The sequence below is a fragment of the Ceratotherium simum genome, chromosome 7, assembly GCF_057802395.1.
Source record: "Ceratotherium simum simum isolate JZ-2026a chromosome 7, ASM5780239v1, whole genome shotgun sequence".
NCBI classification, from domain to species: domain Eukaryota; kingdom Metazoa; phylum Chordata; class Mammalia; order Perissodactyla; family Rhinocerotidae; genus Ceratotherium; species Ceratotherium simum.
In genome coordinates, this window is record NC_141906.1 from 52,221,818 (window position 1) to 53,324,509 (window position 1,102,692).

The 1,102,692-nt window shown below is 36.2% G+C and overlaps 1 protein-coding gene across 5 annotated transcripts; it reads left to right on the forward strand.

The window, feature by feature from the left end:
- The first annotated feature begins 1,189 nt into the window (after nt 1–1,189).
- On the forward strand, nt 1,190–826,179 carry CNTN5 (contactin 5). Of its 5 annotated transcripts, none has more exons than XM_087433624.1 (24): nt 1,190–1,259; nt 132,302–132,426; nt 348,241–348,462; nt 374,078–374,201; nt 374,331–374,506; nt 442,896–442,991; nt 485,750–485,953; nt 520,040–520,142; nt 572,681–572,862; nt 583,482–583,618; nt 585,436–585,565; nt 587,995–588,145; nt 696,709–696,836; nt 699,091–699,266; nt 730,925–731,045; nt 758,289–758,447; nt 765,667–765,816; nt 778,219–778,289; nt 780,430–780,664; nt 789,298–789,407; nt 810,545–810,731; nt 811,176–811,288; nt 819,420–819,588; nt 823,836–826,179. In XM_087433624.1, the coding sequence occupies exons 2-24, from the start codon at nt 132,372–132,374 to the stop codon at nt 823,937–823,939; spliced, it is 3,303 nt and encodes a 1,100-aa protein (XP_087289750.1). In that variant the 5' UTR covers nt 1,190–1,259; nt 132,302–132,371; the 3' UTR covers nt 823,940–826,179. The 5 variants fall into 5 exon arrangements, with proteins under 5 accessions (XP_087289750.1, XP_087289753.1, XP_087289752.1 ...); XM_087433627.1 differs by lacking the exon at nt 1,190–1,259 and adding an exon at nt 48,734–48,893; XM_087433626.1 differs by lacking the exon at nt 1,190–1,259 and adding an exon at nt 54,086–54,699.
- Nucleotides 826,180–1,102,692: the final 276,513 nt, after the last annotated feature.

The window sequence follows — 1,102,692 nt, forward strand, 5'->3', positions numbered from 1 at the left end:
TTCCAGTATTGTATTCTTCATTTCTGATTGGTTCTTTTTTATATCTTCCATTTCTTTGTTGACATTCTCACTGAGTTCATCTATTCTTCTCCCCAGATCAGTGAACATCCTTAACACTCTTAGTTTGAACTCTCTGTCGGGTAGGTTGCTCATTTCTGTTTCACTTAGTTCCTTTTCTGGGGTTTTGCCCTGTTCCCTTACTTGGAATGTATTCTTTTACCTCCTCATTTTGCCTCTTTCCCTGTGCTTGTGTCTATGTATTAGGTAGGTCAGCTACGTCTCCTGCTCTTGGATAGGTGACCTTATGTAAGTGATGCCTTAGGAGGCTTCCAGTGTGCTTCCCTCAGTTCTCAATGTTCCAGGGGTGACCCCTATGTGGGCTACATGTGTCCTTCTGTTGTGGCCTGTTTGCTCTCCCTATAGGCACCCAGGGAGGCCAAGTTATGCTCCAGGCCAGCTGTTGTAATGTTCAGCTGCTTGTATTTGTTGTGGGCCCTTCAGTCTCTTTATCAGGTGTGGGGATCCCCAGTACAGTTGGCTGCAAGTTCTAACTCCACATTTGTGTTGCAGTATTTCTTTTAAGTGAGTAGGCCCCCAGCGTGGCAGGTTGTTAGGCTCAGGGCCTTACAATTGCTGTAAGCCTCTAGCCTATTAGGTGTCTTGTCAGCTCTCTGAGGATTGCAGCTGGGTGGGGCTGGCTTCAGGCACGGGAGCACCCAATTGTTTCAGGCTTTGGAAGGTGGGGCAAACCTCCTATGTGGGTCTTTGAGAAGCACAAGTCTTCTGCAGCTGACAAGCCCTGTTGCCCACAGGTGCACACACACAGTCAACACAGTCCTGACCCGTGTGAGCACCCCGACCTCCCCAAGTGGACCCAGTCTCTCCATGGTGGGAGCCCCACACACTCCGCCACTGCCCCACACTCTCCACCCGCTCCTTGTGCACACCCTGCCCCACTCAAGTCGGCTCAGTTGTCAGGCTGCAGAGAATCCAGTCACCAATCTATGCAGGCCCACACGTTGCCTGAGGGCTTGTTGTTGGGTGGGGCCAGTCTCTAGGGTGGGCTGCCTGCCCTGGCTGAGCTGGATTAAATCGGTGCTCTAGTGGGTGGGGCAGACCCTGGGCTAGCAGGCCTCAGCGAGAACTCCAATGGCGTCTGTGACAGCACGCTCACACCAGGCCACAACAATGGCCGCCGCCACTGTCCCAGTCCCTGGAGAGGTCTCACCCCTCACTGAGATGCACTCAGGGCCTATCAGGTGAGTCTCTTTTCACCACAGCACTGTGCACCTTTCCTTCTGGTGATTTTAGTTTGCTTTCTGAAATGGCTGAGTTTGCTCGCACGCCCTTTAAGAGCCGGTTTTAGTTTCTTTGTGAACTGGGTTTTCTGGGGGTGCTCCCCAATGTTTTAGTAGCAGACAAAGTCAGATATTATGCTGCTGGTCTCGATTGTGCTGGCTCCACAAAATGCCCACAGCGGGGGCGCTCCCGGCTCCGGGCCCTGCGCCTCCCGTGAGGCTGCGTACCTGTGAGCTGCTCCCGGCGGCCATGAAGCTGGCGGCTTGTGAAGGCGGCGTTTTTCTTCTCCAGAATGGAGTCTCTGCCTCTTCTACCTCAGTTAGGATTGTCCGTTGTTGCAGGAGTTCCTCTTATCCAGTTTTCAGTTCTGTCTCAGGGGTAATTTTTCCACGAGTAGTTGTAAATTGGCTGTGTCCACGGGAGGAGGTGAGTTCCGAGTCTGCTTACGCTGCCTTCTGGACTCGAGATCTCCCTCAAGTTTTCTAAGGTAAATGTTCTTAAAAAAAGAGGGAAATCTCTTCCCTTATTTTCAATGGGGGGAATTAAGCCTCATTTTTAATTGGTTATTTGTCCTTACACAAGTAATGCCTACATCTGTGCTTTTCAAACTTTAATGTGAATAAGAATTGCATAGAAAATCATCTTTTCTACATGAAGATTCTCTTTTATGGAATATACTGTGGGGCCTGAGTATCAGCATTCATAACCAGCTCCCTGGTGATGGCAATGCTGCTAATCAGAGGAACACACTTCGAGTGGTAAGGTTAGATGTGGAGCTAAGAGAGGCAGCAAGGACCAGCGACTAGAACCTGAATGTTGGGTGGACGGGTAGAATTGGGTCATTCAGGGTCTTGTAGACCATTTAAGGGACTTTTAGTTTGAGTGAGATTGAAGTCTTGGAGTATTAGAGCAGAAGAAAGACATGTTCTGGTATAGATTTTTAAAGAATCAATCTGGCGGCAACATGGAAAATAGACTGTAGGGGGATAAAGGCATGATGTAAGACTATTGCAATAATTCAAGCGAGAGTGGATTGTGGTTGGAGCAAGGTGATAGTGGAGGAAGTGAAATGTAGTATGAGTCCAGATATATGATGCAGGATATGAGAGAAAAAAGGAAGTCGAGGATGCTCGCAAGGATTTTGGTCTGAGAAGCTAAAAACTGCATGTGCTGTTTATTTCCCCCATAGGAAAAACATGAGTGGAGAGAGCAAATTCGGAGGAGAAAATGAACAGATACACAATAAGAAGGTGGATGTAGGATTTTACCTATATTTTATCTCTAGATACTGTCAGTTGCTCAGATACAGAAAAGAGTAACAAGGGAGGGGATTTAACCAGAGCTGAGGCTCTGTCAGATGGGAGAAATAAGGAATATATTGAGAATGTATGCAAGGGAGTGTTTATACAAAGAGCCATAATATCTAAGTTGGGTGAAGAAAGAATGAGAACAGGAGAAGGAGAGGGAGAGGGAGAGTGGAAAGCTGCTAGGGTCAATAGGTTAGAGAGGGTTTGCTGGAATCAGGGTACTAGAATGAGTGAGCCAGAAAATAGAAGGTAGAGGTTGGAGAGTGGGGTGTGTAAAATTACTATGATGAAGTGAATGAGGTTCTAGGTAATGACATGATGTAATATATAACACAGAGTAGTTGCCTGAAGTATGGTAAATAGCTAGATTATTAGAGTAAAGGAGGTTATGGAACTGAAAGGCAAGGGTATTGGAATGACTGCTCTCTTGATACTGATATCACCAAGGATGTCCAGATTCCTGTGGGAGGGAGGAGACAGTATCTAGATGTCAAATCTTCAAAGAATGAGGGTAGTGACTCCAGAGGTATAGATGACTATCAGAAGGAAGTTTAGTGGCAGTGTAGATTGACCTTCATTCAAAGCTAGGGCTTTGTAGAGAGAATGGAAGGCTCAAGTTCCAGAAGCAGCAATGACGTGCAAAAAGGACGTTTACCTCACCTCCCAGCCCAGAGCTCTGAAGAGTATTGTAGAGAAAAGATGACCACTTGAGAGTGCAACACAGAAAGCAAGGTTCTGTGAGGAAAACCAGGTTTTATTTAGAACAAAAATGTGATGGGGAGGTTAAGAAAAGATGTTGAAAATATCAGTAATATTGCTAATGACTGGTTTAAAAGGTAGAAAGGAAAGTCAATAATTGTAATTTTCCTTTTAGTTTATTTGGTAAAATAGAAAATGTGTGTGTGTGTGCACATTATGTTTTGAGTTTCAGATTCCATTATCATTATAATCATATTGTTTAAGGTAAATGAGGTTGTGTTTGCATCTATAAAGATATGCTTAGTATTAAATATATTTATGTTTTCTTTTGATTTAATACATGAAGGGCATCCTCATGTATATCTCTGATCTTGCCTGATAGGTATTGCTGAAGTCATCAAGTCTAATATTTGACTTCAATGAGTACTATTATTAAATAGAATGATATAATAGTACTCAAGATGCTGAGAGGAGACTTTTCTAACTTGTATAATTCTGAAGATAAAAAATATCTTAAGTGAATTCAGTCTATACAGGGGAGTTGATGGATGCTAACAAATGTGATTTATGGTATAGGTGGTTTCTTGAAGTAATTTTTAAAAGGAGGGAGTTAGAATTTAACATTGATTATAAATTCCCCTATGCTTGATGGTACAGGGATGCTGTTGCTTTGTGACTTACCTAAAACAGATTGTGTTTTACTAAGTGTGTTTTATGGGCTAAGAGAACTGAAAGTCTTTTTCAAAAATCAGGGAAGCAGATCAAATAGGACTTGTCAGAAGATACTGGTGTCATTATTACTATTGTTTATTATATATTCAGTGCTACAATGCGCTCAATGCCATACCTATCATAAAAATTACAGTTCCAGACCCAGACATACACAATCTTAGGTGAAGAGACAAATGATTTAATTTGTTTTATCCTTTAATTAGCTCATTAAAGAAGGTAATGAATGAAGCAGGATTAGGAGTATATGGTGCATTTGGCTTCACAGCCTTGATTTCCTCTCTAAGAGAAAATTTGAAAAATGCATTTTGATGCGACGTCAGTGTTTTGTTTGTCATCCGTCATATTTCTGATTAAACAATAGATAGCATTCATTCTTTTGGAAATATTTTGCCATTTCTAAAATGATGTACGAAAACTGGCTATATTCCATGCTTAATTTAGCATAGTAAATCTACCTTAGTGAGTTGAGGTTTGGAGGTTTTTGTTTTATGAAATGGTGTATCACATTATATTGTATATTGCAGGTAAAGAAGCTAAATCATTTAAATCATTTCCTCTAGTTCTATGAAACAGAAAGTAAGATGCATAGCTTTTAATTTTCCTTGCTATACTGAGAAGTTTTTATTATAATTCAAGTTTTCTGACACCTTTTGAAGACTGTGTTAAGAAATAACATATGGCAAGTTTATTGCAGCGTAAGTCATGACTGGTCTAATCATAATCATTTTTAATACCTTCTTTTTACCAATAGGAATTTTAAAATCTACTGATAGTAACTGGAGAGATAAAATGACTTATCTTTAACAGCTGTGTTTGTTTTTATTATTCATTTTCAGAAGCATGTTCCCATATAACAGGTGCCCCCAAATTGCTGTGGAAATGGTGTACATATTTAGAAAGCCCCCATTTATACTAGGAGTGTTGTTTTGATAATTTAAGAAATATTTCTTAATTCAAATGAACACTATCCTTAATTTCTCAGCAGAGACAGTAATCGAGAGTATTTGGTATGTATTATTTAAAATTTAATCTCATGTTCAATTTCAGGACTATAATTGATATATCTCTTAACAAAGAATATAATCCCAACCAAGTAGACAAAATGCTTGAAAGTGATGTGGCTTAAATCTAAAAAATTTATTGATGTAATCGATTCTAGATTATCTTTTAGCATCAATGTCATCTTTTAAAGTTAGAAATGATGCTTATAAAGAGAATATTGCAATGTGATATTGGAAAGACAAATATATTCTTCCTTTCATTATATGAAAGGCAGTTTGACAATTCCCCTATGACGTGAGCCACAAAGACTTAACTTCTTTCTTAATAACAATATTCATAATTACCATTTTTTGCACATACTCATTTTGCTAGGCTATTCATGAACATTGTCTCTATACTTACAGCAACCCCACAGAACTGTCATCTTTTTATAGATGAGAAGTACATTTGTCAATACCATATTAATAAATAATCTCCAAATCATTGATTTAAGAGTAATAAAAGTTTATTTCTTGCTCAAGAAAATTCTGCTGTGGTCTAGGTGACTCCTCAAGTGTTGCCCATGAGGTAATTTAGGGATTAAGTCTTCTGGAACTTTTGTGGTTTTACTATCTCAACAGGGGGCCTCTACAATAGCAAGGATAGGGAAGAGAACACACAGAGAGCTCACACTGAAACTCACACCCACTCTCTCTATGCTTTAGCTTAGAAATGACGTGTCTCTTCAGTTCACAACACTTTGCCCAAGCTCGTCACATGGATCTGCTTAACCTGAAATGTAAGAGAAAATATTAAATATTTGGTGAGCATCATCTACTCTGACAAATGGGGAGAACACTAAGTCTCAGATCGGTCAAATAAGTTGACTACAGTGTACAACCAATAAAATGCAGTACTTGAAGTTTGGGCCAGTTCTGTCTGTTCCCAAACCTACACTGTTTCTTGTGTATTGGTGTACACCATCCTTTATTTGGAAATAGTGTACTTGGAGAGGCTTGAATGGTTCATTTATTCTCGTGTTATGTCATGTACATATGGGCAATGCAATTTATATGAGGACATATATGGGGAATACACAAATCGAAAATTTCTCTGACAGACATAGAAATATTCAGAATTACAGTACAAGATTTTATAGTTGTTAAGGAAAAATAGACTTCAACTAAAATAATTCATAATTTCATCAAATTTTCACGGATATTTCAGGGTTGAACATGTTCTCTAAGGTCTTGCGATCCAACTAATACATGAACTCCTTCTATAGCAATGTTACCAAAGGTCTTACTATCTAAAGGAGTAAGAACAGGTCAGTTAGAATCAGAGACACCTGATTTGAATCCCTATTGACTGTAGTGGTGGCAGTGATCTCGGTTACTACATATTGAGCGCTGTGCTGGGGATTGTGATGAGCGCTTTGAGACCATTACTTTAATTACTCCCACAGAGAACACTATGAGGTAGGTACTACAGATGGAGACCCAGAGAGATTACATTACTTGTGTTGAGGTTCACAGCGAGACCGATTGGACATTGTGGTCTTGGCTGTAACTACCTTGATAATCCTGACCACTAACTAGTTTTCTGACATCTTGCACAGCTTACTTTACTTTTGAATCTTAGTCACTTCACAATATTTGTTCAGGATGTTATGCTAAGGTACAATTCTCCCATCTTGTATCTATTCTTTTATAGTGATTGGGTGTTCTTCTCCTAATTGTATTTATCATTGACAAATATCACCTTGTTAGATTTAGTTCACCTGATCCATTAACCAAAAAAAACTGGACTATCAGCTCCAGATCACTTCTGGCAACATGTGTCTACCTTATTTAATGAAGGAAATAGTAATTTTTTGTCTATCACATTCTATTTACAAAGTATTGTCAAATTGAACATTTTATTATCTCCTCACAATAATTCTCATGACAGTACCCTTGACTCCCATGTTCTTTTTCTTTCCACCTCACTAGTCCCTCCTCTTTCTTCTTTGTAAGTTCTCCTTCATGTACTCAACTTCAGTTGTCTGAAAACTTCATCCTGGGCCCGCATCCTCTCTACTTACAACCTCTCCCTCAAAGGTTTTCTCTGTCTTCAGGGTGTTAATTCCATTGATATGCTGGAGACTTCCAAATTTGCTTCTTTGGCACCGATCTGCCCATTGAGCTTCATCTTCTACATCCAGCTTCTTTCTCAACTTCATCATTTGGATGCCTAACAGGTATTTCACATTTACAATGTCCAAAAGCGAAGCCTGAGTTTCCCCTCTACAAGTTTCACCAATTCTTTAAGTAAATAATTGAAAATAAAAATCTTAAAAGGTTATTCAGGCCCAGGGATCTAGTACTTTACATAGCAAAAAGTATTCACTCAGACCATGCCAGATAAACGTTGATGATCTTCAATGATAAAAATATGTGATTTTCTTAAAGTCACAGTTAGCAAGGGCTAGTATGGGAATTACAGGTGGGTTTGTTGCTGTGTGTTTCTAGGATGGTTTTTCCTTTACATAATCATCTAAAATTTGATTTCATACGTTACTCTATTTTGTTTAATAAATACATGTTTTATGATAAAGTTAATTGTGGAAACTAATCAAAAACAATTAGATTAAATTATATACAATTGATTGTAACAGTAATAATATAAAATGCTTAAACATTATTTCTCATTTTATATATCTTTCTCATTTTTTAGCTGACCATAAACTATAACCAAAGTAATGAATTTGAAAGATTAGAGGGTCTACAGAAAATTATAAAACCTCCCAAATTTCCACCACTGTGAGGCAATCACTATTACAATACTGATGTACTTCCTATTTAATTTTTTCTATTTTTTTATAGATGAGATAATGTTCAATATATAGTAAGACATCTTGTTTTTGTTGCTTAGCGTATGAGTGTTTATATATCAAATGCATATAAACCATTATTTTAGTGCCACATTTAATTAATTAACAAGTAAAGATTTAGTCATGTTAGAAGATTAATAATCAAATAAAAATGATTTCTCCTAGGGGCCGGCCCAGTGGCATAGCAGTTAAGTTTGTGTACTCCGCATCAGCGGCCCGGGGTTCACAGGTTCAGATCCCAGGCGCAGACCTACTCACCACTTATCAAGCCATGATGTTGTGGCGTCCCATATAAAGTGGAGGAAGATGGGCACAGATGTTAGCCCAGGGCCAATCTTCCTCAACAAAAAGAGGAGGATTGGAAACAGATGTTAGCTCAGGGCTAATCTTCCTCACAAAAAAAAAAAAAAAGAAAGAAGAAAATATTTATTCTGGGTCCCCTTGAGATGCATCTCAACTTCACAAATTCTAATTGATTCAAAAAACATTTAATGGGACATAATGATAATACTAAATAATAATTTATTTCCTATTTCAGGAATTGTTTTATAGAATGAAGATTTTTGAATAATAAATGAGAACATTTATTGATATTTATTACAGGTTTAAGTCTAACATGAGGAAGTATTAATATTATCTCCATTTTACCAATAAAGATAATAAAAGTAAAAAGAGAATCTGTCACATACTTAATGTCTCACAGTCAATAATTGTTGGGCAGGAATTGGGACCTGGCAGTCTGATTTCAGAACCTGAGCTCCTAACCACGTTATTCTATGTCCCCTAAAGGCTTCTCAGGTATCTTCTCACCAATCTTTTATTTTCTTGTTTTCTTCTATTCCTCTTCTTCTCCCTCTCTCTCTCGTCTCTCTCTCTCTCTCTCTCTCACACACAAATGTATAACTTTTAAAATATTCATTTTCTTTATTTAATTTCTGAATACCTTATATGTTAGCATACTTTACAAAACATCAAAATATCTAAAAAATATACGCTGATATGTTTTCCTCCAAAGCCCTGATTCCTTATTCATTGAGGTCTCCCACTGAATGTCACAGTTAACTACTCATTAATTTTTGTGTATCAATCCAGAAATTTTTTATGTATATAAATAAACATATCCATATGCCTCTGGCATTTGTTTTATAGCAAATCAACATTACACATTAACTGTCATGTTTCAGGGATATGTTAACTCTTATGCAGAACATCAAAATATAGTCTGCGAGGGCTTTGATTTTATTGGAACTTCACAGAAACTGGTGGTAGGTAGTGAGTAAAATAAACAATAGACAAATACATGTCATAAGATAAATTATTTATGATTGTAATGAGCACTATGGAATAAAAATATAAGCAGAAAATGGAGTAAACAGTGATATGCGAAAAATCTATATTTTAGATAGAGTGACCTAAATGATGAGAAGGATTAAGCATATAAAAATTTGCATAAACAATGTCCAAGGGAGAGAAATAAGCTTGTGTTAAAAGTGCAAAGGCCAAAACAAGTTTTATGCACTCAAGGAACTAAAAGAAGACCAATGTGGCTATAGCACAGATACTTACAGGCGATGAGATGAGTCAGGTTAGAGCTAGTCCATATAGATGTATAGGCTACCAAATATAGTGAGGATATAGGGATTGAATATGCACCTTAAATTTAAAGAAATGTTAAGATAAAATTTAGAGTCTCAGTTTTTAAATATACGTACTTAAATGTGCCAAGTATTTAACATGTAGTAACACTGTGTATTTGTATCTAAATGTAGATATGTATTTATATGTATTTAAGTATTGATAAGATACATGCATCTTGCCCCTGTCCAACAATTAAGATTCTTAAATCAGTGTATACAGGGAATTACATTTGCATTTGGAATGGAATTTAAAATATACACAAAACAGCTAGATCAATGCAGATATGGGTGCAATGAAAAATAAAATATATAAAACAATATAGATAATTCAAATAAATTAGAAAAACAGCAAATGTTAAAACATTAAAATGATTGTATACAGCAATGATTGAATTTGTGTGTGTGTGTGTGTGTGTGTATGTGTTGTTATGCTGAGGATTTAATTCACTCCAACGTATTTCCTTCAGTTAAAAAAATGTTTCCTTCATATTTTTTCCATAACTTGCAATAAATGAGGATAATTACATCTAGAAGTGATTCATCTTGATAAGTGCTCTTATAAATTGCAGCAGCTAATTTTTAGTGAATTAGGTTTATTGGGACACTGCTGAGTTAAAAGGGGTATGTTTTTCTGTTGAAATTTCCTTATTAAGTTAATGACTTCTTCTGCAACTAAAATGACAACTGAAATTATTACTAACATTTAAAATCTAAACGGTTTGTTTGAACATAAAACACAATGTCTTCTTTTCTTGGTTTGAGCCCCTGTAATTGAGAAATTTCTTTCTTTATTTAAAAATGTTATTAAGAGGATATTTATATACCATTATACCTAACATGAGTAGGCAACTTAGTTTTTCTAATCTACTGTACTTTCTGCATAGATGTTCAGAATTGTTTGTTGAAGAGCTATTTGGACAGATAACTCACCAGTTAGGCTGAGTTGTTCAAACCTGCAAATAAAACATTCTTATTCTTATTCTTCATGCTTTGTTTTTGGTAAGGTGAAGTGAGAATCTTGGAAAGATCAGCAAAAGGGGAAAGAGCATGCAGGAGCAAGGTTGAGAGTAGAACGAGATGTCTAGGCCTGGAAGTCACATTCCGTGGGCTAGAATTCAATCACATGATCACCATACCTAACTGCAAAAGAAGCTGGGAAATGCAGTTAGCAGTATGCCCCGTAAGAAGAGAAAAACACAGATTGTGATGAATCACTTGCAGCCTCTTCTACTATCTAGATATTATGGCAGAGCAAATAAGACAACATTTTGCATTTGACAACTTATTTTAAGTTGTACATCGCTGGTGCTTTATGTTTAGCAATCAATTTATGAACTGTGCTTCTCACTGGCTCTCCCAAAAGGGCATCAAGATATTGAGAGTAATTTCTGGTTAGGACAACTCAGTCTAGTTATCTCTTCTTAACCTGTTTTTTTTTTTTTTTTGTGAGGAAGATTAGCCCTGAGGTAACATCCGTTACCAATCCTCCTCTTTTTGCTGAGGAAGATTGGCCCTGGGCTAACATCTGTGCCCATCTTCCTCTATTTTATATGGGACACCATCACAGCATGGCTTGACTAGCGGTGTGTCTGTGTGCGCCTGGGATCGGAACCTGCAAACCCTGGGCCGCCAAAGCAGACGGCACACACTTAACCGCTGTGCTTGGGGGGCTGGCCCCTCCTCTGCGTTTTTTAAACCGGAACTTTATACAAACAACAAAATGATCTCTAGCATCAAGAAAAGTCTATTTTGCCCTAATTTCTGTGTAGGTCTTCCCTAGAACTTTCTGACATATGTTAACTATGAAACTCTCCCACACTAATATGTAGCATCTAACATTGTCTTTTGCTCCTTGCAGTGAACATGTGAATAACATTCTGGCATAGCCTATAATTGCTCCAATGTGAAACTGCCAAATTATTAGCTCCTACTTAAAGGGCTTCCTTAAACTAACATCTCCTTCTTCCCTTTGCCGCTGATGATTGGATTCAGGTGAGCCAAAGTAACTAATCAGAACTTGGCACAAAATACGAGTTGAGCCATTCAGATTGTATTCCTAAGAAATTAAATTGTATAATTGGAGTGAATCAAACCTTTGGGTATCAGTGGAAGGAATTTTGACCACATTAGTAACTCTAAAACACTGATAATTTTACACCTTGGCTTAGAACTCTCTGATTTTTTTTTTAATAAACATTGCCAAAAAAGATTAAGATCTTTAAAGTCATATTTAATTTCTTGTGACATCTGACCCCACATACTTTTCCATCAATGCCCAGCCCGAAGGGACTATCAAATTGACTCTTGGACTAGCCTGCCTCCCTACTTTGCCTTCTGGTTTGAGTGGGGAGTTGATTTCAGAAAAAGACTCTGTGCAGTCTCTCCATCAAATCCTGAGTCAGCTACTATCTCCTCTAGGGTTATTTCATGATCATCCTAAGTAGAATTGCTCTCCTACTTCTTTGATGGAATTTTTACATTTTTTCTTATATAACAGTTATTTGTCTACATACCTTGCTAGCATTTTTTTTCAAGGCAAGTGTTGGACTCATTTAGGCTATCCAGTGCTGTGGGGGTTATTGTTTAAGTATACCCATGTCAATCAAAGAGTCAGAATTTTGGTGGATATTGGGGGACAGAGCTCAATGGACTTTTCTGTCATTCTCTTTTATTTTAATCTCTATTATTTGATGTGACTCTAGGTCAATATCTGCTTGCGTGTGTATGTGTACATAACTGTGACACCTAAAATAGAGGTTAGACCAAAGACGTTCAAAATTGTTTTTTGAGTTTGTAAAATCTAAGCTTTGGTTTCTTTCCCCTCACCTGTCCTCACCTCTGAAAAAGAGGAAAAAAGCAAAACCCCTGCATTTCAAGCCTCTGTGGTAAAGGTAAAAGGAAGCAGAGGGAAGAAAATATAACCAGTAGTGATGAGAAATCTGTGGGCCTGGGACCAAGTCTCTGAACAAAGTGGTACAAGTTATGACTCCTTGAGAATAGTCAGAGGTTGAGGTGGTGGGAAGGGTAACATTCCTGGTAAATGGTTGATCCATGTGATGGCATTATGATTGACCAGTCTTACACATGTCTTATTGCTCATGTAAGAAGTTAAGACTTCCCTACATTTTTAGTTATGATATCTCAGATTGTGCCAATAATGTAGCAAGTGTTCAAACATAGTTGAATAAACTGATAAAATAATTCACAAAAGAATTGAGTGAGTGTGCAAGCGCTTTGAAAATGAAAAAAATAGACAAAGGTCATAAATGGAAGAAAGAAGGGCAAGCATTGAAGTCCCTAGTGGCTTGCTGGATAAAAGAACGTCTGCATCTACTCATCAAATTGCTCAAACAAATGAAAACATGGAAATATTTGATCCTAACACGGGTGATCTGAGTTACAAGTTATTGAAGAACGATTAGCTCCTGCCCTTTATCCTTTTTATCTGGGTATTTAATTGTGGTGAATTATTCAGAAAAACACTGCGTAATCTCAAACAAATTTTTATTATTGATGGTATATTATGTAAATATATAATCTTTGATGTTTTTAATAGTGCGTAGCCTGTGTACATTTTGACAGCATTTTGACAAAAAGTTTGCCGTGTCACAAGTCAGTTTTTGCTGACAGTCAAAACCAGATCTCCAAGAAAAATGCAAATAGATGTCACTTCTCATTTGTAAGAGGCTTGAAAATTATGAATTTATAAATGTTTAATAGCAATGGGTCAAATGGAAATTGGCTCTTCCAATTATAGCGTGTGTCTGTTTATGCATGTAAGTATGTAGAGAGAGGCTTCCTTGAGTCAGTGCTACATCGATTAAAAAATTAGAAACAAAGTAATCTTAGGTGGTTTTCTAGGAAGTGAGTCATTGTCTGGTGACCTAAATATTGTACTTAGAGTACTTGTGTATGGATCATTAATTTTTCTCAGTCTGAAACAGATAAGACTGACAGTGATATTCAAGTTTTTCCAATTTGGAACATGAAAGAGAGTGACTATTTACAACCTTTTCTACTTAGATTCAAATAACTTTATTGAAAACACTTTGTTTATTCACTATGGAAAATTTCTTGTGAAGTTATATCAAGTCAGAAGTTACTTTTTGTCAGAAAACAGTAGTGAAAATGAAGAAAAGAATAAAGAAACAAAATACACAGGCTTAAGTGATATTGTGATGCTTAATTAGCAAGCACTTTTCGTAATTATAAAGGATGGCACTTGTATGGGAAAAACTGAAGAGCTGAAATGCCTGATCTTACTGTGTTTATACTTTCTGTGCACTTGTTAGTGAGAAAAAAAGGATGTGAAAAAAACCTAACATACATTTCTTCAATGATTATCTATCCTACATTTCTTTTACAGCAGGTATGAAATTTACTGTTTACTTGTCTCCACATTATGTCAGAGGGAGAGAAAATGTAAGTGTGCTGTCTAAATGCAGCACCTTTACCTTATTTTCCCTGAGTCAACACTTCAAAAGGCTGAGTGTAGATATAGCTATAGATACACACATCCATCCAAACCCTATTTGGTTTGTGTATATATGTATGCATCTATATACACATATATATTGTTTTGTTTAATATTTACACTTGAAAAATTTGGCTCATTTAAAAATCCTTACCTATTTTGATCCTTTGATTCTATTTTCTATTTTATTGAATATTTAACCTAAAAGATGGAATGTCACTGAGGATGAACTTATGTCCAAGATTTAAAAAGTACAGAAAAAAGAATGTGGGAAGTTTGGGTCATTTGAATAATTTTGATAAATTGCCTAGAAATTCAGAGTATCTTGAAATAAAGGGGGAGAAACTTCAGTTTTATCCATTTCTGAGGAGTATGTGTGTGCATATGTGTGTATATGTGTGTGTTTTTAAAGTTTAGGTATATCTTTAGGATCTGTAATATGATCTTTTAAGATTATTTTGCTTTACACTTGGTCAAATTTAGTCTCTCTTTTTTTTCTTTAAATATTCGTAAAGCAAAAATATCGCCATGTTGACACTGGATAGTTAATACAGTTTTTTTCTTCATTTTCTATATGTGTCTGAATATTGATATGATCAAGAACTTAATCAGAAATAATTGGTTAAGTTGCATTACAATTCATGGCTTAGTTTTCCACCCTACAGGGTGATAATAGTATATATATATATTTTTTCTTTATTTTACTATTGAGTTCCTGTAGCTAATGAGGTAAGTGTTAGTCATAACATTAATGGCAATAAATTTATAATAAATACTACTTTATATTTCCCTCACAACTTTTCAAAGTGGTCCTTGTGCGTAGAAGATAGTACTTGCTCAATAAATAGTCTCCTTCATTTCTTAATGAACAAATTCTGTCTGCTCAAAAGATAACTCAAGTTTCTTCACTTTATGTCATATCTTTAGTAGCAAACATTTATTAAGCACTTGCTTAGCCCTGGGCATGTAGGTACATCTTTATATATTAATCTGTATTTCCCAAATGTAAAAGATAATTTTTCTTTGATTCTTTATGTTACATCTGTTGTCCTCATTTTTTCCTTTCAAAGAATCAGGATATTGCTGTGTGAAGAATGAGAGCTGTTAACTAAGGAAATAGACAGTGTCCTCCATTCTTCATTCATTCAATCCTTTATTTCCATTTTCAGAGAAAGTAATATTGTTTAGTTAATATGAAGCTTGAGGAATTTTCCTCTACCTTTAAAATACTTCCTTGGATTTGTAAAATCTTCATGTGTCTGATTCTTAAGACGGTACCCTATCGAGGCTTTCCTCCCTGCCTCTCAGATTCCTCTTATTCGGTTTTCTTTGTTGACTTCTCTTCTTCCCACATTTTAGCTGTGGACATTTCTGAAGGTTTGTTGCTTATTATTCTCCTTCTGTGTCATTTTTTCTTAAGACCGCAACTTTGGAGAATGTGCTGTTGATCACATCATTAAGGTTCTGTCTGCTTTCCTGGATCTAGTCAAATGTCCCTAACTACCTTTTTTATATTTTTTCATTTGGTTATCTCAATATCACCTCAATTTCAATAAATTTATCATTGATTTCATTATCACTTTAACCCACAAATTATTTTCTCCTTCCAATTTCTCTATCTCAGTCAGTGAAACTAACAGCTTGTATGCAATAAAGATCTAAAATTAATCTTGAAATAATCTGGTTTTTATTATTCTCTTGCACTTTTATATTCAGTCAGCCAATCTGGTCTATATACAATATAAATGTACATTTGAAAAGAGCTTTATTGAAGTAAGGTTTTATGAGGATGAATATAATTTATTATGTCTGTATCTTTCCTTACATTTCTATTTCTGTCGCCAAAGATTTCTGTCTTGCTGATTAATTCGCTAGGCTACAGTCTCTTAGCTGACTTCCTTGCTTAAAGATAGTCAATATAATATAGGCTAGTCTACTCTTAAAAAATCTAATTGAGGAGCTGGCCCCGTGGCCTTGTGGCTAAGTTCGGCACACTCCGCTTCAGCAGCCCAGGTTCAGTTCCCAGGCATGGACCTACACCACTCGTCGGCAGCCACGCTGTGGTGATGACCCACAGACAAAATAGGGGAAGATTGGCAGAGATGTTAGCTCAGGATGAATCTTCCTCAGGAAAAAAAAATCTAATTGACCCTCATTCACCCCTTCAAAAATTTCCAGTACCCGTCTCTACTCTTCAGCCTGACTTCCAAAGGCTACTTTATCCAGGGAGTCTCTCCCTGCTTTTCTGCAGTGTCCTTCTTTCTCTTTTGAATCTATTACAAACTTCCCCACATTTTAAGCCCAAGTGAAAGTCCCAGCCCCTCTTTCCCCAGGCCCAATTATTGTTAATGTGACTCTCTTCCATGTGCTGTAACAAAGGGAGAACACACTCTGAGCCACACAGACACGAGGCTTAGACGTCAGCATCATCACTTATTGTTTAGCCCTGGGTAAATTATTTAAACTCTGAACTTCAATTTCTTCACTTATTAAAAGGTGATATTTATATCTACCTCTACAGGATTGTTGTAGGGACTGATGTTCACATAAGTAAAAGAAATGCTGTTGCTTAGTTCTAATAAGAATAATTTGCAGGGCCAGCCCTGTGGCTTAGCAGTTAAGTGCTCGTGCTCCACTACTGGTGGCCTGGGTTTGGATCCCAGGCACGCACCAACGCACCCCTTCTCCGGCCATGCTGAGGCCGCCTCCCACATACAGCAACTAGAAGGATGTGCAACTATGACATACAATTATCTACTGGGGCTTTAGGGGGAAAAAAAAAAGGAGGAGGATTGGCAGTAGATGTTAGCTCAGAGCCAGTCTTCCTCAGCAAAAAAGAAGAGGAGGATTAGCATGGATGTTAGCTCAGGGCTGATCTTCCTCACCAAAAAAAAAAAAAAAAAGGAATAATTTGCTATGCTTATTGTCTACCACACAACTTAGTGTTAAACAATGCTTTCTTTCATGTATGCCATTTTACATATTTGTCAAGCACTTCTCAGCTGTTTGTCTCCCTGACACTTTAAACTTAAAAACTGTATCTTACCATTCTCTTCCACATCTCTGAGCATTTAGCACAAGGCTAAAAACAGAAGATGACGATACAACCCAAGTTGCCTGGGTTCAATATCTAGCTCTACTACTTAACAGCCATATAATCTTGAGGAAGTTATATAAATTCCCTGTCCCACAGTTTCTTCATTTGTAAAATAGGAATAATAAATTTCCTAATTCAAGGGTTTCTGTGAAGATTAATCACTATGAGCAAAGCACTAAAAAATACTGTGGAAATTGCAATGTTAAGTATCAGCTCATTATCACAGAGACAATCAACATGAGCTGCTTGAATAAATTATTTTATAATAATTTTATACATTTTTGTACAAATAGTTTTATAATAATAAATTCACTTTTTTTTGTATTTTTTGAAATTTGTTAAATTTATGGTTAAATACATTAGAGAAGCAGTAAATATGCAAAAGATGAGGGGCTTTCAAAAGTCATCCTTTGTTGGAAAAAGTTAACTGGAAAGCATCGCACAGAATTCTACAATGTATTACTACAAAAGACCCAAGAAATGATCAAGAAAATTTCTATGTATACTACCTGCTGCAAAAAAGCAGAAATTTGTTTGACTACATTAATAAACAAGAAGTTTAGTTGACATCAACTATGAAGGAGTAAAATCTGTAATGTTCTACTGCTAATAGCTAATGAGTACATCATGCGTATGTGCAATTTATCACAAGTTTGTGCAATTTATCACAAGTTTTTAAAGGAACTCATAAAGAAATAGTAAAAAAAAAAAAAAAAATAGAAACCAGTAAGCCTAGAAAGCTTCCAGTTTTATAAACATTATGTCATTTATCTAATTAAAAATAATCATATTAAAATCTGATATAACTACAATTATTTTGTGACTATCAAGAGTGAGCCTCTACTCTAGGAACTTGCATTCTTTGGTTTCATGAAATTCTGCGCATGAAAGTTCCTAGAGTAGAGACTTACTCTCATTATTTGATACCATAATCCCTCACTACCTAGCATGAGCTTGCCATTATACTAGTGGACATAAAAAGGAACAAAAACTTGCCTGTTCCTTCAAGGAGCTTCCAATTGCTCAATAGACGTTTTAATGAGTTTTCAGATTTCAGAATTATATTGAACATTTGTGAATTTTCCTAATTGCACGGAAAGTTCACGGATAATGGTCTTGAACATTAATGGTAATGCTGACTTAAATAGAAGCCATTAGCCAAATAGAAATTATTGAATTTTGATTTTCCTCTGCAATCTGTTTCCCTGGGGGAAAAAATGCTAAAGAACTTTAATTGCTTCCTCAAAACTTATAATATTTGCATGGTCTGAAAATTAATAACAATATTTAAAATGCCTTTTCCAATATGATCAAATAATACTTGAGGGATTTTCTAAATTTGTGTGTAATTGCTCATTTCAGTTAGCCTTTCCTGTATGACAAATCACCTCAAAATTTAGTGGCTTAAACCAATAATTTATAATTTCTCACAATTCTGTGAGTTAGTTCAAGTTCTTCTGCAGTTTCCACGTGGACTCACACCTGTGGTTGCCTTCAGCTGTAAGGGCAACCAAGAAGTAACTCATCTGGGACAGCTGGTATATCTGGGTCTCGCTCTCTTTCTCTCTCTGTCTCTCCTCTCTCTCTCAAGGTGGCCTCACTGGGCTTCCTCCTTTGGTGGTAGCAATATTCCAGAAGGCTATCTCCCAAGCACTTATCAAACCTCTACTGGTGTCACTTGAGCTCAAGTCCAATTGCCCAAAGTAAATCATGTTGGTCAAGTTCAGAGTCAGTGTGGGAGAGGCCTACACAAGGCTCTGGATGTATTTTTGTTCCAGAAAATACTATTAGCCACATTTGGAGATTTTAAGATTAGAAATCTGGAAGGGACAATAAGAATCATTAATATTTTATTGATCAAAAAAGTGATGCAGAGAAAAACATAACTGACCAAGTTTAAAGTCCATTTATATGTAGAGACAGATTTAATATTAGGTCAATTATGTTGTAAGAACTTCTAATTCAGTGCATTTTCCTATATATTTTTTAAGTTATCAGGATTCTGTAATTGTAGTAAGATATTTCAAGTGAACATACCTCATGATAACACATTTAAATCAGCCTGTAAAGTTTGTCAAGAGTATTGTAAAACAGTTTTAGGGCTATTCCTCACTGTGTGGGGAAAAACAATTACTGAAAAGAGTTGATCATGATGCTTTAGTTAACCAAAAGGAGATTTGTCTTAGAAATGTTCAAAATCTGAAATGTTACTCTTTCATATATTTAACTACTAAAAATGACTGCTTTCTTTTTTTAAAGACTTTATTTTTTAGAGCAATTTTAGGTTCACAGCAAGATTAAGAGGAAGGAACAAAGACTTCTCATAGACTACCTGCGGTGACACATGCATAGCTTTCCTCATTATCAACATCCCCCACCAGACTGGAACATTTGTTACAATGAATGAACCTAAACTGACACATCATAATTGCTCAAAGTTCATGTTTATATTAGAGACCACTCATGGCGTTGTACATTCTGTGGGTTTGGACAAATGCACAATGACATGAATCCATCATTATAGTATTATACAGAGTATTTTCACTGCCCGAAAATTCCTCTGCACTCCACCTATCCATCCCTTTCTCCCATCCCCAATCTCTGGCAAACACTGATCTTTTCACTGATCTTTTCTCCATAGTTTTGCCTTTTCTAGAATGTCATCTAGTTGGAATCATATATTACATAGCCTTTTCACATTTGCTTCTTACACTTAGTAATATACATTTAAGATTTCTCCATGTCTTTTCATGGTGATTGCTTTGTTTTTAGTAATTAATTTAATTAATGTGTCTACTTTTGAGTAAAATTATTTGTGAAAACCCTTCATCTAATAGAGTGGATATACAATTACTTTTTTATATATTTGAATTTAAAATGAATCTCACCATGCAAACAAGTATTACAAGAATAATCAAGGTATAATAATACTATGTTAATATAAAGAAAACACTTGTACAAAAAATGGTCATAACAGAGAGAAATAATTCCATGTTAGGTAAAAAAATCCAGAATTTTATTTAAAAAGTTAATATGAAAATTTAAATTTAAAAGTATAAAGGAAAGGAGCCTAGTGTGGCAGAAAGAATGTGACTACTGGAGTCATAGCATTGAGATGAAAACTCCATCACTCACTTGCTGTGTGTCCTTGGCAAAAACAACCTCTCTTATTTGTATTTTTACCCTTTCATAGAACTCTGTATATTATACCCCTGTAGTACTTAGTATACTCTAAAATTTTACATTTAATTAGTAAATGATAGTGATCTATCATTTAATATCTATACTTCCCACTAGGCAGCAAGATCCCTGAGGGTAAGAACCCTTACTACTTTGTTCCACACTATATTCCCAGTATCTAGTGTAAAGTCAAGAACAGAGCAGGTGCTCAATAAATAATTGCACAATAAATTAACTAAGAAATAAATTAACTGAGAGCATTGCAATGAAGGCTAGTGATTCAAGACAGAAAATATTTGAATCATTTGAATACAGACTGATTTCAGCATGAGATATCAACAATTAACTCATGTATTTTTAATGTAGCTCAAATACCTCCAAAGGTAGCACCCTAAGAAGCCTCTCCTTTGTTCTATCCTTAAACCTGCCTCCATTCCAAGTAATATGTGAGGAAATCACGAATGCTATTAATGAAAATTTAGATAATAACAACAAGAATGATTACCAGTTAATAACTAGTTAGTCACCCTCAGCTACTCTAGATATTTCATTTATGTTCATTATCTAATTTATTCACACAGCAATCTTTAAACAAAATCTATTTCTGATAGATTAAGAAACTGAGATAGGGAAAATTAACTTTATCCATTCGGTCAATGGCCATCTGAATACATACAATGTGGCAGGCGTTGTGTGTACTGTTGTATATAAAGTTAAACATCCCAGATAGTGGAAGGCAGACCAAGGTTAAATTCAAGTATCTTGATTCCAGTGGTATGCTCTTTGTAATACTGCAGTAGTTCTTATTCTGCTGTATCCTAAGCACAATAGAAGCAAATATTTCTAAGAGAAACTATGTACTAAACCGGAATGAAATGCAGACTGGTGTGTAGACAGACTTTTTAGAGAGATACAGGAATTTTTTTAAAATTTTATTCAATTTATTTAAACTAAAAAAAAAAAAAAGAAAAAAACTAGCTCACTGATATCTCACAGGCCCTACCCCCTGCCTCGTGCAACCACCAATCTGTTCTTTGTATCCATTAGCTTGTTTTGTTGTTTTTTTTTTTTAAGATTCCACATATAAGAGAGATCATATGGTATTTATCTTTCTCTGTCTGACTTATTTCACTTAGCATAATGCCCTCAGGATCCATCCATCTTGTTGCAAATGGTAAGATTTCATTATTTTTTATGGCTGAGTAATATTCCACTATATATATATATATATATATATATATATATATATATGTATGTATGTATATACACACACACCACAAATTCTTTATCCATTCATCCATCAATGGACACTTAGGTTATTTCCATATCTTGGCTGTTGTAAATAGTGCTTCAGTGAACATGGGGGTGCACATATCTTTTCGAATTAGAGTTTTTGTATTCTTCAGGTAAATACTCAGAGGCAGAGTTTGGAAGTGCTGGATCATATGGTAGTTATATTTTCAGTTTTTTCAGGAACTTCCATACTGTTTTACACAGTAGTTGCACCAATTTGCATTCCCACCAACAGTATATTTGAAAATAATAGTAAGATTCAGTATGTCTTTGGTACTCTATAGTTTCTTATACATATTATTGAATTAATACTCACGTAAACACATGTACAATCACAAAAAACAAAACTCTAAATTTGGTACTTGTATTATCAATACTCTAGATAGTACATGAGGATACTAATGATTAGAAAGTTTATGTAACTGGCCCAAAGTCACACTGCCAGTAAGTGGAAGGGCCAGGACCCAGTCTCAAGGCTATTTATGTCCATCCTTATTTTCCATGATATTAAGCACAATGCTAAGTTTTGTAGTTTAGATATCTAGGAAGAGACTAAACTATTAAGCTTGTTGAAGAATAAACAATGCTTAAAAATTTGGCAGGGTCTGAAGTCTTGTTTTAGATAATGAAAATCATGGAGTACTCATAAGATATTCAAGTGAAGGTATCCAGTAGGTAGGTAGAATTACAGGGATGATCCTAGGAGAGAGTTCAAGGCAGATGATGTAAAACTTGCAATGTTATACTTAGGATAGCTTTAATTTTTCCTTGACAGATTTTTGAATAGTAATTCTTGCAGAAAATTAGAGATTGAATATTTCCTACTGACAAAAAGTATTACATATATATATTGGAAATATATATATATGTAATATATATTATAAATATAACATATTAAATAAAGGTAGTATATAATATATATGTGTATATGTAATATGTATATATGTGATATGTGTATATATATGTATTTATATACAATCAATTCTCATTGTCCCCAGTAATATTTTATAAAGTCACCACAAACACTGAATTAGTGAATATTGAACCATTGCTCCTAGGGGAAATATATATATATCACATAGATTATAATCTTAAATTCTACATACAATACATTCTAGAAGATTCTATTTGTTAATTTTCTACAGAGAAAATGAAGTTTGTAAGTGTTAGTGACTTGCCCAAGGCCTCCTCAGTAACAGCTGCCAGAGTTGGGATTCAAATACCACCCAACTGGCCCCAGACCTGTTGCTTCTTGCACTGCACTGCACTACCATCCCCATCCTCTGTTCGTCTCTGTATGAGAGTTGAAACAAGCAGGCAAAGCATCACCTTGGGACGTACTCATGGGGTGACTCAAATTTTTACCGCTCTTCACACATCTACACATGATCAGAAAGTATTTTGAGTATTGATTTTAGGGTTTCAAATAAATTTTAGTGAGTAGGCCATTCTGAAATACAGTATCTGCAAATAATGAGGGTTGACTATACCTACATAATAAAGGTTATTCTATCATGAATGAACTCAGTAGAGCAGAGAAAATAAGTGTAAAAGGAACAGGGAAGTCATTGGCATACACTATGTATGTTCTCTAATATAGTCTTAGAGAATTGTCACTGTTTTCCCTACCCACTCAATAAAGTAGCATTAATTTATGGAAGGCGTTGCTTGTAGGGACAGTACTAAGTATGTTCTTCTCAGTGAGACCGGAGATCACAGCTTAAAATCAAGGGAAATGATAAGAAAATTAAAAAGTAAGTAAATTATTATCCAAATGCAATGGTCTGGAACCAATACTTATTGGAACAACTGGTTGTTTCCAGCCCAATATTGCCTCAGAATAAAATTGAGTAAGAGCAGAGCATTCAAATGGAATAAAGTAAATAAAGGTAGTTCCATCTTACATTATAAAAAAGTGTAAGATGGAATTCAGGTTAGCATACTCTAAGAAACTGAGGGCCTAAAAATCTACAAGTAGTCTACCAAAATATTTAAGATATAAAATTCTTAGGCTAAGCAATGGTAAACAGTTCTATTTAGAAATTTCTCTTAAATTCTTCAAGTCTCAAAAATTCCAAACATTTTATCAAATGGCAAATGTGTTAGTAACTACTACACATCAGATTTTATCACATACCAGAGTTTTTCTTTTCTTAGTTGAAATTATTTTTATATATTAAAAAGCATTATAGGGGCCAGCCCAGTGGCGTAGCAGTTGCATTCCACTTCGGCAGCCCGGGGTACACCGGTTCCAATCCTGGGTGTGGACCTACTCACTGCTCATCAAGCCATGCTTGATGCCAGGTGGCGTCCCACATAGAAGAACTAGAAGGACCTACAACTAGGATATACAACTATGTACTGGGGCTTTGGAGAGAAAAAAGAAAAAGAGGAAGATTGGCAACAGATGTTAGCTCAGGGCCAATCTCCTCAAAAATAAATAAATAAACAAACAAATTAATTAAATGTTTAAAAAAAAGCATCATGATGGCATAATTATTATGCTGTTCTGTCTGAAGGACTAGGTGATAGATATAAGAAATGAAATTAGACTTGCATTTGATGTAAGATATCTATGAATAATATTTTATTCATCTTTTAGACATAGTACCTAGATAAAAACCTAATATACTGTACATATTCAGTTTTTAAATTTGAAATGAATTAGTTTGGGCGCCATAATCTTCCTATGTTTTAATCATTCTATGTAATAAATTTTGCAGTTTAGATGACACATCACTCTTTTAAGTCACTAGACTGCTTCAATTTACCTTCAAAAGGTAATTCAATAAATGGCACCCTACCAGGCAAACAAAATCAATTTCCTTCTAAATATGCCTTTTAATTATCTGCAGAATTCGCTTCAAATTAAAAATTGCTATGTGCTAAAACTTCACAGTAAAATTCTAATGCAATTATATAATGTTAAGTATCAATTTTTTTAAAGAATTTTAGAATTAAATGGCACTTTAGAGATTATGTAATTCCAAATCCTTTGAATTTCAAATGATGAAACCTAAGACCAAAGACATTTGTTGATTTAAATAATTGATATAGAATAAGTTAGAAAACAAATTGTAAACTGTAAAATACTATATGCAACTGAAATAATATAATTATTATTTTTTAAATTCACCCAAATAATTAATATAATTATTAATTATATAAATATAATATATAATTATATATTAATAATAAAAATATAATAATATAATTAATAATTCACCAAAAATAATATAATTATTATTTTTGAAATTCACTCAGTGGCTGTCAGGACTAATTGTCTGAATTTGTCGACTCTTAGTCCAAAGTTCTATGCCAAACTGAATCTTCTCTGCTGAAAACAAAAATGAGGCTTATGTTTAGAGAAAAGTTTTAAAGTAATTACCAGATTGTGGAACTTCCTTAAGTATTATGGTAGACTGCTATAATAATGGACCCCAATAAATCATGCCAATAGCAGTAGCTGGACCAATGAAGTGATAATTATAGGAAGCCAAAAAAACAAAATGAGTATAAATCTTATACTATGAGTATATGAGTATAAATCTTAAATTATCAGGCATATATTTTATACCAGGGAGTGTTGCTAAAAATTTATACATATTTTATCATGTAATTTATAAATCAATCCTGATAGGTAATCATTAATTTCCCTTTTTTATAAGTAAAAGTAAGAAATATCATGTAACTTTGCCAACGTGATAAAGCTAAGACCTGTTAGGGCCTGGATTTGAAGCTGGTATGATGTGCTGTCAGTCACTTTGTATAGCACTTCCAGATTCAGAAGATTGTGCCTCTAATTTTTTTCTTGGATTAGAACATATAAAAGCAGCAATAAAAAGAAATTGTGTACCAATGTGAAAAAGGACAGCCTTGGAGAAAGGGAGGAAACTCAGAGAACTGAGAACAGTGACTGGGAAAATACTTGAAGTAGTTCCTTTAATTCATCATTGAAATCACTTCCTGTAAATTTCCAGTGGTAGAGACAAATCATTAAAAGATGAATGTCTGGGTTAAGAAATGGAAGACTGAATCTTTATTACAAAATTCCTTTTATCTAATATCTAAAAAAAACAAAAAACAATAGAAACCAGTGAAAAAGTTTTAATAACAGTACCAAATACAATTGTAACCTAAAGCTCATGCAAGAAATTTCAAAACTTGTGAGAAAGAGATAAACAGAAGATCCTGAAGCAAAATGAAGCCACAAAATCTTGAAAATTATTTTGACTACCCCAAACAGGGAGAGAAGTTAACTAAGCTTATGTCCTTAGTTCCTTCTTTTGTAATGGCGTGTTGTAAGAATGGCTGTGGGGAAGAAATGCAAGAAATAGGGAAAGTGAGCAATGGGAAACGACTGTGTCTGATACAAGTGAAGATTGCAGGATTACCCAATGAATTGAAGAAGCCTTGAGTATTCCCCTTTGGGAACAGGGTATACCTTCAAGCAGTGTGAATCCTAGTGTAGGACAACTAAGAACTTCTCAGAAGAGGCAAAAGAGGTCAATTATTCTGTTAAAAGTTTGTGTATTTCTTCAGTTGCTTTAGTACGCTGACCTTCACTCAGGCTATAGGAAGATAGATAATATGAAACACCCAGCTGTAAAACTTAGCTTAAAGGGCTAGGATGTATAGACAACACAAGAAATTTCTCACAGTATATCTGCCCAAAAGAGGTGTCTGAACAGAGTCTCCGAGGACAGCATAATGAAAAAAAACTACATCAAACAGTCAAAATATACCAAGTAGAGAGAGGAGGAGAAAAACATAAGTAGAATATAAAAAATGTAAAGATTCCAAACTAGAAAATAAAAAAACACACAAAAGGAAATTACCATAGTTGTTTCACTCTATAGAACTACCTGATACAATTAAAAATTAATGTGAGACATTAGACAAGAAGATAACCAGACTTCCATTTGGCACTATTGTGGACTGACGACTCTGAAGGATAATCGGGAACAAAACTATACCTTTTATAAAACATATCGGTGCCCTGACAGGAAGGCTAGGCCCCCTTCCCATCCCCGAATAAACAAACAAACAAAAAACACAGTTGACATCACAGGACAGAGTAGTAAGCATTAAGCAAACACAGTGACGTTTTATTTCTTTGTCTGGTTAGTTTTTGAGGGCAAATACTATGCACAAAAAATCTAAATTTTGGCAAGTGATGGGTAGATTTGCCGAACCTGAGACACTTAGGGTAAACCAGTAACCTGGAAAGTGCTCAAATGGTCCCAGGTTAATAGCAGTCTTTGGCTCAAGCAGAAGGAAATGCAAATCCTTTCTAGAGAAAAGTAACTCCAAATTTGACCCTAAATTTTTTCACAAATATCAATGAAATATGACCTCAAAATTAAAGATTCCCTGGCCCTTAAGAAAAGAAGCCACCAGGAGTAAGAGTTGGTAGAAACAAAATTCAAAAGTTTTAGTTCCCAATCCCAAAGACCTTTAGATATTGAAATAACTGAGATAGTATATACAATTTTCACTTGCAGTAGGCAAGAAGAAATAAAAGATAGTAATCTAGAAGAGAACACTGCATGAGTAATAAAGATTTTTATTAAAATATCCAGGGTTTAAAGAAAAGCATAAGAATAAACAGTCAAAAAAAAAAAGGGGGGAAAAACAAGTAGGGGTGGGGCAGAAACTGGGGGAAATAATCAGAAGAGAATAGTGTTGCTGAAATCAAGGGAGGAATTTCAAGAGGGAAGGCGTGGTCAATAGCGTCATGCAACAGGAACTCAAGAACACAGACAGGAAGGCCGCTGGATTTAATACTGAAGTCAATTTAACCTTCCTTTCTTTTCTGACTGACTTTTGCAGAGACTCTTGTATTTGCTAACAAGCCACAGAGGAAAGTATGGGGGTGGGGCAACATTTTATTTTCCTCTTCAAAATTACTGATAGCAAGAAAACATGAAAAAATACATGAAATATTATCCAAATGTGGATACAGTATTCCAAACTACTAGAGGAAATTTTGATGTTATTTATTTTAGGCATCATATTGCTTTGCTTTGTAAACATACGATCTTTTTCTGTTTGTCCTATAGCCTCTTTTGGGGGCCTGTGGTTTTTTTTTTTCCTTTAATTCTCAAAGGATGATTTTGGCTTTGCCCATTGCTCATAGCCAGAACTATGTTGCTATGACGACCAGGGACTCTGTCAACACAGAGGTCTTTTTGTTTTAGAAGTCCATTTAATGCAGAAAGTCAATTCCATAGTTTCTAAACATAATTTTTCATTTTCCATTCTAAAGACGGCTTTTCCATTACTGACTTTTCTTCTTAACCTTTTTCATTCAGATAGTTTCTGAAAATCTTTTATTTCAAAACTTTTGAAACAATCGTGTTAAGTTCGATGCAGACTTTTCTAAAACTAAAAGGAAAGTGAAAAAAGGGAATTCAACTGCAGGTACACATTAAAGGATCATCAAGCCACCTACAGATTAAGTGCTCCACAGAGGAACCAGGAAATAGTTTTACATGGTTCATCCTGACAAAAACTGAAGAAAAATATTGCCCATCTATTACCTTTGATTGTAATTTCTGGAATATGAATGAATGTTAAATATCCAAAAGTGAAGCACATTTGCAGTAGTAAGGACACCTCGTAGAAAATTATTAAGAGAATAAATTATTCCCTTATGCACAGAGCTATCTAAATCAATCTCCAGGACTAAACTGAAACCTTTCTGTCATGTTTCTAAGCAAGGGATTTAGGAGACAAAATGACAGCTTTAATTGAATATTGTGACAAAAGAGTTCTTCTCAAAAAAGTGTAGATTTCTCTGGCGTTTCCATTTTCTTATGCTGCCTTTCCAAATGTTTTTTCTTTTAGCATTTGAAATTGAAGGTCTAAGTTTTGTTTTAACACCTACTGAAAAAAATGCTACCAAACCATATCAAGTGAATGAGTCGACACCCCTAATTATTAATGTATGGCAATATCATCACTGAATTGCTTATTATTATTTTAAAGTTGATGAAACTAAAGTTTAGGGCATATCCTCAAGGAATATTGCTAGATATTTTAATTTAAATATTTTAATAAAAGTATTGGCTGGGACTGGCCCCGTGGCTGAGTGGTTAAAGTTCTGCGTGCTCCACTTCAGCAGCCCAGGTTCACAGGTTTCAATTCCTGGTGCAGACTCTTCTCGTCAGCCATGCTGTGGAGGCATCCCACATACAAAATAGAGGAGGATTGGTATGGATGTTAGCTCAGGGCAAATCTTCCTTACCAAAAAAAAAAAGTAGCCATTGGCTTATTTTACATATTCAACAAATGTTTGAATATCTCCTGCATGTCAGGCAACATGATAGGTACTTTTGATAGGATGGAAAAGAAGACAGGCAAGGCCCTTGCTCTAATGGAGCTTAAATTTTAATCAATATGGGATAATAAATTTTCTATAGATTTCCAGTTATTTGAGATTAGTGGATAATATTAATAGTATGAGAGAATGAATAGGTGCATGTATATGTCAATGTGTATACAAATAATAAAATATGCAACTCTTATGAGACAAAAATAGACATTATATTATGCATAAATAACACAAATAGATCAATAGAATTTAAAGGGGGAAGCTATTATTTTACCTGGGGTGATCAGAGCTATTTTAAAAAGGAAGTCAGATTTGATGTGTCTCTTTAAGAATGAATAGGATTTCAGTACTTGGAGGAAGAAAACACCAACTGTGTGGGAATAAAAGGCAGAGGAATAAAAATTCATTACCCCTGCCCCTAATAGTCTTACTGTTTTGCAGAGGAGGCAAAAATTAAACAAGCCCATTAAAGAATTTTGTAAAATTGTATACTTCCTTGGATATGTTTAAATTGAAATATGATTTTTTATCATAATTTTGAATAGCTTCAAGAGCTATAATTTCCATAGATTGTAAATATTGCTATTATTAAGTGAAATTGTAATAGTATATTAGTAAATATGGCCAATGGAATTCAAATATATTAGCAACTTGATAACCACCATCTATTAAAAAAATAAATGATCAAGCTTATCTCTAACAGTCAGAAATTGTAAATAACTTATTTTTCTCCTTGAACTCAAATTTTCACTTAAACAAATGTAATATATTTTATTCTTGAAATTCTTCTATTGATTATTTTATCTTAGTTCTAAGTAACTCTTCTTTTAAATTCCCTGTAACCATTAGACTCTAAATGTTAGTATTAATGAATTGAGTAATCATTTTAATGATATTAGTACCTAACTAGTCAAAAATATATAAATATATTAAAATTGCAATAAATTATTAATAAGAAAATATTATTTACAACGGATCTCTTAAGGAGATGAATGAGGCTTTGTTTAACTAGTTTCAGTATCTGTGGATGAATATTAATTATTCCAAGAAAAAGACGTTTCACTATTAATTCTATCCTTATTTTTTTAATAGATTTAAGTGCTGACGAATTATTTACATAAATATGTAGATGGAAAAAAGGAGTTTTGAAATATAAATACTACTTAATTCTTTGAAATCCTTCAGTGTTATATGTTAAAAATCAGATAGAGATCTATGTTCAAAAATCATTTTTAATGATTTTTCAGCTTACACCGAGGGCTCACACACGAGTTTACGTGCAATAGAAAAGACTCAAGGCAATGAGAGGTAATGTACTTCTTTTATAAAGAAAGAAAAAGGTGAATGTAAGAGAAAGTTAATTGTGAAATTGGGAAATGGTAAAGGAAAATCGACGTCTCCATTATCCATGTGTTGTCAAGTGGACCAAATTTAGTAAAAAGTGTACCTGTAAGCTGAGGTTCTGAAAGCTGATTTCCTTAAGGCTTCCTGTGCCAATACTACATACTCCTTGAAACATATTTGCAAACACACAGGTGTGTCTATACTTGAGTTTGAAAACCATCAGAAGGCTATATGGGAACATATAGCCTTGGAGCAGTGAATAATTCCAACAGAAAGTTAGTAAAAGGAAGACCTGAAGTCTCTGAGGGATTGACCAAATAAAGCTTGGGTTGTGGGTGGGTAACTTATTAGACAGTGGTGATTGTATTTGCACGTCTAGGAATTGAGCACATAATGTACTGTGAGAAGGAAGTGTGAGAAGTCTCATGTCATCTGAGGTAGAATACATAAGACAGAGGCTATTGAATAATGTGGCTAGAGAGGTATTTGGAGACCAGATATGATAAACCTTGTTAAGTCAAGCTGTGATGCAGAGACTTACCCTGAAGACAATGGTGAACTACTAAAGGGTTTTTAACAAGGGAAATAGTTCTGTGTTTTTGTCTGTTTGTTTCTAAGAACCTCTAGGGGAATTAAGGAAAATACATCCCAGTGAATATGAGGTAACAGGGAGGTGCTTGGGGTAATCAAGGAAGAAATGATGTTTGCTTGAACGAGCTGATGGCAAAGAAGATGGAGAGAAACAATTAAATTTGATAGATATTAAAAATATAAAATTGACCAAACTGATAAATAATCGTGGAGGGAGTGGAAAATGCATTTTTGTCACTAGGCATTATTGAGAAGTTAGAATGAAACCAGATTATGGTTTTGGGGACGCAAATTGAATGAATGGTGACTCTGTTCCCTAGGTATTTGGGAACATTTGAAACTTTTTAAGCAGTAAGAGTAACATGATAGAAATGGCATTTTAGAAGTATCAATATTATTGGAATATGCAATTAAAATTGAACTAGAAGAATATGTGAGGAAGTGAGTATATTTTTAAATGGTATTAGCCTGAATTATGGTAGATGAAGGGAATAAAAAGGATATTTTTGATTCAAGAGATATTACAAAATAAGGCATGAAAGAAGATGATGAATTCAAGCCTTCAGCAATTTTTTTTCTATCCTAATGATGTACTGGTCACTGTGTTCAGACAGAGCAATGAACAAGAAACAGTCTATACCCTAATTGAGCTTAAGTTATGGTAGAGACAGAAACAATGAAATATATGTGTGTATAGATTTACAGTGGAGATGTGTCTTAAAAAAGAAGTATTAATAAATATTTTGATGAAAACTGATAACAAAAAGATATAAACATATTTTGGAGATGTGAGAAGGGCAATTAAGGAAGTTAAAGAATGAGATGTGAGTGAGATATGGACTCAGAGTTAAATCATTTCAAAAATAAAAAGGAGGTAGTATTACTAGAAAGAGAGAAATTAGGACGGGGGTTATTTTAAAGGAAAAAGATGATGGATTTAGTTTTGTTTGGTGCAAAGTGGTGTTAGCGCATCAAAGTAGAAATATTCATTGGACAGTTGGATATGTAGGACTAGAGCTTAAAAACACAGAATGCAGCTGTATTCCAAATTAAAAGATGTGGTGCAAAATCAGAATATGCAAAATCAGGAAAAATATGAAACTTTTAATGTAAAGCAATGGAAATTACTGAAAACATAAATTTATGGTAAAATACATATTTGTAGTAGAAATCACATTTGCCATGGATTTTTGAGAAGTATCATTTTTTTGTATTACGTCTTTAGACATTCTATTCTCCCTTCCACTCTTTCAGGAAAGACATATTTACTCTCTTCAAACATTAGCAATATTTTAGTAAACAGACACATAAGGAACACTAAAATTAAGGAATTATTTTTATAAAGCTTAAAGTCTAAGTCAAGAGATTAGATAAAATTTATGAAGGTTAAAATATTTAGAAGGTAGAGTAAAAGATATCTATTTCTGGCCAAAATGTGGCAACCAATTAGATTTACTCTCCTACCTGAAACACTGAAAATCTATACAAAATATATAAACCAATGATATTCGGATATTGTATACCACACAACCTAGAACAGTGAATTCTAAAAAAATGGAAAACAAATTCTCGTACTCTGCTAGTGGGACTGTAAAGTGATAGAAATTTGTATTATGTTCCATTAGAAAATGAGGAAGAAGCAATAGCATTTCTTTTTTGACATTTTTGAAATACTCCACAAGTTAGCAAAATTTCAAGAGATACATCTTCAGTTCTTTAACTGACACAAATAAGCATTATATTGATGTACCCTGGAAGAAACATTATCTCACCAGGTTTTCACTACTGTAGGTCGATTTTTACTAGGCTCAACTAATATTGTGATCAGCAGAGCATAAATATTTGAAATATTTTCTTCTTTTTGAAGAACAGGATTGTAATAATGTCATTGTTACTCATTGAAGAGAAGATAGAGTTAACGTCTTCCAAGTAATCTCAGTAGTGCTGAATATGCCCACCCCATTGCTGCTACCTGAAACTTATAATTGTCACTTACTACATGCTGCTTCATTGATGAAACCTTGGTTTAGAGATTGGGACCGCAAGAGCATGGGAAGAAACTCCAACAAAAAATGCATTAAAAGAATGAATGAGGAATCTGGCTTTCAATGAAGAATTAGTTTTATTATACTTAAAAAAAGTCTGATAGGGGCTGGCCGGGTGGCGTAAGCAGTTAAGTGTGTGTGCTCCGCTGCGGTGGCCCGGGGTCTGCAGGTTCGGATCCCGGGCGCGCACCGACACACCGCTAGTCAAGCCATGCTGTGGCGGCATCCCATATAAAGTGAAGGAAGATGGGTATGGATGTTAGCCCAGGGCCAGTTTCCTCAGCAAAAAGAGGAGGATCGGCAGATGTTAGCTCAGGGCCAATCTTCCTCAAAAAAAAAAAGTCTGATATTCCAAGCTAGTGCATTATATAATGAGCATAGAGTACCTGAAACAGAAGCAATCCTTAATAACTGTAAAGAGAAAAATAATAGCATTTAATATATTATAGATTTCTTTGCATGATTTATAATATTTGTATGAGTGAAAATACCTATGGCATCTGAAATGAAGAAGGTAAACTTCTTATTTGTGATATTAGAAATTACTTCATATTCTGTAAATAAATCTAAATATTTAAACAGAAAATAATCAAAGAAGTAATTTTGTACTCTCTCTATTCAGAACCTGATCTTAGTGTGTAATTACATACTTTAAATAGCAGTTTTTAAAATAAAAGTAGATTATTGATTTTTCTGAACATAAAAATGATTCTGCCCACTAAAATGCAATTAAATAAAAAATAAAACTATACTGTATCCTCAAAAATTATAATATTGGATGAACATAGTGCAATTTAAATGCTCTCTTTAGTAATTTCTTTAACCAGGTTTGTAATTTGCCTCCTCGTTGTAGCAGACAGATGCCGCTGTTGAAAAACTTGGAGAAAACATTGTGGCTTACCCAGCAGAAGTGCTCTCAGCATTCCTTGGACTCTCCATTAGTGATTTCTGTATTCAGCATATACATTTGGGGAGTATGATATTCTGCCTTTGAGCATAATCACAATTTTTTTAAAGTGTGCTCATTTTATAAAACTAAACAGCTGTTCCATTTGGGGGAATTGGGGATAAATGAGCACATTTCTGCATTGGAAGAAATTGATATAGAAGAGATGCTAGCTTTTCATTTTAAATCACAAATCTACCCCTCAAGCATTTCCATCAATGGTCTATTTTCGTGGTATTCAGTAGGACCACGTATGTCAAAATTAGCATATAGATTTAAATATACTTATAGGTCAAGGTGAGCATTAAAAAAATATATCTAAATTCTCTATGTATTGTGGCTATGACTTCTCTTGAAATATAACAGAAAAGATGGCTATTTCTTTAGGTTATAAGCATTGAAATCCAATCGTATACTCTTGAGTGTTTTAACCCTTGACTGAAGTTTATATATAGTTTTACTATTACTAACCTATAGATTTGATGTGGAAATTGAAACTATATAAACTTAGATTCATGTGAGAAAGCTGGATCAGAGTATGGAAGGTTTTTTTTTTCCTGAACAAAACAAATAGTAGCCTATGGGAAATATGTCATAATATTGTTTAAGAAATAATTAAATAAATTGTTACCACTAGACATAGATCATTAACTCATTTTACTTCAAAAGTCAGGACTCCTAGATGACAACGCGGATAGCAGTGACCATGACAGCTGTAGTAGTTTACTATTTCATTATGGTAAAATTTGCATTTACATAGTTTTGCTTTTTTTTTGGAATATTTGGGAATAAACACAGAGCCATGCTTAAGATACTCAAATATTTTGTTAGAAGTTCTTAAAAATAAATCATGATGCAGCTTGAGGAACGAAAAACATGCAGAAAAATGTATGCAAGATAAAAGAAATATGATTGTATATTATGTAAGATAAGTCAGGATGTTTACTAAACTACAAAAGGAATGTTGTCCAGAAGTAGTTAATTTGTGGCCCAACTTGGAATCTGGCTAATAGATACTTTGTTCGTTTATCTGTTTTTCTTCTCAGGCTGGTCTGTGCTCTTCAGTCGCTCTCAATCCTCACAGCTTCCTATTGTCTCTCTGACACTGCAGTCAACTTTCATTGCCTTATATTGTGCTTAAATTATTGTTTTTACTTAAAGAAAAAATATTTCTTTAAACTCTATGAGATAATACAATGATGTCGAACATATCAAGTACTTACTATGCAATATGTATTTTTTAATATTTACATATTAAATTATACATGTATTTAATCTATTAATTTCATTGTATTTAACTTCTTAGTTCCAAGTAATATATTAGTCCATTATTTCTAGAATTTAATCTTCATGCATTGTATTGTTCCATATATTTCATTCTGTTGTGTTCAATGCTGTATGACTAGTTTCTAGATAATTACTTAGTACATAGTAGAAAATCAGTACATATTTATTAAATAAAAGAGTTATTTTTGGGGGAAGCACCACTTCTGGAACTTTCTGAATTTTTTATTATCCTGGAAATTCACTTTACCTCTCTCATATATTTGACATCCATTTTTCAGAACTCCATGTTGTATTATTTCTTGATGTGATCATCTTTCTTTCATTTCAGTGTGTTTTCTTATTATATAGCCTCCTGAGAAAGAATGCAAAATGAGGTAAATTTTTTAGACTTTATTCATTAGAGTAGGCTTGGCTACCCTGAACTAAAAAAATGAATCCCTAAATATTACAATATCACAATAAAAGTTCATTGTTCCTGCCATAGTCTAATGCATGAAAGGGTTGGGGGACTTCAGGGCTCTGTTCCAAACAGTCATTAAGGGACCTATGCTCCCTCTGTCTATGCCACTGCAATTAGACTCCAAAGTCACTGCAAAAGGGGAAGAGACAGCTTGGCTGATCACATAAGGGCGTTTAAATTTTTTTTTTAACACAGGGATTTTATATCTAGGCTATGAAGTGACATATACCTCACTGCCAGTGCATCCCATTGGCCAGAATCCAATTCCTTGTCCTTACTCAACTGCAAGGAGGAATGAGACGTATAGATTTCCTATACGCCTGCAGGAAAATGAATTACGTTTGTTGAACACATAATATTATCTCTGCCGTAACTTAGCTCTCTGATAGTATCTTTATTCTTCTCATTCTTGATAAATGGTTTGGCTAAGTATAGAATCTTAATTTAGAAATTATTTCCCTCAGAATTTTGAAGGTCACTCCATTCTTCTGTTAAGAATTGTAGTGACAGTCTTATGTTTATCCTTTGTTTGTCACGTGTTTGATCCCCCATCCCTCCTCCAAAGCTTTTTGCTTTAGCTGGTATCCCAAAATTTCATGAGGATGTGCCTAGTGTGGATTGGTTTTAGTTCATTATAAAAGGAACTCTGTGGACTCTTGCATTCAGGAAATTCTTTACTTTGAGAAGTCTCTCATTTTTTCTTACTTTTTTATTTTCTCATTTGTGGCTCTAATTATTGAAAATTGAGATACTGTACTCCGCAGTCCACAAAACAGTATCATGACTGACCCATGAGAAGACTCTCTCTTGTTTTTATTTTATGTTTTCTTTCATCGTCCATAACCTTCATTGGCACCCAACCTAGTGTATTTGATATACTTTTCTATATGTATGTATGCATTCTTTGTTTTGTTGTTTTAGAGTTAGGATTAGGGTGAGGGTTAGAGTTCAAATTCCATAATTAATATTGTATCATAGAACTCATTCTTTTTAAAAAAAATCAAAGATAAGTTTAATTTACAATATATTTTTATTGCTCTGTGATTACCTGGCACCTAACTGCTAGATATTTCTCAGCATGCATTCATCATCTTCTAGTGATGGATACCTAGGTTTACTCTATCTCCACAATACCAAAAGCAATGCATCCCTGAGTATTTTCAGACACACCAAGTTATGGATCTACACGAGATTTTCTCTCTACTCTTCACTCAGGAGGGGATTACTGGATCATATACATATTTGAGTAAACTAATCAAAGTAATTTAATTGAAAAGAAAAGTTTAATTTTGATGTAGTTAAATCCAAATTATTTTGGTCCCATGTTTGTGCTTTTTCTTGTCTTGCACAGCACTTTTTACTTGTAAAAAATGTAACAAAAATGTTCTCTTACATTTCTTACTCTTTTCTTTGTAATTTATCCTTTATATTTAGGACTTTAATTCATTTGGAGTTTTCCTTTGTCTATTGTGTAATATTAGGATCCAGTTTTATTTTTCCCCTAGAGAGCTAGTTTTAGGAGTAGTGTCTTCTAAACAGTTCTTTTATTTAATTGCTAATTTGTGATATCACTTAATCATAACTGTCTAATCCTTGTACAAGTTGTCTTCTCATCTGTACTCTTTAGTTACTCCTCCATTCAATGTCATTGATCTCCTTGTTCCTGTTCCAATATTAATCTTTTAAAAATTTTTTAGTTGTTCTGGCTTTGTTACATATTCCTTTTCTACAAGGTGAGCCCTACAAGCCCATCCCAACTTTATACTTCTTTTTAAAAATTGACTTAGGTGTTCATGGAACTGTATTCTTCCATGTAATTTTAGGATAAGATTTCAAGTTCCTCAAACATTTTGCCAAAATTTTTAATTGGAGTTGCACTGAATTTATCTACTAATTTATGGATAATTGATATTTTTATAATATTAACTCATCTTGCCCGTGAACAAAGATTATATTCCCATGTATTCAGATTTTTTAATGTTCTTTAACAGATATTACATTTTTTTCCCACTAAAAGTTTTATGTTTTCTAGTAACATTCCAAGGGCAAGGGCAGTATAAGTGATACACTTTGGGTGAAGGCAAAAATAGACGACATTGTTGTAGACAATTTAAAAACAATAGTAAGACAAAAATAATATGACCTGCATTTTGTGATTGAAACAATGTCAGTGATAGCATGTAATTAAAAATTATCAATTCTTCTCTTTTTTCCTGTTTTGCACTATAATGTTTTCTTAGTTTTTTTTAACTTTAATAATTATCTATAGGTAGTTCATTAAAGGAAAATGTTCACTGTCTGCATTTTTCCTTGCCCAATTCTTTAATTCTTAGTGTTTATCTCAATTCTATTTCCTCCATATTTATCATCAAGTTTTTTCTCATTTAAAATGCTGCATTTGTTCTGCAGTATTGGACAGGGTTTCCATCTTTTCATTTATAATACTTATTAGAGTTGATTCTGTTCTTAAATATTAAAATATATACCATTGTATATTTCAATGTTGCTGTTTCTTTCTTACTCTTATTAAAATGCCTCCTTGTCTCTTCCTTTTCCTTTAACTTATATTGATGGCTTTATATCTCATTGTATTTTGAATTTTTCTCAGGTTGTTTTCTTCTCGTGGCTTTTTGCTCATATTTTAAAAGCACCATGCATTTTAGCATTATATGAGGATGGGAAATGGAAGATTTCTAAAATTTCTTTTGATTCTTGTTACAAATAAATTTCCAAGGTATGTTTACCCCTTGAGTCTTCAAGATAATGTTCCACACATGCTCTTTGTGTTGAGATATTTTTAATAATCATTTTATTATTAATTTTATCTCTTCACCTTTGTTATGAGAGCTGCTCTATCTGTATTCAGTTGTAGAGAGAGAGACAATGAGAGTGGATTGCCTTTAGCCATGCTCAATATGCATGTTGAGTAAGTTCTCCTCTCAGACACACTGGTGACAAAAAATCATATGCATAGCTATTAGTTCACTCTCTAGAGTCTGATAGACAACCATGCGTCCATCCTGTGAGTCCTTACTGGACTTATGTGGGAACTTCTTCTATCCTGATTATCTTAACCAATGGAATGTATGAGCTACTACAATGCCCAACATGAACTCTGTATTAGAGCCCATCCTGTCTCTATCTGAACGGAGAACACTGTTCATGAGGACTTAAGTCCGATCAGAGAATGTAATGAATTGCCGGTAAATATCTCCCACCCTATTCCCAAGAAATCTATCTTTGAGTCAACACTGTGAATGCTTGCTGTCTCAAATAGCCATAATTACTAGTTTATCTGATGGATGGTTACCCAGAGTAAACTATATAACCATTGCAATATATGCTTGCCCACTTTCCAGCCACATTCTTTCTATCTTCCAGGTTGTATATTAATTTTATTTTAAATGAACGTGTGAGTTTTCATCTTTTCTTGTAGTCTCATAAATATTTTCGTGAGATTTTGGAGAGGCTGAACTGAATGTTTATTGCTAGAAACCATTTCATATAAATATTTTTTGGCATTTTTAATAATAACTTTTATGAATATCACTGCCATCTATTTGTGATAACTTGGATAAATGGACAGAAGAGGAATGTGAAATTCAAAATTACTTTTGCTTATTTTGATGTTTATTCTTTGGCTTTCTCAGCATTAATACCATGCTATTTACATGAGATTTATAAACTTTAAAATTAATTACTACTCAGCAATTATTTTATTTATCTCTTTTCAATTTACTTTATTTTCTCCACACAAGCTTTTCCAAATTTTTCATCCAAGCTCCCAACCATTTTTCCCAACTCTGGGTCCCACTCTCAAGAAATTACAATGGTGGGAGCCTCAATGAGGTCTCAACATTCAAATGTTTATCTGTATATTCATGCATACCCTCCTCCTTTTCCCTACCTCACTCAAAGTAATATTCCTCCTCTTTCCAACGTGATCGTTCATTTGTACTCTTAAATCTACCCATCCAAACTTCTTTATGTATTTACTTTGTTAGAGGTGAGAAAATGAAAAGGCAATAAGTCTTCCACTTATTTCATTTTCTTACTCTTTCTCTCCACTGGTTTATTTTCCAAGTAGAACATTTTAAAAGTCTTTTCATTTACCACTTTGTATAACACATATTTGAGGGTTTGTATCTTTTCTGTATCAGCCACAAATAATGCTCACTTCAGCTCTTTGCCCATAGAAGGCACCCAAATTGACTTATGAGAAAGAGGGAGTTCAAATTATAGGTATAAATCTGAAGAAGAACCACAATATATAAGCTCAGTCTTGGAAATATGCTTAAATTTTTAATTTAAAATTTAAATATAGAAGGAAAAGCAAGGGTTTAGAAGGTTTTTTATCATTAAAATTATAGCCCAATTAAGTTTACAGCTGAACATTTTTTAAAACACTTTCACAAGTACAGAACATGGCAGAATTTGAGATAAGTAAAAGGTTAGGTAGATCTAATTTGTTGCTTCAAGTTTCCATGAGTCAAGGACTGTTGGCATCCCAGAAAGAGCTATCATTGATATATTATGTCTCAGTTGAAAATAATAACTATACATACTCTCAAGATGGGGCTTGCTGAAATTGCAGAGAGCTCCCAGTCTCATTTTACAAATCCTTCAAATGTATTTTTTGGAAACACGGTGACAAGAAGTTCATTTTATATTTACAGTAATATTGCTAACAAAAATGTCAAAAAAAATTATAATAAATAACATCCTTAAACTGCAAAAAAAAGTAACACAATAATAACTCACAATAATATTTTATACCTCCATAAAGTATCCACATACTTTCAAAATATAAAATGTATTCTAAACCCAATCAAACAATATAAGCAATCTGCATATCCTGAATTTGGAATCACAGGTATATTTTAAACTTGTTAGAAATAAAGTCAATTTTTACTTTCATGTATTTCCTGTCTGAATAATACTCCCACCTCTCTCCTTTCTGCTTGGCTACGTACTACCTGTCTCTCAGGTTTCACTTCTACAGGAGGCTCCTTTGCTTGTCTAAGTTAGTCATTTCATCAGTGGAAAGGAAGATTAGCTAAGAGACTAAGAGTACAGACTACTCTTAACCCCAACTCTGCAATTTAAAAGCCATGCCACCTTGGGCAAGTTGTTTAACATCTCTCTACCTCATTCTTCCACCCATAAATGGGGAGGATTACCTACTTCGTGGGGTTTTTCTGAGGATTATACAATTTAAGGCACAAAGTGCACTTAGATCAGTGCCTGGAAATACATGCTGTGTGTTAGTAATAATTATTATGTTCTTCTATAGCACCCTGTATTTCTCCTATCATGACATTAAGTACTCTAAAATTACTGCTTGTTCAATTGTTCCTTTTCTCAGAAAGATTATAAACTCCTGCAATTCTGGCAGGAACTGTGTCTCTCTTTATTTGCCATAGTATCCCCCACTATCACAGTACCTAAAACACAGTAAACATTTAATGCATGTTTGTTGAATGGATTAAATCTCTACTATGTCATAGAGACTGAAATAAGAATTTTACATACGTTATCTTTTTGAAATTTCACAATAACCAAGCAACAAAATAGTGTTATATTCCACAGGTAAGGAAATTGAGCCTCAGTCTCCATGGTCATAAGACAAATCCAAGTTTGTCAAACTCCATGTCAGAGTTTCTCCACTGCATCTTGATGATTTCTCTTACAAGGCTCCATGAAGACACAAAGTCAAAGCAACTAAAAGAGAAGAAAAATTTAGAAATTAAGCATGTAGTGTGAGGTTGTGGATTTGCTAAAATAATGGCTGGCTCATCATTTTCCAGGAATGAAGATTACCTTGAAAATGCTATAATACTCACCCCTAGATTCTGATTTTGTACATGAGTAGTTTATCATAATGACACCTCCTTTATCTCCTCTTCGCCCCTTCTTGTCTTGGCATTTACTGCAAATTTTGTGTAGTCTGCTTCACATTATTATAAGCTTGCCTCTTTGTCACCTGATGCCATGTTTCTATGATTATGCCATGTTTTGCGCCTTGCTTAGCCCAGTCTTTGAAAATATTTTTCTCTCTGTTCCCTGCTTTTAGTTGTGTTTGTGTAATACTACCTATGAAATTTTCTTTGCAGTGACCAAGTTTACATTGAAAATTTGCAGTCCAGAGATATCCATATATTGAAAGTAGATAGAAACATCATCATACAACAACTTATTTCTGAAAACAAATTCCTTTAATACTATAACTAATGTGTATAAATTGTTTCAATGTCTAAAATGCATATACATTGCAAATATGTGTTTAAAATGTGTGTACATACATATACATACTTGAAAATACTTAGAATATATATTTATTTAATATTACATTAGAATATATTTTTGAAAATGGTTTTAAATATTTAATTCTCAAAATAAATTTGTGAAGTAAATAGCTTAGCTACGATATACACACGTGAGTTGACTGATTTTCTCCCTACAACACTGCTAGTATGTTACATACCCAAATCTCAAAAGTTTTTTCTGATTTGAAATTCATAGCTCTTTCCACAATGCCGCACTGTCTCACTAAATAACAACTTGAGAAAGCTCTACTCCTGAATTAATCCACTTATATATTGTTCACTGGCTCTTAGCAATGGTTCTCAATACTAGCTACTGATTAGAACCACAGGGAAAACTTAAAAAGTACACATTGTAGGACCTAAACCTAAGGAGATTCTGACTTAATTAGTCTTGAATGTCCACCCTTCCACACTGCATTTGTTTTTAAAACTCCCCAAATGATTTTAATATGAGGCCAGTATTGAGAATCCCTGGGCTGTATATTGATAAATCGTAAATAATATTTGCTAATCAAATTTTTTTTTTAATTTTCATAAGGATGTATCTAACGTCCTATTAGACATCTCTAATGATGTATACCACAAAGACTTCAAATATAACATCGCAAAATAAATTATTTTTCCTCTTTCTTCCACCCTAACTCGTTTGTATTTCTTAACTTTGTCACCCTACACTCTTTTAAGCCATAAACGTTTTGTGATATCTTTATTTTTTATTTATTTTTTTTTAATTGTGAGCCACTAAAGAGTTTTATTTTATTTTTTTTTTTAGCTTATTTGTTTATTGCAGTAACATTGGTTTATAACATTGCAAAAATTTCAGGTGTACATCATTGTACTTCTATTTCTGCATGGACTAAATCATGTTCACCACCAAAATACTAATTACAACCCATCACCACACACATGCACCGAATTATCCCTTTCACCCTCCTCCCTCCCCCCTTCCCCTCTGGTAACCACCAATCCAATCTCTGTCCCTATGTGTTTGTTTATTGTTATTATCTACTACTTAATGAAGGAAATCATACGGTATTTGGCCTTCTCCCTCTGACTTATTTCACTTTGCATTATACCCTCAATGTCCATCCATGTTGTCACAAATGGCTGGATTTCGTCGTTTCTTATGGCTGAGTAGTATTCCATTGTGTATATATACCATAGCTTCTTTATCCATTCGTCCCTTGATGGGCACTTAGGTTGCTTCCAAGTCTTGGCTATCGTGAATAAGGCTGCAATGAACACAGGGGTGCATGTACCTTTGCAAATTGGTGTTTTCAAGTTCTTTGGATAAATACCCAACAGTGGAATAGCTGGATCATATGGTAGTTCTATCGTTGATTTTTTGAGGAATCTCCATACTGTTTTCCATAGTGGCTGCACCAGTTTGCACTCCCACCAGCAGTGTATGAGAGTTCCCTTCTCTCCACATCCTCTCCAACACATGTTGTTTCCTGTCTTGTTAATTATAGCCATTCTGATGGGCGTGAGGTGATATCTCATTGTAGTTTTGATTTGCATTTCCCTGATAGTTAGTGATTTTGAACATCTTTTCATGTGTCTGTGGCCATCTGTATATCTTCTTTGGAGAAATGTCTGTTCAGGTCTTTTGCCCATTTTTTAATTGGGTTGGTAGTTCTTTTGTTGTTGAGATGCATGAGTTCTTTATATATTTTGGAGATTAAGCCCTTATCAGATGTATGGTTTGCAAATATCTTCTCCCAATTGTTAGGTTGTCTTTTCGTTTTGTTGATGGTTTCCTTTGCTGTGCAGAAGCTTTTTAGTTTGATGTAGACCCATTTGTTTATGTTTTCTATTGTTTCTCTTGCCCGGTCAGATGTGGTGTTTGAAAAGATTTTGCTAAGACCGATGTGGAAGAGCGTACTGCCTATGTTTTCTTCTAGAAGTTTCATAGTTTCAGGTCTTACATTCAAGTCTTTAATCCATTTGGAGTTAATTTTTGTGCATGGTGTAAGGTAAGGGTCTACTTTCATTTTTTTGCATGTGGCTATCCAGTTTTCCCAACACCATTTGTTGAAGACACTTTCTTTTCCCCATTGTATGTTCTTGGCTCCTTTGTCAAAGATTAGCTGTCCATAGATGTGTGGGTTTATTTCTGGGCTTTTGATTCTATTCCATTGATCTGTGTGTCTGTTTTTGTGCCAGTACCATGCTGTTTTGGTTATTACAGCTTTGCAGTATATTTTGATATCAGGGAGTGTGATACCTCCAGCTTTGTTCTTTTTTCTCAGGATTCCTTTAGCTATTCGGGGTCTTTTGCTGTTCCATATGAATTTTAGGATTCTTTGTTCTATTTCTGTGAAAAATGTTGTTGGAACTTTGATAGGGATTGCATTGAATCTATAGATGGCTTTAGGAAGTATGGACATCTTAACTATGTTAATTCTTCCAATCCAAGAGCACAGAATATCTTTCCATTTCTTTGTGTCTTCTTCAATTTCTTTCAGCAATGTTTTATAGTTTTCGGTGTACAGATCTTTCACCTCTTTGGTTAAGTTTATTCCTAGGTATTTTATTCTTTTTGTTGCAATTGTAAATGGGATGGTATTCTTAATTTCTCTTTCTGCTACTTCGTTGTTAGTGTACAGAAATGCAACCGATTTTTGTATGTTGATTTTGTATCCTGCAACTTTACCATATTCGTTTATTACTTCTAAAAGTTTTCTGGTGAATTCTTTAGGGTTTTCTATATATAAAATCATGTCATCTGCAAATAGTGACAGATTCACTTCTTCCTTTCCAATTTGGATCCCTTTTATTTCTTTCTCTTGCCTGATTGCTCTGGCTAGGACTTCCAATACTATGTTAAATAGGAGTGGTGACAGTGGGCATCCTTGTCTGGTTCTTGTTCTTAGAGGGATAGCTTTCAGTTTTTCACCATTGAGGATGATATTAGCTGTGGGTTTCTCATATATGGTCTTTATTATGTTGAGGTACTTTCCTTGTATACCCATTTTATTCAGAGTTTTTATCATAAATGGATGCTGTATCTTGTCAAATGCTTTCTCTGCATCTATTGAGATGATCATGTGATTTTTGTTCTTCATTTTATTAATGTGGTGTATTACGTTGATTGATTTGCGAATGTTAAACCATCCCTGCATCCCTGGAATAAATCCCACTTGATCATGGTGTATAATCTTTTTAACGTATTGTTGTATGCGATTTGCTAGTATTTTGTTGAGGATTTTCGCATCGATGTTCATCAGTGATATTGGCCTGTAATTTTCTTTTTTTGTGTTGTCCTTGTCTGGTTTTGGTATCAGGGTAATGTCAGCTTCGTAGAATGAGTTAGGGAGCTTCCCCCCCTCCTCAATTTTTTGGAAGAGTTTGAGAAGGATAGGTATTAAGTCTTCTTTGAATGTTTGGTAGAATTCAACAGGGAAACCATCTGGTCCTGGACTTTTATTTTTTGGGAGGTTTTTGATTACTGTTTCGATCTCCTTACTGGTGATTGGTCTATTCAAATTCTCTACTTCTTCTTGATCCAGTTTTGGAAGGTTGTATGATTCTAAGAATTTATCCATTTCTTCCAGATTGTCGAATTGGTTGGCATATAGCTTTTCATAGTATTCTCTTATAATCTTTTGTATTTCTGAGGTGTCTGTTGTAACCTCTCCTCTTTCATTTCTGATTTTACTTATTTGTGCCTTCTTTTTTTTTTCTTTGGTGAGTCTAGCTAAAGGTTTGTCAATTTTGTTGATCTTTTCAAAGAACCAGCTCTTGGTTTTATTAATTTTTTCTATTGTTTTTTTGGTCTCTATTTCATTTATTTCTTCTCTGATTTTTATTATTTCCCTTCTTCTACTGATTTTGGGCTTTGTTTGTTCTTCTTTTTCCAGTTCCTTTAGATGCATTGTTAGATTGTTTATTTGAGATTTTTCTTTTTTGTTGAGATAGGCCTGTATTGCTATAAACTTCCCTCTTAGAACCGCTTTTGCTGTATCCCATAAATTCTGGCATGTCGTATTTTCATTTTCATTTGTCTCCAGGTATTTTTTGATTTCTGCTTTGATTTCTTCGTTAACCCAGTCATTGTTCAGTAGCATTTTGTTTAATATCCATGTATTTGTGGATTTTCTGATTTTCTTCCTATAGTTGATTTCTAGTTTCATACCATTGTGGTCAGAAAAGATGCTTGGTATTATTCAATCTTCTTAAATTTATGGAGACTTGTTTTGTGGCCTAATATGTGATCAATCCTGGAGAATGTTCCATGTGCATTTGAAAAGAACGTGTATTCTTCGGTTTTTGGATGGAATGCTCTGTATATATCTACTAGGTCCATCTGTTCTAGTGTGTCGTTTAAGGCCAATGTTTCCTTTTTGATCTTCTGTTTGGATGATCTATCCGTTGGTGTAAGTGGAGTGTTAAAGTCCCCTACTATTATTGTGTTACTGTCTATTTCTGTTTTTATGTCTGTTAATAACTGCTTTATATATTTAGGTGCACCTACATTAGGTGCGTAGATATTTACAAGTGTTATATCCTCTTGTTGGATTGTTCCCTTGATCATTATGTAATGCCCTTCTTTGTCTCTTTTTACAGTTTTTGTTTTAAAGTCTATTTTGTCTGATATGAGTACTGCTACCCCAGCGTTCTTTTCATTGCCATTTGCGTGGAGTATCTTTTTCCATCCCTTCACTTTCAGTTTGTGAGTGTCTTTAGGTTTGAAGTGTGTCTCTTGTATGCAGCATATATGGGTCTTGTTTTTTTATCCAGTCAGCTACCCTATGCCTTTTAATTGGAGCATTTAGTCCATTGACGTTTAAAGTAGCTATTGATAAGTATGTATTTACTGCCATTTTTTAACTTTTTTTTTTTTTCTCAGTGTTTTAGTAGTCCTTCTGTTCCTTACTTCTTCTATACAGAATTGATGGTCACTTTAGTTTGACCTCTGTCTGAAAGCTCTACTCGGTAACTCCCCTCCTCCCTCCTTTTATGTTTTTGATATCATATCTAACCTCTTTTTTGTGCATTTGTATCCATTACGTTCTAATCATGGAAATAGATAATTTTTCCTATTTGTGGTCTTCTCTTTTCCCCTTAAATCAGTCCCTTTAACATTTCTTGTAGCACTGGTTTCTTGGTGACAAACTCCTTTAATTTTTGCTTATCTGGGAAAATTTTGATCTCTCCTTCCATTTTGAATGATAACCTTGCTGGGTAGAGTATTCTTGGCTGTAAGTTTTTTCCTTTTAGCACTTTAAATATATCATGCCATTCTCTTCTAGCCTGTAAGGTTTCTGCTGAGAAGTCAGCTGATAGCCTTATGGGGTTTCCTTTGTATGTAACTTGACATTGTCTTACGGCTTTTAGGATTCTCTCTTTATCTTTAATTCTGGACATTTTGATTATGATGTGTCTTGGTGTGGGCCTCTTTGGGTTTATCTTGTTTGGGGCTCTCTGTGCTTCCTGTACCTGGATGTCTGTTTCCTTCCTTAGGTTAGGGAAGTTTTCATCTATTATTTCTTGAAATAGATTCTCTGCCCCCTTGTCTCGCTCTTCTCCTTCCGGGACACCTATAACACGGATGTTAGCACGCTTGATGTTGTCCCAGAGGTCCCTTAGACTGTCCTCACTCTTTTTAATTCTTTTCTCTTTTACCTGTTCAGCTTGGGTAATTTCTTCTAGTCTTTCTTCCAGCTCACAGATCCGTTCTTCTGTATCCTCTACTCTGCTTTTGAGTCCCTCTAATGAATTTTTCATTTCCAGTATTGTATTCATCATTTCTGATTGGTTCTTTTTTATATCTTCCATTTCTGTGTTGACATTCTCACTGAGTTCATCTATTCTTCTCCCCAGATCAGTGAACATCCTTAACACTCTTAGTTTGAACTCTCTGTTGGGTAGGTTGCTCATTTCTGTTTCACTTAGTTCCTTTTCTGGGGTTTTGTCCTGTTCCCTTACTTGGAATGTATTCTTTTGCCTCTTCATTTTGCCTCTTTCCCTGTGCTTGTGTCTACATATTAGGTAGGTCAGCTACGTCTCCTGCTCTTGGATAGGTGACCTTATGTAAATGATCCCTTAGGAGGCTTCCAGTGTGCTTCCCTCAGTTCTCAATGTTCCAGGGGTGGCCCCTATGTGGGCTACATGTTTCCTTCTATTTTGGCCTGTTAGCTCTCCCTATAGGCACCCAGGGAGGCTGAGTTATGCTCCTGGCCAGCTGTTGTTATGCTCAGCTGCTTGTAGTTGTTGTGGGCCCTTCAGTCTCTTTATCAGGTGTGGGGAGCCCCAGCACAGTTGGCTGCAAGTTCTAATACCACACTTGTGTTGCAGTATTTCTTTTAACTGAGTAGGCCCCCAGCATGGCAGGTTATTAGGCTCAGGGCCTTAGAATTGCTGTAAGCCTCCAGCCTTTAGGTCTCTTGTCAGCTCTCTGAGGATTGAAGCTGGGTGGGGCTGGCCTCAGGCACAGGAGTACCCAATCATTTCAGGCTTTGGAAGGTGGGGCAAACCTCCTATGTGGGTCTTTGAGAAGCACAAGTCTTCTGCAGCTGACAAGCCCTGTTGCCCACAGGTCCACACACACAGTCAACACAGTCCTGACCCGTGTGAGGGCCCCGACCTCCCCAAGTGGACCCAGTCTCACCACGGCGGGAGCCCCACACACTCCGCCACCGCCCCACACTCTCCACCCGCTCCTTGTGCACACCCTGCCCGCTCAAGTTGGCTCAGTTGTCAGGCTGCAGAGAATCCAGTCACCAATCTATGCAGGCCCACACGTTGCCTGAGGGCTTGTTGTTGGGTGGGGCCAGTCTCTAGGGTGGGCTGCCTGCCCTGGCTGAGCTGGATTAAATCGGTGCTCTAGTGGGTGGGGCAGATACTGGGCTAGCAGGCCTCAGCGAGAACTCCAATGGCGTCTGTGTCAGCACGCTCACACCAGGCCACAACAATGGCCGCCGCCACTGTCCCAGTCCCTGGAGAGGTCCCACCCCTCACAGAAATGCACTCAGGGCCTATTAGGTGAGTCTGTTGTCACCAAAGCACTGTGCACCTTTCTTTCTGGTGATTTTAGGATGTTTTCTGGAACAGGTGAGTTTGTGCGCGGGCCCTTTAAGAGCCAGTTTTAGTTTCTTTGTGAACCGGGTTTTCTGGGGGTGCTCCCCAATGTTTTAGTAGCAGGCAAAGTCAGATATTATGCTGCTGGTCTCGATTGTGCTGGGTCCACAAAATGCCCACAGCGGGGGCGCTCCCCGGCTCAGGACCCCGCGCCTCCAGGGAGGCTGCGTACCTGTGGGCTGCTCCCGCCGGCCGTGAAGCTGGCGGCTTGTGAAGGCGGCGTTTTTCCTCTCCAGAAGGGGGTCTCTGCCTCTTCTACCCCAGTTAGGATTGTCCGTTGTTGCAGGAGTTCCTCTTATCCAGTTTTCAGTTCTGTCTCAGGGGTAATTTTTCCACGAGTAGTTGTAAATTGGCTGTGTCCACGGGAGGAGGTGAGTTCCGAGTCTGCCTACGCCGCCATCTTGACTCCGCCTCAATAACTTTCTTCTTTAAATGTTTTTATAGATATTCTCTTCTTGAGAACAGTAATTCAATAAATATTTTTAAATATGTGCACATTGAAAAATATAACTCCATCATGATTTAAACTGTATTAAGTTTACATTTTCTGTTTCTCATTTTTAGCAAGCTACTTTTTATTTATTTATTTTTTAATGAATATCTTTGTAAAATAACTTTTGGAATGTCATATAAGAAAGGTAGTAGAGGGGCCAGCCCAGTGGCATAGTGCTTAAGTTTGCGCGCTCTGCCTCAGCGACCTGGGGTTCACATGTTCAGACCCCAGGTGTGTACCTACACACTGCTCATCAAGCCATGCTGTGGCGGCATCCCATATACAAAATAGAGGAAGATGGGCACAGATGTTAGCTTAGGGCCAATCTTCCTCAACAAAAAGAGGAAAATTGGCAATGGATGTTAAGTCATGGCCAATCTTCCTCACAAAAAAAAAAAAAGAATAAACTTATACTGGTACCTCAAAGCAGTCCCCACAATAAAAACAAAGAGAATATCCTTAAAAAAAAAAAAGAAAGAAAGAAAGGTAGTGGAATTGAACCATGGACCATTTATATGTTTGAAGTTGTTTGTTAGTTCCTAGAATTTGTGTCTTTCTTATTGCAGATTCTATATAGCTCTTTTCTGACTGTGATGAAAAAAATTTGGTTTTGTAATAAACTTGTGTTCTGTGCTGAATTCAGTATTGTTTTTCAATCTATAGCTAATCAATTATAAACTTATTTTATTATTTTATTACATGAGCACTTTTATTTTAATATTTTTGTTGTGACATTTAACATTTTTAACACTCTAAGCCTAAAATAGTAATAAATGGATAAAATTGCACATATAGAAACAGAAATCATATAATTGTAATTCTTTACATATATATGTATATAAACAATTATATGTTGTTTATTATATATAATTATATATATTACATATATAGAGAGAGATATATGAATATAATGTATACATGTATATATGTAGAGAGAGAGAGAGAGAAGGAGAGAGAGAAATTTAGAAAACTATAGTTAGAAGTTTACCAAAACAAAATTTAACAAAAATAATGAGAAAATGAGATATCAAGAAAGATTTGTATTTTGTTTTACATAAAGTAAGAAAAATTTTAACTATAATTGCTAAATATTTGAGCTACAACAATATACTGAGAAAAAAACTCCTGCTGATGTAGAATCAAAAAGTAAATGAATACTATAGAGCCATATTCCGTAAGTTTGATTGGAAATAGTTCTTTGCCTCAGAAAAGATTATGGATTCAAGTCTAGTGTACCTAACAAGTGTTTCAAATATCCTTCCTGTATTTATTATCTATTGCTACATAACAAATTACCACAAATGCAGTGGCTTAAAACAACACAGTTATTATCTCATAGTTTCTAAGGGTCAAGAGTCTGGGTATGGTAGAGCTATGCCCTCGGCTTCAGAGACTGTCACAAGGCTGTAAACAATGTGTCAGCCAGGACTGGGGTCTCATCTGAAGACTCAACTGGAAAGGACCCACTTCTAAGCTCACTTGTATGGTTGTTGGCAGGTTCAGTTCTTTCTGGGTTGTTGGACTGAGGGCCATTGGCTGGAGTCCATTCTCAGTTTCTTGCCACATGGGTCTCCTCAACATGATAACTTGCTTCATCAAAACCAGCAAAAGAGTCTACTAGCAAAATGAGTTACAATCTCTTGTCATCTCCTTATAGAAGTAGCATCTTATTATTCTGCCGTATTCCACAGGTTCAAAGCAAGTTTCTAGTCCAGCCCACACTCAAAGGGAAGAGATTACAAAAGGGTATGAATATCAGGAGGAGAGGATCATTGGGGGGTCATCTTAGAGTCCACCTGCTACAATTTCCTTTCTTCTCTCCTCCCCTTTCTCCAAAATAGGCACTTTCAACAGTGTGATATACGTGTCATCTTTTCTGAAATAGTTGTTAATCCAAAGACAACATATAAATTGCATAGTGAAGGTAGTAAATTATTTTGAAAATTCAAAATCATTACTAATTTGTTTGAAGATAAACTATATTTTAGGAAAGTTACATGGCTTACTTCAGCCCATAGAGTGGCATTTCCTGCTTTTAAGAAATAGTTATGTATTTCAATGTGTCTATTCAATAGAAACCTTTATATTTCACAGAGCAAGCGATTTAATCCATACATTATCATTATCATTATTCATCTAACCTGAAAAGATTTCCTATCTAACGTTTTAAATTCTTTTTTGTTGGTTTTAAATTGTGTTTGGGATTTCTTTTAGCCCCTAAACACTAAGTTGTTTGAATGGATACAGTAAGAGAATAGTACCCATTCATCATAATGAACACTAAGGCTAATGGCGTATATTAAAATGTAAAACAATGGATTAAAATTCGTATGGCTTTTTTGGTTTCTGGGGAAGGTAGAGCATGAAGAGTTCAACTAGTTATACTCTTCCGGTTTCATTAATCCTTCTTTTTAAGAACGGTTTAAGGATATGAATATTAATAAGAATGAAAACAAACTACTTTTAATTTATGAAGTTCAGGATGCTTTATATACTTTTTAAAATTTCATAATAAAATATTATTTATCAGAAAAGATAATAAGAAATAATTCAATAATTTAAATTTTGAAGTTATTTTTGTCCATTTACAACTTCTATTCTGAGTAAGCATAAAGATCATATACTAGACTTATGAAACAGAAAAACTCTTTGATAGGTTTTATTTGATTTCATTTCACTCTGGGTAACATATAGCAGGGCTTAAAAAATGGAAACATGTTGAAAGTAGGAAGATGGATGATTTTTCTTTGGAGTCAATTTTGAAGGTAGATACAATTTAAAGAATCTAATTGGAAATAAGTAATGATTGTACTTTTCTTGCCTTTAAATTTTAAATCTAAAAGTATATAATACTCAACATGCCACTTGGCATAACACTATTTTTAAAATATCACTTTTAGTGTGTTTTATATTGTCTTCTCTTAAAATTTTAAGAAATGGAATAGGCTCTGTTTCTCAAAAAATATATAATAATATCCTACCTAATTAAATCTACAAACTAGAAATTTTATTAATTATTACCTCCATTAACAGGTGTATATAATTTGAGATACAGGAAAAAGAAATCTGAATGAATAGTCTGTGGAATATTTTAGTTCTCTTCTGCTTTAAATCTACACAGCCATTCACTTTTTTTCGTCCAGTTCAGTTTACCTTATTTATCAGAACTGGATAAAGATCTATTAGAATGAGTTAATTCCTAGAGACAAAAAGCAAGCAGAAACCTTTATTACAGGACACAAAACTTTTATTTGGCTAAAAGGAGAAATACAGCCTAAGGTATAGAATATAGATAATAAATGACATTTAAGGATGTTACTACTCAACTCTAATCAGATTTGGAATATCTTCGACCTTGGCTATAGGTTGGAGCCATGATTTTTCTAGCACACATTAATTATATGATAAAATATGTGTTGTTTAGGAAACTGTGCCTGTTGATATAAAATGTGCTCTACACAAGTTTAAAGACTTGCCCTCTCCTGCTCACCTGTTTTTATCTTCTCCATGCTTTTACTATGCCATTTTCACTCCTTGAAATGGTGAACTTTCTCTTCTGTAGAACTGCCAATCGGTATCAGATGTTGGCCTGGTAAAGACTATCTGTTTTACACATGTTCAGTGCCATCTTTTGCAGGTTATTTGACCTCTCTGGGCATCAGTTTCCTCCTCTGTGAAATAGACGTATCACAACTATAAAGCTCGTAGGATTGTTGTAAGGCTTAAATGATTTAATATGCTGAAAACATATACAACAATGCCTGGCATGATTATAAGTATTATATAAGCATTTGCTATTAATTTTACCTGATTCTTGAACTTTTACTTATTCTTGAGATTCACTATATGTTTATTCTCCTGCCCTTGCTTTACAACCTGTTTTTTCTAACATCTAGTGTGTCTAATCTCTGTTACCATCAAAATTCATAACTTCTCATTTATAAAGTACTTCCTATTGTTTTCTACCTTCAAACTGACCCCTAGTGACTCTGCCCAACTCCCATTTATGACCCGATATGTCATATGCAGTGAGGTTATTCCAGTGACTTACCTAATGATCAACAGCGTTAGTACAACATCAGGGCATCTTTTACTCCACCAGATTCTGAAACTATGCTTTGTGGAAAGTAGGGGATGATTTTTGGCTCAAAAAGAGTTGATCAGGGACATTGTGAAACTAAGGCAACTATAAAATTCGTTTGCATGGGTTCTTCAAACCTGTGAGAAGAATGTGTGCTACTCTCACTCTGCTTACTGCAGTCTATGATGAAGAGACTGGGTTGGAAATTATGCCTACGTCATGTCTTCTTTCTCAGTCCCACATCTGCTGGGTATTATTTTCTACAAATATTGCAGTAATGCTTTGTTTCTACTGGCCATTTGCATTCAAAACTTCTTGCCACTGTGTGTTCAATAATCAGATATTCTCGTGCCTTTTTTTAAAACAACTTTATTGCAGTATAATTGAAGCTATACATAATTAAAGTCTACAATTCGATTAATTTGTGGTGAGATCATCACCACAAATATATTTTTCACCTGCAAAAGTTTCCTCTCACTCTCTTTACTTACTTTTTGTTTTTATAATAAGAATGTAAGATCTACTCTCTTAGCAAAATTTCAAGTATACAATACAGTACTGTTAACAATAGGCTCTATGCTGTAGCACAGACCTCTAGAACTTAGTCATCTTGTCTAACTGAAACTTTGTACCCTTTGACTAATACTTTCCAGTCCTCTCCTGCCAGTCCCCTGGCAACCATCATTCTTCTTTCTATTTCCATTTTAGATTCCTCATATAACTGGTATCACGTAGTATTTGTCCTTTGTCTGGCTTAATTTCACTTAGTATAATGCCCTCCAGATTCATCCCTATTGTCCCAAATGGTAGTATTTCTTTCTTTTTTAAGGCTGAATACTATTTACTTGTATACACTGCATTTTCTTTATTCGTTTATCTGTCAGTGGACATTTAGGTTGAGATCTGTGAACTGATTATTGAGAGCCTCTCCTTCTCTTCTTTGTTCTTAATTAGCCCCAGGCAATCTAGCGGTGCCAATTCCTTCATGGTGTGTGGCACCACTTAAGCAAGCAGCCTTCTCAGGTAGCACCCCAAAAGCCTGAGGAAGTTAAATGTTCACTTCACTCCCTCTTTCCTCTACAGGAGAACTTGCAGGCTGAGGGGATGTCTCTTGGTGCTGCGCTGTGCCAACTCTGGTGAGGGGTGATGTGGGTAAAGTGAAAACTGTTTTTATTTTCTTTGATGCTTAATTTCATGTTTCTGTGCTCCACTGGGATGGTATAACTTCTCTCCTGGGTTCTAGAACTCTCATGAAGGTATTTTTGTCCTTGGACAACTGTTACATTGGTGTTTCTATGGAGACAAGAGCTAAAACTTTCTATTCTACTGTCTTGTTGAATCACTACCATCTTGTGCCTTTTTGAATGTCCATTTCCATCTGTAAAATGTTATTTTTCTCTGTGCTTTTATATTATATCACAATTATCAACATCTTCTCATGCTAACCAAACCTTGCCACCATTAATTTCTAAATATTTGTCTTTTTTTGTCTTGGTCATCCTTCTGATGATCAAGTTTTACAGAAAGTATCTTAAATTGCTCCATCTTCTGAGCTCTCTAATCTTTGCTCATGTTCTATTTTTCCCCCAATTAGAGTCCTTTTGCCTTTTTCACTATTGTATCTCTAGCACTCAGCACTAGTGAACAATACATTGAACTTAAATGAATGTATTTGGATTATGTGAGAAATCTTTTAAAATGCAAAGCTGATGTTATTATTCCACTGTGTAAAATATTAAAACAAATTAATCAGTCAGTATTGCCTGCAAATTCATTACATTGGCATAAAAGACTCCGGGAGCCGGCCCTGATGATTGCTTCCAGCTCCCCAATGATTTCCTCCTCCAAGTGTTGACAACCTATCTCACCTCTTCTCCATCTGAATGACTATATTTGTTTTTCAAGACTCAGCTCAAATACTTATCTTCTTAACTCCTCCAAGAGCTTTAATTAGTGTCTCTGTGCCACAAGTATGGTCTGTAGCTAACCCTATTATAGCTGTTGTTCTCTATACTGCCACTATATTATATTTCTCTGTTTCCTCTGAAATGATCATTTATACAGGAAGACATTCAATATCCTTAAATCTTATGTGTTGAGAACATAGTCAGTGCTCAATAAAAATTATGTGAATTAAATGAATAAATTGATATATTGGTAAGATTTGACATTCTTAAGATAATATATTGAGTCAGAAATTCTAGATGACTTCATGTAAGGGAAAAGGGAAACTTGGAAGTTTTTAAGGAGAATAAAATGTCAATAAAAAGGTACCATTAATTTCCATGTGAACTGAAAATATAGTAAAATTTAATCCAAATATAAATATTATTATTATGAAAATTATATTATAAAATTTAATTTGAATATGAATTATTACACATTACCTTTTACTTCCTTTTAAATACTGAGAAAAATGATATAATAAAAGATGATGCCTATTAAGCACATAATTAACAGAAATATCACTTTTAATTAAAAATTTCTTAGTTTATCACAGAGAAGGTACATATTTTTAAAGCTGCGAAGAACAACAAATCAATTCTCTTCTGCTTTAAGTGATAAAGAAATTATAGCTAGCCCTTTATTTTTAGTTTTTGAACCGTCAATATCATTTAGAATCTGTATTTATTGCATGATTCTATAATAACTGAATAGTAACAGATATATGTAAATGTAAGTTTCAAAAAGATGAGAAGAATTAATTTATTTTTTTAAATAAAAATTTTATATCTTTAAGGTGTACAACATGATGTTTTGATGTACATAGACATAGTGAAATGATTACTACAGTCAATCTAATTAACATGTCCATCTTCTCACAGTTACCTTTTTTTTTTTTTTTTGTGGTGAGAGGACCTGAGATCTACTCTCTTAGCAAATTTCCAGTATAGGATACAGTGTTATTGACTGTAATCACCATGCTATACATTAGATCTCTAGAGTTTATTCATTCTACATAACTGAAAACTTATACCCTTTGACCAATATCTCCCCATTTCCCCCACCTCCCTACCCCTAGTAACCACCTAAAGAATTACTTTAGTATGTGGATTGTAACTTTAGTCTGTTACTTTTTGTTGTTATTATTATTGACTTGAATGTAAGATGGAAAACTATAAAACTCTTAGAAGATAACATAGGAGAAAAACTAGATGACACTGGATATGACAATGGCTTTTTAGATACAATGCCAAAGGCCAGGGAAAAAATGAAAAAAATATTTGATAAGCTGAGCTTCCTTAAAACAATGTCAAGAGAATGAGAAGATAAGTCACAGATCGGGAGAAAAACTTACAAAAGACATAACTGATAAAGGAGGGTTACCCGAAATATGATAAAAACTCTGAAAACTCAATAATAAGAAAATATACAACTCAATTAAAAAATGAGTAAAGTCTTGAACAGGCATCTGACCAAAGAAGATGTATGCATGTCAAGTAAGCATATAAAAAGATATTCAGCATTCTATGTTATTAGGGACTTGCAAATTAAATCAGCCATAAGATACCACTACGCAGTTATTAGAATGGCCCAAATCCAAAGCCCAGGCAATACCAAATGCTAGCAAGCATGTGGATCAACAGAAACTGTCATTCATTGCTAGTGGAATACAAAATGGTTCTGTCACTTTTTGTGTGTGTGTGAGGAAGATTAGCTCTGAGCTAACATCCATTGCCAATCCTCCTATTTTTGCTGAAGAAGCCTGGCCCTGGCTTAACATCCATGCCCATCTTCCTCCACTTTATATGGAACACTGCCACAGCATGGCTTGACAAGTCATATGTTGGTCTATGCCTGGGATCCAAACCTGCAAACCCCAGGCTGCCAAAGCAGAGCACACAAACTTAACCACTATGCCACCAGGCAAGTCCCAGTACTGCCACTTTTGAGGACAGTTTAGGAATTTCTTACAAGACTTAAGCATATTCTTACAATACAATCAGTAATGGTGCTCCTTGGCATTTACCCAAATGAATTGAAAAGTTATGCTAACATAAAAACCTGCACACAGATACTTATGGCAGCTTTATTCATAATTTCCAAAATTTGGAAGCAACCAAGCTGTCCTTCAGTAGGTAAATGGATAAATAAACCATCATACCTCCAGACAATGGAATATTATTCAGTTTTAAAAAGAAATCAGCTATCAAGCCATGAAAAGACATGGAGGAAACTTAAATGCTTATTACTAAGTGAAAAAAGCCAATCTGCAAAGACTATATACTATATGATTCCAACTGTATGATATTCTGAAAACGACAAAACTATGGAGACAGTAAAAAGATCAGTGGTTGCCAGGGGCTGCGAGGGGTAGGAGGTATGAATAGGAATAGCACAGAGGATTTTTAGGGCAGTGAAAGTATTCTGTATGATATTATAATGGTGGATATATGCCATTATACTTTTGTGAAAATCCATAGAAGGTACAACACGACGAGTAAGCCACAATATAAACTATAGACTTCAGGTGATAATGTGTCAATGTATGTTCACCAATTGTAACAAATGTACCACTGTGTGGTGTGGGATGTTGATAATGGGGGAAGTTTTGCATGTGTAGGGACAGGGGGCATACAAGAACTCTCTATACTTTCTATTCAACTTTGCTGTGAACCTAAAACTGTTCTAAAAAATATTGTTTGCTAGTTTAAAAAAATTCAGCTAAGAAACAAGATATGAAAGCAATATTTGAGATTTTTTTTCCTTGTGTAATCACAATGATTGAAATAAATTTGAAAAGGAAAAAAAAAAACCCAAAACTGAGTTTCTGTCTTAATATTATTGTGTCCAAATTATACTTTGGACATCTATACAACCATGAAATTGCTCAGTGTTCTTTCTTTGAACTCCATAATCATAGAGGGTTAATTAGTAGTTAACTCCATGTATTTACCCATAGTAGGCAATAAAACAATCATTTTTTATTTACTTAGATTTGAAAAACTATAAACATTCTTTCTTTCTTTGTAATCATGGACTAATAATTACACAAATTATTTTGTCTCTGATTCTAAATCTTAGCCTTATAATTAATAGAATCTTTTGGGTTCAGTCACCCTACTACTGATCACAACAACTAATGTCTGTTTCTCCAAAAGTTTATTGTTACAGTATAATATTTTTAAGGAGTGTTTTATTTAATACCTATAGTTTATTTGGTCTTTCCCGCTTACATAAGCCCAATTCAGTTAATAGTATTTTTTAAAAATACCTGTTGTCATCTCTTTCACATGTGTCTGGACCAAATTGGTTGTCTTACACTGAGCATTATATCAACTTTGTTTTTGTTATTTAATGTAAATTAAAATGATGATAAATTTTTTCTGTTAACTATGTATAGAATTAGAACAGAAGAACGCAAAAGAACTCAGTGAAAATAAAAAGTAAAAAAAAAAAAGTGTCGATTTCAAAAAAGTCTTAAAAACTATGACTTTCAAATGCCCAAAAAGGACGGTTGATTTTTGGGCTGTTGCTGTTTAAATTTCAAAGATATTACTTTAATCATCAATAGAGATCTTTGAAACTCAGAATGCAGAGGTTAACCAAAAATTATAGAGTGGAGAAGGAATGGGACACATAGGACTATTTTCTTAATATACAGAGAAGATATTTAAAAAACATAATTCTTCATTGACCGTGGAATGATAGGAAAGAAGGCTTATAGATTGGGGAGCTACATTATAGATTCCCTAGATAAGTTTAGGGAAGCCAAGGGCACAAAGGACCTGTGTCTGTTTTTCCATCTGAAATTCTGTGAAGAGTCAGCCTTAACAAACACACTACAACAACATGAGGTGGCCACATTAGAGTGGAAATGGTAGCAGAGAAGATGTTGACAGCAAGATCAAGAAAGTACCTCAGTTCTTCTTAGCTTAGGCAGATCACCAAGACATTTAGTTTGGTTCTCCATGCTCAAATGGAGAGTTGAGTGTTTCTGCCATATGTCCACTATGTAAGATGAAATGACTATACAGCAAAAGTTGATGGATTAACAAAATGGTAGGATGTAAGTGAGAATCTGAAGACAATCAGAGGGAGAGGGATCCAGTATGGGGAACTATTCAACAGAGGGAAATTACAGAATACTTGGAGCCATTCCTATTCATGGTCTCTGCACTGTGACAAGTGATTTAATATAGCAGATGCCTGCAGAAAAATGACCACACACAAGATGCTTATTATCTAATTCCAAGATCTTGTCAGTCAATAAATGTTAGATGATTGCAGGAGAGAGGCAAATATTCACCCATAACTTGGGCAGCCAGGTGTCCCTATTGAAGAGATTATAAATTAAAACTCTTATGCTTTTGAAAGGCGAATGAAATTCTTTGCCAAAAACATTCTCTTGAAGATTTCTTCTTCTTCCCTCACGTTGCTTTTCCTTTTGATGTGCTTAATAGACTTTCCTGCCAGTAGATATCACTTGGGTCATCTCCAACCTTCAGGAAATCAAAATCTAATAACATGAAACATCAAGGATGTCTTAATCTCTTTCCAACCAGGATACTCCTTGGCTCCTATGAAAATTTGCCTACTGCCTCTCCAAAAACCAGCTTTTTATAACAAAATATATAGAGGAAGGCAACATTTTTTTTCTTTTCTAATTTTTTTTGTGTGTGTGAGGAAGATTAGCCCTGAGCTAACATCTGATGCCACTCCTCCTCTTTATTGCTGAGGAAGATAGGCCCTGGGCTAATATCCATGCCCATCCTCTTCTACTTTATATGGGATGCCACCACAGCATGGCTTGACAAGCGGTGCGTCAGTGTGCACCCAGGATCCAAACCTGTGAACCCCGGGCCGCCAAAGCGGAGCACGCGCACTTAACTGCTGTGCCACCGGGCCGGCCCCGGAAGACAACTTTTAATGAGTTAAAAAAAATTTCTGCTCTCCCATTCACTCATTAACCAAGAGGACTCACTCAAGTGTCGTGAAATAGTGGGAGAAAATCTACCCCACACTGACTGTCTGTTCAACTGTGTTTCTATCCTCACTCAGAAGTAGTTGGAAGCCTCTAAAGATGGCATGTTTTGTCTTGTCAGGCAGCCTGCTTTCTGATCAGTGCTTTCTTATGAGTACTGCTTTCTTTTAAGTCTTCTTTCTTCTCTCTCTTCTCTTGCCATTTCTATGTCTCATTAAAAAAAGAAAGAAAAAAAATAAAACATGCATATAGTTAAAAAAAAATAAACACTAAAAGCAATAATAAAAAGCAGAAGTCTAGAGCCAGCCCTGATGGTCTAGTGGTTAAAGTTCAGTGTGTTCCACTTCGGCAGCCTGGGTTCAGTTCCAGGGCGTGGAACCACACCACTCATCTTTCAGTAGCCATGCTCTGGTAGTGGCTCACATAAAAGAATTAGAAGGACTTACAACTAGAACGTACAACTATGTACCAGTACTTTGGGGAGGGAGAAAAAAAAGACAAGAAGATTGGCAACAGATGTTAGCTCAGGGTGAAGCCTTCCCAGCCAAAAAAAAAAAAAAAAAGAAAACAACACAAGTCTATCGTCAAACCTCCCCTTAGTTGCAGCTCTATTTCCAGAAGTAAATAGATTTATTGTTTATTTTCTTCTCTTGTTTATCTCAATAATGGTAAATAGCGTAGTTATGTCACTATTTCTTATATTAATTCTAGACATTATCTGTGAACTCTTAGCTATGAGAGATGAAGCTGTAAACTCCTTACATTATTTCCAATATCCTTCTACCAATGTCCCCCTACGTCTATTGACTTTTTATTTCTCCACAATATCACTTGATTATTCTCTCTATAAATATAAATATATTAGCACCACCACTCTTGTCTCCATCTCTACTCCTCCATTTTATTTCCGAACTTTTGCAACTGTATTTTTACTTCTATATCAGCCAGGTTAAAAGCACTTATAATTTGATAATATTCTTGTCTTCTGTGTGTTATAGGTTAATTCTAAAATGTTAAAAACAAAAACAAGATTTACATAAATTTATTTATTTATTTATTTATTTATTTATTTATTTTACTGCAGAGCAAGTAGTGTGCTAGGATTTTATTTTTTTCTCTTTAGTGCCAATGTCCTTATCCCTATCCTTCTGTGTATAATGTTTATAGCTTTTCAGTCAAATGGCTTCTCTTTAAACTCCATCAATTATTATAATCATTTCATATTTTAGCTTGCTTCAGATATGTTTTGTATAACTTTTTTGTATGCTATCTCCACACACAATGTCTCCAAAATGCCTAATAGCTCTTCTTTTTTGTTTTTCTTTCATTGAAAAAAATATAGCCTGTTTTCAGGATATCATCATTTTCAGTGTATCCTCATACTGTTTGTTAAAAACAACTCTTCCCACACAATAATAAACATCTCTATTTTCACAAATAGCTGGAAATTGAAGCACTAGGTAGACAACTGCACAGAATGGTAGTGGAAGACGAAGGTAACATGTTGCCTCCTGGGAGATAAAGTAACGTCAAGTGGATTTCTATAGTTGGAGATTAGAGAAGAAGCTTGGTTTCAAGTCCCAGTAAGGATTATTATTCTTCATAGTTCACATGTTGAGATTGTTAAAGAACCCATCAATCAGAGTCAAAAATCCCATGCTTGCTCAATGGAGCGTCATTAGGTGAATGTATATGAAATGATAGAAATTAGATGAGGAGCTTCACACATCAATTTGCACTCCTATTGTAGACCTGATAACTATATTTGACCTTCAGGATCTCTGTACTTGACCTTATAATAATGAGGGTATTTACCATTAGCTGCTACAACGAACAGTTTTCAAATTTCAGTGGTTTAACCAAATGAAAGATTATTTCTTATTTATTTTTTCTTACTTAACTGTCTGATGCTGATGAGGGATCTCTCCTGGGAACCTTTCATCTACTGGTGATTCTGCACTTCAAGATCCTTCTACTGTGTGGCTTTGGCATCTCAAATCCTTCACTTATAATCATAAGGATGGAGGTTATGTCCCCAGCCAAGAATCTTGAAGGAAATTTTAGGGACCAGGACAAAGTAGAACAAGTTACTACCTTCCACATTCTATTGTCCAGAACTAGTCACAGAGTACCAATTTAATACATAGAACTGTGGAAAATGCAGTTTCTATGTGTGCACTGCAAGAAGAAATAAGATTGGTGAGAATCTATTCAGTCATGTTACCAAAACTCCACACATTCTAACTATTGCTAAATGTCGTGTCAGGAGAGATTGCTTTTCCTTGGAGGATCAGAAATGTTATTAACAAAATAGGTGTGTGAGAATTGGTTGAAAGATATTGATAAACAAGGGAAAATGAGCATTATTCTGAAGACTAGAAGTCTAACGATGCTTTATTATAGAAAACAAACAAAAATGTTAGAATACCATTTGTAAATCTCTATAGAATACCATATGATACAATTTTTATCAAACAAGAGCAGAAAGCCATAAAGAGCCTACTCTATGGCTTGCCAAAGGTAAAAATACTTTATTTACTTTTTTGTCTAAAAAATAAATACCTTAGCTTTTCCTTTTTCTTTCTCCTTTAATGCATTGGTGCAATTGACTACTTTCTTTTAGCTTGGGTTTCTCTGAATTTAGAGACATTCGCCTTGGAGCGTGTAGTTGCCAATCAAATAGCTATTCTTTGTATGCTACTTGCTAAAACTACAGTTAACTTAGGCAAGAAGTAGGTTAAATGACGTTTAGGTGAGTTTTTATTACTCCAGAGAGTCGCATAACTGGATAAAAATCAGCTCTCAAATGCAATAGAGTATTATTTATTCTGGTGTGTAAGCATGTAAACATGACAAAGTGAAGCTGTTAAAACAATGAAATATTATCCCTCTAAAGATTTAGAGAACAATTTAATATTTTACAGCATCAGGCTTACTCTTAAGAGTATCTGATTTTGTCATACATATATTTTAACGTTTCACTCTCTCTAGTGGTTCCTGGCTTTAGGGAATGTTTCTTTTATTTACTAATGCTGACACCTATGATTAATGAAGCTTTATCACCTGAGATAGTTTGGTCCCACTTGAATTCCCTGCAATATTATAGAGTCTATACATACTTTATGACATGTATTATTTTAACACAAGGATCCAACTAAGGTAATATTTATATGAATTATGGAGCAAGACATCTATTCTGTAACATGGAGTCTGCCAAAAAATGATACAACCAGAGAAGGAATTCAGGAAGATTCTGATGTCATATTTCTCCTGCAGGCCCTCTGCCAGAGACAATGTGGGAGCGTAAGAGATGAAAGAGCGAACAAGAGACCGAAAGACCGAGAGAGGGATTGAATTTAAAATAGAAAAACCTAAAAAAATGGAAGATAGATGATTTTGTATGGTATGAGGGGATTGAAACAAGTGTCTTGCTCTTAAATTTCAAAGTTTAACCTGTATTTAAATCTTATTATTCTGGACATGTTCACTCCCAGAATTCAGACATATTATTTCACTTCTTAGATTTCTTACTTGATAATATGATAGACTGCATAGAAAGAGAATTACTAAGTTTTTCTTTCAAAAGTGTATTGGGAAATTATATTTAGTATCCTTATAACTTTTCAAATAGTAATAAGTCATCCTGTGATATTAATTAATCTTAAAAAAAATTATTATAAAAAATAGGTACTAAATTTGACCATCATTCACAGATTTTGGTCAACAATAGAAGCACAATTTAGGTGCTCACAATTTGCGCTTTATTACATAAATTAATAAAATGAGAGAAATAAAAATAATCTATTTACAAGCAGAATGCTGTTCTGAACATAAAGTCCATACATAATCATGTGGTAGAGAATATCAGTGCCATTGCTATTCACAGTTCTTCAATCTTCAAAATACACTTTCAGTGCACTCTTCTTGTGAATTCTTAGAAATACCATGCAATTCAAAAAGATTTTTATCTTAGCCTGAATTCCCCAGAAAGCATAGTTTGAGTCAGAGTGCTTAATTGCTATTGCTTTATTAGGTAGTGCAATCCCAGGGAGCAGGAGTGGGGGACAGGAGAGTACAGTAGGTTAGGAAGGAGGCAATATTTTAGCAAGCTGACTGCTGCTAGCTGATTGTTTCATCACTTAGGGTGCCTCCCATAGAATTCAAGTATACTGCTTCTCAGTTCGTGTAGGGCAGACTATTATGGGGTGAGAAGGGTAGAAGAATTTATCCATGGTTTTCCATCTCTCATTGATCAAAGTATTGCTTTACTAGATGTTAACATCAGACTACTTCTAGGTTGTGCATGTCTAAGTACCAAGCAGAGTCCCATCGAGTGAAGTTTAGGGAATCCCCTGGGTGGGAGATGCAAGCATGAGGCAAGGAGTTCTGAAGTTGTCCTTGTATGGAGTATATGAGAGCCCACACAGACCAAATCACCACAGTGGCAGCTAAAAGAAAACACTGATAAGCCTTGAAGATCTGAAGTGGTGAATGTGGGAAGAATGATACATTCCAATCGTAGCACCACAGAGATACACTATTGCCCTGCATATCTAGCTTTCATATTATTATATGGGGCCTCCATAACTGTGAGAACAATATACCCTCATTTCTTTTCTGAGCAGAGCAGGGGAGATCAGAGGTAAAATTCTATCATTAATTGTCTCTCTCAAGGTGTCAGCTTGCCTCAATCTCTGAAAGATTTAAGTAACAAGGATCAGTGAAGCAAGCTACTGCCTCTGTTGCTTCATCTGGTCTGCCTGACACCATTCTCAATATTCATTGTCTCTCTTTTCTGCCACTCTTCTAGATTCCCCTCACCTTTGGCCAGTACTTTGGCTAGTCTATACACTTTACTAGTGGAGTGGCCCCAGACCTTTACTCTTGAGAGGTCTGAGACTTTAGTAGCCCTGCCTTTGGCAGGCAACGGTTGCTGCAATTCCATGTGCTGGTTAAGTGGACGAGGCAGAGCAGCACCAAGCATTGCCCTAATGAATCCCCCGGGTTCCAGACATTCTCTTTCCTATCCCTATTGTTCTGTCTCCAAAGCAGCAAACCTAACTCCTCATAGTAATGTGACCACTGGCTTACTATCACAAGGAACCCAAAGTCAATTGGTTATACTTGCAGCTTCATGTTCAGAGGAATCCTTATTATAACTCCCGGTGGAAGTCTTTCTCCTCTAGTAACCAGGCCTTTAATACAGCAAAGTCCAAGGTAGCCAGGATAGGGGGCACAAAAACTATGCAAGAAGGACACTGGAAGTTAAGGTAGAAAGAATCAATTCTACCTGTATCCCATGTTTCCAAGACCTAATATGTTATTCTAATCATATTAATCAATGATTAGTTGACAGCATTTCAATTGTGCTGAGAATTTGAGAATTCCCTCTGAGTTGGCAACTTATCTTAGACTTTTGTAGGCCAATTCATTATCTATGAGGCTGGCTGTCTTAATAAGGAACATAGTATTACCAGTGCATTTTGTGTTCATGTGCCCAAGATAATAGCTGCTTTCTTTGAAAATAAGCCCTTTGGACTAAGGCATTGTCATGTGGGATTAGATATCAATAGGTCAGGTATTCTGTCAACCCTTCGGTGATGGTACAGGCAGGGGCACCACAGGTAGGAAAGATAAATTCATATCCTGAATAAGTATTGAAGCTGCTAAAGATGAACACTTGCACCTTCTAGGTAGAAGAGGTCTTGTGCAACCAACTTGAGACTTTGTCTCTTCAAGGAACTGTATCATACTGAAGGCTCATTTATGGTCTCTGTTGTTGGCAAGTCTTACATTCAGCAGTGACGCTAGCTCCACCATCTTTGTTGAGTGGGTCCGTCATTCCTATCAGGCTCATGATATTCTTGCCAACATGGACACTCTGTTCTTGGGCCCATTGTGCAAACATGGAGTGGAGTTGGCTGAAGAAAAAAGCTAGCTGACATCTGTGGTACGGGTCACGCCCATTCATCGTTGAAAGTCTTATCTCTGAGTAATTCTTTCTGGTGAGCATTACCATAAAAAACAAAGATCCACATATTTTGTGATCATGCTCATAGGTATATCATTTACCTCCTCTGTACACCTCCTTCCCCCTAGTATCCCATTCATGTTCTTTTCAGACCTCTAAACTAGTAGAACATTCTTCATTGCTCAGGAATCCATGTTTATACCTACTTCAACTATTATTTATTTTTCTGGCTTCTTTTGATAATTAATATACCATATAAATATGATAGAATCTTTAGAAAAAATATGCCTCTAAGGAAGGTCATTAGTGCTATAGAAATATGATAGTCAGAGTCCAGTTTTTAAATTTTTTCCAGTTTGATTTTTCATTTATATTTGTAGTTACAAATGAGTTGATGATATATGAGTTGAATAAAGATTGTCTGAGATAGTTAGATTTGTTTTTTCCTTTAGGAAGACAAAATAGTTTAAAGAATATGATAGAATCAAAGTTAGTCTGAGTCACTGGTTCAAAAATAAAGTCAGAGCAATGATAATAACAATTAATCTTAGGAATCTCTAGAGTATTGTAGAGAATACTTTCATTTAGGTTCTTTTGATACATTCAACAAACAACCCTAGTAAATGACATTATCGGTATTTTCATTTTATAGATGTGGTTATTGAGTATCAATAATCTTTCACTTTTTGCCATTATGAACAGTAGCTCCAGCCAATGTTGTCTAAATCCAAATCCAGGGCTCTCGTATATATATTATCATGAGTTTATGCATTCAATTAACAAATAATAATCCACACTATATATTTTTTAACAAATAGGGAGATAAAAGATTCACTTTTCTTACACGTAATTTGTACCTCTCATCATTGTGATCATGGATTATAATATAATACTTATATTTCTATAAGATTTTAGTAAGATTTACTAAATATATTTAGTAAATCGATTTACTAAATATAATTTAATTTAAATAAATTTAATTTAAATAAATTAATATATTAATATAATTTAAATAAATTTCAAAAACAATGTATACAACCATATTAAATTTTATACTCATTCTAATATTGGTGGCTACAGATTTTTATAAATTTCCTGTCAGTTATTTATTATAAGAAAAAAAATATTGCAGGGTGTTTTTAAAATCTATCAATGTGCCTACACATTCATTTAATTTTGATGTAGCACCATTCTGAGACATTCAAGTCAGAGCTTTAGAATTCTCCCCTGGAACTGATGAGACTCACTCTATAGGATTCTATCAAATTTAGAAGTAATCAACTCCATGTGGCAAACCAAGGACTAAATGAAGTGCTTCTTAATCTGTAGAGCAATGTGTATGCTAAGTATGTAAAGTTTAACTCCAAAATAATGGACTTGCAGTAACCTTTCGCTGTCCTGCCAGGCTATATCACATTAGTAGAGGTTAAATACACTTAATCCTAAAATATATCCATTTGTCTAACATATTTAATGGCAATGCTAAATCCTTTGAACTGTATATCCTTTATCTTAATTGGAATAAATAATCGCTTCATGATACATTAACATTCTTTAGATCTTGAGTTTAAAATATGAAGAAAATCTTGTTACTTTCTGGTAATGGAGTCCCAAGAAGTTGATGTAACTTTAATAGCTTAAAGAAAAACACTTTGGGGATTCTGGAAAAAAGAAAAAAAAAAAGTTTACTGTGGAAAATAGAATTCTTACACAAATCTTTTCAGTCTTTTATTCTGAGATAGTCTGCCAGAATTAGGTTACCACAGATGACTATGGTGAATTCACATGCTACATATTATGGCTGAACTAATGCAGGCTAACAGAGTTGATGGGCCCGGTCACCAGGTAAAGGTGTTATTTAATTTTCCAGTACTTTATATTTATCTTTTCTTCCCGTGATATTCATGTCAACCTTAGGGAACTAGGGATTGTAAATAAAAGCCTGTTTTTAAAAGTGAAAGAACAAATACCTGATAATTTTTTTCACTCATTTAAAAAGATGTCAGGTGCTTGCTCATAGTTTGTTATAATTAATTTTAATTAATACAAAGATAAGCATTGCAATTTAAAATTTTTTAGATATAATAAAAATGTAAAATTATTGACCGATCCAGGGTTTTAGTATACTAAAATTATCATGTGTTATATGATATATATATATATATAAAATCTCTTTATTTAAATCATGCCTTCATATGTTTCATTTTTGCTATAAATAAGCCACTTGCTATGTACCTATCTCATTAGATAAGATGCTTTCTGGAATTAGCAAGTATTCTATATTCCCTATTCACCCAGCAATTCAGAGAGAGATAACAGCTAGAACACAAAGACCATGTTATATTATTCTATAAAGCTTGGATTTGGTCCTGAAGGCAATAAAGAATTCCTAGCAGTAGAGAGCTAGTCTATTAATCTTTTAGAAAGACCATTCTGATAGCAGGTTGGAGAATGAATTGACGAACAGGTAGTATTTCAATTCTGGGGAGAAGTTAAGAGGATAGTTTACAAATCTAGAAAAGAGTTAACAAAGGTTTGATCTATGGCAGTAAGAAGTGTGAAGGGAGGTTTGAGAGAGTAAGATGACCAAACTGTTAGGATTTGGTGACTGGACTGGGGAGATGAGAAATAAGAACAAGTTTGGTTTCACAGGCTTGAGTGACTTGATGGGCTAAAGCCCCATTTGCTGAGATGGTAAATGCATGAGAAGGAAGAACAATGTCAGAGAGGGTAAGAGTTCTCCTTTAGCCATGTTAGTTTGAAATGTTTGCAGTATATCTAAGTGTAAGTGTTTTGTGAAATATTTAAAATATTGGACCACAAATAGGCTGAGATAGAGATTTAGGAGTCAGCGATTACTTATATATACTTATTAAATCACAGTAGAAATGTCCATGCAGCTGTTTTTTGAGAGAGAGAAGAAAAGAGGACTGAGGTCAAACGCTGTGAGGGTTATCGTTTAAGGGATGTGTAGTAGACTAGGAACCCATGAAAATGATTTTTAAGAAGTAGTCAGAAAGGTGAGATGAAAGGTGGGATTTGACCTCTGATAAATCAAAGGAGAATGTTTCTTTTCATCTTCTCATTCCTAACAGTATAGTGCTTTAGTCTAGTGCTTGATACATCGAAAAGTTTTCCATATGTCTTGAAAGAAGAAATCCAGCTTCAATAGTCAGGTCTTACCCAATGGAGGTTTCCTAAACGTATATGGGAACAGGAAATAAATTAACATTTGTAAAGGCAGAGAGATAATTCTACAGATCAGACCAATGATGACTTAGCAAGATACTGAGGAAGTGAAATGCAAGCATTAAATTAATTCTACCTCTCTCTATACAATCGTATAGAATACTCCAGATGAGATATTTGAATGATGAATGTGCAACAATCTCTGTGCAGTTCGGAAAATGTCTTAAGTAACTGAGACTAGATGCAGTGAAAACAATCCTTGTTCATAAATAACTGTGGATTTTGATATATTTTCATCCTGTCTCAATTAAAAGCATGAACCCTAAATGTACACCCTGCTAATCATGATTAAAAGAAGAAAACAGAGAAGAAGCAAAATATAGTGATTAAATATATCACATTTGTAGTCTGATAAGCCAAAATTCAAGTATAGACTTCAACACTTCCTAATTGTTTAATTTTGGATAGTTTACCCTCATGGAGTTCAGTTGACTCATCTGCAAAATGTGAATGTTAGTGCTATCTACATCACACAGTTGAAAAGTGAATGAGAGGATATTTGTACAATGCCTTACACAGAGCATGGCATATGTAAGCACTCCAAAACAGTAAGCTATACCAATAATTAGAGATTCACTAGAGAAGAGTATAACAATTAAAGATAAGAAGATAGTAACTTAATATTGGTCAATGAATTTTTATAGAAACAGGTTGTCTTTTAGTAAACCTGTATATTTTCTAAAAATAGAATAGAGAAAACTAGGGAGAAATTTAAATGTTTCGATAAAAGTGGAGTTAGAAAAGCTGAGTTAGATATGCAGGAAAGATTGGTCAGGAGCCATTTGTGAAAAGATACAAGGGAACACTGCCTTTGATGGATGTTCTGGCTGTTAAGAGGAAAAATGATCACAGTTGAAGCCAAGGAAAAAGCTAGTGAAAACAGATAGATAGGAAAATACCTTTTTTCTCTATGGCTCAGTAGTAGAAAAATCTAGAAAGAGCTTAATCCTAGCTCTCCAAGAAAATGTAGTAATGACATGAACCAAGGTGAGAAAACTAAACTAGCTAATGAACAGGGAGGGAACACACAAACAAAGAAAAACCTGGAATATCCTAGAAGAGTTGGAATGGCATACAAGTAGCCCAACCCAATGTATAATCATAAGATTATGAGCTTGCAAATAAACTCGATTAAATATTCAGTGTTTGAAATTGCAGATTTCTTCATACAGCTGTAAAAAGTGCGATGCATCTGACAGGTTATAGCTATAGTGAAAATGTGAGCAAAGTATATTACTGAGTAAGTGAAAATGGGGACATATTAGGAATATACAAGCTGTGCAGCAAACAAAAAAATGAACAAAACAAGCAAAAAACTCCTTTTTTAATTCTCTGGTAATAACTTCAGAAATTTACCTAGGAAAATTGGCCAAAAAAAGTCCCCTAGTGAGACTTCTGTTGGAGTATATTCCAAATGATCCCAAAGGCAATCAAACTCTATTCATCTGACAAATTTTCCTAGAGTTGATTTTGCCCAGAGATTTCATTTTCTACATTGCTAGTGACTGTGCATTCAAGTTCATGGTCTTGGTCATTTTATACTTGCTGCTCTTATCATGCCTTTATAATGGATCCCTATACAGCCATAGTGGGTTTAGAGTTGAGACAATAGTTTTCGTTTTCCATGTCTTTTTGCCATTTTTGTTCCTTTTCTCTAGTTCCTCTTAAAAGTATGCTCTTTAAGCAGGATTAGTTTTTATAATAAAGCATAATGTATACTGCATTTTCTTTTTACAGCTCTTAATAGCTTTATTGCAGTTCAGGGTAGAGTCAGTGTGCCATTTGTTGTTGTTATAGTTTTAGACCTCCTGTATCTGTTTATCTCATTACCACAGTTAACTTCTTGGTCAAAGCTTTTATTACTTTCAGTCTTAGTTATTGCAATTGTTTCTTACCTATATTTCCTCATTCTAATTCATCCTACTCACAGATGAGTAAATCTCATTATGTTAACTTTCTCTACTACCCTTCTCTTAGCTAGCACCACTCTCCCCTTTTTACAGATTTTCCTTTGGAAAACTTCCCTTCCACAGTATTCAGACATGGGATCTGAACAAGCTTGACTTCCTGCCAAAGATATAAAAGTTGGCTCTGATTTTCTGAAGCCACCCATTGTACTTCATAGCTCTGTCTCCAGTGATGGGTTTAAGAATGAATACATAACACAGTAGGAAACAATGAAGTGTCTGGAGTTTTATGGGTTCTGGGAAAAAATGTTTCTTTTCACCTTGGAGGGAAGTAAAAGAAAAATAATTTTCCTTGCGGTGGATGTTACAGGGAGAGTGTGTGAGGTCTGAAACCGCTGCAGCCATTTTTGTTATCAGGTGAACTAATTTTAGGATGAAACTGACATGTTAGAGTGAATAGAGCTAAGAGATGGAGCTTTCCTTGATATAGCACACTCCCAATGATGCCATGATTAGAGCTAGTCCTACCTCTATTCTTTGCAATCACACAAGCCAATAAATTCCCTTGTTGTCTTAAACCGGTATGGACTTCATGCCTTTCTTCCCTATCAATATCATTTTGTCAGGCAAAAGATATTTTTGGTCTATAATATCACATCTAAAAATTTTCAATACTGGTTTGAATTCTATTTTTACTAAGATGGTTAACACCCAATATTCCAAAATTTTAACTTGGACTACTACCTGGTAATTTGTATTTGTCTTGAGTTTTTAACAAAAGTCTTAAACCTAGTATCAATGTTGTCATATCAAATCCTTTCATAAGTCATTGATAAGAGTTTTTTAGTCTAACAGCTAATTAATCTCTGTTGAAAAAGTTGAGTCAACTCAATCCTGATATTTATTTGACACATTTGTCATATTTCCTCTTGTTGACAAAGAAATTTTTTCAGTTTTATTGAGAGATAATTGACATATAACAGTGTATAAGTGTAGGGTGTACAACATGATGATTTGATATATATATACATTGTGAAATGGTTACCACAATAAGTTTAGTTCAACTCCTTCACCTCTCATGTGATGAGAACTTTTAAGATTTACTATCTTAAAACCTTTCAAATTTATAATACAAGTATCATTAACTATAGGCACTATGTTGTACATTACATCCCCAGAACTTATTTATCTTATAACTAGAAGTTTGTACATTTGACCACATTCACCCATCCTCTCCTCCACTCACCACCTCTAGCAACCACCAATCTGTTCTGTTTCTATGACTTACGTATTTTTTAGATTTCATATAAAAATGAGGTCATACAGTATTTATCTTTCTCTTTCTGATTTATTTCACTTAGCATAATGTGCTCAGCCACGTTGTCACAAATGGCAGGATTTCTTTCTTTTTATGGCTGAATAATATTCCATTGTGTGTGTGTATATATATATATATATACACCACACTTTCTTATTCCATTTATTTGTCAATGGACACTCAGGTTGTTTCCATGCCTTGGCTATTGTAAATAATGCTGCAATGAACAATAGGGTGCAGATATCTCTTCAAAATAGTGATTTCATTTTATTCAGATATATACCCAGAAGTGGAATTGCTGGATCGTGTGGTAGTTCTATTTTTAATTTTTTGAGGAACCTCCATAATGTTTTCTATAATGGCTGTTCCAATTTACATTCCCACCAACAATGTACAAGGTTTCCATTTTCTCCACATCCTCATCAGCATTAGTTGTCTCTTGTCTTTTTGATAGCTGCCATTCTAACTGGTGTGAGGTGATATTTCATTGTGGTTTTAGTTTGCATTTCCCTGAAGATTAGTGATGTTGAGCATCTTTTCATTTACCTGTTGGCCATCTGTATGTCTTCTTTTGAAAAATGTTTATTCAGCTCTTTTGCCCATTTTTTACTTGAATTATTTGGTTGTTTTGCTCTTGAGTTGTATGAGTTTCTTGTATATTTTGGATATTAACCTTTTATCAGATATGGGGTTTGCAAATATTTTCTCTATTTCCATAGGTTGTCTTTTTATTTTGTTGATTGATTCTTTTGCTGTGCAGAAGCTTTTTAGTTTGTTGTGATGTCACTTGTTTATATTTGCTTTTGTTGCTTGTGCTTTAGGTGTCATATCCAAAAAATCATTACCAAGATGAATGTCAAAGAGCTTTTTCGCTGTTTTCTTCTAAAAATCAGTAGCATTTCTATACACTAATAATAAGTTATCTGAAAAAGAAATAAAGAAAGCAATATAATTTATAATAGCATCAAAATGATAAAATACTTAAGAATAAACTTAACCAAAAAGGTAAAAGATCTATACACTGAAAACTATAAGACGTTGATGAAAGAAACTGAAGAAAACGCATATAAATAGAAAATTATCCCATGATCATTGATTGGAAGAATTAATATTGTTAAAATACCCATACTACCTAAAGCCATCTATAGATTCAATGCAATTCCTATCAAGATTCCAATGTCATTTTTTACAGAAATAGAAAAAAAGTCCTAAAATCTTTTGTGGTTTGAAACCGCAAAAGATCCTGAATAGCCAAAGCAATTCTGAGAAAGATACCTGGAGGCATCACTTTCTCATTTCAAACTTTATTACAAAGCTGTAGTGATCAAAACATATGGTACTGGCATAAAACCAGACATATAGACAAATGAAACAGAGTCAAGAGCCCAGAAATAAACCCATGCCTATATGGTTGTAGGGGAGGAAGAACTATTCCTCTACCCTCTAGGTTCTTCTGCCCGGTCTAAGAATTAAATTGACATAAGACAGAATAATAGGAGAAAAACAAACAAAGTTTAATAATATGTATACATGGGAGAAACCCAGGAAGACTGAGTGACTCGCCAAAATGATTGAAGCCACCATTTTAAGTACCATCTTCAGCTAAAGACAAAGGAGGATGTTGGGGGTAGTGGTTTGGGTCTTCAAAGGGGAGGAAGGCAATTTGCATGGAGATGGAAAAGCAAATGTTTGGTAAACAAATGTTTGTTGGGCCATCTATATAGACAATGTGACCTGAGAGAGAACGTTGACAAAAATGGGCCTAGCAAGGTTCCTCTCAGTCTACTATACCCAGAGTTGTCTATGGTAATAGCTCCTTTCTGGGACAGGCCTTCAATTTTTAATTCTTTTAGGCAGTTAGGGGGAAAGTGAAAGCTTTTTTCTGAGTCTTTTGTTCTTAAAAATAATCATTCTGAGGCTGGCCCGGTGGTATAGTGGTGAAGCTGGCATGTTCCTCTTTGGCAGCCCGGGGTTCGCAGGTTCAGATCCAGGGCGCTGACCTGTGCACTGCTCATCAAGCCATGCTGTCGCAGGCATCCCACATATAAAGTAGAGGAAGAAGGGCATGGATGTCAGCTCAGAGCCAATCTTCCTTAGCAAAAAAAAGAGGAGGATTGGCCACAGATGTTAGCTCAGGGCTAATCTTCACCAAAAAAATAATAACAATAATAATCACGCCAGAGAGACATATTTTGGGTGGCAAATTCTGATCCCCCACATTCTGATCCCAAGAATACTCAATGGAGAGAAGATAATCTCTTCAATAAATAGTGCTGGAAAAATTGGATATTCACATGCAAATAAGTGAAACTAGACCCCTATGTTAACCATTTGCAAAAATTAACAAATAGATTAAAGACTTAAACGTAAGACCTGAAACCGTAAAACTCCTAGAATACAATGAAATTTTTATAATCTTTTGTATTAATCTATTAATCAGACAGTTATATTTTTCAGATCACATTCTTTCTGTTTTTATTTTTTTCCTATGAAATTCATATTACAACATAATCAAAATCCTACTTTCTTCTTTATGGTTTAGCTGTGATAGAAAAAGTTAGACATCTAATAAAGTTGGCTAAGCCAAGAGTATGTGTGACTACTATTCTCTTTAATGTGCTTATTTTTGACTTTGAATAAGAATGGCAAAACGGGCTGATGCCAGATATTTCACCATGTCAAGTTCTGGATTTCAGCTTCCAGTGAAGTGGGGATCTGGGAGTTGGAGAAAAGTGAAAATAGGGCAATGAATATAGAAATGGATTTTTTTGATAACAAAAGAAACAGAGGCAAAATACATTCAAATGTTATCAATTATTCATACATTCATTTGGAATATTACCAATATACCCTTAAGAATAGGGTTTCAGATTTAGCAAACAAAAATACAGGACTCCTAGTTAAATTTGAATTTCAAATAAACAACAGATAATGTTTTAGTTTAGTGTGTACCTTACAATACACAGTGTATTGGATTTTATCTTGTAACTGTGATTGAGCACTGATATTCTACTAAGCATCCTCATAATTCTTTTATTTTACTGGATATTTAAAAAAATTATTAATTAATATTTCTTTTTTATAACCAGAGGAACATAGGAAATAAAATTATTAATGAAAATAAAAACTCTGGAAATAAAATTATTATTAAAATGAAAACTCTAGAATATTTTACAAAAAAATATTCTAGCATGTTGAGCTTTCATCATCCTAGCATGATGAAAGAATGAGTAGAATAGAACATATAAAAACATTCACTCAAATAATGAACCTCTTATAAAAGAAGCCTCTTTCGTTTATTCAAATACCATTATAAGAGAACATATACTCTGTGGCACAGATGACTAGCTGAACACCAAAATCTGTTCTCATCTTCAATGGTATTAAGTTTCACCTATGAGATGGTAGTTGAACCAGGGACTGTATGTCCTATTCCTCTCACAGGTGTGATGATTTTATTAGTTTCACCAGTGGAAGGAATGAATGGAGGGGTGTGTGCCACCTCTTGGCCAAGGTTCATAAAACGCAAAGAGGCCTCCACCATTCTCTCTTTCCTCCTCTCCTCAAAGGATACAGAATATAACAAGGCCTTAAGAGGCTGAATATGCATCTTGACCCCAGGGAAATGGTGCCTTTTACGCAGAAGTACTGACCACTATCAATTGCCCACATTTAAGTATTTATATGTGATTATAGGAACTCTATTCAAAGCCAATTAGAACACAAATTTCTGAAGAATTTGTGAGTGTATTAATAAGCAAAAAAGTTTTGTGGCAATACTAGTGTACTTAAATTGTAATAATTGAAAAAAGTTTTGTAAAAATTGTCTGCAATTTGGGACGTATCAACTGCATTGCAAATTGTGTTTTATCTAAAGGGTATGAAAGATCTCTCAGCTTTAGAAACACTGTGCCCTCTTCATATGGAAGCATTGATTTTCTTAGAGGGTAGCACAGTAATAGTGGGGGGAAATCAAAGGCTTAATTTGTCAAAGTTATCGGTTTAATTCAAGAGACCCAAACTAGATAGATTGCTATGGCTCCTAAAGATCTTCCAGGAGGCACAGGAATTGGTGAAGGAAAGAGTAGAGATATCCAAAACTATGTCTTATGGGTATTTGTTTTTATCCAGCTGCAAAAGAGCTACTGGATTAAGCCATGGGTTTTGTTTGTTTTAATCAGAAGGCCACTAAAACCAAAACTTCTAGTGATCATAAAAAAAAAAAAATTTGTGACCTAATGTCCTCGGTGAGTTGAAGAACGCTATTTTTTGGGTGTGTTCCTTTATGGCAAATTCCAAGAGGCGAATAGCATTACTGGTTAAATTTATTAATATTTCTGCAGATCAAACTGTCACAAAAAATCAAGGATTTTTTTTGTTTGATTTTATGTGAAAAGCCTGAGTTAGTTCATCTGCAGTGATAGTAACTTGAAGCATATACACATATACACTAACTTCCCTTTTAAGTCACTTGATTAATATTGATGGTAACTTTTAAAAAATATTATAAAACTAATACACATTCATTGTAATTAAAGATAAACAAATGAAGAAACCTTAAGAGTTTAAAATGGGAAAAGAAAATGCCCTTTTCACAACTCTTATGTTTACTTTCAAAGTTCTTTGAATTTTTTCTGGAAAATGTTTATACATACACAAAAAGTGCATATATAAATTTTTTCTCTTTCTTTCATTCAATCTTTCGTTCATTCAATCTTTCTTTCTTTGTTTTATTCATTCATTCATTCCTTTTTTCATATATATTCTGGTAAACTTGCTTTCTATTTCATCTAAGAATATATCTGGGATATTATGCTGTACCAGTGCCTATCATTATTTTTAATGGTAACATAGTATTCTATGGTATGTAAGTACCACAATTTATTATTTAATTAAGCATATTTTTGTTATTTACAAAATTGTGTTCATACAAACAACGTTAATGAATTTATTCTCAGTTGCGTATGTTTGTTACAGTTATGCTACTCTATTTTTGTGTAGATTACTGAACTGAACTTGATCATCCAAAGTATGTTCATTTACGTGTTTTAGATATTAACAAATTTCCACCAAAATGTTGCATAAATTTATAATTATAGCAAAGCCAAATTATAGTGCCTTTTCTCTGCATGCTAATCTGTGTGGCTTTTGGAAGAAAATGACTTTAGAGATTTTTGTGCACTATTAAAATGCTTTATATATATGTGTTATACATGCATATATATTATACATATAATATACATATTCTCCCGTTTGTGTGTGCATGTGTATGTTCATGTGTTTGTGTTTGTGTGTGTATATATATTCAGTTTTCCTATGGTGTTCATAGAAGTGAAAGTAGAAATACTCTCTTGAATCTGTTTTTCAGTTGGATTGTAATTGGAGCACTCAGTGACAAGCTTCTCCTCGGCAATTTGCTTTTCAAGTAATGATTGTTCTCTTACTTCATGAAATGAATGAGGTCCGGGTCAAGTCAATTATGAAGGGAGAAAACATTGAAATTAATGCAAATCACTCAGAATAGGTTTAAATAACCCTAGATTTGTTGAACTAACATTTAACGTAAAAAATACTTGAAATCTTACTTCCTCAATGAGTCAGTTCCCAGCTAAGTAAATCTGAAATGTAGATGCAGCCTTTGAGAAATAATTGACTCTCTCCTGACATCCAGCAAAAGGCTGCAGTTGCAAAATAAATGATTTGCATCTTCAACAGCAATGGGGCCCATTCCTAGATCAACAAAAAATTCTGGATTATAGGCAGGTAAAAGATATTCTGATTACCAAGGGAATCAATGATTCAGTCATTCATTCAATCACCCACTCAGCAAACATGTTTAGTGTGTTATTTCTAAGAGAATGCTATCATTCTGCATTAGAAATAAGACACATCTGGTTATCTCTAGCTCTTTGACTTTGGGTATGCCATTCAAGTTCTCAGAGATAATACCCTCATCTATAAAATGGAGACAAATAACGCTTCCCTTGAAGTACTTTCAGTATTTAACAAGAAAACAGGTATAAGGCCTGATGAATAGGCACTTAATGTAATTATTTTGTTCTCTTCCTTCCCATCATTCATCAGTGTAAATGATTGTACTAATAATGTGGTCATCAGCCAGGAATTCCTGGTTTGGAAGTATCTGTGAGTACAACACTGATGGCTATTCTGAAATTGCCCATGCATAGTTCAATTCACAAACTGCACATGTATCTACTCCTCCCATCTTGTAACACCATGCTCTCTCATAACTTTAATTAATCTTGCCTCTGTGTTTTCTATCTATGCAACAGGCAATTCAATTATATTTTGCCGTCCATTGCTAACAACCAAGTTTGATGGTTTTCATAAGCAGTCTATGTTGCAAAGAGTCTAAAATAGTATACACTCTAGTGTTCTCAGTTTTACCTCATTTTTATTTCTTTTGAGCCTTGGTTTTTCAAATATAGCCATTCTTTCTTGTATCTTTAACGTCGTACCAATTATTTCTCTTAAACAAAAGCACAGTTCTGCTCTAAGCCCCTGACCTCCTTAATCCATCCACCCTCCTGGAGGCGAAAAAAAGACATGTATATGTTCTACTTTGCATCTCCACCTATATTTGCCAAAGGCACTTCAAACTCCTCTGCCCTTTATTTAATGCATCATTTCCTTCCCAAAATTGTTTCCTCAACCTTCAGTCCACATTTCAGTGAATGACATCAGGGTGTACTGTGATGGCAAGCATGGGAAATTGGGAGTCACTTTGGGCTCCCTTTTCCTGACCTTTTGTATTGAAAAGTTACTTAACACGGTCGGTTTCACATTCCAGATGTCTGTTATCTAGCCTATCTTCTTTACTTTTAATACTTTTATTCAAGTCTTCTTTAATTTTCACCTGGAATTTACAAATATGGTTCTTGCCAGGATTATGATGTACATATTCCTTCATAACCTTTCCCCTGTGTAACTCTCCATCCTTCTTCCCTCTTACCCTTCACTTCCTCGGGGTATTTTGTCATCCATGCCTACAGTGTTTGCAGACACTAAGTACTGGAATGTGAGCACAACCTGAATCCTGTCACTCCTTCTGTTTGCCAAAATTCAGTGATTCATTTTTATTCATTGCTACACAAGCATGAATAAGTTTGTTCCCAGAAAAGACAACAATTTACCCAGGTAAAAGAGGATCATTTTTCTGTAAAGTTATGGTAGGATCCTCAGCCTCCAATGCTCATCCCTTTGTTAGCCACCCAATAGCTATTCATCCTAAAAAGCTCAGTTCAAACATAATCTAATCACCTCCAGGAAGCCTTCCAGGATTCTGGGAGTTTGAAATCCAAGAGCTTCCCTTGATGTGGCTTAGGGCAACATCAGTTACAGCACATGATTATTGATTTGTCTTTCACCTTTGCTAAACTGTAAACTACTGAAGAACAGAAACTGGATATTTTATTTTGTTTTTTCCAACCGTTAATAATACTGTGCCTCGCATATAATAGATAATTGATAAATAGATAAATAGATCCAGATATATCCATCACCATATATACATATATTTTCATAATATATTACATATGATATACATATATCTTATATGTAATATGCATCCTTTATCTTATGTATACTCCTCTGTGATGGCAAGAAATTGTGCTTCATTCATCCTTCTAAAAAAACTTCTACTTTACTTGGCATGATCCATTTTAGTTAATCAGTGTTCAATAAATATGAACTGAATTGATTTAAATTAACTAATAAATATGGTTTGAATTACAATGTATTTTGTAACAAAATCTTTAGTTTAATAGGGTGATTTATATGTTCCTTTTCTGCATTCATTCTTTGCTTTATATTTATGTGTTAATTGCACTATTGGCTGTGTTTGGCTTACAAGTTTTTCTTCACCCACATTCAGGCTAATGGGTTTCAATGATAAATCTATAGTGAAGAGGGGCTGAACAGTAATTTTAAAATGACCAACAAATATTTTTTTTGGAAAGAAGAGTTTTGCCAAAACCCAATATTTTGATGATAATCCTAGCACTCATGGGTTTAGACAAGTATTTTTTCTCTCATATGGTCTAAAAGAAACTAAAAGATGGTTATGCAATTTGGGACCCATTAACGATTCGGTAGCCTGATTCAATACTTCTACTCTTTTTGTTTTGTATGGTAGTCTATATTTTGAACAGAACTTTGTATTTTAAGCAGGCAGTTACTGTGAGATCAAATAAATTGTTAGGAAGGCATTCTTCAACCTCCGTATGAAAGATTCTCTGCTTTGTGATACCTTTCGTTGCTGACTCTGCAAAATTAACCACTTGTTGTTAAGGGTTCCCTTGACATTGACATTGGATTATAGTTAGTTGCCTTTGATGCTGCTTTCCTTAATCAGCCATGAACTCCTTGAGTGCAGAGAGTATAGTCTATTGCTCTCAAAATTCTAAGAAAAAAGGAAAGAAGGAGAGAATGTAGGAAAAAGGGAAGGAGGCAAGAATGAATAAAATAGTCTGAATATTTTGCAGCCACTTAATAAATTCTTATCTCAGATCCTAGTTCTCCCTTTACTGACTTCTGATTGGCTGTGAGTCTACAAGGATGGCATCCTATCCAGACTCATTTGTGCTCCAATATTTTTTCTTTCTTTTCTCCCATTGTATCTCCCATTTTCCTCAATAGTTCTGGAACTAGCTGTTTGTAAGGAAGCCTTTGATTTAATTAATTCACATTACAGACTGGATAGCTACTAGCTGTTTTTATATGGTATCCTATTAAGGTTTTAACATTTAAAAGAAATACATGCCAACACAAAGCAATCCATCTGTCTTAGTCCATTCAGGCTGCTATAACAAAACAGACTGGGTGGCTTATAAGCAGAAATTTATTTCTCACAGTTCTGGAGGCTGGAAGTCCAAGATCATGGTGCCAGCATGGTCCGGTTCTGGTGAGAACCCTCTTCTGGGTTACAGATCGCCAAATTCTCGTCCTATCCTTGCATGGTATGAAAGGGGCTAGGGAGCTCTGCAAGATCTCTTTTATAAGGACATTAGTCTCAATCATGAAGGCTCAGCCCTTATGACCTAATCACTTCCCTGAGGCCCCATCTCTTGATACTATCACATTGGGGGTTAGGATTTCAACATGAATTTTGGGAGAACACAAACATTGAGAGCATATTAATCTCTAATTGTAGAAATTAGCTGTGCAATTTGAGGATATAAGGGCATTGATTATCAGTACCTCTCACTGTCCTGCTCTGATTAGTCTTTTCAGAAGGGAGAAAGAGTATGCTAAGTTTAGAAGCTAGTATGATATGGAGAAAAAAGAATTTTTGAGAGCTAGAGGGATTTTTTTCAACCTAACTTTTGAATAATTCACTCTGGGCAGTTAGGCAGTAGACTCAAACAGTGATGTTAGAAAGCTGCAGAGGGTTTGCTACACAAGACAAATCCAGGCTTTGTGACATTTTGTGGTCTTCCTAGCTGCCTATTTATTTCTTTACATATGCAAGGCTTAGAGGCTGGAAGATAGATCAATTGCATGCTCCCCTCCTCCCTAAATAATATGGACTTCTCCATTTGGGTTTTTTAAAAAAACTATATAAAACCTTTGCATTGCTCCAAGTCAGTGAGAGTACAGGCCTCATTGCACTGCTGAAGGATCTGCCTCTCCTCCACACTTAGGATTTCCTGAGCCTGATCGGCTAGGAGTCTTTTACCAGGCTCATGGCCATTGGGCCATAAATGAGTGACACTCTCCAGGCCAAGGGCTAGCTCATCACCAAGTCCAAATACTGTGTGTGTTTACTAGTGTGTGTGTGTTTTTTTTACTTTTTAAAGTCATAAAGGATCAGGTACAGTGGCTTCTGCTTCTGTGTTTGAGCTGCTTGACTAAACAGGAGGTAATCTCTCACCTTAGGCTGCGCATAATACATTCCGGCTTGTTGCTCTGAGTAGTTTTGACAGCTTTAACATTTGCTACTGGTGGCTGATCTTGGACTTTTTGATCCATGAATCTGAGTGGCATGGGCTGTCCTTATGCTCATCATTCCTTGGTCAGCAAAGCAGTCAAGAGCATTGTTCAGGATCTGGGTGAAAAATGAAAGTTTCCTGAAAATAAGTATTGCAATGTGTCTGAATATATTTTAAAAAGGAAAAATGCTTCTCTGGAAATAGTGGCACGAGGCAGTTATTCTTCAATCTAGTGATCATATTGTCTCCCTTTAAAATGTGTATGTTATGCAGATTTTTATACATAAAACCTTCATCTTTTTGAAATGAAGGCTGGTTCATGCCCCTCTCTTGTGTCCACATTTCCACGTACCCCACTGCCTCCAGTTTATTCTTACCATTACATGTTGCTATTTGTTTTAGACAGATAATTTGTTTTAAATAATGGTCATTGAAAATGTAATTAAATCCATCAGAAAAAAAACTAGTAATAGTGTTTATGCAGGAAGATTAAAATGTTGTTTTCTCTTCCAAATTATCTGTAATATATTTTATTTGTAAAAATATAAATTTTAATGTAGAGAATAAATAAATATAATTAAATAAACAGTAGTTATAAACCCACTTTAAAGTTACAATCTCTTCACTTCATAATAGTGATTCTAGGAAATTATTTGAAGAAAACAAATGGAAAATCTAGAAAAATCACTGGATTATTCATTGTAGCGAAAATGACAACAACCAAAATGCCCAAGAATGGAGTAATTGATAACACCACAGTAGAGCAACCTGAGGAAATATTCCATGGCCATAGAATATTGTTTTATTAAAAATATTTAAGGAGATTTAAAATGTTATTTATGTGGAAAAGCAGAATATAACATCCAACACCTGAAGCGATTTAAATCAATGTTGTTCAAATGTTTTGATTCTCACCTCCAGTAAGAAATATATTGTACATATGACTCTCATATGGTTTTCAAAGCAATAGTCATCCTGCTACATATAATGCATATGGATATTTTCTTTTTTTCTTCTGTGTTAAATTAATTTTTTAAAGAATTTAAGTTGTGATTCATTAAAGTGATTTCTTGACCAACAAATAAGTTATGATATGTAGTTAACCAAACACTGATCTAAACTATGTAAATAATATATTTTGAGACTATTCTAGAAGGAAGTGCAGCACAATATTAATATTTTTATATCTGAGCACTTGGATATGGGATGTTTTAATTTTTCACTTATTCTGTTCTGTATTTTTTTAAATGTTGACAATGAAAATATAATATTACAATCATGACTCATTTTTCACTTGCCATATTTTTTCATCAAGTGTAAATACGTTTTACATTTCAAAGTGTTTCCTTTCAACATCCTTCCAGTTTTCAGTGGGATAGGGGCTACGTCTTAAATCCCGTAGTATTTTCTTGGACATAGTAAATTCAAAGTAAATAACTATTACATAAATGAATGAGTGGAGAAGTGTATGAATGGCTTATAAAGTAGCCCGAAGGTACTTTGATAAAGTAAATCTTTGTTTTTGCTTTTCTTTTATTCACTTTATTATAGAGCAACATAAATTCTACTAAAATGCGAGTTAATGTAGTCTAATAAAGTGATATTTTCATATTCAACACAAACTCTTGTCCAAAATATGTGTTCAGTGTTTAGACAGAGTTATGTTTTAGAGCTAGTGTAGAAAATGCTATGCTGTTGCCGAGAAAACATGAGCACTGAAGCCAAAGCAGACCATAGTGTGAATCCTGGCTGTCTGGCTGCCTAAGTACGTCCCTGGAGAGTTTATTGATCTCATTGAGCTTTTGCTTCCTCTGTTGTAAAATGAGAATAATATTTGCTTCACAACCTTTTTGAATAATTAATGGAATCACAACACACACAATACCTAGGTTCATGTCTACTATATATGTTAAGTGCCTTCTTTTCTTCTTCCCCAGTTACCTGCAAAATATTTTAAAATATTTTCTAATTTTAAATAAAATAGCTGACATTCAATTTAAAAATACCTAAAACTATAAATTTTAAAACAAGTAGGCTTTTATGTCAACCCATGACTTAAGTTCAAATATACACAAGGTAAAATTTTAAATATAAATACATAAGTATAAAAATGAAGTGGCAAAAAAACAGAGCCTACTAGAAAAATATGGAAATATGTGGAAAATGTTTACAGTTATATGATGTGAGGTATAATTACTTAGAACCAAATGCAATAATTGAATGTAAATCATTAGACAGTATTACACTTAGAAAAATGAACGCTTGTATATATTTCAGAAGTTTACGCTCACATTAATAAAAAGTGTTCTTTGAGCTCAGTCCTACATTCCCAAGATCCTCACTTAAGTATTGTTATTTTGTTTGTCCATTTGTTCGTTTTCAGAGTTTGCTAGGAACTGAACACAGGTCTGAAATAAATTTTGTGGATAAATATTAAAGAGGTAGCATTTAATAAAAGAATAAATTAAGAAAAATTTAATAGAGATCTTTATGAAGATCCAAAATAGGAATGACAGATTGTCCCCTCTGTTCACTGAGAAGAGTTAAGGATGTAGGTTAAATTAGCAAAAAGAAAAAGAAAAGAAAATTATGTTGAATCATTTTAATGCAGAACTGATCAAAACAATTTTTAGACTCTGATACAAAATATTTGGTTGAATTTTTTGAAATTTCATAAATTAATAAAATAGTATAATGTCCTAGAGATTTTTATTTACATATGAATAATACCCCTTCATGCAAACAGGTAAGTAGCAGCAAAAAGTCAAAAGACTAATGGGGAAAAAAAATAGAAAATTTATTATAGATCACTTAATACAGGGCTAATTTCCTTAATATGTTTATCTTATATGTTAATTTCATGAATTAATTTTCCTAATATAGAAAAGGTATTCTCAAGGTAATAAGCAAAATTTAAACAACTTATAATGAAAGACAACACTGCCCAGCAAGTAAACACAGAAACTCTGGGCTTGGGTTCAAATCCTGGCTCCATCTGTTATCAGTTCTATGACCCTATGTACAATTTACTTCGCCTCTCTTTGCCTCCACATTTTTTAAAATGGAGATTAAAATAATACCTATTATGTTGTGAGACTTAAATGAGTTTATAACTGCATATTATATAGAACAGTGCTTGGCACATATTATGCACTCAGTACATTTTAGCTTTTATAATTGTTGTAGGAAAATAGTCAAAGGACATGAGCAGAGAGTGCTGACAAAAAAGAAGATACATAGGCAGCAAGTGTACTCTACCCAACCATGTTTATAAACAAATAAATGCAACAATGAGATATGCTTTTTGATGTATTGGCTTTAAAGATTTCTCTATTTTTTTGTGTGTGTGTGTGAGGAAGATAGGCCCTGAGCTAACTTCCGATGCCAATCCTCCTCTTTTTGCTGAGGAAGATTGGCCCTGGGCTAACATCTGTGCCCATCTTCCTCTACTTTATACGGGATGCCGCCACAGCATGGCTTGACAAGAGGTGCATCAGTGCGCACCCGGGATCCGAACCCGCAAACCCTGGGCAGTCAAAGCCAAGTGCGTGCACTTAACCGCTACGCCACTGGGCCAGCCCCTAAAGATTTCTCTAGTGGTATAAGTATGGAGGAAAAAAAGGACTCCCACACACTCTTGGTGAGACTATAAATTGAAATAACCTTCTTGAGGGCAATAGAAAAAACCATCAAACTAAAACTACACGTTTCTTTAGACCTAGACATTTTGCTTCTAAGATTACTGATATTTAAAACATGTCTACAATATTTGTAATGGAAAAACTAATGGATACAATATAGTAGTTACAGTAAGAGTTGTATGTGCTTCACAAAAGTGCATATACACACTCATGCATAATATGTGTGCGTGTATATATGTTTATATATGCAATGAAATTTGTTGGAAAGATACACTAAAAACTTTTGAAAATGATTCCTTGGAATAAGTGGGACTATGGAGGGTGGAACCAGCTATAGTGACAGGAAGGAAGACACTACATTTTCATTTGTACCTTTTTTTGTGTGTGTGAGGAAGGTCAGCCCTGAGCTAACATCCATGCCAATCCTCCTCTTTTTGCTGAGGAAGACCGGCCCTGAGCTAACATCTATTGCCAATCTTCCTCCTTTTTTTTCCCCCTTTTCTCCCCAAAGCCCCAGTAGATAGTTGAATGTCATAGTTGCACATCCTTCTGGTTGCTGTATGTGGGACGCCGCCTCAACATGGCCAGACAAGCAGTGCGTAGGTGCGCACCTGGGATCCGAACCCGGGCCGCCAGTAGCGGAGCGCGCGCACTTAACTGCTAAGCCATGGGGCCGGCCCCTCTACCTTTTTTTAAACATGAACATGTGTAAGTTTTATAGTAGAAATGTTTACTTCTTTTGTGTGTGAGGAAGATTAGCCTTGAGCTAACATCTGTTGCAAATCCTCCTCTTTTTGCTGAGGAAGATTGGCACTGAGCTAACATCTGTGCCCATCTTCCTCTATTTTATGTGGGACGCCTGCCACAGCATGGCTTGATAAGCAGTGTGTGGGTCTGCACCCAGGATCTGAACCTACAAACCCCGGGCCACTGGAGCAGAATGTGCAAACTTAACCACTAGGCCAGCCTCCAAATGTTTACATTTTTAAAAATATAACATTTCAAAAATAAATTAGGTATTATCAAACACACTAAGCAGAATAGAAACCAAATAACTGAGCAAAAAGGATGTTTAGAAAACTGTACTTATCTTAAAAACTCTTTTGCTTCAATTGTTATGTTTATACATACTTGTGGAGCCAATTATTTTATGTATTTTTCATAAAAGAAGCAATGAGGAGAGGTTAACATGCTAAATGTGGGCCCAGCCAAAGCAAAAAATTTAATAGCAGTAAAAATTCTTGCAGTTTAGATAATTTTTGATAAAATATATGCAATATTAGAACTGAAATTCACAGCCTAAATGGATTTAGTTGATTTCCTATTAGAGAAAAATAACCTTGTTTTATTGAAATCTGTTGAGCTCTGGGATTCAGAGGAAAAATGCATTTTTGTACTGTAAGGTAAACACTGACTTAAATTACCAAGATATTCTCTATGTTTTTCATCATTATATTTCTCTTGTATATTGATAGTCATATTTTATTTATAATAGGAAATAGCTAATAGGTCATAAAATTCATTCAAAGAAAACTAGTGCATTTTCTAAAGTCCAAAGTGAAAACATTTTTAAAAATATGAAAGCTTAGCATTAGTCTTCATCTCCTGTAATCAGTCTATTAGAATTGTGATTTGCATATTAGGGATCAGTATTAGGCCACAAATGCATGCATTTTCTCTGTATAATGATGTGTTAAAAGCTCTATAAACAAAAGATGAAACTTTAAAATTAGCTGGTTATATAGTGGGTATTCTTTATATTAATTACTATTTTCCTTATATAAAATGGATAATTGCTAGCTACACTTCATTTGTGTTTTAAATTTTTTTATTGAAGAAACATTGGTTTATAACATTATGTAAGTTTCAGGCATACAATATTATAATTTGACATTCATATATACTACAGCATACTCACCACCAAAAGTCTAGTTTCCATCCGTCACTGTACCATTGACCCCCTTTACCCATTTTGCCCAACCCTCAACCCCCTTCCGCTCTGGTAACCATCAATCTGTTGTCTGTATCTATAAGTTTGTTTTTGTTTTCTTTGTTCATTTGTTTGGTTTTGTTTTTATATTCCACATATGAGTAAAATCATATGGTGTTTGTCTTTCTCCGTCTGACATATTTCACTTAGCATAATACCCTCAAGGTCCATATGTGTTGCTGCAAATGGCAAGATTTAATCTTTTTTATGGCTGAGTAGTATTCCTTTATATATATCAATATACATATTGATAATGGTCATTCTGAACGGTGTTAGGTGATATCTCATTGTGGTTTTGATTTGCATTTCCCTAATAATTAGTTGAATATTTTTTCATCTGCCTGTTGGCAAGCTGTATGTCTTCTTTGGAAAAAATTCTGTTCAGATCCTCTGTCGATCTTTTAATTGGTTTGTTTTCTTTTTTGCTGTTTTTGTTGTTGTTGCTGAGTTCTTCAGGTATTCAGGGTAGTAACCTCTCATCATATACATGGTTTCAAATAACTTCTCCCCTTTTGTAAGTTGCCTTTTCATTTCCTGATGCTTTCCTTTTCTGGGCAGAAGCTTTTTAGTTCGATGTAGGCCTATTTGTCTAATTTCGCCTTTGTTTCCCTTGCTGTTGGAGTCAAACTACAAAAACATCACTAAGACTGATGTTAAGGAGCTTATTGCCTATATTTTCTTCTATTTTATGGTTTCATGTCTTACATTCAAGTCTTTAATCATTTTTTTTAAGGCTTTCTTTCTTTCTTTCTTTGATGAGGAAGATTGGCCCTGAACTAATATCTGTGCCCATCTTTCTCTATTTTATGTGGGACGCCTGCCACAGCATGGCTTGATAGATGGTGCGTAGCTCTGCGCCTGGGCTCCTAACCCACAAATCCCAGACTGCTGAAGCGGAGCATGTGAACCTAACCACTATGCCACCAGGCTGGCCCCATTTTAATCCATTTTGAGATAAATTTTGTGTACAATATAAGATAGTGGTCTAGTTTCATTGTTTCGCATGTGGTTGTCCAATTTTCCCAGCACTATTTATTGAAGAGACGTTCCTTTCTCCATTGTATGTTCTTGGTTCCTGTGTCATAAATTAGATGTCCATGTATGTATGGGTTTATTTCTGGGCTCTCACTTCTGTTCCATTGACCTGTGTATCTGTTTTTCTGCCAATACATACTGTTTGGATTACTATAGCTGTGTAGAATAGTTGGAAATCAGGGAATGTGATATTCCATTTTTGTTCTTTTTTCTCACGATTGCTTTAGCTATTAGGAGTCTTATAATTTTATTTATTTATATTTTTTCCCCCAAAGCCCCAGTAGATAGTTGTATGTCATAGCTGCACATCCTTCTAGTTGCTGTATGTGGGACGTGGCCTCAGCATGGCCGGACAAGCGGTGTGTCAATGCACGCCTGGGATCTGAACCCGGGCCGCCAGCAGCAGAGCACACACACTCAACCGCTAAGCCCCGGGCCGGCCCGCAATTTGGAGTCTTTTGTGGTCCCATGCAAACTTTAGGATTTTTTTTCTATATCTGTGAAAAATGCCATTGGGATTGTGATAGCAATTGCACTGAATCTGTAGACAGCTTTAGGTAATATGGACATTTTAACAATGTTAATTCTTCTAACTCATGAGCACAGAATGTCTTTCCATTTCTTTGTGTCTTCTTCAATTTCTGTCAATAATGTCTTAAAGTTTTCAGTGTACAGGTTTTTCACCTCCTTGGTTAAATTTCTTCCTAGGTTTTTTAGTATTTTTCTGGGATTATAAATGGAATTGTTTTCTTTATGGAAATTTTTTAGTAGTTTGTTGCTAGTGTATAGAAATGCAACAGATTCTTGTATATTGATTTCATACTCAGCAACTTTACTGTATTCATGTATTATTTCTAATAGGTTTTGGTGGATTTTCTATATATAAAATCATGTCATCCACAAGCAGTGACAGCATTCACTCTTCTTTTCCAATTTGGATAACTTTTTTTTCTTTTTCCTGCCTAATTGCTCTGGCCAGGACTTCTGGTACTATGTTGAATAAAAGTGATGAGAGTGGGCATCCTTGTCTTGTTCCTGATCTTAAAAGCTTTCAGTTTTTCACCATTGAGTATAGTGTTAGCTGTGAGTTTGTAACATTTGGCCTTTATTATGTTGAGGTACTTTTCTCCTATACCCATCTTATTGAGAGTTTTTATCAGAAGTGACTGTCGAATCTTGTCAAAAACTGTTTTTGCATCTATTGAGATGATGGTATGGTTTTTATCCTTCCTTTTGTTAATGCGGTGTTCACTTTGATTGATTTGCAAATATTGAGCCATCCTCACATCTCTGGAAATAATCCCACTTGATCATGGTATGTGATCCCTTTAATATATTGTTGTATTCAGTTAGATGCTATTTTGTTGAGGATTTTTGCATGTGTATTCATCAGAGATATTGGCCTGTAATTTTCTTTTTGTGTGTTGTCCTTGTCTGATTTTGGTATCAGGTTAATGTTGGCCTCGTAAAATGAGTGAGGAAGCATTTTCTCATCTTCAATTATTTGGAAGAGTTTGAGTAGGATAGGTATTAAATTTTTTTGAATGTTTAGTAGACCAGTGAATCTACCAGTGAATCTCACTGGTCCTAAACTTTTGTTTTCGGGGTGGTTTTTGATTACTGTTTTAATCTCCTCACTAGTGACCAGTCTATGCAGATTTTCTGTTTCTTCATGGTTCCATTTTGGAAGGTTATATTATTCTAAGAATGTATCCTTTTTTTCTAGGTTGCCCAATTTATTGGCATATAGTTGGTCATAGTAGTCTCTCATGATCCTTTTTATTTCTGTGGTATCCATTTTAACTTCTCTGTCATTTCTGATTTTATTTATTTGAGCCTTCTCCCTCTTTTTTTTAGTGAGTGTAGCTAAAGGTTTATCAATTTTGTTTATCTTTTCAAAGAAACAGCTCTTAGTTTCATTGATCTTTTCTATTGTCTTTTTAGTCTCTATTTCATTTATTTTTGCTTTGATTTTTGTTATTTCTTTCCTTCTACTGACAGTGGGCTTCATTTGTTCTTCTTTTTCTAGTTCCTTTAGGTGTATGGTTAGGTTGCTTATTTGAGAATTTTCTTATTTTTTGAGGTAGGCCTGTTTTGCTATAAATTTCCCTCTTAGTACTGCTGTTGCTACATCCAATAGACTTTGGTATATTATATTTTCATTTGTCTCCAGGTATTATTTTATTTCTTCTTTGATTTCTTTGTTGGCTCAATAGTCGTTTAGTAGCATGTTGTTTAATCTCCACATATTTGTGACATTTGCCCTCTTTCATCTTGTAGTTGATTTCTAATTTCATACCATTGCAGTTAGAAAAGATGTTTGATATGATTTCAATCTTCCTAAATTTATTGAGACTTGTTTTCTGTCCCAACATATGGTCTGTCCTTGAGAATGTTCCATGTGCATTTGGGAAGAATGTGTGTTCTGTTGTTTTTAGATGGAATGTACTGTATGTATCTATTAAGTCCATCTGGTCTATTTGTGTCATTTATGGCCAATGTTTCCTTGTTGACTAACTGTCTGGATGATCTATCCATTGATATAAGTGAGGTGTTAAAATTCCCTACTATTATTGTATTGCTATCAATTTCTCCCTTTAGGTCTGTTAATAATTGCTTTATATAATTTTGTTCTCCTATGTTGAGAGCATACATGTTAATAACTGTTATGTCTTCTTTATGGATCATCCCCTTTATCATTATGTAAGGTCCATCTTTGTCTCTTGTTGTCTTTTTTGGCTTCAAGTCTATTTTGTCTGATATAAGTATAGCTACACCTGCTTTCTTTTGGCTATCATTTGCTTGGAGTATCATCTTCCACTCCTTTACTTTGAGCGTATGCTCATCTTTAAAACTAAAATTAATCTCCTGAAGGCAGCATATAGTTGGGTCTTGTTTTTTTAATCCATCCAGACACTCTGTGCCTTTTGATTGGTGAGTTCTGTCCATTTACATTTAGGATAATTATTGATATACGAGGACTTATTATTACCATTTTATTTTTTGTTTTCTGATTGTTCTACATCTCTGTTGTTTCTTTTCTCTTGTGCTTCTGTTTGCCATTTTATTTTGGTGGTTTTCTATGATGTTTATCTCAATTTCTTCTGTTTTTATGTTTTGTGTCTCTGCTCTAGATTTTTGTTTTGTGGTTACCATGAGGTTTTTATAAAATGTTTCATTGATAAAATAGTCCTTTTTCTGCTGATAGCATGGTATCTTCATTTGGTTATACAGGTTCTATCCTGTTCCTCCTGCCTTTTCATGTTTTTCTTGTCACGAGTTATTCCTTTTTCTGTTGTCACTTTGCTACCAAATTGAGTAGCCATAGTTATTTTTAATGTTTTTTCCCCTCTAACCTTTATGTTATAATTAAGTGTTTAACACCATATTCTAAAACAGAGTTTCAATTTTCTTATTCTGTCTGCCTGTTTATCACCTTGTTCAAAGTTTTGTGTACTTTTGCCTTTTTGATTCAGATAGGAGAGCTCCTTTCAACATTTCTTGTAAGGTAGCTCTAGTGGTGAACAACCTCAGCTTTTGTTTGTTGGGAAAGTCTTTATTTCTTCTTCATATCTGAAGGGTAACTTTGCTGGATTGAGTATTCTTTGTTGGCAGTTTCTATCTTTCAATATTTTGAATATGTCATTCAACTCTCTCCTGGACTGGAGAATTTCTGCTGAGAAATCTGCTGATAATGTAATGAGGGTACCTTTGTAGGTTAATGTCTTTTTTCCCCTGGCTGACTTTAAAATTCTTTCTTTATCATTGACTTTTGACAGTTTTAATATAATGTGCCTTGGAGAACGTCTTTTTGCATTCAGATAATTAGGAGTTCTATTCACTTCATATACTTTGTATCCAGTTCCTTCCTCAGGTTTGGGAAGTTCTCAGTATTATTTCTTTAAAAAAGCTCTCTTTTCCTTTCTCTCTCTCTTCTCCTCTGGGATACCCATTATCCTTATGTTGCTTTTCCTAATTGAGTTGGATATTTCTCATAGAATTGCTTCATTTTTTTAAATCTTAGTTCTCCTTTTGCATCTGAATCATTTCTAGATTTCTATCTTCGAGCTCACTAATTCTCTCTTCCATATGGTCTGCTCTATTTCCAGTGCTTTCTAGTGCATTCTTCATCTCATTTATTGATTTCTTTAGCTCCAGAATTTCTGTTTGATTTTTTTTAGAGTTTCAATCTCTTTGGTGAAGTACTCCTTCTGTTCATTAATTTTATTCCTGAGTTCATTGAACTGCCTTTCTGAGTTTTCTTGTAGCTCATTGAGTTTATTCATGACAAACATTTTGAGTTCTCTATCAATTAGATCACAATCTTTTGTGACTTAACTTTGGTTTCTGGAGAATGTTCTTTTGCGATACCATGTTACCATGATTTTTCATGGTGCTTGATGAGTTGTTTCTCTTGGAGTACATTTTAAGTAAAGAAAATATTTCTTATTTACGTAAACTTTTGTTTACTTTGATTCTAACAATTCAACAGATTGGTAATTAAAGGCCTTGCTTTTGTTTTCCAGTAGGTGGTGCTATAGCACAAGTTTTTGGTTTCTCTTAACTGCACTGCCTCTGGCTATATTTGAGAGCAAGCATTTTCCACCCTCCACTGCCTCAGTCAGAGGTGTTGCCAATGGTTGTGCCTCCAAGGTCACTGGCATCACTGCTTGTGCCTCTGGGGTCACTGTTGCCTTGCTGCTGCTGGTGTGGCTGCCGTCATGGACATTGCCACTTGGGTCATTGGGATGGCAGGCACCTACACTGCATCCAAGGTTGCCTGGCTCAGGGATATTGCCACCACAGCAGAGGGAGAAGAAAAATGGGGGACAGCCAGGGTCGCAGGCTTCTCTGCTATGTCTGAGGTTGTCAGGTTTTCAGGCACTGGCCACTGCAAGCAGGAGGGCTGGGGTCACAGGCACTGCTGCGGCTGAAGAGACTGGCATCATGTGCCCCATCACTGCTACCACCTGGTTCTTGGCAGCCAAGGGGGGCCGGAATCACATGCACTGCCTCTGCTACTGCTACCAGGGGGTGCAGGCACCACTGCTGCTGAGAGGAGAGTGGAGTCATGGGCACCGATGCTGCCACGGGGCTGGGATTGCAGGTCCTGCCTCCACCATTGCTATTGAGTTCATTAGGGCTGTGGGTTCAGCTGCTGTGAGGTGGTAGGGGCAGGGTCACAGGCACCACCTCTGCTATTCCCTCATTCCATCTTCTTTATGCATTCCAGTCTACCCACCTTCAGATGTACAGATGCATGGATCCCTCCAGCATCCTGTGTGCTGAGCAGAGGAACCTTGGCTAAATTATGAATGTTCTACTAGTTGTAGATTGAAGGGGAGAGACAAAGGGCGTGTCTCGGGTGGTAATGATGCTGATGTCACTCCTAGCTACACTTTAAAATATATACAGTCGTGCTGCATAACATTTTGGTCAAGGATGGACACATATACGATGGTGGTCCCATAAGGTTAGTACCATATAGCCCAGGTGTATAGTAGGCTATACTATCTAGGTTTGTGTAAGTATGCTGTATGGTGTTTGCACAACAACGAAATCATGTAACAACATACTTTTCAGAACGTATCCCTATCGTTAAGTGACACATAACTATATATTTTTATCTACATTGTAGGGGAGCATACATATATCTTAAGCCAACATAATTGTATATCTAATGTTTTTATAAAACTGAAAGAACAAGATCAGATCTATATCCCTTGCTAAACTGAACGTTTTCTGGTTAGCTAGGTTTTTCTGGCAACTTGCCCTATAAGAGAAAGTGACTCACATATTACTGATTATGGTATGAATGTGACATCATATGTGACAGAATAATGTGACACAAGATATGACATCATAAGTGACAGAATAAAAGGAAAGTACTAATTGTTGAGAAAATGTTCAATTTAGCAATGCATAAATTATACATCCAATTTGTTTTGTATTCTTAGAGTGAGGTATGTAAACAGCAAGACATAGCCATGGAAAATCATTTTTACCATTGTAATGGTCTATTTTCTTACCCAAATTTTAAGCAATTGAATTTTCTTAAATCAACAGAGCTTATTTTATTTTGGTGAATATTTTCCTTATAACTTTGGGCAATTAAAATTAATATTTGGCTCAAATTGTATGGTAATAGAAGGCCAACTCCATACAGATATTCTAGTCTCTGTGGTAAATAATATGTTCTATTGTCTTCAGTTTTGTCTTTTTGAAAAGTGTAATGGTCAACAAAATAAAGCATAAGAATTTCACACACACACACACAAACACACATGCACACACACATCTCTGTCATCCAAATTGATAACATCAGGTCAATGACACCTATGAGACAGTCACTTGGAAATTCAGATTACTTTCTTTGCTGTTGATGTAGTTGATAGGAGAATTTTAAAAATAGGCTTGTTTTTAAAATAGTATGAAAAAAGTTTCAGTTTTAACTCAATCTTGGATTTAAAAAATTCATATCAGGCTATTTTACTTTTAATAAAATTTAATCCCATGTGCAAAATTTTTGATATTAAAAGATGTGAGAACCTGTATTTTTTTCTATTTCATTTGGAATGCACATAAAAATTAATCTGTGAGATATGTATGTTAGATGACATTTTGTAAGGGATTTGTTTTAATCCCAACAAGTGATATAATTAGCAGTTTATACAATGAAAACTGAATTGGTACTAATTAGGATTGACATTAAGAGTATTTCTCTGATTATTTTAAAACATCTGATAAGTAGAAGAAAAGAAGGAAGGAAGCTGTATCTGTTTGAATTTCTCCTATGTGCCACACACAGTGATAGATTCTCTGCAAATGTTATCTAAATTTATTCCTTACAACACCTTATAGACAGTTTTTAATCTCCATTTTAAAGATAAAGTAATCAAATGCAAGGAGGTTAAGTATAAAGTCAGAAATGAGAGGTATCTCACACTCTTCTCTTTACCCACAAATAATATAATCAGTCACCAAGCTCTATCAAATTTTCCATCTCAGCATCTTTTATATCAAACTCCCTTTTCTATCTTTTCTCTGTTATTGCCTTTGACCCTCATCCCCTCTTGCCTGTATCCCTGCAATAGTCCCCAGAAAATGCCGTATATCTTCCCCCATCGCCTCTCTTTGCCTGCATTGTAAAACTAATCACGTGAATCCTTTACCTAACATCCTTCAGTGTGTCTCCATGTTTTATAGGATGCAGTCTGAAACTCTTGGCAAGCTCTACAAGATTCTCTGCAATCTGGTACCTGCTCATCACTCAAGGTTTATTTTCACAGAACTCTCATTCTACTTTTCTCCCAGACTTCTCAGCCATTCCAAGATAATTGCAATTCCAAATCTATTTTCTGCTTCTTCACATCTGAGTATTTTCTTACCTATCTCCCTCTGACTAATCTTTCCACTCTGAGTTCCAATTTCTACCTAATTGTCTTCTGTAAGCTAATGATAACGTCACTTCCTACGTGAAGCATTTTCTCACCTGCTATCCCATCTCTGACCTGTCTTACATGTAAATTGACACGTTTTTCTATTGAGGCCACGTAACTTTTGTGTAAGTGTTAAGTTACATGATTTTTTCTGACTATTAAACTGTGATTTCCTTGAGGGCAGGAAACATGTTATATTTTACATGCAACTCTCATAACCATTATAGAACTTGTAACAGCGGACAATATTATTTTGGTTGTAAAGGAAGGTTGCTGGAGGATATGAAGAATAGTACATTAGATCAAGGGAAGGGTTGAATAACTACCAACAACTTAGAAGGGAATGAATTAGAGTCAATTCAGGGTATTTCACCAATTATCAATTATGGAGCTTCTTTTAGAATTTTGTAATTAATGTGACTCAGCTCTAATTGTTCCATATCTGCATGTGTGTGTGTATGTGTGTGTGTGTGTGTGTGTTACAGGTTTCAAATTTCCAGTAGACTAAATCTGATTTGCTCAAGTTGAGTCAGGCATGTACAGCTGAATTAACAACAGTAACTTAGGTTCATGTCATTAAATGTGACCAATAGGTGCCATTTAGAGGGAAGAAGGATTGTTAAGAGCCAGACCACTGCCTTATGAGCTGTTTTCTAGAGGATTCAATGCATTTTAGCTGACTAGGCAGTGTTTAATAAGAAAAAAGAGGAGGCACCTGTATAAAATGTTTATCAGCAGAAAAAACAGTAAATCCAGAGGTATAGAACCACTAAAGCTTCTGAGACTTTAAGAGCCAAAACAACTAGAGACAAACCATCAACAAGATCTTCAAAATCTTTTCAAAAATTCCTTGATCCTAAATTATTCATATAACTGCAGTGACTACAGTAATGGAAACTTTTTACTAACAAGGGAAAGTAATAACAGTAAGATTAAATATTTTTCATTGCAAAAATAATTTTTCTCCAGGGCAATATGGCAACAATGGATATATTAAGTATTTGGTCAAGCATATTATAGGTTTATGGTATTCGTCCATTGTTTTTTAATTGAAGTAAATGGCACTGGCACTGCCTTCCATGTTGTTTTAATTGAGAAAATTTGAAATCATTCTTACTCTCTTCTTCTCTCTCCCTTCATCTCATATTTAATTTCTCACCCAATTCTAATAATTATGCCTACATAATGTCTCTAAAACTGTCTGCTTTGCCCACTTACACTGCAACACTTCACTTCAAATTTCTGTTGTCTTTCATCTACACTAGTGAACTAGTCTTCTAAATTAAAACTGATTTAAATGCATCCACTCTGCCAATCTCCACCTTTTCAATTTGTTCTTCATACTCAATCTAGAGTGAACTTTTGAAAACACAAATCTAAGCATATCCCGATCCTATCTGAAACCTTTCACTCGAGTACCCTAGCTCTTAGAATAAACACAGAAATCCATAACTTGGTCCACCAGTTACCCTATCTCCAACTTCATCTAACACCTGGCTCTGCCTGATTAAACCAGTCTTGTCAGTTGCCCTTTGTTCTTGGAGACTTCTTGGTATTGTAGTTATTGTTGTCTGCATCTGAAATTCTCTTTCATTACTGTTTCACTTAATTAATTTCTACTCATCCTTATGTTCTCAGCTCGAGCTAACTTTCTTAGAGAAGACTTCCTAAATCTCCCTGCTAGGTCTTGATACTGTGCTTATTTTTACTCAATACTCTCATTATTAGCATCATGCTGCTGTCGGGGGAAGAGAGAGAATCTCTCTCTGCCCTTTCCCTTAAGGTTCTTCTGGCTGGCCAAATAATCAACAAGACAGGTTAGCAGGAGAAAATAATACCAAGTTTAATAACATGTATACATGGGAGAAAGCAGGGACACTGCGTTGTTCAACACAATAGCAGAAATTCTCGTCTTAAATATCATTTTCAGCCAATGACAAAGGAGGATTTTGGGGGTGGGGGGAGTCAGTTACAGGAGATTACCACTAAAGCACAGTAAACAAGAGTAATGTTTATTATGTAGCTCAAGGCCTCACCTTCTACATTGATATGTCACTAGAAATGAGCTCATCCCCCTCTCTTCTCCAAACAGAGAGGGAGATACCTTTACAAATGGAGACTTCCCTTGTAAATGATTGTCTGACAACTCCTCGCAGGGCCATCCAAAGAATGTGGCCAGAGAGACAGAACTCCCGATAAGATGGGCTTGTTGGTGCCTTTTCTATTGTAACCTCTATCCTAAATTATCTTTTATAGCAGTCATGATAATAACCCCTTCCTAAAACAGATTTTTTGGTTTTAAATTCTTTAGGCAGTTTGAGAGGGGAAACTCAAATATTTTTCCTGAGCTCTCTGAGTCCTTATTGTCTTCAGCTCGAAATAATCCGCATACCAAAGTGGTGCTTCCTGGGGCAGCTTGCCCTGAGCACCATCACTGCTCTCCCAAGAATTTGTCACAGAACCAGTTTTACTTTTTTTAAAATGTGATTATTTGATTAATACCTCTATACTACACTATACTTTAAGATCTGTGAAGGCAGGCATGTGTGTGTTTCTGTTCCTAAGGTGTCTACCACATGGCAACAATAAGTATTTGTTGAATGCATGCATAAATGAATGACTATTCCCTAAAATGTTAGAGATTTCTGGATAGCAGAGATCTTTTTATTTTTATTTTATTTTTATTTTATGTTGTGTTTTACTTTATTTTTATGGTTTGTGCATATTTTATATAATTTATTTGAATTTTTTAAATAAAAACAAATCATTTTTTAAGGTGAATTGAATGTGTCATTTTCCTTCTTTCTAATTATTTTCTTGCTTGTAATATATGTTCACAGTAATACATCTACGTTTTGTATCTATTACAAACAGTTATTGATTAATAATGCTAAATATTAATCTAGATTTTATTCATGAGTGGATAAACTTCTGCTTGTTTTACCTAATGAAAATATAAATTTCCTATTCAGTCGTTATTCAAACTAGTCCAGGAACACAATCCTGTAGTATACAGGAAAAAACACAGCATTTTGTGCTGCCAATAGAGTTGATATGCCCTAATTCTCACCCTAACTAGACTGCAAGTTTTTCTGTCAGAGACCATGCATTTAATATGTTTCACCCCCAAAGAACTGGAGAATTCCAGACTTTAAATAGGTAGTCAATAAATAATTTACTCTATTTTTCTTTCCACATTCATGCTCCCTTAGCTGCTTTAGATTACATGTCTGCCATTTCTGCAGCAACCTTTTGTGCCAGTTCACTGAACCAGAATCTTTAAATGTTTCTGTATAGCATTTATTTTATGCTTGCCCTGGCTGTTACAGCACATGAGAATTCAATACAACCAGAAGAGTATTTGGTGAATTGAATGTTAAAGCATTTATGTTTGGTTCTCTTTCAGAATATTTACATTTGGAGTAAAATACTGATATTAAAATACCATAAATGTAAAGTGAGAATTCTTTAAACTTTTAAATAACTTAGAAAATATCTAAACACAGTGGAAGAAATTAGTAACACTAAATGTATTTGGTCTCTTCTAGATAACTGCTTTTAATAAACTATTATTCCTCATCTTTATTCCTTTTCCAGTCCCCACCCCCAACCCCTGCCAATGACGCTAAGGTGAACTTACATGAGTTATGCACAATCAGAATGCTTACACAAAAGAGAAAGGGAACTCCTTGCCAGAATGATTGAGGAAAACAATGTAGAAAAGATGTTGCTTAAACTCTTTATTAAAGCCAACTTATCTCCAAGTATACTTCTAACTTTCCCTCACCAATTGAAAGAGTTTGAAGCAAGATTTGAAGGTTTTCAGCTCTTCCCAGGCCATTCAATATATCTGGTGCTGAGGAATCAATGTTTATGTAGCAACAACTCTTATTGCTTGATAAAGAAGAAAAGAATGAGCGATCTCACTGATAAAGAGATGGTGTGGGGAAGGGATATGAGTGAAGGCAGAGGTATGGATACATACACCTTTCTGCTTTTTCCTCAGTTTATATTTTGAAATCTGAAAGGAGAGCAAAAATATTCTCCTTGTACCAAAATAAACAGTTTATGGACAACAACATGGAGATGTGGAGATGGCTTATATAGTTCAAAAATACCAACTGGGGACCTGTACATATACAGCTTTAAGCCATCAAATAAATATTAATTAAAGCAGGATGCACTGAGGATGTAAATGACTCATGATCAGAACAATAACTTTCAATTTTGTGGTAATATACAATTTACATAGTTCTTTCAAATCCATTATATCCTTTAAACTAAAACTAGAACTAAAACCCAAGACTTCTAAGTCCAGCAAGATTTCTTCTGTGGAATGCTGAATCCTATCCCCCTCCTCCTCCTTCTCCTCCTTCCTACAACTATGTCATTTATATTTAGATTTGATAGCGTGAATGGAGCTGGAGAAAAGATGTGGTTGAGGGTGGATGACATCATTCCTTCAAAGCCCACTCAGTTTCCAGACATTGGACTCTCCACTTAACTTGCTAGATGTGTGTCTCTAATTTTTCTGAGATTAAGTTTCTGCATGTACACAATTGAGGCGTTGCCTCTCACACCTAACTCATAAGCTTTGTTTTAAGTTTGATACAGAATAATTTATGTGAAAATGCCCTGCAAGCTCTGAAAAAAAAAAGAACCACATAAATTTCAGGGGATTTATTTTAATTTTATTTATCATTTACAAAGAAAATCAATGTAATACTAATTCCATTCAATATGTAAAGAGTTCAAATGATGAATAAAAAGGTGAATCACTGTTTCCTTTAGAGGAGAAGTATTCAAGCTAGCAAATAAGAGCACCTTTCATGAATAAAGTTTGATTTAATTTAGCTTGCTATTTATCACCGTCACCAGAGTCCTCCTTCTTGCTTATTAAGCACTGAATCTAGAGTATATCTGTTGCTCTTGTTGCTATAGATGGCTATGGGTGGCTATAGTCTTCCCTAACTTGTGCAAGAACTCCTGGAAGTGTCAGTAATCAATTTTCTCCTTGTGTTTTGCTTTCCTTTCATGGTACCTCACAGTTGTTTTACCACAAAATTCATTCAAATATATTTCCCTATGAATTAGCTTGGGATGAGTTTCTCTGTTACTAGGAAGAACAAGCAATATGCTTAACATGTAGAAATATTTGCTATCTCTCTATCTTTGTAGTAAGTTTCCTTCTGTGAGTAGTCCCATGATACTCAGGATATGAAGATTAGGAACTTGGATAATGAGGAGAAAGAATAGAAAGTAGTCTTTGGTGACACTGTCAACCATGGGGCTATAGAGGCTCAGGTCACATTAAGAGAAATCACACTTGGGAAACTGACACATAGTGGAGGAGTTTGTTGTTTTATCTTAAGAACTGGAGGCAGCAGAAGGAGAAGATATGAACACTGCATAGAGAAAGAATTTTGTCTGCTTAAATAATAAAATGAATTGTTCACTGTGCAGTAGACACCAGTAGAAAACATCTATGTAGGTGGTCATTGTCTTATATTACATAGAGCAACTCTATTGTTATAGGACTTCAGTCACTGGTTAGGGTGCTCAGCCTAACTCATATAAGCTTTCATGAAATTATACAAATACTTTTTTGAATTAAATCTAATAGGAAATTTTGATTAGAGCAAATCTATACTCAAAACATCATCCCCTGCTAAATTATAGCTATTATAATCATGGAAATAGCAGATATTAAAAGTGGATTATTTTTACCAAATTACTGAATTTTCATCATTAATTGAGGCCACCCAATGTGATTTGAAATATCAGAAACTAAGTGGTTATTTTAATAACAAGACTGGAAAATAGAATATTAAACACTGTTTTCAAATATGCTAGGGGCTAGTACAGTACTAGGACAGGTAATGATATTCTAGGAAAGTTTTATTTGGGTTTATGTAAAGGTAGTTTGAAGAAGGAAGAAAAAGACACTTTTAGTAATAAAGGAAATTCTCTAGAGAAATTCACTGAAAAAGCTACATCGTTTGAAAAATGTAACTGAGTTATTTAACGCTTTATAAAGTTATTACCCATATTTTCAAATTGTTTGGGTTTTCTGCTTTTATATAGTCAAAGGATCATATGATTAATGTAATAATAATGAAAAGAAGATTTTTTAAGTCATACTCTCCAGCTGCTAATTAGTTAGGGGCATTCATATTTTAAAAACTGGCATTATCTTTCTTTATTGATATTCTTTAAAATAGTTGAGTACTAATGTAGTAGTCTCTTAACTCCTCTCCTTGTTGCTAATCCCTGCCCCTTCTACTTTATCATTTATAAGAATTACCCTTCTACATGAATCTGATTAAGTCACAATCCCACTTAAGACCATTCAATGACCTCTTCCTGCTAACACAATAAACTCTAATGAAGTCCAAGACACCCATTCATGATCTGGCCATAATCAAAACTTCTCTCCTTTTTTCTATCACATTATGTTCCAGCAATACCAAACCATATACAATTACCTACGTTCTTTCACACTTTTATATTTTTTTATCTTTTTAGTACCTTAAATGACTTTCTTTCCTCTGCCTTGTAAAGTCTTTCTGATCTTTCAAATCCTACAGCATTCAGCCATTGTCACTCCTCCTCCTTTCTGCATTATTACTCACGGGCATTGGGCTTACTCATATCATTGCTCTTATTACACTGTATTTCAACATATCAGTAAATTACTGTCTACATTATGAACTTTTGAAAACAGAATGCTCCTTATTTTTGTGTTCAGTGCCTACCTAGAACACTTCTTAGTGTATATCTAGGAAGCATAGTTTAGCAAAAATAGAATAGATGTGGAATAAGATAGACTCAACAAATGTTAAATGTTTTTTGTTGAATTCATGCTGTTGTTTGCCAAGATTTAGTTTGAAAGTGAGACAAGGACAGGCAGTCATTAATTTACAAAAGACCAATATTCTCTGAATAGCCCAGACTTCTTCTGCCATAACCCCTTTTCTCCAGAGCCCTACTGAGCCACAGATGAAGGACTTGTTTTGTTAGAACTGGAAGAGATGACAGGAAACAGAAAAAATTAAAGAAAATAAGGCAATTAGGGCCTTTCCTTGATAATTTTAATGTAAAAATATTGAATAAAAATAATTCTCCAAAATCTTCTTTGGTTACAGATAATTTATGATCCTAAATGTCATAGCAACAAGTAGAAAATGGTAAGCCACATCCTTGGGTCTGGATCACTCCTGACTGTGCTTTGACCAAGGTTTGTCAGGTGGCTATTTGTGGAAGATGCCCTGACTATAGGCTCTTTAGGCTTCTGATTATGCAAGTTTGTTTTATAGTTCCATAAGATGACCATTTTAAATTAAAGGTATAATGACATCCTTATTTCTTATTTAGGATTTGGGTCTATATCTTTGTGTATATATGTTTTTCACATCGTTTTCATCTAGTTTATGAAATTAAAATCAAATCTCTTCGGTACATGTGTGTGGTGATGGGTTGTAATTAGTATTTTGGTGGTGAACATGATGTAATCTATGCAGAAATAGAAGTACAATGATGTACACCTGAAACTTTTACAATGTTATAAACCAATGTTACTGCAATAAACAAAAAATTAAAAAAAAAAAATCAAATCTCAAAAACTACTGAGTAGTGAGAGACCATTGAAGCCTTCTGTGGTATTTGTGCAGGTAAATCATGAGATAATACCTGTATCAATTAGCTGTATTTATACCTGTAGATACTTTCCATAAAAATATAGTAAACTATAAATATACTAAAATTCTTTCATCTTCTTATCCTAATTTCAGTCATTAAAATTTTATGATCAGACGGCTTTCAGAACATATTAATCAGGCCTTCATAAAGAAAAGTGAAAACTTCCAAAGAAATAGTCTTATTTGAATCATTTAGGATATAGGGCAAACAGGAAGGAATATTAGTTGATATGTCTCAGTAGCCATGGAAATTATATATAATAGATACAGTATAGGGTGTCATATTTTCCTATGTTATTGCCATTTGTCATAAAAAGTTGATTTATGAGGGAAGCTTGTGCTTTTTTGCATGAGGAAGACCTTGTCTATCTATTAGCAAGATGTTATAAAAGTTATAGCAGGATGAAAACAAAAGTGAGAACACTAGTTGATGAATCAGGAAATGAAGGCCAAATGTGAATTTGTGGGTCAACTTTTAATTTAAAAAAATCCCTAGCTTGTTTAGAGAGACTTCCAATGCTGTTATATCTTTAGAAGTTTTGATTATCTTTTAAGTACCTACTAAGTACAATAGTCACTATTCCCAAGGAGCTTTTGATGCACACATGAAAAGATAACAATATACAAACTATAATTGATGTGCTAAATACGTGGACCTGATAAGTAGTATAGGGGTTTTGAGGAAGCATAATTCACTTTGAATTAGGTTAATCTGCGACCATTTAAAGGATGAATAGACTTGGGTAAGATGATACAAATGAGGTGACAGAGGGTATTCCTGAATTGGCATGAGGAGAATTACGGTAGGAGCTACAAGGTACAAATGTTTGAGAGAATGCCGAGACCTGTTAGAGTGGAGTAGTGGGTCCACTTAAAGAGGGCAAAAGAAAGAATGTGGTTTTAGTAGCCAGGAAAAAGTGAATGAAGTCGATAGAGACTTGAGTATAAATTTCTGATCAGAAACAAAATGACTGACTTGGTATTTTTTTTTCTGTTTGTTTTTTTTTTCCCAGTAATTAGAATAGAAAGAGGGTGATTATTAATCTGATTGCACTGACAAGCACAAAAGTCACTAGCGTGAGAAAAGCAAAAGAATGGATCTACCTTAATTATATTAAAGCAAGACTACTTTTAAAGCCATTATATTTTTATTGCTTAATGTTTTTTAATATAAATAACATTTTTCCTTTGAGGTGAAGACTTAGCTCAGCTCATTAGATTTGCAAGTAAAACAAAGACACTTTCAGATTCTCTTTAAGCAGCTAACTGTAAGGCTACAGTGGCGCTTGTTGGTCTGCTAATACTCAGTAGAGTCTCTGGTTCTGCTATGCCAATAACTTGATTTAATAATAAGAAACAAAAATATATAAAAAGAAAGAAATGTGGTGAAAGAAGAAAAGAAATACATAGTGTGGTTTCCTTTCAAATGCTTCAAAATAGAGCTCTCCCCACTGACATATAGCAGACTGTGGGGACCAAGACCTGCCAGCCGCTGTGTGGTCTCCTTTGATACTGAGAACTGACCAAAATACCTCATTCAATTCATTAGATGACTTCATTTCTGAAATCATGCTTTTTACTGAAATCTGAAAGCAGAGAAGTCCGGAACTGGCTTTACAAAGAGATGAAATGGTTTATGCAAGAATAGCTCAAAAGGGGTGCAGAGGTTTCTGGATTGCTTGTGGCTTCAGCAACAGTGATGCATGGATAGTTTGGGGGCATATCTCCCTAGATTAGAGCTGATCAACAAGTGAGAAACTTCAGCAAATTGCCCCAAGTCATAATCATTGATTATTTGAGATATAGATACTTTATTAAGACAAATCAATGAACTTTACTTAGCACCTACTACATCCAAGGCATGACATTATATGTGGTAAACTGTAAATCTGTGTTTACTCTTGTTTTTTCACAACAGACACCTACGTATTCATCATGGTTGCATTATTGCCATCCCAAGGTGAACTTGACGCTGTGTGAATTCACAGCCTGTAAAATTCAGCTGACATACAGAGAAACACACTGCTGCTGCAATTGCTATTTCCAAAATCACGAAACTGCTCTGATGTTTTAGTCACAGGGAGAAACCTTTACACCATTTCCACAATTGGGTCTGATTAAACAAACAGGCTGTGCATTTGTAATTAAGCATGTGCAGGAAAAACACAAAGTACCCAATTACCTATGTGCTCATTGTAAGCCTTTTAACATCTCAAATGTCTCCTGAGATCCATCGCCCTTTTAACTAAGAGTAAAGCCACCTGTCTCTCCTGGGAAGGGTGGTGTGTCTGAAATAGCTGATTGTTTGCTTTCAGGCTAAATGCCTCTCCTGCTCACTGGTTTATCTATTGATTGTTCTTTAGCTTATGACTGCTTTGCCCTGAGATTTCCCCCTAGGATTATAATCTAGCTAACATTTATTCAGCAGAGCCAATGCTCCTAACCCTTAGGGTTTCCTGAGTGGCTTCTGACTAATCTTGCGTTCCTTTCAAGAAACTAACAGAGTATACACAGAAAGAATATGAATACTATCCCTAGTTAAATATCCTTTCAATCCATTTATGCAATTGCTGTCTTAAAATCAATGATATCATGCCTTTAAAATAGAGTTTCTTTAAAATTACAAAAATATGTTTTGATCAGTTGTAACGAATTTAACCATACAAAAGAATGTAGAGGAAAACTTAATCCCAAGACTTCCAGTCTGAACATAGCAGAGAGACATAGTAATTTCCCTCTTTTTCTACATATCATACAAAAGCAACAAGGTAAATAGAAAACAAAATAACTCTCTATTTTCACTGAAATTCAAAGGCATAAATCATTCACAGACTGGTCTGCCAAGAGCAGGTATGACTCTCATAAAAGCCATGTGGAGTGAAGTACAACAGAAATCTGAAAGGGGAAGTGAACAGAATGACTGTACAACTGCCCAGGAAATGCCAGTAAAAATACACTTTCATGAAGGCATAATGCAAACCCAGAATTGGAAAATCCCATAATTTACATCAAAGAAGATTCACAGGATCTAGTGGGAGCAGGAAGAGATCAAGCAGAAGCTGCATAGGAAGAAGGTGCAACAAAGACCCACAGAGAATGGCCAAAGAGCCCAGAGCTGCAGATTGCAGAAAAGGCAACAAAACATGCACTCCTGGGAGGAAATTCCTGGAAATGATGGAGCCAGGAAATCCAACTCACTCTTTGGTGAGCGATATAGAAGTTCAAAAAGAACCAATACGAAAACACTAAAGAGACATTTGCTAGAATAATAATGCAATGAAACAGAAAATTCAGACCAAACATTTTACCACGACCTAGAAAAGATAAAACAGTTGTTTCAATGAAAGAATAACAAAACATTTGAAATGCAAGAACTCAAGAAACTGATGGGGAGGCAACAGTATATTAAAATGAACCTGTAGAACTCAGTACAGGAGAAAAAAGTCAAAACAATGAAAGAGAACAATGTAGAATGGACAATGTGGAAAGCACCATAATTACCATGGAGTATAGAAACAGCAAAGAAAATCAAAGCAAAAAAGTAAAACAGGATTAGAAAATGTTATACACAAGCAATAAGCAAAGAGATTCGATATTTACATAATTGGAGTTTCCCATAAACACACAAAAAATACTTAAATATATTTAAAAATTATTAGAGGAGTATCAGACATTTAATAAAAGCATTATGTTATTTTTCTGGATTTTGATGGTTTTGGTATTTGTCAGTCTTTATACATTTGCAATGTGTTGTGACATTTTTCTCTGTCCATGTAAACATTTACTTGTACCTAATTATATGTTCATGATTGTATATTCTTTTTCTAAAGAAGGCCTCGAAATTGTATAAATTTCAGGTCCACCAACTCCTTGATCTGCCCCTGCATAGTTACACTTTCCCTCCTCTTAGAAGAATATAAATACTAAAGGCATATTTTTCAGCATTTCTAATCATCCTTTTGAAATCAGTCTGTAATGAAAAACTGTAGGCTAGTGCCAGTCTAATTTCACATGGTAAAATGATTTTGTCACTTTAGCATGAAACCATGAAGGAAAGGCCAGATTTTATGGGAATGATTATGATTTTCTCTCATTGATTCACGTAATAACAAATATTTATTGCAGATCTGCTGTGTGATACAACTTTAAACTAGGCCATGTGCAAGAAAAGAGGAGCCAAACTAGCTATAGCCCTGAACCTCATGGAATTTACTCTCAGGTAGGAGGCTGGAATCAAAGGAATAATTACACCGGGCTGATATTTAAGTGGGATACGCTCCAATAAGGATAAACTAGTTGATACTTACATACAAATTGGTAAAGTGGATAAAGAGCTGCTGTCCCAAGGGGTACTGCATCCTCCTTCCCTGACCCTCTGCCGTCCAGCAGCTAAAGCATTAACACAAGGCACAGAATCACGTCTCCTGTACCCAGCTACAGTTCTACCCACTTCTATTGTGATTGGTCAGTACAAATACCACCCAGTCCCCCCAAAATCCTACCCCCTTGGCTCTATCTATTATTAGAGCCAAAGGAGGCAAAGTAAGACAGACATCCCACTCCCTGGTGTCCTGCCTTACTCCAAGGAGTGGTAGAAGGAGACACCAGAGGAGCAGCAGGCTGGTGCCTGTCAGCCTAAAAGCTAGCACAACTCCACCCATATACTTACACTCAGGCCAACATAGTGGAGACACAGCAGGAAAGATACCCCTGGTTACTGGTGAGGGCACTGGAACCCCAATGGCCACAAGTTGGAGCTCATGTAACCCCAAATGTCTATGGGCAGCCATTGCCAGCCAGCACCCTCACCACTACCTTCATTTCAGGGAAACTATAGCTTCCTGGAATATTAGCTTTCAGAGGACCTGAAGAGACCAAGAGAGAAAGGGGTCTGGTGTTAATGGGAGCAGCTGTGGTTCTAGGAAGCACGTCAGGCTCTGTGTACATTAAGCTCCCTAAGGTTTGATTTAGAGGAGATTAGAACTGGGGAGGCTGAGAAGTCTCCCTTTTCACCATTTCTATTAATTTCTACCCTTCAATGCAATGAGTTTGTTAAAACCCATCAAATGTCTGTCTTCTTGGCCAATAACAAAATAAACTTGTGAGTATAAAGAGAGCTAACTGTCACACTGCTCTACCTCACATATCTGGCCTGAAGGATTAGGTTGAACTTAATTAGGTAAGATGTCCATTAATGATTTTTGTAACTTAGTCAATAATATAGGTATTGAATATACTGTTTAAAATCTCATATAATATTATAAGGGTTAAAAACAAATTCGATATAATTGCTATTAATTTGGCAATAGCTAAGAGGATTTAGTATCATGCATACTATTGTTGATACAAAGAAAAATTCTCTGCTTATTGATATTATCACCTAATGACTATCATTCTAGTGCAATTATCATTCAAAGAGCTTTATATGATTTCTTATGTCAAATCATGGCTTAGAAAGGAATTTTACTTCGCTCATGACAGCTGATTTAGACAAAAAATCATAAACATGCTTTCTAGAAATCAGCAAATAATTTGGGCATAGTTAGAAGGATTTGATGAACAATTTTTGCTACAAATGATCACTTAGTAAATGGTAGTTCACGAACAAACACACATATACACATATATGTGTAGTCATTGATTTAGAGAATGAGGGATATATTTGAATTTTTTATTTACATGTTAATTATATATTGTTTTATCTTACTGTCCAAGTTGTTATATAATTGGGATATCATCCCAGTAATCACACTAATAAATGTATAATACCAGATTGGGATTACCATTCTACAGGGGAAGAGTAAAGTTCTATGAGCATGTAATAAAGTAATCTTTCCCATATTGGAGTGGTCTGGGAGAGCTTCCCTGAGTAATGATAAGTCATCTACAATATAAGTTTGACTAGAAATAAAAGCATTCCAGATTTAAGCAAGGGAAAAATGTAGTATGTTGAAAGGGAGCCAGTTGTGTTCACAGAAGTGAAAGAAGGCTAAGGCACTGGAATGGAGTGAATAAAACAAAGACTGGTGTGTGTTGAGACTTGGGAAGTAGTTGGAGGCCATGTGACAGAATATCATAGGCCATGATGGCGAATATGGTCTACATCAATGCAAAAGCCATTAAAGGGATTTTATGAGTTTGATGATGTGAATATATTTGAATTTTGAAGATATTACTCTGAATGTAGTGTGAACAGCAAACTGAAGGGAGACAAGTGGCAATATTGGAAGACCCGATATTAGAAACTTCCTGTGGTCCAGGCAAAAAGAGTATGATAGCTAAGAGTAGGCTATTATTGTAGCAATGGTGTGCCAGGCTAACATGAAGAAAACTTTGTAGGATTTATGAATGTGTTAGAGATGGAGGATGAGAAAGAAGGAGATAACGTAGAAAAATTCAACTTTAGCCTTAGCTTTTTTGAGTTTGAGCTACTAATACTGAGCCACATGTTAATTCCATTTTCTCCTCCTTTCGTGCTATAGAAGAAAAAAAGATGGGCCCTCAATGTATTGTTGCCAAAATCTACTCCGGATCCCATTTGAATCACCTAGGGAGCTCCACTCTCAGAGATTCTGATTTATTTGGTCTGGCATAAGGCCTGGGCATGGGACTATCTTAAAAGTTCCCCAGATGATTCTAAGGTACAACTAGATTAAGAATCACTGATCTGGTGAGAAGTGAGGTTGGGCTGAACTAGGAAGTTGTAATAGAAATAGAATAGGCAGCAAATTAGAGATATTTTACAGGTGGCGAGAAATGTTACAAAATCTTTGTGAAAATACTATTCTCTCTCTCTCCCTTTGTCCCTCTCCCAACCTTCTAGATTATATTCAGGTTTCCTTTGGAATAAAAACCCTTTCAGATGTGGTAGGTTGAATTAAACCCACTGAGCATAGCGTGCATTTTAGAATTGTTTTTAATTCACTAAAATCGTGCTTCTTATTTGACTCCTCCTTTTTCTTTTTCTTTTTTTTTCTTTAGAGTGTAGAAGAAAAAAATCAATTAGATAAATTCTAATTAGGGCAGCTTTAGTATACTTATGTGTTGGTAGTTTGTCAGTTACTGAACCTTTCAAAAATAGTATTATCGGCCACATTCTAAGCTAAGTTATAGATTAGATGGTATGCGAGGAAACAGGGGCTAGTGTGTGTGTGTGTGTGTGTGTGTGTGTGTGTGTGGAGGGCCAGAGAGAGAGAGAGATTGAGAGAATCTAAATGAATCATTTTATTGGTAAGAATTTAACTACAGTGACTCTCTGTAATGTCTTTCTTTCAGCCTCAGAAGCTAACGTGATATAATTTATCAATTTATTTTCAGTGTTTGGGGGGCATTATTTAAATAGATACAATAGACTATCAGCCTTCAAATCATAAGCAACTCTTTTTACTGGAATTGATAACTTGTTATTGTTAGTTTTAAATACCAATGTTCCTTTCAGCAAATATTTAGGAATTCTAAAATCTGTAACAATAAATATGTAAATATTAGTTATCCCATAATACCTAAAAATACAAAGCCCTGTCCTGGAGATATTAAGATGCTTAAGTCACATTCTCTGTTCTCAGAAATCTTGAAACTAAAGAATGGTAGACTGATAAATAAATTAACTCAATAAAATGTTAAATTTATAGAGTGACTTGTAACAAGGAAAACCTTGTGCTTCCTGTTCTAAGGATGTGAACCAGAAAAATGCAGCAAGCAGGACCTCCAGTTAGGGAAACTTGCTCTCCCTCCCACATGCAGGAGGAAGAGAAGAACTATGGGATATGACACTAATAGCTACTGTGTTCTAAGCACTGGAATAATTGTTTTTTATACATGATATCATTAATACCCATAGAAACTCTTTGGAGAAGATATTATTATAAATTCTGTTTTACAAATGAGAAAAATAAGGCTTAGAAATGCACTGTCTGGTAGAAACACAAAGTAAGCCACAAAAGCAAGCCATATGTGTAATTTTAAATTTTTAAAGTTTGATTTATTTTATTAATTTTAATTTATTTTCTAGTAATCACATTTTTTTAAAAAGTAAAAAGAAACAAGTGAGATTACTCATAATGAAACATATAGTAAAATTCAATATATGTAATCCAAAATATAATCATCTTAACGTATGATAAATGTAAAAACAAATTACTGCAATGGTTTACATTCCTTTTATTATACTGTCTTTGAAATCCAGTGTGTGTTTTACACTTATAGAATATCTCAATATGTACTAACCAGATTTCAAGAGCTCAATAGTCACATATGGCTAGTGGCTACCGCAGCTCAAAGTTAGAGTTTTTACATAAGTTGTTCAAGGTTTAGTTACTAGGTAAGAGCAGAGTTGAAATTGAAACCTGGGTTGTCTAACACCACAGCATGAGCTCTTAAATGCTATCCTGTGCTGCTTAGGAAGGTATGATCTTAGGTTCATAAATCTATCTTGAGATGGTGTTATTAATACAGGATTTTCAAAAACATTAAAAGAATTATATGTATCCTTATTTGCACAAGAAAAGAAATGGTCTTAAAGAGGTTAAATAAAATCCTGAAGGCTTCACAATTAGTAGATATTATAATAGGTATTGAACCCACATCTGTCTCATTTCAAATCCCATATTTCAACTATATCACAACCATAAATATCTAGTGACTAAAGAAGAAATTCAAAGGAAAATCAGGCTCCTGATGGATATAATAGATGATAATTACGAATAAAGCAGGGTGTTCTTATGATCAAGCACTCCTCTCTTATTTTTTGAAATTGTCTATGCATTTTTATTCTCTTTAAACATAAAACATAATCACTACCACCACTACCACCACTCAACAACAAATTTGATTAATAGCTTATTGCCTACAGAGCTCATGTTGTCCTAGGAGGACAAGCAGCTGTAGGAGGTGTGTAACTAAACATCTAAGAACCATGCCCAGTGTTCACATTATACGTGTATTAGGAATACACCACCCTATGGGCATGATGCTGCAGCAATGACACAGCCTTCTGGGAAATATGAGAGGTAGCCTCAGGCAACAAGGAAGTAGGAGGATACCCTAATGTTTTATCGTTAATGGCCTAGAAGATTTCATGTTATGGTGTCTTAGGTTTTAAATTAAATGTCAAATACAATTTGCCACTGAAAATGTGAAGTGTGGAACTGCCCTTAGAGACTCCGAGAATTCAGTGCTCTAATTGGTAGCTGCCTAATACTGAGTAAAACTAGTTAGAGATCATTATTTGGTGAATTGTCACACCAGCCTGCAGAAGTGTATGGATTTTTACCTCTTACACTTTAAATCTGTAGTAAATTCTTGAGACGGTATTTAAAATGTGCAGTGCTCAATGTAGTATTAAATACAGTGGAACTGATAAACTCTTCCTTTTGGGATCATGCCACCGTTTATGTCCTGATGTCTCTGACACTTAGTCTATAACATCAGGAAATTTGTGAAAGAAACTGAAGCAGCACATATTCCATATATAGTAGTTTATTTATTTGATTTTTTTCCTGCTAACAAGGGTCTGTATTAATAATAGGACTAATAATAGGATTTCCAATCCACTTTAATGTGTTAGCATTATATCTTTCTGAACTATCTGTATATTAGTGCTAATTATGAGGTATGTTTAAGTCTAAAAATGCAGGCTTAAACACGAAGACATCATTTTTATTGCTGGTTTTAATTAGAAACCTAAGAAACATGTACAATTAAATATGCCCATAAAAATAATAGATACATTCCTATAATACTAGTCAATTTGTTGCACCATTAATATCATTCAGTGTGGCGGTTTTAAAAACGTATTGAAGCGATTCAAGTGGAAAATGGCTAAGAACAAAATTACCAGCATTTAAACCACCATAACTGTTTTAGAACAGTGAGTGCTGCTCTCAGTATCTGCGGCGATAGCCGTTTTGCTTTGCAGTCACATTGTCAAGTTAACTGTTTGCCTATCTCATTGTACCCCTTGTTTCTAAGAACAATTAATCTTGTTCTAAAAGTATACAGGTTCAGAATAAAATTAATTTAACTTCAGATATTTATAATTGCAACCATAATTTGTAAAAGAAATATTAATGTGTCTAAATTTTCCTGATGCCAAAGGAGTGATTTATTTTGCTTTCAGAAATATACTGCTTGGCCAGTCTTCTTCTGGAGGAGGTAAATCTAGGTTAACCTGAAAGAATCCTTTTGGGATGCCTTGTGGGCCATGGGGGAGGCCACACACACTAGGGCACAGGCCGCCAGGCAGCAGACCTAACTGATATGATGTCGGGATGAGGTATGTAGCCAGTAATCACTCTCCTCCTTTCCTTTAATCCCAAGTTTCTGAATATAGTAAAGACGACCTCTTATATTTACTTTACTTCCAAAGCATCACCACATGCATAGTTTTATTTAATCCTGTCTACAACTTTATGAGTAAGGTATTATAATGCCATTTTAGAGGTGAAAAACTGTCTCATGACTTGTCCAGCATCACAGTACCTACAGTAGAAGAGCATTAGGATATATACTAGTCTAATTCATAGATAACTTGAACTTCATTGCAGGGCTAGTCTAAATATCATAAATTCTGAATTGATAAATTTGAAATTAAGTTTTATCATGATGTTATAGTTCATTGCAAAGTGAAACACAATTTTATGTTGCTAATTAAGATGTAAATGTTATTATGAGACTGTTTATGACATAATGTTACTGTTAAACGTCATCTGGCAAAATTAAAAGAACAATATTCTAAGGCTATAAATTTCTATTAACCTGAAACGTTACATTTGAAGTAGAGACCAAGTGTTTTCATTGTCTCCCTTGCAGCCCAACTTATGGTTGTATCATACATTGTTTTTGAGCTTTTGGCGTAAATCCTCTGTAAACATTACTGTTTATACCTAAAACTTAAGTTTAGAAACAGAAAGCTAGATCAGAATCCATAAACACTAATCAAATGCCTATTATATTATTAGCTCTTTTCATTTATCTCATTTCATCATCATAGAAATGTATGCAATATCGAGTATTACCATTTACTATTTATAGAAGCTAAGTGTTAGAGTGGTTAAAAGTCTTGAACAATATTATACAACTAACTAGGCACCTAGCTGAGATTTATAACTTTGTCTATTTTCTCAAAATCTCTTGTTCTTTCTCTAATATTACAAACGCCTCCCATGCTATAGTCATTTTACAGAAAGTAGTCAAAGCTTTATAAAAGCTTGTAGGAAATGTGTCAAATATAAAAGTTTGTACCATACATTTCTATCATTTTTTCTCACCTATGGCCTCACTATTGGAATCATTAATTAAGCTTATATAGTAGTTTGATCCAGTATTCTCATATTTGTAATATATCTTAAATCTTAGATGCTTTTCCTTTTGTAAAAGTGTTGAAGTAATTACACATAGTATATTCAAAGCTGAAGAATTTGCCTTGGTTACAGATTCTTCATTCTCCCAATTCATCTGAGAAAAAGTGAGCCAGTCCCACAAGCGCTCTCCTCCTCAGCGCGCTTTGCCCTTGACTGAAGTGGCCTGTTTTGATGGCTGCTAGGAAAAAAAAATTACATAGACAAGATGTCTGTAGAGTAAGAAGCTTCTGTATTGGGCAAATAAAGGAGTAAGCATAGCATACAGAAATGCCCAAGAACTAATGATGATTAAGCATGTGTAGAGTTGTCAAGACCCAAATAAAGAAAAAAAAAGTTCCCACAATGCATGTTTGACATTAGGATTTTTGTAACTGTTTGCTTTGTTGACAATTTAATGATAAATCCATCAAATGTGATCATTTATTGAGTGTTTAACTATGGCAGGCACATTGCTGGGCGCCTGGGAAGAAAGTATAGACAAGATATGGCTTATATCTTCAAGACGTCCTCAAGTTTAGATCAAGAGACAAATTCTTAGTTGCTAGACTACTGTAACGTAGGCAAGCACAGGGATGTAAACAAGGGGCTACAAAAGTACAACCAAGTGTTAGATTAATGTGGAGGTCAAGGAAAAATTTTTGAAAGATACGAGATTTGAAACATAGTGAAGAGGTCATCAGACTAAGGAGATCTAAAAGAAGTTTAGCTGTGGGAAGGAGCATGGACAGAGAAGAAGCATAGTAAGCTTGGAAAGGGGCAAGTAGTGCTCAATGGCTATAAGCAACATTAACATAGGGGCTGTGTCCATCTTGCTCACTTTTAAATCAACACTGCCTAGCACAGAACCTTGGTATACAGATAGATGCTCAGATGCCCAATGAGGAATGAATGAAAATCTAGGGTGTACGGGGATATAAAAGGTAAGTCTGGAAAGACAAATTATAGCTGATTTGGAAGGATCTTGAAAAGCACATGAAGCAGCATGAATTTCATTCTGTAGCCCAAGGAGAGCCAGTAAATCTATTTTAAAAAGAAATATTTAGTTTTGTTTTTAAGCAAAAGCAATGTCTATTTATGTGTAGTACTATGTCAGGATCTCCCTACCTTCTTACACCTCTACCCCTCATCTGCTCACAGATGCTGCCTGATCTCCTTTGAAGATTCATGCCAATTCTGTGCTCTAAGAATAGCTCTGTCCCTAAACTGACAGATTTAAGGACTACATGTTAACAATGAACTACTTACTGACTAAATTTTCTGACATGCACTACACACATGCCTGCACGTTCCAGTAGCATGGAAGTTCCATTGCATTTTTTATATAATATTTATTATATTTTGTGCTATGAAATTTTCTATCTGCTAAAGCATGAGTTCCTTGAGGTACGGTTCATATCCTGTTTACATTTCTATCTTAGCACCTAGAACTGGTACATTGCTGATGATCAATAAATGTTTAGTAAAGAGTGAATTTGGACCTTCCAGAAATCAGACTCTTAGACTGAATTAGAAATGCAAAGGGGAGTTAAGATCTGGAAAGACAAGTTGGAGATGGAGCACAATGCAGTAGGAAAGCTCAAACTACAATGCAGGTCTGACACCTGTGAAAAGAAAGAGGAAGCAGGATTGGGCAGGGAGATCCTCAGATCCTGATCAGATATGATGAAGCCTGGGTCAGGGTTTCTCATCATCAGCATTATTGGAATTTTGGGCCCGATAATTCTTTGTTGTGGAGGGATGTCCTATGAGTTTTATGATATTTACCAGCATCCCTGGCTTTTACCACTACATAACAGTAGCGTATTCCCAGTTGTGACAATGAAAAGTCACAATGTCCTTTGGGGGACAAAATTGCCTTTCATTGGGAACCAATGACCTTAGCCAACCCAACACGTAACTCCAGACCAAATATTTCCCATTAAAAGAGTCTCTCATTAGGTACAAATGGCCAGGCCCTTATTCCCGCATCATGTTCAGTCACTGGCTAAGAGCTTCCCAGGAGGCACATGGCCTCAGCTCAAACACTGAGGCAGATACTGAAGGTGCTAACATCTACAGGCTGTCAGCTAACTGCTCTCCTTGAAGTTGAACAGAAAATTCTTCCTTTATTGGAATTAAGAGCAGCATATCTCTATGGCTGCTGCATAAAAGCTACTAGGTTCCCCTTTGCAATTGATGGCCTCATGTGTGACATGTTTGATATGTCTTTTTTGGTCAGTCCTATTTAAACTTTTCCAGGACTTGAGATGTTTGTTCTATTATACATTCCAGGAATAGAATTCTTTCTGTCTGAAATTTCACCTGCAACTTTAACTAGTTCTCTTTCCTGAGTAATTGCAACCTTGGTTTGACTCTACCAAATCATATTTCTCACCATTTAAAAGTTGAAATATATGGTTCATAGACTTTTGAAATAAAGTACATCTTGCAATTGAACAATACCAAAGGAACAGCAAAATGTATTCTCCATTAGTATTATATAGTATATCCTATATTTAGGTCACTGCCCAATTTACAGTGGTCACCTATTTCTCGTACTTTCTATTTTCATGGTATGATTCTGTAAAACAGTCAAGATATCTGTCAAGTGGGTCTTCCTGATGGATGGCCATGCTGACCATCACACCTTTTTGTACTCCTAATATCAAATTTGTTAAGCTCTAATTTTGCTAGAATTACATTTTTAATCTTGTATGACATTTCTTATGGACTGGGAGCATTTTAAAAATTCTATAAGCCGGCCGACCCCATGGCTTAGCCAGGTTAAGTGCGCACGCTCCACTACTGGCAGCCCAGGTTCGGATCCCGGGCGTGCACCAACGCACCACTTCTCCGGCCATGCTGAGGCTGCGTCCCACATACAGCAACTAGAAGGATGTGCAACTATGACATACAACTATCTACTGGGGCTTTGGGGAGAAAAAGGGAAAAAAAAGGAAGAGGATTGGCAATAGATGTTAGCTCAGGGCCGGTCTTCCTCGGCAAAAAGAGGAGGATTAGCATGGATGTTAGCTCAGGGCTGATCTTCCTCAAACACACACACACAAAAAAATCCGATAAGCCAATCACAGAGGTCTAAAAATATCAGTGCACAATGAACTTATATAAACAATATATATTTATTCAATGTTGCTTTTCTGAATATAATATAAAATAAATGGAGATCAGCTATTAAAATGTGTATATTTAAACACATAAATGTGCTATTTATACAATGTAGACTTATTGCTGCAGATTATGTAGATACTATGCTGAGAATATAATAAAATTGTTATCTGCTCATGGAGATGGGTTGGGGATTGGAAAAATCTATAGCTTACTTTTTAAGTATCAGAAAGAGTTGCAAATTTATGGATAATATCAAGAAACTTGGATTCATAAAACACATATCTAATCTAACTTTAAAGAATGATGTATTTCAGATATTGCTCTTTAAGAAGCAGAGTTTGCATAAGGAGAGAAGAGTGAAATTGGCACAAATCAATTAGGTCACCAGTGAACATACATTCAGTTCACACAACATGTTTAGAGTGAATGACACATTACAATGAATATAAGAAAAGTTACTATTTGATGACTATTGTATTAGCCAGTGTTCTTCAAAGAAACAGAACCAATAGGAGATGTATGTATATATATAGAGAGAGAGAGACAGACAGACAGACAGACAGGAAGACAGAGACAAAGAGAGACAGAATAAGGAATTGGCTCAAATAATTATGGAGGCTAAGAAATCCCAAAGCCATTTAGACAAAACAAAATGAAATACTTATAAATCTAACAAGACATATCATGATTGGTATGCTGAAAATTACAAAATATGATGAAAGATATTAAAGAAGAAATCAAAGAAAATGTAAATAAGAGAGACATAACTTCATTGACAGGAAGAATCAACATGGTGAAAATGTCAATTCTCCCCAAACCGATCTGTGAGTGTAACATAATTCCTATCACAATCCCCACAAATTTCTTGTAGACAGAAAAGCTTGCTCCATAATTTATATGGAAAGTCACAGGAGCTAGAATAGCTAAAACAAATTTGAAAAGAATAAAGTGGGCATAATTACTCTTCCTAATGTTAGCGTTTAATATATAGCTACACTAATCAAGACAGTATGGCAGAGGGATAGGCACATAGGTCAGTGGAAGAGAAATAGAATAATACAAAAATATGCCAAACTGTTTTTTGGAAAAGGTGCAAAAGCAATTCAATGAAGAAGGATAACCTTTTCAACAAATGGTGCTGGCACAATTGGACATCCTTTGGGACTTAGGATTAGGGGAAGAATTCTTAGAGTTGACACTAAAAGCACAATCCACAAAAGGAACAATTAATAAATTGGAGCTAATCAACATGGTTTTGGTTTGTAAAAGACTCTGTTAAGAGGATGAAAAGACAAGCTATGGGCTAGGAGAAATATTTGTAAACAACATATCTGACAAAAGACCTGTATCTAGCATATATAAAGAACTTTTAAAATTCAAAAGTAAAAATATAAACAACCTAGTCAGAAAATGAGTAAAAGACACAGACATTTCACTGAAGAGGATATACAGATGGAAAATAAGCACATAAAAAGTTGTTCAACATCATTACCCATTAAAGAAATGCAAATTCTTTATGAGATATCACTATACATCAATGAGAATGGCTAAAATGAAAAATAATGCTAAAACCAAAAGTTGGTAAGGATGCAGAGGAATGGATCACTCAGCATTTCTGTTGAGATTTTAAAATGGTATGACCATTCTAGAAAATTAGTTTGGTAGTTTTTTGAAAAAACTAAAAATGGATTTAACAGATGACCCAGCAGTTACACTCCTGCTCACTTCTCCCAGAGAAATTAAAAAGCTATGCTCATTTACAAACATTACAAAAATGTTAATGGTTGTTTTATTTACAATATCCCAAAACTGGAGAAAACTCAAATGTTCATCAATGGATGAATGGTAAGCAAATTATGATAAATCCATACCATGGGTTGCAACTCAGCGACGAAAAAGAGTATGTGCAACAACGTAGGTGAACCTCAAGGGAAGTATGCTGAGTGTTAAGCCAATCTCAAATGTTTATCCTGGTCCATGATTCTATTTATATAACATTCTTGAAATAATGTAATTATACAGATGGAAAACAGATTAGCGATTTCTGGGGATTAGGCTTCAGAGAGAGGGAGGTAGGCTATAAAGAGAGGCATGAGGAAGACTTGTGGTGATGAAACAGTCCTGCATCTTGATTGGGGTAGTAATTACATGTACAAATTTACATGTAGGATAACATTGCATAGAACTACACACGCGCACACACACACACACACACACACGAGTGCATGTAAAGTGATGAAATCTGAATAAGCTCTGTAGATTGTACCAATACTGAGGTCATGGTTTTTATACAGTTCTATAGTTATTTAAGATGCCAGCACTGGAGGAGGAGAGGTAAAAGTTGCTCAGGACTTTTCTGTACTTTTTTTTTTTGCAATTACCTGTGAATCTATAATTATTTCAAAACAAAAAGAGTATAAAAAGCAGCTATAATATATGATCTGCTACTTACTTTAGATTATGAAATCAAACAATCTGCTTAATTTTTCCCTTCCCTAATTTCTTGACTTCATGTGTATGAAAAATCAGTTTAAGGATGTTTTCCTCTAACAGTCAAGTGCTATCTTGTTGGCTAGTTGAAATGTAAAAAGATGCAAATTATTATTAGCCTTGAATGTGAAACATATCTTGATTTAGTGCATTTTAAGAATTTGGAATAGCCTAGAGTAGCTATAAATGTCATAAATGCTAAGCCTAGCAACTTAATGCTATATGAAAGTGACTATTACGTGACTTGATCTTACGCTTTCCAATTCTCTCAGTTGCCAGACTAAGATAAGCCATTTTTACTCATTTGAGAGAAACTGAAATGATACCAGATCCTTGGGACCCCTATCAGATAGAGTGCTGTCCTGGATGGCTTCTGAATCTCTCATCTTGGCAGGTTCTCAGCACTTGTAAAAATTCTCACCTGAATTATTTGGTGGTGAGGAGTACAATTAGTTGAAGTACATCTTGTCTTTTATAACTTGGCTATATTTGCGACTCTGTGAACTGTTTTGAATGCTTGATTCTGAAATAAGAAACTGAAAATTAAGAGTTTTCGAAGCCATTTAACTGATTAAGGGAAACAACGTGGGGAAACTACTAGTGCTCGTTTTAGGTTTTTAGACTTTTTACCTGTGAGGCTTCAAAGGATTTAACGAAACCAGGTAACTTGTCACTGTGAGTGAGGAAAGGCTGTTTCCGCCATGACACAGATTGAACAAGCTAAGACAGAGAGAGGCAGTTTATCAGGGACTTGGCTTTGCCCAGAATTTAGGTATCCTCACTTTCCTTACTAGTCCCTATTGACTTGCTCAAATTGCCTCCCAGTGTTTACTGTGTGAAAAGAAAAAAAAATCCATAGTATTCATTTAGATTAAAGTTTGAGGTAAAAAACATCCACTGCACATCCCTGTCATATCTCTTTTTCATTCATTGCGATTTCTTTCTAACTCCTTTGTCAACAAGATAGAAGACCACACTTACAGATTCTTGTCATATTGCTAGTAAAATTCCACCAGGGGAGCTGCCTAATATTTTATAACAATACTATATATTTATATAGGATGTGGTCCCACGTTTTTGTTCGTCTTCTTTAGTTTTTTGTCTTTTATCAGCCCTATTCTCCTTGTCTTTAGAGAATATGAATATTTCAGGCAAAAGGGTTTAATATGGAAAATGATTCCTGAGGGGATTGCTATTAGCTGTTTTGAACATTGCCTTGAAATTATCTACAATTCCCGGTTTAACCATGTGCCTATAACAAGACATTGTTTAAATGCATTTTAGCCCTATGGTATCAACTGCCAGATAAAAATAACGATTCAAAATGCTAATTTTCTGAGGAGATATAGGTTAAATTTTAAGTAAATCATTAAAAATCCAATTGAACCAAGACAAAGTCAGCACAATTACTCTAATTTAAATGTCTTCAAAAGATCCTTGTTTCCGTATTTAAATAAATTGAAAGAAAATGAAATTCTAGGATGAATATGGGTTCCATCTCTCTTGCTAGAGACCATGTCTCTAAAATCTTATTCCTATCACGTTATCATACAAAGGAAATCTTCAGACTCAAGATCCTTTGGGTTTCCCCAATGTCTTCTTGCATTGTTCTACCTGTCAAGCCATCAGACCTCCCTCTCGGAGACTAACTTGAATTCTTCAGAAAGCAAATTTATACTCATCTTAAATCTTTACCACCTCCTGCTGTTTGGTAATGAAGAGTATACACACCTGAAATTATACATTTAAAACTCTTTCACACAGAACTTAGTTAACTTACTTGCACATGTGGAACCCAGGTCTCCTTTTTCATTATTCACACATTTTTCCCTTTACTGAGACCCTCTTATTCCAAGAAGCCAGGCTTCAAGTCATGTTATTCCACTCTTTTCAGAAGAACCTCTCCTAAAATATATACAAATGAGTCTCTTAAATTCTCCAGCAACTCTGAATTTAGAATACATTTTCTCATCAGTAGAAAATGGACCAGGTAACTTGCAGATATTATTGTGCTCTCTAGACCAGGAATCAAAAGACAGGAGTGTTAATCCCGATGCTGACATTGAATTATGTGAGGCAGTGGTCAAGTCCCATCACTTTCACATCTGTTTGTCCAGTCTGTAAAAATGGAGTGTCATTTGTTCCTGTGTACTTTATACGGCAAAATTAGATATTATTGGAAAGTATTTTAAAACTTTAGAAATTGAGTTATGTGATAGGAATAGTTTATTTTTATTATGATAATGTTTATAATAAAATTCAAACTCCTTCCTCTGGCCTATGAATGCTTTAAGATCAGGCCCTTTGCAACTCACAGACTCGATTTTCTACTGCTCCCTCCTGGGCGTTAGCTTCCAGCCATGCTGGCCTTCTCTCTGCAGCTTGGATGTCCCAAATCCATTCTTGAATTAAGACTTTTGCACTTGCCCTTAATTAAGCAACTTAATAATTTCTTTTGTTCCTTCCACAAGTAAATATTTTGAAATAAGGAATTTTATGCTGATGACTGTTAGTGTGAGTATTTCCTGGAAGATATACAGCAGAAATTAGGTTTGCAAATGAAAAATTATTTCAGTTAGCTGGGTTCCAAAATGTCTGAAGTGGAGTAGTAGAAGATTAGACAAGATGTGTAGTTTGAATCAAACTGTGGAAAGCCTCTAATATTAGATTTAAAAATTTAAGTTTTTGTTTTATAGGACATGTGGAAAGTTGTGTATGTGCTAAATTCTGTGTAAAAGAGTTTTAAATGTATAATTTCTCCTCATTATCAAAGAGCGGGAGATGCTAAATTTTACAATGAATATAGATTTGCTTTCTGACAATTTCTATTTTTTCAGTGGTTAACTTAGAAGATTCAATATAGATACTTTGTAAAAATCTAAAGTTTATGTCTTCCTTTTTTTTCTGGATATACATAGACTGTTGAACTATTTAACTTCAGTCACTTCTCTCCTGATTTATATGCTACTATTTTCATGAATTTTAATTTGACAGTTGCCTTACCTTTTAGCCCACAGGACAATCATGTCTTGTGGGGTAAAAGGAAAAAAAAAATTGTTGTTTCATTGAGATGATATTTTCTTAAATTAGTCCTCATACTGTATTTTTTATCACTCTTTTTTAAGGCAGTATAATGTATTGTTTAAAGTCGTGGACTCTGCACCCAGACTGCCTAGATTTAAATCTCAAGTTTACTCAATTGCTGTGCAGTCTTAGAAAATTTACTTAACCTCTTTATACCTCAGATTTCTTATCTTTAAAATGAGAATAATAGATTTATCTCATAGAATTCTGTGTGTTAAATGAGTTCCCATAGGTAAAGCTCTTAGTTCCTGGCATGTAGTAAACGTTAGATGAATTAATTTCTGTTGTGTTCTCTTTATTCATTTCAGAGCTTCCCTCTGCAGTTACTTTTTTCCTTCTATCTGATGAATGTCATTTGTCATTTTTCTCATTAAAGATTTATTTTTGATAAACTCAGTTTTTTTTTCCAACTTTATTAAGATATAATTGACCTCTCAGTTTTTGACTGAGTGGAAAGAGTTTTATTTAACTCTTGTCCTTTAAAGAAATTCTCACTATTTTTAGAATTATAGATTGACAGTTATTTCTTAAATGGCACATTATTCCAATCTTTTTGGATTCCATTACTGCTATCATTAAGTCAACTGAGAGTCTGATTTTTCTATTTTTATAATTAATGTCTCTTTTTCTCTCCGGCTATTCTTTTGTCTTTGGTGTTCAGCATTTTCACTATGATTTGCCTAGGTGTTCATTCTTCTTGGGTTTTTCTGGTCTTCCTAAATCTTAAAATTGGGAAATTTCATCAGTTCTGGAAAATTTTAGCAATTATCTGTCTCTTCACATATTGCTTGAACCCATTCTCTTTCTGCTTATGGAAATCTGATTAGACATATAAGACGGTCTTACTATAACCCCCGTTCTGTTTACCTTCCTTTCATATTTTTATCTATTTGCCTTCTTGAGCTGCGTTCTAAATAATTTCTTCATCTCTGTTTCTTTTTCTCACAATGCCAATTCCTTTATGTTTAAGAAGAGATCAAATATATTTGTTTTATAACCTATGTCTGAAAAGTCAAATATCTGAAGTCTTTGCAAGTCTGATTATGACTTTTATTGTTTCTGTTTACCCTTACTCCTGGGGCTTTGTTTTCTGTATATTTTGTGAATATTGACTACGAATTTTTCACTATGAGATTTTCTTTTTTCTCTCCATCCGGTCTCATGTTTAAGACTGAATAATTTCTTTTACTAATCTCTGGGTAGATCATCACTCTGAAAAGATATTTCTAGTTCACCCACCCTACCTATGATTTGAAGCCCTTTGGGATCCTAAGTATATGGAGTGTCCTATTTGAACACCCCCTCACGTCGGCCCTAGGCTTTGGTCTTGGTCCCACTCTCTCAGAGAAGCCGTGAACACCAGCTGGGAATTTATTAGGATTTGGTAAATGGCCTAAATAGTTTATTGAGGCATTTAAAAATATTTTATGCTGTATTTTGTATTATCTTAAGAAGGAAGTTTTCTCATGTGTCTAGTTCCCAAATTACCAGAAAGGGAAATCTTCTGTCACCTGGCCATGGAATGGTACTCAGGATCCCAACACAACACAAATCACGTCAGAATTTACATGGAGGCTGGTGGTAGGTGCAGTGAGCTATGTGTGGTTCTGTCTTCACACTTTCCTAAGTCAATCACCAGGTAATGGGAATCGTGGAATATTTCTGGCACCAGATTCCTAGAGTTGATATCTTTTTTTCTGGTTCCCATCTCCATTAAGTGCACTATGTGGTTTTAAATAATTTTGAGCCATGTTTTTCTCTACTCTTGTGTTTTAAATATAATTACAAAGTTGACTAGAAGTCCTAGAAGACTAGTGCTGCTCTTTCTTAAATCTTTGCTTTTCCGTTTTCCAGAACGGCAGGTTCTGTTGAGGTCAAAAGAAGTTCTTAGGGTAAAATTGATGAGAAAAATAGGCCAGAACTATGCTCACATACACACTGTAGAAAACCATGTTAAAGAATATCTCCAAAATATGTAAATACTATGAGCTCAGCTTCCCATCTACAACCTATAGTACTTTGTCCAGGACACAAAAGTGTAATTTATTTTCTTGTGATTCATGATATTCACAATGTCATAACTCACTCTAGTTATGTTTGAAAGCAAGAATTCTGTCTCTCCACTTCCTGACCCTGCTGCTTGGTCCTTAAGGGGATATATAGTAGAAAACATAACCAGACAAACACACATTCTTTTTTGTGTGTACTTGATCTTCTGTTGCATTTTATTATCTATTGTTTTGTCCAGGTGCATTGGGTTAGAAAACTTTGAGGATATCTAGAGTACAACTCCCTATAAAGGCTTATTGTATGTTCCTTTTCTGTGAGCCCAGTCCTGGCCATTCTTAGCTCTTGACAGTTATCTTCCAAGCAAAAGTGCCACTAGTTCCAGTCTTAGCAAAGAGTCATGGTTGAGATGGAGAATAAGGCACACAGAAAAAGAGATATTTGATCATTTTACTACTTTCACATCCAAGTCCCTCATATGGTAGCCCTGTCACATGCTAATCAGAGTAGAAACACTTACTCAACCTCCACTGTTCTAATTTGCCAAGTAACTAACATCCTTTATTATCTATATAAATAAAAATAATTCAGAACAAGTTAGATGCTGATGGTTAAGTAGGCTCATCTCTTGTTTACTCACTGCCGCTATGTAAGTTGCATACCTACCAAGATTCAGTTGTATTTGTGCCATCTGTGGAAGTTATACATGTTGACATAATTAGGTAATTCAAGTAAACATTATGCAGATCAAGGACATATGAGTGCACCAAGAGTGAGAGCATTTGGCTCTATGAAAAAACAAACAAACAAAAAACCAAAAGCTAATAGTCTTGGACAAACTCAGTAAAATGAGTGGATTAGGAAATGCTACAATATTTTGTGTGTGAGACAACTGTGCGAAAATAATGAAAACCTTCTAGGATGCTGTTATCAGACTGCTTCACATGTTCTTACACCACTTTAAAGAAATTAAAAATTGTATGTGATACATTAGAAGCAGGATTTATGTAGTAAATATGCATATGATGTTGCGATAAAAGAAAGGATTTTCCACCAGAATATTGATAATCAGAAAAAAAGATCTCATTCCTGTATAATGATATTGGCCAAAGAATATAGAGTTAAATTGCATTGGTTAGATGACAACATTTAAGGTATGTATGATTTTTAAAATGATTTTTATTAACTCAGCACCAGTCCCAATTGTTTTAGGTAAGCAGGCTTCTAGAGACTTTTGTAGAGATTGCTCTGGAGTTCTGTAAGTAGTGATATAGCTTAAAGGCCAATATTATTCTTAGCCTAGTTCTGCCTTTTATTAGCTGTGTGTTCTTGGGCAAGTTATCTTCATCAATAAGAGATGTCAAACTCATTAATAGAGGTTGTGTAGGTAAAGTGCATGACACAATGCCTGGCACATAGAATTTCATAAATGGTAGCTGGTGCTAGTATTATGGAAATTTAAGGGGTAGTGATTTTTTTATCTTCTTATATTATCTCGTGCCAAATAATTTACCTACCATAGACTCCAGTTTCTTTGATAATTATTGTTCAAAAATATTGATTGAATACCTACTAAAATCAGGCAAGTACTGTTCTAGATGCTGGGTCTACAAAGATGAACAAGACAAAAATTCTTGCTTTCATCCTAGTAAGAGAAAAAGATAATTAAAAAATAAATAAATAAATAGCATGACATCAAGCACTGATAATTGCTAAGAAGAAAAATAAGGCAGGGACAATGTAAGGTAAACCAGTGACAGGGCTGACAGGAAATGGGGCTTGCTACTTTTCTTTTTTTTATTTGGTGAGAGGATTAGCCCTTAGCCAACATCTGTTGCCAATCTTCCTCTTTTTGCTTGAGGAAGATTGTCCCTGAGCTAGCACTTGTGTCAGTCTTCCTCTATTTTGTATGTGGGTCACTACCACAGCATGGTTTGATCAGTGCTCTAGGTCCACGCCCTGATCTGAACCCACAAACCCCAGGCCGCCGAAGCAGGGCACACTGAACTCAATCACTACCCCACTGGGCTAGCCCTGTGGGGGCATGCTCTTTATGGAGAGTGATCAAAAAAGGCCTAAGGAGCAGAGTCTTCAATGTTTTAAAACTATATTATCTGGAAAGAACTAATGACGGATGAGTCCAGGCAAAGGAAACAATGAGTACTTGGCATATTTGAGGAGCAGCAAGAAAGTCAGTGTGGTGAGAATGGAATCTAGAGTGCTAGAAGATGAAATCAGAAGGTTAGGCAGGGACCCGATCATATATGGTCTTGTAGACTATAGAAGGAAATTGGATTTTATTTTAAGAATAAACCACTGAAAACAAGGAAATGATGTAGCCTGATTATGTTTTAAAATACAATTCTGATTGCTGTGTGAATAACCTACAGAGGGCCAAACTGTAGGAAGTGCTTGCTATAGAACTGAAGAGAGACCAGCAGGCAATAGTAGAAGTCTCTCTGTCTCTCTCTCAATCTCGCTACCTTTACACACTGACATACACACATCATTAACAAGGAAGTTTCCTATATGCATCTTGAAGAAGAAAAACTAACTTGTATTCAGATGGCAACATACTATCACTTGATTTTTTTATGTAACATATGTTTAGCAATCCAATTTCAGACTCCAATTAAGGTGTGATGCTTTTAAGTACCGTCTATGCAATCAACTGCATTTATTATTTATAACTTATGACTCAATTCTAACACAAAGATGTACTTATTTTACTTTACTTGCAAATATTTTCAATAATTCAGGAAAAAACTACAAAGTGATATGATGTTATTTGAAACATTTTTCTCTGAATATCAGAGGTGATAACAGGTGATAATAAGTATATATTCTAAGCATTGAAATAAGCTTTTTTTAAAATATGCATTTTTTTAATGTATCTTATTAGTGGTTTCCAAATTAGTATTTAAGGCTTTTTAATCTCTTGATGCATGAGTTTAATGTACAAGTGTCAGTCTCCATTAAGGTATTTCTAAAAATATGTCCTGATATGCATTAGCAAAATTTATTAACTGATTATAATCTGGCATGTAGTAGGAACTTAATATATGTCTGATTAATTGCATTACTTTATTACTTTGATATAGGGATTTTATTAAAGTCATGGAATCATTTTGTTTTCAAGAGAGGCATATAAAAAAGTTTACATATTTCAGAATCCTAAAGATTATTTCATTTACTTTTTACTTGAGAGAGAGAACGAGAAGGAAGAAGGAAAGTAAAAAGGAAGGATGTAATTTAGATATCTTAAAAAGAATGGCTTTTGAAGAATTATTATTTTTTGTGTTTAAACTCCAAGGACCAAGCATTGATGCTTGCAAATGAACACACATACACACACACACACACATGCACATTTCTTCTTTTTATTTGGAGAGATTTTAACATAAGATAGAATTCTTTTAGTAATAAAATTCAATGTACTATTTAGATTTGAGAATGGAAAAAATGTGCCTGGAATACATATATAAGGATTATTTCCTAATGGCATGTTGAAAACATGAATACTGAGCATAAATATCATCTTATCAGAAATACCTTCCATGAACCCCTGCTAAAGGACCCCTTTATGTCCTCTGATCACTCATTGTCCCTTTACTCGGTGAATTTCTTCATAATATGTATCACTCTCTGACATTGTCTTATTTATCGATGTTTTCATGGTTAATCTCTCTCAAAAGTAAGATAATTGTCTAAGACCAATGTCTTCTTGAAATTCTATTGAAGATCCTTCTCTACTATTCCTGACTCCAGCCATCCTTATGAATCAATTCCCCTTTTGGTAGCTCTATATTTATATTATACTTAGAGTATTCTGCTTATTTATCTCATAGTCTATGGTTAACCTCTGTGTATATGTGCATGTGCATGCATGCACGTGTGTTTTCTCTTTGACATTCCCAGTGTACAGCACATAAGTGCTCTGATACCGTTTGCATTTGTTGATGATGAATGTTGAAGACAACAGAGAACGTTGTAAATAGAGAGGGGAAATACCCCTTTTGGGGGCATGGAGTGAGCAGAAGCTTATCAAAACAAGCTAAGCAAAACTATATTAACATCTCAGAACTCAAAATCTGAGAAAGCCCAATTTTATCGTGATTTGAACATTCACTAATTTGAATATTCAGTTCCTGTGAATTATAATTGTAGTTCCGGCAACTTTAAGTCTCTCTAATTGTTATGTGTGAAGGGCTGATATTCTTCTCTTGCTTTCTGGTAAAAGCAGTGTATAAATAATAAAAATGTTTTAAACTGTAAAAATTAGTGATTTAAGATCATTTTTTGTGCTTCAAATTGTATTTATTTCTGATATTTACTTGGAAGAAAAAAAGATGATGAAAGTGTCTTTTTTGAAGGAGGAGGCTATAAATCAACCATTATTAACTCTTAGTAACTTTCTTCCCCATTAGTGATTCCTAATGATGTAATTAAAATTGATAACCAAGGCTTAGGTTTAAAAACATAAATAAAATGGAACTAACATTATTCAGGTAGAAGACTTGCTACCAAGAGATTTCCCTCTTTGGGTATGACTGTGTTAAATTATGACCCAGCTAAGGGGAAAAGTCCTTGTCTATACTTTTAAGATGCTTCTTAAAAAAACAAAGACAACCTGAACAGCTAAGTCTATAGGGAAGAACCAGTTGCCAAGAAGCAATTGTTATTTAAAAATCATTAACAGAGTGTACAATTATTTTTCAACTTAATTGCTTTTGGCCAAGAAGGATACCACTGACACTTGAAAACTGAGAAGTTACTTGTCTATTGTAGCAATTTCTAATGCACATTTGTCAAGTTCCTGCAGGAAGTTTCACGCTAGAATTTTATATTTTTTTATGTTTATTGTGTCTTTCATGAAAAATAAAAGAAGCAAAGCATATTAATGTGCTATTCTGGTTATTGTTATAAAAATGGCATTAGACAAAAAATGTTAAATATTCATGAAAATCCTTATTTCCCTTAGGTTCTGGCTAGCAAAAGATGCTGAGAGAAATAACTCACCAAAGAAAGGAACTATGACACAGTACAGATAATCATAGGAGTTATAAACAAAGGCAGTTGACATTAATAATTAAATGGGAAAAATTCCCTGTGGAGGTTTAGATGAGCTATAGGCACAATGTGTAAAGTCACTTGGCTAACTGATCATTAGTTATGTTCTAGACCAGAATGTATATTAATGTAACTGGTTCCTCTACCCTGTTTTTCTAGTCTAATAATTTGTCTAATGTAATAAATATAGCTATTTTACATTCCCTGTGAGGAAAACTCATCCCCATTAGAACCTGATGTTTTTATTATCTGTAAAGGAGTATTCAATATAAATAAATATGATAGGGAAAGTTTATCAGATCTCTGAAGTTTTTGTGTTGTGCATTAAATGAATTCTAATGGAAATTTTATTATTGTTGTCAATATCTAAGTATATATCAATCTGACCTTTGCACTAGAGTTATTTATCATTTTATTATGAGATTTTTGAGTTGGCTTCTGTTTGTTTGCTTTTTTGTTTATTTTCTCTTTTTGAAAACTTTTATTTATCTCAACAGGGCATTATTTAATGAAGAAACGTCAGAACTGCTAAACACACGGGGACACAGGAGATCCTAGTGACCAAGGATGGCTTCCTCTTGGAAATTAGTTCTGTTTCTGTCAGTCTCTGGGTGTCTTTCAGGTAAAAATCCTGCCTTAAATATCCAATAACAATAATATGTAAAGGTCTCATTACAAAATATCCTCAGGTATTCATTTAAATTTATATCAATATTCATACTTTTCAACAAAAGGAAGAGAAAACAACCATTAAACCTCTGCTAGCATGGCAAAAAGTCATATACAATTCAGTATAAAAAAGTATTTAGAAAAATGCTATATAAGTGTTAATAAAATGAGTATCCACCCTACCTCATTGACTTTCATTTACAATCTAAACCATTGTTAATCCTCAGAAGATTTGGTAATATATATACTTATCAATTATAGCAGGTAATTATAAAAATGTCTCATTACAATTCTAAATTTCCCCATATAAAAGCAGAATCATGCTGGCTTTATGATACACACAAACACGCACAAAATCACTTAAAAGCAACTTTAACACAATATATGTTCTTGGTTGTCTCAGCTTCTCTGATTTTGTTTTGATCAATTCTATTATTCTATATACCGTGAATCTAAAATGCCATCTTTTAATCTGCAAAAGTAGTTTATGTTCTTTGGAGTAATATTAGCATAACGCTAAAAATTAATATGCCAGAAGCTTTTTTGTTTTAATTTAAGAATGTCTAGAAATTAAATTGTGGAGAGTATTTAGATGCTTACATATGTAACATTTACAGCTTGATTAGATTTAACTCAGTGGCTATATTGTATTATTAAGTGCTATCTGTGTGACTTCAACTATGTATGATGGACAAGTCCTCTTTAAAACCAAAGAAGGAATACTCAGCTTAGATTGTGCTCAAAAACTTTGTTTGAAATTGAAAGGAATGTCTTCATATAGAGACAAATTTAGTATTTCAGTAATATAAAGGAATGCTATATGTTTAAATGTAATAACCATAACGTATTTACATGCATCTAAATTCTTTTAAAAGATACATAAAAGCCTCTTCTTTGTTGAGATACCAGTAATTAACTTCAAAAGCAACAAAACAAACAATTATTAGTTAGTTATTATTATTATGTGTTGACCACAAGTGCTTACAGAAAAAACAGGTTTAGGAAGTGACATGTAAGGTATGAGACCTCCATAAAATGTTGGTAGAGACATCTCTGAAAACATGATAAAGTAGGTGAATAGTTTCAGAGACATGTAAAGTTAAACGAAAACCCTGGTCCACCAATATTATGGTTACTTAAAAAAAGAAATAAAGAGTCTTCAAATGTTAGGTTCTTTCTGCGCAGTACTACCATCCTCCCTGCTGATCTAGTCTACTGCTCTTTGACCTTCTCAGTGTCATTCTCCTCTTGAACTCATAGGCTAACTGGAGAGAATGGAAGTTGGCTTGCAAGGTGAAATAAAGTATGCCCAGTTAAGTTTGAATTCCAAAAAAAAAATAAATAATTGTTTTAGTTCTATGATGTTTCATGCACTATTTTATTTTGTTTTATCTAAAATTTAAATTAAACTGGTATCTAATGTTTTTATTTATTAACCTGACAATGCTAGGTGGAGGGAGAGTGGTAGTCTGTAACATCACTCCAAAGTTTTATTTTCTTGTACTGGCCAACACTATCCTCTCAAATAAACAGACATTTCAAAGGAGAGATTATACTGTGGTTGTGGGAAGATGAAAACACTCAGCCTGAGGTGGGTGGGGTCAATGATCATTAGATTTCCAGATCATAAGGGAATCAAGGTGCTGTTTTTTCCATGGAGTAAAAGGAAACGTTGAAAGATATAAATAATGAGGCTGAATTTGGAGATAAGATGCTGTTCAAATCACTACATAATGATGTTTCGATCAGTGACAGACCACATGTACGACAGTGGTCCCATAAGATTAGTACCATATAGCCTAGGTATGCAGTAGACTCTACTATCTAGGTTTGTGTAAGTACACTCTATAATGTTCGCACAACGATGAAATCGACTAAGGATGCATTTCTCAGAAGTATCCCTGTTGTTAAGCGACACATACTGTATTATAGACAAAGCCAAAAAAAAGTTGAAAACAAAAAACATTTCTAATTTTCACATGGAATTTATTTTTAATCTTCTGCGCTTAATATGAAGCACGTATATGTTATTTTATAAAACAGATTAATTTCTTCTCTGCTGTAGATATCTGTTTAAAATAAAATTGATTAGGTATTTGCAAGGATCAGTTATGAAGAATAATTATAATCAAAAACCTTCACTCACCTTCACCTTCTCATTTTAACAAATTATGCTGGAGGTACAGCCCCTGTTCTATTCTTATTACTTGGTAATACTTACTAATTAATACTTACAATATTTACTTATTAATACAATATTTACTTGACTATTCTATTATTTGGTATTTTGTCCTTTGGTTTTCTCTAGTTATTGCCTTTATTCGTCTATGAGTATAACATTATAGAACCTATTTGGCACAGTGAGTTGATTAGTGTTACAGAAAATGAGGGTAATTAAGCTATAGATCATGAGCACATTTTATGTTGTTGCTGCTGTTTGAACCAGCAAAACTGATTGAAGAAATGAGAGAAGACCCAGACTGTATTCCCTGTTTGTTTTGTTTATTCATTTTTTAATGGATGGATTATCTTGGTGTGTTTAGGAAATATAGAAGAACTCTTACACGACACTAAATTTAAATACTGGCTATTGAGAGCAATGGAAGGTTGATAACCTTCACAGGGAAATACAACCTTATTTTGAAAATGGACCTATAATTAAAACAAAAATGAGATAACACTATACATGTCGGAATGGTTAAGATCTAGGAAAAAAAATGGCTAGTCAGGATGAAAAAAACAAGAATGTTCATTTACTGCTGGTAGGAATGCAAAATGGTATGGCCACTTTGGAAGACAGTCTGACAATGTTTACAAAGCTAAACACAGTCTTACGGTATGATCAAGTAGTTGGACTTCTAGGCATTTACCTAGCATTTATAAGTTATGCTCACAAAAAAACATGCACATAAATGTTGGTAGTAGCTTTATTAATAATCACCAAAAACTGGAAATAATCAAGGTGCTCTTTAATAAGTGACTAAATAAACAAACTATGGAAATTCCATATAATGCAATACTTTTCAGCGATCAAGAAAAATGAACTGTCAATTCATGCAAACACATGAATGAATCCTATATGCATATTGCTAAGTGAAAGAAGACAGTCTGATCAGGCTACATACTGTATGATTACATTTATGTGATCTTCTGAAAAAGGAAAAAATATAGAGACTGTACAGCTCGGTGATTGCCAGGAGTTGGGGTCAGGGGATGATCGAACAGATCAATGAAACTTAAGGCATGTTTTGAGGGTGATGAAACTACTCTGTATGATACCATAATGGTGGATGCATGACATTATGCATTTATCAAAACCAACGGAAGTTTATAACACAGCATAAACCTTAATGTATGCAAATTTAAAAAAATAATTAAGGAGGTTAGACGACCCCAAGATGGAATGCAGAAGATGACATAGAATCTAACTGTATTATAAATATATGAAGCAATCTCGCTTAGGGTAGTGGGTGAAAAAATTTACTGAACTGGGTGACTTCAGGAGTGAATCTGCAAGATTAAAGGCAAAGAAACTATACTTAAGAACTGTACTCTAGTTAATAACATCATTTCCCCATGTTAGCAATTCTAAAACCACTATATGTGGAATCAAACAATTAAGTCAATGGATGGTGGATGGTGGAAGCCAGCTTTCTCACTGTTAGGATGGGAAGTTACAGATAAACAAGAGAAGAAGGCTAGAATGAACCATGTGGTAATGGATTAGAGTTGCAGACTTCAGTATGAACTTATGTTTAGCTTAATATAGATACAGAGTAGTATTCCATTGTGTATATATACCACATCTTCTTTATCCATTCGTCCCTTGATGGGCACTTAGGTTGCTTCCAAGTCTTGGCTATTGCGAATAATGCTGCAATGAATACAGGGATGCATGTACCTTTACAAATTGGTGTTTTCAAGTTCTTTGGATAAATACCCAACAGTGGAATAGCTGGATCATATGGTAGTTCTATCCTTGATTTTTTGAGGAATCTCCATACTGTTTTCCATAGTGGCTGCACCAGTTTGCACTCCCACCAGCAGTGTATGAGAGTTCCCTTCTCTCCACATCCTCTCCAACACATGTTGTTTCCTGTCTTGGTGAACGTGATGTAAGCTATGCAGAAATAGAAGTATAATGATGTACACCTGAAATTTTTACAATGTTATAAACCAATGTTACTGCAATAAACAAAAAATTAAAAAAATATATAGATACAGATGGTTACATATAAAAAACATTTATAGATACACATATATGCATGGCTAGGTATACACACACATATTTCCTTGCCCTGTCGTCTGAGAAGGCCTAGAAGCAATGTTCTCCAGTAGAAACCAGTCCATAAAATGCCAAGCTCTTGGTTTCTAATACCATTCTCTAATTAAAGGAATTAGGGCTGTTTGGAGAAATGATTGATTCTAGGACCAGAGCAGGAAATATACTTGATCAACCTAGAGTATCTTGTACTGCCAGAAAGTAAGGAAGTGCTAAAACAAACCAACCAATAAACACTAAAGAAACATAATGTGGAGAGTATGTCAAAGGGACACGGGAACCAAATGAAAGAGTTCCCAATGGCCCAAACTAGACAATTTGTGCCAAAAAATAAAGTATTGAGTTATAACCCAAAGAAAAAAATAAATACCCATAAGTCCATGTCAATATAAATAAGTGATTGAATGAATAAATGGATGAAAAGAATAGACAAATTTCCCATGTAGATGAATTTCAAATAATTTATGTAGATACTCTGTTCTCAAGGAGGTCTAGGGTAACTTCCCCCTTCTTAAGTGTAGGCTGTGCATAGTGACTTGTTTCTAAAGAGAACAGAATGGAAAAGGGGATAAAAAGAGTAACTTTACAGTGAGGGAATCTGATAAATGCTACCTCAACCAGGTGAAGATCAAGGTCAACATCAGCAGTGATAGTAGTTACCCTTGATATGATGTGATGAGAACGGCGCCTCCCCTCTGTGGTTTTCCTCCCTACAAACAATAACCCCAATCTAATCATGAGAAAAATATCAGACAAATCCAAACTGAGGAGCATTCTATAAAACACCTAGCTGGTGTTTCTCAAAATTTTCAAGATCATCAAAAACTTGGAATATTGGAGAAACCATCACAGAAAGAGGAGGCTAAGGAGACATGACAACTAAATGTAATGTGTTACCCTGAATAGGATCCTGCAATAGAAAAAAACATTATATAAAAACTAAGGAAACCTGGATAAAATATGTACTTTAGTTAAAAATAAAATATCAATATTGGTCCATCATTTGTGACAAATGTACCATATTAATTAAGATGTTAATAATAGAGGAAACTGGTTGTGGGTTTATGAGAACAAAGTGGACTATGCATAACGTTCTGTATGCTTGATCTGGACAAAATATGACTAAGCCCTAAAATAAGACAGTAGCGAAGGGCATCAACAAAAGTTGAGAGATTCAAATGTATTTTGGCAATAAAATATATAGGACTTGGTAAATAAAATATTTTGTATTAGAGGAAATAGGCTTCTCATTTTGCTTATGGGGTAGATGATATTACCATTTACTTGAATACTGAATAAACTAGGAGGTGTAGATTTGCAGTGGGGAAATACTGAGCTCAATAATGTAGATGTTGAGCTTCAGATATCTGTAACACACTCAGATGAAAATGTCTAAAGTGTAGGAAAGATGACTGAGCTAAAAGTCAATTTGGGATTCATTATAGCATGGATGAATTTGAGGCTCTGGGAAGGGAAATAATCACACAAGGATTATGTATATAATGATGAGTCATAAGGCAAGGAAGAAATTTTGAGACTCATGTGCTTTTAAGGGGCAAGAGAAAGTAAAGGTTGAAAAGAATGGAAGGTGAGTTATGAGTTTGGGGAAACTTTAGGAAGGAGTGATAACAGAGCATCTCCAGAAGGGAGGTGGTCAGCAGTGTCAATGTTGTGGGAAGGTTGCATGACATCAGTACTAAAAAGTTTTCTTTTTAATGATAATAATAGTTACCTTTAATGAAGTAGTGGAAACATCAATCTTGTTACAGTGAGTTGAAATGGTTAATGGAGGAGGAATTTAGACAATTACTGTAAATTTTGTTTTCTGAGAAGTTGAGCTGAGGAAGAGAAAGACAAAAAGTGGCAGATAACTTGGAAAAGATGGAAATTCAGGAAGGAGTGTGTGTCTGTACTTTTGTGGATGTGTATTTTAAGGCTGGAGAAGCTACTGTTTATGGAAATTCAATCCACATAATACATAATATACATGTTGACTATATATCACACTAGTTAGCTTTTGCTGCATAACAAACCATCCTCAAATTTACTACCTTAAAATAAACAAAAAACCCCATATTCTTCCTCACAATTCTTGGTAGTTCTGGTTTGGACAAGCTCAGCTGATCTCACAGCCCCATGAGGTTTGAAGAGGTGGGGTTGGATGGTATAATCTGGCCTTACTCACACTGCTGGTGATTGGCTCCTACCAGCAAAGGCAACAGGAATGACTTGGTCACGTCTCTGATCATCCAGTAGTCTAGCCCAGGCTCTTTCACATGATTGTGGCTTCAGGGTTCTCAGATGAAGCAAGAGAAAGGGCAAACCCAAATTTGCAAGCACTTTTCAAGCCTCTGTGTCATGTTTGCTACTGTCTCATTGACCACAGCAAACCACATAGGCAAAGACCAGATTCAAGGGGTAGAAAAGTAGTTTCAACCTCTTGAAGAGAGTAGCTGCAAAAGCACTCTGTAGAGAATATGCAATACAGTATTATTAACTGTCAGCACTATGCTGTACTGTAGATCTCTAGGACGTGTGCATCTTGCATAACTGAGACTTTGTACGCTTTGACTAATACGTCCTCATTTCCCCCTCTCTTCAGTCCCTGGCAACCACCATTCTACTCTCTGCTTCTGTGAGTTTGACTATTTTAGATTCTTAATATAAGTGGTATACTTAAAAATTTGCTCTGAGGGTCGATTTTATTTTAAGTGTTCTTATCACAAAATAATAATAATAATAAACAATAAGGAGGGCAGGAGGAACTTTTGGAGGTGTTGGATATGTTTATGCCACAGAGTGTGGTGATGGTTTCACAGGTGTATACTTACTCCAAACTCATCAATTTGTATACATTAAATATGTACAGCTTATTATGTATCAATCATATTTCAATAAAGTGGTTTAAATAAAGTATGCATATAGCAATAAGAGATATCCATGCCCATTTTTGAGCTCTACCATATATCTATTTATATCTATGAATGTTTTGCATGCAAATAATAACAAACCTATTTTAGTTAACAGTAAAGAAGCTGGAATATTTCTCTGTATCTTCACTTCAGATACAGTGATAGAGAGAGCACTGTGATTAACCTAATTATCTGAGCTTAAAAAAACTTTAAAAATCAGTAAAATTATTTTTATCAATATGAAATTAACTTCAATAAAATCTAAGTTTTTCATGATAGAATGTGTGTGTAATTGTTAGGGGGAGGAATCATAATTACGATAGCTTAGTTGTGAATGTATGTGTGACAAAAAGCATCAATATTTCAACCTCTACTGTGCCAAAATCCATGTTATTGTTTTCTTTAAAAATGACTCTTCAAGGATATATTATCCTCAAAATATGTGTATAGGTACCGACTGGGGGAGAAAATGTAGTTCAGGATTTATCTGCTTTGAATTTTAAGCAACTTTACTGACATTTCTAGGGTGCTTGTAAATTGCTTTTCGTTCAATCTCCATATTTAAACAAATAAACAGCAACAACAAAAACTAAAGGGTTTAAATTATCCTGCTCTGAATAGCCTATCCAATGGGTTTCATAATTATCATACTCCTTTTGGAATGTGGGTAGTAATTATTCTAATTTATTTTTAAATACTTAACAGTTGGAGAAATGTATTACGATTAACATTTGTTAGAAATAGGTTTCTTTCCATGAAAGGTAATAGAACAGCGTGATAGGACACTAGATTAGGGGAGATAGTGCATGTGAAATATATCATATACAAATATTAATTATTAGTATTTATTATTAGAATACGCTAGGAAGGAGCTATTGTTTGACTCATTAACTTATGCTCATTTGCTTGACGGTTTTTGAAAGAGCATTTTTTTGCACTCCTCAGTCCCAGCATGTATTTTTCAGCATCCCAAATCAGCTTGTATATTTTTATCAAAGTTACAGACTTAAGATTATTTAATTAGATTTATTAAAACTAGATAGATTTATATCTCTTATAAACTGAAAAAAAATATTTCCCCAAGTGAATTTATAAATCTTAGAATTAAAAATAATTTGGAGATTGTGTGGTCCAATTCCTTGTACTTGGGCAAGTAAAATATTGCTTGTTCTCAATAGAAAGAGGTTTAGGGTGGTTCTCTCACAGGCCCAATGTCACAGAGATGGTAACTAGTGGAAGAAAAATGAGAAGGCTGCCTCCTGTAGCAATGCTTTCAACATGAAGGTGAGATAAGAGAGGAAATCCAGTTGCTCAGAGCTATGCTGACCTCCTTTCTACATAAGTACATCTAGTTACTTTCTCCTGAATTGCTTCAGATGCTTCTGAGTAAGCTGTATTCCTCTAAAAATAACCAAAGAAAGGACATTTTTCCCTTTCCTTTGACCCCATTCTCCTGCATTGAGTTAAATCTATTTTATTGGAAAGGTGACAGTTTGTTCTTTCTGCCAAGAGGATGATATACTATTGAACAGAGAATGTCTGTCATTGATAAGCTTATACAAATACTCTCCTTCTTCTTGGTGGCAGCGTGGTAAATAGCACAGAACTTTGTCACTGCCAGCTAGTGCTCCCTAAGAACTTTAAAAGGAAAATGAAAACAGAAATGTTACAGAAAACAGGTGCCTGATAATATTAAGTCTGACTGGCTTACTGCAGTTGAAAAAGAGAAATGGATTATGGGTCCTCCGTAATCATTTTGAAATTATGTATATGCACATTGTTTTAGTTGTCCCAGAAGTCATGATGATAATGGAGCCTACGTCAGTGCAGGAACCCAAGTTGACTTTTATCAGCTGTGCACTTGGTGGTTTTAGACATGTAATTAATCAGAAGGCGATTTAATTTCTCCTTGTCAGCAGGTCACCTGATTTAGTGAATTTGTTTGTTGTTTTTATCTTAAGGGCAAAGAAAATGTTAAAAGGTATCTATAATAGTCAGCAATTCCTGGAGTAATATAAAAATTAAACCATTGACTAAAGAGACCCAGATTCAGCATCCTAGAGAAATGAGAGTAAATATGTATTCTCAGTGCTTTGGAGATTAAAGAGAGAATTAACTAATTTATTAGGACAGCTAAATCTTACTTCTCTTACATAAGAAAATTATTTAAAATGTTTCCACTTGAGTATTGGCTAAGGAATAAACAATATACATCAAAGTGTTTCATAATCTAGAAAGTGCCATGAAAGTTATCTCATGCTTCTTAAACTGGACTGACTCTTACTGGAATTATTATTTTCAACAATGATGAATCTTTCCTGACAGAAAATTAATCATGTATGTTGATTCTGTTTGTTATTATAAAATAATGCTCGAAGAATTCGTATTGTATTGTGTCCATGAAAACTTGTGGACAAATGTTCACAGTATCATTTTTTAAGCAGAGATAAATTTCTACCACAGTAATAGCGCTGTGAAATATGTCTATTTATGGTAAAGATTGTTTTATTGCTTAGCATGAGCTTCTGGGGAGCTGTCACTATGTAGTAATTTGTCAGCAACAAAATAGCTACTTTTCGATATCTCATTGTTCAAATACAGGTCTATTCCGCATATAAAATGGAGAGAGAGTTCATTGAGTACTCAAGCAAGCTGGACACAATTGAGATGCAGAAGAAATGCAGGGAAAAATTCCTGCTCTCCTTGACTTCAAATAAATTTTATGGATTTATTAGGACTCAAATGCTGAAAATATGTCATGTGTAAAATAAACAATATAAAACTAGTTGTGAGAATGAAAAAGGGTTAAGTGCTGTATATTCTCTTCTGTTTACTTTAGCTCTTTGGGAAAATCTTATTTTGCTAACCATCAAGTTAACTACAGATTTCTTGAAATTTTGTCAACTTCTTTATTTGGTGATATTTATTTAATCAAGCGTCAACCACATTATGTTTCTTTTCTAGCATTTAAAAAAAATACTTTCCATTCTAATTCTCACTGTAGCTTTAACACTGAAATTTGTCACAGAACTTAGTTATTCATAATGTTGTGTTTATGATGGTGACTGTGCTTACAGCATGATCTTAACCTCACTGTGGATTTAGAGTATGGTAGAACCATCCAAATGGTCCAGATCAGAGATAAATATGGTTTTAAGTGATGATCTTTTCCTTTTTATTACATGCATATTTTTCAATTATGATTTTTGTATGCTTAAATAAAACACACAAGAACATCTGCTCTATAAAAACACAGACAATGGGCCGGCCCAGTGGCGCAAGCGGTTAAGTGCGTGCGCTCCGCTGCAGCGATCTGGGGTTCGCCGGTTCGGATCCTGGGCGCGCACTGACTCCTGGGCGCGCACTGACGCACCACTTGTCAAGCCATGCTGTGGCGGCGTCCCATATAAAGTGGAGGAAGACGGGCATGAATGTTAGCCCAGGGCCAGTCTTCCTCAGCAAAAAGAGGACGATTGGCAGATGTTAGCTCAGGGCTGATCTTCCTCACAAAAAAAAAAAAAAAAAGAGAGACAATGCCTGTTCTATTTGATGTTTCATACACAAGACCTAGCATAATACTTTCTATAAGTATGTGTATCTATTTTTGAAATGAATGAAAGGAAATAGTTAATTGTTTGATTCTTTTCTTCCGTTAAGAGAAGCATAAGCTATGTTTCTGGTTATAGCAATTTCTGGTCAGAAAACATCCAAAAAGGATGAATAATTTTGGATTTTCTAACCTGATCATTTGGATGGTTTCCAATACCAAGAACTAAGCTGAGGCTTCTTTGGACATCCTGATGTCCTGGGTTAAAGAAGTAGCAATTATCTTAGATTAGGTAAGGGGATTGTGAAAATAGCCAGTAAAAAATTTAAAAGAAAGAAAGAAGGAAAGGAAAGAAGGGAGAGGGAGAGAGACAGGGAGGAAGAAAGAAAAAGAAAAAAGTGAAAAGAAAAAGAAAAGAAAAAGGTAAAATGTTTGAATCGTCAGTGCCTTTGATCAGGCTGCTCACGCCTTACGTCACCCATTTCGACTCAGGACATAAGTCTGACAGATTTTGCTTCAAGAGATTCCAAAAGTCCCTAAGAGGACACCTGGCTTATATGCCTCTCTATTTGCTTCTCTGTTGTAATTCGGAGAGATGCGCCAGCTGACAATGCCTTTGCTGGCCTAGAGCTATTTTCATTTAATGCCTAAATTGAGAAAGAACTATTTCAGCCTGGCCCCTGGATCTATATTTGTTCCAGCATAACTCTGAAGAAATTGACTGTTTTTTAAAATGGAATTCAGTAGAACTCAAGATGCAGCATTTGTTTCATTTATGGTTCAGTCTGTGTTCTAAAAAATATGATAGCTGTGGATAAAAAGGTCCAAGTGGGCATAGCATGTATAACTTGTCAAAGATATTGTGTATTGGGGATAGAGATTACAGAGATAAAAGGCATTTTTTAAAATATTCTCATTCCCAGTCCCAGTGGCCTAATAAATTCCAAATATCTTTTAGTCCAATTTGTTTATCTGTTAATTTAACAAATGTTAATTCAGTGCCTTCTACTTATTGTTCTATATATCACTAAGGATACAGCAGTGAACAAGACAGACAAGATCTGTGTCCTTGAGGAACTGACATTCTAGGAGAAAAGATGGACAACTTAGCAAGATAAGAAATAATACAAGTTCTGATAGGGACAATTCCCATAAAGAAATTAAGTAGAATAAACAGATAGTAAGTGATGTGTATGGTGATGGAGTAACGAGGTGTTACTTTACATAGGATGATCAAGAAAGGTCACTCTGAATAGATCTCTAAGGAAAGACCCGATGAATGTGGAAAAGCAAGCCATGTGAATATCTGGAGAAAGCGTTTTGGCAGCAGAGGAAGGGAAATGTCAAAGTCTCAAGAGGGAACAGACTTACTGTGTTTGAAGAAGAACCAATATAGAAGAAAAGAGGAGAATCTAAATGGATGAAGAGAGTAGACTGACTGACAAAAAGAGAGATAAGGGGTGAAATAGATAGGCAATGACCAGATCCCAATTTAAACAGAGGAGAGATGTAACTTGATAACATGTTAAAAGGTCATGCCAGATGATTTACGGAAAATAGATTGTAGAGCGTGGGCAAGAATCTTAGCAGGGAGAATATGTAGGTTGCTATTGAAAAGTCTGGGAGAGAAAAGATGGCAATAATGATTCAGACCTGAACGTATTCAGTGGCTATTTATCAATTTCATTATGAGTCAGCAGTGGTATGTGCTAACTAGAAATGAGCTACCATGGTCTTCAGCTGTGTAAACAATGTCTAAAATAAGGGAGAGATTAGATCTACATTGCGTCTATCACGCTAACAATGACTGTGATATTATGTTCAGTTCCAGGCTCGATCATATCATGGACATATAGGTAAACAAGAATGTATTTGGTGGAGGGAAAGCAAAGTGATGCGGAAAAACTTGAAACCATATTATAATAGAAATGATAAAAGGAACTAGAACTAAATCAAAGATTCAACTAACATTTAAGGGAATTGCCGATCAAGGATTCAGAGGAAACTTCCTCCTTCTTGCCAGGTTTTTCCTGAATTAATTGTTTTTTGTAAACCAATGACTAAAATATTCAGAACTCCAATATACAAATATCTTAGGGAGAGCAGGCAAAAAGGTGCTTTGCAGTTAAATTCTGGGTATAAATCTTGGTCATATTTTATAGAGTGCTTTGGCCTGCCTCTTTTATATCCGGATTAACAATAATGATTTTCAAGTGCAGATTGTCTTTATTTGGGACATTGAGAGCTGGCCTTTGTATGTTGTCTAATAACAAGCAACTATAATTGTTCATGGCATAAAACAAGATATAAAGACTTTGAAAAAATAAAAATAAAGACTTTTTTTCTTAATGCATCATTTATAAATATCATTTTCAGTATCCTGATCTCTCAGTGAGATGTATCAACCTATTATTTCCCATGACAAGGAAGAATTGTCACATGGCAAATAAGCAGGAATCTCAGCTCAAAAGACAGAATTTCCAAAGGTTAATACTACATACAACTGCTATCTTTAAGTAACTAAACGTTTGGCATATATAAGCAGCTTAGACTTATTCTGAAAAATCCAAAGGGAGAAACCAGTCAAAGTACAGAAAAGCAAGAGGTAGAATTAATTTGTCTAAAAAGAAGATCATTCTAAGCAGCTAGAGTTGCTCAGTGGTAGAATCGACTCTATCTCAAGAGAGTCTGTCAGTTCTCTATAAAGAAAGTTCAAGCATGAACTAAATGATCATTATGTAAAGATAATTTTAGCATCAAAGGGCTTGCTCAATCAGATGATATAAATGCTTTTTGCTCTAATCCTTAGAACTATGATTCTGTAAATTAGACTTTAATGAACAGTTACAAGTTTTTTATTTTATTTTTATCATATTTTTAATAACAGAGGATCTTTAATAATGGAGGATTACCAAATGAGAGAATGGTTATAAGTAGAAGAACTGAGAATGGAAAGAATGAGTTGGAAGTTAGAAACAATATATGGATACCTCCAATGGAGTTGACATTTATTGGATATGAGAATAAAAGAGCAGAGAATAAAAGATGCTTCTGTCTGCTGTTTTGAGCCAGCATGTGGGAGAAGAGTGGAGCCAGCAATAGAAATAAAGACAAAAAAAGTAGATTAGTTTGAAATTAAAGATAGCAAAATATGATGGAATATTGAATTTAAGAAATAAACAGTTGATATAGTCAAATAAAATGCAATGAATTGGGGAGAAAAATTAATACACTAGAATCTGTTTTTTCACTATGGAGCATAAATTGTCAAGAACCTAATCTGTTTTGGATTCCATCCAAGGAGATTTATTTTTTTAAGTAATAAAATAGATCTGATTATACAAAGGTCTTTTCGTGAATTCAGATGATTCCATTCTGTGAAGCTATTCTGTTTGGTCAGAAGCTTGTTTTAAATATAGTTTCCTAATAAGCTTCCAGAAATGATTCCTTTCAGAAAGCAAAATAGCATATGTGTGGGAAAATAGCCTAGAATTAGAAGGGCTATGTACTAATTTCAACTTTGCCATGAATTATGGGACTTTGGGCAAGTCATCATTTCCTTCTCTGTGACATGATGGCTTAGGCTACATTGTTTTAAATCCTCCTCCATAATATAGTATTGTTTTCCAATCATCTCAGAACTTTTAATAAAGCCTCAAAGTTGAGAACAATAGACAATAAGTGTTCCAACATTTGAAAGAATGGTGCTATACACATCCAGGTGTTATTTACTAAAAGATGTGAAATATAGTTCAGCCTAAACAATAAGACAATTAGAAATTTAAAGCAAGTTAAGAGAAGTATAAAAAAGAAGTCTTCAGACTATATAAAGCTGATAGAAGTGGACTGAGTTTTCTCTTGCTATCACCAAGGGGAAAGAGAGGATACTTCTCTCAAGCCAAGAGAGCAAGCTCCAGAGGAACCCCTTGTGGCAATTGGAGTGTCTGCAGGAAGAGACTTGCCTCTCACTCCACTGCTAAATACTTGCTAACTTCAGAAACTCAGATGTCCATTACGAGAGAGTGATGGAGAAGAACATGCTAGAAAAGTCTTGGGAAAGCCTGACATGCATTCCCAAGAGTTTGAGGGTGGGTGACACGGTAGTAGAAGGGCATAGAAACTAACTCTTGTTTCTTAAAGACATGAAGTTGATAATATTTATTCTTGAAGGCTGAATGAGATTAAAAGGTCACAGAGGATACACTAAGTTACTAGCATTCAGAAGGGCAAAGGTTCATGAACTTTCTGAGGGACAGAGGTTCATCCTGCAGAGGTAGCCAGGCTTGAGCCATCTTAATGGATTCTAGCCAATACCATCTGACCGGAGGAGATGACCTCAGAAAAAGAAGAGGAGGGTAGACTCCCACAGGTTAGAACTGGGAAGGTGGCATCAGCATAAGATGTCAGTCAGAGAGTGAATTGCCATTTCCAGGAACTGGACAGCATGGTGCATTATAAGGAGACTCCAAAGAACCATCATATGTAACCCACTACAGAATCAGCATGTGGGCATCTGCCATGAAGATAGCCTTGTTGACCATATTCACAACAGTGCCAGTCAATGAAATCAACTAAGACTTTTGGCCTTTATCTTTCCAATAACATCTGAAAGATTCATCAGGAGAAGGGAGGAGAGAAATTAAAAAAAATAAAACCCACCTCTTTTACCTTACCAGGTCCTCTAGCCATGGGGCAAACCTAATCTGGAGAGAGGAGGGATGAGAGACTGAAGTTTTGGTCTTGACAAGGCTGGATATATTAGTATACAAAAAATTAGTCACAAATGCCAAAAGATGCCTTGTTTCTAATACCTTAAAGTGTATGGAAAGCTGGGGACCCATGGAGAATGTCATCCAGGGCAGGGGAAGGGAAATCTGGCAGAAGAAGTTTAAAGGCAGAAATGGTAGATAAATAAAACTTTTCAGTCCCTATCAGAAACTTATTATGTATAGTTGGATATTCTTTCCGTATTGACATATAAGCCTCCTGGTAACCTGTCATCGATATTATTCTTTCAATAAAAATGTATTGAGTGCTACTCTGAGTCAGGCAATGTTGGTGAGACACTGTTGGTAAACCAGAGATAAAGACCACTCTACAGTCTTCGTTCACAGAGGTTACAGACATTTGGACTGATGAACAAATCTTGAACTACACCGAAGGAAGAAAATTGCCCAGGAGTCTCTATGATATAGAACATACCTTATAGTAATCATAGTTCCATTAGAGATCTTTCTTGGACTCTTCTGGCACATTTATTAAGCAATTCATGTCAAAAGACTTCGGAAAAAGACAAGGCTTAAGGTGAGGAGGTGGGTGGTGAGCTATTGAACATATGTGAATAGGCAGAAAGTAAAAAAGTGCCTTAAAACAAAGAGAAATACACCAGCATTTTGCACAGGGAGCCCTAGATCTGCCCGCTTATATCCTTTGCCACATTGTGGAGATTCTTGCCCAATTCCCCTCCTTACCCCCAAGCACTCATATGCCATAACCATATACTCTAAATGGACTCTTCACTTTTAGGAAAATAAATTGAGAGTATATGACTGGCAGATTACAAACAATTAATCTTAATGTTTGGAGAAAGCATGGAATCCAGAACAAAGAGATGTTTTTACTAGGTTAATGTGCAGACGTTATGACATTTATGTTTCTACTATGCATTTTGCTATAACATATGTGAATATAGTAGTTTGTTATAGAATGTTATCATTTTCATTTCATTAGAAAGCATGAGTGGTTTTTTCTCTTTGAGAGAGTACATAGAACAATCTATTCTTAGAGTGATAAATAAAATAAAACAAAATAGAATGTTTTCCCATAGCCTATGGGAATATCATATGATAATTACCATAAACATATATTCAAGGGTTTGGACAACCCTTCAATTGTTGCTTCTAAAATATTTAAAGGTGATTCTGTATTCTTGAAGACTTTTATAACAATGAATTAATTCCCAAAGGTTTCCACTGTGTTTATTTACTATTGGCTATGAATAATAGCCATAATCATAAAATGAATCTTGTGAAATACATCAGAGAATTATTCATAAGTATTGAAGCATTAGTAAAAAAGATATGATTTCTACACCAAATGTTCTAAACCGAGTTCCTCAATCTAATTTTTCTATTTGCAACTATTAACTTTAAAATAGAATATTTAAGTTATTCAGCTTTGTTCTCTCTTTTGGGGAAAAATATATGGTAAGTTACTAGGTCACGCACTTTCAGTCCTATAATCGCCTTAATATTCTCCTACTTGAAAAAGAATTGCACCCCTTTCCTCCTAGCTTGCCATGCTTCAGTCCCATTGGCCTTCATTACTACTATATCCCAGTATAGGCCTTCTCAAAGTGTGGGCCACAGATTGCAGAATCTCGGAGACACTTCAGAGGGTCCATGGTGTCAAAACTATTTTCATCATAATATAAACATGTGGGCCTTTTTCACTGCCTTGATATTTTCGCTAATGGAGCAAAAGCAATGGTGAGAAAACTGCCAGTCAAGGCAGTGGCACCAAACAGTATTAAATAAAATTGAAAATCTAGTCTCACTCAATAATGTCCTTGAGAGAACCACAAAAATATTAATTTTCTTAAACAAAACTCTTGAATACACATCTTTTAATAATTTGTGTGACAAAATAGAAAATATGCCTAAAGTACCTCTGCTGCATTCAGAAGTACAGTGCTTGCCTCAGGGAAAGTCACTGTGGTTTTGTTTATGATTGTGCTGTTGTTTGAATTGTGAGACAAACTAGCCAGCCACTTTTTCATGGAACATTGTTTTTATTTGAAAGAAAGACTGACAAACTGTTATTTAAGCGTGTATACTTACCAGATAATTTCTGAAAAATGAGCTAAGTGGGTCTGCCACTTCTTGGGAAATGACTGACAATATTTGTTGCCAGTAACAAAATTCGTTGTGGTTTTATTATAGCTGTTTTAAAATAAATACATTTTTATAATTTCTTAATTTTTATTTTTAATATAGTAAAAAAGTAGATAGTATAACTGACCTAAAGAATCATTCTTTGGAGGCCGGCCCTGTGGCTTAGCGGTTAAGTGCGTGCGCTCTGCTACTGGTGGCCGGGGTTCAGATCCTGGGCGTACACCGACGCACCGCTTGGCCAGCCACGCTGGGGTGGCGTCCCACATGCAGCAGCTAGAAGGATGTGCAACTATCAACTATCTACTGGGGCTTTGGGGAGAAAAAAGGGAAAAAAAGGAGGAGGATTGGCAATAGATGTTAGCTCAGGGCCGATCTTCCTCAGCAAAAAGAAGAGGAGGATTGGCATGGATATTAGCTCAGGGCTGATTTTCCTCAAAAAAAAAAAGAATCATTCTTTGAGAACGTCAATAATTTTTCAAACTGTAAATGAGTCCTAAAAGCAAAAGGATTGAGAACAACTACTCTACTACAAAGTTGAATGCATTGTAGACCCTTAAACATATCTGTTCACTAAAAGGGGAGGAGTAAAGACTGGAAAAGTAATCATGCGTAAGATCATGAAGATCATATCTGAAGAACTTGGTAATCCATGACAAAGAATTTGGATTTTATCCCATATGAACCACTGATATATTAAGTGAGTTATTGGAATTTAAGATTTCCGAGGTGAGGCAGGTGAACGACAGTGGCAAAGACAAGATGTGGTTGTAAAATAAATTGTTCATCATTTCCTTCCTTTCCATTTTCCTTCCTCTGAATTCAATCAGATATCAAGTTAGTTCATTTCTTCTATTATAGTATCTCACATCATTTATTCCATCTTTTCTATTTCTATTAATTTAATTAATTCCAGTCCCAAATCACCTCGTGTCCAGTCTTCTAATTTCCATCTGGTTTCCATGCCATCAGTCCTTTGCTCTTTCAACCCATCCTGAAATCTGCTGGCTGATTAACCCACGTAAAGCCAGTCTTGGCTACATCATCATCACCTCTTAAACTCAATCAGATATAAAATAAACATTAGTGTTCACCATTAGTGAGATGATAAATCTTAAACGTCTCAGCATAATGGCCAAGGGCCCTAGTCACCTCTCTGAGTATATATTTTACTCTTTCTCTGAATAAAAGCTGCTCCAATTCACACTCTCTTTAAATATGCTAAATCTATTTCAATCTGGGTACTTTCTTTCTATTGTGCTCTCCAGCCTGAAATGTCCATAGTTCTTGGCTCATCATCTTACATAGATTTAGTGAAATAATCCTTATACAGCAATTAGTACAATGCCTGAAATGTCAGTTATTTTTATTCTTCTTATTAATATCATTGCTATAATGTAAGCTCCTGGAGGGCAGAAAATATTACTTATGTTTTATTTGAATCTCTGTTACATAGTAAATGTTTCTGCATATAGTACATGTTCACAAAGTGTATGTGGTTGGTAGTAATGATTACCCACATGTTGACTAACTTTCTTTAAATTTGGAGGGAAGAGCCAGTCATCTAAGAAAGCTGCTTAACAAGGCATAAGATTTTAAGAAAGACACCAAAATAAAATATAATACTCAAATTCAGGGCACCATAAGGTGCTAGACATGGAACTCTGTCCAGAATATGATATATCTTCATCACCTAGGCAGAGAACCATTAACAATAATCTAGCGATGTGCAAAAGTTTCATTAATCAACTTTTTCTTGGTAAATGAAGTTCGATCAGAGTTCAAGTTAACAATTTATGAAGTTCATATCATATATTGCAAAACAGATAGTATCACAAACAAGATTACATTGACTATTAAGAAATAGTGTCTCAGAACTGGAGAGGTTTTGTAGTATGGATAATTGTCTTGATGTGCCTCTGACTCTAGAAAGTGAGGCAACTATAGAAGGAGCCTAGCCTGCATAGCATCTCCATGTAGAATAGGTCTCGGAGACACACCTCCACTTGCTGACATTACAGGGAGGATTTTCTTTTTTGGAAGAAAGTACTCATTCTGAGGACCTAAACAGAGTAATGTAGAAAGGGAACTGCCTGAAAGAAACAATGTCTCCCATAAAGGAGACAGAAATTCAATAGCAAATTGAATGGGGTATAGGGAGCTAAGGCCCTGAAAAGAAGAGGAACCAGATACAGTTACAGGATACCTGGGAGCAAAACCCACAGTTTGATACCACTTGACACCAATGAGGAGCCACTCTTTCTGTAATCAGTCTGGGTAATCATATGTGTAGTTCCATTAGATGGTATGCTCTATCTCTTTTGAAATATCATTCAAAGAATTTGAAATGTGCGTGTAGGAGAGGGTGTATGTTCTCAAGTTGGAAATCATTTGCAGGTGTTATAAAGCTTTTGCTAAAGGAAAACTGTAGAGAGAATTAAAAAAATAAAGGTCAATTTAAAAACTGGTAGCATAATTTTCTCTTAACAAAATAAATGCCATTTGTTAGCAAAATGCTTTGATGGACTATTTTGGTCTTCAAAAGAGCGTGCCTAAAGCTTGGCCAAAATGGGCCAAGCTGAGAGACAAAAAGAGCTGAATGAGTCTGCTTAATGAAGTGGAAGGCATTTTTTAATTTTCTTATAGCCGAATTAGAGGAGGAAGAAGCAGAGAGGAGCAACAGAGCAAGAAGGCAAGAACCTGAGGAAGATACTTAGCCAGTGAGAAAGTCCCGAGATTGCTCCCCCTTCCCCACTGGCCCAGCTCAAGATTATGTACCATACGCGATCACTTTATGAAATGGTATTTTGCAGAAGTCAAGGCAAAAGCTCTGTGTTCCATGTTTATGTCATTTTAGGACAAAGAAAAGGAAAAGAAAATGTTCATGGGTGAAATTAGGAATTTGAGGGAACTAGAACTTTGGGAACCAAGACATAATAAAGAGACGTTAAATCCCCAGTGAGCTCTCAGAGACATTGGCAGAGAGCAGGTGGTGTTGGTAGGAGAATGTGAACTTTCTACACTTTGTGGTGTAGGTCTCTAAGCCATTTGATTTAATATATTAAAGATAAAGGAAGATTTCTAAAGCTAGAGGACCTATGGATACCCAGCAGTTGACATCTGGCTAATGCCTGACCTCTGTTTACGTTCAAAAATTAGGAAAATCTAGGATGGTAAAAACCACATCAATATGACACAGTGAAACAGGTCTCAGTATGGACCAGCATCGTAGCAGTATTCCTGCCTGCGTTGGGAGCTGAGTAGCTGGAACAACTTTGTGTAATGTGATTAGACTTTCTTAGCATAAGTAATTGTCACAGTTGCTGTTATGGAAAAGTAATTAATTACATGAAGTAATTATAGTTTTCCCTCAAGTATGCTTAGGTTTGACTTTTTTCCCCCTAGAAATTAAAAAAGCAACATTGTGTGTATCTTTATAGACGGTGTGCTGTTTGGGGCCATAATTGCAGGGTAGAAAATGGCATTGACAGAATGTGGAACATGTTGGTGAAACTAAAGCAGTGGTAGATCAAAATGTTAACATAGTGTCTTAATCTAAGAAATGACTTTGAAGGGGCAGATTTAAAATGAGTATACTTTTGGGGAGAGAAATGCTTTATAAACACTGTCTGCCTGAAGAACAGAATCAGAATATACCAAACATAGTCATACCACCTGTGATTTTGCAATTTCAGAGGAAATCACCATGAATAAGATGCAGAAGTGCAATAATTTGGAAGTATGTGCATATTTAAGTCTTTTGATTAATTTCAACTTAGAATTCAATAAGTTTTACCCTGATCATTCAGTATTCATGTATTCAAAATTCTAAACCACCAAAACCAGAAAAAAATTACTTCTTTAGAAGAAGAATCAGAAATAAAGCACATGTATATTTAGAATATTAAAATAGTCATATCCCCTTGAAGAAATGTTGTAGTAGAAAGTGAACCAGAGGTGACTGTGGGAATATGTTATCTATAGTGAATTTCTCACATATTAATTCATATATATTAAAAAATCATTACATTTTTAAAATATTTGAAGAAAAGATATTTAAGTAGAAAGAAATAATTAAAACATACACCCTTTCATGTTAATATCAACTTAAGTATTAATCATTATTACTTACCAGTCAAGCATATATGACATAAATACCATATCTCCAGCACTGAGATAAAAGTAATGGGACACATGTTGACAGAAATATCAAACAAGCTGCCTGTCCTCATAATATTCTTAAAATATTCTTGGAGCTGGGGGAAAGTTAATAAGCAGGAAAATAAAGGTGAAAAATACAAGATAAACCATACTGTAGAGAATCTACACACTCTATAAATGATAAAGAAGGGGGTTTTATAGAAAAGCAATTACGGAGAGATTCACTGCAGTAGTGGGTCTATAGCCAGTGCTTGAAAGATAAATTTGAGGTATGGAGGAGGGAAGATCATCTATGTGAAGGGGAATATCATGAGCAGAGACATACAGATCTATATTTCCATGGGAGGGGATCCAGTGAAGGAAGTGAGGGAAAAAAAAGTGGAAAAGAAAAGATCATTGATTAATGATTATGTAAGTTAAGAAAAGTAAAAAAATAAAAGAGAAAAGACTGCTGGATACAGATATGAGAAAATCATGAATGACCTCAGAGATTAATGAAAGGGAGCCGAGATTTGTATTAGAAACCCTGGGTTTAAACCTTGGAATTGCTGTTTACTAGTTGTGTGACTTTATACAGGAAACTAAACTACCTTGAATTTCCTCAACTCTAAAATGGAAATGATAATAATTAATTCGTAAGTGGTGAGGTTAAGATTAGGACAATATTTCTCAGAACATATAACATATGTCTGACATAATTGAAATACGTGTCAAATAAATGTTATTGAATGTGAGTCTGAGAAGGAACCCTCAGACCTAGGTATAAATTGTGTGTGTAGGTGTATGTTAGTAAAAAAAAAAAAAAAAGAAAAAAAAATAGAAGTAATATTAAGGGGCTCATGGAATCAAATTTATTTAATGATTTGTTTCATTTGTTTCCCAAACTAGAATAGCCGAGCAAGCATGAAATCAGCAAAGGACCCATTGGAGAAAGAAAGAGAGAGCAAGAGCAAAGGGGAAAGAGTGGAAAGGGAGAAACAGAAAAAGTAGACTAAAGAGGAATATTTCTTTGAAAGCTGGAAAGTAATGGGAGGGATGTAATTTCCTTTGAAATAGGAAGAAAAAATACAAGGATGTGGGATAAAATGCAGATAATGCTGAGTTCAGGTTTTTGATTCAAAATGAATAAATACAGAAACAAACAACAAAAATAAACATATTTCAAAGTGTGATGGAGTAGTGATGGTGTCTGGGGAGTACTGCTTAAACTAGGGAGGTGGCATTTAAATGAAACCTAAAGGATGCAGTGTTGCGACTATGCAAAGAATCATGGCAAGAACATTCCAGACAGAGGGAACAGCAAGTGCAAAGGCTGAGCAGGAAAGAGTTTAGAGTAAGAAACAAAAAGGAGGCAAACATGGAAAGAGTACAGTGAGCTAAGAGGAGAGTGGCTGGAGATCGTTATAGAAGCAGGCAAGTGCCAATCATCTTATTGATCATTTAGTCTGTAAAATACCATACTATTTATTTTGTAAAATACCGTAACACCAGGAATACTGGTGTTTTAGCATACATAATGCATGGTATACATTAAGAAAAAGGTGTTCAAAATTCATTTCTCAAAATGCCTATAAAAATAAATTTTACTATACTTCAAATAAAAATATTATAAGCATATGACAAAACATGAGGTAAAACGGAAACTAATAAAACTATAAATGCAAAGAATACGTTATCATTGTAATGCAAATTATGAGCCGCTAATGACTCTGTGCTCCCTTTGATTTCAGTCCATGATGCTCAGGGATCACTCTGAGTTGCTGCCCCTGATGGAGCTTCCCAACGTTGGCTCAGGCCTTCCTGCCCTGTTTGGGGCCCTCAAGAGGAACTTGGTATATTTCCTCTGCTAAGGAAGTCCTCACTGGCCACCAAATCTGATTTAATCTCCTGTTAACTCCGGCAGGGTGGGAGCCCTGCTCATGATATATCCTTTCCCCTTTCCCCCAGAGATGCGCTTATTTCAGAATGTTCTTTCCACATTACTGAGCCAAATCTTTTTATTTGGTAAGGGGTAGGGGACAGAGAGATAAGAAGATGACAAGGGATATGGAAATTGAAAGAGTGATGGGTTAAAGAGAGTCTGGGGGGCCCGGGATGAAGTCAGGGATAAGGGTAAAAGAAAGCAGGGAAAGGGAAAGGGGAAAAATTATAGAGAGGGCCAAAACCTTGCTGACAAATGCCTGAAATAAGGCATTATACAAACAAAAATACTAGTATATTAACTCTTAAAAATTGCTTAATATAATGGAATAGTGAAATAATAACATCTCCATCAATAGAGATGAAGAAAGGTAGGCAGATTTGGTTTAAATTTTATAGATGGATATGGGAATTAAAAAGAAAGAGAAAATAGGATGACTCATAAGGTTTCGCCTTGAGCAGCTGAGTATACTAAAATTGTTTACTAATTTCTTTTTACTAAAATTGTGAAGACTGTGAGCATATGAAACTTAGAAGAAAATCTCATGGCTCTGTTTGGAATGTCTTACGGTTGTGATGCCGCCATAGGAGGGTTGGTTAGGTGGTTGGATATACAGATCTGGAGTCTCAGGGAAGTGAGGGCTGGAGGTATAAAGCTCAGAGTCATTGGCAGGTCTTTGTCTTTAAAGCCAGGAAACTGGATGCGATTACCTGGAGAGGAGTCAGTAGATGAGAGAGAGAAGTTCTAGTAAAACCTGAAAGTAAGGTTAAAAATATGAGCAGAGGGCCGGCTCTGTGGCTTAGCGGTTAAGTGCGCGCGCTCTGATGCTGGCGGCCCGGGTTCGGATCCCGGGAGCGTCCCGAGGCACCACTTCTCCGTCCAGCGTGAGGCCGAGTCCCACGTACAGCAACTAGAAGGATGTGAACCTATGACATACAACTATCTACTGGGGCTTTGGGGGGAAAAACTGAATAAATAAAATCTTTAAAAATATGAGCAGAAAGGGCAGAGATAGAAACTCAGGAAGAAATAGCTAGTGAAGTAGGAAGAAAGCCAGGAGAGTATAAATCAGAGAAACCAAAAAAAAGAAAATGACCTAAAAATGAAGAGGTCAGTGTATTAAATGCTACTATCATGACAAATATGATGCAGAGAGAGATGTGCCCATTTGGGCATGATGACATGGGAAGAAGTCAGGCTGGAGTTGATAAGAGAGTGAAATGGAGGTGAAGAACTGGACCTGATAAGTAGAGGTTCTCATTAGAAAGTTTGGGTTGTAGGGCAACCCAAAAAAGGAAAGAAAGAAAAGAAAAAGAAAAAAAGTGCAAGAATGTGAGGGTACCTGCAGGGGAATGTCAAGTGAAGGATACTTTTTGTTTTGCTTTGGTTTTTAAAAAATTGAAGTAGAACAAGATTATATTTTTGTGTTAATGGGCATAATCTAGTAGAAAGGGGGAAACTGATGAAAATGCAGAAGAGGAAGTGAAAAAGTACTGGGGTAAAATCCTTGATAAAGAAAACAGAATGAATCCAACACAGCATTAGAAGATTTGGCATAAAGTAAGAATAAGGACTTCTCTTAAGTTGTAAAGGAATGAAAACAGGATACTGGTAGAATCACATGGGTTTGCAGATGTGGTGTGAGATGAAATTGCTTCTAATTAATTATGAGTAGAGACTGTCAGTAAAGTAGAAACTCAATGTGGAGAAAAAGCACATGGGCAATTTGAGAAGACTGAAAAAATAGTTACAATAGTCATTTTAGAGAGGGGGGAAACCTACCATATAAATGTGTTTGACAATCAATCTGAAGTTAAATTTTGGAATGTAGAGGGAAATCAATCAGTCCAGTTGTGTAGCTTTCTCTAGTATTTTCCAGCTGGTTGTTACATCAGTAGGCAGAAATAACAATAGCAGTTATTGGAATTAACTGGGGCTGGAAATCTGACGGGTAAGTACAATGGGGTGGGATTGAGGGCCACAAGGGAATGGAGGTCCCCAAGACTATGGAATTAATGCTGGGAAAAGAGGAGAATGAGGACATGTATAGTGAAAAATGGATAGGTTTGATAAAGTAAAGGCCAAAAATTCTTGTGCCAAGGGTTCCAGAGCAAGTCAGTTGGAAGGATAGGAGGCCGCTGTTAAAGAGATGTTGCTTGAAATTGATATTTTTGTGGGAATACAGTTGCTATTGATAACAAATCCTAAGGTACAACTGAATTTGTTGCAGATTTAGTATGGAAGAATAAACAACACTTATTTCCTGGACGTTTTTCCTGGTTGCAGCTATCGCCCTTAGGTTTTTGCTCTTATCCCTGACTCTTCCCTGATTTCTCTAGTTTTCCTTAGCTTCATCAAGAATAGTCTTTTGACTGTCTACCAAATATGTCATATACATTCCCACATCTACCACTTAGAAGATCCCAGTCCTCCTCCCTGACTCGCACTTTTCTCTTTTGTTCTATCTATTCAACCGTTATTCAGTCTTCAAGAACCTTGACTGTCATTCAGATGAAGCTTCTCCTAATCCATCCAACCCAGAGTGATATTGCCCTTTTTTAAATCCATTGAATGTATAGCATGCACAGTTCATTTGGCACAAATCATATACTGTCTTTCAAAATATCTTGTATTACCTTGATATATCATGGTGCTTTATTCAGGGTAGGCTAACTACTGAAACAACCACAAAATATCTCAATGACTTAACCATATCAAGTTTATTTTTCACTCAGGTTTCCATCCCATCAGTGTTGTTGGTGGTGGTTTATAAAGGGGGAGGAGAACATTCAGAGACCTAGGCTCCTTTTACCTAGTGGCTGTGGCTTCTCAGTCTCTTAGAGTCTAGGAATCCTCTATAGAATCTTGGCCATCTTGGCCTGGTCAGCTAAAACGCAAAATGAGAAAGAAGGAGGACTGTGTCCATACCTGATGGTGTAGGGCATTTAAGTCACTGTAAAGAGTCCAGCTTTTACTCTGATTGAAATATGGAGCCTTTGCAGAATTTTGTCAAAGGAAGCACATGATTAAATTTATGTTTTAAAAGGAACTCTAGGAGGCAAGGAGGGAACAGTAAGGAGGCTAATACAGTAGTCCAGGTAAGAAATGATTGTGGCTTGGACCAGCATCCTAAGAGAGGAGGTGGTGATAGTCAGTTTCTGGATATATTTTAAAGTTACAGCCAACAACATTTTCCAATGGATTGCATGTGCAGTGTGAGAGTCAATGGGGATAGGGCTGACAACATTTAGAATATGACAACATAAGCATTTGACAATTAAGCTTAAAAAAATGAGTAAATAATTTTGTTTTCTTTCCAAGACTGGCTTTACAATTAACTTAGGTATCTCCTAATTTCTGGCCCTGGATTTTCTTGTATCAGTAGAGAATTTTTTCTCCTCCATTATAACCCCAAAACCCAAATGCATATTTTAGGTATTTATGGATTAAGAGCATGAAGATTTTTGATCTTGTCTTGTAATATCTCCTTGATTGCTAGAATGCCCGAAAGATACATAATCAAAAGACATCTTTATGTTACAGGCCAACAAGGCACATAAGACATAAAAATTGAATGTAAACCCTTGTCACTAGTATGAAAGGGACTGTCAGTTGTTTACTGATTCTTTAAGTGATTCTGTCACACACTGGGGACCCCTGTCAGTGCAGTTCCAACATTTAATTGCCTTTATTAAAAGTATGTGGCCATAAAAGAATGATAGAATAGCATTTCTTTCTTTCTCTTATCTCTACTATCTTCATCATAAGAAAGACTAATATTTCTGTGGTTGCAAAAGCTAAATAATTCTACTTGAAGAAATTTTAATAATAGAGAAGATTTTTTAGATATGGACAAAACGAAGATGATGTTTTAACATATTTTTAGTTTGCTTTGTTCTTCCCATCAACAAAATCCCACCATCTAAAATCTGTTCTGTATTATTGTTTTCAACCTCATGCATTCTTCTCTCTCATTTATGTTTACAGAAGATCTGGACCAGAATATGCAACTTCTGCCAGATTCCCATGGTTTGGATTATATCCATCCCTACTTTTGAGTGTTTTTCAGAATCTCTCTCCTAGTCCTAGCATAGCGCCAAGATGAGGTCAGTCACTGGAGTATACTCCAGTATACTCGTTAACTTAATGTTTGCCTTTGCCAGGGGAACACAGGTAAAGTGCATCCTCTTTTTTTATATACAAAGATTGTGGAGTGACTAAACTATTTCTCTCTCCAGCGTTGGTGCACTTTAACTAGAATTTCCAATAGAGGCATCTGATGATTGTAATTACTAGGCAGGCCTGATTGTTATCTACCCAGAATAGTCTCTATTTTTATGCATCGTATATCCAGTGTCATAGCATACTTTTCATTTGATTCAGCAGACAATCTTACTTTATTGTGAAGAAGCATTTTAGCTTCAAACTTACATTACCTAGCCTTGTCCACTCTTCTAGCTTTGTGGTAGGTAGTGTTTATTTTATTTGCTGCAAGCCTTTGACTGGGAACAGCTTTCCTGAGTGGAGCGCTTTGGTTGGTAGCTTTTCTCATTAAGTGCAGTAGTGTGAAAAGCTGCAGCTAATGCAGACAAGTGGGGCTTTGATACTCTGCCTGTCTAGGGGATGTTGCTGATATCTGGACAAAGCTTGCACTCAGAAGGTAGCCTTGGTCTGTTTCTTTGTGTTCAGATTCTTATGTAAGCTCAATTCAGATCATGCAGTTGTTCTTCACCTGTGCACTATTAAGAAGGGCACTGCTCTTGAGGAGCAGGTAAAGGTTAACTATTGCAATCCACCCACCATATAATGGGATATAGTGGGGTATTAGGTTTGCCTTGGCCTGTTCTATCAATACGAGCTCTTAACTTGGAGCGCAACTGTGAAAAGAAGTGCTTTAGTTACGACGCAATAGGTAGCATCAGTTTTGCCCAGCACAAAGCCGTAGGTGGTTAACGATGGCTTGCCACACTGCTGTTAATATTAGCACTTTAGATCAGTACAACCCGGTAAGTGGTCACAGTTAAACTCAGCCCAACAATGTAAAAGGTGGTGTTTTCATCTCTTTCAAAAAGACTCTAGCATGGTTATCCTCACTTTCCAGGGGATTTTTGATAAGATACATAGGTGATAATGTAGACTATTTCTATTAGCATTTCATCAAGTCTCAGGACATTAAATTAATATTAAGTGAAAATATTTGTAGATGTTTCCTCAGTATCAATGACTTCCTCACATAAATGACTTGTTCTTTGTTTTAAAATAAGTAAATTCAATATGAAAATAATCTAAACCTCTCAAACAGGTCTCTTAAACAAGTATTAACTTAAAACATTAGTGAAAATAGAAGGTAGAGTGTAATTTTGAAAAGCAATCTATAGAAGAGCAAAATTAAATACACAGCAGGAGTCAGGAGCATATGATAAGCCATAGAGTAGATATTAGATGCAGAAATTGCCAATGCTTTTCTCCAAAATCTTCTTCTAAAAAAGAATAACTAATAACACAGAGGCTGTGTCCGTGGCGCTGTGAACGTCAATTTCTAAAGTTTCACTGAATTCCTCTTTTTTCTTCTAAACACATACTACACTGTATATATACTATTAGTTGTAGAAGACATTGTGGTTTTTATCAGCAAAACTGATAAATACTGAACTTCAGTGTGGTGCATTGCATCCCTGAAAAGGGTCTTAAGCCTTTTAAAACCTTGCTACTCAAAGCATGCATCCTGGCCTAGCCCCATCAGTATCACTTAGGAGCTTACCCCCAATCTTCAGACTCAGAATCTGCATTCTAACAAGATTCTAACTCGAATATACTTTAAAGTTTTAGAAACACTGATCTAAATGACCTAGTTAATTTTTAGGGTGTTACATTTGTGAAGATTCTGTCCAGGACCCAGGCATTGCAATCAAAATTAGAGCTTTTGCAGGCTAGGTCAAGGAGGCTGTTAATGAATTATATCAGAATCCTTTGTTTAACTTTTGGAGCCACTTAAGGGCTTTTCTAAAATTTCCAGAGATCACCCACTTCCTGTCTGAGAAATGCTGCCTTGTACTGAAAGATAGGTTTAGGCTATCATCAGTTCAAGGCACCTGGAATCCTAGTCAAGGGACTGAATTCAATCACAGACTATCCTACAGTTAGAACAGTAGGATCAAGGAGGTTCTCCTGGAAGCTCAGAAGGAAGTATAGATTTATGTTCTCATAAATGTAATGTGGACAAAAGATCACAGTAAACTACCAAGGTCCAGCTTTTGTATGAATCTTTCATTTAATATACATTCATTCAACCAATGTATTTAACATCTCATATGCACCCACCAAAAATCATGGATTTTGGGAAAGCTCATAAACTTTAATAGGCGTGATTCTAAAGAAGTTTGAAGCAAATCAACTTAAAGCAAAAAAAGGTTTTCTTGTATGTCTTTGATTCAGAATTCAAATTAGCATGCTCATTAGTAGACTTAGGAACCATGGAGATGGATATTAAATAAACACGCAAGGGGAAGGAAAGACTTGTTCCAATTGGATTTTAGTGTTAGTGAATAGCCAACTATTTATTCAGAATTTCCCTGCTGGAATACTAGCAGTTGACTATATCCATGAATTTACAAAACATAATTTACTTTTCTGTGTTGGAGAAGCACCATTTCATCAATATCTAGGGACTTCTGTTTGCCAAACTGTAAAACTAAAGATGTCCATCAGACAAAAAAAGATTCAAATTTTCGTAAATGGACAAATCTTAAAATCACAATTAATTAGATTGAATTGAAATGATCCTGTGTATAAAGCTAATATAATTGAAAAATTATTACATGCTCTGGTCTATTATTGATTCTGTTATATACAAGAAGTTTTATTCAACCAATAATTGGCAGGAAAAATAAATAGCACTTAGTTCTTGAGAGAAGTTTTCTTTATATATCTCAATTTTTAGATAATATACACAGTAAAGTATTCTCTTTCAGACCTCAACTACATGATGCATTAGAATTAAGAAATGATTTCTGATCTAGAAGATCTCCTATTGTTATCAAAGGACATATAAAAAAATACGAATAGTATGATTCATTTGAGTAACACATATAATTGAATATCTATTGCCAGATATAAGCAAATATAAAACTTGAGCTCTGTGAACTATTTTTGGTTCTGAAACCTCAGTCTTGCCATGTAGTGAGTGATTGAGTCTAACCAAATCAGTTAAATTTAGTCCACCCCAGGAATTTTTTCAGTAACTTCAGGCTTGAATAGTCTCATGTAGAATAGAGGTTTGGAAAATTCAACTATGTCTATTTCTTCTCCTTCCTGTTGCTGACTCTAAACATCTGAAAGTCTCCAAGCTCACCCAAAGGAGGGCAGTGAGGAAGCTTCAAGGGAGTAGAGTCTCTGTTTATGTTTCGGACTCTCTGAGGGAAACCAGAGGTTGTTTGCTTAGTTTGTGCTCAATTACCCACTGGTAATCAATTACCAACTACCAGGATCCTCATCCAGTCTGTTTTCTGGCACTGGTTGTATCAGCTGCTTATTCTCAGGTGTTTGGCCTTCTCAGTTCAGACAACATCTTATACCAGCTCTTCTGTGTGGCACATTAGGTCTTCCTCAAGTGCCCGCTAGCCACCTCCTCCATAGCCTCCCAGTACCAGGTATTCTATGGAGGAATGACCACCTTTGCCCTATATCCTCAGTAGGTGACCTGCCCCACAGCTTTGTAAGGGATTTTTCACTTCTGGATGGCTTCTTGGGGTGGGGGCAGGGGAGTGGCAACCCAGTGAATGCCCTAGCATCTTTCCTTTGTTCTCTGGGTCTCTGGCCTCATGATTCTTCCCTAGGCCACCTCAACACTTCAGCAATAGAAAACCATCCTTGATGTCTTTCTCCTTGCTATGGCAATCAGCCATCTCTTCTGGGGTTCACTCACAATTGTGAGCCATTAGGATACGTCTGGAGATTCTCTTGGTTGCAAGAGTCCATATACGGAACATGATGCCAGTCTCCCTTTCTTCCAGACCTCCCTTCTTATTGCGGGGAGCTATGTCAAGAATCACAATTTTAGACTATCCAATTATTGCTCTCTAAAACTCGATCCATGCTACTCCTATTCTGCAGGCCCTTTTCATATCTTGCGTGTATGTGGCAGAAGCATTTTGCCTCTTTAGTACCGTAGTGAAAGATTAGAAAAGTGTGCTCTTTGGAAAGGTGCTTCTTTTTAGTTTAGAATCCAAAATACAGCTTAGTTTTTCTCAGGTGTGGGCTAAAAGCAGCACTTCCCATTTAGCACTCGGATGGGAAGGGACAGTTGATAACCCAGGGGAGCAGGAAAGGACATGTCTAGGTGATACTTCACATATTCGTGTTATATGTGATCATAAAATATTGCTAATATTACTGTAGAACTTTAAAACTTTCACAGTAGGGAACAATTCACATTTTAATGTACATGAAAAACATCATTTTTACTGACAACCAATGATATATTTCATTTTCATCCATGATAAATGTTAGTTGAAGTCAATTTTTAAAATGCTATAAAACTCAAAACTATGCCTGTGATATACACGTCTTTAATAATGTCCTTTATTAATCAGCTAAGATTAGGGAAATTGGATATGATTAAGTTATGAGAGGTAACATTTAAGAAAATTAAAATTACGAGTCATAGTTGCACTTCTTTGAATCTATTTATGAAATGCTCAGATAGATGGTTAGTGGTTTTCAAAGCAGCAGAACATTGTATCCTCATAATATAGACTGTGTCTAAAATAAACATCTTTAACTTTCAATTGGGCACTTGGAGATTTTTGTGTGTGTGAGGAAGATTAGCCCTGAGCTACCATCCATTGCCAATTCTCCTCTTTTTGTTGAGGAAGATTGGCCCTGGGCTAACATCTGTTCCCATCTTCCTCTACTTTATATGGGACACCACCACAGCATGGTTTGACAAGCGATGCGTTGGTCCGCGCCCAGCATCCGAACCTGCGAACCTCGGGCCCCCAAAGCAGAGCACGCAAACCTAACCGCCTCTCCACTGGGCCGGCCCAAGATTTTTTTATTTAATAAGACATCTACATTCTAGAGGCATTGAGAAAATTCGACTTTTTTCAGATAACCATGGAAACTCTCTTTAATCATTTTACTGAATTGATTTAAAAAAAATGCCTCCACGTTCCATAGGCTGCATATTGACATGTAACTTTACAAAAAAACAGTTTTCTCACAGGTTTTTAACATTGATTCACCCACGTAAGAAATAGATTTTGACCTGTTATTGATTTGTCTATTATTGTACATGTTATATCTATAAGATCTTATAACAAGAACTGAAATGCTTTACAGATGCCTGTTGCCTATTAAGTAACATTTCAATTTGAGGTTATTTTGGTGTTATTTCCAAACACAGTGTTCTGTCCTAAAGGACACAGATGATATTGCAGTACATATTTTGAAGTAAAGAAAGATGAGTTATACTAATTATGTATAAACATTTCAAATCTCATATTAAATTTCCCTCTGCCAAATACCAACGTTAATGTACTTGCATCCAGCCCCAGTCCTACGTGCAAATGTTTCTCACAATCCTTGGGTAGCCATCTTCAATGCCTCAATCAGACAAGAATTTCTTGGTTTTTTACAACATATTTTATAACATATTATATTTATTTTACAACATATTTTATTTTCATATCAGTATTTGATTTACTAAGCACAGACACTTTGTCAAAAGCTTCAAATCCATATGGAAACAAATGACAGATTTAAAAAATCATTTAGAAATCAATAAAATAGATGATTAACAAGGAAACTCAATAAGTGTTATACTACTTCAAAATTAGGGAGAAAAAAAATCTTGCTGATGATGGCAGGACTTAAGATTGACTTTTAAGAACTGATAAGAAAAAGATAATTTGTCTAAGTTTTAAAAGTATTAACAAATTACTTTCTATGTGAGCACAATAAGACCAACATAGAAAGTTCATGTCCCCTCCTGAAATGGAATCTTGTGAGAGCTAAAGCTACTTACCACAAAATTAATGTAGCACATTTAATGATTTGCATAATCACTATCATACTTCATGTTAATTAGGTATAAATTGTAGTAGATAAGGGAGAGGCCAGGGACTAACTTTGTCCCCTTCAAGCACGGGTGGGCTAAGGATCCAGTTGCTCTGTGTCTACCCCAGCTGCCCAGGGCGAACTCTCCCTCCTCACCAGCGCCATGAGTGGTCAACTCAGGAGGACTGGAGTACCTTCCTCTGGAATTCTCAGCCAGCCTTCTGCAACTCCCAGCAGCTCAAGAGGGAGATAAGCAGAAGCCAGATTTTTCGAACAGTCTCATAGACAGAGTTTTCCACCAGTATTGAAACATTTCGCTTATTTGAAGTAAGCTTCTCTATCTCATCAGCAAGATGGATGAAAATGGTATATTATCTAAGTTGTAGAAAACCAAGACAGAATTTTTATGCCCTGTCTTATTTCTCTTTGTTGCCTGATAAAAAGGGGGGCAAAACAGAGACCATTAAAATAAGCTCAATGAGAAAGTCTTAGTTGCATTTGAGAATAAGTTATGCTCTCTAATAAGGAATTTTAGCTTCTCCTTTCTTTTCCCAGTTCTACATATTAAAGAAAAATTCTACTATTTAGCATAGAAATGAAAAACAAAATAAAAAACAACCAGATGGCATATTTCCTAAAAGCTCAAAGATTTTTTTGGTCCAGTTGATCATTGTTGATCACCAAGAAACTGTTCACCTCCTTTGCTTTCTACCTGGCTGTTATCACCTCCTGCCAATGTTTGTTGCCCCTCATGTACCTTCTACAGATTAATAATAGAAAATGTCCTCAAAATGCCTTCTTCTAAACTTTGCTCGGGAATGCTCCTTGCTAGTAAGAAAAGAATCCAAATGTACCTGAAATTCAAAGTACTCCACTGGAATTTCCACCACAAATTTCCCAAATCTATTATACATAAGCTCTTTGCCAAAGCAAGCTTTGCTAAACAAGTAATCTGTATTTCTCCTTCTTTGCTACCACACATCCAAAGAGTTCTCTTGCCTTAAGTTTCATCCTACTCTGAGACTAATCGGTTCCATCTTCTCCCGCGAATTCTTTTTGATCTCCCCAGGACGGTGTTGGCTTCCTCTCTGAACTGCTGTGCAACTTTCTCTCTCACCATTTGGCAATTCCGCATATGATATTCACATTTATATGTAAACATCACACTTGTACACTTAAAGTTAATTTGCTCAAGGATAAGGAACATGTCCTGTACCTTTTTAATCATATCACATTACAGACTAGCTTATATCTATAAAATGAATAGCTGTTTAACATATATACTAATAATATTTTGAATATAACATATAAATAGATATATATAAATAATTATATTATGGAAATTCCAAATTTATCGGATAAAGTACAAGTTCTCAAGAATCCAGTAATAGATACCAATCATGTAGATAAATGAAGAGATGTAGACAAGAAAATTACCATGAGATAGAGACAAATCCTTATAGGAATGTATATTATGTATAATAAATTTAAAGGTCTGATTTTGTACATTCACCTCAAGTTTTTATTATGATTATTTATTTTATCAAGTGACATTAATCAGAAGAGAAATATATTTTTGTTGAATAATAGAAATAATTTTATTTGATAGAAATAGAATTTGTTAACTTAGGATTCAAGGGAGATATTTAAGGGGAAAGTACAGTATTTACACTCATTGATCTCAAGAGTGAGGCTAGCCAAGAGCACAGCTGAAGTTCTAACATAAGGAGCAGAAGGTCCAGTGGAGATTGTACTGATCAGGCACCATTTTTGGTTACCCCAGGTGAAAGCCCTATCCATATGTTAATGATATTACAGTGAAAAAAAAAAAAAAAACTCATGCAAATGGACTATATCTGAGTAAGGTAGAACAACACATGATCTAGGTACCACCAAACTGTGGGAAACTCTGGGGAAGAGTTTCTGCAAGGTTAAAAAATAATATCAAAAGGTCACAGTGTTTTTGAACTCAGAATTTCCTCTATACTACAAACCTCTTGTATCATCTGCTGAAAACAGTCATCTTAAATAAAATGTTTAATGAATCCATGTTGCCACACCTAACAGCTAAGTTGCATAGCTTGGATTGTGTCCCCCAGAAAAGCTATATTGGAGTCCTAACCCTCGGTATCTCAGAATGTGACCTTAATTTGAAATAGGGTGTTTACAGAGTTAATCAAGTTAAAATGAGTTCATTAGAGTGGGTCCTAACCCCAATACAGCTGATGTCCTTATAAAAAGAGGAAATTTGGACACAGAAACAGATACATATCGAGGGAAGACAGTGTGAAGTGAGAGAAGATAGCTATCTGCAAACCAAAAGAGAAGTCTGGAACAGATGCTTCTCTCACAGCCCTCAGAAGGAACCAACCCAGTTGACACTTTGATTTCAGACTTCTAGCCTCCAGAACTGTGAGACACTAAATTTCTGTTATTTAAACCACCCAGTTTGTGGTCCTTTGTTACAGTAGCCTTAGCAGACTACTACAGGCAGTAAATTTACCCAACTAAGCTTTCCATTTTTTAATGCATATATGTATGCAGATTATTATGACAGGGATGGTGTGCTTCTATGTAAATTTTAAGTCTCAAGGTAATTGCTATGAATATTCATTAAATGGAGATCATAGAACTGTAGGAATATTATAGTCTTTCAATGGGAGTAAATATTGCAATATGACCTGTTAAAATTAGTTTTAATGTTATTCTCCTTTCTCATTGATAAATATGCAGCTCGATTTCTTAAGCCTGTCTTTCACCTTCCTATGCTAGTTTCACGTGATTTTTCCCAAATGTCCACCTTTCTTCCTGGAATTGACATTGGTATGACAGATGCTGCAAATAGCTTAGAATAGATTCTTTTGGATCAATCAATGTATAAAAATCCAAGTAGAATTCAAATTTTTGTCCTTTTGCCCTTTGCTTATTCATACTTATAGTTGTGTAAACCGGCCTTGTGTTACAATACTTATGTCTATCTTTAAGGCCTCTATTCTTTGTGACTTTGAAGTCTTTGGCTTTTTCTTCCCCTCAAATGGCTCACCTATCTGTAAAGAAATAAAGATATGTAGAAGATTTTTAGAAGAACAGGGAGCATCAAAGCACACAGCATTTAAGTGGAATATGTAATAGCTATTTTTGTTTCAGTAGAAGCATATATCTTTTTAGATTAGAAGCTAAAAAAAATATGTTCACCAGGAAACGTTAAGAATGTGCTTTCTACGTGAGAATCTAGTATAGAAATTTCAGTCGATGCAATTAAAGTGTTTTAGTAAGAATTTTGGAATACTTTTGTGGAAGACAATGTTTTGGACACAGAACTTTGTATAGAAATGGATATTAAAAAATATTGCATGTTCCAGAAATACTGATTTCTGATGGGCTATCCATTACCTCTGTATATATGTACCTTTAATGCCGCTACAATCCCAAGATTTCCCAAGGTTACTCCTTAGATATTATGCATCTAGCTCTGGGATTGTACCCAAAGAATACTGATGATCCTTCTATTGTTAGCAATAAATTAGACTCCAGAGTACTTAATCCAGGATTGGAGATCATCAAATCATAATTGAACACTGGCTCAGACAAGATTGGGATAAGCCTATGCCAGAGAAAGGAGAAATCAAGAGTCCATGAATGCTGACAAGATCATGCAATATTCTAAAACTTCAAGATTAGATTAGGGCAAAATAAAATATAAATATCACTGCTAAAAGATCCATACCAAGACAAGCACTCAAAAAGGGGGGTGTATAAGAAAGGCATAGTTGTGCATTGTATATCTTCAATAATGCCAGGTGTCGTTAAAGATGTGCTACATGCTAGACACATAGTAGTTACTTCACATACCTCATATCATGTAATCCTCACAATCTTAGGAAGATCAATATGTGACTTACGCATGTTCAAATCTTGTAGAAAGCTATTTAAATCAAGTTCTGCCTAACTTCAAAGCTGATGTTTTTCATGTGCCATGATAGCAGAAAGGAATCAAGTGATCAGTTGTCATCCAAATATCAATCAGGTCTCGATAAGCATCTTGCTACAGATTAGGTCTGACAATGGGATATAGGAAAAGGAATCTTGTAATAAAATGGGATCAGAGAAGGCAGTCGTTGGTTGTAAGTGATTAGCTAGTGATTAGCTCTGGAACATGTCAGGTGGACAGTCTATCACTGATTTACCTGGGACGGTACGTGATGAAGAATCTATTCTCTTTGTATTTGAGAAAAGAACACAAACACAGGGCAGAGAGACAGGAACACGTAGGCCCAAAGAGATGAGTGGTAAGCAATTAGACTGAGCATCTGACTAAGGGCTTCTCATAATACCCGTGATTACAAATAACATCTGTACAGATCAGAAAGACCCTGCCTATCTAAGCTCTTTCTCCTTTCATAAGGTTGTAGCTAGTGCTTAATCTAGTCATCATTGTATTTAGGGGACTGTGGAACATATGGAAGTTCAAGAGGACTCAAGTAGAAAATTAGGAATTAGGGGAAGGGGGAGTAAATCGGAATTGGTTGATACTTCTATCTTGGTTCAAGCTGATGCAGCAGGTAGAATTTAGGGACAGATTGTCAAGGCCATTCACTTAAGAACTTTGGATTGTTGAGACAAGATGTATATCACCATCTCTCAGAGCTATTATAGAGGTGATGTCTATACTGGGTAGAAGATTGTAGTGGAAAGAACTTGGGCTTTGAAAATAGAAAAACCAGTATTAATGTCTGGCTTCACTGATTACTAGTTGTCATTCTTTCTTCAAGGTCTTCAATTTTACTGAGTGCCATTTTCCTTTTCTTGGGGTTACTGGAAAGACTAAGTGAGATAACTGTTAACAATTACACATCACGTCCTATGTGCCAGGCACTGTGTGAAGTAACTCAGATGTGTTGTCTTATTTAATACTCATATTTATAAGGCAAATCATACCCTTATCTATTTAATACAAATGAGGAAATTGAGATTTGGTTACTCATTCAGTGCTACAAAGGTAGTAAGTGCAAGAGCTTAGGTAATCTTACTCTAAAGCCCAAACACTTAACTTTGCTTTCTAATGTACACAAAGCACTGAGCATGATAATTGACACTCAAAAGCATTAAACAAATATTAAATCTCTTCTTTTCAACTAACTCTAAAATATTAAGACTATGGGACTCATGTAAAGGACTTCTTGAATCTGAAAATTTCACAGATGTAATGGTCTGACTCTGATCCTGATACGTCCTATTCTTTGGAACTGGTATTATTTCTCACCCAGGTATTGATTTTCAGTCCCACACCAAAATTTAAGACCAGTTTTGGACATAGATACCATGATGAGGAATAATGAGATCTAAATGCCAAATTTATGGAGGAGGGTAGAAATGATTCCCAGAACACATTTTATTTTACCAGGTAGTGTTGTAGTCAGATTCAAGGACTGAAGGCAAATTTAAACACAGTGGGAGGTTTTGAAATAAACTGGTATTTAAGAGGTGGACCATTACTTTGGGAAGTGAGTCTCTGTGAGAAAGGACAGTGGCACTTGTTTTATTATCAGGTGAAAGTAAAGTATAGTTCCGGAGAGGAGGTAAATCAGACTACTAGGAAATGTGTGATAACTCCTGACATTAAACAAAGCAGGGATTCCAGTGGCCACATGTTAGGAAATAATGGAGATGGAGAGTTAATATAATAATAAAGGTAGACGGAGAGTTCCAGTGAAAGGCAGTGGGCTTATCTTAGATGGTTTTCATCAAATGTTCCAGGTAATGGGAGCAGGTCTAAGAGGTTTTCCCAAGGTAAGTGTGTAGCAGGGATGGGGGAAGCAACGGTTTGAGAAACAAAGTAGAAACAGTTGTTAAAGAGAGCAATAAGGAAGCAGAACTCTGTGGCTAGGGAAAAACAGGCGGTGGGCACACAATTGTAAGTGCACAAGTGTGCATGCACAACCACATGATTGGAACTGCTTATTACTGGTTGAACTTCCATGGTTCTTTGGTGAATGATCAAAAACTAAGGTTCTTCACTGCTTTTTTTAAGGTGATGCAATCTATTTTAAATCCTTACTTTTCAGGGTACCAGCAAACACAGTGCAGGTGGTCATTTTCCAATAGCTACTGTAGTACCTTCATACATCAGAAATTCTACTCGAATATTTACATCTCTTGAACATTGTAATTTAAACAGCCACCTCTTCATATCCAGCGTTTATTATCACAGGAGTTCTCTAACCCATAATAACTATATCAAAAGAATACTGAGCTATGCTATATTGCATTTCAGTAGTATAGTCAGTTCAGTAACAGATACATTCCAAAAGCTGTTTAAACTCACCAGTATTTAGAGATCTCAAAAACAGATATAATTCATCTGAGTAAAATATATACAGCTGTAATTTATCAAGTTGACTCAAGGGAGATAAATCTTACTAAAGACATAGAATTAATCACAATGCTTCTTGTATTTATCTGGCAGTTTAGAAAAGTTAAATGTATAATAGAAGTTGGTTCAGATTCTCTAAGCATGCTATTAATAGGGTCTGTGGTTGAGAGTAAAAATACAGCGGAAAATGGACTTGTGTTCAATTTCTTTTCAAGTAAAACTATATTTACTTTAGGACTACTAAGTCAGTAGTCCTATTCAATAGCTATGAATCTGCCAATTTCAGCTCTTTCCTGATTCATATATAGTATAATCAACTCAAGCAGTTGAAAAAGGTGGAAGGAAATATGCGTAGTCTTCACTACAAGGAGATAACCTGCTTCCTTTCTCTGGCATTATTCTAATAGCTCCATTTGACCAGGAAGCAAAATTATAGACAAGAAAGTTGTGTTTGTAGCTGATGGTCCAGAATGGCAGTTTTATATCTTATTGTGCAGTAACTTTAAGCAAAGACTGAGAAAAACACCTCAAACTCTTTACAAATATAGACAACAGACTTCTATCACCTTACCTTAACAGACGTACTTTGTGGAATTTATTCCATATGGGAGAGGAAAAGGCAGAGTTAACAGGGGTTGTCGTCCATATCCACTAGTGCATTTTGCATTTTCAAGGATTTACCAGTGCCACAACATTCAAAGATCAGCAACTAATATGTGGCAGGCACTTGCACTAAAATTTTCTTGGTCCCTGTAGAAACCCTGTGAAATAGATCATATTATTTAGACTTACCATCTGAGGAAACCGAAGCTCATAATTGTCAAACAGACTGTTCAAAGTCAGAAAGCAACTAAATTGCACAACTTAGATTCAAAGCCGGGTTTCCTGACCTCCAGGCTAGTGTTCTTTCTACTTGGAGCCAGATGTGGTAGAAAGAGCATGGGCTTTGGGAGTTTGAACCCAGGTAAACCTGTGTTGGAAAGACTCTCCCACTTACCAGTTGTGGACGCAAGGCTAGTAATTTAATACCTCTGATACCATCTTCCTCCTCATCCATAGAGTGAAAATACCAACATATTCCTAGCAGAGTTGCTATGAGGTTTACAGATATTAAATACAAAATGCCTAAAAGACAGCATCAACATTTAGGTGGTGGATGCACAAGATAAAAACTTAATATGTTATGAAATCTTAAAAATCACACCATCTGTACTATGTAAATACTCTGTTGAATTTTCTTGTTAGTAAATTCAACGTCCTTTTTGGTATATAGTCATTAAACTCATATTGTCTTCTTAGGCCTTTTTTTTTTTTTTGTGAGGAAGATCAGCCCTGAGCTAACATCCATGCTAATCCTCCTCTTTTTGCTGAGGAAGACCAGCTCTGAGCTAATACCTATTGCCAATCCTCCTCCTTTTTTTTTCCCCAAAGCCCCAGTAGATAGTTGTATGTCATAGTTGCACATCCTTCTAGTTGCTGTATGTGGGACGCGGCCTCAGCATGGCCGGAGAAGCGGTGCCTCGGTGCGCGCCCGGGATCCGAGCCCTGGGCCGCCAGTAGCGGAGCACACGCACTTAACCACTAAGCCACGGGGCCGGCCCCTTCTTAGGCTTTTTGAACACTTTTGATCTGGAGGATCCTGAGTCTTTACAAACTGACAGTGTAGTAGCCGGGCTCTCAAATGCAGCCTTTACAGAATGAAAGACACCCTTTATTTTCTCAAAACATAAGCATTGTAATTTTGCCAGATATTTATCCAATAAATCATAATTTTGTCAACATGCATTCCGTGCATTCAGTCAGCCATGCCTTATTTCAGATTATTTAACAACTATTTATTGTGTCTGTTATTTGAAAGGCACTCTGCCAGATACAGATCAAAATGCATAAGACAAAATTCTTGCCTTGGAGATATTAATGCTCTCATGAGGTTGACACAAGAGTGCTATAAAGAGGAGTAGATGAAGAACTGGGAGCACTGGACCCATGGACAAGACAAGAAGTGGGGTTAGAAATGCAATGTAAGTTTGGAATCCAAGGAAACGGTGGGTGTCAGAGCTGACTAGACTCTTGGAAGTTTGGAAGCTGAATAGCAACGTAGAGCCAGAGTTCTGGCTCAAGGTCTTTAGTCCAGAGCCATGATGCTCACAGGCACCATCAATAAGAACAGCAGAAAGCCAAAGAAGGAGATTGCAAAAAGTAAAGCAAGAATAAAGACAGACAAACAAGAACCAGGCAATAAGGATAACTGACAAGGAAGAAAGAGGAAAAGAATATTGAGGAAAGGGAATGAAAGGGATTGAAAATTATACTTTTATTCTAGTATCAAATAATTTAAAAGAATGCCCAGAATAACCCACACAATATTGAAGGAGAAGAACAAAGTTGGAGGGCTGACACTAAGTTGTTGATTTTTACTTTATATTATGTTTGGTTAATTGTAGATCTATAGGTTTTATTTAAATCTCTAGATTTTGCTAAAAATGTAGGAATAAGAGCCAAAAAATGTTGCTTGAATTTTGTTTTCTACATTGTTATAACTATAGAATAATTATAAAAATCTGTTATAGCTACAAAACATGTGAATTATATTTACAGATGACCAGCAATAACATTTCATATGTGTTTGAAATATTACTTTATTTTGTGTTGGTGGAAACAAATTACTTGCAAATTTAAAAATTTAGGTTGAGCAGTTTTCCTATGATGGTCTTTTATCCAAATATGTAACCATTTATCCAAAGAATGTGAAAACACAAATGCATAAAGATACACGCACCCCTGTGTTCATTGCAGCATTGTTCCCGATAGCCTAGGCTTGGAAGCAACCCAGGTGCCCATCAAGGGACAAATGGATAAAGAAGATGTGGTATATATACACAATGGAATACTACTCAGCCATAAGAAATGATGAAATCCAGCCATTTGTGACAACATGGGTGGACCTTGAGGGTATTATACTAACTGAAATAAGTCAGAGGGAGAAAGTCAAATACCATATGATCTCATTAATAAGTAGAAGATAAAAACAACAACAAACAATCACATAGAGACAGAGATTGGATTGGTGGTTACCAGAGGGAAAGGGGGAGCGGGGGTGAAAGGGATAATTAGGCACACGTGTGTGGTGCTGGATTGCAATTAGTTTTTGGGTGGTGAACATGAAGTAATCCATACAGAAATCGAGATATAATGACATACACCTGAAATTTATATAATGTTATAAACCAATGTTACCACAATTAAAAAAAAAAAACAAATATATGACCAGACATAATTTCATATTTTCATATAAGCATTATGTTCTTTATGTGTTTGTTTTTATATATCATTTCTAAATATCTATATCAAGTATTTTCATTTATTATTTACTTTTGCCATGTAAACACGATCATCCCTCAGTTTTTGGAATAAGTCCATAACAGTGGAACAAACAATATAAAGTGAAATATAAACTTATTTATGTTTTTTATCAAGTTCAAGCTTTTATCCTTGCTTTTCCCTTTTTTAGTGTAGTGTGAGTAGAAGGATGGTGGGAGCAGCAAATAGCCAACTTAAATGTTCTGGCTCCTAGCAAGTGCTGTCTCAGTGACTTGAGAGAGGATGACCTGAATTCCCTGGCTATTTAAGGGAAGAAAAATGCACTGAGTTGGATTAGTAATTCTTAGCATTAGGGAATGAGAGGGGTTATAGACTGGGGTTGGAAAGGAAGCCAGTATCCACTGTGCATCACCCAATTCCCTGAACTTGACTGGCTGTTTCTGTGGCCAGAGGTGCAGGCCTTGGCTCGTAGCCCAGGAGCTTAAATGCTAAGTTAGAAAAATCTACCTTGTGAGAATGGAACTGTGGAAATGATGGGAAACTATCCTATTTTCACCAGTCTGTTGCTTCACTAATTTTTTTTTCTTATGCTTCACTTGATATTAGTGATAAACAACATGGTAGCCAATATCAACACAAAGTACCACCCTATAAAGAAGTATCCTTTTTATCTCTACGCTTAAAATCTTTATGTAATTTCCCAAGAACAAGTTGATATTTAAGTCTTTTCTTTGAATTTTTCTTTCCTAAGAGGATTTAATAAAGTACAACTTACCAAGACTAACTACTTGATAATCAAGTTATCATAAATACATGAAACTAGTATTTATATTTGTTCTATTACACAAATAGAAGGATCTGGTTCATTAAAACGTTATTTTGCTCTATTTTCCTTTTGATTTTTGGACTTCTCTAAACTAGTTAAGTATTTTACCACTGAAATAATATTTTTAAGTCTTATTAATAGATTTCTTTCAAAGTCACAAAATTAGACTTTAACCTCAAGTTCACTTAGTTATAGTCTTAATATGAAGAATAATGTTTAACCAAATGTGACACATTTATTAGTAATGCTTTTATGGGAGATAATCCACAACTTTCCTACCTCTTTTAGGATGACTTGTGATATTCCTGCTTCTGAATAATAAAGTCCAACTATTGAGACTGACTTGCCTTATTCATTTATTTTTATTTTGTTTTGGGACTTTTATTTTGAAATAATTATAGATTCACAAGAAATTGCAAAAAATAATATGGAGAGGGCCTTTCCCTCCATTCCCCCTAAGGGTAACCTCTTGCTTAACTGTAGGGTAATATCACAACCATGAGATTGATGTTGGCAAAATCCACAGACTTTATTCAGATTTTACGTGTTTTATATGAATTCATTTGTGTGTATGTGTGTGTGTGTAGGTATGCTTAGTTCTATGCAATTTTATGACATGTACAGATTTGTGTTAACCACCATCACAGTCAAGATACAGAATTATCCCTTCACCTCAAGGATTCTTCTTACTACCCTTTCATGGCTATGCCCTGTTCCCTCTCTTATCTCCCCAACACCTGCCAATCACTAATGTGCCAGACTTTAGAGATAAAATGACAAATAAAATAAGTCATTAAGAATAGTAAATAGTCTAGGCTCTGTTATCAGACTGCTTGATTCTAAAAATAACCTTCCCAATTGCTCTCTATGTGACTTTGAACTTAACCTCCTTAAACCTCAGTTTCCTCATTTATAATGTGGGTATAAAATAGCATGTCCTTCATGATGTTATGATGATTGTCTAGTAATCAAATTATTATTACTAATTTTGTTTACCTTTGTGTGGTTTACAATCTAGTAGAGAATACAGATAACAGGATATTATAAAGCTGTTTATAGCTTTATAAAGCTATAAAGCTTAATAGCTAGTAAGACATTACTATAGGAAAACCCAGGAAAAAATCTAACCTGGAATTGGGGGAAAGAATTTGAAGAACAGATTGTTGGAGGAAGTGATAAAAACTGAGATTTAAAGGATGAATACTGGGGAGGCAGATGAAGAGGGTAAAGTACTTTTCAAGGAGAGCAGAGACTAGAAGTAAAGAACATGGCTCTTTGGAAGGCTATAGTTTGCTATGGCTATAACTCAAGGTGTGAGGGTGAAGGACCTTATAAGATATGCTAAGGAGTCTAAATTTTATCCTGAGAACAATGGAAGAAATTAAGAAGAATAACATGATTAGATCAGATCTGTATTTCAGAAAAACATCCTAGCTGCAACGCAAATTATTATTTGGGGCAGGGGAGGTTGATGGGCATATTTCTTTATCAATGAAGTACAATTCTAAGGAGGATAATGCTACATTTTCAATAAATATTTGGTGCAGATGTTCTTTATGTGATTTTTGACTTACAAAACGTACATAATTTATTCATTATCTTCCTGAAGACTCTCAAGAATTTTCTATAAAGCTGAGCTATAGACTAGACAGAAAATTGAACAATAAATTTCAGTAAATACACGTGTCAAATTATCCTTAGAAAAAAGTATTTTAACTCTCTTATTTCGTCACTGACAACCTAGGAAATGGACCTAGGATCCCTATAGCTCTAGAAGACTTTTTCCTGATGTGCTGAAGAGTATTGAGATCAACTTTTCACCTCCCTAATGTTGTACATTAGCCATAGGGCAGATAAAGGGACTTAACACATGAATACAAACCGAAGGAAGCATGAATAAATAAATTTGTAAAATGAAGCCACTTTCACTCTGGTAAAATGAATGTTGAGAGGAAAGATATGTCAAATCTAGCAGTTCTTCCAAAAGTACCCTTTGCATAATTTTATTACAGAATTTATCGCACCCTTTGTTCATTATTGGCTTACTTTTCTGTGTTCTGTACTAGAGAACAAATTACTCAACAACAGAGTCTAAATCATATTTATTTGTAATTACAGCTTCTGATATGGTGTCTCAGACAATAACCTAAATGTGGCAAAGGTCAATTTAGAATACCAAGAACAAATGTTGATAACTGAATTGTCTCCATGAAATTGTTGTATTGTAAACTAATTGAATGTAGGAACATAATGAGTGGAAGTGGTTTCATTTCTTTGAGCTTCTGAGCAGTGATTTCATGTGCCAATCATTTTACAAATATATTGGCCTTTTTGATTCTTCACTCACTTTTTTTTTGTGTCTAATCTTTGTCTGCTCTGTAATCTCCATGAAGGCAGATGCCATATTTAATAGTTCTTTGACACCTAGCAAAAGCAGAAATGGATAATATCTTAAAATCTCTATCTTCAGCATAAAGTTTCTGTCAATACATGTTGTTATTTTTATTTTTCAATCATAGTGATTTACTAAAGAAAACTAAAGTGACTAAGCCTGTCATCAGTTCTTCTAAAATATGGCCCAGAAATATGACCATACATTCTGGTTTACTTGTGACTGCTCCTGTTTGTGTATATTATACCAAAGTAATTATTAATAACTCCTCTTTTCACTCTCAAAATATCTGTTTGGATAATAAATTATTTGGTTAACCCTGCCATAGTGCATGATGCTAGAGTCTGATAATCGATGAGTCTGACTGCATTCCGGATGGGTATCTACAGTACCTAGATTATCCAATGGAAAAAAAAAATCTTAATAGACATTTTAGTTAAGACTTATGAAATCATTTGAGAATCTATGTTAATATCATCAAATGGAAAAACCAAAAAGTGCAGAATCGTAGATAGAATGTTTGTAGTAATATTATCCCATTTGTCTCATTCAGTATGACAAAAACTGGTCCTCAAAATTCTTGAAAGCAATGTCTTTTGCTTGATCAAAGCAAAAAGATCACGAGACTATTTAGATTTTAGCAATAATTTCTATTGACCCTAAAGTAATGCTAATAGATCATTATAGCCTATAGTAACAGAAATATAAAAATTTAATTTTGATTTTGTGAAAAATACATTTATATCTACATCAGAAACAAATTAAACATCATGACAAGTAATGCACATCTTTGGTATTTTCTGAAGTTGTTTTATTGTGGTTGAATATACATAACATGAAATTCACCGTTTTACACCTTTTTAAATGTAAAATTCAGTGGCATTAAGCACTCTCACAATGCCATGCAACCTTCATCATCATCCATCTCCGTAACATTTCCATCTTCCCAAACAGAAACTCTGTTTATTTATTTTTAACAATAGGAGAGTATTTTTTCTTATTATTATACTTCTTTGCATCAAAATGAAATTTAAATAAATTACTCAAAAAATAAACTATTTTAATTTCTAAACTCATGAAGTTGGCCTAAAATGCCCAATAAATGATTTGGTTTTTCATTAGAATGAGTTTTATATTCAAAAAAATATTTTCTCAGGTTTTAAAGGCCTATAATAGATAAAATACTAAGAAATAAAGCTTAGTTAGATCAGTTCAGGGCTCTGAGAAATTTTAATTTATAAATTAATTAAATGTTTTTGCATTACACATAAATGTTCATAATCTTTTTGCAAATGCTGAAAGCGAATCTGCAGGATAATATTGGTTAACAGCTGAGAAGAATTATTTCGCTTTAGAGCCACACCACTTTTAAGCATTAGGTCTGTCCTCAAGGCTAAGTATAATCATTCCCACTCTGTAGTATGCGCATTGTTTATCTTATCCATAAGCTCTACAATCTCTTTTATAGTATTTTGTAATCTCTTCTGTATCTTTACCTCAAAATATCTTACAATTAAATGAAAAGTAAACATATACATTCTTTGCCAGTATAAGCTATTTTATTACAGTATTGCAAAAATCTTACACCCTTTTTTTGAAATTTCAGAAATATTTTGCCTTCTGAGTGAAGAGTTTTAAAGACCCTTTATTTCCTTTGAGCTTTTGCCACACAAAACATAAAGTGAATGAATAAAGCTTTCTGTGCTTAAAATAGTTAACTACATGCCTAGTTTTAAAGACTGATGGCTGAGCAGTTAGCACAGCAGAAATCCCAGGAGAGCTATACGTAGCATATCAAACTGTGGGCATGGAAATGCCAAGTAATGGAAAGCTAGCCTCTCAGCACACAATCTCATGGTGCTTTTCATTCTGCAGACAGACATAGAGAATACTCAAGAACCAGAAGGCACATCCTGAGCTTATGAGTTATCAAGTTAAAAAAATGGTGAATTCGGGGCCAGCCCGGTGGCGCAAGCGGTTAAGTGCGCGCGCTCCGCTGCGGCGGCCCGGGGTTCGCTGGTTCGGATCCCGGGCGCGCACCGACGCACTGCTTGGCAAGCCATGCTGTGGCGGCGTCCCATGTAAAGTGGAGGAGGATGGGCGCAGATGTTGGCCCAGGGCCGTCTTCCTCAGCAAAAAAAGAGGAGGATTGGCAGATGTTAGCACAGGGCTGATCTCCTCACAAAAAAAAAAAAAAAAAAAAATGGTGAATTCATCAAAGACAATACTAAGTGTATGCCGATAGAGATAGAAAAATAATAAAAACTTATTAAGGTTAGAGAAATTTAAGTATCTAACTATACTCAGAATTATTTTTCTCTAAATTCTTCCTTTAAATTTTCTTCTAGTGAATTCATTCAGTAAACATTTGAATGCCTAATTTGTACAAGGCATTGTGCTAGCCAAGAGAGACACGAAAGAGGTATAGTCTCTACTTTTAAGGAGCAGAGTTTGGAGGTCGAGATCAGACAATTAAAAAGACATTTATTGCAATATATAAATGTATCCAACAACATGTTGTACATCTTAAACTTACACAATATTATATGACAATTATATCTCAGTTTAAAAAAACAAGTTTATCATAGTGTAAGGGCTATGATAAGAGTAAACGGTTCTATGGAGTATACAAAGAGTTGGAACCATTGTTCAATCATGGCTAATATTGAAAGACTACCCAAAAAAAATTACATTTAAGTTGAGGTCCTAAAGTTTAAGTTAACCAGATAGAGCAGAAAAGAGCAGGCCAGTCAGAGGGAACATGATGTTCAATATGCCTGGGATCAAGAGATGGCTTAAATGCTACAGTCAAACAAACAAATAAGCAAAGCCAGTGTCTGGGACTGATTAAGAGAGGTTGATTGTAAATTTTAAGCTATCTATGAAAAAAAATGGCATTACAAATTGATGACTATCTATATGTAAGTGTAGAAAAAGATGCCAAAATTATCAAAAAGTCTCCAAGTAATGAGGGCATTTTTTCATTTTAAGAACAATGAGTATCATATAGTCATAATACTAAAAGCGGTATTTTATGGTCAAATAAATATTTATGGATTAAAATTTGCTTATAATTTGGGGAATAATGTTTTTTTATACTGCTCTATATTCTTATTTAGAAGGCTTGGTTCAGGCAAATAAATACCAATCTTTTCTTATTTATTGCAATGGTTATATAAAAGGACAAAAATCATAACATTTATGATCACAATGTATTATTGCTATATTAGTTATCTTTCTTACAATATGCAAGTTATCCTGAAAATTAGAAAAGTTGATTAGTTAGGCATGCAAAATCATCTTCCCAATATGCTTATCATTGCCCAAATATATCTAACAAAAATATTATAGAATATTTATCAGTGAATTAGTATACAGAATTGTATGGCATGGTTCTATGTATGGTGTGACTTTCTTTAAGTAAATGGAAATATTGATGACATTTTCTCTCTAGGTGTTGCTATCCACTCAGCATTTGAAAGTTATTATCCTCTGCCGTTTCCTGAATAGCTGACTGATTTCTTTAACATGATGAATAAAACCTGACTCATGTTATCTGGAACACTTCAGAAGTACACACAGTTGGGTGTTTTACACCTAATTCAGTACAGACACTTACAAAATGAATCTTTTTAAGAGTGTTTTGTTGTACTTTTCTCCCCTACCAAGGCGCTCATTGAACAAATCTTATTTCTATTGCCTAGTTCCGGGATATGTGGAAATCCTGCTTCATTTACATAACTTTTCATTGGCATGTGAGATTCAGCAAGTTAAGTTAATAAGTGTATGTTTGCAACAGCAGGAGACTTTTTTCCCCTAAATTTGTTGGATCATATATTCCAACCAGTTAAAATAAAATTTACAACATCCTGCTGTCTTAAATGTAAACAAGCTTGCAATCAATTTGGTTTAATGAAATTAAGACCATACAGTATGACTAAAGAGAAGAAGGCCTTCGGTTCTCTACTGAATTCATAATGGAAACAACTGTTCTGGTCTAAATAGATCATGAGAAACATGGTTGTTCCAACACACTAAAAAAAGATTTATTCTGTATTCATCAACAAAGTAGAAAATTCTAATTATCTTATCTGGGGAAGATTTAGAGATTGCATTTTCAACTGATGTGTTTTTTGGGTACTTTGTGATGCCTCCTGTACATTTAATTGAGCTGTGGAATAATATCAATCACTCTTTCAATGAAAGGATGTTTCAGGAATAGATGCTGACCCAACTTCTCTAAGCACTATTTTTAGTAGAATGCTAATTAACAGAGAGATGGTAATCTAAATTTCATTGTGTTCTTAGATTTGGGAACAGGTGTTACAGCATTGATTATTCAATGAAAAGGCCAGTTCCCTGGAAAGGTTATACACATGACTTTTGCTAACTTGTAATTGATTTTTCCCCCATGGTGTTCTGTTTCACCTTTTTATTGCAAGGCTAAGAAAACCAATGCCAAATGAATCCAGATGTATATAACTTAATGCTCTGTTTCAAAATTTTTAATGGCTCTCCAAATATAAACTTCCATTGTTATTGAGGTCCAACCCAGTCCTCTAGCTTTAACTCCTATTCTTCTTTATATTATCTTTGCCTAATCCGATCAGAACCACTTACCATTCTGTTAAACACTTCCCCTGCTTCCCTGACTCTTTCCTTCAGGCTGGAATGTGCCTCTTTTGCTATATATAGGAGTAAAATCTGTTCATTCTTTAAGCTCCAGTTCAAATGTTACCTCCACTTGATCACGCCTTGCCTGATAATCTCGCTTTACTGGAGTATTCACTCTTTTCTGAGTTACAAATGTTCTTGGTACATAATTGCTGATTAAAATTGTATTGGTCAGGGTTCTTTCAGCTGCAAGTGACAAAAATTCTGCTCAGAATAGTTTTATACAACAAAGAATGGGGGGTTATTGGTCTCAGTAAGTGTGAAGTTTGAGGACTGGTAATGAGGCTCAACTGGATCTGAGGCATCAAATTATGTAGTCAAGGTACTCTGTCTTTATCTTTGACTTAGTTTTTCTTCGCTTTGAGTGGGCTCGACTTTCAGTCCTTCTGTCTCCGATGGGATGACATTGAATCCCACCAGTCTCTCCAACCTTAAATTCTGTTTAGAAGATAGAGTTCTTTTCTTCAATTATTTCAACAATGGTTCCAACAAAATTCATGATCACATTAGCCTATTTTGGGTCATCTATCTTTCTCCCCAGATGAATCACTGTGAATCAGAGAATGGAGAACCCTGTCCTTACCCATAGACCCAAGCGCTGAGGTCAGCCCTACAAACATCTTATGGATTGAGAAAGGGGAGGAATAGTTACATAAAAGAAATCTAGACTACTTTTATCAAAAAGAAATGGTGGAGAGATGGAATATTTAGCTGAGAATGAAACAAGATAAAAACTGTGCATTATGATATCTATATCTGTAGTTATTTGCATAATATGAAGAATCTGATTTATAAACTGAGGTTGCGATGCATATTTTATTTATTTCTATAACCATCAAAAGCTTAGTTTCTAAAAAAACATCCATTTAAGTAACTGGAGTTCTTTTTTGTAAAATAGGGTTCCAGGAAGGTTAATAAAACAAAGAATGAATGACACAGTGTTAACTCAAACTTTCAAATTAAAGGTGAGAGGCTGATATTCTGTCTTCAATTGTTAAATCTATTGATCAAAAGATAAAAGTCTATTTCAATATATTAAATTAAGAACTAAAGAAAAGTCAAAAGGGAAATTTTATGGTAATTTTCTGAACTGTCATTTCATAAGAAATGAAAGACATTTATTAACATTGTCTTTCAATTGTCTTATTCTCCTTACGATAGTATAATGAGCATATCGTGTCTTGTGTGCTTGACAAGACTGGGAGCTTAAGACAGTTTCCTTGTGCTCCTCTGTGTATTCTTTGTCTAGCCTAGTACCTTACATAAAGTAGTTGCTTTAGGATAGTTGTTTTGATCCTTATAAAGGTAAAACTTTTAAAAAGTAAAAGTACTTTCCCTTTTAAAAGATTATTCTATTTACTTCAGCCTTAAATAGGCTCACTGCTAACATTTAAGCAGTACTTTCTATACAAGCTTTCCTCCTGGTTGACTAAATAGTCATTTCACGTCTACTTATAACTTGCAAGTTGCATTCGCCTTTTGAGCTCGATACAGATAATCTATATGAGTTTCTAGGTGAGTGTTAATTTTCCTTGTCAGATGATAAATTATTGTTTTTACCCTAATAGTGTTCAATAAGAATTGATTGATGTTTCACCTCTATTTATATATTTTGACCTTGATATACCCTTTCTGCACAATGATTTTTAAAACTATAGTATACTGTCATTTACAAAATCTTCTCAAGTAAAGTTGGTAGATGAGGTAGTGAGTCGTGAAGGGGGGAACGAAGGGATTTGAGGAAAAGAACAAATAGCCTTTGACCACACATTGCCGGAGCAGGTTTTTGCTTTAGTCAATGCAGTCTAAAAGACACTAAATAGTTACACAGAGTTATAAATCAATAATAGTTATCTTTTCTCATTTTCAACAAATACCTCTAACATTTGTTATATTTAAGAAGGCACAAGATGGTGAACTCCATCTCTGAGAAGCATCCTGCTATAGGCAGCAGTGTTGTTAGGCTATTGGGCTAATGTGATACTGATAGTGCTACCTTGTTCCGTACACACAAATGTGATCCTTATGTAAATATAGCCCATCATCTGTGTAAATACAGTTCATCAGTTACGGAGTGAGAACAGGGAGATGGTTTAGAAATCCATCACCACTAAAAGAAAAATATTAATAAACAGTTCAAACCCACGCCTACTGGTGCTGAGATCATGGTGTTATTTTCATTTGACAAGAGCACCATGCTGTTTCAGTTACCTGAGAGTTCTGTTTTGTCTATCCTGTAATAATTGTCATTTTATTCTCCCTAACATCTAGTCCAGTGTCTGACACATGGTAGGAGAATTAAATAATTTTTCCAGAATTAATGAATGGATACCTATTTATTAAAACCATCATGAGGGAAAGGAAATGGACTCCTAAATGCCTTTTTCTTTCACACTCATCTGCTTATTGAATTTCCCAGTGATCTGATGTTTATTCAAAATCTATTTCTTATTTGACTTCTTTGCCAAATGCTTGGGAATAATTTAATGGAAGAGAGCAGGTGGATGCCATGAGTGAATTAAGTGGAACAGTACTTTTATTCCTCTTATAGTAACTAAGGCTCAAAGCAATTGTGTTTCAGAGAAAGAGCATTCTTTGGAGAGTCATGAAACTAAATAGAACAGAAACATCACCAGTAGCATAATTCCTCCTTCCCCAGTAGAGGCTCTAGCAATACTAGCTCTTTCCTATCATATTATATTACCCTTTAATTTATACTTATTCTATGAGATTCAATATAGAGCAAGGAAATATAAATTCACACTAATTTAAAGATTCCACCAAGTTATTTCTTAATTCATGGCCCAAATACATTAAAAGCATAGATATATTTTATCTATACATCAAGAATCATTTTCATATCCGCCAGAGACTTAACAGCTATTAATAGTAAATTACTATATAGCTACATCATTAAATCTTATAAAGACCTCCCACTTTACATACATTCCATTGCTTTCCTTCAGGCAAAGTAATAAAACTATGGACTCCCTTTATGATAACATATATTCAGTTCAAAAGATATTACTGAGAAGCTGTTCCATACAAGGCAGTTTTATATATGTTGCATGGTGAGGTAGGGAGTGCAAAGATGGGTAATATATGATCTTTATATCAAGTATCATATGAGCTCATGGTGAGGGTAAGATATAGTTACAAATAACATAATCAAATTCGGAATTAATAAGCATCCTAAGAATACGAAAGGGGCATTCAAAACAGAGAAAAATATAGAGACAGGGAGAAGCAGACTTCATAGAATTTTGAAGCCGGCTGAGAAGGAAGCACAGGGGTTTGTTATGTGGAATGTAGAGTTGCGGGAGGTAGTGGAAGTTGCAGGCAGAAAGAGCCCTCTAAGCAAACACGTGGGCACAGAGTGAGACTGAGGCTTGCTCTATGTATAGGGATTAATTCAGCCCAACGGAAACATAATTTTTGTGTATGAGATTAACAAGACCTGACAATGGAAAGGTTGGTTGGGTCTACACAGTGAAGTGCCTCAGACCTCGTGAAGAGTTTATAAGGAATTTGTTGGGACATGAGAAACTATTGAATGTTTTTAACATCACAGAATGATATGATTAGAATGACACTTTAGAAAGACTATTTTAGCAGCAGCGTTAAGAATATTTGTAGACTTTTGCCTTGTTCTTTCAGTTTGATACAGCTGAAATGCCTCTTGTTTCCATCTCTGTGTCCCCAAATCCTGTCTGTCTTTCAAGTCCAGAGTAAATGTCACCTCCTTCAAGAAGTCTGGCCTCACCCTTCCAGGCTAAAGTAATCCTAGCAATTGCAATGCTTGTTTTCTTCATTTAATTTTTAAAATTTTTAGTATGTTATACTATATTTCTTTTTTTTTTTTTTTTTGGTGAGGAAATCAGCCCTGTGCTAACATCTGCCAATCTTCCTCTTTTATTGCTGAGGAAGACTGGCCCTGGGCTAACATTCATGCCCATCTTCCTCCACTTTATATGAGACACCGGCACAGCATGGCTTGCCAAGCGGTGCATCGCTGCACGCCTGAGATCCAAACCAGTGAACCCCGGGCCACCGCAGCGAGCACACGCACTTAACCGCTTGGCCGGGCCGGCCCCTGTTATGCTATTTTCTAGTACAAAAAATACAATAGTTGTGTTAGAGCAAAACATACATAATCTAAAACCTGAAATATTTACATCTTAAGAGACACCTGGAAAGTACTATGGCATATTAAAATTTCAAGTTGAAAAAGTATACATTTATTTAGAAAGCTCCAGTAATTCCACAGTGCTCAGGAGGATGAAGAAAATGATGATCAATAAGGACCATTTCTGTCCCACATTATCTGCATCTCAGATAATGTCCTACAACTCATCATCATCACACAGTGTTTCACAGCCTTCTTAGCATTGCAACGAATAATGCTGGAAGGACATTTACATTACTCTTTTCCTAATATAGTTCCAGGGCAGAATCTGCCAAGGAAAAGCTCTTGTACAAGATTTGGAACACAAGAGAGAAGGAGAGGTCAGTTGTAGGCAGATTCATGGGTACAAGACAATCTCCTGAGATCCTCCTGTGTTGTAGACAGCAAAAATCCGTGGCTCTCACTCTCCAGATTGCTGAGATTTACCACAGCTCCCCCGAATCACCCAAATCTAGCAGCTATGCCCCTGGCCTTACTTCCCCAACCCTTCTGTCATTTAAAAAAATGCTTCCAGGCCAGCCCTGTGACCTAGTGGTTAAGTTCAGCGTGCTCCGCTTTGGTGGCCCAGGTTCAGTTTCTGGGCAGGGACCTACACCACTCATCAGTGGCATGCTGTGGCAGCGAACCACATACAAAGTAGAGGAGGATTGGCACAGATGTTAGCTCAGGGCAAATCTCCTCAGAAAAAAAAAAGCTTCCACTTTCCTATATTGAGCATTTGCGTTAGGACTGTCTAGAGTAGCTTTTGTTTTCTTGAGGAAAACTTGACTGATGCAGCTTCTATTACAAGAATAATTCCTACCCTAGTTAAAGACTTGCTTAACAAGTAAAATACAACTTGGTGGTATCAAATTTGATTAAGGTCATAAAATGGAAAAATATGCTTTGTAAAGTGAGGGGGAAAAAAACACTGGATTTAAAAAATAAATCACAGTTCCTGCTAAAAATGAAAATTATTTAAAAAGAGCACTTCAAAATGATCAACCAAGAGAAAGGATTAATTGAAAACAGAGTTGTAGAAAAATATAGTTAGAAAGACAGTTTAGAGCTGCTGATGATTTTTGCACAAAAATACCCTCAGAACTGGAAAATAACACCATTGACAGATTTTATTTTTTTGAGAGTGCATTTTTATTATTTTTAAAGATTAACTGTTACTTGATTTTTAATTTTCATGATTAAATTTTCTTTAATTTTATAGTTTAGTTTATCTTTGAACAATTCTTTATTAATTTTCACTAGCATATTAGAATGATAATATGTTTAACATTATGTTTTCATAAATGTATAGTTTCCTTAATATTTTGTAATACACTATACATTTTTGTACTTCAAGTATATTAAATGGTTTCACTGATTTTTTTTTTTTAATTTTAGGGCATATATCTCTGCTCTTGTATGTTAGCTGTTTAATAACAATATCTTAATTTGGGTTCTTCCAAAAGAAGACTTTGAGAAAAGAATTCCAGTCTAAGTGGTTTAGATAGTTTATTTGGGAGGTGATTCCATGTTCCCAATAGGAGAAAGTAGATGTAGGACAGTCAGGGAAGGTAGTCAATAAATACGGGGGAAGAAAGTGTTATTAAGCAAGTTACCACTGTGTGTACAGGAGCATAATTTCACTGGGGAATTTTGGAAAGCACACATTCCTCAGAATTCATTGGAGAGGCAAGCATGAGGTGATTATACACCAACTCCTGTCGGTCATTAAAGTCAGCTGAGGTGACATTAATTACCAAGCACTGCCCTAGGAACACAATTGGAGGCCAGCAAAAGCCTTCATGCACTTGTTGGCATTTGACATCTAGGCCAGACAGGAACTGAAATGGTAAGGCCTGAGAGGATATAAACAGGGCACTGACAAATCTGGTGCAATCTGGATTGGCTTGAGTTAACTTTCGGATCTGATCAGGCAAAAGTCATAATTCTTTCATTGCCTTTACTTTTCCTACAGCCTTAAAAGTAGCAATCAGGGTATGCTTTTCATCATTGACTTGGTTCAAATTGCAGACAAATTAAAGCCTAATTTATTCCTTTATAGTTTATCAACATCATTATCATCTACAAAGTAACTAGGAAACTTAGTATTAATAGTTTAGGGTAAACATTTGACCCATCTAGAAGTCTCATTACCTCTGCATAGCATTTTACTTCTTTAACTATTTTTAAAAGACAACATTGCTTGGAATGAAAAGTAATTCTAGATTTAATGAAAACATAACCTCGCTGTTTCTAGTACTTGGAAAATTATGCTACTATTTTAAAATTAAACAGCTGTGATTCTTAAGATATTGGTGTGTGATTCAATCAGCATCAATGGTTTATAATAATATTAGACTAGTCTCCAGCTTGCTCACAATGCATCGTAAATATGAATATTCTGAATATAAATGTTACTAATTTAACCAAAATAGAAATAGGAGATCTGCATAAAAATTTGAATCATATCTATCTACACACATTTATATGGGCCCAGAAACAGAAGAGCTAAATACTTTATATATATGCATACATATATATGTAGATAAAAAGAGAGAGAGTATATTTACAACAATTATATATAACTGTTCAGAAATAATCCTTATAGGTAAGAAAATATTTAGAGAGATAATAAAGGGCATGGAGAAAGGTTAAAATGCGTTGGTATCAATTACTTTTGTTTCATTTTTTTTTCTACTTTGTCAGTGAAATGGAATTGCATCTGAATAATGGCCTACCCTTATACTTTAGAAGCAAAGCTGTTTACAAAAGCCAAAACAAGTAAAAACTGTGACTAGTTAATTTGTAGACAATTTACTGTTAAGATAATTGAGTTAGTGGCGCTTACTTGAGAGAGCATTGTTGGAAAAAATCCGATGGACTGAGCACATACTCACAAGTACAAATTGAATACTAAAACAAACAAAAAGTCAAATTCTTAAAAGTATTAACTGCTCCTGAAATTCGTCGTACTAAATACTCACAGATTGAATAATAAATATGTTAGGACTATGCCAGAAAAGTACAGACCTAGTAATGAAAAGAACACAGTCTATTACTGTTAGGAGAGTAAGAGACCCAAATAGTAATCACCTTTTAAATTTTTTTTGTTTTTGACCACAGAACCATAGAAAACAGTAGTTTCTATGAACATAGTGCAAGAGATTGAATTTATGAAGGCATTTGGACTGTTGCTTTACTTGGGGAACTTAAGAAATAAGTAATTTAAAACAATGATATTTTACTAGTGTGTTGAATGAGAGATTTTTCCTATTGTCTCTACCTGGGCTAGAGTCCCAAAGTTGGAAAGTTTAATAACAATGTTCCTCTAAATTCCAAAAAAAGGATCCATTATTCAAGGAATTCACTCTTTTGAGTTGGACATTTCCCTAGGATCTATTAAGAAGTGGCCCAAATGACCCTATTACCCCACCATCACCTCAACATCCTTCTCCCCAGCTTATATAGTAAAATATTAATATATCAATGGAATTAGCTGTGAGATAAGTCATCAGGGGTGCAGGATTTATGGGAAAAGTATATTCAAATGAAGTAAGGGTGGTCTCACTAAAAGTATCATTCATGATTTTTAGTCATGTCTGCAAGAAGAGAAGATAGCCTCTCATTCTCCTTGCTATATCTATAATTTCATAATCAATTTGCTTATCATCTCTAAATTTATTTAAGTAGGATTTTCAGAGAAATAGAAAGAAGTGGCTGAACAGAGAAAAGGGTCTATAATGAGTCAGCCTATGCTTCCACCGTCAGACAAGGCAGAGGCACATTCAGAAAGGAGCCGCATGTGAGCCACTGTGCAGGCCACTATCCAGTAAGACTATATCTGGGTGAGTGATCCAGCAGGAAGATTCTATGTAGTGAACTTCAAGGGTTGGAAGTGAAAAGAGAAAACTCAGAAGTAGTCAAGGCAAAGCTGACTTCCCACATCAGGAAACCAGTCATTCAGGAAGCTCCTATAAACCCCTCTGAAGGAAGCTCATGTGGATCCCACAAGATACCCAGGAATTCTGTGCTTGCCTCTTTGAAGATATCAACAGTTAGCGAAGGCTATATTAGCATCAATCAGTTAAAAGATAGTTATCATTTTTCCTTCAACCTCTTCCCTGCTTTCTTCCAGAGAATCTGAACCTTGAAGGGATGGTCAGAAGGAGAGTAAAAGAGAAGACTCTCTCAGTCCTAGGGTCTAAGGCCAAGGCTTAGCTGGCCCTGGCGATTAGAAGATGACCATTATTTCGGAAATGGGCTTGAAGTTTACAACTTGACCAGACTTTTTATACTTGAAAATACTCAGGAATCCCAAGATGTCAGACAACATATGAGAGAGATAGCTTAAGTGAAGACAGTAATTAGAATAAATGAATGAATGAATAAATGACAAAAAAATTTCCATTTTATACCTCAATAAGTTCAGAATACCCACTGAGCTCATCATAGTCAATAATCTAACTTCAATGGATTAGGCAACTACTTAAAAATATCTCACCAATAACAGTTTTCATAACAATAAAATAAAGATACATCTGACAAAGCACTACATTACTGACTCAAGAAAAACAGCCCAAACTTCTCCAGATCCCAAGAGGCCCCACTGAGGTATCATTCAAGCTCTCTCCAATGGCCATGACTACCCTTTTCTTCTAAACTTTGGTTTGTGCCTCCTCTACCATTCCTGAAATCATCAAGCAGCTGTCTGCACTAATAGCCTCTTTCTATTCTGATACCTGAGTCACTGCCCTGCAGTGATGGGAAACAGTTTCCTCTTCTTGTGTTTTACTTATGTTATGGGCCCCACGGCACAGCTCTGTCAATTATCAGACGCTCATGGTACCCATAGTGATAAACCATTTTCATTTGATTCATTGTTTCAATCCTTCTCTTTCTACCAGTTGATAACAGAGTCTTACTACTGCCGTGTCGTGTCTTATGCTGAGCATGTTATCTACATTAGCTTCACCTTGAAATACACACATTTATTTCATCCTTCAAAATAACACTTAGTGATTAGTATTTACTATCCCCATTTTTTTTTTTTTGAGAAAAAAAGAGGATACAGCAAGGATAACTAACTTTCTGTAGGTTACATAGCTACTAAATAGCAGAACTAGAATTTAAACCCATGTGGACCTCCAATAAAGACCCTGTTATTGGCTCATTGGGGCTAAGCCAGAAAATGTCAATTTTACCATGCTGCACTTAAATTTGCTCTTCACTCTGAAAAACACTAACTAATTGGTCTGCAGACCGAGCATAGATACCATATATCTCTCCTTTGGGGACAAATTCTTTTTTCATAATTCAAGATAATTTGTGGCATCTGTGGAGTCTTATCTTCAAGTATCACCTATATGTAAAATTCTTCAGTTCTTTAAGCAAGTAGGCCCCTGGCCAATTGACTTCCTTGGGGTGGAGTGTGGAAAGCCCTCTAGACTAATTTTTGCAAAAGGTTTTTAAAGCTTTAGAGGAGGAAAGAGTTTGTCGGGGAGCTGCTGCAGAGTATGTGAGAATCATTTAGAGTGATGTTATGGCAATGAAGAACAGTTTTTAGGACCCTAAGGCTGTGCATTATGCAAGTACTCACTCTTAGATGGTTTCCTAAAATATTTTGTCTAAGAGTCAAATGAATTCCACTTCCTTTTTTTCTCCCTGCGTAATATTTCTTTGAATGTGATATTGTGATGAGACTGGACAATGCAGAGCTGGTTTTATGCAAATTACACTGCTAGTTAATATATAATTTTTAGTTTAAATCTTTAAACTTATTATATTGATATTGGCTGACTAGACTGTAAGGCATCTCTACATAGTGGTTTTACTCTATCTTTATGTAACATTTGAAGGGGTAAGTAGTGAATATCAGATGCTTGTTATTAAGTTGAAATAGATTGAAACAAGTAGAGATTTGCAATCTTTCAAACAAGTGCAGCCATCTTAGTATACTTATTTCTTCTTAAAGCTGTGCTTGGCAGATTAAGCAAATTGGGCATTTTAGGGATCTGAATCTTGAGTAAAACAAATTTTTGAAATGCATATTTTTATTTCTTGTCAGTACCTCAGCTCATCTTTTAAAATAAAGAAAACATTTTATTTCAATGTGTTTACACACACAAGGGCACAGAGAAAGGGAGTAGTTGGTGTATCAGGTCATTATTCAGCTGGATAAGAACTAGGCAAGAAAATGAGAAGTTAAAAATAGGTGATTTGTTTTAAATAATAACTTATTTTAAATAATGTTTTTATTTTTTAAAAAAATCTTTAACATTATTGTTGAAGTAGTTAAAAGAAGGCTAAGAGAAAGAAAAAGGTGCAAACTAGGAGTTTTTAACTCAGTGAGTTGATCACCAGTTGAAAATAGTATAAGGGCAGAGCCAATTTAACGTCTGTAGGATCTGTAACACCTCCAGCATCCTGGCCCTTAAACAGTTTCCATTTTATTGATTGTTGAGTTAAGTCAATGAGAATATGAAGGCTTTTGATTTCTCTGGGCAACTTGTTTGAGTGCGTATACTGTTCAGAAATGGATAGTTCTTATTTTTAAGACAGAAAATTACAAAAATTAAAATTCATAAAATTTTAGATTAATTTAAAGGGAAAAGAAAATAATTTAAAAAGTTTTTTAGTCATTTAATAAATAGACACTAAATCTGATGAATCAAACAATGTCCAGATTGCTGAGACAATCCTTTAAGTTACTCACGTATAATTTTATTACACATATATACACATATATGCATACAAATGTAATGGAAATATATATTAATATAGTATATATATATTTACATAAAATACAAATACAGTGTATAGGGAGAAAAGTTTTCTTACATATATTGATAAAAATCTATAGGATTTATACTCATTAAAAGTTAAAAACTAAAGCTAGATAAACCTCACAAAATAACAAAATCAAATGGTAAACATTATCAGAGGGAGAATAGAAAAATATAAGTTGCCTACTAGACTATATTGAAGAGAGTGTTCAAGAATTCAGAATATTTTCTTTCTTTCCCCAACAGCATATTTGTCTTTAGCTGAACATTTTACCTGTCTGAATCTTAGCTTTTTTCTTCACAAAATAAAGACAAGAAGCAGAACTCCAAGATTCCTTTCAGTTCCCAAACTCTATTATTGATAATTACATATATTTTTTAAATTTCTATATCTTAAAAGCTTAATATGTACTTTATTTAATCTTTGCTAAGAGAATGAGTAAGGCTTATTTTTAAATTATGAATAAATTATATTATGATAAATGAAATCTCTCTTACATAGAATTTTTAAAATATGTAATTTTATGAAGTGAGTTGTTATTGAGAGATTAATCTAGCATTAACAAGGATAGGAGAGGTCTTTCATTTTATTGGAGAGCATGTATTTTCAAAGACAATATTTTATCCATAGATATGACTTTTGCCAGAACAACCAACTGGACAGAATCACCATCTGGGAGTCAAGAAATCTTATTTCTAGGAACAACTCTTCCATTATCTACGTTAAATGTCTTATGCCTTCACGTTTAAAACGAGGAGTTTTGAGGATCTCTATAACACCATCTACATCGTATACTGTGAATTCTCTGTGTCATTAAAAGACCAAAGTTATTTAATTATTAAAAATTACTTTCTCAAATTATCAAAACATCTGTTAACAATTTTGGATTTACATATAATTTTTAGTAGACATAATTATTATAATAACATAAAGTTTATGTAAATATTTTGTTGACATAATTATTCAGCTACGTGCTGGGAAAAATATAGAATGAGTTTCCCAATCATTTCTTGGCACTTTGTATTTATCTTTTCAGATGCATGAATATTAAAGGTGTGAATGATTTTGATTAAATTTAAATATAGTAGTATTTGATATACCCAACTTTAATGTTCACGTTATTGTTAAATAAAAATGTTCCCATAGACATTTTCAAATGGGCTTTAATTTGATTGAAATGAATTGATATATACACATCTACACTGTGGGAGATTGGGAAGACATGATTATAATTCATATTTTCCATTCAAGACTGAAAAACACAAACAATTTAAATGTGCATCAATAGGTAAATCATTAAATTATAGTACATTCAAATAATTCATTAAAAATAAAGAAGATAGTTTTATACTGATAAAAATAATAATCCCTAAAATATTTGGTTGTATTGAAGACAAGTCTCAAGACATTGTGCTTTGCTTTTTGGATGTGCATATATATGTCTAGAATATTGCTGGAAAGATCCTTAAAAAAAACTGCTAACAGTGATTCCTCCTGGGGAAGGAGTGACAGGACATCAGGGTGGTGGGGGTATGAAGAAGACTTCCCCCTGTATACCTTCCCTTTCACTATTTGATTTGTTTTAACCATGTGAACATGGTTTGCTTTAATTTTCTTACTATGGTTTTATTGGTGACTCAGATAATTACATTAGCTGTCTTTCTCTACACACACACATCACCATCATCATGCCTCATTCCCTATCTCACACAATTAATGTTTATGGTCACAAATGATAAAAAAAAAAAATGAATTTTCTCAACACAGAATCTTCCTGTTTCTTAGTCACAATTCAGATCTGCTGTTAATATTTAACTATTAATTCTATGTGTTGGAGTTGGTACTTTACTTCAGTTACATAATATAGAGTAGCCAATTCCCATATCCAGAGGTATACTCCTGGGTCTTAGTAATTTTTAAATTAGACAGCAGAAACTTTTTATCAAGTCCTTGACCAATCTCTTAATTATTTACCACGTCGAAGATTCTTTAATGTGGTTTTTATTGCACCCTCGTGGACCATTTGCTAAGAAGCAATTTGCTATTTTGGAGATAAATTCGTTTTATTATTTCCTGTTCCTGTACGTTGAAAAGCACTGTGGACTGTTATTTTCCCTACCCAATCTCCTACCTCAGCATCAATGCACCTATTAAATCTAAAAGCCTTTATTTTTCATATCATAAAAAGGTAGAGTTGGGTTATTTATCCTGATTAAAAGCACAAAATATTTTCGCTAATTTATCCTGCAGAATCACTGATTTTCGTTCCCATAAAATTAATCATACAAAGCCAGCAGGGGAGGAAACAGATTGAGTGCTTTTCAGAATAGTGAAATAAAATTTTAGCTTTTGTTATGTATGTGGAAGATAAGAGTTTGAGATTTAACACTATACTAAATATCCAGAGAGAAAGTGGGACATGGAATTATTGCAATAGTTGATTTCAATAAGAAAAGAAGACAGGAACGGATGAAAGAATATTCTTCTTACCTAAAATAGCTTGGATATGTTTTAGAACCATGTAATGAGCCACTTACTTATGTGTAGGGTAATATCAGCACGTATAATAACAGCATTAGCAAAGTACAGAATGGATGAGTTAGTAAAGAAGGACTGAATCAAGTGTAATAAAGATTTTTCAATAAAAGCATTTTTAATAATTATATAATTATAACACTATAAGGAGAATCAAACCTATCTATTTTTTATTACAGACTTGAAAAGTTTATTATGTTCTGTCCATATTCATTTCCTTTAATTCAGTTATATTTACTTTTTTATAATTAGTAATGTGACATTGCTAGGCAGTATTAAGTAACAGGCCTATCTGAAATACAAACTAAGATTTGTCTGATTGCACAAATCATCTTATTATGATCTTCATATGTGTCTAATTTTATGATTTAGCACTTAATGTAATGGCATATAAAATATACATATATTTTATATATATATTATATATTACATTATACATAATGTAACGGCATATAAAGTATGTACATATGTAGCTAAATGAATATTTATATTGAATAATTAGGATAAAATAATATATTGTAAATGCAGCCATAGTTTTTGTAATTATGCAAGTAACTTGTTAGCTTTACTTCAACTGAATTGGGCCTAGAACTCTGTGATTACTCTTAGGGAAAACGTGTCATCTTTCCCATGTCACAGCTAAGGCACAGGGGTGGGAACACTTGGCCAAGGTGGAAAACTAATTTAGAATGACCCCAAAGGCCCAGAATTGCACAGACATCTATGGATTGGATCTGCTTGGGGTTCCTCTACTCTTGACATCTCTCTCCTTCTCTACCAGCCCCTAAAATTAATTTCTATGCTAGTGCCCAGGCATCTGGACTTGGCACTTTCAGCTGTGCAAAACTGAAAGTAGAGAACTTTTTAAAATTAAAATTATTTTTGTACAGATATTTAACAATATTATTATTAACAGCTAAATTAGGAGGCTGTGGATTAAAAGGACTTGGGATTTAATAATTCTTAATGCTCCCACTAAATACAGGGAAAAGTCTCAGGGATGCTGCTCTGCCTTGCTTGGCACTAAATTTTCAGATTCAAAAAGTTATTGGGTCTTTCAATTATTAAATTTCCCTGTATTAAGAAGAATTTTATTTACACTATCACTAATATGCATACTCATTTAAGGTATCTTCTAGGGAACTACAAAAATGGCCACCTTCTTTTAGTTCTGAGACAAATGGTATATTGCAAAAATAATTTTTGTATTGTTAACCTTAATGGAAATGTAACTGATTGCATGCTAAGAAGATGTACCTCTCCCCGGGTAGTTCAGAATTTGTATGTCCTTAGGACTGTAAATAATGTATGAGTCAAACCTTGGTGGAATTGGGAACCAGCTCCAGTATGAAATCTCCAGAAATTACTCTGCTCAAGTAAATGGCTACGGATTCTTTAAAAAAGTGGGGAGAGAACCCTTCAATTTCTCAGTGACCATTTTTTAGTGTATAATGAACCTGACAAGAATAGACTCCTATTCCTAGAATTGTCTATTCGGTACATTTCATGAACACAAACTATTCTATTTAAAACTGGCACATAGTGACTTTGCTCCTGCTTATGTCTGCATTCCACAGTAATAGCATACTTAGAAATATATTATAAAGTAGAAATATTTCCACTAATTTTCAGGCCTAAAAAAGAAGCATTTCTTGATGGAAAATGAATAGCAGGATTGTACTACATATTTACTCAAACATGGAAAATTACCCAGTGTAGTTTAGTCTTGCAATACATATTCATCAAGTAGCTTCCACAAGCAAGGCCATGTTCTAGGTACTTGCTACTGAAAGGTGAAGAAGACATCCTCTTTTCCCACAAGAAGTTAAGTCTGGTGCAGAAGACAAAACAACAATAATAGCAAAACCAATTACCACACAGAAAAGAAAACTTTCTAATAGGGATATATCCTTGGTGCTATAAACCACAGAGGAAATGCCCACTGCTTTCTCTTGGATGGGAAGAAAGCAGTGATGGAAGGGTATTTTTGAAAAGATTTCATTTAGAATACAAAGTTTAGATCTTTTGAAATATTGTGAGGAAGAATGAGCAAAACAAGCTATTCAAGAAGCATCTAATGCACACAGTCATGGGAGAGCATGACCCATTTGGGAGATAAGTATTTCAGCATGTGAGAAGAGGGCACATATGCTGAAGAGGCTACAGGTGAGGCTTAAGAGGAAGGTGAGGCCCAGATCCAGGAAAGATTTTTGACATTGCTCAAGAGGTTGGCATACACTTTGTCTCAATACAGACAACAGAGAGCTTTCAGCAAAGATGGAATCATCAGATTTGTATTTTAGAAAGTTAATCAGGTAGTGATTTGCAGGATATAACAGAGGTGGGAGGCTGGAGTGTGGGGAGTTTTAAATAGACAATGACATGTTCTTAGAAGGTAGTTTGCAATGCTCAAGAAAGAGTTGGAGGGCTAAGGTCAAAACCTGATTAATGTCTATACTTAAAGGACAATTGGCAGAAGAATGCCCACAATTATTAGTGAGAAGGAATGGCTAGGGAGGAAGAAAGGAAGGAGATGAAAGTCAGAGGATGAAAGAAGTTTAAGAAGATATAGTATTCACCAGTGCAAATACCACTAAGAAGTCCAATTAGATAAAATCAGGAAGGCATCATTGGATTTGGAAATCCTGAGAGCATTGATTATTGTTAGAGGGATTTCAGTGGAAAGTTGGAGAAGAAAGATTGAATGTGGTGGCCACCATGAATGCTATTTTTAATTATTTTGTGCACATGAAGGAGATACACTGAAATATTTCACTTGTATTCTAATCTTGGCCCTGATATTTAGTACTCGATTCTATCTAATTAGAAGTGTGAATAAATTAGGGTGTCCTAGCATTCATGTTAAGCAGAAAAAGGTGATGTTAATATTTGGTATTGTGACAACTGCAGAATTCACTCAAAGAGAAGTAAATAGATAAATATTTTCTAAATAAATATGACAGAAATAGTCTAGTATGTTTGAGAGTGTGGGAGCAAGGGCCAGATTGCCTGGATTTACACCCAGGTTCTAACACCAGTAATGTTATTTTGGACAAGCAATTTAATCTCGCCTTACCTCCTTTTTCAGAAATGATAAAAAATATTATTTAACTCAGAGATTGATGTGAGCTTTAAAAACACAAATTGGAGGTAGTAGTTATTACTGTAGAATTATAATTTAAAGCCCTTGCACTAACAAACGCTGCCTTTTCATGTTATAGTGTTTCCATGGGGATTTCTTGGCTTCAGGTGTCATCACCATTCACAGAATTTCCAGATTAAACTCCTTTCCCAAGTCCTTTCCACACATTAATTTCTAACCCGTAGCTATCTTCTGAGCAGTTTTAGCTGGACGTTTGAGTTTGCTAGGGTTGCCATAACAGAGTGAGTGTCTTAACAAAAAATTATTTTCTCACGATTCTGGAGGCTGGAAGTCTGAGATCAAGGTGTCGATGGGGTTGGTTTCTTCTGAAGCCTCTGTCCTTGGTTTGTAGATGACTGTCTTCTCTCTGCATCTTCACATAGTCTTCCCTCTGTATTTGTCAGTGTCCTAATCTCCTCTCCTTATAAAGACACCGGTCATACTGGATTAGGGCCCATCCTAATGACCTCATTTAAACTTAATTGTTCCTTAAAGACCCTACTTCCAAGTGCAGTCATTCTTGAGGTACTAAGGGTTAGGACCTCCATATATGAATTTTTGGGGAAACAATTCAGCCAATAACACTAGGTATACATTTATCAAATCAGATTTAATAGACTCCAAACCTCTCCCACATCTGCTTCTTTCCTGATAACCACATTCATCAAAGCCCATTTCTCAAATTTTGGAATATTTTTGGTGATCTTTGATGTCTCTTTCTCTTGTACATCTACAGCTGATCAACTGCAATGTCTTCTTGATTCTATTGCCAAACTATTTCTCACTGTCTTCACTTTATCTTCAAGATGACAACCACTCAGCTCATAGAAGCTGTCGTTATGTCTCACTTGGATTATTGCAGTTTCCTGTCTATTTCCTCTGTCTCTAGTTTCTCTTACTCAGTCTAATCTATATATTGCTTCTCAGATAAGTATCTTAAAGCACCCTCCCTCTGTCAAACACCTTCCATTTTTTAATATATTCCTAGGGATGAGGAACTCTGCCCAGCCACTTCCTTGTTACTCCATCTAACATTTTCCTACAGTCAGTATTGGCCAAGAACAGAAGACAGGCAGCCAAGATAATAGCTCTCCTGGTGGGAAGTGACTCCTGTTGTCACTACTCCCCTCAAACACCTGCCTGCCCCACACTACTGCCTGGAAGGAGCATGCTATGCAGGTTGAAATCTTCGACTCTCACCAGTGTAATGAAGGTAGGATTTGGTCATCACAATGCATTTAGAAAATAGAAGGATAGAAGACAGAATATATATAAATGTCTGTATAGATTTGCAGAAAAAAATAAGGTTTGTTTACCACACTATTCATAATGGTTCCTGAATGCAAGTGCAGAAGGGCCATAAGTTGATTATAAAGACAAGAAGACTTTTACTTCTTACTTGTTATCATTTGTTTTAAGTGTGGGGTTTCAAGGAACTTTTTTTTTCCTTTTTAATTTCCAGTATTTTTCTAATGAGGAAATATTTAAAATGCAGCTTATGTATGTCAATGTATAATGTGAAAATCAGAGTTTTATGAGAATTGAAAGCAATAAACTCAACAATCGCAGAGATCAGCACATCCCCACTAAACACTAGATTTAACATTAAATACTAGATTTATCCTTGTGCAAGTCACTTAAATTCTTTGAGGCTTAGTTTCTTCTTTAAGATGAAGATACTACTACCAAAATTTTACAGTGCATTTCAGATTAGAGATAATGTATTTTTAAACAGCCTGGATAGCATAGAGTAGGAACTCAGTAAATGGTATATGCTAAAACTAGAAATCACAGCAGTAGAAGTAGTATTGGAATTTAGCCTAGTGCTTGTTATTACTATCTTCCCTAACTTTCTGCCTGCCAACTTCTGAGTTCAGGAAAGTTTTTGTTTTCTGAGATGTAACCTCTGCAAAGAATCTAAATCCCAGGGATGTGGTAGCATCTTTATTTTTACAAACTTATTTATCAGTTATGTGTATAGCTGTGAAAACAAAGTAAAGAGAAGACGGGAAAAATGTCCTTTAAATAACAGCATCCCTAGGGAAAATGGCAACCTCATGGCTGGTAAATAAATTATGTTTATATATTTGTATGTTTATGTCAGTTTTGTTACTGTTTTCAAGACAGCACTTGGGGGTTCACAGCTTTCATTTTGTTACAGTCACTTTCTATATAATATAAAACCCAGGAAAAAAGAATGTCCCAAGTGGTGTGCTAAAACAGTATTTTGAAACAAGAAAAAGCTTTTGTCTGCTTTCTTTGACTGCTTTTCAATGGAAAATAAACTTAAAAAAATATTCAGAAGCCCTTTAAAGTGGATAAAATTCAATTAAAATTTATTTTTATCCTCTTGAATACATTTCATACTTAGAAAAGAGCTAAACTTGAAAAGTATATAAATAGAAATGCATTTTTTATGTTCTATAAATTCCTGAGTTAGGAAAACAGACACACATTTGCCAATGGAACACTTCATAATTCATCTAAGAATAAAAAAGAATGGAAATGCTATTTTTATATTTTCAGTATTGTAGCTATTTGGGGGAGATAGGTGGCCTCACTAATAATAAATACCTAATAAAATTGAAAAAGCACCTTCTCTAACATCTACCAAGATTTTTAGACATGTTTTGCCACAAGCATGCAAGGAGATTGTTAATTAGAGCACTTTTGTTTTTCTATTTGCTTGTTCAGATCCCCTCTCCACCTTTCTCTGTCCCGTCCTGTCTCTGTTCTGGGAGGCTGAGCCTTTGGCCTTTCTTTTCCTCCAGCTTCTTGTTAGGTTGAGGCTATCAGAGACACAGGTAGAAGATCTGAGAACAAAGGAAAGTGAAATTAGTGTATTAGTTCCCTAGTTTCCTCCTGGACAGGTCACTGGTGGTTGTCTGTATTTTTCTACTAAAGGCCGCAACTCCATCAGGCAACTCTCTTCACGCAGCTGCATGTTCCAGCACAGTAACCGGGTAGGTTAAAAGGTAAATGACTCCCCACCGTTGCTATCTGCAGAATATTGCACTATCGCTTTGATGGTTTTCCTGAAGTCTGCTAACTCTTTGGCAAATTGTCCCATTATTTAAAAATAGTAATAATCTACTTAAAGTTAACTGTTAAATGTCCTATCTGATCCTGTCCAAACTCTAACTGATACATTTATAGTAGCAAAATTTTGGACATAACTTAAACCACTACCAACTGGATATGAGTAGATAAAATATGGTAAATCACATGAATATTTAGCCATATAGAATACTCTATAGCATTAAAATGAATACAGTAGATCTATATAGATCAACATGGATGAAGCACAGCCTCATAATGTTGAAGGAAAAAAGGAAGCTGCAGAGTGTCATATATTTATATAATATTTATACAAATCTATTTATTTGGTTTATATAATATTTATGTAAATTGAATAAACACCAGCAAACTGATACGACATAGCATTTATGGACATGTATACATAAAGGATGAATTGGAAGAACGCACATCAACTAGTGATAGTAGATATCTTGGAAGAGGAACTGCAGTGGTTGATAAAGGAAAATATGTGTCAATTTTACCAAAGAATTATTTAAAAAGAAAAAGCTTAGATACAGGGAAGACTGATACATAATAAAAAAATAGCAATTATTTTTTCTGGTAATGGGAAAACATGTGTTTCTCATATTATTCTTTGTACTTTTCTGTTATTTCTCAAAAATAATCTATTTTGAATATGTTGACATCATAGTGGCAAGAACACAAAAGTTGCTCAATAATTTGTAACTATTAGCTGTATTGTTACTCTAAAATTAACTGCTATATGTCTTTTCTGTACGTTTTCTAACTTTTGGCTATTATTACTTATTATGATTCATTATTACTTATATACTCATATCACATATGCACTTAAATTATGCCTTATATACTAATTATTCAAAGGATATTATTTAACATGCATGGCTCTGGTTCTTATCCTCTTATGTCCCTGGGCCAGCCTCTCTGCATTTCCTTTGCTTGGCCTACCTTTCATGTTAAGAGTTAAGGGGGCTCTTATGAATTGTTTTTATTTTTAATTTATTTTTAATATTGGTTTTCGCCATGTCTATAAGAACAAAACTGTTTTTCTCAAAGATTTGGTCTCCTTTACTTGCCTACCTTGGTGTTCCTGTAACTATTTTTGCCTAATAAGACCAGGATCACACTGATTCTCACAACTGATGGAGTGAGAGGCACCCACATATAAATGCAAGACTTGCTTTAGTTTTTTGTTCCCCTGTCTTACCTTTCTCATCTCATGAACTCTGACAGAAAGTTAATTGACAGAGCCCTGGATTTTTTAAGAAAGAGGTCTGAAGTGAGTCACACTTTTTACCTTATAATTCATAATCTCATTTGAATATAATATGATACTAAAAATGAGTTTTTTGAAGGTCAAGATCTTTGGGATTGCATTGTGTCCCAAAGATCTAGTATTGTGTCTAACACTTGATGGGTACTTATTAACAAATGAATACGTTTCAATAAATTAATTGTGTAAAAGATTTTAATGACTTTAGGGAGTTAAAATTTAAGTATTTCTATATATATGAATGTTCTCTTAGTCTACCCACACTGGACAAACTCAGTAAGATGGAAATTTGCATGTTGGAGTTTTCTTGGGAAGTGCTGTTGAAAACAACACCTGTAAAAGAGTGAAGAAGGCAGGATTGGACAGAGAGGAAATGTTGAAATGCTGTAACAATTGCAACAGAGACTTCAACTGGACCCACAGAAAGCTCCAGAGCTGGGAGCCTCCTTAGATTTGTCTCAAATTGAGGGACAAGGCTGAATCTTTGAACTCTTGTATATAGCAGTCATTGGAAGTGGGCTACCCTACATCCATCTATTCAGCTGAGAACAATTCCCAGACAAGGACCCAATGAGTTAGGAAATGAGTGTCCCAGTCCTGAAAGTTGGGGGAAAAAGTAAGGAGAAATAGGTGGGAGTGAAGAACTTGCTTTCAGAAAACTTGAAATCTTTTTCCAAAACATGGAGTATGCAAACTGTCAGGATGTAACCATTAAACTTTCAGTAATCCAGCTATCAAGATTACTTAAAAAGATGAGGAGAAAAAGACTATAGACTGAGTGATTGGGCCAAAGTACTGAGTAGAACATAAGGGCCAAGAACTACATGAACAAACAAAAGTCAATCTGTTAATAATGGTATAGCTATAAGAAAAGCAACCTGTACAGGTCCATGACAACTGAATTCTAGTTACTAAATTGTGGATTGATTCCAGTCCTCCCTGGCCTGGTTCTTAAAAGGGGCAGGCTAAATTCTTACCTGTGTATGGAGAGTGGGGAGAGGAGGAATTTAAAAAAGAGGACGTGTCTGGGCCAGCTCCGTGGCTTAGCTGTTAAGTGCGCACACTCCGCTACTGTAGGCCCAGGTTCGGATCCCGGCAACGCACCACTTCTCTGGCCATGCTGAGGCGGTGTCCCACATACAGCAACTAGAAGGATGTACAACTATGACATACAACTATCTACTGGGGCTTTGGGGGGGAAAAAGAAAGAAGAGGATTGGCAGTAGATGTTAGCTCAGAGCCGGTCTTCCTCAGCAAAAATAGGAGGATTAGCATGGATGTTACCTCAGGGCTGATCTTCCTCACAAAAAACAAAAAAAGAGAACGTGTCCTGGAGTTCATGGGAGGAAATTGCAATAAACTCATCTTGGGATGTAGAAATGCAGTCAATGAACCTGTAACACCTTGACAGTTACCTGGGATCTGGCCTGTGAAAGAGATGCCTGCTAAGAGAGAGATTTGTAGTGTCAGTGTCACTATTGCCCAAGTCCCAGCCAGTCACAGGACCGAAAATATTTCCATCAGTATTTAAGCTGAGGAGGTAATTGCCACTATGGGGCACCCAACCTCAACTGAAACCAGGGCAAATTTGATCTCAAGGTCAACTAGATGAACAGGCTTTCCTCACCTCCTCTTAACTCCTCACTTAACTCCTAACCACCCCCCCAACTCGAGCCTTTATTAAATTCACATTAACAACAACAGCTAACATTTAGTATTTTGCTTGTCATTACTTTCCATCTTTGAGAGAATTACTCCTGACTCATCCAAACTCTGTGGTTCAGTTGAAGGTTGCTAGTCACTATACCTAGCTCCTCTGATCACAAGAATTGTCGTGTGACCTCATTTCTTTGGACACAATAGTTGAGCTCATGATGGACAAGAAACCCAAGTTACAGTATTCAGAATCCCACTCTGGGATTTTTTTAAGTGAAGCTGATGGGGAAGATTTTGTTTTGCCTAAAAGAATGGAAGAGTGCCAATCTTGAGTAGCCCCTGGTTGTGCTCCCCCCTGTGCTGGAAAAATCCCATTTGGTGTGCTTTACATAATTGTAAAGGATGGTGCTGATACAGAAAGAGACAAGACTCAGAGAGATAATGGGAGTCCAGAGAATATCCAAGTTCCATGTCTTCATTGTCCCCAAGTGATGGATTCTATACCGGTATTCTGTAATTTTGTTACATGAGCCAATAAATTCGGCTGCTGCTTCTCTTTTTTCTTTTTAAGCCAGTCCAAGTTGGATTGCTGTCATTTGCAATAGAAATTTTCTTACTTTCAGCACTTCATATGTGCCAAATGCTGGATTAAGCTTTTTAAATGCATTATCTCATGTAAAACTCAAATAATCTTATGGGAGCAAAAAATAGTTTATTATTCCCAGTCATTCATTTTAGGAAACTGAAGCAAGCATGTGGGAAATAATAATAATAGGGAACTGGAATGAATATGTATGTATTTACATATAAATATATGTGTGTGTATGTGTGTGTTCACACATCTGTGTACAATGTACGTACATACAGATATTTGATAGATATAGATAGGTAGTTAGATAGATGATAGATAGATTAAGAGATAGGAATACAGATCTATAAAGAGGCAATACCTTATGGTGATTAAGAGCGTGGATCTGTAGCCGTATTAGCTGGGATAGGGTTCTGTTTCCAGCACTTGAAATTCAGCAATGTATTCTTCTGGACTACTTTGGGTTTCATTTCACATAAGGATGACAACTGTGCTTACTTCGTAGAGTTACTAAGCATTAAATGAGTTAATACACATGTATCATTTAGAACAATGAGTGATATATACAAACATTCAATATGAATGTTCTTTTTATTTATTGTTTTAAAAAAATATATGTATTTAACAAATTGCAAGGCACAAAACATAAGGAATAGGTATAGATTATCCAGGCTTGTTAATGTTAATAATAATTATAATCATATGATAGCTACCTCTATCTGAACTCTTACTATGTGCCAGATATATGCTAAGCACAATTGGAGTAATTTGTGACTGTGACCCCTACAAATTGTACGTAGGTGCCATCTCTATGGCCCTTTGAATGGAACTGAGTTTCTCCAGTGACATAATGTTAATATTTTTAAATAACACTTTATGTATTTGAATTTAAATATTTACGGTTTAAAAAGATTTAATTAAAATAACGTTAAAAAGAACAATATTATCTTTTTATATATGGTCTCTATATTTCACTAATTTTAAAATACAAATAATTTTCTCAATATTTCAGAGATTTGTGTCTCATGCAAAGCCCATATTCTATATGTATACACAATTTTGCTTTTAAAAATGTTTTTGAATGAAAGATATAAATATTTCTGTACAGGGGCTTGCCTGGAGGCACAGTGGTTAAGTGCACGCACTCCACTTCAGTGGCCCGGGGTTTTCACGTTCGGATCCCCGGCGCAAACCGATGCACCACTCGTCAAGCCATACTGTGGTGGCATTCCATATAAAGCAGAGGAAGACGAACATGGATGTTAGCCTAGGGCCAATCTTCCTCAGCAAAAAAGAGGAGGATTGGCATCGAATGTTAGCTCAGGGCTGATCTTCCTCACACACACACATAGAAAATATTTCTGTACATAAAAACATATAGCTTCACATATAAAGCTATAAATAAATTCATATGTTTGCCTTCAGACATGTGCTCATATCCCAACTAAATCTCTGAATACCATTCCCAGAAAAGACTTTCTCTAGCATATAAAAAAAGAGTAGAAGTTAGTACTGTATATTTTTCTTCCCCACCATTCCCAAATGAAACATGAGCCACTGCTCATTTTGTCATGAGTTCCAGTTGAGAATTCTGAACACATTTAAGAGGAAGGAAACTGAACTAGTTTTTTTTTTTCTTTCTCTCTCTCTCTCTTTTTTCTTAGATGCCTGCAATTGGCAAGGTATTTGTTTCTTTCTTATATTGCATTTACATTGCGCTCATTCAGATCTGGGAAGAGTTGAAGAAGAAAGGGTAGGAAAAGTTAAGGAAGGAAAGGATAGACCCACATTCTGCCTTGTATCACTGTACAACTCATAATTTAAAAAAGAATCTCAAGCTTAATAATTAATGTGCTATAAATTATTCTTCCTATCTATAGTAATTCAAATGGACAAAACTTGACATTATTAACATTAGAATTCGAACTTTTTAAAATTTTTCCATCACAGATTCTTATCAATATTGTGAAAAATCTTCAAAAATATGTCATAAATATTAGACAAGAAAGCAGTTAGAATTTGCCACTTTTAACAATTTTGCTTGTTTATCAACTAAGTTTATTTCAGCCAATATTTATTAAATATTCACTAATAAAATAACTGAGCAAAGCACTATAAGTTACTGATATATTAGGACAGTTCCCTAGTTTAGTAAGATTATTAAATATGTTCATTTTTTGTGTGATACTAAAGGGTAGAGACCAAAGAAAATTACACAACAAAATTTCTTTTAAAAGATTTATTTTCTTTCATCTAATTATGAATGGACTGTCATGCATCCTCAGGTTCTTGAAGATAATATTCTGCTTTGCAGTTTAAATATATTCCAGAAAGTTTGTCTCAGAAACTTTGACGTTACAAATAAACAAAATGGCAACGACAAAAAAGATTTTGAGATAAAAGCATATGGATTTTCTGATACTTATACTACACTGTGGTTTTACATACTATGAAGTCTGCTAATCAAAGAATCAGTCAAATATATAATCTATTCCTTGACTGGATCGCTATCACAATAAGGGTTAAACAACAGCAGAACAAAAGTTTGCAGAACAAGTCCAAGTCACCAGTGCGGTTAATTTGTTCTTGCGGAGTCCATTTCTCAGTATTGATTTTTGATCTGGGCAATACTTGGCAAGGAGCTGGAGTTATTTGCAGTTGAAAGCATTTGCTCTGTTTTGTTTATTTTGTTGGGCAGCTCATATCTGTGTACAATCACTGCCTGAAAGAAAAATTGGAAAAGCATGTCAAAAATGAAGGAGCTTGATAGCAAAGTGGATTAATACCTATTTTCTATCAGAGGAATTACATTTACCTTAATATGCATATGCAGTGAACTTGGTATTCCTTTTTACTGTCAGTTGGAGTGGGAAACTCATTCTATCTATATTGACGCTTTCCACGCTCTTCAGCAAGGGTGACAAATATCTTTATAGTAATGGTCTTGCTATACTCGATCAGAATACAAAATGCAAGGATCAACCAAAAAGTAGCATGCAAAAAATGAAGGAAGTATTTTCCACGTCAGTGTCAGTGGATCTGCTCACACACACCCCTAGTTGACTGTTTAATAGGATTGCTATTTAGGACAGAAATACTTGTCATGTACTTGTTTGTTTATATATCTTCCTTCTCTAATATTCTGAGAGCTCTTTGAAGAAGAATACTATATCTTATTTATCTCTGTAATTCTCCATCAGGTATATTTTCCATCACATAATAGATACTCAAAGCACCTTTCTTGAATAAATAAATGAACCAATAAAAAACATTAATATTTTTCATTACACTAATAAGTAATAGGAATATTTGACAAAGACTGAACAAAAGAATGTATTTTTTTTAAAAAGTGTGAAGTCTTTTATCAATATCTCTTACTCCACCCAAAAAAAGTCTTCCTCACAAAGATAATTTCCCATCTTTTCATAAAAGTATTTTCCAAATTAAACTTCTATTAATTTAAACCTATTAAAATATCCTGTATATATTTATTCAATCATTTAGTTTGCTCCTGGTCAAAATTAATGAGGATTCCTTCTAGAATTCTGAAACAAGGGAAACAGGATTAAGGTGGAATTGTTATTGGAAGAAAATTCGGAATATGTGAATATATTGACTGAGTATTATAAATATAAAAATATCAACATTACAACTTTATTTTCTCTAGAATAAACTTCTAAAGTGTTTTACATATAGAAATGGACACAGAAGTACATGAATAATGAATAGATACTGAAAGAAAAATGTTTCTTTGTGAAGCGCAGAACTACCAAAACTGCAGTACATGTTGTAAATTTACTTTGGTTTCACATGAATAGTAGAATGTTACAAGATATTTATTGCTTAAAAGAGAAAAAATGAAAAAAGCAAAGCCATGGGTCAAATATTTTACCTCCATCAGGAAAGGAATTTAATATCTTTAAGAAGAAGGCTCACTCTAAAGGCAACTTTTAATGAAAAATTAAGGATTTTTTTTCTATAGAGCAAATAAAGAGATTTTGCAGGGAACAGTCTGGAGCTCTGGTTCTGTTTACTCAAGAGTTATCCGAAGTATTGCCAAAACTTTGTGTTGGTTATCACTACTTGATTACAAGATACGTTTTCAACCTTTTTACAAATGAGTATACCTTAGCAAACCTATACTATTTTTCATTCCCATCAGAATGATTTCTGGAATACATATGTGTATATCAGAATTCTCTTTCATATCAAGAAGACTTGTAATCTACCTGAAATGCATTTTTTTCCTTGAATTTGGAACATGCCAAGAATATAAAGAGTATTTTTTAATTAAATGGTGAGTTATATGCCAGTCTGAAAAATGAAAGTTATTTCTATAATAAAGTTTTTGGTATGGAACATTTTTACTCAAGTTGAAACTCAGTATTACAGAGCCACAAGAGAAGTATGAAAACCATGATAACAATGAATTAATTTACAGTGAGAAATATAACTATCAAACAGGCTACTCATGTTCAGGGTCAATGTTTTCTTTTCTTATCAGCTAATCTAGGGGGAAGTCAAATATTTTTCAGAGGGCTATTTGGTAAGCATGAACTCTAATCAAGTGGCTCTAGTTCATTCATCTGAATGGTTGATTACATCAAACTAAGGTAATATAATGCATTGATCTCTATTATACTAACATCTGTGCTGCATGAATAAGATCCAGGCTTTAGTGGACCAGGCTACTCTCACCCAGATAGCGCTGTAAGAACACTACCGATGTTTGTGTCCTAATTATAGATTTCATCTAGAATACTCATTTTCCTTTTTTTTTTAAATTTTTTGTTTATTGCAGTAACATTGGTTTGTAACATTGTATAAATTTCAGGTGTACATCATTATACTTCTATTTCTGCATAGATTACATCATGTTCACCACCCAAATACTAATTACTACCCATCACTACACACATGTGCCGAATTATCCCTTTTGCCCTCCTCCCTCCCCTTCCCCTCTGGTAACCACCAATCCAATCTCTGTCTCTATGTGTTTGTTTATCGTTGTTATTATCTACTACTTAAAGAAGGAAATCATATGGTATTTGACCTTCTTCCTCTGACTTATGTCACTTTGTATAATACCCTCAATGTCCATCCATGTTGCCACAAGTGGCTAGACTACTCATTTTCCTTTAATTCAATCTTTCCTTAGATAAAAAACAAGGCCACTTTCTGGGATAAATTTTTTCTTAGTTATAAGAAACAGTATTTATTTACTTTTTCTGAGTTTATACCACCTCTCCTTACCTGAATTTTAAGTGGCCATCTCTTGGGTGATCCTTCCACTACAAATGAGACAGTACCTGGTAGTAGTTAAAAGTTCTAGCTCTGAAATCAAATTATCTGAGTTTAAAGCTGTGGGATCTTGGATAAAATAAGGATAATAAAGCAATCCATTTAAGGAGAATATGTATAGGACATAGAAAGTACTCCAAAGTGTTACATATTTTTTTCACAGCTGTGAATATAGTGAGAACATGGGTTTGGGAATCAGATATTTCATTCATTTAGCAAATATATATTTGAGAGCCTCCTGTGCCATTTGATGAGTAGAGTAATTGGCATAAACAATGAGATTTGAAAAATACTTGCAGAGGGGTTCCTAATTCCTCTCATTGGCAGATAGTTTACCCTAAGATTATAAAAAGGGAAAAGAAGCAGATTTATTTTTTGCCTTCTGCCTCCCCCCACCTCTACAAGCCAGGGAAGGGAAAATAACAGTGGAAGAGAGGAGGGAGACAGCTCTGCACTCTTCAGCAGTAGTGTGGACAGCAGAGATAATCTTCATAATACCTCTTTATGGAGAATTGGTCACTGTGCTCTGCCTTAGGGTGACGGCTTGAAATGTTAACATATTCAATTGGGAGTGCCCATGGCATGGGGAAGTGACACCCATGGGTTCCAGGTAACAGCCTTTCAGCCCAAAGTGGGATTCCAGTCCTTCTTATCCAGCTTCTCTCTTCTCTGGAAACTCTGCCTTAATATTTTCAGCCAATTCAGCTCAGGCTGTCTTCTATTGTTCAGAGACACTTATAATAATGACCTGTCTTTATAAATAACATTTTCACAGTATTCTAACTCCAAAAGTTGGTTCTCAAAAAAACATTGTTAATAAGTAAGGAGAATGAATATTTTCTTCAAAATGTATTTGGAGCAAGGAGACAAAATGGTCATCAATTTGCTTGCCTCACAGATTCCTTGAGGCATGGCCTCATCTCAATCATTTCTTGGTACTTTTTAGAGAAATATTACCATAGGCTGTTTAGAGACCTGGTTCTGACTTTGCCTCAAGGGAAATCACTTTGTCACATCCTGGTTGATGCTGGGCCCTTGGAGAACACCAAATGGAAAGATGGAGTGTGTCTGGGAGAGTTGTCAGTCCTGCTTATGATGTAGGGAAGGTCTTTGCCTATAAAAGGCCTAAAGCACAGTTAAGGTAATATTCTTATCTACTCCTCCCTACTTAAGCTTTGAAGGAACCAAGTTTCTACCTTCAGGAAAGACACTGAATGGGGAGAAAAAGAGGAACCTTCTTATTTTCTTGATTTAATTCTCAAAATATGCTTTAACTCAAGAAGTGAACTTTAAGGAATTTACTTATTGTTAAATAAATGGCAAGCAATAGGACATATTGGAGTATATGAGGAAGCCATTTAGTGTAAAACTAATTTGGCCTGACCTTGTTTTTCCAAAAGGGCTTGACTGTGGCCTTTGAACATGCATTGTATATCTGCTTTAAGCATTGACCATGTCCCAAAGACAAGAACAAACACTCTTAAGATAAGGATGCAACTTCCTGCACATTGGCATTTCCTTAAAGATAAGCATTTCTCCCTAGACTAGGATTTGATTGCTGTGCTCATCCTGTGACCACCCAATTTGAGGCAACAGACCTGCTACCTGCTGTGTCCATCTGAGATAGCAGACCTGATACCTGCTGTTTCCATCCTGTGCTGGCAGGGCAATCATGTGACTATTGTAAAAGGGACATTGCAATCATATATGATACATGCTCTTTGATGGTATATAACCACTCTTTACACTCCACTTCTTTGGTGCCCTTCCTTCCTTGGGGAAGGAAGGCATCGGGCTATATGGTCCTCAAATTTGGCTCATAATAAACTCGCCCCAAATTTGATTTATAGATTAGTTATGGATTATTTGTGTCAAAATTATTATTTAGCATTTATAATCAAGATGGGATCTGCCCTCCTTAAAAAAGAAAAGTTGCTTACGTAAAATACCAATATTGTATAGGTGAATAAATGATCATGTATATCTCAGCTGATGAAGTCTGAAATTTGAAAGTAAAACAGAAATGCCATAAACAATTATCACAAATTCAGTAATTTTTATAAGATAACTTCTTAAATCTGTCTATTAAATATTGATTGCTCATAGTAATTGGATAGTTCAGAAAGAGGAGATGTTGAGGAGTTAAAATATGGAGAGTAGAAAAGGTGAAGTAATTTAAAAAAGAACAATATCTCCCCTAAAACCAGTTCACCTGGAAACTCTAATAGAAATTCTAAGCTGCAGGTAGGCAATTTGATCCAAAGCACATTTAAATTTAATATTGTAGAACAAGCTCTTTTCATGCCCCTAGTAAGAATTGACGTGACAGGTATAAAGTGTTTTAGCTATTAGACTTTCATGAATGATATTCCAAATTGTAAAATATTGTGTGTTTTATTTTGATCAGATTTGTGTTTCATCTTTGAGAACAGAATTGTTCCAAAAACCCTTGTAGTTAAAATAAAATGAAGTGTTATATAAACTAAAACTGAGTCACTTCTCTCATATGCTCTTATCAGAGCTTCTTCTTTTTTAACTCCATCCACTCTGTTTTATATATAAACTTTTTTTAACATGATAGTCAACTATAAAATTAACTTAAAAATCCTCATCAAAGTATCTTTTTTTCTACTTTTTCATAGGACCGAGACAATGACTTAATAAGAACTATAGTAAATGGATTAAAGTGCAGTTAAGAATCTGAAAGAAGCTTTGAATTGGAAATGAATACAATTCACTGATTGTATTATTTTTCTATTGATAACAAAAAAACTACAAACGTTGTAGCTTAGAACAACACAAACGTATTATCACACAGTTTCTGTGGACCTGAAGTCCAGGCACAGGTTGGCTGGTTCCTCTGCTCAGTCTCACCAGGCTGAAATAAACATGTCAGCAGGGGCTGCAGTCTCACCAGGCTGAAATAAACACGTCAGCAGGGGCTGCAGTCTCACCAGGCTTAAATTAACATGTCAGCAGGGGCTGCAGTCTCATTTCTCATTTGAAGTTTGGGGTCCTCTTCCAAGGCCATTTAGGTTAGGCAGAATTCAGTTCCCTGCAGTTGTAAGACTGAGGTCTCCATTTTCTTGCTGGCTTTCAGGCAGGGTCGCTCTCACTTGCCAGAGGCTGCCCTCAGGTCCTAGCCAGGTGGCCCTCTCACAACACGACAGCTTACCCCTTCAAAGCCAGCAAGACAGTCTCTCTCCAGGAGCCTATGATAGAGTCTTATACAATGTAACATAATCACAGGAGTGACTGACTACTCCATCACCTTTGTCATTTAACATAATCTAATCAAGAGACTGACATCTCATCATATTAACAGGCCCTGCCCACATTCAAGAGGAGGGCATGTACACCAGAGAGAGGGATTCTTTGAGGCCATCTGAGAATTCTGTGTACCACAGTGATTCATTACAAGTCTATAGTCACTTGTCCCTGATAATAAAGTTCAAAAAGCTCTAAAAAGTGAAACTTTCCTAAGTCATTTGGTGACAAAATCTGAGCAGAACTGACAAGTAATTTATAGGATTTATTTAATCCATTTAGTACAAATATGCATATGTGTTGCCAAAATATTAATATGCCTGAGTATAAAGTGTATTATGTATACACTGTTATATAAGTATATATTATTATGTGTAGTATGGAACACTCCACTGGGGATATTCATCGATATACTATGTTCAGTATTACCTTTCTAAAAAATCTAAAAAATCTCAAATCCTAAAACGCATCTACCCCTAAGAGTTTTAGATAAGAAACCTTTAGATTTGGACCAATTGTATTAAATTTCTCTGAAAAGGAGCTCATTGGGAAAGGGATTATTTGGAGGATATAAACCTTGGAGTAAGCTCAACATTTGCTGAATTAAGTGAACTTCATCAGGATAAAAATTAGAAAAAGCAAAGAAGAAACCAATATGTTTGTTTATACTTTAACTCTGAATTCATGGGTTCGGGTTCCGTTCCATTGGTGATGCCTTTGAAAAACAGGGCAATATCAACAGATAGGGATGTATATTACATACAAGGTGAGCGAAAAGATTTCTTTTACTAATTTGCTAAAGTTATTCAGTGAATGCCCTCATAAAGAGACAAATTAGATTTGTACTACTAAACTGTAGAACAAAGGAAAATTGTCTTGTTTATTTTCTCAAAATATATCGTATGTTAAAAGCAAGACTTTTTTTTTTATAAGCTTGTTTATCTCATTGGTCCCCCTTAGGCAAAATATTTCTGGCTCTTGGGAGAAAAACCTCTTTCACTTAAGAGTCCAATTTATCCATCCAGAATTTGAGTCAACTAGTAAAAGTTTTATGTGCTTATAGCTTCCCCCTTTCCCTAAGATTTCAACCTTAAATCAGTTATATTTACAGAAGGAATTACCATATTTTAAAGGAACAAATGTATATCTTGGTGACAATAGCTAGGAAAACAAAAGCCCTCAATCTGTATCTATCAATGCTAATATAAAATGTGAGAAGGAAAAAAAAATGCTTATAGCCAAGAAAGAAATGTAGATTGGACTGTCACCAAACTCTCCTCTCAAATATCTTATAATTTACATGTAATACATGTGAATTTACAAGCAACACCATAACGTGTACTTGAAAGCAATGCTTGAGTTAATTAAATGAGCTCCTAGGAGAGCACAGATCTCATTAGATCTTTGCTGTAGTCAGGCTGGACTTTGAGAATTTAATTCAGGATATTCGATTCCTCATTATGAGCAGGGGGTGATCTCACAAGGCTTTTTTTTTTAATGTCATTTCTGCAGTGGATTGTTAAGCAACTTCTAAACTGCTAGTTAAATGATATATCCCTCTTTGTCTAAATAGTGCCAAAGCAGTCAGTCAATCAAGTCAGTTAAATCAAACTACTGTTATTTCCATTAAAAAATAATAATAAATCCATCAAGTTAAATACAAAACAAAACAAAAGGCTGTTAAAGGATTTTTCACTCTTTGACAGTCCTAAAAATACTTCACTGTCATGTAAACAAGTCAGGTGAAAGCTCAAAAGGAAAGTTATCAGAGCTGGGACTTCACCTTTTAAAAAAACCGTCCCACCCCTTCTAAAGAGTGAATTCTGAGTCATTGCTAAGGGTTTCAGAAAGCACTCGGCCTGGTGGTAAGTATAGCTTTGTAGTTTTTTCGTATTAAGATAGCATGTGTCCACAGATACTAATGTATTAGCATTGTTTAGCTTATGGAGCTAAAATATATGGTGGACAAATCTGAATAGTGGTAGAATTTTGGATTGGTAGCTTTTTCTTCCTAAGGAAGCGGCTTGTTAAGGACTCTGTCAGATTCATACACAGGTTATTGGCATTCTACAGAACAGGCTTGGGTGGAGTTTGGTAAAGGTGGAGTTCCATTGAGGAGTTCTGATAATGTAAAAGAGACAGGGGTGGAGGCAATTAGGAGAACCAAATGGTATATGGTGTGGTGCTACAGGAATGGTATTAAAACGTTGCAAGTTTCAATTGGATCAAATTTTTTTGTGTGTGAGAAAGATCTGCCCTGAGCTAACATCTGCCAATCCTCCTCTTTTTTTGCTGAGGAGGACTGGCCCTGGGCTAACATCTGTGCCCATCTTCCTCCACTTTATATGGGATGCTGTCACAGTGTGGCTTGACAAGCGGTGTGTTGGTGCGCACCCGGGATCCAAACCAGCGAACCCCGGGCCACCACAGCGGAGCATGCACACCCAACCACTTGTACCGCTGGGCCGGCCTCTCAAATTTTTTAATAGAGATCTACCGGTGAAGTGACTGGATTGGGTGAGTAAAAATGAAAATCTTAGTTTTATATATTAAACCGCTTGTTCTGTAAACAAATTCCTGCCTAAAGTGATACCCATTACAGATTGAAAAGGTCTGAACATTAATGACATTGTCTGTAATGCTTGTTTGGGCTAGAAGGAAATTAATTGTATCAAATAAATCTTGGAAGCTGGATTGCAGAAAAAAATCTCAAGCATTTATTTAGAGACCTTAAATAGAGATTCTATAGCTTAAAAAATTAAATATGTGGATTCGTTGGGGAGTCCTTCCAGGAAAATTCTCTTGCATGCTTCTTTCCAAGCTAGTTGTCCATCCCATCAAGGCTCCAGGTTCATAGTCTTCTCGCAAAAGTCTGAATCTCTTTGGAAGCAAGCAGTTGCAAGGTCAATCACTCACTCGAACTGATCTTGAGCACTATAAAATTCACTTGGTCTAGGAATCTATTGAATTATCAGTCTTGTTTCATCCATTAATTAAAAAAAAAAATTACAGAGGTTTGTTGTGGGGCCTCTGCATAGCCAAATGGAGTAAAAAACAAATTTATTTGGAGTCATGAATAAACTTATTCTTGTCTTCCATCCTACCTGTTTATCCTGCTATAACCTCTTTATCATTTAAAAGTGAAATGTGAAGTATGAAAAAGACAATAGATAAAAACAAGTGTGTCCGGTTAAACTTTTGGAATATTAATTTGTATTTTTTATACTATCTCTCCTCTTTCAATTCCAAACAGATAGCTAGGCCTTTTATATTTCCTTCTTTCAGGAAATTTTACAGAACACAAAGTAGAAAATGCTGAAAGACAAAAGCTCCTCCTGTCTACAAATTTAAGGTCATAGAGAAGATGATGTGAAGTGTCACAACTAGGAGGAAAGCTGAATGACTGTCCTGTAAAACACCATTTGAGGTGCTGGCCCAGTGGCATAGTGGTTAAGTTTGCGGGCTCCAGGGTTCGCAGGTTCAGATCCTGGGTGTGGATGACACACCGCTGTCAAGCCATGCTGTGGCAGCGTCCCATATAAAGTAGAGGAAGATGGGCATGGATGTTAGCCCAGGGCCAATCTTCCTCAGCAAAAAAAAAAAAAAAAAAAAGAGGAGGATTGGCATGAGATGTTAGCTCAGGGCTAATCTTCCTCACACACACACACACTAAAAAACATTTGAGAAGGGACAGATTCCTGGGGATTGGGAAGTAAGAAAGTTGCAAGTTGCTAGATTGGCCAGGACCCATACCTTGATCTATGGACTGCAAGAGGGAGCTGGTAAAATCTCAGAGGGTGCAGTTGTGCAGGATACCCAGGTAAGCTAGACCCTACGGCCAGAAATTTTCAGCCTCAGCAAAGATGCCTGTGCTCCACAGGAGACACAGAAGACAAGAAGCCAAGAAAAACATGGCTTCAAGGGACCACAAAAATAGCAGATCAGCAATGACCACAATAAGTTGGAGAGGAAGCGCCCTTCTCTGGGTTTTTGGGCAACTTGTAATCCTCTCTGATTATATAGAGAGCTTCCAAAATACCCAGTACAACAGTTCTCAGCCATTTTAGGATAGGAGTTCAGCATCTAATTTAATTTAATATGATTTAAGGATGATTTTTCAAAGTAAATATTTCTTGCACAATTAAGTTTGTGGATTGAAAAACATACTCCTTCAAAAAAAGTCAAAGATCAAAAAAGAAACACCCCCAAATAAATATACAATAAGTACAACTAACTTGATGAAAAAACACAAACCCCCAACAAAGTCCACACAGAAGGCCCTACCAAACCTTTATTGTAAATTACAAAAATAAATAAATAAATACCCCTAACGCCCACTGTGAGAGTTACTGGGAGTGGGGGACATTGTAAAGGGAAAATCTTTCCAGAGATGTTGAAAAAACATCATTAATATCACCAAAAGCACGTAATAGATATAATGAGTGGTATAACATACCTGTAAAAATGTATACCTTCATCTATTCAGGGGGTTTTTCATATCCAATTCATGGATGACCTGTGGACGGGAAATAAGCATCAGGCAGGGGCTGCATGGTAATTCCACTGAACTGTCTCCAAGATATCCATGCTTGCTTTCCAGAGAGTGACAAAATTTTTTTCATATCATTGTAACCTGAAAAAAAGCTGTACCCCACTGCTTAATACTTCTGTCAGCCTAAATGAGGTGGTAAACTGAGGCAAGCTCAAATGACCAGAAATTGAGTTTATATGGGAATAGCAGAGCAATTGCAATTCGGGAAATACATACTGTAGCAAGCCACGGGCGAGTCCATTGAGGGTTTGGAGTGGGCTGTATTTGTGCGCAAAGGGTGCAAAGAGGAGGAAGTCCAGCCAGAGTCCAAGCAGGAAGTTCATTGGCTCACGTATAGGGAGAGATTCTTGGTGGATGTTCACTGGTCAGGAGATAAGTCTCTGTCTTCTATAAATCAGGCATTTAAAGGAAATCAGTATCTCTGTTCTTAAGCTCCATTTTTCTGAGGGAACATATGTGAGAGTCTCCATTTCATATCCTTCGGTTCCATCTTAGATTGAAATCCTTTCACGCTACCCAGTAATGACAATTTCTTTTAGAAAAATATTTTTAACTTTCCAGTGTGTTTCATAGGAATTTTTTTTTAACCATGAGTTCCTTTAAAAAGAGACCTACAATAGTTTCTAGGTACTTGACAAGTTGCATGGTTGTGCTGTCAATTATGACATATTATAACCAATGGTAATACAAATGAAACATCTGTTTGATCACTCACTGAGTATATCTGTTCTGTCACACTTGTCACATTGAGCAGGACTACATGAAAAATTCAAGGAAAATTTGTCAATGTGAGTGCTAGCTTACTGATTTTGAAGGATGAGTTGAGTTGACTACACCCTTTCAGAATGTATTATAAAAGCACCAGCCCCTCAATTTAGCCTTGCATCAGCACTCAGACCCTTTTGATAAGGAATCCCGTATTTGTGAATGCATTTATATGCTTCTCAAACAACGCCGAAAAACAAATGATCATAATTTATATTTCATTATTAAAAAAAATTTTTGAATCCCTAATTTGCACCAAGCACTTTTTTTTAAGTTAAGCTGTAAACAAAACAGCAAAGCCCCACCCCTTGTGGAGTTTACATTCTGAAATACGAGTGCACATACATAAAACAAAAGAAAACACAGAAAATAACAAATAAATACTCCAAGTGTGACAAGTAATCTGAAGAAGAGCAAAGCCAGATAAGGAGATGAGGAGAGAGAGTGTGCCAATTTATATAGAGTGGTGAGAGGATATGAGCTCTACATTAGCTCCTGCAAAACTTTTAAGGGATTGATAATGCAAAATGAAATCAAGTCCACTCTCATACAGAACAACTGAATGGAATCAAACCCAAAAGTCTGATTTGGATGGAGGAACTTTTTGTATAGTCTCTCTGGATGATCAGATTGACCTGAAATTTTATATTCTTATTAGATTTTAATGTCTCAGGCAGACAGAGCTGATATTTTTAGCAAGCTATCAAAATTAGAGAGTTTATAATACATTATTTACTATTGCATCACTTTAGATTTTCAGATTATTCTGAAAATAAATATAGTGAATACTATTTGCCTGTCCAGAATCCTCTTCCTTTAGGATCAGTCTCATCCTGCACATCACCTACATGGTTCCAGCATGAACTTCCATTTTATATTTTGTCCCCACTCCTAGCCATATTGACCTAGGGCTGGGCACCTAACCCAAGCTGGCCAATGAGACTCATTCATGGGATTTACAGGGTTAAGGAAGGAAAATATTTGATCATTCACTACTTGGAATAAAAAATGTAAATCTCAGGGACTCTCAACAGCCATATTCCTGCCATTTGGATATTTCTGAGAAGCAGAGAAAGTCAATCTTTCTGCGTGAGAGAGAGAGAAAAAAAAAAAAAAAGAAAGAGAGAAAACTAAAGAAAAAAAGAGAGTCATAAGGAGTATAAAGAGCACTCCAATGGCATTTGAATCCCTGGCTCTAGTTGTTCCCGAAGCCCACTGCATTTACTATCTTTGGGTACCATGAGACACTCTTGTAAACGTAATTTTTTTGTTTAAGCTAGTTTGATTAGGTTTGGTATCTGCAAACAGTGTCCTAAGTAATATAAGGAGACTGTATATCACTATATTATTAGTCAGAGTTCTCCAGAGAAACAGAACCCATAGGATTTGCCTATATATATATATGTATGCGGGAGATGATGGAGGCTGGCAATTCCAAAATCTGCAGGAAAGGCCAGCAGACTGAAGACACAGGGAAGAGTTGATGTTGCAGCTGTAGTCTGAAGGCACTCAGGAGGCAGAATTGCTTCTTCGTCTCAGGACCTTAGTCTGTTTTCTCTTAATGCCTTTGATTGATTGGATGAAGCCCACTCACAGTTATGGAGGGTAATCATCTTTAGTCAAAGTCTGCTGATTTACCTTTAATCTAAACTAAAAAAATATTGTCACCACAACATCCAGAATGTGTTTGACCAATTATCTGAGTACCATATCTTAGCCAAATTAACACATAAAAGTAACCATCACAATCACCAAATCTAGTAATTATGAGACTTTTCTGTTATTGTATTAAACAAGAAAATTATGACCCACACATACATGGGCAACTGACTTTTTACAAAGGTGCAAAGGCAATTCACTGGAGGAAGGACATTCTTTTTGACAAATTGTGCTAAAACAATTAGATATCCATAGGCAAAAACATGAATTTCATCCATACCTCATTCCGTATACAAAAATTCACTTAAGATATATCATAGATCTATACATAAAACGTAAAACTATAGAACTTCAAAAAGAAAAAATAAGAGAAAATCCTTGTGACCTTGGGTTAGTCAAAGAGTTCTTAAATACAACACCAAAGGCATGATTCACAAAATAATAATAATAAGTTGGAATTTCAGAATTGAGTCTCCTCTCTCAAAGATGCTGTTAAGGAAGTGAATATTCAAGGAACAGATTGCGAGAACACATTTACAAGCATATATCTGATAAAAGACTTGTATCCAGAGTACGTAAAGAACTCTCAAGACTCAGAAGAAAATGAACAACTCAATATTCTAAAATAGTGGGGTGGACAAAAGATTTGAATACATATTTCATCAAAGAAAATATACAAATGGCAAACAACACACAAAAAGATGCTTAACATCATTTGTCATTAGGAAAATGCAAAATTAAAACCACAATGAGATCCTACTACAAACCTATTAGAATGGTTAAAATTTAAAAGACTGACTATGTCAAGTGATGGCGAAGTGGAGGAACTTAAACTCTCATGCTCTGCTGTAGGAAAGTAAAATAGTACAACCGCTGTGGAAAAGAGTTTGGCAGTTTCTTAAAATGTTAAACATACACCTACCACAGGACCCAGTGGTTTTACTCCTAATATTTACCTACAAGAAAAGAAAGCATATGTTCATGTAAACGCTTGTACATAAATGTTCATGGCAGCTTTATTTGTAATACTTCCAACCTGGAAACTACTTAAATGTCAAGGAGCAGCAGAGTGGATAAACAAATTGTGGTATCTTCATGCAATGGAATACTACTCTGCAATAAAAAGGAATGACTTGATACACACAACAACACTGAAGAATCTGCAAATAATCATACTAAGTGAACGAATCCAACTAAAAGAGTAGTACTGTTTGATTCTATTTGTGTAAATTTGAGAAGTGCAAACTAATCTGCAGTGACAGGAAGCAGAACATTGATTGCATGGAGATGTTGGGAGGTGGGGCCAAGAGGGATTATAAATGGGACAAGGAAACTTTTAGGGATAACAGGTATGTTCACTGTCTTCATTATGGTGATGGTTTCACAGATGTAAACATATATAAAAATTTATCAAATTATACATTTTAAATATGTGTAGTTTTATTGTATGTCCATTACACCTCAATAAATTTGTTACAAAACAGAGAAAGACTATTTAGACTATAGTCTAAAAGATGATAATTACCTGAATTAGGATGGTGACAGGGGTCATGAAAAGAAATTAATGGATTAAGGTTTTATTTTCATGGTAGAACCAGCTTGACTTGTTTGAAGTGAAGGAAATTGTGGAATAGAGGATAACTCTTAGGTTTAAGGCTTGAGACACTAGGTAAATAGTTATCCCACATCTAAAATACTCATTGTATTCTTTGGAATTCCAAATTCTGTTGAGATGCCTCAATAGTAGCTACAGTGGAAATACAAGCTCAGTGAATAGAGCCTCACTCACTAGTTGTTCTCTTCCTCTCTACCCTTCAATGTTTATATCTCATTTTTTGGTCATGTTTTCTATATCAGTATATCATGTAAGGTTTTATTTGGAAAATTAATTTCCTTGCTAAACAGGAGACCTGAAAATAACTTCACTAGCATCTGGAAAAATATATTGATTATCCTTCCACTCTTCCTTGGTAAAATGAAAATAATGATATGAAAATATTGGTATAATATTTTATTCAGGACAGAGTGATGTCCATTATTTGTCAGACTCTATTCTCAACCATTTAAGTGCATTACATTTTATTCCTATAATCCTGTAATATGAGTAGTAGTAACTCCAATTTATAGATAAAGTAACAGGATCAGAGAGGCTAAATAACTTGCCCAAAGTCCAAAGCACAGAAATAGTTGGGATGGTATTTAAACTAAGTCTGATAATAAATTTTATGTTCTTCCCTCTACAGCACAGAAAATCTCGCAAGACTTAATCATAGAAAAGTTTAAACTATATTTTCTAATATGTATTTTTGCTGCAAATCAGTAATTTAATTAAAACAAGAATTTAGTAAAGTGCCTTACAGAAGGATCATGTTAATTTTAAACTTCCTTGAGGTTATCAGTAATTAGTGGAAAGCACATGTGTACAGTGGTACAATTCATGAGTACTTGTCAAGAGTAAATGATAATTTAATAATTGGGGTTGTTTTTGGTATTTTTGAAACATTTATTATAGACCAGAGTGTGCTGTTTCTCTTACAATTATTATATAGATGTATGATATATCTGCATTTTTTTCAGGAAACTAGAATATGTACTCCAGGATCCAAGACTTTAAACTTGGAAGGTCTATTATGAGAACATATCTATTTTTAATTTATGAAGAAACTAAGTTCAATAATAAAATATCACACATATAGATAGACTATCATGAGAACAATAGGTCAAACTGATTATTTGTTCATATGTTTTTTTCCTATTTTCAGAACAAGTAATACTTTAAAGTTTATAGGCATTATCTAAGTAATTCAAATTTTAATGGAGAAATTAGATTTATATAAATCAATGTTATCTTTCATAATTTACTATTAATGAGGTTTGCTCTTCTGAACTATATACTTATAAGCACTAAAGTATTTGCTTCATTGAGCACTGAAAATATTTCAAAGAAATGGCAAAATTGTTCATCACAACATTATTGATAACAATATAAAATTGGAAACAATGCAAGTGACTGATAAGTAGAGATTAATTAAGAATATTTGGTATATTCACATGATAGAATAATAAGTAGCCATTAAACATTGTGTAGACAAGAATATCCGGAAATGGGGCAATGTATACAACATAAGAAGATAAAAAAATCTCTTGCAAAACAGTATTTATAAAGTTATCAAAATTTTATTAAAACAATACTAGACACAAATACATAAAAACGCAATGATGGTTATTACTTGGTAAAGTGACAGTGTGCTCCTTTCCTCATTTATGCTTTTCCTTATTTTCTTACATTGTTATAGAAAACAGGTGCTTACATTCAGAAAATATTTTTAAAGAAATAAGTTAAACGTTTGAAGCTAAATACAGTAATAATAGTAATAAACTATTAGCTTATAAACTCAAATGCTTCAGTGTGTGTATTTACACCGTTATTTTCTAATTTTGGGAACTCAAGTATGTTGGAACACCTGTAATCTAGAAATTTGCAAACTCAGAGTGTAGCCCCCAGACCAACAGCATCAGTATCACCAGGGCACCTGTTAGAAATGAGGCTCTCAGGCTCCACCCAGAGTTACTGCCTCAGAATCTGCATTTTAAAAAGCTACCCACATGCATACACATTATAATTTGAGAAGCACTGCTCTGGAGGATAAAACCTCCCTTATCTAGAAATGTTATGTTTTCTGATTTTGACTAAATGAATACTGAGGATATAATGTAGCATTTAACAAAATATTATATAAAAAAAAAAACACTAACTAGATAACATTATATAAAAAAATTGTTGGTTCACATGTCTGTTTGTATATGGGATGTTGTAATTCGAGTTGTCTTTTAGCAATGCAAAGTATATTATTCATATAGACTAGTGTAGTCCAATAGAAAGCTGTAATATGAACAATACAGGCAGTTTTAAATTTTCTAGGAGTTACATTAAAAAATAAATTGAAAAGACACAAATGAAATTAATTTAATAATATATGCTATGTAGTCTAATATACTCAAAATATTATCATTTTATGATGTAATCTGATGTAATCAATATAACATGGTGGGATATTTTACATTTTTTTGGTATTGAGTATTCGAAATGTGGTGTGTACATGTTACGTTCAGACTAGCAACATTTCAAACACCCAATAGTCGTTTATGGCTAGTGGCTGCTGTATTGGACAGCATAATAATTTGTAAGCAACAGAAGTCTATTAAGACAGTCAGATCGTTCAGTTTTTAATCTATCATTGGGTTAGTCATCTTATCTGGATGTGAGAAAATGCGCTTTGAACAAATGTCTCCAATAGTTTTCAAACTTATAAGGATATGAAGACATTTCAACTATACTTAACAACAACAATATTGTTTATATGTTTTGTGCTTTCCAAGTTCCCACTTAATGGTCCAGTAACAACCACCACCACCAAGACTCTGCCTTTCCTACCTCAAGTGTCCAGAGTGAATTTATACATGTTCTAGGCTGTGATAAGTTTCTATTTGTCTATCAGCAGAATATAGATATCTGCAGGGTCCAGAGAAGGCTGTGCTTCAAGGACAAGGGTGAGGTGAGAGCCTGGGGCAGCATTCTCAGTAACAGCATTTTCAATAATTCTTGTATTAGGAGTCTCAGGTATCATTGGCATTTTGGCTACAGCCACTGTTTTAGGACAACACTTTATTACATTAAGATTATAATGTTCTCTCATATTAGATTAATTTAGATTAATTAGATTAATTAGAACAGTTATGGATGCTTAAAGAACAAAAACTTCGTTTGGACCACTGTAACTATTTATTATACTGATTATAAATTGAGAAATTTTTGCTCGGTTGATGCTCACATTTATTGTAACTTAAGAAGGTAACTCTGAGATGCCACTTTTTCCTCCATTTATATAATTTGAAGGAATTCTTGTCCTTGTTTAAGTTTATGGACCTTGCAGGGCACTTTATTAATTTTTAATTTATTCTTTAGTAGACAATATAATGTGCATATTTTAAATTTTGATTACCTAGTATAATGTGAAATGTCAAATGTCATATGTACCACAGAATACCTTTCCCAGTAATATTAGTCACTTTTTCATGAGAGATTCATATTCTGTCTTCAATTTCAAGATACAGGATAATTTAATAACAATTTTTTAGAAAAAATATTTAAAGAGATACTCCATTAAATATATAGTTTGGTTATAAGAAAGATACAGATTTCAGAAGTGTAAAAATGTAAATAGAAGGTAAAACTTTTATTTTCAAGTCAAGAAAATATGAAGGGCCAGCCCAGTGGCACAAGCGGTTAAGTGTGCACTCCACTGTGGTGGCCCGGGGTTCGCTGGTTCAGATCCCGGGTGCGCACAGAAGCACCACTTGTCAAGCCATGCTGTGGCGGCGTCCCATATAAAGTGGAGGAAGATAGGCATGAATGTTAGCCAAGGGCCAGTCTTCCTCAGCAAAAAAAAAAAAAAAAAAGGAGGATTGGTAGATGTTAGCTCAAGGCTGATTTTCCTCACAAAAAAAAGAAAGAAAATATAATGTATGTACTGAGAATTTAACACAACAAAGGATGCTACTTTGCATAATTTGCCTTGTTATGTTCTAACAAAAGAAATGTATGAAATTCAAGACTGAAAAATTTTGATGTGACCTAGAGTTAAGAAAGTGAGAAAGCATGTGCATGCACATGCTGAACATTTTTGAAAAATAATAAGCATTGTGAGAGAGAGGACATAGGTAACCAGAGAGCAAGATAGGACTTTTTGGGGGACAAAAGTGCATTAATAAAAGTATAATAAGAATAGAATCCTCAAACGCAATTTCCAATTTGATTAACTGAGCATTGAGAGTATAATGTATCACTATATAAAACAAAACTCTAGCTAGACAGTGGATTATTTTTATTGCTCTTTACACAATCTTTTTGCTTTCTAATCATTCTTTTTGGTCATTGGGAGTGAAGACTACCTCATAACAGTGTGCAAAATCATCAAATTCTTGACTTTTAAGGTATGGTTCAAGTCAAAAATAGGATGTTGATTGGAGATGCAAAAACAGTACATTTGGTCTATTTTTGTTGACTCCTAGCTAGAGAGTAGGGCAGAGAAGACTGAAAACGAACTAGAGAGAGATTTCCTCACAGGTGAGTTTGGATCCTGAGCTGGATGCTGCTTCCTCTGCTCTCCTCTTGTTTCTGGAAAAGGGAAGCACAGTGAATCCTTTTCATGTTTTGGGAATCAAGAGCAAATTAAAAAACATCAAGCCTTGCATTAGGTTCATGCTGCCACAATAGCACAGAAAGAAGGCTTCTGACAGATAGGCCCCTAAACAGTTTTAATGAGTCTCCATGCACCTTGATGGGGCTTGGAGAGAAGCCTTAGTGATGTGGATGCATGATTAGTGAAAATGCAGGCCTTGGATTGCAGCATTCAAGTTCTAGGGATATTAAGATTGAATTTCATTATGATATGATAGGCTTGTTTTTAAATTTTTTATAATTAGTTGCATTTTTTCTTTGAAAATGTAGAGGTTTTATTTGATTTTTATATTGATATCTCTGAATAATTACTAATCAATTATAATAATAGAATTATTATTTAATAATTATTACAATAATAATAACAATTACTATTGTAATAATTAAATGTTGTGATGCCACTAGGATTTGAAACACTCAGAAAAAGGAGGAAAAGTCTCAGTCCCCTGAAAATTGTAAATTGTATTCTCTTATAAGTTTAACATGTTTTATTTGTGAATCATAATTTGTTTTTTAAAAACCAGTGGTGAGTGGCTGGCCTGGCGGATAGTGGTTAAGTTCACACGCTCCACTTTGGTGGCCCGGGGTTCGCGGGTTTGGATCCTGGGCGCAGACCTACACACCGCTCATCAAGCCATGCTGTGGCGGCCTCCCACATACAAAACAGAGGAAGAATGGCACAGGTGTTAGCTCTGGGACAATCTTCCACAAGCCAAAAAAAGAGGACGATTAGCAACAGATGTTAGCTCAAGGCCAATCTTCCTCACCAAAAAGACAAAAACCGGTGGTCAGCATGATAGCATTTTTAATTGTGTGCAATTATCTATTTTCAATATTTTATGTACCTCTATTTTCCTGCATCTTTTTTTGTTTTATTGTCTTTATTTTAAAGTAGAATTAGTGGATTTTAGTAAATAATCAGCTTTCTTGGCACCACTTTCATCTTTCCAGAGTTTCCTAAAATAAAAGTAAATGCATTTATAAAATATAATCTTGTGGAAATTTTTTTAATAAAAGTTTCTTATTTGTACACATATCAGTAGCTGATATCAAGTTTGGTGCAGATTTATTTGAAGTCAAATCACATTTTAGCTGTGTTCATTGTATTCCTGGTGCTAGGCCTGGTGCCTGACCCATAGTGAGTCCCCAACAAATGTGACTTGAAATGAATAAAACTGAAAACTATTAACATTTTGGCTGTTGGGTTTTGTAATTATAATTGCTCTGATGTTGCTTAAAATAGAAAGAGCAAATGCCCAGTGTGATAGCCCTTGGCAGATCCTAGTATATAACCTTTTCCACTGAACCTGAATATTGTCCCAACCAGAATCCACACAGCACTCCAGCCATTTGTAATTCAATGGCATTGCCATTTCAGATAAAGCCAATTTACCATCCTTGACCTAAAGAAAAAGAGAAATAAAGAGACTGCTAAGTAGGACAAAACTATTAAGAGTGTCCAGACCCAGAGTAACTGTGGGGTGACTGTGGAGAAAAAAGGAAACCCAAGAATGTATTCTACTCTACTGTTACTCTGATGAGAGAGCTCAATTAGTCAGTTAATTGAGCATCTGACATCTGGGGCCTCAGGCAGCAGCAGGAGAGACCCAGTGGATGTCAGTCCTGGAGCAGTAGTGCCTGTATCCTTCACATCTACTGGAAGAAAGGTGCTGAGCGATACCCTGGGGAAGAGTAACCCTTGTAGATGGTTGTGGCAGGGCCAGATCTTAAGCCACTCAAAGGTGGTGCTAAAACCAGGAGATTCTGGAAGAAGCTGGTTTTTCGCCACGTTGCAAATGGGGTTTTAACCAGAAAAATACCATACTGCATTAATTATCATTACCATATTTTTATACTCTCAGGCTATCATACAACTATTGTCTTACAGGGTGCTATTATTAAAGATAACACATAAGATCCAAGTAAATTTTTTCAACTTAGTTCATGTTGCATGATTTATTATCAATTTTAAAATGTTCCAAGTGGAGGAAAAAGCTAATTTTCTATCACCATAGAGATTACAATTTTAGAATGTACGTTTTCTATTTCTTGTGGAATTTGATGCATATATTTATATTTTCCTTTAAAAAATGTTTATACTCTTATTTTGTCTAGTTTTACAGAGCATCTTCAGTCCTGCCAACTTCTACATTTATAATTTTGTTACTAACATGATATGGTTTGAAAATGCTTTCTTAGTCAGTTAAAAGATACATATGAAGGCTATATGTATCTTTCATATGTGTTACTTTTGCTATAATCAAGGAAAACAAGACTAGTATAAATCTTAGGTAAGAAAAAGTTTTAAGTGATTGAGTTCTGAAATGGAGACCAGAAAATTGATTCTAGTCCGCTTACTGCTACTTAGACCATTAGAGTCGCCTTAACTTTTTACAACCCTGCTATTTCTCATTTCTAACTGAATATGGATGCCGTAGGTTAGCAGTTCTTTGCTTTTTTTTTCCTTGGCTATAACATATATTCTAGATGATATTCATAAGCATGATAGACTTCCAAGGGGCAAGGAAAATTTGTGCATATACAAAGGTCAATGAGAGTGAAAATGATAGAAGGCTAAGCCTATTTAGTTTATGTTTTTTAAAGTGCAAATAATGGAAAAACTTATTAATAGCCTGCTGTTGTTAAAGACCTATAACTAATCTCATGACACTTTTACGATTTAGCTCCACTGAAATATCTCGTCCCTATATCTTACCCAGTTCTAAAATTTCTGTGATTCTAACCTACCTCCTTAACAGAAAGTTTAAGCCTAAATCATTTCTTTAAACTAGTCTCTAGAACTGGTGGCATAGAGAATGCCATATCCTCCTTCCCCACCCCGTTCATATATTTAATGTATCGGTTATATGCAATAATGAAATATTTAGTTGCTTAATTCCAGCAGGAGTTTTGGGACGTCCACAACTAAAGTCTAAAGTAGCTTTGAAAATTTAAGGAGAGGTTCTTAAACTTCATTCTTTTAAGTTCTTTAAAATCATCTCTGTGAGGATAGATATATTGTTTTATGTGCTATGTTTGTGAAAATTAGACTTTTAAATAGTATTTTGTAAATGTCTTCAACTCTTTTTCTGCTATTCTAGTTGTCATTTAAAAAAAACCCTCTATGAGAGGTATTGTCAAATATTTTCTTCCATCCCATTGCCCTCTATTTATGTATTAAGTTAATAGGAATTATTCTAAGGTTATGGAATCTCCCTGTTGCAAATTCAAATGTAACCCAACAGACAGAGTAAGGTAGGCAACAGAACTGAGGCTGCTACAATAGAATCATGACTGAACGCAAGTTTTTACTTTCTACTATGCTCTTTAGAGAAATCTCTATAGAAAAATTATAACACTTTGGTATCCCTGAAAAACTAGGAGTCATCCATTTGTCTCCATTCCTAGATCAGTCCACCAACATTTCTCACCTTGATTACTGCAAAGACCTCTTAAGGATGTCTCAACACCAGCCTTATCACTCACCTAATCTGACGTCCCTACTGTAGCCAGGGGATTAGATTGAAGACACATGAGCTTACTCTGCATAGAAGGTTTGCATATCTGTGGGGTAAAAGCCAACCCACCAGTATCTAATAGCCTTCCTCATCTAGGTTCTTCTATCCCTATACCCCAGTGATTCTCACTCCCTTTTCCTCTGCCACAGCCAGACTGAGTCAGGAAGATCCCACAAGAACATCACAAGCTCTTGGGTTTCTGAGGGCCGGGGGGGCAAGGTGGCACTGCAGAGTGGTGAAGAGCATAGTCCTTGGATCCTATCTGTAGGTTTGAGTCCTGGCTGTGCCACCTTCTAACTTTGCTACTTGGGCAAGTTTTGATCTCACTGTGCCTCTTTTTCCTTCTACCTAACGTGGTAATTAAATAGCACCTACTTTATGGTTCATGCACGTAAGGTGCTTAGAATCCTGCCTGGCATATAGTGGCCACTGTATAATTGCTGTTGCTATTATTTCCCTTATTCTGGAGCACTCTTCCACTCTCCTGGCTAGCTTTACCTCCATTATGCTTCTTTTAGCTCCCATCTTAAATGTCATTGCTCTTTCTTTTGAGGTGGAGGGGCGCTTACCATCTAGATTAAGAGTTTCTGTTTTTCACCGTGTGCTTACCTCTACTTTTCATACTATATGACAGGACATATGTTTACATACCTGACTTTCCCAACAAATTGGAAATTTGTGAACACAGAGACTGTGTTTATCTTGCTCATTGTGGTAATTCCAGTGCCCAGCACAGTGCCTGACATGCATCATAGATTATATATATTTGTGGCTAAATGAATAAATAATTAGTGATTTTATTAACATCAATTATTGAACATATTGAAAAACAAGGTGAGAATCCATAGAGACATTCATGCATACAACTACACCATTAGTGAAACATCGGTGAATGTGTGTGTGTGTATGTTAGTGGAACAGTTGCATATTGTACCATTATAAAAAATATCCAAGGTCACGTGATGTGTGAAAACAAGAATTAGCAAAGATTTTTAAAGTAATGTCTAAACAAACAGAAGTGGAGAAACTTACTATGTGAAAGAGTCATACACACTCCTGAATTCTTATTTTATTGAAGACATAAAAAATGCTGTCAGGAAATTACCTTGCTGAAAATATAAATGCATTGCTTAGCTTTTGTCCCACCTCTAAGGTATTCCACGGAACTCTTCAGAATTAATTTATTATATTTTTGGAATAAAAAAAATTACTTCTGAGAATTTCAGATGCTTATTGGTAATAGTAATATATTAGGGCAGAAAAGAAACTTTAAGTTTAGAGGTGTAATATTGCCTCTCCAAGTTAAAGAAATATTATATATCTGTGTATGAAATCATTTATACACTCATATAGACACACACACCTGGTTTATTGAGAACTCTCCACTTTGAAGGTGTACGCATGAAAAATGTTAATTTCCTGGTAACCATTCTCTAGATGTGCTCTCACAATCCCTTTCTTGCTGATCAGCAATACTCTAAGTGACAATGTAATCGGATTCCATAGCTTCTTGTCACTTGTTTTTATTCTATTTTATAACAGTCCCTTTCTGATTATAGTGATTCAGTGCTGTTTATTTTAAATCTTTAATCTCATATCTGTTTCAAAACTCTACTCTGCTACCTCTCAAGCACCTGTTACACCTGTCCATGGTCTGTACTTTACTGAAACTTCCTTCTCTCTGCCCTATATGTGTTGCTGCTTCTGGTATTAGGGCAGGGAGGAAGGAAAAAGCAAAGACAATTATCTCTGTCCTAAACTGGCATTCTTGTCTTGTTAGGCTTGATTTACTAATCTCACTCATCGTCTGGTCTGTGGGCTCATCATAGATGAGTGCTGGCTGCTATGTATGATGGGCTCTCCCACACTTCTCCTGTGGGCTTTGGCAATCCCCTGAGAGGTTTGTCCACCAGAGGGGCAGTGAGCTTCATTCCTCTGATATGCACCCCAGTCACGAGCAGTCCAAGCAAAGCCTTACAATCTCACCTACTCTGCACAAGCGAAAGAATATGCCTGAGATCCATCTTCCATGAATTCTAGTGGAATATTCCTGTACCCTTGCAACCTGACTGACCCCTCCATGTCATCTCTCTCCAATTCTTTCTTTCCTTTTCCAGTAGCATCACAGGGAAGAGTCATCAAGCCCTTTGACTCAGCAGACTTCATTAAAAAAATGAAATTCTAGCTTCTTCTTGTAGGCTTGTCAAGTCTTTACTATTCTTTTGTGACCCCTGTCCCTCAGCTATGGAGAGGAAAAACAATCCCAAAACAGAAAGGGGAAGGAATAACCTCTTTTCACAAATACTGCTCTCTACAAGGTTTAAATTTGCCTCTTCTAGTCCTTCTTTTATGTTGACCTAGTGGGTGGTGGCAGGAGTGGGCTCAGGGGGCTGGTGGTTTGTGGTAGGACCCAATTTCTGAGATTAGGCTGCTCAGGAAGCCCTCCAGAATGGTAGCTGATCTCAGCTGAGAGTGGCCCCCGAGCATAGAATGTGAACAATTATAGCCCTTTATCTTTGGCTTATAGCTTTAGCTAAAGTTCTAGAATAACAGGAAAGATCCCATTTGATAGCTTGCTATGTTTCTAGCTATAACTACAGCTATATATCTCAGACGGATGATGAACATTTGATAAACTTTCCAGGAACAGCCCCATCAAAAATTGAAAAACATTAAAGTCTTATTTCACGGGCAGCATAACATAATGATTAGAAGCACAGGCTCTAGAGCCAGATGGCCAGCATATACCACCTATCCTATACTCCCTTGTAAAAGAAAGATAATAGTAATAATGACTGCATAGAGTTGTGGTAACGATTTGTATAAAGCACTAAGATACTATATGATGTTTCTTCTGTTTGTTATTACTGTTCTACTGGTTACTTAACTCTCCTCGTGTTTTGCCCTGCTCCCAAGATACACAACCCCTTCAAACTGACCTCTGTTTGCTGTGGATGGCTCTGCAGAGTCCTTTGCTGTGGGTGGTTATCTCTGTTGTCCGTCCTACTAATTAATTGCTGGAGTCAAATTTGCTTCATGCCCTAAAATACTCTGAGAGTTACTGACTAGCAAGTGTTTGATAGGTGCAATCTTTTAAGATACTCATTTTAATAGAGAACAAACCCTTAACCCTAAGTTAGAATTTTCACCCACCAATATTGAGTTAGTAGTGATGGCTTTTTGTAGATTTCTGAGGATTTTTTTATCCTATAACTAGGGAAGTCATCTGTAAGAAGGGAATAAAATTAGCCCACATCATCCTAACATCACAAATGGATTTGAATAGAAGAGTAAACAAGAAGCAACTACCAATAAAAATAGAAACAGATTAATAATGCAAATGGAAATTTTTTAAAGTTAAAGTTGTATAAAACAGTGGAAGGAAAACTGTAGAAGGTACATAGCCCCTGGGTACTAAATTGCAACTCTGCCAAATACTAGTTATGGAAACTTAAGTGTGTCATTTCAACTCCTTGCAAAGTGGAAATAATTAATAATTTCTTACCACACAAGGCTGTGTAAGATTAAGTGACATATGGGAAAATACTCTGAAAAATGTAAAGCTCTTTATAGATATAATTATTAATAATAATTTTCAGCACATCTCTCAGAGCTCTGACGGTGTTTGAAGATGCTACTCTTGTCTCATTTCTGCCTCCCAGGATGTTGTGATTTTTAAATGGAATAATAAATACGTAAAACTCTTAACACACTGTCCAGCATATAATAAATACTAAATGATTACTTACCGTTAGTTATTTTTGTGATTTATAATCACTATTTAATCACCTAATTCTCATGCTATACTATGAGCTCTTATACAACAGCTACTGTATTTTAGTCAGCTTTCTTTGCACCACTAGTGCCCAGAATATGGTCAAGACTTAAGAGATGGTGGTTGAATTAATTAATAATTATTAATAATTACATTAATACAAAGAAACATAATATTAAAACAAAAATATCAAGTATCACAATGGAACAATAGAGCAGGTAAAAATTCTGAAGCTGCCTTCTGCTGAAAAGCTAAAACTGATACAGAAATAAATATCTTATACACTTTTTGTCAAGTTACAGAATTTTTCCAAGAAATATTTCTGTCTCGTAGGCCCTTCACCAGATCGCTACAGTCGGTGTATGCTGTGCTGGCACGTGTGAAGAGCCTGCTGCCATAAAATTACAAGGGCTTCTGCCTATAAAATTTTATATACTGCAGACTTTGAATCTGCATTACTTTGCAGAAGCAATGCATTTTTTTTCATAACTTTGTGGTTGTTAGGAAAAAAGAACTTAAGAAAAAAATTAGTAAGTTCTTGAACTTGCCACTGTGAAAAATGAATCTATACACCAAAGTCTTAAACACAAATCATTACAAAGGAAAAATTTATTACTTAAATAAAAGTGCTATAAATTAAGGAATTCTGCAGTATGTAAAATCTTATGGCCATGGGATCTTGTTGTATGCTAATCACACTGCTTAAAGCTTTTCACTAACATGCAAGAGTGATATTAGGTCTTTAAAATATGTATATGACACTTGTGAGTACACTTTTAGAAACTCAAACTCATTATCAAGCTGAAAATTTGTTTAAGTTTCTATCTCCTGGCAATGTTCTTTTATTTTTTAATAAATTTAAATATAAAAACCTCCAGCAGAACAAGTTTTTGTGAGATAAAAATGTGTTTTGTAATGTTGCACAACAGTAAATTGATACTAAGCCACCTAGAGTGTTAGGCCAAGATGTGCTTATTGAGTTCCAAAATCATTTATGTTTTATTGACCATTGCTCAGAGAGAGAAAAAAATGTCTCCATTTCTTTAATTATCTTCTCTGTTCAAGCTTGGCTCAGAGCTGTAAAGCCACAATGGTGAGCGTAGTGGAGCGAGTTTCTTTACATGTTTATGGTAACACTTTTTACAATGGGCAACTGAGATTGTATTTGCTGCTAGAAGCATCAATGTGATGAACGTCCTTCTGGTCCAAAGGGCAAGTACATGGCTAACAGTGGGACACCTTCCATTGTGTGAGCAGTTTTGAGGACATTGACTTCTGAAACAACTAGTCCAACTTATAGCATTTATTTTTATTTATTTAATACACGATGGTTATATTTTGGGGGGCACTTGTCAACACCTAATGCCATACTGCTCTAGTTACTTTTGCAATAAAGATATCTTAATTCTGTCTCTTTCTTGTTCTGAATGTATCATTCAGAAATTCACCTAAACACAAAGAGACCTCAAAGACTACGCTATAATCTAGATTACATTTCTTAAAAATATGTTCCTTTACTTTTTCAAAGCTGTGTTAATTTATTCCACTCTCTTATTTCTCAGAAATGGGATGGGTTTGGTGATTCAGGTATAAATGTGTGTGTAGTGTGTGTGTGTGTGTGTGAGTAAACATATTTGTAGGGAGCTTGATTTTTTTGTTGGCTGTTTTGGAAAAGGCATTTATCATCAACTGCATGATGAACTTGCAATTACCAAAAGTTCACATTTGGGCAATATTGTTCCCAAACACACCAAATACTTTCCCGTTTCTGTTTTTGCCCTTCATGTTACCGAAACATGGATTCTCCTTGTTACTCTCCTATAACCAGATTTCCAACTACAATCCTTCAGCTAAAGTACTTTCTTTCTCCACCACGCTTTCATAGCTCTTTGCCTTTATATGTTTTTTGGTAGTTATACTGTCTCATTTCTGTTATTGTTATTTGGGTACATTTGCCTACCTCCCACAGAATAGGTACACAATATATAAATAATTGTTGGATAAGTTATATTACTGGACACATACATTATAAAAATATTCGTCTGGTTGATTTCCTTATTATTCAATTTACTTTTGAATATATCTTTTCTAAAAAAGAACTTAGCTACCACGGTTATCCAGCAATGAGATTTTCATAAATGGAGAAGTTAAAATACAGGCTAAAAAACCTTAGGTTAGAAACTGTGACAAAGAGGGATTATGGAATCTAGAGATGGGTGATTCTTCTATCTGGCTGCGCAAGAGAATCATTGCAACACATATTTAAAAAACACCTATTCCTTGATGGTCAGCCCTGGCTGTCAGTGGTTCTTTCCTGATCAGAGAACCACACCACCCCTCTGTCATGGTCATACTGTGGCAGCTGTGTGCTCCTGTTATGCTGAAAGCTATACCACCGATATTTCAAATACCAGCAGGGTCACCCATGGTGGACAGATTTCAGCAGAGCTTCCAGACTAAGACAGACTAAAGAAAAGGACCTGGCTACCCACTTCCAAAACAATTGCCTCTGAAAATCTATATATTGAAAGGCCACACTGCATACCTGAGTTGAAACAATTAACTCCAAGGCATATCTTGGTAAAACTATTAATCTTTAAAGATAAAGAAAAATATCCTTAGCATCTCTAGGAAAAATGATCAAATTACTTATTACAGTAAGAAAGTTTAGATTGGCTGTAGCAAGGAAATAATGGAGCAGCAATTTCAAGAAACCCAAGAAAAGAAAGTGTGAGTCGAGGATTTTATGTCCAGGCAAATTTATCTTCAGGGATCAAGAGTCTCAAGAAATCAACATGTGAAAAACCAGGGAACACTAATGCAGAAGCTGCTTCTGAAGAATCTATTATGTGATGAGCTTCATCCAGATAAAATATAACTGGAAACATTTCAGCAAGAGAACTGCTGATGAGCATTAACATATTTAATTCTAGAAATAAGCCTAAAAGAAGGGTGAGGATATAAGTGGATGAACAGCATGCAAATTTTATGTTCTGGCAAAGCAGAAGGTATTCAACTATAAAATGAAAGGGGAAGAGAGAGAGAAAAGTGAAAATAGAATAAGATAATTAAATGTTGTGTAGCTAATAGATGTGAGTTAAAAGATACCACCTAAAAATGAAAACCAGACAGTAAAATGTTACATATGGGGAAAAAAAGCAGAGGCAGGGATTTAGAGATTATGAGGTATAAATACAAAGATAATCAATGAAACAAACATGCTAACTTTCCTAAATGCCAAAAGAAATTTTAAGACACAATAAATTGAGAAACACAGTAAATGAAATATAATACACATAATAATTATATCAAAACATTACAGAATTGGGGCCAGTCCGGTGGCGTAGTGGTTAAGTTCATGTGCTCCTCTTCATCAGCCCAGGGTTCACGGGTTTGGATCCCAGGTGTGGACATGCGCATGGCTGATCAAGCCATGTTGTGACAGGCATCCCACATATACAGTGGAGGAAGATGTGCACGCATGTTAGCCCAGGGCTGATCTTCCTCAGCAAACAAAGGAGGATTGGCAACAGATGTTAGCTCAGGTCTAATCTTCCTCACCAAAAAAAGAAAGAAAAAAAAATGACAGAGTTAAACTCAGACATGTTAGTCCTATCAATAAATATGAATAAGTTTAACTCTTCTTTTAAAATAAAATGATTTTCAGATCGGCTGATAAAACGAAACTCAAATCTGTGCTATATACAGGAAACACATTTAAAGCACAATCATTCCAAGAAGCTTAAAATAAATGAATGGCAAAAATGTATCAGGCAAATGGAAACAATAGGGAAGCAATCCTAATATTAGACAAAGTAGAATTCAGGCCAAAAAGCATTAAAGGATGCCACAAAGAATGACATTTTATATTGCTAATAGCCACAGTTCATAAGTTATGTAAAAACATGAGTATCTATGCACCAAATAATACAACAACCACACACATAGAATAGAAAATGCAGATGATGCAAGGAGATATACATAGAAAAACAATAACAATAATGTTGTCTACTTTCTTGTTGAATTGTCTGTCTTTTTCTTATTGACTTGGAAGTGTTTGTTATATATAAACTGTCATATCCTGGAGATATTGTAGGTTCGATTCGAGACCACTGCAATAAAGCGAATATCACGATAAAGTGAGTCACACAAATTTTTTGGTTTCCCAGGGCATATAAAAGTTATGTGTACACTATACTGTAATCTGTTAAGTGTGCAATAGCATTATGTCTAAAAAAACAATGTTTATACCTTAATTAAAAAATAATTTATTGCTAAAAAATGCTAACCGTTGTCTGAACCTTCATTGAGTCATATCTTTTTGCTGGCGGAGGGTCTTGTAAAAAATATGGTATTTGTGGAGCGCAATAAAGTGAAGCACAATAAAGCAAGGTATCCCCATATAGGATATAATTCCTATGTCAATTTCATGCATTAAAAATATTATCCGTGTGACTAGTCATATATCTATTTGACTATATGACTTGCATTTTCACTGTCGTAATAGCATCATTTGATGACAAAAATTCCTAGTTTTGTAGTCCAATTTATTTTTTTTCTTCTATTAAAATAGGGCATTAATTCACTATTTTCAGATATACATATTATTTTAATCTTTTATCATCAAGTATTTGAAAAGTTTTAATAAATATTTCATATGTATATGAAAGTAATATGTATTCTGCAGTTGCTGGATACAGTCTTCCATTTATGTGACTTAGGTTCTGTTGTTTTAAAGCGCTGTTCAAATCTATATCTCTTCTGATTTTGTTTGTTTCTATTTCCTTGTTCTATCAGGTAAGACAGAAAGTGTTAAAAAACATTCCACTATTGTTCTCGATTCATCTGTTTCTATTACTTTTGTCACTTTTTTGCTTGTATATTTGATAATATAATTATTAGATAAACACTAATTTAGATTTATTACATAATTTTACTCAGTGACCATTTAATGAAAGATCCCTGTTTATAGCTAGGAATATTTCTTACTTGAAGTCTACTTTCTGATGTTAGTAACTCTCTTTGTTTAGTGTTGACGTGGTATACACTTCAATTCATTCTTTGATCATTTCATGCTTTTATTTTCAAGCTCTCTGTATTATTATATTAGATGTATCTCTTGTAAGCAGTATATAATTGTATTTCGTTTTGTTTTTCCAGGTTGGCAATCTTTGTCTTTTAAATTTTTTATGTTTAATCTAAGTCCTAAAATATTTAGGTTTAAATCAACTATCTTTCTGTTTTACCGTTTGTCCTTCCTGTTGTATATTTCTTTTCCTTCTCTTTACTTAAATTCTTTTGAAGTATTTTTTTTATCATTCCATGTTTTCTCACTTCACAGTTTATTATGCATTGTTTTATTGTTCTTTTAGGGATAACCTAGAACATAAAACAGGCATCCTTGACTTGTTAAAGCCTAATATGAATCAGTACTGTTATCACATCCCGAACAATGTGAAAACTCTGGAACGTTTTCTCTTCATTTAATCCACCTGTATATATATACCATTGTTTCAGTATATTTCATTTTGTGTACATATCTTTTAATCTCCAAGTGTTGTGATTGTTTTGTACAGTCATTATTTGAATAGATTTGCCCATCTATTTATTCATAGCTCTTTATTTCTCCCTACATCTCTGATTTCTGTTTAGGATCATTTTCATTTTGTCTGAAGAAATTTCTTTAGTATTTCTTGTAGTGGGCCTGCTGGGGATGAATTATCTTAGTGTCTGTTTGTCTAAAATTCTCTATTTTGATTCATTTTAGAAATATATATATTTATACATTGCTGGAAGACAATTCCTCTGAGTTTCTTATTGTTTTCCTTTGTTTTCTATCTTGGTGCTTTGATATACTTCTTGAACTTGCTCTTCTAAGCCAATAATAAACTAATATCCTCTCCTTTTAAAACAACCACAGAATTTTTCAGTTAGAAAATTATGTTTTTCTAGCCCACAAGTCCTTTGCAGATACTGTTTTTGAAATTTCCTTCAAACTGTCTTTTTGCTCTCAAGTACACTGTTTCACTGTAATACATAATATGACTAATTTCCTTCTTCCCAATTCAGAGAGGTTGTTACTATTTTGTTGGTTCTTTGGGGCTCTGGTGTGTGTTCTTGGGGACTGTGGATGTCAGCACATCCATTAGTGAAGGGAACATGTGGGTTCTCTCTTCCTGTAGCCAGTAATGCAGATCATGTGGCCTGCTGCTTTCCTATTTGGAAATTTTAAACTCTCCTACTTCAGAAAACTGGAAGACTCAGCTCATTGGTTTAGACCCTTTTTGGTAGCCTGGGACAAATGTTAACACTCATCTCAGCCAGCCAAGTTCTTCCTAGGGTCTTAACTCCACAGCTCAGACATTGGCCTGCTTTCACCCAGCTCGGAGGTGAGTAATCCTCACACCAATTATTTCTGCCCAGACTCACACAGAACCCAAGAACTCAGAAACCATTTCACTCAGGAGAAATAAATAAACTGGCAATGTTAGTCTATGTGAAGAGCTGTGTTTAGGTCACCGTCTTCCTAGACTCCTCCACAGTTTTACAGAGGAAGAGCTCTTGAAGGTTAATGTACTTATATCTACAATTCAAATTCTGCACATTTTTGGCACACTCTTATTAGTTGGGTACTATAACTGACCTTCCTAGATGAGGAATTGCAGCCAAGAACCCCTCAACTCATAGAGATACTAAATATTATATTAACAAGGTCAATATGATACCACTCAGTGTATTAGAACTGTAATTTACTAAGTAATTAGATGCCTGACAATACACTATTCTTTGTAAACATAAAATACCTTAATAACCTCATAGAATTTTCCCCGTTGTATGTAAAGTTTCTTAAAAACGATAAAAAAGTAGTTTTGAAGTAATTTTCTAGATAGTTAAGTTGCTACTTACCCAACTTTAAATGTCATAGTTCTAATCTTATAGTGCATCTTAAAGGTCACGACCAGAAGGCACACACTGAATTTTCAAAATGCTCACTTAGCCATACTTTATGGGCTGTAGCTCATTCTAATTGCTCAAGATACATAGTAGTGACTTCATGATGTTCTTTCTTGGGCTTTATGAAAATGAATACTACATTTAGGTAGCTCAGGGATAATTGATACCACCAGAGACACAGATTATAGGGAACATAAGATTCTGCTGCCTTGATATACATGTACGTTTCTCATAAAATAGATTTAGTTACTTGCAAAAGTCTTAATAATACATCTTGATGTAACATATTGTATTTCAACAAAGGTAAAAGTAAAATCAAGTGCTGGTTCTGTCCTGTGACACAGTAGAAGCCTAAGTTATATTCCTAGTCCTATTTGCATCAATCTCTGTGCCTGTATTTAATATTCAGAAGTATACCTTTGGTCAGCAGCATTGTGAAATATAGCTTTCAATAATCCTCTAGCTACTTGGATTCTTTTCAGGATTTCTGGGAGCTATAAAATGAATTTAAACGATATTTTGATTTGTTATTAAACTGCTTATTTGTTTTATAAATCAGCAGTGGATTCAGGTTGTAATGTATTCACCATGGTTATTTCTTGAAGAATCCATACTTTATATGGATATGTAAAAGGAAACAGAATAGTTGTAATATATAGGAAATCAAAATAACAGAAAAATCTAGTAGAAATTTATTTTGAAAAAAATTCCTGGACTATTTCAATTCAACTAAAGAATGCAAAATTTATTTGAATGTGAATTATTTAGAAAATCTTGTAACAGGTGAGACAGGGATAAATAACATAGTGTAATCCTACTTTTAAGTAGTTTAATGCTAAGTAAGGGGCCGGTCATGTAAACTATTATATATAAAAGGTAGAAAGATAAAAGTCCTAAAAAAATATGTGGTCAATAAAATGATTCTATGGTCAAATAAGTTTGGGAAATATGATCTTTTTTTGGCAATTCAAAAAACACATTAATATATTAAAGACTCTTACAGTAAGGAAAAATCTTTTACCTCATTTAGCACTGAATGTCATTGACCATAGAACCCTCGCTACACCTTATTTTTTATTCCAAAACACCTATTAGTGTCCCTTAGAAAACTACACTTTTATGTAATATTTAGTTGGGTAATTATTATACCTAGGAGAGGTAATTAAATCTAATGAATCCTGATTGTGGGGACTAGGCCAATATCACAGAGTCAGTGGTTTGGGGCATGGAAGAAGGAGAAGGATATTTCAAAGGTGAATCTATAGATAGGAACTATATATAAAAATATGAAGAAAATAGGAACAGGCCCAATGGCATAGTGGTTGGGTTCATGTGCTCCACTGTGGCAGCCCGGGGTTTGCGGGTTCGGATCCCAGGCACAGACCTACAACACCGCTCGTCAAACCATGCTGTGGCGGCGTCCCACATACAAAGTAGAGGAAGTCGGCACAGATGTTAGCTCAGGGACAATCTTCCTCACACACACAAAAAATTAATAAAAAAATATGAAGAAAATAAATGTTTTGAAGTTTAGTAATCACATAAGCAAGCACTTGAAGAAACATTTCTGAAATAAAGGATAAATATGTACTTCTAGCTATTTTTGAAAAGTAATGTAGTCATCAAACAAAAAAATTGACTTGTGTGTGTGTGTTCACAGCACTGAAAACATAAATAGGTATAAGACTTACTTTTGACATTAAAGAGGAAATAATAGTCTCTAAATAATATTGCTGCATGGAAAATAGCTGAATTATTTCAATTTTAATAAAATTATGACAAACATTACAAGGAAAATTGAATCATTCAATTATTTATTCAACACATTTACTTATTACCTACATGTTATTACAATACATGGTACAAAAGTTACAACCTATGATAACTATAAGTGTTTAAAAGTAAGAGATGTTTGAGTTGAGGTTGAAAGATGAGCAGGAGTTGACAAGGTGAAGGTTATGAAATGAAGTATACCAGGCAGAGGGCACAAAGGCCCAGCGGATGGTGAAACATGGTACCTTCAAGGATGGACAAAAGGCTAGTGGGACTGGGACAACAGAGAAGAGCAGAAAACATGGAGTCTTTGCACACATAATGTCCAAATTATTAGTTGACAAGAAAAGAATTTTATTTCCTAATTAAAAATACCAAGATGTTGATAGGATTTTGATAAACTAGATTATTGCTTTGATTTAAGCAACTGTAACACCTAACGGTTTTTGGAATGGATAATATTTGACAATATGAAAGTTTGGTTTAGCTCAACACTATTTATTGAGTCAGGTTCTAAAGGTAGGAAAATGAATATGATACAATCCCTGTTGTTGACGCAGACAGGCATAAATATCTGTGTGTACCTAAAATCCCTAAAAGGCTTTCTGAGTGAGATGAAGTCAGCTGGTGCATGACGAATAAACACACAGAACTTAAATCTGGGGTAAGAAAAATGATCAAGATAGAAGGAGCTGCATAAGCAGACATGTGAGGCGTGAAGAAATAATGTTGCAGAGAAGCACAAGTAGTTTAGTGTTACTGGAAAGTAAAATATGAGAAGAGAAGAAAAGAGAGACGAAGCCAGGAAAAAAAAACAGCATGTACTATATCACAATAAGGATCTATAAATGCCATTCTAAGGGACTTGGATTGTATAGATCAGGGATGGGCAAACTATGGCCATCAGGCTGAATTTAGCTTATTGCCATTATTTGGTAAATACAGTTTTATTGGAACCCAGGCAAACCCATTCGCTTGGTGTTGTTTATGGGTGCTTTCACACTTCAACGACAAAGTTGGGTAGTTTGCGACAGAGACTGTATGGCTCACAAAAGCAAAAGTTATCTAGCCTTCTACAGAAAAAGTTTGCTGACCCCTTCTATAGATAATGGGTCATACTAAATTTTCAAGCAAGGGAGTGTCACGTTAGGTTTTATTTTAACTAAAATATATGGGTACCACTTTTTGAGTTTCTGATATATGTTAGGCACCAGACTAGATGATTTATACATAGTAATCATATCTCAAAACTACCCTTGTAGGTAATATTAAAATCTCCCATTTTACTGATGTGAATATTGAGATTTAGGAAGGTTAACTAATTTGCTAAGATTCAATAATTTTGACATTTTGGAATCAGATTTATACCCTGTTCTGTGTGACTCAAAGACCTATATTTTTCCACAGTCTGGCAGCAGATTAGAGAAATGAAGACTAGAATTAGATGAACTCAATTTATGAGGAATTTGTAGTAGGAATCCCACCAAGACATGATCTCGATCTGAATTATGCAGAAAGATGATAGACATAAATTCAAGAGTCTAGTATGAAAAATAAGCAAACTTTCTAGACTGAATTATTGATTATCGATAGATTAGATGGAGTGAGTAAGGAAAAAGGAGAGGTTGGAAATAACCTCTGGTTTTCTGGTTTGGGTGGTTGGAAGGATAATGGATTCATTTATAGATATGGGGAATTCAGGACAGAAAGCAGATCCATAGGTGAGGTAAGAATGGTAAGTGATGTTTGTACAGTGTATATTTTCAAGTGACTGAAATAGACCTACGTGAAGGACACTTGGCTGTTGACCATAAAAGGCTAAAACTCGGAAGAGACATGGGGAATATGCTAGACATTCATTCGGTTTTAGCAATGAGTCCGTAAGTAGCAGAAATTTCCTTTTATATAATTTCATGAACTTTTATGAAATATATATTCTATATATTTTATAAAAGCCCATTAGGTTTAGAAAAGGACACTGTATTGTGGTGTTTAAGAGCACACTGGAAGAAGATTGCCTGAGCTCAAATCTTGTCTCTACCAATTCCTATAACCTTATGCAAATTACTTGATTTCCCTGTGCTTCTGTTTCATATTCTGTCAAATGGCTATTAGTAACAACACTTATCTTATAGGAGTGCTGTGAGGATTAAACGAATTAATACACGTAAATGTTTTAAAATAACGCTTGCACATGGTAATCAGCATGTAGATGTTAGCGTCTATTTTATTTATTTATTTAAAAATAATTCGCTTAACATTTAGTATTCAAATAGAATTTTTCTACAGAATTTTCCCACTACCGCATACATCGATGCTTATTCTAAAACGGAAAAAGATGAATATGAGGCAAGAGAAGGAGGCTGACCTGAATCCAACATTTTATGTATATATCCATCTGTTTTCACCTCTTTTTTTAAAAAAAACCAATAATCCATGGTTCTGGAGCATTGTGTAATGTTGGAGTGAGGAAAAGGCTCCAGAAAAAAACAAACCCACAATGACTGGGGTATGTCAAAGGGACATAAGAGCGAACTGAAAGAGCTCCCAATGGCCAAAACTGGAACACTTTGAGCAATAAAATGAAGTAGTATTGAATTAATATCCAAAGTGTAAAATAAATATCCTTGAGTCCATATTGATATAAATAAATGATTGAACAGATAAGTAAATGGGGGAGAAGAGATAAGTCTGCACAAAAGAATTCAGATAATTTATGTACATCTTCTGCTCTTGAGGTGGAGCAAAACTCTCTACTGTTTGAGTGTGGACTGTGCATAGTGACTTTCTTCCAAAGAGTATGGAAAGGGAGAAAATAAAAGGAGTAACTTACAGTAGAGAACCTGAAAATACTACTTCAGTCCATTGATCGAGGTCAACATCAACAGTAAATCGTGTTGATTCCATGTACCCTTGATATGTTGTGATGAGAATGGCACCTTCTCTCTGTGATCTTCCTCCCCAAAACCCTAAACCCAGATTAATCACGAGAAAAACATGAAACAAATCCAAGTCATTCTACAAAATACCTGATCAGTACTCCTGAAAACTGTCAAAATCGTCAAAAATAAGGAGTAGCTGAGAAACTATCACAGGCAAGAGAAGCCTCGGGAGGTGTGAGGAATAATGTAATATGGTATTCTGTACGGGATCCTGGAACAGAAAAAGCACATTAAAAAATACTAGGGAAATCTGGGGGCCAGCCCAGTGGCACAAGCGGTTGGGTGCGCACGCTCTGCTGTGGTGGCCCGGGGTTTGCCGGTTCGGATCCCAGGCGCGCACTGATGCACTGCTTGTCAAGCCATGCTGTGGTGGCATCCCATATAAAGTGGAGGAAGATGGGTATGGATGTTAGCCCATGGCCAGTCTTCCTCAGCAAAAAAGAAGAGGATTGGCAGATGTTTGATCAGGGGTGATCTTCCTCACCAAAAAAAAAAAAAAAAAAACTAGGGAAATTTGAACTTTATTTAATAATAATCTAGCAATATTGGTTCCTTAATTGTGACAAATATACCTTACTAATATAAGATATCAATAATAGGAGAAACTAGGTGTGGGGTATATGGAACTCTCTGTATTATCTTAGTAATTTTTCAGAAAATCTGAAACTAATCTAAAATAAACAGTTTACAAAACAAAACAATCAGTCATATTATGTGGAATAGAAATCATGAGGATGTTTATTATAATCTTACATACTCCTTGTTTTGTACTCGCCAAGTTATCTTATGATAATCTCTTCAGCTATGCAACTGATTTGTTTTTCATAAAAAGCAAAAATAAATGCAACATTGCAACATTAACCATCATCACCGTTGTTTCACTGATTGTTTTTTGACTCTATGCACAAGGGCATTTTATGTTTTCATATCTTTTAAACTTCTGGGATGAAATAATTAGATTTTTACTACATAATTTCTATGCTTTTTGATCACTGTTGCAGTGGCCACTGAAATCTAGAAGGTTTCTAAAGTATGTTACTTTTTCAGCAATTAAACAGAAAAAATAAAAGAGAAGAGAACTCAATTAAGAGTAATTTTTATAATCTAATTCTTTAAAATGAACAAATAAGGAGAAAGCAGTAAACTGCAAATACTCACTAAATACAATTTTCTAAAACTATCCTCTGAGATTTTTATCCCTAGAATCACTTTTTAATAAACTATATTTATTTTGAGTGCATAAGTGTATTATCATTAGTATTCACAATGTTGTCAGTTTATTCATCTCCTTCTTGGGTCAAATGGATTTACTGACTGTATTTTATGTACATGTTGTGACAAAGGCAATTCTTGACTTTCACACTACCTGCACATTCACACATTATATGTTAACACTTCTAGAATGCCTTTCCTATACCAGCTATTCCCTTTGAACACATTGTTTTAGTAATTACATGATGGTGTTTCCTGACAAACTAACAGTTCCATTTTGTTTTATTTATATGGAAATGTCTTTACAATTAACTAAATGATTTATTACATTTTCCCACACGTGATAAAATTAGTGGAAAATGAAATTGCTGATTCTTGTGATACTACAATCAAGATAAAGATAAAATTATTCTTTATGGCAATGCAGTGACTCTTTTAATCTCAGTTGGATACTCATTAAAATTAAGTTGTATAAACAGTGTTCAAAGGATAAGAACACACACAAAAATGTACAAAATACTTGAAACAGTGTTGAAGAGAATTTTTAAAGGGGGAGCTACTGTTGTGAGTACCAAAGCAAGAGTAAAACAACAACTTTTTTCTGAGTCAAATACAAAGAGAAGTTAATAGAGACATAAAACTATTGATAAAGGTAGATCACCTTTTTATAAAGAGAAGAAAGTGGTTCAATTTCCTCCTCATCAAGTTCTGGAAATATGTAATAAAACATTTCCTCTTGGTTCCTGATGATTTCCTTACAAAATCCTTTACAAAATCACTCTAAGCAAGTCCTTTTAAATTTAGTATTTTCTAAGAAATGCCATTTTCAAATTGACTGAGAGAACTAAAATTTGAGGTAAAATTTATTATATAAAAGTATCATTCATTAATTATATTTCATATTTAATCTGTATTTCTAATGTTTTAAAAATTAAAATTCAGGTAATCTTGTTTAAAAATCCAAAAATATATATATTATAGTGAGAGATTTTATCATTATTTTTTGTTTAGAGGAAAAGAACTTCCTTTATAACATATATGCCTCAAATTTGTCCTCAAATTTTATACATTGGGCTTTTATGTAAGATTTCAAGATTTCATTATGGATGAAAATGAGATCTGCTTGTAGTTGCAAAAGTCAATGAATGAATAATATTCTTATTTTTCTCCTCTGTAAGATGAAATCGTTATAAAAGGTAGAAGTCATGCCGTTAATGTTCCCAACACAATACTAGACCTAAATAAATTGTCTATTCTTAAAATTTCTCCTTTCAAGAGTGTTTCTACTTCAGCTAAGTGGAAAGTGCAAGTAAACTTACCGTGGTTAGATTGCAGGATCCAGTTGAAGAGCTTTAAACATGTTATTATCCACTCCCTGTAGAGTACACGCCCACCTTTCTCTTTCTCTTGTCCCTGTAGCCTGTAGAGCTCTTTTCCAGAAATCCAGCTACTCTATTTCTAGTGCACTGCATAGTCGGGCCCTTTTGCTCAGGTGTCACAGCATTATACAATTGCTTTATAGCGCTTAGGTATTGCACGTCTTTCCAAAGTGAACATATTCCCAATCCCTAACACGGTGGCCTGGCACATATTGGTTAAAGGAATGAATGAATATATAAATACATGAAGACATGAATAAATGATTATTCTACTTCCAACCAACTTGATTATCTTATTGGCTTCCATGCCTCCACAGGTATAGCCATGAAAAAAATGCAGCACTACTAAATCTTACCAAAGCAAGTAAAACTAATCCAAAAGAGTTGCCTGATTCACTCAGAGAAAAATCTGTTTCTTTCTTTCTTCTAAAATATTATAAAAATATAATGCTTTAGTAGAGCAGGTGTTCCTTGAGACTGAATGTTTATAATTATAGTATGGGAAGCAAAATGAGTAATCTCTCAAACTTGAATATTGGGTAACTTCCATTCATAATTATATCTATGACTACACATCTTGATATGTGAAAGTGAGTTTACCAATCCGGAGTATGAAATGTAACATTCACAAAACATAAATATATTTAGGAAAATCAAAAAGTTCAGCATTTTATTTACTGAAAATTCTAATCAATGCAGAATATGAACAAAATTAGGTTTCAGACAATGGAAGCTTATGTAGTAAACTTATATTACATGATTTTGTTCAATGTCTCTCATTTTTATCTCACTTAGCTATACAAGTTAGATTGAAAGATATTAGAATGGCTAATTGAAATACCAAATAGCTTTGTAGCTTTGTTTGGTTTTTCTTCTTATGTTTTGCATTTCTAAAACATTCAAATGCCCAATTTTGGCTTGAAATGCAATGACTGCTGGCTGAGCAGTAGTGAAAGGTGTATAATGAGAAAGAAGAAATATTCTATGTCAAATGGTTACTGTCCTGGCCCTATCAATACAGGAAGGCAGAATAGCAATTACCTGCCATTTTTCAGACTATACTGGAGACCAACTTTGCCAAAAGGCAGAGAGTGGGAGTGGTTTGAGGGTAAGCGTTCAAAATGGTTTGTGATAATCCTCCCATTTGGGTACCCCTAAAAAAAGGAGTGTGTGGTATTTTTCAGCTTCCACAGTAAGGCGAAGGGAAGAAGGCATAGGGAAGGTGGTTACTTGGGAAGCAAATAATAGCGACTGTGATGATATCAAAATAAAAATTTTTATAACTAAGACATGAAATGCCTATTTAAGGATTATTTTACCTTATCTTCTTGAAAAATATGTATTCATTCACACATTTGTTTCGTTTTTTCTACAAGCATTTGTAAATGCCGTACCTATACACTGAGTCAGTGAAGGACATATAGAAATCAAAAGGAAAGTCATAGTCTACTCCAGAAGGTAAACAGAAAATACATATAAAAATCAACCAAACGTAGACACAAATAGTGCAAATGAACTTCATGAGTGAATAAAGAACGGAAGAGAGAATAAAGTAGAAGAGACAGAACCTGAGAAGTCATCTCACAGAGCTGAGTTTTGAGAAAAAAAATTTAGTTCTTTTTGAAGACTGTAGTTAGAGATCATTGATAGGACCAGCTGTTTTTTCAATAGATGATAAAAAATAAGTGGCTTTTGTGGAATAGGAACTCCAACTCATTCCCAAATATCCAACTCTTTTCAAAGTGATATGCATACTAGAAATTTTTAATGAAACAAAGTAAAAATAATTTTGCGTATGAAGACTAAAGCATTACAAACTTGATTTCATATTCTCAATCTGTACATAATATGTGATCTATTCTGCTTTAAATATGCATGCATAGGTCCTGAATGTCTTTAAAACATGATATGGTTACCTCCAGTAGAAATAGAAAATGTTTCATTTTCATTTTTGTTTATCTTCTTCCTATAATAAATATGTATTACTGTGAACCAAGACAAATAATTTAAAAAAATTCTTCACTGTCTAGAATTGTTCTTTGAATAGTATAGAGTTTGCTAAACAGAGTAACTACAAAGATGATTAATAGATGCTATTGCTTTGACTCTTTCCCTTTGACGTGGCTTTTGAAATTGCTTTGTTCATATTGCGCTATTTCACTCCTGATTTCTTCAGACAGCTGTGTCTGATTGTGCTGTTAAAACGCATGCCAGAGTCGCTTGATACCACTTAATTTGTGATATGAACAAAGTCACTTTCCCCATGTATTTACTGCGTTTTTTGAGTTTTGGTTTTTTAGTAATAGAGATACAGCTATTAATAGATAATGGCATGCTCCTATTAACTTCTTATTTATAAAAGTTCACAAAATTGTGATCTTTTCAAGGACAACGTGTTATGAGAATGCAGGTGGAATAAGACTAATTATCCATTTTTATCATGCAAAAGTTACTTGCAGCCCCAATTCATTATAAATGCTGCTACAACTACCCAACCATATGTTATAAGGTACATATTTCAGATGGGCAGCAAAGACTAACAATAATGAAAAATTCAGGAATATGAAGTATCATTTTTCCATTACTAGCCTTGCCAGCAACAAGACTTGTACCTCAGCCTTGTACCTCAGCCTTGTACCTCAGCTTCCCATTTTCAACTTACTTGCAATACAATATCACATGCTAAAATGTCATAAATTACTTCAATGGAAAAGATCCTATAAATTAAAAAATGACATTTATTAATATCATTATAAAATTATTATGGAATTGTGATATAATTATCATTGTCATAATGATTTTTATTATAATATTTTAGATTGTCTTTTTCTAATTGAAAACTAGAGACATACTGACTCATTCCCTTGACATTTGCTGTCTTCAAAAATAAACATTTCAAAATTGTCTGGATTATATTCAAACCAGCAGTGTGTAAGCACTATTTACCAATAATTTTTCAGGATATTTAAGTATTCAAATCCATCCTTCTGTCTTTATATCCAAGCTGTTTGATCTGTTAACATTCAGGTTAATTCATGAATTCTCCAGAAGATCCAGCTTTTTCCTATTCAAGTTTTGAAACTTTGGCTTGAGAAGCTGTTCACTAAGGCTAAAAGTACCTGTACCATCTGTACAGGAAAGAAGAAATACTCTTGTTCATTTTTGTTTGTGTGATGACCTCTGGAAATGAAATTGAGTCAATGAAGTATGTAATGTGTAAGTATGAAGTGTGCTGTCTTTCCTTTTAGAATAAAGAAACTTCAATGCAATGAAGCAGTTTATAAATATCATATAAAGAGGTAGAGGATCCTTTAAAAGGATACAAGAAGAGTTTTCTTCTATACACTAAATGAAAACGGCAACGTCAAACAGAAGACCTATAACTCGTATTTTTAAACCCTTTAAAAATGTTAATGATTTTATATTTTCTAATCTTTATTTGATTTTTAAATATTAATTTATTAGCTGGGTTCATAGAAAACCAAATAAATGTCAAAGGAATGAGTTTGCTTGTGTTTTCTGACCAAGATAGAACAAATAAATCATAATGGCACAAATTACATATATTTAGAGGATGATTTTTATTAAGTTTCTTTCAGTGCTTACATGGACTAGAGTGATATATATATCACTTTCAAATTATCTTTTTATCTTGATAATGTTTTGGGCAAGTGTCCTGTGAAGAGTGCTAATATATAATAAGTATACTTGTCATTTATTGAGTGCTTAGGATCTACTAAATACTGAACTAAGTTCTTTAAATTTAATCTTTACAATAATCGCATAAGATAGGCATTATTATTTCTATTTTGAAGATGAGGCAATCTGAGGCTCAAAGAGTTTAAGAATCATACCTAGATTGATACAGCTACAAAATGGTCAAGTCATAATTAAAATGCAGATCTGTTTGATTCCAAAAGTCTTATCTACATTTAATTACACAGTCTATAAATTCCATGTAATGCTTACATTGATAGGACTTCAACATATAGAGGTATTGGTCATTAATTAATTTAACCATTCATTTAACACAAGTATCAGGCGTTTGTTAAATTCTACTGGAACTCTTTCATTGTCATTGGATTAGAGCAACATTGAGATTTTATTTCTAGAAATGATCATGTATGATATTATCCATGTGCAGGATTGTAAATAGAGAGAGAATGGAAATACATGATCCTGAACAAGTTCAGGTAGACCTATAGAGGACTGTAGTGAACTGCTGAAGCACCATTATAGGAATATATGTATCTCTATATACTTTTATGGCTCCCAGTAACGAAACCCTCTCATAACTTGGAGTTCTATCCTGTTTGCTTCAAATTTCCCAGACAGACAAAGCACTTGGTATCCACATAGGAACTTAAGAAATGCTATGTTACATCAGATAATTATGAAATTGATATGTATTGGAAAGAGAAAATGAGAAGCCAGAGTGGCCTTTGATTTCTTCCTAGGGTATTAAAAAGTGACTTTGATGGGTAGACCTAAGTTGCACCCTGTACAATTCAGAATAGCATAGTTTCTGGATGAAGGTGACAAATGGAACAAATTGAGGCCTGTTGTTGTCTATCGAGATAAAAATGTGTATTAAGAAACAGAAAATGCTCTGTCTTCTTTTCTACTGTCAAATTTGATCAGTAAACATTCTCAATATACTAAGTAGTTATAAAACAAAAGAAGGAGAACCAGATTTTATCCTAAATTCCAATTAGTAAAGAGATATTTACCATATACCTACTATATTTAAAATATTAAATATCCCACTATTTATACACAGTCTATATATTCCTGTAGCGATATGCTACTCTCTGGAAGCCATGCTTCTTCTGAAGATGAAATATATCTGGTTTCAGAGATGTAAAAAAGAGGAGTAAAAAAAATTAAAAATGCAAAAGTTATTCCCAAGAGAAGACTTCTCTCTTTGTCAGTAGTGACTGAGTCTTGATCAGAAGATAATGTATTTCTTTCCTTTAAAATGTGTATATATTGCCTAGAAATTCTTGGACTTATAGAGTTTCTAATTATTCCAGTAATCATTTCCAAATAAGATAGGTCATTTTAATAAGATTTAGTTCAATTTAGGTGACGATTCTACTTTTAACAGTACCTATGGTTTATTTAGTGAAAAGACAATTAATCAATCACAAAAAGTGAGCTGTATCTTCAAACATCCCGGGTTCCATTATCTGTCCACTCTAGAGTTATCATTCAGCAATGTGCAGAAATCTCTTTTGAGCACATTTATATTTTTATTCTGTCTTCCTTCCTAGGATTTTATGCCTCATTATCGCTTACATAAGATAGTACTTCCTTTATGTGTCCTTCAAGTTATAGGGATTCCCTCCATTTCCGGTGTCCTAGAATGCGGTCAGTGAGGCCAGATGTGATCTGAGAAGAGGTGTTGAAATTTTTTGAATTCTAATTATAGCCAATCTTATCTTTCACCATTACCAACTGAAGATTCCTGAAATTTTCATTCTTTCTTCCTTTGGAAACGACTCCATGCTTCTGATCAACTCAACAATACAACTATAGAGGTGTTTACTTAATGTGTGTACTTAAACTCCTACAGTCTTGAATATATTCATTCTATAGTTGATAGGTTATAAGGATCTTAATTCACTTAAAAAAGCATATGGCCCCATTTCTTGACTTTAAGAAAGTTTGCTTGTTCTAGAGCATTTCATTTTCCGTGATAGATACCTAGACAAAAAGGAATGCAGTTACTAGTGGAGTCATAAATTAGTATGTGTAGAGGTTGTAAGGGAGAGGACTTATATAGGGCATGGGGAGAATTGTAGTTTGGCTTGAAAACAGAATGCGGAAAGAAGAGCAGAGTTGATGAATTGGAAAAGCCAGCTTTTTAATTAGAATAATAGAACTGCCAAACTAAAACAAAGTGCTTTGAAAGGTCAGTCAAATTCCACCTTAGTGAGGGTAGAGAGGGATGTCATCAAAGCTTTTCCAAAGAGAAGATTTTTGAGGGAAACATATTAATCATTTATTAAATATTTAGTAATTGAGCTCTGTTGGACATAGGAATTAAGATAAAGAAAGTTAAAGACAATAGCAAAGTTCCTTTTATGACTGGATGGTTAGAACTGCCACAGATTAACAGAGTAGATATAGGAGGAGGAATAAATTTGGTTGTGTGGACAATAGGTTGGGTTTCACAAATGTATATAGGTGGAAATTCATCCTACGAACTGGGAAATGTGAATAATGGAGCTGAAATATTAAGTCTGGAGATTTAGATTTGGTTGAAATTTAAAGGCACAAAAAGCATAAAAGCATATGTTATCATCCAGAACTGTGCATAATGAAAAAAAAGAAGATCAAAAGAGAAAAGAACAATATAAATATTTAGGGAATTAGTGAAATAATAACAATAGAGTTTACACTTGCATATGTTATCTAGAGCTTTATGAAAAATGTTGTTGGAACTTGATCTCACATCTCAGCAATTTTACTTTTATTAAAATATTTTCATTACTACATTAGACATGCAATAGTCTTCACTTGTGCATTTATTTTAATTCATTCAAAATAAGTAATTATTATCTAATAAGAATTAAAACCTAATAGATGGTGATTGAGTAGCTTTATTGCTCTTTTATTTGGCAGATATATCAATGTTTGCAAATACCATGGAAAACTATCCATTATTTAAAGGAGTAAGTCACTATCCCTATCGATTTTTGCAAAATAACAACAAAAAAATCATCTCATCATTAATTAAACCTCTTGATTTAAAATTCTCGTATCCTAAATTTGTATGTGTTGATGTCAGAAACTATTTTTTCCCGAGTATAATTCTATTTTAAATAATATACATAATGATGCAGTGAGTTTCAAAAATTTTATAAGTTCTCTCTTCTAGCCTCTATCTATCTTTCTATCTGTCTGCATTGTTTAAAAGTTTCCCTCTCTCTGGAAGAGTTTCACACGCTATTTAAGTGACCTGTTTAACAACCTAAGGAAAGAAGAGTTTTCCTTCTTGTCATAATAGAATATTGATTTATTTGCTGTGTGTTTTTTTAACTATTAAGATACAGTATTAACTACGCAAACTCTAGCATAATCAGAGTAGCTTGAAATTCACTAGATGCAATCGTGCGCTATATATCTCAATTAATCTTGCAGGCTGTGGCTAATCACATCCCCACCAGGCAGGATCACACAACTCACAGAGCCAGGATTATTAAAATCCATATTTCACGTTAACAGCCATGTGGATGAGATTAGTTCCTAAGTAGTAATGCACCTGCCATAAATTCCTCCTCTCTGTTATCTTCTGAAATACAGCTCTGTCAGAAGATGAAAACTACATGATGCACATTCAGAGCCAGTTTACAGTCATTTTTTTTTTCTATTGGTCAAGTAAAATTTATCTTCAACCTTACTGATTTTAAATGCACTGTAGAACATAAATGGTATTTAAGCCTCATATGTGAAATGTGATAAAGGCCAAAGTGATCAGGTTTTCCTGTAAAGCATAAGTATTTTCACTTTCACTTATTGTCCTAAATGAAGCTAAACTAAAATAACAATTAAGGATTACAATTTCAAAAAACCATAGCCCACTTGAGTATCTAAATTAATTTTCCTTCCAAGATTATTAAAAATTAAAGATCCTGAATAACCTACACATTTAGTTGTGTAGGAATTCCAGATGAAAATGAAATACACTAGAGAAAAGATAATAATGAACTAAGAAACAAAATGCCAGGTCTTAGCCTTGGCTCTATAATTAAGTGAATAATTTAGAGCTAGTTACATAGTCTCTCTGTTTTTCATAGGACTGGCATAAAATTTACATTTGGCTTTGTTGTCTTCAGTGGGAAAGCTAATCACTTGGAAGAAAATGAAGAATCAAGCTCGATCTTCATTAACCTGAGTGTGAAATATGACTATGTGCGAGATGCCAGGAAACATTTATTCTCCTTGTTAAAACCTTATAGTACTCCCCTAATATTTCTCAGCAATTTTATCTAAAATATTCTGTATTATAATATTTGTTTGGTGCATATTAAAGAAAGTTTTAGAAATGTCCCCATTTTGGCCAAAATGGGAAGCCTATTGTTTTTGTCATTATTAATAAAATAATGACATATATAAGTACTTTAAAAGATATAAAGCACTTCCACGAGCCCTTAAGAGAATCCTTAAAATGTGTGCCCTGTATAGGTCTAGAGTTATTATTAATATACTTGGTTTGTCACCAAATCTTTCTATACCTTTTCTTTAAAAAACTTTAAATATGGAAGTGAGCAACCTTCAGAGGGCAAACTTTAAAAGCTAGAGAAAAAATTATGACCTAGACCACTGTTCTTGATGAATAACTGTAGGGAGATGTTCCCTGGCTTGGTATAAAATTAACATTTTTTCCTACTATGTGAAATACAGGGAAAATATTGCCACTATGAAAAATGAATACTGCCGTACAACTTAAATTTTCAGACCTCTTAAGAAAATAGAGATTAATCCTTGCAGTTGAGTTATTATAGTTTTCACATGCACATACATAGAGATGTCTTAAATAATTTTACCTGTTTAATAATTTAAACCCTTTAAATACATACATTTGACATTTGCATGACACGTACAAACGTATTCATACGATTTAATAACGTCACAGTCAATCAATAAACATTAAACTGGAAGACTGAAAGACCCAAAGTAAATATAAAAGTTGATAGATGCATTAACTTTCCCTTTTGTACATATTGTTTATAATAAGATGCTTTCAAAATTCCAATTAGATATCAGAAAAAAGCAAATCTCTGATTTGTTAAGGCTTAAGCATTGCCAAGCAATTAAATATAACTAAATATCATATCATCCTTCTTCGTTTACCTTCTAAACTTGCTTTTCTCCCTCACTCTTTGATGAATGTCTCTATACTTGAAGCTAAAGAAAGAAGTGTCACAGCCTCCCTTTACCAGTGTCACCAATATTCTTGCAGTCAATGAGGCTGAAAAACTCTGGTCATTTTGACCAATCCCTGTCTTTTCTTTTATTCAGAGTCACAAGTTCTGTCAAACCCGAGTTATCTCCTAAGTGTGCCACTTCTCCTTTTTCCTTATACTATGCCTGTCCGTTCCACACAGTTTAAAATTTACTCTGTTAGATTATGGCAAGAGCCTTCTACTAATCTTTCTGTCTCCATTTCTCCCCCCTGTTTAAATCCACCCTCCTCAAGCCTCTATTGGTAATGTTTTTCAAACACAAAACTGTTCTTGCCATCCTCTCCCAATTAAACATTTCAATGTTTCTAAATGTCTCCAAAAATAACATGCAAATTACTTACTTAGCTAATCTTATTAGCCACATCATCCTCTTCTTTGTGACCATAAGCTTGGTCTTCTAACAGTAACATTCTGTTTACAAGGAATTCTTTTACATATTTGTAATTTTTCCTCTCTGGGACACTCAATGTGCCTAAGCTTAACTTAAATTGGCTGTTCATTAGAATCCCTTAAGACACTTATTAAATATACATAATGTCAAGGTGCTGTCTGGGAATCTGGTTTTAACAATTATCTGAAGAAATTCTGATGTAGCTGCTATGGCATTCAGGAATCACAGGTCTAGGTAGTCTTTTGCCGTTTTAAAAGCCACATCTATTCTTCCTAACATAGAACAAGCATTTCTTCCTCCAGGAAGCCCTTTCTGATCCCATAGCATTTCAGAGTGGATCAACAAGGGGCCGGCCGGGTGGCGCAAGCGGTAAAGTGCACGCGCTCCGCTGCGGCGGCCCGGGGTTCACTCCCGGGCGCACACCAACGCACCATTTGTCGAGCCACACTGTGACGGCGTCCCATATAAGGTAGAGGAAGATGGTCATGGATGTTAGCTCAGGGCCAGTCTTCCTCACAAAAAAAAAAAAAAAAAAGAGTGGATCAACAAATTGCTCTTATTAAGAACTGGCAGATCTGAGGTTGCATCTCAAGTCAGTCTAAGGTCATAATCCATAGCCTTTTTGTGATTATACATTACCCACTTGTGCCCAGAATTTGGGTTTCAACCCAGAATTATTGTTTGGGCTGAGTGGTAATGAAAGAGGTACAGCCCCCTAGATGTTTTGGAATTCCTATCTTCTCTCTGACCTCCCAAGTTTTGCAAGTTAGTCTAAGAATATTTGCTTTTCAGAAATTTCTTAGTGCTCCCTATTACTCCTCCTTTTATTATTCTATTTCATTTTTCTTTGACTCCTTCCCATTTTCAAAATCAAATTCAGAAAACAGAATTACTAGTTTGTAAATTAGTCTTGTCAATGGTTTTCTGTAATCCTATATCTTAAAATTTTGGAAAAACAACAGAAATTCAGTATAGTATTGTAGTGTAAGTATTGATGCCTTTCAGACTTTTATGGGAGAAAAAGTAAGAATGATTTGTAATATCACATAGAAGATGTCAACTGAGATTTTTGATTAATAAATCAGGCTCATTTACCGAGAGGTATTTAAATAAAAGGTAATGAGATTTAGTGGAATGAGCTCAATGCACCTGGGTTTGATTCTCATCTAGCCAGATAATTTATTATTAGGATGTACTTGGGTAAATTACTTAATCTCTCTCAGCCAAATACTTTCATTTGTGAGTGTAAATGATACCTACTTTGAGTTGTGAAGTTGACAATATATGTAAAGCATCTTGTACAATAGTAGATTCTTTAAAATGATACTTATTACTACTTACATGAGAGAAAAAATAAAACTCAAGTTGTGCTCTTCATAATTGTACTGATTTAAATGTAATAACTTTTCATGAGCTTCTGGCAGAGTAAATCTAAACCCTTCCCATAATACCCCAGTATCCCTTACATAATGGAAAGAGTACTGAGATTAAAGTTGGTGGGACTGGGTTTGAACTCAGGTCTACCATTTTTCAGCTGTTATTACCCAGAGAAATTCCCTTTATCTCTCAAAGCTTCTGATATTTTTTTTCCATCTGTAAATTAATGATAATATATTCTCACAGAGTTGTTGAAAGAGTTGAATTAGATAATGTATGTGAAAAGAGCCTAGCACGTCATAACAGAACCTGCATCTACAAATGTATGAATACATACTTCATGACTGTAATGCTAATGGATTTTAATTTTTTGCTGGTTCTGATTTTATTGCATTCAATACCTGATTTGTTTTCAAGAAGCTATGACTTATTTCTTCCCTTTTTTTAGTGAAACAATAAAATTTACAAACACTTACATAGCACTTACCACGTGCCTGGCACTACTGAAGTATTTTACAAATATTAAATCATTTAAAACCTAAAACAACTCTATGAGAAAAAGTAAAATTTTATCACCCTTTTATTTAGGAGAAAATTGAAACTTAGAGAAGTTAAGTAACTTGTCCACGATCAATCAGCTGGCAAATGGCGGAACTGGAACTGAAACCCAGGAGGTAAATGACTCTTGCCTTGCTAGACTGTAGCAATCTTCCAGCCTGGGCCTGCAATGACGAAATATTTCCTGTGGACTCTTCTAGCAAAGAAGTCTTCCTGCCTCAGTGATTCAAAGGAATGATAAATTTTGAAAGATTGACTTTCTGGTCTATGAATTAACCAAAGAAGATCATGCACTTGGCTACTTTATTTATAAAAATGACCCCTTCAGATTCTGTTTATGGGACTATGATGAAAATTTTGTTCTCAACAAAATGTGTTTCTTTGAATGAACATGAGATCCTGATGATACACATCTTAAGAACTATCACCCAACAACTGCATGATTGCTGATAAGTTAAAAAAAAGTGAACAATATCACTAAAATTTAGGTTCAATAATGCCAAGATTTTGCCCTAAGTTTTTCAGTGGACTTTGATGTTAAAAGTTTTAGTCTGTTTATTTTCTGTCCAAATTCTAAATATTTAAATTATTCAAGGATTATGTAAACACTCTATATATGCACATCCATGTAATGATACTCGTGAAAATAAGACACACAAACATACATACACATGTGCATAATTGTGTATATAAACCTCACTGGAACAATAGATGTGTTTCTGGAAAGTAGTTCGTAAATCGAACATTCCTAAATTGGGCAATATTTCAATTAAACCAGGACGATTGCAAATTAACAGGTTTCTAATAAGCAAATAATGCTTTTTTGTTTGAGGTAAATTTTAATGGACATTTGAAAAGGACTTATTAAGATGTATTACACATCACTGAGTTTGGATTAGCTGGATTTTTATTAAGGAAAGGATATAGAAGTGAAGTCACTCCCTTTGGGTTTTTTGCTGAGGAAGGGGATTAGAGAAGAGTCCTTAGGTTTAGACTTATATATTAGAAAAAGAGCTAACAAAAGTTGATTGCTGAGAAGTTTTCTTGATGTTTGTTTTACATTTGTATCAGTGACAAAAGTACAATTGATATTTCTGCATTTGCCGTATCTTTACACAAGTCACTCTGCCTTCTTTCCTCTTCTAGAAATATTCTCTCCCATAGTCTACTTTTATTGTGCTACTAGTATTTGTTTCTTCTAAAAACAAAGAATGTACTTTGTAGGCAGAGATGGCTGATTTTATCCCTGAGCTCGCTCATAAATGCCACAGCACTTCCTTGGCTGACACTTTTCCATATACAGTCAGGGCACTTTCTGTAGCCTCATTCTAGGGCCACCAATGTTGCTGTTTTTGTCATCATCACTGCCCGGCATCCCTACTCTGTGGCAAGAATCTCATGTGCACTCCTCCATGGAGGCTTGCCCCATTCGTTCGCTGGCGTCCCTACTCTAACATGCAAAGATGCAAGAAAACCCAAACTTCCTACACACTTGTTTCTATTCACTCTCATAAAACTACCACAATCACACTGCTCTAGCAAAGGGGTGGGGCGGTGGGGGGGGAGTGGGGAGAGAGAGAGATGTTGTTTGTGAATCTGTGTTGAAGAGGAAGGGAGGATGGTGAGACTGAACAGTGCATGTAAGGGGAGCATAACTCCTACCTCAGAGCCCCCCGTTCTAGATGTATGTATATAAGGGTGGATAACAATTACCTACATCCCAACTGTGACACTTTTTCTAGAGCAGCAATCTCACACTCTGGGGAACATAATGATGTTAAAACACATTCACTGTTAGAAGATTAAGAGCATATTCCAAAATTAGCTAAGAATTCTGGATTTTTAAAGGAGGAATAGATATGTTTAACAAAAGACAAGAGAAGAAAAGAGAGGGATTAATAATTTTAAATAAGTAAAAAATCTTTTAAAAGTACATTTTGTTTATAAGTTGATTTATTAAAACGTGTTTGGAACACAAGTAAAAGATAAGTTAGAATTTAGTGTTGTTACGTAAAATATAAGATTCCCAGTTGAATTTGAATTTCAGATAAAAGGTTATTTTTTATTTTTAGTATTCATATGGCCCATATATTTCATGTGATATACTTATATGAAATAGTCCTTTATTTCTTAAATCTGGCAATCCTAGTTGGATATATTCTACATAATAACTTCTAAAATTCCCAATGAGGTCTTCAAAAACTATTTTTCAATTATTCTTCCATTTTATAAATAAACCTTGATTTTTTTAAAAAAATCAACTTTTAATAGACTTTTGTGTAAAAAATGGTAACGTTGACCAAAGCAATTCCACGGAGATAGATGATATTGACAAATCTCTTGTTTTCTCTTTTATAATTCCCATAGTATATTCTTTTTTTAAAAATAGTAACATGTTCACAAGTGGAGATGGTTGTATTGTTATTCCATGGTTCAATCCTATCTATATCTCCTAATGTATTTACTTTTCCTTAGAATTCAGCAAACGTATAATAAAACAATTTTACTTTAATACAAGATATTCTTTACAGAGTGAATATTCTATATTCGCTTATTCATCTTTTCAAGAGATACTTTTTGAACCCATCTTCCACATAAAGTCTGGGCTGGGCTGAACTGAAGAACAAATCGTTGGAGTGAAAATTGTTTTCTGTATCATAAATGTGTATATATGTCCACAGATAGAAATATGGAAGCCAGTGTACTGTTAACTATTAATATTTCATCTCTTTCATTCAAAGGCATAAACTACACATTCCAGAAATAGGAAAACAATTCAAATACCTGTACTTTGAGTTTGAACACAGCCAAACCCAGGGCATTTTATTGTAGAAAGTAAACAATCCATTTTCTCCCTTCATTTAGAGAATGCATTACAGAAAAAAGGATTCTTGCTGTCTCCATATATTGTAAAGGAACAAAAGCTGGAGAATTGAATTATCTGCATAGCTAAGCAAAAAAATAGCTACTCTGTACTTGATATGAGTCAAATATGTTTAATAGAATACTGACATTTTGTGATCAGAATTAGGACCATGCATGACACCGAAATTTCCCCTAGACACAGAATAACTTGTATTATAGCTGACCCAAAAATCTTTGGGGGCATATTTCCATTTAATCTTAGAGTTTAAGAATTAGGCATTATATCATCCATGTGAAAATTATATTTGTACTTCTGAACTTCAAATATAATCATGGTACTAATATTATTAAGTAAAACAATATACATTTTAATATAGCTACAGAAAAATGATGACATAAATTATAGAGCCCTTGGTAGCAGTAGCTCTGTAGTATTTTATCAACGGGACGTATTATTTTAGATTCTTTTTATGTTCTACAGATCACCTGAGCATACTTGCTCCAGAGGAAAAAACAATTGATATCACAACTAGCACAGCATGGATTTAAGTTTTCATTTTTACTGGTAGCTTATAAAAATTGTTTTATTATGTACAATATTTGGAATCTTAAGTAGGACCATCTTCATCATCTTGAGCTCTACGTTACTAAAGGAATCTACCTAGCAAAGCATAGTATCTGATGGTTTACCTTTCTTATTTTCTAGATAGGGGAAGAAGAAAGAAATTAGTACCAAGTGGCTGCCTTCCAAGCACTCTGTGTATTATGCTGGTTGCTTTACATACATTATCTTATTTACTCAAAGAAGAATAGTGCCTATTTTAAAGATCGGCACTATCATCCCTTTTTGCAGACAAAGAAATGGGGACTTGGGGAGTTACAGTAAATAGGCCAAAGTCACACCAAAGGAATAGTGACGTTCAAGTCAAGAGCCAAGTACCATTTAATTCATAAATCTCATGTCATGTTCACTATATTCTGCCTAATTGAGAAGAGATTATTATTTGTTGGATTAAAATATAACTATACATACTATTAATGTATCAAACTGTTTAGTCTGGTTGAGCTACAGCTCATGTAGAGAGCCTCCTTCAAGCTGCCTCAGTCCTAGGGATTATTTTTAGTAGTGAGAGGCACTGTTGAGAATGGTGATGAGCAAGGGTTGTGGAATCTGAAAGCCTACATTTGAATACAGGCTCTACCATTAACTAATCTTTTTATGTCTTGGTTTTCTTACCTGCAAAATGGAGATAATAATGATACCTAACAGTTTATTATTAGGAATGAATGAGATAATATAAAGCTCTTAGAATGATTCCTGACATATAGTAATTGTTCAGAAATATTAACTAATTGATTTGCATAGGAGACTTGATTTTGTAACAGCAGAGAAAAGGAAAGAGCTTTGAGGAGAGAGGAGCCTGAATAAAACAGAATGGAATAGAGTGGATCTTGGGATTTAGTGATTAGATGGTGCAAGTCAGTAGTTGGAACAGCTGGGGATTTTTTTAGAGAAACTTTACATAAAATCAGCAGGAGAATCCCTCTATATCCAGCTGACAGAGGCAAGGATAAGGCCATCCTTACCACCACCACATGAATCTAGAACTTTCCAACACTATAAAGATTGGCAACTTGAGGGCACGAAGAGGTTGACTCATCTGTGGCTTTCTTTAGTAGTGACAATAGTGAGGCTCCTTCAACATTTGATCAGGCTGTGAATGTTGTCCACGGAGCCAGAGCAAGAACAGAAGAACAGGGTGCACCGCAAAGTCTGGTTTATGTCCATATAGTTTCAAGAGCCTCATTGCATACTCCCCAAAATGCCTGGGTGATCTTGCAAGGAAGAGTGCATGAACAGAAGGCAGGAGCAGGAATTTTGGATTATCAGTTATAACATGGTATAAATTGTATCTTCAGACTGGGAAGATCTAAACTATTTGATAGATTTTAATATCTATATTTTATGCATACATATATTTATATGGATGATATACTTGAATCATGATTTCTTTATTCTGCATATCCGTGATTTAGCCCTACCTCTTAAAATAAAATTAATGTCTAATGTGTTGGAAAAGTGGATTTTGTCAAGCAAAGATATATTTAAATGACAGAACTATTGACCTATATAAATTATTTTTTATTGTTAGAAATAGAGAAAAATACATTGTTAGCATGAGTAAAGGAATTAATTTCCTAAATAATCATAACGTTTTAGGCGCCTACATATGGCTTTAGCCATCTAATTTCAAAGAAACCTGTTGTTTTGAAGATTTTCATTGGCAAAATGGCCGTGAGAAGGTATGTTAGAATTTATACTCTGTATCTTAGAATTTAACATTATATTGCAATCATTAAAATTTTGTATTTTTTCATTTTTCCTTTTAATTGTGAACTCTATTCACAATTAAAGCAACTATTTTGTCTATCCCTTGTGAGCCTGTAACAATCCTTAGTAAAGCACTATGTCCATGGAAAGTTATTTAAAAATATTAACTGATTGAGACACTATCCAATTTTCTCTCCCCTTCTTCCTAGACTTTACTGTGGCATTATAAACTGATGGCACCTTCTTCTGAAAATTCTCTCCTCTCTGGAAGCCTCCTGTGGCTTCAGTGATATTCTGGCTTCTTTGTCTCCTATTCCTCTGCCATTTCTCCTCAGTGTCTAGAGTGAACTTATCTTCCTCTCTCTATCTTTAGCCAGACCCTTGTCTGGATGCTGGTATTTGACATCTGCCTTCCAAACTGTTGCCATGCAAGTCCCACAGGCCACTTTACCTTGACACATCCAACTGGACTCATCAGCTTCAACCTCTTTCCTGTTCCTCTTTATACATTCTCTTCTCAAACTACATGCATCCCTTACAGATTATAATGAATCCCCCACCCTGAGTGCTCACAGAATCAATACTGCAACCCTCTCTTTACAGGGATAAGTCTAGATCTCAGTATTTTTAGGGGCTTTGTTTTATACAGTTTATGTCATGTCTTCTAACTCTAAAGGAAGAATATATCCCAAGAATATGCTAGTAGAAAGACTAAGATTGTGTTTTGGATATTCACTCCTTCAACAATTTTTAAAAACAGAAATATTTTATCTTCAAACATTGTTCTAAGTGCAATGTGCGTTGGAGAAAATAGAGAAAATATCTCAGATGTAGTTCCACACTCAAGAAGCATACCAGGGGAGCAACTAAGTGAATCAACGTGGCTTTCATTTTTGTACTTTTTTTTTTTTATTTTGTAGCATTGGTGAAATTAAAGTTCAGCATTCCGTCTTCCAATTGTTTTTCCCTTTGCTTATTACCCTGTAGAGTTGGAACCCACAAATTGTACATCTGTATTTAATACTTTTAGATGGCTTTCCAATTGTTTTTCTGTCCTTTTGTAATAACACTTGCAAGCCTGTACTATTTGTAGTTTTATTTTTTAACCTTTCTATGTCTGTTGAACTTTCTAGAGTGCGAGTAAATCCTCAGTTGTCACTATTCTCCTGAAAGTAGAAGATTAAGGGAATGACTGGTATCTATTATAGATTAATAATAATTACACACACATTGTTTATTTCTAACTAGTTAAAATGTCATAATAAATTTGCAGAAGAACTGTATCTGCTTACAAAAAAAATGTAGGGAAGTCACTGGCAGGGATTATGGGTGTGCACTACCAATACAATGATCTTAGAAATATAAAAAATGATATATAAAAAAATAAGAGTACCATTTTTCCATTGTGTCTTTTGGATGAGGAAGAGAGGTATGTGTTTTTTTGTTTTATTTTTTAATTAAACAGGTGTTCTGAATCAAACGTTTTTTAATCAACACTTTTTAAGCAACATTTGTTCAATTAAATGCAGATAAATCAGAGGTAACATATGGACGTATCCACAATCTGGTTCCAAAAACGAATGATAGCAAGATGATAGAAAAATGTGTAATACCAAAATCTAGGTGTTCTTCAAATGCATGCACAGGAAAAAAAAAAGTGTCGTAATTTACATGGAGCATAAGTACTTTAAATATTATTCTGAACACAGTTCTTCTAAAAAGTATTCAAAATGATTCTGAAATTTAAACACCTTATTATTCAAAGAAGATTGTATTTGGAAAAAGTGGTTTGAGTTGCATTGATCCAATTCAGGCATGACTAGTCAATACTCAGGACCACCCTGGAACATTTATCACCTTGTTCTGCTGTCCTTCATTGATAATTCCCACCCTTATGTTTTATTTTCTGCATTTAATTAATTCTCTCACTCTGAAATGCCAAACTTTGCTAAAGAATATCATTTAACTCTCTTAATGGACCTCCATTTGGTCATGCCAACAAATAATATTTAGGAGTCATCATGAATCTTCAGGAGTCATTTCATTTATTTCCTGTTAATATTCTCATTCTTCATGACTGTTCTTCTAAGCCTTTTCCATTGTCTTCTATGTTATATTCATTCATTCATTTATTCAAGCAATAAACGTTTATTAATCACTTACTATGTGTTAGACACTGTTCTAGGTGCAATGGGAAAAGACACAAAAAACAAAAACAAAAATGCACTTTTTGATAAGCTACTTTGTTCATAATATATAATGTTAGTTTCTAAATCTGTCTTAGCACCAGTATAACAGATTCTGTTCTCAGAAATTCTGATCTGGGAGAGGGTCCAAGATGCTTAGAAGATTTCTTTAGTGATTCTGATATACAGCCCGTCCAGGACCAAATGCAGATGGGTAGAACGTGTTTGAAACCTGGAAGAGAAATTTGAGAATCATTGACTTGGAGATGCTTCTTGTAGCTATATGAATATGTGTAAAGCTGAGGGAAAGAGAAAGTGCAAAGGGAAAAAAGACTAAGACAGAAGCTCAGAGCACGTCTCTGGACTGGTCAGAGGCTTGAGAGGAATAAAATATGAGGATGGTAGTCTGTAGCATCAAATGTTATAGAGAGTTAGCATAGTGACTAAAAATAATTTTAATTCCCTTTCACTGACTTCTTACTACATACCAGACACTGTGCTAAGTGTCACAAACATTAACATCTTTAATTCTACAACAGCTGTATAGGAAGTTAAGGTTCTTATGCATTAAGTAACTTGCCCAAGGTCCTACAGTAGTAAGGCCAGGACTCAACCTTCTATCTGCTACACTATCAATGTATTGGTTATATGAACATCATCCTCCTCAAATGTTTTCACCCATAATAGAAATGAACATATTTTCACTCAAGAAAAAAAAGGAAACAATTGATAAAGTTGCAAGGCAGAGAGTAGGGAATGGGATTAAGATCACAACAGAGGGGCCAGCCCCGTGGCTGTGTGGTTAAAGTTAGGCACACTCCACTTCAGCGGCCCCAGGTTCACAGGTTCAGAGCCTGGGCGCAGACCTACTCCACTCATCAGCCACGCTGTGGAGGCATTCCACATACAAACTGGAGGAAGATTGGCACAGATATTGGCTCGGGGCTAATCTTCCTCATACAAAATAAAAAAAGGAAAATTGGCAACTGATGTTAGCTCAGGGTGAATCTTCCTCACACACACAAAAAAAAAATTAAAAAAAAAAAGATCACGGGGGCCGGCTTGGTGGCGTAGTGGTTAAGTTCCCATGCTTGGCCTCCACGGCCCGGGGTTCACAGGTTCGGATCCCGGGAGTGGACGACACATTGCTCCTCGAGCCATGCTGTGGTGATGTCCCATATAAAGTGGAGGAAGATGGGCATGGATGTTAGCCCAGGGCCAGTCTTCCTCAGCAAAAAGCGGAGGATTGGCAACGGATGTTAGCTCAGGACTAATCTTCTTCACCAAAAAAAAAAAAAAAGATCATAATGGAGAGTCTTATTTAAGGTCACTTTTTCCTAAGAAAATTGTGTGAGGATATATTGAAAACTTGTGTAAAAATGTATTCGTAGAGGTAAAATATATACAAATGTAAAATATGTTTCCTATAATGGAGCAAAAGTGAAGACGAGAGAAAATATGAAGATGAAGCAAGATTTTGAGACAAGGGATTAGAAATTTAAGGAAGTTCAGATCAGCCCTAGTCTTTTTAAAGTATGAGGGAACGTGAATCCACATACTAATCTTTGCAATATCCAGCCGTATTAGTACCTTGTTCTTTCTTTTAATCATCTTGTCCTCCAGATTTCCCCAGATACTCATTCCCATTGTCATACCCTAGATGTTGTCATAACCAATAACTTTAATCACTTTCTAACAACACTTTTCTATTTTTTTCCAAACCATACACTCTAGTGTTTCAATTCCAACAATCTTTGACTCCGCTGGAATCCATTGTTTCTAGCACTTTTCACTGTTCATCACTACTTCCATGCCCTCACTCGCTTTTTTATCTAGAAACACCATGACCCTTCATATAATCAGTCCCTTGAAAACACCTCAACTCCACTATACTTGTCTCCCTTCATTATAGATCCCACCCGGGAAAAAAATCCCACACTGGCCAACACCCTCTCTCAATCTGCTCCATGCTTCCACCTGGACAGATGAACGTGACTGGAAGAAAAAGTAAAAGTATGCTATCTGGTCTCACTTGACTGTAAGACCCCAACCTCAAGGGGCCCTTTAGTGCTTCCAGGCAAGCACACTATATTCTAGTCTTTTTCTTCTCCCATTCTCCTACACAATCATTTCATGCCTTTTCCTCTGTCATCCAACCTCCAACTCCTCTATCCCTATCTTCATTCACAGCTGATGACTCTGCTTCCCATTTCCCTGACAAAATAAAAACAAACACAAGAAAATTTCCACAGATTTTCATCACCACACCTGTCCTGCATTTGTGCCCTGTTCATTTTTTTCCATAGCACTGCCACCAACCAATACGCTGTATATTTTCCGTTATGTATATTTTCCGTTATGTATTCTTCACCACTCTGTTGCCATTATGAATTTCAAGTGGGCAAGGTTTTTGTCTTTAGTATTTATCTCTGTGCTTACAACATCTCTAACAATGCCTGGCAAGTTAAAGGTGCAATAAATATCATGTGTGTGTATACATACATACACATATTTTATTTCAATAATTTTATGAGATAGATCTTATAATCTTCTTTATACAAATGATGAAACTGAGATTCAGCCAGTTTAAGTGACTTTCTGCAGACCACTGGATCAATCAAATGGTGGAGCCAGAATTCCAGCCCATGTCATTCTAAATTCAAAGCTTAAATATGCACCAAATTCAGTCCAGAATATTAATTCTAATAGTCTGAATTCTTGGTGTTTGTGCCCCAGAATATCTTTCCAGGTTTATCTTGCTCTACCTTCTTACACACACTTTGCTCTTCAATCAACCTGGAACATTGTCTGCCCTTCAACGTGTCCTAAACTGGACCAGCCCAGCCATTCATGTGAACAGGTGTCCTTTCCAGTGCCTGGAAGGTGTTCTGCCTTCTGCCTGTTGAAATTCTGTTTATTCTTCAGGACCTATGCAAAATATTCTCTCTCTCTCTCTCTCTCTCTCTCCTTATTTTTCAAAATTCTCTCAACTGGATTTTCTCTTCCCTTCTTTTAGCTCTTAACAATGTCACAATCTATTTTAGAGCACCTGTTTAAATTACAAAGCAGAGAAAGACATCCATCATATCTGCATTTCACGTTTCTCCAGATTCCCTGGCAGATCATCAGTTCCTTGTAGTACTTATTCATTTTTATATTTTCCATACGGATACACCACTGCCAGCTTTTCACCTGACAATTATAACTAACGCTCTTTGAACACTTGCTGCCAACATTATTCTAAGCCATTACAAGTGTTAATTAATTCAGTCTTCACAATCCTGCAACAACAGGTACTATCATTATCCCCAATTTTCAAATGAAAAAGAGAGGTACGGAGAACTTGGCCAAGTCTCATAGCTAGTGAATATCTGAGCTGGGGTTTGAACCCAGGCTTGCTAGCTCAGAGGACTTATACTTAACCATGAAAGGTATTATCTTCCAGCTAGTGATTGGTAAATGCACCATAAATATTCGTTGAATCCAATAAGCTGAATAACAACATCTTAAAAATACTACAAAAATACAAGCGAGGCTAGAGGAGTGGATGTCATCTTGTGGTATCTTATCTGGCTATTTGATGACAAAATTAGGTCATTGTAATTACAAGCTTTATATATGTTGCCTATTAGGAGAGACCACAAAGGGCTCATTAAGGCTAATTGTATTGAATTAAGATGGAATTTGCATTGTACATCAAGTGATAAAGGATTCCATGCATCAGGCCAGTGCTGTTTTTAATGTATGCTTTCAAGATTAAGTAGAACTGTTCATGTAGAAACAAACTAAAAGTCTATTGTAGAGATTTGAAGTGGTTCAGCAAAGGGGCAGAAACATCTGAATTTTCTAGTTGCCTAATTACCTACGTACGTTGATGAGAAACTTGTCTTTCACCTTTCCTCATCCTCTGGCTGGCCTCAGGAAACAGTGTTGCCATACTCTTCACACTTGGCGTGAGAATCACGGAGATTTGTATGAGAGATGCTGCTTGAATTGCAGAGAATGGAAAGCAAAAATGAGATGAAGTGAAATCCTGTGTAGGTACTGAATTTTTTAAAATGGAGAGGGGAGATATCATTTGAAAGCTATGCCAGATAGTCTTTGCAAGGAAACTATGCTAGAGAGCCATTTTCAAAGTATCCCTACAAAGATATACTTTTAGCATGTCACTGAGAAGGATTTTCCTTTTTTAATTATATCAAACTTCGGTTTTTAAAAAATAATTTTGAGGGCCTGCCCCGTGGTGTAGGGATTAAGTGCAAGCGCTCCACTGCTGGCAACCTGGGTTCAGATCCTGGGCGCGCACCAACGCACCACTCATCAAGCCATGCTGTGGCTGCGTTCCGTATAAAGTGGAGGAAGGTGGGCATGGATGTTAGCCCAGGACCAGTCCTCCTCAGCAAAAAGAGAAGGATTGGCATGGATGTTAGCTCAGGGCTGATCTTCCTCACAAAAAATAATAATAATAATTTTGGATAATATTTATGTACTGTGGGCAGTCCTTTGATCCAAAACAAAAGTGTTCTATAAAAATAACAATTAAATAATTAAGTATTTCACCATTTTAATCTTTTCCTTTATAACTTTTTCTTCCCTTAATTTCTTGGAAAAATAAAGAGGAAAGGAATACATTTATTCAAAACTCACTATGGTCAATAAATTTGATTCATTAATTAAAAAAAGATACGTAGTTCTTATATTTCAGAAACATATGCATTATGTAAAACAAGTCCCCCTAGTATGTCTGCGTGTCTTCAGGCTCCACCATTTAGCAATTTCCTCTCAGGTCATTAGTTGTGCCCTGCTTTTCTGCCATTTTGGATGGTCCAATAGTAAATACGTACAAGCTGTGTTAAACACAAACTCATACTGAGGATTTTGATGACCAGGCCTTCTGTAATGATGTGGCTTTTCAAATCTGATGATTGGGAGGCAATCTACAAATCCTCTCCATTAGTTTTTTTTAAAGATACAAGCTAGTTCAGAATAGGTAAATAAATCAATCCAGGGCAGACTCTGTGAGTTTCAAGGAAATGTGAAGCTCTTTCTAAGCATTCTTCCTTTTTAGACATGGTGTCGGTGGCACTTCAAGCCTCGTCCTTCATCTCTGGGGCCACTGCTACCACCACTTGCTTAATCACTTATAAGTATACTCGGGGGTAAACTGAAAAGGATCCTCATTTCCTCCCCAAGGAGTCCTGACATAGTAGAAGGAAATAGAAGCAAAATGGGAAGTTACTTGTCTGGGAGCTCTGACATGTAGTGTATCCTTTTTGTGCGTGTGTCAGAGTTGACAATTAAGAGCAGAATATTTTATATATTAAGAAATTTTCTTATAATCTACAGACTATGTTATGTTTACCTCAGTGTTGTTTTATCTTTTATTTGTAGAGTCGACATTTAGCGCCTGAAACAAGAGTTTGATAACTCACAGAAAGTACCATAAATTTTCTTCAACAAAAAATAGAGCAATTCCCTCAAGATTTATTCTGGACTATTTGCTTGGAGCTAAACTCTTTATGTGATAATAAGCATTGATACTTACTGCTTACCTTACTTCAGGCAATATTCTAAGTATTTTAATATATCAATTTATTTAATCCTCACAACAATTCCTGAAAGATGGGAAACACTGTCTCCATTTTGCAAATGGCAATACTGAGACACTGACAGATTAAGTTATTTGTTCAAGGTCATACAATTAGTGAGTGAAGAAGGCAAGATTTACACATAGGCTATTATTTTAGACATTTAGAAAAATATGAGACTGTGGACAATGATGTAACCACTATTGAACAACAACCCCCTCCCTACTCCAAGTATATTGTTTTTCCACTTAATCAAAAAATGTATTTGAGACAAAATTCTGTGAATTATAATATAGCTTTAAAGGCAAGAATAATAAAAATTTGTATGAAAACAAACTTGAAAATAATTTACATTAAAAAATGGATACTATTTTGATCTGTTCTTTGCTTTACAAAGTCAACAACATTTGTTTTTATAAATATCTATAACATTCCAGGGCATGTTGCTGCTAGTGTGTTATTAGAATATTGTCATGTAAATAAACAACAGTGGGTCTGATTCTAACTTTTAGAAGCTCTTTTGCTTCTGCTATGACAAAATAGAGCATGTCAAAAACCCAAACTCTGTCATTGACTATAATCTGCACAGTTATTTCATTCTTGAAAATTGCTCTAGTGCTGGGTGTATCAAATGTTCCTGGAAACTAAATTTTCCTGTTTCCAGGTTGAATTTAAGTTATTACTGTCCTTCAGTGGAAGAAATCAATTAAGAGATATTGCACATTTTTCAAACTTTCCACTAAAATTATTTTTGGAAAAAATGAAAAAATATATGGATTTATTGATATTGACTGAGAAGGCTAAATGATGCCAGACATATGAATTAATATAAAATACAACACTGTGACGTCATTTAAGAATGATGTCCAATTTAGACCACTTGTGTTTTTATCCATTTAAAATAAAATACTAGCTGATGCTTATGTAATACTTACTACTTGTCAAGCACAGTTCTAAGTGTTTTACTCATTGAATTTCCACAATCGTCCATACAATCGTTATCTCTATTTTACCTATGAAAAAACTGTCACAGAGAGTTTGTCATTTGTCCAAGGTTTCAAACCCATTCAGTTTGATTATTTAACCACTATGCTAATCCAGCTCTGACAATCAACTAAGTCAATCACTTTATTCATTCCGGATCAATAGAATCAGAAGTGAAGACATTTAAGAATTATGTCTCCTGTATATTAGAACCAGTGAGGAAAACAGATATTTAAAAAGGAGTATATTTGCAAATACATTGAAAAATAGTTTTCAATGTATGTTAAACACACAGTGGAATCTGATCGTATATGAGAGAGAGATTTAAAAATTTTTCCCTCCACTGACAAGAGAAATTAAAGCCATTGTACACTAGCCACATGATGCTAAATGTTTTCCAAAATTGAATAATAAATTAAAAGCTATACAGAAACATTAACTAAGGTAATTTTAAGAGAATTGATAAACTTGTTTGTAAACAAAGATGATGGCTATGAATAGAAAGAGTCAGCAAGTTGGTATTTTGGTACATTTTTTTCCAGTGGTTCTTAAGAATAAAACTTTTCTGAACACAAATATGATATAAAATACGTTTTTATTTATGCATACATGTTACTACCCAAGGTATTATATACAAATCATATATACAATATGTATGAACTATTTAAAAGATTTTAAGAATAAATTTTACCTAAGACTTTGAGATTAGAGCCCGAACTCTGCAAATACTGCAACTCTAGTAAAATACAGATAAGTTAACCAAATGTACTATATTCTGAGAGGGTTGTTAGACCAGTAGCAAAGACAAGAGCAACTTTTTTGTTTTAGTAGTTATCAATTACAATATACAAATCTACTTGATGTTTCTAAATTTGTCAGAGTTTGTCTTACAGAAAGCCAGTCCTAGTTGTCTAGTGGTTAAGATTAGGCGCTGCCATGGCTTGAGTTTGTTTCTTGGTTGGGGAACCACACCACTCATCTGTCAGTTGTCATACTGTGGTGGCTGCATGTTGCTGTGATGCTGAAAGCTATGCCACTGGGATTTCAAATACTAGCAGGGTCACCCATGGTGGACAGGTTTCCGTGGAGCTTCCAGACTAAAACAGACTAGGAAGAAGGACGTGCCCACCCACTTCTGAAAAAATTGGGCTACTTCTGAAAAAAACCCTATGAATAGCAGCGGAGCATTGTCTGATATAGCACGGGAAGGGGTGAGGATGGTGCAAAAAGACTGGGCAGGGTTCTACTCTGCTGTACACATGGTTGCTAGGAGTCGGAATCAGCTTGACGGCACTAACAACAAATCCTCCAGAAAGGAGGTGATTTTAAAAAAGAAATAGATTAAAACCTGCTGTCAATGGCATTGTTTTCCTTTGATAGCTGCCTAATAGTGATGTAGAGCAAAAGTGTCATGAAAGGAAGCTGGTTGGGTGTTTTGAGTTCTTCAGATCAGATCCCCAGGACGGGTAGAAGAGACAGTTGACCCTACAAGAGAATTCATAGTGACCATGAGTCACTGAGATCAGAGGGGATACTAATTTGGTCTTAGATGTAAGACTTGATTGAAGGGAAGAGAAAAAGTTTGAGGTCTGAGGAACTGGATAGGTATCAGTAATCAAGGTCTACCTCAGGCAGAAGAAGAAAGAAATGTGGTCAGAATACAAGAGAGCCAGAACTAAACACATAACTAGAGGATACAGGCTAAGTGGCATCCAGGGTCATGCCTTAAGGAGCAACATAACTTTTTGTCTTAAGGAGCATGGGTTCTTAAGCCAAACCACTTGGATCTTCAGTAGGGTGATTCTAACATTAGTTGGAGCACCTCCTCTTGTGTGCTAAGTAATGGGAGATTCAATGGTGAATAAGACACATTCCTACTCCTGAAAGAACCTCCACTGCAGTGGACAGACAGAAACTTTTATGGCTTTCCATAAAATATATATGAAAGGTTAATAAATAAGATATAAACTTGCATATGGGTGTTAAGGAGGATGAGACTAATTCTAGCTAGGGCAAATAGGCAGGAGAGGCTTCATAGAGGGCATTGAGATTGAGCAGGAAGGAAAATTCAGTTCAAACTGTTAAACTGACATTTACCACATTGTGTTGATTTAGCATATCTATCTGTATGCATCTGCACTTAAGCTGTTAGGAACTAGGGGATGAAGATCTTGCGTTGTCTCCATGTATCCCCTACACCTAGCACAGATCTACTATCCAATGACGGGCTAATGGTAGATTCTCAGTAACTGTTCATTAAACAGAATTAAATAAAGATGAGCTTGCTGCTGTGTTCTATTCCTCAGAAGCACTCAGGCTTCTGCTCAAATTGGCTTCTGAGTACAGCAGAGGGAGGTTAGATCCTCCAGGAGAAGACAGAGTATATTAAGGAATCTAGGTAGCAAATTCTAAACCTTTGATGCAAGCACACTTTTATCTGACTGGTTTTGCTGTACCAAGAGAAAATATAAAGGATCCTTTATTGATTCTCTAAGTAAAAATCTGTTAAAGACGATATTGGATGAAAGTCAACAATGATCTGAAGCTAGCCTGTAACTCCAGTTCACCACTCCCTGGTTTTCCCCTTTTGGTTTTAGTTAATACAAAACCACTCATGGAAACACAGACTGTTTCGTGCCTCCTTAGAGCTGCCAGTAGTCTACTATTGAACTAGATATTTACAAAATCATGCATTCAACAAGTAGTAATAATATATAGGGAGTCAAATTTATGTTTATGCTTGAGGTATTGGAGTCTTCAATAGGTCACCTCCCTCTTTTGTAATAATAAACAAATGACCATATTAATTATTATTGTTTAATTGTAATTTGTTCTTCATTGCCAAGTGAGTATTAAGTCATGTCTTCAAAACTCGTAAATATCTAAGCAAACTGGAGGGGGGAAAACAATTATACATTTATAACAATTATATCATTCTAAAACAATTATAGCATTCTAAAATAGATGTGGGATTTTACCTTTTGTTATACTCTTTCTTTATACTGTGAAGAATCTCATTAGTTAACTCTCTTTGTCTTGCAGTTGGAAATCATACTACCTGCAAAACAAGAAATCTTATTCCTTGTTTTTAGGATGTCTCCAATCATTGGTATAGCCTTCAAAATGCAAATACTTCACCCTGGGCTTTAAACCCTCATTTTGGGACCTCAAAGTTCCTTGAAGGTGGGAAGGTGGTAGTGCTCTATCAGAAAGAACTCTTTTAATGTAAAGAGTTGACTAATGTTGTTTTGTTAAAAACGAAGTATTTATTCCTTCTAGTACCACTATCCTCACTACCTTACTCCGAATTTTATTTACAAATTAATTCTGACCTTAGGTGAAGTCCTCCTTTCCAAGAAACCTTCCCTAATACCCCAGGCTAGGATGGATACTCCCTACCCAACTGTGCTCCCTTAGCATTCTTGGAAGCCTCTTAGAGGCTAGACCACAAATTGGCACCAAATCACTTCCACCACATTCTATTGGTTAAGTACAGCACAAGACCAGTCCAGATTCAACAGAAGGAAAAATAAACTCCGCCTCTCGAGGGGAAAAGTAGAGTATATGGTAGAGCGATAGGAAGAATTACTGGTGCCCATCATTAGATAAAATCTATATTAATGTCCATTTGAGATTTAAGATCATAATTTTAAAGTCAGCATAGTCTTTGTAATTTTATTTTCTAGAATTTTTATTTACTGGAATGTAGGTATGGAGCAGGCAAATATTTGAATTCAACAATTGTCTAAGTTTTATCAGGCAAGGGAAAAAAGGCGTGTCAGGAAAAAAATTAAGGATATACACAAGGAAGTTGTTACAGCAAAGAGCAAAGAAAAGAAATGTGGGGAACAGTGGATAATGAAAAACTGCATTGAGGCCCTTTTAAGATTAAGGAATTATTGGGATGGAAATAGTGGAGCTAGTGAGCTGGAGTGATATTAAGGGTGATCAGAGGGCAGATAAAAAGAAGTGTACAGTTATTGGCGATGATCAGGAGACAAAACACAGACCGAAAAATAAATTAAACCAGAAAACAAGACAATGTAATAACTGAGTACATGGTACAGTTCTAAAACTTATCCTTAATTTCAGAACAGAGTGATCATTGGAGGCTGAGGTGGAAAGGTTCCACGGAGGAGGTGAGAATTAGTTGAATCGGAGATAGGCAGGATTCAGCTAAAGAGGGGTGCAAGAAAAGGCACAGCTAAGACTTGGCAGCACTATTTGCATGGAGTGCTTAGAGAATTAAGGGTATATTGGGCTTTCACACAGTCAGGTAAGGAATTTAGAAGTTGATCTTTGGAAAGTGGGAGTCGCTGAAAACATAATTTAGGAAGAAAAGGACATGATGAAAATAATTTTAGAAAATTAATCTGACATGAGGAAAACTACGCAAGATTGACTTTAGTAAGAAAGAGAAAAGAGACCAGTTAAGAGGTTAGTGCAATAACCCATTTTGATGAAGCATTTCTTTAACATATGCTTATTAGGTGTATAGAATTAAAAGCTTTGGCATTTTACTGATATATTTGGTTGGGTAAGTCAAGCATAAAAACAGTGAAGAGAGAACTCTCAAGAATTTTTTTAAACATATGATAAAAAGTACATGGTCTAGAAATGGTCCTGGAACAGTGAAAGGCGTCAATGTAGCCATTTCCTGTAGACCCTCCTACTGGTTTGACCATGTCTTATGGATCCTGATATTTCCTCCAGAAAGTCCTAGAAGGTTGCCCTTTACATGGTTTGGAGGCCAACTTGGGAAAAATCAAAAGATAACTAGAAAAGAAATAGAAATGGAATAAAGACAGTAGCTGAAGCAATGAACGGGCCCATTTTCATGAAGTGTTGTCTCAGCAATCTCTTTCCAAACTGGAGAAACAGTGGCGTTGTCTCCAAAATGCCTATTTACAAAAATGCGAGATGCTATAGTAGCACTGATTTCAATCATCAGATTCCCAATTTGCTTTACAAAGAGATTTCTAAAGGCATTGATTTTGTTTTCTGTACCTAGTGGTTTCTGATGGTCCCCGGCCAAGAAGGATGTGTTCCTATTTACATTGTTTATTATTACACTGATTTTTTGCCTGCTGCCTTCTGGGCATCAATAATCCCTAATTCTTATATGCAGTTAAAAAAAAACCAGCTATCTATACTATAGTCTCTTTAAAAGCTTTCTAGTCCATTATGTTATGATATAAAGAGAATTAACCTGTCAACATTTAGGATTCATTCATTCATTCAACATGTATTCACTGGCACCTACTATGCATCAGGCATTGTTCAAAGATCTTCTCCTTATGGAGCTTGCTTTATAGAACAGTTTACATTATGGGATATGCCAGGTTAACAAACTGTCTCCTGAAAAGGCTGTTCCAATGAGGGGTTATATAAGAATTCTCCTCCTTATAAAACAGAGAAAGTAAACAATGGCATGGTTCCTCCGGCTGTTTTTGGTTGTTTCTCCTTTACTTGCATACTGTCTTAACATCTTTTCTCAATAGTGAAAATTGAGATACCAAGTAAATCCTTCACATAAAGCGGGAACTATATGTTTATTTTGTACATCTGCTCATAGATTACACTATTTCACAATTTTGGTTAAATTCCCCTATGAATGTTGTGGGCCATAAGACTGAGCAGTAAAGATTGAATTCATTAACTCACAAAACCATTTCATGCTAAGTATGTGTTAGGACTGATATGCCAAGGTCATCATAGATACTTAGTAAGAATAATTAAATATTTATATGATTAAAATGTAATACACCGAATTCTTGTATAAATGGAAAGCCTTCTTGAATAGCTTACTTTTTTAAATTCTTTTCTTTTCCTCTCTTTAATTTTTTTTCTTTCCTTGTCTTTTTCTTTTTTTCTTCCTTCCTTGCTTTCTTTCTTTCTCTCTTTTATTTTCTTTTAACTACTGAAAATACTAGATGGGCTTGTTTTATAAGATTTAAAGATATTTTTGATGATGGGATACAACACATTGCCACTGGGCAGATGAAAGGCAGACTCTGTTATTTACAGTGTGACAGGAGGCTGGAGCTGTAGGGGGCAGCTTATATATGGCAAATGGGGTCAGATAGGCTAGGTTTCTTGGGGCTTCCTGGGAGTTGGCTAATTTGACTAATTTCAGCAGGTTCTGGAGCATAGAAGCTATTTCTAGTTGTGTGGTACCTGGCTCTGGAGTGATTAGGGCTGGTGCAAAGTGGCCCAGAGTGTAAAAGTCTGATAAGGGAAATGGTTGGGATGTGGATTTAATCAGCTACACAAGAAAGGGAACTGACTGGCCTCTAGCCAGGGCCTGAAAACTGGGTCAAGAGAGCATTTTAAAAAAACTGTATTACATGGCTGTGTCTCATGTGTTTGATCAGGTTTATGTAAGATAGTTTTCTTTCATTCAAGACCGAGCAGGGGAAACTTTATTACTTGTTTTAAGCTCAAGGAACTATACCAGTTAACCATGCATATGCAATCATGATCATAATACTTATAGTGTGAAAACAATAAAAGAGGGATACATTGTCATTGATGACTAACAAATATTTTACTTTATTATATGCACTGCACTAGTGTGTATGTGTGTATGTGACAGATCTTAGAGAAATATTTGATCATATGTTTTTCTACCAGTGTCTCATATTTTGAATAGTCTTCTAGCTCAATGCTGTACAATTAGGTAATATAAGCCACATACGGAATTTTAAATCTTCTAGTAGCCGCATTAAAAAAAATAAACACGTGAAGTTAATTTAATAATATATTTTATTTAAACCAACATGCCCAAATATTATTATTTTGACATGTAATCCATGGAGAATATATTAGATATTTTAACTATTTTTATCTTACCAAGTCTTCAAAATCTAGTGAGATTTTACACTTAAAATGCATCTCGATTCAGACTAGCCACATTTTAAGTGCTCCATAGCTATACGTGACTAGTGTCTAGTGTACAACACAGTTCTAGGTGATAATAACTGCTGCCATCAAACCTTCCTAATCTACTAAAAATGCAAAAATTTACCAATTACCTAATTCTTCCCAGCACCATCCTCAATAAACAAATGCATCATCAGTGGGGAATTATAAAGTTTGTCATCAGTGATGCCAAAATGTACAAGAATTTAATAGAACTTTGTGAAATTAAGGAATTCCACAGCAACACTCTCAAGCCCACTGATACCATCAGGCTTCATATTTTGACTAATCATGCTTCCGGTCCTCAAGTTTCAGGATAGTCTTCACATTGTGCACTCCCATATTTTTGTTTTTGTCAAAAAGGAAAAAATCTTTCAATGACCCTCCAACACACACACAAACACACACATGTACACTCACACACACACATTCCTCCAATGAATTTTTTAAAGTCCAACTCAAATTCTGCTCTGACCATGAAGTCCTTTCCCATCTGCTCAATCAACTCACTATAATGACTTACAATATTCATACTTTCTGTTCTCCTGGAGCTCCTTTAGTTATCCTCTAGTTGAAGGATAATTATAATCCAAAGTGGAATATAAGTGTTACATGAGTGTTGCTGTGTATATATTTTAACCATGATGTCATACAAGACTTTATTTCTGACTAGTGAATTCGAAGGAAAAGGTAGAGCATGAACTGCACATTCCAGGTAGCTTAATAGAGTGGAAAGATATCTAGACTCAGAATTGGAAGTCTTTATTTCTGGTCTCTGTTTTGCTAACTACTAGCTCTGAAATATAGGGAAGGTGTCTTAGTCCATTTGGGCTGCTATAACAAACTACCACAGACTGTGTAGCTTATAAACAACAGAAATTTATTTCTTACAGTTCTGGAGACTGGAAGTTCGAGATCAGGGTGCTGGAATGGTGAGGTGAGGGGCCTCTTCTGGGCCTTCTCGTTGTATCCTCACTTGGCTGAAGGGGCTGAGGAGCTCTGTGGGGTCTTTTTCATAAGAGCACTAATCCTTATGAGGGCTCCATCCTCATGACCTAATAACCTCCCAGAGGCCTCACCTACTAATACCATCACCTTTGGGGGTTAGAATTTCAACATATGAATTTTGGGGAGACACAGAAATTCAGACCATAGCAGAAAGTAAATTGAAAAAATAATCCAAGCACCTGGGTTTTGATCTTTGGGTCTTTTCCAAGCCACTGTGTAATTTGCATACCTATCTTCTATGAAATATGATTTATACTATTTAAAATTGGTGTAATTCCAAATTTCTCACTTTACATACCTGTTATGAAAATTAATCCTTGCATTCAAAAACTATTTCTCGATTCCCTAATATAAATTAACTACTCAACTAGGCTCTGAGGATAGAGCAGTAGATGCAATATTTCATCAATTGCAACATGCATATTTTTTCACATTTTAACATCCATAAAATCAAATATCTTACCATCAATGATGTGTTATGACTACTATGAACTATATATTTATAGTTTAAAGTCTCTGAAATAGTGATGCACAATGAAATATACACAGTTCTTGCCTTCAAATTTAGTTGAGGAAACAAAGAAGATCATAGAACTAAATAGAAAATGTCTATGTGATATTATCAGAAAATATAGACATACTACAAGATCACAGAAAAAGAGGCAACAAAATCACTTTGGATGGTGTCATTGGCTGAATTGTATACCCTCAAAACTCATATGTTGAAGTCCTAACCCTCATTTTCTCAGAATGTGACTGTATTTGGAGATAGGGCCTTTAAAGAGGTGGTAAGTTAAAATGAGGCCATTAGGCTGACCCTAATCCATTCTGACTGATATCCTTATAAGAAAAGGAAATTTGAACACACAGAGAGACATCAGGGATGCACAAACACAGAGGAAAAGACCATATGATGACACAGCAAGGAAGCAGCCGTCTACAAGCCAAGGAGAGAGATCTCCGAAGAAATCAAACCTGCCGACACTTTGATCTTGGACTTCTAGTCTCCAGAACTGTGATAAAATAAATTTTTATTGTTCAAGCCACCCAGTCTGTCGTATTTTGTTGTGATAGCCCTAGCAGATTAATTCCATCGATCCAAGAGAGCTCCCAGATTTGATGTCTCAGCTGAGACCTAAAGGATGAATTGGAATTAGCCCAGTGAAGATATCATTGAAGGAGAGCATTCAAAGCAGAAAAAATAACCCCAAAGGGCAGGATCTGAGGAAAAAAGATGTACTTATACAAAAGCAACAAATATGTATATATTATCTTATAATATAATTTTAATTATCTTATAAACATATTATCTTATATATTAAATTTATTAGAATCTTCTCTAGCCTACATTTGGTACATGCATGAGAATAAATAATATAATGTGTGTGTGTATGTGTGTGTAAGGAACTGGCTGCTTTACAAGATTCAGATATAATAAAAATAGATGATAGATTAAGAGTTCAAAACATTTTTAGTCTCCTGGAGCCTATTAAACTTTTGTCTTTTAATTTTATGACCTTCTTCTCTGTTCCTCGCTCTCATTTGGATTTCACTGTCATTATAGTTATTCCCCACACGTTTTTCTTACCACTTTTCTTACACATTGCATAATTGTTATTCCTCCATTGACATTAAAAGTTCATTTATAAGCACATAAACTTGGAAGTTCACATAAATAATGTGAAGTTTAAAAGCTATCCCTCTTGGAAATCACAAGTGGTACCTTTATCAACATGTTTCATATCACTAAGTAGTGAAAATGATAATGATTCAGTCAATTATTAAACATATATATTTGCTATATTAATTATATATTATATATGTTTGTGTAAATATATATACTAGATAGAATCTGTTTTTTACTTTGAAGAAGTGGTAGGGAAAGGGTGGATAGTAACATAAAATTTCACTTCAAAACTGTTTGGGGGAATCTTTTACATCTCAGATTTACATTTACATCATTTTAAACAAAGATCAAGCAAATATAGCTTGGAAAACATAAATACTAAAATATTCATTCATTTTGAATGAATACATAAATAAAACACATCTCTCTCTGAAAGATGCTGGGATTCCAATTTGTCCTGAGTATGGACTATATTACTAGGAAGAATGGAAAGGTGGGGAGGTTTGCTCAAAAGTGTCCTCTAACAGAGAGAATGGCATCTAACATCCAGCCTGCATCTGCTTACCAAGTCAAGACTGCATGACTTTGTCTTCATGTTCCTTCTGTTCAAAGAGATTTTTGTAGGGATGCATCAGTTTTACTATGGAGTCTGGTACACAGTAAGCACTCAAAATGTATAGGTAAATTGAATTGAAGTATTAAGTCTAGGCAGGGAGCTTTTAAAAACTTCAGCTGGCATAAGCAACTGGGTGTGTTAAATGTGACCGTAACCTTGGTGTGTGGTCTGTAGGTTAAAATATATTGATCTTTATATTTTAGGCATTGGCAAATGCTATTTTCCTTACTAATTTACCAACACTTGGTGATAAATACACCCTCAATACTATAAGATTATTTCCAAAAGTTTGAAGATAATATAATTTAGTTGTATTTAATGACTTTGAGAAAGAATAATACCAATCATAAAGCAAAAATGTTTTTCAAAGAACAGAAAAAGAAAGGATTTTGTTTAGTTTTCTGTTCTTCACTAGGCTTATAAATATGAAAAAGAAGAACCAAAGTTTTTCCTTCTCTAAAGAGGTATGGGAATGGCAGATAAAAGGTACTGAAAAAGTTAGAAAAGTTAGTATAATCTAAACCCCGGAGTAGTTACATGGAAACAATTTACCCCTTGCTATGGGCTGAATATTTGTGTACCACTGAAGTACATATGTTGAAATCCTAATGCCTAACATGATGTTATTAGGAGGTGGGGACTCTGGGAGATAATTAGGTCATGAGAGCAGAGCCCTCACGAATGGGATTAGTCTGTTAATAAAAGAGACCCCAGAGAACTAGCTCACCCCTTCCGCCACGTGAGAATACAACCAGAAGACGGAGACTCAAAAGAGGACGCCCAGGGGACTATGCTGGCACCCTGATCTCGGACTTCTAGCCTCCAGAATGGTGAGAAATAAACTTCTGTTGTTTATAAGACACCCAGTTTGTGGTATTTTGTTATAGCAACTCGAAAGGACTGAGACACCATCTTACTAATCGCTATGGTGCTGTTCAATAAAAGGCAAACTTGCTTGTTAAGGTTTATGCATTAGAGTAGCATTGCCAAGGTATCATATAAATAAGATTTATTGCATGTTTTGAGAAAGTCAAATGAATAGAATAGGAATGGAGCTCTCCATTTTTGAAGTAAAAGAGAGAAACTGGAGAGCATATTTGTGTCGGGGCTGCCTCTGGCGCCTTGAGAGCTTTGTGTGAATCAGAAGGCAGCTCCCTTCCCTCCCGGGGCTTGCAGTTACGGCTTGGCGAGCAGACGCAGGCTGATTTCAGCCACTGGCCATGCCCTCAACAGGCGTCGCGAGCAGCGCAAAACCTGCACCAGCAGAAGTGGCAGCAAACGTTTGCTAGATATGTACCAAACACTGAAGTGAATTTGAAATTTTTTTTAGCTCAAGAAACACAAATGTCTAGTATTAATAATAGTTCATCTTCCCTGACACCCCTGCCAAAGAAGCCATCAACCCATGGAGAGTGGCCTGGCCTCGCCTTGCTGGATATGGTAACTGCGCTGGGAATCCCGATTCCCTGCTCTGTTTTCTGCTCACCTGCGACGCTCTTTACTTCTTATTATTTTATTTTTTGCCTATTCAAACTCTATCTATTTTATTGTTTCCAGCTTGAATTTCACATTTGCTAAAAACATTTCATCCCAGGATATTATCTTAGTCTTTGCAATTTCAATAGAGTATTATTGCCTGGAATATTTGTTTGTGTTAGATTGCTATTTATTTTACTTATTAATGCATTATCCACTTTCTTCCATAAGGATTTGAAGCAGTTTACAATTTAATAGGTTAAAAACTTATAGCTCTGGGGAAATAAGGGTAGAAGAGTATATTAATCGGGGTTCTCCAGGGAAACAGAACTAGTATTTTTTATATATGTGTGTGTGTGTTTTATAGCAAATATATATATAAAGAGAGAGAGATTATATATATATATTTATTTATATATAAAGAGAGAGAGAGATTTATTTTAAAGAATTGTCTCATGTGATTGTGGGAACTAGCAAGTCCAAAATTTGTAGGTCAGGTCAGCAGACTGGGAATACAGGCAAGAGATGATGTTAGTCTGGAGTATGAATTCCATAGGGCAGCAGGCTGAAAACCCAGGCAGAGTTTCTACGTTTCAGTCTTGAGAATTCCTTCTTCAGGAAACCTCAATCTTTGCTCTTAAAGCCTTCAACTGATTGGGTGAGGCCCACCCACATTTGTAGGATAACATCCACAGAGAAACTATTCAAGCAATAACATCATGTAAAATAGTTTAAATTACTGTTGAAACTCTAATTAGAGCAACAACAATTGTAATGGTTTTATATCTATCAGAAAAACTTATGTAAATCACTATTTTCAATATGTTAGAAGTTACCATTCAATAGTCAGAGTAACCTGTTTCTTTTTATAGGTAACTACAGTATTATATTTTGCCCAAGTCGGTTGCTAATTTTTTTTCTTTTTATATCACTAAATACTAGGATTCTATATATTATGAAAACCTCCTCTGTTTCCTTATCCACTTAGTGTGCCTTAAGGTAATACAGGCTGCATAAGCTTGCTTGAAACTTAGAGGGAATATTTCTGCTTTGCCAGAGTTTGTTTTAGAGAAACCAAATCCACATGTAGTTTCCCAGCTGTTCAAGCTGTCACCTCACCGACATGTGTAACCAAACATTCTTACTCTTTTACCAAGTATCTGAACAGCTGCTTACTTTGTTCGATGAACTCGGCCACTAGAAGACAAATTCATCCTAAACCTAACCTACCAGGAGATTTCACCTCTTAGACTTAATTCATAGCTTAAAAATAAGCCCTTCAAAAGCTTTCTACTTCTTGTCCTGCCCAACTTATAAAGTTTCATAAATGAGAATTTCACAAGTTTTATCTACCTTAAGGCAGGTTAAGTATTTTCTTCCTATTGTACTTACATATTGTGTCCTGCTGCTATGGGACTGTCTGGTATTAGAAACTGTTATATATCCCATTAAATGAATTTTGCAAAAGTATGCCTGGTAAGGCTGAGCCATCTATTCCGTTTATGAATCCCCCATAGTCTCCTCCACTAAGGGTGCAACATTTGACCAAGCAGGAGAAAAATAGCTTAATTTCATGGTTTACAAGTAAGGAAAATAATACTTTCAATAGAAAAAATTAGGATCTATAAAAGAAAAAAAGAGAATTGTAACTACCACATATTATGGAAACAATATAAAGATTAGTTCATTTAATTAGAACATAACACAACCGTGGCATTCGGCAAGTACTTTAGCAGCTACTCAATGTCGAAGGAAGTGTAAAGACAGGATGATGAGTTCAAGTCTTAGCTCGGCCCCTGTGAGATGTGACTTTGGCTAAGTCATTCTAAGTTTACTGAGTCTGTGTTCTCTCCTGTAAAATGTCAGAATGACAATGCTTGTCCTGTAGGGTGATTGGCAATTATGCAATTGTTTTGTCAGTTCTACAGTGTGTTCCAAATATGAGGTATATCAGATTGTACTTAGTTAACATGTAATTTTTTTTTCTGATAGGATAATACAGTAAATATAGGACTGGGATGGAAAACAAAAAATCTTGGTTCAATAACTAATAATTTGCTCTATTTTGTCAACTCATTTTTGGATGACAGTTAGCTTTAAATGAGGTTGTGGTAGGAAGGAAGAGATCTCTTGGCTCTTTTCTAGCTCTAAAATATGTTAATTCTATTATTTATAGTTTTATTTGAAATACCTAAGGAGATATTTTTCTACTTATTTTATAGATCAATAAACTATAATTTCAAGAAAGTATTAGTTACTTGTACAAGATCCCATAGCAAGTCAGCAGCTGTGTTGAGATAAGAAATTTAGACTAGAGCCCAGAATCTGTCATTACTGGTTTGTGTTCCTTCTGCTGAAATTTTTGCCTTGAGAATACTTCTAGTTACTATAATCTAGTTGATTCTGTTTATATAAATAATTATGAGAAATATTGATATATTGGGCACACTCCCATTCGATGTTTCAGACCCTTTGCTAATGGATTGGAGCAACCAGATGCATAAGAAAGAGCTACTGCCTTCAGAAAACTCACAATCTTGCAGAGAACCTTAGCTACTGCCATTTTTATACTAGGTTGTGTGGCTAAACTCAGTAATGTACAATGTGCTTTAAGTAGTTAGAATTAGACAGTTACCTTCAGCATTTGCTATGAGGTACCTTAAAAGGAAGGGTAGGAAAAATTCATTGGTTTGCTCATTAACAGTATAGTGAGGAAAGAGATACATCATTTTGAAAGAATAATGAAGAATCCCAATTATGTCAAGAATTTGTACATTAGATGTGGCATTTTAAAATCCTGTGCCTGATTATGTATGCTACATAACAAATATAAATCATCCTCTTCATACACATTTTTTATTTAATCTTCATGACAAACGTGTGGGATAGATTTATCCTAGTATTACAAACGATGAATCTAATGTTCGGATATTAGGATGTATAATTTTGCTATTTGTCTTCCTCATTAAATTGTAAGTTCTTGGGAGAGAGCATGTAACAGTGGAAACAACTTGCTTATCCTGAATTATCTGTCCCATGGAAGCTGTGTATACCTGAGCAAGTTACTTAACCTCTCTAAACCTTGGTTTCTTTGCCTATAAGGCAGAATTATGTAAAAAGCATATAAATTCTTGGTAGGGCCTGGTACATATTAGTTATGTAATGGATGCTTTCTACCTGTAGGACACCCTTCTATTTAGTAGAGAGCCCATGAGTGGGCTCTTAGTAATTGTGGGGGATGGATGCCATCCAGTAATATTCTGCATGGGAGCTTCTAATACAAATGGCTACTTAGCAGCTCTAAAAAAGTCAAACCCATTTATTAGTTATTTGTAAAATTATAAATTAAGGTATAAACTTGCAGATGATAGGGGGAAGTAATTTTAATAACTCAATAAAAGCTTAAGAGATTCTTGCCTCAATCCAGGTAAATATTAAAGCCTTCCACTTCAACAGATATTTTCTTATATCATTCTTCTCATTCCATTACTCAAACACATACAGCATAGTGATACAGAAAGTTGAATAGAACTAAAACTGAAAAACACAAATGTGAACGATTTTTTTTACCCTGACTTTTGTACCTTGGTCAAACCTAGCATGTATTATGAAAGCTTTCACCTCTGAAAAAGAAAAATCCACATGTTGCAATTTGGGGGTGGGAGGTCACAACACTTCCAAACACCTCTGAGTTAATAAAAACAATGTCTGATCGCCAGGATAGTACCTACAGACCAGAACGTTCAGGCTCATTTAAATACCTTTGGAACAAAGTGACTAACTGCCAGTTCTGCTGCTTATATACAACTGACCTCTTCTTCACAGAGGAGACGTAAGCATTAACACTCTTCAAAACAAAGCTGCTTTGATTTACAAAGATTATAAAACTGAGACAAACAAAACCAGCAGATTAAGAGAGTAACAAATTCCTTATGGAAGCAGGAGACACAGTGGATAGTGTTCTCTTTAAATAATCTTGGAGTCGCTCATAACAGCTATAAGTGTAATATGGAGATGCTAACACTACACTCAGAAAGACTGAAACTCTTCTAGCACAAAATAAGTCCCTCAATGTGGGGAAAGTGAAGAACAGTTGACCTATCTGCCAATGCAAAAGCTGTTTTAAGAACTAAATTCCAAAACTTTAGGGGAGGCCTTATTTCTACCTTCTATTCCTTCATTTCCCTTACCATTCAATTTCACAATTACAAAGATCAATCCTTCCAAGTTGTTGATTGATTGTCATCATTGATCTTGTACACAGAAGGTGGGAAAAAACACACATAAGTCTTGCTTGGCATTTCAGCAAATTTCCTTCATTGAGTGTTTATATTGGCAGACCCAAAATTCACGTTCCTGGCCTGGAAATGGTTCCCCGATGAGCATAGATTGCTGGTCATCGCCCTGCTTACTCTCATAAATTTCCTAATTAATAGTGGTGAAACAGAATTAAATAAAAGAAGGTGCAACTTCCTAAATGTTAGGGGAAGAAAGAAAAATAAATTTTTACTAGAGTTCGTATAAACTGACTCTAAACTTCTATAATCCTCCCGGAAATATCAACAAACATTTTTATCCCGAGTTTCTTTTCTCTTCTTTTCTAAAGCCCCAATATTCTGTTTTCTACAGATCTCCTTCAAGAGTATATTTGTGTTCTTAGCTTGAATTGAGACCCTTTGGCTAAGAATGGAATGTAGTACTGCCATGCTCAGCTGAGCAATTTTTGCAGTGCTAACCTATGTGGCTGCCCTGTGAAATAACTTTCATTTTATGTCAGCTTCTATTGATAGGCAGCACCTACCTGTGTTAAAAAGAATTCTCTAGGCTTAGCTCAAAAAAAAATATGATGATTACTCTTTGATGTCTACTGCTGTGGGTACCAAAAAGGAGCAGCACCATACGTTTCAAATGTTTGCTATCTTTCTTCGTGCCAACCTTAGTCAAGCCTCCTTTCTCTATGCCATGAAGACACTTAATTCAATTCAATGAACATTTATCCAGAAGGTTCAGTACTTTGTTAGGCACAAGTAGAACAAATTAAAGACACGAGCACTGCTTTTAAGGAGTGCTTAAGGAAGCAGTTACATAAACAAATATAATAACGTGTGGTAAGTGAAAGAATGGGACTATACTGAAATTATAGAGGTAAGAGAGAAGAGGCAATGACGAAGTCTTCCACCGGTGGAGGTGAAAAAAATGATCAGGGAAGCATCGTCAGAAAGGCACTTTGAGTTGAATTTTGAAAGATTATGAGGTCTTGCCTTTTTTAAGCTCAAAAGTGACCACTACCTAGTCAAGGTTCTCTGGAAATATTTAAGTTTTAATTTAAAAGAATAATTATGGCTTAATCTTGGAAACTTTCCTCTCTTGAAGAAGAGTGACTCTGACCCCATCCTGATCTTTGCCTTGCTACCTCTTTTCTTGGCTTATGAATCACACTTGCTCTACTCGGCTTGACAGCCAACTCTGCTATTTACCACATTCTGTCTATGTTTTTGCCAAGGCTCCTATACTAAACTGGAATCTTTTGTCTTACTGCCCCATTCTCGCTTTTTTCTTTCTTTAATGCTACCTCATAATTAACAGATCTTATTCCTATATGCTTCATCAACTTCACTTATGAAGCATTTCATGTGAAACTATTTAGCTCCACTGAGTTTCAATTTCCTCATCTCTAATATGATAACAACAGTACCTACTTCAAAAGGTCCTTACAAGGATTAAGTTAGTTTCTATGTGGAAAGTGTGTAGAACAGTGCAAGGCACACTGTATGCACTCAATAAAGATTAGCTGGTATTAAAATATTTAAGTAGAGCACCTGACACTTTAGTGGCCCAATCTTACCATTTCAGATAAATTTCCTATTTCTCATCCTGGAATACTACCAGTTTGAAACTAGATCTTTCAAAATTCCCTAAACATTTTGAAAGAATGTAAAAGGCTGTTTGGGCCAAACACCACTCTTCTACATCCAACAGAACCTTCACAAGTGTAGGTAGAAAGGACAATCAGCTTATACTTCCAACTGTCTTTTTATGTAACATGCATCTTTTTTCATCCAAAGCAAGTATATTTTAGTTATATATTATTTTATGACAATTCCCAGTAGGAATTGGCTTAGAGGCTGTAACCACACCCAGTCTCCCTCATAGCTAAGTGTAGCCATATAACTATGTTCTGGCTGACAGGACGTGAATATCACTACTAGTTCTTGACCTTAAAACCACAGGATGCTGACTTCCCTGCTCCCTTTCTTCTTCCTACTGGCTGGGAGATGGTGGAAACTGGACCACCTGCCATGGACGCACAAGTGAAAGTCAAAAGTCAAGGATAGCACACTCAGCCTCAGAAAGCCTGCCCACCTTTGGATAGATACATAAGAAAAAAATAAACTTCAATTCTGGCATCCCAATTAGAGTGAGTTAGCCTGTACCCAGAGAAATGCAAATCTCTTAATTTGCATAGAAATAATTTAATCTCCACAGTAAGTGTAAATCTCTATTGAAATGATATACTTTGAGATATTTTCCTTTCTGTACTAATATTCTGAGTCTCTTTACTGTAAAATATTTAGTGATTTTAACATAATATTTAACATCTGTCTTACTTCTAAATAAGAAAAGTTTCTTTGAAAGTGGGGGAAGAGAATTTCAGTGGTTATAGTCTTTATACCTTGTCTACTTTATACCTTAACTGCTATTCCAGTTTAGTGGCAGAGCACAAACCAGTAAGCAGCTGTAGTAACAAAATCATAACTCCATCAGGTGGAGATGTTTCTACACAATCTCATGTGGGCTCCAGGAATCATGCGACTGAAGTTTGAGAGAATTGAATGTGCCCTATTCTACCTAGTAGCTAAGAGCTACTCTTACCTCTTCTATCAGTGAAAAAAGAAAAAAAATTGATAATATATTATGTTTTCCCCAAAAGAAAGACTACTATAGTGAAAATCTAACTAAATATACTATATAGCTATTTCTTAACAGACAAAGGAAATAGAACTGTCGCTTGCAATAAGTGAAATTGTGTGAGCATTTATGCTCATCACAGGAACAGTGTCTTCTAAACAAAATCTCTGAGAAAATTCCCTCTTAAAGCATCAGAGATAAGGTGCAATTTATATTCATACTTTTCATTTCATTAGAATCTTTTGTGAGCAATCTTGAGCCTGGAGCATCTGTTTCTGCTTCTAGAAATGCAGTTAGAAAGCAAAATTGAACCTTTTGGACTACCAAAGTTTGCATTAAAGCTGTTCTAGACAAAATTCCCTTGGCCTTTCAATTAATTAACCAACTTAACTATTAACCACACCTCTTATAGTGTTAAAGAAGTGAGATGTTTGTCTCTCACAATAACTTAAAGCTTGCATGACCAAGCTTTGGGAACAAGATAATAGTTTTCCTCATTAATTTAATGTCTTCTCCCCAAAAGAGAAATGTGCATTTAAATAGGAAATATGGAAGATACAAAATTTAATATAATAACTTCTCTTGGACTTTTCAAAAATGTCTGCTTTCACCCTAAGAGGAATTTACCTATTTCTCCCTTTGTAAATCGGATGGTAAAACATTTCTCGTACGACATTGTTTATAATCCATGCATCCCCACATCCTTACAGTTGCATATTAAGTTATTACTATCTAAACACTTTCTGCCCTATTATAAAATAGTACAGGCTGCATTTCAATTACTGGCATAAATATTTTTGAATTTTCCTGGTAAGCAAAGTGGATGGATATATAGTTGCCACATACATATAATTTCCCCCGCCCTGCCCCCAGGAATATATTAAGATTTTCTATTTCACACATTTAAAGGTGATCTTGATGACAATCTTTATTGGGGAATTGCTTTAAGTTGTTTGTCAGGGAGTTGTATGAGGCTGATTCATTGCAAATATCTTACCCACTTCTCTATGCAGTTACTTAAGACATACCTAGCACACCACTGAACTGACCTTTTCTCTTGTCACACTGTAGATAGATTTAAATTGCCAGTTAAACATCATTAGCAACCTGTCTGAATATCTGAATGAATAACTGAATGAATTAACAGATAAATTGATCAACAGATCAATAGATAAGCGAGTATAGATTAAATTATACACACATAATGTCAGATGTTCTTGGAATATTGGGTTCTTGGCACATTAGAGATTAAAATAAATCATCTAACAAAGAAACCATAAATGAGCTAAATATCACAATTTCATTTTTTAATTTCTTCTCTTGACCCAACACACTAAATATATTCAATATTCTTATTAATATAATTATTTAAAATCCATGATTAAGTTTGGGTTTGCTATGTATATTGTCCTACAAGAGTAAAGTACTTTACTGGACTTCTGATCTTATAATTGACTATCTCTACAAACACAAGTCCCGTGGTTTTGTAAAACTGTTGCCACTTCAGAATTTTAAAAAAGCCTCATCTGACAAAAAAACTACCTACCATATTTGAAGTAAATTAAAAATCTTAGAATCAAATCTTAGCCTTGCCATGGTCACACAATTTCAGGCTTCAAGAGAAGAAAATTCAGACAGTGAAGTATGGGGCAACATGAAGAACAGAAGAATATACAGAAGAGGATCATCCAGGAAATGAAAAAAAGAGAGTGTAGTTGTCTGGCCTACAGAAAGTCAGCTTTAAATTTATTTGTTTTGACTAAAATCTGGAGGAAACCAAGAAATGTGCAAAATGTCCCACATAATTGCCTTGTCTATTACAGAGCCTCAACAAAAGGTAACAGTCAATGGGTAGACAGACTTTGAGAGCCGCTGATAGATTTATAACATTTTAAACAGTATTTCCCTTGGCACTTGCTTTTTGTAATACACTTTTTGTGTGTGTGCAAACATCGAGAAAGAAATTGCTGAAGTATCTTGCATAAAGACATACAATATGATCCACATGTCAGCCACTTCTCCCTGTCTCTTAAGATCTGAAAAAGATACACCTGAACTTCACTTTCTCTGCCCTGTAGACTCCTGCGGCCTCTCCAAGATTCAGCAGATTCACGAGAACTTGCATTCTCAGGATCTCCTTTGGCTTCTACTTATGCTACTTCAGTTCATTTATCACCTCGTAGTCCCACATATGCCATCTCAGCACCATTCAGTTTCAAGAAAGTATGAATTTCAGCCCAATTTTTCACTTAGAAAACAAACAAGCAAAAAAACTCTCCTAATAAAGGCATTTGTGGAGATAAGCTCTGCGCCATTATTTAGGTGACATGCACTGGTAAGGTCAGACTGGTTTTTACAGCTGTTGCCCACCCTGACTGATCAGTGAGGTCATCTTTACTGGTGGTTGCCCATGCCATACGAGTTGTTAAATATTTTAAATATCATCCCTGGATGTGGTAAGGTGGGAGGAAAGATGGAGATCTTGAACACTTCCGGAACACAAACAACTTCAACAGAGAATATACACATGTCTAGTCAAAGGCTCTTTAGGCACACCGCCATGTAGCTCACCCACACCAGTCCCTTCTTTCTCACACCTTTTTTGACTCTTCTCTCCTCGCTTCTAAATTCTGTTCATTTATAATTGAGCAGCTTAGGTCTCTCTTTCTTTCATTTCCTCATTTTCCTTAACCCATGTCTCAGGGTCACAACTTCTACTCTGAAATAGTTTATAAAATTATTTTCCTAGACAGAGACAATTACCTCCTTAAGAGTAATTGTAGTGTCAGTTATAAGTATTATAATTTTTTTGTTTATTTAAGCAGACTTTATTTTTTAGAAGTTTTATGTTCACAGTAAAATTGAGCTAAAGGTACAGAGAGTTTCTATTTGTTCCCTGTACCTCCCCTTCCCCACACAGATCCTCCCCCACTATCAACATAGAATCTGGATTTTGATACAAACAATTCTTAATTTAGGAATATAGCAACAAGAAAAACAGTGTAATGTAAAATAACCATGGCTGTTATTAATTATGTGACTTGAAGAGAGTTAGTATTCATGTGTATATTAGTGTTATTTTGAAATCATTCTTTGAAGTCACCAAATAGGTAATCTGCGTATAGCCCACGGCCCCGAACTACTTTCATATACACCTTCAAAATAGGACCTCAGAATTAGCATATTTGTGACATTTCAGCAACACAGCACACAGGAAGAAATCTTTATTTATTTCAAATACTTTTTCTTTTAACCAATCCTTAAGAAAAATAAATCAGACTCCTTCTGACACTTGAAACTACCCATTTATTTAGAACTGATCCTGTATGTTAACATTTCCAACTCTTCGAAAAATGATCTAAGAAAAAAAGGAGACACAATCACAGGTGTATTTTTTTCCCTCACTACTGCACTTCACTTTAATAATGTATTCTGATTCATGAGCAATATCTAGAGACTGTTGGATACGCTGTTTGGATATTTCACTGTCATCTCCAACTCAGTGTATCTAAAACCGAATGTATCATCTCACCACACCACCTGTAAGCCTCACCAGCTCAGATTCCTTAAGCAAAGCTCCTGTCACTTATATTCCTATTCTTAGTCCCACATGGCTTAAAATATTTTAATCTTTCTACATGTTCCAATAGTCAGCCAATTTTAAAATTGGATATTTTTTCACTGTTACGGTTTGTTTCTTTCTTTGTAACAAATTCTGTTTTATTCCCACTGCCAACAAATCTCCTACCTGTACCACTCCTAATCTGACTCCAGATCTGGGGTCATCACTACCTGAATTGGTACAGTAATGACTTCCTTTCTAAGTTCTTGTGTTCATTTATCTCAGTCAAATGGAATTGATCCAAAATTTATTTTAATAATTTCACTACCTTCCTAAGAAATCTTCACCATTCTCAATTTTCAGCCTTTTCAAATCTGTTCCTGGGCTTATGGTTATATGCCTTCATATTCTGACTGCACTCTGTACATCCACATTTTATTTCAGTAGCTTCATCAGTTATTTCACTGATCCTACAAATATCTCATATGAATTTCATTCTAAGAATTTCTTCTAAGCCTTGTCTCATAATACTTATGTTCCCCCGTTACACATACACCCCTCATGATGTCATCGTTTGAACAAATCAGTCATTGTCATTTACCTGTGGTGTGATCTTGGGCAAATGTCCTAACATCTTTGACCCAGTTTTCTCCTCTGCAGAATGGAGTTAATATGCACCTTGCTTATTTGCCATATGGATTGCATGGAATAATGTATATAAAAGCATCTTGTATCTACATAAAGTATGGAGCCAACAAATGATAATTTCCTCAGTTCTCTAGCCCTCAAAAAATTCTCTTGGAACTCTATTGCAATTCTGTTTGTCCACACAGATAATATGGAATCAAATCCTAATATATTAAAAACACTTCAGGATCTGGTCCTGCTTTTTACTCGACTCATTTCATGAACTTTCTCAACAGTGCCTTTTAATTCTACCAATCTGAGCTATGAATAACTTCAAAAAACTCACAAATTTTTTGCCGCTGAACATTTTCTCACAAATACTATTCACTCTTCCTCAAAATTTCTTATCCTGTCTTCTGTTCTTTCTCTAGTGGACTATCTGCTGCTAATCGTTCAATAATCAATTCAGTGCCACTTTCTCCCAGAAGCCTTGGCACCCCCCTGTTTTGATCTACGTCGCCTTCTCTGTTATACAAAACTTACAACATTCTATAGAAATGATCTGTTCACTCTTTTTTCTCTTTCACTTGTCTAAGAGCACCTTGTGGAAAGAATCATTTCAGTCATCTTTATGTACCTGGTGCTCGGTATACTAACTGGCCCAATAGAAGAATTTGAAAAATATTTGTTAAAGAAGATTTCTTATTAAAATTACAATTAATTTGCCTAAGTATAGTTGCTATTTTATATGTTAGTCTTCTTTCTCAAATAAACTATAAGTTCCTTGTGAGTATGATCATATAATATTTCTGTGTCATTCATATTACCTTGCATAATACTTTACATATAGTAGATGATAAATAACTATTGATTGGTTGATCACAGAAACAAAAACTGACATTTATAAAAAGAATAAAGGCAAGGGTAGAATAGTTCTTGTGTCGTGGTGTAAAGCAGTCTATAGTGTACTCTCATCAGGATCAACCCTGAGGACACCATGTTCCCACCTACCTCCCACAAAGTTGGCTGAACTCTGAGAAGTATGCTGTTAGCAAGGCTGAAGGAAAAATGATTATATTTTAACTTCAAAGCAATAGTGTGTCACTTAGGAAATTCTCCACATGTTTCGGTAAAGAGTTGTATTTGCTTTCTAGAATTCTACTTTAACAATTAAGTATTTATAATAGAAGGCAGCTGCTATGATTCTATATAACAATAATGATTATAAAAATAATAATAGCTGACATTTTTAGAGGCTTCTATGTATCATATACTTATTTGACAATTTACAAATATTATTTCTAAACTTTACAACAACCTGGCAAAGTAAGTATTATCATTCTTTTATACATAAAAACACCGATATATAATCAGAAAGGTTAAATAACTTGTCTTAGATTACATAGCTATGAAGTAGAGTTGGAACTCAAATTCAGATTCATCGGTATCCAAAGTTCATAAATTATATTTTGTACTGGGTTGAATAATATCACCCCAAAATTAATGTCCTTGGAATCTCAGAATGTGACCTTATTTGGAAATAGGATCTTTGCAGATGTTATCATGTTAAGATGAGGTCATACTCAATTAGGTTAACCCCTAATCCAATATGTCCTTTTTGTTTTCTTTTTTTAATTTTTTTGTTTATTGCAGTAACATTGGTTTATAACATTGTAAAAATTTCAGGTGTACATCATTGTACTTCTATTTCTGCATGGACTACATCATGTTCACCACCAAAATACTAATTACAACCCATCACCACACACATGTACCGAATTATCCCTTTCACCCTCCTCCCTCCCCCCTTCCCCTCTGGTAACCACCAATCCAATCTCTGTCCCTATGTGTTTGTTTACTGTTGTTATTATCTACTACTTAATGAAGGAAATCATACGGTATTTGACCTTCTCCCTCTGACTTATTTCACTTTGCATTATACCCTCAATGTCCATCCATGTTGTCACAAATGGCTGTATTTCATCGTTTCTTATGGCTGAGTAGTATTCCATTGTGTATATATACCACATCTTCTTTATGCATTCATCCCTTGATGGGCACTTAGGTTGCTTCCAAGTCTTGGCTACTGTGAATAATGCTGCAATGAACACAGGGGTGCATGTACCTTTACAAATTGGTGTTTTCAAGTTCTTTGGATAAATACCCAACAGTGGAATAGCTGGATCATATGGTAGTTCTATCTTTGATTTTTTGAGGAATCTCCATACTGTTTTCCATAGTGGCTGCACCAGTTTGCACTCCCACCTGCAGTGTATGAGAGTTCCCTTCTCTCCACATCCTCTCCAACACATGTTGTTTCCTGTCTTGTTAATCATAGCCATTCTGACGGGCGTGAGGTGATATCTCATTGTAGTTTTGATTTGCATTTCCCTGATAGTTAGTGATTTTGAACATCTTTTCATGTGTCTGTTGGCCATCTGTATATCTTCTTTGGAGAAATGTCTGTTTAGGTCTTTTACCCATTTTTTAATCGGGTTGGTAGTTTTTTTGTTGTTGAGATGCATGAGTTCTTTATATATTTTGGAGATTAAGCCCTTATCAGATGTATGGTTTGCAAATATCTTCTCCCAATTGTTAGGTTGTCTTTTCGTTTTGTTGATGGTTTCCTTTGCTGTGCAGAAGCTTTTTAGTTTGATGTAGTCCCATTTGTTTATTTTTTCTATTGTTTCTCTTGCCCGGTCAGACGTGGTGTTTGAAAAGATGTTGCTAAGACCGATGTCGAAGAGCGTACTGCCTATGTTTTCTTCTAGAAGTTTCATAGTTTCAGGTCTTACATTCAAGTCTTTAATCCATTTGGAGTTAATTTTTGTGTATGGTGTAAGGTAAGGGTCTACTTTCATTTTTTTGCATGTGGCTATCCAGTTTTCCCAACACCATTTGTTGAAGAGACTTTCTTTTCCCCATTGTATGTTCTTGGCCCCTTTGTCAAGATTAGCTATCCATAGATGTGTGGGTTTGTTTCTGGCCTTTCAATTCTATTCCAAGGATCTGTGTGTCTGTTTTTGTGCCAGTACCATGCTGTTTTGGTTACTATAGCTTTGTAGTATATTTTGAAATCAGGGAGTGTGATACCTCCAGCTTTGTTCTTTTCTCTCAGGATTCCTTTAGCTATTTGGGGTCTTTTGTTGTGCCAAATAAATTTTAGGATTCTTTGTTCTATTTCTGTGAAAATGTTGTTGGAACTTTGATAGGGATTGCAGTGAATCTATAGATGGCTTTAGGAAGTATGGACATCTTAACTATGTTAATTCTTCCAATCCAAGAGCACGGAATACCTTTCCATTTCTTTGTGTCTTCTTCAATTTCTTTCAGAAATGTTTTATAGTTTTCAGTGTACAGATCTTTCACCTCTTTGGTTAAGTTTATTCCTAGATATTTTATTCTTTTTGTTGCAATTGTAAATGGGATGGTATTCTTAATTTCTCTTTCTGCTACTTCATTGTTAGTGTACAGAAATGCAACTGATTTTTGTATGTTGATTTTGTATCCTGCAACTTTACCATATTCCTTTATTACTTCTAAAAGTTTTCTGGTGGATTCTTTAGGGTTCTCTCTATATATAATCATGTCATCTGCAAATAGTGACAGTTTCACTTCTTCCTTTCCAATTTGGATCTCTTTTATTTCTTTCTCTTGTCTGATTGCTCTGGCTAGGACTTCCAGTACTATGTTAAACAGGAGTGGTGACAGTGGGCATCCTTGTCTGGTTCCTGTTCTTAGAGGGATGGCTTTCAGTTTTTCAACATTGAGGATGATATTAGCTGTAGGTTTGTCATATATGGTCTTTATTATGTTGAGGTACTTTCCTTCTATACCCGTTTTATTCAGAGTTTTTATCATAAATGGATGCTGTATCTTGTCAAATGCTTTCTCTGCATCTATTGAGATGATCATGTGATTTTTATTCTTCATTTTATTAATGTGGTGTATTACGTTGATTGATTTGCGAATGTTAAACCATCCCTGTATCCCTGGAATAAATCCCACTTGATCATGGCGTATAATCTTTTTAACGTATTGTTGTATGCAATTTGCTAGTATTTTGTTGAGGATTTTTGCATCAATGTTCATCAGTGATATTGGCCTGTAATTTTCTTTTTTTGTGTTGTCCTTGTCTGGTTTTGGTATCAGGGTAATGTCAGTTTCGTAGAATGAGTTAGGGAGCTTCCCCCCCTCCTCAATTTTTTGGAAGAGTTTGAGAAGGATAGGTATTAAGTCTTCTTTGAGTGTTTGGTAGAATTCACCAGGGAAGCCGTCTGGTCCTGGACTTTTATTTTTGGGGAGGTTTGTGATTACTGTTTCGATCTCCTTACTGGTGATTGGTCTATTTAAATTCTCTGCTTCTTCTTGATCCAGTTTCGGAAGGTTGTATGATTCTAAGAATTTATCCATTTCTTCCAGATTGTCAAATTGGTTGGCATATAGATTTTCATAGTATTCTCTTATAATCTTTTGTATTTCCCAGGTGTCTGTTGTAACCTCTCCTCTTTCATTTCTGATTTTACTTATTTGTGCCTTCTCTCTTTTTTTCTTGGTGAGTCTAGCTAAAGGTTTGTCAATTTTGTTGATCTTTTCAAAGAACCAGCTCTTGGTTTTATTAATTTTTTCTATTGTTATTTTGGTCTCTATTTCATTTATTTCTTCTCTGATTTTTACTATTTCCCTTCTTCTACTGATTTTGGGCTTTGTTTGTTCTTCTTTTTCCAGTTCCTTTAGGTGCATTGTTAGATTGTTTATTTGAGCTTTTTCTTGTTTGTTGAGATAGGCCTGTATCACTATAAACTTCCCTCTTAGAACCGCTTTTGCTTTATCCCATAAATTCTAGCATGTCGTATTTTCATTTGTCTCCAGGTATTTTTTGATTTCTTCTTTGATTTCTTCGTTAACCCAGTCGTTGTTCAGTAGCATTTTGTTTAATCTCCATGTATTTGTGGCTTTTCTGATTTTCTTCCTATAGTTGATTTCTAGTTTCATACCGTTGTGGTCAGAAAAGATGCTTGGTATTATTTCAATCTTCTTAAATTTATGGAGACTTGTTTTGTGGCCTAATATGTGATCAATCCTGGAGAATGTTCCACGTGCGTTTGAAAAGAACGTGTATTCTTCGGTTTTTGGATGGAATGCTCTGTATATATCTACTAGGTCCATCTGTTCTAAGGTGTCGTTTAAGGCCAATGTTTCCTTATTGATCTTCTGTTTGGATGATCTATCCGTTGGTGTAAGTGGAGTATTAAAGTCCCCTACTATTATTGTGTTACTGTCTATTTCTGTTTTTATATCTGTTAATAATTGCTTTATATATTTAGGTGCACCTACATCCGGTGCGTAGATATTTACAAGTGTTATATCCTCTTGTTGGATTGTTCCCTTGATCATTATGTAATGCCCTTCTTTGTCTCTTTTTACAGTTTTTGTTTTAAAGTCTATTTTGTCTGATATGAGTACTGCTACCCCAGCTTTCTTTTCATTGCCATTTGCGTGGAGTATCTTTTTCCATCCCTTCACTTTCAGTTTGTGAGTGTCTTTAGGTCTGAAGTGTGTCTCTTGTATGCAGCATATATATGGGTCTTGTTTTTTTATCCAGTCAGCCACCCTATGCCTTTTAATTGGAGCATTTAGTCCATTGACGTTTAAAGTAGCTATTGATAAGTATGTACTTACTGCCATTTTTTAATTTTTTTTTCTCAGTGTTTTAGTAGTCCTTCTCTGTTCCTTTCTTCTTCTATACAGAATTGATGGTCACTTTAGTTTGACCTCTGTCTGAAAGCCGTACTCTTTAACTCCTCTCCTCCCTCCTTTTATGTTTTTGATATCATATCTAACCTCTTTTTTGTGCATTTGTATCCATTACGTTCTAATCATGGAAATAGATAATTTTTCCTATTTGTGGTCTTCTCTTTTCCCGTTAAATCAGTCCCTTTAACATTTCTTGTAGCACTGGTTTCTTGGTGACAAACTCCTTTAATTTTTGCTTATCTGGGAAAATTTTGATCTCTCCTTCCATTTTGAATGATAACCTTGCTGGGTAGAGTATTCTTGGCTGTAAGTTTTTTCCTTTTAGCACTTTAAATATATCGTGCCATTCTCTTCTAGCCTGTAAGGTTTCTGCTGAGAAGTCAGCTGATAGCCTTATGGGGTTTCCTTTGTATGTAACTTGACATTCTCCTACGGCTTTTAGGATTCTCTCTTTATCTTTAATTCTGGACATTTTGATTATGATGTGTCTTGGTGTGGGCCTCTTTGGGTTTATCTTGTTTGGGGATCTCTGTGCTTCATGTACCTGGATGTCTATTTCCTTCCTTAGGTTAGGGAAGTTTTCATCTATTATTTCTTGAAATAGATTCTCTGCCCCCTTGTCTCGCTCTTCTCCTTCTGGGACACCTATAACACAGATGTTAGTGCGCTTGATGTTGTCCCAGAGGTCCCTTAGACTGTCCTCACTCTTTTTAATTCTTTTCTCTTTTACCTGTTCAGCTGGGTAATTTCTTCTAGTCTTTCTTCCAGCGCACAGATCCGTTCTTCTGTATCCTCTACTCTGCTTTTGAGTCCCTCTAATGAATTTTTCATTTCCAGTATTGTATTCTTCATTTCTGATTGATTCTTTTTTATATCTTCCATTTCTTCGTTGACATTCTCACTGAGTTCATCTATTCTTCTCCCCAGATCAGTGAGCATCTTTAACACTCTTAGTTTGAACTCTCTGTTGGGTAGGTTGCTCATTTCTGTTTCACTTAGTTCCTTTTCTGGGGTTTTGTCCTGTTCCCTTACTTGGAATGTATTCTTTTGCCTCCTCATTTTGCCTTTTTCCCTGTGCTTGTGTCTATGTATTAGGTAGGTCAGCTACGTCTCCTGCTCTTGGATAGGTGACCTTATGTAAGTGATGACTTAGGAGGCTTCCAATGTGCTTCCCTCAGTTCTCAATGTTCCAGGGGTGACCCCTATGTGGGCTACGTGTGTCCTTCTGTTGTGGCCTGTTTGCTCTCCCCGTAGGCGCCCAGGGAGGCTGAGTTATGCTCCTGGCCAGCTGTTGTAATGCTCAGCTGTTTGTAGTTGTTGTGGGCCCTTCAGTCTCTTTATCAGGTGTGGGGAGCCCCAGCACAGTTGGCTACAAGTTCTAATACCACATTCGTGTTGCAGTATTTCTTTTAAGTGAGTACGCCCCCAGTGTGGCAGGTTGTTAGGCTCAGGGCCTTACAATTGCTGTAAGCCTCTAACTTATTCGGTCTCTTGTCAGCTCTCTGAGGATTGCAGCTGGGTGGGGCTGGCCTCAGGCAGAGGAGCACCCAATTGTTTCAGGCTTTGGAAGGTGGGGCAAACCTCCTATGTGGGTCTTTGAGAAGCACAAGTCTTCTGCAGCTGATAAGCCCTGCCACCCACAGGTCCACACACACAGTCAACACAGTCCTGCCCCGTGTGCGCACCCTGACCTCCCTAAGCGGACCCAGTCTCTCCACAACGGGAGCTCCACACACTCCGCCATGGCCCCACACTCTCCACCCACTCCTTGTGCACACCCTGCCCCGCTCCAGTTGGCTCAGTTGCCAGGCTGCAGAGAATCCAGTCACCAATCTATGCAGGCCCACAAGTTGCCTGAGGGCTTGTTGTTGGGTGGGGCCGGTCTCTAGGGTGGGCTACCTGCCCTGGCTGAACTGGATTAAATGGGTGCTCTAGCGGGTGGGGCAGACCTGGGCCAGCAGGCCTCAGGGAGAACTCCAATGGCGTCTGTGTCAGCACTCCCACACCAGGCCACAACAATGGCCACCGCCACTGTCCCAGTCCCTGGAGAGGTCTCACCCCTCACCAAGATGCACTCAGGGCCTATTAGGTGAGTCTCTTGTCACCAAAGCACTGTGCACCTTTCTTTGTGGTGATTTTAGTTTGCTTTCTGAAACGGGTGAGTTTGCGCGCGGGCCCTTTAAGAGCCAGTTTTAGTTTCTTTGTGAACCGGGTTTTCTGGGGGTACTCCCCAGCGCTTTAGTAGCCGGCAAAGTCAGATATTATGCCGCTGGTCTCGATTGTTCTGGGTCCACAAAATGCCCGCAGTGGGGCCGCTCCCCGGCTCAGGGCCCCGCGCCTCCAGGGAGGCTGCGTACCTGTGGGCTGCTCCCAGCGGCAGTGACGCTGGCGGCTTGTGAAGACGGCGTTTTTTCTCTCCAGAAGGGAGTCTCTGCCTCTTCTACCTCAGTTAGGATTGTCCGTTGTTGCAGGAGTTCTCTTATCCAGTTTTCAGTTCTGTCTCAGGGGTAATTTTTCCACGAGTAGTTGTAAATTGGCTGTGTCCATGGGAGGAGGTGAGTTCCGAGTCTGCCTACGCCGCCATCTTGTCCAAAGCCCCCCCAATATGTCCTTGTAAGAAGAGAAAGCAGAGACATAGACAGTGAAACACAGAAAGAAAACCATGTGAAGATGGAGGAAGAGATTTGAGTGAGGCGTGTAAATACCAAGGAACATCAAGGATTGTCAACAACACTAGAAGTTAAGAGAAAGGCATGGGATGGATTCTGCCCTGGAGCCTTCACAGAGAACATAGTCCTGCTGACATCCTGATTTGGGATTTTTTAAGCCATCCAATTTGTGATAATTTGTTACCACAGCCTTACGAAACTAATACACATGTGATAAGTAATATAAAAACGTTATTGCCAGAAAGTTTGGTATTCGTGGATGTTTTTTCAGTCATATACATCTCAGAAAAAAACTCTTGCTTTCTATTTGGCTTTTGGCTATATTAAATTTTAAAATTGCTAGAGTTATTATTTCTTCTTTTTATATAATACACAGATTAAATAATTCCAAGCATCTCTTTCATGAGAAAAAAAATCATACTTGTATAATTGATGATTTGAGCATCATTTTTTTCTTATACAAAAGAATATGCTTGAAGGAGTTAATGAAAGTACTTCTATAAGATCTGCAAAACTGTAAAGTTTAAATACCTTGAGAATGGGTGACAATGCTGAAATTTACCTAAGCTGCTGTGTAAATGTTCAAAAGTCTTAACCACAGCAAGTCTGGTGAACAGACCATTCTTTGTGTGTTTATTTAACGGGACAACTTTGATCTGAGCAGAGAAATATCTTCAGCTCACTCATTGTGCTTCAATTAGTGACAAGATGCAATCTACCTTTCTTTAAGCTTCTTCTTACTTGAATAGTCTTTGGCATTTATATTGGCAGGAAAATAATAGAAAATTGCCTGTGGAAAGGCTACGCTAATCTATGCAAATAATACAAAATTGATGTGCCTATACAGGTGGCCCTCAATCGCACACTTAGAAGGGACTATAAAACAGTGTAGGGAGTGATCTTAGAAAAACCAACAATTGAATATGATCATTCTGCTAACCTCTATTTCACAAGTTGTCTTTACATTTCCATTCTGAAGTTCTTAGGTAGAGCCAACACTTCCTCACTGACAAAGACATTCAAGAAACTAAATAGGGCAATCTGATTTTATTCATAGTATTCTTGTCTCTCACAGTTTAATAATGACAACGTGAAAAATTAACAAGCTCTCAAACCATAGACTTCCTTTAACCCAGACTGTTCTTGTTAGTCAACTTTTGTACCTTATAGTTAATTGCATGCTAGGATCCAGTAACGGATTAACACATGGGGGAGGGATGATGGTTTTCATTTTGTTTTCCTAACATAAAACAAAATCTTGAAAAACTCAGGCTATTGAATGCTTTTACATGTCCATGAGTTGCTAGCTTTTATTTGTATTATCACACTTCGTGATAAGTTGTAATGTCAAAATGCCATTTGAAAAATATACTTCTTAAGGTGTTAAGAGTTGGAAGACAGCTTAGAAATAATCTAGTAAAATTCTCTTAAGGTCCCTAATTCTCATACCAGATACTATATAACAATAACAATGTGGGAAAAAAATATGAAAGATACTGACAGTAGAATGAAAAGACAAGCCACAGACTGAGAGAAAATATTTGCAAAATTATACCTGATGAAGTCTGTTATCCAAAGTCTACAAAAATTCTTAAAACTCAATAGTGAGAAAACAAATAACCCAATTAAAAAATAGGCAAAAGCTGAACAGATACCTCACCAAAGAAGATAAAAAGATGGCAAATAACAATATGAAAACATAGTCAACATCAAATGTCCTTAGTGAATTGAAAAATAAAACAACAATGAAATACCACTATGCACCTATTAGAATGGTAGAAATCCAAAACATGGACAACACCAAATGCTAGCTAGGATGTGGAGTAGCAGGAACTCTCATTCATTGCTGGTGGAAATGCAAAATGGTACAGCCGAGAGCATATTTTTCAACGAATTATGACATGTTTCTAATAGCCACTATAGTAGGTTCTATTGGTTCTTTCAAAAGAATGATACGATAGTGTGCTGGAAATATATCATTAGCAATTATTTAAATTTATGTTGACAAATTTCAGATACCAAACTGCAGATGTTTGATGGTATACATGCTTTTTTAAAACATTCCTTTACGGACTCTATGAGCAGAAAATCTTGAGGACCAATGTTTTAAATAAAGGCCTAGGTGTATAAAACCTTTTTTAAAAGTATAGAGTATCTAATTGATGAGTAAGACAAAACTAATAGAACAAAAGATTGAAAAAAACTGTGGAGTTCTTAGAATGCTAAGGAGTCACTGTCTAGGCTAGTGCTGTCCAGTAGAAGTACAATATGAGTGACTTGTGTAATTTTACATTTTCTTGTAGTCAACCGTATTAAAAATCTAAAGAACAAACAGATGAAATTAATTTTAATACAATATTCATTTATTTAATATATTCAAAATATCTTATAACATGTAACTAATATAAAAATATTTATCTTTGAAATCAGGAATGTATTTTATATTTATAGACCATCTCAATTTGGACCAGCAATATTTCAAGTGCCCAGTAGGCACATGTGACTAGTGGCTACTTTATTGAACAGCTCAGGCCTAGGCCAGTGTTTCAGGTCTAGGCCAGTGTTGTATTCATACGTGTACCACTGCTATGACTTTCCATGTCTCTGTACCCCATAATATAACACAATTTCTGATTTTTGTCATTTTCACATATGACGTTTACTATATTGACTTAATTTTTTCTCGGAATTGATACAACATTTTTACTTGAATTTATATTAATTTTAAAAAGTATATCATTTTTTCACTTGTCAGATATAGAAGATAACCGTAAAAATATAATTTAAAATGTTATTAGGTTTCAGATAGACATTTTCGCCTAGCAAACTGAGCCTGAGGCCAGCTTCTCTCTTAGAAAGACTGAGGAACAGTTGTTTTAAGGACATAAAATACATGAAAACTTTTTCCTTAAAACAATCAGGATTAAAGAGAAGAAGAAAATTCCCACTATAGTATTTACTCAAAAGTCCCTGCACCACCTGAAATCATTTTGATGCCATCAATGTCAGGTGTCCCGCACCGAGATTTAATCACTGGGAACATTTGCCACTTCTTTAGTAGAGGCAAATTTAGGACAAAACTGTATTTTATATCTTATTCAGGCTAATCTATAGTTTAAGTACTGGAAGTTGATTTTATAGAGAGGATTAAAAACTCAAAATACTATTTTAATTATCTTTCTACATTTCTTTGTGTTAGTGAATTTTATCATATTTTATTGGGATCTGCCAGGCTTATTTAACTTTTTAGCCTCTCAGATCACCTGATCCTGTGACAAATAGAGGATCTAAGGAATTCTGAAATTTTCTATAAGTGTCAATGATACTTAGAGAAGAGACGATGCTTTCTTTTTTTGGATGACATATAAGTGATAGAGAAGCCTCATGAAGGATATGCAGTAGGAGATTTTGAGAATGACTGATCTCTACTTATCTATAAGTAATCAGATGTCAAGGACATGAACTTGTGTCCTTTCTGGTTATATTAAATGAGAGTGGCCCGGAGTTAAATACTACATAATATTAAAGTAAAATAGTTAAGGTACATTTATATCTGTCAAAAAGCAACCTCTAGGCTCCTAGGTTTTTATTACTTTGAATAATTTTACTAGCATCTTGAATATCATCTGTGATTAGAGAACATGAATATTTCCCCTGGCAATCAAATGCTATCGCAAATAATATAGTAGTTTCCACTGACAACATATTATTCTATTATGATTTACCTGTTAGGTAAATATATTTGTAGAAATTTGTAACTTCATAGCTTTATGCCAGATGGTAAATAATTATTTCATTAAAACTAGAGGCAGTTCCACAAGATACTTTAGGATATTGGCTTCAACAGACTGCAAATATATTTATCTCCAGAATATGAGGCCACCAATGTCCCTAACGCAGAGAAGATCTTCAAAAAATGTATTTTGAATGAATGACCAATTCCATTCCTGTTAGCAGGCCTTTTGAATAAAATGCTTAGAATATCATGCCAAAAAAACAAGATACAAAATTTTATGAATTTATATGATTTCCTAAGTAAATAAATGCAGGGGTGAATTGTATTAGATGATAACAATTGTGCTCTGGGTCTGGAAGGATTATGAATACCTCTATTTTATCTTCCACATTCCTACAATAAATCATTATTTTATGTTGAAAAATAATATACAGTTTTAAATACTACCCTTTACCAAAGAGGATGCAGTTTGAGTTACTTTTTCACTAGGCTGAGACCACATTACCTGCCAAACATTACTCTATATTGCCCTAAGTCTTTTGTTAATATCGCCATCACTGTTATCTAACTTCTGATTTCATTGTTTCCTGTCAGATTTATCTGTTCCATTGGGGTTAACATGCTTTAAAACACATTTTCTTCATGCCCAAATTATGCCTGTTGTAACTGAGGTGTTTTTAAAACCTGCATAATTAATTCTTTCTGTTCATAAATAATGACTCCAGAGTACTCAAGAACATTTCCATTTTCTGAAAAAAAGCACTATGACCTCCTCTAGTCTATCTGAGATTCCAACTATTTCTGTTTTAAAAGAGAAATTGTGTTTTGGGCATCCTTCCTATTCTTTGGACACTTGCTTATCCCTTAATGTCTTCATGTGTCCCTAGATTCTTTCAGTGGCTTGCCATCCTCTGAAGCATTCCCCACCTTTTCCCACTATTCAGTCAGATGTAGGTGTTCCCTGGGAAATTTCACAAGGCTTTTGTCGGTAGTAGGTGACAAAATATACATCTATCTCTCTATATATATTTAATTACACACATAGATGTAAGGGTATAATACACACTCATTGTATAAAATTGCGTTAAAAATACTAATAAGCAAGATAAAGGATATAGAAATCACCTGCAAAACTAAAACCAAGTGATAACCATTAAATCAGAGAGAGAGAGAGACTAGAACAGCAATGGAACAAGCATTTGCTTTGTGTTTAAATCACATCTGCTGAGGCAACTTAATTTCAAACAAGTCTTCGAGGAGAAAGCTAATGCCCATATAGTATGTACTGTGGTGTGTTAAGTATCACAAGGTTAGTGAGTTCACATACAGTGTAAGTAATAAAATTTATTTTCCTACAGCATGAATATTTTATAAGATTAGTGGTTAAAGTAGAACATGTCCAAGTTTGATATTCAAATAATTACATTTCTCTGGAAAGGCTTCTTTCTATTACCACTCATTATTTGTAACTTAATAAGTTTATAAGCAAAAATAACAGGATCAGGGAATGTGCAGTTTAATATTTAGAAATCTTTGTTCTCTCTGGCTAATGGTACTTTTTGTTTGTTTCTAATGACCTGGATCTAAATAGCCTCTAAACTTCTTCTCTTTATCTTGCTGAGAAGGGGAATGACATCACAGCAATTAAAGTCTACATAACTTCTTATCAAGTACAGTTGTCATTTCCGCTTTTATAACAAATAACATCAAGTAAATAATTTTTGTTCCAACAGAATACTGTTTTTTTCCCTTATGTTTTTTATTTTGAGTATTTTTCAAACCTGCAGAGAAGTAAAATATCTGTATAAATACTCACTTAGATCAGGGGTCTGCAGTTCCATGGACAATTTCAATTTGTTACCTGTTTTTGAAAATAAATTTTTATTGGAAAACAGCTATGCACATTCATTTATGTATTGTCTATGGCTGCTTTTGCACTGCAATAACAGAGTTGAGAAGTTGTAACAGAGACCATATGGGTCACAAAGGGTAAACTGTTTACTATCTGTCCCTTAAGAGAAAAAGTTTGTCAACTCCTCCTTTAATTTCACTGGTTATTAACATTTTTCTACATTTGCTTTGTCTCTCTATCTACATAGATGAATATGTATAGATAGATCATAGATGCACACATACATACACACACACATACATACCTACATACATATGAACTTTTTTCCTGAGCCATTTGAAAACAGGTGGGTGATATGATGACACTTCAACATGTCTCCTAAGAACAAGGACAGTTTCCTATATGATCACAACAGCATTGTAATACCCAAGATATTGAACAGTGGTACAATAATGTTATCTAATGTACAATCCTTATTCGAATATCTCCAATAGTCCCAATCGAGTATCACGCAGTACCTTTGGCATCCTCTCTCAAAACTCCTTTTGTCTATAATGCCCTTTGATTTATCTTTCATGACATTTACATTTTTACAAAATCCAAGGAAATTGTCTTGTGTCTCAGAATTTGGATTTGTGTGATGGTTTCCTCTTGAATATATTAAATATTTTAGTAAAACTATTACACAGGTGGGGCCGGCCCAGTGGCATAGTGGTTGAGTTCACACACTCCACTTTGGTGGCCCGGGGTTCGCTGGTTCAGATACCGAGCGTGGACCTATGCACTGCACATCAAGCCATGCTGTGGCAGCATCTCATATACAAAATAGAGGAAGACTGGCACGGATGTTAGCTCAGAGACAAACTTCCTTAAGCAAAGTGGGGAACATGGGAAACAGGTGATAGCTCAGGGCCAATCTTCTTTACACACAGAAAAAAAATATTACACCAGCAATGATGCATAATTCCTATTTATCATATGAAAGAGCTTATGATGTCAGCCTTATCCTATGGGATAAGATGAGATTTGCCAGATTATACATTCTAAAGATATATTTTTTCTTTGATATTGATAAGTAATGTGTGGAGTGATATCTTGAAACTATGTGAATATACTGCTCCATCACAATTTCATATAATGGTTTTAGCATCCATTGATGGTCTTTGCCTGAATAAATTATTACATTAGGGAACACAAAATAAAAATTCTCTAATTCTATCTTCCTTCCACACATATAGCCTGGTATTCCTCTGTAAAAAAAAAAAAAAAAAAGAGAGAGAAATGCATGGGGCTGGCCCAGTGGTGTAGTGGTTAAGTTCACACGCTCTACTTTGGTGGTCTGAGTTTTGCAGGTGCGAATCCCAGGTGTGGACTGATGCACTGCTCATCAAGCCATGCTGTGGTGGCCTCCCACATACAAAATGGAGGAAGATGGGCACAGATGTTAGCTCAGAGCCAATCTTCCTCAGTAAAAAGAGGAAGATTGCCAACAGATGTTAGTTCAGGGCCAATCTTCCTCAACAACAACAAGAAAAAGTGCTTTCCTTTCCCACACTTTTGTTTCTTAAATTAAAAATATATGGACTTATGGATTTTTATTTATTCAATGTGAAATTATACATTACTTGCAATGTTCTTTTTGATGCTTAAATTATGACAAGGTGGTTATTGGAAACCTCTTCGAACTGGCACTTTTGTCCTTTTGTCTTCTCTATTCTTGCATTATTTCCTTGAATTGTGAGACAACAAAATATTCTAGGCTCAGCTTTTAATTTCCCTGCCCCAAACTTGGTATCTGCCATTCCTCCAAGGAGTCCTAGTTTTAGTGAAAAAGGTATTTAGATACCAAGATCTGAGTGTTAGGTGTGCTCATTGATACTGGAGATTTAAAACTAAAACTAGGGAATTCATAATTATAGTTATTTTTTTTTAATTACTAATTCTTACCTTTAATTAAATCCAATGAATTTTGGTTCTTCCTCACCTTCTCACATTCTATTATTTGATCTCTTCTTTCTTATATTGAGAATTTGGGGTCTCAAAAATCAGTATATTAACTTATTTTATTTACCTTACAAGGTAAAGTATATTAAGAATCATAATATCAATACCACTAACAAAAGCAAATTTATTCAGTAAAGTTCAAGGTTTCTTTTGCAGCTGTGTTTGTTCCTGGAACATAATCCACTGAGTGTTCGCAGTCAGAGAACTTTTATTAAAAGTTAACTTGAATTCATTTTGTAATTTCTGTGTGATTACACTATAAATTTGATCTTGAGTTAATTTAATATGTTTCTGTAAGTGCACAATATTAGGGTTTGCTGTAACCTTTTTTAAAATATAATTTTACTTTTTAAAAAATGTAAAATATTTACATGGTTCAAAAGTCAAAGTTATAAAAACATACATTCCAAGAAGTCTCTTTCTTGTATCTATTTGTTCCACGTGGTTCACACATCATCATAAGTGAACATTTTCATTAGTTTATGATTTAATATTTTTTGTTTCTTTAAAAAGCAAGAAAAATGTGTGTACATCTGTGTATTTTTTCTTTATTTCTTAAGTAAAATTGGCATATCATGAATACACTTCTTCATTTTGTTTCTTATCACTTAATAATATATCCTGGAAATAATTCCATATTGGTTCACAGAAAATTTTTTTGTTCTTTTTTTTCCCAGTTGCATAAAACTCTAGTATGTGGATGGACCATAGTCTTTCCAACAAGTTTCCTATGAATGGGCATTTAGGTCATTTCCAATATTTGCTATTATAAATAATGGTGCAGTAATAAACTAGTGCACATTCTGTGTCAGATTTATGGAGTTATATATTTGGGATAAATTCTTAGAAGGAAGTCTATATAGTCAAAAAGGCCAATGTTTTGCTAGATTTTTGCCAAATTTCTGTCTATATTGTCTAATCATTTTGAAATCCCACCATTAATATGTGAGGATATCTGTTTCCCCACAACTTCACTACTGTGTTGCTAAGTTTTTAAATTGCTTCAATCTTATAGGTGAGAAATGGCATCTCAGTCTTAAATTGGAGCATCTTTTCTTATAGTAAAAATTATTTTTAAAGTTTCTATTGAGAAATGATACATATATACATATATATGTATACATTTAATATGGCATATGAATCTTAAATGTACATTTTTTGTATATTAGCCTTGTATTTAGCAACCTTGACAAGTTCACTTATTAATTATTATAATATATTTTAGAGTCTTTAAGATTTTCTATACAATTATAGCATCTATGCATAATGAAAGTTTCACTTCTTCCTTTATAACTTTTATTGCTCTTCATTGCCCTATGTTGAATAGACTTGGTGCGAATGAACAACATGAGATCAGAGGGAAAATATTCAATCCTTCAGAATTAAGTATATTAGTATGTAGTGAGGTATGGTTCTTTTTGTTGGTTTTTCTTTCTTTAATTCAGACTTTCAGTCCTTGTCACTTAGTTCAACTGATTAATCTGCTTACATTTAATGTAACAACTAAATAATTCTACCATCTATCTTGCTATTTGTTTTACTGTATTTCTACTCTCCTGCATTATTTTTGATTAGTCAAGTTTTTATATTATTATTCATAGCACTCATCACAATGATGGAAAATAGCAAGGTATCTGGGGATTTTTAAATGGTTAGTTTTGAAGAACTTCAAACTGTCTTCTGATGTTAAAACTAAATTTGGTTTGCCAAAAAAATGTAATTAATCTGATTTTTCCCCTTTTGTTTCTAAAGGTTTCCATGTTGCATGAAATCTTAAAGCTAAAAAAAAATCTTAGTGACCCAGGCCAAATTCTTCAGCAAATTGATAAGAGAAGTAAAGAAATTGGTTCTGTGTTATGGAAATTAGTAAAAAACAGAACACCTTGTATCCCTCCACGAAAGCTATGAAGCCTTAATTGTCTCCCTAACTGTCTCAAAAGGAGACTGGGGTGCGCACTCCTTGGTGATCATTTTTTTCTGTCCTCTTGTTCCTTGCATTTACTTCTTTGTATCACTCTTCCCTATAACTTCACATGTTTTGTAATGCCATTCCTCTCTATAAATGAGCAGGATTTCAGTTGTATCAGGAACATGAGTCTGTTCTGTCTACCTATAATCAATCTGCTTTCCAGATATAGGTTCTTCTACTACATTAAAGCCATTATAATCAAATATAAAATAAAGAAAGTAACTTTCTTTAAAAAATACCAATAACCCAAGTATCTATTTCCTGGTAATTTGGCTGCATTTTAAAGAAATTTTATTTGGGGATTTATGTTACTATCACTTGAAAGTATTTATTTTACTATCACTCGAAAGTATCGCTTTAGCTTGGATCACGTCTATAGACCCAAAATAAATTACCCATGCTGCACAGCCATCGGAGAGAAATTGTGACCAATCCTTTAAATCTCTGCAGATGTTCTATAGCTAAGTCAATCCAAACTGATCGTTATTGTGGCCACACTGCATGGTTTTACTGTGCCACCAGCATAATGTTTGGCTGTAAAAAGACTTGCCCTTGAGTGATAACATTTTTATATTTTCTGCTAGCATAGTCTCCCATTTCCAATGACATTAGGAAGTAAAACATCTTGCTTTTTAAATATGGCCATTTTCATTTATGATTTTTTTATTATCCTTTAACAATGGAAAGCCATGCAGAATGATGTAAAACCTCTGAGATGTAGATTTCCTGGGAATAACTGGTTAGGTTGATTAAATATTTGTTTGTCAGACTATTCGGAATGACTCTTTATGTCACCTTGGACATAAAAGCATATAGTGACTACGTTTCATCTACCCAAGAGTTTTTATCAAACAATAAAACAACAACTTTAAAAACATAGATAAATCATATGAGAGGAAAAAACAAGAAAAAGAATTATTTTTAAAATAATTTTAAGAATATTTTTTAGATTATTATTTTGATGCATTCATAGGTTTTGAGAGTAGTTTCCTTCGGGCATATGCATAACTTATAAGTATGTAATAATAGATACAGATATGGATAGATAAATAGATCTATATACCTCTATACATGTATATATATCTTTTATGTGGATTTTACAAGTAGAATCTTGAATTGTTGCTTTGCATTATGGTAGTTAATAATGTTAAGCATAATCTATTTTAAAGGACATTTTCACTGGAAGGGTGTTCTTGATTGCTTCCCAATTATTTTTTTCTTTGGCATTCTCATTTCTTAAAAAAAAATCAAGACAGAAGAAAAGGAAAAACTCCTTTACAATCCTAAATAAAGATGAAATAAATAAAGATATCAGAGTTTATATTGATAGTGAATCATTTACATCTGTCTATACTTAGCATAATTTGGAGAAAATTCAAAAGCTCACTTAATCATATCTTCATAGAATTTATATTTTATTGATAATTTAGTATTCTAGGTAACAACTTCTCTTGAAATGATTTTCATTTTCATTAGTTAGCCACTTGGTCATTTATTCAATACATTTTTATTGAGCAAACACCCTGTGCCAAGCATTGGTAGAATAATGAGAAAAGGATTCTTACCTCATAAAAGCCACAATTCAGTAGAGCCCCAGAGCATGCATGCAACTATATGAGCTACAAGAGCCACGTGTACAGCATCCTTTGAGAGCACAGAGGAGAAAGAAACTAACTCTCCTAAGAGAGGTAGAAACATCAGGGAAAGCTTCTCAGTAGGCAGGGATATTTAAGTTTTAAAGAAATTCAGTTTCAAAATTAATGCCCAATTTTTACAAGCCATTTATAGAAAAAAATTCTTTCTAAAAGCATTTTTTTCCTATAATTATCAAATGTATTTTAATTCTCTCAGACCATTTTTGGGGAAAAGAAAGTGGCTAGCAATGATTTTTATACAGTTCTTACTGAGATTAAAATATATATTAATATTGTTATTTAAAAGTAAAATGTTATTCTTAATGTCCTTTCCCTTTCTCTCTCTTCTTTTTCCTTTATGACCCCAATTTCTTTGTTATGATGATCCGCAAAGTATTTGTTCTGTTAACTTATATTTTCAAGTTTTAATGTCCAAGTGGGGCTTGGATAAATAGACAGCAGTGCCCTCTACTGGACAGAAGCCCATCAATTCACGTGGAAAACGCTTCTTTATAGGGTATGAGGAAGGATGTACCTGTATATCTTGCTATAGGAAACTCAATGACCAATTAAAACAAAACCGAAAGTGCCCACTAAAAATAGTATCACATTATTTTAACTGGACATACTTATAACGAAAATACTTTGACTTCTTTCCAGTAACTAGTACAGCTCAGGTAGAAGCACAGCTCTGTGTCATACCCCCATTATGAAGACAAGGTATAAGCAAACTTTCTTTCTCCAGGAATTGTATTCTTTTGGAAAGATGACTCTCTTTCATTTATAGACAAAATATTGTGTTGAGTTTTTTCATTTGATTTACTTTTAGAATGTTCTCCTTCAGTGAAACAAATACCATTCTACTTCCCAGGTAGCCAAATGTTGATGATTGTTCTTGCAACTTTAAAGACGTTAAATTGAGCAGATTTTTATTGCAGTGAATATTACATTCACTGCAATATTTATATTTTTTGACAATTTTATATTCAAGAAAGGTAAGGTTTACAGTAAAGCAAGAATATATTTTGATGTTCCTCATGTCCTGTAGCACATTTACATAATGCCCATGGATATTTAAATTTTTGCACATGGTTAGAAATGTTCTGCATCTCTTCCTCACGGAAAAAAAAGCCCTTTTCTCACATTCAGTTTTGTTTGCTTTTGTTTTGTTTTGTTTTGTTTTTTTACATTTAACCATAAAACTTAATACTGTAGGGGATGAAGAAATTTTCCACTACTGTTCTAGGTTCTTCTGGCTGGTCTAAGAATTAAAGTAACATAAGACAGAATAAAAGGAGAAAAGCAAACAAAGTTTAATCCCAAAATGGCCAAAGCCACCACCTTAAACACCATCTTCAGCCAAAGATAAAGGAGGATGCTGGAGGTAGTGGTTTGGGACTTCAAAGGGAGGAAGGCAATTCACATGGAGATGGAAACGCAGATGTTTGGTAAACAAATGTTTGCCCTGCTTGCACAGAGAATGGGACATGGAGAGGACTTGGATCGAATAGGCCTTGCTAGCTTCCTTTTAGTCTACCACACCTAGTTCATATTATATTATAGTTATCTATTGTCATAGCTCCTTCCTGGAACAGGCCTTCTATCTTAAATTCTTTCATAGAGTTAGAGGGAAGGCCAAAGTTTCTTCCCTTTTGTTCTTAAAAATAATCAGCCCAAAATAATCCTCAAGTTAAAGACATACATTTTGGGTAAATTCTGCTCCACTATAATACTAAATGAAGTGGTCTGACAAAATAAATTATGAATGTATAAATGCCAAACCAAGGAAATAAATGATGTCACACTAAGGCCTCAATTTCAAAATGACACATTTGAAATTTATAATTTGCCACTGAACTTTCCCACTACTGAAAATTACTTTTTAGAGATTTGACAGCAATTTTTTTGCAAGTTCAATCAAAAAGTGTTACTTCTCAAGAAAAGATACAAAAAAAAATTTGTTTTTGACAATTTTGTTCTGTTAGAGTAGTAAATGTGTGGTTGCCAAGGGTATGTTTCTAAATTGAGAACTTCAAATGTCTCTTCTTTGAATGCTGAGGAAACCTCAGGTGTAGCAGAGTTGATTTTTACTGCCAAAACATTTCAAATTGAGTAACAATAGTAATGTTAATTATACCATCTCACATTTATATCACATTTTATAGTTCACGGATTGCTTTCACATGCATATGTACAGGTATACATAATCACTCTGTACACAGTTGTTATACAGATTATATATAATACTATATATGAAAGCAATTTGCTAACTGACAGCCTCATCAAATACAGAGAAAAAACAGTAACTGGGTTTTCTGTGACGTTGTTAGCAGCCCTAATAAGCTTACCCTCACAAAAGCTCCATCTCTGGTACTTAAAGTTTATAACCATATATGGCTTTATTGGTTAATTCAGCTTGAGCTGGAATTTTTTCTTCCTTGCAAGCCAAAGCATCTTGCCTAAGGCAGTGTTCCAACCTTGGGCCATGGCTGGATCAATCTGGCCCTCTATTAGAATATCTCTTTCATAAACTACTGAAATCAAAGGTGAGAAACTTATCAGTGATGGATTTGTAAGAATAATCTTTGACTATGTCCTGAATGAATGCACCGCACAGGTTTTCAGATTCCTTTAGCTGAGTCTATTAAATACTGAGAAATATTATCATGTTGATCAGTTCGAGCAATGATTAGGTTTGGGTCCATGACTGTCTTATTCTAAATCCACAGTTAATTAAAGTATTTTATTATTTGTATGCTTAAAAAAATCCATATTTCTGAGTGTCTGCCAGGCTCTTCTTAACCATTGTATTATTTTTAAAAACTAATATACATTGGATTAGATGGATAAAAGTTTGTGTGACTCTTCTCTGGGAATGGCTTGATCTTATTATGCCCCATTAAATTATGGAGAAAAATAACTGCTCTGTTTAATGCTGTATAAATAAATTGATCTCCTCTTAATATACATAGTTACATTTGTAGTTACTGTGATCATGTGTCAGAAAGAGGAAGCCAAGCTAAAGTTCACTATAGATTAAGGGCTTAACTGAGAAAGCAACCTGTTATTTTATTGTGTAACCTGAGAACTTCTCCAAGAGTAGGTAATAAATTGAAAAACAATTAAATTTATTATTATAATTATAATTTTGGCATAGAGTTGAAGAATGGTAAGTTCAAAAGCAACTAAATTAATAAAAATTTCACTATTTTTTGAACTTCCTTGAAATTAATATCAATGGTATTAATTCTCTATTTGACAAATTTATAAAAGGGTTTGGAAATTAATTTTATTACTTTCTTTTGACTCAGTCTCAAATTATTCTGGATAGGCAGATATGTCATTTTTCTCAATATCCAGGTGAATAGGAGAGACTATAAATGCGTTTTTAAGAAACAAAACAAAACAAAACCACCATTTCATGCCTCATGAGAAAATAAAAAGAAAATATCCATTATCTTCTAGTCACTTAATCCAACTTCTTAAAGCATTTCATTAATCTATAGTCATTTTAATATTGCATTGTGAATATTTTAATTCTATAAATATAGAAAATATATCGAAAAATATTTAATTCTATAAACCTATACACATTCAGTTTGTTTTTGGAAATGATTTTTGTATTTCTTAATCTGTAGACTTTAGGCCAACAGAAGGGATAAAATAATTGTGTATATCACTCTGAGCAAGGTATTTTTTCATTTTTTCTCTAATTCAGGCAGAATTTAGAGGTGAGAAACAGAATTTTGGATTGGTGTCAGTTGGAGTAGGTGTAAACTAAACTGTCTTATGAAGACAACACTAGGACTTCCAAATTCTCCTTCTTATGGAGCCAAATAAACTGGCAATCATCTTTTGGTCACATTTCCTTAGAATGTGTGATCAAAATCTGATTCAAAGTTAACTTTCCAGTAGACTGGTAAATTCCCAGCTTGGTTTAGAATAATAATATGCAATGATAGCTGAGATATATTGCCTGCTTTCTGTATGCCAAGCATTATTTCTGGTTCGAGTTCTTACATGTATTATTTCTTCAAATTCTCACAGCAACCTCATGAGAAACAGGGTTATGATTCCTACTGTACAGACGACAAAACGAAGGCATAGAAAGGATAAGTAACTTACCAAAATCTTACAGCTATGTGTAAACTTAGTTTACTACTCAAAGGAAATTCTTATTATATCAATATGTGACAGAGAACAAAATCCCTGCACAAGGCCAAAAAAAGTGAACTATGCAGAACTATGACCTCTCAGAGGCCACAATGCACCACAACCCCTTTATCTGCTCCCTTGTTCATGCAGCAGGCAGCCCAGCTGCCACGCTTATATTCAAGACCCTCACTACATCCTAGAACATGTTTTCATGGTACATCCATCCTTCCCTCCCCGCATTCAATTTGCCCATAGTTGCTTGAAGTATATGTGTGGGGAGGGAAAGAGTGGTTGTTCAAGACAGAAATTGTCTGGACATGGATATTACAGGGACTGCCATGATCCTTGAAATGTTTTTGACAGGGGACCAGCTGTGGCCGAGTGGTTAAAGTTCCATGCACTCTGCTTTGGCAGCCTGGGTTGGCAGGCCCAGACCCCAAGTGCAGACCTGCACCACTCAACAGCCATGCTGTGGCAGTGACCCACATACAAAATAGAGGAAGACTGCCATAGAAGTTAGCTTAGAGTGAATCTTCCTGAGCAAAAAAAAAAAATATTTTGACAACGCTGCCTGTCTCTTACCTTGCAGATAAACTGCTGGTACTTTCTTTTATTGTTATCTTCAGGTCTTCCTGTTATAGTTTTTGTTCCTTTTTGGGGTAGGGGGAGGATTAATTATGCCATATATATGCAGTCCCCTTTTCTTTTTATGGAATATGTATTATTAACATTTTATAAATTAATAAGCATATGAACAGATGTGTGATAATATATATTATTCGTCAATGCTGAAGAAGTTCAAGGTAAGAGAAGAATATGGCTAATAATAAAAGATTTCAAGTGGGGATGATTAGATTCAGTCTTAGACGAGAATGTTGAATTTAATTGGATAGAAAGGAAAGGCATTGTAAAGACATTTTAAATTAGAACTGTGTGAATAAATATCGAGTTAAACAAAAGTGGGTGAGTTGGATCTTAAGACTGGGACTCCCAAATTACTTCACAAAATTCTCAACAGAGCAATGAGATTGAACCCACACCAAGGGGAGATCACAGCGTGCAGCCTACAGGAGCTCACTACAAGGATTAACTCTGAAATCTAATGAGCAATCTTAAAATTTTAAGACCAGTTTGCATTTCTATTTCGTAATATATCTGCTTCTATTATAACATACAAATAATACTTTGGTTAACTTTTGTGCTTAAATCTTTGAGTAAACTTGATGCTCTCTGAAGTTGTGGGGCTTTTTGTTTGTTTGTTTTTATGATATTGAGGCACACACTGTGCCATGTTGTCGGTATTTGAGATTGTCTTGATGGTCACCAGAGGGGAAGAGGGGAGGGAGGAGGGCAAAAGGGATAATTAGGTACATGTGTGTGGTGATGGATCATAATTAGTATTTGGGTGGTGAACATGAGAACATGATGTAACCTATGCAGAAATAGAAGTATAATGATGTACACCTGAAATTTATACAATGTTATAAACCAATGTTACAGTAATAAAACAAATTAAAAAAAAATAGTGCAACTTCGAGGAAAATGTGTTAAGGGCGTGGTTGGAGTACATGAGAGATAATCCTTGGTGAACAAGATAGATTGAATATATAGATGACCTTGAATGTTAGGCTTAGGAAGGAAGCTTTTGGAAACACAGGTAACATCTTAGGAAATTTGAATATATAATATTTTAGATGTCCATCAAATTTTATGAAAATATATTAGAAGATACTAATCAACCACATTAAATATCTTTGCATTTACTTCCGAAAATTCAAAATTTTGTCTTAGTCTGGCATAAGTGTGTCTTCTTGAGGGAATATTTTAGTTTATATAATATTTTTTAACTGTCAAATAGTATTCAGGACTAAAATAGATTGTAAATTGCCTGAAGACATGGGCCATTTCTTTTTGTTATCTCCAAAAAGGTTTCACATACATTTGGTGCTCAATAGATATATCTTTTTAATGAGTATTTGCTGTAAGAGATCTACCTAGATGCTGGAATAAAAGATTAGCTGACACTTAGATTTTGTAAAATTTCCATAAGTTCTTGACATATTTGACTCAATGTGCCACTTGTTTTAAGATGCAACTGTAATATTTGTACTTTAATCTTTAATAAAATCTTTCTAAGATTGAGAAGTGAAAAAACTTCCTCCCGTGCCAAGTGACATATTGAAGTTAGCATGAAGAGTCATGAATATCTTGTTTAACTCCTTCTCATTTTGCACGTCCTTTATCATATTTGTTTTGCCCTGCCCTGTATTACAGTGAACATATGTACATGTTTACCCTCTCCTGTGCCTATTTGCATGCTCCTGCAACTGCACTCAGTTAGAGCACTGAACAGAGCTCCTGGCACCCAGGAGATACTCAGTCAACTTTCATGGATTTCAATGGAATCAACATACTTTGAACATTCAAGAGCATTACATATCTATAAACAACTAAGTACCTGTTTTTGTGTGTCCCTGACTTCTGTAAAAACCTGGTAAAAGCTATGGGCCCAAATAGCCTCATCTCTCCTCAAATGCACATATGCATAATCTTTTACAGATGATTTTAGGGGGTCACAGAACCCCTGAAAGTCGCCAACAGATCTAAATTAAGAACTTCCATACAGTTTATTTCAGAATGCTGAAAAATTTAGAAACAATCTGTATATTAATCGATAGGATATTTCAGAATGCTGGAAAATTTAGAAACAATCTGTATATTAATCGATAGGCAAATCCTTATTTAAATAACTTGCTTCTTGGAAAACATATAGATGTAAGAATACGAACCTGCTGATTTGGTGGTGATTATTAAATGTGTTCATGTATATATTTTATATATTATGGAGTGATAGTAGTTTTTCATTTGCTTCTAAAAAACTCATATGAATGTTGATTTTTAAAGAATGATCACTGTAACCAGGGAAGAAATCAAGAAGATAAGAAGAGTGAGGCATAAATTGAAGAATGTTCATAAATGCACTTTAAAAAGAGGAGAGAATGTGTTACATTTAGTAGAAACCAGAGTTTTATTCCTTTAAAAAGATAGTAATCATGAAATTAGGATCAGTTCAAGACTTCACAAACTATGTTATGATACTTATTTTCCATGTTAAAAAGCTTTTTATTTTACCATGTAAGATGACTTTTTCTAAACATGTCACTTATAAGGTGTAATGTTAAACTTGTATTTTTAGCAATGAGATTATATTTGAGGTTATGACTTCAGGCTATAGTTCCAAACAGAAAGTAGTTTTTATCAGAAAAAAAAAATGACCAAGAAATGATTCAACATCGCATTGTGGCATAGAGTTGACCCTTCTAATTAAGGAATTGTAATTGCTAGTAAGCTGAAGGAAAAAAACAAACAAAAAAAACAGACCTGTTTCACAATTTGCAATTCCACTAAGAAAAATATGTTACTAAGTATGAGTCAAGGCAATGTAGATATACAAGTATATGATTTATCTCCACTAACTTTGACTAAAGCCAGTAGAAAAATAAATCAGATGTGTGTCATACCTATAATTAAGCCTTTAATACATGACTCTAATTCTCACTTATGACCTCATTCTATACGGCCTAAGTTCCTAAAGAATTTCTCCTCAACACTTGCCAAAACGTGGCGATAACTAGACCGTATGCAGATCTGATTCCAATTACCATTTACCTCATTTTAATGTGGCTCCTTCTTTGATTAAAATGGCATTATAATGCTGGGGCAATTAAGAATAGTGTCTAAATTATACAGCCTTTACTGAAATCTTAACATAACTTGGTTAAGCTCCTTCTGTGTTCTTGGCTCACCTCACTTCCGCGGTCAAAAGAAGACACAACCTTCCATAACTCTCCCTTGTTTTATCTCCCAGGTCTCTCTTCGGGTTCTTACAGTCTGTCTTTCTGTATCTCCATGATATGGAAAGTTTTTACAGTTTCCTAGTATAACTTATTTTCAGTTCTCCTAACCTCAGTATCTTTCTCTCTGAATTTCTCCTTTAGTGAATATTATTCACTCATCAAGTTTCACTGCTTTTTATTATTGTAAATAAAGCTACTTTTTAATAACTTATAGTCATAAACTCATAACACCATGGAGCCTATTTCAAAATAGATATCAAAAACTGTTTTTGGCAATAAAAGCCAGTAGAACTAATAGAAGTGAATGCTTTAAAAGACAGGAGTTATTTGGATATATAAATTCTGGTACATCCATAGGAATATTTCTTTAATTCATTGTATAGCTCATGAGCAAATTATCATTTTAATTTTATTCCCTTTTGTAATGAGAAATTATAGAAAATCAATCATTCTTTTAGCTTTTAGATTTCTTTTCTGTTCAACAATACTCATTCAGTACTGATCACATACAAGGTGCCATGGGAGGCCCTATGGGGGGTTAATTCAACTTTTTACATTATTGCAGCTGTTGAGAACTCAAACGCTTGTGCAGATTCTGCTAAGGAGTCCTGTGAGAAAATGCATATGATAGCTATCACTAGAAAATGTAGTTATTAAAATTTTTATTCAGCCACCTCTTGGCCAGATTAAATTTCTCCTGGATAGAGATAGAAAATAATTCAATTCTGTCATGTGTATTTTTTCATCTTTTATTTCTGAAAAACCCATTCTTTTTTTTGGTTGTTTATTTTTTTTTTTTTTTTTTTGTTTTTTTCTTTTATTTTTATTTTATTTTTTTTTTAATTTTTTGTTTATTGCAGTAACATTGGTTTATAACATTGTAAAAATTTCAGGTGTACATCATTGTACTTCTATTTCTGCATAGATTACATCATGTTCACCCCCAAAATACTAATTACAACCCATCACCACACACATGTACCGAATTATCCCTTTCACCCTCCTCCCTCCCCCCTTCCCCTCTGGTAACCACCAATCCAATCTCTGTCCCTATGTGTTTGTTTATTGTTGTTATTATCTACTACTTAATGAAGGAAATCATACGGTATTTGACCTTCTCCCTCTGACTTATTTCACTTTGCATTATACCCTCAATGTCCATCCACGTTGTACAAATGGCTGGATTTCATCGTTTCTTATGGCTGAGTAGTAATCCATTGTATATATATATACCACATCTTCTTTATCCATTCATCCCTTGATGGGCACTTAGGTTGCTTCCAAGTCTTGGCTATTGTGAATAACACTGCAATGAACACAGGGGTGCATGTACCTTTGCAAATTGGTGTTTTCAAGTTCTTTGGATAAATACCCAACAGTGAAATAGCTGGATCATATGGTAGTTCTATCCTTGCTTTTTTGAGGAATCTCCATACTGTTTTCCATAGTGGCTGCACCAGTTTGCACTCCCACCAGCAGTGTATGAGAGTTCCCTTCTCTCCACATCCTCTCCAACATATGTTGTTTCCTGTCTTGTTAATTATAGCCATTCTGACGGGCGTGAGGTGATATCTCATTGTAGTTTTGATTTGCATTTCCCTGATAGTTAGTGATTTTGAACATCTTTTCATGTGTCTGTTGGCCATCTGTATATCTTCTTTGGAGAAATGTCTGTTCAGGTCTTTTGCCCATTTTTAATTGGGTTGTTAGTTTTTGTTGTTGAGATGCATGAGTTCTTTATATATTTTGGAGATTAAGCCCTTATCAGATGTATGGTTTGCAAATATCTTCTCCCAATTGTTAGGTTGTCTTTTCGTTTTGTTGATGGTTTCCTTTGCTGTGCAGAAGCTTTTAGTTTGATGTAGTCCCATTTGTTTATTTTTTCTATTGTTTCTCTTGCCCGGTCAGACGTGGTGTTTGAAAAGATGTTGCTAAGACCGATGTCGAAGAGCGTACTGCCTATGTTTTCTTCTAGAAGTTTCATAGTTTCAGGTCTTACATTCAAGTCTTTAATCCATTTGGAGTTAATTTTTGTGTATGGTGTAAGGTAAGGGTCTACTTTCATTTTTTTGCATGTGGCTATCCAGTTTTCCCAACACCATTTGTTGAAGAGACTTTCTTTTCCCCATTGTATGTTCTTGGCTCCTTTGTCAAAGATTAGCTGTCCATAGATGTGTGGGTTGATTTCTGGGCTTTCGATTCTATTCCATTTATCTGTGTGTCTGTTTTTGTGCCAGTACCATGCTGTTTTGGTTACTATAGCTTTGTAGTATATTTTGAAATCAGGGAGTGTGATACCTCCAGCTTTGTTCTTTTTTCTCAGGATTCCTTTAGCTATTCGGGGTCTTTTGTTGTTCCATATAAATTTTAGGATTCTTTGTTCTATTTCTGTGAAAAATGTTGTTGGAACTTTGATAGGGATTGCATTGAATCTATAGATGGCTTTAGGAAGTATGGACATCTTAACTATGTTAATTCTTCCAATCCAAGAGCACGGAATATCTTTCCATTTCTTTGTGTCGTCTTCCATTTCTTTCAGAAATGTTTTATAGTTTTCGGTGTACAGATCTTTCACCTCTTTGGTTAAGTTTATTCCTAGGTATTTTATTCTTTTTGTTGCAATTGTAAATGGGATGGTATTCTTAATTTCTCTTTCTGCTACTTCGTTGTTAGTGTACAGAAATGCAACTGATTTTTGTATGTTGATTTTATATCCTGCAACTTTACCATATTCGTTTATTACTTCTAAAAGTTTTCTGGTGGATTCTTTAGGGTTCTCTCTCTATATAATCATGTCATCTGCAAATAGTGACAGTTTCACTTCTTCCTTTCCAATTTGGATCCCTTTTATTTCTTTCTCTTGCCTGATTGCTCTGGCTAGGACTTCCAATACTATGTTAAATAGGAGTGGTGACAGTGGGCATCCTTGTCTGGTTCCTGTTCTTAGAGGGATAGCTTTCAGTTTTTCACCAGTGAGGATGATCTTAGTTGTGGGTTTGTCATATATGGTCTTTATTATGTTGAGGTACTTTCCTTCTATACCCATTTTATTCAGAGTTTTTATCATAAATGGATGCTGTATCTTGTCAAATGCTTTCTCTGCATCTATTGAGATGATCATGTGATTTTTGTTCTTCATTTTATTAATGTGGTGTATTACGTTGATTGATTTGCGAATGTTAAACCATCCCTGCATACCTGGAATAAATCCCACTTGATCATGGCGTATAATCTTTATAACGTATTGTTGTATGCGATTTGCTAGTATTTTGTTGAGGATTTTTGCATCATTGTTTATCAGTGATATTGGTCTGTAATTTTCTTTTTTTGTGTTGTCCTTGTCTGGTTTTGGTATCAGGGTAATGTCAGCTTCGTAGAATGAGTTAGGGAGCTTCCCCCCTCCTCAATTTTTTGGAAGAGTTTGAGAAGGATAGGTATTAAGTCTTCTTTGAATGTTTGGTAGAATTCACCAGGGAAGCCGTCTGGTCCTGGACTTTTATTTTTGGGGAGGTTTGTGATTACTGTTTCCATCTCCTTATTGGTGATTGGTCTATTCAAATTCTCTACTTCTTCTTGACCCAGTTTTGGAAGGTTGTATGATTCTAAGAATTTATCCATTTCTTCCAGATTGTCGAATTGGTTGGCATATAGATTTTCATCGTATTCTCTTATAATCTTTTGTATTTCTGAGGTGTCTGTTGTAACCTCTCCTCTTTCATTTCTGATTTTACTTATTTGTGCCTTCTCTCTTTTTTTCTTGGTGAGTCTAGCTAAAGGTTTGTCAATTTTGTTGATCTTTTCAAAGAACCAGCTCTTAGTTTTATTAATTGTTTCTATTGTTTTTTTGGTCTCTATTTCATTTATTTCTGCTCTGATTTTTATTATTTCCCTTCTTCTACTGATTTTGGGCTTTGTTTGTTCTTCTTTTTCCAGTTCCTTTAGGTGCATTGTTAGATTGTTTATTTGAGCTTTTTCTTGTTTGTTGAGATAGGCCTGTATCGCTATAAACTTCCCTCTTAGAACCGCTTTTGCTGTATCCCATAAATTCTGGCATGTCGTATTTTCATTTTCGTTTGTCTCCAGGTATTTTCTGATTTCTTCTTTGATTTCTTTGTTAACCCAGTCGTTGTTCAGTAGCATTTTGTTTAATCTCCATGTATTTGTGGCTTTTCTGATTTTCTTCCTATAGTTGATTTCTAGTTTCATACTGTTGTGGTCAGAAAAGATGCTTGGTATTATTTCAATCTTCTTAAATTTATGGAGACTTGTTTTGTGGGCTAATATGTGATCAATCCTGGAGAATGTTCCACGTGCGTTTGAAAAGAACGTGTATTCTTCTGTTTTTGGATGGAATGCTCTGTATATATCTACTAGGTCCATCTGTTCTAGTGTGTCATTTAAGGCCAATGTTTCCTTATTGATCTTCTGTTTGGACGATCTATCCGTTGGTGTAAGTGGAGTGTTAAAGTCCCCTACTATTATTGTGTTACTGTCTATTTCTGTTTTTATATCTGTTAATAATTGCTTTATATATTTAGGTGCACCTACATTGGGTGCGTAGATATTTACAAGTGTTATATCCTCTTGTTGGATTGTTCCCTTGATCATTATGTAATGCCCTTCTTTGTCTCTTTTTACAGTTTTTGTTTTAAAGTCTATTTTGTCTGATATGAGTACTGCTACCCCAGCTTTCTTTTCATTGCCATTTGCGTGGAGTATCTTTTTCCATCCCTTCACTTTCAGTTTGTGAGCGTCTTTAGGTCTGAAGTGTGTCTCTTGTATGCAGCATATATATGGGTCTTGTTTTTTTATCCAGCCACCCTATGCCTTTTAATTGGAGCATTTAGTCCATTGACGTTTAAAGTAGCTATTGATAGGTGTGTACTTACTGCCATTTTTTAACTTTTTTTTTTTTTTCCTCAGTGTTGTAGTAGTCCTTCTCTGTTCCTTACTTCTTCTATACAGAATTGATGGTCACTTAAGTTTGACCTCTGTCTGAGAGCTGTACTCTTTAACTCCCCTCCTCCCTCCTTTTATGGTTTTGATATCATATCTAACCTCTTTTTTGTGCATTTGTATCCATTACGGTCTTATCATGGAAATAGATAATTTTTCCTATTTGTAGTCTTCTCTTTTCCCCTTAAATCAGTCCCTTTAACATGTGTTGTAGCACTGGTTTCTTGGTGACAAACTCCTTTAATTTTTGCTTATCTGGGAAAGTTTTGATCTCTCCTTCCATTTTGAATGATAACCTTGCTGGGTAGAGTATTCTTGGCTGTAATTTTTTTTCTTTTAGCACTTTAAATATATCGTGCCATTCTCTTCTAGCCTGTAAGGTTTCTGCTAAAAAGTCAGCTGATAGCCTTATGGGGTTTCCTTTGTATGTAACTTGACATTCTCTTGTGGCTTTTAGGATTCTCTCTTTATCTTTAATTCTGGACATTTTGATTATGATGTGTCTTGGTGTGGGCCTCTTTGGGTTTATCTTGTTTGGGGATCTCTGTGCTTCCTGTACCTGGATGTCTGTTTCCTTCCTTAGGTTAGGGAAGTTTTCATCTATTATTTCTTGAAATAGATTCTCTGCCCCCTTGTCTCGCTCTTCTCCTTCCGGGACACCGATAACACGGATGTTAGTGCGCTTGATGTTGTCCCAGAGGTCCCTTAGACTGTCCTCACTCTTTTTAATTCTTTTCTCTTTTACCTGTTCACCTGGGGTAATTTCTTCTAGTCTTTCTTCCAGCTCACAGATCCGTTCTTCTGTATCCTCTACTCTGCTTTTGAGTCCCTCTAATGAATTTTTCATTTCCAGTATTGTATTCTTCATTTCTGATTGGTTCTTTTTTATATCTTCCATTTCTTTGTTGACATTCTCACTGAGTTCATCTATTCTTCTCCCCAGATCTGTGAGCATCCTTAACACTCTTAGTTTGAACTCTCTGTCAGGTAGGTTGCTCATTTCTGTTTCATTTAGTTCCTTTTCTGGGGTTTTGTCCTGTTCCCTTACTTGGAATGTATTCTTTTGCCTTCTCATTTTGCCTCTTTCCCTGTGCTTGTGTCTACATATTAGGTTGGTCAGCTACGTCTCCTGCTCTTGGATAGGTGACCTTATGTAAGTGATGACTTAGGAGGCTTCCAGTGTGCTTCCCTCAGTTCTCAATGTTCCAGGGGTGACCCCTATGTGGGCTACGTGCGTCCTTCTATTGTGGCCTGTTAGCTCTCCCTATAGGCACCCAGGGAGGCTGAGTTATGCTCCTGGCCAGCTGTTGTAATGCTCAGCTGTTTGTAGTTGTTGTGGGCCCTTCATTCTCTTTATCAGGTGTGGGGAGCCCCAGCACAGTTGGCTGTAAGTTCTTTTACCACATTTGTGTTGCACTGTTTCTTTTAACTGAGTAGGCACCCAGCCTGGCAGGTTGTTAGGCTCAGGGCCTTACAATTGCTGTAAGCCTATGGCCTATTAAGTCTCTTGTCAGCTCTCTGGGGATTGCAGCTGGGTGGGGCTGGCCTCAGGCACAGGAGCACCCAATTGTTTCAGGCTTTGGAAGGTGGGGCAAACCTCCTATGTGGGTCTTTGAGAAGCACAAGTCTTCTGCAGCTGACAAGCCCTGTTGCCCACAGGTCCACACACACAGTCAACACAGTCCTGCCCCGTGTGAGCGCCCCGACCCCCAAGCGGACCCAGTCTCTCCACGGCGGGAGCCCCACACACTCCGCCACCACCCCACACTCTCCGCCCGCTCCTTGTGCACACCCTGCCCCACTCAAGTCGGCTCAGTTGCCAGGCTGCAGAGAATCCAGTCACCAATCTATGCAGGCCCACAAGTTGCCTGAGGGCTTGTTGTTGGGTGGGGCCAGTCTCTAGGGTGGGCTGCCTGCCCTGGCTGTGCTGGATTAAATCGGTGCTCTAGTGGGTGGAGCAGACCCTGGGCTAGCAGGCCTCAGGGAGAACTCCAACGGCGTCTGTGTCAGCACGCCCACACCAGGCCACAACAATGGCCGCCGCCAATGTCCCAGTCCCTGGAGAGGTCTCACCCCTCACCGAGATGCACTCAGGGCCTATTAGGTGAGTCTCTTTTCACCCCAGCACTGTGCACCTTTCTTTCTGGTGATTTTAGGATGCTTTCTGGAACGGGTGAGTTTGTGCGTGGGCCCTTTAAGAGCCAGTTTTAATTTCTTTGTGAACCGGGTTTTCTGGGGGTGCTCCCCAGTGCTTTAGTAGCAGGCAAAGTCAGATATTATGCCGCTGGTGTCGATTGTGCTGGGTCCACAAAATGCCCACATCGGGGGCGCTCCCCAGCTCAGGGCCCCGCTCCTCCAGGGAGGGTGCGTACCTGTGAGCTGCTCCCGCCGGCCGTGAAGCTGGCGGCTTGTGAAGGCGGCGTTTTTCCTCTCCAGAAGGGAGTCTCTGCCTCTTCCACCTATGTTAGGATTGTCCGTTGTTGCAGGAGTTCCTCTCATCCAGTTTTCAGTTCTGTCTCAGGGGTAATTTTTCCACGAGTAGTTGTAAATTGGCTGTGTCCACGGGAGGAGGTGAGTTCAGAGTTTGCCTACGCCGCCATCTTGACTCCGCCTCCCTGAAAAACCCATTCTTTTAGACGTGGAGAAAACTTTTATTAAGCGAGCTCAATTTCAGATTTCATCATTGGAGATCTTTGAATAGTGTATATTAGATCACTTTCTGACAAAAAGTTCAATTAAATGCCCTCCAAAATCTAGTGGCTTAATATTTTCTTTCTAAATATTTTCTTTAATATTATGATATAAAACTTAATACCTCTTCCAAATATTGCTAATTAACCTGAGAATCTCTACCGTCCTAAGAAAGCAAAAATAATTATAAGAAATAGTTCCACATTACTTTGAAGAATCAGAAGATGCATATCACACTGATGTTAATTTCAAGCTGTTGTAGTTCTACTTGGTTTAATAACAATAATAAAAATAATGATCATGATATAATTTGTAGATTTCATATTTTGTACCAATGTACTTGACAATTCATAACATATTATCTGGATCTTTAGAACAGCCATCATGAAGCAGTTAATATTATCCTGATTTAATAAAAGATTAGAGAGATAATTCACCCAATGTCAGGCAGATAATGAACGACAGACTTGGGATTTGAACTCAAGGAAAATAATTTTGAGGAGTTGGAAATTATTCTTTAGAAATAATTTTACACACAAATTAAAGAATATAGAACACTGAATGAAAAAACTGTCAATAAAATATTGTATAGTGTAGAAATAATAGGCAACTGGATAATCATCATTTACCTTCCTTTGCTTCCAAAAACTGTATAAGAGTCCTTCCAGATTTGAGGAAATTCCGAAAATTTTACTTCTTATTGTTGTATTTGGGGAGATACTTTTTCAGCATTTGAAATATTACATACTTTTAAAAATTTTACTCTTAAGTCAATTGTCTTCCACCCATCAGGTCCCACCACAGTAGTTTCCAGCTACAATGTAACATGTTTCCTTGCTTGAGAAGAGAAACTGTGTAAACTCTTAGCTAGAGTTTGAAATCTTTTTTCTTCACTCATGAAAATTTCATAGCAGCACACATTAGAAAACAACTGAGTAAAAAATGCACCCAAATATCTACTTTTATAGTATTACCAAAAGGCTGATAGTCTTCATACAGCTACACTTTACTGAATCGGAATAATTAACAAAATTAAATATAGCTAAGAATTTAGTTTTGTTTACAATAGGGTAAATACATTCATTTGGGAAAATATATTTGATAAACTGACCAAAAGAAAATGGATTGATCAAATGCCTGCCCTCTTCTGCAAAATATCACTATTTCTAGTGAAAAATTTAAACTTAGCCTACTTGTTTTACTAAGCAGTAATGCAATATTTGGGAATACTATAACTTATCTAAAAAAGTTAGATTGTTAGACCACTTTATTGCTCTTCAAAAATACATTCTGAACTCTAAAATTAAACCTAACATATCAATTCTCCCAATTATGTGGGTTTACTCAAACATTAGTATTACATTAAGACTCATTTTTAGGGTTCCAAAAAAGCCTTAATAAAGTAGACACTTTGATATTATGATAGATTTAATTTTATGTTTATAATCCTAGAACTACACAGGAAGATTTTTCAAGAAAGTAAAGTTCTTTACATCAACTCCATAATGTTTTCTTAATATAGATAAAATTTCTTAATATGAGAGGACTAAAATATTTTTAAAAGAATATAATAAAAAATAAATTAATATATTAAATATATTTTATTCTATCTTTGAATTAAAATTATATTTTGTAAACTAAGATAAAATGGTTTATGAATCTTTAATTCTATAAATAACTGTAATTAGTTATGTATAAATGGAACATCTCCAAAATTACATTTTTATAAAATATTCACTGTTTCATAATTAACACATAACAGCATTAGGGAAATAACAAGTACAAAGGCTGAAAAGGAAACATGGCCTGATTAATTTAAGAAACCATAGGTGATTTATTAATAATTGATTAAAATTTGACAGAAGGAAAATAGGGAAGAGAAGATATGAATTTGGACAAATAGATGAGAAGGGCCTTGTCTCTCAGAAGAAGAGTTTACTGTGCCGTGAAGGTTTAAGAAATGATGGCAGCATTCTAGGCAGGCATGTACCATGTCAGATTTCTGTGTTAGAAATATTACTTTCATGGAGTTGTGGAGCATAGATTGGAAAGATCTGGGGAGAATTTAGGAGAAGAGAGAGTTAGCTAGAGCAGTGCTTATGGGTATGGAGAAGAAAGAACTTGGAAAGTACAGAGTTTGGGTTGAAGTTGCAGATATCTGTGGAACATTCAAGGGGAAATTTCACCCAGGCAATTAGATATAAAGATCTGAAGGTGACAGGAGATATCTGTGCAATTTTTACAGAGCACCAAAACGATCAAGCCCATGTCTATGAATCCCTTATTTGTACAGAGAAAAACAAATCAGACCTATTGTTTGGCATCATATAGGCAAACCAACTCATTAATTGGATGAATTTTCACTTTTCAGCTAGTTGTTTTGGCAGCTTGTAGACACAGCCTTGCAATCACTGCTCATTAGGGTATTGGAGCTCCCCACTCTCCAGGGAAGCAGTATGATTGCATAAACCATGGTAACTGAAGAATGAACATTTTCAATATGATATAATTAAACATTATGGGAAAGAATGGATTAGGGTTCTTTGTGACATTTGGCTAAACGCGATAGCTAGCAAAAATACACAAATGAAGGTCACATTTGCAATTATTATAAAAGTGTCTACATTTTAATTAGGTAGCCGATAAATGTCATTGAGCCTTAGCCACTGACCAACTGTTTCATTTAAAAAAAGAAGAAAAATGTCACCAAAAAGTCAGTTTTTTTGCACTGTCATGAAATTAAACTTGTAGCCACAATAAAGTGTGTTCAGCACGAAGGTGTTAAGTGGACTTAATGAAAATTTCAAATAAAATTTTAAAAAGAAATATTTTGACAGCATGTAAGATGCCACTAATAACACAGCCTTTCAAGCATTGTTTTGTGAAGCAGTTTTCCCTTTACCATAGAACCACATGGAGCCACGCTAGTCTCGAAAGGCTCTTCTTAGAGAGCAGCTTAAACAGCATTTTTTAGCCTGTGGGTTTGGCTTAAATTCATTCTTTATTAATTTGAATTAAATATTCACTGACTTTCTCCCTCCCATGGTGAATCAATCCTCTTGACCTCAGGCAATTCTGTACTTGATATAAGAATAAAAGAAATTGATATCACTTCTTAGATATTCTAAAAATATTTTGAACTTTACAATAGTATTCAAAAATCCTTTGTCCCCGGCCTCTGAATAAATACTAAATAAAACTTCATCATCTTAGGCTATTATGAATTTCCTTTTAAATTATCATTTGAAAATGGCAAAGAGAAGAGTAAATACATGTATTGCTGTTAGGGTCAATCTGACTAATATTTCTAAATCTAGATTTTTAAAGTGATCACAAGTAAATTCAAAGGGCAAATTAAACAAAACCATAACGAAAATAATAAATATACATGAAATGTACATGACTACATTAAAATGTAAGTCTTCTCTCTATAGTACACTATCAAATTAAAAGTAACACTAGAGTAAATGGAATTCGTAATATCATAGTGTACAAAGTGCTTTTCAGAATCTAGAAAAAGAAATCACAACTAAATAGGAAACAAAGGAAATCAATTTTATCTATAATTCAGTGTGGAACTATGTACATAGAAAATGAAGCATATGACTAATAATCAAAATGCAAATCCAAGCAATGGTGAAATGAGATTGGAACTATCATATTTAAAAAGATAATGAACATTAGCAATCATCCAATAAAATGGTAAACAAATTATCATAATTAAATGTTTAAAAATTATTGCTGTCTCATGATGCTAGGGAGAGTATAATCAAGTCAAAAAGTCCCAGAAAAAAAAAATTTAGCAAGAGCTATTTTCATATTCAGAAACTCCACTGCTCTGATGCTTTTCTAAGGAAGTTATTAGTCACACAAATATTTATGTACAAGGATATTCCTGCAGCATTATATATGACAGATAAGTTAATCTGATTACAGGGACATGGTTAAATAAATTATAACAAAACACATCATTGGAATGTTATATAGCCAATAAAATGCTTTCGAAAAACATTTGTAACAGGATTAAATAATCACAATATAATATTAAATAAAAATTTGAAGATTGCATATATAAACTGATCCCAGTTTCCTTCCAACAAGACAAAAACATCTGCCTACATCTCTGTTGATATATTTGTCTATAAATCAAATGAGAAAAATCAATTTGTTTTTGCAAAAGTTACTACCACTGGATAGCAAGATCAGAGATGATTTTGAGCCTACAGCAAGCATATATTTCTTTTATAATCAGAAAGTATAAAATTAGAATTAACAGAAAATTTAAGATACCACTATTCCTTTGAACCTGAACCCCATAACTTATTCCATAAGGGAAAGGACCCAGCTTACCCTGAAGGCAACACCAAAAGGAATAAATGGCAACTGTGCTAAACACTGTCACAGATCTAGAAAGGTCCCAGATGCCCAGTCCTTTGAAAGTTAATTCATATGTAGGTAAGTCTTTCGAGTTGGCAAGTGGTGGAGTTTGTGATCTGTAAGTACCTGAGAACAGTTGCACAGTTGGGAGTTGCTTTCTGGAAATAGAGGCTAGATATTGAGTAAGTATCGCAGATGAGGCAATTGTGGAGGCTCTGACGATGAGAGTGACATTCTGAATCAGGCTACAACATTTTCGCCTGCTCGATGGCTTTATCAGTATTTGAGTAACTGGACCAAATGAGCTGTCAGTTTAGGCTATAATACCGCAATCACAGCAGAGGAGTGAATTTAAATGATTTGCAGATATTTCTTCTGTTAAATGAGAATTCTCCTAACTTTCCTAAAATGTCATTGAGAAATTGTCTTTTGATGTCTTCTTTGAAGAAATTGACGTTAGTTGCACAGTTTCCGATTTATTCCCGTATGTGCCTTACTAGCATGCAGTTACTAGGGTCAAAGCTGTAGGACTGCCTTTGAAGAAAAATTGCCTTATAATAAGATCATTCGAGGACATCAATAACCAACGCCTCTTGAAGGGATTCCTAAGCAACTTTTCATGTGCTAAAGTAGCAAAATAAAAGTCATAAACATATTTCCAAAATGCTTATTTTCCATTTGTGAGATATGACCGAAGCTCAATTCAAATTCCATCCCAAGCCCTAAGCCCTGTTTGATTGGTATCAATTACTTCTTCCTAGATCTTCCCACGCAAGTTAGATTGAACAGTAATCCTGTTATGCACCTATTTCACTCTCTCTTTTAATATTGTGGTTTGTGGCTTGAGCATCACAATGAGACTGGATCACTGGACAGATCACTGGAAAGACGGCAACCGACAGCTAAAGAAAATGGAGATTTCTTTAATGGTAAAATATGAGGAAATTGATTTGCTCAGTGCAGAAGCACAAAGCAGGAGCGAATGCACTCACCCAAGTGGGAAGGTGCAGCTTGCTTGGACCCTATCAACTTCCTTTCAGAGCCACACATCTGCCCAAGCGAGTGCCCACATGGAGTGAGGATTCCACCAGGCTTGAGAGAAACTTTTATTTTCTCAATGCGAGAGAGTGGCATTGTACCCTCTTACTGCTGTATATCTTCTAGCCTATGCAAGTGTAAAAATTACTTCCCACACATCCCGTATTTGAAAAGAACTAAACCCTGTGAAGACCTTTTCTCTAAAACTATGACTATATGTTTGAGTGGCTATCAGTGTCAGACTCAGTTTTGTTCAAATTCCATAATTATAAAGTGGTTTCCCTGAAGTTTACATTATTCTTCCCTTTGTTTATTAGAACTCTTTGAAGGCAAAGGTTTTATGTTTTATTGCTTTTTGTATTTCCGTAATTACCTTTCAGTTTGGGCTACATAAGCTGATCACTTTGTGTATATTAAATATATGTTAAATCCTGTATCGCATTATGTGTGCCTATGTAGCCCACACATTTCAACATAATTCTTAGCTGTCTATAATTCCTGTAATGTAATTAGCCATCTTGAATCCCCTTCCTAAATCTACAATGAACTGAATGCATCCACATTTTATAGATTCTAGGGTCTATACTGCACCGTTGGAAACACAAAACATAGTGAAACACACATATTTATTTTTTATATCACTACCTATAAAGAAAGCATAATTTTCCCACAGAATATTTTCTAGAATTGGGGAGAAAAGACATTTTATTTAATTATTTTTTAATCACAGCATTTATTGCTAAACAATGTCAGCTTTATTTGATTTATAATCAAATTCTATCTGATCTATCTTAAACACTAAGAGACTAGGAAAATAAAAGCTAATATAATCATTACAGAGTTAAAACTTCACTGAAACTTTTAATTATCCAAAACAAGAGGGAATTCTTTAATCACTAAATTAATTTGGTTATATTTCACAACTAGCTCCTGCCCTTACTAATTTCCTCAGTGATTAGAAAACAGCATTCATATTAGGACGGAATTATCAATTTAATGCAATCACACTTTATGCTTTTGGTAATTTAAAGGAATATCATCTAAATACTATAGATTATTAAAAACTTTTAACAAAAGTGAAAAAATATACAAAACAGAACTGTAAGAAGCTCTCTCTTTTTTTTTTTGCAATAAAAGCATATATAATACCCTGATTAAGCTGTAGCAACTTTCATGATCTGTCTGTACATAAAATTAAAAAGATAAAGTTCTCTAAATCTTAAATTATTACGACTTCAAATGTAAACATTGTACCTGAAAAGGAGTAGTAGAAATAATTTAGAGCTATGTTTCTGTTTACCCTGTAAGTGTATCTATTTTTCAATCTTATGCAAAGAAAACTAGAAATGCAGTGCTGTTAAAATTTTTCCTTGTCTTAGAAATACTACAGTTTAGATGCCTGACTTTGGCGCTTTAAAAAAGGTGAATTTCATCCTCTGCACATCCTTTCTCGCTCCTGCAGCTAAAATACTGCAAAGTTTACACGTAATACATTTCTTGAAGAAAGTGCTGAGTTGAGACCTAGAGTCCATCTGACTCGGGCTATTGCAAACTCTCCTCTGCCATAGATGCAGACAACCAAATTGAAATGATGCACATTACTTATAAATTGTTAACCATTTCTAAATATGCTTCACACGACTGGCTTCGCTGAGGTGTTACATCCATCCTTGCAAGCTTCATAAAACAGTAGCAGGCTAAAGTTGCACCATTAACATTAATTCTCATCAAAGAGAGGACAGCCTTAGCAATTACTGTGAAAAAGGTCAGATATCAAATTTCTTTATGCTGACTTTGATGCCAAATTGAGTCACACTGCAGGCTTGGATATTGTATGACTTCTGCTTTTTCTGTACACTGTGTCATCAATATATGGGGCCACTCTTTGCTCCCCTGACTCATGAGTCAGTGATTAAGCATTAATATTCCTCAGAGCATCATCTATCATTTGGTGCTATAGCTTATTTATATTTATTTTTTATTTAAGGGCTTAAATAAATATTTAAAATCAAACGAACTACAGAGAATAAATGAATCTATACAAAGACCTGTCATTTCATAAATTTTTGGTGTTACTTACCCTTCTTTGGCTATAAAAATTAATAGCCTTATGTGGGAAATTGGCAGAAAGGATTCAAATAAAGAATCCAATAGTGATGTTTTAGTTTTATCATCAATATTTTAAGATCTTTAAAGCTCCTTGTAAACATGTTTTTCACTTAGGGACAGAGATAAAATTCTGAAGTTTACTTGGTACTGGAAAATTCAGGAAATTTTAAATATAGTAAGAGGTTAAATATTTTAAAATGTATCCTTTACCATGTTGACATTTTTATCTTTATTTATTCATAAATATTGCCATAAGAAATTCTAGTTCTACTAATTCTAATCCATTATTTCATGAATCTTATTTACATTCAATGGCAATGTTATGTCATAAAGTGACCTTTTAAGTAATGAAAAAGCATTGCTATTAGTTCTAAGATTGCAAGTGTTAGCAATGTCATTCTGACTTAATAAACTACAATTTTATTAAATAATATAAGATCAGTGGTCCCAGGGTCATTTGATTAGGAAATATTTAATGAAGGCATTAATATTTACTCCTACCCAATCTCCAGCTGGAATTTCATGGTGTGAGAGCACTAGGTTAATTGAGTTTTATCGCAAAATCTCTAGACCACTTTAGAAATAACTGTAATGCACATTCCCTAAGGTCTGATCTATGAGAAGTGAGAAAATAGAATAAAAAATGATTAACGTGTAACTAGATTCTGCTGACATCTTCAGCATAGATATTCATTAAAAGTTTGAGCAACTGATGAAGATTTCTCTGAAAAGGAATTATGAATCCCTTTTCCTTCCAAACCCCAGACAGGAATATGGAGAAAAGATGGGTAGGTCTTGCTATAGCCAATAGAAACACAGGAATATATAGACATTGAGTTTTCTGTAGATCTATCGTTTCCATCAGTGGCCAAAATTTTTTCTAAAAATTTACTAATGGGAATACAAATGTCAAGAAAATAAGGATGTAACTATTCCTCTTCCATTTTCCACTCCTTTAATTCCTCAGAATAAGTATTAAAATTTGGTATTTATTTTTTCATTTTGTAACCCAATTAAATCCGGAAGGCATAAGTCCAGTATTCAGTTATATCTACCAGAGAGTAGTATAGGGTAATAACTAAAGTGAAGATAACCATAAAAAATAAGATAGTTATCATTTATTGTGTTCTTATTCTGAACCCGGCAAAGTTCTAAGTGCTTTATGTGTATTAATTTATTTGATCTCTACAACAGCCTATGAAGGATGTACTATTGTTATCCCCATTCTAAAAGCAAGGAAACTGAGGCACAAAGCTATTCCTATCTTGCCCAAAGCCACAGAGCTACTATAAGGTATAGTCCAGATTTAAATACAGACCATCTAACTTTGGAGCCTGTATTGCAAACAGGTTTACTGACAGAGCTGCTCTCATCACAAATTCTCAATGAATAAAATGAGTGACCAAGGTGTAGGAGGAAGATGTATGTATCAGAGCCGAGATAAGAGTTTCTGTTCCTAGGAACTGAGTCATGATGGCAACAAAGTAAAAAAATAAGATGTCGGCAAGTTTCTTCTCAAGGCACTCTGCTTTCTCTGCTTTCCTTTTTCTTCATTATATGTATCATAGTTATTAGTTTTATATATTTCTAGAGTAATCTTGTTTGTTTATTTAATGTTCCTCTACTAATACTTTACCAATTTGTAATCTTCTATCAATGCTCCCAGATTGTAAATTCCATGAAGGCAGGAACCATTTGTGATTTACTCACAATCGTATCCCCAGTTCCTAACATGTAGTAGAAATTCAGTAAAGATTTGTTGAAAAAAAGTTAATGAATGCTGAATGAGAAGGAGTCAATTAGGGAGAAAATGATGTTTGAGTTGCTGAAAGAAAGCAAGGAGTTATATGTAGAAGGAATCCAGTCCAGAACACATCAGAGTGTCACTTAGCATTTATATTTCACTGAACCTCTGAAATCTTGAGGCCAGAATTTAGATGCAACCTACCCTCCTATTTCTTAAATGACAGCCCTTGAAGTGATGGCTAAAAACAGGCTCTGAATCCTGAATAAGATTTACCAAATTGTCTATCTCAGAAGATGACTTTCAGCGACAGAGGTCAGGAAATTTTTAGGATCTGAGGCAGAAACACAAAAGGAGAGTGAGTAAAGAGGTTGTTAACTAGAAGGAAGAGATAAAATGAGCATAGGAAAATACTGGAATCTCAAAGACTTAGAGCTGGGTCCAAGTAACTGAGACTAGAGTAAAGGTGGAATTCATCTGGGAGGGAGGTGATGTTAATGAATAAGATCATTGAAGGGATAGTCTAAATTGAGAATTTTTTCTAGAGTACACCAACATTTAGAAGTTGAGGAGACAAAGAAGAATTATCAAAGGGGAAATAATGAGTAGCCAATGAAATGGAAATAAAAACATGAGATTGTAATATCCTGGAATCACATGAAGAAAATATTTAAAGGAAAAAGGAATGGTTAACCAAATTGAATACTCCTAATAGGTTTAGTACGGTAAAAATTGATCCTTAGATATAGCGATGACCTAGTCATTGTTAACCGTAAAGAGAGTCATTGCTGTGGAGTGGTGTAATCAAAACTACTTGGAATAGGCTCAGGGGAGAATGGGAGGAGAGGGACTGAAGACAGTGACCATTGATAGCTCTTTTCAAGAAGTCTTGCTGTAAACAAAAATAGATGGAAAGAATAGTAACGTCAAGATAGCTTGTTTTAAAGATTAGAAGAATTTTTATATAGTTATGGGAATGATCTACCAGAGAGACAAAAATTGATGCTGAAGGAGAAATAGAGGGGGTTTTCTAGAAATTTGTCCTTGAGCAGTCAAGATAGGATGGAATGAGATTCAATGCCCACAAGTGGAGGAGCTGGCCTTCAATAGATGCACAGACAATTTATTCATAGCATAGCAGTGAAAGCAAGGCCGAGTATATGGGTGTACATTTAGGCGGTAGGAGTATGTGAGAGACTCTCTCTTCGGATTGCTTCTATTTTCTCAATGAAATAAGAAGCACCAACATCGGGAAGAGCAAGAAGGTACAGAGCTTGAAGACAGAGGATAAGATGTAAATTGTTCATCGAGGAGAGTGGGATAGTGACCGGACTAGGGAAATGTGGCAGTATTGTCGGGAAGCTTGAAAATCTCATTTGCGGTTAATATCATGAACTGACACCTTTAAGCATGATTCTGTGTTCTTCTCCAGCTGCATTCAGGAGCAGAGTGTGTTGATAGTTGGATTTAAATTGGACAGAGAGTTTAGCCTGGAAATCAATAGAGGGTAAGGGGCAGTGTGGTTGAAGGTACATTGAAGAGAGTAAGTAAAATAATGAACCATGAACTAAACTGGATAGGGAGGGAATTGAGGAAAGGAAAAGGGTGCAGGACAGTGAAAGGGTATTAATATTGGTAGCTTTTAAGTCTTGAAGTTGAGATTCTAGAGAGAAAGAGGTGAAATAAGTTGAGATGGACAGAAATGCAAGTACTTGAATTTAAACTGAGGAAGGAAATGCAGTATTTTTCACCCTCAATAGAGCTCTGCATGTGTTAAATCGATTCAGACTCCCAAAGTTGGAGGTTAACCAAAATCCTATAATTGAAACATCATTTTCCCATTTATTTATGCTAATATATCTATTTTCCAGAGCTAAGGAGCCCTAGAACTAGGATTGAGGAGTGGAGATATTAAAGATATCTGAAAAAGGGGCTGGGCAGCTAGGAGAGCCTCAGGTAGAAGAGTTAAAAATGCCCCTGATAGAGGGAGACCTCACTGGATTGATAGTCAGTTACACTCACACCAGGAGACTGATGGAGGCCACAGGCTAAGGCCAGGGTCTGTATGTCTAATGCAATGGAAATGGCGGTGTAGAGGTTCCAGACTCTCTCCAGATCTTAGAAAGTCCTCTACACTTCCTGACTTTGACCCTACTTTCACGTCTACGGTGCATTGTATGTGGAGCAGTCAGGCAGCTTTGACACTGCTAGGCACCTCCTTTCTGCAGGGCCAGCCTCTCTCCACTGATCTTTCACACTGTCAACCGCTCTGTCACCTGCATTGGAAGACTCCATTCCCTTCCCTTCAGTGACGTCACATTTTCCTGTTTTCCTCTTTCTTTTCCAGGTTCCACTGCCTCTGCTTTTCTCATGAATGCTAATGCTCCTCAGAGTTCCATTTCCAACACTCGGTTTCTCATTTTACATATTTCCTTGGCAAACTCATCAATGCTCATAGTTTTAATAACCACATATTTGGTTACCGTTTAATAATCTCTCATAAGTCTGCATCTTCCTTATGTGTACAGAATCTTATAATCAACGTGAATGCCCTAGAAGCACCTCAAGCCCTCTACCTGCCTAAAACTGAATTCTTGAGCTTTTACGTCAAGCACATGCCTTTTCCTCCCATTCTTATCCATCTTCTAGTAGCACAGATCACCCTGTTTCTTATTTTCTCTTCTTTGCCTCCAACATAACCAATCAGTAATCTTATTTATTTTATTCCCATTCAGATAATCATCTCCTCATTCTTGACTAATCTTTGCCTTTATTACAGCTTTAGTAGTCTTTTTCTCTTTTTGTCTTATTCCAAATGGTACTGCAGCCAGAGTGATCTTTCTAAAACTTATATTGCTCCCCATTTCAAAGTCATACCATTTTACTAGGCATTTCATCTTTGGTCTCTTGCTTACTTATCCAGCCTTACCTCTCCTCTCACCTCTCTTGCTCATTCTCTGAGCTCCTGACTATTTTAATCTACCAAGCATGCCATGCTGCCTGTCCTTTCTAGGTCTGCATATATTTTCTTCCATTTGCCTAAAATATCTTTCCTTCCCTACTCAGAGCTTTGCTGAGCTAATTACTAATGGGCTTTTAGGACTCAATTTAGATAGAGTTTCATATGGAAAGCATTTTCTGATGGCCCTAGGCTGAATGAGAGGATTCCCCTTCCATGGGAGGGAGCCCATAGGTCTCTGAAGTTACTTTTATATCACATCGGATTGAAGTTGCAATCACAGTTGCCTTTCTCCTCCACTAGATCTTAAGCTCCTTGAAGGCTGGTGCAATATCTTGTTCACCTTTGTATCCCTAGCAATTAGCCCCTACAAAGTTCTCATTACAAGTTTGCTGAATACATCAATGAATGAATAAATTGTCAGATTTCCAGTAACAGGTTTGGGTTCACTTTAATTGATGAAAAAGGAACCTCCAGTACAACAGAGGCAATTGATTACATAACAAATGAAGACTTGGTGTGCAGCCCACAGCCAAATTAGCATTTGGCTCATCTCGATTTATATGGAGTGGCATAAACCAATTACTGTACCACTTGGACAGTATGCATTTTGTTAAAATATATATAAGATTTATAACCATGATGATGATCCTGGCTTTTTTGAACCTCATCATGGACCTTCTAGTTTTCCACTATTATCCTTATCTAGCTTTAAGAACTATAAACCACATTCTCATATTCTATTTTAATTTTTAATGCTAGCTTGGGATAGTTCTTTTTTTCTTTTTAGACATCAGTGGGGTAGGCAGCTAAAACACAAAGCAACAGACTACACTAAGAAATGAATAGTTTCGGAGACTAAACTACAAACCACCTTAAAGGAAAACCCATTCTCTTTTCATTACCTTACACCTCTAGGTGTCCAAACTTGCATTTAGCTCAAGGTTTTAAAGGAGATTTTATGTCTACCCATAATCTGTTCTCATGTATTTTGCCCTGGAGAGGTGAGCTATTTTCAGTTAAAATTGATCCACCTTCACTAGACTTGTGGTTAATCATAAAGACTAAAGGACGTGAATCTCTTAACAGCTACTGGTAGGCTTGGACTACACATATCATGCTCATTTTAAATGTGGAGAATATCTAAAAATACACTTTTTTGAGTTTCAGAGAAATCATATTTACAATTTCACAGAACAGAAAATGTTAAACTTAATCGATGCTTAACACCTAAAGTGTTATATTCAAATCACAGAAATGCTTCTTGTATTCCAAAATATCTCTATGAGGCAGTATAATCATTCTAAATAGTTTTAATTGTGAGAAAGCTTACTCACAAAGGTAAATTATTTTTTATCTGAAATTAAGTTAGCATCAAGTTCAAATGTCAGATACCCTGAACAAAAATGTCTGATTTTTAAAAGTATTTCCAAGATCAAGAAATTGTCGAATTTGATTATTAGATGTAGAAAAAAAAATTCCAATTCCTAATTGTTCTTTAGAACTCATCATAATTAGTTTGTATTTTTAAACATTTGCTCTATACACTAAACTGACTCTCTCCTGTGGGCATAAAGGAGAATTAGTACAATCTACTTCAGGCACTATGCATATCTTTTATAACAAAAAACCTTGGGAATTAAAGTAAAATATGAGAAAGACATTTCTCAACAATCAATAAAGATAGGAATTTCAGAATAGTAACCCTACTTGATAATATTGTTGTATAGATTATACAACACAATCTACAAAACAAATTCTATCCAAAATTGTTTATGTTCCATAGTGAATTTGACTGCTTTTCAGGAACATAAGGCATAACTTGCAGCCTAATCAAAATATATATGCTGTGTTAGACACATTTCCTGTTATCCAATAAATTTTAGGTGATGAAAATCCGGTATGTATTTATAGAATGTAATCAAAAATGTTGGGTTTTTTCATTTTTCCCATTTTTTTAATAATAAAAGAGAAACCTATTTAATGTATGTGAATGGATATTTTAATATTAATGCAAACAAATTTTAATTCCCACATATTCCTGACAAAGAAAATAAATGCTTAAACTGTTAGATGTCTTTCTGCTTTTCCTCCTTCCTTCCTTCTTCCTTTTCTTTTCTTTCCTTTCCTTTCTTACTTCATGTCTTTTTTCTTCCTTGCAGAACCCCAGCATTATAACTAGTAGAAGTTCCAAAAAATATGTAAAAATATAAAAGTATCATTTTATTTTTTCTACTCTCAGTGTAGTTTGCATTTGATTGCAGCTCCAAAGGAGGTTTTCAACAATGTCTTCATAAGGAATAATTTTCATAGGAAAAAATAAAAGTCTTCTCAAAATTCATTTTTTATTATTGTTTTTCTTTTATAGAGTATTCTGGAGCTCTTCCTGATCTCCCTACTTCATATGCTACTTTGCTAAGAATTAAGAAGAGTTCATCTTCATCCCTCTTTGGTTCGAAGACCAGACCACGATACAGCAGTCCTTTGTTAGGAACACTGAGTGTTTCTTCACCAAACTGGCAAGGGGCAGCTCAACATTATTATTCCCCCATCAATCTTTATCATTCCTCAGATGCCTTCAAACAAGATGGTAAGTGTCAAAGGAAAATTACACCTGTTGGAGTTAAACAGTCAAGACTTATTCAAGGCTATTGCAATAGGGGAGAGAGGTTAAACTCAACTTCTCTAAAACAGAAAGCGAGAGAGTCCTTAAGATCTGGAAAAGTGAAGGACATTAAGAAAGAAGTTGGTCAGTTGATTAGGCCATGGAAAGGAGGCAAATTTTACCTTCTCCCTTCTAGTTTTTTTTGGCTGGCCTAATAAATTAATATAAGACAGATTAACAGGAGAAAAACGAATTTAATTTCATACATACAGGAGCCCATAAAAATATGATACTCAAAGAAATGACCAAAGCAGGCAGCTTTTATACCTTTAGACAAGGAAACAATAAATTTGTGAAGAATTGAAAACACACAAAGGGATTTGGGCTGGGGGTAGTAAATTAGTGAAGAAGTAACAAGATTTCTTTATACAGATTTCTGGGCCCTAAATTCCCTATTGCCGGTGATAAGAATACCTTCTACCCTCCTGTTACAGGGAGGGTACTTTTTACATGGGAGATTTATTTCCTGCTTTCAGGGGGACAAGGGAGGGTCAGAGTGTCCTTACATCAGCTGTTTCTTGAATAACTTTAATTCAAAATAACCAATATGTGCCTAAGCAGCATATTTTGAGGTGGCTTACTTTGCTCTCCTTTAGCCATCTATGTTTACTAATTGGTGCTTATCAAAGTTAGGCTCTTATTCTCTCACAGAAACTGTAAGATAGGGGCCCTCTCTTCCTTAGAGGTTACATTTCAAAGGAATAGCTACCAGGTCCCTTCCCTGAGAAAGACATTCCTGGGTTGTAAAACTGGTGAGAGACTGGGAGAAGATTTACATCTCCCAGGGGCAAAGAAAGAATTTATAATTCCAAATTTTCTAAAGTAAATTCTCTAAGAAAAGGGAGGTGAAGGGACTACAGTCAGGAAGAAACCTGTCTAAAGTTTAGTCAAACTGAGGAAAATGTTAAGGCTACCTTGGTCATAATTTAGTCTTCTGTTCCATATATCTTTCAAAAATTTCTTATGCATGTAATTATTATTTAATTATATTGATACCAATCTTTTATTTTTAAGTTTTATTTATTTATTTAGTGTGTTTGTGAGGAAGATTAGCCCTGAGCTAACATCCATGCCAATCTTCCTCTTTTTGTTGAGGAAGACTGGCCCTGGGCTAACATCCGTGCCCATATCTTCCTCCACTTTATATGGGACACCGCCACAGCATGGCCTGACAAGTGGTGCGTCGGTGCACGCCCGGGACCCTAACCCGGGCCGCCAGCAGCAGAAGGAGTGCACTTAACCGCTACGCCATGGGGCCGGCCCCCTGATACCAATCTGGATTTAGGATCAAGACTAAATAAATTCATAGACTGAAAGTAAAAATATAAATTTTCTGAAGGACAGTTTGATGATGAATATCAAGAGTTTCAAAATAGTAATATCCTTCAATCCCATGGTTTCATTTCTAGAAATGTATTCTGCATAAGGAAATAATAAGGAATGCACACAGAGATATAAGTATACATATAGCATTATTTGTGAGTGGAAAATAAGACATAATCTAAATTTCCAACACTAAGATACCTGTTAAACTAAGGACTACTATTAACATTATTGTTTGAACAACATTTTCTAGATGTTCTCTAACTCTGTGATATTTGGGTATATTAACAAAACAATACAAGGTTAATTAACAGCCAGACAGAAGCACTAGCACCTGATAATTACCAGACTCTGTGCAAGGCTCTTTTGTATAGATTATCTCAATAATTCTCTCAACAAATTTGTGAAGTGGGTATTCTTACTGTCTTCTATGGAAATGGAAACTCTGGGGCAGATAAATATCTTTGACAAGGTCACATTGCTAATAAGTAGCACAGCCAATTTTCATTCACATATGTACTGCTTTTAAGTCCAATACACTTTGGGCTACATTTCAGTCCTTGACAAAGGACTAAACATTCAGGAAACATTTTGTAAGAACTATAGTACTTGGAAAGATTCTAGAAATGTCAAATTAGGTTGTACTGCCAAGCACGAGCAAACTCATGCCTCATGATTATGTCAGTTGTTGCCATGTGAAGCATCATCTCACAGTGTTGGCATTTAAATTTTATTTAAGCTTGGTGTTATCTCCTTAAAATGTTTTATTTTTCAAAATACTTATACTTAGTATAAGTTTTAAAATTCCTGTAATGTCTTCTGTGAAAGAAACTGTCAAGAGAATTAGAAGACAAGCCACAGACTAGGAGAAAATATTTACAAAAGGCACATCTGATAAAAAATTGTTATCCAAAATATACAAAGAACTTTTATAACTCAACATAAGAAAACAGACAACTCAATTAAAAAATGGGCCAAAGACCTTAACAGACACCTCACCAAAGAAGATACACAAATGGTAAATAATCATATGAATAGATGGACACATCATATGTCATCAGGGAAATGCATATTAAAACAACAATGAGATACCACCACACACCTATTGGAATGCAAAAATCCAGAACACTGAAAACACCAAAGGCCGGTGAAGATGTGGAGCTCTCGGAAATTGCTGGTGGGAATTCAAAATGATATAGCCACTTTGGAAGACAGTTTGGTGGTTTCTCACAAAACTAAACATACTGTTACCATATGATCCAGTAATTGTGCTCCTTGGTTATTTATCCAAAGGAATTGAAAACTTATGTCTACATAAAGACCTACACATAGATGTTTATAGCAGCTTTATTCATAATTGCCAAAATTGGAAGCAACCAAGATGTCCTTCAGTAGATGAATGAATAGATAAACTGTGATACATCCAGACAAAGGAATATTATTCAGCAATAAAAAGAAATGAGCTATCAAGCCATGAAAAGACATGGAGGAAACTTAAATGCGTATTACCAAGTGAAAGAAACCAATCTGAATAGGCTACATACTGTATGATTCAATTATATGACTTTCTGGAAAAGGAAAAACTATGAAGACAGTAAAAAGATCAGTGGTAGCTATGGATGAGGGAATTGAGGGAGAGATGAATAGGCAGAGGACAGAGGATTTTTAGGGCAGTGAAAATATTCTGAATGATATCATAATGATGGATACATGTCATTATATATTTGTTCAGATTTGTAGAATGTACAACATTATTTAAACTATGGAACTTGGTTGATTATTGATGTGTCAATGTAGGTTCATCTTTGGTAAAAACTGTACCATTCTTATGAGTGATGTCAATAATAGGGAAGGATATACATGTGGGGATGGGGAGTATATGAGAAATCTCTACCTTCCTCTCAGTTTTGTTGTAAACCTAAAGCTGCTCTTAAAAAAATAAAGTCTTCAAAAAAATTCCCATTACATTAACTCTAATGTCATATTCAACAGACAGAGATGTGTCGGGATTTTTGTGCTTTAAGCATCATTATTTTATGAGATGACACGAAGGTATAATGTATTCAGTGATCAAAACTATGGGAAACTCTTATATTTGATATAATTTGGCACCAACTAGTGTTCTACTCCTTTGTTCTCTTGTTCCAAATGTAAGTTAACATAGCTCACAATGATAAATAAAATACAGCTAGAAAGTATGAATTTAAACACATGAAAATGATGAAAACAACAACTATTGGGACATAAAATATTGCCAGACTTGAGATTAATTCAGAGGGTCTACTGTAAATGCCTATATACCTGCTGTTAGTCCCATTTGGGATAATTAACAGTCAAGGAAAAAGAGACTCTGGTCAGTTACATATTTCCCACTGTTTCAAAGATTAAAATGAAATAGTTATTCAGTAGAAACACAACTATTTCTGACACTAAGATCAGACAAATTTTTCTGGAGAGTCCTCATTAAGAGTTTATTATTGATGTAATGGCCAGTGACCTGAACATTTTTCTTATTGTGTACATAGCAGTGTGTTTCATTAGCTTCAATTAAGGCAGATGAAACCAAAGCATCAGCAACAAAATGAGAAGTAATTATCTAAAACTGTGCTCCTTACTCTTTACTATATATACAATCACTTGGGAACTTTGTTAAAATAGATTCCATTTCAATAGATCAGGAGTAGGGCCAGATAGTCAGCATTTATAAAAACCTCCCAGGTGATGCTGATGCTGCTGGTTTGTGGAACATACTTTAAGTAGCAAGGGTCTAGGCTGGGCACCAGTTTGATATAATTTAAGTCCTTTGCTGCTCTAGTTTAGTCTATATTTAGAACATCAGGAGAATGGGTAGTCTGAGTATTTTCCAAGTAATCTTCCATAACTATTGTTTTCTCCTCTAAGCATATGATAGATCTTGGCTAGATGTGACTTTGAGTTTGTTCACTCTGACAAAAGCCTGACACATAAGGGACATATAAGCCCTTTAGCCTTAACAGAGAATAAAGCTGGGGTTGAGATGCTCTTGTGAAAAATGAGAAAATGAACAGAGCCTGAATAGAAAGTCATCCCACTCCTGCTCAGAGTTAAGTCCAGAAGTATACCACATAGAGCTAAGATTTTTCTGAGAAATGTAAAAATCCAGATTGCAGAGCAATTCGGGAACGCAATTCCACCCCTGTATATATCACCTGGAGAAACATTCCCACAGATACACAAGGAAACATAAAAGTGTGTTCACTGCAATATATGTTTAATAGCAAAAAATTGGATATAACTCAGATATCTGTTAGAAGGGGAATAGATACATAAATTGTAGTTTTTCATGCGTTGAAAAATTAAAACTGTTAAAGTGAATAGATATATCTTTATGAAACAAAATGAGTATACCTCAAAATATAATAGTGAACAAGAAAATCTGTAGAATATTACACACAATATGATATCATTTATGTAAAAAAAATTTAAATCACAATAATATATATTATTTATAGATACATATATGTGGTACAATTTTAAAAACGTGAACTTGAGACAGCAAGTGGATTATAGTGCTTACCTCTGAGGACAAAGGGAGAAAGAGAACAGAGAAGTGGTACCAGAATAGGGATGATAGATGACCTCAACTGTGATATTTTATTTCTTAAAATAAAAAATCTGAAACTAATATGATGACACCTATAATAGGTAGAATCTAAAATGGTTCACAATGATTCCTACCTCCTGGTATTTATAGTGTAATCCTTTCTCCTTCACCCTGGACTGAACTAGCAACCTGCTTCGGAAGAATAGATTACAGAAAAAGTAACGGAATGGGACTTCCAAGATTGGGTTACTAAAGGCTCTGGCTTCCATCTGACTTCCATTCCAAAGAAGAATGCATAATCAGGACCTAAATAAACAAATTTTGACTGACTATTTGGATTAGCTGCCTAGAAAATAATACCAACCTGTTGTGATGATCACGAGATGCCACAGACAATTGAAATACATGAAACTTATGAAGAAAACCTTAAAATCATGAGATTGTAAAAAGAATCGTCCATAGAAAATTAGAAGTCTGGTGAGGACATCAACAAAATGAACAAAAGTTATATGCTTATTATCTCACAGTCTCTGTGGGTCAGGAACTGAGATGTGGCTTAACTGGGTCCTCTGGCTCTGTGTCTTTCATAAGATGGGACTGTAGTCTCATCCCAAGGCTCAAATGGATACAGATCCACTTGTAAGCTCACTTACCTCCCATGATTGTTGGTAGGATTCAGTTGCTGAGGGTCGTTGGATTGAGTGCCTCAATTACTCATGGGCTGTTGGCTGGAGGCCATTTTCAGTGGGCCTCTCCATAGCATAGCTCACAGCATGGTAGCCGACGTCCAAAAGTGAGAGCTAGCCAGAGCAAGAGAAAGCAAACAAGATGGCTTCAAGAAGAGTACAATAGTCAGTCACTGATACTTGATTGAGGTGAGGAAGTGGAGACAGTGGATGAATGAAAATTTTTGAGCTAGCCTCGTAAAGAGGAGAAGAGAAATGGAGCAATACCTGGAAAGGAGAATGTTGCTCATTGGAGTGGGGCAAACAGAGAAGTCCTCAGAAACAATTTTGCTTTCAACCTGATACTGTTATTTTGGGTAATGACTATAATCACTTCAAATTGTATCAGTGCAAATATTCCACACACCAAGAGGTATTATCTAGTTTTTAAAAATCTGAGTTGTTAATAATTACTCTAAAGTAGTTGTTTGAACATAAGGATGTCATTTAATTGATTTTAAAAACTGACTAAGGTTTAAATTGGAAATTCTCATGGTAATACAGGTTAATTGAAAGCCCTATAAGTCAGCACCTCAAACACCTGCAAAACATGTACTGTTTTGGATTTTGCAGTGTGCACAAGGATTATTAACCACTGCTGACACTGTACCTGTTCCTCCTTTCATAAACGAAGAGCCAATAAATTGGTCGTTGACTTCATCTCTTTTTGTTGTGGTGGTGGTTTTAGTAGGAGTAAATTTAATTAAGGGTAGGGTGCATTTCATTCTTGTATTTGTGATGAGATGGTTAGGTTAAGATGTTTTATCTTTCTTGCACAGAGGCAGTATGGATTAAAAGTGATTCCGACTAGAAAGCTCAGACTTTTACCAGGGAAGCCTATTCATGATATTCAGAGACTATAAATGCTACGTCAGGTGGAAAAAGGGTGGTTCTTAGAAGCAATTGAAGCAAATTATTTCTTACTAAATTTAAGCATATAATTTTGGATCTCTTTAATTTCCTCAATGGTAAACACAACCTACAAATTAACATAACACTCTGAGTCTACCCAGCCTTTAGAGTTTCTACCACTGGCTTCTGACATTTGGAAGATTCTTGCAACCAACCAAATTTGTTGCCTCATATCCTCAGTACCTTTGGCTGAATTTCATTGTTGACTTGGCTTATTTCCAGATTTGACTTGGCATGTGGGTAATGGCGTCATGACTCAAAGTGATCTCTGTGTTGATAATTTTGTATTGTTTCCTCAAAATACCCTTTGCTGATAAATCGTTTCGGAGGGCCAAATACAAAATTGAATTGATCTTTTAGGAGAATAAGAATTCCCTCTGGGAAAAAAAGTATTTCACTTGGATGTTATACTCTTATATAATCAGACAGTGATCTGATTTAGAGATCATGTTCTAACAAAAGCCTTATAATTTCATGACCATTCATTGAAACTTTATGATTTTATTCTTTTATTGTATTCTAAATTTTTAGAGCTATTGTTATTGTTTTATATTAGTATGCTTTTCTCTCCAGTTTAACGTTTAGTATGCCATTTGAGCAAAGACCATCTCATATACTCCTCTTTATCCTCTTGCAGCTTAACAAATATTGTTAAATAAGGAGGCATCTAATTGAGGAATTTGAAATCTGAATTTGGGCTGAATTTCTACACCATGATAAAATATGTGCCTGAATATTTTTTAACTAAACTTTATATTTTGGATTACAAATGAAAAGGAGGAAAGAGCAATGTATTCCCTCTGGTGACAAGGTGGCCTAGTGGTTTAGCATCTTTTGAACGTTATATGAGGTTGGTACACCTCGATCATTCTCATAAGTGATAGCCTCTCTGAATCATCCGACCTCTCTTTTATAGCTACCTTAGAAAATGACGAAAAAAATCTGTTAGACTCAATTTATATTGTGTGCACAACGTAATGCCATTACCCATGAAACATTCATCACAATGCTTTTTAATAAGTAATGCTCTTCAATTCTTAGGAACCCTTGAAAGCTGTATAATGACAGTTTATACTAGTTTAACTTTTATAAAGAAACTTAATTTCAATGTTGAAAGGCAAATTAAAGTTAAAGGAAGGTTTGGATATTTTCTTTAAGAATCCATCTTAGATGCTCACATGGTGTGAAAAGTTTTTCTCACACTGTAATTGTGAAGGTAACCATAAAATGCAATTTCTAATTAAACATTTTAAAACTTATGGAAATTATCACATAAAACATATTAATGATCATTAAAAGTACATTTATTTTAATTGTCCTGGACATGATAAGTTGATATTTACTCTAGATTATATTAGTAATAAGCTTAGGCCACATTACATGAATAAGCTAGACAAGTCCATAAATTAGAGCTAACCGCAGGTGGAGAGGGTTGGGGTCTGGCATTAGACCTAATCTTGGAGAAAAACAGGCACAGAAGTAATTGTTTAAAAAGGATTTAAGTCTGAAAGACAAGTTTAGAGTCTAGGGAGGCATGATAATGTCTGGTCATGATGCAGAAAACAATTGAAAACATAATGATCCAATGCCAAGAAGCAAGGCTTCCTTAGACAACCTTGTTGTAGTCTCAGATTAGGTGATACTTAAAACATCTTGGCAGGAAGAAAGTTAGTATCTGGGTAGTCTATCAATAAGTGGCAGAAATTTCAAAAAGGGGTTAGAGAGGGCAAGATATCAGCTTGATCCTAGGACAGGACTCTACAAGGGAAACTATTGTCTCCGTAAACAAAATAACATACCAGTGCTTCAGGAAGCTCCACTGGGAGAAAGGCAGCTGGACCCCAGAATGATCATTTCACAGAACTTTCTCTTCCTGTTCCGGCATCTCTTGTGGAAGACTGCTGCCAACGCCACGCTAACTTTAGGCAACAATTGTTTCTTGTTTATTGCTCTAGTTTGATTCTAAGAAGGGGTAGCACTTCCCCCTCAGAAGTGTTCCAGAAATTTGTGGAGTAGTTTTGGTTGTCTTAGTAATTCAAGGATGCTACTTTAATTTAGAGAGTGGAGACCAGGAATGCTAAAGACCTATATTTATAATTCACAGGACTCTTAAGTGTCCTTTGAGACATTCACATGAGTGAAAATTCTCTTTATAATTTTCTGGGACAAGAATCTAAACTCTGTGTTATATTACATACAAGGTATTTTTGAAATATAATGGATATGTCAATGCAAAACGGTGTAAATTACTGCAAGATTATATTTAATTTTGTTAAGAACTTTACCAGGAGTTGTTGACCATTTATAAAATCATATCACTTAACACCAATGCCACTCATGATATTTGAGTCATCAATACCACACTTGGAGTAGTTTGCATGAATGTAGCTGCTACATTCATGGGGATTATATGAACAAAAACAACTTTGATTAGGTCTTTATGTCTTCTATTATAATTGTTCCTGAGACTTTACATATTGAATTTAATACTATTTTACTATGTTACTTCTCTTTTATTTGTCTTTTCATTAAATTAAAAATTTTGCATATAGGTAGGTTAGAATATCCATTAATTTAAGAATCATAAAAAGAGAATTATAGAATATTTGTTATTAGAAGAATTCAAGTGGGGCCGGCCCCGTGGCTTAGTGGTTAAGTGAGCGCGCTCCACTGCTGGCGACCCGGGTTCGGATCCCGGGCTCGCACCGACGCGCTGCTTCTCTGGCCATGCTGAGGCCGCGTCCCACATACAGCAACTAGAAGGATGTGCAGCTATGACACACAACTATCTACTGGGGCTTTGGGGGGAAAAAATAAATAAAAATAAAATCTTTAAAAAAGAAGAATTCAAGAGCCACTCACCTAAACATGGATGTGCAGCACTTTTTCCTCAATTCTGTATAGTTTTCCTGGGCTTGCTGAGACAAGAATGGATGGGATTGTTACTAAGGCTCAGGGATAACAGAAGGGAAAAGGAGAAAGAGAAATACATATATAAATAGATTTTAAGATTTATAAGTATAATTTAAACATCTGCAATTTATGTCATTCTATATAATTGCCTCCAAATCTAGCCCCTGGCTTGCCCCCATAGCTGAGACCATGTCTCCCAATAATCTGGATGGTCCCCCAGCATATCTTGTTTTCCTCATATAAACCTAAGAGAAAGCTATCCAGAGAAAATCAGGAGCTAGCTTTCTCACATGTCTACCTTCCACATTTTACTTAACTATTTGAAGATCTATTGTTTCCATGGATGCAAATCTATTGGGAAGAATATATGTTTTCCTCAAAGAAGACTCTGTCCTCTACCCAGATGACTGAGCCCTAACTTGCTATGTGGTTACCCTGCAGAGGGCAAGATCAATACACCCACATCCCCAAACTGGTTCAAATGCAGAGACTAATAATGTTATACATATACCAATAGGGTATGAAAAGATTTATTATTCACATAATGAGACTTTAAGCAGGATAGGCTGGCCTGAAAATGGCTTGAGCAAGGAATGGGAAGGAATGGGTAGCTTTGGTTTTTATTGTGGTTGGGGAGTAGCATTAGGGTGAGAGTTTCTGTGTGGGCTAAGGTTTGTGTGGTGTGAACTTTCCCACCTGAGTCAAGGGAGGTGTGCTTATCAGCTTTTCAGCCTGGCTTATCAGCTTTCCCTAAGGTGAGGCAAAAGGGAAAATGTGACTGGTGGATCTTGAAAGCCATCAGGGGTCAAAGATCAAAAATGGAGTCAGACTCTTGATTACATGACTGTACAGTGAAAGTCAACCATATGAAAACACAAAACAAGAACCACAGTCTAAATAATAGTACTGGATCTTCTAGAAGGGTTACCAAATAGGATTTAGGAATAGAGACACAGGATGAAAACACATTTTCAGTTTTGGGCACATGAAGAAGGACTTGTGCTCAAGGATTAAGTAGAATACCAATTATAAAACTGAAGTACTATAATTGATAAAGCTAGACATAAGGTTGAATGGTTGAATATCTCCTGTCATAGGCCCTTGGCCTGGGAATATACTTAACTAATAGTAATCAAGGGCCTGAACTAGGGAGGAAGACAACAAGCAGGGCTCTAGCATGTAATGATGATAGGTACATCATCATTGTCTTCACTGAAGATATGTACTTCAGTGAATATTGTTTGTTAATCAAATTATATCTTCTTTAAAAGCTTGAAAATTATTTTCCTTTTAAATGTAATCAAGATAAGAAATTATGGATGTTATGGCAAATAATTTCTTAACAAAATACGCGTTACTTATTCACATCACCTTCCGCTTGGTTGTTCAATGAGTAGCTCTCCACGTGGAGAGTTTGGGAACCGGATTTGGTCCATCTGATATCTTTGCTATCTATTAGGGCCTCACTGGCGTCTACTGTTCATTCACTTTCAGCTAGTTGACAAATGGAGAGAGGATGGAGAACTGTGCATAATTTTTGTGATTAGTCCTGGATTTCACGTACATCAATTCAGTCCAAAAACAAATTACATTGGAATCCCAGTCCAATCATAACAAAGGCTAAGAAAGTGTTCCAGTGTTCCTTAGAAGAGTAAATGGGATTAGTGAGCATCTAGCCAGTTTCTGTCACACATGAATAGATAAAATCTATCAAATATAACATTGTACTAATGATGACATAGAAGTTCCACTGTAGCTGATCATTTTGGTCTTGCAGATAAGTAGGAGCTTAAGATATACTTCCTCATTTATTAATTGATTATAGTTGAAATGATTGAAGGCCAGTTTATTGGTTATATAAAATTAGCTTTGTTTTAGTAAATTTAAGTTGAAAGTTAAACAAAACCCATTTTGCTTAATTTCTTATTCTCCATACTGTTCTATCAGCAGAACATAAGATATTCTTAGTAGAGTCTTCGCATTCTAATCTTGATGGCAATTTCTGTAAATTAAGCAAGCTATTATTAATGTGCTAATCAATACAATTGTAGCAAAATCTTGAGTAAATATATTATTATAGAGCAGAATTGAGTAAAAAGCTGTCCTCATCTAGGACACAAACTTATGTTTTTCATTTTAAGACAAACCTAAACAGTAAAATAAACAGTAATTTGTCAAGACTTCATGTATTACAAGAAGTGATCAAGCTAAGACTGGATAAATATCCCAGTGATTTTTAGAAAGGATGCTTGAAATGAATGGAAGATTATCTTTCTAACTCTAAAAAGTTATCACTCCATGATAGCATTACAATGAAACTTAAATCAAGCATTTTCATTCTCCCGAGTATCATTATTTGTAAATGATACTTTTATCCTTTGTTTTTCCTGGAAAGTTAATAGATTTCATAGTTATGGTTTTTCTTAAACACGTCCCTTACAAGTCAAAAAGGAGAGAAAAAATAGTTTATTAATTATCTATTCCTATGTAAAAATTACCTCAAAACTTAGCAACTTAAAACAATTTTTATTTTCTCACAGAGACTGTGGGTCTGGAATCTGGTAGTGATTTAGGTGGGTGGTTATTGTTTAAGTTCTCTCATGAGATTTCAGTCAAGCTGTTGATTGTAGCTGCATTTTCATTAGAAGGCTTGACTGAGGGAGGTTCCACTTAAAAACTCACTCATGTGATCGTTAATAGGCCTCAGTTTCTTGTTGGCTGTTGGTCAGGTAGAGATTTCAGTTCCTCAGGTATGGGCCCCTCCATAACCTGAAAATGTGTCCTCAGGATATGACAACTGCCTTCCCCCTAAGTAGTGACTGACAGTAACATTGCTAAGAACAGTTTAAAGAACCAAAACATGAAATCAAAGTAGATATGATAAGATAACAGAAAATGATACGAAGTAATTATAAGAGCCGAGGAAGCAAATGGAAGAGAAAAATAAAACCATTAAAGAGTTGAAACCCTCATTATTGGCACTAACAGGGCAACTGAAAAGACAGGAACATAGCAACCAAATTTGAAAAAGTCAAACAACTAGGAAAAGAATAAAGATAGAAAAGTTGTTACAGAGATAATAGAGAAGACATTAAAAAAAAAAAACAGGGTATGCTGAAGTGGTATGAAGAGAACAGAACAAATGAAGAGGAAATCTTGAAAAAGAAAGTCTTGAATCTGCAAGTTATACAAAATGACTAACAGCAAGACATATCCAGTAAAACTTTTGAAATTCAAGGATGAGAAAAGAGTCCAGGCATGAAATCTAGTCACTTAAGAAAGTCAGGTTGGTCTCAGACATCACCATGGTAATGTTCAATGTGATCAGACAGTGTAAGAATATCTACAAAGTCATTAGTGAAATTAATAGTGAATGCCTAATTTGATACCTAGCCAAGTTGTCTTTCAATTATAAAGACAATAAACAGATGTTCTTAACCAGTAACAAGGAATATAGCACATGTGATCTTTTTATTGAGAACAAATAAGAAACTTAAAAATGGAAAACCACAGTGAGGAGACACAATAAGTGTTTAATCTCACAATAAGAAGAACTATGAATAATAAACTATGTGAACTGTGATTAACAAACAAAACTGAGAAAATTCAAGAAGTAAACTTGGAGGAAGTGAGAGAAAGTATCTTATTTGAGAAGGTATCTTATTTCATCACTCTTTGTAGCAGAGAATCACCAGATCATTTCTAAGTTGAAACAATCCTCTCCTGAAGAAAGGACCCTCTTGATGTACGAATCTCATATTTCATAGACAATAACCTCTAACACTGTAGATTCAGCGAACTACAGATATTTTGTAGTCTGTTAATAAACAGTCTGATAAACAAAAACAAAAAAACACTCAAAAACATAACTCCTAGGAGAGGGGGGCGGAGTCAAGATGGCGGCGTAGGCAGACTCTGAACTCACCTCCTCCCGTGGACACAGCCAATTTACGACTACTCGTGGAAAAATTACCCCTGAGACAGAACTGAAAACTGGATAAGAGGAACTCCTGCAACAACGGACAATCCTAACTGGGGTAGAAGAGGCAGAGACTCCCTTCCGGAGAGGAAAAACGCCGCCTTCACAAGCCGCCAGCTTCACGGCCGCCGGGAGCAGCGCACAGGTACGCAGCCTCCCTGGAGGCGCGGGGGCCCTGAGCCGGGGAGCGCCCCCGCTGTGGGCATTTTGTGGACCCAGCACAATCGAGACCAGCGGCATAATATCTGACTTTGCCTGCTACTAAAGCATTGGGGAGCACCCCCAGAAAACCCGGTTCACAAAGAAACTAAAACTGGCTCTTAAAAGGCTGGCGCACAAACTCACCCGTTCCAGAAAGCATCCTAAAATCACCAGAAAGAAAGGTGCACAGTGCTTCGGTGACAAGAGACTCACCTAATAGGCCCTGAGTGCATCTCGGTGAGGGGTGAGACCTCTCCAGGGACTGGGACATTGGCGGCGGCCATTGTTGTGGCCTGGTGTGAGCGTGCTGACACAGACGCCATTGGAGTTCTCCCTGAGACCTGCTAGCCCAGGGTCTGCTCCACCCGCTAGAGCACCGATTTAATCCAGCTCAGCCAGGGCAGGCAGCCCACCCTAGAGACTGGCCCCACCCAACAACAAGCCCTCAGGCAACTTGTGGGCCTGCATAGATTGGTGACTGGATTCTCTGCAGCCTGGCAACTGAGCCGACTTGAGTGGGGCAGGGTGTGCACAAGGAGCGGGCGGAGAGTGTGGGGTGGTGGCGGAGTGTGTGGGGCTCCCGCCGTGGAGAGACTGGGTCCGCTTGGGGGTCGGGGCGCTCACACGGGGCAGGACTGTGTTGACTGTGTGTGTGGACCTGTGGGCAACAGGGCTTGTCAGCTGCAGAAGACTTGTGCTTCTCAAAGACCCACATAGGAGGTTTGCCCCACCTTCCAAAGCCTGAAACAATTGGGTGCTCCTGTGCCTGAGGGCAGCCCCACCCAGCTGCAATCCTCAGAGAGCTGACAAGAGACCTAATAGGCTAGAGGCTTACAGCAATTCTAAGGCCCTGAGCCTAACAACCTGCCACACTGGGGGCCTACTCACTTAAAAGAAATACTGCAACACAAATGTGGTATTAGAACTTACAGCCAACTGTGCTGGGGCTCCCCACACCTGATAAAGAGACTGAAGGGCCCACAACAACTACAAGCAGCTGAGCATTACAACAGCTGGCCAGGAGCATAACTCAGCCTCCCTGGGCGCCTATAGGGAGAGCTAACAGGCCACAATAGAAGGACACACATAGCCCACATAGGGGCCACCCCTGGAACATTGAGAACTGAGGGAAGCACACTGGAAGCCTCCTAAGGCATCACTTACATAAGGTCACCTATCCAAGAGCAGGAGACGTAGCTGACCTACCTAATACGTAGACACAAGCACAGGGAAAAAGGCAAAATGAGGAGGCAAAAGAATACATTCCAAGTAAGGGAACAGGACAAAACCCCAGAAAGGGAACTAAGTGAAACAGAAATGAGCAACCTACCTGACAGAGAGTTCAAACTAAGAGTGTTAAGGATGCTCACTGATCTGGGGAGAAGAATAGATGAACTCAGTGAGAATGTCAACAAAGAAATGGAAGATATAAAAAAGAACCAATCAGAAATGAAGAATACAATACTGGAAATGAAAAACTCATTAGAGGGACTCAAAAGCAGAGTAGAGGATACAGAAGAACAGATCTGTGAGCTGGAAGAAAGACTAGAAGAAATTACCCAAGGTGAACAGGTAAAAGAGAAAAGAATTAAAAAGAGTGAGGACAGTCTAAGGGACCTCTGGGACAACATCAAGCGCACTAACATCCGTGTTATAGGTGTCCCGGAAGGAGAAGAGCGAGACAAGGGGGCAGAGAATCTATTTCAAGAAATAATAGATGAAAACTTCCCTAACCTAAGGAAGGAAACAGACATCCAGGTACAGGAATCACAGAGAGCCCCAAACAAGATAAACCCAAAGAGGCCCACACCAAGACACATCATAATCAAAATGTCCAGAATTAAAGATAAAGAGAGAATCCTAAAAGCCGTAGGAGAATGTCAAGTTACATACAAAGGAAACCCCATAAGGCTATCAGCTGACTTCTCAGCAGAAACCTTACAGGCTAGAAGAGAATGGCACGATATATTTAAAGTGCTAAAAGGAAAAAACTTACAGCCAAGAATACTCTACCCAGCAAGGTTATCGTTCAAAATGGAAGGAGAGATCAAAATTTTCCCAGATAAGCAAAAATTAAAGGAGTTTGTCACCAAGAAACCAGTGTTACAAGAAATGTTAAAGGGACTGATTTAAGGGGAAAAGAGAAGACCACAAATAGGAAAAATTATCTATTTCCACGATTAGAACGTAATGGATACAAATGCACAAAAAAGAGGTTAGATATGATATCAAAAACATAAAAGGAGGGAGGAGGGGAGTTAAAGAGTACGGCTTTCAGACAGAGGTCAAACTAAAGTGACCATCAATTCTGTATAGAAGAAGAAAGGAACAGAGAAGGACTACTAAAACACTGAGGGAAAAAAAAAAAAGTTAAAAAATGGCAGTAAGTACATACTTATCAATAGCTACTTTAAACGTCAATGGACTAAATGCCCCAATTAAAAGGCATAGGGTGGCTGACTGGATAAAAAAACAAGACCCATATATATGCTACATACAAGAGACACACTTCAGACCTAAAGACACTCACAAACTGAAAGTGAAGGGATGGAAAAAGATACTCCACGCAAATGGCAATGAAAAGAAAGCTGGGGTAGCAGTACTCATATCAGACAAAATAGACTTTAAAACAAAAACTGTAAAACGAGACAAAGAAGGGCATTACATAATGATCAAGGGAACAATCCAACAAGAGGATATAACACTTGTAAATATCTACGCACCCAATGTAGGTGCACCTAAATATATAAAGCAATTATTAACAGACATAAAAACAGAAATAGACAGTAACAAAATAAGAGTAGGGGACTTTAACACTCCACTTACACCAACGGATAGATCATCCAAACAGAAGATCAATAAGGAAACATTGGCCTTAAACGACACACTAGAACAGATGGACCTAGTAGATGTATACAGAGCATTCCATCCAAAAACCGAAGAATACACGTTCTTTTCAAATGCACGTGGAACATTCTCCAGGATTGATCACATATTAGGCCACAAAACAAGTCTCCATAAATTTAAGAAGATTGAAATAATACCAAGCATCTTTTCTGACCACAACGGTATGAAACTAGAAATCAACTATAGGAAGAAAATCAGAAAAGCCACAAATACATGGAGATTAAACAAAATGCTACTGAACAATGACTGGGTTAACGAAGAAATCAAAGAAGAAATCAAAAAATACCTGGAGACAAATGAAAATGAAAATACGACATGCCAGAATTTATGGGATACAGCAAAAGCGGTTCTAAGAGGGAAGTTTATAGCGATACAGGCCTATCTCAACAAACAAGAAAAAGCTCAAATAAACAATCTAAAAATGCACCTAAAGGAACTGGAAAAAGAAGAACAAACAAAGCCCAAAATCAGTAGAAGAAGGGAAATAATAAAAATCAGAGCAGAAATAAATGCAATAGAGACCAAAAAAACAATAGAAAAAATTAATAAAACCAAGAGCTGGTTCTTTGAAAAGATCAACAAAATAGACAAACCTTTAGCTAGACTCACCAAGAAAAAAAGAGAGAAGGCACAAATAAGTAAAATCAGAAATGAAAGAGGAGAGGTTACAACAGACAACTCAGAAATACAAAAGATTATAAGAGAATACTATGAAAAACTATATGCCAACCAATTTGACAATCTGGAAGAAATGGATAAATTCTTAGAATCATACAACCTTCCAAAACTGGATCAAGAAGAAGTAGAGAATTTGAATAGACCAATCACCGGTAAGGAGATCGAAACAGTAATCAAAAACCTCCCCAAAAATAAAAGTCCAGGACCAGACGGCTTCCCTGCTGAATTCTACCAAACATTCAAAGAAGACTTAATACCTATCCTTCTCAAACTCTTCCAAAAAATTGAGGAGGTGGGGAAGCTCCCTAACTCATTCTACGAAGCTGACATTACCCTGATACCAAAACCAGACAAGGACAACACAAAAAAAGAAAATTACAGGCCAATATCACTGATGAACATCGATGCGAAAATCCTCAACAAAATACTAGCAAATCGCATACAACAATACGTTAAAAAGATTATACACCATGATCAAGTGGGATTTATTCCAGGGATGCAGGGATGGTTTAACATTCGCAAATCAATCAACGTAATACACCACATTAATAAAATGAAGAACAAAAATCACATGATCATCTCAATAGATGCCGAGAAAGCATTTGACAAGATCCAGCATCCATTTATGATAAAAACTCTGAATAAAATGGGTATAGAAGGAAAGTACCTCAACATAATAAAGACCATATATGAGAAACCCACAGCTAATATCATCCTCAATGGTGAAAAAGTGAAAGCCATCCCTCTAAGAACAGGAACCAGACAAGGATGCCCACTGTCACCACTCCTATTTAACATAGTACTGGAAGTCCTAGCCAGAGCAATCAGGCAAGAGAAAGAAATAAAAGGGATCCAAATTGGAAAGGAAGAAGTGAAACTGTCACTATTTGCAGATGACATGATTTTATATATAGAAAACCCTAAAGAATCCACCAGAAAACTTTTAGAAGTAATAAACGAATATGGTAAAGTTGCAGGATACAAAATCAACATACAAAAATCAGTTGCATTTCTGTACACTAACAACGAAGTAGCAGAAAGAGAAATTAAGAATACCATCCCATTTACAATTGCAACAAAAACAATAAAATACCTAGGAATAAACTTAACCAAAGAGGTGAAAGATCTGTACACCGAAAACTATAAAACACTTCTGAAAGAAATTGAAGAAGACACAAAGAAATGGAAAGATATTCCGTGCTCTTGGATTGGAAGAATTAACATAGTTAAGATGTCCATATTTCCTAAAGCCATCTATAGATTCAATGCAATCCCTATCAAACTTCCAACAACATTTTTCACAGAAATAGAACAAAGAGTCCTAAAATTCATATGGAACAACAAAAGACCCCGAATAGCTAACGGAATCCTGAGAAAAAAGAACAAAGCTGGAGGTATCACACTCCCTGATTTCAAAATATACTACAAAGCTATAGTAACTAAAACAGCATGGTACTGGCACAAAAACAGACACACAGATCAATGGAATAGAATCGAAAGCCCAGAAATCAACCCACACATCTATGGACAGCTAATCTTTGACAAAGGAGCCAAGAACATACAATGGGGAAAAGAAAGTCTCTTCAACAAATGGTGTTGGGAAAACTGGATAGCCATATGCAAAAAAATGAAAGTAGATCCTTACCTTACACCATACACAAAAATTAACTCCAAATGGATTAAAGACTTGAATGTAAGACCTGAAACTGTGAAAGTTCTAGAAGAAAACATAGGCAGTACGCTCTTCGACATCGGTCTTAGCAACATCTTTTCAAACACCACATCTGACCGGGCAAGAGAAACAATAGAAAAAATAAACAAATGGGACTACATCAAACTAAAAAGCTTCTGCACAGCAAAGGAAACCATCAACAAAACGAAAAGACAACCTAACAATTGGGAGAAGATATTTGCAAACCATACATCTGATAAGGGCTTAATCTCCAAAATATATAAAGAACTCATGCATCTCAACAACAAAAAAACTAACAACCCAATTAAAAAATGGGCAAAAGATCTGAACAGACATTTCTCCAAAGAAGATATACAGATGCCCAACAGACACATGAAAAGATGTTCAAAATCACTAACTATCAGGGAAACGCAAATCAAAACTACAATGAGATATCACCTCACGCCCGTCAGAATGGCTATAATTAACAAGACAGGAAACAACATATGTTGGAGAGGATGTGGAGAGAAGGGAACTCTCATACACTGCTGGTGGGAGTGCAAACTGGTGCAGCCACTATGGAAAACAGTATGGAGATTCCTCAAAAAATCAAGGATAGAACTACCATATGATCTAGCTATTCCACTGTTGGGTATTTATCCAAAGAACTTGAAAACACCAATTTGCAAAGGTACATGCACCCCTGTGTTCATTGCAGCCTTATTCACAATAGCCAAGACTTGGAAGCAACCTAAGTGCCCATCAAGGGACGAATGGATAAAGAAGCTGTGGTATATATACACAATGGAATACTACTCAGCCATAAGAAACGACGAAATCCAGCCATTTGTGACAACATGGATGGACATTGAAGGTATAATGCAAAGTGAAATAAGTCAGAGGGAGAAGGTCAAATACCACATGATTTCCTTCATTAAGTAGTAGATAATAACAACAATAAACAAACACATAGGGACAGAGATTGGATTGGTGGTTACCAGAGGGGAAGGGGGGAGGGAGGAGGGTGAAAGGGATAATTTGGTACATGTGTGTGGTGATGGGTTGTAATTAGTATTTTGGTGGTGAACATGATGTAGTCCATGCAGAAATAGAAGTACAATGATGTACACCTGAAATTTTTGCAATGTTATAAACCAATGTTACTGCAATAAACAAAAAATTAAAAAAAATAAAATAAAATAAAATAAAACATAACTCCTAGGAGAAATTAACGTCGTGTTTGATGGCATCTGCCGGTTACACAAATAACTCAACGGTTTTACCTGGTTAAAGATTTTGATTTATTGGTTATCAAGACCTTTGTGATGATTTAGTGTCGTGTGTTTTGAAGTCTGTCTCCACAAGTTACAGATTCCATCAAGCCCCAAATTGCAAAAGTAAGGACATTGCTTTACACAATGCATCTTCATTATTAATCGAGTTCACTACTGCAGGAGAATGAATCGAATCATCTGTCTGAGTTCACCTATAATAATACCTTTTTGATATGGCGTTTGAAAACGAATCTGTTCAGAGATCTGAGAATCAGAGATTCAGAGATCAGAGAATCTGTTCACTCCTTATAATAAATCTTATTTCTAAGAGTAAAAGGAGAGAGAGAGCAAGCAAGCGAGTGAGCTCAGGTGAGCACATGCTAAGATGCTTTTGGAAGTGACAATGAACAACGAAGAGATATCTAACAAAGTATAGGCAGAAATAATAGAATACACGTTGTTCAATCTAGTACCTTATTTTTGCAAATCTTACCCTTCTGCTTTTTCCTAGCCTGACAACCCTTTCTTTCTCTTGATCTGTTTTGACAAATTTCAGAACATAAGATTTGGAACCACAGAACCTTAGTTAAAATCAACTATTTACTATGTGGCTAATTTTGCAGAAGTCTCCTCTCAGAACCTCAGAGTTTTCATCTTGAATTAGAAATAATTATAATGCTCAGTTCAGAAAATTAAATAATAATATATATGAAAGTGCTTTATAAATGTCATAACATAAATATAATAATTATTGTTCTTATTATAATAAGTAATAGCATTAGGAGTAGTAATCATAGTGGTAGTAGTAATCAGCTTCTAGATTCCAACAGCCCTGCATTTGTATCCCAGGTTTGTCATTTATTCGCTATATAACTACATAAATAGTTAATTGATTTCAGCTTCAGTTTTGTCATCTATAAAATGGGATTAATTAGTTACATGGTTGTTGTCAGTGTTACATGGTATATTGCATGTAAATTATTTAGTATAATTCCTGGCATGTAGTAATTATATCACAAGTAAATGTTAGTTATTATTATTATTATTAATTATAACATTGAGTACTTGTGATGTACTAAGTATTTACAAATGTAATGTCAATCAAAACTCGTAATAGTACTGTAAGGCAGACGTTATTATTCACAATTAATAAATGGAGCAGCAAAGAATAAAAATAGTTGGCTAAAGGCTAGAAAATGAAGGTACTAGAATTTGAACCCATGTGTCTGACTTTAATACACAAGAGTTTTATAATATATAAAAATATGTATATTTATTACAAGTTAATTTATGCATCATAGGTGTTTATGATATTAATTTAAATAATCACACAGGCATACCTCGGAGATATTGTGGGTTTGGTTCCAGACCACCAATAAAACAAACATTGCAATAAAGAAAGTCACATGATTTTTTTTGTTTCCCAGTGCATATAAAAATTATGTTTACACTATACTGCAGTCTATTCAGTGTGCAATAGCATTATGTCTAACAAAACAATGTACATACCTTAATTAAAAATTACTTTATTGCTAAAAAATGCTAACCATCATCTGAGACTTCAACGAGTCATAATCTTTTTGCTGGTAGAGAGTCTTGCCTCGATGTTGATGACTGCTGACTGATCAGGGTGGTGGTTGCTGAAGGTTGGGGTGGCTGTGCCAGTTTCTTAAAATAAGACAGTAATGAAGTTTGCCACATCGATTGACTCTTCCTTTCACAAATGATTTCTCTGTAGTATATGAAGTTGTTTGATAGCATTTTACGCACAGTAGAACTTCTTTCAAAATTAGAGTCAATACTCTCAAGCCTTGCAGCTGCTTTATCAATTAAGTTGATGTAATATTCTAAAGCCTTTGTTGTCATTTCAACAATCTTCACAGCATCTACACTAGGAGAGGTTCTGTCAAGAAACCACTGTCCTTGCTCATCCATAAGAAGCAACTCCTCATCAGTTAAAGTTTTGTCATGCAATTGCAGCAATTCAGTCACATCTTCAGGCTCCACTTCTAATTCTAGTTCTCTTGCCATTTCTACCATATCTGCAGTTACTTCCTCCACTGAAGTCTTGAACCCTTCAAAGTCATCCACGAGGATTGGAATCGACTTCTGCCAAACTTATGTTGATATTTTGACCTCTCCCCATGATTCACAAATGTTCTGAATAGCATCTAGAAAGGTGAATCCATTCCAGAAGGTTTTCAGTTTACTTTGCCCAGATCCATCAGAGGAATCACTAAGGCAGCTATAACCTTACAAAATGCAATTCTTAGATAATAAAACATGAAAGTCGAAATTACTCCTTGATCCATGGGCTGCAGAATGGATGTTATGTTAGCAGCATGAAAACAACGTTAATCTCATTATACATCTCCGTCAGAGTTCTTGGGTGACCAGGTGCACTGTCAATAAGCAGTAATATTTTGAAAGGGATCTTTTTTTCTGAGCTGTGTGTCTCAACAGTGGGCTTAAAATATTTAGTCAACAATATTATAAATACATATGCTGTCATCTAGGCTTTGTTGTTCTATTTATAGAACACAGGCATAGTAGATTTAGCGTAATTACTAAGGGCCCTAGAATTTTCAGAATGGTAAATGCATATTGGCTTCAACTTAAAGTCACCAGCTGTATTAGCCCCTAACAAGAGTCAGCCTGTCCTTTGAAGCTTTGAATCCAGGCATTGACTTCTCCTTTCTAGCTATAAAAGTCCTAGATGGTATCTTCTTCCAATATAATGCTGTTTCATCTACATTGAAAATCTGTTGCTTGGTGTAGCCACCTTCATTAATTATGTTAGCAGGATCTTCTGGATAACGTGCTGCAGTTTCTACATCAGCCCTTGCTGCTTTCCTTGCACTTTCAAGTTACGGAGATGGCTTCTTTCCATAAACCTCATGAAACAACCTCTACTAGCTTCAAGCTTTTCTTCTGCAGCTTCCTCACCTGTCTCAGCCTTCATGGGATTGAAGAGAGTTAGAGCCTTGCTCTGGATTAGGCTTTGTCTTAGGGATATGTAGTGCTCGGTTTGATCTTCTATTCAGACCACTAGAACTTTCTCCATATTAGCAATAAGGCTATTTCACTTTCTTATCATTCGTGTCTTCCCTGAAGTAGCACTTTTAATTTTCTTCAAAACTTTTCCTTTGCATTCACAATTTTGCTAACTGGTGCAAGAGGCCTAGGTTTCAGCCTATCTCAGCTTTCAACATGTCTTCCTCACTAAGCTTAATCATTTCTAGCTTTTGATTAAAGCAAGAGACATATGACTCTTCCTTTCACTTGAATGCTTAGAGGCCATTGAAGGATTATTAATGGGGCTAATTTCAATATTGTTGTGTCTTGGGAAATAGGGAGGCCCGAGAAGAGGGAGAGAGATAGGGGAACAGCGGGTTGGTGGAGCAATCAGAATACACACAACATTTATTGATTAAGTTTGCCATCTTATAGGGGCGCAGTTCATGGAGTCCCAAAACAATTACAATAGGAACTTTGAAGATCACTGATCACATACCATCATAACAAATATAATAATAACAAAAAACTTTGAAATATTGCAAGAATTACCAAAATGCAACACAGAGACACAAAGTGAGCAAATGCTTTAGGAAACATGGCAGCAATAGACTTGTTCGACACAGGGTTGCCACAAACTTTCGATTTGTAAAAAATGCACTATCTGTGAAGCACAATAAAAAGCAAAGCACAATAAAGTGAGATGTACCTGTATTTTTAATGTGTAAAGACCAGAGGGATTATTTTTTTCATGACTTGATTGTTCAGTTTAATTCTAATGGGGAATTTGAGAAGATTTCATGTGCTTTTCCAAATTTTTATAAATCCATTTTGGTGCAACAACAAATACAATGTTTTGTCAATAATTTGCTCTAGCTGTTTATTTACCAAATCACTTACTTCGTAATTTGGTATGGGGAAACACATTTCACTTATTTTCATGTAACATTTTTTTGCTGTAGTTTAAGAAAAAGAACTTCAGCTATGTTACCTAGGACTCAAAAAAAAATACTTGTCAGTGCCTGCTCATTGTGAGTGCTCAGTTTTTATTGGCTGAATATTTAGAATACTGTGAACACTTTTGTTTTTCTTTGCCCAAAAGAATGGATATATAATATGATTAAAGAAAGCAAATCAATTTACTCTAAATCCATTATTCTAAATATAGAAGTATACATCTTTTTCAGTAATAATTTTTTTAAGTTTGAGTTTCCTGGGGCATTCATTCTTACATTTCTCTCCTGATATTTTCTTGTGGTTATCCACAGAGGATGTAAACCTCCAACTGTTTGGTACAAACTTGGAAATATGTCTTTCCTAAAATCTTCCCTCTTCATTTTTCTAAGGCAGTGGTTTTAAACAAGGGTGATTTTGACCCGAGGGGATGTTTAACAATGTCTGGAGACCTTTTTGATCATCACTCTTTGGGGAGGTATGCTACTGGAATCTAGTGGGTAGAGGCCAGGGATGATGGTAAACATCTTACAAGGCACAGGACAGCTCTCATAACCTATTTTTATTTCTACTTTTCCAAGAAATTTTCATTAGTTTAAAATTACCCTTATCATAGGATTTCTCTGAGTATTAACTAATTAAATGAGACAAAATCTAGTATGTGGCATATAGTAGGCACTTAATAAGTTTAAGTTCTCTTCCCTCTTGCCTTCCTTTTATGCCTTTTCTCTTCTGATCTCCTTATTACTTTATTTACCTACTGGTGAACACTTAATTGCAGTTTTGATATTTTTATACAGTTATTTGACTTTTTTGAGGACGTGACTCATTTATTCCATGAGAACGTATTTATTTGATTACATCATTTTTCCCTTACACTCCAGCATCGTTAGCACTAAATAGTACTTGATTGAATGAATGAAGAAAGGAATATATGAAGAATGCATGAGGACCAATATTTTCATATCTGTAGTACCCAAGTAGTAACACAATCTTAATTCATGGCTTTTGCTTTATTGTATATTATTTTTAACATTATAAGATTTTACAAAGTTTATGTTTTAAAAAAAAATATGTTTAATATTATTTTCCTTAGCTCTACTTTAGATGAATACAAAGATATATATTTAAAAGTGTGCAATACCAATATTTGAGATGTTTATTTTTCTGTTATATATATCGTATTTTTAAAAGCAGTCTTAGTCAATCACGCAAAAAAATTTCATTTAGGTCTCTGCAATTTACTAAATCAATGTAATTTGCTAGCTACATCCTACTTTTGGTAATTTGCCTAATGATTACAAGGAAAGAGCAAGAATTTTGAACACAAACATAATGGATAAATAAACAAAATGTCTTGATATTTTGAGATATTTTAAAGTGTGTCCTTTTTGGTCCTTACAGAAAGTGTGGACTATGGGCCAGTTTTTGTGCAAGAACCAGATGATATAATTTTCCCAACTGATTCTGATGAGAAGAAAGTAGCACTGAATTGTGAAGTTCGTGGCAACCCAGTTCCCAATTTCAGGTAGAAGTTCACTACTATTCATCGTTTTGCTTGTCTTAAAAATTCTCTTCAATGAGATTCTGACACTCCCAGGGAGTATTATAATGTCTCAAGTAATTTTTACATATTTGTCTTCTGATTTTTCCTAAGATGGCTTCGAAATGGAACAGAGATAGATTTGGAAAGTGATTATCGCTACAGTTTGATAGATGGGACCTTCATTATAAGCAATCCAAGTGAAGCAAAGGATTCTGGTCATTATCAGTGTTTAGCAGCCAACACTTTTGGAAGTATTCTTAGTAGAGAAGCCATACTTCAGTTTGCCTGTGAGTAAAGTATACGTTTTCTTCCATATATGTATACAGTATGTGTATATGTAATTTTCCAGTTTACTTAGGTCAAAGCTTAAGACCTCAAATTTAAAAATAGAGGTAAAACCTTGGTAAGGATTAGAACTATGCAAACAATGTGTTTCTTCCTGAGATGTTTTGAAATTCCCTGAAATGTTTGCCCTCTTCAAATAAGCTCAACATACTAGTCTGAGAGGTTAAAAATCCTATTCATGGAAACAGATAAAGTTTTAGAATTCAAATATCTTTTGAAATCTAGTAAAAAAAATAGATTTCTAATTATTTCTGTCTGCTTTTTAAAATATCCACTTAGCTGCTTTTATTCTTCTACTGTCTATTATAGTCACTATTTGCTGTATATTCTTCTGGACATAAGATAGCATATTCTAAAAATTCTGCTTATAGTCAAGTAACTAAAGAAATGCCTCTGAAATGCTAATATTTCAGAATCTGACTATAACTTCCCTCCCAGATGTCTCAATTTTTTAATTAAAAAAAAGATTCCATATGTATACTAGAATGTATACATTTTCTAAAATAGATCTTATACCTAATTAATTAAATGTATTTATTTCTTAAAACTCTTGAAATTATTTCACTTATAATGAGGGATTACACCAAATTGAGGCGAGGCTACTGGGTGAAAAAATCTTAGTATTATTTCTTAATAAGTAACCCTACTTGAATTTAAATTCTTGAGGATTACAATCTCTGAAAAATAGATAGGCGGGCCAGGAATCATCATGTTAATAATTCATACTTAACTATATTGGCTATATAATTTATCACAAAATGATTTTTAGGTTAAAATTACACCCTGAAGAATGGAATAATTCATTTTTTTTCTATATAATCTTTCTCACATATTATTTCTACTTAACCCAGAATCTAGACACCCTATTATTGGAGTGTGAAAAAGAAAAGGAAAGAATAAAGGAATGATAATGGATACAGTTTGGAGAATATTGAGCTGGGTCCTAGAAAAATCTAGATGTTATCGTTTAAAGTAGATTTGGCTAAAGAGTTCAGATAGGTTCTTTACAGACAGCAGATATACCAAGATAGTAGCCTAAATATACTTCCTTGATTTTAGAAAATATTACGTGGTATCTCACAGAACCTGATACTTTTCAGTGCACACATTAAAAAAGTCACTTAATTAACAAAGTAAATAAGTCTCCTAATGGCTCCTCTGTTCAGTAGAGCAGTCTTTTCAAGACAGATACAGCAAATCCAGAGAACATGATGTACAAATATTGGTGGCTTATCCCTTTCTTTTTGGCCTATACTACCTGACACAAGTATACCAATTAGCAATAGCCTGTATATCAATTGTTTCTCCCCAAAATCAGCAGTGGCGGCAAAGTACGCAAAGTTTTCTACATGCTTCAGAGCAGAAATTTCTTTACTGGAAGATCTTTGGTGTTTGTATGATTGTGCCTTCCTAGGATTCCTGCAAAGACCAGTCACAGTTGTCAACTACTCACCCCCACCTGGAATGAGCACATTGGCACCAGCATTTATAGTTCAATGACTGGACAAAGGAGGCTCTATCTATCATTTATCTATCATCTATCTATCTATCTACCTATCTATCTACCTACCTACCTACCTACCTACCTAATCTATTCAGCATCGAGCTGTCCTGAACTTAGTTTAGAGAAATATTTGCTTTATTTTTAACTTAAACATTATGGGTAGACATACATATGCATTCATTGGTAGCACCTTATGACCCTGTCTCTCCCCGTTCCCATCCACCTGACTCAACACTGTTCTGGAGGCCATACATATGCATAAGAGCCCATAAGGTGCCTGGGTGAAGCAGTCAATCACTTACATAATGAAGGCCACTTTTGCCTCAAAATTACTCCTCCACCTAGATGCCATTATGTCTACAGTGATGATATAAAAAATGGAGTCCTTTAGGTTTAGTTTTATCTTGTTTCCTGGTGATCTTTGGGAAAAAATGCAAATATAGGTGGTAGAGAGAAAGAGTGAAGACTAGATCAACTTGCTTTCTAGTCTACCTGGGTGTGGGCACGGGTGCTATGGGATTCTAGGAATCAAGGTAGTTTTGTGATTAGGGGGAGAAAATGAGGTACAAGTTGGGGAGAAAAAAGAAAAGAGGCTTCTAAAAGGAAATGAAAGGATATGAAGGTAAAGTGAGATTAAAAACTTGTTGGCAACTTTTCTTTACATCATGTTTTCCTATGTCCAGCCTCACAGATAGATAGAGAATGAACTCCCTATTTATTGTTCATAGAATGCTTAATGTCCAAAGGGCTTTTGAGGATAGAGGAACACTCATTACTCTTTACATATTTTAAAGTTGAAATCATTAATCCTTTATATCCATCAGCCACTATTTACGCAAAAATTTAAATATTCATTACACAACTAATATTTCAAAACTAAATATTTAGTAAATTTAGATAATTATTAAAACCTATTTAATCAAATTGAATGTTTATATCTAATACCTGAGTCTGTTAAATGTTTTAAATGTCATAAAAGGAGACAAATATACAAATTATGAAAATTATTACAAAATTTTTGATTAATGTTTATAACTAAACTCTGCCTTGTACTTATTCTTGAGACATACTTTTATGCTTTACTCAGTTTACAATAATTTTATTAAATAAACATTTTTACCTTTTATACCTTAATTTTATCATATGCCACACAGTAGCTTTATCAGATATGTTTTTCTACACTATGTTAGTACTATAGAAAAATTGTGGTCTTCTAATCAAATAGTAAGAAATATCATATTACCCAGTCCAGAGTCAGTTTCTGAGTTACAAACCAATTGAATTTTGTTTGCTCTATTCAAATGTGAGACCTGTTTAACAGACTTGGCCTTTTTTATAATTTGAACGTTATTTATATTATATCAATGACACTTTAAATCTATAGCTTTTACATAGGCTTTTGCCTTTTGGAATATGACGTCGTTGCTTAAAATGGTGTAATTCTAAGACTTATTGGACAGTGTTAAATAAACATTAGATGGGTCTCCCCTAATTATATTCATAGGAAAAAGTATTGATCTATATTTTATTAATAGATACATATTTAACTGAAGAATCAAGATACCCATATGCTAAAAATCCCATATTTATTAATGATAATAAAATTTAAACATATCCTATTAGAGTCATCTTCCTTTTGCATGAAAATTCCATATATATTGTATATGTACACATACACATTATATTAATCTTTCTGATTTTGAGTATCATTAGAATCACATGAGTGTTTTGCAGAGTCAACTTATTCATGTACATATACGTATTGTCACAATTTGGCTATTTATTGCAACTTCCTTAATGCTAGATTCTTTGTCCTCTTATTAACCAGAAATATATTTTAAAATATTCTAATAACATCGTGATCCCCCTAGCAAAGAACAGATTCAGCTACTTTTCATTGGCCATAATGCATAATGTTCTGGAGACTAAAATCTACATCCTAGAGATGCATATAAGACTGTCTCAAATAAGTTCTAGTGGTGGGTAGGATAACATTAGTATTGCTAAACCAGTTTAGGAAAGAGGTTTTAAAAAACAATTTTTTTAAAGTCTTGAGTTCACATTAGTGGCTTACGTGTATTGAATGCTTACTTATGTGGCAGACAATGCTCTAAGTCATTTAAATTCATTAAGTAATTTCATGCTCACAACCAACATACGAGTTGCTATGTTTTTCCTCATAATTTTATTGTTATTGGATGATCTGTGGTTAGACCTTGGAAAGCTAAATTTTCTAAATGAATTTGAGACAGGACAAAGATGACTGTGGCCATTATCAAAAGCTGATAATATCGTCATTGATTCTGGCTTTTGAAGAGAATGGTGATAAAGGAGTGGTGACAGCTTTAGCTGGTGGTGTAGCATTAACAAAGGGTGTAAAATTAAGTGAGTGTAAAACAAATCTAATTTCTTTTAAAGTTTTGTTCCAGTTCTCTTGTTACCCAACATATCAACAATTCAAAATAGCAAATGTATATTTATATGATAATTATTTTATTTTACTGATATGTTTTGTCTTAACCTCATTTCAAAGGTGATTTATTTAACTTGCTATATAAAATCATGTATCATAAAAGATAAATACGTAAATAAATAAATACAGCACCAGAAAAAATAAATTTCATAAGAGTTCAAGATCCTTAGGTCATAAAGTCTCATAATTATTGTGGTCAAGACATAAATATTTCCCTGTGGCTCCTAGTGGTCAGAGAAAAATGGGAAATACAAATATTTAAAGGACTCTAATTTCCCCTGAGTTCCTTAAGAGAAGAAAATCTTTTCTTAACATTTAATTCTCATAGAAATTTCTCATTTGAGGCTTTATATAGAGATCTCGACAACATCCCTATGTCAATTCAATAGCAAATTTAATTAGCCTGACATAAAATCAAACCAATTTTTTACATTTAACTTGAATTTAATCATGAAGATATTCACTTTATTCATTATAAATCTTTTTTTCAATTTTCATTTCAGCAGCTAATGGATTTGAGCAGCTGCTGCACACTTGCTCATCTTCCTCTTTTAACCTACCCCTCACATGTCTGAATGTCTACCCGTGAGGATCTTTCATTTTAAGTTCTTCCTAAATGAATATTTATAAACATGGCTCAGCTTTGTTAATGTTAATAATGTACTTTAGCATTAATAAATATATTCTTCACAAGGGTATAGTAAAAATTAATGAGGTGGAGAAGTCATGTCTGTGAACTGCTTTTTAAGTTCAGAAAGAAGGACATAAATAAACATAAAGATGGAATATTATTGCTAGTGATGATTGTTACTGGTTATCAATAAGATTATTTTTGACAAAGTATATTTTCTTTCTGTAGCTTATGTTCGTCATGAGGATAATTTGCTCATCTAGTATAGTAATTTCTCTTCAGTGACAAGCAAGAATACACGATAGAAGACTGTCACTCGATTAGCTTATTACTATGATGATGAGAATTTGGAATAGATAACGTGACACTGCACACTTCTCAAATATCCTTCAAAAATCCAAAGCTCATAGCAATCTCTCCAAAGTCTGGATTCTTAGAAGTAATTCATACCAGCAAGTCAAACATAAAATGAATCAAGAGTAAAATCTCCTCATGCTGTCTCGTGCTTCAAAAATATCTTTATACGCCATCACTGGTAAATTGATAGTTCATATCTAAATTCGAACATATTGCTTTTTAGGGCATTTAGATGATTTAGATCCAGAATATTCCATTAGTTTTCCTTGAAGCTGTTGATTAAAATAACCTCCTTAACTCTTTGGGAGATTATATGATTTTTATAGACTTCGTATTTAAGCCCTTTAATTTAACCTTTCATTTTCATATGAAACTCAGAAATTGCTTCTTTAGCTTTTTCATAACTTTTTCTCCTAAAGTAAAATTGACCTTAGACTTTAAAACCACATTTTACTAGTGTTTAGCATCTAATGAAATTATTTGAATAATTGCTAACTCCACAGTATATCCAAAGCTTTATTTCATTAGTCTATGAGACTTTGTCCTTCATAACTTTATTAAATCATTTGAATATTAATATGAATAAGTCACATTGGCATGGATGATTTTATTTGTAAAATTATCAAATTGTATTACAAAATAAATTAATGTCAGTTTGTAATTTTGTATTCTATTAAAAAAACTTTTTTTTATAAAATCATTACTCAAAAAATAGGGTTTAAATCTTCCTCTAAAAGGACAACTATTCTGGGCCGGCCCTGTGGCTTAGCAGTTAAGTGCGCACGCTCTGCTGCTGGTGGCCCGGGGTTCGGATCCCTGGCGCGCACCGACGCACGGCTTCTCCAGCCATGCTGAGGCCACGTCCCGCGTACAGCAACTAGAAGGCTGTGCAACTATGACATACAACTAACTACTGGGGCTTTGGGGGAAAAAAAAAAAAATTAAAAGGACAACTATTCTGATCATAATAGATACAGAAACTGTGAGTGTATGACTCCTTGACAAACTATAGTATGGATTTTTTGATAGAGATCACAGAAAATTTTTTTTTTAATTTAAAAATACACAATTTTATACTTTAAAGGAAAGTTATTGAGTGCATCAAAATTGAAATCTGTGGCAGCTTGTCCTCAGTCCTTAATTCTGTTATGCAACTTATAAATTTGCAAATATTTTATTTAAGTTTATCCAAACACATACTTTGATTATTTATGGAAAACATGAATAATTCTGTCCATATGTGATAGACGACCTCCAGCAAAATGGCCTCACTTGCCTGGCTTGACCCAGAGTACATTTGATCTCAGTGTTTCTCTTCTTGTTTTTAGAAATACAGAAAAGCAGTTCTTCACTCATGTTGTGTGAAGTAACCGGAAAGACCAGCATCAAGGAGTGTATAAATCCTCTGAACCTTACTGCTCAAGCACATTTACTTAATTCATTGCTCCTTAATCCTTAATCCAAAGAAAGGTCTTTAGAGATCTTTCCCCAGGGCAAAACATTCCAAGGCATAAAAGTACAATGGAGGTTTTTTTTAATATTGAAGAATAAATGACATACAATATCCTATCAGTTTCAGATGTACGTCATAGTGATTCAATATTTATATACCTTACAAAATGATCGCCAGAATAAATCTAGTTACCATGTGTCACCCTACAAAATACAATGGAGTGTTAAATCTCTCTGGTGCCAGGTTTACTTGATAAAATAGCAGCTCCATCTCAGAATAATTTATAACCATGGGGAACATGAAGATACTAATATAAACCAAAAAAGTATAAACAAAGGGGCAGATATGGAATATGAGTACTGTCCAAGATTATTTTATCCCACAAAAACCCTGTCTTTGAGGGACAAGTCAGAGAGGAACATGTATTGCCCATGGAGTTCTTATGCCTTAATTGCATTTTCACACCACGTGCTAAACATTGCTGCTCTTCATGTATATTGATGGATGGATGGATGGATGGATGATGTAGATAGAGCTAGATATGGATGTATAGATGTGTATATGTATATGTATAGATGTGTATATGTATGTATTATATATATATGTTTGTATGTACGTATATTTAATAACAATAACACAAGAATAAGCTGCAATAGTTATTGAGCACTTAACAGCCAAGCAAACTATTAAACGTATTTAATGCATCATCACCCCTTTAATCCTCACGTCAGCCGTATGAAAGGAGTTCTTATTGACCTAATTTTAAATGGAAAAGAAAAATGAAGATCAAGAATGTCAAGTTATTTTCCCAAAGTCACACAACTAGTAAATGGGAAAATAGCAGCTCCAACTTAGATCTAACTTCAAACTTCATTCTTATAATCTGTTTTGTGCTACCCTAAACCTGAATTGCATTTTTTATTTAGCATATCTATAGTTATTTTATTCATAAAACATTTACTTAATCTCTACTCTGTCTTGGGCATTGATCTAGATGTTAGGGAGCCTATAATGAGCAATGCATATCCTCATAGAGCTTGAGGCTACCAAAATTAGTACAAATCCCTCAATTCCATATCAATTTCCTTAGTTCATACAGTCATTATCTCCCCCTGAACTACCAGAAAAATTGCCTACCTGGAACTTCTACCCACTTTCTCTCCTCCTTAACATCTCTCTTCTCCACCCTCCCCCAACCCCACTAAAATTCCTCTGTACTGTTTTCTGAAGTGATCTATGTAAAACACAATTTTGACCATGTTGTTCCTGCATAAATCCCTCATGGCTTACCATCATGGTGCAGAAGTTTGTAATTTACCCTATAAGTGTACAGAGGGCAGAGATAATCAGAGAGCTGCTCTAAGAATATATATCCAAGAGAACTCTGTTAAGAGAAGTCAAGTTAGGAGGTCACTTCACTAATCTAGGTAAAAAGGCCTTGAATTCTGTGATATATTGGATATAATAGAATAGATAGGTGTGGGAGGCTCCAAAATAAATGAGAATTTGCAACTGATTAGATGGATGGGAGTGGAAGTGAAAACATATGGAGGAGTTAGAATGACTTCAAGATTCCAAGCTTTGATCAATTCAATTGAACAATTTATAATGCTGTTATATAATAAAGTCACACAGAGAAGAGAAGCAAGTTTCTGGGAGAGTAAAATAATTTCAGTTTGCGGTAATTTTATTCTTACTTTCAGGAGAAAATATTGGTTGGTGCTCAGGTATGCACTTGGGAACTGTCCCCAAAACACATTGAGAGACTCAATGAAACCATAGGGATGTTTCATCAAGAGAAATTGTACTAGAAAGAAAAGAACACTGAGGACTAACCTTTAAGAATATATGCATTTCTCTAGTAGAAAGATAGTGAAAGGTAGAAAGAAAGGAGTTACTGAAGGAGACAAGAAAGGAATGATCCAAGCAGTGCAGAAGAGATCTAATAAAAAAGAGTGAAATACATGTGACCTTCAGGTTTTAAGGTGGAAATTGTCACTAGCGTCCAAGGCTGTAAGTAGCACTCAGAAAAGACTTTTAGATTTTGAGACCTTTAAAAATCAGTTTCAGTAGCAATAGAGATGGAAATCAGAACCCAAGGCATTTAAGTATAAGGTATTATACTGGATTCTGATTTTGGCCATAACAGAAATGAGGATGTATAACAGCTTTTTGTTGACATGACACGGCAGTGAAACATGGTGGGATTTGGTGGTAGAAAGAAGGGAGTCAGTGTAGAGGAAGATGCTGAAAATACAAAACAGAGAGAGTCTAATTAGCCAAATGAACTTCTCCTTTTCAAGTAATGTACAGATTTCCTCTAGATTTTAATCTTCTTCCAGGGAAATATTCCGCCATATAGAAGATACTCAGTGTTGTACATACCATTTTGATCTAGAAAAAAAATTAGAGTTTAGACCACATCTTGACCTGCAAACTTAAACTAGGTAAAGGATCTTAAAACCAGCCAGGGAGCTATAAAATCCTATAAATATTTTTGGATACTTTCAACACTAATTCTCATCTCATATCCTCTAGAATCTTGAATTTTTTTTAAATAAAATACAACCATTATCTCAATGAAGTAGAAACCACTTTTGTCATAAATTTGTAACAGCCAGTAGAAGAATCACATGGTGGTTAGGTTTAACTGATATTTTTCCCATTCCAAAGAATGAAAAGGAGAGGAGCTAAGAGGAAACGTCTAATCAAGACCAACTAATGAGCTGTGTGTTGCGCAGAAGGGCCTCAGCACCTATGAATTCATGGTCCCAGTTTCTATGTGAGCTTTCCACAGTGTTTTTGTTTCTTCTTTTGTTTTTTATTTTCGTTTTGAGTCAACTTTAGTACTTTGGGCAAATTCTGGGAGTTCACATGGGGTTTCTTATTATAATTTCTAACAGGTCTACCTGTGTATCTGAAATAGGAGTTTTTTAAATTAAAAGCCTCTTCAACTCATTGCAATATAGCCTTGTTCAAATTGTAAATGATGCTGTACAAGTCTGTGTAGGAGGCTTATGTCATGTCAACAAAACTCTTTCACAACTTTGTTTAGGATATCCTCTGGGACCGGCCCGGTGGCTTAACGGTTAAGTGTGCGCTCCGCTGCTGGCGGCCCCGGTCCGGATCCCCGGCGCGCCCCGATGCACTGCTTCTCCGGCCATGCTGAGGCCGCGTCCCACATACAGCAACTAGAAGGATGTGCAACTATGACATACAACTATCTACTGGGGCTTTGGGGGAAAAAAAAAAGGAGGAGGATTGGCAATAGATGTTAGCTCAGAGCAGGTCTTCCTTAGCAAAAAGAGGAGGATTAGCACAGATGTTAGCTCAGGGCTGATCTCCCTCACAAAAAAAAAAAAAAAAAGGAGGGAAGACTGTTGCTGTTTGGTGTGAATCATTTAAAAAAAAAAAAAAAGGATATCCTCAGACATTGGCCATTTAACCTAGTCTATAAGTTGGATAAGATTTCACCTCTGAAGTATATTTATGGTCCTTACAGTCTAAGTTTAGACTAAGATGGGACCAAGATGACTTCTCTACGCCAGGATTATATTGTGTCCATTCTGTGGGACTTAAGGGGCAAGTATGGAGTTAGTCAGGGCATAGTAACCACTTCATTAAGTCTATCTCTGTGGACATGAATATATTTATTTATGTTTTTGCCTTTTTAAAATGATTTTTAAAATTTTATTTATTATTTTTAAATTAAAGTGTAATTGATATATAACATTATATTAGTTTCAGGTGTACAACATAATGATTCAAAATTTGTATATATTGCGAAATTATCACCACAATAAGTCTAGTTAACATCCACCATCTTGCATAGTTACAAAAGAAATTTTTTTCTTATGTTGAGAACTTTTAGGATCTACTCTACTACCAACATTCAAATATACAATATAGTATTACCAACTATAGTCACCATGCTGTACATTACATTCTCATGCTTAGTTTATTATAGTTTATAATAACTATAATAAATGATTAGTTATATAACTGGAAATTTGTACCTTTTGACCCCCTTCACCCATTTTTTTCACCTCCCAACCACTGCCTCTGGCAATCACCAGTCTGTTCTCTGTATCCATGACCTCGGTTTTTTGTTTTGTTTTTGTTTTAGATTCCACATATAAGTGAGATCATACAGTATTTGTCTTTTTCTGTCCAACTTATTTTTCTTAGCATAGTGCCCTCAAGGTCCATCCATGTTGTCACAAATGAGAAGATTTCATTCTTTTTATGGCTGAATAATATTCCATTGCGTATATATATAATGTCTTTATCCATTCATCCATCGATGGACATTTAGGTTGTTTCCACATCTTGGCTATTGTAAATAATGCTGCAAAGAACAGGGGGGTGCATATGTCTTTTCAAGTTTTCTCCCCTTCTGTAGGTTGCCTTTTCATCTTGTTGATGGTTTCCTTTGCTGTGCAGAAGCTTTTTAGTTTAATGTAGTCTCACTTGTTTATTTTTGCTTTTGTCACGTTTGCTTTTGTTGTCACATTCAAAAAAATCATTGTGAAGACCTATGTCATGGAGCTTATTGCCTATGTTTTCTTCTACGAGTTTTATGCTTTCAGGTCTTGTGTTCAAGTCTTTAATCTATTTTTAGTTAATTTTTGTGTATGGTGTAAGATATTGGTCCAGTTTTATTCTTTTGCATGTGGCTGTTCAGTTTTCCCAACACCATTTATTTATTTTTTGGTGAGGAAGATTGGCCCTGTGCTAACACCTGTTGCCAATCTTGCTATTTTTGCTTGAGGAAGAATGACCCTGAGCTAACATCTGTGCCTATCTTCTTCTATTTCATATGTGGGTTGCAACCACAGTATGGCTTGATGAGTGGTGTAAGTCCGTGCTTGGGATCTGAACACTTGAACCTAGGCTGCTGAAGCAGAGTGTGCTGAAGGTAACCACTATGCCACCAGGCCAGCCCCCTCAACACCATTTACTGAAGATAATATCTTTTCCCCATTGTATATTTTTGGCTCCTTTGTCGTAAATTAATTGACCATATATGTCTGGGTTTATTTCTGGGCTTTCTATTCTGTTCCATTTGTCTATGTGTCTGTTTTTATGCTAACATGGATTTATTTAGACAAAGAGTTACTATTATTTATCTTCTCCGCTTTTCCTCCTACCCAAGAAACACTAATCTGATCAGCCTATCTTTCTTAAAACACTTAAAGTCTTCCAATCCACTCCAGAATAAAGTGCAAACTCCTACAAATAACCTCAAGGACATTTATTCTTTAGACTCTGCCTACTTTTCCAGATTTCTCTATAATATAGGCTATACTGAACTATATACTGTCCTCAAAACATTTTATTCTTATTTATGATATCAAATCTTTACTTGTGGTGTTCTGCCTGTCTGCTGGGCTCCTGTTCAACAACCAGCCTCTGTCTGTCTCTGTCTGTTTCTGCCTCTGTCTCTCTCTGCCATACGTTCCTTATTATATTTGTTTCTTGTTATTTGCATTGCAACTATTTATGACAGTCATCTTGGGTTCTCAACAGCCCTTCCAAGCTTGAGCACACAACTGGCTCTATAAGACCAAATTCATTGAGGGCAGATTTCATGCCTCATTTATTTTTTTTAGATTAATACCCAACTGCTAACATTCAAGTACATAGTCAGCACTCAGACAATGTTTGCAGAATGAGTAAGTGAATGAGTGAATACCCTCCAGCACCACTATGCTCAAAAAGAATTTCCTTCTAAGACTTGTGAGAGGAATGATTCCTTAGGAGTTACATATACATTTGTCTCTAACGATTGCAACAGAGAGTCAAAATAAATAAGACAATTTAAGCAGAAACATTTTATAAATATAAAGCTCTACATAGTAGTTAGTGAGATTATTACTAAATTTAAAATGGATGTTAATATCTATAAGGGTATTAATGGATTTAATATTAATATCAAAATAGGTATTAATATCCATTTTAAAGTTAATAATAATATCTTTACATATTATTTTGCACACTATTGGTAATATATTGCGTATTATAATAGATGTCTAAAACAAACTAAGGTAGCCTAGAGAAATATGGTCAAGTTATCTTTTTTAAGGTAATTTTTGATATGTCTGTGATTACATACAGAAGAAAGCTCTCTGACTTTTCTTTCTAAACATGATTTTAGAATTCTAGCACCATCTCTCTATTGATCCTGGTAGCAATGAAAGTTTCCTATTCACTCCATAGCTTCATTGAGTTGCAAGTATAGAGTCAGGATATAGTGATAGAATTTATCAAACTAAGTAAAAAATCCTGCTGTTCAGTTCTTTGAGAATGTATGTGCAAATGTTATTCTATTTCAGCTGTCAACACTTAAGGTGTCTACCCATGCCACTGCTATAACTCATGTCTAAAGATCTAGAAATAATAGTTTACTTTTTCAGTAAGTTTTTGAAACATCTTGTTTTTCGGCCTACTATAAGAAAAAAAAAGTGCTTACCTCCCAACTCTTCATAGGTAGAAGGATTTAGAAAACTATCTTCCCTAAATTGTTCATAGAAAATTAAATAGCATTTTAAAAGGATCACATCTGTCAGAACAAAATAACCAAAAATATGTCTATAATATGTCAGTAAAGAACATCAAATGAGGTCATTAATATCAATTGTTTTCATAAACATAGTAAATCATCCACCTAAGAAATCACAGCTGTAACAGACTTATTTAAATTATAATTCATGAAATTTCATAAATAGTCATTAAATTCACAAAATAATAACACAATTGCTGGGATGGAACTAGCATGTTTATTATACAATATTTCTGAGTCCCTGTGCACCACTATGCAAGCAGATCTAGAAAACTTGACTTACAATTATTATTTTTTTAATTCCATTATAAGAGCACAAGAAAGAAAAAATTATCAGTGTTTTACTAATCCTGATTTTTTTAAAACACTTTTGATAGATAAATGGGATTATATCTTTCCTGTAGAGGACATTCTGTGGCAGTGTTTTTATTTGTTTAATTTTGTGATATTTTGTATTTTAGAGATTGTTTCCAAAGTTATTTCTTAAAATATTCTCCAAATATTTTTGATCTTAGTTTATTCACCCACTTTTAGAGACTAAAAAAAAGCAAGCCTATCTTTGTTCATAAAATAAACACTATAATGAAAATCACTGTATCAATTTGAACAATTTATTTTAAACGTTAAACATTTATATAGTATTTCCATTTAATGATATAAACATTAATAGTATTTAATGACAACGCTAATAATAATTGCTAAGATTTATTAAATGATTATTATGTGTCAGAACTGGGGTAAGCTTTTTGCATATACTCTCATGTTCAATCACAAACAAAAACCCCATAAGGTGGGCATTATCCACATTTAAACATGTTGAAAATTAGGAAACTGAAGGAGGTAACTCACTTCCAAAGGTGACATGGTTACTAAGAGATGAAACTGAAATTCAAGTCTCATGTTATCTGACTCTAGATCCAGATCTCTTAATGAAATAAAAGGAATAATATTCCCCTAATGTACTTTGTAGAGTTTTTGCATATGACACCTTATTAAATCATAGGAACAATCCTAAGCTTCTGCTGAGTGCTCTCACAACCTCTAATTTTGAGATCAGAACACTGAAATGATAAAGGTCATATACTACATGTGGCCACACAGCTCAGATTAAGACTTGAACTTCTTCTATGTGGTACAGCTGATGTACTTACGCACATTCATATCATCCTTGCTTTTAACTTATACTTCAGTGTATTCACACAAGACTACTTTTTGGTTTGTTTCATCCCAGGGGCTTATCTCTTCAAATCGATTGTGCCAAAAGAAAGCCACACAGAGAACATGCATGCCAACTGCTTTTACTCTGATGTTATTTTTTCTAATAAATCAGGTTATGCATACTTTCATATTACGTTGACAACTTCATATTGGTTTTTATTAATGTGCAAGTGAACCTCAAAATAGCTCTAATTGTAAGAGAGGCAAAATAAGTAAAATTCATGCAATTTGACTGTCAATATCATCAGAAGATATTGATTGATTGATTCAGAAGATACATGGAAACTGTGGAGGTCTCAGTAATGTGGTCTACAAGGATGTATCTTTCAAAATAAGCTCAATTCAGCCTGTAACAATTGTACTCACCTTAGAACGAGGCCTAGCCTTAGAAATGAGGGATATTCAAGTACCCTACTTTAGTTCAAACTATTTTGTACCACCTAAAGTTTATAGCTACTGCCACTATTGTGGACCTAAACTAAAATCAGTTGAATAGCTAGTAGTACTAAGAAGTACTTTTCTACTATCAAAATTAATGTTTTGGAATCGAGTTTTAACTGCAGTTCTAATTTTATGATTTGAGTTCCCATATTTTGGAAGTACTAGTAATATAAAATTTATAATATTAATCTTATTACACCTACTTACATTATTTTTTCTAACATAATCTGGATGGCATAGTAAATATGGATAAGGCTAAAGGAGTATTTAAATATAAAACATAAAAATTAACTGTCAACCTAATCTTGTTTATCTTTGCAACCCTGGCACCTCTACATCATTTTGAATATGAGGTTTTCTTTGATATTGCCAAACACATTTCAGCATAATTAGCTAAGGACAAATAAAATATTTCAATACATACATTTTACATGGTCTTTTTGAACTAGAAATACTTACCCTTGCCCAGGGTCCATTGAAACTCCTCTGCCACAAGATGATATCCTTAACCTTTGCTTATAACAGATGTTCTTTTTTCCCCCCTGGCCTCTACCATAGAGACAAATTATCTCCATATAAAACTATAAAATAGAATTGCTTTTCTTATTCATAGATTATACAGTTTTTGTAGGCTTATCTCATTCCCAAAATTTACTGCCTTGCACACAGGGAAATAAAAAGAACAAAAAGCTCATGTATGTTTTAACACAATCCTGTACTAAAATTTAACTTTCCTGATTATCTTTCTTTTAAAATGAAATTAGAAATGTATTCCATTACTTAGTTTAGAAAATAATTATTGATTAATTGCTAATCATATATAACTTTTCAAATGGTGAGGCACTAGTAAATGCTAATGACAGGAAAAACAAGGCCAAATAGATGATTCAAATCGTTATCTTTACAAAGATCTTAGAGAAAAGCAGCTCAGTGGACATTCCACTCTTACACAAATATAATAGCTTGTTAGAGAAATTTCCACCCCCCAGGACCTCATTTAATAAATGAGCTGGTTTTTCACAGTGGCATAATAAAGGCATGTAACCTGATGATTCAATTTACCTTAATGATGATAAATTCCAAAGGTTGATGTGTGGATGTGTGTGTTTGGTTAAGAAGTACCTTTGCTTACACTAAAAAGACTGAATATTCATCTAGGCCATAAACTTGTACTACTTTATTATAAAATATTAATCCTAAGAAAAATTAGGAATCGATATTAGCATAAGAAAGAAAATTGAGGGTTTTGTTAGCTAGGGGCCCTTCATTGTGTTTGAGATAATGTATCTATCCTATTTATGACCTCTCTCCTAGTGAAGGGTAAAATAGAAAATAGGTTAGTTGCTTTTCTTTCATCAAAGTGGAGCCTAATATAATGAGTGAAATGGGACAAAGCAGACATTTTGCTCATCTTAGAAGTACTAAGTCAAAGAAGTACTTCTTAGAAGTACTAAGTACTAAGAGTGGAAGGTAGAAAAACTGAGTAATTTAATTATGGAAAACAATAGAGGAGAGATTCTCAAGTAACAGGGTTTGCTAACCACATCAAATTCAGTCCATTTATTAGCAGGTAACAAGGATAAAGAAACTGTGTTTGTCAACTGAGAGGGCACAGTTGAATATAAAGATAGTATTTCCATTAGAGGAATAAGGTCAAGGTTAGTATATGGGATGTCAAGAAGTGAGCATATGGTAAGAAACTAGAAAAAAAATTTGCTTTTTTAAAAGTTAGGCAGTGGATGGATAGTGGGATTTACAATAATAACTTAAGGGGTAGGAAGGCACACATAGTAAACCATATAGTCTACTGAAAAAATAATTTGAAGTGGCTTTTGCTCTTCAACAGTAAAATTCATAGGTGTTCTAGCTTCATCTTTCTCCTTCTTTTACACTCGATTAATTTTTAACAACATCAAAGTCTCCTAACCATATCTAAATTGAGCAGTTATTCCTGAAATAAGCTTTCAATGTCTACATTATATAGAAGATAGATCCTTCTTTGAATTATACTCACATGTTAATGCCAAAATTTACAAAAAATTTACCTTCATTCCATTTGAGGCTTACTAAAAATCCGTGATCACCTAAAATTATGCCTTTGCAGAGAGAGCCACTGTAGAAATATTGGCTGTGATTTGATTTACCCACTGCCAGACAATGTCATTTATAGCCCTACCCTATTTCCTTTGATGTGATTCTCAGATATCTTAATACTACTTCATCTATAGATCAGCAGTTCACCTATATGTGCCTCATCAGTTTAAGAGACTTTGCTTTTACGTATCACATTCTTTAAGGTCATTCATCCCTGATACGCTGTATCTTATTCTATATCTGTTTTCTTTGTTTCTGTCCCTGTTCCTGTTTTTTCACCATGTATAAGCATTCCCAAGTTCTAGGTAACTTCTTCTCTTTCTCTCCCTCTCTCTTGTTTTCTCCTCTCTCCATAAACTATCCCAGACACTGTCTCATTTTCAACTATTATCCTTATACAGGATAAATTCATATCTCCTAAATCCATGTCTTTCTTTCTGATTTTATTTCTAATATCTAGGGCCAAATTGTTTGTTGAATATCTCCTTCAGCACCACAATTCCAATGCTTCATCCTCTTTCCATAAAAATCTTTCACGCTTCTGAATTTCTCTCTTGTAAATTATACCAATGATACCAGATTGGAAAACTTGGGAACATCTCTGATTGCCCCTCTTCATTATCTTTTATTACTCCTCCATATCCAATCAATCTCCAAGTAATTTTCACACATGCATTCTTTCCTTACCAAAGTACAACCACCCTAGCTGAAGTCTTTAGTGTACTTTTTACCTGGACCATTGTGATAGCTTCCAAAATGTTCTTATCACCACCATCCATCTCAGACCACCCCTTGTGTTCCCAAACTATCATATTCCACTGAGTACTAATAAAAACTAAAGAACTCCACATCTGGACTCAACCCATTTTTCTAGACGTCATCTCCCACTTTTGATGCACAATCATTATTTACTACAGGCCATCCGTAATATCCCTTCTCTCTGCCTCATACAGATACGCTGACCTGGACTGCCTTCTTACTTCTATGGCTGTTGACATCTCACTCTCCAAGTTATAAACCACATGCTATATTTTCCATAAAATTTTTCCTTATTCTTCCCAGAATGTTGTGACCTCTCCATAATGACCAATTCTTTGTACCCTGTTTATTTTTGAAGCCCAAAAATCTGGGTTCAAATGCAAGCTCCTAGGAGGAACATTTGGGGCAAGTTAAAGATTGTTTTCTCATCTGTAAAATAGGGATAATGTTCATATCAATCTCACAAGCTTGATACAAGAAATAAATGCGGAGAGATTTGTGAGCCTGGTTCTTGATATCCATGGGGTCAGGAATCTTTGTTTTGCTCACTAATATATCCCAAGTGCTCTAAACAGTGCCTGGCAAATATTATTAAAAATACCATCTGTATAAAAATGTTAATATTTTTGAATGTAAACTTATTAATATTCAGGATATTATAGTTATTTATATATTGTTTTGTTCCCTTTACTAGAGAAAGAAATGTATCCTTTTACTAGATATTTATTGAACACTTACAATGAAATAGATACTACACTGTCTCTGTTATTGCTCATGCTTTTGTGCCTTCTTTTCTGGCCCCTGATTCTCTAATGGTATCTGCCCACCCATTTAAACTTAATATTTCATCCTTAGCCCTCTTCTGACCTCATTCTGTGCACTCTCCCTGGATGATATTATTACTCTTGGCTCCCTTCTGGTACTATGCTCCAGCCCCTCATAGTCTTTCCTTGATTCCACAATGCCACTTGCTCCATCCCGTTATCCTTGCTGCCTGGAATGCTCCTTCCCTGGATCTTCCCAAGTCTCCCTCTTTCTCTTCACATCTCAGCTCCGATGTGATTATCCTCAAAGAGGCCAACTCTGAACTCCCTAACTAATTAGTTTTAAAAATTTACTTCTTTTCTTTTAATGTGTGTCATAATGAAACTCTTTGCCTGAAAGTTTTCAGGAATTAGATATCACATCAATACATTAGCAAACTAATGAAAGAAGGCAATAGAATTTTTTCTGTGTTTATAATATAGTGATTCGCATATAAACATATGAAAGTGTAAACTCTTCTCTTGAAGCAGTTTCATGTGCCACAACTATTGTTTACCTCCACTAAGAGACATAAGTGCTTCAAACATTGCAATAATATCTGTGAATCCTTAAGAATAATTGTAATCATTGGTATACAATAAACATGCTTTAAATTAATAAGTGAATATCAGTTACAAGAAGAGGAATCAGTTGCCTCTGCCTTGATCTATATAACAATATTAAAATACCTGTTTTATGCCAGGTATTATAATAGGTGTCTTTCATCTCTTTATCTGTGTTGAGAACTTTTATTTCTCCAAGACTTGCTTCAAATGCCACCTTACTTTTACACCTTCTCTGTATCCTCCTTCCCTCTATGCTTCAATAGCATATTATACATTGCTGTATTGTTGCAATTGTCATATTATCTAATTATTATGTCTCCACTGTAAGAATATAAATGCCTGAAAGGTTGGGACAAAATGTTTGAGTCCTTAAGAATAAAGAACTTTCACTGGGACATAATAAGTGTATGTTGGATTAAAAAAAGAATGCCAGATAGTGGAAGAGGTATTCAAATGACTTCTCTATATATTTAGGAGATATACATACTATGTTAATTATAATAATATAGCCCCTAATCAAATTATTTCATTTTACCAGGAGAAAAACTTTATGATTTATAGTTTATAAATATAATAACATTTATATGTCAAGATTAATATAACCTGATATAAAATAATTGATAAATGATTTATGAATATAATTTTATATAAGGAATTGAGAAAAATGTATTTTAAGTAATCTGAATAATCATTTACAACGAAGCAGAAATATCAGAATTTTTAGATAAAAGTAGCTAAGATAAACTATACTTACCTCATAATTACCAAAAACTTTTCTTCTAAAATATAAAATAAAAATTTTTATTTGCCTAAACCACCTGGAAATCTTTTACAGCCCATTAATTAATAGTAATGTGTGATTTGTTTAGTTTATTGCATTTTCCACAACTCATTAAATCTGGGCTTATATATAGCTGTAGGCTGCTTTGATTTCACTTGTTTTAATTATATTTTGATGATTTAAGACAATAGCCATATGGATTCATTTTGTTTTCTCTTTTTTCCTGCACCACACCATAGTGGAACTACTACTGTTCCTATTTATATATATTTTTAAATGCAATAGTTTTTCTTGAGAATTTGCTACTGGCTTTTATATTATACTGTCATAGTTCAGTAATTTCACACATTAGCAGCACCTAGGGATACGTGAGAGTGGGTACTCTAGGTTCTGAAATGTTCTGATGATGTAATTTGTAATAAGAAGTAATGTGATCTCACAGGCTATTTGGGTGGTTTCCAGTGGCTTGTCAGGAGTGATCTTGCTCTGAAGTGCACTTCTGAGTATAGAAAACCAATAAAATGTCCTTTTTTTGCCTATTCAAAAAATTTAGGGGATGACAGAGCTCAACAATTTCCTTTGCACACTTTATAAGAGTACAGAAGTAGTGGTTCCTTCTTCTGGGTTATTAGTATTTGCTCCATTTAAAATTAAAGATTATCTTTTATGAATTACCTACATTGTGCTTGGCTCATTATTAGGTGCTTAACATATATAATTTTAATTCTCAGTATGACCCTGCAGGAAAACCATTTTATTATAATTTGCTACTGAGAAAACTGAGGTTCAAGGAAGTCTAAGTTCTTTTTCATCGTTTGTTTAAAGTCTTCCCGAAACTCAGGGTGCCTGCCATCCTTGGTGGATTTAAGTTTCTTAGACGCTTGGTGCTGATACATGCATCTTGTGCCTCTGAGCCACTCAGCACCACCATCAGAACTGAGGTCCAGGAACTAGTGCTAAAATGAATTGAGTAATTTTCTACAGTTGTGTGAATCGGTCAGGACTATTGATTTGCTGCTGTGGTCGTTTGTGGAGGAAGCTCACAGGGAGCTGGGACCTGCTGGATTCAGGCCATGGGTCTTAAGGCCAGGTTATATTTCAGTTCACTGGGCTCCCCTCCCCTGTGGACATGTCTCTTCCCCAGAGGCACATGTTAGTGCAGTATTCATCAACCCCCACCACAACTTCCTGTAACATCTGTGTAAAGGATTATGGTTGATTGGGGGACAGAGATTCATGGGCCACTGGAAATTGCGGAGATATTCGGGGACTTTTACAATTTTAGGTGGGTGGAAACTACATGACGCAATGCAACTGTCACATGGAATATATTGAAGAAGGTTCCAATCCCAAAGAGTCACATAGATATTAGAAATAAACCTGGGATTCCAACCCTGATCTCGGTGACTCCAAAGCTTGTGTTCTTTCAACTGATTCTCTTTTAAAAAAATGCAATAAACTTGTTACATCTTTCAGTCAGGATCACCGTTTTCTATATCCAAGAGCTGTAAAAAGAGACTGTTCTCTTGTCTTTTTCACCCTTAAAACTCTTTTTCTTTTAGCATAGCAAGGAAGCAGCATATACAACTTTACATACACATATACAACTTTACATACACATATACAACTTTAATTCCCTTTCTCCACGTAACCTAACATATTCACAAATTCCAGGATTCAAACATGGACAGTGTTGGGGGAATGTTATTCTGCCTACCACATGGAGAAAAAGGAAATCACCCAAGATGTACTAGACGTGGTATACAAGAGGTAACACATGAGAAATGTACCTGAAACAATCACAGAACAAAGCAGCCTGTAAGAAAATATGTGACAATAACAATCATAATCACAACTAAGGACAACATTTATTGAAAATTTATTATGTACCAGGCACTGTGCTCAGTGCTTTTTGTACAAGGGTTGTTTAAATTTTCAAACTAGTTTTTAAAGATAAGAAGTACTGATTCTATTTTGATAAAGATAGTCTTAGGCTTGCCTAGGTTCTCCTAGATAATAAGTATAGAAATGGGATTTAAACTTAGGTCTTTGATTTCAAAATCTATGCTACAGTTTGTAGAATGTTCACATACTGAAACAGGATTTAGACCAAGATGATTCCAAGTCAGTTCACAGCATTGAAAAGTGCAGTTAGTGTGAAGTTTGCAAAAACACGCTAACAGAGGAGAAAGGGGATGAAAAGAAAGTGTTCATCACAGGAATTGGTAAGCAGCATAGTGAGAGATGGAGAAGGAGATCAACTGTATTGGGGCATGTAAGGGTTTATGCTGAGGAGTCAGGGAGATAAATATTGATAGAAAAAATGAAGGGAATTTTGGCTGATCTGTAATCTCTTGAGTCTGTACTTGAGCAGATAAACAAGAGGGGATACTTATACGTTTTTAAATAAGTGAAAGAGATGAAGAAATCATGTTTTAGGGATGCTAGTCTGAGCACTATAAAAGATGATTGGGGAAGAAGAGTAGGTTAAAAAATGCCAACAGGCAATTGCAGTGATTTCAACACCAAATGACATGGGGCTCTCAGAGTGTGGGTCCTGTGACCAACAATCAGCCTACAACAACCTCTTATTGAACACCACTTTTTTTATTTACCTATACAACATCTCAAACTTAATATTTTGAAAACTTTTGTTGTTAGTGCCCATCGAGTGGATTCCAATTCCTAGAGACCCTGTGTACAGCAGAGCAGAACCCTGCTCGGTCTTTTCGTGCCATCCTCTCACCTTCTGCTACTATACCATACAATGCTCTACTGATAATCACAGGGTTTTCAAGGCCAAGTTTTTCGGCAGTGGGTGGCCAGATCCTTCCTCCCAGTCTGTCTTAGTCTGGAAACTATGAAACCTGTCCACCCTGGGTTACCCTGCTGGTATTTGAAATACTGGTGGCATAGTTTTCAGCATCATAGCAACATGCGGCCACCACAGTATGACAACCGACAGACAAGTGGTGTGGTTCCCTGATCAGGAAACAAACCTGGGCCACGGTGGTGAGAGCACGAAATCTTAAACACTAGACCACCAGGGCTATTTTGAAAACTTATTTTATCTAATAAAACATCAAGTTTTAGGGAAATTTAAGAGGTTAATTTTCTCCATACTTTTTGATAGGTTTAAGCCTTTAAATGTTTGTAAGTTGTTTTCACATACATTTTCATATCTGGATCTGTAAATTCAGTGAGGCAGATATTGTCATACTGGTTATAGAGAGGAAAATGAAACCCTGAGAAATTGTGATTTGTCAAAATCCAGAGGGAAAATTTCAATCCTGAACTTATTGCGAAGACTTTGCTCTTTCTTCTATAGATGCTGGATACTAGATAGTTATAAATAAAATTTTAAAATTTTAATATACTTTACAAGAAAGAGTTCCTGAGTTTTATTTCATATGAAATTGGCATAATCTTAAACTTTGATGGCTTATATAAGAACTTTAGCAAAAAAATGACCTTTTCAACCATCTACATCCTAAATCTCTTCTCATCTGCCAAAATTACTATCTAATTCTCTTCCTTAGAACAACAACATTCATTATAAATACACAGCTGAAATCTATTCATTTCTTCAAACCACACACCGGAAAACACAATCACCAACTGCTACTTCCTGACAGGGCCAATGTTCCTGACAGGCAAGAAATTGATAACATATAATCAAATGATCTGGATAGAACTGGGTGTAGCTTAGACTGTAACTCGTTGATTTTCATAGACTTTATCTCTATTCAGTTTGCTTCTGCATTTAAGGTATTAAATTCAGATCTATTTGGCAAAGATGATTAGAAAAGGGTAACTACTCCCTTAGGGATCTATTTTAAAATGTCACAATTAAAATTTTCCAGAAAGTTTTGAGCAATTTTAGCCTCCTGGCTGATGCAAAATATTGAGTAGCACTGTCAGCTTAAGGATGCTATCTGCAAATGGAAATGCTGATTTACTCTTGCCCCCTGCCATGCCACCTAATTGGAAGGCACCACTCTCAGTGGTAGACACACTAATACATGATTTTGCCAGTGGAACTGGAAATAGCATAATAAATGGCTTTGCGATTTGGGATATATACTGTGCCTATATTCAGAAGCAGGAAAATGTTTAATTGCTCTCTAAATAAATTTGATTGCACAAATGTAGCAAGAAGTCGAGAGGTAGGGTTTTTTTTCAACCAATAGCAAAAAGTATAATCATTTAACCTCCAGGTTAATAATTCAACTGTGAGAGGTAACCTTGTCCAAGGCAAAAACAATAATTTCCAAACCACCATGATCACCTCACTCTTCCACTCCTTACCCCTCACCCCCAGCCAGAGACCTTCAATATGTAATTAACAATAATGAGGAAATCCGAATAATAAGATAGGAAGGCCTTCTGTTTGAGGAGGCCACATTTGAATATTACTAATGTAATTTGTATGTTTTAAATTTTAACTAGACGTGATAAAATATGGCTACACTGATAAAAAGAATAGTATTTATACATAATGGCAAAATCAGAAATATATTTATTGTTACTGTGTAAGCCAACCAAACTAATAATTTCAATCACTAGGTTTAGTTAGAGGTAAACGGTCTACCATCAGGAATTTAGACACTGATCTCTAGGTCAAAAAAATTGAATTTACTTTTCAAATGGGAAGTTTCTTCTCAGCTTTTCTTCATAACTACAGACAAATTGAAATCTGCTTTAGGAAAAAAATGAAATGAATCTATCAAAACTTGTATCATACTTTCTCCCCCTGTAAGTATGGAAAGAGAAGTGACTTATGGGTTAACCTCATATACCTTTAGAAGAAGTTCAAAGATTTTATTATAGTTGACAAGTTTTTATCTGTTTTTCAATCTTTTCAGTATCATAGCAAGAACATATAAATTGGAAGTGAAGATATTTGCAATGATCATTTAGGTTCCTAATGGCCAACTGCATTCCTTCTTAGGGCCTGACCTTACTGTAGTTAGAAGTAGCCTGGATTGCCTTTAAAACATGGGAACACAGAGAGAAATGTCTAATTTATTTGTATGTAGCAATTTACTAATGATAAGGATCAAAGCAGTCTTAAAATTTTTGAGTTTAAGAAACTACCAAAAAATTTAACAATTAAGTGCCATTTTATTGACCCCTTGATAACAGAACTAAGAGGAATATAATCTCTAAACCATAAATAATAGGATTAAGTTCTTGAAGAAAATATGAGTACAAAGGAGGGCAGTTTTCAATTTACAGAACACTGTGAACTTACTAAATTTGTAACTAGTAGAGATTTTAAAAATCAGAGTTCTACAATTCCGTAATGAGCAATGTAGATTGATTCAAGTACAGACCCTGGTTAACATAATCATTATTCAGATGATCTTAATGCTGGCCAGCCTGGATCTGGATTGCTTAAATTACAAATAATTTCTGGTCTTAATTGCTGTTAACTTAGAAAAAAGGATTTTCTTCTTTCAAAATGGATCATCAACCTGGTGTTAAGAGCTGGAATTTGGATTTTGATAATAACAAATATAGAAGCAATTCTCTTGTAGCTACAACTATCCAGCTGGTGCTTAATGTCAGGCACTGAGAAACATGCTTTATATACATTTATGGTCTGGAAAACTTCATTAAAGTTGAAGGAAGGGAAAATATGATGGAGGTTTTTGTGGATTCGTTGCCTTTTTTTTTTTTTCTGGGGCAGCTTTCAATTTGTCCACAAATGCAAAAAAAAAAAAAAAAAAAAACTGGAAAAAATTCTTGTTAAAATGTGGAGTTGATTTTCTCATCAAGAGGTTTATGTCTAAATACACGATGTTTACTTCTGACTAAACTTAGTGATTGAAATTAGTTTGGTTGGCATACACAGTAACATAATAGATATATCTCTGATCTGGCCGTGATGTATAAATTCTATTCTTTATATATTTAAATATAAATATAATGTTGCTATGAGAGATGAGAGATTAATATTATTAAAAGAATTATTTAATATGTTATTTATTTAACAAATAAAGATACATAGTACTTACAGACAAATAAAATTGAAACTATGTTTATGCACAGTAAGATAAGGTAAATTTTAAAGGACACATTTAACGCATACTGTCTTCTTTTACTTCCCATTAGCCTGTTCTTCACACAGTCACAAAAACAGTAATAGTTTTGAAATACATCAAACAGAATATTTTGTTATAACCAAAGTTTCCACCCATCTTTATAGCAAGTCATTTTAGTATTTACTGGTAAAACCTGTTGATACACCAGTACACTATAGAATGAAAAAATAACTTGAAACTTAGCTTTTCTTTGTCAGCTTTAATGTAAATATACTTAGTGACCGAGTTCATCCATCTGAGTTATTTTTCATTTCGAATAAAACTAATATAGTATGTGTTTGACTTATAAATTTCTATTCTGACTCCAAAGGCACAACATTTAATGAAAATACATAAAACAAACAGAGCCATGACCTGTAATATTAAAATATTAAACACCTATTTAAAGGAAAGTTTCTTGCCTCATGCCCTAAAGACAGCTGAGTTTGCTAAACAAGTATAAGTAAATATATTACAATTGAAGATATCTTACAGAAAAAAAAGAAAAAGAATAGTCCTGCCCCTCAGTTCTCTGAAGATGGGATCTGTAAGCTATTATTAGTAGATTTCATTTTGAGTAAGAGTGGGGGTGATTCATAGAGTCAGGGCTATCTGGTGGAGTCATGACTTTTGGTTACAGACAGTCTTCCACTAATAAGCGGGTTATTACCAGTACTGAAAAAGTATGGTAAGTCCAAGGTGACATTGCATAAGTAACATGTCCCAGTTTCTCAAAACATTGAACTTAAAGATACTACCTCTACCTTTATGTCTATCATATGGCTCTTACTAGCAATCTTAACACTCTGTCCATTTTTAAATTACTGCATATTTGAGATGAAACATTTTCATAAAACACCTAAAAAATGAGAGTAATTACAAGCAACAAATCATATACTAATGAATAATGTAGCCAAGCTTAATAGCATATTTTGGTAATAGGCTATGTCAATTTGGTGTTTTATTTTTAAACCTATAAACTAAAACACAGGCACAAAAGACAACAAAGAACTTTATGATTTGATGAGTTAGTTATAAAGTGAACACCCTTGTAACTACCACCCAGGACAAGAACTAGACCTTTGCCAGTGATTCCAGAAGCTATGCCTCATCCCAATCTCAAACCTTTCTCTCTAAACATAACTGTTACTGTGAATCTAAGTAGTTAAATTCTTGAGTTAATTTAGTTTTATCATCCATGTGTTCATCCCTATAGTTTGGTTTTGCACATCTTTAAAAAAAATATGTTTTTTTAGTTCTCTCTTCTTTTTCCTTTCCTTACAACTCATCTGTTGAAAAATTTAGGTAATTTGACATGTAGAACTTCCCACAATCTGGAATTTTCTGATTGCACATTCATAGTGCAGTTCAACATATTACTAATTCTTGTGTATTTCCCAGAAATTGGCAGCTGCATCCAGAGGCTTGATCAAACTCAGGTTTGATCCCTTTGATGATGGTGGTGCATTCTTTCCTCAGAAGGTAGACAATTGTCTTTGTTTTTATGATGTTAGTAGCTATTGATGGACAATGTCTACATCCATTAATGCATTGGGTTTGCAAAATGGTAATATTCTAAATCTATCATTTATTTTTTATTTGTTAGTTGGAATGCTCTAATAAAGAGACACTTCCTCCTTATTTGATAGTCCATTAACTAGTGGTAGAATTCGTAAAGAAAAAGTAGGATAAATGCTTGATTCTTTGCCTTAGTTACCGGTTTCTAAGTTAACAAATTGGTTCTCTTTCATTCTTTGAAGATAAACAATTAGTTTTTTGATAACAAAGGAATTTAAACATATTGATAGAGTTCAGCCAATTGCAATCAGTATCTTTTTTGAAGCTCATATTTTCCTTTTTTGGCTAGGGGAAGTCCCTTCAAGTTGGCTCCCAGAGTCTTTCAATATGAGCCTAATGGTGACCATCCAGTGTGGCAAGCCCACGTTTAAAGTTGATCCTTTCTCCTAGAGGCTCAGCTTTCTTTTACTGAGAAATGATATATCAAGCACACAGTCAGGTTACTAGAAGTGCTCACTACTGCAGCATTAGAAAGAATAAAATATCTCAGGAGTAGATCATACTGATACTTACAATCCAAACCCAGGATTATAGTGCTTTTTACTCAACCTTTTCTGAACAACATCTGTTGTCTCCTCTCTTCCACATTGAGATTCTTGGTCCTAACTTCTACCAGGGATGGCAGAATTAGAATATGTCCTAATTATTCACTTACTTTATCCCATATCATGCATATTAGCCTCAGAATAATAATATCATTGCCACTCAAAAATAATTACTGAGAATACTTTTTCTTTTCATATATTGATTTGATTTTGATTTAGTTCATAGATTTGTTTGAACCTAAATTTATTTGTATATTGAAAGTTAATTATTAGAGGACTTTCTGCATTTGAAGTGGAGCAAAGTAGCTATCAAACTATCGATTTTCTTTTGTTTGATTATATCTATATGCTTCTTTTATTACTACCAAGTAAGAGAAATAAATTTTCCCGTAGCAATAAGGGATTAAAAACTATAAAATGTGGCTGAGGTGTGTGTACTCCTAGTTCTAACTGTGCTATATTCTTATAATACAGCTCCTGCCAAGCGTCAGCTTCTTCAGATATACATACTTCTCTGATCTCTCTCATAATTTTATACGTTCCCAAAACATGCTGTATCTAGTACTCAACACATTTGTAATAACTCATTCCAAATTGTCTCCTAAAAGGCTCTACTCAGACCTAGTTTTCTTGAGTACGTGCCTGGCACATAGTAGACACTCAGTACACATCTGTTGAATGAATGAAAGAAGCAGCCTCCACATGTTTTAAATAAATGTTAAAAATATTAGCTTAGTTCTATATTAACAAGCACTGTTATACAGAGATCTTTGTATGTTTCTATATACAAATATATAATATTTGCAAAGTGATTTTTCACCTCAGAAAAATAGATAACAAAGTTTCATATATTTTTATTTGATTTCAGCTAACCCTACTCCCTTCCACCCCTACAGGTTAGACATAGATAATGTAACATCCTCACAAATTATGAATAGTGAAAGACTCCATATCATCCCTCATTGAAAGAAAGCTAAGAAGTTTTGATAGCCTTCTCTGGTTTTAAAATGCAGAGTTGCTATTGTCTAGCCTATCCTATGCCTTTAACTGAGCTGAGCTATCCCTGTGCTGTGCAACCAGCATCCATCGAAAATCTCCTGGCCTCTAAGTGTTCAGGGCCTACATCTGGAATCCATTGCATCAGCTTGTTTTGCAGTCTTTCCTGACCTGGTATTGGTACCCTCAGTTTCTGACCTCTTGCTCTGTCCTCTAACAAGGCCTTTGTACTTGCCCCTGATATCAAATGATCTATTTTGTTCTAATCCTGCCTCTTGGTCCTCCTCAGTGATTGTCTGTGCCTCGTCCACAGAGTATGTGGTTCTCTCCTTGCTCCAGGCAGCATGTGAGCCCTATTCAGCTTCATACTCAAAATCCAACCATACTATATACTTAAAGCGGGGGTCCCAGCTGCATTAAGAAGTATAATAGGGAAACGGTCTGAAAACATGTACATTTAAATTGTACCGTACAAGGGCCGGCCCCGTGGCTTAGTGGTTAAGTGCGTGCGCTCCGCCGCTGGCAGCCCGGGTTCGGATCCCGGGCGCGCACCGACGCACCGCTTCTCCAGCCATGCTGGGGCTGCGTCCCACATACAGCAACTAGAAGGATGAGCAGCTATGACACACAACTATCTACTGGGGCTTTGGGGGAAAAAATAAATAAATAAAATTAAAAAAAAAATGTCTATAAATTGTACCATACAATAAGCATGAAGCATTCAAGCTTCTAGATCCAGGTATCAGATGAATAATTGATCCTCCTTGAGAGACTGTAGTAGAAGGATTAAAAATAAAATATTTTATAAATGTAGTACTTTATAACTTAGCAAACTTTCTAATATATATTATTTCAATACCCCCAAACCTTGTAGCAATCTTAACAGGGAAGATTATTCACTTTTACACAGAATTAATGAGGCTCAGAGACATGAAGTAATTTTCCACAATCACACAGAATTTAAGAGGAAGAATATGATTGAACCTCATCACCTTATTCCTACACCAAGGGATAAATTTCATTCCTTCATCACCAATTTTATAATAGTGACCAAACTTTTTACCTTTTATGTGCCTCAGTTTCTTTTATCCTGTTAAATGATTTTCTTTGTCAAAGTGAGTTAACTATGTAAATTGCTTTGAACTCCTAGGGAAAAAAAAGAGCTGTAGGAGTGATAATTAGATGCCATGGTATTAGAGATGTTTTTAAATAGAGTTGAAAGGTTCATGGAATAAAATTCTCTTTCCATATTTTCATTAATATGGATTTTTTAATACCCTTTGGAAGTTAACCTGAAAAGTGTTTTCCTTCTTTTATAATGCAGAAAGGAACTTTATTCTCATTGACTCTGAAATTCTTTACAACGGAAAATGCTCATGCTTCATGAAGGATAAGCAATAGTTTAAATAGGTCATTTTACCAGTGGACTTATCTATCTCTAATTGAACTACTCAGCTGGACCTCACTGGGAATAAAAATCTAGTCTTTCAAAGCCACTGGAAATTTTATTTCTGAATTCAGGTCCACTGGATGAACAATCATGCACCCAAGTGGATACTAGTTCTGCTGATTTATTCTGCCTTTTGAACTTATCAAAACCAATTTCTCTGCTCCTAAATGGCAAATTCCTTTCTGTGGATTCCACAGCATTTAAAAAATCTAAATACAAGATAATTTTACGTTTGTGTTTCTAATCAACCATTCAAAATGAGTTAATTTTTATCTTTTTATAAAAGATAAAAATTTTTATCTTTTAATGATCTTTAATTATTTTTTTACATGAGGACAGTATTATTTTACCAATATAGAGAAGGCACTTTTCACATGCCTGAATCTTGCTTAATTGCTTCAAATTGCATGCCATAGTGGTGTGCAAGTTTATACAGTGCAGTATCTGCAATGTCTTTCAGACTTTCAATCCACCTATTTATTAAACTCGTCTCAGGACTATTAAATGTGTTCATATTGCCTACTGAATTTATAAATAATGTGTACTGTTTTCATGTCAGTAAAATATGAATTTATTTAATTGATTGCCATCAAGAGTTTCTAGAATATTCACGAAACTCTCATCTTCCATTTTATTACTTTGAGGGTAGCATTCTGTGACACTGCATGGTAATGAGCTTCATCTTGAGCAGTCTACTTCAATGCAGTCTACGTTAATAACTACTTATTAAGAAGTTCCACAAGTTCCACACCTGTTATTTTCTGTTAAATAAGCAGTATACATTATACTGTACCAAAATGTGATGGCATTTAGAATCATAAAGCGAAAAGGAACTTTGAGATTATTTCTTCCAATCCCCTATTTTAGAGGTAAACAAACTTAGATCTAAGAAATTAAGTCTTTTCTAAGATGACAGAACTAACTGATGAGAGCTCTGAGATTAAAGTCAGATCTCCTAACTCCTATTCTTGTCTGCTTTCTGCTTTTTCTTTTACACTGCCTCTCCTCTGTGTTTCGCTGTAAAAGATAGATGAGCTGATTTTACTGTAAGAGAATGCTACTAATGACATGGGGGGAAAGACTCAAAAGCAGGGATGAATTATTATCATGCAATTGAGAATTTTTCAAATTCTAAACAACAACGCAAGCTAGTGATGACATGTATACAGTAAGTAACAGTATGCATTGTAAAAGAACAAGGAAAAAATGATCGAAAAACCACAACGTACTCAAAGAAATACCTTTCTGCCTCAAACCAATATTTTGGTCGTGATTATTTGTGATAATACTTCCAGAAGGTGCTGGTGATGATGATTTCTAATAAAACCACGGGAAAAAGCAGAGACCTAGCTAAATGCAAGAGCAAGGAAGTCTTCATAAGCAGAAAGTTAAAAAAACATTGTGTGAAAGCTCTTCTGCTGTGTCCTTATAAAATTCAGTTTTCTTTGGTACTGATGAAATACGTTACTAGACCAGAGAGTACACTGGTAGCTTTTAGGGGGTGTGGGGAATTTTGAAATTGGACAGGACAGATAAACATCAGATGAAACCTGAAACCATCCAGAAACTTAGATGCTACAGATTTAAGAAACGTCTATCAATATTATTTTCACACACAGATTTGGCAGGAATTTTTTACTTTTTTTTTTTTTAAACTTGTAGCTCTATGTCCTAAATTTTAAAAATACTACTAGCCACCACTTATTGAGTTTATTTGTGTGCTAGCCGTATGTAAATACTATGAAGACATCATTCCTTGTCATGCTTATGACAACTTTACATAAGCTGGTAGAAATTATATCTTAGAGTGAATTACATAGATGAGAGAGGTTAAGAAACTGGCTCAAGATCTAGTAAGTATGGGATCTGGGATCTACGCTCAGTACATCCGGCAGAAGTCTGTGCTCTTATCGGCTCCACAGTGCCGCAGATGATAGCAGCAAGCACTGGTAACTGTACACTCGCTTTCAGAAGAAGCAATATTTATTTACTTAACTACTTGACATTTGTATGGATAAAAAGTAAACCAAACCAAAACTGACTGCAATATGTGAGAACTTCTTTCAATATGATATAGGTTTCCTACTGGCCAGCCAATTTTGCTCTTCTTCTTTTCACTGTTCTTAAATTAAGGTTCATGACCAGTTGAAGAAGTAAATTATACTTGGTTATATATTACATCTCACCACATTTGCGTAGTGTGTGTTTATTAATATCAGATATGATCATTGAAGGAATTTAAAATATTTTCAATCATGGAAAACTCTTAACTTAAAATATAAATAGATGAGATAAGGCATTAATATTGTCATTGCTCTATTGGCTCACTTTTCCTCTAAGAATACGTTAAAAAATTTACAGAGATATATATAGCTAACAGTTGTTTCTGCAATAATACTCACCAAATAAGAAAATTAAATACAAAGAAAAATCACTCTCTTCCACTCCATTCATGTTATTTTCACTGATGGTCAATAAAACAGAAAAAAAAAACACAACACCACACAAGACTGGCACCATAAGTGACCTAACATCGATTAAAATAAGGTTCAGTGTTTTCAGAGTTGACGAAATCCTTTCTTCATGCCAGAAGCATGACTGAAGAGAATAACATTTGAGCTGCTTGCTCCATTTTACAGAAATACCTGCAAATGAGAGCTTATGAGAAAAACTATAGAAGCAACATCTTGTATAATATTAGGAATTGGTTTTGACTTTTGCAAAATGTTGTTCTCGGGTCCTGACAAACAATCCCTTGTTTAAATCACCTTCTCAGTCAAGAATCCAAGGGCATTATTATACGATATTAGGAATAATAGAATTATCATCTCTGTTTAAGTATAGAAAATGTTATTTCAGAGATGGTAAAAAATTACAGTTACCACTTCAACCATCTATTTCTTAGGGAGCACAGGGAAAATTTATGCCTTTTTTAATATTAAAAGAAGACAAGTGTCACTCTTTGAAACAAAGCATATAAAGTCCACCCAAAATTGTCATGCTTCATTAGAAGCTATTCAGTGAGAAAATTAAGGCCAACTAGGAAGATATTAATTGACTTTAAGAGTTGCAAGCTAGTTTTAATTAAAACTGGCAGTAAGTATTTAGCACACATCTGTGACAGCTAAAATTCTGACAGATCGTGCAGCAGCATGAACATGGCCGTGTTCTTGGAACTGCTGTGGGTATGTTGAGGGAGATCTCCTTTGCGCTGAAGGTAGTCTGGAAACAAAAGCCTCTGGAAGACGCGTTTGATCTACACACTACTGACACTGTAAAATAGGAACCACAATATATGAGACCACTTTTAAATTTCAACAGTTAAACTATAATGATGACACAAAACAAAATTTCTGCTCCAAACTTTTAAAAATTATAGCCCAAAAGGAGAATGTTTTTAGGTCCTTATAAAATGATTTATATAAGTGTTATTTACTGTTTTTACGTGGGAGAGCTCATGGCGCATTTCCTAAGGAAAGTCACTTTGATTTTACATTAGTTATGCTTTTTTAAAATTCATTGAAATCCGTTATTATGAATTACAGCATCATTGTTCCCATATCAATAGTGTGCATTATGTCAAAAGGGATTTAAGTGCTGTTTAAAAAAAAAAGACTTGACTCCTCAGGTAGGATATACTGATTACAATGTCATTATTTTTAAAAGAAAATAAAGAGGAAAGCTTGCTTGGTAAGTGCTGCGTATAAACTAAATCTGCCCTGAAGCAATGATTTTTTACTCGTACAGAAGCTGCTGGTGCTAGGTTTTTGGTCATTACTGTGATTTGTAGCAAAGGCTGATCCCCCTCTAGCCATGTATTGCAGACTTTGCAGTTCATTCAGCAGACTACTATCTGAGAGATGTACAGCATTGTCTGATAACATTCCACAGTTTCCCAGTAAGTTCCTCCTGTCTCATCTTGTTCATCACCGTAGATCACAGTCTCAGCTATTACTGGTGATCAAACGTAACACCGAGTTTATCACGGCTCTGCTGAGCCTCAATGAGGACGACAGAACCCTGACATATAAGCTCAGATAGTACAGTTCAGCACCAAAATTGTAGATGGGCATACAACCCGACACAAAGCCATCAGGAATGACTTAGCTTATTTTAGCAAAGACAACTGAGAGACTGTGAGGCCCCTAAACAAAATGCTAATAAAGTCCATTGTTGAAGGTAATTTTAACTGTGAAGTGACTGCATACATAGATGACACCCTTAATAGTCATAGTTTATATTTTAGATATGAGTTTTCATCAATAAGTGCTCTAGACACTCCCGGAGAGCTCTCCTATTACAAAACCACTGTATTCTTCATAAAATATAATTAATGCTGGCAAGATGAGGGAGTAGAAAGATCCTGAGCTCACCTCTTCCCACAGACACTACAAATATATACCTACATATGGATCATTTCCCTCTGAAAAGGATCTGAAAACTAGATGAACTGGGCTCCACAGCAAAGGATAAAGAGGACCATGTTGATAGAGGCAGGAAAGGCAGAGATTCAGCCTCTCAAGGGACCCCATCCCCAGTGCAGGGATGCACGACAGGGAGGGATCTCGCCAGACAGATGCTTCCCCTGAAAGAGTGAGGGGTTGGTTCCTCACATCTGGCATCCCAACACCTGGGCTCTGCACTGGAGAGACGAACTTCCAAAACATGTGGCTTAGAAAACCAGCAAGGCTGATCTTCAAGGGTCCCAGAGTGCTGTAGGAAACTGAGATCCCCCTTTTAAAAAGCTTGCATGTGGTCTCACTCAGCCCAAGACCCAATGAGAAGACAGAAGTTTGAAAAACGCCTAAACTCTATTTGAAGGAGATTTATTAGCTGGCCTAAAAGTGTCCGCTGGAGGGGCAAGCACAGCTGCAACGTTCCGCAGAGGTAAAGGTGCTGGTGGACACCGTTACTGCACTCTCTATCTAACCTGCCAGCACAGGCGGAGGAGTTCGGATGTGGCACCCTCCTTTGCCAGGCTAGGACAGGCGGGGGCAAGCAGTGTGGCACTGTGCCATTCTCTAGCTAAAGTCTGCAAGTGTGGGCCGTTGCAACACTCCCCCGCCATCTGGCTGGGTCTGGCAGGCACCAGCGGTCGCGGCATTCTCCATCTCCGGCCTAAGGCCAGTGCATGCACACAAACAAGGCGGTGTCCTGCTGCATTGGTGAAGCCTGTGGGTGCACACAGTCAAAACATTTTCCCACTGCCTTTCTGAAGCAAGGAGCATGCCCCACCCCATACTTTCTCCAGCTGCCTTGCTAAAGCCAGTGGGTACAGCAATCTGCATAGGGGATGACTCCTGAACTCCTGGCCGTGGGACCAAAGGGTGCTGGTGTTCCTGAACACCACAGGACTGTAACAATTGGAAAGAGTTCTAGGTAGGCCAACACCACCAGGGCACTACAAAGACAGTCACTAAAACACATCTCCAGTCTTCCTGTGAAAAATGCCTATTAACTTAGCCTGGAGCTTCAGCCTGAGGGACAAACTTCAGGTTTCCCACTCATTTAGAGGCTAAGGAGGTGCTCCCAAGGAACATAAGCAAGGAATTACGCACTCCCTTGGCCTTGCTACTGCCCAATGAGACCTCCCAGAAAGGAGCTTATGCACTTGTCTGGAGCCCCAATTTTGGCAACAGTCACCCAGGGGACACCTCCAGATCTCCTAGGCTGGAAGCCAGCAAGGATTGCAGTTGTGGCCCCACAGGACTGTATGTATTTGCATACTTTAAAAGTTGCTGTCAGAGATTCTGGCTTCTAATCAACCTGAAACTAGGTGCTAAATGAGATCCCTGCCCTGGGAACACTGACACCCTCAACAACAGAGGCATATCAAGAATAAATCAGGTTGTTTAGATAATCACAGATGTCTGAGAGACAACCAAGAACTAGGGCAAGGTTGAACAAGAAGGATCAGCACCTATACAAAGCCACTCCTTTAAGACTAAGAGAGGTAACTGTTTTGCCTAATTCAAAGAGACACACATAGAGAGTCAAGCAAAATGAGGAAACAAAGAAATATATTCCAAATGAAAGAAAAAGAAAAAACCTCAGAAAAAGACCTTAATGATATGGAGATAAATAATCTACCAGATAAAGAATTTGAAGTAATCGTCATAAAGATGCCCACTGAATTCAGGAGAAGAATGGATGAACAATGAGAACTTCAACAAAGAGATAGAAAATATAAGAAAATACCAAATAGAAGTTAAAACTGAACTGAAAGATACACTAGAGGGGTTCAAGGGCAGACTAGATGATGTAGAAGAGCAGATCAGCAAACTGCAAGATAAAGCAATGGAAATCACCCACACAGAGCAACAAAAAGAAAAAGAAAGTTAGATAAAGACAACTTAAGGGACTTCTGGGATGACATCAAGCAGAACAATCTTTGCATCATAGGGGTTCCAGAAGGAGATGAGAGAGACAACGGGGCAGAAAACTTATTTGAAGAAATAATGGCTGAAAACTATCCTAATTTAGGAAAGGAAACAGACATCTAGGTCCAAGAAGCCTAGAGAGTTCCAAACAAAATGAACCCAAAGAGAGCCACAGCAAGACACATTATAATTAAAATGTTAAAGGTAAAGATAAAAAGAGAATAGTAAGCAGCAAGAGAAAAATAAATTTTTATGTGTAAGGGAAAACCCATAAGGCTATCAGTAGATTTCTCAGAAGAATCTTTGCAGGCCAGAAGGGAGTGTCATGACATATTCACAGTGATGAAAGGAAAAACCTTCCAACCAAGAATGCTCTACCTAGCAAAGTTATCATTCACATTTAAAGGAGTGATAAAGACTTTTCCAGACAACCAAAAGCTAACAGAGTTCATCACTATGAAAGAGGCATTACAAGTTATATTAAAAGGGTTTCTCTAAGCTAAATAAAAAAGAGAACTAATTAATAACAAAAAAAGTAAATAATCACATGTAAAGCTAGTAAAAAGGTTAAAAGATAAAAGTAATAACATTAACTGAAACTACAATAATTAGTTAAAGAATAAATAAAATAAAAAGATGTAAAAAGGGACATCGAAAACATGAAATGGGGGGGCAAAAATGTAGAGCACTAGAATATATTCAAATTTAAGTTGCTATCAACTTAAACTAAACTGTAATATACATAAGAGGATATATGTGAACTTCATGGTAACCACAAAGCAAAAATTAATAGTACATACACAAAATAAAATGAGAAAGGAATCTAAGCATAACACTAAACAAAGTCATCAAACCACAAGGAAAGAAAGACAAGAAGAAACAAACAGAAAGGAATTACAAAAAACAGCCAGAAAACAATTAACAAAATGCCAATAAGTATGTATCTATCAATAGTTACTTTAAATGTAAATGAACTAAATTCTCAAAAGACATAGAGTGGCTGAATGGAAAAAGAACAAGACATATCTATATACTACCTACAAGAGACTCATGTCAGAACTAAGGGCACACTCAGACTGAAAGTAAAGGGAAAGAAAAAGATATTCCATGCAAATGGAAACAAAAAGACAGCTGGTGTTGTTATACTCATATCAGACAAGATAGGCTTTAAAATAAATATGGTAATACAAGTTAAAGAGGGGCAGTAAATAATGATAAAGGGGTCAATCCAGCAGGGAGACATTACATTTATAAATATATGTGCACCAAACATAGGAACATCAAAATATAAAAAGCAAATATTAACAGACCTAAGGGAAAAATAGAGGCAATACAACAATAATAGGGGACTTTAACACCCTACTTACGTCAATGGATAGATCTTCCAGACAGAAAATTAATAAGGAAACATCAGTCTTAAATGACACATTTGACCCCATGGACTAAATAGATATATACAAAACATTTCATCCAAAAACAACAGAATATACATTCTTCTCAAGTGCAGATGGAACATTCTCCAGGATAGAGTGCATGGTAAGCCACAAAACAAATCTTCATAAATTCAAGAAGATTGAAATAATATCAAACATCTTTTCTGACCACAATAGTATGATTCTAGAAATCAATTGCAAGAAGAAAACTGGAAAAACTACAAATATGTGGAGATTAAATAACATGTTGTTGAATAACTACTGGGTCATAGAAGAAATCAAAGAAGAACTAAAAAAAGACCTAGAAACAAATGAAAACAGAAATACAACATACCGAAATCTACAGGATGCAGCAAAAGCAGTTCTAAGAGAGAAGTTCATAGCAATACAAGCCTACCTCAAGAAACAAAAGAAATCCCAAATAAACGATTTAATGTTACATCTAAAGGAACTAGAAAAAGAAGAACAAACGAAGCCCAAAGTTAGAAGAAGGAAGGAAATAATAAAGGTTAGAAAAGAAATAAATGAAATGGAGACTAAAAAGACAATAGGAAAGATCAATGAAACTAAGAGCTGATTCTTAGTAAAGATAAATAAAAATGGCAAACCTTTAGTTAGATTCACCAAGAAAAAAAGAGAGAGGGTTCAAATAAATAAAATCAGAAATGAAAAAGGGGAAGCTACAACTTTTACCACAGAAATACAAAAGATCATAGGAGACTACTATGAGCAATTATATGCCAACAAGTTGGACAACCTAGAAGAAATGGATAAATTCCTAGAAATTTGCAATCTTACAAGACTGAATTATGAAGAAATAGAAAATCTGAATAGACTAATTATTAGTAAGGAGATTGAATGAGTATCAAAAACCTCCCAAAAGACAAAAGTCCAGGACCAGACAGCTTCATTGATGAATTCTACCAAACATTCAAAGATTTAATACTTACTCTTCTCAAACTCTTCCAAAAAAAAATCAAAGAGGAAGGAAAGCTTCCAAACTCATTTTATGAGGTCGGCATTACCCTGACACCAAAACCAGACAAGGACACCACAAACAAAGAAAATTATAGGCCAATATCCCAGATGAAGATAGATGCAAAAATTCTCAACAAAATATTAGCAAACCTAGTTCAACAATACCTTAAAAGGATTATACACAATGATCAAGTGAGATTTATTCCAGGGATGCAAGGATGGTTCATCTGCGAATCAATCAGTGTGATTATATTAACAAAATGAAAGATAAAAATCATATGATCATCTCAATAGATGCAGAAAAAAAGATTTGACAAAATTCAACATCCACATATGATAAAATGTCTCAACAAAGTGGATATAGAGGGAATATACCTCAACTTAATAAAGGCCATATATGACAAACCCACAGCTAACATCATACTCAATGGTGAAAAGCTGCAAGATTTTCCTCTAAGATCAGGAAGAAGACAAGGATGCCTACTCTCACCACTTATATTCAAAATAGTATTAGAAGTTCTAGTCATAGTAATTAGACAAGAAAAACAAATAAAAGGCACTCAAATTGGAAAGGAAGTAAAATTGTCACTATTTGCAGATAATACTATATATAGAAAACCTTAAAGACTCCACCAAATACCGTTAGAACTACTTGATAAATTCAGTAAAGTTGCAGTATACAAAATCAATAGACAGTAATCTGTGGTGTTTCTATAGACTAATAAATAACTATCAGAAAGAAAAATCAAGAAAACCATCCCATTTATAATTGCATCAAAAAGAATAAAATACCTAGGAATAAATTTGACCAAGGAGGTAAAAGACCTGAACACTGAAAACTATAAGGCACTGATAAAAGAAATTGGAAAAGACACAAATGGAAAGATATTCCTTGCTCTTGGATAGGAGGAATTAATATTGTTAAAACCTCCATACTACCCAATGCAATCTAGGGATTCAATGCAATCTCTATCAAAATTCCAATGACATTTTTCACAGAACTGGAACAAATAATTCTAAAACTTGTATGGAACCACAAAAGATCCCAAATAGCCAGAGCAACTTTGAGAAAGAACAAAGCTGAAGGTATCATATTCCCTGATTTCAAACAATACTACATAGCTATAGTAATAAAACAGTGTGGTATTGGCATAAAAACAAACATATGGATCAATGGAACTGAATTGAGAGCCTAGAAATAAACCCACACATATATGGGCAATTAATTTATGACAAAGGAGTCAAGAACATACAGTGGAGAAAAGACAATCTCTTCAATAAATGGTGTTGAAAAAAGTGGACAGCCACATGCAAAAGAACAAGACTAGACCACTATCTCACAATATACACAAAAATTAACTCAAAATGTAAGACCTGAAACTGTAAAATTCCTAGAAGAAAACACAGGTGGAAGGTCCTCGACATAGGTCTTAGTGATGTTTTTGTGGATCTGACTCCAAAGGCAAGGGAAGCAAAAGCAGAAGTAAACAGATAGGACTACATCAAACTAAAAAGCTTCCTCACAGTGAAGGAAACCATCATCAAAGCAAAAAGGCAACCTACTGAATGGGAGAAGATATTTGCGAATCATATATTTGACAAGGGTTTAATATCCAAAATATATAAAGAACTCATACGACTCAAGAACAACAAAAAAAATTACCCAATTAAAAAATGGGCAGAGGAACCAAATAGACATTTTTCTGAAGAAGACGTGCACTAGGATTGGATAGAAGTCCAATGTGCTATCCGTTGCACCACAGAGCCAGCTCCAAAGACGACATACAGATGACCAATAGGCACATGAAGAGATGTTCAACACCATTAATTATTAGGGAAATTCAAATAAAAACCACAATGAGATATCATGTCACACCTGTTAGAATGGCGATTATCAAAAAGACAAGAAATAACAAGTGTTGGAGAGGATGTGGAGAAAGGAGAACCCTTGTGCACTGTTTGTGGGAATGTAAATTGGCGCAGCCACTATGAAAAATGCTATGGAGATTCCTCAAAAAATTAAGAATAGAACTACCATATGATCCAGCTATTCCACTTCTGGGTGTTTATCCAAAGAATATGAAAGCACCAATTTGAAAAGATATATGCACTCCTATATTCAGTGCAGCATTATTTGCAATAGCAAAACTATGGAAACAACCTAAGTGTTTGTCGATGGATGAATGGATAAAGAAGGTGTAAATATAAATATATATTTATTGTGTGTATATATATATATTTCATTGTATGTATATATATACAATGAAATACTACTTAGCCATAAAAAAAGATGAAATCTAGGTATTTGTGACAACACAGATGGACCTTGAAGGTATTACGCTGAGTGAAATAAGTCAGGTGGAGAAAGACAAATATCATATGACTTCACTCATACGTGGAATCTAAAAAAACAAAACAAACAAATAAAACAAAACAAAAACAAACTCATAGTTACAGAGAACAGATTGGTGGTTACCATAGTGGAAGGCGGTGTGGCGACAGGTAAACTGGGTGAAGGGGATCACTTGTATGGTGATGGACAGTAACTACATTTTTGGTGGTGATCACTTCGTAGTGTATACAGGTGTCGAACTATAATGTAGTACACTTGAAACTTATATAATGTTATACAGTAATTTTACCTGAATAAAAATGGACATAATTAATGCTTGACTTGCATGAAGGATAAATCTCTAAGATGTCACTGCCCCCAACCCACTCAACTCCCCCCCAAAAAAAAAGGAATGAAGAAAGACTTTGCTGAAAACAAGAACCATGAGCAATAAGCAACCAATAAAGGAGATTTGACTTGAAGGTAGATGCTGCAATCAGTAATATGTTCAAGACTTCGGCTTTGGCTTTGCAGCAAGACTTTCTGAATAATTCTGAAAATAACTTTGAGAAAGTTATTTTCAACCCATAACTCACTCGTTTTTGTACAAGGAGATGATCGACTTGGCCTTAGTTTTCTTGTAAACATGCTTAGAAAGATAATGGAGAGTCTCTATCAAAAACAAAAACAAAACAAATAAACAAAAAAGTCCGTGATCAATCAAAATGTACCTGGTCTTTCTAGATTACTTATTATAAATGAAACTGCTCTCTGGAGAATGAGAAAAGTCAGTATTTTCTATCTGAATAATGTAATATAAAACTGGAGAGCCCTCAAAATGAATCAGATTCCTTTAAGAACAATGCTTCTACTCACTTTTCAGACTCAGTCTGTTAATCGGACACCAAAATGTCTTACTGAAGAAAAAAAAGATAATATTAATGGGAACTGTGTCTGATGCACTCATACTTTTCCAGAAAAAAAGTATTGATTCTCTGCAGTATATTGCTTGTATCTTTTGAATTATTGGTAAAGGTTAGTGTTTGGGTAAAATCTACAATTGAAGTGACTCTGCTTTGACCTTTTGCATTAAGACATCTTGGAAGGGGAATTAAATGACCCCAAGACAGGAGTACCTCCTGTCTCCTGACAGAAGCAAATGAAAATTCTCTCCAGAGGAAAGCATCCTGATTATAGGCCTTCAGATTCCTAAGTTAACATGAACTATATATAAGGTAACAATCAAATATCTCCAATCATAGAAGAAAATGTTAAAATGAATAAAAGACCAAACAGGAAAAATATTAGATTTTTACCTCTAAAACTTAAATATAATTTTTAGATATAGAATATAAAATAACTATGTATTAAATGTTTAAAGAAAATAGCATTATAATAAAAGTAAACAAGAATCAAGACACTATCCAAATTAACCAGAGGTTTGAAAAAGAATCACTTCTAACTATTTTAATGAAATACATTAGGTTAATTGCTTAAAATGTAGAATAGCCATTACTGAAGCAGAAGAGAATAGAAATTATAATGAAAGAACAGATACTTGAAAATACAATGGCTGAGAATTTTCCAAAACTCATGAAATTATGATTTCACAAATAGCAGAATATCAGAGTTGCTATATATACTGAACAGCATGAATAAGAAAGAAATTCACACCTAGACACACTATAGTGAAACTGCAGAACATGTATTAGAAAGACCTTAAAAACAGAAAATAAAAGACAAAGCACTTACAAAAGAATGACAACTAGACTCTTCAACAGCAACAATAGAAACCAGAATACGGATGAAATCCTCAAGATGCTAGACAAAAAATAACTGTCAACCTAGAGTTGTGTGCTGGGAAAAATTATCCGTCAAGAATAGGAGTTTAAAAAAATATTTTCAACTAAACAAAACCTGAGAAGGGTTTACCACCAATAGTTTTACACTAACGGAAGGATTAAGAATATATTTTGGGAAAAAAGAAAATAATCTCAGAAGGAAGATCTGCGATGCAGGAAGAAACGGTGAGCAAGAAATTGGTAAACTGATAATCAGCTAAATGTACATTACTGTACAAAATAATAATGGTAACATAATTTTTTGAATTAATAAAATACATAAACTTCTAGCAAGATTAGTGAATAAAAAAGAGATAAGGCAAGATATATGATATTAATATTTAAAAAAAGGTATATAAAGCAATAAGATTCCACTACCCACCTATTAGAATGGCCAAAGTCTAGAACACTGACAATGCCAAATGCTGGCAAGGACATGTAGCTACAGGAACTCTCATATATTGCTGGTAAGAATGAAAAATGGTAGAACTACTTTGGAAGACAGTTTCGCGGTTTCTTAGAAAACCAAACATACTCTTACAAAATGATTCAGCAATCGTGCTCCTTGGCATTTACCCAAAGGAGTTGAAAACTTAAGTCTACACAAAAACCTGCATATGGATGTTTATAACAGCTTTATTTATAATTGCCAAATCTTGGAAGCAACCAAAGCGTCCTTAAGTAAGTGAATAGGTAAATAAACTGTAGTATGTCCAGAAAATGAAATATCATTCATCACTAAAAAGTAATGAGCTATCAAGCCATGAAAAGACATCGGGGAACCTTAAATGCGTATTACTAAGTAAAAGAAACCAACCTGAAAAGGCTACATACTGTATGATCCCAACTATATTATATTTTGGAAAAGGCAAAACTACGGTGTGGTTGCTGGGGGAGCATGGGAATGAATAGTCAGAGAACAGAGGATTTTTAGGGCAGTGAAAATATTCTGTATGAAATGACAATGATGGATATATGTCATTATACATTGGTCCAAACCCACAGAATATTTAACACCAAAGGTGAACCCTAATGTAAACTATGGACTTTGGGTGATTATGATGTGTCAATGTAGGTTCATTCTTGTTAAAAAAAAAAAAAAAAAGTACCATTCTGGTGAGTGAGGTTAATAATCAGAGATGCTATTATGCATGTGTGTATGTGGGGGGGTGGGGGACAGGGGTATACAGAAAATCTTTGCACCATCCTCTCAATTGTATTGCAAATCTAAAACTGCTATAAAAACGTAAAGTCTTTGAAGTAACAAAAAAAAAAAGATATAACTCCAAGTCTAATGGAGAATTAAAAGAAGAGAATATACAATGGATAAATTTGTTAACATGTTTGAAAATTTTGTTAAAATTTCTAGAAAAGTAAAATCTTTTAAAACTGACTCAGGGAGAAATGAAGTCTTAAGTAGAACTATGAACATTAAAAATTAATCATCAGTTTAAAGTGTCCCTACAAAGAAAATATCAAGCCATTATGATTTTAAGTCAGTTCTACCAAACTTGCAAAGAAAAGAGCACTAGGAAAATGAGCACATACGTTAAAAAATTAACATGTTCATCTACAAAAATAAATTGTGGTAAATTTAAGAATTAAATATAAAAGTCAAAAGTATAAAACTTTCAGAAAATATATAAGGAAATATTTTTATGACCTTGAACTAAAATCTCAACTATAATCTCTCACTTTAAAATATTGGGTATTCAATTGCATTAAAATTAAAAACTTCTGTTATTCAAAATTCAACATCATAAAACAGTATAAATCCAAGCCAAGATCTAAGAAAACATATTTGAACATACATAGCTGACACATGATTAGTAATCAGGATATAGAAAATACTTCTACAAATCAATATATAAATATATACATATAGATTTTATGAAATAGATAAAATAGTAAATACATATTAATAAATATTCACTTAAGAGGGAATACATGTGGCTAAAAATAGGTAAAGATGCTCAAACTTAATAATTAGAAAGATGCAAATGAACTCCGTATTGTATATTATTTTATGCCCAATAACTTGTTAAAAATTTAGAAATCTCATAGTGTCAAATATTGGAGAAGTGTTGGTTATTGAGAACTCTTATACAACCATTGGTGACATTATTTGGGAAAACAATTTAGTACTATATTGTAAATTTGTACTTGGAAAACCCTGAAACCCAGCATTTCACTCCTGAAGACATATTCCAAAGAGTATCTGACTCTTGTATATGAGGAGCATGTAAAAGATTGTTTATAGCAGCACTGGTTGTATTAACAAAAAAACTAGTAATGACAAAAATGCCCATCAACAGGAAAAGTATAGTACATTCAGAAATGGAAGATTTTGCGTCATTGAAAGTTAATGAACTCAAATAATGCAACAGCCTGAATAAACCTTACAGAGTGTTGAAAGCAAGCAAGTTGCAATTGACTTCATATTAGTTTTATAAAATTCAAAATTAAAAATATATCTTATAATAAGCATGTGATGAAATTTTTTAAAGGAAGGAATGATAAGCACAAAATTAAAAATATTTATTATTACTAGGGCAACAGGGGTACAAAGGGATAGGAAGGGAAAGGAATAAAAAAGCCTAATCATACTAGTAAAGTTTTGTTTCTTAAATTTAGTTGTTGGTTCGTGGGTGTTCATTTAAGTTTTTTGTAACTAGTAATTATGTGTTTTATATATATCTATATACGATTTTTATTATACCAAATATTACAAATTAATGTGTGATTAAAACATCAAATATTTTATTTATTTGACATTTATATGAATTGGACATGCATCTCCACATTCTCTCATCCTGTTTTCCTCCAGACAGTCAGTAACACAGCTGCCAAGGCTCCCACCGTGGGTTTGACCAATGCTATGGTCTCTGCTAATGGGACAAAAGAGAGAATCATTTATGAAGATTGGCACAGATGGAAATTATCAAAATGTGAACTGAGATTTATAAATCCTTTAAAACTGTTATTGCAGCAGTGAAAACCTGTTGCATAATGACTAAGAGCATGGATAAGAGTCAAATAAATTTTATTGGAATCCCAGCTCTGTAATTTACCAGATGAGCATCCTAAGGACGTTCAGTTTTCTCCTTTTTAAAAAGAGGTTCAAAATACCTCCTCCCTCATAGGGCTCCTCTTAGGACTAAAGGAGATAATGCGTATAAAGCAAAGAGCACAGTGCCTGGCACATACTCATGCTCATTAGATGTTAAGTATCATTATCATCAGTTCATGCATTAATCTGTTATATGATAAGAGATAGATGCTTACTCTTCTATTTTCCTGAATTGCTAAGGGGGAGGAATGCACAGCTGCAATGTTTTCATTTTTCTTTTCAATTAACACTACTTGACAAGGTTGAAATTTTGATGTTTCTGTAACAATACGTTAACTTAGATGCCTCAAAAGAGCCCAGAGACTGAGAAGTTAAAAAAGATCGACAGTCAACTGACAACAGCAGGCTGCCTCATCAGCCCATGGCACTGGTGACAACCTGGCAGGGCGCCCATCAAGGAAACATCTGGGGCATCATGAAAGAGAGCTAGAATAGGCTTATTTTTATTTCTAAGATCAAAGAGCCTGAAGCTGAATCACATTTGTTAGGCTTTGATTCATTCTTAGTTGTGAGCTGTCAGCAAAAGGCAACATCCTAGGAAAGAAACCCTGTGGAGAGAACAGAGAGACAAAGGAAAGAAATATCTAAAGGACGTTACCTCTAGTACTCTCAAAAACCAAAATGCAGGGAGGTGAGGAATTATGGTGAAGTTGAGCACAGGTTCTCTGGAGTCAGATGGCCCTGTGTTTGAATCCTGCCTCCATCGCACATTAGCTGTGTGACCCAGGGCAAGTTATTTAATGTCTCCACATTTCCATTACATCATTTATTTAACAGGGAAAGGTGCTTACATTTTTGGGTTGTTGAGAGGATAATTCATGTAAAAAGCTTAACACTGTCATTGACAAAAACAAGCATTCAATGTATTTAGCTATCATTACCATCATCCTTGTTGTCATCATCACCTTCAGTCAACATCATTAACTGATTTCTGTAGAATTTTTCAAGAATAGAAAGCAGGTAAAAAGAAATTTGTTGTCCAGCAAAGATCCCTTCTATGTAACAACTTGAGAGAACAAGTGGGTACTATTTGAAATGCCATCTGAATATAAACATATGGACAGTGGTATAGCCTGCATACATTATATTCTCTAAAAGAAGAAAGCCTGGGTGATGTCAGCATGGGTTTCCATCATATTCTCATTCTTTTCCCAAAGGATATATATATATATATATATATATATATATACATATATATACATATATATATATATATCCTTTGGGAAAAGAATATATAAGCAGTAAAACATTGACATAAAATTTGAAACTCTCAACTTGCAAACAGGTTTTATTTTCCTCTCTATCATAAAAAAGGTCCATCAAGCTCAAAACATTGACATGTTGGCAATTTTCACTAGACATTTTATACTTCCAACATAGTACTGAGATTAGTCTTTTGCAACAAAAAAAATACCTCATTTTAAAAATATGTTTCCAAATCACATTCCACATACTAATTCATTGATCTTCACCTTTATAACTCTTTTCCATTGCCACATACAATGACTACAACTAAAGACCACAATTAAGTGGTCACGTGTTTTCTCATAAACTTAACATTTCACTTAGCATGGAGCATCATAACTGAACAAATAATTATTGCTCACCTATCATGTGAAGGGAATCACAAAAATATAGTCTTTGTTCTTCTCTCAATGTACAATATATTTGACATGAAAAATTGAATATAGGAATAAAAGGCAATACAAGTGCAAGAAAGTAGGAAAGTGCTCAAAAACAAAAACAACCCCACAATGATGGGGTACCTCAATGAGATATAGGAGCCAACTGAAAGAACTCCCAATTGCAAAAACTGTAATACTTTGAGCAACAAAATAAAGTAGTAATGGATTTTAATCCAAAGTATAAGATAAATATCTATAAGTCCATATTGATATATATAATTTATTGAGTTTATTAATAAATGGTGGAGAATAGACAAATCTCCCACACAGAATTCCAAATATTTTATTATGATACTCCACCCTCACAGAGGTGGAGCATAACTACCCACTGCTTAAGTATGGGCTGCACTTAGGGACTTCCTTCCAAAGGGTATGGTATGGAAAGGGGGTGAGTGGGAAAGGAGTAACTTTCTAGAGGAGAAGCCTGACAAACACTACTTCAACCAGGAGATCAAAGTCAACATCAGCAGTAATAAGTCGTGGTGGTAATATGTATACTCAAACAAGGAAAGTCTGAGAAACTCTCACAAGCAAGAGGAGCATAAGGAGACATGACAACAATGTAATGTGGTGTCCTGGATGGAATCTTGGAACAGAACATTACCTTAGGTAAAAACTAAGGAAATCTGAAAAAATTGTGGACTTCAGGTAATAATAATGTATAAATATTGGCTCATTAATGGTGATGAGTGTACCATACCTATGTAAGGTATTAATAATAGAGGAAATGGGGTGTGGAATATATGGGAACGTTTTTATTAGCTTCTCAACTTTTCTATAAATCTCAAACTGTTCTAAAATAAAAAGTTTATTCTAAGAGCAATATAAGTGCTAAATATAAGGAATGGGGATTAAGTGCCCTGTTCAAAGGCAGAAAAGAGTCTTTTCAGCTGGGAGTCTTGGCAATTTACTGGAGGTGTTGTGGATTGGGCTCAACATTAGAAGATGAAAATTAACCACTTCACAGGGATTTTCACTTTTAATAGGAGAACTCTTGAATATCAGAAGACCTTTAAGTCTCATTTTTTCATGGTGGCATCTCCAATATGGGCAAGGAATACCAAGGTGCCACTTTTCTGCCCTAACCACACATCAAGACACCCTTATGAAAATAGCAATCACCCTTATTTGACATTACTATGAGATTAGTATAACATTACAACCTAAAACTTAAGCGAATGTGCAGATAAAAGCTGGGAAATTTCAACCACATCAAGAAAGATGCTGAAATTTGTTCTCTCTCCTCTGTCTGAACCTTAAGTTAAGAAAATTTAGCAACAATAACATTTACTTTGCTTATGGATAGCATCACACTAATATAGTCCCTTATTCAACATTTATTGAACACCCACTATATGCCATACAGGGTTGTAGACACAGAGAAGGCAATGATAACAAAGAAACAGGAGTCTCTCACCAGCTAGTGCTCCAGTGTTGTCAGCAGAGTGTTGTAATAAGGACACAGGGAGACGTGGGCAAGCACCAGATTCTTTTGGGTTCACAATTAGCTGGAATCTGATGGTTCGTCTCCACGAAAATGACAATATGCTAGTATATGTGCTGATAATAAAATTAGTATCATTCTTTCCATTCCTTCACATTGAGCTATCCAACATCACTTTGTTTTGGCACATCTCTCTCTCTATGTGTGTGTGTATACAAACATATGTATATATAAAGATTTTGTAATTTACTTGGCTAAAGCAGATAATACATTTCCAAAAAAATTGTGTCTGGCTTTACGTAGTTTAAACGTTTGGAGCTGGGGATCAGGAGAGAGAGTACTTCTCCTTGTTTTCTGGTGTTTGTACAGCTGTTGCCATTGCCTTGCCAGGATTTTTTACAGGAGGGAGTTGCTGGTATCTTTAATGCCAGCCGGTGGCATTCTGTTATTAAGCGAGATGAAAACAAAATTACCTCTTCCTACTGCTGTTGCTATAGTGACGGTTGTACCGACCATTTCCACCCACCACCTATTAGGTGGTGTGGAAGTTTTCCTGGAGTCCAGATTTACTTCTCATGGTGGCATATTTCACATTTCAAACAGATGCTTCATTCGTCAGGAAACTTTTCAGTATTTACCAAGGTGATCTTTCTTAATCTCATTTTCAAGAAAACAAAGTTTTAGACTCAGCAACATCAATCATCAAAGTATCAGAGTTTAATTTCAATATTGTTAATCTACATTTGGTCTGGAGGCCTGTAAAGGTGCAGAGTCATGAATGTGCTATGAATAGCTTTGGCTATCCAAAACCTAAAGAAACCACTAGGGAGTTTCAAATATTATAGGCTGTTTTCTTCACAAGCTTTCTTTGTGTTTGCCACCTGCAAAAATATAACTAAAACTGGGGGAAATAAAAGAATTCCCATTGTATTATGAGAGGTACTGGCAGCAAGAAAAAGCATAAATTCACAGCACTTGGATCAATAACTCTAGAAAACTGAACATTTATAAACAGACACAAATGTTGAAAATGACTGTTTGCTAGCTATTCCTTGAAAAATTTTTCTCACCTAACTAGGAAAATGTCAATAATTATGCAGAAAATCACAAATGCTAGCTATAACTCTAATACCATAATAATCTGAAGACCTAATGTCAAAGTGTAGATAAATTTATATGAAATATAAGCAACATGGTGCTGGATTTAGGAACACCTAAATTTTATCTCATTAAGCAGAGTAATCCTGCTTACTGAAAACAAGAGGGGTAGACATGCTGTCCCTTTTCCATGACATAATATTACTATGTAGGTACTGCTGTCCAAAATCGTCAGAATATTTTTCTCTACCTAACCCAAAAGTTTACAATAGTTTGTAGACACCATCTTCCATAAATCTATAGAGTGGAAAACAGGAGTAGGCTTAGAGGAGACATGTCGCATCTGAATTATACAATCCTAATGGATGAAGTGGTTACGGTGGGACATAAAAATATTAAGAACCTTGATAACATTAGATATTAAGAATTGTCATTTTTGCTGCTCCCAATCAGTTCAGTGTCAGAAGTAGGCAGCTGAGATAAGAGAAGATCTCACCTTAGTCCAACAGAGCTACCCAAGATGAATGTATGCTAGATCTTGGAATTGGACAAAGTAAATATCGCCTTTCCTATAATAAGCAACCTAAAAAGGAGACTTGATCTGCAGAGTAAATGAAATGAAAAATTAATGTACCCTATCTGCTGGCAAATATCAAGAGTGGAAATATCTCTTTAAAAGAGAATAGAGAATTGAAAACATTAACAATTATGGGTCTTACAGGAAAAGAACTATCAAACAAAGGAAAGATAAAATAAATATGAATAATCTGAAGAGGAAAGAAAGAAAATAACTACTATAAAAACCAAGAAACATTTTTTTAAATAAAATGGTTTAGCAATCACAATAGAATGCTAAAACATGCCATTTATGAAAAGGAGAAAAAAATGGTGAGGAGTGAACTGGCAGAATTAAAGCTGCAGACTGAAGAGAAGGACAAGAAAATGAAAATGAAAAGAGAAAGTAAAAGATAAGAAGAGAGAGCTAACCTAAGAACCAAAAGAAAAATCAAAACTGAAACTGAAGCAATTATCAAAGACAAATGAGAGAAACTTTTTAAGTTGAGAGAAGAGCTGAATGTGTAGATCATATTGGGTTCACAATATTCTGTAGAAAATAATGAAGATCTATAATTTGACATATTGTGGCAATTTTTAATGGCATTGATGAAGAAATATTTCATTTAAAAATTGAAAACAAAATCCAGTGGACCCCAGTCTTCTCTTCTGTGCACTAAATGCTAAATGATAATGAGTAATGTCCCAGTGTTCAGGGAAATTATAATCAAAGAAATATAAATCAGAGAAGCTGATACTCATATCTGAATGCGCCAAAAGAGACCTCAGTTGTAAACCGTTTTGAGATGTACCACATATACGTACTTGAAGATCAAGAGAAAAATCACAACTTAAAATTGAAAAACGTTGAAGTTTTGCTGTGAAGAGCTAAATATTTCTATTCAAAGCTAGTTAATTATAAAACTTACTTAAGGGAAGAACAATGTCAAAAAATGTTGAAAGCAGAGACACCTAATACAAACCACAATAGCTTAATAAAAACCCTTTTGGCTCTAAAGCAGATTATATTAATATTGTTGAAAAAAGGAAATGAGTAGAAATGATTTAAAAGCCTGCTGAGTTTCTCATTTTGAATAGAGAGATTAAAAAGTTGTCACACAGTTGTTTATTAATAAAAATGAAATTATATTTTCTTTGGAAAAACATAAGGAGATTTTAAAAGAATATGGAAAATACATAGATAAGAGAGCTAGCCAGACAAATATATTATAACTGTATATGTGTATGCATGTATATTATAACAAAGTTAAGACAAAGAAAATGTATTCTACTTTAAAAAGAACAGAAAAGAGGAATCAGTATGAAAGCTTACAAATAGAAATCACACATAAAATGACGAAATAAGATCAGACATATTAGCTGTGACAATAAATGTAAATGCATTAAATTACTCTATCAAAATTCAAAGAATATCAGATTATTAAAATTTTTCTAGACATACATATGCAGGTTATATCTCCAGTTACACACATAAAAACCAATATGAACAGATTATTTACAAAAGAATAGGCAAACTATGTTCCAATAAAAAAATACATCAGAGATGGTTAATAGTAATGTGAGATAAAGTGCAAACAAAATGACAAATGTTCATTCATTGAGTTCTCATTATGTGCTAGGTGTTCTTTCAGATGCTGGGGATATAGCACTAAATAACCCACACTTGGTACTTGCCATTCTGAAGCTTATTGGAGGGGCCAGTACTTAACAAATAATTGCACAAAGTTATTTACAGTTAAGATAAAGGCAAAGAGAGAAATACTCAGTGTGTAAGCATATAATATTGAGAGAGAGGGTTTGTGTGGAGTCATGGCTGAAGAAGTGATATTTAAGTTAACATCTAAAAAATTAAAAATTCAGTACACGTATACTAGCATATGTGTGTGTGCTTGCTCGTTTGTGTGTACATGCATGAGTGTTGAGGGACAGGTTGGTGAGAAATAGCAGCAATACAGGCAGACAAAATAAGAGTGAAGTCTCTGAGCAAGAAAGGAGCTAGTAATTTTATATTGATAGAAGATACAGTCAATAATGGAAATATTAAAAATGTGAACCTTTGAATATATATTTATATATATAAATATTTTATATTTATATATATATTTATGTATATAAAGCCCTTAGTATAATGGTTGACAGGTAGTGAGTGTTTGATAAATGTTAACTATCATCATCATCATCATCATTATATTCCCTCAATTCTCCATATCTTTTAAAGATTTGATCTGAGATGCCATTTGAACTATAAGCTGCTAAGATAATCACAATATTTCTCAGAACTCGTATTGGTATATCTTCCCTATTCAAGAACATAAAATGGTTTACTTTTTCCAAAATCTAAACTCAGCTCACCACGCAAGGTTTATTCACTCAACAACATTTATTAAGTACCTAGCATGATGCCTGACACATTGTAGGCATGCAATGAATATTTGTTGAATGAGTGAAAATGAATGAATGAAATAAAAAACTTAACTGCTTTTTAGTAAACATGGCACTAGATGCTGGATAAAAGGATTTATATGCTACCTCTTCATATAAAGTAATAATAGCTATGATTTACTGAGGATTCACTGTAAGCTGAGGCCTGTTGCTGGATAAATTGCAGGCATTGTTCCCCTGATAATACTTTTGAAGTATTATTATTCCTATTACACAAGTGAGGAAACTGAGGCCCAAAGAAGATTGTCCAAGGTTACAAGGGTAATAAGCAGAAGAGAGAGAATTAAAATCCATGCCTTTCTGATTCTAGAGGTCAAGCTCTTCTACTTTGCAAATATCCAATTCCTCTAAAATGACTTGAACAGGCTGTGTAGACAAGTCATTGACTCTTTGGTAATAGAACATTATGTATTAAGCCTTCCTATCTCTCTTAATTTCAATGGACTAGACCAGGGGTCAGCCAACTATGGCCCACGGACTAAATCTGTGTTTTTGTATGGCCCGCAAGCTAATGATTTATTTTTACATTTGTAAATGTTTGGAAAATTCAAAAGATAGTACTTTGTAACATGAAAATTATGACAGTACCTATATAATATCCTCAATTTTGCCTTTTGGCTTGCAAAGTCTCAAATATCAAAGTCAGATGGTAATCTGACCCTATACAAAAAATGTCTGCCTAGCCATGAACTAGATCATGTGGGATGCCTTTCAGCAATAAGGGCAATGCGTATGCCACAGCCATTTTACAGAAAAATGTACCATTAGCAAATAGACATATCAGCCCTACAAAATTTCTGGAAACTCTTTTCTTGTACTTTGGTGCAAAAGAGCTAGAGCAAGCACAAAATGAAAACAAAAACCAAAAGACTACTAGCATACTGAACTGATGCTCAGTATGAAAACCAATTTCATTCTATGAAGAATTTCTTCATATAATTGATGGAAATTTCCACAGAGAAGTAATATGTTTTCAATAAATGATTTAAATTTGTTTTCTGCTTTTTAAAAAACTCCTCTCTATTTTCATGGAGATAAATCATATAGGAAGAGAAGAGAGTTTGAAATTTACACAGGTCAACTTGTAGCAACTGCTTTTTTAAATGTGTATCATTTATTCACTCTTCATTCAACCAATAATTGTTGAATACCAGGCACTGGACTAACGAGCATTGGTGATACACTGCCAACGACCTGATTTCTGACCTGAAATAACTTGCTATTTTTCTTTTTCACGATTGACATGCTGTAAGATATGTGAGTTGCTGTACACAATAAACTGAATCCTCCCTCAAATATGAGTGTTATCCAAAGACCACTTTACATATTAGTTCAGGTTAAACGAAGATCACAAATTAAAACTTTCTGAAATAAATGAATGCTAGAAAAGAAAAAACTGCTAAAAGGGCAGAGAGGAGAGATTTACTCTAAGGCAAAGCATGAGGTTTGTAGCAGAGATCTAAGATACATTGAAAATTGATCACTAGTCAGCTGAGTTATGAAATAAAGCAGTTCTCTAATTTTTTTTTAATTACACAGGATATAAATTATTCATGTAGAACTGTTAAGGTTATAGCTTGTAAAATAAAAAAATGCAAATCTGTGGTACTTAATTTAACTGTACAACAGCAGATGAGCTAAGGGAGTCAAGAAAGCAAGCAATTTACATCTTAAAACATTTGATCAGGGGGCCAGGACTGTTCTAAATGTTCTATAATGCACACAGCAGTTGAAAAAAAATTTGGCAGAGCAAAACACTCAAACACACATATTAGTTAATTATGGAAAGTACTGGTATAACCAAAGTAAAAATCAACAGAGGCCAATACAGGCATTCTCATGCAATTTGGGACTGGGTTGGATTTGGGAGGGGAAAACCTATTGCTTCACTAAAATATTATAGTGCTTAGATTCAAAAGTATAATTTTAGACTCAGAGTCAGAGAAATTGTTTGAAAAATCTACTCACCGGTTAATTATATTTTTTTATTAGATATATGGAAAAGAAGTAATTGTATTGTTCAGAGGAGCTGTTCTAAGTAGGAGCTAGTGGAGCTAAAAATTGTCTTGGAGGCATGGAAAGATACACACCAGAGGGGAGTTTCTCTATAAAAACAGGATAGTATCCTAGAAATTCCAGATATTAATAGAAATAAATTAGAATTTTAAAATCAGATGGAGCCACCAAGTTCACCCAAAGCAGAAAAGAAGACATTTCTGTAAAGCTTAACTTCTCATATAGTTCTTCAAACTACATAGAAACATCTGGTGGCTTGGAGGTGTTATTGCATTCTAGTCTTCTCTATATTCCACAAATGAGGAAGGAAATCAGAATGTCCAGTGGCCTGTCATTTCCCCAAAACTATAACCTTGGAATAATCCCTCTTATACTTATCTGCTACACTTCAAAGATTGGAGCTGCAAAATGTGTGTGTGTATATATATATATATACATTAAAATACTATATATTTTACTTTATTTTAAAATACATATTATATGTGTCAGACACTATATAAAAGGCTTTAAAAATACAATTAATTTTGACTCGCATATAAAGTCTTCTAACATACGATTTAGAAGAAAGGTATACACATTTTCTCAATTATAATAGGAGAATATTTATTTCAGCAACTTTTTTTGTTCCTTTTCATTAGATCAATCATCATAAAACAACAGAAAAAAATATAACCTTGTAAATAAACGGTATACATTTTTGTGTTGATAATATTTTCCTATTTCAGTTTATCAAGTCAATTATTAAAATATAGATACAAAATATAAAATCTGTTTCATTTGCTATTCATTGTAGTGATGGGTATTAGGAATATTCTTTCATATATATTTTTGTTTTATATACATATTTATTTTATAAATATGCTTACAGATTGAAATAAGTTCTAAATGATAGATAATACATAATTACACATTAAAAATAGGTTGTGGGGGCTGGCCCCGTGGCATAGCAGTTATGTACGGGCGCTCTGCTGTAGCGCCCCAGGGTTCACAGCTTCAGATCCCAGGCGGGCACCAACACACCACTTGTCAAGACTTGCTGTGGCAGCGTCCCATATAAAGTAGAGGAAGATGGCAGGGATGTTAGCCCAGGGCCAATCTTCCTCAGCAAAAAGAGGAGGATTGGCGACAGATGTTAGCTCAGGGCCAATCTTCCTCATCAAAAAAAAAAAAAAGGTTCTGAATGATATCTTGAAGTTAGAAACGAGTGTTTCCTATGGCCTGCACACTGTTTACTAAACAGAGGCAAATGCCTTCATATGAGGCATACTTTCTCCAATTTACCTTAGTTCCCACCATCATCTTATACTTGTAACTATACAGGCATGTGGGTTTGTTTCTCTAGAGCCATCAAAACCCCTCATTTATAGATGAAGAAGTGAACACAGGAAAGTTAAACTTTTGTCAAAAATTGCGTAGCTGATTAGTAGAAGAGTTAAGAATAGAATAGTGTCTCATGATTTTCACAGCAATTTTTTATAACATTAATAATAAAGAGGATAATAATTGCTTCCATTTATTATGCTGTGCCATGTGTTGTACTAACTGCTTTATATACATTATTACACTTAAGTCTTAAAAAACTGTATGAGATAAATGTTTTTATCTTCATTTTACACATAAGGAAGCTGAGATGTAAGGGGTGAAGTAGCTTGTTTAAGTTTGCCGCTCTGCTTGTAACGACTCCACTCAACTGCCTCTTTTATTGAATGTATTTTATATCTTCTCTTAATTTCTATAATTTTGTAGATGGTCCCCAAATATTATAATTTGAGATTCTTTCCTTCTGTCAACTCAAAGTATTTAGAAAAAAATGAAAATTATTTAGGTTTATAATTAGAAGTTGATAAGATATATGTCTCTGAAATTTTTAGAGGTAAATAATATTTATTGAGTGCTTATTATTGGCCGGTTATGTGGGCAAGATATTTTTATATGTCAAAGAATTTTTCAGTGTAATCTTATAACACATGTATAATTATTTCATCTTGGCTAGGAAGTCAAGCATAGTGAAGTAAAATAATTTGCCCAAGGCGACTGTTAATAAATAGTGGTACTAGAATTTGAACTTAGGTCTTTTGTTTTTGAAGCCCTTATTTTTAATAGCAATATTTTTAAATATAGTTTTAATATTTAATGTTCAGTTAGTAACTTAGTTTATATTTAAGTAAGCTATGGAAGTACAATGTTCTGTTAAAATAATTTTGAGCAAATTAATTGAATATATACTCTTCAGAACTGTTTTCACTTTTATCATCGACTATAGTAAAAATGATTTTCAGAATTTGGTTGTGTAGACTGCCATGCATAAGAGGTTTTGCTGGGAATATATTCAGATGTCATAAAAAAGTATTATAATCACTTGTATCCAGAAACCTTAATATTTTGGGAATTATTACATGACTAACAAAGAGAAATTTCTTTTATAAAAATTTGCCTATCATCTACCTTCCACCTCACCTAAGGATTGAAATGATATACACAAGACCTCTTTACTATTAAAATAATTAATCTTGAGTGAAAATTCTGCTCTAGAAATAGCATTACAATGCATGTATGTTTCAGTGTCATTTGTCAGGCTCAGTATTTACTGGGAACTTTGGATCGCATAGGATTATAATTTTGAAAAGATATAATGGCATAATATTTGGAAAACATCTCAACATTTAGAAATTTCAAAACTAAAATTCATCAAGTATAAATATATACTGAAGATAACGATGCAATTGTTTTATTGATTCAATCACTTATTTGTTGATTATTTATCAGGTACTATAGAATAATGCACTAAGCCTTATTTTAAGCAGTGACAAAACGGTGTCTGTTTTCTAGAAGATTACATTCTAATAGGTTGGGGAAGACAGTACATTTTAAAACTCATTATATAATGTGTCAGGTGGTAATAAATGTTATGATAGAAAAGGAATCAGAATAAAGGGAATAGAAATTGGGAGAATGGAAAGGAAGAATCTATAGATCAAGGAAGTCCTCTCTGCAAAGGTGACACTCCACCAGAGACCTGTGCAAAGTTAGAGAGATCACGCAAATACCCAGGAGGAACAGTATTCTAGACAGAGACAACAGCTAGGGCAAGAGTCTGGGAATATTGCAATGCACATAGCAAACAAAAATCCCTGTTCTCGGAGACTGTAAATTCTACGTGTAGGGGACACAATAGACAAGACAAATAAATAATCGCTTGTTGGAAGATAAGTACCAAAGAGAAAAGTTAATTAGGGTTGAGGGATAAGGAATGTGTAGTGGGTGATGGGGTCCAGTTTTTGATAAGATTTCCAGGGAAGATCTCTCCATGGACGTGACACTCAAATAAAGACCTGAAGGAGGTAAAGGTGACAGCCATGATTATATCTGGGGTGAGGGGAAGCATTCTAGTTGGAGGAAGCAGCAAGTAGAAAGGCTCTGAAGCAGGACAACACGTGATATGTTTGATAAAACACAAGGAAGCTAGTGTGCTAGAATGGAGGGAGAGAAGATAAATACAGTAGGAGATGACATCAAAGGGGCCAGCCCCGTGGTGTAGTGGTTAAGTTCAGCGTGCTCTGCTCCAGCGGCCCAGGTTTACAGGTTTGGATCCTGGGCACAGACCTACACCACTTGTCAGCCATGCTGTGGCGGCGACCCACATACAAAACAGAAGAAGATTGGCACAGATGTTAGCTCAGCAACAATCTTCCTCAAGCAAAAAAAAAAAAGAGGAAGATTGGCAATAGTTAGCTCAGGGCCAATCTTCCTCAACAAAAAAAAAAAAGAGAGAGAGATGACATCAAAGAGGCAACAAAATCTAGATGATCTAGAGTCTGTACACCATTGCAAGTAGTTTGACATTTCCTCTGAGTAAGATAGAAAGCCATTTAGGGCATATGATCTAACTCCATTTTAAAAGAACCAACTCTGGCTACTGTGCTGATAATAGACTGGAAGATAGCAAAGGAAGAAGCAGGAAGACCAGTAAGATGATATCACAAAAATCGAGATGAGAGATGGCTGGATGAAAGCGGTAGAGGAGGTTAGGTGGTGTTGGATCTGGATACATTATGAAATAGTATCAATAGGATTTGCTCATGAATATTATGTGGAGTGTGAGACATACTGGAATCACAGATGGTTTTGGCATTTTGTCTTAATAACTGGAAGAATGGAATGATCATTTATTCTGCTGGGAAATATTTTGGCAATGGCATGTTGGCAGGTGGAAATGAGAGTCCCATTAGGATATTTTATGTTTGCATTGCCTATTAGACATCCAAATGGAAATGTCAAGTAAATTCTGTGTGTGTACGTGTGTGTGCACGCATGCACATTGCCATTAAAGGGATGTGTCCAGGCATGAATAAATTTGGTAATCCCTTAGTGTATACATGATTTTTAAATACCAGGGCTAGAAAAGATAACCTTGGGAATGATGTGGATTGAGAAATGAAAAGGTCCAAGGTGTAATCTGGGGCCCTGAAATGTTTAGACATTGCGGAGATGAGGAGGAATAAGCTAATGAAAGTGAAGAGAAAGGCACAGTGAAGGAGGAGAAATCCAAGTGAAGAAATTGTTTTCAGAAGAAGGATGTGATCAACTCTATCAAATATTGATTATAGGTCAAGTAGTTGATAACTGAGTAATTGATCAATAAATTTAACAATGTGAGGTCTTTGGTTACTTCATTTTGGGTAGTGGTAGGGAGAGGAGCCTGATTTGAGAAGCTTAAGAGAGAATGGGAGTTTTTTTGGAAAGGGGGAGAGCAAAAATGGGTTGGTACCTAGATGGGGAAATGGGGTCAAAAAGATACATTTTTTTCTTCCTTTTTTTTTTTAAACTTTGAATAAATACCAGTATATTTGAATTCTATTGATGATGCAGGATGGAGAGGTGGGTCTTTGGATCATAGACAATTCATTTAGGATAAGAAGATGGGAAGCAATACAGATACAGATAAATTGATAGCTATTGTGGTGGTGTTATAGGTTGATTTCCCTGGGAAACAGACTCAGTGAGATGGAGTTTAGTGTGGATGATGGTTATTAAAAAGTGCCCTTGAAATCCACTTACTGGAAGGGTGGGGAAAGGAGGAGGCTTGGGAAGGAGAATAATTTGAGCTGTGATGAGGCCCCAACAACAGCCCCAGATGACACCAAGGAGGATCTCTCAAGCTAGAATGGCTTGTCAGGGTTGTCTGGAGTTGGTGGCCAAGGTGGTCAGGTCATTATCCTCACTAGTTAAGCAATTGTTGGCTGTGTGCTATGCAAGAAAGGGATATAACCTTGGGTGAGCTTATTCTCTGTAGCAACAGCAGTCCCTGAAGGGGCTGAGAGCTGAAAGCTGTCTGTCAATAGAGTTCCCAACAGTTGGGACAAGTCTTTCATTGAAGGGGAATCTGGGACATCCATTGCAGTGTCTCCCACAGGTGGAATGTATATAACTGGTTTTTAGATTACCTCTATTTTCTCTAGGAATAAGTAGAGGAAGGGGCTGGAGGTTGTGTTGAAAGAGAGTAGATATAAAGTATTGTCTAGAGGATTGAGAGAGAATGGGCTCCATAAATGTACTAGGATTACCAGCTAGCACTAAGGGCCTGCCAGAGGTTCATGCTCATGAGTGTAGAGCAAAACTAGTCATCATTGTTGATGTTTTTCTCCATCCTCATTCCCTTGCCCAAACAAGAATAGGTAGATAGTTCAATTTAACCAAGATTGATGTTGTACCAGGGGAACAAAATGGAGGGAGAAAAGGGTAAGGAGTCATGGTTGTAGGCAAGGAAGTAATTATCTAATGAAATATTATAAAATGTAAACTAGCTGAAAAGGATAGTTGGGCCCAAAAGCTTGGGAGACAATAAAAACGTCTATGAGTTTTAGGAATTGATGTACTAAATGACTTGCTGATTTTACTAAATGACATCCTTCCCCCATCTCTATGGATCTGTAATACTCAAAATCTCTATACACGCTCTATTATTTCTGTTATATTTTTCTTTCCAAAGCTCAGCATTACAATTTCCTGAGATTTTACTGAATTAAGATTGATCTGAGTTTGGGGAAAAAAATCTGAATTTAGAAGCAAGCAAGTAAGGATTATTTATGTAATTGCTCATCCAGAGTGTAGAAAGTTAAGTCAAACGTATAGAACCTCTGCCAGGGTTCACAGACGATCATCACATTAGTTCAACTATACAACTTTCACATTTGAGATTATTTCACCACATATATTATTTGCAGTTAAAGTAGCTTTTTGTAACATGTCAAGATTCCAAAGAAAAGACTTAAGATCAAAAATTTTTATCACACTCTTTGGATAATTTATCTTTTTATAAAAGCAATTACAATTTACTGTTTTACTTATAATGTAGTTAAAATTGTCTCTTTCGAGGCAAACATACGGGCTTTGGTTTCCTCTTAACCAGTGAACCTTTTCAATGGATGATTCGTATCTGATAATGTGTAAAGTGAAAATGGTAATCTATAGCAAGAGATTACTCATCTGACGTGCTGTACATAACCAAAGAAAAAAGGATAATGAAGACAGTATCATTATAACTTATCATTATCTCTTGTAGATATACCCCACCACATCTCCAGCTGTATCTTAATTCAATTGTTATCTTCATGTAATAGATGGGAGTGTATATTTGAGATACCTCTAATTAGCTCAACTGATACTCTCAAAAGAATAATTTTATTAAATAATTAACATTTTTAAAAGGTGATATGATGTCCCATTCATAGGCGACATAACAAATATTTTAAAGAATTGGAATATTGCTTTAACTGATGTAATAGGAAAAGGTTTAAAGAAATAACCGCATTGATCAAAACATTCTGAATTAAAAGTATCAGAATAACTCTAGATTAAAAACATGCCAATTCTAAAACTGAATTCGTCATCTTGAAGGCTCAGATCCTTACCGGCTGTGAGTTTTTATTCTTGTTACTTAACCTCAGTGAACGCCAGTGTCCTCATCAATAAGTGGGCATATTGAGGCCTGCCCTATCTGCTTACAAATTGATCACAGGCTCATGAGCTCACGCTTGTCAATAAAACACCACAAAGCTCCACATTTCTATGGCTTTCAGTCAAGGTACCATTCAACAATCAAATTTTTATTTTATTTATTTATTTTTTATTTTTTTTGTGAGGAGATCAGCCCTGTGCTAACATCTGCCAATCCTCCTCTTTTTTTTGCTGGGGAAGACTAGCCCTGGGCTAACATCTGTGCCCATCTTCCTCCACTTTATATGGGACACCACCACAGCATGGCTTACCAGGCAGTGCATCGGTGTGTGCCCGGGATCCGAACCGGTGAACCCCGGGCCACCGCAGCAAAGCGCGCGCGCTTAACCCCTTGCGCCACTGGGCCGGCCCCTCAAATTTTTATTTTAAAAGCTATGTTATTAAAAATCTTGCTTTTCTAGAGTGTCTTATGGAAGCCTTTCCGTGCAGACTAATGGCTGTGTGTTGAAAAATGCTAATTTAATTCTCTCTCAAAATAAAAGTAAGAATTATCTTTTCCATTCTTTACTAATATTTTCTCATCTCTATGCCTTTAATCTGTCAGAAAATTATTTTTAATCAGAGATCCTTATGAAGATTATTTCTAAATTCCTAAAACCAAGTTGGTCTAACTTCCAAATGCTGAATTGCTTTTGTCCTAATACATTTTTTTTAAAACAACCACATTGAGTTTGATTTGCCAACTCACTACTTATTAACTGTGTGACCATAGCCAAGTTTTTATTTGCTTTTCACGTACATTTGGTAATCTTTAAAACAGAGAAATTAATATTTAATTTTCAGGATGCCTGGCATAGAGTAGGTATGCTAGTAGCTAGTGTTATTATTATTCCTCCAGTTCATTTTATTTTTTTTAACATTTTAGAAGATCAAAGATAGCTTCTGAATGAGGTCTGACCAATTTTTATTACAGGATATTTACATGGAACACAAAAAATCTGACAACGATGTGACTAATCCTGATGATAATAACAGGAACAACAGTGACAAGTAAAATTGATGCAAGATTTCAATATGCAATCACTTTGCAAGTGAGGCAGCAAATACCAAGTCAATAGTAGAAAACCTAACATTTTTATAGAAATTGTAGAAGTTAAAGCCATGAGACCCCTCAGAAAGAGCAACCATCTTAGTTCCTCAGATGAGGAATCTTGTATATGAATCCGATACCCAAACATTAGTAAATAATAAAACTCAAGTCTCTGACACCTAGTCTAAAGTGGTTTGCCTTTTTCAATGGTTTTACTTTTTGTAAAAATTCAAACTCAATTTTATGAAGTTTAGAATTGATAATGAATTATCTGTGTATTCACAGCACTTTTAACATTAGAGAATTAATTGAGAATTCCTGGAGCATCGACAGTCTAAAACTTACTAGCACCACCTACAGGATGAATGTATAACCAAGTGCAATTCAAAATGAGCACTCCATTCCCGTTCATTCTTCTAAATAGAGCTCCCGCAAGCTGGACATTGCCACCTACTCAGAACAGATTTAAGACTAGGAAATGAAAGCCCACGAGACAGGTGAACCTCAGCACTTCATTCCTAATTGTATAAGATTTATCCTCTTGCCTTGACCCTTCTCCCTCACCGCTCCCCAGTTGCTAACCAATCTGTTGTATTTAATATACTTTAGATCATAAGATCAGTGTCCAGAACCTCTTATGTATTTTTTTTCTTGCCAGGTGTCTGCAACCTGTCTCTCATTAACACTTTAAGATAATTCACCTTTCTAGAGAATGGTTTTTGAAATAATTTTTCATTTGTGTGTGTGTGTGTTTGTGTGTGTGTAGCTCACACTATAGCTACTTAAGTTGTCTCAGTGGGTGAAAAGCTTTCCTAATTTGTTCGTAAAGTTGCTTAGCCCACTATACCACCCAGTGTGATCTTGATGAAGTCTTGCAGGAGAAATCCCTCTTGGACCTTAGCATCCCATAACACTGTACTTCTGAGTTACTGGAAAGTTTTGATCTTACAATAACCATGAATTCTAAGACTGGGAACATATCCATCTTTGCTTTGGCCCTCTTAAGGTTAGAGTCAAATTTGTGGCCAACTTCCAATAATTTACAAAAGTATATGAAATATATTCTTAAGTGCTTATTTTAGCCCACAGGATTCTTACCATACCTATACCATTCCATACACCTGGAATTTGTTAACTACCTATTTTATGTTTCTGTAATATATACATATATATTTTAAGCTGCCTCAAATCCTTTGTGAAATAAAGCAGGGAAGAAAATAAAGGAAAGAAGTCAGGGAGGCAGGCAGGCAGGCTGGAGGAAGGAGGGAAGGAAGGAAACAACCCAAAGTGTGTGTGTGTGTGTGTGTGTGTGTGTCTGTGTTGGTGTGCATGTGTTTGTAGCTCACATTTAGAGCAATAGCATGAAGTGCTACATGGCCAATGCACATGGTATATACTGGCCTTGCAGGACATTTGGTCCTGTCCTAAACGTCCATAAGACATTTGGTCCATAAGATATTTGGTCCACGCCAAAAGGTCCTTGACATTTGGTCCTGTCCAAAACATCCGTGAGCATGTTTGGTCCGTGCTAAATGATTTTGAACAGGACTAAAGATCAAGGAACTTTTGGCGTGGACCAAATGTCTTGTGAATGTTTTGGACAGGATCAAATGTGTGCTAATTCATTTATTGTATACCTCTTTTTCTTTGCATGTTTAATCTGGGAAGAATAGGTGTAATTATTCTGTAAGTTGCAGTTCAAGTTAAAGCTCTACTATTAAACTCTGCACGAGCTTCTGAACTTGAAAAAAGGGTCAGAGAAAAATACAAGGCCTGAGGCCTTGTGATCCGTGATCGTTAACTTTCTCCTCCAGTCTATTATTTGTCTATTTGTCCACGTGCTATTTGTCCAGAAAGAGGTTGATTTCAGTTCATAATTTGCACCTAAATTTTCGAGTCCTTGTATTGAGATTTTTAGTTTTGCTCATTTTTCCCTTAAAGGTCAAAAATAGAATGTATGAACATGCATTTTTTACCTTGTGTAAGTGGCAATAAAATAACCAAAACCTCACCTATGAAAGTTCTTATTCATTTTTTTTATTTCTCTCCTTGATATATAGAATGTATAATCTAGAAAAATAATGTGATCAGCCCTCAAACTAAGTTCTCTGATGAGTACCTCCAAAGAAACTACTTTCTGTTTACAATGGGATAAAAACAAACAGCTGTATTTTCACTCAGACTCTTCTCTCTAGCTGCCATCCCCAGTCCAACCAAGAATTTTTTCACATAAATCCTTCTGCCTCAGATCAACCAGAATCTTGCCTGACACAAGACCACTTTTACATCATAAATAACGTTGTTTCACTTTTCTTTTTTTCTAGAAGGAAGGATTTAAATGAGAAAAGTACACTCTCCATGAAAGTGCAGATTTTTTAGTATTTCTCTATACGTCTTTACGAAAGAAAAAAACAATTTATTCACAGTTGAAAATAATCCATTTATCTTTGTACTGCTGGTGCTATAGTTCCTAGGAAATAATGACATAGAGACAATTCCATGAGGAAATGTTGAGTTGTACCTGTATTAACAACTGATACAAAATAAATTATAATTTATTTTGTAAATAAAATTACAGTTACAGCTGAGTGTTATCTTTTGGGTCGTTGTGATCTCAAAACACAATTCAGGTCATAATTATTCTATAATTTTCTTTCTTTTTTGTGTCTAATTTCTAGGCCATGCCTGTACTTCAATTTCTCAGAAATAGGCATTAATTTAGGACTGTTTTCTTTTAAAATATTCTTTTAACTATAATAATTTGATTTGAAATGTCATAATAAGCATAATATAAACTTGTAGTAAATATGTTGGAAGCTACATATATACTTTTCAGAAACCATTTAAGAAATTCAGTTAAAATAAATTGATATCTAAATAGCCTTCCAGAGTTTATAAACTCAGTGAGGATGAAAAGAGGAAAGTAAAAACAATATAATCCCTAAGGAGATGTTACAGCCCTACAGCCACCACTGCCTCACTGTGTGGTTCCTGTGCTGTTTCTTATAGAGTCAAAGGATGGCAAATTAGAAACCTTGCCATGCTTTGTTTTCCTATTGAGATCATTTTTTGGAAAAAAGACAGCTTCTATCCCTAAGGATCAATGCATATAAATTTAAAGCTGTGAGTCACCTATATTTGAATGAATGAACTTGATTTTTACTAGAAGGTAGTGTGTATGTTTTCAAACCACCGAAAAAAAGTAGAACTAAGACAGTTCTTTCTCTTTTGTCTCGCCCACTTTGTGAAATGCTTAACTGTTTATAATGAAACACAGAATTACGTGTTCAGTTCTAAACACTTTCTTCAATAACGAATACTTCCCTGACTGTTTATTTGGCATTATGCCTTCACTGTTTGTTAGTCCTTTATGATTTTGAATGTATTTAAGAAAATTTGATTGTAAATTTAGCAAATAAGTAAATTGATACCCGTCTTTCAAAAGAGAAAAGTATAGGATCCATCTTAGAATATTAAAGTTATTGATTTATCTCCTTCATATCCATTCAATATATTTTCTTGACTGCTTACTTTCATCGTTTGTCAGATTAACAAATGTTAAATTTGAAGATCTACATTGTATTACTATGAAATATACTATTTGAGCATGAAAAAGTGAAAAGTTTCAAAAAATCTCTTTTACAATTGGTGAATAAGGGAAGGAAAGGCAGAACATTTTCAAGAAGTATTTCTCACCATGGGAACATGATTTTACAGAATGAGAATTCTGGGACAATGTTTATAAAATTATTGAACTCCTATCGTTTCCAAGAAACTATTCTAAAAATCATGTCTTTGATCAAACTAGCCAAGGAAAGGGGAAAGTGACATAGGTACTGAACTATGAATAGATTAATAGACAGTAATAGAGACACAAATAATACGCATCATTCTTTTTTAGGCCACTTTATTTTTAGGAAAGTATTTTCAAATTGTGTAAATGCAACATAGTTTAAGGGAAGACAATTGAACCCCAATCAATCAATGCTGTAATCCTTCATATATATAAGTGTTTCAATAGCTAGAATACTCCCAAGTAATCAAAATGGATGAGTATAATTAATCCGTACAGGCCATTCCAGGCTTCTACAAAATGAAAGTAACATGACTTTTTCACTCACATTTATAGAAAAAGAACACTTTATATCCTCATTATATTTTGCTACAGCACACAAGTCTCTCTAATTTGGCAAATTCGTGCTTGTTTTTACCCACCATTCATAGCATGAAATATAATGAGGCAGCAGGTTAGACACCAGGCACCCCTAACCACTTCTATTTCTCTTCTCGCTCTGCATGAATGGGTTTTATTGGCAGTAGAAAAATCAATACGTAGGAAATATTATAAAGAAATAAAAGACCTATTTAAAGTGTTATAAATGTATTGTCTAATTTCTTCCTACACTGGCAAGTTGTATGCACTATAAATAGAAATAAAAAGTGTACATATAATCTGACAACATGGTATTTAAAATTGGATAATATAGATTTATTTTTAAGGCCCTCCTATCACTACTTAACAAATAAAAAGAAACTTTGGATAATGAGAGAAAAGTAAGTACAAGTTACAAAAGTAGTAATTCTTTAAACCCCTTTTTGCCTTGCACCTAAATGCTGTGTTATGTTGACAGATCTGGGAAATTTTAGTGGCCGGACAAGAAGTGCAGTCTCGGTGAGGGAAGGCCAGGGGGTTGTTCTGATGTGCTCTCCTCCGCCTCATTCACCAGGTACAGTAGGATCCCATTCTATATTGCTGCTGCTCTCTTTTACTATATGCTCATTCTTTTAGACGGTGTATTGACTGGGGAACATTCCAGATGAAATGTGCATGGTTTTCTTGAAATGTTTCAGAGTACAAGATGACTAATTAAAGATCATATACTCTAAATACCAGTGGACAGGAGAGTGAGCTCCTATGATAAGACTGTTTTATTGCCGTCCTGTTAACTGTCGTGGTTCTGTCTCTGCCTGCCACCAGTGAGGAATATATTACCTGGAACACAAGCAAAGTGATAAGCTAAGAGAGAATAAAAACTTTTCAAAATTATTTGGAGTGTCAGAGTTGAGTCCACTGAATACCAATGTGCATCTTGTCTCAGAAGATAAGCCGGAAACTGGGTTGTTTATGGTGTTGTTTGTCACACTGGAACAAAAACGGTTAAGAAATTTTTTTTCAAGTTTCAAATAAAACTATAATTTACTTATTATTTTTTGGCTGCTTGAGCTCTTGTTTGTAAAAGTCATAGTAATAGGTAAGTACTTCACGAGGTTTGGAGTAACAGAATAGTAAACTGTGCTCAGGTTAATTATATTCCCTTTTGCCAGCTCACTGTTAATTATACTCATTCTGTTTGAGTCCCTTGATTTGAGATGAGTACCTCAGTATAGTTTTCTATAATATGATTTAAGAGTAGCCAGTATCAATTAAAAAGAGAGAGAAAGAATCAAATATCTATTTCTATCTCAGAAATAACATAGACCTTAGAGTTAACAACTGGAAACAGAATTCAGGATCCTGGTATCTTGATCAATTTTTCTACTTCGTTTAGTGTGAAAGCCATACTTGTTTCTACGTTGTATTATTAGTGTAGGAATGGACCTCAATTTTGTTCTACCATAGATAATTCTTACCATAAATTACAAAAAGACTTCAATCAACTTTTTTAAAGTTTCTCACTTTTATCTGATCCTCCTTTTAACTTTGTTTTAAATTGAAGGAAAAATAAACTATGTTTCAACAGGAAAATATTTTTGAAAACGTTTTGCTTTGAAACTCAGATAATAATCACTATTAGATATATTTTCCGAGTTGTACCCAGTTAATTCCTATATGTGAATTCAGTCACTCCAATCCTCCCATGAGCAATTTGAGGACTTTACAGTAAATATATCTAGTCTTGTCTTGTTAGTGCCATCGAGTCAGTTTTGATTCCTAATGGCCCTGTGTACAGCAGAGCAGAACCCTGCCAGGTGTTTTTACATCATCCTCTGACCTTCTGGCACTATACCAGACAATGCTCTGCTGCTATTCATACAGTGTTTTCCCGTAGTGGGTGACCAGATCCTTCTTCCTAGTCTGTCTTAGTGTGGAAGCTCCGCTGAAAACTGTCCACCATGGGTGACCCTGCTGGTATTAGAAATACCAGTGGCATAGCTTTCAGCATCACAGCAACACAAAGCTACCACGTATGACAACTGACAAACAGGTGTTGTGGTTCCCTGACCAGGAAACAAACCCAGGCTGCAGTGGCAAGAGTGCCGAATCTTAACCACTAGATCACCTGGGCTGGCTGTATATCTAGTCTTACCTGCATGTGATTACAGATTTAGATTGTTTCAAGGCAACATGTGTTTTAACTTTATTTTTATGGATAAGACAAAAAAAATTAGTAAGTTTAGGAGAATCCTATAGCATTAATATATGTTATGTCTAATGTTGGGTTATTAGAAAGTTTGAAGAGCAGTATTACATGAATAATTGTTAGAGATAAAAAGAAGGAGGAGAAGAAAGCAACAGGCTCTGTAGAGGATGAAAGTGTTCATCATCAGACTTAGAGGAGTTAACAACATGTAGTGACCCCTGAGGGCAAAAAAGCAAGATTTTTCTGAGATATAATCTATATTGCAAAGTTTTTGGAACACGTGTAAAAAAAGTGAAATGGGAGAGGATGATATGGGAAGCAAAACTGCAAGATTACACATAGACAAATTATCCAATTGGCAGAGAAAACTATATAGATAAGATTTCTAATGGGAAAAAAATAGTATAATGAGTTGCATATATGATAAGCATGAGATAAGAATATGTATTCATTGATTAAATAAATGAAAATGTGATCTCTGATTGAGAGCAATGAGAGTACAGCCAGATGATTGCTATTGTATATATGTCAAAAGAAATATTAGACTCATGATTTAAGATGGTAAGAGAGGCTGTATTCTACTAGGCACTCATTTTGGAGTACTATGTCAAATGATCCACTCAGACATCAGTGTTAGCATCACAAAGTTTTAGGGGACATGTGCATGGCCCAAAATAACAGGAGGAGCTCAGCATTCAGGCCAACGTCTAACACTTACCAGATGGATAGTTATCCCCTGATCAGCCAAATCTTATGTATCTTTAGCTTTCTTGTAGAACATTCCTTTTATATTCTGGCTCCAGTTGAAATTTGGATATCCCTGAAAGACATGGCTTCTCCTGTAGCCCTTTAAAGTTACATCTGTTTATTCTCCCAAATTGTATGCACTATTCAAAAGGAAATTGGAACAGATATCCTCCTTTCTCCTCATTGCCCATTCTCCCTTCTTCTTCCTTACAAACCCTCAGTTTTGAATTTCAAGCCATCAGAAGTCTACACTTCCTTGTTGCAGACATTTACACACTTCCAGCTCATTCCCCTTCATTTCCTGAAAATTCTACCTCCTGGCTCACTGTCAGTTTCTTCGGTACTACTCCAGTCTTAATATTGGGTAATTTCAGTAGGTCCCTTACAGCATCCTGTCTTCTTCATTCTGATGAATAAATGAAAAGCAATAAGAAAAGTTAGTATACTGTGGTATATGAGGAAGCCATTTGGTTTAAAACTAATTTGGCCTGACCTTGTTTTTCCAGAAAGGCCTAGCGTGGCCTGTTGAGCATGCATTGTGCATCTGCTTTAAACATTTACAATGTCCCAAAGCCAATAATGATGCCCTTAAAGGTAGGGATGTATGCCCCCCAACACACACATATCAGCATTTCTTTAAGAATAAGCATTTATTTCCAGAAACTAAGGATTAATTACTGACCTGCTATGCTCATTTCCTGACCACTGACTTACTGTGCTAGCAAAACATCTTGTGACTATAGTAAAAGAGATATTCCTGTCATGTTTGATGTACTTTCCTTGTTCCAAGATGGTATATAACCACGCTGTACACCCCACTTCTCTGGAGTGCTTCCTTCCTTGGTGAAGGTTCTCTCAGAGGCTATAGTCTTCAAAACTGGCTCATATAATAAATTCACCCCAATTTTGATTTATAGATTGATTGTGGATTACTTGTGTTGACAATTCCTTTCATTTCTTTATTCCAATGGTCTTGTTTTACAACCAATCTCAGCCCCTTGACCTGTTATTACCAACAGCTATAATCTCTCAATTACCACACTTGCAAACATTCTATTCTCTGACTAGCATCTACTATCTTCTGCTCAATCCTTCTTGGACCTTGATTTCAGGAATCCTATAACCTCATTGAAATCTACAAATCATTGATCCTACCTCCTTTTCACCCTATTTCTCCTCCTTTGATTCTTGCTTTTCTCCTTCAACTGTTATTATTTTCTTGCATACAGCCTCAATTTCTTCATTTATCTTTCGCTTCCTCACACTTGACAGTTGACAAAATTTATCCTTTAATCCTTATTTTAAATCCAACTTTCAGCCTACTGCATGCCTGAACCTACTCAGCTTAATCTGACTGTAAAAAGATAGAGTTATGCAGACTAATATGAATTTAAAATCCAAACTATGAATCTCAAGTTCACTTTAATGCTGACCAGAAATTTCAAAAAAAAACACCTCATCCTTTTACCATAATTTTGTCAAATCTTCAATGTGTCTCCCATCCTTCAATTTTTCTCCCATCCTCACTCTCAGCTTATAACTGCTGGGGAGAAAAAATCTTCCTCTACCCTTCTCTAAATTCTTCTGGCCGGTCTAAGAATTAAAGTGACGTGAGATAGTTTAACAGAAAAAAGTCAAACAGAAGTTTAATAATACGTGTTCTTCCTTATGCATGGGAGAGACCCTGGAAAGCTGAGTAACTCACCAAAAAGGCCAAAGCCACCACCTTAAATACGATCCTCAGTGAAAGACAAAAGAAGATGTTGGGGTTGGAGGAGTCAGTTATGGGAGGTTACCAGGAAAAGCGCAGTAAACAAGGGTAAAGTTGTTATGCAGATTTAAATCATTGTCTTCTGCACTGATAAGAGTTTCTAGAGATAAGGTTATCCCCCTCTCCCTGGGGGACACTCTTACAAATGGAGATTTCCCTTACAAATGTACATGTCTTTTACAAAGTGTGACTTCTACTTGGTTTACAGAGCTTCTCTATGTCTGCTGTTTCTTAAAAATAATCAACCTAAAGTAGTCTTTATGCCAAAGAGTTATATTTTGGGGTGACAAATTCTGATAACCATGCATCCTATTTCATTGTGAAAAGCAAAACAATTAAAAGATAACTTCCACAAGCCTTCATCACCAAATCACACACGCATTAGCATCTGTATTGACACACTCTAACTTCCCTTTTTTAGCAGAGATGCATTGTTGTGCTTCTAAAGGCAATCCCTCAACTTGTGCACTGCAGTTAGTCTTTTTTTGTCTACTTAAAGAAATCACTTCAGTAATTCTCCTTTCTCCCTTCTGCATCTTTACCAGAGATTATTTACTTTCTTCTGGATCTTTCCCTACACCGTGCAACCCTAACCTTTCCTGCACTTAGAGCAAACCTCTCTTGACTCATGTCTTCTTTCAGCTACTACCTTATTTTTTTGCTCCTATTCATAGCATAACTCTTCAAAAGCTTTGTCTGTACCTACTCCATCCAATTCCGCTCCTCCAATTCTGTCTATCTGACTCTCTCTCTGTCTCTGTCCCCCTTTCTCTGTCTCTCTCTCTTTTTAACAGATTTGTTGAATGCAGTTTATATCCCAGAAAATTCACTCATTTTAAGTGAACAGTTCAATGAGTTTTAGTACCTTTATACAGTTGTGCCGCCATCCCCCAAATCCAGTCTCAGAATCCTTCCATCATTTCATCAAGGTATTCCCGCCCATGTCCCCATGTAATCAGTGATCTATTTTCTGTCTCTATACCTTTGCCTTTCCTAGAAATTTTATTTTAATGAAATCATACAATATACAGTCTGTGTGGTGTGTGTTTGTGTGTGTTTGGTTTCTTTTACTTAGCTTAATGTTTCTAAGTTTCATCCGTGTTGTGGCACGTATCAGTAGTTTGTTCCCTTATATTGCTGAATGGTATTCCATTGTACAGACACACCCCATTCTGCTTCTCCATTCCTTACTTGGTGGACGTTTGGATGATTTTTAGTCCTCAAGTTGGTCACTCCTTCCTCCATAAAACACTTTCTTGCAGGATTCCACACTCTCGTTTTCCTCTTACCTTACTTCTTAATCTCCTTTACTGAGTTTGCCTCATCTCCTCAAACTCTTAATGTCGCAGTCCCCCAAGTTTCAGTCTTTGAACTTCTTTCCTCAATATACCCTCACTCTCTTAGATTTCACCTGACAGTTAGGCTTTAAATACTGACAGCTTCCAAATGTATGGCTCCAACCAGAACTCTAGCTCCTATATCCAACTGACTTCTCGACATTTCCATCTGAATGGCTAAAAGGCACCTCAAGCTTAACCTAACCACGTCCAAAACTGAACTCTTGCTTATATCTCCTCCAAACCTGCCCCACCGGCATTCTCTCCACCTCAGTTAATGGTAATTCCTTTTCTTACAATTCACCAGGCCTTAGAGTCATTCTTACTTTTTACTTTTTCTCACACCCCACACAAAGCCATCAGCAATTTTATCGGCCCTACACAAAACTTTCTGCAAAATCTGACCACTTTTCACACCCTCCACTGCTAGGTCTCTAGAATAAACCACCATCATCTCTTACCCAGATTATTACAGTATCCTCTTAGCTAATCTTCCTTGTTTTGCCTTTACCTTTTTTCCAATCTATTCTCAACATAATAGCCAGAGTGATTCTAAAAATCAAGTTGTATCATGTTATGCCCCTCCCCAAAACTCTCCAAAAACTCCCCATCTGCTAAGGACTGAATTGAGTTACTCTAAAATTCATAAATTGAAGCCCCAACCCCCACTGTGATAGTATTTGGAGATGGGCCCTTTGGGAGGTAATTAGGTTTAGATGAGTTCGTGAGGGTAGGGCCCTCGTGATGGGATTAGTGCCCTTATAAGAAGAGGCAGCAGAGAGCTCTGTCTCTCCCACATGTGAGAATATAGTGAGAAAGTGGCAGTCTGCAAGTGACAAAGGGAGCTCTCACCAGAAACTGATTATGCTGGCACCCAGATCTCAGACTTCCAGCCTCCAGTGCTGTGAGAAAATAAATTTCTATAGTTTAAGCCACCCAGTCTAGGGTATTTTGCTATGGCACTTCAAAAAAACTAATACACTACCTCATTCAGAGTCAAAACCAAAGTTCTTATATGGCTTAGAGAGCTCTCACCGTTGGCTCCACGTGTTCTCTCTGACCTCATCTACTACTCTTCCTCCTACTTTCTTGTATGTAGTCATATTGGCCTCCTTGATGTTCCTCAAGTAAGGAGACATGCTACTGGCTCAAAGCCTTTAGAGTTGCTGTTCCCTGTGCCTAGATCGCTCTTATTCCAGGTATATGGATGGCTCACTCCCACATTGTCATGAGTGTCTTCAAATTTCACCTTCTTAGTAATACCTTTCCTGATCTTCCTTTTTCTGATATGCATCCCCACAATTCCTTTCCTCTGCTTTATTATGCTCCATAACACTCATCACTTTCTATATACTGTACAAATTCACTTATTTGTTTACTGTCTCCTTCAATTAGAGTGTAAATTCCATGAGGACAGAATTTCTGTAGTTTTTGTTCAATGCTGTACCTCATGCCTAGAACAGTGCTTGACATAGAGTCAGAGCTCAAAAAATATTTGTTGAATGACAAATGCATAACATTCATAAATAAATAAAATTAGTCAAGGTTTTTAGCCCATGCATGGCTATCAGAAACTTTGAGAAGAAAATCACAAACAAGAACAGGGAAAAATAGATCAGCTATGTAGTAAGAAAACTTTTCTTACTATTTACCTTTTCTCATAATGATCTGAATTGTAGAATAGATAAATGAAATGTGATTCACATCATCAATATGGAAGAATAAAATGTGACACTTTATATTTTTGGCCAAGGGAACAAACTGAAACCTAGAGAATTGGATTTTTTAGTTGAGATGACAATGATATTGAGAAATAGTGATTTAATTCTAGTGCCTTGCTTGATCAATTAAAAGGAGAACTTTGAAAATGTCTTGGGGAAGTAAAAAATTCTTGCTGATGAGGCAGGGTAAGTGTAGAAAGAATAAGCCAGGGCTACTCACTGAGAGCAGCCTTGGTATGAGTCCCTACTCTGGCACCCGTTAGCTATGATCTCAACAACTGCCTTTGTTTTGGTGGGATGAGATTGTGTATTGTGAAACAAGTAAATAACTTGACGTATACTACAAATCTCAGACCCAGATTTTTGTCTCATCCAAATAGTCATGTAGATCACCATAGCACACCTGTTTAATTGATGTTTGATTCTATTTTGTTCTCCCTCTTGTCTTACTTCCTCCTTTCAATCATAATTAGTTTATAATTTTATTTTATCAGAATTTCATTATGTCAAGTAAAGTGTTGGAAGTGAAAGTTTACTAATATTTTTATCTCCCTTATTAGGTTATATGTTCTTTAAGGGTACAAAATTTGCCATAGCCTATTCATATCCCTTATGCTTAGCACAGTACTCGACAGTTAGTAGATATTCATAAATTCATGTTAAATAACTGAATAAATGTGCTGATTCTAATAATTGAGTTTTACAGGGCTATAGACAGTTCCTATCAGTTTCCTGCTATTAGTTTATCATAACTCATATTTATGACAGATATTTGGGTCACTTAATATCACGATCAAGTATTACTATTTCAAAGTATAACAGCTACTATGGTTCAGTGGTAACTATGAAATTATAAACAGTTTATACATCAGAGAAGATTCAATAATACTCAGAAAAAGCCCGAAGTTCCTTTTTTTCATTACCTCAAATGGATGTACAACGCACATTTTTTTCTGTAAATAAAAGCAAAAGCTAAAATTGACTTATTTGCTAAATTTCCCTGTTTACAATCACGTGTCACTTAATGAAGGGGATATGTTCTGAGAAATACATCGTTAGGCAATTTTGTCTTTGTGTGAACATCACAGAGTATACTTTCAAAAACCTAGATGGTACCTTCCACTACACAGCTAGGCTATATAGTACTAATCTTATGGGACCACTGTCATATGTGCAGTCCATCATTGACCAAAATGTCGTTATGCTGCACGCGACTGTACTTTTCAAGAGATCAGTGTTACTTCCTGTCAGTATCATTTGTGAATGAAAACGTCTTGATTGAATACTGAAACAGTTATTTATCCACCAGGAAATAATTATATTTTCCTAGAGTTTTAAGCACATCTGCTCAAAATGATTCTGTCAGTTTAGTAATTTTGAAATTCAGGGTTATACTGTAAAGAAAAGCTCTGTGAAAATGAAAAATAAGCCTAATAAAACCTATAACCATATGTAGAATTATTTTATGGTTTAGAGGTTAAGGTTATTTCCATAGTTACTTTTAAATAAAGACATCAATAATACTATTTATTTTTAAATATGTTTTAGTCCTATTATGTGCAGAAACATTATCTCAGAAGCTTACATTGAAGTAGGACTTAAAATTCTTCTACAAACGATTAGGTGGTAGTTTAAAAATATATATGTATATATCATTTTACAATATAACAATCACATTTTCACGTTTACTATACCATGTAATCTCTGCAAGATATCTGAGAGTTAAAGATTATTGTCATCCCTGTTGTACTGATGAGAAATCTAAGCTTCAGAAAGATTAAGTGAAACATTTAAGCTCTTACACTTCGTAAATGATGGACCGAAGATTTCAATTTTTGATATATTTTATACAATATAATGTGCATTTTCGCTAAAGCTACACTAAAACTTTTATAACATGAATACAAACAAATCTTTTTTAACAATGGTGTTATCGACTTCTCAAAAATAATGCTTATTTTATTACACCAAACATTGTACTTATCTTTTCATTCAGCAAATGTTTATTGAGTGCCTACTATGTTTTAACTGAGTTTAACCTATTTTTACATCTTATTTTGTACTAGTTACCCTGCTTTTTCTGTGAGTCATTTGCCCTCTATTCACTTTCACTGTCTTTTTTATTAATAAAGAGTTTTGAATTGCATTTTTACCTTCTACTCATTTCAAAATTATATATTTTATTTGTTATTTTAGAAATTACACATAAAATCTTTTTTTTATTATTTTATTGAGGTCACATTGGTTTATAACTGTGTAAATTTCAGCTGTACATCGTTATATTTCAATATGCCTACTTAAAATCATTTTGATCACTTTAAATATGATTGCCCTTAGTGATTAATTGATCCATTCATTTATTAGTCAACAGAATTTGAGGAATAAAAGGAACTCAAGTTTAAGGCTCTGTGACTATTTCCTATTAACTAAGAAATACAGTTGGTTTAGGACAGAATAAGATTAGTTGAGTTGTAGATATACCCAGTGTTAGATACCTATAGGTATGACAGAATATTGATATATAAGTCTGAAGTCTGGGAAAGGGATCTGAGCAGGAGACTAAATTAAGAATAATTAGCATAGTTGTCTCAGGAGTAATTATAAGGTTGATTGGGATCTCTCAGAGCAAGTGTTTACAGTGTGAACATCATATATTTCTTTTTTACAGTAAACACTGTGGGAAAAGAAAATAAAGCTAGTTGTTTTTTCTCTATGATGCCAACCAGTTTAAATAGCTGCCAATTACTGGCGGAACTGGTGCATTTATGTGGCATGGTTTAAGCGGATCTCAAATCTACACTGAAATTACTAATATCTACAACTTATATTTTTTACCTCCAAATGGTTATGAGGATTAAGTTAACTGCTTAGATGCAGAAGATTCATTGACTGTTTAAGGATTGTATTGCTGTAGTTCTCAAACATACAAAATCTAGAAGCCTCAAAAGTTAATGCACCCTCTAGATGCCCAGGAACATCAGAGGCTCCATGGTTGTGAAAAAGAAAAGCTTATATCCTCAAGAGAAGATAGCCAGAATTATTATTTGGCATCTCGGTTCTTTGGAGAGAACTCTAATAGGTCCTGAGACAAGGCAAAAAAAGAGTATAAAAGTTGCAAGCCCTCTCCCTACAACCTTGACATTCAATAGGAGAGACACCAGAGTACATAAAGCCAGAGAAAAAGCAGAAAATATAAGAAACATATTTCAAAAAACTTTTGTCACTTTCCTTATTCTACTGTCGAGACCTATAGCTTATTCTCAATTCTACTACCCTAGTATCGTTTCGCCTTGGTGATCCTGTGAAGTTATGTGGGATTTAGTCCCAGGCAAAATACATCCCCAGTCGTTTATGTATTTGGCTCCCTACAAATTCAAAACCATAGACACAGATCCAGCTCTCTCAAACATGCTCTCCAAGTCAAATAGTCTCTCTACCATCACTCCTTTAATTACAGAATTGTAGTGACACTCATGTCACCCATGGGGAATACTAGTGCTGAGTGTATACTGGGTCTCAAATTGAAGAAGAAAAAAACCATAATAATTGGTTATATAGGAAGCACCAAGGAAACTGAATTAAGGGCATTATGTGAATATTTACAGACTAAACTTATTTTATTCCTAGATATATATCAAGCCATCATAGAATATAGCTGAATTTATGAAGTAATGAGCTATAACAAAGTCTATGCCTGAGCATACAACAAACAGGAACATAATGCACTTGGTTGTCCCTTTAACACTTTCTCCTTGTAAACCCTCTAATACATAATTTATTCAATTTAGAAAAATAAAACAGCAATAGACAGCAGAGGACTAAAGGCCCTGGTCTTGTCCCAGATGCTAAAACTCAGCAACCTCTCATTCCCTGTGGCCCTGAGACTCTTTCTCTGTGAAGTATTGGTTAGGATACAGCTAAGAAGAACTTCAGTTCTTGTATCCAAGCTGTAACACTTCAACTGAGACAATTTCAATTAAAGAAAAAAAAATTTTTTTGTTAGATAGAAATTATTTCTACCTCAACTTCAATTTAAGGCAGGTAGACAGATTTGCTACAGCCTCAAATCAATTGTAGAACCAGATGCTATATAAGTAAATAAATCCAGAGAATACAAGTAGGTGGTCCCCTAAACAGTGTAATCCTAGAATACTAGATAGTCTCTGCTTCCAAATAGTATACTACAATATACAGTAATATTTCCCCTGAGGTTTGAACTCAGACAGCCAGGAATTCCCATCCTGGCTCTGACAAGTACTGTTGGCTTTGTTTGTGAAATTAAACCTTATCTTACTTATAGAGAAGAAATAATAAAAACTACCTCACAGAATTATTTAAGAATTAAGAGAGAGTTTATGTAAAGCTCTTGGAGGATAGTAAGCATTACATAAAATTTTATCTTGAAGATCTATCTTTAAGAATCCTCTTTAGAAAGCAAAGGCTTGTGAGAGAGATGACACCTTAAATCATTAGCTGCTAATGTTAATAACCAGCTGGTAGGGATTAGTTGACGTCAAACTGACAACAAGGCAACTGGAAGATGAGTGGCACTTGGAAATGTGAATCTGAGAGGTTGAGATGGGAAAGGGATTAATGAAAGGAAAAATTAACCCTGACGTGAAGTGAAAGGGCACCAGGTATCATTGCTATCTTCAGGGGGCCTCTTTATCCTCGGAGAGCTGGTACCAGAAATTATTCCCTTAGAGCAGGTCTATATAAAATGGCAACCAAAATTTCATAGGCATGAAAATAAAATATTTTGGCTGATGTTTTTTCTTAAAAAATGAAATTATACATTGCCAGATTTAAATCTTATAACTTAAAAATTTTGTAATAACTGCAACCATGAGAAAAAAAAAAAACTCAAGTCTTTTTGCCACCCTTTTTGCTACAAAATAGTAAGATAGCATGGCATCCCATGCTTCCTATTTAACTTTTGTATCAAGATCACAAAAAGTAATTGTCCCAAAACTATTTGAGGAGTTCAGCAATTTGGCAAGTCCTGTCTTAGTTATTTGATTTTAAATCACTATATGTTGAACCATGTAAGGTCCACATTCTTGCAGTTTCTCGCCACTTGATCAAATCTTCATTTGTTAGTAGCTATGCTCTAATGATTGGAGCCATTCTCCAAATTTGCCTTTATTAAGTTCATGAAATCCACAATTTTTGCAAGATTTGTAGTTTCACCTTTCAATATATTAGCATTGTAATCTCACTTATTATAAATAACTGATGCAAAAGAGATTGGCAAGATGCAAAAAAGATAAATGCTAGTGCTAAAAAAAGGAAGAGTATTTGGATTGGGACTAATTTTTTAAATGATCAATTAATTTGTCATTATCGTCATGTGATTATGATTTTTCTTCCCTAAAAAAGTCTTATAATCAAGTGGACTTCAGTTACATTATTTGGACACAGAGAAGTCTATTGTTAAGTTCTGACTAGGATCAGCCATGTCATTAGGCTAAAGAGAAGGAAAGGAAACCAATATTTTACATTTTTTATATAGTATCTTATTTCATCTTTATCTCTGCTTTATAAGTTTATTATTGTTACCTCCATTTTATAAAGGGGGATATTGAAGCTCAGAGAGAAATCTGTCTAAAGTCCCACATCTAATAAATAAAATGACAGAGATTCAGGCCTGTGTAATTCCAAGTGCAATGTCCTCTTGACTATATCATATGATCCTTCCATAACATCATTCCTAAATTTTATTGAAAACTCCTACTTTGGGTATACATAGGCCACTGTTCATATGTTTATTACACCAATTCAAATAAATAAACAATTTCATCAATTATTTTTATTGACGACTAAATTGTTAACTAAATCGAATATTCAGCACTGCCAAAATCAAGTATCTAAACAACATGTGGAAGCAAATAGTGTGTATGTAAAAATTTTAATATTTTTACCAAATAGAATAATGCAGTGCTCATGTCTCTGTCTCAACAATTTTTTAGAAGCCAGACAGGATAGGTAAGAATACAAGTACATTGAATAAAATGAGAGAGAAATAAAGAAATTATTTATTTTTATTATGCATGTTTTCCTATGTGAATAAAAAAAAATACAGATTTTATACCCTTAAATTACATAGAAAATAACTCTTTCTACCTAAACTTTGCTATCTGGTGAGGTATTTGTAACAAGAGCTTTAACTGGTTGCTTGATAGTTTCTGAACTTGCTGTTTGTCAACAGGTACATTTTGACATTCTTTTAAATTCCTCGCAAATCAGTTTTAAAATACATGCTTTTATTCTTTTCTTACTTGAGCTGCACTGTGTCATAATATGTTCTCTGGATGTCACTGGAAAGGAAAACTCAATGTGTTTTGGAGTATTTGGTTTTTTAGCTGTATCTGACAAAATGTATACATGGAAAGCCAAATATCACAAAGCAAACGCTTCAACTTGGGGTTTGTTTTAAAATATTCTGACACAGCAGAAGAGAAAAGATTTAGAACCTTGCAATAACCCTTTTTTTACTTCTTACATTTGTTTGGGATTTCTACATAGAGCAGCTAGGGTTTCTTTAATTATTTTCGGGTGTTTAATCTGATTTGACCATATATTCCCAATTCCTTTAATTATACAGTCTATTGTTTTTCCTCTTTGTGAGATACTCTACACAGAAGAGTGTGGGCCAAGAAAGCAAGCTGCTCACTCCTTTGGTTATTGGCTCACAGTACCTGGAATAATGAGTGCTTTCACCTTGTGTTGATGTGAATCCACACTTTCACTTGATTTAAGCACGGCAATCGAACAACCGGTCAAATAAGTATAGTAAAATGCAACCAAGTCAGATTGAATTAATGAGCTTATAAATTAAAAGGCCTCACATTTTCTGAAAAAATTAATACTCCTTTCTTCTCACGTGCTGTGATGTACCAAAGAAATCATATTTTCTCATTAACTCTGACCCAATAAGGGAAGATGGTAAAAGAAACACACACATAATGGAGTCAGGTAGCTCAGTGTGATTCCTGATTATACCATTTGCTAGAGTGTTGGTTCGGAGGGCAAGGACTAAAACTTACCCTAGACTCAGTTTCTATCCTTGAAAAATGGGATTAATAAGAGCCCTGAACTTATATATTACTTTAAAATAATATATGTGTATCATTTTTCCCAAACTTCTTTTCAGGTAATTAAATAGTACAATAGGTCTTTGAGAGAAACAGTGGTCACATTGATTCAAAAAAGAAAAGCCAAGGAAAGTAAATAGCAGTGTTGGCTTTAAATGAAGATTGATTAGCACAGAAAATAATGGAATCAACAATACCAGAGTCCAGTTCTTTGTTTTCTTCTCTGAGAAATTTTGCTGTTCGTTGTCCATATTGTATTTAACTCACTGAGCTAAGAACAATCTCATCGAAGTTAAATTCGTCTCAATCAGAGGTCAGCAAACTTTTCCTGTAAATAGACAATAGTAAATATTTTTGGCTTTGTGGGCCATATAGTCTCCATCACAGCTACTCAGCCTGCCTCTGGAGCCTCAAAGTAGCCATAGACAATACAAAAATAAAGGAAGAAGCCTGTGTTGTATTAAAGCATTATTTATGGACAGTTGCATTTGAATTCCATATACTTTTAATTCATCTGGTGGGTTTTTTCCCAACTATTTAAATATGTGAAATCCATTTCCAGCTCATAGTTCATAAAGAAGCAGGCAGCAAACCAAAATTCTCTTCCTAGGCCTATTTATTTAAGAGGCTCTCTTGAAAAGGTCATTTTCCCACTAATTCTTCATGACCCTTCCCTCTTTTTACAATATCTATGTTAGGATGGGGCAGGAAATAAATATACACTATTTAGCATTTTTTGGTTGCACATGACAGAAACATAATTCAAAATAGCTTAAACTTAAGCTGAACAGAGAACGTATTGGCTCTTGACCGAGTCTTTAAAAGAAGTATAGCATACAGGCCAGCCCCGTGGCTTAGCGGTTAAGTGCGTGTGCTCCGCTACTGGTGGCCCGGGGTTCGGATCCCGGGCACGCACGGACGCACCGCTTCTCCGGCCGTGCTGAGGCTGCGTCCCACATACAGCAACTAGAAGGATGTGCAACTATGACATACAACTATCTACTGGGGCTTTGGGGAAAAAAAAAGGAGAAGGATTGGCAATAGATGTTAGCTCAGAGCCAGTCTTCCTCAGCAAAAAAAGAGGAGGATTAGCATGGATGTTAGTGTAAGTATAGCATAAGTATTTAACTCTTCGGTTCTGGGGTTAGAAAAATTCTATTTACTTGTTATTTAATCATGCTTAATATAAGTCTTACTGTAGAGAAATAGAAATAAATAGAAAATGTTTTCTTCATTTAGGAAGTTTAATTAATGCTCTCAATTGGAAAATTAATATTTGAGTCATTAATACTTTTTGCTCTTTATTTGGTATCACTTATTAAATATGGATTATTATTTTTTATTGATGTTTTAATAGTTTATAACATTGTGAAATTTTTGGTTGTACATTTTTGTTTGTCCATCACCACATACGTGTCTCCCTTCACCCCTTGTGCCCACCACCCACCCCCATTGCCTCTGGTAACCACAATACAGTTTTCTCTGTCTGTGTGTTGGTTTATATTCCACATATGAGTGAGATCATATGGTGTTTGTCTTTCTCTTTCTGGCTTATTTCACTTAACATAATACCCTCCAGGTCCATCCATGTTGTTGCAAATGGGACAATTTTGTCTGTTTTTATGGCTGAGTAGTAGTCCATTGTATATATATACCACATCTTCTTGATCCAATCATCAGTCGAGGGACACTTGGGTTGCTTCCACTTCTTGGCTATGGTGAATAATGCTGCAATGAACATAGGGGTGCATAAGCCTCTTTGGATTGTTGATTTCAGGTTCGTTGGATAGATTCCCAGTAGTGGGATAGCTGGATCATAGGGCATCTCTATTTTTAATTCTTTGAGGAATCTCCATACCGTTTTCCATAGAGGCTGCACCAGTTTGCATTCCCACCAGCTGTGTATGAGGGTTCCTATTTCTCCACATCCTCTCCAACATTTGTTGTTTTTTGTCTTGGTGATTATAGCCATTCTAATGGGCATGAGGTGATATCTTAGTGTTGTTTTGATTTGCATTTCCCTGATGATTAATGATGTTGAACATCTTTTCATGTGCCTATTGGCCATCTGTATATCTTCTTTGGAGAAGTGTCTGTTCATTTCCTCTGCCCATTTTTTGACTGGGTTTTTTGTTTTTTTGTTGTTCAGTTGTGTGTGTTCTTTATATATTATGGAGATTAACACCTTGTCAGGTATAGTTTTGCAAATATTTTCTCCCAGCTGTTGGGAGGTCTGTTCATTTTGATTCTGGTTTTATTTGTGGTGTAGAAGCTCTTTAATCTGATAAAGTCCCACTTGCTTGTTTTTTCTTTAATTTCCTTAGTCTGAGTAGGCATGGCATCCAAAAAGATTCCTTTATGACTAATGTCATATAGTGTGTTGCCTATATTTTCTTCTATGAATTTTATAGTTTCAGGTCTCATCTTTAGGTCTTTGATCCATTTTGAGTTAATTTTTGTGAATGGTGATAGCAGATGGTCCACTTTCATTCTTTTGCGTGTGGCTGTCCAGTTTTCCCAACACCATTTATTGAAGAGACTTTCCTTTCTCCATTGTATGTTCTTAGCTCCTTTGTTGAAAATTAACTGTCCATATATGTGTGGTTTTATTTCTGGGCTTTCAATTCTGTTCCATTGATCTGTGTGTCTGTTTTTGTACCAGTATCATGCTGTTTTGATTACTATTGCTTTGTAGTACATTATGAAGTCATGGATTGTGATGCCTCCAGCTTTGTTCTTTTTTCTTAGGATTTCTTTAGCTATTCAGGGTCTTTTGTTGCCCCATATGAATTTTAGTTTTCTGTTTTCTATTTCCTTGAAGAATGTCCTTAGGATTCTGATTGGGAGTGCATTGAAACTGTAGATTGCTTTAGGTAATATAGACATTGTAACTATGTTTATTCTTCCAATCCATGTGCATGGGATGTCTTTCCATTTCTTTATGTCATCATCGATTTCTTTCAATAATGTCTTGTAGTTTTCATTGTATAGGTCTTTCAACTCCTTGGTAAGATTTATTCCTAGATATTTTATTCTTTTTGATGCAATTGCAAATGGCAGTATCTTTTTGAGCTCTCTTTCTGTTAGTTTGTTATTAGCATACAGAAATGCAACTGATTTTTGTAGATTGATTTTGTACCCTGCAACTTTGCTGTAGTTGTTGATTATTTCTAATAGTTTTCCAATGGATTCTTTAGAGTTTTCTATGTATAAAATCATGTTGTCTGCAAATAGTGAGAGTTTCACTTCTTCGTTGCCTATTTGAATTCCTTTTTCTTGCCTAATTGCTCAGGCCAAAACTCTCCAGTACCTATGTTGAATAAGAGTGGTGAGAGTGGGCAGCCTTGTCTCGTTCCTTTTCTCAGAGGAATGGCTTTCAGCATTTCCCTTTTGAGTATCATGTTGACTGTGGGTTTGGCATAGATAGCCTTTATTATGTTGAGGTACTTTCCTTCTATACCCATTTTGTTAAGAGTTTTTATCATAAATGGATCTTGTATCTTGTCAAATGCCTTCTCTGCATCTATTGAGATGACCATGTGGTTTTTATTCTTTGTTTTGTTGATGTGGTGTATCATGTTGATTGATTTGTGGATGTTGAACCATCCCTGCGTCCCTGGTATAAATCCCACTTGATCATGGTGTATGATCTTTTTAATGTATTGCCGTATTCAGTTTCCCAATATTTTGTTGAGGATTTTTGCATCTATGTTCATCAGTGATATTGGCCTGTAATTTTCCTTCTTTGTATGTCATTGTCTGGCTTTGGTATCAAGGTGATGTTGGTCTCGTAGAATGAGTTAGGAAGTGTTCCATCTTCCTCTATTTTTTACAATAGTTTGAGAAGGATGGGTATTAAATGTTCTTTGAATGTTTGGTAAAATTCACCGGAGAAGCCATCTGGTCCTGGACTTTTATTTTTTGGGAGGTTTTTGATTACTATTTCAATCTCTTTACTTGTGATTAGTCTATTCAGATTCTTCATTTCTTCTTGGTTCAGTTTTGGGAGGTTGTATGAGTCTAAGAATTTATCCATTTCTTCTAGATTGTCCAATTTGTTGGCATTAATTTCTCATAGTATTCTCTTATAAGCCTTTGTATTTCCGTGGTATCCATTGTAATTTCTCCTCTTTCGTTTCTAATTTTATTTATTTGAGCCTTTTCTCTTGTTTTCTTAGTAAGTCTGGCTAAGGGTTTGTCAATTTTGTTTATCTTCTCAAAGAATCAGCTCTTTGTTTCATTAATCCTTTCTACTGTTTTTTTTTTTTTTTTTTTGGTCTCAATTTCATTTATTTCTGCTCTGGTTTTTATTATTTCTCTCCTTCTGCTGACTTGGGGCTTTGTTTATTCTTCTTTTTCTAGTTCTATTAGGTGTAATTTAAGGTTGCTTATTTGGGCTTTTTCTTGTTTGTTAAGGTGGGCTTGTATCACTATGAGTTTCCCTCTCAGGACTGCTTTTGCTGCATCCCATATGACTTGGTATGGCATATTTTCATTTTCATTTGTTTCCAGATATTTTTTGATTTCTCCTTTAATTTCATCAATAATCCATTGGTTGTTCAGTAGCATGTTGTTTAATCTTGATTTCTTTGTCACTTTCCCAGTTTTTTCTTGTAGTTGATTTCCAGTTTCGTAGCATTATGGTCTGAAAAGATGCTTGTTATGATTTCAATCTTCTTAAATTTATTGAGGCTTGCTTTGTTTCCCAACCTATGGTCTATCCTTGAGAGTGTTCCATGCACACTTGAAAAGTATGTGTAGTCAGCTGTTTTTGGATGGAGTGCTCTGTATATGTCTACCATGTCCATCTCCTCCAGTTTTTCATTTAAGTCCACTGTTTGCTTATTGACTTTTTGTCTGGATGATCTATCTATTTGTGTAAGTGGGGTATTAAGATCCCCTACTATCATTGTGTGTTGTTGGTAATATCTCCTTTTAGGTTTGTTACTAGTTGCTTTATGTACTTTGGTGCGCCTATGTTGGGTGCATATATATTTATAATTGATATATCTTCTTGGTGGAGTGTCCCTTTTATCATTATATATTGCCCTTCTTTGTCTTTCTTAACCTGTTTTATCTTGAAGTATACTTTGTCTGATATGAATGTGGCAACACCTGTTTTCTTTTGTTTGCCATTAGCTTGGAGTATTGTCTTCCATCCTTTCACTCTGAGCCTGTGCTTGTCTTTAGTGCTAAGATGTGTTTCCTGAAGGCAGCCTATTGTTGAGTCTTGCTTTTTAATCCATCCTGCCACTCTGTATCTTTTGATTGGAGAGATCAATCCATTTACATTTAGGGTAATTGTTGATATATGAGGGCTTAACGTTGCTGTTTTGTCACTTATTTTCCAATTCTTTTGCATTTCCTTTGTTTCTTGTCCCATGTGTTTCGGACTGCCGATTCAGTTTGGTTGTTCTGTCTTATGACTCTTCTAGTTTTCTCTTTGTTTATCATATGTGATTTTGTTTTGATTATTTGGTTAGTGGTTACCTTGAGGTTTGTATAAAAAATCTTGTGTATGAAATAGTCCATTTTCTGATGGCCTCTTATTTCCTTATACTAAGACAATTCAATCTCTTTCCTGTTCCCCTTCTAAATCATTCTTGTTACAACTTGTTCTATCTTGTGTTGTGGGTGTATGTTTACAGTCATGAGGTTATATTTATTTTTGGTGATTGCCTTCCTTTGATCTTTAATTTTGGTATTTAAGTGGTTGCTAACCTATTCTGGTAAGGATCTATTTTTCTGATTTTGTCTACATATTTTTCTCCTTGCTTCAAGCTTTGTATTCCCTTTCCCTTCTCTTTTTCAGGCCTGAGGGCCTTCTTGAGTATTTCTTGTAGTGGGGGGTCTCGAGGCCATGAACTCCCTTAGCTTTTGTTTATCTGAGAAAGTTACTATTTCTCCATCATATTTGAAAGATATTTTTGCTGGATAGAGTATTCTTGGCTGAAAGTTTTTGTCTTTCAGTATTTTGAATGTATCATTCCAGTCTCTCCTAGCCTGTAAAGTTTCTGTTGAGAAATCCGCTAAGAGCCTGATAGGAGTTAATATGGATTATTTTTAACTAGCTTTACAAAGGTGTAATCAACATATAAAGAATATCAGCAATTTTGTGTACAATTCAATGAGCTTTAAGAATAAAGAATAGGGGCCGGCCTGGTGGTGTAGCTGTTAAGTTCGCTCTCTCTGCTTCAGTGGCCCAGGATTCACAGGTCTGGATCCCCGGCGTGGACCGATGCACTGCTTGTCAAGACATGCTGTGGCAGCGTCCCATGTAGGGTGGAGGAAGATGGGCACGGATGTGACCCCTGGGCCGGTCTTCCTCAGCAAAAGAGAGGAGTATTGGCAACAGACGTTAGCTCAGGGCTAATGTTCCTCAAAAAAAAAAAATAAAGAATAGAGTCCTGTAACCAAAACCAGTAGAACATTTTCATCACCAGAAGTTCCCTAATGCTTCTTCCCAATAAATTTCCTCCCCCAACTCCCACCCCTGGCATCCACTGATCTGCTTTCTGTCCTGAAACTTTTTCTTCTCCAGAAATTCTTGTAAAGAAAAGCATACAGCATGTCATCTCTTGATCCTGGCTTCTTTCACTTAGCATAATGTTTTTAAGGTTTACCCATGTTACCGAGTCAGTAATTAGTTCCTTTTGATTGAATAATATTCCGTTGTCTCAATATACCAGTTTGTTTATACATTCACCAGTTGATGATGATGGACTGTTCTAAAGTTTAGGCTACTATGAATAAATCTGCTATGAGCATTGGCATATAAATCTTTGGGTGAAGAATATATATCTTCGTGTGATTTTTTATTTTCATATTGCAGGTATATACATAATCTTCATTTTCTCCATGAGTGCAACTTGCTTTTAGCATTTATATCTGTGCAGCTATGTGAAAATCTTGGTCCTATTCTTGTTATGGTGCTATCATTCTATACTTGAAAAGGTATACATAATTTTAATGCTAGTATATATTGTTTGCTTCCTTTTGGAATGACATATACATTTTTCTTTTCTGTAAATATGGAGTCTTTATAACACACATATTTTCTTCCTTTCAGGGTTAAGATTCCTTCAATTTCTATCTGGAAAAAAACACAAATAGAGGATGACTAATGGTGATGCCATTGAAATGATCATACAAATAACAGTGGTTATATTTCTTTCCTTTTTCTTTTATTTGAGAATCTATTTCTTAACCCAGAGAGTTTAGCTATATCTATGTGGTCTCTAGACAGAATCATTTGGAATTTTAACCAACTACACATATTCATTAGGACATCTGTCAGCTTAAATACCAACTGATGATTGGTAAAAATCCAAATTTATATTAGAGAATCATGCACACATGATATAAGCCATCAGGATATAATTGTTATATTTATCCCATATAAACATTATCCAAATTATTATTACCACTTTCCTCCCTACCTCCATTCCTTTTAAAGTAGAAGAAATAATTATTATACATACAATGGTTCAAAAAGAATTGACAATAATCTATGATGAAATTGAAAAATAAATTAGGGATATACATAATATATATGCAATATATGTATATGCAATAATATATAATTACATAATATATAATTCGGGTTATTCTGAAAAAATACAAGTGTTTATGTTGCAAAAGTAATAATATCAAGAAAGGAGAAACTACATCTCCAACCCATATTTATCTTCACATATATGTATATTTACATCTATATCTATATCTTTATTTTATAAGGTATAAGGAGATTAATAAATCAATAACAGCCTGATATTCTTCAGATTCTATAAACATATGACCTGGAAGTAATGTATTAAAGCTAGCCTTTCTCAACCAGGGTTCCACAAGGAAATTAAGCCCTACAGAAAATGATTTGAGTGACTGTTTTCTCAGTTCTTCCAAGAATGGTACATAGTACAGTTCTAAATGAATAGAAGTTAATTTATTGTATATGATACATTCTTTAGGACATTAGGGATTCAATTTTTTCAATAAGCAATATATTAGAAACATCATTGCATTTCAAAAATTATTTAATCTCCAGTCTTATTTTAATGACTGCATAGTATTCTAGAAAAATAATACAGTTTATTTAATCTCTACCCCGATGTTTGATATTTGAGCTTTTAAAAGACTTATTGTTATTGTAAATAGCTTTCAATGAACATTAATATATATCTGTGTATATTTTAAATTATTTCTTTATACTAAATTCCTAGAGGTGGGATTTCCTTGTGAAAGAATAAGCAGTAAGTTGGTTGGTAAGTATTGTCAAAATGCCCTCCAAACAGAGTGCAACGATGTAAGTTAGCCTCAGCTGGTCATCTGTGCACTAGTTGTGAAGCTCTCTTCTTAGTCTACTCTATTTAGTATTACTCCTTGCCAAACCTCTGAACTTCAAATCGTTGGACTTCGTTAATCCAGAGGAGGAGGGTGTGTGGGGAGCAGGAAGAGCGGATATGTTCCCGGCACCTCTCTCATCCTGCCTTGCTGGAACTCAGCTCTCTTTTAGTTTTGTAAAGGTATTCATTGCCTTTCCCTCACATGTGCTCTGACTGTCCTTCTCTAGTTTCATTTTGTCCTTCCATCAGGAATAAAGATTCTTATTCCTTCATCAAACCTATTTCAAGAAAGACACTTTGCCAGGTAGAAGGGCTCCAACTTCACAGCTCCAGTCTCTGTTCAATGTTCAGAAGGTACAGTCATTATTTTTACCTCCTGCTTAAGACATTTGTGGAGGTTAAAAAAAAGAAATCTTTACCAAGGAGGATAAATATCAAGGCGTGCAAAAATAAACATCCACCTGCCCATTGACTGATTCTCTTAAAATACAGTTAGCATGTTGCCTAAGCAAACATCCAGTTAGTTTTCTTTCAGGGGTTTAGTTTAGTAAAGGTCTAAGACTATGTATTGCTTGCTTTTTTTTTTTCTTCAAAGAGTAATAGGAACTAGGCGAGCATTGTCCAATTAATCCTCCAAATGGCTTCACGTTTTTCTTTTCCTTTCTTCAAAAAGACACTGCCTGCTGTTAAGTGCTTAGCTGCAAGCATTTTTGAACCAAAGGAGAAGAAATCCAGACTTTCCCATAACAGTGAAAGGGTTATATGTGAACCTTGTTAAAAAGCCCAAACAATATCAGATATCATAGCCTTCTCTCTCTCTAGTCCGTGGTGGGTTGGCATCCCAGTGAAGGTCAAGGCATATGGAGGATAATAGTCTCTGGGGTTCAAGCAGCCAGATGTGACTAAGAAGAAGAAGAAAGTAAAATCTTAAGCACCATTGTCATTATTGTCTCATCACACAAACAGGCAAAACAGTCTTGGTTGGTGTGGAAGTCCATCATCTTAAGTGTGGGGTTTTCCTTAAAACATTAAGCATAAGAGAGGCAGGGGTATGTTATAGAAACACATTCCTTCATTAACAAACAAACAGAAGAAAACAATATTTATAGAATTCTTATCACATGAGAGGCACGGGGCTAAGCTTATGCATGGATTAATCAAATTAACACAATACATATAAAATATATCTTCATATTATTATTTTATTTTTCAGATGAAAAGACTAGGGGAAAAGGGAAAAAGAGGATTCTTTAGCTAGTTCTATGATCTTTCTGAATTTATTTTTATATTCGATAGCCTTTTCAAATGAGTTCTTTTTTTTTTTACATCTTGTTAAGCAGAATTTCTTTAGACCCTTAAAAATATAATAAGCACTGTGACTCTAATTAGAATATGCCCATGTACGATGGGGCGAGGACAAGTCAGCTGCTAAGAGCTGCAGTCCCAAGACTGCTTTGCAAAGCCAGTCCGGAGGTTAGTGATATAAACACTTTCCCTTATGCTGTTCTTACATATTGCAAAGAGGCATTAAGCTAACAAGCATCGAAAATGAGTGCCCTTAGGCATGGCAGATCATTCATTGGAACTATTCTTCTCTCAGGGAGAATGAAAGTCTGGAGAGAGAGCACTGGCTGACCTCACCCAATTAACACAGTCCCAATGCAGGCAGAACGGACAGCAGTGACAGGACTGTGCTTCAGGGATGTGTGTTCCTGGGCTGTGGTCCAGGGTTATGTCAACAAGGATCATTCTGGGTACCATTTCGGTGCCTCTATATTGGACACGAGAGAAAGACAGAAGGGGAAAAGATAAGGGAAAACTATAGGCTATTTTTTTTAAATGTACTTGAGAACTTAGCTTTTCCCTTAGGACATGAGCTCTTTCTGAGCCTGTGTGCAGCTGCAGCCTGAAGCTTGACAAACAGGTCAGGAAGATGGGAAAGTACTATAATAGCAGCACTACTTTTCCCAGGGAAACCAAATCTCCTAAATGTTACAACGCTTCAGTCTGAAGTTTAACTAATAGACTGTCTTTAATCTAGAAATTGAACCAGGCAGCAGTAAACTATAGAAGGTTTAGCCTGCATTAAAAATACACATCGTTACATTTTATATCTTTCCTTGTGTTTAATAAGAGAAAATGAAAATTTCCGAAAACCTATTATTAAAGGTATAGAGTCCTGCTTTCTGTTTTGGGATAGTGTTCATATCATGCAAATGGGCTCTAAAGCTTTTAAAATAAATAATGTTTATTTTTTCTAAGAATGGGATCCAACAAAAAAAATCAACAAAGAACTCAGATTTTGAATGGTTTTATGGAGGAGGGGGTGTGATTTGTGCTAATATAGTTTCTGTGCTAATACTTCATTTCTGAATCCACGGTAACATAGGCCAAGTGGCTCCCTATTTCAGGGAAGTCTTCACAGTTTCAGTTACTTCCTAGGACTCTGGTTGCAAGTATACCTATGCCACTTTCTCGCTGTCTTGTAAGGGAAAAAACCACCTAAGTTTACCAATCCTTAGTTTCAATTCTATAAAATACATTATCATAAGTAATAGAGAATGCTTAACAAAACATCTAGCACATAGTAAGTGCTTAATATATTTACGGGTACTAACACATTTACTATGTGGCATGGAAGAGAAAATTTCATTCTTGTATCTTTTTTTGGAATCAAGGCATATGATGGGAAGTGAAGCTGGCAATAGCCCTGAATTATTTTAAGCCAAGTCAGATGGGAGAAAATAGATTATTAATTCAATACCAATTGAATTAGGACAAGCTTAGAATTTTTGTCCTTATATATAGATTGGTCCTGTCTCAAAAATCTTCTCTAGCTAAAAGATAATCTAAATTGAATATGATTTCATTTAGTGGACGCTTTCTAGACACCAAGCATCAAGCTATGTACTTTGCTTAAGTCACATCTATTTAATCTTTACAGAAAAATATGAAGGAAAACATATCTCCATTTTTAAAACAGAGCAACAAAGACTGAGGAACATTCAGTAACTTGCCCAAGGTTACATAGAGAATAAGCAGTGAAGGCAAGGTTAAAAAAATTAAAAACCAATAATCTAGCTGAAATAAATTATTTGCCTTGTATCTGAAATATCATGTACGTGATTTGACTCACTCTAGAATGTGAGTTCTTACAATTTATTACTCTTGGTAAACACTGACTTTTGTGTAGCTTTGCCCAGAATAGACTACTTTTTATTGAACAGATTTGCCAATCATCCAGTGTTTCTAGAGTAATTTCTATACTTTAAAAATAACGTAAAAAATGTGGAGTCTTGTAAGCCATGCCAATAAAATGCCTTAAGATAGTGATTTAATAATCTGGAAGTTTCTTTAACAATATAAGAGACGAATTCCTTTCTTCTCTATTTAGCTCAGACCCCAGTACCTTAAATATTCGTGCAAATTGTTTCCTCCTCCTACATTATGTCTACTATAAATTTGCATTTTGTTTCCATTATCTTGAATTAATTTATATGGGCTTCATTTTTAATACAATCAAATAAGTTCTGAAAGTACATATTTCATTATTTTAAAAATGTGGGAAAAAGTAACCTCAAATGACTGAGTAAAAAGAAGTAAATTAAATGCATGGTTTCAGATTTCACATGTAACTCACAAGTCTGTATGTTTGCAAGGCAATTTATTTATTCAGAATCAAACAACTGGAAAGCTCACGTAACTGGACTTTCTTCCACACCCCTATCCACTTTTATATAAGGAAGATAAAAATGACAATCTGATAGTGTCCATGTTGTGTCATTGTGTCAATATATACTCAACCCAGCCTTTGACATTTAAAAAAATTATTTAGACAATTAATAGGGAAAAAAAATGGCATGAGACATTATCAAAATGATGTATTTTGATTCATTAAACCAAAAGTAAATAATATTCCTTATAGTTTTATGCTATGAATATTATGGGGTCCCAATTCTAACACAATTCAGCAAACTGTACTGAGTACCTATTCTATATATGTGTTTTATGGAACTAAAGTCATGAAGGAGGTATAGTACTCTGTCCTTAAAAATAAAATGAAAGGTGAAATTAAAGCAGTTAGCTTTCATCTATCTATTTATAAAATGAAATATATAGAGAAATATAATAATTTCCGAATAACTCAAATGGCTGGTTACCCAGAATATATCACTTCTAGGTTAATCTAGATCAGTGATTCTCAAACAGGGGTGATTTCCTCCCAGAGAACATTTGGCAATGTCTAGAGACATTTTTGATTGTCATAATGGAGGTGAGGATGGTGGGGAGGAATAAGATGCTATTGGCATCTAGTGGGGACAGAGTAGAGGCCAGAGATGCTAATAAACATCCTACAATGCACAGGACTGTTTCTTACAACACTTTTCTTTCCCCAAATGTCAAAAGTGCTGAAATTGAGAAACCTTGATCTAGACAATAGAAAGCTTATCACTTTAAGATAATATTTTATATCAGCAATAAGTTTATATAATTTGTACTCTTTAGTTTTTAGATCCTCAAAATATTAGTATTACTAGAGAGTACTCACTCTCAAAAATAAAGATAGTCAATAAACTAATGACCTACAATTTGACAAAAGTAAAATTGGAAAAGAAAGCCATAGGAGATGAGCAAATAAGAGTATGGTGTTTCAAAGTTATTAAAATTGGAATGGCCCCATATAGGCCAGCACTCTAGTGTTCTCATAAAGATACTAGCACATTCTCTGGTCATAAAGTATTCATTTAGGCATAGTATTACAACAATGTCAACATTATTAGGATCTCCTTGGTCACCTTCCACATATGCATTTTCATTTTTCCCCTGACACAGTCATTGACGGAAATATTGGTATAGGAGTGTGCTTGTCCAGTTGTAAAGCTGAGCTATCATGCTGTGTTTTAAAATTGTGGCAATCCTATCGGAGGACTTCATTAGAGAGTTAATAAAATCAATGCAGTATTGCTGCCATTCTACAGCAAAGATCCACCACTGGAAAGTATGTGTTTTCCCCAGGTAGATTAAAGCATTCATTTTGATGGCATTTCTTTGTAATTAAAGGGAAAGTTCAGGCTGAGTTAAAAGCAATAAATGCAAAAACTGTGCAAAGAAGCAAAATCTCAAAATGGTGGTCTGATAGCAAACGAACTAATAAGAAAACAAGGATGACATGGCTTTTATTAACAAACTTTCGCACAAACTTTGACTCAGTAAACTCAAATGAAATAAATAAGCCAAAAAAAATATAACTTTGAATTGTGCTAATAGGTTCTCCTAATTGATCAGTTAAAATTCCTATGTTTCATTCCTTTTCTCTTCCACTTCCAACATTTGTGAAAGCTACTAATCGTCATATTGTTGCTTTTATAAATTCTGTTTACTTTTTGCCAACCTAATTAGCCCCATAAAACTCACCAGCTAGAATACTGATATTTGTTCAAGCCTCATGTCCTCATCACAACGTATCTACATATATAATAGAATACATGTATTCCCAGGAATTCTGAAAAAACTTCCACATAAATAATTTTAATTATTGGAAACATTTTTACTATTGCGTTCATTCTCTATCCATTCAACAATTATTTATGGTGTGCCAGCCACTTTTCACAATACTGAGAGACTGAGCGTTATGGGTGGTACATGAAATAGGTAAGGTTCCGGCCCTGAGAAAACTCACATTGTGGTGCAGAAGACAATCAATAAGAAGCAAATATATATTTACACACACACAGAGTATGGATAGGGCTGGTTTAGGTGAGTTGGTCAGGGAGGACCTCCCCGAGCAAGTCATTTGAGCAGAGGCCTAAAAGAAGTTAAGTAGTGAGCCATGCAAATATCTGGGGGAAGAATATTTCAGGCTAAGGTAAATATTCAGGCATATGTGTTAAGTTGAAAATTAACATCGAAAGGCCAGTATGACTGGGGTAGATTGACAAAAGGGAAGACAGTGTTAAGGTTAAAGAGATAGCTGGGGGCAAAATCATGGGTCTTATAGGATTTACAAGACTGTGGTTTATTACCAAGGGTTGAAGAAATAATATAAGAAAACAAACATCTTATTTCACTAATGATTAAACAACAAAACATTGCATTCCTCATCCAAAAGGGATTTATAAACTGCTTACAGGACACTGTCATGAGTTAGAAACTATTTTAGACAACTAGAGCAATGATATGTACTTTGGGGCAATTCAAGATTCCCTAACTATCTTTAGTGGCAACATCACATTCTTTTTAAAGTTTCTAAATATAAGTTAATTTAAATAATTTTATTTTTTTAAATGGATGCCACATTTATACAGTAAGCATATGACACAGCCCTTGCTCTAGGTGAATATGTAATCTGGTAGGGAATATGATATATCCACATAGAACAGAGAACAATGATAGAACATTGTCAGTGCCAATACAAGAGGAGTGTGTTGTGTGGATGACGAGTAGGGAGTAGGGAGACAGTATAATTTATTTGATATCCAAACTGGAACATTTTTGAGAGTGAAAGGGGGGACTATTAATAATCTTGCTGGGAAAAATGGTATGAATTGTCACTGTTCCAAGCAAATCAGGACACAAGTTAATGATATATCTATAGAATTTCAGAAGAGTTCATTGTAAATTAAAGTGACTCCTGAAACCTTCCTCAAGAAAATGGCGCCTGCACTTGGCTTGTGTCTAGGCATGTGACGTGGCAGAGGGAAGGTGGGAATGCATTCTAGTCCAGGGAAATAACATTGTAAGAGACATATCACTTTAAGAATCACCCCATATAAGATGAAGCATTGTTGATTATGAAGAGTGGGAGATAATATTGGATGTTAAGAAAGAGATGGGTTGAGGTATAAGAGCAGAGCAGACTGTGATAGGTTTGAAATTCCATGAAGGAGTTTCAAAAGAGAGTCACTTAAGGTCTATTGGTAGGTATGTGACATGAATAGAATAAAACTACTCCTAAACTGTAATTTGATATGAGATGAGAATATTACAGTACAACATATATATAAAATGTATAAAGTGTACATATATTTTAATGCTGCATAATTTATATGTTGTTACATGATACATTGGAACAAGAATAGCATATGGACATGTTACTGACATGCAAAGTCAAACCCCCTCTTTTATGCATAAATATATTTTTAAGTAATGGGAAATGTTTTATGAGGTTTTTAGAGTGACTACTAGATTGATTCTGCAAAGAAAGTAAACATAGCAAAAATTTTATATATTTATGTTAACATTTTAGATAATAAAGACCATTTATGAACACTTACTATAGTCCTGAAATTATGTTAACACTTCTTCTGAAATTTGTCCCCAAATCTTATGAGCTAGGTATTATTATAAATATTTTACAGATGAATAAACAGAATTGAAGAAGTCAGGTAATTAGCTGAAAACTGCACAGCTGCTAGGTCATAGTGCAAAGATTCAGGCATATTTTTGCATTGGTGTAAAGTCCATGATATTTTCCATTTTTTACCTCACACCTACACATGTGGTCACTGAGTTGAGCCCCACGTGGCTCAGTTCTTGCACAGAGGTCTCAATTGGAATGGTAAGGTGGTACCTAATGCACATCTCATTTCACTCTACTATATATGATTTGTGTTAGTATCACCAATATTTAAAGCTTTTCCTTCCACTAAAAATAAGGGATAAATACTATCAATAAAAAAATTGATCTTCCTGCTCTGCCCGTTTTCTGATATGATGTATCCTGATATTTCTTGATTTCCATTTATGCAATTTATTTGCAGTCACAGTTTCTTCAGGTGATCTCTATAAATCAGAATCTCCCATTTTCGCCTTTAACAGTAAGCTCCTAAATCAGTGGTTTCTGAGTAAATTGATCCACCAAACAACTCATTTGTATCCCTGAACTTGCAGGACATTTGGTCCACCCCAAAAAGGTCCTTGATAATTTGGTCTTATCCGTAATGCCCATGAACATATTTGGTCCATGCCAAATGGTTTTGGACAGGACCAAATATCAAGAACCTTTTGGGGTGGGCCAAATGTCTACATGGACATTTTAGACAGAACCAAATATGACCAGATGTCAAGGACCTTTTGGCCAAAACCACGTCTTATGGACATTTTGGACGGGATTAAATGTCAGCTAATCATCCTTGAAATTTGCAGTAATCCCTACAGACATACAGTTTTCCTATTTCTAAAAATATAATACCATTTAACCCTCTTGGGTTCCAAGAAAATTATAGTATTTTAATTTCAGTTATTATGGTTCCTTAGTAGTTTTGTGATTTTGGAAAATATCACTGAGTCAATCACCAGAATTATTAATTAACCAACAAACTAGGAAGAGAAGAATAGGGGGAAAAATACATTACAGAGCCCACACTCGTGGAGAATATAGAGAACACATCTAAGTAATCAATACTCAACAAAGAAGTGTGAACACGTTTTGCTTTTAAGTAAATCTCTTTTGTATCCAGGAATTAGAAAAAGTGTTGAAGGCAGTATGGGTACTGCCCAAAAAAAAGCTGGTTTAGGAAACCGAAGTCTAGAAAACTTCTGGGCAGATAAATAAAAAAGAAAGGGGAAATATGGAAAAATAATCGACTCAGAGAGAATCAATGTATTTTTTCCATTCAAACCTTTTATTTCCATAGTATATGCATGCCACACATCCTGAATATCTAACATTCATATCTGACACGAATATTAGGCTCAAAATTATGGCTACTCTTACTTACCTTAAATATGTCCATTTTAAAGGCATATTCCTTCTTTCTTATGTGTTCTTTGATTGCTCAAACCCACTATTATTCGATGCTGGACTTTGTCATAATGTTTAGTTCACAGATATATTTTGATAATAATTAGAAGAGATTAGCTATTTGGAGGTTAAGATGCAAACAGAATTATAAAAATGAAAAATCATCTGATTTTTGCAGGAAAAATCCCTTGTAGAATTAGAAAGAGAATAAATTCTAAATAGTTCTTGTACCATCTATATTAGTATAACTCATATCAGCTTTTCTATTTTTTCCAAAAAGATGAACTAAAAAAGGCCTAGCCAAAAGTTTCCTGCTTTGTGAATTCATATGAATAGAAATTTGAAGATTTGTTACAGTGATTACATATCAACAGAGATAAATATGTATTTTATGAGTAGGATTTTTTTTCTGAAGCAGGTGAGCCATAGGGACAAACCCCCAGAGCAGAAAATAAACCATTTCAGTGCCTCTTGATAAATAGACAATATCCACTATTTCTATATGGTGCATGGCAATGTGACAAATAAATTACCTTCATTAAAGATTTGCATGAAGGATTAATGAACATTAGTTAAGCCATAAAAGCACAAAGAATGTTCTTGAAAAATTACATTGAGTGTAAGAAGAAGTTGAGCGGCAGAAAATCTCGTTATAATAATTTATCTTACCTGAAGATTCTCTACTACACCTATATGATAAATGTAATGCAAAAGCAACCAGGGTTCTACATTTAACATGCAAAATTTAGGCAAATTATAACTGTAGAGGATTTTGTCCTCTGTGACTCACCTACCTAGAAGGGGGATCATTTATAAAACTCGTATTTGTTTCTGTTAATATTTACCCTGCAATAAATCTTCAAATTTAAACCATAAAATTTACATAGCATAAAATTAAAAGAAGTAAAGATATCTTTTAAAAATTCACTGTCAATGAAAAATGTTGAATGCTTTGAATACTTACCTTAAGAATTTTCTTCTGCTTTCAATACATAGAGCTAAATTGAAATTTAATTATTTTAGTTACATACAAATGACAAAGATCTTTTGGTTAAAAGATATTTTACTAAATAAAACACAGAAAAATGAGAAAACTTTATTTTGCTAACCAAGATTTTTATTTTCCTCCCTTTGGAATGTGGCCCAAGATTAATGCTTTCTGCTCATCAAGGACTGCCATCTTGCAGACTCCTGTTAATATCGGATAATACTGGATTATTTATGTATGGGACAATTTTTCGTTAAATATTTGGAGAACTCTATAAATCCTAATGTAAGAGGAGATGAGGACTAAGTATCCACTTTGTGATCATGCAATAATATTGCTTTTACCCCTATGAACATGTGCATTTCGGGCACACTGTGCTGCTGTTTTACAGTAGGTCTCTCTGCCAGCAGGACACATTCTCACCATTCTACATAGTTAAAACTTGTGTGGCTTTGTGACACAGTTTAATTAGATTGTGACTCGATGGTTAATAGGATTATCCAGCAATCTGCTTTTGACTGGTGAGTGCGATTTAAACATTGCTCTGATTATTTGCTGTTTAAAGCATCAAAGTTTTAATTGGCAAAATTGGACCCCATAACATATATAACTCAATCTAATAAATACTTGAAACCACTAGTAATCAGGTTTTTCTTTTATCAAACAAAGATCTATGCTCAATAAGAATTCTTGGTCAAGTTATTGATCTCTGTATCTTAGTTTTCTCGTCTGTAAAATGGGCTCACCTATCCTTGTAGGGGTTAAATAAATTAATATAGAGCACACTGTCTGGTACATACTAAGTGCTGTACAAGTTTATCAGATCCTATTGGTGCCACACCCAGATCTCCCCCACCTGGTTAATGCATCTATCCAGCAGCTGCTCCTTCTCCAGAGAATTTCTCTTACCTAGGAAATTGTGTTCCCAAAATTGTGTTCCCTGCCCTTACTGCATCTCACCTTCGCCAGCCAACAGCCAAAAACCAACTGATGCAGGGGAGGAGGGTACAAAAGGCTGAATCTCTTTACCTTCCTTTGCCATACTTGCCAAAATGCAATGAAATGTGTGTTCCAGAGCCCCAAGTGGGATTAGTCTTAAACTAATCTCTGGCAGGGACCACATCTTTGCTTAATTTTTTTTTTTTTTTTCCTTACCCTCTCCTGTTTCCCTTAATTTCTTCTCCTGGGAACACTCTATCAATAAATTACATTCAAAAGAATCCCCTTCTCCCCTTTCTAGGAAATTGACCTAAGACAATAAATGTTCACTGTTGTTGTTGTTATTATTATTAAGCCGTCTCATGTTCTGACTTGGGGAGGATAAAGTTTTAGATTTCCTTGGTCGTGTCTAATGGATGGACTGCACAGTCTTCCAGTAATTCTCCACACATATCGTCTCTTTAAGTTAAGCTCTTCATAACTTTGATAAGCACATCAAGGTCGTGTTCCCTGGCAAGATTCTAAGGTATATATATTCTATTGTTGATTAACAGCTGGGATTTCTGGGCTTTAACAATAAATTGTGGGAAATCTTGAGTGAATGAATTTTAACGCAAAATTCGAAGCCTAAGTTGAACTTGCACCACTGACTATTGCACGCTGTTAAGTAAATGCTGGTCCTTGACCTGATGAAGTTTACAACTCAATAAAAATAACTTTAAAACCCCTTAGCAAAGCAAGAAATTTAGGTTGCATTTTGAAAAGAGTTAGCAATGACCTTTATATCTAGACACAGGACTCCTGGGATAAAAAAATGTCCTCTGTGGTGTGAAGCATTCCACAGAGAAAATAAAAATAGCCACTGTCATCCAGTTGGTCTAATCACTTAAACTCTAGAACTTGGAATTCACTGAGTTGAAGATCATGAGAGAATGTCAGTCACTAGTGTTTCTGTTATAAATATTCTTTTCTTTATCTTTCGTTTTCTTAAAGATGTTTTGAATTATATGCACATAAAATTTTATTTTGTCTTGGTAACATATTACAATTTTAAAGCAGAATTCTGCTGCTTCTGGCTCTAGTAACGAACATAATGAAAATACATGTCTCAAAAACTTGAAAAAAAAGGAGAATTAGTGCTTTGTTTTGTTCATCCAAGATAACTGAAATTTAATGTAATAATACAGCCTGCCTTTGTATTAAGGTAATTTCATTTTTAAAACATAGAACAAATGTTCTTTCTTGCATTCTTCACAATATTTAAAAAATGTCTTGATTCTCTCGGCATTAACCAAGTGTCAGACATCTTTGTTCTACAGTTACTCCCAGGATCTTTGCTTCTGGCTATGTTTTATAGGTGAAACTTTTGACACTTGTAGAAATTAAATCCAACTGAACAAGGTTCAAGGTGAATCTGCATTGTACCAAATCCTGCGTTATACTAGGTCATTTATCCCGAGCCCACACCTATCCTTATAGAGCAGTTCCTGCATGTTGAACACTCACATTTAAGTGGCTTATCTAATCCTTAGCACAACCATATCATATAGACTTTACTATCCCATTTTATGGATACTGAAATTGAGGCTCAGCAAGATTAGAATCTAATAATTGAAGCAGTATGATATAATGGTAAAATATGGGCTTAAAATGAATCAGACAAGTTTTAGTTTTTTCTCTGGTACTTATTAGCTGTAATTTTCCACTGGTCCCTTCACCTGTTTCAGGTTTAGATCTTTGATGTTAAAGATGATTATGATAATATTGATAATAATAACTACATCTAGTTCTGCAGTACTAACCTTACATGTAATATCTCATTTAACCTACAATTTCCTCCATTAATTGCATTTTACAGATGAGAATACTAAAGCTTTAGTAAACTTAAATAGCTTGCCCAAAGGTATATAGTTGCTAGATCATGCATCCATCTCTGAAACTCTGGTCTTTGAGATTCCAAAGTGCATGGTCTTATTCACTCATGATGCTGCCTTCTAATCGGTGTGTGGGGGGTGGGGGAGTACTAAGTGGAAAAACGTGTAAAGTGTGTGACTCATAGTAAACTCTCAAGTTAGTTCCTTCACCAGCCCCACCTTACATCTCCTTAATATCCTAAACAGTGCTTTGCATATAATAATTTATCACCACTTGTTGATACTTTTAGTTGGCTTGATCTCAGTCCCCATCCTAAATCTAGCAGCCAAAATGATCCTTATATATGATCCATTTAATAACCTGAGCTGCCAGATCAGCTTCCTCACTAAAGTGTCAGTGAACACGTTCGAGTAGAGGCGAAATGACTGACCATCCATGGAGGCTGTTAACCTGACAGAGAGGTTAAAATTTAATGCCCCTTCAACCTCTGTCCAATTTGCCGAGTAGAATAAATCATGAAAATATTTCATAGTAACTTTGTAAACATGATCTTTTCTCTTTTGTTCATTGACAGTACTTTCTAGATTCTTAAAACTGCCAACATTATTTCTTAGTGTCTGTATTTAGCCCAACTTCAAGCATCATCTTTGACTCATATGCGCAAGGTCCAAATAAGTCTATGTACACCTTAGAAAATTTGGTATGAAGTTTAAAATGTGAAAAAAATCCACTCTTGTTCTTAAAATTTAGAGAGATGTATAAAAATACATATATAGATAATTTTTATCCTAACTATTCATTTGTTCCTCAAATATTTATTGAGCAACTACATGCCAGGCATCCTGTTGGGTTCTATGGATATAGCAGCAAGAAAGTAAATTTAGTCTCTGCCCTGCTAAGAATACTTGATGTGGCTAATAATGACATTTTCTATCACAATGAAGGTGTAAATTAGCAATGGAAAAAGATATTTCCTACTAATTTCAGATTGTATCCCCTTATGTTCAGTCATAATGGATAATGGATAAGTAATAAGTAATAAGTAATGGATAATTAATTTCCTTCATGATGTTGTTAATTCTAAAATCCAAAATGGTAGCATCAGCTGCAAATTTTCTAAAAACAAAGTACTTGTAGTGCCAATTTTTAAAGCCAAATTGTTTGTTCCAGTAACTTACTAAATTCCCCTATTCAAGTATCTTCACATCAACTAATTCATCAAAAAAAGGAGGGAGAGGTGTCATAATAGATGATGGAATTGTGAAAACAAATGTGATTATAGTGAAATTAGTAAAAATTGAAATGCTTATGGCATATACTCTACCAAGCAGCATCCAGTAAAAATTTATGCAAAAATATATCAAATTATAAGTAAAAAACTTAAAAAATTAAAAAAATTATATTTTTACAATAAAGAACAAATTATATTTGTAGTTATTTGACAGATATAACATTAAATCTCACATTACACGGAATAACCAGAAAAGGATAAAATCAGGGATTTTGCTAAATACAGCTCATTAACTGAAAATTTTACCATAAACCGTAAAATTAAGTATATCATAAAAATAAAGAAGCTTCTGATTTCTAGGTTTTTGTTTTTATAGCTGAGAAGGATAAAGAAAACAGGCTCTCTAGAAGAGTTGCTTTATTAATTGGGTAGTGAACAAGTCAGACACTATATCCATTGTGTTCTCTCTAAATCCTTTGACCCAAAGCTTCTAACATGTACACACATTATGAGAAAGAAGAATGGTTATTTTCTAATTTGTAGTTATATTAAATAATATTGAAATGAATCTTATATGATTACACATTGAAATTGTTTTCAAGGACTTCAGAGAGTCCAGTATAAAATTTCATTCCCTTTTTTCACACTTTTTATATTAACAGCACTACAGTTATGAGAAATGAGCATCATTGCCCATATGAGTACTCTTGTTTTTATGCCCTGCAGATGTGGAAATATATCATTTAAATAATCATCTTATTTGTCAGAAGAGTGAAGAGAAGATAGTCTGTTTCGTGACACTGAATCAATTATAGCAACTATGTTGAAAGTCTGCAATGCATGAAGCCATAAAATCCGGACATTCAATTAGGACAACAGACAGATAGAGCCAACCTAAAAACTTTTCTACTACCAAAATCTAGACATGATAAGTAAAATAATGAAAATTTCAATATACAGCTAAACTCACAAAAAAGAAAAGGAAATCCTCAGATATCAGAAACAAACAAGAATCCAGGGCTAAAATCCTAACTTAAATCTGGTAATAGTGTTAATCCTGAGGAGATCTTGGCAGTCAGGTGGATCCTTTATATGTCATGGAAATAGATTCTAAAATCCAGGAACCTAAGGATAAATGCTCAGGCTGAGATAAAGGACAAGTCTTTGGGTCTACCTGAGAGGGGAAGTTAGAATAGTAATGTCTGCTCCAAGCCAGGCCCATAATGAGCTATGTCCTCAGTGAACTAGAATGACTTTCACTGACTCAGGGAAAAAGACAAAAAATCTCCCATGAGAAGCCAAAACCTCAAGCTGACCCAGCACATGGGTTTGTAAGCCAAATGTACATTCTCACGTAGTACAAAGAGTGCAGTAATAAAATTCAACACAAAAATTGATCCCAAGTAGATAGATCCCAAGTGGGGCTTGTGGTAGAAGCTGAAGCAAAAGCATCCTTGAGGGAGACTCACAACCTAGGACACACAGGATATCTCAGAAAGTAGTCATCATCTGCTAAAACAAGGAGTACTCACTGAAGAATCATATCAAGAAGTTCTAAAACATTTTTAATTGTCTCAGCTAAACATACTATTAAAAGAGAACTTGAGAAAAATGGGAAAATCACAATTGACCAACTAGTCTCAATAGGCTTCCGCAATGAATAATAATATTAAAATTTGAATACTTAATAAATAAGCTTGTATTAAAATATTTTTAAAGATCGAATACTAATTGGTATGAAACAAAATGGTATATGAAGCTAAAGACTAGGACCCCAAAGCCAACTATGTTTTACTACCTCCCTGAGTTATTTTATAATCTTCAGACTCTGACATTTTACTAAAAATATAATTAATGCTTGTTTTTTATGATAGTAGAGAAAAGTTTGAAAAAATATTAAATAAATGCTTATAGAGAGTGAAAAACCTTATAGGAGAAAGTGAACAGCTATCTTAAAAGATATTTAGCCCAGCACAATACTTTTATTTTTGGAACAGGCAGAAAATCCAATCCAAACTCAGGTTGTCAGCTTTTCTATTGTATACGCTTTTCTACTTTTTATCCTTTTTGGAATTATGAAATGCTTTGCTATGTAAAACTGAAAACTTATTTTAAAAACTAAATAAGCATTTTTGAACCCCCAAATATTCAATTACTTGTAAAATTTGAGAAAATGCCAATTTTGTATAAATAAATTTTGTGTAAAATTTTTTCTATTCTAAAAATATTTTACAAAACATTGACTAAACAAACACTCTCAGTGTAAAAGAAATAGTATTTCAATGAACGATAACCTTTAATTTAATTGTTCACTGCCTTCTTTTCTCCCAAATTTCAAGTAATACAAACCAAACGTTGAGGTAACTTCAGTAAAATCTAACCTAAAATAAAACTGCAAAAATATCAAAATGTCTGTGAGTGATGTGTGAACAACAAATGAAACTCTCATTGTAACACTTGGAGGAATTCATATTGTTAAATGTGAGAAGTCCTTCAATTTACAGTGTAGTTGAGCAGTGTGAGAAGAGAATCAAGTACTTCAATTATACTCTATGGGTTTTCTTTGAGTAAAGCCACATGGATAATATTAATAAATTCTTAATAAAATATCAAATGGACTAAAGACTGCCAAGTGGTAACTGTAGCTATAAAACACAGTTCGCTTTGTAAAACATTTGTTAAAATATTTGAAAGTTTTCGATATTGTGTATGTGTACTATAATTATAAGCTAATGCATTATAACATTTCAAAATTCTCCGATATCTGCTAGAACTATAATATATGCCTTAGAAGTAATAAATATTGGCTAAATCTTGGTTAGAATCAACTCATCATCGAAGTTTTCTATGGAAAACAGATCAAAATAATATTTAAGAACCCAAAATTCTTTCAGTGTTCTTTTAGATCCTCTTTACTGTTTTCCTTATATTTGAATGGAACACATAGAAGGAGCTCCTAACCAAACAATTTTAAGGGAAAGGGAATAACAGAAATGTTATTTTTCGTATTCTATAAATACTTGTTAAGTGTTAAGTTCCTGGTTATATTAACTTATTTGAAAGCTTATGAAATAGATAATATTATTCTCATTTTTTGAATGAGAAAACCAAACCTCAAAGAGTTAGTTAAAATCTGGATCAATTTAAACCTTCTGTAAGTAGCCAAGTTGACTATACTGCCTCTGGAAGTCCCAATTAACTGAACTAAGTGAAGAAAACACGAGGGGAGAGGATTTTTGGACAGAGGAAATATAATTTTTAATGTTCATCAGTTGTTTGTACAGGATACACCTGCCTGTGATGATATCTATGAAAATGTTTCTGATCCTTCTCATGAGTTAGCCTATGGCATCACCTTTCTTAAACACATATTCATGAAAATTAATGATTTATCTTTACTGAAAACATTATATTGGTTGTAAATTCAATTAAGATAAAAAATTAAATAGTAATAATAATAGATTGGGTGGGGGATTCTATTCAAAGTTAATTGATCCATATATAATTTTTGTAATGAGTTACATTGACTTTTAATATAGATGGATAGTCTTCAAGTCTCTGCTTGAGTATCCAGAAAGGCTGACTAAACGCCAGGCTCCCCATTGGAAACTGGAGGGGCCAGAGTGATGAATATATTTTTAACCAGCCATGGTAGATAGATAGGTATAGGTGGACGGAGAGAAAGATAAGAGAAAAAGAAAGAAAGAAGGGAGGGAGGGTGGGAGGGAGGAAGGGAGGAAGTTAGGGTGGAAGGAAGTTAGGAAGGAAGTTAGGAAGGAAGTTGGAAGCAAGAAAGGAAGGAAGGAAGTAGAAAAAGGCATAAAATAGGACTTCCCAAGCCTCGCTGTAGATTAGAATAACATAGTGAACTTTTTAAAAACTCAAGGAACTAGTTATACTACACAAATAACTCTGGGGAAAGGGGACCTTGGAATATGCTCTTTCAACCATATCATAGGTAATTCTAATGCCTATTGAGATTTGAAAGCTATTAACCTACACGCAATGCTTCCAATGCCTCATCTTCTATTTACTCAATCACAATCTGATTTTGATCCTCATTCATCTATTAAAGATGCCATTCAGTGATATCTCACATACCAATCTTAAGGAACATTTTTCTTTATTTTATTGGGCCTTTTACCTTATTTGACATTATTTAATTTTTTGAAATGGTTAAGCTATGGGCGCCTGACACTGCATTTTCTTTATTCTCCTTGAATCTTTCCAACAGTTCCTTCTCTCTCACCCTTTGAACATTTTCTTACGTTTGTTTAGACGTTTGTACTTCCCAGAGAACTATCTTATCACCATGTCCACTCTCCCCAGTCAGTCTCATCTACTTAAATGGAATCAATTATACCAATATAATGACTACTCGCAAATTTAACCTTCACCACAGATTGCTTTTCCCGGACTTCAACCACGTATTTCCCAACTGCTGGAGCTCCTTACCTGGATTTGCCTCACACGCTTCAAACTCAAATGTCCTGAAAGTGAACCAATTATCTTTAAACCAGTTTGATTTCGTATATCTCCATCCTGAACTTCTTGTGCCATCCTCTTCCCAGCCCCGCAGGGAGATAAGTCCAGTGTTCCTGGACTGTTTTTCTCTTCCTTTGTCTTACCTATGATATATTTCTTGGACTAATGTACTTCTTCTTATTATTATGGTCATGGTTCTGATTCAGATTTCTTCAGCCCTTATCTTCAGTATGAAATATCGTCTATTGTTCTCTCCTGCAACCTTGCTCTTACTTAAATCAGAATCACTAGAATAACCAACTAATGTACATATCTACGTCAACTCTTTGCTAGAAAATGTCCAGTGGTGCCACACTGCATATAGGATAGAGCACAAGCTCCTTATTATAACATATGCACCATACTAATCTGTGTTTAGTAATTTGGATTTATCTCCAATCTCTCCAACATTTTCTCTTACTACTCCTTTTCTTGGATTTTTTACTCCAATAACACAAAACCGTTGGTGGTGGTCCACTCATACCATTCAACTTCTTGTCTGAATGACCTTCCTCATTTGTCTCCTCTGATTGGAATACCTTCAGCACCCCATACACTCTTCACCTGGCTAGCTCCAACTCATCTTCTAAGACTCTCAAATTTACAATAACAAAGCATAAATTTCTGCCTTGGCCTCCATATTCAAAGATAAAACTGCCTTCTCAATTTCTTTAATTGAGCACCAGATGGTATGTCAAATTTAATCTGTCAAAATTAAACTCCTGGTTTTACACCACCACATATCCAAAGAACTGCTCTTTCTGTGGTCTTCCCATTTAAGCAAAGGCAAATATATTCTTCTAGTTGTTCAGTTACTCAGGTCCAGAATCTTACTCCTTGACTCTTCTCTTTCTCACGTTTCATAATCAGTCCATCAGCAACTCCTGTCAACTCTACTACCACGTTTTTACCAGAACCAGTCACTCTCACCACTTCACCACTGCTGTCACTACCACCATCATTCTAGTGCATATTATTTATATCTTTCATGGCTATTTTGCAAATAGCTTCTTAGGCTAGTGGACATTATTCCTCCTGCTCCCCTCTCCCTGGTCCCTTTTTTGTCCTCAACACTGTCTCTTCTCTACTCAGCAGTCAGAGAGAGCTTTTAAAATATAAATTCACATGCCCTGCTCAGCCCTGTCACTCCCTACCTCTCTTAACATGTCTTTGTTTTCTTCATAGCACTTATTGCCACTTGACATATACTTATTTGTTTGTGTATTCTTATTTATTCCCACTATCATGAAAGCTCCGTGAGAACTGACTCTCAACCCAAATTTGTTGAACAAATGAGTATATGAATGTAGCTCAGGTGTCTCTTAACTCAAGAAGTTTTTGCTGATCGACATGACTGCCCCTCTCCCATACCCTCCTTGCAATAGAATATACATCTCCATTTCTTTATTCCACATTGCATCATAGGCTTGGGCAAATCTCTCTCATTAGACTGATCTTTGGGAATGGGAAACTGTCTCTCTTATCTGTTTAATTTCAGTGCTATCATAGTGCCGATCATCTAATACACATTCAACACACATTGGAATTGAATGGATGGATGGGTGAATGGATGAATGGATGGATGGATGGATGGATGGATAAAGACAAAGTATACTTGAGAAATATTCAGCTCTTCCTGTAATTATTAATAACAGTCCTTTGAAGATAAAATACTAAATTATACAGATATCTGGATCAAATACGTATGGCTTGCAATATATCTAACACTTAGTAAAGTCTTTGCTGTTTGAGCTTTAACTGTTAGTAAAATAATTTGTGTCTTTCAACAATTGAATTTTGTGTATTTTCAGAGATCATCTATAGCTGGGTATTTAACGAGTTCCCTTCCTTTGTGGCGGAAGACAGCCGGCGGTTCATTTCCCAGGAGACAGGCAACCTTTATATTTCTAAAGTCCAAACATCAGATGTGGGCAGCTATATTTGTCTGGTGAAAAACACAGTGACAAATGCTCGAGTACTTAGTCCTCCAACACCACTCACTCTGCGTAATGATGGTAAGTTGCATGGCACAGAGTGAAATGATCAGCCACCTCAGATGTGAAAAATAAAGATGTATTAGTGTTTTTCTAAGCACTTAAACCTAGCACAAATAAAATAAAAAGGCATTTGCTATATTTAGAAACTCTACATTTTTAGTCTGATTATGCATACCTTAGGATAAAAATTTTGACATAGGAAAGTGATGACCTATGGATGAGAAATACTAAGCACAATGTTACTCTAATGCCAAAAAGGGAGAGAATCTGAGAAGATGAACTGTAATGAAGACTCCATACTTCTTTTCTTTGCTTTTTAGTGCCTCTGTATAGCATATGTGTACGAATCACAAGTATTTTAGAGGTTCACTTTTCATTATGTTCAGGTTTTAATACTTCATGGTATAGTTATTATTGTTATTATTACTTTTCCAATAATAGGAGCAGTTGGAACTTTAACTTTTAAGTGCAATTCAGGCAGAAATGATGATTCTATGATTATAGGTATTGCCATCTATCTAAATATCTTCAAATTTAAACACCTCATTTGTAGTTATAGACGTTTACAGTTAAGCGTTTCATTAAAGAAGTCAAGTGCTATATTACAGCTGATATATGATATGTGGCTTGTTCTCTCATGCAATAAAAAATCTATGAAGGCATTATTAAGAAGTGAGCTTGAGAATCCTGATTGATTGTGAAGCTTAAAAAATAATCTATTTCAACACTACTCTTTTATATGCTTAGTTTTAGAATGTATGTTGCTGGAATGTGTGGTCAGAGTTATACCACAAGATTTTTGCTTACCACTTAGTTTCTTATCTTATATATTTAGACTTCATAGTATATATAATATTTGCATATATGCATATATATACATATAGTAGTAATAATCCTATCAGGTAGAGAGTATAAATGCAATATCTATTTTAGAGGTGAGGAAGCCAATATTAGAGAGATGAAGGCCCTACCAAAGGTTACACAGCTGGGCAATGGCATGGAGGAATAGATGGGAAACAAGAATATAAATTGGGAGAACAATTCAGAGGCTATTGAAACTAACTGTTCAGGAGGTGATGAGGGACAGAATGAAAGCAGTGGTAATAGCATTCGTGGGCAGGAAACATGCCTGGGATATTAAGGAGGTAGAATTACCAGGATATGATGATTAATTCAACGTGGAGCTCTAGGGTAGGAGGAAGCTTTGTCAGTTCATTGAGTTGGTGATGATTCTCTTCATGAGACGAGATAACATAGATGAAGGAATAGATTGAGGAGTTGATGAATGTGAGGAATTCAGCTTTGGATATGATGAGATGAAATATCCATGGGAAATCTATGTGGAAATATGCAGTAGGTATTCAGGTATATATGCCTAATATGCATAAGAGAGGGTTAGGCAAGAGAAAGAAATTTAATCTACAGTCGTTGTGTATTTCATCCCTACGGTTAAAGCCATGATAGTGTATATAGTATGCCAATTCAGGATTATAGAAGAATGTCTAGAAGAGTGAAAAGAAAAAAAGGAAAACAGATATGCATTTTTAAAATTTGTCTAGGCAAAATCTCAGAGTTGAAGCAATTCTCTACAAGCCATTTCCATAAAATTTCTGAGCATTTTCTCATTAATTCCTTGAGAATTTAAAGCATCTTTGTCTGAAAATTGTAGCATTTTGCTGACTAACCAATAACTAGTTCCACTTACACTATCCATTTATGTAATAATATTTTACATTTGGCTAGTGCCTGAGGCTGCGGAGGCTCTTCTGCCTTCTTTTCACACAATAGACCTAAACATTACATTAACCATGACAAGGGACAGTAGCACATGTATAAGTCGGAATCCAAAACTGATACCACCTTCACTAGTAATTTAAAAATTTGGTACCCATGTTCAACAGCCTCTTGCACTTCTTTTATTTCATGGTCCAATTTTATCACTTAACTTTACCTTCTAGCTTCCATGGTCAAATAGTTCAAGAATAATTAGAACAAGTTTTTACTACTATTTAAACTTCCTTGCCCCTCTGTCTTCTATTGCTCTTGTTTGGCAAAACCCCAACTTACCATACCTTTAATCTGTGACTGACTTGAGAATCTGAGAGCTACTAGAGAGTTACAGCTGCCATGGATTCATGATCATCAGATCCAAATGGGAAATCAACATTGCCACTCAATCCTACTAAGTTTTTGTGAATGGTTAATCTGTAATTCTCCCAAAAGTTTTTGGAAGCCTCTCTGCTTTCCTTAAACTGGACTTCCCCACCACTACCACTTCACAAAAACTATATAAGTATCAAATGCATCTTCCTACTTATAAAATTCAAATCTACATCTCCATCCACACTTTTTTTTCCCTCATCCTATTTCAGTTGAGATACTATTCTCCTATTAGAACCAATCCCTCCATCTTTGACCCTTGACTTTCATTTCCTCTGGTCTTTTCAGAACATTACACTGTTAGTCATTATTTCTTACATAACCAATACTACGTCACTAAACTAATAAATATTTTTTAGTCATCATATTAGTTGAGTTTACTGAAGCTGTTAAAATTGTTGAATAATTTTTTCTTTTACGAACATCTATATTTTCAAAGACTCATTATTTGAGCAGTACTATATGAAAGGTTCAATAAAGCAATACAAATAAGCAAAAGGAAATTGCTATTTTAAAGTTAACATTTAGGTTCAAAAGAAACAGGTGGAAAACATTTGCTAAATTTCAGTTACATCATTCAATGACAGTCTTATTTAAGATTTTATGAGAGAAGTTAGAAAATTCACATTTCTTCTTTCTGTAGATTATTTAAGGTCATTGTTTCCTTGACGGTTATTTGTCCACTAATGTTTATTTACTTATTTATTTTTTTTTGTGAGGAAGATCAGCCTTGTGCTAACATCTGCCAATTCTCCTCTTTTTTGCTGAGGAAGACTGGCCCTGGGCTAACATCTGTGCCCATCTTCCTCCACTTTATGTGGGATGCCACCACAGCATGGCCTGACAAGTGGTGTGTCGGTGCGCACCCGGGATCCGAAGCTGGGCCGCCAGCAGCAGAGCATGTGCGTTTAACCGCTACGCCACGGGACGGGCCCCTAATGTGCTGATGAGAAAAAAAAGCCCACAGCCCTCCCTCCCATCAAATCCCACTCCCTAAAGCCAATTTCCTAACTTTTCCTTTTTTTTCTTCATGAGCTTCTCATATAATGCTAGAAAATATCTATGCTTCTTCTTTAATCAAATTTAGACAATAACTGTTGACCCCCTCATATGATAAATATACATATGCTTCTTCTAGCCTCTATTTTATATTTATATAATAGTTTTCTGTTGCATACCTTTTTAACTTTGATAATGTACTTAAATCTCTACTGTTCTCTTAGCTCTTGAAAATAATTCCTAACTTCCTATGATATAAAATGAAGATATTTTTATTCCTCCTTTTTTCTTCAGCCTTTCTATGCTACTTTTATGTCCTTTTGTCTGCCACTTTTCTCTGACGTTCTCTCCTGCAAATACAACCACATGTTCTAAACTTTCCCATAAACTAACTGTAAAAGCTGAAAATCAGGAGACATTTACAAATTATAACTATATAATTATCATTCGGTATCATATTATTACAAGTTTTTAAGTTATTTTTAGATATGTTTGCTCTCCTACATGTGTGTTTCATAAGCGAGACTTAAATTGAATATAACAAGAAAAATAAGATTGTGATACATTTTGGATGTGGTTTCTCTTAAAATTCTGCTGTACAAATATAATAGCTTCAATAATAGTGTTTAAATATAAACATGAGTCATCACAATACAAATGGTAAATGAAAACATTGGTGTGGTTAAGAATGCCCATGAAAAGAGTATGAAATGAAGAAAAGTTAGCTTAGGACCAAGCCTTGAGTAATCCAAATTGCATTGGAAGGATAAAGAATGAAAATCCTACAAAAGATAGTGGGGAAGGAGAGGTCAGAGAGCTAATAGGAAAAACAGTAGTGCAATGTCAAGGAAGCCAAAGGAAATGAGTGTTTCAATAGGAAGTGGGCGTGCAGTTCAAGGTGGTGGACTGGATGCAGGTGTTTGTTGCCTTTCCCCCTTCTGAGACCCTACAAGAAGAAATGCATATCATCAATGAGAATGCTGAAGGAGAGGAAGCATTTCACTAACAAATGAGACATTTTGATATATTTCTGGAGGAATAAAGAAGGATGTGAGTTAAAAGATTAAACAGGTGGAGAAACTAAAACATACAATAAGTTTAAGTGTCTAAAGAAGGGACTAAAGACCGCCCAGTGGAAGCCTGAAGAAGCTCTGAAATCAAAGTTAGCTAAGGGTGGGCATAAGAAATGGGACTGAACAAAGGGAGACTGAAGGTATGAATGTTGAACATCTGTTTCAGTGAAATATTGGAATCCCTTCTCTTCCCTATCCTCACATGCAAAAGGACCAAAGGGCTTGTCTCTTAACAATGTGAATGAACTTTCCAGGAAAGCTCAAGTTTTTAACGTGAATGGTGGCGCACAATGCAAACCCTTCTCATTCCGGCATATGGGTGTCCATAGCCTGACAGCCAGTTCCTTGTCTTCACATCAAAGCAGAGCTGACTGTCAACACACCTTCCCCAGCCATCCCTCCACCCCCACCTCAGAAGGGAACCAATTCTACAGACAGGGGAACCCACGACAACTTCCAGGCTTCTCAGACTTGACACTCATATGCAATTCTAAGTTAACAGTTTCTACTAAAAATTACTGAGCTTATTGAATGATTACAGAATTCATACCAGGATAATGTGTGAAAAACAGGAAACTTTTAATATTATTCCAAGAAAGGCATAGGCTAGACTGGAATCATTTTTAAATCAAAAACTTTCATATCACTATTTGATCTCTCTTCAAAAAAAATAATTGAAACGAGTGTTCATGAGAAGGACATATTCCTGAATGTTTTGCCAAGTAGGTCGCATATATTAAACACTTAAGTCTGAAAATAAAAATAGAATGTGATTGTGGATGAATCCATTTGTTGTACCACAGTCAGCTGAAATTCCTGCCGGGTTTTACAAACCTCTCAGTGCAGAGACAGGCATTATAATGCATATTTCTGCAAACTTGGCAAACACCTCTGCAGGGGTTTGAATATAAAAATTATGTTTAATCTGCTGTGACCATAGAGTTAGCTATAAAAATCATTTCAAGAACGTTGTGCTTTTATACTTCTCTAAAAACAAAAAAGTAGACCTTTCTAAAAATAATAGAGGCTATATGCATAGGCACATTATTTTCTTTCAAGTACAAATAAAATTTTATTTGTAAACTATTGTAGAATTTATTGTCTTAGCTGGGGTTCTCCTAAAGCAAAGCTTGAAACACAATTTTCTTGTAGGTAGTTTATTTGAAGTTTATACCAGAGAGCAGGAGTGTGGGATGAGGTGGGGTTGAGGAGTGAAACAGGGTGAAGAGGGTTGTATCATAGAGATGACCACTTCTACAGGCAGCTGGAGCTGGACCCCACAGGTCCACAGCACTCAGAATAGTCTCCTTGGTGGACATTTGGATGGGCTTCCAGCTCCCATTCCCCGAGGGTGGCTCCACAGGCAGGTAACTCCTGTGCACAGTTGCCCTCAAGTTGCAACTGTGTGATACTGGTTGCACCTGCACAGACTTTGTTGCAGTGGGAGTTGCAGGAGTAAAACTTCTGGCCAAGATCACTTGAGTTGGTGCACAATGAGTGTCTGAAACATAGGTGATAGTATAGACAATTTTCACAGCCTTAGAACATTTGCTTACAGAAAGGAATTCCATCTAATACGGATAAAAATTCAAGTGCCCTGATGTGGAAGACTTATTTTTCTTATAAATTAAGACTCTATCATTTATCTATTCAGTCAGTCAGTATGTTGCATTTATTGTGTGTTAGGTTCTGTGACATATATACAGATACATATATAAGGTTTTTGAGGAGCTCACGGGCTAGTGAGAAAGACAGATAATTACAATGCATCGCTATGATGGATGCACAGGCATGTGTTGCTATGGTAACCCCAAACAGGAACATCTAACCTATATGACACTAATGGTTTGGAGGGTAATGAACGAAGTGCTTGCATTCCACATAACACAGCAAATTTGTTAAACACCTCCCCTTTAACTACATCCCTCCTTTGCCAAGCTTTCGTTTCTGCAACCGCCATATCTCTCCCTCAACACACCTCTGACTCTCCCCACCAACGCTATTGCCTCTAGTCTCCCTTCAAGATCTCACTGTCTCTGTCTTAAGTATGGAAATTTCATACTTTCATTTGAGTTACCATCCCAGTTCTCAAGGAACTTTTTTTTTTTTAGCTTATTTTACTTTTATTTAACCAACACTTACATTTAATTACTACATGGGAGGCATAAGCATCTTCCCACAATCCACTAGGTGCAGGACCAGGCTCCTCACTCCTCTTCCAGTCCAGATGGGATCTTCTCTTACAATATCCCTCTCCTTCCTAAGGCAGCGTTCTCCCAAGCACCTTCCCTGGGGCTATAATGGCTCCATAGTGCTACAGAGAGGATAATAAAAAAAGAAGAGAAAGAAAGAAAAAAAAGTCCATGTGTTCTTTTCTCATCACTAGAGCTGGATAATACAGTAGAGAGAATACTTGAAGAAGTAACTTGAGAAAGTAAGTGGGAATAGATTCAGACATGCAGAAAGATTGGCCTTTGCTAGAGAATTCATCAGTTGTCATAGTGGGGAGAAAAGCAAAAAGACTGTAGATGCAGATAACCTACTATTTGGTGGTGGAAAGTCTGATGGCTTTTTTCTTAAATGAACTACGGGCAAAGTCATCAGCTGAGAATGTATGTGTAAACAATATGTTTATTTTTAAGGCAAGAATTGTGTCAACAAGGAAATTATGCACAGAATTATCTAATTATATAATCCATGACTCAACCCCATTAAATTACTACTGAATAATGCAGGTCCTAAAAACAATGGAAAAATATTAAAAATGGCATGTCCCTGAAGACTGTAACAGAATGAATAATGGCCTCCAAGATGTCCACATCCTAATTCCTGGAAACTTTTAATGTTACCTTATATGGTAAAGGGACTTTGTAGATGTGATTAAGCTAAGATCTTGATATAGGGACATTACCCTGGATTTCTCTGGTTGATTAGGGTCAGCTCTAAATGTAGTCACAAGTGTTCCTTTAAGAGAGAGGCAGAGGGAGATCTGACTGCAGAAGAGGGGAAGGCAATGTGATGATAAAAGTAGAGATTTAAAGAGGAAGGAAGGAGCCAGAGTTAAGGAAAGCAAGGAATGCAGCTCTAGATGTGAAAAAGACAAGGAAATGGGTTCTCTTTAGACCCTCCAAAAGGAAGGTGCCTCTGCCCTCAAGGGAGGCCACCTTGATTTAGGCCCAGTGAAACTGATTTTGAACTTCGGATCTCCAGAACTGTAAAAGAATAAATGTGTGTCGTTTTAAATAACCAAGTTGTGGTATTTTGTTGCAGCAAACATAGAAAACTATTCCAAAGACCAAACAGAAATCTGGACCAAATTTTTTTTTTTTACTTGTTTTTGGGATATTCATGGTTACTCTAGAAGTGTTGGAGCTGGCTTGTTCCTGCTTGTAAGAGCTGATTGTGTGCCTCTCTTCCCTTCTTGGTAGCTTGAAATCAGCCTCCAACCTCAGAGAACTACTGGCTGTTAAACAGCATTCTGCTGGTTATTCAGCACCTAAGATTCAAGTCATTGGATCAGAAATAACATTTGACAGAGTAAACATCAATTTAAATGTACCCCTGTTCCACCCCACTCCTTTCTGTGTGCTTTGCCCCAGATGAAGCAGACAGAATGGATCTTGTTTATTGTCTCTTTCTGATCCCTAAAATTCGGTTTGAGGGATCTCAGTGAGATGCAACAAAGTCTCTCTTATTTTCTGATCAGTCTGTTTATCACAAAGGAATACAGCAATTGAAATGGCTTGGGTATTCTTAATTTTTTCATTTTCCCCTCTAAGTTCTGCTTCTTGGGTATTGAATGTCCGACTCTAAACCCAAGAGACTTTTTCTTCTCCTAATTTTTATTCAGAATTTTCAATTTATGAATATTTCCAAGGGGACTTGGAAAACTTGTGACAAGAACACTTCCATTTGGATATATTTATCTATGCAAAGAAAGCTGAATAATATTAAGACGATGTCAAACTCTGCTGGAATATAGCAACTTATTTGGCTTTTGTTGATCTTTTATTTATTTTGCTATGTGTCTCTCTGGAAAGCTTATCATCTTGATATGATGCAAATTAAATAAAAACATCAAGAAATCATTGGATGATTTCTAAATAAATTGAATACTTTGCTCAGATGTCCTTGATAATCAGTCATTTCATACAATTCAATTTCTCCTCAAGCAGATTTATAAAAGCAATTTGAACTTCTATCTATGGAGATAAGATTTTTATCAAGAAAAATGATGTGCATCATTTTATTAACTTTCTTAATATGTCTTAGAAACTTTTAAGAATTATTAATAAGTGCTTACAAATAATAAGATAAATTTGTTAAATATGTATCTAACTCAGGCTTCTTCCTGATTTCCTACATGCAAACTTGTTATTGCCGGGAACTAAAATCCCAAAGGAGGTAATCTTTTGATAACTGGGATTGTAACAGTAAATATATCATTCTTAATATAAGAAAGGAATATGAACTACGAGGTTTTTATAAAGGTGGAAAATGTATGTTCAGGTATTTTAATCTGACTTTCTTTTCTGTTGTCAGACTAGTCGACACTGTCTCCATCACTATACTTCCTCTCTTCAGTTATTAATCTGCAATCTGACATTGACCCTCACCACACCAGTGACTCAAGGTGTTGTCTGAAAATTAGTCAAGTATCTGTTAATCAAATATGCCAGCGTTTTCTCAGCCTTCATCATTCTTGACCTTTCTGCAATCTATGTTTAAACCTGAAAACATTTTCTCTTCTTGACTTAACTGGCAGTAGACTCTCCCGAACAGTTTCATCTGAATCTTTCACCGCCTCTTCTTAATCTACCCCTAAATCAGTCATTCATTTAGCTATCCATCTGGATGTATCTATTCACCCCTTGTCTGGCTTGTTTACACTTGGCATTGTTCCAAAAAGGATTTAGGGAGGTTTATCCTTCTAAATGTAGGTGTTTCTCAAGGATTCTACTCCTGAGTACCTTCTATATTTCTTTTTCTTTAGTGGGAACTTCTATTTCTCTATTTCCAGTTTAGAGTCTTCCCACAAACTAAGTTCTCCAGCTGATATCTATGTTGTTAGTGAGATCACCTTTCTCCTAAACATCTAATATAAATATTTCTGGGTCAATTAGAATCCTTCTAATCTCATGACCACATCTATATTCCATTGGTTTGGCAAGCCCTGTGAATTCTACATTTGCAATGTCATCCTCATCCATCCCCCTCTTTTCACTTCTAATTGTAACATATTTTACCTTTTGCCCAGCTTGGTGGCTTTCAACTGCCTTTTCTACAGTTCACATAAGGTGAATAGTATTCCTATCCAAAACTCACTTTCAAGAGCATTGCCACATTCTAGACTGTAGAAGAAAACAGACGCTGCAGGTACAATGCCAGTGAACTAGCTCTAACATCATCTCCTGTACCATCAATCAAGGAAGCTTACAAAAAGCAAATTCATGAGAGTGGCACCATTACAGAGATTTAAACTAGAATCTATTTTGATTAATTTTGTTTAAAGTAAGTCAGTCACAAAGTTGGGTTTGATTTACCACCTACTTTATCCTTGGCCAAGAGACTTAACCTGTCTGTGCTTCAATTTATTCATCTGAACATGGTGATAGCACGGATACTAGTCTCATAGGGTTATTGTGAGGATTGAATGTAATCACACGTGCAAAGCAATTAGAACAGTGCCTGTTACATAGTAAGCTTTAGTAACGGTTAGCTATTAACACAGTATTTATGACACATTTCCCACTGCATCTCACTAGTGTGGGGGTTGTTGCTGTTAGGAACTACTTTCTATTCTGTACTGTTTATTGCTGCTGTTCTTGCTTACTGTGTAAATTCCAACTCCTCTGTCTAGAATTGAGGTTTAATAGAGGTGGGGGTAGTGGCATTGGGAGAAGTTTTGTATTGCATCGCTTACCTTCAATAATTCTTCATCCAAAACCTACTCCAGAAACTTTTGAATCCATTTCTTTTGTTCCTGTTCTCTCTTTTTGAGGTGCTCTCTTAACGCCTAGCTCTGTCTGCAAGAATTTGAATGAGTTGCCTAGGATGATATAGCTAGTTAGTGACAATAAACAGGAATAAAATCTACCATATAATAAGTATAGTTTGGATTTTATTCTAAAATTAGTTCCTTATGTTTGTCCGTATTGAAATTCATCTGCCACTTTTATAATACCCACCCACACAGCCTTATGATATCTTCATGGAAATTATATTTGCCAGTTTGATATTTCACTACACAGTAGAGCTCAGTATCACCTGAAAGTTTGGAGATTTTATTATTCCCATATTAAGATACTTTATGAAATAATCAACAAATGCCAGCCCCAGCTCAACACCTGAGCACTATTCCATTTTGCCAACATGTTGCTTCCCATACCTAAGGTATTTCACTGACCATGACAAAACATTATTCCTCCACATTATTTCAATTCACTCTTTGTTTGATTTAAAATAACATTTAATAATAAAATTTCTCAAAAGCTTTTAGAACTCTATAACATTACATCTGATAGGCCAGCATTTAATAGGGTGGTTCTCAAAAATTACATGAGAATAATCTAGAGTGCTTGTAAAAAAATGGAAATATTGAGCCATGCCCAAGATCTACCTAATCAGAATTTCTGAAATGGTCCTAGAAATCAGTATTTTTTAACTCCAGAAATGTTGTAAAGTGAATAAATTATCAACAAATCTTTGTCAAGACACATGGAATGTGTCTGCTCTGCTATCTCCCCAGAGGACCCCAGCAGCCCTCTCCCAAGTGAAAGTACTAGGAATAATTAAATCCAAATGATCTCTCTCACTAAGAGTACAGAGCACTTCTTCTCCCAGGTCCAGTGAGTCATCAGGCCCTCCCAGGACCACACTCAGCTAGCAGACTGTGCAGTGTCTTTAAGAATGTTTACCAGCCTCTAAGGGCTGCATCCTTCAGGAAATTTCTGAAAGGAATCAAGTCCTAGACACACTCTTTCCCTGGGAGTTCTCAGGAGAACCTGGGTCTTCAAATACACCACCTGGACTTCACCAGTGGGGCTGTTCTGTTCCTGGTATTCCTTCAGAGAGAGGATTGGAAGAAAGAGGTAGTTTAAGATGCGTGTGCAAGTTGTCCTCACTCTGTAAATCCCAGGAATCTGCATTTTCCATAGCACTTCCCAGATATTTCATATATTCAGTGCAGTTGAGAACCACTGCAGTAATCATTACTTCCCAAGTGTTTTTTTTTTTTAATGTTACATACCTCTTCATATTTTTAAAGCTCTTTTTTATACCGAACAGGATTTCCAAACAAAAGGTGGACGAAAGACTATATAGAATCATATTAAGGAGAATCTTGCTAAAAATTCAGATTCCTAGGTCTTTCCATTAAATATTCTGATTCAATAGGCTTGAAGTGGAGATTAGAGATATTTATTTTTGACCACATCCCTAGGAATTTTTATGTTCGATGAGGTTAGGGAATGTCTGACATTTTATTTTATCTCAATTAGCAACTGTGACTTTATAATGATCATCAAACATCATAGTATTTCTGCAATTGGTCAGTTGCCTCTGGAATATTTTTAAATCATAGTTTTAGATCACCTTTAAGGTAATTATTGAAATTTAGATTAATATGCTGCTTTTGGAGGAGTACCATCGTAATTGAGCTGCCAAAAGTGCCACAGGCCTTTTCACTTTGTTTAGACAATCTTTCTATTATTAATAAAGTACCCATTTTCCTGTGGTTGCTGCTTTTCCTTATCTTGCCTTGCACTGCTATTCTTAATATGATCTACCGGATTTTTCTCTTAGCGTCCAATAAAGTATTTAAAAATAACCTTAAGTCTTGCTATGAATCATTTAAAATGATTTCCTTCCGTTTTTTCTCCTAAACTAATTCTCACATTTTGTCTCAGTTAATTTGTCTAAAGCTGAGTAACTCTGTGGTGAATATTTTAAGATTTCCCTTATCCTGCAAGGTTATTGAATTTATATCCTTATTTATATTCTTCTGTATTGAATTATATTCTTATTTTGTGATCACTTTTATTATCCAATGCTAAAAATTACATCCAGGATATTGAGGGTTCTAAAACTACTTCTTCTGGAAAGTATTTGTAATATTCAGAAGTGTTCCTTCCACACTTCACCCCAATGAGATATTTGCAAATTTATCATAAATAACAAGACTGATTTTTTTTTAACAAATGTACTGAAACTCATATATTCAAATGAGTGTTGTGTTCTTCAGAGTATACATACTGGGAGACAATTTACTTATATGCATATAATCTTGCCATTATTCTAAATACTTAAAACTCAATGATTCATCTTACAATTTTATAACCCTTGTCTCTCAGTGCTGTGGAGGGGAGATAGCAGCTGCCTAAGTGGAGGCTTGATAATGATAAATGTTTTTCCTATGCACCAGCCCTGGGCTGAAAGCATTTCATACATTCTCTCATTTAGTTGTCCTCACAACAAAACAGCATTTTGAGCTTATCTTTTTTTTTAAAGTTAAAGAATCTGCCGTTTAGACAGGTAACAGCTCCTCTTACCTATGTTTGTATGACTCTGAAGAGCACACTCCTAATTGTTATACTTTATTGCTCAGTTACCAGCTGGTTCAGGGACTCACCCACGGTCATAGTTGGTGGGACATGTGGAACTCCAGCTCTAACTCGCAGCGAGAGTTTATCTACTAGATCATTATGCATCCTTATGATATCAATACCAAACTGGGATTTTGAGTTACTTTATCAATATTACCTAAAATCAAATTTAAAGGGTGTGGTTAGAGATGAGCCTCAGTATGAATAGCATGCCTATCATAGAAGCAATATTTGCTTCTTCCCAATTTCATTGGAATAGATATTGTGAGGATTTTTTTTCTCAATTCATCAAGAAAAAGAGAATCCATCAAATTTATAAAATTAGATAGAGTGTAAGGGTAACCTATATAAGTAAAATTGGGGTTATCCTGATCTTTGGGAATGACAGAATTCATCTATAGAGAATGTAAGGTTGTCTGCTATATAGGGTGTTAATTATCTGTCAAAATATCTGTCAAGAGAATACATAGCCTAATTTTCTTAATAATTATTAGGGTCTACTTAATATTACACCACGCTTTTTTCCTTTAAATATAGGTTTTCTTTTAAAATGTCAGAATGTTAAAAAAAATTAGTTATAAAGAAAAAGAAAATGAAGAATGTGCTAAATCCAGAATCCTAAAGAATATTTCTATTACTCATTGGTTTAATAAATAAATTAAAGCCAGCATAAATAAATACCTTGCTATCATCCTGACCTCATGATGATCAAATACATGTAGTATAAATCTTATAGATGGCCAACTTGCAAATGATTCATACGTATAAATTGTTGCCTGCCACAAGTTGGTCACTGCCGCAGACCCTTCTGCCTTTGCCTTTGTTTAAACAAAAGACATATCCTCAAGAAGCTTTCAAAGATTTTGAAATTCATAAGTGAGTGAAAAAAAAAGTTAAAAAAAAAAATAAACAGTGGGAACAATTTAGAGACTCTAAACTCAGAAATGGACTCTCAGGCAGATCTGGCGAGTGCAGCAGACCCACTGTCTATAACCTCTCCCTCCCCTATGGCAACATACTTACACTACTCAGGCTAAAACTCCCGAATTAAACAGTCATTTAGGTGAATAATAATTCTATTTTAAAAAATAAAATGCAACAGAAAGAATTAAAAGTCAATAATTTTCACTTTAGTGTATATTAGTTAAATCGTATCTTTTTGCTTTTAATATCTTACTGAGACAACTTCCCAGAGAGAAAGGAGTATGGGTTAAATGGGAAGAGAGTTGGATAGGATTGTGAAGGGTAATAGGAGGGAATTTAGTGTCACATTTAAAATTTATATATACATATATATATCAGTTGAGTCAGGCAGAGGGCTTTTGAGGCAGACTTAATTATTTTGTAATCCCAGTTCTGCCTCATTTTAACTATGCGACCCACCCTTTCTAAAGCTTGGTTTCTTGATTCATATAACAGTGATTATATCTGCCTTGAGATTGTCCTAAAGATTGGAATAATTATGCATGTAAAGAATCTGAAACAGTTTACAATTTTTCTGGTGTTAGGGGTTCAAGAGAACATCCTTTGACCCTCAAAGAACTCATGATCTAAAAGGGAAGCTAGACAAGGTGATGGTTGTGTTAAAAGAAGTCACATCACAATGTGCAGAGTAAAATAAAGAGGTATCATATGTCAGGGGAGCAAAGAGGACAGAAACTAAGTCTATAGGGCCATCAGAAGCATTTGCAGAGTGGGGTTGACATTACAGTGCAGTGTTGAAAAAGAAAAGGAGTTTGTCAATTGCCCCAATTCTGGGCTGGCAATATAGACAGAGGTAAAACATACACAAAGAAACTAGGGAGGAAAGGTAAATGAAAAGAAGTGGAATATGAAAAAAAACCCTATCTTTCAAGTTTTTGTCCAAGGCTGGCTCTGCATCTGTGAAGGAAGCACGTGTAGGGAAGACAGGTGATTTATTTTCTCCTTCCTTCTTAACCATAAAGATCTTTGCTTCTAGGACCTAGAACCCCAAATCTCCATGTTAGTACCATAAATCACTTGTTATGAACTCGGTAGTATTTTGTGAATTAAATAGCAACCAAACCATTACTTACAATTTTCTATGGAAAAAGTGTCTTTGCCTCCAAAGCACTGATTTACTGTGGAACGCATGGAATACGATTCATTCATTACTCAGCATTGTAGAGAAGAGGATGGACTCTGGAGCCAGACTTACTGAATCCAAATCCTGGCTGTGGTATTTAATGGGCATGACTGGACAAGTTTTCAACCTTTCTGATTCAGTTTCCTCAGAGGTAAAATAAAGATGATTAGTAGATCAATTCAAAGGGTTGTGAGGATTAGAGTAGACACATCTAAAGGACTTAAAAAGGTATGCGGGTATATAGTAAACCCCATATAAGGATTTGAGTATTATTTTCATTACTATATTATCATTATACATGTAACAGTGAATAGTGCTTGACCTGATGTGACATACTAGGCCTCTAACTGTAATTTTAGGTTTCAATTTATCTCTACAACTTTAGAAATCTTATAAAAAAGTGACAAAAGCAAGGGAGGAGAGGGTTATAAGCTATAAAAAAAAACATTCAAACATCTAATTACCAGCAATATAAAAAAATCATAATACAACTCTAAGTAAGAAACAAAACCTTACAGACCATGTTTGCATCTGTCAGTATATTGCTTATTTCCCCAAACCTTGATTTCACTAAACCTGTTTAAGCCTGTGGAACAGATTTGTCAAGCTGGGATAAGGTGATGAGTAACTTAGAAAAAAAAGAAAAAACAGATCTCCCAAGACTTTTCAGTGTTAGAAATTCAACATTTGTATAGCCAGTGTGTTTGCAGTGAACACTTACTCCTACTATAGGTAGAGTCCTGCTTCTGGTTCTCTTCTGAAAACATTAACTCACATCCACATAGAAGTAGGACAACTTGCAAAGGAGGATACCCTTTGAATTGTCATGAATCCTCTTCTGACTCACTTCCTTCTTTTTCAAAGGAAGAAAAAGTGTATTTTTTATAGTCTATTAAATACCAGTTCCTAATTGCTGTTGCTTATTAATTTGAACATTTATATTCACTAATTACATTTATTTGGTGATCAAATTCTTTTTGTTCCTTATTTTAGCTTAATACTGGATAATATGTTCAACAAAGAAGGATAATAAAGAAAATTATTAGTGTAGTCCTATTGTTGTATATCACCAAGACAAATAGATTCTTTCGTGAAAAGAAAGATGTGAAAACTCAAATACATTGTGATTTATTCCTCATCATTAACAGGCTTAAGACAGAATCTCCATTTCATCAGTGTTAAAGACCTAAATTAAATCTATTTAATGACCAAAGAATAAACAGTTCTACAATATATTAAGGGGTTAATCCATTTTTAAAATATTATATCTTTTTTGTTATATATACATGTATACATCCATACACAATCAAAAACTGATAAATCTAATTTTTCTCCCCAAATGATATTGAAATCTGAAAGTATCTATGAGGATTTGGGGGAAATTCTGGAAGCTTTATGATGTTTCTCAATCCTGAGTAATGATAAATTCTTGAATGAATTTGAAGATTAGTTGTCATTCTATGTTGAATATATAATTGGTGCTCAGTAACTAGCCCCTATCACTTGGCTTGTAGTAGACTAGGACTACCTACGTGCATGAACCTTCCACAATCTTAGCCTGTATGAGCCAAAACTAAGTGTAAGACGTGGCTCTAGCTACCAATAAATTATTTATCTCATTAGAGAAACAAGACATGCAAACACAAAACATTAAATAAAACATGACTAAGTAGAGATGAGAAGTGTAAATGGTAAATGCTGTAAGAATTTATAGGATGGATCCATCATTGTGGGCTACTGTGGTTGTAGAAGGTATTCTTGGGCAAAAGAAATTTTATCCAACCTTGTTAATGGAGAGTATTTGAGTGGATATATAGGTTGATAATTTCAATATAACAAATGAATGAATGAATAAGTGCCATTTCAGACAGTCTAACCAGAGCAGTGAGCTTATTATGGTCAAGTGGAAACTAAGGTTGAAAAGTTAGCTTTGGAGCAGATTTTTAGGGTTTTTTTTGGGGGGGGAGGAAGACCAGCCCTGAGCTAACATCTGATGCCAATCCTCCTCTTTTTTGCTGAGGAAGATTGGCCCTGGGCTAACTTCCATACCCATCTTCCTCTACTTTATATGGGACACCGCCACAGTATGGCGTGACAAGCAGCGCATCAGTGCGTGCCCAGGATCCGAAGCTGTGAACCCCGGGCCACCGAAGCGGAACGCGTGCACTTATCCTTTGTGCCACCTGCCCGGCCCCAATTTTTAGAGTTTTATATGCCAAAATATGGAGTTTGAATTTCATCAATAAGGCAATGGGAAATGACTGATTTTTTAAGAAATGAAAATAAATGATGATAATGCTATTTTACAAAGATTAAGTGGTAGTCATTGTACAGAATGGATTCAATAGAAAAGACATTCTATGTCTTTTCTAAGGGGCCAAGTATACCAGCGATCAAGGTCAAGTTAGTGAAAGTTTGAATTAAAATTATGTCTATGGAAATACAAAGAGACATGCACAAGAAATACTAGAAAGAATATTATGAAATTCCTTGATTTACCCCTGAAACACTCTCAAACTTCAAACGGGAGGTAAAGAAAATGTTTATCAGAACCAATACAAGGTAGCAGATCAAAATTTTCTTAAGAAAAAGAAATCAAGTATTCAATGAGAGAAACTTATGGATCCTGGAATCCAGGCTAACCCAAAGAGTGACATGTAGCCAGATAGAAGTTAATCAATTTACATTCAGGCACTGCAGGTACAAAGAAGAAGAAACTTCATTTCCTCTTTGCTAGAAACCACAATGCAATGAGGAATATAGAGAAGTAAACATCATTAAAATGCGATGAGATATGCGCTAAAATAATGATTTGAACTGACTATTGTGAAAACAAAGAATGGAGTGAAATTAATTCTTCTAAAGATGTGAAGATGAAATTTGAGCGTGATCTTTAAAGCTGAATGGTAATTTATTAAATAGAGGAAAAGGTTTAAAAAATTACAGAAAGGCAAAAAGCATGTATTTGTAAGGTGGCGTGGTTAGTTTGGGAAGTCGAGAAAAGTGTTGTGTGGCTACAATGTAAGATTTGCGAGGAGAGGTGTCGCTAAATATAAGACTAAATAGAGAGGTAAGGACCAAATTGTGAAGGGCTTTGAATAGAATGCTATGCTATGGGGTTCAGATTTTATTTCAAAAACATTATTGAGTCAACAGAGTCCTTTAAGCAGGGAATTAGCTATTAAAAAGTTTTTGTTGTTATTTTTGTTGTTTGTTTATTTGCTTGCTTGCTTTCAGGACAATAACTCCAGTAGTAGTAGGAAGGACAGAGCAGCACTTTCTAATGTTTATCTGTAGTCTTAAATGACGTTTTAGAGAATGGATTGACAGCAAGCCACAGCACTAATCTATCGACTAATGAAAATCAAAGGAATATGATATAGGAAAATTCAAGTTTCTTTTTTGAGAAGCAGATAGAATGAGGAATTAAAACAGTTGTACAAAAAGATGAGTTTGCTTATAATAACCTGGGAGTTCAAAGGGTATGTTACCAAGACATTGGAAATGAAGACAGACTAAAGGAGAATTGCGAGTAGGATTGAGCTAGATAGGAGAGTTCAGATTTGATGATGACGGTTTTGACCAGTAAGATAATCGGAATAGCTGTACATAAATAACCGTAATACAAGGTAGAACACAATTAGTATCATAAGAAATAAAACACCATGGTAATCCAGAAGTAGAGGATAAGATTTCTTGCTGGGGGAATTACAGAGGTTTCTTGTTTTTGTTTTTTTACCAGGAGGAGAGCTGGTTTTTTGTGTTCTTTCTTCTTCTTCTTCCTCCTCCTCCTCCTCCTCTTCCTCTACTTCTCCTTCTCCTTCTTCGTCTTCTTAATGAGATACAATTTGAAGTGAAGTTTATTAATAAACTGAATTTTAGTGTGCATGGGATGATAGTAAGGTATTTTTAGATAAAGACCAACAGCATGCGAAGGCTCATAATTAGTTAAGGATAAAGTATATTTTGAAAATAGCAAGCATTTCTGTTAAATAGAATATTGGATGCATAAAGGGGAAGAATGAGAGGTAAAGTTGAAAAGATAACTTAAAACTGGAACACTGAAGTCTTTGAATGGAAAACTAACAAATGAGACATTAGTAAATTAAGAGAAAGGATCCACGGTATGCTTTTCGGCGGTTGCGGTCAACTCTATTGTAACAATCTCTCATCCTTCTAGTTCAGTCTTCCTTATTTACAGAAGATGTTATTCTGTCTTGGTAACGTCTATATTTACACCAGTGATCCGTTCAACGTCCTGACCTCTCAGTTTCTGGACCTCCTTGCTTCCCATGAACCTGTGCCCTATCCTACCTTAGCCAACCATTACAAAAGTAATAGGCTGAATTTTGCCCTTATTAATTATTCTGCCTTCATCAAAATCTCAATTTTAAGTAAACAGCTCTCTGCCCATAGTCTTCTTTCTGTCCAGGTAATTCTGTTTAGCACATTCCACTCAAACAATTCTTCAACCTCTCAGCGTCCCCAATCTTTGATCAAGCCACTGTTTCAGGGTCCATCACACCCTCATGTCCTCAAGCGCCTTCCATTTCTAGCTTAGATTACAAAATCATCCATTATAAACATTTTTCTCTATACACTCTCATCTCTGTATCTCCCCAATCTCTTTACTATACTCTGTTCATTTGGCAGAGATCTCTAACCCAACCTCAGCCTTTGTCCCATTCACTTTATGATTGTATCTATGCAGCTGACTGTGGATAGAAAAAAATACATGACTTTGAACACAGGTTTTTCCTTAAATTTATGATTTTATTTATTTTTCCAGCAACAAATATAACATCTTCCCTGTATCTGTATCCATTTATGCTACCTTACCTCTTATTATGACTAATGAACTGTTCCTGGCAGTTCTGTGCACTGGATCCCACGCCCTCTTACCTAATTTAAGGAGTTTCCTTCTGCAGTTATCCCCTCTCTCTTACCATCTGTTCCCTCCATGCTGAATCCTTCTCATCAGTAAACATATTAGAACATTTACTATCTTGAAAGCAACGCTTTCTTGATTCAATACCCCTCTCCAGCTCCCATCTTATTTTCTCTGCTTTCCTTTGTAGCAAGACTTCTCCCAAGACTTGTCTAAACCATATCTCAAATTTCTCTCCTATTTTCTGTTTTATCTAATCCTATAAGGCTTTAATGACCACCACCCATGCCACCAAGGATCTCCACATTGCCAAAGCTAATGATCTGGATAAAAGGGAATCTAAATTAAAGACGATCAGCATGGAAGAAAAGGAGTGGATGGGAAAGATATTACAGAAAGCAAATCAGGAACTTGGCAATTGATTGATTATGGAGAAATGGAGAGACTTTATCACTTTATTCATTCACAAAATATTTTTTTCTCATATGACCATATCACAGTAATTTAAAACAAAAATATAGATTTTATGATTGCAGATTAGAAAATTACTTTCAATTTTCTTCAAAATCAAAAAGAGCATAAGCGTTGAAATACATAAAAATAAAATATTCTCAGCTCCTATGTCACCTGGCACACATCTTCCACATAGTTTATGACAAGCAGATTCGTTAATTCTGGTATCAAATATTCTTGAGCACTGACTTTGTATCAGGCACTGTTTGAGAATAGAAAGGGAAAAAACAATGTGGTCCCTGTCCTGGTAGAGCTTATAGAATAGGAGAGAAACAGATATTGAGCAAAGGAATACAAGTGAGGTGAGATTAAACAATCTCTTATAATCATGATTAGTTTTACAAGAAAAGAAAAGAGTAGTATAATATATAAATATAGAAACAGGGTATGATATATATATATGTATTATATAAACAGAGTACCATAATATATATAATGTAAATGTATATATTATAGTACTCTTTCTTTTCATATATATCTAAAAAGAGAGAAAGGAAGAGACAGATTAACCTGGTTGGGTAGGAAGGAGCAGGGAGTAGAAGGTCAGGAAAAACTTTCCTGAAAAAGTAATATTTGAAGGGGCTGGCCCCGTGGCATAGCCGTTAAGTGCACGTGCTCCACTGCTGGTGGGCCCGGGGTTCGGATCCCCTGTGCACACCGACGCACCGCTTGTCCGGCCATGCTGTGGCAGCGTCCCATATAAAGTGGAGGAAGATCAGCACGGATGTTAGCTCAGGGCCAGTCTTGCTCAGCAAAAAGAGGAGGATTGGCATGGATGTTAGCTCAAGGCTGATCTTCCTCACCAAAAAAAAAAAAAAAAAAATAAGGTAATATTTGAGGTAGAATTTAGTTGTCCACAAAACTGGAATTGACAAAACGAATTCTGCTTTGCAAACAGCAGGGACTTTTCCTGGGGAACAGCATAGAATAATGTGGAGAAGTTGGCTTCGGAATTAATGTAGTCCTAGATTTGAACCCCTTACTTGTCATTTAATAGCTAGTGATGTTGAGGAAGTTGCTTAACTTCTCCAATAATCAGTTTTCTCTTATTTAAAATAATACGGATAACTGTATCTACCTTGCTGTATTTGAAGGATTTAAATGACAATTTAGTTGCATCCACTTAACACAGCACCAGGCTTATAGCAGGTGTTCAGCCAGTGTTTATTCTCTCTCTTTATATCCAGAGTCTTTAATGCACGTAAAGCCCTGTGATGAGCCTGTGATAATCGACATTCCCCCTCTGGAAACATGTATCTTTTGAACCATATCATCCATAGAGCCTTTGAAATCACTAAGACTCTATAAAATAAAATATGTGGTGAGTTGTTTACAGCAAATCAGGGCCTGGTATGTTTAGTATCTCAAATGTGAGTGCTAACAGCAGGAATGCTGGCATTCTCAATAACAAGACTAAAGTGAGAAAACAATCTGTGCAGATTAAAGGGTAAAAATAAACTTTTAACAATAGTTTAAAACAACCCATTTGTCACATTTTCTCCTAGAGTTATGCAACCAGGCAGCCAATCAACTGAGCTGGCAGAACTAATTCCTCCAGGATATTTTAAGTCCCTCGACTCCTTGGTGATTACTGTATGAATAGATAGCTATGGGTAAGAAATTTTCTGGAAGGAACAATCTCTCTGAAGAATGTTAAAAATTTAGAAATAAAAGGCAACATGGGTGAGTGTTCTAGGTAGTTGCAAGGAACAAAAGTTCACTCAAATGAACCTAATAAAGAGACTTTTGTTTTTAGGAAATATATGACCTGAAAAAAGAAAGGAGATATTAGAGAAACCCAAGATTAGGGTCTATAATATGACATGACTTCATGAGAACTGAGATTGGAAGAAAACTGAATCCACATACTTCCAGGAATCTGAGCAAGAGGATCTATGGCTATTCCCTTTACTTCTTCCCCAATAATGTGACTCAGCTATTATACACAGCGCTTTTCTACTCTCTAATTGGCTTAGTCTTACCCTGCCATTCGAATATATCCTCCCTACCTTCCAGATGGTGTGTGTGTAGAAACTGTCCCCTCATAACTTCGGTTTGCCTTGCCTCACCTTTATCTTATTTGTATCTCACTGCATGCTTTTAGTTTCTTGTACAAAGGACTGTGGACATAACAATTTATGGTTAATGCGTTTAATACAGTGAGAAAAGTCCACCATATTTCTGGGCATTTTACTTTCTCTCTTTAAAGGAAAAAAATGTTCTGGTAGAAATATATATTTGAATGAATTATATAGAAATTTAGTTTCTAATTAAATCAAAATTGAGAAGAACCAACTCTGATTAGGGAGGAAAATTTCCATAGAATTATTTAGAGACGTTTAAAGCATTTAATTATTGGATTGGATGTTAATGTTATTCAGAACCACTGTATTTTTATTTAATTTCCTTTTGAGTCAAAACAGTTGTTTGCCCATTATTACTGGGCCCAGTCTAACTAGCTTTTTTTTTTTTTTTTTTTTTAAAGATTTTATTTATTCATTTTTTCCCCCCCAAAGCCCCAGTAGATAGTTGTATGTCATAGGTTCACATCCTTCTAGTTGCTGTACGTGGGTCTCGGCCTCGCGTTGGACGGAGAAGTGGTGCCTTGGGGCGTGCCCGGGATCCGAACCCGGGCCGCCAGCATCAGAGTGCACGCACTTAACCGCTAAGCCACGGAGCCGGCCCCTAACTAGCTTTTAAAGAGAGTCGCTGGGGCTGGCCCCATGGCATAGTGGTTAAGTTCAGTGTACTCTGATTTGGCAGTCAGGTTCACGGATTCAGATCCTGGGTGCAGACCTACACCACTCGTCAGACACTATGTGGCAGCGACCCACATATAAAGTGGAGGAAGATTGGCACAGATGTTAGCTCAAAGGTAATCTTCTTCAAGCAAAAAAAGAGGAAGATTGGCAACAGATGTTGACTCAAGGCTAAGCTTTCTCAGCAAAAAAAAAATTAACAAAAACAGAGTCCCTGGCTGTAGAAATGAGGATCCTAGTTCATTCAATAGCTGAACTGTTGTTATAAGCACATAGGTCTTGGAGGCATATAATAAAAGCCAAAGTACCAAAATTTTTAGCAGGTACTGAATTTTTCCCATATTCAAAAGGCACACGCATAGGCAGACAGATAGATAGACAGACATACACACATACACTTCACAAAGTCAAAGAAAACTTAAGTAAAAAAAGTTAACCCATAAGAGTTTTAAATAATGGACTTATTATAAAACTATATGTGTTTTTCGTTATGTAGATATATTTACAGAGAAGGTTCTGTAATTTTATTTGTGAAGAGAAATTTATGAAAATAGTAAACATATTTACTTTTCTAAAAAAGGAAAACTTTTCAACATAATTCTTATTCAAAATGAAAATTCATCCCTTTGCCATCAAATTTTTCAAGTTTTCTCTATCTAGCCTATTGTTTTAATGCTCAGAGAGCTTATAATGTTTGTTCAGAAAAAATACATAGTTGCTTTCTTTTTTTTTATAAGTTCTTTTTACAAGTTATTGATGCACACAGAATGAGCCTCCGATGATGGTGGAGAGAGATGGGTATATCTCCCTAAATCACAGTGGCAAGAACAGGAGAAGAAAATACGTCTTAAAATTCAGTAATCAGAGGAAAGCAATTACAGTGTGAGGCAGCCCCTTGATCAATTTATTCTAGATGCTTGGGAAGGGGAAAAAAATCTATTGGTTTCTCTGATTTTTCAGAATATATATAATAGCGATGAAAAACTTCTCCTAATATTAAACCCCTCTAACTCTTCTCAATCTCTCTAGATAAATAATACTCATAATGGTGCATTTATTTGAAGATAACACAAGTCATTTATTTCCTCTTGTCAAAAGATCCTTCAATCCTTTTATTTACATAACAATGATTCATCTAAAAAAACTATGAATCAGGGTAGTATACACTTTTTGGGGTAAGAAAACAATATGTGTTCTATCTATCTAGGCTTCTGAAATTGTTACTTATCAGGAGCTTATTGGGGAATTGAAAAGGAGGCATCTGGACACTTTTCTAAATGATTAAAATTTCCAAAAACAATAACTTTTAATTTATTTGAAAACAGTACGTAAAGAGGGATATATTAATGTGCAATATATGTTCCCTAACATACCAATAGATTTCTAAACCCTCAGTAACATTAGCATTCTCGTTATACACTAGAAAATGAATCTAAAGAGGTTCTGTGCTTGCCTCAGTGTTTCAGCAGAGCCAGGGCTAGAGTTGGGATTTGCATCATTTATCTAGGAATCACAGGTTGATATTCAATATGTCCTGAAAGGATGAGTACACTGACATGTCTCACACCCAGCGTGACATTTGTAATCATAAAGTGAACTATTTAGTCATTTCCTTTCTCTCTTCTCTCATTTCTATCATTATTATTATTATTATTTGTTGTTGTTGTTGTTATTTATTTGAGCTTCCATTTCCTTACTAGGGGGCTTGCATAGCACAATAACTATATGTTTATATTCAGATTCCTAAAGACAGTAAAAAAAAGTTACAAATGAAACATCTATTGAAACTCAAGAAGTATAAAATAAAAATAATGTAGGGAACTCTGATACCAGATATATTTCTGATAAAATAAAAGAAAATCCCCAAGGCATTTTATTAAGAAATTTCAATGCATTAAAATATGCAAATCATTTAATGTGCAAGCTATAGTTCAGTTCAGTTCAGTTCATTTTGATGCTTATCCTAGGTACAACTTCATTACACTTATTCTGTTCAATTTACCAATATGTAATCACTGATAACATTGAGTGTGTGTAATATTAACTCCAGGTACTATCTCTAAATAAAATCAGGTGCCTGTTGATGTTAAAACTATTTTTCCAAGTGAGTGCTCATGCAAATTTATCAAGCCACTGCTGTGGCATCTTTTTTTTTTTTTTTTTTTTTTTTTAATTTTTTTTTTATTGCAGTAACATTGGTTTATAACATTGTAAAAATTTCAGGGATACATCATTGTACTTCTATTTCTGCATAGATGACATCATGTTCACCACCAAAATACTAATTACAACCCATCACCACACACATGTACCCAATTATCCCTTTCACCCTCCCCCCTTCCCCTCTGGTAACCACCAATCCAATCTCTGTCCCTATGTGTTTGTTTATTGTTGTTATTATCTACTACTTAATGAAGGAAATCATACGGGATTTGACCTTCTCCCTCTGACTTATTTCACTTTGCATCATGCCCTCAATGTCCATCCATGTTGTCACAAATGGCTGGATTTCATCGTTCTTATGGCTGAGTAGTATTCCATTGTATATATATACCACAGCTTTTTATCCATTCGTCCCTTGATGGGCACTTAGGTTGCTTCCAAGTCTTGGCTATCGTGAATAAGGCTGCAATGAACACAGGGGTGCATGTACCTTTGCAAATTGGTGTTTTCAAGTTCTTTGGATAAATACCCAACAGTGGAATAGCTGGATCATATGGTAGTTCTATCGTTGATTTTTGAGGAATCTCCATACTGTTTTCCATAGTGGCTGCACCAGTTTGCACTCCCACCAGCAGTGTATGAGAGTTCCCTTCTCTCCACATCCTCTCCAACACATGTTGTTTCCTGTCTTGTTAATTATAGCCATTCTGACGGGCGTGAGGTGATATCTCATTGTAGTTTTGATTTGCATTTCCCTGATAGTTAGTGATTTTGAACATCTTTTCATGTGTCTGTTGGCCATCTGTATATCTTCTTTGGAGAAATGTCTGTTCAGGTCTTTTGCCCATTTTTAATTGGGTTGGTAGTTTTTGTTGTTGAGATGCATGAGTTCTTTATATATTTTGGAGATTAAGCCCTTATCAGATGTATGGTTTGCAAATATCTTCTCCCAATTGTTAGGTTGTCTTTTCGTTTTGTTGATAGTTTCCTTTGCTGTGCAGAAGCTTTTAGTTTGATGTAGTCCCATTTGTTTATTTTTCTATTGTTTCTCTTGCCCGGTCAGATGTGGTGTTTGAAAAGATGTTGCTAAGACTGATGTCGAAGAGCGTACTGCCTATGTTTTCTTCTAGAACTTTCACAGTTTCAGGTCTTACATTCAAGTCTTTAATCCATTTGGAGTTAATTTTTGTGTATGGTGTAAGGTAAGAGTCTACTTTCATTTTTGCATATGGCTATCCAGTTTTCCCAACACCATTTGTTGAAGAGACTTTCTTTTCCCCATTGTATGTTCTTGGCTCCTTTGTCAAAGATTAGCTGTCCATAGATGTGTGGGTTTATTTCTGGGCTTTCGATTCTATTCCATTGATCTGTGTGTCTGTTTTTGTGCCAGTACCATGCTGTTTTGGTTACTATAGCTTTGTAGTATATTTTGAAATCAGGGAGTGTGATACCTCCAGCTTTGTTCTTTTTTCTCAGGATTCCTTTAGCTATTCGGGGTCTTTTGTTGTTCCATATAAATTTTAGGATTCTTTGTTCTATTTCTGTGAAAAATGTTGTTGGAACTTTGATAGGGATTGTATTGAATCTATAGATGGCTTTAGGAAGTATGGACATCTTAACTATGTTAATTCTTCCAATCCAAGAGCACGGAATATCTTTCCATTTCTTTGTGTCTTCTTCAATTTCTTTCAGAAATGTTTCATAGTTTTCGGTGTACAGATCTTTCACCTCTTTGGTTAAGTTTATTCCTAGGTATTTTATTCTTTTTGTTGCAATTGTAAATGGGATGGTATTCTTAATTTCCCTTTCTGCTACTTCGTTGTTAGTGTACAGAAATGCAACTGATTTTTGTATGTTGATTTTGTATCCTGCAACTTTCCCATATTCGTTTATTACTTCTAAAAGTTTTCTGGTGGATTCTTTAGGGTTTTCTATATATAAAATCATGTCATCTGCAAATAGTGACAGTTTCACTTCTTCCTTTCCAATTTGGATCCCTTTTATTTCTTTCTCTTGCCTGATTGCTCTGGCTAGGACTTCCAATACTATGTTAAATAGGAGTGGTGACAGTGGGCATCCTTGTCTGGTTCCTGTTCTTAGAGGGATAGCTTTCAGTTTTTCACCATTGAGGATGATATTAGCTGTGGGTTTCTCATATATGGTCTTTATTATGTTGAGGTACTTTCCTTCTATACCCATATTTTCAGAGTTTTTATCATAAATGGATGCTGGATCTTGTCAAATGCTTTCTCTGCATCTATTGAGATGATCATGTGATTTTTGTTCTTCATTTTATTAATGTGGTGTATTACGTTGATTGATTTGCGAATGTTAAACCATCCCTGTATCCCTGGAATAAATCCCACTTGATCATGGTGTATAATCTTTTTAACGTATTGTTGTATGCAATTTGCTAGTATTTTGTTGAGGATTTTTGCATCAATGGTCATCAGTGATATTGGCCTGTAATTTTCTTTTTTTGTGTTGTCCTTGTCTGGTTTTGGTATCAGGGTAGTGTCAGCTTCGTAGAATGAGTTAGGGAGCTTCCCCCCCTCCTCAATTTTTTGGAAGAGTTTGAGAAGGATAGGTATTAAGTCTTCTTTGAATGTTTGGTAGAATTCACCAGGGAAGCCGTCTGGTCCTGGACTTTTATTTTTGGGGAGGTTTGTGATTACTGTTTCAATCTCCTTACTGGTGATTGGTCTATTCAAATGCCACTGCTGTGGCATCTTAATAAATGAATAATAAAATATAACATTCCTAAATATTATTTACCATCTAGCTCCTACTTACATTTGAAATTTCTCTCTCACTATTCTTTCATACTCAATGCAATAAAATTAAATTTCTGATAAAACTCCAGATAGAATTTCACTTTCGTGTCTTTTTTTATTTTCAGAGGAAGATTCAACCTAAGCTAACATCTGTCGCCAATCTTCCTCCTTTTTTCTTCTTTTTTCCCACCAAAGCCCCAGTACATGGTTGTGTATAGTTGTAAGTTCTTTTGGTTCTTCCATGTGAGCTGCCGCCACAGTATGGCTACCGACAGATGAGTGGTGTGGTTCCGTGCCTGGGAACCGAACCCTGGCCTCCGAAGCAGAGCGCACAGACCTTTAACCACTAGGCCATCAGGGCTGGCTCTCACTTTCATGTCTTTACTAACACTTTCCCTTCCACCTGAGAGTCGCTAAACTTCCACCATCACATCTTCAACTCCAATCCTATTGTCACAAACCACTTAAAGCAGTTCCCTCATTTTCCTAGTCAATAATCTCTCCTTCTCAACTCCCTTAGTACTTTATCTGTACTTTTCTAATTTCATTTATTCTCTTTTGTTAGGATATATATAATACGGTTTTATATTCTCTACAAGAATTTATATTCTCTACTAAAAGTTATGATGTTTAAAAATAGGACAAATCATACATATTGAATTGTCTTGGCCCCTATCCCACCACCACTCCATCTTGTCCTTTGCCTAATCTAGAATATGATAGACTCAGAATCTGGATAGGTTATGAGATACAACACAACATTGGGTCACCACTGGTTATGCTGAGCCCGATGAGGTATCAGTAAGAACTCTTTTGGCTGCAACTGAGAAACCCAACTTGAAATAAGCAAAATAGGGAATTCATTTTATTTAACTGAGAGAAGGGCAAAATGCTAAATCCCAAGTAGAAGTGACATGCTACCTGTACTCTCTCTTTCCATCTCTTCTCTATCTGCATTAGCTTAATTCTATCTAAATTGGCTTAATCCTCTTCAATGATAGATTACCTCCTTCAACTAGTGGATGCTCCAGTGGCTCTCAGACATGCAGGGTCCTTTTTGCCACCAAAGAGAAACTAAAATTTGAACTTTCTAGTTCAAAAATCCCAACCTCAGCTGCCCATCCATGAATCAAACATTGTGTACAAGAGCAATGGGGTAATATAACTGGCCAAGGTTGGATCAGATGCCCATAATAAGCTAATAACCACAGCCAGGAAAGCAGAACCTATAAGAAGATAGTGGCTCCTGTTCAACTCAAGGTTAGAGAAGATGAAAGAGGCATTTCCCAAAAGAAGCACTGAGAATATAGCTGCTATTCTTGGAAAACAAGAAACAGATGTTGAGTACAATTGGCAAAGGTGTTGAAGACAAAAATGTAAATATCCTTTATTTGGACATAAGAAAATGATTGGCCAAACCTTTTAACTCATTAGCTATGCCAGTTTTTTAAGGTTTACTGGACATGAATTCTTGACCCTAGAAATGAGTGTTACCATGAGTGTCAGACATAAATGTCATTTAAAATATTTAACAACTACTATCACGTGGACATTGACCAATCAGAACTGATCTCCAGACAATCAAAAAAAAAAAAAAAAACCAGCTCTGGTATGAGTACTAGTACCTATATTTGAATAGAATTTGTCCTACTGTTAGGGCAAGTCATCAATGAATGCAATGTGACAACATGATAAAAATCATAATTAAGGCAGGTCGAACTTCGAATTTCTTTAATGTACGTAAAATGACCTAGGAAAATCATTAAAATAGAGAGTCTGTAGCTCCACCTTCAACGGTAATTTATCACTAGGCTTGGAGTTGGACGCTGTAGCCTGAAATTTTAGTAAGTTTTCCAGATTTTTCTGATTGTCACTGGCTCTCTCTTCGGCAATGTACTTGGAGAAACACTGCTCCAAGTTGCATTCCACTTATGGAAAAGCACTCTAGCTCTTTGTAACTAATTGGAATAAATAAGAAAATCAACAACCATGAAGACATAGAAAGAGAGTAATGTGCTCTCAGCTGGAAGGCTTCTGTTTATTAGTAATTAGGGTAATTTGAGGTCATCTTTTAATGGCATGTAATTCCAAAGTAAGGCAGCCAACTAAGCCAGAAGAGATGGGTGTGGGGAAAGAGATGAAGATGCAGTGCAGTGTCTCTTGAGCAGATTTAACTTAATACTAGGGGCCATCAAAAAATAAAAGAGCTACCTTGACTGAAGAGATAAGCCTAATATTTTGATCTTTAGCTATGTGTCTTATAAGACTTTTTCCCTTTCCTTTCATAATCATACCCCACCCAACAAAAGAAATTACAAGCTAAGCTGCATATGACTTGAGATATTAAAAATTGCAGCTGAAATAAACTGAGTAGCAATGGCAGGCAATCAATGATTGATGTAGTACATGTGGTGTGCCTGAACTGTTATATGCTGTGATTGAAATCCCTCAACAGAGTGATGTCAAGAAAATAGCCACAGACTTAAGGTCAGAAAACTCCTATTTTTGCCCCATTTCCACCAACAGCTTTCTACAGAACCTTGGGCCAATACCACTACCCTTTGACTCTTAGCTCTCTCATCTTTAAAAGAAAGAGAGTAAATTATATAAGCTAAGTTGAACTTTAGCTCTAACATAATTATCCAATGAAATATAAAACAAAACTTAGTTCCCGAATGTAATAAATTGTTAAAGAGCAAGACATATCTAAAGAGCTTTCCCATCTGTTCTTATATCATCACTATCAGAGTAAAATTAAAAAGAACTTTTTATTTCTTACAGTACAGCTCAAATTAGGTAATAGAATTTGAAGCCTCTTATTCAAACATTTTAATTTTAATTTTAATATCTAGTTCACATATTAGCAAACTTCTTGGGCCCTGCAGTGAGGCTTAATAATGTCTTGGGCCAAAGAGGAATCATTTAAGAAACACCAGAAGGCCCTAGCTGGACAAAATTACCTCCCAAATACTACCAGGAGTGCCCATCCTTTGAGTCGTTCTTAAGGATTAAAGCTATAAAAGAATGTCTTCCTTGCAATTCACAAACTTTACCTGGAAGAGAAGAGAGAGAATACATGGATATTGCTCCTATTAGCCAATAATTTCAGTAACACTTTGATATTATCCAGGTTTTAAAGGACCTGAAATGTACAATTATAGGATCCTCTTTAGTAAAAAGAATACAAAAGTATTAATATAAAAGTGGACTCTAAAGGGAATTTTTATTTAGGATAGGAAATCAACACAAATTACTAGAGCTTTGGAGATTCAAGTCCCTTTCTTCTGAGACCTCTTTAAGGAATTTACTGGAAATGATTATATAGAAATATTTTCTAAATTCAGCCTGACTTTCACTGCCCTTCTGCAACACTCCACAGCACTCAGCAACTGCCAGCACTCACGGGAACCCGTGGAAGTAAGGATATTAAGTTTAATAAGCTTAAGTTTAATAAGCCTCGTGATAAATCATGCATTATTAAATCATCGTATTAACAGGCAGACAAGGAACAAGAATACTACAGAATCAATGTTAAGAGTGGATGGGGAGATCAGAAGCTGACTTTAGGGACTGCTTCAGGTAGGCAGTCAAAGGTAGCCACTGAACAGGGTGCCTGGGAGTCCTCATATGGGAGCTTACCGGAGGGCATTGAAGATAAACTTCTCATCATTGGATACACTCAGCCAGGTACCACTAGCAGGCCAAATCTTGCTATTCAGGAGAGATATAAGGAAAAAAGAAGACACGAGGAAATAAAAGAAAGGAAGTTGGAAAGTTTGAGGAGGAGGTCAGGAGGAGGATATAAAAAAAGAAGTAGAAGAGAAAAACATTACTGAGAAAGAGATAGAGACAAAGTCCTTAAACATCTGTTTTGAATGATATAATAGTACTAACCACTCACTTCACTTGCTATTTATCAGACTCTTGGTGCACAGCAAGCATTAAACTGGGAAACAATCCAGGGAGTTAGCCTGTTAGAGCAGGACATTACATTAGTTGTAATTCTCTTCTAGTCCCTCAGTTTATAGATTAGAAAAATGAGACACAGAGGTCACTAACGTGTCAGAGATGGTACAGTCTAGTTAGCAGAGCCAGATCCAGAAGCCCAATCTCTTTGATGAAAACATCAGTAATAGTTTCTCTATGATTGCTTTGCAAAAAAAACTAGCAAAAAGAGGAAAGATAATCTTCCTGTTCTCAGTGAACTTAAACACTTTCCATCTAAAGTTATCCACATTCTTCCTTCAAGGCTCAGCTCAAATCAATAATAATAAATAGACAAAAAATGAACACATAAAGGTTTTCTTTGCCAAAGGTAACCTTTTCTCCCTTTGCACGTCCAGTGCATCTTGCCGTCATATCGTATAGCATTTATTTTACTCTGTCTGGGTTTTTTCCTCTTCTCTTCTCTCTTATCCCACACACATGCACAAAGGAATCACACACAGACCTATATGTACACATATGGGCATAAACATAGACACCCCCAGACACACACACAAGCTCCTCAAAGAAGTGTCTGTGCTAAATCATAACTGTGTCCTCTGTGGTGCTTTACACACAGGGATCTCCTAAAAGTTATTTTGGGGAGGAAATTAGCTCCAGGGCTGCCTGAGGGCACTAGCCCTGGAATTCACCAGTCCTCATCTAGTGCGTTATGTTTTGATAGGTGAAAGCCCACCCAACATCATGGCTTCAATTGCTGCCTCCAAATGAGGACGCTAAGTGTGTATCACCAGTCCAGAACTCATCTTGAGCTTCATTCTGTCTTTGCGTTATCTGGCCACTTTCTTTTGAATGTCATATAGGTATCAAACTCAATACTCCTAAAATGAAAGTCATCAGCTTTCCCACTGTAGCTGTGTTCTTTTTTCTTTCATTGATGTAGCCCAATTTCCCCCCGGCTGGAAACTACCCTAACTCCTCCTTAGTGTTATTATTGACGAGGCCCACATCCTTATCCCCAGCACCATCATTGTGTACCAAGTTCAATTCTTTCTTGGTTTTTCCCATCTAGTGCCTTTTCTCTTTTTTCACTACCATAATTCAAGTCCAGGCCTTTATTACTTCTACCTTGTGTCATACAATATGTAATTGATTTATCAGTCTCTGCTCCAATTCCAGTATATGCATCTGAGCAAAATGCCAGTCCTCTATTCAAAACCCCAATGGGTCCGAATTACTTACAGATTTAAGTTTGAATGTCTTATTCTGATAATCAAAGCCCTCTATTTTTTGGACTCCATTTGTATTTACAAATTTGCCTAATATCATTTCCCTTCATATACCAACATGCCAGAAAAACCGGTATTCTTATTTCTGGTGGTTTCCCATCTCTTTGACTTTGTTCCTACAGTTCCATTTACTTTCTCTTCTATCTTTTCTCTATTTATCCAAATCCTAACTATTCTTATAATCCCCTTAAATGCACATAATACTTTAGGGGTACCTCATTCGTGACATTCGTCACTTCCTATCTTGCATTACAATTATTTTGATGTATGGTTCTTCCCCCATACTTGATTATATGTTGTTTCTTCCTTTAAGAATACACTTGTTGAGTGCTTGAGAGCACAGTTCATGGCGGATTTATCTTTGTAACTCCCACAATGCCTAGCAAAATGCTTACATATTATGGGTATTTAAAAAATGTGTGTTGACTTAATAAATAAGTATTCATTTATATGACAATGATAAAGAAAGTTCTAATACCTATACTTGTATTTTTTTCAAATCAACACAATTATTTACCATGAGAAATGTTCATAGTTATTTATTTCCTCTGGAATATAATCAGTAACTAAACTACCAGTGTTGATTAACACTTTCAATAATTTTTATCTTAAATGATATTGAACATACAGGCAATCCAATCCTTAAGGGACCACTAGGATTTCATCATAATGATTGAGCCTAAGTGTATTTATTTCAATGCATCAAAAATTTAGCAGTCATCAAACAGACATTAACAATCAAACCACAGTGCTTTTCACTGTAACATCTCCAGGATTGGAAAGAAATTGTGACTTTCATTTTGTGCTTAAAGACTATTCTTTATTTCCCAGGTGTGATGGGAGAATATGAGCCGAAAATTGAGGTCCATTTTCCTTTCACGGTTACAGCTGCTAAGGGAACAACTGTTAAGATGGAATGCTTTGCGCTTGGCAAGTAAGTACATATTCTTCCATAATTAGACACAATTGTTTATTAAAATGTGACATAGCTTATTTTTGGATGACTTATTTTGCGAGGTTTCATTTTCCCAGAAGCTCCTCGGTAGCTATCGTTTTTTAAAAGAAGGGCAAATGGGAATTGATGAAGTAACCAATTATAATTATCTTTCTAGTCATTTCTATGAACAATAATGTATACAATTTTACCATTTTAACATAAAGGAAACTTCTTTAAGTAAAAGAAGCGCTTTACATCTCTTTGCCTACGTGTCTTAAAATTTCAGTATCATTCTTAAATTTCATTCAGCAATGATGAAAATAAAAAGAAGATAAAAGGGTAAGGTGCTATCTGCTCCTCATGTATAGGATATAAATTCTGATAAGATATAATAAGACAACAGTATAAAAATCATAACAATGATAGTTGTAGTGAGCAAATTGATTACTTCAGTATCTCCTGAAATGATAACACGATAGCACCAGCTGTCAATATGTACAACATGTAATCATTCCCCAAATCAGAGAGAGGATTTATATCACACTCTAATGTCTGCTATGCTTAATGAGTCTATTTCTGAGGGTTTAAATCCCGTGATATATAATCACTTGTCAATGATGTTTACAATATGAGTATTGGGCATAGAGGCAGGCATGGAATTTTGATTATATTTGATTAGAGTATTATGATTTATTTTAAACAGAGTGTTGTTGTTTTGTTTTTTTAGGGTGATAAGACCTCAGGGTCCTTTCTAGACTCTATAATTATAATTTGCATAAATGCATCTCTATCAGAGTTACTAATCATTTAACTTCAGTTGTGGTGAGCTAACTCCCAGCGCATGACTATCAAGTACTTAGAGATAAAACGTGCTATACAAATGTGCTTAAAGTAGACTTAGCCTATGGGTGAGGAAAATATTAGTAAATATGAAAAATTCAGCTAATAAGAGGAAGTTTAGGGCATGAAAATAGTAAACACCATGTTTTCTAATTTCAAGACTGATTGAGATAACATATATGTGCAATTTTGCTTAAATCTAAGTAGGACCACGATCATAATAGACCAAAAACAAAATAAATTGTTGTGTGGTCCATCTTTTAAGCAAAAGATGCCTATAAATAGAAATATATTTCAAGTACTTAAAATTCATCTAGGAGGTGTTTAGGCAGATACCTGAGGAAGCCTTCCAAACCCAAAGATATAGTCGACCCTGCGGATATGGAAAGCCAATTAAGGGACTTGAGCATCTGCAGATTTTGGTATCCGTGATGAGTCCTGGAACTAATCTCCCTTGAATACCAAGGGACCACTGTATTAGTTAAATGCACAAGATTAAATAATACCTTAAAAGTCTTGTTTTCCACCATTTTCCCATGTTGTGGTGTCAAGTATGTCTGAAAATGTCCTGAGTAAGCAGCTCAATTCTGATAAATACAAAAATAGTATACTTTGGCTTGATGCTAAAGGTTTTAGTATATCCTGCAATTAAATAATTCTTAAATGCCTGAATTTTCACTAAAACCACAAACAAAGGGAGGTCATATTGTAAAACAAATTAGAGAACTGAATTTACAGACAGAAAAACAATATGAGATATTTCCCCAGGCATGTTTATTTAATAAGTTAGATATGTTTACTTCTGGAAGTCTTGAAATATGCTTAGTATGTTGATCCTTAAGGTCCCTTTCATTCTAGGTAGGATTCAACAGTCAAATTATGTTCTTTTAATATTTTATTTTCTTTAACTTCTCCACTCCTTCTTTGCTACTCCCTCTCCCATGCCCCTCCTAAAAATAAATTAATAAAAGGAAGATGAAGAAGACACACAGCCTGTCAAGAACATCTCTGTTGCTCATTTGACATTCTTTCTATGAAGTGTCACAATTATGAAAAAAAAATGTTAATAGGAGATCTACTTCTACCTAGAGACTAACCTACCACTCTGATGAAAGTAAACAAGATCAAGCAAATAATATCTTCCTTTATAGCACATTATCCTGTGGAGTAGATCATCATTGTGTCCCAAAATGATCACAGCAATTTCAAATTAATACCTGAGCATCTGCTTAGTTCCTACAGCTCACCTGAGCTGCTTCCCACTTTAACAAGTACATGATTCTCTGGTGGGCCTTTATCCAAGAACTTGAGTACCTGTCATTAGATATCTATCAGGACATTGCCACTCAAGCTGAATTTTCCCCTCAGTCTGTCCACATACAGTGTTTTAACCAAATGTTCCTCATAGAGTATTATAACCAAATTCTGGCATAGTGCTATCAAGCTCTTTTTTACATGCCTTTTGCACTTGCTGTTCCCTTCATCAGCAACACTCTTCCCCATTCTTTCCATGCTCACTCTCATTTATCCTCTGCCCTCAAATTAAATATCATCCTCTAAAAAGGCCATTAGTGACAACTTTATCTAACTCACACCCATTATTCTCTGTCTAAATGCTTGTATTTTTTCTTCCTAATCCTTAATATGGTTTTAAATTATTTACATATGTGTTTCTCTAGTTAAAAAAACAATTCTCTGTATTGGTCAGGAATCCAGCTAGAAACAGGATCCAACTCAGATGGTTCAAAAGAGTTTAGTAATGGCACGAATTGAAGATCCGTGTGCAGGGTTAAGAGGACCAAAGAAAGAAACTGAGGCATTTGTAGACTAGTGATGCAAGCAGTTATTCCCACCCTTAAGCCTGAATGAGCAAGGAGGAGGAGACAGTGTCACCAGAACCAGGGAGAGCTGGAGATATGGAGTGGGTCAGGGTCCGCCCAATAGGAGCTGTAGTCTCTGTAGCCATGAAGAGATGCATTAACAGAACAGCCGAGGAAAGAATCAGGAAATTCATATCCTGACTTCTTTTTCCACATTCTTCCTGGTCTCCTCTGGTGGCTCTCATGGCTGAAGGCAACCAGAAGCTGGCTTGCAAGTCCAGAGGATGCAGTCAGCAGTACACCAAGCAAGACAGTCTCGGGGAGGAGGAGGAAGACAGGCAAGGGAGGCAAACAGAATAGACAGCAAGTCCCCATCATTAAGATTTAAGCCCCATGAAGGTAGGAATCATGACTGCATTCCTCCCTTGTATATTCCTAGAGCCTGCCACAGTGCCTGGCACATAGACAGCACTCAGGAAATGTTTGTTGAAGGAATGAATGAACTCAGAAATACTGTGTCTACTTAATCCAATCAATTCTTTATAATTAACAGATGATAAATAATAAATACTAGCTTCTTTATGCATACAGCCTCTCGACTAACCCTTATAATCCCCAAAAAATCCGCCCATATTCACTCCACGCTCCTACCTCTTGCCCACTCATCATTTCCCATTAATGCCCAAATTTACACTTGTATTCCTGTCCCCACAATTTCCTGCCTATTCGTGCCTCACTCCATCAAGTCTCTCTCTCTCTTAGACCTACGATTTCCCCTTCTCTTTTGATTTTATTCTGAAAGCTTATTATCATGTCCAAGTCATACTCACTATTTAACAAAAGCAATCCAAAATACTTCTCTTAATCTATTGACCCTCAAGAAGAGTTTGTTGGTTGGTTTGTTTCCTTTGAGTGGTAGAGTGAGGTTCAGAATGAGAGAGATTTACCATACTTAAATACTAGGCTAAAGAACGGAGTGAAAAATATATATCACATAGAATGATATTTGATTCAATAATGATATTTGAAGGGCAAACAAGAAGATCATAAGCACAAAATCTTGCTGTTTCAAACCTTACCTCCTCCCAGAGTTACTGGGGTAATCTAGATTTCCTGCTAGAAATCACCGTTTTTATCATGTTATTAATTGAATCAAATGCATTCCTAGATACACCTCCTCTCTCAAGGAAAAATGATTCATTCTTTAATACAGAGGAGCCAAAAAGCAAGGAATGGGCTTTGCATAGACCGTCTTATAAATGTAAATGGGCTAAAGTATCTTGAAAGGACCTAGAACTGAATACAAGTCTGGAGGTTTTAAGAACTATGTGCCAGGCACTGTACTAGCTTCCAGGGATTTCCACAGTCCCTGTTCTCAGAGATGCCATTCTATCTTCATATATTTGGTTGGATCTAGCATCACACAGCCTGGAGTCCAGTCTTAGTCATTACATAAGCAGCAGCACACAGCATTACATAAGCAGCAGGACATAAGGAGTCCTCCCACAGACAACTTTTATCTCTAGAGAGATTTACTGCCCGTCTTTTTGTTCCAACTTTAAACTGAAACTAAATGACAATAACAGCATATTTTCTTGCTTTTGAATTTTCTCTGACTCATGACAAGATCGTGAACCTTTGATAGGCCACATTGGGGAATTTCTTTGATCGTTAAAGAATAATGCATTCAAAATGTCAGAATACTGTTCCATTGCTCACAAACTACGTTTTTACTCCTCTTGAAAAGTACATTTACCTCTATATAATCTGTCCCTACAGGTGCTCAGTTCTTAATAAATTAAATTAATGCAGTAAATTAATGCAGCCACAGTTACACAGATAATTTAAAAATATATAAGCTGATACTTTTTCTGTATTCTTAAAGGAAAATAGCAGAAGACGAATGATTTTAGGTTATCGAATTTCACTCTCTCTTAATGTCACACAAGTTTACTAACTTGCCTAATTTGAAGTTAAGTACAAAGTCAATAGGAAAGCTATAAACTGCAAATTTTCTTCTAAAGAAACCTCTACTTAAATCTGAATTTAGCAAAAATCAAATGGTTTCTCTTTGGCTGCTGCAGCAGAATACAACAGAAGTGTACTAGTTACACTCCTAGAAATCTCTCTGCAAATAAAATTATACAATACTGAGTACAGAACTTATCCATGCAGTGACTGTGACATGCTATGCTTGGTACTGGTTAATTCTGCAAAGGTATTATCTCCCCAGAAAAATAGGAAATGCTTAAAGAGGATCCATAGGGAAACAAAGGTGTGTAAAAGCTTGGGAAACACAGCAAAGTGTAAAAAATAAAGGGGGGACGAGAGAAGGAGAGGAATTAATTACTTTGGGAAGAAAAGGCTGTTTTAGACATATGGAAGGTTATTATCAAGAGATTGCTCACAAGCTGTTCTCCAGTTTCAACAAGGTGGGAAGAGGGTGAAATTCAACAGTATGGGATTAAACTAGCAGAATTAGATTGGGCATAGAGTAGAAGTTCTTGATGAAAAAGAAGTTGTTACAGGGAAAATGGGTTATCAGCAGTGGCTGTAGGAGCTCTTTCCCCAGACTGCTGTAAGAATATAATAATACTCATTTGTCTTCTAATAATTGAGATGGAGTGTTTCTTGAAAGGAGAGAAATGGTCTGGATCAGGGCTGGAAAAGAAAATTTTAAACATCTTTCCCTGACCGCTCATCTGTCCACTCAGGCTGAATATTAAGAGTAGAAGGCTAGAGACCCAGGCAGACTTTAGCTGCCATTTGGCAACCACGTTATTACATAACATTTTAAAGTGGTTGATGGCATATGCAGGGAGGAGAAATGAAGAGTGTTGTCTTTTCTTGCTCAGCATTCAGCCCAGAGACTTTAATAAGTGAAGGAGGGGTATCTTTGATATTTCCCAGGTCCTCTTTTAAACACTGGACACAATACTCTTGAAAGGAAATGAGAGATAAGTGGTCAAAGGACAATCAAATAAGAAATCCCTTAGGGCCTTAATAAATATATCCATTCAATGATTCTCTCTAAACGTGTTATGTAATTGAAAGTTGGTGATATTTTCAACTGGTTGTGCTCAGATTTTAAGTCTAGTCTATACAAGTAGTTAACTAGGTGACACAGAGTAAGATAAAAACTTTAAAGGATGGAGAGTTAGTAACTGCAGAAAGCAGTGACCATCTCTAGGAAGCGTTGGAATTATTAAAAATTAGAAGCTCAGAGGTACCCCTCTGGGACCCAGACCTCTGAGAAGCAGATACCAGCCGTCTGGCTGGTACTGGTGTTTCTGAGTTGGGGCTCAATGAAGTTTGTCCTACAAGTGTTGGAAAAACTCAAACTAGATTCCTTTGCTGCTTTGGGAAAGACGCCTTACTGAAGTACCATTTACAGGAATCTCCAGCAGACAGGGCGCAAAACAGGAGTGTGTCCCTTCAAGTCTTGCCGTCTCCCTCCAGCGCAGTGCAGAAATGTGGCTTACAGAGTCAGCCCTCACATCACAAAACAGAGTCAGAAGGGTAGAGCTGAGAGACGGTAATTTAATAACTAGTACAGGTGCCACTTTACATGTTCAAACTCATCCCTATCTCTTAATCAACCACACCCCTTCCTATACCTCATCCACACGTGCTTTCCTGCTTCTCTGGTCCTGTAGCTCTTTTCCCTCAATCTAAAATATCCCACGCTCACAATCTCTTCAGTTTTAGGCTTAGGTCAAATGCTACTTCTCTGTTAAATCCTGCCTGCTTTACACGAGAACCAATCTCTTACCTTTAGAACTATATGACCACCAATATTTCACCATTTAGCCTGCTCCATTGGGCCAGCTATGTGTATCTGTCTTCTTTACTGTGCTAAATTTTTGGATCCCTAGAATATTTTTACATGCAGCAGGTGCTGAATATGCTTACTGAATTGAATTCAGGTATGAGAAATGTGGTCAATCTTTTGTAACGGGAGATATGTTATTGCCTTGGTTTCGTCAGACAGAAGTCTTCAGGTGCCTTTCACATGTCTTGGCCCTGAAAATTCTGACCATGTTACATTAGCTATACTTTTCTGGCAGATTTCATTTCACCATGTGACCTTTTGTAGACCCCAGAAAGATCATGAGATATGTCACATAGCCACCAACAACAAAGAAGTAAAATTTGGTCACTGATGCTTAAGTGACCCTGTGCACAAGGGCGAACTTGGGGTTATTCTGTAATAAAAAAGCCATATGCTATAATGCAACATCAGTTTATCTCTTATGACAATCCTGCAAGCTAATAGTGTTGCAGGCAAATTTTTTTTTCCTTTACTTTACATGTTCCTTATCTTGCTTTTGCAGCCATTAACACACAATCAGATCAGCTGTGCTCAAAAGGCCTTGCACCAGTACTGTAATAATTATGTGAATGACCTTTCCAGACTCATCTGAAACCTGGTGGTGAGGTGGGAGGGAAGTACACATTCAATTTCCTGCCCTTTTTAGTTCCTGCTTATCTCTCTTTCAGATAGCATTTACAAATTATCTTTTGTTACACTCCATCAAATGCCTATTAGGGAACCAGAACATTAAGTAATTCTTTTCTCTTTTTATATGTTTATTGCAAATAAGAAAGCACCAGTTGTCAAGTCATAAAGTCATTTTTGCTGTAGTTTATATTTTCTTTTCCTCAGTCTTTAGCCAACCTGTCTCAAATGGCTGCTCTTATGTCCCATTGTAACCGTGAGAATGACAAATATTCCTCAGAGACTTCCCACAGTCTATAACTGGCAAACATTCCTGAAAGAACCTTCACTTTAGTTACAGATTGATGATTTATTAATAGTGTTTATTTGGAACTGCCAGTCACTAAGAGCTGTAGGAATTAAAAAGAAATTGGAGTTGTGTGGTATTTGTCTATCAAACTAAAATCAAATTACTTAATCGTTCGCTTGACAGAAGATCTGGGGATAGGAGTTAGTCACTGAGTCTAGGAATCAATAAATGTTTAGCTATCACAGGAAAGTGGTACATTATGGAGTCAAGAAAATTACCCTGTGAGCTATTGGTTGCTTCAGTATTGTTGAGACCAAGGACGCATCCTCATCTCAGGTGGTACCCAAAGGAGAGAGGTGCTGAAAGATCCTTAAAGATCACGTAGCCTCATATCAATTTGTGGATGGGTCACTGGGACTCCACAGGGAAGGGCTAGACCAAGACATGTGGGCATGCTGGCCAAGCTAATGGTTTGGTGCTTCTTCATTTGATGTTCTTTATATTTTCAACATTCTTCCATAATGCCAACTATGGAAGGGAGTGTTTATTTACTTATTTACTTTTGCACTCAGAGGTGTTTTCTATTTCTAGGGAAACAAGACCAATTTATTATTCAAATTTGGAGTCACAGTTAACTGGCATCATATTTCTAACTTTTCCAGGGCTGTCTTAGGACCACTTAATCTGCCTCACCAGAAAACTGCGTACTTGCACAAGACCTCACAGCTAGCAAGCTATAGAGGCAGAACCAGGTCTCCTGATTCTAAAACTAATGCTCTTCTCAACTTACCATACCACTTTTCAGTTGCTAAGAGTAATTTCCACTTTATTGTAGCAAATATTTTTCTGGATGCACTTAAGTATCTCAGTGATTGAGAATTAAGAATATTAGTATATAGGACAAGCCACCAAAGGTATAAAGCAAGAGATAACCCAAAATGACTGAGATTTTTACTTGAATTAGTTTAGACTCATCCAACAGCTTTATTTTGAGTGAATCTCCCTGGAGTTTCGTAGAATAACTTGTTCCACTGGATATTGACTGTGAAATCAGAAACTGGTTGGCTGTTAACATTCATAAACAGGACAAAAGGAATCAGTATATCCATCAAGAGTTTCTAACTTCTATCCCACACCCTCCAAAAAATTTGCACAATACGTAATCTTGATAATTGAGCAAGCCTTTAGTGGAGCAAAAGTAGAAGAAATATTAATCAAAAAGTTGTCAAAAGTCTCAATATACTTAAAACTGAACATCTACCTTGTGCTGGGTGATTTCCGTATGGCACTTTAATTCTAACCACATTTCTGTGTTTTTCTCAATAGATAAAAAATAGGAATAAATTTAGGCAAATTCTTTATCCTTCTGACCTCAGTTTTCTTATTTTGAACTACTTCCAGTCTTGGATTTCTATAAGTTTTATGTAATCAATCACTCACAAATTCCCACTGAGTGTTCTACTAGAAATTTAAATTTTATGCCCAATGGTTAACTCTTCTAATGATGATTTAATACACATATTACTGCTTTCAAAGTTTGTTTATGTAACGACAAATATGCTGGAGTACCTTTATTTGAGGTCTCATTTTGGTTGATATGTTTGATGACAACACTCCATTTTTAAAGCTGTCACAGTACACAGACTCTTAAAAGTGGTATGTGTCTTACTGATTCATTGTGCTATGAATTAAGCCTACTTGTCATGTGTTTATTCTTGTCACATTGGTATTTGAGCTAGAGCAGCATCAAAATTTGTCCACTAGCTAAAGATGAATTTAGAATGTTAAGATGTTTTCATATATAGTTCTTAGAATGATTTGATACTAAGTTGGTAATTTAGGTACCAAGCATTGGTAATATGCATGCCATTAGTATTTTATAGATTTTTAAATTTTGTATTTTTCATTTCAATAACTGAAAATTTGAATATGTCATGATCAAGTATGACTTACTAACATGATATGCCTTCCTTGACATCTTCCACTCCCTAATTCTAATAGCCAAGTATCCCACCTCAAACCCTGGGCATTAGCACTGATCTTTAAACCCTCAAACCTTCTGTTTCAATCTGTCAGCCATTTAAAAATCCCTCAAGTCCAATTCTTCCTTGCTATTCTATCTGCCACAACCGTAGTTAAAGTCTATTACTACTGAACCAGTTTGCCTCTCTTATTTCTGCTGCAAATAAGACTAGAGATGTCCTTTAAAAAAAAGTCATCACACTGAAGTTCCACCAGCTTTACGAATTTGTTCAAGTGCTGCTTTTTATCAGCTCTGCTACATGCACTTTATCTGTTCTGTTTTCTGCAGTTCCTAGGGCTGTACCCTGATTTTCCTATCACTTCCTATCCCATTTAGCCTACTACTTCTTTTGTACTTTTAATTTGGTTGTTAATTCCAGCTTCACCTCTTAATTTCGTCTACTTTATATTCTTCAATGCTTTGTTCCATAGCCGGTGAGTCCACACTGGATCCCTAGAACTCCAGCTCAAATACAGCTTCCACACCCACTCCTCATCTACCTATATAAGGAGGGTTTTTTTTCTTTTCTTTGCTAAGGAAGATTCGCCTTGAGCTAACACCTGTGCCAATCTTCTGAGATTTTGTATGTGGGTCGCCACCACAGCATGGCTGATGAGTGGTGTAGGTCCACCCCCGGGATCCGAATCCACAAACCCTGGCCGCCAAAGTGGAGCGCACCAAGCTTAACCACTATGCCACAGGCTGGCCACATAAGGAGTTTTTACTGTCACTGGAGGTGACCACCAAGGTAGTCACTCAAAGTATAAACTCTTGGGCTGGCCCCGTGGCTTAGCGGTTAAGTGCGCGCGCTCCGCTACTGGCGGCCCGGGTTCGGATCCCCGGCGTGCACCGATGCATCGTTTCTCCGGCCATGCTGAGGCCATGTCCCACATACAGCAACTAGAAGGATGTGCAACTATGACATACAACTATCTACTGGGGCTTTGGGGGAAAAAAAATAAAGGAGGAGGATTGGCAATAGATGTTAGCTCAGAGCCAGTCTTCCTCAGCAAAAAGAGGAGGATTAGCATGGATGTTAGCTCAGGGCTGATCTTCCTCACAAAAAAAAAAAAAAAGTATAAACTCTTCAGTTATCTTTCACTCTTTCTTCCTTTTCATCTTCATCTGTTTAATCACCATAAATATCTCTTAAATTCATTCCCACTTGGTGCAAAGTGAACATTCATTGGCTGAATTAAATCACTCATCAACATAACTGGTGTGTATATATGCTCAAGGAGAAGCAGAAATACACTAATATATTAAAGAATTCTAAGCCTGAGACCACATATGCATAGGCCTTTAGATTGTAAAATTAAAAGTTGAGTATTTCTTATAACACAAAAGTTTTTAGCATTACAATACATCATGACTATGTATAACAATTTCCAAAGGCACAGTTTTTCTTTTCTTAATTACATATTTAAGTTGGTGGTTTCCTTTGGGTTTTTAGGGAGGCACTTTAGCCTTAGTAGTCACATATTTAGAACATATATTCTAGGGTCTAGTATCAAAAATAGTTCTATGAATACCTAATCCCATCAATTCTGGTGTAAGTCTTATCCTTTTCAAGTCAGAATTTATCCTGAAATTCAGAGGATACATCATATCTATATGTCTTTAGTCTTTTTTGCCAGATAAAGAGAAAACTTTCCCCTATATCTCTGATGCCTATGACACCCAGGACACAGAAGACCACATATAAAGTTTATTTGTTCACTCTCTTGTTCTTACCAAATGAGTAACCAGAGACATAAGTCCATCTTTGTCTTTGGAGTATTTCTTTTAGGGCGTCATAAAACTTGGAAACAGGTGCCACTGAGATGAGGTGAAGTGGGGAGGTAAAATCAAAGGGAAAAGGCTATTAAGTGAATTGTATTTTTCAAAACCATCTCCTATGCCTTTATCTTAAAGGTAACGTTTGCTAGTTTTTATTTACCCCTGCAATAATATTTATTGTAAAAAAATTACTGTGAAGTTAAAACATTGCAACTTCATATTCTTCACTTCTATGTTGTGAATCTAATAGTACTTTAAAAGTATGCAATTAAGTGAAATGTATCTGCATGCACAATGTATAATCAAAGTGTTTCTGAATTGTTTTATAGTTCATGCATTGTTGCCTTAGTTAAATCATTTTTTGATTCTTCATTCTATCTGAACATTTTCGATTTCATATGACAGTAAAGTAGAGGGCTTAATTTCTTTTTTTTTTTTTTTGATTTGGTACTTTTTGCATTCATTGTCTCTGGCTGTGTGCTTGATTTTTAATGGTAGAGTCACATGTACCTGCTATCGTTTGCTGCAATTAGATAGAATTCATTGCCTGTACAAGTGAAACATGTAAGTGGGTGTATGTACATATATGTATGTGAATAAATAGTTAAATCCACAGAAAGAATTTCTCAAGACACAAAATGTTAAAACATACACTAAATATCTGTCATCCTGTTTTTTCTTTATCCTTTTTTATTTGCAAAGTAATATAGCAGCACCTACCTTCTGTTCCTGTCACTGTTTTTGTCAGTAGCTATAAAGCACAGAATAGTTTTCATGTCAAATCTTTATAATAATATTTTTAGCCTGAAGAATAATTTTAGCTGATAGCCAATAGATACAAAAATGATGCTCAACACGGACGTGTGTCAGATACTGTTTTATAGTATAAAAGGCAAATGATAAGTACTTTCGGTCATTTCTATTCCCTACTTTTCTTTTCTTTTGGGAATCAAATCAATCTAGTTACAACTTTTAGAATGTCTTATTTATGGCCATTTTCTCAAAGGACAGTACATTATGAAATCAGCTCACTTGTTTTATACATCCCTACAGAGAAATGTAGCCTTCTCAACATTTCTGAAAGAATAGCACACATCAGTGTTTGCTACACAGACAAATAGAGGAAGGACATCTTCATATAATTCCATTACATTTAGCCACATTCTATTGAAAGAGAGCATAGATATAATACATTCAAAGCACATATTTTTTTTTTATTTTAACATTTATGACATCCAGATGTATATTACAATTGATGGTGTGTCATGGTTTAGTTGGCAATGTTTTCTTAGTGATTCTTAAAATAACGGTGTGCCTCACAATTAGAATTAATTGTGATGAATTAGAGTAATTAAGGCGAAGGTGGCATATGTTAAATCCTAACGTAGTGATCAAGTCAGTCAGAACCTGAGTGATGACATGTTCTTCCTCCGTTTATATGCAATTTAATTTTTAAACTCTGAGTTGATAAACAAAATATCTCCCCTGTAGCATTGGAAAGCTATTAGAAAAATGTTTGTTGATTGTATTTTTTTTTTTTTTGGTGAGGAAGACTAGCCCTGAGCTAACATCTCTTGCCAATCCTCCTCTTTTTGCTGAAGAAGATTGGCCCTGAGCTAACATCTCTTGCCAATCCTTCTCTTTTGGCTGGGGAAGATTGGCCCTGAGCTAACATCTGTGCCCATCTTCCTCCATTTTGTATATGGATGCCGCCACAGCACCGCTTGATGAGCAGTGCATCAGTCTGCGCCCGGAATTTAAACCCGTGAGCCCCGGGCCGCGGAAGCAGAGCGCACGAACTTAACCACTACACCACTGGGCCAGCCCCTTGATTGGATATTTTTATCTTATTAAGTTAACAAAAGTTATTCTAGCATCAACAGTCTCAGTTACTTCCCACCATGTCATCTTTGACATTCCACACACAAACACCTTTTAAAATTGAAGGTGATTGAAATATAAAGTAAGCTGGTCCAGGAGAATCCCTTTGCCCATTGTTTTCATTATTTCTTGAGTCTCTGTGTTTTATTGACTATATGTTACAAATAACAGAAAATAGAAGAAACATAAAGAGTGGTATCATAAGATGATTGCCCCATTAGGTTCTTGTTTTGCTTTCGTTTTGGGATTAAAGGAGTATAATGGAAAAATAAATATTCTAATATATTTTCAGTGACTTAAATGTGTAGAGAAAATAAAATCTATTAATTCAGAAGTCCAATTATGTAAATTAACTGTACTGCTGAAGTATTTCTTCAGGCTGCTTTTTAAAAGCTTTATTGAAGTATAATTCGCATGCAATAAAGTTTAAAGTGTGAAATATGATACATTTTAACATATGTATACATCCATGAAACCATCACATAGCCACAAAATCACATATTCAGTACCCATAAACATTTCTGCATATATAGTTGTAATCTTTCCCTTCTTCCCGTCCATGCATTCCCAACCCCAGGAAACCACTGATCTGAGCTCTGTTATGTCATTATAGATTAGTTTGCATTTTTCTAGAGTCCTATGTAACTGGAATCATACAATATGCACTCTTTTTTTGTCTGGGTTTTTTCACTTAGAATAATTATCTTGAGATTCACACAAGTTGTTGGGTGTGTCAATAGTTCATTCCTTTATGTTGTTGAGTAGTTTTCTATTTTATGCCTATATCACAATGTGTTCATATACTTACCTGTTGATGGACATTTGGGTTGCTTCCAGGTTTTATCTATTACCAATAAAACTTCTAACATTTGTTTACAAGTCTTTGTATGCACATCAGGCTTCATTTTTCCCTAAATAACATGTTAAATATTTCCTATAGGTCCTTGAACATACGTAATATAGTTGCAATAACTGTTTTAATGTTCTTGTCTACTAATTCTATCATATATGTCCTTTTTGTGCAGGTTTCAGTTGATCAATTTTTTTCTCCTCATTAAGAGTTATATTTTTCTGATTCTCTGCATACCTGGCAATTTTTTATTTGATGCCAGGTATTTGAATTTTACATTGCTAGATGTTGGGTATTTTTGTATTCTTGACCTTTATTCTGAGTTATGATTAAGTTACTTGGAAACAATTTGATTCTTTCAGGTCTTTCTTTTAAGCTTTTTTAGATAAGACCTGAGCAGCATTTAGTTTAAGGTTAATTCTTCCCCACCACTGAAGCAAGACTTTTCTTAATACTCTAGCCAATGGTGCCTGAATTGTGAGATTCTCCACTTTGACTGTTAAGGTAGGAACTATTCCTGGCTCATGAGTACTAAACTGAATACTCAAGGGGGATCTTCTGAAGATCTCTAACATTCTCTCTCTATGCAGCTCTCCTCTTTCAAGTACTGTGAACTCTAGCTGCCTTAGCTTCCGCAGACTCCCAGATCTGTCTCCTCAACCCGGAAAGATAGCCGGGCTTTGCCTGAGTCTTCCCTCCCTATGGAAACTTTGGAAGCTTGGAAACTTTGTCGAGGGAGCAAGCTGAGGCAGTTGTATGACTCATTTAACTTATTTAACTTATTTCAGGGATCATTGTCCTTCACAACCTGATGGCCAATATTTTGAGATCTATTTTTTCATATATTTTTTCTAGCTTTTAGGTGTTTCCTCCTCAGTCATTTTTAGTTACTCAGTAAGAAGTAAATGAAAGGTCAAAAGTAAAGTTACCCTAACCATCTTTATTATACCAAGAAGGCAGAAATAAAGCAGTCTCCATTTGAGATATAGCATATTTTACCTGTCTTTATTAGAAGAAATTATGTACAAATTCTGGCAATAGAAAAGTAATAGGACGGTTCTTTGACCAAATCCTTCCTCAGAAAGAATTTAAAACAGAAGAAGTAAAAGGCAAAGGTAATTTTTAAATTTAACCTACAATCCTCAAAAAAAATATTCTGCCAGATTAAATTCATAGAAACCTATAACTTTTCTATAGTTGAATAAGGTGTATTTTTAGTTCCAAGTGGCAGGACAGGAACAAAGCCTTGGTAGTTTGAGATATCTAATTTCAAATATCAACTCAATCATTTACCAGCTACATGACATCAGATGAGTTACCTTCTTTGAGTCTCATTTTCAAAATCTGTAAAGTAGAAATAACAGTACCTACTTTATAAAATTGCTATTAGATTTCACTAAGAGAATCAATATGTAAAGACCTGTCAATTACATGTTAATTTCCTCTTTCACCCTAGTTCTCTGGAACATTTGTGAAGCAGTGTTTATTTGATAAAGCATTTGCCTATGCTCTAGTGTTCTGAGTCTTTTTGATATACTCTCCAAGTCACAGTTCATTTCTTAAGCTTTTCCTAAACCAGGAATGCTAGCATTCTATAAACCTCTATTTATAGAGGTTTGTGCTGCCATTCACCTTTCTAGGTTTCAACTGAAAATGGATTGTGAAAAAGTCTCTCTCTGGCTTTCTGGTTATTATATATATATATATGCATTAGTAATATGTATATATATGCCTTAGTAATATATATATGTCTTTGTAATCCAAAGAAACTCTGAACCTGTAAATCCACTTCCATAGTTGGGAAATTCTTGTCAGTTTTATCTTTCCCAAACATTCTTTCAGGTCAAAACCCTTCTTTTTTTCCCCATGAGTTTAAAGACTATTTTATAGAGCTGACTTTACATATTAAGTCAAGGGTGACATTTTACTCTAGCTGCCGCTAAGATTTAAAATATTTTATGTGATTATTTTAGCATCAAATTTGACATACTGGTCTTAGAGAATGCCAAGAGGCAAAAAAATTTGTAAAACATAAATACCAAAAGTCAAGTATTTAGGGAAAAAAAAACCTATATATGAAATAGATAAATATTGCTCCATCATTAGTTTCCATAGGTTAATAACTATTGCTATAAGATCCATTTGATCTGGATGTAAGAAAAAATGGTCAAAGAAAATAGCTTGAGCCATATTCTGGTTTTAATTACAATACGGGCTGGAATCTTCTCTGCTTAAAAAGAGCCTCAGTGACTTTAAAATCTGTAAGTAAGACAATTATAAAAATGCAAATGGAATGCACATATCAATACAACTTGAGAAAATGACACTGAAAGTCAAATTTGAACCTCTGTTCCTCCATAGCTGAAATAGATGATGGAGTACTCTCCTCCTTATATGAAATGAAGAATGGGCTATTTTTGCCCCTTGGCTTTTGTGGGCTTTTTTTAGTTAAAAAAAAGTTTTTAATAAATAATGTAAATTTAAACATGTAAAGATTGGGACTAAATCTTTACAGCCCTTTCACTCTATCTGTACAATAAAATAATGACTAATATTGTCTGTTAATAAATTGTTCATTATCTGCTTATGTCTTCTATTTTAAAAAGTAGGGTACTAAGATTTGTTCTGTACTTAACTTAAATGTAAATTCATTCCAAACATTGTGCTCCATAATTATAAGCTGAATAAGTGTTAACCTTCACGAACTGTTCTGTGCTGTACTTGGAACTATAGTGTGCTATGCTCTGGACTCACTATGGGTGAGGGTAGGGAGAAATAGATAGAATTAATTTGTACCAATATAATCAAATTGTCATGTTTGGTACACTTTTGCACTAACCACCTAATGGTAAAGAATTAGGTGGTTAGTGCAAAAAAATACTATAGTCATAAATGTGACTATAGAAGAGAACAGAATTTACTATCCTAAAAGTAGGTGAAAGCCATAGCCTTCTCATTAGCATACTATATCACTAGCATGGCATGTTAACCACCTGAGAGATTAAGCTATACCACAGATTTATATAATGTACTGTGTACAAATACTACAATATGCCATACATTCTGTATGCCTCATTGTCCACTTCTCTACATCTCCTGTTGATATATACTCTAAAGAGCCAAAGAGATAATATACATGAATATGTATATTGAACATGTACACGAATAGTGGCTTCAGAGTCATCTTTCTTTTCTTTCTAGCTAGAGGATTGCTTAATTTCCTTGTCAGATTACTTACCTGTAAAATTGAGGAAATAAAACATACCTCTTAGGCTTTGGTGAAAATTAAATGATATACCGAATAAAAGTCTGAGAACAAAGTAAAAGCTCAATTAATAATAGCTATATAGTTTTATAGTCCAAGAGTCAGAGATGACTCAAGAGCTGGAAAACCACACTTCCCAAATGCAATCTTTTCACAAAGTAAGGCCTAGATAGAAATAAAATAACTGCCAAGAATCGCATCTAAAATTACAAAGCTGGGTCTAGAATCCTCATCTCAGTACCATTTACTCTCCTTTCCACTGCATAGAATATATAGATACTAGCTTTACATAAAACTCTCCTGGCTGCCAGCATCCATGTTAATATGTCTCTAATTTACTGATGAAAAGACACGCAGGAAAGCAGAGATTTTACTTTCTTCTGTTGTTAATGACAGAATTCATAGGATCAACCATGAACATATGAACCATATGCTTTAATATCACATAATTTCTAATGCACCTAACCATGTACTCAATTCAACTTGAAACAGTGTTTCAGGAACCTGAAGGATGGAGGAGAGTGAGAAATATAACTTTATTTTGACATATTTGCCCCATGAAGATTCTGAGAGGGCATTCATTCTGAGAATGTTATTGTAACATCATTAGACACAGCAAATCAGGTTATCAATTCGAACATTCTAAATGCTATTTTTTCTACTATAGCATTTAGTTATATTAATGAAGATTTAGTTTTATTATACTAAGGAATTAAATTTTATTTTACTATGCACTACTTTAAGTATTATTTTCAACTTCAAACTTATCCCTTACCACTAGCCAAAACAGGAAATGACTCAAAATGACTGGGTTATAAACAAAAATAACTTGAAATGTTCTAGAGAGAAAAGGCATTATGTTTCTTATACTTTTGCAAAATTAATTAGCAAAAAAATATATTAAGTAGCTTCAGGTTTCCTCTTGGTGAGCAATGTACTATTTGGAATAACAATTACTGAGAATCTTACAACAAGGATAAGTCTAATCCTATGGATTTATTATGATTATATATTCATCAACAATGAAAGTTTAAGGAGTATTAAGACAGGACTGTCTGCCAGTCCTTTGACTGTCTGACAGCCAAAACAGTCCAACTGTTCGTTATACCAGCATTACTGCACCAAAACAGAATTACTGCATGAATTTGTCATGAAAATTTCTGATGATCTCCATTTGTCTCTGAATGTTGTTTTTAAATACTGAATTTCTTTTCTTATAGCTGCCCACATTTAGGGGAATAGTTCACAAATTGCTTTACTAAAATGTTGTTTCATATGATCCCTACATAGTCCTTGAGTATAAGACTAGATATAATCAATATAAAAGAATGAAATTTCTTTCTCACTTTAATCTACAAATATGAATTTTTAATGAATGAATATTTTTGGTTGGTTTCCAGGTTCAGTTTCATTATTTTGACAGCAGAATACAGTTCTAAAATTTTATGTAACCTTTTCTTTTAATAAAATGTCTATTGCTTTGCGATATTCTAAAAGGCTATATAATTTAATAAAATTCTCTGCGTAGATGAAAACAGGATGAAATTAAGTAGGAAGTTAATATAGAGAGTGGGTGATCATAGGCTTTGTGGTCTTTCTATACAGCAGATCCTTTTTCCATGTAAATTTTAATCCAACATATCTATTTTCTACAAAGCATATACAAAATTTTAAAGGCAATACATTGTAATAAACCCAGACAAGCAGACTTTGCAATGTTCCAAACTATAAACATCATATTTGGGAGGGGTGCTGGGAAACAAGACATCTTTTCTGGCAGAAAGTGGAAAATTACAGTGGAAAATGAGAGCACAGTAGAGGGTAAAATAAGAGAGAATGTTTATTGTCAAGATATATCCATATGTGGAATTACATTGCCTATGAAATAATAAAATCATAACACTTTCTATGACATCCCATCTTTACAAATATTTTACTATATTATTGGCAACCTCATTCAGTCTTCAGCCACATCAGAATTACCTTATTACCTACCGTCTCTAATTTCTTCTTTTTTGTTAGGATCTCTGTCTTCATCTCTTACTTTTTATGAACTAGGGAACATGGTGCACTGCTTTAGTCACTCTCTCGCATGATCTTTAGCTCTCTCACCACAATGTTCTTTCATTATATCCATTCTTCAAATTCTCACTGAATCTAATCATTCAATGTCTGTGTGCCTCTACTCAAGCTGTTTAGCACTACTGAAGAAAGCAGAGAACTCTACAGCATCGTCCCACTATAAATGTATTGTCCCTAGCCTTAGTCAGGATCTCAGTGCCGCCCTCTAGCCTGCTATGTCTTTGTAGTGGCTAATTCCAACACTCACCACTGTCCTCAAACTTCCATATTCTGCTTTAGCAGGCAATATCAGATGCTATTTTACAGAGATAATTGAAACTGTTAGATAGAAAATGGCTTCACTCCTTGACTCCAAACCTACAAACCTCCCAATCTCCCTACACACCCCTTTTCCTTATCTCTTTTTAGAACAACAACAAAGAAGGCATCCTTATCTCTAATGCAAATCTACCTTCATTCTGCATCTTATCTCCTTCTGCTTGCTTCCTATAGTCTCTTTTTTTTCCTCTGTTTCTATGTGTTTGTTTATTGTTGTTATTATCTACTGCTTAATGAAGGAAATCATATGGTATTTGACCTTCTCCCTCTGACTTATTTCGCTTTGCATAATACCCTCAATGTCCATCCATGTTGTCACAAATGGCTGGATTTCATCGTTTCTTATGGCTGAGTAGTATTCCATTGCGTATATATACCACATCTTCTTTATCCAATCGTCCCTTGATGGGCACTTAGGTTGCTTCCAAGTCTTGGCTATTGTGAATAATGCTGCAATGAACACAGGGGTGCATGTATCTTTATGCAATGGTGTTTTCAAGTTCTTTGGATAAATACCCAGCAGTGGAATAGCTGGATCATATGGTAGTTCTATCCTTGATTTTTTGAGGAACGCCATACTGTTTTCCGTAGTACCTGCACCAGTTTGCACTCCCACCAGCAGTGTATGAGAGTTCCCTTCTCTCCACATCCTCTCCAACACATGTTGTTTCCTGTCTTGTTAATTATAGCCATTCTGATGGGCGTGAGGTGATATCTCATTGTAGTTTTGATTTGCATTTCCCTGATAGTTAATGATTTTGAACATCTTTTCAGGTGTCTGTTGGCCATCTGTATATCTTCTTTGGAGAAATGTCTGTTCAGGTCTTTTGCCCATTTTTTAATTGGGTTGTTAGTTTTTTTGTTGTTGAGATGCATGAGTTCTTTATATATTTTGGAGATTAAGCCCTTATCAGATGTATAGTTTGCAAATATCTTCTCCCAATTGTTAGGTTGTCTTTTCGTTTTGTTGATGGTTTCCTTTGCTGTGCAGAAGCTTTTTAGTTTGATGTAGTCCCATTTGTTTATTTTTTCTATGGTTTCTCTTGCCCGGTCAGACATGGTGCTTGAAAATATGTTGCTAAGACCAATGTCAAAGAGCGTACTGCCTATGTTTTCTTCTAGAAGTTTCATAGTTTCAGGTCTTCCATTCAAGTCTTTAATCCATTTGGAGTTAATTTTTATGTATGGTGTAAGGTAAGGGTCTACTTTCATTTTTTTGCATGTGGCTATCCAGTTTTCCCAACACCATTTGTTGAAGACACTTTCTTTTCTCCATTGTAAGATTAGCTGTCCATAGATGTGTGGGTTTATTTCTGGGCTTTCGATTCTATTCCATTGATCTGTGTGTCTGTTTTTGTGCCAGTACCATGCTGTTTTGGTTACTATAGCTTTGTAGTATATTTTGAAATCAGGGAGTGTGATACCTCCAGCTTTGTTCTTTTTTCTCAGGATTCCTTTAGCTATTCGGGGTCTTTGTTTTTCCATGTAAATTTTAGGATTCTTTGTTCTATTTCTGTGAAAAATGTTGTTGGAACGTTGATAGGGATTGCACTGAATCTATAGATGGCTTTAGGAAGTATGGACATCTTAGCTATGTTAATTCTTCCAATCCAAGAGCACAGAATGTCTGTCCATTTCTTTGTGTCTTCTTCAATTTCTTTCAGCAATGTTTTATAGTTTTCGGTGTACAGACCTTTCACCTCTTTGGTTAAGTTTATTCCTAGGTATTTTATTCTTTTTGTTGCAATTGTAAATGGGATGGTATTCTTAATTTCTCTTTCTGCTACTTCGTTGTTAGTGTATAGAAATGCAACTGATTTTTGTATGTTGATTTTGTATCCTGCAACTTTACCATATTCGTTTATTACTTCTAAAAGTTTTCTGGTGGATTCTTTAGGGTTTCCTATATATAAAATCATGTCATCTGCAAATAGTGACAGTTTCACTTCTTCCTTTCCAATTTGGATCCCTTTTATTTCTTTCTCTTGCCTGATTGCTCTGGCTAGGACTTCCAGTACTATGTTAAATAGGAGTGGTGACAGTGGGCATCCTTGTCTGGTTCCTGTTCTTAGAGGGATAGCTTTCAGTTTTTCACCATTGAGGATGATATTAGCTGTGGGATTGTCATATATGGCCTTTATTATGTTGAGGCACTTTCCTTCTATCCCCATTTTATTCAGAGTTTTTATCATAAATGGATGCTATATCTTGTCAAATGCTTTCTCTGCATCTATTGAGATGATCATGTGATTTTTATTCTTCATTTTATTAATGTGGTGTATTACGTTGATTTATTTGCGAATGTTGAACCATCCCTGCATCCCTGGAATAAATCCCACTTGATCATGGTGTATAATCTTTTTAACGTATTGTTGTATGCGATTTGCTAGTATTTTGTTGAGGATTTTTGCATCGATGTTCATCAGTGACATTGGCCTGTAATTTTCTTTTTTTGTGTTGTCCTTGTCTGGTTTTGGTATCAGGGTAATGTCAGCTTCGTAGAATGAGTTAGGGAGCTTCCCCCCCTCCTCAATTTTTTGGAAGAGTTTGAGAAGGATAGGTATTAAGTCTTCTTTGAATGTTTGGTAGAATTCACCAGGGAAGCCGTCTGGTCCTGGACTTTTATTTTTGGGGAGGTTTGTGATTACTGTTTCAATCTCCTTACTGGTGATTGGTCTATTCAAATTCTCTACTTCTTCTTGATCCAGTTTTGGAAGGTTGTATGATTCTAAGAATTTACCCATTTCTTCCAGATTGTTGAATTGGTTGGCATATAGCTTTTCATAGTATTCTCTTATAATCTTTTGTATTTCTGAGGTGTCTGTTGTAATTTCTCCTCTTTCATTTCTGATTTTACTTATTTGTGCCTTCTCTCTTTTTTTCTTGGTGAGTTAGCTAAAGGTTTGTCAATTTTGTTGATCTTTTCAAAGAACCAGCTCTTGGTTTTATTAATTTTTTCTCTTGTTTTTTTAGTCTCTATTTCATTTATTTCTGCTCTGATTTTTATGTTTTCCCTTCTTCTACTGATTTGGGGCTTTGTTTGTTCTTCTTTTTCCAATTCCATTAGGTGCATTGTTATATTGTTTATTTGAGATTTTTCTTGTTTGTTGAGATAGGCCTGTATTGCTATAAACTTCCCTTAGAACCGCGTTTGCTGTATCCCATAAATTCTGGCATGTCGTATTTTCATTTTCATTTGTCTCCAGGTATTTTTCGATTTCTTCTTTGATTTCTTCATTGACCCAGTCATTGTTCAGTAGCATTTTGTTTAATCTCCACGTATTTATGGCTTTTCTGATTTTCTTCCTATAGTTGATTTCTAGTTTCATACCATTGTGGTCAGAAAAGATACTTGGTATTATTTCAGTCTTCTTAAATTTATGTAGATTTGTTTTGTGGCCTAATATGTGATCAATCCTGGAGAATGTTCCATGTGCATTTGAAAAGAACATGTATTCTTTGGTTTTTGGATGGAATGCTCTACATATATCTACTAGGTCCATCTGTTCTACTGTGTCATTTAAGGGCAATGTTTCCTTATTAATCTTCAGTTTGGATGATCTATCTATTGGTGTAAGTGGAGTGTTAAAGTTCCCTACTATTATTGAGTTGCTGTCTATTTCTGTTTTCATGTCTGTTAATAATTGCTTTATATATTTAGGTGCACCTACATTGGGTGCGTAGATATTTACAAGTGTTATATCCTCTTGTTGGATTGTTCCCATGATCATTATGTAATGCACTTCTTTGTCTCTTTTTACAGTTTTTGTTTTAAAGTCTATTTTGTCTGAATGAGTACTGCTACCCCAGCTTTCTTTTCATTGCCATTTGCGTGGAGTATCTTTTTCCATCCCTTCACTTTCAGTTTGTGAGTGTCTTTAGGTCTGAAGTGTGTCTCTTGTATGCAGCATATATATGGGTCTTGTTTTTCTATCCATTCAGCCACCGTATGCCTTTTAATTGGAGCATTTAGTCCATTGACGTTTACAGTAGCTATTGATAAGTATGTACTCACTGCCATTTTTTAACTTTTTTTTTTCTCAGTGTTTTAGTAGTCCTTCTCTGTTCCTTTCTCCTTCTATACAGAATTGATGGTCTCTTTAGTTTGACCTCCGTCTGAAAGCTCTACTCTTTAACTCCCCTCCTCCCTCCTTTTGTGTTTTTGATATCATATCTAACCTCTTTTTTGTGCATTTGTATCCATTACATTCTTATCATGGAAATAGATAATTTTTCCTATTTGTGATCTTCTCTTTTCCCCTTAAATCAGTCCCTTTAACATTTCTTGTAGCACTGGTTTCTTGGTGACAAACTCCTTTAATTTTTGCTTCTCTGGGAAATTTTTTATCTCTCCTTCCATTTTGAATGATAACCTTGCTGGGTAGAGTATTCTTGGCTGTAAGTTTTTTCCTTTTAGCACTTTAAATATATCGTGCCACTCTCTTCTAGCCTGTAAGGTTTCTGCTGAGAAGTCAGCTGACAGCCTTATTGGGTTTCCTTTGTATGTAACTTGACTTTCTCTTGCGGCTTTTAGGATTCTCTCTTTATCTTTAATTCTGGACATTTTGATTATGATATGTCTCAGTGTGGGCCTCTTTGGGTTTATCTTGTTTGGGGCTCTCTGTGCTTCCTGTACCTGGATGTACATGTAACGGGTACAGGTACCTGTACCTGTTTCCTTCCTTAGGTTAGGGAAGTTTTCATCTATTATTTCTTGAAATAGATTCTCTGCCCCTTTGTCTCGCTCTTCTCCTTCTGGGACACCTATAACATGGATGTTAGTGTGCTTGATGTTGTCCTAGAGGTCCCTTGGACTGTCCTCACTCTTTTTAATTCTTTTCTCTTTTACCTGTTCAGCTTGGGTAATTTCTTCTAATCTTTCGTCCAGCTTGCAGATCCATTCTTCTGTATCCTCTACTCTGCTTTTGAGTCCCTCTAGTGAATTTTTCATTTCCAGTATTGTATTCTTCATTTCTGATTGGTTCTTTTTTATATCTTCCATTTCTTTGTTGACATTCTCACTGAGTTCATCTATTCTTCTCCCCAGATCAGTGAGCATCCTTAACACTCTTTGTTTGAACTCTCTGTTGGGTAGGTTGCTCATTTCTGTTTCCCTTAGTTCTTTTTCTGGTGTTTTGTCCTGTTCCCTTACTTGGAATATATTCCTTTGCCTCCTCATTTTGCCTCTTTTCCTGTGCTTGTGTCTACGTATTAGGTAGGTCAGCTACGTCTCCTGCTCTTGGATAGGTGACCTTATGTAAGTGATGGCTTAGGAGGCCTGCAGTGTGCTTCCCTCAGTTCTCAATGTTCCATGGGTGACCCCTATGTGGGCTATGTGTGTCCTTCTGTTGTGGCCTGTTTGCTCTCTCTGTAGGCACCCAGGGAGGCCGAGTTATGATCCGGGCCAGCTGTTGTAATGCTCAGCTGCTTGTAGTTATTGTGGGCCCTTCAGTCTCTTTATCAGGTGTGGGGAGCCCCAGCACAGTTGGCTGCAAGTCTAATACCACATTTGTGTTGCAGTATTTCTTTTAAGTGAGTAGGCCCCCAGCGTGGCAGGTTGTTAGGCTCAGGGCCTTACAATTGCTATAAGCTTCCAGCCTTTAGGTCTCTTGTCAGCTCTCTGAGGATTGCAGCTGGGTGGGGCTGGCCTCAGGCACAGGAACACCCAATTGTTTCAGGCTTTGGAAGGTGGGGCAAACCCTCTATGTGGGTCTTTGAGAAGCACAAGTCTTCTGCAGCTCACAAGCCCTGCTGCCCACAGGTCCACGCACACAGTCAACACAGTCCTGCCCCATGTGAGCGCCCCAACCTCCCCAAGCGGACCCAGTCTCTCCACGGCGGGAGCCCCACACACTCCGCCACTGCCCCACACTCTCCACCTGTTCCTTGTGCATGTCTTGCTCCACTGAAGTCGGCTCAGTTGCCAGGCTGCAGAGAATCCAGTCACCAATCTATGCAGGCCCACAAGTTGCCTGAGGGCTTGTTGTTGGGTGGGGCTAGTCTCTAGGGTGGGCTGCTCGCCCTGGCTGAGCTGGATTAAATCAGTGCTCTAGCGGGTGGGGCAGACCCTGGGCTAGCAGGCCTCAGGGAGAACTCCAATGGCGTCTGTGTCAGCATGCCCACACCAGGCCACAACAATGGCCGCCGCCAATGTCCCAGTCCCTGGAGAGGTCTCACCCCTCACTGAGATGCACTCAGGGCCTATTAGGTGAGTCTCTTTTCACCACAGCACTGTGCACCTTTCTTTCTGGTGATTTTAGGTTGCTTTCTGAAACGGGTGAGTTTGCACATGGGCCCTTTAAGAGCCAGTTTTAATTTCTTTGTGAACCATCTTTTCTGGGGGTACTCCCCAATGTTTTACTAGCAGGCAAAGTCAGATATTATGCCACTCGTCTCGATTGTGCTGGGTCCACAAAATGCCCCCAGCGGGGGCGCTCCCGGCTCAGGGCCCCGCGCCTCCAGGGAGGGTGCGTACCTGTGAGCTGCTCCCGGCGGCTGTGAAGCTGGCGGCTTGTGAAGACAGCGTTTTTCCTCTCCAGAAGGGAGTCTCTGCCTCTTCTACCTCAGTTAGGATTGTCCGTTGTTGCAGGAGTTCCTCTCATCCAGTTTTCAGTTCTGTCTCAGGGGTAATTTTTCCATGAGTAGTTGTAAATTGGCTGTGTCGGCGGGAGGAGGTGAGTTCAGAGTCTGCCTACACCGCCATCTTGACTTCCTCCCGTATAGTCTCTTGATTGTCAACCTTTCCAACATTTTCAATGTCTTTTCCTCTACTGGATTTTTCTCTTCTGCATTTGCATATAACCACATTTCTTCCATCATAACAGAATTCACTCTAAAGTTCCTTACTTGCTCTGTACTTCATATGTAAGTTAGACACAATGGTAATTTGTACTTCATAGAGTTGTTATAAAGAATAAATTCAGGATAGTGATGGCAGGAAGATGGCAGAATAGAAAGCCCTGGACCTTCCTTCCTCCCACAGGCACACTGATTCAACAACAATACATAGAACCATGCCCTTTGTGAGACATCCAGAAACTACTTGAGAGGCTACTGCATCCTGGACAAGAGCAAAACCAGCCACATCAAGGCAAGTAGGAATATTTAAGACTCTCTCTTCCTAAGCCCTACTTCTGACACAGCACCATACAATTGGGAGGAAACCCTCAGATTCCAGCTGTCCATATGTCCCATAAATCCACCATATTTCTGGGGATTTCTTGAGGCACTGGCTTCTATGTCACCTCTCTCAAAGAGATAATGGGACACAGCATACTCTCGTCACCTGGGGGCCACTGAGAACAAAGACTGTAGTTTGAATTAGAAAGCTAACTCATGCCACAGCTCCACCTCCTGACAGTGCAAAGCGAGTGTGGGGGGGACAAAAACACAGCTTCTAGCTTCCCCCGGGGGAAAGAAGTAAAGTCCTGGACCATACATGCAACATTCTTATTTTCTGGGGGTTTCAGAGGCACTGGCTTCTGTCTTCCCTGTCTCAGAGCACTGACAGGACTCAGCATACTCTACATGCAAAGGAGCAACTGAGAACAAATACAGTGGTTTGAACCAGCACAAAGGTTTGAGAGCCCGCAAAATCTCTTGCTGAGTTTATTGGTGTGGATCCTCACCTGCATGAGACCAGTCTGTGAAGACTGGGAGATGTGGCTGTTTGGTCTACTGTGAAGACACTAATACAAAGAGTTAAGGAAAATGAAGAAACGAGGAAATATGTTTCAAACAAAGAAACAAGATAAGTCTCCAGAAATTGACTCTATTAAGAAAAAGGTTTATGATTTACCTGACAGAAAATACAAAATAACAAGCATAAAGATGCTCAATGAAGTCAGGAGAGCAATGCATGAAAAAAGGGACAATTCAAGAAGAGATCAAAAATATAAAAACGTACCAGACAGAACTAAATCATGGAGCTGAGGAATACAAGAATAGAACTGAAAAAAATCACTAGAAGTTCTCAACAGCAGAATAGATAAAGCAGAAAAAAGTATCTGAACTCAAAGACAAATCATTGGGAATTATTCAGTCAAAAGAGCAAAAAGAAAAAAGAATGAAAAAGAGTCAGGTAAGCTTAAGTAACTTATGGGAAACCATCAAGTAGACCAATATATGCATTCTAGAAGTCTCAGAAAGAAGATAGAGAAAAAAGTGCAGAAAGTTTATTCAATGAAATAATGGCCCAAAACTTCCAAATACAGAATACTGTAATACTGTGGAGGTTCTGGGTAAATTACTTTTAATTTTAGTATAAAAGTTAAAACACAAAATATTAAAAGATAACTATAAAAAAAAAAAAGATAACTATAACTATACAAAACTGTTAATAGATACACAACATAAAATGATATAAGTTCTAACATCAATAACACAAGTGTGTGGGGGGGAAATAAGTCTAGAGATTTTGTATGCAATTAAAGTTAAGTTGTGACTAGCTTAAAATAGACTCTTATAACTATAAGTTGTTTATGTAAGCCCCATGGTAACCACAAAGAAAATACCTATAAAAAATACACAGAAGACAAAGAGAAGGAAATCAAAGCGTATCAACACAAAAAAATCAATGAATCACAAGGGACGATATCAAAGAAAGAAAAAAAAAAAGAACTACAAGACAGACAAAAATAATTAATAAAATTGCAATAGTAAGTCTTTCTTATCAATAGCTATTTTACATTTAAATGGATTAAACTCCACAATCAAAAGACATAGAGTAGGACCAGCCGGGTGGGGTAGTGGTTAAATTCATGCACTCCACTTTGGCAGCCCGGGGTTGATGGATTTGGATCCCGGGTGTGGACCTACACACTGCTCATCAAGCCATGCTGTGGTGGCATCCCACATACAAAAAATAGAGGAATATTGGCACTGATGTTAGCTCAGCAACAATCTTCCTCAAGCAAAAAGAGGAAGATTGGCAACAGATGTTAGCTCAGGACCAATCTTCCTCACAAAAAAAAAAAAAAAACAACCAAAAAAGGCATACAGTACTTGAATTGATTGGAAAAAAAAAAAAAAAAATCCAAGATCTGGCTATATTCTATCTACAAGACATTCTCTATAGATTTAAGTACATACACAGGCTGAAAGTGAAAAGATGGAAAAAGACATTCCATGCAAACAGTAACCAAAAGAAAGTGGGGGGGGGGGACTATACTTATATCAGACAAAACAGACTATATGTCAAAAACTGTCACAAGAGATAAAGACAGACATTATATAATGATAAAAGGGTCAATTCGCCAGAAAGATACAACAATTATAAATATGTATGCACCCAATATCAGGGCATCTACATATATAAAGCAAACATTGACAGAACTGAAGGAACAAATATAAAGCAATACAATACTATAGGATACTTCAATACCCCACTTTTAATGATAGATAGAACCTCCAGACAGAAAAATCAACAAAGCAACAGCAGACTTGAACAACACTGTTGACCAAATGGATGTAACAGACATATACACAACATTCTACCCAACAGTAGCAGAATATATATTCTTATTAAGCTCACATGGAACATTCTCTAGGATAGATCACATGTTAGACCACAAAGCAATTCTTAACAAATTTAAGAAGATTGAAATAATACCAACTATCATTTCTAACCACAATAGAATGAAACTAGAAATCAAGAGCAAAAGGAAAACTGGAAGATTCACAAATGTGTGGAAATTAAACAACATACTCAAAACAACTGATTGGTAAAAGAAAAAAATAGAGAAATTTGAAAATATCTTGAGACTAATGAAAACAAAGATACAGCATATGAAAACTTACGAGATGCAGCAAAAGGAATACTGAGAAGGAAGTTTATGGTGATAAATGCCAACATTAAAAAAGAAGAAAGATCTCAAACAAACTAATTTTACACCTGAAAAACTAGAAAAAGTAAAACAAATGAAACCCGTAATTAATAGAGTGAAGGAAATAATAAAGATTAGAGTAGAGATAAGTGAAATAGAGAATAGAAAATCATTGGGAAAAAATCAGTGAAACCAAAAGTTGGCTTTTTGAAAAGATAAACAAAATTGACAAACCAATAGCTAGACTAAGAAAAGAAGAGAGAAGATTCAAATAAATAAAATCAGAAATGAAAGAAGAGACATTACAACTGATGCCACGGACATAAAAAGGATCATTAAAGGCTACTATGAACAATTATACGCTGAAACATTCGATAACCCAGGAGAAATGGATATATTTCTAAAAACATACAACCTAGCAAGAATAATGAAGAAAAAAATATCTGAACAGATCTATAACCAGTAAGGAGATTGAATCAGTAATCAATAGCCTCTAAACAAAGAAACCAGATGGCTTCACTGGTGAGTTTTACCAAACATTTAAAGAAGAATTAATGCAAATTCTTCTCAAACTCTTCCAAATAATTGAAGAAAAGGGAACACTTCCATACTTAATTTATGAGGCTGAAATTACTCTGATACCAAAGCCAGGCAAAGACACTACAAGAAAAAAAACCCACAGGCCAATATCCCTGATGAAGACAGATGCAAACATTATCAACAGAATTTTAGCAAACAAATTGAACAGCATATTAAAAGGATTGACCAAATAAGATTAATCTTTGGGATGCAAGGATGGTCAAACATGAAAATCAACTATTATGATACACTACATTAACAGAGTAAAAGGATTAAAACCACATATTCATCTCATTAGATGCAGAAAAAGCATTTGACGAAATTCAACATCTTTTCATGGTAAAAACTCTCCACAAACTAGGAATAGAAGGAAATTAGTCTAACATAATAGAGGCTGTATTTGAAAAGCCCACAGATAACATCACGCTCAGTGGTGAAAAACTGAAAGCTTTTCCTCTAAAATCAGAAACAAAGCAAGGATGCCCACTTTTGACACTTCTATTCAACATAGTACTGGAATTCCCGGAGAAATTAGGCAAGAAATATAAATAAAAGGCATCTAAATCGAATAGGAAGACGTAGAATTATCTGTTTGCAGATGACGTGATCTTATGTGTAGAAAACCCTAAAAAAAAGCCACGTATACACAGGAAAAACAACTGTTAGAACTAATAAATGAATTCAGTAAAGCTGCAGGATACAAAATCAACACTCAAAAATCAGTTGCATTTCTATAAACTAACAACAAATAATCTGATAAGGAAATTAAGAAAATAATCCCATTTGCAATAGTACCAAAAAGCATAAAATGCTTGGGAATAAACTCAATTAAGGAAGTGAAAGACTTATACACTGAAAACTACAAAACATTTATGAAGGAAATTAAGGAAGACACAAACAAATCCTGTGTTATAGATTAGTAGACTTAATATTGTTAAAATGTCCATATTTCTCAAAGAAATCTACAAATTCAATGCAATCTCTATGAAAATTCCAAGGATATTTTTTACAGAAATAGAAAAAACAATTCTAAAATTCATATGGAACCACAAAGGACCTCAAACAGCCAAAACAGACCTGATAAAGAAGACCAAAGCTAGAGGCATCACACTTCCTGATTTCAAACTATCTGACAAAGCTACACTAATGGGAAGAGAATGGTTCTGGCATAAAGACAGACATATAAACCAAAGGAACAGAATAGAGAGCCCAGAAATAAACCCACACATATATGATCAACTGATCTTAGACAAGGGTGCCAAGCTACACAATGGAGAAAGGATAGTCTCTTCAACAAATCGTGCTGGGAAAACTGGATATCAACATGCAAAAGAATAAATTGGACCCATATCTTACATCATACACAAATGTCAACTCAAAATGGATCAAAGACTTAAATGTAAGACCTGAAACTATAAGACTCCTAGAAGAAAACATAGGAGAAAATCTTCATGACATTGATTTGGCAATGATTTTTTGGATATGACACCAAAAGCACAGGCAACAAAAGCAAAAATTGACGAGTGGGACTACATCAATTTTAAAAGCTTATGCACAGCAAAGGAAACAATTAACAGTGAAAATGCAATCTACAGCATGGGAGAAAATATATGCAAACCATATTTATGATAAGGGGTTATATCAAAATATATAAGGCACTCCTTTAACTCAATAGCAAAAATAAATAAATAATCTGAATAAAAAATGATCAAAGGACTTGAAAAGACATTTTTCCAAAGGAGACGTACAAATGGCCAAGACGTATATGAAAAGATGTTCAACATCACTAATTATTGGGGAAATACAAATCAAAACCGCAATGAGATAGCACCCTACACCTGTTAGAATGGCTATTATAAAAAAAAAAAAAAGATCAGCGTTGGTGAGAATGTGGAGAAACTGGAACCCTCATACATTGTTATGGGAATGTAAAATGGTTCAGCCGTTATGGGAAATAGTATGGAGTTACTCAAAAAGTTAAGAATAAAACTACCATATGATCCAGCAATCCCACAATCCCACTTCTGGGTATTTATCCAAAAAAGATGAAATCAGGATCTCAGAGAAATTTTTGCACTCCCATATTCATTGTAGCATTATTTACAATAGCCAAGATTTGAAACTATCTAAATATGCATTGATAAATGAATGAATAAGGAAAATGTGGTATATGCATACCATGGAATATCATTCATCCTTAAAAAGAAGAAAATCCTGCTGTGTGGATGAACCTTGAGAACACTGTGTTAAGTGAAAAACCAGTCACCAAAGGCCAAATACTGCTTGATACCACTTACATGAGGTCTATAAAATAGTCAAGCACATAGAAGCAGGGAGTAGAATGGTGGTTGCCAGGGGCTGGGGGGGGGGGCGGAAATGAGGAGTTGTTATTCATATGCATAAAGTCTCAGTTATGCAAGACAATTACGTTCTAGAGATCTGCTGTACAACATTGTGCTGATAGTTAACCATACTCTCTATTGGACAGCTAAAAATTTGTTGAGAGTAGATCTCAAGTTCAGTGTTCTTAACACAATATGAAGGAAGGAAAGGAGGGGGGGAGAAATGAATAAATAAATTCAATGAGTTAATATATACAAAGTGCTTTGAACACTGTGTGGCACATGTAAGAGCCCAATTAATATTCTCTCTTGTTGTCATTCAGTTGTACAAGCCACAAACCCAGAAACTAACATGGCCACCTCCTTTTTTCTCATTCATACTTGACCTAGTATCAAATTCTATTATTTCTACCTCTTAAATATCTTAAATACCCACTTCTTATTCCCACCCCATTACTTTGTCTACATCAGAGTCACCTTTCATATAGATTTCTTCATCAGCCTCCTAATTTTTCTCCCTACTTCTAACGTTGCTAATTTCCTATGGATTCTACTTACTGCATACAGAATATCCTGAACCAGGGGTTGGCAAACTATGAATCATGGTCTGATCACCTTTCTTCATAAACAAAGTTTTATTGAGGCACAGTCATGCCAATTCATTTATGTATCACCTATGTCTGCTTTCACACTACAATGGCAGAGTTGAATACTTACAACAAAGACCATTTGGCCCACAAGCCTAAAATGTTTACCATCTCTTTCTTTAAAAAATATAGTTTGTGGACCCCTGTCCTAAGTTTAAATGAACATCGTACTTCTGCTTAAAATACTTCAATGATTTTCGGTAACCAGTGGGAAAAGTCAAACTCTTTAAAATTATTTTTATGGCACTTCATACTCGCCCCTGCCTACCTCTTCAGCCGTGTCACTAGCTACTGCCAACCAAGCACCAACCATACTGAATTTTTTTCAGTTCCTTAAATACATCATTTTCTCTCTTACCCCCATGAAGCAGCACATGCTGTTAGCTCTTCCTTGAAGATTTTTGTCTCTGCCTGGATAACTCCTACTCATTCTTCAAGTCTGAACTTCATGTTACTTAAGGAAATATTCTCTGTCACCCACCATACTAGATTGGGTGCTCCTCTCCCTCTACTTCCTCTAAATCATGCCTATTATTCTTTAAGTCATTATCTAAGTAATTGTATGAAAGCTTCATATCTATCACGTTCACCATTTTAACCTCAAACTATATTACAAAGCCTAGCACATAGTAGGTATATCATGTACAATTGTTTAATGAATAAATATAGCATCATTCCAGAAACTTCCTTCAGCTACCTGCAAACCTAGTGGTGTTGTTCCTTGGCAAAGATAGCTTGGCATGTGATTCTTCTGAGTCCTCATCGTTTGGCTGGAGTCAAGGGTCCCCTCTGATTTGGAGGATAAGAAGCATCTGATCAGAACTACATGTGGAAAAGGAAGGCATCCAATTGCCTATGTTTGGGGCATGGGCTGGCCTCAGAATTGACTGCTTTCACTGTTACATTACTTATTTTAAATGGAAGGAAAATTAGTAAATTTTATAAAACAATGGTAAAATCATAAAAGCAATACCAGGCTATAATTTCACAGAAACTACCAAGATTCTTTACCTAAATTTGATTCTTTGCCTAAGATAATTAAAAATGGTGAGATGACGTATTCTGATCTGTGTCTCTTAGGTCCTAAGCAGAAATAATACCATGGGAAGGCTATGAGTTAATACACTAGTCAGGAATCAGAAAGCAGTGAGATCTAAAGCTTATACTTAAAGTTAGAGGCAGTCGATTTCTTCTCCCTAAATGCCAATTAGTCCAATTATTTGGCAGCTGAGACACTGCTCTCTTGCCTCAAGGATGAGATCCTCTCAAGCAAGATCCAGGCATCGCGCTCACTGCCCCTGAAAGTTTCCCAACTTTTACAAAGAAAAGTTTTGTCTTCAAAAATTTTGCATGTTGTGTAGCTCACAGTGATCACCCACATTAGCACATTAGCGGTTGAGTTTTGTTCTTTTTTTTTGAGATACAGGATTGTAAAAGGTAAAAAAAAAAATACCTGTGGCTCAATAGCCTTTTTTATGATGGCTTTTTATGTGCTTTCTTAGAGAAAAGTTATAAAACTTGGTTCTTTCAGTTTCTATCAAAGATATACAATGTTTCCTTCTTTTCTGTGCAAGTCACAAAGGAGCCATAACTGTATATATTTTCACATCAGATGTAAAATTCATATCTCACTTGTGACTTATGCAAGGAAAGTAGGAAGCTCCATTAGACAGACCTACAATTTGTCTATGAATGGTGATTTGCAGTTGGGGAGTACTTTCCTTTGAAATCGTTAAATTTTTACAGCTAAGTATTCCTTCTGCCTTGACAGATTCTACACATTACCTTATCATATGTATAAAAATGATCTTTAAAAAATATCTTTAATGACTTCAACAATGGCCAAAGTTCATCCAACACTTACCTTACTTTCTAGAGCTACATTTGGAGGCAATTTTTATCCTGTCACTTCAACAGCGCATAACAAAAAGCTTGTGTCAGAATTTCAATGCGGCTTCACATAGTCTTTTACTGCTATTAACAGAGATATTTTTGAGCCCAATGAATAGTGCCATCCTCAGTATAACATTAGCTTGAAGAAAGCTCCTTTATCTTCTTTAAGTTACGTTGCTTATTCTGCATGAAAATCAACTATGTAGTGGAACAGATATAATTTCAACAGACTAAAATAGGGAAAAATATGACTGTGCTCTGCCTTACCATCAAAGCTGCCATTTCTACTCACCCTTTCAGTGTAGCTAAAATCAGTCCTCTTTTTAAGCCACAACCCCACTTTTAGGTCATTATTCAAAAGAAATTTGCTTTGAATAATATTAAAACATTAAGTAGATTAAAATCTTACTATACTCTCCGACAATTTTTTTAAATCCCACATGCCTACAAGTAAATGAATCATCCCTGATTACAAATAAGTCATTTGGAAACAGCAAAAATTGATTACCCCTTAATTGTCATGAACAACATCAATGAAAATGGAGTATCCAAAATTCCTGTAAAAAGCACTGCTGGTAGGCTCAGAAGCACTATTTCATTTAATAATATCTTGTATATGTCATTGCATACAAAAAACTTTCCAAATAAGTTTTCAGCCACTCCATCTATGCTTTTCAAAATTTTCACATTCCACAGCTTATAACAACTTAGAGGCAAAAATTTTAGAATACTAATTTTGAGGATACAAGAAAGAAAATATTGGAAGTAAACAGCATTAAAACTTTCATAATTTGAAGATATCTTTCTTTTTGAAGGGAAAATATGCACTTCTCATCAACTTACCAGTGCTTGCCTGCACATATCGTGCAATGTCGCATGCCAAGCTATGTGAAGTTCTACCAGTCTGTCATGCTATCTTATATTTCTCTGTGTTCATGCACACGGATTTCCTTGCCAAGAACATACTTTTGCTGCCTACATAAATTTTCCTTATTCTTCAAGGCTCACCTCACATGTCATCTCTTCTGGGCTGCCTCCCCTCACCTTCCAGTCTAACATAAACAGTCTCCTTGACTATATTCTCTTCTGTATTTGAATCATTTGGTTCATTTGTCTTTCTAATTAAGTCATAAATTCCTTAAGGCATTATATCATTCTTTTTTGTTGATCCTCACTTCTAATACAGGCCTGGCACCTAGTGAGGACTCAGAGAAGTTTTACTGAAGGAGTTAGTGAACATACTTGAGACAGCTCACCATGCCGTTTGACCATAATCACTCTTACTACTAAAGTTCTCTTGATTTTTTTCCTTGCTAGATCTCCTCTCTTCTTATGCCCTCAAAGTACAATTTTATCTCTCTGTTACCAGAAGTATTGTCTCATACTCCCTGAAATCTCATATCCTGGATCTACTCATCCCTGTCCCACAGTCTTGCCTTCCATGTCATGGTTTCTTTTTTAATTTATACTGGGTTCCTCTCCCTTGGAGATTGAATGAGGGATATATAGGAATTAAGATTTTATTACAGTTAAGTAAATAAAGGAGCTTAAAATGGTTCAAGCAGGAGTCAATGAATAGATCCCTGAAGCAATGAATAGATCCCTGAAAATTAAGACATTAAAAATTTAGAAAAGTGAAGAATAGCAATTTTAACTTTGGTCATGACTATTTGAGATAGTGTATTCTTAGATAAATAATTAAACGTCAGCTATAATTTCATTTAGTAAGCCCAAAAAACTTAAAAGAAAGAAGAAGAAAAAGATTCCATGCAAAATAAGTGTTTAGTTCAGTAATTTTGTATTTTACTGAGGGGAAAATGTAGAAATCTAGATGTAAGAAAGTAATATCAAGAAGTGATTATTCTTATAGGAAATAACTAGGCTGTCTTTTCAATGGGACTTCTCCACTACATTAAACTATTTGTGTGTAGATTAAATAATTGGCAGAGAATGTAGGGATGAAGAAACTTAATGTAAAGTACCAGAAATCATTTGTCCTCCAAGATAGAATTGAAGCCACTGCTACTATATAGGCCAGTGGGAAAATATGAATGACTTTACATAAATTCTTTTAGATGTATATCTATTTTTTAAGAAAAAGCATAGCTTTACTGGAGATACTATCACATAAGAAAATAGTGATTATAAAACCTGATGATGATAAAATGAATAGAAAAGAAATTTAGATGTTAAAATAACGTTTATTTATCTACCAAATTTACATTTGGCAAAGGATGACAATTTTCTCTGAGAATATATGAGTGAGGAATGAAAATATCAAAAACTTTTAGTCTATACAATTTTTAGTGTAATATGATTACTACAAAAGAATGTTTGTGAACCCACCAACCAACTTAAGAATGAAAACAGTACCAAAAGTAACAATAACGTTTTGTGGTCTTCAGTAATCCCACCTGCCTATTTTCCCCCAAGAGGAACCAACAACCTGAAGTATGTGTTTATCAGCCTTGTGACTTGTTTTAACAAAATTATCACATGACATATGGATATAACTCCAAAAATATATTCTTTATTTTTGCTTCATTTTTAAACATTTCTAAAATCATATTAGAACATATGTAGTTTTTTGTGACTTGCTTTTGTTTCCTCAACCTTTGTTTCTAACATAGATTTTTTCACAGTGTTGAGAGTAGTTGTAGTTTATTCATTTTATCTAATAAATAGGAATCTAATGTATAAATACATAAAACATATTTATCCATCTTTCTGTTAATGGGATTGGATTGTTACCAGATTTATTTTTTTTCTATTAAAACAACTCTGGACTTCTACTACAAAGCATAGCAGAAAAGTTGGTATCATACTAGGCCTCAACTCTAAAAAACTGAACAAAATATAAGGGACAATTGTTTTTATTTATTGGGTAACAGATAGTACAGGAGTGTAATCCCTCAGAGAATGAAAACAAACAAGGTAAAGTTGACCATCATTCCAGCTTTCTGCCAGGAGGCATTTACTACAAGCTGACCCAGGGAGGAGGAACCCAAGAAGAGCACAACAGTCTCAGTGAGCTGAAAAGACAGAGAAGGCATAGCAGAGAGGCTGAGGTGACTGAAATGTATAGGGCAGAATAACAGAAAGGGGGAGCTACACACAGAATGACTTCCTGAAATCTGCATTGGCATTTCATTGAGTATAAGACCAAATAGTAAGCTGTGTATGCAGAGTGAGTCTTCATACCCTAAGAAAAACTCTTTGAGAAGGAAAAAACACCAGGAAGTTGAAAAAATACTGAGTCAGAAGAAATTCAAACTCCAAACAACCAGCATGACAAAACCTTATTGAACAAATGGGTCATTCAGTAGAAACCCTAAAAAAGACTGGGTCTTAGGACCAGGGTTAACCTAGCCATAAAATAAAGGCTACACTGAACCCACCCTAACAAAGATTACAAACAAGCCTCAGGAGGATTAAGCTGAACTACAAGTAAATTTGCTGCATGCCAGAACTAAATTCACCACTTGTAAGGACAAAAACAAAATTCAGGCACCTGACAATGTATAGCCTCTCATAAAAATTGCTGGAAATGTGAAGAAGCAAAAAAAAAAAAAAAAAAAAGAACTATAAATAGGAGAAAAATCAGTCAATAAATATGCACCCAGAAGTATCAGAGATGGTAGATTAACAAAAAAGTATTTTAAAACAGCTCTTATAAATATGTTCTGTTGTTTAAATGAAAACATCAACATAATCAAGGGAAAAATGGAAACTATTTTAAAAATGGAACTTTAAGAATGAAAATATATCATGACTTAAATGAAAAATTTACTTAATTGGCTTAATAGCAGGTTAGACAATGCAGAGGAAAAGACAAATGAACTTGAAGACAGAGCAATAGAAACTATATAAACTATAGTATATAGAGAGAAAAAAATTGAATTCTGCCTAAGAGATCTATGAAACAACATCTAGCATACAAGAAAGTTTAGTTCCAGAAGATAGGCATAGACAAAAAAAAAAATTTGCAAATTACAGCCAAAACTTATCACATTATTGAAAACATAACTATGCAGAGCCCCAAAGCTCAATGAAACACAAGCAAGATAAACACAAAGAAAAATACATCAAGGCACACCATAATCTAATTGCTGAAAAACAATGATAAAAGGAAAATATTAAAGAAATAGTCTGCCTAGGGTTATTTATGCAGTGAAAATATTCTTCAAACATGAAAGCGAAATAGAGACATTATCAAGCAAAAAAAAAAAAGGAAAAAAAAACCCTGAATAATTTGTTGTCATATACAGTACAATTAGAAATGTTAAAGGAACTTCTTTAGGCTGAAACAAAACTAATACTTTTGGAAAGTCCAATCCTCACAAAGGAATAAAGAGTAAAAAAAAATTTTTATATGTGAGTAAATATAAAATATATTTGCTCTTTTTAATTTCTAAAATTTCTAAAAAAAAAAAAAGTAAAAAAAATAAAAGTAATTGGCAACTGGCAAAAAAAAAATAATTTCTAAAATTTCTAATTTCCATTTTTTTCTCTAAAGAAAAATTATAACAATGTTTTGGAGGGTTTATAAAGTATGTAGAAATACTGTGTAGGATAAGAATAGCACGAAGGATGGGAAAGGAGACATGAGAGCATAGTTGTAAACCTTGGAATGACCATACACACATAAAAAGAAAAAAGGGCTGTAGCTGATAAACTAATAGAGGACTTCAGTGAAATTCTAAAAAAAAATTAATTAATAGAAAATAAGGCAATTAAAGAGGGCAAAAAAGGAACAAAGAACTGATGGGATAGAGAGAAAACTGATATTATAATGCTAGACTTAAACCCAACTACAGATAATTATGTTGAACGTAAATTCACAAAAACATACCAAAGGCAGACATTGCCAGACCGGATGATGAAGAAAGACCCTATAATCTTATTTGCAACAATTCCACTTTAAATGTGATATATATGTAACATACATGTATGGTAAAAACAAGAGGATAAAAAGAAAGATATACCACGCAAACACTAATCATAAGAAAGTTGAAGTGACTATTGTAATATCAGGCAAAGGATACTTTAGCTCAAGTAATGTTACCTAAGATAAAGATGGGCATTTCATAATAAGATTAATTTCTCAAGAAGACATTAGAAATCCCAAAAGCATATGCACCTAATAACAAAGCTTTCAAATATATGAAGCAAATTCTGATAGTACTTAAATGCGAAATTGACAAATTCACAATTACAGCTGGAGATTTTATGCTCTTCCCTAGTAATTGATCAGTTACAAGAACAGCAGGACAGGGGCTGGCCCAGTGGCATGGCGGTTAAGTGCACGCACTCCGCTTTGGTGGCCCGGGGTTCACGGGTTCGGATTCTGGGTGCGCACTGACGCACCGCTTGTCAAGCCATGCTGCGGCAGCGTCCCGTATAAAGTAGAGGAAGATGGGCACAGATGTTAGCCCTGGGCCAATCTTCCTCAGCAAAAAGAAGAGGATTGGCATCAGATGTTAGCTCAGGGCTAATCTTCCTCACCAAAAAAAGAAAAAAAGAAAAGAACAGCAGGACAGAAAATCAGTAAAGTAACATTCTTCTCCAGTAGTTTATTGATTATAACAACAAAAAAAACAGAAAATCAGTAAAGTAAAGAAGACTTGAACACAATTATTAACCGGCTTGACCTAATTGATATTTAAGGAACACTACAACCACCGACTACAGAATACACATTTTTTTTAATCTACACGTGGAATGTTCACAAAGATAAACCATATACTGGGCCATAAAACAAATATCACTTTTTACTAAAGGATTGAACATTTAGAAAGTATATTCTTTAATTACTAAAAAAAATAAGTTATACATCAATAACAAAGGGATACTTGAAAAATCACCAAATATTTGGAATTTCAAAACACAACTAAATAACCAGATCATCAAAGAAGAAGTAAGAAGGGAAATTAGAAAACATTTTGAACTGAATAATAATGAAAACACAACATGTGCGTAATGTAGTTAATTATTTAGATTGTTTAGATGTAAATTTATATATTTTAAAAAGGGAAACTTGAAAGTCAATGATCTAAATTTTTACCTTAAACAATGAGAAAAGTCAATCGATTTTAAGTCAAAGTAATAGAAGGAAAAAAAGATTAAATAGAAATCAATAAAATTGAATATGGACAGACAATCAGGAAAAAATGAAATCCAAAGCTGGTTTTTAAGAAAACATTAATAAAATTGATAAACATCAAAAAGAAGAGATAAAATTCAAATCATCAACATCAAGCATGAAAGAGTAAACATTACTATATTTCCATCCTAAAACATTAAAATGACAGGAAGGGAATGTTATTAACAGCATTTAATTTTACAACTAAGCCAAATAAACTCCTTAAAAGACAGAATTTCTGTAACTGGGACAAGAAAAAATAGAAAAATCTGAATTGTCCCATATTTATTAATGAAATTGAATTTGCAATTAAAAATATTCCCACTACAAAAACTTCAGACCAGGATAGCTTCACTGATGAATTCTGTCAAACACATAAGGAAGAAATAATACACTGTGACCAAGTGGGGTTTACCTCAGGAATGCAAAGTTGGTTTAACTTTTAAAAATCAATTAATGTAGGGGCCAGCCCTGTGCCCTGGTAGTTAAGTTCAGTGCACTCCGCTTCAGTGGCCTGGGTTCAGTTCCTGGGTGAGGACCTAAACCACTCATCGGTGGCCATGCTGTGGTGTCGACCCACATACAAAATAGAGGAAGACTGGCACACATGTTAGCTCAGGGCAAATCATTCTCACCAAAAGAAAAAAAAAATCAATTAATGTAATTTGTCACATGAATAAAATAAAAGAGAAGAATCTTACATTCATCTTAGTAAATGCAGGAAAGGCATATGATGGAGTTCAACATACATAATGAAATTCTCAATAATGTGGGCTTAGAGGGAAGCTTTCTCAGCTAGAAAAGAAAAAATCTACAAACAAAAAATATTCAACATCATACTAAATGGTAAAAACTGAAACATTTCTCTTTTTTTTTCCTCTCACCACTCCTGTTCAACATTTAACGGGGATCCTAGACAGTAAAATAAGGCATAAAAAAAATAAAATGCCTTAGAGATGGGAAAGGAAGAAATACAACTGACTCTGCAGATGCCATAGATGTATACGTATACCATCTTAAGAAATCTACAAAAAATTACTAAAATTAATATTTAGAGGTGAACTAAACAAAATATGCACAAGACCTGTACACTGAGAACTCATGTAATATTGCTGAGAGATATCAAAGAATAGCTAAATAAATGAAGAAATATACTATATGGATGGATGATAAGAATCAGTACTGTTCAGATGTCAGTTCACCCCAAATTGATGTATGAATTCAACATAATCCAGTCAAAGTCCCAAGAGGCTTTTATTTTTATAGAAATTAGCAAACTACCTCTAAAATTTACATTAAAATTCAGACATAGACTAGCCAAAACAATTTGGTAGAAAAAGAACAAACATTAATGATTTCAAGATTTTCTGTAAAGAAAATGAGGAATTAGCATAAGACAAGTTTACAGATTAATGGAACAGAAGAGAGTCCATAAATAGACCCACACATATAAGGTTAATTAGTTTGTCACCAAAATGCCAAGTAATTCAATGGGGATAAAGTAATATTTTGAACAAATAGTGTTGTAACATGTAGATATTCATGTTAAATAAAATTTGAAACATTGACAATACCAAGTATTTTCAAGAATGTAGAACAGCTGGAAATTTCGTACATTGCTGGTGGAAGTATAAAATTATATAATTACCATGGAAAATAGTTTGGCAGTTTTTTTATACAGTTAAACATTTACCTTAGCATATAACCCAGAAATTCTACTTCTAGTTACTTACCCAAGAGAAATAAAAATGTGTCCAAAACATTTTATATATGAATGTACAAAGCACTTTTATTCATAATAGCTTAAAACTGAAAACAAACAAAACGCCCAGTAGTCTACAGGTTACTGGATAAACAATTTGTGGCTTATCCATATATTAGAATACTACTCAACAATTAAAAGGAATGAACTATTGATACACACAACAACATAGATAAATCTTATAAATTTTATACTGAGAGAAATAAGCCAGACAAAAAAGACTACGAGCTATATGATTCAATTTACTTAACAGTCTAAAAAGGACAAAAGCAATCCTAAATTATGGAAGTCAGATTATTGATTGCCTGAGACAGGGGTGAGGGTGATGGGGAAGGGGCATGAGGAAACTTTTTGGGGTGAAAGAAACATTCTTTATTCCGATTAACCTAATTGGGGTGATGGTTACATAGGCAAATACATTTGTCAAGATTCTTCAAACTGTACACTTAAATGGACTCATTTTATTTTTTGTAAATTATATCTCAAAAAATGTTTATGTTAAAGTATTGCTATAGGGGGCCAGCCCGGTGGCCTAGCGATTAAGTTCGCATGCTCTGCTTAGTTGGCCCAGCGTTCACAGGTTTGGATCCCGGGTGTGGACCTATGCACCACTTATCAAGCCATGCTGTGGTAGCGTCCCATATAAAGCAGAGGAAGATGGGCACAGATGTTAGCCCGGGGCCAATCTTCCTCAGCAAAAAAGAGGAGGATTGACAACAGATGTTAGCTCAGGACTAATCTTCCTCAAAAAAAACAAAATATATATATATATTGCTATAAAAGTTTTGTACATATTCTTTGTGGACATGTGCAAGAGTTTCTCTGAGGATTGTAATTAGTGATTCTATTTCCTTCTGTTACATTAGTGATCTTCCAGATTGTAGAATATGTAATTATTCTCACTCATAAGTTGATTCCAATAGTTTTCCAAAGTGGTTGTACAATATAAAACCCCACTATCAATGTATAAGACTTCTTATTAATTAACATCCATGCCTACAATTAGTGTTATCAGATTTGTCAGCGTTGTATATTTCACCAATCTGTTAGGCATGAAATGGAATTTCATTGTGGTCTAAATTTGTAATTTCCTGATTATCAACAAGATCGAATGCACTTTCCTATGTTTCTTGATCATTTACGTTTCCTCTTTTGTCTTTTGCTCATTTTTATGAGTGGTTTTTCTTATAGATTTGTAGTTCTTTATTTAATCTATTAGTCTTTGTCAATTATTTGTGTGGCAAATAACTTCTCCCAGGTTGTATCTTTTAATGAAAATAAATTGTTAATATTAATACAGTCAAATGTAGCAATAATTTTTTATGGGTAGCAATGTTTTACATATTGTTTGAAAAATTAATCCTTCTGTGCAAGGACATAAAAACATTTTCCTATATATTTTTCTACAAGAGGTACCATCAACATTAACATCTATCCAGCAGATGGGAGGAAAGTGAAAATAAAGGATCGTGTGGAAGGTTTGGTACTTGGATGATATTTGGTACATCACTCTTTCCATATTCTATTGGCCAGAAATCGATCACATGCCCTTACCTAAGGGGTGCTGGAAAATGAGGTCTAATTATGTCCTTAGGAAGAAAGGGAAATGTGTTTTTTGAACACTTAGCCAGTCTATTCTTCTGAAGAACATTTCAATTCTTCCCACACATTGAATGCACTCACCCCCCATGCCTCTGCAAGAGAGACAAACCAAATCCCATCTGGTCTCTGCATCCGCTCAAGTCCAAGATTTCCAGATCTCCATCAGGTCCAGATATGGATCATCCCAATTCTGTAACATATGTACTTAAAAGATAAGTTGTGTGTTCTCCTACAATGGTGGAACAGGAATTGATTATCCACAGAAAAAAATATTCCATTCAGAAAAGAGAAAAATGGGAGACCCGAACTAGTCACCGCTCCATCACAAATACGAACTTCTCCTGCAAAGTCATGCATTGTAAAGCCCCTCTGCCGTGTGCGTGGCGTAAAGTGAAGGGGTTCTTTTTAGACACTGATATCACTCTTTGGAAGGAGGTTACTTGTCTACCTCTCAGTATCTTGGCTCCACTCTCTGACATTTTTCCTTTTTGTTTTACTCCATGGCCACATTTGAAATATGAGGAGTATTCTCTCGTTGGGGGCTGTACAGATTTTGTAGCTCAAATTCCTTTTGGTCTACGTTTGGAAGGCTAAAATTTATTTTAAGGCTTAAATACTCAGTTTTGTTGTTTTAAATTCAGACTCTTGGTTTCTTTGGCAATGCGATCATCTCAAAATCCAATTGGCTTCTGACCTATTTGCTTCTACTCAATTCCATGTACTAGTAACTTCATTCAAAGTTATTCCCTAGAAATAATTAAGTCCCCATGCCTCTTCTCAGTGTAATGGAAGCTACCTTGAGGCCATCAGTTTTGTTTGGGAAGACCAAAACCCTTAGCTTGGTCATGAAACTGATTTTTAATGGGCCCTTGTTACTTTATCTTTTTATTTTTATTTTTTATCATCTGGGATCTAGAAAAAGTTAGATTTTCCAAATGTATTGCATATTTATTGCCACAATAATGCTGCACAACAAACCACCCCAAAGCTTAGCAATTTAAATCAGCAATTATTTATTATTTATCACAAGACTGATTGGTTGTGTGGTTCTGCTGATTTGGCTCAGATTGCGCTGATCTCAGCTGAGCTAACTCCTAAATATGTCATCTGTAGGATCCATTGGAGGCTGGCTGGTCTGGAATGTCCTCAGCCTGGATGATATGGCTCTGTTCCACGTGATCCCTCATTCTCCAGCAGGCTAACTTCAACTTGTTCTCATGGCAAAGGCAGGGGTCCAAGAAGCCACAAATCCTCTTAAAGCTACGTTCTAATGGCCAAAGCAAGTCACAAGGCAACCCAGATTCAAAGCATTGGTTAACAGATTCTGTCTTCTAATGATAAGATCTACAAGGTTAGATGGCAAAGAATGTGGATATAGACAATGATGGAGAATTGAGGCCTTTTTTGCAATTAATCTGCTATACTGATCAAGGTCTCACGTTTTGCAGTCTTTCTGTTCTCCTTAATTCTGCTGACAATCTAGCCAATATTTTCTTGAGCTCATCTCTTTTTTTCTAATACTGTGATAATGAAGCTAGTGACAATCCCCACACCCTTTTAACATTCCAACTCCTTCACAATGCTCTGTTAGCATTTGGATTACCTTTCCAAGTTATCAAAAATGAAAATTTTATCAAATGTTTTGCCGCTGCATAACAGGGTCTTCATCCTCTCATTCTCCAGTGTCAGATTCTCACTCCTTTGGTCCCAACTGTTCCAAATATTTTATGATTTTTTATCGCAGTTATTCATTTCCATATACTGATTTCTATGTTAGTAAATTAATGCTAGCAGGTATAACAAATAAACCTTCAAAAATTAGGATCTTAGCAAGATAAATATTTATATCTCATTCATACAGTATCCAAAAAGATCATTATTTATTGGCATTGGTGAAGTAGTCGTTTAACACTTTACACAGTCATTTAAAGACCTAGTCTCTACGGTTCAACCCTGACTTCCAAATTTGCCCTCGGCATTGATATTCACCCTGCCAACAGAGAAACACTGAGTGGAAGAGTCACAGATTTCTTGAGACAATTCCACTACATTTCATGGCCAGAAATCAGCATCATGGTCATGCCTATTTGCATAGAAAAAGAGCAAATATGTGCCCAGGAGAAAATAGAAATAGATTTTAGGAAGAGCTAAGCTTCCCAGTCTTCGCTACACTCCCTATTTATTTGGAAAACTATATTTTCTTTTACTATTCTTTTAATGGTTTCCCTATTAATTTTACTATGCTTACTTAAAGTCTAAAGTTCATCAATATCTTAACCACCCTTCCTCAAAATAAAAGCACTTTCGGACATATTAATTCTATTCATTTCTCTTTAATTACATGCTCTTTTTGATCAGTATTATAATTCCGTCCCTTTTTATATGCCCACAGTGTTGTTGTTATTGTTGTTGTTATTATTATTATTTGTATAGTTTTTTTTTTATTACCATTCTTTTTGCATCTTAACTTTCCTTTCTGGAGGCATTTTTATTTTTCCTAAAGTGTGTATGTCCTTCAATGATAGTCTGTTGGTGATAAACTTGTTCAGTTTTTGTAGATCTGTTAAAATATTCATTTCCTTTTTACTCCTAAAAGACAATTTACTAGATACAAAACTCTAAGTTTATAGTTTTCTTTTTTGCCCCTCTACGCACGTTGAACATAACTATTCCAACATCTTCTGCTTCCGTTGTTGCTGTTGGAAAGCCAGTGAACATTCAAATCATTGTTCTTTTGTAGATGATCTGTCTCCCCTCTCTGACTACTCCTAATATATGTCATTAGTGTTCTGTGGTCTTAGCCATGCTTACCATATGTTATATTTCCTGTATTTGTGAATTCATGTCCTTCATCATTTTGGAAATTTTTATGTTATTTTCTCTTTAGATATTACATAGTCTCCTCTCTCTCTCTAGTCTCAATCTCTCTCTCTTTCTCTTTCTCAGTCACTCTCTCTCTTTTTTTCTTTCTCTATCTGGATCTTTGATTAGAATCAAGTTATACTCTCTAGGTTTATATAATATGTCTATTAACTAATGTCCATAATTCCATATGTTCTATCTCCTTGTCGATTGATGCGTCATTCTGTATAAGGAACTCTATCCATCACTTTTGGAAAATATTCTATTGAGCTATGTCTGATTTGATGTTTAATCCATTCATTACATTTTATATTTATATATTTATATTTTTATTTGTTAATTTCTATTTTATTTTTAATCTGCACACTTTTATACTTATATCTTCTTGTTCATTTTTTAATCAATGATCATTTTTATTCCAAACTTTATTGCTATTAACATTTCATATGAAATTATGTGTTTTCCTGTATTTCATAATTCCAAAATGGCTCAATAAGAATAATTATTATCAATTGGAAAAACAAAATTAAAAAGTCAAATTCTATGGTTAAAAGACAAATATTTGCAAATCGAGTCTAAAGTTACATCTAACCATTTACCATTTAGGGGAATCAGATCATAACAAAGGGACACACCACACACACACACACAAAAGAAAAAGTAAAAAAGAAGAGAATAATTAGGATAAAAGATTATTTAAAGTAAAAATATCACTACATTAGAAAGAGGATCATCTTATTTTGATAAAGATTAAAACTCTTAAAATGTATTAACTTTCATGAACATTTATTTGCAGAGAAAAAATTAATCAAAATGCATAATAATTTTTTTTAATTCAAGAAAATACTAGGAATAATGGTAATAGCGGGAAATTTAGCACACCTCTCTCAATCTGACAGATCAATTCAGACAAAAAATGAAAAGTCTATAGAGCAGTAATGTTCTACTATGCTCTGTGGAGTGGAGGGATAAACAGGTAAACTCTAGGACCCTTGTTCCTACTTCAAGCAGAGTGGCTTTGCTTTTATCTATTGAGTTTAAAAAAAATTAGTGCACAAATGTTTCATAGAAGACTTGATTTGATAAAAAGTTAAATTATGAAAGACAGTAAAATAATATCTGAGTTACAGGATTAAAAACTATCTAAAGGCTAATTTTTAAACTTTTATCACAAATAAAATTTACCTTTTCCCAATAGACATGTAACTTTCACAGAAATTGATCCCGTATTTAGCTACAAAGATTGATTCAACAAACAGTAATAAAAATCCAAAATGCTTATTTTAAAGACCAATAAAATAAATAAATCTCTGAAAAAGCTAATCATTTAAATATCATTGTAGCTAATATTTATTTGCCGTATATTTTGTTAAGTAATTTACAAAAATTTAGCTTACTTAATCCTCAAAGCAATATTATGAGAATCATTTATTCATTTATTTTGTAAACATTTATTAAGTACTAACTATGTGCCCAGCACTCTATGACATACTGCTGAGCAAGAGAAATGGTGTCACTGCCCTTAAGATACTGGCTTTTTGAAAGAACAAATAATTATCCCCATTTTACAGGTGGGAAAACCAAATTCACAGAACTTAGGTAACTTTCCCAAGGTCACATAGAATCTTTGTGTCCAAATTGTATTTGAAACTAAACTGGATTTCCTGAAGGCCCATGCTCCTAACTAACGTGCACTGCTAAAAAAAGTACAGAGAAAATAGAGAAAACATATATTCATATCATTGAAATTATAAAGAAGATACAAACATCATCATCATATCATTGCAAACATTTTTTTTTGGCCTGCTTGTTCTGTGCCAGGCACTTTAAATCATAGTGTTCACAATTAGTCTCTGAAATAGGTAGTAATATTTTCACCACGTTTTACATTTGCTAGAACTAAAGAAATAAGATGTTAAAGAATTATAGTTGCAGAGCTACTTGTATCCTCAGGAAGTCTGTTATTACAATGTGTGACCACTTAACGATTGAAAAATTTTTTAAAACTTTAAACAATTACTATTTATATAACTTACTGCTAAAACATTGAAATTATGGATGAAATAGTTGATTTGCTAGGGGAACATGAGTTGCCAAAATTGACTCAAGCAGAAATTTAAATATAATACAATTAAAGAAAATGGAAGTAATTGAAAAGACTGTCAAAACCTAACTCCATTGATGGTTGTATACCCAGGCAACTTTTTGTGAGAGTCCTATCATTGTTCTAAAGAATACATAATTTCTCTATTACTTAAGCTGATACAGAATAGGAGATGGGAATATTCTGGCATGTTTACAAAGCTGTCATCCATCACTATGAAAGCAAAGCTGTCAAGGCTAGCTTGCAAACAAACCAGCCACCGACTCACTAACAAATAAGAACAAATGCAAACCGACAACCTAATAAGCTACAATCTTACCTTTGAATTAAGATGCAAAAATTTTAAATAAAAAAATCACAAATCAATTCTCATACATATTAAAAGAATTATATGCCTTGCCAACGTAAGGATTATTCCAAAATGCAAGGTTCCGTCTTTTTGGATGTTGGATATATGTACCTAAAAAAACAAGCAGAAATTGTCAACTCTAATCCAGCAATCTCAATTCTCTTTTATTTCTAAGGAACAAATCAGAAAGGTGCTCAAAAATACACACTGAAAGGATAAAGAAGGTGTGGTATATATACACAATGAAATACGACTTAGCCATAAAAAAAGATGAAATCTTGCCATTTGCAACAACATGGATGGACCTTGAGGGTATTATGCTAAGCAAAATAAGTCAGACAGAGAAAGTCAAACACCATATGATTTCACTCATAAATGAAAGATAAAAACAACAACAACAAACAAACCCATAGATATAGAGATTAGATTGGTGATTACCAGAGAGAAAGGCACTGGGGGAGAGCAAATGGATGATAGGGCACATGGGTATGGTGATGGATGGTAATTAGTCTTTGGGTGGCCAACATGATACAGTCTACACAGAAATCGAAATACAATGATGTATACCTGAAATTTATATAATGTTATAAACCCAATATTACCGCAATAAAAAAATTTTTTTAAATACACAAGGTGTTTATCATAGCATTGTTTATAATAGTGTGCATTGCTATCACTCCTAAAAGGAAAATTAGTGGAAAAATATCCTACACTTAGCAATTGTAATCTGTGGTAGAATGTTACAGGAGATGTGAGTAAAATACACAAAGCACTTTGTTATTTAAAAGAAAAAAATCCCAGCACACTACACAAATAAGGAGAGACTTTTCTGAAGCAGAGGCATTTAGGACAGGTCTCAAAGGATTAGTAGGATTTTAACAGATATGATTGGAAACACACAGAGATGTGTTTCTGGGTCACGAGATGTGGAAGGAAGTAATGAGAAATCAAACTGAAAAAGTAGACTGGGTCCAGAAAATAAAGTGCATTAAATATAGATAGTAATAAATAAATCAGCGGAACAGAACTGAGAAGGCTGAAACAGATTCAAGGATGTGAGAACCAATTATAAGACAAAGACAACCTTCCAAATATTGTGGGAAAAGGAGTTTACTTTTAGTGATGCTGAAATAATTAGTTGCATTCTCTATCTCACACCAAAAATATGAATATAATCCAGATGGATTAAAGATCCAACTGTTTAAAAATAATTTAAAAAATTGCTACCAGAAATACTGAAGAAAATAGGGTCATAAACTTGGGTTTACAGAAAATTTTATAAACAAACAAAAATTCAGAAGTCATGAAGGAAACTGTAGATATGTTTGTTTCTCCCAAAAATGTTTATAAAATTATATCAAAGATGCCATCAAACACTAACAATACACTAAGAAAGAATTTTTCTGAGAAACAAAATCTTAATGGCTCTAATACAAAAAGAATTCTAAGAAATTAATTTAAACAATGCAAACAGGCAAAGAAAAAAGCAGAAAAATACAGAAGCAAACAATTCACAGAGAAGCAGATGAAAATAGCTAATAAAATTATGAAAAGATGTTAAATCTTCTTTGAGTTCAGAGAAATATTAATTAAAGTAGCAACAAAATGCCATTTCTTACCTTTCAGTACTGACAAAAATTAAACAGATTGATCACATAAAATAGTGGCGGCAAGAATATGGGGGAGCAGTCTCGTATATTACTGATAGGGGTGGAAACTGCTTCTATATTATTGAAAAACAATCGGGAAGTACTTATTAAAGTGAAAAATGTGCATGCTCTTTGATCCATCAATTCCGCTTTTGTAATGTCTGCTGCAGAAAATAAAAGCAATAGTATATGATACATGTGCAAGGTTGTTTACAGCAATATTGTTTCTGAGTGGCAAAAAAATGAGACTACTACGTTAATGTCTACCTGTAGGGGATGGTTAATGAAATTTTCATACATCTATACAATGGAATAATATGTAGCCGTTAACCAGAATATCAGGAGTTGATCTTGGATTTGATCTTTTAATAATAAAATACCAGGTATAGAAGCCGGCCCCATTGCATAGCGATTAAGTGCATGCGCTCCACTGCTGGTGGCCCAGGTTCGGATCCCAGGCACGCACAGATGCACCGCTTGTCAGGCCATGCTGTGGCGGTGTTCCACATAAAATGGAGGAAGATGGGCATGAATATTAGCTCAGGGCCAGTCTTGCGCAGCAAAAAGAGGAGGACTGGCATGGATGTTAGCTTAGGGTTGATCTTTCTCACAAAAAAAAAAAAAAAAAAAAATCAAGATATGAGACTTACATTGTTTTAAACAAAACAAAATTAAATCATTGTATGAGTATATATGTATGCATCATAGAGATGAGGTGCGAGATTGCATGCAAACTGTATTTTTGTTGCAGAAAGAAGATATTTGCAGGGGTGGGGGCAAAAAGAGTTCTTAATTCATTTAGTTCATGGCTCTTTTGTTCTACTCCTTGCAACAAACATACGTTACTTTTTGTAATTTCACCAAGTTACTTTTGCCATTTAAACAATCTTAGAAAGTTTTAAAAATAAAGTATAACGTATTAAAACGTATAAAATATTGTCTCTGAATTTTTTTCCTGAAATATGCAAGAAAGAGAAACTATCTTCCTTGTAATCTAACTAACTACTTACCAGACAATCTGCATGGAAAGTGAAGTATATCACCCAGCATATGGTTCTTAATTGTGATTACACTGTATTACACTCAGCCTATTAAGTGCTTAAATACCAGATAACAGAATCTATGTTCCTAATAGTGGAAATTGTATTAATGGTATTTTTGCTCCTTATTGTAGCCCAGTTCCAACAATCACATGGATGAAGGTTAATGGTTATATTCCTAGTAAGGCACGTCTGCGGAAATCTCAGGCAGTGCTGGAAATACCCAATGTGCAGCTGGACGATGCAGGCACATATGAGTGCAGAGCTGAAAACTCTCGTGGAAAAAATTCCTTTCGTGGACAATTACAAGTATACAGTAAGTGTTCTCAGCAAAGCATGATGCTCTAGTCCCAAAAGTCAAACTGAAAATGCAAATTAATTTGAACTAAATATTGTTTGTTAGGTACATAAAAACCAAGTAATAATTTATAATCATACTTCTTTTGCGTGGTAAATCATCATGTAAAATTACCCTACGCACAGAAATACTTTAAAGTAAAGATGAGCAGGGAATTATCAGGTTCTTTGAACAGCATAGAGAGTTGATATCCTAAAAAATGAGATCTTTTCCTGGCACCAAATCCATCCTCAGGTAAGTAAAAAATCTTGTAACCTTTGTTAACTTATTCTTGCCCTTAGCCTGAATCAGGAGTTGCAATCTATTGCCCGTGAACAGAATCCTGCCCGGCTGCCTTTTTTTTAATAAATAAAATTTTGTTGGAACACAACCACACCCATTTGTTTAATATTGTCTATGTCAGCTTTTGCACTGCTATGGCAGAATTAAGCAGTTGTGACAGAGATCAGCTGACTTGCAAAGCCTAAAATATTTGCTATCTGGCCCTCTACAGAAAAGCTTTGCTGACCCCTGGCCTAAATTAATATTGTATGATAAATAGCCTCTGCAGCCTGCAAGCGTTTATGTTGTCCCAAAATGCCAAAAAGCCAACCAGGTTGTGTGTAAGAATTGGGAAAATCTACTTCAAAAATATCTACAATCCCGTCTTTACTTCTAAAGATCACATATTGTATCTACTTTTCATATTTGCCTGTACAATACACATTATACATAATGGGTAAGTGATAATATTCTCATTTCCCAGATGAGGACACTAAAAAAGAGAGGAATACAGGGCCAGCCCCGTGGCTTAGCGGTTAAGTGCGCGCGCTCTGCTGCTGGTGGCCCGGGTTCGGATCCTGGGCGCGCATTGACGCGCCGCTTCTCCGGCCATGCTGAGGCCGCGTCCCACATACAGCAACTAGAAGGATGTGCAGCTATGACATACAACTATCTACTGGGGCTTTGGGAGAAAAAAGGAGGAGGATTGGCAATAGATGTTAGCTCAGAGCCAGTCTTCCTCAGCAAAAAGAGGAGGATTAGCATGGATGTTAGCTCAGGGCTGATCTCCCTCACAAAAAAAAAAAAAAAAGAGAGAGGAATGCAATAATCCAGAGTATTGATATAAGCAAATACGGATGCTGCCAATGTGAAATTATCCAAATTGCATATTCTGCTGAATTTGCCTAGCAACTACCACTGTCGCTGTATCTCAAGGTCAGTTCTCCTAAAAAGCTTAATGTCCTTCACAGGGACTCTTAAAGAGTATTTGAAATATTAATATCTGAATTCAACCTGTTTTTCTTTCTTTATCTCTAACTCCTTTAGGAATTCAGCACTACAGCCAAAATGACTATGCCATGCACATTTTATTCATCCATTCATTGATTCAATTACTGTTTATTAAGTACCTATTACTGCTCTATATGCTAGCAATAGATCTTTGAAGGAACTTGTGGTCTATTGGATTAGATGAAAAGCAAATGAAAAGCAAACCCCACATTAGAGTGGAGCATGCTGTCTGCTGTGATAATGGCATATGTGAAGGATGATAGGAGCACAGTCTACTGCACTCTACTGGAATGATTCAGGGGAAATTTTCCAGAGGATTTGTACCGTAAATGCTACACAGGGGAAAGCATCCTGGAAGAAAGAGACATAAAGTCATTTAGAAGTTAAGACTGAAGCACCAGCAGTGGTTTGCTTATTTTTAGGCCATAGATATTATATTTGGATGAAATCCACAAAGCAAACTGTTCAGTTCCTTACATCATTAAGTCAATTCTTTAGCCATAGAAAAAAATTGTCGCTTCTGTACCCCAATGAACAATGATTAACATTCAGATACATTATGTCAGTTTATCCTCACAGCAACAGTGTGAAGTATTACTAGTCCCTCTTTACAGATAAAAATCTCATACTGAAAGACAAGTGTTCAACCAGAACTTTGCTATTGAAAACCACAAAAAATGCAAGGAGTGCCTGTTACTCTTAAGGCTATTTGGGAAAAGTCCCAAATCTCTCTGTGTCATGAAGAATGGCCCACACCTAAATAAGAATTAGATTTACAGTCTGGGACAGAAGCTCCTATGTGGCACTACTCTACTCGCCCCCCTCTTCACCCCAGCTACTTGATTCATAGGCAGTAATGATTGTTGCCACAGAAGTAGAAAAAAATTGCTTTCACTCCATATTACTGGTATACCTTCTGGTGAGAGGGTATGTTACTGGACTGTGGGCTCCCCTTGTCATGCACAAGTAGATGTACACTGTAGGCCAGCTGGGTAAGGACAAAGCTGACTGAAGCTTGCATCACTTTGAATACAAAGTAATCAAGATTATTGACTAGAAAAAAAACAAAAAACTGGGCCAGCTAGCTACTTTGGCACATACGTCTGACAGTTTGGGAAGGTATCTTGGGAGGATGTGGCCTTTCACTGCACCCCATGATTAGGCTGGTTTCTTGCCCTGCTCTTGATTTGCCCTGGATGGTTCCAGTTTATGTCTGTTGCACTTGGGCAAATATGAACAGTGTCCTATTTTACTTCCAGAAGTATCTTGGTTGTTACATATGTTACATACATATCTTGGTTGTGACATATTTTACTTCCAGAAGTATCTTGATTATTACATCACTCAACTTTTTAACTTTTAAAATTGCTGTGTTTGACCTGAGAGCTTTCCTCCTCACCCTTCAAATTCCGTAAAATGTAGAAAGAATCTTTGTTAACATTTCTGCCTGACTATCAGTAGATACAGAATAGCATGATGCATGAAGGTTTCACTGTATCTGTGGTATGTATGGAGAATCTTCTTCTCTCAGTGGAAAGAATTCCTGTTGGAAGTCTGTAACCTGAGCTTTACCTGTTGGAACAAGTAGAGGATGACACTTTTTATCCAAATGGTCAATATTCAGAGAACATTGAAAACATAAAGTCTTTCCTGTGGCTCATTTTCTTCTTGGAAGTGTAATTATGGAAATGTTTTACATGTTCAGTTGTTAGACTCAAAAGATGAACCACGTTTCTAAGACAACCTTTCTAGTCTCATTTTTTGTCAAATTATTATGAAATGAATGCTAATATACAGGCATACCTTGGAGATATTGTAGGCTAAGTTCCACACCACCACAACAAAGCAAATATCACAATCGAGTAAGTCACATGAATTTTTTTGTTTCCCAGTGCATATAAAAGTTATGCTTACACTATACTGTAGTCTATTAAGTGTGCAGTAGCATTATGTCTAGAAAAACAATGTACATACCTTAATTAAAAAATCCTTTATTGCTAAAAAATGCTAACCATCATCTGGGCCTTCAGCGAGTCAGAATCTTTTTGCCGGTGGAGGGTCTTGCCTCTATGTTGATGACTGCTGACTGCTCAGGGTGGTGGTTGCTGAAAGTTAGGGTGCCTGTGGAAATTTCCTAAAATAAGACAACAATGAAGTTTGCCACATCGATTGACTCTTGCTTTCATGAACAATTCTCTGTAGCATGTGATCCTATTTGATAGCATTTTACACAGTGTAGAACTTCTTTCAAAATTGGAGTCTATTCTATCAAACCCTGCCACTGCTTTATCAACTAAGTTTATGTAATAATCTAAATCCTTTGTTGTCATTTCAACATTCTTCACAGTATCTTCACCAGGAATAGATTCCATCTCACGAAACCACTTTCTTTGCTCATCCATACTAAGCAGCTCCTCATACATTAAAGTTTTATCATGAAATTGCAGCAACTCAGTCACATACATATTCAGGCTCTACTTCTAATTCTAGTTCTCTTGCTTTTTCCACCACATCTGCAGTTATTTCCTCCACTGAAGTCTTGAAACCCTCAAAGTCATCCATGAGGAATGAAATCAACTTCTTCCAAATTCCTGTTAATGTTGATATTTTGACCTCTTCCCATGAATCACCAATGTTCTTAATGGCATCTAGAATGGTGAATTCTTCACAGAAGGTTTTCAAATTACTATGCTCAGACCCATCAGAGGAATCACTATCTATGGCAGCTATAGCCTTGCAAAATGTATTACTTAAATAATAATACTTGAAAGTTGAAATTACACCTTGACCCATGGGCTGCAGAATGGATGTTATGTTAGCAGGCATGAAAACAACATTAATCTTGTTGTACATCTCCATCAGAGCTCGTGAGTGACCAGAGGAATTGTCAAGGAGCAGTAATATTTTGAAAAGAATCTTTTTTTCTGAGCAATAGGTCTCAATAGTGGGCTTAAAATATTCAGTAAACCATGTTGTAAACAGATGTACTGTCACCCAAGATTTGTTACCCCATTTATAGAACACAGGCAGAGTAGATTTAGCATAATTCTTAAGGGTACTAGAATTTTCAAAATGATAAATGATCATTGGTTTCAACTTAAAGTCGGCAGCTGCATTAGCCCCTAACAAGAGAGTCAGCCTGTCCTTTGAAGCTAAGAAGCCAGGCATTGTCTTCTCCTCTCTAGCTATGAAAGTCTTAGATGGCATCTTCTTCCAATATAAGGCTGTTTCATCTACATTGAAAAATCTGCTCTTTAGTGTAGCCACTGTTATTAATCTCAGCCAGATCTTCTGGATAACTTGCTGCAGCTTCTACATCAGCCCTTTCTGCTTTACCTTGCACTTTTAAGTTAAGGAGATGGCTTCTTTCCTTAAACCTCATGAAACAACCTTTACTAGCTTCAGACTTTTCTTCTGTAGCTCCTTCACCTCTCTCAGCTTTCACAGAACGGAAGAGTTAGGGCCTTGCTCTGGATTAGGCTTTGGCTTAAGGGAATGTTGTGGCTGGTTTGATCTTCTATCCAGACCTCTAAAACTTTCTCTGTATCAATAATAAGGCTGTTTCACTTTCTTATCATTTGTGTGTTGACTGGAGTAGCACATTTAATTTCCTTCAAGAACTTTTCTTTTGCATTCACAACTTGGCTAACTGTTTGGTACAAGAGGCCTAGCTTTCAGCCTATGTCAGCTTTCAACATACCTTCCTCACTAAGCTTAATCATTTCTAATTTTTAATTTAAAATGAGAGACGTTTGAGTCTTCCTTTGACTTGAACACTTAGAGGCCATTGTAAGGTTATTAACTGGCCTACTTTCAATATCATTGTGTCTCAGGGAATAGGGAGGCCTGAGGAGAGGGAGAGAGATGGGGGAACAACTAGTCAGTGGAACAGTCAGAACGCACACATTTATTGATGAAGTTCACCGTTTTATATGGACTCAGTTTGTGGTGCCCCAAAACAATTAAAATAGTAACATCAAAGATGATTGATCACAGAAAGCCACAGCAAATATAATAATAATGAAAACATTTTAAATATTGCAAGAATTACCAAGATGTGACACAGAGACATGAAGTGAGCAAATGCTGTTGGAAAAATGGAGCCAATAGACTTGCTCGATGCAGGATTGCCATAAACCTTCAGTTTGTAAAAAACATACTATGTGAGAAGTGCAATAAAGTGAAGCACAATAAAACTGTGGGTGATAGGCATAAATTTAAGCCACATATTTTATTTTTTATAACTCAGAATGTATTGTAAACATAATACAACAAATGATACAACATAAATAAAGAGGTCCATGGGAGTTAAATAAGTAAAAATTAAAGTAAACTTACATGTCTAATATAACATAAACAAATAGATTTGAAAAATAGTACTCCTAAAAAGGAAAAAAATTTAAACTAGCCAAAAATTAAGACAGAAAATTTTGGTAATATTTTGAACCTCATATTAAACTGTATAATTATTCTATTGAATATGCCTTTTGTTTATAATATAGAATAGTTTTATAGGTGAAATAATTTCTTTGATTATTTCATATTATTTTTATATTTATTATTATTTCTAATTATTATTTCCCTCTAGTTTTTGATGATTAATCCAAAAACCTTGTTTTAACTAGTTACACAAAATTTTTAATCTTTATATTTCCAATGTAAGTCAAATCTTGCTTGTTAAAGTTCCCTATCAAAAAGAAAAGAAAGAATGAAAGAAGGAGAAAACAAAAATAAGAAAGAATGGAGAAGGGAAGGAGGAAGAAGGAAGCCAAATAATTTTAAACACTTTTATGTATAATAGGGGGTATTTTGTGTACAAAAAAATCTTATTGTATAAAGATGTGTGATCTATGAGTTTAAATATATATCATGTGCCCCACCATCTAGCAATTTGTCACCCTGTGAAGTAAGGGCACTGTCACTATGATCGCTGAATAGTTTATATTTACAACTTAGACTAGAAATATATCAGTATTAAAATATACGTGTAACCAAGATGCTTAAAAGAAAATTACATTTCATTGTACTAAATATCCAATAAGGAATACAGTTTTCTTTTCAGTGCAGTGTAGTATTACAGATTTCCTTATCTTTGTAAAATCTCTGGACAGTATCCTCATTAATTTTAATGGCTTCCAAAGTCTGCAGTTTGAGTATGAGCTCTTTCAAGACAATTTTTTTGCTTTGTTGTTTTTCCTATTTTTCCAGCACTAAGAATTATGTTCAGCATGCAGTTGATAATTTTTATTTTAACTCTATACTGTTATAAAGATTCATGCTTATGTATGCACACCGTTCTTCAAAGCACACTGTAAAGAGTAGATGAAAGTCAGGAGAGACTAAAGGGAATGAATAGTTGCCAAGAGCTTATGTTTTAGACACTACTGTACTACTAGGTGATTTACATATATTAACTCACAATAACCCATAGGAATTAGTGTTCCCACTTGACAGATGGGGAAACTAAGGCCTAGAAAAGTTAAGAAGCTTGTTACTGAACGTCTCATTAATCATAAGCAGTAGAACCAGATTCCAACTTAGAACTGGCTATGACACCAAAATTCTATCTCAAACTATAGGATACTACCTCTCAGTAAAATATTGAGGACCTGAGCTAAGGCATGGGATGAGAATGGGATGAAGAGTAGTTAATTCCTATTTACTCATCTTTTATTATGTTAGAGAAAACTGTTTGATACATTAAAATCCTTGCCATTAGTTCTTACTCGCTATTTTTCTTTTCTTCAAAGCTGTTTTTCTATATCGGGCACGATTTTTAAAGATGTTTTAGCTACTAAAATATAGTAAAGCTTTCCTATAGGAAATAATATAAAATTTTGGATTCCTGATTAATAATTTCATACACAAAGAAAATTTTTTCAATCCTATTTATTTGGAGAAAATTTCTAGCCTTAAGTTCTATTGTTATGAAAATGGTACCATGTATACATTCACAGTTGATAGAACATGAAGTTCAAGTTAACGCCTGGGCAATGGATTGAGGGGGGAAAGTAACCAACATTTGTTGTATGCAATCATCATAGTAGCCCATTGAAATAGGAATTACCATCTACAGCTTGCAGATGAGACTCATTAAAGTTAAATAACTCATTCCTGATCGTATATTAGAACAAGGTCATGGTAGCCCTGGGATTTGAACCTACATTTACCCCCAACTTTATAATCTTTCCAATATACCATGTTGCCTTTCACTAGCCCACAGCTGAGAGTCCTAATATTGAAAATGATGTATGTGGATAAAATATGTTGACTCTGCAACACTTAAGAGTACAGGAGTAACGAAGGAGGCTAATAATAATTAGCATTTGTCAATAGAGATTTTCAGAATTTCTAATGACAAGAGAAAATAGGCAAGAGTTTCCTTATGCACATCTGTTTAGTGTTTTAAAAAATGTAACCTGGAGACTGATCTGAAGCTCAAGTGTATTACATAAGTAGTTGCCATTATACAGTGCATCTGGTGAGAGCCTAACAGCTTCTGGGCTTAAAGTGCCATATGTCGTTCAAATTTTTTACACCCTACACTAGGTAGCCTGACAAAAGCTAGATAAAAGAAGTGGCTAGCTATTTTTTTAAAATTCTGGAGCTAGTGTAATAGGCCATTTTTATTTGTAGAATTGTTGGTGGAGTGAATTTAAGTAATATTTTAATTGCATGTCTGTCTTATTCCTAGATTTTGAGCTAATAGCAAACAAACATTGTGGCATATTTATCTTTGTATTCTCAGTACTAAGCATTGTGCCAATAGTGGTGCCAATAAATATTTGAAGATGAAAAGAAAGCAGGAATTATTTCTTTTTAATTTTGTCAATTGTTGATTCCTATGACAAATTCATTTTGGAATCAGGACTCTAAATTAGGCCAGTTTTATAGAGTAATCCAAACGATGTTTGAATAAGCATTATTTTGGTTTCTAGTTTTTTTCTTTTCTAGATGATGCAATCTGCTTTTATTTCAATAGTTCTTTCTTTCTAATTTTTCATTTTAGTAACTTTTTAAGATCTCTTTTCAATTTCTTTTTAACTCCCACAAGCTGCATATCACAGCACCAGTTGTGATACGTTAAGAGACATATCAAATCTAACTAACCAATATCCTGTAATCAACTATTATATGTGGGTCAGTGTTGTGTCTAAAGTAAATATATATGTCAAGTCAACTCTGCCCTTGATGATCTCGCTATCTAGCTGGAGTGTCATACCATAAACAACTAAAAAATTCAATAACAGTTTAAGTCAGCAACAGAAGAAAGGTAACAACTACTATGTGACTATTTTCCAAGTGAATAAGAACTATGTGTGTCCAGTGAAGGTGCAGATGACACCCTTTTAAGGTGAGGATTAACAAACCTATACAATTTAGGCTAAACCTTTAATTATGAGTAGAATTAAAAGATACAGAGAAGAGAAATAGGACATTCCACATGGATTGAACAATTTGAAGAAGATGCAGGGTGAGCTTGAGAGACAGCAAGCCCGTGTACTTGGATTACAGGGGTCATGCATGAGATGAAGTAGTCTGGCAAAGTAGAGAAGGAAAGTTTACAGAAAGCCCAAATGAGAAAGTAGAGTTTAATATTGCTTTTGTATCTCACCATTTCTATCAGTATTTTTAGCATATGTGATGTGTAACTACAAAGAGACTGATTTCAGAAGCTAGGCACAAAAATCAGGATCAATATTTGAAGCTCATCAAGGTTAAGATTTTTGAATGATAGCTACTAGGCTTGAAGTTGAATCACAGAGTGTATTCATAGTTCTGCAAATCCTGACTATGCCAAGATAAGTCTCCTTAAAGACCAGACTGGATATATATATATATATATCTTCAGTATATGTATATATTGGCTGGAAGGCCAATGAGCTAGTAAAAACAAAATTCCCATTTAGAAACAAGGAGAAGGTAAAACACACTAGGAATACAGCAAATGCTTCCAATTCGTTTTTGAATCTGCCAGAGTGGGATGGGAGAAATGTGTGCTCCCTGGAGTCAGAAATATCTGACTTTGAAAGTGGTTTCTATCCCTTAATAACTGTGTGATCTTGGGTAAATTTCTTCAACATCTCCAAGCCTAAGTTTCCTGATTCATAAAATGAAATCTGTTTGTTTTCAAGATCATTGTTACAGGGATCAGTTGATAATATAGCTCAGTGTCTAGGACTAGCTTTTAATAAATGAGCGCTCTTTCTCTCTTGCTCTTTCTCCTCCCTTCTGAACTGGCTTAGGTTTGGACATCTGCTGTCACTTCAAACCCACTATTCTCATATTCCTGTGCAGTTTCCTTCCGCACATTTTCTTTCCTTTCTTATGCTACCCTTTCCTGTGACATTGACTTTAAACCTCCTCTACCATGGCATAAACTCCTTAAATGTAGGCCATAGGTGTTCCTGTACCCCTAAGAGCCTCTAAGATTGAGCAAGGACAAATAGTATGAGGTGAATGAATCAATGATCAAAGTCCTCACTAGCACAAAGTAAAATATTTTATAGTTTTGTGCCAAAAAAGTTGCTAGAGAGAAATTATCAATTCAGTTCAATATTTTTTTGTATTTATTGCTTCAGTTGTTTCAAAGAGAATATTTTTGGACAAAGAGTCACTTGTTTTCAGTGTTTTTTATTTTAAAAATCAGCCAAAGGAGGAAAGACACTTTAACCTGTGTCTTATAGTTTTCATGCAATTACAATATTATCTCTTTCTTGATATAGGATTTTTTCTCTGTTGTAATTTTGAAATATTTTTCTAAAAAATATATTTGAAGAATGCTATTTTGTAAATACAGAAAAATTTTACCAAGTGAAATTTGAATTTGCAAATTATTTTTCTGAAGCCATTCAGGTTCTATTAGGAAAAAAAAAAAGCAGAACAGTTATTCAATAAATGGGCACGTTGTATTATTTCAACCTGTGCTAACATTGCCCCAATAGTTGGAGGAGATGATGCCTCTAAGTACCTGACTTCCTACTAAACAAGTTCTGATGCTTTGGGGAGAATCTAGCCACTTGCTGTAAAGTGTAAAAGCCACTTGCTGTAAAGTAAAACAATAAGATATACTTCACTTAGCTTACAAAAGTGTGTCAAATTATCAAAATATCATCACTGCTGTATTTTTTTACACAGGAAATAGAGTTCTGTGCAATGCAATGCTGTGCTTCTTCCAAACACCCATAGTTACATGAATTGATTTAAAAAAATTTTAATGCAATGAATATTTCCATATGAATTTTGAACTTGGTAAAGTGTTTGAGAAATGAAATCACCCTTCTTTAATGCTTAAACTCTTACAGCTTACCCACACTGGGTAGAAAAACTGAATGATACTCAGTTAGACAGCGGGAGCCCTCTCCGATGGGAATGTAAGGCTTCTGGAAAACCCAGACCCACATACCGCTGGCTGAAGAATGGAGTGCCCCTCTTGCCTCAGGTACGTTGGTAACTATGAACCTGTTCCAGTGCAATTTTAGCAGGATTTCACACAGGACAAATTATCCTCCCTTAGTCTTATTGAAAGCCATTTCCTACTTATGCCTTATGATATATTTGGAGGAAGAAATATAACAAATATATAAACAAAACTTTATTTTTATTTTAATTACCTCATTAATTTTGAGTAATACATTGTTTCTTTGAATTTTATTAAATCCTATAAATTTATAGGGAAATATCAATGATTATCATAGTCTCATTGCCTTTGCTAGCTGACTTTTAGATATTATCTGGCTTGTTGCTGGCACTTTGCAGATGATGGCGTTAACCCCAAGTGGTTTCCCCAAGATCGCATATCTAGCAAGAGATGAGATTGGAATAGAAGCCTAGTCTTCTGTGTCCTGGGCAGATTCTTTCTGTAACATCATGCTACCAATAGATTTAAATATCTTTTTAGTAAATCTACTGCATGTTTTTAAAACAAATTAATATGTACTGGATTTGAAAATAAATCAATTACTATTTAATTTCAGAATAATAGTAATAATTTTAGCTAACCCTTTCCCTTGTTGTGGCGTTTACAGGAAGCGGGGCAGATGGGGAATAGTTCACTATTTATGAGCAAAATGGAGGGGAAGTGTATAAAGTTGAAATTCCAAACACTGGTTCTGCCCAGGTCCTGCCACTACCAATGGGCCTCTTCTCTGTCATTTACCTCTCTGGGCTTCAGTTTGCTTCTTTGTAAAATGAAGAGATTGGACCAGATCATCCCTACAGTCCCATCCAGCTCCTAAATTCCCTTCTCCTAAAACCAATTAGGCCAAAACAAAATGCAATTACACAAAAAGATGGACAGAAATAAAAAGAACAATAGAGCTGTTAAAGAAGCCTGACGGTGGGGGTGATCCTGAGACACTGATGCATTGCCTCTTTCTCTCCAATTCTCCTGGGATACCAGATAAACCCTGTTGGTCTTATTTTCTACTCCCAGCATCCAAGTAAAGTAAATTCCGCTGGCAGATAATACGTCTGCAGTGAATGGGTTTCTTTTGAAAATGACGTCAAATTATTTGGCGTCTCTGTTGATAGATAAAGCACTGCTCACTAAAAATAAAAGAATAAATTACTTTGCATTAAGTAGACAAGACACCTGGTGTGTTTAACATTTTAAATTTAAAATTTGTTTTTGAAATGTGCTCTTAGCCTCAGTTTACCTCCATTTGTACACGGTCAATTTTCTGACTTCCATATTAAGTTTTGTCTGATAACGAAGTTCATATTTGCTGACCAATAATTTTAAACAGAATCCAGTTGCAGGGCGGTATTTTATTTGTTTTGATTTATTGGGAAGTGAGAGAAAAGGCCAACTCCTGACCAGACCAATAAAGTAGAGGGATTCTTATTATGACCTGGGCTATTTCTAACCTTGATCCCACGTGTCTACAGCCCCTTTGCACCATGTGTGACCCTGCTTCTCATCTGTAAAATGAATTCAAAGAAAAGTATCATCCGTTGATCATACTTCACAAGCTCAACTAGCATACAGACAAAAGCAGCTCAGTTTAAAAACAAAACTAAAACTAAGACGCATAAGTACAGGAAAAATATAGTTATAATTTCCTTTCTGCCCAAGAAAGAGTTATAATTCACAAAAGACATGTTAAAATAATGAACATAAATTTGTGTTGCTAAGTTGTCAAATAACACTCAACTGCGCTAATTGGAGGCTTTTTTTCCTTCGTCTAGGAGAGAGAAACTGCAAAATCTGTATGATGTTTTCACTTTCTATATCTAATTTTTTTTATTCCATTACAGAGTAGGGTTGAGATGGTTAATGGAGTATTGATGATCAACAATGTGAATCAATCAGATGCTGGAATGTATCAGTGTTTGGCTGAAAATAAATATGGAACCATTTATGCAAGTGCTGAGCTGAAGATTCTAGGTATGCAATTTCTAAGTAAATAAATAGGAAAAAGTGTTGTTTCTTTTCATGCTCTAATTCTTACTACACTGAAGTTTTTATGATGTGATTGTAAAAACCAATTTTATAGCTTGACAGGAAATCCTATGTCTTGCTGATATATATGTTTTTTAAGCTTTAGGGAACAAGTTTACATTGTGTACAATTTGTCCCATAACGTGTTTTGTAAGGTTTTTTTTTTAACTTTAGTTTTAATCTTAACAGGTTTATACAATATTTTTTCTATGGTATTAAAAAAATCACATAAGAAACATATGTTAACTTTCAAGAAGGCACATCTTGAGGGTAGGGGATCAGAATGTAGATTTCCAGCAGCCTCTCTCTGTTCCTATAGCAATGTGTGATATTTTCCCAAGCAGCCCTTACATGCCAGTAGGTGTGTGGCTCCTGCAGGGCAGGACTTCAAGGTAAAGCACCTCTAATCATGGAGAAGCAACCATTATCATCCTTGCATACAAGGGAAAGCCTTTCTAAGGCCAGGCCCAGCAATCTCATAGGGATACACCCTTGATAAGAATATAACCAGGACACTGGCACTACTTCACTATTTAAATAGTACAGGAAGGCCCGCCCCTGTGGCCTAGTGGTTAAGTTTGGTGCACTACACTTTGGCCTTTGGCCGCCTGGGTTCAGTTCCCCGGGTGGGCACATACACCACTTGTCTGTCAGCAGCCATGCTGTGGTGGTGGCTCACATACAAAGAGAGGAAGATTGACAGCAGATGTTAGCTCAGAGCAAATCTTCCTCAGCAGATAGATAGATAGATAGATAGATAGATAGATAGATAGATAGATAGATAGATAGATACTACAGGAAAGATTCCATCCAGTGGAATAGGCTATGAAGATTGAGCTTATTTGGGCCACTGGAGTGGATTTTGCCTTTTCTCACTCTGATGATTTCCTAAACTTTGGGTCTAGGATGTTTGTAACACAAAGAGAGATACTTAAGTGATCTTAACTCATTGTCTCCCAAAAGTCAACAAGGGCCCAAGTGTACTTTCTCCTCCCCCCTTAAATTTCCAAAGCATGACATTAACAGAAACATCCAAGATCTCAGGAATCTGGGAACTTACTGAATTATGAATTCTTGCACTTGAAATGTCTCCACATTGTAACAAATCCATTCAAAATAGATATAGGAGTTTACATTTCAATCTCCTAAAGCCTAACCAGTCAAATATTAATGTACTTTCTTGTCAGCTCACATGCCAATAATTCTGAGTTAAAAAGCTGATTCAACCTTCACCTAGTTAATAGTTTACCCAGAAACACTATCAAAGGTGTCCTTTTCTCATTCACTACACATATGTTCAAAATTACATCTTGTAACTTCCATTCTCAGTAGGCAACCAAAAATGTTGCCTGTAATCGCCACAAAAGTTTCTTCACTTTTCTTTCAATTTCTTAACCCATTTCAGTTGCATACATATCTGTTTTATGTTGCATACATATCTTTTAATGTTGTTGTGCCAAGCATTATACTGCTATATAATAGACATAAAATACTTATAAAATATCCATGAAATGGTCACATTGGTATAAATAAATATCTCAGTTATAGTAGACTTGTAGACATATCTTTCAAATTCTCTTTTAGATTAAAAAGTCTTTTTATGATTTTAATTTGTATTAGTCTCTGTGTCATGTATTCTCTGTTCAGTGTTCTCAGCCACAGCTGACCACTGGAATTACTTGGGGAGCTGTAATGAAAAGTATCTTTGTAAAAATCTAGTAAACACAATATTAATATTATTGAATAATCATACTAGGTGAATAATTACAACCAATTAAATAAAAATTTTAATTGAGATTTAAATAATTCAATTTCTTAAAAATGTATTTCTTTAAAAAATATATTCAATTTTATGTAATATTAAACTAAAATATACATTAAGTTAAAACTCATAGACAGGAAATGGATGATGCAGGATTGCCATCTCCATGGGTAATCTCCATTTTTCCAAAGGAAGCCCAAAATAGAATTCCTTGGCCAGCCCCTTCACTGTTTGCCCAAGGTGCTCATTAGTATTTCATGATTAAAGTTGATAATCATAATTAAAGCATGTGATTTTTTTGAAACAGCCTTTGTCGGTGGGCCCCACATTGTATGAAACTATCACCTGCTAATGGAAGGAATAACCAATAATATATTTATTAATTAATAATAAATTAATAATAATAATTAATTATAAATTAATAATTAATTTATAATAAATTAAATTTCAAGTCAGTGCCTTTTACATTCTATGTTATTTTATATTCTATGTAGATATTCTGTGATTTTATTAGAAATGTATCCCAGAAGAAAAAGTTGCAAAATCTTGATGAATCACCCATTAGGGGTGATTGTCATTGCTTCTGGTAGAACTAATATTTTCTTTTTCATAGCTTCAGCTCCCACTTTTGCACTGAATCATCTAAAGAAAACAATAATTGTTACCAAAGGCCGAGAAGTCGTCATGGAGTGCAAACCCCAAGGCTCTCCAAAACCCACCATCTCTTGGAAGAAGGGAGACAAAGCGGTTAGAGAGAACAAAAGGTTAGAAGTCTATTTCATAATTCAAACTCTTAATGTCAGACTTTTTTGAAGTTGTAGATGATATACACAAAGTATACAAGAAAGAGTTTTGCAATAATTGTGAGACACATCTCATGAACTGATTGAAATATGGTTTTGTCTATGTGATTAAAAAAGAACTCAAAGTTCTATTTCACTATGGTCAGACTTCTTTGCCTCCATGGTGTTTGAACACCAGTTGGGAATTTCACCAGGTTATGAAGAAAGCAAACACTTTCATTAAGCTAGTTATTTTTGGTTTTCATTTTGGGTCTGCAGATTTGGGGATCCACAAGTTATGTATGATAATTTTTAGAAGTTGTGTTCTCATTTCAATGTTAATATTAAAGATAATATAAACATATTCTGGATCTTCTGGATAATCACTTTATTATGGAATACTTCCAAGTGAAATTTGTGCCTGTGTTTGCCTTTTTGTTTTCAATCATGTTGATGCAAAATAATGTAAGATTACTTCGATTACCACAGGCAAATGAGAAATGTGCAGAGGAATATTTAATGTGTAAAGATTTGTCTTTGGTAAGTAAAGCCAAAGGACATCACAGGAGTGCAAATTGGGAAAAACAGAGAGAATTAAATCATCACATGACAGTCTGTGAATTAAATCATCACATGACAGTCTGTATGCCAAGCTCGAAAGTTCCATGCTCTATCAATCATGACTATTTTGGTGTTGCAATTGGTGATTCAGCTCTGACAAAATATTATCCTCTGTTATGTTAAAATAATGTTGCAGATGTTGTTTTAGAGTTTTGTTTTTCATTTGATCAAAAGGGATAAGGAGTTTGTGCTTTGTTTTATGTTTGTCAAGATCTAAGTAACCATATAGCTAAAATAATTTAAGTCAGCATTACGGGTCTATTTGACTATTTCTTTAAGTAATTTTGAAATATTTGAAAAACTTCTTTAGAATATTTTTGTCTCCCGTTCAAGCTGAGAAATGCTGATTTAAATTGTCTATCTTAGATGAAATAATTTGTGGAATGATTGGGTTCAGTTTAGAGCCAAGGATCTATGCTGCCCAGAAAAGATGATCACCTGGAATTGACATGGGTCACGTTGGACATCTCGTTTTGAAAGAGAATTTCTCTTTCTTAGTGAGTGTACGGTGGCGGGCAGGGCAAACCATAAACTGCAAGATAAGTGTTGAATGTGGTTGAATTGAATTTTTTCAGATTGTTGTTCATAGAAATAGGGAAAAAAAAAAAAACCACCAGACACAAACCTTATTAAAGCAGAAGAAAATTATTTTTTTGTATAGTAAGAACAAATAATTTACATTGCTTTGTTATCACCTTTTCTCAATACATTAAAAATTTTTATAATATCATCAAAATATGTATGCCATATCAGTGCAAGCCATTTCAAATGGAAATAGCATTACTTTGTTTTATGTTTGTGGATGGCGCATGAGCCTTGTCCTATTCATTTCAGTTCACATAGAATGTTCCTCATCAACTGTTCATAGACATCACATTGAGTTTTAAAAAATTAGGTGACATCTCTTTTGTCAAAACAAAAGTATTGGGAGAGGAACAGGTTATGAGTTTTCTATTCAACAAATACAAACATAATAAACTTTTTTATTTTCCAGAAGTTGAAAAATACAGTTTGTGAATTTTCCAGTTTTCTTGCCCCCCTTGCTCTTCACTCCTATCCCCTCAGGTTAGTGAGACAGTACACTGACCTCAAACTCAGATGTTTTTCCAGACGTCAATATCTCTGGTCAAAGTGCTATTTAAGAAGGAGGCTGAAATGTGTTTTTATTTATTCAAGTAAAAGCAAGACTTGAGCACATTTACTTAGCATTTTGCCTACGCCAATCTACATGTTTAGATTTGTAAACTGGTTTAATAAAATAACAAAGCTGAAAGATATAGTGCACTTTTACTCTTAAAATCAACAGGCACGCTTGCAAAATACCGTTGTTACTGATGTACAGCCTGTTACCATATAGGCCAGTCCCAGGTTTCATGAAGAATATAATATAGCTGGATATAAAAAACACAACCATTCAAATACTAAAATAAGAAGCTAGGATTTTAAATAACGATAGAAATAATTCCACAAAGCAGTGTAAGAAGACACACACAGATATTTGGAAAACTACATTCTAAAAATATGAATGGGGGCCGGCCCGGTGGCACAAGCAGTTAAGTGCGCGTACTCCGCTGCTGCGGCCCAGGGTTCACCGGTTCGGATCCCGGGCGCACACCGACGCACCACTTGGCAAGCCATGCTGTGGCGGCGTCCCATATAAAGTGGAGGAAGGTGGGCATGGATGTTAGCCCAGGGCCAGTCTTCCTCAGCAAAAAAAAAAAAAAGTGGAGGATTGGCAGATGTTAGCACAGGGCTGATCTTCCTCACAAAAAGAAATAAAGTAAAAAAATTAAAATATGAATACAAACTTGAAATTTAGATTCTCAAATGTATATATTATACATTCTTTAAAATAGTATTTAGTAATATATGACAACTTATTTTCTAACAGATATTTTACATTACTTCTCTCTCTTTATAAAGCACACTAACTATTTGATAGGAGTTGTAAATATAAATTTAAGTGGAAAGGGAGGTGAAAGAAAACTGTTAAAGCTTTGAAATGTTTGTGTTATATATTTCACATTGGAGCTACACATTCAAATCATGGTTCATTTTATTGAAATATAAATATAGTCATCATTCATGTGATCTACATCAAATATGTTCCCCATTCATCCAACCTACAACAACTGAAAAAAAAAAGTTAAATTAATTAGCCTTGGCTTTCATTCATAATTTTCCCAGTTACTTTGGGTTCATTCCAAATTGAAGATTGAAACAGCAAATGGCAGTTTCGTATATGGGCAAATAAAAACTAGTATTTATTATATTGGGGAAAAGGAGTTAAAGTAATAGTGTATTATAAGAGAAACATTTAAATGTGAGAAATATAACACTTTCAAAGCATAAAATTATGTCCAGAGCAATGACATAAAAGTGTAATGAAAAATTTTAGTTGCAGAAAAGTTATCTAATCATCTGGAAACATGTCAGACACTCAAAAAATTGAATTTGAACCTAGAGTTAACTGTAATTTAACTCTAAACTGTAAACGCAATGTTATAATAACTGAAGGTTAGTAGTCGATCATTCGTTTTATCAACAGAGGGCCAAATAACTCATTGGCTTATCTTTTTGTGCAAAATTTTGATTGAATCTTCTAGGTTTGATTTTTTTGTTTGTTTGCTTTGGGAGGGGGGTCTTCAAAACACAGCCTTTTTTTGTATTTATCTGTTTCACTAAACAAATACATAAATCATTATCCTGAAGTTTAAAGTTCGATGCGTAATAACTAGAACATAATATGACTTTTAGAAGAAATTTGATTAATAAATAAGCTGCCTGCTTATATATTACAAAGTATTTCATTTATTTGGTCCTAAATTATACACATAAAGTACAGAAGAAAATGGATTGTATTAGAGCTTGTGAGTTGTTTATGGTAGTTTGTTGTTTATATCACAGAATGTTCGATATGAGCTGCTACTCACACAGGAAATCATATTATTGCTAATAACAATGATGACTGCTTGTAAGTCTATAGCACTTATAATTTACAAAGCACTTAAACACTGTGGGTAACAGTATAACCCAGTGTACAAAACAGGACTTAGTTGCTCTGCTTATCCTGCAGACTATAAGGTTTGAAAAAGTTACTTAATTTATGTCCTTTCTTATAAAATTGGAATCCAAAAGTGTAATCTCATTGGGTTGTGAGAACTGAATGACATTTTGTATGTAAACTACACGGGCCGATGTACGGCATTTAATAAGTGCTCAGTGACTATTACTTCTGATGATAATGATGCTGCTGCTGCTGGTGGTGGAGGTGGTGGTGACAATGGTGCTATCCTTTGCACCTTTGAATCTTTGATTACTGGCATCAATTTATTTTATTATTAGTTCTGGAAAAACTTTTACCACTCTCTTTTTCTTTCTCTAGTAATTAAGGGAAAGAGTACTTAAGGGTTAACTTATTATCTGGGATTAAAGGAGTCTTCTAGGTCCTCTGGGTGATAAATTTGTTATTCATTAATGTATGTCCCTAAATTGACATTCTTTGCCCACCTGAGCCCCAAACCTCCATTTCTCATCATCTATTCCTGGCACGGCCATTCTCACCAACCTTACTTACTCCTCGTTCAGTATCTTTAGGATAGTTTTTGTACTGGTAGGCTAAATATTTACTTGCTCCATGATCAGCATTATAGGCCATGTGCAAATAGGTCAGTACATATGGAGAGTTGATGGAAATAGAGAAGAAGGCTTTCAAAGATTTTTTTACTGTTTTTTTTTTAATTTTTTGTTTATTGCAGTAACATTGGTTTACAACATTGTAAAAATTTCAGGTGTACATCACTACACCTCCACTTCTGCACAGATTACATCATGTTCACCACCAAAACACCAACTACAACCCATCACCACACACATGTACCAAACCATCCCCTTCACCCCACTCCCTCCCCCACTCCCCCCTGGCAACCACCCATCCAATCTCTGTCCCTATGTGTTTGTTTATTGTTGTTATTATCTACTATTTAATGAAGGAAATCATACGGTATTTGACCTTCTCCCTCTGACTCATTTCACTTTGCATTATACCCTCAGTGTCCATCCATGTTGTCACAAATGGCTGGAATTCATCATTTCTTATGGCTGAGTAGTATTCCATTGTGTATCTATACCACAGTTTCTTTATCCATTCGTCCCTTGATGGGCACTTAGGTTGCTTCCAAGTCTTGGCTATTGTGAATAACGCTGCAATGAACACAGGGGTGCATGTACTGTTTTTTTAAAGGAATCTCTAGGTTTCGCCCCATGGCTTTTTTTTTTTTTTTTTTTTAATTTTTTGTTTATTGCAGTAACATTGGTTTATAACATTGTAAAAATTTCAGGTGTACATCATTGTACTTCTATTTCTGCATAGATTACATCATGTTCACCACCAAAATACTAATTACAACCCATCACCACACACATGTACCCAATTATCCCTTTCACCCTCCTCCCTCCCCCCTTCCCCTCTGGTAACCACCAATCCAATCTCTGTCCCTATGTGTTTGTTTATTGTTGTTATTATCTACTACTTAATGAAGGAAATCATACGGTATTTGACCTTCTCCCTCTGACTTATTTCACTTTGCATCATGCCCTCACTGTCCAACCATGTTGTCACAAATGGCTGGATTTCATCGTTTCTTATGGCTGAGTAGTATTCCATTGTGTATATATACCACAGCTTTTTTATCCATTCGTCCCTTCATGGGCACTTAGGTTGCTTCCAAGTCTTGGCTATCGTGAATAAGGCTGCAATGAACACAGGGGTGCATGTACCTTTGCAAATTGGTGTTTTCAAGTTCTTTGGATAAATACCCAACAGTGGAATAGCTGGATCATATGGTAGTTCTATCGTTGATTTTTTGAGGAATCTCCATACTGTTTTCCATAGTGGCTGCACCAGTTTGCACTCCCACCAGCAGTGTATGAGAGTTCCCTTCTCTCCACAACCTCTCCAACACATGTTGTTTCCTGTCTTGTTAATTATAGCCATTCTGACGGGCGTGAGGTGATATCTCATTGTAGTTTTGATTTGCATTTCCCTGATATTAGTGATTTTGAACATCTTTTCATGTGTCTGTTGGCCATCTGTATATCTTCTTTGGAGAAATGTCTGTTCAGGTCTTTTGCCCATTTTTTAATTGGGTTGGTAGTTTTGTTGTTGTTGAGATGCATGAGTTCTTTATATATTTTGGAGATTAAGCCCTTATCAGATGTATGGTTTGCAAATATCTTCTCCCAATTGTTAGGTTGTCTTTTCGTTTTGTTGATGGTTTCCTTTGCTGTGCAGAAGCTTTTAGTTTGATGTAGTCCCATTTGTTTATTTTTTCTATTGTTTCTCTTGCCCGGTCAGATGTGGTGTTTGAAAAGATGTTGCTAAGACTGATGTCGAAGAGCGTACTGCCTATGTTTTCTTCTAGAACTTTCACAGTTTCAGGTCTTACATTCAAGTCTTTAATCCATTTGGAGTTAATTTTTGTGTATGGTGTAAGGTAAGAGTCTACTTTCATTTTTTTGCATATGGCTATCCAGTTTTCCCAACACCATTTGTTGAAGAGACTTTCTTTTCCCCATTGTATGTTCTTGGCTCCTTTGTCAAAGATTAGCTGTCCATAGATGTGTGGGTTTATTTCTGGGCTTTCGATTCTATTCCATTGATCTGTGTGTCTGTTTTTGTGCCAGTAACATGCTGTTTTGGTTACTATAGCTTTGTAGTATATTTTGAAATCAGGGAGTGTGATACCTCCAGCTTTGTTCTTTTTTCTCAGGATTCCTTTAGCTATTCGGGGTCTTTTGTTGTTCCATATAAATTTTAGGATTCTTTGTTCTATTTCTGTGAAAAATGTTGTTGGAACTTTGATAGGGATTGCATTGAATCTATAGATGGCTTTAGGAAGTATGGACATCTTAACTATGTTAATTCTTCCAATCCAAGAGCACGGAATATCTTTCCATTTCTTTGTGTCTTCTTCAATTTCTTTCAGAAATGTTTTATAGTTTTCGGTGTACAGATCTTTCACCTCTTTGGTTAAGTTTATTCCTAGGTATTTTATTCTTTTTGTTGCAATTGTAAATGGGATGGTATTCTTAATTTCTCTTTCTGCTACTTCGTTGTTAGTGTACAGAAATGCAACTGATTTTTGTATGTTGATTTTGTATCCTGCAACTTTACCATATTCGTTTATTACTTCTAAAAGTTTTCTGGTGCATTCTTTCGGATTTTCTATATATAAAATCATGTCATCTGCAAATAGTGACAGTTTCACTTCTTCCTTTCCAATTTGGATCCCTTTTATTTCTTTCTCTTGCCTGATTGCTCTGGCTAGGACTTCCAATACTATGTTAAATAGGAGTGGTGACAGTGGGCATCCTTGTCTGGTTCCTGTTCTTAGAGGGATAGCTTTCAGCTTTTCACCATTGAGGATGATATTAGCTGTGGGTTTCTCATATATGGTCTTTATTATGTTGAGGTACTTTCCTTCTATACCCATTTTATTCAGAGTTTTTATCATAAATGGATGCTGGATCTTGTCAAATGCTTTCTCTGCATCTATTGAGATGATCATGTGATTTTTGTTCTTCATTTTATTAATGTGGTGTATTACGTTGATTGATTTGCGAATGTTAAACCATCCCTGCATACCTGGAATAAATCCCACTTGATCATGGTGTATAATCTTTTTAACGTATTGTTGTATGCGATTTGCTAGTATTTTGTTGAGGATTTTCGCATCGATGTTCATCAGTGATATTGGCCTGTAATTTTCTTTTTTTGTGTTGTCCTTGTCTGGTTTTGGTATCAGGGTAATGTCAGCTTCGTAGAATGAGTTAGGGAGCTTCCCCCCCTCCTCAATTTTTTGGAAGAGTTTGAGAAGGATAGGTATTAAGTCTTCTTTGAATGTTTGGTAGAATTCACCAGGGAAGCCGTCTGGTCCTGGACTTTCATTTTTGGGGAGGTTTTTGATTACTGTTTCGATCTCCTTACTGGTGATTGGTCTATTCAAATTCTCTACTTCTTCTTGATCCAGTTTTGGAAGGTTGTATGATTCTAAGAATTTATCCATTTCTTCCAGATTGTCGAATTCCTTGGCATATAGTTTTTCATAGTATTCTCTTATAATCTTTTGTATTTCTGAGGTGTCTGTTGTAACCTCTCCTCTTTCATTTCTGATTTTACTTATTTGTGCCTTCTCTCTTTTTTTCTTGGTGAGTCTAGCTAAAGGTTTGTCTATTTTGTTGATCTTTTCAAAGAACCAGCTCTTGGTTTTATTAATTTTTCTATTGTTTTTTGGTCTCTATTTCATTTATTTCTGCTCTGATTTTTATTATTTCCCTTCTTCTACTGATTTTGGGCTTTGTTTGTTCTTCTTTTTCCAGTTCCTTTAGGTGCATTGTTAGATTGTTTATTTGAGATTTTTCTTGTTTGTTGAGATAGGCCTGTATTGCTATAAACTTCCCTCTTAGAACCGCTTTTGCTGTATCCCATAAATTCTGGCATGTCGTATTTTCATTTTCATTTGTCTCCAGGTATTTTTTTATTTCTTCTTTGATTTATTCTTTAACCCAGTCGTTGTTCAGTAGCATTTTGTTTAATCTCCATGTATTTGTGGCTTTTCTGATTTTCTTCCTATAGTTGATTTCTAGTTTCATACCTTTGTGGTCAGAAAAGATGCTTGGTATTATTTCAATCTTCTTAAATTTATGGAGACTTGTTTTGTGGCCTAATATGTGATCAATCCTGGAGAACGTTCCATGTGCATTTGAAAAGAACGTGTATTCTTCGGTTTTTGGATGGAATGCTCTGTATATATCTACTAGGTCCATCTGTTCTAGTGTGTCGTTTAAGGCCAATGTTTCCTTATTGATCTTCTGTTTGGATGATCTATCCGTTGGTGTAAGTGGAGTGTTAAAGTCCCCTACTATTATTGTGTTACTGTCTATTTCTGTTTTTATGTCTGTTAATAATTGCTTTATATATTTAGGTGCACCTACATTGGGTGCGTAGATATTTACAAGTGTTATATCCTCTTGTTGGATTGTTCCCTTGATCATTATGTAATGCCCTTCTTTGTCTCGTTTTACAGTTTTTGTTTTAAAGTCTATTTTGTCTGATATGAGTACTGCTACCCCAGCTTTCTTTTCATTGCCATTTGCGTGGAGTATCTTTTTCCATCCCTTCACTTTCAGTTTGTGAGTGTCTTTAGGTCTGAAGTGTGTCTCTTGTATGCAGCATATATATGGGTCTTGTTTTTATCCAGTCAGCCACCCTATGCCTTTTAATTGGAGCATTTAGTCCATTGACATTTAAAGTAGCTATTGATAAGTATGTACTTACTGCCATTTTTAACTTTTTTTTTCTCAGTGTTTTAGTAGTCCTTCTCTGTTCCTTACTTCTTCTATACAGAATTGATGGTCACTTTAGTTTGACCTCTGTCTGAAAGCTGTACTCTTTAACTACCCTCCTCCCTCCTTTTATGTTTTAATATCATATCCAACCTCTTTTTGTGCATTTGTATCCATTACGTTCTAATCGTGGAAATAGATAATTTTTCCTATTTGTGGTCTTCTTTTCCCCTTAAATCAGTCCCTTTAACATTTCTTGTAACACTGGTTTCTTGGTGACAAACTCCTTTAATTTTTGCTTATCTGGGAAAATTTTGATCTCTCCTTCCATTTTGAACGATAACCTTGCTGGGTAGAGTATTCTTGGCTGTAAGTTTTTTCCTTTTAGCACTTTAAATATATCATGCCATTCTCTTCTAGCCTGTAAGGTTTCTGCTGAGAAGTCAGCTGATAGCCTTATGGGGTTTCCTTTGTATGTAACTTGACATTCTCTTGCGGCTTTTAGGATTCTCTCTTTATCTTTAATTCTGGACATTTTGATTATGATGTGTCTTGGTGTGGGCCTCTTTGGGTTTATCTTGTTTGGGGCTCTCTGTGCTTCCTGTACCTGGATGTCTGTTTCCTTCCTTAGGTTAAGGAAGTTTTCATCTATTATTTCTTGAAATAGATTCTCTGACCCCTTGTCTCGCTCTTCTCCTTCCGGGACACCTATAACATGGATGTTAGTGCGCTTGATGTTGTCCCAGAGGTCCCTTAGACTGTCCTCACTCTTTTTAATTCTTTTCTCTTTTACCTGTTCAACTTGGGTAATTTCTTCTAGTCTTTCTTCCAGCTCACAGATCCGTTCTTCTGTATCCTCTACTCTGCTTTTGAGTCCCTCTAATGAGTTTTTCATTTCCACTATTGTATTCTTCATTTCTGATTGGTTCTTTTTTATATCTTCCATTTCTTTGTTGACATTCTCACTGAGTCCATCTATTCTTCTCCCCAGATCAGTGAGCATCCTTAACACTCTTAGTTTGAACTCTCTGTCGGGTAGGTTGCTCATTTCTGTTTCACTAAGTTCCTTTTCTGGGGTTTTGTCCTGTTCCCTTACTTGGAATGTATTCTTTTGCCTCTTCATTTTGCCTCTTTCCCTGTGCTTGTGTCTACGTATTAGGTAGGTCAGCTACGTCTCCTGCTCTTGGATAGGTGACCTTATGTAAGTGATGGCTTAGGAGGCTTCCAGTGTGCTTCCCTCAGTTCTCAATGTTCCAGGGGTGACCCCTATGTGGGCTATGTGTATCCTTCTGCTGTGGCCTGTTTGCTCTCCCTGTAGGCTCCCAGGGAGGCTGAGTTATGCTCCTGGCCAGCTGTTGTAATGCTCAGCTGCTTGTAGTTGTTGTGGGCCCTTCAGTCTCTTTATCAGCTGTGGGGAGCCCCAGCACAGTTGGCTGCAAGTTCTAATACCACATTTGTGTTGCAGTATTTCTTTTAAGTGAGTAGGCCCCCACTGTGGCAGGTTGTTAGGCTCAGGGCCTTACAATTGCTGTAAGCCTCTAGCCTATTAGGTCTCTTGTCAGCTCTCTGAGGATTGCAGCTGGGTGGGGCTGGCCTCAGGCACAGGAGCACCCAATTGTTTCAGGTTTTGGAAGGTGGGGCAAACCTCCTATGTGGGTCTTTGAGAAGTACAAGTCTTCTGTGGCTGAGAAGCCCTGCCGCCCACAGGTCCACACACACAGTCAACACAGTCCTGCCCCGTGTGAGCGCCCCGACCTCCCCAAGTGGACCCAGTCTCTCCACGGCGGGAGCCCCACACACTCTGCCACCGCCCCACACTCTCCACCCGCTCCTTGTGCACACCCTGCCCCACTCAAGTCAGCTCAGTTGCCAGGCTGCAGAGAATCCAGTCACCAATCTATGCAGGCCCACACGTTGCCTGAGGGCTTGTTGTTGGGTGGGGCTAGTCTCTAGGGTGGGCTGCCTGCCCTGGCTGAGCTGGATTAAATCGGTGCTCTAGCGGGTGGAGCAGACCCTGGGCTAGCAGGTCTCAGGGAGAACTCCAATGGCGTCTGTGTCAGCACGCTCACACCAGGCCACAACAATGGCCGCCGCCAATGTCCCAGTCCCTGGAGAGGTCTCACCCCTCACCGAGATGCACTCAGGGCCTATTAGGTGAGTCTCTTGTCACCGAAGCACTGTGCACCTTTCTTTCTGGTGATTTTAGGATGCTTTCTGGAACGGGTGAGTTTGTGCGCGGGCCCTTTAAGAGCCAGTTTTAGTTTCTTTGTGAACCCGGTTTTCTGGGGGTGCTCCCCAATGCTTTAGTAGCAGGCAAAGTCAGATATTATGCTGCTGGTCTCAATTGTGCTGGGTCCACAAAATGCCCACAGCGGGGGCGCTCCCCGGCTCAGGGCCCCGCTCCTCCAGGGAGGCTGCGTACCTGTGAGCTGCTCCCGGCGGCCGTGAAGCTGGCGGCTTGTGAAGGCGGCGTTTTTCCTCTCCGGAAGGGAGTCTCTGCCTCTTCTACTCCAGTTAGGATTGTCCGTTGTTGCAGGAGTTCCTCTTATCCAGTTTTCAGTTCTGTCTCAGGGGTAATTTTTCCACGAGTAGTTGTAAATTGGCTGTGTCCACGGGAGGAGGTGAGTTCAGAGTCTGCCTACGCCGCCATCTTGACTCCGCCCCCCCGCCCCATGGCTTTTAAAGATCACTAGCACATATGCATTTAGGTTCCTTTATCAATCATGTCCATTTTCATACTAAAACTTATAAGTTCCAGGAGTACTAAGACATAAAATGTTCCATAGGGATTTTCTCCTCCACTATACTTTCATTCAGAATGTTCTGCTCATCAAACCCATATTGGATTTTCACTTCAGCTCATTATTTCCATTAGTTGGCCATTAACTTTTGTTAAAATATAATCACCCAGAAGCACTCCAGCAGTGCACAAATATTAAGCCTTCATTATTACATCTTCAATTTCCTGTACTTTTTGCAGACAAAGACAATCTTGGCTAAAATGAAGAATACATAGTTCTTAGTAAAGGTACAGTTTATTTTGTTTCCTTTCCATCTGCACATATATAAACTGTTATTGAAACCCATAGAATATGCCTTTTATGTTTTTAAATTATTCACAATTATTGAAATTTCAAACTACTTTAAGTGCCAGTTTTCATTTTTAGGCAGACAGTGGGGGTACCAGTTACAGAGATAACGGACTATAATTCAAATAGGTGCTAAAGAAATTCTGCATCCAAGAAAATAAAAACTATCCTATGGAGGGGCAGTATTATAGTATAATTTTTCTTTTATGAGACTGTAATCTAAGCAAAAACTTGTCCAAAACCCCTTGTAATACAACCCTGCTCACCAAAGGAGCTTCAGAGCAGCAAAATTTTCAACTTACTCATTTAACACACGCAGAAAATTGCATTTGAAGTACCCATTAGTTGACTTCTAGTGGGAATACATGTTGTGTTTATTAGGCAACAAGATCAGGCTCACATACTGAGTTACAGACATATGGAAAAATATATTCTTAGTGCAAGCCCTAAAGGACACTGTTACTGAGGGGAAAATGGGGTCTTCTTAAGGAAGAAGAAGAATTCATGGGTATAATTAGGGTCTAGTTTCTGTCCCTTTGTTTCCACCTACATGCTGTGTTTGCTAATAAACAAGCTGTTTTGTTGTTTCCTCTTTGACAATGTCTTTTACATATTAAGAACATAAAACAACACAGACCCTAGGTATCTTGGGTTTTTTCAGTGTCTAAGAAATTGTATAATGAGAGAAAATGAGCATTCATATATCAAGAATATACCAGTTGACTTTGTTTGTAAATTAAAATCTGTGCTTTCAAAGGAAATAATCAAAATGACATTATTTATCTAAGGAAAGAGAAGGTTGATAGCTGATTTCATAAGATTTAATACCTATGAACTGCTTACAGTATACAATGTTTTATCACTCAGGAGTGGTGACTTGCTGTTCCACAGGTCCACTGAGCTTAAGGGGATGAGGAGGAAATGGCCTTACATTTACTATGGTGAGGTTAGGATGCTGACTTCCTGGTTTCCTTGAAAACTAACTGCACAAGACTCTGTTGGTTAACCTTCACCACTTTCAATAAATACTAGTGAAAAAACAAAAGGGGAGAAAAACCAAATGCAGTCATAGCAGCAATGTATGATGAACATTGTAATTATAAATATAGATGAACAAATTCTTGGTCTCTAGGAAGAATCACCCCTTCAAGTAAAAATTAGCTCAATTAAGAGATGATCAATGGCTTATTCAAGCCTAGGCCTCTGAAACTCAAAAAAGTCAATATAAGAAGCCAATAGGAGGAATCTTCCACTAACCTCTATCTTTATATCCATAACTACTAAATTCAGCAACTGAGCCTCACTACAGAGGTTGACTTGAAAACCTTTACTACATAGAAGCCATTCTTTAAAGTGACAAGATGTTACTATCCCTACTTGACCTCATCAATACTAATCCAAAATAAGTTTGGAGATTATGAATCCAGTAATAGGACAAGAGAAGATATAACTCCCAAGATTTGAAGTGATTCATAAATAAAAAGTGTCAATAAATAGTGATATAAAGGAAGAATATTGAAATCCATGGATTCTGGAAATTATATAATTCTGTGTATTTCTTCCAGCAAAGGAAGGAATACATACTGTTTCAAACTTTCCAGGAGTCAATTTACCTCTATGTACTCATAAAGATGACAGGATGGGAATCAACAAACATCTTGCTTCAGTCTAGTTGAGTTGCATTAGAGCCCTAGTAGACTCTGGATGTTCGACATAGGTTTGTGCACCTGACTGGTGTCAAGATTAATGTTTGAGGAAGTAACTCTGGGGCACTGACAGAAATAGCAGGGGGAGACAAGGGACACTAAAAACATTAACAATAGATAAAACCAGGCCTGTGAACATGGGAGCACAAAACAGTGTAAAACACAGAGACCTATTGTGCATAAAAGCTAAATAATAGTCATAAATTTGGTAACAAGATGTCAAGCACATGTAAAAAGGATAGGTGCCAAGAGTAACTACAACAGAAGTATAATAATAATTATATATACATACATATAATACATACATATGCATATGTATGTATATAAATAAATAAAATATACTGTGGGGTTAGGACACTCTCATCCATAATGCTTTATTTTTTACATCTTCAAAGAGACCAACTGCTTGTTTGTTTTTTTTTGTGAGGAAGATCAGCCCTGAGCTAACATCCATGCTAATCCTCCTCTTTTTTTTTGCTGAGGAAGACTGGCTCTGAGTTAACATCTATTGCCGATCCTCCTCCTTTTTTTTTTACCCCCAAAGCCCCAGTAGATAGTTGTATGTCATAGTTGCACATCCTTCTAGTTGCTGTATGTGGGACGCGGCCTCAGCATGGCCAGAGAAGCGGTGTGTCGGTGCGCACCCGGGATCCAAACCCGGGCTGCCAGTAGCGGAGCACACGCACTCAACCGCTAAGCCACAGAGCCGGCCCCCAACTGCTTGGTTTTGAAAACAATTCAAATTGCTTGCCCTAGTTTTTAAGAGATGTATAACAGAAAAAATGATGTGATTTGCCCTAGAAATTCAGTTTTAATTCTATGTGAATAGATCCCTCTCTTATTGTACCCATCCTTTCAATCAGTAGACCAATTGAACAAACCTTCATTCAGCAGAAAATTAGATTTTCAAACTAATTTAAGTGTTGGGATAACCATTCTTCCCTGGGTTTTCTTTTCTTTTCTTTTCTTTTCTTTTCCTTTCCTTTCTTTTCTTTTTTCTTTTGCCAATGCCTAAGATTAGGCACTTAAAACCTCTCAGGTAGGAAACACCCTAAATTGTGCTTCTCATTTCCCTCCACTCTCCCTCCCCATATAAACCATGCTTCCTCCTATAAATAGAGGAATCTTTCCAAAGCACAACTTTGACTATGTGATTCCCCTGCTGAAACTACTGATCTGAATCTTCTATTGAATACAACCATAATTCGTGAGTATACATGAGGATCTCCATAATTTTTATGCATTTATTCATCAATCCATCTAACAAATATTAAGTTGAACATGTGAAACTACCATTTTTGTTAAAAATGAGTGAATAGAAAGAATTTCATACAGTTCTATCTAATATTTGTAAGTGCCTATATGCTATAATGCTTGGTGCCAGGAATGGAGCTGTGAATAACATACAGGGTACCTACCAACATGGAGTTCAGAGTCTATACCTGCCTCATTACCTGTTCAACTATCTTTCTCTCTCCGTGTGTCTCTACGCATTTCTGCCCTCTGCCCCAGAAAACTATACAAAGCATTCTAACTTCAAGCCATACTGGACACTCACAATTCCCCAAAACAGGTTCTTCATTTTCTCACCTTGTAAGCTTTACTCAAACTTTCCCATTCTCTCTCCTCCCTTTCCTTGTAGCATGCTGGTCAACCTCAAAAGCATTTGAAATTCTGACTCAAAGGAAAGGACTCTCTTTTTATGCTTTCTCACCTTTGGAAAGGCTCCAGCAGATACAGTTATCAAGGAGCTGTAGTTAGTGGGAAATTAGATAAATAATTTAAGTCAGCTTCTAACTTTTAATTTAGTTCTCAGTATGTGCCAATTGACAACCCTCTAATTTAGATATTGTCATCTCTTTTTTTATATAATTTTATTTAGATATTGTTGTCTCTGATATACAAATTTTGAAATTTAAACCTAAGAGATTAAGTTACTTGTTCAAGGTCATCCGCAAAGCTGACCTTTAAAACCAAGTCTGGTCCTAGTCGATGATTCTATGATAATCTTAACAATAAAGTTGTTTAGCAGTGATGATGCATTTCAATCTACATGGAGAATTGTGATGGAATTCCTTCTTAGTATCTGTGATGTTTCTGATAAGGATTCTGCTTCCCAGTCTATACTCAAAAGGTGCATAATCAACTTCACAGGCAGTTTTCATGCACACACACATACATACACACACACACACACTCCTCACACAGGTTCAGAAAATCCTCCAAATAAAGAACTTCATTTGAATCTAATTTTCCTTTCAATAGAAGTCACGGGCCAAACTGAAAACTAAGAGACACAGTGGCAAAATTTCATCTTGCCTTTATTTTTCTCTTTCTCTATCTTACTTTATGGTAAACTAGATCACATCGGTATTGATTGACAATCCAATTACAAAAAATATTTATTTTTCTTTCTTTTCAGTGACACATTGATCAATTGATCAAATGTTATAGACAAAGTATTCTAAAGATGATGTTATCATGATACTTCCGAGCTGTACTTTAATATTTTTTTCCATTGTAGATCTACACTGTTTTGAGGGGTATTTGATGTTTATAAATTTGGTGTCTCTTAGACAATGAATAACTCAAAATAATTCAAATTTATTGAGTAACAATGTGCTTGCACCTTGCCAAATAGTTGAATGGGAATGGAAAACCAAAAGAATTCTCACATTTTCAAGTGATTCCATTTTCAGCAGTATGTTTAGATGATATAACAATGATCAACAAATCTTCAAACTGACATCCATTTAAACACAGAAAACATGCATGTTAGAAAGCCTCAAATTATTTGTTCCTAATATTTACCAAATTTAAGGTTTTGGAAAATCTAAAAGCTTCTCTTCAAAGGTCTTCAAACTTTGTTTCCTGATCTCACCACCAGTTTGTCTTGTTTCTACTTTTTTTTAATTGTTAAATATAACAAGACAGGTCTCAACTCCCAAAGGAGATGACACTGAGGAAGTCAATTAATTTAAGCTGTAAATGACAACAAAATAAGTCTGGCTCTGTTGTGCTATGAACACCTTCAGTTTGTGGCATTACATCTCTAGCTAATTACCAGTTTAGCAAGTAGTTCATAAATTCTACTTCTAAGTATGGTTCATTTACCCCAGTTACTATAAATTGCTGCACAAGTTGCCTGGTTATGCTCTCCACATAGACACAACTTGAACAAGCTAATTGCTTAAAGGCTTTTCTTTTCCAAAAGCCCCCTAGACTACAGCTTTCAGCTTAATTTTTCCTTAATACAAACCACATCTAAAATACTTTGGAATTCAAGCATCTAAGTACATGCTACTGACTGATCCTACTACCTCCCCAAGTGACTCTTCAGTGAATATAAAATAGTGAAGAGAGAGGATTCTGAGGATGTTAAGAAAAAAAGTATTTTATGACAGAGATTTTTAGCTTCCTGTGAGAATTTCACAGTCACTTCTTTTCAGTTTTTACATAAATCACGATCTAATTTAACTATGGTTTATTCATCACGGGTATTAGAGGGCTGGTTACAAATTAGAGCATAGCCCTAGTAACCTGACAACAATGAAAAACAACTTGCAGATCATTTCCATAAAAGATAACCTAAACCAATTTTATCATTAGCATGCTTATTTCTCTTTGCTCAAGTAACAGAGTTATTTATGAAAAGATTAGATAGATAGATAGATAGATAGATAGATAGATAGATAGATAGATAGATAGATAGATATAAAAATATAAGATGACTACTATGTTCTTAGTTGTATCTTGAGGTTTCAGAGTACCAATTTATTTTTGTTTCTCTCTTTCCAATTGTAAATGGTAGCTCCACATCTCCTTTCTCTAATGCCATATCGTCTACACACTGTTCTATTCCATTTATTTCAGTGAAAACAAAACTGTATTCAACATTACTGAATGTAAGACACTATGCTAGTTCATACCAAGGCAAGTAAAAAAGAGTCCCACCCCCTAAAGAGGCACCTGTCTAATGGGCAATAAAACTAATCTATAACACAGGATATTTAAGGTAATAATAATATAGGATTATTAACATAGGATACTTAATAGATATTATTTAGGTATTTTTAACAGAAGAATTAAGATAACAATAAAAATAACTACCCTTTACTGAGCACTGGCTATTTTACATATGCATTACTTTATTTCAATCCTTAAATTAAGATAATATTGTAAGAAAGATATAATCATTCCTGTTTTAAGTAAAGTAATTGAGTTACAGAGAGATTGCCTAAGATCACACACACATCTGACTACAGAGTAAGAAAGAGAGTCCAATTCTCTTTGAATCCAAAAACCAATTCTTGATCTATTCCACTGTACAACAAACTTGGAGAGCTAAGAAAAGGAGAAAACAAAATCTGGATGGAAGATGAGGGAAAACTTCTTGGATGAACTGCCATTTGAAATCGTCCTTGAATAGCTTTTGACACGTAGAGGTAGAATATATTTTAAAAAGAGAGCAGAATTTGCAGAAGCATAGTCATGAATCCGGGACACTTTCGTGAAAAGTAAATACTATTATTTGGCCAGAGTTTATATTATGTGTAGAAATGGAGATAAGCTGAAAAGATTGGATAGCTGAGGACAAATTGAGGAGAACTTGGAAAGACAGATTGAGTTTACATTTAATTTAAAGCCAAAGGGTAGTCTTTGAAAGACTTAGTTCACATCTATTTTGGGGCATCTACTTTTATTATGTAATTTTAAAAACAATATTTAAGTTTTATGTAACAGAAAAATACACCCTAAATATTGCACCAATCTTCGCAAAAGAAAAAATTTAAATGATCACTTAAAAACAAAATAGATACGTATATATTATCTAAATTTCTTGATTTTATCAATGAGCTGGCAAGAAAGTCATCAGGAAATGCTAAAGCCAAGACCTGAACTTTGTTTACTCTGGCAGTAAAACCATGCGCAGAAACTGGTTTTCACCTCAAGGGCATTTACTGACATTGAGAATTGGTTTTTACATGTTGCTGGGCAGAGGAGGAAGAAGACAAAGGCTAGAGCATGCATCCTGTAAGAGCCCACAAATGGCTACCTCTCCAACATCAAAGGTGAACTTGATATAAATCAACAAACTCAGAAAACCATAAGGAAAATTATCAGTCTTGAGTGTTTATGGACACAAGTTCTGAATGAAGAGGGGAAATACTCCACTTAGGTTTGGTAACTAAGGGCCAGCAACCCTAATTTATATCAACCAGGTGGCCTGAAAAGTTCAATGTAAGAATTTAATTTTAAGATAGCCCCCAACAGAAAGTAAACCAAGGCACTTGAGGTACAACAAAGAATGAAAGTATCCATATGTAGTAAAGATAAATAAAAATTGTCATATAAAACAGTAATATTTTTTAATCTCACCAGACTAGAAAAAAAAATCAAAAACTTGAAAACAATAACATGAGAGGGTATTTGGAGTTAAAGTGTCCCAAGATGCTTAAGTTATTTGGAAATGAGTGAATACATTAATTAATTTTAAAATTTCCTAAATTTAAGCCTGTTTAAATTTCTAGTACAATGAATAAAAGGACTGAAATAGTGGGCTGTTTCCAAACAAGATGAGGAAATAAATGTAATGAAAACAATTAACTAATCAAAAAACAGAGAAGAAAAAATACACACACGTATTGCAAATGAAGGACAAATAGCATGAAATAACTTAGTAAACATAAACTCAAACATTAAGATATTAATAAATACTGAACTGAAATAAAAATCTAGTAATCAACTGTTTACAAGAATTATGCTTAAAGTATAAGGAAATAGGAGGATTGGAAGTTAAAGAGTGGGAAAAGATTTATCAGTTAAATAGTAACTCCCCAAAAAACTTATTTAACTATATCAATATCAGAAAAATAGACTATAAAAGAAGCATATAGTCACTATATAATAAAAGCTTAAACTGATCAAGCAAACATAATTTTAAATCTGTACATATCTCATAACATTGCCTCAAAATATGTGAAATAAAAATTAAAAGTTCTTTAAGAAAAAATAGGTGAACCCACTTTTATAGTAGGAGAATTTAACACATCTCTCTTGTGTTTCAGAACAAAGGAAATTTTGTGGCTTTAAATGCTTATATCAGAAAGGAAGAAAGCCGAAAATGAAAAAGCTATGCATCTATCTTAAGAAGTTAGGAAAAGAACATGAAACTAAACTTACAGAGAGTAAACAAGAAAATAATAAAAGCAAAAATTAATTAAATTACAAACAAATATCAAACACAATTGAAAGATTGATAAAGCCAAATATTGGTCCCTTCAAAAGACTAAGAAAAGTGGCACATCTCTAATGATCAAAAAAATGAGAGAAGACATTAAAAAACCAACATTAAGAGAAAAATGGAAACATAAGCATAGATTCTGCAGACAAATTGAAAAGATAATAAAAAAATTTGAAGACTCATTGAATGTCAACAAAGTTGAATACTTATATAAAATGGATAAATAAGACATAATTTCCTAAACCGACTCAAGAAGAACTGGAAAGTCTAAATAGTCCACTAACTATTACATTAGTAGTTAAAAACATTCACACACATACACAAAAAAAACCTCCAGGCCTAGATGCTTTTACTGGAAAGTTTTACCAAACAAAATAAGAACAAATGATTCCAATCTTACACAGCTATGTCATAGTATAGAAAAGAAGGAAAATAACCTTAGTAACTAAGTCTGACAAGAAGAGCATGAGAAGTAAAAGTACAAACCAATCACTCTCATGAGCATGGACGTAAAAATTCTAAATAAAACATTTGCAAATAGAAAACAACAGAATCTAAAAAAGAGACTACATAACCACGTTGGGTTGCACACAGGAAACCAAGTTGGTTTATCATGGGAAATCAAGCCATGCTGTGGCAGGGGTCCCACATATAAAGTAAAGGAAGATGGGCATGGATGTTAGCCCAGGGCCAATCTTCCTCAGCAGAAAAAAAAAAGAAAGAAAGAAAGAAAGAAAATCAATTAATATAATTTACCACTTAAAATTAAGCAGGAAAAATGATGAGATCATCTCAACAGGACAGAAAAAGCTTTCGATAAGATAGAACACATTTTTAATTTAAAAACAAAATCTCTTAACACCTAGGGGGGAGAAAAGGAACTTCCTAAACCTCTAAAGGTATAAATAAATAAATAAAATAAACAAATTTCGAGTGGCAAATCTTAGAAGTATTTCCTTTGAGACTGGGAACTAGACAAGAGTTCCTGCTATAGCCATTTCAATTCAGCATTTCAATACAGGTCCTAGCCAGCACGGGAAGACAAGACAACGTATGAGAATTGGGAAGTGAAAACAAGTTTAATTATTGGCAAAAAATTTAATTGTATGCATAGAAAGTCCAAAATAATCTATATAAAAAATTATTTGAATTGTTTAGAGACTTAAGTAGGTTTCTAAACACAAAATAAAACAAAAATAAATATGCATTTCTGTACACCAAAACAAAGAGTGAGAACTTTACAACAGCATCAAAGGGGAGGGAGGCCTTGGAATTGTTCAGGGAGGGACAAATAGCATGTTTCTGGGATTAGTAATGTCCTAATTTTAAAATCTACATTTAGTTAAAACATAGACTTGAATTTACCCATAAATGATAACTTTTCCCAAACTATATTACACCCAAGGCCCCGTATTCTATAAGCTATTTGCTTATTCTCTCTTTTCTGATGTCAGAGGAGCATTCTTCTTTAGAATCCATGCAAAGCAATTATAGAGACAACAACTGGCTTGCGTTTGGGATTTTCCCACAGCAATTCAGAGACTTTTTGCACACTTCATCCCTGCACACCAGCAGTGTCATTGGACTGAGATAACTAACAACACTGATGGGTACCACTTACTAAACTCCCTTTGTATGCCAAACTGTATTACTTAGCGATTTGTAGATGTTATTTCTTTTAAAGGTGTTTCGATATTTTGTGGGGTATGTGTGTACAAGTGAGTAAAAATGGAATAAAGGCAGACAGTGTGAGAATGTCTGAGTATAGACCTGATTATGGTATTGTTTGTGCTTTTGTAGAAAAATATGTGGAATATTTTTGGTCTATCTATACTTTTGTTTTCTATACTACTGGTTCCTCTGTTGAAATGAATCATTTATATATGCATATTTTGAAGCTTTTCTATTAACATCTACTATAAGATACTAGTTGACATATACACTTTAAAATTCACTAAAAAAAAGAAAATTGAAATACTATTTAGGAAATCTTTGGCCTCCCATTTTATGATAGTTATTGGTAAGTAAAGAAACCTGAAAAAATTACTTGTTTATTTGTAAGATGTTTGGTCTGACCCCAATTTTTTCATTGTATTCATTATTTGTTGGTATAATCATTATTGAAAATAAAAAACTAAATAGAAGTGAACATCATCATTTATTAGATGCGTGATTTAAGCAATAATAACAATAATCAATAACATTTATTATGGGTTTACAGCAGGCCAGGAATGTCTGAAAGCATCACACATATAAGCTCGTTCACTCCGCAAGGTTGGTTTTCGAATCATTCCCATTTTGATCACAGTCACTCAGTAAAGGGAGTGGCAGGCTTCACATCTAGGAAATCTAGCCTCAGCTTACGCTTATAAACACTTGACAAACAAATAATATCTCTCATATACTGAGCTTGCCTGACTACCTTTCTGCTCCTCAGTTCTTTCATTTGTAAGATGAGACCAGTGGTAACTAAGAGTATTTTTGTGAGATGCTAAGATTTTTGCCTTAAGCAGTGTCTAGCACGTGGGAGACACTCAGTCCACAGCAACCATCTGCCTACTATCGATATTATTGAAGACAGCAGTGGTGGTCATGTTCAAGTAGGCCAGGCAGTATCCTCAACTTCTGGAAAAGAGTGGATCCTGACTTTTCATCTTCGAATCCCATCTTTAAAAAGAGGTGAAATCTGATTCATTTATTTTGTCCTTAATTTATCATCTATTGTTTATTCGCATTTTTACACAGCCAATCATTATCATTTTATGCCACAGAAATAAAATATTTTGAATTACTCAACGTAGTTTCATCTCCCCAGCTACCCACATAATCTACATTGTATTATCTAGCCTATCCTCTCTTATAGCCTCTGAACTAGCCTTTTTTTTTTTTTTTTTTTTTTTTTGGTGAGGAAGATCAGCCCTGAGCTAACATCCATGCTAATCCTCCTCTTTTTGCTGAGGAAGACCAGCTCTGACCTAACGTTTATTGCCAATCCTCCTCCTTTTTTTTTTTTTCCCCAAAGCCCCAGTAAATAGTTGTATGTCATAGTTGCACATCCTTCTAGTTGCTGTATGTGAGACGTGGCCTCAGCATGGTCAGAGAAGTAGTGCATCGCAGCATGGTGGGAGAAGCGGTGCATTGGTGCGTGCCCGGGATCCAAACCCAGGCCACCAGTAGTGGAGTACGCGCACTTAACCACTAAGTCACCAGGCCGGCCCCGAACTAGCCTCTCTTTATCAACCCTTGTCTCCACATGGCATTCTCTATCCAACAACCAGGGCTTTCATTTAAAATGTATCTTGAATCGTGTCAGTTTACATTTTGAAACTTTCCAATGGCTTCCTCCTCTATTTAGAATAAAAATAAAACTTCACGCCATGATGTGAGACTCTGTATGAGCTGACTGTGGCCTTCTTTCTCCTCATCTTGTTACTCCCCTTCCTCTTACTTATAAAGGTCCAACCCCACCATCCTTCTTCCTGTTCTGTGCACAAACTAGATTCATTCCTGCCTCAGGGCAAGGCACCTTCTATTTCCTCAGCTTGAAACACTACTGCCCAAGAGTGTAGCACTACTGTCTCCTCGATATCTAGATCTCAGATTGAACGTTACCTTTTCAGAGATATTCTTGACCCTTTATCTGTAGTAGAATTCATCCCAATTATCCCTCTCACATCACCTCATCTTGCGCTCTTCAAATCACTTATCACACTCTGAAATGTTCTTGTTTCTCTATTTTTTATTTACTCATTCATTATCTTTCTCTCTCTCAAGAATAGAATCTCCATAAGGCAGGGGCCTTGGTTGTCTTTTATTCAGTAACCCCAGAGTCTAGAATGGTGATCTGCACATCATAGAAATTAATATATACTTTTAAATGAATGTGCTGGAACAACATATGTGCCCAAATCCTTTGCAGCGCTCACCTTTTATGTCTCCGTGACTCAGCCTCCCAAATGTGAGTGAATATGGTAATAGTTCAAGCTAAATTATTAAGGATATTATGAGGATTAGAGGAGACAGCATCATTTACCACTCTGAGCGTCTTTGGAGAAAGATATTATAATAAAGGAAGTGATAGTATTATGACTACTCTTGTATTATTCACATGAAGATCTGAGGTTTCTCTCTTATATGGTTGAATTAAAATAGCATGGAATCGAATCAGAAAGTTGTAAGCAGAAGTAGAGTCAGTTCCCTTTGTTTATTTAATTTAAGAAAATTAATTAAATGGAGTTGGATTTCCAAGACAGCTTTTTTCATGCTAGTTACAAATCAGATTCTCTGGTCAACCCAGTTTTTAGGACTATCACTAAATTAAAAGCAGCAGCCTTGAGATGTGAGCTTTCTCATCTCCGCCTCATTTACCCAGTGAAGCATCTGCAAGGCCTCTGTGGGTGGTTTAAATGCTAATATGCAGAAAGGCAGTCTTGGAAGCAAACACCCAGCTGTATTTAAGGCCTGCATTTTCCTGGTGAATGTGCCTCTAGGGGTGTACCTTTCCGCTGCCCAGACTTTTAAGCACCATCCATATTAAGCACAAATCAGAACACTTTTCACAAACCACTTAATGCTGTTTAAAACCCACAAGTAAATCATTTTAACTAAACCTTTTGATGTAGCTTTGCTCTCCAAACTGTCCCTATTTGGTTTTAAACACTATTGTAAAATTGTTTTAAAAATTTAGAGGGTGGCACACCGCATTAGAGCTGTTATATCTGTATAAATCATGTGTGTGGAGTAGGACTGTGTTCTTCCCCCATACTGAGATGAACGCTTAAAATTTTATGTGATTGTCCTCCTTGTGTATATGTGTGTGCTGGGAAGAGGGGACGGAGGGGGTCTAGTACACATCCATGCACCTGTGCATCAGATTTTAATGCAGCGATTTCCAACTTCCTTTCTCTTGAAGTTGGTTAGGGGCCCTAAAGCTTAAAACGAAACTAAAACAAGATGTGATCTTTAACATAGAGGCTGTAAATGACATAATTTCATTTTGTCCTGGGGGTTCCCAGGACCCCCACTCACTCTGGTTTCTTCCATCATGCAGTTCTTGGGGAACACAGTCATGTTTGAAGGAAAAGTAAGTTCCATCTTCCTGCCTCATTTTATGGGTCGTTCATATGTATTTGAGCCTCTTCATCAGTGATATACAGTATCTGTCTCCTTCATCCCCAATGACCATCTTTCAGTTGAGTACCTGACCAGCCACACGTTTTGCAGTACTGCAGGGTTTACCCAAAACCCGTGGTGTTTCATAGGACAACAGGAATGGCTCTTTCTTACCCCTAGTTCAGACCTCACAGACCTGGCCTAGCTGCTGGTAGCTCTGTCTTTCCTCAGGTGCTCTCTAGACTATAGCTTGTATTGGTTGATCACTTCTGAAAGATGCAGGTTTTCAAGTGCACACTTGTCTTTAATAGATGCCTTTTATGGAAGTAGAAATAATAATACAAGTCTGGGTTTTCTAATTCTTTCTGCAATCTGTACAACCACAGATTGAGTTTGGGGGCACAGTCATGATCTCATGATCATTGCTCAACACTTTTTCCCAAAATAGTTCAGTCATAAGAATTACACATGGATCTTATTAGGAATACAGATAGACCACTTCCCCCTGAAAACTCTGATGCAGTAGAACTGGGATGGATCCCCATGATCGAGAATTTTTATTAATACACTGGTGATTCTCGTGAGCAGGCAGGTTTAAGAAATAAAGCTGTTCAGCATTAGCATTTTGCTTCAAAGAGGGTGAACTGGACAGAGTTTCACTTGCCTGGTTTGTATCAACTAACTCCAGTTATGCAGTTTATTCATAACTTGTGTCAAGGTTTTTGGTTTCCATGAAACTAGACATGCTTAGGCTTTCTCAAATAATGGGAGATAATTGTATGGTTACATCCGTCAATGAGAGAGGAAGGAAACTCTCAGGTGAAAAGGAAAAAACAGATAGGGTGGCCCATTCTCCAAGAGACTGAACTGGACAGTTGTTCTGGATCAGGCAGCTCCAGAAACTCTATCAACTGTGGTCCATAGACCCAACTCTAGCGTGCTCTTACCTTGACTGCAACCTTTCTCCTTTCTCCACCTCCACATCACATTGTGTGCCTTCTTGTTTCTCCTCCTGATATCAACTGGATCACTACTCATACGCCACTCTGAATCATATTGAGCACATGACTTTAATCCAATCCATCTGCCCCTCCCACATCTGCTGCATAAATAATCATTTAACTTCAAGCGGCATTTTTCAAATCTATGTTAGTTTTCTCGTTATCCTTGATTTTTAAAGAATCAATCTGTTTTTAAACACTTTAACCCTTAAGTTTAGTTTTATGAAATGTTTAAATCATAAAGTTATTCTCCTCACCACTAAAGTAAAGACCTGTGTTGGGAGGAGGGAAGGTGATATAGTATCCAGGTCCTGATGCACCTCTCTTTTAGGTGGTATCCCTCACCTCCAGCTTCCCCATGACCCACACCAAAGAGATACAGAGATAGACACAGAGACAGAGAGAGAGAAAGACACACAGTGAGAAAGACAGACAGGAAGGAAGGAAGGAAGGAAGGAAGGGAGGAAAGAAGGAAGGAAGGGAGGAAGGAAGGAGGGGGAAGAGGGAGGGAGGAAGGGAGGAAGGAAAAAAAAGAAGAAAAAACTCTTTATTATTTGGTTTCATGTTTGAGGACATACTTTTTATGAAAATTTATTATTCACCTTGCATAAATAGAAACACTAGTGTAAGTCAAGACTTATATTTGGAAATCATTATTTTTTAAAATCCCTTTTGGTAAATATACTTAAAAATTAGTGAAAGTAAGCAAATATTAAACACTTTCACTCAGAGATCTGAATATTTTAGCAAAGTATCCATATTGTAGCATGATTTCTCCACATTGCTTGTTAGATGACAATATTCCACAGAGAACTAATAAACTAAGAGAATATGAAATAAAAAGCAAGATTCCAAATTAGAAAATGGATATATACCCTCAAATGTTTCTTTCTGAAATTACCAAGTATCTTCGTTTACACTGAGTTGCCAACAAAAACCTAGAATGTGTTTTGGTATTGGATAAGTCTAGAAATCTTACTATAATTGTTCTTTATTGAGAATTTATAATATGTTTGGAACCATGGAATGCACTCCCACATTTAGTTTCCTGGCATCTAGAAGTGCAGGACTAAAGGCAACATCATACACATCACAGTTGATATTCATGCTACACATGCAAATACATCTGTAATGTGCATGGGTTCATTCTGCATAGTTAATTTCAAATTTGTCTTTCTTTTTTAAAAACTGATCTTAAGGGGCTGGCCGGGTGGCATAGTGGTTAAGTCCGCGTGCTCTGCTTTGGCAGAGTTCGCAGGTTCGCCAGGGTTCGCAGGTTCGGATCCCCGGCATGGACCTACGCACCACACATCGAGCCATGCTGTGGCAGCATCCCATATAAAGTAGAGGAAGATGGGCACAGATGTTAGCCCAGGGCCAATCTTCCTCAGCAAAAAAGAGGAGAATTGACAACAGATGTTAGCTCAGGGCTAGTCTTCTTCACAAAAAAACAAACAAACAAACAAAAAAACCTGATCTTAAGTAAGTGTCTCTATTTGAATCTTATAGGGCAAGATGATGTTTGAAGTGAAGTTTGACAAATGTGATATTACTTTTTCGGCACACATTCCCCACAATCAATAATTTAGTCTTAAATTTAAGCTCAGACCAGGTTAACATGTAAGCCTTTGTGTTTTTAACTTCCGGGAAGTATTTCTGATGGCTTCTCAAGCCTGTGAGAGAAAACAAAAATATTTTAGTTTTTATCCACATGTGTGCTCCTGGTGATATATTTAAACTTTTCATCAGATAATATGTCTCAATTATTTTTTAGCAAAGAGCTGTTGTCAATATCTTTATCTCTAGTCATAATAACTGTTTTAAACTCCCATCAAAATGGTTCTGCTCCCCATTCAACAAGAACCCAGATATAAGGTAGAGGTCAAGAGTACCAGCTATGAGCCCAATAGGCCTGGGATTAATTATTGGTAGCCAGGGCTGCCTTCATAGGCATTCTGCACAGAGCACCATAATTAGAAGGGTTCCATGCTTGGCTTAGTGTCTTTCTTCACCATATTGAAATTCTTAATAATTTTTTGGACAAACGGTCTCATGTTTTTATTTTGTACTGCACCCCACAAATTATGTAGCCAGTCCACTTGTTAGACTGATGGCTTACTGTGTGATCCCAAGCAAGTTATTTAATCTTTGTGAGCCTTGTTTATAAGAAAGAGAGGATAATCTTACCTATTTTATAGTTTTTGCAAGAATTAAAAGAGACGATGCTTTCAACATGCTTAACACAGCACATGGCTCATGTTCAACACCCATTATTCACACATTGACTGATGTACACCTTTATTCTGGGGTGGTCCTTTCACTTGGAGCTCTTGACGTTGCCTAATGTGTAGACATCTCCCTCGTCTCACCCCTTGAAACCTGATCTCCCTTCTACCTGGAGCTCTGTCGCTATTGCTACCATTCTTCTATAGTCCACAGGCTTGAAATAATAGTCGTCTTTGAACAATTGCTCTCCAAGCCCTTATTGGTCACCAAAACCTTTAAATCTAACTACCACATCACTCTTGGACTATCTCAGCCTATTGACTTAAATCCAGTTTCCAAGTTCACCTATACTAAAATGTAGGCCACACATCCTACCATGTAAAATTAATCTACCTAGAAAGTCATTTTCTATCAGTATATTAGTCTGCTCTAAAACTTTTACTAGTCTCTCAGAGCAATAATTCCCCATCACTTGCCATGTAACTCTTTCCCAACCACATGGAGAGAGAAGGGAGAAAGTAAATTTAGTTCCATGTGTATTTGAAGGCAAATAAAAACTGCAGAATTGATGCAAAAAGCATCTTGAAGCTGCTAAAGTAAACACAGTGGCCAGGGAGGAACAATGTCCTCAATGCTGTTTCCCGAGCAGAGAAACTCAGCTTTCCCCAAGCCTTTATTTACTCTTACCCTCCTTTGTTTTTCTACACCTCACTGCATTCATTAAGGATATGGAGGTCAACAAATTTTAGCTCAAAAAAAAGGTAGATTATTTTCCCTTGACGATTGAGATAGCATAGAAATTTACTTTTCCTTAAGCCACTCTGGGGCAGGAAATACCTGTATAATTCTAATATATCATAAGGCCCCTCAGAGTTTTCCACAGTATTAAGGAAGCATATGTTCATTCGGTCCAACTTACTCATTTTACAGAAAATAAAACCAAGGATCAGACAGGTAAAATGATTTGCCCAAATTCATGAACCTGCCTCTCCTAAATTTCAGCCAAGTGTCTTTCCCAGAATGCCACACTGCCCCTATATAATGAGAAAGAGGTTTATTTTCCATGAGAATAAAGGAGGTTAGAGTTAAAAGGAAGAGGTTTTCTGAGTGCAGTGTCATTACGCCGATGTGGAAGAATATTAGTGAAAGTGAAAAAAAAACCCACACAGAATAAAAGAAGTTATTCCTGGCAATTGACTGAAAGGAGAAGAAATCATAAAAGGCTTGAATGACAGGCAAATGAATAATGTGATGAGATAAATCAAATTTTGATACTACTGAGATCAAAAGGAAGAGTGCAGTAGAGGGAATGAAAGATGATGTCTAGATTTAACATTCATTTGGAAATCATTTAGCAATCTTGAGATAAAAAGTTCTCTAAAAATAATAAATGTAGTGTTACTGAAATTTTTAGGGACTGAGAGATTCATGCATTGTCACAAGGTGTTATTTAAAAAAGCCATTCATTTTTCATGTAATGAGACAGAATGTACATTCTACATATTGAAGAAAAAATTACACTCTGTTATTCCCATGTGTTTTCCTTCAATAGCAGGTCAATTGAAATTGTGACTATCAAAGGGCATTTTAAGAGAAATTTAATTGGAGAACATTTTAAAAAAATCTTCCATTTGTCCCATTGTCACAATTACTCACATTCAATAAGATGAGTTAGCTGATAGATTAGCTCTATGAGCTAAAAGTCATCTTCTATAAATGGGCTGCATATGCTCTTTCTGGTCTGTTAGCATTAATGTTTATTTAAGTATAAAGAGACTACTGCGGTTTTAAAACTTGTGTCCAATTACCCAGAGACATCTCAGCATGAATTATAGCTATTATAAGCAAAGAGGTTATGTGTCATTAGACTATAAAGTGAGTACAATATTATTCAAAGATGACATCAAGTAGCGATTACTTGTATTATATAGGTATGAATATCTATCATTATCCCTGACTTGCAGTATCCTTACAAAATATGAATAATATTAGGATTCCAAGGATATGATGTTTTCAGATAAGAGATCCCTCTTCTGACTAGGATTCCTATATTCCCAACAGCTTTTTGTGTTGTGTTGTGTTTGTCTGTTTCTTGGTGTGTTAGATTTACTCTAAGTAAGAAACATTAGTCCCAACCCTTGTCCCTACAGTTCTCCTTGCTGGAATATCATCCATTTCCAATCAGATTAGTGTACCTTGGCACCTCCTTTACTCTGAATTTAGAAATTCTCTTTTAGATCTATCTGTTACTGTGTAACAAACCACCCCTAAACTCAGTGGCTTCAAATGGTAACCGTTTAATTGCTCAGCAGTTTTTTGGGTCAGCAGGGTGGTTTTTCTGGTGGGCTCCCTCATTTGTCTGCACTCACCTGCAGGTTGAGTCAGTTTTGCTGATCTTAGTTGGTTTCTTACACATCTCTCATCACATCTGTCTGATCTGTCCAGCACAGCTGGGCTGACTTAACTCTGGTCCACATATTCTGTCATTTTCCAGCAGACTAGCTAGGCTTGCTCACCTGGTGGTGCGCAGAGTTCCAAGAGAATGAATGGAGATCTTGCAAGGTTTCTTAACGTCTAACCTCAGAACTGGTTCAGCATCACTTCTGCTGCATTCTGTTGGTCAAAGCAAGTCATAGAACCAGCCCAGATTCAGAGTGGGGAAGAGGTAAGTGGGAGGGACTGCAAAGTCACATTGTAGAACAGAATGAAGATAGAGAGGAGAATGTTTGCAGCCAGTGTTGTAAATAATTTATTACAGACCTGGAAGAATTTCTACAGAAAATTTATTTTACTTACCTTGATTACAGTTAAAACAAACACACACAAACCCAATGGAGCCTAAGAGGTCAAGCGACTGTGGCAAGTTGATGGCAAAGTTAAAGTGACCAACCATCTTAGTTGGTCCCAAACCATGCCAATTATAGAACTGAACTCCCACATCCCAAGCAAACTGGGATGGTTGGACACCCTAGACAAGGACTAGGATTTCCTGACTCCTAGTCTGGTATTCTTTTCCATACCCTAAAATTGGCCTTGACACTTGATCTATGTGACTAAGTAGCTACTAGCATAAGATCAGCCTACCCTACTATTTGGGACCTTTATTAGCATACTTACTTATATTTAATTAGTTGGTTGATTATATCCTGCTTTGTTCCAAAAGGATTTAAGCCATCTTATAAAGCACTGCACATCACATTGCCATTCTTCAAATATTACATGTACTTTAATGTTTCTGAAAGTTTATTCTTTCTAGTTTGTGCTTACTCTCTCTCTCTCTCTGCCTAGAATGGCCTTCACTTCTCTCTCTACTAAAATCATTCAATTTACAGTTGCCAATTACCTTCTCTGCGATGTCTCAACCATCTTAAGAATTAATCACTACCTCCTCTGTGCTCCCAGGATACTTGGCCCATATTTGTTCACAGTGCTTATCACATTGTGTCTCCCAAGTTATCTGATTATCTCACTAAATTGTATTTTCCATTTTTTTCCCCTTTATTTAACATAATCTTCCACATCTAGTAGCCACTCAGTAATTTCTTTTGTTTTTGTTTTTGTGGAATAAATGAAGGAACAAACTATTTTCTTGGGACTTACAATGTGAGGATTTTCTTTTCCATCACTGAAAAGCCTTTGATCTTTTTTTTTTTTAGCTCATAGCTGATTTTTAATTGGCTGTGGGTTCCAAAGCCAGGAAACTAGTTCCAATAGTATTGTTTCTAACCCAATACAATATGGATTCTGCATTGGGATCTGAAGCACTTTTGTTTGAGGTCTTGTGTTTTTGTGTTTGCACTTTGAAATGCCTATTCTGACTTAAGGTCCCCACAGTGTCCAGAAAAATACTGAGCACATAGGACTCTTCTTGGGCCTCATCCCTCTGGAAGGCTTTCCCTGACCAAGCCCCTCCTTTCCACGTGGATAGGTCCTCTACACACTTCTACCATACCACCTATCTTTTTATATTATCATCAAATGCTTAATTATTTATCTTTTCCTCCTCTACTCTAGAGACTCTTTGAGGCTAGCATCTGTAGACTATTTGCTTTTGCTGTACCTGGTAGATACCCAACCAATCTTTGTTTATTTCATGAATTAGTTAATCATATTAATGAGTCAAGCGAAAAATACAGTAATATAGGAAAACATTGTATAAAGAAAAATAATATTTCACACTTCCTCTTGGCTTGTGTTACTTGTATAATAACTTCTGCATATTCAGAACAGCCTTTTTCTTCCCCAGAACTTGGCGGGCAATTACAAGACTTGGCAGATGAGAAGAGGAAAAGTCCAGCTACTGGGTTGTTAATCTCTGTAATTTGCTTTACCTAAATTTGCTTTACCTCAATTTGCTTAAATTTAGACATTTTCCTAGGACAAGAGAGTCTAAATTATGAGCAGGATTGATTCCCCAGTTTGCTTATAACAACACTGTTAAGCCATCTACAAGTCATCCAAAAGATGTCATGGAAAATGTGGGACTTCAACCAGTCCTGGGAATGAGAGGTAGGACTTGGTTTGGCAGAGGAAAAGGAGAAGACATTTCAGATAATGGAAATAAAATAATCTAATACATGAAATGGAAATAAAAAAGGGTGTCCTATAACAGTGAGGATGGAAGAATTTCACATGAATAGAATATAGGATAAGGACAGATGGATTTGAATGGCCCTGATGATGATTGAAACTAAGCTACGGTATGTAAGCTTGGTTTATCGGTGATATGTGAGTAAAAGAGGACCTTGCAAAGTAGCATTTATGAAAGATTAGTGGAAAACACCAGTGACAGGAAAACACTTTGGGGTCTTTCACTGTTAAACAAACATGGGGAGGAAGGTATTTGCCATAGAAGTATGTGATTAACATGAATTTATATTTCTGAAGTGAGGAACAATCCACTTTTCTAGCCTTGTCTATCACCACTGAGCCATATATCTTTTATGCTTCAATGATACAGAATTTATTATGTTCACTGAATTTATTGCAACTCTTTGGATTCCATTGTCTTTGGTCATATGGCTCCCTCTGTTTGATCCTTACTCTTTCTCCTGAGAAATTCCTACTTATCCTTCATGATCCATTCTCCTTGCCTTCTCCAAGCTGCTAAAAGGGCCATCACTGTATATCATTCAATTTTTTTATAACTAGGACCAAATACAATGACTGCTACTCACCTACTGCCTGCTAAAAAATAAACTAATGATAGTAATAATAATAATAATAACGATAATTATGAAAAAGTGAGTTAAATGGATCAATTCTGCTCTTTATAGAGAGAGAGCACAACTGGAAGGAGTTGCTGTTTTGAGGGGGGATATGATAAGTCATTTGGGATTTGCTGGGGACAGGTTGGAGCAAGAATTCCATCTTGAAATATCTGGTCACCAACTAGGGATTCAAAACAGAATCTCTGGTTAAAGGCTGAGAGACTTGAACATAATTGACCTAGACATGCTCAGATGCACATAGACTACAAAGCATAGAGCAGAGTTTGGAGAAATGCCTGCATTTTTGGAAAGGACAGAAGATGAAGAAACAGAAAACAGGCTGTGGAAAAAGGGAGGTGGGAGAAAGTCCTGAAAATGCAGTTTTCCAGAGGTCAAAAACAGAGAGCTTCAAGAAGAAAAGAGGTAAAACAATGCCAAATGTGGTAAAGAGGTCAAAAACTGAAAAAAATAACAGGCTGTATCAAGAATCTGATCATTGATAGCAAATATTTAAAAGAAGAGTTTTAATAAAAGATATTACTAAAATGTATGTTTTTACTATATATTTTATTTATTTTATGGGATAAAAAAAGGTTACTCAGGAAAGGAGAGATTTTTATTTAGTGTTAGTGATCTTTGGTCATACTATATGACTTTTCTCTCTTCTATATTACGAGCAATCTCAACATTAGCACCAGACGTGTGATTAATTAAGAGACATGGATTCTATCTCTAACTAGCTGTGTGATTTTGGACAAGACGTAGAACACTTGAATCTTTGTTTAAAGGTCATTTTACTCTTACCCAGTGTAAGAATTTCCCCTACAACCTCCTTGACAATTAATTTGTTTCACTTTTCTAGAGGCCAATACTCTTATCTCTAAAATAATACACTTGGACTTCCAGTTCTAACTTCAGATTAAATGAATTAGAAGATAAAGTCATTGAATCAGATGTCTTCAACTCATTTTCAGGATATATAGTGTACAGTGTTTGAATCCACATTTTATTTTTGAGGTGAAATATTTTTTAAATGTTAGAAATGATTACAATCGATAAGTAAAGAGTAATTAGCATGGGTACATTCTTATTGCCTTTAGAGTTTACTTAAGAGAAAATTCTGTTAAAAATATTAATATTTTTATTGACACTTCAGTAGTTGCAAATGAGTCTTTGCCAGCTTTCCTCCTGATTCCAGCATCCTGCCTAATTCTGATTTCACGCGTTGGTAATTCTGAACAATCTGTGTCTTGGAGCGCATCATGTACTAATTTTGCTGTGACAACCTTGTAATGGGAATTTGAGCACTTACTACATTTTTCTTGTTAAACCAGAAAAAAAGTATTCCAAGTGTTTACAGCTCCCTAACCTTGCCTCGATGAGGTGAAGTTGGAGGTAGCTATTTCCTTTTACTTTGAAGCCTCATTTTTAACAACACTATTCCACACTCAGAGCTGCGTGTTTCATCTGTGAACTTACTCACCTTTGGAAGGAATAGCCATAATCCTGTAAATCCTGCTTTGTTCCAGTCAGTGAGTGGTTGAAGAGTAGAGTCTGTTTTAATTATTTACATTCTACCTAGCAGTGCTTGCAGATGCTACAAGGGACCTGGAAGCTATTATTACACCATTCTCTTCAGTTTGGGAGAAATTTCTACTAGAAGGGCGTTTGTGCCATAAGGAGCCCTTGACTCACACTTAGCAACTTCCATAGGCTAAAGATGATTTTCTCTAACATATCTGAAAGAGGTAACAGAGATCTTTGACTTATAGCAGAGGAATATAAAGATTGAAATTATGAAGTAAATAGAAATTGTGAAACTCTTTACAAAGTCACAGAATTTATTTTACATTTGATTCTATTTTGTCAAATAGCACTGGAAATCATCAAATTATCTGTTTCTCACACATTACTTAGAACAAAACAAACACACAACTCTGAGAGACAAGGTAGAAAACGTCATGTGAAAAAGAGTAGCTTTCAGGCACCATAGTATAGTCAGATATAGGAGGAGGAAGTTCCAGAACAAATAGTCACATATAACATCTTTTGTTGAGTACTCACTAGAAACCAAGTACTGTACTAGACACTCTGCATATATCATCTAATTTAATCCTGACCCCCACTGAGGAAAGTTAGGATTGGTTATACTCATTTTGCAGATATGGAAACTGAGATGAGGTTGCATAGCTGGAACCAAGTGGTAAGACTAGTTAGCAGCAAAACTCAAATTCAATACTAAGTTGCCTGAAAAACCTGTAACTTGTGAGAACATCATGTAGCCTTGTCTGAGTAGGAATTCACCATACAGACAAGGGAGAGAAGGCATTTCAGTCAAAAACTGAAACAGAAGTTGCCAAGGCACAGAAGCTGGAGGGGGACTGGGGAACAGGATGTGATGGGGCAAGTTTGAGGTGAGATCTGAGAGTTGTGAGATGGGCAGGAACATAATTTGAGGTACTTAAATGTCATGCTAAGGAGTTTGGACTTTATTTTGATGGCTAAGGTAAAAGCTTGGAAAATATTTACCCTAAATATATAGAAAGTTTATACAAATTGAAAAGGAAAACACTAACACTTTGAAAGAAAAACAAGTAAAGCACATGAACAGGTAATTCAAAAGAGAAGAAATAAAAAATCGTGAATATATACACCTAAAAACAAATCTCATCCTTATTATCATTCAGGAAAAAAGTAGATGCCAGTTTACATTTATCAAACTAGCAAAGAGTTTTTAAAATGTTAGTACTTAGGTGCTAATGAAAATGGCATTGAGACAGGCCCATTATCCTGTTACTAGGAAATTACATTGTTAGAACGTTGCTGGAATTGGTAACATCCATTTATATGTGCTCCAACAATTTTACCTCTAGGACTTGATCTTTGAGAGCACACACCAGCATTTATTTCAATAATGTTTATTGAAGCATTATTTATTATACGAAAAAATGAAAAAACTCAATATCTAAGAATAAGGAGATGATTAAATAAAATTATGTGATTATTCAGCCATTAAATTCATGTTTTTGAAGTACATTTGAAGCAGAGATGGTTAACTGACAATGTGAGGGATCTCTCAGACATTTTGTTTGGTCTTTACGTTGTTTTTGGAAAAAATTTAAATAACATTTAAAAATCAGGAAATTTTTACATAAAATTTGAGATTTCCACTTTCTTTTGAACCGTTACAAGATACAGAATGGCCACAACTGGCGGATCTAAATAGTGGCTTTTTTGTTTCAGCAGGTCATGAGCTCTGAGTTTGCCAAAAAATTTCCAACACGCTGTTGTCTCAAACACCATAATGCCTGGTAGTTTTACCTTTTTTTTACATTGTTCACCTGGCTTCATAGGAATTTTTTCATAACATAAGCTTATATGAAAGAAGCAGAATAAAAAACTATACATATAATTTCGTATACATATGAAGATAAATATAGCAAAGTATTAACAGGAGTAATCTTTAGGTGAAAAAACAGTTGACTTTAGATAAATATATTGGATAGATAGATAGACAGACAGACAGACAGACAGATACTGACCTTAGGTGTTTTCCTTTGAGAAGAATAGGCAGGTGATAGTATCTATCTGGATAGTTGGATCCCTCCATTATTACATCTTAACCTCTCTGCTAGTTTTGTGCCTGAACCTGGTGGTATTACTTCTTTCTAATTAAGAGATCTATGGTATACTTCTACAAACATATCACATGTTTCTCTAGCCTTTTTGTCCTATGCAAATGTTCTTCTCCATACTTGCATCCTAGAATCTTCATGTTATATATCACATGAATTAGGAGGATAGATGCTACTTGACATAGGTGATAAGAATCAGAGAAGGATGCATGCTGCAGTACTCCAGTAATAAAGGCAGGGTAGTGAAGAATCCGCCTTGATGTAACACATTCTTTGTATTTTGCACTAATTTGGCCAGATATCATCCTCATCACAACCAGAAAGGCAGGTTTTATAATACATAGTTTGCAATTGAAGAAACTAACACTTAGGGGTTAACTTCTCCAAAGGGGTTACTTAAGCCAAAAGGGTTTCATAAGCTTGCCCAGGGTTACTCTGCTCTTAAAGGGGAGAGACAGGATTGGAACTCGGGTTATTTGACTTCAAACTCCTGCTACTTCTATCACATCCTTGTCATAAAGAAGATTCCATACAAGAGAAAACCTAGGTTTTCGTAGGTGCTTCCAGGAGAGATGCACGAGCTGAGACTGTAAGCGGAGAATATGTTACACGTGTGTGGCCAGAGACACAGTGCTTCGTTGGCAAGCAAGAGGCAAATGCTGACTTCTGTGAGATTTACAGCAAATCAAAGAATTCTTTGGATGATTGTCTTTTGGAACAACTTGTATACCACATAGCAACAGAGCTCAAAGTGTCATATTGGCATATGTATTTCCTCAAATATGCCCATAAATTCTGAAGAGTCTATGGGTACAAACCTTTACCAGAAGGAAAAGTCATACTGTAAAATGACCACACACGTAACACTTTTCCCAGTGAATTGCCTATTGTTCTGAATCTGCCTTTGATGAGTATCCAGAAGCTTAGTCTCTACCTCCTGGCCTCCTTCCTTCTTTCTTTTTCTTCTTTGTTTTTTCTGATTTTTGTTTTTATTGAGGTGTAATTGACATATAACATTATGTTAGTTTCAGGTGTACAAGGAATGATTCAACATTTTTATACATTGTTAAATGATCTTACATAGTTACAAAAAAAATTTTTTTTCTTGTGATGAGTACTTTTAAGATCTACTCTCTTAGAAACTTTCAAATATGGAATACAGTTTTATTAACTATAGTCACCAAGCTGTACATTACATCCCCATGACTTATTTATTTAGTAACTGGAAGTTTGTACCTTTTGACACCCTTCACCCATTTTGCACACTCCCCACCCCCCATCTTTGGCAACCACCCATCTGTTCTTTGTATCTATGAGCTTGATTTTTTCATTTTTGGGGTTTTTTTTTTAGATTCCACATATAAGTGAGACCATGCAGTATTTGTCTTTCTCTGTCTGACTTAGTTCACTTAGCATAATACTCTCAAGGTCCATCTATGTTGTCACAAATAGCAAGATTTCATTCTTTTTGTGGCTGAATAGCATTCCATTGTATTTATATATATTATATCTTCTTTATCCATTCATCCATGGATGGACATTTAAGTTGTTTCCATATCTTGGCTATTGTAAATAATGCTGCCATGAACATGGGGACACATAAATCTTTTTGAATTAGTGTTTTCATTTTCTTCAAATAAATACCCAAAAGTGGAATTGCTGGATCATATAGTAGTTCTATTTTTAATTTTTTGAGGAACCTGCATACTGTTTTACATGGTGGCTGCACCAATTTACATTTTCACCAGCAGTGTGTGTTCTTTTTTCCCTACATTCTTGTCAACGCTTGTTCTTTCTTATCTTTTCGATGATAGCCATTCTAACAGGTGTGAGGTTGTGGTTTTGATTTGCATTTCCCTGATGATTAGTGATATTGAGCACCTCTTCATGTACCCATTGGCCATCTGTATGTCATCTTTGGAAAAATGTCTATTCAGATCCTCTGCCTATTTCTTAATTGGATTGTTTAGGGTTTTTTGGCTATTGAGTTGTATGAGTTCTTTATATATTTTTGATATTAACCCCTTATCAGATACATGATTTGCAATATTTTCTCCCATTCAGTAGGCTGGCTTTTCATTTTTTCAATGGTTTCCTTTGCTGGGCAGAAGATTGTTAGTTTTATGTACTTCTACTTGGGGTTTATTTTTGCTTTTGTTGCCTTTGCTTTTGGAGCTTTCTTCTTCTTTTTCCTCCTCTTCATTGTACTCACCCACTAAGTCTCATCCTCTCAGCCCCTCAGCCTCTCAGTATGTCCCAATTCAAGACGAAAATCCCCACAGCCACATCTTCATGTTTCCAGGCAGTGCCTAAGTATCCACACAACAGCAAATCCTGATGCTTAAAGGCAAATCTTTTAAGACATGCAAATTCTTCAAAAGGAAACACCTCTATGTCAAACAATCTTTTCTCTTACAACATTGCCCACTTTTATAGTAGAATTTTGATGTTCAAGCATGCTAATAAAGTGTATCATTTAATGGAACACTAGCTATATAAGAGATTAGGCCTCAAACCACAGGGCTTACCATAAATGAACATGATTTTTGCTCCTGTAAAGTGTGAACTGGTGTTGCTGATCAGAAGGTGGCTCTCCCACAAATAGTGATTCAGGAGCTCAGGTCCCTTGCAAGTTGTGCAGCTGCCATCTTTGCATCAAGCTACAAAAAAAGAAATGGCATGGGAAGTTTCAATAGGCCTGGAATGACAGCTGTCACATCCGCTCACGGGCCACTTAGCCATACCTAACCGCCAGGAAATCAGAGAATGAGGGCCATCAAGTGGCACAGCATTGTATAAGTTGTATTCTTAATTAGAATATGCCATCTAACTGGGTGTCCATGAAAAAGGGAGAGGGATTTGCTAAAGAGATAGCTAGACTGTGTGATGCAAAATTTTATCTCTTTCTAAATCCTTACCAAAAATTCCCTTTCCTCAAGTTTGGGACATGTTACAGTGGGGGGAAAGAAGTGTCTGGAGGGGAATAAGGAAGAAAGGAAAAAAAGGGGAGATGAAGAAAACTCTTCAATATTGAAACAGTGGCATATCTGCTAGAATCCCTTTATAAAGTAAACTTACAGTTTAAATTGTACATTGTTTGGGTAAAACCATCATATAACACAGTAAAAATGGGGTCCATCGCTGCCTTGAAATGTAAGAATAAAATGTATTTGTTTGGAAGATGATAAGACTATCCATATTTGACAATTGGTATTTGTCTATTTGCCTATGAAATTAACTTAAACTGTCTGTTTCTGGGGAAGAGAAGAGAAAATAATAACGGCCTCTCTGTCTCTAATAGAGAACATCATAAGGTGATACGGTACTTAAATAAAACAGTGTCCCCGCCTGGACAACGTGAAATCAATAGCCTACTGTTGTCAGAAGCACCTGAAATATTCTGTATAACATCCTACCTTCAAGAGAGTCTCTGACCACCTCTGGAGGTCAGTCAACTCTGAAAGCAATTTAATATTTTGACACTTGAGGGACATACTAACTTCTGTCATATCTATTTATGCCTAAGTCTAAAAGTTCAAAAAATAAAAAAATTCACTGAGACTTATCAGACTTAATAGATTTGGAAAGTAGATTTAGTGGATTTAGATTTATTATTTTCTGAACATAGCTTAAATATTAATAAAGTAGACTAATATAAACTTAGCCTAATAAAAGTATCCCCAAGACCACTTTTCCCTCACTCCTGCCTTGCTTACACACTTGTCAGTAAATTAGAGTTTTATTTCCTTCATGCCAGGTATCCTGTGGATTTTGAGGAAAATAAAGGCCCCTAGTGTAAAATATAAGAGTTTCTGACAACTAGTAGATAAATTCTTATTTATTAAAAATAATTTCTTTCTTAGCATGAGGTCAATAGACTTAATGAAAAAATTTCATGGTATAAACGATATTAAAATACACTAATCATGACAATTCCAACAAATCCCAGAGTGCACTGGATTATTGAACAAAGACTTGTTTCCAGATGCCACAACTATAGTTTTATCGTTTTTTACCTAAACATATTGGTGGTAGCTAAAATCAGGCCAAATTACAGTAAAATCGAATGTTTGAGAACCATATTGACAACCAATTTTGAGAACTAAATTGAAGGCTAACTAAAACAAATACATGAGAAAACACTTTATTATATAGGTAGGTTGAAGTGTGATTCTATCATCAGATAGTTGATAATTGCACTTCTTTTTCTCTTTATTACCCCGAGTTCATCAATTAACAAATTCTTATGAAAAATTTAAATATAAAATCATAGAGTTCATAAAAGTAAAAGAAAGTCTTCATTTTCAAAGACCTAATCTATATATATATATTTTTTAACATGTAAGTGTATATATATACACATATATATGCATGTATATATGTGTGTGTGTGTGCTTTTAATATCCAACTATTAAAAAAAAGTAATATTACATAGTTTATAGGAAGCAAAGTTTGTTTTGGGTGAAACCTGGACAGCTGAGTAGGATTTACCTAAACAGAATACTGGGGAGACCTTTACTTATAAAGAAAAGACCTAAGTAAGTAAAGGGCATTCTGAGCAGATTGGCTTGACTATAGTGGAAGATTTCTACAGGAATAAAGGAGTGCAAAGATTAGAAAAAGAGATTGAGGTCACACTAGGGAGACCTCTGAAGGCCAGGACTGCGTTTGATCTTATAGAGAATAGGGATATATTATAGGATTTTCAGGATTGGCTAACAAATATTCTTAAGCTTGGATAGAAATCAATGGGATTAGTGATATACAGTAAAGGAATACATAATATACGGTACACAAGTGGTTTTACAAAGACATCACCAGACAGCCATGTGTGGGATAGGAGAGAAGTGGAAAGAGATTGGAGGTAAGAAGCTGATGCAATAATTTAGATGTGTGCTGGACAAGGTAGTTGGCAAGAAGAATGAAAAGAATGGGCGAGACACATATTTCTATCATAAAGCTCCAATGAAATAATAAAACCATATATTATTTCAATTCTTTATATGTGCAGTGTTTCTTGTGTTATGTCAAGATCCTGTGAAAAAACAAGCAGCCTGGGTACAAAAGTTCAGCTTTGAGACAGTTTCTCCTTGAGTCTCTTTCATATATTCTCACATATGCTCTCCTTGACTCGTCTGTTACATATTCTCATAACATCTCATATTTTTCTTTTGTAGCAATTATTAGCATTTGATTAATTAATTTTTATATTACCTTATATGAAAAGTGACTGACCTCACAACTAGTCTATAAACTCTGTAAGAGTGCAGACAATGTACCTTTTCTCACCATTATATCCAGCGCATATTAAAGTTCAATATTTTTTAATGATGATCCATTGCAAGGTGGAGGATCAGAGTCATTTGGCAGCATATTAGCTCTATGATTTTTGCACAAATTTATCATTGTCAGAACTGGCTCTAGAAAAAATGCAAAATCTTTATGGAGAAAGACTTTTTCCCCCTTATAATAATATTCCAACACCCTTGGCCAAATTCTTATCTCCAGCATCCTGTACTTTCATGTTACTATGATTTTCTCTCATCACTAAAGAAAAGTCTACAAAATTAAATCACATCTAATACCAAAATTATTTGCTTTTTAAGGATCCCCAAAGAAGAAACTAGATCACTTAGATGATGGTATTTGGGGCATTCCTGAGGTAGACAGTGCTGGGGCCCACCCAAGCCACTACTTCTTCCCTTAGGCAATAGAACTGCCCCTGGCCATATTCCCTCCTATTATTTTTTCTTTCTAATTAAAAAAAAAAAAATACTAACTAACCTCTCCTCAGTAATTTTTTGTAGATAGGAGAGAAAAAGTGATACTCTATATTTCAACTTATACTTCAGAAGGATTTTACTGCTCAAATGAGGATTCAGAATGAAAGGCAAAAAACAGCAAGGACACAGGGCCGGCCTAGTAGCGTAGCAGTTAAGGTCACGCACTCTGCTTCAGCAGCCCGGGGTTCGCAGGTTCGGATCCCGGGCGCAGACCTACGTACCTCTTGTCAAGCCATGCGGTGGTGGTGTCCCATATAAAGTAGAGGAAGACGGGCATGGATGTTAGCCCAAGGCCAATCTTCCTCAGCAAAAAGAGGATTGGCAACAGATGTTAGCTCAGGGCTGGTCTTCCTCAGAAAAAAAAAAAAAAACAGCAAGGATACAACTTACTCATGCAGGGCAGAAGGAAAAACGTAAAGATCCGCTTTATTCACCTTCATGATGGGATCTAAGGAATTCATCTCATATTTGGCTTCAGCATTAGAGTCAGCTCATTCATTTGATATTCTAGCTGTCTAAATAGAAAGGCGGAGCAGAATTTTCTCTATAAATCCTACAAATCTAAGAAATAATGTTGAATTTTTAGCATTCAAGTAAATTATATTAAAGAAATCAGTTTACAAAGGAACATTATCTGAATATGAACACTCCTGAAGATAAGTGTAGCATTTTAAAAAAGTGTAATTATAAGGAATTCTATCCAAATTGATATTTTTCAATAATATAGGATTGCTATTTTTTCTGATTCATGCTTAAATTATTTTCTGAATTTTTAAAAAACAAAATATATTTCGGTTCATAATAAGAATGTGAGCTTAGATATGAGATTCCTCACTACATATTATAAAATACATTAGAGAAAGAAAAACGCAGAACAATCTATTCATAAACCATATAATGTACAACAAAATACTCTTTATCTAATTTGCAATCCATAATAAAGACTGTAATTTTCTACAGTAGGAGAAAAATGATGTATATTTGTTTATAAATAGTACCTTGAAGGGCTCCGTATTTAATTAAATGTCCAATGACAAATCTGGTTGCCCTGATTGCATCTTCAGAATCAGAGATTGATAGAAGGCTCAGGGCCAGGGGAACCATTTACCACAATGACAGTGAAATGTGGGATTGATGTCGCTTCAGTCTGGGATGTTTTATCTGAAATGTTTAGTCTCCGGTAGTATCAATGATGCCATTTTATTATCTTTCAGTATTTGTGTGTATGCTCCTGAAAGTGCAGCAGTCCATCGAGTATTGAATTAAAGAGGGAATTTCAAACCATATCCTTCACTAGAATATAACTCTTCCCAAAGTGTCAATGTGAAAAATGTAAAGCCAAAGTAAATTTGTAACCCTAAATTTCTCTGTAACGGAACATGGTTATATACGTGTACCAAGGGAGAGAGAGCGAGAAACGCATTAGATTTAAATGTGAGACCTGTCAATATCAAGACTGATAATAAATGATACCTAAGATCAGATATTTGGTCAGGGGAGAGGAAAGTTTAGACTAATCTTTTTCCATTTACCCATTTTGTTGGATCATGTAGATACTCTTTAAAAACTGATGCCATTTTCTGTTTCAGTTACATTATCCAGTTAACAATTCACTTTAGAAAGTGACAAAATTACAAGGACAGAGAGATTGAATGAAACAGACTGATGAGGTCACATCGCAAACAGACAAGACAAAAAGGTTGAAAGGCGTACATCAGTCAGCCAAGTTATCTTTGTAATCCAGAGGCATGGCAGAGAGATATGTATTTGTCCCTGAAGCAGCCCTCGGAATGAAAAGTTTCGTTCCTAAAGAGAGTTGAGCATCCCCAACCTCCTATTATTCATTATCTCTCAAACAGAAGAGACAATAATAATATTTCTGTTTACCTCCTGCAATGTTATTTCATTATCTCTTTCTTTCTTGCAATGTCTTTTATTTATGAATTAAGTAGTTTCTTACCTTATTTCTTTCTCTCATTTTTTTATACAAAGTTATATAGAGAAATATTTCCTAAAACGCTGCCTTTCCCCGCTGTGGTAGTCATTCTGAATGTTCATAAATATTCCAGCTCTCTATCTTCAGCACATGGTGGGACTGCACCTCCCTGCTGACTTGAAATTAGGTATGGCCATGTGTCTTGCTTCGGCCAGTGAAATGTGAGTAGAAGGTGACTGTGTCACTTCTGAGGAGGAACCTTAATAGCCAGAGACTGCTTTGCCATGTTCTTGTGCCCTCTGCTACCAAAACAGACAGGAGCCACTCCAACAGCCTAGGTCATGAGGTTGAAGACAATGAAGAACAGAACCTCTAGCTGACCTTCAGTGAACATGTTCAGGAGTAAGGGGGGAAAAGGCGCCTTGTGGTTTTTAGATACTGAGATTTAGCGTTTGTTTGTTACTGCATGTCACTGATGATAAACACACTGATGCAATGAATAACAGAGATATACATGCATGAAAAGTGAAGAAATTCTATTTTAAAATATGAATTGGTGAGACATATTACCAGATACCACAAATGCAGCAAGTATCCCTGCATTGTCTTAGTTCCTTCTAAATTAGTCTAGTGTTGGAACTGAAAATTTTTGATATCTACGTAGAGGTATGGTAGGATACTTGCTACAATTTTATGAAATTTTGGCAATCACATTTTCATTCCTCACAACTAGGGTGATAAAAACATGAGAGGATGGCAACAGGCAGGGCACATCTTTCTTTACTTGAAACCATTCAACTCATTTTGAGATTGATCAAATGGCACAATTAAGTCTAGAGATAAAGAAGTGAAAGTTTCAAATTAATGGTTGTGACACAATTTTAAGCTGAATGCAAAATAATGTAATTAAGGGAGGGAAAAAATGCCCTTATGACACATATAATTCACTATCACCCCCAAATATCCAAATAGGACACGTTCTTATCAGAAAACAAATTGCTACAGTCCTTAACACAATTTTTTGCAAATTTGACATCATTATAAATATTTCAAATTACTTTTACCTCAAATGAAAATTACATTGGTTACCCAGATTTTGCTTCTATGCAAAAAGTTTAAAAGTCTCCATTTATGTAAAATTTGGGTGATTTAATTTTTTTTAAATTTTTAGCATATGAGTAGCATTGTGTTGTCACCAAGTGAATGTCACATATGTAGATTTCTGAGACTTACCGTCTCCATACTTCCCGAATTTTCAAGTAGAGCCAGTTGAGGCACAATATCTACCGTTCAGTGTCTCTTGGATCTGTGTGTTCTTGATCTGGCTGGAACTGCTGTCCATATGGGTATCTACCCTATTCTTCCATTAAAACGTTGAAGGATAAGGAAGAGTGTTTGTTCTTTGGGTATGCATCTAAGGTTTTATATTTTACCAATTTAAAGCAAAAGTACTAGGTTGTAGTCCATGATATCAGATCAAAAGTAGACATTGTTATATTTGTGAGACAACATCAAAATTTGAAAACTTAATATTCAGATAAAACTTTTTGTCTTGATTAAGATTATTTTTGTGTGTAAACTCAAGGGAAGATTTTGGCAATTCGTAATCATTAATCCTAGACCTGCAGGCTGCAACTGATCTGGCAGTGATACACAGTTGCTGATATCAGTCCAATTTTATTTATCTGTATTGAGATCATATCCCAAAGTGTCAGTTTTATGAGACAGTCAAAATAGTTTGTGGCAGGGAGTTTTTAAATATTTTCCTTAATCACCATCTTAAGTAACTTCATGTTTTAAAAAATCCTCTCACATGTTAAATTTTTATTTTCTTTTTTTTTAATAGAATTTTGATTTGATAGATTATCACTAGAAACCATCAGCGGCTCCCTCATTGCCCGTTGTTGAAACTGTTTAGTGTAGCATGTAAAAGTTCTGCAAACCTAGGACCAATCTGACTTTTCAGCCCCCATTTTACAGCAGTTCCTTCCTTCTGCCCAGAGTTTACTTGTCAGTCTTTGAAAAATGCTCTGCTCCAACTATTTAGTGGACATTTAGCAAATTCCCTCTCATCCTTCAATACTAAGTTTATGTTTCATCTCATTCATTCCACAAATAAATAATAAGCACTTGCTGTGTGCCAGGCACTGTGCTTAGTACCTTATAAATTAATTCATTTAATCCTCATGACTACTCTATAAAGTAAATACTAATGTTATCTTGATTTTACAAAGACAGATGAGGGTCGCCCACCCTTCTGGCCCACCTTCCAAGAACCCAGTCCTCTCCACCCGCCATCCTGACTGGCTTGGAAGCTCCCTGGATATTGCATCTCTATTACTGGACAGCACTCACATCCCCAGCCTCCAGCACCAGTCAGTTTCTCGAGGACTTCTTCTTCAGCAGTCAAATCTCAAAGTAGGACTAAGGGAATATGGTAGACTGCAATAAATTTAAAGAAAGAAAGAAAGCTCTAATTAATATGGCACAAACCTGTTTTCATCATGAAAATCTCAGTCAAAGTCCAGGTCAGTTTATTAGCAAAATGGCTTTAGTTACTGCCATGCTTTATCTATGCAGAAATTACAAGCTGTCTTTTTATTCCAATCATGTATTAGGGCTAATTGAAGAGTAAGATATTATTCATATGCTGCTTCCATCACAACCAGTGGCAGAAAACATTTACTGAGTGAATACTATATGTGCAAGGGTATCTGCCATTATATATATAATGATATATATGTAATGATTGAATAACAAAAAGAAATAAGAAGCCTTGAGAGAGAACTACTTTGGGAGGAGAAGTTGAGAAGTATGTTTTGAGACATGTTATTTCTGGACGATATGGTAGATCTAACGCATGATGGTGTCCAGCAGATGTAAATGTAACAGAGGGATTGGGGCCAGAGAAATAGGATGCTTTGCCTTGTTTCTTTTTCCAAAAATGCCACGAACCTGTAAAAAGTCACTCTTATACCAATAATATTTTTTGTAAAAGACCAATATTTTAAAATTATAATATGATTTTTAAATCATATAATTTTAGTGAGACTTGAAAGATTTTCTATCTCTTTCCTTATACATGATTTAAAACCATTATTTAAATGGAAAATTGGACATTGCTTTAAAATAAAATTATAAAGTATTTTTGTTTTGAAACTCAGAAGCCAAAAAATCTATTCATATGTGGGCCAGTGAGATTTACATGGAGAAAAATCTGGTTCTACATCCACATATTACCTCAAGCCATTCATATGAAAAATTCAGGCCAATGGCCACAAGAGAGATGAAGGAGAGAATGTGCTGGATGGATCTGTCTGAAGCCATTACCACTTTTGAAAGAGAACAACTTCTGCTTGATGTTCCAGTCTTCTAGTGCCCTAAGATGGTCCCTCAGCCAGTATAACAAACCCTCCTGGCATCTGGCCCAATCTTGGACTCCAGGCATGGATTATTTTTATATCAAAAAGTTACATATGGCGTCCATCAGTACCAGCAAGCAGAGGAAACAATGTAAGAGCACTAGTCCTCCTGCCTGCTGGGTCAGCAGAATTCATCCATAATTCATTCAACCAACAGCAGTTTTATGTAAAAGAGAAAGCACATTCTACATTTTACCTTGCTGGGAGAGAAACCAATGTTATCAACGAACCATTTAAATGAAAAGAAGTCACCCCTATATTTATGATATGTAATTGCAACTTGTAAAACACCCTGTGAAGCATGAGAGATTTCCCATAAAATAAAAAATAAGTTTGATGGTTATAAATTGAACTTGGAACAGTGCAAACATAATATATTCAGATATCACTGGTCACTAGCTTGAATACCAGAGGGAATTAAAAGTAAAAAGAAAAATTTGTTATAAACTTTGTTACCAGAGAAAAGAGAGAGTAAACCCATTTATGTTTCTGAGTATGAACAAAAATAGCTTCTGAGAGCCAAGTTGAAAGTATAATTGCCTATTACAAGTTTGCTTTTCTCTATATAATAGGAAAATGATATCCATATTTTTATTATTCTTATTTTATTATTCTTGATGAATCTCATCTTTGGAAGGCAAGTCTTATATTATTTTACATATGGATTTTGCACATTTCTTCTAGCAAGTGTGAATAGTTGATAGAAAGTAAAATATAAGATTTAAGGTAACTGTAAAGAGAAAGCATTGGCATATAGCAAAGTGAATGAAATACTAGATAACAGCTTCCAAGAAGCTCTTTAGGGATAATAGAGCAAACTGAATTGCCTGCCTTGAAAGCACATCACAGGTGGCAGATGAGGAAATTCTTAGCTTCCTTGACTTTTTTTCCAGCCGGTAAATGTGTCCATCAAAGTCGCACGGTCAGCACTACTTGCTTGTCTGGGCTTGTATTCATGAAAAAAAAGTAAGAAGATTCTAAGATAAGCACATGCTTGTTTTCTCTCAGCAGAAGGAACTGCTGTCTTACTTCTTCAAAGAGATTTTAGGCAAGAACACAGTGTGCCTATTAGAATCACTATGTACCATTGCCTTAAGCATTTTTTCGGTGAGGGTCCAGGACGTGGGTTCTACTAGGTCTTGATGTGGCATGACCACTGATTTGCTTTATGACTTTGAGTAAGTCACTTCCCTAAACTTCCATCACTTGTCTTGCAAAATGAAGGAGATAAATAGTGCTCTTTCCAACCACTATGTGTTATGATTCTACTGTCTTATTTATATCATAGAATTCTGTCATGAGAAGAAAAAGACCAAAACACAAAACTTATGAAGTTCCCTGACCTGATACTATCTATTGCAAAATAGTGTTTCTGAAAGGATTACGTGAAATAGTGTGTCTAAAATATCTACTGCATAACATGTGCTCAACAAACATTAATCTCTTTGCGCCAGGGTCACTACCAGTATGTCCCTCTAATAAAATATTCTCTACCATCTGAAAATCTCTTTGTGCCAGGTATAATTGCTGCCACTATGATTACCATGGTTGAGAAACAGGATTTATGAGTACCCAGAGTCTAAAATTATTATTGAAAAATCAGTTCAGTAACTTTTGCAGGACATTTTTTTTAAGAATGGCATTCTATTTCAACACACTATTTTATTGCATCTATACTTTACAGAACAAAACATCTATTAGTTTTTCAATAAGTGAATATTATTCAATTGGATAAGTGAATGAATGAGTTAATTGAATAGAGTGCCTCTCCACTCAAGCATTAATATATAATGTATCTTGGGCTGTGTGTTTCATTATGCTACATATGAGAACCTGACTCTCTCTGTGATATTGATTTGGGCTGTATAACAGAATACTATTGCAGATTCAATACAAACTGGGAAAATATATCTAACTTGCTGAATCTCAGGGACATTTTTCCCCATCCATGTAATGGGCATAATAATACCTAATTTACAGAGGTTTGTCAAAATTGAAGGTAATATCTAACGTGTCAAAGCTATGATATGAGATAATATGGTTGCTACCTTTAAAATTTGTATTACTTCTGAGAATATCATGTGCTTTTCAAAATAACTACTTTAAATTTACTTATGTAATAATATTTCTGAATGTAGGCTTTTGAGGGATTGCAAGAGATTCCCTTACTAACATTGGACTAGACTGCTACTCACTATAGCAGAATAAAAGTTGCTGACCTCCACTATGATTCTGAATTTCTTTTGATCAATACAAAACAAAGATGGAAAAGGCTGTAAAAGTCAATGTAAAGACAATACTGCTTATTAGACTCTAGTATATTTTAACCATGCCTATCTGTTATTATTTGGTGATAGACATAAGGAAATACCATTGATATAAAATGCAAATGACTGAGTCAATAATAAATTACTGGGTACAAACTATTCAATAACAGGGAATTGATGTGAAACCAGGCAGCATTTTACACTTATCTATTGTCTTCAGCTGTGCTGAGTTAATGAGGATTTGTAATTGCTTTGAATTTTAACTAATACATCTTTTTAATTTTGGAAGCTGATTTTATATTGGTGTCATATTTTATGGTTTGCAAAATTACCTGACCATACCAAGGTTGACAGAATTGACTATAATCAAAGGCTTTGGAATACAATAAGCCATTTTAGTTTGTTGAATGTGTTTTCTTTCTTCAAGAATATCCATCTTGGTTTAAATGTTTCTTATGTACAATTGTTAAGAACTTCTATTTTTAAAATCATAAAATGGACACAGAAATAGCTTTTGGTAACTACAGAGCCTTATTCACATATGCTATTTATATTTTTCAAATTACATTGTTTACCTAGAAAAAAGTTGAAAATCTGTGCCATTTTAAATTTCTGTTTGATAAACCAGAGAAATTTTGTACATTAACCACATCAGAGTGTGAGCTTTTAGTCTCCTTTTAAAAAGACTGGTTCAAAATAAAGAATTATTCCAGACATTCTTTGAATTTCACTCACCACGTAACACATATGTCTACAGAGTGATCTCTTCTGAAAAACAAGAGACACAAAACACCTTCAGAAGATATTATTCTAAACTCTTATTTGGCTTGATTTGGAATTGTCCAGTAGCATAAACATAGTATCGCTCTATTCTCCACTGGAAACAGGTTAAGTTAGAAACACCTATTACTACAGCAAAAGAAAATTGATCCATTTGTCTATGGTTATTCATTTACGTTTCTCCTTGGGGGTCCCTAAGAAGCAAATGATATGCAAACAGCTGCAAGATTATTGTTATGCTCTTGTTGCTATTTGGTGATTGCTATTTACATGTAAATTACTACTTGGAAAAGCGCAACAACTTCTCTTCACCAGTAACCAGACAAACAAAACAGTTCTTACTAAGATGTCCAAGATTGATTACGCAAAAATACTTCCTAAAGGAATCATTCTTTAGAGTATTTTTCACTTCAGCATTTCCTAAAAAAGTAATTTTGGAATGAATAAAATATAACAGAACAACCTTACCCAGATTCTGAGGCAATATCCATATAATAAACAATTTTAGAAGAATTTATGGAAGAATATGTAACAGCAGATTTCTTGCTGTAAGGACTGATTCTGCGAATGGAAAGGAAAAGAAAACCATGAAGCTAGAGAAGACACAGGTAGATGAGAAAAGATCAAAGATAAAGTTGACTTATATCTAAATTTTATCTCTAGTTCAGGCTAGGTGAAATCCTTCCACACCCTTAATGCGTTTATGGCTAAAGATTGTCATGAGGGTAGTGATCATTAAACTGCCTTGAATTAAGCAAATAAAATACAGGAGAGCTCTGCATATTAGTGTTATTAACACTTTGATTTTTTTTTTTTACAAAATGAAGTATTTTAGTTTGAAGATATGAATATCCATGTATTTACAACCAGAGCGTACTCTATATTCAGTTCTGTATGTTTTTCACCTAACATTATAGCAAGGGTCATTTTCCATATTAATTTATGTAACCACAGCAAAATTTTAATGACTGTATAGTGTCTCCTTTCATGGCTGTACTATTACTTATTTAACCAGTCCTCTATTTTTAAATGTGACTTATTTTTTACTGTTCACTATTTAAGCCATTTTCAGATGGACATAATTAAGCATACATCTTTGCCTTTTTTGTCCAATTATTCCCTTAGAATTGGAACTTCTGCATCTAACAATATGGATGTGATTGTGGGTTTTTATACCTATTGACAAGTTGCTCTGCAGGGAAGTTGATCAAATTTACACCACCAGTATAAGTATAAGAGAATACCAGTTGGTTCTTTTGATTGCACGTAAACTGATCAAAGTGTCAATAGTCTGTTTAAGCAATGACTCTTTTTCTTCCTCCAATTCCATGTTTCAGAGGATTTTAATCACCTCAAAGGAGTTCAAGCGGGATTAGTGTAGTCAGGAAAAGGAGAGATATGGAAGATATGTGATTTGGCAGAAGAATCATGACCCATTTAATCCAGGGCTCAGTCTGGTTTTCAATACTGGAATATCTATGATTATAAACCATAGATTTTGGGAAAGAGGAAAATCAGAATTTAAGAACACTGGAAATAATGTGAAAACAATGTTCATCTTCAAGTATATTTTGTAGATTTTATGTAAACAGGCTTGGAGGTGATGGCTTGACCTTATTTTTACATCATTCTTGTTAAATATGGTCAATTCTACACTAATCAGGATAATGAGGGACAAAGAAAGGTATAGATATCCACAAATGACTATTTAAAAAAATAATTAGCCATAATGCAATATAAAATAAATTTGTTTTAAGCTTATTTTGTTATAATACCATCTAGTGTTTTTAACAAACATGTAATTCTACAGATATTTGTTTAGCATTTTCTTCAACAAATTATTTTTTGAGTACCTATAATGCGCCAGACACTGATTTAAGTGCAGGGACATAATCATGAAAGAAACAGACAATCTTGTTTTCTCTCCAAGGAGATTACATTCTAGTGAGAGAAGACAGACATTAAACACATGAAAAATATAGTAAGCCAAATGGAGGAAAGTATTATGAAGAAAAATAAAGCAGATTAAAGGAATGGAGAATGATGGAGGAGTGCTACTTTAGACAGGATGATCAGGGAAGGATAATCTGAAGACGTCACATTTGACCGTAGATCTGTGTAAAATGAGAGGTGAGCCTTGTGACTATCTGGGGAAGATGCTCATAGGCAGAGGGGAAAACTAGTGTGAAGCCCCAAGAATATGTGTTTAGGTGTTTGAAGACCAGCAAGGGGGCCACTCTGATAGGGTAGCAAGTGAGGTGAGAGGTGTCAGAGGGGAAGTCAGAGCCAAGAGGCAGTGGTAGGAAGACATAGCGGTCCTTATAGTTAGGTTACAGAAGGACTTTGGATTTTTTCCTCAATGTGTTTGAAGATTTGACATTATCATACTCATATTAAATCTCCTTACTGTGTGGAGAATCGAGGAAATGATGGAAGTAGGTGATCAGTTTGGAGGTTTTTGCAATATCCAGGGAAAAATTATTGGATATATTTTGAAGATAGCGTTGATTGATTTGCTATTGGTTTGCACGTGGAGCAGGAGAGAAGTAAAGTTTTTATTATTCAAAAATATAGACTTGATTGCAAAGTAATAGTTTAAGGACCAAAACGTCATGTAAATTGTTTCCCAGAAGTATATTCCTACATATTTTGATTCTTATACTCACATTTTTTTGCATTTTAACACTTTGGAAATGGAATATCTCCTCCCACTTGTTCTACCCTCCAGCTCCTGTGAGAAAATATGATATTTACTTAAAACAGACTACTGTTGCTTCAATAAGCTCCTCTCCCCACTACCCCCAACCCTAGTGTTAGATGAGGAATGAGATAAGCAGAGATGTAGTCACGGCTTGTGGTTTTTTGCTTTCCCTTCCCTGCTTCACACACTTACCCACCTTCCTAGTGCTGAGTGGTCTGTGTCCAAGGGTTGTTACATAGAGAAAAGGTGCTATTTCACTGGGCAACTCTGACAGCCAAAAGAAGGGAAGTAACCCATGTGCAGTACATACAATGTAGTATCTATGGATTTTTATGTGGATACTATCCATAGACACTTTCTAGAAAGTATATATATATTTCTCTACTTGGTCACTTTTCAAAGCTAATGTGGTCTTATTTGTTACTCTGTTTAATCCACAAACCAGTTAATACACTCCTAGACAGCCGAGGGTTTATTGTGGCATTTGTGAATAACTTTTATGAGCCCCATCCCTTAATTTAGCCTCTAGCATAGTTGAAGACTAAAAGTAGAATCTCCAACTCTTGCCCTGGGTTGTTTTTTCCTAAGAATGTACTCATCTTTTTCTCATATTCCAGAAGTTTGACAGAACTAACTATCCAGCTTTAAAATTTGTGAGACAGTATAAATAAATCAGTCTATCACAATTTCTACCCTTTAAACATGAAATGTTTTTGCCACTAGGTTTTCCTATTACTGTTAGATGAAAATCAGAACTTCCTTTTGCATCTATATATATCTAGCCTTAATATTTCAGGCAGAGAAAGGAATCAAATTCATAAATAATACATCTTAACCTCCTAGATGGAATAAATATGAATATAGTGACTTGTCATGCTAATCACAAATGTAATGTAATGTAAGGCACTTTAGTGCCAAACACTTTTTGATGCCATTTAACTGATTCAAGTACCAATAGTTCATTTAAAAATTGAAATTAATCATCATTGGTAATTTAAAAATTCTCCCCTAAATTTTTTATTATACTATTAGCCAAATTCCTAAGGCAAATGGAGATAGTTTTCATACTCTAATCTAGAATGGGTAATCAAAACAAATTATGCAACTCAAGATGCTTTGAGGGACAGAAAGATATTAGGCAGAAAAACATATCTATCTTTAAGAGTATTAATACTCAAAATTAATAACAATAAGTAATTGAAATGCAATTAAAGAGGTTCAGTAGATTGTAAACTGATTAGGTTAGAAAAGTATTTCTAAATAAGATTGAGTTACTCAATATTTATTAGCACTCACTAGGGTTATGGTAGTTTTAAAAGTATTTGCTATGATGCCAAATGACAGAAAAAAATTAAAGTCTGGAAATTACTATGTCATCACCAGCTTAATTTGAATCAACAGTGAAGAGCTATTAAGTCATAAAGGAGAATGTCTTTAGGACATACCACAGTAGACTTATAAACTGGTATAGTCCAAATGGTTGTGTCCTCTCACAAATTCATATAGTGAAAACCTAATGTCCAATGGCATTAGGAGGTGGGGCCTTTGGGAGTGATTAGGCCATAAGGATCAGAGCACTCATGAATGGGATTAATGCTCTTTAAAAGATGATGCCCCAGAGAGCTCTCTAGGCATCTTTCTGCTATGTGAGGACACAGAGAGAATGCTGCAACCCCGAAGAGGCTCTCAGCTGAACATGTAGGCACCCTGATCTTGAATTTCCAGTCTCCAGAAGTTTTAGAAATAAATATCTGTTGTTTATAAGCCACCCAGTCTGTGGTATTTTGTTATAGCAGCCCAAATGGACTCAGACATAAACCAAAAATCCATTGCCCTCTTTATAATAATAGCCAATATTTATTGAGTGTTTACTGTGTACCAGGTACTGTGCTAAGAACTTTATGTACAATATCTTGTCTAATATTTTCAGGAATTCTCTGAGATCAGTCCTATTATTGTCTCCATATTAAAGATACAGAAACTGAGGCTCAGAATTGCTAAAATGGTTAAGGCCACACATAAAGCAAGTGATAGAGGTTGGATTTGAGCCCAGATATTCTGACTCTGAAGCCCATACTACTGAAAACTGAACATTTAAAAATTGGCGAAGGTAGAATTAACACCCCCCCTTTCCTACTATATTCAAAATATTCCTTTTTTCTCTAGGTAAGAGCTATCTTACATAAACTAAATACAAGGCCAAAGGCTTGCAAATATATGTCAATAAAATTATTATAGAACCTGGCAGAGAAGTCAGAGAACAGAGAAAGGTAAACAGCATGAAATGAAAAAGTATAAAAGAAATAAAGATGAGAGGCAAGGGGAGCCCACTGGGGAAATTTTTAAAGAGATATCTGACAAGAGTCAGTTCAGAAAGACTCCTGTCTCTGAGCCCTGGTAGGAAAAGCAATTAATTTGGGCACATCAGTACAGTGTATTATATTGGGATTTCGTCTGAATGCAACAACAGTACTTGTAATACAAGCCAAATCCTCACTCTTCAAGAGTTCTGAAAGAAATAGCAGTAAAGTTGAGAATGTGATTGAAACAGTAGGGAATCATGTAAAGAAACCCATGTCTACGGAACCCAGGCAAGAGATGTGTCCAGGTTAAGAAATGACACTATGTACCAATAAACTGCTCACTTGAATAGAGTTTATAACCCAGAGTTCTTCACATGCTAATAAAGTGGCTCTTATACTGTAAACCAGTGGTTCTCAAACTTTAGTGTTCATAGGATTCACTTGGAGGTCTTGTTCAAGTACAGATTTCTGGGCCCCACTGCCAGAATTTCTATTCTGTAGGTCTGGAGTGGGGCCCAAGAATTTGCATCTCTAACAGGTTCCCAGATGATTACTAATGCTGCTGGCCTGGGAAACCACTGCTCTAAACAGCTAGTTAGGTGTTGCTGCTGCTGAGACTTGAAGATAAGACAAGATAGAGAATGAAGTGGGAAATGTGTTCTACCCATCTCATTTATGCAGACGTCCTTTCCAGATTTTAGAAGCGGGGATAACAGCCCTACCTTGAAAGCAGTCATAATTTCCTATTTGGCAATCCCCTGGTGTTCATCATAGTTTGCTATGTTATTTTGCTTGGAAGACCAAGGTGCCCACCTTATATGAAAGGTTAGTCATATAATTGTAGAGCAGGACAGATTTGTATGAATTGTGGCAGAAGTTTCACTCCCTGGAAACTGTTAAAATCAAGATGAGTAACCATTTTTCTAAAATGTTTTACCTGAAATCCTACCTGGAGTCAAGGAAGTAGAAAGCTAGATGACTCTTAATGTTCATAGAGTTTATTAGGGTAGGAATAATGGCCACTCTCAGTCCTAGGCTTTCTTCTCTTATATTCTCTCTGCAGGGGATCCCTATTGCATCAATTATCATCTATCCATCAGTCTCAAAATTTGTTTCTCCAATCTAAACATCTGCTCTGAGCTCCAGACTCACATATCCAATTGCCTGTTCAACATCTCCACTTGGCTGGCTGTCTCACTTTAACAAGCCCAAACCAGAACTCACAACCTCAACTTCATTCCTAAACCAACTCTTCCTCAATTCTTGATATCTTAGTAAACAAAAGAACCGTATTTCCATACGTTTAAACCAGAAATTTAAAAGTCATTCTTTATACTTTCATCTTTATCTTTTAACACATCTATCGGTAACTCGAGTTGATTCTCCTTCCTATAGATCTTTCATGATTGTGGTAGGCAGGAAAATGGCCCCCCAAAGATAACCGCGTCCCAATCCCTGGAATCTGTGGGTATGTTACTTTACATGGCAAAATGTTGCAGATGGGAATGAGATTGCTACTCAGCTAACCTTAAATTAGGGGAGATTTCTTTGGTTTATCCCTGTGGGCCCAGTATAATCACAAGTGTCTAAAAGTAGAAGGGAGAGGCAGAATAGGAGAGTTAGAGGATGATGTGACTACAGAAAAAAGGCACAGAGAGATACAACTTTGCTGGTTTTGAAAATAGAGGAAAGGGGCCTGGAGTCAAGGAATATGGGTATCTTCTAGAAGCTTGGAATGACAACGAACCCATCATGACATCACGTTCCTTTCTGGCCCAAGGGGATGTTTTAAGTGTTGTCCCCTCTTTCTGGAATACTTTCTCTCCACCCCCACTTCTACCCTACCCTCTTTTACCTAACTCCTCTTTGGCTACCAGGTCTCACCTAAAATATTACTTGTCCAGGGAAAAATTCTTTGAATTTGCATCAGAGTGGATTAGAACCCCCTCTCATCATACACTCTAATAAGATTCTCTAATTATCCGTTATACTACTTGCTACAATTTGAATTAATTAATATTTGTGTAACAATTTGTTTAAGACTTATGTTTTCTCCAGTAGACTATAAGCAACAGGGAATCCGGACCAAGAATTACGTCTTCCTTGTTTGTTATTATGTCCTAGTAACTTGCACAGTTCCTAGAATAGAGTAGGTTCTTAGAAAATATCTGCAAAGGAACAAATAAGTAAATAAATGCATGTATGTATGGGTGGGTGGATGGACAGTGTCACAAAATATGCTGATGGAGAGCCGTGCCATTATAAAGAGGCTATACCTCCTGTTGGGTGGCTTCTTTTCTATTCACAGCTAGAAATTTGACAGAAACTCACAAGATGTATTTTCAATGTAGATTTGTCTTAATCCTGACCAATGGACTGATAAAAGTCCCAATCCATAAAAGTCATTTGCCATTCTACAACCATTTTCCTATGGTTCCATTTTTACACTTATGCACAGGCACTCATCAAATCAAAATCCTTTTGAACACTGAGAAAAGATTGCAATCACAGATAAAACTGCAGTTGCTTAGCAGTGTTGCTAAGGCCCATTTTCATTAGGCCTTCCAAAGAGTGACATAAATATATAGCTCTCTGAGCATGAATATCTTCTGATTTTCTTGGGAGCTACAGAAGTTCTTTTGGCTCCTCTACAGGCATTTAAATTACCAGTGAAAAAACTTCCCCCAAAAATAAACAGTTAAAAACCATTAAGTTGCAAATCACAGAGGATTATCATATTACTGAAGAAAATACCACAGTTCAAATCCACACACTTTTCTCATAATCACATATGACACCTACAATTAGGGTATAACAGAAAGAATCCTATATTCCACTTTTGAAATCTAAATATATGTACAAATTTATATATCTATATTTACCTGATTAGTACAACTTTCCAAAATAAGAATCTAGAATGGATATCATGAATTGAATGTAAATTCTAATTTTCACAGATGATGCCCCATTGGTTCAGACCAGGGCTAATGATGAAGGATATACGTAAGTGGAATAAGTAAGTAACCTTTCTTCTCAAAAAAAAAAAATTAAAAAAAAGAAGAAATACCAAAGACATACACATCCAAACTAAATCTACATTTTCCCATTGATATCTGCATTTTCCTTAAGGAAGACAATTAAAAATAAAGCTTAAAATGCAGACATCTCTGAGTCATAGTCATTCAAAATATTGTATTGTATGTTTTATCCATTTTATTCCCTTATTAATTATCTTATTCAGTCATATATTTATTCAAGACAGTTTTTTGAATGGCAACCATATTCTAGACACTATGTTAGGTACTAGAGATAGAGCTGCAAACATAACAGAGTCTCTGCCCTCATGTACCTTATGTAATAAAACTATAAAAGAACAAACCAGAATAGAATTTAATATAAGAGTAATGCAAAGAGTAGGAGGAAGAACATTCCAGGCAAAGGGGACAATATGTGTAAAGGCAGTGACGTGGAAAGGAGTTAGTCATGGTGAGCAAGAGTCAAAGTGTCTAGTGGCAAAAGATGAAACAAGTGAGGTCTTATCAAGTAGGACTGTGCAGGGCAGCTATGGCTGGGAGAACTAAGGTGCTTCTAGAACTGTGCTGGAAGACCCACAGGGAGTCGCTTGTTTGGGCTTACAATTTGTAAACTTTTTCATTGTTGAAGAGGTATGCTACTAGATAAGATTTTGAAGTGGATGTGTGCGAAGGAGAGCAGAAGAAATAATCTGAAGAAGGTGAGAAAGGTTACTGTTTGTGGGGTGGAGAGATAAAGATGTGACACCATCTATAGGAAGTACAGTTTTGGTGGGGGAAAACTGAACAATTTAAATAGGCTTTTTGTAACTTATTTTTGACTGATTTGGAGGTATGCTTATCTTCCATGTTCTATAAAGACTTTCAGGCAAATATGTAAAAACGATGCCTTTAGAGTTAGAATTGTATGCTATTTATCATTTTTAATGTGATACTAGTTATCAAGATGAAAACTGAGAGCAGAATGACCTAAGCAGTTACACTCAAATTCAAACTGAATATGTTAAATAACTTTTAGTTTCTACTCAGGACAATAGTGAGAGAATTAAACATGGGAGTCACCCGACCTTATTTATAGTTTAAGAATTTTACTTAGGCTTTTGTGTGGAATGAGTTGGAAAGAAGCAAGAGTGGACACAGAATCACTAATTAAAAGGCTATGTTAGTACTTCAGGAGACTAAAGATGGTGCCTGTGGTAGATAGGGAAGGAAAGCAGGATTTGAGGAATATGATGGAGGCAAGCGCAACATGGCTAGACACAGAGTTGACATGAAGTGTGTCATGAGGGATTGAACAATTTGGTGGAGAGGTGTACCCTTTACTGAGATGTGGATATGGGAGGAAGAATGAATCTGGGATGGGGTGAGGAAGAAGATCAATATTTAAGTTTTGGACATGTTAGGGTTAAGATATCTGTGAGTTATCCAAATGGCTATGTTAATGGGCAACCAAGACAAAAACACTGGGCTGGACTCTTTGGCGTGTAGATAGTAGTTGAAGCAAGGCAGGTAGAAGAGATTGTCTCAAGAGAGAGTATACATGAGAAGGGAACAAAGACCAAAGACTAAAAGTGGAAACAGAGAAAGAATGATCAGAAATATTGGAGGAGAGAACAAAAAGCATGTTTCACAAGAAAGCCAAAAAATGAAAATGTTTCAAGAAACAAACATGCCATAACAATGTGCTTAGCTATGCGGATCTGAAAAAACTAAAATTACATTCCTGCTTGATAGTCCAGATGAGTGAGCTTGGGAAAAGAGAGACAGAGAGATTATTTCAACACAACGGTGGTAAGTGTCATGATGGAAGTATGTACAGAGTATTCTGGTGACCTTCGAAGGAGCATTTAATTCAGCCTGAAAAGGCAGTTAAGGGGCCGGCCCGGTGGTGCAGCGGTTAAGTGTGCGCGCTCCGCTGTGGTGGCCAGGGGTTAGCAGGTTCAGATCCTGGTTGCGCACCAATGCACCGCTTGTCAAGCCATGCTGTGGCGGCATCCCATGTAAAGTAGAGGAAGATGGGCACGGATGTTAGCCCAGAGCCAGTCTTCCTCAGCAACATAGAGGAGGACTGGCATTGGATGTTAGCTCAGGGCTGATCTTCCTCACACACACAAAAAAAAAGACAGGCAGAGACAAAGGGGAGGGAGGGATGTCAAGCAGAGGGACTAACGTACACAAGCAGTGAGTTTAGAGAGATGGCAATAAATCATAACAGATTCATTTCTCAGAAGAGGCCTTGAGACAAGAAGAACACTAAACATTGAAGAAAGGAAAAACCAAATCACACATAGTAAATTAGGCCTCCATCAAAGTTCCTAGTTGTGCCCTGGTTGACATCACTAGACAGCTTCACCAGTTAGACTGAGAGGTCTTTGAGGGCCAAGATCGATGCTTACTCGGCTTTCTAATGACTCTGTAACCATGCCTTCTTTTCCTAACTCCTGGACCTGTTTCCTCACCTTTAAAAATAACACTCACTGCCATGGTCTGAATGTTCACATCCCCCCTCAAATTAATATTTTGAAAACCTAATGCCTAAATTGATGATCTTAAAAGGTGGAGCCCATGGGAAGTGACTAGGTCATGAAGGTGGAGCCCTCGTGAAAGACTAGCTCACCCCTTCTGCCATGTGGGGATAGAAGAAGTCAACCGTCTGCAACCTGGAAGTCAGCCTTCACTATAACCTGACCATGCGGTCACCCTGAGCTTGAAATTCTAGCCTCCAGAACTGTGAGAATAAATTTCTGCTGTTTATAAGCTACTCAATCTATAGTATTTTGTTATAGCATCCCCAACGGACCAAGACACTCACTTAATAGAATTATTGTGAGAATTAAATAAAAAGTGGTAACAGATGTAACACATCTCATATCGAGCCTCCTGGCACATATTAAAAGCACAACATGTGGTAGGTGCTAGTAGTGATGGGGGAGGTGTTAATAGTGGGGGCAGTAGGAGTAGTAATTGTACTAATAGTTAAGGAAATAGAATCAGCTGCTCTTTCCTATTTAATGTTTTCTTTGAAATTTTAGAATTTTTAAAATATATTTTTTGACATTCATAGTTTATTTTTACATAGAGATTTCATGGATTGGTCCACTATCCACATTCTTAAAATAAACTTGCTAGTGAAGACGTTTTAGCAATTTGGATGAATCACATATATCTTTTGAGAGTATCATGCAACATTATACTTAAATTTTGAGTAACTAAAGAATAAAATTCCCAAATGTTTCACATGCACTTTTTACAACTGAAACCACGTAATGTGCTATTGTTAATGCACCGAAAGATTCTAACACTGAAGAAAGAGAACCATTTTTCAAAGTAAGGATTTTCCTTGAAAACAAACTACCTGCCTTGATAACCCTAATATTTATGAATACCCCAATTTTTACTTTCAATATGGAGCAAAACTAGTGCTTTCAATTTATGCTTTGCAAATATAGAAGCAACTCATATTTTCTAATTTTTAGTATTAATTTCTCTATAAGGTTATTGTAGACTTTAACTATGTACTGTAAATTATTTAATTACTTTTATAAAATAATAGAACAGTGTATTTTATTATTAATTTTAATTACATTACAAAATGGACAACAAAGATGTTTGGAAATCCTTTTTCTCAAAAATGGCCATATAGATTAAAAGAAATTATATACACTGAGGTTTATGCACAGACATTGGCAATGACCTTAATGTTGAATAGCAACTTACATATGCAGTTGATGGCCCTGGTTCAATCCCTGTCACCCTTCACACAGGCTGTCAGTTTTTAGATATTCTCTGCACAAAATGTACTGTCATCAAAAGATAAAGAAAAAATTGCCAACATCAAGGGATTAACTGTTCCATTTAGGAGGTCCAGCTGGCTAATGGGATTCACTTTGGTTTGTTGTCGGATTCAGTCTAGCATATTTAGTTTTTCTTCCCTTGAAAATATAGTTTTTCATAGAGATTCTACTCTACTAATGCTAATGAAAGTGGTACAGTGAAAAGGTGAAAAACCCAGACTCCCTGTTTATCTCTAGCAACACAGACAACTACAAAGAAAATATAATCACACTTTTGCATAGAGAACATATTTATTAGGGCTTATTGGACCCAAGATGAGTAATTTGACCCTGATGCAATTCACCAAGAATCATGTAAAGTTATGAATGTGGTCACGAGGCCTCTCCTTCACTCGTTCCCTCAGTACATATTTATTAAGCTACTCTGTGTTCTCAGCAGCAACGGGCTTGACCCCGTTTCCCGTGTAATCTGGGAGAGGAGAGATGATTTGGCCCTTTGTTACTGATATTAGTTCCATTGGGAGGTTACCAAGGGCATGTAATCAGCTATTTGCTGATAACTGGAGTTAAAAATTGAATGATACAATTTTGTATCTAATTTCAAAGATGGGTCTCCCTCAAATTCAATTTATAATGTCATTTGATTTTGATTATTTTTTAATGATACCAAAGAAGGATTCATAGATGGGAAGACCGCCAAAAGCGAAATTGGTCCAGAGAGTAAAATGTCAGAAAATAACAAAGGATTGCCAGGGTAGAAATAAGAAAAGCTAAATGGAAAAATGAGATAAAAGCTGCTAAAGATACAAGTAGTACATATTTTTTAACTCCCTAAATATATCAACCAAAAAGATAAAGGAAATGTGTCTTTTCACGGTTAATAGAGAAGAAGGGCTTATAGCTACTTCCAGCAATTCAATTACCTTCAAAAATGAACTTACTGAGCATGACTTTTCTCTCTCTCCCTCTTTTTTTTTTTTTTTTTGTGAGGAAGATCAGCCCTGAGCTAACATCCATGCCAATCCTGCTCTTTTTGCTGAGGAAGACTGGCCCTGGGCTAACATCCGTGCCCATCTTCCTCCACTTTATGTGGGACGCCACCACAGCATGGCCTGACAAGCGGTGCGTCTGTGCGCGCCCGGGATCCGAACCCAGGCCTCCAGCAGTGGAGCGCACTCACTTAACCACTACGCCATGGGGCCGGCCCCAACTTTTCCCTTTAAACTCTGTTTTTGCCAAAATAAGTGAAATATGCACTTGGAAGGGCAGACTATAAACCCTGCATAATCTGTTTAGAGAATCTCTTTTCCTTCTATGTTCCCCTTAAAGGATGGTATTAACTGATAAAATTCAGCCTCCACATCTTACTGGCTGTTTATTCTTGAGAAAATTAATTTTTCCAAACCTCAGTTTCACAAATTACGAAGTGGGTGGTGGAGATTTAAATGAGGTAATGAATATAAAGTGCCTATGCCAATGCTTGGCTTATGGCTAATGTCTACTAAGTGATAAATTGTAGTTTTGTTATTTTATTAAAAATATCTGTTTGTCGGTCAATTGCCTTCACTGAACTAGAGATTCCTATAAGTCAGGGGTCATCTGTTGTTCATCTTTGTATCCTTTACATGTAACTGATGCATAGTACATTGAAGCTGCTCAGAAAATGTTTGTGGAAGAAAACTGCACATTCAGATCATCCATCAGCCTGAAATGCCCTTACCAACACTTGCTGTTTTGCCTAACTTTGACTTAATTTTCAAGATCCAACTTAAATGATCATTCCCCAGGAAAGCTTTCCCGTGGCCTTAAGTCCATCTACCCAACACAAGCAAAGTGAGTTGCCCCTCCCACTGTATTTCAATAGTATTTTATTATCTTCTACACTATTCCAAATTTGAGGCTATTGCAATTATTTGTCTCTGTTTCCCCTCCAACCTACTCATCTCTTCCTAGTTACTGCTTATACAGTGTCTGACACACAAAGAATTCTCAATATATATTGGTTTAATTAATTAGCTGAGTAATTGCTTCATTTTTTATGTTTATTGCAAAAACTAAATACTATATTTTCTCTAGGGACATTAAAGACATAAAGAGACAACATGCTTCAAGTTGTAATGAGGAATATTTATGTTCCCATGTTGGATATAACTTCTCATGTTATGTTAAATATATTTTTAAAAAAAGAATTATACTATTTAAATCTCCCAGATAAAACAAATGTGCTTCTTACTATAATGTTGTGTGGCCTAGGCTTGATCATTTTTCTAACTGCCTTCCATTGCTAATTTTCTTTATTAAACAAGTAACATATTTATTAAACATCTACTACTTGCCCAGGACAGGCAAATATGGCTCATTATCTTAAGAAAGAATAAAATTGCTCATAAACACTAACCTTTCTACTGTTTTCTAACATTGATTATAATTTCACTGGGCTCTTTCCTAACTAATAAATATGGCTATTGTCACACTTGCAGTTGCTGGTATTGTTTCATAATTTTTTCATCTCTCATTTGAGTTTATGATCTCTTGTTTCCATTTGGTTTCAATCACAACTTACAGGCTGATTGTAAATAATGGCCCATCATCTACTTTGTTAGATATATCTTTGCTGTTCTCTGAGTTAGGTCGGGCCTCATTCCTGCTTACAATTTATTGAATACTGGTGCGTGACATTATTTGTCAACATTATCTGGAATTTCAGTGCTATGTTCAGGGCATATAAAAACGATACTCTCCATCTATAGATCATTCAGTGTTGTCTAAACTTTAGAATAGTGTTTTGTTGAATTAGGAAAACAGATGAGGCTAAATCATACATGGCTCAATAAAGATCAGATTAAACCCAGGATTGTCAAAGTAAAGGTACAAAATAACAGCCGTCATGGTAATACTGGCCTTGAGAATTTGAGATATCTTGCCCTTGAATATGATATTCAAGTCATGCCATTTCAATTCTTCCATTCAATATAAATGGAAATAAAATTTCTTCATATATCACTCCTATGACAGTGGCATTTTCTCATCTTCTTTAAAGATCACTTATTCATCTGTATTTGGATTTAGAACCTGCCAAAAGTCTGATTTATGCCGATTCTTTTCCTTTTCTCCTAATTTACTTTGAAAAAATAAAATGAACTTTGCCCTACTTCTATTGAGGTTTATATCTTCAATTTTGGAGAGAAAATAACTAACTTAGATTCACAGTCTTCTTTCAATTTTTCTCAGTTATTTTTATTATTACTAATCAATCTAATGATAAATTATATCAAAAAATAACATATAAATTAATACTTTTTCTACTACCTGGACAGTCACAGGTATGTTTTCAGTTCTTTTAAATTTCCTTCTAAACAAAGCTAAGAGATGATCACTTGTTTAAACAAACAAAATATATATATTTTAAACCAGGAGAGATTTATGTCAACATCTTTCAGTTATAAAGAGCATGAAAATAAACATGTGACTGGTTTCCTATAGTTAAAAAAAAAAAAATAGAGCAATACACAATAAACCAAACAATTGGGAAAAAAGAGAAAAAATAATATATTTTTTCCCCTTTCCATTCTTTATTAGGTTGCATACCAAGAAGGGCCTATGGTGATATAACTCCATGTCTATACCTACAAGGAAAAGTGAAGAAATTGTAAATGAATCCAGATATTTTGATCAAATTAATATTTTTTACTAAAATATATGCATTTACTTAAACAGATGTAAATATATATATATGAAATATATATTTTAACTAAAATGTTTATTCCAGGTGCAATGACATAAAAATATATGACACATAAAAGATTTGGAATAGTGGATCTTTATATTGTACTAAAGATTTTTCCTACTCTCCATTTTGCTTTTATATATAAAGCACTATCTCAACACACATGTGTAACAGGGAAGTTATATAAAATAAAAATTAAATTTCTATTTTAATATTCAGGCTGCTATACTTGTATGGGAGGCTTATAATGTGAAATTCCTGGTGTGAGTCAGTAAATTCAGAGTTTCAGATGTGAATTTTGTTTCAAACTGGAAACATATCAGAAACTATTCACTTGTTTATTTATTCATTTAAAAAACATATTTATTGAGCACCAACTATGTGCCAAGTACTATTTTAAATACTGGAACTCTCACAGGGAAGAAAGCAAATAATTACATAATAAATAAATTCTAATCTGAAATATCCAGATGATTAAATCAAAAGATGAGGATTTTTTTTCTGGTTAAATAACTATCTCAATTTATCGATTTCATGTTACTTAAATAAAATCTTAATCATGTAAAAAAATATATATATATATATACACGAAAGAAGTGTCTTGGAGTAGAAATCACAAACCTAGAATCTATCACTTACTGGGAAACTTAGGCAAGTCACTTTATCACTATGAGCCTCCGTTCCAGTTTATTACAGTGCATTATCAGGTTGATGGGAAAATGCAATCAGGAAACAATTAATTGAAATACACTGAGAAAAGTACTTTAACAAAAGTATGCCAAGGATTATATGAGAGTAAGGAGAGCAAAGCGGTACCTGTACTTGTAGTAGTCATTCTGCCAACAGTCTGAAGGATGGATTTGAAAGAGGTGGGAAGAGAGTCAGAGATACCAGTTAAAAGGGTATTATAAATATCTAGGTGAGAAATAATAGGTCCCTAAACATTGACACTGGCAGTGAACTTGAAAAATAAAAGACTGACTTGAGGGATATTGAAGAGGTAGAATTAACAGAAGTTGGGTGATAAACTGGATAATGGAAAGTGAGATTGAGGGAGAAGAGTCATGCAGGTTCAGATTGGATTGGGGCGCCATTAGCTAAGATAGAAATAGAAAAGAGAATAAAGTAAGAAAGATAAGAAAATGAGCAGGCTAGGAAGGGATTTGATTTATGGGTGCCTTTGGAATACACACCTGTAAAAATCCTGTAGGCAATTGGATATATAGGTCTGGCACAAGGAAAAAGAATGGTGCTGATAAACGTTCTTGAGTTATTATTCATTCATTCAATAAATATTTATGGAGTGCCTACTATCAGACAGGCTCTTTTCTCAGTGCTGGGAACAGCAGTGAACAAAGCAAAGTCCCTGCATCAAATAATTTATATTTCATTGGAGAATCCAGATAAAATTTTTAAAAACTATGTAATTTGTCAGATTGTGTTAAGTACAATGAAGAGAAAATAAAGAAAGGTGAATGAGATAAAGAGTGACAGAAAGTAGGGTAAGGGTTTATAATTCATATAATGTGATCAGAAAAGTCCTGCTCATTTGAGAAACAGCAAAGAGATGTGTGTGACTGATGTTGAGTGAGTGAGGGGAAGTGTGATAGGAGATGTGGTTACAGAGATAGTAAGAGGCCAGAATATGTAGGCTCTTATAGGTCACTGAAGGACTTTGGTTGTCACTATAAGTGAGATTAGAAGCCTTTGGAGAGCCTGTAGAGAGGAGCATGACCCGTCTTATTTTCTAAAGGATTGTTATGACTACTGTGTAAGAATGAGCAGCTGTAGTGTGTAATGGTAGAAGCAGGGAGATAGGTTAGGATGCTATTGTCTAAATTTAGGCAAGCAAAAGAATGGTTTGGACCAGAGTGTGTAGTAGGAGAGGTAGTGAGAAGTGGTGTGATTCTGGACATGTTTTGAAGATAGAAATGACAGAATGTTTTGATTGATTGGAATTGGAGTGTGAAGGAAAGAAAGGAGTACAGGATGACTCTAGTATATTGACATGAAAAATTGGAAGAAATGGAAGAATGGAATTGGCCCTTACTGAATGGGAAAGGTTGCAGCAAATGTAAATTTGGGAGCCTGGGGAATGAAAGGGAGAACCCTATACATATGGATATATGAGATGGGAACAGGGATGAAGTAAGGCTAGAGATTTGGATTCATCAACCTGTAAATTGTAATTAAAGCCATGAGCCTGGATTAGCTCATCATGGAGTAAGTATTGGTAGGAAAGAATTTGTAGAAGTAGAGCACTTCAAAATTTTGAGGTCTTGGCAATAAAAAAAGAATCAGAAAAGGAAACTGATTAGGCACAGCCACTTAGGTAGGAGAAAAAAACAGCAGAAGTCGCGGGAAAAAAGTATTTCAAAGAGAAGAAAGCGATCCCTGTGTCAGTGATGATGGTAGGTCAAGTAAGGTGAAGACAGAGAATTGACCATAAAATTTTAGTAACATCTAATTCAATGGTAACCTTGACAGGAACAGTTATGGTAAGTGTCAGAGGCAAAAGTATAATTGGAATAGTCTCAAGACAGAACCAGAGAAGAATTTCTGGAGACATCAAGTAATAGATTTTTTTTCAAGGACTTTTGCTTAGTGAGAGGAAGAAACCAATGGTTACACAGAGAGAGAAGAGAATTGCTGGAGCAATGCTCTTGAGTACATGCTCACTCACTAATCTAGTGCACTGTAGAGTGGCCTCAGCTAGGAGTTATGATAGTTTACCAGAGAAAGAGGAGAAGCAGGACATGAGTACAAATATCAGTAAGTGGGTAATTGTGGTGGTGGGAACTTATTGGAAGTTCTCTACTTACTACTTCTGTTGTTTCAGTTACCTACCAAGCAAGGTAGTCACTTAACGAGTGAGGAGTGGGGAGTGGAGCAGGAAGTTTGAGCAGAAAGAAGTTGGTATGAATTACTGCCTAAGAAAGCAGAAGAATAAACACCAGTGATTTCCAGGCAGCATTAAGAGTTCACCTGAGTTAGTGCTAAGGAATTTTAAGAGAAATAAGTCAGCATGATGTTGTGTCTTTTCTCCAAATGTGTTTAGCTGCATGGATGCAGGTATAAAGGAGGTGGAGAGGTGGGTCTAATAATGTTTGGGTCTTTGAATCTAAAGAGGAAGAAGAGAGAGAAGAGGGTACATGGAAAGAGGTGATTATAATAACTGACCACGGATTTTAAGCCGGGTAAAGAGATGGCAAAGGATAGTGCTGTGGTCTGAACGGTTGTGTCCCCCCTAAATTCGTATGTTGAAATTCTAATGCCCAATGTGATGGTATTAGGAGGTGGGGCCTTTGGGAGTGATTACTGCCCTTATGAAAAAGGCCCAAGAGAGCTCCTTTGCCCCTTATGCCACATAAGGGTACAATGAGAAGTCTGCAAGCTGGAAAAGGGCCATCACTCTGTCATGCTGCCACCTTGATCTCAAGCTTCCAGCCTCCAGAACTGTGAGAAATAAATTTCTGCTGCTTATAAACTGCCCAGTCTGTGGTATTTTGTTCTAGCAACCTGAACAGACTAAGACAGACGAGATTAATGCATAGTTGGTCCTGGTGAGATGGAAGTCTCGTTGGAGTCAGGGTACTGAAGAAGGTAAGCTAGAAGGATGGAGTTGAGGTTCAAGAGCAGGATATTTGTAGTTGACTTTATGGAAGGGTTTCAATTATTAGCAATGACAAGGTATGACCCGGTATGAAGAGCTGAGGTGAGTCAGAGGACAAGATCATTGGTACAGAGGAGGGAAGAAACCAAGAGGCCAGAGAAGTAGAATAGTTATCTTCCCAATTTTAAAATTACCAAGAATTAAGACAGAAGTAGTGTTAGAAAAAGAAATTAGCTAGGAGCTAAAATTTTCAAGAAATGAAAGTGAAAAGCAGAGGCTCTGCTCTATAACTCTAAAACAAAAGATCAGTGGAGATAGGGTCTGGCGACATAAAAGGCAAAGCTGGGTGTTTCAGTGAGCAGAAAGTGAGACATGCTGGGAGGAGCAATGAGAAACCAGGAAGTCCCTGACTCCACATCTACCGTCCTTGTGACAGGAGTATTGATGTAAGGGAAACAAACTCCACATCAGAAGTCTGCAAGGGAAGTAGTGTCAGGAGAGGAGAACCAGGTTTCCACTGGAGCAAAATGGTGAAGGAGAAATTGGGAGAAAGACCGAAGATATAAGAAAGTGTGTTGATGATCGGCTCTTCATTCCCATAGGGCACATGTAAGGGTTTTAGAGATTAGAGACGGATGGAATTGGGGGTCAAGAAGGGCAAGATAGAGAGCCACATGGGGCTTAGAGTCCAGGGAGTAAGGGAGGACCTGGGAGTCTTGGCATTATTGCAGTGACTGAAGGAGCAGGGAAAGAGGGCAAAATGAGATTCTCCTAATCCTGAGGGTTCCAAGGTAGACCATACTAGTGAGACTGCTTATTTTGAGGGCCATAAGTGGTGGGGTGGCTTTGCAGGAACACACAGAGATCTGGGGCTCCTTCTGGACTCTGCTTCATGGCCAGCAGAAGGGCTGTCCTACCAGGAGTACAGGGCTGTTCTTTTGACCCCTGTTAATAGTGGCTTGCAGAGGGAGCGGCATTTAGCAGTCTCAGGGACAGGATAACTGCTTACCTCTATCTAGCCCTTAAGGCATTTTGTCCTAATTGTGTACTCGTCATCTCAGAGTGAAATGTCTTGAGAACAAGTAATATCTATTAATTTTGTATCCCCACTGCTTATCAAAGTGCCTGGCACAGAGTAGCCTCTAAATCAATATTTATTACATAGATGAATAAAATGGTATTAAAAATGCCAATCTGACAGGGTTATTTAAAGGATTAAGTTAGATAGTATGTGTGTTATTTATGGTAAACTGAAAATTGTTATATATGTACACAGTAATATTATGTGTGAATGATTCCATCCTAGTTTTATGTTTCTCCCAGTTATATTTGAAAATGTGTCGCACAGTGAAGCACGTTTCCTTGACAACATCTGTAAGGAAATATCACCCTCCTCCCTGTTATTATCTGAGTGTTAAATATATTTGAAGCGTATTCTGAAGCTGGTTGAAGCCTGAAAACACTAAATGCCAGTCCCTGAGCAGGAGACAAGATCTTCCTTCCAGCCAGCTTTAGCCATGGGTGAACATGAGCTAGAAACAGAAAAATGGAATTCATAGGGCAAAGTCTAGTTAGGCAAGGAAAAAGAAGAGGTCTCATTTTCTCTTGGATCAGACATTAAATAGTCCCTCTGTGCAGGTCTGCAGTCACCCCTGGACAGAATGACAATGTGCAGTTCCTGGAATAAGACCTCTCTGATTCCAAAAGAAGGAAAGGATGATGGCAATGAACCTCAGGGTTCCCACTATATTCTTCTACACCAGATTGTTGGGGAGCTGGCACCCATTCCTTTAATGCATTTCCTTTTTGTCTTTTTTCTAATTAAAAATAAAAACGTTTGGGGCTGTCTCTACTAGGGCAAAAAGAATTAGGAGGTCATATTTGCCCATGCATAAGTCAAAGTTTTCAAAGGAAAGGGACCCCATGAAGTCAGAATGATGCTACAAGGGATATCAATAGGAAAAAATCAGATAGTATGATTCTAGCTTTTCTTTTTCATCAAGGCATGATGGGGGAAAACTACAAATAGTCCAAAGGCTTTTATTATCAAGCTGATTCTCATTTTTGTGCTTATCTTGTATATTTCTGGTTTTATTTTGCTAAGAAAGGAGGCATTTTTTTTACATCATTCTCTCTAATGATTCTCTATAAACAATTTCTATTGAAGTTTTAAACCAACATCTGTCTAAATGGCCAATTCAGGTTCAATCATTAATGAATACAGGATTTTATTAAATACTACTTGAGCATCTTCCTAGATCAGTGTTTCATAAACCCGTTTCTCAGAAGATTAATATGTGGTCTGAGAAAACAATGCATTTTGTAGTGAAACAAATTTAAAAACACCTGGTTAAAGAGTAAACAGACTTCTTATATCAGAACTTCTTGGAGCACTTAATATATGCATTTGCTGTACAACTCTCAAAAGGGAGATGTAGCATGAATTCTTAACACATTTAATCCCACAGACTCCTTTCTAAGAATACCTGCTAAACAATCTAGATGTCATCCACAAAATACAATTGGGAAATGCTAATCTAGGTGGTAGCATGATATTTTTTTCCTTTAGCCATTTGAAGTGAGGAATTATAAAGGTACCTTATTGTTGTATTTCATAGTAAAGCCCTCTGCTAGGTTATGATGTTTAAAAACTTGATTGTTCTGCAGAACTCAATTTGCCAGTGACATCTCTCTCTCTCTCTCGCTCTCTCTCTCTAACTGAAATTGGTCCATACTGTCCACTTTCATGCTGTCTTTGTCAAGTTTGGGTGTGTGTTATGCTGTCAACTTCACACAATGAATTGGAGACCCTCCCATAGGAGGCATCATTTTTAAATTCTATTTTGTTACCAACCTGCAGTCAGGAGGTTGGTAACAAACTCAACTAACTGCTGTGTGATCATGGGCAAGTAACAACCTCCTGATGTCCCATTGTTGATATACATAAAAATGGAGATAACAGTACCTACTTCATAGAGTTCTTGTGAAGAATAAATGAAATTATGCCTGTAAAGCACTTGGCAAATAATTTGGCACTTAACATCAAATAAATATTATCTTTGTCATTGTTACCATTCGGGACAACAAGGCTATTTTTCACAAATCACATATGTTTTTATTGAAGAAAGTTGTGTTTTTGGCCTGCACTGGGATAGCATTTTCAGACCTCTGGCCCATTTGCTCTTTGACTACTAATCTCAATTCAGTGAATACTGATGGGTTTAAGCTTCTAAAGAGTAACTCATGCTGGGAGGTGTTTGTGTGGCACATAAGCAGCATGTGTGAACACACAGTTTGTATTTAGATGGAAAGTGTGACTTGACAGGAGCCTCTAGGGAGTCATCATTGCCTAATAGATTGCCTTAATGACCAGTCAATTAAGAACTTGTATTTGCAAAGTGCTTTGCCATCATTGTTTTTCTTTCAGTTCTCTGAGCCATTACTATTATCTTACTGATGAAACAGAGATACAGGAAGGCTTATTGACTTGCTTTTGGCTACATGGTCTGAAATTCCAGGCACTCTTGGGATTTGGGTCTCAAGAATCCTGCCATTCTAAGCAAACAGGGTTAGGTTCTCTCAATAGACAGACTCAAGAGACAAGGGAGCTGAAGGTAACCTGATCACAAACTGTAGAGGACTTAAGGGCTTTCGTCTGTAAAACAGTTCTGTGATTGTCCCCAAATAGCTCCATTAATAGCCTTTCCCTAACAGTCATGATTTGCTAGTTAAATTATTGGCCAGTATCAGAATAGACACCATGGAGTAGAAGAGTTTTATTTTAACACATGAGATATTTTAGCACAAGCATCATAAGACCTAATCCTTATGTAAAAAGGTAGAAATGTCCTTTAGCTTTACTGTAAACATAGAGAATACAACAGTACAGATAAAAACATGGACATTTTGTAATCCACCAAAGGGATTTTTGGTTCCTTGTGAAGGCATAGCTAATAATAATGTTTAAAGGTTTTAAATTCAGGGCTTGGTTAAGAGTGACTCTGTTACAGTTTTTCTCATATAAGTACCTTTCATTAGATACTGGAAGAAAATAGCCCGAAAGGTAGACAGTGATTAGATCTGGGTGGGGTATTATCTAAGATCTTTATTTTCTTCTATGTACATTTTAATTGTTATGTATATTATAATGAATATTTATTCTAAATTTTGTAAGCAGGAATATATACACACAAAAAAAGATTTAAATATCCTTTATGTTTTATCTATTATTTTTATTATAAGGAGGGCTAAAACTATAATTATAGAAACAGTTTGCTAGTTTCTCTCAGGAAACATTCTCTCACTATATGAAGTTTTGTTCTTTACTCTTGGATCTCAGGTTTTTAGTGACAAATGAAATAAGATTTATGTCAGTCTGTAACAAATTTTGCAGTTCAAAATAAACATGTCACAGAATGTGTAATTACTCTCCTCAGTAAGTAAATCATATTCATTGTTGAAAATATGGTGATACAGTTAGAAAAAGTCTGTTTGGCCATTTTACATGCAAGATAAATTCATTTTTTTCAATATATTTTTACCTTTAGGCTAATATAAAGGGATATAAATGGTTAGGCAAGTTGAGTTTTAAATGTTGTGGACAATATATGAAAATATATTAATAGAAATTTATCAAATGTCAGCTCTCTACAAGATGCTACACTAAACAATGTGCAAAATATAAGATACAGTCTCCATCCTTACCATTGCCTATTGTCTAGGTCTTCCTCATCTTTTGCCAGGCTATTTCAGTAACCTCTTTTTTTTTTTTTTAATAATTTTATTTATTTATTTCTTTCCCCCAAAGCCCCAGTAGATAGTTGTATGTCATAGCTGCACATCCTTCTAGTTGCTGTATGTGGGACGCGGCCTCAGCATGGCCGGAGAAGCGGTGTGTCAGTGCGCGCCCGGGATCCGAAACCGGGCCGCCAGCAGCAGAGCGTGTGCACTTAACCGCTAAGCCACAGGGCCGGCCCTCAGTAACCTCTTAAATGATCTCTCTGCTAGAATACAACTAGATTTAAAATGTAAATGTGATCGTGTCTGTAAAGGTCTCCTCATCTCTCCCTTTATGTAGGATAAAATCCAAACTCTTTAGCATGACAAACAAGATTCTCTCTGATCTGGCCCATCTTTTCATCTTCGTCTTTTGCCAGCCCATCTCAGAATTAAGTCTGGAGTAAGACAGGGCTGCTGGAGCTCCCTCATACTCCAGGCAGTTCCATATCTCTATGCATCTGGCTTACACTGTTTCCACTGCCTTTAACGCCATTCACACTCATGAGGGAAAGGGGTGAGCACTTCTGGTCTTTTTCTGTACCCTCTTCAGGAGATGAGGAGTGGCTTATCTGATTGTTGAGACTAATGAGAGCCAGACATGCACTGGTTAACGTGTTAAAGGTCATTGTTCATATGTGACTTCTCATGTCTCATGGTGACTTGCCTCAGTTCTGCACCCTTAAGTTTAATGAGTTTGACATCTCCGTCGTAGCCCTCTTGAGTTAAACCGGAATCAGCTGGCTCTGCATCTCAACCTGTGACTGGGTCAATTGTGCTCAGAAGCCCTGCTTTGTGCTTACATGTTACCATATTCTCCAATCCAGTTCTGCTAGGAAGCTTATTAATTTTTGAGAAAAAATAATTATTATATTATATTATATTATATTATATTATATTATATTATATTATATTATGTTTTCTTTGGTCCTTTTCACTCTAGTTTTTGCCTTCATACTCTTCACCTGAACCCCAGAGAGGAAAATGAGTAATAGAATTTGGGCACCAAACCATGCCCTGAACTTATAAAGATCTGTCATTCTCCAGGGACTGGGCGTTAACTTCAATTTGTAGTGGGAGATGGGAAGCTTTGCCATGATCATAATCATGCTTTCTAGAAATAAAGCTGATTGCTGACATTTAGGTCCTCATCTGGCTCCTAGTGTATATTTCTTAATTGTTTAAAACCTGGAGGGAAGAAGGTATGTGTTTGTTATGCTGAAAACTTCCCATTGCATTTTTTAAAATCAATTTCCTATAAAGAAAGCCTTTCCAAATTACAGCTTTTTTAAACCTTCATCTCTTTCTTTCTCTATTCTGGAAAGAGCCAATTCTAGTAACTTTTTAACTTATTCATAGGCTCTGGAATTTCTGTTTTCAATAATATCTTATCCATATACTCATGATTTTTTAAATTATAACTCTTATCCTTTTGTTTATAATAAACTCTGAACGCTATATCTTCGTAGCTTTCAGAGACCTGCCTGGGTTCTAATCCAAGCCCTGCCCCTTAGTTGTTGATCTTGTACATGCCATTTATTGTCTCTGAGCCCCCAAATCATCATCTATAGATGAGGAAGATGATACAACTTCTCAAGAGATGCTGAGGGCTAAATGCCATGCTTTCATTGAATAGTATGCTAGACACATGTACCACGAACAGTTTGTAATTTAATTCATGCTTAAATCTGAAAGACAAATAGTAATGAACTCTTTCTCTTTTCCCTTCCTCTCCAGACTTGAATATGTCCCTTTCAAGAATGATATGCAGAGCACTCACAGATAAAAGCAAAGTTTGCAGCCCCCAAACAGGGTGACTGAGATCAGCTAACTCCCTTTAATCTCAGTGTGTGAGTCCTTTTGGGGACTGCTGCCCTTGCCTGCCTCTTGGTGTACTGGCCTGATGTGCCATCTGTGAGATGCATGGAGCTCTCAGGCCTGCAAGTAGCAGAACCACTGGGAAACCTAGAAAACTGTGGATCAGATGTATCTGAACCATGTGTGGGAAATAGAGGCTAGGCACTCCTGTTGTAGTCTATAGAGAGCAGTCTGAATACTCTTGAGATAGTAGTTTTATCACTTATTTTATAGTGTAAATATATTTATTTATTCATTTGATTGTTTGGTGATGCTTTTTTATTTAGTAACAAATCTTTTGGCAGCAATGAGCTAAAAAAAAGAAATAATGAAAAATTAAATACTGAATTTCTGTTTCTTAAGAAAGTTGATGATGAACATGTATATTGTACAAAATATTTGTTGATATTTACCAAAAGGGCTGCTGAGCACTCGAAAACCAGGAGACAAAAATGTGCTGATGAGACATCGGCGTCACTTCACAAATTAATAGACTTTAGGAAGATTGTGTCCAAAGATGACAATTTAACATGTGAAGCTGCTGACTTTGCACGTACATATTACTCTGTGAAGCATCACTTATTTAGATAAATGTCTATTCTTCTACATTAATTCCACTAATTTTCTATTCCATGTTTTCCTGTGCAAGTACAAAAAGTTAAGCAACAGCTGCTAATGTGTTGTCTCCATTAGCAGCAGCAGAACTTTGCAAACAGTTAAATGATGCCAGTTTTATAACAATATGATAAAAATTTCATATCAGTTAAGTTTATTTGAATAATGAATCAGTATCTTTCACCCACATCACGGAATCAAAGTCTAGCTCTTGGTGATCCTTCCTGTTGAAGATGAAATATCTGATACCATTGTGAATGCTACTGTAATTCAGTTTAAAATTTCAAAATTGAAGGTAAAGTATTTGCTTTTGAAATTATGTTAAATTATACATTTGGTTGTAGCAGTGTCATGTTATAAGCAATATTCACTATAAGTTAAGAATCCTATGGGGTAGAAGTCTTTGGAATTTTATCTAGTGCACATATAATGTAGACTTTAATCCAAACAAACCATGATATTCTACTAATATAAACAGAAGAAAAAAGTACTTGGAGTGGAGAAAAAAACCAGTATTATGAAAATAATTAGTCTTCAATATTTATACATTTTAATATCACCCCCAATAGAATTGAGGAACTCTTCCATGTAGCAAAATGCACTTTGAGCTTCTCAGGTAACTTAGCACTCACAGAGAGAGTATTTTCTCAATTAAATATATTATGGTCTACAGAAAAAGGTCAATTTAATATGTCAAGAATTGAAAACATGTATTCTTCAGAAAAATACAAGTGACAAAGCATTAGACACCTACGTAGTCAAAAAACTAAGTAACGTATATGAATATGTACCCAGAATTATTACTCTGCTTAGGCTATTTTTAAATTTCCGTAAAATCAATATTATGATTTTTTAGATTTTGCTTTAATGTATATGGCCATAGGCTGTGTCTGATTTTTGAAAGAATTTTATTTTTGAAAATGGCTTTTAAATAGAATTATTTTGTAGGTCCACCCAATGTAAAATAAACAATTTGTCAATCAATCCATAAATATTTCAAAAATTCTGTAACTTTAGTTATTTTTTCTCAAAATTATTATACTCTCTCAAAATTGTCCTAATTTGGATTACAAATTATATGGTCAGTCTCTGTGCACATGGAATACTCAGAAAATCAGTAGAATGTGACCAACATAAGCAGAAGAACAATTAATAAAACAAGACTTAATTCCCTGGCTGCACTTGGCTAAGGCTTTTCTCTTATCTTTTGTAAGAAAAAACTGGACATTAAAACAGAATTGCATTGTTATGGACTGAATGTTTGTGTCCTCCTCAAAATTCATGCATCAAAGCCCTAACTTGCAACGTGATGGTATTTGGAGGTGAGGCCTTTGGGAGATAATCAGGTTTAGATGAGGTCATGAGGATGGGGCGCCATGATGGGGTTAGTGTCCTTATAAAAAGAGGAAGCAAAACCAGAGCTCTCTCTCCACGATGTCAGAACACAGTGAAAGGGCAACCATCTGCAAGCCAGAAAGAGAGCCCTCACCAAGAACCAAATGTGCAGGCACCTTGATCTTGGACTTCCCAGCCTCCAGAGCTTTGAAAAATAAATGTCTGTTATTTAAGCCACCCAGTCTAGGGTAATTTGTTATAACAGTCTGAGCTGACTAAGATATGCATTTTATAATGAATATAGCTGTTGTATGTAATTATACTTGTATATATAAATGTACATTATTCTCATTCCACAGTGTAAGTGGAGTTCCTTATAAATGTATCGTGCATACTGTGTTCCGGGCACTATCTTAGGCACTGGGAAAACAGCAGTGAGCGAGAGACAAAAATCCTCATCCTCACTGAGCTTGCGTTCTAGTTTGCATATGAACAAGTTGAGGCAGGCAGACAATCAACAAAACAAAGTTAAATATACAGCATATTTTATTATAATAAGTGCTAAGGAAAAAAATAAAATAGGGATGGAATGGGATAGAGAAGCCTGGGTAGACAGGATCATGTGTTTAGGTACATGAGCTAAGAAAGGTGGCCCTGAGAAGGTTCTGAGAAGGGTAGAAGCAGGAAGACCCAGAAGGACACTATTGTAGTAACCCAAAGATTACGGAGATTTGGTCCAAGGTGGTAGTAGCAGAGGTAAAGAGAAGTAGTCAAATTTCAGATTTATTTTGAATGTACAACCAGCCAGTAAGATTTGCTCAGGGATTTTATGTGGGATAAAAGGGAAGAAAGGAGTTCACGTCCACTTTAGCTGAGAAAGGGGAAGAATGATACGGCCATTTTACTAAATGAGTAAGACAGCAGCAGGAACAGGCTTTGGAAAGAATCAAGAGCCCAGTTTTGCACATGTTAAATTGGGGGTGTCCATTAGCCATGCGAGTGGAGAGGTCTGGTAGACAGGTGGACATATGAGACTAGACTTCAGAGGAGAGGTCCGGTCTGGATATACACATTCGGAATTTATCTGCAAATAGATTGTCTTTAGAGCAATGGTCCCAGATGAAATCATACCAGGAGAATGTATATAGAAAAGACAGAGGGAAAGGGGGGAGGGAGGAGGGCGAAAGGGATAATTCGGTACGTGTGTGTGGTGATGGGTTGTAATTAGTATTTTGGTGGTGAACATGATGTAATCTATGCAGAAATAGAAGTATAATGATGTACACCTGAAATTTATACAAAGTTATAAACCAATGTTACTGCAATAAACAAAAAATTTAAAAAAAAAAATGAATCCAAGCGTACACTTTATTATGTGCTGTGTACTACATGTCAATAAAGATGTTATTAAAGAAAAAAAAAAGAGAGAGATATCCAAGAACTGAGCCCTGGGGAATTCCAACATTTAGAGTTCAAGGAGATGAGGAGAAACTGATAAAGAAGACTGAAAATAGGCAGCCAAAGAGGTAGGAAGAAAACTGAGAATACATCATGCCCTGGAAACAAAGTGAAAGGAAGATGTCAAAGAGCAGGGAGTAATCACTGGGTCAAATGATGACACAGCAAGTAGGATGAAAAGGGAGAGTTCCACATTGGATTTCATAACATGGAATTTGTTAGTGACCTTGCCAGTAGCAGTTTTAGTGGCATAGTTGGAGGAAAGACTCATTTTAATGAGTTTAAGAGAAGGAGAGGAAAGAAATAGTAGATGGAAAATACAGAACACTAATTTGAGGAGTTCTGCTGCAAAGAGAGGCAGAAAAATAGGGTAGCTGCAAAAGGAACAAGTGGAATTGAGAGGGGTTTTTTTTGGCATTTTTTTAAATAGGAGAAATAACAATGTTTGTAGACTGACAAAGAACCAGTGGAGAGGAGAACACTGATAATGCAAGAGAGAGGAGTACTGCCAGACTACTGTCCTTGAATCGAGGAGAGAGGCAAAGTGAAGGGAATGCGTTCTACGCTCCTAAGAGCGGGGACAGTGCAGACACAGTAACAGGAAGGAAGGCAGACCTGAGGATCCAGAAAGAAGGAGTAATATGAAATCAGAAATTTCATCAGGTTAGGATGAGGCTACAGAACGATGTTTTGGAACTTGGAGAAAAAAACGTTTTGAAATAATCATATAGAAAAATAAGGACCAGATAGCTTTAAGGAAGGGCCCACTTAAGATGGAGCATCCTGGATTTAAAGTGACATCAGTTGGCAAGTTTGTGTGTTTTACTCCAATTACGTTCAATATAGTGGGCAAAGAAAGGCAAGGATTAGTGGTTAATTGGATTTAACCAGAAGTGAGATTTGTGTATAGGGTACAATAAAATGAGAGAAGGACAAGAGTATGTTTATAAAAAAAGTGATTGCAATGATTGAACATAAAATTTAAGTTGGGAGACGTGGGATGTGAGGAAATAAGGGTGGCAGGGCGCGTGAAAAGGTGGTAGTATCAATGTATTGTAGATCTCTGTGGAGTTGAAAGAGTGTAGGAATTTTAGAAGGATGGAGCTAGACGGATAATATATGGTGGTCAGAGGGTTGTTTGCTTGAAATTGAGATTATGAGGACCAATAGTCCCTCGTTGACTATTGTAGTGAAGATTTTTGAGCCCAAAGCGCAAGCCATCTAATGAGACCCCTTTTTACAAATGCTGCTTAAACCGGGTTTATTCCTGACTGGGCAAGCTACCTGGTATCAACATTTGTACAGTTCTAAGTGGTTTCCCCACGTTAATTTAGGCAGATATTACCAACTTAGTTTCACTTTTATTCTCACACCAGGTCCTTAAATCTGTTCCAGCTATGCCAGATTTGTTAAATAGTCTTGGGCAATTTAGATAGAAATGCTTTCCTCAACTCAGAGGTACATGAGTATTCTTTTTCCAGAAGATTGACTGCTACTTATATTTTTTTGTATATCTAGAGTATTTTGAAATGTCTTCAGCCCCATTATAATAGGTTTGGGTGTCTCTTAGCTTCCTGGGTATAACATGTCTTTATTCCTACATGAAAAGTTCTTGACAGGTCGTTAAAGCCAGTCCTCTGGCCTCAGCTCTGTTTAATATCTTTCAGTCAGAATTCTCTCCTGATCCTGTCTGCTAGTTTTTCTGAAACTCTTAAACCTTCACAATATGACTTTAACCACATCTCCTTTAGCCACAATTTCACTCCTGGAGGAAATGAGCAATCTTTAGCCTTGACCCTCTAAGTGAAATCACCAGTCAGGCGTCCACCACCCTCTGCCCTGGCTGTGACTTGGCCACCCGCCTAAATTGTTGTGACTTTTACAGCTACTCATTTGTCTCCTTCTCCTCCTTAACCACAAAGGCTTCTTTTCAGCTGTTTCTGTTTTTTTTAGGTGAAGCTCATGCAATAAGGCTTATTGTATTCTTTGAAGTTAACAAGATAGCATTATTAGAAGCAGAGATACCGATGTCTTAAAGTAATCTGTTTAAAGCTGGAAGGCTAATTACTGGCAGAGTCAGACCTGGAATTCAGGTCTCCTGACTCCCTGTTCCAAGCATTTTCCAATTCATTTACTGCTGAAACCCAAAACAAAAAATATATAACCCCTGCTCCCCACCCCAACACACACAAGAAAAACGCTAAATAAAAAGCGCTCATCTGTGTGCACAGAAGAAGTGAACCTAATGTCAATATGCAAGTGAAGGGTGATCTAGTTAGGCTGATGGAGCTCTGATGAAGATACCTAGTGTATGATCAATATATATCTATTAATTGAAAAATATTGACTCATCGTGCCCTGTGATTTCCCCCCAATGGAAATTGCATTTTTAGTCCCTTCTCCTAAATGCATCTGAATACCTTCAATACTTATAAATAGCTGTCAGAAGGTTTTGTACTGTCTTTAAATTAATGTTCAATCATTTTTATTATTATTATAATTATTAATCAATGACTATTTTTAAATGACTACTCTATATGAGTAACATCATCTATAATACAAAACCCTTCAAAGTAGGTTATAATGTTCCTGTTTTACAGATGAGGAAACTAAGGTTCAGAAAGTTAATAATTTGCCAAAACTCAGACAGAGACTAAGGATTTATTGCACCCTTCTGCATATGCATGCCCTTCTCAAAGAATGAGATTGCTATCATGAAGAAAACATCATAGATTGTTTTTATCCATAAAATATGAAGTTTTAATGGCTTAACTGCAAAAAATATTCTCATAAAAATGAGCACAAAAAGAAGTAATAAAAATGTAATTTTCCATTTCATCTGATTTATGAGAAACAATAAGGGGCCACAGAAACATAGCAAACATTCTAAAATTAGAACCAACTCGAATTTCAAATAATCAAACTCTAATCAGCAAAATCATTTACATGATTTTTATAATGTTACCACTTTCTCTTGTCACAGGATTGTACCATTAACATTATTAGATAGTAAATCTGCGCTATCAGTTAAAAGTCAATCATTTTCTCAGAATTGCAGACTAGGTTAAATATTACTCACAACTACTTGAATAATAATAATGTTATTTTCCTGGCTTACAAGTACTTTAAAAAGTACTCATTTTAAACAAAAACTTATGTAACATCTTTGCTAATAATGTATTCATTTTAAATGTCCAAAATTCCATTTATTTAATCAAATGGCATGAATACTAGCCTTTCTTCTTCCTTGACTGATAAATACCTCAGCTTCCCACCTGCAAAATGGGCACAAAATTTTAGTGAGTGTAAAAAGTCTTTGCAGAAGTAAAACTATGCCAAAATTTTTGTTTTTCTTGTGAGGAAGATCAACCCTGAGCTAACATCCACGCCAATCCTCCTCTTTTTGCTGAGGAAGACTGGCCCTGAGCTAACATCTATTGCCAATTCTCCTCCTTTTTTTTCCATTTTTCTCCCCAAAGCCCCAGTAGATAGTTGTATGTCATAGTTGCACATCCTTCTAGTTGCTGTATGTGGGATACCACCTCAGCATGGCAGACAAGGGTGCGTCGGTGCACGCCTGGAATCCAAACCCGGGCCACCAGTAGTGGAGCGCACGCACTTAACCACTAAGCCATGGGCCGGCCCCCCCAAAATATTTTATCTGATGTCAAATGTCACTGTATTTTCTATCATCAAAATATTTAAGTATTTTAAGAAGCTAACCAATAATTTGATAATAACATGTAAATTATATTATTTTATGCTAACTTTTGGTCAAATATGAAAAAGAATAGCAAGCAATAAAGTATTCTAGTGCATGTAGGTTTCAAATCTGTCAGGTGCATGTCTACCTAAAATTGAAATGTTTATCTGCTACTAAACTAAGCACCACTTAGTAATTTGATTATATTTTAAACATAGCAATTTTACTATATTTCTTAAGTAAATGTTACCATTTGTTTCTTAATATGCATATTAGTTAAAGCAGGATTTTTTTTTTTTTGTGAGGAAGATCAGCCCTGAGCTAACGTCCATGCTAATCCTCCTCCTTTTGCTAAGGAAGACTAGCTCTGAGCTAACATCTATTGCCAATCCTCCTCCTTTTTTTTCCCCAAAGCCCCAGTAGATGGTTGTATGTCATAGTTGCACATCCTTCTAGTTGCTGTATGGGGGCCACAGCCTCAGCATGGCCAGAGAAGTGGTGCGTCGGTGCGCGCCCGGGATCCGAACGCAGGCCGCCAGTAGCAGAGCGCACGCACTTAACCACTAAGCCACGGGGCCAGCCCTTAGAAGCAGGAATTTTTTTAAATAATAAAGTCTTTGTAATAACATATTGCTAACAAAGTATAAAGATTGAATGAGGAAAAAACAAAACTCTCATTATTCATGTATTATATAATTGCATATTTTGAAACCTAACAGAATATGTAGATAAATTTCTAGAAATAAGAGAGTTCAACATGGTTCTAGTTCTATATAATAATAAAAGCAAATGGTTGCAAAATAAAAATATTTTAAAGAGATACTTTTAATATAGAATAAAATAAAATCCAGAACCCAGGAATAAATCTAATTAAAATAGGCAATATTTCACTGAAGGAAAATAATAAAATTTTTTTCAGAGGCATTAAAGAAGTTCCAAAAAAGTGTGAGATATACCATGTCCATAAATTGAAAAACTCAATTTTGTAAAGATAACAGTTCCAATCAATAGCTCAGCAGCGTTTTAACACTGGTCATGGATTTTGGCTTTAACTTTTGTGGAACTTGACAAGCAAATTCCAAAAATTATACAAAAGTACAAAAAATCAAGAATTGTAAATATTAACATGAAGAAAAAGAACAAGGTGGAGAACTTGCCTTGTAAAATATAATGACAACTATAATACAGTCTTATTCTTATAAATTTATAGAATTTAGATAATGAAATCCTGACACAAGTTGTCTTACAGACAAAAGGAACAAAATAGAGAGACCAAAAACAGATCCACATATTTATGGATACTTAAGAGAGAGGTGACATTGCAGATCAGTGGAAAATTGAAAAACCATGTGAAAAAATTTTTTACCCCTGCCACATCGTATTCAAAAATACATTCAGATGGATTAAAGCCCTAAATATGTAAAATTTCAAAAGATAATGTAGGAGACTATCTTCATGACCTTGAAGTAAGGAACCATTTCTTAAAAAAAGAAGACAAAAAAGGGAGAAAAAGCAACCCTTCCAGACGACTGATTTTCTTAATATCTGTATTAAAATTATGAAATTTTGTTCTTCAAAATCCACCTTAAAGAGAGTGTCAAGACAAACCTTGGAGTGGAACAACATATTCCAACCACATAGCTAAACTTATCTAGTATCAAGATTTGTGATCAAACAAAAAACAAAACAAAATAAAAACAAACAGATTAGAACAATTGGTGAAAGTCCTTAACAGGCTTTTCCCAAAAGAGGAACTCCAATGGGAAAAAGTGCTCAACTTGATTAGTATCAGGGAAATGAAAATTAAAAAAAAAAAAAAAAAAAACATACTATGACATCCTTACACATCCTCCAAATTGAGAAAAATTTTCATAATCTGACAATCCCAAATTTTAAAGGAGCAGAGAGAAATCTTATACCTGCTGGAGAGACTGTATATTTTCACAAGCACTTTGGAAACAATTTGGCATTATGTAGCAAGAATATGCATACCCAAGAATTTTTCTATTCTACTCCTATGTAAATACCTAGCTAATCTCTTGCCTATGTGCATCAGGAGACACAAGCAACAGTGTTCCCAGTAGAGCCGTGTGTTATAGCAAAAACTGAAGATGACACAAATGTCCATCAATAATAAAATTATAAATAAATTATAGTATATTCAGATAATGGAATGTTACTCAACAACGTAAATTAATGAACTACAGCTACATCTTACAATATAGATAAATTATTAACATAACGTTGAATGAAAAGCGCAAGACACAAAAAAGTATAGAGTGTGATTCTTTAAAGTTCAAAAATGGGCAAAACTAAACCATATTGTTGAGGAATGCATATATAGATGTTAAAACTGAAAGAGAAGCCAGAGAATGATTATCACTAAAGTCAGAATGGTGGGTGGGGTTGTGATCATGGTGGACCATGCAGTGGGTTTTAGAAGTACTGGCGACACTGTGGCTCCTGACCTGCGTGATGGTTACAGAGGCGTTCACTTCATAATTTTTTTCAAAGTATACACAAATGGTTTATGCACCTTTGACATAACACAACTAAATTTTTACTTATTATTTAAAATATCTACCTTCCACCAAAATCCCTCTATTACTGCTAGATCAGCTAAATTGTAGACTGTCCATATGTGTCTGGCTTTTTATACTTCTACTGCCATTTGGCTGTTTTTTTCTTTTTATTTATTTTTTTGTTGTTGTTATTGTAGAAGACATCTGTGTGACAAAGGTCATTAAGTTTCCTTGCTAAAGAATATGGGTTGACAGTATAGCACATACTAGTTATTGCTTATTCTAGTAAACTTGGCGAATATTTGTATATTTCTTCGGTTCAAAAAACCTCTCTCAGATAGACATAATCTGGAGTGATAGGCAGTTCCCATGGGGCACTATTACTTCAGGCAGTGTTTTTTAAGTACTCTGCACTGCACTCACTTTATCACAACATGCATATTCCTAAGAGATGAAGAAAGATAATTGTTTAAGACTTCCAGTAGAAATGGAGCTTCATTGAGAGAGGAGAGAGAGGGAGAGAGAGAGAGAAACTTAGGTTTATCATCACCCCACAAGGAGAATCACAGTCACAGCCATGAACATCAGAAATGTGACAGAAACAAATGAGAGAACTGAAGGGTTCAAATATACTATTTCATTTATTGTTTGCTAATAGAACAAATGCCTTTTCACCCTTGATATTAATAGTAATAATATCTTTGAATATAACGCATGTTTCTTGGTAACGGCCTTTTTTCTCCAGTTGCTAAATAATACTTCACCTTTCATCAGAAGAAAGAGATACATCGTACTTAACCTGCTTTGCAAGTCAGAGTACCAGCTACCTCAGTTTCTTTCTAGAATTCCAAATGAGGTTTTATTCTCACTCAGAGCAGCCAAAGGAGTGTAAATAAGACACTAGTTTGTTATTGCCTTCATGCCTCCTACAACCTGAGAAATATGCTAGTGTATTAAGTTTAAAACCAACATTGTTTGTAGAGCATTTAGCAAAAATTATCTTCCAAAATTTCTGTACTAAATTTTGTTTTTTTGACAAGATCAAAACAAAAAATAGATTTCTAGCTTAGAGTTTAACTAGACACATCCTTTGTTAAAATTAATTTGAAGAATCTTAAATTAAGATTGAAACAATAGCTAATAAAAATAAGGAACTGGGATACAAACGAAGTCTCATTATAAAGGTTACCTATTTTATTACATTTATAATTGTTTAAATTGTTTGTATTTTTTATATTGTTCCACTCATTATGGAGGACTCTCGTTGCAAGGTTAGTGGTTTAAATGAATGTTATATCTAACAAAGCAATAATATATTTACAGATATAGATGATCTGGATAAAGATACAGATACATATAAACATATTTCTTGGAGAAAGAAGTCCGCTGGGCATCATTAATGCTAGTACTTATCAAGCAACTATTGCCCCAAAGTCAACAAATACAGTATACAACTTCTTGCATTATTGCATTAGAGTTTATTTTAAATACGAGAGGTCTTGAAATCAATCTCCTGGCCCACTGCCTACCCCACTCATCTTATTCCCTCTGGCCTTGTTTCTTTACCCAAGTTAATTTACTCACCCTCTAACCAAGAATCTCCTCTCCAGCTCACAGATTACTTCCTTTTCTCTAATTTAGTCTTCTCTGCTTGGAATTGTTTGTCTCCCTAGGACCTCCCATTATCGCAAAGGAGTTTTCCAAGTGAAAACAGCCCTAATAAATGCTATTTATTATCATGCCTCAGACACTGCAAAAAGTATTTCATACGCCTTATGTCATTTATTCCTCCAAATAAAATGAGAGTTGTTATTATCATTCTTTTTTACAGATGAAACAACTGAGGCTTAGAGAAGTTACATTAGTCACGCAAGGTCAAAATGCTGTCTAACTCAAGTCCACACTCCTAACCACAAGGCTAAGTGTGGAAGAACCTCTAGGGCTAGAACTAGCCTACTTTTGTCAACCTACCCTTGTAGATTGCTCTGCTCATTGCTATGGATGTTAATAGATCCTTACTCAATTTTAAATCATGAGATAGAGAGATGAAGTTTGCATGGTTCTCTATGTCCAACACTTGGCACTGATAACATACACAAAGCAAAAATCTACTTCTGATAACAACAGGATGAATAGAAGGATAGGACAAAATATCTAATTAATAATGTATATTTTTAAGGTGATTCTGTATTCTCAATTCTTTGACTCTCATTATGCCTTTAGATTGTTATTTGCTATATCTCTGCTCTACATTAAAATATAATCTTATTAAAAGTGGGAAATATATCTTCTTTATTCTATATACCAATTCTCATATCACACTGAGCTCATGAATAAATTTCAAATTAAATGGAAAAATCCCTACTTTACTTATAACTAGCTGAAGTAAAGAAAACATGGAGAGCATAGTATAAATGGGAAATCAGAGAGGTCTCAAAATAAATGTCAAAATTATCAATTTCCCTATTCTTATTTTCTGTAGTTCATGGTATTATATATTCTAAAACTAGCACTACGTATTTGTTTGATTCATGTAAAAGACATGGAAGAAAATGATAATACCTTTGATAAAAATAAAAATAATTGGATAATTTAGTGATCCATATCTAATATGATTTTTGTAAAAATGTAACAGAAAACCAACAGAAATAGTGGCAAGAGCATAGAATTCAGCCAGAAGATTTTGGCGGGTTTGAATCATCTAATTAGTTGCTTGCACAAGTCACTTAATTTTTCCAACGACTTTGCAAAGGATCTGATAATCTCTAATCTACCACATTTTTAAGAATCAAGTGAGATATCATACATGAAATTGTCATAAAGTCACAAAATATTGTATAAATGTGCAATTTTATTTTATAATTTTTCAAGCAATCTTAGTTTCTAGCTAATGGGTTTCAGCCAAGGAGCAGCCTTATAAAAGCAGAACAGTAGGAAGATGCAAGGGAGGTGAGATAAAGAATGAGGTGATGAAGGTCAGGACTAGGTTGGGGCAGCAAGAATAGGAGAAATTTAAAGAGGCTATGAGAGCAAATGAAAAGGGTACATAATGTGTGATTCCAACTACATGACATTCTGGAAAAGGCAAAACTATTAAGATAGTAAGAAAATTAGTGGTTGTTAGAGGTTAGGGAAAAGGAAGGGATGAATAGGCAGAGGACAGAGGATTTTTACAACAGTGAAACTCATCTGTACAATACTACACTGGCGGATACTTGTGATTATACATTTGTCAAAACCCATAGAATGTACAACAGCCAAAGTGAACCCTGATGTAAACAATGGACTTTGGGTGATAACGCTGTGTCAAGGTTCATCAATTCTGACATTGTACCACTCTGGTGGGGGATTTTAATAGTGTGGGGGAAGATGGTGTGTGTATGAGAACTCTCTATACTTTCCACTTACTTTTCCTGTGAACCTAAAACTGCTCTAAAAAAGTTTATTAATTAAAATAAGGAGAGACAAGATGGAAGATATTGTGAAGAAATCAGACACTCGGGTTCTCATCTATGGGAAACAATAATTAATGTTGTAAATAATCTGGTAGAAGTACACTAAAATAAGATTCTAAAGATCTTGGTGCCAATTCTGCCTCCACTGTACTAAAGTGGGTAAGTATCAGCCTCCTACAACTTGGTCCTGTCGTCTGTTAAGAAGCCATAACTCCCCAGCACCTAGATTAGTACCTGGCACATAGGAGGCTCTCAACAAATATTTAGTGAATGAATGAATGAGTGAATGAATGGGTAAATGAGTGGACCATACCTCCCTCATAAGGTTGTTGTATCAAATGACATAATGTACCAAAAGTGCTTTGTGATCTGTAATGAAATAGATATATGAAAATGTTATTATTAACTAATTGAAGTCCATTTTTAGACTTATTATTAAGAAAGTTCCAACAAAGCTCTTCAACAATTAAATGGGTTACTTTCAACATAGTGAGTTCCCCGTCCCTTAAAGTGTTTACACACTGAAGTTGAATGATCCTCTATCGGATAAGCAATAAAAGTAACTCCTACTGTGAGCATGAGGGTGAATGTGTAAAGTTCCACGCAATTTTAAGATTCTACAATTCCTTTATAAATGATAGCCAACATTTGTTGAATGTTTTTTGAGTGTTAGACATGGTGCTAATCAATTTGTACTCTCTCTCCTTACGGCAATCCTTTGAGAGAGATGATACTATTATATCCACAAAACAGAGACTCGAAGAAGTTAAGAAACGTGTCTGCATCACAGACTGAAGTGACTAGGGAAGGATTTGAACCCAGATTTTTCTAACTCCTGAGCCTTCGCTTGCAAGTCTGTATCATAACATTACACTGCCTCGTAAAGGTGTCAGTGTCTCCTTGGCTTGTTACTATGGCAATCACTGACCCTTAAATCTTTGTTCTAATTTACCTGCTAAATGACTATCAGTAGCTGCTTGGTGATTCAAGTCTATCTCATCAGTCCTACCAAATCAAAAGTAGCATTTCCAATTTCATTAATTCCTCTACTACAAAATGATATACGATACATGAAAAGAAGCAAAAAATTACAGCATGATTTTTTGAGGAAAAAAAATGAAAACTTTTTTAAAAATAAGGTGTCACCAAGACTTGATATTCTGGCAGCACTGCTGAAGACTATGAAACCAATTAGAGAATCAGGCTTCATCTGACCAGACATTATTACAAACCTTACAATAATAATATTTTAGTAGATGATGGCTACCCCAGGCATGTGAAAATGTTCCATGTAAACATCTAATTACCAGTCCTAAATTTTAAAGAAGCATATTCCACTAAAAGGCACTTTGTGCTTCAGGATAATATGAAAATAACTCTGTTGTTCATTTCATATTGCTCAAGGTTATCGTTGTCCATTGTAACTGTATTTAGCCTCCATATAAGGAGTTGATTCTAACTTAGGCTATTACTCACTGATCCTTGGTAATTATGCCAAGAACACTTCCTTTAATTAACCCATGTTCTCCCGAAGGCTCATTTAAGCAAAAATTTAAGAATATTTTAGAATTAGTGAAAAACAATTTTGTCCTCCTTCCTTTGAGTTGCATTTGTCACCATATCTAATCCAGAAGGGGCAGTAAAAGGAAGTAGTTACTACATTGTGTCAATGACCTAAATTTGTGTACACTTGCCTAATGGTATCTCGAAAGATCGGCTTTCCTGATGGATCCATGTTTGTTCAGATATCTAAATTAAAAAGAAAGACCTTTGTCCCTGAATGAGTTTTCTTAGTTGTAGAATTGCATGATGTTCAGAACTGAAGGAGACCTTAGAAACCACCTAGACTAACTCCTCCATTTTATAGGTGAAAGAAATTGCCTCTAAGTGAAATGACTTGCTTAATGGCACACAACCAATGGGCAGAAGAAGACTTAGACTCCAAGTGTCTTAATTCCTAGCTTTTCTTCCTATTCTGTGTTTCATAGAGGAGTTCCTAATTGTACTTCAGTGTAAATTCATGTCATTTTCAACCCTTTTAAAGTGGCATTGCCTGCCCCAAATTCTAGCCTCTGCCTCTAAATCTCAATTAAAACGGTATACTAAGGTAGATATTCATGAAAACGAGTCAAGAGGAAATAATATTAAGTTAATAATGTACTTAATCTTCTTTTATTGTGCTCTCAGAGTGTGATTAAGACATAGTCTATGTGTAAAAGACAGATGTTATTTAAAAACAAGCCTTTCAGTTTTCAGTGTTTCTTAAGCTTCATTTTAATAGCAATAGACAAAAACATTGAAATGACTGACATACTACATTTAAAGCATGGCAAAATAAGAGATACTTTCTTGAGAAAATTCATTAATTCATGCATTTATTTATTCACTCAATACTGTGTTGGCATTTAATCTGAGCCAGTCCTCATGTTAGACATGAGGAATACAATCATGGCCTTAAATAGACTTGGAAGTTCCCTCCAGAAACTTATATTATAATGGGGAAGCAGGCATCTAATAAATATCACACTAATTAATTGATAATAACAAATTGAGTTAATCAGTTTACTTTTCTTTCTGAAGGAAATAAATCTGATCATATGCATGTGTATAAAAAAAGAAACAGATCTAGACAAGGGCTTAGGCAGTCAGTGAGGGCCTCTCAGAGGAGGAGACACTTAAATTGAGGACTGAAGGATAAGGTATCAGTTAACTATCCAAAGGGAAGATAGCAGCAATGGAGTAAGGGAGCATTCTGGACCCAAAGCCTTGTGGCTGACATTAGTATGCTGCATTTTTTAATTCAAGGAACAGAAAGATGTCATTGAGAATTTTGTAAAAATTTGAAAAAATTGTTTCACCTCCTCTGTGGAGAACAAAGCATGAAACCATGGCTGACACACGGTAAATGCTCAATAAATATCTAAGTAAAAGAAAGAGTGAACAGCATTTGTTAGTACAACATCATGAAATTCACTTGGTAGCTTAGCTTTCTCTGAGTTCAGAGGTGTCAAGATTGATCCCTAAAAATAACAAGAAAAACTGAACTGCCTTGTTTAAAGATGCTAAAAGATATGCTTCTAAATGGTCATCTTCCAACTAAAACACTTGATCAGGACTATGAAATTTTTTTTAAAAATGATTCATATTATTTCAGCCAATTTTGTGATACTAAAACATTATTACTTTCAAAGATATGAATGTCCCCAATTTTGTCTCCTAAAGTGAATACTATTTAAAGTAATTAGATCTGTATTCACAACTCAGATTATTCTCACCAAAAACAAAACATGACGTTTTTCTTTTTCTTCCATAGTAAGTTAGATTTAATTGTCCAGCTAATCCACTTAAATTTTTCCATCAATATAAATGTCTCCCACACTTATGTTCGCCCAGTACTCCATTCACACTGGCTGTCTCTCTGTCCCTAGGCCCAAACTCATTCTGGTGTCAGGGCCTTTGTACCCACTATTTCCTCTGACAAGAATAATCTTCTCCCAGATTCTGAATGGCTGTCTTCTTCTCATCATTGAGATCTTAGACTAATGTTACTTTAAAGACCTCCCCAACTTTCCAAGGTAAGAGAATATAGCACAGTGCCTGGCCCCAGGAGATACTCCACAAATAGTAGCTATTATTATTTTTAAGCTAAAAAACAAATGTCAACTGAATGCTTTCTACTAGCCTCAGCACAGTGAGAGCCACTTGATACATTTCTAATTCTTACTATAACCAGATAAATATTATTATCTCTCCTTTTACAAATGGATTATTTAGAGAGATAAAATTTCTTGCATTTCTTGCCTGTAAGTAGCAAAGTCTGTAAGTAGCAGAGTCTGTCTAAAATAAAAAAACTGTGTGTGACTTTTTTTTGCACTTTACCACTTTTTATTAAAAGAAATCAAATGCACAAATGATGCAGTTATAGTAGAGTTGTGTTTAAAAAATTAAGATGGTTGGGATAATATAGTTTTCTGATTGGATTATCCAGACAATAGCTTCACGTTTCTTAAAACTTTTCTATTTGTGACAGTGCGTAAGCCCTAAACTCAACTGAAAATTTAACTTATGTTTGATTTCTTCATATTCTCTAGTCAATACTCACTTAAAATTCCTCAAATACTTATAGTTATTCCCTACCACCCAAATTAGTTCTTGAGTCATGTTAGTTGCCAGGGTGTTTCACATAAGTGAAAAAGAGATCAGTGAGTATCTCAAGGGCACTGAGCAATGTTTTATATTCTTACATGTCATCCCCAGAAGAGGACAGTCCCCTGCGTGTCTATGGTTGGGTGAAAATTGGAAGTCGGAAACTGGGAACATGTCTTGTTCTGAGACAGATCTTGATGAGAAAGAAACTTCAAGGCAGCTTCCAAAAAAAACAATACAGAATGCAGACAGAGTCTCTGGGGCTTGGGGCTTACTCCAAGAGAGAAAAGAAATCATGGAGTGTGGCTTGAGACTGAGAAAAAACTTTGGAGTTATGGGTAAATAGGTGAAAAGTGTCTTAGAAATCTAGCCCACACTCTTCATTTTATAGATGAGGGAGATGAGGTATAGAATGAAAATAAACGTCAATTAACAGATGAGATCAGGGGTGGGGTTTTGTACTGACTGCCTAATGTACTTTACCTTACCCTACATAAAAATGAATTAACTGATGTTGATTTGACTCTGTTCAAAAAGAATTGCTCTCCAAGAAAGAACTCATAAAAAAAAAATAAAGTGCATTCTTTTAATATTAAAGAGCTTAGCCACGGTCAAGCTTTCTAATTAGGTCAGTTTAATTTAAAATGGACTAAAAACCATCCCAGGTGGGATATCAAAAATTCATAATTTTGCCCTGGATGCTCTCTCTGTGAACTTAGAGGTTTCAGAAGAGCAATAATTTATCCCCATTTCCTATGAGACTTACATATTTATACAGGCAGCAGATTGAAAAGAAAATGCAAAAACTCACAACAAATTCAAGGAGTAATAAAGATTTCAACTCTTTATAAATACCTGTCCTTTTCCTTCTTAGTCTGCATTAATAAATACTGGCACGTTTCATGTCCAAGTTAATGTGAAATGACAGATTATTCAGTTCAGAACACTGTGAAAAACTACAGGATAAATGATTCAATGCCATCTTAACTCTGTTTTTATACTAAAAAAGTTCTCAGTTTGGGGTTATATCCAATTCCATAGCATCTTTCAGTTTTAGAACCATCTCAGTGGAAAAGTTTAGAATCCAGTGCACAGTCACTCCAAAAGCATTTACCTAGCTTTATTGTGTTTGGTTTTAATTTCTCTCTCTTTGTAAGATCAATTTCTCATCAGTGCTAACCAAATGCTTCCAGGGGAAAATGAAGAAATGCATCTAGTTGAAGCAGGTTTTTACCAAACCATTCAAGAGCCTAGAAGGAAGAAATAACTTTAATATAAAGTAGAATGAAAATGTTATAAACACACAGGTTTATATCTAGCTAATAAATAGTGTTTTTCAAAGTATGGTTCAAAGGAAGAATGTCCATTAAGTTTTTATTAGTTTTGTATTGTCAATAAAGAAAAAACTGACACATTCATGCTACTAGGCACATGGTAGCACTAAGAAATGTACCTAAGTCAATGAAAAGAATGAAAAATATTTTTACAGTGAAAATAAAGACAGGAATTTCAATCCTATCAAATGAAGTTAACTCAAGATGCCTTCTACTGTCCCCTTCTACATTTCACTCTTTGCCTCCCTACTGTAGTTAGATAGCCAGAGCTCTCATCATGGACCTCATGGCAAAAAATGTCTGATAAATTAACTTACACTGAAATGTGGTGATTAATCAGATACTGTGATAAGGAATTTGAGCACTGTTTAACCACCATTTGTTAACTGCTTATTGTGTCATGATGATGCTCATTTCCTACCTCAAATAACTTTCATTCTAGGAAAAACATTTATAAAATAATATCCTGAGATATGGGATTCTGAGGAATGCACTAGAAGTATAAGAGGAAAGAGGGGGCCGGCCCCGTGGCTTAGCAGTTAAGTGCGCGCGCTCCGCTGCTGGCAACCCGGGTTCGGATCCCGGGCAAGCACCGACGCACCATTTCTCCGGCCATGCTGAGGCCACGTCCCACATACAGCAACTAGAATGGATGTGCAGCTACGACATACAACTATCTACTGGGGCTTTGGGGGAAAAATAAATAAATAAAAATCTTTAAAAAAAAAAAAAAAAGAGGAAAGAGGAATAATGACATGTGAGTAGGAAGATAGTAACTGAGGATCAGGGAACATCACTTAGACGTTATTTGAGCATCAACAACAAAAATGTTAGAGAATAATAAGTAATCTACCAGACAGATATGAGGCTGGGAAGCAGGAAAAGCCTCACTCAGGTGGAGGAAAACTATTTGCAAAGACTCAAGTTCATGGGAAAACAGACTCATGGGAAAACAGAATGACAAGTAGTTCATTACGAATTAAGATAGGTTGGGTGTAGATGTGAGAAAGCAGCTGGGAGTTTGAGATGAGATTGGGAAGGCAGACAGAGATTAGGATTATGAAGGTTATTATATATCATGCTAAGGAGTTTGGATTTTGTCCTGAATGATGTGTGGAGACATAGATGGGAATTAAGTCAGTTGGTAACAGCATCATATGCCACACTATGAAGGCAGTGAGACCAATGTATTAAAACAGGGAGTGGCCTGATGCTGAAGGCCAAGGAAGCAGAATTGCTATAACATGGATGAATTCTGATGAGAGCTTCAAATAAGTTTGAAGTAATAAGAGAAAGTGATAATTACATGTTAAGCCTGAGACTCAAAGCCAAGAACAAAGCTGCATTAGGCATCTAATATTCTGAAGAGACTTCTAAAAATTTAGGAACCAGATAGCTTCTCCAGAGCCTAGGTAGCTGAGCCAGTTCTGCTTGTCCAAATATCATCCCAGCATAGCATTACCTTCCCCATCGACACCCTTCACCCCTCCTCACTCCTGTATGTATAAAAGAATATTAGAGAGAAGAGAAGGCATTCTTTGCAGGCTTTTTCTTACCCTTCCCACTTCCAAATTCAAGTGAAGAGAAGGCTCCAAGGACTCACTCACAGAAATTATAAAATCTTTGACGAAACATTTGCTCAGGCAACAGACTTACTGATTGGCTTCTGTCCCTGTTTGAACAGTAGGGCAAAGATAATTGGAGAGAGATGACACAGCAGAAAGCGGAGTGGCAGGAAAGAAACTTACACTCCTACCATTTAGAAAGGCAAGAGTATGTGGGATTGCCCTGGGTTGGATGGACCTTGGAGGTGGTAGGCAAGCATAGAGCTTTCTGGGCTCCATGAGCAAAATGCCACAGTTTGGGAGCTGACAGAAAGTTGGAAGAGGCTGTGCCTGAAGAGGAGGCTACATCAGGGAGCTCTGCAGTAAGGAGGCCCCGCAGACGCATTGATGCGCTCATGAGAGCCAGTCTTGGGAGGCCTGCCTCAACAACGGCTCAGTGGACAGCAGCTTTACCCAGAGGGGCAGCAAAGTCCCAGTGAAGACCACAACAGAAGTTGGATAAGTAAGAGACACTGGTCCCTTAGGACCTCTCTCCTCCCTCCTCTGACACACAGAGGAGAAAAAGAACTGGGAAGAAAGAAGGAAAAATGTGTGAAGAGAGACCGTTCTCCATTCTCCTTGTAGCTGCAGGATCCTGGGTCCGAGTCACTTGTCAGTGCTGAACGGGGAGGGGAAGAGAAGAGCAGGAAATCGAAGAGAAATTTTACCTTCGTTAACAACTCAAAGTTAGCTAAAAGCTATGGGACCTTCTTGGATGTTTGAAGGAAGTGGAAAAATGGATTAGACGGAACATAAAGACAGTGACTAGAAAAAGTAAAACCACTTCATGTCTGTTACCCACTGCATTTACACTCTCCAATAAGCCAAAAACAAGGGAATGGGTTTAAGAGTTACTTAAAATGTGCAATAGGTCCAGCTTGACCAATTTTTTAAGGGAAAAGAAAAGTAAATAATGACTTCTGAGTTAATAGCCTGAATTATGTCCTGAGCTTTAAAAAAGAAATACTCTAGGCTTTCCTTCTCTGGGCACAGTTACCTCACCTATAGAATACAAGACTCTATGGTGGTTCTTTGTTTTCATCACAGACTCCCTTGAGAATCTGAGGAAAGTTGCGTATTGTCTCCATGAAAATGGGTACATGCACACTCAGAATTTTCCATACAAATTCATGTAAAATAAGAAACATTGTTGTGAGAAGCCAATTTGAGGAAAAAGATTGGATGTAGTTCTGTATGTGTTAAGTTTGATGTGCCTATGACGAATCCTTGGTAGAGAGATCTTTCAGAAAGAGGACAACACAACTGTGTGTTTGGGGTTTTGTTTTGTTTTGTTTTTTTAATGGCAAGCAGCTTCTGATAATTAGCTCTGACACAGAGGCAGCCTCCTTCTCACCCTTCCTTCAGAGCCTGGAGGGTCTGAAATTATTCAGTGGCTCAGCACAAAAGGTTCTGCAATTTCTTCAGGATGCTGGCAGTGATGCTGAGAGCCAAGGACGAGGTCCATTAATTACAGTAACTTCTGCGCTTAAGCTTTCTCTCTCGCTTTCTAAAGGCTGTCATACATGTCTTTCTGGGTCACCTCACTTCTTCCTTCCAGCTAAACTGCATCTGAAGGGAAGAGCATGGTGACAGCACAGCCCTCCTTGAGTATGTATTGCCCTTAGCTTTTAAAATCTTACTGATCAAGTCAAGGAGTATAAATTTCTCTCATTTCCATCTTCTATAGGAAACATGCGTCTTCTCTTGTTACCCTTGAGTTTCCACTTCTGTCAGCTTCTATTGTAGGTCAGAGCTGCCACTAAGCCTGTGATCTTATGCAAAGCTTTCTTTTGATGTTTACCTTGGGTCAATGTATAGTACTGACAGTGTTGTACAAATTTTGGAATCCAGCAGGCCTATCTAAAATCCTGGGGGTTACTTCAGTCCTCTGTGCCTTATTTTCTTCCTCTTCCTTTGTCAAATGAGGGTGATAATATATCCTGGAGTCTTTGTAAGAATTAAAATAAGGTAATGTATGAAAAGAGCTTTGTATAGGGCCTGCAAATAGTACGGTCTTAATAAATGTTATCAAAATAAACTATAGGCCATGTGGGTTTTTTTTAAAGTGATTTGATGAGCTCTGGACCTCAATTTCTTCATCTATAAAATAAATTGGTTAAACTTGTATTCAGTTTAATTCAGTCCCCATTTATTGAGTACCAGTCATTGTAGAGTGTATGAAGGCAATAAGTGAAGGAGGTTACAAATTAGTTAGGAAGTTACTGACAGGCAAACAAATAAATCAAAGAGCCAGGCTGAAATCAGGGCTCTGCCACTTGCTGAATAGCCTTGAATAAAGTAGTAAATGATGATGAACCACAGTTTTCTCATCAGTAAATGACAATACTCAGCTCACAGAGTGGTTAGAAGCATTACGTGAAATAATGTGGAAGATTAGTATGATGCCTGACACATAAACCATGATTAGTAAATGTTTATTACTAGCAGAACCATTTTAAGACCATCATAGATCCTAGGCTCTCTTTTTTTTAAAGGTCTCATCCCATATTTTATCAAAAATAATAAAATATACCTATATCCTATATGAAATGTACTTTTTGCTATAAAGTATTTTTAAATAATTTTTATAACTTTATCATTGAAAGTGTTAATGTAATAGTAAATTTTTTACTACTTTGTTATGATGGTAACTCTTTTTTATATAACAATGAAGAGATAAGTTGTGGTTGGCTGTTACAGTGTTACATTGTATTGTTTTCAATACTGTAGTTATTTTTGATTACTCGAGCCAATAATTTTTTTTCAGGTTTCAAATCCTTATGTAGGCCCTTGAAAATGCTGAAATCATGGTGCTCAATGGATAAAATACCCTGGCTGTTGTGTACTAAGGAAAAATGTGACAAATGCTATAATGGAGTTCTGAGGAGGCAAAAAAGAAGGCAGGAATAATTCTAACCAAAGAAGATTAAGGAGGCATTCAGGGAGATTGTATATTTGAGCAGTGATAAATGGTAGGAGTCTGACCATTTAAAGGTATGTGGCCTTATATGACTAGAGCACAGGTCTCCAAATAGAGGCTTGAACAATTCAGAGATGTGCAAGAGATCCATTAGGGGATGGGAGGAGGGAAAGGAGAAAATGGCATAATATATTTGCTTTTAATTATAATTATAATTTCCAATTATTGTCTGTACAGTGTACCTAGTATATTAGTGTAGTACTGTATGAGTGTGTGTGTGTGTGTGTGCGTGATGCATACATAATTATAAATAAAATAAAACTCATATATTGAGAATGCTTTATAAGACAGTTTGGAGACCTGCAGAGGACAGGGTGGGAGATCAGAAAATGATGGAAATTATGGCCATTTGGTGAAGACTTTCAATGGTTCTACTAAGGACTATGTTATTTTGTAGGCCATAGGGAACCATAAAAAATTCACGCAAGAGAGTGATTATAAATATGATCTAGGAATGTAAATCTAGAGGCAATGTGCAATTTGAATGAAAGAAGTGAAAGAATAGAGTGCAGAAGAGCAATTAGGAAAAAAAAATCAATAGCTTATCGTATGTCATTTTACCTATCCCCCTCCCAAACCAGGATAAGGGTAAGACTTACTAATTTTCAACCCTCAAATGAGATGCCATGTCCTCTGAGATGCCTTCCCTAACCAGGCTCGGATCCCCCAGGCTGGTGAGCTGCCCCTCCTACATATTCCAAATAATTCCCTGTACTTATTCCTTTCCAGAATTTATTACACTGAATGTTAATTTCCTGCTTACTTGTCTGATGCTCCCTCTATTCCCTGTGGTTCCTAAGGGTAGGAACTGGGACTTAGTCATCACTGTATCCCTGATGCTTTCCACAGTGCCTGGAATACAGAAGCCATTCAATAAGTAGTTGGTAAATCTAACTGAAAGCACTTCACTCTTTGCCCAGCTTCCAGCCATTCAGTGGACTAATTCCTACCACTCTGTCAGTTCTCAGCTTAGATATCACTTTCTCTAGAAAAGTACATCTCCATTTAGCACCTTTCTCCTTTAATCATAATTGCAGGTATAATTGTCTTTCCTAGTCAAAGGGTAACTATTTCATTTACGAAAACAGGGAACTGAGGTAGAGGTAGAGTTTGAAGTTCCTTCAGTGTGAAATCTTGTATGTCCGTGCTCTTTTGGGGGATATTGCAAGAGGTCCTGTAGTGTGAAGATGACTTACGTGCTCAACCCAGATTCCGTCAAACTAGGGCTCTTAGCTTTGAGGTGAGAAAAGCCTCTGCATAGCTGCTCTCTTTCTGGCCTGGGTTCTTTCCTCTGACCTGATTTATAGCCACATCCTCACCCTATAATTGGTGTAAAAAATCTGTAGGGGTTCTCATTTCAAAGGAGAGTGTGTCCTGTTCAGAGAAACTAAGTAGAGCCAAAAGCAAAGGGTATTGATATTTATGTCAGCTTCATGATCCAACCTGTTCTCTGGATCACAAACCCCTTATCAATGTGCTGCAGCAAAACCCTCAGGCCCACTCCCTCTTCCACCACAGGAGAGTGGCACCTCTTCTTTTTGCTGTTGATGAGTGACTACCAGCAGCACAGTTGCCATCATGCTTCTGTAAACCTTATTAGCTATTTTTCCTAAAAGCAAAACCACTACTCTGGTTTGCTTCAACTCTTCCCTTCTATAAACATATCATGCCCACTTCTGATTTTTCCTCCTTTGCTTATTTGTTCCTTTTTTCTAAAAAGCTTTTTCCACTTCCTTCTATATATCCATCTTTTAAGATAGATATCAAACCTTGTCCTCTTGTTACTGAACTCTTCCAGCTTTTATCAGTCTTCTCCTCTTCTGAACTACACAAGAATCGTAGCCAGACACATAATTTTATTGTTCTGTAGTCCTTGTGTGAACAGTTAAATTGTTAAAACTTTATGGACAGAGATTGTGCCTTAAAATTTCCTTTACATCTCTGCCTTGTTTGTCATAGCACAAGAAATACAGTAATCATTAGTGCTATTGACCAGATATTTCTAGTTTTTCTTCCAGACACATGGTAGGGTTGTGCTCCTCTGCTGTTTTGAGGTCATTTGAGGCCATATGCCTTGCTTGGCCAATGAAATGTCAGCAGAAGTGTTGTGTTACCATTTCCATGTGGCAACTTTAAAAGTCTTTGTGTAGTTTGTCATATTCCACTTTTTTCTCTCTTGGTAACTGGAGAACCACTTCCACCTGATTCTCTGAAGGAAGGTGACATATTAAAGACACTCCAGCTGACTCTCGGTGGATGGCACCCAAAAGATCCAAAGTCATTAACTGATGTTACTTGAGACAGCCAACTACCAACTACATAACAATTGAATCATGAACATCAGATATTGGGCCAGTTGAGGAAAAAAGCAATCAGAGATAGCAGAGAAGACTTACACGGAACAGATGTGTCACATCACTCCTGACATAAGCAGAATCTCCCTCCTTCTGTAATGCTGCAAAAGTACTGGTGTACAAAAGTCTTATATAACCATTAGATTGAAACAAATCAAACTTCCATTTTTGTTGGATAAAAAAAGCCAAATATTGGAAATTTCATATAGTGTAACCAAATAGAAATAGGGCCAGGATAAGAAAATGAGAAAAACTTGTGAGAAGAAATGTGGCATCTTTGAATGCGCTATTGAATTTTACAGTATCTGATAATAATAAAACCTGAATTTGCCTGAATATATCCAAGAGAGGTGATAATATACTAGAATTAACTTCTTCTTAGATTGTAACCGCATCAGACTAAATATTTTATCCATGGCTAAGCCAGAACTAAAGAATCAAAAGCCAAGAAAAAAATTTCATTTACGTAAATAATAAAGGAAATTTCTTTCTTACAAATACATTCCCCAGCTTAAAAATGCTTTCTGAGCTCATTCAAGAAGTAGACGATCTGAATGCCCTATATCTATTTCAAAAATTGAATTTGCAGCTTAAAAGTTTCCCACAAAGAAAACTCCAGGACTAGATGGCTTTACTGAAGAATTCTACCAAACATTTAAGGATAAGAAATAATGTCAACTCTACACAAAGTCTTTCAGAGATTTGAAGAGGAGGGACTATCTCCTAATTCATTCTATGAGACTAGCTTTACTCTGAAAAGAAAATCAGACAAATGCATTAAAAGAAAATAAAATTACAGACCAATATTTCTAGAGAAAATCAATGCAAAATTCTTAACAAAACAATTTTAACAAAGAATAATGAAGTTAAAGGAGTTGACTCTTCCTGATATTAAGGATTACTACATAGCTACAGTAATCTAGATAATGTGGTATTGGCATAGGGATAGACATATAGATCAATGGAACAGAATAGGGAACTCAAAAATAGACCCACACAAAATTGCTCAACTGACTTTTGACAAAAGTAAAAAAACAATTCAATAGAGAAAGGATAGCCTTTTCAAAAATGGTGCTGGGGCAATTGGACATCCTGAGGCAAAAACAAAAACAAAAAACAATAGTAAATAAATAAGTTAGATTCAAACCTCACAGCATAAACAAAAAGTAACTCAAAATGAATCATAGACATAAACTTAAACCTATAAAATTTCTAGAAGAAAACAGAAAATCTTTGTGACCTTAGGTTAGGTAAAGATTTCTTAGCACAACAACAAAAGCACACAGTATCAAATAAAATTGATAAACTGGACTTCATCAACATTAAGAACGTATGCTGTTGGAAAAATGCTAAGAAATGCACAAACTGGTAGAAAATATTTTTGCAAATGTCATACCTGAAAACAGAGTTATATCTAGAACATAAAAAGAACTCTTAAACCTCAATAAGAAAACAACTCCATAAAAAATCGGTAAAATATTCAAACAATCACCTTACCAAAGAAGATATACAGATGGGAAGTAAGCACATGAAAAGATGCTCAACATAATTAGTCATTAAGGAAATGCAACTTAAAACCACAATGAGATTCTGGTACCTACTTATTATAATAGCTTACATTAAAAAAACCGACCATATCAAGTGTTGCATGAACTCGCATACAATGCTGCTAGGAATGTAAAGTGGTACAGCCGCATGGAAATAGTAGAGCAGCTTTTTTTTTTTGCCCCCAAAGCCCCAGTAGATAGTTGTATGTCATAGGTGCGCATCCTTCTAGTTGCTGTATGTGGGACGCGGCCTCAGCATGGCTGGAGAAGCGGTGCGTCGGTGCGCGCCGGGGATCCGAACCCAGGCTGCCAGCAGCGGAGTGCGCGCACTTAACTGCTAAGCCACGGGGCCGGCCCAGCAGCTTCGTAAAAAATTAAACATTAAACATAAACATAAACCAGATGATCCAGCCATCACAGTCCTTAAGTATTTATCCCAAAGAAATAAAAACAAATACTGTATCCATACAATACTTCTACATAAATGTTAATAGCAGCTTTATTTGTAATAGATCCAAGCTGAAAATTGCCCAGATGTCCACCAAAAGGTCAATGGATAAGTTGTGGTATACACACACGATGGAATACTATTTAGTGATAAAAAGGAAAGGATTACTGATCATTGCAACAACACAGATGAATCTCAACTTTATGTCAACTTAGTTATGCTGAGTGAAATAAACTAAACAAAAAGGAGCATATGATGTTATGATTCCATTTATATAAAATTATGTAAAAGTGAAAACTTACTCTAGTCACAGAAAGCAGATCAGTAGTTGCCTGGTGATAGGGGTGGGGTGGGAAGAGGCTAGCAGGAGAGAAAGGAACCCAGAGATGCTTTGAGGGTGATGTATATGTTGACTATCTTGCCTGTGGTAATGGGTTCATGACTGCATCCGTTTGTGAGAACTTTTCAAAGTATATACTTTGAACATATGAGCTTATTATATGCCTATGATACCTCAATAAAGTTGTTTAAAAAATTGGCAGCTTCCTATTGACCTTAAGATAAAGACGAGATGTTTCTCATGGTATACTAGGTCCTACATAATTTTACTCCCTGTCTACCTCCCCAGTCTCAGCTTGGGCCACTCCCCGCTCCCCTTTATATGCTGCCATTATAACTGGCCATTTGGTTCTTCAAGGTTTTGTGGTCCTTCCCACCTCAAGGCCTTCGCAAATGCTATTCCTTCTGCTTTTCCACACTGTACCTAGTTAACTCCCTCTCATCACTCAGTTCTCAGTTCAGATATTACCCCCCCCAGAAAAGACCTATCAAACATGTTAAATAGTTAAGGTTTGCATAGTTAAGAACTTTCCCTGGCACTCTCTACTTTTTCCTTTTTAAAATTTGTCACAAATTTTATTTAAATTTTTGAATAAATTTTCAATTAACGTCTGCACATACCACTAAAATACAATAACTTACATACATTATCTAGTTAATACTTTTAAAGAACTAGTTAGGTATAATTATGATAGTTTTACATATAAAGAAAGAGATTAAGTAACTTTGTTTAAGATCACACACATACTAGTCAATGGCAGTGATTTGAATCTAACCTTTCTGACTTTAAAGCACATACATAGTCTTGATTAGTGATTAGTGATTCTATAATACGATATCCACTATGATATAACAGCAGAAAGAAATCTGATCTGGAAGTCAGAGCATGATCTCTAAATAATATGGCAGCCGGTAAATAGGTGGTACTCCCAGGCAAGAAGAGTACTCGGAAAGATCTAAACCAGGCTGTGTGGTATTTGAGAGGTAAGCCAAACATGGAAATGGAGGTTCCAGAAAATGGTCCTGAAATTTGGAAATCAGGATAGGCGTCAAGAAGCTAGCAATGAATCCTTGCAAGATAGGGGTAAGCACTGCGCTATCCTAGGTAGGCTATGGTACTGGGCAGGATAACAAGGCAGAGATCCAGTAATCAAGTGCAAGATGAGAACCAAGACGTCTCCAGTTCTAGGCAGAAACTCATGGAGAAGTCTAGAGACCAGAATATAGTAAGCATGACTTGATACTGAATGCTAGAATGCTGGTTTGCATTTCTAAAATCTCTCCCTACCTCCAACAGAACTTCACCTCAAAGATGTCTCAGCCGAAGTAATGTCCAAATTGAAAATTCCAAATGTAGGAGTCACATGGTAATAGCAGAGGGGAGAAGATAGATAAAGAGGCTGGAAATTGCAAGGAAATATTAATTCAATATTCAATTTTCTAAGTAATGATGTGTGCAATAGCCAGACATTATAATGTAAATCACATTCATTGTCTAATCTATTTTTTCTTTTCTAAATCAAAAAAAAAATAGCTCATCTGATAAAAATTTGCAATTCGCATCAGTAGACAGGCTTTTGGTTAAATGACACTGCCACCTGATAGATAAAAAAAATCATGGTATTCAAAATTCTTCATCCCCCAAGTGTCTCAGGGGTCTAACATACAGGGGTGTTCATAAACTATCTTTAAAAGAAGGGTATAATACATTGTCTCCTGTCAGTGAGATAGGACTTACCTTAAATCAAGAGCTGAAATACTGCCAGTATCTAAGATACATTATTTCTTTAAAAGAGGTGAACTTTTAAGCCAAACTTCTCACCTGCTAGGATAGAATTTATGCCAGCTAGGAAAATCCAGATATTTTCAAGATATTAACAATCTGCACAAATTATAGTACTCTAGATAAATTTCAATAAAGTTTGTCATTCTCGCAAGAGAATGCCTATTTGTTTACAAAAAGTGTAATTTTTGCTTTCAAATATATCTTTTTGTAGCATGTGTATCTTTGGGATTGAAATGAAATAAACATATTATATACCATTTTTATAGAAACTGAGCGTTATACAAATAATGAACAGAATTTTTCATTAACCATCTTGAACGGATTATATAACTTTTAAAGGCACTGTGTTTTCCAAATGTCTCAAGTTTATCCCTCCCAGAGATAAACTACAAAATCAAATTCTCTACTCCTAGTTTGGCTTGCTTCTAAATTTGTCTCCCTTCTTACACGTTGTAAGTTGAATTTGATCCATATTGAAAACAGTATCATGTTTTTAAACTGGTATCTTTATTGATGAAAACAGGTAAGCATCAATTCATAAGCAATATTCAGCAGCCTAGAATCTAATTCAATTGTTATGACGTTCAATGCTCTCAATAACCATCAGTTCTGGGTGACTGGCAAGATTCAATACAAGTTTTAAAATAACATAAAGGATGTTCACTCAACAGATTTAGTCATTATTCTTGTATATTAAATAGTTTAATATTATCGTATTGCCATGGAACAAACTATTCTTTTCAGCACTAGTAGGATCCAATTTTAGGATTTTAAGTTCAGTGGGGTTACTGATTTCTTACCCAAAACAGCACAGCCTGTTGCTTCCTCTTTCCTAAAAGAAGTCAGTCTAAACCCCAGCATATATCAAATAAAACCACCACAGCCGCTTCTATTATGTTTCAGGTTGCTTGAGTAGGTAGACACACTGGTGAAATATATATAATGGGTTCTATTTCACGAATATGGAAGGGAGAAAAGGACAAAAGTACTAATTAAATTTGAAATCTGTATATTTCTGGAATGTTGAAAGCACAGGAGAATACGGTAATCCCAAATGTCAACCTCATTTTCACTGAACTTCTAAAAATTTTTAATAATGCTTTAATCTTTCACCTTTATACAAGACTCAAGGTCCACTTTTTACAAAGGTCTCAAAAGAGCCCAAATGCAAGCTCAGATATCATGTTTTTATGTTTAAAAAGTGCAATGTGAGCAGCAGAAGTGTCGGTCTCATTTTCATACCCTTGCTGCACGGGTGGCACTGTGGAGAAATCACCATAAATCATCTCTTGGCTGTATACAATTAATTTTATGTTCTGAACTTGTCCTCCTCTGTTTTTATGCTGTTTCTTTTTATATTTGATTTTTGAGGTCACTCTTGGTTTGAGGTGAAATACCCAAGCTTAATATTAAAATATCACTGGGTGATATTATAGTATAAGTTTTAATAACCAAATTCAGGGTCACCTTTTTCCACAAGTTTTAAAATTAACTATCAAAAAGTGTCAAAAGAAAAATAACCTGTAACTCTAACCTTTTTAAATATAAGATGATATTAAGCGGGTTTATTGCACAGTTTCTGGAAAGGTAAAACATTTCTAAGATGACTGCGTATTTTCACAGTGATCTTTTCTCTTATTTATTATTACCTTGGAAGTGGTTTCAGACTTCATCAATTTCTTACCACTTAGCTGATTTGCAGTAAAACAGGAAAAAAATCTTTTTTAATAATTTTCAGAATAGCTATTCTTCCAGACGGGAGTCTACGGATCTTAAATGCTTCTAAATCAGATGAGGGAAAATACATTTGCCAAGGGGAAAATGTCTTTGGTTCTGCTGAAATCGTAGCTTCAGTATCTGTCAAAGGTAAGAAAATGTGGCTAAATGTTTTATGAGCACAGTTTCATGACCTTATCAGAAAGCGAATAAATGTACTATGCATGTGTGTGCTTGCACGTATGTGTGCACATGCTTCTGTTGATAAAACACATTGCAAACATAGAAGTAACACAGCCAAATTGTCCCTTTCCATTATTTAGGGGACCATAAAGGAAGGAACGCCTCGTTGGTAGAACTGTAAATATTTTGCTTTGAACAAAATATGTGAGAGGCTAAAGAAAATTTTCTCAAGTTTTAGTTGATGTCTCAAAATTTAAAAGTATGCCAGCAGTATAAAAATATTTTTCCTCTACCAAGATTAATTTTAGCATCAATCAGTAATATTCCTTTGTTACCACTTCAATTGGGGATTTCGGGCAGAAAGGAGTAGCAGAAGGACACCGTGAATGTGCAATGTCAGAGTGTGCATCAGATAATCTGATACCAGAGATGCTCTTTGATGTTTGCATCAATGGAATATTTAGTATTATAAACATTGCTGCTTAAATGTTTCTCTTAGTTTTTCACTTCTAAAGAGAACTAGATTTAAGCCTAGAACTTTCTTTTGAGACTACACATCATTGTTTAGCACTAAGAAAATCTCATATCTTAGGCAGTCTCTTTAACTGGCAAAGGAATATTTTTCACAACTGAACTATATTCTTAATTATTTTTTTCCATTTGTGCATGTATTATATAGTGACTCATATTTGGCCATAAAAATACAGAAATGTTAATTTTGCTCTTTCTTTAGAAATAGAAATGTAATTAAAATAGCCACCACTCTGATATTTTAGAAAAGAGGCAAACTTCAACGGAAGGAAGAAACGTAATTTAAAATATATCTTCATTTATAGCATACATTACTGGAATCCAAGTCAGTCTTCTAGTCCATGTCTTATTCCTTCTGTGTGCTAAACAATCTTTTTCACAATGAGGTAATGCTGGATGCACAGACCTTTTTTTCTTTAATAATCACAAAAATGTTTTCTGTTAATTACAAGTTAAATGGAATATTTAGTTACTCAGAACATTCCAATTCTCACAAAGACTAAACTACGGTATGCTGTGATTATCTGTTGTCTCTGATGAAGCCAAAACTTAGAATGCCAAAAAGAATATCTGACTTCTAGAATATTGATATGTACAGTGGCATTCCTTTCCTGGTATTGCACTTTCCTCTCAGTGATGGCTTAGAAGGATGTTGCAGATGAAAGGATCTTATCAGTGGTTAAGAATGGTGCTTCATCAGACTATGCTATTGCCAACAACAGAGCTAGAATAGGAAAATTAGGCTAATTTTTAATCATTTGTGTCAGTCTCCTTGAGGTATCTACAATCAGGAATCTAATTAGGAAAAAGGACAAAATCAAAATCCTGTCTCCATCACCACCCTACTGTATTCAAAAAAACACATCATACTGCAGCTATCTGACCACTAGCTTAAATAACTCTTAGACATACAACCAGTACTGGCCTTTATTGGCTCAAAGTTGCTCTAAACCCAGTAAAAATTTATCTATTTTTTAAAAACGTAACTGAATCATTAAGTAATTAAACATAAATATTTTTTCTCAAAAAACATTTCCACTCAATCTTTTGCCTTTCTTTTTAGATCTCAATTAAATCATCCACAATCTACCAAAAGTGATATTTTATAATCAGCCAGTGGTGCCTCTTCTACTCCTCTTCTACTCATAAGAGGGTTTTGTAGCCTGTAAAGCAAATAAAAGGTGATATAGTAGCAGCAGTATATTTTTATCTCTTTTAAGATGATAATTTGAGGGGAGGTGCTTCCCATAACCTTTAAAGAAGTGAACTCACCTGAATTCTTCCTCTTTGGATATGGAGCATTTTTTATTGTAAAGATTTTTGTATTTATACTTGATGATCCTTGAAGGTGGAGAGGGAGGCTACAGCTTCTTTTTTTCTAATTTTCCTCTTTCCAGAATGCCAAATACTGTTTCTAGTTATGTAGCCTCTCGTCTTTTTTTGTCCAAGTTGACTTAACAGGAACAGGGACTTTAAAATCCTCAGTCCCCTACAAAAGCATAGTAAAATGCCCTAGCATACAAAAAGGTAATATTTAAATTAATAATAGTAGTTTATTTACAGATGTGTTTCTGGAGCAACTGTATTGCATAAATTCCTTGTTTAAGTTTTTCTCTGTTATTTAAAATACAGAACGTAGGGAAATACTGCATGTTGTTCATATTGATTAATGTATTTTTTATTTCTATAGAACCTACAAGAATAGAACTTACTCCTAAAAGAACAGAGTTAACAGTGGGAGAAAGCATCGTCCTTAATTGCAAAGCAATTCATGATGCTAGTCTGGATGTCACTTTCTACTGGACACTGAAAGGACAGCCTATTGATTTCGAGAAAGAAGGTGGACATTTTGAAAGCATCAGGGCCGTAAGTTAATATGCTTTTATTTTTTGAGTAATAATAATTTTAGAAATTTAGACTCAAATGTAAAAACTTTATCTATGAAATGCTAAGGAAAAATATGAAAAAAATAAATTTCATTCAAACAATTACTTTAATTATTTTATGTTTATGTCAAACTGACAGTAATTATTTAAAAACCCCTAGCAAAAATTTGGTACTACCTCATTATGAAAATCTGTTTTTTTTGTCACTTTTATTTACTTGATTAATATTGGCAATATTTACACATTGCTTCTCAAAAGTTATGTTGCTACATAAAGTTGCTGGTGTTATTTCAAGCATTCTTAACAGTAATTATGATACAATAAATAAATGAAATAAGCCTACCTGTCCTAATTCTTAAGAAATACTAATTTTTGGAGATTCTTTAATTTCTCACAAGCTATAGAGCTTAAATATGCAACTCATAGTCAGAAATACGTATTAGCCTTAGATAAAGATTCACAAACATACCCATTTTTTGTCCACCACATCTTTTCTTTGTAATATCTTCTTTAAGTTTATGTATCTACGGGCAATTAACTAAACAGAGTGGGGAATCTTTTGAACCAAATCCTATAGAACCATCACAGTGTGTTGATTCAATAGAGAAATGAAAAAAGACCTCCTTCCCCCACTGTGTTGTTAACGTAGCAGAGTAACATAATGACAGAGGAAGAGAGAGAAAGGGATGGAACTAGTATGGCAGAGAGAGATTTTGGCTGGAATATCTCTTCTATATTAGCTAAAGAGATGGATCCAAATACAATTTATGCCTACAAATCCAATTTAAAATGCTGCTACCCATTTATTAATATTAGTTTATTCTTCTTCAGACACTTTGGAAAGCACTGGGAAACCACAGCTGTAGTGAGCCCAAACATATAAAACTCAGTTTGGATTGAATTTTATTTTAAAGGTAACAGGATATAGCGAAAAAAAGTCTTAGATCTAAAGTCAGGAGTTTTCTGAATCAAGTCCCAGCTCAATCTCTAATTAACTGTGTAACAAAAAGCCAGTCGCTTGACTTGCCTGGGCATTAATCTCAGAAAGAAGTAAAGCGAACAAATTGGACCACATAATTTCTAAGATCCCTTCTCATAATAGAATTTTATAAATTTATATTAGTAGAAGAGTAATGATGAGCTCTCTTGGTTGCATTTTCCAATGTAACCAAAGTTAAATATCTTATTCCAAATTATTTCTTTCATCTTGGTTTACTTTGCAATTAATGGAAGACACTATAAGAAACAATTACATACCAATTGCATTGTTCACCTCTCACTAATTAATTTTAATTACTAATGGTTATGTTATATGCAAAATATTTAGATCATGTTAAATTAAAGTCATTTTCCTCTAATTTGTGACTTTCCTTTTTCCTTTCCCTTGGGTTGATAATTCCTTCAAAATTGTGATCAAATTTTGTGGCATGAAAGTCATAAAACAGAACCAAAAAAATATGATACAAAAATATCACATTTGAAAACAAAAAATATACCATCAAAATATATCTTCTTAAGATTATCTGTAAACATTCATTTTGAGTGATTAGGTATATAAAGTAAAAATATGTCTAAAATGAATATTGGTTTTTCTTCATATAAGTTAATTAGTCCCCTCTCTACTTTAAAATACCAATAGAGAAATTAATGGTCTTGGTAAAATTATATGAATTATTGTTTTATCTCTTAGACATTACCACTTTAGTTTGATGTCATTCATTTGTATCAATAGATACCTTTAATCCTTTTTGTACGGTTGGCAGTTAATAATACCTGCTACATCCCTCTTTATGTATGTGCTGTTCATGCCCTTGAGAAGTACAGAATTGACTCATTACACCATGCAAACCCGTATTGTTACAAGCTATGTTAAAATTAGGCTGTGGATTGTAGACAGTGATAATTAACTACAGAATAGAGGAATAAAGCAAATTATCGTATTGAGAAGTGAGAAAAACATTTAGCTTTAAAGGTAATGTAGGACTTACCACTTTTTGTATATTGAGAATAATAAATAGAAATATGTGTACACTTGAAAATATTTGGAAGCTTCAAAACTGCAAAGTGTAAAAGAAATTGTCTATCCCCTTTCTCCCAATTACCTCAAACAACAATTGGGTCCTGGCTGGCTTCAAGGACATACACTGGAGAGAATTCCATTTTATGACATTAAAAAGGCAGAGAGAAAAAAGAAAAACATTCTATCTCCCTTCGGCCCTTTTCCTTGTGAAATAATATGTCTGAGAAATAATGTTTTAGAGGGAGGAATGAAAGTGTTACAAAGAAAGGAGATTTGGGAAGGCCTCCAAACTTGTGGATACCTTCTGTTTGAGAGCCAAGTGGGGTTATCTGTGGCCTATTCTTGAGTTTCAAAGGAGACCCGCTGAAGGGACCTTAACGTCTAGGCTGGCTCAGCAGAGGAAGAAAGCCAAACGGGATTCAGAGACTTAAGCAGGAATAGAGTGTGCCTTTACCTGGAGTACTCTCTAAATTAACTGCCCTGGGACCTAACCCACCAGTGGGTGATCAAATTGGGGTGATACAGAAGAGAAAGGGGGGGTATACTTTTTAAGCATATTAGCACTGTATAGTGTCAAATGAATCAATCAAATCTCTGGGGAAATAAAAAAAAAGATAACAATGGTGTTGATATTTAGCATCTTGTAGATTCCAAATACAGCTTAATTAAGTTCTCTACTTTTCAACTAGTTGTACTGGTGTCTTTTATACACAGCCATTGGTTTGTAGAGAAAGCTCTAGGCAAATTTTTATGTGTCGCTTTTATAACATCTGTGTACAATGCACGTTGTTATGTTTTAAATAAAATAGTGCTTTTGGACTGCATTTTAAGAGAGTGAATAGATAAATGTATAATCACATCAGGTTAAAAAAGTAATGGCTATGGCTTTGAAATTTAAATTAAAACATCTATAATGAAAATGCTTCTGTTCCTCCTGCCCTCTTTACTGAGGCCATGTTTTACAAACTCAGCAATTGGACTGATTTGAAGTGAATCCATTACTGAAGTCACTGTTGAAAGGGTCCAAGCAATCAATTAGTCCATAAATGTTTGATCTAATTCACCCAAATCACTTTTTTGGCAATGATATGAATTAACTGAAGGTGGCAAATTAGTGAGGCTATTCTTAAGATTTTAATTTCAATTCAGTTTTACAAGCTAAGTGCTGTGGGGGATCCAAAATAAAAGACATGGCACTTCACCCCTAAGAGAGCACAGTTTAAGAAGAGAGACAGCAGGATGGGCTAGTGATCTGCTATAACAGTGCTATCAGCAGAGAACTCTGTGCATACGGCTGGCAGGAGGAGTTGGTATTTGACCTGGACCTGGGTAAGTAGGATTTTCCCAGGTGGCTAGGAGAAGAAACTGTGTTTCAGACAGAGCGAGCAGGTGAAGCAAAGACAGAAAGGCAGAAGAGTTTAGAGCTGTTTCAGGAACAGTGTGGAACCACTGATCCTGACAGCACAGTGAGAGCACATAGTAGACAATAAGTCAATATTCGTTGAATAAATTTAAAGGAAAGCAGCAGAGGCCTCGTTGTAAAAGGCACTGATTTCCAAGCTGTGGAATTTGAGTTGCATTTGGAATGCAGCAAGGAGCCATGTGATTCAGATTTGATTTTTAGGAATATAATTCTGACAGCTATGTAAAATAAGTATTGAACAGTTTGTGGACTTCACATCCATTCTACACTGGTTAAGCAGAGGTTACAATGAGGAGTCGACCATTATAAGCTTTGGCCTTAGATAACCATCCTGTTCATCAAATAAAGCATTTACAATTGTGTTTTAACACAATTGTTTCTTTGGTCAGAGTTTTGTGAGAACGTCTTAATACTCTCAGGATGTCTGAACAGCACCTGAGTGTGGCCGTGTGGCCCCAAAACTACAGTCTTAATGAAGGACTGTGGTGATCCATTGTTTTCCAGAGACTTGAAATCCCTAATTATTCACTCAAGATGTAAGTTGGTTTTAATCCTTACAATGCATAAACAAGCTACACTGAATATCATACAAGCCTGCAATTTGCTCTGTTTTCTGGCAGAGGAAAAAAACCAAACATCTGTCATCAAGATGGTCAGCTAAAGAAGAGTTGCCCTTTCCATTGTGAACTCTCCAAATATGCTAAATTGCAATGAAATGGGCAATCAAATCAAAATGCACTGTTTGAATGGTCCTTCATATATACCCAATTCTCTGATTATAAGAGTACACTCAGGAAGGCAGAGTAGGGATATTTGACCACATTTTTTAATGTGGAAACTGAGCCTAAGACTTTATAGGCCACATGAATACTAAATTGTGGTTACAAGATTACAGTGTGATTTTCAAACTGCATTGTGTTGATTCTCCTTTATAAAGCTTACCCTCTCCATATTAATTGACCATTATGTGTTCAGTCCTTGTCTGTAAACTGTGGGAAATAAAGGGACGATTTGGTTCTAGTCTTTAATAAATGTAAAGATGATGTAGAACATTAAGTAATTCAAGAAAAATAAAACCAAAATCTTACTAATTTTTTATTATAGCCAAATATTATTGAAGGCCAGAAAAGATAGAGATTAATGTGAGTTTTTATCATTGTGGAGGAAGGCAAGAAAAGGAAATAACTGAGCACCTACTGTATGCCAAGTACTCAGCTAAAAATTATATACGCAATAGCTCATCAATTCCTCATAACAACTGTATAAAGAAATATTATTTAGGGAGAAGGTGCTACCTGACCTAGACTCAGAGGGTGGGTAGCATTAGGATAGGAAAAGAAGAAAGAGAAGGCAACCTAAGATGGGAAAAGATATTGTATCTCAGGGTTGTGAGGGATCTTGGAGATTACTGAGTTTGTCCTAGGATGATACATGGATTCTCCATCAGTATCCTTAGTGTTGGCTGTAAGCCTTTTAGTAATGAGGAACTCACTCCTCTGAAGTAGTTCATACCATTACCAACCAGATCTGAATGTTGGAAAGTTGGAAGGTAGAAGTAATTACAATAATCTGTATACCAAGCATTGGAATCATAAAGCAACATTCCTGATTCATATACGTGGTTTTTGTGGAGTGTTAGGTAGATAAAAAGGGGCCAGAATATAAACTTCTTAGTACCTTAAGGATTTTACGGTAGCTGAAAAGTTCTAGCCTATGTCAGTCTTCCTACTATGGTTACTTCTGTTCCTAGTTTATTTTTTTAGGAATTAGCATCTATTTCCTAAGGAGTAAAAATCTCAGAATAGAAGACAGTAAGTGCTCTACTGGCGTCATTTTCTTTCCTGATGGATGAATCTTAATACTGATGGATAAATATTATAAAAGTAAATGAAATCATTGGAAAAGACTGCCAGAGTTTACTAAAGCACAAAGCTCTGAGGACCTCCCAAGCATCTACTGCATCCTTTTCTTCATATTAGCAGGTGTAAGACTTGGAGGCACTTCATAACTAATCAGGAAGTGTACGAAAGGGCAGAGGATCAGTAGCTCTACCAAAGGCACATGTTCTCTTCGGCTCACTCTGCTCACTAGCAATATTTGTACTTTCAAGTAATATGGCCTCGTGGACTCTGTGCCCTACCCTCTCCCTGCTGGCAAAGGGCTTGTCCTTCCTCATCACTCAATTTCTTGCCTCCTGGGTCTCTGTCTTGCTCTGAATCCTGGCAACCTAGTAATCCACCAACTTTCTGTTCTCTGCTGTAATCTTTTGACTGCCACATATTTGCTCTACAACAGTTCTCTCCCAGTCTTTCACCTGACTTAACAAAGAAGTCACTTTGTCATTTTAATAGGACAGAATAATAGAGTAACCACCAGCCAAAACTTGGGAGCTAAAAAGGAGAAAGGTTACCCTCAAAGGCCTCAGAATTTTCAAACTATTCCAGAAAAATGTACCATGTCCATTCTTCCTGCTTGTCTGCATTAGAGAATGTCCTTCCAACCACTATCTTCTCAAAGTGGTAGTAGTTTCCATAGCAAAAAAAAAGAATGTCCATCTTTTTTAGTACGTGTATATGTTTCATGTAGTTATATGAACACAGCCAAAATAAGCCAATAAAATCTGTGATTCTATAACACTTTATGTATTAATGAAATAAGCTAAACTTTGAGGTCCCTAAAAACAGAGACTAATATGCGTTTTTACTTTTGATTACTTTGTACTGTAGATATCCACAAAACAGCCACTCAGTCATTGTTAAAAAAATAAAATAAAAACTTGATATAAAGAATTTTCTCAGCTTAGCCAACTACTACATTATCTCAGAGGTTTTAGCATAATTAAATATTGCATAAAATTCTGTTAAAACCTGTTGTTAGAATAGTTTATTTTCCTTGATTTTTTTACGTTTTACGCAACATTGGACATTCACTTTACCACGGTTTAGAACCGAATGAAAGATGACCACCTTAGGCGACGTCTAAGATAGTCTATTATTAGGAAATCCTTCCTTAATTCCTGGTGGTGTCATCTGAGTAATCTGTGGACCACAATACCATCAAGGTCACAGCTGGATAGTGACGTTATATTGATTATCCACCTCCATTTTTACTCTAATTGGCAGATGATCCCACAAAGCAAAATTTGAAGTGTATTGCTTCTTCTTTTTTTTTTTTTTTTGGTGAGGAAGATTGGTCCTGAGCATCTGTTGCCAATCTTCCTCTTTTTGGCTGAGGAAGATTGTTGTTGAGCTAACATCCATGCCAATCTTCCTCTATTTTGTATGTGGGACACCACCACAGCATGGCTTGATGAGCGGTGTGTATGTCTGTGCCTGGGATCCGAACAGGTGAACCACGGGCTGCCAAAGCAGAGCTCACAAACTTAATCATCACGCCACCGGGCCAGCCCCCTACTTCACTTTCTGTAGTTTGTCAAATGTAGTAAAATCTGGTAAGGCCCCCCAAACTTATCACATCTAAAGAGACAGGCTTAGCTATCCAAGTCACAGGCCTCACTTTATTGATTTAAATATAGTCCACCAAAACAAACCTTCTGAATATGGTGTTATGGTAAGGATACAGAGCTTTTTTTGTTCATTTAAAGCCTCCATTTTTGACAGCTGTTTTATCTTTATGATACCATTATATAACATGATGGGTGATATGAACAGTTACTAGTTTCTCCGCAATGTTTTCCAGTGCAGAACTGCAGGTTTATTTTTTTGTTTTTTTTTTTTTTTTTTTTTTTTTTTTTTTTGAGAGAGAGGGAGAGAGGAAAATAAAGCTTCTTGATAGAGAAAGGCAATTTTAGTGTCAGCCATGCTGGGAAAAATCAGATCAATAGCCTCTGTTCTGTAATCTCTGAGAGGATAAAAGTACCATCCTTCCCAGAGATTCTCTTCAGAGCCAGCTGGGACGTTCCAGGTTATTGGACTGGGAAAAGTGGGGAATGAGAAAGTGAAAACACTCCTTACCTCTTAATAGAATTTACTTTCCTAGATTGTAAACTCCAGAAATTAAATATGTTTTTAGCTCACTAACTCCAGAAATTAAGAAGTGCTTCTATGTCTAGGACTCCATATTTTTCCCCTTTGGGAAGTTTTGTTTTTCTCCAAAGTTATTTTTCCATTCCATGCATATATTAATACAGATTGGATTTCTATAATACTACATTCTCCTTGGGCGGTTGTTTTTAATCCAACCAAAGGATGAATTTAATCTGGAATAAAGCACCTGTGTCTTTGGAAATCTGACCATTGGTAGACCCCTATAGGTTGTGCAACCGTTGTTATTGTTTTTACCTTTGACCACGACATCTATCTTATTTCAGTGATGTTTATTAAACCAAATTCTCACCTAATTCTGTGATTTTCAACAGTGAATTACTTAGACTTCTTAGTCTTTCTAATATGCATAACAAACTTCAAATATAAATTTTCATTCAAAATAATACTCCAAATATTTTGAGCTTCAGTTTAGAATTTCCATTGTATTTATTCATTGTTACTCTAAAATTCTACTATTTTGCAATTGTATGTTGAAGAATAATCAGTGGATCTTGACTCTAGAATTACTTCCCCATCCCAATCTGACAAAGGCTTATAAGACTGCAAAAATCTTTATAAATTATATATGTGCTAAACAGTTAAGAATGAATAAGTAAATAAATGCATAATATCAAGCCCACTCTTTCAGTTATAAAATTGTAGCTTTCCAGTTGTAGCAAATGTTCAGGTCAAGAAGCTGAAATGAGCACCTAAATTATCTCCAGAGCCTATACTCATCTTTTCTCAGTACTCCAGTTTGGCACAAAATCAGTATTTGTTTTTATTTATTTCTTGAAAGGCTGCTATACAAATCTTGATAATTTTTTCAAATACCTCTGTCTCCCTCTTGTTTTCTTGTGCTCCTCTCTCTTTCATTATTCATACTGATTCATGGGCCTGTTCAAGTAAATTGAATTAGGAAGGATAACTAATTGTGTCAATTATTAATGAGGATACCATAGGCCGCTGTGGTAGATGCCATGGTGTGTTACCCAGAATTCCCTTTCAAGACTGAGGCACTCCTTTCCTAAGCCACTGAGAGTGTTGGGGGCTGACAGCTCTCAGCTAAGTCCCTTTCTGGGGATTACCCTCAGCCAAACAGACTTGTTTGGCCCAAGTTATGCCCCACCCTCCAGCAGAGGCCCAACGGTAAGGGTGATGAGTGCATAGGGATAGTTATAAAGGCCGAGTCCCTTGCCTCAAAGTAAAACAATTCTGAAGGGTCATTTCAGCTCCTGAGTTCTCTATGGGATAAGCTGAGGCCTTTGTTGTGACTACATCACAGTTAAACATCCCCTCTGCTCAACTCTACTTTCTTCATTTTCCCCACAAATGTTGATCTCAATGGCATTTTTCAGTGAAGTCTCCATCTCAGAGTCTGTTTCTCTGAAACTCTGACCTAAGACAGACATAATGGCAAATGCCATCACTGAGAAAGCACTGGAAACAGGTATGAGTAATAAAAAAAATTATAATAATAGCTCTCATCCATTGAATGCCTGCTAGATACTTGGCAACACGCTAAACTTTCCAAATGTTGTTATTTCATTTACTTCTCAAATACCCTATGATGCAAGAATTGGTTTTGTTTTTGCTTGGGGGTTTTTCTTATGACAGAAGAAGAAAAAGAAATTCAGAAAAGTACACAACTTTCCCAAATTTAAACAATCATTGTATAGGAAAGTTATTATCCAAAGTAGTTCTGAACACCAATACAACACGGTCTCCCAATATCTTTTATCAAACCTAGAGCAGATCTAGAACTATTTGGGGAGATAACATTTTAAATTTCCTACTTTTTCAATAAGTTTAACGTTAAATTATATTATCTTGTAAATAATGAAGATAAATATCCTTCATCCATTTTATAATTTGTGGGTCAATTATTCTCATTGCTGGTAAGATTTTCATATATTCATCCAAAATCACACCCTCCTATAAAGTTTATATTATGATTATGTGGTTACATTTACACTATACAAGTTCTTTTTTCTAGTACTTGTAAACTTTACTATCATGAGTAATCTCCTATTCCTTTACCAAAAATATGTTTCTGTTATATATATATATTTTTTAAAGGCAACCCTACAAATCAGATTCTTCAACATTAGTTAATCATTTCAAAATAAATTTGAAACAGTTTCATTATCCGATTAAGACATAGGCTAAAAGATATAAATAGAATTTTACATCATGAAAAGAACTTTGCCCTTCCTCTCTTGTATGTATTATTTCGTTTGATTCTCACACAACATTGTAAGTCAGGCAAGTTAGATAAAAAGAAGAAATTGAGTCCCAGGAAGGAAGAGGGGTGAAGGGCCTCACTACTGAGGTTCTGAGCAACACAAGCACATTTATGACACAGCCACCATTATCATTTAAGCTTCTTTGAGCTTAAAACATCATCACTGTAAATGATATTCCAAATCTGGTTTGATGTTTCACAGCAAAGGTATGAAGAACTAAAACTAGCTGTAATTTTTCACTGTGGCATTTTGAAAATCAAAAACATAAAGAGATTGTGTTTCTTCTCTGCAGTCTCACCTCTTTAGCTGGATGACTCAGGCCTATTTTTACTTTACTTATTTGATCACTATTAAAACATTAAAATTATGTGCTCTGTAAGATCAAATCACCAAATTGTTAAAATTCTCCCATGAAAGTTGCTGAGAATGGATTGAAAAACATCTTAAAATATCCTACTACACTTGCCTCTTCAGATGTTCTGTGGGTGTATTTTCCCATTAATTCAGGCTCACTCTTCTGGCTGCTGTAATTGTTTCATTTTATAGTGTGTGAACTCATTTTTATCAACTTCCCTTTTTAGTCTTTTGAAGATTCTCTCAAAATGCGTATGAGATGCAATATGTTACGTTGCTTTTACTGCTGAAGATGAGGCCAAGAATGTAGAGTACAAAGGTCTCAACTATTCTTCTGGAGAAAATATTGTTTCCACATTTGAGACATTTAAAATCATATCTGTTCTTTCTGAGTACATTACTTATGGCATTGCTGGTTTCACGTGAGTTTTTGGCCACCAAAATCCAGTTTTCAAGTCAGATAGCTGGTAGGGTTTCAGATTCCTCCTTTTCCTCACCCCCAGTACTCCCAGTGCTTTCCTTATACCTTTCCCACTCCTTCACCAGAGCAAGTATCCAAATCTACCATAAATATTGCTTAGATCTTTCCCTTCAAGCTTTTACATTTCCAGAAGGAACATGCTTATTTTTTGACCTCAACACAGTACCAGGTGCACGTTAAAAACTAAGTAAATATTTGTAAAGTAGCTAAAGGAATCAGTGACGGTAGGAGTATATGAACTAAAAACTAGCCATTTAGAGTAGGTCATTTAGAAACAAATATTGACTATAATATCTAAATAGCTTTTTTTATTTTTTGTTAACTGAGGAAAGTTTCTAACTTCTATTATAATTATAGAGAATGTCAGTGATCAATAGTTTTACTCATTTTACTTCACATGAAAATTTAAATATTTTTGATATTGTGATAAAAGCAATTGTTTTCTCTGGAAATAATAATCACAGGAGTTCTTAATAAAAGAGATATATACAGTTGGATTCTAGTTACCATGTTGCAGCAATGCTGATATGTTTTATAGGCTTTTTGTTATTTTGAAAAGAATGCCCTCTATACACCTATGTATCCATGGGATATAATTTAACCTGCAGAGTGATGAAATGCATAGTATAATGAGGACTTTAATACTAGAATTTTTACCTTGAAGGAATGATATATAAAAGAAGATTCTTCTTTTTAGTTTTTAAAAGCCTTGGTAAATAAAAGGCTCCCCTTATTCTCTAATACCACATAAGGTTTAGGATTTTTATAAGCAAACATCCTTCAGTTTTACATTTTAAATACTACTGATATGTAAGTATTGTATTTTAGACTGACTCCTGTATTATTTCTCAAAGTAATTTTCAAAGAGTTGGGTTTTTGAGAGGCCATTATTTGCAAGACATCTTTGAAATTCTACCTTTATTTAGCAACTTCTCTTTCTGCATCTGTTTTGTATTAAATTCTAAAGGGGACCTAACTGTTATGATGTTGTTAGCTTTTCAAAATCCTCTAGTTTCTTTCATGGACTATTTTTTCATATTACCATATAAAAGTGAACTTTAGAAGTCTGGAATTAACAACTCAGTGGGTAGCCTCTCAAAGATATTTTCTCTCTTGGAAAAGGAGCAATAGGAAATTTTAGAAATAACTATTGAGCTATTATTATTCATTTCGTTTTTTTCATCTGATATCCCTTATATAAGGGAAGTGGAAAAGATCAAGTTAGAGAATTTGGAAGGCATGACACCATTACCTTCAATGAATAATTAATGGCTCTATAGAGTATCAGTGTACAATAGATGAATTCTGAATTTATCTCAGTCCCACAAAGACTTATTGAGCACCTATACACTAGGCACCTGTCAGGGAACTGAGGATTCTGTAGTAATCAATAACAAACATTCTACAGGAGGCGTATCAATATAACTGAGATAGAACACCACCTTTGAGGAGCTGAGAGTCTTACAGAAGAACAGACATGTAAACCGATATGTGGCAAGAGCAGTGGAAGACATATGCTCGGGGAACTCAGTCCACGTTACACACCCTCCAACCCGTGGAAGCAGAACAGACTTCCTAAACCAAATAATACCTGAGCCTATTCTTAAGGAAGAATAAGAAGTACTGCAGGCAAAGCAGGGAAAGGAAGCAGAAGGAGAAAAGACATTCCAGGTAGAGACTGAGCATGAGGAAAATAAGAAAGACACTGAGGTTTTGTCTACCAAATCCCAGTAACAAATGGTGATCATACAGTTAAAGCAACCCTCATCTATTACTATAGTAATTCTGTTTTTTTAAATTTTATTTATTTATTTATTTTCCCCCCAAAGCCCCAGTAGATAGTTGTATGTCATAGCTGCACATCCTTCTAGTTGCTGTATGTGGGACGCGGCCTCAGCGTGGCCGGAGAAGCGGTGCATCGGTGCGCGCCTGGGATCTGAACCCAGGCCGCCAGCAGCAGAGCGCGCGCACTTAACCGCTAAGCCACGGGGCCGGCCCAGTAATTCTATTTTAAAGAAAGCTTCTCATACGACCTATGAACATTAAGTAAATGGCCATGATTATTCTTGGTTCCAATTATAGCAAGTTACATATTCCTAGCAAAAGTAAAGCTGCCAGATTTTTCCAAATTAAATCCAGGGATAAATTGTATGTTGCTTAGCATATGTGTTTTACATAAATTTATATGTTGCTTGAAGCTTTATATGGGATGTATAAAAAAGAAATTATTACAATGTTAAGATTTGATATTCAGGGTCATTGAGATAATTCCCTGAGAAGCCCTATGTGATTTTTTCAGAAAGCTGCTTGTTATTCTAGAAGCAGTTCTAAGAATGCAATGCAGTTAAGGAAAACAGGAGCTAAAATCAGAATTTCTGCTTCCTTCCTTCCACATTTATTCCTTTACTACGTTATATATATTTGAGGACAGGAATCATACCTATCTTGCTAACCTTTGCCAGCATGTAACATCATGCCTGGCAGATTATTTGCTAAATAAAGTTTTTGTTAAATTAATTATTATATAAACAAATAGAACTTTATACTCTTATATGTAGTCAGTTTCTCACTTCCTAGCTCATCTGCTGAACTATCACACCAAAAAATAAAAAATAAAAACCAATATCAGGAAAATTTTTAATACATTTATTCACTTTACAAAAACTTAATGGTTACCTGTAATGTGTATAGCACTGTATCAGGGCAGGGAATATACGGTTGAATAAAGTGTGATCTTTCCCTTCTAGAACTCTTACTCTAGGAAGATTTTTAAACAACTCTTTAATGTGGTAACTGTTATAGTATTGAGATATTATACTGTTGAAAGAAATGAACTCTAGAGGAGAAATTTGAATTATTAACCAAGTATGTCATTGGCAGAAAGACTTGTTCTCAGAATTAATGTTCAACTGAATTCAGTTAAGTTCATTACTAAAGGTTATTTAATCAACTACTATAAAGTAAGGTAATAATCTAACTGATAATTTTTAAATTACCGTAAAATCAAGCTGTTTCTCATTATACACCTTACACATCTGTTAAACCAAAAGAATTAACTATTTTGAAGCAAAATTCGCTAGAATAATTTAGAATGCATTCATCGTGAAGATACAACATTCTACTAAACAGTTCAAGGATTTCATAACAAGAAGCCTGATGGAAACTATAAAACACCATATTTTATCCTTTTTAACTGCTGATAGCCCCACAAATAAATATAGGTTATTGACAGAACTTGTTTTAAAGTACTTATTAAATATAGTGACAATATTTCCTAAAAACATTTCTGAAACTGGCACTCTAATTGCCATTATCCAGCTCTTAAGTGGTAGAGAATACTGAAACACCTTGGGCTTTCCCTGAAGTAAGGGACCTGTGACATGCTTTGCTCACTGTGCCCATGACATCAGTAAGGCTTTGAACAGGCTACTGCAATGTCTCTAGTATTTAAAATAACTTTAGCCAATGTTAGAGATGCAGGCATTTCAATAAGAATGTTTCTATTTGCCTCTAAGAATAATCAGGCAGAAGAAATTAAGGATCATTTTTTCTTAGCTAACTTTTTTTGGGTTTTGCCCACGTTGCTGTTTCCAACTAAATTTAGTCTCATACCAAAATTCTGACTAGAATAATCTATTGGTCTGTTTTTTAACATATATTTTAGATGTGGAGATATAAATATCTTTAGAGAGGAGAAAATTTCACAGTTTAAATATCAATGAATACCTTTTTTTTTTTTTTTTTTTTTGCTGAGGAAGATTTGCCCTGAGATAACATCTGTTGCCAATCTTCCTCTATTTCGTATGCGACCTGCCATCACAGCGTGGCCACTGCTAGATGAGTGGTATAGGTCCACAGCTGGGAACCAAACCCGAGCCACCAAGGCAGAGCACACCACACTTAACCACTAGGCCACTGGGGCTGGCCCTCGATGAATACCTTTTGCATTTCTCCTTTTATTTCCTATGAATAACTATAGAGAGGAATTAAGGAGTAGTTATCCTAAACATGCATATAGAGGTGACCATTCAACAAATATAGTCTGTATCAGTGAGTTTTGGGGGCAAAACAAACCACCCAAAAACTTAGTGGCTTCTAACCACCATTTATTTAGTTCATGATTCTATGGGTTGGCAATTTGAGTTGGACTCAGCTGGAGTCCATCTGCTGGTCTCAGCAAGGCTCACTCATGCATCTGTAGTCAGCTGCCAGCCAACTTTGAGGCACCAATGTTGGGGATCAGCTGGTTATTGGCTGGGGCTACAGAAACAAATGGGCCACGTGTTTCTCATCATCCATCGGGCTAGCTCAGACTTGTTCACGTGGAGGTCTCAGGGTTCTAAGATCAGAAGCCTCATGATCCCTTCAGCCTAGGCTCAGAACTTGCTCAATGTCACTTCTGTCACATTCTATTGGTTAAAACATAAGGCCATACCAGATTCAAAGAGTGGAGAAAGTCCTGCTGGGAGGAACTGCAAAGTATTGTGGCCCTTTTTACAATCTACCACCATCTGTTCTCTGGCCACAAGTTTTTATATTTCTCTAACTTGCATCCTTCATCCCAGGATTCACAAACGTCCCATTCAATTGTGGTTCTCATTTCTGTTTCAGTTAGCTTTTGCTGCAAAATAAACTCCACAAAATTTATGATCCAATTCTATAGGTCAGTAATTTAAGCTGAACTTGGTTGGCTTTTCTGCTGGTCTGAACTGGGCTTATTAATGCATCTGCAGTCAGCTATTAGGTCAACTAGGAGTTGTTTGGGGAGGCTGCAGATAGGATGGTATGTCTCTGTTCTAAGTGGTCTCTCACCCTACAGTAGGCTAGCCCACGCTATGCCACGTGGTTGTCACAGAAGTTCCAACATAGTGATCTCCAATGCACAGGCACATTGCAAGCATATGTATGTTTCATGTTTGTTAATGTGTCATTGACCAGTGCAAGTCACATAGAGAGGCACAGTGAGTGTGGTAGGAGGTAACACAAGGGTATGGATCAAGGAAGGCATGAAGAACTTTTGGGCCATTACTGCCGCAATCTACCACACAGTCTAAACACTTAATTATCAGTGCCAAATGACCCTTAACTTCAGTTATGGTATCATTTTTAAGACTAAACTAAAAGCTAGATTAGACATGTGGTGTTACGTAGGGGAAAGAATGAGCATTTGGAAAAATAATCATTTGCACAACCCTAAAACTCAATATGTGCTGTCCCTAGCAACACAAACTAGGTCAACTGCTCTAACTAAATTAATCAGTAGCTATCTGAATTGAGACTTTTTTGTTGAATTAAATTAAGCCAATCAAAGCACTTGGTCTGGTTACACAGAGTCATTTTTCCATTTTATATGGTTTGGGTTCTCTTTTTTAAAATATTAGGAAATTTTAATCACTTTACTTGTTAATAGAAAATTAGCAGCAGTTAGAAGAAAGAAATTAACAGAGAAATATTAATTTTTTTAATTAAAAAAATGAATGAATGAATTGGTATTTCAGATAAATAGCATATTCTGAAGACAATTATAATATTTGCTACCTCATCTATCCTAAAATAATTCATGATAAATGTCTCTTCCAAAAAATTAAATGTCTCTTCCAAAAATTGGTTCTAATGATTTCTGTGCTTTAGTTATATTTTGATAGAAACAGAAGGAGATATATTTATTAATGACCTGCTGAAAAGAGATTATAGATATATCTAAAACAAACTTGAAATATGCTGAATATTTCATACCCAAAGTGGATTTGTAGGTTCTCTTAGCCAGCATGTTCTAGTTGTTTCTCATTAATGAATGGTGGTATTATTATTTGTGTTATCGTTGATTTTGCTGTGGCTTAAACTGTTGGAGAGAATAGAATATTTATGAAACTGTTCACAATCTAGAATTAAATTGAGTTTATTATATAAAGCCGTGATAATGGTAAAATAATCTAAGGAAAATAGTAGAGATGAAAAAATTAACTAGTCCAAATTCATATCCTTTTCAACTTCTACATGCAATAATTCTGTTCCCTATGAAGCTTATTTATATAGATTACTGTGCTTATAACTGTGGCTTTAAGGTACAATAAAGGAATACAGATTGTAGGATGTGAATGTGTTCCTTAAGTAAATGTTAGCCTTGAGAATTCAAAAGATTTTAGGAGTTTCCAAAAGACATTTGAAGATAACAACAAAGATGACTAAGGTATATTGATTAAGACGTGCAAAACTTTGACAAAGTTTATAATGAGTATAGTTCACATTAGACAGTTTTGTTGAAGTCCTTGGACTCAAAGGTGAAAGTTCTACCTGTGAACATAATGGCATAAAATTAATTTTCCATGAGGTTGATTTTTAGCTAGTAATGCTAAAGAATACCATGAATCCCATCAAAGTCCTTCAGAAAACCCTCTAAGAATTTCCTATCTAGTCATCATTATAATCTCAAATGAAATCGAAAGGACTTGACAAATGAACTCAACTGTATGGTTTAATATACCAAAAGATAATTCAAATATAGATTGTATATGGGTCTGCATAGAAATCCCATGTGCAACCAAGATAAGTTTAAAGAACTATAGCTGAATATTTCTAGGTAGTTGACACATAGTACAATGCGCTTGACTAAGCCAAAAATAAAGACTAAGTCTATCAGCTTGGAACATCCCAGTGACATCGAGCTCTAGTAAAATCTGAAGATCTAGAAAGCGGTTATAAAATGTCATCTTCCATGTGTCTAGAAGTTCTTGACCAGCGATTGAGGTCTCAGATCTACCATCATAAGCTTTACATTTATTGTCATCAATGTTACTCACTAGTAGTTCTTAATGTTAAAAGCAAGGTAACATGCTTTTGAGATCTGGAATACAGTTGCTAGCGTTTACACAATTGTGCTGGATTAAGCAGGCATGGAGAACAGATAATAGCAAGAGAAAGTTGTAGCAGCTTCCCCAAGATTAACTAAAATATGACATTTGCCGAAAGACTTTAAAAGAATATATGAAGAACCACATATCATGTGAAGACTAACAGAATGCAGCTACAGATTGCTAACATGCAATCATAGTGCTAGACCACTCTGATAGTCAGCAAAAGGAAATATGAAGACTCTTTAACAGATGCCCCAAGAAGACCACATAAGTCAGAGAGGCAGAATCATAAAGAGACTCAGTTCTAAATGACCATCTGTAGGTATAAATAGAAAGAGAATCTTCAGTTGGACACAGTGTAGGAAGAGCTGTTTATCAAGCATGGATCATTTTAGGCACACAAACTGATTAGTTCATAATATCTGCAGTTGATGATAAACACTTAGCTTGGTGCTTCTCCATAGTAACCATATCTTTCAGGTCTAAATCTAAGTCAGCTTTTCATTTTTTCACCAAATTAAATTAGATTTGTTTCTACTTATATAAATAATACAAGATGAGAGTAAAAATCCCTTAGAATCACATTACCTTAAGATAATCACCTTTAACTTTTGTAATCATGTTTTCATGCATCTCTTCAAGCACACACAGGCACACATGTTACACAAGTCAGAGCATATCATGCATCCTGCTTTTATTAGGATACTTTTCCCCTACTTTTGTCTTCCCATAATGACACTTACCACACCTACTTAAGCTTGTTAATATCCTAATATATGTCCTATATTTTCCTCTGTCCTACTGTAATCCTAGGCAGATTTATATATATACAAGGATATTTTTGTCATTATTTAAAAAAATTAAAACATATTTTGCATACATTTTCTGCATCTCATTACTCTCATTCAATAATCTTGAAAATTCTTCCATGTCACCTGATTCTTTTCAATAGGTACATAATAGTCCATGGTATGACTATACCTTAATTAATTTAGCCATTTTCCTATTAATAAATATTAACTTTGTTTCTTGTTTTGAAAGATTTATGAACAATGCTACAGAAAACATCTCTAAACATTTGAAGCCATTTATATTAACAATTTTCTTTCCGTAGGATAGATTCCCAAGAATGGATCGCATGGTAAAAGAATAAAATTATTTCTAATTTAAATAGATGCTACCAGACTTTTTCACAGAAATGATATAATATCAACGTACACTACTGGGTGACATCATTGTATAGTAAAAGATTACTAGATTGGGCGGGAAGAGGGTGTCAAGAGTTTTTGGTGTGGCTCAACTTTGTCCCTATTTAGCTGTATGACCTTGGATGAGTCATGTCACCTCTCTGAGTTCTCATCTTCAAAGTGAAGAGGTTAGAGTAAATGACTCCTAATGTTCCTATCTAATTCTAAGGTTCCAAGATTTTACTAAGGTAATATTCAAAGACTAAAACCCAAGAAACTCTCCAGATATGACATCCAATAACAGTAAAGTCATTTTTAAAATTTTTAGTGAACACTAACCATTTTTTTGAAGGAATCATTGGTAGCTCCAAAGTCACATTTTTCTCTGTTAAATATTGTATACCTGCTTGATTCATGGAAGATATTTCAAAGTCTCATGATGTCCTTAGAACTGTAAAATTCTTAATGCAGATGGATTATTTTTCCAACTGGAAAAATAATCTCAAATCAGAATTCTTCCTTATGGCTAAGAATACATAGTATACATAATATCTCGATAAATGATCAAAGGTTTCTTTAAAGCTAAATACAGATTTCCTCTAAGAGCAATAATAATTTTGTAGAATGGAACAATGTCCTTTTTTCTGGGTAAGAGATCAGTATCCCTTATTTTATATGACCAGTACACACATGCACACAAATTCCACATATAATGAAATATTCAAGCCCTACCAATATTAAATCTTAGGACAAAATATATGGGCATATATGATCATTGCTGTTGCTGTCAATTCAAAGATGTGCAGCTTTGAAGAATCTTGTCAATGTTCCTTGAAATATCTGAAGGTGTATTATATCGTTACAGAAGAGTGAGGAGAAGTAGTAAATAATGGCCTCTGATGATTTTCAATCCCAGTTTGAGTAAACTCTGATTTTTATACGTTCAATAATTAGTGAATTCTATTTCATAAAATTGCAAAGCCTTGTTATTAAAAATGAGTTTTCAGTGGCAAAGTGTCTTGACGGCGCTTTCAAAATGTCAGTTGAATTTGACTGAGTCTGTGACCTTGAACTTTTCTTAGTTGGCTTTTGATTGACACATTTATTCAATTTGACCTTTTCTTTTAACTGAACTATTCTTCTCCTGTTTGAATCTTCATTGGAAGATTGCTGTTGTAGCCCACAATCTAAGCAGTAGTTTGAATAGTTAGTCTTTTCTGACATTGATGTGTTTGAATTCCCTAAATTCTAAGTATTTTTGATGTTGATGAGAATCTTCATGACTGTGAAAGACAGTGCTTAAATGGATGCTGTGACCCAAATTTGCTTCTTTTGCGGTGAGGTACTTTTTCATTCAGAAACTTGTTCCTAAGCATTAGTAACTATGAAATTAGGCTTGGCAAAAGAATACTCAGTATTTGGCCGTGAAGCACATAGTTGATATAATACAGCTGCTTGTTGAAAATTGCACTTGTTAAAATATTTACTAATATTGCAAATAAAGTGTGAATACCTGAAAGATTTGAATTTTAAGGAAAAACTTGAAACAGCCAGGTATGTAACTGGCAAATTCATCTTTAGAAATTCTTACATAAAATTAATTATTCCATTTGGAATATTATGTTTTTGCAAAAAGGTTAGATATAAAAGTTTCTCCACCATTCTTGCTCATTTTTTTCTTTTAAAATTTCTGTCAACACACTTATTCTATAGCAAACCATATTCTTTCATATATGTGAAAAGGCTTCTAGGTGCCTACATTGTGCTAGAAACTGGGTATAGTAGTGAACTGAATGTCATCTTTATTTGTAAGAATAAAGTGCTAATATGGTTGATACCCACAAGAGCAAAATATAGTTTCAAAATTGCCTTTACGTGGTATTTACCCAGTGGATACAGAGCCTTTTCTTTTTTTTCAGTTCTTTTATAGCTCAAGAAGATGAAATGAGAAATGTCTATTTTTCAACCCAGCAAGTTCTGGGTTGGAAATATTTTCTCTAAATTCTTCCTAAAAATGGAGGTCCTTTTTCAGCTCAGGTCACTCCTCTCATACATTATCACAGACCGCTAAAAGAAGTCAGTCAGTAGTCAATACTTTTAACACTTTCGTTCTTCCTATAAACTCCTTCATCAGATCCATAAGTTCAATAGGAACTCTTTCTATCTTCCACATTACCACAGGCAAGGGTTTTGCTAATTTTTCTGCCAGTTCATAACTCAGGTACTTTTCTCCAGCGTCCAATTACAATCTCCTTGATGTTTTCCCATCCTCCATTAACAATTTTTTGGGGTTCTTCCCTATCTTGGACTGAGGGTCTGGTTGCTATGAGAAAATGCCCTTAATGTTCCAGTGTAAACAAATGGTCTGATAGCCACACTCTTGGGATCTTTACCCTGGGACATACTTTATTTGGTAGCACCCTGGATTTGATGTTTGCTGAGGCCATTTCTTACTTTGCTAGTCATTTACCACTTGGCGAGACTAAAGATGAGGAGTAGTTCTGTTTTTAAATCTAAAGTCCTGGGTCCTTTAGATTTCCTTTATATTCTGATTGAGAAATGAGCAATTCTCTCTTTTCAACTCATCTCTCTGTGTACTTTCAGTTTTCTTCCTGAAAATCTCCTTAGGCAAATTCAAAATTTGTCCTCTGTGGATAATGTGTTGTTTGCATTATCTTAGGTGGCAGTGTTACCAAACTTGCCAACACTACATAAAAGATCACCTTTTCTCCAGTCTCTAATTCTCCAGTCTCCAATAACCATTCCCTCACTGTTCTTCAAGCCCTTATCAGTAGTCTCCTTGAGATCCTTCCAGTTTTCATTAATACTGTCCTCATAGCTTTCCAGCCTCTGCACCATAACCCCAAAGCAATGCCACAAGTTTAGGCTTTAGTTACAGCAGCAACCCCCTTCTAGGTACCAAATTATTTTATAGTTATTCGCTGCTGTACAACAACCCACTCCAAAACTTAGTGGTGTAAAACAATAACCATTTTGCTCTGCTCACAATTTTGTGGGTCAAGAAATCAGACAGGTAACAGTGAAGATGTCTTGAAACACAAGGATGGCTTAAATCCCTTCCACAATGGCTGAGACTTCTGGTGGGGTAGCCAAGTGGCTAGAGATGACTCAGATAGCCCAGTGGGTGTTATATGACTTGAGCCTCAGTTCTGACTGTTAGATGGATTCCCTAGTTCACTGTACTTCTGCCGGGTCCAGAATGCCCAATATGGTTTCCTTATTGACAGGAATGGTTAGAAGGGGAATATGGGCTAGAATGGTTAAAACAACTGGGAATATGTAGACTTCTCTCTTTCTCCGTGAAGTCTTTCCACATAAATAGCTTGGTCTTTTTTATAGGGTGACAGCCTCAGGATAGTCTAACTTTTTAAATTACAGCTGGCTTCTCCCTCAAATGTTCCAGAGTGCCATGGAAAATTTGCAAGTCTTCTCATGATCTAGTCACAGAATTTCCAAGACATCATTTCTTGCCATATTCTATTAGTCAAAAAGTCACCAAGGCCAGTCCATATTCAAGGCCTAGGAAATTAGACTTCACCTCTCAATAGAACAAGTAGCAAAATATGTGTGGCCATCCTTAACCTACCATAGTGAACAAGAAGCTAAATCCTAGGCCTAATAGATTCTTTGAGCAACATTATATGCAAGTAGTGTCACCATAAAGCATAGCAACCAATGTAGTATAAAACAGATTGTGAGAGATTCACTATAGTATAGTGTCATGTTTAGCCATCATACAATAGAGTATGTCTCACCATTGGCCCCTGAAACAAATTTTAAACACCTCATAGTGCAATGTTTAGTTCACCTTGTTGGAAGGGGGAAAGGATAACTAATAGGAAAAAATAAACACTAGCAGGGCAGAAGTGAAGGAAATCTGAAGATATTAAATTTAATTCATATGGAGCATTAAAGCTCCATTCCAATTATTGACAGGTATTGTACTCTAGAGAGAGATTGGAGATCAAAAGGCAGAGGTCAACTCAATGCCCCAGAAGGAGTAATAGGCAAGATCACATACATATGAGTCATTAACCAATGACAAGGGAAGGAGAGAAACAGAAGCCGTAGATTAGAGAAGGTAGATTTCTTCTCGTTTGGTCTTCTAAATGCAGAATTAGCCTCTCTCTCTCCCCAACATGCCCCAGACCCAGGGTGATAAATTACTTGGATCTAAGAGGCCTGAGTAAAACAGATGCCCACCAAAAAACTAGCCTTGTTCTGGACTCAGTCTTAGAGTTCTATGCAAAAATCACTGAAACGCAGAGTGGTCTACTACATTTCCAAGACTTTGGGACTTGATGACAATACAGGATAAATACTTGTCCTAACTGATGAGTGAGTTGAGAGCTACTATATTCTGCCTGGCTGGGCTTTACTGATTTCAGGGAAGGAATAGAAATTCTGTAGACAGGTGTCTGAGCACTCTCCCCATAACTAGACTTTTGTACAGACACTGACTATTCTCAATGTAAAATTAGTGGCAGAATAAAACTCAATTGACCCTAGAAGCCTGTATACGATGGTGTAACAAAATAGTGTTAACCTTAAAAGATAAATTGAAAATACGGCCACACTAGAAAAGAGAAAACAGAAACGTTGATATATAGGTCAAATACTGGTCCATCTAAATTATGCACTTAGGTTAAGAAGACAAATTTGGTCAGTTCTTCCTCAACTAAAGCTGTGTGACTATAAACTGCACATGGCTAAAAGAAAATATGTCACATAGAGGATTCTCTTAATGCTGGGTTAACAGTCACAGAAAAGGTTAATGATGGCATGAGCAAATGAGGTTAATGGGTTACCCATGTTATCAGAAAGGTGATTTTGGCCTTTCAAAGGGAGATGCAGCATTTCATGTCTAGATACAGCTGATGAAAAGCAGTCATTAAAGCATGAGCTCTCTGAATAATTCCATGGTTTATTTAGAGAACTAATTTCTAATAATAGTTTTATGGTTGTTACTATACAATGAAACCATTTTATTTTGATACACTTGCCAAATTTTGCTTTAATTAGTACTAGTGAATCAAATTACCTCCAGGTTTAAGCAGAACAAGGATTGGTTTCATAGGCAGAATAGTAGGATGGAAACAACACGACTGAGAGTCAGGTGCCCAAGGCTCTACTTCTGGCTCCACACTTATCTTGCCCTTGGACAAGTCACCTATACTCTTTAGCCCTCAGTTTTCTCAACCACTATAGCAAATGGTTAAGCCAGATGATTGGTTTTTTTCTTTCCAACTAAAATCAATGTCTTCTGCAATGACTTTTTGTAATATTATCTATTTTTACACAACACATTGCATTATAGCTAGTTGTCTACCTCTCACATTGCATTGTGAGTTTCTCAAAGGTGAAATTTATATTTTATCTTGTAGCATGTGTAGATCAGACATGACAAATATATTTTAGTTCCTGTGCCAACTCCAGTCAACTGAAACACTGTGTTGAGAAGAATCCGTAGGTTGGGTTGAAGCTCAGTCATATTTTCTATGAGTAAAGGTGAAGGGCATAACTTCAAAGGTGCCAAATATTTGCAATTTTCTGTTGGGACAAAATAGACACTCTAACAAATGGTTGATGAATGAATGAACAGTTTTATAACTGTGTATGTGCTATGAGCTCTCATAAAATAAAATGTGTAGCTACTGTAAAATGTTATTATTCTAGAGTTTTCCTGGTGGTCATGCCCTTACTAGCTGTGTACAAAGCACAAGCTAATGCATGAATGAAGAAAATTTTTTCTGACTAGTTCTTTCATCTTTATGTAACATCAGTAAGAGGTAACTTAAGAAGCATAGACTTAGTGAAAGGTAGTAAGATTCTTCCATTACTAGACAATGGTGTAATTCATTCTAAGGAAAACCATTTATTTTCTCCCATGATTGTTAACATCTTTTTACCTACCAGTGTTGCCTCATTAACCCAACCTATGGATCAGGTGTTATTCCGATTATAAATATTATCATTGAAGAGATTTCATGAGAAAGTTGATTTATCATACAAACACTAGAAAGGATTTTCTCGTAATAATAGTGATGTGAGTTTAAATACCAATCTTACCTAGAATTCTCTTAAAGAAAACTGGTCTGCCATTGACAGCTTCTAAGTCTGCCATTACAAAACTGCCAGCTTCTAAGTCAGAATGAAAGTCCCTCTTTGGTCCCTTTCAGCTCTAGGACTGTAAAGTTTAGAGGGAGTCTCCATCTCCATTTTTCAAAGCATGAGATGTTGTCTCCTTGTTTGTCACCTACAAACTGAGTGTAAAGTAAACAGATTGAAGTTGACAGAGATGTGTCAGTGAGCTTTGTGTTTGCATTGGAGATGCAAGAAAAAAGTAATAAAAAAAATATTTGGACAGAATAACCCATAAATATACTAATATCTGGATAGACCCATACCAAATATTTAATATAAAACAAAGTTTATCCCTGTGTTTCTTAATACAAGCCTTAAGAAGATATAATCTATGCTATTTCTATTTTTTCGTGCCAACAAGCATTGAAAAAAAGACTGCAAGTCAATAAGGAATAAAAGAGAAGGCACAGACATTAAGTTAGGAAAGGATAGGCATTTTACAATTTACAAAGAGATGTATGCCAACTCCACAATATTTATTCCAAAGAGCACCATTGCCTAGAATGTGCATACATGTTCTAGGAGATCAGAGGCAATATCAGTGCGGACTGGAGAGTTCAACAGGACCAACTTCATGGATGTGTGACCTGTGTAGTCACACAGGGCCCCACACTGAGAAGGAACTTGTGCTTAGTGTATTGACTGTCATGATTTTGAAATTCTTAATAATTTTTGAACAAGGGGCCTCTCATTTTTATTTTACCCTAGGACTCACAAGTTACATAGCCAGTCCCTGTTAAGGGTCATTCAAGACGTTAAGACGTCTTTCACGAATCAGGGCACAAACATACCACCTAAGTCTGGCATCCACTGACATCTTAAATATTCACACCCCATCATCCTGTATGTCTACTTGGGAAAGGAGGAACACTAAGGTGATACACATGGCGTTTTGTCATTCTTTCGGTATTCTTGATATATCCAATTTTGTCATCTAGGAAATAAGTATAATTAACATTTTTATTTTTAAATTCATTATACTAAAATTTAATTGTAATTAGTACTGTATATTCTTGCTTTAAGCTGTTTCATAATGCCTAATCTTCATTTCAACCAAGATAGTGGACTGATACCATGAATTCATGGCTTTGTGTTTATGATACTAAATGATCCAATCTCGATATCTAGCCATTCTGAGTTCATCCTTGAGTCATCGACTCATTTTTTTTCTCTTTAATCTATGTCACCAAGTAAAACTGTTCCTGCATTTTTCTTAGTACTTAAAAATATCTTATTAGAATATGTGTTGGCAATTAAATACCAAGGTCCCAGTATTGGGATATTAGAGCCATTTTTACCCATTTTTAGTCTTCAATGTATTGGATACATTTAATAGTTCACCATAACAGACACAAATGTTTTCGTCAAGTAGTATTTTTTCTAGAATTTTCTTCACTAGTAGTGAAGTAAAATCTTCTAGTATTTTCTTCACTGGTAGCAATTAATATTTCTATTTCACATAATATGTCCAATTATTTAAGCATGCAAATTACTACCAGCTTCTTTCTTAAAAAATTTACTAAAACACATTCATCAAGAATGTAAATCTTATTATATAAATGTTTAAGGAAAAACAGCTATAAAAAGAAAAAATGTATATGTATATTATTTCCTTATCATGGTAAGGAACTTTAAACAAATTATTGTCTGAGAAAAAGAAATACTGTTACCAGGAAAATCTTTTAACTATCCAAGATTTTATATCAAGAACATTAATCATATCTAATATTCCATGTCTTATAGCTGATATACAGTTTTTGTTAGAAAAGATTTAAAAAATTGCATCTGATAGAATTTACATGTCATTACTTTGCTTTATAGAGAGGAATGGTTTCTATGTCTGTTTGTTGGAGGCTGGGGATGCTGGAAGTGCCCTATGTGAGCCCCTTGAGAAAGTTAAATAAACCCTAAATGAGGGCATGGAAACTCCCATACCCACAAGCTTCTGACTGAGTCATTCAGGATGAGTCTACTGTTTATGAGAACACTCAATTTAAGTTACCTTGTTGTTTAGATGATTCATTCCCCAAACATTCTCAGAGTGCTTACTATGTGCACAGCATTCTGCTAAATCCTGCTGAAAAAATGCTTTACAAGTACTTTACACTTTTGAAGCATTTCCCAGTAGTTCATGTATGTACATTGTTTCACCTGATTTCCCTCAATACTCATGAGAGAGACAGTGCAGCTGTTATTATCCCAGTAAATTGACTTTCCAGGGTTGCAGGGTGAGGATGGTGCTGAAAATAAGGCTGGAATTCAGGTCTTCTTGTTCTCAGTGCAATGATTTTCTATAAGAGAGAAAGGGAGAATACAAATATCTAAAATAAAGCTGAGTATTTATCAGGGAACTTACTATAGCTATGGAAAACATTGATATTGAGTTTGTTGAAGGAGTGAATACCAATTAAGGAAATATTCCTCTTGGCTAAGAGTGCAATTATGGTGCCCTTTAACAGATAACATTTCTCAAACACTTACTATGTGCCAGACACATTGCTATGGGCTTTACTTGCATTATCACATTGAAGCTATGAGAGAAGCTGTGAGTGGCAATTTTCCCAAGTTCAAAATTTAATAAGTGATAGAGCAGGGGTTCACTCAACTCTGTGTCATTCCAAAACCTGTATATACTTTTTAAGTATTCTTTTCCACTGTTTTCCTACATAGTCTTTTCCTATTTCCCTTTATAATGTTTTTAAGCGAAAAAAAGAGGGGGAGAAGGATGTATTGTCAGGCACAAAGAAGGAAGGGAGCAAACCATTCATGCATTCATTAGCTAACCTGATGATCATCAGCTGCACTAGTTACCTAGCTCAGCTCTAGGAATGCCCCTCGTGGACCTTGGAGGAGAATTCCAAAAATGTCAAGTGCTAGTTCAGAGACGTGAGCTATTGAAGTGCTATTGAAGCATAACTAAACAGTGGCAGAACCAAAGAAGCCTAAAGAGTATCCAGAAACGCTTTACCAAGGAGAAGGCATTTGAGCTATGTCTAAAAGTATCTTTCCTGGCAAAAGAAGAAGAGCATCTGCAACAGAACAACAGGCAGAGTTGTTCCCATGTATGGGGAGTATTCCCATGTATGGGGAAATGTGAGGCTAGTGTTGTAGGAATAAGGGATTCAGTTGTAGGAGGTAGAATCATGCTCTGAGGGGCCTTCTACACTGAAATAAGGAGATTGGACTTTATCTTCAAGGCAATAAGAGTCAGCGGACACTTTGAACAGCAAAGTTAAATTAGCTTCCATTTTTAGGGAGTCTTATGTTGGATGAGCAGGACACTTAGTCAAAGTGAAAACAAATAAAGAGCTGGACTTAAGTGGAAGGATGACATTTCCTTTATTATTTGAAAGTCATAAATAAAGGTTATAATAATCTAGCGACTGCTCTAATGAGACTATGTGATGTAAGAAGGAATGTAAATGACTTAGTCACATTGCTCTCACAGAGAGTGAACATACAGCCTCTTTCTTAAAGAGCCTTCAATTATTCATCCATTCAGCAAGCATTTATTGAGCCCCCCCATGTGACATGCACAGCGGTAGGTGTTGGAGCATCGTGTTAAGCACTGGTTGTGGATAAGTTCATTTGAAGCAACATGTTACACAATTTTTTCACAAAGCCAAAGAAAGTAGCAAAAAACAGACAGAATGCAAAGCAAGTGTCAAAGAAAACAAGAAAAGATGGGCTGACCCCGTGGCTTAGCAGTTAAGTGTGTGCACTCTGCTACTGGCAGCCCGGGATTCAGATCCCAGGCACGCATCGATGCACGGCTTCTCCGGCCATGCTGAGGCCGCGTCCCACATACAGCAACTAGAAGGATGTGCAGCTATGACATACAACTATCTACTGGGGCTCTGGGGAAAAAAAAAGGAGGAGGATTGGCAATAGATGTTAGCTGAGAGCTGGTCTTCCTCAGCAAAAAGAGGAGGATTAGCATGGATGTTAGCTCAGGGCTGATCTTCCTCACAAAAAAAAAAAAAAGAAAGAAAGAAAAGAAACAATAACTCCTAAGAGAGACAAAGTGAAAATGACGTTTAAGCTTAAGAAAGCAAGCGTCTGCTGTGAGTAACCATTTCACTATAAGTGCACTCAATTGTGGAGGTTCTCTCTCGGGAACTGCATACTGTAGTGTGTGGTGCTGAGATTAAGTGTAATGGGCTCCCACATGAGTTCTTTCTTCTCATTACTTCTTTTGAAAGATCAGTAAATCTCTTGAAAGAGTAATTGAGGCTTAGTGTTCACAATCCATTCATTTTACTTTTAATCTTCCCTGTTTGGAATTGTAAAAATATAATGTAGATATAATCCAAAAGTGAAGGGATGGGCCTAAAGTGAGACAGTTTCAACTTCCCAAATAGTCTTGGCATTGATAGATATGCAATAGGCTGCAGACATTTTATTCCTGACAGATGGTGAGGGAGCTTCAGCTAGTTTACAGAGCATTGCACACTATTAATTGCAGGAAGCAAGTAAAGGGCAGCATAGGAAAGATAATCTATACCTCATTCTCCTGAATTCCTTGGGCTTTTATGTGATTTTTAGTAAAGTCTCTTCCTGATCCCATTAAGGTTTTCCTTCACTATAATTCAACAGAAAGGACAAAAATTTGGGTACTTTTGTCCAGGACAAAAAGAAATAAGTATTTGGGAAGAAAAAGTTCTGGAAAATAAGACAAACAATTATTTAATCACAGGAATGTGGTTTGACAAAATAATTTTTCAAAAATTTGAACCTGAAAAATGACTTATAATCATTACTTTTTCTGCTGTTGAACTACCAGCAATCAGTTTGTGATATTGAAAAACAAACAAGCAAATGAAAAAACAGCAAAACAAAAAACACCATGGACAGTCTTTTAGAAGCGTTATTTCTGGAAATAATAAAGTCCTCTCTGATTTTCTGAGCCTTGCCTTGGCTTTTCCACTAGACCTAGGCACCATTCTGGGCCCAGAGTATGCACCTTGATTCCTGATTAATTCAATTGAGTATCCCATTAGGAGAGCTTCTTCGAAATCCAGGGGGAAACGGAGATTTTCCACACCTAGGATGGACCCATGCTACATAAAGTGATACATATATTGAAGTTCATTTATACAGTATTCAATTATATTGATTTGAAACTGAATTATGGCTTATAATATTTACAGTTTGTTTTTGTTCTCCCATATTAAATCAAAGGGTTTTAAAGCATAATTTTTGTTTTTGGATTTGAAAGATGTGAGTACCTAGTCTAGTAGAGATGAGAAAACAAAATTTAAGAGTAACAATTTATCCTAAAGAAATTAGCAGTGTAGGACATTCACTGGACAAATATCACATTCCTTGAAATAATTGTTATGACATTTTAATGCATTCTCACCATGAAGCATTCCCTTGTAAATGACTAAACCAGACCATGTCTTAACAATTATTTCATGAAAGAAAACTTCAATACCCTTAGAAGTTCCTATCATAAGACTAATAAGAAAGAAATAAAAAAAGAAATAGTCTAAAATATAATAGACAGTTAAGTAATTAATTTAAAGAAACACACATCATTTGAGAGGTAAAAACTTCCAATGACTTCACATCCTTTCTATGAATGCTAAGGAAAAAAAAGAATCCAAAGGATTTCTGGAAACTCTTCTCGCTTTCGTGATTTTCGTATAACCCATTGGTTTATTTTGAAATAAAGGTAAACAACTAAATTCTTAAATAATCATCAGGCTGCTGCCTTCTAAGGACAAATGCATCATTTTTTTAAAGTAATTCACCCATTCCATGCAAAAATAACAGGTCTCTGATCTGGGATGCTTTTCTACGGCATATATTAAACTTTCTCTCATGTGCTCAACTGCCGTTGGAGAGAAGTGTTGAGTTCTTTGAGGATGTCATTTCAAGCTGCATGCATCTACTCTCATTCCAGCCAATTGTTTTTGATTACAGCATGGAGACTGAAAAGCATGTTGGAGTTTTTCTATGTCACTATCTGAAAAAATATCTCATGACTTGTTGTAAATACCAGATCATTACATATTCATGAAAAAGGAAATCTATCTTTCCTGATAGAGTAAACGAAAGACAAGATTAAGTAATGAAAGGTCTGTCTCAGTCATTCTAAAGTGTAAGATCATCACTGATCCCATGAACCAAGACATCTAAAAGATATTCTCCCTGGTGCTTATTGATCTCCTAACTACAGTTGTTTCTTCAACAATGTTCTAATCATCTTGCCCCCAAGAAGAACTAGATTTGTGCCTCCTTTGTGTTTTGTAACTGCATTGATTAACAGAGATTCAGGCTGACTCTACTCCCTGATGGTGGTAGTTATGGAAGGAATAAATCTTTGTTAAGTAAAGACACATGGTTTTGGGACCGGCAATCTCTCACCTAGCACTGTCTCATTCTGTTGCCCACAGTGTACTTAGAAAAGGAACCATTTAATAAAGCCACACAAGATAATCTTTTGACTGCTATCTTCTCATAATTAATTTCCACAAGCTGCTCTTCCTTTCAATACTATTTTCTTCCCACAAAAATAGGCCTGTTTCCGAATAGCAAAGCAGTAATCTTTGCTCACTGATTATTTTTCCTATACTTTTAAAGATATGAATTTGTGCATATTTAAATATTTCTTAAATATTGTAGCTGCTAGATCATTATATGCAATATTAAATGTTCAAATCCTTTATTAGCAGTTGTTGAAAACATAACTTCCATGTGTTCCTTAAAATAGGGCATGTTTGATTTCTGAATTGTTGTCATAGAAATTGTAAGGCCAAATTTGGGCCCTGTGACTGAATATGCAAAGTTCCCCTTAAACCACCTTGAACTAGGCAGATTTGCACCATTTTAAACTGGCACTTCATCCCTCTTTCAGCAAGCATCCTCTGCAGATTTAATGATCAGGAACATCCTTCTGATGCATGCTGGGAGATATGGCTGCAGGGTACAGACCACAGCAGACAGTGTGTCAGATGAGGCAGAACTTCTTGTTAGGGGTGAGTATGCTAATAGTGCAGTCTGAACACATGATCACCATAAATTATAATACAAAGGAATTTAAATGCATGGACTTTGAGCACATCAGTACTGTGCATTTTACTTGCAGTTTTACAATATATGTCATTTTTGCTTAACCTTTTGCCTTTGAAAAGATTACATGGAAAACTGCTCCTTAGTAACAGACAAAACCTACAGATCCAACTTCAGGGTCTAAAACACCTGTAATAATAAGTGGTCACTGAGTGTTTAACCAACTTAATGCCAAACAGAAATTTTGAACAGTTGAGCCACAAAGACCTTGGGACTAGAGGTAAAATTTGTTTGTGTGTATATGTGTTTTTCAAATGCAAAGATAGCGGAACCCCCAGGCATTATTTTTTCCTCCACTAACTTCTAAATTCTGCTTCCAAAAACAGGAAAACTGTATGCGTAATATGGTGACATTTGTAACTAAGTGACAGGGATTTTTTTAAAGTCTGAAAATGTCAACACAGTTTCTCTGTGCAGAAATGACAGTTAAGTGGTTTCCAGCTATGAACCAGGCCACCACATTCTGTGACCCTATAAACCTATGTCTTATTTGAATTAAGTAAATGACTACAGCACCAATTTCTTTTAGTACATTATTCCTCAGTATGGGAAATGCAGCTTCTAGCAAGCGTTTTCTTTTTTCTTTCTTTCTCTCTCACTCTTTCTTTCTCTCTCTCTTTTCTTTCCTTTTTTTCTTTCTTTTCTTTTAGCTTTCTATTGAGATACAATACACCTACAGAAAATTTCACAAATCACAAGTGTACAGGTGTACAACTCAATGAAAACTCACAAGTGAACACACCATGAAACTACCATTCAAGACAAGAATTAGAACATTACCAGAATCCCACCTAAAGCCTTTCTCTTTTTGATCTCAAACAATTACATTTTGAGTGGTTGTGAGTATTGCATGCTAAGACCCTTGCACAATCTCTGCAAATAAAAATTACACAATCCATAGCAAAAACATCTATTTTCGATTAACATGTCTTTTAACCACTTGGAATGTTTTCATATTCATGAATATTATAAAAATCTTGAGCAGGAAATATAAGGCATATAGTAAGTTTCATCACCTCTTTGTTTTAGTTGTACGTATCATTAAAGGTTTATTGATTTTTGGTAGTTCGTCCATCATTGGTCCGAGTAAAATGTTTTGAAACAAGTGTGTATCTGGGTGAATGGCAGCTTGTTCATTTCTTGTGTGTTTGTTTCTGTTCAGAAGGTTATTTGAACTTTTCTCCAAATTTATATCTAGAATGTGTATGTGTATTACCCTATTTAAAAAAATCAACTTTTTAAAGTGCTCATTCTCTCATGATATTCCTTTTAGCTAAAAATTTTCCTTTATGCCTTTTGAAGTTACAAGGCTCAAGGAACTGCAAACCCACACTGCAGTCAAATTTATAGAAAATTGCTTTCTTCTCTTGCTACGGTCTGTTTTAGATTATGTGTATTTATTGTGTAGTACTTGCCTAGTAATTTAGAATGATGCTCCTAAAATTGAAGCTTTCCAAATGAATAACACAATTTGGAGGCTGATGACAAGAAAGTAGGTATTTTTACAGGGCTGTGAGGGGCAAATTTAACTGGCAAACTAACTTTCTGCTTTGTAAGTAAAATTAAACTCAACAGGATTTAGAACATAATTCAGGTTCAGCCTTTTCATGTTCTGCTCTTTTCGCCTTTGGCTTTATGCCTAGGAGGTGATAAAATGCATAAATTTTGGAATTATACTCAATCGCAATTTCAAACAGGTTGCTATTGTCTGAATATTCTTGTAACATTCAGCTCAAGCTTTCATTTTAAGTGAGTTTGATCAAGTCACCAATTTTCTATTACATATTTGCATTACTTTTCTAAAATTAGTAAAAATAGCTTGCTTCTGTCTGGTTGGTCTTAGACAGATTTAAAAATTAAACTAATGGTTCTGGTTTTCTTTTTTATTTTTACTATTATTTTTTTAAGTTGACAGCTCTGGGTAATTGAAGGAACTTGGATGCTTGAACATTTCTGTTTTTAATGTTGGCTTGTGAAATCAAAGTCAAAATAGTTTTACCCTGCCATTCTTCCTTCTCCCACTCCTCCATTTGTTGGTTTGTAAATGCGGGGCTTTCTGACTGTACAGGCTCAAAGATGAGCACTCTAGATGGAGTTTTTCCAGTGATGGCTACAATTCCAACAGCAGAATCCATAAGGCCCTCTTATTCAAGTGTGTGTCACATAAAAATGGGAACAGTAAAGACAATTCCACCAGCCATCTGCTTATAGAATACCACCATTGAATTGTCTCAGCAGTTCTCTTTGCTCAATGTTGAGCATGAGGAACATTCTTGGGTAGCAAGGAATATGTTTTTATAACCCTGCAATTCTACTTCCAGTGGAGATTTAAGGGGCTAAAAATCTATATTCTCCTAGATTGATGGAAGCTACTTTTTTATCTTGTCCTTTCCCATTCCAGATAGTCTACAAAATTCTTTTGTGCATCTCAGCAAATCTTGCACTTCTATACCTGTCCCCACAAGCACACTAAATTGGAGCCCACTATTGCCTGTTTAGAATCTGAGTATTCCTGACAAGAAATGCTCCCTGCTTCTCTTCTCCTTCACTACTTTAAAACTATCTTTTCCCCCAAATGCTTTTTTCTACTGTTGCTTTATTTCGCTTGTGAATTTCAATGCTATTATTCACCACCTCTATTCCACCATTATTATCATCCTCTAAAAATTGAATTTTCCCATAAATAATCATCTGAAGCATAAAATCGCTGCTCTCACACACTTAATATTCAGTGAACCAGCATTATAACAGCACCATGCATAATTTGGAGAAACATAGTAGAAGTAATGAATATGTTAAAAGAAATTATTTTGCTGGAATAAAAGGAAGTTAAAGCCACACCTGGACATCTGTGCACAATTTAAGTCACTTATTCAAGTGTGATGTAGCAACAATAAGGAAAGTAAGGCTAGACAATGCTATAGGGAACCTCTTTAGAGATGTATAAAACTATATTATTTTATCCAGGGTAAAGGAGATAGACCATTAAGAGATAACCTCACCAAGGGGGATATACAGTTTGTAAAGAACTGATTTTCCCAAGCAACAGGAGAAGTGATAGAACACAATATAAAAGACTCCAGAGAAAGGAGTGTAAGTTTTTTGTTATTTTATTTTATAAAAATGCATGTTAGAAATATGTTTCCCAAAGCAAATATAAGGATAGGAAACTATCATGGTTTAAAGAATAAATGTGTTTAGGTAAGCTAAGGTAACTGGGAACCAGAGCATGAGTTCTGTCTATTCTGCACAGAGGCAGAGGAAACAATAAAAAATTCAGTTCTTCATAAAAGTTTTTTTATTTGTATTGCTGTGCTTCTTAATGCATAACAGTAGATCAAGGAACTCTTGGGATGGTCAAAGAAAAATCAATAATCTCTTGGTTCCTTCTAAATGCACAGCCTGTATGCCCTCCTTTCCCCAAACTTAGACAATTTTCATTTCTGGAATTACAACTTACAAGATGAAGCTGATGTATATTGAGTTGAATACGAGAAGAAAGAATCCACCTCAGTATGTAACCTGTTGAAAGACATCTAACTGCTTTTAACCATTCATTCCTCCTCCCACCCACCACTTCTTGTTCAACTTGGAATTCAACCTGTCTTTCAGTCTTACTTGCTCTAAACTATCCAAGTCAATTCCATTATTCTTTCCAAGAAAGATATTTTTCCTTGAATATTTTACCTTTAATCTCTCCCAATCCACCTAGTCACTTTTCACTGCAAATCTAAAACTATTAAAAGTTCGAGTGTTTTGTCAGTTAAAGAAGTCAGCAGGTATTTGTTGATAATTTGCTATTCATTTATTCACTCAGCCATTCATTCGACCCCTGCTCTATATCAAGCACTGGGCTTGGCATTTGGAATCGAAAGGTGAAGACGCCAAAGTCTCAGCCCTCTGTGTGGCCCTACGTCCACTAGTCCACTAGTGTGAGAGGCACCTTTGGGAGTGGGGTGAGAAACTCCAAAGAAGAAAGCTCCCTGGATAACTTTCAGTCTTGTAGGGGAAATAATGTAATATCAGGAAAAAACATAAGCATAGCTATAAGACTGGCTACATAATATGTGGGACCTGGTGCAAAAAGAAAATGCAGAGCCCCTTTGGTCAAAACTGGATAAGAATTTCAAGACAGTGACAGCAAAACATTAATCCAAGTATGGGGACCTTCTAAGGTAGGGGTTCTGTGACTACACAGGTAACACACCCATGAGACCAGCCCTGCATAGCTATTAAATTATGCATCAATCTACATGAACAAAAGGACTTCAGTAAGGGAAAGGGATCGATTACAACAAAGTTGTCTAAATTTCAGTTTTCTCCTCTGTAAAATTAGCATATTTCACACATATGTTAAAACCCTGAGAGGTTTTACCAGCTTTTTACGCAAAAGGTCTTTTTTATTATTCTACTCCCTGACCCTTACGTTTTGAAAGATTTTCTTTATTGTATTGAAGTAATCATTAATTCACATTTATATTTTAATTCCCACCAAAACCTCTTATCCTCATGAGGTGGCTGGTGTTACCAAACCAGGTAACTTAATTCCAACCAACAGCGAAAAGAGTTTGCATTTTAGCTAGTTGTGAAGTGTTATCTGTTTTGTTTTGTTTTGTTTTCAAATAGTTGAAAATAATCTAAAGCTACCAGTTACTACCTGATGGAAACCAATTAAGAACTTTTGATTAAATACTCTCCAAATTCTCTCCAAGCTGTAATTTTCAGTGATTCTCACCAGCAAGAGAGGGAAGTTTGAGAATTTTCTGCCTTTTGCCGTTGGAAGGATGCAATTACTACCCTTTTCCCAAATACAAAGGGAAACTCAAGCTCAGTGTAAACCTTAAACATATTTCTAATATTTGTTGATTTGAGAATTAAAGCAGTATTAATGTGTTCTATCTTTATATCTCTCACACCACTAGCCTTGTGAACCCTATAGATGCCAAATTGATATAAATGTCTATCTTTAGCATCTGCCAACTTCAGAAAGTGTCCAATCTTTAAAATGCACAAATATTTGACAGGAATATCTTTTGGAAGATGGAATTTGCTTAGTTTTTCTTTCCCACCATTGATCTGATATGAAGTAACTTACACAAGGAGACTGCACAAGTTTTCATAGAGTGGAGTAATGTCTAGAACTCAAAAGAGTCTTTAGCGAAAAGGAAAAAGAGCCAGTAGTCACAAAAAGCAAAGCCAGATTTGCCAGTATGCTGGTATTTGGGGATCAAAGGACAATGACAAATGTTTTCAGTGTAATTTTAACCTTAATTAATATTAATAGTAAGTAAATTTGCAAATGTTTTATGTTTTAGAGCAGAATAGAAGTTATTCAGTTAATATATTTGCTTTTACAATATTAAAAAAAATCTTTAAAATAGAGATATAAAATGTCCTCCCTCTTTAAGAAAATCTAATCTCATTCATACAGTGCTTTATTGGAATCCCCTGCATCATTGTGGAAATTTTAGATCATTAGTATCACTACTATTGGATAAGATTATTTAAATAACTTATATCAATCCCTTGCTTTCCTAGCTTAGACTTTTTTCTACATTAACTAGTTTGATTGACATCTATAAAATTTCTTTTAGATACTGAATAACAATTTAGTTTCTTTTCTTTTCTTTTCTCTTATACTTTTCATATAGTTGCTTGATAATCTCTGGAACTCTTTAACAACTGACTAAAAGGTAACATTTTTTGGTCAATCGTGTGGATTCTCTGCACCACACGGTGCAGAGAATGGATCATTGGATCATTGAAATGATAGTTGACTGAAGTGACCTGACTGGCCAAAATGATTGAAGCAATATATATCTCTCTGTATCTATGTGTGTATGCATCTGCAAATAAAAAACAAAGGAATAGTCATTGTATACCGACAACCAATTGATGGAGACTAAATTTCTCATATTTTATTCACTCCACAAATATTGAGTGCCTGCTAGAAGCCATGTTTTCTTTTAGGCACTGATATTTTAGTCAATTGACAGACTTTCTCAGGTTTCCTGATGGGAACAATTTGCTATTTTCAAAGTACTTTGACTTAACTCTTCCATTTTGAGAAAAATTCTAATCAACTGGATTTTATGTTATATATATTTTTGAGTCACAAATTGTAGGGTGATCACATTTCACTATGTATTTTATCCCACAGACTTATTTTACTTACACATCCATCCTGATAGAAAAATGACATTTACTATCACTTCACATTTATGTAAACTTGTTGAGATAAGTTCTTGGTGTGTGGGGTTATATTTTAAAAGCTGATTTCATTCATTGCTTAGTGAGTGCCTACTATGTGCCAGGACAGTGCTAGCGTGCAAGGGGGAGAAGTGGTGAGATGGAATTGGGTATAAGTACCTTCTAATGCCATGGGAAAGAGCTTAACTTTCATGCTAAAAGTTATGGGTATCCATCAAAGGACCAAAGCACGAAAGGGACCTGATTAGATATACACTCTAAGAAGATCATTCTGAAAACTGCAGAGGGTGTTTTAGAGGAGAGTGAGACTGGTGACTTGCTCGTAGACCAAATGGGAGGCCATAGCAGTAATCCTGACAAGAAAAACGAAGAGTTTGAAAAAAAAGCAATGAAAATGGAGATGGAAAGAAATGTTCATATTCAAAAAATAAGAAGGAGACAGAATCTACAGAACTTGGTGGCTCGCTGGCTATGAAAAATGGGAAAGAGGAGGCAAGGATCAATGCCAGTTGTAATTCTTAATTGAGTGGTCAATGGGAGGGAAACCATACATTCTGGTTAGACCAAGACAGTTTCAGGTTATACTTGGAGTGCCAGAGTAATTATTAATGAGGCCCCTTCATTCTCAAAATTGTCCTGGTTTAGATGATAAATTGTGTGGTCACCCTAATGAAGAATGATTATGCTTTTCATGTAATCTGGAAGATAAGGAGAGAAGTGCATTGGGGGTAAAGGAACAACATTTAAGATAAGGCTCTCAAGAGAGAAATATCCAGAAAGCAAATAGATTTGTGGCTATGGAGCTCAGAAGAGAAACATTGGAGTTATGATGTAGATTTGAGCACGATCAGATGGAAATGAAATTAGTGTGTGAAGAAGGAAAATGGAAAAAGGCTCAAGATAGAACCTCCAGAAACACTAATGTTGAAGAGGAGAAGGAATCTACAAAGGAGATTGGGAAGTAGCTGCCAAAGACAGAGAGATACTAGGAGGAAAGCCAAGGAAATCAAGTCATAGGGACAAACAGAATTTCAGGGAGGAGAAAGTAGGCAACAATGTCAAATGCAAGTAAAATAAGAACAAATATACACCACTGGATTGAGCAGTTTGAAAGTAATTGATGACCTTGGCAAGGGCAAATTCAGTGGAATGATGGGTGTAATAACCACATTACAGCAGATGGAGATATTGACAAGCGATAATGTATGAAAGGTAGTGCAGTATGTTAAGAAAAGCATAGGCTTTAAGTCAGACCATTTCACATCCCCACAAGTCTTACTAGGTCTATGACTTTGGGCAGATTGCTTAACTTTAACCTCACTCACCCTTCATTCATTCATTCAATACTTATTCATCAAACATTTGTAGACCACATAATACGTGGCAGGCACTGTGCTAAAAACCAGCTAACCGTGAACAACTTATGTCCCTGCCATGGAGGAACACATCTTTTTACAATGTAATGTAAGTAGTGCCGTTACAGATGTCTGAGCAGCACATTTTGCTCTCTGATTGTAAGCTCCATTACTAATCATAAAAACAGCTAACATTTATTAAGTTCTTCCTGTATTCAAGGCACTGAGCTAAAGGCTCCATATCAATTATTTCACCTTATCCATTTAGAATATCATATAAAAATGACATGAGAGGGGTACTATTTTTAGTTTCAATTTGCAGATAAGGCTCAGAGAGGTTTAGGACTTGTCGAATGTCACCCTAATAAGCAGAAGAATAGTAAGTAGAGTCCAGGCAGACTAACTTCAAAGCAAGCATTTTAAATTACTCAACTGCCTTCCATCATCAATTGCCAGACTGTTTCTATTTTATTCATCATTGTATCCCCTGAACCTACTTAGTTCCTGGCACACTATAGTTCCTGACAAATATTAATAAATATTTGTAGAAGGAAGGAGGGAAGAAAGAGAAGGGAAGGGAACGGCAAAGAAGAAGGAAGGAAGGAAGGGGGGAGGGAGGGAGGGAAGAAGGGAGGGAGGAAGAGAAAGGAAGGAAAGAAGGAAGAGAAAGGAAGGAAGGAAGGAAGAAAGGAAGGAAGTGAGGGCTATAAGAAACAAGGGGATACAGTGACAAGCTCTGCCTAGAAATCAGAGAATTTTTATCAAGGAGGTGATATATGGGCTGGATTAAAGAACATGTAGTTCTTTACTAAGCCAAGAAGGAGAACAGAAGATATCCACTCCCATCTGCCTCTAAGGATAGGCCTCACTTTCTCTAATCCTCTCAAGTACCTAATCTTTGACCACATGACCAGGAGACTCAACATTATTAATCAACACTTTCTATCTTATATCTTGGTCCAAATCATCACTAACCGTACTGACAAGTCTGAACTTCTTCTGACCCCCATGTCTTGCCAATCATATAAAATATCAAATTCTAATGACTATTTTCTCAGGACATCTTGTGGGACTTCTTACCTAGACACTCTAGATTTTGATAGAATGGAATCACTTCTGGACAAAATACCACCAGGAATGTTAAGCATCAATAAATAATAGACCTCTTTCTGCGTAATCTCTTCTCTTTCTCTCATTTTAAACTTTCTTCCGATCTCCATAATTATGAGACAAGGACAAAACTCCCAATTCCTTTAAAAAGCATCTGACCTTCATTCCAACTACTGCTGCTATTCTTTCAAACCCTTGATACTCATTGTTTCCTACCTACTTATGGATGAATTGTGATAAGAGTTATGAAAACAAAACAACACAAAACAAAAAATGGTCTTTGATAGTCAGAAGAATATCCTTAAACTCACCAATATTTACTTAGGCAAATTATTGGAAATACATTTTATCTGTCTGTTCATTTGTTTGTTTTAATTGTTTGGAAAAATCATCCTACGTACTCACTTTTCATATAGTTTGTATAGACACAGCCTAAATCAACCACCAATCCTTTTTAAAACCTGACCTTTTAATTTTTCTAAATACATTCTGTTTTCTGTGACTGTTACCTAGATTGTTTTAGCATGTCTTTTGAATACTGAGTAGTAATTTGTTTTCATATTAAGCCTAGAATACACAGTCTTGTAGGATGTATACATACTATATGGCCCTTTTTTGAGAATCCAAATGTGGTCACCAAGAACCCAAGTTCCAAGTAAAAGTTCTGCTGAATGTCAACCCAATGACTGGTCACATCTCCAAGGAAGACAATGGAAAATTGGTAAGACCACTTTAGTCTCTATCCCAAAATCTTGTTTTATTTCAATCTATGTTCCAAAATACTCGATTCTTAATTCTTTTCTTGATTTTGTAACACCATACAACATGTCTCTGAATGATTTTTCATTGAACAACACAAAATCCATGCAGATTGAACAGAGAGGAGGCTAGCATTGATCAGAAGAAACTTTTGCTGACCTTTACCGAAGGTTGAATTTTGTCCTCCCAAACACCTGGCAAAGGTAATGTCTCCGTTTCACTAAGTACTCCTTAATTTGGACTTATAAAGGCAATTAGCTCTCTAATGAGTTACAGCAACTGAGGTGAAAGAGTAGGGAAAAAACTGAACACCAGATGACATCAGTTCATGCCAAGGAAAAAAAAAACAGAAGTGAGTCATTCTTGGTCAAAATCTTTCAAATAGATGTTTCCCTTTTTCATTTTTCAAAACTAAAGTGTGTAGACCTTATTGTTTAGTATGGATGGAGAAAATCTAATTTGACACATTATATGTAAAGATTGGCATGGGTCTTTACCCTTTGTTGTTGACTGAGTGTATCAGTAGATTTTACCTTTGGAAATTTCTGGATCATTGCTGAGGTACCTAAAAACTGAGGGGGAAAGGGAAAAAAAATAATTCCTAGCTTGATAAAAACAGTTCGTTAAAATAGAAAATAACTTCTACAAGATTCAAAGTGGACAGGCGTTGAAAAGCTGAGCTATAAAAGTGACAGTTGCAAGGTTATTTATTGCAATGAGAAAATAAATTGCATAAATTCAAGATGTGCAAAAAGGTCTGCTGTATTTGTGCTGCATTTGGAAAAGCAAGATCTTTGGGCAACCAGAGTGCTTAGCACTGGACGTAGTTTATAGCTGGTGCTCAGCAAACATTAGTTGAACTTCAATAGCCCAATTTAAAAATGATGCAAGCTGTTTAAAATGGCGGTGATAGTAACCAGTTTACCCAGCCCATATAGTGTAGCATTATAAAAATAACCCAGGCCCAGATTTAAGTCTCACTCTGACGCTAGCTGGATAACCATAGGCAAATCATTTTACCTCTTTTGGATTCTTCTTTTGTAAAATGGGGATAATAATATCTAATTTGCAGGTTTAATAGGAGAATGAAATGAGATTTAAAATGGTAGAATGCTTCTCAGTAAATGGTAGACGTTGTTATTGATATTCTTAACTGGAGGAAGAATTTTCATTTCCCTCATCTTTAAGATTAAGGAGATGAATCATTGTTCTTCATGGTATGGATGGGCAGGAAAATTGTATACATTTATCCAACAGGTGATTCTATCTGATTATCCATTGACTGAAATATTCAATAATATTGTGATTGTTTTGCCCATCTTGTTCAATTACAATTTGCTAATACATTCTAAACGTGATTGGGAGCATTTTGACTGCGTCTCCTCCTTCAGGGTCAAATTGCTGTGTTGATAGGCTTAATTGTGTTCTCTGTCAGTTTACTGTCAGCAGGATAAACTGTGAAACATCATCAGGGCCATCTCAGTATATTCGGTTAACTGAGCCAATGAAATCTTGCATCATTTTCCTGAAGTGGGTTGCTTACATTAACACATATTTATATGCATTGAGATTCCATTGTGAAGGAATCCATCCTTGGGCAAAATACAATAGCAATCTTAGTGTGCAAGGGAATTTCCCATATGTGAAATAGATGCTGAAGGGCTTTAAGTACAGTTACACAGTCACTAAGAGGATAAGACGGAGTAAAAAAAAAAAAAAGTTAAATACACAAAATATATTTCATTCTACGAAAGATGTGTAAATGAGGCTACAATAGCGAGGTCATAGTTCTAAGAGTACTACTTTCATGTCAGTGACATTCATCACTATCTATATCTCTAATATACAGTCACCAGCTTGATATCACATAAAATGAGCACCAAATATGTATTATAAAATTGATTTAAACCACAGTATTCAATATTTTTAAAACATAAATATGCATTCTATGAGTGTTTACATAGAACTTTGCCAAACTTCAGTTTAGTTGGCAATGAAGCAATGCAAAAATTAAAGTAAAGAGTAGCAAGCCTTTATAAACACCACCAAGGACACTAAAGGATTTGAAAGCACTTGTGAAATAAAGACTTAGATTTTAAAAAATTGAAACCAAATAGTATAAATGGTTTTCAAATTCCCCTGGAATTAGGTCTTAGATTTTAAAACATTCTAGGTCAAAAGTACAAAATTTCAAGCAAAGGAAATTTTTTGTAAACCACAGAAGTTAATCATCTATACCAAAGTGTCCGCTTTCTCATTTGTCAGCATTCTGATCTGGTTAATTTAAGTGCTCATTAATCACAGAAAACTATGGCATAAAACAATCTGTTTGAATTACATGTTTTGTTCAGGAGGTTATTGGTTCACGTAATTATTTCTTTTGTGCCAACTCAAGAAATAGAATTGTTATTAGTAAACTTCATTTGAAATAGCTAATCACTGTTTCAAAGATATTTTATCACTTGATCTGCATGTATCAGTAAATCAAAGTTCACATATTTGTCTTATAACCTCAGCTCATAGAATGTTAAGTCAAGCTAATAAGCAGCATCGATCATACCCTACTGAATGAGATAGTCTGCATTACAGACACTCTCCCTGTAATCCATCCATTATATGGAACATCTGTTACAAATTACCCAACCTCCAGGACTGCTCTATTTAAGTGCTTCTGCAAGAGCCCACTGTCTCCATCTCTCCAAATGAATTAAATGGTGGCATCGGGATTGTACCAAGTTCGCTGTCACCATATGACAGCAGTCATCTTTCAGTCTGTGCCGAGCTCTAATGGTCCACTGCATAATGGTAAATGTCTTCTTAGAGTTGTATAACAAAAATCCTCAGAGTACAAGCCAGCAGCCATCAAGAAACCACTAAAACAGTTCTTTCTCCATTATATCTCAACCATTGCCCAATAAGTTAAGCACTTAGGGAGTAATACTCATTCTTTTTTAAGTCCTTAGGGGACTATTGATTTGCTCAGTTAGTTAAAATATGAAATTAATGACCCTAGATACATGTTTGTCAACGTTTGTTCATTTCCATGACCATGAAATCTGTCCCTAGTCTCAAATAGACATCTTGTAGAACATGTTGCTGGTATCAAAGAAAATCGTGAAGGAAAAACTAAATAAATGAGAATAAGTGCTAATTTACACTTCAGAAAAAAACATATTAAAGAAAGTTCCCTACTTACAGTTTAGTCCATACTATTGTCAAGGGCACACCTGTCTTAAACAGAATGGCTTTATAAATGTGCTACCCTAATGCATCATTGGAAATAATAATTCCAAACTCACTTCGTGGTATATTTTGAAAAGTAAGTCACAAGAATATCTATAAATTATTCATAAATGAATAGTGAGACTGAACAAATTTAAAAGTCCCATTTAGTCATATGTTATTTTCTTGATCTTAATTTGCATTGCAGAGTTGTAGTGAGTCATATTCAATACACCCAATATTGGATTTATAGAAAGCTTTGCAGAAACATGGTACCTTGCATATTTTAACACCCCATATGGTATTTTCATACAGGATTTCTTTAACTCATCTGTTCTTAGAATTTATGTAATACTAGCTTAATAAATTAATTTCAGGGTAGCTTGAGGTTTTGAATAAACAAGCTGATAATTTTTAATTATTCTTGCCAGTTTGTAAATAGACCCTCAAATATCTATTTTTCATTTCAGGAAGATCACCTTCGATGGATGGACAGCATTACTTTTATATTGGAATATATACAGTGTGTGCAACTTCAACTCATGTAAAACTACATTAAATATTTGTGCCTACTTAACTACCTGGAATTGTTGGTTAATTTACCTTTCACCTGAAGTTTGTCATAATTGACCAAGATGTGCTTGTATTTTTCTAAAAAACAACACAAGAATTCTTTAAGCAGACATTTTAAACATAGTGCTGTGGAAAGTCTCACATTGGTAATTAAATGCTTCAGCCAAAAATGGCACAAGTCCTTTTAGCTCACTATTCACTGGTCTGAACCAATCACATAGCCCTGTCTACCCCATTTAACCCAAAGGAGTCAGAGTTCCAAGGACAACTACATGTTCACAAATTATACCTACCAGAATAAATGTCATCAAATTCCAATTTTATAAGACTAGGGTGGGGAAGAAGTGGTGTGGTTGGTGTTTTGTGTTTTGTTTTTTGTTTTTTGTTTTTGGGGGGGAGGGTTTGCTTACAGTGGAAGCTGAAGAATCACACTCTCAATAAGATTGCAAGAGACCAGTATGCACAGCATCCTCCGAGACTACCACTGTCATTGAAACCACACTGACAGCTTCTACTAAGCAACAATGACACAATAAAACAACACAGGAAACGTAATTTACTGAATCATCACAATTTATATTTGCTACCAAAATCTTATTGCAAAGAAAAATACTCATGTATTTTTAATGATTTAAATAGACTTTCCCCCAAATCTTCCTACAGCTTCCTAGGGCTTCCATCACACTTTTGCTCTGTGGTTTTCAATGGCTTCTTTCCTTTGACTTTTCTCATTTATCCAATGGCTTCCCATCACACTTAGAATAAAATCCAAATTCAATACCATTGCCTCTAAATCTCTCTACTACCTAGCACCTACTGACCTTTCCAACATTATCACCCTCCTCTATCTTCTTCCTTTACTTTGCTTGAACCACACCAGCATCCTTTCTGTTCCACAAATACGCCAAATTCATCAACACTTAGGAATTTTTTCATTGATGTTGTCTGCCTGGAAAACCCTTGCCCATAATATTTATGTGGCTGGCTGGCTCTTTCTTATCATTTATTTCTCAGCTCCTTATCTAATGTGTCCTGCCTCTCCTCTACCCAGTTTTCACTCCACTTTATTTTCTTCATTGCATTTATTACTATCTGAAGTTATCTCATTCATTTGTTCATTGACTGTCTTCTCTTCCCTAGAAAGTAAAACTCACAAGGACAGGTACCTTGCTTATCTGGTTTACTGCCTTATTCCCAGAGTCTGGCACACAGTAGATATTTCCTCAGTGTTGTTGAGGAAATTATTAAATGTATGAATGAATGAATATGTAATCTTTTTCCCCATAGACAGTAACTACATTTTTAAAAATCAGATAAATAGGAAAGAATGGACAGCATATGGAGTATTAATTGAATAAACAATAATTGTAGGCATTTAATATTAACTATGTTGTCATGTCATATAACATGTCAATAAAGCAGAGAAACGGACACAGTGAAATAAGAGGAAGAAATATTTGAGAGTAGTGTGATGGGAAAGGATTTCCTATGGCTGCAATCACAAAACAGTTCTTTGAAGCTTGGCACTCCCATCTGTATAAGTCCTTCAGCATTTTCTCATGACTTTATCTCACCTTCCACTCCACCCTATTCTTTGCAGTATACACACACACAGCCATTCTTACGTGTTGATCTAAATGTTAAAAAGCAAATGGAAATAAATAGCAAAGAATGATTTGTATGCTGGATTCTGGCTACATGGCGTATGTAAGAAAGAAATTAAATAGGAGTGCTAAAGAAAAGGTTTATGTGTCTACTAAGATTTTATCTCCAAGAAAGGAGTTTTTGAGCTATCAATTGATACATCGGCCAGCTGAGAGCCCAGCGCCTTATTATCTTGCCCTATTTGCAACTGTAGGGGCCCCAACTTATGTCCTGGGAGCACTGTCACGTATATCTTGATCTATAACTTGGGATATGAAACCTTTGACCACAGCTTTATTCTACTGCAAGAGATGCCTCTCCACAATTATTGAGTCTTTCCCTGAGTTTCACATGGACTCCACTTAATTTGTATGGTCACCAGCTATATCTAATTCAATTTCTACCTGAAGCTCATGACTTTCTTGATACCTATCATGTCAACTTTTAAACTCAATCATCTCTGTTTCTGGTTATGAGCAAACATAGGGCATAACGAATCTAATGGAACAATGTTGACTCAGCCTCTTTAAAATCATGTTTTTCACTTCATATAAGTTCTCAATGTTGTTTAGCAATATTACTGTTCAATTGTTATTGATTCCCCATCCCATTGTTCACAACGACTATTCTAGACCTTTTCAATTCTCTTCAGGCTCCAAACTAGCATCTTCTTACCTCTGCACTTCACTGTTATCATCAGAATTTATTTCAATTGAGATTAATTGCATTAAATTGAAAAGAAAAATTCTGAGATCCTTCTCCAGGTTTTCCCTTTATTCCACCATTTTTCTTCCAATTTATCCAAGCATAAAATTCTGGAATAATATTTCATTCCCACTCTTTTTTCTTTTTTTTTTTTTTTTTTTGGTGAGGAAGATTTGCTCTGAGCTAACATCTGTTACCAATATTCCTCTTTTTTTGCTTGAGCAAGATTAGCCCTGAGCTAACATCTGTGCCAACCTTCCTCTATTTTGTATGTGGGTCACTGCCACAGCATGGTTGACAAGTGGTGTAGGTCCATGCCCGGGATCTGAACCCGTGAACCCTAGGCCGCCCAAGCAGAGCATGTCGAATTTAACCACTGTGCTATGGGGCTGGCCCCCTCATTACCACTTTTGACTCTTCCTTTAAAACATCTAATGTGTCGGTCAACTTTCCATTTAAAAACATTTCCTGGCTCTCCAATACCTACAAAACAAAGTTCAAACTTATTGTCCTGGTGTTCAAGGTCTTCCCTCAACCTCTTTTTCCTCACCTTTATAGACTCCTGCTACTCTGATCAAACTTAAATTTTCTTTTGCTTTCCCTCTCTTCAAAAATGCCTTAAATTTTCCAGTCTTTTGGTGTATTTGTTTACTTATCCTTTTTGCCACCAAAAAAAAAAAGGTTACCTATTCCATCTTTAAGTACTAGCCCAGAAGAACTGTTTTCTTGGAATCTTTACTGAAAAACCTATTCTTGCAGCCTCAGTATCTAAAGAACGTTCTGTGTCCTGAAGACATGAAGAGAATTCCTAAGTCACCCTTCTGGAATATGGCAGCCCCTGCATGAGAACCTGGGTCTCGTGGTATCTAGTCAGCCTTCATCATTCAAAGACGTCGTTAGCTTTTTGTTTTTGTTCTCACAGGGTAGTGTCTCCAACCCTTTCAGGCTTCTTTTTTTTTTTTTTTTTTTTTTTTTATCGATGCAGCAATGAAAACCACATAGAAAATTTAATAGTAACTTTGTAAAATGGGATTTTTCAATTTTGCTCTAAAATTTTTCTCTGATTCTCAAAACTTTGTTAAACTTTATTGTCATAGGAATACATTGATTATAATAGTATGTCTTTAATAAGTCCCAAGTCTCTATCTAAATGTGATTATTTCATTCTCCTACAGGTAAATTTTTAAATCATTTTTATAATTTTATTGCATTGTGTGTTTACCTATCTGGCTGTTTTCTTCTAGTCCACGAGCTGTTCTGTCAGCTTTCCCAATTGACTTGTCATTTTTCAATTCCAAGGGGTAATTAGATGTTGGAGATCCTCTTTTCAGGCTCTTTATCCTAATATAACCAGTCTTGGCACAGATGAGAAATTATTCCAGTTTTAATCCTTCGTAAATGAAGGGAGTTCTCAGCTATTATTTGTATCCTACAGTGTTCCCAGTTGCAAGTAATATAAAGCCTAACTCAAATAGGATTAAATAATAAGGAAATTTATTGGCTCTCTTGACAGGAAACTAAAGTAGATTTTTTTAATTGGTTGATTTGATGTCTCAAGTTTTTTTCAAGGACCCAAGTTGGTTCCGTCTCTTCACTCTGTCCTCTACAACGTTAACCTTACCCTACAGCTCATTGTAGTCATAGGCTGACTACCAAGAACAGTAGAGGCTAAATGCTTTCTTGTTCATATACAACAGGAGAAAGAACTAGCATATCTCTATAAATGTCCATCCCTTTATCTGGTTTTGCCAGTTTAGACCATGTGCTTACTCCTGAACCAGCACCTATCGTAGGAAGATTGCCATGATCTGATGGGCTTAGACCTAGCTTCCTGAACCAATCACTAGCAGAGGCAGGAGAGATTGCCAAGAAGGGCATAGACTAATCAGGGCCACTCATATAATGAGAAGTTAATTCCCTATGCCACCTTGGGAAAGGTGGAAGAAATATTACGGAGTCAACTACAAAGTTCACTTCATCTCTAGCATACATTTTCTACCTTTAAATCCATTTCCATCAATAAAAAAATTTTTTGCCCCAGCTCATAATAATTTTTAATCTTCTGAAATCTACATTTTCTGTATACGCTGAATTATGTGAAATAGTGTTGTGCGGTAATGAATAGCATGGAGTTAAAACTCAGATACATATGCAACTAAGAACCAGAATTGAACCCACAGATCCACTATTGGAATATTGTGTGACCTTGGGTGAGTCACCTGGACTTTCTGAGACTCAGTCTTCTCATTTGTGGAAAGAAGGTGTCAATACCAGATGTGCTGTAAAGATTAGAGAGAAAGTAAGTATCATCTGGCATGAAACCTTCTACCTGATAGGTGGGCATTAAATCATTATCATTTCAGCATTATACTTTTTTTCCATTTTACATTATAAGCTTCCCAGAAGGTACAGAGTGTTTATTGAATCTACCAATAACAATACATTTTTTTCTTTTTCAAATCACTTTGACATCTATCCTTATTTATTTTGATAAAACCAAATGTGGCTCATAGGTTCTTATTTTTATCGGTAAAAAATGAAACAATGTGCGATCATATGACATTGTCAAAGTTACCGAGCTACTGAGAGGCCTTGCCAGAGCTAGTGTAGCTATTTACAAAGTAATTTTTACATACATTACCCCATGTAATGTTCACAATAATGATATAAGATTGATATTGTCATCCCCTTTATAAAATGTAAGGAAATTGAGACTCAACGAAGTTCAGAAGCTTGCCCAAGGTTCAGAAACTTACAGAAATCTCTTACATAAGAGTCAGAACTGGAATAAGATTCTGCTGACTCTTTATCCAAATCTCCTTTCTTTAGACCAGTTTTTCTTGAAATATAGGGTGCATAAAAATTTCCTAGGCATCTTGTACAAAATATGATTTTGAGGCTCCAGTCACAGAAATTGAAATTCAGTAGCTATTGAGTATAGCCCTGGAATCTATTTTTTTTTTTTTTTTTTTTTTACAATCATGCCAGAGATTTCATTGTTCATCAAAGTCTGAGAGACACTAATAGCCTGTTTTTTGTTGCTGTCGTTTAGAAACTCGGCGTGATCAGTTGAGCATCTAATTAATAGCATGTAAGAAAGATGAGAATGTAACATAATTAGAATCTTATTTTTTAATATATGGTAACAGTTTTTCCAGAACAGTGCTATGATTTTGTAAAGATGTATTATTCTTTCTCATATTTTGATTGGTCAAAGGTGAAAATGTGTACAAAAGTAATTCAACAGCTATGCTAACCTTTTAAGTTAATAAAAATTATTTATGCAATCATTTATCACAAATCTATTCTGATAACACAGTTTGTGTCAAGAACTGTACTGGCACTGGGAATACAATAGTGAGCAAATTACAAGGACAATTCCAGCCCCCCGTACCTAAAATCCAAAGAGGAAAGCCACCATTAATAAAAAGTCACATAAATAAGTAGAAAGCTTCAACTGTGATTTCAACCATGAGTGAGAGTTACATGGTACTTTGAATGCATATAATCTAGTGATTTTGCCTAGGCAGGGCAGTCAGAGAAGTCTCCTCCAAGGAAATGAAATTTGAGCAAAGAGATTTGAAACTGGAAGTCTAAATAGGTCCTAAATAGGCCATGTGAGGAGGGAAAAGAATTTCATTCTGAGAGACAAGGTTACATAAATGATGATAGATAGATAGATAGATAGATAGATAGATAGATAGATAGATAGATAGATAGACAGATAGGTGATAGATAGATAGATAATAATAATAATAATAATAAAGATAATGATATGATAGATGGATAGATATAATAAATGATGAGCTTTACCAAATTAATTGAAAACAAAGTTGTTTTTGGAAAAAAATATTAGAACTGTTTGTCTCTCATTTTCATCTTTAACTGTACCTGGTAAAAAAGAGTTAGTTCTTCTCATGGGATTGAGAACAGTAGGAAAAAGTCACTTAAACTAGTTTAGTAAATACGAAAGAAATCTAAGAACACCCTCTAGACTTCATGAGGAACATAATGATGGTAAGGAAGTATCTGAGGAGAAGGTAAAGAAGGAAAGATGCAATGCTATATGAAGTTTGCCAGCCCAGCATGATAAGAGTATGTCAGGAGACATTTTCTTGTGTAAAAATAAATATACTCCCAATAACACCATACTTCCTAAATAAGGGTATACCAGGATTCTTCATAATTCTATTCTAAAGATGAAAACCTCAGCAACCAGTTACTAATAGGTTTTAATATGTGATTAATTCAGAAAATCTACTCACATTATTGACTACTACTTTTTAATGAATGGTTTTGTTGTTATTTGTATATGGTCTTTTAAATTGGGTCTATGCAAAATGATCCTTGTACTGGATGGTTTGTTGCATATAATTAAACTACATGATAAAAATAAAAAATACTCTTTGCCACCTGAATTATTGAGTTTATTTCTCTGCATTAGTCTAATCTTCCAGACAGTAGCTGAATCTCCTCTCCACTCGGTATTAGAAAGGCATGTTCAGGATTTTTCTCCCATGAATGATTGCCATGCCTGCTTTCCTTTTTTTTGTAGCATATTTCTACATCTTTAGAAGTAAATAGTGTCTGTCTCCAAGCAATATTTATGGGCTTAAGAAGAGAACTGACTTAAGATACCATGGCATAGTTGGTATCAGATTATTCATTTTGGTTTTAAACAATTTAAAGCAAATACCTGTTTAATGTTTTAAATCCCAACAGGTTTAATTTTTCACTTAAAACTTCTATGTGAGGAAAAATAGCAGAAAAGTGCCCAAAGCCAAATAAAAATAAAAACAAACAATAGATTTAAAATGTAAAAAATAACATATAACTATAGGGATATTTGTTGAATCAGTAGGTATCAGAATCAGGCAGAGAACGTGATGCTGTCTAGGTGAGAAAGAGCCAGAAAAGTTGTTCTGCATGGGGAATCAGTCTTAGCAGTAGGAGGATGTTTTTTAAGAATTATTCCTTAAGAAGGGCTGGACAGTCACACCACAAGAACTCTAAAGCCTGACACCACTAGCTGTTGTCTAAAAAGAGAATGGGCAATAATTTCACGGAAAGTCAGTACACGACTTCCTGTTTGTTAGCACATTAATTTGTCAGAATTTGCTCTGAACAGGAAACACCCCTCCACTGGTTGTCAAGACTAAACCCAACCTCTGCTTCAACTCCTGTTCCCCTCAAAGCAAGAGGACCCTTGGACTCTGTTTTTGAGGAGGAGTTTTCCTGTCTCAAGTACTCCTTCCTCACTTGAAAAATAATAGGGTTGAACTAGATGACTGGAGTTAATGTAAAAATTTCAAGACTGTAACATTGCTTAACTATTACTTGAAGTCTCAGGTCCTTGTTTCATGTCACCAGCATAACAATAATAGCTTTAGAGTTTGCAAGGAGATGTATATTTTTTATTTGCTCTTCAGCTTTAAAAGTCAGTCTTCTCCAGAGAAGAAAATTTTTCTAACTGAACGTTAGGTCAACCGAACAAGTAGATCTGAGAGCAATCTAATAGCAATCCTGGGGAGCCTTTGATTGAGGATAGATTGAATTCATGAGAACATGGCTTCTGCTAGGGGCTTTTGTGCTCTGTCATTTGCTCAGCAGTCCTCACCATGAAGATATGAAGAGACTGTGTCCATTCTTTGAGATTGTCTATTTTTTTTTTAACAGTTTTTTATTTTATTTATTTATTTTTTTTTTGTGAGGAAGATCAGCCCTGAGCTAACATCCATGTTAATCCTCGTCTTTTTGCTGAGGAAGACCGGCTCTGAGCTAACATCTATTGCCAATCCTCCTCCTTTTTTTTTTCCCCAAAGCCCCAGTAGATAGTTGTATGTTATAGTTGCACATCCTTCTAGTTGCTGTATGTGGCACACGGCCTCGGCGTGGCCGGAGAAGCGGTGCATTGGTGCTCGCCCGGGATCTGAACCCAGGCCGCCAGTAGTGGAGCACATGCACTTAACTGCTAAGCCACAGGCCGGCCCGTGATTGTCTATTTTCAAATAAAATATTTATTTTAGTGATCCTATATAATAGCACTATCATGGGGAGGGTAGAGGAGGGGGACTTTCCAGATTCCTGCTCATCTGACACTGAATCATTACAGCTAAGCATAAAATTAATGAGATTTCTGCTAAGTGAGTGGCATCTATATTCAGACACTAGCTACTGTCACACATTTGTCATCTCTGAGATGTTTATCTGTTATTAATCTATTTTCAAAGATATCTTGTGTAAATTAGCTATAAAAGCCTTTGAAGAGAAGGGCTCATTTAAAAAAAAAGTCAAAGGATGACGAAAACATGACCATCATTAACAGACCTTAAAAACAGATATTGATTGCATTAATATAATATTAATGTAATTCACTCCTAAATATATACAAGAAGCTAATTGCAGCCAGCATTCAGTACAGAGTGTTTAAAAATATATTTTCTCCATAAATAGAGCATCAATAAACCAATACTAATATAATAACCGTAAATCTCATTTTCACTTTTATTATGGTTGAAAATTGTATTTAATCTGTCTTAAAAGGTAAATCACATCACTGATTTTTCAGAAGAGTTTTACGATAGTATATTCGTAAAAATCTTTCAGATTTACAGGGATCTGAAAAAGTATCTATCCATAGGCTTTAATACTCTAAGTTTCTAATAAGAATGAGCCCTATTATTAAATCATATGAAAGGGTTTATTGTCTTCATTCATAGAGCTATCCTCTCATTTTTATTACCACCCCACACTAAACTTGACTGAAAAAAACTGTTGGCTCAAATATACTTTATTTAACAAAAAAGAGGCTATCATATTGGATCTTTGTCTTATATGATAATTACTTTATTTTAAAACAGTCTTTTACTTGTTAATTGTTACACAACATTCCAAACTCAAAACATAACTTATGTCCTTCCTTCTCTTTCTTCTTCCTTTTTTTTATCCTCCCTTCTTCCTTCCATCTCTTCTTCTACCAATATTTATTGAGGGCCTAATATATGCCAAGTACCATGTTGAATATTCAAACTAGTGGAAATTATAGAAAAATAATTATACTCAATGTAATAAGTGCTATAATGAGATGTAAAATGTACTCTCAAAGCACTTGAACATAACATTATCACTGCCTGGCATTTATTTTTTTGTAAAAGATCTGTCTTTGCCACTGGACTTGAACACATCTGGGACTGGACCCTATCTTGTCCTCCTATAAACCTTTCTCGCCCCCATCTCCCATGCTCGGCACAGTGCTTCACACATACTAATTGCACTAATAACACAATACTGAATTGCATTCAGTAAACATTTAGTTAAATAGGGTATACTCACAATAGTACAGGCATATGACAATATGGAGGCGTTCTTTAAATTAATGACCTTTTAAAATAATTGTAGAAGTAATACAAGCTTATTGTACAGAATTGGAAAATCCAAACAAGAATAAAGAATAAAATTTAAATCATCCACATCCTCACCTCCAAGCAATAACCACCATGTATACTTTAATGCATTTCTTTCCAGTCTTTTCCTTTACATATTTGGCAAATTACTATTTAGACATTCATATTTACATAAAATGTTGCATTCTACTTTTTTCACTTGTATTGTGAACATTTCCCATATCATTAAATAGTCTTAAATATTAGGCAGTTTAATGGCTGCCTAATATTTTATCATAAGATTTTGTGATTTAAGCATTACATAATTATTAGACAATTAGTTATTTACAATGGTTTGTAATTATAAGTAATTGCACAGCCACAATCAGTATCCTGGGTGGATAAATCTTGTTCACTGTCACTGATTATTTTGCTAAGGACCATAATTGGGAAAATAGCCACACATAGAGAAAAATACTTGGGGATTTATTAATTATGTTGTAAATTCCATTTTCTGTTCCAGCTGAAGTTTTAAAAAATTATTTAGAGTAATTATTACCTATTATTGAAAGAAATTTACCTTTCTTTAAGAGAACTAACTTAAACATTTTCATAGAGCTTTAATACTCAGAAAAGCAAATTATTTTATTCAAGTTAACAGTTATTTTCCACAAAATCTTCTATCACACGTCACACATGGTTGTTAATAAATGCTTTTTGAAGAGGTGAATAAATAGAATGGATGAAATGGAAGAGAATAAATGAAATAAAATAAAAGAGCTTAAAAAAATGAATATGTTGATAATTATTCCTATTTGAATACATTAGCTACATTTCAAGTCTTTTTTTCATAGCATCTTGAAGATGCTCCTGATAAACTCCTTATCTATTAACAAACTGTCAAACCAAACTATTTTGAAGTCTGTCCCGATTATTCATTGCTGCCCCAAAACTTAGTTACTTAAAATATCAATGTAGTATTTGCTCTCATGGTTTTGGCAGCTGACAGGCACAGCCAGGTTCTTACTTGGGATCTCTCGTGCACACGAGTCCCTTGGTGGCTGAAGCTGGAGTCACTTGAAGGCTTCATCACTCACATGTCCGGTGCCTGGGCTGGGATGCCTGGAATAGCCGGGGGCAGCTTGGATCTCCCTCTCTCCACTAGCCTCTCCAAATGGCTAGCTTGGACTTCCTCACAGAATGGCAGCCTCAGTTTAATCAGATTTCTAACTAGGCAGCTGGATTTTCCCATAAGAATTCCAGGAAATCTGGGATGAAGCTGCAATGCTTCTATGACCTCTCCTCAAAAGTCATGCTGTGTCACTTCTACCATTGTCTTTTAGGTGAAATAGCCACAGGCCAGCCCAGATTCAAGAAGGTGAAAGAATAGGCTCCACCTTTCGGTGAGGGAATGACCTGCATGTCCAGGGAGGAAGAGGAGGGTTGGTGGCCATCATACACAGGCTGCACAAAGTTCTAAACCCTTTTTTCAAATGCCATCTCTATCTCTACCACATAATTTAAATGTGGCTTTCCCTAATGCGTACTTTTTCTCTTTCTTTCCTTCCTTCAATTGAAACTACTCCCTACATTAACATTGAAAGGAGGAAGGATCTGTATACGCCTTGCTTCCTTAGACAAATCAGGGTTCACAATTAGCTCTGAATTGAAATCTCAGCTGTGCTGTTCACTAGCAGAGTGACTTGGGCAAATAACTTCTCCTCATTAGAATGGACTCTCTGATACCCACTGCCTAGCATAGCACCTAACATATAATATGGTTATTAACTAAGTAATTTTGCTTATTATTCATTGACTAAATCTCTTTGAGATTCCATTACATCCTCTATGAAACAAGGATAATAATGCCCACCTCACAGTGACATAGAAACAAATGAACAGCTTAATGTTTGCAAAATACTTAATACAGTCCTTAATACAGTACAGTGAGGATATGGTAGCTATTAGTATTATTATTACAGTTAATATTCTTATCATTGTTATATTATCATCATTACAGTTGCTCTTCCATATCCCTGTCACCAAAGTCTAACAACTTGCTAGATATCTTCTTCAACACCTGAATCTCATTTATTTTCCTCACCTCATCCTTAGCCACTATTTTACTGCTTTGAACATTCACATTGGTGACACATCAAACATATTCTTCCTTAAGTCTTTGACCTTGTCAACCCTAAAATTCATATTCTCCACTTCACTCCAGATGGATACAAGCAAATTCTCACTCAAAAGTATCCTACACTTAAATCACAAATTCTGCAATTTTCTCCTCACAAAGCAAGTTCTTATTCTTGTATCTTCCCCTCATAATAATCTGATTTCCTTGACTCCTTTCTCTTATTCTAGTCTGTCAGCACCTTTCTGCTTCACTTGACTCCCTAGTCCATCTTGACACTATGGTCATTCATACCACTGGCATCTTTGATAATAAGCCATACCAAATTTACAAACTCCTAAATCTGAAGGGATTCAATTAACTACTTTCTCTGGCCCTGGTCCTGGTTTTCTATCTTAATCTTGCTGAGTTGGTCAGTTCCACTTCAAAATGGTGCCATTGAACCACACTTGAACTCCAATACTATTCCAAAACATTTATATTTCACTCTTCTTCATATCTTTCCTCTTTTATCATGTGCTTATTCCAGACCTTTACCATTCTGCTCTATCTCAGTCCCATTCTCACCCAATCACTTTTACTTTTTGTAGGTTTTTTTTCTTGTTTGTGAAAGTGAAAAAATGAGAATCTTACCAAATGAGCTCTCTCAACATCCCTTCTTGCCTTCTCAAAAGCTTTCTCTCTCTAATCATTGTTTCTTCCTTCATTTCTTTGAGAGAAAAAGCTGCCACTTCTTCTCATGCTTATCATCTACACTTTTGCCCACAGTCTCAATCTTTTGTCACCCTCCTGATGGAATAGTCCCTGTCTTCTATATCTTTGCTCTCTGCTATCTGCTACTGGTTCTTCTCAGTCTTGATAACAGTGCTCATTTCTCATTTCATAAAAATGCCATTTGCCTGGAGAGGGTTTTTAATTCTATCTCCATCTCATTATCTCTTCCTTGTTTAAATTCTCTACCCTGAGGTCTTTACTAACTGTCTCCATCTCTTCAACACTCCACCATGTCTTAGCTTCTTACAGTCTAGGTCAGCCCTTACTGCTCAGACCAAGTTCAGAGAGTAACTTGCTACATAAGAACTAACTCAGAAAATAACTTACAATAATAAAGATGGGATTTTTTCATTGAAAATAATAGCATCTTTGCATCCTGAATTGTCCATATTAGGGAATAAAAGAATGTTAATAAGAAAACTGACATTGCTTTTTAGCCACTAAAATATAAACACTCTACATATTTTTAAATGTTATTAGAAATCACTATTTTAGAAGTAATAATACAAAGGTATATTTCTCCTCATATCAGATCATAGTTGTTTCTTGAAGCTAGAGTCTACATGCTATAGATTGATCATCACTATTCTATACCAATTTATCATGATCAAAAGAGAAATAGTCTCTGATTCACCACCCTCCCACCCTGACCAATATTAATAATAGTAATAATCTAATCACATCATCCTTTTAACTCCCCACAAAATTTTTCCATGCCTCACTTCTAGTATATACCCTTTCTTGGTCTGAACTATCATTATTTCAGAGCCTTTCATATCTCCTCTGTTAGAGTTTAAGTACTTGATAGTCACATCACAGTATTTGTACATTGCAGGTTTCCCAAACATGAAAATTAGGCCAATACATCCATAGCTTTTTAGCAATGATGGGATCATTCTTGTTCCTGACAGCATTGCCTATCACTCTCTGTTGCTGCCTCTGTAAGCTGTGATTGATTTCAACAGCCGTAGTTGATAGTGACATTCATATTCTTGTGTTTGTTTCTAAATATTTTTTCTTTTCCTATAAAATATAATGCTAATTGGTAGTTGCCTCCAAGCAAAAAGTGTTAGAAAAAAATTAAATCTATAGTTGTTACCCTCAGAAATCATGGAAACCAGCTTGCCTCTCATCACTTTTTACTGTCAATTTTTTTTACTAAATATGTATTTCATTAGACAATTACATAGTTTGATTGGATCCCTATTAGAAATACAATTTCTCATGGCTCCTCATCGTGGCTTGTGCTTCACTTTATCCATTCCCTTCTGCCTATAGGTCCCCCGGGCCCACCAGGGATAGTGATCGTTGAAGAGATCACCGACAGCACAGCTACGCTCTCCTGGAGTCCAGCAGCTGACAACCACAGCCCAGTCTCCTCCTACAACCTGCAGGCTCGCAGCCCATTCTCCCTGGGCTGGCAAACAGTGAAAACAGGTAAACGGCTCTAAGGCAACATCAGATGCAAACAGAGCAGCTTCCTACGTCAGGAGGTATATTTGCTAACACTCTCAGTAGGATCAGCTTGGATTCTGGAAACTTTGCTATTTATTATAACGTTAACCATTGTTTGCTTCTTTTTATAAAGCTACCTTGCTTTCTTCTCTTCTCAATTCCTGAGGAGGGACCACATCATTTATATTTGTTTGTTTATTGAAATAACTTTAGACTCACATAGACGTAGCAAAAATAGGACAAAGATTTCCTGTGAACCCATTCCTCAGCTTCCCCCAGTGATAAACATTTTACATAACAATGGTGCAATTATCAAATCACAAAACTGACATTGGTACAATGCTATTAACTAAACTACAGATCATATTCAGATTTTACCAGTTTTTATATGCAATTTTTCTTTATAAAATTCTATGAAATTTTCTTGTGTAGATTCAAGCAACCACCAAGACAATCAGAGAAAGAACTGTTTCATTACTCCAGTTCCTTGTGCTACCCCTTTAGAGTCACACATCTGTTTTATTTATAAAAAGAAAATCTAACATAAAATTACATTATTTAAAGCAATGCTGCATTTTAATACCTACTTCTATGATGTTTGCATTATAGTTGCATTATTTTATAAATCATTTTCTTCTCTGATGGTTTTCTTTTCAAGTTATAACTAAACTGCCCCTACTCTCCAAATGTAGCTGTCTGCAGGGATATGTGAAATTACACTCACTTGATCGTTATTGGATACTTGTTTAACATGCTGGTATTTGAAAAGTGTGCAATGTCTATAAAATGTAATCTTCGGAAGCAGTTTTCCTTACCAAGTAGGGATTTGTGATTTTGGTTTATTTTCTATTTAAATATAAAATCAATTTACCTGTTTAGAAGTGAAATATAAAACCATTAAAATATCTGAGTGCAATAACCATAAAATGCAATTAAGCGGTATGTTGCAGGAGTAGAGTGGTCCATTTTGTTGCTTAAATAAAATAAATTTGAGCAGAAACTTTTTTTTCTGTACAAATTTACAATTTAGGGGAGAGGAAATATATTCTTCTGCATGTAAACTATAATTCAGGTTTTTCTTGATATTAGGTTCCTATATTAATTATAGAATTCAGTTCGATTGTCATTGCAGTATACTATACATGTCTACATATTTATTTTGTAATATATATAATTGTAGGTATTAGCCTCGTTCCTGGCTCCATTTTAACCCTGTGACATCTCAACAGACCCAAGACACTGTGGGAATTTCTAAGTCCAGTAGATAATTCTGGAAAGGACACAAATTCTTATAACCTCCACTCCAGTGCTCCCATCTTATCCTTAGTGTGACAGCCCAGACCTTTTGCTCCTTCATCTACATCAATTTCAGTAAAGACTGGCTCTAATGCAGAAATATCTATTAGAAAAAAATAGATGTGTCTGGAGTTTGAAATTTCTGGGAAAGGTAATACAACTCATAAGCTAGTATTTAGAAAGCACTTAAGATTCCTTTATACACCAACATGAATACAAAGAGCAGTGAGTTCCTCATTTTTGACAAATGAAGTTATGAGTTCCACATGGACCTTCTAGCTGAGCACAACTGGAATTAACTTGTCAATACTGCCAACACAAACATCAGGCTCAAATCAGGTCACTGTGAATGGTACTAATTTATTCATTTTGAAGAAAGTATGAAAACAACCATAGGAACAGATAATTTCACTTGCAGACCCATTTTCGGTTCATACAAACTGCGTTTGATTTGGAAATCTGACTTTCTTCTTCATATTATTGAGCAGTATTAGCGGACCTAGTTTCTTGCTGTGTCTGCCTAGGAATACCAAATCACCTATAATCATTGAATTGATTGGGCATTGTTTACTTAATTCAAATGTGTTTCTTAACTATTCTTCTATCAGTGGACATGTCTTTTATCTGTGGATATGTTTTCCATTGATTGATTGATTGGTTGATTAAATTTGTCAACTAGTCAGGCTTATTTACGTAGTTTACTTTTAATTATTTAATTAAATTCTTAGATGCAATTCTTTTACTAGGAAAGGCATTTTAACAAGTTTCTCTCCCTGAATTGATATGAAGTCCTCCACTGTCTTTAGTTGCTGTGTGTCCTCTCTGGAGCAGCATGTTTTCTTTGGAACCAACCTGTCCCCTTTAGCTTCAGAAAGAATATCTTTATAAAAAGATACCTGCAAGGCTTTAAAAATAGTTACTTTGGTATACATTCTCCATTATCTTTAATCTCCATGATACTGCATTTGAAATCTAAATCCTAATTTTATAAAAAAGTTTGTTTCTAATTTATTTCATATTACATGTTATTTCACCAAAAATATTAATACCTTTGACTCATGCCTTTTACAATTATTTTATAGCCCTTACAACTAGCAATGAATTTAGAATTTCTAAACCTGTTTTGTTTTTTGTTTTTTTTCCCCTTTTTAAAGAAGGATTAGGGGCCGGCCCCGTGGCTTAGCGGCTAAGTGCGTGCGCTCCACTACTGGTGGCCCGGGTTCGGATCCTGGGCACGCACCGACGCACCGCTTCCCTGGCCATGCTGAGGCTGCGTCCCACATACAGCAACTAGAAGGATGTGCAACTATGACATACAACTATCTACTGGGGCTTTGGGGAGAAAAAGGAGGGGGATTGGCGATGGATGTTAGCTCAGAGCTGGTCTTCCTCAGCAAAAAAAAAAGAGGAGGATTAGCACAGATGTTAGCTCAGGGCTGATCTTCCTCACAAAAAGAAAAAAAAAGGAAGGATTAGAATTAAGGATGGTGGAGAGGATGTGGGGTGGAGAAAAGAGTCTTTAAAACTAATAATTATGGCCAAGAAGATATAGATATATGTAGCCTGGGAGGAAGTATATTTTTATATTCGATACTAATTTTGTTTTTTAACATAAAGCCTGAAATACATCAAGATTAAAACAGAAATTATGCCAATTTTGATCACACCTGGCAATTTAAACTCCCTTTTCATTCATTCATTAAAAATTTATCAAGCACCTTCCAGGTAGTGTTCTAGGCACCTGGGATACATGAGTGAACAAAGCAAAACCAAAAATCCCTACCCTTGTGAAGACTGTATTCTCATGAATGAGGACAAACAATAAAGAAAGAACATAATAAATAGGTGAATTATATAGTACCTTGGAAGTTAATGAATAAAAAAATAAAGACATATTATATTATAAGAAGGGTCAGAAGTACTATGGTAGGGGCAGTGTATTAGTCTGCTCAAGCTGTCATAACAAAATACCATAAACTTGGTGGCTTAAAAAGCAGAACCATATTTTCTCACAGTTCTGGAGGCTGGCAATTCCAAGAGCTAGTTGCCAGCCAATTCAATTCTGTTCCTGGTGAGAACTCTCCTGACTTGCAGATAGCAGCCTTCTCCCTATGTCCTTATAATGGCAGAAAGAGAGGAAGCGAGGTCTCTGGTGTCCCTTCTGATAAGGACACTAATCCTATCAGATCAGAGCCTCACTCTATGGCCTCATTTAACCTTAATTACTTCCTTAGAGGCCCCATCTTCAAATACAATCACACTCGGAGTTAGGGCTTCAGCATATGAATTTGGGGAGAGGGGGGACACAGTTCAGTCCATAGCAGACACGTTGCAATTTTAAATAAAATAGTCAGGATGAGCTTCATTGAGAAGGTACATTTGAGTGAACTTTTGAAGGAGGTGTGGATTTAGCTGTGCCAGTAAGGAGCGGAAAGCAGCCCAGGTATAAGGAGCAACAATGCAAAGGCATTAGAAGCATTATATGCAAGAACATTAGAAGACCAGTGAGGCAGGAGCAGAGTGAGCTTTAGGGAAAATGGTATAAGATGAATTTGGAGAGATTGGCAGGACAAAGTCATGTAGGACTTGAGCTTTCCTCCTGAGAGAAGTGAAGAGACATTGAAGGATTGATATTCTAAGTCTTATCTTTTAATATATTTACTCAAACTATGTTGAAAATAGCATATGGGAGAGTCACATAAACTAGTTAGGAAGCTATTATAATTGAGAGGTGGTGCTTCAGGATGACAGAAGTGGAGGTGGTAAAAATGGTCAGAATTCAGAAATATTTGGAAGATAGAGCCCATACGTTTCCTGAAAAACTGGATGTGAGGAGAGTAAGAGAAAAATAATTCAAGGATGACTACAAGATTTTTGACCTGACCAACTCAAGGATGGAGTGAGTTACTTTCAATTCACATGGAGAAGCCTATGTGGTTGGAACAGATTTGGGGTAGGGGTGGAACAGGAGTTCAATTTAGGAGATAGTTTAATACATACATTAGACATACAAATGGAGATAAGTAGGCAATTGGATACACAAGTCTGAAGTTTAAGACAGAGATTTAGGATAAAGAGATAAATTAGGAAATTATTGGCATGTAAATTGCATTTAAAACCACAAGATTGCATGTCACCTGCAAGGATATAAGTATAAAGCAAAGAAAAACATGAAAATCGAGCCCTAGGGCACCCAATAGTAAAAAGTTGTGAAGAAGAGGAACCAGCCAACGCACACAGAGAGGAAGCAAACATTTAGTTGAAAGGAAAACCAAGACAATGTGATATCATGGAAGACAAAAGAATAAAATCTATGGAGGAAAAGAGAGTAATCAACTATGTCAAAAGCTGCTGAAATGTCAAGTAAGATGAGGACTGAGAATTGATCATTGATTTTAGCAACATGGAGGTCATTGGTGACTTTGACAATAGCAGTCTTAGTAAAATGGTAGGGAATAAAGTCTGACAAGAATGGGTTCAAGAGAAAATGGGAGAAAAGTTAATATAGATAACTCTTTTAAGAAATTTGTTACAAAGAGAAGTGGAAAGATCAACAGACATGTCGTAATTTGCTTATAGGTTGGAGTAAGACAAAAGAGAAAGAAAGGAGTCTCTGATGACCCCAAGATTTATTGCTACAACATCTGTAAGAATGGAACTGTCATTCACTTAATAAGGAATACTGTAGAAGTACATTAGGGAGGTTGGGAAATTTAAGGTTGAGGACCCTATCCAAAAGGAAAAATATAATAAGCCAGTGTACATATGAGTCTGGAGTCTAGGCAAGGGGTTAGTGGCTGAATATATTGGAGTCATCAGCATATAGAGGGTATTTAAAACCATGAGACTGGATAAGATTACCATGGAGTGAGAAAATGGAAATTAGTAGAATGAGGGTGCATCTGAAAGATGAAAACAAACCAGCAATGGAGACTGATAAGGCATAGTCAGGTGGAGAGAAACAGAAATTATATTTTGAAAAGTATTTCAAAGAGAAGAGAACGATCATCTGTGTCAAAGGATGGTCAAGTAAGATGAGGAACAGAGGCCTGACCATAAGGTTTAGTGATAGAGACCACTGGTGATCTTGGACAGGAGCAGTTATGACAGAATGCTGGAGGTAAGAGCCTGATTGGAGTGGATTCAAGAGAGAATAGAAGGAAAATAATTGGAGACAACAAGTAATAGTATAACAACCCTCAAGAAGTTTTGCTGTAAAAGAAACAGGAAACTGGATGAAGTCTAGATGGAAAGGAAATTTTGAGTTTGTTTTGTTTTTGGTGGGAAGAATACCTACATGCTTGTACGATAATAGAAAAAAAAATCCATTAGAGACAATTTTGCAGGGAGAAAAAGAGACACAACTGAGACGGATTGGTTCCTCTTCTCTACAATATCTTAAGAGGGCACCCCTTGAGAGGGGTAAAGTTTTCTCACAGGGGCTTCAGGTTTCCATTAGAGTAAAAAGTTAGAAGAATATTCAGAAAGAAGAATGAGCAAATAGGGGATTTTGCTAATGATAGATTATGATTTCCAAAGATCACAGTAGAAGACTTTCTACTTTCTTAGGGAGAGCTAAGAACTGGGGCGGAAAAGGAAATGTGCAGAATTCAATGGGGATCAGAATAAAGGGGATGAAGGATGACCTACAAGTATGGAGTTGCTTGAGGTGACTGACATAAACACAAGTAAATGAAACAATGAAGTAAAGCCTGGAGGACTCAAGGCAAGTATTGGTAACACAGTGTAGGTTGGGGCTTAGGGAGAGCTGAGTGTCTGAGGATCTTTTTTTCCCACCTTTGTATTTGGCAGGCTTAGCTCTGCATTTCACCAAGCCATGTACTGAACAGTGGCCTTTTTTCCCCTACCTCCTAGACTCCAAGGATATTGCTCACTGGCTAGTGCAGAAGAGAGGACAGACTTTTTTCCAGGTCTTCATTTCTCTCCTTAAAAAAAATCACAGCTCTGCAGTGCTGTGCGATATGTTAGGCAGCCCACATGCCTGTGCTCTGATCATTCACCTTTCACAGAGCTGGGTATTTGGTAACATTCTCTTGATACTTTTCGAAAGAGATTTTTTTGGAAAATCCAAGATACATTTAATCCCACCTTGCCATAGTAAAACTGCACCGAGTCACCAAATGAAGAGCCTCCCACTGCCCCACCATGCTTAAAGAAATCCAGGACTGGTATAAATCCAGAGTATCTTTGCACATCATAAGGCAAGTTTTCCTCTTTCTCCATTTTCTTCCCTGTAACAAATATCCTTCCAGAAATATTTCCTAGGCAGCAGTCCCAAATAGAGCATATATGCTATGCAAAAAATATTTCACTATGTGGTAATTTTATTGAAAATTTTATGCTTTAATAGAATCTAAATGTAATACAAAAGTCACTCCATGGAGAGTTCAGAGCTTCCGCTTAGAAACCACAAACGGCAGTTTTTAAATTAGAGAGATGTATTCTTAATCTGCTGTTTGGAACTGCCGAGTGGCTGGGCTTGTTTGCCAGAACTGGGAGAGCCAAACTGCTCAAGAAACTTTCCTAGAAATTTTAGAAGAAATAGCTGCTTAAATTACAGCATTAGTTGGGCTCTTATGTGGGGCAGAAGGGTTGACAACATGATTTTTAGTGTAGATAATGGCAAGTTATGTTACGGCAATTAACGTATAAAGATGAGAAGAAAGGATTCTAACTACAACAAACTTTGACATGTGCAAATGCTTACTTCCTTAAAGATTGATTTTCATTTTACTAGTGAGACCACAGGTGATGCGATGACCATGTATTACAGGGAAGTATGCATCAGCCTGCTGGTTCTATCAGTGCCTATGTTAGCCTTGATTGCCATTCGTAATCATTTTCCAGTCCTCCTAATGATGTGAAATCTCCTTCCTTTCCATAGTTCCAGAAATCATAACAGGGGACATGGAGTCAGCCATGGCAGTGGACCTGAACCCTTGGGTGGAATATGAATTTAGAGTGGTGGCCACCAATCCAATTGGGACTGGAGATCCAAGCACCCCATCTCGAATGATCCGCACAAATGAAGCAGGTAAGAATTTGGAGAATCAGAATGCTATTTGGTATGCCTCTAATCACTTCGAAAGCAAGTTGAACTAAATATGATTGCGTGCTTTAGTATAATTTTTCCTGATTCATTTTACTAGACATCGTAAAATCATTTCCTTGAAAATAATTCTTTTACTTTATTTGTTTTCGGATCTTTTTTCTCCTTGTTTCCACAAATACAAGTGTTTAGATGCTTCAATTTCCTCCCAACCCTTGCACCCATCTTCAAGTTATCATGAAATTGAAATAGTTAACTTTTTCTTCTAATTACATGCTCATTCAATATAGCAAGTCCATAAAATTCAGAATAGATTGGCTCACTCTCTTTTTCTCCGGTGATAACAGTTACCTTTAATTACAGTGTACTTCCTTAGAACTCTTTATGTTGCCCTTCACCATCTAACCCAGTATAAACTACACTTGGCAAAGACAAACATAGTCTTTCCTGGACCGACTGCCTTCTTGAATCTATGTGTAAAATAAATACCCATGTGCTTCCTGATTTAGAAAATACAGCAGTATTCTAATCTTTTAGAGTGATGTTTCTCTGATAAAATGTTTCTAATGACTACATAAGGGAAATTAACAGGTTTATTTAAAAACAAATTTTAAGATATCTTGCCTATCACCCAGAAGAAGCAGTATAAAGAAATTTTTTTAGCCTTGATTACCTTGGACAAAATCTTATTGAGATTTATCTTTTATGTTCTTATAAAATTGTATATAAAAATGTATCTAGTAAGGTACTAGCTTAGGCAAACACAAATGTCAATAATGTCAATGAGAACAATCAGAAAACAATAGAAAAATGTGGGGGGAGATGGCAGATACAGGGAGGGGAAAAAAAGAATTTTTGTGTCTTTACACTCAATAATAACATATGAATCTCAATAATCTTTAGAATATAAGTGCACTGAGAATGAGGATTTTGTCTTGTTTGTTCACTGTTCTATCTTCAGCACCTAGAACAGTGTCTGGTACTGGTACTCGTATGTCTTTGTTGAAAGGGAATATTTCTTTCCTTTCCTTTATATGCCCATACCCGTATCAGGACCTAGGTCAGAAATATGTGTACATAGAAGACAGAGAATTAACAGTGTCTATTTTGTATTCCAGTTATAGAATTGGACCAAAAAACGTGCTTTGTGACTTCTTACAAATTGAACAAAGTTTATAACAATCAAAATAAACTATCAAGAGAGTTGATTCTTTCTCTAAAACACACCAGGTCTGGTCCTTTAAAAAAAAAAAAAAAAGAAAGAAAGAAAAAAAAGAATCCCAAATGGTCAACTTATTGCATTAAGTGTGAATAATCATATTAAAAATGTTCAAATTTGTTCCATATAACAAGTAAGCAACCAAGAAAATAGAAGATAAAGTAGCCCAAATATGTTGGAAAAGATTCATTCACAGAACATCCAACTTTTCTTCTTTTGTGATTTGCCTAATATGAGTTGTTTTTTTTGCTACTTTTTCAATAGTTAGAATTTTAAATTGAACATTAATTGCCTGGTTGGATTTTCATGCATTCATAAAATCAGCCATGCTTTCATTGTGTACAGGTGTTCATTATCAAGAGCATAACAGGTTAGTCGTTCCTCAATTTATATACTCACTGTGCAGATATTGAAATGACTGCCAATAATAGTACTCATGCTCACATATTTTCTAAAAAGCCTTGTCTTATTTTGCATATTGTTAATTGTGTTTAAACAAAGGCAAAGATTACTGCCTAATTCAGAGGCTCTCTATAAATATTCATTTCGAAAAGAAATAATCCGTTTGGGATGAATAATCCTTTTAGACTTTTTATAGTATAAATCTCCTTGTGCTGTTAAAAAGCATTTTAGCAAAAACACTTCTACTTTTCAGGCTAAATTGTATTCAGATGATGCATTTTAAAAGACTTCTCTCTCATCTATTTCTGCAGCTACTTCAAATATATAGTGCCTGTCTCTCCATTTTATCATGAGTTCTATACACATGACATACTTTAGTCCATTAAAATCTTATGGAAGAGAAGAGAAGTAGCATAAAAAATGCATCAAATACTCTCTTTTGAAAGCGAGTTGAGCAAGGCTTGTACTGCCTACTTTACGTTTCTTGTGCTTTGGTACCACACAGAGCTAGAGCCACTAATTGTGTTGAACCAAGTGTTGAGTTTTGTGCCTGTTTTGTCAGGCAACACAGATTAAAAGGGACACCAATATCCTGAGACGTCCTCTCAAGTGACACACTCTGCCTCTAAGTACATGTCCTCGTTTTTAAAAATGATGCTCTTCTAATGGACCAAGTAAACTTTGAAAATCAATGGAGCTTCTTGGAAGAGAAAAGGTCTCGCATTTGGGATATTGAGTTAAAAGGTTTATGTCCCTTTAAAATTTTTCTATTTATTAGAATACTCTAAATCCCAAAGCAGTTTTAGTAAAGCGTTTACCTCCATTCCCACACACCAAAAACAGTTAATTTTTCTTTGCAATTCCTTCTGGGGTATATTTTGAATTTTCCTCAAGGGTATGTTTTGAATTTTCCAGTTATCAAAACACTCTTAGTAGTCAATAAATATAAGATAAATTGGTTCAGTCTGAGTTCTTATTATTAGGATGTCAAAATAGTAATACAAATATATATTTTTACTTTAATGTACATTTATATTTATCTATTTATTTATTTTCTTACAAGTTTTAGTTGATAGATAGATAGATAGATAGATAGATAGATAGATAGATAGATAGATAGAAAAATAGACATATCCCTGTGTTTAATTTTGAAAATGTGTTACATCATCAAACTAGTATATAAATTTGGGTTTGAAAATGGAAATTCTTTCTCTATCATTTAAAAAGATGACACTGGAGAGAGAGAATCAGATTTCAGGAAATGAATTTGATTTCTACACTATGGTAGAAATTGAAAAATATATAGAAATGAATACAGCAATAGCAGTTCTCTCATTTAATTGAACTTTAATGTTCTGTAAGTTACATATTTATAACAATAATTGTTGAAAGATAAATGAAAAGGAGAGAAGATAGAGTTAATTATATAACCTGTAATTTAGAAAGGTTTGGTCTTCTCTGTAGTATAAAATTTCTGTTATTATCAAAGCTCTTGGTATAAATCTCAATATTTGCAGTTTCTTTTTTTTCAAATTATGATGAGTTATAAAAATTAAATAATAAAAATTATCTGTATAAAAAAGAAGTTCTACCTTCTATCTGAATTAAGAGTTTAACTTTTGGAGTTAGATCTGGATTAATGTTCTTCTCTGCCACTTACTAGCAGTGAACATAGGTAAGATATATACATTGTTTCAAAGGTCAATTGTCTCACATAAAATGGGGATAATGCAACTACCTACTCCTTTGGATCATTGTATTAAATAAGACAATGCATGTAAATAGCTTAGCAAAGTGCCTGGCACATGGTAAATGCTTAATATTAGCCATTTATTATTATTATCATTAAGTGAGTTATTACCTTATTAAATGGAAATTTAAACAATAGTAATCACACACAAGTTACTTTTCTCATATTGAGGAAACATTTTCAGGTTAAACATATGTTTATCAATATATTTAGAGCATCCAGTCTCTTGCCTTGCATCTGGCTCCCTCAAAATGCTCTCCCAGTGAGAAGTCTCTGCTGCAGAGTATACCATCAAGCCCTGCCACTCATCTCACCTGAGCTGTTTGGGAGTCAAGAGAACCTTTCAGAGTGCAGTGCACAGTACAGGGCACACCTCTCCTCTAAGTCACCCTTCCCCTCCACATCTGGTTTTCCATGCTGCTTTTCTTAGCTAGCCAGGTCGCATTCTGTAAGTGGATTGTGATATTGTCCCAACATGTAGCCATTTTCTTTGGTTCTTATAGCATAGATAAGGCAAAAGGAGCAAAGGAAAAGAAGCGTCAAATGAAAGATTATGCTTAAAAAAATTTGCTCCACGTTCAAACAGCTTTCCTGTTGCTTAGTACATTGTACTCTGCCCTGACATTCTCTTCTGACTCTGAAATAGAAAATGTCACACATATATTTCTGGCCACACAAGGAAAAATATTTTCTCTGCATTTAAGAGATTAACGCTCAATCAGATAAATATGAGTATTGAGTAGACAATCAGATGAAAATCTTTCCTAGCCTTAGAACTTTCTGGGCTATATCCTAGTCATGTAATTGGTTTACTAACCAACTGAACTCTGTAGAGTTTAATTATAAAGTAGCTTTTTCTCCCACCATTTCTCTCCAATATGCTCCATCTGATCTCTGGCTTTAGCCCCGACTATATCCAACGCACTTTTAGGTACTAAGGCAGTTTCATTCTCAGGTATTAAAAAATTCCATTTTCATTTGAATAAAAACTTTAATCTCACTCCCAATTCCGTGTTTCTCTTCCCCCATTCCAGCACAGGCTTGACCCAAGGGCTATGATCTGTCTTTTCTTCCTTCTTTCCACTTCCTTCCCCCACCTTCCAACTGCTACTCTGGGCACTTCCCAGGGCAGATTAGAAGAAGAGGAAAAACTACTTCGGTGGTACGATCTGTGGTTCCCACGTGGGTGCTGAGTGCTCCGTGTGATGGCGTTTGGGCACATGCTTCTTCTTTCTCTTTCTCTTGCAAGGTGCACTGGGGTCTTTGGAGACTCTCCCATCCCCCTGCAGGCAGCCTTATTGGTGTGATCCCAAAAAGCTTTTTCAAGCCTACCTCCCATAGTGTCCACTTGGCCAACAGTAATCATTTCACATTCCTGTCTTGCCAAATTCTAGATATACAGAGTGTTGTCAAGAACTATGTTAGTCGCTGCTCTGGTGGCATAGGGTGGGCCTGAGCCATCGTACAAATTCTGAAGCTCAACAGCATCCAGCCAGGATGTGAGATGTAAGCATCCGTACTCTCTGCAACAGTTGTATTCTCCCCTTCTCACTCAGCTGGAGAGGAAAATGACACTCTCCTTTCTCTTCTACTGACATCTGGAGGTGGAGGGAGATGCCACAGCACATCCGTCTATTAAGCTGACAATCTTCTTCCAAAACATTCCTCGTACTAAAATCCTATGTACGTGGGCTGAAGGGGATAGCGGGAAAGGGTCATGAAGGGTCTATTTTTTAGCAGTTCTATGGTTCATTTAGCCAACCTCGCTTTAGCATCATGTGGCTCATCCCAAGTCCAGGAAAGACTCATTTATTACAGCCTCTTTCGTTGTACATCTTCTTCCTCCTTCTGAAAGGATCTCATTTTGTTCATACTTTCATCTTCACCATTCTTGTCCATGATAATTACTTAAGAAATTCCATTGAGTTTAAAAGTTATGGAAAGAACACAGTAAAATACCATTGTAATATAAGATGAGGCTGAATTAGTTTTTTCTGAGGATATGTGGATTGGCCTTGTAAATGGCATTTAATGAGGTTTGAAGGCCAGACCAAATAGGACTCAGGCAGAATTATTTTTAGGAGGCAGTTAGAAAACTACAGTTGTCAGGTACTGAGGTGTGCAGAGAAAAAGCATAAGGCTATGGAGTTTTTAAAGGTCTCTCTAGTCTATGTTTCTAAGAAAATATTACATAGAAAATATAAAGCATTCAGCTGAAATAATTTGGAAATTCTAAAAGAAAATACTGTTAAATTGGGGCCGGCCCCGTGGCTTAGCGGTTAAGTGCGCGCGTTCCGCTGCTGGCGGCCCGGGTTCGGATCCCGGCCACGCACCGAGGCACCACTTCTCTGGCCATGTTGAGGCCGTGTCCCACATACAGCAACTAGAAGGATATGCAACCATGATATACAACTATCTACTGGGGCTTTGGGGGAAAAAAAAAAAAATACTGTTAAATGAACATTATAGCTTTCTTCAACCCGATGAGTAATTTAATGGTATTATTAAAGAAATGGTTCTCAGTAACATTAAGAGAAGGCAAAATTATGGCAAGCAACAGACCTCTAAGACCAAATCTCAATAATTAGGTAAAAAGAAAATAACAGTATGGCTCATATAGCAGACAGTACTTTTAAATCATGAAACCACTTTTGTCCAGGAAGTCTTTTCTACAAAATATATGCAAGAAATAGATCTTCAGTTTCTGAGGCACTTTGCAAGCAGAGATGGTAACGTTAACAAGCGCCTTTCTGAAAGAAACCTGGCTAATTGTTAGGCATGTTCTTTTCGGATAAATAGGAAAGTGTTGGAAGAACAGCAGAAGATTGAAGCATGAAAGATAAATGGACAATGAGAGGTTATCAACCCAGGAGTAAATGTGAGACACTCAAGTTCAACTTTTCCTATCTTCCTAGTCCCTGTAATACCATATACCAGTCATAAATCACGAACCACATTCCAGGCCTTGTGCTAAACACTTGCCCTTCATTATATCATTTAATTCTCATATCAACTCTCTAAAGCAAGGAATGTTTATCCCCATTTTACAGAGGAGAAAATAAAACTAGAGAGTTTTAAAAACTTGCACAAGGTCACCAAGTAAGTAAGCGACAGAGTTGGAACTCTAACCCAGACCCCAGACCAATGATGATGCCTTCTGAGTTATTATCTCCCTCCCCTGCTCCCTTCTTCCTCTTGCCCTTTCCTTGTCCTGTTTTTGCCACATGCATCAACAAATCTCATTCAAAGATTATTTTACCCATCCTCTGGTTCTACTTCCTTGTGGTCCTGTATAAATAAGTTAAGAGAATGTGAGTTGAGGTAAACACCATTTATTGTATACACGCGCCTCCTGAGTTCTTGACTGTTGTCATTCATGAGAAGTTTTGTAAATCAAAGAAATTTTATATTTCCTGAAATATCCTAGCAACCTTTTCTGCAAATCAAAATTAGTATATTGCCCAGATTTCCAAATTAAAACAAGATGAGCCAAAACTGAAAGCATAATCCCCATGGTACTATCTATATTATCCAGATTTCCAAAAGGATGGTCTATTTCAAGATCACATGTGTATAGGCTCATACTGAACTTTTAGTGTTTATCATAGAAGACTTCACCACTTTCTCTTTTTCAAATCTAAGTAGATAATAACATTTTGTTAGTGCCCTCAAGTTGATTCTGACTCCTAGCAAGCCTGCGTACCGAAGAGCAGAACCCTGCCCGGTCTTTTTGCGCCATGCACTCAACTTCTAGCACTATATCAGACAGTGCTCCAGTGGCCAGGTCCTTCTCCCTATTCTGCCTTAGTCTAGAAGCTCTGCTGAAACCTGTCCACCATGGGTGACCCTGCTGGGATTTGAAATGGCAGGTAGCATAACTTTCAGCATCACAGCAGCATGCAGCTACCACAGCATGACAACTGACAGATGGTGATGTGGTTCCCTGATGGAGACACAAACCTGGACGCTGATTCTTACCCACTAGACCAGCAAGGCTGGCTAGATAATAACATTAGGTAATATTTATAAATTATAGCTCCAGGCACTGTGATAAATAATTATGAAAATAACCCTAAAATGTAGGTATTATTACTATCTCCCTGAGGCACCTGAAGGACAAAGAGGTTAAGAAATATTTTCAACCAACCAACTGGAATGGTAGAACTGGGATTCAAGCCTAGATCTTTCTCACTTCCACAACAACACATAACATTTGTGCACATCACCTCATCTATGCTATTGAAAGAAATAAGAGCATTATTTGAACTCTTTAGGAAACACCACTGGGATTTTCTATTTTGGAAATTCTTTAAATTTAACTCTTTCAATAAAGTGACCTTAAATCATAATCAGTTAACTGAAATATTTGTGTGCTACATACTTCAATTCAGGTTGGAAAAAAATACTTTTTGAATTTTCTTCTTGACTCTCACCTTTACTGTGTAAACAACCTCCCTTCCTTCTTCCCATTCTTCTGTACCTTTCTTTCCAAACCCATTGCTGGATTACCATTAAGCTCCTAAATCACATGGCCTCTCCTAGGTCTCTACTAAAGCTGTATTATTTAGTGAGCCATGTAAACATCTACTGTAATAGATACTGAAAATTTTTCAGGGAAAAAAGAGAGATTGATAAATGATTTCATTCTGTCTTCTTTTGTTTAGTTGAATGCTAATTAAAGAATGTCGTTAGTGTGATTGACTTTGCTCAAACCATTACACTTAGAAAGAGCTCTTTGAGATCCTGCTTAAGTTCACACATGCTTAAACTAAAGTAGTACACAATGTTTTGGTCACTCTGAACGTTTACAACAATATTTCCAATGTATAAGGTGAAAAGAGACAATAGACCACATTTCAACATGCCAGATAAGGCATTAAAACAGCTAGGCATTTGCAGCTTGTGGGAAAAGTATTAATTACATTATCTGTTCATGAAAGAGCATTGCTCACAAAGAACTTCAGAAGAATCAGAGTTTAACTCGCTAACCATGCATGTAAACTTGATTCTTTAAGCTAATAAACTCAGGACATTTGTTCGTAGCCGACTGAGGGAAAAAAGTGTCTAACTGCTTAATTCTAAATCAGGTTTTCATTAAATATACTGAGAATATATTTGGTTTTTAAGCAAATATGTATTTCTCTGAACTCAATGAAAGCATTTATTAACGTTTGATTATATTAATTTTATGCTCCTAACAAGAATTATAGAACTTTTATACTAGAAGGGCTCTGAAAGATTAAGTCAAATCTCTACATATCATGAATATGTTGTTTTATAAATAAAAGGATATAATTAAAATCAGTGCACTCCGAAGTGTTGACTGCAGAGATAATAATTGTGTGTCACCAACTTGAAAAGGAAATGAATAAGCATGGTTCCACTAATCATCTGCATGTAATTAGGAAATTTAAGCCAATTAAAATTAGAGTATCCAATTCAAACATTGTGATCCTGACAGCAAAACACAATGCTTGAGCTGCAACTATTAGTCTTAAGTTTTCTTTTTTGTTTGTTTTTCCAGTTTTGTTGAGATATAATTGACATATAACATTGTATTAGTTTAAGGTGTGCAGCATAATGATTTCACATCAAAATGATTACTGCAATAAGTTTAGTTAACATCCATCACCTCACATATTTACAATTATTTTTCCTTGTAATGAGAATTTTTTTTAAAAAACACTGCACTAAATGCTGTGCATTAATTATTTTCTTTCCTTCTTTTTTTTTTTTGAGGAAGATTGGCCCTGAGCTAACATCTGTTGCCAATCTTCCTCTTTTTTCTTTTTTCTCCCCAAAGCCCCAGTACGTAGTTGTATACCCTAGTTGTAGGTCTTTCTAGTTCTTCTACGTGGGACGCCACCTCAGCATGGCTTGATGAGCGGTGAGTAGGTCCACACCCAGGATCCGAATCGGCAAACCCCAGGCCTCGGATGTGGAACACACAAACTTAACCGCTACACCACTGGGCCAGCCCGTGTAATGAGAACATTTAAGATCCACTTACTTAGCAGCTTTCAAATATACAATACAGTATTGTTAACTATAGTCACCATACCATACCGTACATCCCCGGAACTTATTTATCTTTAACTGGAAATTTGTACCTTTTGACTATCTTCACTTATTTCCCCCAACCCCCATCCTCCACCTCTGGCGATGACCAATCTGTTCTCTGTTTCTATAAGTTCCTTTTTTTTAGATTCCACATATAAGTGAGATCATAGAGTATTTGTCTTTGTCTGGCTTACTTCACATAGCATAAGGCCTTCAAGGTTCACCCATGTTGTCACAAATGGCAGGATTTTCTTCTTTCTTATGACTGAATAATATTCCATTGTGCGTGTGTGTGTGCGTGTGTGTATATGTGTGTGTGTGATATATATATATATATCTATATATATATATATATATCACATTCTCTTTATCTATTCTTCCATCAATGGATGAATTGTTTCCATGTCTGTAAGCCTTAAGTTTTCTATTAGTAGTTACTATTATATTTGCAAAACTTTTTTTTATTTAAGAATAGTTGGTGCTTATTCACATATACTACTAAAACACAATGAACTATAATGTTTCTATGTTATTTATTATACATTAAAATTGGAAGTAGAGTGAGAAAAGGAGGAACTTATTTCTTTATATTATGTTGAGTGTGAGCTATCTTCTCTCGAAAAGAAAGTAGCAGGGAAAAGAAAACTTCAAAACTGATTTCAAATAATAAAAGAGATTTTACAGAATCTGGGTAATTTATGGATAATTCAATGTGGAAATTACCCACATAGAAACAAATAAAATCATAGAAAGTCTTATTTTACTTTCTTCGTTCCTCAAAGTGGAAATTTTCACCAAATTTTTCACCCAAAAAGTTAAAACTTTTGAAAAATATAAATACGTTTTCTGAAAAATAAAAGCATTAATAGACTATGAAACAACACTATCAAAGCTTCAGAAGAAAGATTTGACTTCAAATAGTTGCTTGTACTTTATTCTACTCATCTTTTAAATGGGCTTCAAGAGATGCTCACTAGAGAGCCTACAGCCTACTCTCCAACTCTAAGCTAGAGGTTCCAAGCATCCTCTTTTTGGATCATATCTCAGGGCTGAATAAAATAGAAACGGATCTTCAACGACTATTGTTTCTACAAAACCTATGATCAGAGGGAGAGTATCCTCAAAGAAGAGGATTCAAAATCCTAAATTTAGGGTATAAACTTAGTAATTCCAATGTAATAGAGAAGAAGGTGGCTCTAGTGGATAATACTCATAATGTTCTTTAACTATTAGTTGTCAGAGATGAATGTGAAGCATATGTGTGTGTGTGTACACTTTTTTTTAACAAAAAAATGGTACTAAGAGAAGCCATATAGCATAATATCAATAAATTAACTTGCTTCCACTGTTTGATCATGCCTTGATGATCTTAATATTTAGAACTCTGATATTAGTCACTGGAGGAGTATATGGAACCTTATATCCCTGCCCCTGTACACATACCGTTAAACCAGCCTTGCTGTGTGCCTTACTCATACCACAGAACAAAATTAATTTTGAGCTAGTACTATATAACAGTGGTTTTGAGACATGGTGTCAAGGCACACTGTTATGTCACAGCTCATTATATGTAGCAATAACTATGACTACTAATAAAAAAACTCAAGTTAATAAATAACTTGCCTCCTGTTCATATAAATTAGGACACATTCAGAGTTGTTGCTCTAATACCATCATTTTTTCTCAGTTGACTTCCTTGTAATTTCTTGCAAGAGAGACAAAGGGGTATCCAATTTCGCATAATTCTAGGGAATTCATTAAAGTGAACTCCACATATGAATAATCGTTAGTATGTATGTAACTGTGAAAGAAGAAAGATTGGTAGCTAGTGCTGTATATATCCTTCTGCATGTACATGAGCAAGACAAGAACTCATGTTCATGGAGAAAAGTGCCCAAGGACACTGAAATTTGGACTCTGGCGAATAAAGTTCATTTATTTCAATGGAGCCAATTATATATTCACAGACTTTTCTCTCCCACCTCCCTGGTCCAAGGAGAATTTTTTTTCCTTTCTAGTAGAATATAAATTCTGCATCAGTTTTTCTGGTATATAAAATGCTGTGTGACTATCTACCAGTAATTAATAGCCTTTCATCTAAGTAGGTAATATATGAAGAGTGAATTTATTGTTTATGAGTATATCAACATCATTTAAAAACTATGTGCCGGGATACAAAGGCAACGCTGAAGTGTAAAATTGCTAATGCAGGCTCATAGCCTGGAAAATGATTTCTTTTAATAGTTTTCTTCATTTAACAGTTCTTCATTTGAAAATGTTCCTTTTCAGCTGCAGATTTTGTGGTTTGGTGCAGTGAAGGGGAAATTTATTCCTTTGACACATTTATTCTTTTAATAGTTATTCATTTGAAAAAGTTTCACTGATTGCCTATATATTTTGCAGTTTGCAGAGAGATTCATTCTTGATAGTTTTTTTAAATGTTTATTTATTTAAATAGGTTCTCACTCCATGGAACTGTTACTCAGATTTCTTTAAACTGGAGCTTCCGGGGCATTCTGGTAAAGCAGTAATGCCAATGGCAACCTGTGGATTTTCCATGGGCTCTGCAAGCCCTAAGACCACAGAAGAGAGCCCCATCACTAGAAAGGTGGAGATAATTTGCAGGACAAAATTTAGCTAACCATTAGTAGATGTCCTTAACTATAGTGTTAATTGTGATTTAGACTTTACTACCACAGCACATTTACAGGAGGACTAGTTTGGGGATGCAGTATGCGACTGTGAAAAATCCATCAAACTCTCCCACACAGATTTAAAAGTAGGGTATCAGTCGCAAACATTTTGTTTTAATATTGAATATGGCCACTCTAACTTCAAACAAACTTTGATTTGTTTATTGCGGGATTTTACCCAACCTGAGTAGGGTTATGATGTAAGGACACTTAAATTACACATCTATTTGTTGTCCTCGCTCTTGGCCCATTTTTATCCACAGTTCCAAAGACAGCACCCACCAACGTCAGTGGAAGAAGTGGAAGAAGGCATGAGTTAGTCATCGCCTGGGAGGTAAGACAGCCTTTGATCAGATGTCAGAACATGTTCATTCCTTAGAAAATAAGGCTACACGTTTAGTATCTGTATTTGAAGCAGAGACATTGAGTAATTTCTGTTTAAATGAGATTAAGAAACACTTGACATGCATTACTCAGATGAATACTGCCGACAGAAACCTTTCTCATCTTCATACCAGGCCACGGTTGACTTTCCTCCAAGTCTCAGGTTTTCCTTCCTGTCATACAGGCTGTTGCAGAATAGAGCTTGAATAATTAAAACATATCTTCCCACAAATTACTTCAGATTTTTTTTGGCTTAGTTTGATATTTTATTATTTCACTATTAAGTAGCACCTTTGACTTAATTGGAGGCTAAAACCATTGAGAAGGAAGGAATTGACCAACTGACCTCCTCTGAGTTTGTGACACAGTGCCTGGGTTATCTCATTTATCCCCTAAAACAATCCTATGAGTGGGGATAATTTTCCTTGTTTTACAAATAATGACATTGAGGCACAGTTTAAAACCTTTTCCCGATAAGCAATAGAATTGGGACTTTGATTACAAACCTTGAGTTATGTCTCCCTGACCATATGATCTCCAAAGTTTCTTCCATTAAAGGAAAGCAGTGGAGGGATAAGGTGTGTGAGAGGTATATTTATTTTCCATGAAGCTACTTTCTTTTTTTGATGTTAAATTACCTTAACATCAAGTATAGCTATGTAGCTCACAGAATTATGTTTTAGATTATGGAAACGGAATAGAAATGGAAATGTCTATCGGAAAAAACTGAACAAATCCCTAATAATCTCTAAGAACAATGATAAAAGGTACAGAAAAAAATCTTTTCCCAGTAAGAAATTTTCCATGAGCACATCTTCTCTCCTGTTATTCTGTCCACTCCCTTCTTCTTCAATAAAATGTTATGTCTTGTTTTTGATTTCTGCAGAGTTATTAACTTCCCAATACCTGACCTTCACTGAGATCAAATCTCTCTAAATGGAATTGCCTTCCCTATCAGCTTTGTATCTTAGCCAACTCGGGCTGCTATAACAAAAATACCCTAGACTGGGTGGCTTATAAACGACAGAGATTTATTTCTCACAATTCTGGAGGCTGGAAATCTAAAATCAAGGCACCGACAAATTTGGGTCTGGTGAGGGCCTGCTTCCTGCTTCACAGACGGCCGTCTTCTCGCTCTGTCCTCAAGTGCAGAGGGGTGGGAGAGCTTTCTGGGATTTCTAAGGGCACTAATCTCATTCATGAGAGCTCTGTCCTCATAACCAAATCACCTACCAAAGACCTATCTCCTAATAGCATCACATTGCAGGTTAGGATTGTGTCACAGGAACTTGGAGAGGATACAAACATCCGGTCTATAGGACTTTGATATAATAGGCTTTGTCTCCTTTCCTCCACTCAATATGCAGTTTTTCCTCAAATCAAAACTCAAAAGAAAAAACAATTAGCAAATATTTATTGGGTGTCTACTATGTGTCAAGCACTGTGCTAGGCAGTGGCTGGTAACTGCTCCATTGACTAACTAGTCAATCACAATTACTCTGTTCCACAGTTTGCAATTGATGCCCATTTAACAAATTTAAATGTAAGCAATATAGTACAAGAAGTTTCTTGAACAAATACTATACTCCAATTTTTTCATATGTTAGTAAAGCACAAAAGCAATTGACAAAAACACTAGGAGAATGGTCTTACATTAATATCTCCTAGATTTTCTGTGCAAAGGGCTCTGCAAAACATTACCAGTGATGAGATTTCCCTGACCACCAGACCATATGACAGTTTTCCCCAACATGTTAAATTCTGGTGTAGAATCCAAGGACCTTTGTTTCATATACATGACTAATTGGAGCAAATTTGTTTCACTTCAAGAGTTTTCAATACTCTTGATACTTTTCTTAAATACAAACTGATATCATTTAATTTTTAATCTATGTTTAAAGCCTCTTAAGTTCCCAAAGACTGCCAAGTTTTGATTGTGCTATGTTAGCTTCCAATGTATTGGAAATTTTAAGATTTGAGAGTCTCCTTTTCTCTAGTCATCCATAATTTTAAAAATTTAAAGAATTGGAAGAAGTGTATTTTCTTAATCAGTTATTATGCTGATAATTAATTGCATTTTTCTTCTTTAGCCAGTATCTGAAGAGTTTCAGAATGGCGAAGGCTTTGGCTACATCGTGGCTTTCAGGCCCAATGGAACACGTGGCTGGAAGGAAAAAATGGTGACATCCTCTGAGGCTTCACAATTCATTTATAGAGATGAAAGTGTCCCTCCTCTTACTCCCTTTGAAGTGAAAGTTGGCGTTTATAACAATAAAGGGGATGGACCTTTTAGTCAAATTGTGGTCATCTGTTCAGCTGAAGGAGGTCAGTTTCTTTATCCCTATTATTTTTATTCAATATTTTAATATTTTGTTTTGTTATATGAATGAGACATTACTGTACGTATATTAGAAAATACAGATATGCCAAAAAAGATAATAAAACTCACCCATAGTCCCACCACGTCTGTCAGATATATTTTTCCAATTTTTTTTCAAATAATTTTTCATTAAAAAAAAATGATCATTCCATATGTGTTGCTTTATGTTCTTCACTCCCTAACAATATATCACAGGTATCTTTCCATGATAATAATATTATTAATGCCTGTAGTGTACTCTATTCTCTGGATAGATATTTAACCAATCCTTTTTGGTTTGATATTTAGATAATTTTATATTTTAACCCAGTAAATTTAAATTTATGTGAAATAAATTTAAATGAACACTCCATTTACATGACCAATAAATATTTATTTCTAACTTCATGCACAAAACATCGTACTGTTAAACAAGTATTCGGCAGGGCTTTCTTTTGGAAGATTTTCACACGTGACATCATTAAATCCTTATGACAATTTCATGTAATAGGCATTATTAGCCCCATTGTAGAGAAAGAGAAATCAAAGTTCAGAAAAGTTAAGGAATTTGCTAGAGGTTACACAGCTTATAACTGAGAATTAAACCCAGGTCTGTCTAATCATTAAATCCTTGATTTTTTTTTGTAGCACTCTGCCTTCATATGCCTAACCTTATTTAATTCTCAATATATATTGAGAATTATAGTGGGCAATATACCCATTTTACAGATGAGTAAACTGTAAAACTGTGACTTATTCAGGGTTACAGTAAATAAGTGGTAGTGTTGAAGTGCTAAGTCAGCTTCCTACATCAAAATCCTTGGTTCTTTCAAATTTTAATACAAAAATGCAATTTTCTGAGAGAAAGCCTGATAGATCTAACTCCTAAAGTTACCTTTTCCTCTTAGTGCTTCTTCTATTCAAGCGCAGAATTTTGATTGGCCCTGCTAACAAAAACTATGCCTCACATTCCCTGAATTGGACAAATGACTTAGAAAATGTTCCACCAAAGACGAGACTCATTTGACTTTCCAAATAAGCATTGTCAATCTAAACTGACCCTTTTACTTCCTTTGTGCCCACATGTATGACTTGAATAACTGAAGAGAATTATTAATCTTTTTGGTACTGTGAGCTTCGTAGGGAGAAATAAATAATGTCATTTGAATATTGAAGGACAAAGGTAGTGTTTGATTTATCTCAGATGCAGTTTTTCAATACAAGCTGCCTTGTATTTTTATAACACAGAGCCAAATTTTGAAGCAGAAGCAGAAAATTTATCCTAGTCTAAGAATGACCAGGAAAATGAAGAATCAACTAATGAAAAGGACTCCTAGATGTTCTGATAACATACCCATGAACTTAGCATCTCAAGTTGATGATGTGTTTTCAGATATAACCAGTGTACCATATTACTTATATTAACTCTTACAACCAAATATGAGGTAAGAATCTCAAGCCTCAATCTACTTTTCAGGAAACTAAGGCTCAGAGGTTAAGTAACATGCTTAAATTCACATCAACAAGTGCCAGAGTTCTAAGTAACTATAGTAAGTGACAGAGCTGGGATTTGAACCCAGGTCTATATGACTACAAAGTTCGTGCTTTTAACCTCTATCGTATACTGTCTCACCAGGAATGTATATAATAATAATATTTTGTTATTGTATTACATTATTGTATATAATAATAATAATATTTTGTATTATTTATTACTCCAAAAATCTATTTTGAAGTATATGTTTTATTCAGGAAGTGCATATTCTTGTTTCTTTAAAATTTCTTCAACCTAATTATCAAGCACATAGCCCCAAAGGTCACATGAGATGAATTGGAGAGGTTCGTGAACATGCTTTGTATGGTAACACCAAGGCTGCCTTTAAGAAATCCAGATTTGCATGTTCCTTGTCGACCTTTGCTTTGAAATTAAATTATAGCAGCCACCATGAGTTGTTTATACTGTGTTTCCTTAAACTTGAAATGGCTTGCCTTTAGAGATTTCTCTTTCAAGCTAGATAGGAAATATGCATATTTTCTTTCAAAGACACTGAAGTTGTTGCTATAACGTATTTCCTATAACACTTCATTTATTTTGGTAGACTGAAATATGAAAGATACCAAGAAAATTAAATCTGGACAGAATCTGCCTTTGTTCTGATGACAAAATGCAAACATATATTTGGCATTTGCTCACTAATTAAATTTACTAATTTGGAGCTTTGTGTGTAAATACGAGTAAAGTTTAGCATCATTAAATTGTGTCAGCCAGGAAAGGCCGGACCATGCAAATGAAGAGCATTTGCCTGGAGTGAGCAGAGCATGAGTTCCAATCTGCTCACAATAACTGAAAGATCTTGGGCAGTTTATTCACCTCTCTGAGGCTTACCTTCTTCCACTTTAAAAATGAAAGTCCAGAACTTGAGCATCTCTGGAAGCCATTAAAAACCTAAAACTGAAACTTTGTCAATTTATTCTATATTCTAAAATAGTCTTTTAAATTTTAGTTGTCCCAGAATAGGCAGTAATAATAGATCAACTTTTGCTATCTAATAAAAAGAGGGAAATCAACATCCCTTTTTAGTCACTTGGCAAATTGCTTTTCTTGAAAAGCAGTGAACATTTTCAAGATTGAATCATTTTAAACAAAGAGTCAAGGCTTGTAATAAGCTGATAAAATAATATATTGTACTCATGTCAGTGCAGGTTCCTCTCTTCTTTGCCTGTGGACATTTGTGCAGATTCACAGTGTGCCTTTATCATCAGACTCTTGCCCAAAGCCCAACTCATCTGATTGAGACTGCATTTCTCAGTAAGACAAATTCTGTTTCTTTGTTCTTCCATTAACCTAGCCCACCTGTTTATTGTCTCAAAATCTCTCTGTATTCTTAGATAAAATAAAGAACAAGAGGAGTGGGACTGGATTTCTATCTTTATTTATGGGCACAGTTATTCCTCTTCATATCGAGAATACTAGCTACAAACCTAGAGTACCATGGAGAAGCCAGGTTTTCACAGCTGACCCCAAGCCATGAAGAAAAATGTGCCAGATGCTATATCAAATGCAGCCACCAGAATTCACATTTGGAGGGAAGCACAGAACACAAAGACTTCAAGGCGCATCTTCCAGTACTATTTCTCAACCCATTTGCCACTGGCACATCAATGATGGTGACATTCGCATCCACAGCACATTTCCACAAGTGCTTGTGTGCATTCCCCATACCCTTCATCCTTTTCTTTTCCTCTCAAGAAAGCCTATTGAAATGTGAGTGAGAATTACATTATTGTAGGGAAAACCTTGAATGTGATCTGTTATTAAAAGAATTCATCATTTACAAATATTGATACTTAGTAAATCGCTTGGGAAATGACCTTGACTTTTGCGACTCTGAGGTTGACTGTTGCCCTCGAGTACTGTCAGAAAAACTCCAAATGGTTTTTCTGCCAACACCCTTGAGCCTTTGAAACCTTTCAAGGCTTCCACAGCAGAAGTGACCCTGAAATGGCTCTGTCAGTGCCAGGCAGCATCTGACGTAAGCGTGGAAGGAGAGATATTTGCCTGCCAGTACTTCCATACACCTTGTGCATATATCAATTATCTATACCCTTTGAACCAAGCAAGAATTATGTTCATTCTAACCCTGACTGACTTCAGGTCTCTAGGATATGGTATAATCCTATACAACACCCTCGTTTTGGAAACAATTCTAATTTTTTTAAAGAATAGCAAATTTCCAACATAAGTGATTTTAAAGCCCATGGTAGAAGTGATAAAAAGTGATTTTTTTTCAAGATGAAAGATCAAATCAGCTTTCATTTCCATCTGCCTAGAGCTACTTATTAGTGAAACTTATATCCATTTTCCACTTAGTTCTTGTTACTATAGCTTTGGAAAGAGCAAGAATCTGAGCATTCAATTACATCTAGTAGAAAAATAGAGGGAAATTCAATATAGCTTTATTATAGGTTGAAAGATTTGTTTACTTGCAATGCACTTTAGTCTTTTCCAGTTTTTTTGGCTTTTGCCTTGTATGTAAAAATGGTGCTGCTTTTATTTTTATTAAAACCAAAAAGCCTCTCCTCATTTGCAGAAAATGATATGCAATTATCCCCTTGCAAATGGAGCTACCACAGTTTAAATTAAAACCCGACATTCACGAGGTGTTATTCTCCAGATCAGTCCTTCGCTGCAACTGAGCTCAGTGGGATTTATGTGAACTTGAAAATTAATAAATTGGCATATTAGTTGTAAAATACAAGGAATAATTTCCTGTCTTTGCCGGATGATCCATTTGGATTAGTGCCTGTAAAAGTTCAACTACAGCTGTCTTCACTGAATTTTTAAATAATGAAACCATAACCCTTCTCCCAAAGAGTTTATTAAACTCTCCTTTGATTAATGCTATTGCTCACCCCACCTGGGAAGTCAGATGTATAATCAATATTAGAAGCACATCCCCCCGTATTACTTGGAAAACTCCAGCTGCTGGGTCACTTAATACAAATGTATCATCTAAATTCATGAACATGGTAATGCTGTTCAAAATTTTTAATCTAACAGAAACTGAAATCTATCAATCAGTCTGTCCACTTCAAATGCCAAGATTGGAGTGAAAGAGTTAGCCATGGTCTAATTAATATCATCATGAGTAAAAGAAAAAAGAGATCTTTTTAAGTCTTTGAGTCTATTAGACATAACGCTTGTACAATCTCAGAAATGAGTCCCTGAATTTTCATCAAATTACCTGAGTGTAATAGACAGAAGTGAGAGTGGCAGGAAACATCCTGTGATTTATGGATCAGGAGAGTTTCAGAGATGCCTGAATATGACAGGATCTATGAGGAGCAGTGCAGCTATGGTTCAAAACTATCAAAAATTCCATGACACAGGAATAAAAGGAGTTGATAGTAAGCCTGTGGTGGGGTTAAATAGGAGATGATGGGGGTCTAGGTGATTTGGGGCAAGACTTAGAGTAGAGAGCCCAAGTGAAGATTCCAATGTCAATATTCTTGAGAAAAGTTAAGTATGGTGGGGCAAGGAGAAGGGAGAGCAAAAACAAAGGGAACAGCACCAGGTCTGTAAAGACAGATACGTGCACAGAAGCACAATTCCATGGTGGTTAGGACCTGACTGCCTTGTTCAAATCTTCTCTCCAACCTCCAGCAGCTGTGTGACCTTGGGTAAGTTGCTTAACGTCTCTGCTCCTCGATTTCTTCATCAGGAAAATGGTGATAGTGATAGCAGGGTTGTTAGAAAGATTAATTAATACATATAAAGAATTTTGATTAGGGCTTGGCACATAGCAAATTCTCAATAAACAGTAATTATTACCTTTGGTTGTACCCCTCATCTATTTTGGGTTTTTTTGTTTGTTTGTTTCTTTGTTTTTAATCTTATTCTTTCTCTCCCTCTGTCAGTTATTTGGAGGTAAGTGAGCAGCAAGAGAATGAACTATATATGTTCCTTGTAAAATCTCTTGTGTGCCCCCAAACTAAGAGATGGAGAATGAGCCAGTGGTTGGTGCTAATTTAAAAACAACACAGGAAAGAGCACTTGAGACCTGAGTTCTAGTTGGGGCTCTTTCAGAGCCAGAAGCAGTTTGGATAAATCAACTTTTACATATGTCACTTTTTTCATCTGCAAAATGAGGGCATGGATTTAAAACACAGGTCTATAACTCAAAAGCCTATACAGGTCAGGTAAGAAATATAAACAAGTGAAGTAGTTCCAGTGTGAGACAATAGGGAGTGGTAGGGACTCTGGCAAACTGAAATGCCTATGCTCTGACTAATGGGGCCAAGGGCTAATTCTCATCTACCAACACCGAAGAATTCAGAGTTGGTATAACTGTTCTTTTTCCAAGAGAAATTGGAAATTCTTATTTTTATATGAAATGTTGGAATAAATTAATATATTATGTGGGCAAACAAAACATGGCTGAAGACCCACTGGCCATTCATTTGTGACCTTTGAACCAAATGACTTTCTAAAATTCTTTCTAGTTGTGACCTTCCATCACTCAGTTACAATGGGATGTCCAAATAGAACAACTAGTTCCAATCCAAACCAGACATTCTGTGATCCAGTTGGGTACTCTTGCCTGCAGACAAACTTTTTGATCCACATGAAAATGTTCACTCGGCTATAAACAGTACCTACTGAAACTTCTGGAAATAAACTGATGGAGGTCACTTTTTTTACATGCTGAAATTTTCAGTTCAGGTCAGCATGGGTCTATTTCTGATACTATTTACATCCAGAAGGTGAAACCAATAAAAAAATGACTCTTCAGTTCTTGTTTGATTCGTTTACCTTTCTTCAGTTAGATGCCACTATAATGTGCAGCCTCCAAGAGCGCAACTCTGAGACGTCAGCTTGGGTCTGACCTTGATTTAAAATCCTCAGAGCTTTTAAATAGAAATTAGGGTGCTTGTTTAGGAAGCAGATTTCTGAATACTTTTCTGTCTTTTTTTAACTTTCTTATTTCTATTTCAGATGTATTTAAACTTGTGTAGTGCTACAGAAAGCTGATAGAGAAATCATTTCTTTCTCTAGAGATAAAAAGAGAGAAAAAGGCTGCCATCCAACCACATATTTTGTGTTTCTGAAATTATTTATACCCCTGCAATCTTCTTTGACAAAGATGTAATTGCTTCAATAATATAAAAGCTGAAAGAAGGCATTTGGCACACAATTTGGCACACACAAATCTCTGGAATGCATTCATTTAAAAGAAAAGCAGAAGTGCTCCCAAATAGCAAATGATACTCAAAGCGTGGCTCCCATTGAAATAAATCATATCCTAAATCCTGGAGACCAGGTTGCACACACCTGAAGAATATCAGTATTTCCTTTCATTTACTTGCAAAATCAAGAATTTTAACTCCTATTAAATAGCAATGAAAAAAATTTTTTTGTTGCAGGTCTGCTGATCAGAATTCCAGAATGAAATAGAAGTTTTTCCCAGAATTTTTTTTTGATTGGGTAGATGCACAAATAATGAGTTGGAAAGTGAGGTGAGGGAAACCACTGAGCAAAAGAAAATAATAAAACATATTCAAAGGGTGGCAGAATGAGAAATTACGATTTACACTATGGCAGGAATTAATATCAGCTTCTGTGTAAAGATTAATGTGAATTTGCCAAGGCACTTTGAGTTAACACAATTATAGCATGTGATTTTAATGAAAGCTTTACCAAAAGAAAATCATTGCTCAGTGCAAAAATGCACCTTTGAAAAAGTCTTTTGTGGGCTTCTTTACAGCAACAAGGGTAGATGTTTTAGACTGATATTTTTCAATTAATAATATACAAAGGCTTTCCAGATAGATATGTGACCACCTTTCATTAGAAAAGGAAAGATCTCAGAAAATAGTTATGATTCCTTTAATATCCCTAATATTAACTTTCAAAAATCTTATTTAGAACTCTGTCTTTGCCATACTGTTCCCTGAATCTAAAAAAACATTTTCAACAGATTAATCTGAACTCTTACCAGTCAGTGATGAGGGGTTAGTATCAAAGTCTCTACAATGTTTATGGGGTAGGGATTTTTTAAATCGACTTTGTACAGAAATGTTTGAACTAATATATGGCCTTTATTCTGCCATTTCATTTAACGTGTGTTTGTGACACAGTATTTATGATTCAGCAATGTCAAAGCTGGAAATATTTTGTTCCTCACACAGAGTGCAACCTCAAATAAAGTGCACCTCTTGATGGATGCCAGGCAGACATGGTGTATTTGAAAAAATAGTAAGAAAGGTCACTGAGCATAGGAACAAATGAAAAGGTGGCTTTGAGCAATAGCACCAAGACCTTCCGGGACTTTCCTTTTCGGTCCATACCTGTCTTAAAAGTCAACACATACCTTTTAAATATCATGATTCATAACATATTCCTTATACAATCATGGAAATGTAGCTTTGTGCTTGGAACAAAAAAAAAAAAGCTAATGGAATTTAGACTCTATTTGTGCCTGCACAGGATAAAAACATAAAACAAAATAATAATAATAAGTGATATTTGGTGAATGAATGCCAAGTGCCAAGCACTGTGCTAAATATTTGATATGTATTATTCCAATTAAAACTAATCTTAAAAATCTATGAGATAAGTACTCTTATTATGCCCATATTACACACCAGGGAACTGGGGTTTAGGAAGGGGTGAAGCAATTTGCCTAAAGGTAAATAAGCAAATAAATTTTTTGAAGGCAGAAAACAATGGCAGCAACAAAAAAAGCCAAGACTGATTCCCTAGTCCATTCTGTTGATCATTGTGCTAGACTGGAAGACAATTTAAGTCAGACAACTTAACTTCTCCAGAAACATCCCAGTTAATCCAAGGATAAAGATCTTCTTTGCTTGTCTTGCTATATTTGTCATTTTTCATTGGTAAGGTATTGATGAGACTTGACTCAAATATAGAAATCCGAAAGATCATCTTTTGATATTGTTGTGTTTTTCATAGCTACCACAGTGCTTCATTTCAAAAATAAGGTAGAAGGAAATAACACCTGACATATTCAGGTGCAATGCTTTGATAGACATAACTTGTTACCATTGCAGTTTATTATTTCCATTTTCCTTCATACAGAACCCAGTGCTGCTCCCACAGATGTCAAGGCTACAAGTATGTCTGTGTCAGAGATTCTTGTTGCATGGAAACATATTAAAGAGAGTCTAGGAAGACCACAGGGATTTGAGGTATGAACAGAATTATTGAAAATAAGCCTTGTTATTTCTGCTGGCATTGCATTCTCCTAAAGAGATGGTTTGGTGACATTTCAACAGAATTATATTCCTTTGAAATTTTGCTGTATAGCAAAGACAGTAAGAAATATACTATTTTACTGACATGTATTATGTTGCTCATTAGCTGGCTTATTTTTCAGTATGGTAGTTTCCATAGCACCATGCAAAGATTTGTTAAAAAGAGATGAAAATGGCCCTTTAGATAAAAATCAGAAGGTATAGGTAGATATTTACTGGTATCCAATTTATTGGTGGTTAAAAATGTTTTTGTGTATTTCCCTCTAATAATTTAATGTATAAAATAGGTTTTCCTACTATATTATATTGGCAGATCTTACCTCCTAAATGAACTTCTCAAATTTGCTTAGAACTTAGTAATTTGTACCTATTTACTCAAATGAATTTTTTGTCCCTTAAATTTTGCTATTTTTAAACACAGTTATGCCAGCCTTATAAAAGTGAACATTTTATAACAATTCATTGACTTCAATGAAATTTTAGCCTCCACATGGACAAGAGGATTGTAGACAGTCTGTGAACTTGAATATTCCACAAAAACAAGATCCCTAATTCTCATACAGCTCTTGTTCTTGCCTTTGCCAGTTAGGGATAGGAATTAGGGGAGTAAGTTATAAAAGACAAAAAAGAACTAACATACAACCCAAGATCTTAGTTGCCTTTAAACTTTGTAATTCTTACTTCCCTCTGTTTCAACTCTCACAAAGAAAAATATCATCCTGATTTTTGAACAATGATCGAGTATAGGATTTGTACCCAACATGGTTTCTAAGCTAAACACACATTTCTTTATTCTATTTGAGTTTTCCAATAATGGCTGAGAACTATTTGATTAATATACAGCTAGCATTAGATAATGATAACTGTAATAAAGAGTTTATACAATCTTTCTAAGAGTTATAGCAAGGACCATTTATAGAAAACCACTACCTATACAATATAATGAATTTATTTATACAATCTTGCTTCAATTTATTATTTGGTGATAATTCAGTATGTGTCATCATGATTGCATGTTTATTTTATTAAAATCTCTTTTTATCCGTATCCATGCTGCAGGGACCATGTCTGTCCGCCAACAAATCCTGGGACTGGTAGTGCTCGGCCCATGATAGCTACAATGAATATTTGGTGAATGAACAAATAGCTGTGCTTCACAATCAGCCCCTTTTAATATCACTGTAGAAGATACTAAGGTGGCCTGCCCAGCTTCCCTTCACTGGGCCAGTGCACCATCCCCCAGCTGCCATGAGTGTTGGCTTCTAATGGTTCTCGGCTTCTCCTCTGGAGAATTGCCCTCCTCTGAGGGGTGCTGCCTTATCTGAAAAGTTACCTCCCCACAAGAATCACCTAAGTACAGATCCACCTGGACCTCTGAAGTAGAACATCTGGTGTTCATACTTGTAGAAAGCCACAAAGTGTATTCTGGTGTACAGAAAAATGAGGACCCAGGCTCTTACATCTCAAGTGCTGCTCCTCTCACACAGCCAGTCACCCTCAACCTTTTTTCTGCCTACCCTAAAGCATGGCATTCACATTCCCACCATGATTCACCTGTAATAACAGCTTTCTATGAGGTCCTGCAGAGATCACATAAGATTTAGATTTGTGCACAATTCTTCTCTTCCTAAATATAAATCACTTATTCATTCATTCAACAAATATTTATTGAAGGCCTACTAAGTATCAGACACTGAGCTAGATGATAGGGATAAAGCAATGAGCAAAACAAAGTTCCTATCCTCGCGGAGCTTATATTGTAGTAGGGAAGGCAAACAATAAACAAGCTAACAAATAAGTGGGTGAAATAATTTAAATTGATGATAAATCCTCTGTAGAAAAATAAAACTAGACCAGAAGATAGAGAGTGAGGGAGTCTGCTATTTATAGAGGTTTGAGAAATCACCCTTTCTGAGGTTGTGACGTTTGAGTAAAAACATGACCGAATGAGAGAGAGAGAGAGGCAGAGAGAACAGCAAACTCAAAGGCTCTGAAGTAAGAGCATGTGGCCTTCTTCAAAGAACAGAAAGGGAGCAATTTGGGCCAGATAGCAGTGAACAGAGAGGGTAGTGGCAGGTTGATGAAAAGATCGCCAGGACAAGGACAAGGTTATATGGGGTCTTGTGAACTATGGAAAGGAATTTGGATTTTATCTTAAGTATAAGGAGAAGACCGTAAAGGATTTTGAACATGGAGAATCAAATAAGGATCTAACTTACTTATATTTTAAAAGCCTCTCTTGTTCTAAAGGGTAGAGTATAGACTCTAGAGAGGACCTCAGGGAGAACAGTGGAGAGGCACTTATTCCAACCGAGGTGATAATGAAGTTGCTTTTGACTAGAGCAGTTGCAGCAGAGTTGATGAGAAGTGGGTCTTTTAAGATATATTTTGAATGGAAGGATGACAGGATTTGATAATGAATTGGATGTGGACTATGAAAAAGAGAGGAGTCAAAGATATTACAGAGCTTTTTGACCCAAGAAACTGGGTGAATGGTATTGTCATTCAGAAGACGAGAAACTCAGAGAAGAGTAGGTTTTAGAGAAAAAAATCAAGGATTCTGGTTTAGATGTGTCAAATTTTGTAAGCCTTTTTATTTCCAAAAACAGTCGTCAAGTAGGTCTTGTGTTAAGACAAAGGTTAGAGATGGAGCTATAACTCTGAGGAATCATCAGCATATAATGGTTTCTGGCTGAGATCACTGAGTGTTGATAAAGTAGATGTCTGAGAATTGAGCCCTATAGTGCCTTACCATTTGGAACTCAAGAAAGGAAGAGCATCTGGCCAAAGAAACTAAGGGAGACACTGAAGAGATTCAGAAGCCAAGAGAAGAATTTAAGGTTGAGAGTTTTGAGGCCGGCCCAGAGGCATAGTGGTTAAGTTTGCGCTTTCTGCTTCAGCGGCCCGGAGTTTGCAGGTTCAGATCCCAGGCGCGGACCTACACACCACTTATCAAGCCATGCTGTGGCAGACATCTCGTATAAAGTAGAGGAAGATGGGCACGGATGTTAGCCCAGGGCCAATCTTCCTCAGCAAAAAGAGGAGGATTGGCAACAGATGTTAGCTCAAGGCTCATCTTCCTCACTAAGGAAAAAAAAGAAGATGGAGTGTTTTACTGAGTCAAATGTTGCTAAGAAATTCAGAAAGATGGGGCCTGAGATTGCCCAATGGATATGGCAATGCAGAGACCCTAGTGACCTTGGTGAGAGGGGTTTTATGGAATGCTGGTGATCAAGCCTTGACTGGAGATCAAGATCAAGATCACTCAAGAGTGTCAGAGCACAATATTTTTGCTAAATCTAATTCATTAAAAATGACAGCTTATCACAAGCTAAGATAGAATATCCTTAGGGATAGAACATTAACAGAAATAAATCAAATTCTGGAACAATCATCACAATGACCACATATTTTAATTAAAATAAATCAACACAAATTCCACTACTGTTTTTACACATAGAAACAGGACAGAATCCACGGACAAAGTAGCATTTATACTATTTTATAGTATTTTATAGTGTTTTCTAAGTTGTAGTTTAAAAAATATGGCATCTTGTTACCCAAAAAAATCAATATCTTATTAATGGGGAAATTAAATGTATGCCTTTTTGTTGTTGTTGTTGTTGTTGTTGCAAGGAAGATCAGCCCTGAGCTAACGTCCATGCCAATCCTCCTCTTTTTGCTGAGGAAGACCGGCCCTGAGCTAATGTCTATTGCCAATCCTCCTCCCTTTTTTTTTCCCCCGTTTTTCTCCCCAAAGCCCCGTTTTTCTCCCCGTTGCATATCATAGTTGCACATCCTTCTAGTTGCTGTATGTGGGATGCCGCCTCAGCATGGCCGGACAAGTGGTGCATCGGTGCGCGCCTGGGATCCGAACCCCGGCCGCCAGTAGTGGAGCGTGTGCACTTAACCGCTAAGCCACGAGGCTGGCCCCAAATGTATGCTTCTTATAATCAGAAAATAATTAAAACTTTGTATAATTCAGTGGTCAAATATGATATTAACTGTTATTTTAAGTAAAATATAGTCGCAAAGGCTATTTTTAATTTATACTATCTCATAACTGGATACTTGCAGGTAGATTTAAAAATAAATATGATGTAAGTAAAGTGTATCAGCATCTCTCCTACCCTCTCTTTCCTGCACTCTTCATCTTTAAGGAGAGCTCTGCCTCTGCCCTTCACCTTACCCATCCTGGAACTTACTTCTCTTCTCTTTACCTTTTTTTATTTCTTCTTTTTTTCACTTAGTAAAATATCTCTCCAAAATATACTTGAATATTACTAAAATGTAGTACAGCTTAATATTTCATCTCGTCACTATCTCCCTCTTCAATTCTATCCTAACCAAAATCCTAGCTGTATTTACTAATGGTAGAATTCTGAGCATGGTGACAATAAAAAAGTATTTTTTTGTCACTGAAGCCAATGAGATTGGTTTCAAATTTTGTGTATTTATCATATTGGTCCTATGAGTCATTTTTCTAGGCATAATTTTAGCTTTACTTGCAATGTCTGAAAGAGCTAGTTACTATAGTCACTATGTGCCATTTTTAAAATAGCAAAAACAGTGTTTTTGACTACCTCTCTTGTTTTTCCTGAATTGAAATGTGTGAATAAGATAGAAAAAGTTCTGCTTTTATGAATGTTGCATCCTAATAAGGGAAGACAAATAAAAAAATAAACAAGCAAACAAGTGAGTAGAATAAACTTAGATAACAATTCATATGAAAGTTCAAAGGTGGAACAAACCTGTTTCCTTAACAGAAGGAAGTCGAGCCACTGGACCTTAGTGAGCAGTGGTGTGAGTGGAATTAAAAGTAATCAGAGAGTTAGGTGGGCAGAGACAAGATTATGTTGGGATATATAGATTATAGAAAGAGTTTGTATTTTATTTCAAAAACAGTGGAGAGCCAGTGGGGCAATTTAAGGAGGAGAGTGACAATGTCTGATTTACATTTTTTTAAAAACATCACTGGTTGCTCTAATGTGAAGAATGAAAGGAGGAGGGGAGAAAGTTCAGGAGTGGAAGTTAGGAGGTTATTGCAAAAATCCAAGCAAGAAGTGATGGTGACTTAGACTAGAGTGAATGCAGTGGAGTAGGAGAGAAGTAGACATATTTCATAAGGCAGGTCTGGTAGGATTTGCTGGCTGATCAGATGTGGAAGGAAGGCAAATGATGAAATCTACATCACTGCTTTGGTTAAATGGATGAATGGTAGTGCCATTCACCCAAAAATGGGGAAAACTAGACAAAGAACAGATTTGAACGTGGGAAATAAAGAGTTCTGTTTTGGCTGAATTAAATTTGAGATGCCTCTTAGAAATCTAAGAGGATAAGTCAGATAAGCAATAGAATATGTGAATGTGGGGTCTAAATAAGAGATCAGGGCTGACGACATAAAGGTGGCAGTCACAGAGGTGGTATTTAAAGCCATGCTATGAAATGAAAGCACCTAAGGACAAAATTCCCAGAGGAGAAAAGAGGAAAGGAGGCACACTCAGTGTTTAGAAGTTCAGCTGAAGAGGAAGAATCAGCAAAGAGACTGGCAAAGAGAGATCAGTTTGGTAAAGGGAAAACCAAATATGAGAGGTATCAAAGAAACTAAAAGAGCTGATCAAAAAGAAGGAAATGGTCAATTATGTTTAAAACTGCTAAGAGATCAAGTGAGATCAAGGCAGAAAAGTGCCTATTGGGTTTAGAGGCTACTGGTGGTCTTCAGAAAACTTCCCTAAGCAAATAAGTAATCGATATCCCTCATGTTGTCAATTTAGTTACTTCAGGTTGCAGACCTCTAATACGCCTAAGAATACTACTTCTATCTAAATAGTGATTTGTGGCAACAGTTTGGGAAGAGAGAACCTCAGTTCAGAGCTCTCAGCCCAGCAACACCTTTATTTGCTGTGGAATCATCTAAGTCTCTTATCAGGATACCAAGATGTTTTGACATACAGAAGAATCACAACTCTCCAATGTTGTTATCAGAAATGGTTAAGAGTCAGACAACATCTGAATATATTTTTGTACCAGTCAAAGGTTATAATAAGTGAGTCTAATTAACCACTGCAGAAAACTCCTTTAGCCTCAGACAAAAGCAGTTAAAAGAAGTCAAGATGAGACTTTTATATGGGAAATTTCCCTCGATATACCAAGAATAATGGGGGAGGTACATGAGAAATAAGGAATCATTTCTGAAATCGTATGTACAGATTTATTTCCTTCTCAGATATGGTTCCTGTCAAGTACATACTCACCTGCCATTTTGATATTGACAAACTATATCTCTGGAATACATAGTGTGGCATTAACTAATGATAACACCTCAGTGCATTCTCCTTCATAAAGAATCAAACTTGAAACCATATGTGGCTCCCTTGACTCTGAAATCTTTATATTTTCTCTTCTACTATTCATGGGAGGGTACCCTTGAGCAAGTGTCATTTCGGGAGAAGATAGACGTCATCAAGGGCAGTGAAGTCCTTAAGGTGCTTATATCTTTACCTGATCTCCCCACACCCAAGTCCCTATCATTGTGTTCTCCCTCCCCAGTTCTCACTCTGACTGTTCCTCAATTGACTTGCAGCCTGACTCTGATTGTGACCTGGATTAGCAGTCAAATTCAGATCTCAGATGTCCCTGATCTGACTTTTTGTGTGTTTCGTCTCAATCTCATTTATCATTTATTATTCACTCATTTATTTATTCACCTAATATTTATTGAATACCTGCTATGTTTTGGTGCAGTGTGTGGGTAAAACAATAAGTAAAATAAACAGAGTCCCTGCCCTTATAAAGTTCACAGTCTAGCAAGGGAGACTCTATTTCAATTTCTTTCTTTTGTTTTTGGTTTTTTAATCCTAGTCTAAGGTCTTGACCTAACTCCTGGTAACCCCTTTAGCTTAACTTATCTTGATATTCTTTTTTGATGATGTAGCCAGTGCTATAATGCAGCAGTAAGGATCTCAGTGGGAGGCTTTCCCTGATAGCATCTGTCAATAATCTACTTATATTTCACATTTTTGTCTTTTGCAAGGAAGCCTCCATTACAACTTAATTGGTTTAAGAAATAATGAACCAAGTATTTTGACTCAAACTATGTTCATTTGCAACTAAGTTAACACTTTCAAATACATTAACCAATTAATTCAAATTAAGCTGACCAATTTTTGTTATTAACTTCACTAATTTCTCTACCTAATAGAATGGTCATGGCAATTGAGATGGTAGGAATAACTATGCATAAAGACGGAGTCAGAATGATGACAGCCCCTAGTCCCGCAGAAAATGACTAATGGTAAGGGGCTTCAGGACATCTTAGTAATGTCATCTCTTTTAATTTCTGAGTCCACGTATGGGCATTTCTAAATGTCACAGTTAGGCTAGATTAGAACTCTGCTGTGCAAAGAAAAAAAGGTGGTATTTTCTTTTCAACAAGCTTTTAAGTCTGCCTTCTACAAATCTAGGGTTACCTCACAAAAAAGACCATCTTAGAGAACAAGAAAGAATATGAAATCACAAATGTAGACACCAATCCATTTAATTGTATTTTACAAATATTTGAACAATTTTGTTGACATTGCCTAGTCCCACGCATTTGAGAATTTTGGTTACTTACATGGAAGTAGCTTGAGACTTCATAGCAGCAGAGACTAAATGTAAAAAGCATTGACATTGACATATGTGAAATTTCTAGCTTATGACATGCAGCATGATTGAAAATTGAAAATGGGCTATACTTATTGAATGACTTCCATTCATGAATAACCATGACTGTCCCATCTGGATTACCATCCCTGTCATTGGCCCGTAAAAGTAAATTATTAGGTTCAGTTTTGAATTTATGAACCCACCAGCATTCAGTGTCCTGTGAATGGTAATTCCTGAATCCTAGAGCAGAGCCTCTCAAGCTTTTCTGAGAACATCAGGATTTTTATGTGCATACAAGATTAGAGCAGATGCTAGTTGGGCAAGAAAGGGGAGTAAAGAAGGATAAGGCTAAATTTCATCGCCTTTTCTCTCATTTCCCGAGATAGGGAGGAACAATGAAAGAAACTGTGATAATGGAATGTTTGATGATTCATTTTTTTCCTTCCTTCACTTAACAAGCATTTATTAAGTATCAGGCCCTGTGCTAGGCAGTGGAAATACAAAACTTAATAGGATCTAGTCCCTGCCCTCAAAAAGTTCACAATCTAATATTGAGGGATGTTTATGGGAAATTTAAACAAAAGAGAGAGAGAAAGACATTGCAATAATACAATTCCCATGTCTATAATTACCCCAGGATTCCTTAGCATCCCAATCCTCTGAAGAAACATTAGTGAGAATAAAACCATGCCGATGCCCTATATGGGTATAAGTTTCTGTTTGCATGAATAGATGCTTCGGTCCCTAAAATGTCCTCAATTATCCTAACTAAAATAATTAATCAAAAAAGTATTTATTTAATGAATAAAATAAAAAGGAAAATTTTTTCACTAGACATAATTTTTTTTAAATATTATGGTGGATATCCTGCCTTTAGGACCAAGTCCCCCATGATTGCCAAGTTTATGGTGCTTGTATTTATTGTGGTCTTTTTATAACAGTATTATTAACTGTATTTGTATCTTTTTATTGGCTGGAATCATTTCAATAATAAGCCACAATGTATTTTTGTAACATGGGGACAAGCACACGGTGTCCTAGTTTCAATTCCGAACTTTTCTGTGCTTATTATTAAGAGGAACGAAAGACAAAACAACTTGCCCCATTTTACATTTCTCACTAAAAGGCACCTCTAGCAACTCCTTTTCATGGGCTATGTTCAAGACTTGCATGCGTTTATTTTAGACCTTCCAGAGGCTACTAACTCAGAAGTTCGTTTTAAACATGTCACTAAAGCCATTTCCACTTATTGATTGCACTGAAAAGACACCAATTGTGTTTTGATCTATAAAATAAGTTGTGAGGATTTCTTAAAAGGGGAAGGAACAAGATTGTGATTGTTCTTTATTTTATGATCTGACTCTAATCATCAGAGCAGGAGACAAAAACAAATGGGCCTCACTGTTGTCTAACAATAACTCATACCAGGCAGATTGCATTTAATTTGTATAGCGGGAGGTGGGAGGGTGTATGCGTGTGTGAAAAATGGAATTTCAGATATAAATTAAAGGGGGAAAAGAAGCCAAAATGAAGCCAGTCACCAAAAGGCTAGAACAAAGGCTGTTTTATTTTCCATACGGTGTGTGGGTAGCAGCTATTTGACAGATTCTCTTTGGCTTTTTATGATGACTATATAAAAATAAAAATATAAAAAACTAAACAGTAAGAAGAAAATAAGATGGCAATTCTGCCCTTCCTTTTCTGAAATTCTGCAGACTCTGATTTAAATCAAATAGCTTTCATATCACTATCATTAGATTTTCTTCTTGGGTTATTTTCATAGACCGGGAGGCTAACTAAAACTATTTATGTTTTTCAAAAATCAGGAGATCAAAAGGAAATTGAAAGAGTAACATCTCAGTTGCTTCATTTGTTCCTTCTGCTGTCCTATTGAAAGGCAACTCTATAGAGTTCTTTTAGAAAGCAATTAATTACTCAGTTTACTGTGTTTCTGTTCCATTTGCTTCTAGATACAATGTTTCATGGAGGAAATTCTCTAACCCAAACCACTTTTTAAATTTTATCCTACTAAAACTCTTACATAAACCATTTTATTTTCAAGAATATTAGAATATTTGCCTGAATATATTGTTTTATCCACATAAAGAACCAAAAGAGTATTGATGATATCTTTTATCATATTCAGAAGTATTTCCCATTTTTTCACTCTTTGACACAAATGTGAATTTACTGTACCACCTCTAAACAGGAGTTTTCTCATTCCTAAACCCAGCCAATCTGAGCTCGTCATATGTTCATCCATAGTCTCACTCTCTATTATATAACACACATTTGTATACACAGAGCATCCATGCACAAAATGAAATCACAAATGCAGATATCAACCCATTTAATTTTACAAACACTTGGAACATTTTTATTGGCATTCTCTTAGAATAACTTATTTGAGAATTACCAAATTGCAAGAAAATCTTCCTCCTTTTGATGGCTGGGTTTACATCTTAAGCACCTGACAATGTACTTGTGACATAGAGGTACTAACTCAGTGAGTGTTGAACAGATAGATACAGACATGGTCTTGCTTTCTATACTAAGAAATAGAGAGATTTTATCAAGTCCTTGAACAGAAAAGAAAAAGGAAGCTTTACAAATGACATACTTAGCATTATAAAAATGCCAATTATTAATTGACTAGTTGCTAATTATTAAATGGCTGAGACCTATTTTCAAAAGGGCAAGACTTTTTTTTTTAATCTACATACAGAAAAGTATGTAAATCATAAATGTACAGCTCAATGAATTACCGCAAAGTAAACACACCCATGAAACACAATCTAGCTCATGAAACAAAACATCACTAAAAACAGAGACCCACTTTGTGTCTCCTACAGTCACTATCCTTATTCTTACCTCCCCCAACAACAGTATCCTGACTTCTGATTGGTTTTGCTAGTTTTTGGAGTCATATGGAGTTTTTTATGTCTTGTTTTTTTTTACTCAACATTATATTGGTAAGATTCATTCATATTGTTACATGCTTTCCCCTAAACTACATTGTATGAGTATCTCACTATTTATTTATTATTCTACAATTGATAGGCCCCAGGGTTGTTTCCAGTTTGGGAACAACCATACAGAACAATTTTGGGAGAATTATCCACTTGCAATATTAAGTTTCCTAATCCATGATCATTGTAGTAGTTTGAGACTTCAAAGGGGAAGAAGGCAATTTACATGGAAACGGAAAGCAAATGTTTGGTAGGCAGAACTTTGATAAGAATGGGCTTAGCGAGGACCCTCAGAGTCTGTCAATACCCAGAGTTATCAATGGTGATGGCCTGTGCTGGGGACAGGCCTTCTATCATAAATTCTTTTAGGGGGGAGTTTAGTTAGGGGGAAGGTCAAAGTTTCTTTCAGAGTCTCTCATCCTTAACCAAAGAGATACATTTTGGGGTGGCCAATTCTGATTCCACACACCACCCAATGCGGCTCTTTTAAGGGTAGATTTCTCTTGGCCGCTGCCAACATTTTTACCAGGTCTCCCAGTGTTTCTTCCTAGGCAAGCATAATTTATCATCCAGCCAAGAATTTCAACAGAGTTTATACTCCAGTGTGGGGTCTTATCATTTCTGTAGTTTTCTTATTTTCAATCTCCCTCTTAGCTTTCCAACTGCTTTTTCTACACTAAACTTTGTCCTTTGCTACTCCAGCTGGTAAGGCTGCAGTCTTCTGCACCATAGTCTTATTCTCAAACATAAAAACGACAAACTTACCTGTTGCCATTTCAGCTTTTCAAGAGTAAACTGTCCCAGCTTCTGTCTGCTCTCAGAAGCTTGCCAAGATTTTTCTATTTCTCATCTAGGATAGGATTTGCATGACCATTTTACTCAGCCACCATTTCTATCCTTGTCTTTTTAATCTCTCTAAGATCTGTGGTGTTATTTTCTTTCTATCGGTAATTTGTATATCCTCTCCTTCTCCCTCTTCTCTCTGTCTCTCTCTCTCTTTTGATCAAAAGTGATCAAAAGAGATTTACAAATTATATGGTCTTTTCAAAGAATTAACTTTGGCTTTATTATTTTCTTTATTCCAATAGTTTGTTTTTAAATTCATTAAGTATTGCTCCTATCTTTATTATATCCTTCTTTCCAGTGTATTTGGGTTTAAAATGTACTGTTCTTGGGGCTGGCCCGATGGTCTAGTGGTTAAGTTGGGCACGCTCCTCTTCAGTGGCCCAGGTTCACAGGTTTGGATCCCAGGCACAGACCTACACCACTCATCAGCAGCAATGCTGTGGCAGTGACCCACATACAAAATAGAGGAAGATTGGCACAGATGTTAGCTCAGGGGGAATCTTCCTCAGCAAAAAAAAAAAAATCTACTGTTCTTTTTCAAACCCCTTAGGATGGATATATCACTGATTTTTGTTTTTTTGTCTTTTCTAATATATACATTAAAACCATACATCTCCAAAACTCTGCATTCCTAGCACCTTATATAGAGTAAACCATATAAAGTGGAGGAAGATGGGCACAAATGTTAGCCCAGGACTGGTCTTCCTCAGCAAAAAAGAGGAGGATTGGCATGGATGTTAGCTCAGGGCTGATCTTCCTCACAAAAAAAAAGAAAAGAATTAACTTTCATATCAAAACTTTTATTCTTTCATTTAATTCGTATGTATTAAGAGACTGCTATGTTTACAGCACATCTCACAAAACATGTTTAAGCACACTAGTTATAATAAAATACTCACAGGATTTTCTCTATTTGATATGCTGTATTTTAAAACATTTGAGTAAAGAAGGTCAAGAAAGGAAGGGAACTAACATTTTTAAAAGTCCTACACTGAGCTACATGTATTAAGAATAAATTCAATTACGTCTGTAGCCGGTCTTGTTTAGTATATTTTCTTTAGATAATAGTGACAGCTTCTAGGAAAAATAAATACAAATTTATTCAGTAAATTATATCCATTATTATGTTCCTGGTGCATTTTAAACTTCCCCACCTCATATCCTCTAATCACTGTTGAACTGCCTCATAAATATTCAAAAGTTTAACTCAGCATTGTTTATTTATCTTATTTGATTCATTAAATTGCATCCTTTATAGTAAAATTACCTCTGGGCACAAAGCAACTCATATGCATGCAATCTAATAATACTGATTGCCAGCATATCTCTGAGTATTGATTGTGAATTGTCCATTCCTAGTGCTACCTAGTGCTAAACTCAGGAGATTAGGGAGCTGGAGATCAACTAAATTGAGGCAAACACTTTCCTGAGAGAAACAAATTCATCTTCCCTGGGAAATGTGCTCCCCACGTATAGGATTTTGAAACTTTCAGTAGAACGATATGGCTGAACTTCGATGTTACATAAGAAAAGAAGAACGTGAAAGGCATTTTAAGCATTATTAGGGAAAAGGTCATAGTGTTTCAAAATTTATCTGAAGATGAGGAAAGAGTCTGCTTACTAGAGAAAGCAGACTAGTAGTGAAATGTCTGCCTTCTAACCTTCAGTTTACATTAGTTACAACTTTTGAATTTAAGAATGGCAGTGAAGTGAATGGAAGCCCACAAACAAGCTTTTCTTTTTTTTTTTTTTTTTGTGAGGAAGATCAGCCCTGAGCTAACATCCATGCTAATCCTCCTCTTTTTGCTGAGGAAGACCGGCTCTGAGCTAACATCTATTGCCAATCCTCCTCCTTCCACCCTCCCCCCAAAGCCCCAGTAGATAGTTGTACGTCATAGTTGCACGTCCTTCTAGTTGCTGCATGTGGGACGCGGCCTCAGCATGGCCGGAGAAGCGGTGCCTTGGTCCGCACCCGGGATCCGAACCCGGGCCGCCAGCAGCGAAGCGCGCGCACTCAACCGCTAAGCCACAGGGCCGGCCCAAAAAACCGGCTTTTCTTAATTTCCCTTAAAGTAACCATGAAACCATGAGAAAAGAGAGAATCCTTCGTGCAATCACAATGAGCAGTATGAGACAAAATTATTGGTAGCATTTTCTAGGTTTTTCTTTCTTTTCATCTTTGTGCAATGACCCAGCCTCAAAATCCCATTTTCTAGGTTCAAGTAAGCAATGAAATAGCCTCTGGCCTCTTCCTCCTTTATCTTTTTCTTCACTGAAGCAAACTGCAGTCATGCACATGAAGTTTTGTCTCTCAGCTCAGGCCTGGGTAGATTTCTTTGTTTTGCTTAGAGTTAATATAAGTGGAGGTTTGTAGTAACAACCAATAATATGGCATCTACCTGCACAGCATAGGCCACTGGTCTGGAGGCACAGTCTAGAGATGAATGTCTCCCCATTCAAATAAACATTCAACTCCTTTCAGAACACCATTAAAGATCAGTTAGGTAAGACCCAAGGATGATTAAACAGAATAAAACTCTTTAAAAGAAGGAAACAAATGGTAGAAGAAAAATCTTTGAAAGAAGGAAACAGATGATGAGGCTCAGTATGAATTCCTTCCACTATAAAAGACTTTCTTGTAAATCAGAAGAAAAATTTTAACATATGGGTCTAGGTATCAATGAGAAAAAAGAGAATATTTCTTCTATATTTAAAGAGAAATCCAGGATGTGAAAAGAATGCAATACAATCAAAACCAAAGTAACTAAAATAAAATATTCATTAGAAGCAATAAAATGCAAATTTGGTACTTCTAAATATTTAAACCATTGCTTCAGAGTACAAACTCAAGAAGTAATCCTAGAATGCAAAGTAAATGAAGAAGGAAATTTTATTTTAAGGTGAGAGAGAAGATGGCAGACATGAAGGGCAAAAGAAATTTGGTCCATAAACAATATATATCTGCCGAGATGACAGAACATATGGAGCAAAAGCAATAACGACAACAAATAAAAAAATCCAAAGTAAACAGCAATCCAAAAACAAAGTAACCTAAAAACATCCCTACATTTAAAATAGAGAAATCCCACAGAGTTTCAGGAAATATTAAAGTCTTAACAACTCCTTCTTTGTCATACCCATAACTAATCCATATCACCAAAGTCTGGTGATTTTGACTTCTAAATATTTCTTGACTCCATTCCCATCTCCTTGTCCACTACACAACCCTGGTCCAGCTACCCTCATTCCTTACCTAGACCCCAGCAATGCCTCCTAATTTCTCTGTATCTACTCTAGCCCCTCTCCGATCTGTTCTCCATATTGCAACCATTTATTCACTACAACAAATTCTAGAGTGCCTGTAGATGCCAACATAAAGCAAACAAACAGACAAATTAGCATTATTTCCTATAGTGATAATTACAAGTAATATTATAATAATAAAACTCAGACATATAAAAGAGGATGACAAAAGGAGGGATGGTTTCTGTAGAGAAGCAGCCAAAGGAGGCTTCTCCGTTAAGCTGAAACTTGGATGAAAAGGGTATAGCCATTTGGAGAAAAAGAGCTGTGAAAAGCGCTTCCAGGCAGAGGGCACCAGCAATTCAAAGGCTTAAATTAGGAATATGATTGAATGTTTGAGGCCCGTTTTGCTGGAAGACGGCGAACAATGTGAGGTGAGTTATAAGATGAGTTTGGAGTTTATTCCAAGTACACTATGGAGGGTTTTTAGCAAAGGAGTGATCTGATTTATGTACTTTAAAAAAACAAAAAACTTTTGACTGCTGTATGTATCATTTCAAAACACAAATTTGATCAAGTCACATATACACTCCCACTCTCACCGCTGCTTAAAATCCTTCAATGTTTTGCAATTGTTCCTAACTCATTAACACGGCCAACTACAAGCTCTGGCTCCATCCTTTTTCTCTAGCATCAGATTGAGCCACGCTCCCCCTCAACCTGCACATCAGCCTACTGGACTTTTTCCAGGCCCACATGTACACTGTTCTCCTCTCCAGACGGCACACACCTTTCCTCTGCCTTCCCTCCCTCTTTGCCTGCTTAGCTGCTACTTTTCTCTCTGCCAAAGCTCAACTGTCCCCAAAGCTCAACTGTCCCTGTCTTAGTGAAGCCTTCCCTAACCAGCCTCTCTCCACTGAATCCCATCCCACATTATAGATCCCTAGCAATAGGTAGCCTGTCAGAACTGCAATTTTACTTTTGTATGGTTATTCATTTAATGTCTATTTTGGCTATTATTTTTTACAATTACTAAACCTTTTCTTAAGAGCAGTTGTAGGTCCACAGCAAAATTGAACAGAAAATTCCCACATACGCCCTCTCCCCACACACTTACTACATTCCCCACTATCTATATCCCCTACCAGAGTGGTACATTTGCTACAATCGATGAACCTACATTGACACACCATTATCACTCAAAGTTCAGAGTTTAAATTAGGGTTCACTCTTAGTGTTGTACATTCTAAGGGTTTTGACAAGCGTATAATGCCATGTGTCTACCATTGTAGTATTGTATAGAATGGTTTCACTGCCCTAAAATTCCTCTGTGTTCTGCCTATGCTGTGTCTTTTTTGACTCACCATTAATCCCCAGTTGCCTACAGGCACAGTGCTTGGTAAATAATACATATTCAAAAAAAATTTTTTAATGAATAATTGAATTAATAATTTTTAAGAACTCAAGACCTAGTAAAATATTTACATTTCAATACATATTTTGATTATTAAAAACAGAAAAAAGAAACTCTAAGCTCCCAAGCAGAAAGAATAAGTTGCTTTTAATGGTGCAAAAATCAGATTTCTCTTTTGCAGCATTAAATAACAGCAGAAAATAGAGCTGTGTTTATTAAATTCAGGGAGCACAACACTGAACAAGCAGTGATCATTGAGTACAATTAAAGATATAGAAATAAGTGAATACAGGAGCTAAGAAAAGAGTTGTATTTTTAAAATCTAACAGGTAACAAAAATTGAATAGGAGAAGATAAAAATTGGGAAGACTTCTTCAGTTTATATATGACTGAATGAAGACTGAGAAGTAGCGAAAAGTTCACAACTCATCCAGTAACCATCAACTGTATATGGCAGCAATCATGGGTTTTAGATCCTGTAACTTCATGGAAGGGAGCTGAACTGTGTGTGACAGAAGATCTTAGAATCATCACGCCAGACAATCAAATATACCATCTGCATAGTTAAAATTATCATTATCCTGGAGAATAAACTTTGGACAAAATGGGAGATCAACTAAGAAAAGCTATCCTATAGATTTAAGTTCAAATTTAAACTCTTACAGCTATTGGCTGACTCAGAATTCATGCTTCTTGCCTGCTACTTGTAGTATTACATATCCTTATCATTTTAAATAAAAATAATTTTGAAATACAAAATGAGAAAATCAAAACAAAGCAATATAACAAAACATAGGAAACTCATAGGCTTACAAATAACAAAAATCAGAAATATTAAAACATCAAAAAACAGGATAGTTCGAGTAGTTGAGTGACAATAGGGCAGCTGCCTGAAGATGATTCATAAAACTGAGGTAAGTAGTATTTTACCTGTTTCCTTAACAAGGATATAGAGATTTCAGTGGTTAAGTAACTTCTACTATTATATGCAGCTTACAGATATCAAAAGTAAGAATAAAATATAAGCCTTCTGGCTCCAAAGTCATGATCTGCCTAGAGCTTGCAACAGTGTGGCATATCTCTTAGACTCATGCGCTTTCATTGGAAATGAAAATTAGTACAAACTATTTGAAAACTAGTGTGGCACTTTTGTATTAAAAATCATAAAAATTTTCATAACTTTGAACCCCATAATCTCTTGTCTGGGATTGTATTCTGGGAAACTAATCCAATATGTGGAAAACAATAAATATGAAGATATTGATGGCAACAGTTTAATTAAAAGAGCAAAAGTTAGAAGCTACCCAAATGTTCCACGATAGAACAATGGTTAAATAATATTTGGTACACAAGGCATATGATAGAATATTACTTTAAAAAATGGAAAAATATTTATACGTAACAATAATGTTAGAGAATAAAAGTAGAACATAAAATTAGAGGTACATAATTATATCAAATAAATGCAATAAAAATATAGAAAGGGATACAAACACACACACAAAAAAATTGTGTGAAGGTGATAAAACAGTAGGTTATCTACCCTTCCAGTTTTAGATATTTGTATCTTTTTTAATGTTTTTAACCTCTTTTCAAGTGATCTCATATACAGTTCAAAGTTTATGGGTTATGAAATCTATCGTCAGTATAGAAATTAAATCGTGGAGAAAGAAATTGAATGAAGAGGAAGTTTCAACTTTAGAAAGTGTGTGTAACTTGTGAATACTATATTATCTCAATTCCAATTTAAGAAACACTAAAGAAGACTATATTAAACTCCAAATATTTGTTCTGTTTTTTTTTTGTTTGTTTTACCCTCTTCCTCATCAAAAAAAATAGTAAATAGGGGCCGGTCCCGTGGTGTAGCAGTTAAGTGCGCATGCTCCTTTGCTGGCGGCCCGGGTTCGGATCCCAGGCGGGCACCGTTGCACCGCTTGTCAGGCCATGCTGTGGCGGTGTCCCACATAAAGTGGAGGAAGATCAGCACGGATGTTAGCTCAGGGCCAGTGTTCCTCAGCAAAAAGAGGAGGATTGGCATGCATGTTAGCTCAGGGCTGATCTTCCTCACACACACACACAAAAGTAAATAATTATCACTTCACTGTGAAAGTAACAACTCCTCCTGTTCTTTTTTTTTACCCGCTAGAAAAAGAAATAATGTGTGGATTTCTTAGATTTCCCTCTAGATTTTAGCTGGTGCAGCTAGAATTTGTTTTTTCTTACATTCAATTACTTAGGAAACATTGTATCTCTTACTTAGGATGTTTAATTTCGTGGAAATCAGAACATTAAACATTCAATATTTAGAAGTCTAGATTTTGTATTGAAATCTATATTTGTATCAAAATCTGTAATTTGTTGAATTTAATCACACTCAACTCCCTCGAATACATATATATTTAATTAAGTTAAAATAGCCTAACCAATTAAAGAAAATTGAAACAGAACTGGAAATCAGATATATCACTGGAAGGGAAAGATACGTGTTTGTTCATCCAGCAACATCTCAGCCAAATTTGTGGTTTAAAAATAACTTAGAATTCTTCAATTATAAATATGCTTAGAGACTAAGCAAGATAAGTTAGTTTTTGGAATTGAGAATAATCAGGCCAGCATCATATAAAAGACAGTATTAGAGGATTCCAGCTTAATCAAACAATATCTGAAGTTCAGTTACTCAGCTAAATGCCAGTTCAAATCTGTGAAGAGAATGAGAAATATGCATTTGATCATCTTATTAGCCTTTTGTAAAAATATATAGATTAGAGATCTGTGTAGATGTATCACACAGAGTTCAGTTGCAAAGAGCTGAATTACTCTAACTAGTCTAAGTAAGAAGTGTTCTAGTATAGGTATTAAATGGTTACAAAATCATTGAGTTAAATTAACAGACTCCAGAGCGCTCTTTCAAGAATGACTATTAAAACCAAACTATAGGACCAAGCCACAAAGGAAGACGCTGATGTCTTCTAAAAGGAGGAAGCCACCAGCCCCAGAAGCACACTCCACTGCCGTGGTCCGGATGGCGCTACATTCAGGAAGCTGGTGTGGTCTGGAGGCCTCTGCGACTGTTGCCAGTTCCAGAGTCCCAACATGCTTGCTATGATTTGCACCAACAAGACGGATGCCCTGTGCCCTGCTTCTTGACTCCCATGAAGCTAATGGTTAGACGAGTCATTTATTAATGCCTACACCAGGGGAGAAAGAAGGAAAAGTAATGACTCCATTACTATGCTTACCAGCAAAAAAGCAGAAGCAGTGAAAGATCAACCTCCATCTCACTTGACTTTCTAATATCAGGCATGTGCATCTGACTGGCTAAACCTTAAACATATTCAGAGCCCTAACTGCAAGGGAGTCTTGGAAATATGGTTTTTATCCTTCCATCTTCTTCAGTACAGGAAGACACACTAGAATGAGGGGGAAATGGAAGTTGAGCACTAATGTATCATATCCCATTGGTTATTCAACATCTATACACATTCTTTTCCCCATTCAACAACTCCCCAAAAGCAACAATTAGCAACAACTATGTTTCATACTGACATAGTGCAAATCTCTCTTATACAAATGAGAATGTTCTCACCATCTCCCTAAAAAGGAGAGCCAAAGAAAATTCCAGTAGTCAATCTGTCCATCTGGGGGTAAAAGTTTATTCCTCCCTTAGTGAAATGCGTTAGAAAGCTACCTACCACCTACCTACAACACTCTCTATAAAATATCAGAAGAAAGGAAGAGGTCCACGTTATTTAATATTTATATACAAAACAGTACAAGGAAGAAAATATGGCTATTACAGTCTTCATTTCATAAAGCTGCAGTTACAGTTTGTAACTTCCTTCCTCCTGTACTCATTTCTTATTCCCTTTGCCTTCAGCCAGTATCTAGGCTGGTAGAGGCCTTTTAATATGACGTGGTGACTCAAATGATTTTCCTGAGAGATAAGAGCCTATAATGACCTCCCACGGTCACAAAAGAAAAGGCAGTCCTAGGCATGCTCCAAAATATCTCAAGTTCAAAACAAACTGCTCACTGCCCACATTGTGTAGCAGCAACCTTAGCTGAAAGAGAATCTGCAAAATGTGGCATTTGGCTTTCTAGCCTCTATAGTAGACAAAACACTTGCAAAAGGATGAAATGGGTGCAGTGATCCACTTCCTTCACCCCAGTGATTAACTGGGGAAAAAAGAACTACTCTTCCATTACTCTTACCACAGTAAATAAGTAGAGGGAAAAAAACCCCACTCTTTTATGCATATATGCATGGTTAAGTTCTAGTGTCTGAATAGGGTTAAGCTCCAGGTACCCAGAAACAATTACTGAGCGTCACAAAGGGATCAAGATTGGTATAAGACCATCCCCATGAGCTCATAACCAGGAAAGATCATCTCAATGCACAAATTGTGCTTTGACAAAAAGCTCTTCCTTTCTAATTTCCTCTCATATCCTAGCAATGCCATTCCTCTGCATTTAGACCTGTCCAAGGTATTGTGAATGTTCTGTCGCCTCTTTATTGAACTCATACAGCCTGTGTGATTCACCTTTATGTGGGGCCCAGAAGGAAATATTGTTCATGCCTTTTTTTCAAATATCTCATTCAAAGCTCCATGGCTTTGAATGGTAAATGATTCCGATGACCCATGAGAGAAGAGCACTTCTTCGATTTCTTTGAATGACTCTTCCTTAATGTTCTTCATGCTACCAGGGTACAAGGTAGCAACTTTTGCTGCTTTGCTGAGTGCTGCCGCGGTGCTGCAATTCACACAGATGCAAACCGGGCAACGACTATGACTATGATTTTGGCCTCGTTAGTGGGACCCGTTAATTGGATGATATAGAGGTGATTTCCTAGGGATGGGTTTGAGAAACATCCAAAAAAAGAAAAAAGTTCCAACAATCACAAGCACAGAGAAACTTTAAAATTAATCTGTCCTGTGATAATTTGTTGACAGGTTGGTTATCGGAAAGACATGGAACAAGAAGATGCAGCAGAAACAGTCAAAACGAGGGGGAATGAGTCATCTGTCATCCTGACAGGATTAGAAGGAAATACGTTATATCACTTCACAGTGAGGGCTTATAATGGAGCTGGATATGGGCCACCTAGCAGCGAAGTGAGTGCAACCACCAAGAAATCCCGTAAGTGACCTGGGCTTTTTGTTTGTTTCAGACAAAAGGGAAACATCTTTTAACATTTCTGAAAGCCACGTGAGGTACATAACAAGCAGAGTTGAAGGGGAGTTTTGATTCATAGTCTTGCTTCAATGCTTAGATCTGAATTCCAAAACTAGCTCAGAAAATTTTGCATTCACAGTAGATAAAGGTTATCTTCCTGTGAAACAGGGCTAAGCGATTTTGACACAGAAGAGAGATAAAAGGATTCAGGCTCAAAAGCTCAGTAGAGTAGCTATTAAAATGACACTCCTGGAGCAAAACCCTCCTTATCTGACTCTAGCTGGAAGGAAGCCTTATGGTGCCAGCCAACTACTAAACACAAGAAAAGATTGAAATGCTCAAAAGGATTTCAGTGAAGTAATGTGTTTAAGACTCCTTGTCAGTTCACTTTCACTTTTTATCTTGCAGCCCCCAGTCAAGCACCTAGCAACCTCAGGTGGGAGCAGCAAGGCTCTGAGCTTTCTCTGGGCTGGGAACCTGTCAGACCATTAGCCAACGAATCTGAAGTCATGGGCTACAAGGTCAGTGTCTCTTCACTCTCTTGGATAGACACTCATCTCGAAAATTGTTATCTTGTGCATGTACAACTAGTAAGGCATAAAAAGATCTATTAACATACCTGTTTTTTCTCAATCATTTTCTATCTGTATCTTAGAAAGAGACTTCCTGCAGTGGGGAAGCCAAGGCAATCAAAATCAGTTTCAACTGCACAAGGCAAAGGAAGGGAATGGGTAGGAAAAGCAACATCAATTTTAATACAAGGTGAAGATGGCTCCATGAAGCACAGTGTTAGGACCAGCAGAACTCAGGCAGAGAGTCCCGGAATTCTCTCCCAGCAGACAGACTGTGCTGGCAAATGGTAAAGATTGGATGACTTAGTTTGAGTAGAAAGACTTTCTATTAGCAAAGAAACAGAAGAAAAAACGCTGGGGCGAGCACGCGCTGGATAGGAAAGAGTCCATGGAGAGAAACAGCAAGCTCCAAAATACCTTTCATGTATGGTCATCCTGCTATGTGCCAGAAAGAAATCTGGAAATATGAAAACATTTAGACAGTTTTTTTTGAAAAACAACTTTGTCTCTGACTTTAAAATATATGTGGTCTATGTATTGAATTGGCTGAATTTCAAATTCTTGTTCCATACGTCAGATTCTATTTATTGTGTTAAACTCCACATAGAATCATTAGTTGAATATTATTTATAGCAGAATTTTTAAATATTTCAATGATAATATTTAGACTAAAAAGCATCATTTAGATGGCTTTTCAACTGTCAAAGATGGTAACACAGCATTTTGTATACAAAGTGCTAAAATTCTGAAGCTAAAAACTGACGAAGTTGTAAATGGAATATATATGTGTTTAAGGTAAGTAATTCCCATTAAGAATATTTTAAGACACAAACTGTGGCATTTATTACAGATTGTAATTAATATGGATCACAGACACCCTCATACTCAAACACACACACTAAAATCTATCCTAATCTTTATGAATATTGAATTTGATCTTTTGGGGGAGGGCAGGTGAGCCATTTTCTATACTCTTCTCCTAGCCTTCTTCTTTCCATATCCTTCCCCAAAAGACCATGTCCTCACAACTGGTTCTCTAAGGCAAATATACCCTTCAATGATTAAGGGTAGCAATATGGCCAGAAATGGTGATCTACTATCTAAGAACCAATCTAATATCATTAGAACTATGGCAAGCAATCTCCCAAACTGGAGAGGCAAATAGAACACAAGAAAGAGCTAGATAAAAGCATATGGCCACCTGGAACAGCCATTCAACTCTAGATACCTCTCAGGTGAGAAGAGAAATACCATATGACCTGGAGAACATGTGAGGTTGGGAATAGAGTTCCCAGGTGAGGTGACACTTCTCTTTGCTCACAACTGCCCCTCCTATCTCTGTCAGTGCTCCTCCTCTTTATACACGAAAATCTCCCCAACCAGACTATATGTGATTGAAGGCAAGGACTCTGTCTTACTCATCTCTTTATCTCCAATGCTTCTAGAATGCATGAATAAATTAATTAATTTTGACCCAGCTAGAAGTATGTCATGCAATTGCTCATAAGTGTATATTCTCAGATGTGTGTTTTTTCCAGCATGGCCTTCCCATTTGTTGTGATGTAGTGGGAAAAGAGCACTAGCTTCTGAGTAAGACAGCACAAGTCACCTTGGAATGCCTTCTTCCTGGGAGAAGAATCACTAGCATGGTCCATCTTAGTTGTATAAATAATGACAAGTAGGCTCACACTGACAGAGGATTTTATTTCTTTTATTTTCTTGAAATGGCTGTACCTCCTTATGTCCCTGAAAAGGAAGAGCTGGTTCCTGAGAAAGAAGTCTGCTGATAACAAGTGGAGTGAGACCTCAAAGTCTGTTCTTTTGCCTCTAAACTTTGTTAGAACCTCTGATGGATGAGCTAATCCCCAATGAGAGAGCTACTGGCAGGAATGGCACCAAAGGCCCCATGAGTGAAAAAGGACTTCAGACTGATGACAGGGGCTTAGAGCCTGGATTCTCCCGGGAAGGTCTGGTTTTCACAGGGCAGGTGGCTAAGGATGAAAGCTCCTCCTGACACAGGCACAGTGGGACAGGAATGTGATTAGAAACAATACAAATACAAACTAACTAGATGTAATCCAGAGAACACAAGCTAAGAGCCCCCTTTTCTGAGCATGACTTTGAAGAGAACTACCATGGCCTAGGCAAAGATCTGCATTGCAGTGAAAGAGCTGTACCATCTGGAGGGAGGTTCACACAAATGTGTGGCCAGAGCTGGGCATGGTACTCAGAGGGAGAAGACTTCCTCTGCCGTTCCTTCTACATCCCAAATAACTACCGCCAGACCGAGACTGGCACCAGTGTAATGGTGGGCCACCTCTTCTTAAGCACAGTAGTGTGTGGCAGTCACAAAAGACTAACAGAAGTAGAGACCTGTAGCACACTAATTATTTCTCTTTCTACAAGGTAATTTGAGTTAGGCCTGACCCATTAAGACTGAATTTGCCCCCTGGGATTCTTGGAAAATCTGGGGTAGAGATTGTCCTGCTAATTAGGGCAAGGGAGAACTTCCACAATTAAGTGGAATATCAAAAACAGAAGTAAATTTATTTTCACCGTTTGTCTTTGCCAAGTTACCTTACTTTTATAAGCAAAAGGGACTACTAGAAATATATGTGGTATGTAGGTTTGAGGCTGGAAACTTGGAGTCAAAGCCTGAGGTTTAAAATGCAGTGATTGTGTATTCCACCTTTTGCTTTCAAGTCCAGGTTAAGGTAGATGAATTCAGAAAAGTCTTCATCTAGAAGTCTTCCAGATTGTGAAAATGATTGGAAAGTGATAAATATGGAGAAAAAAGGATTTGTACCATAGACTTGATCCATAAATAATCCACTAGATTCTTCCATTTTATAGTTAAGATACTGTATACAGGATACAACTCATTTTCAAAAAATAAACCACAGAAATAGAATAATAAGATAAAACAGCAGAATTTAACATTCAACTGATCCATTTTCTAAGACAGCTTGGATCTTACTTCCTTACTTGATTTCAGAGATTGAGATGTCAGCAATGTACATAAGGATATTACCAGAGAAAGATATGATGATAAGATAAATTTTGTGCAAAGGTGTTAAGAGGAAAAGGTAGATCTCCTCATCACAAAATCTTATGAGGGACCTGGAAAGTGAGCAAGAATGCAGTGAAAGAAGGATGGAATTGAGCCATATATGGTTTTGTCATAGGTAACACATTAAAACTGAATTCGTTCAGATAACTGTTAAGCATTACCTAGTAGTGAAATTTCTCACCACTTTTTGAGACTATCCAAGAGATCCTGGCCTTCTTGGGATTTTGATTAAGAAGTCTAGATTTAATAATAATTTCAAAACATCATAGCTTTCATTAACAAGTAAGAATAGAAGCATGAAGAACGAGAAAAAGTTTGGAGAAGAGTTGTCTCTTACAGACATAGCTACAAATTATTCCCACTCAAATAACTCCCCATTTGAAAAGTTGAATCAAATTTTGAAGTTTATTTAGCTTGTTTATGACTTCTTCACGTCAATTAATGTGTGACACTTTCTTTTTTTTTTTTTTTTAACTTTTCCAGTTCAGAATCAGCCACATATTTTAATATATTATTTATAAATTTTTAGGAAAGTGGAACAAAAACTTCAAATAAAAATTTTCCTAACTTGACATTTTTTCCAAATAAAGGTTTTTAAATGAAGAAAACTTCATTTTTTTAAAACCCCTAGTTGGGGGTCTGTATCTAAAGTCTTTAGTAACTTTGGAACATGTTATACATCTGTAATTGGCATTCTTAAAGAAATACCAATAACAAAACTGTGGACTAAGGTCTATTCAGCCATAATTATTCTTAGTGATCTTGAGAATGGAGAATTTTTTTTCTTTATTCTGTGAAAGAAGTTTATGAAGATTATCAGGTAAAATAGCCATCTTATCCCCACTTTATTCTCCCAGTACAGATTGATGCCCAAGTGAAAGGGAAAATCAGTACTAAATGCCCAGGGGCTATGCTTTCACTTGTGCAAATATCTTCTCCCCCACCAGGAGAAACTTTTGTCCCTTCAGAAAAGACACAACAGGCGGAAGGAAGGGCCTCAGGCTACATCCAAAAAAACAGGGTCTTGTTTTCCTAGTCGACATCTAGAAAATATCCTTTCCTAGAGACACAACCCCTTCACCGTCCACCTCCCTCCGAACCACTACTTTCTGCCCATTTACAGAGCTAAGAAGAGTTGGGGGGAATCAGGCTCAAAGTTTACCAGATAGTATATGATCCATCAATATAGACAGAAGTTTTTGTTTGTTTATTCAACTTAGATAGCAGTTAGGGCCTTCCAGACTCCTGAGATATATGTATACTTGGACTGATATTGTATTCCACACAGTGTGGGATTTTGAAGCCAATCCCTATATTTCACCAGCATCTCAGGGAGCCTAGTCTCTGGCCATTCTAGTCTCACTGATTTCCTTTATCTTGCAGCTGTTCCTTCATCTTATATTCACTCCAAATATGGGACTCAATCTCTTTCCTGTGATTCCTACAAATAAAAAGATTCATATATAATGGCTTTACTATCCTCTCCACATTTGATTATGCTTAAAATTTTTCAAAATATTATTCAAAAATTAAAACAAAAATGGCTTATATAATGTAAATATATATATATATATATATATATATATACTTATTTATTTATTTATTTATATCAGACTTTATGGAAATGTTGGCAGAGGGTGATAGAGTGAAAGGCACACCATACAAGCAAACATCTGAAAATTGCCCATTAGAAAGTCCTATTCTTAAAAGTGCTTTCAGCCACCCTATAGCCCAGTGGCTTCTCACTGGTACTTGTGCTTCCCAGCTTCTTTTCATCCAGCTTCTCTTCATCTTGCTGACTCCTCCTTACCCAGCCATTACCATTAGGGCTTTAGATTTCTCATCCTCTGTTGTCCCCATAGACTATTCTTAAGATGCTCAGCTGGTGAATAGCCCTTCCTTTTAATAGGATTCATCTTTCTCAGTGGCACTTGTGGGTGAAACCTGCAAAAATTTATCCTGCTATATATTTACACACACTTACCTCATCATTCTGTTACCATCAGACATATAGACTAGCCATTTCCAGATCATGCCTTTGAGAATAGCAGTACTGCATTAATTTTGTTTAGGATCACCTCTTTGGATAACCTACTGCTTTCAGTTCCTTAAGTAGAATTTGAGAATAGTCTTGACAATACATTAGACAATTTCCTTTATGCCCAAAGATAGCTGTCATAGCAACTGTCAATCTATAAATGTCCAGATTGTCAAAGTATTCCCTCCCTACTATCAATAACTATATCTGACATGTCTTGATAACTTCTTAACCTTCTCATATTTCTCATTCTCATTCATTTTTTCTAAATCTGGATTTTAAAATGAGACAAAATTCTCTAAAGCACCTAAGACTAACCATTAATTTAATGTATCTTTTCATTTAGTATACCTACTTACCAAATCATAGCTCTACAGCTTCCTGGCTGTATTGGTAAAAGCCACAGTTAATTTCAAACTCCTTTTGCTACCATTAACTGATTGTTTTTCCTGCCTTTACCTTTTGTTCCTAAATCTCAACTGGTCCACAAATTTTTCTTCAACTCTAGATTTCACAGCAACATTAGATATGCATTACTGGCTGCATTTTTTCTTTGTTATAAGAATTGTAATTTATTGAACCATAATAACAATGTCCTCTAAAATAGTCACTCCCCTGCCAATCCTCACCAATTTACATACTTTCCCATTGCTATAAATTTGCTTTCTAATTACCTCATGTAGATGATCAGAATTCTAATTCATTATATTGCTACAGTCAAAACGAGAAGCATAAATTCTGATACAATTGTCATTTTTTTAAGCCAAAAGAACCTGGTATAGGCATCCTCCAAGAACTGTTCCTGATTCCCTAAACCCTAAGTACCCACTCAGTGCATGGCTATACCACCAAATGTGTTTCCTATTGCAGTATATATCACACTTAATTTCATTGTTATCTGTCTCCACTATCAGACTGTAAGTGCCACAAGGGCAGGAACCATGTGGTCTTATTCTCTGATAATCTCCAGTATTTTGCCTGGACCACATCAGATGTCCAATAAATATTTGATGATGCTCTTATTACTTTGCAACCACATTGAGGCTATGGCTTCCTTCCCTGTAAGGATTTCAGTAGATACAATTATTGCATATGTTATATACTTTTAAAGAGAAGTTACTTCTCTCCCAAGACCCGGAAGTAAATTTAAATCCATGAAAGACAAAGGAAGTGAAATGGAGGGAGCATACATTACCAGAATGCAGAGGGGAGGATCAAGTACAGGCAGACTTCAATATATGAAAAGAATGCTTTTCTAAAGTTTTTTTTTCTTGTATATAGGTTAGTTCAAGCTCAAAACACATATTTTATAAGAAAACAGTATTATAAACTTTTGTCTAGCTTCCCAAGGCAGTCCATCTTTTATGATGCAATTGAAAACTGACCACTGGCAGTGAACAATGATGGCAACAGAAGAAATAGCTTTCTCTTATCAAGCTTACCATGCTAAGGTATTTTATATGCATCTTTCTCATTTCATTCTCCTAACAAAACCATGAAATAGATATAATTATCTCTCCTATACACTACAGGCACTTGAGGTTTAGAAAGGTTAGTAACTTGCCCAAATTTACCCAGAGAGGAGTGTGTAAGAGATTGTTTTTTGTTTCGTTTCGTAGGAGATTGTTTTGTATCCAGATCTGTATGACTGTAAGACCATTGTTCTTCCCATTATGCAAAGCAATCATATGATAATACCAACAATTATGAAAAAGCACAAAAACAATGGAACTGAATAAAAATTCATTTAAAAATATCTTAACTGCTGCGACTTGACTATTATACAAAAAAAAAAAAGATTTATTGGAGGCAAATGAGCAGAAACAGCATAATATAGTGAAATAGCTCTGAACTGATCAACAGAATATGATCTTCCAATATAATTTCTTCCCTAACTAGCCATATGATCTTATATAAATCACATAACCTTTTTACCTTAGTTTTATGACATGTAAACACAGGATAATTCTGTGTCCTAATTTGTAGTTCTGAAACTCTGTTTGCCATGAATACATGTTCAATTCTAGTACTGTGAACAGATGTCAAAAAAAAGCCTTAACTTTGCTACTCAGTGTATCCAAATGCCAGTTCACCAAAAAGCAAACTCAAAAGTAAAAACAAAAATAATTAATAAAATTTTAAATTTTCGGCCATTTCCTACCTTGTAAAGGATTTACTGGCACTGGCCCGGTGGCATAGCAGTTAAGTTCACGGACTCTGCTTCAGCGGCCCGGGGTTCGCAGGTCCGGATTCCCAGGGTGGACCAACACACCACTTGTCAAGCCATGCTGTGGTGGCGTCCCATATAAAGTAGAGGAAGATGGGCATGGATGTTAGGCCAGGGCCCAGCAAAAAGAGGAGGATTGGCATTGGATATTAGCTCAGAGCTAATCTTCCTCACAAAAAAAAAAAAAAAAAGATTTATTATTGATATATTTAGCAAATTTTCCCTTCACTCCTTTCAAACAGTTTGAAGATGACAGCTTTGAGTACTCCCTCAGGATACTATTCATTTCAAGAAGCAGGAATAAAAGACTTTCAGTGGTCTGACTCCTCTGTAGCCTCATTTCTCACTATCCCCATATGTCTTCTCTCCACTCCAGACCCTAATGCTGGGTTTCTTATTGCTTAGATTTATTTTTTAATCTTCGCTTATGTCTTCCTAGAATTCTTCTCCTCCCCTTCTCCAAATGGTGAACTCTACTCATCTTTAAATACTTAACACAGATTCACCTCCTCTGAAAAGCTTTCCCTAAAACCAAGGACAGAGTTAAACGCTCTCCTCTGTGCTTCCATAGCACTTTATATTTACCTCGATCGCTGCATATAACACATATTGCATTTGCTGACATATCTGTCTAAGCTGTAAGCTCCCTGTACTTAGCTCAGAATGTGACATACAGTAGGCAGTCAATAAACATTTGGAATCCTCAATTGAATATCAATTGTTTAAACCTCTGTTATTATTCCAGGTTTTTTATAGGCAAGAAGGTCACAGCAACAGTCAAGTTATTGAAACGCAGAAACCTCAAGCAGTAGTACCACTCCCCGATGCTGGAGTCTATATTATTGAAGTTCGAGCATATAGTGAAGGAGGGGATGGAACAGCTAGTTCCCAAATCAGGGTACCATCATATTCAGGTAATTTTGACATAATAGGCTTAATTTTGTCAATAATGTCAAGATGGTGTAAACCTCATGAAAATTAATATGATGGATTGCATGGCTCAGAGATTTTGAAGGGTCTGTTTTCTCACTCTGATTGCTATATCATCCTCCGATTATACAAACCATGGTGGTCTGCCCACAGTTGCAGAATTTCTACAAATGTGGAAAGGAGTTAACATTTTCATTAAAATGTCCTTATTTGTGAAATTTGCTTGCCTATTATGGTCTCAAGTAGTACCTTGGTGGCCATTTGGGCTTTGCAACATTGCTTTTAAACTGGCAATCCACTAGTTTAACATACCTACTTCTCTATTGTCTTAATTGCCTTTATTATTAGCTAATGGAGAGTAAAGGACAGGAAAGTGTAAAGGGAATGCTTTTTAAAATTAAAATCTGATCATATTTATTGATTTCAAAATAGATTATAAATTTTATTGAGCATCATTGGATTTTTGGTTTTGTTTTTTTTCCGGCTTTATTGAAATATAGAGATATAACACTATGTAAGTTGAAGGTGTACAACATGTTGACTTGATACACCTGATACATAGCAAAATGATTACCACCATAGCGTTAGCTAACACCTCCATCATATCCCATAACTGCCGTTTCTTTTTTGTGGTGAGAACATGTAAAATCTATTCTCTTAGCAACTTTCAAGCATATGCTACAGTATTATTAACTATAATCACCATGCCGTATATTAGACCCCCAAAACTTATTCAAGCATCTTTGTCATTATTAGCAATATTAATAATTTCTAGCTTTTTCTGAGCTCTTACTATATGTCGTAAGTGCTTTACATACATCAGTTTGTTTAATCTTTATAACAATCATATGAGGTAGGTGGCATTATTCCTGTTTTACAGAGAAAATTTAAGTAACTTGCCTAAGATCACACTAAGTGAAAGAACCAGGATTCAAACCCAGGTTTGCTTGTCTCCAAGGCCACATATCTTCACTACTACCATCATTATCACTAATTACAAGGGAAATTAATTAAAAACTAATTAAAGGAAGAGAGGTTTTACAAATTTGGAAGAAAGTAACTATTTCATTGAGGTTGTCAAAAAAGGAAGCAAAAGATTTAGTTAAATGTGCAAATCTCTCATTAAGAAAGTATTAGGCAATTTTCCTTAAAGTCTTCTATAGAAAATATTTAATGTGCATTAATTAATGGGTACTAATGAGCATTATTTATTGAGTAATCACTCCTAGGCAGAATTGTCAACCTAAAGGGAAGAATCTAATGGCATCCTGTAGGTTCTATTATATTCATATATAATGTATATATCCAATATGTATATTACATTTATCAACTTGGATTAAGACCAGAGGCATTGCTTATGATTTTTTTTTGATGACACAAAGTGAGATAGAAGGCAAATGTAGTGGAGAAGATAATAAGACTAAAACTTTGAGGAAAATCTATTGACATAATACTTGGTAAGCAAATTATGGCATAAAAAAAGATGAGATAATGTTATTGGGACAACTGATAAAATATGACTAATGTCTGTAGATTAGATAATGTTATATCAACATTAATTTCCTGTTTTTAAAAATTGTACTGTGATTATATAAGAAAATGTCTTATTTTTAGGAACTATACATTAAAGTATTTAGTGTTAAAGGTATATCATGTCTGCAACTTACTTTCAAATAGCTTAGGAAAAATGTATATATTCATAGAGAGAATAACAAAGCAAGAATGTAAAACATGAACATTTAAGGAATCTGGATAAATTTTTTGTTCTATTGTTACAACTTTTTGGTACATCTAAAATTATTTCAAAATGAAACATTAAAAATAAAAACCATAAGATTCAGGGAACCTGACTTTTTCAGAAACTCAGGTGAAAAGACTTAAGAATTTAAATACATTGTGGCCACACTAAACCTCAATACACTTTATGATTCATTTATAGAAATACAGTTTCTAGAGCAAGAAAAGTAATGATGTCTCTACATTGATTAGTTCACAATTGAACTGTTCAGATGTGCGTGTTAAATTTTCAAGAGCACCATGAAAGACTAAAGATTATTTCTGAAAAGTGAAAAAGATGACAACTCTCCTCTTTGATTACCTTATAAGTCTCAAATTTCTAATAATAATACGAAGACCCTTTACTGAGCCCTGATCGTGTTCTTGGCATTACGCTAGGTGTTTTCCATATATTATCTTATTTTATCCTTGCAGCAACCCTATAAGTTTTTTATTATTCTTTGACTCTCCAAGGTTCCTTTCAACTGTAACACAATCACATTCTAAAGTATCATCTGGGTAATATCAGCCCCGAGCTTGAAAGTGTTTATCAAGACCTTGATTCTCCCACTTATATTTTAATTAACTTGTAACTTCTATTCCATTAAAAAAAATTGTCAACTTTTATGCTTAGTTAATAACACTTTGCCAGTGCAATTCATTTCCTGAGCTTTGATAAAGTGAAATCTCATAGTATTGTCTATCTTAGACCCATAAAACGTGAGCAACAATTGGTTTCATTCTTATTTTCCAAAAACCAAGAAGGCTAAGAGGTTGAATGACTTGCTCAAGTGAAATAGCTAGTTAGTTTTAAAGCTGGGACTAGAACTTAGTCTAATGTTGTTGCTGCTTGTGTTTTGTTTTGCTATAACAAAATAATGTTTTTGCTTTGTGGTTTCTATGTGGAATTTGAAATGTAGATCCTACTTAGCATTCTGAAAGTGAGATGTTTTTGTAAAAGTGTCATGTAAGTTGATTTAACAAGGACTCAGCCACTCTCAAATAAATAGAAAGGATGTTTTCGCAGTTTTTATTTAGCAAGCATGCATATACCAGTTCAGTGAGGCTTCTGTCATCATGCCTTTCTTATAGCTCACATGTGGCCATGCACTTTATAATAACCCCATTTTGTACAAGTTGAAATATATGTAACATTCTCCAATATGTTGATTAATAGGTTTTATTATTGCCGTAGCGGTATAAAAATTTTCAAAGGGAAGAAGATTTGCTGCTTTGTGTGTATGTATGTGTGGTTTACCAAACAAATGATTCTTCAGCTTATAAATAAGCATCTGGAAAATAAATTTAGACTCTATTTTGGTATCAAAAGTCATGCCCAGAATCCCATTACACTCAATCTGGCCAGAGAGGATAACTTGACAGAGGGATGATTTCAAAACTTGGGTGGTATGTTTTATTATTATTTTATCATTACGGTTTTAGTCAAGGTCAATCATTATTTTAAAAGAGACAATACATAAGAGCATCCATTTCCACTAATCCCTAGCTCAATTACTTTAAGCAAGTTCTGTAATCTTTCTAAGCCCCAGTTCCCTCATCTGCAGCAGAGGGATAAATAATAGTACTTATCGCATAGGAATGTTGTGAGGATCAAATAAGATAATATGTGTAAAGGGCTTAGTACAGTGCACGGCATATAGTAAGGATGTGTCAAATATCAACCATGATGATGATACTTCAGAAGACTTCTGGCTTGAAGAATCGTTCCTGAAGTTAGATCTAAGGGTAGTACTTAGTTTGTGATTATGTGGACCTATCACAACTACTTCAAACTAATCATTTCAGATCAGTGAATTTAATCAAACAACCAGCCTAATAGATTAACTGCATATAATGTTTGGTGTCAAGAAGAAAGAACTTCTCCTGGGTGTAGGTAAGAGTAACGAAAGATGGCTGTCTTTTGCCAAGTTTGGCATGAGAATCTGGAATGTGAGCCTGCCCAACTGAAACAGTCAAATCATTCAAGGACCCATAAGTAAATATAATAAAATAAATAAGATTTTATTATTATTAAATTGAAAAATTGACTACAGTATTTAAATTATGAATACCCATTGCCAAAAACTTTTACAAATTATTTTTACTGCATGTCCTGGACTACACACTATAGAAATTATTTTATTTTTCATACATGGAATTTGACATGTTTTCCATCAATGCATCATTGGTGAAAACTAGGCTGAATGTCCTGATTAGATGTGTTCGTTAGATGTGACATAGCCTTTTTAACATAGTATTCCATATATGTACTTCTGCCCTCCATATAACTTTTGGGAACCCCAGACAATGTCTTGTGTCATCAGTACGAGGGACACACTCATCAGAAATAGGACCAACCTTGTTCTCATTTGTCTTACATACCTAAAAACCACTCTTTCCTAGCTCAGGCAAAACCAAAATAATTTGCTCCATTTAATGCTTCTGTTTTTCACAGGTGGGAAAATCACTAGTGCTCAGTCGACCCTCCACACTCTCTCCACGTCTTCATCATCAGTAACGTTGCTTTTGGCATTGATGATTCCTTCAACCTCTTGGTGAAAACTGCAGACTTAATTTGCTTTTCTTTGCTTTAGCTTGATAACAGCGGTAAATAGAGTGTAGTGTAAGTGGAGACCCAGGACCCTGAGATGAGCTTTAGAAATTTGGGATTACACATGATGCACTTACAGGAAGTTGGGGAGAATATTACTTACCCATCAGGTTTCTCTTTGGTTTTTGTAAATGGAGAGGACAGTTCTTGGTCCAATAAAAAATATGCAGATTGTATGTAATGAATTTTTGTAAGCAAAGGTAATTTCTGTCAAATGTATTCTTTACTTTTTTAATATGTTGGAATTTGATTTTATATCTGATGACCCTGAGTGTGTGCCATCCATTTGTTAAGTAAGTGGTCTCTAGCTGATCTGTTTCAAACATAAATACAAAATTGAGAATGAAAAGTTTGCTTAAGACTCCGAGTCTACTGTTTTTCATTTTCCCTTCGGCTGACTGTTCCAATTGACAAACCGGCAGGAGATATGAAAAAAATACTTCAGTTATGTGATCCATTATAGAATAAGTACACAAAAATTTTGTCAAAAAATATTGTATGATTGCATAGTGAAATAGCAAAATTTGTCAATGTGCTATTCTATATGCCTCCCTGGAGCAAATTATTAGGGTAGGGAATAAGCCGTTTACATTAGCACAAGGTGAATAGAAACTGAGTCCAAATGAATTTAAGTGCTATTGCTTTTCATCAAGTACTATGTTATCTAGCTGCAAATATAGTAAATGTTTATTTTTAATAACAAAAGAGAGTTTAAAGTCACAAAAAATATATGATCACTAAAAACTGCAGACACTGACATGCTGCCAAGGGTGCTAACTTGAAAACGAAATGAATATGAGACAGAACTTTCCCATTTCCCCACCTACTGCCAAAACAGATGTTGAATTAAGTCCAAGCCTTTCTTCTAATTGCAAAAAATTTTAAGGACAATAAAAATTTTTTGTGCAAATAATTATGCATACATATAATCTGTGAATTAAAATGGTTCAAGCATAACAAATTTCGATGTTTTAAAACAGTTCCATGAATCACATCCCACTTATAAAATCTTATGAACTATTAAAATAAACAGGACCTCTTGGATAAACTGATTTTTTTTAATTAAGCTATGGAAACATGGCCTCAGAACAAGAGCTCAGCTAGTCTAACCAGCCATACATTGCTTGGGAGGTGATCCCCATTTGCTATTTTAAAGAGTCAATTCGAACCTAAGTGATTCTATATAGCTGTTGGAAAGTGAGGTGAAAGTTTTCTACTTGATATCTTACAAAAGTTCTAACCAAACTGAGAATGTGCCAGAGTTTCCCTTATAGTCAAGATGCCTGGAGGGATAGTTATTGCAAAGTTATATGCCAAAAACGAGCCTGAAGAAACTACACTTTTACAGGTGATATTGGTATGAGAACAAAAACTAGTTTCTTTTCTTTTATAAAATCTAAACCTATTAATTCTACTTGTATCTTTAACAGCAAGCAAAATGAAGCAATACTGAGCTCAAACTGCTGGCTCTAGAGGTTACTCATTGTAGAATCAGAGAGGCAATTGGAGTTTCTGTTCTGAACATACTAAAAGATTGGTTTCAGAGCCACAGTACAACTATTTATGTTGGTTACTCATTCTCCTTGGGGGGAATTATGTCCAAGACACCCCTAAACAAACAAGAAGGGATTTAAAGCCTATTTTAGTTAACAGATCATAGTAAATTACTACAGATGGTGAATATTGGAGCCTGTGAGTAATAACCACCAAGTGGCCTTCCTTGAGCACCTCTTTTGGTGGGAGAAGCTGTACTTTGCAATTAGAGCGATGCTAACTGTTTAGCAGGCAAAATATGAGTTCTCCTGAGTATGGTGTAGCTTGCAGGAGAATATTGTGCATCTGGAAAAAATACAGCAAGAATAATAAAGAATGGACAATAGTTTTTACTTCATATTTGATGAATCAAACCATTCTCTTCATTTTCCATGGTTTTTTTATACTAGACATAACAAAGGACTTTAAGAATTAAGTTATTACTGACACTCTTGTGAAAAAAAAACCCATAAAATATAAAGTCAATATATGGCAAATTCAAATTAACCAATATTTCTAACTAGCTGATGGATGGTGCATATCTGACAGAATATTTACATACAGAATGTGTAAATAGTCTGATGTTGTATTCTTACAGGAATCAGAAATATGAGCTGTTTTTACTCAACATGCATAGAATATGTATTTTGTGTCATAAACCTATTTAAAAAAACAAGTTTTAAATGTTTATGTACTTATGTATTACATACTTGTTACTTTGTGGAAAGCAAAACAGCATTCCTCATCAAGGTACATTATTTTTCAGCTGCAGTACTAAGTGAGCTTTTTCTTGGATGGGATAGTAACCACACAGTCTTAAATCACTAAAGAGACTGTATTTTTGTATAATGTCAATTTAACTATGAAGAAAAAACACTCCTCGTAATTAAAAATTTCATGAAAGCAAATGTTTTGCATACCCAAATGAAGGTACCGTGGACCCCATGTCAAACTGCTAAATATATTGTATATAATCTGTATATATACTATATATAATGGTATATACCATGTGGAAGGCACAGTCAGATAATAGTTCTGTGTACTGTTCTTGTAACATTAGATCTTTTTAATAAATAATTCTCTTTTTATTGACTTTTATCTTCTCTCCTGTCAACTACATGAACGGCGTTATTTATTTCATGCAGACCACAGTATGCTCAAGATTATGGTAGTTTTTTCATGCTGAAAATATCATTATGTTAGGACTCTGCATGCTGCTACGATTTTAGGTTCAAAAATCTCCATAGATGTCCATGGTAGTTCCAACTTGAAAATTGGAAGCTATGCCAAAGAATAAACTAAGCAAAGAAGCAAGTACAAATGGAATAAATTCAGAGTTAGACTCATGATTTATTTCTTCTCAGGAAAGGAGACTTCATTAAACATGTTTTGTAAAGAGTTTGTTAAACGCATACTTCTGCTTTTATTAGGAATAGTCTGTCCCAATCTATCTCAGGTACGATTATCATAGAGTTATTTAATTCCTGTGCTCCCTTGGTACCACTGTACATCTTTATTATCTAGCAATCACATGATGTTACCATGATTTGTTCATGAGTGTTTCTCCTCCACTGTCTAGGCTATGAGATCCTCCAAGGGAGACTATATTACATTTATGTTAGGATTTCTCTCACCCAGTGCCTGGTACAATGCCTAGCACATATCAAGTGAGCAATTAATTGGATCTAATTTTATGTTGGCCTTAAAAATTTCCTTTAGAACAGGCTTCCCAAGCCTGGATGATCATCCAAATCACCTGGGAACCCAAACCTTAGAGTTCCAATTCAATAGGGAACCCTTATTTTCAAAATCTTCTCAAACAAAAGATGATGCGGGCCGGCCCCGTGGCTTAGTGGTTAAGTAAGCACGATCCGCTACTGGCAGCCCGGCTTCGGATCCCGGGTGCGCATGGACGCACCGCTTCTCCGGCCATGCTGAGGCCGCATCCCACATACAGCAACAAGAAGGATGTGCAACTATGATGTACAACTATCTACTGGGGCTTTGGGGGAAAAAAAAGGAAGAGGATGGGCAATAGATGTTAGCTCAGAGCCGGTCTTCCTCAGCAAAAAGAGGAAGATTAGCATGGATGTTAGCTCAGGGCTGATCCTCCTCACAAAAAAAAAAAAAAATGATGCAATGCTATTGAAGGGAATTTGGTGATAATAGTAAAATTTTGTATGGATTTACCCTTTGACCTAACAATCCCATGTCTCAGGATCCATCTCTAAGATAGACTAGTAAAAATATGCAATGTTAAGTGAATAAACAAGGTGTATAACAGTGAATATATGCTCCTTTTTGTATAGAAGTGGGAAAAATACAAACGTATTTGCTAATATTCTCTAAAAGAAATAATGGAAGAATAAACTAAAGGCTAATAAAAATTGTTACCTATTGAGGAGGGAAAGAATGGATATGGTAACAAAGATACAAGCAAGCTCTTTCTCAATGTACTTATTTCATAGTTTTGACTTTGGAAATACATAAATGTTTTACATTAATTTAAAAATTAAACCAAAAGGAAAAAACAAAGCAACCTCCAAAAACCGAGAATAAACAGAAAAGAACTAACCTAGCTGTATATTAACCAGATGGTTGATAAGTAAATGTTTTTCTTTTTAGAAGAATTATAAATACATAAATAAGCATTTCAAGTCAGTATTTTGACAGTACATTCCCAAGGGAATGGGCTGGGACATACATCCCAAGGACAAAACACATACACTCACACCAAAAAATACCTTAAACTATATTCATTGGTCTTCTCATGAGTAGCATAACTAGTAGAATTATTTTTGAACTAGCTAATGTATAAATGTTAAAAGTATTAAAAGAGTAAATTTTCAGGATAAGAGAAAAGAGGGACATATATAAAATTTTTTAAGTTAAATAAAATCTGTAATCTTTGATTTAAAAATATCAGTATGGGGGCCTGCCCCATGGCGTAGCGGTTAAGTGCACGCGCTCTGCTGCTGGTGGCCCGGGTTCGGATCCCAGGCACGCACTGATGCACCACTTGTCAGGCCATGCTGTGGCAGCATCCCATATAAAGTGGAGGAAGATAGGCACAGATGTTAGCCCAGGGCCAGGCTTCAAGCAAAAAGGGGAGGATTGGCACGGATGTTAGCTCACGGCTGATCTTCCTCACAAAAAAAAATAATAATTAAAAAAAATTAAAATATCAGTGTGAATTCATAATTTATTTAATCTTTTCTTAAAAATGACCTATTTTTTAGCTTTGTTCACTACCAAGGCCTAGAAGAACAATGAACACCATTAATGGACAAATAATACAAGTAATGAATAAATAATGTGCAAATTGTGGTCTCCAAATACCATTTACCACTAAAAGGAATCAGGACTTTCTTGGAGAAATAGCTGTTTTAAGGTCTCAGGTAGAAAATGTACAAGAGGAGCCTGGGACTTATTATTATGTCTATAAAAACACCGTGGTCATGACAAAAGGACAACTTAAACTCCTCCCACTAGCAAAGATGGGATAACTTGAGCTCAACAAGAAAACAGACAGCTATGGATTGAAGCACATGCAAGATCTAAAAATCCATATTTTCATCCTAATACACACAAAAATCACTGGTTATGTTTGCTGATTTCAAGATTCATCATTCTGAGAATTGTTATAAAAATATAAAAAAGGGGCTGGCCCCGTGACATAGTGGTTAAAGGTTCAGCATGCTCTGCTTCAGTGGCCAGGGATCGTGGGCGCCCAGATCCCAGGAGTGGACCTATGCCACTCATCAGCCATGCTGTGGTGTGGCAACCCAGATACAAAATAGAGGAAGATTGGCACAGATGTTAGCTCAGGGCTAATCTTTCTTGAGCGAAAAAAGAGGAAGATTGGCAACAGATGTTAGCTTAGGGTAAATATTCCTCAGCAAAAAAAAAAAAATACATATATATATATAAATACATATATATATATAAATATATATTTATATATATAAAGGGAAAGAAGTATTTATCCTACCTTTCCTGTAAGGACTGTGTTTCAGGATAATCAAATAGTTGATGAAAGATAGCTCTACTTCATAAAAGAATCACAGCTAATAAATGCAAAAGGAATGATAGAATTAAAAAATAATAAATATTTACTTGGGCGAAGATTACCATTTTATGTTAAAACCATTAGGTAAAACACTGATGAAGAACATTTCAGTAGAAATATCAGGCTGCCATTATCTGAACTCACTGATCTTACCATCCCTGAAAGGGAGACACATGGACATTAAGCACATCCTGATATGATAGAATAGGGTGTACACAGCGTGACCTCTTTAATATTCTTGCTTTTAAAACTTTATCGTGAACCTGAATTTATCAAAACTCGAGGCCTAATTGCTATTTAGCAGGAAGTGCTGGAGAATAGAAGGTAATAATACCACAAGAAGGAATCAGCTAAATCCTGAATATGGGATATTCTAACAGAATAAAAGACTAAGTTTTTTCCCAAATAAATGGCATGTGGATATAAAGTGGGGAAGTGAACTGTTATAGCATTAAAATAGACCAAGGAGCAATATCAGCAAAATGTAACATATGACCTTGGAATCCTGATTCAAACAAACCAACTAAGAAAAAGACACCTTTAGAACCTTTTCCCTATGGGGAAAATTTGAATATGGACTGAGTATAAGAAAGAGAAGAGAGAATGATAATAGTACTAATAGTTATTTTTTTAAGTCCTTATCAGCTATAGGTACATATTGAAGCACGTACAAGTAAAATGATACTATGTCTAGAATTTGCCTTAAAATATTCAAGAAAAATTCGAGGAGTAAAATATATTAAAAAATGTTTGTTGTTAGTGCTGTCAAGTCAGTTCTGACTCCTAATCACCCTGTGTACAGGAAAGTGGAACTCTGCCCAGTCTTTTTGTGCCATCCTCCCACCTTCTGGCACTGTATCAGACAACACTCCGCTGCTATTCATAGGGTTTTCATGGCCAATTCTTTCCAGAAGTGAGTGGCCAGGTCCTTCATCCTAGTCTGTTTTAGTCTGGAAGCTCTGCTGAAACCTGTCCACCTTGGGTGACCCTGCTGGTATTTGAAATACTGGTGGCATAGTTTTCAGCATCACGGCAACATACAGCCGCCACAGCATGACAACCGACAGACGAGTGGTGTGGTTCCCTGCCCAGGAAATGAACCCAGGCTGTGGCGGTGAGAGCGCTGAATCTTAACCACTAGACCACCAGGGTTGGCTATGAAACGAGAATAGAAGAATGTTAATTATTGTCGAAGCTGAGTGATAGGTTAGTAGACATTTATTATACTATTCTCAACATTTGTGTAAGTTTAATATTTTCCGTAATAAAAACTTGAAAAGTTCTCTGCTTTAGATTCCTTGGCAGGAACAGTCACCTGTGAATTATCACTAAAACCTTTTAATAGGGAACATGGATATATCTCTGTGTCTTAATCTTTACCACTTATAATAAAATATTGGAACATTTTCTTTTAAGATAACTTTTTATGCAAAAAGGAAACTTACACCAAATAAAACCTAATTTATCTTTCTATGCTTTTAATAAAAGAAACTTTTGTTCTCAGAAAAAAATTATAACATGCCACTTTAGTGTGTTCTGCTTTTTCCCCAATATTTATGTAACAGTAATAATACTGAGTCATATCTTTGTAAAATATATATTAGTGATTCATAATTATGCAAGAATAAATTTTTACATGGAACTACATTAAATGGATCAAAATAAAATTCACTAAGTAGCTGGTTGCTCCCACCACATAAAATTGAACTACAGTTTTAATAAGCAAATTAATCATTGTTTACACTGGAATTGTAAACATTATAGAAAAGTAGCAATATCTTCTTGACCTGAATGTTAAAGGTTCAGTAAAAGAAGTTAGAAACCCAAGTTTTATCATCATGTGACTCACCTGTAGCATAACACAAATATTCTGAGATGGCCAATTTCCTATCTTTACTCATCTATTTTCTAATTTTGAATTAAATCCATGACAATTACCAGAAAAATCCTACATCTGGCCAAACATCCAGATCCCCTCATCAGTGATCACTGTGGCATGTTACAAATTAACCTTAACAAGAACCGATAACTACTTAAGAGAACATCATCACAATACTTTAGAAATATTCCAATGCTAAACATTGTCTATATGGCAGAAACTGGCTCACCAAACTTGTTTTCCCCTCTCCCCAGGAATACAGCTAAATCACATTTCCCAGCCTCTCTTTAACTTAGGTACAGAAAAATAACTGAATTCCAGCTAATGGAATGTGATGAAAGTGATGTGTGCTCTCTAGCAGTATCCTACCTCATACAGCCTAGGTTTTACTTTCTAAGAATAATATCTTTTTGATAAAGCATGGATCTTTTCAGATTGAAGAAGTAAATCTCGATGTTTAAAATTATATTTTAGGGCCGGCCCCGTGGCTTAGCAGTTAAGTGCGCACGCTCCGCTACTGGCAGCCCAGGTTCAGATCCCGGGCGCGCAGCGACACACTGCTTCTCCGGCCATGCTGAGGGCCCGTCCCACATACAGCAACTAGAAGGATGTGCAACTATGACGTACAACTATCTACTGGGGCTTTCGGGGGGGGGTAAAGGAGGAGGATTGGCAATAGATGTGAGCTCAGAGCCGGTCTTCCTCAGCAAAAAGAGGAGGATTAGCACGGATGTTAGCTCAGGGCTGATCTTCCTCACAAATAAATAAATAAGTAAGTAAGTAAGTAAATAAATAAATAAATAAAATTATATTTTAAAATTATCATAAATTTCTATATCAAACATATTTTATGTACCTCTCTTGGCTCCCTTAGCCTCCTCTGCCTCCCAGACCATGGGATGCTTGCTCCACCTCAGCTGCCATCCAGCTAACTAATTCCCTTCAGGTCCACTCAATTCCACTGCATGGGACCAACCAATACTTTGCCCTAGAGCACTGGGCAACACCCTTTGGCTGCCATTCTCAAAGTCAGGCCAACCAGGCTTACTTCGAGGGTTCAGGTCCTTCTCACAACTTCTGTATGCAGATAAAATCTCACAGTGCAGGGAATAGGATCTGGCTTCTCAACCAGCTCCTAAAAGTATTGGATGATGCAGAACAGAAGTACAAAAAGCTAATTCCTTGCGAGTGAACTTTGACCAATGGGAAATAATAGATAGATGGAGCCAGATAGATAAACTTAATCTCCTCTTTTCTCTCCTAGGGATGCTCCAAAGCAAGATTTCTTCATATAGCCTATCTGGAGACATCCCACATGGCCATGTAAATGTATCTGACAAGGATGTGGCTCCATCAAAGCTTAGCATAAAGCAGTGAGCTGAGGACACATTACCTTACCTTGCTTCCCATTCTTTCCTGCCTCACTTTCTATTTTCCTTACTCATGCTGCCCTGAGATTGCACCAAAATCTATTCGCTAGGGAACCTGGGCTGAGACAGTCCCTGTTATCCATTAAAGGGAACCACGGATCCTTGAAGAAATAGTTGATTTAAGGTCTGGGACAAGAGTTGTACAGGATAAGTCTGCATCATCTAGTAGTGCCAGAATGAAAATAAGTTAAAAAGACAAATGGGGTCATGATAAATGGACACAGATTCATCTTGAAAATGTTCCCAATGGAACATGGAAAATAAATAAGATTTGGAAACTCACCATTTTCCAACTCTCAATGAAATATTGATCCAGGCAAACATTTATCAATGCATGCTAAAACAAACCATTACACGAATGGTGGATGAGGAATCTGACATTGGATTACCACCACCTGAATCTACTAATTAATTTTAGCATCACTAAAAGTGGGACAATCATACATTGCTGACCACCTGATATGATGTAATATGAAATATATAATACTACTACGAAGCATTCTCGATTTTAAAAAACCCTGAATCCTGAATTTAATCAATTTCTATATCTAACTATCATTTGCAGAAAACATAGGAAATAGAAAAATCTGTTTTATGAGACTATGAAGAAGTAATTGGCCAAATCCAGGATGTGCGACACTCTTTAGGACAACGATCCAGTTTACTGCGTAAATCAATAACATGGGGGAGAAAAGGAGAGGAAGAGTGGAGATTCCTCTTTAAATGAAACTTAAGAAATGTAATGGGAAGGGGAGTCAAGATGGCGGCGTAGGCAGACTCTGAACTCACCTCCTCCCGTGGACACAGCCAATTTACAACTACTCGTTGTAGTTGTAAATTACCCCTGAGACAGAACTGAAAACTGGATAAGAGGAACTCCTGCAACAACGGACAATCCTAACTGGGGTGGAAGAGGCAGAGACTCCCTTCCGGAGAGGAAAAATGCCGCCTGCACAAGCCGCCAGCTTCACGGCCGCCAGGAGCAGCTCACAGGTACGCACCCTCCCTGGAGGCGCGGGGCCCTGAGCCGGGAGCGCCCCCGCTGTGGGCATTGTGTGGACCCAGCACAATCGAGACCAGCGGCATAATATCTGACTTTGCTGCTACTAAAGCATTGGGGAGCATCCCCAGAAAACCCGGCTCACAAAGAAACTAAAACTGGCTCTTAAAGGGCCCGCGCACAAACTCACCTGTTCCAGAAAGCATCCTAAAATCACCAGAAAGAAAGGTGCACACTGCTTTGGTGACAAGAGACTCACCTAATAGGCCCTGAGTGCATCTCGGTGAGGGGTGAGACCTCTCCAGGGACTGGGACATTGGCGGCGGCCATTGTTGTGGCCTGGTGTGAGCGTGCTGACACAGACGCCATTGGAGTTTTCCCTGAGACCTGCTAGCCCAGGGTCTGCTCCACCCGCTAGAGCCCCGATTTAATCCAGCTCAGCCAGGGCAGGCAGCCCACCCTAGAGACTGGCCCCACCTAACAACAAACCCTCAGGCAACGTGTGGGCCTGCATAGATTGGTGACTGGATTTTCTGCAGCCTGGCAACTGAGCTGACTTGAGCGGGGCAGGGTGTGCACAAGGAGCGGGTGGAGAGTGTGGGGTGGTGGCGGAGTGTGTGGGGCTCCCGCCGTAGAGAGACTGGGTCCGCTTGGGGAGGTCGGGGCACTCACACGGGGCAGGACTGTGTTGACTGTGTGTGTGGACCTGTGGGCGGCAGGGCTTGTCAGCTGCAGAAGACTTGTGCTTCTCAAAGACCCACATAGGAGGTTTGCCCCACCTTCCAAAGCCTGAAACAATTGGGTGCTCCTGTGCCTGAGGCCAGCCCCACCCAGCTGCAATCCTCAGAGAGCTGACAAGAGACCTAATAGGCTAGAGGTTTACAGCAATTCTAAGGCCCTGAGCCTAACAACCTGCCACGCTGGGGGCCTACTCACTTAAAAGAAATACTGCAACACAGATGTGGTATTAGAACTTGCAGCCAACTGTGCTGGGGCTCCTCACACCTGATAAAGAGACTGAAGGGCCCACAACAACTACAAGCAGCTGAGCATTACAACAGCTGGCCAGGAGCATAACTCAGCCTCCTGGGCGCCTATAGGGAGAGCTAACAGGCCACAATAGAAGCACACACGTAGCCCACATAGGGGCCACCCCTGGAACATTGAGAACTGAGGGAAGCACACTGGAAGCCTCCTAAGCCATCACTTACATAAGGTCACCTATCCAAAAGCAGGAGACGTAGCTGACCTACCTAATACATAGACACAAGCACAGTGAAAGAGGCAAAATGAGGAGGCAAAAGAATACATTCCAAGTAAGGGAACAGGACAAAACCCCAGAAAAGGAACTAAGTGAAACAGAAATGAGCAACCTACCCAACAGAGAGTTCAAACTAAGAGTGTTAAGGATGCTAACTGATCTGGGGAGAAGAATAGATGAACTCAGTGAGAATGTCAACAAAGAAATGGAAGATATAAAAAAGAACCAATCAGAAATGAAGAATACAATACTGGAAATGAAAAATTCATTAGAGGGACTCAAAAGCAGAGTAGAGGATACAGAAGAACGGATCTGTGAGCTGGAAGAAAGACTAGAAGAAATTCCCCAAGGTGAACAGGTAAAAGAGAAAAGAATTAAAAAGAGTGAGGACAGTCTAAGGGACCTCTGGGACAACATCAAGTGCACTAACATCCGTGTTATAGGTGTCCCGGAAGGAGAAGAGCGAGACAAGGGGGCAGAGAATCTATTTCAAGAAATAATAGATGAAAACTTCCCTAACCTAAGGAAGGAAACAGACATCCAGGTACAGGAGGCACAGAGAGCCCCAAACAAGATAAACCCAAAGAGGCCCACACCAAGACACATCATAATCAAAATGTCCAGAATTAAAGATAAAGAGAGAATCCTAAAAGCCACAAGAGAATGTCAAGTTACATACAAAGGAAACCCCATAAGGCTTTCAGCTGACTTCTCAGCAGAAACCTTACAGGCTAGAAGAGAATGGCACGATATATTTAAAGTGCTCAAAGGAAAAAACTTACAGCCAAGAATACTCTACCCAGCAAGGTTATCGTTCAAAATGGAAGGAGAGATCAAAAATTTCCCAGACAAGCAAAAATTAAAGGAGTTTGTCACCAAGAAACCAGTGTTACAAGAAATGTTAAAGGGACTGATTTAAGGGGAAAAGAGAAGACCACAAATAGGAAAAATTATCTATTTCCACGATTAGAACGTAATGGATACAAATGCACAAAAAAGAAGTTGGATATGTTATCAAAAACAAAAGGAGGGAGGAGGGTAGTTAAAGAGTACAGCTTTCAGACAGAGGTCAAACTAAAGTGACCATCAATTCTGTATAGAAGAAGTAAGGAACAGAGAAGGACTACTAAAACACTGAGGGAAAAAAAAAAAGTTAAAAAATGGCAGTAAGTACATACTTATCAATAGCTACTTTAAACGTCAATGGACTAAATGCTCCAATTAAAAGGCATAGGGTGGCTGACTGGATTAAAAAACAAGACCCATATATATGCTGCATACAAGAGACACACTTCAGACCTAAAGACACTCACAAACTGAAGGTGAAGGGATGGAAAAAGATACTCCACGCAAATGGCAATGAAAAGAAAGCAGGGGTAGCAGTACTCATATCAGACAAAATAGACTTTAAAACAAAAACTGTAAAACAAGACAAAGAAGGGCGTTACATAATGATCAAGGGAACAATCCAACAAGAGGATATAACACTTGTAAATATCTACGCACCCAATGTAGGTGCACCTAAATATATAAAGCAATTATTAACAGACATAAAAACAGAAATAGACAGTAACACAATAATAGTAGGGGACTTTAACACTCCACTTACACCAACGGATAGATCATCCAAACAGAAGATCAATAAGGAAACATTGGCCTTAAACGACACACTAGAACAGATGGACCTAGTAGATATATACAGAGCATTCCATCCAAAAACCGAAGAATACACGTTCTTTTCAAATGCACATGGAACATTCTCCAGGATTGATCACATATTAGGCCACAAAACAAGTCTCCATAAATTTAAGAAGATTGAAATAATACCAACCATCTTTTCTGACCACAACGGTATGAAACTAGAAATCAACTATAGGAAGAAAATCAGAAAAGCCACAAATACATGGAGATTAAACAAAATGCTACTGAACAACGATTGGGTTAACAAAGAAATCAAAGAAGAAATCAAAAAATACCTGGAGACAAATGAAAATGAAAATACGACATGCCAGAATTTATGGGATACAGCAAAAGCGGTTCTAAGAGGGAAGTTTATAGCAATACAGGCCTATCTCAACAAACAAGAAAAATCTCAAATAAACAATCTAACAATGCACCTAAAGGAACTGGAAAAAGAAGAACAAACAAAGCCCAAAATCAGTAGAAGAAGGGAAATAATAAAAATCAGAGCAGAAATAAATGAAATAGAGACCAAAAAACAATAGAAAAAATTAATAAAACCAAGAGCTGGTTCTTTGAAAAGATAAACAAAATTGACAAACCTTTAGCTAGACTCACCAAGAAAAAAGAGAGAAGGCACAAATAAGTAAAATCAGAAATGAAAGAGGAGAGGTTACAACAGACACCTCAGAAATACAAAAGATTATAAGAGAATACTATGAAAAACTATGTGCCAACCAATTCGACAATCTGGAAGAAATGGATAAATTCTTAGAATCATACAACCTTCCAAAACTGGATCAAGAAGAAGTAGAGAATTTGAATAGACCAATCACCAGTAAGGAGATCGAAACAGTAATCAAAAACCTCCCCAAAAATAAAAGTCCAGGACCAGATGGCTTCCCTGGTGAATTCTACCAAACATTCAAAGAAGAGTTAATACCTATCCTTCTCAAACTCTTCCAAACAATTGAGGAGGGGGGGAAGCTCCCTAACTCATTCTACGAAGCTGACATTACCCTGATACCAAAACCAGACAAGGACAACACAAAAAAAGAAAATTACAGGCCAATATCACTGATGAACATCGATGCGAAAATCCTCAACAAAATACTAGCAAATCGCATACAACAATACGTTAAAATGATTATACACCATGATCAAGTGGGATTTATTCCAGGTATGCAGGGATGGTTTAACATTTGCAAATCAATCAACGTAATACACCACATTAATAAAATGAAGAATAAAAATCACATGATCATCTCAATAGATGCAGAGAAAGCATTTGACAAGATACAGCATCCATTTATGATAAAAACTCTGAATAAAATGGGTATAGAAGGAAAGTACCTCAACATAATAAAGACCATATATGAGAAACCCACAGCTAATATCATCCTCAATGGTGAAAAACTGAAAGCTATCCCTCTAAGAACAGGAACCAGACAAGGATGCCCACTGTCACCACTCCTATTTAACATAGTATTGGAAGTCCTAGCCAGAGCAATCAGGCAAGAGAAAGAAATAAAAGGGATCCAAATTGGAAAGGAAGAAGTGAAACTGTCACTATTTGCAGATGACATGATTTTATATATAGAAAACCCTAAAGAATCCACCAGAAAACTTTTAGAAGTAATAAACGAATATGGTAAAGTTGCAGGATACAAAATCAACATACAAAAATCAGTTGCATTTCTGTACACTAACAACGAAGTAGCAGAAAGAGAAATTAAGAATACCATCCCATTTACAATTGCAACAAAAAGAATAAAATACCTAGGAATAAACTTAACCAAAGAGGTGAAAGATCTGTACACCGAAAACTATAAAACATTGCTGAAAGAAATTGAAGAGGACACAAAGAAATGGAAAGATATTCCGTGCTCTTGGATTGGAAGAATTAACATAGTTAAGATGTCCATACTTCCTAAAGCCATCTATAGATTCAATGCAATCCCTGTCAAAGTTCCAACAACATTTTTCACAGAAATAGAACAAAGAATCCTAAAATTTATATGGAACAACAAAAGACCCGAATAGCTAAAGGAATCCTGAGAAAAAAGAACAAAGCTGGAGGTATCACACTCCCTGATTTCAAAATATACTACAAAGCTATAGTAACCAAAACAGCATGGTACTGGCACAAAAACAGACACACAGATCAATGGAATAGAATCGAAAGCCCAGAAATAAACCCACACATCTATGGACAGCTAATCTTCGACAAAGGAGCCAAGAACATACAATGGGGAAAAGAAAGTCTCTTCAACAAATGGTGTTGGGAAAACTGGATAGCCACATGCAAAAAATGAAAGTAGACCCTTACCTTACACCATACACAAAAATTAACTCCAAATGGATTAAAGACTTGAATGTAAGACCTGAAACTGTGAAACTTCTAGAAGAAAACATAGGCAGTACGCTCTTCCACATCAGTCTTAGCAACATCTTTTCAAACACCACATCTGACCAGGCAAGAGAAACAATAGAAAAAATAAACAAATGGGACTACATCAAACTAAAAAGCTTCTGCACAGCAAAGGAAACCATCAACAAAACGAAAAGACAACCTAACAATTGGGAGAAGATATTTGCAAACCATACATCTGATAAGGGCTTAATCTCCAAAATATATAAAGAACTCATGCATCTCAACAACAAAAACTACCAACCCAATTAAAAAATGGGCAAAAGACCTGAACAGACATTTCTCCAAAGAAGATATACAGATGGCCAACAGACACATGAAAAGATGTTCAAAATCACTAACTATCAGGGAAATGCAAATCAAAACTACAATGAGATATCACCTCACGCCTGTCAGAATGGCTATAATTAACAAGACAGGAAACAACATGTGTTGGAGAGGTTGTGGAGAGAAGGGAACTCTCATACACTGCTGGTGGGAGTGCAAACTGGTGCAGCCACTATGGAAAACAGTATGGAGAATCCTCAAAAATCAACGATAGAACTACCATATGATCCAGCTATTCCACTGTTGGGTATTTATCCAAAGAACTTGAAAACACCAATTTGCAAAGGTACATGCACCCCTGTGTTCATTGCAGCCTTATTCACAATAGCCAAGACTTGGAAGCAACCTAAGTGCCCATCAAGGGACGAATGGATAAAGAAGCTGTGGTATATATACACAATGGAATACTACTCAGCCATAAGAAACGACAAATCCAGCCATTTGTGACAACATGGATGGACATTGAGGGTATAATGCAAAGTGAAATAAGTCAGAGGGAGAAGGTCAAATACCGTATGATTTCCTTCATTAAGTAGTAGATAATAACAACAATAAACAAACACATAGGGACAGAGATTGGATTGGTGGTTACCAGAGGGGAAGGGGGGAGGGAGGAGGGTGAAAGGGATAATTGGGTACATGTGTGTGGTGATGGGTTGTAATTAGTATTTTGGTGGTGAACATGATGTAGTCCATGCAGAAATAGAAGTACAATGATGTACACCTGAAATTTTTACAATGTTATAAACCAATGTTACTGCAATAAACAAAAATTAAAAAAATAAAAAATAAAAATAAAATAAAATAAAATAAAATAAATTGGCTTAAAAAAAAAAAAAAAAAAAAAGATAAAGAAAAATCTTGTAGGCAACCAAAACAAAAAAAAAAAAAAGCAAAACACAGAGGAACAAAGAATTACATCAGACTTCTTGTCCAAGACTTTGCAAGCCAGAAGACAATGGGGGAACACTTTTTAAATGCTGAAGAAAAAAATTTCCTATCCAAAATTGTATAGCCAGCAAAAATATCTTTCAAAAATGAAAGTATGATAAATATTTTTTTCAGATAAACAAAAACTAAGAAAATTCATTGCCAGCAGTCCTACACTACAAGAAATGTTACAGAAAGATCTTCAAGTAGAACTAAAATTACACCAGATAGAAAGGTGGACCTACATAAAGATGTAAAGGGTAAAAAATTTTTAGATCTACATAAAGAAGTAAAGTGTTTAAAAACAGCAAAGGATTTAAAAAAGGGTAAAAATAGGAGCAAGTATAAAAGATATTTCTTAATTTTAATCAACTTAAAAGATAATTGTGTCAAACAGGAGTTAGCAAACTTTTTCTTAAAGGACCAGATAGTAAATATTTTAGACTTGAGGGCCATAAGGTCTCTGCTGTAATTACTCAATTATGCTGCTGTAGCATGAAAACAGATTGAGACAATATGTAAATGAATGAGTGGGCGGTGATCCAATAAAATTTAATTTACAAAAACAAAAAAAAAAAAAAAAAGAAATGTAATGAAATGCAAAGACCTTGTTTGAATTCTGATTCAAATAAATCATGCATAATAAATGACATTTGTTAAACAACCAGGGAAAATGGGATATAGACTAGATAGAATATGATATACTAATTTTGTTAGATGCAATAATGTATTATAGTTGTTTTAGATAATTTTTTAGAAAAAGATATAAAATAAAATAGAAGGGATTTATTTTAAAACATTACAGAGAATAAGAAAGAGGAAAGAATGAAATAAGGACATTAAGAAAGGAAGGAAGGAAGGAGGGAAGGAAGGAAGAAAATAAAAAGAGAAAGAAGTTTTTTAAAAGGAATAGATGTGTCCCTAACACAGCATGAAACTACAATGGGCAAAAACTAATAGAAGTACAAGAAGGAATAGATGAATCTACTATCATAGTTGGAGACTTCAATACCCCTCTATCAGAAATGGATATATCTAGCAAGCAGAAAATCAGCAAGGACGTAGTTAAACTCAACAACACCATCAATCAACCGGATATAAATGACACTTACAGATTACTTCATCCAGTAACAGCAGAATACTCATTCTTCTCAACTCACATGGCACATTCACCAAGATAGACCACATTTTGGGCCACAAAACACACCTAAACAAATTTTAAAGATTAGAAATCATACAGTGTCTGCTCTCAGACCACAATGGAATTAAACTAGAAAAAAATAACAGAAAGAAAACTGAAAAGCTCTAAAATATATGGATATTAAATAATACCCTTCTAAATAACATATACATCAAAGAGAAAATCTCAAGAGATATTTAAAAATATTTTAACTAAATGAAAACATAAACTATTAAAATCTGTGGGATGCAGCAAAAGCAATTCTTAGAAAGAAATTTATAGCATTGAGTGCATATATTAAAAGAAATATCTAAAAGCAATAATCTAAGTTTTCACCTCAGGAAACTAGAAAAAAGAAAAGCAAAATAAATCCAAAGTAAGCAGAAGAAAAGAAATAATAAGAATTAGAGCAGAAATCAATGAAATTAGAAATGGGAATTCAATAGAGAAAATCAACAAAACCAAAAGCTGGTTCTTTGAAAAGATCAATAAAATCAATAAGCCTTTAGTCAGGATAACTAAGGAAAAAAAGAGAGAGGACACAATTATTAACATCAGAAATGAAAGAGGGGACATCACTATAGATCCTACAAACATTAAAAGAATAATAAAGGAATACTATAAATAACTCTATGCCCACAAATTTGATAACCCAGTTGAAATGGACCAATTCTTTGAAAACCACAATTTTCTAAAGCTCTTACAAAAAGAAACAGACAATCTGAAGAGGACTTTATCTATTAAAGATATTGAATCAATAATTTACAACTTTCCAAAACAGAAAGCACTGGGCTTACATGGGTTCACTGGTGAATTCTACCAAACATATAAGGAAAAAATTTTACCAATTATCTACAATCTCCTTCAGAGGATAGAAGCCGAGGGAATATTTCTGAATTCATTCTGAGACCAGCATTACCCTGATACCAAAACCAGACAAAGACATTACAAGAAAAGAAAAGTAGAGACCAATATCTTTCATGAACATAGATGCAAAAATCTTTAACAAATTATTAGCAAATAGACTGAACAATATATGAAGATAATTACACAGCATGGCCAAGCAGGATTTATCCCAGGGATGCAAGGCTGATTTAATATTCAAAAATTAATTCATGTAATTCATCACATCAACAGGCTAAAAAAGAAAAATCATATGATCCTATCAGTAGATGTAGAAATAACATTTGACAAAATCCAACACTATTTATTATAAAAACCCTCAGTAAACTAGGAATAGAGAGTATCTTCCTCAACTTGATAAAGAATATTTACAAAAAATCTACAGTTAACATCATACTTAATGGTGAGAAACTAGAACCTTCTCCTAAGATTGAGAACAAGGCAAGGATGTCCCCTCTCAGCACGCCTTTTCAACATTGTACTGGAGGTCCTAGGTAATGCAATAAAACAACAAAAAGAAATAAAAGGCATACATAGTGGAAAGGAAGTAATAAATTTGTCTTTGTACATGACATGATTGTCTATGTAGAAAATCTAAAATAATCAACAAAAAAACTCCTGGAATTAATAAGTAATTATAGCAAGGTTGCAGGATACAAGGTTAATATTCAAAATCAATCACATTTCTATATGCCAGCAATAAACAAGTGAAATTTGAAATTAAAAACACAACACCATTTACATTAACATTCAAAAAGATGAAATATTTAGGTATAAATCTAACAAAATATGTATATGATCTATATGAGGAAAACTACAAAACTCTGATGAACAAAATCAAAGAACTAAATAAATGGAGAGTTATTTAATGTTCATCGACAGGAAGACTCAATATTGTCAAGATGTCAGTTCATCCCAATTTTATCTTTTGATTCAATGCAATCTCAGTCAAAATCCCAGCAAATTATTTTGTGTATATTGACAAACTGCTTCTAAAGTTTATATAGAGAGGCAAAAGACCAGAAGAGCCAATACAATATTGAAGAATAACGAACTTGGAGGACTGACACTACCTGACTTCAAGAATTACTACAAAGGTATAGTAATCAAGACAATAAGGTATTGGTGAAAGAACAGACAAATAGATCAATGGAACAGAATACAGAGCCCAGAAATAGATTCACATAAATATAGTCAACTGATATTTGACAAAGGAGCAAAAGCAATATAATGGAGCAAAGATAGTCTTTTCAATAAATGATGCTGGAAAAACTAGATATCCACATGCAAAAAAAAAGAAAGAAAGAAAGAATCTAGATACAGATCTTACACCCTTCATAGAAATTAACTCAAAATGGATCATAGACCTAAATATAGAACACAAAAGTATAAATTCCTAGAAGATAACATAGGAGAAAACCTAGATGACCTTGGATTTGGTGATGACTTTTGATACAACACCAAAGGCATGATCCATGAAAGAAATAGCTTATAAGCTGTATTTCATCAAAATTAAAAACTCTGCTCTGTGAAAGACAATGTCAAGATAATAAAAAGACAAGCCACAGACTGAGAGAAAATATTTGCAAAACATACATCTGATAAAGGACTGTTATCCAAAATATACAAAGAACACTTAAAACTCAACAATAAGAAAACAAAGAACTCAATTTAAAAATGAGTCAATGACTTTAACAGACACAATACGTAAGAAGATATACAGACAGCAAAAAAGCATATGAAAAGATGCTTCACATCATATATCATCAGGAAAATGCAAGTCAAAACGACAGTGCAATACCACTACACACCTATTAGAATGGCCAAATTCTGGAACACTGACAACACCAATGCTGTGGAGGAAGTGGAGCAACGAGAACTCTCGTTCATTCTTGGTAAGAATGCAAAATGGCACGGACACTTAGAAGACACTTTGGTGTTTTCTTACAAAACTAAACATACTCTTACCTTATGACCCAACAATTGCACTCCTTGATATTTACCCTAAGGAGCTGAAAACATATGTTCACACAAATATCTGCACAGGGATGTTTATAGCAGCTTTATTCGTAGTTGCCAAAACTTGGAAGCAACCAAGATGTCCTTCAGTAGGTGAAAGAATAAATAAATTGTGGTATCTAGTTTCCAGACATATCCAGACTATGGAATGTTATTCAGCACTAAAAAGAAATGGCTATGAAGCCATGAAACACATGGAGGAAACTTAAGTGCATATTGCTAAGTGAAAGAAGCTAATATAAAAAGGCTATCAACTGTACGATTCCAACTACATGACATTCTGAAAAGGTAAAACTGTGGAGACAAATAAAAATATCAGTGGTTGACAGGAGTTGGGGCGGGGAGGAAGGGATGAATAGATAGAGAACAGAGGATTTTGGCAGTGATAAAAATATTCTGTATGATACTATAATCATGGATACATGTCATTATACATTTGTCCAAACCTATAGAATGTACAACACCAAGAGTGAATCCTAATGTAAACTACGATCTTTGGATGATTATGATGTGTCAATGTTGGGTAATCAATTATAATCAATACACCACTCTGGTGGGGGATATTGATAATAGGGAGGTTATTCATTTGTAGGAGCAGGCTGTAAATGGGAAATCTCTGTCCCTTCTTCTTAATTTTTCTGTGAAACTAAAACTGCTCTAAAAAAAAATCTTTAAAAGAAAGGAATAGACTAAGCAAGCATGGCAAAATATTGATAATTGTTGAATCTAGAGGATAGTTCATCCAACTTCAGGAAGCTCATAAGTCCCCCTAAAAATTCAAGTCAAAAAGATCTTCTCCAAAACATATTACAATAAAACTATGTCAAAAGAATAAGTGAGCTTGGGGCCGGCCCCGTGGCTTAGCGGTTAAGTGCGTGCGCTCCGCTGCTGGCGGCCCGGGTTCGGATCCCGGGCGCGCACCGACACACGGCTTCTCCAGCCATGCTGAGGCCGCGTCCCACATACAGCAACTGGAAGGGTGTGCAGCTATGACATGCAACTATCTACTGGGGCTTTGGGGGAAAAATAAATATAAAAATTAAAAAAAAAAAAAGAATAAGTGAGCTCAAAGACAGATCAACTGTAATTTTCCAATCAGAGGAACAAAAAGAAAATAAAAGAAAAAGAGTGAAGAAATCCTACACAATCTATGAGATAACATCAAAAGAACCAATTTTTAAATTATTGAGATTCCAGAAGGAGAAGAGAGGGAGAAGGGGGCAGAAAGTTTATTTAAAGAAGTAATGGCTTAGAACTTCCCAAATCCATGAGACTTGGACATCCATTTTCAGGAAGCTTATAGGTCACAAAATAAAATCAACTTAATGAGATCCTCTCCAAGACACATTACAATAAATCTGTAAAAAATCAAAGAGAGAATCTTAAAAGCAGCAAGAGAAAAGAAGCACATTACTTACAAGGAATCCCCTTAGGGCTATCAGTGGATTTCTCAGCAGAAGCTTTACAGACTAGGAGAGAGGGAGATGATATATTCAAAGTGCTGAAAGAAAAAAACTGCAAACCAAGAGTACTTTATCCAGTAGTGTTGCCCTTCAGAAATGAAAGAGCAATAAAGACATTCCTAGACAAACAAAAGCTGAGAGAGTTCATTACCACTAAACTTGCCTTACGAGAAACTCTGAAAGGAGTTCTTAAAGCTGAAATGAATGGAGGCTAACTAGTAACATGAAAATACACTATACACAAGCAAAGGTAAGTATATGGTCTAATTCAGAATACTCTAATATCCTACTATGGTAGTGCCTTAACCACCTAACTGTGGTAAAAATGTTAAGAGAAAAAAGTATTCAAAATAACTATAACTACAGTAACTTGTTAATGAATATACAATATAAAAAGAGGTAAATTGGTGACATGAACACATAAAAGGGGGGTCTAAAGGAGTAGAGATTTAGTATGCAATATAAATTGTATCAGTGTAAAATACACTGTTTTATCTATAAGATGTTTTATGTAAGCCTCATGGTAACCACAAAGCCAAAACATACTGTAGATATGAAAAAGATCAAAGAAGAGAATCAAAGCATACCATTATTGAAAGTCACCAATTCACAAAGGAAAGCAGCAAGAGAGGAAGAAAGGAACAATGGAACTACAAAACACCCATAAAACAATTAATAAGATGGCATTAATAAACTTTTACCTATCAATATAGGCATACCTCAAATATATTGTGGGTTCAGTTCCAGACCACTGCAATAAAGTGAATACCACAATAATGCAAGTCATACAAATTTTTTGCAGGTTATATACAGTGCATATAAAAGTTATGTTTACACTATGCTGTAGTCTATTAAGTGTGCAATAGCATTATGTCTAAAAAGCAAAATGTATGGGGCCAGTCCCATGTCAGAGTGGTTAGACTTCTGTGTGCTCCACTTCAGTGGCCCAGGTTTGTGGGTTCAGATCCCAGATGCAGACCTACACCACTCATCAAGCCATGCTGTGGCGGCAACCCACATACAAAATAGAGGAAGACTGGCACAGATGTTAGCTCATGGCAAATCTTCCTCAGCAAAACAAATAATAACAGTAAGAATGTACATACCTTAATTAAAAAGTACTGTATTGCTAAAAAATGCTAACCATCATCCAAGCCTTCAGTAAGTAATCATCTTTTTTGCTGGCGGAGGGTCTTGTAAAAAACGCAATATGTGTGAAGTGCAATAAAGCAAAGCTCAATAAAAACGAGGTATGCTTGTAATTGCTCTAAACATAAATGGATCAAATTCTCTAATCAAAAACAACAGAGTGACTATATTGATAAAATAACAAGATCCAACTATATGCTTCCTAAAAGAGACTCACTTTAGCTTTAAGGACACATATAGGCTCAAAATGAAGGGATGAAAAAAGACATTTCATTCAACGAATACCAGGAGGAGCAGGGGGAGCTATATTATATCAGACAAAATAACTCAAAAGCTGTAACAAGAGACAAAGATCATTATATAATGATAAAGAGGTCAATTCACCAAGAGGATATAACAGTCATAAACACATATGCACTCAACATTGGAGCACTTAACTATATTAAGCAAATACTAACAGATCTGAAGAGAGAAATAGACAATACAATAACAGCAGGGGACGTCAATACCCTACTTTCAACAACGGATAGATCATCATATGATGATACATCATCAATAAGGAGACATTGAACTATACTTTAGACCAAATGGACCCAACAGACATACACAAAATATTCCATCCAACAGCAGCAGAATACACATTCTTCTTAATTGCAGATGGAATATTATTCAGGATATCGTGTTAGGTCTGAAAACAAATTTTAGAAAATTTAAGATCATATCAAGTATCTTTTCCAACCATGACAGTATGAAACTAGAAATCAATAACAGGAAGAAAGCTGAAAAATTCACAAATATGTGAAAATTAAACAACACACTCCATACAACCAATGTTTGAAAGAAGAAATCAAAACACATTGAAACAAAAATGGAAACACAACATACCAAACCTATGGTATTCTGCAAAAGCGGTACTAAGAGGAAAGTTTATACCAATAAATACCGATACTAAGAAAAAAGAAAGATCTCAAATAAACAACATAACTTTTCACCTCAAGGAACTAAAAAAGAAGAGCAAACTAAGCCCAAAGGTAGCAAAAGAAAGAAAATAACAAAGACCAGAGCTAAAAAAAATGAAATGGAGACCAGGAAAACAACAGAAAAGATCAATAAAACTATGAGTTTTTTTAAAAAGAGAATCAAAATTGACAAATATGTAGGTAGACTAAGAGAAAAAGAGAAAAGACAAACAAAATCAGAAATGAAAGAAGAGACATTACAACTGATATGACAAATATACAAAAATTATATGAGACAACTACTAACAATTATACACCAACAAAGTGTATGACAAAAAGAAATATATGAACTCCTAGAAACATACAACTACCAAAACTGAGTTATGAAGAAATAGAAAATCTGAACAGACAAATGATGAGTAAGGAGATTGAATCGGTAAAAAGAAACCTCCCAACAATGAAAAGCCCAGAACAAGATGGCTTCACTGGTAAATTTTACCAAACATTTAAAGAAGAATCAACACCAATCCTTCTCAAAATCTTCCAAAAAATTGAAGGGGAGGGAATACTCTCAAACTCATTTTTATGGAGCCAGCATTACCCTGATATCAAAGCCAGATAAGGATACTACAAAAAAAGAAAACTAAAGGCCAATATCCCTAATGAATATAGATGAAAAAATCCTCAACAAAATACTAGCAAACTGAATTCAACAGTACATTAAAAGGATCATACACTATGATCAAGCAGAATTTATTCCTGGGATGCAAGGATGGCTCAACATATGCAAATCAGTAAATGTGATACACCACATCAACAATGAAAGATAAAAATCATATGATTATGTCAATAGATGCATAAAAAGCATTTGACAAAATAAAACTCCCTTTCATGATAAAAACTCTCAATAAATTGGATATAGAAGGAACATATCTCAACATTAAAAAAGCCATATATGACAAGCCCACAGCTAACAACATACTCAATGGCCAAAGTTTAAAAGCTTTTCCTCTAAGATAGGAATAAGACAAGGGCACTCACTCTCATCAATCCTATTCAACATAGTACTGGAAGTCCTAGCCAGAGCAATTAGGCAAGAAAAAGAAATAAAAGACATCCAAATCAGAATTGAAGAAGTAAAATCATCTATGTTGGTAGACATGATCTTATATAGACAAAATCCTAAAGATTCCACCAAAAAACTGTGAGAACTAATCAGCAAATTCAGTAAAGTTGCAGGATACAAAATTCATATATAGAAATCAGTTGCATTTCTGTATATTAACACCAAATTATCTGAAAATGAAATTAAAAAAACAAGTGTATTTACAATAGATCAAAAGGAATAAAATACTTAGGAATAAATTTAACCAAAAAAGTGAATGATCTGTACACAGAAAACTATAAGACTTTGATGAAATATATTGAAGACACAAATAAATGGAAGGATATCCTGTGTTCACGGATCCAAAGAATTAATATTGTTAAAATATCCATACTATCCAAAGCCGTCTATAGATCCATGCCATCCCTATCAAAATTCCAATGACATTTTTCACAGGAATAGAAAAAACAATCCTAAAATTTGTATGGAATCACAATAGACCCCAAAAAGCTAAAGCAATTTTCAGAAAGAACAAAGCCGGAGGTAACACACTTCCTGATTTCCAACAATAGTACAAAGCTGCAGTATCAAAACAGTATAGTACTGGCATAAAAATAGACACATAGAGCAATGTAACAGAATCAAGAGCCCAGAAATAAACCCTTGCATATACAATCAACTAATATTTGAAAAGGGAGCCAAGAATACTCAATGGGGAATGGATAGTCTCCTCAAAAAACGGTGCTGGGAAAACCAGATATTCACATGCAGGAGAATTGAATCCCATCTTATACCACTTACAAAATTAACTTGAAATGGACCAAAGGCTTAAACATAAGACCTAATACCATAAAACTCCTAGAACAAAACATAAGGAAAAAGCTCCTTGACATTGGTTTTTCCTACAATATTTTGGATATGACACCAAAAGCACAAGCAACAATAAACAAATGGGACTACATCAAATTAAAAAGATTCCTCACAATAAAAGAAACAACCAACAAAATGATAAGGCAACCTATGGAACAGGAGAAAAGATTTGCAAACCATCTATCTGATAAGGGGTTAATATCCAAAATATATAAGGAACACATACAACTCAACAGCATAACAACAAACAACCCAATTAAAAAAATGGCAGAGGATCTGAATAGACATTTTTCTTTTTTGTTGTTGTTTTTTTTTTGTTTGTTTTTTGTGAGGAAGATCAACCCTGAGCTAACATCCATGCTAATCCTCCTCTTTTTGCTGAGGAGGACTGGCTCTGAGCTAACATCTATTGCCAATCCTCCTCCTTTTTTTCCCCCAAAGCCCCAGTAGATAGTTGTACATCACAGTTGCACATCCTTCTAGTTGCTGTACGTGGGACACGGCCTCAGCATGGCCAGAGAAGCGGTGCGTCAGTGCACGCCTGGGATCTGAACCTGGGCTGCCAGTAGCGGAGCACGCGCTCTTAACCGCTAAGCCACGGGGCTGGCCCCGAATAGACATTTTTCTAAAGACACACAGATGGCCAACAGGTACATGAAAAGATGTTCAACATCACTCATCAAGGAGATGTAAATCAAAACCACAATGAGAAATATCCTCACATAGCCATGGCTATCATCAAAAAGACAAGAGATAACGTGTTCGCGAGGGTGCAGAGAAAGGGGAAACTTCATGCGCTGTTGGTGGGAATGCAAATTGGTATAGCCACTATGGAAAAAAGTACGGAGGTTCCTCAAAAAAGTAAAAATAGAATTACCATATGATCCAGCAACCCCACTTCTGGGTATATATCTGAAGGAAACAAATTAAGTATCTCAAAGAGATATCTGCACTCTCATGTTCATTGTAGCATTATGCACAATAGCCAAGATATGGAAACAACGTAAGTGTTGGTGGATGGATGAACGGATAAGGAAGATGTGGTATATACACACAATGGAATATTATTTAACCATGAGATAGAAGGAAATCCTGATTTTTTGACATTGTGGATGGACTTTGAGGGCATTATTCTGAGTGAAATAAGTTAGATAGAGGAAGACAAATATTGTATGATATCACTTACACATAATCTACAAAAAGCTGAACTCATAGAAATAAAGTAGAAAGATGTTTGCTAGGGGCTGAGGGGTAGGGGAAATGGGGAGATATTGGTCAAAAGGTACAAACTTTTAGTTATAAGATTAATAAATTCTAGGATCTAATGTACAGCATGATGACTATAGTTAACAATATGCATTACATACTTGAAAGTTGCTAAGAGGTGTACCTTAAATGTTCTCACCACAAAAAAAAAGGTTATCTTGTGAGCTAATAGAAGTGTTAACTAATCCTATTGTGGTAATCATTTCATTATGTATAAGTGTATCAAATCACCACATTGTACACCTTAAACGTATATGTTATATGTCAATTATATCTCAGTAAAGGTGGATTAATAGTAATAATTAATAAAGTTAAAATTCTTGTTCATCTTCAGTTGAGGACATCTGTAAATTAGAAATCTGTGGTCCAAGAAAGTTATTATAGTTCTTTTTCTCCCTTCTCCTGACCTAAGTTTTTACTCCCCCCCCCCATTTTTTTTTTTTTTTTTGAGGAAGACCAGCCCTGAGCTAACATCGAATGCTAATCTTCCTCTTTTTTTGTTGAGGAAGACGGCTAACATCCGTGCCCATCTTCCTCTACTTTACATGGGACGCCGCCACAGCATGGCTTACCAAGCAGTGCGTCGGTGCGCGCCTGGAATCCGAACCGGCAAACCCCGGGCCGCCGCAGCGGAGCACACGCACTTAACCACTTGCACCACCAATCCAGCCCCCCTCCCATTTCTTTATAACGTAAGCTTCTGACCCTACCAGGTCATAGAGGTGGGATCCAGAAGGAAAAATTAGAAGATCAAGAAAACTTCTTACTTAACTAGAACTAATGTAAGATCCATCCTGCACTCTGATCTTAGCAGGTGTTTAAACCTAATTCTTTATCTCATTGCAACTTCCATGAGTTTTTCAGAGAACACACTAGGTATATTTAACTCCAATTTCTGTGTTGTAGGAGATGTATTTTCCTTTGCCTAGTCATTTCCTGCTCAATCTCATTATTATTCACAGTAATGCTGTTGGGCAGAATTTAAGACAGCTTAAGGACAGCATTCTCTCTTACATGATCTACATCTGATCCACATGATACACACACAAATCCTTTGTCCTGTTCAACTCTGCCTGCATGGAACAAACCCAATGCAGTGAGCTTCCCTCCAGCATCAGCAGCTAGCCTGCCCAACTCCAGCCCCTTAAATTTCTCAGGTGGGAGTTAAAAAAAAAAAAAAAGACTATACCACTTTACTCATTCTGCAGGCATCACATATTAAGATTTCTGAATAGTCTTATTGAAGTACTCTCATTAGATAATTGGAGGTAGGACGCATAGCCAGGTTCTCTCCAGATTATGCCTCTTCAGAAGTCCTCTTCATGAGTCTTCCTCTTGTCTCAGTGAACTTTTTCCACTCCTGATGTAGATAATATATTTTAGAATCGTGTCAATGCTTTTGGCTGTCTATTTCAAAATGCCTAAAGGGGCTCTGTCTTCTACCTCCCTTTGTAATCTGATGGCTATTGCCTTAAAGTCTCAGCCAAAACATTTCTTAACACCCTGTTATAAGGAGTTTGAGAAAAGAAGTGATATAGTCAGAGTTACACTTCCAAGGAATTACTCTGGTTGTTCTGTGAAAAATAGATCGTAGAGGATGGAGGCAAATGTGGAAGCACAGAAAAGGCTGTTAGAGTAGTCCAGGTGAGAAGTAATGGAGACTAGACTGGAGTTGTGAAAAGAAGTTACATGGCAGATATATTTTCAAGATAGAACCAGGAATGCTCATGAATTATACGAAAAGTGTGAGGAAAAGAGAGCAATCAAGGATAACTCTTAGATTTTTATCTTGAGCAACTAGGTGAAGGGTGTGCCATCAACTAGATAAAGACTGGGGAGGTAGATTGTTTAGAGAGGTAAAGAATTAAGAGTTCAATTTTAGACATGCTAAGTTTGAAATGACTGATAAATATTCAAGTAGAAAGGGGTAGTTGTCAAAGGGGCAGTTGGATATAAATTCTAGTGCTCAAGAGAGGTCTAGACATCAGAGCTAAAAATGTGTATTTGTAGATCATCAATATTTGGGAGATTTTAAAAACTATGGGACTAAATGAGATTACCTTGGGATTGAGTGTATCTAGAGGAGAGAAGAGAGCAAAGGATTTCGTAGCTGTCAGGCACCACAAGATTTAAATGTTAGGAAGATGAGGAGGAACCAGCAAATAAGATTTAGAAGGAATGGCCACTTAGTTAGATCCCAAGGGCCCTGAAAAGGGAAGCAAAAGATGGAGGAAGGGTCATTAGGTGAAGTGGTGAAAAGTATAATTTCCCATTTCCAGATACTAAAGACTTAAGACTTTCAACTTGAAGGAGGCAGCACATATAGTCATTGGGTCAAAGTACAATATTTCATGCCTTGCAAGATAGCAGCTTGTTCTCCTAAGGTGTTTTCTCATCAGTGGTGATTTAGCTGAAACTGTAAAGGATCAATCCAACACTTCAGAAAGCTGGCAGAAAATTCCTTACTGTTTTGCCAGTTAGCATATATCAGTGTTATCCTATTATTGAAAGAACAGCGTTGTGATCATAATAATGTTTAAAATGCCTTTATCTATGTGTCCCTGAGTCAGTACTAGGAGCCCAGTCTCATTAAAACAAATAAATAAGTTAAAAGAAAAGGAGATAAAGAGTATCAGGTACTCCAGAAACAGAAGGAAGAAAATATGTAATTTTGCTTTACCATTTGTATTCATCTGTTTGCTCTACAAAGAACAACATCCGGTAGACAAAGTTGTTCATTTTCAAAGTTGAGTTACCAGATTCAAGCCTTGACGTACTCCCCAATTAACTCTAACAACTTTCAAAAGATGGACTTTGACTTTGCCCATTTAATGAACAAATCCAATCAGCCACCTGTTAATGAAATGGAAGATGGAAAATCTTTGAGAATGACAAATAACTGATTGCAGACGGAACTCGCAAAGCACACCGCTATAAAAGCTGTTTTATATTCAATCTCACAACTTGATTTTTTTTAAATGGACTGATAATAGTTTTCCTTTATCCTGTGACAAACTTCCAGCTCAAACTCTCAAGAGAAAAATCTATCACACTGGAATCCTGTTACCTCTCAGCTAAATGCATGGAACCAGATTCACGAGAAAATAAATGTCTATTGTTCCAATTACCTCCATTTGATGGGAAGCTGAGGCATTACCCACCCACCTATGTAAGTTATAAGCATGAAATTCTCGTGTGAAATGGCCTTTGGTTCACTTGATGTGCCTTTCAATACTAATACTGAGTGAATAGAAGCTGAATAATCTTCTCTATGTTTGAGTCAATAAAGGAACACACATTATAGGATCAGAGGGTCAAACACAGATCTCTGGAATGGGATGGTGGATCATATCCTATGGCCTTTGTAAGATCTTAATCCAAGCATTCCCCTAAATCCAAAACCATTTGTTTAGAATTACAGTACTACTAGAATGAAAAACCAATTATTTACATATTAGTATCGAGGTAGTTGATTGCTATATAACTTGGGAAATTCACCTGACAAACTCCTCATCATCTCTCAATTCCTAGTTCAACTTCTCCACGAACTTTTTTTGAATTCCCCACTCCTAGTCTCTCCCTTCTCTGCTTGCACAGGTTCACGTCACTTCAATAATACCTATTCACATTTTCCTATAATCATCTACTTTCAAGTCCATTGCTCATGATCTGTAAACTTAATCATTTCTCTATTCCTGGAGCACAGGTTAGTCCTATAACATAATGGGTCTCCCTAATCATCTCTGGAATGAATGACTGAATGAACATGGCCATGCAATGAGGTGTAAAGAATCGTGCTGTGCAGGCAGCATTTAGTTCTCAGCCCCTAGTTAATTAAGGCTTCAACTTATTTTGCTGAAGACCCTCCCAAGGAAGCCTATGAGCCTGTGCCATTCCTACTATAGTGGATGCTGTTGGTGTCCTTCCCAGAAAACTTTTATTACTTACTATACACATACACACCCCAACCCCAACCCCAGCTACTGTGAGTGTTGGCTGAGAAAAAATCACAACTGATATCTTCATCAGAGAAGGAACACATCCCCCCATTGCAGACCTGACTTATTGCCAGGGACAAGGGGAAACCAAGGGAATATAGAAGGCCAGCCCTCTTAACTCAAGGTGGGACAAACTCGATGGTACAGTATGTGTGCCAGAGCTTTCCTGAGAGTGAAGACTGAAGTCAGTCTCCAGCTGAGACAGCATTTTTGCTTAGTTTTCCCCCTGCCCGATCCTGTTTTCCTTACTTACCTCCTCCTTCAATGAATCACTTGAACAATGATCACCAGCTCAGGTTCTACTTCAAGGTAATTTGACCCAACATAACTGGTAGTGGAAGAGGTTCTAAGAAGCAGACTTTGTGGCTGGGATTCTGGAGCGGCTCACTCACTGGCTGGATGGCAATGAGGGCCTATCAGTGGTATAGGGGTTGTATTTATAGTTCATGGCATGCTCTAAAGGCGCAACTGCTAAGACCTCCATCTTTTCTGGACTGGGAAGGGATACAGGCAAAAGAGAAGGGCCGGCTTGTACAATAACTTGGGTTTGAGAAGTCAAGGAGAAACAGTAACTATATGGACTATGAAATTTGGTGACTGTTCTTAAGTGCCACCAATTCACCGAAGAAAGAACATGACAGGCTCAAATCTATTCATCAACAATTTAAAGCAAAGTGTGAGAGTCAGAGAGCAGCATTTAAAGAGACACTCATCTCCTGCTGCCAGAGGAGAGATAAAAAGAAAATCAGTCACAGGACTTGAAAGAGAGGCAGAGCCTCAGAGAAAGCTGGGTTGTCAGCCCAGGCAAGTCTCCTATGACAAAGCAAGAGCCTTCATAGAGAAGGAATAGGATCCTGAGGCCTGCAATGGGGATGTCTAGATATATGAAAATCATGCTACCTAACTAATAGCACCAGAATAGGGTTATTTTAAGAATTAAATGTAAGAATCTATGGAAATTATTTAACCATGTTTGGGACATGGGATGCACTTGGAAAATATGGCTGGTAGCATTTTTCACTTAGACAAATAAGGTCTGGTTTTCTTTTAAATCTGCCTTCTTTGGCAGAACTGATTTTAAAAAATGACACAGGACATGTGGGCAATTCTCTTAATCTAAAACTTTTAGAAGAGACATCTCTAGACTACACTGTCCAATACAGTAGACTGGTACCACATGTGGTTATTTAAAATTAAATTTCAATTAATTAAAATTAAATAAAATTTAAAAATCAGTTGTTCAGTTGCACTAGCTACATTTCAATTGCTCAATGGCCACATGTGGCTAGTGGCTCCTGCGATGGATAGCACAGATAAAGGACATTTCCATCATCATGGAAAGTTCCATCAGACAGCACTGCTCCAAACTGTGCAAACTTTGCAAGGTAAAAGAAGGTTCTTCTTTGAGAGTGATTTATAAGTGTAGTAGCTAACGGCACTTATGCCTACATCAGGATGTGTGGTACTTAATTGTATTGCCTTCTTATTCCTCACAGACTGAAATTTAAATGAAACAATCCTTGCAGAACTTTGATCTTGTCGAATGTGACAAGAAGCGTTAGTCTACACAGTTAGCATCATTAATGAGAATACCACTTACAAGATCTCCATAGTCATTAAAAAACATTTACATTATACCGAGTCTGCTAATTTCCATTGGGATTTTCCCTAATTATAGCAAGGCAGTCTTTCAGCTATAATTTGAATGTAGTGACAATGCACAGGCCAGCTTAGGTCGTTTTTCATTTATTTTGTAATATCATATTAATCCTTTTCCCATTTAGCACTTCTTACCATTAATTCTGAATCCTGCCAGCAACTTCCTGTATATTGTTTGCAGTACTTATGCCATTTGCAAATGATCACATTCCTTCCATGTAAATGATCTTATCTTGGATTTAATTTCGTCAAGAATAAAATCTGCCCTTCCTGTTTCTTTTGCATTTATTTACAGCATATTGAACAGTTGATGCTCAATGGCTGCTATTGGTTGGAGGGTGAGACTGACTTACCAACAAAAAGGCTCTGTGGCTGCCAATATTATAAACTACAGAAGTGATTCAAAATTTTGCTTCTTTTGTGTCTGAAGATGATAAGGCTGATCTTGTCTTTATTCTTCTTTAATCTAATCTGGTTATAACAGCTGTTCTGTATCATCATTATTTACTAATTCCACAAATTTATATTAAACGCCTATATTGTACTATAAATAGGGCAATTATAGTCAAAATTCCAAAATCAGAACTTATTTCTAAAAATCACTGGATGCTAAATTTGTCATTTAACTACACTTTTCGTTTTCTAGTAGTTATTTTGCTATAACATAGACAAGGACACTGCACATTGCAGATGTGATCCTTGCCCTTGGTCAGTGACAGGTCACAGGCAAAGACTAATCTATAAGATAAATATCACAAATTTGTGTGTTGCACATTAGGGTAGAACATTCACATACAGAAAACTATGAAAACTATATTGCAAAAAACTAGAAAAAGTAGAAAAAAATTAAATGTTCATTCTCATGATGGCTTCTTGTTTTGATGAAGGAGGGGCAGCCATGCAAAAATCCCTGATGTGCAAAATCTCAAAAACAAGCTGTAAAGGAATTAAACAACTTTATATGGAACTGTCTCCAAAAACACAAAATCTAGACAACTACAGATTTAACAAAGAAACTTGACCTGTTGGGTTAAATAATAGTTTATACTGCATGATTTAACAACTACTGGTCAGAAAGGCCAGGTTAGGTTTTGCTGCAATAACAAATAACCCAATAATCTTAGTGGCTCATAACACACAGTTTTATTTCTGCTCAAGGTGCATGTCTCTTGGGGGTTAGCCACTGCTTTGCTCCGTATCAGCTTTGCTCCAGGACCCAAGCAGCCTCTGTCTGGACTATTGCTTGTCCTGGTGGCAGAGGGAAGAGAGACACAGAAAACCACACAAAGGCTTTTAAATCTTCTGCCAGCAAGTAACACTTGCCACTTCCACCACACTTCATCGTGAATACCAGTCATATGCTCACTCCTAAGTTTACCAGGACAGAAATGTATAAAACTCCCTCAAGGTGGGCCCCAACAGGGAGACAAAATGAAATATTTGTTTACAGTACCACAAAATACCGCAACTACCAAGTAGCCAATTCATTCCAAAATGTGCATATACATCCCTAGCTGTCCTGCCTGATTGTTTCCATTTCATCGTATTATCTTTAGCTGATTTCCATTACAATTTAAATATAACACTTTTCAGGCTCTGAATCTGAAAAGAAATTGCAGTTTTCTAGCTCTTCTGCAACAGAGCTTTCTAATCCAATTTTACCCATAGTAAAGCTGATATTTTACTTTGTTCCTAACTTCCATGTTTATTTCCTGTTTCTTATGTGGATCAGAACTTGGCAGGGAGAGGAGAGTGACTGAGAAGAGCCTGAGAAATATTTACCTGATAGTTTCAGTCACAATGCCCTCTGAGCAGAGAATGCCTTTCTCTGGAAAGGAAAGGTATTCATAAGAAGAGGATTTCACAAACTTTATCCCACTTAATCCCTATAAGAACCCTAGCCAGTAAGTATTATCATCGTCATTTAACAGGAGATGAAACTGAGACTCAGATAACTTAAGTCAATTATTCCCCTCATGAGCTACCTCACAGCTACCTCATCTTGTCTATTTCCTTCAGTGCCAAAAGTGTAAGCATCCTTTAAGGCCTAGATCTGACATCATATTCTCACGGAAACCTGTCTCACTGCCCGTCTTCCAAGCCGAGTTAGGCACCATCCCTCCTACCATTGTGTGATTATCTCCCTCACCAGACTATGAGCTTCTTTAGCGAAGAAAGTTCTTATTTATCTTTGTATTCTCAGGGCCTAGCACAATGCCTGTCCTTGGCCTCACCATTAATGTTAATAAAATGATAACTAAACAAGTGAACTGTGCATGTAGTTTCAAGCTTGGTCAAAAAAATATTAGAATCAATGTATTAAATTAGAGAAAGGGTATAAATACAATTGAAAGCAGACAGCACTAAAGAATTGAAAGATAAATAACTGGGAATAAAGTGGCCTGGGTCTTAGTTGTGGCTCAATCACTATCTACTCTTGTCAACGTGGTGCTTTAGTTTTCTCAGCTATTAAGTAAGGGTGTAGGAATGGATAATCGTTACATGATCAAGCCCCATCAGCTCTGAAATTGTTTCTGAGAGGGGACTTTTCTTCTCAGCTACCAAAAGCAACTCTGCAAAGTATCTATCTACCTGTATCCTTTTGTGCCTTAACTAATGCCAAGACCAATCAGTCAAATCAACCTTTCTAAAACACCTCTTCACCATGTTACTTACCTATTATAATGTATCCATTAGCCAGGCCATTCAAATTTCTTCCGTTAGCTGGCTGGACTTTATCAGTTTAATCCTATTTCTCATTTCTCATGAAAACACAAATAGCAAAGTCATATTAATCAACAAGTCAAAAACTTGGCTGGGAATCTAAAATGAATGCAGGAACAAGGCAGAAAATAGATATCAGAGTGAGTCTAGGAAAGGTATGGAAGTTAGGAAACAAGATGCCAACTTGTGTGGTGGGGGGGATAAAAATTGAGGCAAGACACACTTTAGGCAGGAAATCTTAAATATACATCCTGTTGGGATAGAAGGGTCAGTCCAATGAACTAATCAACTCAACAAATTTTATTGAGTATTAAGTACTCAATACTATCAAGACAGTACTTCAGTCTTGATACTGAAGACTCAAGGAGCCAGGAAAGAGGGAGGTAGGGGACAAAGAAATAATTAAAATACAGTGTATGTGCTATAATAATAATGACACAAACAAAGGACTATGGCACCAAAGGGAGGATGCAATTAACTCCTTCTGAGGAAGCCAGGAAAGCTTTCACAGAATTTGTGACATGTGAGTTGGGTTTTCAAGAGTTGTTGAGAGATTTTTGGGCATAAAGAGGTTTTTTCCAGAGAGGGAACAGCATGGAAAATGATATAAAGAATGAAAGCCATATGTTTTGGTGGAAAAACAAGAATTTTAAGGTCACTGGAGATTGAGATGAGATGGATATTAGGAAGATGACACTGGAGAGGAGGCCAGATGGTGAAAGATCGCCTTTGCCAAGTTATCTGTTAACAATGAGATATTCATAAGGAGGCAGTTCCAACCACAGACCCTGGCAATTGTAACCTTTGTTCTAGGCCCCAGCCTTCAGAAAGCCCCCCTCTGGCCCTTGTCCAGCTGTCCCCCGCCTCTTGGGACAAGAAGTCTATAGGGCCAAGTGAATATACCCACCTGGAGCCCTACCCCCAGCCTGTCACCCACCCCCTTCACCCTCCTAACCCCCACAATCCCCTTCCACTCTTCCATTCTAAACCATACTCCAAGTGCTCCTAACCCTGGACTTACTGGCCCAAATATCCTCAAATCTACTTCCAGGGCCTGCACACTTCCTTCCCCAGCTCCATTCTCCCAAGCACAGACCACAGTGCTGATGTGTGCACCTCTAGGCATGGGAAGAATTCCAGGCGGCTACTGTTGGCCAAGGGTAGGGTTGTGGATAAAGCTTAGATCTCCAAGCCTGGAGCAGATCCAGGGTTCAAAAATCAGCAGGAAGAAGGTAAGGGAGTCACAAGTCACAGGCATGACTTCTATTTGTACCTTTACCCATGCAAATGTCAGGGGCAGCCTTGTAGGGATGTCTCAGCTTTTAACCATTTTATATAATTTTCTTAATTGTAAGGATTACTCACTTTCTATATATATGAATTAGCATAGATATTTGCACTAAAATTAAAATCTTGTTATTTTTTTACTAACTTCCATGCTGAATTATATTAATTCCCTCCCCTGCACTTTCAAGCAAGTGGTCCTTCTGTCTTTTAAAATTTTATAAGTAAGAGCCCTAGACCTCCAATATGGCAGGAAGTCCACTCATCTTGCAAAGGCAGGGCCTGGGGTCTTCAGAAGACGCCCCATCATAACAGCACAAGTGAATGGATTTAGAGTGAACAAGTATTTTCCTACTCCCCGACAGATTTTAATCTTGGCTTTCTTCTAGGACTCAATTCCTTGACCTTGGCCCTGCTGTGCTGAATTGATACCTTGCCGCACCTGCCTCCAGACTCGGCTTTAACTTTGGATACTAGGCTTTGGTGTGCTGCAGAGGCTTCTTATTTCCTCTTCATCCACCCCCAGCATCCAACACCAACTCCACCCCCTTTTTTCAGTTTCATTATTTCTCTGTTGTCGTTGACAGCTGGAGGTGCCTCACCTCCCTAGGCCTCCTAACATAGGATGGATCAAACACTGCAAATAGCAAACATCCAATAATATGATAAATTAAGTTTTTACAAAATTCATTATCTCCAGCAACTTCTCCATGGTGAGCTACATTCCCTACACCCAGTTTCAAAAGAGCAAAGAAGGGTCTTAATTTTCTCCTTAATTTTTAGAGGACTATGTCGCACATTTGGAAGAAACGAATAGGGCCTCCCTTAACAAGGCAGCAACTGTTCAGCTCAGAGTAACTTTGGAGAAAAGAAGTAGCTAGAGACTCACTGGGAAGACACAGATGGGCTCTGTGAGAGCTTGATTTGCTTTAACATCCTCTTGTGTAGTTGTCTCAACTGGCTTCGAAAGACAGTTGCTGGAAATGTAGTTTATGATTCAACTAAAAGTATTCACTGAAGCATATGTTTCTTGGTTGTTAATAGTTATTTCAGAAAAAAAAAGATGTGTGTATTCATTCTTAAAATACTTTACATTCAATTGCAGTTGTAATTTTTGACTGCACAATCCATTCGAGGGAAAAACAAGACAGATAGCAAAGATGTCTGTGATTTTTATGGCTTCCTGTTTATTCACCAGGCTCCTAATTTCTTTTCGCCTACATAGTTACCGGGGAGAATTAAGGCTTCTGCTCAATCTGGTATGCAGGAATAACTTCTTTAAATAGGTTTTGCTTTGTGATACTGAAAATGCATCACTCGTGTAACTTTTTAATCAAAACTTATTTCCAAAGTCATTTTAAGGCACAAATTAAACCAGTCTAGATAATGGGCCAATTTTAACATTAGATTGTCTTTCAGAGACCCCGTGAAATGAAATGGAAGACTGAATCTTAGCCTTTAAAACATCATTGGTTAAATGAAGCAGGAGCAGACAATGGAGAGGTGAACATAGTATTTCACAGCAGGGTGAGTTAGGGAATTCTGTCCTTAGAGCTTCCAACCCAATTTTTAAAAATCAATTTGAGGTAAACTCCATGTCAGAGACTTGGGAAACCTACTGATACTCATTAAAACTACTTCCTAAGGAGAATAGGGTGAGAGTTTGGGTTTGGTTTAGTTCTTTAAATAAGGAACAGGAACCTTTGAAGGGAAAGCCAAAAATTGACTTTTAGCTTTCGAAATCAGCTTTATTGAGACCTGCTGAGTTGATTTTCACTTGCTGATGAGTTGTCAGGCTTTCAAAGCTCCTAAGTGGTCAAGGTGAGTGCCTACATTTATCTCAATTCCAGGCACATGCCTGACTTCTCATTCTCTGTATTAAAGAGAAAAAGTCTTCCTAAGCTTAAAGCCCACAATGACAACAGCTCTGGCTTTGTCACAAAGCTGAACTGCTGGGCAGAATATTAAGTGCTAAGGGCTAAACCCACCCTAAGGTGATGACTCTTAGTTCATACTGAATTCAATTAGATCAGCTTCATTTTCATCATTAAATTATTTTGATGGGAGTCCTACAGCCACTAAGGGAAGAACCAGCCTTCAATATAATTCACAGAGGAAACGTCCTTGTTTAGTGAGTCAAGGAATAAGGGGAGTTAGAAGGAACCTCTAGCATAAACACCTCATTTATCGCTCACCATCCCCACCACCACATCTTGGGCAAATGGATTTCATTATTCCTAAATCACGCTTGACAAATTGATATCAAATCTCTCCTATGGCATGTCACATGACAATTTGCTGTTGCAAGGGTATTAAGTAAGCTTGCATAAAATAGAGATGAAGGAATACCCCATGGCCATTGTTGTAATAGATGACTGACCTCCAAGAAGCTGAAGCATATTAATATCCAGCCCAGAAGAGTTATTTAGAAACCACTGGAATTTCCCAGTATGCTGGACACCTCACTGTATCCAAGAATTCACGCCCTTTATGAATTTATTGTGTATCCACAGAATACATGTGAACATGGCTTTCTCATGTAACTTAAGTCATAGAGGACAAAGTAAACGTAGCCTCCACTGATAGCCAACATAAAGAAAAATGTAAAAAGTTTGTGACATATCAAAGAAAATAGTACTCTGAAATCCTCTGTGGAATCAGGTGAAGTAATACGAATAAAAAAGGGTCATATATACATACATACACACAGCCTGGCTACATATACATGTGTACATATACAGCCACCCCCATTTAAAATATGACTAACATTTACTATGTCCCAGCTATTTTAGTAGAGTTCTTGAGTATAATATCTCTTGCAATCCCCTCATCAACCCTATAAGGTATTTATTCATATTACTTCACCAATGAAGAGGTTAAATGATTTACTCAAATCTGCATGGCTAGAAAGTGATAAAACTAGGATTGACCCTTCATCTTCTGATTTTAGGTCTCATGCTTTCTCCTATATCTTATGAATTAAGTTAGGCTATCCTACTTAATTAAAATTAGCCATCTATGGGTCACCAATTTTCCAAGGATTTTGAAAAATATACTTAATAATAAAGCCTGTGATAATTGAAAATACATCCCCTCTTGATGATCTGGCTCTTCTGGAGCTTAGTGTTACATTGGAACTTGGTTTATCCTGCTGCAATCCTGTGAATGTAGATAGTGCAGAACACATAACCAAATGTGTACAGGCCCAGGACATTCCCTAGTAATCTGACTGCATTTTTCTTTACTTTGAACAAAATCCAAATGTCCACATTTATTTGTCATTGGCAGAAAAAATCAAGGAGTGTAGTGAGTCCAATTATTCATACGCTTCCGTTACTCAAATGCCAGACAAATACAAATGTGAACACCTGGAAGCTGAGGACCTTGTCTTATTTTTCTTTTTTTCCCTTGTGCCTAGCACAGTCTTAGCATGTAAAAGATGCTAAATAAGCATTTTTTGAATGAATGAACATGGAATCAGTAGTGTAAAGTCCTAGTTGGAGCCTCATGAGAGCCTGTGAATGTACAAATAGGCTTTATATACAAAGGAAACTCCATAGTGCCCTAACACTTGAACATAATTAAAACTCATCGTAAAATTAATAGCAAACATATATATAGTGTGTTCTATTTGCCAGGAACTGTTTTAAGCCCTCTAAATACATCTATTCATTTACTCCTCAAAACAATCTTTTGAAGTATATATTTTAATTATGTATATAGTTTAATATACATGTCTCTCCTTTCTTCTCCTAGATATTAGGCTACTTAAGAGATTAGGGGCCAGCCCCGTGGCGTAGTAGTTAAGTTCGGCTCACTCCACTTTGGCGGCCCGGGTGCGTGGGTTCAGGTCCCAGGCACAGACATACGGCACTCGTCAGCCACGCTGTGGTGGCAATCCACATACAAAATAGAGGAAGATTGGCACAGATGTTAGCTTAAGGCTAATCTTTCTCAAACAAAAAGAAAGAGGAAGATTGGCAGCAGAGGTTAGCTCAGGGCGAATCTTTCTCAGCAAAAACAAAGAAGAGATTAGATCTTATTTGTCTTGTAACTCAAGCCTCTATCACACTGCTTGGCACATAGTATATTCTGGGTAAATAAATAAACTTATGAGTAAATGGTTTTTTTTTTCTGTGGGGCAGGCACATTGTAAAGATCAGCTCACAGCCATCAGTGCCTTCTACACTATTCCTAGGAGGAGACTACTCTTTGAATTGCAGCTACCACTACAACATTCATTCTTATTTCTGCAACTCTGCAATTCATTTAAGGACTGAGCCATCCGGAATCACTTCTTAACCTCCCATAGTGGCAAGCCCTTTGAGTGTATACTCTATACTCTATAGGCTCACAAAGCAAATCTGCCTATAAGACACGCAGCTTACACTTTCATAGGATAAGATTAGAGGTAATAGTTAATGCTAAGCTAAGAAAGCAGGAGCCAAACTGAAATCTTTAGGCATATCAGACAGAAAGTTTGGAGATCAGGCTGATCTTGGGCATGAGGCCAGAGTTATGGTTACTAGGAAGATAGATGAACATATGTCAATGTTTGAGTTGACAAATATTAAGAGACAAAATCCCTGGGATTGCTTGAAGTCACAACTGAAGGAATACAATCTAGTGATGGGATCATAAGATTAAACTTAAGTAGAATTGGATAATTTCTTCAGGCAGGAGAATTTGTGCTAGCTTTCAGTGGTAGGAGGAGACCAATTGCATGCAAAGACATACCAACTAAAAGGCTCTTATAGAGATACTGCAGATGTGAAGAGCTAGATAAGGAGTAGACAAATGAAAGAAGAATAATCGGGATTTGGTGAATAAATGGAAGTGAATAATGAAAGGCAAATAAAGGATCAAGGATGATTCCAGTGAAACTGCCAGGAATTTCAAATCTTAGTGACAGGGAGAATTGGCAAAAATAAGGAACTCTGGAAGAAATGCCAGTTTGGGGGAAAGATGATAAGCCCCTCTATAATTATACTGAGTGTGAGATGATCCATTCAAAATCATATAGGGCAGGAGGTCAGAAGGCCCAGCGTTATCCCTCGGAGTCCACAGGAAAATGGGGATATTTTAATGTCATCTAAGCCAAAGAAGGAGAAACCTCAAAGAATTTCTCAGTTGTCAGATGAATGTTTTCAGCTCAGTGTTCAGATGATGGCCATTAGTATTTTTGCTTTCACGGAAATTGGTGGACCTCTGCCAACCTTGACCACCCTAATCCTCCACCCTGCTTCTAATTGAATATAAACGTCCTGGAATCAATGGCTTTGTTTTGCTCTCCATTGTATCCCTAACACATAGACTATTACCTGGCACCTAGTAGAACTTCAACAAATATTTGTCAAGTGAAAAGAAAGGGTAGAGTGGGGGAGGGAGGAAGGCAGGGAAGAAGAGAAGGAGGGAGGGAGGGAGAAAAACTTGCAAAATGCTACTGATCATGCAGCAGACCGCGAGATAGAAAAAATGTGAATTGCTTCCTCAAAGTTTTGCTTTAAAGATTTCTTTATAGAATAAAAGTATCTCTGGCAACATCACACAAAAGATAAAATAACACTGATTGATTCAGAAACAGAAACTCGTTTCCCATACTTGTTTCCCAAACCCGCATTTCCCTCAGAAGTCTGCTTTTGAAAACTGACAGAAGGTAAGAAATAATGGTAAGGCACTTAAACCATTTAGAAGCACCTCGTTTATTTCCTCTTTCCTCATACAATGCATACACGCACAAATACTGATTCTGAACACATTTCATCCCTCAGCTATTTCATCGTACAATGGGGACAACTTAAGGGGACTTAAAGGTGAAAAATGAATTTTATACTATCATAAAAAGTTAAAGTCAGCCCATCCATGGCTAAGGTGATACAACTGGAGGTACTAAATATTCTTTTTATTAATCTGTTTAAATGATCTGGAGAGGAAATTGTCCCACAATAATCTTTCCTTTGTTCATTGGATTTTATGATTGCTTCTTTTAGCCACTAGTCATTAAAGTAAATACAGAATCTATCTCATCTTCTACCAAGAGGAAAGTTATGTAATGTGAGGACAAAGGGTTACAGAAAACAGAAGTTACCCCTTTCACCTAAAGATTCTGAAGAATTACAAGTCCCAAATTCCTTTTTTTAATGAGATGTTTAAAACTCAGTTTCAGCTAATGTCCTCTTGTTAAATGAAGGTTGTGTTCACAATTTTTGAAATATATTAAAATTTACTGCAGTAAAATCTTCTTTGACCAGAATTTAGCAACCAAGGATCCTCAGTGTTACAGGAAATTTTATTCACCCTCAACCTTCATGCTAAAGAAGCACAGAGAAACAAACAAATTATTCAGAATCTCGATGACCAGGACTCTACCTAGGAGAATAGCAAAGGGAATTTCGAGAATGACAACAAAAAGAGATCCTAAGATGAAAACTGTGCAGCAAGAATGGGGAACAATGCACCCAGACAAGAGAATCGAGTGCTTGTTTCAGAGGGAAAAATAAATTGGGATTGATCAAGGATCAGAAGGGATTAACTTTGTGGAAAATTATACCAAGAAGCTCTTAAAAGGTACGAGAAGAATTAGTGATGAGTACAAAGAAAACTATGCCAATGAACAAGCAAGGAAATTATTATTACCTTAAGGGAAAGGAAGAATAACCACAGTACACTATAACAGTCAACTGTGAGTAGCATTTGTATAAGCATAGTATAAAGACTTAATAACTGATTATTAATTTAACCAATAATTATAACAAATCTATATTAGAAATCAAATTTTTATCTTCCCTAACAGAAAATCAATAGATAATGTGCAAAACTGATGAATCAAAAGACAGACACAGAGCCAGCCCTGGTGGTCTAGCGGTTAAGATTTGGCACTCTTGCCACTGCAGCCCGGGTTCATTGCCCGGTCGTGGAACCACACCTCCCGTCTGTCTGTCAGATGTCATACTATGGTGCCAGCTCACATAAAGAATTAAACTAACAACTATGATACACAATCATGCACTGAAGCTTAAAAAAAAAGACACACCCACAGGCACCAAATCCCAATGTTAACATAAGGAAAAGATTCCTTAAGTGGAGAAAAGGGAAGGAGAAACGCATGATGGGAAAAAGCTGTTAGCAAAATAATGGTGACAAGAATGTGCAAGTCATGACAGGGAACTGTGGGAAACGAGGTAATCATTCTATGGACTGTCTTGCACGCTACAATAAGGAGTTGGAGATTATCCTTTAGGTCCTCGAGAGCCACTGAAGACTTGAGTAGAGGAGTAACATTATGAAATCGATGTTTTTCTGAATCTGAATCTAACCTCAGTATGTTAAATTGTTTAGAAACAAGAGAAACTAAAAGTTGAAAAATCAGTTTGAAGCTATGGAAATAAGCCAAATAGTTGATTGACACTATAGGCCTATCCCTTCATGAACAGATAGTTATACAGAAAATTGAGATTTAAAATATCACAACTTTATAAAAAACACAAATTAATCAATACTTGAGAATTTCTTAGTGGAGTATTTGATTCCCTGCAGCAGAGTACCAGTTAATATGTGATATGCTGTTAACCCAACTATTTAGCTTGCTCATCCACTGATCATCAGGTAATGTCACCTTAATCAAAGAAGAATTATGTTATATTTAATAGATCTCACACATTAAATCATAAAAGGTTATAATGATTGTTGTGGTTGTTATTGTTATAGCAAACAGTTTATAGTGTTTAGAATATACCTGGCAGTGGTCTAAGCTTTACATATATTAAGAAATTTAATCCCTAATAATGCTGTGCAGTTGGTAGTACTCTTATTCTCATGTTACAGAAAGGTATGATACCCAAGGGTTAAGTAACTTGCCCAAGGTATAATAGCCAGTAAGTGTTGAAGGTGAGATTTAGATTCAGGCAGGCTATTGCCAAGAGCTCATACTCGTAGCCACTATATAATAGGTTGCCTCTAATTCAAATATGGGAAAATTAAAAATAAAAAAGATTTCTCTTGACCCTCATTTCAGTTAATTAATGTTTTCATATAAGAAAAAACATGAGGGCTGGCCCTGTGGCTTAGTGGTTAAGTGCGCGCACTCCGCTCCTGGCGGCCCGAGTTCGGATCCCGGGCGCGCACTGACGCACTGCATCTCCGGCCATGCTGAGGCCGCGTCCCACATACAGCAACTAGAAGGATGTGCAACTATGACATACAACTATCTACTGGGGCTTTGGGGGGAAAATAAATAAATAAATAAAATTATTTAAAAAAAAAAAGAAAAAACATGAACATGTGGGGACTCACATCCAGCTGACCCTCATTTTCCCTCATGAGAGGTTTTTGTAAACATTATGGTAGATGGAGGGGGAAAATGGCCCAATCCCTTGCATCTCCTTGTATCCATGATTTCCCACTTTTACTCTGGGCTTGGTCATGTGTTATGGGCTGAACTGTGTCTTCCTCCCAAAAATTCACATGTCAAAACTCTAGCCACCAATATCTCAAATTGTGACTGTATTTGGAAATAAGGCCTTTAAAGAAGTGATTAGGCGAGCCCTATCCAGTCTGACTGGTGTCTTTATAAGAGGAAATTTGGACACACGGAGAGACACAAGGGATGCAAGCACACAGAGGAAAGACCATGTGAGGACACAGCAAGAAGGTGGCCAGCTGCAAGCCAAGGAGAGAGGCCTCAGAAGAAACCAAAGCTGCCGCCACCTTGAGCTTGGACTTCTAGCCTCCAGAACTGTAAGAAAATTAATTTATTTTTTTTTTAAGGCACCCAATCAATGGTATCCTATGGCAGCCTTAGCAAACTAATACACTGTATAACTTGCTTTGACCAATAGGATGTTAGTATACATGACACAAAAGTAAACTGGAAAAGCACTTACATCTTTCCACTTGCTCTCATTCTTGTTCTCTGTCATCACCCTAAGAACATGCTCAGTACCTTTTAGAAGAAAGAAAAACAAATGGAACAGAGCTGAGTAACCATAGATAAATCTATTCTAGGTCATCCAACAGCTAGTCAATTCCCAGATAGATGCCCAAAATCAGCCAAGACCACATCCTGCTGAGTCCAGCCAAAAGCAGCAATGAATAGACCTGTGACTCAAATATTTGATTATTGTTTTAATCCACTGTTTTGGGGGAGATCATGTTATGCAGCATTATTATAGCAATAGATAACTGATACAAGCAGCAAATAAAATACACAGTCACCTGGCACACAGTAGCAACTCCGTTAACTTAAAGTCAGCTTCCATACTTCTACTGTTTTGAAGGAGGCTAAAGTGAACAAATAAGTCCTATGCCAATTTACTCACATCGTGTGTGTAGACAAGGCTCTAGTAATTAGAAGAAAGTGGTAAACTAAAACATCCATTTCAGATGTAAGGGAATTGATGAAAATATAAGGTTTTATTCTTTTAAAGGATGTTCATGTCCATTAAACTGTTTTAAATGTTAACAGGCCTAATTTCCCTGATGTCATTAGTAAAGAAATTCAGTTACCTGTAGGTTCATTAAATAGATCAATCCTCTAATTCTCTCAGATTAATTACCATTAGTGCAGATGATTGCTGTGGCCACAGTAAATAAAGTTATTATCAATTGCCAGCCATGCTTCTCTCAAAGCAAGATTCGTCCCATTATTTAAAAGGGAAGACTCAGAAAAAAATATATATGCTTGGTTTTAGCAGAAATTAGAAAAAATCATTCAAAGCAACTCTTTCTCCAAAGAATCTAATGCTTGAATACCCTCTATAGCATCCCCAAAATTTGGTTTTACAACTGTTTCAATCTGGGTCCAAACAGGAGACAGAAACCATAACATAATATAAAGAGATTTTGTTTAAAAGAATCCTTAATCAATGATAAAAGAGATGCTATAAGATATAAAGAAAACTCTATAGGATACCCTAGGACTGATAGAAAATAGCCAAGAAAGGACAAACCTGGATGGGAGGTACCCTCCCCAAGGAGAGGGTTCAGACTTTGTTGGAGAAGGTATAGTTGCAACCCAATGGATGGCAGAAAAGTTCTCTGTGTTGCCTAAACCAGAGCTAGTCCATAGCAACTGGGCAAGTAGGAAGTAACCTTCTGGGGATACAGAACAGCTCCAGCCAGTGGGCTGCATGCGTACAGAGGGAGTCAAGGGGCCACTGTGTGCAGGAGGCCTGGGCACGTGGTGTCCATGTTGGGAGAAGCACAAAAAGGTGATTGTCAGGGCTGGACTAGGACTACAATGTCAGAGGGACCATGTGTTCCAGCTCTATGTCTGGGGCAGGGCACCACCGGATATCCTCACACTCACATGGCTGACCACGCACTGCAGCCTCTGGATTCGGTAAGAGATGCCTCGTCCTCCTGCAACATCCCTGTAGCACGCTCTACTGAGGAAGCTTAACATCACACTCACCGTAAAGGAGAAATGGTTTAAGGAATTCCATCCATTATCCCAGAGCCACTTGCAGAGCAAGGTTTGAGAGTGAATGTGGAACTGAGAGGCAATAAAATCGCTAATTGACATATCAGCCAAAGCTTGAACACTCACTATGAAGGAGGATTCAACAATTCCCAAACAAAAAAGTTATTTCAGCAGTAACGGTAGTTTTTATCTGACTGATTCAAGATTTTTAACTTAAAAAGGGAAACTTACCAATCTAACAAACTGAATATAGTTTCAGTCTGTGTATTTTATGGCCTTTCCAAGTACAAACATATAATATAAATTAAATTGGCAACTCCTTTTTGAATGATTCTCATGTAGTAGCTAAAATTTTCAAACAATAAAGTGTAGCATATGATTAGAGCAGAGATGAAGAGAAAAAGGAAAATATGTAACGACCTTTTGAGTGTGCCGAAACCTAAGAAAAATATCTAAATATGCAAAAAATTAACTACTAATATCTACTTCTAATGTGTGGTCATAATAAACCTTCCTTAGTTCTCCATAACTGGTTCAAGTTCACTTGGTATGCAGCATAACTGAAGTCTTCCTTTTCAGAGGAGCTAAGTGCTAGTTCTTAGATGTGAGAAAATAGAATTTCCCTCTAAAATTTCTCTGTATTAGATTGATAGGGCTGGCTTAACAAAGTACCACAAACTGAGTGGCTTAAGCAACAGGCATTTATTGTCTCACAGTCCTGAAGGCTACAAGTTCAAGATCAAGGTGTCAGTAGGGTTGGTTTCTTTTGAGGACTGTGCGGGAGAATTTGTTCTGTGCCTCTTTCCTAGCTGCTGGTGGTTTGCTGACAATCTTTGGTGTTCGTTTGCTGGTACATGCATCACACCATCCCTGCCTTCAACTTCACGTGGCGTTCTCCCTGTGTATGTATCTATCTCTGTGTCCAAATTGCCCCTTTCTATAAGGACAGAGTCACAGTGGATTAGAGCCCACTCTAGTGACCTCATCTTAATTTGATCATCTGCAAAGACGCTATTTCCAAATAAGGTCACATTCACAGATACTGTGGATTAGGACTTGAACATCTTTTGGGGGGACACAATTCAGTTCATAACACTCTCCTCACACTTAAAAGCCAGCAATTTCCACAGATTCCAGTTTCCTTGTGCCAGGATCTTCCATCATATTTTTAAGCTTCAGTCCCTCAGGGTATGTTCTCATTGATTCCTATTTGATAGACCCATCAGCAATGATTAGTGTTTAGTGAACGGACTCATGTTTAAGACAATCAAGAGAGACTCATCCACCAACCAGAGTAAAAATCTACTTCTCAGATATTCTCCAGAGGATCACAACTGACCATCCACCCAACAAAATTCTCTACTTGAGGAGATAGACAGACCTTAGAGCAACCAAAATTAGAATGAGAAAACCATTCGCGAAGGATTAGGTCAAGAAAATTTCTCAGAACTCTTTTGATTTCAAGCGACAGAACCAAATTTACACTGACTTATGTGGGGAAAAGGGAAGGGACTGATAATATTTACTGGTTTGTGTAACTAAAGGATCCAGGATTTGAGAACAGCTGGATCTAGATGGTGAGCAGCTATTGCTAGGACGTTCCTCCATCTCTTTTCCGTGCAATCCTCTGCTTTATTTCAAGGTTTCCCAACCTTACCACTACTGACACTTTGGGGTGGATAATTCTTTATTGTGGGAGCTGTCCTGTGAGGATATTCAGCAGCATCCCTGACCTCTACCTGCCAGATACCAGCGGCACCCCCTCCCAAACTGTGATGACAAAAATGTGTCCAGATACTCCCAAATGTCCCATGGGGGGCAAAATTGTCTATTTTCTTCAAATGGTGACCTCAAGAACTATTTAATCCATAGTACATCTATTTATTTAGCAATTCCGACATGGAGAAAAGGGCTTCTTTTCCAATAGCCCAGCATCAGTCCTAGGCCTGATGCTTATAATCTAAAAAATAAAAAAATTCTATAAAAAATTATTTATAATATTTGTAGACATGAGTATAGGACAGGGACCCAGGATGCTGTAATAGTCCACATAAAGATCAGGTACCTATTTTCTCTACTGGATAGAGACATTATGCTAATTTCTATAGCAACTTCTATTCGTTTATATCAAGGGGTTTCTCCTCTACTAGTTCTACTTAGCTTTCTTCTTAGAATTTTGACTTTTCCGAAATTTCCAGTTTCTACAGTATTTGGGGCCTGGGGTGGTTATCTACTTCATATGCTGTTGACCTACCATATCAGCAATTTTATACAGTTAATACTAATACAAATTAGGATATTAGTTTGATTGCTTTCGCAGAGAGCAAAATAACAGTACTTTCAATAAGAGGAAAGGTATATTTTTCTCACATAAAAATCTAAGCTGATGGTCAGTCCAGGGGATAGAGAGGCCCTGCTTCATGTGATCATCCAACAACCCAGGTTCCTTCTATCTTGTTTCTCTGCCACCCCCAACTCCACAAGTCCAAGCTGATTCATTATCACCATGTCTGCCTTCTAGCCTGTGGGAAGGGGAAAGAGAAAGTGGAGGTTTTGCAGCTTTATTTTGAGGACATGACCCAGAGGTTGTTCACACCAGTTCCACTCTCATACCACTGGCCCAGAGCAGTCACATGCAACACCTAGTCGTAAGCAATGCTGGAAATGGCAAGCTCTATCTTGGTGGATATATGCCACGAAAAACTCGGGGGGTTCTATCAATAAAAAGAAGAAGGGAAACTGGATTATGGAGAATGATTAATAATTTTTATCATGCCCTGCTACTAAACAGCAACTTTAGGGGGCAGGCAAGGTCAAATTAGAGCTCAGAAGAGGAGAAGAAAAGAGAAATAAAATATATTAAGAGCATATTTATGTGCTACGTGTTTTATACCTAAATACCATAAAAATTATTATTGTCTCCACTTTATATATAAGGAAACTAAGGGTTACAGACATTAAATATCCTTCCCAAAGACACAAAGTTGCAAATAGTAAAGCTTGGCTTAAATCCAAGTTCATCAAAAGTGATATTCTTCATTAACTCACGTAGGGGATCAGAATTGGCCACCCCAAAATGTGTCTCTTTGGCACAAGGATTATTACTTTTAAAAACTGCAGACATGGGGAGAAGCTCTGAAAAGTAGAATTGACCCTTTGTAAGAGACGTTTACATTTGTAAGGGAAATCTCCATCTGTAAAGGTATCTCCCTCTCTGTACCAGGAAGAAGGGGGGATGACCTTATCTCTAGAAACTCTTATCAATGCGGAAGGCAAGGACTTAAATCTGCATAGTAACCTTACTCTTGTTTACTGTGCTTCTCTGGTAGTCTCCCATAGCTGACTCTTCCCACTCCCAACATCCTCCTTTGTCTTTAGCTGGAGGCAGTATTTAAAATGAGAACCTCCGTCATTTTGGGGAGTTACCTAGTTTTTCCTAGGTCTTTCCCGTGTATACATGTTAGAAAGCTTTGTTTGATTTTCTCCTGTTATTCTGTCTCATGTCAATTTAATTTGTACCCCAGCCAGAAGGACCCAGAGAGGGTAGAGGATAGTCTTCCCCCACCATGCCCACAATACATAGCAGCAGTCATTCCACATTGCATATGTCAGTGGTGGGCTCACAAGTCAAATGTAAAGTGAAGTAAATTAATGACACTCAATTTAAGTATCGCAAAAATTCAACTCCCATAATTTTCCAAATCCTTATTTTCTTACCCAACAGAATTATATAAAATATTAATTTAAAAGGACTCTGGGTCTAATCTAAAGGTCTAATCCAATTTTCTCACTTTACTAAGGCCTGGCATCATGGTTAAAAGCCTTGTCTATCATCTTTTATGATCTTTTCTATGTCTGAAATGTCAGAGATCCATCTAGTCTTGAAGTTCCTACTTTCACGGAGCTCACAGTCTACTTAGGGAAAGGCAGCTGTAGAACCCACTACGAGACTATCTGAAGAGTCCTCTAAGCTGGCAGCAAAGGACCAATGTAACCAGTGTCCAGAGAAGCAAATCAGATGTGGGGTTACTGGGTGAGCAGATACTAGAACCCAGGTCTCCACTACAGTCCCTGAAACCTGGTTTGTAAGGATCTTCAGAAGAGATTTAAGCAGGATAAGTTTGTTGGCATGCTAATATGAGGATGGGTGTAATTTTTGACTAGCCAACTATCTAGAAAGCAGTTTTTATTGTTCTTCAAAAAAAAAAGAATATCCATTTTAGAGCTCAGGAGCTAAAGGATCAGGCAATAAACTGATGCAAAAATGATTTTCTAAAAGGTAGAATTGAAAGGCATTGGATCTCTGTAAGCCTCATAGTACAATTTCTGTCTCAGGTTTTCTCAATAAATTAATGCAGAATACTCTAGTGTTATGGAATAAAACCCACCTAAGTTGAATTCCCAGTTCTTTCTCAATTAGAAATGAGTAGCATTTGGCAAACTACTGACCCTCTTTCAGCCTGGTTTTTCATATGTAAAGTAGAGTTAATAGTCCCTATCTCACCTGGTGGTGTGAGGTTGAAATGAGTAATGCACTGAGTGTGAAGTACTCAGCACAGAGCCAGGTATGTGGTGAGCACTCAGTGTTGCCTGTAAATTGTACTGGTTTTTCCTTTGGTTATTTTAGCTTTCATTCATTTCCTTGAGCTGCTCTGTAATCCCACTGATGGATGAAGACAGAGGGTTGTGTTTCTAAGTTCTCTGTCATTGCAAGAGTTCCTTTGAACACTGTCTAGGTAGCCTCATACTCCTGATCACAAGACAGGTTCCGGGTATACCTGGATTTTTCTCAGATGAGCTAGTACCCCGAGGATTCATTCATTCATTTATCTATTCAATAAATCCACAAATGTTTATTGAGCGTTAACCAGGCAATGATCTTGGTGCTGGGACAACACAAAAATAAACAAGTGTATAATTAAATAAATAAGATAATTTTTTGGAGAGTGACATTTGTAATAAACTAGAGTGCTGTGTGAATGCAAGATGAGAGATATGCTTTAGATATGAGGGGAAAGAAGGCTGCTGTGAAGAGGTGACATTTGAGCTGAAACTGATGAGGATCTAGCCCATTGTAAGAGGCAAGAGAAAGCATTCTTAACAAGAGGAACTTCAAGTACAAAGGCTCTGAGGCAGGAACAATCTTGGTATAGTTCAGGGGGAAAAAATAGCATGTGAGCTATGATAACCATAGCAGGAGATGAGACCAAAAAGTTAAGTAGGATTTAGATCATGTAGGGTCGTATAGACTGGGGTAAGAAGTTTTGAATTTGATTCCAGGTATAATTGGAAGCCTTTAGAAGGATTTATTTCAAAGATACTTGGATGTTCTAGTGTTCTGTAATGCTATAATTTCTGTGATGTTTTATAAGGAGTCCAGGTCCAAGGAAAGTCAAAGTGCTCCACTACATTTTCCAATCACTTTTATAGTGTTTTAGCATTTATGGTTAGCTACAGCACTTATAGTGAAAAACGTTCCTCCTGCAATTATCTGTCATTGGAATAAAACTCTGAGGGGAAGAGGAACTTCTGAGAAGAAATGGAAGCTATTTTCCAATTATTTCAGAAACCCCCCTTAGCCAAAGGCATGAATGCCTAACAAAGAGAAATTTATGATTGACCTCAACAGTTTGTTCTCTCTCTCTCTCTCTATTTCTCCATAAATCAAAAGATAATGAAATGGAAAAAATGAAAAAATAACTTTTTGAGAATACTTATATACTAGAAAATCATTCTATATAAGGCGACTATATTCCAATTCTGAATAACAGCAAAGCATTAAAATATGTTGAAGTTTCATGAATCTGTTTCTCCAACTGAGAACTCTCTCCTGAGCTCCAGACCCGTATTTCCACGTATTGCACATTGCCAGATATGTAGGTCTGGCACTCAACTACCTCAGACTCTATATATTGAAAACTATTTTTCCCAGCAAAATTACTCTTTCTCTTGCCTTCCTTACCCCATTTGATGATTTTGCTAGCTAGCCAGTTATTTTTTTTTTTTTTTTTAAAAGATTCAAGGTTTCTTTTTTTTTTTTTTTTTTTTTACATCATTGTACTTCTATTTCTGCATGGACTACATCATGTTCACCACCAAAATACTAATTACAACCCATCACCACACACATGTACCGAATTATCCCTTTCACCCTCCACCCCCCCCCCTTCCCCTCTGGTAACCACCAATCCAATCTCTGTCCCTATGTGTTTGTTTATTGTTGTTATTATCTACTACTTAATGAAGGAAATCATACGGTATTTGACCTTCTCCCTCTGACTTATTTCACTTTGCATTATACCCTCAATGTCCATCCATGTTGTCACAAATGGCTGGATTTCGTCGTTTCTTATGGCTGAGTAGTATTCCATTGCGTATATATACCACAGCTTCTTTATCCATTCGTCCCTTGATGGGCACTTAGGTTGCTTCCAAGTCTTGGCTATTGTGAATAAGGCTGCAATGAACACAGGGGTGCATGTACCTTTGCAAATTGGTGTTTTCAAGTTCTTTGGATAAATACCCAACAGTGGAATAGCTGGATCATACGGTAGTTCTATCCTTGATTTTTTGAGGAATCTCCATACTGTTTTCCATAGTGGCTGCACCAGTTTGCACTCCCACCAGCAGTGTATGAGAGTTCCCTTCTCTCCACATCCTCTCCAACACATGTTGTTTCCTGTCTTGTTAATTATAGCCATTCTGACAGGCGTGAGGTGATATCTCATTGTAGTTTTCATTTGCATTTCCCTGATAGTTAGTGATTTTGATTGGAAGTCCTAGCCAGAGCAATCAGGCAAGAGAAAGAAATAAAAGGGATCCAAATTGGAAAGGAAGAAGTGAAACTGTCACTATTTGCAGATGACATGATTTTATATATAGAAAACCCTAAAGAATCCACCAGAAAACTTTTAGAAGTAATAAATGAATATGGTAAAGTTGCAGGATACAAAATCAACATACAAAAATCAGTTGCATTTCTGTACACTAACAACGAAGTAGCAGAAAGAGAAATTAAGAATACCATCCCATTTACAATTGCAACAAAAAGAATAAAATACCTAGGAATAAATTTAACCAAAGAGGTGAAAGATCTGTACACCGAAAACTATAAAACATTTCTGAAAGAAATTGAAGAAGACACAAAGAAATGGAAAGATATTCCATGCTCTTGGATTGGAAGAATTAACATAGTTAAGATGTCCATACTTCCTAAAGCCATCTATAGATTCAATGCAATCCCTATCAAAGTTCCAACAACATTTTTCACAGAAATAGAACAAAGAATCCTAAAATTCATATGGAACAACAAAAGACCCCGAATAGCTAAAGAAATCCTGAGAAAAAGAACAAAGCTGGAGGTATCACACTCCCTGATATCAAAATATACTACAAAGCTATAGTAACCAAAACAGCATGGTACTGGCACAAAAACAGACACACAGATCAATGGAATAGAATCGAAAGCCCAGAAATAAACCCACACATCTATGGACAGCTAATCTTTGACAAAGGAGCCAAGAACATACAATGGGGAAAAGAAAGTCTCTTCAACAAATGGTGTTGGGAAAACTGGATAGCCATATGCAAAAAAATGAAAGTAGATCCTTACCTTACACCATACACAAAAATTAACTCCAAATGGATTAAAGACTTGAATGTAAGACCTGAAACTGTGAAAGTTCTAGAAGAAAACATAGGCAGTACGTTCTTCGACATCGGTCTTAGCAACATCTTTTCAAACACCACATCTGACCGGGCAAGAGAAACAATAGAAAAAATAAACAAATGGGACTACATCAAACTAAAAAGCTTCTGCACAGCAAAGGAAACTATCAACAAAACGAAAAGACAACCTAACAATTGGGAGAAGATATTTGCAAACCATACATCTGATAAGGGCTTAATCTCCAAAATATATAAAGAACTCATGCATCTCAACAACAAAAAAACTACCAACCCAATTAAAAAATGGGCAAAAGACCTGAACAGACATTTCTCCAAAGAAGATATACAGATGGCCAACAGACACATGAAAAGATGTTCAAAATCACTAACTATCAGGGAAATAGCCAGTTATTTAAAGAAAAAAACTCTGAGTCTTTCTAAACCAATTCAGCATTAGCAGCAACTTCGAGTACTCCAAAAATATTCAAATTTCTTCACCTTGATACCTTGACAACTGCTATGTCTCCTCCATGAATGAGATTGCCTTCTTTTTTCTTGCCAGTGAACACTTACCTATACTTTCAGGATCCGCCTCAAATTTTCCTCCTCTCTAACATAGGAATCTCATGGATAGCACAAGGAGTCAATTGCTCAAAATATGCCTGCTGATTTCTCACACTTTTCTTTTTTTTCTAGTTTACTTTGAAACTAATAAACAGAAAAAATAATAGTTTCTTCACCTTTTTAGAAGTTCACACCTAATTCTAGCAATTTTCACAATATGCTACAACTTTTGAATGTCTGTCTTCCACACCAGATGATGATCTCCCTAAGGTTCTGCCCAATTCATCTTTAGAGAAACCTAACACAGCAAGTAACAATGGGTAAATATAATGAAGTAAATGATTGAGTTCACTAGTTTCCTGTTAACAATTCCTTATCATCCCTTTGTCCTTTTGGAAGAAATGTCTCAAATAATTTTTCCCACAATTTTCACTTCACATCTGTTTAGAAAAATATTCAGATAGGAAATATAGCTTAGGGAAGGTGGCAAGAGATAAAGCCAGAGGGATAGGCAGGGAGGGAAGATCTTGTACACCATCATAAAGAGATTGGGTATTAGCTGAGCCAGCCCTGATGGTCTAGCGGTTAAAGTTCAACATGCTCTGCTTTGGCAGCCCAGGTTCAGTTCCCAGCCTGGAACCACACAACTTGTCTGTCAGTAGCCATGCTGTCATGGGGGTTCACACAGAAGAACCAGAAGAACTTACAACTATACACAACTATGTACTGGGGCTTTGTGGGGGCGGAAAGGAAGAAAAAAGGAAGAAGATTGGCAACAGATGTTAGCTTAGGGTGAATCTTTCCCTGAAAAAAAAAATGGAGTTTGAATATTAGCCTAAAAAGCCAGTGGAGGTCTTAAATCAATAGAATTGCATGATCTGATTTATATTTTAAGAAGAGAATTCTGCTGTATGGAAATCGGATTTTAAAAAGCCTCTACCAGTTAGAAGGCTATTGCAATAGTGTGGGTAATAAATGATAGTGGTAGCAGTGTAAAGAGAGATGTAGACAGACAGCGTATATTTTGTTGGTGTAATAGATATGTAGGTGAGGAAAAAGGAGACATCAAAGATAACTACTACTAGTTTTCGCCTTTATCAACCAAGTGAAGAGTGATACTACTCACTGAAGAGAGAAATAGAGGGTGAGGAATAGTTTCAGAATAAAATCAAAAACTGCATTTAGACACATTATGTTGAAAATGACTAGTAAAAATCCAATATGTCAAGTCTAGAGCTCATGATGAGATAAAGGCTAAAGAGATACACTTGACATTCATTAGCATTTGGACAGGATTAAATCTATAGTAAAGGATGGAATTGTCTAGGGAGCAAGTCAGGTGAAGAGGAGAATGGATGGAAGACTCAGAAACAAACTCTGGGGTCTCCCAATATTTAGATATAGGATAAAGGCAATGAAAAAACCTGAGAAGGAAGGGACAGAGAAAGAGGCAGAAAACCAAGAGAAAGCAGTGTAATCATAGCATACTGCTTAGCTCTACAGTGAGCAACATTTACATAGTCATTACCAAGTAAATCTTACTGTTTTCAACATTTAGAATCAGCTTCTAGAATATTTTGGCTGTGGTTACAAAACAAAATGTATAGCTTATTAATCTTGAAAGCATAAATGTTGATTTATAGCAAGCAGAAAGTGGGAGATGGTCAGAAAAAGAAGAGAGGGAGAAAAGTGTGACGGTGCTAAAATCTTCATTTACAAAGTGGAAAGAAATGAAAGAGTGCTGAAATATAACACGCAAGCTATTTTGAAGTGTTGATGTAGCTAGCAGAATTATAACTAAAAGAGTTAAAAGCCCTTCCAGTGGGCACAGAAAGGGGAGGTAAAGATCAGGAGTCTATTCCTTCTCATTTTAAATCCTTCCATACTATTTGATTTTTTAATCATGTGCAGGTTTTACTTTGATGTAAGTAAAAATTTTAATTTAAACAGTAATTCCAGAACCTCAGTTGCAGGTGCACAATGGGGGAAGGAATAAAATTAAATTAAATTTATAAGGCTAAAATATTCTGACCCAGAAATTCTACTTCTAGTAATATTCCCTAAAGAAACATTCCGAAATGAGGACAAAGATTTATGTACAAGAATGTTTGCTACAGTATTAATTATAATAATAAAAAGTTGGAAACCACCTACATAATAAATATTTGGAGATGATTTAAATAAATTATAGTTTACCCATACAACAGAATATTAAACAGCCACTAAATCATATTTGAGATTATTTGGGAGCTTATGTAATATTCATATCACATCATTATCCTAAGTAAAAATACAGGATTAAAAAACCGTGTGCGGGGGCTGGCCCGGTGGCACAAGCAGTTAAGTGCAAGCGCTCCGCTGTGGCGGCCCCTGGTTCGCAGGTTTGGATCCCAGGCGCGCACCGACACACTGCTTCACAAGCCATGCTGTGGCAGCGTCCCATATCAAGTGGAGGAAGATGGGCACGGAGGTTAGCCCACGGCCAGTCTTCCTCACCAAAAAAAAAAAAAAGAGGAGGATTGGCAGATGTTAGCACAAGGCTGATCTCCTCACAAAAAAAAAAAAAAAGTGTGTGTATGTGTGCACAAGCGTGTGTGCACACATGCACAGGATTGGATACTCAGCAAATATATGGTTCAAGAGCAAGAACCAACATTTCTGTACAAAACAGAGAATTTACTACCAACAGATCATCTCTAAAGAAACTTTTGAAATGTGTACTGCTAAAAGAGAGAAAATAATTCTAGAAAGGAGGTCTAAAATAGCAAAGTAACGAAGAAAGATAAATTTTTTTTAATGCATTTTTTTTTTTAGGGAAGGATTCGCCCCCAGCTAACATCTGTTGCCAATCTGCCTCTTTTTTTTTTCCTCCCCAAAGCCCCAGTGCACGGTTGTATATCCTAGTTGTAAGTTCTTCTAGTTCTTCTATGTGAACCGCCGCCACAGCACGGCAACTGACAGACGGGTTCCACCACCAGGAAATAAACTCGGGCTGCCAAAGCATTGAGAGCACCAAACTTTAACCACTAGACCATCAGGGCTGGCTCAGAAAATTTTTAAATATGTGGATAAATCTAAATGAACATTGATAGTGAGCTTTAAAAACATAGAACTAAAATCCTAGTGGGAAAAATGTGCAATTTGGGAGGGAAAGACAAGGCAAAATATTCTAAGTTTTTTTGGAAAGAAAGTAAAATTATTTAGACATTTTAATATATGCATACTAAAATGTCTAGGCTAACTGATGAAACCATGTGTAGAGTTTATAGCTTCCAAAATAGTTTAGGGGAAAAAAAAATGGGATGAGGGAGAAACAATTACTTGATTGAGAAAAAAATGCAAGAAAAGAAGAAAAAATAGAAAATCAGGATAAAAAGCAGAACTAAATAGAAAGTACAAAATGAATGGTAAAAATGAATGCAAATACATTAATACTCATAATAAATATAAATGTACTAGACTTAACAGTTAAAAAACAAAATTGTGAGACTGGATATGTTTAAAATCCAGCTAAAACCCATTTATGAGAAACAAAACGTGATGCCTCTACTCACTATAACAAGACTATCATGGGAGTGATTTGAATCCCCAGGTCTTAGCATTGACTAAGATCCTGTATACCAAAGCTCTCAAAACTATTCCCCTTTCCCCAGTATACAGTTACCTAAGTAGATAAGTAGATCCCTTTGGGAGAACTGGGAGAATCACATATATACACTTGTCATGATATTCTAGAGTCCTTCTTCATGGGATATGCTGACTCATTTACCCTGTGGTTCTGAGTGTGAGAACTGGCTCATGTCTGGAAAATGGTCAAAGAGTCATGGTTTACCTTTGGGAATGCTGACCTGGGCTGTCTATTCATCCCTTCTTGATCCTTTTGGTTATATGCATTAAGCAGTACCCTTGTTGGCTGCCCCCATATCTTCCCTCTAGGTAAACCATGTTCTCTGAGTCATCTCCATATATCCCTTGAGTCAGGACCCCCTAGATTCTTGCTGCCCATGATGGTAATTAGGCCCACCTTCATTGTGAAAATGAAGTGTTGCCGTCTGTCCTCTGCTATTCCAGGGTCCTATCACCCACCTTGTTATTAAGGAGCCCACTACTATAATAGCATCTCCTACAATATGAAACATTCCTGAGCCTTTCAACAATGTACTGACCCCCTCACTAGCACATTCCTTATCACCTTGGAAAATGGAGTGAGCTTTGGGCCCTCTCAAGAAAAACTGTCACCTAATGAGCCCAACTGAGCATGCCCATTGCTCTGAGCCTTTTGATTGTTTCCTCCACAGTTATCCATGGCAGTTCTGGCATCTCTATTTCGTTTATGAGAATTATCACCTTTTCCAAGCATTAAAGAGCCATGTTAGCAACATGCTAAAGCAATCACCCAGGGCCCAAGCCAGGATGTTAAATCCCGTGTTACAGTAGAGTGCTTCTATATTGATATTCTCCTCTTAGCCAGCTTTGTATTCTGCCCCTATTGATCCAGCACCCTCAGGGTTAACTCCTCATTAGTGCCAGTTCTTGTTAACCAAGTACCATAGTTCTTTTGGTGTATAATCTCTCTCCTTTAGCAGTCCCAGCACTTTTCTAGTTGGTTTATGCTAAAATTTGACATTATTGGTTGTCTGGTGGCCAAGAGAAGTGAGGTCAGGTCTTGAGGAGGAGAGGGACTGTCACACAATGTATCGGCCTCATTTGAGGCACTTGTGTAGTCTTCAAGCAAGGAAAGGGGCTATATCTTCCACAGGGATGGGTGAGCCACTTTTGCAGCCAAAGGATTCAGAATTTAGGGATTCAAGATTTTCAAGTGCACCTACTCAGATACCCTGAGTGCCAAGTCCCACTTTTTGCCTGTCAAGTTTTATCAAGTTTATCTGGTTTTGGCATAAGAGCCTTCTCTGAAGTTCTGTCACTTTACAAATCTATAACTTTTAGAAGAAAATATAGATTATCTCTGTGACTTTGGAATATATATGGATTTCTTAAATGACACAAAAAAGCACTAACCATAAAAGAATTAATTTAAAATTAAGATCTTTTGTTCTTGAAAACACAATATGATAGTTAAAAATCAAATCACATACAGGATTGCAATATGCATAACTCACAAAGAATTAATACTTAGAATATATGTACCAATCAGTAAGACATAACCCAATAGAAAAATGAGTGAAACCATGAACAAGCATTTCACATAAGAGGAAACATGAATGACCAGTAAACATTTAACAGAAGCTCAACATCAGCAATAATTAAGGAAACGCAAAATAAAATCATAATGTGACAGAATTCCATACCAAATTAGCGAAAGTACAATATCTGACAATACCACGTGTTGGAAAGTGTATGGATCAATGAAAATTCCTATATTGTACTGATGGGAGAGTAAATCGGTACAACTACTTTGAAAAACAATCATATCTAGTATTGATATGTATCTACACTATGACCCAGCAATTTCACTCTAAAGTACGTAAACTTGAAGATTGTGGGTTAATAAGTAAATTGCAAAATCAATATAGTTCAATGGTTCCCCACGCGTGGTCTCTGGATCAGCAGCATCAGCATCACCTGAAACCTTGTTAGAATTACAAATTCTTGGGCCCCACGGAAGAGCTGCTGGAGTAGAAACTTGGGAATAACTCCCAGCAATTTGTGTTTTAACAAGCCTCCAGATGAATCTGATAAGTGCTACAGTGTGAAAAACCACAGATCTTGTAGGTCAAAACCAGCTTTTTTAAAAAATAAAATAGACTAGATTTCACTAGAACAAAATGAATGAGAAAAGAAAATAGATTATATTGCAAGCAGGAAGGGTAATTACCGTTTCACTAAAGTGTATGTGTATTTGAGGAGTGCGTGTGTGCATATATGTTTTTGTACAGAGTCAATATGCAACGGGTATTTCTTATTGTGGGTCATAGTCAACAATGGTTGAGAAACACTCAGAGAGAGACTTTTATACATGGGAAGCAAGAAACATGTACCAAGATATTTCCAGCAGTATTTTTAAAAATAGTAAAATAGTTGGAATACTGAAATGACCATGGACAGGAGATTAGATAAATTGTGGATTATTAAGGAAATGGAATACTATATAGCAGTGAACAGAAATAAACTAAAGCTATACTCATCAACATGAATGAATTTTTAAACTGTATTGGTGAATTTCAAAATAAAAAATTAGAAATTGTACTGATGAATGAGAAAAACAAGTTTCAGAATATTACATGTAATATAGTCCATTATATAAAGTTCAAAGACAAGCAAAATCATATTTTCTTGAGTAATCACACAAATGTGGTGATACTATAAAGAAAATAGGGGAACATATATGTGTATCAAATCATCACATTGTACATCTTAAACTTACATATGTTATATGTCAATAATATCTCAATAAAGCTGAATAAAAATGAGGGAGTGATTGATGCAAAAGTCAGCATGTGGCTATTTCTGAGGGGTGGAGAAGGAGAATAATTGGGTAAAAGTGAAGACGACACTTCAAAGACATTGCTAACATTCTATTTCTTAAGCAAGATAGTAGGTATACAGATATTCTTTAAATTATTATTTCTTAATTGTACATATATGTTATAAGCTCTTCTGTATGTAGTATATTTCATAACAAAATATTCAAAGTATAAATAAATATGCACAAATAGAAAAGAAATGGAAAGTACATGATGAAATAGTTATCACTAAAATGTGGAGCTGTGGCAATTTTAATTTCTTCTTTGCATTTGTTTATATTTTCCAAGTTTTCTTATCTGAGCTTGATATCCTGTTTAAACCAGAAACAAACTATGTTGGATATCCCCTCCTTGGTCATCTTCTCAGGGAACCTAATCCTACCCAATTCCCTGCTAAGTGTCCAGCTGACCATATGACATGATGCTGCCCTCTCGTTATGTCCCCAGCCATTGCTGATGGTGCCAGGATTGAACATCTAATCTGAAGGGGGCCCATCTAGAGGCTGGGCAACATTTCCAGTTTATATAATCTTGAAAAATGCATGGGGCAATCATATTCCTCTCGAGGAATATTGAGACACAGAAGAAAGAGTTGTAGCTAACGATGGTAAGAAGAACTAGAAGGTCAGACAAGAATGGAGTCATCACTAAGGAAGATCAAAGCCAAATACGAGAAGTTACCACTGCCTAGAAACTGTAGGCAATTAGAAAAGGCCAATCAGAAGAGACAAGAGATTGTAGTTGCCGCATTGTTATAGACTGAATGTTTGTGTCCCCTCAAATTACTATGTTGAAGCCTTAACCCCCAATGTGATGGTATTTGGAGGTGGGGCCTTTGAGAGACAATTAGGTTTAGATGAGGTCATGAGACTGGGGCCCCCGTAATGGGATTATTGTCCTTATAAGAAGTGGAAGAGAGAGCAGGGCCCTGCCTCTCTCTGCATGTGTGGATTCAGTGAGAAGTTGGCCATCTGCAAGCCAGATAGAGGCCCCTCTTCCTGAAGACTGAATCTGCTGGCACCTTGATCTTGGACTTCCAGCCTTCAGAACCGTGAGAAATAAACATCTGCTGTTTAAGCCACCAAGTCTGTGGTATTTTGGTGTGGCAGCCCAAGCTAACTACGACACATATAGAGAAAAGCAGATAGAAGCAGTACAAGAACGATAATTCAGCCCCAGAGAAAGGGAAGGCAGTACCTCAGTTGCCTACTTTCCATTCCCTGTTCTGGTAATTTTGAGGCCGGTGGTGCCTTCCTATCCTTAGGTGTCCACCAAACCTCTCATTTTATTACAATAAATCTTTTTTTATTTAAGCCAGCTTGTTTGGGTTTTACTTCCTTATAATACAAAACTTTGTTTAGACCAGTAATAAGAAATATTATTTGAGAGCATATCCTATGTATCATTTATTCACCCCTGCTTAGCAACATCAGCAAAGAAAAAAATGAAGAAAGTTATGACTGACAGTGTATTGAGTTGAATACTGGCACCCCAAAAGACATATTCAAGTCCTAAGCCCTAGAACATGTAATGGTGGATTTATTTGGAAAAAAGGTCTTTGCAGCTGTAATTAAGTTAGGGATCTTGAGATGAGATCGTCCTGGATCTAGGGTGGGCTCTAAACTCAATTACAAGTGTCCATATAAGAAAAAAGACCAGGAGATTTGAGATACAGAGAGACACAGACAGGAAGGCCGTGTGAAAACAGTAGAGATTGCAGTCATGCCATATAAGCGAAAGAACTCCTGAGGCCACCAGAAGCCAGGGGAGAGGCATGGAATGGATTCTTTCCCAGATCCTTTGAAAGGAACCCACCCTGCCACCACTTGATTTTAGACATCTGGCCTCCTGTGAGAATAAATTAAGCCACCCAGTTTGTGATCATTTGTTACAGCAGCCCTGGGAAACTAACACAGATAGTATTTTAAATAAGCCACTGGTAATTTTATATCTGTTCTTGATTCATTTTTATAATGAAGTTATTATTTACATCAGAAATTAGTATGAACAGCACCATACTATTAATATGAATTTGTAGACAAGTATAAAGAGCATTATATTATTAACATGAACCTGTGCAAGTAACTAGGCATAGATCACCTTTTTAGATCAGACTCACAAAACTTCTGCCGCACAATGCCGAAAACAGTTTGACATTTGTTTAGTTTCAATCCAGAACCTCTTAAGACTCAAAGAATTCAAAGAAAGCTGACTTTACAAAGAAAAAGCCTTTTATAAAAGCAAAAATGACAAATGTAGGAGAGGCATAGGAAGTTAGACTCCTGTCAATAAGAATGCATTTGCTTTCTCTTTTATTCCTTTCCTCTCTCTACTCCAGCCCCCAGCACGTGGTGGGGCAATGCATTAGACTGCGAGCAAATGCAGGGCCCAGGAGCAGTGGGTGGAAGACTTCATTCTGCAACACTCAGGATGACACAGCTGCCTTCACCTCTGGGTATCCTTCTCTGAAGCCCAAAGAGCACAGCCGTAGAGCACACACTCCATTCTCCCACTGAGGAGGGCTTCACATTTTAACAAGGGGCCCGAGGATGAGGTACAGCTCACAGCAGATGAGAATTTTACTGCTGGACAGGTGAGAGAGAACTTTGCATTTAGAGATGTTACATTGAACAATGTTCACATACATTTTAGTTCATGGAAAATGATCACTTCAAGTGAAGTAATCAGTGGATGAACATCAGTGGGTTTGGGACTTCAGTCTGGTGTTTGCTGAAAGGCGAGATGTCTGGATTTACCAAGAAGAAGATGCACAGGATGGAGGGCTGGGGGAGTGGGAGGAAGTGCAGCAGGTTCTGGGGTGGGGTCACCACAGCTGGCGAGAAAGCTGCCAGCCTCCCCAGCAATGAGTCTGTCCTTGCGGCCTCCCTTGTGGCTACGCCTCCTGCTGCCCTGATGAAAGCAAACGAAACAAAAGGAGGACAATGAAAGATAAGCAGAAACAATTTTAAAAAAATAGGGAATAGATTAAAATTTAGGAAAGATTAAAACTGAAATTGAGAGTGGGGTAGGGGAAAAGTAAAAAGTAGAAATTAAGAACGAGCCCATGAATGCAAAGAAAGATAAGAGATTAAGAGTTTTTAAATAATAAGATAAAATAGGTGAAATTAAAGATAAAGGTCAACAGGATTAGTGGATCAAAAGCCATGAAAGTAAAGGACATAGAAGGTTATTGTTATAAGCTAAAATCCATCAAATAAAAAGCAAAATGTAACAGAGAGAATTAAGGATTAAAAATATGAATTATGATAAAAATAAAACTATAAAAATAAGGAAGATTGGGAAAATGTTTGAGATAAAGTACATACAAATGTTTGAAGATTAGATGAATAGATTAGAAAATAATATAAAGGGGAAGGAAGGGAGAAAAACCACAAGGAAGCACACACAGGGACAGAGGGCCCCTCCCCATTTATTGTGCTCTGTCATACCTCTTTGTTTGTGGTGTCCCTACCATGAGAAATACCTTTCTACTTTCTATACCTGGCTAATGACTCTATATCCTTCAAAACTCATCTCTGGTATCACTTCCTTCAAGAGGCAAAATACACATACACACACACACAGACACACTCTCTCTCCCCTTTCTGCCCACGCTGGGTAAAATACTTCTCTGTGACCCAACAGAATCCTGCATATACCTCAGATCAATATCTGTCTCTTGCCTTGCCCTCCTTAGACCCTTATTTTGCATTTTTTGCTGTAAAAAGAAGTAATACTACATCATTTTTAATAATAAAATAAGAAGCTTTATCAAATCATGGAGTTTTTTTGGACTATAACCATTCAACAAGTGCTTCCTAAATATTCACTCCATTATAGGATCTGTGAATACAGGGATCAATCAGACCCAGTACCTGTCCTCAAAGAATCAATAATTGAGTTAGGGAGATAGCTTAGTGAGCAAAAATTACAGCAGAGTGAGCCCGAATAACATGTGAGTTTTACACATTTCAATTAGTTCATTTTGGATGTCACATCCACAACATCAAGTCTCTCCACGTTGGTAAAACCTTCATTCTCTGTTTCCAAAGCTGCATCCCAGAGGGAATTTTGAGTGTCCTTCAGTAAAGATTTTATAACACAGTAACAGCAAAAGCAGTCTATTTGAGCCATCCGTAAAACACTAGCTGGGTATAAAGCAAAATGCTCCATTGATCAGCTACCTTATTTCACCAGGGCGATGCACTGTTGGGCTGGATCATTTGATGGAGTTGCTCAGGGCCGGAGGTCTGTAAATTCTTGTTAACAATTTTAAGATACCCTTGCCTCTGAGCATAGGCAAAGGAGGCAAAACTCCGTAGTATATCTACATACATAAATTCTGTTTTATGAGATGTTTCTTAGACTTGTTTTGTGACTAGAAGAAAAGTCAATAATATAAATTTGAAAAATGATTCTTTAAGAAATGTAAAACTCTTCTTCCCCTCACATTGAAAAAAGTTTACCAAAAGACTGGGATTTATGAATGGAGCTATCAGGTCTGTGTTTTATCAACTTGCTTTACGTTGTCACGGGGGTTTCATTCTTCATAACAAAAAAATGTCCTCCTCCCATGATGGCTTAAATGGGATGGGAATTACTATAACTTTCTAATATAGAAATTTACTTAGGATGATTTTTGCAAAAGTATTTAGAACTTTATTTCAAGGTACATAGTACACCACAACCTCTTTGTGCTTTGGGTAATTGGCATTTATCAACATTTATCGTTTTTTGGAAAGAGAATTGAGAAAGAGATGCACGATCCAGGATTTGGAGTCATAAGGCTGGAGGGCTCCACATTCTATGTCTTAGTGGCTTAGTTTAGACAAATTATTAAATCTGTCCTCAGTTTCTTCATCCAAGAAGCAGAGATGATGGCAATACCCATTTTTCTGTGTTGTAAAGATCACATGTGATTACATATGTGAAACCCTGTAAAAGAGTATGGGTCACAAATATAAAGAGCAATCATGTGAGTTAAATGGTCAAAAACCCAGGGCTATTCCCTAGTAAGAGCTAACCTTACCCATTGGGACAATAACATATGACTTAAGGGACCTCAAAAAAGTCCTTTCACCACCAAAACATTATCAACAAATTGCTGCTTACTAATGATATAAAGTCCTTTTTTTAAAAAAAATAGGAAGAAAAAGCCTATATTCTACAATTAGAAATAAGATTTAAAATGGAAATACTTCTGGTAATAAAGTTGGATCCAGGACACCTTGGACAAGACAAGGTAAGTGTACTTAACTACAAGAAGCACTGAACTAAAAAGAGAACTGAAATAAGGCAAGAGAAAATTAGCTCAGAGCAAGAGAAAGTTCAGTTGGAAAAAAGGACTTATTTGCTGTAACCATAATAGCAATGATGGAGGGCAGCAATGGCTGCCCATGATATAAGAAGAAGGTATAAGTAAATTTAGGCTAAGGACAAATCAGACAAGTTTGGAAGGTGTAAGAAAGGAGATTCATTATCACTTATATGTGTGAGGTATTATTCCAAGTGTCTTACATATATTAATTCATTCAATCTTTGAAACAACTTCAAGGAGGATTATTATTATTTGCACCATTTTACAGATGGAAAAATTGAGGTTCGAAAGCTAAAATAACTTTCTAAAGATGTTGTCATGATCCCTTTGAGATATCAGCTATTAAGCTAATAGTTTCCTATGTATGATTTTGAGTCATTGAATTAGAGACTGCCCAGATATTAGTTTCAGATTTAATGTCTCAAGAGCTGGATTAATAATTCAGCCAATCAGAAGTGAGTCTATATTTCTAATGCTTGGACCACAAGAGTAAAGGAAAGCAAGGAATTTTCTTTGACTTATAATGAATTAACCTTGGGGACAATGGACTAGCAGGCAGCATATCTCTGCTTCGGGAAGTAGGAGGAGAAGAAAAAGACAACATAAAAAGTCTTGGACAAACTCCAGGAATGCAGTGTTTTGTTCCAATGGCAGAATTGTTTCTGGATGATGCCCTAAACCTAATCTCATTCCCCCCAGCTCCACCTGACGTCAAGCACAGCTTTGGTTCAGAAAGAGCCAATCCCAACACCATATGTTCTAAAAGTCCTATTATTATCATGTGCATTTCAGTATGTCCACATTTGGAGAATGGAAGAGATAGATTGGAGTGGGAGAGAAAATAAGCCCTTTCAACTCCTGAAAGCTGGATCTTCCTATCTTCTTATGATTCTAGTTCTCAGTCTTGCACTTCAAGCCGAGACATGATACCCCAAAAGAAACCAATAGAGGTCCACAATCCAGTGTCCAAAAATTTAGGACTAGATGTTTTACGGAATTCATATTTTTTCAGATATTAGAAACATAATGTAACGCTTTTACTGTAATTATGTAACATCTCCAACAGGGTCTGGGAAGACCTATAATCAAACACATTAATATTTTTGCAGCAAAGTGATAAATATTCAAGCAAAGTGGAATAATAAAGACTATAAATAGCCTCACATCAGAATGGACCAGTTTTAACATAAAATGAATTTATCACGCACTTAAAACTTTTGGTTTTTCATTTGAATTGTGGAAATTTTCCATTATTCCTTGAGCCTAAACTAAAGACAGCGATCTGGTGGAAAGTTATGACCTCTAGGAGACCAATATTAGAATATAAGACTTCCTAAATGGGACTAGTTGCTGCAAAGAGTGGCCACTGGTGAGTTGGTTAAGTACAGTCTCTCAGGAGGTGACCTATACCACCCAGAACTTCTAACCAGGCTCTCTCTTCCCTTTTCTTTAGTCAGAGCACTTAATTACTGCCATGGCAAGAGCTGACTCTGAACAATAATGTAAGCTTAAATGAAAATAACATGTTATTAAGCAGTATAGAAAGCACAATCAATTGAGCTACTTCCAAGCTCACTCACATAGTTATTGGCAGCCTTCGACCCCTCACCACCTGGACCTCTCCACAGCATGTCTCACAACATAGCAGCTGGCTTCCCTCAGAGCTAGTGACCCAAGAAAGTGAGAGAGAACGCTCCCAAGATGGAAGCCACAGTCTTTTGGAACTCAGAAACTTTGAAGTGACATCCCATCACCTCTGTTATATTTTACTTATTAAATGTGAGTCAATATATCCAACCCACACTCAAGGAGTGAAGATTACACAGGAGTGTGACTTCTAGGAGCTGGGGAACATTTGAGGGTCATCTTACAGGCTATCACAGCAAAATTCTGTAATTCACTGAATACTTAGATATAGTCTTCATTATAAGACATCACTCACTGGTTTAAAAAATGCAACATATTATATACTCATTCTTAACGGTCAAATAAAATAATTGCCTTTGTATATCTTCCTATGGAATAAGGGGAATAGTATTTTGATGATACACTATTCTCCAGTGAATTTGCAATTTCCTCCCGCTTGTTTTGTTTCTTATGTGAAACCAGTTCATTTTATAGTCAATACTACTGAGGAGGTTGTATTACAAAGAAGCAAAGTAATAGAAAGCAACAATCTAAAGTCTATGATGTTATGCAGTGAAGTTTCTAAGCGTGAATTTTGTGGCAAAACGAAAATTGAACTAGAGCAATAGGAATCAGATACTAATTTTTTAAGCATATGAGTCTTCTTCTCTCAGCAAAATAGTTTAATATAATAGTATTTTAGAACAAATTTTCTTCATTACAGAAAGAACATTGTAAATATATAATTAGAAAAAGTCTGGATGAATTGACAACAACATTAATCATTACTGTTTCTAAATGGTGGGATTACAGATAATTTTATTTTCTCTTTATTTTTTCTATATTTTCTGAAATTTTTGTAACATAAAGGTATACTTGATTGATTATTGTGATGAAACAAAAGAAAATTCCAAAATGAAAAATTTTGCTGAAAATAGATGTTTTCTAAAGTTTTTCAGAACTTTGTTTTTCATTTCTAGCCAAATGTTATTCTTCATTTTTCAACCCTGAAGCCTACGGCTTCTATCACAAAATGCTTAGTAGAGTAACTCGTGATCTCTCCTACCACACCTCACTACCCAGATTTATTCTGGGTATTCCTTCACATAATTAGTGTCTATTATGTGTCTTTTTTCTTACATGGAGCTCTGGAGAACCATATAAAGATGTAAAAGACACGGCTCCTGTCCTTGAGATGCCCATGATTTATTTGGGTTGACAGAATCATAAACCAGAGTTAGAATACAATGTGCTAAGTGTTTTAATTGAGGTATATACAGAGTGATTTGTGAGCACAGAGAATGGAGGCACTAAATTTGCCTGGAATACAAGAAGGTTTCACATGGGATATGCTATACTTCAAGTATAAGTAAAGTTTCCTCTAGCTTGAATGCAGACAGCAGGAGAATAGCCTGTGCAAAGGTATGCAAATAAGAGAGAGCCTGATATGCAGAGGAAGCAAGTGATTTTTCTGTGATTTGAGTATAACAGGTGTGTGTTTGAAGGAGAATAAAGGTTAAAGGCAAAGGGAAATGGGATAAAATTTTTGCAAAACACATAAAGTTCAGATAAAGAACTAGTATCCAAAATATACAAAGAACTCTTAAAATTCAACAATAAAAGGGGCCAGCCCAGTGACATAGTGGTTAAGTTCGTGTGCTCCGCTTAAGCGACCCGGGGTTCACAGGTTCAGATCCTGGGTGTGGACTTATGCACTGCTCGTCAAGCCATGTTGTGTCAGGCGTCCCACATATAAAGTAGAGGAAGATGGGCACAGATGTTAGCTCAGGGCCAATCTTCCTCAACAAAAAGAGGAAGATTGGCAACAGATGTTAGCTCAGGGCTAATCTTCCTTCTCCCCTCCCCCCCCCAAAAAAAAATTCAACAGTAAGGAAACAAGCAACCCAATTTAAAAATGGGCAAAGTCTCTGAACAGAAAAAGATAAACAGACAGCAAATAAGCGTATGAAAAAGATGCTCAACATCATACATCATTAGGGAATTCAAATTGAAACAACAAGATACCAATACACGCCTATTAGAATGGCCATAATCCAGAACACTGACAACACCAAATGTTGGTGAGGATGAGGAGCAACAGAAACTCTCATGCATTGTTGGTGGGAATGAAAAATGATATAGCTGCTTTGGAAGACAGTATGGCAGTTTCTTACAAAACTAACCATAATATTACCACACGATCCAGCAATCATGCTCCTTGGTATTTATCCAAATGAGTTGAAAACTTACATCCACACAAAAGCTGCACATGAATGTTTATAGCAGCTTTATTCATAATTGCCAAAACTTGGAAGCAACCAAGATGTCCTTCAGTAGGTGAATGGGTAAACAAATGGTGGTACATCCATACAATGGGATGTTGTGCAGATGATAAAAGGGAATGAGCTATCAAGCCACTCAAAGACGTGGAGGAATTTTAAATACATATTTATCAGAGAAAAAAGCCTATCTGAAAAGGCTACATGCTGTATTATTCCACCTATATGACATTCCAGAAAAGACAAAACTATGGAGACAGTAAAAATATCAGTGGTTGACAACAGTTGTGGGGAGAAGGATCACAGGGGATTTTTAGGACAATGAGGCTATCTGTATAACGTTGTAACAGTGGATACATGTCATTTTACATTTGTCAAAACCTATAGAATGTACAACACAAAGAGTGAACCCTAACATAAACTACAGAATTTAGTTAATAATAATGTATCAATATTGGCTTGTTGATTGTAACAAATGTACCACACTAATACAGGATATTAAAAATAGGAGAAATTAGTGGGGATAAGGTTATATAGGGGCTCTCAGTATTTTTAGCTCAATTTTTCTGTTAACTGAAAACTACTCAAAAAATTAATAAAGCCTATTAATTTTTTTAAAGTAGAGGAAAATGTGATGAAGAAAGCAATTGGTGTTAAGATATAAAAACTTGATAAACTATTATGGTTGTCTATTTCTGTGTAACCAACCACTCAAAACTTCATGGTTTGAAACCAAAGTCATTTCATAATGCTCACAATCTATGAGTTACAAAATGGGCAAGCCTCAATTGGTTGACTCTCCTGTTCCACGTGGTATTGAATGAGGTCACTTGATGACATCCAGCTGGTAGCCGGGCTGGACTAGAAAACCCAAGGCAGCTTCTTTTATATATCCGGTGCCTTGATGGGAAAGGCTGGAAAGCAATGCTCAGTTGGGCCACTCTCCCTCTCCTGATGGTTTCAGGATTTCTCCACATACTGTCTACAGCAGGATAGTTTAACTTCTTAAACTGTTGCTCACATTCCAAAAGTGCATGCTCCATGAGACAAAATGTGGAAGCTGGCAATCTCTTAAGGTCTGGGCCTACAAACTGGCAAAGCATCACTTCTGCCATATCTATTGGTCAAAGCAGTTATAAATCCTGCCCAGACCCAAGTGGAAGAGACATAGACCCCACCTCTCAATGAGGGAAATGCCAAAGCCTTTGTAGCCATCATTGATCTATCACAGCCATCCTACGGAATTTGAATTTTGTCCTGTAGTGAATGGGAGCTATTGAAAGATTTTAATCTAGGGAAAGACATATTAGAGTCAGTTGTGGTAGTATGAAACAAGGAATGAGGGAGAAGTAAATTGGATGAAAGAAGCCCAGACACTCGTTATCACAGAATTTTTACTTTGTATTTCTAAGGGGTTTCTCTTAGAGGGGACTGAACCCCAATTCGTTGTTTTGATTGTAAAGATGGTTATTTGTGACTGCTAAGATATTGATAAAATTTCAACTGGAAAACTCACGTGTTGGGTTTTTTCTCTCCAATTAGACTATAAGCTCTTTGAAGACAGAAATTGTGTAAATCCATAGCACCAAGAATTTTGTAAATGCTCAGAAAATGTTGATTGATTGGCAGATTAAAGAAGGCAAATCATAAAGGACTCTTCCTCAGTCAACAAATATTCACTGAGCTTTTGTGTTGTGTCAGGCACTCTTCATTTTTTTATTATTGAGATAAAATGTTGTATAAGTTTAAGGTGCACAATGCGTTGATTTGATACACATATATTGCAAAATGAATACCACCATAGCCTTAGCTAACACCTCCATCACCTTACACAATTACCACTTCTTTTTTGTGATGAGAACATTTAAGATCTACTCTCTCAGCAACTTTCAAGTATATGATGCAGTACTGTTAACTATAATCACCATGCCACATAGGATCCTCAAAACTTATTCATCTTATAATTGGAAGTTTGTACCCTTTGCCCAACATCTCCCTATGTGGTTATCCAGTTCTCTCAGCACCATTTACTGAAGAGACTATCTATTCCCCATTGAGTATTCTTGGCTCCCTTGTCAAATATTAGTTGACCTATATACAAGGGTTTATTTCTGGGTTCTTGATTCTGTTCCATTCATATGTGCCTATTTTTATGCCAGTCCCATACTGTTTTGAATACTATTGCTTTGTAGTATAGGTTGAAATCAGAGAGAGTGATGCCTCTGGCTTTGTTCTTTTTCCTGAAAATTGCTTTGGATATTTGGGGTCTTTTGTGGTACTATACAAATTTTAGGATTGTTTTTTCTATTTATGTTAAATATGCCATTGCGAGGGCCAGCCCGGCGGTATAGTGGTTAAGTTTGCACGTTCTGCTTTGGCGGCCTAGGGTTCGGATCCTGGGCGTGGACCTACACACTGCTCATCAGGCCACACAAGGGTGGCGTCCCACATACAAAATAGAGGAAGATTGCCACAGATGTTAGCTCAGGGACAATCTTCCTCACCAAAAGGAAAAAAAAAATGCCATTGGAATTTTGATTGGCATTGCATTGAATTTATAGATGGCTTTGGGTAGTATGGACATTTTAACAATATTAGTTCTTCCAATCCATGAATACAGGATATCTCTCCATTTATTTGTGTCTTTTTCTATTTCCTTTATCAATGTCTTATAGTTTTCAGTGTACAGATCTTTCACTTTCTTAGTTAAATTTATTCCTATTTTATTGTTTTTGATGCGAAAACAAATAGGTTGTTTATTTTTTTCACATAGTTCATTGTTAGTGTATAGAAATACAACTAACTTCTGTATATTGATTTTGTATCCTGCAACTTGACTGAATTTGTTGATTAGTTCTAATAGTTTTTTGGTGGAGTCTTTAGGATTTTCTATATATATAAGATCATATAACCTGCTAACACAGACAATTTTACTTCTTCCTTTTCAATTTGGATGCCTTTTATTTCTTTTTCTTGCCTGACTGCTCTGACTAGAACTTCCAGTACTATGTTGAATAGAAGTTGTGAGAGTGGGCACCCTGTCTTGCCTCTGATCTTAGAGGAAAAGTTTTCAACTTTTTACTGTTGAGTATGATGTTAGCTGTGGGCTTCTTGTATATGGTCTTTTTATGTTGAGGTATGTTCCTTCTATACCCAATTTTTTGAGAGTTTTTATCATGAAAAGATGTTTTATTTTGTCAAATGCTTTCTCTGCATCTCTTGAGATGATCATTTGAATTTTATCTTTTATTCTATTAATATGATGTATCACATTTATTGATTTACATGTATTGAACCATCCTTATATCTCAGGGATAAATCTCACTAGATTGTGGTGCATGATCCTTTTAATGTGCTGTTGAATTCAGTTTGCTAGTATTTTCTTGAGAATTTTTGCATCTATATTCATCAGAAATATTGGCCTGTATTTTTCTTTTCTTATAGTGTCCTTATTTGGCCTCATAAAATAAGTTTGGGAGTGTTCTCTCTTCTTTAATTTTTTGGAAGAGTTTGATAAGCATTGGCTGATTCTTCTTAAATGTTTGGTAGAATTCACCAGTGAAACCACCGGGTCCTGGACTTTCCTTTGTTGGATGGTTTTTGATTGCTGATTCAATCTCCTTCCTCGTTACTGGGTGTTTAGATTTTCTATTTCTTCCTGATTCAGTCTTAGTCGGTTGGATGTTTCCGGGAATTTATCCATTTCTTCTAGGTTAAGCAATTTGTTGGCATACAACTGTTCATAGTAGTCTCTTATTTGTATTTCTATAGTATCAGTTATAATGTCTCCTCCTTCACTTGTGATTTTACTTTGAGTCATCTCTCTTTTTTCTTAATCTAGCTGAATATTTGTCAATTTTGTTTATCTTTTTAAAAAACCAACTTAGTTTTTTTGATCTTTTCTACTGTTCTTCTGATCTCTATTTCATTTATTTCTGCTCTGACCTTTGTTATTTCCTTTGTTCTGCTAACTTTGGGCTTAGTTTGTTCTTATTTTCTAGTTGCTTGTGGTGTAAAGTTTTGTTGTTTATTTGAGATCTTTCTTTTCTCTTAATGTAGGCTTTTGTAGCTATAAACTTCCCTCTGAGTACTGCTTTTGCAGCATCTCATAGGTTTGGTATGTTGTGTTTCCATTTTTATTTGTTTCAAGATATTTTTTGATTTCCCTTTTGATTTCTTCCTTGACCCATTGGTTGTTCAGGACTGTGTTATTTAATTTCCACATACTTGTGAATTTCCAGCTTTCCTCCTATTATTGATTCTAGTTTCATACCACTGTGGTCAGAAAAGATCAAGCACTGTTCTTTATGCTTGCAGTACATCAGTGAACAAAACAGTGATGCCTCTTTTAGAGAGATGAACATTTCCAGTCTACAAAACTCATAATGGAGGTGGGGGATTCCTCGAATTGTTCTGCCTAGAGAATCTGTTATTCTTTCTTATGGCTCTCTCTTGAGTGCTGTTTCTGTAAAGCTTCAAAAAATTTCTTTTCTATAAACTGCAGGTGACCTCAGAGTCAGAAATTGCTTTGCCTGTGTAAATAGACAATTATTTTACTCAACACTACAGGGTCTATAAGTCAACTGAGACAATAAAGTAGCAGTAGAGTATCAATCTAAAGAGAGAATCTTGCCCTTGCAGGCATGTCTTTATTTTAATGCACAGCTGCAACTACTATTTGAGAGCAAAATCCTAATTACACTCAATCAACAACAAGGATATTTCCATTTATGTCTTGTCCAAGGTCCTTTATTTTTGCTGTTAACTCAACCTGTGTAAGTACAATCATATGTCACAAAACAACAGGGATACATTCTGAGAAATGCATCATTAGGCAATTTTGTTGTTGTGCAAACATCATAGAGTGTACTTACACAAACATAGATGGTATAGGCTAGTACACACCTAGGCTATATGATACTAATCTTATGGGACCACTGTCATTTATATGGTCCATTGCTGATTGATATGCATTACATGGTGAATGACTGTATCCAAAAACTGAAAAGGTTTCTAAGTATTTGGATATACACACAGCCCAAATAAAAGATGTATATCCCTGATCCAATCAACTATATAATTGGACTTTAAACAGAGAAAGAGGGAGAGAAAGAGAGGTTATCAGCAGTATAAAGGTCATAGAAACAAAAGGTTTCCTCTGAAGATGGAACTCAGAGATTCAAAACCATATACTACAATCATTTCATTTTTCTTCTACATTTTAGGCTATATTTAGAAAAAGTACACTAGCAAGCATGGCTTTGGGAAAGCAGATCTCATAAATTTAATCAGATCATATTTTGTAAGAAAGTAACCAGTCTGAAAAATTGAGGAAAGTATAAGAAGTATATGTCTAAGTATTGGCGATATTGTCTATTTTCTTTCTCTTGTTTTTAATTCAACCTGTAATTATTGAACATGTACTATATGCCAGGCATTGTGCTAGGAATTGAAAATAAACAATCAAGAAGACAATATCCCTGCCTCATTAAATATTCACAATATCGGGAAAGTTATGTATACGTATATAAAGTTTTATTTAAATCATTGTGCTTTCCCAGCAAATCAAATTTTTAATGTCAAGAGTAAAGAGAAATTGATACTTGCATGTATTGTTGAAAATATAAATTGATTGAGGTGACTCTTTTAGGAGTGTATTTTTGTGACACATCAAAAGCCTTCAATATAGGCTTACTCAAGCAGTTCCATTTCTGGGAACTCATCCTAGAAAAATGATCATGAAGCTGCACAAAGATTTATCTAAAAGAATTTTCATTACAAAATTTTTTGTGATATTAAAATATTGGCAACTACTTAAAAGGCAGCATTGGAGAATTTGGTCAAATTATTTGCAACTTATGATGAAATAGTGCATGGCTGTTTAAAATAACGCTATTGATGATATGGGAAAATGTTGGCTACATTGTCATGTGGTTTTTTTCCTAAACAGCCTACAAAGCAACTGTGCAATATAATGCTATTTTTGTTAAAAACAATTTTATATATGTGGTGGGATGAATTGGCAAGAACCACCTCTCATCGTCTCCATCAGTGGGAGGCCAAGAATCGAAATAATTTAATCGTAGTTGGCACCATTCTTCCTGGCACCAAAAAGAACAGCCAGTGACAACCAGCATGATTGTTCTTGTGACTCAGCCAAGTTTCAGGTCTGGCAAGAAAGTGCAAAATGCTTCTCAGCATAATAATGGGGTGGTCTGTTGTTCACAAAGGACAAAACACAAAAACCCAAGCTGATGGGAAAAACATCCTTTCCTCATTACCAGACCAGCCTGCATTTTCTCAGAGGAAAATTAATTCTTGTCTTTGTAAGAATGATGTACTCTACAGGTGATTTAGTTACGAGAAACTGCTCTCAAAGGTGAAGAGGCTGAACTGATATTAAGAGACTGTCATTCACCCTTCTTCACAGGGGAGAGGCCCGGCACCCTTTGTTGCCTGCTATGTCTAGCACAGGAGTCAGCAAACTATGGCCCTCATGCCAAGTCCAGCCCGCCACCTGTTTTTGCGTGGCCCACGAGCTAAAAATAGTTTTTACATTTTTAAATGGTTGGGAAAAAATTTTAAGAACAACGTCATGTGACATGAAATTCAGATGTCAGTGTCCATAAATAAAGTTTTATTGGAATACGGCCATACTCATTTATTTATATATTGTCTGTGGCTACTCCCTGCTACATCAGCAGGATTGAGTAGTTGCAGCAGAGACTATACGGTTCACAAAGCCTAAAATATTTCCTATTTGGTCCTTTGCAAAAAAAGGTTTGCAGAATCGTGGTCTAGTGTAGGAGTCCTCAGTGTGCTTCTCAGCAAAGCTTAGGTGGCACTCAATTTTGTAATAACTCCTGTGAGATGTGCAGTTTTCGAAGGGAAGGACTTGCATTACAATTGCGATGACTTGAAGTTTCCCTTCCATTCTTTGAAGGGTACAAAGAAGACTCTGAATGTTGATCACAGTAAAAATTATCCTATGTAGGTTAGCAAAGATTCTCTCCTTCAGTACTAAAAATGGGAGGAAACACTGTCACACCCAGATTACGTATAAATGTAACACAAGCATTGATATCCATCCCCACACCTACTCTCCATTTCAAGGGTCAGCTTCCTCTAAAATGCTCTGAAAAGTGAAGCTTTCCTTAAGTCTCTCCCACGTTGTCCATTCAGAAGCTCCTCTGGGGCAGCAGTCTCTCCTTACTCGGCCATGGACCACCACTCATCTGCTGTTGCTCTTCATCTGGAACTCTTGGACCCTGACTCTTATGTGGACACCACTTCCTCTCCGCAAGTGCTAGCTAGAGAGGTCAGAGTGCAGCACTCTGCCCTTTTGTTCTCTACAAAACCCCTAGGCAAGCCTATAAAGATACAAACTATTTTCTGCTCCTAGCTTTTTGCCTCCCGCCCAAGCGTTTCCTTCATCTAAACTCTCCCATGCAGAGCTCCTTCTACCTTCCAGGAAACTCCCTTCTTGCAAGTAAGGATTGATCTTGCTACAGGATCCATTCCCCACTCCCTTCCTCCACACCCATGCAGAACTCTTCCCCAAGTCCTTTTAATGCAGTCTGTACTAATGTGGGAGGATGGAGGACCTTCCAACAGGATGATGGATGATAGCTATGACATCTCAGGTCACGCAGGCAATGGTGGGGGGGCTTTGGAACTCCAAGTCTCAAATCAAATCATAAGCCTTCTGTTATGGACTGAATGTTTGCGTCCTCTCAAAATTTGTATGTTAAAACCCTAATCTTGAATGTTATGGTGTTTGGAGGTTGGTGCTTTGGGAGGTAATTAGGTTTAGATGAGATCATGAAGGTGAAGACCCCATGATGGGATTAGTGTCCTCATAAGAAGAGGAAAAGAGACCAGAGCTCTCTTTCTCCACCATCTGAGGATACAGTGAGAAGGTGGCTATCTGCAACTCAGGAAAAGCACTCTTGCCAGTAACTAAAACAGCTGGCACCTTAGACTTCCCAGCATCCAGAACTAAATAAATAAATATCTGTCATTTAAGCCACCCAGTGTATGGTATTTTCATATGGCAGCCCATGCTAAATAAAAAACCCTCCAAATCAGGTCACATTCTCAAGCTGTCTATTAGTGAACTGCATATGAACCTGTTTAATCTGCCCAATTTTTTCTAGTGTGTGACTACTGGACCAAGCACTACGTACTTACATACACTCACACACATAAACTCACACACACACGTACATGCACTCAAACCACACCTGCACATACTTACCACACATCTCCCAAGAACAAACACTGCTTGTCAAAAACTAAAATATTTGTTAAAGTTGTTTGCATTGCTGTAATGTAACCCCCTTCTCCATCCCTTCTACAAAAGCTTTATTAAAATCCATGTTGCTCACGATTACTTGAGGTAAATGGATTCTTTTGTGGAAAGCCCAAAGAGGCCTGATATTTCATATGTGGATCGATATGGTACAGTAAACACTATGTATTTGCTTAACCAGAAGGCTGTTTATCCAGAAAAGCAACAATATTAGGCCTCTGGATATTTGCAGAAATCTAGAGGAAATGCTTCAGGCTACCATAAACTGAAGAATAAGAATTCAAACCAACTATAAATAGATCTTTTTTGGCCAGGGAGATATTAATTATAACTTTTACATGCAAGTTTTAGTATGCAACAGTTATGTTTTAGTTGTGTTATGGATTGAATGTTTGTGTCCTCTCAAAATTCATGTTGAAGTCCTAACTCCCAATGTGATGGTATTGGGAAGTGGGGTCTTTGGGAGGTAACTATGTTTAGATGAGGTCATGAGGGTGGAGGCTCTGTGATGAGATTAGTGCCCTCATAAGGAGAGGAGGATCTCCCTCTCTCTCTCTCCAAACACACATACTGAGGAAAGGCCATGCGAGCACACAGTGGGAAGATGGCATCTGCAAGTCATGAATAAGACCTTCACCAGAACCCAGCTATGCTGGCACCCTGCTCTCAGGCTTCCAGTGTCCAGAGTTGTGAGAAAATAAATGTCTATTGTTTAAGTCTCTGGCATTTTGTTATAGAAGCCCAAGCAGAGCAAGACAGAAATTGGTACTGAGAATTGGGGTGTTACTGTAACAAATACCGAGAAATGTAGAAGTAGCCCTAGAATTGGCAGGTAGTGGCTGAAGAGTTTTGAGAGATGTGCTAGAAAATGTAGAGACTGCTGTGAGGGAACTGTTAAAGGTGATTCTGGTGAAAGCTCAGAAAGAAAAGAGGAAAACTGTATAGAAAGTTTCCATTTTCTTAGAGAATACATAAATAATCATGAAGAGACTGTTGGCAGAAATATGGACAGTAAAAGCCATTCTGGTGAGGTCTCAGATGGAAACGAGGAACATATAATTGGACAGTGGAGGGAAGGCGATCCTTGTTATAAAGTGGCAAAGGACTTGGCTGAATTGTGTTCATGTTTTAGTGTTTTTTGGAAGGCAGAACTTTTAAGTGATAAAATTAGATATTTAGCTGAGTAGATTTCTAAGTAAAATGTTGAAGGAGTGGCTTGTTTCCTCCTGACTGCTTATAGTAAAATGCGAGAAGAGAGAAATGAATTTAAGAAGGAATTGTTAAGCAAAATGGAACCAAAACTTAAAGATTTGGAAAACTCTCAATCTATCCATATTGCAGAGAATACAAAGACTGTGGCTAAACAATCATTTGATAAGAAGATTAGTATGGGTGTGAACCTAATCAGCCATCCCAGTGGAAACACTGCCAGTTTGAACTGAAGGAGACATAAATGGGACAAAATGAAGTGTCTTAATCAGTTTGGCCTGTTAGAACAGAAAACCATAGTCTGGGTTTTTTATAAACAACAGAAATTTATTTCTCATAGTTCTAGAGGCTGGAAATTCTAAGACCAAATCACTGGCAGATTCAGGGTCTGATGAGGGTCCACTGCCCGGTTCATAGACAGCTGTCTTTTCACTATAATCTCACATAGCAGAAGGGGTGAGGGAGCTCTGTGGGGTCTCTTTTGTAAGGAAACTAATCTCACCATGAGGGCTCCGCCATCATGACTTAATCACCCCCCAAAGGCCCCATCTCCAAATACCATCACACTAGGGATTAGGTTTCAACATATAAATTTTAGAGACACAAATATTCAGTCTATAGCATGAAGGAAAGCTGTTGGACTTCTTAGATCCTACAGGACAAAATCATAGAGCTATTCAGCTGTAAATATGCACTATTCCTCAAGACAAGGGAAGAATAACCCCAAAGGCAACTCAAAGACTATCAGGACTCCCTCCTTAGTTTCCAAGGGTGAAGCCATCATCTCATTTTCAACAGGCCAGAAGGCAGCTGCTCCAAAGTGGTGGGGGCAGGCTTGCCTAGAGCCTTAGGGGCTTGACCCCAGCCCAGCAGAGTCTTGGGGGCATGACCCCCACCAGGCAGAAATTCAGAGGGAGTACTGCCACCTCATTGGGTCCAAAGGCAGAGTATTGAACCAAAGAGGCTTGTTCTCCAGCCTTAAGATCTAATGGTTTTTGCATTGCTAGCTTTTGGACTTGCTTGAGACCTGTCACCCCTTTCTTCCTTCAGATTTCTCCCTTTGAGAATGATAATTCCTACCCCATCCCTGTCCTATCCCCACATTTTGGGAGTGCATAACTTCTCTGGTTTCACAGGTTCACAGCTGGAGAGGAACTTTCCCTCAGGATGAATCATCCCTGAGTCTCACTCCTATTTGCTTTAGAGATATTTAGATGATACTTTGGACTTTGGACTTGAGACTTTAGAGTTGATGCTATAAGTTGAGACTTTTAGAGCTGTGGAGATAGAATGAATGTATTTTTCATGTAAGAAGGACACAAATTTTGGGGGTCCAGGGACAGAATGTGATGGACTGAATGTGTCCCTCCAAAATTCATATGTTAAAACCCTAACCCCCAAGGTGCCACTATTTGAGGTGGGACCTTTAGGAGGTAATTAGGTTTAGATGAAGTCATGAAGAGTAGATCCTCCGTGATAGAATTAGTGCCCTTATAAGAAGAGGAAGAGACACCAGAGCTTCCTCTCCCACCATGTGAGGATACAGTAAGAAGGCAGCCCTCTACAAGCCGGAATAATGGCCCTCTTCCTAAAGAGCTGAATCTGCTGGCATCTTGACCTTGGACTTCCCAGCTTCCAGAACTGTGAGAAGTAAATATCTATTGTTTAAGCCACCCAGTCTATGGTGTTTTGTTATAGCAGCCAGAGTTGACTAAAACAAGTTGCAAATATAGCATGAAGTATAACCTCAAACTGGTTGAAACAATTAGGACATTGATTACCTACCATTAATGAGATAGAGGTATGGGTACCTAGAGGTATGAGTGCTATTTGTCCAGTTCAATCAGACAGATCAATTCTGTTATCAAGGATCCAGGTTCTTTCTTTCCCTCCACTCAACCATCTTCAGTGTCAGCTTTATCCTAAGAGTTATTTCTCCTGATTCCAAGTTGGTGATCTTTGGCCATTTAACTTCACTTTCTTGTTCATACTGAACAGGAAAGAGAAAGAAAGACCTCTCCTACACTTGTGGAATATACATCCTTTCCTACAATCTGATTGATCAAAATAAGTCATGTATCAACCTTTGAGTCACTAGTAGTCTTCAAAGGAAGCCCATAGGCTAAATAGCTTAAACTAATAAGAACATACCTGCACTAGAATAGAGTTAACTTTCCCTGAAGTAGAAGACTGAGGTGGATACCCAAACTAAGGTTCTATTAAAAAGGAGGAAAAGGAGAACAAATGTAGGTGGGCAACAACATTACCTGCTGAACGGTAATATATATAACTCTTATTAGGGCCCAGTTTTATCTATGAATTCATGTTCTGGAGTTCACTAAGGCTTCCATTTTGCAGACAACACTGAATAATCTGCCAAAAGAAAATAACTGCCTGAAAAGTTTACATATATTAATACATCAATAAAAAGAGCCATCAGATATATTATGTCACATTGCAGAGTATAATTACATGCTCACATAAATGATTTCAAGTTCCAAAATAATTTCTAAAAACTAAAGCATTGTCGCACATATGTGTGAAACTAAAAACCAAAAGAAGTCTGGAGTTTTTATAGCAAATTATTTGCTGTTTTCAGCACTTTGACCATAGTTTTTTCAGTTAACTTTCTACAGGTTATCCAAAAGTCAGTGCATATACTTTTTTTTTCTGTCTTCCTCAGGTCAGTCTAACCTTGCTTTTATCCAACTATAGTGAATATAAAAAATAACCATTATTAATGGACTCTCAAAATCCTAATCTCAACTCAGAATATGGGGAATGTTATTTATGAGTCCTCCCGTAATCACTGATGACCTCAATCAGAATCTGAACTCAATAAAAGATTTGGTCTCTAGTAGATAACATACCTCCGCAATACAAGTCAAAAGATTAAAAATAACCCAAGCAAACTAGGTTAAAATATAATAGCAGTCATTTGGTATTGATGCTTTACACTGAGCTCTTGAGGTTCCTGCTCATAGAAATTATAAGTACTTTGATAATTTTCATGTTTTGCTCACCTTTGTGTTTATACAAGTTCCTATAATTATGAGTTGGTGCACCTTTCTCTTCATTCATTATCATATTTAAATTTAATTGAAAAAGTAATATCCTTACAATTTATAAATGGTCTTTTGACAGTACTTCACTACAGTAAAGCAATTTCCTGGTTTTCATTAATGACCAGACTGATGTCTTTTTAAAATTGAACAATGGATCTATTAAAATTACTATTCACCATCTGGGTCTCCTTGAAAGCTTGTTTGAGGCCAAGCTGTTATTTCTATAGAAGAAATGAAAATGGACCAAGCTGAAGGACCCAATAGGCCTATAACACATACTTATAAAAATTTTTCTCAGATAGGGCATGCACTTGATTAGCCTCTAGCAGTCAAAAATGTAAGAAACAGAGATAAATACTTAGCAATCTAAGAGCTAAGTCTTAGGAACAGAGGAAAGAGGAGGATTGTAAAGACCATCTGAAAAGTGAATCAAGGCTGACCATATCTGACACACATCTGTTTAAAAGTAATTTTAAGCCATCAAGCAACCTGTATTTTGAGCACAACCAGTCACTGAGTGATTGTGTGACTCCAAGTGATTATTTACCCAGGGCATTGTCAAAACAGAGTCCGGAGAAGGCTCCCTGCTTGAGTCCCAGCCCCAAAGCTTAATAGCTGTGGAACCTTGAGTAAGTCACTTGACCTGTCTATTCATCATGTCCCTTACATGCAAACTAGAGATAATAATAATTATAATTTATAATATTATAAATATAATTATAATTCTTGATGGTCATTTATAAGTATTAAACAAGGTAGTATATGTAAAGCACAACATTTAGCACATTGTAAGCCCTTACTTCATGTCACCTATTAGGATCAATTTGAAGAAAGAGGTATATTGGTTATACCTCAAATGAAATTATTTTCAAATTGTCTTTATTTTACAAAGACTATCTCAGTTTCAACAATCAACCAACAATAGAAATAATAAGTATTGAACATAGTATAGGAAGTGATACATGCTATACATAAAAATAAAACAGGGAGGGAGATAGAGTTAGGGAGAAGGTAAAGCTTGCAGTTTTATGTAGGGTGATCAGGGGAGGTCTCACTAAAATGATGACTTTTGAACAAAGACTTGAAGAAAGTTAGGGAGAAAGCCATAAGAGTGCTCCACGGAGATGGAATAGTCAGTGCAGTTATATTAGTTTCAGGAATGGCAAAGAGGCCAGTTTGGATGGAGGGGAGTAGAGATGAGGAGATAAGGTTAGAGGGGAAAATGGGGACCATAACATAGAGCCTGGTAGATCATTGTGAGAACTTGGCTTTTTCTCTGAGTGAGATGTGGAGCCATTGGATGGTTTGAAGCAGAAGAATAATATGATCAGACTCACATTTTAAAAGGATTGTTCTGGTTGCCTTGTAAAGAATAGATTGTAGGGAGGAAAAGGTGGAAGCAGGGAAATTAAGTAGGCTTTTCCAGTATTTCAGGCAAAATATCATGGTGGTTCACATCACAATGATAACAGTGGTGATGAGGCGAAATGGAAGAGCCATAAGGATTTCCTGATGGATTGGATTTGGGGTGTCAGATAAAAAGAGGCATCATCATGACTCCAAGGTTTTTTGTCCTTAACAAATGGAAAGATAAGGTTGTCATCAGCTGAAATGAAGAAGGTCATATAGATGGTGTCAAGATGGCAGTGTAGGTAGACTCTGAACTCACCTCCTCCCACAGACACAATGAATTTACAACTACTCTTGGAACAATTACCCCTAAGAAAGAAATGAAAACTGGATAAAAAGAACCCCTACAACAAGGGACGGTGCTGACTGAGGTGGAAGAGGCAGAAATTCCTTTCTGGAGAGAAAAAAGCCACCTTCTAACTGCGACATTTCACGGCTGGCCAGGAGCAACCTTAAGGTATGAAACCTTCCCTGGAGGAGTAGGGGACCTAAGCAGGGGAGCGTTACCACAATAAGCAGCTTTTGGACTCAGCACAACTGAGACAAGTGTCATAATACCTGGCTTTGCTAGCTGTTAACTACAATGAGGAATACCTCCAGAAAAGCTATCAGACATAAAGGGGAAAAAAAAAAAAAACCTGCTCTTAAAGGGTCCATGTACGAATTCACCCATTTTGCAAAGCAACCTAAAATCATCATAAAGAAAGGGGCACAGTCCTTTGGTGAAAAGAGACTCACCTGATAGGCTGTGGGTGTATCTCAGTGAGAAGTGAGACCTCTCCAGGGACTGAGACATTGGCAGAAGTCATTATTGTGACCTAGTACAGGTGTGCTGACACAGACATGGGAAGATACCTTTGGAGTTCTTCCCCTGGCCTGTAGCACAGAGGTCTGCCCCACCCACTAGAGCCCCAATTTAATCCAGCTCAGCCACCCAACAGCAAGCCCTCAGGCAACTTGTGGGCCTGCATAGGATGGGTGCCTGGGAGCTCTGCAGCCAGGTAAGTGAGTCAGCCTCTGTGGGGCAGGGTGTGTGCAAGGGGCAGCCTGCATTGGTAGAGTATGTGGGGCCTCTACAGCAGGGTGACTGAGTCCACTTCAGTGGGGTTGGGGCATGGGCACAGGCAGGACTATGTTGACAGGGTGTGTGGCCCTGTGGGCGGTGGGGCTTGTCAGTTGCAGTAGACTTGTGCTTCTCAAACAGCCACTTGGCGGATCAGCCCCACCTTCCAAAGCCTGAAACCATTGGATGCTCCTATGCCTGAGGCCAGCCCCATTCAGCTGCAACCCCAAGAAAGCTGACAACAGACTTGCAGGCCAGAGGCCTGTAGCAATTAAGTCCCTGAACCTAGCAACCAGCATCGCTGAGGGCCTACTCACTTAACAGAAAAACTGCAACAAGAATGTGCTATTAGACATTGCAGCCAACTGTACTGGGGATCCCCATGCCCAATAAAGTGACTGAAAGGACCATTGCAGCCACATGCAGCTAAGCATTACAACCAGCTGGCCAGGGTGACAGCCTCACCTCCCTGGGCACCTGCAGCAAGAGAAACTCTGCCATAACATAAGGACACACGGATCCCACACAGGGGACACTCCTGGAACATTTGGAATTGGTGACAAGAGGGTAGCACACTGCTGGGCCTCATAAGGCATCTCTTACATAAGGCCATCTCTCCAAGATTGGGAGACTTAGCTGATCTACCTAATACATAGATATAAGCACAGAGAAAGAGGCAAAATGAGAAAACAAAGGAATACGTTCCAAGTAAGGGAACAGGACAAAATGCAAAAGAGAACTAAACAAAACAGAAATAAACAATCTACTTGACAAAGAGTTCAAAGAATCATAGGGATGCTCACTGATCTTGGGAGAAGAATGGATGAACTCAGTGAGAACCTCAATAAAGAATTGGAAAATGTAAAAAAGAACCAATCAGAAATGAAGAATACAATGCTGGAAATGAAAAATTCACTAGAGGGACTCAATAGCAGAGTAAATGATACAGAAGAATGGATCAGCAAGCTGGACAAAAGACCAGAGGAAATCACCCAAGCTGAACAGATAAAAGGAAAAAGAATTAAAAAGAACAAGGACAGTCTAAGGGACCTCTGGGACAACATCAAGTGCACTAATAACATCTGTGTTAAATGTGTCCCAGAAGGAGAAGAGAGAGACAAAGGGGCAGAGAATCTAATTGAAAAAATAATAGCTGAAAACTTTCCTAACCTAAGGAAGGAAACAGATATCCAGGTACAGGAAGCACAGAGAGCACCAAACAAGATAAACCCAAAGAGGCCAACATTATGACACATTATGATTAAAATGTCAAGAATTAAAGATAAAGAGAGAATCCTAAAAGCTGCAAGAGAAAGGCAACAAGTTACTTACAAAGGAAACCTCATAGGCTATCAGCTGACTTCACAGCAGAAACCTTACAGGCTAGAAGAGAGTGGTACTATATATTTAAAGTGCTGAAAGGAAAAAACCTACAGCCAAGAATACTCTACCTGGCAAGGTTATCATTCAGAATGGAAGGAGAGATAAAGAGTTTCCCAAACAAGTGAAAACTAAAGGAGTTTATCACCAAGAAACCAGCTTTACAGGAAATGCTAAAGGGACTTATTTAAGTGGAAAAGAGAAGACCACAAATAGGAATAAGAAATTTATTTTTTAAAAGAAGCAATAAAATCACTGGTAAAGGCAAATATACAATAAAGGTAGCAGATCAACCACCTATGAAGCTATTATGAAGGTCAAAAGACAAAGTACTAAAATTATCTATTTGCTTGATAAGAGGATAACAGATACACACACACACACACACACACACAAAGAGGTTAGATATGGTATCAAAAACATAAAATGTGGGAGGAGGGGAGTAAAAGAGTAGAGCTTTTAGCAAGAGGTGAAACTAAAGAGACCATCAACTTAATAGATATTGCTATATACTTAGGTTATACAGAGACAAAGAAGGGCACTACATAATGATCAAGGGAACAATCCAACAAGAGGATATAACACTTGTAAATATCTATGCACCCGACCTAGGAGCACCTAAATACAAAAAGCAATTATTAACAGACATAAAAGCAGAAATAGACTAACACAATAATACTAGGGGACTTGAACGCTCCACTTACACCAATGGATATCATCCAAACAGAAGATCAATAAGGAAACATTGGCCTTAAATGACACATTAGACTGGCTGCATTTAGTAGATACATACAGAACATTCCATCCCAAAGCTGCAGAATATACATTCTTTTCAAATGCACGTGGAACATTCTCCAGGATAGATCACATATTAGGCCACAAAACAAGTCTCAATAAATTTAAGAAGACTGAAATAATACCAAGCATCTTTTCTGACCACAGCAGTATGAAACTAGAAATAAACTACAGGAAAAATCAGAAAAGCCACAAATATGTGGTGATTAAACAAAATTCCACTGAACAACGATTGGGCCAACGAAGAAATCAGAGGAGAAATCAAAAAATACCTGGAGATAAATGAAAATGAAAATATGGCATACCAAGATTTATGGGATACAGTAAAAGCAGTTCTAAGAAGGAAGTTTATAGCAATACAGGCCTACCTCAACAAACAAGAAAAATCTCAAATAATCTAACAGTGCACCTAAGGAACTAGAAAAAGAACAAAGCCCAAAATCAGTAGAAGCAAGGAAATACTAAAAATCAGAGCAGAAATAAATGAAATAGAGACCAAAAAAAGAAAAAAATCAATGAAATTAAGAGCTGGCTTTTTGAAAGGATAAACAAAATTGAGAAGCCTTTAGCTAGACTCACCAAGAAAAAAAGAGAGAGTGCTCAAATAAATAAAATCACAAATGAAAGAGGAGAAATTACAACAGACACCTCAGAATTACAAAGGATAATAAGAGCATACTACAAAAAGCTATATGCCAACAAATTGGTTAATCTAGGAGAAATGGAAAAATTCTTAGAATTATACAACCTTCCAAACTGAATCAAGAAGAAACAGACAATTTGAACATACTAAACACCAGTAAGGAGATCGAAACAGCAAAAACCTCCCAAAAAATAAAAGTCCAAGACCAGATGGCTTCCCTGGTGAATTCTGCCAAACATTCAAAGAAGACTTAATACCTATCGTTCTCAAACTCTTCCAAAAAATTGAATAGGACGGGAAGCTTCCTAACTCATTCTATGAGGCCAACATTACCTTGAAACAAAAACCAGACAAGGACAACACTAAAAAAGAAAATTACAGGCCAATATCACTGATGAACATCAATGTAAAAATCCTCAACAAAATACTAGCAAATTGAATACAACAATACATTAAAAAGATCATACACCATGATCAAGCGGAATTTATTCCAGGGATGCAAAGATGGTTCAACATCTGCAAGTCAATCAATGTGATACACCACATTAACAAATTAAAGAATAAAAATCACATAATCATCTCAATATATGCAGAGGAAGCATTTGACAAGATACAGCATCCATTTACAACAAAAACCCTGAATAAAATGGGTATAGAAGGAAAGTACCTCAACATAATAAAGGCCATATATGAGAAACCCACAGTTAATATCATTCTCAATGGAGAAAAACTGAAAGCTATCCCTCTAAGAACCAGAACCAGGCAAGGACACCCAATTTTGCCACTCTTATTTAACATAGTATTGGCAGTCCTAGCCAGAGCAATTAGGCAAGAAAAAGAAATAAAAGGGATCCACATTGGAAAGGAAGAAGTGAAACTGTCACTATTTGCAGATGACATGATTTTATATATAGAAAACCCTAAAGAATCGACCAAAAAACTTTTAGAAACAATAAATGAATACAATAAAGTTGCAGGATACAAAATCAACATACAAATATCAGTGGCATTTCTGTACACTAACAAAGCAGGAGAAAGAGAAATTAAGAATACAATCCCATTTACAATCACAACAAAAAGAATAAAATACCTAGGAATAAACTTAACCAGAGAGGTGAAAGACCTGTAAACAGAAAACTATAAAACATTGTTGAAAGAAACAGAAGAAGACACAAAGAAATGGAAAGATATTCCGTGCTCTTGGATTGGAAGAATTAACATAGTTAAAATGTCCATACTTCCTAAAGCAATCTACAGATTCAATGCAATCTCTATCAAAGTTCCAGTGACATTTTTCACAGAAATAGAACAAAGAATCCTAAAATTTATATGGAAAAACAAAAGGCCCCCAATAGCAAAAGCAATACTGAGAAAAAAGAACAAAGCTGGAGGTATCGTGCTCTGAATTCAAAATATACTACAAAGCTGTAGTAAACAAAACAGCATGGTACTGGCACAAAAACAGACAAACAGATCAATGGAACAGAATCGAGAGCCCAGAAATAAATCCACACATCTATGGACAGCTAATTTTTGACAAGGGAGCCAAGAATATACAATGGAGAAAGGAAAGTCTCTTCAATGAATGGTGTTGGGAAAATTGGACAGCCATGAGCATAAAAATGAAAGTAGATCATTATCTTACACCACACACAAAAATTAACTCACAACAGATTAAAAACTTGAATGTAAGACCTGAAATCATGAAACTTCTAGAAGAAAACACAGGCAGTATGCTCTTCAACGTTGGTCTTAGCAACATATTTTCAAGTACTGTGTCGAATTGGGCAAGGAAAAAGATAGAAAAAATAAACAAATGGGACTACTTCAAACTAAAAAGCTTCTGCACAGCAAAGGAAACCATCAACAAAATGAAGAGACAACCTAACAATTGGGAGAAGATATTTGCAAACCATATATCTGATAAGGGGCTAATATCCAAAATATGTAAAGAACACATACATCTCAACAACAGAAAAACTAACAACCCAATTAAAAACTGGGCAAAAGATCTGAACAGACATTTCTCCAAAGAAGCTGTACAGATGGCCAACAGACACAAGAAAAGATGTTCAACATCACTAATTATCAGGGAAATGCAAATCAAAACTACAAAGAGATATCACCTCATGCCAGTCAGAATGGGTATAATTAACGAGACAGGAAACAACAAGTGTTGGAGAGGAAGTGGAGAGAAGGGAACTCTCATACACTGCTGGTGGGAGTGCAAACTCCTGCAGCCACTATGGAAAACAGTATGGAGATTCCTCAAATAATTAAGAAGAGAACTACCATAGGATCCAGCTATTCCACTGCTGGGTATTTATCCAAAGAATGTGAAAACATGAATGCATAAAGATATATGCACCCCTGTGTTCATTGCAGCAGTATTCACAATAGCCAAGACTTGGAAGCAACCTAGATGCCCAACAAGGGATGAATGGATACAGAAGATGTGGTATATATACACAATGGAATACTATTCAGTGATAAAAAAAAAAGGATGAAATCTGGCCATTTGGGACAATATGGACGGACTTGAGGGTATTATGCTAAGCGAAACAAGTCAGAGGGAGAAAGTCAAATACCAAATATTTGGTATTTGATCTCACTCATAAGTAGAAGATAAAAACAACAACAAACAATCACATAGAGACAAAGATTGGATTGGTAATTACCAGAGGGAAAGTGGGGAGGGAGCAGAGTAAAAGGGGTGATTAGGTACATGTGTACGGTAATGGATTGTAATTAGTCTTTGGGTGGTGAACATGATGTAATCTACACAGAAATTGAAATATAATGATGTACATCCAAAATGTATATAATGTTATAAACCAATGTTACCACAATAAAAAAGAAGGTCATAGGTGGAGCAGGTTTGGGGGAGTGGAGGAGAATCAGCTATTCAGTTATAGCTATGCTAAATTCAAGAGGTCTAGTAGATATCAAAGTGGAGATGTATGATTTGATTAGCCAGTTTGATGTATGATTCTGGTGTGTTCAGGAGAAAAGTCTAGACTGGAGATATAAATTTGGTAGTCATCAGATGTGGTATCTGAAGCCAGAGAGTGGATGTAGATAAAAAAGTTGACCAAGGATTGAGCCCTGGAGCACTCCAAATTAATAGATCAGGAACAAAAGGAGGAGTAAGCAAACGAGATTAAGAAGAAACAAAAAGCAAGATAGGAGAAAAATCATGAAAAGGTAGCTCCCAGAACACATGTGAAGAAATTCTATTGAAGAGGAAGGCATGAGCAATTTTGTAAATTCTTCTAACAGGTCAAATAAGATGAAGCTGGAAACTTTACCATTGGATTTGGCAATGTGAAGGTCATTTGTGACCCCAACAAGAACAGTTTTGATGGTGTAGTGGGGACAGAAACCTGATATGAGTGAGTTTAAGAGAGAATGAAAGGAAAGGAATTGAAGGCAGCAAGCGTAGATAAATATTTCCAAGAGTTTAATCATTAATCATAAACGCTCAAAACAACCCTGGAAGGTGGGTATGTGTATATTCATTTTACAGATAAGGAAACTGAGGCTGAGAGAGAATAAAGATGCAGCCCAAAAAGAAAGAGCTAGCAAAAGGAAGAACTGGAGACCAAACACAGATGTTCAACTCCAAAGATAGAATTCTTACTTCTTCCATGCATTCAGCCAACATATGTTGGGTGACTACTATTTATACATACTACATGATGCTTAGTAACAATAAACGTTTATCTGAACAATTATCTAGAGAGTATTTCTCAGAATTGTCCAAGGATGACCTGCATCAGAATTAACCAGCAGGTATCTTAAAAATTCAGATTCCTGAACCTCATCCCAGATTCACCGAATCAGAGTCTCTGGGAGTTGTAGCACTCCAAGGAATTCTTATGCCTACCAAAGTTTGAGTTGCTTGTCTAGTGAAATATAGTTTTTCCTCCCAAGAAGGTGTTAAAAATATGTATAATTTTAAAAATTTATCTACCTTCTGTCTAATCTGTATCTCATTTGCAGCAATGAAAATCCATTTGGTAACTCATCCCAACAAACTTTCAATGTCTTTTTTCGTTACATTTTTCATAATCAAACAAATTTCACTAGAATAACAAACCCTACTTTTTTCTATCTAAACCTCTCAACATAAGTTTCCAGAATTTGGGATGATCTTGCATGTTGTATTTTCCCCTTAAGGTGGGGTTTCATTTTATGGTAACTGGAAAGAACCTGTCTTTAAACCAAATTGCTGTGTCTAACAAAGGGTACGAACTTGGTTTTTCAACTCCGAAGGAGGGGATTCCATTGAAAAGTATTTTCCTGTGAAGGGAAAATGCACCTATCCATTGTATGGTTCAAGTCATTCACCACTTATGCTGTTGATTGAGACAGAAGTTCCACAGGAGTTTCTGAAAATCACCCCATTGTAGGCACTTGATCTCTCTTTTCTAATAATTCAGGAACATTGGTTCGCTGCACCTATTCAGAGAATGCTTTATTTTATACCAGTTCTTTGCCTTCTATCCAGAAACAGCTGCTCCATCTCCTGTGACACAGGATGTAATAAAATGGAGTAAATGGAGTAGAGTATTTTGATAGATTAATCACTGCTGGGTGTGCAGTGTTCACAGCACTCATGGTGAAAGTGAAGAGATTACACCAGAATGACATCTGTTTTCTTCCATATAAATTGCTAGACTTTGAATCTGTTGTTATTCAGCAGATGTGTAGATTTAATTATTAGGATTGCATAATCACTGGGGAAAGCACGAGATTTTATTGATAGCTTTCCACCTACAGTAACTGCAGAAAAAGTAAACTGCCTTTGTCTCCTTCGTGGAATAAAACTAAAAAGTTAAACCCATAGGGGATGTGTTATTGTTATTCCTAAGGGTCATATGAACTGATTGCATTGATACCTATGTATTAATAAAATCCCAGCAAATGTGTATAACAGTTTGACAATTATTTTCCTCATAGGCTGCAACTAAAAACCCATTTTCAGTAAAATATTTCAGAGATGCTTATTGGTCCAACATTTGCAAGACTGAAGATCTTTTCCGGACTCCTAAGATTTTCATAGGATTATCTACAGTTTGGGTTAAAAGAAGCTTGGAGATTATCTGCTCCTATCCATTCGTTTGACACTTGAGGAAGCTAAGGAGGAAAGAAATATAATATCTACTAAGCAAGTGCCAACTTATTCCTCAATTTGCTGACTCTCATTCTACTCCTCAGAGCAGAGTTTATTAGGAGGAGAGGGACCCAAATCTGTTGACAGACTCTCCAGCGTGCCCCAAGGCTTGGCCTTCTCAACCTCCGTGGTTTCACTCCTATGAGGTAACAGAAATAGCTTGAAGGCAACATTGGAGGAGGTCATCGAGAGGACATGACTGCCAATTGATCCTAGAATTGGATCTGGGCAATCAGAGGCTCCTCACCCCTCCCCTGTCCTTGGAATGTGCATTTTGCCCACTGTTCCCATAGCTGGAGCTGGTTTCAAGGAGGTAGCCTTGAAAGAGTGGGGTGTTGTTGAGACCATCTGGATGGTATATGTGACCGAACCCAGTTAAGGCGTCTACATAAACTTTTAAGATTCTGGTAGGTGGGTGCAGAGATCTACCTATCTTGCGGCCAACCAAGACAAGCCTCATGTGTGAGTTCCCTTGCTTATTAAACCTGCCACCTACCAATCTGAAGTGGTCTGCCTCTTTCTTCAGTCTCTCCTTGCCTTCCATGTATGGGGGCCAATTTCAGATTTCACCCAGGAAATTCCCGAGGTTGTGAACCAACAGGCAGGTGGAAGATGTTTGAACAAGCTCCAGAGAGATTGTTGCTCCAGATGTCAAGGGAACACAACATTCAAGAATCCAAGGCTTAGGGATCCGGTCCCACATGTGCCACTAACATGATTTGTGGCCTTGGCCACAACCATTTCCTAATCTGTGCAGTGATTGTTTAGCCTGGGAAGCCACTACACAGCACTATTGGGGTAAAATCCAGCCTAGTGACTCTTCTACTATAGGATGCTCATTCTCCTTTTCCCCAAATGCTCGAACCTGATTTATCACACAAAGGTGCTAAATAATCAACTTCTGATTAATGTCCAGAAAAGGTGGTTCCTGAGGATTAACTCTTCCAGAATTTCTATGTTGATCCATTTTTAAAAATTTAGAGTTTTAATCACATCTGGGAATTAAGTTCATATAGGATCTTCCTCCCCTCCTTTGTAAAGCAGTGATCTAACATCTACAGAATATCAGGCATATGCAATTTTAACCAAAACAGGCAAAGGCAAGTCTTTAAAACATCAAGCACATCAGACCAAAGTTAAATTTCCAGGTAGTTGTGCAAAGGTTTTGTCCAACATAATGAAACTATCTGAATATTTCAAAACCATCTGGATAATTAGTGGAAGTTTTCCATTTTGAGTCAGATGTTTTGATATCAGGTGTATAGTTGAAGCAGGGCCATGGTATTTATCTGATTAATCCGTTATGAGGTGCTCGCTATACAGCATTAGACAGAGGTCACAGACAGTGCCCGCAGTCACGCATCCTACAGATGAAACAGTGTGTCCACTGCCTCCACTCCACCATTGCTGTGACTGAACCAGGAACCCAGGGAGCTATGCCTTGCCCAGAAAGATACTGCTTTCCATCTTCCCCACAATCAATGCTATGAGCCTTCAGGAAACATCACACCCTGCCATACATCACTGAGTACCCCTTAGTTGATCTCCCATTACCTGGGCTCTTATTCACATATTAGTCTGTATATTCCCTTAATCTGACTGAAGATTCCACCGCTCACTGACCTCTCTGACCTTCTACTATACCCTCTGAGGCTCTCCACCTGTCATTGACAAAATACTCTTTATCCTTGACTTGTTCTCTGAGTATTCCCTCTACTCCTATCTAACTGAAATCTGCTCTCCTCTAAGGATGTTGCTTTGCATATAGTCAAGTCAAGCGGCATCATTTCTCTCCCACACCACTTATTTCACTGGGTCTGGAGGTGGTGAGCTCTCCACTTTATTCCTTATTGCCACCCGAGGACCATTATCTCTGCCTCCTTCCTGAAACACTTCAGCTATTTTGAAGCTCAAGCCATTAAACCACACTACCACCTGTCCCTCCTTGACGCATTCACATCCACCCCTCCAGCTCATTTCCCTTGTTCCTTGAAGAATTTAGTACCTGTCTCACTGTGTCCTTCTACAGAAATAGTCTTGTCAAAAAATTGTATTATCTTTTGCTCTTTTTTTGTGGGGGGGGAGGATGAGCCCTGAACTAACACCTGATACCAATCCTCCTCTTTTTTTTTGCTGAGGAAGATTGGCCCTGAGCTAACATCCATGCCCTTCTTCCTCCACTTTATATGGGATGCCGCCACAGCATGGCTCGCCAAGCAGTGCGTCGGTGCGCGCCCAGGATCCCAACCAGCGAACCCCAGGCCGCCGCAGCGGAACGCACGCAGTTAACCGCTTGCGCCACGAGGCGGGCCCCTTTGGCTCCTTTTTTTAATACCATCACGGATAGGAAGGATTTTCAAAACATTTAATTAGTATGGAACAGGGACCAATTAGTGGTAAAAAGACTGGTCCAGCTACATCTGCATACTAGCTGACGCTCGGTCCTGCACGTAGATAGTTCTTCCAGTCACCGGTCTCTCAATTGCCAAATCCACTTCTTGCTGCTCATCTTACATGTCTCCTTATTATAAAGGCCTTCTCTGACTAGTCCATATAAATTAACACCACCCTCCCACAACTGCATCTCTAATTGTCCACCTTTTCTAAAGCACACATGACATGTAATACGTTTATGAGTTTATTAATGTATTATCTTTCTCTTCAGACTAGACTATAAGCTACATGAGAACATGGGCTTTGTTCTTTCCACTGTTGTTATCCCAGTGCCTAGATCAGTGCCTGACACATAATTGGTGCTCAGCAAATCTTTGTTGAAAAATAATTTTGGACCAAACGTAGGAGTTTTAGAGATTTCCACTTTGTGCTATTCAGCTTTTGAATGCTAATTAGTCCTTCAATGTTTGAAATAATTTTAAACGAATCAGAGAATAACATAAATCCTCTCACTCTGGAGAGTGAATTTAAAGCAGGTATCTTATTATGCATGAAATTCTCAACATCCATCAATACCCATGTCTGTCTGTACTTGCTAAAAATACAGGCACTTTAAATCTCATGCAATAAAATAGTTCATGAAACATCAGAGGTGATATCTTGGGTCATCATATAGACAAACTTGTAGACACAACATCATTTCAACCTGGGATGGTAGGAATATATAAATGAAAAATAGGATTCAGTCAGTGGAAGCAACACTAAATTTCTGCCTCTGCCATGCATAAGTTTCCTGTCTTCCAGAAAATAGCATTAGGAGAAGCACAATTCATTTATTCATTTGGGGATTTGCCATATAAAATAGAATATATGGCATGAATTGCAGTAAGGGGGCACATTATTCTAAAATTTTCTAACAAGCAAGCCAAGTTTGCCGGGTTCCAAATTAGCATTTAGTCATTTGTCCTATGAGGAAAATGCAAAATTATTTATTTATACCTCTTACAACTTCGCTTGGTTAACGTTGTAGCTGCATAATAGGCAGTGCGCTAGAAGGGGAAGGAAATATGCTTATGGCATCTGCCATAAAAAGAAGCTATTAACATGACAATGTTACTGATTTCTTGAATGTTGAGAATAAGTGCTCCATGAAAAAAATCATTCCACAATAACAGGCTAAACTAGAGAGTTTTATTAACAGAGTCCTCACAGTTACTATGCCCCAGACAGAAGACAGCTTGCATCTGAACAAAGGATTGTCATCTCTACCTGTGAGCCCAAGCAATGACCATGCTTGACCTAAAAGCTGAGAACACGATCCAGATGACATGAGGGGCCAAGGACTTACCATAATCTTTCAACAAATTCCCATTAAAAGGAGAAAAATACAGAACAAGTTCCAAACTGATGACGAAGTTTGCAATTATTTTTTGTAATAGATTTATATTCAACAAATCAATTGTATTTTAATTTACAAATGATACCAGTGACTTATGCTATTGAAAGAGATCAGATAAAAAGACAATGCACAAAAACACTCTTAAAAAATTTTTTTAGACATGTCATTTACAATTTTTGCCAAGCTTTGCTCTAAACCCTGTTTTCTTCGTGATGTATTCATTTTAATTTATTTTCTGGGTCTTGGAGAGCCAAATGTCTCCTCAAGTCTCAGCCTAAATGGGGTTACATCCCCTGACTGCTGAACCATTCACCAGCAAAGAGAGGAGAATTTCCCCGTTAGACTAACCAGGCCAACCTCTGGAGCTGGGGCAGAGTCAGCTTCCCCCAAAGCATATGGCTTTGTGGAGCCAGGAGAGATACCTGCACAAAACTGCAAATCCCTGAGAAGTAGAGATGGACGGAAAGCTATTCTCACAATAGTAATCTAATCTAAAGAACCAAAGTCAAAATTTGAAAGCCATTTTCAAAGCACAACTCTTCGTGACTAAAACTATCGCCACATGATGTCAAAATAACTTGGAATTTTTTTGAAAGTATTCAAACCATCACTTAGTCAAACTTAAGAAGAAACTTAGGTTTCTCCCTATTTATCTCCTACAGTGACATCAACAAAGTCAACTTGGTATAGCGGGACTTGGTATCAGACAGATTGTATCGAATCCCAGCTCTGCCACTTGCTATCTTTATAACCTTGGTCAAGCCACTTAATTTCTCTTAGCTTCTATGATTCTCAGGTGTAAGATGCCCATGATAGTACCAACTGGAGGGAGTAGTTTGAAGCTTGAATGAGATAAAGTAAATATAGGATTCTAAAATATTCCTCAGCACATTATCTATATTTAGTATATAATAAGAGCTCAACAAATATTATTGAATTTGTAATTTAAAAGAAAAATACCTTTAATTCAAAAAAAGATGGAGAGAAGATAGTGGGCAAATCCAAAACCAAGTACTGACATGATGGGCTTGAAGATTCTAATGGGATGAGGACCCCTAGATTATTAATAAACACTGTATTAAAGCAGTTCATAATTAATAACAACTAATATTTACTAAGCCTTTGCTATAAGCCAGGAAGAGTGCTAAACACCTTACATACACTGTCATATTTAATCCTCTCAACAACCTTATTTACAAATGAAGAAACAGTCTTAGAGACATTGAATGGTTTGCTGAGGCCTCAAGCCAGTTAAACTGCAGAGCTGGGGTCTGAGTTTAAGTCTGTTGAGAAAGCCACACTCTTAACTACTACTAACCACTACTTTATTCTGCCTCTATAAAATGTGGGTTGTTGCATTCCCACTGGGGTTTCAAAATCTGGTGTTCCCTGTGCAAGCCGGTACTCAGTCTATTAACAAGGAAGTATATCATTGTGCAATGGGTACTGGAAGCCTGTCCTCATCTCTTTTCAGATGCAGTTGGTGAGTGGAAGGAAGCCAGGGCAAAAGTTAAATATAAACGCTTACATCAATGCACTGCCTAGAGTTTTCTCATACCATCTAAATAATAGGAAGGATGCTCCAAATAACTGGGTTCCAAGGGAGCTCAAATTTCCTCTTTGGCCCTGACAACATACCTCCCAAAAGGCACAAAGGCACAAAAGGCACAAAGAGAAATTTCCAGCTTTGATTTTTCTAAAATATTTTTCTAATCACACAGGACTGAAATCTAGGAGTTGTCTTAGAGACCTCTCTCCTTCAGCCCAGATGTCTTATCAATCATTGTGCCCTATTCTTCCTTCATAATTTATCTCTAATCCATACTTGCCTTTCAGTTCCCCTACAAGGTCTTTAGGCAGCCCTTCCTTACATCATGCTTTCTTCACACTGCGGTGATCACCGAAAAATGTCCCAGCTCAGGTGTCTCCAATTTATCATGTGCAGCAGCTGCCTCCCACCCTTACCTATACAGGTTCAGGAATGTATCTCCATCACATCCCTGCTAGAGAAGTAGGTGCCTTCATTGGGTTGATGGGTTTCTTGGGGCAGGAAGGGTGGGCATCGTTGTATGAGGATGGGCAAAACCTCACACACCTGGGCAGACTGCAGTGCTGCTGCAACCTTTGAGGATGGTCCTCTGCAAGGAGACCGAGGAGCAGCAAACACAGGCCTGAGTGCTGGCCCTGGGGTGATATCACTGGTGATGATTCAGCAACCTAACACTCCTGGGCACAGGAACAATGGCCTTAGCAGGGGACCTCTAGGATCATTCACCTGACTCACCAGAGGAACAGAGCCTCCTTGAAATTGTTTTCCTGTGTCCATCTGCCCATCACCTTTCTACTTTCTTATTCTCTTCCCTATATTCTCTTTTATCCTCATCCCCCAAAAAGCCCTAGTCTCCTCTTCTTCTTTGAGTAGATCTCAATGGCCCATGAAAATCAAAGCAAAAATCACTGGAAACCAAAAACTTGCTTGCCTTTTCCTTGAGGGGAGGGATGACTTAATCTTCAAAATTTCCCTGAAAGAAAAAAATATTTTCATTCCATTCTTTTCAAGGGAGTAGTCATCCTTTTCCTTTCAGTGGTTTGGAAGCCTTCTTTCCTTCTCAGGTAGAATCCTGAGAAGGAAAGAGAAGAAAAAGGAAATAAATCCAATAGTTAAGTTTCCGCATTAAAACAGTCTGACTACTCGTTTCCCATTACACTGCATTTGCAATGCCCTCCTAACTCTTCCTGCTTCGTCTTCCCATTCCAATCCACTCCACTTACCATTGTTTCCAAAATCCCACTGACTAATAATTCTTAGAAACATGTTTTGGTCTTTATCTCCTTAAACTTCCTCCTCCCTAAACCTTGCAGTTTCTTGACTTCAGTAACAACACACTGTGCTGGAAGTCTGTTCTAGAAGCATCTCTGGCTACTATTTTTCAGTCTCCTTTCCAGGCAATTCTTTCTCTATCCATCTTTTAAGTATTAGAGTCTCTCAGGATTCCATTCTGTTTCCACTTCTTTTTTAACTTTACATACTCCCCCTGGGTATTCTCATCTATGCCCATGAATTTTTCATCTACATTTTAATAACACCTTAATATGTATCTATGCAGCCCAATCTTTTCCTGCGCTGCAAACTCACATATCCAACTTCCTGTGAGCCTCTCCACTTGGATGCACCATAGACACGGAAAATTCAGTCATGTCCAAAACTGAAGTTGATGTTTCTCCATTCGACCTGCTCTCCCACCTCCAGAAACAGCACAGTCAATTCAGTTGCTCAAGGACAGATCTTGGACATAGTACTTATCCCTTCACCTTTTCCAGTGCTTCAAATCCCAATCAATCACCAATCTCTTCTCTCCATACCACCCCCACCGCAGTTTAAGTCTCCCTTATCTCTCTCTGGATTATTACTATAGTCTCCTCACCCATCTCCCTGCCTTCCTACCCCTAAATTGCCCTCCACAGTCTAATAAGTAGTCTTTCTAAAATGCATATCTCATCTGTCACTCTCCTGCTTAAGCTACCGGAGCTCCCCCCGCCTCCCCGCCGCCGGCGCGCGCAAACACACACACTGCTCTCAGGACTCAGGTCGACAATTTACAAAGCCCTTCATAAGCTGGCCACAACCTACCCCTTCACAGGACCACAGCTAGCCCAAATAACACTTTGCTGCAAATTAGAAAAAACATCCCTTTCTCAGAGCAGATGCAGCCTCATGCCAGGGTGCAAGGCTTGGTGAGGGGAGTGTTGACTGGATTTCTACGTCCGCCCCCACCTCGTGTTTTTGTACAGAGCCCAGCCTCCATAACACGTAGTGGCGTAGCCATCCAATCTCCTGGACCCGTTCCCCAAACGTGCCACTTTTTCCTCTGCATTTCTATGCATAATGTCTCTCTTTATGTCTCTGCCTCAGGTGTATCCCTCCTCCTTCACGTCAATTCATAATCCTCTTTCACTAGGCTGTCATTCCTACCCTCCATTGTGATCTCACAGAACCCTGCACTTTCACTGCCGCAGACCACATCACAGTACATCATTGTGAGTTGGTGTGTCTTATTCTTACTAAATTATAAATTCTGAAAGGGCAAGGACCGTGTCTGTTTTGTTCACCCTTTTATTCCCAGTTCCAAGCAGATGCCTGGCACCTAGTAAATACTCAATAAATATTAGATGGATCTAAGTCTCACATTCTGAAATTGCTCCAAAAACTAATCCCAAATTTAATTTTAATTCACTCGGACTTTAAATTGTAGGTCCTAAAGACCTCTAATAGAGATTGTGGCCAAATCAAAACAGCAATAATGGAGAACCAGATTCCCAAAAAGGCTGAAATCATAGTAAAAAGATAGGAATTTCTTAAGGGTAGTAAAGTTGACAGAGATACATGCTGCTACTTAAACATCCAAGGCTCTGATTGCCAAGGCCTGTGTCTCTATGTGTTTCTTATTTCTTTCTCAAAAGCTTACATTTCGTTTCTTCTTAAAGTTTTGCCTCGAAACCAAAAGTTTACTTTCTATGTAATTTTAAATGTGATTATTGATCTGATCAAACTGGGCTATATTCTGCCCTCTCTCTGGCATGTTGAGAAAATGGCTCCAGGTCTACACGTCTCATCTACTTAGAAAATAGACATGACAGCTAAACTTTCTTAAAATTCCTATAGGTTCCTCCTGGGCTTTTCTGGTCCCTCTGGCCAGACCCAGTTTATTTGTAATGGAGATTTTGCACAGATTTCCCCAGCTTTGCTAATCTCCTCTACAAAAAAGATAACCTTGGGGCATTCAGGTTGACAAGTGGAATTTCTACAGATTTTGTCAGTGATTCTTAGAGTTTGTCTAAGAAAACATGAACATTGGCAGTGAATTCTAAAATGTTAGAATTATTTTCTGGGAAAACTCACTGCAGAAGGAGAAAAAGCTCTCACAGGATAGACGGTGGATGTTTTAAAGGAAATACAAGCAGACACTGGAGGCAGCAGAGAGTGTTGCCAACAGAAAGTGATAGACTCACAAAAGTTAACTCTAAATGGATTAAAGATTTAAATGTGAGACCTGAAACTATGAGGAAAAAATATTTGCAAACCATAAATCTGATAAGGGGTTAATATTCAAAATATATAAAAAGACTTATACAACTCAATAGCAAAAAAATAATTCAATTTAAAAATGGGCAAAAGACCTGAATAGATATTTTCCCAAAGAAGATATACAAATAACCAGCAGGTACATGCAAAGACAAGAGAAAACAAATGCTGGCGAGGATGTGGAGAAAGGGGAAACATTTCACACTGTTGGTGGGATTGTAAACTGGCACAGCCTCTATGGAAAACAGTATGGACGTTCCTCAAAATATTAAAAATAGAACTACCATATGATCCAGCAATTCCACTTCAGGGAATATATCCAAAGGAAACGAAAACACTAACTAAAAAGATATTTGCACCTCCATGTTCATGGCAGCATTATTTACAATAGCCAAGACATGGAAACAACTTGTGTCCGTAGATAGGTGAACAGATAAAGAAGATGTAGTATGTATATACAAAGGAATATTATTCAGCCATGAAATAGAAGGAAATCCTGCTTTTTGCAACAATATAGATGGACCTTGAGGGTATTATGCTAAGTGAAATAAGTCAGACAGAGAAAGGCAAATACTATATGATCTCACTTGTATGTTGAATCTAGGGGAAAAAAAAAACTCATAGAAAAAGAGATCAGATTTGTGGTTACTAGAGGTAGGAGTGGGGGAGGGGAAATTGGAGGAAGGTGGTTAAAAGGTACAAACTTCCGGTTATAAAATAAACAAGTACTAAAGATGTATGTGCAATATGATGACTATAGTTAACACTGCTGTATGATATATATGAAAGTTGTTAAGAGAGTAAATCCTAAGACTTCTCATTGCATGGAGAAGAAATTTTTTTCTTTTTTTGCTTTTCCTTTTTTTTTTCTTTTGAGGAAGATTAGCCCTGACCTAACATCCGATGCCAATCCTCCTCTTTTTTGCTGAGGAAGATTAGCCCTGGGCTAACATCTGTGCCCATCTTCCTCTACTTTGTATGGGACGCCGCCACAGCATGGCTTGACAAGTGGTGCATTGGTGCGCCCCCAGGATCCGAACCTGCGAACCCCAGTCCACACAACAGAGCCTGTGCACACTTCACTGGTACGCCACTGGGCAGGCCCCTGCTTTTTCTTTTTATTGTGTCTATACAAGATGATGGATGCTAACTAATCTTATTGCATAATCATTTTAAGTCAAATCATTACGCTATACAACTAAAACTTATACAGTGATGTATGTCGATTATATCTCAATAAAACTGGGAAAAATAAAGGGGAAGTGATGGCTCTTCATTTGTTTACTTACTCATCACATTTTATTGATTGCCTACCATGTGCCGAGCATTACACTTAATGCCTGGGGGAGGTACAGTGGTGACCATAGAGACAGGTCCCTAACATAATGGAGATTACACTCTATTGGGGCAGACAGGCAAGAAATTAGTCCCATTGTTGATGGGACATTTCTTGTGATCAGATTCCTCATAGTCCAGTGGATATGAAGAGAATACTAGAAGATTGTGTCTCTGAGCTCCTTCTTCTCTGTTCTTTTGATTCTCTTGTAGTCCTATTTCACTGGCCTGTATTCTGATTGTTGACTCTAATTCTACACTCTCTGGTTGGGACGGCACTCAGATGGACAGGTGTTATTCTCATTATGACTCAGGTCTGGTGTTGGAATCTTATAGGTGGTGAGACTTGGCAAAGTGGCTTCTCATCTAGTGAGCCAATGGTGGAAAGATAGGCTGTCAGCTGCCTCTTGGGGTCAGAAGATCCAGCATACTCATCTTCTGCCTTCCCAGCCCTCATCACTCAGCTACCATCACTGCTTTCTATGTGGCCATGGAAGACCGGGGTTGGGAAAGCCTATTCAATTCTCTTTGCCCAAAGCATTAGCCACACAAGTCCATACAAGCCTGAGTGCCGCCTGCCTCAGGAGAGACATATAGTCAGTCTTGGAACTTAGGAATAGAGTCAAGGAGACGGGGAATAAACATCTCCATTTCCCAGAACCTCTACAGAGTCTCAAATTCTAAATCTTTAACTAGGTGGACTTTGGACACTTATTTTGGAAAAGTTGTGCTGTTGAAAATAATAGCTAATACAAATTAGGCAATTATTATGTTTCAGAAATTAGAATTACTTCCTGTTCTGCTACTAATCAATTGACTTATATGATCATAGCACTATTAAGCATCTCCTGTGCCCATTTCCTCTCTATATAATGAGATTAGAGTAAAAGGACCCTAGAATCTGCTTTTAAGATTCCATAGAGTGATCATCTAGGCCCCTTTGGAAAAGTAGAACCCTTTAGCTGAGTATAATCCTTTGGAATCTGATCACAAGCTTTCTCTCCGACAGTATCTTTTTGACTCCTCTGAGAGACCCTCTGCTGAAGCTAAACTGGCAGATGCTAACTCTGCTTCACAGGATTTGCACACCTAGTCCCTTTCTTGGAATTCCTTCCTCTCTCCTATTTCTCTGGAGTATGCACTGTTTGGAAAGGCAGTCCTCTATGGGCCCTGAGAATCCATGCACATTATTGCTGAGTCTGCCAAACTTCAAGGACAATGCAACCTACCACATGCATAGCATCCATCTGGGCTCATTGCCTCTGCCTGTAGGACTTGGAGGCAAGGGAGCAGGATAATTCTTTCCAGTGCTGAGATTTAAACTGTCTTACTCTCATCCATTATCTAATCATCTATGGAGTGGTGGCAAGTTTACTCCTTTCCATCCTTTATGAAGTTGGAGTTCTTCTCTGACATGCACATTCATAAAGACCAGAGTAAAATTCTGTCTTCCTCACAAACACTCAAAGATCCAAAGACTTATCCATCATCCTCCAAGCATCTATGTGTTAAAGCTAAAAAGAGGTGCACTAGAAGGAAGTCAGGGAAACTGGGGGAGGTCACCTTAGCTCTGGTTCTAATTCTGAGCTTTGAATGTGCCGTACAGTTATTACGACCTTGTCACAAGATTGATTAGGTGCAGGGAAAATGACTCCTGCAAACCAAACCCACAACTTACTGAAGTCCAAGCAGGGATCCAATTTGTTCATTTTCAGCGAGAAACATAGCTGTTATGTTCATCTGAAGTGTGTCTGTCGGTATAACAAAGCATTCTCTTGCCACAGGCAGATCTATTTGAGAAACCAAGTTACAGTCATGTGATTGCTTTTGGTGAGCATGGAATCAGAGCCAAGGGAGTAGGTTAATGGAGGCCAGTACTTATGGGTGGAATCAGAGAAAGAGAACTTGTTCTTTCTCATATCACAGATTTACCTGACACAGAAGGGGACAAATGAAGTTCCTAGTGTAGGGCAACCTTCCCCAGAGAGTACTTTTCTTTTGTCTATGTTCCATTGCTGCCCATCCATCTACTTTCTTGTGGGTCCTTCCTCTTTATGCAGCTTTAGATATTAGATCTTGAACTTGAATGTAGTGAAGAGACAGACTTGATATCTGTTGGTTTGAAACTTAGGGAGGTTCCTGGGTGAAATCTGAAACTGACCCCCTATATACATGGAGGGCAAGGAGAGACCGAGGAAAGAAGCAGAGCACTACAGATTGGTAGGTGGCAGGTTTAGTAAGTAAGGGAACTTGCTGATGAGGCTCATCTTGGGTGGCCGATTTCTGCACCAGCCCACTAGAATCTTAAAAGTTTATATAGAAGAATTAACTGGGTTCAGTCACATATACCATCCAGATAGCCTCAACAACACATTGCTCTCCCAAGGTTGTGTCCTTGAAAATAGCTCTGGCTATAGGAATGGTGAGCAGAACATACATTCCAAGAACAGGGGAGGGGTGAAGGGCCTCTTATTGCCTGAGTTCAGCTTGCAGGTCAACTGGCAGTCACGTCCTCTCAATGACCCCCTCCAACACTCTGCCCCTCATGACCAGCTCTTATAATCTTATATGCTCTCCTCCTCCACATTGTGCTCTGACCAGTCAGCAAGGGGTTTCATTAGCATGAAGATGGCTCATTTGGTGGCTATCTGGATGCATTGGAGGCAGATACCACAGCAACAATATAGATATATGCAAGAGAAAACATAGATTAAGATAATGATTCCCAAAATAAGTATTTTTTCCATCAAGAACCCCATGATCTGAACCACTGGTTTATTAAGTTCTTTAACCTGGGGGTTGGATCACTCAGGGCATTCACTTGTGTCCTCATGTGATTTAATAAAGATGATACATTAGCAGACTCATGAGGTGTGAACATACTACATTCTGTTTAGATAACGGCACAGATACCTCCTTGTGAGGCAGTCATAACATCCAAGGCCATCCTATTTTAGAGGACACCTTTTCTCATTAGAGACAACTCAGTGTTCAGTAATGATAGGCTTTGCCGGCTATTATTTAGGGTTTATTGGGTGAATTTAGGCTTCTATTTGTGCTGTAATGTCCTCCAGGCCCATGGAAGGAACAAAGATGGCAGCCAAGTGATTGTGCCAGTAGAAAAGAGAATGTGCCCATCCTGTGATCAGACACCACAGGAGAAGCAGAAGTTTAAGGTAAAAAAGACAGATATTTGGGTGGAACTTGTATGGGAAGGCCTTCCCCTTCTATAAGATTTACACTTGTGGCCTGATCCCTAGATGCTAATGTGGCTGCAGCTTTAAGAATCTGACCTGGTTGTGTATACCATACAAGTTGGCCCAGGGAGAGAGCATTACCATGCATGAGGAGATGGACTAGCGGGCAGGATATGCCAGATCAAGACTTCCATCATTTCCCCTCTTTTAATTTCCATTCCAGGTATAGTGTGTTTCAATAGGTCCAGCTTACAGCAGGACAGCAAAATGTCAGTGAAGAATGAGTAGTTCCCCCTCACCCAGGGGTGCGAAGTAACTCATCCATCCCAGTGAGATGTCCCATTGCAAATTCCAGTAGGCAATGCCTTTCCCAGAAGTGATGGGACTTGTTCTCAGGAGCACAGCACATTGATGCATGGTGAGAGTTGGGGCAATGGCTGTCTCCCATGACTTCTATACTTTTATATACCTTCACAGTATTTGGTGTCTCAGCAGGGGTCCCAGTCTGGCATGTGGGGCAACAGGCCTTACTGGTTGATCATTCAAATGTATTAAAGCCTGGGATAGTACTTTAGTCCACCCAACCAACGTGGTTTTACCTGTTAGTAATTTAATCTGCCGCTTTAATATTCCATTTTTTCTTTCTATTAATCTTGCCGCTTTCAGGTTATAGAAGAAATGCAACCTCCATTCAATGGTATGTTCTTTTGCCCAGTCTTGCATATCATGACCTTTGAAATCACTGTCTATTCTATGAGTGTATCCATATGTGGTACTCAGTTTCTCTAATCCCCTAATGGTGGCAGCCTGGTTTGCACGGTGACAGGGGAAAGCTTGAGTTAGGCCAGATGTGGTGTCCACACAAACCAAGGTATATTTAGAACCCTCACTCACAGGGAAGGAGTCAATATAATCGATTTGCCAATCACTCACCAGTTGGGAACTCTGGCGTTTGGCCCCAGACTCCTTTGACAGTTGCCTTGGGTGTTGTTTAGAACACACAGAACATTCTGTTACTGCATTAAGCAAGTCACTGTATCTCAAGGACAATCTGGCATCCTTAGCAATACACCATCCCACCGAGGTGCTATGGTGGCTGTTCTTTCTATGTATCCAATTTGCTGTATCTACTGAAGGGTCAATTACTAGGGCTTATACCTGAGCTAGGGCATCAGTGCCTTATGAACTGGGAGGAGGAAAACAGTGAGAACAAACCTTGCAAGCAAACCTAAATGTCTTTCCATATATCCTGACCCCATAAGGGCTTATTCATGATCATCCACGCCTCTGCTTCCATTGTCCAAGCCATAGGGTTACTCCCTTTAGAACAGTCCAACTGCCAGTGCAAAGCGTTAATGGCCAGGGCTCCTGAGTGATCACCAGCCAAACCACTCTGAGTTCAGCCCATTGGCTGCTGCGGTTCATTCCTATTTTCATCCAGATGGTGTCACTGTTGGGCAGAATAGTGACTGCAGTCCATGTAGGTGGGTTGTCTTGACTAGACTCATCTGTATACCAGGCATCAGCGGGAATTTTCCCCATTGCCTCTCTACAGGCCACAGAGGCTGCCACAGGAATAGGGATGGGGGCATTTGGAAGATCTACATATCCTACAGGGCCTAGTAGCCTTCGCATTTCTAGAGACAGTGGGCTGGCGACAGGGTGTTCCTCTGATGCAAATAGGCATGTCACCTAGTCAAAGTGGAGTTTAAACCACGGTAGTGTTAGGTCAATGGAACATATTTTCAACCCACTCCTTGATAGGAAGGGAAGTTCTTACCATTATATGTTGTTTCTTCATGAAAGGTTCTACCTGGAGGAGTGCTGTGTACATTGGTAGGAGCTGTTGCCCCAGTAAATTGAGTATATTGGGTTTCTGCCCCTTTCTAGAGCTGGGACCAAAATCCTAGGGGTATGCTCTCCTTCTATGGTCTCTGCCACAGTGCCCAACCCATACTGATGAAGTCACAGACACATTTAATTCAAATGGTAGTCCTGCTTGCAAGATGCCCCGAGCTTTGATCTGCTTCACTAGTATTTTTGCTTTCTCAAACGTGGCTTCTTGCTCTGATCCCCAATCCCATATGTGCCCTTTTTTTATGAGGTGGTCTAAGGGATGGAGGCACTGTGTCACATGTGGAATAAAAGTCTGCCAAAACCCCAAAATCCCTACAAAGTCTTGCACGTCTTTCATGTTCTTGCGGTTGAATAGGTTGTTCAGGTTTTAAGACTTTCCATAGGCTGAGCAACACAGCATTGGGTTGCTGGTTTGTCTTTTCAGGTGGGGTCCCAGCAGCAATGAGATCAAACCACATTTGCTTCCAGGTTACTTTTATCAGACCCTTTATAACTGACTGGGATAGCCTTTTGGCTTTTTGAGTTCCTTCTCTGTTTCAGGTCTTCATCATGGCTTGTGCCCATTCCTGGGATTTGTTAGTTTGACCCAGATCAGCACTGGATTGCCCAACATCATAAGTGTCTTGTCCCATGACTGGGCTCAGCATGGATATCAATGTCCCATACCAGGTGTTGGGGGGCAGACTGGAGTATCTTGGCTTTCATTCCTGGAGCAAATGTGGCCCAATAGGGGCCTGCAAAGTCAGGGACATACATTTCCTGTCTCATTCCCAACTCTCTAAGAATTTGTTGTACCTCCTCTATAGATTTCCAGCGTCCCACATGCCCAGGGATATCCCGCTCATTGGGCCAAGCCTTCCTGCAGGCTAGAATAATTCAATCTATAACAGAGTGAGTACCTTGAATTCTCTGAACACCATGCGGGCACTGCCAGAGGGCAGGGTGTGTGGTGAGGTTGCTCACTTTTTCTGCCTCCTGCCCAGACAGAGAAATGTCATCACCCCACCATATCCCACAGCTGCACCAACCATGCTTGGATACTCTCCTTGGCCTTTTGCTGGAACCTGGCTGCTACATCAATAAGCTTAGCAGGAGTATATTCTCTCATGGTGAACGTTTCCTGAATTGGGGGCTACCCCGCTGGCTGGGGTTGTTGTTGCCGTGCTTTTGTTTTCCTTTGTATTAGGGCTCATATGGGACAGGGCCTTTCATCTGTCTCGTTGTCAACCACCATAACATCTTCCTCTTGGTTCTCCACTTTCCCAGGGATTCCACCTCTAAGCATCCCACTCGTTCTCCACTTTCCCAGGGATTCCACCTCTAAGCATCCCAATCAGGCTTTGTCACAGGGCTCTGACCTTAATCTGAGGCTGCTTGCACTCTCCTAGCTTTGCAAAATGGCACGCTAAGGTCTCCAATTCATTATCCTGCTCTCTCACCTTGTCTGCCAGCCTGAAGCTAGAAGAGTAGTGGACAACTGCATGTCATTTTCTAACCTCTTCTTCCAGCTTTCTAACTCAAGCTTCAGCCTCTAGCTGGGCATTGGTAGCCAGCCGAACTACCCACAGTAGAGGCCAGCCCACTGTAGCAGCCATTTGTTTCTCTCTTTTGGCACATTATATATAGTTCCTCAAACAAGTGTATTAAAGTAGCCAGTGTTTTCAAGGAATCCCCGTTCTCATGCAGCAGTCCACAGCATCCAACATACAGGCCACCCCTCCCCACATAGGGACCTAAGGTCAACTTGGGATTTCCCTTGCCAACGCCTCTCTGCCAAGACCCATTTCTTCAATCGCCTGGCTGGCTCTCCAATTATCGGTTTGAAACCTCAGGAACTTCCTGAGTGAAATCTGAAACTGACCTCCCCTACAGAAAAGGCACAGAGTGACCAAAAAAAAGAAGACCACTCCAGATTGTTAGGTGGCAGTTCTAATAGTCAAGGAAACTTACACACAAGGCTTGTCTTGGGCAGCTGCAGGACAGTAGATTTCCACACCCACCTACCAGAATCTTAAGAGTTTATATAGAGGCCTTAATTTGGTTCAGTCACATATACTGTTCAGATGGTCTCAACAACACATTGCTCTCTCAAGTCTGCCTCCTTGAAAACAGCTCCAGCTATGGGAACGGTGGGCAGAACGCACATTCCAAGGACAGGGGAGGGGTGAGGAGCCACTGATTTCTAGGGTCCAGGTCAAGGGTCACGTCCCAGGACCTGGCAGTCACATCCTCTCAATGATCGCCTCCAACAAAATTTTAGACTTAAAGTTCCTTTTGCCTCTGTCTAAAGTTTAACTATCAGAGCCATAAAAGGGGAGGGAGGATACAAGAGAGTTACTGAGAGTCACTTGCAATGTACCACAATCTATGAAATTACAATTATTTTTAAAGATTGTACCAACTTTTAAGCCTCCATGAGGTCAACGTTAGGTGGCACAACCCCCTCGGATCCCTTTACCAGACCTGTACTCCCATCACCAGCTGCTATAAGTGTTGAAGAACTGCCCCCAGGTGATGGAGCTACCATTCTGAGAATTTAACATCCTCCTACCTTATGGTATATGGGGTTATCTCACAACGAATGACTGACTTATGTTGTGGTACAAAAGCCAGCTCCACGCCTCAAAGGGGTCAGTTCTTCAGTGAAGTGTCTGTGTCTCGGTCCCCATCCCCAACCCCAGGTTCAGGCCAAGGCTACAGTCGACCTGAGACCACATCCTTGCTCAACTCTTTTCTCCCACCTTTTCTCCTTTGCTCTCCCCCTAACAGGTCCTTTCTGAAGAGCTCTCCCACAATAAATCCCATACTTGAATCTCTGCCTCCAGGATGCCCAACCTAAGACATCTCATAACAATGTCCCCTTCTACTCCTCCTGCCACCCCTCAGCATCCCCATGGGCTTGTTGCTCACCCTAGATAAGGCCTCTGCTAGTGCTGTAGAATTAAGCCAGAGATCTAGGATCAAGCATAAACAGCCTACCAGTTAGGATCCCTCTGTGCAGGATGGGGGTGCACTGGAGAGAATGCTTCCTGATGCTCGCCCCCAGATGCCCGAATTGTACATTAGAGCCTTGACTCAGTTTCTGGAAGTGCTTTCTGTGTCCTTTGCCATAATTTTTCAATAATAACTAACTTAGTACTTTCTGTCTAATGATAATTGCCCTTTTTTGCGGGGGGAAGTGTTATGGAGAGAAATAGAGCCAACAGAGCACTGGCATGGGGAAGAGGCTAAATGGATGTGAGAGTTCAGGGGACAAGAAGGTCACGCCATGCCTGGAACACCTAAGAAAAACCCACAGGAAAGCTTATGGTTCATTATCTGTGGAGCCCAGGACAGGACAAGGAGGAGACAGAAGACAAATGACACTAGAAAGGACAGATGAGGAAAGTGTCAAAACCCTCAAAGAACTCGATTCACTGGCTGCAAGGTCTCCAGTCAAGACAGGGCCCCTTTAAGAAAAATGGCATTTTGGGGAACAGAGAAACTAAGTGCCAACCTTCTCCTGACACTGCTAGAATCAACTAGTCCGCTCATCAAAACAGGAGGACCAGAGAACTGTAAAAAAACAAACAATGGGCAGGAGCCACCAACTTGAGAAATACTATTGCTCCAGCATCAGGTGCCACAAGAGCAGCCTAAACAAATGCAGATGCTCCGATCTCAGCACCCCAGCCATAGGTACCATAATTGCCTGCTCAGTGCCTGACAATGATCTTCCTGAGGCCTGGGGCCACGTCTCACTCGTATCTGCATACTCCAATTTACAGAGAAGGCCTTATCTCCCAGTAGACCCCATCTAAATAGGTCCACACTCTCCAGCACTACCCCGCACCTGTTCCCCACATCTCTAGTCACCTCCTGCATATTTTCTTCATAGCACACACCACAATCTGAAAATATATATTCCTTTGTTTCTCTTTTTACTGTTTTCCTCACTAGCTTGAGAGCTCTATATGGACAGTAACTACATTTATTCGCCCTTTTTGCCCAGCACCAAGGACAGCACCAGGCAAAAACAGCGTAGACTTGATAAACACTTGTGGAATGAATGAATGAATGTTGATTAGCTGATGGCGTCGTGGAAAGCATTGGAGCTGACTATTGTTTCAGCTCTTTAACTCAGGATAAGAGCTTATCTTCAAAAGTCAAGTCTGAGCTTGGCACTGGGAGCAAATAAGAGTTGGAATATTTCCTGTTTCCTTATGCCTAAAGGATAATTGTGCTATGGGGGTAGTTAAAAAGACTGAGTAGAATTTGATGATTAGAAATGGAATAGAGGGCCGGCCTGGTGGCTTAGCGGTTAAGTGCGCGCGCTCCGCTGCTGGCGGCCGGGGTTCGGATCCCGGGCGCGCACCAAAGCACCGCTTCTCCGGCCATGCTGAGGCCGCGTCCCACATACAGCAACTAGAAGGATGTGCAACTATGACATACAACTATCTGCTGGGGCTTTGGGGGAAAATAAATTAAAAAAATTAAAAAAAAAAAAAAGAAATGGAATAGAGGAAACTTGACAGGAAAAGAGCTTTTGCAGTAATTCTATTTCATTCAGTTTTTATCTCAGAATGATGAAGAGTTTTCCATATGTATCATGTTTTCAGTTCTTAGTTTTCAAATGCATAATTTACACAGCTTCAAAAGAATAATTGGCAACATATGAATATGCATGTGTGTATTTATAATATTGCATCCATCAGCACAATATTACCTTTCCTCCTGGGCTTAGCATGTATACCTTTGCACCTTAGAATAATGAGTCTACACGGATTGGTGTCAAACAAATGGCTCTACCATTCTTTATTAGTTTTCCTTTTGTAGTCCTTTATGCCAAGAACAAACACCATTTTCTTCAAAAGTTTTTTTGATAAAATGCTTTCTCAGGTGATACAAAAAAAGAAGAAAGGATTTGCTTCTTTACAGGACTGCATATACTAGGTTAAATCTTCTGGGAAAATATTGTCAACAGTAAAACAGTATCTTTAATGTACTCCATTCAGGTCATCAGTTCTGTGTGTTTCTCAGATTGACTTGTCAACCACTCTCAAACTTTTGACCCTGTAAATGAAAGCTAGCCCTCCTTTACCATCATGCCAGTACTCCTGGTCTTCCTTTCACCAAATTCATTTGCTAATGTTTTTCCATTTGCTTCTGTTTATCATCTCACTCTCACCTGACTCTATTCTTTCCACTTTTAGTATACCCAGGTCGCCTTTCCCAAAATTAATTAATATTGATGGAGCATGTACATGCTTAATGTACACAATCTTATTTAATCTTTATAACAACCCTATGATGTTCTATATCAGTTAGAGTTCTCAGGCTATAAGTAATGGAAACCACCTCTGGCTAAATTAAGCAAATGGAAATTCAGTGGAAGTATAATGGAATTCTCAGCATCAACAAGAAGGGCAGAAAACCAAGCTCAGAAATGAGCAGGAGCTAAGACATCTCCAGAGAGCTAGGAATCAGAAACTACAAGGATAATGTGTAGTCAAAACACTGCTATTAAAATAAACGAGTAAATGCTCACACTTACATGTTGCTATGTGCTAGGTACTATTTTAAGCATTTTTATAGCACATATATACGTATCACAATTTGTAACAAATATTCATTTTTCTGTTTGGCATCTATCTCTCTCAAAGTTTGAAAGCTCCATGTAGGCAGAAACAATGTATATTTTATTCACTGATGCATACCTAATGCCGAGGACAGTAGCTGGCACTGGATGAAATAGGCACTATTATCGTTCTCATTTCACACATGGGGAAACTGAGGCACCGTGAGGCTAGATAATTCCCAGTCACATAGTTGGTAAGTGATTCATATGTAGATGGCTTGTCTCTAAAATGTGTGCCTTTAGCACCATACTACAGATTCCATCCATTTTTAGTCTTTTTATTCTTGTGATCAGGATTAGACTTCCAAAGAGTCCATCCAGTTCGTATTTGTTGGTCACATATATGTCCTTCAGCTAAGGAGGGGTGGGCCCATGATTACCAAGCCACTAAACTTAATAAACTTAATTCACTGAGGAAGCAATAATTCCTCCAAAGGAAATCAGGGTATTGCATGGAAGATAAAATGGAAAGTCAAAGAACACCAAACAGAGCCAGCCCTGATGGCCTAGTAGTTGGGGTTCAGCACACTCCGTTTTGGCTACCTGGGTTCGGTTCCCAGGCGCAGAACCATAGCACTCATCTCTCAGTCATCATGCTGTGGCGGCAACTCGCATAGAAGAACTAGAAGAACCTACAACTATCACATATATGGCCGTGCACTGGGGCTTTGGGGAAAAGGAGAAGAAAGGAGAAGATTGGCAACAGGTTTTAGCTCAGGGCAAATCTTCCAAAACAAAAAAAAAACAACAAACATCTTCTCACGATAACCTTAGAGTAGAAACTGTTACTTTCCTCATTTTACAGATGAGGAAACTGAAACAAGAGTATATACTATAATCCTTCACTGTTATAGTGAAGAAACCGACTATACTGAGTTGAATAGTGATCCCCCAAAATTCATATGTACCAAGAATCTGTGAATGTGACCTTGGTTGGAAATAACGTCTTTGCACGTGTCATCAAGTTAAGATGATGTCGTACTGGATTAAAGTGGGCCCTAATCCAATGATTAGTGTCCTTATAAGAAGAGGGAAATTTGGATTCAGATACACAGAGAGTAGTATGCCATGGTGACGATGGAGGCAGAAACTAGAGTAACACGTCTACAAGCCAAGGAACACCAAGGATTGCTGGCAACCACCAGAAGCTAGGTAGAGACAAGGAAAGATCCTCCCTCGAGCCTTCAGAGAGAGCATGGCCCTGCCAATTCCTTGATTTCAGACTGGCAGCCTCTAGAATTGTGAGAGAATACAGTTTTGTTGTTTTAAGCCACCTAGTCTGTGGTAGTTTGTTACAGTAGCCCCAGGAAACTAGTACACTGAGTCTCAAAGAAATTAATTTATCCCAGATAACAGAACTTATAAAAAGCATTCACCGTAATACATGTTTTCTCTCTTTTCCTTTTCCTCCAACCTCACACCCTCACTCCGTCTGCTGTCCCCAACTGTCCAGTTTTCCCCCAGATTGCCTAATCCTTCCTCCATTCCTACCAATTGCGACATCACTGGGAACTTGTTCCCCACATCATCTTGACTACTGATCTCCCTCTTGTCAAAATTTACCCAAGTAGTATTTCATTCTCCAAGGCCTACTCAACTTTATATTAATAAGATAAACTGGTATGCTAATTCAGAAATAGTTAAGCACAGTAATGTAACATTTTCATTTTAAAACAGCTTTATAAAGACCAATATCTTGATCCAAAGGCACCATGGTCATAGGGGATGAAGGATGGGGGTATCTAAAGCATTTCATCCTTTGGCTCACACCTATGCATCTAACAACTCTGCTCTCTTTTTCTAAAAATATTGACATTTGGCCTCTGATGCCCTTTGAATCATTAGTCTTTTTTTTAAAACCCTAACCTCCTGGGAAAAAAACAAAAACTCTAACCTTCTGAAACTGGCCATTTTGATTTGCTCTACCTTCTTTCTTATAATCTGTGACTTCCACCTTACTAAGCCAAAAAAATTTGTTTTCTGTTCCCTTACATCAGTAGGGAATTATTGATCTTCAAGAAAGCAGAAAACCCATCTTACAAACAGGTTGCTATTTAGTATTTAGCAAAGGAGAAGGAAACAGGAATGCTTGTTGATTCAGCCAGTAGTGTCTGCCCTTTGTCTCTATGTAGCAGGCATAATTCTAAGCACTTTATATTCATTAACTCATTTAATTTTCACAAAAACCTAGAAGGTAAATACTATTATCGCTATCACTTTATGTATGAGGAAACTCATACTTAAACTTTACGTATATATGTATGTGGCACAGAGAGGTTAATAAAAGCCTTGTGTATTAATTTGTTAGGGGTGCCATAAAAAAGTACCACAACTGGATGACAACAGAAATTTAGTGTCTCACAGTTTCAGAGGCAAAAAGTCTGAGATCGATGTGTCAGCAGAATTGGTTCCTTCTGAGGGCTGCAAGGGAGAATCTCTTCCATGCCTGTCTCCTAGCTCCTGGTCGTTTGCTGGCAATTTTTGGCATTCATTGGCCTGTAGATGCATTACTCCAATCTCTGCATTCATTTTCACATGTGTTTTTTTTCACCTATAATTATTGTACTTATCTTGGTTTTGTGAGCTATGAATGCTAATGTGGACGGTATAATCAGAAACATTCTAATAAATAGTGTGGAAAACGTACATGAATATAATTAACTTGTGTGGAAAGTAGAAAAAGAAAGATAAAAGATTATACACTGTGTGTGGCCTCAGTCCCTTAAAAGTGCTTTGAGCATGGATAAAGGAATATTTTAAGTAACATTTTCAGTCTCATTTTGACAGCATACAATTAAATGCGTGATTCATGTTTACTATTTCATGTCTCAATTATACAGTAAGGAAAAGCTCGTGTCCTTTTGAACCACAGCATTACCTCTGGCTTTTCACATATCATACTTGCAATAAACTACAGCTTTCGCTTTCAGTGAAGAACATAAAGGGATAGATGGAAAGGACTCACTTTGAAAAAAATATTTAAATGTGATGACCATTTGTTGAAATTACTGGAATGAAAATAATAGGCTTCCATTTCCAAAGTAATGAAATCAATTTTCTTAGACTACCCATTTGTCCCCTTGTAGAAATTAGAAATAATAAAAGGTTGTCAGTCCTTAGAAAGAAGTAGTGATAATTCACTTTTAACAAGTAGATTTGGCACACTTGCTTTACATCATCTGACAGTCTTGACTGCATCAAGGATGTCTAAAGTAGTAATTATCTATAAAACTATGGACAAGCTATTAGGTTAAGTAAATGCATGACTTAACCTTTAGCAAAAGGAGGAATATATCAGAATAAAGTTGACTAGTAGACTTTTTGCCAATATTATTAAATTGACCTGATGACTAAATTCACTTTGAAAATCATTACAACTAGAATTAACCTATAAACCTAACTTAGGGGAATGAATAAAGAGCCATCAATTAGTTTTTATTTTACTGACATACGTGCAGAAAGTAGAATTTTGAATTGCGCAGCATTTAACAAAATAAGGGGACAAAGGGTGTTGGATAGAAGGTAGAATGTTAATAACTTTATATTTTAATACTCCTATTATGTTATTCAAATAATCGAGGTAATCTAGTTTTAGGTGGGTGCATGGGGAGACTGAGGCAGGAGACATATGTGAGAGGCAGACATTGTGATGATCGCAGAAGCTCTTTTTTCTAGGATGAGTTCTCATTTCTTGCAGAAGATGCCTGGCTGGCCTGCCCCCACCAGATTTGTGTGAATCCCAGTAAAAAAACACAGTTTACATTCAAAATAGGAGGGATCTCCCCAGCATGTGTATCCTCTACAGTGCCTTGCTTGAATTAGAAAGCACATGCTGAGCTTCAGATATACCCTTTGTAGGCTATAAAACAATTCTAGGAGAATTTAGCCTTCAGTCATTACAGCATGCAACTACAGGACCCGGGGAGGAAAAGCAATAAAAGCCTTAGGTAGGGCCGGCCCCATGGCTTAGCGGTTAAGTGCACGTGCTCCGCTACTGGCAGCCCGGGTTTGGATCTCGGGTGCGCACGACGCACCGCATCTCTGGCCATGCTGAGGCCGCGTCCCACATACAGCAGCTAGAAGGATGTGCAACTATGACATACAACTATCTACTGGGGCTTTGGGGAGAAAAAGGGAAAAAGAAGGAGGAGGAATGGCAATAGATGTTAGCTCAGAGCCGGTCTTCCTCAGCAAAAAGAGGAAGATTAGCATGGATGTTAGCTCAGGGCTGATCTTACTCAAAAAAAAAAAAAAAAAAAAAAGGCTTAGGTAAATCTACAGAGAGAAAAAGCAGTTTAGTGTTGCCTGGGGCTGGGGGTAGGAATGGGGATTACCTGTAAAAGGGCAGGAGGGATCTTACTGGGGTGATGGATATGTTCTAAAACTGCATTGTGGTGATGGCTGCACAACTCAGTAAAATCACTAAAATTCACTGCATTGTACACTTAAAATGAGTGAATTTTATGACATGCAGATTATACTCCAATAGAGTTGTTTAAAAAAAAAAAAAGGAAGCTTTTAAAATAAAACCATGGCACCTCTGGGCCTACATCAAGTTTCTACACAGCTGTGGTTCCAGGAGGCTTCTGGGACAAACTCTGCAAGGTGATAATGAGAATATCCTCTTTTGGTATTCAGGAAACAAACAGGAGAATAACTAACATCAAACCCAAGTCACTAAAAACCATTGTTAGCTCAGATCCCCAAAATCTCTCTTCCTTTCTTACACTTATTGTTAGGCAGTTTTGATAAGAATATCCAATCAATAAATAACATGTTAGATTTTCTCTATAAAAATTGTCATTTGGATTCTAAACATCATGATGCTAAATGACCCAAATTTATTTCACCATGCAGATTCAAAAAGGAAATTGGTTTGTATATCAAGCCAGGCTCGCTTTCCTCATGCAGTTAGAAGACAGTGCACACAGACAGTGGTGCCTGCTAGAGAAGGACCTAGTACCTTAGGTCAAGAACTAGCAACGAGGGCAGAACTTCTTGGGAAAGTTTGTTTAGCGCACGCTCACAGCATCTCTAAACAAAGCTTGAGCTGTGAGACTATTGAAAGATTTGTCTCAATTTCTAAACAGCCAACAAAAAGGCATATTTGTGTTTTTCTTTTCTTTTAGCAGAGAGTTTCAGTACCATATGCCTAGCTTTTGTGCCTGTTATGAGCTGAATTGTGTCCCCCCATGTTATGGACTGAATGTTTGTGTCCCCCTAAAATTCATATGTTGAAGCCCTAACTCCCAGTGTGACTGTATTTGGAGATGGAACTAATCTAAGGAACTAATCAAGGTTAAATGAGGCCTTAAGGGTGGTGCCCTAATCTGATAGGATTAGTGTCCTTATAAGAAGAGACACCAGAAAGCTCTCTCTCCCTCCCTCTCTCCCTCTTTCTCTTTCTGTCACTGCCCCCTGTCCCACCACGTGAGGACACAGCAAGAAGGTAGCCATCTATAAACCAGGAGCAGAGTTCTCACCAGAAACCAAATTGGTGAACACCTTGATCTTGGACTTCCCAGTCTCCAGAACTATGAGAAATAAATTTCAGTTGTTTGAGCTTCTCAGTCTGTGGTATTTTGTTATAGCAGCCCAAGCAGACTAATACACCCCAAAATTAATATGTTGAAGTCCTAACCCCCAGTACCTCAAAATGTGACTGTTTTTGGAGATAAGGCCTTTGAAGAGGTAATTGAGGAAAATGAGGTCGTGTGGGTGGGTCCTAATCCAATATGATTGATGTCCTTACAAGAAGAGGTATTTAGGACACAAACAATGCACACAGAAGGAAGACCATGTGAAGACATCACGAGGAGATGGCCGTCTACAAGCCAAAGAGAGAGGCCTTAGAAGAAACCAACCCTGTTAACACCTTGCTCTTGGACTTCTACCATCCAGAACTGTAAGGAAATAAATTTTTGTGGTTTAAGCCACCCAGTCTGTGGTATTTGTTGTTACAACAGCCCTAGAAAACTAATACTGTGCCCACCTCTGTTTTCTTGGGTTCCTTTTTCTATCTCAGGCAGGAGGGGGAAGGTTTGAAACAAGAACATATAAGATAAAATCCAAGATCAGACACTTTGAGTTTCCCCTCTCTGACCAGTCTCAACACACTATTTTTGCCAGAATACCTCATTGTCTCTAAATCCTCCCTTTCTGTTCTGCCGGAAATCCTGTTCTGTACCTGCCTTAGTCAGTTTGGGCTTCTATAACAAAATACTATAGGCTGAGTAGCTTATAAAATACAGAAATTTACTTCTCACTGTTCTGGAGGTTGGAAGTCCAAGATCAGGGTGCTGGCGTTGTCTGGTTCTGGAAAGCCCTCTTCCAGGTTGCAGACTGCTGACTTCTCATTTTACCCTCATATGGTGGAAAGAAGATGAAAGAGCGATCTGGGGTCCCTTTTATAAGGGCCCTAATCCCATTCACGAAGACTCCATCCTCATGACTAATTGCCTTCCAAAGGCTGCACCTCCTAACACCATTACATTGGGGTTAAGATTCCAACATATGAATTTGGAGGATACACAAACATCCAATCCATTGCAGTGCCCCATTGTACCTCTTTACCTCCTCCTCAGCTTCTTATTCTTCTATGCCCTTCTGACTCTATTTGCCTCCCTACTCTGATAAATCTCAGGGTCTAATATTTCAGCCATGCATGCACTGTAATCACAGAATTTCCCCTCTTCTTCCTTGACATTCTGCCTACCCTCCATTTCAGTAGTTCCCAAACTCTGGTCTGTAGTGGCTGCCACACTTACCAAGAGTGCTGCTTAAAATACAGATTGACAGCCCCAATCCAGACCTACTGATCTACTGAAAGAGGCTCACTGGAGGTGCAGTCCTGGAATTTATATTTTTCCAAAGATTCTTGGGTTATCCTGATGCCTAGCATGATTTGGGAACTATTAACAATGCCAATTATCTAACCTGAATGACCCTAATGTTCATTTTCCCCACTCCTTAGCTGCCAAGCTTTGCTACAGAGCATCACAATGCCACACTGGTTGGATCTTCTAAGTTTCAAACTACTTGATATCATTTGGGCCTCCTGGACTCCTCAGAACATTTTCAGTATAGTTTATTAACTTTCTGTTGGGTTTTCCCAGTCACTTCAGTTATTCCTCTTCTAAACTTTGTCTTATTCTCACACCACTTCCCTTGCTCACAGCACGGCTCACAGCGTTGTTGCCGTGTTACTAAGAAGATAAAGGCCAGTAACTTTCAACTGTGGCTGCACATTAGACTCACCTCGGGAGAGTTTAAAAACACTGGTGTCTGAGCTCCGCTCCTAGGGACTGTGATTTAATTGGCCTCGCATGGAATCTACTTATCAGTCTTTTTTTAAAACTCCCCAAGTGATTCTCATGTGCAGCCAGTGGTAAGAACCACTGAACTAGGCCATTTGACACCAATCATCTCAACTTCCAATGCTCCCCCCGCCAGCCTCTACACACACATACACACACACACACACACACACACACACACCCCTTAACATTTTTTCTAACCTACTTTAACTTTTCTTTTTTCCACAGAAGACACATGCCTATTCATTTTCAAGGCTAACTCCCCACCTGTGTCCTTAACTCCATCCATCCCACCTCCTCTAGGAACTCACTTGATACCTTTTCCCCACTCTCTTTTCTACCTTCAGTCTCACTCTTATGTATGTTTAAGCAATTTCCTCACTGATTTCAAGCATACATAAATCTCTTCTATTTCTTAAAAGATCTACTACCACAACAGTGACAGCCGTATTACATTCTCTTCATCCATTCAGAGTCAAACTTCTCTAACAAAATAATTTATGCCCATTTTCTCTACTCTCTCTCTCTCTGTGGTTCCTCAAACCTCAACTTCAGTCTCTTCCAACCTAAATACAACCAACAAATTCACTTTCCAATTATACCTCTGACCGTGTCATCCCTTTGTTTAAAAACTTCCAATGGATCCCTACTACTTTCATTCAGCAAACACTTATTAAGGTCCTACCTTATGCTAGGCAAAGTGCAGGGCACTGGAGATACAAATATACAAAATGAATAAGACACAGACCATACCTTCAAAGAGCTCAGAGTGGTAAAGAAATTCATGCTTTGATGACCATAAAATTAATTCTACTTGCAAAGTGAAGTTTTTAATCTTTGTTTAGGCATTTGAGACCATTGATATTGGATCCACCCCTCCAACTTGATCTCTTAATAAAGCACTTTCTATAAGGATTAGTAGAAGAATGAGAATTGGCATTTGAATCTAGAACTGATTCCAAAGTTTTGGCTCTTAGTACAAAGGAAAGAAAGAAATTGGCAACAATTCGACGTTTCTTTCCAGAAGACGGTGATACTGTTAATTAAAATATGGAATGAATGCATGAATGAAGGATCAAAGCAGGTGAAAAAGAAAATAGGTAGAAAAATGTGAAAAATTAGAAAAGCTAAGCTGAAGGAGACCAAGATGAATACAGTACCTGCACAAGTGGGGAGGGAAGGAGGTGAGAACAGAAAGTGAGGATGACGAGAGAGAGAAGGAGTGAAGAAAGTGTAGACAGGAGCAAAATAATAAAAGCAAGAGAGAAAGCAGTTGTCCAGCAAACATCCACAACAACAAACAAGTCAATTCAATAATTTTTCATTTAAGAAATATCTCGAGAAAAACTTTATGAGTGTCTGCCCCAAACAGAGTATACCTACAGGTGTGTCGGGCATAATAGCACTGGAATGAGCAAGACTAAACCAAGGATATTTGGCTAGGCCAGCCCTGGAGAAGCAGCAAGAGAATAACCAGGTAATGGGAGTTTTCCCTAAAATAACCCAGATATTATTTTATTGTGACTCTGCTACTTTCTAGCTTTATAATTATGAATGATTATAAAACCAACAATGTAGATTAACACTTGTTCTGCAATAGAAAAAGCAACTCTCACATTCTAGGAGTTTTTCAATTAACAAATTTTTGATAGAAAGTCCACCAAAGATAAGAAGATAAACACAATGGAGCCAAAATCACCTCATCCTCAAATACAAGTACCTATCTTATAGGGATCTTATGAGATTAAATGAGTTAATACATGAAAAGCAATTATAAGTACTCAAAAAAAAAGGTATGTATTATTATTCTGAAATAACTCTCCATGTCTAAAAGATGGACACTAGCTTAACGCTTTATTACAGCCAGTAGGTTTGGTATTCTTATTTAAGCCTTCATTCTTTAGTGAAGATGTACTAAACCCCAGATTTTGTAGCCTCAGCCAATCCTACGGAGCACTGTGGAGTTGGGATGATCCTTCACAGTTGTCCTGAGGGAGATGGGAGAACACGACTTTATACCCCTGCATTGACCAGTCATTGGATGCAGACTGCCCCTAGGGAAGGCTGTGACCTTGAGTGAGGAGGCTCTATTCTGCTGAGGGCAAGTCCCAGAAAGGAGTCAGCTGAGAGACATCAGCCACTAACAATCCCAAAAGCTGGGAGAATGAGTGGCTCAGTCCTGAAGGGGGACTCTGTGTGGCTCTCCACAGGATCCACTATAAACACAAAGGGCCTGTTTGCAGGCTTCCTTAGAAGTGAGAAGTAAAGAAACTATGTTTAACCATTAGCCTCCCCCCAGGCACACCCCTCCTGTAGTACAGACACCAAGGCCCAGGTAATATCTATTGTAGGCCAGTCAACCCAATCTTAGATTGTGATGACTTTTATTTATCTGAGGACATTCACACCACTGTAGGAACCAACATCTTCTATAGCCATAAGGTGGGGCTAGTCTCATCAAGTTCCAGAATCCCTTATTCCCATCAAAATCTAACTTCCACAATTTACAGATATTTTCCATACCATTCCCTAAATCCTAATATCATCATCATCCAATAAGAAAGGTTTATATGCATTTTCTTTATATTCATCCTCCATTAGCCCACAATATACCTATACAGGGATGGGGGTGGATATTCCACAATCACAGGTGCTGGCCACACATATATAATCTAAGTCATCTCAGAACACTGCCCTCACTCCTGGCTCCTTCCAGCCCTTTCCAGTATAGACTGTCAGTTGGTATCTGCTATCTTGGTCTTATCCAGATATAACGTGACATAACCATTGCTTATCATATGACCCATCAAATTTAGGAACATTTAGATACCACAGATCTTCCAATATGTCCCAATTTCATACAATAGCAAGATTTTTACAATCCAGGTATTTGATCCCACGTGCCTTTGCCTATCTTAAGGCAAAAGACACTCCACAAAATCAAGGCAGCTATAGAAGAAAAAATAACAGATCAAATCCCTAGAACATGAGGAAAGGGAGAGATGAGCCAAGAATATTACAGATGGAGAGGTCCAGGGCCTAGGTTAGTGGGAGGCCCAGGTACAGTTCCTTAAAAATTAGAAAGTACATTTATGCACCTGAAGGATGTTTCTGATTACTCAGAAACAAGCAGTACAGTTTCTTTCCTGGGCGAAATAACTAAAGATTGATGAGAAGTTTCATTGTAGTTTCTTTGTACACATTTTGGATAGAATTGTAGGTAATATACTTAAATCTTTTTTATCATCATTTACATTTTTGGAGGAAAAAAATCAGATGTTGGAAGGACCACGAAACGAAAGAGAAAAACAACTTCACAGACCAGAAGTTCCTTTCAATATTTAATGGCTCTATATTTCAATTTTGTTGTATCTTCTCAAATATATTTTATGGAGCTGCGCTGTTATGTATGAACGACGCTCTAACTTCAGACAAGGAAATACGTATCTTATTATGTTTTATTTTACATACTTGAACCATCTACAATAGCACAGTTTCAGAAATAAAGACAAATGATTTAACTTTTTAATTAAGCTTTAAAATCCCTAATTAAATGCCTAAATTGCAAAGAACTATTTCAGTCTAAATTGTCTCTAAATTGCTGTGTGTGGACTTTCCTATTGCATGGTGACTGCCAGAGAAAGTAACCAAGAGCTGTAAATCAAATTCACACCTGGTAATTGGTACCATTAACGCATCTTTCATTATCCAGCAAGACAAGAACAAAGAAAATGTAATGCTTCAGGTAAAACATAAACTCACTCAGATAGGCTGCAAGTGCCTTCTTCTAGACTCGAAACTTTGGTAGTCTATTGGGTAACATGTACCTGTGTAGCTAGTGGCCTGGAAAATTTATCAGGACGTGACCAAATGGTCAGCTGGGTCTTCCTGGCTTCAGTTGTATTTTACGGTATCTGAAGGTGTTTTTTTAAACCTGGAATTTTGAGAACAACAGAATTAGTTGAGAAGACTCATGAGTACCCACATTTATTGAATATCTATTATATTTCAGACATTATACTTAGTCTTTTACATACATTCTTACATTTAACTGCATATCAGTCCTGTGAGATAGAGAATATTTTTGTCTATTTGAGGAAACTGAAGCTTAGAGAAATTGAATAACCTATTGAAGGTGACAACTAGAAAGTGGCAGACTGAGGATTTAGAGTCAGATACTAAAACCTAACTATGCATTAAAAATCTAGTTGTAAGAAAAATGCAAATTAAAACCAACATGAAATACCACTACACATCTATTAGAATTGAAAAAATTAAAATAGGAACACCACCAAATGATGACAAGGACTCAGGACAACTAAAATTCTCATACATTGCTCAGGCCAGAGGCAGCATGCAAAATGGTAAAACCACTTTGGAAAATAGTTCGGCAGTTTTTTATAAGGTTAAATCTATATTTACCATATGACCCAGCAATCCCATCCCTAGGTATTTACCCAGGTAAATAAGAACTTATCTTCACACAAAATCCCACACACAAATGTTTATAGCAACTTTACTCTTAATCACCCAAAACTGGAAACAGCCCAAATGCCCTTCACTGGAAAATAGGTGGTACAACCGTACAATGGAATACTACACAGTAATAAAAAGGAATGAACTACTGACACATATAACAACATGGATGAATCTCAAATGCATTGTGTTAAGTAAAAGAAACCAGGCTCAAAAGGCTACGTATTTACATTTTTTTATATGATATTCTGGAAAAGGCAAAACTATAGGAACAGACAACAAATCAGCGGTTGCCAGGATCTGGGCCTGTGGGGAGGAGTTGACTATAAAAAGACATGGGGAAACTTGGGAGTGAGAGAACTATTCTATATCTTGATTTCATGGGAAAGGAGAGGACGTGGAATCTGGACTATCTAAGCACTCCAGATTATTCTGATATATAGCCTAATTTGGAAAGTTTGCACTAAGGCAGTAGTTTTCAGTAGTGGTGTTTCCTCACTTTGGTATGTCATGATCGGGTGTGCACTACATCACAATCAATGTGTTACTAATAATAATTTAAGATGTTTATAAATAGCTGATATTTTTCTATTTAAATTAGAGATGACTCAAAGTTAATTCCAAAAATTGTCTTTCTTTTTTTTTTTGCTTACTTGCTTCTGAAAAGCTATTTTGAGTGGAAAAGAAAAAAAAAAGGTAGAGCTATAGTTAGCACCCATAACCCTGAAAATCTAGATCCAAGGTGCATGTTAATAACTGCTATGCTATGCAGAGTTGCCCTTTACAAGATCTAGCTGGTAGGATCTAAATCTGTACTGTTACATATAGTAATAGCTGTCCACAACCAGAAAAAGGTCTTGTAGCACTTTTTGAATCCTCTCATTTTGTTCTATCTAGACTACATGTGGTTTGCAAAAACAATGAAATTTAAATATAGTGCGATGGTACATGAAGCATTCCTGCTTGGGGCGTGTGTGTGTGTGTGTGTGTGTGTGTGTGTGTGAATGGTGTATGTATAGTGTATGGTGTGGTGTGTGTGTGTGTGTGTGTGTGTGTAAGGGTGAGAATCACTATATAGGAATAGGAAATAGGAAATACTGAAAATTTGAAAATAGGAAATACCCATTTGTCTATTTCATATACTCACTTTTAACTCCGGGACAGTTCTAATGAATAAAACTATGACTAAAGTTTGAAACAAAGAAAACAGTTCTAAAATGACAATTTTATACTTTTCAAAAACACAGAGACACAAACTAATGACTAAAATAAAGTGAAAAGGGAATATAAACCAAAACTGGGCATTTTCCAGTGAAAAGAAACAGATTTTAGATTCATAGCTAAAGAACATAGGACGCCTTCCCTAAAGAGAGTACTCAAACTTCATTGCATATAAGAATCACAAAAAGAGCCTGTTTGTAGTGTATTCTGTGGTATTTTCCCCAGATCTCACCTTCTGGATGGACACACTCATTCTTCCGGCTGCCAGGAGTATTGGCTGCTAATAACTCACAGCTGAGTCCCTCTCCAGGCATTTCCCTCAGCCAAAGGGAGTTGCCTGACTCAAGGTTATATCTTTGGATGCTAGTAAATGGCAGCAAATCGTGCAAACTCAAAAAGTAGTAGTCTCAATTGCAGCTGCTTTGCCAAATATGTTATTTCTGCTTCAGCAGATCAGCATAGCCCTAGCAACATTGTGTGTTGCCCTTGATCTGGCCAATGCCATTTTTTCCATTCTTATCAAGAAGAAGAATCAGAAGCACTCTGAATTCTCATGAGATGAACAACAAAATACATTTACGGTGGTGCCCAAGGGCTATGTTAACTCTCCCATCCTCTGCAATAATATAATTCAAAGGGCCTGGACCATTTGCACATTATACAGAATATTTAATTGGTGCATTATGTTGATGAGATCATGATAATTGGACCAGATGAGCAAGAAGTGGCAACTATGACAAAGGCCTTGGTAAGAAGCATGTACTCCAGGATAAGGAAGATAAACTCTATGAAGATTTAGGGGCCCACCTTTGTGAACTTTTCAGGGATCCAGTGGTCTGGGGCATGCCGTGACATCCCCTCAAGAATAAAGGAAAAGAGGATCAGATTATGGGCTTCTCCCTGCCTGTCTGTGGGTAGGACATGGTTAACGTTTAAATAGGAAAAGACATACGCATGGACTCCAGGGAAACGAAATCTTAAAAGAAAGACTCTTTCCTCATAGGATTCAGGAATTGAACTGTATCAAGAACAAGGCTTTCCACCCTGGAGAAGAAGTTACCTTCTCAGAGATCTAAAGGAGTGAGCAGAGGAGAGAAGTCAAGATGGCAGCATAAGCAGACTCTGAGCTCAACTCCTCCTGCAGACACAGCCAATTTACAACTACTTGTGGAAAAATTACCCCTGAAGGAGAACTGAAAACTGGATAAGAGGCACTCTTGCAACAAAGGACAATCCCAGTTGAGGTGGAAGAGTCACAAACTCCCTTCTGGAGAGATAAAACGCAGCCTTCGCGAGCTGCCAGCTTCACGACTGCCTGGGGGCAACCCACAGGTACGCAGCCTCCCTGGAGGCGCGGGGCCCTGATCCGGGGAGCGCCCCGCTGTGGGCATTTTGTGGACCCAGCACAATCGAGATGAGTGGCATAATATCAGACTTAACCTGCTACTAAAACATTGGGGAGTACCCCCAGAAAAGCTGGTTCACAAAAAAATTAAAACCGGCTCTTAAAAGGCCCACATGCAAACTCACCCATTTCAGAAAGCATCCTAAAATCACCAGAAAGAAAGGTGCACAGTGCTTGGGTGAAAAGAGACTCACCTGATAGGACCTGAGTGCATCTCCGTGAGAGGTGAGACCTCTCCAGGGACTGGGACATTGGCGGCGGCGGCTGTTGTGGCCTGGTGTGGGCGTGCTGACACAGAGGCTATTGGAGTTCTCCCTGGGTCCTGCTAGCCCAGGTCTGCCCCACCCACTAGAGCACGGATTTAATCCAGCTCAGCCAGGGCAGGCAGCCCACCCTAGAGACTGGCCCCACCCAACAACAAGCCTTCAGGCAACTGGTGGGCCTGCATAGATTGGTGACTGGATTCTCTGCAGCCTGGCAACCGAGCCCACTTCTGTGGGGCAGGGCGTGCACAAGGAGCAGGTGGAGAGTGTGGGGCGGGGGTGCAGAGTGTGGGGCTCCCGCCGTGGAGAGACGGGATCCACTTCAGGAGGTCGGGGCACGCACACGGGGCAGGACTGTGTTGATTGTGTGTGTGGACCTGTGGGCAGCAGGGCTTGTCAGCTGCAGAACACTTGTGCTTCTCAAAGACATAGGGGGTTTGCCCCACCTTACAAAGTGTGTAACAATTGGGTGCTCCCGTGCCTGAGGCCAGCCCCACCCAGCTGCAATCCTCAGAGAGCTGACAAGACACCTAAAGGCTGGAGGCTTACAGCAATTGTAAGGCCCTCAGCCTAACAACCTGCCATGCTGGGGGCTTACTCACTTAAAAGAAATACTGCAACACAAATGTGCTAGTAGAACTTGCAGCCAACTGTGCTGGGGCTCCCCACACCTGATAAAGAGACTGAAGGGCCCACAACAACTACAAGCAGCTGAGCATTACAACAGCTGGCCAGAAGCATAACTCAACCTCCCTGGGCACCTACAGGGAGAGCAAACAGGCCACAACAGAAGGACACACACAGCCCACATAGGGGTCACCCCTGGAACATTGAGAACTGAGGGAAGCACACTGGAAGCCTCCTAAGGCATCACTTACATAAGATCACCTATCCAAGAGCAGGAGACATAGCTGACCTACCTGATACGTAGACACAAGCACAGGGAAAGAGGCAAAATGAGGAGGCAAAAGAATACAGTCCAAGTAAGGCAACAGGACAAAACCCCAGAAAAGGAACTAAGTGAAACAGAAATGAGCAACCTACCCCACAGAGAGTTCAAATTAAGAGTGTTAAGGATGCTCACTGATCTGGGGAGAAGAATAGATGATCTCAGTGAGAATGTCAACAAAGAAATGGAAGATATAAAAAAGAACCAATCAGAAACGAAGAATACAATACTGGAAATGAAAAATTCATTAGAGGGACTCAAAAGCAGAGTAGAGGATACAGAAGAACGGATCGGTGAGCTGGACGAAAGACTAGACGAAATTACCCAAGGTGAACAGGTAAAAGAGAAAAGAATTAAAAAGAGTGAGGACAGTCTAAGGGACCTCTGGGACAACATCAAGCGCACTAACATCTGTGTTATAGGTGTCCCGGAAGGAGAAGAGTGAGACAAGGGGGCAGAGAATCTATTTCAAGAAATAATAGATGAAAACTTCCCTAACCTAAGGAAGGAAACAGACATCCAGGTACAGGAAGCACAGAGACCCCCAAACAAGATAAACCCAAAGAGGCCCACACCAAGACACATCATAATCAAAATGTCCAAAATTAAAGATAAAGAGAGAATCCTAAAAGCCGCAAGAGAATGTCAAGTTACACACAAAGGAAACCCCATAAGGCTATCAGCTGACTTCTCAGCAGAAACCTTACAGGCTAGAAGAGAATGGCATGATATATTTAAAGTGCTAAAAGGAAAAAACTTACAGCCAAGAATACTCTACCCAGCAAGGTTATCATTCAAAAAGGAAGGAGACAAAAAAATTTTCCCAGACAAGCAAAAATTAAAGGAGTTTGTCACCAAGAAACCAGTGCTACAAGAAATGTTAAAGGGACTGATTTAAGGGGAAAAGAGAAGACCACAAATAGGAAAAATTATCTATTTCCATGATAAGAGGGTAATGGATACAAATGCACAAAAAAGAAGTTACATATGACATCAAAAACATAAAATGAGGGAGGAGGGGAGTTAAAGAGCAGAGCTTTCAGACAGAGGTCAAACTAAAGAGACCATCAATTCTGTACAGAAGGAGAAAGGAACAGAGAAGGACTACTAAAACACTGGAAAAAAAAAAGTTAAAAAATGGCAGTAAGTACATACTTATCAATAGCTACTTTAAACATCAATGGACTAAACGCTCCAATTAAAAGGCATAGGGTGGCTGACTGGTTAAAACACCAAGACCCATATATATGCTGCATACAAGAGACACACTTCAGACCTAAAGACACTCACAAACTGAAAGTGAAGGGATGGAAAAAGATACTCCAAGCAAATGGCAATGAAAGGAAAGCTGGGGTAGCAATAGTCATATCAGACAAAATAGACTTTGAAAGAAAAACTGTAAAAGGAGACAAAGAAGGGCATTACATAATGATCAAGGGAACAATCCAACAAGAGGATATAACACTTGTAAATATCTACGCACCCAATGTAGGTGCACCTAAATATATAAAGCAATTATTAACAGACTTAAAAACAGAAATAGACAGTAACACAATAAGAGTAGGAGACTTTAACACTCCACTTACACCAACGGATAGATCCTCCAAACAGAAGATCAATAAGGAAACATTGGCCTTAAATGACACACTAGAACAGATGGACCTAGTAGATATATACAGAGCATTCCAGCCAAAAACCGAAGAATACACGTTCTTTTCAAATGCACATGGAACATTCTCCAGGATTGATCACATATTAGGCCACAAAACAAGTCTCCATAAATTTGAGAACATTGAAATAATACCAAGCATCTTTTCTGACCACAACGGTATGAAACTGGAAATCAACTATAGGAAGAAAATCAGAAAAGCCACAAATACGTGGAGATTAAACAAAATGCTACTGAACAACAACTGGGTCAACGAAGAAATCAAAGAAGAAATAAAAAAATACTTGGAGACAAATGAAAATGAAAATACGACATGCCAGAATTTATGGGATACAGCAAAAGAGGTTCTAAGAGGGAAGTTTATAGCAATACAGGCCTATCTCAACAAACAAGAAAAATCTCAAATAAACAATCTAACAATGCACCTAAAGGAACTGGAAAAAGAAGAACAAACAAAGACCAAAATCGGTAGAAGAAGGGAAATAATAAACATCAGAGCAGATATAAATGAAATAGAGACTAAAATAACTATAGAAAAAATTAATAAAACCAAGAGCTGGTTCTTTGAAAAGATCAACAAAATTGACAAACCTTTAGCTAGACTCACCAAGAAAAAAAGAGAGAAGGCACAAATAGGTAAAATCAGAAATGAAAGAGGAGAAATTACAACAGACACCTCAGAAATACAAAAGATTATCAGAGAATACTATGAAAAGCTATATGCCAACCAATTCGACAATCTGGAAGAAATGGATAAATTCTTAGAATCATACAACCTTCCAAAACTGGATCAAGAAGAAATAGAGAATTAGAATAGACCAATCACCAGTAAGGAGATCGAAACAGTAATCAAAAATAAAAATCCAGGACCAGACAGCTTCCTTGGTGAATTCTACCAAACATTCAAAGAAGACTTAATACCTATCCTTCTCAACTCTTCCAAAAAATTGAGGAGGGGGGGAAGCTCCCTAACTCATTCTATGAAGCCGACATTACCCTGATACCAAAACCAGACAAGGACAACACAAAAAAAGAAAATTACAGGCCAATATCACTGATGAACATCGATGCAAAATCCTCAACAAAATACGAGCAAATCGCATACAACAATACGTTAAAAAGATTATACGCTATGATCAAGTGGGATTTATTCCTGGTATTCAGGGATGGTTCAACATTCTCAAATCAATCATCGTAATACACCACATTAATAAAATGAAGAATCAAAATCACAAGATTATCTCAATAGATGCAGAGAAAGCATTTGACAAGATACAGCATCCATTTATGATAAAAACTCTGAATAAAATGGGTATAGAAGGAAAGTACCTCAACATAATAAAGACCATATATGACAATCCCACAGCTAATATCATCCTCAATGGTGAAAAACCGAAAGCTATCCCTCTAAGAACAGGAACAAGACAAGGATGCCCACTGTCACCACTCCTATTTAACATAGTACTGGAAGTACTAGCCAGAGCAATCAGGCAAGAAAAAGAAATAAAAGGGATCCAAATTGGAAAGGAAGAAGTGAAACTGTCACTATTTGCAGATGACATGATTTTATATATAGAAAACCCTAAAGAATCCACCAGAAAACTTTTAGAAGTAATAAACGAATACGGTAAAGTTGCAGGATACAAAATTAACATACAAAAATCAGTGGCATTGCTATACACTAACAACGAAGTAGCAGAAAGAGAAATTAAGAATACCATCCCATTTACAATTGCAACAAAAAGAATAAAATACCTAGGAATAAACTTAACCAAAGAGGTGAAAGATCTGTACACGGAACACTATAAAACATTGCTGAAAGAAATTGAAGAAGACACAAAGAAATGGAGAGATATTCCGTGCTCTTGGATTGGAAGAATTAACATAGTTAAGATGTCCATACTTCCTAAAGCAATCTATAGATTCAATGCCATCCCTGTTAAAGTTCCAACAACAATTTTCACGGAAATAGAACAAAGAATCCTGAAATTTATATGGAACAACAAAAGACCCCGAATAGCTAAAGGAATCCTGAGAAAAAAGAACAAAGCTGGAGGTATTACACTGCCTGATTTAAAAATATACTACAAAGCTATAGTAACAAAAACAGCATGGTACTGGCACAAAAACAGACACACAGATCAATGGTATAGAATCGAAAGCCCAGAAATAAACCCACACATCTATGGACAGCTAATCTTTGACAAAGGAGCCAAGAACATACAATGGGGAAAAGAAGGTCTTTTCAACAAATGGTGTTGGGAAAACTGGATAGCCACATGCAGAAAAATGAAAGTAGACCCTTACCTTACACGATACACAAAAGTTAACTCCAAATGGATTAAAGACTTGAATGTAAGACCTGAAACTATGAAACTTCTAGAAGAAAACATAGGCAGTACGCTCTTCAACATCAATCTTAGCAACATATTTTCAAGCACCATGTCTGACCAGGCAAGAGAAACAATAGAAAAAATAAACAAATGGGACTACATCAAACTAAAAATCTTCTGCACAGCAAAGGAAACCATCAACAAAACGAAAAGACAACCTAACAAGTGGGAGACAATATTCGCAAACCGTACATCTGATAAGGGGTTAATCTCCAAAATATATAAAGAACTCATGCATCTCAACTACAAAAAAACTAACAACCCAATTAAAAAATGGGCAAAAGAACTGAACAGACATTTCTCCAAAGAAGATAAACAGATGGCCAACAGACACATGAAAATGTGTTCAAAATCATTAACTATCAGGGAAACGCAAATCAAAACTACAAAGAGATATCACCTCACGCCTGTCAGAATGGCTATATTTAACAAGACAGGAAACAACATGTGTTAGAGAGGATGTGGAGAGAAGGGAACTCTCATACACTGCTGGTGGGAGTGCAAACTGGTGCAGCCACTATGGAAAACAGTATGGAGATTCCTCAAAAAATCAAGCATAGAACTACCATATGATCCAGCTATTCCACTGCTGGGTATTTATCCAAAGAATTGAAAACACCAATGCATAAAGATACATGCACCCCTGTGTTCTTTGCAGCATTATTCACAATAGCCAAGACTTGGAAGCAACCTAAGTGCCCATCGAGGGATGAATGGATAAAGAAGATGTGGTATATATATACACAATGGAATACTACTCAGCCATAAGAAAAGATGAAATCCAGCCATTTGTGACAACATGGATGGACATTGAGGGTATTACGCAAAGTGAAATAAGTCAGAGGGAGAAGGTCAAATACCATATGATTTCCTTCATTAAGTAGTAGATAATAACAACAATAAACAAACACATAGACACAGAGATTGGATTGGTGGTTACCAGAGGGGAAGGGGGGAGGGAGGAGGGCGAAAGGGATAATTCGGCACATGTGTGTGGTGATGGGTTGTAATTAGCATTTGGGTGGTGAACATGATGTAATCTATGCAGAAATAGAAGTATAATGATGTACATCTGAAATTTATACAATGTTATAAACCAATGTTACTGCAACAAGCTAAAAATTAAAAAATAATAATAATAACAATAAATAAAATTAAAAAAAAGAATAAAGGAAAAATTATTATACCTCAGAACTCCCATTACCAGGTAAGAAGCTCAATCACCTGGCGGGCATCTGCATGTTCTAGAGACAGCATATTCCACACTTGGGAATACTGCTCTGACCCATTTTCCAAGTGACATAGAGTCATATAGCTCTGAATGGACTCAGAGCAAGAAACAGCTCTGCATGAGGTGCAAACAGTCCTACTACTTGGGCCACAATTCATGGTAGATCCTATGGCACTAGTGGTTATCTAGTGGGAAAAGATGCTTTGTGAAACATATAGCAAGCTCTAATAGAAGAATCACAGTATAGATCCTCTAGGGATCTGGTACCAGGACTTGCAATCTGCAGCAAAGAAATATACATCTTTCAAAAACATCTGCCATCTTACTGAACTCTAGTGGAAATGTAGCATTTGACCTTGGGAAATCAAAAGACCATGCATCTAGAGCTGCCCGTCATAAGTTATGTATAGTCAGATACACCAAGTTATAGGTGGACATAATAGCAATATATCACAAGAGGGAACAATAAATTTAGGGGACATACTGAGCACAAATAAGGCCAGAGGGTGCAAGTAAGCTGCATAAGTGGGTGGTACAGACTTCCATGTCATCTACCACCATTATATTTGTGTCTCTCCATCAGCTCACACCTATGGCTGTGGAGGGAAGGTGGAAAAGATGCCTTTATAACCATCTGAGGGAGAAGAAAAAATCTAGTTCACAAATGGTCCTGCTCAATATGTGTGTGCAATCTGGAAGTGGATGTCTGCTGTGTTACAGCCCCATTCAGGGGTGACCTGAAAGATAGCAGTGAGGGAAATCCTTTCAATGGGTAGAGCTTTGAGGATGTACCTAGTCAACTACTTTGTTGGAATAAAAGTGGCCAAGGTAAGAATATATATTAACTTATGGGCAGTGGTGAATGGGTTGACAGGGGCATGGAAGGAAAAAAATTGAGGATCAGAGTTAAGAGATCTAGGGAAAAGCTTGTGAATGAACCTAGAAGAGTGGTTACAAAAATGTGATACTCATTGTATTGCATGGTAATGCCCACTGGAGAGCAATCACCTTGAAAAAGAGAACAATCAAGTAGATCAAATTACTCAACCAGTTGACATCCGCCAGACTCTATCATCAGCTACCCCACTGCAGTTGTTAAAGAGATGGAGACTGTGAGCCCAGCAGCATGATTTCCCTCTCACCAAGGCTTGACCTAGCTATAACCACTGCCGAATGTCCAACCTGTGAGAAACAGAGACCAATATTGAGACCCTGATACAGTACCATATCCTGAGATCAGGTAGCCACTCGATGGACCTTTTCTACTCATTAAGGGACAGTAATTCATCTTGACTGGAAATGACACATATTCCAGATATGAATTTGCCTATCCTGCCAGCAGGACCTCAGCAAGCATCACTATCTGCAGGCTTACAGGGTGTTAGAACCACCAATATATTGTACTGCAAAATATTGCCCCAGACTAAAGGACCAACATTAAAGCAAAGGAGGTGTAGCAGTGGGCACATAATGATGGGGCCTACTGGTTCTTTCACTTGCTACACCACCCAATAGCTGTCTTCCTGAGAGAGCAGAAGAAATTTTTGAAGATGCAGCTGAGATACTAGCTTAGAGATAACACCCTGAGAGGCACCAAAGTATGGAAGGTAGTATTCACTCTACATTAATGACCATTATATGGTACTATGTCCCTAATAAGTAGAATACATAGGTCTGGGAACCAAAAGATAGAAGCTGACCTTGAACTTTTAAAGCTTGTAATTCTAGAAGACCTGGTTTCCTAGAAGAGAAAAGCTTACAATAGAAGACCCAGTAAAAGTCCCACTAAACTTTAAGCTATGGCTGATGCCCAGTTATTTCATTTTCTTCATCCCAGGGACTGGATGGAAAAGAAATGAGTCACCATATCTGCAGGCTTAACTGACCCTGATCCTCAGGAAAAGGTATGGCTGCTAATACTACACATTAGGAGCAGGAAAGAATTATTTGGCACCCAGGTCATCCATCAGAGCATCTTCTGGTTCTTCCCTTCCTAATTTTGATGGTAAATGAACAAGTGCACAATCAGAGCCTGAGATGAATATAGTGACCAGAGACTCAGACCCCTCAGGGATAAGAGTCTGGATTACTCCACCAAGTAATACTTCTAGGCCAACAGAGATGCTAGCCAAGGTGAGAGAAATGTAGAATGGAAGGTTGAGAGGGAAGACAATAGGTGCTCATTGCAATCTTAAGAGTAGTTTCAGTAGCTGAGGCTATAATTCATCTCACTATCCTTCCCCTTACAAGTTTCGCCAGAAAACAGACAAATCAGAATCCTGGGGGAAGTTTTACCTTACTAGAACTTACTAGACGACACAAATATACCCAAGTGTGCAAGGGATGGACTATTGTGTTTGCTGTAGACTGAGGCACTCTTTCCTCTAGATGCCAGGAGTGTTGGCTACTGATGTAGATGATTACAATCCTCCTTAGCTAAAGGAAAATGCGCCACTCAAAGTTACACTCCCTCCCCAGCCCTTATTCAATAATTGTTCAATGCAAAAATGCTAAGGCCTGGTCCCTTTGCGTCAGTTCATGGCAAATCTGAAGGGCCCTATCTCCAAAATTCCCTGCAGGATTGGCTGAGGTTTCTGTTACAATACCCAATTCTGCCTCCCTTGCTCCCATACAAATGCTGTACCTGAAAGCAATCCTCCAATAAACTTCTAACACAAAACTTTGTTTCAGAGTCTGTTTGCTGGGGAATCCGACCTAAGGTACTCTTACAACTGAAAATTCCTGGCCAAACCTCCAAAGCTGGGATCGAGAAATCTATAATTTTAATAAACACCCCAGGAGATTCTGGTACAGTTAGGTCAAGGACTATACTCTGAGAAACACTGCATTCAGTAAGCCTAAGTCTATGGATTAACCATAACCTAGTATTATAAAAGAAAAGTATCTGGCATCTTGTTACCAGAATCTGTGGGGCTTCCTCCATACCCTTACATTCAACCTCCAGGAGAAAGGTGCAGTAAAGTCCCAGTTGTGGTGCCGAGATTCAGACCCTCACTTTTATAGAAGAATGTGGCCTACCTGAGTGTCAGACTAATCCCATATCTCCTCTGCTTTTTAGAACCATGTTTCTGCTGGGTCAATAATAGAGCCACCTTCTCAGATGGAGGAATTCCACAGCATCAAAATTTGCACATTATTATTTATTACTGGTCTTCCCTAAATCTATTTACCAGCTAGTGTGATCAGAGCTTCAGGTAAGCCAACTAAACCCAAGGCATAGAAACAGAGTGATGATTATATATTCCCACCTCTCATCTTTCCAATTCACAAAACACATAAGTGTCTCCAGTTCCAGCCTGTGCAGTAATTACTTCCATTTACCTTTCCCATTATTACAACCAAGATGCTGAAATATCAGGGTCTACTGATCTTAATTTGGGTCTATGAATATCACTGTCTTGTCTTAGGATTCATTCTCAGAGTTACTGCTCTTTCCATCTCTCCTTCCTGGGACTCTGATCCCATATCTTTTTGTCAAAAATTGAAATGATCTCCATTCACTCTCATAAAAGCTTAGAAGCTCAAGTCATTCGTACATTCCTGTGCAAAGAGGTGGAGAAAAATGGGGTCCAGCTTTAATTTCTGGATCCAAGTTTTCTTTGGAGCTATGTCTTCCTAACATTTTATCCATCATGACAGATTTGACTATTTAAAACAGAAAGCGAGTAACTATCGGTAGGTTATTAGTGATTCCTTAAATATTCTTTCCCATCCAAGAAGAATGAGATGAGCGGAAAGAGAAAGGTTACCCAGACTACAGAACTCTTATCCAGGTCATCTTTCAAAGGGAAGGTCACCCTGGATTGGCAACATCCATTTCTTATCATTTTATTTATTTATTATTCACTATTCAATCTCTTGCTTACTTTAGGCAATGACCAGGGTGATACATCTCAAGTTGATCTATTCTGCTCTTGCTTTCCTCTGGCTACAGCCTTTGTAGGAACAGCATAATCATTAAAAGTGCAGGCTTTGCAAACAGACAAACCAAATTCAAATCCCAATTTTGCCATCTCAGACAAGTTAATTAGCCTTACTTTTCTTTTTCTAAAATGAAAATACAAATATCCATTTCATGGGGTCATGATGAGAGCTAGATGAAATAATGCATAGAATGTGTATAGTATTGGTGCCTAGCACATGGGTGCTTTAATAAATAGTAGCTGTTATTGCTACCTTACAGCATTGTCATCAAGAGAATTTTCTGTCAAAATTTCATTAAGCAATAAATTAGAATCACCTGTAACGAAACTGGGATGGGACCCTGAAATCATTTTTAAAATTATATCAAGAAGCACTGGCTACAGTCTGTAGGGAAGGGTACAGCTTGGCAAAAAAGTCCCAGATCCAGTTCTTGCTGATTTTTAACAGGTCTATCCTGGCAGTGCTCTTCTGCCTCCATTTTACTCTCCTATACGACTTTTACAAGCGCTACCATCAAAGATACGCCCTCATCTTTTCACACATTTTGGCTTTTAGTTTTGTTGAGAAGAATAAAATCTTTTAATTATTCATTTATGTATTTAAGGGTAAGATGTATTTAATGAGAAACCATCTGAATTAGAGTGTCCATATAATATGTTTTTTAGTAAAGTTTCATCTCTTTTGCCAGTTAGTTTGGGAAATTAACACAAATTCAACAAAGAAAATCTAAGGCATGATTTATCTAGATATCAAGAACACATTTGATTCAGTACCACGCCAAACAGAATCTGCAAGGCCAGCCACTCTATTTGGCTGTAAACCACTTCAGTGAATAACACACTCTAATGAAGGATGAAGATGAATTATCTTGGTTAGTGGTAATGCTTCAGTGTGGAGAGAGGGAATAAGTACCCCTACAAATAACTACTAGGTTTACTTTTTTTTCCACTTTAGGAGACTGGAGAAAATAAATATTTAATGAAAGGAGAAAATGGGGCACTATAAAACCAAACTGGGAGGCTAGCAGAGTTTTATTGAGAAAAAGGGTAGAGTTCTAAAATCAGATCCAAGCCAAAGCAATTCACACACTGGAGAACAGGGTCCCCGTGTTTTCGACATCTTTGCAGCTCTTATTATCACTAGGACAAGATTGTGTAGGCATTCATCAGATCGTGGACACTGGAATTAGAAGAATCATCTGGTCCACTATTTTTTAACTTCAATCATTATACAGCAACTTTTGTCACATCTGTATATAACCTGCATTCTGATTTACTTATGTTTCTATAAATTGACTCTAATTTTTATTTTAAAAAGTTTATGTTCAAGGAAAAACTTATATTGTTTTGAATATAATATACTCTAATATATAATATTATTATGTTAAAGTACTAGTTATTTTATCCTAATATGCATTAAAATGAACACCTAACATTTAAAATTTACTCAATCAAAGTCCACTAAAATTATCTTGTATACAAGGTACTTGTAACAGACATTGGAAAGCATGGTCTAGTTCAACTTTCTGTACATGACTACTACGTTGGACACAAATTTTATATACCACGCCCCCCCCGCCCCAGGTTCCCTTGGAGATCCCTGTCTCCCAGACCCTCAGCTGTCCTGTCTACCTCGGCCATCACTGCTCGTGCCCACCGAGTTCCTCCACCTGGGACCAACAAGCCACTTGCCCTAGGAATCGTGGCTCCTTCCTACCTTTGGCCACCTCAAAGCAACATGGCTGAATAACCCCACACATGGAGTTTCTGGCTCTTTCTACCACTTCCAGATTTAGACAAAACACCACACACGGGGCATTGGATCTGACAAAGAGCAGCTTTTGAAGGTTCCAGAGGCTAAAACTCAGAAGTGCAGCAGAGTTAACCCATGGAGCAAACTTTGACCTATCATTCCTCTATTTTTTGCTCCCACAAACTAATCTAGACACAGTTTCTCTTTAAAGTCCATCCTGAAAATTTCCTTATGCAAAAACGAGGCACCTACTAAGTGCTCTACTGCGTCTCTTCATGGTCTGTTGTGAAATAGGACCTGACTTCTCATTGCTTCACAGCCTTCCTCTCCTCCCTTGTCTTTTTCCTCACTCTCTTGCCCTAGGTTTGGCATCTCCCAAATAAAGCATTAGCACTCTTGCCTCAGGATCTGTTTTCTAGACAATCCAGATTAAGAAAAATGCCATTTATAACCCTCCCTGACAAGTCATTCAGCCTCTGCTTGACGACCTCTAATAACATACAACTTATTGACACACAAATAATGCTTTCCAACTTCACACAGCTCTCATGAGTAGAATGTTCTTATAGTGCACTGTAATCTATTACAATCTCACTGAGCCTTTACTCTAAGGCCAGTGCAGGTGGGCACCGGCAGGGAGAACGAGAACGATTTGCTGTGGTATTGGACCTCACAATGCATGCGAGGAAGGCACAATAGGTTTGAACGAAATCACTAAAGAATAACAATTGACTAATACCAATCTGTGACAGCTTGTCTCAGGGTGCTTAGAAAATGAGAAAAATAAAGACAGTATAGAGAGTTTTTAATAAAACTAATTTTATTCATTTGTAGAACTATCTTTTATTCTGAGATTATGCCCTTCTAACCTTTTGAGTATTTAAAATATCCTCTCTTTTATTAAATAATAATGATAATAGATAAAAAGTTTTTTAAATGTTCATTCTTAGCCATATAAAAAATGAATATCTTACAATGGTCCCCACACTTTTTTTTTTAATTTAAAGGTCTTAATTATTGAATGAAAAACTAAATTAATAAAATCAAAAGTAAAACAGAGATGCAAGTTGAGATATCAGATAAACTCTACAGGGTATCTTATCCTTAATATTAACACCCGTGACTAAGAGATTTAGGCTCTGGGCTCTGGTCTGTATTCTAGAGTATCTTAGTAAATATTTTCCCATCTAGATCCTTAGGTACTTATCAGGGTGAGAAATGTTTGATCATAAGTTTCAGCCTTAGGAGTAAACTCTAGCCTCCATTGCTACTTATACCGGCATCTCAGTTTTCTTTTCAGCTTCATTTAACACTTGCTAGCGTGTGAGACAACTGTCATATCAGATTGTCAATAGTAAATTCGCTATCAACCTGGTAATCATTTTCATTACTCACAAAAACTGCTATTGAATTCCTCCAAGAAGTGATTGATATGCTGCATCTTGTTTTGACATATCACACTAATGGTGGAGAGAAAGTGAAGAAAAAAGTTTGAATGATGCATTCTAGAAGACGGAAATATGGCTGCAGGGCAATGGGAAGTGATTACTGGCAATATCTCCTTCGATTTAGACTCAGGGTACACAGGCAGGCCAGGACTTCCTCCAAAACAGATTCCTCTGATGCCAGACACCAAGATAGTTCCTGAGGTTGATGGACTTAGTGACCTTATCTAAAAGTGCAACAACAAAAGTGCAACTTCCTTTACTTATTTAAAAGTAAAGCCCGACCCCCAAGGTAGCAGAGTGAATGCCCAAAGGGATGGTCCAACTGCATCCATCTGATACCAACTGCAGTCATAGTGAATAATAATAATAATAATAATAATGATTATTGGGCACTTATTATGTGCCAGGCCCTGTGGTAAGTGCTTTACGTGCATTATATCACTTAACCCCATTGTATATTATCTCTCTCTCTCACAACAATGTAAGCTCCGAGGGGGCCAGTACCTGACCTACCTTGTTCAGCATGTATCCTAGGTTCCTACAACAGCACCTGGCACACAGGAGATGCTCAATAAATATTCATTCATGGAATGAATGAATGAATGACCATCTCCTCCTTCTTTGAACTTGGTACTCAGGGTCTTCAGATGAAACTCCAGAATTCTACAGAAAAAAAATCTGTAAAACCACTGAGGAAGTTGGAAACACAAATAGGTTATGAGCTTTTTTTTTTTCCTGAGGAAGATCACCCTGAGCTAACATCTGTGCCAACCTTCCTCTATTATTCATGTGGGTTTCCACCACAGCATGGCTACCAATGAGTGGTGTAGGTACTCTCCTGGGAACCAAACCCAGGCTGCACACCAAACTTAACCACTAGGCCACAGGGCCAGCCCCCAGAACTATGTTTTTAAAAAGTCTGTAAAGCTGTAAGAGTTTTCCATCAACTATAAGATCTGAATCAATAGTGAATTTACCTTTCAAACTAACTGAAAAATGTTTTATTTTTGTTTATCATATGCTCCTCTGTGGGTACAAGGAGAGTTTTCAAACAAAGATAATCAAGGGTCTAATGAAAAGCCAGAATCATGCGACAACAGTGGACTGAAGAACTGCATTTAAACATGCAAAGCTTTCCTAAAGTTGGTTGAAGAAGCAGCGCATATGGTCCCAGATCTTGCAAATAAAATGCTCAATATACGTGGGTGTTCACCAGCCTGGCTGTGTCCCACTCTCTCTATAAACAGTACAACCAGAGCCACCAGTTTATGGAAGTTCCAGAACTAAGAACGTACCCTCAGTAGTGTCTTTGGGAGTATCACAGACAAAATAAAATCTTCATAAATGATTTTGAACATAAAGAATTTAAATCTGAAGGAAAACAGGAGAGAAAGAGATGACAGATGCAGACCAAGAGAATTTACCCCCAGGTTTTAAAGGATTTATACAAACTGAAGTTATCGTTTGCAGCAAAGTCAGACTACGAGAAGGCAATGATGACACTAAAGAACATGTAATAGGATCCCCCAAAGCACTGTTTGTGGTGTATATAACTCTGACCCCACAGTTGCAGCAATCCCAGGAAGCCCTAATCACTGCTGATAATGGGAAGTGCCACCGCCTCCCCTGTGCCTGCTTGGTGACACATGGCCCTGCCCAAAGCAGACAGCATCACTGAGAAGGAAGACAGATAGACAATGAGAAGATTCTCTTTTTATCATGAATTGTTCACTAATAAAGAAAAAGTTCTGGACAGAGATTGATAACACACACACACACACAAAAAGTACTGTTATTTCCAAAATCTCTGGAGAGGATAAAATACAAAGTATTTTATATTGATCTGGCGGGTTATTTAGAGAAAGACCAAAAAATTTGTCAAACGAGAAAAACTTTATAATACTCTTGGTCTTCACTAAAGAATCTTCTTCACACTATTATTTCCTTCTCATTTTTCTTATTTCTACCTAATTTTGCCTTTAGTCTTTTCTCCATTTACTCATGCTTCCTGCTACTCTCTTTTCCAGAGAAACCCAAAAAAGAAAGTAAGAAATATAATTTTTTCAAACCCCCAAAAATATATGTAATAAATCTAAAGCTCAGTTTACAAACTCAGGTAGGGGAGAAGTAGAGCTTTCTTTCTTTTCTGTAAAGCATTCTAATTTTTATTTGGAGCTCCCATTCCCATTTGACAGAGCTAGTGGTAAACTCAACCTTATTCGTTTTAGGGGTTTCCTTCAAGATCATCTCAAGGTTCCTAAGGGCTTAAGCATTGTCAAACAATGGGGTGGTGCATATTCTCTATTTATTGGGACATCAGTTTAACCATTTCTTCCACAATATTTACTGTCCTTGTTGACGAGATCCCCTCAGCTTCCGTGCTTCTCTGTTGCTTCTGGGCCATACTGGGAGTACAGACATCTTGTCTCAAAACTGCTCTTAGTTCTATCTGCTGGAATGCATCCTGTGACCATTTCTCTCTCTTATCTTGCCATCTCCGTGAGCAGGGAACATAGAAGTGGATTTTCCACCTCAGTCAAGCTATCACAACTGCAGCACAGGCTGACATCTTGACTGCCACCTCATGAGGGATCCAGAGCCAGCACCACTCAGCTCAGGTCTTCTGATCTCTTCCTTTCTGAGAAAGAGGGATCCCTTTTTAATCCAGAGGAAATTCTTTTTTTTTTTTTTTTTTTTTTAACAACAAGCCATTATTCCCATGCAGTCTACTCCTTTTTACCAAATTGGAAAATTCCTCCAAATTCTCCTAAACCTTAGGCTTTTGAAAATCAACGACCAAAAAGTATGTTGGCTACTTCTACTCTCTCTTTGGCCCATACCTCCCTGAGGCAACTAGGACATAAACAACCCTGCTTGATGGGAAACAAGGGAGAGGAGACACAGATACAGGGAGAAAAACATCTCATGTATTGACCCAACCTGACTTTGGTCAAATTTCCTGTTAATATGGGTACATATAACTAAGTTCTGTTGAATCTTATTATCTCTAATCTTTTCTCTCTTTTTCATTCCATTGCACTGTGTTGGTTCGGGACTGTGTCATTTCTTATCTGAAATACTGTAAAAACCACCTAGGCCGGCCTCTCTGGTCTAACTTCCTTGCTGTTATCAGAGCAGGTTTTCTGACACAAAAATCAAACTGTACCATGTCACTAGCCTGTCTGAAATGGTTCAATGCCTTTGGGTTTCTTTCAAAAATTAATCCAAACTCCTTAGTGTGACACTACACACGAGACTCTTCATGATCTTGTCCTTGCCCTCTCCAGCCTCATCTCTTGCTACTCCTCAGCATATACTCTACCCCAAAGCCATAACCACACAAGAATAAGCTGTTCTATTCCAAGTCTTCCTGCCTTTATCTATGCTGTTCCCTCTTTCTGGAACTCCATTCCCTCCTGTCTTCTCATGTTGAACTAACTTGTTCTTTCAGACTTTCCTCTGGGACACTCTGCCAGGGAATTCTTCCCTGAGCGCCCCTGTCATGATTGGGAGCCTCTTTTCTGAGTACCTGTAGCACCCCATGCAAATCACATTGTTGTAATTACTGGTTTGCTAATCTCTCTTCCCCAGCAGCCCATGAGATCCTTGAGATCTGGAATTCTCCTTCATCTTTGTATCTCCAGGACCCAGCATAATGATCTACAAATAGCAAATCTTCAGTAAACAATTCTTAAACTACGGTGTAATGAGACAATTTATGTTGTTTACGATAAGGCTAGTTTCTACATCATATATCTAGCACACTGGATATCTGTGAAATTAAAATAATAACAATAGATTTTGCTGATCCATTCTAAACTCAGTGACTAGGTTAACATTTTGATTTTTGTTTTTTTTCCTAAAAACATTGCTGTCATATTAGCCTAAATATCTGGAGTTCTTGATTTGTCTTTGATGCCAGTAACAAGGTTCTATTTTTTGGCATTTCCAGAAAAACAAAACAGAGTAAATGAAACACATATGAGCATAACTCATATGGTACACTATACCCTAGCAGAGGCTTTACTCTTTTGGGGGGCAGCTGATTGAAACTTAAATGAGAACAGACATTTAAAGTTATACCAAAGGTAAGTCAATGGATTGAAGACTTACTCTCATATCAGACTATCCTCGATTGCACGAGACTCTGTTAACAGTCACTAATTAACACTTTTCAAAGGGCATTATGTGCTGCATATTTTACTAGATGCAATATCAAGTGATTATAGAATTCTAGAGTGATGACTATTGGCTATTTATTTCATGTAACATATTAGGGAAGCTAAACAAAGAGATTCAAACGAAAGTCTCGAAACATTATCTAAATGAATATTTAATTTAGTAAAAATTAATTTAACCTATTTTTACACTTTTTTATCCTTTTGTTCATTTAAACTCTTAAATTCATTATTCTTGGATTAGCTGTCAGATATTCCTAATTAAAGTTATCCCTAGGTATAATGCAGGTAGAATTTTCAGCTCATGGTATAATGAAAGGAGTATGGTTTGTGTTGTACACATCTCACTCCCTTTAACGTATACACAGCAAATATTCAGCATCATATTGGGGGTCAGAAAGCATCTGCCATTAGATAGAGGCTGACACCTGTGTATAATTATCTAGCATGATTAATGAAGAAGAAGATGAAAGTTTCGTGCAATTTTAATTTTATGCTCTGGGCTTGATGTGCAAAGGATTTGTACTGGGTAATAAAAGAATATAGTTTCATTCTAATAAGCATGACAAATGAATTTTTTTAAATGAGTCTGACTCATTAGCTAGGTGTCTATAAACCTATGTGACCCTTAGTGCCCTGGCAGAATTTGGGGATAATCTTAATGCCTAATTACTAGTCGTGTGACAATATTTCAACAAATTAGTTCCTTTATGAAAGGCACACACACATAGAAGTAGTCATGCTGAGGTATGACAAAAACCAAGATGCTTATAAAGAAAAGTATCTTGGTTTCAAAAGCTAAATCATATTAGCAGCAATTTTCCATGAGGCCACGTTTTTAACATCTACTGTGGGCCTCTGTAGACACTTGAACAAGAATGACATTTTGGCAGAATTAACAAACCAAGGAAAGAATATGTGCTCTAGTCCTGACATGAGTGCTATGAAATAAAAACACAGTCAACACCAGATGCTGTGTTCAGCTACAACATGCATTTCTGAGATGTTGCTGATTCAACTTCATCTCAATGTCCATATTATAACGAGCTGGCCCGGTGCCTCCAGCAAGTTCAGTAGCTTAAATTAAGATGAAGTACATGTTCCCTTTTAAATAAGATCCAAAGCACACTACAGCTTGAAGAAGAAAATAAGAAACAACAATAGGTAGTTCTAAATAATAGAATATGGAGTTAGGAGTAAATAGAAAAAGACTCCTCCTAAAATTTTTTGTGAGAATGACTAGTTGGCACTTTTTTAAAAATAAGTTCTTTCTTCCTTTTTTTTTCTAGGAAACTCATTTTAAAAAAACTTTTTGAAGAGAAATCAGGATGGAAGCAGGGACTCAGTGATCAATAAAATTCTCAGCATGCTCCAGATCACCCTTGACCAAAGTCATTGTACTTTAGTTTCATTTTGCAGCAAACATGCCTTTGGCACTTACACACTGCTAACTGCTTTAAAAAAATACAGTAGGAACACAGGGCCTCATCTTTAAGGAATTCAAAAACTGTTCAGGGAAATAAAAGTGCAGACAAGTATAACGCAGGGCAGTCATGCATAAGTGCTACAGGAAAGGAACCAGCTAAGTGCTGCAAGAATCCAGGAGCACAAAGGAATTAGCAATTAATTCCTGGGCTTGGCAAGGAGAAGATATTGGAGAGGCTTTAGAAAGAATATGCATTCATCAAACATTTATTGAGTATCCATTATGAGCCAGGCCTGTATTAGGCACTGACTGTATACAGTCGAAAAAAATATAATTCCTGTCCTTCAAGATCTCCCAATCTTCACTTCCATTCTATCAACGAATATTTTTGCTTGGCCTTAGAGAAAATAATGATGAGACAATCAAGAGTACAGACTTTATGGAGTTCATAATCTGGCAGGACAAACTGACAAGTAAAAGGACAGTCATGATACTATGAGATTATAATAATGGCTGACTAACCGTTTTTTGGTCCTTAAATGAATTAGCCTATTTAACCTCACACTGACCACCTGAGATGGGAACTATTTAAAGCCCCATTTTAGAAAGGGTAAAACAGGTACGGAAAGGGTGTGTAACCTCTTCAAAATCAAATACCCAGGAAATGGCAGAGCCAAGATTTGAACCCAGGCAATCTGGGGGTAGGGCCTATGCTGTAGCCACAACATCATGTCACCTCTCCAACTTCTGTGATGGGGAAAGTACAGGGTGCTGTGGTGCAGAGAGTTGAGATCTAATCTAGGAGTGGGAGGGAGGCCAAAGGCAACCTGGAAGAAGCAACATCCAAGTTGAAACTTATTAACAACAGTGATCAGTGCTGTTCGAGAGGCAAGCACAGAAAGCTAGCGCATGGTCCCTGCTGCATGTGAGCCAAGACTATGACAGATGAGTAGAATATGGACGGGCAGGAAAGAGAACAGCATTCCAAGCTGAGGGAACACCACAGGCAAAGGCTGGGAAGTCGGTTTGACTATTTCCTCCCCTTGGATAAAGCTCTTATACTTGCTTTCCAATTGGAAAATAACAGAAATTGATTGCCTGATGTAAAAAATCCTGGGAGGGCAGATCTTTCTAAAGGAAATTGAAGGATTTCTTTCAATGTAAATGTAATGTTTGACTTTTAAACTGACATCAATTAGCTCATCAGGATTCCAAAATTACTTTGAGCCCAAGGACCATTGATTGTAACATTTTTCCACTGTGGAAGGATCTAACCACAAAATGTGTCCTCAAAAAATTTTGTTTTTCAGATGTAAACATAAAAATAATAGCTAATATTTATTAAGCATTCAATATGTGTCTGGCTTTGTGCTATACACTTTACACGCATTACCTCATCATATAATTGTGTGGATTAAGTGAGATATGGACTGTCATTTTCCACTTTTTACAAATGAGGAAACTGAAATTTATAAAAATTAAGTAATTTGCCCAAAAAGTCACAGAGTTGAAAAAGCTGGAATGGAGACAAGGTGAGATATCAACCCATGCTCTTAATCATTATATCATATGCAGCTGAGTTCCACAAAAAGGTTTTTACAAAACCTTTAAGTTGACACTGATGAGTAGAAACTGACTTATTTATTCATTTTCTTTTTTTTTAAATAGTGTAGTGTAGAGGAAAGAGAAGGAGAAAAACTTGATTTAGGTCTCAGCTCTATAGCGTTCTGCTCTGTGACCTTGGGCAATCATTTCACCTCTCTGAGCCTCAGTCTCTCATCTTTAAATTGAAGGGATTTAACTACATGGTGTCCAAGCTCCCTTCTGGCTATAAAGATCTATGATTTTGTTTAAAAAAAATTTTAAAGGCATAGAAATCACTAACTATTCCCGCATTCTAAAAAAGAGAATCTTAAAAACAGACAGGATAAGTTGAAAACTTAAAGAATTCAAATTTAGTAAGATTTTTGGTAAATATAGGCTAAAATCATCTGAGGGGTCAACACGACATTTTCAATATGCTGAATTATTTGCTGCACCTATGTGAGACTGAACATCCACCATATTTTTCACTCATAACTCTGAGGGCTAGTGACACAGTTCATTTCCTCATTTCCAGAAGATTGATTTCATCCCCAAGAAAAGGTGCACATGAGCTGGGAAAAATTAATGTTTATGGGAGCTGGGAGCATCCATTCTCATTCTATTAAAGCATCAGCTTATGTTCCACTTAGGCCTTGCTTACTAAATTCAGGATTGCTCAGTCTTTAGTCTAGGATACCATGTGTTTGTGAAAAGGAACAAGTTGTCTCTTTTAATCCGAGAGCCAAATGTTAAGATTTCTCAAGTGTCAGTTTGAATTGTAGTCTTCAGGATCTTAAATCTCATGCATTGTGTCCGCTCAGGTCTATGCCTCCAAGAGCTCCCAGCACACTCGAGTCTACAGTTACAGAAATAGCCAGATAACCAGAAAAATGGCCCCCACAGGGGTGGCTCCTCGGCTCAGGAATCACTTCAGGGCCCACTTCCCACTGACCTCTTCAATCCTGCTCTCTCATCAGGCTTCTCGGTTTCACTTGTTTGGATGGCTCACCTACCTCCAACCCCCTCTCTGTGGGCTCCAATAGACTGAGAATCTGATCAAGCTCTTTCCTGAGATGCAGCTTTTATTAACAGCTGCTTTGACATCATGAACAGGAAGCTAGAGCTGTCACTCACCCAACTTGTGCCCCATGTAGGCCTTCAAGAAAGAAGTAGAAGGAGGGCAGATGCAAAGCACATAACAAAAAGAAATTGGGAGAATTTCTCCCAAGGCATTTGGAACAAAATATAATAATATTCTTACACTTACGAGTCACTTTCCGAAACATGATCTTTTTTGATTTTCAGAATTAGGCAGGACTAGTGCTCTTAGCCCAATTTTAAAATGAGAAAGCTGACACTCAAAGAGGTGGTATAGGTCTCATTTTGTGGAGGTTATCTAATTCCTACAGCTGCAGACCAAGTCTTCACGCACAGCGTTGAGTGAGACAACCAACAGGATTTAAGATCGTCTATCATAAAATCCATACTGAAATTGATGCAGCTTGGTTCTTGCATTAAAGGTCACTTAATCTTAGTCACTTAACAAATATTTCTTGGCCACCTACTTTCTCATTCTCAAGGAACATGCACGCCAAATCTAACTTTCTGTCTACTACACTATGCTTGGGAATTAATGAAAGCTCAATGGTGAATAATAATTGCACCTCCACTAGCCCAAAAGTTGACTTTGTACAAATTGACATAAACATCCTTCCTTAAGATACTTTGTGATATCTGCTAGAATATTGTCATAATAAATCTCTAAGTATGATGATCACAGTGTAAAGGGTGCCCCTTGGAGTTGCCGAAGTACAACTTGCAGAACCATTAGAGGACAGCCTTGGCTCAGGGAAGGTCTCACGACTCAGGAAAGAATCTTGAGAGGATGACACTTGTTCCATGGACAAAGAGGAAGAGGGAAGGTATGGAGGAATAAGCACAATCCAGGTGAGGCCAGTGCACAAGTAGACTTGAATGGAGCAGCCAATAATACAAATAGTGATGATAATCATAATAAAAGTTATTTATTGGGTTTTTAGTGCACGCCAGGACCTCAATTTTACATGTATTGATTTATTTAATCCTCACAGCAGCCCAATGAGAAAAGCATCAGTTATTATGAATGAGGAAACAAAGCATACAGAGAGCTTAAGTAACTGGGACTGTATAGAAGGTATCACTGATTTCAATTGTTTTGAAATCTGTACGTACAATTACTAATTTGAAAAAACTACTTAGCCAGGTCTGCTCAGTCAAGCTATTTGTAGGAAATAAGTAATGGAGACAACAGAACTCATTTGTAATTTTTTAATATTATATTTTTATCAACATTCATCACATTGGGTAATTACCTAAGATGAAAATATCTATTTCAACAAGCTTATATGAGCACACTATAAATTAATTTCCTTTAATGGTCATTTTAGGTTGCACATTTCAAAATAATCAATTTTCACCAAAAATTATTTCCTTGATACATTATATGAATTCATTCAAATAGTGTGAAACAGGTGACTTTTTTTTTAAATCTCAATATTGAACATTATAAGTTACAGATTGCCCCAATTATAAAATTTTTATAATAGTCCTATATCAAAAACTGGATGATTCCATTAACACAGATGACTCAATACAGAGTTAAGTCTTTTTTTGTTTAATGGACTGGGAAAGATTTTGATAAATTTTAAGCTTTTTTTTTTTACCCATTTTTAAATTTAGAAGGGAAGACAAGGCAATGCAATTTTTGAAGTGTTTATGCCCTAAAGAGGGCAGTGGTCCTTGAAGTCACTGTAGAGGTACTAGCTGTTTTATAAGATTACAATGCTGATTCCAACAGGCATTCCTCAAATTCTAAGCCCTCTTCTTCTCCATACCTCTGTCCACTTGGAAATGTTCTCACTTTGGAAATCTTTCTCTCACAAAACCCAGCTTTAGAGACAGCACACATGTACCTAAGACTGGAGCTTAAGTTAAGATGCCTATAGTATATCATTAGTTCTAGAAAAGTACAATAGGTTAGAAGAATTTGCTATATGTATCTACTTAATGTACATAAGTATGTTGCAATGCTATTTGAATGATCAGATGGTTAGAAATTGTAGGGTAGACTTGGTCTGTAACATCTGACAGAATCTTTTCCTTTGAGCAGCTAAAGTACCCTTCTATTTCATGAAAATAGAGGTTTTAATGTATTTTAAAAATGGATTCAATTGACTATCTCGATATCTAATAGCTATTAAAAACCAAGATTTTAATTATTTAAGGGTAAATGATCCTCACTTTTATTGACTTTATTGCTCTGTGAGGGCAAATAAAATTAAAATTTAAGATAAAATGTATTCTGTGATTTATGAATCCACGAAAGCTACTGAATAGGCACAGCTATATGGCAGTGGGTTCCCTAGCCACCTGGAACCATAAGTCCTGTGTCTGAGGACAGAACTCCACAGCAGGCTCTGAGCTGCATGCTTAAAGCCTCAGTGGCAAATACGCATGCTTCCAAATGTCATATGTTTCCTTGGGGGTTTTCAGTTACAGAAACTATAGCTTGGAGACAATATTCCTGATAAACTGCTTGACTCTTCCTTACTGTCTACCATCTCACAGGCTTCTAACTCAGAAAAGGGTCAAATTTATTTCATCATTCCTGATTGCTCATAGAGGTCTGTTCTTCGGATTCTCCCTTACGTGAGTCACAACATTTAAATGGTTTTCCCGTTAATTAACAAGTTAATTAAAATCTTGGAATGTGTTCATTTTATACTTGTATGAGTGGCACGATTTTACATATTTTGAAGACTATAGTTTAACAAAAATATGACTACAAAATCACAATACTGTATGGGGAAAGGGACGAGTTGAGTTAAAGAAGAGAATAGTGAATTCTACTGGATTATTACATAAAAGATTAGTCAGAGATTTGACTATCATATCAAAAATCCAGGTAGGCAGCAGTCTGTTTTAGCAATGTCTTGCTATCTCCCTAATCAGCTACTACCACTATTTCTTTCTTAGTGTCTTGTGAAGAATGTTCAACTGAAAAACATTAGAAATTCCATTCCACGTTAATCTTGGAAAGGAGTGGCCAGCTGTTTTTTCACTAAACTTTATCAATATAACCAACGCATCTTTGCCCGTGCTGGTTCCTAAGCAAAAAGAACTCAATACCAACTAGATTCTTGTTGAAATCATTATCTGATGACAGTTAGCCAGGAAAGATAAAAATCAATAGTGGAAGGCTGAGTAGACAGTTGAATTAGAGCCCATATAATGGCAATTGCCAGAGTATAGTGAGAGGGGTTGGAAAATATCACCTTGCTACATAAAGGAGACACTGCATAGGGTCCCAACGGCTGTAGTTGAATTATTGTTGCACTGCTTGCCCTCAATGGAAATATCTTCATTTGACTAGGTCAGCCATCAGATTTAATCACAGAGAATGTTGAAGTATATTAGACATTAATGATTAAGTGATACTCAGCAAACTATAGTCAACCACCTTCTATATATATTTTGTGTGTGTGTGAGGAAGATCAGCCCTATGCTAACATCTGCCAATCTTCCTCTTTTTGCTGAGGAAGACTGGCCCTGGGCTAACATCCGTGCCCATCTTCCTCCACTTTATATGGGACGCCGCCACAGCATGGCTTGACAAGCGGTGCATCAGTGCGCGCCGGGGATCCCAACGAGCGAATCCCGGGCCACCACAGCGGAGTGCACACACTTAGCTGCTTGTGCCACCGGGCCAGCCCTCAACCGTCTTATTAAACGTTGTATTTAATAATATAAACAAGATAATTAGAAAAGCAGACAACAAAGGAGTCAGAATGGTAAACAACTTAAGTCAACACAATTCTTAATATACAAACTCTATCAATGGACTTTTAGTGGGCTACTGTGTACTTCATTTAATTGAATCGGCAGAGAAACATGGACCACAAATGATTATAACCCATCTTATTGCTTGTTTCAAACTTTTCAATGGGAAACAATTCATGATTGAAAAGTAAGCACTTTGTTTTCAGACCTCCCATTTCAATGCGAAGCACGGACTTAATTTATTCTGAGTTATATTTCTCTAAAATTAAAAAGCATAAATCATATTTCCATATTCTAGAACCAAGCCACCAAACACATCCAACTGAGCAAGACAGAAGAAAAAATGGCATGTTTCAAAATAACTGGAATCAACAGAAATCTATTAAAAATTTTATCATAAAATAAATAAAATTCTCAAATTAGCTAGCTGCTCTTTATGATCATACCTATTTTAAGTGCTTTTGAAGTGCTCTCTTATTGATTTATATATCACCAAGAAGTGGCTAATAAAACTACAAGACTAGTCCGAACATTTTAGCACCAAGAAATACAAACCTATGTATCCCGTAAGGTGTGAGCCTTTTAAAAGGTTGACACATTTATTCTCCTCCCAGGTCTGAGATTGTCTGACCAAGACCAGAAAAGGGAGGCGAGGGAACAGTGTAGAACACTGGGGAAAATAAATGGCGGGCGCTGATGGTGCCCCTGCCAGAGCTATGCTGTTAGTGATAACTCATAATTTGAACAGCACTTTTTAAACTGAAGCATGCTTTCCCTTTCATTACGTTCTTTTGTGCCTCACAAGTAAGTAAAGCAGGCATATTATTCTTCCCATTATAGAGGTAAAGAAACAACTTTGGAGAGATTCAATGATATATGCGGCTAGTGGAGAAATCAGGACTTGAACTGCAGTTGTCTGAGTCCAGCTTCTTTTCCACTACACCCTGCCGCTCCCCACATACCCCTATAGACCCTTTTAGAACAAGTTGCCATTTTCCTAAGTGGTAAAAGCTTGGTAGCCACTTGAACTATACTTGGCACTCTGATAAATGACGCAGGCACTTAATTGGGATGCTTGCCAAGGAATAGAGTTAGTGCAGTGCATTTCCAATGGCTCTAAACAGCAGATGAATTGCACATCAATTTATTTAAATAGCAAGACTGCGAGCCTATTCATGGCCATTACCAGGTGCGGATTGAAGCCTGCTAGCATAGATTTCCCACTGTGAAGCCCTTTAGCCACTCCATGCAGCTTCTCCACTCCATTATGTCTGTTAAATGAATCAATCTTACCTTAATATCATTCTTAAATATTTAATGCCAAGTTACAATGCTGCCTTTTAAAATCAGTTGGTAAAATAAAAGCAAAGATTGTTCAGCAGGATGCACCCCACCTCTGCAGCCTCCACTCTTCCACATGATTACTTACTGGGGTGAGCTGTTTGCCCCAGAAGTGGGCCAATTAAAAGGATTTATTTGCTTGTGGAACAATCTAGGCAGCAGCAAAAGGAAACGTGGTTACAAAAAAAGAGTAAGCAATTTAAGGCTTATGTTTCTGGTTGAATCCATATTTGTTGTAATGCAGATCTTAACCCAGAAAATCACTTTCAACACTTTATCAATGTATACTCCTTTCTAGAAATTATACTGGGCCCTGTGTGGGAGAAAGGGAGACGTCTCTTTCTGAAAAGAACTTTCAGCCCTGCTTCTGGGCAATGCTCGATATGCAAAGAGTTAAATTGCTGGATTTTTAGACAACAAGCACACTCAAGCCAAATTCACACCAACTCTGTTGATTCTAAGAGTTGACATATGATTCCATGTCAGGATAAGGAGCTCTATTTTATCTTTCCCTACTTCTGCTTTAGATCTGCCATTCAAATATACGCTTTTCAAAGCCTTTCTGCTCTGTGTGTATATTTGCTCCTGAGATGGACAGAGCAATCTTCTAGTTCACAACTTTGCCCGTGTCTTTCCAGTCCTCTCTTTCTAACTGTTCTTGAAGGGGAGGAAGAACTATTCCTCTACTCTTTAGGTCTTTCTGGCTGGTCTAAGAAATTGACATGAGACAGAAAAACAGGAGAAAACCAAACAAGTTTAATGACATGTATACATGGGAGAAACCCAGGAAGACTGAGTAACTCGCCAAAATGACTGAAGCCACTACCTTAAATACCATCTTCAGCTGAAGACAAAGGAGGATGTTGGGGGTAGTGGTTTGAGACTTCAAAGAGGAGGAAGGCAATTCACATGGAGATGGAACAATAAATGTTTGATAAACAAATGTTTGCTTGGCCATTTATAGGCAATGTGACCTGAGAAAGAGAACATTGATAAAAATGAGCTTAGCAAGGATCCTCGCAGTCTACCATACCCAGAGTTATCTATGGTGATGGCCTGTCCCAGGGACAGGCCTTTTATCTTAAATTCTTTTAGGCAGTTAGGAGGAAGGTCAAAGTTTCTTTCAGCATCTTTTGCCCTTAAAAATTATCAAGCCAAAGAGACACATTTTGGGGTGGCCAATTGTGATCCCCCGCATTCTCATTTCACTATTCTTTGTTTTGCTTATGTATTAATGTTCATGTAGAAGAAGGAGGCCTAGATATAAAATATGGATTTTTTTTCAGCTGTGTGGTTTGTTGAACATCTCACTTATATGGATGTGGTATACAGTTTCTTTTCTCAAACTTTTTTCCTACGTTTCATATCAACTAAGGGATTCTGAAATAATCAAGCACCTTTTGGTTAAGGAAAAAATAAAAACTCACTTCTACCTTCCAAGAAAAAAAAATGTTATTGAAGTAAAATTCTCTAAAGATTAAGACTTACGTCCTCTAGCGTAGGTGGTAAGTTGGGTACCTTTAAAATCTACATATATTGAGACTTAATGATGCTAAGTATTGGGGATGTTATGAGGGAAGAAAGGGTGTTATAAAATATTTGGCAAAGAGTGTTTAACTGAGAATCAATAAATCTGGCTTTTAGTCCTGGCTCTATTACTAACTATCTGCCTGACTGTAGGCAACTTGCTTAACCACCTTTAACCCCCATCTACTTATAAAATGAGGGGTTAAACTAGACCCTTGCTATTCCAAGTATAGTCAGCCTAGATCCTGCTAGAAATGCTGAAGAATGTTGGGCCTGACCCCAACCTATTGTATTAGAATCTGCATATTAACAAGATCCATGAGTGATTCAGGTTGTTAAATTAATTAAACCAGGAGGCCATTAGACTGATGTGACTCTAATACTGTAGCAGCCTACACTAAGCAAAGCAAAATCTAAGCCTGTAAATGCCTCCAAGTTTCTAAATCAAAACGCTAAGGACAACCAATCACAAACAGCTAACTAGGCTTTAAGCTGTGGCCAATCAATAATTTCCTTACTTTGCTTCCACCTTTTCTCTGTAAAAGTCCTTCCCCAAGCTCCTGTTGGTGGAGCACTCCTAACCACTTCTGGTTTGACACTGCTTGATTGGAATTAATCTATGTTCAAATAAACTCTTAAAATTTTTAATATGCCTCAGTTTAACTTTTAACAACATGCATGGAAAGTCTGAGAAGCACTGAACTCCAAAGTTCTGTTCTAAATCTAAAATTCTGGTGTTTTTCTCGTTGTAAATCAGAACATTAAACACTGGATTTACCCTTCCAAAACCAATTGTTTGTCTCTTTGGGAGCATACCCATGAAATGCCAAAATCTGACTCTAATGAGCCCATGTGGACCTACACAGGTTAAAAGCCACCTGTTCTGTGGGAGTGCTTGGAGCTGTTCAGATTCGTGAAACTTCTCATGGGAATACTGCTTCCTTACAGCTTCCTGACCCAATAGAGCTGCCTTGGATCTGGAGATATCAAGATAGCATCAGAGTCAGTCAGCCCCAGCTGACTTCGGGAAAGTATTGCCCCTGTGAGGGTCCAGTCTAGGCAGGGCTCTGCAAGCCAGGCAAAGGAAATTCCCCTCTGCTCTCCTTACTACTTCTTTAGTCCCGCAGGGAGAATGGGCTTCTCCTGACACCCAGAGAAGACTCAGGCAGAATCAGTCTTCAACCGCAAAAGTTCAAGATGTCATTTCAAATAGCTTTCAATAAATCAGGATGGCAGAACTCAGGGGAAAAAAGAGAAAGGAAGTTCCAAAACTAACACACAGTAAGAGATTGCAAATTTATTATCCAGAGGTGTGACTAAGGAAATATAACAAGGAGAATGCAATCAAATCTAAAATTCAAGGTGGAATTGCTTTGATTGACATGATGGGAAGGTCAATCTGACTTTCCGGAAAGTAACATGCAGAAAAACAGGCAATTTTTAAAAGAATGATGACTTGAAAGTGGAATTTGTTTCTTAGAAATTATTTTTACACATTCTTTCCCATCAGCTCCAAGTTTAAGAATGCATCCAAAAAAATGTGTTGAAACGCCCTAGTAGGATAATTTCGACTTGTTTTTGCTCCCTTTTTAGGCAGACTTTGTTCCACTTGCTTATTCAAACACTGTGTGAGCAGTCTCTTCTGTTTTCATAGAATCTAATGTTCCTCACTCTTCAGAACATGCCAATGCAAAGCGTGCTCTCTGTCTTTGCTGCCTTTCTAATTCAAATGTTCTGGTTTATACTGGTTTATACTGAATCTCCTGATTATGATTCTGCTTATGTACAGCCCCTTAAATTTCACTGGGACCCATTTTCTGTACCCTTAGTTTGGAAGCATCTGGGTACCTGTATCAGAGAGGTTCTTTTTTCTGGGTGAAACAGATAGAAAATACTGAACTACTTTTTTGTCTCCATTCTCAGATGGCACAGAACTCTTAAACGGTACCCACAGATCCAGGCCAGCAGCCTGTATCGAAATGGTTTTCCACTGCCCAGAGATCAGTTTTTGTATTTTACAAAGAGTAGGAGGCACTGAAACAGAGTCTTAAGTCAGTATCCTACATATCACAAACAAATTATTGTTAGTTACATTGTGAATATTTTTAACCGCTTCTGGGAATGAGAACATCACAAAGCTGGTAAGTTCCTTCTATTTGCAGAGTCTCTGACATTGAATTCACCCTGAAAGTTAATAATCATAAATAAGGGCTGGCCCCATGGCTTGGCGGGTACCTGCGGGCACTCTGCTGCTGGCGGCCCCGGTTCGGATCCCGGGCGCACACTAACGCGCCGCTTCTCTGGCCACACTGAGGCCGCGTCCCACATACAGCAACTGGAAGGATGTGCAGCTATGACATACAGCTATCTACTGGGGCTTTGGGGGAAAAAATAAATAAATAAAATTATAAAAAAAAATAAATAATCATAAATGATATAGCTATGAAAACTGAGGCTCAGTAGTTAAGTGATTTTTGCAACCATAGAGGTTTAGGACATTGAGTGTCCTCTAGTCCAATTATCTATTTTTACAGATATGGAAATAAGTCCAGAGAGGTAAAGCAATTTGAGCTGAGTCAACAAATAGTTTTTCATCTGTTTTGGTACAGGGCTTTCTCTAGTTTCTGAACAACTATTATGCACATTATTTGTATTTCTAGAATTTAATTAGAAGTGAAGCTTTGTGAGACTTTTTGTTCGTGAATTGCGGTGAGCAAACTAAAATACAATCCCCCCTCGTGATCCTCACCTCCCGGTATTTATGCGCCTGTGTAATCCCCTCCCCTTGAGTAAGAGCAGCACCTGTGACTTGTTTCTAAACAATAAAAAGCAGCAAAGATAACAGGATATCATTTTGTGATTTTTTTACATAAGACTATAATTTCTGTCTTACTAACAGACATTTTTTATTGATTCTCCTGTGCGGGCTTTCATGACATAAGTGCAGAGGAGGAAAAAAACTTTTTCCTTCTACCCTTCTATGTTCTTCAGCTGGGGCCCTATAAATTAGACTGATGAAAGACAGATTAACAAGAGAAAAACAAACAGTAGTTTATTAACACATGCATCCTGCATGCACATGGGAGCACTCAAGGATGAGTAACTCAAGGAGTGCTTAGAATTTGGGCTTGTATAGCATCTTAACAAAAGAATAATAAATTTTTAGAGAAGTGACAAGACAAAAGAAAAGGAATTTGAGTTTCTAGGAGTGGCAAATTGTGGGAAGGTAAATACACAGGGAACTAACAGAAGATGAGGGCTAGTTGATAATGTTTGTTATGTAGGTTCCTCTGGTGCCATCTCTGGGCTGATAAGGGTCTAGAGTTGTCTTTGGTGATTAACTTCTGTCCTTCCTGGTAGAGAGAGGAGGACTGACAACTTGACAGATTTGTGTCCTGCTTTTAGGCAAATAGGAAAAGGGTAGAGGGCTTTTCTTGCATCTGCTTCTTCTCAATTGCCTTTGGCTCAAAATAATCCTTATGTCAAAGTGGCATATTTGGGGAGGCTGAATGTTCTGCTACCCTTCATTGGCCACCATATGGAGAGGCGCATGTGGCAAAGACTTGAGGGCAACCTCCAACCAACATCCAGAAAGGAGATGAGTCGCTCAGTCTGACAGGTCACAAGAAACTGAATCCTGCTAACCGATAAATAAATGAAAAGCAAAAGTATATATTGGAGCATATGAGGAAGACATTTGGTTTAAAACTAATTCAGCCTGACGTGTTTTTTCCAAAAGGGCCTGATGTGGCCTGTTGAGCATACACTGTACGTCTGCTTTAAATATTTACTATGTCCCAAAGACAAGAATGATTCCCCTAAAGATAGGAATGTAACCTCCCCCATATCAGCAGTTCCTTAAGGATAAGTATCTCTCCCTAAAATAAGGATTAATTACTGACCTGCTATGCTCACCTTGTGTCCACTCGCCCTCTGCTGTGCCAGCTAAGCATCTCGTGACAATTGTAAAAGGGACATTCCTACCATATGTGATGTATGCTGTTTGTTCCAAGATGGTATAAAACCACTCTGTACACACCACTTCTTTGGTGTCCTTCCTTCCTTGGGGAAGGAAGGCCCCTGGCTAGTCCTCAGATCTGGCTCATAATAAACTCACCCTAATTTTGATTTATATGTAGATAATGAATTATTTGCATTGACATAACAAACACATGAACTCAGAACCAGATCCTTCCTCATTCGAGCCTCAGATGAGACCCCTGGTTGATATCTTGACTGCAGCCTCATGAGAGACTTGGAAGTCAAGGACCCAGGTAAGCCATGTGCAGATTCCTGAGCCACAGACTGTGAATAATAAATGTGTGTTGTTTTAAACTGCTAAATTTGTGGTAATGTGGTAGATAGCAATAGATAACTAATCTGTGATTATTAATTTTTATCCACTTAAATAATATGTTCAGGAAGACAGCACTGTATAGCAACCTTAAATCAAAGCATGAGATTAGAATAATTAGGTTCAAGACCTTGGGCGCATCACTCTCTAAAGCACTATATTACATTATAAGCTCCTTAAGGGTAAACCTCTATACTATACATCTTTGATTCCCAAATACTTAGCAATGTGCTTTATCAGCACACGGCAGTTAGTCAAGAAATATTTTTTTGACAGATTAATTTTCTTTTCAACTAGAGTAATGTGAAGTTACCTACTGAATACTCTTGGATTATTTGTAAGGCAGATTACATTAAATGAAAAGAAACTCACATACAATATAGTAGATGAAAACTGGAGACATCCTGAATATCCATCAATGACTGGGAAAAGGAGTTAGCTCAACGATGGCACATCCATACCATGGAACAATATGTCATCATTTCAAAGAATGAGTGAGCTCTTTATCTACCAACAAAGTATGTTATTGAATTTGGGAAAAACATGCAGAACAGTCTGTAGAAATAACCTAATTTTTTAAAGCTACATTTTACATATATCTGTGTGCACATAAAATGACTAGGAAGACACACACCAAACTGCTGACAGTGTTAGTGGGGAGGACAAGAGCAGGAGGGGAAGTCTTTACCATTTAACAATATAAAGTTAAAAATCCTCAATTTTTTTCAACATACCTATATTATAATTGTAATTTTTAAAAATCAATAAAAACTAAATTTAAAAAACTCAAAGTTTTGTGCTTTTCTGGATTGCTTCCTTTCAGTCCCTTCCAAACTATAGAATCTGGAATAATAGGCTGTTTCCCCCCTATTTGAATGGAAATCTTAGGGAGAAGTGAGAAGGAACTATAATCTATGTGGTAGGGAATGTAAACACAGAAAATATTACAAGCTATTCTTAGTATCACACTTGTGCATCACATTTACTTAAGGTAAAATATTTTTTAGAAAATGTTTGGAAATTAAGAAATGGGCAAATAGTTGAAATAAATGTTTTATAATAACTATTTTAAATATGATGTGATATATTTACTTAAACCAGATATATACTTTCTGGTTTAAATATAAAGCTCTTATTTAAAAGTTACGTGCTGTTAGCTTAACTCAGTGGAAGTCATCTAACAACAAAGCAAGATCTGATTGTGAAATGGCTGAAATCTTACCATTTCTCAAAAAAAAAAAAAAAGAGAAACGCACACACTTCTCTTGATTGAAGATTAACCAATTTGACTTCCTCTCTACTACATCGAATGCATTTCAGTGGATCTTCTGCAGTGAACTATAAGCCATCAAATTGTTCACATAAAACTTTGAATAAAAAACCCAGGGCTGGGCTAGAAGACATAAAAGTTTCCAGCTGTGACATTCTGTGCTTTCTTGATTCCACAATTCTGTCTCTACAGAGACTTTTCGTAAGATAGATCATGATTCCCCTTAGGTGCTACCCTCAGCTCCCAAGTTCTCATGGCTATTAGTCCCCAGTCCATAGTACACCCTACTAATATCCTAAAATACTTAGATTTGTTATGTGATTAAATAAAAAGTACAAAGTTTGGGGATTATCCTGCTATAAGAAAATTTTAGACTCCTCTCCATGGAAACCATTTTCTGGATAGAAGTATAAAACAGCATCTTTCATTCAACAGTTGATTCAAATACCATCATAAATGAGCCAACTTAACCATATGCACGAGGACTTCATGAAATGTAAAATCCCCAAGACAGCTTTTATAATTTTTATTTATTTATTCTTTTCCCCAAAGCCCCAGTAGATAGTTGTATGTCATAGCTGCACATCCTTCTAGTTGCTGTATGTGGGACGTGGCCTCAGCATGGCGGGAGAAGTGGTGCGCCAAGACAGCTTTTAAAAGTAAAATTGATTTTTCATTTATCTTTGGGAGGGAAAATGCAGGGCAGAACAAATCTGAGAATAGTATTTCCATTGGCACAAACCCCAGTACAGATGAGTTGATAATAATAAATGAGAGTTAATATATCTATTTAAAGCTATTGCCACTGAAAAAAATGGAGCTATTAAAAAAAGTCTTGGGGGCCAGCTCGGTGGCATAGTGGTTAAGTTTTTGCACTCCACTTCGGTGGCCCAGGGTTCGCAGGTTTGAATCCTGGGCACAGACCTACACACCACTCATCAAGCCATGGTGTGGCAGCACTCCATATACAAAACAGAGGGAGATGGTCACAGAATTTAGCTCAGGGCTAATCTTCCTCACAAAAAAAAAAAAAAAAGTCTTCAGATAGAATTTTGGAATAAAAAAATTACTTCCTATGATATTTACAGCTAAACAAATAAATGTGGGGAAGAGAACAGAATCCAAGTTAATATAGTTGCTGAGTTGTATGCTCAGTTAAGCTGAAATACCAGAGAAAGTACTCTTAAATTTTAGACACAGAATGATTTCATTGGAAAATATTGTGTCTCTGTAATTTAATCATAGGTAAAGCTTTGTGACACTTTTTGTGAATTGTGGTGAGCTGACTCTTAAATGGCGCCCAGTAATCCCTATCTCCAGGTATTCACAGTCCTGTGTAATCTTCTCCCTTCGACTGTGAGTGGGATCTGTTACTTGTTTCACAAATATCCCTTCATGATTTTGCTACATAAGAGTTTAACTTCTGTCTAGTTAAGCAAACCAGTAAAATGTGAGAATGGATGTATCATTCACATATGCCTTACAACCAGGAAATCATCAGCTTTTGTGGTAATATAATTAAGTCTTTGGAAATATTTAGGTTATTATTATAATTATTATTCTGCTTTGCAATATAATTTCAAAATTACTTCAGAAAATTAAACCAGGTTAGCTAAGGTCAGAAATGTTATCAGGATAACACTATGCCACTATCCATAAAAGAGCATCATTAAAATATATTTTGGTATTACTGTAAAAAATTAATATGGAGACAGACTTGAAGCTCATGAACATGATGAAACATGCCCTATTTTTAGAGTTTTATATAAGGAAATCTTAAAATTAGTTTTATGAGCCCAGAGGAATAGAGAAAAATAATTTCTTGTTAGAGAGTCTCATTTTTGTATAATTCCCTGAAACAGCACCATCTGCCAAGGTCTGTCTGTGAAGATGGTATCATGGTCCCAGGAATAAACTAGCCTCATCTGGTATTTTTTTCAGTGGACTTTGGCACCAGTTGTAATAATTGTTAGATACTTAGATTTAAACTCTAAGGAAGCAACTGGTATTTTAATGAGTAGAACTGAAAGTTACCTGGAGATGGCCTGGTGACTGGGCATCCTGGGAATTTATGAGCCTGCTTTGTGGAGGATATTTGAGTTTTCGCTGCTCAACCTACTGTTGCTATTCTATAACCAACTATTGAACCAGGAGAAAGGAACTTTGCACATTTAAACTTCTGACTCTTAAAAGTTAAATGAGAATAAGAAGCTCTTAAATATCGAAATCAGAGACTTTTAGAACTGAAGAGGACTTCGGAAATTAACCAATTTGACTTCTTCACTTTACAAATTAATAAACTGAGAAATTTAATTGTTGCAACACATGTGATTCATTCTATCTTAGAGAAAAATATGACCAGAGAAGTTAAGTGGTCTGTTCAAAGTTGCAAAGCTAGTACGTCAGGAAGCTATGATTTCAGCTCAAATCTGTCTGACTCTAAAATTGATTCTCTGCTCATGACATCATTCTGCCTTTCATAAAAATCATCAGAAGCAAGAATATGGCTTTCAGGGATCCAAGAACAGAGAGTTCTTTAGAAGAGAAACAAAGGAAACCCTGAAATAGTGTAAGATGGACCTCACAGAGCAAATAAAGAAAGGCTTTGTCAAAGTGTAATTTTTTTTTTTTTTGTCGCTTTGGAAGATTCACCCTGAGCTAACATCCATTGCCAATCTTCCTCCATTTTGTATGTGAGCCACCATCACAGCATGGCCACTGATAGACGAGTGGTGTAGGTCTGTGCCCCGGAACCAAATCCAGGCCACTGAAGCGGAGCGCGCAGAGCTTAACCACTAGGCCACTGGGGCTGGCCCAAAAGTGCAATTTTCAAATGTTAAAAATACAGCTCTCATTCAAATACATAGTAACCACGTGTCAAAGATTTGTTTAGCTCATTCATGATGGAACCAGCAGGATGGTAAAGCTGGCTCAAAGAGCATTTGCAGAACAGAGGTTTATACAGTCAGTCAGGAAAGGAGAGATGAAACAAGTTTGATAAAAATTATTTTATGTCCTGGGCCAGCCCCATGGCTTAGCGGTTAAGTGAGCGCGCTCTGCTGCTGGCGGCTGGGGTTCAGATCCCAGGCGAGCACCCACGCACCGCTTCTCTGGCCATGCTGAGGCCGCATCCCACATACAGCAACTAGAAGGATGTGCAGCTATGACATACAACTATCTACTGGGGCTTTGGGGGGAAAAAATAAATAAATAAATAAAATTATAAAGAAAAAAAAACTATTTTATGTCCTATAGGGCAATTAAAAATCTCTGGATTTATTTTTCTTCTACTGGAAAGAATGCTTTTAATTTCTGCTGGTAAAAATCATTTGTAATTTATCAGTCTTCTAACTATACAGAATTCAGGCTCCAATCAATAATAAATAGTAAACCAAACAAAAGTATATTTCCCTAGAGAATTAGATAATCCTTTGGTGAACCTCTTGGACAACAATCCAGAATGATATTGAAATAGCATATAGTCATCCTTGCCTTATTTCCAAGTCTTGATAACTTTTCTTAGCAGCCTTCTTTGCCCAGGGATGAGAGATCGCTGAAGGGAGGAGGTGCAGCATACCTGTGGATTGGAAAGGACAGCCTGGGTCCTAAATCCAGAGAAAAGTGTAAGTACTTGAAGAGCTCCATGACTCATCAGAGTTTGAAATGATGCCAACCCCACATACTTGGGTCAGAATAGCTTGGTTCAGTATCCCTTTCCTCGAATGGCAAAAGAGATTGGGGCAAAAGGCCTGAACCAATCAAGCTAACCAGTTATTAGCTTTTATTCGGAAAGAACACATGTGATCCAATTATGCCAACCTACATAACACACAGCCAGCACCCTCAGGAAAGCATAATTCAGTAAAAACAGTTCTATAGGAAGCCAACGATACTGTCTGGGAACCTATTCTTTGATGAAATAATAAACCACAGAAGGATTTTATGTTCTACATAAATGGATGGATGGCACATCCTCAGAGTTTTGGGTAGCTATCTGGCAATGACGGGTTTAAGGTTATACTGTTTGAACAACATTTGAGGGAGAGTTCCTTTCTGATGCCAATTACGTATAGAGCAAAGTATACTAATAATTAACTGTGTTGTGGGTGGTGTTGACATTCTCATAAAAGCTGAGGTGCTAAACAAGGATGTGGACATAAATTTAGAGACGACCATGCTACCTCTTCCCAGAGATCATCCACGGAAGCAACCTCACACAAGGCCATAAATCTACTCTAAAAGTAATTCTGTGTACAACAGAACACAGTCAATTGGACACTAGCATCTGACAAAAAGGAGTTCTGGGCATCCCAACCCTATTCTGAGGAAAAACGGCTCTTTTTACTCAGTTTCCACCTTGCTTCTTGCCTTAAAATCTGTTCTTGCACTTAACAGTCTCCGAGCTTTGACATAACCTCTTGATTCCTAAATGAGGCCTTTGGATCTGCTGGCAGATTTGACTTGCACAGTTTTAAATCATAAAGCTTGAAAGAATGGAAAATCATCTTTTCCCTTTACCTCAGCAAGACAAGGTTGGAACTTTTAAAGGCAACATAAACTGTAAAGTAAAAGAAAATCCACAAAACCATACTAAAAAATGTTTATACAGCATAGTCAATTTCTCATATGGCTTTAATTAACTCAAGCTACAAATAATATTGCTCGTGAGAATTAAAGTTCCTTTTCTTTTTCTCATGTTTAACTGGGGAAACCCTGCCTGGAAAAAGAAAAGAAATCATCTCTCCATCCTTCTACTTCTCCCTTTCCCGCCCCTCTTTCCACCTCCTATCCCTTTTCCCTAGTATGGGCCTTCAAAGAGGCGCCAGTGACCATTCATCTCTCTTCTCTCCAGTTCAAAGTGAACGTGTTCAAAGGAAGTCACTAGATTCATTACTCTCATTATTGTCCATTCTACATCTTAGAGGAAAAACGTAAGCAAATGTAAACTCCACAGACTTGTAACTTTCTATTCAACTGCTATTCCAAAACTCACATAACTCTCTATCCTACCAGTGGAATTGAGCCCAATAATAGTAATTGCATCTGAAAAGCAGACTAAGTCAGAAGTCTATTTTAGCTTCTTGACTCATTATTGTCTGTGAATGTGCTGTCCTCTATGCCAACTAGGAAAGATGAATACCTATTTCTAAAAGTATACAATATAATGGCTGAGGAGTTTGAAGAATCGAGATCGCTGATCAAGATCCATTAGTACCCTAGTAAACTCTGAACATTGATTGGCAGTAAATACAGTGGCAAGCTTGAAACTTGATAGAATAGGACACAGACCAACCATAGGTAGTCACTCAAGACCTGAATTTGAGGACAGTATAATGGACAAATTTAGGGTCCCAGCCCATAGACACATTGTAAAAGAATCCACATATGGTCTCTTTTCCCCCTGAAAATTTTTTTTATCTTAGGAAAAGATGGACTCACCCTAGAGATTTAATGCATCCAATTTTTTCTGCATATAAATATTAGTTTAATTCAAAACGGTCTCCCTGTTTCTTCAACAAAATTGAGAAAAAAATTAAGTGAGAAATGGGACGAGTCATCTAAGAAGAGCTGATGAGGTTTACAAGATCTTCCTTCTGAAGTGGCAATTGTCAACTAATTTTTTTAGTGAGCTTTTAAATTTTAATAAGAAGTGTGTACTTTATCTCAAACAAAACAGAACCTCCTGCTTGTTCATGCTTAATTTAGAATATTTGCAAAATACAGAAAGGTTTAAAAAAAATCTTTTTGAGGAAACAATTAATTCTCATTCTCGTCTTCTTTTTTGCTATACTGGCCAATGCCCTGCCTCTTCCCTGGCATTTCATACAATCAATGTTGTCTCATATTAGAGGGTTTTGCCAGCCGGAGAATCCTCAGTGTTTCTAGTCCAGGGTTACTATCTTTCGGTTCTTCTCACACTTATGTCCTTAGACAATCCTAGGCCATATACTCCTCCCTAAAATCTTGCCGTATGTTTTTTTTTTTCAGATTTTTTAAACTCTGGATAGCACTTACCAAGTTAATGAAATTGCAGCCTCCTCAATTTCTAATATCTTCCCTGCTGCCACAAGATCTAATTCTCTTTTTAAATGTGTTCCATTTCTCTGTAAGTTTCTCTTGCTTTTTCATGCAGTTTTGGATACCAGTTCGTTTTTTATTTTGTTTTTTTAACTTCGACTTGCCCCACAGAGAGCAACACTTTTTACTAGATCCAAGTGTCTTCCTCTGTTTTTCTTTATCTTTCCCATAATTCTTGTGTATATTGCTTAATGTTTTCTTGGTATCAAACACCAAAAAGTGACTTCCTAGATTAAATAAAAGGAAGATTTTATTGAAAGGGTCCTGGGTTATCTCACAAAACTGAAGGCAGAATTGAACAATCAAGACTCAGTAAGTTAAGGAACCAGGGCAGCTGGAGGTATGGCTACAGCTGGAGTTTATGGCCCTTCTCTTAATTACCTTGTTTCAGATCAAATAGAAAACTGAGTCACATGCAGCTGAAAAAAATGTATTGATAAGGTGAGAAAGGCTAAAAAATCGAATACACAACATGATCCCAATTTTGAAAAAGCAATGTAGTGTAATTGTAAGTGGACAGCATATAGAATAATGATTGCCTTCATTATATTTCTCTATTCTCAAATTAATATGTATTACCTGTATAATTTTAGAAGTTTGAAAGTAAAACATCTGTCATGGGATTACGAAAGAAATGACCTCTCTGAACACACTGTTCCACCATAACCATCCATAAGTGTTCATTAGCTTCTGGTTGGTGACCCAATATTCTCCTAGACAGAGAGGAAAATCTCCGCGTGCTCCTCTGCACTGGGTTCACTCTCCGCAGTTTTTGCGTTGTCTGAAACTTGAATAAACTTCACTACCCCAGGAAAAGCCCAGTCTCTTTTCTCTGCCCCTCTTTCCTGCTGCAGAAAGAACTGACTCTTTTAGCATTCTATTTCCCTCCGTAATTCTGCCTACCCTTTCTGTGAGGTTCCCACAGGAACTCAATTCTAGAGGACCCCATTCTTTCTCGAACACTGTTTTGTTGGATCTTGAGGACAGTGGGTGTTATTGCCTTTCATGGCACAGGAAAGGGAATTATGACTGCCTCAACAGGAAAATAAAATTTTACAGGGGGTACTATTGGTTAGAGAACAGCATAAAGAAGAAACAGCACTCAGTTTTGAGTGCAATTCAAATATGATGCTAGGGATAAGATATTCTCAGTCTACACTAAGAGAGAAAGCAGAATATAAACAGTACATACAAGATGATTCCATTTGTGAAAATATACTTCTATCACCATCTTTAATTTGAGTCACCATAATTTATTTTTCTTTTTGCTAATCCATGTTCCCTGATTTGTTTGTTTTCCTTAAATAAACCTGTGTTATTTGTATTGTTTTAAACAGTGAAAAGGTAAAATGATAACAGCAGGTCAGTTACATATTGGCAGGAAGAGACCACGTACACATAAACACCCTGCTGTATTTTCCCAATTTACTGGCCAAGAATTCAGAAACAGCGGAAGAGAGGTAGCTGCATAGGGCAGGAACAAATGCAGCCGACCTGGGCCTGGCTTTTCCCTCACCCCTGGGTTCCCTACAGGTATGCAGCTGTCCTGCCACACTTGCTGGCCAGAGAGAATCCTAACAGAGCTGGGAAAAAATAAAAAGAGTTAAATTCTTGCTATGCCACTGTTACACTTGATGTGACTCTGATCATTAGTTTGGTCCAAGGACCTGGTTCAGAAATCCATTTCCCCCAGTAACGCTGAAACTGAGGCCAACAGCTCCTTAGCATTCACTGTGGTTGTTTATAAATATATACAGTATCTTTAAAAGTGCCATTATCCTAGTCAATCTAAGTGTTCCATTAACCTCAGAGTATGTGCACAATACTGTGCTAGGTGAGACGGCAGTGGAGACTGATGACTTTACCATGCACCCCTCCATTAAACCTGCTCGAGAGTCAGCTTTGGGAGGCTTTAGGCTCTGGGTAACCCACCCACTACCCACAGTGAAAGCCCAGAATTACTCGTATCTACCCTGTTTCCTGACCTGACTCTTTTTTCCAGTGTTCCACTCCCTTTAGTGTTCTTCCACCCTTTTGGAGGCTCCAGCTGGGTTTTAAAACTTCAGCATGTCCCTGGAAGACAAAGCAGTCCTTGCCTTACCAAACACACAGCTGACAATGATTCGCTTTCACCTGAGGATGAGTGAATGGTAGTGACTGGTGGAGGCAGGAAGTGAAAATATGGCTGCCTAGCTAATACAGAAAAACAGTCTTGAGCTAATTAGCAGTGGTTACAGAAACACCACCACAGTAACAGGGAACCTCAAAAGCGATGCCACCAAAAGCATGCTGACAGCTTCTCGTTCTGAAAAATCTGGAGGTGAATAGTAGGATCCCCCATTGGTAAATAGCTGTGCTTTTATCTCTATGTGACAAAACAGTGAATAATTATTACCTTTTTGCCTATCTGTGTTTTCTGGTTTTTATCTTCAATGAACTCATATTCCTTCTGCCATTTTGAAAGTCTGAAAGGTAAAATCACATCTTAGAAAGTGAACTTGATATCAACCCTGCTATTAACTAACATTGGTTATTTCTAAATAACCATATTAAATATATGGCTATCTATATGGTGCTTAAACAGTACACCCTACTTCAGGAAACACACAGAACCAACTATGCCACGGGCTTTGGGACTGGGGCAAGGAATGAAACAATGACCCTTTGTCATGTGCTCATATAAAATATCTTGTTTTTCCCCATTTTTAAAAATTCCCATGGCTTCCATAACCCTTACTACTAAATAGAAAGCCCCTGTTCCCTTTTTTATTTCTCTTTCCCAACGCAGCAAGATCTCCTCCCCACCTCCGTTTAGGGTATTCAATTCTTTCTGATATTTTTCCACAATTCCCTACAGTTACAGCTGGGTTGTTTTTGGTTTTTTTCTAACTTCCACATCCTTCTATAGGTGGTCTCATTGTGTCTCGAACTATGCAGATCCAGTGCTCTTTACTGGGTTCTGAAGGCACATCAAGTGCCAGTGACCAACCAGAGGCATGAAGGGAAAGTGTGCCTGCTCACTCCAACCAGAAAATGTCTTACTCTGATTACCTGTGGCTGGAATTAAAAGTCAGGAGAGACATTGCCAAATTGATAGTACACTTCTCCAAAACTATGCTACTGAAAACATATTCATAGATTATTAACATGGGAAAATTTATTATCCCATTTTTATAAAAAGAAGTATTTTCACACCTCTTTAAATAAAGAGACATAATGAATGATATTTATTATCATTTTGATTATTTACATTTTCTAATTATTCTCAAATGAACATGTATTATGGATAGTGTTAAAATTTTGATGATGAAATATTACCTCTGAAACAGAGCACATCGCATCTGGTCATGATCATAATCACAAATAAATTGTCTGTTGAACAGATCATCACCAACAAGTGTCCATTAACCTCAGATTGCTGGCACAATCTGGGTGCCTGGGTGCTATGACAATGGGGCCTGGGAATTCCAGGCATCTCTAGACTTCTCTTTTCTCTGCTTTCAAAATTTCCAGGCTTCAGGTAACCTCTATCACCACCCCAGACTTCCTTTTTCTATCTCTTTTCATCCTATAACAAAACAAAACTTCTCTCTTCCTGGTTTCCCATTTCCTCTTGAGCTTCTCCTACCATTTCCAGACAGATCGACTATTATTTTTAATGTCAACATGTCCTTGAGGTGAGACCCAGGCAGTCCTGTCTGCCTCATGTAAGGCTAGCACAATTTGACCCTAGGATAAAATAAACGGAAGTGCCTGCTTTGGACCAGAGAGAGAATTGCTTCCCCTATTTTTTCTTCCAGGAAAAACAGTCTTAATATGATTAAATTTGGTTACAGCAGAACATAAAGAAAAAACAGTGCCACATTAGTAGATAACTCTAACCAGATGCCTCTGAAATATATTCACGGTACATTGATTAGAGACAAAAGCAGAACATAAAGTGTACTGTATGATTTCATGTTTTGTAGAAAGAAATATCAATAATGCTATCTAATTTATGTGGAAATAAATTAATTTCCTTTTTATGCTCATCTCTGTTTCCTAACTTCACCCCATCCAACTTGTGTTATTCTATAATTCTTAATACTGTAAAGGAAAGAATATTACCTGTAGCATTCCAGGTTACCATGTTGGGGAGGAGGCCACACACACTCCTGTGCTTAAGTGTGCTCCAGTTTATTTAGCCAATGATACAAACTTAACAGAAGCCAGGTAGCCACACAGAGCTGGGGCAAACACAATAATTCTTGAACTGGCTTTTTCCTCATGCCTGGCTTCTCCATGGGACTGTTGGTCACTCTGATCAGCATTGAGAAAAGAGCCAAACTCCTATTATCAAAAAGACAAGCGATAACAAATGTTGGTGACGATGGGAAGAAAAGGGAACCCTTGTACACTCTTGGTGGGAATGTAACTTAGTATAGCCACTATAGAAAACAGTATGCAGATTCCTCAAAAAATTAAAAATAGAACTACCATATGATCCAGCAATCCCACTTCTGGGTACATATCCAAAGGAAACAAAATCAGTATCTTGAAGGAAACAAAATCAGTATACCTGTACTCCCATGTTCATTGCAGCATTATTCACAATAGCCAAGTTGTGGAAACAACCTAAGGGTCTGTTGATGGATGAACGGATAAAAAAAATGTGGTGTAAGTATTCCAATGTGTGTATATATATATATATATGAATATTATTCAGCCATAAAAAAGAAGAAAATCCTGCCATTTGTGACAACATGGATGAAACTGAGGGCACTATGCTAAGTGAAATAAGTCATACAGAAAGAAATATAGTGTATGGTATTACTTATACATGGAATCTAAAAAAAAAAAAGGGAGTAGAACTTATAGAAACAAAGAGTAGAATGGTGATTGCCAAGATCTGGGGGTTGGAGGGAATGGGGAGATGTTGATCAAAAGGTACAAACTTTCAGTTATACAATGAGTAAGTTCTGAGGATCTAATATACAGCTTGGTGACTATAGTTAATAATATTGTATTGTATACTTGAAATTTGCTAAGAGAGCAGATCTTAAACATTCTCACTAAAAAAAGGGGGTAACTCTGTGAGGTGATTAACTTGATTGAGGTGATTATTTTACAATGTATATGTATACCAAATTATCACATTGTACACTTTAAATATATACACTTTTATTTGTCGACTATACTTCGATAAAGCTGGGGGGGAGAAAGAAAACAGCCAAACTCTTGGTATGCCACTGCCCTTTCACACACAGGCATAAATCACCATTCACACTAAAAACAAATAATCCATGCAATTTTAAAAATTCATTAGTAGACTTTATTTTTAGAGTAGTCTTAGGTTTACAGAAAAATTGAAAACAAAAAGTTCCTGAATCCTTGCATTTTTTTAAGGACATAATCAAACACATCAGATTCTCGAAGACAATTGAAATATATATTCACATAAAAGTGTGTACACAAAGGTGCATAGCAACATGATTCACCATAGTCAAAAAGCAGAAACCACCCAACTGTCCATCAACTAGTGAATGGAAAAACAAAATTTGGTCTATCTATACAACGGAATATTATTCAGCCATAAGAAGGAATAAAGTTCTGACACATGCTACAACATGGATGAGTCTCGAAAACATCATGCTAAGTGAAAGAAGCCAGACACAGAAGGCCACATATTATATGAGTCCATTTATATGAAATGTCCAGAATACGCAACTCCGTAGAGACAGAAAGGAAATTAGTAGTTGCCGGGGTTGAGGGGAGAGGGGAATGGAGAGAGACTGTCATTGGGTACAGGGCTTCTTTCTGGAGTAATGAAAATGATCTGAAATTAGATACTCTGGATGGTTGCACAACCTCATGAACACACTAAGAACCACTGAAATGTACATTTAAAAAAAAAACAGATTCTCTGTTTATTGAACCAAACTCCGATCTTTGAGGCCACATCCTCACTGGGGTTGGAGGGAGAAAACAAAGTTCATGGCCAGGTGTTCCTCGGGAGCCCTCCGCCTCCAACTATACAGTGCCCGTCAAGGTCTCACTCTCTCTCAGGCCCCCTGGCTCTGATTCCACGAATTTACACCAGGGCAGTTCTGATTTTTAGCTTAGTATTTGGACCACGATCACAAATTTATTGAAACCCAAGTAATCTCTGAATGAATGTAGCAGTGAGGAGGAGTTGCTTCTTCCCCACTCCTGTTATCTCTCTCCCCATGAAGAGAGCGCAGCTCCATGCCTCTCTCTGCACTGTACCAGCTGCTTGGGGGAAGAGGAAGATGGTGGCTGTGCCGCGTTCTCCAGGATGCCTCACTCTCTTGCTGCTGAAGCTCAGCTTTCCCTCAAGGGTTTGCTATTCTTTTATGTACTTTTAGCTGGATTGTAAAACCTAACTTCCCTCTTTAGGTGAACGCGTTTCTTTTCTATGTCACATGCAGAACTGACGCTGTTTGCTGGATCCCGGAGGTATAATAAATGGTAATGATTCATTAGGAGAAAGAAGGGAACCAATTTGAGTTAAAAAAAGAAGTCTGTAGCTGATTAATCTTGGTTAGAGTAGAGCATAAGAGATAGGCATTACATTAATAGAGCACTTCTAAAATCACGTTACAAAAAAGATGTTCATAGTTTTTCACAAAGGAAAATAACAGGATACAAACAATACGTACTGTGTGATCCCATTGTTGTACAGAGATATCTGTCTTACTATCTCTATTGAGTGCCATAGTGAATGATTTTCTTCTTTATAACTTATCTGTTTTCTACTCTTTTCTAAATTGCACATATAGGTCTTACGTAATTCTTGAAATTCAAAAGTAAAATGGTACACAATATTTCTCAGACATTTATGATGGTTACAAACAAATGAGTCTAATCTGATCATCCTAGACAACCATTTATTAAGCTCAGAGTGGGTATCCAATCCTGCCTAGGTACTTGGAGATAGGAGGAAGACACCAGAGACAGAGAGGGGAAGGATAGGCCGAAAGTCACGCAGGTAGGCTCTGCCATCCAAGAGCTCATGTTCAGAAAAATTGATGCTATACATCAGAGACAGGGCTGATGTCTTCTCAGACTGTCTGCTGCATGCCCTTTGATTCAGTCATTCTTTTATTAGGCAACATTTATCGAATGGCCACTTGTGAGGACACTGTCCCCATCTTCAAGAAGCCCAAAGGAATATTTATTGTTTCTCCCTCTTTTCATGCTAGAGCAAGACATGGCTTGTTCTTCTGGGGCTCCAAGCACCAGTCTCATCTTGCTTATTTATTTAGGTGATGCCAATAGATCCTGACCAAGCTGCCAGATCTGGATATGTTTTTAAAAGTAAGTGATCCTGGTAAAGAAACAAGACCCAGAGGAAAAGAAACCTCTTAAAACACACGTCCTAAATATCCCCAGCTCCTCCTCTTCACTCACCCCCTATCTGTGGGGACAAGTGGGAGGATACTAACATTAATAAGCAAACATTTTTGACTCATATCCCCTACCTGCTCATGTGGGATCGCTAAGGTTCCCCTTGGCTACTTACGCAAGCCCTCAAAGACAAGGCTAGTCTCACGTTTGTTCAAGAATAGGTCTGCACACGTTCTCTCCGTCTAGCTTCCTCCACTGCCCATAAGATACTTGGGGCACCTCAATACTGTGTATACCCCTAATGCCCTCTGAGGAAACTCCAGGATACTAAAAATATGTTGTTTGGATGAATTTTGTGTAAATTTAACTTTTAAAATTAGACTGAAGAATATTTAATATGAGGAAATTCATAGTGACTCTTTTATAAACTGAAACGTTATTTTATGTTAGACAAATAATATTCCAACCCCAATTTACAAATTTGCTCAAGCTGAATTGCATAAGAGCTTTGCTCAAAGTGAGGTTCATTCGGGGTTGAAACTGCAAAAGAGCAATTACAGAGAGCTATGTAAACCTGTACATGATCCTATGGTAGAACTGCACCCAGACATGCTTAAGGGATGCAGAATAAATAGGTGATTTGGGTGATGCTCTTTGAACGTGTCCCTTTAGAATATAATCCACATCTGCCAAGGAGCAGCTTAGTGTGTGCATTTTTTTTTTAATTTTTTATTTATTGCAGTAACATTGGTTTATAACATTGTATAAATTTCAGGTGTACATCATTATACTTCTATTTCTCCATTGATTACATCATGTTCACCACCCAAATACTAATTACAATCCATCACCACACACATGTACCGAATTATCCCTTTCACCCTCCTCCCTCCCCCCTTCCCCTCTGGTAACCGCCAATCCAATCTCTGTCTCTATGTGTTTGTTTATTGTTGTTATTATCTACTACTTAATGAAGGAAATCATGCGGTATTTGACCTTCTCCCTCTGACTTATTTAACTTTGCATAATACCCTCAATGTCCATCCATGTTGTCACAAATGGCTGGATTTCATCGTTTCTTATGGCTGAGTAGTATTCCATTGTGTATATACACCACATCTTCTTTATCCATTCGTCCCTTGATGGGCACTTAGGTTGCTTCCAAGTCTTGGCTATTGAGAATAACACTGCAGTGAACACAGGGGTGCATGTATCTTTACACATTGGTGTTTTCAAGTTCTTTGGATAAATACCCAGCAGCGGAATAGCTGATCATATGGTAGTTCTATCCTTGATTTTTTGAGGAATCTCCATACTGTTTTCCATAGTGGCTGCACCAGTTTGCACTCCCACCAGCAGTGTATGAGAGTTCCCTTCTCTCCACATCCTCTCCAACACATGTTGTTTCCTGTCTTGTTAATTATAGCCATTCTGACAGGCGTGAGGTGATATCTCGTTGTAGTTTTGATTTGCATTTCCCTCATAGTTAATGATTTTGAACATCTTTTCATGTGTCTGTTGGCCATCTGTATATCTTCTTTGGAGAAATGTCTGTTCAGGTCTTTTGCCCATTTTTTAATTGGGTTGTTAGTTTTGTTGTTGTTGAGATGCATGAGTTCTTTATATATTTTGGAGATTAACCCCTTATCAGATGTATGGTTTGCAAATATCTTCTCCCAATTGTTAGGTTGTCTTTTCATTTTGTTGATGGTTTCCTTTGCTGTACAGAAGCTTTTTAGTTTGATGTAGCCCCATTTGTTTATTTTTTCTATTGTTTCTCTTGCCCGGTCAGACATGGTGTTTGAAAAGATGTTGCTAAGACCGATGTCGAAGAGCGTACTGCCTATGTTTTCTTCTAGAAGTTTCATAGTTTCAGGTCTTACATTCAAGTTTGTAATCCATTTGGAGTTAATTTTTGTGTATGGTGTAAGGTAAGGGTCTACTTTCGTTTTTTTGCATATGGCTATCCAGTTTTCCCAACATCATTTGTTGAAGAGACGTTCTTTTCCCCATTGTATGTTCTTGGCTCCTTTGTCAAAGATTAGCTGTCCATAGATGTGTGGGTTGATTTCTGGGCTTTCGATTCTATTCCATTGATCTGTGTGTCTGTTTTTGTGCCAGTACCATGCTGTTTTGGTTACTATAGCTTTGTAGTATATTTTGAAATCAGGGAGTATGATACCTCCAGCTTTGTTCTTTTTTCTCAGGATTCCTTTAGCTATTCGGGGTCTTTTGTTGTTCCATATAAATTTTAGGATTCTTTGTTCTATTTCTGTGAAAAATGTTGTTGGAACTTTGATAGGGATTGCATTGAAAGTATAGATGGCTTTAGGACGTATGGACATCTTAACTATGTTAATTCTTCCAATCCAAGAGCACGGAATATCTCTCCATTTCTTTGTGTCTTCTTCAATTTCTTTCAGCAATGTTTTATAGTTTTCCGTGTACAGATCTTTCACCTCTTTGGTTAAGTTTATTCCTAGGTATTTTATTATTTTTGTTGCAATTGTAAATGGGATTGTATTCTTAATTTCTCTTTCTGGTACTTCATTGTTAGTGTATAGAAATGCAACTGATTTTTGTATGTTGATTTTGTATCCTGCAACTTTACCGTGTTCGTTTATTACTTCTAAAAGTTTTCTGGTGGATTCTTTAGGGTTTTCTATATATAAAATCATGTCATCTGCAAATAGTGACAGTTTCACTTCTTCCTTTCCAATTTGGATCCCTTTTATTTCTTTTTCTTGCCTGATTGCTCCAGCTAGGACTTCCAGTACTGTGTTAAATAGGAGTGGTGACAGTGGGCATTCTTGTCTGGTTCCTGTTCTTAGAGGGATAGCTTTCAATTTTTCACCATTGAGGATGATATTAGCTGTGGGATTGTCATATATGGCCTTTATTATGTTGAGGTACTTTCCTTCTATACCCATTTTATTCAGAGTTTTTATCATAAATGGATGCTGTATCTTGTCAAATGCTTTCTCTGCATCTATTGAGATAATCTTGTGATTTTGATTCTTCATTTTATTAATGTGGTGTATTACGTTGATTGATTTGCGAATGTTGAACCATCCCTGCATACCTGGAATAAATTCCACTTGATCATAGTGTATAATCTTTTTAACGTATTGTTGTATGTGATTTGCTAGCATTTTGTTGAGGATTTTTGCATCGATGTTCATCAGTGATATTGGCCTGTAATTTTCTTTTTTTGTGTTGTCCTTGTCTGGTTTTGGTATCAGGGTAATGTCAGCTTCGTAGAATGAGTTAGGGAGCTTCCCCCCCTCCTCAACTTTTTGGAAGAGTTTGAGAAGGATAGGTATTAAGTCTTCTTTTAATGTTTGGTAGAATTCACCAGGGAAGCTGTCTGGTCCTGGACTTTTATTTTGTGGGAGGTTTGTGATTACAGTTTCGATCTCCTTACTGGCGATTGGTCTATTCACATTCTCTACTTCTTCTTGATCCAGTTTTGGAAGGTTGTATGATTCTAAGAATATATCCGTTTCTTCCAGATTGTCGAATTTGTTGGTATATAGCTTTTCATAGTATTCTCTGATAATCTTTTGTATTTCTGAGGTGTCTGTTGTAACCTCTCCTCTTTCATTTCTGATTTTACTTATTTGTGCCTTCTCTCTTTTTTTCTTGGTGAGTTAGCTAAAGGTTTGTCAATTTTGTTGATCTTTTCAAAGAACCAGCTCTTGGTTTTATTAATTTTTTCTCTTGTTTTTTTAGTCTCTATTTCATTTATTTCTGCTCTGATTTTTATGTTTTCCCTTCTTCTACTGATTTGGGGCTTTGTTTGTTCTTCTTTTTCCAATTCCATTAGGTGCATTGTTAGATTGTTTCTTTGAGATTTTTCTTGTTTGTTGAGATAGGCCTGTATTGCTATAAACTTCCCTTAGAACCGCTTTTGCTGTATCCCATAAATTCTGGCATGTCGTATTTTCATTTTCATTTGTCTCCAGGTATTTTTCGATTTCTTCTTTGATTTCTTCATTGACCCAGTCATTGTTCAGTAGCATTTTGTTTAATCTCCACGTATTTATGGCTTTTCTGATTTTCTTCCTATAGTTGATTTCTAGTTTCATACCATTGTGGTCAGAAAAGATACTTGGTATTATTTCAGTCTTCTTAAATTTATGTAGATTTGTTTTGTGGCCTAATATGTGATCAATCCTGGAGAATGTTCCATGTGCATTTGAAAAGAACATGTATTCTTTGGTTTTTGGATGGAATGCTCTACATATATCTACTAGGTCCATCTGTTCTACTGTGTCATTTAAGGGCAATGTTTCCTTATTAATCTTCAGTTTGGATGATCTATCTATTGGTGTAAGTGGAGTGTTAAAGTTCCCTACTATTATTGAGTTGCTGTCTATTTCTGTTTTCATGTCTGTTAATAATTGCTTTATATATTTAGGTGCACCTACATTGGGTGCGTAGATATTTACAACTGTTATATCCTCTTGTTGGATTGTTCCCATGATCATTATGTAATGCACTTCTTTGTCTCTTTTTACAGTTTTTGTTTTAAAGTCTATTTTGTCTGATATGAGTACTGCTACCCCAGCTTTCTTTTCATTGCCATTTGCGTGGAGTATCTTTTTCCATCCCTTCACTTTCAGTTTGTGAGTGTCTTTAGGTCTGAAGTGTGTCTCTTGTATGCAGCATATATATGGGTCTTGGTGTTTTATCCAATCATCCACCCTATGCCTTTTAATTGGAGCATTTAGTCCATTGACGTTTAAAGTAACTATTGATAAGTATGTACTTACTGCCAATTTTTAAGTTTTTTTCTCAATGTTTTAGTAGTCCTTCTCTGTTCCTTTCTCCTTCTATACAGAATTGATGGTCTCTTTAGTTTGACCTCTGTCTGAAAGCTCTTTAACTCCCCTCCTCCCTCCTTTTATGTTTTTGATATCATATCTAACCTCTTTTTTGTACATTTGTATCCATTGCCCTCTTATCAGGGAAATAGATAATTTTTCCTATTTGTGGTCTTCTCTTTTCCCCTTAAATCAGTCCCTTTAACATTTCTTGTAGGACTAGTTTCTTGGTGACAAACTCCTTTAATTTTTGCTTGTCTGGGAAATTTTTGATCTCTCCTTCCATTTTGAATGATAACCTTACCAGGTAGAGTATTCTTGGCTGTAAGTTTTTTCCTTTTAGCACTTTAAATATATCTTGCCACTCTCTTCTAGCCTGTACGGTTTCTGCTGAGAAGTCAGCTGATAGCTTTATGGGCTTTCCTTTGTATGTAACTTGTCTTTCTCTGGCAGCTTTTAGGATTCTCTCTTTATCTTTAATTCTGGACATTTTGATTATGATGTGTCTTGGTTTGGGCCTCTTTGGGTTTATCTTATTTGGAGCTCTCTGTGCTTCCCGTACCTGGATGTCTGCTTCCTTCCTTATGTTAGGGAAGTTTTCATCTATTATTTCTTGAAATAGATTCTCTGTCCCTTTGTCTCGCTCTTCTCCTTCCAGGACACCTATAACACGGATCTTTGTACACTTGCTGTTCTCCCAGAGGTCCCTTAGACTGTCCTCACTCTTTTTAATTCTTTTCTCTTTTACCTGTTGTTCAGCTTGGGAAATTTCTTCTAGTCTTTCGTCCAGCTCGCAGATCCGTTCTTCTGTATCCTCTACTCTGCTTTTGAGTCCCTCTAGCGAATTTTTCATTTCCAGTATCGTATTCTTTATTTCTGATTGGTTCTTTTTTATACCTTCTATTTCTTTGTTAACATTCTCACTGAGTTCATCTATTCTTCTCCCCACATCAGTAAGCATCCTTAACACTCTTAGTTTAAACTCCCTGTCGGGTAGGTTGCTCATTTCTGTTTCACTTAGTTCCTTTTCTGGAGTTTTGTCCTGTTCCCTTACTTGGAATGTATTCCTTTGCCTCCTCATTTTGCCTCTTTCCCTGTGCTTTTGTCTACGTATTAGGTAGGTCAACTACGTCTCCTGCACTTGGATAGGTGACCTTATACAAGTGATGCCTTAGGAGTCCTGCAGTGTGCCTCCCTCAGTTCTCAATGTTCCAGGGGTGACCCCTATGTGGGCTACGTGTATCCTTCTGTTGTGGTCTGTTTGCTCTCCCCGTATGCATCCAGGTAGGCCAAGTTATGCTCCTGGTCAGCTGTTGTAATGCTCAGCTGCTTGTAGTTGTTGTGGGCCCTTCAGTCTCTTTATCAGGTGTGGGGAGACCCAGCTCAGTTGGCTGCAAGTTCTAATACCACATTAGTGTTGCAGTATTTCTTTTAAGTGAGTAGGCCCCCAGCGTGGCAGGTTGTTAGGCTCAGGGCCTTATAATTGCTATAAGCCTCCAGCCTTTAGGTCTCTTGTCAGCTCTCTGAGGATTGCAGCTGGGTGGGGCTGGCCTCAGGCACAGGAGCACCCAATTGTTTCAGGCTTTGGAAGGTGGGGCAAACCCCCTATGTGGGTCTTTGAGAAGCATAAACCTTCTGCAGCTGACAAGCCCTGCCACCCACAGGTCCACACACACAGTCAACACAGTCCTGCCCCGTGTGTGCGCACCGACCACCCGAAGTGGACCCAGTCTCTCCACAGCGGGAGCCCCACACACTCCACCACTGCCCCACACTCTCCACCCACTCCTTGTGTACGCCCTGCGCCACTGAAGTGCTCAGTTGCCAGGCTGCCGAGAATCCAGTCACCAATCTATGCAGGCCCACAAGTTGCCTGAGGGCTTGTTGTTGGGTGGGGCCAGTCTCTAGGGTGGGCTGCCTGCCCTGGCTGAGCTGAATTAAATCCGTGCTCTAGTGGGTGGGGCAGACCTGGGCTAGCAGGACCCAGGGAGAACTCCAATGGCGTCTGTGTCAGCACACCCACACCAGGCCACAACAATGGCCGCTGCCAATGTCCCTCCCTGGAGAGGTCTCACCTCTCACCGAGATGCACACAGGGCCTATCAGGTGAGTCTCTTTTCACCAAAGCACTATGCACCTTTCTTTCTGGTGATTTTAGGATGCTTTCTGAAATGGGTGCGTTTGCGCATGGGCCCTTTAAGAGCCAGTTTTGATTTCTTTGTGAACCAACTTTTCTGGAGGTGCTCCCTAATGTTTTAGTAGCAGCAAAGTCAGATATTATGCCACTCGTCTCGATTGTGCTGGGTCCACAAAATGCCCACAGCGGGGCGCTCCCCGCCTCAGGGCCCCGCGCCTCCAGGGAGGGCTGCGTACCTGTGGGCTGCTCCCGGCGGCCATGAAGCTGGCGGCTTGTGAAGGCGGCATTTTTTCTCTCCAGAAGGGAGTTTCTGCCTCTTCCACCTCAATTAGGATTGTCCTTTGTTGCAGGAGTTCCTCTTATCCAGTTTTCAGTTCTGTCTCAGGGGTAATTTTTCCACGAGTAGTTGTAAATTGGTTGTGTCTGCGGGAGGAGGCGAGTTCAGAGTCTGCCTACGCCTCCATCTTGACTTCTCTCTAGTGTGTGCATTTAGTATTTATGCATTTTATCTGTTTGCAGGAGAAAGCCATGGAAACTGAAAATGGCAAGGGTCAATTACTCATCTCTCTCCTTCCCACTCTTTCATAACATAAAAATGTAATCCCAAAATGACATTTTCCCACAGAGATTTATTTGATAGACATCCCGCAACTTACACATACATACACAAGCCCCAACCTAAATTGTTTTCTCACTTGTGGCATTTCATTTCCTTATTCCTCTAGAAAATGGTATGGAGATTTTCCTCTGGAAAATAAAATACACTTCCAACCTAAAAGTTTAAATCTCCAAGAACATGCAACTCTTTTGACATAAAAATGAAGTTCAAGGAAATTCAAGACCCTTCTATGCTGTATTGTTCCTAGAATAACATATCACATAAGTTTCTCAGCATTTTAGATACTAAAAAGCAGCTCTAAAACTTATGTGAATTTGAGTGTGAACTAATTGCATATGCATGTGCCTATCAGTTATTAAAAATGACTAAAAGTTAACTATATTTTGATCACATTGCATATGAAAGTGTTAGTGCAAGACCACCAAACTATGAATTGCAAAACAAGTGGTCAAGAACCAGTTGTATACTCCTTAGCTAACCACACACTTGCAGCCTAGAAAGGAGTTGAAAGTGCTCAGCCAAGAGCTGGAATAGGAGGTGAGAAAAGATTCTGTGAGAACTTTCACCTACCCATTGGAGGGATGGGGTACTCCTTTCCCTGGAGCCCAGTGAGGAATGGCTTCTGGAACTAAATATATCTCCTAGAGTTTGGTAGACATGGGGTATTTGTATCCCATTCATGACTGAGAAATCTAAACAGTGAGATGCCAGTTGGATTGACCTGTAGCAGTGCAATCTCTGGAAACATTTTGGAAGTAAGTGAACTCCCATTTACAGTGGATCAAAGTTGCAGATTTCCCATGGACCATCTGAGAGAGCACAATTATAGTTTCTTTATGATTGCGTCCTACAAGTTCTGCTATTTTAGCATGCTAGTTAATAGATACACATATACCCCTCCAATCCCCAATCTTTCCTGAGGCCCCCTTCCCTTTGGAATCTGTCACAGATAATTAAGGCTTCAATTTTCCTCTAACCCCTGGTTGACTGGCTCTCTGAGGCTGAATTGGGTCGGATTGGAAGACAGTAACTCCCCCGCCTCTCTTAAGGAGTGAATTCTTTGGCTCTTTCTATCCTCACCCACCCAATCATAAGAACAGGCATTCCCCAACAGTTCCAGAGTTGTTTTTCTCTGTGTATTTCTGCAACTCAAACTGAACCCAATCCTTTCTTATCTCTTTGCACTACAGTGGTGGGCTGCCTCCTGCTCTAGAATTCGCCTGGAGATAAGCTATGGCACTATGAGTTTGCTCAGGTTGGTGAATCTGCCTCAAAAAGTTTCTGACCAAGAACTCTTTCTGTTTGATACTTTCCAAGCCTGTTGCTTCAGAGATGGAAGGTGGATCATGCAATCTCAGCTGTTTGAGTGCTCCAGACTTTAAGAAAGCTTTTCAATGAAATGCTTCTCTTTTTCCAGTCTTTTTTCTTCCTGTAGCAAGAACTGACTCTCCAATAGTGTTTATTTCCCATGAATATTCCTTTGCCATTTTCTCAGTGTTGGGTAGGTCTTTGTTTTGTTTTGTTTTTTCATTTCTATTTGCCTCATTCGGTAACCCCATTTCTTTTTTATCTAATATGGAATAAACACTTTGCCGGATGGAAGTGTCATCTCTTTTTCTGTTTCCCATTGTTTTATGTATTAGTTAAGCCTTATTTGTTGGAAGCTAAATATGCCTCTTTATTCATTAAGAGAAAAGGAAAATTATATTAGTGGGTTACAGAGTATTCCCCAAAATTAGAAAGGAGTTGAACAACAGGACTGAGGAAGGGAAAGAATATGGGCTGCTCTGGGCTCTCAGCAGCTGTTGTTGAGTGTGTCCATCCAAGCTCTCCCAGTACCCACTGGGTGGGAGTGATTCTATGCACAAAGAATTTCATCCCAAAGTTATCTGTAATTGAAGGAAAAAAATGTGCAACCGTAACCTCTGCTGGTTAAGTAGACTATTACAGATACACACAATGAAATACTATGTGGCCATTTCAAATGACCTTTATGAAAACTCTGTAAAAACATGGAAACGCTTATGGTAAAATATAAAGTGAAATACAAATTACAAAAGGTATCACAACTGAGGAACTTTTAGTAGTTGTAAAAACATATGCATAGCGTGCAAAACTGGGTAGAATAAAGCTATCATTTGTGTTAAAAACAGAGAAAGTATACATATCCTTGGTTATGTGATTATATTTCAAAATACCTCTTGAAGGATACATAGGAAATAAATAAGAGTAGTTATCTATTCGATTTGGGGGTGGAACTGAGCAGATGGGGTACAGAAATGGGCAAAAGATTTTACTATATAACTTTTCATATTTTTTTGAACCATGTGAATGTATTACTTATTCAAAATATTAAATAAATACATATATGCATTTATGTGTGTGTGTATATATATATATTTATCCGGAAGGCAATATACTAAGATGGTAGAGTAATTGCTATCACTCTGTATTGACAAATGATTTATTTTCTTCTTTCCACATGTCATCCAAATTTCCTCTAATAAATAAACCTTCCCTTTAAAATTAAAAAAAAAAGAGAAAGCCAAACATTTTTGTCCAGTTTTTTTTTAACTAATTCTTTGTCAGACAAGCTAGAGTCAATAAAACTCCAAGAAGGGAGAGGAAAACTATCCTTTGCAGTGTCAATAACTGTGCCAAGCATTTCAAATGTTTTTCTCTTGGGCAACCAAGCCAGAGCATCAGGAAAGAATCTAAACAGAATACTGCTTCCATGAGGCTCTTTCGTCTAGTGCTTAAGATGGTGCTTCTCAAACTTCAGTGTCTACACCAGTCATTTGGGAACCTAGTTAAAATGCAGATTCTGACTCAAAAGTTCTGGGTGGGGGCTGTGATTCTGCCTTTCAAACAAGCTCCCAGGTAACAAGGATGCTGACCTGCAGACCACACTTTCAAGTGGCAAAGGTCCACTGCAACGTATCCCTGCTGCTTCTAGTGCAGCTCAAAGTCCCGCCTACAGGGCAGGACTCTGGACCTCAGAGTGGCCCACAGGCCAATTCCCCTTGTAGAGATGATTAGCAATATTGTATTATTTATTTTACTTAGTTGTCCTCATTTAAAAATTTAGAGAAAAAATAAATGAGAGATATCAAACAAAAAGATGTATTTCTTATGGCCCTTGAAAGATCTTCTCCTCACTTGGTAAAGGTTGACTGCTTTGGATAAGCAAGTTCTCTGCGGTTCTCCATCGTCCCAGCCTGGTCTAGGTCTTGAATAGCACTTGGGTTGAAGAAGATAATCCTCGCTTTTCTGGGATTAAGAGTCTTCCTCATCCAGAGATGGTGCCAATGAGACTCTTGGTTTCTAGTCAAGGCTCAGTTATTTAGCAGCAGTACTGCTTTGGGCAAGTCATTTCAGCCTTGTGGCACTCAGATTCCTCATTTGTCAAATGTGGCTGATGAGCTGGTGGTAAGAATATCCAGGCTACAACATCTGAGGCTGATTCAACTAATGGGGCAAGCTGCAGATGTCTCCCATGTTTGTCCTTTGTCCTCAGAGCCTTGGGAAGCTATTCAAGGATTAAAAATAGGAGAATAATACAATGCTACATAGCAGGACTAACACAAGAAGGTGAGAAGAAATTCCAGAGTTTGCCTAACAATTGCCCAAATGATGTTTAACCACGTGCAGCTACCAGACTTAAGGCAAATTTCAGTTACTGTCACTGGCAGAAGAAAAACATTCCAAAAAACATGGCCAGACCTCTGTTTACTCTTCAAACAAATAGTTGAGTTTAGCAAACAAAACCTTGATTAGAGGCTGTTATGGAATACCAGTTATTGCAAGTGTTTAAATTTTTATAGATCTGCTTGAATTTTATTACACAAGAATTGCAGATCTGTGAACCAAGCTCAGGCCTTTCATGTGCTAAGGCCTGTGATCAAAGCATAAAATGTGATTCTAATGAACATTTCCCTCTTGAAATTAATAATAACTACTATTATTTATTAAGCAACCTCTTCGTGCTTTACATGCATTGTCTCGATTTACTCTCACAGCAACTGCAATGAGATAGATATTACTACACCCATTTTATAAAGAAGAAAGCAGGCTCAGGGAGGTTATTTAACTGGCCAGAGGTTACAGAGGTGGCTGAGCTGGATTTTGAACTTTGCTCTGACTTCTTGGCTCTTAACCTTAAGCTCACTTAAAGCAGAAACAACGGACGGACATGAATTTGCCAGTTGTTCATCACTCAGAAATCACTCAGTAGTCATCCTTTAACGATCACGCATGCACATTAAACATATAAACTCAATCTGTAACCACCTGGGAGTGTACCACATGCTTGGTGAGAAAAGTCACAGTGTGAGTGACATGCCATGTACTTCTAGGGTATTTGTCGAAGAATGAACAATCTCAAATACAACCTTCTATATATTTTTTGATTATCAGTTTTATACTTCCTTTTGGATGCATATAATTAAGATTTCAATATCTATCCAAACAAATATGTTTGCTTTCATATATATGTAGTAGAGGGTGGATATCTATGAATTCACTTATTTCCTATGTGTGCTTAATTTCAGGATCATGGGCCTATGTATAGATCTTTTTTCGTTGTTTCTTTTTAAAAAAGAAGGTCACAGACAGATAAATACATCTATGACTATATTTCATAGGTACCATAGTGACATCTTGTGGGAAAAGCACGTGGTGTTGCATCTGTATGTTTCTGAGTATTTCAGAACTACTTTTTCTATTTACAAAGTGGAAACTACCATCACACTCAATTTGAGATGTTGACTGTTGAAATATAGTTTAGTCCTGTACAAATTTAAGATAATAGGGTTTCATGTCAATTTCCAATATGTTGAAAAATAATAAAATATTTCTGAATCATGAGTAGTCTAAATTGAGGGAGTTGTAAGAAGCGTTCCTGATAGCAATACTACAAGAGTTTTAAATCAGTAGACCTTTAAAACAGTTATCATTGTTTCTGTTTTAGAATGTGAATGAAACAGTTTCCCCTGGGAATGATTCTGGAATAATTTAATTTGAAAGCAGATAGATAATATCAATTTTCCCCATAGACAGAAATTCATATTCCCCCAGGATATCTTTTAAATGATTCAAATAATCAAGATATTAGCAGAATATTGTTTACTGAGTACAAAATAAACAAACAATTATTTATTGAGTACTCACTATGTGCAAGGCATTATGAAAGCTTTTTTTCTTTTTTCTCAGTAAAACCTACTGTACTGGTTTGATCAGCTGGCTACAGCATATTTATTAATGAGACTGAGAGTTGATTTTATTCACGTGGGGTTGTTTCCTTTGCTTCTTGGAAAGCAGTATAACATCATGGCAAGACAATGATCTTTTAAATCAAACAAAAACTGAGCGTTTTTCTTTTCCATTTCCATTTTTCTATTTTCTTTTCTATTTTTTAAGCCAGGTCCTGGGTACACACACATTTGTTTCATTATTCTCTATACCTTATTTGTTTATTATACATGTATGTGTATTCTTTTACTAGGATTTTTTTAATACTATGAGACATTTTTAAAGGATGTTGCATTAACCTGGGAAGACAAAGCAAATATTCTACCTTTTTTCCATTATATTTGATCTATATAATAAGTGAGAACGGGTATAGCTACTGATTGTGAAAAGGCCAGCACCAGGTAAGTTCTTTTTATTTTCACCTACTTCATTATTTACTTACTACTTATCACCACTAGAGGGCATCTGAGAACTGAGCTAAGTACAGTGCAATGCTGTGATTAAAACAAGCCTCTATTAAAAGAAGCCTACATCTTCCATCAAAAAAGCTAATTGTGTTTTGTGGCACAGATATTCAAAAATTACTTGATGATAGTTTTATAATGAAGTTAGTAAATATGCATACACTTCCTATTAAAATGTTAAATTAAAACATTTCCTTTTCTTTTCAATACAATGCAACAGCTAATTCTGTAATTAGAATTAAATTTGCAAATGCCAAGTATAATAATGGCAATTATGCATCAAATTGTATTCTCAACTGCACCTGCCTACATTTTAAAGTTGGTATGCAATTACAAACAAACTATTGACTATCTGGGAAAGAATGCAGAATTAGCTAGGCAAGACTGGTCTTCATTATTATAAATCCCAGTTTATAATCATTTCTAGCATATTTCATCCCACAACGATGTTTTAAGTACTACTGTGCGTCAGGCACTATTGGTGTTCTGGATGCACTGTGAAGGTGCTCCAGTCTAGTAGAAGAGATAGACAGATGAGGAGAGGAACTGTAATAACCAATGTGCTGATGGGGCATGCATGGCACAAGCTGGGAATCAACAAGGAGGGCGAGCTTCCAGATAGTTTTCTTTTCCTGGTAGGTGCCTGTCTCAGACTATAGAGATTTAGGCTAAAGGATAAGTGCTGATGTACAAAAGTGGTTTCAAATCCTGTTCCACCCTATTACTAACTCTATGACCTAAGGCCAAGTCTTTTAGCCTCTCCAAGCTTTGATTTCACCTCAATAAAGCAGTAATAATAATAATAAGCCTACCACAGAAGATTGCTGTGAGGACCAAAGATAACGCCTATAATGTATTTGATGCAGCAGTTGGCACATACGTGAGCTGTCATTATTACTATTATTACTTTCATGTTATGACCAATAGACCTAGAACAGACTCCGTGGTCCCAAGTTGATGGGGACCAAGATGACACAGAGAGCATTTGCTTCCATGTGTCATGGGAGATGAGATGTGGTGGAGGAGAATATGAGGATCCTCTGGGATAAGAGGAGGATTGATGGTTACCCACAAGAACTTGGTTCCAATCTCTTGGCCATTCTAACCAACAAATTTTTGTGCTTTTCCTCATTACTGGATTTATTCTTTCTTTCTTTCTTTCTTTCTTTCTTTCTTTCTTTCTTTCTTTCTTTCTTTCTTTCTTCCTTTCTTTCTTCCTTTGTTCCTTCGTTCGTTCCTTCCTTCCTTCCTTCCTCCCTCTCTTTCTTCCTTCCTTCCCTCCTTCTTTTCTTTCCGTTGTTACAGAGTGTCAGGGAAGGGTGGAGTAATCATTTTTCTCTGTTTAACTTGGCATTTAAGAATGACACGTTCATTTTGTATCGACGTACTGGTTTGGGTGTTTAATACATGGGTCTCTAGCATAATATCATACTTCAGTCTCGATTTCCTAAAAAAATCAATTTATTTAAAGGGTTGGACTGGATGAGATTCACAAATCATATTGTGTTTTTATTTTCTTAATCTTCTTTTTCATTACATTTGCTCAGAACTGGAAAGGCAACCACAAAACCAAAACCAGATGGGAAAAACTAAGCCAAAGGAAAACTAAATCCTGATTACTGACAACTATTTAGATCATATTTTGTCAACCTGTGATTCAATAATGATGTGCACATATTTTGATAACAGTATAATATCTCAGACTAAGCTTCTCTCTAAAACATCATAGATATTTGTATCATGACAGAGGATGAAATAATCCAGCAAATTGAAGTGCAGAGTTTACAGCTATTTTCTTCCCAGCTTTAAAATTGTCTGCTTTAGTAGATCAGTACCATGTGTCCCTTGCCTACCTATAGAGTCACAAAACAGATTCCTCCCCCAGAATCTCCTAGAGAGAAAGGACCTATTGGAAGGTCTGACCCTCTTTTGTCCTAAACTGACGTAACTGGGCTATATTTGGGAAGCAGCAAAAAAATCTGGAGTCATTTTTGACCTTCAACTGGTGTGGGGATGAGAGGCTGACCTTGTTTTAAATGGAAGCCTAGTGAAAAGTGATAGAAGACATCAAAATTATGATATCTTTTCTCTGTCCCCATGGTAATGCTCCCAGTTTTTCCGATTAGAGATAAAGGATTCTTGACACTCCTCTGCTGATCAAATAGATTTGTTTTCAGCTGATATATTCCAAGTTGATCAAACAGCTTCTTTGGTAAAATAAACTGCCCACGAAGAGATTGTAGGTTGAGCACAAAAGAGAAGGAAAGCTGGGTCGGGAAGAAAGAAGGAAAGAGTGTTATTTGATGATTTATTCTGTTGTTTATTTTTTCCCTCTAAATACAATTGCAGCTAAAGCTACGTCTCTGTCTCAATGTATAAACTAGCTTCTCACAGGCAGTTTTATTTTAGTCATCTAGGTCAGGAATTCATTTCTGGCAGGAGTTGAGCGCACCAGCTCCGGTTGAGACAGGCGGCAGAGAAAGCAGGCCAGCGCCTCCTCCATGCCAGTGATTAAACTGAAACGCTTTGGGTGGAAATGCCACACCAATGCAGCATGTTTTCTGTTCCTTCAGGGGATACCAGAGAGGGCCATGGAATGACTGACCTGTGCCACTGCCTGGAAGGAAACAATAACAGCAGCGACTGTGTCCCGGGCCCTCTGCTTTGGGTGACTTGCCTGGCTCTATAAAACCATGAGGGGACCAAGCTTCACTAGAAACATTGATTGTTGTAGTCACCGTGCTGGCACCTCTGTGCTTTACTCCATGTCTCAATACTCCTTTGTTTGTTTGTTTGTTTTTTGGTGAGGAAGATTGGCCCTGGACTAACATCTGTGCCCATCTCCCTCTACTTTGTCTGTGAGACATCGCCACAGCATGGCTTGACAAGCAGTGTGCAGGTCCACGCCTGGGATCTGAACCTGCAAACCCTGGACTTTCTAAGCAAAACGTGCGAACTTGACTATTACATCACTGGGCTGGCCCCATTTAAGTATTTCTTTTACCCACATCACTCTTTAGTAATTCCTTTGGTTTCCAAGATTATCCAATTTTTCCTACCATCAGCAAGGTCTATCTTTCTGTAAGCAAAGGATGTTTCTTTCTCAGTCTTTCTAGTTGGCTGAGATCTAAGAGAAAACAACTACTCAACTTCCATATAATCATCCTACCTGTGCTGCGATAGCCCTCACCTCACCCCAGCACTCACCTAATGACCCACTGCTCAAGACTCCTGCCTTCTTCCCTACACAGTCTTAATTAAAATGGCATGTCTTTTTGGCAGGGTAGCTCATCAAACATGATTGACTGCCTTCTCCACACCAGTCAAGACGTTAGGCACTGCAGGGATTCAGAGATAATAAAGGCAGCCCCTGGCATTGACTGGTGTTCCGTATTTAATGTTCATTTTATAGAGCAGGGGAACTTAATTTGGGAGCCTAAGGATGGGATTCAAGGAGGTGGCTGGGGGCAGAAGGCATGAATCTCCTGAAATTGTGTATGTGTGCACACCCGCACTTGAGCGCCTATAAGCATTTTTCTGAAGGGGAGCCTCTATCTTTCATAGTGTGTAAGAAAGAGTTGCCACAAAATAGCAGACATGTTCCCTGCCCTCTGGAGCATAAGGAAGGGACCCAGAACAGTGATGAGCAGGAGACCAGGCAGAGTCAAGGAGAGGGAACAAAGTGTATGGCAGAGCTATTATTTAAATACATGGTATCCCAAGACTAAATCTACTCCTTTCCCCTCCTTCTCACCACCATTTTCTCAGTGCTGTCAATTGTAGAAATAAAAAAAAAAAAAATTAAGAATAGCATCAGACAAAAACAAAATTCCATTTTTATTTAAAAAATATTTTTAAAGGCATATAACTAAAAACATATGTTATACTTATGTTTTGTTATACCTATGCCTGGTGGCTGTTAAAAATGTTTCATAACGCCATTATGGCTTTACCTATTTCTGAAAAAGATGTTCCAAATAGCACTCCCCGACAAATGAGCACTTCCTCATCCAAGCATCTCAGATAAAGGTGTCAAAATGCGTGATACGTACAGCATTGGACCTGAAAATAATCAAAAATCATATAATTTTATTATTTTCTCAGATTTAGGAGGACAGAAATAATATAGTAATTAAAACCCTAATTCCTTCAGGAAAAAAGAGTGAATCAAAACCTACCTCTGTCCTGAGGATGTTTTTCTAGTTTCATTTCAAGCGGCAAAGTTGGATGGTTACGTGCCATTTTCTTTTGAGCCAAAATGGTTGTTTTAGTTGGACTGGCCTGGAGGCAGAAGGCTGGACTCTGAGTTTCACTGGATTTGCAGATGGCGGTGTTCCCAGTGTTGCATGGAACCCTAGCCTGAACTGCTGACTGTGATTCAGGAGTCTTCTGTCCAGAACACTTCCTTGAAGATGAAACCGAGATGACGCAAAAGTAGAACTACTCCCCAGTCAAGCATGTGGCTGCATCACATTTCTTTGCCTGGTCTCCTTCTTGACAAAATGTTTGCTTACTTCCTGGAGGTGTGAGAGAAAGCATCCTACAGGAGATAAGGGCTGAGCCGAGGCTTGAAGCATGAGGAACCCACTGGGCAGCCCTGCCTGTAAGGCTGAATTCTCCTGTCTTCCCCATCTCCAATTCCACCTCTTTGGGGAATGAACATTTACTTAACATATTCTCTTTAGAACCCTGAGGGAAGGCCACTGCTAGCCTCCTGGGGGCCTCTTCACTACGTGGAACTCAGCCTTCATTTTCCCTGGAATCAACACCTGTTGCCCTCACTAATTCCTCCTATTCTTTCAGTCTTAGAATTCCTACAAAATGCAAACCTCCAACCTCTTCTCTCCTCTTACTGCTCTGTGCTTTCCCTCCTAAATTTTCTCTCTATTGCCCTTTATACCCCCTAACTCTTTCCCATGTGTCTGCAGAATCTTCATGTCCTTGTAAATAAAATTCCCTAAACCCCCTCAAACACTGCACAAAATGTCTTCTCCCCCTTCATTCTTTGATAACTCTGATGCCTGGTTTACTCCTAGTCCCGCTGTTATCCTGGAAGATATAAAGTAGCTTCACTTCCTCCTCTTGTTGCCCAAACCCTATAGTTTGTCTCTTCAACCAGCCTTCCAGGACTTCCATCATTCCAGCTACCTAGCCCCTCTACTATGGTCATTCTGTAAACTCCCAATCTTGGATCAACTCAATCATCTGTCTTCTCTGCTCTTACACCTGCTGAATATGACTGGAGAAAATCACCCAGCTGTTCAGGTTAGTGCCATTATAAAACTTAGGTTTCTAGCCACAGTTTCTCCAAACTTCAAACTTAACCACTCTTCTCAAGCTCTCTTCTCCTAGATTAATGTGACCTCCTAATACACCAAGAAAAATCAAAATTGTATGGTTCATATGCCCTCAATTACTTCTAGCCACATTGCCATATGTTTCTATCAATACCTCACACTCATCTCCACTCCCACAAGCTCCGAGAAAGGGGTGTCTCTTGTGTTCTAGGCTAACCCAATTCCCTGCGTTCTGGTCTTGTCTCCTCCTACCTCCTCAGAGACTGCTCCATTACTTATCCCCCTCTCTTCCTATAGCTATTACCACTCTCAACTTATTCTTCCATGTCAACTCATGAATGTATTCTCTTTTCCAGTTCTACGGGGAAAACCTCACAATTCTTATTAATTCTATATGGTTCTCCCTCTAGCTGCCATTCTTTCTATCCCTTCAAAGTAGAGCTTCTTGAGAGAGTGGATGTATATTTATTTTATCACCTCCCGTCCTAACTTCCCTTCACTCTTTAACATATTGCAGATCACATCCTGCCCAAGAAACCCCACTGACACGGTCCTCACTGAGACCATCAATCTCCTCGCTGCCAAGTAGACAAAGATTTTCTCAGTCATCTTACTCATCCCCTCCATGCCTTATGACACTGTTAACAGCTCTCTCTATTCTCTTGGCTTCCTTGATGTCACTCTCTCCTTATTTGATACCCACTCTCTGGGCGATCCTTTTCAACTTCCTTCATGGGCTACTCTTTTTCTACTCACCCCTTTAATGTTTATGCTCCCAGGTCAATGCTGTCCAACCTTTTTTACCTCATAACGTACATGGGTAATGAAACTATCTGTATAACGTCCTGGGATAAACTGGACACTATTTGGAAGTGCCTAAACCGTATTGGTGAAAAAAGTAATTGCCTTCTTTTTATACAAAAGTAAATGCCTTCTTGTATAGTTTGTGACAAGAAAAATTAAAAGAACCAGCAAAGGTATTAAATACTGGATGTGTTTAAAATTTCAAAAGATTTTTTTACATTTTTTATTCTTGAAATGGCTACTCACAATTTCTTGTCAAGACTTTATAGTGATCATTTCTTCATACTCTTGATGGTCACCATCAACAAAAAACTTTGTTGTCACAAGTAGGTGATAAAAATATTTTCTTAATTTTGACAACCATTTAAATGTTTACAATTGACATTATGTTTCCAGAATCTAATAGCTTTTCCTTTTATTTCACTGACAAATGTAAAGTTGAAATTTCTTCTGAAGATATAAATGAATTTCTAATCTGATTGAACTTTTTCGTATCAAGGATTTCAAAATGGTGCTGTTGTCATCTGAAGTACTTGCAGTATGACAGTTAGTTTAGACACCACACTGGCCACAATCTGACAGATCTGTCCATTGTATGTGAGGTGGGATATTTGGGGCCACCACCTGGAGCTGCACCTACCACTCTGTCTGGACTTCCTACCACCTTCCCACCTTCCATCTTGCTCAACTGGCCACACCTAGGACTTCTTGGGTACACAGACCATCAGTTCCCCTAGCAATGCTACAGTTGGCCACCTCCACTCTAAAAAAAGTCTGAAATAGATGTTGATGTGGTAGATTATATCCTTGATTATATTCTGAGTTTCGCAGCAATGCAAGTGACAGAAGACCCTAATCATGCTAGCCAACTTCACAGACTGCAACATAAGCTATTAGAAGCACTATGTTCAAGCATCCCACTGAGGACCCCTGGAAATGGCTGCCATATCTGGAGGCAGTCTTCCCAGGGACTCTGGACACTGCTACTCCCACTCAGCTTCCTTAAATTTGAGGGGATCACTATCTCATGGAACATCAGCACCATATTACACCAAGCAGGAAACTTTGCCACTGGACTCTGTCTTCAGCCCTCTTTCCACCATATGTATTCTTCCAGAAAGAGGACATTTGCTTCTATGTCTGCAAAAGCCTTTCGTGTGTTCACAATTCTCTGACCTATATGTCTGTCTTCTGAACTATAGACCTATATCTGAACGTTTCTGTTAGGATGTTCCACAGACTTAAATGTCCACAACTGAACTTACTATCTTCTCATCTGAAATCTACCTTTTTTACTGAATTCTCCCTTTCAGGAAATGGCACCATCATTGCCTCAGTTACAGAAACTCAAAAGTCACTCTTGGACCTTTCCTGTCCCTTACCATCAACATCTAGTCCATGATCAAGTCCTGTCAACTTGCTCTCAATTTTATATTCCTTGCTTTTTAGGGTCTCAAAGTGCCTCTACCGGATCACAGAAATAGCCTCCACACTGATCCTAATGTCTCTAGGACTGCCCCTCCAGACAGCTACCATAGTGATCTTTCTAAAATGCAAATCTGATCATATAACTCCCCAGTTTGGAATCTTTAATGATCCCCCATTGCCTTTGTGATAAGGCCTGAGTCCCTTAGCATGAAATACAAAACCCACTTTGAGCTAGCCCTTAAATCCTCTCTCCCCTCTCATCTTTCACCATTCCTTCCTCACCTGCCACAATGAACTGTTTGTGGTTTCCTGAACAAGCCCTGTTATCTTATCTCCATGCCCTGGCCCATGGTGATACCTCTGCCAAGAATACCCTTCCCCTCTGTCTCCCTCCATTTCCTTCCTGAGATGATTCTAGCTGTCTTTCCAGACTCAAATCAGCTACCACCTCCTCTGGGAAACCTTCCCTCATCATTCTAATCTCAGTTGCCTCTTGCACCCATTATATTCTGTCCTATCATAGGACTTATTATACCGTATGCTTTCTTGAATGTACTAAGGACTTGAAGATATGCACACCTGGCACAGAGTTCTTACCACCAAGACCCCATAGAATAGTGTTTGGTCCAGATATCTGGGTCTTACAGAGAATAATAGGAAACTCTTGAATACAAGCATGAGGCAGGTTTATTTAAGAAGTGCATGCTGTATGCTTAGTGCAAGACCCTTGGTTTCACCACTGGAGCTGCCTCTTCTGCACAGCCAGGAGATGAACCAGCCACAGGGGATGAAGGAGAAGCAGCCTCAGGAGATGAAGACCTGGTGCTCTTCACTCAGATAGTGCGTTTACCCCCATCTTGTGCCAGCCCGTAAGTTAGGCCATTGTCCCTATCCCAACCTCCCCCTACAACTCTTTGTCATGCTCCTACACAAAAGTCACTTTCCTATGGGTGAGGTCATTGTAATATAGCCCAAGGAATTTATGCTCCCTAGGAGCCTCTGGGTCAGTTGAGGACCTGTAGTCATCATAATCCTGATACTGCTCTTATCCAAGGGCTTCTGACAATGGCCATCCCCTGCCTGTGCTTGGCCAGACAGCACCATAAAGGACTTCCACCACACAGCTCTGACCAATCTCACTTTACCATTTAAGCTCAGAATATAATTTGGCATATGCATTCAATATCCATTTAACTTGTGCCTTTCTCTTTTGGGCTTAAGCCTTTTTATTTGCTAACCAGAGTGGCATTCAATAAATGCTTGTTGAATGAGTGAGTCCTCTGACTAGACAAGGTAGGCTTTGCAGGAAGAAGACTCAGAGGAGAGAGTCTCATACCATTCTTTGAGCTAGAAAAGATAGAAACAAAAAGTAGATTTGTACATAGAAGTGAGGAGGTCAGTTCACAGCACTCAGGATTTGAGTGCCTCTGAGACTCTCACACAAACAAAGAGCCTAGTCATAAAGTCTAGAGAGATGACTCCAAGGAAGGCTGACATTTCCCAGGTCACCACTGCATAATCTCCCTGCATAATAACCACTCTACCTACTGTGAACTTTAATCACGAATTAAAGAAAAACCTACATTTAGAGTTACACAATAATGGATGGAACCATTTCCTACTGTGTATTGATAAGGAGGGTGAGTGATTGTCTGCTCAGAAGGATGGAAAAGGGAATCTTGCACTGAGGAAAAGATTAAACTGAAAAACTGTATGATCCTATAATCATATTATCCAGTAACAATAGCCTATACTTTTGGCTAATCTTAAAACCATCTCATACTCAGAGGGTTCTTAATAGGAAACAAAATGTAAAGTTTCCATAATTTTGGCTTGATTTAATGCTGGCATCACATGACGGACATTTGGGGCAAAAGAAAGGGAATGGAGTGCAAGGAAGCTTTACAACAATTTTATTAACTCATTCAAAAGATTTCTTGAGCATTAATCAGTTGTTTCAAGATAATAATTTGATGACTTAAGAATAAGTAAATCAGAAGCATATGGATTAAATTTTCCTTGAAGTACACTTGAGTTCCAAAGTAAGGAAAAAGGCATTTGGCAAAATCCAACCTGCCTTTGCCAAACCTAAACTGTTCGAAAAATAATTTGAGAGGTTTTGCCAAACCCCAAATGCCACTGTGTTCTTCCATCCCACCCATATCTCCAAAGTGCAAAGCTAATACACGTCCTCAGCATTTCAAATGAGCCTGGGCATCTGGGTGGGAAACCAGACTGCCTCATTTAGAGCCTCCTGGGAGAGTCCTGAACATTTTTAGATAGAAATTATTTGACTGAATGGTCTTTTGTTTCCCATCCCTGCTCTGATCTCTAAAATCTTCATCTCAGAATTTTTTTTAAGAAATTGTCCAGTGAGTGTGCTGTGAAATTATTTTAAGTCTTTAGCAGAAGAAATTTTGAGTGGAAAAGTTACTTTTAAATAAACTTTACCAAAAATGCAGCCATGTCTCCCTAGTGGAATCTTGTGTGTGTGTGGGTGTGTGTGGGTATGTGTGCGTGTTTCTCCTTCTATATGTATTCATAGTGCTGACAACATGAACAATCAATTTTTATTCAAATTATCTCCGAGCTAAAATTAAATTTGCAATTGAAGCTGCCAACAGGGAATCCCCAGGGGCCTGAATCAGGTCAAGATTGAACCAGTAAACAAAACCTTTAAGAAATCAACAGCATGTATGGGAATGTAATAAGGTGGTACAGGCAAGTTTTTTCGCCCTGAAAATGACTATTTTTGAACAGTAATCTCAGCTTTGTTGAATTTCCATGTAATTTCCAGAAAAAAAGGTGTGATTTTTTTCTGGAAGAGTGCCAGTAAGATGTCTGTCTAATGCGTTTTGCATTTGCAAAATGACATCCCCCCACCTCACGGTAGGGAATCAATGCAGCATATCTCAGAGGAACACAGGGCTTTCAGTTCCCGGGGAAACTATTCACAGCCTTTTTATTCTGGAGCTAAAGCAGCTGATTTTCTTTTTTGTTTTCTTGCATTTTATTTATTTTTAATTATAGATTAAGTTCCTGGTTTTTGTGAGTACTTCATATTACCATGTCTCAAATATTTACCATTTGTTGAAGTTTAGATGAGAAACCCCAAAGATGTTTTGATTATTCATAAATATCTTATATAATTTTTTAATCATTTTTGGTTGAAATAATTCATTTCTCCCAGAATTTAAGGTTGCTTAAAATACATTTTACTCAAGAAAGGAGTATATTTCTATTTTCTTTAAACTCAGCTGTGAAATGACTGTTCTTCACCTTAGATTTGTACCCTGAAGCCCTCCAGAAATGACTTGCTTGTTTTGGGTTGGCTTGCCATAGGAATAGTTCTTGCTATAAGAATAGTTCCATGTATGCTGTCCAATCTTGTGTCATAAGAACTCACATTGCTGAAAATGTGACCACAAGGGCAATTGGTTCTGTTCCATAGATGCTGTTGCAGAGTAGAAATAAGGGATTACCAACAAGGCCCTCAAATGCTGTCTTACAGGGATCATACGGTTTCAAGGAAGAGGAAACTATTCCAATTAGCTCAAATATAAATAGCACAATTGGAAGGATACAGTGAAATCTCATAGAACCCAAATATAGAAAATATAGTGGGTCCTCCTAAAAACTAAAGTCTTCATGTAGATACTTTCCCCCTCTCCAAGGAGGCAAATAATCTCTTTTCTCATTCCCTATGCTCCTTTTCCCCTGCTTGTCTTCATAGACTAGAGTTTCATGTTGGCTTGTCATAACTGAATACAGTCATGGATCCTAAAACTACCTGATGGTGCTAGTGCTTACCACCATCAGAATACCCACCCCCAGAGGCCAGGCTCCCAATGACCACGGAGCAGGGCAGAAAAGGAAGTGCTTGGAAAGGTCCTGGTGGCCTATAGAGCCTATAAGCTGGGATGTATGTCATTTCCTGCTGTGTATAGTGTCCCTGTTGTATTGGGTCCACATGATTTGCAACACACTACTCAAAAGATAAGTGCAGTCATATTCCTTTATTTCACTAAATTTTATTAAAACAACCTTAAGATTCTATCTCTGGATTGGCAGATATATTAGTTATCTATTGCTGCATAACAAATTCCTCTAAAATTTAGTGGTTTAAAAAAACTGTAAAAATTCACTATTTCACAATTTCTCTGGGTCAGAAATTTGTGAGTTGCTTAGCTGCATGATTCTGCCTCAGGGCCTCTCATGAGGTTGCAGTCAAGATGTTGGTCAGAGCTGTAGTCATCTGAAAACCTGACTGGAACCAGAGGATCTGCTCCAAGGTGGCTCATTCACATGGCTGTTGGCAGGATGCCTCAGTTCAGTTCCTCGTTGACTGTTGGCAGGTACGCTCAGTTCCTTGCCATATGGACCTCTCCATAAGACTGCTTGAGTATGCCCATGACTCAAGATCTAATGAAACAAGAGAGAGAGCAAAGAGAAGGCCACAATGCCTATCATGATATAGTCTCAAAAGTCACACATCATCCCTTCCACCATATTCTATTCATGAGAAGCAAATCACTAAGGACAGCCCACACCCAAGCTGAGGAGAATTAGGTTCCACCTTTTGCACAGAGTAGTATTGGAAAATTTATTGACATATTTTAAAACCACCACATCAGAAGATCCATTTTTATCCTCTTGTGCCTGCCCACATAGTACCCCAAAAGGACTCAATGCAATACAAACATGAAGTCCAGTAAAGATCTCGTCCCAAACTAGGAAGAACTTGGGCATCTAGCTACCTGTCTACTATGATAGTGATCTCTGCTCCACAAGGCTTTGCAGAACCACTGTTGAATGTTAGACTGAAACCACTGGACCATGCAAACATCATCTCATTGCCCCAGGTCTCCTCATAGCCACCTTCAGAGAAAGTAACTTTGTTACAACTTTACTCTCTCCACCTTAATTATGACTCAACGGGCCCCTCTTAAGTTTCCCCCCGCCTCTTTGTACCTCATACAATCTTTCTCCTCCAAGGCCCCACCGTGTCCATGTTCAGATTCCTCACATTCCACAGGTGCCCTCTGCTCCCCCATGGAACTCTCAGCCACTACCTATTTTTGAAGTTCCTGAGATTTCCAGGGGAAAATAAGATTCCTTTTCCATACTAAAGTGTGTAGGGAGTCACACACAGCAACATATCTCAAGATCAAAAAAATAAGTCAGTTTCACACAAAACTTCTGCTGGGCTAGGTAGTAATTTGTTCTTTGGATAAAAATAATAAATCTTTTTTTTTTAAATGGCGGGTGGTTGGGATTAGCTTGTGTTTTTGGAAAATCCCACGTAGTCTAGAGAGAAAGAAAAGGATCAAACACTAAGATGAAGACGTCAATCTTTTTCAGCCGGGTAGGAGTTAGATTAAAAACCCCATGGTTTCAGAGACTCTTTCATGGGCCATGAACTAAGGCAACACGTTCCCCTTATTGCAGTGATGCAGTGTTAGTACTTGCATTAAAATGTACTGACTAGCCTCTGCCTACCAGTTTGGGAATCGTTTTCACAGCCACCACCCAAATACCTAAGTGACAGATTTAATTTTGGGCTGGGAAGGAATTTAGGAAACATCTCTTTTAATTATTTCATTTTAAAGATCATATTAACTACACTGATGATTAAGCTTTGGCTATCTGCCATGCACATTCACTCGTGACTCTACGTGAGAATGTACTTTATATGGTGGCTAACATGTAGAACGATGGTTTGCCTAGCACTGAGAGATTTCCCAAGACATGGGACTTTCAGTGCTTAAACTATGAACACCAGGAGCAAAACAGGATGATTTAGACACCCTACTAACATGATGTATTTGTTATCAATTGCTGCCTAATAAATTACCTCAAAACTTAGTGGCTTAAAACAATGGATATTTATTCATCTCTCACAGTTTCCAAGGTTTAGGAATTCAGGAGCAGCTTGCCTGGGTAGTTCTGGCTCAGGGTTTCTCAAGATATTGTTGTCAGGTTGATGGCCAGTGCTGCAGCCATCTGAAGGCTCGGCTGAAGCTGAAGAATTCACTCTGAAGATGGCTAACTAGTATGGCTGTTGGATGGAGGCCTCAGTTCCCCAATACATGGAGCTCTTCTCATGATGTGGTACCAACCTTCCCCCAGAGCAAGTGATCCAAGAGAGAGAGGCAGCAGCCACAAAGTTGTTTTATGATATAGCTGTGGAAGTAATATACCATCCCTTGTCACATATTCTATTGATTACACTGATCAATCCTGACACAATGTGGACAGCAGTAGTGGTAACCCAAGTGATATCAGAGCCCAAGAAGGGTAAAGAAGGTGTCTGTACAGGAAGATTGTGGTGCCAGACATGAGAGATCGGTTATATACAGGGGAAATTGATAACTAAGTAAACATATTTAGGATAATGGAAGCCAAGATTCTCAATGTTGTAAAAGGGAGTTACAAATATGGAAAAGAAGAAAATGAGATAGAACCCTATGGTATTAGATTGAAATTGGAAATATCACCATGAGCTCATGGTTTTCAATAATATAGTGGATGAATAAATAAATGTAGATGTAAATGCAATTTTTATAAATTCCTTAGATCCCTCCACTGAGAGAGCATGGGAACAGCAGCACCCAATGGCAACGAGCACACCTAGCATAAATAATACTACTAGCATAAGGATCATAACATCACAAATACCATTCACCATTAAAACAAAACAGGGCTCCTTGGAGAAATGATTGATTCCAGGGCTGCAGCAAGGAAAGTATAAGATGAGCTTAGAATAGCTTTTTGTGCCAGAAAGTAAAGAAATGCTCCAAGAGTGATGTGGACATGTCAAAAGGACACAAACGTCAGCTTAAAGGGGTTCCCATTGGCCAAATATGGGCCAATTTGTGCATCAAAACAAATAATGATAGTAATTAATTTTAACCCACAAAAGAGTACATACATACATATACAGAAAGTTTGTTGAGAAACAAGATATTACATTGTCCCAAAATACCTCTCCAAAAAGTTCTTGTTACAAGGAGGGGAAAAGGAGTAACTACAGCAGAGGAGCTTGCAGACACCACCTTGCTCAAGTAACGAGCACTAGTATAACTAACAATGGGACAAATCAAAATATGTGCCATCTGATAAAACGCAAAGACAAGAATTCAACATCATTTTTGTGATATTTCTGCCAATCTAACCTAATCTTTTTTTTTTTTTTTTTTAAAGATTTTATTTATTCATTTTTTCCCCCCAAAGCCCCAGTAGATAGTTGTATGTCGTAGGTTCACATCCTTCTAGTTGCTGTACGCGGGACCCGGCCCCGGGTTGGACGGAGATGTGGTGCCTCGGGGCGCGCCCGGGATCCGAACCCGGGCCGCCAGCATCAGAGCGCGCACACTTAACCGCTAAGCCACGGAGCCGGCCCGAATCTAACCTAATCTTAATTGTGAAAAACGTCCGACATATCCAGAATGGAGGATATTCTATCACAAAAAATAATAAAAAAACTGACCTGTAAATCTTCAGAAGTGTCAAGGTCATGGAAGTCAAAGAAAGACTGAAGGGCTGCTCCAGATCAAAGGAGGCTAAAGAGATATGATGATGACTAAACACAGCCTGTGATTCTGGACTGGACAATTTCCTACAAAGGACGTTATTGGATAATGGTGAAACTTGAATGAGGCCTGAGGATCAGAAAGTAATCCAAGTTAATTTTCTAATTCTCTGTATTTCATTTTGTTGAAAAATGCCCTTTTTTTGGAAATACACAATAAAGTATTTGGAGATCGTAGGGCATCCTATCAACAACTTACTCTCAAATGGCTCAGTACATAAAAGTTCTTTATATTGTTCTTGAAACATTTCTGCAAATTAAGATTCTTTTAAAATAAATTATTTTTGAAAAGTAAAACATTTCCACTAAACCTTTTTGCCTCACCTCTATCATGACTGATTTCTTTAGCCTTGCGCCAACATTTCATGTCAATCTTTGGTATTCTTAGGCTGTTGGGGAGTACACTTATTTATTCATTCATTCATTGTTAAATAAACGATTACTGATTACCTATTATGTCCCATATAACTTGCTGGACACTGAGAATTTAACTATGAACAAGATCCAGCATCTGTCTCTAAGGAGTTTTAGATTTATGGGGGAGACAGACAAATAAGCAGATATCATTATATTTAACGTGACAGGTGCTATGCTTGGGGGAATACCAGGTGGTATGGGAGAACAGAGGAGAGGCATCTTAGGATGTGTTCAGGGAAGACTTTCAAAGGGAGGGATGTCAAGTTGAGACCCGAAGGAAAACTAGGAATTACCCAGGAGGAAAAGTTCAGCAGGTGTGTTAAGGCAGAGGAAATAACAAGCAGCGAGGAGCTGGAGGGGGCAGCAGGAGCACGGCCTACTGTAGATATTGCAAGTAGCTGAGAACAACTAAAGCAGAGAATATGCATAAGGAAGGGTCAAGATGTGAGCCTAGAGAGGAGGGAGCCTACAGGATGACCTTTTGGAGCCACCTAAAGCACCACCAGCATCTGCTACACCTGTATCACCCAGGTTATTACCACCAGCTCTGGTAACCTAGTCACAGAGCTTGCTGCACCCTCGTCTCTACCCACACACCTTCCAAGAAAGTGGCTCTGAGGAGAGTATGGTTTAGCCGGCTCAGGGCTGTTTGATATTAGCAAAGAGAAGCACATCATTTGCAACAACTCTCTTGACAATGTTAAGTTTCTTAGCCAAGTTTAGACAAGTGTTTGTTGAAAAGAGTTATTGGCATACTTGTTTGCATATAATCTTTCATCCCTGAATGGAAAGATATTTACAAATGATGTCTGGAAAACAGAATTGGATATTTTTTACTCTCCCTAAAATACTTGCTCTATTCTAAACAGCCGGTCACAGTGCATTTCTCCTAGGCAACTTTGTGGTTCCCTGAATACACACATCTAATTATCTCACTGGTTGCTATTGCACTGTGGCCTGTTTTCACTTTGGGTGGCAGGCGTCAGTTCCCTGCTGCTCACCCAACAAGACATTCACTAATTCCAGACCTCCTGAGCAAAGAATTCCTTCAGATTAACAATGAGCTTTATTTTTAGTGTAAAAGATGTTTGATTAATGGAAAGATTACTTCATGTACTTATAGTCATTAGAAATGAGAAGGAGACAATACTTGGTGAATTGATTCCTCCATCTGGTTAGGGTAGGATTATTCCCAGTGACAGATTGGCTATGGTCAACTATACAAACCAAATGAAGTGAAGCCCAGACCATCTGTGCATGAAGCCATTTTTGAGTGGTTGGTATAGACACTTGGATAAGCGCTTGCACTGAGCAGTGAGGTTGATAGCACCTGACGTCCTTATGGTGCATCAGTCCAGCAGCTGTGGTCAGTTGCTTACTGGATCCAAGGCCAGATTATAATCAGAATGTCTTGGGTTTCTTCCAGTTCAGTTTAAAGCATGTCAATAGTTTGTTTCTGGCCTCCTCTTCTTGCAATTTAAGCTATATAGTGTATATTAGGGTTTTTGCAACTCTGTTACTTAAGTTTTAAGAATGAAAGAACAGGGACCAGCCCGGTGGCATAGTGGTTAAGTTTGCATGCCCGCTTCGGTGGCCCAGGGTTCCCAGGTATGGATCCTGAGCATGGATCCTGAGCACACACCACTTTCAAGCCATGCTGTGGCGGCATCCCACATATAAAGTAGAGCAAGATGGGCACAGATATTAGCCCAGGGCCAATCTTCCTCAGCAAAAAGAGGAGGATTGGCAATAGATGTTAGCTCAGGGCTAATCTTCCTCACCAAAAAAAAAAAAAAAAAGACAGAAAGAACAGAAGATAAAGCAAATAATAATAACAAGTACTCTTTATTGAGTATTTACTATATGCCAAGCTTTTTACTAGATGATTACATCATTTCTAATCTTCTTAACAAGTCTACAAAGTAGTTATTATCCCCATTTTATAGTTAAGGAAATGGAAGCTCCAAGAGGTTAAGTACCTAGTCTAAGATCACAGACCTAGTAACCTGATTACAAACTGTGATTTAAATCAAGGCTGCCTAACTTTAAACTCATGGTCTTTTCACCATGCCATTGCCTCTCAGAGATATTTCTCACTTGGTAGCTCTCTTTTGTTTATTTTGTATTTTTTTAATCAAATATTATTGAGCATTTACTATATAATAGTCTCTAGTCTAAGACACAAAGAAATTTAAAATATGGTTGCTATGCCCAAGGATCATACAAACTATTGATATGGTAGACATGTGAATAATCAATAAAATAATACATAATACAATGAAGTCCATAAAAGTTGTGCATAGTACCAGAGACATTCAGAAATGAGAGAGATCTGTTCTAGGTGAAGTGATGAGAGAAGACTTCCAAAGGAAGCATTTCAGCTGGATCTTAAATGTTGAATGTTCAGATGGTAAAAAGAAGGAAATTCTGGTAGAGAGGCATGAGCAAAGGTGCAGAGGTAGGAAAAACCAAAAATTTTCCATCCATGAAGCAGCAAGCACATAGATGTGACTGGGATATAGAAGATTCCTTATCCGGCACCATCCTGGCTTAGTACTACCTCTCTGCTTCTCCATTTCTATCACAAATGCACTCTACTGGTAAGCACTGTGACTAGCTGTTGAGACATAGCTGCTGATAAACTTGGAAAACATTAATGAGTTGAGAAACAGATATGATGTGGAGTGGATGCAGAACATGAGAAATGTGAGGCAAGGAGATTACTGTCAGATCACTTGGTCTCCCCGCCAAGTCTTTCTTTAGAGTCCCTAACAGGCAGCTGAATCCTGAAAAAGGTTTTTGAAATTGTGCTAAGAGGTCTTCTATGAATTCATGCTAACTGATCCCCAATGAGCCTTGCTCATGCTCTACAGTGCTGTCAGTCATCACTCACTGACTCCTAGTCATAGCCCCTCAACTGCTAAACCAAACCATTTCCACCAGCTGGAAGCATCATCCCAGGGATATGGGGTATTCACATGAACTTCTTTGATTTCTTGTTGCTCTCCCTCAAAATTCTTCTGTAGTCACACTCTCCTTTCCACATAAAGTTCCTTTTATTCTTCTCACATAATTTTTCCTTCTCTCCTGTCTTTGAGAACGGGGTTCATTCACAGTCATTTTTCCCGAGACTAAATCTACCACTTTCGTTATCTCCATCCCTCTTAGCTCTTCTGGGCCTTTGTTTCTTTAATTGTTCTAACTTCTCTTTGATCTCCAGTCTCTCCCTCTCTATTTCCTCTCAGTGTACAAACATGCTTAGATCTGATTTATAATTTTTAAAATTAATTATAACACTTCCCTTTATCCTGTTATTCTTTCCATCAGCCATCATGTTTCACCTTCCTCTCTCTGCCAAAAATCTAAAAATAAAACTTGTCTAAGCCCAATTTTTCCACTTCCTCACCCCTATTCACTCCTTGAAGCCTTATAATTTGGCTTAGGATCCCCCCTCACTTCACTGAGGTCAGTCTCTAGAAATTCTCTAGTGGCCATCAATCCAGGGGCCTTACCTCATCATTTTCCTTAACTGCTCCTCTGAAAATCTGGCCATGCTGAATCGGGTGGGACCTTTTTGTCAGTCATTTATACTCTAAGTTACAGTACTGTTTTCTCAGTTGCCTAAGACAGAAACCTAGTATCTCGCACTCCCAGTCCTCCTTGAACCACAATTCTCTTGACTTCTTCCATTCTCAATGACACTACAGTTATTCAGTACTCATTATTTCTTGCTTAGGTTATTGCAAAAGCCTCCTAATTGCACTCTCTGCTTCTCGTCTTGGTCTCTAATAATCCATTATCTAAAAAGCTACTGCAATGATCTTTGGAATATATACATAGGTTCATGTCACATCCCTCCATTAAATCCTTTACAGATTTCCCATAACCTTCAGGAACTCTTGAGCATGGCGTATCAGGAACTTCATGTTCTGGCCTATGACACTGTTTAGTCCAGCCTCATTTATACTCCCCCACCACACACACATACACACATCATATACTATACACCATATTTGAATTTACAGTTCTCTGCAAGTGCTATGCTCTCTCATGTCTCCAAGCCTTTCATATTCTATGTTCTCTGCCTGAATTGCTCTCCCTAATCTCTTTCAACTGGATGATTCACACTTGTTCTGTGAGTCAATTCAGATGTTACCGCTTCTAAAATGTCTAACTTGATCCCCACTCCACTCTGTCTCAGAGCATCGAAGGGGAGGTGCCCGTCCCATGTAATCCCATGGATCTCACTGGATATCTCTATCTTAGTAATCATCTCCCTGAATTCTGAACATCTGGAAAGGCTGGCAGTCAATGGAATGAGTAATTGGTAAGAATATCAAACTTAATTTCGAAAGAGATTTGGTGAAGGATAGTTTTGAAACAATGGTCTGTAACCAGTACTAGATGCAAAAATCAAGGCATTCCTCAGGGATGGCTTAACATTCGCAAATCAATCAACGTAATACACCACATTAATAAAATGAAGAACAAAAATCACATGATCATCTCAATAGATGCAGAGAAAGCATTTGACAAGATACAGCATCCATTTATGATAAAAACTCTGAATAAAATGGGTATAGAAGGAAAGTACCTCAACATAATAAAGACCATATATGAGAAACCCACAGCTAATATCATCCTCAATGGTGAAGAACTGAAAGCTATCCCTCTAAGAACAGGAACCAGACAAGGATGCCCACTGTCACCACTCCTATTTAACATAGTATTGGAAGTCCTAGCCAGAGCAATCAGGCAAGAGAAAGAAATAAAAGGGATCCAAATTGGAAAGGAAGAAGTGAAACTGTCACTATTTGCAGATAACATGATTTTATATATAGAAAACCCTAAAGAATCCACCAGAAAACTTTTAGAAGTAATAAACGAATATGGTAAAGTTGCAGGATACAAAATCAACATACAAAAATCAGTTGCATTTCTGTACACTAACAACGAAGTAGAAGAAAGAGAAATTAAGAATACAATCCCATTTACAATTGCAACAAAAAGAATAAAATACCTAGGAATAAAATTAACCAAAGAGGTGAAAGATCTGTACACGGAAAACTATAAAACATTGCTGAAAGAAATTGAAGAAGACACAAAGAAATGGAAGATATTCCGTGCTCTTGGATTGGAAGAATTAACATAGTTAAGATGTCCATACTTCCTAGAGCCATCTATAGATTCAATGCAATCCCTATCAAAGTTCCAACAACATTTTTCACAGAAATAGAACAAAGAATCCTAAAATTTATATGGAACAACAAAAGACCCTAATAGCTAAAGGAATCCTGAGAAAAAAGAACAAAGCTGGAGGTATCACACTCCCTGACTTCAAAATATACTACAAAGCTATAGTAACCAAAACAGCATGGTACTGGCACAAAAACAGACACACAGATCAATGGAATAGAATCGAAAGCCCAGAAATCAACCCACACATCTATGGACAGCTAATCTTTGACAAAAGAGCCAAGAACATACAATGGGGAAAAGAAAGTCTCTTCAACAAATGGTGTTGGGAAAACTGGATAGCCACATGCAAAAAAATGAAAGTAGACCCTTACCTTACACCATACACAAAAATTAACTCCAAATGGATTAAAGACTTGAATGTAAGACCTGAAACTATGAAACTCCTAGAAGAAAACATAGGCAGTACGCTCTTCGACATCGGTCTTAGCAACATCTTTTCAAATACCACATCTGATCGGGCAAGAGAAACAATAGAAAAAATAAACAAATGGGACTACATCAAACTAAAAAGCTTCTGCACAGCAAAGGAAACCATCAACAAAACGAAAAGACAACCTAACAATTGGGAGAAGATATTTGCAAACCATACATCTGATAAGGGCTTAATCTCCAAAATATATAAAGAACTCATGCATCTCAACAACAACAAAACTAACAACCCAATTAAAAAATGGGCAAAAGACCTGAACAGACATTTCTCCAAAGAAGATATACAGATGGCCAACAGACACATGAAAAGATGTTCAAAATCACTAACTATCAGGGAAATGCAAATCAAAACTACAATGAGATATCACCTCACGCCCGTCAGAATGGCTATAATTAACAAGACAGGAAAAAACATGTGTTGGAGAGGATGTGGAGAGAAGGGAACTCTCATACACTGCTGGTGGGAGTGCAAACTGGTGCAGCCACTATGGAAATCAGTATGGAGATTCCTCAAAAAGGCAAGGATAGAACTACCATATGATCCAGCTGTACCACTGTTGGGTATTTATCCAAAGAACTTGAAAACACCAATTTGCAAAGGTACATGCACCCCTGTGTTCATTGCAGCGTTATTCACAATAGCCAAGACTTGGAAGCAACCTAAGTGCCCATCAAGGGATGAATGGATAAAGATGTGGTATATATACACAATGGAATACTACTCAGCCATAAGAAACGATGAAATCCAGCCATTTGTGACAACGTGGATGGACATTGAGGGTATAATGCAAAGTGAAATAAGTCAGAGGGAGAAGGTCAAATACCGTATGATTTACTTCATTAAGTAGTAGATAATAACAACAATAAACAAACACATAGGGACAGAGATTGGATTGGTGGTTACCAGAGGGGAAGGGGGGAGGGAGGAGGGTGAAAGGGATAATTCGGTACATATGTGTGGTGATGGGTTGTAATTAGTATTTTGGTGGTGAACATGATGTAATCTATGCAGAAATAGAAGTACAATGATGTACACCTGAAATTTTTACAATGTTATAAACCAATGTTACTGCAATAAACAAAAAATTAAAAAAAAAAATCAAGGCATTCTATCTACCCAATCTAAGCTGTCACAGGGAGGTGACAGGGCAGGGGAAGAGATATTACTCATATTCATACCCATGATTATCTTCTCAGGCAAAGCAAAGAAGATTAATGGACCCAATCCAAGATCTAAACTCTACTATAAATGAGTACATATTTCGTGTAATGAAATGGACCACCTATGTGGGTTATTTTGATCTGTGATTTCTTGTTATTACACTTTATGCCTATTTTCAAAGTGCTGAAATTCTTGGAACAGATTCCTCCTGCAAATCAGGCATCTAACTCATAAGCCCTGCTAAATAAAAAATGGTGTCATATCTATGCATATGGTGACTACTTGCTGAACAAGCTACTGTTGGTCCTTTTTATTCTGGCAGACAAGAAAATTGGTGAGAGCACCTGGGTGTTATCTCCTGTGCTTTTGTTGCATCAAGTTTAATGTTTCTTGTGTGTTCCCCACTATCACTGGTATAGTCATGAGCCAATGGAGGGGCTTAATAAATGCTTGGTGTTTGATTGATTTCAAGTACCACCTGAAGCAGAAAATGCATTTTGGCAGCACATTATACACTGGAGGAAAAGGAGAAGATGAAATCAAAATGGTTCTGAAGTTTCAATCCTGAGTCATCATGAGAAGGACATTGAAAAAAAGAGAAATATCAGATAGAGGAGTGGTTTTCAGGAATGCAAGTTATTAGTTGGGGCTGTAGGAATATTATATTTGTGATACTGATAGAATGTTCAGGTAAAGGTGTCAGAGAAATATATTTAGGTGGTAAGAGAAAACTGTTTTGCTACTCACAACAAATCTGACATCAAATGTGTGAGTTTTCCACACCAAGCAATTCTCCAGTTTTCTGTGGACACCAACTGGATGTCCTACAATTTAATTCATTCTGACACTAGCTGGAGTTAATGCAGAGCCCACAGGTTAAGGACACAATCTCACAAGACTGCCCCTCACTTCAAACACCAATCGCAAGTACTGGGACCCCCAGGTTACCCACACTTCTGTCTAAATTGGCTACAAATTGGAGGTTCCCATGACCCCCTCCTCAGGTTCAATATTTGCTATAATGGCTCACAGAACTCAGGGAAACACTTTACTTATTACTAGTTTGTTTACTATTTATTTACTGTTACTGGTTTATTATAAAGGATACAAATGAACAGCTAGGTGAAAAGACACAAAGGGCAAGGTCCAGAAGAGTCCTGGGTTCAGGAGCTTCTGTCCTCATGGACTTTGGGGTGCGCCACCATGCTGGTACATGGGAGCTCTCCAAACTCTTTCATTTAGGGTTTTCATGGAGGTTCCACCCATGTGCATGATTGATTAAATCATTGGCTTCTGGTGACTAGCTCAAGGGATGAAGCTGAAAGTTTTAACCTTCTAACAACGTGGTCGCTTCCTCTGGCAACCAACCTCCTTCCTTCAAGAGTCATCTCATTAGCATAAACCCAGGTATGATTGTAAGAGGCTTATTATGAGTTTAAAAAGATGCTCCTCTCACTCCTATCATTCAGGAAATTTCAAAGGTTTTAAGAGTTGTGCGCCAGGAACTAGAGAAAAAGACCAAATATATATTTTTTATTATATCATAACATCACAGGTGGTATCTGCTAAGACATGATATGCAAAGTCTTGGACATGGATGAGATCCAGAAGGCAAAAATAAAGAGGAAGAATCCAAATTTTTCAATAGTGGAATTTGTATATATACACTCTTTAGGAACATTTTTATTGTCTAAAACTATTGAAAAACATGGATTTTGGGTAGTAACACAAAAAACTGTACCAAAAAAAAGTCAACATACAGCAGGCATTTCCAAACTAGAAAAGTCAGATTCCTGAAAACCTCAAGTCTGAAGAAGACAAAAACTGATGGAAAACAGGGTAAAATAAACTGAAATCACAAGTGATTCTGTTAATGTGATTTATAAACATATATATGATAATATTTATTTAAATAAAATAATACGAACAACACATTGAATAAAGAAAATATCAATGACATTTTAGGCGTAATCAATTACTAACAACGGAAACAGCAAAATTAATTTTTATTTACCATTCCATGGTTACCAGCAAATTTTATAAACCTTTCCCCCACAATGACAATAAGATGCTTGTAAGTTCATTGCATTTTGCAACAAATAATGTCATGACTAAGAGACATTTTTCCTGTCTCTGGCCCTCCATGCAAATGTCTATTGCCTGTCTAATATCATGGACTCGTTGATTGCTGCCTTCTCAACTTTATTTGATTGCTTTTCAAAGTAATCTCCTATAGAAGTAAATCATAATTCTATTACAATGGACGTGAAATTCCCAGGGCTGCTGAAACTGTGCACTGACATAAAAGTCATATACAGGAATTTCAACCAGGAAGATTTCTTAGAAAGGATTGTTGCCACCCTTATAGGCCTCGTGCTAGTCATTGATCAACCATGACTAACCAATAAGAAGGGTGATATATAACAGACTGAACTGAACTCCTCTGGAGAACTATAGAAATGTTCACGAGTTAGAACTCAATTCTGATTTCAGAATTACATCAATAGAAATAGCTCTCTGTTTTGAGTTCTGTAAATTCATAAGAAAATATACTTTCACAGAGTAAATCGGTTCCAACATATCTCAGGGTATTATCACATAGTCACTTGGGTTAAATCCCACTTTAACCCAAGAATTCATAAACTTGGTTCCAAAATTTCATGAACTGTCTCTTCTTGATGAAGAGTTCTCTTTCAACTTTTTTAGATTATCTTGAAAGTAAGTTATGTTGTTTGGAAAGATGCATGTAATTCAGAAACACCCAGAGAATTACAACATTATCTAACAGTGTCTTTTATTTTTCAAAATTTGTGAATAACTTCTGAAATTGTAATACTATATTCATCAAATAATTCTACATTAATTCAAAATCCATGTTTCTTCAGATAACTTATCAAATGAAAACTAAGTATAGTCTCCATTTGATCAAATCTACATGACCAATGTGTGTTTGAATATTTGCACTTTCACAAATGAATTATCAGCACTCTTTTTTTTCAAATGTAGCTTATTAAGATACTGTATTAGATAGGATGCTTTTGGTTGCAAATAAAACTCAAATCACCACTTAAACAATATAGATAATTTATTATGTCACGAAAATGATATATAACAAGGCTCCAAAGTTGATAAATTCTGGGCTCAATAACGTTATCAAGGACGTGAATGCGTCGCATTTTTCATTCTGCCATCCTCAGAGAATTGCCTTTGTCCTCAGTCAAGCTCAGATGAAATAGCTGTCACATATCTAGGAGTGGAAAAGCCTGTTTCTTCCTAAAAGTTTCTTCTTATATGAGGAAACTTTTTGCAAGAAAAAAACAATAGTCCTCTCCTTTATATTTCACTGGTCAAAATTATATCACATGCCCATTCCTAGACAAACACTTGCAAGGGAAGTGAGAGTGGCAAACTGGATTAGGCTAATTAGGATTTATCCCTGAGTTGAGGATAGGATCACTTCCCTCAGCAAAAATCTTGATTTCATTAATAAAAACAAAAAGAGAAAAAAGGATGTATGTTGGCTATAAGTGTCTTAACACATCATTTGAGCCAATCAAGATCTAACAAGTTGAGAATCTCAAAGCACCTTGCTTAATTTCCTTGACATTATTTATTTACTAATGTTTATTGAATGGCTACTTTGTGTCACACTCTCTACAAGTTATTTGACCTAACAATATGACTGCATTAAACTAAACCAAATCTATCTACTCTGATTCTGCTACCTTCAATTACACCATCAATTCCATATGGTTCCATGTATAAACAGCAGGGAAAGTTATAATCTTGCTTCCTTCCTTTCTCACATCAGGTGGTAAAACTCACATGCAGAAATCATAGTATAGACTGTGAGAATGATGACAAGAAACCTAGAAACAGAGCTCTTTTTTCCTGAAATAAAAAAACACTTGAGGGCCGGCCCTGTGGCTTGGTGGTTAAGTGCGCGCGCTGCAATGCTGGTGGCCCGGGTTCGGATCCCGGGTGCGCATCGAGGCACCACTTCTCCGTCCATCCTGAGGCCGAGTCCCACATACAGCAACTAGAAGGATGTGCAGCTATGACATACAACTATCTACTGGGGCTTTGGGGGGAAAAAATAAAATAAATAAAATCTTTAAAAAAAAAAAAAAAAAAAAAAAAACACTTGACACATCCTTTTGTTTCTTCTTTTGCAGTTTTCCTATTTGTGGCAAGTGAACTGCTTTTTCTATGTTTCAACCAAAAGTTTCCAATTTCTGATTATCAGGTGGTTAGGTTGGACTAATTCACATGGGCTGGTAAATCTTGTAAAACATTTTTTGCTGAAAACCTCAAACAAATCACAGCATTGGTTCAGATGGACTGCACTTGACTGCAGGCTCCATGAAGCATGCCCTTAGAACAAGGAAGAGAGAAGTATTATGGCAGGAGTCTAGGGAAAGTCTATTCTGGCATTTTCCTGCAAGTGGAAAGAGAACATCCAAAAGCTTCTTGCATAGCCCTTTCTTGCAATTAAAAACACTAAACATTGTAACTTCCATAATTAGACTTGGCTTGTTTCTTTTTCTCCTAAGATGTCAGAATTATGGAATCCCTGAGATCATCTGGAAAATACAATATACAAAAAAGAATATGACAAATGTTCTTTATCTTCAAAATAAACATATTACATGTAAACAATTCTAGAAGGAAAAACATGCTGGCTCCAAGTTTCTCCAAACATCTGACAGTTTAACTGAGAATAAACACTGATAGATTACATATTGTAAAGAGATATTAGTACTTCTAAGGAAATTCACAATTTACCAACACACTTTAGAAAATAAAATTAAAATGTTGTCTTCTACTTGTACAGTGGAAATCTATGGAACTATAAAAAAGAACAAGGAAGATCTTTATGTCCTTGATATGAAAAGGCCTCCAAAATATACAGCTAAGTGGAGAAAGGGAAAGAAGGTTCACTACAGTGTATATATTAGGCCACCTTTTATGTAAAAAAGAAGTAAAAAATAATCTTTATATTTTTCTTATAGAGGGATAACTCAGAGATATTGTGGTTCAGTTCCAGACCACCTCAATAAAGCAAATATCACAATAAAGCAAGTCACATGTTTTTTGGTTTCCAAGTGCATATAAAATTTATGCTTAAACTTGTGAAGTGAAAGTGAAGGGATGGAAAAAGATATTCCATGAAAATGGAAACAAAAAGAAAGCTGGGGTAACAATACTGATATCAGACAAAATAGACTTTAAAACAAAAATTGTAACAGAGACAAAGAAGGGCATTACATAACGATGAAGGGAACAATCCAACAAGAGGATATGACACATGTAAATATCTATGTGCCCAACATAGGGGCACCTAAATACATAAAACAAATATTAACAGATGTAAAAGGAAAAATTTACAGTAACATAATAATAGTAGGGGACTTTAACACCTCACTTACACCAATGGATAGATCATCCAGAAAGAATATCAATAAGGAAACATTGGCCTTAAATGACACATTAGACCAGCTGGACAATAAATATATACAGAACATTCCTTCCAAAAACTGCAGAATACACATTCTTTTTGAATGCATATGGAACATTCTCCAGGATAGATCACATATTAGGCCACAAAACAAAGCTCAATAAATTTAAGAATATTGAAATAATACCAAGCGTCCTTTCTGACCACAACAGTATAAAGCTAGAAGTTAACTACAACAAGAAAACTAGAAAAGTCACAACCATGTGGAGATTAAACAAAATGCTACTGATCAAATATTGGGTTAATGAAGAAATCCAAGGAGAAATCAAAAAATACCTGAAGACAAATGACAACGAAAATATGACATACCAAAATCTATGGGATAACCAAAATAGTACTAAGAGAGAAATTTATAGCAACACAGGCCTTCCTCACGAAATAGGAAAAATTTCAAATATTTTCTACATAATATTCTAACGTTATATCTAACAATCTAACATTATACCTAACAATCTAACATTATACCTAAAGGAACTAGAAACAGAAGAACAAACGAAGTCCAAATTTAGTAGAAGGAAGGAAATACTAAAAATCAGAGCAGAAATAAATGGAGACTAAAAAAAAGACAATAGAAAAGGTCAATGAAACTAAGAGCTGGTTCTTTGAAAAGATAAACAAAATTGACAAAACTTTAGCTAGACTCACTAAGAAAAAAAGAGAGAAGACTCAAATAAATAAAATCAGAAACAAAAGAGGAGAAATTACAAGGGATACCACAAAAATACAAAGGGGATTTTAAGAGAATGAAAAGCTATGTGCCAACAAATTGGATAAGCCAGAAGAAACAGATAAATTCTTAGAATTAGACAACTTTCCAAAACTGAAGAAGAAATAAAGAATCTGAATAGACTGATCACTATTAAGGAGACTGAAACAGTAACCAAAAACTTCTCAAAAAACAAAAGCCCAAGACCAGATGGCTCTCCTGGTGAATTCTACCAAACATTCAAAGAAGATTTAATACTTAACCCTTTTAAAGTCTTCCAAAAAATTGAAGAGGATTGGAAGCTTCCTAACTCATTTTATGAGTCCAACATTACCCTGATACCAAACCAGACAAGGACAACATAAAAAAAGAAAATTACAAGCCAATACCACTGATGAAACATAGAGGCAAAAATAATCAACAAAATATTAGCAAATCAAATACAACAATACATTAAAAGGATAATACACCGTGATCAAGTGGGATTTATTCCAGGGATGCAAGGATGGTTCAACATCTGCAAATCAATTGATGTGATACACCACATTAACAAAATGAAGAACAAAAACCACATGATCATCTCAATAGATGCAGAGAAAGCATCTGACAAGATTCAGCATCCATTTATGGTAAAAAAAAAAAAAAACTCTCAATAAAATGGGTATGGAAGGAAAGTACCTCAACAAAATAAAGGCCATATATGACAAACTCACAGCTAACATACTCAATGGTGAAAAACTGAAAGCTATCCCTCTAAGAACAGGAACAAGACAAGGATGCCTACTCTCACCACTCTTATTCAACATAGTATTGGAATTCCCAGCCAGAGCAATTAGGCAAGAAAAAGAAATAAAAAGGATCCAAATTGGAAACAAAGAAGTAAAACTGTCACTATTTGCAGATGACATGATTTTATTTATAGAAAACCCTAAAGAATTCACCAAAAACTATTAGAAATTGCAAATGAATACAGTAAAGTTGCAGGGTACAAAATCACTTGCATTTCTATACACTAACAGCAAACTAGCAGAAAGAGAAATCAAGAATACAGTCCCATTTACAATCACAGCAAAAAGAATAAAATGGCTAGGAATAAATTTAACCAAAGAGGTAGGTAGACTGAATTTTTACACTGAAAACTATAAAACATTGTTGAAAGAAATCAAAGAAGACACAAAGAAATGGAAAGATATTCCATGCTCATGTTTTCGAAAAATTAGCATAGTTAAAATGTCCATATTACCTAAAACAATCTACAGATTCAATGCAATCCCTATCAAAGTTTCAATGACATTTTTCACAGAAATAGAACAAAGAACACTAAAATTTATATGGAACAGCAAAAGACCCCATGTAGCCAAAACAATCCTGAGAAAAAAGAAACAAAGCTGGAGGCCTCTCATTCCCTGATTTCAAAGCATATTACAAAGCTGTAGTAATCAAAACAGCATGGTACTGGCACAAAAACACACACACATCAATGGAACAGAATTGAGACCCCAGAAATAAACCCACACATTTATGGACAGTTAATTTTTCACAAAGAAGCCAAGAACATACAATAGAGAAAGAAAATTCTCTTCAATAAATGGTGTTGGGAAAACTGGACAGCCACATGCAAAAGAATGGATGTAAACCACTATCTTACACCATACACAAAAATTAACACAAAGTGGATTAAAGACTTGAATGTAAGACCTCAAAGTCTAAAACTCCAAGAAGAAAACATAGGCAGTGTGCTCTTTGACACCCATCTTAGAAGTATCTTTTTGAATATGCCTCCTCCGGCAAGGGAAACAAAAGAAAAAATAAACAAATGGGACTACATCAAACTAAAAAGCTTCTGCATGGCAAAAGAAACCATCAACAAAATGAAAAGACAACTTACAAATTGGGAAAAGATATCTGCAAATCATATATCCAATAAGGGATTAACATCCAAAACATATAAAGAACTCTTAGAACTCAAAAACAAAAAAAACAAACAATCCAATTAAAAAATGGGCAGAGAATCTGACCAGACATTTTTCCAAAGAAGATATCTACCCCCACATGGCAATAACAAGATGGTGTCCCTTCACCTACCAGAGAGGTGTTAGAAAAGGCCTGCTAAAACATAAGATTTAAAATAAGATGCAGTTGAGCCAGCCCTGATGGTCTACTCATTAACGTTTGGCGCTCTCACCACTTCAGTGGCCCGGGTTCATTTGCCAGTTGTGGAACCACACCATCTGTCTGTCAGTTACCATGCTGTGGCAGTGGCTCACATAGAAGAACTAGAAGGACTTACAACTAGGATATACCACCATGCACTGGGGCTTTGGGGAGGAAAAAAACAGAGGAAGATTGGTAACAAATGTTGGCTCAGGGTGAATGCTTCCCTGCAAAAAAATGAAATAAGATCCAGTCATATAACATAATTATGAAAATGTCAGGTTTCAAGGAAGATCTCAAATTGTATAAGGAAAAACAATCAAAAGATACCAACACCAAGATCATTCAAATGTTAGAATTATCTGACAAGCATTTTAAAGCAGACATCATAAAAATACTTCGACAAGCAATTACAAACATTCTTTTTTTTTTGTGAGGGAGATCAGCCCTGAGCTAACATCCGTGCTAATCCTCCTCTTTTTGCTGAGATAGACCGGCTCTGAGCTAACATCTATTGCCAATCCTCCTCCTTTTTTGCCCCCAAAGCCCCAGTAGGTAGTTGTATGTCATAGTTGCACATGCTTCTAGTTGCTGTATGTGGGACGCGGCCTCAGCATGGCCGGAGAAGCGGTGCATCGGTGCACACCCAGGATCCAAACCCGGGCCGCCAGTAGCAGAGCGCACGCACTTAAACGCTAAGCCACGGGGCCAGCCCGGTTACAAACATTCTTGAAGTAATTGAGGAAATAAATATCTCAGCAAAAATATAGAAAGTCTTAGAAAAGAAATAAAATATATTTAAAAAGAACAAAATGGAAAATTTAAAGCTAACAAATACAATAGTGAAGTTAAAAAAACTCAATGGATGGGCTTAACAGTAGAATGGAGAAGAAATAAAAGTCAGTGAACTTGAAGACAGAACAATAGAAATTGCTCAATCCAAACAACAGAGAAAAAATAGGCTAGAAAAAAAATGACCAGAACCTTAGGAAACTGTGGGACTATAAAAAACGAATCAACCTTTGTGTCATTGAGTTCCAGAAGGAGATGAGTAAGATGGTGAGGCTGAAAAAGTATTTAAAGAAATAATGACTGAAATTTTCCCAAATTTGGCAAGAGACATACACCTACAAATTCAAGAAGCAGAGTATAACCCAAACAGGAGACACTTTAAGAAAGCCACACCAAGATACATCAGGGTCAAACTCCTAAAAATTAAAGCCAAAAAAGAAATCTTGAAAGCAGAAAGATAGAAACAATACATTACCTATAGGAGGAAAATCATTGTAATGACAGTAGATTTCTCATTAGAAACCGTGGGGGCGAGAAGGATATGTCACAGCATTTTTCAATTGCTGAAAGAAAAGAACTGTCAACCCAGATTCTGTATCCAATGCAACTATCTTTCAAGAATGAAAGGAAAATCAAGACATTCTCAGATGAAGGAAAGCTAAGAGAATTTGTCATCAGCAGAACTACCCCAAAAGAATATCCTAAGGAAATTCTCTAAACAGAAAGAAAATTATAAAAGTAGGAATCCTGGAATATCAGGAAAGAAGGAAAGAACACATGAAAAGCTATGGGTAAATGCCATAGACTTTCACTCTCTTCTTGAGTTTTCCGAATTATGTTTGGCAGTTTAAGCAAAAATTATAAAACAGTCTAATATGATTCAAAATGTAAGTAGAAAAAATATTTAAGACAATCATATTAAAAAGGGGGTAAAGGAACATAGAAGGAGGTAATGTTCCTACACTTCACTTAAATTGGTAAATTGTCAGCACCAGTAGACTTGGATAAATTATGGTTATATAACACCCAGAGCAAAAACTAAAAAATAAGATATACAACACTCAAAACACTATAAACAAACCAAAATGGAATTCTAATAAATGTTCAAGTAGCACATATGAAGATAGGAAAAAGTAAGTAGAGAAATAAAACCAGAGAGAAGAAACAGAAAACAAAAATAAAATGGCAGACTTATGCCGAACATATCAATAAATATATTAAACATGAATTGTCTAATTCATGAATTGTCTAATTCATACACAAATTAAAAGACAGAAATTGGGGGAGTGGATAAAAAAAACCATGACTCAATGTGCTGTCTAGAAGAAACTCACTTCATAAGCATAGGTTTATTTCGGGGCTCGCTATTCTGTTCCATTGGTCTAAGTGTCTGTTTTTATGCCAATACCATCCTGTTTTGATTACTATAGCTTAGTAATATAGTTCAAAATCAGGAAGCATGATGTTTCTAGCTTTGTTCTTCTTTCTCAAGATTGCTTTGGCTATCTGAGGTCTTTTGTAGTTCCATGTAAATTTTAGGATTGTTTTTTCTATTTATGTTAAAAATGCCATTGGAATTTTGATAGGAATTGCATTGAATCCATAGATCACTTTGGGTAGTATGGACATTTTAATAATATTAATTCTTCCAGTCCATGAACACAGGGTATCTTTCCATTTATTTATGTCTTCTTCAATTTCTTTCAATAATGTCTTTTAGTTTTCAGTGTATAGATCTTTTACCTTCTTGGTTACATTTATTCCTAAGTTTTTTGTTCTTTTTTTTTTTTTTTTTTTTGATGCTATTTGTAAATCAAATTGCTTTCTTAATTTCCTTTTCAGATAGTTCCTTGTTAGTGTATAGAAATGCAACTGATTTTTGTATGTTGATTTTGTATCCTGCAACTTGACTGAATTTGTTTACTAGTTCTAACAGTTTTTCAGTGGAGTGTTTAGGGTTTTCCATATATATAAGATCAGATCATCTGCAAACAGTGACCACTTTAATTCTTTCTTTCCAATTTGGATATCTTTTATTTCTTTGTCTCGCCTAATTGCTCGAGCTAGGACTTCCAGTACGATGTGGAATAAGAAGTGGTGAGAGTGGGACTCTTGTCTTTTTCCTAATCTTAGAGGGAAAGCTTCCAAACTTTCACCACTGAGTATGATGTTAGCTGTGGGTCTGTCATATACTTTATTATGTTAAGGTATGTTCCTTCTACACCCAATTTGTTGAGAGTTTTTATCATGCAACATCAACAACTTGGATGGATCTCAACTGCATTGTGTTGAGTGAAAAAAGCCAGTCTCATAAGGTCACATACTGCATGATTCCATTTATATAACATTCTCAAAATAAAAAAATATAGAGATGGAAAAGAGATTAGTGGTTTCCAGAGGTTAGGGATAGTTGGGGAGTGAGAACGGGGCTGATGTATGTGATTATAAAGGAGTTGCATCAGAGAGGTCTTTGTGGTGATGGAATAGTTCTGTATCTTGATGCTGTGGTGGCTACACAAATCTATACCTGTGATAAAATGACATAGAGCTATACACGCACATTATACCAATACAAATTCCTGGTTTTGATATTGTACAATAACTGCATACGATGTGACCATTGGGGAAAGATGGGTGAAGGATACACTGGATCTCTTTGTACTATCTTGGCAACTGCATATGAATCTATAATATGTCAAAAGAAAAATTTTTTATTTTTTAAATTTTTTTATTGAGGTATAATTGACAAATAACATTATATTAGTTTCAGATATACAACATAATGATTCTATATTTGTACATATTGTGAAATAGTCACCACAATAAGTCTAATAACTCTGTCACCATACATAGTTACAAAATTTTTTTCTTGTAATGAGAACTTTTAAGATCTACTCTCTTAGCAACTTTCAAATATGCAATAGAGTATTATTAACTATAGTCACCATGCTGTACTTTACACACTCATAACTTATTTATTTTATAACTGGAAGTTTATACCTTAAAAAGCTTTTTAAATAAATTAAACATTGCCTTCCATAATAAAATTGTATTCTCTCCTAAAATGTCAAATACAGTATCAAATTAATTAAATTTATAGCCACATAGTATTCACAGAGTCATTGAAAGGTGAGTCCAAACTATTCATATTTTTTTGAGACTTTATACATATATCACTCTGCCTGAATGACCACACCCCCTTCCCTCTCCCACTTTGGGAGCACTTATAAATTTTCAAGACTCAGTTTATAAATATTATCTCTTCTATGAAGTTTTCCTTGATCTCTCCATATGCTCCACACCAACTCCTAATTTTACCTTTCTATATGTTCTCAAAGCACTTTGGACTCATCTATGATATAGCAGTTAAAAACCTGTGTTACAATACTTGATGATGTATCTGTCTCCTCTACTAGTTGGAGCTTCTTAAGGGCAGATATTCTAACTTACCAATCAATGTATCTCTGGGGGCAAAAACAATATCTACACATAATAGCCACTGAATAAACCAAGTAATGAAAATAGTATTTAATAAGTTACAGAAAAGGATAAACTATGAAACTATTCTATAATCTTTAATTTAAAAGTCCAAGCCAAGTGTTGAGGGAAAAAAAGACTTGTTTCTGGATAATGATAAACATTAACTATTGTCTCTCATTAAAATACATTTTTAGTACATAGACATCAAGGAAACTAAAGTTTTAAGTAAACTCTGTTCTAAAAGAATATTCCTTGGGACTCCACTTCCAGTAAAGCAAGATAAACCTCTAGTATATTGAGTCTCCTGCAGATACCAACTATAAATTCTGCACAACAAAACAAAAACAATAAAACAAACATAAAACTTACCTGAAGATACTTGAGATTGATCAAAAGGAAGAGGAAAGGGGCCAGTCCAGTGGCATAGTGGTTAAGTTTGCATATTCTGCTTCAGCTGCCCAGGGTTTGCAGGTTTGGATCCCGGGCGCAGATCGATGTACCACTTGTCAAGTCATGCTAAGGCAGTGTCCCATATAAAGTAGAGGAAGATGGGCATGGATGTTAGCCCAGAGCAATCTTGTTCAGCAAAAAGAGGAGGATTGGCAACAGATGTTAGCTCAGAGCTAATCTTCCTCACAAAAAAAAAAAAAAGGAAGAGGGAAGTTGGCACTTGGATGAAGGGAAAGGAAACTGCAGTGGTAAGTTTCCTGTTTTTATGATTTTTAACCTGAGGCTATAGGCATTCAATGCCAAGTTGGGCCACTAAGACTCTATATAGAAAACCCATACATAGTTCTTCCAGACTGAAGAACTAGAGGAAAGAGTTTAAGAAACTACAGCAACTGGAAAGTGAAGGGGAAATTCCAGAAAAAAGAGATAGAGAGAATTCTCAACTTCTCTACATAAACTATACCCAAATCTCTGGCTGACCCCTGAACCATGCAACTCAGCTAAGCCACCCAGCTAAGGATAAGGGAGTAGAATTGGGATTTGAGCTTCCATCCAACAGAAAGAATTTTCAGTTTGAGTCCAAACAAGTTAATTTTCAGCTTAAACAAAAAAATCAATACTCCTCAGAAGAATATAACATAATCCAGAATCTCCACAAGATGATATTCAAAATGTCCAGAATATAATGCAAAATTACTTAACATATAGAGAGCCAAGAAAATGTGATGATGTCTCAAGAAACAAGATAATCAATAGAGACTAACCCCAAGATAACCTAGATGGTGGAATTAGTAGAAAAAGATTTTATAGCCTCTGTTATAAATCTGCTCAGTGACATAAGGGGAAATATGCTTGTGATGAATAAGGGGATAGGAAATCTCAGCATAGAAGTAGAAAATATAAAATAAAACCAAGTGGAAATTCTAAAATGGAAAAATGCAAAATCTAAAAAAAAAATCACTGGATGGGCTGAAAGCAGAATGGATATATAGAGGAAAGAATCAGTGAACTTAAAGATAGATCAAGGAAAAGTATCCAATCTGAATAAGAGAGAGAAAAAAACAATGAAACCAAACAAACAGGGATCTGTGGGAAAATAACAAAGGGTCTAACATACAAGTAATTGAAGTTCCAGAAGGAGATAAGAGAATATGGCAGAAAAAAATATTTGAAGAAATAATAGCTTTAAAATTCCCAAACTTTGTAAATGATATATATTTATAGATTTAGGAAGCTCAGTGAACCCCAAGTAGAATAAGTGTGAAGAAAACCATATGCTGAGGCACATCATAGTCAAATTGCAAGCATCTAGAGAATTACATTTAGGGGACAATAATTGGAATATCAACCAATTTTTCATCAGAAAAAATGGAGGCCAAAAGACAGTGGAACAGATTGTTAAGTGCTGGAAAAATCCATGAAAACATTGTTTTTTGTAATTAGCCAAGGAAAACTAAATAATTATGTTATCAATATATTATCACCCATATATGAAAACATGGTGTTCTTTTATTTCTTTTCACAAATTTTCAATGCTCACATTACAGAAATATAAAAGGGAAAATTCAGTACACTTTTAGGGGCATAGGCATTTTAGTAGCATTTCTCCATATCAGTTAAAACTGCCTAAGCTATGGTTTCTAAATATCATGTGTTCTTGTTATTGTCAACAATTTAAAGTTTAATATTTACCTAAGGCTCTAACAGAGCATGCCAGGTCACTTCTAGATGTTCTTCACTGAATTTGCCAGCATGCTAACTACAATAATTATGCTAAGCATTCTCTACCTTCAAGGCCTTCATCTTTCCCCGCCTTTCACTCCTGGTATTTGATCTCATTCCTATATCAAGAAGTTGAGGAAGAAACATATTAATTTATTCAGCTTTATCCACTTATTCATTCTATCATTTAATAAACATTTGCAATAAATTCCAGATGGATGGAGAAAACTTCTAAGAGAGCTATTAGAATTAAGAGATGCAATTAGGAATATAGAGTTCATAAAAGAGACCCCTGCTAGTAGCTTAGATTGAGAGATATTGGCATTTGGGTATAGTTTATGCTAGAGGAATGGATATGATCTCCCAGAGAGAGTGTGTATATTGAGATGGTGGTGGAAATCAACATTTATAAAGACTGAGAAGAAACATCCAGATAAGTTAGAGAAAAATCAGAGAAGAGTGTTGTATTGGAAACCAAAGGCGAATGCTTCAAAATAGAATAGGAAAAGCACTCTATAACTCTGAACAGCCTGTGATTCCCAGATGGTAACCTCTAAAAAAATTAAAAATAAACATAAAGACTTCTTGGGTAAGTGGCTGAATCCCGGGCTCAGACAAGATACGTACAATATGGACCTGAAAATTTTGTCACACTGGAAAGCAAAAAAGCTGTTAGTGATTACTGGGGTTGTACCAGCAGATAAGGGTCCAATTTGAAGCATTCACTACTGGTCAAAAATGGGTAACTTGAACATCAAAAAGAATAATAATTTTAATGGATTAAACCATAATCAAATATTTATAAATCCATGAGCTCATGATCATACTAAAAACAACCTCAGTGTTCACTTTTGGGGGATGATAGGGGACCAACTATTATTCTGCACACTGACAAATAAAAGGATCAAGATTCAAGACATTGAAAGAGTAGGTCAGATTATCTGCTGAGAGTATGGGGGAGATGTGGAGGAAGACAGGCCGCAAGGAATCTCTGAACAATCTGAAAACTGAGTTTGGGGAACATAAGAAATGTGAGAGAGAGAGCTTAGCAGGGAAAAATAGGACAACTTACGGGGTTAAATACCTTTATTCTGAAAAGGTTATTTTGCTGCACTCAACAGCCATGGATAGGAGCTGAGCAAACATTTAAAGGCATTTTGCAGGGCAGGTGCACCAGAGAAGGGCAAGAAAGCAAGGACTTTTCAAAGGGATAAGTTGTTGAACTTTTCTCGTCTCTCTATTTCAACAAACCTCTGATCTTGCCTTATCCTATTTTGACATCCTATCAAGTAGATATGGCCCTCATTTAGAAGGCTCACCCCTCTTATGACTTAGCCCCATGCTTTCAGCCTCCTCCAGACCACTGCTCTCTTTATATCTCCCTTGCTCATCTGCATTGTCCTGCCAGCTGACTCCTGTGATGCTATTCTCTGGGTTTATAAATATGGACAGATTTTCTCCATCCTGGGGAAAACTAAAAGTCTTCACCCTACTGCCTTCTCTATCTACCATCTTATTCTCACCTCTCTTTATTGACAAGTTTCTCAAATGAATACGCAACACCTGTTTCACCCACCTGACCTCCAAATCCTCTTAGAATCTGATTCTTCTGCCCTAGTTATCCTACTTGGTCATCAAATCCAACGACTTCCTTTCTATCATTGTCTTACTTTGGTTTGGGGTGGAGCAGCAGCCATCAGCATTGTCAATACCCCTTTCTCCTTTAGATCCTTCCTCCCTTGGGAACTTGACATGGTAGAAAAAGCCCCATCTCTGCTACTTACTAATTTTGTGACTCTGGTCAAAAAATAATAATATTAATGATATATATTGAATACTTACTGTAGAGTTTGATAAACAGTTTAGACACTGTATCTCATTTAATACTTTAACAACCCTATAAGAATAGTATTATTATCCTTGTTTCACCCTCATAGTGCTATGTGATTTCTTTTTTCTTTTTGCCTTTTATAATAAAAATGCGTATTTAAACACGTTTAATCCCCTTCAATCATTCACCATACTGATTATTCTTTTACGGTTTTTATTGCTTCTCTGTCTCTTCACTGGTGAATCTTCCTTCTGCTGCCACTGAATGTGATTAGATTCAAGAAGTCTGTCTTTGAATCTCTTCTAGTGTTTCTATGTCAGTGAAATCATTGTATCCTAAGGCAGAGATTCTCAAAGTGTGGTGCTCAGACCAATAGCTTCAGCATTTGCCTTGTTAGAATGGCAAATTACCTGGCCCCACGCCAGATCTATTGCATCAGAAGCCCTGGGGTAAGGCCCAGAAATCTGTGGTTTAACAAACCCTTCAGGTGATTCTGATGCATGTTAGAGTTTGAGAACCACTGTCCTAAAGAATGGGACACAGACCACCCGCATCAAAGTCATTGGGGTGCTAGTGGAATATACAATTTTCTAGGCCCCATCCTAAACCCATTGAATCGGCATCTCTGAGTCAGGGCCAGCAACTCGGAGATATTGTCATTCCCACTAAAGTCTGAAAATCTGCACTCTATACCCTCTCTCTCAGAGACCTATTAATAAGGCTTCAGTTATAATTTCTGCATAAATGATCCCCAAACCTCCAGGCTTTGTTTTCAATTTCCTACCAGGCATGTCCACAAAAAATATCTGCTACCACCTCAAAGTCATATATTCTAATACTATGCACACTACTCCTCTCCTCCCTCCCTCAAATGACTTCTGACTTTTTATTTCTGCTCCCAATCATTCAGGCCTAAATCTCATTAACCAGGAGTTATCTTTGTCAAATATAACTCCCTTGACCACAAATCCAATTGGTCCTATTGATTTTTGCTTAATAACTTTTCTGAAATACCTTTTGCTTTTCATGGATGCTGCTATTACTTTATTTCTTGGCTAGAAATTACACCACACTTTCTTTTAAGAGTATTTTCTGGAAAGACAGTGAATATAATGCAAGATTTTGAGTCAGGAGTCAATTAGACTTGGATATAAACTATGAATTGCTGAATTCAGGACCAAAACCCAGGTCTCAGCTTCCAAATCCCAGTTTCTTTGCAGTAAGCTGTACCCTGTGAAGTGTTTGATTTTTGGATAGCTCCTCTTGACTCATTTCTTATTTGATGCAGATGAAGAACAGAGTCTAGTATAAAGCAAATCTATCTTGGACCCCACCCATGGAGATTCAGGAACTCAGATACCAACTAGATCTCAGAATATTCTTCCACAAGAAATATTAGCACACATTATTAGTGGTCAGAGCAACCTTAAATCTGAATATAGTAGTGCATGGTGATGGAAAAAATAGAGTAAATTGCTCCATTGATGAATAGTTTTTGAGGTGATGGGTAGAAAAAAGCCAGACAAAAATATAAGAAAACTTATTCACATGGAGTGTTTTGCAGCATTCATGATGTCACTATAACACTACTGCAAAAGCACTTCATATTTTTGGACAGCTTTCCGTTAATTATATCTCTCACTACTGTTATTATAATAATTACATTCCGTGTTTGTTAGAGTCACAAATGTCAGAGTTGAAGAGTACCTTGAGGTCATCTATTCCCTACTTCACTTTGTACTGATGGAGGAAACTTAGGGTGAGGAAGGTAAAAGGACTTGCCCAAACTTATGCAGCTAGTTGGTGACAGAGCCGAGATGACAAAAACCCAAGTCTCTTGACTGTCAGCCTTCTGCTTTATTGGTCTTCCTTTGTGAGCAGGCAGGAAACATGACAAACATAGAGGATGGAGAGGCATGAGGGAGAGGTCAGCAGGAAAAGCTGTGAGGCCGAATGAAGGACTGGATAATTAGAGCAAGGAAGAAAGGAAATGGCGTTGCTTACATCACCAAGTCTAAGAATAGAATTTGAGGGAGGGCAAGACCCGAATCCTTAACAGCTCTACATTCAATTTCACAAAGAAAATAGATAAGACAACAAACCCAAATCACATGCCTTTTTTAAATTGAAAAGCTTTATATGCAATATCTGAACTTCACCCTAAAAATGCCAAGACATTTCCTCACAGCATGTGACTGCGCATATGACAGCTGGTGATGACCACCACCAACCCTCAGTTCTGTGATGTGACCAATAGACCAAAATGAGATCAATAATTTGACCTTTCACAGATGGCCTCAAAGGGGCTATCACAGGTAGTCCAGGAAATAATGTATTTCATGGACAGATTATAATTATAATGTTCCTTATAAATAATATGTACTTTTTAAAGTCCTCAATTATGCTTAGAGTAACATAATAAAATCACTAGATTCTTTATTTTCCTTTCCCCATGTATACACAGATTTTGTTTTGCAATGTTCTTCAGATTCCCAAATTAGATCCCAAAGGCAACTGTTTTTGTCTTTCCCTCTTTGCTTTCTATCAACTCGTTCAATCACAGAGATACACAGGAGACTTGCTCCCTGCCCCTCTCCAAATACCGTAAATAGAAAACAAAGTTCAGGTTTTCAATATCTGCATATTCAGTGTCACACACACACACACACACAAATGCTTGCCAAATCTTGCTAAGACTCCATAAAACTTAAAATCTTTTTTTTGTGTGTGTGTGAGGAAGATCAGCCCTGAGCTAACATCCATGCCAACCCTCCTCATTTTGCTGAGGAAGACCGGCCCTAAACTAACATCTATTGCCGATCCTCCTCCTTTTGTTTTTCCCCCTTTTTCTCCCCAAAGCCCCAGTAGATAGTTGTATGTCATAGTTGCACATCCTTCTAGTTGCTGTATGTGGGACGCTGCCTCAGCATGGCCAGACAAGCGGTGCGTCACTGCACGCCGGAGATCCGAACCGGGGCTGCCAGTAGCGGAGCATGCGCACTTAACCGCTAAGCCATGGGGCCGGCCCCCAAAATCTTTTAAGAACTTTTAAGTAGGTTCTACACTAACAAAGCCTGGACATTTTTCTTAAGGCAAGTATCTTCAGTGATATTGCTACTAACCCTCTGCTAGATGTGCTACACGACGGTAGACCTAGGAGCCAACATTAAATTCATCATTTATCCTTCCCGCAGGTCATTACAGACTGCCTGGGAACTAATAGTTTCCATCCCAGTATTGTGAGGGAACTTTGAAAGGAAGAGTTCAAAGGCAGGAAATCTGGAGGAATATTCAGTTTCTGTACTGGTCCACTCACATTCAATTTTGCTACCGAAGTTGGCTATCTAAAAACAGATCTAATCAATTATGTCATTTCCATGCTCAAAAACTTTCAATAATTCCCCACTACTTACAAAATCAAATTCCACCTCCTTAAACATCACTAGGTCCTCCTAGCCTACCACGGGTTCTTGTCTCACAAAATCCCTACCCACTCCCTCACCACACTCACCACTCTCTCCCTCACAGCAGCGCTCACCCACTCCTTTGCTTCTGCCCACCTCTCACGACCTTTCTTGTTTTCACCTGTAGGAGTTGTCGTCTTTCATGAAACTACCCTACCAGTTGGAAATAATCTCGTCCTTATACTACTCCAAAATCACTGCTAAGAGTCTCCTCTCTAAAATATGCCACTTTGTGCATCCAAGCCCGTGGGCTCCCAGGCGGAATACACAGACCTGGGATGTGTGGGCTGAGATGTCCACACACATACACGCAAGGTACCTCATAGTATGGGATGGAGCCAAGGGTAGAAAGAAAACATAACTTTTTTGGTTAGCTTGAAGGATATATTTAAATATTTAGGCACATGGTATGTGGGCCTCTTGCCCTAGACCCCAAAAGTGTTAAGGGCAGGCATGAACAGAATAGGAAGTTTTGGAAAAACAGTAAGCTCCCTGCTTCTGCAAGTGTTCAAGCCCAGATTAGGCAACCAATAAGCTGAGATTTTCTTTCTTTTTTTCTTTCCTAAAACTGTTTAAAATATAACTTCATGGGGATCTGAAAGGCCAGGTTTGAATTTAGAATTCTCACACTCCTCTGTAGTCCCTGGAATATAGTAGCGTGAGACCAGGGCCTCGGCTCCCACACCCAAGCCTGTAGCTGTGGCTCACTCTCATTCTCTTTACACCTTGGTGCCATCCCACACTATGAGGTGCCCCGTATACACGGGTCCAATATTAAAAATTTCACATGAGCATAAAAAATACTTATAATTCCATCATCCATAAAGATGTCTGTACACAAATACTTATTTAAGTTTATTTCTCATAGTGAAAAATTAGAAACAACTAAATATCTATCAATGGGCAGTTAGATAAATGAAGCATGGTACAGCTATCCAGTGGAATGTTATGTTAAAATTTTAAAGGTATACTTGATATGAAAAATATTCATACTATATTATTAAATTAAAAAGTTGCTTAGATATAATATGCATACCATGATTCCATGTTTGTAAAATTCATATTTAACATGAAAAATAGTCACATTATATTTTTAAATTAAAACGTTTGTTAACTGTAGTGTGCACCCACACACTACAACCCAACCGTGATCCCACGGTTATGTTATGGTGTGATGCAGATAAAGACACAGGCTTCGGGATTCTTCAGACTTCCTTGGTTCCTCCACTTAACTAGCTACGTAATATTGTAGGACTCTCTGAGTTCTAGTTTATTCATCTGTAAAATAAGGATAATCATATTTACCTCACACAATTTTATGACTATTTAAGGAGATGAGATATGTAGAGTACCCAGTATAGTACCTGGAACATCAATGAATGGAAGTATTATTGTATGTAGATTATATTTTATATAACTGATATTTTTTCTCTCTCTCTCTCTCTCCACACAGACACACACACACACACACACACACACACACACACATATTCACAACACCCAGACTAAAATTGACCAAGAGGTTTAACAAATAGTGTTATCTTGGGCAGTGGTATTTCAGGGTTATTTTTGGCTTGTTTGTTTTGGGTTTTTTTGTTTAACTATATTTTCTATTTTTTATGACAAACTATTTTAATTATTTACAAAAGATATATATTTAAAATAAAATAAAAATCATTGTACACAGACACTATTACGATTATTTAGATGTAGGGTCACGAATGTTTAAACTAGGGTTGTGGCAATGGGAACTGAAAATAAGGGTAAAATGTGAAAGACACATTGCTTAGAAGTAAGTGAGTGTTAGAGGAAAGAACAGAGGTGATTCCAAGAATAGTGGAAAAATTGAGTTGGGAAAGTGGGGACTGATTCGAGAGTGGTGAAAATACTAGATTTGGTTATGAATATACTGATTTGATTGGGTGACAGAGAACCAAGAGGAAATGTGTAAGACATGATTTGGCTGAGCATTAGAGGTGGTGTCACACTGGACATATAGACTCACAAATTACCAAAATATGTATATATATACACATATGTATACTTTGACTTTTTTTTACATATATACTGCTTTGACTTTTCCTCTCCACAGATCTACCTAACAATGCTCTGCAACAACATATGTGTATATATATATACGTGTGTGTGTGTGTGTGTGTGTGTGTGTATGTATTTGAAGACTCAGTAGAGACCCAAGGGAGAAAAAAAAGTGCAAAAAAAACTGTAGTTTTTTTCCCAATATTATTTTTATATAATCTTCCGCCCAACTAACCTTGGGAGGAGCAGGGGTTGAAAGAACACTAACTTGCTTATTAACAGTACCTGTCTGAGTCTTTTCAGATAAATGCTCTTTCAAACTTATTGCCTCCTCTATCCCTTCTTAACTCTGCATCCGGGTATAAGTTATGCATAACAGTGGGGTTTACAGGAAGCCTGAGACAATTTATGCACATCTCTTCCCAACTCTGTGTTCAGTAATATCACATTGGTAGCCAAATATGATGAATGGTGTATTTATACCACAGAAGTTATCACATGTTGTAAGTCAGGACTTTTTTTTCTTTCTTTCTTTTTTTTGTTTTGAGAGCTGGTTAAACATCTACTAGCATATCACTCTTTACATGCCTTATGGCAGTAAACAGCAAGAGGTTCTTTTATTGTCTTCTGGGTACTCTGATCTCTTCAGACATGTCTCTTGTCTGCCTGGTCACTGGTCAGCCTGTTAATAGTCCCTGAAGATGTCTGCAGCTAGTCAACACAAGACCTGGTCTCTTGGCTTAGTCAGGACCCAGGGGTCTTCCTTTGCTGACTCAGCCTCACCTCACTCTAAGTAGTAGTAGAGGTAACTCTGAAACCCCCACTGTATCCTCAATCAGACCTCTTGCTGGCCTATGAGATGGGTCATCTTGCACAGTGGCCTGCCTCACTCTTCTTCAGCAGTAGGCCTACTAGCTCTCTGCTTAGTTCTTTTCTTCTTCTCCCATAGATCTTGTAAAAACTCTGGAGACATTTCTATGCCATTCGGGAAGTAAAGGTTCAAAATTGCCAACTTAGACTCAATCTGCCCAAACAGTCCACACCGCCATTCTTACTCTAATGCCACCCCTCCAGTTGGTGGAGTTTGTATAGTGATGTGCTCCCAGATTTCTGACCCAGAAATGGTGCAGAAGACCCCCTGCTTTGACTTTTCCTCTCCGCAGATCTACCTAGCAATGCTCTGCAGCAAGATCTTATCCTAAAGGTAAAGCCATTGCACATATGTCTGACCATTTGTTCCTCTTCCCTTCGACTCTCTTCTTCCCACACTCCTCTATCCAAGGGCTCAGGCTTTCTTCCCTGAGCTATCTTACATCATGTCTTTAGATCTCTCTACCTATGGCATATAGTAATCTCAGCTTTCAATAAAGCCTGCTGCTCAAAACTATTACCTTCCTAAGGACCAAAAGTAAATGTTATTTGACAGTCAAAACCGAGTAATGCTTTTATCATTCTAGTTTGTACCACCCTTCCCCTGAAGCACCAAAACTCATTGCTTCAAAAGGTGGGGACTCTGGAGTAACAACGTTTTAGGTATGAAAACACATCTGGAAATATTTTTTAATACGATTCCATTATATAAGTTTTGGAAATGTGCTACTAAACAAAGTTAAACAGATTTCTTTAACATACAAAATTTTTAAGGTGGTTAATATCCTCATGCACATTGTTAATTTTCAAGACAGGGATATAGTATGCAGCATTTCCCAAACTTATTTGATTAAGGAAACTTTTTTAAATTATCACCTTGGGCCAGCCCTGGTGACCTAGTGGTTAAGTTTGGAGCGCTCTGCTTTGGTGGCCCAGGCACAGACCTACACCACTCGTCTGTTAGTGGCCACGCTGTGGCGGTGGCTCACATACAAAAAGAGGAAGATTGGCAACAGATGTTAGCTCAAGGCAAATCTTCCTTAGGAAAAAAAAAAAAAGATCAGCTTGTGGAACTAGTTTTCTATGGAGCAAATATGTGGAAACAGTGAGTTACTCAAGAGAATCAAAATAGTATAGTATCCAGAGAGAGAAAGGGGAGAATTTTCCAGAGGGAAAGAATAGCTTGTTCATGGTGGTCTCCATTTGTCTCTTCTTTTGCCTCAAAAAACAAAATTATTTCTATTAGAGAGGGTAAACTGGCATTGATTAAACAGATCCTCCAAGCATATATATGTGCTACTTACTACAATGTTAAGTGCTTTTAGTAGCTCCATTATTGTTTTTTCTGCCGTAAGGACTTAACAATTTAGTGAGTTATCCCTTTGAGCATTAATAGTAACTTTACAGATTGAATATGTTAATGGAACTTTAAAAGTGCTTAGTTTAATCTTGTTGTGTAATTTATGCAAAGGGAAAATCTAAAAGAGGGCAGCTCTATAAGGAATAGATAAAACTCTCTATTATCTGCTTGATGGATTACCTTCCTGGAGCCAGGATCACTGTTTTGCATTCATCTTCTCTGACTTTCTCACTTGCTTATTCTTTCTGGTATCCACAACCCAATAGGCACTAGAAGGGGATTAGATTGCTATTAAGGCCTGCTTTTATTTTAGTAACTGCAGCTATTCTATTATCCTGCTGGCGTTTAAATTAATCTATACAACTCCCAAAAGTGGTCAAACATGGCAAGGCCTGAGCCAGCATAGATTCATGGGTTTGGACAGTGTGTCATGATGTCCCCAAAGCCAAAGTTTGGGTTGAGCTTTCACTGAATCCCCAACTTTCCTGTTCTACTGGGTCTCCCCTTCAATCCAAGAAGCATCCAGGCCATAGTGCCTGTTTTCCTTGGACCTCAGCTGCACTGGGTGCCTCAGATTGACCTGACACATGGTGCAGCTGCCTCTAACCCAGCCTGTCCCCTGAGGGTTGCCATGGAGAGATTATTTGGCCATAGGCCCAACCTCACCAAAAGGGACATTTTGGACAGGGTTGCACAGCTTTGCAGGGACAAAGGGAAACCTTTCAGCATGCAAGACATGCCTTGCACAAAAATGCTAATTTTTTCTAAAACAGTCTTCTGTTACTCTGTTGCTAGGCATTCAAAAACGTCAACAGAGTATCAATAACTGTGTAATCCTGATGCATACATTGGCCAGCTGGAAAGCACTGACCACTGGTAGTTCAGCCACGTGATTTTTTTAACACAGATTACATAAATATGACACAATATATGTTATATATAACATAATTTTGCGAATATATGCATAACTATGGAAATGTTATATAGATGTATATATGTAAATGCTTGCCTAGTTCTTTAGAGTTTACAAATCTCTGGGTCAATAACATAATATTCCATAAAAAGGAAGGAAGCTTGTCAACCCAGAACACACAGAGGACCTTGAGAATAAGTGTTACTAAACTCAAAATGCAATCTGGACAAGAAACTATGTCATATATGAACTACTATTTTTCAAAAGTTTGGGTAATATTATCATACAAGAAAGTATAAATTTATTTAAAAGCATTGCTGATATCTTAGTAGTTTTGTGTCCATTATGTTTTTCAATCAAGATACTAAAAATGCAACTATTTGGGGGAGAATCCATGAAATGTTTTTACATGAGAAAGAGGGGTCTTACAAAATGATAGAATTAAAGGTGACTTTAAGTTTTTTCTTTTCATTTGTCTTCTTTTCTAATTTGTCTTAAGCATGTAATACTTTTATTATAAGGAAAAGCTTTTTTAGTCAAAACCTTTGGAAGCCAGTATGAAAGGTATCAGGACTTAGCTAAAATGAAGCACATTAGGCGCAAGGATTGTTTGGTTTGAAGTTGTTCCGAGCAGGTGGCCCAGGCTGGGAAACAGATCACCAAGATTTGGGGAGCAGGTAAGGCTTGAGAGGGATTTTTAAGGGAGGGAAAAACTTAGCAACTGGAGAAGCGAGAAGAGAGTGTTTTCAGTAGATAAAGCATCATGAGCAAAGACAGGGAGGCAGGGTTCTGCCTGACAGGCCAACGGATGGCTGTGGAAATTGGCAGCACACATACATTCTGTAGGAAGATAAAGACACACTGGTTAGAAATGACCCGGCTCAGTAGAGGCAGGAAGGCATACCGAACACAGCCTTTAGGGAATGGAGGCTACCAGAGATGCTTTTATCCAGACAGTAACATATACACAAATTAGGTCGATGGGATAATAAACGACAAGAAAAAGACAGAACAGCTCTAGCCAGGCTGCTGCTTCTCATGTGAGAGGTGAGGCAGACAACAACCCGCATGACTTAATCACTTCATGAAGTACTCCCAGGAAATTCCCAGTCACCTGTGGGTTAAATTATAGAGCCTCTTGTTCTGCTTTGGGACCTTCACTGAACTGCCCCCCACACTCGCCAATCCCCTTCAGATCTCCAGGGTTCCTCTCTCCTCTCATCTCAGGCATTAAATTAACCACTCCTGGCCATCCCCCAGGACCCTCCCCTTTCTGGAACGGCACCTCAGGCGTTTTCACCCATCTGGAGCAGCGCAATTCCAAAAGTCTCTGAAGAACGGGACAAGCAGTGTGGAGAGCAGAAGCCAGGAAGGTATTCCAAGCAGGTGGTCCAGCCTGGAAAATCGATTAGCAGAGGGAGAGGATATTACTGTGTCTCAGACAATAAACTGTGAGCAGATACTAGGAAAGAGAGCCAACTTTTCATTAGTGGTGGAGATGGGGGGCGGGGGGAACTGTATATCAGGCATAGGATGAATCACTTAAAACCAGCAATTGCCATTAAACCACCAAATAACAAAGTTAACTGATATGAATTTCACATTACCTCCTTTTTTATTTTTATTCTTTTATTCATTCATGCATTCAAGAGTACATTTATTGAATATTGAATGTCACCTACAGAACATAAACTACTAGGCTAGTCATGGGAATGGCTAATCAGAGAAATGCCTGGAAATAGTACTCCTGAGTGACTTTATTTGTAAATGTATATTCCGTTCTCTGTAATGGCAGCCTTAATAAATCACAAACATATTTGTTAAGTTCTCTCGTATATACCAAAAGATTGCATCTCTGTTGGGATGCATAAAGGGTATAATGAACATTAAAACATAAAATGTGTCTCACACAGATCGACCAAATGTAATGATGAAGTTATGCACTGCACAAGTTTGTGGTCCCATTCACATCACATTCTATGTGATAGAGTTAGGAAGTGCACAGCCTGCAAGATAAACCAAGGGGTGGCCGGCCCCGTGGCACAGCGGTTAAGTGCACGTGCTCCGCTACTGGCGACCCGGGTTCGGATCCCCAGCGCGCACTGACGCACTGCTTCTCTGGCCACACTGAGGCCACATCCCACATACAGCAACTAGAAGGATGTGCAACTATGATGTACAACTATCTACTGGGGCTTTGGGGGGGAAAAAAAAAAGGAGGAGGACTGGCAATAGATGTTAGCTCAGAGCCCGTCTTCCTCAGCAAAAAGAAGAGGATTGGCATGGATGTTAGCTCAGGGCTGATCTTCCTTGAGGGGAAAAAAAAAAAAAAGTTGATATTGGAAATAAAGAGAGAAAACATTTAAAAAAAAAAAAAGATAAACCAAGGGGAATTTTCTGCAGAAGGAAGTTGGATATCTTGATGAACTACAAGGAATCAAGGCAAAGTCAAAAAAGAGGAGCAAAGTACTAGTCTCTATACTTCTTTATGAAGAGAACAAATCTTTTTTATTTGCTTAAGTGCTTTGCACGTGGTAGGTCTTCAGGTATTGGTTAGATAAACCAAACAAGCCATATACCTAATGAATTTCATTACATAAGTTCCAAGGAACTTATGTGCAAGCAAAGGAAAGGAAGTGGGAGAATGCCAAACTTACCAAAATTAAGTATTAGAGAGAATGGAGCTTGCAATGAAAAAATAAAGCTGAATTTTTTGGCCCCTGGTGTTTGGGACTGAGATTCACATCTGCTGTGACACATTCACACACATCATTTCATTCATTCTTTACAGTAACCCTGTGAGGAAGGTATGACAGATATTACTACAGAAGAAAAAACTGAGATTCAAGGAGGTTAGGACGAGGATTCAAATCCAGAACTTCTGCCAATTTTTTCTTCCAGCTATTGCCTGTTTTTGTCCTCTTCTAGTTGTCTACTTCCTCCAGGAGCCCAACCTTCAGAGCATGGTGTTCTCTCGTGAATGTATGATTTTCTCTCCCAAGCCTAGCATAAGTTCTCAGTTTCACTCCCTGGATCACTAGAAAAGGAAGGTGTTTTGTTTTCTTTACCTTGTTTTGGCTTGGCTCCAAAGGTTGCCCTGCCATAAGTAGGAAGGCTTCGCTATGAGCCAATTTGGAACATCAGTGTCATGGCGCAAAGAGAAGGCAGAAAGCACCAGGCAACAGAAGACTGGAAATGCAATAAACCTAATTACAGGATACAAAGAGGCCTGGTGAACTTGTCCTTGATTCTATCTACTAGCCACATCCATGGGGATTCATTCTGGGGAGCAGACCACAGCAGCAGACATCTCTAGGCAGTGGGACCAACTGACATCATACAGGCTGCAGCCTCAGAGTTTAAGAGATCAGTCTGTTGGAAGCAGGACCCCAGCCAGAACCAGCAGGTGAGAATATACAGATTAGGGTCCAGCCATGAAAATAAGAGAACTGCTCTGAGCTCAGCATCCTGCCAGGTCCCTAGACAAGTGAGTTGATATTCAGGACGGCATCACAGTCCAAGCAGGGCCAAGGATACACAGTAGAGAACAAAGTAGCCTGGACTACATCCACACACTGGGCACCTGGGGCTGAGAACACGTGACACTCGTCTTTTAACAGCATAGTTAAAGTTCCAACATGAAAAAGAGTGGCCAAAACACACAGAAAAAAAGCAACACTATTGAGAAGATGGGGCTCACAAGTGGGAAGAGTAGAAGGCCAAATTCTCCTTTGTCATAACAGGAAATAGTTAATTGTCAAAAAGTGATAAATCAAGAATTAGAAATACGTTCTCTACCCCTACTTCTCATTAGATATACCTTCCATAATCCCAACCTACATGAATAAAAACAAACTCATAAAAAAAGAAATACAAATATTTAGAAATACAGAGGTAAATACTAGAAGAAAACAGAGTAACAAATGGTTACTTCCACGGAGTGGCACTGGGAGATGGGAAGGTCATGGAGGGAAGCTGCTAGTTTTTATTATTTGCCTTGCAGTACTATTTTTTAATTGTGGTAAAATATACATAACACAAAATTTACCATTTTTAAATGTACACTTGAGTGGCATTACGTATATTCACAACGTAGTGCAATCATCACCGTTATCCATTTCCAGAACTCTTTCCTCATCTCAAATAGAAGATCTGTACCTGTTAAATAATAACTCTCCATATCTGCCTCCCCCCATCCCCTGGTAACCTCTATTCTATGGTCTGTCTCTATGAATTTGCCTATTCTGGATACCTCATATCAGTGGAATCATACAATATTTTTCCCTTTGTGTCTGGCTTATTTCACTTAGTGTAATGTTTTCAAAGTTCATCCATGTTGTAGCATATGTCAGAATTTCATTCCTTTTTATGGCTAAATAATACTCTATTGTGTGTACACATTTATTTATTCATTTGTTGATGGACATTTGGATTATTTCCACCTTTTGGCTACGTGAATAATGCTGGTGTACAAGTGTCTGTTTGAGTCCCTGCTTTCACAGTTTTTTTTAATGTATGTCTAAGCATTACTTCATTTAAAAACTTTTTTCAAAGAATAGTTAAGGGAGGAAAGAACTAAGACACAAAGGAATGAAAGAAAAAAGGAAGAAATAAATGGCTGAACCTTTAAGTGAAGGATCCAGATTATGGGGTCAGAATGCCACAGCGTGTTGGGGAGAGGAGGCAATGGTGACTCACACTCCTTACAGCCACAGTACCTTAACTCTACCCAAAGCAAGTTGCTGATACCAGGAGTGAGATAGGCTATCTCAGTTTTGAATCCACATAGTACCTGTGGGAATAGAGGCAAATTACTTAACTTCTGTCATACTCACTTTCCTCATCTGGTAAAATGTTTGAATATCCTTTTTTTGCCCAGCCTGCATTCAGCCCTCTCTGATATTTCTTACTTTTAATATCAACAAACCTTAAGAAACTCTTTGTGCCTTTCCTATGGCTAAGTTCTAGAGATAAAGAAATTAATAAATATGGTCCACACTCTCATGAGGCTTGCACTCTAGGAGGAAGATAGCCTTGGGTACAGATAAGCGCAAGAATGTGTGCTGAGTTCAGTGGACACATCACACAAGATGGTCAGATCTACTCAGAACTGACATGTATTACATTGAACATCAGGTTGTTTCCATTCAGTGTCTATTCTGATTGGTTAGTGCTCATGCTGTACAAGTTATTAAGTTCAGTGTTTTGAATATTAGTGATTTCACTAGTATATTATTGAGAAAGATATCAGAGAAGGAACACTTGAGCAGAGTGTTGAAAGATCAGTGTCATTAGCCAAACAGGGAGAAAGTCTAAGAGGATCCTTTCCAAGCACAGAGGGTGATGGTGGGTCTGTGCAGTTGAACACAGGGTCAAGAAACAAAGTTCACCAAGCAAGGAGGCTGGAGAGATAAGTAAGGGCATGGGGTCCATCATGAACCACCTCGTATGCTAAGTACTGAATATTTTCCTAGAAAATGCAAGAAAGCCTCAGAAGTCTTTGACTGCAAGATATGGAATGTCTGATGCAAGAGGGGGCCAACTAGGGACAGCAGCAGGAGTTTGGGTGAGAGATGGAAGGTCTACTGCTACTGCCAGAGCAACAGCAATAAGGGTAGCAATCAGAGAACCCCTGAAAAGAGTGTGTTGGGTCTGGTAATTGTGAAGTCGTTGTTGACCTTCGCCAGTGTTGAAGTGGAAGACTTATTGCTGATGGCTGAAGATTAAATGGCTCACAGCCCATATCATATGTTCAACCCTCGGTCTCTTTTAGTCTTTTAAGAATTCTGGGGGTGGTTATATGTTTCCTAGTAACTTTTAGCTCTGAGTACCTACTTGGGTTGAATTAGTTCAATCTGTAGGTGTTTCTGCTGTCCTGTGCACATTTTCACACTGAACCAAACTTCTAGTGGTCAGTAAATTCTGACCTTGTTTTCCCAAAATAGTACCAAAGCTGTGTTGATGTGGTGTGCTTCCTTACCGTGAAAAGCAGTAAACTCAGCTTTGTCTTATCAACAGGTTGTGTTAGTGATATTTGAGGACCCAGAATTTAACCACATTAACCCAGCCGTAGAACTCAGACTCTTTCCTTCATTCACAGGCACACATCACTAATATCTGGCATTTGTGTAAATAGCTGACATCACTAGGTTTGTGTTTTATGTCATAATGCTGCTCAGATCCCACCCACCTCAAAAGCCTTTGATTTCCCACTTATCCTGGACTCTTGAAGATTAGCTTCTTCCCTTATACTCAATTTCATTACCAAAAGCAAAGCAATGTAACTCTCCAACCCCTCCCTACCACCACAATTACTATTATCTGTCTCAGAGTCTACCTTTGCAAATCCACGGACCTTTTAATTAAGAGCCCTGCCAAACAACTGACCTCCACCCTTTAGCAGCCCAGATAATCTGTCAAAGGTTTTGAAATTTCTGTCCTGAGCTTCCTTACAAGGGGAAAGAATAGCATGGATATTTATTTTCCCATTCAGGTCTACCAAATTCACTGAAGTTCTTAAGCAGAAGTGGCTACAAGTCATTTTAGGTTTTATTTTTATTTTTTATTTTTATTTTTGTTGAGGAAGATTCGCCTGAGCTAATATCTATTGCCAATCCACCTCTCTTTTTTGCCTTGAGGAAGATTAGCCCTGAGACAACATCTGTGCCAATCTTCCTCTATTTTTTGTATGTGGTTCCCTGCCACAGCATGGCTGACAAGTGGTGTAGGTCCGCATCCAGGATCTGAACCCTCGAACCCAGGCTGCCAAAGCAGACCACACTGAACTTAACCCCTATGCCACCAAGCCAGCCCCCCCATTTTAGGTTTTAAATTATGAGTTTGATGTTTTTTCTATTATGCTCTCAGTATAATTGCTCTAATAGACGTGTGTACAAGCTCAAAGCAGCGTAAAGGAAGTTATCCAAGTTGGCCTATGCAAGTCTGGAAAAGCTTCCAGAGAAGCTGAGATGTGAAAGGTGAATTGGCCATATGTAGCCAAGGCAAGAACAGTCAAAGGATTAAATGTTGAAATAATACTAATAATCATTAATACCTATTGCACACTGAGAGTGTCAGCCCTGTTCTAAGCATTGTCATTGAGTTAAAACCACTTAATCCTCTCTACCACAATGGGAGGTCAGTACTATTTTATCATCCTCATTTTATAGATGGGGAAATTGAGGGACAAAGGTACTATGCAACTAGCTCAAGGTCACATATATAATTTCTAGAGTCCAGGAACCAAACCCAGGCAATGAGAGTCTACACGCTGAATCACAGTGCAGTGTTTCCTCCTACAGAAAGAACAACATGAGATAAAAAATGAGAGGGCCGGCCCCGTGGCTTAGCGGTTGGGTGCGTGCGCTCCGCTGCGGCGGCCCGGGTTCGGATCCCAGGCGCGCACCAACGCACCGCTTCTCCGGCCATGCTGAGGCCACGTCCCACATACAGCAACTAGAAGGATGTGCAGCTATGACCTACAACAATCTACTGGGGCTTTGGAGGGGAAAAATAAATAAATAAAATATTTAAAAAAAAAAAAATGAGAGATCACTAAGGGGCTGGAGCATCAAGTACAAGACAGATAAAGGAGGGAGATGAAGCTGTGCAGATTTATCTTCCACCTGTGCAATTTTGTCATTGATAGGTTTTTTATATGTTTCCTTGTGATTCTTCTCAATCGTTTTAGAAAAAGAAAAGAGCACAGTTCAGGATTGTCATTTAATACTAGCATGGACAGGGTTCTGTCACAAGTTGAGACCAGGCAGAGACCCATATGATGTAGGAGAATGATTCCTGGACCACGAGTTAGAAGACTCAGTGCTGAGACACAGAGCAAGCTCTGTGACTTCGGGCAAATCTCCTAACTCTCTGGCCTGCAGCGTCCTCACAAAAAGTAAGGATTGGAACCCAATGGTCTCTGAAATCCCATCACGTTCCATGTTCCTATTGCCTCCTACTGGCTTGCACTTGGACCTTTCTGCTTGCCTGCTGCCAGCCGAGTTTCTCATGTTTATTCTTTTCTGCTTTTCATTTCCCTCTGCTGTATCCCATCTGCTATCTCCCACTGTTCTGGCACCATCTGTTGTTTTCATATGTCCTGAGAGCTCAAGAATGTGTTTTTACATGGGAAGTTTTTTCTATATGGGATTAGGTTCTTCACAAGAAAGATACTTTATTAATAAAAAAATTATAAATGTATTCTTCCATATGGCCATTTTCTGTCCTTCAATCTCAATTCTTCTTCCTTACAGTGATTACGGTATTAGAAATAAATGTACGTATTTACCATAGAAATGTTAGAAATTACACATAAGTAAATAAAAATTTCATAGATCTTTCTAGACTCATATACATTATTAACTATTTATCTTTATTTTCAATTCCCAATTCCTGAGAAACTTCTTAAAACTCCTGTATTAATTGTAAGCCGAGTTGCTTCTGAGAAGTTACAAGAAGAGTCACAAAAAAGCAAACCAACAGGTAGAAGAAATGCATAAAATCTTGGATAAAATTGTTCCCAAACAGAGCTGATCAAATTTTGGTCTTAGAAACTCATGCCTCACTTTACTCCACATTCTTTTTAGTTTTGTAAAAAACTAAAAGTGTGCAGTAATTATGCATGAATACCCTATAGCACCTCCAGGAAATGCAGTTTAGTAGAGATACATCTCATTACCTTTCATCATAACCTCATGGCGTCCTGTATGCCGGTGCAGTGCTTCCCACTTGAGAGGTGTATTACTAAGCTAAAAGTCACCAAACCTGTTCATGGCCTAACATTTTATGCAATTTGGGATTAGAAAGAATCTAAAATTCTATTCTATTGCTAACATAACCCTGACTCTATATCATCTCTCTTTTGAAGGAAATAAATTCATGAGAACTGCAGGACAAGGAACAGAGCACAAAAACATTTCAATTTTATTCTTGTCTCCTGGAAGACACAAAAGCTACAAATGTAAATGTCAGTAAAATATTCCTAGGTCCTTAGATGAGAGGTGTTAAATAAACATGTTTTTAGCTGAGCCTGAAAAATATTTACTTACAAACTTTAGATACAATTCTGACTGCTTTCCGGGAAGCAGCCTCTCTTCATCACTACACGGCTTTCTCCAGAGCCTGCCCACTCTTGTTTTTCAGCTCTCTCGACATGTGACCCACCCTCTGAGAAGGTTGTTTGTTTACGCTGTGATGCATCATCAATTTTCCCACTGCAAAGGCTGCCTCTGCTCTCATGTGAATCAGAGATTGTTAAACTGCCCCTGACCTAGAAGTGCACACATTGCCCTCTCCCCAACATCTCCTTAATAGAGCATTTGCTCTTTTGTTTCTTTGACTTTCTGTCTTGCCTTCTCTCCCTGTGCTCTTTTAGTCTCGGACTTCTCAACTGTTTTTTTCTCTGCTTTATCCATCTTGAATCATATCACAAGACAAGCCCTCTTCTCTCCTGTTAAAAAGAGCAAAACTCAAGTCTCCCTAGAGTCTTGTACTTGTGTTATCTCCCAGCCTCTCCCAACCTCCCAAACAGAGAAAACAATTGTATAAAGCTCCTTGAGGGCAGAAACAATGAATAAGGTCTTATTCAGCTTTACATCCCAGAAGCTCTTAGCACAGTGATTTGCAAGTAGTAATTTATGTTTAACTAACTCTTAGATTGAATTTGGAGGCATTTGTTTGGCCAGATAAAGTTCACAATGAACTGTCAGGAACACCTTCCTGGCTTCTGCTCTCCACACTGCTTGTCCTATTCTTCAGAGACTTTTGGAATTGCACTGCTCCAGATGGGTGAAAACGCCTGAGGTGCCGTCCTGGGGCATGGCCAGGAGTGGTTAATTGAGTGCCTGAGCGACAGCATCAGTTCTATTTTGAATCAACTGGCTGCACTCCAGCATTCTCCTTCACCTTCTGGCTAATCATAAAATTTTATTCTGTGGGATTCATAGATAAAAGATATTTCCCCCTAATTCCATAAAATAGTTTGTACACACATCCTAAAGGGAACTTTGGTCCCCAGAACCCAGGCCTATGCCTTGACGTTGCCCAAGTATTTTCAGTTTCTTTAAAAGGACAAGGAGGTTAAATCAGATTCCAAAACCATGCATTAATTTGAGACCATGCAAATTTAGGTAGCTGTTAGTTTATGCAGCTAGCCAAACTATTCTCTGTATGTCTAAAAACATGGAACACCTATTTTTTCCAGTAATGAAAAATTCACTCAATCAGCTAGATCATATCAAATACCTTGATGTTTGGATCTTTGAACTTCAGAAACACCTCTTTTTTTCTTTTATAACTTATAAGTATGTGAGCAAACTTTCACTATTCATCCTCAGTAGAACATGTACTAACAAATTAACACTTTAGGGCCGGCCCCGTGGCTTGGTGGTTGAGTGAGCGTGCTCCACTGCTGGCGACCCGGGTTCGGATCCCGGGCTCGCACCGACGCGCTGCTTCTCCGGCCATGCTGAGGCCGCGTCCCACATACAGCAACTAGAAGGATGTGCAGCTATGACACACAACTATCTACTGGGGCTTTGGGGGAAAAAATAAATAAATAAAATCTTTAAAAAAAAAAAAAAAACAAATTAACACTTTACTCCTTCAATCCAGGCAATGCATACCATTAATTAAATTGCACGTTAGGGGCCGGCCCAGTGGCTTAGCGGTTAGGTTAAGTGCTCGAGCTCCTCTGCTGGCAGCCCGGGTTTGGATCCCGGGAGCACACCGATGCACCACTTCTCCGGCCATGCTGAGGCGGCGTGCCACATAGAGCAACTAGAAGGATGTGCAACTATGACATACAACTATCTACTGGGAACTTGGGGAAAAAAAAAAGGGAGGAGGATTGGCAATAGATGTTAGCGCAGAGCCGGTCTTCCTCAGCAAAAAGAGGAGGATTAGCACGGATGTTAGCTCAGGGCTGATCTTCCTCATAAATAAATAAATAAATAAATAAATAAATAAATAAATAAATAAATAAATTGCACGTTAATGACGACTACTGCAAACAAATTCTGAAGCAGCAAAATGACTGCCTCTTTCTCCAGGAGCCCCTGTAGATGCTCTTAAAGATCTCAAAATTACATTCATACAATTTGTAATTAAAAGACAGATAAAGTAAGTCTAGTCTGTTCATTCTTTCAAAGATCGTCCAAAGCAAATGTCCTTCAGTTGACCTTTTTTTTTTTTAATTTTATTTATTTATTTTTCCCCCAAAGCCCCAGTAGATAGTTGTGTGTCACAGCTGCACATCCTTCTAGTTGCTGTATGTGGGACGCGGCCTCAGCATGGCCGGAGAAGCAGTGCATCAGTGCGTGCCTGGGATCTGAACCTGGGCCGCCAGTAGCGGAGCACGCGCACTTAACTGCTAAGCCACTGAGGGCTGGCGCTCAGTTGACCTTTAATAAACAAAAGCACAGGCCCAACAGTTCAAACCAGAGAATGTCTGACTTTGGTGATGGGAGTCCAAGACCTCAAGAGAAGGTTTGGCCGATAAGTACTGGTAGGCCATTTCTGAAAAACAAAAATGACATTTAAACCATAGTGTCTTAATTTGGGGAATGGTTCCTTTCTTTTTCCAACTTCACTCATTTAAAAATTCAGAGCCTGATTTACTTTCCATTGTGAATTTATATAATTCTCACTATTTGTATACCCTATCTCTAATGGCACCAGATTATTCTTTAAAAAGAATTCTTTATGCAATTTGAGTTTTGTAAGTTTACAAATGCAGAAAGAAAGTATGTGTCTCAACACAAAGATTATTTTAAAGGGATACTGGCTACTATTTATAAGGTTTTTGCTGTGAAATTATATCTTTTTTATTATAGATTCTTTACTGCAGTTCATAATATATTTTACTTATTTAATAAGTAATCAGAAGCAGATATACAATTACATAATTTTACAAATTATATAATTTATCAAACTAAACGGAAAATTCAGTAACATTCAAAGAAAGTGCTTTCATGAACTATATTTCATTCACATTTGTTTTTCAGAGATGATAAGAACTTAGCAGAGTTACTGGCAGATAGTAAATACTCAACAATGCTATTATTATTATGACTATTATTAGATTATTATTTATGAATGCTATGAGTCAAACACTTTGTGCTGACACAAAGGCAAGCAACAATTTCTGCTGCCATAGAATTTGCCATTTATCAAGAAGATAGATGTTTATCCAAAATTACAGAAACAACTCTAAATTTACCACAGTAGCAAGCTCTATGAAGTAAAGGCACACAGTGCTATGAGAATGTAAAATAAGGGACCTGAGCTGTTCTGGAAGGTCAGGGGAGGCTTCCCAAAGGAAGAGATGTTTGAGCTGAAATCAGAAGAAAGAGTAGATGGGGCCGGCCCCGTGGCTTAGTGGTTAACTGCGCATGCTCCGCTACTGGCGACCCGGGTTCCAATCCCCGGCAGGCACCGACAAACCGCTTGTCTGGCCATGCTGAGGCTGCATCCCACATACAGCAACTAGAAGGATCTGCAACTATGACATACAACTATCTACTGGGGCTTTGGGGAGAAAAAGGAAAAAAAAAAAAAAAGGAGGATGATTGGCAATAGATGTTAGCTCAGAGCCGGTCTTCCTCAGCGAAAAGGAAAAAAAAAAAAAGAGGAGGCTTGGCATGGATGTTAGCTCAGGGCTGATCTTCCTAAAAAAAAAAAAAGAAGAAGAAAGAGTAGGAGTCAGAAGACTAAGATAGTGAGGAAAAGCGTTCCCGGCAATGAGACTAGCATGTTTGGGGCAGTGGAGGTCAGTGAGACTGGATCAAAAACACAGAAGAAAAACAGATGGATTCAAAAAATATTTAGATAGTAAAATCCACGGGAGGAAATCATGGACTGGATATGGAGGAAGAAAGAAAACAAGTTTTCAAATGGTGACTCCAAAAACCTGGCAGACACCACCTTAACCAAATGATCAAAGTTAACATCATCGGAAATGAACTAATTGACTGAGAAGAACCTAACGTCACTTCTGTGATATTCTTAAGCAACAAATGGTGCTGGGAAAACTGGATATCCACATACAAAAGAAAGAATTTGGACCCCTAACTGTATACTATATACAAAAGATGACTCAGAATGGATTAAAGACCTAAACATAAGACCTAAAAATATAAAACTCCTAGAAGAAAACATAGGAGAAAAGCTTCAGGACATTGGATTTGGCAATGATTTCTTGGATATGACATCAAAAGCACAGACAACAAATGAAAAAATAGACAAATGGGGCTACATCAAACTTAAAAACTTCTGCAGATCAAAGGAAACAATCAACAGAGTGAAAAGAACCTATGGAATGGGAGAAAATATTTTCAAATCATATATCTGATGAGGGTTAATATCCAGAATATATAAGGAAGTCCTACAACTCAACAACAAAAAAACCAAATAGTCCAATTTTTAAAATGGGCAAAAGACTTGAATAATAGACAGTTCTCCAAAAAAGGTATACAAATGGCCAACAAGTATATCAAAAGATGCTCAACATCACTAATCATAAGAGAAATGCGAATCAAAACCACAACGAGATATTGCCTCACATCTATTAGGATGGCCACTATCAAAAGAACAGGAAATAAGAACTGTTGGTGAGGATGTGAGAAATTGGAACTCTGTGCACTGTTTTTGGGAATGTAAAATGGTGCCACCATTATAGAAAATAGTATGGAGGTTCCTATAATAATTAAAAATAGAATTATGATATGATCCAGCAATCCCACTTCTGGGAATATACCCAAAGAATTCAAAGCAGGATCTTGAAGAGATATTTGCACGCCCATATTCATTGCAGCATTATTCACAATAGCCAAGAGGAGGAAGCAACCAAATGTCCATCAGTGGATAACTGGATAAAGAAAACGTGGTATATACACAATGGAATATTATGCAGCCTCAAAAAAGAAGGAAATCCTGTCATGGGCTATGACATAGATGAACCTCAAGGACATTATGCTAAGTGAAATAAGCCAGTCACAAAAGGACAAATACTGAATGATTATACTCATATGAAGTATCTAAAGTAGTCAAAATAATAGAAACAGAAAGTAGAAAGGTGATTGCCACAGGCTGGGGAGACGGGGAAGGAAGAACTAGTGTTTAATGGGTATAAAGTTTCAATTTCGCAAGATGAAAACGTCTAGAGATCTCCTCCACAACAATGTGAATATGCTTGACACTGCTAAACTGTACACTTAAAAATGGTTAAGATGGTAAATTTTATATTATTTTGCCACAATAGAAACCACAACTGATGTATAGTCTTCAAAAATATCAGTGTTATGAAATATGAAGAAAGATTCAGGAATTATTCCATATTAAAGGAGACTAAAGAGAAATGACAACTGAATACAATACATGATCTTGGATTTTCTTTTGTTTTGTTTTGTTTTTTTTTTTTGCGAGGAATATCAGCCCTGAGCTAACATCCATGCTAATCCTCTTCTTTTTGCTGAGGAAGACCGGCTCTGAGCTAACATCTATTGCCAATCTTCCTCCTTTTTTTTCCCCAAAGCCCCAGTAGATAGTGGTACGTCATAGTTGCACATTTTTCTAGTTGCTATATGTGGGACGTGGCCACAGCATGGCCGGAGAAGCAGTGCATTGGTGCGCGCCCGGGATGCGAACCTGGGCCACCAGTAGCGGAGCGTGCACACTTAACCGCTAAGCCACAGGGCCGGCCCCAGATTTTCTTTTTATAAAGGATATTATAAAAGCCTTAGAGGAAATGTGAATAAGGTCTGTGGATTAGATAATATAGTATCAACGTATAATTTCCTGATTTCGATAATGTACTGCTTTAATATGAAAGAATTCCTGTGATTTTAGGAAATAATGGCTGAGGTATTTAGGGGTGAACTGGCATCCGATATACAACTTACTCTTAAAGGTACAAGAAAAAAAAGTGTGTGTGTGTGTGTGTGTGTAGAGAGAAAGAGATTGTAGTAAATTGTTAATATTTGGGGAATGTGAGTAACAGTTATGCAGGAATATTTGTGTAATATTCCTAACTTTTTGGCTTGTCCAACCAGATATCATTCACTGAAGTGAGGAGTACTGTGTAAAGGGTTTCCATGCTGCCCCTGCCCTGCAAGTACTGGTGCTAGGGCTTTCCATTCCTACCTTCACTGTTGATTCGGTGTGTCTGAGGATCCTTGCAAAGGAGGAGCAAGAATCAAACAACCAATGTGATTCCTCTTGGCGGCACAGTGCTTTCTCAAATGGAGACGCTGGTCTGCAGGCTTTGGCTGGCTTTCATGTTTGATCTGGCTTTTAGGTGGTTCACTGTTGCTGTTCATCAACTAATTAAGCAAAGTCCTGATCTTGAGTCCTCCATCTGATGCCCCAACACTCACCCCATCATAAGTGGATTATTGAGATCTATCTGCCTGGACCTCATCTGAGGTTACCTGTTCCCCTCTTCCATTCCACTCCCAACCTAGGCATCCTCTTCTACTTCTGCAGGGGCTGGATATGGAGTAATGTCTTTCTGCCTCTAATCTTGGTCCAATTCTATTATATATAAAACCTATGTCCTGTTTCCTTCAATGCAAGTTTTTATTCCTGATTTTCTAAAAACCCATCTGGAGACCAGAGGAGAATCCTAGGCTACAGATAAAATTTTGAGTAATGCCAGCTTTATGGTTGACAATTGACGCTTTTGTTTTGAAAAGAGCAGAGTGAGAAGACTAGAGCGCCTTGAGGATCTCCTAATATTTAACTACCCGTTAAATTATAGACCTCATCATATATTTTAATATTAAAATTGAATTCTTCTTTAGGACATTGACAGTCCCTTCTAACCTAGAGATTCTATGATTTCATGAGTCACTTTCAGATTACCTGAAAATTACTGTCATCTTTGAGAAGAATGAATTGATAAAACCAATGAACCATAGTGATCAGTTCAGCTGACTTAATGACTTATCCTGATTATTGTACAGTTGACAGTTGCTATATATCTCATTGAATCACAGCAAAGTACATTCGTGCTGTGATAGTGGCAAAATTAATAGCATGAATTGGGGAACGGGGATTATTTCACTTTTTTCTTATCACAAAAGTGAAAAATTGTTATTGGGAAAGAAATCAGAAATGTAGAATGTTATAAATGAGAAAATAAAAATCACCCACAATTCCACTGCCAGAAAAAAAATCTCAACATTAGTCAGTACTTTTTAATGACTTATTCTAAAGAAATACTTATACTAATGCAAAAAGATATATATATATGATATATATAGATGTAACATACATATGTTTATTATGGTATCATCATAGTGAAATTGAAAACTACCTCACTTATAGGGGACTGGTTAAATAAATCATGTGCCATCTATGTAAGGAACTATCATGTGGGGCGGGCCGGTGGCGTAGTTGTTAAGTGTGCACGCTCCGCTGCACCAGCCTGGGATTCGGATCCTGGGCGCACACCAACGCACCGCTTGTCAAGCCATGCTGCGGCGGCATCACATATAAAGTGGAGGAAGATGGGCACAGATGTTAGCCCAGGGCCAATCTTCCTCAGCAAAAAGAGGAGGATTGGCAGATGTCAGCTCGGGGTTGATCTTCCTCACACACAAAAAAAACTATCATATTAGGAAGTGTGGGACATTTGCTTGAGTTAGGGTTTCATCACAATCAGTCACAGGGGATAACTGAATAAATTGTGATGGCACTTGGCACTGCATGCCATGGATTACTAGTATTCCCTTTCTCATTGGCAATGAACTTAGCATTGCATTCAAGGCCAAGGGCATGGCTTAACCAATCCCATAATTCCATTTTTGTGAGGTTTTTTCAGGAACCACTTTTGGTACTGAGTACAGAATCTGTCTGAGTCAAAGCAGGAAAATAAAAACCACAGTAGGTATTTCAACAGAGAAGTTTAATTCAAAGGAATTGATTAAATAGTTTTTGGAGAATTGAAAATGTGAAAAGAGGACACTGAGGTAACATACAGCTAGCAATTTCAGGAAGCCCTATCACTGCAAAAGGAAGGGGTACAAAAAGAAAAGCTAGGGGTAATTAGCACCTGAAGATTGGAGGAGACCTGAGCTGGGACTCAGGTCTCTGAGAAGAGAACGCCACCCAGCTGGTGATGGTAACTCAGGAGTTCAAAGGAGGAGCCTGTGAAGTGGGGACATTAATGTTTCTTATTTTACAGGGTTCTTGTGTGAATTAAGTGAGGTTACGCACATGAAGCTCTTAGCTATTATTATTGGTAGGAGGTGATGTAGGCCAGTAGTTAAGTGCAGGAACCTTCAGTCAGACTGCCTGTGTTCAAACCTCATTTCTAAGAATTACTAGCTGTTTGTCATAGAAAGTCTCCTTGCCCTATTGTTATCAGAATGACTGTAAAATTTATTGGAATTCGCTTAATCTTACTAGAATATCAAACTGGACTATTTGTGATAAATTGGATATAAATTCTCAAATCGAGGGGCCGGCCCCGTGGCTTAGTGGTTAAGTGCGTGCACTCTGCTGCTGGCGGCCCGGGTTCGGATCCCGGGTGCACACAGACGCACCGCTTCTCCGGCCATGCTGAGGCTGCGTCCCACATACAGCAACTAGAAGGCTGAGCAACTATGACATACAACTATCTACTGGGGCTTTGGGGGAAAAAAAAAAAATTCTCAAATCGACCCTAAAATGTAAGCAGCATGAGTTTTCCCATTTCACAGATAAGAAAACTGAGGAACAGTGAGATCAATTAATTTTCCCAAGGCTACAAAGCTACATACACATAAGTGGTAGAACTTGTAGAACTTGTATTGAATCGGGATTCTCCATAATACTTAATACCATCTGACACATTATATACTTTTACTTATTTATCTCCCCCTGCCCACTAGAATATATGCTCCATGAGAACAATTATTTGTTTGTTTATTTGTTAGTTTGTTTCACTGCTACTTTCCCAGCCCTTTGAACAGAGCATAGCACATAATAGGCATTGAACAAATATTTGTTGAGTGGATATGAACCAAGCAGGGACTCTAAAAAAGAACAGCCATACATATTATCTCATTTTATAAGAGCCACAATGTTGAGAAACAGTAGGGTAGATATTATTTTGCCTGCATTTTGTATAGAAAAAAATTTTTAAGATGTGAAATTAATTCCTTAAGTCACTTACTTGGAAGACTCTAGGCCTCTGGATTACCAGCTCATAGCTCTTTCTATACTTTTAACTTGAGACAGAGGTCAAAAGAGAGAATCAGAGAAAAGATGGAAAGGAGGAGCTAGGCTCACGATAAAACATTTGTGAGTCCATTGTACTCTGTGGGCCAGAGTTTGAAGTCTTATAGGCTGACTGCTGTGGAAAATGCTACAGTAGGAATAACAAGGTGTATCACCACCATAGTTACAGCAGGCTGAAAATGTTAACATAGCTTTCTCGCTGATCTGAATATTCTTAAATATGTAGTTTCAACTCTAAGTCAAAATTACTTAGTCAAATTTCCTTTGGTTCTTGCCAGAAATCATGAATAAAAACTTTATTTGAAAACCATGAGAACAAGACAAAAATGAGTCAACTTCAAGTTTCCCAGATAGCAACATGAGTTATAATCACTAGTTAAATATTCAAAGACTTCAAAGCAGCATTTAGAGAAATAAGTGGTTAAACACAACCTGCCCATTGTACTTGGAACTTCACAGGGTTTTGTAAATCTCAATTAATTAGTGTTTATAAGCTACCATGAGATCACTGGATAAATAGTAGATAGTAATAATTAAGCGTTATTACATGAAATGCATTATTACATCTAAACTCTCATGAAATTGCTAAAATGAAAAAGAATGCCAAATGACCAAGCCCATAAAAATAATTTTTAAATGTGTCTAGCTTCTTTGCTCTGAGCCCTGAAAGAGGTTTGAAATTGGTTAACTGCCATGAAAAGCTCAAATGTTTTTATGGGTGGTGAAATGAAAGCACAAAGAGAAACAAGGCATCATTTTCCTTGATCCCAGTCTTTATGTCAGTCTGGAGCAAAGACAACAGAATCATAATGGAGGCAAGACCTACCTACCAAACAAGACAATAATGAAACAACTTTGTAACTGTTGTAAGATCTAGTGGATAGCAATATGCATATGTTTTCTTTGCAAAAACTAGTAGGCTCTTAAAATAACTGCTGCTTCTGCTCAAGAAGTCAGAGTCACTGAGTTTTCACCTAAGTTTCTGCCTGAGTTGGAAACAAATGCCAGTGTGAACATGTTTGTTTATAAGCTGTAGGCTTGAAAGGTTTTCCAGTTTTGCAAAATAGCTCCATGGTGGTTTATAGAGTGATTAGGGATGGTATGGCTGCCACGCAACTGTCCACTTCCTCAAACAATCCTCATTACACACAAGCTCTTCTCCCTGAACCCTTAGGAAAGAGCAAAACTCCTCTATTTTCAAACAGGTGAACTACCAAGAAGCTTATGCGAGTTTATTTTTTGTTAGTCCATATACAAATGATGGCCAAAACCATGTACCAGCAGGGGTCAGGAATCTTCTTTTCCTATCTGAAAATCATTGAGTTGAAAGTTTATAAACAGAGAGAAACACTGAGCAACAGGTGAGCATATTTGCCAGGCCCCTCTGCCAATGGTTTTCCCTTGGGCCCTTTCCAGGGGCGCCACCTGCTATTTGTCAGCCAGTACCTAGGTGCCTGACTGAGCAGCGTGGCTTGAGGTGGCAAAGAACTCTGGCTGTAACAGAATGCAAGTGAGAATCAAAGGATGAGATTGAGATGATATACTTCCTTTTTTTAACCTCTGGCGCTATTGGTTTTTCTCCCTTCTCTTCTTGAAAACAAAAATTGATCTGATTTACACAACAGTTGGCATAAACTACCATAAGCTACTAAAAAGTAAGATATTTCAGAAACATTTTGGAAAGACTGATAAACAAAAGATAAAATAACCAAGGTTGGTATAAAATGTCCCCTCCTTATTTAAAGTTATCTTCATGAAGATTTTGAAAATATTTAAACCAACACATCTGTTATTTATTGTCGAATATAAACTTATGGACATTGGCAAATCTCTACGGACAACATGGGGTCAGTGTATTTTTTCTCCAACTGATTTTGAAAATAGTGTTTACTTTAAACATGCGTAGCATTTTTTAATTCTCACACACCAGTTTTCCCTAACACCAAAAATGTTGTCCCATCTTCACAGTAAAAAGCCACAAGACTATTTTAAGTACTAGGCTATATTTTTGAGAAGCCTCTTAATTATGTGGTTAAAAAGCTTTTATTGTTTATGGAATATTTCTAAGTTATTGTCATTTTTTTTCCTTGGTCAGACCTCAAGATATATGATACATGAATTTGCTTCCCTAAAACTATATTCTTACAACTTCTCTTGGTTTGTTTATTTAATACGGTTTTCCATAAAGTCTAACTCATTTTTCTTCACAATCAACATTGTAAGCCCACGTCAGGGAGTTGCTTTTTTTTCCTCAGTCCAATCTAATACTGGTGTTCTTGTCCGTTATTTTCTTCACAAAACTTCTATCAATGACTTTTTCAGTTTTCATTGTTAACTTCCTTCTAAATTTCTCCAGAAGATATCTTGATGCTTCTGAAGCTTGTTAGAAAACTTTATAAAGCAGGAAAAGTTAATGGTGAAATTATACAATAATCAATGTATTAAATTGGAATAGTTAAATATTTCTTGATAATTAGGCTTTGGCGATTCTAGGTCTAGGAGAAGAACAATCAGCTGGGCTCCTCCTCGTCTTTAGGAGCAGACAACACCAGTCAGGTGTGTACACTTAGCTTTTTGACCAGACACCCCTTGACCACTAGTACTGCCTTTGTTCTCCTGGACCTGAGCTTCCCTTCTCATCAGACCTGCATGAAACTACCCTTTAACAAAAAAGCTGCTTTCTTGGCCTGGTGCTGCCCTTTCCCCTGTGTCATTTTGACCCAACTCTCTCCACCACCCCACCCAGATATTCCAGAAGAATATTTATGGAAAAGTGAGGTCAATGCAATAGTACTTTTATTTATTTATTTTTTTTGGTGAGGGAGATTGGCCCTGAGCTAACATCTGTTGCCAGTATTCCTCTTTTTGCTGTAGGAAGATTGTCCCTGAGCTAACATCTGTTCCAATTTTTCTCTATTCTGTATATGGGATGCCGCCACAGCATGGCTTGACAAGCAGTGTGTACGTCAACACCAGGGATCCGAACCCGTGAACCCTGGGCCACTGAAGCAGAGCACGTGAACCCAACCGCTACACCACTAGGCTGGCCCCAGTGCAACAGTATTTTTCTTTTTTTTTTTGTGAGAAAGATTAGCCCTGAGCTAACATCTGCTGCCAATCCTCCTCTTTTTGCTGAGGAAGATTGGATCTGGGCCAACATCTGTGCCCGTCTTCCCCCACTTTATATGTGGGACGCCTGCCACAGCATGGCTTGACAAGCGGTGCACAGGTCTGTGACCAGGATCCAAACCTGTGAACCCCAGGCCGCCAAAGCGGAGCATGCAAACCCAACCACTATGCCACTGGGCCAGTCCATGCAACGGTATTTTTTAAAGCACATTGTACTATTTTTTTTTAAGGGGCTTTATTTTTTTCTGGTGGTGTTATTTTTCACATTTATTTTTAAATGATACCAACAGTAAAACTTGAAATTATAATACTTTTTTTACAGAATGTTATTTTCAATAAGTAAAAAAGTTAGAGCAAAATTTTTGTACATTTTGGTGTTTCTTGTGTACAATGCTGTACTATATTTAAGATGACCTTTTGTTGTTGTTTGCAACCACTTGCAAAATATTCCAGATTTCTTCCTAGGTCATAAAGTGCACCAAATTACTCTTTTACTTTGAGATGGTAATTTTATGTGCTTATTTACTTGTCGCTTCCATAGAAAACAAAGCATTTTTTTAAGTGGTTAACGTGTTCTCTTATATGGAGATCAGCAAAAGGAACAAAATAGATTAGAAGATATAGTTTAGCTATTTACTAGCTGTGTGAATTTTGACAAATTAATCTCTCTGAGCCTCCAAAATAGGGAAAACAATACCTCTCTTAGTATTTATGGTAACAGAGTGGACATCTATTGTCAAATTCCCAGAAATTCTTTTTCCCTCAGGGAACTGCACGTCCCTACTCCATGTAGTTCTGATACAAGGGTTAATTCTGGAAGCCCCACCAGTCTCCAGGCCGCAAGGTTTAGCAAATGACAACCATCTGGCCAATCAGATCCCAACCCTTTCTCTACTGTGATTGGCCCTGAAGATGATCACGTCACCTACAAAAGGCCAATTGGAGTCTTTCCTTGAGCTTTGCCTGATGAACACACAGAGAAAATCTATCCTTCTCTGGGATAGCAAGCATTGAGAAGCACATGAAGCCAAAGCTAGGTGACTTGGAGTTATCAGAGAGAAGAGCTGAGTTGAGAGTTATAGAGTTAGAGATAGATGTAGAAAAAACCTTCATCTTGCTATAGTTAAAGTCAGACCTACCCCTGAAGTTTTCAAGTAAGTGCTTACCCACAAAAAACGTTCCCCTTTAATGTTTACACTAGTTCAAGATGGTTTTTGTCATTTGCAACTGAAAGAGTTCTAATACAGAGGGTTAAATGAGACAAAATGTGCAAAGTATAAAGATCTGTACAAATATGAAGGTATACCTATCGCTTGAGGAATACCACGTTAGCCCCCAAAGTTATCATGAGGAGACATTGGTGTTAGAGAAATACAGTCAGGACTGCACCATGTGGGGTCGCTTGATAAATACGAGTATACTCCGTTCACAACCTCCAATCATATCCCATAACCAAAAATAAGGGGAGCACTTCCCTCCTGAAGAGTACTCTGAATTTCTGGCAATAACACATGGGTAACAACAATATAAACTGAGCTCTGATGAACCAGGCTACGTGATAAAGTTTCAAAAGCTGCCTAAAAAAGCAATCATTTAGATATACTGTCTAGCACAGAATTGCTTCTATTTCCTTAAATAATGTTGTGTAAACATTGTCTTAGTCTCCAATGTGAATATTCAAAGAACACAAACTGCTGTGATATTTTGTATTTTTGTTTCTTCTATGACTATGATGGCCTACCCCCCCAAGTATTAAATTGGGTTATTACCTTAAAAGGCAAAAATTAGTGACTATATTTGTCTCTGTTGAAACAAGGAATAAACAAACAGCTGTGGCTAGTGCGTAGGCATTTAAGATGTTCAGAATTCAGATTGTGGTTTAGATATCTATCTCAAAAATGAGATTCTCAGGATAGGAGTCCATTTAGAAATGAACACAGTGTACAGGTAAAGCAAAGACATCAAGGAAAATAAAGTCTGGAAGGCTAGCTCAATTCCTTTACAAGTACAATGCCAAACAGTAAAATACACAATGATGTTAAGTAACTCTTTTTTTCTGACATGTGGGTTGGACAATTTTCTGACACAACAGAAAATAAATAGGGCAAATCTGTTTTTAGTCTGTGTCTTTTCCTCTTTACCAAATGGAAAAGGGTCTACGATTTTGAAACAAGGCCCTGTGTGTGAAACACAGAAGACAGTATTGGTGCAATAACAAGAATGCCACATCTAATTTAGCTCAGTATAATGAATATTTGAACATACACTCACTCTATGACAGGGACTGGGTGAGAGAGTAAGCGTGCAAACTGATTAATACTCTATTCCCAAAGAGAAAAGTCAACTGTGGAAGCCCAATCTATAAAATAAATAAAAGAAAGTTTCTCTGCTTGGCCATATGGAGAAGGAGGGCTTGATACCACATCATTTGACTCCTAATCAAGCGCTCTTTCCACTGTACTATGGGTTTAAGATTCCACAAGTCTACATTTATCTGTTCCTTCGCTGTTGAGATCAGGCCAACAAATAGAATGGTGTATATTAAGTACCCCCATGAAAGCCATACAATACATAAAGCTAGCCCAGAGGAGAAAGTGGGTGACTCTCCCTGGGGATAGCTGGGAGGCTTTCTGAAGTAAGTAGATTTCTGGGTAGAGTTTTGAAAAAGTGATTTTTCCTTGGATGGTGTATTAGTCAGGGTTCTCCAGAAAAACAGAACCAGTAAGATATACATGAAGATTTATTATAGGAATTGGTTCATGTGGTTAGGAGGCTGAGAAATCCCACAATCTGCCAATTGCAAACTGGAAAACCAAAAGAGCCTGTGGTATGATTTAGTCTGAGTCTGAAGGCCAGAGAAGGGAGGGGAGAGAAGAGGAGGGCACGATGGTGCAAGTCTCAACTGAGTCTGAAGGCCTGAGAACCAGGAGCACCAAAGGCCAAGGGCAGAAGAAGATGAGTGTCCCAGCTCAAACAGAGAGAGCAAGCTCACCCTTCTATTGTTCTATTCCAGCCCTCAATGGTAGCTGATATCCACCCACATTGGGAAGAGCCACCTGCTTTTCTCAGTTCACCAATTCAAATGCTAATCTCTTCTGGAAATACCCTCATAGGCACACTCAGAAAAAAGGTTTTACCAGATATCTGCGAATCCCTTAGCCCAATCAAACTGACTTAAAATTAACCATCACCAATGGATTTGGGCATTCCAGGAAGAGGTAAGAAAATCATGACGAGCTTAGAGTACAGTTTGATACTGCTAGAGAGTAAAATAAGTAACTCTGAAAGAGTTGGAAGAGAAATCCCCTTCTTTGATTGTTTATTCTATTTTAAGTAAGGAAATGCTCAGTGGAAGCTATAAATGAATTAATTATCCTCCAAAAACACTGAGCTGTGCAAGTTTCTATGGCTTCCAGGGTCAAAAGAATATTATTCTGATGATGAGGTGGCAGCAGCTATACACATAAAATAAAAATCAGGTTCTGTCCTGTGCCAGCCCACCTTTGTTCCCTCAAAGCCATTCTTTTTTTTTTTTTTTAATAATTTTATTTATTTATTTTTGTTTTCCCCCAAAGCCGCAGTAGATAGTTGTATGTCATAGTTGCACATCCTTCTAGTTGCTGTATGTGGGACGCGGCCTCAGCATGGCCGGAGAAGCGGTACATCGGTGCGCGCCCGGGATCCGAACCCCGGGGCCGTCAGCAGTGGAGCGCACACACTTAACCACTAAGCCACAGGGCCGGCCCCAAAGCCATTCTCTTAAACAGTATTTGCACAGCACTACAGTCACATTTGTACATCAGGGACAGAATCGGAGGGAACCCATTTTGGGTCTCCAGCTCCTCATCCCAACCCTAACCGCAACCCCACACTCTCCATCATCTGGGGTAATTCAGAGAGCGTCTTATTAGAAGTAGGCCTCTTTCTATATATAGGCCAGAAAATCCATCTTATTATCAAATAAAGCCAAATGTATTTCAGGCTGTGTCCTATTCTTAAAGGCAAAGTGAGCTTTACTCCTTCTTTCAACTCCAGTGAAGGTGCTGACCAAAATTGAATGGCACAACCAACACATGGGGAAGCTGGGGCCAGGAGGCTCTAGGGGCTGCAGAATTTATCCTGCGTAACTGAAAGTTAAAGGTTAGCCGCAATTCCAGCTCACCCATAATGTTTGACCATACTTTGGCTGAGGTTCGAGTAAAGATTTTTCAGTCTTTCCATTCTATTTTTAGTTCTGATGATGCATCAACCAAAATGTAATCACAATGTTCTTTTCATTATTTTAAAACTCTCTAAGCTTTAATCTCAACAAGCAGAGCTCTGGAAAAGTAGTGAAAATACAGACTTTTCAGCAGATTTTTCAAGTAAGGCTTCTGAAGTACTGTATTGAAATCAAATTATATGTAGAAGAATATTACAATTATTGATACTCTTAATTTTTTTCACCCTCAAATATGAACACATGACTTTTTTGTGTGTGTGGGAGGAAGACCAGCTCTGAGCTAACATCTGATGCCAATCCTCCTCTTTTTGCTGAGGAAGATCAGCCCTGGGCTAATACCCGTGCCCATCTTCCTCTACTTTATATGGGATGCCGCCACAGCACAGCTTGACAAGTTGGTGCGCGCCCGGGATCCAAACCTGCGAAACCCGGGCCGCCAAATCGAGCTCGAGCACTTAACCGCTGCGCCACGGAGCTGGCCGCGAACACATGACATTTTGACACACTCTTTCTTCCTGTCTTAGAAAGGAGAAAGCTGGGGCCGGCCCCCCATCATGTAGCGGTTAAGTGCACACGCTCTGCTGCTGGTGGCCCGGGGTTCTGATTTGGGGCGTGCAATGATGCACTGCTTGTCAAGCCATACTGTGGCGAGGTCCCATATAAAGTGGAGGAAGATGGGCACGGATGTTAGCCCAGGGCCAGTCTTCCTCAGCAAAAAAAAGAGGAGGATTGGCATGGATGTTAGCTCAGGGCTGATCTTCCTCAAAAAAAAGAAATGAAAGGAGCAAACCAAGTTTTACATCCATTCATGCATTCAGAAAACATTTATTGAGCAAATATGATGTGTCAAGCCCTGAACAAATACAAATAAAACAAAGAAGACAAGGCCTTTGTCCTTGAGACAATCAACAAAGTAAGCAAACATTTGCAGTCAAGTGTGCAGCAGTGTTATAGATGTTATGAAAAAAATTAGGATAAGGCACAGTTGTAGTATAACATTGACCATGGGTCTCTGAAAAGCAACCCATAAGGAAAAGTAGCTGTTTGCTAAGTGGACATGGCAGGGTGGCAAGGTTGGCAAGGGATTAGGGAAGGGTACTTCAGGCATAGGTGACACCAGCAGCAAAGGCAAAGAGGCATGACTTGGCATAGTCCAGCATTTCTCAAACCTGGGTAATATTTAGACCTCATAAAATTTCTCTTGTACCCTAGAGGCAAATTAAATTTTTTTCTCAACTATGTAGAAACACAACACTAACTATAAGCCTTAATGTTTATAACAATTATGTAATTATAAAACCAAAACAGATGAACAAATTAATTACAAAGAAAAATATAAAACTAATATCATTCCAAATAACAATATCAATTTAATGGTATGAGTGATATTTTTTGTTAAACAATATTGTCTTGATTTCTATGACTCTTTTGAGATTGACATGCCCATACTACTTTGTGCTAAATGATGATTCAATTCTTTCATCATCTTTTTTTTTTCACTAGAACTATTGCCAGATATTTATTCACACAGCAAGCTGTGATATCACTTGGTCTTCATTGGTAGTGAATGTATCATTTAAAATATTAAGTCTGCCTTTCTTGTTTATTCATTAGTCCATGACAATGAGACGATTTTGTGGTAGTACTCAATTAGAAAGTGATCATTCTAGACCCTTATTAGTCAAAATGTGGTCCACGGAGTAGCAAAATCGGCATCACCTGGGAGCTTGTTAGAACTGCCTTGGGTCACACGGGACTTACTGAATCAGAGTCGGCCCCTTAACAAGATCTCCAGGTGATTCCTACCCACATTAAAGTTTGAAGAGGACTAATTAGATAATTCAAAATATGCTTATATTATTTTTAAAGATAATCAAAATTAAAACAGGAAATAAAAAGCTTCTCATAGAGACCTCTTGAACTCCGGATGATCCCTCTCACTAGCCCATTAGGAGAATTTAAAGAAATTCAGCTTGACTGAAGCATAATTCCAGGGGCAAAAGATATAGCAATCAACAAGGTTGTAGAGATAACACAGACAGGTTTGGCAAACTAAGGAGTTTGTACGCTATCCGTTAATCAATGAGGAGCCACTGAAGGATTTTAAGCCCTGGAGAGAATGATGAGATATGCTTTTTTAGAAAGATTACTCTGGCTGCAATCAAGGATTAGAGAATGGCTGACTGGAGCCATGAAGACAAGCTGAGGGTTTATTTTAATTGCCCAGGCAATGAGGGCTGACCTAGCACTGAAGTTGGGGCTAGAGAGGAGGGGGTGGACACCAGAGATAGCCAGGAGGTGGCTAGGTGACTGATTGCATGTCAAGTTTCTTTCTCAGCCAACTAAGGCAGGGAAAGCCATTTGAAGAGCAGGTTTAGGAAAAAGGATTAAGTTTAGCGAAGTATACATAGTGAGCTTGCGGTAACTCTGGAATATCCATCACGATGTCCAGTGGGCAGCTGCTACAAGGGTCTGCCTGGAGATGTAGATTCAGGAATAGTGAAAGGGATTGCAAGAAGCATCATCAGGGAATAACTTGTGGAGATATGGAATTTTAAATTATTGCCGTACCTTGCTATATAATCTACACATTTAAATGGATTCTTGGTGTTTATGATCTACTTTAACGTTATACTCTCGACCAAAATTATGATACTTTCCATATCGTCACAGTTAAGGGTCCTGCCTCCTACATTAACAGAAGTAAACACATTTTTTTTAGAAATGATTTAGCTACTAATTATTTTTCTTGTTTTTGAAGGTGCCCTGAAACAGCTTAGAAGAGAATTGTGGTTTTTTTCTTATTTGAGAAGAAAATGTTTTAATTGTTAGGTAACACTTTTGCCTGCTTTAGAGAAGGCTGATCAGTGGCAGTCTTCTTTGTACAAAGTAGCATAAGTAAGCCACTGCTTGCGTTCTGGAAGGGCAGAAAGAAACTAGTCTCAGAAATAAAATCTCACCATCAGATCATTAGGATGTACGTGGTTTCTAAGAATGGTGAAAAACCATCCTTCACTTTTGCTGTTGTGTCATCATCAGTCACCGGGAGTCTACCTGAGATGGAAGGATATCCTAGAAATCCCTCCTCTCCACTCTCCCTCTCCTTGTCAAACACACTCTTTCAATCTTTTTATCCCTCTTTCTTTCTTCTTCAACTGACCCCATCCTCAGCATGAAAGTAAAATTCAGGTCATTCAAGTCCTGAGTCATCCTTCTGCCTTCTGAGTGAAGCATCTACAAGCCAAGATCCCAACACACTTGTTTCATGCCGATACCAACCTTAAAACCTAAGACCAGGGGCCAGCCCCGTGGTGTAGTGGTTAAGTTTGCGGGCTCCACTTCAGCGGCCTGGGGATCGTGGGTTCGGATCCCTGGTGTGGACCTACACACTGCTCATCAAGCCACGCTGTGGTGGCATCCCACATACAAAAAACAGAGGAAAATTGGCACAGATGTTAGTTCAGGGACAATCTTCCTCACTAAAAAAACAAACAAACAAACAAACAAAACCCTAACACCAGGAAGTTATTGTGGAACCCAAGTTTCTCCCTTCCCTGTCTTCCCTAAGTTTCCCTCCCATGGGAAGGGGCTGGGTCAAGAAAAGAAACCCATCCTGTTACCCAACTACATCTGTCATTCCTGCCTAGTCCCAGTCCCATCCTGTGCCTTTCTGGCCTCTCCTCCAGAACAAATGGAACCCAGATGGATAGCATGGTGGATGCATCAGTGGTCAATGGTTCATAAACAGTCGTCTGCTTCCCCAGGTGGTGTGAGCACCTGGAGGGTGCCCTGTCTGTGTCTTAAGGAACAACTTAAGACAGCTTAAGTGTTACCTTGGATCCCTGTGGTGAGTCTGCTCCTGACGCAGAACAGCTCCTCATCTTGCCTCCAGTCCTTCTCCTCAATTAGATAACTGCTTCGTATTGAGGATGTTGGGTGAACCACATCACTCCTGCCTGTCCATTTCCCACGATTTTAACTGACTCCTGCCAACCCCAAACTTGTCTAAACTGATGTTTTCGGTGAGCTGGTTACTCTCCCAGAGTGAGTACTCATACTAAGCACATCCTCCAAAATTGGTCCCTCTTTATGGTTTTAAAAATAGGCACAGTGCAGACATGGTAAGATTAGACACAGATGAACGCTTGTAAAATAGCCTCAAGTCAGGTTAGTTTACATGAGACGTCCACAATTCAATTAGATATCATTTTAAAACAGTATTCCTATGTGTTGTAGATCCCCAAAATATAAGGAGATGCAAGATCCCATTAAGTTAATTTTTTTTTTATAATTTTATTTATTTATTTTTTCCCCCAAAGCCCCAGTAGATAGTTGTATGTCACAGCTGCACATCCTTCCAGTTGCTGTATGTGGGACGAGGCCTCAGCATGGCCGGAGAAGCGGTGCGTCGGTGCACACCCGGGATCTGAACCCAGGCCGCCAGCAGCGGAGCGCGCGAACTTAACCACTAAGCCAAGGGGCTGGCCCCCCATTAAGTTAATTTTTGCATTTACATGTTTTTAAAATAGTCTGTCTTAGTCTGCTTAGGCTGCCATAACAAAATACCACAGATTAGGTGGCTTAAAAAGAGAAATTTATTTTCTCACAATACATGGAAGTTGGAAATCCCAAGATCAAGGTTCCCGCAGGGTTCGGCTTCTGGTGAGAGCTCCCTTCCTGGCTTACAGATGGCTGCCTTCTCCCTGTGTCCTCACATGGTGGAGAGAGAAAGATCTCTGATGTCTCTTCCTCTGTTTTAATGACACCGGTTTTATAGGGTTGAACTCATTTAACCTTAAACACTTTCTTAAAGGCCCTATCTTCAATATAGCTACATGAGGAGTTAGGACTTCCACCTATGAATTTGGGAGTGACATAATTCAGTCCACAGCAGAGTCCTAAAATGCAAATTTAATTTAAATGATTACTCTGAACAGGCAGTGAAGACTTCTTTGAATGGATAGAAAAATGAAATACTGTGAAACTTTTCACAAATGGGAATTGCTTCTTATTAATGTATCATGGAATCTACTTTGTGGGTTGGAACTAGCAATTGTTAAAATATATATATATACACCTACATCATATGAAAAGTATTCATTTCTTTGAGTGTGTGTGTGTGTGTGTGTGTGTGTGTGAGGAAGTATAGCCCTGAACTAACATCTGTGGCCTATCCTCTTCTTTTCGCTGAGGAAGATTGGCCCTGGGCTAATATCTGCGCCCATGTTCCTCCACTCTACATGTGGGATGCCTGCCACAGCATGGCCCAATAAGCGGTGCACAGGTCTGCGCCCGGGATCCTAACCAGTGAACCCTGGGCTGTCAAAGTAGAGTGTGGGAACTTAACCACTACACCACGGTGCTGGCCCCACTTTTTTCTATGTGAGTTGAGTCAAAAATTTGGAAAGCCACTAATATAGTGTATATAAATTTCCATTCATCTTCATGGCTCGTGACCACCTACTTGAGTTATGGAACAACGATAGGGTGACTACGAAAAGATCATCCAATGAGGCCTATTCTGGTTTCAAACAAGAATCTAGTCAGCATCATGGCTGAACTATCTGGTCTAACTAATCTTAGATAACTGGAACGTGTTCCTCAAGTAATAACTGTATCTTTAACCCCAGGGAGATTTAGAATTCAGTATATTGAGAAAGATTTAAAAGAAGCAAAACTATAGCATTAATTTTTAGGCAAAAAGTAATTTGTTTGATATTATATATTCTTATAATTTTTATGAAAATTTGGTTTTCAAAAATAACTCCAATTTATAAAAATGGAAATACCTTATGATCCAGCTATCCCACTACTGGGTATCCATCCAAAGAACCTGAAATCAACAATCCAAAGAGGCTTATGTACCCCTATATTCATTGCAGCATTATTCACTATAGCCAAGAAGTGGAAGCAACCTAAGTGTCCCTCGACTGATGATTGGATAAAGAAGATGTGGTATATATATACGATGGAATACTATTCAGCCATAAAAAAGGCAAAGTCGTCCCATTTGCAACAACATGGGTGGACCTGGAGAGTATTATGTTAAGCAAAATAAGCCAGACAAAGAAAGACAAACACTGCATGATTTCACTCATATGTGGAAGATAAACTAACACACAGACAGAGAGAATGGTTTGGGGGTTACCAGGAGAAGGGGGTTGGGGGTGGGCACAAGGGGTGAAGGGACACATTTATATGGTGACTGATAAACAATAATATACAACTAAAAGTTCACAATGTTATAAACTATTATGACATCAAAAAAATAAAATAAATAAAAAATTTAAAAAAACAAAAAAACCCTCCAATTTAGAAAGGTTAACTGACTTACAGAGTTAAGTTGAAATTTTGAAAAATTTATGAAAATATTAACATATTTAAGAGAACTTATGATTGGCCATTTTATAAGTTTAAGGTACTAAATTTATAAGATTATGTTTCATCCAGAAAGATTTTGTTCAGGTAGAAGATTGAAGACCTAAAAAGGGAAAAGGAAATATTAAATGTTAAAATGTTGCCCCATTAAATTGATGTTAATTGGAAGGGCATTTATATTTGTAAATGAAACCAAATATTATTCAAAGTATCTTTGAGAATGATTGCTAACCTTTGCTATACTTATAGATAGAAGAACACCATTTGTGAGCTGAACCCAGAAGCCTACAATAAAACCAGGTGTTTAAAATAAATTGTAATTTTAATAGTATAGTTATTAAAATTAAAAAATAAAACATTCTGATAATCTTTTCTGCAGATAAAAACTATCCTTAAGTGTACCAAAAACTTCATGTCAACAATAAGAATGAAAGCAAGACCATTAGATATAATTACAAATGATGTAATTGAAAGGTGGCTTCTTTATTATCAGCTGCCAGCAGAGGTCCTGACTGCAGGCTGGCTCCCTCTGGCATTGGCATCTAGCTAAACATCTGCTCATCATTCTACTTACTTTTTCTCCCCTTGCCTAACCTCAAAGCTATATCCTCCATTCTCTTTTCTCTTTTTTTTTTTGAGGAAGATTAACCCTGAGCTAACATCTGTTGCCAATCTTCCTCTCTTTTGCTGAGGAAGATTGGCCCCTGGCTAACATCTGTGCCCAACTTCCTCTATTTTGTATGTGAGTCGCCACCACAGCATGGCCACAGACAAGTGGTGTAGGTCTGTGCCTGGGAACCAAACCGTGAACCCGGGCTGCCGAAGCAGAGTGTGCCGAACTTAACTACTAGGCCACAAGGACGGCCCTGGAACAATTGGATATTTGATAATATTTTTATCATATATTAAATTTCTTTAAGTTTTAATTATGTTAGAGAATTTCCTTATTCTTTGGTGATGTATGTTGAAATATCTAGAGATGATGTATCAAGATGTCTAATATTTACTTTAAATGTTTCAGAAAAATATATATACATTATGTATATTATGTATGTATAATATATATTTAAAGATTTTATTTATTTTATTTTTTCCCCCCAAAGCCCCAGTAGATAGTTGTATGTCATAGCTGCACATCCTTCTAGTTGCTGTATGCGGGACACGGCCTCAGGATGGACGGAGAAGTGGTGCCTCGATGCGCACCCGGGATCCGAACCCGGGCCACCAGCATCGCAGCGCGCGCACTTAACCACCAAGCCACAGGGCCGGCCCTATATATTTAAAAATATATACATATTGGGTCGGCCCCGTAGCTTAGCGGTTAAGTGCACACGCTCTGCTGCTGGCGGCCCAGGTTCGGATCCCAGGCACGCACCAACGCACCGCTTCTCCGGCCATGCTGAGGCCGCATCCCACATACAGCAACTAGAAGGATGTGCAGCTATGACATACAACTATCTACTGGGGCTTTGGGGGGAAAAATAAATAAATAAAATTATTTAAAAAATAAATAAATAAAAATAAAAATATATACATATATAAATATAATATATAATTATACATATAATAGATATCTATTAGAGATATATCTATTATAAATATTATATATAATAAATACCCACATGCTCTCTACCTGGATTCAACAAATGTCAACATTTTCTCTTATTTGTTTACCTCTCTCCTCATTTTATATATATATGTTGTGTTATTTTTTCAACTTTTCTGTATGTTTGAAAATTTTTATAATACAAGCTTGGAGGAAAAGCAGGTTTGGAAGAGGTACAATAATTCATCAAATATTCATCTTCCATACCAACAAGATTTTCACTATATGGTAAATGTTATTCTACTTGACACCATAAAGTAACAGAGTTCAGAGAGCTTCACAAATCTTTGAAGCATTCTTTGAAAGATCACAGAGGAGAGGATTAGAAGGGTGAAATGTTCTGCAGCATTAAGTGGAATCCAGACTACTTATACTGCTCTCATTTATCTTGTAAACTAAAGTTTAATTTCAGTAATCCACTTCTGTCTCACAATAAGAGTTTAATAAACTGGTAGCTGGAGAAAAAAAGGAACTCACTAATAAATGTAAAAATAAAAACTCACCCTTTCTGAAAAAATAGCTTTATGATTATTATACATAATTTTGTAAAATTTTCTAATTCTATTATCAGATACAAGTCACACTGACAGAATGTAAGTTAACGTACATTTTAAGGGATAATATCATGGGCTTTATTTCTCATAAAGGAAGTTGCCACTGTGACTACTGGTTGCAGATTCCCTTTTAGATTTGGTCTTTTTTCCGTCTGAAATGCTCAAACCGTAGAGACTGTGGGTCTGTTCTTTTTCAATTATCCTTCTTATCACATTCATTAGTGTGCTTCACTCTGATTGAGTTATGACCTCTCCTTCTTGGGCGTGGAGTCATTTATTTGAGTTAGTTTCCTTAAGCTCCTTCTGGGCTTGTTATTTTCCTCATCACATTTTTCACTGCCTTTGTCAGGGCCTGTTACAGTGTGCTGGATGGCAGCAGTTCTAGCCCAGACATCCTCATGGCCTGGCACCACAGATAATGAGCTTCACTCTGCCTTTCATGCCAGTGGAGCTCAAGCATCATGTATAGACCTCCCGCCAAATGGGAGAACTCTTCCTCTGTTCCCCTGCAGATTTGCTCAGGCGCCTCTACCAGCAAAACCAGGAAACCTGTTATAAGGCATTCAGGCATTCAAAACACTTGTTAGATATCTTCTGTGGGCTGATAATATGCAAGGTGCAAGAGATATAGAGAAGAATAAGACATGGTCTAAAAGTTCAGAGTCTAAAAACAAGAACTGTAAACGTGGAAGAAGAGCTATATAAAAACATATTACAAATTTGGATAAGTGTCCTAACAGAGATATTCACTGTGCTGTGGTCTTGGAGTAAGAGACAGCTCTGTTTGTCCTGGAGGGTTTGTTTGTTTGTTGTGGGTTTTCTGCCTTGCAGTCCTCATTCTCATTATAAAAGTCCTCCTTCCAGAGTTAGAGTGAGGAGAGGCGGGCTAGAGGGATCAGGGACACTGTAGTTGCTCAGTAAAAGCTTGCCTCCTTCCTGTGTGTGTTGCGGTTGCTATGGAATCCAGCAGAGGCCACCCCTAAAATGATTTCAGTGAGAGGTAAGGAAGTACAAAACTTCCTCTCCAAACAGCTGCAAGTCTCTAAGCATGCATGGGTGAAGTGTCAGAAACACTCTACTCATGCCTGATTCTCATTGTCAGTGCAGAGAAGATTCCTCATTCTAACTCCGAGTCCATAGAGGCGTAGCGATGTCTCAAGTATAGAGCTAAAAGGGACCTAAGCAAAATCATGAGTGTAAAGAGCTTAGGACAGTATCTGGCACACTGCAAGCACTTAATAAATAATAGCCATTATCACTATCATCCCTAATTTTATATTTGGGGAAACCAGAAAGCCTGAAAGTTAAATGTCCCTAAATCACACTGCTAATAAATGGCCTTTGTGTCACCACTTGATTAATGTCTCTACTGTAACTCATTACACTGAAAATTTAATTAGAGCAGGAATGAAGTAAGGTTTTGCTTACCCTTGTATTCTCAGCATCTACAGCAGCACAGGCATATAATAGCTACCTACAAATATTTGTTGAATGCATTTGGATTTTTTTAACCACAGCCTTTTTAGCTAGCTAGCCATGAATTGAAATACCAACTCCAGTACCTTCTAGCTATGTAAACTTAGGCAAGTTAACCACTTTGAGTCATATTTTCCCCATCTGTTGAAAGTGGGGCTAACAGGACTTCACACCTATTTCAAAGGCTTGTGGCGAAGCTTAGATGAAGCGATATATACGTAAGCACTCTGCATCATGTCCAGCACATGGAGGAGCTCATTACATTTTATCTTCTTATCTGTTTCTCTTTGCTTTAGGGTTTTCTGTCAGTTAGCAAACATCGTGGTTTGCCACAAGAGGGCAATACTAAATGGAAATCGAAATCTATGCCTAAAAAAAAAACAACCAAACCCCAAAACTTTCCTAAATTATATCGATTCATCCCCCTCCTTCTCCCCCATAAATGTAGTTAGTGGATGAGAGTTTTATGCTTAGAATTCTGTTCTTTCATCCTGTTCTTTAGAAATCTGTCGTCACAATAAAATCTTAGCTCTAGAAGAGACTTTAGAAGTCATATTGTCACATAGAGCAAATTCTACTGGCTGCACTATTCCTGCTCCTTTAGCTGGTGGTCTTGCTGCCTCCAGGGCCCCTCTATTAAGCTAAACCCTACATCCCTGAGTGTTAGTGCTGCACTTCTCTCCCCCAGATAGCATCTCTTAGTTACGCTAACTTTACCTCAAACTCAGGATGGAAAACTAAGCCTATATATGTTTATCTAAAAAGATAATGTTTCTGAGTTATATAAGCTCAAATCTTAGAGTTACGTTGGATTCCTGCCTCATCTATGTAATCACAGAGTGTGTTTCCTTCCTTTATTTAATCTGTTTACTGCCCATCTCTTCCCCATTCTCATTTCTATCTACCTAGTCCCTTCTTATCATCCCCTCTTATCACCTCTCAACCATTTACCTTTTTGGTCTTCCAACAACTGCTCTTTAGTCCATTTATTGGATAATAAGCACTTGGAGTATATACTCACACAATGTGGTCTATGTTCTGTGCTCTTTCTAGGAAAGACTCCCATTTCTTACCCCTGGACAAAGGGAAGTTTCCTTTTCAACCCAGTCTACATTTAGCATTTTTCTGTGCTTTATGACAATAGTGGAGAGGAAGAAGGGAGAGTTGTATCCATTTGAGAGGGGCTCTGCAATTTATGAGAGCATTTCTTAGTTGCAAAAGACAATGTTAACAAGCCATATAGGGGCCCGCCCCGTGGCTTAGCGGTTAAGTGCGTGCGCTCCGCTGCTGGCTACCCGGGTTCGGATCCCGGGTGAGCACCGAGGCACCGCTTCTCTGGCCATGCTGAGGCTGTGTCCCACATACAGCAACTAGAAGGATGTGCAGCTATGACATACAACTACCTACTGGGGCTTTGGGGGGAAAATAAATAAATAAATAAAATCTTAAAAAAAAAAAAAACAAGCCATATAGGCTGCTTTCATTAGGGATATGATATGTACACTTGCCCTTCAGAGAATGCAATGTCATACCCCAATCTGACAAGAAACAGTGATGTCAGGAGCACTGAGTGGGACAACGAAAAAATGCTTTTCATAAGGCAGAATAAACAATACCTGCTATGGAAGGGCTTGATTTGAACTTTCTTTTTCTGCTTAGCACAAGAATAACTTAGAAACTCTCTTGATTCAAAAATTTATGTAAGTTCAAATGCTTTTAAAAACAAATCTGATTCTTATGTCTTCTTTGCTTCTCTTATTAATAATTAAATCATCTAAGGGAAATAAGGCAGACATAAAGGACAAAGATTGTATGATTATACTTGTATGAGGTACCTAGAGTAGTCAAATTCATAGAGACAGGAAGTAGAATGGTGGTTACCAGGGACTGGGGGAAGGGAAGCATGGGAAGTTGTTTAACGGGTAGAGAGTTTCAGTTGGGGAAGATGAAAAAGTTTTGGAGATGGATGGTGGTGATGTTTGCACAACATGAATGTACTTAATGCCATTGAATTGTACACTTAAAAATGGTTAAAATGACAAATTTTATGTTATGTCTATTTTACCACAATAAAAAATGTTAAAGATAATTGAATCATGTGTTTTGTTCATTTGGGTTCAATATTGTTTTTCTAGATGTGTTGTAAGGTTGAACTAACATGATACAAAACCTACTTGCAAGGAGCATGCTTTGAGAAAATATAACATACAGGTGGAAATGCAAGCTATGACAGTGTCCCACATTCTCACTGCAGGAAGGGCTGAAGACTACATTTAGTCTTTTTAGGTACATTCGCCTTCTGTTTAGTCATCTCTTACCAGCTCTGAACACAGCCTCAGAAGATCTGAATCTGAGAGGCCTAAGTCTACAAAAGTAACTGAAAAATAATGATAACTCAACAGTAACACTTATTGAGTACATATTAAGTGCCAGGTTTAAGTGCCAGACATGATCTAGGTCAAGAAAAAAGTTTTAGGCAGATGTACAAATATCAGATATCAGTTTACTATCTCCAACTCACTGTTTTCTCTTTAAAATAAACAAACAAACAAAGCTCCACACATCCCATTCCAGAATTAGGAAAACAAACAGAGACATTTCTCTGTGCCAGTAACCATGCCAAAGAGTGTGTCAGCCAACAATATTTGTGAAACTCACCATGCAGCTGACAGGGCCACATATTATTGTGAAGTGGAAATTTTTGGAGAGGCTACATGTCAATCCATTAAAATTTCCTATAAAAAAAACTTGCAGGTATAGACACTCTTTTATTTAGAAAGCCTATTCTCTCAAAAAGAATCTGGTTCAATTATTATGGAGGGGAAAACAATACATGAAAACAACATTTCAAAACTGACGGTAAATCCACCTCAAAGCAAAACCATTTCTGGTGTCTCTCAAGTAGCTGGGTTAATGTGGCATAAGAGAAAGCCTGACGAGCAGGTATAATTAAAGTATGAATCACAGGGTAAGTCATGAGTAACCCTGAAACACCTACAGGAAAAAAGTCCATTATAACATGCTAAACTTTAGAGACTAAAGGATGAAGGGTAGAAGGAAAAATTCTAATTCCATGTAAATGCAATGATGGGCCTGAGTGGATACACATGATAATGGCATCAGTGCATTATCGGTACAGTGTCCTGTGAGGCTCTGTAACATCGCATATTCTGCCTCATGTGATATGGGTACACTATGTTTTCTGTTCCAAAAACTGCTTGAGGTCAGGTACTGTTTTGCTTTATTTATCTTTCCATATAAATCACTTCTCTGCCCAGATCCTAATAATGTAGACAGTAGGCATAAAACATGCAATTAAATATATGAATGGGTAAATGATAACTCATTTCTTAGAATCTAGAATAAATCTGTCCTGACACATAAGACTTTTAAAGAAAAAAGAAAATTGACATCCGACATATTAAATGCTACTTATCAAAGACTGTCGAAGCATTTTTAAAGAATTAATCACAGGGCTTCTATTTAATGAAAAACAGGAAGAGATTCTTATATTTTATCCTGTTTCATATCTCAGCAGTTGGCATTGGATTTAGTCGCTCGGAACAGCAACATGGCAAAAATTGAAAGGAAACTATTTGGCCTGACTGGTTTTTTGTCTTTCCAGGCTGTGATGAATAGATGCAAAATCACTTCAGGTGAAAAACAGTGCCGCTGCTGGTTCTGTCACTCCATTAGCTGACAAACAGCATTATTGCCCCCCACGCCACACCACCCACCCATATGAAGAGCATTTAATGGAGAGACGCAAGTTAGACACTTGGAGTTAAAATGACTCCAATGGTTGTGTGGTCATTCTGCCAGTACTTGCAGATCTATAGATGTAAATATGGATGGGAGATTTTCAAGTCCGATTTCCCGGGCTCAGAAGAATTTAAATCAAAGCCATCAAGTATAGTGTTTACATCATCTTATCTTAGGTTAAGATTTACTAACTGTTTTTAATGTTTATGTGTATTTTTATTTTTTTTTTAAAAAAAACATTTGAAAAGTCTTGACAGTCTCTGAAATTTAAATGGGAAAAATGTAAAGCACTTTAATGGAATTTTTCCCATGATCTGCAGAAGAGTTTTTTAACAGATGGTTCAAATGGACAGAGCAATGAAAACATAGAAATTAAAAGCAGATCCTTAAGAAAAATAACTGAGTTCTCAGAAATCCTATAGATGATGGCAGGACTAGACGTAAAGCAGCAGTTTCTTTTGCTGTCAAGGTTTCGAGAGAACAGAAATTTATTAGGTGATCCTCTACTAGAGTAGGGATGACTGCCTCTTGGCAAGAATTAACTATTCAGGGGCCTGGCCGGTGGCTTAGCCATAGAGTACGTGCGCTCCGCTACTGGCTGCCATCACTGATGCACCGCTTGTCTGTCAGCCATGCTGAGGCAGCATCGCACATACAGCAACTAGAAGGATGTGCAACTATGACATACAACTATCTACTGGGGCTTTGGGGAGAAAAAGGGAAAAAAAAAGGAGGATTGGCAATAGATATTAGCTCAGGGCCGGTCTTCCTCAGCAAAAAGAGCAGGATTCGCATGGATGTTAGCTCAGGGCTGATCTTCCTCTCACACACACACAAAAAATTAGCTGTTCATTTGGAAGTCTAACCAACTTCAACAATTCGAAAATCTCCATGCTTGTAGGGCAATTCCATCCAGGTGCGGATAAAAGATATAGTACTGTGATGCAAATAGGTATTCTAGAAGTAGGA

Coding starts and splice junctions, on each gene's coding strand:
- CNTN5 (XM_087433623.1), top strand. CDS start 333,001: ATGTCCCAGTCCCTGGAGAGGTCTCACCCCTCACCGAGATGCACTCAG. Junction 333,059..348,240: donor ATGCACTCAGGGCCTATTAG/GTGAGTCTCTTT, acceptor TTTCTTTTATAG/AGTATTCTGGAGCTCTTCCT. Junction 810,732..811,175: donor TGCAACCACCAAGAAATCCC/GTAAGTGACCTG, acceptor TTTATCTTGCAG/CCCCCAGTCAAGCACCTAGC.